This window comes from Cydia pomonella, chromosome 11, assembly GCF_033807575.1.
Source record: "Cydia pomonella isolate Wapato2018A chromosome 11, ilCydPomo1, whole genome shotgun sequence".
NCBI lineage: Eukaryota > Metazoa > Arthropoda > Insecta > Lepidoptera > Tortricidae > Cydia > Cydia pomonella.
Genome location: NC_084713.1, coordinates 20,756,872 through 21,910,304, shown reverse-complemented (window position 1 = coordinate 21,910,304; position 1,153,433 = coordinate 20,756,872). Strand labels below are relative to the sequence as shown.

Sequence of the window (1,153,433 nt, the reverse complement as noted above, 5' to 3'; positions counted from 1 at the left end):
AAATAACGGTATTTCGAGCGAAACCAAAATTAAAATATTTGCGCCATGTACATGATAATGGTTATAAAATTTAACCGGTTTCCCAGCCTTGGTTGCAACTTGCAAATTATTAAAAATACGGGATGGCAAAAATACGTACCTTAAATTCGCCTTTAGTACATTACTTCGCCTTTACAAGCATGGTATAACGGGATTAGTTCATGTGCCATGCCATGACTCTTGCTACTTAGGCCCAAAATAAAGTTTAAAAACTTCAAATTTGAGCGCAATACAAGTAGCACGAATCTAAAACTTCTAAATAGTTCTAAAATAAAACGGATATTTTCTAGCTGTTTCAACTTTAAACTCGCAAAGTTTAAATGTTCTATTCTTGACTTTACAAGCACTAACTTAGGACTTGTCACACTAAAGCACGAATGTTGAATATATATTACAATATAAGCTAGTCCTGTCAATTTAAACTCGACCGTACTATTAAGGAATAAAGATCAAATTTAAATATTAAAGCCTAGGTTCGCGTAAGCATTATGGAAATTAAACAACTACTAAATGAATACTAATTTAAGTGCGCTTTTCATCGTCGCGTGATAAAGATTAATAGTTAGTTATAGTTAGCAGACTTTGTCGTTAGTTACGAAACGGTGTGATAACACGAAACGGTTTTGTAAGGATTTGCGGTCCTGTTCACGGTTATTGTTATATACCGTTTATTTATGTTGGAAAAGGGAAATTCGATTCAATATGATGGCTTATTGCTTTGGTGGCTAAAATGAATGAATGTGGTGACAATTTCACAGACAAGTGAGGCTAGTTAGACAGGTTAGACTACACATGATACCAGAGTCGATTCTGATTCTGTTGTCGTTTTTTTTCGTTATATATGGATAGAATTTGGCTGGTTGGAAGAGTGCCTCATTCTGGGCAGAATAAATATGAAATCAAAACTTGTCCCGAAGAAATGTATGTTGCGTTACGAAAATACCATACTTTACAGCAGGCATCGGAAACCGGTATTTTTTGTATGGGAACGAAAACGGTATTTTTTTCGTTCTTTGTTAATTATTTCATTCCTAATCGGGCAATCTAATAATACGAAGTCGTTATCTAAAAACACAACTGAGTCCTACATTTTGAGTATAAAATAAACCGAAATATATGGTTATTTCGATGTTTTTGCAAAAAACCGGTTCCGATCCCTGCTTTACAGTGTGAAATTGCGCGTATATTGTACAGGGAGCTTTATCAATCCACCAAATTGTATCGAAATTGGACAAAAAGATATAGTCAACAATTTCGAACTAACGATTGGAAATTGAACTTTAAAAGGATTTTAATTTTTCTTTTGTTTGTTTTAATCTTCATTTCATCTTTGAAATTGAATATTCAGATTCTTTTTCTTTTTTAATAAATCCAGAGATATTTACTAACGTTACACAAAAACTCAGATCCAACAAACACAATAAAAGCAAATCGCGTGTCGAGTGCCCTTATTTATCACGGAACCCTTTCAGATTGTGTTTTAGGGCTCGAGACGGACTGATTGTAGCCTGAGATACAAAGTATGTCGGGAAAGTGCGAGATATTTGTTGTTGGCATGGTTTGTTTACTTTTCTGTTTATTTACAACTAACGGCCCAATTCGAAAAATATTTGTAAGATGTTACAGCGATACGATACCAATGTTGGTTGAAGAAATGCTATGCGGTGTAAATGGTGTAATGTAACATCTTTTAAGCATTGTTCGAATTTGGCCGTAGTTAAATGAGGGAATGAAATGTTAATTTTTTCACTTTTTTAAAATTGTTACTTAAATGTTCTTAGATGTTAACAACGAGCTCTTTTATTCGAAATATTATTTATAATATTATATATAATATCTGGGTAATCGAGTTTTGCTCGGGAAACATATAAAAACTCAGAAATGTGCGTTTTACCCGAGAAAAGACCTAGCTAGATCGATTTTCACCCCCGAAAACCTCCATATAGAAAATTTCATCGAAATCGTTAGAACCGTTTCCGAGATCCCCGAAATATATATATAAATATACAAGAATTCCTCGTTTAAAGGTATAAGATAAGATGTGCTGTCAACCGTCAGCCATTGATAGATAGAGGCGTCGGAGTGCTGCTGTCATTCACTTAAACCTTTTCTTTAGCGACCAGCACTACCTGACTTACTCAGCAACGTTGCAATAATACATAATGCTGCTATAGTCACAATCCGAATGTCACCTTTAAGATTTCGTCAAGTTACGAGCGGCAGCGACTTAATAATGAGTCGAGGCCGTTGCTTTTACAACCGTCAGCCATAGAGAAATCGAGACGGCGCCTGAGTACCAACCGTCACTCACAAAAACCTTTTCTTTAACAACACGCACTATCTGACCTACTCAGCAACGTTGTAACAATACAAAATGCTGCTATAGTCACAATCCGAATGTTACCTTTAAGATTTCGTCAAGTTACGAGCGGCAGCGACTTAATAATGAGTCGTAGCCCTTGCTTTGTCAACCGTCAGCCATAGAGAAATCGAGACGGCGCCTGAGTACCAACCGTCATTCACAAAAACCTTTTCTTTAACAACACGCACTATCTGACCTACTCAGCAACGTTGTAACAATACAAAATGCTGCTATAGTCACAATCCGAATGTCACCTTTAAGATTTCGTCAAGTTACGAGCGGCAGCGACTTAATAATGAGTCGTAGCCCTTGCTTTGTCAACCGTCAGCCATAGAGAAATCGAGACGGCGCCTGAGTACCAACCGTCATTCACAAAAACCTTTTCTTTAACCCGCACTATCTGTCCTACTCAGCAACGTTGTAACAATACTTAATGCTGCTATAGTCACAATCCGAATGTAACCTTTAAGATTTAGTCAAGTTACGAGCGGCAGTGACTTCATAATGAGCCTCCACAGCTCAGTGCAGCGGTCTTGTTGATGGTCACCGGGAAACTACAACTAGTCACAATTATGTGGCGGATCCGTGCCTTTTGATTGTGAGCCTTTCCAAGGAAATGATATGACGCCCAAGGATTTTTTGCTCACGTTCACCCTCTAAAACAAAACAGTCACATTTTAAACAATACTATAACCTATGTCCCTAATTACTAACCTTGCTAATAGCTACCAGAGTTCTAAATTGCCAGCTAAAACAATGTTAGAATTTACATCTATGATAAATTTAGATTGTAATTTTGGACGCGATAGGGCGGCCGTGCGACTTAAGAGGGTGGTAAGATTAAATTTATGTATTTGAATTTGGCAATAGTACACTTATTTTATTTATAGATTAAAATATTTCTTACCTTGAAATAATTGTTGTTTCTTAGTTTAGTAGTATGGATTAAACTTTAACCGAGTCTGAGCGGCGATACTGTGCGTTGGATTTTTAATTTTAAAAATGAATCAATAAATCTATTTCAAGAACATAAATCGTTATTTAATAATTTTATATGAAAACTGATAGTTTTGATAAAGAAAATAGTTTTGCGGAAATGACTTTGACAGCATTGACATTGCAGACTTTTGTCTATGTTCTAACCGGCCAGACCCAAGTGCAAGGCTTTATGGAGGGTATATGTGCCTCTGACCTCCATAAATTTTATGAACATAGACAAAGACAAACTGAAATAGGTAATAATTTATATAAAATAATAATAATTTACATATGGTAGTGTCACATAAATAAAAATATTTGATAAAAATGATTTTAATTGTTCCCAAAGTTGAATAGACAAAGTCAGATAGGAGCAATGTTGCTGTAGCAAAATATTTTTATATTAATAACTGGTATCTATTTCCAGATCGTCAGACCACACATGCGCAATTATGAAGCGACATTTATTTCTAAGGAAGTCAACAGGCCTTGATGGAAAGATATTACTTACTGGAATTCTAATCAAGGACATCTAGCTTCGTAGGCTCACAAACATAGGGATAAGTTGCTAAAACACCTTAAGCATGCAACCGGGAGGCGACATGCCTTCAACCAAAAATGTCACTATTGATAGCTGACAGATCATATCTAAAAAAGATGGTATGATATGGTGGACTGTATGAATAAAAGGGAGGAATATACCTTTGCTATTGTTTTAATAAATATTTACAATAAATAGAAAATCACATCAACGATACAACCAAATCAGTATAAATAAGTAACCCGAAGTAATCAGAATGACAAATACTTTTTTAAGTCAATTTTGAATTTATAATAGACAAATAAGAAAAATAAGCCTGATGCTGCAAAGAGTGTGCAACAATATCCATTACAAATTGACAGACCAATTCGAGTTTTGCGCTATTCGATTCGTTTTCGATATCTGTCAGTGTCAAAATTGACATTTCTTCAGCCAAAAACGTCACTTTTGGCACTGTCAGGGAGGTCAATTCGAAATGACGTATGATAACAAGCAATTGTATTTCCGGTTATACTTTAAAATCACGAAGTCATCTCGAAAATATTTTTGTGTTTCCATCGGCTTCATAGGCAGGGTCACTACTCACTAGACAAGAACAACAACAAACAACCTATCCGGATACATACCGCTTGCCCTTATTGGTCAAATAGGCCAATTTGCCCAGCCTCCCTTGATAGAAACCATTTTTTTAAGTTGAATAAACAAGAAATTATTTGTCTGAAGAGACCTCCGAAAGCGCCCAGTTACTTCAGCGGACTGTACAACCTATTATATAAATGTCCTGTCTGACTGTATAGTTGGCATCTGCGAGCCTGTTTCGGATATATGATCCCCAAACTTTATTGACTAAAGTTAGGATGGCTGGCGCATACTTCTGTTCTCCCACACAAAAAGGTCGCATCTGCAAAAGAGTGTAGTTACTATGCACCCAAAATAAACTTTACTACAACGAGATAAAGTCTTTTCGTGGGCACTTAAGTGCATCTTTGCTTGTATAAACGTCTGTTTAACTTAAAAACCGACTTAGAGCGTTCTGTTGCCAAGAAATTTACTTACTTTGAGGAGTAAATGCAGATACGCCCTTTTTCAGTAAAATGTTACTTCTGAAAAGTTCTATTAGGGAATGTTTTGGAGCTTTTGGCTTTTGTGCTCTTTACATTGTTTTTGCTATTTGTTGTAAAGATAATCTTTGGTATTTCTCTTGTAATTATATATTATTGTATTTATTAAGCCATTTAAGCCTTACGACAAAGTAGGCAGTCTTACGACAAAGTAAACCTATAAACTGAAAGGTGAATAAGAACAAATATATCACACTTTTTTCAATGTGGCAACCCTTTTATTATGCGATAACAGGATATAACAGAATCACAGCAAAATATTTCGGAAAATTAAAAATAAATTGAGAGTGCATACCGTTGTATCCTTGAGGATGAAAATCAGATCAAAACAGTGACGATTTTATGTTTTGGGTTTTGTATTCGTACCTACACGCTTTTTGCTATAAGAAATTAAATGGAGACTCAAATTGCTAGAAACTTAAAGTGCCTTTTAAATCTGAGGGTTCTTACTTAACTAACAGACCCGTCAGCATCGACCTTAGTTACTGAAGTAACGTGAATGGAGCTCCAAGTGTAGATACGACTTTGTGTTCTAAAGTATAGTTACTATGGAAATTGGATGGGTGTATCTCATCTTCATGACACAGCTACAGAAAATTTGGTGAGATCGAAATATCACGCGCAAAACCAAGGTACAGCTAGTGCGCACGCTCGTATTCTTTATTTTTTTGTATGCCTCTGAGACCTGGACAATTAAATCGACGGAAGTGCATTGATGCCTTTGAAATGTGGTGCTGGTGGAAAATGAGGAGCTTGGAGTAACCACCACGCTTTCAGCCACATGTCTCCGGAGAGTACTTGCATTCTTCGGACACATAGCCAGGGAGACTGGAGACAATTTGGAAAAGCTTATGGTTACTGGTTCGGTGGAACGAAAGAGAGAACGAAGAGAGAGTCATCTTAATATAATATGCAACGCTTAGCTAAAATTTAATTTAAAGCCTTAGTTTTTGATGTAAGTACTAAGTACCGAAAATATGTGTCTCATTGTTAACAGCTCGGGTGCATATAAGTAACGATTTTGGTACACAATTTGATTGCCCATTGGTGTGCCTTATGCTTATTCTCAGAACGCCTCGAAAATATTTTCCATTAGTAAGCGAAAAACGTTCTCGAGAATGACACATCTCCATCATTCTAAATAATAAAACTAGTTTAACACAACACAGACATATTGACTCTAGCCTACTCTGAAGTGGTCCAAAACCTTTATGCCCTGATAACTTCTGGCGTAGCTTCAGATCTTCAGAACGTCGCATCTGCGTTTGAAGCGGTGCACACATACGACCTTGTGATGTTAAAGTGGTAGAAGGTCAAGATGGCGGCCTTTTTACTTCGCTTTTAGACTGAAGGTGAAGAGGCACTAGGTAGGTTAGAAGTATATTGTTTCGGGACAAAGGTTGGGATAATGTTGACTGAAGTGAATTAATCCCGTTTATATGAAAAAACTTTGAGATCTTATGGCTTCTTAATTCGTTTAGTTTTCTTAAGAAGATGAAGATAAATGGAATACATATAAAGACCAGCCACTTTGAAATAATATCTTGCATAAGGAAGCACGCATAAATACATATACACTCTCTGATCAATCTCATCATCATCTCTCAGTTTTCTCAGAGCTAATAGTAAATATTCGACCTACCGTTTTATTTGCAGATTATACAAATTATTTTATAAACTATTTAATTTAGGCTGTGTTTCTATTTCTACTGAGGCGGAGATGAGTGCTCTTTTCTAGTTAAGTGGCATAGCAGCCTTGACAGAAATCTCAGCTACTTGATTTCCAAATCCAGATTCGTTCATGAAACCTACTAGGTAGTTGGTACATTGATTTACAATACACAACAAATTCACAGCTTTCAATTGTCGCTTCGTCGTTACTCGTGTAAAGATACCTACAAGCAAATTTCGTCCTTATGGTAAGTGACAATGTGGTACCTTTTATTTGAGAACGTCACGTAATCTCTTATAAGCGCTAGTATTTTCAAAGTTGAAGCACGCCTACATTCCATCAGGTAATTTAGTTTATGTACATTTTGTTTTTGTTCCTAACAGTCAACAATGAACTCGACCGTCTATAAAGGCACTTCCCCAAATCAAAGCAAAGTTACTTACATCTTTCTGATTTTAAAATGTCGCATCTGAAATTACCATTATAACTAAACGTTATGGCACGGTTATAGTCGTATGTGTGTATGTAGATACGACTTTTTGACTTAGAATTGTATTCTCTAATCGTAGGCCTCTTTCTTAAAGCGACATCTAGATGTTGAAGTTTGGGCAGTGAGGTACAGACGGCGCAAATTATGTAATAGTTAGTGCATGAGTACAGTCCAACGCAACATTTATGTGTCATTGTTATGGAATTTCAGAGCGATAATTACCTAAAATGTTAAGGGGCTACCAGGCCAAATTCGCTGTTTTTAGGGTTCCGTACCCAAAGGGTCAAACGGGACCCTATTACTGAGACTTCACTGTCCGTCCGTCCGTCCGTCCGTCTGTCACCAGGCTGTATCTCATGAACCGTGATAGTTAGCCAGTTGAAATTTCTACAGATTATGTATTTCTGTTGCCGCTATAACAACAAATTCTAAAAACAGAATAAAATAAATATTTTAGGGGGGTTCCCATACAACAAACATTTTTTTTTTGCCGTTTTTATAAATAATGGTACGGAACCCTTCGTGCGCGATTCCGACTCGCACTTGGCCGGTTTTTTAAGTCTCCATAGCATGCTTGAACGTTGTATAAACAATTAATTTATATGTTCTGAAGACAATATTTTAGCTTGATGATTGTTCTTTTATCACGTCGTTCTTATCAGAGATAACCTCAGTGACCTGGAAGAATCCCTTGAAGTATGGAGAGCCGCTATTGAGTCAGGCGGACTGAAAATAAGTCGACAGAAGACGGAGTACATGCGCTGCTGCTACTCGGATTCCAACCAGCAGTGCATTCCGGTGAAACTGCAAAACCATCAGTTATGGGAAGTCAGCCAATTTAAATACCTTGGATCGGTTGTAGCCAATGACGGTTCCATTGACGCTGACATAGTTCACCGCATCAGCACGGGGTGGATAAAGTGGCGGGAACTATCGGGGGTGCTATGCGACAGCAGAATGCCGGTGCGTGTGAAGGGAAAGCTGTACAAATCCGCAATCCGACCGGCTCTCACCTACGGCGCTGAATGTTGGCCTTTGAAGAAGGTCCATACCACAAAACTGCACACAACAGAAATGAAGATGTCGAGGTAGGCAGGAGGTGTCACTCTACTTGATAGGGTTAGAAACGAGCACATCCGCGGCAGCTTTAAGATCCGGCCCATAGAAGATAAGCTTTCCGAATCTCGCTTAAAGTGGTATGGCCATGTCATGAGGAGGCCAGAAGATCACATGACTAGACAAGTCCTGAGCATCAACGTTGGCTCCAAAAGATCGGGCAGAGGTAGACCCCTTACGACCTGGATGTCCGTCATAAACAACGACCTTAAGAAAGCTCAAACAAATGTCTCGACGACCCAGAACAGATACGCCTGGCGAAGAATGACGAGGAGAGCCGACCCCAAATGACATGGGAAAAGGCTAGGCAAATAAGAAGAAGAAGAAGATAATTGTTCTTTTATGTTTACTGATATTTCAAAAAAACATAATGTATTACAAGTAAATAATGTTTCCGTGAACACTTTTCTCGAGATAAAATGCGTATAAACTCCCTTATTATGCATCGCTAAGACATGAAATTTTAACCAATAATGAATAATGAAGTACACTTCAATTACGTCTACCGATTTTTCAGTTATATAAATAGTTTTTGAGAACTTCGTGCGTTGCTTTTTATATACGTCATTTATACCTACGAACTGCGGTACAGAGTAATGAAATAAACGTATTTGTATTTGTGTTTATATTTGTACGGAACAAGAATAATGACGCGTAAAGAGAGTGAACTGGAGAACGTACGAGGATAATGAAGACGTATTTGCAAAATTCCCGAGGCCTTTTTGAGGAACTAACTGTGCGTGTACAATCAGCATCAAAGACTACAAGCTAAAATAACAGTATTGTCGCCCCTAATTGACGACCGGTCTGGCCTAGTGGGTAGTGAAGCCAATGGTCCTGGGTTTGAATCCCGGTAAGGGCATTTATTTGTATGATGAGCACAGATGTTCCTGAGTCATGGATGTTTTCTATGTATTTAAGTATTTGTATATTATATATATCGTTATCTGAGTACCCACAACACAAGCCTTCTTGAGCTTACTGAGGGACTTGGTCAATTTTTGTAAAAATTTCCCTATAATATTTATTTATTTTATTTATTAAAAAAATGTTTTACAAAATATACTCGTATCTGTATGGTTCGCGTTCAAATGTAGCATTCTGTAATTGTTTACATTGACATGCTACCAACCTAACAAAATCAAAATGGGATAATGCCTCAAGGACCTATTTTAGATATAAGCCAGTTATAGTAATCTTCCGTATATATCCATTATGTATAGTGTTATTGTAAATAAAGAAAAAAAAAAACAAAATCAAAACTTATACAGTTTTCAAACTAAGTGCATTGCTGCTAACTTTCAAAAATTTAGTTTAGTTTAGTGAACGTCAATTAAAAAAAAAGTTCACCATAGATAAAGGTTTTTCATGTTTTTTTTTAGTTATTTAACATTTTGTTTGTAAGTCAGTAGTTTTAGACAAATTATTGTATGCAACGTTGTATAAGTAGTTCAAAAAATGTTCGAGGCGTATTCATTTACAATATTCGCCCACGCCTGCCTGCCTGTGATGAACACGGATATTTGTTGCTGAGTCATGGGTGTTTTCTATGTATTTTAAGTATTTATAATTATATATAATATATGTATATCGTTGTCTAGGTACCTGAAACACAAGCCTTATTGAGCTTATTGTGGGACTTAGTCAATTTGTGTAATAATGTCCTATAATATTTATTTATTTATTATGAAGTGACTCAGATGCTTTTGAGAATTCTCGAGACCCTTAGCTACCCCCTAAATCTGCTACCGTCATCCGCTACTATTGATGTAGACTGAAACCTTCCTTACTTGTTCTTTCCTTTCTTACGGCCCGATCCGAATATTTTATTCATTCATTATTTTAAAATTATGGCTTCAATCCGGTGGGACTGTTTCGCCAGTATCAAGGTATTAGAAGCTTTAAATACGACTAAAATTGTACGGTTAGTACAAGACAGTGTACGGTGATTTTATTAGCTCTTTCTGTACAAGTAGTCTCTCTGGACTTTACAAGTAGCACGTGTACTACCGGCCGTTGAGTCCAAAATGGTGTTTAAAAATGCGTTTCAAGATTCATTCTCCATTCATTGCACACTACCACAAGTTTACTGTATAATAAGCTATCGATATTAAATAAATAAATATTAAATAAATATTATAGGACATTATTACACAAATTGACTAAGTCCCACAGTAAGCTCAATAAGGCTTGTGTTGAGGGTACTTAGGCAACGATATATAGAATTAATCGACATTCATGCCAATATCATTTCTTCCTATTCGCAATTCTACACAGTCTGAATTCCTCACAGTAAGTATTCAACCACATTCTTTATTGTGCACAGTTATTATTTGTGTACAGTAGCGATTCAGCCTTTTCGCAATTCTGCACAATCTGAATTCTACACAACGGCATTTCACCACAGTCGCTACTGTGCACAGTCATTATTTGTGCACATTAGCGATTCTCCCTGTTCGCAATTCTGCACAATCTGAATTCTACACAACTGCATTTCACCACAGTCGCTACTGTGCACAGTCATTATTTGTGCACATTAGCGATTCTCCCTGTTCGCAATCTCGCACAATCTTAATTAGTTTAAGATTAATTTTAATTTCACTTAAGGATGCACGCGACTGTCTATCTTTATCACTTTTTGACAGTTTGTAACACCTTGTATATTAAACGTGCGGAAGTGGTAAAATAAAAAGTGGCAAATGATTTTTTTAGGGTAATATGTTATAGGGCAGGAGGTATTTTATTCCATAAAAACCTTGATGTGTGAGGTATTAGGAAGGTTTTAAGGTCAGAAAATAATTTGTAATATGATACCCGTCATAACGTAGGATTTTTTTAGTATGTAATCTCAATAGCATATATCAAATAGTTAACTTTAAATCGGAATCACTTACTATGACTGTCGGAAAACCACGGAACCCTACAACTAAGCATAGCCCGACATGCTCTTGACCACTTTCTAGTGGTATGGAACCCTTCATGCACGAGTCTGACTTGTACTTGACTATATTTAAACTTTTGAGGTACCATCAAACCCAAAAAATTACAGTTGACTAAATATATCGACTAAAAACGAAAAAATAAACTATTAATGCGATTAAATGATATTGCGTAGAATTAAGATTGTGCGAGATTGCGAACAGGGAGAATCGCTAATGTGCACAAATAATGACTGTGCACAGTAGCGACTGTGGTGAAATGCCGTTGTGTAGAATTCAGATTGTGCAGAATTGCGAAAAGGCTGAATCGCTAATGTGCACAAATAATGACTGTGCACAGTAGCGACTGTGGTGAAATGCCGTTGTGTAGAATTCAGATTGTGCAGAATTGCGAAAAGGCTGAATCGCTACTGTACACAAATAATGACTGTGCACAATAGCGAATGTGGTTAAATACTTACTGTGAGGAATTTAGACTGTGTAGAATTGCGAATAGGAAGAAATGATATTGGCATGAATGTCGATTAATTCGCTCATCACACGAATAAATGCACTTACCAGGATTTGAACCCGGAACCATCGGCTTCGTAGGCAGGGTCACTACCCACTAGGCCAAACTGGTCGTCAAATACCAGTCAAATATATTATACTTTAAACTATAGTAATGAGCAAAAAACAAAGGTATTAATCACAGGCTATAAAGATGGCGCTTTAACTGGAAGTCGATCCGAACAATTCTTCAACCAAAAACGTCACTTTTGACAGTCGGTTATCGGTGTGATATCCAAGCATTGTTCGAAGTGTGCCGTAAGTTTATTTTTTACGGAACTAAACGATGCGCATTGAGAGTAAACAGAACTTGAGATAATGTACATAGATGTACTCGTATTTTGAACGAAACGATACATCTGTGGGACGAATTGTAGTGCAAGGAAAAGCCAAAGGCAAGGTGCGGTAGGTCAGTAATGCGTTGGTCAGACGTCAGACTTAGTTAAAAATGCACTCGATAGACCACTCCACGAATGTACCTACAATAAGGGCTAGTACAGTGAAACTTGCCACCGGCCCAGCCCGCGTAGCCAACGTGCATATCGTAAGAATGTGACGACAAAGAAGACTCGTATTTTTCTTTGGGGTTTTTGAAGTAGACTGTACGTGTAACCCGCATCATGCGGTGCACGTCTTACGAGCGAATTTACGCGAGGATAAAACGTGGTGTGGTCGTAAGGGGCATTTGAACTTTAAACATTTCAACTTGATTTGATATTCGCTAATACGGCATTTATTTGTGTGATGAGCACCAATATTTGTTCCCGAGTCATGGGTGTTTTCTATGTATTTAAGTATTTATAAATATTTATAATATATTACAAATATCGTAGTCTAAGTACCCACAACAAAAGCCTTATTGCGCTTACTGTGGGGCTTAGTCAATTTGTGTAATAATGTGCTATAATATTTATTTATTTATTATGAAGTAACTCAGATGCTTTTGAGAATTCTTGAGACCCTTAGCTAGTCCCCAAATCTGCTACTGTTATCCGCTACTATTGATTGCAGACTGAAACCTTCCTTACTTGTCCTTTCCTTTCTTACGACCCGATCTGAACATTTTATTCATTCATTATTTTAAAATTATGGCTTCAGTCCAGTGGGACTATTTCGCCAGTATCAAGGTGTGTGAAGATGTGTGAGCAATTATTGTATATAAAGAAGTCTGTAGCTCTAACGGCTCTAAAGATTTCGATGAAATTTGCTATATCGTGAGCTAAAAATTGATCTAGCTATGTCTTATCTCTGGGAAAACGCGTACATTTTAGAGTTTTTATTGGTACTTATATATATTTCTCACAATCTCACAAATTACTAAGTCCCACATTAAGCTCCTATAATAAAAGTTGTTCAGTATGACTTATACAGTCACTACGCAAGGCTGGTGGTCAAAAATTCACCCTGTAAGGATAAGTATACAATACATGTACACGTAGTTCCAACAACTTCATAATGGTCGGGTTTGTGTAAATTGCCTTCAGTTCCACCTGAACTGGGTCAAAGGTCGGCAGGCGGTTATACCTCATTTATGTCTTGCCTCTGGACCTTGTACAGTCAGCTGCAATAGCGAATGAAACTACGCACCAAAGTATTTGCTACCGTAATCACAAGTTGTGGGAATCTTTCTCTTTTACTCTCACTAAGACGTAATTAGACGACAGAGAAAAATGTCCGCAATTGAGGAACTTGGATTTTCGCGGTTATAGCCCTGGAATACTTTACCAAATGGAGATAAATGTTTATAGTTCGCTTTTTAAAGTATGTCTCAGTCTGATATAGTAATCATGGAACAGGCACCCGTAATGACTGATGATACATACTTATTTTAATAAGTATTTATCATAAGTTTTTGAACACTGGCAATATTTTACCATAAACAAGAGCCTGAGGGCTTACCGCGAACCACGTTCGACGTGTTGCCACCCTGTCGCACTTAAGTACGAATTCACAAGTGCGACAGAGAGGTAAAATGCTGAACGTGGTTCGCGGTAGGCCCTCAGAGCTGCTTGAGTTTAAGTTTAATTGATTTTTCTTTGTTTTGCTCTGCCCAAAAAACATAGCTTTTATTTGTTAATAATATTGAAATCAATTGAAGTATGTCTCATTAAATAAATCGAAAATATAAAGGACGAATAGAACATTTAACTTTTAACGCATCAAGTGGTAACATTTTACAGGTGCCGAGAAAATATCAAAATACTCCAAATTTTTCTTAAATGTCCCATGATTGGTGACATAGGCTATTTTTTTAATATATCTACATATTTATAAATATTTGTACGGCTTCGATAGCCAAGTTGTATTTTTATTTCATCAGAACAACAGCAGAAGAAAAGCGCTGGCTTTGCCAGCTACATGCTGAGTAGTGACATTTTGCGCTAAGTGTTATACTTACATTATATTGTCAACATGTTTTTGTCATCCGTGTTTGCTTTGTCATAAATAAATATATTTTCTTTCTTTCTTTCTATCAATTTGCAGGCAAATGACAAAGTGTGGCCTCAACATATACGTTAGATTTCTATAAAAATAACGTTTATTGAGATAATTCCACAATTTGGCTCATTAAAGCCACAAGCAAAATATTATCAGCGCGTGATGATAACCAGACAGGAGTTAAGCTTAACGCACACACACGGGCAAGCGCGCCCGCTACGCGTCTCATCGTCAAGTTTTATATGGACATCAACACAGGCCGCAGACGCGGGACGGGCAGGCGTCTTCTTCTTCTTTCCATCCTGTTACCCCCTGCTGGGGTGTAGGGCTCGAATCATTTTCTTTCACTGACTCCGGTCCTGGGCAGCTTGGGTAACCTCCTCCCACCCCATCCCCAATACACCCAACTCTTGCTCAACGGAACGGCGCCAAGTAGATTTAGGGCGACCATGTTTCCGTTTTCCGGGCATATTCCAGGTCAGGGCCACCTTGGATAGGTGGGTGTCAGGCTTCCTGAGGATATGCCCAATCCAATGCCATTTGCGCGTTTGGATCTCCTTATGTACGGGTGCTTGTCCGGTTATTCTCCTTAAGTGAGCGTTTGTGATCCAGTTAGGCCAAAAGATGTGCAGAATTTGCCTTAAGCATTTGTTTACAAACACATGGAAACGCGGGCAGGCGTACGTGATTAATTTACGTTGTATTTTATTATAACTAAAATGGATCTTAATACAGACTAGGTAGGACGCCGAGCATTTTTAATAAATAAATTTATTCACTATTCATTTTTTATACATGCTTGGCTGTACAAGAGAAATGATAACATTTTGACAGTGCGAGCCTTATGGTTTCGTCATGGCAACATTTAACATGAAAATGTTTTTGATAGGATGTTTTCTAGGCCCTGTTTAAATGAAGGCCCGTCCGATCGCATAAACCGTCAGTTTGTAGCGTTTCGGGCACTAAAAAATCTCATTTCATCCCGACGAGTCGATTACGCTCCCAGCGGGGCGTTTCGCTGGAACTGTGTTGTTGGCTATGTAGGCTTGGAAAGAGGTCGGGGGAAACTGAGGACATTTACCTACTCACCCTGTTTTAGAGTAATGTCCGTAAATCATATCGGTTTTGTTTTACCATAATGTTTGTTTTAGGGCTCTAACACTCGTCAAAACAAACACCTTTTTGTATGAGATAGCGACACGGTATGGCGCTTAGCTGGATCCGATCTGCACGTCGCTCCGATGTTCAATTTCAATTCAATTCAAATATACTTTATTCATGTAGGCCTAGCAACAAGCACTTATGAATAGTAAGACAGTATTACATATAATTATCTTAATCTAATTATCAGAGCAATTTATTGATGTTGTAAATATTATTCCATATATAATACTAATGAATATAATTCATAGATCAAATTTAATACTAAAACTTTCACAAAATATAGTCATACAAAAAAAAATGTATAAAAAATACTAGTCTAGATTGTTTCTAGAATAAATTCTAAATGTCAAACCAATATAATAAAAACAACAAAGGAAATACATGCATTGGAATATCCATTTCATCATCATTATTCAAATATAATAAATAATTAATCATTTCGAATCACAATTAATCCCACGTTGTTTTATCATTCATGTAGTCTTGTGTGGTATAATAAGCTTTAGAAATAAGTTTACGCTTTACATGATTCTTAAATTTATTAATTGGTAACTCAGTAATATGGTTTGGAAGTTTATTATAAAATCTCACACAATTACCCATGAATGATTTTTTAATTTTATGGAGCCGAGTGAAGGGCACGGCGAACTTATGTTTATTTCTAGTATTAATATTATGAATGTCACAATCTTTCTTAAAATCGGCAATATTTTTATGCACATACAGAATATTCTCATAAATGTATTGACATTGTTTAAGTGAGACAACGCTATCTATGCACTTATTATAGCGACATCCCGCTCGTACGTCGGAGTGGCATGTGAATCAAACCTAGTGTGTTATGCGCCTATTACTCCACCTAAATGTGACGCTCTCCAGCAAAAGGTACCACATTGTAGCTTGCCATAAGGACGGTCTGACAAGTTATTCGTATAAAGATACGAGCAAAATTCGCCCTTATGGTAAGCTATAATGTGGCATCTTTTGCTTAAGAACGTCAAAATATGATGTTTCAAATAGTGCTGCCGCATTTGTCGTTTCCTGTAGTAATGCAGTTGGCTGTATTACTGCCACTAATGTCACAATCGATGTTGCTGTCTGGATTTTTCACATTTGCGGCAGTAATGCATACGGCAGTAATGTCGCGCTACAATACTGCTATAGTAAATGGTCGTGCAGTCTGAATCCAATATGAGTAGATCACTCTAGTGTACTTGTAAGGCATTGACTTATATATTTTAACTTCGCAAAGATTACTTCCGTTAAGACCCGGGCACTAAACATGTTGTGGTGCCAGCATACTGTGGTGTCCGTGATGCCGCTGTGCACTAATGCGAGCCAAGCGTGCAGTCCAACGCAAGTAGTGTGGAATCGTGTGCGTGATGCGAACTCATCAACCAATCACGTTGTAGCATCCCACGGAGGCACATTCCGAGGTTTGACGACCGGTTTGGCCTAGTGGGTAGTGACACTAGTGACCCTGCCTATGAAGCTGATGGTCCCGGGTTCAAATCCTGGTAAGGGCATTTATTTGTGTGATGAGCATGGATATTTGTTCCTGAGTCATGGGTGTTTTCTATGTATTTAAGTATTTATAAATATTTATATATTATATATATCGTTGTCTAAGTACCCTCAACACAAGCCTTATTGAGCTTACTGTGGGACTTGGTCAATTTGTGTAATAATGTCTTATAATATTTATTATTTATTTATTATTATATTTATTAAAGGATCAGCAACGCGCATGTAACACCGCTGGAGTTGCAGGCGTCCATAGGCTACGGTGACTGCTTACCATCAGGCGGTATGCTTGTTTGCCACCAACGTGGCATAAAAAAAAAAACATCAAACGAGAATGGTCGATCGGAGTTATATTGAACGGGCTTATTTACTTTTGAAATCTTTGACCTAAGGTTGAAATGTTGAAAATGTAGCCCATGAAAACTGAGGGCCTTAAAAGTGCTCGTGAATTCTATTTCACAACAAAAGTACTATAAGTAATTTAAAATTCATATTCTTATTTTTCTTTATACTTTTCCATTACAATATATAATTTCCATTTTGAATATTGCATCTACAATTCTACGTTTAGGCAAAAAAAAAATCAACATGTCACCAACCCATTACCAAAAGCATAACTTTCACGAATCTCATTGCAATATTTGTCAAGACGTGACTCACTTTTATTACACTTTATATCCAAAGCGATAAATGATAAACGTTGTCTTGTCGTGCAGAACGAGCAAATAATATTTTATGTCAAATAACCTGTCAGCGACGACGGAATTCATGGAGTTTTTTAATCAAACCATTCTTGTGCGTTAAGGTGCTGGGGGACATCCAGCAGAGTTTTTGAAAAATCGCGGTCCTTTTATAGATCATAATTCGGTGATCAAAAATATGAATACCTAGCAATCTTGAGATCTTTCTCTAGTAAAGCTCTGGTTTTCTAGGATAGCCGTGTTGTCATAAAGCGTCCGTAATCACCGGTTGAATGACGTCACTTAGAACATTGTGTATGTAAACAAAATGGCGCGGTTTCCTAAAGGACGGTGATTGAAGGAACATTCTTTTTGCGTCCGTAATATTACGGCCGATATATGACGGCACCGCTGTCCTAGGAAACCAGAGCTTAATCGATTTGAATCCGATCCCAGTTCATAACATGATTTGTCAAATTTCGCTTGACAGAAAAAGAACAAACGAACCATTACATTTTCTAAATATATGTTTTTTTCTCCTTTTTTTTGTTTTTTACTCTCATCTGCCATCGGCTTTCTTAGCCATAATCAGATTGTATCTATGTATCTAAAAATGTATTTTTCCAGGTGGTGGTCCATTAACCACCATTCCTTTATGTGAAAACAGGGGGTGGGTTATTCTCTCTGGTCTAGTTCCAAGATCTGCCACCTTTTGAGTCTTGTGATGTTACTGTTGTCGTTTAATATATGTAAATATTTATTTTCCTTTTTTATTGTGGAATCATTGTTGATTTTTTTCATTGTGATTGAAATCTGTATATACAATTTATAGCTAAAAATATGAAAAGTGTTTAGAAGCACGCATGGGAAATTTTATTTCTGATCAAACTATTCTATCGATTACTTATTTGTTGCCGCGGTGGTGGCCGAGTGGATATGACGTCCGACTTTCAATCCAGAGGTCACGGGTTCAAATCCTGGCTCGTACCAATGAGTTTTTCGGAACTTATGTACGAAATATCATTTGATATTTAGCACTAGCTTTTCGATGAAGGAAAACATCGTGAGGAAACCTGCATACATCTGAGAAGAAATTCAAAGGTGTATGTGAAGTCCTCAATCCGCATTGGGCTAGCGTGGGGACTATAGCCCGAGCCCTCTCGCACATGAGAGGAGGCCTGTGCCCAGCAGTGGGACGTATATAGGCTGAATTATTATTATACTTATTTGTTAAAACTAACTACATAAAAAAACAATTTAAAACAATGATATCCGCGGTCTTGGGCACGCACAGCCGTCTCACTCACATTCGCGCTGCTGAGCCCATTAATAGTTAGAGTAAGAGAAGAACCTGAACGCACGGCGCCTGAACAATGTAGATATTTGGGATTTTTGCCGGCCTTCAAAGGCCAAGTGAAATGGGAATTGCAAAAAGTTGATTTCGTAGACAGCTGCCGTAAAAGGGAGTTGAAAAATTTAGTTATTTTATGTCAAACACCTTTATTTATGAGGATTATGATTGTATGATTCATTCATTTATTATGATGGCAAATTATGAGCCCAAGGAAAGGAAAAATATCGCTAAAAATCTTTTGAGTTGGAATATTAAGCACAACAAATTTTTTTTATATTATTACACAAATTGACTAAGTCCCATAAGCTCAATAAGGCTTGTGTTGAGGGTACTTAGACAACGATATATACGAGGGCTGATCCGAAAGTTGTTAGTTGCTCCGGCTCTACTCATGCGATAAAATTTTATTTATACTATTGTGAGGGATTTTTCAGTACTTATTAAAGTTGTATAAATACATCTATAAAAAACGCTTATTTTTGTTTTTATTTTATTTCTACTTCGACGCGTCGAAGCCTAACCATCAGTCATGAAAATCAGTAACTGAGACTCCATATGTGCTGTCATTTTATAGACAGTTTTTGTAAAAAAAAAAACAAAAGTTTTTAGGTGCTACCAATGACATCTCAATAGGTACCGTAAAACTACCCAACTATAGTCCAATACTGCAACTATGGTCCACAAGTTCAAAAGGAAATTAAGTATCTATACCAATGTTCCTTGTGGTTTACTCCTAGTTTTACCTTCCATTTATAAACATACTTTGCCTTAGAACTACAAAAATATAGTAAAATACACACCTGAACGAGAAAAATTGAGTTTATTTGTGGACCATAGTTGGGAGCTTTGGACTATAGTTGGGTGGTTTTACGGTATATAAGTCTAAAAGCATTTCTTTAATTTTTGTGCTGGAGGTTGATTCTAATGTTAATTCATATGATTTTGATCTCGTTATGATACCACCTACCTTCTCTTGCTTACTAAACTATATCGTAATATCCGGTAAATAGAAGTCCTATTCCGTTCAATATTTATTTATTATATAAAACTGCCCGCTATTTCCGACCCCGGGTTGACAGCGAGTGGGGTCTATTGTGACGTGTTAATAGAAATATGACACCACAAATATGACGCCACCAATATTTTCCTTTGCCGAGCGTCTCGTGAGAGCAGTATTGACATCCACAAAATGTATACATTTACAGGGTATTTATTAACGTTGAGATAATTACTAGGTAAGTAAAAACTATTGAAAATATTGACGCATTAAGAGGAAAGGGGACGGCTGCTTCTCCATATAAACGTAGTCCCCATTTCCCTCTCTGGATATTGACAATACGGTAAATATTTTTCAATAATTTGTTGTATATTAACAATAGCTACGTTTGACTTTTTTCGATTTTTTGACTACCGTAAAACCACCCAACTATAGTCAAAAGCTCCCAACTATGGTCCACAAATAAACTCAATTTTTCTCGTTCAGGTGTGTATTTTACTATATTTTTGTAGTTCTAAGGCAAAGTATGTTTATAAATGGAAGGTAAAACTAGGAGTAGACCACAAGGAACATTGGTATAGATATTTAATTTCCTTTTGAACTTGTGGACCATAGTTGCAGTATTGGACTATAGTTGGGTAGTTTTACGGTATGGTAAAAATTTAAAGCGATAAACAGTTTTAATAAAAAACAAAATACAAACGTAAGCGTACAGCCGTGGTCGATATACAATTCGCTATGTGCACGACTGTCACGCAACCTAGCGCCCGCAAGTCTAGGGGAAAACGTCAATTCTCTACATCTTATAACACTACTCCAAAACTAAAAACTACTAAACGGATTTTCATACGACTTTCATCTATCAATAGAGTGATTCTTGAGGAAGGCTTAGGTATATAACTTGTTAAGGTTTTGTGTAAATTGCTTGAAATATAAAGATATTGTCGGAAAAAATCACGCTGGCTAGAAGCTTTAATCGAAAACACGGCTACGACATGGCTACGTACGGATTACGGACACGGACACTGACACAGACATGGACACGGACACGGACACTGGCTCGGACACGGACACGTATACGAGTTTGACCTTTGAAACCGAGTGTTCCACGACACTCACGCATTTTTAGGGTTCCGTAGTCAACTAGGAACCCTTATAGTTTCGCCATGTCCGTCTGTCTGTCTGTCTGTCTGTCTGTCCGAGGCTTTGCTCCGTGGTCGTTAGTGCTAGAAAGCTGAAATTTGGCATGGATATATAAATCAATAAATCCAACAAAGTCGTACAATAAAATCTAAAAATTTTTTTTTTTTAGGGTACCTCCTCTACACGTAAAGTGGGGGTGAAATTTTTTTTTCGCTTCAACCCTAGAGTGTGGGATATCGTTGGAAAGGTCTTTCAAAACTAATAGGGGTTTTCAAGAAACATTTTTTGATAAAGTGAATATATTCGGAGATAATCGCTCCGAAAGAAAAAAAAAATGTGTCCCCCCCCTCTAACTTTTGAACGATAGGTCCAAAAAATATGAAAAAAATCGTGGAAGTAGAGCTTAAGAAAGACATTAAATGAAAACTATAGCGGACATGATCAGTTTAGCTGTTTTTGGGTTATCGCAAAAAGTTTCCCTTCATAGTAAAAAGACTTTAATTAGGTACTGATTATGCAAATTTGCCTATTTGTTTAACTCGGGTGAAAGGTACCGTTTCATCCCTTGGTTAACAATTTACTATACTTTAAGCTCCAGTTTAGCTTATTGTGACGGAAAAGTAACTACGGAACCCTACACTGAGCGTGGCCCGACATGCTCTTGGCCGGTTTTTTCTTGTTGTTTTGCTATTAGACGTGCATTTTTTCACGGAACATTTCGTCGTGTTTGACAGTTGTCGTTGTCGACGGCCGAATGGCAAAAGCCGTTCGAGCACGTACGAGTACGCGCACGAGCCGTTGCACGGTGGGCTGGATGGCTTGAAAAGAGGACATTCGCACTTTTTTCCGAAAATCATTTTTTGAAAAATGCTATCTGAAAGAGAATTGTATAAGGAACAATAAATGTGGTATACTTTTTTTTAAACTAAGGCATATTGACAGCAGAAAAAAATAAAGTCTTTTTTTTTGTATGGGACCCAAAAATAGGTATCTTGTTTCTCAGAAACTATAAGAGGTCCCGAAAAATAATGTGGAATCCCAAAAAATACATAAACGAAAAAATCAAAAATGTGTGGACTTTTTACTGGACTAAAAAAAACCAGCACCCGTATAAAAAATCTGCTTATCGTTTCCTACTCTATAAAAGTAGAAAAACAAAGTCTTGAAAGGTAGAAGACGGGACCTCTAATAGTTTCTGAGAAACAAGATACCTATTTTGGGTCCCATACAAAAAAAACAGACTATTTTTTTTCCCTTGTCAATATACCTTATTTCGAAAAAATTTATACTTACCACATTTATTGTTCCTTATATAATTCTCTATCGGATAGCATTTTTCAAAAAATGATTTTCTGAAAAAAGTGCGAATGTCCTCTTTTCGAGCCATCCAGCCCACCGTGGGTTGAAGTCTTTTTTTCGGCCGATTGTGAATTCAGTTAATTATATTACATCAATAATTGTTGACTGTTACTAAGTAAGAAATGATACATATATGTCGCAGCTATTTGGTTAAATTAGCCAACTAATTAGACGCGTAGGCCGTTCATTAAACGCATGTAATGACATTAAATCAAAATAAATCAAATTCGTTGACTGTGCTACCTACCTAGGTTATACTGAACATCATTTAGTTTGGGACCAGCTTGTTAAATTAAATCGTATCTATATACTACCTATGTTTGAAATTCACAGACGTATTCCAATTTTAACTATAGGATAGGATATAAATTCGATCCATATCTGATCCTGATCGAATTCATAACATATAATTCAAAATAGAATACGCTTAGACAATTCTTCTTATTGACGATTTGACGATTGATCTAAAAAACTACTACTATTAGAAAAAAATCTCAGTACGTTCTAGAGTCGGAAAGTGGTAAATGTCAAATTTCTATGAAAATATGACATTTACCATGAAAATACCTCACTTTGTTCTGTCTAAATCGGCGCAAAGTTAGCTTAGACGGATACTATTCCATTTTTTAAAAAAAGGCCTAATATAACAGTTTTGAATGATTCACGGTAAGTTTCACTACACTTAAATTGACCGGGATATGGACCGTGATTACCTTTTGTATTGTTTACGAGCTCCCGATATAACACAAGAAAACAAAATAAAATACAAAACAATACAAAATGGATAATGATGGTCCATATCCCGGTCGATTTGAGTCTAAGGCTTAATAAATATAAAGTCTGTGTCCTTACTGGATGTATACAAGCACTGTTGTACAACCCGAGCCATCTCAACCTTCAATATTGCCTTTACACCTGCACTCCTTTTACCTTAAACTGAACCAGTCATCTTTCTGTATTCAACCGTATCACTACAATTTTAAGGTTGTAATTTACCTAAAGATTTTTCGAATGTGCCTTTTCTACGAGGTTAGTTTCTTGGTCCCTGACAATTCTCGTATTTACAAGATATCGTATCACATCGCCTTTTGTATTGGTGAGCTTTCCTCAAATGTGCTGGGATTGCTGGGTAATATTGTCCATATGTTTTTGACAAAACCAGTATAATACCAGTGCAGGTACCTATAATCTTAGATATTTCGCAATAAAAGCAAATTAAAACATAAAATATCTATCAACGAAATGAGTTATAAGGCTTTCTGAACGAATATTCATTGTCATGCGTAAACAGAAAATAATCATCTTAGACGCACACTGAAATCTACCCAAACATCATTTTACATCAATGGGCACTGTGTTACACCTTGTATAAACTTTATGCCATACGCCTTCTGATAACGTCACGGACATTATCAACCATCAATAAAAGAGAGCACCCCCATCTTTGTCGGCAGCACACTTGCAACCCCTCTGGCGTTGTAAGGTGTCCATGGGCAACGGTAATTGCTTACCATCATGCGACTCGTCTGCTCGTTACTTTTGTAATAAGTATTCATGCAGATCAAGTTTTGACATAGGTAGTACAAAAGTTCTAATCTGGGGGCACCGTAGTGCCCCCGCCAAGACGAGCAAAGCGAAGCGCTTCGTCGTTTTTTTGAACCCTCATAATTTGGGCTTGGATTTTACCAGATAAACAAAATTCTCGGGGTATAATGTCAATAGTTGACTTATTAAGCATAAAAAATTTCAATTGCCTAGGTAGCTCTTTAGATTTTATTCATATCTAAAAAACAATGTCGTCACTGACTCACTCACTGATCGTCCTCGAAATTCTTAGGGTACTTCCTGTCCTAGAAAGCTGAAATTTGGTACGTAAGCTAGTATTTGTACACAAAACCAAAAATCTAAAACTTGGAAATTTAACCCCCCAACCCCTTAAACTAGGGGATGGAAATTTGTAAGAGACTTCCACAAATTTTGATCCTAGAGTTCTGAAAATTGATTTAGGTCCAAATAAATAAAGAAAAATTCGTTACTACAAGAACTATTAGGTATATACTTAACCAAAAAACTATGAATGGTGATTACATTTTTCACCTTACGCCCATGTGACGGTATCGGTACCAAGCGAAAGGGCCAAGCCACATATTATGACTAAGGTGGAGTTTGTGAAGTTAGGGGCTGTAGAGTTAGAAGCTTAGTTCTACATGAGATCTGATAACTTTTTAACAGTGCAAACCATATGATCTCGTCTTGGCAACATTTTACATGAAAATGTTTTTGGTGGGATGCGATCTTTCTTCTAATTGTGTGTAAAGAGTCATTGATTTTCTTGCTCGTCCATTTTGCTCATATTGTATCAATAAATTAATTAACTAAGATAGTTTATATATACCTTTATTAACATTATAAATTGTTATTTATTTTTTCTTTTGTGGTGCAATAAAGCACACACACTTAATAAATACACTTTTTTGTTTGTTTATTTTACTGCTAGCAGGGATGTGTACTTCCGTACCGTCTAAAAGTTTCCAAAATTGAGAAATTTCCGCGTATCATCCTTAACTATGTTGAGTTTGCTAAGCAGTATAAAAAAGCTAAAAAACTCCCGCCTTACTCGAGATAAATGGGGTCGATGTAAACATATTTTTGCCGGGTCTCATGAATATTGATCGGGTCCTCATTTGAATATGTTACTTCACTGCACCCACGTTTCCGACTTTTTTTAGGGTTTTTACGTTCTTTAGAGCAAAAAGGACAATATACGTAATGTAATATTGTATTATTCTGACACACCCTCTTCTGGTATATTGTCCCTTTTGTTTTAAGTAGGTAGATGCTATTAGAAATATTTATTTAAATATTAAGGGTCGGCGGTCGCGGGTTCAAATCCTGGCTCGTACCAATGAGTTTTTCGGAACTTATGTACGGAAATATCATTTGATATTTACCATTAGCTTTTCGGTGAAGGAAAACATCGTGAGGAAACCTGCACTCATCTGCGATGAAATTCAAAGGTGTATGTGAAGTTCCCAATCCGCATTGGGCTAGCGTGGAGACCTGGAGACTATAGCCCGAGCCCTCTAGCGCATGAGAGGAGGCCTGTGCCCAACAGTGGGACGTATATAGGCTGAATTATTATTTATTATTATTATTATTAAGGGTTTGTTTCACAATGTCAAAGTAAAGTCCTGAATAAGCTACTTGCCACTTATCTGACGAATACAGTCATCGTTGGCGATTCACAATCTTCAAATAAGCTTAACTGGTAGATAAAGCGCTAAGTTTTGCAGGAAGTTTTATCTGGCAGTTAATTTATTAGTTAATTAGCTATCCAAAACTTTACTTTAGACATTGTGAAACAGGCCCTTAATTAAATATGAAGGGATGAAGGGACAGTAAGGTAAGAACTGAGTTCCGAGGTGAACCACATACTGCCTAAATGTAATTATCGTCAGCGGAGCTGAGACTGAGACTGTTAATACAGACGACCGACAACCGACTCCAGTGCCACTCATCCTCCCCATGAAGTCATTGCCGTAAAGGTTAAAGAGGTCCGGAGAAGTCCACCCTGGCATATCCCCAGTGCCGGATTAACCATTAAGCAAAATAAGCACTTGCTTAGGGCACCACGTCTAGGGGGGCACCAAAATCGTAGGAAAAAAACGCGCAGGCTGCATCGCAGTCGTAGTACTTTGACGTGTGCAAGTACCCATCTAATAACGAAGGGTCGTAAGAGAGTGAGGACACGTAAGCACATCTCCAACCCTTCGCGGAGGCCCTCAAAGCTAATAGCCAAAATGTCTTACCGTCGGGCTTGTGGTCAACCGATTTTCTCGACGTAGATTACCGATTTTGTAGCGAATTTTGCTTTCTTGCACGCCAGATGTGTCGGCCTGGCCGAATTGCTGCAGAACCACGATCCTGCGACCTAATTGTCAAACTGTTATAAAGGGCCCCGCGAAGGCACAAAACCAAAAGCAACTTATTAAGTTTTGGTTTCCACTTAAGCCAAAGGCCGAGCAGTAGGAGAACCGTGATTACATAGGTTCGATTTCAAGCCACTCTTTTGCAGTTCGGCGTTAGGTCTTATGCGACGCTAGGCCTTCTACTTTGTGCAAACTGCCTTACTTTCACTTAACATGGATCCAAATCTAAGCTGTCCTCTCTCGAAGCTGGGCCTTCTGCCTTGCTCACACCTCGCCATCAGTTGTATTGTATGATAACCCACCGCGATCGGACGCTCCGGACGTTCAGCCATTCATACCTCGCCAGTGGTCAAATTCAAATGCTTTCTTCCGGCTCGACCTTTGGCCTCATCCATGCCTCATCCGTAAGCGCCGATCGAACGCTCCGCGCGTTCAGCCTTATGAAAAGCTCAGCGTTAGACTTTGCCTTTAAAAACACTGATTTAAACTTTCACGATTTAGGCCAATCAAATTAAATCCAAAAATAGCGTTTTGAGGAATTAATTCCCAGCAAGCTGGAAAATGTTTTAAGAGCCCTTAATCCTTGGAGCGTTCTCCGATTTCACGAAATAACGCTCGATAGATGGCGTTGGCGCTCGGTACGCGAGCGCCGGCAACGCGACGCGCGTTTCAATGCAGACTAGAATAATCTTGATAGTTTTCAATATAATTTCAAGCAACATTAATTTTAGTGTCATATGATATCATATGGGCACTCTTTATTTTATTGTATATGCACAGTAGTTTTTTTTTTTATGTACACTACTACTAAGTGTACAGACTACAGAGTGTACTATAACCCTTGCTCTTTATTCTGTCTCTTTCACACCAATGGAAAATGAAGAAGTTACTAAATGACTGCAGGTATAAATAAAGTATATTAGTGCGATAGAGAGACAGATAGTGTTTCGTTGTCGTATCGTAAACGATTGGCATGTTGGCCACACACTTGCTTAGTGCCTAGCCAAAATACCAATCGTTTGCGTATATTAGTGCGATAGAGAGAGAGTAGTGTTTCGTTGTCGTATCGTAAACGATTGGCATGTTGGCTACGCACCCATGATACCTAGCCAAGAAGCCAATCGATTGCGCATATTAGTGCGATAGAGAGACAGATAGTGTTTCCTTGTCGTATCGTAAACGTTTGGCATGTTGGCTACGCACCCATGCTGCCCAGCCAAGATGCCAATCGTTTGTGCATATTAGTACGAGAGAGAGACAGATAGTGTTTCGTTGTCGTATCGATTGGCATGGTGGCTACGCACCCATGCTGCGTAGTCAAGATGCCAATCGTTTGCGCACATTAGTGCTATAGAGTTTCAGTGTTATTTGAAATCACGTTAGGGTTTGTATTATTATTTTTGACCCGAATGAAGTCCATCCAGGTTCTTATGATGGAGTCAGGAGTTGGTCACCAGAACTCATAATCTACTCATTATAATTCCATCGTGCTTGGGCTCAAAAGATTTGCCCTGACGAACACCAGCGATCTAGATGAGGTCCAGGGTCTCATGACGGAGTCAGGAGTTGGTCACCAGAACTCCCCAGAACTCCTAATCTACTCATCATAACTCCATCGAGTTTGGGCTCAATAGATTTACCCTGATGAGCACCATCAATCTAGATGAAGTCCAGGGTCTCATGATGGAGTCAGGAGTAGGTCACTAGAACTCCTAATCTACTCATTATAATTCCATCGTATTCGAGCTCAATAGATTTGCCCTGACGAGTACCATCGATCTAAATGAAGTCCAGGGTCTCATGATGGAGTCAGGAGTTGGTCACCAGAACTCCTAATCTACTCATTATAATTCCATCGTGTTTGGGCTCAAAAGATTTGCCCTGACGAGTACCATCGATCTAGATGAAGTCCAGGTCTCATGATGGAGTCAGGAGTTGGTCACCATAATTCCTAATCTACTCATCATAACTCCATCGTGTTTGGGCTCAATAGATTTGCCCTCACGAGCACCATCAATCTAGATGATGTTCAGGGTCTCATGATGGAGTCAGGAGTTGGTCACTAGAACTCCTAATCTACTCATTATAATTCCATCGTGTTTGGGCTCAAAAGATTTGCCCTGACGAGTACCATCGATCTAGATGAAGTCCAGGGTCGCATGATGGAGTCAGGAGTTGGTCACCATAATTCCTAATCTACTCATCATAACTCCATCGTGTTTGGGCTCAATAGATTTGCCCTCACGAGCACCATCAATCTAGATGATGTTCAGGGTCTCATGATGGAGTCAGGAGTTGGTCACTAGAACTCCTAATCTATATATTATAATTCCATCGTGTTTGGGCTCAAAAGATTTGCCCTGACGAGTACCATCGATCTAGATGAAGTCCAGGGTCGCATGATGGAGTCAGGAGTTGGTCACCATAATTCCTAATCTACTCATCATAACTCCATCGTGTTTGGGCTCAATAGATTTGCCCTCACGAGCACCATCAATCTAGATGATGTTCAGGGTCTCATGATGGAGTCAGGAGTTGGTCACTAGAACTCCTAATCTATATATTATAATTCCATCGTGTTTGGGCTCAAAAGATTTGCCCTGACGAGTACCATCGATCTAGATGAAGTCCAGGGTCTCATGATGGAGTCAGGAGTTGGTCACCAGAACTCGTAATCTATTTATCATAACTCCATCGTGTTTGGGCTCAATAGATTTACTCCGACAAGCACCATCAAATTACCATTATGATGAATAGATTAGGAGTTCTGGTGACCAACTACTGAGTCCATCATGAGACCCTCGACTTAATCTAGATCGATGGTACTCGTCAGGGCAAATCTTTTGAGCCCAAACACGATGGAGTTATGATGAATAGACTAGGAGTTCTGGTGATCAACTCCTGAGTCCATCATGAGACCCTGGACCTGATCTAGATTGATGGTGCTCGTCAGGGCAACTCTATTGAGCCCAAACACGATGAGGTTATGATGAGTAGTTTAGGAGTTCTAGTGACCAACTCCTGACTCCATCATGAGACCCTGGACTTTATCTAGATTGATGATGCTCGTCAGGGCAAATCTATTGAGCCCAAACACGATGAGGTTATGATGAGTAGTTTAGGAGTTCTGGTGACCAACTCCTGACTCCATCATGAGACCCTGGACCTCATCTAGATCGATGGTGTTCATCAGGGCAAATCTATTGAGCCCAAACACGATGGAGTTATGATGAGTAGATTAGGAGTTCTGGTGACCAACTCCTGACTCCATCATGAGACCCTGGACCTCATCTAGATCGATGGTGCTCATCAGGGCAAATCTTTTGAGCCCAAACACGATGAGGTTATGATTAGTAGATTAGGAGTTCTGGTGACCAACTCCTGACTCCATCATGAGACCCTGGGCCTCATCTAGATCGATGGTGTTCATCAGGGCAAATCTATTGAGCCCAAACACGATGGAGTTATGATGAGTAGATTAGGAGTTCTGGTGACCAGCTCCTGACTCCATCATGAGACCCTGGACCTCATCTAGATTGATGGTGCTCGTCAGGGCAACTCTATTGAACCCAAACACGATGGAGTTATGATGAGTAGATTAGGAGTTCTGGTGACCAGCTCCTGACTCCATCATGAGACCCTGGACCTCATCTAGATTGAAGGTGCTCATCAGGGCAACTCTGTTGAGCCCAAACACGATGGAATTATAATGAGTAGATTAGGAGTTCTAGTGACCAACTCCTGACTCCATCATGAGACCCTGGACCTCATCTAGATCGATGGTGTTCGTCAGGGCAAATCTTTTGAGCCCAAACACGATGGGATTATAATTAGTAGATTAGGAGTTCTGGTGACCAACTCCTGACTCCATCATGAGAACTTGGACTTCATCCGGGTCAAAAATAATAATGCAAACCCTAACGTAATTTCAAGTGAAAATGCGTTTTTCAGAAAATCGCAGCCAAATAACACTAGACCTTACTCATAGTGTTGTGTTCCTGCCGGTGAGTAAGGTTGCCAGAGCTCAACTCAAGGGGCGGGAGGGGGTTAGGGTCGGCAACGCGCATGTAACTCCTCTGGAGTTGCAGGCGTACATATGCGGGCCGTATGCTTGTTTGCCACCGACTTAGTATTAAAAAAAAAGTAACACTGAAAATCCATCAATAAGCGAGTCTGTTAGGCATACTGTAAAAAATGAACTTTTATTAAGATTTTCTAATCGCAGTATATAGCACTTCTCGGAACTCCGTAGCTGATTACGATCGCAACGAATGCCTGACAATCGAGCACAGGTCCGTCCTCTAAGCGCGCTCCGCGCGGACTGAGAACGGGGCGTCGCTGCTGCGTGATTTATACGTGTTTTAAAAAAATATAAATTTACGGCAATGTAGGTCCCATAGTTACGATTTTTTTTTATAGGTTAACATAAAGTTACAGTTTGCTTTAATATTATTTTTAAAGCAAAATATGCGTACAATTTGCGGAAATAAAATATAATAAAACCCTGTTTTCGCCAAAAAAATGAAGAAAACTCGGAAGGTATTTTATCAGTTTTTTCAAATGAATCTTCGATTGTTAATCATTCCAGCCACTCGTACGAGATATGTTGAATCAAATTGTAGTCATTCATGTACCAAATGATTCTTGTTTATAGCAAAATTGAGAACCGAAACGCCACATCTCACTGCAAAATTTGGAAAAGACTCCCAAAAAACCTCATTAAAAAAGAGGTTTAAAAGAGAAAATGAAAATTTGAACTGTTGGAGCCCCTAGTTTAGGAAACGATTATTTAAGTACGTTATCAGTTTTTGAATAAATACTAATAGTTACGTCGTAATCTTGAATGAAAAAGGAGGCATTTTACAAAATACGCTCGTCTGTAGGAATAAGGACTCTTAATACCTACTTTCATTTCATTCTAAATGCGTGTAATCCAAGTTTGCTCCATCCCAGGGGGCATACATTTTGGGATCCTTAGGAGATATTTTTTTCCTTTCGAATCCACTTGATTTTGAAGGACATAGGACAGTTCGCGGATTAGACACTGGTAAGAACGACGTTTTTGGATTTTTAACATGATTTTACCAAAAATAAAAAATGTCGACCTTTTTATACAATTTAGACTAGGAATACATATTAGGGTACCTTCAATAAATCAATTTGTTTTATTGCAAGAACATAATTAAATTACATTTCGGATCCTCAGATATCAGTTTTAATCATAATTAGAACAAATATTACGCCGGACGTACCGTTTTCGATTTTCAAGCAAAAAAACTGAAAAAGAGGAAACATTTATGCACACCTCCAGGAATGGAGCAAACTCGGATTACACGCATTTAAGACCAAATTCGAAAAAAACTGATTTTATTGGCCTAATTGTGACACATTATTATTTAAGAAAACGGGACTTAATCGCGTTTGATTAAGTTCTAAAATTACCTCCAACGTCAAGATACTGATGTCGACTTTACCCAGTCTTTTCCGAGACCATGGGGACAACGCAGTTTTTGAAACATCGGGTCAGTGGTAATTTTAAATCTTACCCTATTAAGTCCCCTAATGGCTAAGCCCCTACTGAAGCTCTGCCTTTGCTCTCACATGAATGAGCTTCGCAGGAAAGCTCTAGAGGTTGCAAAACCCTGTGCGGAGAACGGCCTATGCCTTTTATGTCTTCTCACACTTGGACATTGGTTGGCTCGCCCCCGGTCTTATGCGAAGCACGATCTTCAATTTGCTAACAAATTAACAATTGACCTTACATACTGTTGGAACATTACTGCTGCAGTACTGTCAATTTCCGTGATAAAATGATGTGTTGGATTGAAAATTCTATTATCAGCAGTAATGCGGCAATAAACGTCACTCAATTTACCAAGAAAATTCAATGTACTCTTGATGAGGGGGCACCATGGTCTAGAAATGCTTAGGGCATCAAAATGTCTTAATCCGGCACTGCATATCCCGCATTCTAATCTTGTTAGAACGTTATGTCTGACCATACTCTGGGAGCTAACTTTTACTATGAAGTAAACCCCGAAAACGCTAAAAAATTGCTGTCTCATACGTTTTGGCGAATCATATGTCCAGCCCGATTTTGAAGAAGACGGGAGTCTAGTATAACAGCATTAACAGCACCCTAAACTGAAGTTAAATATTCACATTAAGTATTATCGCGCTTATTTTCAGTCCAATATAGCGATAATTGGGTAGTAATGATGTTGACACAGTACGGAATGAAAACAGCGAAACGAGGAATAATTACACGAACGATATGTGTTTGCATCAGGCATTATATTTGTTTAGGGCTCGGGCTATTCAGAATAACCATAGGTTGTTGCAAATGAAGAGCTTCTGTTTAGGGCCTAAACTAAGTAACTACTTGTAGATTATGCGGTCATATCAAGAATACACGCTGTATAATTATGTATACATGTCATGTCTTTCAGAATTGTTTAATATCAGTTTATCAAAGTTTATGTATGATGTATATACAGCGTGCATTTTTGGTACGACCGCATAAACTAAGGGTAGTTAGTTTAGGCCCTAATGAACACAATTTCATAGGTATTTAAAAAATGGACGACTTTGATTTTTCAATAATATAAAATATGTATATATATATGCCGCTAGAAACATTTTCAAAAATGTAGACAATGTAGATTGTAGACATACTTAATTGTTACATAAGCTTATTTAAAAAAAAAAAAAATATGTCATGCATGACTCGACAGTCATGCATACGTATCGACATACGTATTCAAAAATTGTTAAAAACATAGAACATGTTGTTTATTAAATTAAAAAAAAAAATTAGGGTACCTCCCCTACACGTAAAGAGGGCGTGAATTATTTTTTACTTCAACTCTACAGTATGGGATATCGTTGGAAAGGTCTTTCAAAACTAATAGGGGTCTTCAACAAATTTTTTTTGATAAAGTGAATATATTCGGTGTAGTAATAAATTTTGGGGGTTCCCCATACTTAGAACTGAAACTCAACATTTTTTTCTTCAAACCTATACGTGTGGGGTATCTATGGATAGGTTTAAAAAAATGATATTGAGGTTTTTAATATCATTTTTTGCCCTCCGGACGGAAAGCGTCCACTTTGCTCCCACTACGCTAAACGAAGTTGCCGCTTTCCGCCTCCGTAGAGTAGAAAAATAGTATGCGCACCACGGGAAGAAACGTAAGACATTCCATCCCGCGTGATAATATCACGCGGGATGGAATGCCTTCGGCTTGGGTAAAATTTTTACACCCGGCACGCAATTTCCTTCTTTTGCTCCCTGTGGACACAAATAACTATTTTTTCTAAACTGAATAGTTTGCGCGTGAGACACTTCCGAAGTGGTAAAATGTGTGTCCCCACCCCCACCCTTGTAACTTCTAAAATAAGAGAATGATAAAACTGAAAAAAATATATGCTGTACAATACTATGCAAACTTCCACCATAAATGGGTTTGAATGAGATCAAGTTTTTTTTATACGTCATAATTTTTTTTTTTCCATAAAACCCATACGTGTGGGATATCTATGGATGGGTCTTCAAAAATGATATTGAGGTTTCTACTGAGATCTAGTAAGTAATTTTTTTTAATACGTCATAAATGATGGTACTGAACCCTTCATGGGCGAGTCCGACTCGCTCTTGGCCGCTTTTTTATACATTGTCACACGACGCAATGTGCAAAAATGTTTGTTTCTTTGATAACCGTTGGGTAGTGACCCTGCCAAGGAAGACGATAGTTCTGGGTTCAAATCTTAAGGGCATTTATTTGTATGATGAGCACGGATATTTGTTCCTGAGTCTTGGGTGTTTTCTATGTATTTAAGTATTTATTTATCATATATATATCGTTGTCTTTCTGTGGAGCTTAGGGCTTAGTCAATTTGTGTAATAATGTCCTATAATATGTATGTATATGATGTATTCTAAAGTTATTTGATTTGTAAAGCCATAATATTTATTACCATACGTACGTGTCATGCGCTAGGGAGGGATAACGAAATTCGTGACCGCTGCCAAACATTGTTTTGGTAGGCAGTGATATATTTTTGTATTTACTTATGTTTTAGACCGCAGTTCATCAGCATGGAGGATGGCTAGGCGAAACAGTGTAAGATTTTTTTTATCACAACATTCACAATTCACAACCCATACGATTGAGAAAGAATGAGAATGAGGATGATGGGCACGGACACGGACTCGGACACGGACACGGACTCGGACACGAACTCTGACACGAACGCGGACACGGACACGGACGCGGACACGGACTCGGACGCGGATACGGACTCGGACTCGGACACGGACACGGACGCGGACGCGGACACGGAAACGGAAACGGACAAGGCCACTAACATGAACAGGAGCATGAGCGTGAACCTGAAAATGATTTCCTCATATATGATGTAAAAAGCAGTATAACTATTTCCACCTTGGGCGTTAACACTTGAATTCCGTCACGAGTTTCCGTCACAACTCTTTCTTAACTTTGTTTCAACCGAGCGTTCCACGACACTTACGCATTTTTTAACAATATTGTTGTTATTTCAAAAATATTTATTCGCTATTTCTTACAACATAGAGAAGATTATCCAGACCAGCGTTTAAAGACATACAGGCTTATTCTGATTTTAATAACAGGTTATAAATTTGATTTCGATTAGGTAGTTATGGATCTGATCTGTCAGTGTCAAAAGTGACGTTGTTGGTTGAAGACATTTTAAATCAGAATACACAGTTGATAGTGTGAAGTAGTAGGCCCAAAAAGGCTGGGACTTGTTACAAATTATCTAAGCAGTAGTCATTACAGGATGACTCACGCTAGACCGGGCTGGGGCCGGGCCGGAGCTTCCGGGGCTTTGTTTCCTATGGAAAGATCCATGTGATCACCGTGTCGGACGCCTCGACCCGGACACGGCCCGGTCTTGCTTGAGTCATCCGTTAATGACTACCTTGCCAGTACACTGAAAGAAATGGTTTGCATAAGTGTAACAAAATTTTGGTTACTGTTTACACAAAAATTCGGACTTGCGAACTATGTGTTATATGTTACAAAACCGTGTTTGGCTATCAGTGTTCAGGTACTGGGTATACACTACAAAATAAGTTTGTAAATTTATGCAAAGTTTATTTTCTTATAACCGTAGTTTAGTTATTTAGTAAAGTTACAAAACCAGTTCGGCTATCTATTTTTTTCAGTGTAGCACCACCGTGTCGACATTACAGCAATATATCTACTGCAGAGCCAATAGAATGCTACTATTAGGGCGTAACAACATAAACTGCCTGTCAAACATCAGAGCCCCTAGTGTAAATTTATTCGATAGCGAAACGTGACGTACGCGCTTGCGTTAAGTCTCTATTTGTATGGGATTTAGAAACAGCGCGCCTAGTAGGACGTTTTGAAAACTCATAATCCCATACAAAATGAGACTTAACGCAAACGCGTACGTCACGTTTCGCTATCGAATAAATTTACACTAGGGGTACAGTTTTGAAATATAGTGCGAATTATGTACGCAGGGATAGGTAGATACGTTATCTACTCTGTCCGGCGTATTCTAATTTTATTTACATGTGACATTGACAGATCCGATCCACATCTAATCCAGATCGAATTCATATCCTATAATTAAAATTGGAATACGCCTGCGTGACGGCGCGCTATCGACCGCGCATCGTCCTGCGTCCTTGGGTGCAACTGCAATTGCATAGTATACTGCAACTGCGAGTGACGCATGTTTAGCGTTTACTGACCTGATTTAATGATTTAAATGTTTAAATGTATTTTATGACATGACGTGTAGCTAATCCATAATCACATCTATTATTATATTTATATATTATATATATATAATAGAGGAAATGGGACGGCCGCTAAATAAATATAAATATTACAGGACATTTATTACACAAATTGACTAAGTCCCACAGTAAGCTCAATAAGGCTTGTGTTGAGGGTACTTAGACAACGATATATATATATATATATATATTTATACATACTTAAATACATAGAAAACACCCATGACTCAGGAAGAAATATATCCATGCTCATCACACGAATAAATGCCCTTACCAGGATTTGAACCCGGGACCATCGGCGTCGTAGACGGGGCCACTACCCACTAGGCCAGAGCGGTCGTCAAAACACTTGACTGTACGTTTGACTTTAAGTTGTTTGGTTAGGAACTGGAAATTAGCTGTCTCGCTGAGTCTCATTTTTCTGCACAAATATTAGTAAATTCTACCTGTGTGGCTACCACCAGTTCGGCGCAAACATGAAAGCAATCGAGAACGTTATTTATTTTCTATGTATCTCGCTCGTATTCGCATATAAGTGCGTTCTCGATAGCGTATAAGTATGTCAGTTTAGACACTGTGAGTCATGGTACGGGTACTTATTTTTTATTATAGATGAAATTCATTGTTTTGTGTTGGTAATTTCTTTTTTATACTACGTCGGTGGCAAACAAGCATACGGCCCGCCTGATGGTAAGCAGTATCTGTAGCCTATGTACGCCTGCAACTCCAGAGGACATTAGCGTTGCCGACCCTAACCCGCTCCCGCCCCTCGTTAAGCTCTGGCAACTTTACTCACCGGCAGGAACACAACACTATGGTCTAATGTTATTTGGCTGCGGTTTTCTGTAAGGTGGTAAATAAATATCTTTATTTTTTGTTAAGAGTCCTTTGTTATTTCTTGAAAAGGACGGGATAATTAGGGAACCGGTATTATAAATCTTTTTCGACTTTTATAATGTTTATGTACTTCACGTCTGAAAACATCGACACAATCGAAGTGCCAAAAATATGTGTACACGACGTTATTACGTTTATTTCTTACACGTCTTATGTGAGGTGTACGGCCACGTCTAAAAATATCGATACGGACAATGTTTCATAAATATGTAGACACTACCCTAATATGGGCATATTAGGGTAGTGTCTACATATTTATGAAACATTGTCCGTATCGATATTTTTAGACGTGGCCGTACACCTCACATAAGACGTGTAAGAAATAAAAAAAATACGATTAGGTATCTCAGAAACTCCTGAACTTTTAGATCGAAATAGAAACCTCATTAACCCCCCTTCAGCAATCGGTAAAAGATAATCACGTCCGTCCGATTACCTCCATCACGCGCGCAAATTGAAAGGGGAGCATCGGCCGAAACACACTGTCAATATAAAAACTACCTTGTTATTCCAATAATACGGTTTATATTAGTTTAACAATGATTGCCGATAAAAGTAAAGCAATTTGGTAGTCAGAGTTATTCGTTGCTGGTAATTTATGTGAAAATTGCGAGTTTACCTTATATCCGGGATGTTTGAGGAATTACGGGCAACTGAGAGAGAGGTTTGGAATTTGAATTATGCATGGCTGTATGTAAGGCCTCTGTTTATTTTTCAAATATTTTTGTAAAGGCCAGTCCAGATGGTATGATCAAGTCGAATCATTTGATCAGAAAAGAAATTGGCGTCAGTCTAAGGGTTTAGGGTCGGCAACGCGCATGTAACTTCTCTGGAGTTATAAGCATACATAGGCTAGTGGTATAATTTGATGTATATTAACAATAGCAATTTTGGACCCGGGTACGTTCTTAAACTACGTCCAAAAGAGTAAATGGGCATTGTGAATGTCATCTGGCTTTGTGTGGTAGGACACAGCCAGTGGATGTCATTCCAGATCTAGAGCAGAGCCCAACTGGGGAAGTACCTCCACCTTACAGAAAACAGCAGCCAAATAACTCTAGACCCTACTCATAGTGTTGTGTTCCTGCCGGTGAGTAAGGTTGCCAGAGCTCAACGAGGGGGGGCGGGTTTAGGGTCGGCAACGCGCATGTAACTTCTCTGGAGTTGCAGGCGTACATAGGCTACGGACACTGCTTACCATCAGGCGGGCCGTATGCTTGATTGCCACCGACGTAGTATAAAAAAAAAACATAAGCAAAAAGAAATTAAGCTTAAAGTCACATAAGCAAAAAAAGTACTTTTCTTACCACAGGCAACTAATAGTCATCGAGTTTATTCTGAAACCTCGGGCCTCGAAGGCACAGACTTATTCGGCATTCAGCAACAATTGAAAATTGTGTAAAAATATTTTTTGAATAAAATTAAAATTTTAAAATTTGCCGCTTTTTTCTACTGACGGAAATGGCTTGACAGACTATAATTGACACAAAGACTGCCATTTATGTATGGTGAACCAAGCTTCTAGTTTTAATTCCAAATAGCCCCAGTGTTTCCACACTCGCAACAGAACATACATACATAGGCTACGGAGACTGCTTACCATCAGGCGGGCCGTATGCTTGTTTCCCACCGACGTAGTATAAAAAAAGAACTTTCACACGTCCAAAAGCATCGTTTTCACGTCGCATCGCACTATAAATATTCCATTGAAACTCCCCAGCCTCCCCTGACCCGACATTGACCCGCTGCAGGTGCGCCCCGCTCTCCTCGCGGTTTGTGAATGAAGGCAAATATGCAGCTTGCAGATAAAATACTAAACTAGAGAGAATACTTACTCGTAAACATATCGTTTATCTTATCCCTTTCCATCCATCTCCTTCCTTGCCGTATCCGGCAATGGCGACTCCATCAACAATTCTTATCCGGATTATGAAATGCCCTTATGTGGCTCGCAAAACCAAACTTTGTTTTGAAGATGCTTATCCCTTTACAGACCATATGGTGCTACTTAACCGCACTAATGCGATAATTAGGATTTTACGAGACTGTCAAAAATTTAAGGGCCATATCTGTAAAACGTTGTACGATACATGTCCGAATAGGCCGCGTAGCCAACGTTACACGGTTACAATCGTTCACGCTCTGTAGCGTATCGTAGCTATCTCTCTCTATCACTCTTCCATATTAGTGCGACTGTGACAGTTGCGTTTCGTTCGCCACGGAGCGTGAACGATGTGCACGTTGGTTACGCGGGTAGGTAATTTGCAACGAGTGGCGATAAATTAACCGACGACCGAAGGGAGTGTTATAAAGCGACACGAGTATTTTTCGCACTTGTATCGTAATGTATTATTATTATTTTAAACGAAACCTTTTATATCTAGAAAATATTAGATGCCGAAGCAAACGACATCAAAATCAAAGTGATTTGTTAAGATTTAGTAAATGTTAAACGTTTTCTCCCGAAATGGAATGTTCTAGAAATACGACAATAATTCCGTTCGCCAACAAACTGGCATGCAATTTGGCGAAAAATAATGTATAAAGAATATTGCTGTATATTTTTTATTAAGTAAAAATAAAGGATGGGTCATATCTTGGGAACTTAAGTTTGACCCACTTCCCGATTTCCAATTGAGCTGAAATTAACTGAACATATGTAAATCGGATGGCAATGCAATATTATGATGACATGGAGCTGATCTGATGATGGAGACAAGAGGTGGCCATGGGAACTCTAATTGTGTTTAGGGTTGTTAGAAATGTCTCGCTGAGTATTAGTTGTTTGTAGAAAGAAAAGTACAGTCATCTATACAAACTTTCAATCATAAATTAATTTTTTGTGAGCTCAACGAGGGTGCGGAGTAGGTATTAGAGTCGGCAACGCGCATGTAACTCCTTTGGAGTTGCAGGCGTACATAGGCTACGGAGACTGCTTACCATCAGGCGGGTCGTATGCTTGTTTGCCACCGACGTAGTATAAAAAAACCGGCCAAGTGCGAGTCGGACTCGCGCACGAAGGGTTCCGTAGCTTACGTAAAAAACCGCACAAAAATCACGTTTATTGTATGGAAGCCCCTAAAAATATTCATTTTTATCTATTTTTTTTTTGTATTTTTTGTTATAGCGGCAACAGACATATATCATCTGTGAAAATTTCAACTGTCTATTAACTATCACGGTTTATGAGATACAGCCTTGTGACAGACGGACGGACGGACGGACAGCGGAGTCTTAGTAATAGGGTCCCGTTTTACCCTTTGGTTACGCAACCCTAAAAACATAGGTACATTAATATTCCTTTTATTATTAGGCCTAATTACATCTTAAAAAATCTAGTTTTAGTTTTTTTTCGTTTTAATGAATATTATGGGTTCCCGTTTATCTAGCCTTAGCGATATGCAGTCAGATGCAGTACTCGCTGTAGGCACAGCCTGGCGACCGGCCAAGGGTGAGCCGTCGAGCAAAGGCGCCACGTGTCAAATCACTAAAAGTTTAGATTTTTCTTAGAGAAAAAAATACTATCACAGCTTTCCTTTGAAAATATAGTCAGTTTGATGCTCTTAAGGCTCGCACGCTCACATAAACTTTTGAGTAACCGTTGTGTGTATTTATTAGTTTGATTATATGCAGTGTTAATTTTAGTTGTCAAATTACCCGCTAGATGTCGCTGTACCGCGCATGAATGAACCTACTTCACGTTGTTAAGATTTTTTGCGGAAATATGACCTCTGGTCGGTATTATCCGTCGCTGATTGTATTTTCTGCAGATATTTATAGTACATTGTGTATTAAGGGCGATAAACAAGAATTATTTCACACGAGTTCATCATTCTTGTACCGCCTGTGGCACACCCAATGTTTTTCAACATACTTGTGAAGAAAAAACTAAATTTAAGCGAAATAATTCTAAAATACGGTGACATTTCCAACATTTGTCCGCTACGTAGAAGTAAAACTTATGTATGCTACTTGGTTTGTATGAATAAGTGACATAATGAAAAAAAAAAAGCTATAACTCCCTAGGGAGTTTTTTTCACAATCCATAACTCTCGTGGGAATAAAATAGGCCTTTATCCTTCAGTGCAACTGTATGAAATAAGATCTTTTTCGAGCAAGTGTGATGAAATAGTTATTTACGATACAAGTGCAGAAAACAGGAAATTCGCAACGAGTGGTGATAAATTAAAACACGATGACGTTTTACAGTACATATGACTCTTTAAAGTTTCGACATATGCACGGAAAGTGCTCATTCCCGCACGAGTGAGGGAAAGTAGGACCATATGTAATATGTATTGTAATAGTACATTACGATACAAGTGCGAAAAATAGGAAATTCGAAACGAGTGGCGATAAATTAAAACACGACCGAAGGGAGTGTTTTAAATCGACACGAGTTGCGAATTACCTATTCGCACATGTATCGTACAACGTTTTACAGTACATATGGCCCTTTAAATGTTCGACACAGTAACATAATATGCTACTTCTCGCACTAGTGCTATAAAGTAGCCCCATATGTACTGTAATAGTACATTACGATACAAGTGCGAAAAATAGGGAATTCGAAATGAGTGGCGATAAATTAAAACACGACCGAAGGGACTGTTTTAAATCGACACGAGTTGCGAATTGCCTATTCGCACATGTATCGTACAACGTTTTACAGTACATATGGCCCTTTAAATGTTCGACACGGTATTGTAATATGCTAATTTTCGCACTAGTGCTATAAAGTAGCACCATATGTACTGTAAAATATATTATGTACTTCGTAACCACTCGTTCCACCCCGTCTGACCTTGTCCCATTATGAATACATTACCTACTGCGTTTAGGCACAGCCTATTGGCACGTGCCAACTGGCCGTTCGCCAGTCTGTCACATAACGTTTACACGACTTGCAACCTTATTGCCATAGGGTAAGGTCTAAAGTTTAGTATTCAAGAGTGTTTATAGGCCCGCATTGCTGCATCACATAATATGGACATCGTTAGTAAAGTCTGCTTCAAATAGTCTGTAATACTAAAATATCGCTACACTTAGAAGTGAGGTCCGACCGAGAACGCTTACTGTCTCGGCCGAGAACGAGGCCGAGACCGAGATTCAATGGGATTCTCGGCCGAGACCGAGAGCGATAATTTATAAAATAGAAGGAAAAACACGGATTTTGCACTTTTTTTTAAATAATTGAAGTATATTTTCAGGATGGATGTTCGGGCGTACGTGCGTGCGTGTGAGTGTGTGTGTGTAGCAACTATTGAAATGATGCTTTGTGAAAGCTTTCTTTTAGTAAAAAAACATACCGACTTCACAACCCAATTAAAATGAAACAATATTTTGGTAAGTTAAATTATAAACTTTTCTCCACTCATCCCTGTCTTTTGTAGTTTCCCGCCAACTCGGATAAAATACGTCCAAGTGAGTGGAGAAAGCGAGGGCAGGCCTTTGCCCAGTAGTGGGACACTAAATAATTTATAAATACAACAGCCAATACCTGGGTAAATATTACATTATAATAATACAATAGAGATGTATAGTCTCTATGGTTAAAAATACATTAAATCTGGAGATGTAAAAGGTCCCCAATGTCAGAGTACTAATACTAATAAGATTAGGAAGTGTAAAGTCTCTCCAAGTGTCAAAATAAAATTTATACTGAATAAATAAATCGCGTCTGGTCAGTACCCCTATTGTAAATTTAGTCGATAGCGAAACGTGACGCGTTTGCGTTAAGTCTCATTTTGTATGGGTTTTTGAACAGCGCGCCAAGCGGGACGTTTTGGAAAGTCAAAAATCTCATACAAAATGACACTTACGTCACGTTTCGCTGTCGAAAATATTTACACTAGGGGTACTGGACTGTTAAGCAAGCAGTCTCATAAACTAATGCTACAGAATACATAACTATGTACCAAGTCAAGTATATTATACAATATGACAGAGACGTAGAACAGAAAACGTGAAGTTTTGATTGGTCAAGAAAGAGTTGAACAAGTGAAAGAGTTTGTGTATCTGGGAACCTTGTTCACTAGAGACGGTAAACATGATGAAGACATTGAAAGGAGAGTGAATGCTGGAAATCGTGTGAATGGGGCACTCAACGCTTTTATGAGCAGCCAGTAGGTGTCGCAAAAAGCACGGTTGGCTGTGCATAGAGGGGTGTTGGTGCCTACACTTATGTATGGTAGCGAAAGTTGGGTATGGCAGAAGAGACATCAGAGTCAAGTGAATGCAGTGGAAATGAGAGCGTTGAGAAGTGTGTGTGGTGTAAAATTACAAGATAGAATTAGGAACAGTGTGATAAGGGAAAAGTGTGGACCGAACGAAGATGTAGTGACAAAAATTGAGAAAGGTATGTTGAGATGGTTTGGACACGTGGAAAGAATGAGTGAAAGAAGGTTAATAAAGAGAGTGTATAAGGGAGAAATAGAAGAGGGAGCTGGAAGTGGTAGACCTCGGCGGACTTTCTCTGATCAAATCGGGAAATCCTGAAAAAAGGCCAGGTCAAGAGCACCCTAAACCGATGAGCGTGTATGAGGAATGTCATGAAAGTGAAGGAAGCGAAAGAGGTATGTCAGGATCGTAGCAAGTGGAAATCCGTGGTCTCTGCCTACCCCTTCGGGAAATAGGCGTGATTATATGTATGTATCAAGTCAAGTATAATTATTATACAATATTACAGAGACATATAGTCTCCTTTATTGGCACTTAGTACGTATCGATAATTTCAGACGTCACTGAACCAGTATTAGCGTTAACATTGAGCTTAGAAGGCGGACTGGGTGCTTTGATTAATAAAAATATATTAATTTCAGAATTCGTCATGATTCCACGGTCGAACTAAAGTTATTCGCAAAAGCTGACAATTGCAAATAACTGACAGGCCGATATCGTATGGCGAACTGGTAATCAATTGGGCCCTTAATAATCCTTTGGCATTCGATGATCGAACTAACTGGAATTTAAGGATTCCTCGGTTCGATGGTAAAACGAAGTGTAGCATAACATTCCTAATGATCCGGGTGGTTGGACAGCGAGGAATTAAAATTCCTTGTCCTCTGACATGTCGGACAAGATTGCCTAACCACGCGGCCGGAGGGATTTCATTTTCACTCGACATGTCGAAGAAGATGGAAAAAAGCGCTGGTGGCCTAGCGGTAAGAGCGTGCGACTTGCCGGTGGTCGCGGGTTCAAACCCCGGCTCGTACCAATGAGTTTTTAGGAACTTATGTACAAAATATCATTTGATATTTACCAGTCGCTTTTCGGTGAAGGAAAACATCGCGAGGAAACCAGACTAATTCCAATAAGGCCTAGTTTACCCTCTGGGTTGGAAGGTCAGATGGCAGTCGCTTTCGTAAAAACTAGTGCCTACGCCAAATCTTGGGATTAGTTGTCAAGCGGACCCCAGGCTCGCATCCACAACGCGAGGAAGAAGGAGAGATGTGGGAGCAGATTGCCTAACCACGCGGCCGGAGGGATATTATTTTCCCTCCTACCGCGTGGTTAGACAGTTTTGTATGATGTCTTTGACAAAAAGCTTTTTGTTTCTTCGATTTCAAAAATAAATGATACTTTTAAACTCGAACAGATAGTTTCAAATTACTTACGCTTTTTCAATGCCTTTAAAGTGGTATTCAATAGGAGAGACAAATAATGTAAACATGACAGATTTTGTTAGCATTTGACGTATAACCCAAAAGTTTTGGATTGTTATTTTATTGAAATATTAAATAATAATTAACATATTTTATAATAATTAACATATATTTGCACTAGTAATTGATATAAGTAAAAGGTTTAAGTTTATAAACTGTTGATAAAACGATAGTAGTCCACAAAAAGTGCGAGATTAGGAAATGAAGGTATTTTTAGGGTTCCGTAGCCAAATGGCAAAAAACGGAACCCTTATAGATTCGTCATGTCCGTCTGTCTGTCCGATTCTGTCACAGCCACTTTTTTCCGAAACTATAAGAGCTGTACTGTTCAAACTTAGTAAGTGGATGTATTCTATGAACCGCATTAAGATTTTCACACAAAAATAGAAAAAAACAATAAATTTTGGGGGTTCCCCATACTTAGAACTGAAACTCAAAAAAACTTTTTTCATCAAACCCATACGTGTGGGGTATCTATGGATAGGTCTTCAAAAATGATATTGAGGTTTCTAATATCATTTTTTTCTAAAATGAATAGTTTGCGCGAGAGACACTTCCAAAGTGGTAAAATGTGTGTCCCCCCCCCCGTAACTTCTAAAATAACAGAATGAAAAATCTAAAAAAAAATATATGATATACATTGCCATGTAAACTTCCACCGAAAATTGGTTTGAACGAGATCTAGTAAGTAGTTTTTTTTTAATACGTCATGAAATTAAAATTTTTTTTTTTTCAACATACCCATACATGTGGGGTATCTATGGATAGGTCTTCAAAAATGATATTAAGGTTTCTAATATCATTTTTTCTAAACTGAATAGTTTGCGCGAGAGAACCTCCCAAAGTGAAAAAAAGTGTGTCCCCCCCCCTGTAACTTCTAAAATAACAGAATGAAAAATCTAAAAAAAATATATGATATACATTACGATGCAAACTTCTAACGAAAATTGGTTTGAACGAGATCTAGTGAGTAGTTTTTTTTAATACGTCATAAAATTAAAAAAAAAATTTTTTTCGTCAAACCCATACGTGTGGGGTATCTATGGATAGGTCTTCAAAAATGATATTTAGGTTCCTAACATAATTTTGTTCTAAAGTGAATAGTTTGCGCGAGAGACACTACCAAAGTGGTAAAATGTGTGTCCAAAGTGGTAAAATGTTGAACGAGATCTAGTAGTTTAAGTAGTTTTTTTTAATACGTCATAAAGGAATCCTTCTTGGGCGAGTCCGACTCGCACTTGGCCGCTTTTTTTTGTTAGTATAGTCAGCAAACGAGCAGACGAGCCGCCTGATGGGAAGCGGTTATCGTCGCCCATGGACATAAGCAACATCACAGGAGCCACATAAGCGTTGCCGACCCTTGAGAACCCTAAATACCCGATTCATGAAGAATCCCATGTCGTTTACATTATATGTCCTTTCTCTCAAACTCCGCTTTATATCTATAACTATGAAGAGCTTAGACTAAGTAATTCAATGTAATAAAAACAGGTCGTTAAACATTTAATAGAGATTTATGTAGCCATTCGATCAATGAGATATAAACTAAAGCAGTAAAATCGAGTTTCGCGCCGTTCTGAATGTGACCATTAATCGACCAGCTATTTATCGACATTTAACCTTAAACAATAAAGTGTATACTTCTTTAACCTTCTATTTAAATATCACCTTTAACACCACGTTATAAAGTCCAGAATCAAAAGATATAGGTTGTTCATTTGTACTTAAACACTGACGAAAGTACTTTTCTTTAACGCTCTATTCAAATATCAACTTTAACACAAAATAATAACGTGCAAACTCGATAAATATATAGTTTGTGACTTAAAGCTTTTTGACTATGAGCAAGTGGTTTCATGGGGTCATCATTGGGAGTTCTATTAGAATAAGTGTCCATTTCAGGTTTTAAGTGTGGCCATATGTAATGCGTGCATTTATTGGGGGTTTTATACTTTTTTCTGCAATTCAAGGGACATTGTGGTTGGTTTGAAGAGCTGTAAATACTGTCCTGCTATGGCTGCATAGTTCTATTTTTATCGCTTGTCACTATGCCCGTCACTGAATACTTCCCGATTCGCCGGATTCCTGTTTCGTCGGATTCTTGTTTCGCCGGATTCTTGTTTAGTCGGATTCTTGTTTCGTCGGAAATATTAATATACAATAAAATCACCCAGGCAAAGGAAACATGCAGGTTTTAACCGTGGTACCACGGCTTTTGTACCACGGGGGACCGCGGGTATCCCCCCCCCCCGTATTTTCCCCCTAGACCCCCACTGCTCCAGTTTTAAGTTTCAATCGGACATACCCTTGAAAAGTTAAGATAACTTTTTATATTGGTGCTTTGTTTTACTAAAGCTAAAAAAAAAGTAAACAATTAAAGCCATTTTAGTTCATACAAAGTTTTATTTATGTCTCAGACATTTTGGACACAATTCACTAACAATTGGACCGAAGTGTTTATGGAATGTATTGCGTTTCTAAAAATAAGAAGCACAGCAGCAAGATGTTGTTATAAGAAAAATGCAGCTACATTGCCCCGATGTTACACAGTTGCGTCGAATTAATATGACAAAATATCGACAAGAAAGGGGCATAGTTGATGACTACGTCGAAGGAAGAATAACAGTCATAGAATGTTTAAACAGATAATGCCAATTATATTAATTAAGTTACCTAATTACGTAATAATTAATTAAATGAATAACAAATACTCGTAAATATTTTTATTAATGTAACGAAGTGTCTGCCTTTTATTTAATAGATAAGTAAAGCCGCGATATTTCTATAGTATTTCTTAATCAAAAAAATGTGGCGAATCAAGAATCCGGCGAAACAAGAATCCGGCGAATCAGGAAGTATTCCCGTCACTTTGTGACATGGTGACAAATTATAAAGATACGGCCATCTTAGCCCTACTGTAGCGCTAAGATAGCCGGCTCTTTATCATTTGTCACCATGCCTGTCACGTTCTAACAAGTATATAAGCGCGAAAGTGACGGGCATAGTGACAAGCGATAAAAATGGAACCATCATGCTGCCACTGATGTGGTTTACAACGCTTCGTTTGTAAGTGGTTTGATATCTATTGAAAACAGATCTAATAACCAAAACTCGAATTGGCCTGTTAATTGGGGCAGCTTTTCGATTACATTCGATCACAGGGAGGCTGATTCTGATTTTACCATTTGGTGTGGGTTTGGTGCTGTCTTAATAGGCCAATTCGAGTTTTACTTTTTCGATCTGAACGTAAATTTTTACACTGACAGATCAGTGTCATATTGGAAACAAATCGAATAACTAAATCGAATCGGGCTGCAAGTCGATTCAATGATAGCCGTTTCTTTCGTAGCTATTGCGGCTTAGTGCTACGACGTGCTACGACGCGTGCTACGCCGTAGCAGTGCGCTGACTCATGCAATTATGAAAATAGGGCATGCAAGTTGTTAACTCGAGATACTAGGGCATAATAGGGCATAATAGATACTAGGGCATGGGTCATAATAGATACTAGTGCATAGGGCATAATAGATACTGGGGAATAGGGCATAATAGATACTAAGGCATAGGGCATAATAGATACTAGGGCATAGGGCATAATAGATACTAAGGCATAGGGCATAATAGATACTAGGGCATAGGGCATAATAGATACTAGGGCATGGGGCATAATAGATACTAGGGCATGGGGCATAGTAGATACTAGAGCATGGGGCATAAATAGATACTACGGCATAGGGCATAATAGATACTAGAGCATGCAAGTTGATAAGTCAAGATATAAAATTGCAGAAATTTGAACTTTAAATAGAATTGTATAAGGTTCAAATTTCTTCAATTTTATCTCACGCATTATCGACTTCTTCTCGACGGAAACGGAATAAAGGTCGTTTAATGTTGTTATGGGTAAGTAAGTTTCTAAATAAACCATAAACAAATTGGGTATTAGAAAAACAAAAATAGGAGCCCGATTCTACTTTTACATTTAGTTATAGTTTTGACACGACCTTGAAGAACGCTCAGGCTCATTGGTGCATGCGAAATGAAGAAATCAAATGCCCCAATGGCGGTCGTATCATATGGTTCCTGAACATATAAAGGGCTTATAATAGATGTACCTGACGACCAGTCTGGCCTAGTGGGTAGTGACCTTGCCTATGAAGCCGATGGTCCTGGGTTCGAATCCCGATAAGGGCATGTATTTGTGTGATGAACACAGATATTTGTTCCTAAGTTATGGGTGTTTTCTATGTATATAAGTAGCGACTACCATCTGACCTTCCAACCCAGAGGGTAAACTAAGTCCTTATTGGGATTAGTCCGGTTTCCTCACAATGTTTCCCTTCACCGAAAAGCGACAGGTAAACATCAAATGATATTTCGTACATAAGTTCCGAAAAACTCATTGGTACGAGCCGGGGTTTGAACCCGCGACCTCCGGATTGCAAGTCGCACGCTCTTACCGCTAGACCACCAGCGCTTACTTGTAATTGGTTTATATAGCTCCAGTTTAGAAAACAAACGAAATAAAGCAAAAACAAGTTTTGTATGAGAAACTTTAAGAAAAAAATAACATTTATTTCAGACCTTGGTCCATACAGTGTTAGTTTGACTTACTCTAAAATATATATATATTATATTATTATTGAAATAAATTAAACTTACAATATTTTAGGTTTTAAACTGGAGCCAGGCACATACACTAGTAATAACTACATACACTCATGTGAGTCATGTGTATGTAGCTACCACTGAGTGTATCCTGGTCCAGTGCACAAGAAGCTGACTGTCAAGCCTGTCAGCTATAATTGCTATTGCTATTAATTCGCTCTATTTTTTTTTAACTATGGTATCTGAAGCTACATAAATTGATTACAGCAATATACCTTATAATATTGTAAGTAGAAAGTTTCAGAGCAATCTAGCTAGTCGTTTAAAAATGAGAGCGTAACTACGTTTGTATGGAGAATGGAGAACCGGATCCGTAAAGTCCTTGACTGAATAAGCCTCAAACAAATTAGTAGTTAGAACTCAACGACATTTGATAACCACAAAGCCCTTTCACAAGCTGACTGTAGTACCTCGGCGCCGACACGTTTCGAGTCGTTACCCCGACACACCCGCCTTTACCCTTTCTTACCCCATTTAGGCCGAGATCCCATCGCTTTATTCGGGCTCTGTCTAAAAATAGCTAGTAGGAATATTTTCACAGGCTGACTGTACCTCCGACACACCCTCCCCTGTCTTTTTATTACTCCGTTTAGATTGAGAGCCGATTAGATCGTAATATTCGTACTCTGTCTCATAATAACTAGTATGAGTAGCTAGATCAGGGGGCTTAGCCAAGCTGACCTAGCTTTTGCGGAAAATGGAACGAAACGCTATTGTCTCTCTATAACTGTTCCATATTACTGTGATTGAGACAGCGTTTCGTTTTGTTTCTCTGCAAACGATTCGCATCTTGGCTAGACCAGGTCTTCAAACTCGTTCGTTTCGGGTAGCAAAATTTCTAGTCGCATTTTTTCCATTTTTGTTTTTTAACAAGTCGTTTATTTTTACAATATCAAAATTTAGTACACGCGTCCTGGTCGCTTTTCTCTTCAAAGTGGACGAACCTAACCTGTCACCTATTGACTTAGTGACTATCGGGAAAAAATTACACATTGGAGAAAAATGCGACTAGGACTTAGAGGCCACTTCGAACGTGCACCGGACATCAAACCTAACTGCCATTCGCGCCTTTATTTCGATCTTTTTTTTATTTTTTTTATTTATTTAGTATCACAAATAGTATGGTATTGACTTGTGCGTACATGTATTAGTGCGAGCGAGACGCCCGCACGACTGACCGGTAACTGATATGATCAAACTTAGTACAATGAAATTAAAAGTTAGGTAAAATATACAATGGGGAAAAATGCGGCTGTGAATTTTGCTACGCGGGACAAACTAGTAAATAAATAAATATAATAGACATTCTTACACAGATTAACTGTCTTACAGTAAACTCAAGAAGGCTTGTGTTGTGGGTACTCAGACAACGATATATATATAATATATAAAATACTTAAATACATAGATAACACCCATGACTTAGGAACAAATATATGTGCTCAACACACAAATAAATGACCTTACCAAGATTCGAACCCAGGAGCATCGGCTTCATAGGTTACTACCCACTAGGCCAGACCGTTCGTCAAATATAGGTATTGGATCAAGCTACTCAACGGCATAGATAAAAACTATTCAGATGCTAGCCTACTTTCACCGAGCGGAACAGGGACACATTAGTCAAATTAATGAGCTTTTTGCAAACTCGGGTATTTGCAGACTCACGGCTAATTATAATGGGCAGAAGATGGAGACGGACTAACAAGAAGCTAAATTAACTTCTAGGTTTCCACGCTAATCCCATGCGGACTGAGGACTTCACATAAGTATGTTAGAATTTTTCCTCAGGATGTTTTCTTTCAGCGAAAAGCTAGTGGTAGAATATCAAATATATTATCTACGAAACCTCATTGGTACCACATACGACTTCGGACATCTCTCACGCCGCTCCCCGGATAGCCTAGAGACAGTTATTATGATGGGCAAAGTTGAAGGCACCAGACCTCAGGGCACTCCCTCTACTGGATTGTGTGCTCAAATCACTGCACCTATGCAATTTAAACTGCACGAGGCCATGCGCTTGGCGAGGTATACAAGCCTATGGAGAAATCTGGTCTTCAACAGTAGGACATAATGTCACGATCCTCAGCATTGAGGGACCGACTGAAGAAGACGACCACATACGAGGCAGGATCTGAATTCCGTATTGATCAAAATTCAAAATTCAAAAATTTATTCTGCAAGTAGGCCTCAAGGGCTCTTTTACAAGTCAATACAACATTTATAGTAACATCATATAGTGACATGAAAAAATACATAACAACATTTATAAATACAACAGCCAATACCTGGGTAAACATTACATTATAATAATCTTAAAATAAATAATTACTACAATACAATAGAGATGTATAGTCTCTATGGTTAAAAACATATTAAATCTGGAGATGTAAAAGGTCCCCAATGTCAGAGTACTAATACTAATAAAATTTGGAAGTGTAAAGTCTCTCCAAGTGTCAAAATAATCAATGATCAATTCGGATGTCAGATCCACTCAGCCATCACCGCTTAAAAAGTCTCGTGCATGAGAGTTCTATGCTCAGCAGTGGGACGTTAATGGGTTGAATTATTATGTCTTTTCCCACGGCACAATGGTGTTCCAGACATTTTCTGCTAAACAACTATACCTAGGAATTTGGGAGGCTTGCGCTGAGCCGAAGGTAACACGTGCTTCTTTGACATTTTAATAAAAGGTCGGTCGATCGGATGCTGCCTTTGCCCGTGTCATGACTGTCATGAGACGCATGCAGAGGCAGCACCAGCCAGGCTGTAAGGACTATTGAGAGTTGATGGAATGCGATGGATTTAACACAGGGCTATGGAATTTATATTCCGTACCATATATACATACCATTTCATTATTATATTTTTATATTCATTACATTATAATATAGTATGTTTTTTAATAAGATAATTATAATTTAATCTAAAACTAATGAAAAAAGTAAATACCTATTAACTAAATAGTACAAGAAATAGATTTTTAACCAAGGGATGAAAGGCACTCATTTCTGTCGAGGTCTTCGAGCAACACCGGCTTCGAAACACGTTGGAAAGGAGGAGCCTAAGCGATGTCTTACCGTACAAATCTTTCTGCCATTTTTTGCGGGGGGGAACGTGCACACAGTCGCACTTCTCACTCACCACATACAAAATTCAATCTGTAATGACGACACAAAAACATAGAAAATGACACACGTAAAAGACAAATCTTTTTGTGTATGGACGAGACACAACATGCACTACCATAGGTACAGTTGTACCTATGCTTCGGCAGAGGGGAAATAGTACGAATGGCGTCTCCCTTCCCGGCGTTGCTCGAAGGGCGAGGTAGTTTGGCGCTCGAAGGGCGAGGTAGTTTGGCGCTCGAAGGGCGAGGTAGTTTGGCGCTCGAACGCAGTTCATCACGTGATTACGTTCACGCTCCGTGGCGAATGAAACGCAACTGTCACAGTCGCACTAATAAGGAAGAGTGATAGAGAGAGATAACTACGCTACGCTACGGAGCGTCAACGATTGTAACGTTGGCTACGCGACTAGAATGATCTAATTTCAGAGCATGAGAAATTCAGAAGTATCTTTGCATTCTTCGTTGTTAGCACTTGCTTCTTCATATAAAGCGTATTTCTGAGCGGTATTTGCACCAGTTCTCACAGCAATATTTTGGGCCAGCGAGCGTCGAAATATGAGTACGAGGCTATTTGGCCGACCTTTGCGTTCGTTAGAAAGGCTGGCTCATACTGAGAGCATAGAAAAATAGGTAAGCTTAGAGTACTCTCTCCATACATCAGTTTCCTTACTTAATACATAATAAGTTGCATGTGAGATATGGTATTTGTTAAAGTTAAAACTCGCTTAAAACGTAATACTTATTAATCTTAAACCTTATTTTATTACAAAAAAATTTTCGCAAAGCTCGCTTAAAACTTATTATAAATGGTTTCTAGGGTTACGTACCCAAAGGTTAAAATGGGACCCTATTACTAAGACTGCGCTGTCCGTCTGTCCGTCTGTCCGTCTGTCCGTTTGTCCGTCTGTCCGTCTGTCCGTCTGTCCGTCTGTCCGTCTGTCCGTCTGTCCGTCTGTCCGTCTGTCCGTCTGTCCGTCTGTCCGTCTGTCCGTCTGTCAGTCTGTCCGTCTGCCCGTCTGTCTGTCCGTCCGTCCGTCCGTCTGTCCGTCCGTTCGTCCGTCCGTCTGAAAAATTTCACAGATGATGTATTTCTGTTGCCGCTATAACCAATAGGTACTAAAAAGTACCGAATCCTCGTAGGGCGAGTCCTACTCCCACTTGTCCGGTTTTTTAAATATTTTTAGGTATGGATTGAGCAATCTAAGGCCACTAAGCTCTCAGAGCTAATAAATTATGTATAAAAGGAGATGTAAAGGAGATTTAAGAGTTCCATGTAAAAAGCCAAATTTAGGGCATCTTCCTCTTTTAGTCCAATTAATGCGTAATTAGAGAAACAGATATAGTTGCTCGAAATTTACGAACTTTCACGGTTATAGCCCAGGGGGCCTACCGCGAAAATCGAAGTTCGTCGATTGCGGGCATTTTTATCTTTCACTCTAATTACGTCGTAGTGAGTAATCGAATTTCGATTTTTACGGTTAGGTATTATAACCCTGAACACGCATTAACCCGACTGTGATATGACGACAATAAAAGACTCATCAATCATCATGTTTACCAAGTCTTACGCGGGAAAACGTACACAATTGAGATTAATTCCCTGATTTTGAGGATATCCTTTGAAGTACTGTAAATATGATTTAGCTGGATTCATCGAAACCAGAGAGACTTCTAGCGCGTTTTTCTCGCACCCATCAGCATATGCTATTGCTAAGGTCGTGTCAAAACAAGATCGAAGCGTAAACTATTAGTTAAAATTAAAAATTCAAAAATTCAAAATTCAAAAATTCAAAATTCAAAAATTCAAAATTCAAAAATTTTATTTTGCAAATAGGCCTCAAGGGCTCTTTACAAGTCAATACAAAATTTATAGTAACATCATATTGTGACATGAAAAATGCATAAGATTTTATAAATACAACAGCCAATACCTGGGTAAACATTACGTTATAATAATCTTAAAATAAATTATTGCTACAATACAATAGATCTCTATGGTTAAAAATACATTAAACCTGGAGATGTAAAAGGTCCCCAAATTAAGTTAATTTAGAATCAAACTCTGTATTCATCGCTTGTAGTGTGCCCCTGGCTCCAGCCTCTCTTTTTTTATTGCCGGGCGCCTTATTGCAAAAAAATATACGCCCGGGCTGTATTGGGCTGTATTTTATACACGTTTCATACGCAACACGCTGGGGTACTGAGTGATTGGGCTGGCCCAACACATGGGCGTTACCATATTCAATACAATTCTGGGCGCTAATGAAGTTTTTCAGAACCTAGGCTTCCATTTTCATTATCAATTGTGTTTTTATTTTTCTCTCTTTGTACGCATGTGTGTGTACATAAATGTTAGCTTTACATACTTTATATAGAATACTTTATAAAAAAAACCTGTGAGTTCCTGTATGTAATTGGCTTTCAGTACCCCTAGTGTAAATTTAGTCGATAGCGAAACGTGACGTACGCGTTTGCGTTAAGTCTCATTTTGTACGGGATTTTGAACAGCGCGCCAAGCGGGACGTTTTGGAATGTCAAAAATCTCATACAAAATGACACTTAACGCAAACGCGTACGTCACGTTTCGCTGTCGAAAATATTTACACTAGGGGTACTGTTTTAATCTTGTTGTAAGTTTAAAGCTGCTGGTTCTCCTTAAAATAAATAAATAAATACTTATATTTATTTATTTTCTGTTTATTTTTGGATATGAGTATCTAAAACTAAAACAGTAGCAGCACTATCATAAATGAACTTTTTTTTTTATACTACGTCGGTGGCAAACAAGCATACGGCCCGCCTGATGGTAAGCAGTATCCGTAGCCTATGTACACCTGCAACTCCAGAGGAGTTACATGCGCGTTGCCGACCCTAACCCCCTCCCTACCCTCGTTGAGCTCTAGCAAACTTACTCACCGGCAGGAACACAACACTATGAGTAGGGTCTAGTGTTATTTGGCTGCTGTTTTCTGTAAGGTGGAGGTACTTCCCCAGTTGGGCTCTGCTCTAGATCTGGAATGACATCCGCTGTGCTGTGCCCTACCACACAAAGCGAGATGACATTCACAATGCCTATACCTCTCTTGATCAACATACACACAAACAAAACAGTCCTATACCAATTACGAGGATTTAAGGGTATCTGCTACCGGTCCTGAATTCGTAAACAAACTGTGTAATCACTGGATTAAACTTGTATATTAAACAATCGAGTAATCAAACAAGAAAACGGGACAGGGTTACAAAACAGAATTGAACTATAAATCAAATTGTATAATAAAATAAGTAATAATACACAGTGTTTTATTGAATTTCGCCAACTTCGGGCTATGGCTACGTACTTATTTTATTGTTAAACAACGCAACCTAATTGTATTATAATGGATATATACAGATGATTACTATAACTAGCTTATATCTAAAATAGGCCCTTGAGGCATTGTACCAAGGATGCTGGCGGCATTTCCTCGTTGTATCGCAATACTGATACGTTGTGCGAGGAAGCCGCCAGCTCTTCGGTCACCAGTTAAAAGTTTTATTGTTTAAATTCATAGATTACATTGACATATATCTAAGGACGGGCCTTCCGCGCACTAAAAATGGTGCTAATTCATTGGTGTCACTTGCAAATTCGAGCTAATCGTGCAGTCTAACGCAACTAGTTGCGACCAATCGCGTTGTGGCGTTACACTGCATGATTGGCTCGAATTTGTGCGCGTGATACCGCTGCACTGGCCCCCTATAATTACTGTCCGTTAAGCCTGTCCTTTTGTATTTGTATTTCATTTATTTCAAGTAACATGGTTTATTAATAAAGCTTTGATACATAAAAATTACAATTAAAATACAAACTTAAAATTAAAATATTAACTAACTTCCAGGAAACATGTTAAAGATAAAAGAATATAATTTGAGAAATAATAAATAAATAAAACATTATTACTATATAATTTTAAATTAATTAAATTCAATATCCAATGTCATATTCGAATACAAAATAAATTAAATTTAAATTTAAATTCTCCTAGGTGTCCCCTACTACATGAGAGCATATGAAATTCCTTTGTTTTTCAGATAGTTTCTAAATTTAACCGTTGAACGCCACGCCTATCGCACGCGGCGCGTAATCGTGAACCTTGTCGGTACGCATGAAGGTTGATATTGGGCTGTAGCCGCGCACGTCATATGACGTCTTTAATGAATAAATAAATATTATAGGACATTACTACACACATTGACTAAGTCCCACAGTAAGCTCAATAAGGCTTGTGTTGAGAGTACTTAGACGATATATATAATATATAAATATTTATAAATACTTAAATACATAGAAAACATCCATGACTCAGGAACAAATATCCATTGCTCATCACACAAATAAATGCCCTTACCAGGATTTCAACCCGGGACCATCGGCTTCATAGGCAGGGTTACTACCCACTAGGCCAGACCGGTCGTCGAAAGGTTAAGGTCTTTGGCGGTCAATAGGTTAAATGTAATTAAATTGATACCCATGTTATTATTGCGCAATAAAAACATTTTGACCGATGAGAAATGTGTGTAGATTGTGTATTAAGGGCGGTGAACAAGTATTTACAAGTATTAATTAACACGAGTTCGTAATTCTGGTACCGCTCGTGGCACACACTATGTTTTTTTATCACACTTGTGAAGAAAAAAACTAAATTTTAAGCGAAATTTAGAATTTCAAATATCTGGCATTCGGCCAAGATTGAAAATTGTGTACAATTATTAAACGACTATTAAATTAATCAAATTAAATATTTATAAACATACACAAAAAAATAATCTAATAAATTATAAACGTCATTATTTTAATACGTCATATATCGTCATATTTATACCTACTTGAAAAAAGCATTATGCCCAATATGCCCATAGGCGTAATTAAATTTAAATAAAAAAAGTTTATTATTCCCGTGGGCATAATATAGCTCATTCCGTATCAGGAAGCAGTGCTGGTATACTATAACACAGTTTACGAGCAAGTGTGATGAAAATAAATAAAAGAAGACTAGCAAAAGCCGAAGCAATAAATCCAATTTGTACTACAGTTAGCATGATCAGGCGCATTATAAGTACAGTTCGTGAGCGACTGCAATAATCTAATTTTAAACCGCCATTTTGATTCTGTTTCGGGTAGGTAATTTACATTCGAATTTCGTGTTGATAGTAATGAAAGGTTTTCTGGTAAATATAATAGTTGGACACGGAAAAAACCGGAAAGATACCTACTAATTATTAAGTATATCTGCCAGATATATTTAACAGTTAGTACAACTAACAACTTTATTATAGTTCGTAGGTAGGTACATACTTACGAGATATAATAAAGTAGGCATTATCAGGGATGTTGGCAATAGGTCTGATGGGGTGTCCTTGGTTCCTTGGAGCCTGGGACGAATGTTAGAGTAGGATGCTACCTGCGTACACACACTCATCATCCTACCTCCAGCGGACTAATGTAGAAGCGGGCGGAGCGGCGGAAAGCGCTTAAATCTTGAAACGTAATAAATATAAAAGCCTCGGCAGAGAGTACCATTTTGTACCATTTGGCGTTGAAATTCTAGGTCCATGGGGTCCCAGCGCTCACAATTTTTTTTACAGAAATCGCGAAGCGTCTGGTTGACGTAACTGGTGACCGAAGAGCTGGCGGCTTCCTTGCACAACGTAATATAAATATTTTATTCGTAAACACAAAGAAGTGCCACGAAATGGCCTCATCTGAGCATGATGATGACTTCCAGCGCTGGTCTTATATTACGATGAGACCAACAAGTTAGAAGAATCAAGGCACGTTAAACATAAAATAAATAAGAAAACTTATACGGAAAAAAGACGCAACTCATAGATATAAATTAAAAATTACACAGACGATCCAAGTACGATATTGTATCAGTCCACACAATACCTTAGCCTAGCGTTACACCAACATGATGTTTATACGACTAACATATCATTTTCGTTTGAATTGTTTGTGCTTTTCGTAGTATGCATGGCCATTGGGCCATTGCTCTTAGCTGATTTTTAGGGTTCCGTAGCTAAATAGCAAAAAACGGAACCCTCATAGATTCGTCATGTCTGTCTGTCCGTTGATGTCACAGCCAATTTTTTTAATATAAAACCTTCAACCAAACCGGATATTTATTTGGTTATTTTCTACATTTGTCTTTTCGAAATAAATCTAAATTTAAAATTCTTGTTTTCAAATTTTATTCCGTTTTGAAACATATGTCATGGAATCACGGTTGAAAGTTGTATTGCAGATATTACAGTATTGTCAGACTTCAAGATAAGTGGATTTGATAAGCGTGCAGTAAAGATAGAAGTATTGAACATGCAATGTACTGGCACGTAAAAATAACAGGTATTTTATACTTTCATTGAATTGCAGATGACGGGTACAGTCACCTATAATACTATATTTTTGAAAGACAAATTTTTTTTTTTTGTATTTTTTTATAATCTCAATATAATATTTCAAATTCCACTTTTTTATAATGGAAGGCTCATTTTCTATCCATTTAACTAAATTTTGTTATAATATTCAACATGTGTCAAGTACCCAATTCGCGATAGACCTTTTTAGGGTTCCGTACCAAAACGGGACCCTATTATTAAGACTCCGCTGTCCGTCCGTCCGTCCGTCTGTCACCAGGCTGTATCTCATGAACCGTGATAGCTAGACAGTTGAAATTTTCACAGATGATGTATTTCTGTTGCCGCTATAACAAATACTAAAAAGTACGGAACTCTCGGTGTGCGAGTCCTCTCACATGTCCGGTTTTTTTTAATTAAAATGGAGTGTAAAATTGTATTTTAATCACCAACGTATTTGAACAATCGAATGCACAGTAAGTGAATTAGTATTACTAGTCTTGACCTTACGGATGTCAGCAGCCTTCGGCAGTAATCCTGCGGCCGAGGCCGACTAAGCCGATTATCTATTCTTGGCCGCCCCGTACCGTCGAGTATTACAGCTGTTGGCAATTGTATTTTGCAATGTAAGTATTGTGCAGCCTGCGAAATTAGCTAGGGATATTTCAACCCGTCATACTTACTTATATTTTTACATACATCGTTGTGTAATACGGACCAGGCACTATCAAAGATTCAAAAGATTCAAAGAATTTATTTGCGCAGAATACACGTATATACATGCAGATCATATTGGTACAAAAAAAAAAAACAAAGTTCCAGTGTATTCAGTCTGCGTGCAGACATGCAAAGATTATAGATTATAGAGGAGCACATTCTAACATCAAATCATAAATCAATACAAACATGATTAAAGAATAATATAATAATTAGTAAAAAATATGAAAATGTCAATGAAAAATAATTGCAAAGTCAGTTATTCAAATAATCCTTAATACTATAAAAAACATCTGTCCAAAAGCCAGCTAGTCAACTTACGCTTGAATATGTTGCCTCTGAGTATCTTTAAGTCATCAGGTAGTCTATTATAAATTAATATACACATGTTATATACATTTTTTTCATAAATCATTTTACGTCCACGTGGTTTAAAAAGTAGATTTACAAATTTCTGCCTTTTCTGCCTATGCATAACATCACTACGTTTAGAAAAAAGTGCACGGTGGTTATTAACAAATAAAGATATTTCTGTTATGTATAAGCAGGGTAAGGGAAGAATATGCAGCTTTTCAAATAAGGGAACACAAGGATCATCAGGACTAGCATGACAAATAGCCCTTACACATTTTTTCTGTATTTTAAAAACTCTCTCTACATTGACAGACCTACCCCACAGAATGATGACTACCCCTACCTATCATGAGTTACCTTAAATAAATTACATTACTAGTATCAGATATTAGTTTTTTTTAATACTACGTCGGTGGCAAACAAGCATACGGCCTACCTGATGGTCTCTGTAGCCTATGTACGCCTGCAACTCTAGAGGAGTTGCCGACCCTAACCCCCCCCGTTGAGCTCTGGCAACTTTACTCACTATGAGTAGGGTCAAGTGTTATTTGGCTGTGGTTTTCTGTAAGGTGGAGGTACTTCCCCAGTTGGGCTCCGCTCTAGATCTGGACATGACATCCGCTGTACTGTGCCCTACCACACAAGGCGAGAAGACATTCACAATGCCCATACCTCTCTTAAAAAAGTGTATCAGACATTTTACCTAAATCTAACAGCAAAAAAAATATTTTTAAATAAAAAGGTCGCTTTTATCTAGACATTAATCATATTTCTTGTGTTATTTATAATTATTGTCTACAAAATCCTTCTACATGTAATAAATTGTTAAAAATTTACAATCCTAGTCATGTCATTTTATTTTTACATCATTCGTTCAACAAGGTATGTAGCAATAGCAAAGAGAATTTTAAATAGAGGTGTATTGTCAAAGAAAACTTTGTAGCTACGTAAATTTACTGCCATCTTTCGACACATGGTTAAAACTTTTAGAACGCCATTTGACTATGATCCTTATTCTTTCACTGATATGTGTTAAATTTGTTAAATATTAAAAAGTGGCACCATCTTACCGGGCACAACCTAAAGGTTATGGCGCCACTTTTTGTTATTTAACAAATTTGACACATATTAAAAAATAAAGATTAAAGTCAAATGGCGATCTAAAAGTTTGAAACATGTGTCGAAAGATCGCAGTAAATTTACGTGGCTTCTTTGACAATACACCTCTATTTCAAATTCTCTTTGCTAGTATGATAGTGTACTCAGTGATTAGAATGAAGGAATAACGGCAAGTAATGAAGTTGGTTTAAATATCTTACTGCAGTAGTAGAATGGTCTCGCGACCCCGTGGCGTCCCCCAATAACGGTAGAGCGGGCAACGCCGCAGGGGATGTTAGTGGGTATTCTCTTCCCCTCCCTCTGTTTAACAGAGGGAGTACCGGGAGGAGCGAGTCCCACATACCACCCCCCAAGTTGGCCTCCCCAGCCAGGGGGTGAGATGCGTAAATGCATTTACCCCTGCGTGAAAAAAAAAAAAAAAAAAAAAAGTATTAGAGTTACATATGTCAATGTTATTACAGGAAATGACATTACAATAGGGAATATTACGCAAAACTCTGCGTAGGGGGCGCCACTACCACAATCGATCACAGTTCAAGGGTCTACCGCGAAACAAGAAAATCGAAATTTCGTAATCTAACCTCTCTATCACTCTTGCATATTCGAGCGATAAAGAGGCAGATAACTAAATTTCGATTTTCGCGTTTCCGGGTAGGCCCTTTGTAAACAAACCGCCTTGATGCATCAACGTCAATATTTTATTATCTGTGAAAACTTGTTAAAAACAGCTTTAGACACAGTATCAGTATGTATAAGTTACTCTCTGGTTTACGATATGTGCTAGTGCTGCACTCTGTCGGCAGAGCATTGCAGTAATACTCCCTATTGACAGGGTTATTAGAATTATTGGAATGAGAGAATTACGAATTATATAATGAGTAACGGAAGGAAATAAGAACAGGTGGTCTTATAATTAAATAGAAGTGATTTATTTAAGGCAACATTCGACTAGGGAGTGGAAGAGCTGCGGAGATGGTTCAAAAGACTACCCTAACTAACTAGTGGGCCTGTGAGCTGGAAACCTCGTGGACTCCAATGCTCTCCCAAAGAAAAAAAACGGCAAAAAAACATATAATTATTGAAACTGATCACCAAATTTCACACGAATCGGTAGAAAACAGCGACCTCCAGAAGAGAAAGCATTTTTGCCTGAGTTGAAACGGGAGCTTCGCTATCACTCGATCAACTAGTAACGGCGGCTATTAACGCGGGTATCAAAATCGACGTCTAACACCGCGGTGTTTACAAATACGCATTTTGCAAGCAAACAGATCTATTCTCTAAGAAATAAAGCATACACAAAACAAGCTCATTCATTGGTTTATCGTGCCCATTAGTGTGCATTTGTGTGAGTGTAACTTAAAACTCGCGATTCGTCAGTTTGTGCGACGGCGGCGCAAAAACCGGTTGTTCCATACAGACGCGTGACACCACAGGTAAGTGCACTCCAATCTTACTTAGTGTTTTACGTAATAGTTATGGCAAATAAACTAGTGCAATGCCTTTTAAGAGGTTGTGTATTGTTTTCTACACGATTTTGAATTACTTTTAACTTAGTTTTTGACCGGAAAATAAGTTTAAAATTGAAAATAAAATACAGCGGTGATAGGCGCCAATTACTTGTGTGGTAAGTAATTCCGTGGTATGCCACGGTAATAGAAAAAGTGGTAGTTTTGTTATTTACTCTTTAGTTTTGGTACAAATTATCAATTTTATAATTTCTTTTATTTATTCCAATCTTGACCTATTCACGCTATTAAAGACCTATTTCCGTGGTATGGAAAGTATTCAACTAACCCTTAATTTTTAACAAAAACTTCAGCACCGATTTCCTTGTTTCTATGGGAACCCTTAATCTGTCAACTTTTTTTTATTTTGAGTTAAAACCTAAAATTTACTTGCCAGTTATGTGATTTTTTCTGTACAAGAAGCTTGTAATATACGTGTTTGATTTGATTTGAAAAAACATCTGTGTTTTATTCTTTTTATGGATCGGAATTAGGTTTAATTAAACTCCAAATTAAGCCTATTACCGATGGTATGATCATATTACCCTCGGTAATAGAATGTATAGAAATCTATTACCGACCCAGAGAAATATCGAATGGGTCGGTAATAGGCTCTTAAAGAGTTATCTATTACCGAGTGACTATTTGGTATTGTATTGAAATATCGCATTTAGGGTACCGCAACGTCGTTGATAAAATTTAGACTTCAGTTATCATTATCAGATCTAAATTCTTCTTTTTTCTGATTCAGTTATTACTCTGACAAGGAAGGGTACCCAACTGCCGGACAATTCCGATTAGTTTTTTTTTATATAATTTTATTTATACAGTAGTCCAAAATCTCAGACATGATTTCTTTTAGCTATAAGAATCAGCAATAAGAAAAGTACTGTGATTTGTTAATTATAAACGGATAAATTATAACACATAATATGTGAGAGACTTTATTTAACTTAATTACCTTACCAAAAATATTAGAATTAAAAATTTTCATGTTTTTATATATAGTCGAAATTTTATAAGGTGGACGTTTACCATTTCACTGTGGTAAACTTTCACTCAGGTGGTGGTAAACGTCCAGCTTATAAAATTTCGATTATAATTTACGCTGTGCCTTATGAGAAAATGTTACTTACTTGTTTTTTTTGTGCAGCTAATTATGTCAGTAAGACAAATTCTTATCAATCTTTATAGCATTTAAAAATTACTTTATTTAATAACAGGCAGGCCTATTTGTCATATACGTCCTTAGTAAAACTTTACTAACAATAATTTTTGTTGTTTTACATGTAAAACATTCAACTTATAACTTGTTATACAGGTACTCGTGGGTACTTGGTAAGTTAACTATTTAATAGTATTTGATTGTGCCAAAGTGTAGGTAATTATAATCTCTTCGAATATATCTCTTATTTTTAAACATACTCCTATAGTTTTATTTTTTATTTTTGTGTCATTATTAAACTTAATGACACAAAAATAATATACAGAACCCACGTCGTTATTATTGTTTTAACCCTCGGTATTAGGTTTCGAATTTTGAGTTTGGTTTCTGTTAACGATTGCAGAAAAATCATGCCAATTGTACCCTCGGTAATGAAAGCTCAATTCGCGATAATAGAATCACAGCCTGTCCCTTGCCACGGTAATAGAAGATTTGGTCATTTTGGCTTCAAAAAATATTTTAATACATATAATAACCCAAAATGAATCCAAAAACGTGTGAAACGGAAAGTTCATTAAATGCTCTGATGAAAAAAAAATATTCCTGGCTGTTAGACAGCATTGATACCCTTAACTTTTGGATCTCTTTTGAAAAGTTCCTTAACTACCACGGTAATAGGTGCCTTTACCCTATATAATATAACCTATATACCTTGCATAATGCCTTTTTTATATGCCTTGTACCTATTTTATTTTAATTTGACGATCATTACGAGATACCTACATATAAGTATTTATTTAACAAATAAAACATTTTTCATTTTCATTTTTTCAAGTAGCTATATTTTTGTAGTTATTATTATTAATCGTATGGCAAGTTTCGAGTCGCTTAAGGTATTAGAAAGTATAATAAAGAGTTAAAGAACTATATCTAATGTCTTGGCCCATAGGGCTGCGTCTTCACTAGGAGCGAGCAATTTTTGTAGTAGATTATCTAATTGACGCTGTGAAGAATATATTAAGTATTGATTTTTGATGATGACTTGTATGTACCTATATTTCTAGACATTTTTTAATTGTATACATATAATCAATTTTCTTTGACGATCATAATGTAAATTCATATACATTAGTTTAATATAATTTATATTGTAATTTCATATTATGAAATAAAAAATCTAAATCTATAGCCTAGCGACCCGATTCGATCTTCAAGACACGTCAAATATTAGGTCCAGATACGATATGGATCGGATATGTCAGTGTCATAAGTGACGTTTTTGTTTGAAGTAACGTCACTTTTAACATTGACATATCCGATCCATTATCGTATCTATATTTAACGTATCTTAAAGTTCGAATCGGGCCTAGGCTATAACCGCGAAAATCGAAGTTCGTCAATAGGGTTGTTTCCAATTTTTTGAAACGCTTGTATTACGTTCTATATTAACTAAAAGTTGCCCTAAAATTCAACTTTTATACTAAAAACGGCTTTAAATATGTTAAATTAACAAAATATATTTTGACGGATGCTTTCGCGCCCAAAACGCTCTTTGGTCATTACAGGTCCCCTAAAAGTAGTTTAACATGTTCTTATAATACAAAAGAATTTATTGGGATACAATTCTGCCCTAAGATTTGTAGATGGAAACAACCCTATTGCGAGTATTTTTCTCTGTCACTCTAATTACGTCTTAGTGGGAGTAAAAGAATAAGATCCCCGCAATTTGCGAATTTCCATTTTCGCGGTAGCGGTATTCTCTTATTTTTAAATATACTTTTAATTTCACCAGTCAGTGACTCGATGGGATCCGTCAGCTACCCATGGAATATTAAACGTCCCAAGGTCGATGGAACCCCGTTATCAAGATGGTCGTGTCGGCCGTGCCGCGGCGCGACGTCGCGCGGCGGACGCGACGGCAGTTAAGCTATAATGACAATCACACGCAAAAAACGATTTCCTGTGCTATTTATAGCTACCCATAGACTAAAAGTAATTATTTAATTAAAGTAAATAATATTTTTAGTACAGGCTTTTATCGCTGACTGTACTTTTCTTTCCACATGCAACTAAATCAAGACAATTCTAAAAACCCCGAACACAATTACGTTGCGTTGTTTTATCACAGAGTTCCTATGGCCACCTCCTGTCTCCATCATCAGATCAACTTGATGGTACCATAAAGTGTTTTTATATTTTTTTTATTTTAATTTGTTTACTGTTTTATTTTATTCCGATTCGTAGTTATTATTATTATTGTTGTTATTATGTTGTGACGATCTTTTTGTGAATGCATTTTATTTTGACATGTAAAATATAATGTACATTTCCAATAAGAAATAAATGAATCTAATCTAATCTAATCTAATATTGCATTGTCACCCGACTTCATGTGTATGCAAATTTTCAGCTTCATCGGAAACCGGGAAGTGGGTCAAATTTAACTTGCAAGATTTGTCCTAATCATACTAACAGGGCAAGTTAAATAATACATTACGATACAAGTGCGAAAAATAGGAAATTCGAAAGGATATGCATATGGTCCTACTTTACCGCACTAGTGCGAAAATTAGCATATTACGTTACTGTGTCGAACATTTAAAGGGCCATGATATGTACTGTAAAACGTTGTACGATACATGTGCGAATACGTAATTCGCAACTCGTGTCGATTTAAAACTCTTCCTTCGGTCGTGTTTTAATTTATCGCCACTCGTTTCGAATTTTCTATTTTTCGCACTTGTATCGTAATGTACTATTAATAAAATACAGAATGGCCTAACAACACGGTGACAAAACATTTTTAGGAATATTTTCTTACTTCTCCCACAAAAAGTAATGAAAAATTAAAACTACAATCATTTAACTAAAACAATATTTCAGAATATTCTCCTTTGGCTCTGATAGATAAACACAAACAATGTTGTTTATTAAGTAAGTAAGTAAATATTCGTTATTGTGCAACGTAAAGTAAAAAAATACACATAAAACGAAATACAACCGTAAACAATGTATTTTTCACCACACCAACTGCTAAAAGCTCTCTTTTTTGTTCAAAAACTAATGAGAAAAATTCATTTTATCCACATGCGGAGCAAAGTAATAAAATGTTGATTTGTTTCCTTATGTTCAGTGGTAGAACTGACTTTTAAATATGATTTAGAATTGTAATTTTTTTATTACGTTCATTTGGTTTTTTTTTGGTATTTCCTTGATAGTATTTTCCTGGCGTTGGTGTGGTGAAAAATGTTGTGTCAATTTATGAATCTTTCGCTTGCTCGGGTAACAATATTAGCACGAGCGGTTAAACAACAACTTTGCCCCCTTGTAAAACAAATAACTATTTTGGATCACGCTCTATAGTTTCGTCTGGATACCTTTGCGTTTAACTCTGTGTTGGCGACGTAATTCGTACCAGGCGGTTATTCTTTTTCTGTTTTCGTGACCGACTTGGTTTATGATAGTGGCAGTAGATCGATCTGAATGATAATGTTGAGGTTGAAATTGGTCGATGTCTTGCGGATAAGGTTTATGAGTTATGACTTGTATGAGACGGAAATTGCAGCGTACACCCTGGATAAGAGACGAAGTACGTTACTTATATTAAGCGCAGCATACAATAATTAAGTAATAAATTCAGTAACTGATTTAAAAGTAATTCAGTAACTCACGACACGCAGCTATACACGGCAGCTAGCCACGGTAGAATATTTGCATCCCACTTCTACATATCGCTGCATCCCTACAGTTAGTTATTCAATTAAGTAAGATGTGTGAAGCGCTTTAGTTTTAGGTGCCAGAGGGCCTACCGCGAAAATCGAGGACCGAAATTTCGCGATAGGTCCTCAATAAGGTGCCTTGTAGCTTGTAGGTAGCTAAGCCTTTCTAAGAGGACATGATTGTTTTGGGAGTGAGTGAGCCCTGTAAACGATTCGTGTAACGCACATGCACATAATTTCAAATTTTATAATAGCAGTTTTCTCGTAATAAGTTGCAAAAGATAGGTTGTGACGCCATCTAGTGGTGAGTAGCAAAATTAGACTAAGTGTTATAGTGTTGCAATATGTAAAAAATAAACAGTAATTGGGAAAAGGATTTTTTGAAAAACTGTATGTAAAGATATTACTTATGTGTAATAAAACAAAAACAGTTTATTTTATTTAGTTTGTTTGTCGATTAAAGTAAAAAGAAATACATAACACTGTTACCAGATTGCATAAATCGTGTAACGAAACACGTTTACGGGAGGATGTTGTCATCTGTCAGATTTGGCCTTCAATTGCTGGGGTTTCACGCGATTTCGAAGGATTTTTTCCTGTTTCTTGCAATGTTTGAGTGAAACTCGAGTTAAAGTCGATGGTGTGACATCTGGATGATAGTGCGTGAGTTAAAATGACATCGAGAAGCAAGAATGCAGTGCGGAGTTACGAAACAGAGATCGAGAAGAGCCGTGAGGAGTCGAATTGGAAGAAGGCGGTGGATTTAGCTCAGCAGCTGAAGTCCAGGTCTCCTCAGCATGGTCAGTGACTTCTTAAACACCTATTCTGACTATTTAGAGCTCGTTTAGGGTCAGGGCAGTTGACGGGATTGGATTATCCTAACAGGATTGTACCAGATCTTATCAGTTCATTACTCACACAACTGTTTATTTGCAGAGTTATGACATACTCATAGTGTAACTGCTGCGCTTGAACGCATGATTAGGTACACTAATAGCCAATTATTGGCAATCACTTTTCATTTTATGATTTTTTCTTTCATTTTCTAAACTTGAAACTCCTTAATCAGTTTTCTTGCAAGATTTCTCACAAATCTCCATTTATTAAATATTGTTTTTGCTAAAAATTATGGTTTTATATGTTTAAAACAGCATGCAAGGTTAGCCTTGAGACTGGAAATATTATACAGTTGCTAATATATTTTATAAATTCACAAGATTAAAATAAAATTATTATTATTATTATTAAGCGGTGGTGGCCGAGTGGATATGACGTCAACTCTTTTACTATTAAAATAATTTAAATTTCATCGAACTTGATAAGTACTAGTGGTAGGGCTGTGGCCCTTAAGAGGCAATGACAGAGATGTAGGTGTATCATTTTAATGACATGATACTGGGTGAAATTGTCACTCCAAAAGTAAATTCCGATAGCATTCATTAGTAAATTGAGAGTAAAATCTTTATTTGTAATAGTAGTTTTTAAGCTACATGCCCTACAAACAGTCCAGTACTGCTACTATTATTCCCATGGCATGTTGCCAACCATGTCAGATGCGAATGAACTTTCTACTTTGGTTATAGAACAACCATCTTGCCAAATAAGTAAATCCTATACCAAAAAGCATTATTGAATGTTAACGGTCAAATACGAGTATCGAAAATTACCGAAAATTAAATAAAGATTAAGAATCATTGTTATAGGGTGCTCATTTTTGCAATATAAAAACTAAGTTTGCCAATTAAAGGGTTAAAACCTGACGTTAATATTTAAAAATATCTCTTATAAGTAAAAAAAAACACTTTCCAAACAATTCAAAAACATGCCACGTAAATCAACACCATTGTTTATTCCATTTAAACTTGTACCTAATTAATTAATGAAATTAGTAATTTATTATACATCTCCCACTTAAATACAAGTACAAATTTAATAACCTACAAACATAAAATTTAGCTTGAGAAAATCTAGAAATGAACAGTACAATTAAATCAAATCTACGGTTGGGTTGAGCTGGAGTGAGGCCAGAAGGCGAGCTGAAGATAGAATGGCGCGAGCTTGTGAAGGCCCTTTGCACCTCTGGGGTGCCTTAGGACAACAACATTCTACAGCTCCTTCACAAGTTAATAATGCATTTACAATGACATCATTATTATTTTTTAATCATCATTAAAAAAAAAATCTAAATATAAGTACATAGCAAAATTTGTATACAAGGTGCATTTCCTTAATTCAGAAAATCACCCATAATTCTATCATATTAGAGTTGATTTTCGGAATGACCCAAATCTTAAATGTCTTATAGTTTGTGCGGAAAGAGATGTGTCGTGGAATGTATGGGCCCCAACACATTCTACAACTCATCTCTTTCCGAACAGTATCTAACAGACAGTGCCTAGGTAAATATTACATTTTAATCAGTATTCTAAAACCTTAAAAATTTACAGAAAGCCTCGCACACTTCCTCATCGGAGAAGGCAAGCTTGAAGCCTACCTGGACGAATGGCCTCCAAACAAAGAAAACATTGAACGAGCCCAACGGGAGCTCTCCGAGGCCCGGGGCTACCTGACACTGGCTACCGATGAGGCAGGCCGGAAGGCCGGAGTGGCTTTGGATGCTTATCTGCTGCTTGGGAAGCTGAACTTTGCCTGCGGGGCTTATGATGAATCCCTTAAGAACTATAAGATGGCAGAACTCAATACGCTCACGGAGAAGGAGCTGCCTATGTAAGTTTTTGCTTTAATTTGATGTTTATAATTTATAATGTATTTACTAGACAGTATCTAGCAGGTGCTTGTAGAGAATTCGTTTGAAATTTAGCTTGTTTGGGGCTTGTCTAATTGCATTCCAAAGACGGATTGCTTGAACAGCGAAAAAAGGTAGAAGTTTTACATTCAAAATATTTTTGCTCTATCTTCTTTGTGTAACAATTTTACAAGCTTTTATTTAATTTCTGTTAGTATGTATGTATGTGTGGGTCAAATCTCGGTAGCAAAATTTTACCCACTTCCCGATTTACGATTGAGCCGAAAATTTGCATACATATGTAAATAAATAAATAAAATAAATAAATATTATAGGACATTATTACACAAAGTAAGTATTAGTAAATATAAAAAGTAAAGTATATATGTAAGTTGAGTGACAATGCAATATTATGGTACCATCAAGTATCCACAAGGGTCTAGCTTGGATTGTTCTGTACCAGATTCCTACACCCCTTGATAAAGTTGAATTTAGAATTTCAAACGTGCGATGAAACGTGCGACAGATCGCTATAGCTATGAACTGTTTTTCATTGGGACGTGTGTCCGAAAGGTAGGAATCGCGATAGACTGTCGCTCGACGGCATTGCTTGGCGATGAACGCTTTAGATAAAATTGTTATAATAAAAATAATATTTAAATACGCGTATCCATACGTTGCCATCCGGTCTGCAGTTGATATATTATAGCTATTGTTGTGGTTTCTGATAATGTAGTTCGCTGCTTTCCGGAGATAGATTATTAGTGCATTATGGACTTCATAATTGATAAGGGGTTACTAGGTCATATCGAGAGGTATAATTGGAATTAAATATTTAATGCTAACTGAAATAAATGTTATATAAGAAAGAAAGAGTCCAAGTCCTCCAGTGCCCAGGGCTGGTATAGTCAAGTTCATAAATATGTACACATTTTCTCACCTTTTTGCAATGGATTAAGGTAAAGAAATGTATACATATTTATGAAATCGGCTGTACCGAGTCAGCGCCTTCACCTTTCGCGGCGGATGACATAACTCCCAAGCCTCCGGGGTCATGGTATAATTTAACAAGAATAACACGATGCAGTTTTTCCTACATCCTTTGGTACCTTCAATATATAAAATAAATACTAACATTAAACTAAGTTAGTGCTTGAGAAAGGAGACCTAGGCTCTCCGTAACATGTCGCGCGAATGACTAAACCCTTACGTTGTTACTCTGCCGCTGATTCGCACTAAACGCTACGCATCCAGCTTTATCATGCGAACGGTTAAGGAGTGGAATTCACTTCCAGCAAATCTATTCCCAGTCCACTATACTTAGTCAGGTCATAAGTTCTGTCAAAAACGTTTTGACTGATAAAAAAGCATAGGTACCTATAGATCCCTTATTATTCATATATTATTATGTATATGGGTTAAAAACTTATTTAGTGCTGAATTACTTTCAATATAATTTAACGTAATTTGCTGTCTTGGTTTTGCATAAATCTGTGTAATATTCGGAAAAATGTTATTAAAAAACATGCAAAAAATACGCAACCTGTTCAAGGTGATTTTGATCCCTATTTATTTATTTTTCTTTTTCACATGGTTGAATCTTACATAAAACAAAAACTAAATCATAATATATATATAATTCATGTCAATTGTTATTGCCAAAATTGCAAATCTACGTGTTTAACCAAACCTACTCGTTTGAAGGCAGACAAAAATTAGCATGTCACTGAAAAGTACCCTAATTTTGAAAGGTATTAGCTGAAGTACAGACTTCTCGGAGAACTAAATGCTGGTGATAAAATAACGTTCTAGGTCGGTTCATGAAATTAAACAATTGTACCTATTTTATTAATGCGACATTGATTTTTACTCCATTTTGTAAAGTATAATTTTTCACAATCCAGCCGCGTATTCGCGTCTAACGACAATCCCAAAGTAAACAAGTAGTAAATAAAGACGCGATCTAAATTTTAAACTAATTATACGTTTTCTTATTCTTTGGCCAACCCTCTTCCCAACTCATCTGGGGTCGGGTTTTTTTTTATTTTTATTGGAGAAACAACAGAAGTATGCGACAGGATAATAGGTTACATTGTTAGGTACAAACAATATAGAGATGAACACTTACTTCCTTAAACGCTCTCACTAAAACATACATAAAATAAACGGACTTAACTAAACGGTATGTTAACATACAAGTTTACCAAGTGTTGTAGACCAAGCTTATGTATATTATAATTTAGGTAACAGCTTAGGTTAGGTTTCCTTGTACGTTTGCGCCAGAGAGCTCTGTTCTGTGTTGTTGGCGTAGTTAGGCTGTCCTGGTTCATCTCCTTTTGTACTTTGGTCCACCAAGTAGCGTGGGTTCTGCCTCGTCCTCTTGATCGGTTTGGTATGTTCTCGACCTTTTTGACTACATAGTCGTCATCTCGCTTGGAAATATATCCGTACCAGCATAATCGGCTTTAATTATATTACGTTTTGATCAGTATAAACCAAGCTTTGAAATCATGGCAAACTTTTTTTATTAAAAGATTTGTATTACATTTCATCAGTCAAAACCTTTGTGACAGAACTTATGACCTAACTAAGTAACTTGCATCTTTTTAAAACGAGAGTGACTAGACATATTGGTTTTAGGTAAGCATGTTCCACCATCAGGTACCAAAGTTATTACAGTAACTGTCCCAATACTAAACTAAATTATAACTATTTTATATCTAAAATAGGCCCTTGAGGCATTGTACCAGGGATGCTGGCGGCATTTCCTCGTATCGCAATGCTGATATGTTGTGCGAGGAAGTCGCTAGCTCTTCGGTCACCAATTCGAGTAAGGTTAACCTTTTTTCTTTTTTTTTATACTACGTCGGTGGCAAACAAGCATACGGTCCGCCTGATGGTACCTAAGCACTTTATGAACACAACATTATGAGTAGGGTCTAGTGTTATTTGGCTGCTGTTTTCTGTAAGGTGGAGGTACTTCCCCAGTTGGGCTCTGCCCTAGATCTGGAATGACATCCACTGGCTGTACCCTACCACACAAAGCGAGATGACATTCACAAGGCCCATACCTCTCTTTTGGACGTAGTTTAAGGACAACCGGGTCCAGTATCGTAAGAGTTGGAATATTCTTTATTAAGAAGTTATCTAGTGAATCTATTTCGCATAGCACTTTCGTATTACTACTAACAGTGTTCACTCATATTTGCACATCATGAGGTCATTGATTACGTCCCAGCCGCTCTTAATAAGTTTAAAGTATTTCAAGTGTGTCTATGTCTTCTTCTTCGCGTTGTCCCGGCATTTTGCCACGGCTCATGGGAGCATGGTTCGCTTGGCAACTAATCCCGAGAATTGGCATAGGCACTAGTTTTTACGAAAGCGACTGCCATTTGACCTTTCAACACAGAGGGTAAACTAGGCCTTATTGGGATTAGTCCGGTTTCCTCACAATGTTTTCCTTCACCGAAAAGCGACTGGTGAATATCGAATGATATTAAATATTAAATAATAAATAAATATTATAGGACATTATTACACAAATTGACTAAGTCCCACAGTAAGCTCAATAAGGCTTGTGTTGAGGGTACTTAGACAACGATATATATAATATATAAATAATTATTAATAATTAACAAATAACTGTTAATTATTTACACGGATACAGAAGGTCGTCCGCTATGGCTGTTGTAAGTGGTTTAACAAGTTTTAATAACAGTATGAATTAGAAATTGTTCACGTGAAGGTCGCATCGCGCGTAAATGCTACTAATTACTTACGATAAATACATCATCCACACTCATTGTTAACTGATAATTCATAAACCTTATTGCCAAGCAGCAAGGGAACGAAGCTCTTATTGTACAGTCAAGTCATAAATATGTGTATATTTTCGACACATAATTAAAACTTTTAGAACGTCATTTGACTTTGATCCTTATTCTTTCACGGCCTTAAATAATAATAATAATTCAGCCTATATACGTCCCACTGCTGGGCACAGGCCTCTCTTGTGCGATAAGGCTCGGGCTATAGTCCCCACGCTAGCCCAATGCGGATTGGGGACTTCACATACACCTTTGAATTTCTTCGCAGATGTATGCAGGTTTCCTCACGATGTTTTCCTTCACCGAAAAGCTAGTGGTAAATATCAAATGATATTTCGTACATAAGTTCCGAAAAACTCATTGGTACGAGCCAGGATTTGAACCCGCGACCTCCGGATTGAAAGTCGGACGTCATATCCACTCGGCCACCACCGCTTGGCCATTTGACTTTGATCCTTATTCTTTCACTGATATGCCTTAAATTTGTTAAATATCTAAAAGTATTATTAATTTTGATGACCGGTTTGGCCTAGTGGGTAGTGACCCTGCCTACGAAGCTGATGGTCCCGGGTTCAAATCCTGGTAAGGGCATGTATTCGTGTGATGAGCATGGATATTTGTTCCTGAGTCATGGGTGTTTCCTATGTATTTAAGTATTTATAAATATTTATATATTATATATATCGTTGTCTAAGTACCCTCAACACAAGCCTTATTGAGCTTACTGTGGGACTTAGTCAATTTGTGTAATAATGTCCTATAATATTTATTTATTTATTTATAATCTACTCAAAGGTTGAGGGTTATTGTAGAACCTTGTCACAGATTTCGTAATACCTTCAGTCCTTCCTCCTATCTATCCTTCCTATTATTATTAGTATCTCCTTGGATTTCACGAGCATATAATTCCCGGTCTTTTGATAGGCTTGCTTGCTTGAGGCTCCTTGGAGAGCTTTAATGTCATGTAGAACGCCTGCTGGAACCCGTTCACAGGCGCAACAATAGACACCCATGAACCGGTCGCAGCAGGCATTGGGACTATTATAGTAAAAGTGAACAGTATAACGGTCTATGGATTAAAGTGTGGGTAGACAATGAGACTGGGTTATTGCAAAGACGTACGGGCACCTGCCATAACAATGTTTTCACTAGTTATCGAGGTAGGCTTCGACTTGCCGCCCACTAGATGGGCCCCTGAACCTGCTGTAGTGACGACGACCAGGAGCAACACCGGTGTGAGCGGCTCAGGGGTGCTCACCACAAGCAAAAAAATAATATTTAGTTTTCTGATTTTGGTTATCATTAATGAAGGCATGTATATATTTTTCTTTATCTTTGATCATATGGTTGATTATTTCACTGTGTTTTTAACCTTGTATTAATAGTTTTAAATTTCATGCGGGATCCCGGAAATACCGCATACGCAGGTACCGGGATTAAAGATAGGGTGCGGGACTCACCGACAGGAACACAACACTATGAGTAGGGTCTAGTGTTATTTGGCTGCGGTCTGTAAGGTGGAGGTACTTCCCCAGTTGGGCTCTGCTCTAGATCTGGAATGATAGCCGCTGTGCTGTGCCCTACCACACTAAGCGAGATGACATTCACAGTGCCCATACCTCTCTTTTGGATGTAGTTTAAGGACATACCTGGGTCCAAATGTACAGTCAGCATCAAAAGTAGCGGATCAAATAACGCTTCATAAGTATCCATTTTGTAACAGCTTAGCAAAAAGTGATGTCCTTAATATAGAACAACTAAGACTGTAAAAGATATACTTCGGAACGTGAATTTTTGAAATGAAATTTTTGAATATTTGGAAAAGTTATCTGGGATGTCAGATACTTTTGGCACGTTGTTTCATCCGCTACTATTGATGCTGACTGTACGTGTGTATGTTTTTGAGTACTTTTTTTTTTTACAGTCGGAGTTTACGAATAGTAGCCGAGTCCTACGCCATCAAAGGGTTGTGTCTCGAACAAACAGCGTTACCAGGCAGCAGTCGATATAAGCAGGCAGAGCGAGAAAGCGAAATGGTAAGAGTTTCGTCTCTTTCCGCAAAGTACTTGGGTCATAATTGTTTTCGTTTTTGTTTTTGTCGCCAAAAAACGTGACAGAGTGGATAATTTTGTATGAGATCTTCTTCTTCTCTCGTGTCGAGGTTCCCCTAAACAGTGGATGCCCAGAAAGCAGCGGTACTGACAGCCCGGACCGTGGCATCTCTCAGGTCAGATTTAGAGCACGAGTGCGGGCACGCGGGGCAATCCAGCAGGTGCGCCATGGTTTGTGGTGCAGTGTCGCAAGCACATATGTATGTATGCATGTGTGTATGAGATGAAATTTTGTTTATAATTCTTCTCACGTAAAATATAATTTACAGCTATAACTGTAAAAAGAGCTATTAGAGGGTAGATTTTGTTCACTTTTATTTAAAGATCTAAAGATACATAGTATAGCAATCGACTTTTATTTATTTGATAGAAGACATAGATACAAGCGTGACAGAGTGATCAGAAACAAGATAACGAAAATCATTTTGATCTTTCTAGACAAAACTTTTGACTCTTTACTGATTAAATTTAGACTTTAATAGCTGTCGTTAGAGTTCAGATTGACATGTTTCCAGGTCCGCTAAATTGATATCTTTTCAGATTCGGAGTTTCGAGCTGGCATCAGAATTGACGCTACTGTATCTCCAACGAGGTACAACAAACGTCAGTGCGGGCGCGACGCTCGAGACAGCACTACAGCGCGTCCCGCTCTTACACATACGGGCTCAACGGTTACATAGCGCCGTTGACAGGTACGTTGATGGGATTCTTGCAACAGTCGCAATGAGATATATTGGAGCGGCCGTAGTGCTCAAAAATATCTAAACATGCTGTCTAACTACTTAAGGCGGGTTCAGATATTTCTGAATACATTGGTTGTTCAGGTATATCTCAACTGTACAGTCACGTCTGAAAATATCGATACGAAAAATATGCCAAAAATATGTATACACTACCTTAATAGATGGGCAATATTCAATAAAGTTGTGTATACATATTTTTGGCACTTTTTCGTATCAATATTTTCAGACGTGACCGTACAAATACAGAAATACCTATTCTGTAATATGTGACATTCCCAAACCCAGGCAGCATCACTATTTACGTATTCCACGTCGACACATCGTTAGCGCGATGTAGAAATCGCTTCAACTGATACAGCGACATCTAGTGGCATTTTCAAAATTCTGGAAGAAAACGTGTCATAGACTTGCAAAATGAGTTTTGTGGCCTACGTAATAAAGGTAATTATCCATCGGCAGGTATCGAGTGATGCTAACGGCGGTCGAAGCGGCATCCACGCAGGCGTTGCGGTTAGCGCTCGCCCGGCAGCTCGCCGAGCTGCTTATGCGAGGGTTGGCTGGGCAGGTGAGCATGAACATAGAGAAATAGGAAGTAATAGAGTGCTCACTCCATACATTTTAATTTAATTTATTTATTTAAGAAACAAACAGTATTTTATAGTTACATATAACACAGGAACTTTTCTTAAAACTAGACTTACAGTTTCCTTAATGAAAATATTTTAACATCATGCTTATTAAGTAGTTTCTACATAGTAAAACAGAGCTATTTGTGCGCGCAAAAACAAAATACAAAAAAAGAAAAGAAAAATGATGAGAATAAAAATATAAGAGCATTATAACAACCTTATGGTATTGTTACTAATTATTTATAAACTGAATTCTCAGGATTTGTTATCTATTAATAAAGAAATTATAAAAACCAGTAACATCTAATACTGAGATTATTTCTTTTTTCTTTATAGCGCCAATCTAAACGTTTGGGTTATTAATTATTACACTGCATAGATAGTGTTTTAAATCTATTAAGTTTCTCACAGAAAATATTAAGGCTCAGAAATTTTTCGTTGTACAACCTGCACGCCCTTCTAACAAAACTATTTTTTGCGTAAGCAGTCCGACTACGGGGGACGTAAAAGAGGGGTTTTTTCCTGCAAGCACGTTCACAACGTCGAGGGACTCTGAAGGAAAGTGAATGTAATAAAAACGGAGAATCAATAATATTATTAATAATTTTATAAAGGGTTAAGATATCGGTACGTTCTCTGCGATAACTAAGGGATGTTAGGGGTTTTATATTATATTATATTATTATTTTCGCAGTCGACATCTAGCATCGAGTAGCGGAACTCTCAATACTGCTACTCGACAATAGATATCGCGGCAAACAAAAAGTCAAATGCTCAACGATTTTCAGCTAATATTATAACCAGAGTAACCGGAACTCTATTTTCAATTCCTACGCTTAGCCTTCCTATGTTTTAGAAAATAATGCCATCTATACAATACAAATATTCTTTATTCAAACCGTACAAAGAAAGCACGTATTTTCATCTAGATTTATTGTCTTTTTGGGCCCTTTTTTGTACAACAGGTTGAATTCAAAACTAGACTTAAACCCACTTAGCTACACTGGTTGTAGGTAACAATACTCTACGACGCGCCCTTCAGAATATGACATACGATACAGAGAACTTACTAATAGTCGTAAAATGATTACTTACTGTACTTTGATATAGAATACTTAAATAAGTTATTTTGTTAAGGTGATAAGATTTTTATTGTGTATTATTTATAATTATAATTAAGTGAATAATGGCGTATGGTATTTATGTATTTTTTTTGACATAACTGGTGACCGAAGAGCTGGCGGCTTCCTCGCACAACGTATCAGTATTGCGATACAACGAGGAAATGCCGCCAGTATCTTTAGTACAATGCATCAAGGGCCTATTTTAGATATAAGCTAGTTATAGTAATCATCTGTATATATCCATTATGTATATTGTTATTGTCAATAAATACTTTTCACAGGTAAAAAAAAAGTGAATAATTACAAATTAATTAATATGGTCCTATTCTGCCTGAAACACAGGAACTCCTAGTTCAGGCACTTGTATACTTTTCCTTATCCTTAATCCTTAGTCTTTAAGTGCTATCACCGTACTATAATTTTTTCAATAAATTATATCATATATTATATAAATATTATAGGACATTATTACACAAATTGACTCCCACAGTAAGCTCAATAAGGCTTATGTTGAGGGTACTTAGACAACGATATATATAATATATAAATATTGATAAATACTTAAATACATAGAAAACACCCATGATTCAGGAACAAATATCCATGCTCATCACACGAATAAATGCCCTTACCAGGATTTGAACCCGGGACCATCGGCTTCATATGCAGGGTCACTACCCACTAGGCCAGACCGGTCGTCGTCGGTCGTTATTTGTATTTGTATTCTTTATTACATCTATCTATAATAAATGGAATTATTTACAGGAGTATCGAGCGCCCGAGCCCGCGCCCACGCCCAGCAGTGGGCCGGGGGGCACGCTGCGAAGGAGAGAGGACTACGTGAGTGACGGACCGTGGAAACCTAAGAGATACGCCGCCATTAACCAGGTCAGTCAGTTTTCGCCGGTCACCGATAGATGTCTCTCTGTATTTTATATGGCGCTATCGTTTGTTCCTCGAAACTTGATGACCTTCGGAGCGTTGCTGAAGGATTGAGGAGAGATAAGGTTTAATTGGAGGAGATATGTCAATAGCCACCTGGTTAGATCTTCTTTCTTTAGACTACTCTATAACATATATAAATATAAATCAAATCGGAACCGGACAGTTGGGTACCTTTCCTTGTTAGTGCTAGACGCACCTGCGTCTATACACGGTTTAACATGAGGAACCCGATAGATTTTAACCACGCATTTCTAAGGCCAAATGAAGGACTTTATATGAGTTTAGGTAAATTTCGACAAAAAACCCTTTTTTAAATTTATTGAATATCGTCAGGTGACAAGCAAAACCCACTAATTACCACCACACATTTATAATGAACTATATTGCTAATAAAATAAGGTTGATTTTTGTTTAATTATTTTTTAGTAATTAGTGACTTTTGCTTGCCACCTGACGATATGTTTGAACATATCGTCAGGTACACAAAAAGTAAACATTATTATTAAAACCTAGTTTTTGCAAAGTATTACTTGTCACTTTTGACGTCTATCTATAAGGATACGGACGTCTATAAATAGTCTACATGCCCCATAATGGTATCAAAAACGCGTTTTGGACTAAATAAGATGTTGTTTTTTAAATTTGTATTAACTCTGAAACTAAGCGAATTCAAGAAAAGTTTATATCACATTTTAGTTTCAATGTTATCAGGAATACACTATTAACTCAATACTTTTAGATAATATTATCAATATATAGTACTTATATTTCTTAGATATATAGATAACTAAATAGTTGTGTAAGTTTTGATACCTACAAGTAAGCATTGTAAATTAATCATTTATCTCAGTACTCACCTACTACAATAAGTTTGTATAATGTATGGGTAGGTATGACACAACATTGCTAGCTTTATTTTGGAGTGCACTATTCGCCAACAAACTGTCCACAGTTTGGCGAAAAAATATGTATACCTACCACTTAAGTTTTCTCTTGAAATAATAATTAAAAAAAAAACTTTCGGGTTCCTCGTGTTACACCGTGTATACTAATGGCTCTGTGAGCTATATACATCTATATGGAAACAAGGATTTCTTTAATATGTCATGTTTCTGTCTTTATTTTATAATTGTAACCTAAAATTTACATTAAGCAACCACAGAAGGTTAAAAGTAGTCGCTAAATATCAAAACATTCTAAATTATAGTCAAAAACATAAAAAAATTGAAAAAAGTATTATAATTATACCCTTTTAATTGCTTTGAAAAATGTTGAACTTGCAAATATAGCCACAACTTGAGTAATTTGAGTAATTTACTTTTAAAATGTTCTACTATTAAATTTAATATTTCGCATCGCTTAAAAAATCACACTTTTCTATTAAAATATAAGCTCGTTTCCATACTTTTGGCCTTGGGTATATTTATAAAATATAGGTTTAACCGTTAAAAAGCGAAGCGGTGGTGGTCGAGTGGATATGACGTCCGACTTTCAATCCGGAGGTCGCGGGTTCAAATCCTGGCTCGTACCAATGAGTTTTTCGGAACTTATGTACGAAATATCATTTGATATTTACCACTAGCTTTTCGGTGAAGGAAAACATCGTGAGGAAACCTGCATACAACTGAGAAGAAATTTAAAGTTGTATGTGAAGTCCCCAATCCGCATTGGGCTAGCGTGGGGACTATAGCCCGAGCCCTCTCGCACATGAGAGGAGGCTTGTGCCCAGCAGTGGGACGTATATAGGCTGAATTATTATATTATTATTATTATTATAGGTTTAACCTTTTGACCGCCAAAGACGTCATATGACGCGCGCGGCTACAGCCCAATATCAACCTTCACGCGTACCGACAAGGTTCACGATTACACGCCGCGTACGATAGGCGTGGCGTTCAAAAGGTTAAACAATTAAAAATCTACTTTATTTTGTTTTATTATAGGACATTATTACACAAATTGACTAAGTCCCACAGTAAGATCAATAAGGCTTGTGTTGAGGGTACTTAGACAACGATATATATAATATATAAATATCTATAAATACTTAAATACATAGAAAACACCCATGACTCAGGAACAAATATCCATGCTCATCACACAAATACATGCCCTTACCAGGATTTGAACCCGGGACCGTCAGCTTCGTAGGCAGGGTCACTACCCACTAGACCGACCCGGTACTTTGTTCCAGTTCGTCCCCCGAAACGAGTACGAGGAGATAATCCTCCTCCTCCTAGTAGGCGAGGCCATGGCGGTGCGCGACGCGGTGCTGTCGCAGAGCGCGGAGTTCGAGGCGGCGCGCCAACATGCCCTGGCCAACGCCGTGGCTGTAGCCGACCTGCTGGCGCTGGCTGTCACGAGATGGGGACAGCTATGTCTTGTTTTAGAGGTATGTACACTGGACCCGGGTATTTTTTTTTTTTTTTTTTTTATGGAGGATAGGCAGGCGTTTGACCACGATCACACCTGATGGTAAGTGATGATGCGGTCTACGGTGGAGCACGGTTGCCTATGAGATACCTATTTACTCTAGCCTTGAAGAGATTCAGATTGTACTCATACGGAAACACAGACTCGGGCAGGGCATTCCACTCCTTGGCAGTTCGCATAAGGAATGTTGAAGCGAAACGCTTCGTGCGTATTTGTGGAATACCTACCATGAAGCGATGCCGAAGTCTGGTAGTCCGATGGTGAAATGGGGACGGAGGAATAAGGTTGTGCAATTCCTCAGCACACAGCATACAGCAAGGTATGTCCTTAAACTACGTCCAAAAGAGAGGTATGGGCAATGTGAATGTCATCTCGCCTTGTGTGGTAGGGCACAGCACAGCGGATGTCATTCCAGATCTAGAGCAGAGCCCAACTGGGGAAGTACCTCCACCTTACAGAAAACCGCAGCCAAATAACACATTGTAAAGGCCAGTCCAGATGGTATGATCAAGTCGAATCATTTGATCAGAAAATAAATTGGCGTCAATCTAAGGGTTTAGGGTCGGCAACGCGCATGTAACTCCTCTGGAGTTACAAGCGTACATAGGCTAGTGGTATAATTTGTTGTATATTAACAATAGCAATTTTGGACCCGGGTACGTCCTTAAACTACGTCCAAAAGAGTAAATGGGCATTGTGAATGTCATCTGGCTTTGTGTGGTAGGACACAGCACAGCGGATGTCATTCCAGATTTAGAGCAGAGCCCAACTGGGGAAGTACCTCCACCTTACAGGAAACAGCAGCCAAATAACACTTGACCCTACTCATAGTGTTGTGTTCCTGCCGGTGAGTAAGGTTGCGAGAGCTCAACGAGGGGGGTGGGGTTAGGGTCGGCAACGCGCATGTAACTCCTCTGGAGTTGCAGGTGTACATAGGCTACGGAGACTGCTTAGCATCAGGCGGGCCGTATGCTTGTTTGCCACCGACGTAGTATAAAAAAAAAAAACTAAAAAACTAGTCAAACCTCCATGGGCTAGCAACCCTAGGAAACACTTCTTGCCAAATCGTGTGGTAAATGTGTGGAACTCTCTACCAGAAACTGTTGTTAGTCCGTCAGTGAACTCTTTCAAAAATGGACTAGATACACATTCTAGAACATTAAAAAGTGCTAAATAAACAAGTGCTGCGATATACACGCATCAGCTCCAAGAGCTGCTAGTGTATCAAATAAAATAATAATAATAATATGTAACATTTACTTGGCTCATTACATCCTGTACGAGTTTCCTTGGATTTTGACACAAGAGAGCGCCACTCTGCCCTATCCTGCGCTTCACGCCAGTTAGGTATTCCGAGGGCGGACAGGTTTTTTAGGGCTTCATCACTCCAGCGGTATCTGGGACGTACAGACGGACGTTTTCTACCCGGGTGCCCCTCATACGCTCTTCTCACAGCACGAGGTATATCATTTTTTTTATATACCACGTCTGTGGCAAACAAGCATACGGCCCGCCTGATGGTAAGCAGTCACCGTAGCCTATGGACGCCTGCAACTCCAGAGGTGTTACATGCGCGTTGCCGACCCTAAATCATTTCTTATATCGTCCACTGCTGAGCATAGGCTCTTCGAGTACGCCGCTTGTCTCGTTCCTAATCTCATCCAGAAGTGACCAGCAATCTTCCAAATCATCCAACGAGCTAACGGACGCCAATCGCTTTTAAGGAACTTAAACATTTTCTCTCGAAAACTACAAATTTGATGTAGTGCAACTGCAGCCTTACCACGAGTTTGAGGCTACATATTCGCTAACGTGTTCGTTACTTACTTTCTTAGTTAAAAGTTTTTATTTTGTATTGTGCAGTCCCTGGAGCGAGCGATGAAGTTTTCGTTCGGCGTGGCGCATGTCTGGCGGCAGAGGGCGCTGGCCACGGCGGCGGCGGCGCCTACACCGCCCGTGCAGCTGTGTCACGCGCCACAACATATCTCGCCAGGTGAGCGGCATATCTATTCCTACATCTTTTGTGATAAGAAGTAAGTTTATATAGTTGATCAAAACGGGGTGTGCCTATGCTGCACCAAACCTGAGTTCCACTAGGTACTGCCAGGGTTCAGCATCAGCTCTATCTTGGATACTGCTCTCCCAAGTGCTGATCAAGGTGAGTCGCAAACCAAATGGGCGTGTGTCTCCATTTCATCATTATTATTGAAATAAAGGTTGACTGGTAGAGAATGCCTCATGGCATTAAGTCCGCCTTTTGTACTATAAGGTTTTCTTTTGTGCAATAAAGATTAAATAAATAAATAAATAATATAGTAGTTTATGTGAGTGGTAGTACTGCTACATAATAAAAGGCATTAAAATACACGAGTGTGGTTTTAAGAAACGAACGAAGTGAGATTCTTAAAAGGACCACACGAGCGTTTTAATGTCTATTTTTGTACAGTTACATACACTATTTTATCTACACACATATTATAAACTTTATATGCTATATTCACTAACCCAAATTACAGCCAACGTTGGGACATCGTTGCTCTCTTGGCGGAACTCGCTGATATGTGTGGTGGTATTTTTATCACTCATTTTATACGAAACTTTTGCTATAGTTACTTTCAAAAACAACAAAACATTTCATTTCGAACAAAAAAGCATCTCGCATGATATTAGAGTAGAGGTCAAATCGAATTGTTTTTTTTTCAGATACGCTCCAAATTTGAATGAACCAAATCGATTTTGATGTAGTTATGAAGCAATCACAACATTATCACAGATAACAAATTTGTTGTAACAAAACATTTTATCGTAATGGTGGCCATTATTTACGGATTTGAAGGCATCATAGAGGGTTCGTGATATGTGTGTAGATAAAATTAATAATTTCGAATCACAATGAATCCCACGTTGTTTTATCATGAATGTAGTTGTGTGGGCTTGTGCACAAATCACGCGAGGTTCGATAGGGGGGGTGGGGGTCACGAAAAAATCACGATAGATCGGGGGGTTATATAAGGAGACCTCACGTGTATGTTTCTATAGTGAACGAAAGTAAGAAAAAATATCTACTACATACTTTTTCTCGTTTTCGTTAAACATTAAATCTTCACTTGGCACTTCAAAATAGCGAATATAAACAAGATTTGCTTACAATACTATTTATCTCAAAATTAGGTCGAATGAAAAAAATAAAATAAATATACACGTGAGGTTATGTGGGGGAGGGAGAGGTTAGGCAAGAACCTCACAACATATCAAGGGGGAGGTCAAAAAAGTAGTCGAAAAAACCTGGCGTGATTTGTGCACAAGCCCTGTGGTATGATAAGCAGAGCCCGTACATTTCATGCCGTTGACAGAAAAATGACGTCACGCTACATAGAGTATGATTCCAATTAGTATTTTCGTAATAATTAATCATTTGTCAACCTCTTTAGGTAACTGATACATATACTTGACAATCACTATAGAAACGTCTAACTGCCTTTCATTTTGTTGTCACACAAATAAATAATAGATTATTAATTTATGGAATAATACATATTTTTGGTTTTTAACAGCGTAACAAGCTTTTATTCACGTAATCAATAAGAAAATAATTTATGGAATAATACATATTTTTGGTTATTAACAGCGTAAAAAGCGTTTTTATTCACGTAATGATACCTATCAATAAGAAAATTATCTAAATTTGTAGTAACTCCCTGTATGTTAAATTACGTAATTTTTGCGTCAACGGCATGAATAGTACGGGCCCTGATGGTAAGGTTCGGAATACATGTGTACCACGCGGCAGGCAGCACGGCGTGGACGGCGGGCGTGCGCGCGCGCGCGGTGCTGAGGCGCGCCGCGCCGCTCGCGCCGCGCGACGCGTCCCTGCGGCTGCTCGGCGCCGACACGTGCTACAGGAGTGGATGGGTAAGCCGGGATTATCCGCGGTCTGTACTTATATTAGGTCATTACCTATGTAATTGGCGTTTTGTATGGAGAACTTTAACGAAATTCGATTTTTGATACAATTAATTTTGCGGATTATTTTGTGACGGCATTTTCAAACAAATTTTTGCCAGTAATCTGAGACATTTTTAAGGCACATGTTCTATCTCATTTAAAAAAATATATAAGTCATTTAAATACTCGAGCCGGCAGTACATGAAAAGAGCTGTTTTCAGAGCGGTGTTCTGAATACATAAAACAATAAAAGTAGCAAATAATTGTATGTAAAATCGTTGTTATGTAGCGCACCAATAAAATTAAAAAATACTTCGAAGTTACTATTAAAATAAATAAACTATGACTTGACTAATACTTATCAACAAAAACGTCAATTTCATAGGTAATGACCCAATACTTGGGTGGTCGGGTGGGTGAAAGCGTTGAATATCGACCCGACAACCAAGTATAAGGGAACGGACCTCCCTAGGAAGCAATGGTGCCGACTGAATCGCCTAAAAACTGGACACGGATGATGTAACTTTACCGTCACAAATGGGGATGGACCGACTCCGCGCTTTCTGATTGTGGCATCAAAGACCAAACCGCGCCTACCCGGGGAGACTAGATGATCTCATCAACCTGACGCCCGAAGCTGTATAGCAGCTGCATAATAATAGTTGTTGCCTTATAATATTTTATGTATCTTTGCCTATTTAACAATATCGCAATTAAATAATAAATAGCTGCAAATACTTTTGTCATAATTACTAATATATTCACATGCTATATCTTTTTCGGTATATATAGGCTTGAATGAAAAACATGCTTTAATCGTAATTATTTTTTTCTACTCGTCAACTGTAACGGTTGAATTAAAATTTCGTATACCAAACTATGATTGCGTACTTTTCATGTATGGGCTCATTCAACTTTAATATTCATTTCGATACGCTTTAATCAACTATAAAAAAATCACGTGTCTCCGCGCTCCCATAGAAAAGACAAACGGGCAACTATTTCATGAACATATTCCTTCAACGCGCGTTTATGTCTTTTGTACTACACTTTTGTCTACTGATATACTTAGCAATTTTCATTAATTATTTAGGTTTTATAATAAAAAAAGTATAATTAAATATAACTCGTAATGATAATGATATTTATTTTGCACGATTTCAGGTAGGTACAATAGAATGTTGAACAAAAAAGTATTCGCTAAAATCTGCCATACACAAAAATATACTTTAAAAACTAAGTCTTAAAATATCCTAAACTAATATTTACAATCATGCAATAAAAAATTCAAAAATAATACCTACAATTAATAAAAAAATAACATTGATTTATTGAAATAGGTACTATGTCTTATAAAATAAAAATTAACCATTCATATAATTATGAATCAATTAATAGTCCCTTAAAATTTTAATTCAGTCACTGAAATAGTCCTTAGTACCATAATAACATTTATTTATTAGCATTTTTGTTAGCATTAACTTATATCTATTCATATTTGCATGTTTTATTTCTATGGATAGCTTGTTGTACAATTTAGGTGCAATGCCATTGATAATGTTGCCCATTATTGCAGTTTGATATTTCTTTATAGAAATCATTAGGGCCCTAGGTCGTAAATTGCCCATAGGATTGGGTTCATTGATTTTAAATAGAGTAAGATTACTTTTTACAAAATTACAGCATTTTTTAAATGTATATACTAGGTAGAGTAAGAATCTTCCTAGATTTAAACTTGCCAGCCCAACTCTCTGTTTGATTAAGATTATAAATAGCTCTAATACAGCGCTCTTGGGCTTTAAACATTTTATCTTTATAAGTAGAGTTGCCCCAGAATATAACGCCAAATCGTAAGGTAGAGTTGACAAATTCATGGTAAGCTGCCAATATGGTTTTTTGGTCAGAGGTGTTAGGTAACTTACTTAACGCATATGAGAAGGTACAGCCTTTTGCATATTTCTAAGGAGTGAGTTTCCCAGGGCATATTGTTATCGATGTAAATATCTAGGGTGATAAGCGTTTTACCTATTTTCTCGCCTTTGTACTCCACGTCTAATTTTAGCACGGAATTTCTTTGTGAACATTGCATAATGTTAGTATTACTAATATTTATTTTTAGATTATTGTTTTCTAGCCAACTAATAATGTCTTTTGCAGTTACATGTTAATACTCATTTTGTTCGTAGTCAATATTAGTATCAAGTTCTATAAAAACTGGACTGTCGGCAAAGAGTACCATAGCGTGTGGGCTACTTTTTACAATATCATTGATGTAAATCAAGAATAATAGGGGTTCCAGTACACTTCCCTGTGGCACTCCATACCTCACGCGTGTACGTTCTAATTTATATTTCTTTTCTTCCCTAGATGCAGTACATATTTGTGTTAATTCTGTATATTGTTTTCTATCATCTAGGTAGGATTTTAATAGGTAGTATGCATTTCCCCGGATTCCATAGAGTTCTTACTTTTTTAGCAGAATGTTATGATCGTCATGATCAAAGGCTTTCGTCATGTCCATAAATATGGCGCATGACGGATTTCTTATGTCCAGATTGGTATACCAACCAGGTCAGCAAAGTCTATAGATTTTTCTGACAAAGTCTTATATAGCCATATTTGTTGTTTTATTTTTTTCTAAATCCTTTCTGTTCTTCTATTAATATTTTGTTTTTATCCAAAAAACTATAAATTATATTGTAAATGATTTTCTCAAAAACTTTAGTAAATATAGTTAACAGCGTTATTGGTAGGGAGTTTTGGATATTTTCCTTACACCCTTTTTTATACAAAGGTTTTACAATTCCTATTTTTAATTTATTTGGGAATACACCAGTAGTAAAGCTGAGATAAATTATATGGCTCAAAGGCAAGGAGATGGATGCAACCACATATTTAACTACCTTAGTGCTTATGCCATCAATACCATGACTGTTTTTTAAATCTTTCATAGGTTTAAGAACGTCATCAGGTGAAGTTGGAGCAAGGAACACAGTAGTTGGATTACCAGATATTCGATGATTGTATTGGGAAGTGATAACGTTGTTTTTTATTTCATCAATAAAGTTATTTATCAAAGCTTCAGCAATACTGGTCGGGTCTCTTAAATGTTTATCGTTCACTGTTATTTGATGTATTGGCTCTGGTCGTATATTACTTACATTTATTTATAATCTGTCACATAGCTTTCGACTTGTTTCTGAATCTTTGTATATTAAAGTCATTTTCTGATCTTTGAGTTAGATTAATAATTCTTCGTAGAAAAACTATTGTATACTTTAGTAATATAATCCAGCTTTCCAATCTCGTACCTTACTTAGGCACAGGGTACTCGACTGCGGAGGGCGCCGTGGTGAATGTCATCATCGATCCCAGTGCGCCCTCATAAACGGCAAAGAGGGTGAAACGCCGGAGTGGGTTTAGTGGGTAGGGCTAAATTCTCCCCCCCTCTTCCCAGGAGAGGGGAAAGGAGTGGCGAGTCCCACACACCGTGCGTAAATGCATTCCCACTCCGTCAAAAAAAAAAAAGGGTACTCGACTGAAAAGCTCTCTATTATATCATGATTGTATAAATTACTAATATATCCTCGTGTTACATCCGAACCTCGTCTTTGGCTTGTCTTGCTACTCATCAGCGACATCAGAATGATTTATGATCATAACTAGAAATCTATTACATTTTTTATTTTCAATTAATAATAAAACATCTTCAATGTACACCAAAGGCCAAAAGTATGGAAACAAGGTTGTTTTCTTTAATATCTCATGTTTCTGTCTTTGTTTTTTTTTTTTAAATTGTAACTTAAAATTCACATTAAGCAACCACAAAAGGTTAAAATACTCGCTAAATATCAAAACATCCTAAAATATTGTCAAAAACATAAAAAAATAAATTAGGAAAAGTAAAATAATTATTCTCTTTTAATTATTTTGAAAAATGTTGAACTGCCAAATATCATAGCCACAGCTTGAGTAATTTGAGTAATTTACTTTTGAAATTGTATAAGTCTGGTTTGAGCAACAAATAATGTTATTATTCTATAAGTGGAAACTGTTATGGCTTGTGTGTATTCTGTATTTGTTTAAACATATGTATTATTTTTCGCTGTTTTTTTCCGAATAATAAATAAAAAATAAAAAAAATGTTCTACTATTATATTTACCATTTTGTTTCTAATGGGTAGTACATATTACATCGCTTAAAATCCACACTTTTCTATTAAAATATAAGCTTGTTTCCATACTATTGGCCTTGGGTGTACATATTCATTTCACCTATTTTAATCCTCAGATAGAAGACGGAATAGAGTTAGCAGAACAGGCGTTAGCGATAGAGGACGAGCGAAACGGACCCATGTTGGCGAGGTGCTGTCTCTACTGTGGGATTGGGTACCAAATGTTGGCACAGGTAAGTTAAATAATTTTTACAGTCTTACACAGGTACTTCCTAGTATGAGAAACACCCCTTGTCCCCAACAGTCCTTGAGACATTGTACCAAGGATGCTGGCGGTATTTCCTCGTTGTATCGCAATGCTGATACGTTGTGATACGTGTGTAAGGAGAAAGGTGAAAAATGGCATAAGCGTTATAGTTTAAAATCGATACTCCTTCAAGAGGTTAGCGTTTAGGAATGGGTATCAGCTTACCCGTATCATGAAGCGCTTAAAAGCCAAATTAAAGGGTTTTAGTTAACAACGGCTTTGGTACGCAAAACCTTACGAAATACCCCTTCCAAAACCTTCGAAGGGGATACCCGATCGGTCCCTGAAAGTAATCAGTAAAGCCATAGATAGTTCTTTGGTGCTGATTTATCAATTCCGACGAGTTCGCCTTAATTAATAGAATCAGGCGTTAAATTAAAGCAAAAAATATTACTTTGCTAATCCGCGAGAAAATAACGTGTTAGTCAATCAGTGCTAACCCGTTATACTTACTTGCGGATTTTTACATGCAATTAATGTTCCCGCCCTCCCACCGCAAAAATAAATACGCAAATAAATATAACAACCCACCACCAAAAATACAAAACTCGACACGTGTTTCGCCTCTCTACGAGGCATCCTCAGGAGATGCTGGAGATGTTGACGGTCTGACACCCGACAACTGACCAAAACCGACCGACCGGGTGTCAAACCGTAAGTGCATATAAAAATACGCAAGTAAGTATAACGGGTTAGCACTGATTGACTAACACGTTATTTTCTGGCGGATTAGCAAAGTAATATTATAATGAGTTTGCCTTAGCCGTTGTTCAGTTAATTACCATTATTATACTTTCAGAAAACGAATTCCCGCGTGGACAAGGACGCAGCGAACGAAAAGTGCCTCAAACTCCTATTACGATCAGTCACTTTGGATGACAACGACCATTTGGCGTTCTACCATCTCGCTGTGGCGTACATGCAACAGGGGAGGCTAAATGATGCTATGGTAAGTTATTATAGTAATTATAGGATTTAGAATTGTAAGTCTGTTATATCCTCGTACTCCTAACAGATTTAATTAAGCATTTAAATAAATATGAGAGCATTACAGACAGGGAAATCAGGCTGTCGACTAGACGGAAGGATTTGAAATGCAACTTTGTCCCACGTCTTAATATCATGAAGCATGCCGCTAGCTATCAGTCAGTCTTTCTGTGTAACAAGTTAACAATCGAACAGAAATCTATTTTAAATAGCAAATTGTTTAATGCAAGGCTCAAACAGTATCTTTTGAAAAAATCCTACTACTCTACAGCAGATTTCTCATCAGACGATCAATGCTAGTGTTTTTTTTCTAAGACACTTGTCTACATTACTAAAAGCAATTGTTAATGTTTTATATTATTGTAATAGGAATTTATTCAGTTATTTTTAAGTAGACTGACATTTGATTTGACTTGAGATTGGCATTTGTAAGTTCTAGTAAGTGATTGTTAAATTGGAGGTGTGCTGTGAATTTTTATTCTAATAATTTTGTAATTCTGTTGACATTGTAATTTTTTATAATTTTCTTCAATATTTATTTTAATTTTTAATAGGTACAATGAAGATAATTTTAATTATTAAGTAATTATGTTCGACACAATAATTATTGTTGGGAATTAATAATAATAATAAAAAACCTAAAATTTATGTAAGTAACATACGACTGCGTTTACACTTAAAAATAAAATTACAGTAAGTGAGACTGGCTTATATTTGTTCCACAATCTTCTTCATTAAAATTTTATAGCAACTCTTTTACTTTTCGTGCTGTTCGGTTGTGGAATGCTTTGCTATTAAACATTAGACGTGCTAAATCCCTTCCAATTTTCAAAAATCTTTTGAAAACTCATTGCCTTTCGTTGCATTAACTTGCCTTTATTTAAGATTGTATAATATATGTATGTATATATGTATTTATTATATTAATTTGTATTATATTGTTTGCGTCTCCATTTTGTTGAATTATATGTATATCGGCACTACCCGTTCATTGCTGTAAGTTCATAGTTTCCCGCTACCCAAAGATTGTCTGGAAGAGATCGCTTCGTGGTGATAAGACCACCTGTTGCTACCTAGCTTTTAAGAGTTTTTTTAATTTCCTGTCTATTTTTAAGTGTATGGTGCACAATAAAGAATATTTAGATCAGATCTAGAGCAGAACTCAACTGGGGAAGTACCTCCACCTTACAGAAAACTGCAGTCAAATAACACTAGACCCTACTCATAGTGTTGTGTTCCTGCCGGTGAGTAAGGTTGCCAGAGCTCAACGAGGGACGGGAGGGGGTTAGGGTCGGCAACGCGCATGTAACTCCTCTGGAGTTGCAGGCGTACATAGGCTACGGATACTGCTTACCATCAGGCGGGCCGTATGCTTGTTTGCCACCGACGTAGTATAAAAAAAAAATACTGATGGCAGATGATGATGATGATGGATGGTCAGGGCTGATGGCAGGGATGTCGCTTTGCTTCGGTCTGGTCAAAGAGAATTAAAAAGACCAAGAGTGCTCACTCCATACAACGGTTTTGTTACAAAAATACTATTATTTTCGTAGTCTACATCTAGCGTCAAGTAGTGGAACTCTCAGTACTGCTACTCGACAATAGATGTCGTGGCAAACAAATAGTCTACAGCTCAACGATTCTGCGCTAATATTATAACCAGAGTAAGCGGAACTCTATTCAAAGATTCAAAGAATTTATTTGCACTGAATACACCTATATACATGCAGATCATATTGGTACAAAAAAAAAGCGACCAAGTGCGAGTCCGACTTGCGCATGAAGGGTTCCGTACCATTTAAGACATATTAAAAAAAAATCTACTTGCTGGATCTTGTTTAACATTTTACCACTTTGGACACACATTTTATCACTTTGGAAGTGTCTCTCGCGCAAACTATTCAGTTTAGAAAAAAATGATATTAGGAACCTAAATATCATTTTTGAAGACCTATCCATAGATACCCCACACGTATGGGTTTGATGAAAAAATTTTATTTAAAAATTTTATGACGTACTTATAAAAAAAAAACTACTTACTAGATCTCGTTCAAACCAATTTTCGGTGGAAGTTTGCATGACAATGTATATCATATATTTTTTTTAGTTTTTTCTTTCTGTTATTTTAGAAGTTACGGGGGGGGGGGGGGGACACACACATTTTACCACTTTGGAAGTGTCTCTCGCGCAAACTATTCATTTTAGAAAAAATGATATTAGAAACCTCAATATCATTTTTGAAGACCTATCCATAGATACCCCACACGTATGGGTTTGATGAAAAAAGATTTCTTGAGTTTCGGTTCTAAGTATGGGGAACCCCCGAAATTTATTGTTTTTTTTTTTCTATTTTTGTGTGAACATCTTAATGCGGTTCATAGAATACATCCACTTACTAAGTTTGAACAGTATAGCTCTTATAGTTTCGGAAAAAAGTGGCTGTGACATAATCGGACAGACAGACGGATATGACGAATCTATAAGGGTTCCGTTTTTTGCCATTTGGCTACGGAACCCTAAAAACAAAGTTCCAGTGTATTCAGTCTGCGTGCAGACATACACACATATATACACAGTATAGCACATTCTAACATCAAATCATAAATCAATACAAACATGAATAAAGAATAATATAATAATTAGTAAAAAATATGAAAAGTCAATGAAAAATAATTGCAAAGTCAGTTATTCAAATAATCCTTAATACTATGAAAGCATCTGTCCAAAAGCCAGCTAGTCAACTTGCGCTTGAATATGTTGCCTCTGAGTATCTTTAAGTCATCAGGTAGTCTATTATCAATTAATATACACATGTTATATCCTTTTTATTTCATAAATCATTTTACGTCCACGTGGTTTAAAAAGTAGATTTACAAATTTCTGCCTTTTCTGCCTATGCATAACATCACTACGTTTAGAAAAAAGTGCCCGGTGGTTATTAATAAATAAAGATATTTCTCTTATGTATAAGCAGGGTAAGGGAAGAATATGCAGCTTTTCAAATAAGGGAACACAAGGATCATCAGGACTAGCATGACAAATAGCCCTTACACATTTTTTCTGTATTTTAAAAACTCTCTGTACATTGACAGACCTACCCCTCAGAATTAGCCCGTAATGAAGAACAGAGGACACATATCCATGATAAGCCGTCAGAGCAGCTCCTAATGAGACCGTGTCCCTGAGTCTTCGGAGAGCAAACACAAATGTGTTTAGCCGGTTGCAAATTTGTTCGACATGATCTTTCCAGTGCAGATGCCTATCTACGGTAAATCCTAGAAACTTGACAGTGGATACTTCATCTACTTTATCATTGTTGTACTGAGCTGTAACAGGTAAACTATTTGAATTATAAGAAGTAATTTGCATAAATTTAGTTTTGCTTATATTAATTTTTAAATCGTTCATATCCATCCAATTTATAATGTCAGTTAAAGAATTATTTACATCTTGATTAAATGTCAACCTATTACCACATTTCACCAATATTGTCGTATCATCTGCAAACATAGGTGCAACCTTGTTAGGAGTTGCATTTGGTAAGCCATTAATATAGACAATAAAGAGAAGTGGGCCCAAAATGTTTCCCTGTGGGACACCGCGGAGGTTGAGTTTGTACTGAAATTTAAATACTTTCCTGATCATTACATTATTAGATTCAGTAAATCTACTGATCTCTGTACATTGAATTCTATCTGTCAAATAACTTGATCCAGTCGAGCGCTCTGCCTACCGTACTTATATTATACCGTAATGTTAAACCTTATTGAGAAGTGTCGAATGATTAACAAAATCGAATGCTTTTGTCATATCTAAGAAAAGCGACGCTATTCATTCATCATCATCATTATCATTATCACAATCATCTGTTTTAGACTTGTTTTCCCGAAAGCCAAACTGTTCCGGGCAGAGTATGTCAAATGTTGCTAATTTTTTTTTAAGTCGAATGTAGAAAGCCTTTTCAAATATTTTTGATAGAATCGGGATTAATGCTATTAAATGCGATAGTATTGGTCTATAATTGCCTGGATCAAGCCTATTTTCAACTTCTACGCTTACTCAGGTTATAATATTAGCTGATAATCGTTGAGTAGTAGGTAGACTTTTTGTTTGCCGCGAGCCGTAGTATGGAGCGAGCACTCTTGATGTTCTTATTATTTATTATTATTGTAGTTTGTGGGCCTTTGAATGTCACGTCGACCAGGCATTGGTCTATTGTGACAGCCCTTTAAAGTTCATTACTGATGCCCGTTGAATCCAGGAAATTCCAGATTCTTTGGGCCGTAATGTTCTGTACCTCATAGGGTTGCAATACGTGCCGCCCTAGGTGGGTACTTCTTTTTGACATTAGTGGTCCACAGGAGCAGAGAATGTGCATTGCAGTCTCCTCTGACTCATGGCAGAACCTGCATGTCGCGTCTTGTTTCTTTCCGATTTGAAACATGTGTTTGTTCAATTTACAGTGTCCAGTCAAAATTCTGGTCACCGCGCAGGCTTTGTGTCTTTTGAGCCCTAGAAGCTCCCTAGCAGTTTTGCTGTTGAACCCTTTGATTAGAGCTTTCGAGTGTTCTTGTCCTTTTACGAACTTCCACCAATTGGTGTTCTTAATTCTCTTTGGTCAATACTAACGGTATGAAATGTCCAATGTAAACCCTAAATGGGTCAAGAAATATAGTCCTTGAGTGTACAACCGGTGGTATATTTTGTTCTGTTATCAGTTTTTTAAAGTACGTATGAAAAATTTAGCCATTATTTTACTCATTTTAATTTTTCTATATTGTTTTATTTTATGTTAAACTTATCAATTATTTGCATGTCCTGTCTTCGACGGAATACTGTTTATTTTTATTTTTTTCTATTCAGGACGCAACGCGAGCCTGCCTGACCGCTCACTCAGAAAGCGGCGGCGGTCTCCGCCTGGCCACGGCGCTGTGGTCGTGCGCGGCGGCCGGGCCGCGGGGCGCGCGGGCGCTGGCCGCGGCGAGGCTGGCGCGGGCGCGGTACCCGGGCGCGCTGTGGCCGCTGTGGGCGCTGTGCGCGCTGCAGCTGGTGTGGGAGAGCGGGGAGGTCAGTGTGTGTCCTACTACTGTGGCCGTGCGCGGCGGCCGGGCCGCGGGGCGCGCGGGCGCTGGCCGCGGCGAGGCTGGCGCGGGCGCGGTACCCGGGCGCGCTGTGGCCGCTGTGGGCGCTGTGCGCGCTGCAGCTGGTGTGGGAGAGCGGGGAGGTCAGTGTGTGTCCTACTACTGTGGCCGTGCGCGGCGGCCGGGCCGCGGGGCGCGCGGGCGCTGGCCGCGGCGAGGCTGGCGCGGGCGCGGTACCCGGGCGCGCTGTGGCCGCTGTGGGCGCTGTGCGCGCTGCAGCTGGTGTGGGAGAGCGGGGAGGTCAGTGTGTGTCCTACTACTGTGGCCGTGCGCGGCGGCCGGGCCGCGGGGCGCGCGGGCGCTGGCCGCGGCGAGGCTGGCGCGGGCGCGGTACCCGGGCGCGCTGTGGCCGCTGTGGGCGCTGTGCGCGCTGCAGCTGGTGTGGGAGAGCGGGGAGGTCAGTGTGTGTCCTACTACTGTGGCCGTGCGCGGCGGCCGGGCCGCGGGGCGCGCGGGCGCTGGCCGCGGCGAGGCTGGCGCGGGCGCGGTACCCGGGCGCGCTGTGGCCGCTGTGGGCGCTGTGCGCGCTGCAGCTGGTGTGGGAGAGCGGGGAGGTCAGTGTGTGTCCTACTACTGTGGCCGTGCGCGGCGGCCGGGCCGCGGGGCGCGCGGGCGCTGGCCGCGGCGAGGCTGGCGCGGGCGCGGTACCCGGGCGCGCTGTGCCGCTGTGGGCGCTGTGCGCGCTGCAGCTGGTGTGGGAGAGCGGGGAGGTCAGTGTGTGTCCTACTACTGTGGCCGTGCGCGGCGGCCGGGCCGCGGGGCGCGCGGGCGCTGGCCGCGGCGAGGCTGGCGCGGGCGCGGTACCCGGGCGCGCTGTGGCCGCTGTGGGCGCTGTGCGCGCTGCAGCTGGTGTGGGAGAGCGGGGAGGTCAGTGTGTGTCCTACTACTGTGGCCGTGCGCGGCGGCCGGGCCGCGGGGCGCGCGGGCGCTGGCCGCGGCGAGGCTGGCGCGGGCGCGGTACCCGGGCGCGCTGTGGCCGCTGTGGGCGCTGTGCGCGCTGCAGCTGGTGTGGGAGAGCGGGGAGGTCAGTGTGTGTCCTACTACTGTGGCCGTGCGCGGCGGCCGGGGCGCGGGCGCGGTACCCGGGCGCGCTGTGGCCGCTGTGGGCGCTGTGCGCGCTGCAGCTGGTGTGGGAGAGCGGGGAGGTCAGTGTGTGTCCTACTACTGTGGCCGTGCGCGGCGGCCGGGCCGCGGGGCGCGCGGGCGCTGGCCGCGGCGAGGCTGGCGCGGGCGCGGTACCCGGGCGCGCTGTGGCCGCTGTGGGCGCTGTGCGCGCTGCAGCTGGTGTGGGAGAGCGGGGAGGTCAGTGTGTGTCCTACTACTGTGGCCGTGCGCGGCGGCCGGGCCGCGGGGCGCGCGGGCGCTGGCCGCGGCGAGGCTGGCGCGGGCGCGGTACCCGGGCGCGCTGTGGCCGCTGTGGGCGCTGTGCGCGCTGCAGCTGGTGTGGGAGAGCGGGGAGGTCAGTGTGTGTCCTACTACTGTGGCCGTGCGCGGCGGCCGGGCCGCGGGGCGCGCGGGCGCTGGCCGCGGCGAGGCTGGCGCGGGCGCGGTACCCGGGCGCGCTGTGGCCGCTGTGGGCGCTGTGCGCGCTGCAGCTGGTGTGGGAGAGCGGGGAGGTCAGTGTGTGTCCTACTACTGTGGCCGTGCGCGGCGGCCGGGCCGCGGGGCGCGCGGGCGCTGGCCGCGGCGAGGCTGGCGCGGGCGCGGTACCCGGGCGCGCTGTGGCCGCTGTGGGCGCTGTGCGCGCTGCAGCTGGTGTGGGAGAGCGGGGAGGTCAGTGTGTGTCCTACTACTGTGGCCGTGCGCGGCGGCCGGGCCGCGGGGCGCGCGGGCGCTGGCCGCGGCGAGGCTGGCGCGGGCGCGGTACCCGGGCGCGCTGTGGCCGCTGTGGGCGCTGTGCGCGCTGCAGCTGGTGTGGGAGAGCGGGGAGGTCAGTGTGTGTCCTACTACTGTGGCCGTGCGCGGCGGCCGGGCCGCGGGGCGCGCGGGCGCTGGCCGCGGCGAGGCTGGCGCGGGCGCGGTACCCGGGCGCGCTGTGGCCGCTGTGGGCGCTGTGCGCGCTGCAGCTGGTGTGGGAGAGCGGGGAGGTCAGTGTGTGTCCTACTACTGTGGCCGTGCGCGGCGGCCGGGCCGCGGGGCGCGCGGGCGCTGGCCGCGGCGAGGCTGGCGCGGGCGCGGTACCCGGGCGCGCTGTGGCCGCTGTGGGCGCTGTGCGCGCTGCAGCTGGTGTGGGAGAGCGGGGAGGTCAGTGTGTGTCCTACTACTGTGGCCGTGCGCGGCGGCCGGGCCGCGGGGCGCGCGGGCGCTGGCCGCGGCGAGGCTGGCGCGGGCGCGGTACCCGGGCGCGCTGTGGCCGCTGTGGGCGCTGTGCGCGCTGCAGCTGGTGTGGGAGAGCGGGGAGGTCAGTGTGTGTCCTACTACTGTGGCCGTGCGCGGCGGCCGGGCCGCGGGGCGCGCGGGCGCTGGCCGCGGCGAGGCTGGCGCGGGCGCGGTACCCGGGCGCGCTGTGGCCGCTGTGGGCGCTGTGCGCGCTGCAGCTGGTGTGGGAGAGCGGGGAGGTCAGTGTGTGTCCTACTACTGTGGCCGTGCGCGGCGGCCGGGGCGCGGGCGCGGTACCCGGGCGCGCTGTGGCCGCTGTGGGCGCTGTGCGCGCTGCAGCTGGTGTGGGAGAGCGGGGAGGTCAGTGTGTGTCCTACTACTGTGGCCGTGCGCGGCGGCCGGGCCGCGGGGCGCGCGGGCGCTGGCCGCGGCGAGGCTGGCGCGGGCGCGGTACCCGTGCGCGCTGTGGCCGCTGTGGGCGCTGTGCGCGCTGCAGCTGGTGTGGGAGAGCGGGGAGGTCAGTGTGTGTCCTACTACTGTGGGCCGTGCGCGGCGGCCGGGCCGCGGGGCGCGCGGGCGCTGGCCGCGGCGAGGCTGGCGCGGGCGCGGTACCCGGGCGCGCTGTGGCCGCTTGTGGGCGCTGTGCGCGCTTGCAGCTGGTGTGGGAGAGCGGGGAGGTCAGTGTGTGTCCTACTACTGGTGGCCGTGCGCGGCGGCCGGGGCGCGGGCGCGGTACCCGGGCGCGCTGTGGCCGCTGTGGGCGCTGTGCGCGCTGCAGCTGTGTGGGAGAGCGGGGAGGTCAGTGTGTGTCCTACTACTGTGGCCGTGCGCGGCGGCCGGGCCGCGGGGCGCGCGGGCGCTGGCCGCGGCGAGGCTGGCGCGGGCGCGGTACCCGGGCGCGCTGTGGCCGCTGTGGGCGCTGTGCGCGCTGCAGCTGGTGTGGGAGAGCGGGGAGGTCAGTGTGTGTCCTACTACTGTGGCCGTGCGCGGCGGCCGGGCCGCGGGGCGCGCGGGCGCTGGCCGCGGCGAGGCTGGCGCGGGCGCGGTACCCGGGCGCGCTGTGGCCGCTGTGGGCGCTGTGCGCGCTGCAGCTGGTGTGGGAGAGCGGGGAGGTCAGTGTGTGTCCTACTACTGTGGCCGTGCGCGGCGGCCGGGCCGCGGGGCGCGCGGGCGCTGGCCGCGGCGAGGCTGGCGCGGGCGCGGTACCCGGGCGCGCTGTGGCCGCTGTGGGCGCTGTGCGCGCTGCAGCTGGTGTGGGAGAGCGGGGAGGTCAGTGTGTGTCCTACTACTGTGGCCGTGCGCGGCGGCCGGGCCGCGGGGCGCGCGGGCGCTGGCCGCGGCGAGGCTGGCGCGGGCGCGGTACCCGGGCGCGCTGTGGCCGCTGTGGGCGCTGTGCGCGCTGCAGCTGGTGTGGGAGAGCGGGGAGGTCAGTGTGTGTCCTACTACTGTGGCCGTGCGCGGCGGCCGGGCCGCGGGGCGCGCGGGCGCTGGCCGCGGCGAGGCTGGCGCGGGCGCGGTACCCGGGCGCGCTGTGGCCGCTGTGGGCGCTGTGCGCGCTGCAGCTGGTGTGGGAGAGCGGGGAGGTCAGTGTGTGTCCTACTACTGTGGCCGTGCGCGGCGGCCGGGCCGCGGGGCGCGCGGGCGCTGGCCGCGGCGAGGCTGGCGCGGGCGCGGTACCCGGGCGCGCTGTGGCCGCTGTGGGCGCTGTGCGCGCTGCAGCTGGTGTGGGAGAGCGGGGAGGTCAGTGTGTGTCCTACTACTGTGGCCGTGCGCGGCGGCCGGGCCGCGGGGCGCGCGGGCGCTGGCCGCGGCGAGGCTGGCGCGGGCGCGGTACCCGGGCGCGCTGTGGCCGCTGTGGGCGCTGTGCGCGCTGCAGCTGGTGTGGGAGAGCGGGGAGGTCAGTGTGTGTCCTACTACTGTGGCCGTGCGCGGCGGCCGGGCCGCGGGGCGCGCGGGCGCTGGCCGCGGCGAGGCTGGCGCGGGCGCGGTACCCGGGCGCGCTGTGGCCGCTGTGGGCGCTGTGCGCGCTGCAGCTGGTGTGGGAGAGCGGGGAGGTCAGTGTGTGTCCTACTACTGTGGCCGTGCGCGGCGGCCGGGCGCGGGGCGCGCGGGCGCTGGCCGCGGCGAGGCGTGGCGCGGGCGCGGTACCCGGGCGCGCTGGGGCCGCTGTGGGCGCTGTGCGCGCTGCAGCAGGTGTGGGAGAGCGGGGAGGTCAGTGTGTGTCCTATACTGTGGCCGCGTGCGCGGCGGCCGCGGGCGCGGTACCCGGGCGCGCTGTGGCCGCTGTGGGCGCTGTGCGCGCTGCAGCTGGTGTGGGAGAGCGGGGAGGTCAGTGTGTGTCCTACTACTGTGGCCGTGCGCGGCGGCCGGGGCGCGGGCGCGGTACCCGGGCGCGCTGTGCCGCTGTGGGCGCTGTGCGCGCTGCAGCTGGTGTGGGAGAGCGGGGAGGTCAGTGTGTGTCCTACTACTGTGGCCGTGCGCGGCGGCCGGGCCGCGGGGCGCGCGGGCGCTGGCCGCGGCGAGGCTGGCGCGGGCGCGGTACCCGGGCGCGCTGTGGCCGCTGTGGGCGCTGTGCGCGCTGCAGCTGGTGTGGGAGAGCGGGGAGGTCAGTGTGTGTCCTACTACTGTGGCCGTGCGCGGCGGCCGGGGCGCGGGCGCGGTACCCGGGCGCGCTGTGGCCGCTGTGGGCGCTGTGCGCGCTGCAGCTGGTGTGGGAGAGCGGGGAGGTCAGTGTGTGTCCTACTACTGTGGCCGTGCGCGGCGGCCGGGCCGCGGGGCGCGCGGGCGCTGGCCGCGGCGAGGCTGGCGCGGGCGCGGTACCCGGGCGCGCTGTGGCCGCTGTGGGCGCTGTGCGCGCTGCAGCTGGTGTGGGAGAGCGGGGAGGTCAGTGTGTGTCCTACTACTGTGGCCGTGCGCGGCGGCCGGGGCGCGGGCGCGGTACCCGGGCGCGCTGTGGCCGCTGTGGGCGCTGTGCGCGCTGCAGCTGGTGTGGGAGAGCGGGGAGGTCAGTGTGTGTCCTACTACTGTGGCCGTGCGCGGCGGCCGGGCCGCGGGGCGCGCGGGCGCTGGCCGCGGCGAGGCTGGCGCGGGCGCGGTACCCGGGCGCGCTGTGGCCGCTGTGGGCGCTGTGCGCGCTGCAGCTGGTGTGGGAGAGCGGGGAGGTCAGTGTGTGTCCTACTACTGTGGCCGTGCGCGGCGGCCGGGGCGCGGGCGCGGTACCCGGGCGCGCTGTGGCCGCTGTGGGCGCTGTGCGCGCTGCAGCTGGTGTGGGAGAGCGGGGAGGTCAGTGTGTGTCCTACTACTGTGGCCGTGCGCGGCGGCCGGGCCGCGGGGCGCGCGGGCGCTGGCCGCGGCGAGGCTGGCGCGGGCGCGGTACCCGGGCGCGCTGTGGCCGCTGTGGGCGCTGTGCGCGCTGCAGCTGGTGTGGGAGAGCGGGGAGGTCAGTGTGTGTCCTACTACTGTGCGATTTCTGTATACATAAATCAGTATATGAATTTTGGTGTCCTAGTTGTTCCTCAACTTTTGGTCTTTGTCACATAATTTAGTTTCATAGTAAGAAGATTTCGTAAGTTTCGGCCCGGCCGAAGGCTTCGGCCGTTTTTGGCCGAAACCGAAATCGAATCTTCGGTCGGACACTAAAAAAAAACCGGCATACGAGAGGTTGAATGTGTAACTTTATCTTGACATTTATCTTGCCAAAACAGGAGGTTCCTTTGCTACCTCCTAAAGTTCATAAACGCCTTCAACTTTACTGATGTAATCTCAAAAACTTTCCTGTTCCAGGCAGCGTTAGCGACTGGTAAGGAGTTGCTCACACTGCTGAATAGCGCGGAAGCGGAGGCGGAAGCGGAAGCGGAGGAGCGGAACGGGTACGCGGAGCTGGACGCTCTGTCGGACTCGGGGCAGACGGACTTGCATAGCACAACGCATGCGCGTAAGTTATGTCGTTATTTGAAAACGTACTGACGTTCAAATATGTATTATCCGTTACGTTGACATTAGTGTTTGGTATAAAATGATAAAAACAAATTAACTACATAATACGATAAGAAGTTTGTATCGCAGTGTACATTACGGAGCCTTAATATGACTATTAAAACCCCAAATTATATTTTTAAACTATTTAATTGACGATGAACGTCTTACATGGTAGATATGAAAAAGTGCAAGGGACGGGTAGACATAAAAATTATTAATAGCGGTGCAGTAAGCGCCTATTCAATGTTGACGGCAAAATCACTCGCGCGCACTGAATCTCACAGCAAACGCAGCAGGGGTCTGAACAAAGTTTTTTTGTGCAATAAAGTTTAAATAAATAAATAATAGGAGTTTAAAGTTTTATACGTAATAAAAACAGAGTTTACCAAGTGATTCGCTGGACAAAATAGCATTAATATTCAGGAAAGAAGTTAAAACAGTGTATTTCAACACAAAATAAATAAAAACTCTTCTGGAAACCTCGGTTCTTTGAAGTCTTGAAGTTGATTAAAAAACTATAGGTTTCAAAAGTAGGAGAATGAAAAACTGGACAAGTGCGAGTCGGAATCCCCTACCGAGGGTTCCGTACTTTTTAGTATTTGTTGTTATAGCGGCAATACATTATTTGTGAAAATTTCAACTGTCTAACTATCACGGCTTATGAGCTGGCACGGCTGGTGACAGAAAGACAGACTGGCAGACTGACGGAGGGACAGTGGAGTCTTAGTAGTAGGGTCCCGTTTTACCCTTTGGGTACGGAACCCTAAAAGTGTCGGACATAAATGCCATGAAAACGAAAAAAAAATTCTTAGTAATAAAATCCTTAAAAATGTAATTCAATTTGTAAATCTTAATCATCTATAGGTAAAAAACTTAAGTAAGTCACCTGTTGTATGTAGTGTTCGAATAGACAATACATGTTTAAAAGACACACACAAACAAAACAAATGTCTATTCGAACACGTCACAACTACATACAACAGGTGACTTACTTAAGTTTTTTACAACAAGCCTTATTCTCAATAAATTTCTTTTGAACAGCGTCCGTACGAGCAGAATCCGCTGGCGCTTATCGGGTGGAGCGAGCCTTATCAGAGGGCGCGTCGTCGGTGTCGGCGGCGCGGAGCAAGGCGCGGCCGCCGCTGGCCGCGCACCGCGCGCAGGCGTGGCTGCTGCTGGCCGATCTGTGTCTTAGGTGAGGCTTATTATTATAAACCACCTGGGCTAACTATTTATTGCAATATGGTGGTGTATAGGTGATAATCTTAAATACATGTTTTTAGTAAATTAAACTTGTCTAAAACAATAAAAATTTAAAAAAATATATAAACTTGAACATATAAAAAAAAACAAAAGTTAGTCACCGGGCGAGATTCGAACCCGTAACACTCGTTTCTAGCCGTCCGAGTCCTAACCCGCTGGACCAGACGGACAGTGGCCGGCAGCACGAAATTAGCGACCATATTTTGCGACGAAAGAAAAACGCATAAAAACTCGAAAACACGCGTTTTCCCAAACATAAGACTAATCTAGATCGATTGTATACCCCCAAAAACCCCCAAATACCAAATTTCAGCGAAATCGTTAGAGCCGTTTCCGAGATCACAGAAATATATATACATATATATATATACAAGAATTGCTCGTTTAAAGGTATAAGATACCTGGCTTACAGCGTTTGTGCTGGCGAATAAATTGATTTCAGTTCCAAATCGTAATTTGTCTGCTAATTCTTCTCTCGGGTAAGGATTTTAAATGGTTTTTCATCACAGAACGGCCCTTATGCACATGGAGCAAAAAGACCCTAATCTCGTGGAAATCTAGATATCAGGGGGCCTAGGTAAAATACATTCGTTACTAAAAACCGGACAAGTTCGAGTCGGACTCGCCCACCGAGGGTTCCGTACTTTTTAGTATTTGTTGTTATAGCGGCAATCACGGTTCATGAGGTACAGCTTGGTGACAGACGAACGTTTTATCATTTGGGTACGGAAGTCTAAAAAAAGAAAATTTTATATCTATATGTTTTTTTTTTTGATCTATCATTCTGATACATTTTTATTTTTTGTCGTAAAATAATGGTCGTCTTAGCTAGTGTATATTAGCGAAGAATCCGCTGACGCTTATCGGGTGGAGTGAGCCTTATCAGAGGGCGCGTTGTAAGTGTTAAAAACGTCACTTTAATTATTTTTTAAAGTTAAAGGCACAACTATTCTGCCATTCAGTATGCGTTTTTCTTAGTGGATACATGTTTTAAAAAAGTAAAAAACAAAACAGTAATAACTTCCCGTCCGCTAAAACACGACAATAATGGTTTGAATTGTTTAATTTGAGTTAGACCATAATGAAAAAAAATCCCGTATTATTTTTGCTACAATAAGGTGAACATTTCCAAGCATATCGGAGAAAATGTTATTTTCATCACACATGCTCGAAAAAGATCTTATTTCATGCAGGCGTGCTGAAGAACAAACGCCTATTTTGTTCCCGCGGGGGTTATGGATTGTGAAAAAAAAGCTATAACTCCCTAGGGAGTTATAGATTATTCCTTTAATTATGTCACTTATACTTATGCTTATTTACCAAGCGTGTGTCCTAAGCACTCTTCTGTACGGAGCGGAATCCTGGACAACTTACGCAAAACAAGAACGCCGGCTGAACTCCTTTCATATGCGCTGTCTGCGGAGCATACTTGGCATCACATGGAAGGATCGCGTGACAAATGAGTCTGTTCTAAGCGAGGCACAGCTCCATAGTATCACAGCCATACTAAAGAAGAGACGACTGAGGTGGCTTGGGCATGTGTATCGAATGGAACGGACTCGTTTGCCACGTCAAATCCTGCTAGGGGAGGTTGCAGACGCAAAAAGACTGGTCGGGCGGCCAATGCTGCGCTTCAAAGATTGCGTCAAGCGTGATATGGTTGCTTTTAATATCACATGTAACCAATGGCAAAAACTGGCCGAAGACCGACCCGTATGGCGTCGTGCTATTCACGATGGTCAGGCCACACACGACGATGCCTGGTTTACCTCTTTAAGAGAGAAACGTATGAGGCGCCACGAGCAGGTCTCCAACCCTCGCCCACCTGGGCAAGCATACACCTGCCGCGAGTGTGGACGTGGGAGCCTCTCTCGCATAGGGTTATACAGCCACGAACGCAAGTGTCGTTACCAGGATGCTGCTTAGAACATCTCACACAGATGAAAAGGCCTATTATTATTAATTATGTCACTTATTCATACAAACCAAGTAGCATAAATGAGTTTTACTTTTAAAATACTGACGTGTATAATTTGATATTGTTGTTTATGTTTAAAATTGTTTAATTTGATTAATTTAACAGCCGTTTGAAATATTTTTTCAATCGTGGCTGAATGCCGAATAGGTCTGTGCCTTCGATGCCTCACCCGCCAAGAAATCACAAAATGGCGGACGAATGTTTGATATGTCACCGTATTTAAGAATTATTTCGCTTAAAATTTAGTTTTTTCTTCGCAAGTGTGATGAAAAACGTTGTGTGTAATTCCGGGGGTAAGAATATTGCAAACTCGGGTCTTTAATTCCCTCCAGCCTGCGGCTGTCGGGAATTACCACCCACGTATCCGAAGTTTCAGTAACCCCCCTCGTTGCACAATGTACTAATAATAACATGCCACATGCAACACGCGCATGTAATGCCTCTGGTGTTGCAGGCGTCCATAGGCTACGGTGACTGCTTACCATCAGGCGGGCCGTATGCTTGTTTGCCACCGTCGTGGTATAAAAAAAATAACCCATGTATCCGAAGTTTCAGTTACCCCCCTTGTTGCAGGCTGGGCCGCGTGGCGGCGGCGGCGGGCTGCGCGGCCGAGGCGGCGGCGCTGGCGCCCGCCAGCCACGAAGTGCTCTACACGGTCACTATTCTTATACTATTATGTTTAGTTTGTTGACCCAATTTCCTGATAGATGGCGCTGTTCCAGACGCAAACTAAGTAACGCTAGTTTATCACAGAATCTATATAAGAAACTGTCACATTTCAAAATAATGTTTGGTAACGTAGCAACCTATTCAAACGGCAACTATACTTAATATTTTCCCAAACTTGTAATGAAATCTTGACATGACTTACTTCAAATTAGGTCCGGAAATACTGCATCAGTGTTGTCACATACAATTTTGGCGAAATGGTAGAACAGGGTGCAAGAATAGGTAGAAATGGGTAGAGTTTAAAATGAAAAATAGGTAGATCTACCACTTAATAGAAGTACATTTTTATGATTAAAAATGTGTATAAAATGTTTTGAATTATTTATAAGTTTTTAATATTGTGACGTTAGTACACATGTTTATTAAAGAAATTGAAACAAAAGTTAGGATTTCCATTGTTTATAGGTAATAAACCTGCTTGTATAATCTGTTTCTTTGGCAAGCTTTCATTAAATCGAATCGAAATTCGGTAGAAATTAAGTAATGTTCCGTCACATGTATTGAGAATTGCTTACAATTGTACCATTTTGAAAAATAGGTAGATTTCAGGCCGAGGGAGGTAGATAGGTAGAAAGCAGGCAAAATAGGTAGATCTACCGAAAATTTGGTAGATGTGACAACACTGTACTGCATATCAGGTACGATGAGTTAAGATGATATTATGTAAAGGAATTTCATACAGCCTTACACACCTAGGCCTGTAAGGCAACCTTTTGTTTTTAAACGTCAAATTATGGCACGTCTTGGCATTCAACCATAAAAAACCTATAAGCAAAATTCTGCCATTATGCTTTTTTGTCTTTTTTGGTTTTTTCTTTCTTTTTTGTGATTGTTAAATATTATTTCAGAGTGTCAAAGGGGAACGAAAACTTGATACTTTTTGCGCTACGACGTACGGTTTACAGCCCTGTAAAGTTTTTTTTTTCTGTCATGCAGAAATCTTTATAGGGCTGTATCACCTACACCGTGCCTCGTAACGCTAAAATAAACAAATTTTCGTTTCCCTTGGATTCGCACTGAATAACCTAACAGATTAGAACATGAAACAATCATCATCATCCTATTTTTTATTATTATTGCTACGCTCGTGGTTCAATTTTGGGATCTTTCGCTTGCTCGGGTATCAATATTAGCACGAGCGGTCAAACAACTTTGTCCACTTGCAAAACAAATAACAATTTACAGTACATATGGGGCTACTTTATAGCACTAGTGCGAGAAGTAGCATATTACGTTACTGTGTCGAACATTTAAAGGGCCATATGTACTGTAAAACGTTGTACGATACATGTGCGAATAGGTAATTCGCAACTCGTGTCGATTTAAAACACTCCCTTCGGTCGTGTTTTAATTTATCGCCACTCGTTTCGAATTTCCTATTTTTCGCACTTGTATCGTAATGTACTATTATCTGTTTTCGTGTTTCAGCGGGGCTTGGTTCACGAGGCGAGCCAGGAGTGGGAGGAGGCGCGGCAATGTTTCCAGAACGCACTCGCGCTGCATCCCACGCATCTCGACAGCATTGTGCATTTAGGTAAGTCACGGGACTCGATTAGAGTGGGACTAGCGTTGAAAAAACCCGGAAAAACACGGGAAAATTTCCAAACGACTCGTTTTTAGGGTTCCGCGTTCTTATCACCCCATCGGAACGTTCGTCTCAGAATCAGAATCAGAATCAGAACATTTATTTGCTTTCACGTATAAATACATGCAAATACAATTGTAAAATATACTCTAAAGTGCATGCTAAAACTGATTATTCTAAGGTAAGGTATGTATGGGAGTTATGCATTTTAAAATTAAGGGGTACGTACATGTCATTCATTAGGATTAAGTAAAAATAATAATAAATCATGATAATGTGAGGAGTAATTAGTCAAGTGAATTCGCGAAATATTCATCTGTCTGTCTGTCCCAATAAGGAAAAGCGTGTGAGCCCACCCTATAGTTTGTATCTTTAGGTATACAGGGTGACCTTAGCCATTGGACAAACCCTGAAATCCCACGTAGGGTTACTTCTCAGGAATGCTCTGACGTTAATATTTTTTTAATTAGAACAAAAGATAAAAAAAAAATTTTTTCGAAGAAAAGTGATTTGTAATAATTGACAACAAAAAAAAACACACTGTGGTTATCTTTGGCAGTGTTTTTGACAATTTGTTCGAAATATTTGATAGTATTGACATTTTTCAAAAGTCAGAAGCTTATTAGTGTCATAAATAAAAAAGATAATCAAAAAGGTCGAAGAAGGTTTCATACTATTCTTTGAGGATATTACCTTAGGAGCTACTAACACATACAGGCTGCTCCAAAGTAAAAAATGGTAATTTGTTAATTTCTTCGAAACCGCTACACCAATTGTTATGATACTTTGTACACTGGTTCTTATTACCCTAATGCATATGTACATTTCGGCTTTGTCCAATGGCTAGGGACACACTGTATAAAATAATGTAAACAAACCACAACCAGGTATTTTATTGGGTAAGAAAATTCTCAAATCAATTAATGTAACTCGATGATGCCAAAACTTACAGAAGTTTTACTACAATATATTACTTACTCAAAGTAACAACGAAGCTGCGGTAATCGTGTTATTTTGTTATAGGAATATATCGGGATGATTTCATTAATCAATATTAATTTAGTTTCGTAATATTTGCTATTACTTCGCCGTAGTAAAGAATCTAAAACGAGATCGAATATAGCCATTTGAGGGTAGATCAAAACATTACATGATTAAATGAAAGAGGTTAAATCCAGAACGATGAAGGAGCAGATTCTGGCAGTTTTCTATTTGGTTGGTTAACTGATGAATGTTTCAAGTACCCGGAAAATGTAATAGTACATTAGTTACATTACTATAGAGGACGGGAAACGAAGGGTTGCAGGCCAAGTAGATATAGACGGCCGAGCGTAGCGAGGACGGATAGGGATACGCGGCCGGCAACCCCGTTTCTCGCCGAGATTTGTATAGTGCTTTTCTCAAACTTGCAATGAAGTAATAATAATAATAAATTGGATGATGATGATGATGATTGTTTCATGTCCTAATGTGATAGGTTATTCAGTGCGTCGGGCTTAGAAGGGGAACGAAAATTTGATTATTTTTGCGCTACGACGCACGGTTTAGGAGATACAGCCCTATAAAAGTTTCTGCATGATTGAAAAAAAAAAACTTTATAGTGCTGTATCTTCTAAACTGTGCGACGTAGCGCAGAAATAATCAAATTTTCGTTCCCCTCTAGGAAACCCTGAAATAATATTTAACAAACACAAAAAAAAAACGAAAAAACAAAAAAAAAGCATTATGGCAGAATTTTGCTTATAGGTTTTTTTAAGGTTGAATGCCAAGACGTGCTATAATTTGACTTTTAAAAACAAAATAAGGTTGCCGCCTAGCGCCCGCAGGTCTAGGTGTGTAAGGCTGTATGAAATTCCTTTACGTATCATCTTCACTCATCGCACCTCATATGTAGTATTACCGGACCTAATTTGACGTAAGTCATGTCATCATTTCATAACAAGTTTGAGAAAAAATGCATTGTTTACATTAATTTATAGTGAATGCTTGAGATTCTGTGAGGCGATGGATGCTAGGTGCTCAACTGTTCCAATTTAATTTGTTAATGTGCCATTATTGTTTTATAATTGTTAATACTTATAATTATTATTGCTGTTAGTCTAAGTTTCGTGACGCATTGGTTCAACTGTAATGTCATGTAAACATTTTTATCAATTAAAAAAAAAAAAAATAATGTAAGTACGTAAAGATACAGAGTATAGGTACGTTTATCCAGGCGCCGCGTACTACAACCTGGGCTGGCTGCGCCTGGCCGAGAAGGCGCTGCGCGAGGCGGGCGCGCTGGCGCCGGCGCGCGCCGACACGTGGCGCCGCCTGGCGCTCGTGCTGGCCGCGCTGGGCGAGCCCGCCGCCGCCGCCGACACCGCCGCCGCCGCGCTCGCGCTGCACCCGCTCAACCACCTGCCGCTCTGAGCTCCACCCTAGTGCGTACACTAATAAACAACCTGTTATCATGTATAATGACCGATACTGTGTTTACGCGAGACTAATTACTAAGCCGAGTAGTGGATGTTATAGTTACCGATCTTATACACTTTGTAAGAAACTGCTGCATTGATATGTATAACGATGATTGAATGATTATTAAGGCCTCCAAACCGATCCGTGGATACTAAGATTAGTACGAACGATACGATACGAACTAAAACAATACATTTTAACAATTATCGCGGTGCACCCCCTCACACATCTCCCGCTCTGAGCTCCACCAAATGCGTACACTTATAAACAACCTGTTATCATGTATGATGACCGATACTGTGTTTACGCGAGACTAATTACTAAGCCGAGTAGTGGGTGTTATAGTTACCGATCTTATGCACTTTGTAACAATCTGCCGCATTCATATTTATATAACAATGTTTGAATGATTAGTGAGGCCACCAAACTGATCCGTGGATACTAGAATTATTACCTACACTAAAATACCAATGTATTATACTTATAACAGCGTCTAACTATGAACAGACATCACCGCCGCGCTCACCTTGCACCCGTTAACGCACCTGCCGCTCTGAGCTCCACCAAGTGCGTACACTGACAAACAACCTGTTATCATGTATAATGACCGATACTGTATTTACGCGGGACTAATTACTAAGCCGAGTAGTGGGTGTTATAGTTACCGATCTTATGCACTTTGTAACAATCTGCCGCATCCATTTACATATATTACAATGATTGAATGATTATTAAAGCCATTACCAACCGATCCGTGGATAATAGATTACCTACGGTACGATACGAAAGCAATAAATAACAACAACGCCTGCTATGAACAGAGACCACGCCGTTCCCGCCCTCGCATTATATACATCCATTGGCAAATTCCTGTCTAAAAAAATGGCGTGACCTTGAGTATCTTTTGCGGCATTAGTATTACAATATTAAGCAGGGACCGGAAAAATGATCTGGCCACGACATATATTGACAGTGTTGTGCTTAACCAATACTACCTGATCCAAAATTGTATGTAGATAGCAGTGGCGGCGCGTCACAAATATTCGTAAGGAACCCGGAGCTAATTTTGCTTTCCTTTTCTCCATAAACCGATCGTGAAAGTACTCAACAGGCTGAAATTAGACAAGCCGGTGGGAATCGAGTTCTTTGAACGATCCGCCACTGGTAGATAGATAGATAAAATCTTTATTCAACCACAACTTACATGCTTTGTGACACAAACAAATAACAAGAGAAAAAGAAAATTGACAAGAGACAAAGAAAAAGTAACATACAATTTGACACTAATATCAATAACAATGTATTACGTGTCTTATTTTTAGATTAGTAGAGGTATTAGTAGAGGGTCATGTGTTGTGGTAAAGAATAGGCGCTGACTCAGCATAAATGCTGCGGAGACCACAGCGCTGATCTTCCGTCAGAACCTTAAAACGTACACTAATAAACGACCAGTGCAGCACTAGTCAATGTACTTATACAGGATGATTCAGGAGACGTGAGCAGGATCAAGCCTGCATATTCAGTAAATTATCAGCAACTGTTTCGTACCAGTATTTGTGAGATTAACGTTAATTTAATTTTTACTGTTCAAAAAAAAAGAGTTTTATTTTATTTACGATATTTATGGTCACCCTCTTTGTTTTATCCATAATAAGTGACAAATTGAATGTCATCGGAGTGTGGTTACTTTTAATAGATAATCAAATTTGTCTTAACAAAAAGTTAAATAACAGATAAAAAGCGTGATTGTTTTACTTAAATATGATGGTGAACGATTCATTGACATTTACTGATTGTGTAGGCTTAGTCCTGCTCACGTCTCATGAATCACCCTGTATGTATAAATATATACTTATATGTAGGTATGTGTATCTTCTGCAGTCATCAATACTATTATTTATGCGTGGCTATAGTCCGGTTTTAATATTAGAAAGAAGCTAAGCAAATCTGATGTGTCTTTTTATTGAAAAAGAAGTAACAGCAAATATGTAACAATTATTAATCATATACAATCATTTAAATTTTTTGCTTTCATAAGTAATAGGGTAAAGGCGGCAACAGTGGCTCAGCTCGAACAGTGGCTCGCCCAAAGATCGCCTCTCTCGTGTTGAAATTAGGTTGAGTGAGCCACTGTATCCAGCTTTTTTCTACCGAGCCACTGTTCCCTCCTTGACTCTACTGATTTTGGAAAAACCTTTTTGCTTACCTTTTATTTAATGTTAAAAAAAATGAACTTTCTAATGCTAAAGAAAAATCACTAAGCTAATCATGAAGCCCATAGTGACTTGCGTTTGCAACCCAGCGGCGCCGCGAGACTGCCCTTAACTTCAATTTTTGTACCCTAAATTTCTCTACTTATGAAACCAAAAAACATGTATATTAAAAGCATACAAAATTTTATAGGTCAGATAAATATCACTCGGTTTTTAGTTTCTCATACATGCTAATGAAGTCTTACTATTTCCTAAATGAAAAAAAAAAAACCCGTAATCAACGAGAATTTGAAATGGTGGAGTACTGTCAAAGAAAAATGTGTAGCCACAGTAAATTTACTGTCATCTGAGTTGAATTTTATAGCTAATGTCGACATTGATGTTGCATTTGGTATCATCCTTATCTAATGAAAAATAAGTATTAATTGTACTAATTTCAATTAAAATTAAAAGAAATATTATGTAATAAGTAAAATGATAAAATGAAAATTAGTCTACACCCTGACGAATACATAATTAACGAAAAACATAAAGCCACGGATACATCATATGTAAGGCGCGCAATGTCGCCCGATATGTCGACTATAAAAGATTGACTGAGTAAAACTTGTAGAAAATAGGACTGTTCATATGTTCACCTCCTAACTAGTCCAAACGAAGTAAAAAATTGTGTTCCAAGCATTTCCCTCTATACCTTTTCGTTGCCTGACCTATTGTAGTGGATATTTCATGTATTTTTACTAGTTACAACTATTTCGTGTTTGTATATGACTATCAAAATCCTACTTCCTGCTATTTTGGAAGTAGTTCTTGACAATATTGAATAAAAAAGTAGGAGTCGTATTTGGTGTTTAGTAATATATGTATTTAAGCCCGTCCAGTCTAACAAACCTTGTCAACTGTCGCCTGACCTCCTCCAATATTGAACCACCTAGATGGGTGGCAGTCCTCAACTGTGCGTTTCTCTAAAAACATTCTGCCTCACGCAGCTAAACTGTGGAATGAACGGTTGCCTGCGATATTATTGGACCGAGACGACCTCCTCCAATATTGAACCACTTAGATGGTTGGCAGTCCTCAACTGTGCGTTTCTCCAAAAACATCCTGCCTCACGCAGCTAAACTGTGGAATGATCTGTCGCCCGCGGTATTCTCGAATTGATAAGACCTACTCCAATATTGAACCACTTAGATGGTTGGCAGTCCTCAACTGTGCGTTTCTCCAGAAACTTCCTGCCTCGCGCAGCTAAACTGTGGAATGATCTGTCGCTTGCGGTATTTCCGAATCGATACGACCTTCAAATCTTCAAGGAAAGAGCGCACTCCCATCTTAATCCCGGCAACGCACTTGCAACCTTGGTGTTGCAGGTGTCCATGGGCGATGGTAATTGCTTCAGGCAATTCGTCTGCTCGTTTTTATAAAATTATAAAAAATATAGACAAGGAAATAAGATGCGTAGTCTAATATTTAGCCGAAAACGGAACGACGCGAATACTTAATATGTTACTCTTTTACAGAGGGAATCAAGGACCACGCCTAGTGTGACACACCTTATGTGATTTTATCAAACCGTTATATAAAAGATTAATACATGTTTGACAAATTTCTCGTTTAAGAAGTAAATGTAACTTTTACTCTATTAACATATGATTTTGTGAGTATAACTTGGGTACTTTTTTTTATTAAAAATAGTCCTTTTTTCGCTTTTAGAACGTAACCTTTTTTATACGGATCCGTATTATCCGAATTATCCGGATCCGTCAAATTTTAAGATCCGAAATATCCGGATCCGAAAAATTGGCGGATATTGCAAACCCTAATCACAAGTATTACGCACCAAAATAATCCTACCAAGATAATCAAATACACTTCAACTATTTCATCGAATGCAGATAATAAACAGATTACGCGTTATCTCTATAGTAATATTTAATTTACATGATATTTAAATTCCCTATATCCAATATTAAGATAATCTTATCAACCCATTCAGAACTCGTATTAAGTGTTTAATTTATTGCATCGAATTAAATTATTAAACCCAAAAACGAATGAGGATCTAATAACGGAAGAAAATGTACCAAGTCACATACTTTGTGTGCAATTTGGACATTTTAAAACATTGAAACTGGGCAGGTACTTTTGCGGACTTCATTTTAATGTTATTATCTAAAGATTAATGTATAGGGTAAAGGTGGCAACAGTGGCTCAGCTCGAACAGTGGCTCAGTCGCCCAAAGATTGCCTCTCTCGTGTTGAATTTAGGTTGAGTGAGCCACTGTACCCGGCTTTTTTTTACCGAGCCACGGTTCCCTCCATGACCCTACACATTAATAGTAGGTGTAACAAAAATAGTGGGAATCTGTTAGGTCGTATTCGGTATCGTGTCGTATTCGGTGTCGGAGCTTTAGCTCTTCAAATACCAACACTTCCGTGAGACAAAAACTTTACTATTGAAATGGCTAACTCATGTTTTTTTAAGTCAAAAATTGCTTGATGAGTTCTTTACTTTCGTTCCATAAAGAGGTATTTCGATTTAAAACATGATATCTCTTATTATATTTATATGGTGCTACTTTACCGCACAAGTGCGATAAGTAGCACATATGTACTGTAATACTACATTACGATACAAGTGCGAAAAATGTAAAATTTGAAACGATTGGCGATAAATTAAAACACGACCGAAGGGAGTGTTTTAAATCGACACGACTTGCGAATTACCTATTCGCACATGTATCGTACAACGTTTTACAGTACATATGGCCCTTTAAATGTTCGACACAGTAACGTAATATGCTAATTTTCGCACTAGTGCGGTAAAGTAGCACCATATGTACTGTTAAACGTACGATACATGTGCGAATAGGTAATTTGCAACTCGTGCCGATTTTAAACACTCTTCGGTCGTGTTTCAATTTATCCCCACTCGTTACGAAACTTCCAATTTTTTTGCACATGTATCATAATTTACTATTTCAAGTAGTAAAGAGTTATTTTAGATTGTGCCAAAGAGGATTTGAAATAGAGGTAGATTGTCAAAGAAAACTTTGTAGCCACAGTAAATTTACTGCCATCTTTCGACATATGATTGAAACTTTTAGAACGCTATTTGACTTTGATCCTTATTCTATCACTGATATGTTAAATATCAAAATGTGCTGCTATCTAATTTAACACAAATTAGTGAAAAAATAAGGAAAGAAGACAAATGGAGTTTTAAAAGTTTTAATCATGTGTCGAAAGATGGCAGTACATTTACTGTGGCTACAAATGTTTCTTTGGCTATCCATCTCTATTTCAAATTCTCTTTGATTGTGCTAATGCTCTGTTAGTTAATTTATCTATGGTAAAGGTTTATACGTACCAGTTCAACGACCTATGGGTGTGTTATCTGTCATATTTTATATTTTACTGTAAATAATAACTGTAAAAAAGAATTTAATGTGTCGTGCAAAATAATTATCTGTGTTTTTTAAACTCGTCTGTCAATATGTCGGTTTCAAGAAATAAAAATAAATGTATAAAAATACCTTGAGTGTATTCAAATGTGAATCTTAACGTATTGTGAACAAGGTTGTTATTTGAACAGCGATTCTATTTAAAATGTGTAATGTATGTCGCGTAGACGTAATTGTGTGGAAAAGGTTAAAATATCCGGTGTTCACATTGGACCCGCATTCCGCTCCGGTGTGCGAGCGGGACAGATGTATACATACATATAGCTGTATCGCTCACACACCGAAGCGGTAGCCGCGTGAAATATTGGATCAAATGTGCCAATTTCATTGCGAACATTGGCTTATTAATATTCAATATGTTACCTTTTAGAGAAAACTATATAATGTATCAATTTGTTACTTGTGAGGGATAAATAACAGTGTAACATTAACTGAAACTAGTATTACAATTTATAGCAATGAAAACGGGTTATGCGAATTTTCATACAAAGAAACCTGTCTTATTGTCCTTGGGTGTAGTTTGAATCGTATAATCGTTAGTTTGGGACTTTTGGGAGATTTTATGAAATTATTTAATTTATTAACTTAAGGGATGGCAAACCTTTGTTGGTAAATCAAAAAAGTAAGGGCCACGTGGTACGGACACCTCTGAAAATATTGATACGAAAAAAGTGCCAAAAATATGTGTACACGACTTTATTGCCCATATATTAAGGTAGTGTATACATATTTTTGGCACATTTTTCGTATCAATATTTTCAGACGTGGCTGTACAGACTGCATCAAATACAGGGTGACCGCCAAAGTGGCCAAATTTATCGTAACATTCTCATGTTAACGTAGTGATAGGGATGTGTTCTGATATATCCGATATTGATACCAAAGTTTTCATTCTATTGTATTTCATATTGTAGGTGTTATTCAAAATTTTATCATTTCTGGTTTCTACTTACTTAATATTTATTTTAATTTTTTTTAATAAAAAAATATTTTTATTTTATTATTTATTAAAAAAAAATTGTAGCTCCTTGAATTTCACGGGCTTATAAATCCACCAAAGTTTTCATTCTATTGTATTTCATATTGTAGGTGTTATTCAAAATTTTATCATTTCTGGTCTCTACTTACTTAATATTTATTTTAATTTTATTTAATAAAAAAATATTTTTATTTTATTATTTATTTAAAAAAAATTGTATCTCCTTGTATTTCACGGGCCTTTAAATCCACCAAAGTTTTCATTCTATTGTATTTCATATTGTAGGTGTTATTCAAAATTTTATCATTTCTGGTTTCTACTTACTTAATATTTTTTTTTTAATAAAATAATATTTTTATTTTATTATTTAAAAAATATATATATTTGTATCTCCTTGAATTTCATGGGCCTATAAATCCCGGTCTTTTGATAGGCTTTCGTGGGGATATAGATGCAACACATTTTTTTATTATGTATTTTTAATTGCCTTTATTATTTATTTTTATTTTTTATTATTTATTTAAACTTTATTGCACAAATAACGGAATTAACGCCATAAAGCATTCTCTACTAGTCAACCATTGGGCTAAACAGAAACAGTGAATTATTGTACCTATGAAGGGTTATGTTGTGTGCTGTGTTCGAGCGTGGACACTCTTCATCTACTTAAGTAAAACTTGAATGTAAAAAAGTATGTAAGTAAATATTCTTTACAGTAGTGCTACTTTACCGCACTAGTGCGAATATTAGCCTATTACGTTACTGTGTCGAACATTTAAAGGGCCATATGTACTGTAAAATGTTGTACGATACATGTGCGAATAGGTAATTCGCAACTCGTGTCGATTAAAAACACTCCCTTCGGTCGTGTTTTAATTTATCGCCACTCGTTTCGAATTTCCTATTTTTCGCACTTGTATCGTAATGTACTATTATTGCACCAACAATTATACATTTTACATACATGTAAAACTACAAATAAATTTTAAAGGAAAATAGAACCAGTATCAGTTCAGTAAAATGTAATCAGTAGTTATAAGTTAGATCGTATTGGCTTTCAATCTATTATTCATTCCGCTATTTTGTGTTGATAGCTGTTAGATAGATAGATCTCCGTAACAAAATAATGATAAAAAAATATTGGCCACTATAGCCGTCACTATATATTTGATGCTCACTGGGCCGTCAAATAATTTTGTTAAATTTTTAACCTTTTGACCGCCAAAGACGTCATATGAATATCAACCTTCATGCGTACCGACAAGGTTCACGATTATGCGCCGCTTACGATAGGCGTGGCGTTCAAAAGGTTAATAAGACATTAAACTGGCTCTCCAATAGTTTGCTACCTCTGCTCTAGTCTACGATTATTAGTACATTACTATAGAGGTCGGGAAACGTAGGGTTGCAGGCCAAGTAGATATAGAGATACGCGGCCGGCAACCCCGTTTCTCGCCGAAATTTGTATAGTGCTTTTCTCAAACTTGCAATTAAAACAAAAAATTTTAGTCAATTTGTTTTGTGGCGAACTACTCGGCTCGCCACTCTACCAGCGGTGCCTTACGCGCGTAACTCCGCGCGCCGGCGCGATAAGCCACCGCCGTTGCTTAGCAACGAATATGCACAACAGATCACCGTACCGTACCTATATTTGTTGATGGTTGAATGCCAAGACGTTGTATCACAATTTGACGTTAAAAAACAAAAGAAGGTTGCTTTGCAGTCCTAGGTGTGTAAGGCAGTATGAAATTCCTTTACATATCGTCTTCATTCATCGCACCTGATATGTAGTATTTCCGGACCTAATTTGACGTAAGTCATGTCATCATTTCATAGCAAGTTTGAGAAAAATATATTAAAGTTCAAAATGCAACGTTCCTCAGATACGTATTTTATACACATCGTTATTTGTCCCTGCAGCTGTCTTGTAACATATGTATTTAATAATATTATAAATAATAAATAAAATATCTAAATGCCTGTTACTGTATAGAAAACTTCTTAGTGTTCAATACTTACCCTGTAATTAAAAAAAAAATGACATAAAATTGTTTTAAGAAATTGTTCGAGATATATATACCTGTTGTTCGTAGTTGTAACATTTCTAGAGACAGCGTTACATATATTATGTGTATACCTAGAGATTTTCCTAGCACGAACTTCATGTTGTTAGTGCTCGACCAAATAAAAACTTCAACCTTAATCATTTTCCATATTCCCGCTTATTTATTTATTTATTCGTATGGCATCCGGTATACTCCCATTACATCAGTGGTAGTTGAAAAATCTTTTAATCAATACAAGTGGATTTTTTCAAAGACTCAAAGCAGTTTGACGTCCGAAAATATGTAAAAAAATGGATAGATTACTTCGAGAATCATGTGAAAAACCTGTATTGTGGTTTTATTGTGTGATTGCCGTTTGGAGGGCAATCTCGGTATATTTGTGTGTCATGGATTTTCTTTTAAATATAAGGTAAATTATTAATAAATTGATAGTTTCGTAATTCTTGTTAATTTATTTCCAAACATGCCACATTTGTTTAAGACATTATTATGACAGTTATAAGATATCGATAATACAATATATCGATAAACTAAATATCGGAAGGAAGTCTTGCGTTGCCTTGTCCGTCCGTGCTAGAAAAATCTCTAGGTATAATTATGTGTGAAATATTTCACGGACTAAATGACAATCTCTGGTTTTCCGTATTTCAAGATGGCTTCCCAGCAATAGTGACGTCACGATTGCTTACTGTTTTGTTAGGAGCATTTCGTGAGAGTACGATTGTCAGACTTTGAGTAACATTTCTGACTTTTATTATTACTAATGCAATGGGTCCTATGTAGAAGTCGCAGCCATCTGGTTTAGTTAGCGAGCCAATTAGTCGCCTAGGCGGATAGAAAATCAATTTAACAAACGTACTAACTTGGCGTATTCAAAGTCAGCTGGTAAATAAAATAAATAAATAAACAATAAATTACTAACCTAACCGAATAACAAATTCATTAATCCAAATTAACTAAATGACTACACAACGTTCAGGCATCTGGTTAAACGTTGCGATCAATGACTTGGCTGGTTGATTTACAGCCAACTAATTAGCTGGCAAATTTAACCAGTTGACTGCGACATAGACATTTAGATCGTCACAACAATCCTGATCGACTGAAACGGCTCTAACGATTTCCATGAAATTTGCTATATGGGGGTCTGGGGCGAAAAATCGATCTAGCTAAATCTTTTCCCTGGGAAAACGCATTTATGAGTTTTTATATGTTTTGTGAGCAAAGCTCGGTCTCTCAGATATTTATATTGATGTATGTAACGCTGTCTGTCCATGATTGACCAATCCATTCAATTTGTATACATGTTATTACATTCGTGTTCCATTATATCATGTACATATTTATTAGGTAAATCCATTGTACTATATCGTATTTTTTGGATATACTCATCTTACTGTAACGGATTGACATTTGTATATATGTTTTATTATACGGAAGGTGGAGGTAAGGAAATAAATCTCCATGTACCAAAAAGTGTCATCAAAAAACCTTAAATAGGTGGCGCTACAATACCTAGAGTACTTGAACAAAAAAATCAAATCATAGACAGCGCACTTCACTCCGTCAATAGTGCCTAGGTTCTGAGCTACTCTAGCGCTACTCTGGAGATATTTGGAACTATTATTTATAGCTGACAGCTGGACACTTTTGCAACAGTTCTACCATAAGAGATGTCACTCCTCTTAATTCCACACTCCATATTTTATTATTTAAATGGAAAAGGAATAATGTGACACCTCTGAAGTTGCGGGCGTCCATAAGCTATAATAACCGGTTACCATCATGATAGTATACAAATGTGTATATTTGTTATTATGTGGTCAGATAAACTTGTTATTTTGGCAACATTAAAGCTTGGAGGATTTACCAACTGGAGACGCCTTTAAGAGCTGAGCCTCCTGTCGAAAACGTCAGCCAATGGTCATATATTTTTTTTTTTAATTTGAAATTTAATCTGTTTCTTTCATAACAAAAAACATGCATTTTTCTAACTTGACTACTAATCTTAAATTAAAAAGATTTTTGAGTTAAGGAGTCTAGGCTAGGTGTGTGTATTGTATTGTATGGACTGACGTTTATCTGACATAACTATTTGTATGTTACGTAGAAATAGCCATACATTTGACGTACCCCTCCCCCGCAAAAATCGGCAGACAATTTTATACAGAAAATTAGTAAAATTACACACAAGGTGTCTCCAGATGTCGAATCCTACAAGTAAAGAAGTGGTTCTACCTGTTAACGCAAAAAAACCGTTTTCTGATAGGAAATAAAAATAATTTGCAGCTTAACCTTTTAACCTAATTAAGAAATTCTGTCTTATATTATATATCCGTAGTCGGATATATAATATAAGACAGAATTTCCAGCTAATTTCGCCACAGTTTGATGAATAAAACAACTTCGTACCGGCGGCGACACGAGCACGTTAGATGAAAAATTCTAAGCGGTTAAAAGGTTAAAAGTTACGTAGAAAAAATGTGAAATATGTAGTTGTTAACTTGTTCTGATGTATGAATGCATTTTTCAAATCATAATACGGAATTTAAAAGCGATATGCCTATTGGTTCTTATTAAATATATTTGTATAAGTAAAAGTCGTGTAAATTTTGAATATATCTTCCATTAAATTTACCATGTATAACCTACACGCAAAAAACTATATACCTACTCAAATTATTAACCCCCTTATTCATAAACGTCTACTAAAGTTGACAAGCCGCTAATAATCGTTTGTCCCTTTCCTACGTATTGGTATGATGGAAAGGGACAAACGATTATTAGCGGCTTGTTAACTTTAGTAGACGTTTATGAATAAGGGGGTAAATGATTATAGATCGTGTCATTCACGACGACGCGTGCCATGACTCTTATTGTCATCTTATTAAAGATTAAATTTGACATATCTGCGCGTCATTGTGGATGACACGAACTTTACGGATTTTTCATTTGAATAGTTTAAATTTTTTACACATTTAAAATGTTATTGGCGTACATCTTGATCAGAAAATAATCCTTATGGATTAATTGGAAGTCTGTGACGTTTTTAACCAAAAGGGTACTTATTGCCGGTTGTAAATAAGACGCTATTTCCATAAAGCTTCAATTTGTAATCAACCTTATCGTCCACCAACAATGTGGTACCTTTTAGTTACAAAACGTCACATCTTTATTTCGTCCCTTGAACTTGCGTGGAAGTAGCACATATTAAAATTACTTATTATAAACAAATTACGGGTTAGTTCCTGTTTCTTTGAAAATAGTGAAATGAAGAAGGAAATTTCCATACCTTGTGCCCAGTTTCTATTTATCTAGAGAGTTTGTTTTTCAACATAATATATATTTTTTCCTTCCATTAAAATTGGTACTTAATTTTAATGGATATTTGATATGAAACTGTAGTGATAAGTTCACAGAATTACCAGTTTCTAGTCGAATCACTGTAGACTTACCCCCTTATTCATAAACGCCTACTAAAGTTGACAAGCCGTTAATAACAGTTTGTCCCTTTCCGACGTATTGGTATGATGGAAAGGGACAAACGATTATTAGCGGCTTGTCAACTTTAGTAGACGTTTATAAATAAGGGGGTTATAATATAAGACTTATAATTGCCCGGTTTACATTTGACAAGTGCTTGAACGAGTCAGTGTTTGAGAATAACTTCGGGTGACAGTAGCGCTCTCTGCGAAAGCAAAATATCTCAAAATAAATCTAATTATTTCATTGGACGTATCAGTGTGAAGTCATGAAAATCTAAACGGCACTGGTTGCGTGTAAACCGGACTTAAGTCTGTGCTATCCCTGAACTATTCAGTTCGTTTTGATATTGCTGTTCGTCAACATTTGTTATATTCACAAATCGGTTGTAATATGCTCAAAATTAAATAATACTTATTTTATTACTAGACCTAGAGATTCTAGCACGAATAGGAAAGCAACGCGAGGGGCTTCCTTACGATATTTATTTTTTCGATATATTTTAACTGTCATTATGATGTCATAAACAACGGCCAGTATTTCCAATGGCCATCACACAATAGAACTATCACACTCGTTTTTTTACATGATTCTCAAAGTAAATTATTCGTTTTCCACATTTTCGGGTGTCAAGCTTTACTGTATTTTTGAAAAAAAATCCACATAAATTGACTAAAATATTTTTCGACATCCACTGATAATGGTGCATAGCGGTAATATGGAAAATGATTAACTTGAAGGGGTACTTATCGATAACAGTATTGTCAATGTTTTTGTTTGTCAAGCACTAACAACATGACGTTCGTGCTAGATCTCTAGAGTGAATAAGTTGGCAGCCATATTGACAGCCCGGACAGTGCTAGTGTCAATTTAAACGTCAAATTTCTATGAAATTATGACGTTAACTTGCACAGGCTGGGCTATCAAAATCGCTGCCAACTTAGCTTGGTCTGCCTCTAGGTCTACTTATTTCGAAATTAATAATTTCCGTGCGTTGTAGTTTTTAGTTCCTCCATCTAACACTTCCACTTGTCCAGTCAAGTGTAAAAATATGGGTGTACACATCTTAACTAACTAACTAACTAACTGCTTTGGCTCAGCGATCCAAAAAGAATCTTGGCCTCCGAAACGAGAGAACGTCACCTGTCCCGATCCAGCGCGGTTTCCTGCCATGAATTGGCATTCAGCCGACGCAGGTCCGCCTCCACGACATCACACCAGCGGTACCTGGGGCGCCCGATCGGTCGACGGCCGGTTGGTCGCCCCAAGTACGCTTCCTTGACTACGCGATCCTCCCCCATTCTGAGTAGGTGACCGAGCCAGCGAAGTCTCACACACACACATCTTACTCAAAAATATGTCCCATAGCATCTTATTCCAGTGTTATAAGAGCGTAGTAACCATATTAATGAGACGATTCTTTCGATACATATTTTTGCACTTGACTGTTCCATATCAAAGTACAAATGTTTGTACTTTGACAACCTCCTGGTTGAAGTAATTGTCCAATATACCGACCGGTTTGGCCTAGTGGGTAGTGACCCTGCCTACGAAGCTGATGGTCCCGGGTTCAAATCCTGGTAAGGGCATTTATTCGTGTGATGAGCATGGATATTTGTTCCTGAGTCATGGGTGTTTCCTATGTATTTAAGTATTTATACATATTGATATATTATATATATCGTTGTCTAAGTACCCTCAATACAAGCCTTATTGAGCTTACTGTGGGACTTAGTCAATTTGTGTAATAATGTCCTATAATATTTATTATAATATATATATATATATATATATATATATATATATATATATATATATATATACAGCTATCTTCTGTTTTCAAATAAATACTTGTAATTATTTAGCAACCGATTCCTTGTGTTATTCAGATAAGGGCTAATATTAGTCATTCTGATCTAGATATTCGTTTTTCTATCTGGGTTAATAGGTTTATAATACATGGCTATTACATTAACAAATAATATGTTTTATCAGCTTTGTCTGTGGTCTTGATCGTATGAAAACAAGTATAAATCGGATTTTTGAGAGGATTAAATGTATAACACATCTAAGTCAAGGTCTAAAATGTAGTATATTTTATATAAGGTAGTGCTCGACGCTGCACTAGTACTCGACATGGGCACTTTATGTCAAAGTGACAAGGATTAAGTTCGAATACAGAAAAATCTTCGTTGTTCAAATTTAACCTATATTTCTATGACATAAAGTGCCCATGTCGGTGACTAGTGCAGCGTCGAGCACTAGTACTTTTACCTTACTTCGATTTTATTCTGATTTCATTAGAATTTAAAATTTATTTTGCATTCGTTATGCCAAATACCTAATCATAAAATTCTATAGAAAAATGTTTCTCATTTAATGAAATGTAAATTTCTTTAATAATAAAAATAATCTTTAACCCGAAATACGTCAGTACACTTTATAAAACAAAGTCCCCCGCCGCGTTTGTCTGTCTGTATGTTCGTGATAAACTCAAAAACTACTGAACAGATTTTCATGCGGTTTTCACCTTTCAATAGGGTGATTCTTGAGAAAAGTTTAGGTGTATATTTTATTAAAGTTCTACTCTAGGCGAGTCGGCAAGTCATATTGTTCCACAAGTCTCACATATTTTTTCATAAAACACATTGTTACTACATATAACTTTATTTTTTAATTTATATGGAATCCAGATTTCTAGATCTAGAGCAGAGCCCAACTGGGGAAGTCCACCTTACAGAAAACCGCAGCCAAATAACACTAGACCCTACTCATAGTGTTGTGTTCCTGCCGGTGAGTAAGGTTGCCAGAGCTAAACGAGGGTGCGGACTGTTGGGCTCCTCTGGAGTTGCAGGCGTACATAGGCTGTGGAGACTGCTTACCATCAGGCGGGCCGTATGCTTGTTTGCCACCGGCGTAGTATAAAAAAAACTTTTATAAATCAGAAATAGTTTATTGCGAACCATGGTATATAGTTGTTACAATTAAATTAAAGAAACACATGACACCCTGAAAAAGGAATTGCAAGTATTCTTATAGCTAGCTAGGACTAAAGTTATTTTAATATTGTAATATACCCATTTATGAGCATTGCTTTTAAATACATAAGTATAGTATATTATAATTATTTTTTGGCCACAGATAAAACTTTTGTGTCTTAAGTAATTACTATCTTACAAAAAAAAAAGATAAGATAATATGGATTGTCATATAATTATGAGTAATATAATTGACAGCTAGAATCAAAACGAACTGAAACTCAAAATACCTAGTTGCTTTCCAAACGTACATATTTATTCCAATTAGTTTCTAGAAATTTGAAGCACTCAACTACACAGATCACCCCAAATGGACCATAAATAAAAGCCACGGATAGACTAGGCGACAAAAGTCCCACGACACGTGTCGCCTAGTCTATCCCTGGCTTAAGACTTGTGGTCGCCACACAGGCGTTCTCGTTGGTATACCCACATTTTAGCCCTGTACTGTATAAAATAATCTATAAAAATTGGTTTTTAGTTATTAAAATGCGTTATACAATGTGTTACACCAGCCACTGAAAGTGGGGTGGGTACACGTTGTACTACCGAATACTACCAAAATATCTATTATAACCTGTACACCTATAATTATGCAATAAATGATATCTTATCTTATTTTGTATAGGTCATACTGAGCAACTTTTACTGTGGGAACAACTTCAAAATCGCGTAAAAAAAATTGACTGATACATTTTGGCTTGCAATGTTGATATCTCGTGGCTGGTGTAACACGATGTATAACATGGTGCAGAATGCAACTCAGTAGTGATAGTATTAAGGTATTTATCTATGGGCCCATAGTTGCCTGAAAATAAAGATTTTTCATCTTATTTACAAGTAAAATTGCACCTAAAAGGTGTAACAAAAATAGTGGGGATCCGTTGAAGGGCATATTCGGTATCGTGTTTTCATTAGGAAAAAGTAAAAAACTTTTAATGAGAAAAAAAAATTTTTCTATAGGCAGGTCCAAGTCGGTCAGCCCTACAAACTTTTTCGTAATAAATTTCTGCTACTTTGTCTTAATTAGAACATGATATCCCCACTTTTTTTGTGTGTATGTGTGGTTACTTGCTCTTTGTAAACTCTTCATAATGCGGTGTCTGTGTAGTGTATTCTGTGACAGGTTTTATATACCTTCATACGTAGCTATTTTTACTGGACAGATATATGTACCTGTTGTACACTATATAATATATTATAAATTATAACTGTATGTAGTCGGTGTTGTTCGCGCATTTGATGTTAATGTACATAAGACGGTTAAGGATATTATAATATTAATTGTTACAAAAACTGTGTTTTATTTATATCTGATAGGACCTGCAGGTGAGTCCAGAATAGAGATGCAACGGATAGTGGTTTGGCCGGATACCGGATATTAAGCCGTCAGGTCCACCGAATATCCGGTATCCGGTCGCAAAATATCCGGCTAAAAGTATTATATAGATCTAGCGTATGGGTCAGTAAAATTCTGTGGACATTATAAAAATTAACAACTTGCGTGCAGTCCGCTGCGGAGAAAACTAACCCCCCTTTCATAGAAATTTGTTTGCAGGGGGGTCAACTCTCTGCAGCTGACTCTGCAACTCCACAACTGCAACTCCTCCTCCTGCAAATTGATATTAAAATACCTTTTCATTAGATTACATTTTCCTGAGGCTTATATCATACATAAGAAGTAGAAGGTTTGAACATGCTTATAATGGTCCAGCAAGAAAATGCGTCTTTGTAGTCCATTAATTTTAAGATGTCCACAGGAAAGTAGCATACTTAAAATTAACTCATACTAAAAAAGTTTCTGAGCCGAATGTGGATCACGCTGAAGTCGCGTTCACGGCATATTCGCTAGGTCTGGACGCACCATTACGTGAGGTTTGGTGTTCACGAAATTCATCAAAAATCTAGCGATTGAAACTACAAAAATGACTTTTCATTTTGCATTTCATTTGGCTAATTTAAATTGTATTACTTGTAATACATGGCTAATTTAAATTGTATTACAAGTAATACAATTTAAATTAACCAAATGAAATGCAACAGTATATAATTATTTACAACCAAGATATCAAAATATCGTATGGTAGGATAGCCAAAGTGGGGATGTTTGCAGTTACTCGAGCGTGTCAGATAGTATGAGTATATCTTTCTATAGTACGGTCGCCAAATCTCAAAAGCCCTCTAGAAACACGATTTAATTGACTCGGCTCGGCCTTACCCACAACCGGTATCAATGTGTTCGGACAGTTCTCCTGATCACCGTACATGCGGTAGTAAAGCGGAAAAATGGTGGAGGGGATAGTAATGACGTCACAAAGATGGCGGCCGGACCTATTCTTTTTGGCGGTGTATCTCGAAAACCACTTAACCGATTTTAATCACCGAGGTGTCAAATAATAGCTTATATTATGGAGATTATTTCCTTTTCTACAAACATTTACGTGAAACCTATAGGAAAAAAAATAATCACAAAAAACAGTTTTTTTATAAAATTATTATTTTTTATTTTGTAAAAATCTCCGTAAATATTAGCATTTCGCAAATTTTGTTTCATATAAAACATATTGCTTCATTATCAAGGAATATAATGAGCCTTAAAACATACAGATCGAGTAATAAACAATGAAGCTACACTCATTTATTTGCGCATGGGTAACGATAACTGGCTTTTACCGGTCGAAACTGTGGTGACTGTTACGATACGTATTGAATGGAATTTATAGAGTATCGGTTTTAATTACTGAAATTATAATGACAATTATAAAAACCAGACACAATAATGTTACCTTACTTCGACGTTTAGTCTCTTTTTTCGTCTTAATCATAGGTACATATTTCTTTTTACTTAAAAATTTTATACAGGGTGAACTTTTAACCACCAGTCATACTCTGCGCAGCGACTTTATAGGTCATACTGAACAACTTTTACTATTAGTAGTCCCCAAGCCGCTCCGATGCCAGATTTAATTGACTCAGCTCGGCCTTACCCACAATCCGGACCTATTCTTTTTGGCGGTGTATCTCGAAAACCACTTAACCGATTGTATTCATCGAGGTGTCAACTAATAGCTTATATTATGGAGATTATTTCCTTTTTACAAACATTTACGTGAAACCTATAGGAAAATAATAATCACAAAAAACATTTTTTTTTATACATTTGGTTGGTAGGTTTGTCTTATGTTTTAAAGCAGTAAAATCTTTCAAGTCGAAACACAGTATAAATATACATTTTGTTGTCTAATCTAAAAGTATGATGTTCATTGTTTAAGACTGATTAGTGATTACTGAATTAAATAACATGCTATTTGTTATTTTTGTTTTATTTTTTAAATCAGGTATTAATTTATTCACTATGTATCACTATACAGGCAAAATGTGTATCATAGTTGGTCTGTAAGTACTTACTACTTGTGTCGAATATAGGTATAAGATGAAATTTTAACCACCAGCCATACTCTGCGCAGTGACTTTACAGGTCATACTGAACAACTTTTATTATGGGACCAATGCCGAATCACGCAAGAAAATTTGGATCTGGAATGACACCCACTGGCTGTGCCCTACCACACAAAGCGAGATGACATTCACAATGCCCATACCTCTCTTTTGGACGTAGTTTAAGGACGTACCCGGGTCCATGACGCATGCTCGCCACACCGCTGCTTAAAATAAGCTGACGCACCGTAAATTGAACTGCGTAAAAATCGCAAAAAATATTACACGGAGATCTTATGGCAGACACCGTACCGGTGACGTAAAAGACGCAACTGTTTTGCGAACAAAAAAGATTCGCGTGAAGCACATCACTGCGATTCTGTACCGTCACCGTTTTTTAAACAGCGGTGTGGGGAGCATGCGTCAAAAACGGTACGCATACGACGCGTCACTGCGATTCCGTATCGTGACCGTTTTTTAAGCTGCGGTCTGGTCGCACCTTGTATTGTATTGTATTGTATTGTATTCGGGCGATTTTTCCGCAACTCGACGACTTGCGCCTATTTTGCGTGATATGTTGGGGGTGGGCTAGTCCTGCCAGCCCAGCTCCTCGAGGAATCCTATCAAACCTTTGATGTTGAGTAGGACCTCGGGGAGGTCTCTCGGAGATCCGAGATGTTTAGCCCTGTATGGAGTCACTCCGCTGCATTCCAGCACCACGTGAGAGGCTGTTTCTTCTGTCTCCATGCAACCTCGGCACAGGGGACTGTCTGTGACACCTGTTGTGAAAAGATGTTTGTTAAATAGTCCATGACCTGTTATGACACTGGTTACCATACTCAGTCGGACCTTCCCTAGTTGCAGGAGCGCCCTTGTGAGTTTTCCGTTGATGCCAGGCATGGCTTCTTTTGCCTGTCTGCATCCAGTCTGGTTCAGCCAGTGTTCTGTGTGTAGTTTCCCTGTACGTGCCAGCAGCATTGAGCGTACCTTGCTAAATGGTATCGGAAGAATCGGTTCCGGACCAATCGCCCCCGCATTCGATCCTTGCCTGGCAAGCTCGTCCGCAGCATCGTTACCTCGGGATCCACTGTGTCCCTTGATCCATTGTAGGGTGATCTTGTTATTATGACATACCTCCATTAGTCGTTCGTGGCATTCGTGTATAAGTTTGGATGTAACTATATGGCTATTTAGAGCCATTAAGACTGCTCTACTGTCGGAGAGTATGCGGATGGAGGATCCTACTACCTTCCTTGCAGTGATGGCAGCCGCCGCGTTTATGATGCCCATGCGCTCAGCTTGGAATACCGAGTTATGGGCTCCTAGCGGAGTGGTGATCGACATGTTCAGGTCTTCTGAGAAGGTTCCAGAGCCCGATCCGCTGTCTGTTTTGGACCCATCAGTGAAGATTCTCAGCTCCCGGGGATTGAGTCCTTCATGATTGTCGTCCTCATATAACTCTATTTTGTACCTTTTATCGAAGATAGCTTGTTTGTGAATCCGGTCCGTGCCTGACCTAAGCACTGGAAATTCGTCATACACCTTTTCCAGGCATTTTGTGTGAAGAGCTCCTGTGATGTTAGACCATATCTTGAGGGTTCGCAACCTTACCGCTGAGAGACTGGCCTCTTGCTGTATGTGTAGGTGCAGCGGTGGAAGGTTTAGCATGACCTCCATGGCTGCAGTCGGGGTAGACCTCGTGCAGCCATTGGTGGCCGCGCATGCGAGCCTTTGAAGTCTTTGTAGTTTGTCTCGTACGTTGCCTAGGTTTGTTCTTGGCCACCAAACCAGAGCACCGTAACAGAGTAAGGGGCGGATTATCGTCTTATAGAGCCAGAGGGTAATTTTCGGGTTGAGTCCCCACCTCTTACCAATCATCCTTCTGCACTGCCAGAAGACAACTCCCGCCTTGTCTATCCGTTTGTTGATGTGGTTGTTCCAATTGAGTTTATTGTCGAGAGTTAGTCCTAAGTACTTAACTTCATCGGACAGCTGTAGCTCAGTTTGGAAAAGTGTTGGTCTGGTAAAGTTGGTCGCACCTTTATATGGGACAGTAAAATTTTTTTTCGCGATTTCGGAATTGGTCCCATAGTAAAAGTTGTTAAGTATGACCTATAAAGTCGCTGCGCAGAGTATGACTGGTGGTTAAAAGTTCACCCTGTATAAAATTTTTAAGTAAAAAGAAATATGTACCTACCTATGATTAAGACGAAAAAAGAGACTAAACGTCGAAGTAAGGTAACATTATTGTGTCTGGTTTTTATAATTTTAATTATAATTTCAGTAATTAAAACCGATACTCTATAAATTCCATTCAATACGTATCGTAACAGTCACCACAGAGTCGACCGGTAAAAGCCAGTTATCGTTACCCATGCGCAAATAAATGAGTGTAGCTTCATTGTTTATTACTCGATCTGTATGTTTTAAGGCTCATTATATTCCTTGATAATGAAGCAATATGTTTTATATGAAACAAAATTTGCGAAATGCTAATATTTACGGAGATTTTTACAAAATAAAAAATAATAATTTTATAGAAAAACTGTTTTTTGTGATTATTTTTTTTCCTATAGGTTTCACGTAAATGTTTGTAGAAAAGGAAATAATCTCCATAATATAAGCTATTATTTGACACCTCGATGATTAAAATCGGTTAAGTGGTTTTCGAGATACACCGCCAAAAAGAATAGGTCCGGCCGCCATCTTTGTGACGTCATTACTATCCCCTCCACCATTTTTCTGCTTTACTACCGCATGTACGGTGATCAGGAGAACTATCCGAACACATTGATACCGGTTGTGGGTAAGGCAGAGCTGAGTCAATTAAATCTGGCCTCGGAGCGGCTTGGCGACCGTACTACTACCCGTGGACGCTAACTCTAACCGCTTTTAGACGTCTATGTTGGTTCGTTTGTTAGTAGGAAGTTGTTAGGCAGTTAAAAAAATCGTTACGATTGCGGATTTGATTAGTTTGGTCCAAGTTTATGATACAATTAACAGCGAATACTTTAATCTGTCAATTATTCGTATGAATTTTCTTAATTTGATGGTTACAAGTTCGAAACACTATCCATGGACCGTGGACTTTTTTTTTTTTTTAATACTATGTCGGTGGCAAACAAGCATACGGCCCGCCTGATGGTAAGCAGTCTCCGTAGCCTATGTACGCCTGCAACTCCAGAGGAGTTATATGCGCGTTGCCGACCCAAAACCTGCCCCCCCCCCACCCCCTCCTTGAACTCTGGCAACCAAACCAAACTGGACTTGGACCAAAGTACATAACCAAATCTACAATTTACTTAACGATTTTTTTACTGCCCGTAAACCAACGGACCAACAGACGGCTAACAGTGATAAAGGTAGACTCCACGGGTAACAAGATATCACTCATATCTTTATCTGACACGCTCGAGTAACTACAAAAATCCCCTCTTAGGTTCCCCTACCATTATATTGCCCCCTTTCCTTCCTTCCCAATTAATCTAGATGTAAACTTGCTCCCATTCAGTAGATATGATATCTTTCAATCATAATTGGAAGCAGGTTATCTGCGCTAAGTAAAAAAGTGCGTAACTTTCAAGAGCACTTGATAAACAACTTGACCTAGAATGCGAGTTTAAGAGTTTTCCTTGCTTTGGAGTCCTACTGCGCAACTGAATCATAGGGGGCAATAGAAACGGACCATAGCATAGAGAAATTAGTAAGCATATAGTGCTCAAACAATACATTAGTTTTCTTACCAAAACGATTAATATTTTCGTAGTCGACATCTAGCGTGAAGTAGCGGATTTATCAGTACTGCTACTTAAGAATAGATGTCGCGACGAACGAAAAGTGCAATGCTATTTAAGTTTCAATTAATATTATAACCAGATTTACCGGTCTATTTAAAACTAATATTACAAGTCTATTTTCAACTCCTTCGACTTGTAATATTAGTTTTAAATTATTGAGCACTTTTCGTCAGTTGCGACACTTGTGACATCTAGTAAAGTAGTATGCTTACTTATTTCTCTATGACCATGGTAACTCTGCACTGCATTCACTAAAACATAGTGTGGAAATCTGTCACGCGACGAAAATGTTGTAAGCACCGCAAAATTCATGGCGCTTATGCGTTTAGGTCGCGATATTCACGCTCCGCTTCTATGGTTTGTTGTCAACAACTCATGGCGTAAAATACTGGTTCTCTGTGCCGGTTCTATTAGTAATAACAGTACAATGCCTACAAGCTAGACGTCAAATTTCTATGAAAAGATGACGTTTTAATGCTTAGAAATATAGGAAAAGTGGAAATACTCACTGTCTTGGGCTCGGCTCGAACTCGCGACCCGGGATACCAGCCCGCCGCTCTACCAACTGAGCTACCGAGACTAACCCGTTGGCAGCGAATATTTCCACCATAACCTTCCATTGCGTCGCAAGTTTCAAGACTTTACGCCCCTCTTAAGTGCCATGCCATTGATCGCAACAATGAGTAATACAATTTTGTACGGGATCAATATTAATTATTAAACTAAATAACACGTGTGTAATTATTGTTTGATTGGTGACAACTTTATTACAATGGTAAACAAAGAACGCTTATTATTCGTATATTTTTTATTGTCACGAGGCCCATTCATGTATGGAAAATGTAATTGAATGTTTTTCATTTTCACCCTTATTAAGAAAGGAAAAACTAAAGCCTCGTCCTATTACAACACGAATACGCGATTATCGCAAGTTCGCGCGAAATTTTACCCGCGCGAACGCTTGATCAAACATAGACATTCGTGCGGTAACCGCGTCGCGCCGTCGGGGTGCGAGCGGGGCGAGCACCGGCAGGGCACCGCGCGATGATCGCATCGCTTACTCGCGCGATGATTGCGTACCTATTCGCATTCTGTTAGGACACCCACTTTTGGTAATCTCGTGACCATGCGATGGTAGCATCGTTTACTCGCGCGATAATTGCATAGTCGCGTTGTATTAGGACGACACCTAAGAAAGCTGTTTCAAGTAAAATAATATTTGCCTTGCATATATTAGCGTTTGTTGTTGTTGCAAAATATAAAAAGCTGACGTGGGTAGTCTGTGCCCGGAGACGACTCGGGCAACATGCGGTGTCTATTGATATTTGGGTCTTTGTTTATAATATCGGTAAGTTTTTTATTAAATTAATTATGTATCTAAGATCTAATTTTATAGTGACAGTCAAGTACCGTAAAATGTGCTTGTAACTTGTAACCAGAGATCGGACAAATTTGCGTCATTGCTCGCAATAATGTGGACATGCCTCCAAAATTAATCAAATATGTAATCATTTAATTAATTTCTTAATTGACTTAAATTTTAATTCCTAGTCAATAAATACAAAACTTTGTTAAAGTATAGATTTATTAAAGAAAATAATCAGTATTTTTTTCCATATTTTCTGCAGTCAGTCTATTTCTTTTTACATCAAAAATATACTTAAGTGCTGTTTAGTTTATCCCGATTTTGAGGTTATCGCCCACAACTTAGAACAGAAAATAAACTCTGAATTATACTGGAATAATAATATTCCTATAAAACTACTTAAGTTTGCCCCATTAACATCAGTGGAGTGCGAGCGGAGTTTTTCAACACTTAAGTATATTTTAGATGTAAAAAGAAATAGACTGACTGCAGAAAATTTGGAAAAAATACTGATTATTTTCTTTAATAAATCTATACTTTAACAAACTTTTGTATTTATTGACTAGGAATTAAAATTTAAGTCAAGTAAGAAATTAATTAAATGATTACATATTTGATTAATTTTGGAGTCATTTCCACATTATTGCGAGCAATGACGCAAATTTGTCCGATCTCTGCTTGAAACACATAAATTAGATTATGATATAGTTAATATAATATATATATACTGTTGGAGCACAATCACCCAGTGGGGAGTAAAGTAGGCACATTTTACGGTATTCTTCGTACCTTGATCGCGACGCTCTGAGTGAATTGGTTAGACGCTACAAGTGTAAGAGGCGAGCGTAAAAAACAAAGTACGGCAATTTTCAGCAAACTAAAGTATCGTCCACACCGCTGCTCAAAATACACTGACACATCGTAATTTTGCATGAGGCACGTCACGGCGTATACAATATGTCAGCTTATTTAAGCAGCGTTGTGGGGAGCATCCTGAAAATATCATGGACGGATAGAATAACCAACGAAAGAATTCTGCAGTCAGTAAATACAGTACCTTGGTCATATCATGAGAAACCAGAAGTATGAACTCCTTCAACTAATTATCCAAGGAAAGATCCAAGGGGTCTTCGAACATGGTTTATACAGAGCATACGTTTATTCCGCGCGGCTGTGTCTAAAGTCCGTATAGCCCTCATTATCGCCGACCTCCGCTAGGAGATGGCACTGGAAGAAATGGAGAGCTTGCGGGAAAGTCCTTACGTTTACGGCACGTCACTGTGACTCGGCACCAGTGTTGGCCGAAACTTTAATGCAATTAAAAATTATTGGCCATTAACTATTATAAATTGAACCGTAAACTGTAACCGTCCGTTACGGTTACGGTTCAATTTATAATGGTTAATGCAATTAAAGTTCGGCCAACACTGCTCGGCACTGTCAGCGTATTTTCAGAAGCGATGTCGCCTGTCCTTAAAAGGGAAGAATAGCTTTGCGATCCTAACGAAATAACGGTACTTTTTCTATGAAATATCCATTTCAGGAGAAAACGCTTTTGTTTTGTTCTCGTAGGGAGTTATAGCTTTTTTTTTATAATGTCACTTATTCATACAAACCAAGTAGCATAAATGAGTTTTACTTTTAAAATACTGACGATTATAATTTAATATTTTTGTTTATGTTTAAAATTAAATAATTTGATTATTATAAATTAACAGCCGTGTAAAATATTTTTACATAATTTTCAATCGTGGCTGAATGCCGAATAAGTCTGTGCCCTCGATGCTAACCTGTCAAGAAATTACAAAATGGCGGACGAATTTGATATGTCACCGTATTTAAGAATTATTTATTTTAAAATTTAGTTTTTTCTTCGCAAGTGTGATGAAAAACATTGTGTGTGACTCCGGGGGTAAGAATATTGCAAACTCGGGTCTTTAATTACCACCCTCGTGTGCAAAATTTCACTTACCCTCGTTGCACAATGTACTATTCTTTTGACGGTTTTGTTAATTATGTATTTGATATGTAATGTTATTTTTTTTATCAGGCAACCTACTGTTTACCATCGCCATGTGAGAGTTACACAGATCGAGTAAGTATCATGACATATTTCTAAAATAAATCCTTTAAGTAAGGAACGTATGAACGGATGAATTTAATACAATTCAGAACCACACAAGTCGGAGTCAACTGTCTTAAAGCTGATTGTACCTAATCGTGTTACCATAATAATATATATCATCTTCGAAAAAGACAGAATATCCCCTATAAAAAAAACGGTTGTCTGTAAAGTCGGTTTACTGACGATAGTTGAACGTGACAACGTCATAAGAAAATACTGATGGAATGGTTTCATTTTTCAAAAGAAATTTTTAATTTTATTTATTTGATAGATATTTTGTTTGGATATAGAGAAGGAGGTAAATGGAAATCACAATTGAATTGATCAAGTTGTGATCCGATTGTGCCTCTTTGTCGCTCGTTGCGCGCTCTCGCTTGCACTTCAAGCCTTAAATGGAACGCCTCAGAGCGAGGTAACGCCGCATGAGTCATGTTTTTCGTGCGTGCAGCCGGCTCCATCGAATTATAAGACGTTCTCACGTCAAAAACCGATTCATACTCGTATTTTTTTACCAGGACCCAATTATCGCAATAAACGAGCCGCCTGTGATCCAGTCTCCCACAGAAAAAACTCCTGGTAAGTTTCAACTCACTCATATATTCTTTACATTGTATATTTATACATTATCAATATAGGTAACTAATAAAGGTCTAACAAAAATAATCTCAAGTCCTTGCGTATACTACTTGTTTACTTCTTAGACGGCCCGGCAACGGCCGCAGTCCAGATGCTAAGAAATTGTTCACTATTCATACCTTGTCGTGATGTTAAATATTAAGTTATCTTGGAATACAAATAAATAAATGTAATAAACTGCACAACATGTTACCTAAGTGTAAATTGATTGGTACGTGTTGGAAATTAAATGTAAGGACGGTGAATCCTGACCCACCGTGATACAGTTCTTACTAGTACGGGGGTCAGATGACACTTGCTTGCCTGTTGGTTTTGTACCATTGAAATTATGTAAGAAAAACAATGTAAGTAGTATACGCACCTTTATTAACTCAATAAAATATCTCTATATCTCTCTACCTAGAGAAATGGGGGCAATTCGACATGCTAAAATGAAGAGAGTTAGACTTTGCTAAGTTGGCAGTGATTTTGATAGCCCAGGCTGTACAAGTGTTATTTACTCCTAATCGACATAATTTCATAGAAGTTTGACATGTAAAATAACACTTGCACAGTCTGGGCTATCAAAATCAATGACATCTTAGCTTGGTCTAATTCTATCGCTAACCATACAAGGTCGCCAAGAATGCTAATTGTTTGAGAGTTCTGGACAGGCAACTAAAATTTTGACGCAGCTATTTCAAAGTAAAGTACCATAGGCACCTTTGTATGGAGCCTGGACCAAAAACCAACAGAAATGCAAGTTAGGTCGTTAGATAGGTATTTCAATGTACTTCATTTATATGGGTACCAAGCGGAATTCCATTGCAGAACTGAGATATTTGTATTTTAATCAAAATGTCATCACCTTTATTACCTAGGCCATAGAGTCCACCGCTGGGCTCGCTCGCAGCGGTACGCGAACATCTACCCTGCAGTCATTAATTTACTTACTTGGACTCTATTGCCTACGTAATAAGGGTGATTACATTTTGACTAATATACAAATATCTCAGTTCTGCAAAGGTATCCCGCTTGGTGCCTACAGAACGAAAGGAAGTACATAGAAATACGTATCTAATGACCTAACTGATGACCTAGCATTTCTGATGGTTTTCGGGACCATTTTGACGCATAGTCAGATGTTTACAACAGATGGTTGTGGTCGTGCTTATCAGTGAAAAACCAATTGTTTTCTTGTACTTATTCTTACAGATGGGCCTCGAACGGAAACTATATCCAACGGTAAGAATCGACAGTTACTATCAAATGAATTAATTACGAAATACATAAAAAATGTTTTTGAACTTTTATCTAATGATTTTTTTCAGTTTCTAGAAATTCATCACAACTCCACGGTAAGTCATAATCTTTTTTTAATAATTTATGCTCGTTGCAGTACCTACATGCTGCACAATATATTTATTATTTACAGTATACTTTTTAATTTTATAAACCTTAAACACACACTTACCTATTAAATAATCTTCCACAGCGACATCTGGTGCCAAAAACAAGCAAAAAGTAAAGACAAAACAAAAGAAAGACGGCAGTACCGTCACCATCATCGTCGACAAAACTAAGACCAAAAACAAAACAAAAGGACTGACAGATTCCTTCGACCAGACCAACCACACCATCATACAAGGCGGAGTCGAAGAACAAGCTATTTTAACAAAAGAAAAACAGCAAAGATTAAAAGAAATAAGCGTTGCCAAGAACGTCACTCGACAAAAGATCATAACGAACCCGGATGGAACTATCAAGTCAGACACAGTCAAAACAAAGGCTTCAGAGAAAGAAAAAAAATCCGTAAAGACTAAAGAATCGGAGACTTTAGTGCGTACAAAGAAAACAGTGACTACTGAAGCGCCGTGTTTAACAATCCCGCCGACGCCGACAACGACTACTGAAGCGCCGTGTTTAACAATCCCGCCGACGCCGACAACGACTACTGAAGCGCCGTGTTTAACAATCCCGCCGACGCCGACAACGACTACTGAAGCGCCGTGTATAACACTCCCGCCGAAGCCGCCGTGTGAGACGCCGACAACGACTACTGAAGCGCCGTGTATAACACTCCCGCCGACGCCGCCGTGTGAGACGCCGACAAAGACTACTGAAGCGCCGTGTTTAACACTCCCGCCGACGCCGCCGTGTGAGATTCCAACAACGACAACTGAAGCGCTATGTATAACCCTCCCGCCGACGCCGCCCTGTTAGACGCCGTCAACGACAAAATAGATAGATAGATAAATTTTACATGTCATTTTTGCTAGTTGTGTATTCTATACTGTACAATATAATTAGGTACATTAGGTAATATCATACAATTACACATTTAAAAATTGTGTAGATGGCTCAGTGACTTGTAGTAGTTAACGAATTTGTCAACACTATAGCTAAAACACAGCACTATATATATACTTTTTATTTTACTATGAATCGTGATTTCATTGTTATTATGTCAATATTATTGATTATTTATTATTCTTATTATGTTTGGATTTGATTTGATTTTAATGTAGGGTAAAGGTGGCAACAGTGGCTCAGCTCGAACAGTGGCTCAGTCGCCCAAAGATTGCCTCTCTCGTATTGAATTTAGGTTGAGTGAGCCACTGTACCCGGCTTTTTTTTACCGAGCCACGGTTCCCTCCATTACCCTACTTACTAGCTCCTAGCTATAACGATGATACAATTCATTGAAAATATTAATGCAAACTAAAGTATTATTGTTTAAAAAATAAGTAAGTAAAATATTATTATTACTTACTTACTGTTGAATTACAAAAAAAAACTAAAATAATAATAATAAAAAACATACAGATACAAAAAAAAATCTAAAATGATTTAGAGGTGTAAATATCTCTAAATGTCAGAACTAATTTTTTTTTATCAAATTATCCTTAGAGATGTAAAGAGTCTCTAAGAGTCAATATTCCGTATAATTAAAACATTCATTAGGATAAAAGAAACATACGAGAACCAAATGAGGTGTCTCACTGTAATTATACTGAAAAATAAAGTTAGCTTAAACAGCCCAGTCTCCACAAACAGCACCCGTTCATATTTGACAAATTTGCGCGTCATCGTGGATGACACGAACATGTTTCGGTCTAATTTTCGAGAACGTGTACACGTCGCGCCCTCGAGAAGATCCTCGAAGTGTTTATTCGACTTAATTATACGTGATAGGGTTTGCAATCCAGATTCGAAATGTATGAAATTATCCGGATCTGGATCCGAATCCACGGATTTATTCCCATACATTTGAGATGCGTCGTGCAAACCCTATACGTGAGTACGTAGTAAATACTTATTTTATCCGCTCATAGTACTAATACGAGTGGCAACATCAACTGTCCTGTTCATAGAGTTTAATGTTCAACTAGTATTAGGTACTTCTGTTTGTACATTGTTTACACATGAGACACTGTGCTGAAATAAATAATAAATAAATATTACAGGACATTATTACACAAATTGACTAGGTCCCACAGTAAGCTCGATAAGGCTTGTGTTGAGGGTACTTAGACAACGATATATATAATATATAAATACTTATAAATACTTAAATACATAGAAAACACCCATGACTCAGGAACAAATATCCATGCTCATCACACGAATAAATGCCCTTACCAGGATTTGAACCCGGGACCATCAGCTTCGTAGGCAGGGTCACTACCCACTAGGCCAAACCGGTCGTCATAGTGTCCTGTCGGTGTAATAGGATCCTTTATTTGCTTATGGTTGGGGAGCCCAAGAGTGGATCCTTGTAGTTACTCGAGCGCGTAGATTAAGATATGAGTGATATCTTGCTACCCCGTGGAGTCTACCTAAACCACTTTGGCAGTATATATGCTGATCCGTTGGTTGGTGGGAGCCAAATTGGACCAAAATTATTAAATCTACAATCCACATAACGATATTAATATTAGCAGTTGGTACTTCGAATGATCTAATAGTACAACAATGTTATTCGGTTTTTAATAAATGTCAAAAACCAAGTACGTACATGACTAATAAAATTGCCCGCCTAGTATTTACGTATAGTTAGGTACCTAGATTGTCTGTGCATTTCAAGCTTACACATTTACTGTACCTACTTATTGATTATTTGGTAAATCCCGTCATTTGAATACTAGCTACTTATTACAGTCGCCATCAGATATATCGTAGCGGCCAAGGTGCTCACAAATATCTGAACACGCCTCTATTGTCAAGGCGTTAGAGTGCATGTTCAGATATTTTTGAGTACCTTGTCCGCTCCGATATATCTGATGGCGACTGTACCTTTATACTTGTTACCGATGGGGACAGCATATGAACACATTAAATATATATCACGTGTAAATATCGAATGTCGTTCTTATGGAAGGTAGAGGCAAAGGAACAGAATCTCCTTAGGCAAAACTGTTGCAAAAGTGTCCAGCTGTCAGCTACAAATAATAGTTCCAAATCTCTCCAGAGTAGCGCTAGAGTAGCTAAGAACCTAGGCGTTATTGACGGAGTGAAGTGCGCTGTCTATGATTAGATTTTATTCTCAAGTATTCTAGGTATTGTAGCGCAATCTATTTATGGCTTTTTGTCGGACACTTTTTGGTATATGGAGATTCTGTTCCTTGGCTCTACCTTCCATAGTCGTTCTGAGACTTCTGAGGCAGAATATTTTGACCAAAGGAAGGAAAACCTCATGCCACAACAATAGAGTTAGACCAAGCTAATTTGGCAGCGATTTTAACCCAGACGGGGCAAGTGTTATTTAAACATCATAATCTCATAGAAGTATGACGTATAATTTAATTTCGAGTTGAACGTGTGCGTGTGGAGTTGTGGACCATCTAGTTGTTGTACATCGCCAAACGACAAACGAAAAGAAAAAATGACTGTATCGGGATGACAGGCGCTACGAAAAGTCACGTGACTATTTTTATACGAAGAAAGAAAAACGATAACGATAAGTTCTCATCCAGATATCGTTTGTATGTCGTATAATTGACAGAAGCAGCTCGATTCGGGCAACCAATGTCACTTTGACGTTAGAAATATCGTTGATAGATCTTATTGGGATCACAGCGGATCGAAATAAACGTCAATTTTGACATGTCGTTTAGTTATCCATCTTTTGAAGATCTTTCCAAGATCTTAAACGTGTCTTAATCATTCTTCGAATCGGGCCGTTATGTTTTGATGCGAATGGGAGGCGATCGGGCGGTGCAAACAGCGTTTGAGGGAAAACCGACAGCACGCCGCCCGGCCGGTCGACCTAGGTATCGATGGGCGGATGTGGTGGACACGGATCTGCGCGAGCTCTTTGAAGACTGGCGAGAAACTGCACAGGACCGGGATCAGTGGCGAGCAGTCGTGTTGGAGGCCAAGACACACTTTGGGCCGCTGTACCAGGAGTAAGTATGTTTTGATTGGCATCTTCTATAAACAGTTGCCATAACTCAATTTTCGAATTACTATGAATCATGATGTGCGATAACGTGACGTTATACAATATTTATTAAAAAAACAAAATGTAAGTCAAATTCCAATAAACGTCATCAAAAATTACTTGCCAACCATGACATCTTCACAGGATCTTGAACCATTCTCAATTTTCAACTTTAATAAATTCATGATAAAACTGAAAATTAAAGATCATATACTTTTTACATTTCAAAAGATCTTATTGTCAATATTATTTGTTCAACTGGGTAATTAAAAGGTGGTCTTCTGTATGATTGTTGATAATATTTGCCATGAATATATTAGTGGGGGGTATAAAGTGCGTGTTCAGTTGGTTGGCAGTCTGTATTGAGAGCTAGACCAGAGACAATGAGGCTTTTTGTGATACTGGGGACGGTGCTGATTTTGTCGGTGAGTGACAATTTTGGGAAGTAAGTATATTACAGATGTAGTGAACAATCCTTTCCCATCGTATTTTCTCGGAAACGTTCGTATTTGTCCTGCTATTTCAGTCAACTTCAGTACTTTTTGTACTGGGACTGACTGAAATAACATAACACGTTCGTGCGTTTCCGTGAAAATACGATGGGAAAGGATTATTCACTACATCTGTACTACGTGATCACCTATACAAAAAGAGAAAACGTTATGACACAACGAAAAACTAAGTTTATAGGTTTTCCTTTTTTTTTTTTGCAAAACAAAAAAAAATGTTTTTATGAAGTGACAACTTCTTTAGCGGCGCTGTGCTTTTTTGTGATGGGGAAAAAATGATATACTCGCGACAGGTCACGTGACGCTAAATTTCCAAAAATTAATTACAGGATCATAATTAACTGTAACTTAAAAAAAAACCGGACAAGTGCGAGTCGGACTCGCGCACCGAGGGTTCCGTGCAAAAATTTACGGTTTTCGCAATTTTTCCTTTATCTGTACTATAAGACGTTGCTTCGTATCAAATTTCGAGATTCTGAGTTCACGGGAAGTACATACCCTGTAGGTTTTGATTCCCTTGCGAGTGTCGAAAATTTGCGGCATAAACGTCTGTATCTTTTGATTGCGGTGGCTTAGAAGTTAGATTTTTTTCACAGCTCCAAGGGACAGTAGACCTGAGTATTCGATATAAATTGCAGCTTGATACCTCCACGCGTTCCTGATATAAAGGGTCTTGACAGACAGACAGACAGACGAACGGACAACAAAGTGATCCTATAAGGGTTTCGTTTTTTCCTTTCGAGGCACGAAACCCTAAAAACTTTTTCATCATTAATGATTACAAAAATATTCCTATGTCTGGTTTAATTTATCGCACGAATTGGATTTACTCACTGTATAGTTTCACGATATACACTTCGCATTTTTAATAGTGATGTATGCTGACTCTCATTCATTGGCTTATGTATTATGCTTTTCATTTTCACTGGTGATGTTTGCTGCTTCTCATTTTCACTGGCATGTTGCAGGCGATCAACGCTGGCGGGGCTCCGACTGATGAGGTGAGTCTGACCTCATTTGTACATCGGAGAAATTAAAACGCGACGTTAAAACCACAATTCACAAGCAGTTTCAGAATCTACAAAACATATTTATCATTTACTTGTTATAGTAACCCATTATATTCTTATAGGAACTCATTTTCTAGTATCTTTTTAGGAACAAAAATTGTCTAGTTTGAACGGGTATTGAACATTTTACCTAAACGTTACTTATGACCTACTTAGGTACACTTCTTACGTGGGCTTGGGCATGTGCAACGTATGGACAGCACTCGCTTGCCTAGGCAAATCATGTTAAGCCAGATAGCATTTCATAAGCGTCGTATTGGACGACCCTTGCTGCGTTTTAAAGACTGAATGAAACGCGACATGATTTCTTTTGACATCGATAAGGACACTTAGGAGGATCTCGCGTCAGATCGCGAGGGGTACCATCGCGAAAGGTCGCGATATTCACGACAATTGCTTGGTACCAAGACCTTGCCCGAAACCGCGCGAAGAGGCACAACCCACCTGAAGTTGTTGCCGATATGGCTTCCTTCTTTAGCTGCCACAAATGTGGATGCAAATGCCGGTCCCGCATTGGCTCATACAGCCACGAGAGACGTTGTCCCTCACACACAAACGCTGCATAAATCTTCTATCAAGATGTTAAAGGCTTTATGAAGATTTATTATTCTTATTGATATTTAAATTATATGATTTATTCTTTTGTAGGTGCCATCGGAAGATTGCAACACCCCTGAACCAGCACCAGAACCAGGTTTGCGCCTTATTATACAAATTATTTAGTACTTAGATGTTTCTAGGGACATAAATATGTACTGTGTATAGAATCGTCTGTTGATTTGTGTCGTTTTTATTTTTAAATACTAACGTCGGCGGCAAACAAGCATACGGCCTGCCTGATGGTAAGCAGTCACCGTAGCCTATGGACGCCTGCAACACCAGAGGTATTAGATGCGCGTTGCCGGCCCTTTAAAACATGTACACTCCTTTTTTGAAGAACCCCATACTGTAGCCCCTCGGGAAAACCTCGGCAGGAAGCTCATTCCACAGCCGAAGCGTCCGCGGGAGGGAATTCCTCTTAAACCGCACAAGTTCTAGGGTGTGAGGTGAACACCCTGCCGACGGCAAGCGGTGCGGTGATAGAAAACGGCCGTTGGCATCATGTCAAACAATACTTCAGAGCACTGACCATTGTACAAGTGGTATAACATACACAAGGAGGCAAAGTCTCTCCTTAGATTTAAAGGTTCATTACCGCTTGTCAGCTTGGGATCGTCGACGATTCGTACAGCGCGCCTTTGGACTGAGTCAAATGGTTCAAGCTGGCATGCAGGTGCTCCTTCCTGCCCAAAGGTGACAGCAATACTCCATATGGGGTCTGACTTGCGATTTATATAGCAGCAGTCTTTGCCCCGGAGTAAAGTATCGCCTCGCTTTATTGAGCACACTGTGACTATGCCTGTCACTTTCGCACTTATATATTTGTTAGAACGTGACAGGCATGGTGACAAGTGATAAAAATGCGACCGTGCTATCGCCGCAGCAATGAAATACTTTCGACTGATTTAATCTTCTTCCTTCACTTCTTACTAGCGTTTGTCCCGGCTTATTGCCATATGGCTCATGGGAGCCTGGGGTCCGCTTGGAAACTAATCCCAAGGACGTAGGCACAAGGATTTAAGAAAGCAACTCCCATTTGACCTTCCAAGGAGAGGAACTAGGCCTTATTGGGATTAGTCCGGTTTCCTCACGATGTTTTTCATGACTGAAAAGCGAATGATAAATATCAAATGATATCGTACATAGGTTTCGAAAAACTCATTGGTACGAGCCGGGTTTTGAACCCGCGACCTCCGGATGGGAAGTCACACGCTCTTACCGCTAGGATACCAACGCTCTTTTAATTACGCTTTTCGGCTGATTTATGTCTTAATGTCAGATGCTTGATTGATTACAATGATCATCTTTTTTTAATTTTCAGTTCACTACTCGAAGGAGACTCTGGATACGGGTTAGTATAAGTACTTTTTAGGGCTCCGTACCCAAAGGGTAAAACGGGACCCTATTGCTAAGATTCCGCTGTCCGTCCGTCGTCTCTCTGTCAGTCTGTCACCAGGCTGTATCTCATGAACCGTGATAGTTAGACAGTTGAAATTTTCACTGATGATGATTTCTGTTGCCGCTATAACAACAAATACTAAAAAGTGCGGAACCCTTGTCCGGTTTTTCACCATAGGTATAGCTGGTGTCAAATATTTGGCTGTTGGTGAGTAATCATGCCACTGTACGAGTAAATATGGTTTTTTTTATACTACGTCAGTGGCAAACAAGCATACGGCCCGCCTGATTGTATGCAGTCTCCGTAGCCTATGTACGCCTGCAACTCCAGAGGAGTTACATGCGCGTTGCGGACCCTAAACCCGCCTCCCGTTGAGCTCTGGCAAGTTGGCAACCTTACTCACCGGCAGGAACACAACACTATGAGTAGGGTCTAGTGTTATTTGGCTGTTGTTTTCTGTAAGGTGGAGGTACTTCCCCAGTTGGGCTCTGCTCTAGATCTGGAATGACATCCACTGGCTGTGCCCTACCACACAAAGCGAGATGACATTCACAATGCCCATACCTCTCTTACGTGTTATGTAAGTTCGCCTTTGTACAAATGATGTGTGTTTATTCCTGTTGTATGTTTCTTTTTGTACCGTAAAGTGTTTTACTACTACTACTTAGATGTCATATTTTCACAGAAATCTCACGTTCACTGTAGTGCTGTTATAATTTTTACCCGATAGCGGAACGCAAAGTAGGGTAACTTGTATATCAGTCTATGTATGTATGTTCCTTAGTGGCACTCTAAGAGACCAAACACATGGGCCGATTTTGATGATTCTTACGTCAGTCGATTTGTTTTAAATTTTCCAAATGTCATTAAAGACACATAAAAATAACCAAAACTCAATAATGGCGACATTGAAGCGATATACAAGATGCCCGTGAGCATTGCGGGAGGTTCTAACGGTGCATTCCTGATGGCAACAGAAGCAAAAAATATTATATTTTTTGTGAAATTCGACAAAAAAAATTTTTTGTTTTTTTTTTCCCCCTTTTTTTTGAACACTCCTGTTCACAAAACGTAATTTTTATTGATAAACACATCACCAAAAATTAACTAAAAACTTTTTTTTATTTGGGGGTAGCCTCTCGAATACAGTTTTTTAATTTTTCGATGTCAATCAATAGGTATGTCCAGACTAGACCTCAAAGTGGCAATACCGCAGTCAAAAATGTGTTTTGTACCGACTTATGGCGAAAGAATTATTTCGAAAAACATTTAATTATCTCTGAAACTAGGCCTAATCCAGAAAATTTTATATGACATTTTAGTTTCTAAATATTACCAGGAATGTTTAGTTAAAATGTCTCGCAATGCTCACGGGCACCTTGTATAGTGAAATAAAATCGACGTTCTATGTCAAGTAGGGTACCTAATTGAATAGTTATTTCTTATTTAAAATCAAGAGTTTTCTGTCATCACTTTTAAATGTTAATTGCCACATCGAATATAAGGCTCGGATAATAATAAAGTTGGTTAACAACAGAGCCATCATTCTTACGAATACTTTAATTTATTTAAACACTGTCGGGAATTTCATTTTTTAGATTAATTTGTACAGTTTTTCTTGCTTTCTTTTACCTGATCCTTAGATTTTTAAAATAACTTTATCATCAATAATTATCTGTGTAAATAGTAAGTATAAATAAATAAATAAATATTATAGGACATTATTACACAAATTGACTAAGTCTCAGAGTAAGCTCAATAAGGCTGTGATAACGATATGTAATAATATATAAAATATTATAAATAATGTAATACATAGAAAACACCCATGACTCAGGAACAAATATCCGTGATGATCACAAGTATAAATGCCCTTACCAGGATTTGAACCACTGGGACCATTGGCTTCATAGGCAGGGTCACTACCCACTAGGCAAGACAGGTCGTCAATGTGTCCTGCACTTTCTAATATTAGTATGTTTTGTATTTACAGTAAGCAAAACTTCGTCTCGAGATACCTGTAAGTACCTCCCACTCTTTTCGTTAAATATGTTCAACATACAATAGATTTAAATCTCAAACTATAGTCTGTCAAACAACTTTGTCAGTAGAAAATTCAAATTGTCTATGGGAAGGTAACCCTTCACGACAGGGGAGTATTTACCCTAGGGTCATCTGGGCCATGGCCCAGGGCGCCACATAAAAATGAAAAATATTGCATTTCTTTATTTCAATCGTTTTTTTTTCTTTTAAAATACCCCCCTGCTTCGCGCCTACATTTTTCAAACTTGCCGCTAATTCCTACTGATGGAAACGGCTTGACGTATAAACAGTTTTTGAATGACCATCTTCTCATTTCCAGCAAAAACTAAAACGAAAACCAAAGAAAAAGTAAAAGTCAAACACCTCAAAGGTGGTCTCACTGAGACCATCATAGTAGACAACACTCGATCGAAAACCAAGAAGGATTCTATCCAAGATGACTACAATCAAACGAACCACAGTCTGAACGTGGACGGACTGGAGGATGCCTCCAGTCTGACCACCAAACATAAGCACGAAACGAAGGAAACTGATACTTTGAAGGATAAGAAGACACACGTGATCATTACAGGTGAATAATAAGTTCTATATCCTCTCAAATAACGACTAGTTTAGAAAGCTAGATGATGGAATTTTATGGACACAAAATATTGTGTGACATTGGGTCAGCCTTGTTCCAGATATTGAAGTAGCCCTACATTAAGACCAGTATGTTATGGGTACTAGACTGCAATATAATATATATTATGATACTTAAATACACAGTAATTGGCATTTACTTCTAAAGAAATTCGAACCCAGTAGCCCAGTACCTTTTTAGTGTCAGTATTGACTATTTAGGCTAGGAGGCCAAGTCGGTTTAATATACATAGTCGACGAAGTTGAACAAATTCAACAGATTTGAACTATTACCTAGGTAACCTGTACTTTGAATCGCGGGGAAACACTGATAATCGATTTAAAAACTACAAGGAATTGATTTCTGACCGCTTTCATTATATATTTCTGTTAAGGTTGCCAACCACATCATAAAATTCTTCAATTTGCGTTTAAAAATCAACTCCCTATTTCTTACAAATCGATAATATTTTTTACAGTACATATTTTTTACAGCACTAGTGCGTAAATTAGCACATTATGTAACTATGTAGAACATTTAAAGGGCCATATGTACTGTAAAACGTTGTACGATACATGTGCGAATAGGTAATTCGCAACTCGTGTCGATTTAAAACACTACCTTCGGTCGTGTTTTAATTTATAGCCACTCGTTTCGGATTTCCTATTTTTCGCACTTGTATCGTAATGTACTTTTACAGTACATATGGTGCTACTTTTCGGCACTAGTGCGTAAATTAGCACATTATGTTACTATGTCGAAAATTTAAAGGGTCATATGTACTGTAAAACGTTGTACGATACACGTGCGAATCCCTTCGGTCGTGTTTTAATTTATCGCCACTCGTTACGAATTTCCTATTCTTCGCACTTATATCGTAAATAACTATTTCACCACACCAGCTAGTAGAGGCGCTCTTGAGTGTTCAATAACTGATGCATTTTATCCACACGTGGGGCAAAGTAATCTGATGTAGATTTTGAGTTGTTTCCTTATGGCAGAATTGAGTTTGAATGATATGATATACATGATTATTTCAATGATAAATATTTAATGTCGTTCATTTGGACTTGATTTGGGTTGGTGTAGTGAAACATTTTGTGTTTCACTCGGGAGCAAAATTTGTTCTACCCTTGTACCTTGAAACCCTCACAATGCTAAGGTTCCGTTTTCAGAACCACTCGCTTCGTTTGTGGTTCAATTTTGGAATCTTTCGCTTGCTCGGGTATCAATATTAGCACGAGTGGTTAAACAACCACTTTGCTTCCTTGTAAAACAACTATTTCCCCGCGATTCAAATAAGTAATCCCAGTGTACGGTACTTGGGTTATAAAATGATTTACAGTACATATGGTGCTACTTAACCGCACTAGTGCGAAAATTAGCATTTTATGTTACTGTGTCGAACATTTAAAGGGCCATATGTACTGTAAAACGTTGTACGATACATGTGCGAATAGGGAATTCGCAACTCGTGTCGATTTAAAACACTCCCTTCGGTCGTGTTTTAATTTATCGCCACTCGTTTCGAATTTCCTATTTTTCGCACTTATATCGTAATATACTATTACAAAACAAACATTACTACTTATTTCCTATAGATAAAAACGGTAACGTGGTATCCGACACGACGAAAGAGAAAGTGAAAGAGAAGACAAAGAAAAAGGAAAAGGACCGTCAGTCGTCGAAGCTCGTGCACACGAAGAAAAAAGTGGCCATTCCGGAGGATTGCGAGTCGCCACCGGTAGCTGTGCCTGACTGTTGATTAGTGAATAGAGTATTGTTCAAAATATTTAATGTTTTATTTAAGTAAAAACCATACAAATACAAAACATTCCACATAGAAAATCCATTTGTTTAACTATAGAAACTGCCCACGAATTTTTATGAGAATCGGTTGAGAAATGCGACCGATTTTGGTTCAGGACCGCTTCTTCCACAATCCTATTTCGTCACCTTCTTAACTTGTCATTATTGTCGTATGGTCCACTGTTCTGATTCGTCAACATTCCTATCTTGTCCACATTCCTATATGGACCACAGGACTAACTCGTCCACATTCCTATTTGGTCCATAGTGCTGGGCATTGGTGGAGGTCGAAATGACAGGCCAACAAATATTTTTAGATGGAAAAAGTAATGCAAAAGTAATTGAAAAGTGCCGGATGTTGTCTTATTTATAGAAGGTAATGGATTCTACCGACGAGACGAGAGTCATCGACGCATTAGAACACTGTCTGAAAATGAAATGGCAATGGGCGGGCCATATAGCGAGAATGAGCGACCAAAAATGGACCAAACGTGTAACACTTTGGAAAGGGCCACATGGAAAAAGAAAATCTGGCAGACCAACCACAAGATGGGTCGATGACGTCACCAACATCATACCGCACAAATGGCAAGATGTAGCGCAGGACCGCTCAGAATGGCTGGGGGAGGCCTTTACTCGCGAAGAGGTAAATTAAGTTAATAATAATAATAAAAAATTTAGTATGTAAGCTAGAGATATATATTTATTAATCATTGTTATTAGAGTGGAATTAAAGGCTTTTTTTTTTTCTTTTATTATAATGGATTGTACAATAATGTTGACGAGCTGGCACTGTGGTCGAAATAGGAATTTAGACGATCTGGTACTGTACTCGTAGTCAAATAGGTAATGTGGACGAATTAGGAAGGTGACGATTAAGGAATTGTATGCTGATGACATGGCACTGTAGACGATTTAAAAAGGTGACAAAATAGGATTGTGGACGAAGCGGACCCGAGCCCGCATTTTTACCATAGATTAAACATAAAAGCGGTGGTGGCCGAGTGGATATGACGTCCGACTTTCAATCCGGAGGTCGCGGGTTCAAATCCTGGCTCGTACCAATGAGTTTTTCGGAACTTATGTACGAAATATCATTTGATATTTACCACTAGCTTTTCGGTGAAGGAAAACATCGTGAGGAAACCTGCATACATCTGAGAAGAAATTCAAAGGTGTATGTGAAGTCCCCAATCCGCATTGGGCTAGCGTGGGGACTATAGCCCGAGCCCTCTCGCACATGAGAGGAGGCCTGTGCCCAGCAGTGGGACGTATATAGGCTGAATTATTAATTATTATTATAAACATAAATAGGTGAGCTTACTTGTTTTTCCTACTGAAATCGGTCCAACAAATTTAAAAAAACCGGTCAAGTGGGAGTTCGTTTTACTAAATTATCTCGTGTAACGATAACGGCGAAAGACTTGATCATACCAAAGAGAATTTGAAATAGAGGTATATTGTCAAAGCAAAATTTGTCGCGACTTAAATTTACCAATTATGTAGTCATCTTTCGACACATAATTAAAACTTATAGAACGTCATTTGAATTTGATCCTTATCCTTTTACTGATATGAGTCAAATTGGTTAAATATCAAAAAGTGGTATTTTTTTACCTTTTCCTTCATAAATATTTTTATTCACTATAAAAAAAAATGGATTGTACAATTTGATCCGTTTCAAACGATACAATGATACCCTAATTGACCTAGTCACTAGACTTTTAAATTTTGTCCCCTCTTCATATTGGGCATTTTCCATAGTTAATAAAAATATAATATTTTCAGTGTGACTGGGTAGGCACTGTTCACAACTATTCCAAATTTCAAATCGATAGCTGAAGTGGTTCTCCAGATATTTAGCGATGTGACAGACAGACGGACGGACAGAGTCGCACCAAAAGGGTTCCTATTGTTGCTTTTTGGTACGTAGCCCTAAAAATTGGGAAACACAAAAAACTTTCTAAAGAATCGAGAACATCTTTTAAAATTTTGACGCCATTTATAAATTATTGAATAGAGTCTAGGTAAGTATTTAAATACGTTTCATAACAATATCGACATTGTGCTTGGCATTCGGAAGTGAATCTCGCAGACCCTAATTAAGGTCCTTACTACACCTGAGCAGCGCGTGCGCTTATCACCCGCTATCAGACGATTCAGACGTCCGCGGCGCGTCGAGCGACGCACACGTTTCGACAAAAAACGCGCGTACATAATACGCGACAATTTTTTTCTTTCGTGTGCTATATTACGATCCAGGCCACATTTTTGTATCACCTTTTTTTTAAATTGTTTTTTTTATTCTAAGTTTGAAATCACGATTTTAGTAACCCATTCACGTATGAAAGGATAAAGACGCTAGTCGTTTTTGAACGAGCCTTTAAGTGCATTTTCTGTTTTTGGACAACTTTTTTTGAGTGGAAAACAAAACAATAGTGTTTCTAAAGAACTATAGTTTGCGTGTGTGAATTGAGGGTAAAATGGCGAAAGATGTGAACTGTGACGCGATCCTGGCGGAGCTTGGCCAGTTCGGGAGATACCAGGTCCTGAATTACTGCCTGATCATGATCCCTATAATGTTCAGTGCGGTGTACAATGCGCAATATGTCTTCAATGCTGGCATGGTCCCACACAGGTTCGTTTTATTTTTACTTTTTAAAAAACTTGCCTATCTTTTTTAATCAATAAAGAAACTTAGGAGAAAAGGAGCTCCTGGCATCCATTAGCTTGTTGGGTAGACGATAGGTTACAAATCACTTCTGGACGAGAAGAGAGGCCTATGCTCAGAATTGAGCGAGAAAAGGCCGATATGATGATGATGAAAATCCTTGCTTTTACAAAATGGAAAAATTCAGTTAAAATGAATATACAGCTACAGCAATTGATAATCTTGCTATCAGTGTAAATATTACTTAAATACTAAAAATATCAATACCTTGATTTGTTGGTACTGATATCGTAACAATTTTATATTTCATATTTCATATTTATTTATTTATTGCAACCATGGTATTATCGATATTACAAAGTCTGGGTAGTTCCACATGGACCCTGTAAGGGCATAGCAATATAAAGTGCATAGGGTCTAATCTTAAAACTATGTGTATAATATAAAATTAAGTAAATTTAATAGTTTGTACATATGAAAGTTATACTGAATCAAATAATTGTCAGTGAATTAAATACTATAGTGTTACCCGATTACGACAAAGCCAACACGTTTAGTTGTCATTATAGTACCTAATGTGTGACGCCCGTCACAGACGGAGCGATAAAATATGTATATTAATATACCATAGCTAATATGCCATAGCTAAGCACCACACACGCCAACGACACCAAAATATATATCGCTGTCTGTCTAGCACCTACAGAATACAGAATTTTATTGGTAAAATAAAGGTACAGCTTACAAGTCAAAATAAAATACTATTTTACGACTAATAATTATAGATTCAATAAAACAAATCAGTAATAGAAAAAAAAAATATTTAGTTTCACGGTGTTGGGTCAATGATCTTTGGTTAAGGTCTACATTGTGAGAGAGATGAAATGTACCAAAATATATCGTAATATACCGAGCTATATATCGCAAGGTATCTTAATATGCCTTGCTATAAGATATCGTAACATACCAAAATATATCTTATAGCTTCATGTGTGCACTCTGTCAAATGTTACGTAAAATATATAGTAAGATGCGTTGTGCATAAGATATTTTTTGGTATAGGGAGCGTGCATGAACTATAGGAGGCAGCACAGGAGCCGTCAGATTTTTGGCGCGAGGCGTAAATGTGATGTTTTTTGTTCCGATGGAGCCCACAAGATGGCAGAACCTACTATGCACAAGAAAACACTTGACGTGTAAATGTGCCTGTTTATGGTTCCGATTCAGACCACAAGATGGCAGACCCTCCAACGCGCACGGTCCCTATACTATCGCTACGTCTGTTCGGGGCTTGATTGTGGGTATTTGTGTTGTGTGATCTACCGTAGCGTAAAAACTATGAAGTAGATTTTTATTAAGTTACTCAATTAATTATTTTATGAAGTGCGGATTAGAAAAGCAAAATAATTTAAATCAATTAAAAAGGCAGGTATTTATTTCCAAAAAAAATATTTTAATGCAAATGGTTGTCTCTCGACCGACATAAGAACAAAAAAAAAGAAACAAAAGAAATTCGGCAGACAAAAGCAGTTTTGTGACCTGAATTTATTTAAGAAACAAAACACTTAAGACCTGACTGAATAAATAAGTGGCTTTTCAATCGAACATATATGTATGAATATTTTTCTAAATTATACGTGTTTTAAAAACATACATTAAAAATTCATGCTAACTTCAATAAATACGTTTATACCTACGCTTCGAAATATTTTCTTTTAGCTTTGATACTTAGACGCAATTGATGTTTGTATTGTACGTGTGTTTAAAGATGCACACTACACATTTTTTAGATTTGATTGATATTTGACTTGACTAAGGAAGAGCGGTGTTCCTTAACACAGGTATATCTATACTTAAAAAGGGACACCAACCTGTATTTTGTTAAATATGCTTGTGAGAGAATAAATCATTTTTCATTTTTTTCATTTTTTTTTTTAATTTTTTTTATTAAAAACCAGTATATAAATAGGACATATATTACAACAGTGCTTAATATATTGCAATATTTATTTTTATTTATTATTTATTATTAACATAAAATGATACATCTCAAACAGATACGGAGTCCCACAAAACAGTTTACACGGTTTGACTGTGGGATCGTGCAGTCTCTACTCTCTTATATTTATATTTATATTACAATGCAATTCGTTTCTATATCTATATGCTTAATAATTGTTTTATGCAGTTTACAAGGTAACTACGCAGCTTTTTACCTAACTTAACTTTGTTGGCTTCCTGCCTGATGTCAGAGGGCAGGCTGTTAAATATATAGGGTAGGCGTTTATGGAGAAAGCATTTCTTTAATGCCAATGTCTATCAAGGTATTTAGGCGGTAGGACACACCAAAGAACATAGAGTCAGACCAAGATAATTTGGCAGCCATTTTGATAGCCCAGATGGTGCAAGTGTTACGTAAATGTCATAAGTTCCTAGAAGGTTTACGTTTATTAACCCGTTAACCGTCTGGGCTATCAAAATATACGAATCTGGATGTCCCGGATTCGATTCCTGGTAAGGCCATTTATTTGTGTATTTTCACGAATTATTGCTCCTGAGTTGTGGATGTTTTCTATGTTGTATACATTATAGTATAATACAAGCTTTGATTAGTTCGGGACTAGTTCGAAATGTGTTATAAGTAATAAGATTGTCCCCGAATATATTTTTTTTAATACTAATCGGTGGCAAACAAGCATACGGCCCGCCTGGTGGTAAGCGGTTACCGTAGCCTATGGACGCCTGCAACTCCAGAGGTACATGCGTGTTGCCGCCCCTAACACTCCGCACCCTCTTTGAGCTCTGGCAACCTTACTCACCGGCAGGAACACAACACTATGAGTAGGGTCTAGTGTTATTTGGCTGCGGTTTTCTGTAAGGTGGAGGTTATTATTTTATTATTGTTTTTTTCTGTCATTCGGGCAAAAATGAAACGAAGTAGTTGAGATAAATAAGTAGGTAAGTACAAAAAAGCAATCAAGTTAGTAACTAGACCGATTCGCTGAATCGAATGCTTGAATGGATTATTTAATTCCAATTCACTCCGTCGGTGAGGCATTACCTAATTATTTAAACCTTTTTGTCACAAACAAATTAAATGCTTGGTAACTTCGTCAACTGACTATACGTGAACGAGCAATTACGTAAGTGTAAATAAATAAATCAATATTATAGGGACATTCTTACACAGATTAGGTTTATAGAACTTTATTTTCTCAAAGAAATTATACATTTCACTTCAGAGAAATTTAGCTAATACAGAAATAAATTATTGTATTCAAATTAGTGCTCATCACACATATAAATGCCCTTACCGGGATTCGAATCCAGGAGCATTGGCTTCATAGGCAGGGTCACTCTCACTACCCACTAGGCCAGACCGGTCGGTGTAAGTAGCTTCTAGCTATAGTCTTAGTCTGTTTCTTTAGGTATTTAATTGTATTTTATGCAACAGTTGCATAAGAAGGGTCAAAAAAGGCGAGTGGGGTGAGTTACAATGTGAGCCGGAGCCGAAGGCATAGGCGGACATTGTAAAGGAATACGCCACGAGCATTTTTTGACCTACTTATACAACGTTGCATACAATATTTTTCCTACGAGTCAACAAAAATAAATCTTAATTTAGGTAAACAAATTACAGCAAAAGTATATAGCCAAGACGCGCGAGCATACCTTGTTACGCGCCCGGCCCGCCCCGGGCCGCGGCCGGCCGGTCGGCGACACCTCCTCGTAACTCATGAGGCCCTGGTACTTGCTACTTGTTAAATTAATTTTTTGGACAGTTTTTTCTCAATTTTGGCCACCGTAGCCTACGGAGACTAACAAGCAACGCTAAGCGGTCTTCGTAGTCTATGGGTGTTGCTATATTACGGGTGTCACATGCATGTTTCTGACTAATGAAGTAATTATTTTTACTATGCAGCCAAATGAATATTTTGTAAGTTGGCAGCAATGCACTTAGTTTAAAACTGTATTCGTTTTGGTTTTGTTAGGTTGGTAGCCATTAATCGCAGTAACGTTATAGCGATTAAAAGCACAAGAGCTTTTATGAGGAATAGACAATATAGACTTTTCTTGAAATCTTTTATGTATGTTCTTATATTCGTGTTAATGAATGCATAAATGACAGATAACAGTAGAGGAGTAGGAAAAATTAGTAAAGTGGGTAGGTGTCATTATACCGGTTTGGCCTAGTGGGTAGTGACCCTGCCTACGAAGCTGATGGTCCCGGGTTCAAATCCTGGTAAGGGCATTTATTCGTGTGATGAGCATGGATATTTGTTCCTGAGTCATGGGTGTTTTCTATGTATTTAAGTATTTATAAATATTTATATATTATATATACATAGTTGTCTAAGTACCCTCAACACAAGCCTTATTGAGCTTTCTGTGGGACTTAGTCAATTTGTGTAATAATGTCCTATAATATTTATTTATTATTATTTATTTATTAATAAGTAAGGTTATTGACCTTTGCTACAGAATTATAAGGCGGGTGTGTGTCGCGACACATATCAATTTATCGAATTACTTTGCTGATATTGAAAATCGCTGATAGTGCTTAGATAAAAAGGAATAACTTCTAATTGATTGCAAATGTACTTACAAGGATATCAGTTTATTGATGACGTAATAGTACACTGTGCAATAAGGGAGGTGTGGACGAAAATAAATATTATTAGGTACAAAACGTTAATTAAAATTGACAATTAACCATTACAAATTAACCCGTAAACTGTAACCGTCCGTTGCGGTTAATTGTCAATTGCAATTAACATTCGGCCAACACTGCAATGTATAACTCTTTGCATTGAAACAACATCAAATCATCATAAATAACTATCCTACCTTCATGCATCCAAAATTCCCAAAACCAATAAAGCCAAATGTCAAATGTACATCTTAAAATCATCTGTCAGTAAAATATAAACAAAATTTCTAAGTTTACGTATAACGCGCTCTAGTCTATTTAATTTTTGTCCCCGTTTAGACGAACTCCATACATTTCAAAGTATCGTTTGATGTGTTCAAGTACAACATACATCGTACCTTGTGGAGTCTATTTTACGAGGACTCCACATACTTTTCGTGTTGAGTGAAATTTCCTTAAATATAAACTAATATGATGGTTAAATAATGCGTATGAACAGCCGAGGCGATCATGCCATACAAAATGATTACTTAGTGTACAATAATAATGTGGTGGCGATGTCCAGTAATGTGCCATTTTCGTTGGACAAGATTCTTATTGAACTGGGCGAGTGCGGGACTTATCAGCTGAAAAACTATTGCTTTATTGTGCTGCCTATTATGTTTAGTGCTTTTTGGAAGTCTCAGTACGTCTTCAATGCTAGCAAAACGCCTCACAGGTACTGTACCATCGCCCACACTGTTAACTGTCCATAGGTGGACCTTATTACAAGAGGAATAAGGGCCAGGTTAAGAGAGTTGCTGTTTGTAAAAGTAGAGTACACGTAGATTAAGGCTGCATCCGATGCCAACGACCTCGCGCGTGTAGGCGGAGCTTATAATTATTATACCCCTCACCGAACTACTAAAATAGAATTTCGCGTGCTCGCGCGCGTCGCAGCACAGGGCCGTCTAGCAACGCGACTTGCCCCGTAATGACTATACGAATGAGAGCGGGGTGATGGTTGAAACCTAGGCGGAATTTAGGCTTATTTTTTTAGAAATTGAGGCATAGTTTTATGAATTTGCAAAAAGCAAGAAAACCAAATCGTTTTATTTTACATTATATTTTCGATACTTTTATCGAAAATATTATATTAGTAGTAATAAAGATACAACTGAAATAAATAGGGGTGACTTCAAGTTTTTTTTCTACACTCATTTGAATTAAAATAGATTTCCAGAAAAACCATATCATTTCTCATATATTTTAGATTGTTATTTTTTTCTGCTCAAAGAGTGTCATATTTAATATAAAAAAAGGTTCAGAGTAACTTAGTTTTACGGTATTTTGCGGGAGGAGGAACCTTAACAAGAGTAGTTTGTGCAACAAGAGAGCAAAGTTGGTTTTTGCTGTATAAGGGTTTGCTTTTAGACTTACCTCAAATCAAATGACAATTAACAGGCTCGGAAAAGAATAAGACAAGTTTTACACGAGGCCAATTACCAAGACAATCCACTAAAGCCAAGACAGCATTGGCTCCGTTTCAGCTTGGGCAAAAGTTATTTCGTATGTTCGGATGTCTCTACAAGTCTCATTTCTCAACTGATTCTCGTGAAATTTTATGAGCAGGTTTGGTAGTCAGATACCTATTACGTACATCAATGGTCAGATATAATTTTTGTGTAGTTTCGTGTTTTGGATAATATTCAAAATGGCGGAAATTAGCATACAGGACTTAAGTACCAGTAGGGTCTATGGTATTTACGACTGTTGAGAGTTTGCTCTGATAATGGGTTCTCTGCCTTTTCCACGAAAATTATATTTCCGAATTTCACTTGCCAACCAACTTTTCGCCGAAATTTCATTTGGGCGAATTTCATTTCCCAACTTCACATAATCGTTTCACAACTTTACAATTTTCTAATTAATTTTCGAAATAGTTGCGAAATAATTATTTGGTAAAAGTTATTATGCCAACTAAAACGTCGGCGAAATATTTGGTTGGCAAGTGAAATTCGGCATTACAATTTTCGGCGAAAAGGCAGGATACCGTGAAAATGACTAATTAAAATAAGTTTTTATTTTATTTTTACATTTCGCTAATCACGAGGTCTACAATCAGACCAAGATAACTTAACAGCGATTTTGACAGCCCAGACAGAACGTAAGACTTTCAATGAAATATGACGTTTCCAACTTGAAGGCTAGCGTAGCGTGGCTCAGGCTGCGTAGACAAGATACCAATCGTTCACGCTCCGTAGCGTAGCGTAGTTATCTCTCTCTATCACTTTTCCATATTAGTGCGACACAGATAGTTGCGTTTCGTTCGCTACGGGGCGTTAATGATTGGCATCTTGTCTACGCAGCCAGATCTTGGAGCATTACTTGCACTTCCGCGGAGGATAATTACTATTAAAGTAAAAATTTAAAATAACCGTACGCTAATCATTGGATTTTGAACCATTTTATGCCGAAAATGCCTAACATCATTTTGGAAAAGAGCTGATAGTCTTCAAACTGCTGGATCGATTTTTATCAAACATAGCTTCTTAGCTATGTTTGATAAAAATCGATCCAGCAGTTTGAATGGTTCTTACCATCACACGGAAACTCACGTAAAAAAGGCATATAAATCAGTCCATCTGTTTGAGAGCTACGATACCACAGACAGACATTCCGGGGTTAAAAATTGGAATAGATAGGTATTTAAAAAACATGTCCTCTTATGGTAGCTTCGCCATAGAGAAGATTATAAATAATGCAATTATCATTTTTTATCTTGTAGGATTTGACAACTGGAGACACCTTTAAGAACTTACCCTTCTGTCGAAAAGCTCGGCCAATGGTCATATGTATTGTATGGACTAACGTACCTACATTTGACGTGCCCCTCCCCCGCAAATATCGGCAGACTGTTTTGTACAGAAAATAACAGTCAAGGCGTCTCTAGTTTTTAAATCCTCCAAGCTTTTTATTCCTGAACTATGGATTGTGGAACTAAGAGGAGTGGCATCTCTTATGGTAGAACTGTTGCAAAAGTGTCCAGCTGTCAGCTATAAATAATAGTTCCAAATCTCTCCACAGTAGCGCTAGAGTAGCTAAGAACCTAGGCCTTATTGACGGAGTGAATTGCGCTGTCTATGATTTGATTTTTTTCTTCAAGTACTCTAGATATTGTAGCGCCACCTATTTAAAGTTTTTTGATGACACTTTTTGGTACATGGAGATTTCGTTCCTTATCTCCACCTTCCGTAGTTTGAACGCTGAAATAGGCACTTCTTTCTTCTTTTCCGCACACTCACTTTCACATAATTCCTACACACCTCAAACGATATACTGGCAGAGACAAAAAAAATTGTATACGTCAAGCGTAAACAAAGCGTAATAAATATTGAAATCCTCTGTCATCTGTCAATATCATCAAAATGTCCCAATACCGGTACAGATTAGTTTAAATACATGAGTTCAGCTCTTTCAAGATCCACCATCCAATAATACCTGTAACTATGAGCACGCAATCCGGTGATGCCATACAGGACAATTTAGTGTTCAGTGATATGTTGGTGATGTCCAGCAATGTGCCTACCGACCTGGATGAGATACTCGATGAGTTGGGCGAGTTCGGGGCGTATCAGCGGAGGATTTACTATTTAATAGTGTTGCCGATCATGTTTAGTGCGTGTTGGATGTCGCAGTTTATCTTTAACGCTGGTGTTACGCATCACAGGTACAGAATCCTTCTTCCTCGCGTTGTCCCGGCATATTGCCACGGCTCATGGGAGCCTGGGGTCCGCTTGACAACTAATCCCAAGATTTGGCGTAGCACTAGTTTTTACGAAAGCGACTGCCATCTGACCTTCCAATCCAGAGGGTAAACTAGGCCTGGTTGGGATTAGTCCGGTTTCCTCACGATGTTTTCTTTCACCGAAAAGCGACTGGTAAATATCAAATGATATTTCGTACATAAGTTCCGAAAAACTCAGTGGTACGAGTCGGGGTTTGAACCCGCGATCTCCGGATTGCAAGTCGCACGCTCTTACAGCTAGGCCATCAGCGCTTCGTCACAGGTACAGAATGACAATTCATAAACCTTTCTGACAATATGTAGATACCACGGTTATACTTATTTGGATTCGTCAATAAGAATATGTCTCACGAAAGTTTTCTTTCTGACAATTATTAATATTACCAATGGCCAGTTAAAGTTATTACTGCTCCTTTTTGAGTGGTGATTAACTAAGAATAACAAAATGTGTGTTGTTTGATCCGAGATCTGAGTCTTTCAAGTATTTAAAATACTTTGAATACATGACAACCAGACAATCGGCACTCCGGCATCGCTTCATGGTAGGTATTCCACAAATACGCACGAAGCGTTTTGCTTCAACATTTCTTATGCGAACTGCCAAGGAGTGGAATGCCCTGCCCGAGTCTGTGTTTCCGCATGAGTACAATCTGGGTCTCTTCAAGGCTAGGGTAAATAGGTATCTCATAGGTAAGCGTGCTCCACCGTAGACCGCATCATCACTTACCATCAGGTGAGATCGTGGTCAAACGCTTGCCTATCGTTATAAAAAAAAAAAATACTCTCCACTTTTAAGAGAAAAGCGTTATTGAGCCTGAATATGTGATTTTTTGTATGAATAATAATCATTGAGAATGTTGATTTTGGTGAACTGCTGTAATTTTCTGTTAAATTACGAACATGCCATACTTTTTTATGCGCTTATATACTGAACAAGATTTCTGTCTATCCATAAAATTTTATTGAATTGTAAAAAAAAAATAAGTTTTTGGCCAAAAAATCATTTTTGGTACAAGCTTTTATCGCTGACTGTACTTTTTTTCCACAGGCAACTAATACTCACCAAGACAGTTCTAAAAACCCCAAACACAATTAGGTTACGTTGTTTTATCACAGAGTTCCTATGGCCACCTCCTGTCTCCATCATCAGATCAGCTCGATAGTACTTTTGGTCCAAGTTTTTATCGCTGACTGTACTTTTTCCACAGGCAACTAATACTCACCGAGACAGTTCTAAAAACCCCAAACACAATTAGGTTGTGTTGTTTTATCACAGAGTTCCTATGTCCACCTCTTGTCTCCATCATCAGATCAGCTCGATGTTACCATAATATTGCATTTACACCCGACTTACATATGTATACAAATTTTCAGCTCAATCGGAAACCGGGAAGTGGATCAAATTTAACTTGCAAGATTTGATTACAAACAGACAACGGTCAGGTGAAAGTAAATAAAAGCTTGTAAAATCGTTCCCAACGAACGAACCGTACCCCTATGAGATTTTTGACTTTCCAAAACGTCCCGCTTGGCGCGCTGTTCAAAAACCCATACAAAATGAGACTTAACGTAAACGCGTACGTCACGTTTCGCTATCGACTAAAATTACACTAGGGGTACCGATAACATTTTGAATGATATGAGTATAACTAGTGAACCCCAACCACAATTACATAATTAAATCTCTGCGATCAGTGGCTCTAATCCATTTCTCGATATTACGAGCGTGGAATACCAAACATATTTATTTTGCGTCACGCATTGTTTTAATATCGATTTAATGACCGATCAGTTTAAAACGGATTTTTAATGGGTGTTTGTTATTGTTTTGAATAAAGTAGTTGATGAAAAGGGCTCGGCTTCGTGTTGGTTAAGACTCAACTCTTTTGAGTCCTCTGCTTTAAGTCTTGACTCAGTTTTTCACTCTATAGTTCGTTTTTTAACATTAGAAAGAAGGTAAGTGTCTTGGAGTGTCTTTTTTTTTAAATTCTCCTTTGTAAAATGAGTTACAGCAAATATGTAACAATTATAAGTCATATACGATTGTTTACATTCTATTGCTTTCATAAATAATATGAACTAATTATTTTCTAGCGGTTTAAATATAAACTAATATGATGGTTAAATAATGCGTATGAACAGCCGAGGCGATGATGCCATACAAAATGATTACTTAGTGTACAATAATAATGTGGTGGCGATGTCCAGTAATGTGCCATTTTCGTTGGACAAGATTCTTATTGAACTGGGCGAGTGCGGGACTTATCAGCTGAAAAACTATTGCTTTATTGTGCTGCCTATCATGTTTAGTGCTTTTTGGAAGTCTCAGTACGTCTTCAATGCTAGCAAAACGCCTCACAGGTACTGTACCATCGCCCACACTGTTAACTGTCCATAGGTGGACCTTGTTACAAGAGGAATAAGGGTCAGGTTAAGAGAGTTGCTGTTTGTACAAGTAGAGTACACGTAGATTAAGGCTGCATCCGATGCCAACGACCTCGCGCGTGTAGGCGGAGCTTATAATTATTATACCCCTCACCGAACTACTAGAATAGAATTTCGCGTGCTCGCGCGCGTCGCAGCACAGGGCCGTCTAGCAACGCGACTTGCCCCGTAATGACTATACGAATGAGAGCGGGGTGATGGTTGAAACCTAGGCGGAATTTAGGCTTATTTTTTTAGAAATTGAGGCATAGTTTTATGAATTTGCAAAAAGCAAGAAAACCAAATCGTTTTATTTTACATTATATTTTCGATACTTTTATCGAAAATATTATATTAGTAGTAATAAAGATACAACTGAAATAAATAGGGGTGACTTCAAGTTTTTTTTCTACACTCATTTGAATTAAAATAGATTTCCAGAAAAACCATATCATTTCTCATATATTTTAGATTGTTATTTTTTTCTGCTCAAAGAGTGTCATATTTAATATAAAAAAAGGTTCAGAGTAACTTAGTTTTATGGTATTTTGCGGGAGGAGGAACCTTAACAAGAGTAGATTGTGCAACAAGAGAGCAAAGTTGGTTTTTGCTGTATAAGGGTTTGCTTTTAGACTTACCTCAAATCAAATGACAATTAACAGGCTCGGAAAAGAATAAGACAAGTTTTACACGAGGCCAATTACCAAGACAATCCACTAAAGCCAAGACAGCATTGGCTCCGTTTCAGCTTGGGCAAAAGTTATTTCGTATGTTCGGATGTCTCTACAAGTCTCATTTCTCAACTGATTCTCGTGAAATTTTATGAGCAGGTTTGGTAATCAGATATAATTTTTGTGTAGTTTCGTTTTTTGGATAATATTCAAAATGGCGGAAATTAGCATACAGGACTTAAGTGCCAGTAGGGTCTCTGGTATTTATGACTGTTGAGAGTTTGCTGTGATAATGGGTTCTCTGCCTTTTCGACGAAAATTATATTTCCGAATTTCACTTGCCAACCAACTTTTCGCCGAAATTTCATTTGGGCGAATTTCATTTCCCAACTTCACATAATCGTTTCACAACTTTACAATTTTCATTTCCCAACTATGGGTTGGGAAATGAAATGGTTGCGAAATAATTATTTGGTAAAAGTTATTATGCCAACTAAAACGTCGGCGAAATTTTTTATTTGGTTAGCAAGAGAAATTCGGCATTACAATTTTCAGCGAAAAGGCAGGATACCGTGAAAATGAGTAATTAAAATAAGTTTTTTTTTATTTTTACATTTAATCCCCCCTCAAATATCGGCAAACTGTTTTCTACAGAAAATTACAGTCAAGGCGTCTCTAGTTTTTAAATCCTCCAAGCTTTTTATTCCTGAACTATGGATTGTGGAACTAAGAGGAGTGGCATCTCTTATGGTAGAACTGTTGCAAAAGTGTCCAGCTGTCAGCTATAAATAATAGTTCCAAATCTCTCCACAGTAGCGCTAGAGTAGCTAAGAACCTAGGCCTTATGACGGAGTGAATTGCGCTGTCTATGATTTGATTTTTTTCTTCAAGTACTCTAGATATTGTAGCGCCACCTATTTAAAGTTTTTTGATGACACTTTTTGGTACATGGAGATTTCGTTCCTTATCTCCACCTTCCGTAGTTTGAACGCTGAAATAGGCACTTCTTTCTTCTTTTCCGCACACTCACTTTCACATAATTCCTACACACCTCAAACGATATACTGGCAGAGACAAAAAAAATTGTATACGTCAAGCGTAAACAAAGCGTAATAAATATTGAAATCCTCTGTCATCTGTCAATATCATCAAAATGTCCCAATACCGGTACAGATTAGTTTAAATACATGAGTTCAGCTCTTTCAAGATCCACCATCCAATAATACCTGTAACTATGAGCACGCAATCCGGTGATGCCATACAGGACAATTTAGTGTTCAGTGATATGTTGGTGATGTCCAGCAATGTGCCTACCGACCTGGATGAGATACTCGATGAGTTGGGCGAGTTCGGGGCGTATCAGCGGAGGATTTACTATTTAATAGTGTTGCCGATCATGTTTAGTGCGTGTTGGATGTCGCAGTTTATCTTTAACGCTGGTGTTACGCATCACAGGTACAGAATCCTTCTTCCTCGCGTTGTCCCGGCATATTGCCACGGCTCATGGGAGCCTGGGGTCCGCTTGACAACTAATCCCAAGATTTGGCGTAGCACTAGTTTTTACGAAAGCGACTGCCATCTGACCTTCCAATCCAGAGGGTAAACTAGGCCTGGTTGGGATTAGTCCGGTTTCCTCACGATGTTTTCTTTCACCGAAAAGCGACTGGTAAATATCAAATGATATTTCGTACATAAGTTCCGAAAAACTCAGTGGTACGAGTCGGGGTTTGAACCCGCGATCTCCGGATTGCAAGTCGCACGCTCTTACAGCTAGGCCATCAGCGCTTCGTCACAGGTACAGAATGACAATTCATAAACCTTTCTGACAATATGTAGATACCACGGTTATACTTATTTGGATTCGTCAATAAGAATATGTCTCACGAAAGTTTTCTTTCTGACAATTATTAATATTACCAATGGCCAGTTAAAGTTATTACTGCTCCTTTTTGAGTGGTGATTAACTAAGAATAACAAAATGTGTGTTGTTTGATCCGAGATCTGAGTCTTTCAAGTATTTAAAATACTTTGAATACATGACAACCAGACAATCGGCACTCCGGCATCGCTTCATGGTAGGTATTCCACAAATACGCACGAAGCGTTTTGCTTCAACATTTCTTATGCGAACTGCCAAGGAGTGGAATGCCCTGCCCGAGTCTGTGTTTCCGCATGAGTACAATCTGGGTCTCTTCAAGGCTAGGGTAAATAGGTATCTCATAGGTAAGCGTGCTCCACCGTAGACCGCATCATCACTTACCATCAGGTGAGATCGTGGTCAAACGCTTGCCTATCGTTATAAAAAAAAAAAATACTCTCCACTTTTAAGAGAAAAGCGTTATTGAGCCTGAATATGTGATTTTTTGTATGAATAATAATCATTGAGAATGTTGATTTTGGTGAACTGCTGTAATTTTCTGTTAAATTACGAACATGCCATACTTTTTTATGCGCTTATATACTGAACAAGATTTCTGTCTATCCATAAAATTTTATTGAATTGTAAAAAAAAATAAGTTTTTGGCCAAAAAATCATTCTTGGTACAAGCTTTTATCGCTGACTGTACTTTTTTTCCACAGGCAACTAATACTCACCAAGACAGTTCTAAAAACCCCAAACACAATTAGGTTACGTTGTTTTATCACAGAGTTCCTATGGCCACCTCCTGTCTCCATCATCAGATCAGCTCGATAGTACTTTTGGTCCAAGTTTTTATCGCTGACTGTACTTTTTCCACAGGCAACTAATACTCACCGAGACAGTTCTAAAAACCCCAAACACAATTAGGTTGTGTTGTTTTATCACAGAGTTCCTATGTCCACCTCTTGTCTCCATCATCAGATCAGCTCGATGTTACCATAATATTGCATTTACACCCGACTTACATATGTATACAAATTTTCAGCTCAATCGGAAACCGGGAAGTGGATCAAATTTAACTTGCAAGATTTGATTACAAACAGACAACGGTCAGGTGAAAGTAAATAAAAGCTTGTAAAATCGTTCCCAACGAACGAACCGTACCCCTATGAGATTTTTGACTTTCCAAAACGTCCCGCTTGGCGCGCTGTTCAAAAACCCATACAAAATGAGACTTAACGTAAACGCGTACGTCACGTTTCGCTATCGACTAAAATTACACTAGGGGTACCGATAACATTTTGAATGATATGAGTATAACTAGTGAACCCCAACCACAATTACATAATTAAATCTCTGCGATCAGTGGCTCTAATCCATTTCTCGATATTACGAGCGTGGAATACCAAACATATTTATTTTGCGTCACGCATTGTTTTAATATCGATTTAATGACCGATCAGTTTAAAAACGGATTTTTAATGGGTGTTTGTTATTGTTTTGAATAAAGTAGTTGATGAAAAGGGCTCGGCTTCGTGTTGGTTAAGACTCAACTCTTTTGAGTCCTCTGCTTTAAGTCTTGACTCAGTTTTTCACTCTATAGTTCGTTTTTTAACATTAGAAAGAAGGTAAGTGTCTTGGAGTGTCTTTTTTTTTAAATTCTCCTTTGTAAAATGAGTTACAGCAAATATGTAACAATTATAAGTCATATACGATTGTTTACATTCTATTGCTTTCATAAATAATATGAACTAATTATTTTCTAGCGGTTTTCAATAATTTTCATTAAAAAAACACGTTAAGATTGTTTACCTTTTGCTAAATATAATGCTAAAAAAAGAACTATAGTCACTAAGTAGAAACTTGAGTTCTTAATAAGACCTGAGTCTTTTATAAAGACTTGAGTCCTTGAAAGAGAACTCTTAAATGATGTACACTTTTTTTTCTTATACGCATTGCCTCGAAACTAAATACATAGCTTAGGCTTACATCATTTAATAGTCATAAGTTATAATTAACCATATAATAGTATTTTTGTTGAAATTTTACTTATCTCAAAAATTACGGTTTTTAGGGTTCCGTACCTAAAGAGTAAAACGGGACCCTATTACTAATACTCCGCTGTCCATCCATCCGTCCGTTCGTCCGTCCGTCCGTCCATCCGTCCATCCGTCCATCCGTCCATCCGTCCGTCCGTCTGTCACCTGGCTGTATCTCATGAACCGTGATAGCTAGACAGTTGAAATTTTCACAGATTATGTATTTCTATTGCCGCTATAACAACAAATACTAAAAGGTACGGAACCTTCGGTGGGCGAGTCCGACTCGCACTTGTCCGGTTTTTTGTTTATTTCTCTACCTTATGATCCCTTATGGTTGACTGGTAGATAATGCCTATAGTGGCATTAAGTCCGCCTGTTGCACTCTTACGTGCAATAAGTTTAAAATAAATAAATAAAACCTACGCTGTACTTCTTTTAAGTTGCGCATAAAAGACTCGATAAAGGACTCGTACTCGGAACTTAAAATACTCGGAAGTTCTTTAAGCGAAGAGTCGTGTAAAAACGACTCAAGTTCTTCAAATTGAGACTCAGAAGTCTCGAGTTCCTACCAACACTAGTTCGGCTTATTTATTTAAATTATAATTATTCTATTTTATCGTAAGCGTCATTCTAGATCCGTACCCCTAGTGTAACTAAATTCGATTTCCAAACGTGACGTACGCGTTTGCGTTTAGTCTCATTTTGTATTGGATTTCGAAAGAACGCGCCAAGCGGGACGTTTTGGAAACTCAAAATCCTATACAAAATGAGACTTAACTCAAACGCGTTCGTCACGTTATGATGTCGATCAAAGTTACACTAGGGGTACTGTAGTTGGTAATGAACAAGGTCGTGATTTGCTATTTACTGTCATCGTCGCATGCCGTTAAGTGAGAAAATAACTGCAATTGAATAATGCAGTGAGTGAGTGAGTTAGCGGAATGCGAGTGTGGCGATCCGGATCAGACGGTACGCCACATTGTGTCGCATCAAACAACTGAACCGATTTAGTAAAAAAATCGTGTAAAGATAGTTTTATCATCATTTGACACAGAAGTCGCGGAAAGAAGCTAGTAATCATTTTATATGTATTACTACTCGTTGACTGTAATGGTTGAATTAAGATTGCGTACTTTTCATATATGGGCTCCTAAGTCAACTATAAGATATAAGTTAACCTAAGAGAGGTATGGGCATTGTGAATTTCATCTCGCTTTGTGTGGTAGGGCACAGCCAGTGGATGTCATTCCAGATCTAGAGTAGAGCCCAACTGGGGAAGTACCTCCACCTTACAGAAAACCGCAGCCAAATAACACTAGACCCTACTCATAGTGTTGTGTTCCTGACGGTGAGTAAGGAGGGGGGTCAACGGAGGGGGGGGGGGGGGGGGGGGGGAGGCGGGTTTAGGGTCGGCAAAGCGCACTCCTCTGGAGTTGCAGGCGTGCATAGGCTACGGAGACTACTTACCATCAGGCAGGCCGTATGCTTGTTTGCCACCGACGTAGTATTAAAAATATATATATAAGATTTATTTTGAGACGCTGTCGTCAACTATATAAAAAAAAACCAATCACGTGCCGCCTCGCTCCCATAGAAAAGACTAAACGGGCGCGGGGTTCGCGGTAGGGATGAAAATTCCGGAGAAAATCAATATATTTTTTTCGGGAATTTTCCTGTTGTATTCAGAAAAATTAAATACGTCATACATAATGCATAATAAATTTAACCACGACACCTCACTCAATATTACAAGAAATTACTGTGTGTTCGTCTTTTTGTCGTGTGAATAAATATGTTTTTGGCAAAAATTTCATTTTTCTAACAAGCTTTTATCGCTGACTGTACCTTTCTTTCCACAGGCAAGTAATACTCATCGAGACAATTCTAAAAACCCCAAACACAATTAGGTTGCGTTGTTTTATCATTATCACAGAGTTCCTGTGGCTACCTCCTGTCTCCATCATCAGATCAGCTCGATGGTACCATAATATTGCATTGTCACCCGAATTACATTATGTATGCAAATTTTCAGCTTCATTGGAAACCGGGAAGTGGGTCAAATTTAACTTGCAAGATTTGATTACAGACCGACAGACAGACAATGAGACAGGTGAAACTAAATAAAAGCTTGTAAAAAACATAATATCCTGCAGACATAAAGATAAAGATAGTTTATTTTTCAAGTAGGCAATATTACAATGCGTTTATAAACGTCTAATAAAGCTACGCCAGCAACATTATCCCAATATGGGACCGGCAAGAAACTCGGCATATTATAATTTATATTATAGATGCAAAATACCTACATTCGTTCGAAAAACATTCTTCATTATTGTCAAAGTTTCATTGATTTTAGGTATAAGATGTGTAAAAACACACAAATTTGATTGATGAATAACTGTTTTAATAGTAATTTCAATATCACTTATTCATATTTGTGCAGAAATTCATTTCTTAAACATTTTACTAAAGTTACGTTACAATACATTATAATAATCTTAAAATAAATAATTACTACAATACAATAGAGATGTATAGTCTCTATGGTTAAAAACACATTAAATCTGGAGATGTAAAAGGTCCCCAATGTCAGAGTACCAATACTAATAAGATTTGGAGGTGTAAAGTCTCTCCAAGTGTCAAAATAAAATTTATACTGAATAAATAAATCGCGTCTGGTCTTCTACCAATGCAATGGACACTGCTATATATTACATTAATTCGTTTTAAACATAAATTTTTTCAATCACTTAAATTGTTAAACTATTCCCAAGAAAAATCGCAAACGAGCTCCTGGTAGTTGTTTATTGTACTTTAATTTAGATTGGCGGTAGGATGTACATCGTTAGGGCTTCTTGTAAGATACTCTTATTATATAATGAGTACATGCTTATGATTCTATTGTACAATAATCTTACGAATCTAAAGTCCCATTTACACGGCGCGAGAACTTGCATGCAGTGTTCGATACATTGCTAACTACAGTGAACTTGCTCTTAAATACTCTATTGCACGCGTGACAATAAAGTTGGCCAGCAAGTTTTAAAGCGGGTGATCGACGTACGAGCTATTATACCGCGGTTTTAGAGCGACGGTTTTACTCGCGGCTCGTCAGCGCTGATCGACTAGCGAGCAAAACAGTCGTGCGATCGCGGTCGGTTCAAGATGTCGTGCTCAAAATATGAAGTTTGTTATGATCGACACGCGGTTTCATGGCGAGCCGATAAAAAATCAAACATACATGACGAGCCACGAGCCCGGCTCGTCGGTATATAATACCGCGGTATTGCAATGATACACCGGCGAGCATTACCGACGAGCCGCAAAACCGCGGTTTTACTCGCCCGTCGATCAGGGCCTTAAGAGCAAGTTCGGCCTGGCCAGCCACATTAGGGCTCACGCTAGACAACGTCCATAATGTGTTTATTTGGGGTCGCCGTCATCGAAAACGGTGAGGAGGACTATATATATAACTACAGTGAGAAGATGAGAAGTCCCGACATAAAAATCCCTAATGACAATTTTAACTGCCACGAGAATTCCGGCCTCTGTTGGTCATGCTTGTTTTCGTGTCGGTAACACGAGTCATCCTCAATTTGAATGCAGATTGAGTCTATGACACTCGCAAAATTGGCGTCTACTCCGGAAGGAATGCAAGGCCGCGCGTCTCTAGGACAGGTAAATGGGGGTAATCAAAGACGTACTCAGTAATGGACACTTCCTGCTAATTAGAATAAACTGAGGAAAATTGTAGCACTAGCACTCAATTAATTAGTAATTGTAAATATGGTAACTGAATTCTAAAAGTGGCAAATGCCGATTTGTCTACAAAAGGATAGATTGTTATTGGCCGGTATCTGTTTTTTTCTCCCTATAAGAAAATAAAATAAAATAAAAAGAGACACGATAGGGGGGCAATTCATGGGCAGATCAGAGGTAAACTTGGTGTATGATATCTCTTTTGAACTTAAATATGATTTATAAACAGTGATCGGAACTATGGGAGTAAAACTTTAACAAAACTTGTTAAGCGGACATAAAATAGTGCATACAGCCCTAAAAATATTCATGTCCATAGGGATAGGAATAGTATAGTACTTACAGCCATAAAAATATTTACATTCATAGATATTCGAATAAGTTTAAGGCTAAGTACTTTTTTTACGTCCGCTTGATAAGTTTTGTTAAAGTTTTACTCCCATAGTTCCGATCACTGTTTATAAATATAAGTAGATCCGCTTCCCCGATTTTGATTAAATTATTCATTATAGTTTCTTACCCACACATGGTTTAGGCCCATGTCTACAGATTCCCAATTCTACAGATTCTCTAATCTTCGGATTTCTAACGACTAAAACGAACAATAGCTGTAGAAATCGGATACTTACGTTGGCACCGACTGTACCTATATATGTTGAACTAATTCGTTCGCTATTTAGAACAAGTCTAATGGCGTTATTCATAAACACGCTACCAGCCTTAATTACGTATTAATAGTTTGTCTTAATCTGTGATTTAAACTCATATACAATGTGCCCTTAGTCATTGGACAAACCGGCATTTTTGTGACTGACTTATACATCAAAAACCTGTGAAAAACGTAACCCGCTTCCAGATGATCTAGAAACTTGATATTTGGCATCAAGACAAGCTATTAGGTGTTTTTAAAGGAAAACTTTTTGGAATAAAAGTCATAATATATTGATTAATTCGATTAATTAAATCTAAAACCTAACCCACACACTGAAAACTGAAAATTATTGATAATTCTATGGAAAAAACATATATTGATAATTATTATATAAATTAAGACTTAGACCAAAAACCTACCCCATTTCTAGATGACCTAGAAACTTGAAATTTGGCATGAAGGTAGACTATTAGGCGTAACAAAGGAAAACAGTTTTTTCATATTTTTTTGGTGTAGGGGATGTATCCCCACTTTAAGTGTAGGGGAGGCACCCTAACATTTTTTTTTAGTTTTCATTCTACCACTTGGCGGCGTGATTGATGTATATATCCAGGACCCACAGACGTACAGACAGACAGATAGACGGACAGACGCCCAGACGGACAGACAGACGTACATGGCGAAACTATAAGGGTTCCTGTCGTGTCGACTTCGGAACCCTAAAAATCATCCGTGCAAACATGCCAGATTCGATGCAAAAACGCAGAAATCCCAAAAGCAATCTATATCCGATATTGCACTGGACACGGAAGGCACTGCCAGCTAACATAATAACACAATCTGTAGATAATTTAAAAAAAAGAGTAAAATTTATTTATTGTACACAAGATGACTTACACAGAAATTGAAATTATTCCGTTTCTGTGTAAGTTATCTTGTGTACAATAAATAATTTTTACTCTTTTTTTTTAATTATCTACAGATGTGTTAACACATCAAAGTATTTATGTCAACATGATCGGAAGTAATTCCAGTAACTTCGTGAGATAATATCTTAAAGAATGTAAAACAGTCTTGGATTCCATTGGTTGCAAAACCATCAGAACAAAACGTGAGCTATGGAATGACGCTCACACATGTTATTAGTGTTGGTTAAGACTCGAGTCCATTGAGTCCTCTGCTTTGAAACTCGACTCAGTTTATGACTCAAATATTAAGTCTAAACTCGAGTTCTTTCAACTTGTTAGAGACTTGAGTCTTTTGTAGGGACTTGAGTCCTTTTCAGAGAACTCTAAATATTTTGTTTGCAAAATTTCGAATTAGTTATTTCTTTAAGTATTAAGTTAGTTACAGCACACAAATAATACAATAACGCAAAATTTCTTTACTTTTATTTAGGTTAAACCTATGAAATTGTTGACGGAGTCTTTATTCGGAGACTCGAGTCCTTTTGAGTTCTCTTAAAAAAGACTCAATAAATGACTCGCCTCGGGACTTAAAGACGAAAGCTCAGGAATGCACCCTTGAAATTAACGGAAATAAAAAAAAAACACGGTGTATAACTCTGTAAACAGATGAAATAGGGTATAATAAATTTTAAAAACGACGTTTCGAACTCATTAGTCGTTGTGTTCGTGGTCAATGGGTGAAAAATATATAGTTTAACATTCACCTCTGTCAAAATTACAATGTGCATAACTATCACCCATTTAATCTGCTTTTTCTGCTGCCATGCCCTGGCGGGCGTCGGTGGCCACCTTTGCAAAGTCTTTTCTATGCTTGGCCAGTCTTGTTAGCGTGGCTGCGTCCTTGATGTTTGTCCATTTTAATAAATAAATAAATATTATAGGGACATTCTTACACAGATTGACTAAGTCCCACGGTAAGCTCAAGAAGGCTTGTGATGTGGGTACTCAGAAAACAATATATAAAACAGACATGGAAAACATCCATGATTCAGGAATAAATATCTGTGCTCAACATACTTGCCCTTGCCGAGATTCGAACCCAGGATCAACGGCTTCATAGGCATTCATTATACAGAATATAATCGGTTTATATACTTTTTTTTTAATATCGTGGTAACGCAAGACAAATGTATTCAATGGAAATTATTAACCTCTAAGGGGATTAAAGTTGGTAAGAACGTTTTTAACGATACCCATATTATTTACTTTTCACGAAAAAGATCTTATTACATGCAGGTGTACTGAAGGACAAAGGCCTATTTTGTTCCCGCGGGAGTTATGGATTGTGAAAAAAAAGCTATAACTACCTAGGGAGCTATAGGTCTAGTTATTTTATTATGTTACTTATTCATACAAACGAAGTAGCATAAATGAGTTTTACTCTAAAATACTAACGTTTATAATTTAATATTTTTGTTTATGATTAAATATAATAGAGGAAATAGAGGTGGATTGCTAAATAAAATTTTGTAGCCACAGTAAATTTACTGCCATCTTTCGACACATGATCAAAACTTTTAGAACGCCATTTGACTTTGATCCTTATTCTTTCACTGATATGATAGATCAAAGGCCAAAGGTGTGGCGGCATCGTTTCGAGCGATGGCGCCACTACCTTCAGCCGATGCCTGGTAAGATGGCGCCGCTTTTTGATATTTAACAAATTTAACACATAACAACACATAATAAGCGGTGGTGGCCGAGTGGATATGACGTCCGACTTTCAATCCGGAGGTCGCGGGTTCAAATCCTGGCTCGGAGTTTGTCGGAACTTATGTACGAAATATCATTTGACATTTACCACTAAGCTTTTCGGTGAAGGAAAACATCGTGAGGAAACCTGCATACATCTGCGAAGAAATTCAAAGGTGTATGTGAAGTCCCCAATCCGCATTGGGCTAGCGTGGGGACTATAGCCCGAGCCCTCTCGCATGAGAGGAGGCCTGTGCCCAGCAGTGGGACGTATATAGGCTGAATTATTATAAATTATTATGTTTATGCTTAAAATTATTAATTTGATTAATTTAACAGCCGTTTTAAATATTTTTACTTAAATTTAAATCGTGGCTGAATACCGAATAGGTCTGTGCCTAAGATGCCTAACCTGTCAAGAAATTACAAAATGGCGGACGAATGTTTGATATGTCACCGTATTTAAGAATTATTTCGCTTAAAATTTAGTTTTTTCTTCACAAGTGCGATGAAAAACATTGTGTGTAACTCCGGGGGTAAGAATATTGCAAACTCGGGTCTTTAATTCCCTCGTATCCGAAATTTCACTTACCCCCCTCGTTGCACAATGTACTATTCTCACTCGATAGATAGCTGCCTCCCGTTCTTGCAACCTCAACCTCGACCGTGAGGATTTCATTCATAAATGTTCATTTACCTCAATTCATTTCCTTACAGTCGAGTTCATAAATATGTATACATTTCTTCACCTTAATCCCTTGCAACGAGGTGAAGAAATGTATACATATTTATGAACTGGATTGTATGAAATGACCATATAAGAAGGATCCTTATAGTTATCGAGGTAACCAGGTGCTGCATGTGGGTCGCGGTCAGACGATGGCTCGTTTCGCAACTCGTCAACAGGAAATGCTATTGTGGTTCGATAAGTCATTCAGTAAGGAAATCTTTGTGTTCCTGAATGAGTAAATACTTGTAGGTAGTGTTCAGAGTAAAACCGTTCTTAAAACCAGTTATGTGTGAGCTTCGTAGCAACAATGCGTAATCTAGGCATCGGAGTTTCTATCGCTCGTTAAGACGAGTGGAGGACCCGGAAGAAATTACCTTTTTACTTATTATTATTTTATTATTATACGACATTATTACACAAATTGACTAAGGCCTACAGTAAGCTCAATAAGGCTTGTGTTGAGGGTACTTCGACAACGATATATATATAATATATAAATACTTAAATGCATAGAAAACATCCATGACTCAGGGACAAATATCCATGCTCATCACACGAATAAATGCCCTTACCAGGATTTGAACCCGGGACCATCGGCGTCGTAGACGGGGTCACTACCCACTAGGCCAAACCGGTCACCTTTTCATTGCATACAAACGTAGTCCTCATTTTCCTCTATGGATATTGACATTTTTGAAAATATTTTGACACAATTTGTTGTATATCAACTATAGCCTATGTCCCTACGTTTAATTTTTTTCGAATTTTTCATTATTAAGTTAGTATAGGAGCTAGAAGCATTTACAATTTTGTATGAAATCTGTTTTTCGCTCCTAATTTTTATAATAATAAAAAAATCGAAAAAAGTCAAACGTAGCGTAGTAGCTATGGTTAATATACATCAAATTATGTAAAATTATTTTCCAAAATGTCAATATCCAGAGAGGAAAATGGGGACTACGTTTGAATGTAGAATCGGCCGTCCTCTTTCCTCTTAAATTTGAATCGAGCTCGACATTTCGAAATCAGAATACCCCATCTACAATTTATTTATTTATCAAGGAATTAAGTAATAACTCCTTCTATAATTTATTAGAAATTCGAAAAAAATCAAACAGGGACATAGCTGTCGTTGATATACATACACCGTGTTTCTTTTTCGTTAATTTCAAGGGTGCATCCCTGAGCTTAAATTAAGTAACTTTCTCAAAGACACCGGTATTCTAATTAACTCCGTTTCGGAGATAATCAATATTTAATTTCAAATCCTGGTAAGGGCACTTATTCGTGTGATGAGCATGGATATTTGTTCCTGAGTCATGGGTGTTTTCTATGTATTTAAGTATTTATAAATATTTATATATTATATAATATCGTTGTCTAAGTACCCTCAATACAAGCCTTATTGAGCTTACTGTGGGACTTAGTCAATTTGTGTAATAATGTCCTATAATATTTATTATTTATTTATTATTATCTTATAAGGCCCCGTACGAGCGTGTACACTTGGCTTAGGGCCTGTTTACATATTGATTAGTGTTAAGTATGAGTTAATACATTTGCTACTAAACGTAAATACTATCTCGGACGATTGATGTTCAAAATGACATTGATATGTCACAGTTTTCAATTGTTTCGTTGTTTTGTGTGCTACGAGTATGACAATCCTGCAGGGCTAAGATGGTCGGCTCTATATCATTTGTCACCATGCCTGTCCCGTTCCAACGAGCGTATAAGCGCGAAAGTGACGGACATAGTGACAAGTGATAAAAATGGAACTAGCTGAATGGATAAGACCATGGCATCAGCGTGAGCAATCTTCAAGGTTGTATTAGTAACGACGAATTATTAAAGCTGATTTTTTTTATACTACGTCGGTGGCAAACAAGCATACGGCCCGCCTGATGGTAAGCAGTCTCCGTAGCTTATTTACGCCTGCAACTCCAGAGGAGTTACATGCGCGTTGCCGACCCTAAACAACCTGCCCCCTCGTTGAGCTCTGGCAACCTTACTCACCGGCAGGAACACAACACTATGAGTAGGGTCTAGTATTATTTGGCTGCGGTTTTCTGTAAGGTGGAGGTACTTTCCCCAGTTGGGCTCTGCTCTAGATCTGGAATGACATCCGTTGAGCTGTGCCTTACCACACAAAGCAAGATGACATTCAAAATGCCCATACCTCTCTTTTCGACGTAGTTTAAGGACGTACCCGGGTCCAATTGAATCGGATTCTTGGCTTAAAGTAGGTATATATTATTTTTAACCGACTTCAAAAAAGGAGGAGGTTCTCAATTCGACTGAATTTTTTTTTTGTTTGTATGTTACTCGATATCTCCGAGAATCGTGAACCAATTTTCAATTTTTTTTTTATCGAACGGGTATAACCCCGAGATGGTCCCGTTGGCACCAAGTCAGACCCCGATGATGGGATCTTGGAGAAATCGAGGGAACTCTTCAAATGTTATAGGCACATGTATGTAATGGCGCTTTTGGTAATTTCTGAAGTCGATTTTATTTTTTGTTAAAAAGTTTTTTACTTTATTAGTACCCGAAAGGGCATACATTACTCGAATTTAAAGGTAGGTTGTCACGACTCACGAACGACATTATGACACGTTTTGGTCATTACATTTTATTTGTCCTTATCAGATATTTGATGACAGCTGCAAAGTCTGCAATAGAAGTAACACCTATCATTAAGATAAAGTTTCAAATTGCGAGACACTATATACATTTAAATGGTAGAGGAAAATCTAATACAGGAAAATAGTTCTTACAATAAGGAAACATTCAATCTACGTGCCACAGTTTTATTTTACACGAACCACGATTTGCTTCTGTACATATTATGAAAGAGAATTTGAAATTAAGGTGTATTGTCAAAAAAACTTTGTAGTGACATACGTTAACTGCCATCTTACGGAAGGTGGAGATAAGGAACGAAATCTCCATGTACCAAAAAGTGTCATCAAAAAACTTTAAATAGGTGGCGCTACAATACATAGAGTACTTGAACAAATAAATCAAATCATAGACAGCGCAATTCACTCCGTCAATAACGCCTAGGTTCTTAGCTACTCTAGCGCTACTCTGGAGAGATTTGCAACAGTTCTACCATAAGAGATACCACTCCTCTTAATTCCACACTCCATATGCCATCTGTCGACACATGAATTGATTAAATCTTTTAGAACGCCATTTGACTTTGATCCTTATTTTTTCACTGATATGTGTTCAATTTGTTGAACATCAAAAAGTGGCGCCATCTTACCGGGCACTACCTAAAGCTTATGGCGCCATTGCTCGAAATGATGCTGCTATACCTTTGGCCTTTGATCTATTAGATGGCGCCATTTTTTGATATTTAATAAAATCACAAATGGCGTTCAAAAAGTTTTAATTAAGTATGTGTCGAAAGATCGCAGTAAATTTACGTCGCTACCAGGCGCGGATACAAGATTTGGCTTAGGGGGGGGCCATTTTGAGAAAATCATATATTTTTGCACAGAAAATAAAATTTACTCAATTTAGTAATGTGAGAGCCAGGGTTTTAGGGGGGGGGCATTGCCCCTATGGCCCCCCCCTTGTATCCGCGCCTGGTCGCTACAAAGTTTTCGTTGACAATACTCCTCTATTTCAAATTCTCTTTGATATTATTTAACAAAATGCAGACAATACCTATACCTACGTAATAAAAATAAAAATGTGACGTGTGATGTATAGCAATATGGTTAACAGACCACTTATCTTATACCTTTAAACGAGAAATTCTTGCATTATATACACGGTGCCGTATTGCGTAATCATATTAAAGACTAAAATGTCCTATAAACTTTTTTTCTACTCGTCGATTGTATTATTGAATTAAGATTTCGTTTACCAAACTATAATTGCGTACTTTTCATGTATGGGCTCCCACTCAACTATTACATTCAGAAGTTGTTAATACATCGGTATCCCCCAATGTTTGCGATATATCTGTATCACAGGACATATTAGCGTCGTCTTGTTCCCTCTCCATCTGCCTCAGGAGTGCCGGGGAAGCGGGGGTGGTATCATCCCTATTGCGGGTCCGGTGTGTAATCATTTGACAATTTGGGCTCCAGTCTGCTTTTAATTGTAACTGATGTTCTCTGTACACTGCCGATGTTATATGGTAGTATTACATGTCAATATTACTATAAAGTATATTAGAAATAACATTGTTAATCTTATTTATTAGAGCGTCTTACAACTTTGTTCTAGAGTATAACCCCCTATGGTCAAAGACATGTATGACCAGATCTGATTTCCGGTTTTACGGGACAACGCATTGAAAATACGGGACAGGCAGTTTTTTTTATTAAAAATCATCATTTTTTTCTATTACTAAAATTTGCCATATATTATCAATCAAAGAACACATTCGCTAAATTTGTTAATGAAAGACTTTGATAATAATAGGTATTAAATAATTTAAAACATATTATTTTTATATTATCTGGAAAGGAAAATGTGAAATAATCAACATAGGTATTTTCGTCATTAAATGCCATTGAATCATAAACTTACTTACGGGACAATGAAAAATTCGTGTGTGAAATACGGGACAACCCGTAAAATACGAAATATTTGGTATCATATATGTTACTTGAATCTTTATGTAAAATTTCATGTCATATCAGAAATGTTTTATGGCTTCTCTACACGATGGGCCGTGATACTGGCCCACTAAGATAGGGCAGCGTGTAGAGTTTTTCGTCCGCACGTCAAAGGTGGGCCAGCGATGGTGCGTACGCATCTACACGTGCCTAATTCCATAGTGCGTGCTCTCAACTATCGCATGGCCATCTCGCTGATCCAGCGTTGGGCCATCGTGTAGAGGAGCCATAACCATCGCATGGCCATCTCACTGATCAAGCGCTGGGCTGGGATCATGTATAGGAGCCATTAAAATGAGAGTGTTACTTCGATTGACGGCGGCTAGATTAGTGTGACTCAAATGAGCCATCGATTGCTGATAGGACATAATTGATCATTTTACACTGCTAAAATCGTAACCCTCAATTTTCCTTTGCCGTTAGGCTCAAAGCCTTTCGTTTGTTTCTTCCAAAATTTTCTTTAAGTTAAACTACATCTTCCCCAGATGCGCAGTGCCAGAATGCGAGTCCCCACCATACAAGTACGAGACCGGCGAGTGGGGTCTCTGGGCGCTCGGGAGCCAGTGCGCGCGGCCGGCGCCCAGTGACGATGGAGCATGCGCTCAGGGCGCCTTCAGCGCTAATCATACCGTAACGTGTGATAATCATGTTTATGGTAGCCGTGATACGATTGTAGCTGAGGTAAGTTTTCAAATGTTCTTTGAGAAAGGCTTAAATAGTTGATTTCTTCTAAATTGCTCAAAAGTGTGATGAGACTTACCTAAAGATCTGGATTCAAGAGATTTTGTTTGCTTGGTCAATCTTACTTATGTTACTAAGATGAGTACCAACCTTTAAGATAGGTAGATAGGAAGTCAGGCCTCTTCAATCCCTTAAACCCTTGAAGTTTGACACCACACAAGTACGAGACCAGCAAGTGGGGTCTCTGGGCACTCGAGAGCCAGTGCGCGCAGTCTGCGCCTAGGGACGACGGCGCGTGTGCTCAGGGCGCCTTTAGGCCTATTGTTATCACCGAGTATAATTTTATTCCATTCGTATCGAGACCCTTGGTCCGTGGGGCCCTGACGCTCTTAGTCTCTTCAAAGATCTGTCGAGAGATCTGAAGAGACTCAGATACGCCACAGGAGATCAAAGAGCTGGCAGCTTCCTCGCTCAACGCATCTAATGAATAAATATTTAAGGGGGGCTCCCATACAACAAACATATTTTTTGGCCGTTTTTATAAATAATGGTACGGAACCCTTCGTGCGCGTCTGACTCGCACTTGGCCGGTTTTTTTCGTTAATTTCAAGGGTGCAGCCCTGAGCTTAAATTAAGTAACTTTCTCAAAACATACTTACCGATACTCCGAAGTTAAACTAGTTCGATTAAAAAACGGTGTATAAGTCTATAATACGTACGCTAAAATAAATTCATGCGTATAACTTAATTGACAGTAGAAATGGCTTAATTGTCACAACACATACTACTGTAATACAATGGAATCAATTAAATTCAGACTAATTACAGGTCTTTAACTAAGTATGTATACAATTTCTTAGGAATTTACCCGTACATTGTCAGTTGTCACAGTTAAAGTACTATGATTACGGAAGGTGGAGGTAAGGAAATAAATCTCCATGTACCAAAAAGTGTCGTCAAAAAACCTTAAATAGATGGCGCTACAATACCTAGAATACTTGAACAAAAAAATCAAATCATAGACAGCGCACTTCACTCCGTCAATAGTGCCTAGGTTCTTAGCTACTCTAGCGCTACTCTGGAGAGATTTGGAACTATTATTTATAGCTGACAGCTGGACACTTTTGCAACAGTTCTACCATAAGAGATGTCACTCCTCTTAATTCCACACTCCATAATTATGATATTCATATTCTCTTTTTTATTGATGGTTATTGTCACAGGATATTAAGTGAGATATAATAGTACATTAATGAAACAATTCTTACCCCCGGGACTCCCGGAGTAACACACAATGTTTTTCATCACACTTGCGAAGAAAAAACTACATTTTAAACGAAATAATTCTTAACGGTGATATTTCTAATATTCATCTGCCATATTGTCATTCTTTGACAGGTTAGGCATCGAAGGCACACGCCTATCCGGTATCAGCCACGATTGAAAATTGTGTAAAAATATTTAAACAGCTATGAAATTAATCAAATTAAATATTTTTTACATAAACAGAAAAAATAAATTATAAATGTCAGTATTTAAAAAGTAAACTCATTTATACCTACTTGGCTCGTATGAATTAGTGACACAATTTAAAAAAAGCTGTAACTCCCGAGGGAGTTATACCTTTTTTTCACAATCCATAACTCCCGAGGGAACAATACATGCTTTTGTCATTCAGTATACCTGCATGAAATAATATCTTTTCCGAGCAAGTGTGATGAAAAGTAAATTACAGCAAAGTAAGTTCCAGAAAATCAATAGGTACATTAAAAAAAAACTGATAAAAACAGGATACGTGGCAAAATAGGTGTGAGGCCTTTGCCCACCCGTGAGATAACATGGGCTTATAAAAATAATAAAATTAGTGATACTGATATTTCGCCGTCCCGTCGCTTTTCGGTGAAGGAGAACATCGTGAGGAAACCGGACTAATCCCAACAGGGCCTAGTTTACCCTCTGGGTTGGAAGGTCAGAAGGCAATCGCTTTCATAAAAACTAGTGCCTACGCCAAATCTTGGGATTAGTTGTCAAGCGGACCCCAGGCTTCCATGAGCCGTGGCAAAATGCCGGGACAACGCGAGGAAGAAGAAGAAGTGATACTGATATTTAGCACAAAATTCACAGTTAAAATAAGAATTATTTAAAAGACGTATGATTTTTTAAATATTTTAATACATTACACAGTAAAATATGTACAGTCAAGTGTAAAAATATGTATCGAAAGAATTGTCTCATTAACATGGTACTACGCTCTTATTACACTGGAGTAAGATGCTATGGGACATATTTTTGAGTAAGATGTGTACACCCATATTTTTAAACTTGACTGTACTCGTAAAACGTGATAACTACATACTTTTGTGTGCAACCGTGAATGCTTGTACTTTAACTGCCAAGACGTGCAGTATGACCATTGTCCAGCAATGACGAGTGATAAATAACTGAACGATTATGAAATATGTAGTTAGAAATGTAGATTAATGATTATGAATTTCTTCATGAAGTGATAAGTTTCAAAGTGCAAAAGTACTGATATTGAGGGATCTTTCTAAAAAGAGTAATTTCATGATAAATGAGATTACATTTCATTACTTAAAGGTACTTTTGTTTTCAGAGGTACGAGTATACTTTTTATCATAAAAAATAAAGACAAAAACATTATTTTTACTACTTTTCGATTAACTTCTCCGTTTCCGCTACCCAAAGGTTGTCTGGAAGAGATCGCTCTTTAGCGATGAGTTCGCCTGTTGTCTGCTTCTACATTTAATTTATTGTTTCTTTTCTTGTATCTTTTTACTGATGTGTGCCAATAAAGAGTATTCTATCTATCTATCTAGGTATCTATTTTTCAAGCTCTGCTGTCAGTTTATTGTTTTAATTCTTCTGAGTACCACTGTAGCAAAATCAAATAATGTTTTACAGTACATATGGTGCTACTTCACCGCACTAGTGCTATAATTAGCATATTACGTTACTATGTCGAACATTTAAAGGGCCATATGTACTGTAAAACGTTGTACGATACATGTGCGAATAGGTAATTCGCAACTCGTGTCGATTTAAAACATTCCCTCCCTTTAATTTATCGCCACTCGTTTCGAATTTCCTATTTTTCGCACTTGTATCGTAATGTACTAATCGAAATCAAAATATCAACTGTGAGAGCGTCCTCTATTTGGCGCGGGTGCGAGGAGCGGGCGCACGCAAGCATGTGAAATTCAACGCACGCGCCCGCGCGCAGTTTATAAAATTTTGGAGGGTAGATATCATACCCGTTGCGTTCAACGTTATGGCTCCTCTAGACGATAGACCAGCGCTAGACCAGTGAGTTGCCTATGCGACGGTTATGGCTTCTTTACGCGATGGACCAGCGCTGGACTAGCGAGGTGGCCATGTGACGGTTGAGAGCACGCACTATGTAATGGGCCACGTGAAGATGCGTACGCACCATCGCTGGCCCACTATCTTTGATGTGCGGACGTAAAACGACACCGTGGCCATTCCATCGCCGTCCCGCCGCGCCATTCAATACCACTACTCTCTCTATACGCTAGTAGGCCAGTATGATGGCCCATCGTGTAGAGGAGCCATTGATGTGGCGTACCTATGCGTACGGTAGGGGTGACGTATCTTATAAGACTTCATACATTACAACGCGCTCATTCACACGCACGTCAACATAGCAGTGTGGCTCTTTAAGCTCTTGTCTGTATTTTTTTTTTATACTACGTCGGTGGCAAACAAGCATACGGCCCGCCTGATGGTAAGCAGTCTCCGTAGCCTATGTATGCCTGCAACTCCAGAGGAGTTACATGCGCGTTGCCGACCCTAACACCCCCCCCCCCCCCCCTCGTTGAGCTCTGGCAACCTGTATACTCGTATGAGGAGCTTGATTGACTTGTAGTCATCTTTTTGCATTTTCGAGAGCGATTTCTTTCGCTCTATTCAGCACAAACTAGAACAGCATTGGCCAATCTGGGTCGCGACCGATTGTTGGAGCGAGCGGAGTGGGCCCTGAAACATAAGACGACATACCACCAACAAAATGCATTTAACGAAATTCTTACCTCAGTTGCTGGTAACTATTCTTACCTGTTTCTTGAAGATTTAAAAGTAATACTTTCCTTTCGTACACCTCATACCTATATGACCGGATTTTCGACAATGATAGGGTGGGTCCCTAATTTGGCAGTTTTTGTTAGGTGGGTCGGAGCCTAGTTAACTTTGGGAACCATTGATCTAGCACATACGACTTTTGTCTTTTTCCAGTTCGACCTGGCGTGCCAAGAGTGGAAGCGCACGTTGGTGGGCACCATACACAGCGCGGGGCTGTTCGCCGCGTTACCGCTCACCGGCTACGTCTCTGATACGTAAGTTACCTGATTTATTTTGTACAAATTAAATAAATAAATATTATAGGACATTATTACACAAATTGACTAAGTCCCACAGTAAGCTCAATAAGGCTTGTCTTGTAGGCACCTAGACAACGATATATATAATATATAATTATAAATACTAATCTTAAAATAAATAATTAAATGTCACTCTAATTACGCCTTTATTGGAGTAAAAGAGAAAGATGCCCGCAATTCGTGAACTTCGATGTTCGCGGTAGGCCTTCTGAGCTACGAAATAGTAATTGATAACGTGTAATCGGGTAATGATGTAAATTTTGTGTGATGTAGTAAATGGATGACCCCTTAAATCGGAATCGGTAGGGCTAAGATGGTCGGCTTTTTATCATTTGTCACCATGACTGTCACGTTCTAACAAGTACGTAAGTGCGAAAGTGACGGGCATAGTGACAGACGATAAAAATAGAACCATGCTGCCACCGCTGGTACCACTTTATTACTCATGTCACGATATTATTCAAGTCGTTCGCACTACACAGGTTGAACGGTGATAAATGTACAAATGACACGTGTGTCATGTTTATTGTCATGCGGCAATGGTATTTCGTAAATTTATCGCATTTTATTATTGTAAAAGTCAATGCCAGGCCCGGGACATTAATATTGTATCTTTATGTAGCTCAAGGATTAGCACCTATATAATCGACTATGAACTTTAAAACTACCACATTAATTTCAAAAGTTTATTGACCGAATTATTTATTTATTCGAACATTATTGCACAATACATGAAAGTACAAATGGCGGATTTGATGCTAGAAGGCATTTTCTACCTGTCAACTATGGGATAAACCGAAAAGTTGGGGCAGGGTCAAACAGATTTAAATTAAAAAGATTTTAATATGAAACCATATAATACGATATATAAGTAAATAATATACACACAATAATATTAATAAATCAGTATTATAAATTGTAGATAAATAAATAAAATAATATATAAATAGGACATTATTACACAAATTGACTAAGTCCCACAGTAAACTCAATAAGGCTTGTGATGTGGGTACTTAGACAACGATATATATGTATAATATATAATTAGAAAACACCCATGGCTCAGGAACAAATATCCATGCTCATCACACAAATAAATGCCCTTACCAGGATTTGAACCCAGGACCATCGGCTTCATAGGCACGGTCACTACCCACTAGGCCAGACCGGTCGTCATAATATACATACACACATAAATAATATATGTAGAATAAATAAATATACATACAAAGAAAGATACATAAAAATATTATATATCCATAATATATTTACTACCTATAGCTATACAATACCTTTACTTGTTTAGGCACAGTTGGGGAATACATTTTTCACTACACCAGCTTGTAAAGGCTATCTTTGTTCCTCTAAAACTGATGAGAAAGTTGCATTTTATGTAGTACAGTCGCCATCAGATATATATAAGACATATAAGATGTGGTGGAATATATCCGCAAGAAGGTTCGTTACGAGCTGAAAGTATTCCAGCTGCGATCGCGGCATTACGTGCACTTCAGCTCGTTTGTGGTGCGCGTCCCGCGGCCGCTGCTGGAAACCATCGCGAGCGCGGACTTCTGGCCGAAAGGTGTGATATTTCGGCGGTTTCGTGGGAATCTGCCGAATCCCGCACCAGAACCGGCGGCGCAACCGAAAACTGCGTCGTCAAAATGATATTTATATTTTAAGATTTTTATTATTGTATGTGTTAGTCTGTAAGGTGTGTATATATGGGCCATAGTTGCCTGAAAATAAATGATATTTTATTTAATTTATATCGGAGCGGCCAAGGTAATCACAAATATCTTAACAGTGAACACGCCTCTATTGTCAAGGCGTTAGAGTGCGTGTTCAAATATTATCGAGCACCGCGGCCACTCTGATATATTTGATGGCAACTGCGACCTAAGGCTACAGATAAAGCTGCCTTTCGAGCAAAGATGTGCGTTTTTAATTTCCAATAGAATTGCAGCTGAGCGAAGAAAACAAATGAAGTGATTCTATTGGTTAAATAATCGGACAGAAAGACGGACATGACGAATCTATAAGGGTTCCGTTTTTTGCCATTTGGCTACGGAACCCTAAAAACACATCCCGCAACACATCTTTGGTCGAAACGTATCCTTAGGTACAGTCAAGTCTGAAAATATCGGTTTAAAGATTCTTTATTCCCAGAAGAATTTGTTAATTCACTTAAAATGAGAACTTAAATATATTCATTTTATTTACATATTCCATGTCACAAAAGATATGATATAGATACGAAATTAGTGCCAAAATATGTATACACGACCGTATTGCCCATATATTAAAGTAGTGTATACTTATTTTTGGCACTTTGTCCGTATCGTTATTTTCAGACGTGACCTAACCAAAACCAAAAACTAAAATGACTTATACTTACGCTATGTTGCTACACCTATATAGTTCGTATCATCAACAATGACGATTTATCAAATGTAACCTTTCATAACATGACAATTCGAGTCAAGCCACACGTCTTCATGAATGACACTATCTATACATCTTACCTTCGTCTATGTAGGTATAATATATATATACCTTGTTATTGCAGCTACTTAAACATACAATGAAAAATATCCACCTGAATACATACAATGTGTTTGTGCACGTATAGTGGAGCCGCTAACCACGTATAGTACGATGAATTTTATCGACAAATCACCGCTAGTGGAGCCGCTAATCACGTATAGTACGATTAATTTTATCGACAAATCACCGCTAGTGGAGCCGCTAACCACGTATAGTACGATGAATTTTATCGACAAATCACCGCTAGTGGAGCCGCTAACCACGTATAGTACGATGAATTTTATCGACAAATAAAAATCTAAGCAATGAAATCGTGTAGTGAACTCTGATTTAGACGTACCAGCATCAGCTGCCTGTCTTAAACCAAATAATAATAATAAATCACCCCCCATACATAGGTATGGGGGGTGATTGACAAAAGCCAAAACAGCGGGAGACAAAACATAGAAAAAACATAAGTTTTACCATTTTAAAAATGCACCCTTTCAAAGTTCAAAGCATCAGTTTAGTTCTAAAGAATAATTGCCTGCCGCCGGAATTATCATTTGGAACTAAAGCAACTTAGTTCCACGCACATTACAGAAGGTCTTGTTTGGATTCGTGTAACTTGTGAAATGTTTTAACTAGGGCTATCAATTTGGTAACAACTTTTAGCATATCATGTACAATCATTTAATAATATAAAAGTACAGGTCAAAACCTCGTTTTCAAAGAAATGTGAATTTTCGAAGACCATTTTTATTTTGTTAATTCTCGAGTAATTCTCGAAAATTCTCTCATATCATATCATATCATATATTTATTGCGATCATGTTGGTACAAACAAATACAGATGAAACTTACAAAATTAAAGCACAACATGAGACCCTGTTAGGGTATTGCAAAACTATAACTAAAATCACACACAAAAAAATAAATAAAAGTACATAATCGAACTATTTTTAAATTTATACAAATCAAAATAATCTTGTATAGAATAAAAACAGTTTCCTATTAAATGTACCTCTGTAATGTTTATGCTTGAAATTTGTCTCCTAATTCATAAGCTATCGAATGATTTTTATATTTTAAATGTGCGATAGGTGAATGGACAGATAATGTTAGGTACATTAACCAAGTGCAGTCATGTTTGGCAACATAAAACTTTGAAGGGGTGCAGTTTCAAAATGGTTGAGAAAAAACAGGTATGGGGGGTGATTTGTCGATAAAATTCATCGTACTATACGTGGTTAAGGGGCTGTCAACACCCAATGTCCTTGAAATTGATGTTACTTAAACAGTTTTTTTAAGAAAGACTATTTGTTTTAGTCAAGTAAGAAAAATATATGTTCATATTAATTATATTTCAAAGACCGTGGTTGTACTCGAAACATGATTGAACGAAATCGGCTCGATAGAAAATAATTGCAAAGATTGGTCTTAAAATCACAATTAAACGGTTCTATGTCTTTATTGTTTTGACTTATGGGTCTACAATTAAAATCACAATTACAAAACATTTATATCTAAACCGCTAACGAGTAAAATATTACACTAATAATCCACTTTTTTTAATTTAAATAATTTTCGCATTATTCCCTTGCCCAGGCCCAGTAACATGCGACAGTGTTATCTCATTTACTCCGATACAAATAGACAGTGTGCGCGCTTTAGATATTGACAGCCTCTTAACGGCTCCACTATACGTGGACAAACACATTGTATAGCAGCAGCAAATATAATAGGATACACCGCGGCCGATTCTCCAAACGTAGTCTTCATTTTCCTTTCGGATATTAACATTATTAAAAATATTTTGACAGTTTTTTGTATGTATAGGTATCAATATCAACGTTAACTACAGTTATCCCACTATGTTTGATTTTTAGGGTACCGTACACAAAGTAAAACGGGACCTTATTACTAAGACTCCGCTGTCCGTCCCTTTGGCCGTCTATCACCAGCGGTGGCAGCATGGTTGCATTTCTATCACTTATCACTATGCCTGTCACTTTCGCACTTACTTACTTGTTAGAAAGTGACAGGCGATAAAAATGCGACCGTGCTTAGCCCGCAGGCTATCTCATGAACCGTGACAGTTGAAATTTTCACAGATGATGTATTTCTGTTCCCGCTATAACAAAAAATACTAAAAAGCACGGAACCCTCGGTGGGTGAGTCCGCTCGCACTTTTCCGGTTTTTATTTTTGAACCTTCAATTATTATAAGAGTTAGGGGCATTAACATTTTTGTATAAAATCTGTTGTCGCTTATAATTTTTACACAATTAAAAAAAAAGTCCAACATAGCTGTGGTTAACGTACATCAAAATATGTGACAACATTTTGCATTTTGTCGATGTCCAGAGAGGAAAATGGGGACTACGTTTGTATGGAGAAACGGCCGTGGTGTATCCTCTTAATGCGTTATTATACCTACATCATTTTTGCACTGAAAATCATTCAGTGTGAATGAATTTGCTAATACAATTTGTCAGGCGCTGATTATATCGCATCGTAACCGCGACTGAAATGAGCTGTAAAAACCATAACAAAAATTGAAAAGTAAATGAATTGTGCACATTGTGTATGTAAACCACTGGTATACTGGTTAACACATGGAAATGTGGGCACGTTTTAATAGAATACAAAGTATTAAGCAGATTAGTCTTGTGGTTTAAAGTGAATTATGTATAATCATCAATTGATTTTTATTTTACACCCACGTCCTTTGGCGGGTTTATGTATATCCTGTTAACTTCTAGAACCCAAACCTACAATTCATATAAGTAGATCACTATCGCAAGTACCTATCGCAATAATACAAAAAGCGGCCAAGTGCGAGTCGGGCTCGCCCATGAAGGGTTCCGTACCATTTATGACGTATTAAAATAAAAACAACTACTTACTAGATCTCGTTCAAACCAATTTTCGGTGGAAGCTTGCATGGTAATGTACATCACATAGTTTTTTTAGTTATATCTTTCTGTAATTTTAGAAGTTACAGGGGGGGGGGGGTGGCACTTAGAAACCTCAATATCATTTTTGGAGACCTATCCATAGATACCCCACACGTATGGGTTTGATGAAAAAAATTTTTGAGTTTTAGTTCTAAGTATGGGGAACCCCCAAAATTTATGGTTTTTTATTTTATATTTTTGTGTGAAAATCTTAACGCGGTTCACGGAATACATCTAACTACCAAGTTTCAACAGTATTGTTCTTATAGTTTCATTTTAAACGTATTCATTATTTAATTTGATGTTTCCAGTTTCGGCCGGCGCACGGCGTTCGTTATGACGGCGGTGTTGGCAGCACTGATGGGCTTGATCCGCTCCTTCTCTGTCAACTATGCTATGTACCTTGTGTTTGAGTTCCTGGATGCCACGCTGGGCTCTGGCGTGTACAGCACTGGCTTTATCCTAGGTTAGTAGTTATATTGTAGTTACAGTTCGTTATGACGGCGGTGTTGGCAGCACTGATGGGCTCGATCCGCTCCTTCTCTGTCAACTATGCTATGTATCTCGTGTTCGAGTTCCTGGATGCCACGCTGGGCTCTGGCGTGTACAGCACTGGCTTTATCCTAGGTTAGTAGTTGTAGTTACAGTTCGTTATGACGGCGGTGTTGGCAGCACTGATGGGCTCGGTCCGCTCCTTCTCCGTCAGCTATGCTATGTATCTCGTGTTCGAGTTCCTGGATGCCACGCTGGGCTCTGGCGTGTACAGCACTGGCTTTATCCTAGGTTAGTAGTTATATTGTAGTTACAGTTCGTTATGACGGCGGTGTTGGCAGCACTGATGGGCTCGGTCCGCTCCTTCTCCGTCAACTATGCTATGTATCTCGTGTTCGAGTTCCTGGATGCCACGCTGGGCTCTGGCGTGTACAGCACTGGCTTTATCCTAGGTTAGTAGTTATATTGTAGTTACAGTTCGTTATGACGGCGGTGTTGGCAGCACTGATGGGCTCGGTCCGCTCCTTCTCCGTAAACTATGCTATATGTATCTCGTGTTCGAGTTCCTGGATGCCACGCTGGGCTCTGGCGTGTACAGCACTGGCTTTATCCTAGGTTAGTAGTTATATTGTAGTTACAGTTCGTTATGACGGCGGTGTTGGCAGCACTGATGGGCTCGGTCCGCTCCTTCTCCGTCAGCTATGCTATGTATCTCGTGTTCGAGTTCCTGGATGCCACGCTGGGCTCTGGCGTGTACAGCACTGGCTTTATCCTAGGTTAGTAGTTATATTGTAGTTACAGTTCGTTATGACGGCGGTGTTGGCAGCACTGATGGGCTCGGTCCGCTCCTTCTCCGTCAACTATGCTATGTATATCGTGTTCGAGTTCCTGGATGCCACGCTGGGCTCTGGCGTGTACAGCACTGGCTTTATCCTAGGTTAGTAGTTATATTGTAGTTACAGTTCGTTATGACGGCGGTGTTGGCTGCACTGATGGGCTCGGTCCGCTCCTTCTCCGTAAACTATGCTATGTATCTCGTGTTCGAGTTCCTGGATGCCACGCTGGGCTCTGGCGTGTACAGCACTGGCTTTATCCTAGGTTAGTAGTTATATTGTAGTTACAGTTCGTTATGACGGCGGTGTTGGCAGCACTGATGGGCTCGGTCCGCTCCTTCTCCGTAAACTATGCTATGTATCTCGTGTTCGAGTTCCTGGATGCCACGCTGGGCTCTGGCGTGTACAGCACTGGCTTTATCCTAGGTTAGTAGGTATATTGTAGTTACAGTTCGTTATGACGGCGGTGTTGGCTGCACTGATGGGCTCGGTCCGCTCCTTCTCCGTAAACTATGCTATGTATCTCGTGTTCGAGTTCCTGGATGCCACGCTGGGCTCTGGCGTGTACAGCACTGGCTTTATCCTAGGTTAGTAGTTATATTGTAGTTACAGTTCGTTATGACGGCGGTGTTGGCAGCACTGATGGGCTCGGTCCGCTCCTTCTCCGTAAACTATGCTATGTATCTCGTGTTCGAGTTCCTGGATGCCACGCTGGGCTCTGGCGTGTACAGCACTGGCTTTATCCTAGGTTAGTAGTTATATTGTAGTTACAGTTCGTTATGACGGCGGTGTTGGCTGCACTGATGGGCTCGGTCCGCTCCTTCTCCGTAAACTATGCTATGTATCTCGTGTTCGAGTTCCTGGATGCCACGCTGGGCTCTGGCGTGTACAGCACTGGCTTTATCCTAGGTTAGTAGTTATATTGTAGTTACAGTTCGTTATGACGGCGGTGTTGGCAGCACTGATGGGCTCGGTCCGCTCCTTCTCCGTAAACTATGCTATGTATCTCGTGTTCGAGTTCCTGGATGCCACGCTGGGCTCTGGCGTGTACAGCACTGGCTTTATTATAGGTTAGTAGTTATATTGTAGTAACAGTTCGTTATGACGGCGATGTTGGCAGCACTGATGGGTTTGGCCCGCTCCTTATCCCTCAAATACGCTATGTATCTCGTCTTCGAGTTCTTAGACGGCAGTGACGGCACCCTGGACTTTGGCGTATACCGTATTGAGTTTATTCTATGTTGGTACCTATACTTGGTATACTTGCATCCTTATGGCAACAACGCCTTATTTACAACAAGAATAAGATGAATGTTTTGTTAAAATATGTCACCAGGTAATAATTTCGTCTCCTATTTATATTACAAAACCCGCATTTTGTACCTACTCCACAAAAAATTGATTTCTTGAATAGCCATTTCCAACTATCGTTCTATTCCTACTATTTATATAGATATTTAATAAAAGAGTGCAGATTAACTCTTAGATAATGGATTGGACATCATCCGATTGAAAAATACAAATCTTTGTAAGTTTCTAATATTTGACATAAATTCGCTACTAAATCGTAAATTGATAAAAACTGAATGCTCCTTCACATTAGAATATTAAATCTAGTATCCAGCATAGGTATTTATAATATTATTACAAGCTTTATATTAATTTGCAATGTATCTATATATGTACGGGTCAAATCTTGCAAGTTAAATTTGAGCCACTTCCAGACTTCTAATGAAGCAGAAGATTTGCATACATTATGTAAGTCGGGTGACAATGCAATATTATCGTACTATCCAGCTGATCTAATGATGGAGACAGGATGTGGCCACAGGAACTCTATGATAAAACAACGCAACCTAATTGTGTTTGAAGTTTTTAGAACTGTCTCGATGCCTATTATTTGTCTGTAAAGAAAAGTACAGTCAGCAATAAAAGCTTGTACCAAAAATGAAATTTTTACCACAAACTTATTGTTTTTTATTTCAGCGCTAGAAATGGTGGGCCTAAAACGGCGAGTGCTCGGCGGCAACATCATCTCCAGTTCCTTCGCCATCGGCCAAGTGATTCTCGCCCTAGTGGCCTGGAACGTGCCCTACTGGAGGAACTTAACCCGCGTCCTCTACGTACCATCTTTCCTCTTCATCTTCTACTACTTCCTCATTGAAGAAAGCGTGAGATGGCTGTTAAGCAAAGGCAGGAAACAAGAAGCTGCTAGAATTATATATAAAGCGGCTGCCATTAATAAGAAAGAACTGTCTCCAGAATCCCAAAAGCAGTTAGAATCTCCTGATGAACCTACTGAAGTCACAGTTCCTGAGCAAACATCTTTTAGCGGACCGCAGAAGAAATCGCTGTTTAAACAAGTTTTGAAGTCAAAGATTCTCATGTCACGTCTCTTTATTTGTTCTTTCTGGTGGATTACGGTGACTTTCATCTACTATGGACTATCAATCAACTCGGTTTCTCTGGCTGGGAACCAATACGTGAACTTCATGTTGACGTCTCTGGTGGAGATCCCTGGGTACGCGCTTAGTGTGCTGACGCTGGACCGCTTTGGACGCAAGAGTTCCATCATGACAGCGTTATTTGTCTGTGGATCCGCTCTCATCGCTTTGCCTTTTGTTCCTGAGCGTAAGTTTATATATTTTTTTTTTCTAATAGTTATTTTTTAGATTTTTATAGACAACCTAGTAGGTATTAATTCTCTTAGTTATGTAATTAAAAAAATAATTACCTTACTTAATCCGCAGATCATAGTAAATAGACAGATGTAGCTAGTTACATTATTTTTTCCGTTTTACAGTTTTATACTTAATTCAATTTCATTAATGTCGTCATTAATTCTAAAGCTTAGTTTAACAATATTAGAATAACCTGTAATTATAACCCACTGCATTATTTTCCTTTAGTATCATTCATATAATTCTTACTAGTAGTTAACTTCATAGTCTTCACACTCTCTAGCGTAGAAAGTAGTTTCCAGCCCATTATCCACTTTTCAGACTTATCCTGGATCCACACTTGCCTCACAATGCTGGGAAAGCTGTGCATCAGCATGGCCTTCAGCTCCATATATATCTACACGTCGGAGTTGTTCCCCACTGAAGCGCGTCACTCTATGCTTGGCACCTGCTCCATGATTGGAAGGATTGGCAGCATTGTGGCTCCTCAGACGCCATTACTGGTCAGTATGTAAATAGAAGCAAAATACAAATGGAGGATGGAGTTATTTTCAGTGCTCTGTAAAAAATACTTTATTCAAAGAGCATTCGTTGAATAATTTCGGCATTAAAAAAATTACATGTGGTTTTGTTAGACACCATTTGACGTAAAATTAAGAACAATTGTAGCCACTTACAGCTTCAGGATGCCAACGTCATAGAAGTTGTATGAGAATTGGCGCTGAATTTACTATTTATCTCAGTTGTAAACTAGTTTCAAGGTACAGAACTCTATTCAGGTTGTCTGTCCCGACTATAGTGAAATAAACAGATAGTCTTACAGACTCTAGTGTATAGTGTTACCAAACTTTTGAAACCAATGTCCACACTCTGTGTGCTTATCAAGAAACGGTCACTATCTATATCTACTGTTCAGTTGCAACCACGCTTGTAGTATTCAGATCCCATCCTGTTCCAGACCTGAAATGGGTACAGACCGGCCTAACGATGCTGGGCAAGCTCTGCATCAGCATGACCTTCGCGTCAATCTACATCTACACCATAGAGCTGTTCCCCACCGAGGGCCGCGCCTCCTGCATGAGCTTTTGCTCTATGACGGGCAGGATCGGGAGCCTCATGGCGCCGAGCACGCCCTTGTTGGTTGGTCAGTCTGTAGAGCTGATGTAGAATTGTTTTGTTGTATATTTAGATTTAGGAGTATTAGCTTGAGAATGCATGACATTGTTAGATTTATCATCGTTATTGAATAGAAGAGCTGTAGAATTTTATGTTGTTGAATGTTTTAATGTAGGAAAATTCTAGGTATTATCACAATCGCTCGCAGAGTTGAATCAGTCTGTAAAATAGTATGGTGTCATAAATAGCTTGAGCTTTCTGCTCTTATTGTTAGTTTGGTCACTCCTGAGAGCTGTTGTAGTAGCATTGTGTTTGATATTTATAAGGTAGTAAAAAAAATCATTCCATCGGTATTTCGCTAAAATAGTGTTTGTAACAGCCTGTAGTGCAACGATAAAGTATTTTGATGACTTAGTTTATTTTAAGCATGCTTGACATGTAACGCTTCCATTAGAATATTCTATGACTAGCAATCTATGACCATAGCGTCCATCACTACATCTACACCATAGTGCGATTCCCCACAGACGGCCGCGCCTCCTGCATGAGCTTCTTCTCCATCATGACCTTTTATAATTATGGACTCCACTACATACTTCTACGCGTATGATTTTCTAGACGGCAGAGCCATACATTTATTCAATTTTTTTTTAGCTATCCTCGCAAGGTCTACAACTCGCGGGACCACTAATATGTTATTTGCTATACCATCAAACAAAATCATTCTAAATATGGGAACTCTCCAAGGTTAATTTTGGAACAAAGTAAAAGTTTACTAAAATTCAATTTAATAAACTGAAATAAATGTTATATACGACAGAAAAAGTGACCAAAGCCTCCAGTGCCTGAGGCTGGAATCGAACCAACGACCTTTGCAATTGTGGCAGATGCCTTTAACCGCTCAGCCACCCGGGTCACGGCCGCGTGGGTCGAAATTTTCCCTCGTATATGCAATTTATTAAGGGCTTATGGCGCCCTCTGGCCACCTCTAGGGTAGAACAGTATGGTTCTTACCCCATATCCAAATCAACTCAGGTGATTCCGGGCTAGCGAGACAGAATGGCGCTGCCATATCAATACTATGAGACATGTATAGTATTGTGTCTCATAGAATTAAAATGAAATTTTACTTGATTTCAGATGCAAATAATGGTGTCGCTTCCATACCTGATCTTTGGTGTGATGGCGGGCATTTCTGGCGGGCTCATGTTGCTCACGCCAGAAACTCTGCGGTTACGACTACCGGATACCATCGAGCAGGTAATATATTTAATTAAATTTAATGTAGTGTTAATATACGCATTGTAACCATCACAACTTCTTGTATGTTTGCTAAGTTGCCTAAATATGGCATGAGTTTGAAAATCTTGATCATGTCACTATTGTATACAATACTTTTCCTACAAGTCGTCTATAATAGTACTTTTTTTACTATAAAACCTAAATAATTAATCAAAATTGGTATCTCAGTCGACAAAAATACAGAGTTCAGTAAACAAAATACATAAATGCGCGAAGCCCCGCTAGCCCGTCCCCCCTTTAGTTTTTATATAGGAGCGTAGCACGGCACGTGATTGGTAATTTTTTTTATACTTCACTACAGCGTATCGAAATGAATATTATAGTTGAATTGAGAGCACCTACATGAAAACTACGCAATTATAGTTTGGTAAACGATATCTTTATTCAACCATTACAGTCAACGAGTAGAAAAAGGCGTTTCAATAATGCAACGCATAAGAAAAACCCCTTAATTACTAATTGCTTACAAAAAAAAAAATTGCTAAATTCATATGTCCTTTGGTTACAGGCGGAAGCTATGGTGGTCGCGCCGCGGACGAGCAAACGTACCGATATCATCGTGGATTAACCTGACTATTGACGGTCCACAGGTTTTATCTCGCAGCCTGATATAGGTGTTGATAAGTAAGCGGCCACATACACAACAGTCCAGTACTGTTAAAGAAATTGATTTCTGTACCTTATCGTACAGTCAGCTGCAAAAATATGTATCCAGAGAATCGTCTCATAAATATGGTACTACGCTCTTATTACACTGGAATAAGATGCTATGGGAGATATTTCTGAGTAAGATGTTACACCCATATTTTTACACTTGACTGTACCTTGTGACCGAGACAATTGATGAAAGCTGGCTACCAATCCATATTAATGTCTCTGTGGCATAGAAATATAAACTACTTGATTGCATATTAATATGGAAATGATAGCGCCATTTTAAAAGAATCATACGATTTTTAGGCTTCATTTCCATTGAAGCGAACTGTGCAGATACGTACGGTAAACAATGAATAGCATTGGTTGTATTGTATCCAGCGAAACGGATAAGACAATTATCTGCTCATTTCGGCCTCAGTGGAAAGGCAGCCTTTCCTTTATATCATCAAAGAGAAATTGAAATAGAGGTGGATTGTCAAAGAAAACTTTGTAGCCACAGTAAATTTACTGCCATCTTTTGACACGTTATTAAAATTTTTGAACCCGATTTGACTTTGATCCTTATTGTTTCACCGATATGTGTTAAATTTGTTAAATATCAAAAAGTGGTGCCTTCTTACCGGGCATAGGCCAAGGTCGTGGCGCCATCGCTCGAAACGCACGGCACGCCACTTATTGATTTTGAACAAATTTAATACATATCAGTGAAATAATAAGGATTTAAGTCAAATAGCGTTCTAAAACTTTAAATCATGTGTCGGAAGATGGCAGTAAATTTACTGTGGTTACAAAGTTTACTTTGATATCCACCTGTATTTCAAATTTTCTTTGATATCTTTCGTCGCTTTATAACTGCGAGACCTTTAGCAAACACAAACACATTACAAATGTGTTAAAGATATATGTTTTTGATGTGATATTTATTGTAAGAGAGTGAGGAAAGAGAGTTAATGCTTTCCGAGTATTTGCTAATTAAAAATATAAGTTGCTTAAATATTCGAATCCCGACTTCGTACGTAGCTATGTATTAAATTTAACCTCCAAGACCCTGAGTACAAATTTTTGTACTTATTCCAAAATCTATTTTGAACTTTTATTGTGTACTAAGGATTTGAAGTTCAAAAACAAAACAATTGCTTCTTGGTCTCAGGAGGTTAAAACGTCAAGTATTTAAGTACAATGGGAATCGAAACGTCAAAATGGAAATTATAGGAGTTTTAAATAAAAATAAAAGTACTTCTCTCAAGAGAAATAAGTTGTATCGTAATATCTTTCATATAGCTTGGCTTGGTGACAGCTGTCATATCTATACAAAATAAAATTAAAACGAAAAATTGTATTAAGTTGACAGCTGTCTGAGTACCCAAGCTATGTGATAAATACTATAATGTGATTACACTGGTCAGTAGGGCTAATATGGTCGGTGTTTTATCATCTATCATCATGTCTGTCACGTTCTAACAAGTATGTTAGTGCAAAAGTGACACAAGACATGACAAGTGATAAAAATGCGACCATGATACCGCCGCAGTTAGTGTTAAGAATTTTATTATATTGTACATTTTATTATATTACTGTAGAATTTTACCAAATTAACATTGTATTTGTGCCATTATGTTTGCTTTATGTATTGATTGAATATAATTATAAGGTGTGTGAAGTCTAAGAAATTTGTTCTTTGAATTTGACAGCTATTGGTTTTTAAACGTAAATTTTTGACAATTCAGGTACAGCAAAAAACTTCCGTCGCGGTTTTTCGGTTTAACCATGTTTAACTTCAAAATAGCGACGTTATCTCGAGAATATTGTTTTGTTGTTATCTCAGCAATGTTGGTTAAATTGCAATATTGATAGCTTATTATGCAGTGAACTAAAGTGTGCAGCTAATGCTGAATTAGTCTTGAGACGCGTTTAATCAGTCAACAGCCCGCAATCCATCGTGACTATTCGTAAAGTTCAGCTAGAACTTTCCAAAAAGTAACTACCGAACAACGCCATGTTCGACGAGCACACTTTAACATGGGTCAATTTTTTACTGAAGAAGGAGATCCCTCGTCGGAATATGGCCGTACAACGCCCTCTTCTTTAGCTGGTAAACGTGAGCACTGTTTTTTTCTTAGACTTAACACATCTTTATTAACCTTTTAACCGCCGTAGCCTGATATATACCTAAGATATACAATATCCAGCTCATTTCACCGCAGTCTGTTAAATAAAACAAAACTTCGTGTAGTTTTGTACCAGCGGCGACACGAGCATGCTCGATAAAAAATTCTAAGCGGTTAAAAGGTTAAACGGTACCTACACGGTCTTGTGCTCTCACTTTTAATGTATGAGTGCCGATTTTTACTTTATATGACGATGTTTTTCATCATATTCGATAATATTTGGCGCATAGATATAGTTCCCTATTATGTGCATAATAAGTGCAATTACAACAAGTGCCCTAAAAATCTTTTAACTGATTTACGAAAATGTATGCATATGTTATTTTCGTAACTAACGATCTATTTTTCGTTGTCCTAAATTAGGATTTCATATTCATTCCACACAGAATGAAGAGCTTTTTAAACCAGACAAATTTTATCTAAATCTAACAACAAAAAAATATTTTTATATAAAAATCGGCCCTTTTCGTGAATGCGCTGGTCGCTTTCATCTACAAGTGAATAATGTTTCTTATGTTTGTAAATCCTAATCATGTCATTTTATTTTTACATCATACGTTCAACATGGTATGTAGCAATAACAACGAGAATTTGAAATAGAGGTGGATTGTCAAAGTAAACTTTGTGGCCACAGTAAATTTACAGCCATCTTTCGACACATGATTAAAACTTTTAGAACGCCATTTGACTTTAATCCTTATTCTTTCACTGTTATGTGTTAATAATAATAATAATAATTCAGCCTATATACGTCCCACTGGGCACAGGCCTCCTCTCATGCGAGAGGGCTCGGGCTATAGTCCCCACGCTAGCCCAATGCGGATTGGGGACTTCACATACACCTTTGAATTTCTTCGCAGATGTATGCAGGTTTCCTCACGATGTTTTCCTTCACCGAAAAGCTAGTGGTAAATATCAAATGATATTTCGTACATAAGTTCCGAAAAACTCATTGGTACGAGCCAGGATTTGAACCCGCGACCTCCGGATTGAAAGTCGGACGTCATATCCACTCGGCCACCACCGCTTATTATGTGTTGTTATGTGTTAAATTTTTAAATATCAAAAAGCGGCGCCATCTTACCAGGCATCGGCTGAAGGTAGTGGCGCCATCGCTCGAAACGATGCCGCCACACCTTTGGCCTTTGATCTATCATATCAGTGAAAGAATAAGGATCGAAGTCAAATGGCGTTCTAAAAATTTTGATCATGTGTCGAAAGATGGCAGTAAATTTACTGTGGCTACAAAATTTTCTTTGGCAATCCACCTCTATTACAAATTCTCTTTGGCGATAGCATGTACATTTATACAATTGCGCATTATATATATTTTTTATGATTTATGATTTGTCAATCGTAACGTTTTATTATGAGATTTAATTTTATGATGTATGATATATTTTAAATTATTTTAAATATTAGCTAAATAAATGAGTAATAAATAAACATAGTATAATCGTTGCAGTTTTTCAACGTTTGTAATACTATATAATTTGTGTTTTTAATAAAAATTGTGATTTTACATTTTACTATTTCTAGGAATTTTATTTATTAAATAAGTACGATGGCTATAATACTGTTTACTTAATTTCTATTCTATCTATACGATTTGTTCTTTACCTAACCTTTTGCGTCCCATCGTCCTAACACTAGTACTAACTACTTAATGCAATTTTAAAGTTTAAGAAATGGAAAATAGTTATTTTTATTTCTTTCGATTTTAAAACAAAAAAAAGCATTGTATTGTTGGTCGCTAGAGGTTATGAAAGAAGTATGGAAGGTAGAGGCAAGGAACAGACACTCCTTAGGCAGAATTGTTGCAAAAGTGTCCAGCTGTCAGCTATAAATAATAGTTCCAAATCTCTCCAGAGTAGCGCTAGAGTAGCTAAGAACCTAGCGTTATTGAGGGAGTGAAGTGCGCTGTATATGATTATATTTTTTTCTCAAGTATTCTAGGTATTGTAGCGCCACCTATTTATGGTTTTTTTGGACACTTTTTGGTATATGAAGATTTTGTTCCTTGCCTCTACCTTCCATAGAAAGAAGTTTAATTCCCAACAAAAAAAAAAAAACAATTTAAGAAAAAAGCTAACATTCTTCAAAGTGTTGGATCGATTTCATCCAACATAGCTTAGAATCACCGCAAGGAAAATCACTTTCACGTTATAAAACCCCATCAAAATCGGTCCATCCGTTGGAGAGCTACGATGCCGCAGACAGACAGACAGGCAGACATTGGCGTCAAACATAATTACACCGCTCTTTTTGCGTCGGGGGTAAAAATTGTCCAATACATAGTTTTGACTGTTGGCTTAGACTCAAATTAATTCACAAGGTCGCGTGCTAAAGTCTTAATAGCGTTTGAGTTAGCAGTCCAGCCAACAATACCGACACAAAGTAAATAGCGGCGGCGCGCGCCGGAGCAGAGAGTCCGCTCAGTACAAAGTGCCATTTTCGCCGCACGCACACAGACGTGACATTTACGCACACAGACGTTACATTTACAGGCGTTCTCGGGCACTCTCGGGCAGAGCTTAGTCGGGCTGTGCGCGCGTTACTCACTTGACGTCCCCGCCGCTACGTAGGTACCTACTGTCATGTACGTCAAAATGCAGTCTCTAAGGAATGTAAACATGATAAGATGTATGTATAAACGAATCGATGTATGTTGTCTGTAAACTTATATTACCTACTCCTTTTTAAAATTCGGAATTAATACAGAAGCAACCCTAGTGAGTCGGGCAAGTTTAGATATGTATTTTCAAGAACGGCGAGAACGGACCTTTTGTTTATTTTTTATTTTGTGATACTGAGCTATCAAAGAGCGCCTAGTATGAAAGAAGTGTCTTAAGCTATGCAAAGACAGACTTGCGAGGTCTCCAGCTCACAGACGCCCCGATTTGAAGAATGATTTAGACACGTTTAAGATCTTGGAAAGATATTTAAAAGATCGATAACTAAACGACATCTCAAAATTGACGTTTATTTCGATTCCGCTGTGATCCCAATAAGATCTATCTACGATATTTCTAACGTCAGAGTGACATTGGTTGACCGAATCGAGCTTCTGTCAATTATCCGACATACAAACGATATATAAATGAGAACTTATCTAAACGGTATCATGGTCGCATTTTTATCACCTGTCATGTCATGCATCACTTTCGCACTTACACACTTGTTAGAACGTGACAGGCATGGTGACAAATGATAAAAAGCCGACCATCTTAGCCTTACTGCGGTTGCAGCATGGTTCCATTTTTATCACTTGTTACTACGCCCGTCACTTTCGCGCTTACATACATATTTGTTAGAACGTGACAGGCATGGTGACAAATGATAAAGAGCCGACCTCGTTAGCTCTACAGAACTTATCGTCATGGTATTTCATTCTTCGAATCGGGTCGAGAGTCACTATTTATTGGTGAAACGCTTTAGCTTGGGCGACGGTATCGGGAAGGTCTCGCTGAAGAGTCTCAGGGGTTGAGAGTGTCAGCAGTGCGGCTATCAATGCAGAACTCCCAAAGAGGAGCGTCGGCAAAGGATGCCACCAGTTACCCTGAAACGTTAAAAGTATTTGTTATATTCGGGAAGGGCGCGAGTGAAACAACCGATGGCTATAGACACACTGCTTTATTACATGTAGTAATGGAAGCGGGGTGGTGCGCTCACGCACACATACATAACAATCCTCCCCATAGTTTACAACTAGCCTAGATACAGGATTACTTAAAATAGGGTTTATAATTAACTTTGGGACGGTTCCGTTTGACTCTGTCCTGACCGACAGTGGTAGACGGATTGGGTACAATTGGATTATCTGGCCCTTCTACTGGGGTGTCGTCCGACTCGGCGTCCTCGAACTGTTCCTGTGGGTCGTCGTCGGGCGGCGGCAAAGGACCTGGTAAATCCGCGCCTTCTGGGCTTAGGTCGGCTACTTGGCCGCCTTCTCCTCCCCCATTATTTTGCATTTCGCTGCCGGCAGTAGTACACGTCGATGGAAGGTTTTGTTCTGATGAAAATAAATTTTCCAGATAGATGTCATCTAGAAACGAACCGTCCTCTTGTTGTCCCTTGTATAACATTAATTGATCTTTATGTTTTTTATGCTTATCTAAATGTTCACAATCTTTTACTAAATATACAACTTTTCCCAACTTTTCCATAATAACACCCTTACACCATGTAAACTTTTTATTATTAAAGTTCTTTTTATATAAAACCTTATCGCCTATCTTAAATTCTTGTTTATTTTTACCACTATACGCTTTACTCTGTAAACACTGTTGATTTTTGACATAATTATCCAATGACGTGTGCGAGGGGGGCGCAGGCGAAGGGTTAAGTAAATCAAGACGGGTCCGAAGTTTGCGGTCGAAAACTAATTGAGCAGGTGAGTGCCCCGTCGTGGAATGTATTGAATTCCTGTAGTCAAAAAGATATTTTTGCAACTTATTTGTACAATCTTTTATGCTTTTACTATCTATTAGACAGGATTTAATTCCCTTTTTGACTATTTTCACTGAACTCTCTGCTTGACCATTGCTAGCCGCGTGGTACGCCGGGGACGTCACCGGTGTTATGCCGTTCAACAAGCAAAAATCCTTAAACTCTTGTGACGTAAATGCGCACCCGTTATCACTAACTATGACTTGCGGTAACCCAAACCTAGCCATAAACTCGTATAACTTCTCGCACACAGCCGACGTATTAGTACCATTCTTCATATTATATACCTCAACCCATTTACTATGAGCATCTACGATGACTAAGTACGTATTGCCATTAATTGGGCCCAAAAAATCTACATGGATCCTCGTAAAGGGATCCGTTGGGAATTTCCAAGGAGCTAACGGTGCACGACTGGGCGCAGGCCTCAACTTAATACAAGTTTCACATGAACCTATCATTCGTTCAATCTTTTCGTCGATCTTGGGAAACCAAAATTTGGACCGAGCCTCCGCTTTTGTTTTAACTATTCCTAAGTGAGAATTATGTAACTCCGATAACGCGCGTGACTGCAAAGTCGCAGGAATCACGACCTTATGGCCTCTCATCAAACAGCCGTTTTCATAAGCTAACTGCAATCTACATTGGAAATACGGTTTTAACCTATCGTCATTAATTTTCTTAGGCCAGCCTTTACAAACGTAACCTATAACCTTACTTAAATCTGGGTCAATCTTTGTTTGTTTACGCAACTCGTCCGTAGTTAATGGTAAGCAACCTTCGATAACAAAATTGATGTATGACGCGCGATCATCTGTTGTTAACGGGTCTTGTCCCTCCCCGCGCGCGCGCTCCCGCTGTGGCCCTCCGCTGTTATCGCTGTCGTCAGGTAAACAAGCTCGAGACAGATAATCCGCACTATTCATGGCACTCCGTATATATTCAATTTTATAATTATACGCGCTTAAAAAAATAGCATACCTTTGCAACCGATTAGCAGTAACTTCGGGAATGCCCTTATAAGGCCCGAAAATGGAGATTAGAGGTTTATGGTCGGTTCGTAAAATAAAGGGCACCGCCCTCCCAAATAAATATTGATGGTAACGTTTAACTGCGAACACGATTGCAGTGGCTTCTTTTTGAAGTTGCGAATAATTTTTTTCTGCCGCGTTAAGAGTACGTGAAGCGAATGAAATAGGCCTTTCGCTGTTATCTGGCTGTATTTGACTCAAAATGGCACCAAGACCGTGAGGTGATGCGTCAACGGTTAGAACTAGATTCGTATTTGGGTCAAAATGGGCTAAAACCTGATCGGAAGCTAGGCTTTTTTTTATTTTTTCAAATGCTCGATTATGCTCCTCTCTCCAGCACCACTTGACTCCCTTCTTCAACAAATCATACAAAGGTGAAAGTATCATGGATGCCCCTTGCACAAAATTACGGTAGTAGTTTACTAAACCTAAAAATGATTGCAATTTATTTACATTGGTCGGTACTGGGGCTTCCAGGATTGCTTTTACCTTGTCCGGTGATTTGTGAAGTCCGTTTTTATCAATTATGTAGCCTAAATATTGCACCTTGTCTTGAAAAAATACGCATTTTTCTTTTTGCAAAGTTAAGCCTGCGTTTTCTAATTTTTTTAAAACTGCGTTTAATCTTTGCAAATGTTCAGTGTCATCTTTACCGGTTATCAATATATCATCCAGTAAACACAGTACTCCGTCCATTCCACTAAGCAAATTATCAATCGCGCGCTGAAATATAGCCGGGGCACTAGCCAACCCAAAAACTAAGCGTGTGTAGAAAAATAAACCACGATGCGTATTTATGCAGGTAAGATGCTGTGACTCCGGCTTTAACTCAAGCTGAGTGTACGCGGAAGATAAGTCTAGCTTTGAGAACGTTTGTCCTCCGTGTAATTTAGAAAACAACTCTTTTATTGTGGGTAACGGATATTGCTCCACACACAGCTGCTTATTAATGCTGACCGAATAATCAGCACAAATACGCATAGTGCCATTATTTTTTAACACCGGAACTATTGGAGATGCGTATTCCGAATACTCAACAGGCTTTAACACACCTAGACTTACTAAGCGGTCTATTTCCTTGTCCACTTTTCCTTTTAGTGCAAATGCTAACGGTCGCGCTTTAAAAAAAACCGGTTTCGCGTCTGGTTTAAGCTGCAACCCTACCTTGTACTTATTAAATAGGCCTAAGTTATCTGAAAATACTGCCGGATAATTATTTTGCAATATTTCCAGTTCATCCTGTTTTTGCGTACAGTAATTAACTGCTGTTGTCATTTCTAAGTTAAATGATGAAATGAAATCTCGACCTAAAATCGGCGGGCCACCATTGCGAATAATGTAAACATCAATCAGCTGTGTACGCCCCGCGTATTCTATGGGCATTGGCGCCATACCTATGCAGTCCAGGTTACCGCCGTTATATGACGCCAGATTTTTCTTAGGTTCGCAAATCGTCACTTTAGAGAAATGCTTGTTGAACAGCTGCGGTGACATCGCCGTGACCGCTGCCCCGCTATCAATTTCAAACTGTAAAGGCACGCCTTGTACGGTGACCCATTCTAACATGGGTGCCCCCTTTATGGAACGAATATTAAACAACTTACCATCGTCTCCCTCGCTCACGTCATTCGCCATAATGCACTTTACTGTTTTGCACATTCTTTTTAAATGGCCTTTACCGCGGCATTTCTTGCATCGATAATTAGAAAAACGACATTCGGCCGTCTTATGGTTTGAATAACCGCACACTGCACATTTTTCACGGGCTGTATCCTTGGTCTCGCTGGTGATCTTGAACAGCTGGTCGTTCGTCGAGGCCGCTTGCCCTGCACCCGCTGACACCTCCCGCGCGCAGCGCACCGCGTTAGCCAACTCCACCGCCTTGGTAAGCGTCAGCTCCTTGAGGTCCTGCGTGAAAACCTTGTCCCGCTCCCGTCCCGGCAGCATGCCCATCATAAATCTGTCGCGAAGAACTTCCTCCACGTTTGTGAAGTCGCAATCCGCTGACAAACCACGTAGCCTTGCCGCCCATTGGGTATGCGTCTCTCCGTTTTGTTGAACAGCCGAATAAAATTTGTACCGTTCACTAAAACCAAACACCCTTGGGACAAAGTGGTCTTCCAGCAACTTTAATACATCTTCGTATGGTACTTCTTCTATCTTCTTGGGCAACGCTAAATCCGCTGCGAGTTTGTAAGTACCGTCAATGAGTGTGCTAAGTAATATCGCTCGCCTTTGTTCGCCTCCCGCGTCCGACGTCGCGTTTATTTTATTTGCCACAAACCATTGTAATAAACGTGATTTAAACGTTTTCCAGGTCTGCGAATGGTGATCAAACGTAGGCAAAATTCCGAAATGCGCACTGGACATTTTTATTTTCGCGTGTGCGTAGGTAGATCGCCGCCAATGTTATATTCGGGAAGGGCGCGAGTGAAACAACCGATGGCTATAGACACACTGCTTTATTACATGTAGTAATGGAAGCGGGGTGGTGCGCTCACGCACACATACATAACAGTATTAAACTTGGTTAACAAAATAATATTAGCAAAAGCGTGACTGCCACTTGTTAGTTTCTAGCCTCTGTAGAATTAAATTCTTTTGATTAGGTAATGTATGACGGTAGATATAGTATTTTTTTATTACAAGCAAGGCACAGTACGGCTACCACCAGTTTGATACTGGCATATTCGGTAGCACGTGTAACTTACTTTCTATGCATCTTGCTCTTTCTTGTATATTAGTGCGACCGAGATGTATAGAGAGTAAATCACGCAGACGTTAGCGAATATATCAGTTTAACGTTGATAAGGCAGTCGTGGTAAGGCTACTTGTAAAATAATCTAGGTTTTGAATCATCTTTCATTTATTTTTCATCATATTAGCTTTGGCTTCATCTGTTCAACGTCAAAATGGCAATGTATAATGAGACACTTCGAGCAGTTCCAGCCATGCACTGATTATATCATCAGATTGTGTCTATCCTTGACAGAGGAATACCTTTATCAGTAGTCAGTCTTTGAACGTATTGGTGAAATTAAAAGATTAAATAAAAAGTTGAAAGGCCATCACCTACTCATCAATAGTGAAGTCAGAGGTACTAACACAGAGCCAACTCTAGCCACCGTAGAACAGGCACCCACTATGCATCCTTGCGCGCTGGTGGGCACCACGTAAATACGGTAGAAGATAGATTATGCACATCTTATAAGGCCATAGACTCACCAACAGTGGAGTCAAGGGTGCTAGCACAGAGCCAACTCTAGCTACCATGGAACAAGCGCCCACTAAGCAGCCTCGCGCACTAGTGGGTACCAGCTCGGATGTGTATACGTAGATGCCGTTGAAGCAGATAGATATGCACATTTTGCCGAGTAGGAATATCACTATTAACTCCGTCTTGGCAGCTGAAACAGTATTATAGAAATTGCAATATTTTTCGATTCTGAAGCATGGACCCGTTGACACTGAATATAGGTAGCATCTTGGTTCATACAGCTCACAGTGGAAATAGTGCCCATATAAAATTCCTAAAAATTACATAAAATTTCATAGGTATTGGCAAGAGTTTAAATGTAAGTCAAAATGAACGAATAAGAAGGCGCCGTGGTATTTAGGCGCACGATACTTTTTGGTCAATCTTGTTGGCTGTTGAATTGTGAAATTGAATAAATGGAAAATGTCGCTGTTGTTACATATTACATGTTACAAGAACTTCTTTGTTTACTTATTGCTCATACCTTTGGGTACAAAAGCTTCAGCTACGCAGGCGATCCCACATACCAGGAACCCTCCTAGCAAAGTATACTTCCTTCCGATCTTATTGAGCGAGAAGCAAGCGATGAATTCGCCAATGAGCGTCGAGATAGCGGACAGAGCGAAGTTCGCTATCTTGTTGCCAGGCAGAGTTACAGAGTTGATGAGGAGGCCGTAGTAGACAAATGCTGCTGTGAACCACCACCATGAGCATACGATCAACCTGCAGAAATATGGTTACATAAGAAGCAGCCAGAGCAATAGGGTTTGGGGTACAAATTACAGACTGTGTTTTTTTGTACATAGATGGACCATTTCACAGGAATAACGAGTTTATGTTCTTTTAAGAAACTGTGATGATCAGTTTTGTGTTGATTTGCGCAATCCAGTCTATTGTTAAGTCCCAAGATCGATATAAGTAGGGTTCGTAAATAACTCAAAAATAAATTACGACACTGGAAATTATACCCTCGTTCTTTATCATGGTACGGTATTTTGAAAATGTCAACAAAAAATGCCAATCATATCACATCACTAATATTTTGCGTGATTTTCCGGTTTAAGGTTATAATTTATAAATTATATGGAGATAACATCTATCACCGGGCCCATGCTGTTTAAAAATATAGTACTAATATAGCAATTTATTATTCTCGTAGCACTTATACTACTCATTATCACCAAAGCAAGAACGTTGGGATAGATAGATAGATAGATAAACACTTTATTCATTTCCACAACATACATGGTAATTACAAGGAGATACTTATTAAACATTGGCATGCAGCTTAAATTAAAAGATAAACTAACGATTTGAACAAAGAAATAAAAACATAAAAGGACATAACCATGTGTTGTGGCAGAGAATTGGCGCTGGCTCAGCATGATGATGCAGCAAGCCACATCGCTGATATTCTGCCAGGAAAGTTTGTGCAACGCTTTATGACGTGCCTTATGTACAAGTTCAAGTAGTATTTGTGTAAGTGTTGTGTATATATGCGAGGCGCGGCAATATCTTCTACTTGTTACCTGTTCAATTATTTATTTTACGATACAAATTACATTATTTATTAATTATGATAGAACCCAAAAATATAGAAGTGAAAAACACCAATACCTTTTGACCAACATCGCCGAAGAAAACAACAGCTTCGGATGAAACTTTTCCTTCTCTACTTCTTTGTCCGCATCAAACCCCACTTTCGAATTCCGAATAGCATCTATCATCTTCTGTGACAACGCCACACCATTCCACTTCGAAATCTTCTGTACCAGTATGACAGCTTTATCATTCTTCTCATTAACAATCAACCAGCGTAAGGATTCTTCTAAAAGGAAGATGTAGGCGAGGAAGATGAAGGCAGGGCAGTAGAGGAAGAGCTGGAAGTGCCTCCAGTGGGGGACGAGCCAAACGATGAGGGTTAGGAGGAGTTCTCCTGAGGAAATCATAATCCCGAGGACTAGGGCGCTGATAATACGTTTGTTCTTGCCGACAAGCTCTAGCACTGAAATGTTAAATCATACAATAAGTAGGGTAAAAATTATTATAAATGTAATAATAATATTGCAGTCATGGGCAATGGCCTTCCGTAGTATCTACGGTGTGTGATGAGAATGAATGAAAGTCACATAAATGGAATGAAAAAATATGGAGGGCGGGGCGGTAGTAGAATATGTAGATCAAGGAAAAAGTGGATGAGATTCTGAGAGATAAAAACAGAATGAAAGTAAGATAAGATGACGAGTGACAGAGAGCTAAGGAAAAGAAAAATCTGCATTTCCTATGTAACAGCATATACCAAGTAAATTGGAAAAGTGAATGATGAAAGTGGGAAGAGATTGCAAGGTATTAAAATACTTTCTCAGCACAAAACATGTGGTGTAAGTTCCAGTAACCAGTGCAGCCTCCAGAAGCTCCAGCAACAAGTAAAGGGGATATCCGGTCCAGCCCGGACCCGCGGTTAGGGTCTTGAAAGCCCCAACCACTAGACCCAGCCCGCTGGCTATTATAGATTTTCTTCGGCCCCATCTGAAACACATCATTCAGAGCTGTTTTATGTAAAAATATGACAAATAATTTACTGGCGTTGTGAGTTGTAGAGCTCGCGAACACTAATAACCCCGCCGTTTTGAAAAAAAATCCGAAAACTGAATTGACAAAAGGTATATATTTAGTTTTTGAACCTGCTCTCAAAATTTCACGAGTATCGGTTGAGAAATGTGACCTGTAGAGGAGAATATCTGGATATACGAAAGCATTTTTGTCTAAGATGAAACGGATGCCTTTGCTAACGCTCGTTCAATAATGTATGCATCTACACAAATAAAAGTAGGTAGCTTCAAAGTCGTGGAAAATTTTTCATTTACATATTAACGAAGTATATTCTAATGAAATACATGGCGACAACTGTCCGTGTACTCTTTCTACGTAGATAAGCATAGTTAGGTTGTACTTGTCAATCAGTTGTCTAAAGACATTTTTATTGAATGTATGTAAAAGGCACTGACCTGTCTGAAACGAAGCCCATTAGAGGCATGGATATCATCACACCCACGTTGTGAACCGTGCCCACAAGCGTCCGCTTCCACTCTTGGCAGGCCAGGTCAAACTGCACAAAATAGACACTAAACCTTCATTTACGGAACGGAGACGGTATATGCGTTTGGGGTGAGAGGATGTTTGTGCAAACCAATGTTGCCATTTTTCTCAAAAACTACTAGTCCGATTTTGATGCAGTTTTTTTCACTGACTTTCAAGGAGGCTCTATACTATATGAAAACATTCATATTGGGGTGGGGGTGATGACTGTTACAATAAATACGGAATCTCATACAAGTACAGTTTGTGCGGAAAGAGAAGAGTTATAAAATAGATTGGTTCCCTTATATCCCACGATTTTTCTCTTTCCACACAGACTCTACAATTATACTGTTTTGTTGGATATGTACCTACCGTTACATCTTGTCTGTGGTCGCAGACGAAGTTAGAAGCTCGTCATGCGAAACAGACTTGTTGATGAAGCTGTGCACTCACACTAACCACAGTCTGGAATACCTAGCCTCATAGCCTTAAAAAAGCATTGCTCGTCTACTGGAGGGTCATTAAAAGAACGGAAGGATTGCATCAAGGAGGATACACACTTCAAACTCCAAAACTATTAGGAAGGTAATAAATCGGCTAGGTTGGAAAGCACTACAACATAAAGCGACTCATGTTGGTACCGAACCTCAAACATGCGATTTTGAGATAGAAGAAGATATCTACCTCAGAAACTATAGAGTTCCTGGAACCGTACACCCATTTGTCACACGGAACAGACTGGTTGATGAAGCTGTGCACGCTGCAGTTGCCAACAATGCCGCTGACGAGCACCGGGCGGGTGCAGCGATGTTCGACGGCCGGCCACCAGAGTGGCAAGGATAGTGTGGAGTTTGCAGACTCGCAGGCTGGCACGGCACATCTATAGGCACAATAAGTTGATATAAAAAATGATGAAATGAAAATTATAATATTATGGATTTTATATCGATCTCCTTTTTTTTATGGCGGAGTCTTGTGCGTTTGTTAGGTCTACAGCTCATAGAGCCACTTATTATTAGAACAGTAGATAACATTAGTTCGTTATGTGCATATTTTTTCGTCAGATGATAGCTTTGTTTTTGCAAGCCACTCAATAAATAAAACTCGAACTCTGAACTTCATTCATATATTATCGTTGTTGATTCTAGTTTCCGTTGAACCGATTGTTAGATGCAGTTGTTAGGAGCAATCATAGCTATCACGCAATCACAATGATTAGCTTGTTAGAAATATTACGGCTAAATTAAGGCAAATTGTCAACCAAGAATATCGAAGGGAAATTAGAATACATTGACGAGAATAGCTAAAGTATCGAGTTATCACTTATTATGGATATATTAAAACATAATGGATGGAATGGAACTATTAGCACAATCGGAATAGTACAAACCTCAAAATCTTTGTCATGAAATTTGGTAATTTCTCCAGGATGGTACATATTTTCCAAGATGACTCCGATTCTTCGTGGTCGCCAAATGTCAAATGGTGTGGACATGAAAAGGGGCCTTAAATTTACATGCATACCAAATTTCAGGACTGTTCCAAAGATTTCGAGGTTTGTTCTAGTCCGATTGTGCTATAATTATGTAGTATTCATGGAAATAAGCTCTTCGCGCTCGTTCGGTGAATTATGAATCCTACTATAGAGAAATAAGAAGTAATAGAGTTCTCACTCCATACATCAGTTTTGGTACCAATATGATTATTATACTCGCAGTCGACATCTAGCATCCAGTAGCGGAACCCTCAGTACTGCCACTCGACAATAGATATCGCGGCAAACAAAAAGTCTGAAGCTCAACGATTTTCAGCAGTACTGAGAGTTCCGCTACTTGATGCTAGATGTCGACTGCGAATATAATAATCATTTTGGTACTAAAACTGATGTATGGAGTGAGCACTCTATACTTCTTATTGCTCTATGATCTTACTAACAATTTTCTCGTCAACCGTCAAACCTAATGTTTTTATAATGTGTGATATCTTTTGTTAGTCACATCGCCATCATAACAGAGTTGGACGTAATCGATTCCTTTTGGAATTAATTACACGATTACATTCCAGTAATCATGATTCCTCATTAATCGATTATTTGGGTAATCAAAATTAATGTAATACTGTACTTTGATTACGTCTGTCATCCATTCCTTTGGAATCGGTATTGTAATCCACTACTGTAATATTGATTCCTCGGTAATCAAGTACTTAAGTAATCTGAATTACTTTACTTCAATTCCAGGCTTATTACTTAATTGGCAAACCTTATTTTATAATTTTGTTAATGTCACTAAAATTGTTTTTGGTCTACATGTCATTCTAGCATTTCACTTTCACATTAAATTTTGGTGTTGAATCTTAAAAATTGGGTTAATATTTATAACACAATGACATGCATGATTGATGTGGAGGAATTTCGATGTTTTAAAATGGAACTTCAGGCAAAATTAGAAATAACCAAAATTCGTCAAGGAAATGCCAATTACGGTAAGATATAAAACAAATAATAGTTATTATTTTTAAAACCATAAAAAGGTCATGTTTATTTATGTTAGGTACCTGTTTATTTTACAGAGCCCAATTTATGCTGCTGTCTGCTAAATTTTCGTGAGAGGTGCCTGAAGGTGATGTTCAAACGAAAACACTTTTTAGATTTTGAAGATTGTTGGGAAGAAGTAATGGAGGTATTTCGAAAACACCAAGAAAAGGGCCTTCGTTACAATAAAGACCTAAGAGATGATAATTGCACATGTGTTACACAGCCATCACATTTAAGAAAACAACTATTGAAGATACCTCCACAAGTATTTGAAACATTTTGGTTTGAGGCTGTAAATAAAATTGAAAAATATGCAGACGATTTTAGTAAATAATGTTTTCCCGTCGTATTTTATGGAAATTATTCGTGCCTTGTCAACTATTTCAGGGAGAGTCCTAAAGCAAATTAAAATAGATAGGGTAAATTTTATTAATTTTCATCAATATACGATAGTAAAGTAAGTATAATTCATTACACCTGTACCTGTACTCGAACTTGAAGATTTTCCCGCAGTGAACGTGTTAAATAAACACTTCAGATACCAGATTATAATTCCCAAGGAAGTGTACAGAGTACAGATGTAGTGCATAATGTTTTTGAATCGTCTCTGCCGCTATAATTGTGTTATCAGACCTATTTAGATAACGTTGAAGAGGTCCTACTAAAATATTATAATATGCCTCACTGACAATGTCAATTGAACTTGACAAATGTAACTACACTTCAGCGGGTTTACAATCCAATAGTCCAATTTATAAATCCATCCCATAACTCCACTATGGATTTGGATTCACCAGCTGTCGGCGAAGAAACATCAGCCTCAAGTTCCGAATCTGAAATTTTATTTGATGGTACGTTTTTTTCCAAAATTACGTCTAAAACAACAAATTCGTCCACTGTGGCAGCGTGCGTGAAATGTTTACCATTAAACGTTGAAGTAAAAGGCTATAAAAAATGCTCTTCCAACTTCATTAAACACCTGAAGAGAAAACATGGACCTGACTGTGTTGAAGAATACAAATCATATTGCATACAGAAGAAAAGAAAAAAGCCGCAATCAACATCAGTTCAAAATCGTCAAGTGCTTAAAACTAGCAGCTCTTACTCTCAAGAAGAGTTTGATAGCGACGTAGTAAAATTTTTTTTACATTCGATGATACCACTCAGTTGTGTAGAAGATCCACATTTCATTCGAATCTTAAAGAGACTGCATGTCGACAGTTTGGGATTGACTATTATGAGTCGTACAACTTTGACCCGTCGTATAAATCAACATTATGATGATCAAGTTAAAGTAATTAAAGATTTAATGAGCAGGGTAAATTTTATCTGTGCAACTGCAGATATCTGGTCCAGCCGGAAAAGAAGTTTTTTAGGCCTGACGGCACATTGGATCGATCCTGATACTTTTCTAAGATCATCGAGGGCATTGGCATGTCGGAGATTCCCGGGAGTGCATAATTATGAACGCATAACTAATCTACTAAGAGACATTTTACATGAATTTGACTTAGATTTGCCTAAGATTGTTGCTATTACTACAGATAATGGTAGCAATTTTGTTAAGGCTTTTAAAGAATTCGGAGTTCACCCAGGTAGCATAGAAACAAATGACAATTGTGAGACCGTTTCTAATGTCTCTAATGATGATATCGAAGAAGAGCCCTTGATGATTTCAGATTCAAATAAAGGTTGTATTGACTTTTTAAATGATCATGCACTGCTACCGTATCATATGCGATGCTGTTCCCATACTTTGAATCTGATAGCCACAACAGATTTAAAACATTTACTTACCACTGACACTGCTCTGTCCAACATTCATAAGAGTGTAATAGATAAATGTAATCGTCTTTGGAAAATGGCGAATCGTCCCAAAAGCTCTGAAATCATCCAAAATATATTGGGACATAATCTTAGTCGACCAGGCGAAACTCGTTGGAACAGTATGTATGATGCCCTAAAGCAAATTTTATCGATTAAAGAAAAAAACAGTGTTCTACATGAAGGGCTCGGTTTGGAAAATCCGCTGCGTAATACAGATTTCAATTATATAGAAGAATATCTGTCTTGTTTGAAACCCGTAGCAGCAGTACTGGATATTCTTCAAGGAGAAAATAATACCTATTACGGTTTATTGCTACCAACACTACTGATGCTTAAAAAAAAGTACATGCCCTACAGCAAAACAATTATCAATATTGTAAACCAATTGCGGTTCAATTATTAAAACAAGTGCAGAGTCGTTTCGACGATTTATTGAAACTTACAGGACCTGCAGCAGAAAAAGCAATTATCGCCGCTCACAGCTATCCCAGGTTCAAGAACTCATGGTACCAATGCGTGGATTCCGAACATCACGCTAGGTTAAAAAATATGTTTTTGACGGCTGTATCGGAGGAATCTCAACATCATTCAAATATCGAGCCTGAGATATTTCAACATACACATGACTTTGATGACGCGTTTTACGATTTCAGTAATTCAAATAGTGACAGCAACACTAGCGGCGGCAGCGGCGGACACTCAATCAGAGCAGAATATTGTATATTAGGATATCTATCAGATACATCACGGTCATTAGATATCCTGAACAAATATCCTGAGATAAAAAAAGTTTTTCTGAAGTATAATACACCTCTGACCTCTTCAGCTCCCGTAGAACGACTGTTCTCTTATGCGACTATGACAAATACTCCAAAAAGCAACCGATTAACAGACGAGAACTTTGAGCGACGAGTTATATTAAAAGCCAACTTGAATAATGAAAAACATTCTTAAATCTAAGAAATAATTCACTTAGCTTTGTACCTGACCGATAATTCATATTGTCAATTGTGTCTGGACCCACCTCACTCTTTTGTAATGAAAGATATTGTACAGTCGAGTTCATAAATATATGAGTATTGCCAGGGCTTCACAAATAAATGTACATGGGAAAGTTCATCATTCATAATTATACTTTAGGAAAACCTTTTTTTTATGGAAAATGCTCATATATTTATGAACTCGACTGCAAGTACAGTCAAGGCGTTACCGTTGCCGTTACCCACTAAAGGGTTAAACGATAAATTTTAAAGCCGTACTTAATTTTAATTACGCATATTTAATTTAAAGCTTAAGTAATAGCGACAAGTTTATTTTAATTTTATTTAGTTGAGTACAATAAATAAAACTAATATTTATGATTGAAGAAACTATTTTTATTTCATACATGTTGTGTGATGGATGTGGAATCAGGAATATCTTGAGTTTCTTTGAGCAATCCTTTTTTTCTCGCCGAGATTTGTATAGTGTTTTCTCAAAAATTCGCATACTTAAGTAGAGTCCGAATTTAGGGTCCATTTTGAAATCTAAGATGGCGGCACGTTTTTAGGGTCACGCAAGTCAACCAGGAACCCTTAGGTCGGCCTTACACATTGTGAATCATAATTCATATTATGAGTTCAGAATGCACGGACGGAATTGCATAAAATATACCTATATTACCTATCCATTTTGTATACGAATTAGTCGAAAACGAGTATAATAAAGAATATTGCAAAAAAATTTGCTGCCATCTTGGATCTTAAAATTGACCCTAAATTCGGATGCCACGTATGCGAATCAGTCAACACGATATTTAATTGTATGTTTGAGAAAACTTCGTTTAAAAGACACTTAACATATAGAAGTAATCTGGAAGTAATCAAGTCAACAATTCCAGTAATTTGCAATCGACAATGATTCCCAATTATTAGTAATGGTAATATTTGTATAGATGATTACTGATTCCATAATATGTAATGGTAATTTACCGTTTCACTTGATTACATTACAAGTAATCTGACACCTAGTAGTAGATTACAAAGTAAAATCAAGTAATCGTGGAATCAGGAATCGATTACGATTTGCCCATCTCTGCATCATAATTATGTCGATTTTCATGCCAATTGTTTTGATTACATCAGATGATGTTGTTGTGTTGTCGGCGTAACTAAATCCCACAGACTTCGCTGGCTCGGTCATCTACTCAGAATGGGGGAGGATCGCGTAGTCAAGGAAGCGTACTTGAGGCGACCAACCGGACGTCGACTGATCGGGCGCCCCAGGTACCGCTGGTGTGATGTCGTGGAGGCGCGGACCTGCGTCGGCTGAATGCCAATTCATAGCAGGAAACCGCGCTGGATCGGGATAGGAGGCGTTCTCTCGTTTCGGAGGCCAAGATTCTTTTTGGATCGCTGAGCCAAAGCAGTTAGTTTAGTTAGTTAGATGATTGTCTGAGACTGCTAAATAAGTTCGTGTTGTATGAAGATCTATTGATCAAAACTTTGTTTTACAAATATTTATATACAAAAAAATATCGAATACCGAAAAATGTATCGTTCAAAAAGCAGTCCCTTAAGAGGAAAGGGAACGACCTTTCTCCATAGAAACATAGTCCCCGTTTTCCTCTCTGTGGAATGATTGGTTTAAAAGAGATATGTGGAAAAAAGATACAGTGGCCTTTGCCCAACTGTGGGACTAACAATTTCATTAATAAAATAAAATCGATGACCGGTCTGGCCTCGTGGGTCGGTCTGGCCTTGCCTATGAAGCCGATGGTCCCGGGTTCGGATCCCGGTAAGGGCATTTATTTGTGTTGTGATATTTGTTCCTGGGTCATGGGGGTTTTCTGTGTATATATGTATATGTATCGTCGCCTAGTACCCATAATACAAGGTTTGCTTAATTTGGGGCTAGTTCGATCTGTGTAAGATTGTCCCCACGATATTTATTTATTTGATATATATGATATAAAATAAATTGTTCGATAAACGTGACCATATGCAAATTATCTATGTAGGTCATTTTCCTTGGGATATATATTTATAAAAATAATAATTCAGTCTTTATACGTCCCACTGCTGGGCAAAGGCCTTCAGGCTGGGAAAACGAGAGGGCTTGGGCTATAGTCCCTTAGCCCAACGCCAAATCGGGTTGGGGACTTCACTTACATCTTTGAATTTCTTAGCAGATGTATGCAGATTTCTTCACCATGCCTTTCTTCACCGATAATCTAGTAAGTAAATATCAAAAACGCACTGGGACCAACAAGAATCCGCTCCACCCACGACCTCCGGATTGAAAGTCACGCATTATATCCACTTGGTCAGAATATACGGCCAATATACAGAATATTCCGAATAAGTACTGAACCGATTATTTGGCCGAATTATACTGTTCATCTGTCACCACAGGCCTATGCGTCTATTGCAGACGATTTTTGCATTTTCTGTTTAGACAACGGGTTTAGTGACTGTGGAGGCCGATGCCTGAGCGGCACGACGTCACATATTCTCCTCCACATTCATATGTATCTTTTTAATGAACTATTTGAAAACGCTTCATTTACATTAGCAGCGAAAGATGCTTGCTTCATAGGTTTAGAAACAAACTGGTCAAAGTGCAACGGGACTCGCTAAAAAGACTTGAAAAAACTCTCCAAATAATCAAAAATATGGGTTTAACATGTCCCATCATACTTATTGTGTTTTAATGACAGTTGGAAAACCGTAGTTAAACCTGATGGAAGAGAGTACTTATGATGGTAGATCCGGCGGAAAACGAACATTGGAAATCTTGCCAAACATGCCGAATACCGAATGAGTACCGAATATTCGGCCCATCTTTAATCCAAACTTATTTATAATTGGGTGAATCAATTTTTTTTGTTTTGTTATCCTGTCCCGTTGTCCAAGGGACAACAGTGGCACAGTTTGTTTGAAGAGACGTTGTATGCCGTTCTATTAACATGCTTAGTAGGGGGCCCATTATGGACATTGGTTATAACGACCACAAAAACGCAAGTTTGATACATTTAAGTACCATAAAATCAGTATTTCAATGAACTTTTGTCCCCTGGACAACTAATCGTAACCATGGCAACGAGTGACGCTAAAAAGTTGATTCTCCCAATTATTGACTATGTTTAAAGTGCAGTTTACTTAAAAGTACTTGTAAGCATCGCAGGTTCTGCGTCCATGTTCGTGAACCACAGGTACGAGTACATGTGTGTGTGGACTGACAACGATTGTGTCAGATGATTTACCGTTTTTATAGACTCACACATAGATGCTGACCAAGTTAACTCTTCTTCTTTTAAAATATGGCTTTCATCAAATCTATGATGATTTTGCCAATGTCAAGTTTCGTTGTAAGTTTTAAGTGTGCTCGCAGAGCATGACGTTGTTCGGTAGTTGCTTTTAGTAAAGAGATAGCTGGACTTTACTAAAAGCCACGATGGATTGCCGGATGTTGATTAAAACATGGTTAAACGCGTTTCAAGATTAGTTTTTCATTAACTGCACACTTCCACGATAGTTCACTGCATAATACTGCACAATAAGCTATCAATACTACACTTTGAACAACATAAATGAGCAAAACACAAAAAAATATTCTCGAGACGTCTTCGCCATCTTGAATCTCAACGACAACCCCACCAAGCTAACTCGGCATAGAAGTTATAGGTTACAGTGACAATGTCATTAGTATTGTCAGATATCTATGAAAATATGACGTTTATAACATCTCCTCACTTTGTTCTCTTGCAGCTGCTCACTCTGATCTCTTTGGTCATTGCAAAGTTAGTCTAGACAGACCACACTAGCTCTACCCGCGATTATTTTGCGTAGATTTATGTTTTCCGTCCGAATGCTTCCCTGGGGCTCACGCTATCTTTAAACAAAATTTTACCTAAATTGATATTATACTGTTTAAGCTTATACCAATTTTTTACCTAAATTAGTATACTGTTTAAGCTTGAAGCGCTGGTGGCCTAGCGGTAAGAGCGTGCGACTTGCAATCCGGAGGTCGCGGGTTCAAACCCCGGCTCGTACCAATGAGTTTTTCGGAACTTATGTACGAAATATCATTTGATATTTACCAGCCGCTTTTCGGTGAAGGAAAACATCGTGAGGAAACCGGACTAATCCCAACAAGGCCTAGTTTACCCTCTGGGTTGAAAGGTCAGATGGCAGTCGCTTTCGTAAAAACTAGTGCCGTCGCCAAATCTTGGGATTAGTTGTCAAGCGGACCCCAGGCTCCCATGAGCCGTGGCAAAATGCCGGGACAACGCGAGGAAGAAGAGGTATACTGTTTAAGCTTAAAGAGATACAGGCCGACAGACAGATAAGAGATACTTTTGTATTACTAAAATGAGATAGGCTTTTTTAATATTTTTCCTGACGCGACCCCTTTGGCATGAAAAAGTGGAGGACGTGGAGTCGCTACTACCCAACAGCTCGCCACAAGCTGTCCTTATTATTATTAATACTAACCTGGCATCTTCAGCGGCCGCAGAAAACACATAATTGATGTTACTCATCGCAGTAAACAGTATAGGTATAGTTGCCAGCACGTACTGCCATCGCTGGAACCTTCCAAAGGTCGCCATGGAACCTATTGACGTCACAGGCTCCGCTGGCTTGACCGCCACGGACATGGGGATGGTTTGAGAAGACATGGCAGTTTTTTGTGGGACTAATGAGTTTTTTTTATTTTATTTTTTTATAAAGGTTTTAAATTCAATAGATATTTTTAAATTTATTGGAAACGAAAAATTCAGGATCCTAAATTAATTAGGATGTATGCTGCAGAAGATGTAGAAAAATGTTTAAGTAACTCTTAGATAAATTCTAAAATGCTAATAATTCATGAAAAAATATATATATTTTTTATGAACAATTACAAAATGTTGAATTGTATCGAAATATTTGATTGGTTCACATTTAATTACTAGAAAAGCTAGTTTTTTAAAATCTGTCACTTAATTTTTTTCGAGAATTGATTTATTCCTGTGCAATTGCTGTAATGTTTAAAAGAAATCACTTTTTTTAAAGTTATATTAGTCCACATTTAAGTACAAAAAGTGTTTTAGATGCAACTCACTGGTGGAAATTCACTGTTGATCTAGCCCAGTGGAGTAAGTTGACTGAAGTGTGCCGTAGCATTAGCAATCTTGTGGTACATCGCTCATAATGTCAACCAATTTCATATAAGTGGCTTGTTCGTGGTGACGTCTGAATGTAAGAATGGATTTTATCGTCAGAGCTGAGGTTTATAATGATGTGGAAAGTAATATAATGATGTTTAATTTTGCACAAAGTTATTTAGTTATGTGTGGTGTCCATCATGACAGATTGCTTGGTAATTTCTTTAAATTAAAAGCAATAAAACACTAGTTTCATTGACCGGACGTTAGCGAAGGTCTCCGATTTAGTTAGGGCAAAAATGCTTGTGTATTTCCATGTTCTCTTAAGGTCGCATTTCTCAAGCAATAATCGTAAAACTTTGTAAGCAGGTTTGGTAGAATATAAGTTTTTTGGAAAACATTGCAAGTGGCCGAAATTGGCATAAAAAAACTTTTAAAGCGCCAGTATGTGATCAAAAACTGTTTTGAGATCGCTACGATAACGAAACAACTAACGGCCCGATTCGAAGAATGATTAAGACACGTTTAAGATCTTGGAAAGATCTTTAAAAGATCGATAACTAAACGACATTTTTTTTTGTTATACAAAATTGACTTTTATTTCGATCCGCTGTTATCCCAATAAGATCTATTGACAATATTTCTAACGTTCAAGTGACATTGGTTGCCCGAATCGAGCTGCTTCTGTCATGGTCACGCACTGTGCGGTTTAAGAGGAACTTCCTCCCGCGCACGCTCCGGTTGTGGAATGAGCTACCTGCCGAGGTTTTCCCGAGGGTCTACAGTATGAGGTTCTTCAAAAAAGGAGTGTACAGATTTTTAAAGGGTCGGCAACGCGCATGTAACACCTCTGGAGTTGCAGGCGTCCATAAGCTACGGTGACTGCTTACCATCAGGCGGGCCGTATGCTTGCTTGCCACCGTCGTGGTATAAAAAAAAAACATTATACGACATACAAACAATATCTAAATGAGAACTTATCTAAACCAGTAGGGCTAAGGTGGTCGGCCCTTTATCATTTGTCACCATGTCTTTCACGTTCTAACAAGTATGTAAGTGCGAAAGTGACGAGCATAGTGACAAGTGATAAAAATGTAACCATGCTGCCACTGCAGAACCTATCGTTATCGTATTTCATTCTTCAAATCGAGCCGTAAGTAGTTTTAGTGAGAATGCCAACTCCCTTCCCGGTGTTGCTCGAAGATGGGCAGCCATAACTTACAAGCAAGGCCTATTCCTTGGAAAGACATGATCCTTTTTAATGCGCATGTGTGCTTTGGCCTCCTAAAAGAGGTGCCAGTAATAAAAATAAAACTTCTCTACAGCAACATTGCTCCCAACTCTGATTTAAATTTTCACGAATTTTGAATATTAATAATTATAAAACGGGACTTAAAACACTTAAAACTGAATTAAACGCGATTAAGTCCCCCACCACCACCTCCACCCACCTCCCTCCACCTTACAGAAAACCGCAGCAAAATAACACTAGACCCTACTCATAGTGTTGTGTTCCTCCCGGTGAGTAAGGTTGCCAGAGCTCAACGAGGGAGGGGGGGGAGGGGGGTTTAGGGTCGGCAACGCGCATGTAACTCCTCTGGAGTTGCAGGCGTACATAGGCTACTGCTTACCATCAGGCAGGCCGTATGCTTGTTTGCCACCGACGTAGTATGAACAAAAATATGATGTATGTATTGAAAGATAAATAATAATAATTAACTGACTTCAAGATTTCAAAACGAGGAGGTTCTCAATTCGGTTGTATTTTTTTTAATGTTTGTTACTTCCATAACTTCGTCATTTCTGAACCGATTTAAAAAAAATATTTTTTTGATTGAATTCATATATAAGTATACAGGTTGGTCCCGTTTTTGTCAAAACTCTGTTCTAATGATGGGATCCATGAGGAATCGAAAAAACTCTTCAAATATGAAAGGCATACATATAGAGATTTTTGTATTTTTTTAACAAATCTCAAATTCTTTAAAAAAGTGAAATTTGATGAAGTGGAACTGCTGATGATGATCAGAATGGAAATCTTCAACGAGACATAGTTCACGTTTGGCGATTTGTCATCTTCGCTGTGTTTGTTAAGCAAATTAGATTTTCAAGACAATTTTTTTAATTTCATTATATTAAATCCAAAATTAACAATAATCTTTCTTTCACCGGTCTCCCTCATTGATCCGGTTTATTTTCTTAAATTATATTAATAATTATATAATTATATTCAAAAAATCAAAATCAAATCAAAAAGCATTTATTTCGTTAAATAGTATACAACATAACACATTCATGGTTGGGACTTCCTAGTAAGTATGTATAATACCTGTGACAGGAAGCCCCGCTCTTCTACATTTGTCTAGTACATTTATATACAATGATATATTATATTAACAATATTCCTCCACCTATTCGTCATATGAAAACCAAGCAATCTTTTAAATTTCATTTAAAAAAATACCTTTTGGAGAAACAAACTTTGGGAGTCCCTCATGGTTACCTGGTTGCTGATTACCGAATTTAGTCTTCACTAATACTATTATTTTATTTGGTTTTAGTAATTCATAATATATATAAAATGATTTTCTTCTTATAATTACACTTGACACTACGTATTAATTAAGCATGCTAATCACACTGACACTTCAATATCATAACTTTGCAAGTACTCACTTTCAATGATAATTATGTCACTAGTTTTATAAACAAGGTATTTAGGTAAGTACTAACTTTGAATATTGCATATTCTACACTGTATCTTGGTTGACGTGATCTGGTCCTGGCAGAATATCAGTGCCTCTCCCATAGGGTGAAGCGTAATACTGAGCCAGAACCTTTTTGTTTTGCTGCGACGCACACAACATTTCCTTTATGTATGGAACAGTATTATTTAAATGTATTTTTTTTTTCTATTTCTACTTCTATTTTGTATAAATGTGTATTTCTCTCGTATAATTTTGTATCATCTGTTTTTTTTTTGTCATTTTATTAATTGTATTTCCTGTGTGTATTGTGGCAAACAAATAAACGGATTATCTATCTATCTATCTATTATATCATTAAGAGATCCCTTTTAGGGATAAGTTCGCCTTTGTACATAACATTTGTTTTTCTTGTTTAGTTTTGTCTGTTTTATGGCCGGCTGGCCCCATCTCATCTCCGGCGCTCTGCCAGGAAGCCGGGGACGGCAGCAGACGACGCCCAAATTGCCAAGTGTCGCAAATATGCATTTTTAAAAAGTAATTATGTATTTGCGGCACTTGCGATGGAAACTTTCGGTCCTTGGTCGTCCGACACCAAGAAACTAGTAAAAGAAATTTCTACTAAACTAGTCTGGCGACCTACGAGCTGGCGCTTTTTTCGCACAAAAACTTAGCCTCACTGTGCAGAGAGGGAACGCGGCCAGATTCCTGGGAACAATGCCTCAGGCTAATTTAGGCTTAGTTTTTTGATAATATAGCTATTAATTGTGTATGTTAAATTAAATACGTTGTTAATAAATATTAAATAAATAAATATAATAAAGTTTTATGTTAACCTGTTTATGTGCAATAAAGTGACATACATACATACATACATATATCATAAAATTGATCTGATAATTAAGATCATATTTGTATCTTTTGTAGGATTATTCAAAAGTGCCTACTTGACTAAAGAATAATTAATTTTAATTTAGCAATATATGATAATTACTACTATTTATCATTACAGACGACCTTGCTACGTATGTAGTCGTGCATTGATAATAAACTAAATAGTATCCTTATATCGAATACTGTAAAATATTATCTTAATCACCTGATTATCAAATCGCCCATAATTTTTTTGTTGCCTTCGGTAACTTGTTACGGTAATATACGCCTTAATACAATGGAGCAAAGTGTTTGTACATATAATTAAGGTAAATAGTTAATATTGTTGATAAAGCACGTGCGGATATGTATTGTCTGTATAAAAATGTAGTATGTATGTTTGTTTTGATTTTTTTTTTTTTTTTTTTTTATCCAAAAAAAAGTTGGTACAATATATATTTACATAATATTTCGCCAAACATAACGTTTATCGGCGAATGTTGCACTCACTTACAGCAACATAATTGAATATTTACATTACTTAAAATCATATTACAGTACATATGGTGCTACTTTACCACACTAGTGCGAAAATTAGCATATTACGTTACTATGTCGAACATTTAAAGGGCCATATGTACTGTAAAACTTTGTACGATACATGTAATATCAATGTAATATCATAATCAAAAAGCGCTGGTGGCCTAGCTAAAAAGCGCTGGTGGCCTAGCGGTAAGAGCGTGCGACTTGCAATCTGGAGGTCGCGGGTTCAAACCCCGGCTCGTATCAATGAGTTTTTCGGAACTTATGTACGAAATATCATTTGATATTTACCAGTCGCGTTTCGGTGAAGGAAAACATCGTGAGGAAACCGGACTAATCCCAACAAGGTATAGTTTACATAGTTGGAAGGTCAGATGGCAGTCGCTTTCGTAAAACTAGTGCCTACGCCAAATCATGGGATTAGTTGCCCCAGGCTCCCATGAGCCGTGGCAAAATGCCGGGACAACGCGAGGAAGAAGATTACTATAAGTCATATTTTATACGTGCAATAAAATGCGAGAGACGTCAATTACTTATTGTTCTTCTTCTTCTTTAAGTGCCTTCTCCATCCCGGAGGTTGGCGACCTTATGTCTATATGCCATTCTATCTGAAGTCATGCGAAATTATATACTTATTATTAGGAAATTTAAAAAAGGTTATGATGTTAAGGTAAATATGTAGATCGTGTCATTCACGAAGACGTATGGTTGACTCGTATTGTTATGTTATTAAAGGTTAGATTTGACAAATCTGCGCGTCATCGTGAATGACACGAACTTTACCTTCGTTACTAACAAGGAAAGGTACCCAACTGTCCGGTTCCGATTTGATTTATATTTATATATGTTATAGAGTAGTCTAAAATAACGGACACGTATTTTTTTTAGCTGCCCAAACTCAACCTATTGGGAGAAATTGTCCTCCAAAGTACTAAAAAGTTACTAAATCTTCTAACTCCTATAGAAAGTGATGCTCCAGCAACTTGCTAGTTAATAGTTTTAGAACGCCATATGACTTTTATCATTATCCTTTCACTGATATGTGTTCAATTTGTTAAATATCAAAAAGTGGCGCCATCTAATAAATCAGAGGCCTAAGGTAATCTAATAAATGGCGGCATCGTTTCGAGCGATTGCGCAACAACTTTTGGCCTATGCCCGGTTATTTTCTTTGATAATCCACCTCTATTTCAAATTCTCTTTGGTCTTATCGACCCAGAGGTGTAGAGGTGGATACCGGACATCTACAACCGGCCTTATGATGCCTCGTAGAGAGACGATACACGTGTCGAGTTTTGTACTTTTGGTGGTGGTTTGTTATATTGATTTGCGTATTTATTTTTCCGATGGGAGGATGGAAACATTAATTACATCTAAAAATACGCAAGTAAGTATAACGGGTGAACAGTGATTGACTAGCATGTTATTGTTTCGCGAATCAGGAAAGTAATATTTCTGTTATACAGTAATTCATTATCATCGATTTAAAAACTCATTCACAGCAATTGATAAGACTGGAATTTTTCTACGGACAAAGAAATGCGACAGATTAAAATGATTGCACCATTGTTCTTGTGTCGCATTCACAGTTCGTAAACCGATTAATAATTATCATTAAAGCATATATATTAATTGAGAACGCATTGTGTTTATAGCAAACAAATTGAAATCATATTTAACGCGACAAGTTTCGAATACTTCGTTCGGCATTGGACGTGAGGTTTATTTTTGAGTGTTTTTATCTCCGTATCGTGTTGTTTTTGTTTTAATTTACTAATCATCTCATATAAAAGTTATTAAGTATCACACCACAAACAGTGGTCAATCAACTAGTGTAGCAAACCTTCAACGCTATCCTGCACGTGACCAAATCCGAAATTCCGATAACCCGATAACTTAATTACCTACTTATCGGGTCAGCGGGCTTACCGCCATTGCAGTAAAGTCCGCGGGTGCGGGCGTACCTTTCAACCATGGATGGAGTGACTGTCGAAGATGGCCCAAATGGTTCAATTCCAGGACCTGATAGTAAAGACACAGGTTCACCAGGAGTGGGCCATGAGAGTCCTGAAAGGTCATCAAAAGGTCCAGAGCCTCACAAAGGACTTGAAGGCCCGCCAGGTCCTGAAGGCGCACCAGGTTTTGAAGGCCCACCAGGTCCTGAAGGCCCACCAGGACCAGGTAGGCCAGGTTTTCCTGGCCCCCCGATAGCTGTCCCAGGTCTAGACTTCAAAAACCCAGATGGCCCGGATTCTGGTAGGCCCAGTCGCCCTGACCCACCAGTAATAGATCTGGATTGGGTGTTGGTTAACGAATTGGGACAGTTCGGAAGGTTCCAGCTCTACAATCTTCTACTTGTCTCCATCCCTATCATCATGTCTGCGTTCATGAGCGAGTATATTTTTTCGGCCGCTGCTGTGCCACACAGGTAAGTATTTTTAAGATATTAAAAATATAATTAATTACATTAAGCTTTAGCGATTGAGCTAATGTGTGTCAAATCAGTGACAATAATGAATATTAAATACTTATATACATTTTTTTCAACCGTTTCAGACTAGTTGAATGAATATAATTTTTATCTAAGTACTCGCAGCACAAGCCTTATCAGATGTTGGACTTTTTTGACACCTATGCCATACGACATGAATGTTTTAGTTTTGACAATAAACGAACGCCAGAATTTAAATTTGATTTTATTTGTTTTGAGTTTTGAAATTTATTATTTGTATATATCACATACTTCACCAATGCAATTCGATAACTTCGACCAGTGCTGGGGCAGCTGCCGAGGCGGCTGAAACCAAAAAGAAGAACTCCAAAGACCACTTTGTGGTATTTGGAGTTGAGACGCTAGGGCCGTGGGATACAAGCGCCAAGGTTCTATTCAAAGAATTAAGTAAAATGCTCATTGATTCTACCGGTGACCAGAGAGCTGGCAGCTTTCTCTCGCAGCGCATAAGTATTGCCATTCAGCGAGGGAATGCTGCCAGCATCTTTGGCCCAATGCCCTATTTAGATATATATATATATTTTTATTTAGATTAGTTTTTAATTTTAATATAAGTAGCATTTTTATATGATTGTATATACCATTAATTTTTCTTTATTTTATACATACGAGGGTGGATCAAAAAGTACCCGTGTAAGAAATGCAATTTTATCTGCAGATGCGTGATCCCAGAATGCGGCGAGGTCCCTGGCGCCTTCCACGACTACCGTCCAAATTGGATTCTCAACGCAGTCCCAGCTGATAGCAACGGAAACCCTCAGAGTTGCGAGCGCTACATACCCTTAGGTGGAAGTGGCTCTCCACAGTCCTGCCCTGCTAATATCTTTAACCAGGGGGCTACTCAGGAGTGTGATGGTTTTGTGTACGATAGGACCAACTCTGTTGTGTATGATGTAAGTTGGTGTTACATTTAAATAAGTTTTTTTTAATGCACGCGCAGATTACTTATGTATGTATCTTCGGGACCAGAATTTGAAATTCAAAATTTGCCAGGAATTTAGACATAAGTACTTAAAGTAATGAGAATTTTTCGATGGACTGGTGTTTCGTTTTAAACCATTGCCTTTGAACTATTGATTTTACTTCTTAATGCATCTTAAGTGAACCAACTTCAACAGAAATACCAACTGGATCCAGCCCGTGAATTTACAATATATTATCAGTCCATCTTGAAAGGATACAGAAGATAATAGTTCGTGGTCGTAATATTGCTTTGTACTTCTAATTAAACATCTTTTTTGCAGTTTGACTTAGGCTGCAACGAATGGCTACGAGCACTGGCCGGTACACTCAGCAGCGTGGGCACCCTACTGGTCCTTCCCATCACCGGCTTCGTGTCCGACAAATATGGCAGACGCGTGGCCCTCGTCATCAGCGTGTTTAACCTGGCCCTGTTCGGTCTCATCAGAGCCTTCTCTGTCAACTACCCCATGTATCTCGCATTGCAACTGCTGCAGACTACTTTTGGCGCTGGCACATTCAGTTCTTCTTATATCTTTGGTAAGATTTTTGCTTAAAAATTGTCGTGTTAGTACTGTAAACTCACTTCTGCTGCTCACTAAAGCTGATCTGATGATGGAAGTAGATTATAGGAACCAGGTGATAAAACAATGAACCCTCATGCGCTAAGTATGGGTTTATTAGAATCGTCTTTACGAAGTAGCAGCGACTTTCTTTGCTTTACCCGAAAGTTAAGATATCTAAAGTCATTCATATAATATATTTTGAAACAGATCGTGTCTGCTATGAATCTATAATCTCTGCGTACCGTTATTGGCATTCTTATATCTAATAATTGTATTCTGTAGCTGCTGAACTGGTGGGCCCCAAATATCGAGTAATAACAAGCGCAACTTGCTCCTCTATGTTTGCTGTCGGGCAAGTCATCCTCGGCAGCATAGCGTGGCTGGTTCAGCCCTGGCGTTACATGATCATGGTCCTCCACATCCCCTGCTTCCTAATTATCGCATATTACTGGGTGCTGAGAGAAAGCGTCAGATGGCTGCTCGCTAAAGAGAAGTTTGTGGAAGCTAAAGAGGTTCTAGAAAGGGTTTCAAAGGTGAACAGGAAGGAGATTAGTGAGAAGTCTATGCAGGCGTTGTTGACGCCCGCGCCAGTGGCCGTAAATGAGGTAAGTTGATTTTTCTATTTAAATCTAGTGAGTTGGGACTTGTGCCACTTTCTATTCTCTTCACTTTATTCTTGTCATAGTAAGAATAATATGAGATCACAAAGCAGCACACAAATCAAATTCCTTGACTGTAAGCGTCCTAAGCAGTAGCAATGTGAAAATTAGCTTGGATGTTAAACTGCTGTTTATAAACCATTTTAGAAATAAGACTGCGCATTTTTTACTAGCACAATGAAATGGACAATGCTCCTATGCTGTGTCTTTAAATATTTTGAAAATGTCTTTGAGCTTTTTCTACAATTCTAGCCTGACTACCTGACCTACCTGTATTTTCCTTTATCTGAGACATTTTTCCTCAGACCGGCAATACCGATGGTCTCTTCAAGACGATCTTCAAGTCCCGCATCCTCCTTCGACGGGTCTTGACTACTCCCGTCTGGTGGATCACCACCACCTTCGTTTACTACGGCCTGTCCATCAACTCCACCGGCCTCGCAGGCAATATGTACCTCAACTACATTCTCGTCTGTGCCATCGAGATTCCTGGCTACTACACTGCTGCGTTGGTGTTGAATCGCGTTGGAAGGAAGGCTACGCTCAGTTGTGGTTTCTTCTTGGCCGCCGCTTGCAACATTATATTCGCCTTCATTGATAACAATGGTAAGTTTTTTTAAAACTCTAACATCGTAAGAGATGTTCTAAGTTTTAAGTGTTTATTTATTAGTCAGCCTGTGGCATCGGTAATCTCCAGGCGAAATGAGTTAATAAGGAACTACATATTAGAAGATTATTTCTTTGTCCAAACTACCTAACTTTTTTGTAGCATAATATCTGTGAAAATATGTAAATAATATTATCATAGGTAATTATCATTATCATAATCTTCATTATCGATAACAACAATGGGATCAAGTAATTTCACAAGTTCCATTGAATAAACTGATAATTTCTGTAAAAAACAAAGTTTTTTTTCAATTAAGTAATCAATGATATCAAAATAATGATGATGATCTTACACAAAAAGCTCACTGTAGTCCTACCATGTTTTGTCCATGATTTGCTTTATCAATAAGCACGCGCAAAACTTAACACAGATGGCGTTAATGTTGCAGCTTTCAGTAGTGTTGGACTTTAGGTATCAAATTAAACAAACTGTCTCTCGTTTATGGACAATGTCATAACTGAGTCGAGCGGAAAAAATAATTATAACATAAATGAAAAAAAAAACTACTGATTTTAGTTTCCAAAACAAAGCACCTGCTCGAATGTGCTTGAAAGAGTGAAGTGTATACACTTCACTCTAAGCAAGTAAATCCATTTTTTGTGTTTAGAGTTTTTTTTTCTGTTAGGTAATTAAATGTACTTTCGTTTTATTATGTTTGTAATGTATTTGTAAATTGTGTGTTTCTGAATCATTTGTAAGTGTTTGAGCAGTTGTAAGTTCATTATAAGTACATACGCTAATCATATATTGTATTGTAGTGTAGGCATGACGTAGAGTTTCAACGTATGAAAAGGTTTAAGACCTAATTGAAGGACTTAAATAATAACCCCCTTATTCATAAACGTGTACTTAAGTTACGACGCCGCTAATCATCGTTTGTCCCTTTCCGACGTATTGGTATGATGGAAAGGGACAAACGATGATTAACGGCATGGTAACTTTAGTACACGTTTATGAATAAGGATGTAATTGTTTATACATTTGTAAATGTCAACTAAATATCAAAGAACGTAGATGACTATTACTCGTATAAAAACCCTGTAAATCTTCAATTAAGCAGTTCAGTATTTAACCGACTTACGTTGTGTGTACTAACCTAACGCCTCACTCCAGTATGATAATGACGATGATATCATAATAAAGTGTGTGCATACAATATTTTTGATTTAAGAGAAAATAATAGCTTTTTTAATCTAACGAATTAACGGTAATTCTTCTATGAAATTCCATTTCGGGTGAAAACGTTTTCCACTAACTAAATCTTAACAAATCACTTTGATTTTGATGTCGATCGCTTCAGCCTAATAAATTCTAGGTTTAATAGGTTCCGCTTAATTTTTTTTTAATATTGAAAAAAAAAAGGAAAACCTATAAACCTAGTTTTTCCTTGTGTCATTAACATACTAAAAATCATGGAAAATGTAAAATATCTGGAAGTGGTAAAACGTTTTCTCCTTTTGTATGAACGACCACGTTCTATTCTCTCTTAATTGTACATCATTAACATTTGTTTTCAGAACTAGCGACCTTCGGCCTGATTCTCTTCCTGGTGGGAAAGTTCGGTATCTCCGTGGTGTTCACGTCGCTGTATCTGTTCACATCGGAGCTGTATCCTACGCAGTTCCGTCACACGCTGCTCGCGTTCTCGTCTATGATTGGTCGCATTGGTTCGATCACTGCACCACTTACGCCGGCTCTGGTGAGTTCTGCTTGAGGACGATGTGGAAAAGACATAATTACTGGGCAGACGTTGGTATTTATAGACGTACTTCGCTCAGACGCAGAAAGGAAGAGCTTACCTCCTTATGCTCTATCGGCCTTCTGCAAGCGGAGTAATTGGAGTATGTGTTTGAACACTAAAGTTAAAAGCGTCGAAAGAGTAGATGATCTTCCCTTATAGACGATCTTCTCCATGTTTACCTTGCTTAAAATAATAAGGTCATAGCGCAATGCTGTTAAACTAGAAACAAAGGTTTGAAAATCTGTGTACACAGTAGCATTCTATTGGAGTATCGTTTGACACTAAAAGCTTTTAGCTAATGTATACCAAAATCGTCACCAGAATTTCTAGATTTATGAGTCTGGACTAGGTCAATACAGGATTTAGTCACTTTTTCTTATATAACATCTATGTCGGTGTATAAATAAGTGACACAATCTTGTTCAGATGGTGTACTGGGAGGGCATCCCATCCTTGATGTTTGGAACCTTGGGCGTGATCGCGGGCCTGCTGGTGCTAACGCAGCCTGAGACCCTTGGCACAACTATGCCCGACACCTTGGCGGAGGCAGAGGCTCTTGGACAGACGCCCAAGGTCAAGCAGACCAGCTGATTCTCTCTACTATAAGACTATTAGCTTTAATCTTATAATAATAATGTATTTATTACAAATCAATAATTATATAATATTTTTCTTAAGGTGACAGTTTTATAAATTCTAACCAAAAAGACCCGCCTGGGCTTCAGCCTGGCGGTCTTCAGCCCTTTGTCAGCTTTGCGTGTTTTGGAGGTTTATACTGTTTTTATTACTATTGAATGATAACCAAATTTTGGTGGTAACTAGTGGGATATTTTTATTTCCAGTATAGTCTATTTTTTTTTATCCCGTAGACTAAAATGACATTTCATATATTGCTGGTTTTTTACGTCTTATAAATAGTGATGTGCTACAACCGTTACTTCTAATATTTAAAAGCGATTTTATTGTAAGATTAACAGTCACCTCGAAGCTCATAATGCAATTTTTAAATGTTTGAGTAGATTAGTAGTGAGTAGGTTTTATTTATTGTTTACTTCCTATCTTGTAGTGAGTAGATTTCATTAATTGTTTATTTTGGATCTAAAATTAATTTAATATTTATCGGTTATTCACAAACCGAAATCAAGTTTTTAAGTTGAATTATATACCACATCCATACGGGTGTTCTACGTCTCTTGACACATGAAGGTACAGTCAGCATCAATAGTAGCGGATGAAACAACGCGCCAAAAGTATGTGATATTCCGGATAACTTTTCCAAATAAAGATAAATCTCTAAAATGAATGTTCTAAAGTATATCCTTTACAGTCTTAATTATTCTACACACAGAATCAAACAAATCTGATGGTTTTGTTAAGCTGTTACAGAATGGTAGAAACTTTTGACACCTTGTTTGATCCGTTACTTTTGATGCTGACTGTACAAGGATATAAAAAAAATAAACAAGAAAAGTTATCTCAATTAACAAGTAATCAATTATTTAAATAATCAGTTAGATAACACAACGCACTTATTATTTAATAATTAAATTGTAGGTATTCGGAATTCCACAGAATAACTTTAAACATTTATTGTAATCGTAATATTACAACGTGCGTAACATTGTAACCTTCAATTTAAATTTCGAGCAATGGAGGTAACAAATAGGCTGTCAAATATTGGAATAGAATAAGTACGGAAGGTGGAGATAAGGAACGAAATCTCCATGTACCAAAAAGTGTCATCAAAAAACTTTAAATAGGTGGCGCTACAATACTTAGAGTACTTGAACAATCAAATCATAGACAGTGCAATTCACTCCGTCAATAACGCCTAGGTTCTTAGCTACTCTAGCGCTACTCTGGAGATTTGGTACTATTATTTATAGCTGACAGCTGGACACTTTTGCAACAGTTCTACCATAAGAGATGCCACTCCTCTTAATTCCACACTCCAAAATAATAAGTTATCATTGTTATCAAACGCTAGAACGGTTACCTACCTTAAATATAAGGAATATAATCATAATTTACGACCAAGAAAAAAATCAAACGTAGGTTTTGCTTAATCAATGTATTAAATATTCAACAATAACTATATGTACAACTTACATATTGCATAGGATTTCGTACTTAGCTAGATATAACAATACTTTTGGCATGACGATGATTTGAATAGGTACTAGATATAAAAATTTAATTCAATTCAAGATTCTTATGTTTAGTTATTTTGTCAGGTTTTAAATAATTTTGATAGCAAGCAATACTAGTAACAAAATAGTAAATTGTACAAGTAGAGCACAGTTTAAACAACCCATTTTATCCGAGGAAAATGATTGGTCTCGTGTGAAACGACGGCCAATATAAGTTCGGAAAAATTGTGTATAAATTATTTTACATTATAATTATATACAAATGATAATAGCATTATAGTGGTACATAGAATCAATTTAAATATTATTGTTGAAAACGAGATGGAGAACGGTTTAGATTATTTTTTTTACAATATCAAAAAGTGGCGCCATCTTACCGGGCATAGGCTAAAAGTTGTGGTACCGCTAGAAACGACGCCGCCATTTGGCCTTTGATATATTAGATATTTAACACATATCAGTGAAAGAATAAGGATCAATGTTAAATGGCGTTCTAAAAGTTTTAATCACGTGTCTAAAGATGGCAGTAAATTTACGTGGCTACAAAGTTTTCTTTGACAATTCACCTCTATTTCAAATTCTCTTTGATAGCGATTTTGCTCCTTTTTTAACCGACTTCAAGATTTCAAAAGGAGGAGGTTATCAATTCGGTGTGTATGTTTTTCTACACTTCATATATGTGGCAACGCAATGTGTCAAGGAAATTGACAATTAACGTTGACCATCCGAAAGGACCTTAAGTGTGCGTAATCGTATAATTGTGCTTCATTATTATTATCAACGAAAAAGTACCTGCTCTAAACGATACACAAATTGTATTTGAATTATGGGTATCGTTTCATTTTACACATACATTATACATCTCAAATCTTAGCGAGTGCCCACCGTTAGAACTACATGCAATATGTAGCATAACTTAGCGCGTTTAAAGTAAAAAAAATACAAAAATAAACCACTTTAATATCACAAATCTCAGGGCACATTCAATACCTAAAGCTGGCTTAGACCCTACACTCTTTAGTTAATATCTCCATTTGAGCAACATATCGTACAATAATATCTTTATTTTGGCACAGTCAATATCACTTACAATCTAATTTGCTAAGGCTCTGTTCCAGCCTAACTTGAATCTCTTCATCTAATTACCGTATAATATTCCTATCTAAATTCACTCTGATTTAACATTATGATGATTAAATATGTAAACATCACACTGCGGACATCTAACTCTTAAAATCCACTTGCCGCGTCATATCGCGATGCCAGTGTGTGAATCGACTAAACGACTTACTTATTTATAAATTACAGGCACTGAGAATCCCACTTCAAATGTGTCCATAGCACTGTCACTTTATTTGGCCGATCCTCTTAAATCTCCATTTCAGGAGCTGGAAAATTCGAATTTGTTACATTCCTGGAGACGCTGATTGGCGTCTTTGTCTGAAAACCTTCTGGAATCTGTGAATCTATCTGTCTCTAAATCACCCAATTGGACTTGAGAGGATCTCTAAATGTAGTCTCTATCTTTATCAGGTGACATGGACATCTTGAAACAAAAGAGAATGACTAGGAAGAATATGTTAGCGCACACAACGGACTGGGGCCATATACTTGTAGTTGGACGTTCAGAACTTTGATAATCTTCTCAAATTTCAGGCTCCGTCTTTGATACGAGACAAAGTCATGATAAAATAGAAAATCCTTATAAAGACTACAAGTATGCGGTTGATCCGCTGTGCACCCTATTGGACCTCTTTTAGGTTGACCCAGAAATGTAACACAAATTGAGAATTCGGTTATAGAATCAAGCTTAAATGTCTCAGCTCTCTACGGTGTCCTTTGCGCACTGTCACCACACTTAAACTTTAACGTCCTCTTCAGTCTGGTCGAGTTTCTCGGCCTGCTGAATGTCGTCGGGCAGCGGCGACCGGCTGGTTTCTGGTAGCAGGAGAGCTAACAGACCAGGTATGAAGGCTACCAGCCCGATCACTACGCTGGGCAGGCTGTGCATGTATTGCTCCTGCAAGGCATAATAATATTTATTCATTAAGGATATAAAGGAGATGATACCTTGTGAAACGTGATAAATAATGGCAGAGAATGCCTTATGGCATAATCATCGAAACAATTTTAGCAACTCCAAACAAAATTAGTTGCGTTGATTCATCAGTTTCATCACAGAGTTCCAATAGCTACCTCCTGTCTCCATCATCAGATCAGCTCGATGGTACTATAGTGTTGCATTATCACCCAACTTAAATATTTGTGTAAATTTTTAGCTTCCTTGAAACTGGAAAATTAGTCAAATTTAACTTGTAAAATTTGACCCGTACAAACATAGTTACATAAGTACAATTTATATATGTATACATTGCAGTTTAATAAGAACTTGTAATTTTTTATTTATTTATTGTTGACCATAACCCTATATCAGCCAGAGTCAATTTTTTTGTGGTTATAGCTCCCCAGAACTTAAGAAACGTCTGAGTTAAGTCGTTAATCGAGCTAATACATATCGACTAGATGATTTTTATGCAATTACTTTTTGCAATGTATTAGTATCAGTTTCAGACAAACCATACTGGATTAACTGGTTAAAATCCAGAAAATAGATGGATGATGGCAGCGCGTGATCTGCTTAAAAAACCTCAAGGGAGGTTTGATGACAATTATGAAAATAAAAACACTAAAGTATCTTACCAGCAGAGGAACTTGTGGGGCCAATATGGCCCCGATGCGTCCCACAGTATTCGCCACGTTGGCTAGCGAGTTCCTCACGGTGGTAGGGAAGATCTCTATGCTGACAACGTAGAGAGAGAACATGCCGTAGCTGTTGCACATCTTGCCGATCAGGTAGAGGACTACGGACAACCAGCTGAGTGCTGCAGAGAGAAATAGATTGAATTAGATCACAAATATCAATAATGTTATAATTTTAGGATAATTCGTGCTGGTTGTTATTTTATTTTGCTGTGCATGCTTATTTTGGATGGCATTCTTGTATAAAACCTACCACTTATATAATATTGTAATAATGTTTTGAATGTTGTCTGTCAAGTGTACCTTTTAATTTGGTAGAAACATAATGAAACTCCCAAATAAATTAATTATAAACAAAATAATTGACCCAAGTCATGCCAGTGGGGTGTCTAGAAGGCTGCCTGTATTGACCCTCGGGATATAAATACCGGACAGGTCACCCTAAGCCTCTACAAGGGGCTTTGCTAACTCCTTATAGAGGCGGCGCGCGCTAGGCTAGGCATAATTTCAACCGAAGCGCCCTTACAGATAATACTTAACTGATGATATTTATATATAAAAATTAACTCACAGCTCGGCACAAACGCGGAGGAAATAAAACAGACACCCGCGAGACAGTACGCCACACAAATTGGCGCTTTTCTTCCAAAGCGGTTCAACGTCAGCGCTGTAATAATGCGCGTGGGCACCGCCACTAACTGCAGCGCAGAGTAGTTCAAGTACTTGTTTCCAAAGATGCCCGTTGAGTAGATGATGGCGCTGGTGTACACGAAGGAGAGGCAGATGAAGCAGGCGGAGATAAGCGTTAGGCGGAGGAGGATGGTGCGGGAGCGGAGAACGGAGAGGAGGTGTTTAGTTGAGCAGGAGGGCGTGTTGTTGTTCTGAAATAAACAATAAAATATATTAATGTTATAGTCAAGGATAAATGTACTACCTATAAAAGCATTGAGAAGAAGTTGATCTGATGACAATAGTTATTTACGATACAAGTACGAAAAATAGGAAATTTGTAACGAGTGGCAATAAATTACAACACGACCGAAGGGAGTGTTTTAAAACTTTTAAATCGACACGAGTTGCGAATTACCTATTCGCACATTTATCGTACAACGTTTTACAGTACATATGGCCCTTTAAATGTTCGACACAGTAACGTAATATGCTAATTTTCGCACTAGTGCGGTAAAGTAGCACCATATGTACTGTAAAACATTTTTTTTTAACAACAAAATTACACAGCATTACAGTATATACTAATGCACTGCGAAATTTAGGACTAGGGTTCTCATATGAGCATGAAAGTTTGTTGACTTTGTGGTGTAATTTCTAAATGGGTCTTTGCAATTTCTTTAAATAAAAATATGTGTTCTTTCATATTTGAGATGTAAAGGGTACAAGTATTTCGACAAATCTGTATTTGAATTTTTCAATTAATCGGTCGTCTACAGAAAAATGTAGTACCTATGCCTGATGTGTCAGTAGAGTGCCAAACTGATTATATGTTATGTCGTACGTTATGCTGCGTTAAAATCTAAGGGTGTGGCGAATTTGGACAATCCCAGGGGCGGATTAAGAAGGCGCGGGGCCCTTAGCACAATAGATCGCGGGGCCCCCTGGTTTGAAAAAAAAAAGATTAAGTGCGAGTCAGACTCGCACCCCGAGGATTCAGTAACATCACAACATTTTTACCATGTCTTAATTTTTTTCTACTCGTTCTCGATTAGATTTTAACATGTTATGCATTGTATTTTTTAGGGTTTCGTAGTCACCTAGAAACTTATAGTTTCAACATGTCCGTCTGTCCGAGGGTTTGCTCCGTGATCGTTAGTGCTAGATAGCTGTAATTTGGCATGGATACATAAATCAAGCATTGCGACAGAACAGTATAATAAAAACTATAAAAAATAGGGTACCTCCCATACAAAATGTTTTTTCTTTAATTTTTTTTTTAGTTTGACCCATTTTTTGTTTCTGTAGTTCGTGTCATCTACGAAGACGCGCCCCACTCCTACCAATCGCCTATAGTACCTACAAGTGTGCTGTGCAACCTTTTACTAGTATAGTAGTTCTGTCTATAGACATTAATTAGTAGACATTACTACATTGCCAAAAAGTTGCAGATTTGTCCTATATGCGATTACGAAGAAGCGCATCTTTGTGGATGACACGAACTATAGGTATATGACGTCATTTAAAATCCGGAGTATTTTCCTTATTTATTTATTTTAAAGAATTCCGATTTTTTTATTTTGCCATTTTAAAAGAGCCTAATCTTAATGAAGTTGTGTTATTTTATCACAGTTTCTTTCTTCTATAAAGGTTTCCTCCTTACCTTCGGTTTTCATCATCAGATCAGGTCGATAACCGTGTATTGTCACCGTATTTTCCCTAGAATGCCAATTTTTAACAACAAATTTTGACAAATGGTCACAAAAATAGTTTGCAGATTTTGAAAACAACTTACGAGTATTGCATATTAAATAAAAGCATGTAGGGATACTGTTTAACAACATCAATATTATTAAGGTAAATAAAAGCTTGTAAAAATAGGTGAAACGTGAGTTGGAACTAATGGCTAAGTAAGCCAAAAAACAAGGCCGAAGGCTGAGCCCCACGAGCTTTTCCCCCGGACCACCCGATTTCGTAGCGTTCCCGTGCGAAGCTGAAGACCAAGCTGCAGTAAAGCAGAGCCTAGAATGAAACCAATGCCATAGTGTGAACGAGGCCGTAAGCCGAACTCCGTATAAGGGCGGAGGCCCGGAGCGTTCTATCGCGCCGCGCCACCATGCAAAGGCTGAATTGTAGGAGAACAGAGTTTGGAATTGACCCAATGTGATCTCGGCTCGCCTGCTGCTCGGCCTTAGTTCTTGCTCAAAAGTGCGACTTGCTGGGATGTTTTGGGTATCGGGCCATATGTAGGACTTTACATCCGGCCTACGCGAATGCAAAGCCCTGCATAGGGGCCTCGCTGTTTACTTTTTATAACGGCTTTGCAGCAACTCGGCATATTTTAGGCGCCCGGCCAGCCGTAGAGGCGCTCGTCCTTTGGCCTACTACGGGCTCAAAGCTGATCATCATTAGGCATTAGCTGTAAGGTGCAATTTGTTATCTGAAATAATAAATAAATCATCCTTCCATGTTTTTCACTAATATGCTTTTTAACACAGTATCTTCTTTTGTTCGTTTCCGAGCTATGCTGTTTCCTCATAGTGTTTCCTGCAGCTTAGCCATGCACAAAAGTTTTGAGACACTGTGCACCTTCGGTTTTATGCTAAACTCTGCTCTTGGTCTTTGCGTAAGCCTAAAAATTATTTGAATTTGGTATCGTCATAAAGAAAAATAAACAGGATAATAACATTAATAACAAATAATAATAAGAATTGATCAATATTGTTACTGACTAACGAAAAAAATACATTTTAAATAAAATATGATAGTACATAATCCACGGAGTGCGAGTTCTACTTGAACTTGGCCGGTTCCGCGTGCCGAAATCACATGGTCAGCGTCGGAGCGCGGGGCCCCCCTAAGGCGCGGGGCCCTTAGCATATGCTTTTTCTGCTGTTCGGTTAATCCGCCACTGGACAATCCATAATTTGTACCTAATATTTCTTTCTACTGAGTTAGTAAGAATATAAGCTCATAGAGCTACTAAGCCTTTATTACGTTTACTTAAGAGTTTTGTCGTCCTCACCTCTTCACTCTTAGTCTGTTCAATCGACTTCATCATCTGCTTCGCCTTATTAGAGAGCTCTACATTATTTATCTTTGCTACTTTGTTCAACACCCTCACAGCCTCATCATTCTTATTATGAGCTAGTAGCCAGCGTACACCCTCGTCTATCAAGAAGATGTAGAAGACCACAACAAGGAGGGGTGCGTAAATGGCACGGAGGAGATGCCTCCAGTAAGGAACCTTCCAGGCGATGAGACCGAAGAAAGCTGTGCCGATGTTGGTGAAGATATCCCAGATGCAAGAAAAGGCAACACGACCATTTTGGCTGACGGCTTCTAATGCTGAAATGTTAAACAAAAATGTTAATTTAAACCATTTATAATCCTGAAAAAAAAAAACAAGAATTGTCTTGATCAAAACACAAATTATGAATCATCGAATTGCTTTCAAATTTTTTTTATATTATAGAATAAAGTCAACAGAAAGATCTTCCCCAAAAAAAAAATCACAATTACTCTGGCCTCATTTAGCCCCTTTAGACCCCTCTTTGTTTGTTGATTTGTTTATATGTTGATATCTTTGACACTCAGTCGTAATCATTTCACATTTTCGATGTATCTTTGGGAATTCACATGGTCGTAATTAAATAAATTTACCACACCTCTTCATATTACATCCTCATATCATATTATCTTATCATATCAGTTATTCCATTGAAATCATGTTCATTTGTACATTTTGGTCTTAAATATGATCAAGTAGGTACATGATACGCTAAAAGTTAAATGCAGACATGTTAGATAAAATATACCTAAGTACTTACAAAGGACCATAGAGGCATTTCCGTATCCAAACGCGGTCTCGATGAACTCAAGAGCTAGCAGCATCCAGTAGTTAACGGAGAAAGATTTAACCAACCCCACGATGCCCACGAGAATAGGCGTGCCGACGATGATGACTTTGCGGCCGTACCTGCACAAGTAGGAACATGGTTTACGCAAGGCAAAACAGAAAGATGATTAAAGTCCGTCGAAACTAACTACAGACTTGGCAGAGACAAAAGTGGTAGTGCCAGTATAAACGTCATATTTTCATCATTACACAAATTGACTAAGTCCCACATTAAGCTCAATAAGGCTCGTCTTGTGGGTTTTTAGACTACGACATACATATATTATACCGGGTGTTTCCTGTAACACGAGCAAATAATTAAACCATATATTATACTTCTCAAACGACATAACTTTTGATTAACAACTATTAAAAATTGCGAAATCTTTAGATTTTATCTTTTTCATACAAATTTAATATTATTTTCAATGTACGCTGACATCAGTGTGTTTGACGTTGCTTGTCACGCTTTAAACATAACAAAATTCGCAATACATTGCGTCTTAGAATAAACTTTAAAGTGTAATAAAAATCAAAACACAAGTTATTTTTAAAAGTTGCTGAACAAATGTTGGTGAGTTTGAGGAGTACAGCCTACAGTTTAATTTATTGCTCCTGTTACAGGAAACACCCGGTATAAAACCTTAGTCTATTAACTCTGCCATTTCGTGTGATTTTGAATAAAACGTTCTATTTAAGGTAGAAGTACTACTGCTCGACGCTGCACTAGTCACCGACATGGACACTTTATTTCATGGAAATATAGGTTAAATTTGAACAACGAAGATTTTTCTGTATTCGAACTTAATCCTTGTCACTTTGACATAAAGTGCCCATGTCGAGTACTAGTGCAGCGTCGAGCACTAGTACTTCTACCTTACCTGTCTTAAATAACTACATAGAAAATACCCGGAAACTGTATAAAATAAAAAGATGTATATGTTATTAATAAAACAAAAATAGAAAATTCCGCTGCCACGAGCGAGACTCAAATCTTTGACTGCGGGATACTAGTCTGTCAACAAACTGAGCTATCCAATCTGCGGTGAATTTTTCCATCATATCCTCATGATACTTACCGGTCAGAGACAAATCCATAAAGTATGTAGGAGATGATCAGCCCGATGTTGTGGACGGTGCCAATCATCGTGCGCTTCCACGGCTCGCAGCCCAAGTCGAACTGAAAAACAATCTCTTGTCAATCAATGTTCCTTTGCAGGAGACCAATTCTGTTTTAAGTACAGGTCCATAAAATATGTTGACAGATAATTTATAGGAATATCTTTTACAAAATGTCATTAAAAATTAAAACTACAAACATGTAACGTACTCTTTTTTTCTAACTATCAACAATGTGCCGCAGTAAAAAAATTGACAACGTATTTTTTGGGCCAACCTGTAATGAAAAACGAATTACTATATATTTACTGATACTGATGTCCTTCAAGATCTTTACTTTTTCTTTTTCACATATTTTAGTGTTATATAAAAGTTTGAGACCTTTTAAATACTAAACGCCTCAATTTCGCCTTGTATGACGACTGTTTAGGTATCGATAATTTAAATAATAAATAAAATAAAATAAAATAAATAAATAAAAAACTTCTGTACTTAAATATATAAAATTTTGTACTTTAGCGTGTAGCTGCGCTCTCTCGGAAAGGTTTCCACGGAAGACCAGCGTCGAGACCCTTAGGTGGTATCTTGACATTAAGCTGAGGGGAGACCTTTTCAGTGACGCTTAATAATAAATTGATTCTGTCGTCTCATGTATTAGGTACCTAAACTTAAGCGTTTTCTGAATAAATTTCTTCTATTCTATTCTATTCTTCTATTCTAAACTATACTGAGGTATTTGCTTTTAAGTGTGGTGGGAGGACTTAAGAGCCATGACAAATTCAATCAATCATTGTGTTATGTGGGCATTGAACTATTTATCATTACGTAAAGAACCGGCACAGAGAACCAGTATTTAGCGACATGAGTTGCTGTTGTTTTGAGACCAGACCATAGAAGACGAAGCGTGAACATCACGACCTTCATGCGTAAGCGCCATGAACTACTTTCTATCACCGCACCGCCCGCCGTCGGCAGGGTGTTCATCCAGACACCCTAGAACCTAAATGGTCACGCACTGTGCGGTTTAAGAGGAACTTCCTCCCGCGCACGCTCTGGTTGTGGAATGAGCTACCTGCCGAGGTTTTCCCGAGGGTCTACAGTATGAGGTTCTTCAAAAAAGGAGTGTACAGATTTTTAAAGGGTCGGCAACGCGCATGTAACACCTCTGGAGTTGCAGGCGTCCATAGGCTACGGTGACTGCTTACCATCAGGCGGGCCGTATGCTTGCTTGCCACCGTCGTCGTGGTATAAAAAAAAGAACTTTAACGGCGCTTACGACGTTTTGATCACGTGGTACAGGTTGCGATTGTGACAATTTGTTTGTTTTGTATGGCTTCTCTAAAATAATAATAACCCACTGGTTATAATTATGACCCCATCAATATACTTACTTACTTACTTACTCCGTTGGCTCAGCGACCCAAAATGAGACTTGGCCTCCGACACAAGACAGCGCCACTTTTCTCGGTCCTGTGCGACCTCTCGCCAATTGTCGACTCGAAGCTCGCGCAGATCCGCCTCCACCATGTCGCTCCAGCGATACCTAGGGCGTCCGATAGGACGTCCTCCTGCTAGGCGACCCAGGTACGCTCTTTTTACGTTCCGATCTTCGTCCATTCTCTCAACGTGGCCTAACCAACGGAGTCTGTGGGCTTTAATTTCTCCCATGATGTTAGGTTCAGCCACTAGGTCATCAATATACTCGTACCGATAATACCGCCAACGTCATAGTCTAGAGGATACGAAATATAAAGCGAGAATTTTCCGGTGACAAAGATTAAGACTTGCAAAGAACAAGATTAACTTCACTAAGACGGCACTACAACCAAGGAAAAAACAAACAAGTAAAATAAAACATTGATATGACCCAAAAAGGAAGAAAGGAAGACCAAGGCGAACGTACATGAATCAAATAAAGGAAAAACTCAACGTCGTGTCGTATCAGGCTGTCGAGGAACGCAGAGGACCACCAGACATGGAAATTGCTCCATCGACAAGAGTCTTTCTCTTAAATATTCATGATGATGATGACCCAATTGTTTTAAAGGTACAATTTATTTAAAACTACTTAAGATACGCGGTAAATCTATTATCATCAGAGCCCCTAGTGTAAATTTATTGGATTTAGTGACGTGATGTACGCGGTCTCATTTAAGTAAGTAAATATTCTTTATTGCACCAACAATTATACATTTTACATACATGTAAAACTACAAATGAATTTTAAAGGTAAATAGAACCAGGTAACAACAGCCGGTCAAGCGATAAGCTCATTTAGTATGGGATTTAGAAACAGCGCGCCAAGCGGAACGTTTTGGAAACTCGAAATCCCATACAAAATGAGACTTAACGCAAACGCGTACGACACGTTATGCCATCGAATTTTACACTAGGAGTATTGTTCTTTTAACGTTTTCTTAAACGTGATGTATAGTGACTTATATGGCGAACGATAGACCCATCTTTTCGGCTGTCAAGAGGGAGGAATGTCCTCTTGACAACAATAATGCTTTGGTCACGTATGGTCATTGTGTCATTCACATTGGTATGTTAGATTTCTTTTAAAATGACCATATTTCAGCATTACAAACACTTGAAAAAACATTCCATAGCTTAAATTGTCAAGAATCCTCTATTCATAATAGGTAATGCCAATGGAATAACATAAATTAAATTCTTTCAGCTAATCAAGTTAGCTACGCCACACGCTTAAATTCAAGTAGTACAAAGGAAAGTAAATACGGACATTTTCTCACATCGCACGACACAATAACAAAACTCTGACACACAGTATATTATAAGGCTTTTGTCATGTCTTTAATTAATCTAGTTAATTAAAAGGAGGCCGATTCTGTTATAACACTTTTTTAATTTTATCAACAAACTAGAATAACTATAAAAAGCCGGCCAAGTGCGAGTCGGACTCGCGCACGAAAGGTTCCATACCATTATTTAAAAACGGCAAACAAATCATGTCTGTTATATGGGAGCCCCCTTAAATATTTATTTGATTGTGTTTTTTTAGTATTTATTGTTATAGCGGCAACAAAAATACATAATTTGTGAAAATTTCAACTGTCTATCTATCACGGTTCATGACATGCCTGCTGACAGACGGACAGACGGACGGACAGCGGAGTCTTAGTAATAGGATCCCGTTTTTCCCTTTAGGTACGGAACCCTAAAAATGATCTCATGGGAATTGTGCCGCGAGCGTCTCTGTACTGCACGCATGTTGATAATGTCAAATATTGTAGTGACGTGCAAAAATGTGCATATATAATTTTATTTTAGCCAATCAAAACTTTTATTGGCTAATCACAACTTTTTTAATAGCGGAAATTCGAGTATTCAAAGCTGCGAGCATTGAGTTATTAATAACATGAAGAAGCCATAGGTACCAAATCATGAAATCGACGCAGTCGCAACCAGGACCAAAATGTCGCCACCGTAAAATTCATGGCGTTTACGCGTTTAGGTCGCAAGATTCACGCTCCGCTTCTATGGTTTGACAACAACTCATGGCGCAAATTACTGGTTCTCTGTGCCGGTTCTATACGTAGTCATAATAGTTCACGAGCACGCTATAGTCATGGAGAGGGAATAATTTAAGTGATATGTGACAGAAAAGTGTCAATCGTATGGACCGTCTTACGAAGTCAAAATGTACTGAGAGCTTTGTCTATATATTCATATTTCATTTCATATTTATTTATTGTGTACATGTACATAGGTATAAAGCTTAGAATAAATTTAAAAGTGGATAAATTACTACGCACAGACATAGACAGTAATTTTTCAACTTTTAAATTTATTCTAAGCTTAATAGCATCGTTCGCAGACGTTTTTGCTTGTTAAAAATTTAATTTTACATAGGTATTATTGCAGATGGAATAGCTTAGGTTTGTGTCGTGCATGCTACCTCTCTGTAGAGGTGTTACAATATATGGCTTAGGTACTAATTACAAAAAGTAAAATTAAAAATGAGAATAATTTAAATTGATCAATGTTAAAAGTCAAGTTGAGATAATTAATTAAAGATTATTAGGTAAATTAGAGTAATACAGTCGCCGATTGTCATATTCTCGCGCCTTAATAAATACGGGTAAAATTCGTAATTGAGACTTGTGATTGCATTTTTCGAGCATAAATCAGCGTAATCTACTAACGCTCACAGTGAGATGCCTAATAATGCGACTCGAGGTCGTATCAAATCGAGGTGAAAACGTTATCAAATTGTTAGACCACAATCGGCCCCACGGTCATTGAACTATGGCATGTTGACCATGAATTGAAAATTACTTCTGAAATCATCCACGAGGCGTTCTACGATAATGCTGTAGAATGATTTCGATGTTAAATTACTGAACTATGGTTATAAATCATTGAACAACCGTTTTTTTCTTCAGAATTCGAGAAGGTAGGTGAATTTGATTAAGATGCACTTAACCAAATTCACTTATTTATTAATGTACTTATGATAATAAAACTAAAAACTTTGAAAAACAGTTTTGAATGATTCACGGTTAGTTTTACTAGACTTAAATCCACCGGGATATGGACCGTGTTTGCTTATGTATTTCTTTCGAGCTCCCGATATTTCGACGCAATTACATGCATTTCGAACTTAGAAAAAGCTTTTTGGGAAAAGCAATTCACTTTTGAAATTTTATCTGTCATTAAATGACATCTTAATATATTCGTGACAATATCAACTACGCAATGGTGACTGTTAACGATACCTATAGATGTAGTTCCTTAACGATCTTTGGTTGTGGGTCAGAATTAAACTGGGCCGTCTACACTGCAAAATACGTTTTTTGAATAGCCGCGTCGTCTCGCTTTAAAGTTGACCGGCCCTGACAATAACCATTGCGGCGCGCGCGCATTGTGTTGGATGCGCGTCAGTCGCGTCACTAACCTACCTGGCTGCGTAGCCAACGTTACAATCGTTCACGCTCCGCAGCGTAGCATAGTCATCTCTCTCTATCACTCTTCCGTATTAGTGCGACGGTGACAGTTGTGTTTCGTTCGCCACGGAGCGTGAACGATAGGCACGTCGGCTACGCGGGCTGAGCTAATGACGAATTTTTATCCATAGAGACTATACATCTGTATTGTATTGTAGTAATTATTTATTTTAAGATTATTATAATGTAATGTATTGTATTGTATTGTAGTTCGGGCGATTTTCCGCAACTCGACGACTGGCGCCTATTTTGCGTGACAAGGGGGGGTGGAGGGTTGGCTACTCTTGCAATATAATGTAATGTTTACCCAGGTATTGGCTGTTGTATTTATAAATGTTGTTATGTATTTTTCATGTCACTATATGATGTTACTTTAATGTTTTACTGACTTGTAAAAGAGCCCTTGAGGCCTACTTGCAGAATAAATTTTTGAATTTTGAATAATGAACTATGAACTACTTTAGTGAGTGATCTTAGGTTTATATTTTTAACATCTCAAAACTGTACGATACCTTACATTTAGATATATGTAGGTAGAGTGACAAAATGTTCTAGTTGTCAGTTTAACGGTAACCTTCGCCTTGTTCATAATATTAACTAGATCATTTGGAAATGGAAATACAGTCGTAATTAAATCAAATGTTGGACACAGGTCTTTATAAAGGAAACGCTAACATTACATTACATATCTAAATGTACGGTATCGTACAAAAACTTCTAAAGATTTTTAATTTCAACTCACCTCAGCCGCAACACTATTATAGTTTTCATACACAACGCGCTCACACGCCATTGTATCTCTAGAACTGAAGTAGTCCGGACTACACGAGTTGGACGCGTTCCATCGCTGGCTGGATGAGTTGAAAGCGTACGGTGCCGCTCGGTAGCACGTATTGGTCGTATTTCGCAAGGCGAATTCCGCCCAGGACGCGTTGAAGCTTGGGTCTATGGAGTCGCATTCGGGTACTGCACATCTGAAAATTTAAAGTTGATATGTAAATAGATGTTTATGAAATTGTAATTTGATTTATCTAATGTGTGATCAGTGATCACAAATCAATTTAAACGATTATTGTGCAAGGTACTAATCCTAGAATTCTTTTCAAAAGAAAAGACATACATTTCTGATGAAATACTATTTCACGACATTTATGTTTATGAAAAAAGTTTAAATGAATAAGAATTAAATACAACGTGTTTTTCCGTCTTACTATCACGGTTCATGACATACAGCCTGGTGACAGACGGACGGACGGACGGACGGACAGACAGACGGACAGACGGACAGACGGACAGACGGACGGACAGCGGAGTATTAGTAATAGGGTCCCGTTTTACCCTTTGGGTACGGAACCCTAAAAACATAGTCGGCCCGATTTGAAGAATGATTTTCGTTTCGTTTAAGATCTAAAAAGATTGATAACTAAACGACATGTCAAAATTGACGTTTATTTCGATTCCGCTGTGATCCCAATAAGATCTATCTACGATATTTCCAATGTCGAAGTGACATTGGTTGCCCGAATCGATCTGCTTCTGTCAATTATACGACATATAAACGATATCTAAATAAGAACTTATCGTTATCGTATCGCATTCTTCAAATCGGACCGAGTGTATAAATCGGATATTAAGAATATAACTTATAAGTACTTAGGTACTTTAATCCGATGAATTACCTAGATGTGGTAAGGTCATTAGGCTACAATATGAACTAATGACCTAATCTCGGTGGTCTAACCTTAAATATTACTTACTATGTAATTTTGTTTTGTTAATTTAAATTGGGGTAATATTTCATATTACAAACTACTATTAAAAGACTAATTAAATATAACCATGTGTAAATAATATTCATCTGACTATTTTCAAATAGAATTTATCAAAAGAATTCATATAAATTAAATATAATTCATATAAAGTAAATTATCACTTGTTTTGTTAATACCTGTAGACAATAATTAAGGTTTTTATAATTATTGTGGCATGTACTGTGATTCAAATGGATGTATTTTCTTTTACAGCTTTCTCAACCAGAAAGAAATAAATGATTAGGTAATTCTGGCCTAGAATGTCTAATTCCCTGAATGTCAATTTTGCTCGAATGTCCAATTCCCTAAATGTTCATTTTCCTCGAAAGTCCAATTCACCGAATGTCTATTTGTCACGAATGTCTAATTCCTCGAATGCCCATTTTCCTCGAATGTCTAATTTCCCGAATACCACTTCCACAAATTTAATGTACATTTGTCGGCATGTTGTCGGCGGCCGATCGTAAAATCCGCCAAATCATGAAACCTAGACATAGCATAAAACGCCGCTTTAAAATGACAAATGACATAAATCTTATTGCGCTATTTTCATTTTCCGCGCTTTCTTAATTTTGAATGTAGATGAAAATACCCTTGACCCCACCACGTGCCAATTTATACACGTGTCCACAGTTACATAATAAGCAATTAAACTACGACGTATACAACAAAACAATGCGATGCACTCGCTTTAATTTTATATTTATTTGACGGCGATGCTTTAATTTATAAATATCAATTAGGTAAATACCTAAATGGAAGTATTGTTAAGTCAGGTGTAAAAATATGGGTGCATTAAAACTTTTTTCTACTTCGCTCTTATTCGTCTATTAAATTATTGCTAGTGAGATCGACTTCACTTTATTATATTATTATTATTATCATGAAAAAGATTTTTCATATCTCATGCTCTAAAAGAAGGTCATTGTTGTTCTAAAATGTATGCAGAAAGTGATACGTTTCTGCATAAGCCCATTTTACTTTCAAAGTACGATATTTTACATTGTTTACGGTAAGCGATTGAAATTTGGTTTTAAACGAATATGTCATACAATTTCCATTCTGATATTCCATAAATAACAATAGTTTCCTGAATGGTTAATTTAAAGTAATCCTCAAGAGATGCTATAATAGTACATTACGATACAAGTGCGAAAAATAGAAAATTCGAAACGAGTGGCGATAAATTAAAACATGACCGAAGGGAGTGTTTTAAATCGACACGAGTTGCGAATTACCTATTCGCACATGTATCGTACAACGTTTTACAGTACATATGGCCCTTTAAATGTTCGACACAGTAACGTAATATGCTAATTTTCGCACTAGTGCGGTAAAGTCACACCATATGTGCTGTAAAAAATTATACTTCGTCATGTTAAAAAACAAACATGTATTTTGCATTCATTGTATTCGTGTTGTTATTATTGTATTAGTTGCCTGTGGAAAGAAAAGCAGTCACCGATAAAAGCTTGTACCAAAAAATGTTCCCAAAAACGTATAAATTGATTACGTGACTGAATCATTGTGTTATCCAACAGCCATATACAATGAACTGTGCATATAGTAACAGAGAAACGAACTCGGAAGTTGGCATGAGAAGCAAAACAAGCTACAATGTATGGTGTCACGCGACTCCATATCCGTTGATACTTTCACACACACATAATTCAATAATAGCTGAAGAAACATTTTGACCGCGCGTGTTCATAAGGGCCCAGTTTTCTTCTAAGGCCCTCAGCATATGGAGCGTAAACGTAAGCGTATCGTAAAAACGTTACGAGTATGAGACGCGTAGAGTTCTACCCGCGTAACCAACGTACATATCGTTCACGCTCCGTGGCGAACGAAACGCAACTGTCACAGTCGCACTAATATGGAAGAGTGATAGAGAGAGATGACTACGCTACGCTACGGAGCGTTAACGATTGTAACGTTGGCTACGCGGCCTGAGCACCAAAGGTTGCGTAAGCGTAATCGTTTTATAAGTGAAATCTCATTAGTTGAAATCATGGCGTCACTGGCGTCAGATGTCTACGGCGGATGTATCGACGATCTTAGGTTGAGGTTAGGTAAATAAGATTTTTTTACGCCTGTATTACGCGACGCCTGTCGTAATGACGACTGAAATCTCATACGCTACGCTACGACGACGCTTCGTGTGCGGATTTGCTTGAAGTTGCTTGTTGTTCTACTCGCGTATTACGATAAGCTACGCATAAGCTTACGCTTACGCTCCATGTGCTGAGAGCCTAAGGTTAACACAGTAGTACTTTCGGAAGATGATGACGCGTATTTGGGAGCCTTTTCGAAACTTTTTTTTTTATACTACGTCAGTGGCCTGTACGGCCCGCCTGATGGTAAGTAGTCTCCGTAGCCTATGGACGCCTGCAACTCCAGAGTTGCTACATGCGCGTTGCAGGCCCTAACACTCCTCAACTTAGCACGTACTATACGTACAGGCCGCAATAATGGTATTCTACGCGTCAAAAATATCTACCAATTCAACCGTTCTCTGTTACGTCTATAAATAGAGGAGTGTAATATAAATAAATATCGACCGTGACGTGAAAACTAGAATAAATGCTGGATGATTGAAATGGCGACAGGTCTCTTGTGATCCACGAATGTCTCTTAAATTTAAGAGGACAATCTGCAGGATGATCATGAGACCTGTTGTAATGTATGAATCAGAATGCTGGGCGACGAAAGTGACGGATGTAAGAAGAGTGCACGCCGCGGAAATGATAATGTTGAGATGGATGTGTGGAGTAACGAGAAAAGATCGGATTAAGAATGAGTATAAGGGGAAACTTCCCCTTATAAGTATAAGGGGAAGTTTGAAAGTAGCACTGGTAGCGGAGAAGATAAGGAGTAGTTACATGCCCATACCATATGGGCATGTATTGAGGAGGGATGAATGCCATATAGGCAAAAGAATGTTAGGGATGAATTTTAATGGGCGGAGAGCTGATGATAGACCCAAAAAACGATGGGTTGTGTAAAAGGGGTAGGAAATAGAAAGGAGTAAGTGCTGAGGTGACGAAAGATAGAGGAGAATGGAAGAGAAAAATATCTTGTGCTGACCGTGGTGTGATAAGGACAGGAAGAAGAAGATTTATATATATAAATAAAAGAGCTACTATTGTTGCTTCTTTCTATTTAAAAGTTATGACATACCTGTAAGGCACCTCAGCGGCCGCGAAGACGTAGTTGAAGTTACACATGGCCAGGAAAGAGTCGCGAAAGGAGAGCAGCAATAGCAGCAGCAGCTGGTACTTGCCGAAGCTGCCCAGCTCGCACAGGATGCCGTCGAGGTTGAACCCTTCTGAGGGCTCTTCAACCTGCAAAATACATTTAAATTGACCGCATGTTAGTCTTAAGTATTAAGTGGTATTAGGTATATTATGTTCTTCGTGAGATACGTATATGGAAGCATCTGTATTTAAGGACATTTATTTTTGTTCATGCCATGTATGTTTTCTGTGTTATCTCCTCAATAAATAAATAAATGATAAAACGTACGTAATACGTACATGAGTACGTGCATGGGACTTCGTCAATTTGTGTAAGAATTTCCCAAAATATTTATCAACACCAATACAATATACATAATGGATATATACAGAGGTATAACTATAGCCAGCTTAAACCTAAAATAGGCCCTTGAGGCATTATACCAAATATTCTGGCGGCATATCCTCGTTGCATCGCTTCAATAATAATTTCAAATAATTTTTGTTGTAACAATATAAGCTTTTATCGCTGACAGACTGGACCCGGGCCGTTTTAGCGTTACCCATCCTTCATTTTATGGATTCTTCTTTTATGTACGAAAAGTGTTGTACCTTATTTGAATGCATATCTGTCGTTAATTGCGTTTTTGGCAATGTTTCCGTGCCAGCATTGTTTTGAACAACCGTTGTACCTTTTATATAAACTGTAGTGTACATTAATATTTTACGTAACGTAGAAACGAGAAGTTCTTAAAAATATAAACGTGACTTGGCGAAATGAGTATAAAAGGTTATCAAAGTTTATGCTATAAAATGTTTTTTCTTATTTTCTATATGAAACAAAACATGAGAATGATTCTATGGATATTATTTGTTTTAATGAATTATGGGTAGGTAAAAAAGTGGCTGTGACATAATCGGACAGACAGACGGACATGACGAATCTATAAGGGTTCCGTTTTTTGCCATTTGGCTACGGAACCCTAAAAAAAACATTATCACTATTGGCTCTGTGAGCTATAGAGACATTGAAATATTTAAGCTTCATAAGCTTAAAAATGTAAAAAAATACTATCTACTACTAATACTATCTTCGTTGAATCATGATCACAGCGCATTCACAATGGTCTTATGTGCCATAGTGCCAGTAGGGTGTAGTAGGGTGTAGTCACTTAAGTTATTTATACCAATTTCACCTTTATGAACATTTTGAACCTTTTCCGAAAAACAAAAAGACAAAAAAATCAACCCAAACCTGCGTGGTTTATTTCACGACAATCGGTTAAGAAATGCGACGTTTCATTATTTACATAATTATCATCATCAATCGCTTGCCCTTATCCCATGCATTTGGGGTCGGTGCAGCATGTCTTTTTCTTCCATACCTCTCTCTCGCCCGTCATCTCGTCATTCACTAGCGCTCGTGTCATATCTTCTCTCACACATCTCGTCATTCACTAGCGCTCGTGTCATATCTTCTCTCACACATCTCGTCATTCACTAGCGCTCGTGTCATATCTTCTCTCACACATCTCGTCATTCACTCGCGCTCGTGTCATATCTTCTCTCACACATCTCGTCATTCACTCGCGCTCGTGTCATATCTTCTCTCACACATCTCGTCATTCACTCGCGCTCGTGTCATATCTTCTCTCACACATCTCGTCATTCACTCGCGCTCGTGTCATATCTTCTCTCACACATCTCGTCATTCACTCGCGCTCGTGTCATATCTTCTCTCACACAGACCATCCACCTTCTCCTCAGTTTTCCTCTTCCATTTCTTCCCTCCACATTCATTCGTAATATCTTTCTCGTCACACGACTTTCATCCCTCCGCATCACATGCCCTTACCACGCTAGGCGATTCGCTCCTAATTTTTCTACTATAACGTTCGATTATTATTTACATATAACATATACTACTATTGCTTAAGTAATTTAAGGATTGACAAAATGTATAGTTTGAAAATGCATGAAATTAAATAGGTCATTTTACTTTTTAAGGCGGCAGGTATTTTAGTCCCCAGAAGAAGGTACCTATTTGATTTTTATAATTGTAAATTATGTAGTTTTTTTAATTGTATATCAATATAAATCACATCTTAATGCCACAGTAACGATACCTTGTAACTAAAGTAAAAAATATTGTATTCATTTTTATACATATGTTTTTATCAGTAACATGATTGTCATTATAAGTAAAACAGCGGGGACTTTAACATAGTTGAACATTTGCACACTCCGGGCTATAAATAGTAAAAATAAAAAGCCAAGGGTCAAATATTGAGCTTATTAAAACGCATTACGAATATTAAAATTTCAAGATTCCTTGCAACCGCTAAAACCAAGTAGAATGACCCAAATAACGACTTTCAACTAGGTAGGTAGGTAACTAGGTAAGCTATTTTGCAATCAAAAGTAGCGGATCAGATTATGTGCCAAAAGTATCTACAATTCTGTAATGACCTAAAGCGGTGCCGTCATATAGCGGCCGTAATATTACGGACGCAATAAGAATGTTTCTACAATCACCGCCCTCTAGAAAACCGCGCCATTTTGTTTAAAATAGACAACGTTCTAGTGACGTCATTCAACCGCTACGGCCGCTATACAGTGATACTAAATTCACCTGTGTATACACTACTATTGATACTAAATTCACCTGTGTATACACTACTATTGATACTGAATGCACTGTGTTACATTATCATAATCTTAAAATAAATTAATTACTGCAATATAACAGAGATGTTATTTATAAAAGATTCCCTATGTCAGAGAAAATATTTATACTAATAGGATTTAGAGATGTAGAGTTTCTCTAAGCTTTAAAAAGAAATATACACGTGGGCTGGTAAAACCCGACAGATTTCAAAGGTGTATTCTTGACAGCATTTAGAGACTACAATTTCATACAAAGTTTTCTGAAATCGGTCTTGTTTTAGAGATAATGACAATTCTTGTGAAAATTTGTTTCTGTAATAACTTCGTAAAAAACGCCATTTTGGCTGTGACCCGGCCACTATGTGACTTGCGGCCCGATTCGAAGAATGATTAAGATACGTTTAAGATCTTTAAAAGATCGATAACTAAACGACATGTCAAAATTGACGTTTATTTCGATTCCGCTGTGATCCCAATAAGATCTATCTACGATATTTCTAACAGCAGAACTTATAGTTATCGTATCTCATTCTTCGAATCGGGCCGTTTGTTTAAACATACATACTCGTACAGATAGACATTAAAGTCTTAAAGGGAACTCACAATTATTATCCGTAAATAAAAAAAAACATTACTTATTCTTTTTTTTCGCCAAGATGTAAAAATAAATAAATAAGGTGTCGTTTTCAGAATACGCAATAATTTATTTTCTCGGCATTTTTTTTATTTCAATTGAATTTGACCATACTTTATATAACTTTTTTTGGGTTGGTCTCGGACTGTCTAGAACACAAAATAACTAGTGTAATATTTTGCCTATATCCCTTTTAGTCTACATCGCAAACAGTCTAGAACACAAAATGACTACAATTATTTAGACCTTTATTTATCTACGTATCGTCGATTTACCTTTACGTTAGCGATGTCGACGGAGCCCCGCTACCGCGGGGCTCCTATTTCTGTGCGGTTTGGCCTTCGGCCATTAAAAGATAACTAACTAACCTAACCTACCTATAAGTGGTCTTTTTGTGTTCTAGACCGTTTGCGATGTAGACTAAAAGGGATATAGGCAAAATATTACCGTCCGAGACCAAAGCCTTTTTTTTGCTCCATATGACCTCAGGTTGGCGTAGTTAAAATCTATCGCGTCTTACCAATTCACGGTGTATATTAAAAAAAGTTTCATTGGTTAACTTCAACATTACTGTAGCGGTTTCCAACATCATTATTATGATGACCATTATTATGTACTTAAATATTTCAAATATTACCTTTTCAACATTTACAATTGCGGATTTTGTAAAACGATTTATGTTTTTTAACATCCGCCTATTAATAAAATGGTATTTTTATTTTTATTTTTTTTTCTCTTTATTTTGGCACAAACAGTCATTACAGAAGAGTTACATTTGTCTTATATTACATATAATATTGACAATACAGTGCCGAAAACATTATAGATTATAGTTATTAATTTTGTTGCAATGGACCTGAACTAACTTAACTATAAGAAGAAGATGAAATTGAAAGAAGGGAAACGTTCAAGCGCTGACCACTGTCCCAGTAAATGGCACCATTAAACATAAGTCATTCACAGTATAAGTGACAGTGACATGCCAAGCACTAGGACCTTCACCCTCGTAATTGTTTACTACCTACTTAATATCTAAGCGTGTTATCGGTACATTATACATTATTATTTTATCATTCGTGACTTGTGAATTTGAAAAGTCTATAACTTTCCGATGTTCGATATGAATTTGTCAAAATTAGTGTTGTTCATAGATGTTAATAAAATTACAAGCTTTTAATGTGCTATGTTTGTTTGCTTGTATAATGTTTTTTTGGGTCAAATCTTCTAAGCTAAATTAGAATATATTTAGTATGGTGTACCGAACTATTTGGCCACTTTGACTGCTACGAAGTAATTTAGGTCATATGGAGCAAAAAAAAGGCTTTGGTCTCGGACGGTAATATTTTGCCTATATCCCTTTTAGTCTACATCGCAAACGGTCTAGAACACAAAAAGACCACTTATAGGTAGGTTAGGTTAGTTAGTTATCTTTTAATGGCCGAAGGCCAAACCGCACAGAAATAGGAGCCCCGCGGTAGCGGGGCTCCGTCGACATCGCTAACGTAAAGGTAAATCGACGATACGTAGATAAATAAAGGTCTAAATAATTGTAGTCATTTTGTGTTCTAGACTGTTTGCGATGTAGACTAAAAGGGATATAGGCAAAATATTACACTAGTTATTTTGTGTTCTAGACAGTCCGAGACCAACCCAAAAAAAGTTATATAAAGTATGGTCAAATTCAATTGAAATAAAAAAAATGCCGAGAAAATAAATTATTGCGTATTCTGAAAACGACACCTTATTTATTTATTTTTACATCTTGGCGAAAAAAAAGAATAAGTAATGTTTTTTTTTATTTACGGATAATAATTGTGAGTTCCCTTTAAGACTTTAATGTCTATCTGTACGAGTATGTATGTTTAAACAAACGGCCCGATTCGAAGAATGAGATACGATAACTATAAGTTCTGCTGTTAGAAATATCGTAGATAGATCTTATTGGGATCACAGCGGAATCGAAATTATCGTCAATTTTGACATGTCGTTTAGTTATCGATCTTTTAAAGATCTTAAACGTATCTTAATCATTCTTCGAATCGGGCCGCAAGTCACATAGTGGCCGGGTCACAGCCAAAATGGCGTTTTTTACGAAGTTATTACAGAAACAAATTTTCACAAGAATTGTCATTATCTCTAAAACAAGACCGATTTCAGAAAACTTTGTATGAAATTGTAGTCTCTAAATGCGGTCAAGAATACACCTTTGAAATCTGTCAGGTTTTACCAGCCCACGTGTATATTTCTTTTTAAAGCTTAGAGAAACTCTACATCTCTAAATCCTATTAGTATAAATATTTTCTCTGACATAGGGAATCTTTTATAAATAACATCTCTGTTATATTGCAGTAATTAATTTATTTTAAGATTATGATAATGTAACACAGTGCATTCAGTATCAATAGTAGTGTATACACAGGTGAATTTAGTATCAATAGTAGTGTATACACAGGTGAATTTAGTATCACTGTATAGCGGCCGTAGCGGTTGAATGACGTCACTAGAACGTTGTCTATTTTAAACAAAATGGCGCGGTTTTCTAGAGGGCGGTGATTGTAGAAACATTCTTATTGCGTCCGTAATATTACGGCCGCTATATGACGGCACCGCTTTAGGTCATTACAGAATTGTAGATACTTTTGGCACATAATCTGATCCGCTACTTTTGATGCTAACTGTGGCTGTTGTATTAAAAATATTGTTATGTATTTTTCATGTAGGTAATATACTGTTAAAAACTTGAAATGTTTTCTTGACTTGTGAAACAGCTCTGTCGATTTATTTGAACTAGCGACCCGCCCCGGCTTCGCATGGATTACAGAAATCTTAAGTGAAATGGCTCCTCTACACGATGGCCCAGCGTAGACTGGCCTACGCTGGGCCAGTCTACGCTAGGCTAGGGACGCATTTATGCGCTAGAGAGCAAGTGATATTACTATCTCATTTCACCGCATAGCTGCGCCCCTTAGACTGGCCTACGCTGGGCCATTGTGTAGAGGAGCCCTAAGGCCTGAGTGGACGCTCGAAGCTGAGCGTTCGGCGGGGCGTGCAGCGTGGCGTCGGGCTCACAAGTGATGTGAGCAGCGTACACTCAGGCCGCTCCTATCCGTTTGCATTTGTTTAACATGTACGCCGCACGCCCCGCCCCGATGCACGCCCAACTCGAGCGTCCACTCAGACCTTATACTTACACTAACAAATGATACACTTTCCTCAACAATCACTCTATTGATCGGTGATACTTCGTTCAGTATTTTTTGAGTTTATCTCAAACATACAGACAGACTCTACGGGGCACTTTGTTTTATAAGGTGTAGTGATTTTGGCACGGACTTACCTTTTCTTTCATATCCTTTGCTGTCATGTTGGCTACAGTCTATTGCACTAACACTAGTATCACAGAATTCAGCATATCTGGAACAACCAACACAGTTTTAACATATATACATCCATCGAACTAGAAACCAACTCATCCAAAATGAAGTTTAGTATTTATGATTTATTTATTTATTCTTTATTGCAGAAAAGAAATACAAACGTACAAAAGGCGAACTTAATGGCATTCTCTATCAGTCAACCTTTGGGCAAAGTAGATAATTTGATTCTTATTATTGTATGTATGTTAGTTTGTAAGGGGCCTTACTTGCCTTAAAATAAATGATATTGATTTGATTTGATTTAAACCATTTGGAATTTTAATAAAATTTCGTAGCTCTATGGAATTGAGAGCATTTATCTATATTAGTTAGTTAATAAGAAAAATGAAAGACGAACTTAATATAGTTTTCTAAAACAAATAGATAATAATAGAGATCTTAGTTGAGGTTTCAGTACGATATTATTATAATTGCTATAGATAATTTTGTAGGCTTATGAATTATTTGGAAAATGTAATAAATAGTGATATATCAGAGATACTTTATGCTTTGAAATTTATAATTTGTAGTGATGCGTTTTTTAAATGAATTGATAATCTTTTTTCTTAATCTTTGAAAATCTCATAAAACAGAAGTTTTGGAAGATAGATATGTATTTGGAAAAGTATTCATAATTGTTTTAATAATTCAGTGCACGTACGTACAATGCGTTGTATGACTTGTATGAAATTGCACTGGTATACTAAGCGTATTGGGTTTTATACTGAGCGAACAATTATACACGTAAGTGCTTTACATAATCCATTGTAATTTGTAACGTACATCATTTGGAGCCACGTCACACCACCGTTCCTAAGTCAAGTTTGAAAGTCCCATAACTGTCAACGCACTAACGTCGTCATAGAAGATGAATGTGACGTTTTATTTTATTTTTATAATGATAATTAATAATGCTTATTGTCTGCACAGTATTCTAAATTAGTTAAAATGACAATGTTTTTACATCATGTCAGTTAAACGTCTATTTATTGATCTACTCAACGTTAGAGAAAACAGCCTGTATATTATAATATACATATTTTGTATACCTCAACGTATTATTTATATAAATAAGCGAGTCAAATACTTTTTTATTGTATCAAAAGACAAATAATGTTTTTTTTTTTCTGTAGATAGTAGATATGATGTAGATTGTTAACTTTTATATTGTCCATATTACGTATCTACTGTAAGTTATAATTATAATTTATATTGCCAACAAAATTTTATTTAATTTTATTAATTAGCAATATTTTCTAAAAATCTACCGACATAAAAGCTTCAGACGACCGGTTTGGCCTAGTGGGTAGTGACCCTGCCTACGAAGCTGATGGTCCCGGGTTCAAATCCTGGTAAGGGCATTTATTCGTGTGATGAGCATGGATATTTGTTCCTGAGTCATGGGTATTTTCTATGTATTTAAGTATTTATAAATATTTATATATTATATATATCATTGTCTAAGTACCTTCAACACAAGCCTTATTGAGCTTACTGTGGGACTTAGTCAATTTGTGTAATAATGTCCTATAATATAAAAAAAAAAAAAAAAAAAAGCTTTGTTTCGCTGTTCGTGCAGTTCGTGTGTCAAGAAGAATTCGTAAAATAAATGAAAAGTAATAAATTGATCTCGACTGACCAAAAAGCATTGCTGTTACGCGCGTGTAGTTTGAGATACTTTTCTTCTGAACGACCGCAGAGCAACGCGCTGGTCTCTGATATTATAAATACTACGCACTCACGTTCATGTTGATGCGTATATCACTAAAATATAACGTGTTTTATTACATTTTCAATAACATATATGACTAATATGATAAGCTGTGCCCGCGGCTGCGTCTATCCTTTTTATTTAAACTTTATTGCACAAAGAAAAATTAACAAATGGTTCCCTTTTCAGTTCTAACATCCTGACAGCATTTGCGGCAAGGTTTGACTGTCAGTACATAATCCTTTGCCATATGACTGTATGTAGAAATAGTATGTTATGTCCTGTGTTTACTAACCTTAGTTGTAGGAATACTAATTAATTATTAATTCATATTGCTACTAAAACATATAATGTATTAATTATGATGTTAAATTTTAAATGTTAATGTATATGATTTTTCCCAGGTTTGTTGCGATTGTTCGTATAATGAATAACAGATTTCAGTTATTTACAAGTAGCAATAAGAATAAATCAAACAGAATTGCGAATATATAATAAAGGAAAGATTTGTAATTATGGTTTAGAAATTGCTTGGTATCGATACTTCATTTCATTTGATTTATTTCGTGGTTATAAAAGGTGTTACATAAAGATTTAGTACATGGTCACCACGCAAGGACGAAGCACGATCTTAAAAATTAGTTTAAATCTAAAAAGTGTATTTATACAAAACAAAATACCCACCCAGTAGTTTTTGACCCAGTGGTTGACTGGTAGAGAATGCCTTAAGGCATTAAAGTCCACCATTTGTACTCAATATTTCATGTGCAATAAAGTATAAATAAATAAATAAAATATGTTTAAATTGGTAGTTGCAGTAGAAATATAATAATAGTCAATTCGTAATAAACATAGAACATTGGTTATTTATCGTTAAGAAATAATAAAAGTAAATTAGAATGATAATAATTAAATAGTATAATCGATATCGATAGATAACACTTGAGTCGATATTAAATTAATCACTAGCTATGGTACGTTTTGCCCCTGTAAATCCGAGCTATGATAATGAGAATACAAGCATACGTAAACATAATGCTAGTTGTATAAAACACATATATGATAATCAATACGAAACCAATCATGTGACTTATAATATAAATCTGCGTAGACTGCAAGTACTAAAAAGAGATGCAAAAAAAAATACAAGCACAACTGTCTCTACTTTACCACCAGCTCTTCAACCCCCTTCCTCCCTAAAGTTCAATCTCGCCACCCACCATGCGTTACAGTCCAAAAACGGAGTGATTTTGACGTCAAATAGAGCTGAAACTAGACGGTTTTGGCCAGCCACGGAAACTCTGGTGTGGTCTAAACTGACTGAGGACAGGTCACGGGCGCTGCAACTATTTTCGCCATAAATGAGGCTGGCGGGACTCTGCGCTCTGCGACTGTGGTGAAGAGGTTCAAACCATCGAGCATATTATACAGCGCTGCCCTTTGCACTCTTTTCCAGGCCCCCCGGAAGATCTTTTTAAATTAACACTTGACGCAATCTCGTGACTTGGGACCCTGAATGTGGATTTATTATTATTTTATTTTTGCTACATATTGTCTGAAATGTTTGTCTTCTTCTTCCTCTCTTTCTTTCCATCCTGTTACCCCCTGCTGGGGTGTAGGGCTCGAACCATTTTCTTCCATTGACTCTAGTCCTGGGCAGCTTGGCTTACCTCTTCCCACCCCATTTCCAATACACCCAACTCTTGCTCCACGGAACGGCGCCAATCAGATTTAGGGCGACCATGTTTCCGGTTTCCGGGCATCTTCCAGGTCAGGGGCACCTTGGATAGGTGGGTGTCAGGCTTCCTGAGGATATGCCCAATCCAATGCCATCTGCGCGTTTGGATCTCCTTATGTACGGGTGCATGTCCGGTTATTCTACATAAGTGAGCGTTGGTGATCTAGTTAGGGTAAAAGATGCGCAGAATTTGCCTTAAGCATTTGTTAACAAATACTGTTTATATAAATATTATGTCTGTTTATGTGTATATACATATTTTATATTTATTAATAAATAGTCTAAAATAAAACTCAACAAAAAAAATATATGCCGTAGTAACATATTTATATTTGTTCATTGGTAAGAGCTGGCGGCTTCCTCGCACAACGTATCAGTATTGCGATACAACGAGGAAATGCCGCCAGCATCCTTGGTACAATGCCTCAAGGGCCTATTTTAGATATAAGCTAGTTATAGTAATCATCTGTATATATCCATTATGTATATTGTTATTGTCAATAAATAGAATCTTTGTTCATTGGTTTATTTTTCATTCACAAATTGACAAATAGCCAATTAATATTTAACGTTTTCCTTCAAATAAGCCACTGACTAATTACCCGTAATAAAAGCTAATTAATTCAGTAGTTAACTGTGTACTATGAATCATTTAACCAAATCGTCTTTACCCATTACATGGACATAGTGATTAGTAACACCAATGTATTTTTTAATTCTTTTAGACTACCTACTGCCGTTATTCATAATCGTAAACTTAAGTAAAAAATCTTTTGTCTTTGTCTGTCACTTTTACATTTACTTTTAATAGAAAGAAACAAAACACAATAGTCTATCCTATAAATATAGTGGAGACCGCAAAATACGCACATTACAGGTGATTATACCGATTGTTATGACTTATTCCAACATTAATGACTTGAAAAGGTGTAACTGTTGCATTATTTCTTTAAACATAAGTCATTTTGTCTAAGACAATAAGAAGTTGTATCATAAGTTATGAATCGCTGAACCGCAGAAAATTTTAAAATTAATTATATTATTGATACCTTTTTTAAACTGAACGTGACGAATCAAATGTACCCATGTAATGATAAATTTTTGTGATGTAGTCACTGTTGCAAAAAAAAAAGTTTTATTTATTTAATAATACATGGTAAAACATTTAATGTAAGCATCACACAATACTCAAAACTGAGTTTGTATGTGAGATTAGTCTCTTGTTAATTAAAATAGTCCACAGCAAAAATATATTATATAGTAGTAGTTTAGTTGCATGGAAATGTATTTTTTAACAATACTTTGAATTTAGTTGTGATGGTTTCAGGCAAACTATTACACGTTTCCTTAGGATTCTATCCCCGTAGTAGTTCTTTATTCTAGGAACGGATAGTTTGCCTGAAGGCACGGCCGTTGTAGTATAAGCATAATATTTTCTACTGGTTTCAATAAATAATCCATTGAGTTAGGCTATAGATAGCAAGTAAGTAGTGTTTCAAAGTAACTGACAAAATGTTGTACATTTTTAATGACGTAGGCGAGAAAACCGCCAGGCTCAAATGAGATTAGACCGGTCTACCACGTGCATCCGGAGAGGTGGGTCAGCTTAGCTACCAAGTGGATACCGGTAGAGAGACGAGGACGAGGCAGGCGCAAACGGAGATGGCGGGATGAGCTGCACAGCTTCCTGAACAACTGGTCGGAGGAAACACCAAATCTGGAGTCGTGGAAGTCAAGGGGAGAGGCCTTTTGCCTAGCAGTGGGACACTAAAACGGGCAAGGAAAAACAAAGAATAATAATTCCCAAATTAAGGTAGCTTTACATTATTGATACATTCAGCACCATTGTTGATAAACACGTATATACTAATAAGACTGAGGGACAGATTATTGTTATTCATAATACAATTTTATTTTATTTCATTAGTATGCAAAATAAGCAATTTATTTCATCCAACAAAGCAGTGATTCTCAGTAGTATTACATGCCGGCCAAAAAAATATGGCTGAACAATGGTTGTGTATAATACTCAATGAGAGCATAACCAACGGGTAGGGACCGCACTTCTTTGGAAGTAAGACGTCATAGGACGGGTTAAACATATTTCAATAGGTCTTTTGAAAAAAAATTAAACAAATGCTATTAATAAAATTTTACATACGAATTGTTAAAGTCAGGCCAGGCAATGAATAACGAATGACGATGACGATGAACGAAAAACGATACTAAACATGTAGTAGCTTTACTGATGTAGATATCAAGACAAAATTGAGAGCGCCTAATAAACTTTCAAGAGAGGATATCTCGAAAACTATTCATTATATAGAAAACCTTGACTTAATAAAACTTATAGCAAATTTAATCAGCTTTCGTTTTGTGTAAGTAGTCATGTCGCTAAGATGCAAAGTTTCCAAGATATGAGTGATAAACCGAAAACTGGGACCTTCAAACCCCCCTCTAGTCTAATCCAGCTCTCTCAACTTCAGCTCAAGGGCTACGGCCGAGGACTTTTGATCTTCTTCTTCTTCCTCCTGCCCTTATCCCACGTTACATGGGATCGGCACAACATGTTCTTCTCTTCCATTCTCCTCTATCTTTCGTCACCTCAGCACTCACTCCTGTCTTTCTCATATCCTCTTTCACACAATCCATCCATCGTTTTTTGGGTCTACCATCCGCTCTCCGTCCATCAACATTCATTCCTAACCTCCTATATGACCTCCTAACTAGTCCAAACAAAGTTACGGAGTCAACATTGTGTTCCAAGCATTTCCCTCTATTTCCCTTATCTATCTTCTTGTTGCTTGGACTCAGTTTTAAATACTGTTATGACACGACTCACAGTGCGTTCCGCATATTGTTTTATTTTAGAATTTAACTTGGTATAGTTTTGTCACTAATTTGATGTTTAACTCATTGTCAGTTACACTTTTTAGTTGTCGAGTCAAAACGAAAACATGTATGGACTGATTGTATGCAGGGGGGTCACCTCTTTCTGCATCTGACCGTACAAAGTGGGTCTGGACTTTTTCCAAAACCCATATTTCGTTTTAATAACAAAACTCTGGTGAGACTTTAATATATTAAAACGGGTCGCTCATGTATTTAGGTCAAAAATTGTACAACATGTTTCACTCCGTAACGAGGATCATCATCGGTTTACGTTGGCAGACCGGCGCCCCGACCCAAAAGTCAGCGCTGATCTTCCAACGAGCATTGTGGGATACGAACGCATGTACGACACATCTGTATTTACTAAGACTATGACTAGAGTATCTGAGGTCACAAAGAAGGAAGATGCTTCGAGTACGGCCTGGTAATCTTGTGACGTCTAGGATACGTAATGTACTGTGTACGTCGTCCACTATAAAAGCATAGCATACCTTATATGTTTTGATCGGTATTTACCTAGTGATTGATTCATAAATTCATCACATTATCAAAACCTTAACCACTTATTAGGCTGGATAGGTATTTGTCTGCAATAGTACATTACGAACGAGGGAAACGAAGGGTTGCAGGCCAAGTAGACATAGACGGCCGAGCGTAGCGAGGACGGATAGGGATACGCGGCCGGCAGCCCCGTTTCTAGCTGAAATTTTTATAGTGCTTTTCTCAAACTTGCAATGAAATAATAATAAAAAAATAGGATGATTATGATGATGATTTTTTCTTGCCCTAATACTAGGTTATTCAGTGCGTGGCATATTGAAGGGGAACAAAAATGAAACTATTTTTGCGCTACGACACACGGTTTAGGAGATACAGCCCTATAAAGATTTCTGCATGACTGCAAACAAAAACTGAAATAAACCCTGAAATAATATTTAACAAACACAAAAAAGCAAAAAAAAAAACACCAAAAAGGAAAAAAAAGGATAATGGCAGAATTTTGCTTATAGGTTTTTTATGGTGGCATTCAGCCAAGACGTGCCATAATTTGACGTTTTTAACAAAATAAGGTTGCCTTACAGGCCTCTAGGTTTGTAAGGCAGTATGAAATTCCTTTACACATCATCTTCACTCTTCGCACCTGATATGTAGTATTTCCGGACCTAATTTGAAGTAAGTCATGTCAACATTTAATTACAAGTTTGAGAAAAATTGATTACATATATAGATACATATAGTCAAGCCTATTTCCCGGAGGGGGAGGCAGACCACGGACTTCCACTTGCTACGATCCTGACATACCTCTTTCGCTTCCTTCACTTTCATAACATTCCTCATACATTCATAACATTTCATAACATCCTCCGGTTTAGGGTGCTCTTGACCTGGCCTTTCTTTAGGATTTCCTCGATTTAATGCCGGGAGCGTACAGTCAGCGTCAAATACTTTGTAGCAACCAAAGTGGCCAAATAGTTCGGTACACCATATATTTAGTATGGTGTACCGAACTATTTGGCCACTTTGACTGCTACAAAGTATTTGACGCTGACTGTACATTAAATCCTAAACGAAGCGAATGATTTTAAAATAGAATCCTGAACGTAGTGTGGGAATTGATAATTTTGCTACCGTGTAACACATTCTAATTAGCATGTTATTTATAAGGAAATTATTATGTTTCAAAATATTATTATTATATAGTGTCCTAGAACAGAAAACTGCCACTTTGATCCCTCCTGTCCCTACCCTAACACCCCGCACCCTGGTTGAGCTCTGGCTGAGCTTCCTCACCGGCAGGAACACAACAACTATAAACTATAAATGTTCAAGAATGTATACATAATGTTTATCGTCGAATACCTTCACGGGTTATGTAATTACATAACAAACTATTTTTATATAACTTTATGTAGTTATGATTTGGTATAGCATTCAATCGCGTATCGGTTTAGTATTATTTAATGTTTCATTTTTTTGAGAATTTTTTTTTAATACACAACATAAACATTTTTTTTATAAGCGAAAATTCGTCGATATGTGTATACTGCCTGTCCTAACCTACGGTGCTCAAACTTGGTCACTTACAGAGAATCAGAACCCCTAGTGTAAATTTATTCGATAGCGTGACGTGACTTACGCGTTTGCGTTAAGTCTCATTTTGTATGGGATATAGAAACAGCGCGCCAAGCGGGACGTTTTGGAAACTCAAAATCCCAAAATGTACACTAGGGGTACAGATATCCCAACTGACGGTTTGTCAACGCGCTATGGAGCACAGTATTTTAGGTGTTAAAAGGACCGACCGCGTCAGGAACAACACGGTGCGCTTGGGACCCGCATTGCTGATGTTGGCAAAAAAACCGCCAGACAAATGGGACTGGGCCGGCCGGCCACGTCTATCGCATGCATCCGGATAGGTGGGCAAACATAGCCACCAAGTGGATGCCAGTAGAGAAGCGTGGGCGGGGCAGGCCCAGGGGGCCGATTTTTGAATCTCGACCGCACGATTTCGTCACTCGAAACGCAGTTAGGACTGTGACATGCTATTTTTGAAATTTGGGCGATAGAATTTGAGAATCGAGTGGTATTGACCACTCGTATTCAATTCTATCAGTAGAATGTAGGGATACATAATTTAAGTCGCATCTGGATTCTATGCCGTTTCATTCACTAGTCAATTAAGTTTATCATTTATTATTAAGCGTATGATACACTAAAAATGCACTTATACGTTTAAATTAAATAAATAAATAAATATTATAGGACATTATTACACAAATTGACTAAGTCTCACAATAAGGGTCAATAAGGCTTGTGTTGAGGGTACTTAGACAACGATATATATGATATATAAATACTTAAATACATAGAAAACACTCATGACTCGGGAACAAATATTCATGCTCATCACACAAATAAATACCCTTACCAGGATTTGAACCCGGGACCATCAGCTTCATAGGCAGGGTCACTACCCACTATTCTGAACGGCTGTAATAATTTGTGTCACCTTGAGAGTATGGACGAAGATCGGAACGCAAAAAGAGCGTACCTGGGTCGCCTAGCAGGAGGACGTCCTATCGGACGCCCTAGGTATCGCTGGAGCGACATGGTGGAGGCGGATCTGCGCGAGCTTCGAGTCGACAATTGGCGGGAGGTCGCACAGGACCGAGAAAAGTGGCGCTGTCTTGTGTCGGAGGCCAAGTCTCATTTTGGGTCGCTGAGCCAACGGAGTAAGTAGTAAGTAAGTAGTAATAATTTGTGTTCTTTAAGATGATTTAAACATTATATTGTGTGTTTTTGCAGCTGCCAAATAAATTATTTATCTATCTATCTATCTATCTATCAAAGGAGTGAGTGCTGAGGTGACGAAGGATAGAGGAGAATGGAAGAGAATAACATGTTGTGCCGACCCCACATAACGTGGGATAAGGAAGAAGACTACTGTGCGAAAATAACAAATCTGCCAGCGGCGCAAAAACGGTACACCAAAGCGGCATTATCAAGTGATCAGCTGAAATGAAAACTAGATTTAATCCGAAAACCACAAAAACCCATACTACCTTTTTTTTTATACTACGTCGGTGGCAAACAAGCATACGGCCCGCCTGATGGTAAGCAGTTTCCGTAGCCTATGTACGCCTGCAACTCCAGAGGAGTTACATGCGCGTTGCCAACCCTAAACCCGTCGTTGAGCTCTGGCAACCTTACTCACCGGCAGGAACACAACACTATGAGTAGAGTCTAGTGTTATTTGGCTGCTGTTTTCTGTACTATTCCAGATCTAGAGCAGAACCCAACTGGGAGGTACTTCCCCAGTTGGGTTCTGCTCTAGATCTGGAATGACATCCGCTGTGCTGTGCCCTACCACACAAAGCGAGATGTCATTCACAGCGCCCATACCTCTCTTTTGGACGTAGTTTAAGGACGTACCCGGGTCCAAAATTGATTGGGTCCACCTTGATTAACTTGCGATAATATTGCTAATTTGAGTAGAATATCTATAGAATAGCAAGTGCAAGACGTATAGTATGGTATCACTAGGCGACTACGTAAGTTGTAATGTCTAGTGATGTCACTCCGCATCTCAAAGTCTATTATACACTAATACATTAAATGACTTCACGATGAAAATCCTTACGGAATCCTTGCTTATACTATAGCAACGTAAGCTCAATGGCGTATTAAAGAAGGAAAACTGTATTATTGTAGACATACGTAAATAATATGACGTGTGATGACATACATGTCGGGGGAAGAAGCACGGCCCAATTCGAACAATGCTTATAAGATGTCACAGCGATACGATACCGATCTGTCAAAAATGACCCTTCTGCTATCGGCTATTATGAATTGGGCCGATAGTTGCCGAAGGAGATAATTTTCAAATAAAACCGGGCAAGTGCGAGTCGGACTCGCGCACGAAGGGTTCCGTACCATTATTTATAAAAACGGCAAAAAAATTATGTTACTTGTATGGGAGCCCCCCTTAAATATTTATTTTATTCTGTTTTTAGTATTTGTTGTTATAGCGGCAACAGAAATACATCATTTGTGAAGATTTCAACTGTCTACGCATCACGGTTCATGAGATACAGCCTGGTGACAGACGGACGGACGGACGGACAGACGGACAGACGAACGGACAGACGGACGGACGGACAGCGAAGTCTCAGTAATAGGGTCCCGTTTGACCCATTGGGTACGGAACCCTAAAAACGTCGCAAGTATGTCACACTAGGTAGTAGCATATTTGCGGCGTTTGGGGTAGAAATCCTGGGGCCGTGGGGGCCTAGCGCGTGTCGCCTCTATGAGTAGCTGTCAAAACGCCTTATACACCGTGTTTTTTTATATTTCCGTTAATTTCAAGGGTGCATCCCTGAGCTTAAATTAAGTAACTGTCTCAAAGACACTGGTATTCTAATTAACTACATTTCGGAGATAATCAATATTTAATTTGTATCTTATAAGGCCCTTACGAGCATGTACACTTGCCTTAGGGCCTGTTTATATTGATTAGTTAGTTCGAGTTCATACATTTGCTACTAAACGTAAGTACTATCTCGGACGATCGATGTTCGAAATGACATTGATATTACAGTTTTCAAATTGTTTAGTTGAATTAAATGTAATGTCCGTGTTATAACAAATAAATAAATAAAAAATAAATATTATAGGACATTATTACACAAATTGACTAAGTCCCACAGTAAGCTCAATAAGGCTTGTGTTGAGGGTACTAAGACAACGATATATATAATATATAAATATTTATAACAATTACTTTTTATAAAAAAAAAATATATATTTATTTTTTATTAACTATGTCATTTAGTTTCCTTAAACGTTCTCACCCATACCCCGAAGTTAACGGAATTCAATAAAAACACAGTGTAGAGGCTTCTGGTCACCAGGGCTGGCCTATATTTAGCTCAGCGGATGCGCCGGCGCGGCGATGCAGTTCTTACTAATATTTCGAGTTAAGTTTACAGGGTGACCTTAGCCATTGGACAAACCCTGAAATCCCACGTAGGGTTACTTCTCAGGAATGCTCTGACGTTAGTATTTTTTTAATTAGAACAAAAGATAAAAAAAAATCGAACAAAATTTATTTGCAATAATCGACAACAAAAAGAAACACACTGTGTTAATCTTTGGCAGTGTTTTTGACAATTTGTTCGAAATATTTAATTAATGAGGACATTTTTCAAAAGTCAGAAGCTTATTAGTGTCATAAATAAAAAAGATAATCAAAAAGGTTGAAGAAGGTTCCATACTATTTCTTGAGGATATTACCTTAGGAGCTACTAACACAAAGTAAAAAAAAAGCGGCCAAGTGCGAGTCGGACTCGCCCATGAAGGGTTCCGTACCATTTATGACGTGTTAAAAAAAACTACTTACTAGATCTGGTTCAAACCAATTTTCGGTGGAAGTTTGCATGGTAATGTATATCATATATTTTTTTTAGGTTTTTCATTCTGTTAATTTAGAAGTTACAGGGGGGGGGGGGGGGGGACACACATTTTTTCACTTTGGAAGTGTCTCTCGCGCAAACTATTCAGTTTAGAAGAAAATGATATTAGAAACCTAAATATCATTTTTGAAGACCTATCCCTAGATACCCCACACGTATGAGTTTGATGAAAATATTTTTTATTTTTATTTTTATGACGTATTAAAAAAAACTACGTACTAAATCTCGTTCGAACCAATTTTCGGTGGAAGTTTGCATGGCAATGTATATCATATATTTTTTTTAGATTTTTCATTCTGTTATTTTAGAAGTTAGGGGGGGGGGGACACACTTTTTACCACTTTGGAAGTGTCTCTCGCGCAAACTATTCAGTTTAGAAAAAAATGATATTAGAAACCTCAATATCATTTTTAAAGACCTATCCATAGATACCCCACACCACACGTATGGGTTTGATGAAAAATGATTTTTTGAGTTTCAGTTCTAAGTATGGGGAATTAACTTTTTCTATTTTTGTGTAAACATCATAATGCGGTTCATAGAATACATCTACTTACCAAGTTTGAACAGTATAGCTTTTATAGTTTCGGAAAAAAGTGGCTGTGACAGAATCGGACAGACAGACGGACATGACGAATCTATAAGGGTTCCGTTTTTTGCCATTTGGCTACGGAACCCTAAAAATGTAACTCCAAAGTAAAAAATGGTACTTTGTTAATTTTTTCGAAACCGTTACACCGGTTGTTATAATACTTTGTACACTGGTTCTAAATACCCTAATGCATATGTACATTTCGGCTTTGTCCAATGGCTAGGGACACGCTGTATAAAAGCTTGTAAATGTCGTTATCACTTACATTACTTAATACATATCAGCTTCTTAAAATATTCAGTTTCCTAATAATAGCGCTTGACGATAATCACACCAGATAACTTCCACAACACACAACAACACAACACAACAAAGAATAAAGAGGATGTCGTTCTCAGAAGAGACATATCAGTAACTGATGCTTCATCAAGTAACATTCGAATATATGCGGTCAGATTATTGTGGAAATAATAGGTAATTGATAGTATAATAATAATAAATAATAAATAAATATTATAGGACATTATTACATAAATTGACCAAGTCCCACAGTAAGCTCAATAAGGCTTGTGTTGAGGGTACTTAGACAACGATATATATAATATATAAATATTTATAAATACTTAAATACATAGAAAACACCCATGACTCAGGAACAAATATCCATGCTCATCACACAAATAAATGCCCTTACCAGGATTTGAACCCGGGACCATCAGCTTCGTAGGCAGGGTCACTACCCCCTAGGCCAAACCGGTCGTCAAACACACATTGTCCAAAGTATACATTGTCCAAAACGCAAATGGTATCAGTACGTATTTTATGTTACTTATAAACCAGGGCAATACAAACATTGTATATTTTTATATATTAAGAGGAAAGGGGACGGCCCCTTCTCCATACAAACGTAGTCCCCATTTCCCTCTCTGCACTGAAAGAAATGTTTGCATAACTGTAACAAAATTTTGGTTACTGTTTACACAAAAATTGGGACTTGCGAACTATGTGTTATATGTTACAAAACCGATTTGGCTATCAGTGTTCAGGTACTGGGTATACACTAGAGATGTGCCGACTACGGTTTTGGCCGACTAGCCGACTAGCCGACTAGTCGGCAGTCAGGTGGCCGACTAGTCGGCCGACTAGTCGGCGTAGCCGACTATGGTCTTCGCCTAAGTTCGGGCGTAATCGGGAACGTTCGGGTCGCCTGATTCGCTGCCGCACGTGGTTGCGTTTTCATGTTTTGACTAGTTTTGTTTACCTTTCCGATTCACTTGTTGCTCCGGTGTGTTATTATTAGAAAAACATACATAACGAATCGTAATTGTTGTTTAAAAGTTTAAATAAACAAGTAGTGATCTGTATAAACATTATGACTAAAAGAAAATCACGCGTGTGGACATTTTTTGACGATGTTGAAGATGATTCAAGTAAAGTGAAGTGTAATCAATGCCAAGTACTTATTTCGCGAGGTGGACTGGGTAAATCGGCAAACACTTCGAGTATGGTGGTTTTTTATTTTATTTCCTTATTTTTTTGGAAGATCTAGGCAGCCGACTATTCGGCTCATTTTGCCGACTAGTCGCCGACTAGTCGCCGACTATAAATGTGGCCGGATAGTCGGCTTTCCCGACTAGTCGGCGACTAGTCGGCACATCTCTAGTATACACTACAAAATAAGTTTGTAAATTTATGCAAAGTTTATTTTCTTATAACCGTAGTTTAGTTATTTAGTAAAGTTACAAAACCAGTTCGGCTATCTATTTTTTTCAGTGTGGATATTGACATTATGGAAAATATTTTTACATAATTTAAACGCATAAATTCGGTCTGGGCAAACGTATGGCAAAATTCGCAGCAAAATGATATTCTGGCGCTGTTTACTGTCAACCCGAGCAATAAGATCCTAAAGCACTGGACAGCCGTGCACCTGGACGAAAATGGTAAATAATATATAAATGTATATAACAAAGGATCTGTCTATAGCATCTGCTTCAATTTATGTTTAATTTTATGTTATTGTTTTATTTATTTAATTGTATTGTATCTTATACCTTTAAACGAGCAATTCTTGTATATATATAAATATATATATTTCTGTGATCTCGGAAACGGCTCTAACGATTTCGCTGAAATTTGGTATATGGGGGTTTTTGGGGGTATACAATCTATCTAGATTAGTCTTATGTTTGGGAAAACGCGTGTTTTCGAGTTTTCATGCGTTTTTCTTTCGACGCAGAATATGGTCGCTAATTTCGTGTTGCCGGCCACTGTCCGTCTGATCCAGCGGGTTAAGACGCGGACTGCTAAACGAGTGTTACGGGTTCGAATCTCGCCCGGTGACTAACTTTTGTTTTTTTTTCTATGTTCAAGTTTATATATAATTTTTTATATTTTTATTGTTTTAGACAAGTTTAATTTAGTAAAAAAATGTAGTTAAGATTATCACCTATAAACCACCATATTACAATAAATAGTTATAACCGAGCAAAGCTCGGTGGCCCAGGTACTGAGTTTTTAAACTTGAAATAAAGAATTTATTAAATTATATTATTATAATTATATTATAATTTAACGTGTATTAACCGTAGCCATCTCTACGTCTGACGTTTTTCGATTTTTGGATTATAGTAAAAATGAGGAGCGAAAAACACAATTTTTAAATGCTCCTAGCTCTTATAGTAATAAAAAATTCGAAACAAATCAAACATAGTGGCATAGTTGTGGTTGATATATAACAAATTGTGTCAAAATATTTTCAATAATGTTAATATACAGAGAGGAAAATGAGGACTACGTTTGTATGAAAAGGCGATTTGGCACAGGTCCTTCACTTTCGTCTTAAGGCCCCGGTCTTGTTCTTCTCTTCTATATAAATATTTATAAATACTTAAATACATAGAAAACACCCATTACTCAGAAACAAATATCCATGCTCATCACACAAATATATGCCCTTACCAGGATTTGAACCCGGGACCATCAGCTTCGTAGGCAGGGTCACTACCCACTAGGCCAAACCGGTCGTAAAATAATATTTATTTATTTTTATTATTTATTTATTTATACTTACATAAATATCTACATATATACATTATGCATGTACCTACTGAGAAACATTACTTACATCTGTCAGATAGATCCTTCTATGTAAAGAAATACGGAAAAGAAATTCTTGCATTTGAGATATTTGAATGATATCATACCTATGCTAATAAAGTAGTAATATATCTGTTTACTTTGTACAAATTGTTACATTATTATTCATTGTTCTATTGTGTGAGACACACAAGTGCATTATAATTATTAACGTCAATTTTGTTTACTTTGATTAGATAACTGTGAAAGATCGACATTATTTATTTCTCACAGGCCAATTCCAACAATATAATACGATACTGACTAAGGGAATTTGACATGGTCGTGTATTGTCAAAGAAAACTTTGTAGTGACGTAAATCTAACAGGCCAATTCGATCGTGCACTAACATGAAACCTATATTAGAATGATATTCGATTCACATCAGGGGGCTTACCGCGAAAAACGAAATTCGCAAATTGCGGGGATCTTTTTCTTTTACTCTCACTAAGACGTAATTAGAGTGACAGAGAAAAATGCCCGCAATTGACGAACTTCGATTTTCCCAGTTTAGCTATTATTCGCGCATTCATTTCGCTCAAACTTGTCCGCACAAGTATAAGTGCGAGCGAGACGCCCGCGCGAATGACAAATAACTAATATGATTTGAATATCATTCTAATATCGGTTTTATCTCAGTGCACGTTCGAATTCGCCTGTAGACTAGGAGGTCGTAAAGTAATATTATAAAATAGCTTACGTGAGTACTGAGACGTGACCAGCTAGACATTCCTCGCATTCCTGCGATAACGACAGCTTGATTTGACACGCATTATGACAGGTGTAATGATCCATAATATATACCTAATAACGTTGTGTTCCTATTGTTAGCGCTGTGGCAACACCGCTAGTTTTGTCTACAACCAATGATTGATGGAGATGCGGCTCCAATCTGCCAACATAGACGACAGAACGGCGGCCAACCAGAGGGCGCGATGCCAGCGCCGGAGTTTCGCACATGCGACACATCGACGTGCAGCGCGACCCGAGCATCGACCTCTTGCATTTTAACCATTGAACTGAACGCGCGTGTCCTAGACAAAGAACCTATCAGTTGTAACTTGTAATACACCATTAAAACAAGGGTACTACTTTAAATGTTGTTTTATTTAAATAGCGCAATAACGCGCTAATACCTATAAATATAAAAATAAAACACAAATATTCATTGATAACTGTTACATCATGAACTATAATGTAGCTAATTCTGAGTTCGTGTTCATCTGACGAAGCCTGCATCACAAACGGAGATAGATGTCAGATAGAGGCTGGATTCGAGCCTTACGACCCGATTCGAAGAATGAGATACGATAACAATAAGTTCTGGTTTAGATAGATTGACAGAAGCACCTCGATTCGGGCAACCAATGTCACTTTGACGCTAGAAATATCGTAGATAGATCTTATTGGGATCACAGCGGAATCGAAATAAACGTCAATATTGACATGTCGTTTAGTTATCGATCTTTTAAAGATCTTTCCAAGATCTTAAACGTGTCTTAATCATTCTTCGAATCGGGCCGGCTGTCTTTACCACGCAGCTAACGTCCTGGACCTAAAGGTCCCAGGCAAGGCTATCACGGCGGTACACGTTCCAAATTTTCGAGTATAATATATGCAATCTTAGAAAAGTGATCTGAGGCGAAAACTTTATTTAAAAATCTGGGGCAGCGGTTAAGCGGGGAGTATACGACGTCATTGTCCATAAAAAAAGAGAAAACGTTTTTCGACTTCTAAACATTTTCCATTTCCATGATTTTTTTTGTGTTATTGACACAATGAAAAATTAGGTTTTCCTGTTTTTCAAGATTTGCAAAACAAATATATATGTATATATATATATATATATATATATATATATATATATTTACATTTTCCTTCAAAAATCATAATTTGTCCACTGTTGAAAATATTAAAAAATGTTTTGGAATGTTCAATTTGAGCTCTTTCAAACGATACCCCACTTGACCTAGTAACTTGGACTTTGAAAGTTTGCCACCTCTTTACACCGGGAATTTCCCATAGTTAATAAAAATAAAATAATAAAATAACACTTTCAATATGTCTGGGTTAGCGTTGCTCATAACTATTCCAAATTTCAAATCGATTGCTTAAGTGGTTCTCGAGATATTTAGCAATGTGACAGAGACAGACGAACGGACGGAGTCGCACCATATGGGTTCCATTTGTACCTTTTTGGTACCGAACCCTAAACATAAATTGATTTGTTGCCAAACTTGTCTCAATGTTGATTATACTATGTATATATAGTTATAATTAATTACCTTCATTATAATTATATAATTAAATATATTTAATATAAAATTAATCTAGACACGCGGTAGCGTGTCCAGCCAACTTCAAAGATTAGTAATTACAATCAATACTGATAATATATACCAAATGTTTTATATACTTATACGTAGTAATTCAAAAATATCTAAAGATAGAATCTGTACCCCTAGTGTAACTTTGATCGACATCATAACGTGACGAACGCGTTTGCGTTAAGTCTCATTTTGTATAGGATTTTGAGGTTCCAAAACGTCCCGCTTGGCGCGCTCTTTCGAAATCCAATACAAAATGAGACTAAACGCAAACGCGTACGTCACGTTTGGAAATAGAATTTATTTACACTAGGGGGGGTACAGGGTACTGTTTATAAAAACGGGAATTAATTACGGGTTTTTCAGATCTACCCCGTCCCGTACGGTAACATGCACGTCACATTAATATAAACCTAAAACGATCATCCAGCGGAATTCCTCAGGAAAAAACAGAACGTGTCATACTCGTCGTACAATGTAGATAACAACACAATATACTCTTACTACTGAATCACTACATACTATTGTCGTAACTAAAATACCGTACAGTCAAGATATTTCATTTCAGTGACATTTCGCATTGTTGCAATGACAGCCAATATGAAAGTCGCTAGGAATCTGGGAGCACGGTAGTGCCCCTGCCAAGACGAGTAAAGCGAAACGCAAGGGTACGTCAACCAGGTAGCCGGTCGTCTTCCGGCACCTCACGCTGTTGTGGGTATGCTCAAGGCAACTCGTACCATATGGTCTTCAGGGCGGCGGGGTACATGTCCATACCATTGTAGGCAACGTTCTTTAACCTTTTTTTTTTTTTCCTGGCTTTCCCCTCTTGTGTTTTGGCAGGAGGGATTTTGCCAATGACGACGTTTTAAGACGTACCACGCACGATAAGCATGTTCGGTGTATGATAAATTTTGGTTTGGTAAAAGGACTGTGGGGCGATTTTATATCTTGTTTAGTAAACAAAAGCCCGATAATGTGCTAATTTTACGGTCCGTCCGTCTGTGTTCAGATAATATTGTGGATTATGGGGCTATGTAAACTAGAACAGTTTCCGGACATTTATATTGACATACCTAGTACACTGATTGATCATACCTGCAAGCATATGATGTATTATTGACAGATATCAAATTGAGTTCAAATCCTGGTAAGGGCATTTATTCGTGAAATGCGCATGGATATTTGTTGGGCTGCAGTGTATAGTGAATGCGTGAGATTCTGTGAGGCGATGGATGCTAGGTGCTCAACTGTTCCAATTTAATTTGACAATGTGTCATTATTGTTTTATAATTGTTAATGCTTATAATTATTATTGCTGTTAGTCTAAGTTTCGTGGTTCAACTGTAATGTCATGTAAAAAAAATTATCAATAAAATAAAAAATTGTTGCTGAGCCAGGGGTGTTTTCTATGTATTTAAGTATTTATATTTATACCTATATCTTATACCTTTAAACGAGCAATTCTTGTATATATATATATTTCTCGGAAACGGCTCTAACGATTTCGCTGAAATTTGGTATATGGGGGTTTTTGGGGGTATACAATCGATCTAGATTAGTCTTATGTTTGGGAAAACGCGTGTTTTCGAGTTTTCATGCGTTTTTCTTTCGACGCAGAATATAATCGCTAATTTCGTGATGCTGGTCACTGTCCGTCTGGTCCAGCGGGTTAAGAGTGTTAAGACGCGGACGGCTAGAAACGAGTGTTACGGGTTCGAATCTCGCCCGGTGACTAACTTTTTATTTTTGTTTTTTTATATGTTCAAGTTTATATATAATTTTTTAATTTTTATTGTTTTAGACAAGTTTAATTTAGTAAAAAAATGTAGTTAAGATTATCACCTATACACCACCATATTACAATAAATAATTATAAGTTATAACCGAGCAAAGCTCGGTCGCCCAGGTACTTATTATATATACAAGGTGTAACAAAAATGGTGGGGATCCGTTTAATGGCATATTTGTGAATAGGAAAAAGTAGAAAAAAATATATACGCAAATTTTTTTTATCGTTCATATGGAGGGCTAACCTGAACGAACTGCTCCATAGGAAAAAAAAAATCTCGTCAAAAAATACCAATTTCTTTTCCTTTTCCCTATTCACAATACTATTACTACATTATTTTTGTTACATTTTGTATATCGTTGTCTAAGTACCCACAAGATAAGCTTTTTTGAGCTTATTGTGGGATTTAGTCAATTTGTGTAATAAATTCCTATAATTATTATTTACCAAGTAAAATTAAGCTTTTTATTTACCTCCGACATTTCGAGGACGGCCTTATCCCCGTGGTCTCGGAGAAGACTCGTACCTACGTCCTAGACGACCCAAGTCTTATAATATTTATTTATGTATAATGAATGAATAGAATCAGGCGTTACTTTGCGGAAATCCATACCAATTAAAAAAATATATATTACTTTGCAAATTCGCGAAAAAAAAAACGTGCTACGTGCTAGTCAATCAGTGCTAACCCGTTATACTTACCAACCATAGAAAAAGGACTTCATACATCAGTTTTGGTACCAAAACGCTTATTATTTTCGTAGTCGACATCTAGCATCGAGTAGCGGAATTAATTTATACTTCAAGGTTGCTTGCCGTTTTATTAGGAGCGTTTCGTTTACTATTAATTCTGGCGTTTGTATTGCTTTAATGCAATGGGCGATCCTCAAAGAAACCTGATCGACTAAGATAAAGATAAAGGTAGTTTATTTTTCAAGTAGGTATAGGTAGTAGGTAGGTTAGGTAGGCATAATATATGACAATGCGCTAATGAACGTCAAATAAAGCTATGGCGGCTCTCATCCTACACCTCTGACCCGAGAAGATTTAAATACCTTCTAAATTGTAGGAGGGCATTCCAACATGAAACCGTGTCTCGGGTGTACACAATGATATCAATAATAAAAACTTGTCATCTACCCTATTGTGCCTATTGTAGTACATAACGGCAGGTAAAATATCTTATATCGGGTGTAAAGTGCAGACAAACTTTGATTGATTACCACAGTATGTTCAATGTTCATGCGTACGTGCCTCTTAAATACTCTCAAAAGGTAGTATCCGCCATTAAAATTAATACAGTTTACGCCCATTCGTGTTTCAGAAGGAGTTGTTGATAATTGGAACTTATTGCTTTGACGATAAGGTCGGTTGTTTGTATTGAGCTATCAGCTGACCCTCTACGCACGTGACAGCTACTTGACTGTGTTTAGTAAGAAAAGTAGGAATAGACCTTAAATGAACAATATTAGAGAGGCAACAAGGAGGGAGAAATAACCGAACGAGATGGTTTTTATACCACATAGGTGGCTCGGTGGTAAACAAACATACGGCCCGCCTGATGGTAAGCAGTCTCAGCCACTGTACGCCTGCAACTCCAGAGGGGTTAAGTGCGCGTTGCCGACCCTAACACTCCGCACCCTCGTTGATCTCTGGCAACTTTACTCATCGGCAGAAACACAACACTATGAGTAGGTTCTAGTGTTATTTGGCTGCGGTTTTCTGTAAGGTGGAGGTACGTCCCCAGTTGGGCTCTGCTCTAGTTCTGGAATGACATCCGCTGTGTTGTGCCCTACCACACAAAGCGAGATGACATTCACAGTGCCCATGCCTCTCTTTTGGACGTAGTTTAAGGACATACCCGGGTCCAATGGAACATGGTCTTATGAAACACTCAGTAGGAGTAAGTAGCAGAGTAAGCGCTATAATTGTCATAGTCTCATTTTTATTTCTGCCTACTTCTAAAAAATTATAAGAGCCAGGACGATATCTCATATTGAGGTGCAATAATATGTAAACGACACTACAATTCAGTGCATATGTCGTTACATAGATTCAATTTTGGAGAAAACATGTTACCACTACTTTCAAATTTAAAAAACAAAAAAAACGAGGTTAATTATATAGGTTTTTTTTGGTACGTAGTCAGGAATTTTAAATGTGGAAAAATTACTGCCTTGGGTGAGACGTGAACTTACGGCCTCTGGATCAATACTCCAGCGCTCTGCCATCTGAGCCACCAAGACTTCATCCATAGGCAGCAAATTTTTGCACCATATGGGTCTAGAGCAAGAACGTTATACCTCTTAGACGGCTACCAGAGTTCCAAGTCATATTGGAAATTGACCAGTAACGATGTGCTACCCATACTAAATTAATTTGATACATAATACTTATAATTATTATTGCTGTTAGTCTAAGTTTCTTGACGCATTGGTTCAACTGTAATGTCATGTGAACATTTTTATCAATTAAACAAAAAAAAAAAGAGTAGAAACGTCTGCGACCGATCCAGAGCGCTGGAGTGTCGATCCAGATGCCGTGAGTTCAAGCCTCACCCAAGGCAATAAAATAAAATAATTTTTCCACCTTTAAATTTATTCTAAGCTTAATAGCATCGTTCGCAGACGTTACTGCTTATTAAAAATTAATGTAGTCAGGAATGTTAAGTAAAACATGTGTTTAATTTCAGCGCATTGCGTATGTTCTGTCCCTCACGGACGCACACACGTGGCAACTGTATAAATAGTATAATACTTGCTTTGACACTCGTCATCTACTCAGATGTTTATCATCACTTTTAATTGAACGTTAGTGGACCTTAGGCCCTTGCAATAAGGTTGACAAAATGTCAGTTACTTAGTTTCGACGATGTGTGAAGAATAGAGATGCAAATATTAATCGTTGACCGCTTGATTCTAGTCGTATCTTTTTAAAAAGAAAACATACGACTGCGAAGAAAGAACTCGCATGGATAATCGCTTCTTGTTAGTCACCAGCAGCCGTGTCGCTCCTCTAAATATCAAACTTATTTAAAAAATAAATAATTAAACTTGTTCAATAAAATAGTTCAAATTTATATATTTCAGTTACCACGCTGTCATACCTTACAAAAAAATTGACATATTGTAGATACAATATGACCGATTTTTAAAAGGATACTTAGTAACATAAAAACATAATATTTATGTACCTTAACATCATCTATTTGATTGATACTTAATGAAAAGGTAAATAATACCCAAGTAAATCAAAAGTATAAAGTAATAAAATGATCGTAAAGCACATAGTTTACGTTCATCGCGGTATAATAAAAATAATTGATTTTCCATTTTTCACAAGCACAGATACACGGAATGTTATTAAAATTTCATGTTACACTACGCATTGATAAGAAAATTACAACAATTGTTATAAGTACGAACAACATTTACGTGCTAAGTTTATAAATGGTTCTTTATCAAAAGATAAATAAATTCTAAGGAAAAAACGTGCCTCGAGAAATGAAGAACAATTTATGCTCGAATAGATGGCGATACTCCTTTGGCCTATACTCAGGTAGATAGTGACATATTCAGTTCAGTTCAGTATTTATTTCTTGCAAACCATGGTACATATTTAGTTCTTATACATATCATATGGTATCACATGGGACCCTGAATAAGGTATAGCAAATATCAGATATTCTAACTCTCTTAAATATCTGAAAATACTTAATATTACTATTAAATAGTACAATCTTTAAACAGCTTAAACTAATAACATTAAATTATACCTACCTAACGAGATAGTAGGTATGAGTATTATATATGTATGTGCATTACGTGACAGTGTGCCATATGGGTCTGAAAGTTACGATTTTTTTCTCTTCTATGAATTCTGCTATTGAATAGTATGCTACATATGCGTGAAAGAACGTGAGTAAAATAGCCACACTGAAAAAAAAACCTGGTACTGGTAACCAGAATCTGGTTAGCTGTACTATACTGTCTTGTTGTATATGTGACGACAGGACACTTTGTAAACATAACCAGACCATTCTGGTTAAATTAAATTTGTTAACTCTATGAAGCGTATAGTAATTCATAAAGTGCAGAAATGTAATGTATACCCATGCACCCTAGTAGTGGGTATAAGACTTTTAGTAAACCCAATTAGCCGGTCTGTTAATGGTTACTAAATAATACAGTAACATATACGTTCCTATCCTGTTGTTATAACAAGGTATTTGGTATGTGTAACTGAACGATTTGTGCGGTGTACTGGTTTTATATTGTTCACGTTACCAGAACGCACTGTGCTAATGGGACTTCTAAACGGGCCATATGTTCACTGCAATATGTGGCCAGCAACTATTGGTGTCCTCTTACTCACATGTTAGAAAGGGACACTAATAGTTGCCGGCCACATATTGCAGTGAACATATGCCCCGTTTAGAAGTCCCTTCAGCACAGTGGGTTCTGGTTACGTGAACAATATATAACCAGTACACCGCACAAATCGTAGACAATTTAAAAGTAAAATAATACGAGAAATAAAATCAAACGCTTTATTATTGGTTTTCTAAATAATGATAATTATAAAGCATCTTAAAATTATTTAAGTATATCAAGAACAGTATAAATTAAAGGGTCTAGCAGGTTAGGTTAACAAGACTGCCCCCCCGAGGGATTATACTTTTAGAGTAGTGGCTGCACCTGAGAACAAATAAATAATTAATTTAAAACATAGTTTTTGTATTTGACTTAATAAATACGTATATATGCGTCAACCCTAATGTGCAACAACCTAGTTAGAAAAGGCAAAAGAACTGCTCAAACTACTTGTTTTATGAATACATGAGTTATAATATCACTCTCGTCGATAAATGACATGGATAAAATGCATAGCCATCAAATGACGCCATTTTGTTACAATAAATATGTCGTCACTCGAAATAATTATGTAGGTATCAAACACAAACTAGGTAAGTACAACCACACACCACACCTCGAGTATATGGCTAAAACTATTTTACAGCGGAATTGAATACAAAGCATTCATAATTATTTATTAATAATGAATACAGGCGAGTGATGATAAACATTAATTTCGACCATAACATCAGCTTTTTACTTACTTTCGAAAATTTCCGTATATTCCTCCAGGTTCCACGTTATTAGATGGTTTCTTAGGTCTTCGTCCATGTTCACAAAACAGACAAGTTTTTAAGCACACTTATACTATACACTTGTACTAGTTTACAGTTAAATTATGGACAGGATCTAAGTAAATAAAAACACCGACCGTCGCAACGAAAGACGCTGGGGCAATGGCTGTTCCGTGACTTGCGCAATTCCTTTCTCCCTCCCCCGCCACCGGCGCATACACCATGGTGTTGGCACTGTTTGATTCGTTCAGAATACAATGCATTATATAGTACGGTCGCCAAGCCGCTCCGAGGCCAGATTTAATTGACTCAGCTCGGCCTTACCCACAACCGGTATCAATGTGTTCGGACAGTTCTCCTGATCACCGTACATGCGGTAGTAAAGCGGAAAAATGGTGGAGGGGATAGTAATGACGTCACAAAGATGGCGGCCGGACCTATTCTTTTTGGCGGTGTATCTCGAAAACCACTTAACCGATTTTAATCATCGAGGTGTCAAATAATAGCTTATATTATGGAGATTATTTCCTTTTCTACAAACATTTACGTGAAACCTATAGGAAAAAAAATAATCACAAAAAACAGTTTTTTTAAAAAATTATTATTTTTTATTTTGTAAAAATCTCCGTAAATATTAGCATTTCGCAAATTTTGTTTAATATAAAACATATTGCTTCATTATCAAGGAATATAATGAGCCTTAAAACATACAGATCGAGTAATAAACAATGAAGCTACACTCATTTATTTGCGCATGGGTAACGACAACTTGGCTACCGGTCGAAACTGTGGTGACTGTTACGATACGTATTGAATGGAATTTATAGAGTATCGGTTTTAATTACTGAAATTATAATTAAAATTATAAAAACCAGACACAATAATGTTACCTTACTTCGACGTTTAGTCTCTTTTTTCGTCTTAATCATAGGTAGGTACATATTTCTTTTTACTTAAAAATTTTATACAGGGTGAACTTTTAACGACCAGTCATACTCTGCGCAGCGACTTTATAGGTCATACTTAACAACTTTTACTATGGGACCAATTCCGAAATCGCGAAAAAAATTTTGACTGTCCCATATAAAGGTGCGACCAACTTTACCAGACCAACACTTTTCCAAACTGAGCTACAGCTGTCCGATGAAGTTAAGTACTTAGGACTAACTCTCGACAATAAACTCAATTGGAACAACCACATCAACAAACGGATAGACAAGGCGGGAGTTGTCTTCTGGCAGTGCAGAAGGATGATTGATAAGAGGTGGGGACTCAACCCGAAAATTACCCTCTGGCTCTATAAGACGATAACCCGCCCCTTACTCTGTTACGGTGCTCTGGTTTGGTGGCCAAGAACAAACCTAGGCAAATGCCACGAGGTATGTCATAATAACAAGATCACCCTACAATGGATCAAGGGACACAGTGGATCCCGAGGTAACGATGCTGCGGACGAGCTTGCCAGGCAAGGATCGAATGCGGGGGCGTTTGGTCTGGAACCGATTCTTCCGATACCATTTAGCAAGGTACGCTCAATGCTGCTGGCACGTACAGGGAAACTACACACAGAACACTGGCTGAACCAGACTGGATGCAGACAGGCAAAAGAAGCCATGCCTGGCATCAACGGAAAACTCACAAGGGCGCTCCTGCAACTAGGGAAGGTCCGACTGAGTATGGTAACCAGTGTCATAACAGGTCATGGACTATTTAACAAACATCTTTTCACAACAGGTGTCACAGACAGTCCCCTGTGCCGAGGTTGCATGGAGACAGAAGAAACAGCCTCTCACGTGGTGCTGGAATGCAGCGGAGTGACTCCATACAGGGCTAAACATCTCGGATCTCCGAGAGACCTCCCCGAGGTCCTACTCAACATCAAAGGTTTGATAGGATTCCTCGAGGAGCTGGGCTGGCAGGACTAGCCCACCCCCAACATATCACGCAAAATAGGCGCAAGTCGTCGAGTTGCGGAAAAATCGCCCGAATACAATACAATACAATACAATACAAGGTGCGACCAGACCGCAGCTTAAAAAACGGTTACGATACGGAATCGCAGTGACGCGTCGTATGCGTACCGTTTTTGACGCATGCTCCCCACACCGCTGTTTAAAAAACGGTGACGGTACGGAATCGCAGTGACGTGCTTCACGCGAATCTTTTTTGTTCGCAAAACAGTTGCGTCTTTTACGTCACCGGTACGGTGTCTGCCATAAGATCTCCGTGTAATATTTTTTGCGATTTTTACGCAGTTCAATTTACGGTGCGTCAGCTTATTTTAAGCAGCGGTGTGGCGAGCATGCGTCATGGACCCGGGTACGTCCTTAAACTACGTCCAAAAGAGAGGTATGGGCATTGTGAATGTCATCTCGCTTTGTGTGGTAGGGCACAGCCAGTGGGTGTCATTCCAGATCCAAATTTTCTTGCGTGATTCGGCATTGGTGCCATAATAAAAGTTGTTCAGTATGACCTGTAACGTCACTGCGCAGAGTATGGCTGGTGGTTAAAATTTCATCTTATACCTATATTCGACACAAGTAGTAAGTACTTACAGACCAACTATGATACACATTTTGCCTGTATAGTGATACATAGTGAATAAATTAATACCTGATTTAAAAAATAACCAATAGCATGTTATTTAATTCAGTAATAACTAATCAGTCTTAAACAATGAACATCATACTTTTAGATTAGACAACAAAATGTATATTTATACTGTGTTTCGACTTGAAAGATTTTACTGCTTTAAGAGTCCTTATTCCTACAGACGAGCGTATTTTGTAAAATGCTTCCTTTTTCATTCAAGATTACGACGTAACTATTAGTATTTATTCAAAAACTGGTAACGTACTTAAATAATCGTTTCCTAAACTAGCGGCTCCAACAGTTCAAATTTTCATTTTCTCTTTTAAACCTCTTTTTTAATGAGTTTTTTTGGGAGTCTTTTCCAAATTTTGCAGTGAGATGTGGCGTTTCGGTTCTCAATTTTGCTGTAAACAAGAATCATTTGGTACATGAATGACTACAATTTGATTCAACATATCTCGTACGAGGGGCTGGAATGATTAACAATCGAAGATTCATTTGAAAAAACTGATAAAATACCTTCCGAGTTTTCTTCATTTTTTTGGCGAAAACAGGGTTTTATTATATTTTTTTTTCCGCAAATTGTACGCATATTTTGCTTTAAAAATAATATTATAGCAAACTGTAACTTTATGTTAACCTATAAAAAAAAATCATAACTATGGGACCTACATTGCCGTAAATTTATATTTTTTTTAAACACGTATAAATCACGCAGCAGCGACGCCCCGCTCTCAGTCCGCGCGGAGCGCGCTTAGAGGACGGACCTGTGCTCGATTGTCAGGCATTCGTTGCGATCGTAATCAGCTACGGAGTTCCGAGAAGTGCTATATACTGCGATTAGAAAATCTTAATAAAAGTTCATTTTTTACACTATGCTTAACAGACTCTCGCTTATTGATGGATTTTCAGTGGTCCTTTTTTTATACTACGTCGGTGGCAAACAAGCTTACGGCCCGCCTGATGGTAAGCAGTATCCGTAGCCTATGTACGCCTGCAACTCCAGAGGAGTTACATGCGCGTTGCCGACTCTAACCCCCTCCCACCCCTCGTTGAGCTCTGGCAACCTTACTCACCGGCAGGAACACAACACTATGAGGCTCTAGTGTTATTTGGCTGCGATTTTCTGAAAAACGCATTTTTACTTGAAATTACGTTAGGGTTTGCATTTGCATTATTATTTTTGACCCGGATGAAGTCCAAGTTCTCATGATGGAGTCAGGAGTTGGTCACCAGAACTCCTAATCTACTCATTATAATCCCATCGTGTTTGGGCTCAAAAGATTTGCCCTGACGAACACCATCGATCTAGATGAGGTCCAGGGTCTCATGATGGAGTCAGGAGTTGGTCACCAGGACTCTTAATCTACTTATCATAACGCCATCGTGTTTGGGCTCAATAGATTTGCCCTGACGAGCACCATCAATCTAGATGAGGTCTAGGGTCTCATGATGGAGTCAGGAGTTGGTCACCAGAACTCCTAAACTACTCATCATAACCTCATCGTGTTTGGGCTCAATAGATTTGCCCTGACGAGCATCATCAATCTAGATAAAGTCCAGGGTCTCATGATGGAGTCAGGAGTTGGTCACTAGAACTCCTAATCTACTCATTATAATTCCAACGTGTTTGGGCTCATGAGATTTGCCCTGACGAGCACCATAGATCTAGATGAGGCCCAGGGTCTCATGATGGAGTCAGGAGTAGGTCACTAGAACTCCTAATCTACTCATTATAATTCCATCGTGTTTGGGCTCAAAAGATTTGCCCTGACGAGTACCATCGATCTAGATGAAGTCCAGGGTCTCATGATGGAGTCAGGAGTTGGTCACTAGAACTCCTAATCTACTCATTATAATTCCATCGTGTTTTGGCTCAAAAGATTTGCCCTGACGAGCACCATAGATCAAGATGAGGCCCAGGGTCTCATGATGGAGTCAGGAGTTGGTCACCAGAACTCCTAATCTACTCATCATAACTCCATCGTGTTTGGGCTCAATAGATTTGCCCTGACGAACACCATCGACCTAGATGAGGTCCAGGGTCTCATGATGGAGTCAGGAGTTGGTCACCAGAACTCCTAATCTACTGATCATAACTCCATCGTGTTTGGGCTCAATAGATTTGCCCTGACGAGCATCATCAATCTAGATAAAGTCCAGGGTCTCATGATGGAGTCAGGAGTTGGTCACTAGAACTCCTAATCTACTCATTATAATTCCAACGTGTTTGGGCTCATGAGATTTGCCATGACGAGCACCATCGACCTAGATGAGGTCCAGGGTCTCATGATGGAGTCAGGAGTTGGTCACCAGAACTCCTAATCTACTCATCATAACTCCATCGTGTTTGGGCTCAATAGAGTTGCCCTGACGAGCACCATCAATCTAGATCAGGTCCAGGGTCTCATGATGGACTCAGGAGTTGGTCACCAGAACTCCTAGTCTATTTATCATAACTCCATCGTGTTTGGGCTCAAAAGATTTGCCCTGACGAGTACCATCGATCTAGATTAATTCGAGGGTCTCATGATGGACTCAGGAGTTGGTCACCAGAACTCCTAATCTATTCATCATAATGGTAATTTGATGGTGCTTGTCGGGGTAAATCTATTGAGCCCAAACACGATGCAGTTATGATAAATAGATTACGAGTTCTGGTGACCAACTCCTGACTCCATCATGAGACCCTGGACTTCATCTAGATCGATGGTACTCGTCAGGGCAAATCTTTTGAGCCCAAACACGATGGAATTATAATGAGTAGATTAGGAGTTCTAGTGACCAACTCCTGACTCCATCATGAGACCCTGAACATCATCTAGATTGATGGTGCTCGTGAGGGCAAATCTATTGAGCCCAAACACGATAGAGTTATGATGAGTAGATTAGGAATTATGGTGACCAACTCCTGACTCCATCATGAGACCCTGGACTTCATCTAGATCGATGGTACTCGTCAGGGCAAATCTTTTGAGCCCAAACACGATGGAATTATAATGAGTAGATTAGGAGTTCTAGTGACCTACTCCTGACTCCATCATGAGACCCTGGACTTCATCTAGATTGATGGTGCTCATCAGGGTAAATCTATTGAGCCCAAACTCGATGGAGTTATGATGAGTAGATTAGGAGTTCTGGGGAGTTCTGGTGACCAACTCCTGACTCCGTCATGAGACCCTGGACCTCATCTAGATCGATGGTGTTCGTCAGGGCAAATCTTTTGAGCCCAAGCACGATGGAATTATAATGAGTAGATTAGGAGTTCTGGTGACCAACTCCTGACTCCATCATAAGAACCTGGATGGACTTCATTCGGGTCATAAATAATAATACAAACCCTAACGTGATTTCAAATAACACTGAAACTCTATAGCACTAATGTGCGCAAACGATTGGCATCTTGACTAGGCAGCATGGGTGCGTAGCCACCATGCCAATCGATACGACAACGAAACACTATCTGTCTCTCTCTCGTACTAATATGCACAAACGATTGGCATCTTGGCTGGGCAGCATGGGTGCGTAGCCAACATGCCAAACGTTTACGATACGACAAGGAAACACTATCTGTCTCTCTATCGCACTAATATGCGCAATCGATTGGCTTCTTGGCTAGGTATCATGGGTGCGTAGCCAACATGCCAATCGTTTACGATACGACAACGAAACACTACTGTCTCTCTATCGCACTAATATACGCAAACGATTGGTATTTTGGCTAGGCACCAAGCAAGTGTGTGGCCAACATGCCAATCGTTTACGATACGACAACGATACACTATCTGTCTCTCTATCGCACTAATATACTTTATTTATACCTGCAGTCATTTACTAACTTCTTCATTTTCCATTGGTGTGAAAGAGACAGAATAAAGAGCAAGGGTTATAGTACACTCTGTAGTCTGTACACTTAGTAGTAGTGTACATAAAAAAAACTACTGTGCATATAAAATAAAATAAAGAGTGCCCATATGATATCATATAACACTAAAATTAATGTTGCTTGAAATTATATTGAAAACTATCAAGATTATTCTAGTCTGCATTGAAACGCGCGTCGCGTTGCCGGCGCTCGCGTACCGAGCGCCAACGCCATCTATCGAGCGTTATTTCGTGAAATCGGAGAACGCTCCAAGGATTAAGGGCTCTTAAAACATAAGACAAACCTACCAACCAAATGTATAAAAAAAAATGTTTTTTGTGATTATTATTTTCCTATAGGTTTCACGTAAATGTTTGTAAAAAGGAAATAATCTCCATAATATAAGCTATTAGTTGACACCTCGATGAATACAATCGGTTAAGTGGTTTTCGAGATACACCGCCAAAAAGAATAGGTCCGGACGCCATCTTTGTGACGTCATTACTATCCCCTCCCACCATTTTTCCGCTTTACTACCGCATGTACGGTGATCAGGAGAAACGCCCGAACACATTGATACCGGTTGTGGGTAAGGCCGAGCTGAGTCAATTAAATCTGGCCTCGGAGCGGCTTGGGGACTACTAATAGTAAAAGTTGTTCAGTATGACCTATAAAGTCGCTGCGCAGAGTATGACTGGTGGTTAAAAGTTCACCCTGTATAAAATTTTTAAGTAAAAAGAAATATGTACCTACCTATGATTAAGACGAAAAAAGAGACTAAACGTCGAAGTAAGGTAACATTATTGTGTCTGGTTTTTATAATTGTCATTATAATTTCAGTAATTAAAACCGATACTCTATAAATTCCATTCAATACGTATCGTAACAGTCACCACAGTTTCGACCGGTAAAAGCCAGTTATCGTTACCCATGCGCAAATAAATGAGTGTAGCTTCATTGTTTATTACTCGATCTGTATGTTTTAAGGCTCATTATATTCCTTGATAATGAAGCAATATGTTTTATATTAAACAAAATTTGCGAAATGCTAATATTTACGGAGATATTTACAAAATAAAAAAAAATTATTTTATAAAAAAACTGTTTTTTGTGATTATTTTTTTTCCTATAGGTTTCACGTAAATGTTTGTAGAAAAGGAAATAATCTCCATAATATAAGCTATTATTTGACACCTCGATGATTAAAATCGGTTAAGTGGTTTTCGAGATACACCGCCAAAAAGAATAGGTCCGGCCGCCATCTTTGTGACGTCATTACTATCCCCTCCACCATTTTTCCGCTTTACTACCGCATGTACGGTGATCAGGAGAACTGTCCGAACACATTGATACCGGTTGTGGGTAAGGCCGAGCCGAGTCAATTAAATCGTGTTTCTAGAGGGCTTTTGAGATTTGGCGACCGTACTATTAGTTTAAAAGTACTTTATGTGTTATGTATATATTATTATTGTTGTTTATATTATTAAACACAGAGGCTAATCAACTAGAGTTGTTATTTTTAATTCATAGTCCATCATACATACTTATATCTTTTGTTGTGAAAGATACTTACTAAGTATACTAACTAAATTAGTTGGTGTATTCCCATCTTGTTATCTCCTGTCCTGTTCTTGCTGTCTCCTATTTATTAGGCAGCAGAGGTTGAGCAACAGAAAAATCGGATGTACTTCTGTTTGGTAAGTTGGTGTAGATAATGTAAGCTCAAATTGATTATCTACGATTAACTAGTTAAGTTTGTTATCTATCACTTCCTTGTCACTTCGCTATCACCACTTGCGCGGTTATTAGAGCTCTACCACCCAAATACATACTTATCAGACATGTTTCACGAAACAATGCATCGGCAAAAGGAATTAGTATTGTTTACCAATTCAGTCAAACATTTATTTGTTGAATACATATTTATAGTTGTCGCTATCTGTCGCGGGCCGCGGGAGGGACGACGGAGCGGAGTGCCAAGTATGCGTCGCGAGCGCAGGGCAGTCGGCAGGCGAGCGCGCGCGCAACCACACTGACCGAGAGGCGCGCCGCGGAGCGCCCGCGACACTTCTTTGTTTACGTTCTTTGTTCGCGTTGTGGCACGCACCCCCATCCCGACATGCCGCTCCCGCGCCCGGGCCCCGCCCGCCGCGCCACGCGTAAACACAATCAGCTGTGCGCGGTGACACAAGACGCTCATTCATAGAAAGTGAGAGTGTTTACATTTGTCAATTGACTCATAAAAATGGACTGGTTAAAGAGGAGTTTATCTAATAAGAAGGAGGAGGTGGAGGACGGGACGGCGGCGGAGCGCCAGCGGTTGGAGGCCACCGAGCCGGTATCGGAGTCCCCGGCCGCGCTGAACACTCCGGAGCTGGAGTCGGAGCAGGAGCGCCGCGAGCGCTGGCGCAGCGTCTACGTCATCTACTTCACCATGTTCCAGATGTCGCTGGGCTTCAGTATAGTGCTCACCGGTGTCTGGCCTTACCTCGACAAGGTACATTATAGATTGATGGTTGATGAGGATATAGACATAGATAGTCATACGTCAGCTGCAGTTAGACCACAAGACGATACAAGACATGGGTTTACTTCAATAACATGCACCTAAGCATTATATTTGCCCGAGTACCTACTGTTTGTTTAGTTGGACAGCCGAAACACCTGATATTGCAAGTATAGTAAAAAGACGCATGTCACGCTGTTTTAAGGTACAATCTTTCAAAGCAATCACTTAAATTTGTTATCTTTCAAAGCGTGCAAAAACCTTGCACTCAATGCCACATGCGGAGTGCTACAATGTGGCATGCCATGTCAATCAAATCAATTATATGGGACAGTCAAAAAAATTTTGACTGTCCCATATAAAGGTGCGACCAACTTTACCAGACCAACACTTTTCCAAACTGAGCTACAGCTGTCCGATGAAGTTAAGTACTTAGGACTAACTCTCGACAATAAACTCAATTGGAACAACCACATCAACAAACGGATAGACAAGGCGGGAGTTGTCTTCTGGCAGTGCAGAAGGATGATTGATAAGAGGTGGGGACTCAACCCGAAAATTACCCTCTGGCTCTATAAGACGATAACCCGCCCCTTACTCTGTTACGGTGCTCTGGTTTGGTGGCCAAGAACAAACCTAGGCAAATGCCACGAGGTATGTCATAATAACAAGATCACCCTACAATGGATCAAGGGACACAGTGGATCCCGAGGTAACGATGCTGCGGACGAGCTTGCCAGGCAAGGATCGAATGCGGGGGCGTTTGGTCTGGAACCGATTCTTCCGATACCATTTAGCAAGGTACGCTCAATGCTGCTGGCACGTACAGGGAAACTACACACAGAACACTGGCTGAACCAGACTGGATGCAGACAGGCAAAAGAAGCCATGCCTGGCATCAACGGAAAACTCACAAGGGCGCTCCTGCAACTAGGGAAGGTCCGACTGAGTATGGTAACCAGTGTCATAACAGGTCATGGACTATTTAACAAACATCTTTTCACAACAGGTGTCACAGACAGTCCCCTGTGCCGAGGTTGCATGGAGACAGAAGAAACAGCCTCTCACGTGGTGCTGGAATGCAGCGGAGTGACTCCATACAGGGCTAAACATCTCGGATCTCCGAGAGACCTCCCCGAGGTCCTACTCAACATCAAAGGTTTGATAGGATTCCTCGAGGAGCTGGGCTGGCAGGACTAGCCCACCCCCAACATATCACGCAAAATAGGCGCAAGTCGTCGAGTTGCGGAAAAATCGCCCGAATACAATACAATACAATACAATACAAGGTGCGACCAGACCGCAGCTTAAAAAACGGTTACGATACGGAATCGCAGTGACGCGTCGTATGCGTACCGTTTTTGACGCATGCTCCCCACACCGCTGTTTAAAAAACGGTGACGGTACGGAATCGCAGTGACGTGCTTCACGCGAATCTTTTTTGTTCGCAAAACAGTTGCGTCTTTTACGTCACCGGTACGGTGTCTGCCATAAGATCTCCGTGTAATATTTTTTGCGATTTTTACGCAGTTCAATTTACGGTGCGTCAGCTTATTTTAAGCAGCGGTGTGGCGAGCATGCGTCATGGACCCGGGTACGTCCTTAAACTACGTCCAAAAGAGAGGTATGGGCATTGTGAATGTCATCTCGCTTTGTGTGGTAGGGCACAGCCAGTGGGTGTCATTCCAGATCCAAATTTTCTTGCGTGATTCGGCATTGGTGCCATAATAAAAGTTGTTCAGTATGACCTGTAACGTCACTGCGCAGAGTATGGCTGGTGGTTAAAATTTCATCTTATACCTATATTCGACACAAGTAGTAAGTACTTACAGACCAACTATGATACACATTTTGCCTGTATAGTGATACATAGTGAATAAATTAATACCTGATTTAAAAAATAACCAATAGCATGTTATTTAATTCAGTAATAACTAATCAGTCTTAAACAATGAACATCATACTTTTAGATTAGACAACAAAATGTATATTTATACTGTGTTTCGACTTGAAAGATTTTACTGCTTTAAGAGTCCTTATTCCTACAGACGAGCGTATTTTGTAAAATGCTTCCTTTTTCATTCAAGATTACGACGTAACTATTAGTATTTATTCAAAAACTGGTAACGTACTTAAATAATCGTTTCCTAAACTAGCGGCTCCAACAGTTCAAATTTTCATTTTCTCTTTTAAACCTCTTTTTTAATGAGTTTTTTTGGGAGTCTTTTCCAAATTTTGCAGTGAGATGTGGCGTTTCGGTTCTCAATTTTGCTGTAAACAAGAATCATTTGGTACATGAATGACTACAATTTGATTCAACATATCTCGTACGAGGGGCTGGAATGATTAACAATCGAAGATTCATTTGAAAAAACTGATAAAATACCTTCCGAGTTTTCTTCATTTTTTTTGGCGAAAACAGGGTTTTATTATATTTTTTTTTTCCGCAAATTGTACGCATATTTTGCTTTAAAAATAATATTATAGCAAACTGTAACTTTATGTTAACCTATAAAAAAAAATCATAACTATGGGACCTACATTGCCGTAAATTTATATTTTTTTTTAAACACGTATAAATCACGCAGCAGCGACGCCCCGCTCTCAGTCCGCGCGGAGCGCGCTTAGAGGACGGACCTGTGCTCGATTGTCAGGCATTCGTTGCGATCGTAATCAGCTACGGAGTTCCGAGAAGTGCTATATACTGCGATTAGAAAATCTTAATAAAAGTTCATTTTTTACACTATGCTTAACAGACTCTCGCTTATTGATGGATTTTCAGTGGTCCTTTTTTTATACTACGTCGGTGGCAAACAAGCTTACGGCCCGCCTGATGGTAAGCAGTATCCGTAGCCTATGTACGCCTGCAACTCCAGAGGAGTTACATGCGCGTTGCCGACTCTAACCCCCTCCCACCCCTCGTTGAGCTCTGGCAACCTTACTCACCGGCAGGAACACAACACTATGAGGCTCTAGTGTTATTTGGCTGCGATTTTCTGAAAAACGCATTTTTACTTGAAATTACGTTAGGGTTTGCATTTGCATTATTATTTTTGACCCGGATGAAGTCCAAGTTCTCATGATGGAGTCAGGAGTTGGTCACCAGAACTCCTAATCTACTCATTATAATCCCATCGTGTTTGGGCTCAAAAGATTTGCCCTGACGAACACCATCGATCTAGATGAGGTCCAGGGTCTCATGATGGAGTCAGGAGTTGGTCACCAGGACTCTTAATCTACTTATCATAACGCCATCGTGTTTGGGCTCAATAGATTTGCCCTGACGAGCACCATCAATCTAGATGAGGTCTAGGGTCTCATGATGGAGTCAGGAGTTGGTCACCAGAACTCCTAAACTACTCATCATAACCTCATCGTGTTTGGGCTCAATAGATTTGCCCTGACGAGCATCATCAATCTAGATAAAGTCCAGGGTCTCATGATGGAGTCAGGAGTTGGTCACTAGAACTCCTAATCTACTCATTATAATTCCAACGTGTTTGGGCTCATGAGATTTGCCCTGACGAGCACCATAGATCTAGATGAGGCCCAGGGTCTCATGATGGAGTCAGGAGTAGGTCACTAGAACTCCTAATCTACTCATTATAATTCCATCGTGTTTGGGCTCAAAAGATTTGCCCTGACGAGTACCATCGATCTAGATGAAGTCCAGGGTCTCATGATGGAGTCAGGAGTTGGTCACTAGAACTCCTAATCTACTCATTATAATTCCATCGTGTTTTGGCTCAAAAGATTTGCCCTGACGAGCACCATAGATCAAGATGAGGCCCAGGGTCTCATGATGGAGTCAGGAGTTGGTCACCAGAACTCCTAATCTACTCATCATAACTCCATCGTGTTTGGGCTCAATAGATTTGCCCTGACGAACACCATCGACCTAGATGAGGTCCAGGGTCTCATGATGGAGTCAGGAGTTGGTCACCAGAACTCCTAATCTACTGATCATAACTCCATCGTGTTTGGGCTCAATAGATTTGCCCTGACGAGCATCATCAATCTAGATAAAGTCCAGGGTCTCATGATGGAGTCAGGAGTTGGTCACTAGAACTCCTAATCTACTCATTATAATTCCAACGTGTTTGGGCTCATGAGATTTGCCATGACGAGCACCATCGACCTAGATGAGGTCCAGGGTCTCATGATGGAGTCAGGAGTTGGTCACCAGAACTCCTAATCTACTCATCATAACTCCATCGTGTTTGGGCTCAATAGAGTTGCCCTGACGAGCACCATCAATCTAGATCAGGTCCAGGGTCTCATGATGGACTCAGGAGTTGGTCACCAGAACTCCTAGTCTATTTATCATAACTCCATCGTGTTTGGGCTCAAAAGATTTGCCCTGACGAGTACCATCGATCTAGATTAATTCGAGGGTCTCATGATGGACTCAGGAGTTGGTCACCAGAACTCCTAATCTATTCATCATAATGGTAATTTGATGGTGCTTGTCGGGGTAAATCTATTGAGCCCAAACACGATGCAGTTATGATAAATAGATTACGAGTTCTGGTGACCAACTCCTGACTCCATCATGAGACCCTGGACTTCATCTAGATCGATGGTACTCGTCAGGGCAAATCTTTTGAGCCCAAACACGATGGAATTATAATGAGTAGATTAGGAGTTCTAGTGACCAACTCCTGACTCCATCATGAGACCCTGAACATCATCTAGATTGATGGTGCTCGTGAGGGCAAATCTATTGAGCCCAAACACGATAGAGTTATGATGAGTAGATTAGGAATTATGGTGACCAACTCCTGACTCCATCATGAGACCCTGGACTTCATCTAGATCGATGGTACTCGTCAGGGCAAATCTTTTGAGCCCAAACACGATGGAATTATAATGAGTAGATTAGGAGTTCTAGTGACCTACTCCTGACTCCATCATGAGACCCTGGACTTCATCTAGATTGATGGTGCTCATCAGGGTAAATCTATTGAGCCCAAACTCGATGGAGTTATGATGAGTAGATTAGGAGTTCTGGGGAGTTCTGGTGACCAACTCCTGACTCCGTCATGAGACCCTGGACCTCATCTAGATCGATGGTGTTCGTCAGGGCAAATCTTTTGAGCCCAAGCACGATGGAATTATAATGAGTAGATTAGGAGTTCTGGTGACCAACTCCTGACTCCATCATAAGAACCTGGATGGACTTCATTCGGGTCATAAATAATAATACAAACCCTAACGTGATTTCAAATAACACTGAAACTCTATAGCACTAATGTGCGCAAACGATTGGCATCTTGACTAGGCAGCATGGGTGCGTAGCCACCATGCCAATCGATACGACAACGAAACACTATCTGTCTCTCTCTCGTACTAATATGCACAAACGATTGGCATCTTGGCTGGGCAGCATGGGTGCGTAGCCAACATGCCAAACGTTTACGATACGACAAGGAAACACTATCTGTCTCTCTATCGCACTAATATGCGCAATCGATTGGCTTCTTGGCTAGGTATCATGGGTGCGTAGCCAACATGCCAATCGTTTACGATACGACAACGAAACACTACTGTCTCTCTATCGCACTAATATACGCAAACGATTGGTATTTTGGCTAGGCACCAAGCAAGTGTGTGGCCAACATGCCAATCGTTTACGATACGACAACGATACACTATCTGTCTCTCTATCGCACTAATATACTTTATTTATACCTGCAGTCATTTACTAACTTCTTCATTTTCCATTGGTGTGAAAGAGACAGAATAAAGAGCAAGGGTTATAGTACACTCTGTAGTCTGTACACTTAGTAGTAGTGTACATAAAAAAAACTACTGTGCATATAAAATAAAATAAAGAGTGCCCATATGATATCATATAACACTAAAATTAATGTTGCTTGAAATTATATTGAAAACTATCAAGATTATTCTAGTCTGCATTGAAACGCGCGTCGCGTTGCCGGCGCTCGCGTACCGAGCGCCAACGCCATCTATCGAGCGTTATTTCGTGAAATCGGAGAACGCTCCAAGGATTAAGGGCTCTTAAAACATAAGACAAACCTACCAACCAAATGTATAAAAAAAAATGTTTTTTGTGATTATTATTTTCCTATAGGTTTCACGTAAATGTTTGTAAAAAGGAAATAATCTCCATAATATAAGCTATTAGTTGACACCTCGATGAATACAATCGGTTAAGTGGTTTTCGAGATACACCGCCAAAAAGAATAGGTCCGGACGCCATCTTTGTGACGTCATTACTATCCCCTCCCACCATTTTTCCGCTTTACTACCGCATGTACGGTGATCAGGAGAAACGCCCGAACACATTGATACCGGTTGTGGGTAAGGCCGAGCTGAGTCAATTAAATCTGGCCTCGGAGCGGCTTGGGGACTACTAATAGTAAAAGTTGTTCAGTATGACCTATAAAGTCGCTGCGCAGAGTATGACTGGTGGTTAAAAGTTCACCCTGTATAAAATTTTTAAGTAAAAAGAAATATGTACCTACCTATGATTAAGACGAAAAAAGAGACTAAACGTCGAAGTAAGGTAACATTATTGTGTCTGGTTTTTATAATTGTCATTATAATTTCAGTAATTAAAACCGATACTCTATAAATTCCATTCAATACGTATCGTAACAGTCACCACAGTTTCGACCGGTAAAAGCCAGTTATCGTTACCCATGCGCAAATAAATGAGTGTAGCTTCATTGTTTATTACTCGATCTGTATGTTTTAAGGCTCATTATATTCCTTGATAATGAAGCAATATGTTTTATATTAAACAAAATTTGCGAAATGCTAATATTTACGGAGATATTTACAAAATAAAAAAAATTATTTTATAAAAAAACTGTTTTTTGTGATTATTTTTTTTCCTATAGGTTTCACGTAAATGTTTGTAGAAAAGGAAATAATCTCCATAATATAAGCTATTATTTGACACCTCGATGATTAAAATCGGTTAAGTGGTTTTCGAGATACACCGCCAAAAAGAATAGGTCCGGCCGCCATCTTTGTGACGTCATTACTATCCCCTCCACCATTTTTCCGCTTTACTACCGCATGTACGGTGATCAGGAGAACTGTCCGAACACATTGATACCGGTTGTGGGTAAGGCCGAGCCGAGTCAATTAAATCGTGTTTCTAGAGGGCTTTTGAGATTTGGCGACCGTACTAATAGTAGCCATAACATAATAACTTGTAACGTGTACACTCGTATCTTTATTTTTACATATCAATAGTTAGTGTTACGATGCATTTAGTAAACGAGACAAACGTTTAATATTTACAACACTTGCATCTTTAAATATACAACGAAATTGTAAGCAGTACTAAATTGCATTTAACTAGAATTAAACAGTGATGTTTAAAAAACAAGTTTTACACGATACAACATTTTTTGTTATTACTACCGGATTTTAGTAGGTATAACTATATTTTTAACTACTATACGTTCTGGTAGTATTGTAGAAAAATATTTTTTTCGGTGCATTTGTCATTCTAAGAGTTTTAGTCCTGTGCCGAAAGATGGCAGGAAATTTAATTGACTACAAAATTTACTTTCACAATACGCCTCTATACCTAACTTTCGGTTTTATACGCTTATAAGTTTACTGAAGTTAAACACTGGAGCAATTAATCCGTCACAGACCACATAGCAACATAGACCTATATGCGTACGCATAAAGTTCAATTTCAGTTTTGACACTTCAGTGACGTGGCGTCCGAGTGACAGCTTTTGTGTTTGACATGGCGTCGAAAAGGTTAAGACTTGAGTATATCAAAAGGCGGCATATTTAAGTTACCTTAGTTAAAGTTAATACATGCATCTCTTATCGAGAACTCTACCATAATTCACACCGTTAACTAATTATTTGTATACTTGATAGTTCAATTAAAATGTTGCTGTAAATTGTATACCTACATTACGCGAAAATACAGTCGCTATCTCGCCGCTGGTCTAACAGCTGCCTAAACAACTCAGGCGCATGTGTGGAGCCGGAAGCGGCCGCGTTTGCAAACAATAACTGTCTCCACGGCACCTTGGATTATCACGATTACTGACATTTGCGGCTTGTCATGAGTACACTGCAGTTACTAGAACTGTTTTGTGCAATGACATTGATAAATCTGAAACTATAAATAGAAACAGATGTCATACTAACAAGAGTAAAATATAAACTGCTGTATACCTCAAACAGACAAACATTTGTTCAGCGAATTTTAAAAATAACTTTTGTTTTGATTTTCAGTATACTTTAGAGTTTATTTTATGACGCGAATTTTATTATGTTTAACCTTTTGAACGCCAAGTACACCTAAAGTCGTCGTTACTAGTCATGCCCACAGCGCCAAGGACAACTATAGGTGTTATGGCGGACGCTGTCAAAGTAACCTTCACTCTTTCGAGTAAGGTTACTTTGAATTTATTATTATTACGTTTGAATGATATTTGTGTTTATGAAAACCGGGGAATCGGGGATACCAAAAGGCTTTTTGGTTGCGGATTTCAGTATATAATAGGTACTTCAGAGGATTTCTAGGAGATATTACACCGAACCTACACTTATATATTTTTTATGTTAATTTTTTTATTTTCGGTACTATTTCACTTATTTATTTTATTTAGAAACAATTATCACTTTTATAATCTGATTGTACTAAGTATTTTATTGTGTAATTATTCAGTCACTCGAAAATCTGTGGAAAACGGCGAATTGATATTTTAGAAATACGAGCAATAGAAATTGGGAATCTAGTGGTATTTAAATGCCTAGTAGTGGAGATAAATTGAAGGGAGTTACATGAAATCGAGCATTCGAAATTCAAAAATCTGCCCCCAGGCGCCCGCGCCCTTGAATCAGTAGCTCTCCGGTTTCATCATCAAGACCATGGGACATTTGAAACAGAGTTAACTTGCCAATGCTTAGCCCCTTCAACAGTACTTACTCAATATCATGCTGTCCCTTTCTAATGTACGGCACTATCCCTTTCTGTTATTTAGGGTTGTCAAAATTTCAATTTCAATTTCAATATTTATTTGCAACCAAAGTAGATTACAGTACCTAGACAAATGCAATTTAATGCTAGGTACATACATATCTACTAGGACCCGGATAGGGCTTAGCAAAAAACAGAATATTTCTAATCTAGATTTCATACATACATAATTCATTTATATTTTTAGGTAAACTAAAATTATTCGTTAAAACTCAAATAAATCAAAATGAATGACGCACAATTCACTACAATTATGGTATAGTTTCTATTTTTCTCCGTGAGCTTCTACGGATTATCGTCTTATCTATTGTTTAAAAACCGCAAAGGCGCGTGCCACTATGAAAAAATAGTCATGCCGCATAGGTAGCGTTTATTGAATTACTACTCTATTGAGCACGGAATAAGATTAATTATGAACTAATACAGAATTCTAACAGAATAGCTGTCTGATCTCTATTGGTGCGTCTAAGGTAGGCGACTAAACGCTCTCAAACCAGCTTAACTTGTGACACTGCGATCCGAAACAAAGATACGTATTCGAAGACCTCGCTTGCACTGGTAATGCGAGCGCACGGCTAGCTAGCGCCAAGGAAGCAATGTTATGTTTCTCGAAGAGCAGGTAAAAAACAGGGCCGGATTTTCACACAAATATATTTGGGTGGTTTTACGTTCTTTAATTTAAAGAGAAAATCCGGCCCTGTTTTTTACCTGCTCTTCGGGAAACATAACATTGCTTCCTTGGCGCTAGCTAGCCGTGCGCTCGCATTACCAGTGCAAGCGAGGTCTTCGAATACGTATCTTTGTTTCGGATCGCAGTGTCACAAGTTAAGCTGGTTTGAGAGCGTTTAGTCGCCTACCTTAGACGCACCAATAGAGATCAGACAGCTATTCTGTTAGAATTCTGTATTAGTTCATAATGAATCTTATTCCGTGCTCAATAGAGTAGTAATTCAATAAACGCTACCTATGCGGCCTGACCATTTTTTCATAGTGGCACGCGCCTTTGCGGTTTTTAAACAATAGATAAGACGATAATCCGTAGAAGCTCACGGAAAAAAATAGAAACTATAATAATAATGGTAAAACATTGTAAAAATAAATTAGTAAAACATCTGTATAAAGCATTGGTAAAAATTGTCAAAGTAATAAGAAAATTACCAATACGGGTACTTATTCAAATTATCTTATCTGTGACTGTGCACGCAAAGGGACGTCAAGTTGTGCCAACCCTAATAATTGCTCGGAGCAATGCTGAGCCGAGAATGCAAAGACATTGGGCACATTTTTATTGCAAAGATAATCAGAGGTCAGTTATAATTGTTCTGTGAATGCAATGCGTCATACAACTACCAAGTTACATAATATATTCTGAAAGTCAGGGTCGGTGGCAATGACCGAAAACGTAAACAAACAAATCCGCCATTATCGTTTCGTTGTTATATATTTTTGTCGTCTGAGAATACGTTTTAGATACACCACTTATATTGGTTTACAGGAGAGCGAAAAGAAGCAAAAAACCGTTTTTTTTATATTTAGGAAATTTTTAACTTATTTATCATTTAGGCACATATGTAAACTATTTATAGTACCATATACATATGTTTAATAGTGGTAATCATAAAATAAAATCGTTTTTATTATTTCCATATCCGTTTTTGATGAGTAAATGTTAAACGTGTAATATATAAATGACACAAAGTTTTGGAAATGTCACAACTTTTGTGATTAGGAATCATTAAAAAGGGATGTCGCTTAAAATGGATATGGCACAAACGTGTTTTCAGCCGAAGATTTAGTGTTATGTGTGAATTACTGTGGTTTTGACCTCTAGAGAATGAAGTCACGTGATCGCTTATCTATAGAAACGTAGACACTATTTTTTTCTGAATATTCATCTGCCGTCCTATCACTAAAACCTATCTAACCCACAAATTATAGTTTTGAGATATGAGCAAAAAACGTTCAAACCCATATCTCTAGAAAATGTGTACATTTCTTCCGGATTTCTTTTGTGCAAAAATTAAAACTAAATTTATCCTTACTTTGTTTGAAAACCATTTCCTCAAATATTATATTATTAATTAGAAAATCACAATTTTGTGTTTTAGTGTTGCAAATAATTACTAAAATATGTGCGATATTACTCCTAAAACACCGTTAAGTATACCTTAACCGTTGTTTAGAATTGAATAACATATAAAAAATAACTAAAATAACGGCCAAGTCAATTTACGTGTTTATAGTATCGTAATTGTGAATTGTGTAATAAACAAAACATAGCTTAATAACCGCAAAGGTACTGAACAATTTTATAGTATTTTATCTGTTAAAATATTACCTAGAAAACATTTGTAATAAACACGTTATTGGACTGTAACCGTTTTTTAGCTATGTAATGACTATACATATTGAAGTAATTTGTATGCATTCCTATACTAAAAGCCCGTTAAATGACGAACTAGTAATGCTCACTAGGTTTAAGTCTTGGAAATATTCACAAAAAAAGGTTTATTGTATTAACAAAATCATGTTAACCTGCGTTATACTACTAAGTTTTAAGAGAAATTCAATATGTTAAATCACATCTGTATCGTATATGTATTTATTCGCATGCAAAAATAAAACCAAAAACTTAAAAAATACTGACAAATCAGTCGTCAATTTTTTAAAATTTTAAAAACGCAAAGTGTGTCGGTCTCAAAAATGTGTTAAATTTTATATAAAAAAAATGTACGTGAAGAAGTAGATTACTAACCATTTTAAGGTGCCTGATCCATGTAAGGCCCAGTGTCTAATGAAGCCCACTTTTGAAAATGACCCCCCGCGCTTTAATTGCCAGTTCAAAAACCTAGTAAGGCTAAATGACTACACTAAAACCTATCATTTCTCAGATCCCTATCCCTACTAGTTTTTTATACGGAATTTGTGACTTCCTGAGTTTTACTACGGTAAAAGGTAAGTTAACATACTACTTACTGGGTTTAGAGGCATAGAAATCTGTAGTAATCATAATAATTGTGCCGATTTTGGAGCAGGTGTCTCTGTAATCGGGTGAGTACTTACGAGATGGATACAAATAAGATAAAAAACGAATTTCCAATAATTAGTTACCCACCTTACCTAGTAGGTTTTTATATAGGGCAGCCAAAATCAGCCTTTAACACCCTTCGCATAAAAATAAAGCATTAATCTCATGCAATATGGAATGGCTGTAGTACAATATGCGGAGATGATCAGAGGCTTCACTTTCATAATTCCGTTGAATTTGGGGACCCGCTAAAGTGTGGTAGTTTCTTAAGTTACTTGGAGTTAGTAAATATTACAAAGCTCAATTAATACCTTTTTTGATTTCGACTGCATTAATCTGCACTTCTTTTCTTCTGATTTTTTTTCTCGTTAAGTATAAAAATCTAAAACTTCCCTTCTAATGCATCTACTTAACTTTTTTTAATGTTCGTCTCGTCTAAGGCCGTTGGAAAAGACGATGCGAGCCAAAACATGATCCTCCCTCTAATTGACCTTATTGATCATATCATCATATGTATCCTCGATAGCTCTATTCTTCTTATAATTTCCAGTCGCTTTGGTAAGATGCCGTTAGAAAGTCCAATTCCTTCTCCTTCTCAAACTACCGCTCTATTTATTTCCATTTATTTGTTTCCTCTCTTAAGTTCTTGTGTGTCTTTTGTACATAAACAGATTACCGTTTTGAACAGACATGCGCTCACGAACCTACGAGTATATTAACCCGGTTATCCTACTCGGCACAGTACAATTATCGCTCTTGTAAAAATACTGCAGATATGGTATATCACGGTGTTATCATTCTTGGATTTCGGTAATGCTTTCAACACGGGTGACTTCGACATCTTAGTAGGCATATTCCGTTCTCTTAATGTATCTCCTGTGACAGTGAACTAGTTTCATAGTTATTTAGTAGGGCGTCAACAGAGGTGGATTGCTCTTAATCTTCATTGTCCCTGCACAGGACGGGGCAGCGTGTTGTCTCCTGTTTCATTTCCTTACTTTATATACTCTAACACGTTATATTTCCTTCTTCTACCACTTTAAACATACTGTCAAGGCTCTTTTACTCATCTACCATAGACAATCTGCACCATGCACATGAACACTAATTTAGAAAGCATTTTGATTTGGACTTTCACGTTACGGTCTCAAGGTAAATCCACTGAAATTTAAGTTAGTGATAGGTACCTAGGTCAAAGTGTTCTGCCAAGACTGATTTTAGTACCCTACCTGCCATTATTTTTAACGGTACCTATTTAGATTTCCTACTCTCCCCAGGTCTCTTAAATCTCGCTGTTTCTCTATCATGGATACCTCAGATGAGCGAGTTTAGAAGGATTTTTTTTGATATAAAAGCATCACTCCGCATAGTTCGAAACATTACGCCACTAAGATTGCATTAGCTCAATCCCTCTTACTTACTATATTAGTTTATGCTGACACTTGCTACTTAGACCTTTGGAAGACCAACTCAATATGTTTAAGCAATTCCAGCAACTCTCTATTAAGTATATAGTTGCTTTTTAAATTAGATCATGTCTTCGTAGTGGCCATGTTCTCGCTACGTAGAAATCCACTACCGACGTGAATTATCATTGGTTAATCGTTCACCATTTTTGTATGTAAATCGTAGCTTACTTTCGGTTTTCGTTTTTTTTTTTTTATAAGCATGCATCCATCAGTCACCGAGTAAAAAAGACAACTTACAGCGCACGGCGCATTGTTAAACTCTATAAACTCGTCTGCCTTGCGTAATAAAATTCAAGGGAATATGTTTTACACTTAGCGGGGTTTTAGCGTGGCATTGTTGGTTGGCTGTGTTTAACTGTTGTATTATTATTCTTTTTCTCAAACATAATTACCCGTTAAGCACACTAAATAGGTTTTAGTGATGTATTTGTTACATGAATCGCAGTAAAAGTCTTTTACACAAACGGTTAAAGAACGTTAACCATGTTTAAGCATAGTAACTGTTTTTTTGTGTAGTATTTAATAAAAAAAATTGTACTTGATAAAACATATTAATAGTTTTTCCAAGTAAATGTGTTTTAGCTATGTATAACGTAAAAGATTAATTAAAATAAAAAACTGGCTAAGCGCTTTTATATTACTTATAGAAGAATAATGTAGGTTTGCGATTTTATAGTATTGAGAAGTATCAAATTATAATGCAGTTAGCGTGTTAGGTCGAGTCTGTATCTCCGTAACTACAACAGATAAAAATATGATTCCAAGACCAGTCGATAGAGAATTCATTTCTCTTTTAGAATATTTGTCCAAATGAAAACTGGTATTATGCAGCTTTGAGCGGTTTTAAAGATAGGACGGCAGTCATATAATAGAAAATATTTTTTAATATTAACCACGTCTGTGCCCACTAATTTGACTTTGTCCGATTTTCGAGCTTTTCAACGTTGATATGGAATTTGTTTCTCGCTTCTAACTCTTATAAAAAAAATCGAATCATCTTAAAGCAGTCTGGGGTCCACTTTCGCACCATTACCTAAGCAAGGCTCGGAAACCGGTTTTATAAACCGTTATCATGTACTTGGCGCAAAACCTTTTAATTTCGGTTTCGTTCGTAAAACCTTTATTTTTAAACCGGATTTTAGGAGAACCCATAAAGTTCTTGTCTGATTAACTGGTTGGGAACAATAAAAACCGGATTATTCCTAATATGTCGGTGTCTTTGTTTGCATGCACACCACGGCAGGCCAGGATCGTCGGTTTATTTAGGTTACAATGAAAGTTCGGAGTAAAACTAAAATAAACCGGTATTTAGCGCTATTTTTAAAACGGGTTCCAAGCCTTGATATTCAGTACCTACGTCTCGCGCTACAAGGGTTCGTTTTCAGGTCGAGTCATTTCGATTTCTATAATGGGTAATCAGTGATCATGTGAGGGCTCCTCTACACGATGGCCCAGCGTAGGCCAGTCTAAGGGACCCAGCTATGCGGTGGAATGAGATAGCAATATCACTTGCTCCCTCTAACGCATAAAATGCGTCCCTTGGACTGGCCTACGCTGAGCCATCAGAAAACAAAGTGTTGGACGCATCGGCCTGCACCCGGACTGTCCTGGCGTGAGTCATCCATTATCATCACTATCCCATTTAAACCGCATTACGGTGCATAAGCCACAAAGGAAGGTTTGTGCTATAACTGTAGACCCCACGCTCTATGCGGATTAGGATATCACGCATTCACGGTTTTTCTACGAAGATACAAATCTATATGTGATTTTACTCACGATGTTCCTTTACCGAAGAGCCACTTGTATTAAATACGGATATTTGTTCCTGAGTCATGGGTGTTTTCTATGTATAAGTATATAAAGGAAGATTTTGTAATTAAATTATATTAGCAATAGCTAATGACTTTTTAAGATTTTTGGATTATTTGGTAAAAACTACAAGCGAGCTTTCATACAAATTTTTGAATGCTCTCAGCTCTTATAACAATTAAAAAATCGTAAAACATCAAACGTAGGCGCATAGCTGTGGTCTGTGCTGTGGTCGACATACAACAAATTGTATCAAAATATTTTGAATAATGTTAATGTCCAGGGGGCCGATTTTTAGGGTTCCGTAGCCAAATGGCAAAAAACGGAACCCTTATAGATTCGTCATGTCCGTCTGTCTGTCCGATTCTGTCACAGCCACTTTTTTCCGAAACTATAAGAGCTGTACTGTTCAAACTTAGTAAGTGGATGTATTCTATGAACCGTATTAAGATTTTCACACCAAAATAGAAAAAAAAACAATAAATTTTGGGGGGTCCTCATACTTAGAACTGAAACTCAAAAAATCTTTTTTCATCAAACCCATACGTGTGGGGTATCTATAGATAGGTCTTCAAAAATTATATTGAGGTTTCTAATATCATTTTTTTCTAAAATGAATAGTTTGCGCGAGAGACACTTCCAAAGTGGTAAAATGTGTCCCCCCCCCCCCCCCCTAACTTCTAAAATAACAGAATGAAAAAACTAAAAAAAATATATGATATACATTGCCATGTAAACTTCCACCGAAAATTGGTTTGAACGAGATCTAGTAAGTAGTTTTTTTTAATACGTCATAAAGGAACCTTTCATGGGCGAGTCCGACTCGCACTTGGCCGCTTTTTTGAATTTCGAGTGATCGATTTCGTATAATTTCCGTCAATTTATTTTATTTTCAACATATTTCCATAACATTACAGTCGCAACCAATGCGTCATGAAATTATATAAATTAACAGCGTAAAACTACACAACAACAGTTGAGGGCCTAGCATCCATCGTCACAGAATCTCAGGCATTCCCTCCTCACAGCCGCCCATCGCCACAATCAAGTCGCACTCCGGTGTTAATGTCAAGAGCCCATTCAATTGTGAGAGAGAGCGAATCAGTGGCGAATTCTTGCGCGACACGGACTCATTTATCTCCACTACTAGGCATTTAAATTCTACTAATATAATTGAAAACGAGTGGTCAATACCACTAGATTCCCAATTTCTAGTGCCCGTATTTCTAAAATATCGCTGTTTTCCACAGATTTTCGAGTGACGAATTTGAGCGCTCGAAATTCATAAATCAGCCCCCAGAGAAGAGAATGAGGACTATATGTTTGGAAAAGGCGATTTCGCGCGGGACCTGCGATGTCATCTTAAAACAGACAACAATCGTCAAAAATCCCTCCACAAGGCGCGTCTTCGCGGCATTCGCGAAATGAAGTTGCTAAAAATGAGAATATCTGAGAATGAGAAGTCTTGCTCTGTGATTCACGAACTAAATGTGGAGCGGCTTTTATGATTGTTGATCAGCGTTAAAACAAACAGTCTTATTTGTTCGTGTGTTTGCCTCACAAACTGCAACTCATGATGTATTTCTTCGATGCGCTTCGCTGCGGAACCAAACTACACGTTGGTACATACGCCCGGCATAGTGAGAAATCATACATGTTATAAATGTGTGTCTATGTGTTGTGAGTACGCAAAACGTCAGGTTTAGAGTCATACAATCGATTTTAGGACTAGGTACTTGCTGAAATAACATTAAACTTTGCTATGAACATTCAAGTAAAATATCTATAGGTATTTATGTCTGGTACAGTCAGACCAAGAAAAGTTGGCAGCGATTTTGATGAAGTTATGACATGCACAGGATGGGCTATCAAAATCGTTGCAAACTTAGCTTGCTTGCGGTTTCGTTTGGAGAAACGTCACTTTTGACACTGACATATCCAATTCATATCGTATCTAGAACTAATTTTAGACGTGTATTAACGTTCGAATCAGGCCGTAGGTTCGTGTCAAACCGCTACTAATAGCTTTACACAGGCATATTATCAAATCTTCAAGTAACATTATATAGCTTTGTATGCTAGCTATATCACGACTCATGACTTGATATTATGTTGAAAAGCATCCTGTTGGGTATACCTATATTTATCAATTATAACTATGTTTTCTTATTGTGTTTACTATATTTAACTTACTTTACGATGTTTATGCCAAACGAATATTTTTTTATTATCAATGAATAAGTCAATAAAGAATCTATTTTTCACCACACCAGCTCATATTGGCTCTTCTACACGATGGCCCAGCGCTGGACGAGCGAGAAGGCCATGCGATGGTTATGGCTTCTCTACTCGATGGCCCAGCACTGGATCAGTGAGATGGGCATGCGATAGTAGCACGCGCTATGGAATGGGCCACGTGTCGATGTGTATGCACAATCGCTGGCCTACTTCCTTTCATATGAGGACGAAAAACCGACACCGTGGCCAGTCCATCGCCATCCCACTGCGCCATAAAGGCTCCCTTTATCCTTCAAAAACTAGACAGAAAATTGTATTTCATTCACAAGAATGGCCAAATAATCTGATGCAAAATTTGAGTTGTTTCCTCGTGGACTGGTAGAATTGACTTTTAAGTAATTAATAACGTTAAATTAGATTCGTTTTGTAATGTTTTATAGTTAATATTTTTCTCATATTGGTGTTTTTTAAGGTTTTAGTGAAATTAAAGCATCATTTATTTACTTGCGCTCGCTCGCCTGAACCTATAATGATGAAAAACCATAATCTAACATCGACTCGTCGGTATTTGGAGTTTATTTGTAAGAAAAAACTGCGTAAACCAGCGGTGGCTGGGATTTTATACACGCATTGTTTAACAGTGCAAAATTTAAATGAACAATCGAACAAAGAAAGTAAAAATAGATGGAAACAAAACGTTTGCGGAAAACTGTTGCATCATATACAGCTATGGTTAAATACTAATTATTAGTTAATTTAGTTTGATTTGATTTTAATCGCAAATAATTCTATTTTTTTATCTGTTCTAAACGAAAAGTGGAAATATTAAAGTTTTTTGAATCGATTCTTAAATATTCTGAAAGTTGTTGTCTATTTACGAATAAGTCTGTCACCAAGTTATTAAAATACTAGACTGAGACTTCTAAAATCTAGACAAAAAATATCTTTTGTTTTAATGTCAAGGGATTTTTTTACTAAGCCAATAATCACTTTCTTCTGAAATAAATAGTACACTTTGAGATGGTCTGATTGGTAGTAACCTCTAATTTTTCGTCAACGTTTACGTCAAAATATTAACTATCCACCAAATTATCAGTAAGAAATTAAAAAATTATTTCGTTATTTCATTTCCATCAATTTACTACAGAAATAAACAATAAAACACTTACCGTTTCCATTGTTACTTATTCAAAATGATTTCACACCAAACTGATATTTCGCACTAAACTATAACTTAAAATCCACTTTTCACTAAACGTATCATATTTTCCCCACTAGATGTCCCCAGTAGCGGAGCGCGCGCGCCACTGCCCCGACACATTCTCTAACGCATGCGCAAACAATACCAACTTAACCCAACACGCGGCCAAATTCGGAACTAAACAATCAAAACCAAATCTCCACACCCCGCGTACACACTAGCGCCACACGCGACTGCAAATAAAAATGTTTTGGCGATAAATATGGCATATCATGACAGTAAATCGTTCTATACGTATACACATAGCGAGTATAAAACTGTGTACCAAATAAATTTGACCCTTCTACAAATCTGTCAAACTCTTAAACTGAAGTTTGTCAGTCCAATTTTCACGTTTATGACATAATGATGTGTGAACGTGAAACATTATGTAAGTAAGTATGTTAGTCAGTACATAGTATGTTAGCTATTTAATCATAATGGTTTGCTACGCTTGGAAATTTTGATTAGGCTACCTTAGAGTAGCCATAGGTAAGGCTTAATTAAATAATATAGGGACATTATTACAGAAATTGGCTAAGCCCCACGGTAAGCCAAGAAAGCTTGTGTTGTGGGTACTCAGACAACGATATATATAGGAAGCGTGCATGAACTGTAGGAGGCAGCACAGGAGCTGTCAGATTTTTGGCGCGAGGCGTAAATGTGATGTTTATTGTTCCGATGTAGCCCAAAAGATGGCAGAACCTACTATGCACAAGAAAACACGTGACCTGTAAAAGTACATGTATATGGTTCCGATTAAGGCCACAAGATGGCAGACCCTCCAACGCGCACGGTCCCTATAATATACAAAATACTTAAATACATCCATGATTCAGGAACAAATATTTATGCTTATTACACAAATAAATGTCCTTATCGGGATTCGAACCCAGGAGCATCGGCTTCATAGGCAGGGTCACTACCCACTAGGTTAGACCGGTCGTCAAAATTAACATTAACATTCAATGAGAGCACGAGCTACGCGTAACGAGCGTAGCCGGTAAGATGGAAAAACCGTATGTAGCGAAAATCGACTACGAACAGAGAAGAGAACCCGCCTAGCGGGTCGCCGGCAGTGAATGCGTTAAATACTTTGATAAGCTAAAGTATAATGGTTACAAAATTAAAGAATGTGGTAGAATGAAAGGTAATAAGTAGCGTACGGACAGGTGGTGGTGTTATGGACACAGAGGGCAATGGAGTCGCCTAGGTATATTTCATGATTAAATGAATAACAATCAAATGATTGATTTTTATAAAAGATACGGCCCGATTCAAAGAATGAAATACGATAACGATTAAAGACGGTTTAGATAAGTTCTCATTTAAATATCGTTTGTATGTCGTATAATTGACAGAAGCAGCTCGATTCGGGCGACCAATGTCACTTTGACGTTAGAAATATCGTAGATAGATATTATTGGGATCACAGTGGAATCGATCGGATCAATTTTGACATATCGTTTTTATTGACCGCAAACCATGTTTTAAACAATGTTTTTAACAACTATAATAATGTTTTTAGAAGGGGTATTCTTTTTATAACTAATTTGTTTATTAGTATATCTTTTAATTTTAGTTTTATTTAATATTAGTTTAATTTTTAAGTAGTTTTATTTTATGGCTAGTTTAGTAATAATGTCCTATAATAAAAAAAATAAAAAAAATAAACACTTGTTGAATTGACATCACATTATATTGTCGTTTTGACGACCGGTCAGGCCTAGTGGGTATGCTGCCTATGAAGCCGATGGTCCCGGGTTCAAATCCTGGTAAGGGCATTCATTCGTGTGATGAGCACGGATATTCGACGACGCCACCGTAAGCAAAGACTCTGACATGTTCAAACTCCAACATCATATGCACGTTTTTGAGCGCAGCGTAGAGTTTCGGACTCGTTCAATCCGTTTTAATCTCGGTCAATTTGGTATTCTGCGCCTCGGTGAGTGACCACGTTTGAGCACCATAGGTCCTAAATCTTTATAAAAAAATCGTTATTTATTTATTATACGGCATATTTCACATAACCTTCCGATACCTAATTACATTCACGGCCGGCATTATTGAACATTATGTTTCTTAATACTGTGAAATTGGCCTGTAACTCTGATCATTGTCAATAATAATAGAAAATGGTAAGTAAGGTGTATTCGAATAGGTTAATTCCTAAAATCACCTGTAATTCCATAATATTAGAGTCCATTAATGGATTGGCATTTAGAACTCCTTGGAATACACAAATACACAATATAATACAATACAAATACTCTTTATTGCACACACACATTTAATATTATTTCATATTTTTAACAGATTTCAATTTTATAGAAGGAGGAGGTTCTTTACTCGGTTGTGGCTATTTTTGTATGTCCGTATTATATATATCGTATATATTACCGTATTATATATATCGTATATATTACTCCGACACCCGTGGTCCGATTTGAGAAATTCTTTTTTCCACTTTTTTTCTTTTATTACTCCGACACCCGTGGTCCGATTTGAGAAATTCTTTTTTCCACTTTTTTTCTTTTTTGACCAAACAAGCGTAATATGACCCGCTCGACACTAAGCAAACATCGCAGTCCATGGACGCTTGCAACACCTCAGCTTAAGGTGGGAATCCAGCAGTTTGCGGCACACTGGTGGAATCTCGGAATTCATGTGTTAGTATGTTTACCTATAGTAGGGTTTTTATACAGAGAGTTTTTGGTATGATCGAAAAATGGAGTCGGATTATTCGATATGATCCCTGTTTATTATTCACTAAAATCAATAGCTCTGGCCCTAGCTCTGTTGTAAAATCTGTGACACAATGTTAATAATCGTTTGTTATTATGGGGGGTCAGATTATGATGTATTATTTATTTTGTTAGTGTGAATTTAATTTTTACTGTGAAATAATGATGATTGGTTGAAATTTCGTTTGGATTATTTGTACTGTAATATTTGTTAATATAAAAATTAGTTATTGATGTGATATACATAATGATGACAATTTAATATAATTTCATAATGACATAATAATATAATACGTAATTAAACATTTGATAGAATATATAATATTAGAGTGTATAATCACATGAAAATGAGTGTGTATAACAATAAACAATGTATCTGCAAAATTTTACTATTTTAATATTTTCTCCTAGAATAACTCCTGTTTTATTTAGAAACACAAGTTATATAGGGGTCATCATTATTGTTATACCGGAGGGGTACGCTAGTCTGTAAAACAAGTAAATAATTAAAACATATATTTTACTCCCAAACGATACAACGTTTGTTTTACAACATTGAAAAATGTCTTTGGACGTCCAATTTATCATTAAAAAAAATAATTGTCTTCAATGTACGCTAATGTCATCGTAATTGACGTTACTTGTCACGCTTTAAACATAACAAAATTCGCTAAACATTGCGTCTTATAGAAAACAGCAGCCAAATAACACTAGACCCTACTCATAGTGTTGTGTTCCTGACGGTGAGTAAGGTTGCCAGAGCTCAACGAGGGGGGGTGGGTTTAGGGTCGGCAACGCGCATGTAACTCCTCTGGAGTTGCAGGCGTACATAGGCTACGGAGACTGCTTACCATCAGGCGGGCCGTACGCTTGTTTGCCACCGACGTAGTATTAAAAAAAAGTCTTAGAAAACACTTTAAAATGTACTAAACTCAATACACAAGTAAATTTTAAAAGTGGTTGAACAAATGTTGATTGGTTTGAAGAGTGCAACCTATAGTTTAATTTATCGTTCCTGTTACAGGGTCCACCCGGTATAGTACGTATAAGTATCTAAATATAAATATTATAGGGAAATTTTTACGCAAATTGTCTAAGTCCCACGGTAAGCCAGGAAAGCTTGTGTTGTGGGTACTCAGACAACGAAATATATAATATACAAATACAAATACATAGAAAACATCCATGACTCAGGAACAAATGTCTGTGCTCATCATACAAATAAATGCCCTTGCCGGGATTGGAACCCAGGACCATCGGCTTCATAGGCAGGGTCACTACCCACTAGGCCAGACCGGACATTCTTTTCTACCCAGAAAAATACTTACATCAAGAAACTTGATTCATATAATTATCCTCCTTAAAGCAGTTATCACTTTGAACTCCTTTTATTTATAAAACCGTCACTCGTTTGATAAATCTATTGTCTTAAGGATACATAATTAATTAATTAAGTACACAACTCTACACGTGCGACACTGCCGTATCTACTCACCAAACTAGTAGCCCATATGTCAAACGAGACATTTATATGCAAGTATAAGATATATATGGAATAGGTAAAAAAACTGAACAGGTTGTATCTTGTACATTATAGTCGGGATGAATCAAAGCGTGAGAATCTTACCCAGCCAAAAACACTTACCAAAACTACAGGCATACACTTACACTTTACACTGGTTAAAAAATAGGTAGAAACTGTAAAAAAGAAACTATTTGAACATTTCTAATCCTGTTTGGAGCTTACTACTAATTAAATTTTTTTATTCATAGTTTGGTTACTATATTGCAGTTATTGACATATATCTGAGGGCCTTACGGCACTAAAAATGGTGCTAGTTCAGTGGTGTCACTCACGAATTAGAGCCAATCTTGCAACTAGTTGCGACCGATAGCGCGCGTCATGCGAACTCATCAACCAATCGCGTTGTGGTGTTAGACTGCACGATTGGCTCGAATGAGTGACACCGCTGTACTCCTTCTGGCCGTTTTCACAACTGCGGTTCGCAACCAGGTGCGATTGAAGAATGTTTATTCTTTGTACAGAACCAGTAACGAATTAAGAAAGCTTGTTCTTTCACCGAAACTTAGTTGCGAACATAGAGTAAGAACTTGTTTATCTTATGTAGTTGCAATAAAAGAAAAACATTTCTTAATTCGCAACGATTTATTCGACTTACACTTGAAAACAATGACATAACATGAGTGACAGTACAATAAAATTACATAATTCAGTAACATGTATTTTGCAAATTTGCAAATTAACCCAGTTGTAAACAATTACAATATGGAATACAGTATCAGACGAACGCCTGAGTGTGAGAATTGTGTTTTTCAAGGATGTTCCATGGTTTAAGAGCCATACCTGACATCTGAAAAGCAATTTTACTTCACAAATATAATCTTTATGTTTTGCCGCATACGAGAGCTTGCGAATACCATCTTCATGCGGAGCAAGATTGGTCTGAAATAGCGGACGCAGACGACCACCTGATAGACTTTAACAGGAAGCATGCAGCGGACATAGTCCGAATAATGAAATTACCATTACAAGTGTTGAATCTGGTGGTTAACATGTTTGAATAACAATAATAAAATATGTAATAATATTCATCAGGTCGTTAGTCAGGTCAGGAGACACATTTTTTATTTTGTAATGCTTTGAATGATTAGTTTATTATTGCTAAGGTTATGCAATAAACGTATGGTTTTTGACGTTATGGTGGTGCGAGAGTTTTTAAGACATGCGAGAAGGGACGAGACGGATTTGTTTTGCGATGTGAATAAAACAAATGCAATTAAAAGTTGGTTTTTATTTCGAGGCACATCAGACTAACGCATGAAAATGACGAGTGAAATTACATTTGACGTGAGCATGTCATATTGAGTGCGTTATCACTACCTTTTAATTGTCTATGGATATTATTGTAGTGGCCAATATCCACTTGAAAAGTATGTATGCACTTCGACTAAACTGCCTGTCAGCAAGTTGATAACGAAGATCGCGAACAAAGAAGAGTAAATCTTTAGTCGCACCTGGTTGCGAACCGCAGTTGTGAAAACGGCCGGAAGGGTTTCTTGTTCGTAACTAAGTTTCGGTGAAAGAACAAGTTCTCTTGATTCGTTACTGGTTGTGTACAAAGAATAAACATTCTTCAATCGCACCTGGTTGCGAACCGCAGTTGTGAAAACGGCCGGAAGGAAACTTTTATACTTGAAAGCATCATACGTATCCCCAGGAAGAGGATCACGAAGTGGACCATCAAAACATAATGAAACATACATTTTTTCATTGGATTTGTAACGAAACAACGACGAAGAAAATTTACCGAATAATATAAAATACACAGATAATTCTGACTATTTTCAGTAAAGCAAAAGTCAAGTGTGTTTAACATTAAAAACGAAAAGATTCCACACATTGGTAACTGTATTATAGTAAACATTTTTAAGGAATAATCTTTATTTTGTTGAGCTCATTATTTGACAGCTCCCCAATAGTTGCGGCGCTGCCATCGTGCACGCTCCCATAAACATAATTAAATGACGGCGAAGTATTTAATATTAGTTTAATTTTTAAGTAGTTTTATTTTATGGCTAGTTTAGTTTTAATTTTAGTACCTATATAAATTTGTATTGCGTTGGTGTAATAAAAGTCTATGTAATTAAGTATAAATAGTTATTTGTTTTACAAGAGAGCAAAGTTGTTATTTAGACCTCGTATAGTTTCTATTTTTCTCCGTGAGCTTCTACGGATCATCGTCTTATCTATTGTTTAAAAACCGCAAAGGCGCGTGCCACTATGAAAAAAATAGTCATGCCGCATAGGTAGCGTTTATTGAATTACTATTCTATTGAGCACGGAATAAGATTCATTATGGACTAATACAGAATTCTAACAGAATAGCTGTCTGATCTCTATTGGTGCGTCTAAGGTAGGCGACTAAACGCTCTCAAACCAGCTTAACTTGTGACACTGCGATCCGAAACAAAGATACGTATTCGAAGACCTCGCTTGCACTGGTAATGCGGGCGCACGGCTAGCTAGCGCCAAGGAAGCAATGTTATGTTTCTCGAAGAGCAGGTAAAAAACAGGGCCGGATTTTCACACGAATATATTTGGGTGGTTTTACGTTCTTTAATTTCGTTGTGTAGGGGTACACGTAAAGTGGGGGTGAAATTTTTTTTTCGCTTCAACCCTAGAGTGTGGGGTATCGTTGGAAAGGTTTTTCAAAACTAATAAGGGTTTTCAAGAAACATTTTTTGATAAAGTGAATATATTCGGAGATAATCGCTCCGAAAGAAAAAAAAATTGTGTCCCCCCCCTCTAACTTCTGAACCATAGGTCCAAAAAATATGAAAAAAATCGTGAAAGTAGAGCTTAAGAAAGACATTAAATGAAAACTATAGCGGACATGATCAGTTTAGCTGTTTTTGAGTTATCGCAAAAAGTTTTCCCTTCATAGTAAAAAGACGTACTTTAATTACTGGTACTGATTATGCAAATTTGCCTATTTGTGTAACTCGGGTGAAAGGTACCATTTCATCCCTTGGTCACAGATCATATAATACTAGTACAGATACCCAATCCCATACTAAAAACGCGCACCGTCCTAAGTATCCAATACCTGTAGGCTATTTTTTAGTTCACAGTAACGAACTAGATGGCGCACGGAGCTAATAAAACTCTCACAACTAACATGCGTTGAAATGGCGTCGAAATACCTCTCTTGCGACATCTGTTGTAGCTTTCACGCACTAAACCTAGAGGTCACATATATTGTTAAGGTCAATTATTACTAGATGGCGTTTCAGATATCGATGACGAAATTAAAATTTATTTACAAATTAAGTCAAATTAAAATTTATTTACAAATTAAGTCAATTTACAATTATGATGTCAATTATAATTTAATGTTACTTTTTTTGTACTGTAAATAGAAGTTTGATTTGGTACTTTAAGACATCAAAGTTTCGTTACAAATCACAAGTCGTGTTCTTATCGCTTAGCTTGCTTCGGCGCGACGAGCATTCGAGTAAACCAGCGTAACTATGACTTTTAGATACACAATAACGCATAATCAAAGAGGACTATTATGCTGGTTTGAAGGTATCTAGTACCTGGCGCTTCACGATAGGGCAGAGAGAACACGGCATTAAGCGGTATGATTTGTTTTAATAACTCTTGGCGCTAAGCGTTGCATTGGTTGCTCGGCACGTGGCCTTGAGAGGCCCAAGGTTGCGCTTATACAAATGATTTAAAACGATCGTCAAAATCGAAAGTAAAACATATGCGCATATTCAATAAAAAAATATATTGGTACCTACCTAGAGATATATTAGGCAGTATTGTCTTAGATTAATTATGATATAAAAAGAGCATGCATACAGGAAAGGAATGAGATTTTTTAAGGATGATCAATTGATAATTTTGTATTAAAAAATAAAGGCCACCACTTACAAAAAATAGGTACCTAAATATGGAAGTGTCTCGTTAGACAGTTTACGCACTTGCGATTTCCGTATGTGGCTATAGCGTGATAAGTGCTTAAGAGGAAAGAGGACGGCCGGTTCTCCATACAAACGTAGTCCCCATTTTCCTCTCTGGATGTTGACATTTAGGAAAATATTTTTAAGTAATTTGATGTATATTAAACATACCTTGTCTTTTGACTTTTTTCGATTTGCGAAAAATAGATTTCAGATTTCATACAAAAATATTAATGCTTCTAACTCTTACGAAAAAACATCGATGCGAAAAAAATCAAACGTAGAGGCATACTTGTGGTTGATATACAACAAATTGTGTCAAAATATTTTTGATAATGTTAATATCTAAAGAGAAAAATGTGGACTATGTTTGTATGAAAAGGTGATTTCGCGTGCGTCCTCCACTTTCTTCTTAAGAGGGAAGTGTACCACGTGATTGTCCATACAAAAAGAGAAAAGGTTTTTCCATGATTTAGTAGTATGTTATTGACACAATGGCAAACTAGGTTCATAGGTTTCCTATTTTAAATGTGCAAAACCAAAAAAAAAAAAAATTTTTTCAAAAAAGCGAAACTTATAAACCTACTTGAAGCGATCGACATCAAAATCAAAGTGATTTGTTAAGATTTAGTTAGTGGAAATCATTTTCTCTCGAAATGGAACTGCATAGAAAAATTACTGTTATTTCGTTAGATTCAAAAACTATTCCTCCCTCTTAATAATCCCAATTTCAAGTGAAATTATAAGGTTTAACATGACTTTTTGACGTGACTCATAGGGAGAACATATTTTGATTTATTCAGGAAAATTAGGTTATTGTAGGTATTTAATTTGTTATGCTATCATTATCAAGCATCAGAGTGCCCAGCACGAAGAGCAAAATTTCATCAACTGCTATAAAGAAATTTCGATTCAGAAATAAATTTTAATCCGTATTAACTCCGTATCGTCTGTATCCGTATTACTTATTATATTTAGTAAGAGGGTGGGGGGAGGGGTTAATTACGTTGAGGGGATCAGGGGGGTCAAGCTGAATTCACCGAACCAGTTTCACCGAAATTGAAAAAACCGGGAAACCCAGGTTTACCGATTCCGATTTTTTAAATAAGTACCTATATAAATTACATCTTATACCTTTAAACGAGCAATATCTTGTATATATATATCTGTGAGCTCGGAAACGGCTCTAACGATTTCGCTGAAATTTGGTATATGGGGGTTTTTGGGGGTATACAATCTATCTAGATTAGGGAATGCAATAACCGGGCGTTTTTCATTACCGGTAATTTACCGATGCGAGGTCCCACTAACCGGTTAACCGGTAAATTACCGGTTATACGTTTATGAAATAAAAAACATTGATTTTGCATTATTTTCGTCAGTAACCTTTAAAAGTAGTCAACAGCACGTTATAGAAACATCGAGAAAACAAAATAATGAAAATAAACCATAAACATTAAACAAGATATATTTACTAATCATGTTAAATAAAAAATCAAACATGTATCATTTCAAAGCGAAATGAACTTGTACATTAAATAAGCAACATCAAACTTTTTTAATTCTTTAAAAATCGCAGTAATCAAAGGGTAACAAAAATTATAACTAAAGAGTGACAGTCGTCATTTAAATGTCATACAAGTTTGCATTTACACATCTATCAATATAATATTGTTATTAAAGTAACTGAAACCGTAATCAACATTCATTAAAATCTAGTAAATATAAGAAAAAAAAATTTAACAGCAAGATTAGTTTCATATCATTTTAACACTAGTTACTTTAAAATTGCACTTTAAGAGGCCGTTATCGATTTTAGTCGCAAAAATGTCAAATTGATAGATTAAGCGCATGAAATTGTACACCTTTTGTTAACTATTAAAAATGACAAGTATTGGTTTCTTTTAGCACGTCTTGTTATCTTTCATTATAATAAATATTTTTTTTTTAAACAGACTCACGTAATTAGTAATGTGTTTTTTTCTGATGAACGTTTAGGTAAACGCGCGAAAAGCAGTGATTTTGTCGATCTTATTTGTAAATTTCGTTAAGTTTGGACTGCTAAAAATGGTAATTTTGTATTACACATATCCTGTACTTCAACTTTAATAAACTACATTTTTGTTACTATAAATTTGAAGTAGTGTAAATGAAAGTTAGACGAAATCAATTTTCTCCAGAAATTACTTCAAAACAAGTGACAATTTCTCTGAAAATTTACTTAATTTCAACGTAATTTTGATACTTAAACAATCTACAACATTTGCTGAAACTGTTCTTATACATCATTTTGTATAATTTACTACCATAATTTATATGAATTTTTAAAAACTATCCCTTCTCGTCACCTATTACCGGGGACGCACGCTTGCGACCTCATTATTAAAAGGCAAGATGAAAAAACGTGCTAATAGAAACCAATACTTGTTATTTAGATATTACGTAACAAAAGGTGTACAATTCCAACGACTATATCTATCAATTTAAAATTTTTGCTCTAAAATCGTTACCGGGCTCTTAAGATAGGAGTTGGAATCAGGAACATGTCATCATCAGATCATTCTGTTAATTATATATAAAATAATTGCGTTTGTTAAATATCTAGGCGATTAATTAGAACGTTGCTTAGACATTCGTGAACGATATCTTGAACACAAGTAACCAGCGGTAGAAAATGTTCTTTCGCATTCTACACTTGTCGGACACTACAGACTAAAACAAAGGACACTGAACATAGTAAGGCGGGTCGGGTAGGGGTGGCGAGAAGGGAAAGGGCGAGGAATTAGCGACCACTCATTTGTCACAAAACATTGCTTCCTAAATAGTTCCTACTCCGACGAGATCATAAGATGCAGAAAAGTAAGTATTTTAAGTGTCTCTTCGTAATCGTAAACCGTAGTAATTGTTTTTTTTTTGTAAGTACGAAGACATAGATAGGCTAATTCAACAGGTTTTTACATTTTTATTTGCCTATACAACGTTCGGTAAATTCCCGGTTACGGCTGGATATTACCGGTATTTTACCGACTGTAATATTGGTCAAATTACCGGGTAACCGGTTAACCGGTTAACCGGTTAGCATTCCCTAATCTAGATTAGTCTTATGTTTGGGAAAACGCATGTTTTCGAGTTTTCATGCGTTTTTCTTGCGACGCAGAATATGGTCGCTAATTTCGTGTTGCCAGCCACTGTCCTTCTGGTCCAGCGGGTTAAGACGCGGACTGCTAAACGAGTGTTACGGGTTCGAATCTCGCCCGGTGACTAACTTTTGTTTTTTTTTATATGTTCAAGTTTATATTATGTAATTTTTTATTGTTTTAGACAAGTTTAATTTAGTAAGAAAATGACCTATGTAATAAGAGAAATTGACAATAGATGGCGTTACTCTGTGACAAGTGCTGTAAAATGGATTGTAAATAATAATAATTGTCAGTTTACATTTTACTTTTTAAGTTTATGTAGATTATCACCTATACACCACCATATTACAATAAATAGTTATAACCGAGCAAAGCTCGGTCGCCCAGGTACTATATCATAATATGAGCTAGAATGTTTAAAAAGGAGTACGGATTTTTACAGATATTTCTTAAAAACTCTTTATTCAAATATGGATCGCTTGAAAAAAACTAGGTTTCTACGTACCGTACCTACCTTCCCATCGTTTCATTATCTGATTTGTGCACTACCTAGACGACAAGAGAGACGATTAGCGCAACTCGCGCTATTGAACACTGTGCGAGTTGTGCGGATGAACGAGCTTGATTCTGAACGGGTGTTGCTTTGCGTGTTTAACATTCTAACATTGCAATAAAAAAAGCGTGTAACGTTTTTTTCCATAATTTTAAATTAATAAATATAATAATTTTATTTCGTATTTATTTTATTTAATTTTTTAACCACCAAAGTGTGTTTTGTAGCTTATTCAGTACGGCTACCATGAGTTGGCATTTGACGTTTACGCTAGCGACTGCTTGAACTTGATCGCAGTTTATCTCGCTTGCATTAAAGTAGGTATTGGTGCGATCGAGTTCACGCAGTCTGTGGCGTAAAAGTCAAATGTCAACTCATGGTAGCCATACTTGTCCTATCATGTAAATATTTTTTTATAATTTTTGATAGATGATATAAACAGATTACCTATTCAACATATAAGAAAACATCAAATTAAAGTCACTGGAGCGCGTCAGCGGGTAGTCAGTCGCGCACCATGTATCCGAAAAAAAGAAAGAAAGAGGAGGGGAAATAATAAGGGTAGGTATGTTAATTTACATGGTCAAGTTGGTTTTTAAAATGTAAGAGAGTAGCAGGGTCACAAAGTTACAAAAAAAAAAACGTGACCTGGATTTACTCGAGCGCGGTCGGTCTTTTTTTTTGTTTATTTTTTGTAAATGTAATGAAGATTTCTTATTAGAAAACAATCAACTTATAACGTTCGAGTTCATTATTTTCAACTGACCGAAAAATATACGGGAATACCCTCAATACCTCTTTAACTCCATTAAATAAATAAAAATCTTTTTTATTGTTCAGATTCTTGCCAATCAATCAGGCGCGGATACAAGATTTGGCTTAGGGGGGGGCCATTTTGAGAAAATCATATATTTTTGCACAGAAAATAAGGTAAAAAAAAATTTACTCAATTTAGTAATGTGAGAGCCAGGGTTTTAGGGGGGGGCCATTGCCCCTATGGCCCCCCCCTTGTATCCGCGCCTGCAATCAATTCAAACTATTAAAAGTTAACTTCATGTTAAAAATTTACATTGTCGTACAAAAGGCAGTTACACAATGCAAAAGGCAATTATGTTATAATTTTCCGTATGAATACACAACGTAAGCAAAATAATAGACTAATAGATAATGTTTTTTGACGTAAGTCGCAAGTATTAAGACGATTGTCGGCCCAATGCCCTTGAGCGTCGGGGCCTCGGAGCGAAGCTAAGCGCTCTGTCCCCGCGACAATCTCATGGCTCATGACGATCGCACGCAACGACGTTCAAAGAATAAGATGCAGTGCAGAGGCGCGCGGGTGGCGATACGAGTATACTCGTATTTGAGTATCATCTTTTGCAGACGTTTTGTTGTTTGATATGAGTAGATCATGCATTTGGTGAAGGTACCGTAGTAACCTCGCAGTAGGACACACACACAAAATACACCATACACCACGAATTATTTATGATTTTGTGGCACACTTCATATATCCGTATCGAGTGTGGTTTAATAAAAATAATAGTTTTTGGTTTCTATGAAAAAGACACGCAAATCAAAGTTGTAATTTTAAGATTTTTTGATTGAAATTGGGTTTACGTGCATTTTTATGCTAATCTATGAATTTCAGACGATTAAACATGAAACGGCGCCCGGGGCATGTTACACCGATACTAACTTTTCATATTAAATTGGCGGCTTAGGCCGGTATAAAGCCGTTTGAGTAAATGTCCTGTTCATATCTCGACGACAAAAGCGATTGTCAGCCTTATATCTTACATTATTAGTTTCCAAAATAAAATTAATTTCGTAGAGTAGAGTATAATTTCAGAATTGCACCACGTTCGGAGGCATTCGAAACTAAGGTACATAACAGTGATTTTTTTTTCTTATTGCGCAAATAAATATTTATGTTGCCGAACGCCGATTTTATACTCTTTTTTTTACAATCCTAGAAAAAACTAACCACGTTTTAATAGGTAGTTTTTTAATCCTAAAAATTTTATGGTTTCTGAATTTAATCGATTAATCATTTTAAATTTAAAAAGAAACAACTATCTATATACAACGTAAATAGATAGCCTATGTAAATCAATTAATTATATTTTTTTAGGAATCGAAATTTATTACAAAACTCAAAATTCGAATGCCTATATGTCCGCGCATGTTAGAAAACACTTATTATACATATATTTAAAAAAGCTTTCTCAAACACAAGTGGAAATAGTGTCATTACGTTCATAACAATAAGCTGCGAAACACCATGTTTCGCGCGCTAAAGCGAGTCACAACCCAGCTTTCTTCAGTTATTTATTCTTTGGCCGCAATTACTCCGATATTATAGCACTTGGGAAATGCACAAGCATTCATAGTGCAAGGAAGGCACGGAGCGACAAGTGATACAGCCTCCTCGTCTAAAAACTGGCACACGACTGACGTTCACGTCTTTTTCGAGCTGCATACGCACGAAATGTCAAAAAATGATCGATTTCTTAAAAAAATATTAACTGATTAGCAAAAGCTGTGTTGTATTCGCAGAACCTGTTAAAAAATATTTTTTTAGTTTAAAAATAATTTAATCGATTAATTTAGTAGAAATGAGCAAAGTTACCCGCAAAATGGCCTGTCAAATATCAAATATCAAACATTTATTCAGCAAATAGGCCACAGGGGCACTTTTACATGTCCATTTTTACAAACAATAAATAAAAATAAAAAAAAAACAATTACAAATATCGAATCTATGAAATAATAAATACTTTATTAGAGATGTATACTGTCTCTAAATGTCAAATTACACAAAAAAAAAAACTATGATAAGAAAATAAAACCATAAAATTCTAAAATTCTTTAGAGATGTATAAGTCTCTACGTGTCAGAGATAAAATATAAAAATATATATTAAATTATCCTTAGAGATGTAGAGGGTCGCCAAGGCTTGAATTCTTATATAAATAATTAAAAGACAAAAAAATTAAAACAGACAAGAACCGAATGAAGTGTCTCACGTTAATGTCACTCAAAAGTAAAGTTACATACTTTAACATAACCTGTACCCCGTGTAAGCTTAAACAGACCGGTCTCCACAAACAGCACCCGTTCACGAGTATGACGTGTATCTCAGCCATCGCCTCCCTCAACCTTCATTCGGGAAAGTGGCGACCCGATCAACGACGCCACCGTAAGTAAAGACTTTTAAGCGAGCATGACATGTTCAAGCTGCCGGGTTGTATTAATATAAATATAATAAAAAAAATGTGAGATACAACATTTGTGCTTGTAAGTTACATTAAAGACGGCATAGCGCCACATAAACGCGACTACATATTATTCATAAGGAGTGCCTACCTATAAAACTAAATTATAAATTTAAATTGACTTAGAGATGTACAGGTCTCTAAGTGTCCAAATCATTAAAATAGGTATTAAAATAAAATGAAATTTAAAATAAAATAAAATTTAAAATAAAATAAAATCTTAGAGGTGTATAAGGTCTCTAAGTGTCCAAAACTAAAATAATACAATCAAACGAGAACATGATGTTCTCTTGTGTCAGTTCTACTGGACGCTAGTATGGTTATTTCACAGGAAGAAAACGAAAACACTATTACTGACATTTTTATCATACTATCAAGATCAAGCTACTGGCTTAAAGGCATCCTTATCATCTATGAAATCATTCACAGCACAATACGCCTTACTTAACAAAGAGCTCTTAACGTGTGACTTAAATTTGTTAAGAGGCAAATTCACTATATCAGTGGGAACTTTGTTATAAAAACGTGTACAGTTCCCGACGAAAGACGTACTAACCTTACGGAGGCGGTGGGCGGGCACAGCAAGTTTATGCTTGTTTCTAGTGTTATAGTTGTGTCTTTTTGTATGTGTATTTTTTTTTGCCGTGAAACTATAAATGTTACGATAAAAGTCAAATGATGCTATTGTTGTACATAAAATGAACATTCATATATATCTTTTCCACAATTTTTTGTTAACCTATTTAGAAGAAATAGCCTCTAGACTAGAAACCGTTTTTCGACGAAAACGGCGCGTAGCGCCTTAATAAGGTTATGTCCTTCGCGCCACCGTGCACCGCTAATAATACCTAGTTGTATGCTTACGCACACAGATGCACCTCGGTGGCCTTCAGGGGCTGCGTAAGGTTCGCCTACGCCTCTATGGTTCCTCCGATACGAACAATATGAAATCGCAAATGAGCCCATATTAAATTAAAAACAAATGCGAACCTACAAATTAATATAATACGTCGTATTTTAATCTAACTTTGCAAACGCACACTGGTAAATAAATATCAGTCTTCGTCTTTTGATTGATATTTTGTCAGATGATGATAGTTTATAGAGTTAGAGCAGCTTATTTAGATGCACCAGGTTTCTATTTTATCACCAATATAGTTGAGAAAGATGCATAATGAAGCCCTGTGAATGTCAGCTGCCGCGAATGAAGCAGTTAAAAATTTAACTCATTTAAGTTTAACATCAAATAAGACTAATTAATTATTGCTCTAAGCCTGTAAATTTAAATGACCAAGATGACCATAAATGTCACAAATGACCGGTCATTTATCAAAAACGAGGGTCTCTAAAAGTGAATATTTAATTATTTATGTTGCCGAGCGCCGCTAGACCGACGCTTTGCAACCCTACTCGTGTTGTTACATTGCTTTCAATGCTTACATTTGACCAGTTGAAGCACTTTTTAGGGCCACAAAGTTTGTGTCTAGAGTCATACTGTGTCGATATGTACTTCAAAAAATGGGCTATGTGCGTTTTAAACCACGCATTATGGAGGGTTAAACCTTAATACGATTCTAAAAGACAAACGCAGCGCTTGCGCGGCATAGCGGGCCTTGTATCGCTCGCTACCACTAGGTCGGCTACGATTGGCTCGCGCGCGCCGGCACGTCGACGGTCCAGCGCGCGTGGCTATGAATTTGGCGCCTTTTAAAATAGATTATACTATTATAATGCAAGCTATTCACAGAAATTTCTAACTTTCCTTAATATTTCCGTAACGCATATTAATTTTTAAGCAACTATCCTATTTTTCAAAATTTTTAGCTTTGTCTATTAACTTAAGAACTTAGAGGTATTGTCGTGGATTTAATAACTTTAATTTAATGTCCACAAAACAAAAAGATAATTCTAGTTTAACAAATTATCACATTAAAAAAAAATCTAAATATTTGAAGCTTAAACTTTGCACCTTAATTCAATATTCAAAAACCATGTAATGATTAAGTAAATTCATCCTATTGTGAACTTTACGTTTTAGCGCTAAGGTTGCAAATTCCATGTGACTTACATGACTATGAAGGGTACAGTTGTAACTGATGAGCAATTTTCGTAACTGCATTAACTGTCACAATAGTACGGTCAAATTAACTCAAATTTCACTAAAGTCAGGAACTAATTCTAAGGACTAATAAAATCACTACGGATTGTTTTGTATGGGCTAAAAATCGAACTTTATACAATCGTTACTAAATTCACCCCCCCGGAAAGGGGTGAAATCGGCTGAAAGTAATGTAATGGTTATAACTAAGAAGAGAAAAAAGGTGTACTCGGTGTAATTTGGCGTACGTTTTACAACACTTATATCTAAATTCGCACGTGTTATTTATGTTAATTTAAGCTACGGAACAGGTAAAAAAAAAAACAACATTAAAAAAAATCTATTTTGGCCATTGCGGGTCTGGGGAAAGTAATGTACTCGGTGCAAATTGAGTAAATAATTAGAAAAAATATCTAAATCCAATGTCAAATTCGCACCATGGTGCGACACCCGGAAAGTAGTTTTTCATGTTTTACTGTCGTTGTACTTCGGGGGAAATTTTAATACTATTGGAAATTGATGCAATCATATTCATTTGATTTTGTTTACATTCGCACCTCATAAAAAATTGGCATTTTTATACGGAACATGCAGTTTTGTAATCAAGTACCAAAAACGTAGAGCAATAAATACACAGAAGCGACAAGCGCGTGATTAGTGGCAAGAGAAGGAACGCGCGTAGATGCACCGACGAAGCACGGCTCTTGAGGCACGAGTAGTGGCATGTACTGCAAAAATAGTAGGGTTTCTGAGTATGCAGACAGACAGTCAACAAATTAAATACAGGTACGCTCAATGTTTGTTAAATTCGAAAAATCGCGTTTTTCCATATACTTACGAAAACGTTAGACTACTTAGTTCACTCAATGATTGTTTAAAACAATAGTTCCGTTTTAATGCCAGAAGAAAGATTTGTGTTCGTTGCCCGTCGAAAGTGTCAAACAAACTGTCTCGGAACAATCGCTGCGCGTAGGGTTTGAGATCCGGATATCCGAAATATCCGGATATCGGGTCATAAGATCCGGATATTACGGATCCGTTAAATATGGTTATTGACCTATAACCGGAACAATTTTCTAATGAAATTTATGAATAATTTCATACCATTTTGTCATTTAAATATAGTATTTTCATAAGCGGTGGTAGCCGAGTGGATATGACGTCCGACTTTCAATCCGGAGGTCGCGGGTTCAAATCCTGGCTCGTACCAATGAGTTTTTTCGGAACTTATGTACGAAATGTCATTTGATATTTACCACTAGCTTTACGGTGAAGGAAAACATCGTGAGGAAACCTGCATACATCTGCGAAGAAATTCAAAGGTGTATGTGAAGTCCCCAATCCGCATTGGGCTAGCGTGGGGACTATAGCCCGAGCCCTCTCGCACATGAGAGGAGGCCTGTGCCCAGCAGTGGGACGTATATAGGCTAAATTATTATTATTATTATTTTATTTTCATATATTTAATCAATTCAAATACTAACAGCACATCAATTTTGATAGGTACATCATGTCACGCAGTAACTTTATACAATGAATGCGAATGTTGCTTAATGCAAACATTAGATCATTGGATATCCTGATGACTTGGGGCTATAGGCTCAAAACAAAAGCAACCTGAAGGCCAAGGCTAGGATAGTAGAGTAGGAAGGAGAGAAAATTGGTCTGATAATCAACCACTAGAATATCTCCAAATGAATAGGGCTAAGATGGTCGGCTCTTTATCATTTGTCATGAAGGGCATAGTGACAAGTGATAAAAATAGAACCATGCTGCCACCGCAGATCGAAAAGAAAAGACCTACCTAAAGTAATCGGGAAGAGGAGATAGATGTTCGAATCCAAAATGCCCTAAGATGCTCAGCAGCGCTTCGCCGAGTTCTAGTGTCCAAGCTGATCAGTAGACTGTCCATGATTCAAGTCTATAAGACAATAATTAGATTTTGATGAATGACATCGGTAAGTATTGCACTTGGACTCTGAATCAGAAAAAAAAGAACAAGTTCTTAGTGAAGAAGACGAAATTCTGGCGGAATATTCTGGGACCTATCAGAGATGAAGATAGAGAAGATGAAAGCGTAGGAAAAATAGGGAGCTAGAGTAGCTAGTTGCGGCACCCAATATAATTAGCGAGATTATAGCCGCACGACTTCGCAGGCTTGGTCACTTGGAGTGGACGGGAGAGAATCGAGCTGTGAAAAGATATACCGCAGGAGCGATGTAGCCCTAAAACTCCCTCGGAGTATCCAACTAGCGTGGAGTGGTGCAGAATAGAGCAGACTGACGTTGTTCTTGTGTCAAAGGCCAAGATTCTTTTTGGGTCACTTCATAGTTAGTATTTCATGACGAATGAACACGAGGTGAGGCATTGGATGTATTTCCAACTATGCACCAGCTAATCCAGATATAAACCCTCCTTATTAAGTACGGTTTTAGAGATAACATTATGTTAGCTATTATAGTAATCAAGTAATCATTTAAAATTAGTTGGGGTGATATCATTGTATTAAAACATAGTTAAAAACGTTTTTTTTTTTATGGTAGAGGAGGCAAACGAGCAGACGGATCACCTGATGGTAAGCGATTACCGCCGCCCATGGACACCTGCAACACCAGAGGGGTTGTAAGTGCGTCGCCGGCCTTTAAGATGGGAATACGCTCTTTTCTTGAAGGTTTGAAGGTCGTATCGGTCCGGAAATACCGCAGGCGACAGTTCATACCACAGTTTAGCTGTGCGAGGCAGAAAGTTCCTGGAAAAACGCACAGTTGAGGACTGCCAACCATCTAAGTGGTGAGGATGGAAATGTTGTCGCGTAGGGCGATGGCGAAAAGAAGCGGCAGGGATTAATCCGAACAATTCCTCGGAGCACTCCCCGTTGTACATGCGATAGAAAATGCAGAGCGAGGTCACATCTCTACGCAGCGCCAAGGAGTCAAGCCGATCCGAAATGCACTGGCAGTCGACAATTCGAGTCACTCTTCGTTGGATGCGGTCCAGAGGGAGAAGCTGGTACTGGGGTGCCCCTGCCCATAGATGAGAACAGTATTCCATGTGCGGGCGCACCTGCGCCTTATAAAGCGATACGTTATTTCTGTGTTATCTAAATCAGTTTATTCGGATATTTATTTTGGTGGATATTCGAATAATTAGAATATCACAATATTCTAATTGCAAACCCTACATATAACTTCCCAGTAGGGACACAAATATGTAATGTAAATACTGCGAGGAGGATCTTGTTTAGGAAAAACCAGAGCGATCGAGTATATTCCTTCAACAGGATGCTCTCCTACAGCATATAAAAAGGGCTTAACAGACCCACATTGGGACCAATTTACCTGAATAGCGACCCACAAATGCTAGATTCTTGCAACTAGGCTTGGCGAAAGATAAAATTATGGACCAGCGTACACCTCTTTGTAGAAAACCCTTCCTGATGCTAGTCTCAGCTGCAAGGAGCTATTGTCTTGCAAGTGCAAAGAACGCTGTACAGGGTGTGGGTGAGTAAAACACGGATTTAAATACACTATGCTTTGCGCATGCGAAGGTGCATGCTCTGGGACAAAATAATACGTAAAAAAATAAATATTTTTGTTTAATTAGTGTGTAACTTTAATTAGCTAGATCCGGAGTAAATTACAATAAAACGATCTCAGTATTCTTAATTTTGATAATAATACTTTTATCGAAAATATTACTTTACTATAAATATCGTTCAGCAAGTTACCTTTACTTAAACATCATTTGCCTTGCAAATTGTATTGAAACAGCCATCCGACTCTTGGTGGTGTCATCCGGTATGGAACAAAAATAGTGTAATTTGCTTGTTTATTAACCGATTTTCAAAATTTTAATGGAATTTTATAGCTTATTAATGTAGCATTCATATCTTGATATAATGTCTTCCTGTAAAGTTACTAGTAAAGTTGATGAAAACAAAAAACGGATTTTTTTTCGGGAAAATTTAAATAAAACTTAAAATTTCTCGCAAACTATGGTATTTACAAGGTCAAATGTATAAACGATATTGTAGCGCATTCATTTTGCTTTTTATGACACCCCACACAAGCTTACATGTGATATACTTGCTGTGGTATACGCAATATTCTGAACACGGCACCGGCCATTTTGATGACGTCATAACTGGTGACTTAACCACGTTAGAAACTGTCTCCCGATGGTTTTTTAGTCAGAATAACATGCTTAACAACATACTAAAATATGATGCTGGTTTCATCAAAGGCACCTTTTGGGCCCTATATGACCATAAGGGAAGCGACTTCATACCTACTCGTATAACATTTTTTTATACAATCAAACACATTTGAATAAGTAGTCGATAAAGCAGTCAAACACTGATAGATTATTAATAAGTTGTAACATGACATCACTATTTTTGATCTCACATAGACAATTTACGCACAAACTTGCATTTCATTTTTGGTCGCACTTTTGAAGTTTGACAGTCGTTCTTGATATCCTATTTCTACGTATCCGGATCCGAAAAATTGTCGGATATTGCAAACCCTAGCTGCGCGCTGCGCTATCTCCCCGCCCCGCGCGCCCTGTGCCGCGTGCTGCCAACCACCTTCGCTTGCAGTTCGTTGCGATTAATTCTATTTACTTTTTGACAAACTTCCGGTAAAAAAAATCTATTTTTTATTTAGTGCAAATGTAGTGTCTTTAGATAAGTACCGTTTTTAAAATTTTCACGTCTCTCTTAATTTCCCCCGAAGCACAATGTACAAAATAATTAAAAATACATGTTCCATAATTTGCCCAGGCGTGCAAAGTTAACTGAATGTTTATAATGCTTTAAAAAGCTTAACTTGAGATTGCACCAACCGACTGACTTATCCTCGAGCCGCAATCGAAAAATAAATTTTTTTTAGGGTATCATACATTGCACATCTATTTAATTAAGATATACTATGCACCAAGGTGTTCTCTATACACTACTTAGCTTGAACCTAATAGCTTTTAATTTACTCCAAAATTACGGCACTTTATAGTTTATACCTAAAATTTAACGGTCTTCCGTACATAATAGAAACGGTGCAACTCGGGGGAAACAATCTAGTTGCGCCATCTAACAAATCCAAAAAAAGCACGACTACACGACTTACTTCCATACTTTTTCTTAACTTGACTATACTACAATGGCTCAGCGGTAGATGTGTAGACTAGCGAGCGGGAGGTCCGAGTATCGAACCCCGGCGAAAATTACCTTTTCTCCTAACTTTATTTGGTTTTAAAAATAACTGGTTTATTTGGTTTTTCAATTAATCTATGTATAAATTCCGGTAATTGATTTCGAAGTACCGAAATTTATATTCATAAATCCGGGGATCCCACTTGTGAGAGAGATTATTTTTTTGTAATTAAAGTGCCCCACTATTTCACCAGAGCGTACCGATCGCTATGCCTTTTTGGATGAATGCACAACAGTGCACACACACTAGGTAGCCAAAGAAACCCCGTCAAACACCAGGAAAAATCCCTCATGGCGATGGCGCCCACATAATTTTAATCTTGGTTTAATGAGGATAATAGATTAGAAAAAAAATCACTTAGTATACTGAGAATTACATTATTTTACCTCCCTCGACAACACATAACAATCATTAATAAAAGAATATATATACCTAATTTATATCTGACGCTCGTTCTAACTTTTATATTACAAATATGCTTAAAATATGTCCCATGCCATATAAGCATAACTTTTCCATCTTTAGAATTATCATTACTTTTACGGCAAAACTCTGGTCCCACTATTGAGCTAAGAAGTTACGCAATGCGACGAAATTAAAAACACATTTTAAGATCCCTGACAACATAATCTATAATATAAGTACCTGGGCGACCGAGCTTAGCTCGGTTACAACTATTTATTGTAATATGGTGGTGTATAGGTGATAATCTTAACTACATTTTTTACTAAATTAAACTTGTCTAAAACAATAAAAATTAAAAAATTATATATAAACTTGAACATATATTTAAAAAAAAAGTTGGTCACCGGGCGAGATTCGAACCCGTAACACTCGTTTAGCAGTCCGCGTCTTATCCCGCTGGACCAGACGGACAGTGGCTGGCAACACGAAATTAGCGACCATATTATGCGTCGAAAGAAAAACGCATGAAAACTCGAAAACACGCGTTTTCCCAAACATAAGACTAATCTAGATCGATTGTTTACCCCCAAAAACTCCCATATACCAAATTTCAGCAAAATCGTTAGAACCGTTTCCGAGATCCCGGAAATATATATATATATACAAGAATTGCTCGTTTAAAGGTATAAGATTTGGTCGGGTTATGTGTAGGTACCACAAACTATACTAAATTCACGGTGGGAATAAAAAAATGTCCTCACATTTCAACATTATGTGACAAGGACAAACAATAATAACGCTTTCTTTACTACTCCTACTGAAAGATAAATAAGATATCCCGTTCGGTCATTTTCCTCCACCGCTCATGGCTGATCCAGTTGAATACTCGATTCATGCGTAAAACGTACTAGAATCGTGGTGGCTCCATCTAGTGACGATATTCATTATTACTTCGACAGCTATATCCGTCGTGCGCTGTTGCCCATAACGTAGTCAGTCGCAAAACTCGCAAATCGCAATATAATTGTGGTATCAAATTTTGTAAATTAATGCATTGAATTCGTGTTGTTATTAATGTTTACATTTCATTTATAGTGTTTTTAATTTATGGCACGTTAAATATCTCTTATTATGAAGGATAACAATTTCGTAATGGCTGATTGTGACATTTGGCGCCATCTATTGATATCGATTTAGAAATAATTATAACTAGTTCGAGATGGGAGGGCATGCCTTGGTTAACAATTTACTATACTTTAAGCTCCAGTTTAGCTTATTGTGACGGAAGAGTAACTACGGAACCCTACACTGAGCGTGGCCCGACATGCTCTTGGCCAGTTTTTATTACCTTTTTGGTACGGAACTAAAAACGTTGTTCATGGAACGTGCAAACGTGTCATTATGTACCAACTTATCCCGTGTCTTACGACACCTCGGGACTCGTACATAATGCCACCCTTTCCCCCATGAAATTTAATTTCCTTAATGTCAAAGAAAAATTAAGACTACATAATTATGTATGCAGACGCGGTCTCGTGACTTCGTCCCCTTTCGTCAAAGGGACCACCATTATTTTTGTTACATTATGAAATTAGAAATTAGAAATTAGAAATGTTTATTTGCCAGAATAGGTTACAATACGGTCTTAAAACAGTTTTAGCATCAGTATTCAGTCGACATAAAGCCAACATGCAAAATGTTTGTAATTTACATTTACTAGTAGAGTACATCAGGTACATGCATAAAATTTTAATAATCTTAATAAAAACAATGACATAATGCAAATAAAAATAAATGAGATTAAAATAGAAATACTAAGCTAAACTAAAATAGATTCGTAGGTATGTCAAAGTTATGTCATAATATGATAATGAAAAATTAAAAATTACAATTTGAAATTTAAATAGTCCTTAACAGTATAAAAGCAATTGTCTTGTAGCCATTTAGTCAGTTTTATCCTAATGATTATGATATACACCAATATTATTATTTATATAGTCCTACCTGTTTTGTCTACAAGTATGACGTTGCCAATGTCGTGGCTAAAAATAGATTCTTTTATCTTTGTCGTTGTTTCTTTACGAATAATTTCCATGTATTAGAAATATTCGGTATGGATTAAAAGAAAATAAATTAAAGGTGACTGTGTCTTCCACGTCATTTCTAGACTGTGATTTAATCATGTTATTTAGTTATCGTGCGTCTCACTCGAGCCTCTACATGTACGGGTGTGTACAGGTACGTGACCACTTACACCCTCCTTTACAGAGGGTGTCGAAAGAAACTCACCACCACCACCGGGCTACTATTTATTATGTGAAATAAAATAAAATATCTTAAAAGTAATTGTCATTTATTATCTAGTCATCTAGTGCCTTCTACACCTGGTCGAGGTGCTGGGTGCAAAGTCTCCGGTATCGTATTGTTCCAATAAAGGTTATGGCTAGCTTGGTCTTTAACTTTATAGTACAGGTTTACGCTTAGAGCCCAGCTCAGCAGCCTCCTGCATAGTGTCAGGTAGTATGATGCCTTTGGTCTCAGGTGCCAGTAGCACCAAGAACCCTGATATTGCTGCTAGGGTTCCAAATAGGACGAATGGGAGATGTTCCCATACCATTGAGGCCTGGAATAAAAATGTACATCCAAATACTAGCTCTGTAGAAACCAACCAGAGGGTTTGGAAACCAATATGTGTCAGCGCGTCGCAAGAACTGCATTTTATCTACTGTTGACACGTTATCTAGAAACTACAACCAAGTTTTCAGTAGTCAAAGACTAAGGGCAGAAGAGAAGCTATTATGATTTCGTTAATAATAACCCTCTGACTGCCAAGCACGTCAACTGACGCGCGGCTTCAGCTCAATATCAACCTTCGTCCATACCGACAAGGTTCACGATGACGCGCCGGCGCCGCGCACGATACCTGAGGGCCTGCCGCGAACCACGTTCGACGTGTTGCCTCTCTGTCGCACTTGTAAATTCGTACGTAAGTGTGACGGAGGCAACACGTCGAACGTGGTTTGCGGTAGGCCCTCTGTAGCGTTCAAAGGGTTACAAGAGGACTTTTAAAAATATTGAAACTGAGTTGACTACAATGACTACATGCAGTTTTGCGATTTTATTTTGGCGTGAAGGTACAAAACGTAAAGATGATCTCAAATACAGCGGCATTACTAATGCGACATTTCTGCCGTGGCATCATTGCCATCGATGTATCTATCAATTTCCTTGACAAAATTAGTGATGTCTACTCTCTCTACCTCTACTACTACTTTACTCTTGCTATCAAAGTTAAGGATGTCTCAGGCTAAAAAAGTCCTGGTCCCGGAATAAGAAGTGTCGGACGTCTCGGCTGTTCTAGTGTGAATAATCTTTAACTCTAAAGTAATGAGTATTTTTTTCTTACCAAAGCAGGAGTTAGCGGCGCAGTTATGGAACCAATCCTGCCAACCATGGACGAGAACGCCAGCAGACTGGTCCGGTACTGCGTCGGGAAAAGCTCATTGGTGAAGATGTACAGTGACGTCACCACTATGGAGATGGTGTACTTGCCAAACAGGTACACTGCCAGGGAAAGGCCATAGAAACCTTGAAAAAAAGTATTTGTTAATAAAATACACTAGTGGTAGTGGTAGCATGGTTTTTGGTGCAGGATTGAGCCTTTACATTGATTACGGTAATTTTATGGTTATCACGTATATACGCACTGTGCGGCGAGTGGCAGTGCGCGCAACGCTATCAACGTGAACCAATTGACAATTTTATTAGTGTTTGTAAATAGTCTCTTAGATCTCCACCTAGGCTTTTAAAACCTTTCGCGCTAGGGACTAAAAATACACGAGTCAAAGTGTAAAATTATTTTTCTCAAACTTGCTATGAAATGATGACATGACTTACGTCAAATTAGGTCCGGAAATATCAGGTGCGATGAGTAAAGATGATATGTAAAGGAATTTCATACTGCCTTACACACCTAGGACTGTAAAGCAACCTTCTTTTGTTTTTTAACGTCAAATTGTGATACAACGTCTTGGCATTCAACCATCAACAAATAGGTACGGTACGGTGATTTGTTGTGCATATTCGTTGCTAAGCAACGACGGTGGCGCATCACGCAGGCGCGCGGACTTACGTGCGTAGGGCACCGCTGTTAGAGTGGCGAGCCGAGTAGTTCGCCACAAAACTAATTGACTACATTTTTTGTTTTGATTGCACGTTTGAGAAAAGCACTATACAAATCTCGGCGAGAAACGGGGTTGCCGGCCGTGTATCTCTATCCGGTCTATATCTACTTGGCCTGCAACCCTACGTTTCCCAGCCTCTATAGTAATGAACTATTAATGTTATATGATACACAACAATTGAAAATCGATGATTATGGTTCTTTAAGAAAAGTTTGCGACAAGAAATATACATTCGAAAAACTAACCATCAGGCATGAAAATAAATCCAATCTGGCACGCTGCGCACATCCAGAAAGCACTAATAAATAGTGGTTTTCTACCAATCCTATCAAATAGGAGAACAGCCGTCCAAAATCCAGGAATCTCAACTGCTCCAACTGCTATGTAGTTCAAGTATTTATTCCCTGACATATTGACAGCATTCATTGACAAACCATAATAGACTAGAACAGTGGTGATCCACCAAACTGGTGCTATAATACAACGAAGGAGTATAGGCTTGTGTTGGAAGACAAGAGTCACTAGCCACGGTTTTTTTTGCTTCTTTAACGCCATATTCCTTCTCTCTTCTTCGGAGCAATCTCTCAAACTTTGAAGAGATCTCTCAGACATGGTTTTCCGATTTATCTGTGCTGCCTTTTTTAGTTGAGTTTCCGCTTCAGAATATCGCCCTTTGCTTAAGTACCACCGGACTGACTCGGGCATGATGAAGAAGTAGGTGATTGTGATAAGTTGAGGAATGTAGAGTGCAAGAGTCAAGTGTCTCCAGTAAGGCAAGGCCCAGGCCATCAGAGCTTGCATGATCATGCCAATTGTGTAGAAAGTGGACGTTGTAGCGCCTGCTAAGACTCGGTACTTGGGTCCCACAAACTCCATTGCTGTTAAAAAGAGGTTATTAGAAGCAGTATTTTTAATAACTTTTAACAAACAAAGAACAACTTTCACAAAAAAATATTTAAAGGCCCATTTTTTTACAGTCTTCACCAGGAGTTCCTCTGTATCAGTTTATGATGTCCGATTCCGAGAGAAAATGGATGAGTTATCATAAAAAATACTGATGTCACTAATTGGTATGCCTGTAATAATTGAAGATTCCCCTTTATTGGTTTTATCCTCACTTGATGATAAATATAGTCTATGTCTTCTTTAATTACAAACTTTAAGTATTATTGTGTTATTTTTACCTATTTAGGAAATTTAGACTAAACTAAAACTAGAAATTTAACTACTAAAGAGTTCATGACATTAATAATGATGATAATGGGATCAACTGCAAAGTACCCCTTTCAAACAAAAAAGAATTTTTCAAATCGGTCCATCGGGCAATAACAAACCGACCAATACGTGTACCCGCAGCTGCGTATATCTTTGTACATAAAAATAAAATCATAACGAATCTATGTTCGAAAATTGGATGTCGATTAAAAACACAAAGCTCTACATGAAGACAAGTGCCAAGTCTACTTACCAATGATATAAGCGCAAGCAAATCCTGCCGCACCAAAAACAGCCTCCAGAAATTCTAAAGTGATAAAACTCTCATAGGACTGAGTCCAATATCGGGACAAGCCAAGCCAAGCATGATTAAACGCATTGAGGGCCAGCGCGAATCGGCGCCCGTATCTGTCGGCGATGAAGCCAGTCAGGGGCAATGCTAACATCATCCCGAATGTGCTGGCTGAGCCGATGATTGACCTGCGCCATTCTTGGCATGCTAAGTTAAACTGTAAAGTAAAAAAAGTTCAGTGAGATGCATTAGGGTAACCGATTGCTGTAATCAAACATGTAATTTCGCTAGTAGATATCTCTGCTTAAGTGCACAATTTGCATAATCGTACAAGGACCTTAAGTGCCCATCAACGTGCTCACTAACGCCACTGCTAAATAATTGTTATTATTTCAATTTAACGATAGATATTTAAAAAAGGGGGCCGCTACGTACTGTATTTTGTATTTAAGTACCTTTTGAATACATCATAATAGTTTTTACGTTGCTGGATGCGTCAATCTAGGCGTCCAAAGTTAAAGCCGTTTTTGTTTTGAGTTCATAGATCGACGAATCCAGCAACATAAAAACTAGTTTGATGTACTCAAAAGGTACTTAAATACAAAATACAGTACGTAGCGGCCCCCTTTTATAAATATCTGTCGTTAAATTTAAAAAATCTCAATTATTTAGCAGTGGCGCTAGTGAGCACGTTGGTGGGCTCTTAATATTTTCTTAGACCACAGAGTGTGTTGATCACGGATTAAAAGTAAAATTTCTCCAGGATTATTCACGTTTTCCCAAAGTGGCGGCGGTTACTTGCGGTCGCCAAATGTCAAATGGTGTGAATATTAAAAAGAGACCTTTAATTAACATACTTAATATTAGGACAGTTCTAGAGATTTCGAGCTTTGTCCAAGCTCGATTTTTTTTTATACTACGTTGGTGGCAAACAAGCATACGGTCCGCCTATGCTATGCTATATATACCTACGCTATGTACGCCTGCAACTCCAGAGGAGTTACATGCGTGTTGCCGACCCTAACCCCCTCCCCCCTCGTTGAGCTCTGGCAACCTTACTCACCGGCAGGAACACAACACTATGAGTAGGGTCTAGTGTTATTTGGCTGCGGTTTTCTGTAAGGTACTTCCCCAGAGCAGTAGCTCTAGATCTGGAATAACATCCGCTGTGCTATGCCCTACCACACAAAGCGAGATCACATTCACAATGCCCATACCTCTCTTGTGGACGTAGTTTAAGGACGTACCCGGGTCCGGGTCCTGGCCCGGGTCGATTGGGTTAGATTTAAATTGTTTATTAATGTAAATAAAATACCTCATACACGACGGTATCTGTATTCTCATAAACGTAATCCTCACATGGCACAATAATATCTCTGTCGAAGTTATCAACCGTGCAGCTAGCATTCCCTTGAAGCCATGTCGAGTTGAATTTATTACAGTTGTCAAAAGACCCGCCATATAGGGGTATCGCCATTGTCAACCAGTTGGAAACACCGCTGGTTTCGCATTCCGGGATTAGGCATCTGGTAAAGAAATAATAATAATAATATCGCCATTGTCAACCAGTTGGAAACACCGCTGGTTTCGCATTCCGGGATTAGGCATCTGGTAAAGAAAATTATTACTAAATTTAAAAAGAAAAAGTAGGGATCGTGTCAAAAGCATCGTGTCGTGGCATCAAAAAGTCAAAGAGCTGGCGTAGGATAGGGAGAGCTGGAAGGTACTCCACCGACAAGAGAATAACTCTTAAGTTTATAATGACCAGGAGGCCAATTTGAACGTATAATTTTTGTTATCATTCACTTGTGCGTCTAATCCGCACCTATATTTGTACAGTCAGCAAAATTATTAGCTTACCCTTGCATACATTTTTACATGCAGGAGTACTAAGCTAATAGTTTGGCTAATTGCTAGGGAGCTTCTAGGGCTCAAAAGACACAAAGCCTGTGCGGTGACCAGAATTTTGACTGGACACTGTAAATTGAACAAACACATGTTTCAAATCGGAAAGAAACAAGACGCGACATGCAGGTTGTGCCATGAGTCAGAGGAGACTGCAATGCACATTCTCTGCTCCTGTGGACCACTAATGTCAAAAAGAAGTACCCACCTAGGGCGGCTCGTATTGCAACCCTATGAGGTACAGAACATTACGGCCTAAAGAATCTGGAATTTCCTGGATTCAACGGGCATCAGTAATGAACTTTAAAGGGCTGTCACAATAGACCAATGCCCGGTCGACGTGGCATTCAACGGCCCACAAACTACAATAATAATAATAAGCTAATAGTTTTGCTAACTGTATACACAATAACAAAATAAATATTTTGATATTCGAATATAATTTCTAACTGGCCTGAAGCAGCAAATTGTGAAACTTTAGGTGCATTAGTTAAATATTTCTCAAAAAATTCGGTAGGTAGATCAAAATTATTTTCGTTGTATTGTTTTTTTCGTCCATAAAAAATATTAGGGAGTTGATCTTTTTATATTATGGGGTGAAATTTAGTTTTTGATTTTTCTGAAGTACCTAATAATTTACAGCTAGAAAGACATGCAATAGCGCTCAATTTTATTATTTATTTGATAAAAGACAAACTTAGAAGACGACAGACTGGTCAGAATCAAGACAACGAAAAGAATATTTACCCAGGTATAGTGTTGGGTAACACTTACCTGGTGGTTATTCTCGCCGCAGTAAACACATACTCGTTCCCACTATAGCCGCCAAGTAGAGCCACTAGCAAGGCCGACCCCAATGCCCGTTTCTGGAAACACCCAAATTCCCCTATCTCCTCTATTAATATCGTGTCTAAATGCACTCTTTTTTCATCCTTCTCCATTCCTTCTTCTTGAACGTTCCGTTCGTCGGGTGCCTTTATTTTTTTTAACTTTGGATCTTTTTTTTGAAGAAGAAGATGGTCCTGGGTTACACGTAGCCAAGGAACGTTTAGTGTTTTTCGTTTTTTTAAAAGCTACTTTTAAATAAAATCTTTATCACTATATTGTCTAAAGATTTAGAGAATTTTGCTCTATTTTTTGAATTTTTTTTACTGATTTAAATCAATTGTACGATATTTCGCTACTTTTTACGATTCGTCACTAACCATTACAAAAGATCTGAAATGTACTTGACATGTAACTGATAAAGTATTGATAAGACAATGCATTGGATTAAGTTTGGCATATTGGGGAGTTAGCAATTTATAAACCGGCTGATAAGTATATTATGACATGTCTGAAGGACTCTATTGCAGTCGACTGCAGGCAGTATTGCAGCGCGACATAACTGCCGGCTGCATTACTGCCGCAAATTTCAAAACTCCGGGCAGCAACTAGTTTTTCTGTGTTATTTGTTTATTCGTTGATGTTTTTTTTTGCGTACAGAATGATGCGTACGTTTGCGTTAAGTTTCAATTTGTATGGGATTTCGAGTTTTCAAAACGTTCCGCTTGGCGCGCTGTTTCTAAATCCCATACTAAATGAGACTTAACGCAAACGCGTACGTCACGTCAAGAAATCGATTAAATTTACACTGGGGGCTCAGAATCCGAACGCGAACGTCAACTTTACTCGTATAATGTTTTTCACTCGCGTCCGTACCTCGCAACACATATCGCTCGCAACTCAGTGGTTTTTTTTAATTCCCTTTACTTCGGGGTATGGCTAACAAATTTAAGGAAACTGAATCGCATAGTTTTTTTATTTGTCAAAAGTAATTAATCACGTTGTTGTAACACTGACAATATGTAAGCAGGCCCTAAGGCAAGTGTACACGCTCGTAGGGGCCAAAGACCAAAGGGCCAAAACGGAGTTAATTAAAATACCGGCCTCTTTGAGAAATTTACTTAATTTAAGCTCAGGAACGCACCCTTGAAAATAACGGACTTTAAAAAACACCGTGTATGAAAGTTTGCATGTTGGGATATTTATACATACGAAATGCATACGAGTATGTTTGAAAATAAGGAACAATCCTTCACGCGAAAATATATAAATGGATTCCCGCAAAGTTTGACACGCTAATAATAGTTCGTACCTAGAAAAGGACAAAGGCTATTTTTTCCGGTATTCATTCCTTAAGGAGGTGTAGGGGTTGAAATTAACAATGGAAGTCTTAAAAGGAAGGCTGTGGGAGGCGGTCTATATTTAATACGTTTTTATTCATTGAGTTAAAATTAGGTATGTTTATTTTCATGGGTTCACTTCTTCTCATAAATGGGTCAACGATACGCAGCACGTCTCTCCTGTAAGTAGACTAGTATTTTTTTATTTAACTTTTATCCTTATTTGAACCCCCCCCCCCCCTTTCCCCGTAAGTACCTCTTTTTAACAACACTTACTTATGATAATGACATTGCGTATTACTATGCACAGAAGACTTATTTGCTTTTAAAATTTGTGTATAATCATATTCAGTTTCCGTTTCTGAAAGGACTACTTCTGTCCATGTAAAGTGTTCAGATATTTAGCTATCATATGCTTAAGTGACACCTCAAAAAATTGACCAGCCAAAGTTAGCTCTCAGAAGATTTTGATCTGCCAAGGTCTGCAGCCTGCTGCATGGTGTCCGGTAGCGTGGTGCCTTTGGTCTCTGGAGCCAGTAGCACCAGGAAGCCTGATAGTGCTGCAAAACTCCCGAACAACACGAAAGGGAGATGCTTCCACACCATCGTACCCTGGAATGAGATTATCACTGTAAATCAAGGTCCTCCTCCTCCTCCCCCTCCTCTTCCTATTCATAAGTGCTTGTTGCTAGGCCTACAAGAATAAAGTATATTTGAACTGAACTGAACCTCTTTATGCTATCGTTTTCCCAGTTGTAACCTAATCCCAAGATGTGGCGTATGTTTTTACGAAAGCGTCTGCCAACTGGCCTTCCAACGCAGAGGGGAAACCTGGCTGTATTTTGATAAATTCGGTTTCTTCACAACGTCTTTCTCCACCGACAATCAAATGATATTTCGTACGTGTCAAAAACATTTCCTCTAACAATTGAATCTGTGGTATTACCATGCAGTATTATTGCTGCAGCATTGTTGCCAATTGAATTGCTGAAAAAACCTGAAAGTCATTGTCAGTGTCATTGACAGTTGTCATTTTCTGAAACATTGCACAGCAACTGTTGCTACTCTGCAGCAACAACGTAGTCTGAATCCAAATGTAACCTTTAATCATTGCTATGTTTGAAACAGAATAGTTCAACTTCAAACTTATTGTAGGAAAAGTCCACTTCTGTGGACAATATACAGTAAAAGTTCGTTAAAGGATGGCTTACGCTAGATCGGGCCAGGGCCAGGACAGAGCTTCCGGCGCTTCGTTTTCTATGGTAAGCACCACGTGATCACCTATCAGCTGTCATAAAAAAATGACGTGTCGGACGCCTCGGCTCGGGCACGAGCCGGTCAAGCGTGAGTCATCCTTTGCTCTGGTACATATATATCTCTTTTTACTTATTTGACTCTCAAGTGTGCAGCATAGAAATTTGCGTTGCGATAACTACAAGAAAGACAGCAATGAGTTAATCATACTATAAAATATGTATGTCGGTATGAAATAAGTAAATACTCACCAAAGCCGGAGTGAGGGGTGCTGAGATAGCACCAATCCTGCCAACCATGGAAGCAAAGGAGAACAAGCTGCCTCGATACTGCGTGGGAAACAGCTCGTTCGTATAGACGTACACGCAGGTTACGACTATTGAGATGCTGTACTTTCCCATCAGGTACACTGCTAAGGATAGCTCGTAGTAATCTGCATGAAAGTGGTCATGAGATATAAACAAAAAATTAAACAATGAAAGGGCAACTTTAGTTTGTAGATAGAAAACTAAAAATTAAAACGATTAACGTTATGAACTATACAATACAGAATGATAATAATATTATTATGTCTGACACGGTCCATTCTTGGAGGAATTAACAACTGAAGACGCCTAGTCTGTAATTTTCTGTACAAAACAGTCTGCCGATTTTTGCGGGGCAGGGGTACGTCAAATGTATGGCTATTTGTAAGTAACGTACAAATAGTCATGTCAGATAAACGTCAGTCCATACAATACATATTTTTTTATTAACTTGTCTATAAAATTATATTCAAAAGAACAGGTAAGTAGCGCTCAATAATGATTGATCATTACTTAATAATACATACATATGACCATTGGCCGAGCTTTTCGACAGAGGGATAAGCTCTTAAAGGCGACTCCAGTTGTTAAATCCTTCAAGGCTTCATTCATACTCTGAAGGCCCTAAGGGGTGAATATGTCGTAGGTCATACTCATCAACGTTTAATATGAAGCCAACTCCAAAATCGCGAAAATCTGCTGTCCCGTAGAAAGCACTGACATAGTGATTCGCTCATGTATGAGACAGAATTTTTGTGTTTAAATATTTAAAAAAATAGTATCCATAAAACTTTAACACCTTTTTAGGGTTCCGTAGCCAAATGGCAAAAAACGGAACCCTTATAGATTCGTCATGTCCGTCTGTCTATCCGATTCTGTCACAGCCACTTTTTTCCGAAACTATAAAAGCTATACTGTTCAAACTTGGTAAGTAGATGTATTCTATAAACCGCATTATGATGTTTATACAAAAATAGAAAAAAAACAATAAATTTTGGGGGTTCCCCATACTTAGAACTGAAACTCAAAAAATCTTTTTTCATCAAACCCATACGTGTGGGGTATCTATGGATAGGTCTTTAAAAATGATATTGAGGTTTCTAATATCATTTTTTTCTAAACTGAATAGTTTGCGCGAGAGACACTTCCAAAGTGGTAAAAAGTGTGTCCCCCCCCCCTCGTAACTTCTAAAATAACAGAATGAAAAATCTAAAAAAAATATATGATATACATTGCCATGCAAACTTCCACCGAAAATTGGTTCGAACGAGATCTAGTAAGTAGTTTTTTTTTAATACGTCATAAAAATTTTAAAAAATTTTTTTTTCATCAAACCCATACGTGTGGGGTATCTAAGGATAGGTCTTCAAAAATGATATTTAGGTTTCTAATATCATTTTTTTCTAAACTGAATAGTTTGCGCGAGAGACACTTCCAAAGTGAAAAAAGTGTGTCCCCCCCCCTGTAACTTCTAAAATAACGGAATGAAAAATCTAAAAAAAATATATGATATACATTACCATGCAAACTTCCAACGAAAATTGGTTTGAACCAGATCTAGTAAGTAGTTTTTTTAATACGTCATAAATGGTACGGAACCCTTCATGGGCGAGTCCGACTCGCACTTGGCCGCTTTTTTTGTGTTTAACTTTTTTTTTATGGACCCGGGTATGTCCTTAAACTACGTCCACAAGAGAGGTATGGGCATTGTGAATGTCATCTCGCTCTGTGTGGTAGGGCACAGCACAGCGGATGTCATTCCAGATCTAGAGCAGAGCCCAACTGGGGAAGTACCTCCACCTTACAGAAAATCGCACTGATACTGCTTACCATCAGGCAGGCCGTATGCTTGTTTGCCACCGACGTAATATAAAAAAAAAAATAACAAATACCTTTAGTCATAAAAATAAATCCAATTTGACACGCCGCACACATCCAGAAAGCGCAGCAGAGTAACGGCTTCCTGCCAATCCTATCAAAAGGAGCACAGCCGTCCAATACCCTGGTATTTCCACCGCCCCCACCGCTATATAGTTTATGTATTTATTCCCTGACATGGTCACAGCATTCATCGACAACCCGTAATATACTAAAGTCGTCGTGATCCACCATACTGGTGTGATAATACAGCGAAGAAGTACCGGTTTATGTTCGAATACAAGCGTCACTAGCCAAGGATCCTTTACTTTCTGTACCTTCTTAAATTCTTTTATCTTTCTTTCTTCTTCTGAGCTCTCTCTCAGTTTAGCTATCGATGCTTCAGAAAGCAATTTACGATTCATTTTAGCTGCTTTCTTTAACTGTGATTCAGCTTCTGTATAACGGCCTTTGCTCAGATACCATCGGACTGATTCTGGCATAATCCAGAAATAAACAACAGTGACCAGCTGCGGTATAAATAAGGCTAAAGTCAAGTGTCTCCAGTAAGGAATGGCCCACGCCATAAGGGCCTGCATTATCAACCCCGTCGCGTAGAAAGTAGACATCGCCGCACCGGCCGTAACTCTATACTTCGGCCCCACAAACTCCATCACTGTTGACAAGCAAGATAAAATCTTTAAAGTCGATTATAATCTAGTTTTGATTAATAGTGTTACAATTATGAGTCATGATGCTCTCAAGGACAGTGGAATTCTCACGGTTATTGGAGGCAGTTTTAGCCAGAGCGAGTGGGTGTTGGGTGCGATAAAAAAAGGAACGATACTGATCATTCAATGTCAATATCGATCTTATCAGTAATTGCACCTTTGTCCACTGTTGCTAACTGTCACTTCTTTTAACCATAAAAGTTATTGAAGTATATTTAAGTACGTTATTTGATTATAGTAAGTGCCATTTGATCTTATTTTAATGCACTATTGAACATTTCTGAGAGCCTAGCTAAGTATTTATACTATTGTAGTGTTTTTATACTAGTGGCCTGCGGGCTAATTTTAGGCAGAAATCCTTTGACTCTCTGTGGGTCCAGTATAATAACGTTTTCAGGGCCGTGATGAGACTCCCGCGATACTGTAGTGCTTCTGGCATATTTGGAGGCGCACATGTGACTCATGAGCACTTTTATGCCATTCTGCGCAAAAAGATTGCATCAGTGGTACAGTCAGCATCAATAGTAGCGGATGAAACAACGCGCCAAAAGTATCCGATATTCCGGATAACTTTTCCAAATATAAATAAATCTCTAAAATTTACATTCAGAAGTATATTTTTTACAGTCTTAATTGTTCTACATATAGAACCACCACATTTTGTTAAGCTGTTACAGAATGGTAGATAATTTTGAAACCTTGTTTGATCCGCTACTTTTGATGCTGACTGTATACCGTATACTGCTGGAGCACCAACGGGATCCTGAAAATGATAGCGGAGCGGTTTGATTTTGATTCTGTTATTTTGGGCACGATTTATCGAATTGCATGTTCACAAACGTGCAGTTCGGTAGAGTTCTGTAATAATCAGCAATTTAAAGTACGGTCGAGAAAATTGATTCTTTAGCAATTTGCGGTTCAAGTAAATTTGGTTGAAGATACTTATGCTAAGAGCTGTCCAATGTAAAGTGAACCATAAACTGCTAAAGAATCAATTTCCTCGACCGTACATATGTAAGTTACCTAATTTCATTTATGTAATTTATTGCACTGTAACGTAACACAGGTTATAAGTTGATACTAACAAATATGGACTGTATTAATTGTCTGAGAATGAATAATTTTCATTTATTTTATTTTAAGTGATGTTTGTGAAAAATCGAAGGTATGAAATAAATAAAATAATGTAAGGAAATGATAGCGTGAATTATGGTTCAAATCTTTCATCCCTATACAGGTACCGTTCAGTTTTAGTGCTGCTGCTGGTGTATAGTCTGAATTTAAATGGTACCTTTAATGTCGATTGGTGTTTGTTATTAAACGATTGTTATTATGGCCGTAGCAAAAACGAGTCGAAATTAAAACTTATGAACGTTTTAAGCGATCGGTGCAAAAATTTGACACCAAGAGTTGAAAACGTGTTATAAAAATGCGCTTCCCAACTCACCAATTGTGTAACCGCAAGAAAAAGCCGCTGCCCCAAACGCAGCTTCCAAATACTCCAAGGCGATGAAACTCCCATAATACTGCGTGAAAGACCACGCCGTGCCAATCCAGGCACAGTTGAAGGCATTCAGGGCGAGGGCTGTACGTCGGCCATATTTGTCAGCGAAGATGCCAGTCAATGGCATAGTTAGCATCTTGCCGAAAGTGCTGGCTAACCCAATGAGGTACTTATAATAATAAACTAAACTTACCAATAGTGTAACCGCAAGAAAAAGCCGCTGCCCCAAACGCAGCTTCCAAATACTCCAGGGCGATGAAACTCCCATAAGACTGCGTGAAAGACCTCGCCGTGCCAATCCAGGCACAGTTGAAGGCGTTCAGGGCGAGGGCTGTACGTCGGCCATATCTGTCAGCGAAGATGCCAGTCAATGGCAGGGCTAGCATCTTGCCGAAAGTGCTGGCTGAACCGATGAGCGAGCGACGCCATTCTTGGCATGCTAGGTTGAACTGAAAATTTAACGTCCAGAGTTTGGCATCATACGGTTTGGACCAATCGCAATACACGGGTCAGTTATAGCCAGTATTATGGGCACGTCCTATATCAATGCTGCAATTCATTGACAATCTGGGTTGGTAAAAGTATCTACTATAGGAACCCTAACTTCGTAAAATAATAATTTTACCAAAAAATAGATATCCATTGAATTCACGATGAAAAGAGCAGCGTAAGTAGAAAAATAAAAATTCTAAAATGAGCTATCTTCGCCACCCGCCCTTAACTTTGCCTTATTATTATGTACTCATCGGTACGAGCCGGGGTTTGAATTGAACCCGCAACCTCCGCATTGAAAGTCTAAGGCTCTTACCGCTAGCGCTTCCTCATTATTATGAAAATTATACTAATACTTATTCCAAATCTTAAATGTTGGTATGCCCTCATTCCATTACACCTATGTTTAGCAAGTTTTAATTTTTAATTGCATATTGTCAAAGATATGCAAGTAAAAAACACCTAAAAATTATTTGTCAACGTATTTTGGGACAGAGACTTTTCGACGACACATTTTTACTTTTCGATTAGCGTTTGTCAATAAGGGCCACACTAGCGTCACCCGAGCGTCGGCGTGTAGTCAACTCTATGGCTGCTGTCCGACGCAACGTTGGCGCAACTGCGCAGCGTCGCCATTTTCTATAGCGCTGACTAGACAACGACGCGCAAAAGACGCTAGTGTGGGGTGGCCTTTTAACGATTATCACCTTGGCCACGGCTCCAGCATGTCTAGCAGCTTCATGTCAACGACTCGATAATATCGAGACATATTATGTCAAGTCTTCATACTTATATCTAATCTACATAAATCCTTGATAAATAATATCCTTATGCATCAAAGGCATAAAACAATACATTTTTAAGTCGAGTTCCGTAAGGTCGTATGTCAAAATTATTAGTTTTTTTTACACATAATTGTCTAATCTTTCTTTAAAAATTAACACAATGCCAAAAATATCGTGGACACATTACAGTATTTAATTCCTTTTTTGTGAATATTTAACACACCTCATAGACAACAGTGTCAGTTTTCTCATAAACATACTTCTCGCACCGCACGATCTCATCTCGATAGAAATTGTCAGCCGTGCAGGAAAGTCCAGAAGAGTTGAATCTTCTACAATTGTCGAACGCACCACCGTCATTGGGTATGGCTAAAGATAGCCAGGACGGTGAAAAATCTCCGGTCTCGCATTCGGGTATCAGGCATCTGAAAAATCACAGTGTTCCGTACAAAACTTTGTTCACGGAACAAAACTTTGTTCACGGAACACTTATGAAATCACTTCGAACTTGCAAATTGGTAAACTTCGGTTTTCTCAGAGACCGTTTGAAGGAGACAGCTAAAATTTGGAACAGTTAAAGCAATTACCAACACTAATATTGTAAATAAGTCAAAACCGTTTATTTCATGATATAACTATATCATAACCAATACCAACCAATTGGAATTTTTTTGGAATTGGAATTGGAATTGGATTTTTGAATTTCGCCTATTCATTATACTGTTATGATATGCATGGTATTGGTAACAACAACTAAAAATAAATTGAAAATGAAATCAGTTTTCATGATTTATTTTTATATTTTTTGGACCCGGGTACGTCCTTAAACTACGTCCAAAAGGGGCATTATGAATGTCATCTCGCTTTGTGTGGTAGGGCACAGCACAGCGGATGTCATTCCAGATCTAGAGCAGAGCCCAACTGGGGAAGTACCTCCACCTTACGAAAAACCGCAACCAAATAACACTAGACCCTATTCATAGTGTTGTGTTCCTGCCGGTGAGGAAGGTTGCCAGAGCTCAACGAGGGGGAGGGGGGTTTAGGATCGGCAACGCGCATGTAACTCCTCTGGAGTTGCAGGCGTACATAGGCTACGGAAACTGCTTACCATCAGGCGGGCCGTATGCTTTTTTGCCACCGACGTAGTATATAAAAAAAAACAAGTAAATTTGGACCTTTTCAGGTTTAGGTTCAAGTCTGCCCTTACAAATATTTGTAGTTTAGTTTCCGTGTGAATTTGTATTTGATTAAATTGTATTTAGTTTAATGTAAAAATTGCAATTTTTATGTATATTATATATATCGTTGTCTGAGTACCCACAAGATAAAGGCTTATCTTAATCCAAAAACCAAGACGTACCAAGAAGGCTCTTGGCTTACCGTGGGACTTACGGCCCGATTCGAAGAATGAAATACGATAACGATAAATTCTGGTTTAGATAAGTTCTCATTTAGATATCGTTTGTATGTCGTTTAATTGACAGAAGCAGCTCGATTTGGGCAACCAAAGTCACTTTGACGTTACATATATCGTAGATAGATCTTATTGGGATCACAGCGGAATCGAAATAAACGTCAATTTTGATAATTATGTCGTTTAGTTATCGGTCTTTTAAAGATCTTAAACGTGTCTTCATCATTCTTCGAATCGGGCCGTTAGACAATTTGTGTAAGAATGTCCTTATGATATTGATTTATTTATATTACCCCCACTTAACACATTAAACGCTGAGCTACGGTCGTACCGCTACGTCGTAGCCGATAACATGGGTTTCCCGGTATGTAGCGAAAATGTTCCGAAATAAAATAAATTGAATTTAATTGAATAGAGACAAAACGACAACGTGTCGTGATTAGCACTGAATGGGTTATATCAGCAGCAATGCGATTTAAATTATAATCAAAATAATTTTAGAATGAGAAAATCTACTGTGAGATAGTTGGGTATTTTTATAAAAAATAATTACAATTACCTTCTATATTATTACTTATAAAATAAATGATCAGCCTAATGGTAACATAATTTTTTGATAATTTTAAACACGCGTATTACTTTTAGTACGGACGACCGAGCTTTGCTCGGTTATAACTATTTATTGTAATATGGTGGTGTATAGGTGATAATCTTAACTACATTTTTTTACTAAATTAAACTTGTCTAAAACAATAAAAATTAAAAAATTATATATAAACTTGAACATATAAGTATATATAAAAAAAACAAAAGTTAGTCACCGGGCGAGATTCGAACCCGTAACACTCGTTTCTAGCCGTCCGCGTCTTAACCCGCGTTTTTCGAAAACACGCGTTTTCCCAAACATAAGACTAATCTAGATCGATTGTATACCCCCAAAAACCCCCATACATATACCAAATTTCAGCGAAATCGTTAGAGCAGTTTCCGAGATCACAAAAAAAAAAATATATATACAAGAATTGCTCGTTTAAAGGTATAAGATTTATTCTAAGAATATCATGTAGTTATTTAGCATAAAAGTGATTATATTTATCTAGGTTATCAAGTTTGTCTGAAATGCCTAAATACTTAAGACTATCTACACGCACATAATTCTTTTACGTTCTCGACTACTTATCTTAAGTCTAGATTAAAGAATAACTGCAATAAAAAAATATATATTACGATTTGAATCTCAAGCGAATGAAAAAATATATTCCACCCGCTTTTGATTACTTGTACTTTTCGATGTCTACAGACGCGAACATGTTGAGCATATACATTCTATACAGACAGATTGATCAGTCAGCATTAAGCAAAACAAAAAACCCGACTGCAATTTTTTTTTATGGTCTTTTCAATAAGCAGGCCATTGTGATTAAAGTAATAAATATAATAAGATGGACAGCTGGTCGCGCAATGTACGAAATATCATTTGATATTTACCAGTCGCTTTTCGGTGAAGGAAAACATCGTGAGGAAACCGGACTAATCCCAGCAAGGCAAGGCAAGTATAAATTTTATTTTGACACTTGGAGAGACTTTACACCTCCAAATTTTATTAGTATTAGTACTCTGACATTGGGGACCTTTTACATCCAGATTTAATGTGTTTTTAACCATAGAGACTATACATCTCTATTGTATTGTAGTAATTATTTATTTTAAGATTATTATAATGTAATGTTTACCCAGGTATTGGCTGTTGTATTTATAAATGTTGTTATGTATTTTTCATGTCACTATATGATGTTACTATAAATGTTGTATTGACTTGTAAAAGAGCCCTTGAGGCCTACTTACAGAATAAATTTTTGAATTTTGAATTTTGAGGCCTAGTTTACCCTCTGGGTTGGAAGGGCAGATGGCAGTCGCTTTCGTAAAAATTAGTGCCTACGCCAAATCTTAGGATTAGTTGTCAAGCGGACCCCAGGCTCCCATGAGCCGTGGCAAAATGCCGGGACAACGCGAGGAAGAAGAGCTGGTCGCGCAATATACCGTCAACAATAACAATACATAACATACCACATCAGACATAAACTTAGGTTTACAAAGTAGATGCGAGCGGTTTTTACCACTTAATCTAGAGTAATAATAATGTACAAGTGTATTGTATTTAAAGATATACATGTACAGTGTATTTGTATTTACAGTTAAACCGCGTGTACACATTTAATACGTATTGTATATAGTATTGTTTTAACATTACAAGGAAAAACGATTATCTTAAAATATTTTTCCATACATAAAAAACCTCCATAACATATTCTATAGTCAATACATTCAATTTAATTCAATACTTTATTGATAAAATAAAATTTTACATGTCAGGTACATTGTGCTTATAGCTGTCTTATAATTTAATATTACTCATAGTTGAGAGGCAAGGCTGAGTTAACGAACCAGTTATTTTGTATGTATATATCTATATATATTATGTACATAGTTTTACTCACTTGATACAGTGCTAGGTCTCAAAAATATGGAATACGATATGGATTAGATGTGTCATTGTCAAATGTGACGTTTTTGTTTAAAGAAACGTCACTTTTAGACTTCTTCGAGTGCCATTTTGATAGTCACGCCTCGTGATGTCGTGATTAATTCCTTTGTTTTTTGTTCATTAATATTGTTTAAAGTGTAATATCGATAGCTTATTAAGTTATTATACAGTAAACTATTGTGGTAGTGTGCAGTGAATGGAGAATATTCTTGAAACGCGTTTAACCACCATTTTGGAGTCATCGGCCGGTAGTCCACGTGCTACTTGTAAAGTCCAGCTATCGGTTTACAAGAGCTGATAAAATCACCGTACACTGTCTTGTACTAACCGTACAATTTTAGTCGTATTTAAAGCTCCTAAGACCTACTGGCGAAATAGTCTCACTAGACTGAAGCCATAATTTTTAAAAAGAAGAAGAAGAACGTAGCTTTTGATACTGATATGTCTAATCCATATCGTATCTTTAGCAAATGTTTGACGTATCTTAAAGTTCGAATCGGGCCGTATGTATATTTAAAAACCGTCCAGCCGTTTGGGCGGTATGCCAAAGAAATGGACATACGTACATACGCTCGAAAAACATTACCCTGCTTCTAACGCAGTCAGATAAAAAGGGCCGTATGGTTGTTTGCCACCGACGTACCCTCCCGTACGGGAGGTACCCTAAAAAAAAATTTTTAGATTTTATTGTACGACTTTGTCGGCTTTATTGATTTATATATCTATACCAAATTTCAGCTTTCTAGCACTAACGACCACGGAGCAAAGCCTCGGACAGACAGACAGACAGACAGACAGACAGACAGACAGACAGACAGACAGACAGACGGACATGGCGAAACTATAAGGGTTCATAGTTGACTACGGAACCCTAAAAAGGTAGATTATATTGACGCGTAGTCGTTTCTGTTAATTTTGATACTGACTGTACCGTGTACGAAGAAAAATACCTCACCTAGTCGAGATCCTCGCAGCAGTGAATACATACTCATTTCCACTGTACCCACTAAGCAGCGCCACGATCATACACAGCCCCAAAGCCATTTTCTGGTACCGCCCAAACTCTCCTATCTCCTCTTTTATTATCACATCCAAATTCACCTTAGCTTCTTCCAGCGCTTTTTTAAATACACCATCTTGATCGTCTTTTGTTTCATCCATTTCACTGGTTGGCCTGCTGACGGTTATCTTGGCCAGGTTTTTATCTACGTTTTTGTATTTTTAGTTTTATTATGTTTGTTTATTCCACTCGTTTTTCACAAATTTCCTTTAAAAACAATACTAGAATTTTGTTGATTTCACTGGTAAGATAGAAGAAAATGAACGCAGAACCAAATGTGTTTGAAGACATCAGTATTATGCGAGGTTCTGTCGCTATGTAACATGCATTACTAACACGGTTAAGAGATGTGCTCTGCACTAAACTTGACATTTGATAAAGTTTTGATAAGATTTTTTTTGCACGATGTTAATTTTGGGTCACGTTGGATTTTGAAGCGACTGATAACAAATTATCATACACTATTCAATGAACAATATTTGGGTATCTTACTCTATATATTAATTAAGTATATTTATCTTGTAAATTGACTTTGAGGCGCAACACCAGCGTTATGATTATTATTATTAACTATTTATTTTATTTTATTTAAACAAGTCAATCCCGCAGGTCTTGTCAAAATAACAGCGTTGCAATTTGAAACAAAAATACTGCGTTAATTATGCTTACATCAATGGCGTTAAGCCTTTTCCCTGGTGCATTACTGTACACATAGTAATTTTCTATTTGTGCGTACTTATATATTTTTCCTCGGTTGTGTTCGTAGAAGTAGTTATTGTTAACTTTTTACTTTATTGTCTATTTTTTCTTCATTCTTTCAAATGACGTAAATGCCGCCTATTTTTAAAAGGATATGCCGATGTGATTAGGGTTTGCAATCCGGATCCGAAATGTTTGAAATCATCTGGATCCGGATCCACGGATCTTCCCACACATTGATCCGTCGCGCAAACCCTAGTTGTGATCAAACACGGTGGAAATGCGCCTTTTCAAGTTTTTTTAGAGCAAAATGCAGCACGTGCAAGATCATTGCTCGAATCAACACGTGCATTGGAGTATTGCCCAACACCTAACGTCTCATTTACATACTATAAAGAAGCGAAAGGTTTAGCAATTTCCTACTTTATTTCAATGTGATTATAGCTCAAATTGGAAACTATTAGTGAGCGCTGAATTGGGGAATGAAAACGCGATGGTAGAAAAGTTTAACAAACAAAACTATATCACAGCGGTGGCAATTTTTTATATATCAGAACGGTGGCAAATAAGCATACGGCCCGCTTGATTGTAAGCAGTCACCGTAGCCTATGGACGCCTGCAACTCCAGAGGTGTGACTTGGAAATTCCCAAAAACTATGGGTTAGGCATCTTTATGCCCCATGCGGTAGCTTCGGTCCTTTTTTCACGTTTCTAAACGTTAAGATAATACTCTTTTTTTCTTTAGTTGTTCCGTAATTAAAGGATGAAATCTTGGCATAACGTGATTACAATAAAACTCTGAAGTAAAAACTATTTTTGATTAAAACGCCATCTATGGGTATAGTTTGAAATCGCTTACCTCTGTCAATCAGTAAGAGAAAATACTTGCGAATAATCCAGATGCTTAACCTGTTACCACAACCGTTCACAGATGGCGACACGATGATGGTTTGAATTGTTTGAAATCGCTTATCTGTTATTCAGTAAGAGAAAAAAATATAATTTTTTTTAAATACTACGTCGGTGGCAAACAGGCATGCCCGCCTGATAACCCTAACTCTCCGCGGCTGCGCCCTCGTTCAGCTCTGGCAACCTTGCTCACCGGCAGGAACACAACACTATGAGTAGGGTCTAGTGTTACTTGGCTGCGGTTTTCTATAAGGTGGAGGTACTTTTCCAGTTGGGCTCTGCTCTAGATCTGGAAGGAGACAAGGAGAGTAATCCAGTTACTTATCACTTTTGCCGCCAAAAACTAAAACTCAAGTTCATCAATGTTACCACCCACCTGCCAGCAATTGCATACGAAATTGAAATAGTACGACATGGAACTTGCGTGGCGTGGGGGTACCACATCACTATTATTTCCTTGACGGCGAAAAGGTTCACCTGTTACCACAACCTTGTCAGAGATGGCAGCACTTTGGCAAAAAAACAATGTGTTTCTTATGGGAGCAATCCTGAAATCCTGACATAAAAGACTACTGTAGTACTGTAGTGTGTGTTGTTTTAGGCACCAGTCCGAAAGGGCGTGGGTTCGGATCCCACCGCTGTCACCATGTAGTAAAAGACAAGATGCTTGGTCAAACACTGATTTATTTCAGCTACCCACATATGAATATATCTAACATTAGATCTACCTACATACTGTTATTGTAAATCTACAACAACTACAATTATTATAATGCTCAAAATATAATTATGAACAGCTGATATTTTAAAATGTATGAAGCAAATATAAGAACACGTAGTAAAATTAATCAATTTGACGACCGGTCTGGCCTAGTGGGCCCGTGGGTAGTGAGTAGTGACTCTGCCGATGAAACCGATGGTCCTGGGTTCGAATCCCGGTAAGGGCATATATTTGTTTGATGAACACAGATATTTGTTTGACGACCGGTTTGGCCTAGTGGGTAGTGACCCTGCCTACGAAGCTGATGGTCCCGGGTTCAAAACCTGGTAAGGGCATGTATTTGTGTGATGAGCATGGGTATTTGTTCCTGAGTCATGGGTGTTTTCTATGTATTTAAGTATTTATAAATATTTATGTATTATATATATCGTTGTCTAAGTACCCTCAACACAAGCCTTATTAAGCTTTCTGTGGGACTTAGTCAATTTGTGTAATAATGTCCTATAATATTTATTTATTTAATATTTATTTATTTATTTATTTGTTCCTCGGTCTTGGGTGTTTCCTATGTAAGTGTCGTAAGTATTTATTTATTTAATCTTTATTGCACAATACATGAAGGTACAAATGGCGGACTTAATGCCTTAAGGTATTCTCTACCAGTCAACCAATGGGTTAAACCAGAAAGATTAAGTATTTGCAGTGTCTTTTAAAGTAAATGAATTTGTAACCGAGACTATATATGAATATAAACAAATTAACATTCCATATTAGCTTTTGTGGCTCTAATTTTGCCAAGCATACTTTTTTTAGACGAGCCTGTCATGATTACAATGATAAATTTTCAAATTTAGATATTTTTTCATTATCATTTTGTAAATACAGTAGCATTCTGCGAAGTACAATCTTTTCTTTATAAATATTATACGTTTTCTTTTAAGTACCTAGTAACTACATATTATTTGCACGCATAACAACTATAGCGATACATGTATTTTTAATTATTTTGTATACCACTTTAAATTCTGTACTATGTCATGCATTTATTAATTACCTACCGATGTTTTGAAGTCCCTGTACGCGTGACAGACAAGAAGATGCCTAACACCTTCCCTGTTTCGATCTGTAATTTACTATGTATTCTTTTATTTTCAATGGAACTAAAGGTCTGTTTGTTATCACTTAAGCTTATATATATTAATATGTGACTGTTTGTTTCCTAAATAAATTAAAAAATAATAATAATAATAAACATACATACATACATAATTATACCAAGTGTGAATCATTAAGAGGTCGTTCCCACTATGTCGTCTGTCGCGACGATTTCTTATCGGATGTCGGCGCCTCTGTTAACACTAGTTGGCTGTCGGCCACGACCGCAGCTGGTGCCATTTTAATGACAGTCAAACGAGGCTTCTGTACACGATGGACGTCGACGAAGCTTTTGTTGTGATGTATTATTTGCGGAGGAAACGAAAGACAGCTAAAGATAGAAGATATTGGGTGCACCCAATTCTGAGGGAAAGATTTACTTTGGGAGCTGGCAACAAACTTCTCGCCAAGCAGCTAGCTTTAAAGCCCTATCTTTATACTCATTTATAGTCTTATCCCAAAGAACACGTCTTTCCTCAACAAGTGAGATTAAAATTTATTTAAAGAGAGAATTTTTGCGGTATTCAACTCAACGAGCTATTGATATGATACAACCTTGACACTACTCGCAGTGTTCGCGCCTCTTTTCATTCATATTCATCTATCTCGCTCGCTCTTCTTTCATATTCTATTCTCTATTCGACCTCATTTTAATTTTCAAATCACTCGCCTTTTGCCGACCTACTCAAACGCAAATAAAGAAGAGCAGAATTTAAATATGATCTGGTTTCTAATATTAAGGAGATTAAATAAAACGCAAAGAACTATTTGTATTATTATTTTAACAAGCATGAATTGCAAACACATTAATCTACTCGTACTCCTGGTGTTTCAAGCGTTATATTACGATATATGTCGCAAGCAGATTGGCCTGTAATCTGTGATATGATTACTTACTTTACGGTCATACGTAGCTCATGGCAGAGCACAGTAGAGCCGTTATAAACCAGTGTCATTTTGGATAAGATTCTTCCCCTTAAATTGTAGTTCGGCACGCTGTGCAACACGGTGTTCAAGTCTATATTATTAACATCGTAGGTGCCCTGGAATATAGATTTTTGTTGTTATTATATGGTAGCAGCATCGAAACATATTCATTTCCCGAGGAATATTCTGTTAGCCTTCACTGCGACTCAAACTACACGCAGCGGGCATTCAACGCTCTTCGAGTACAGTATAACAAAGCCTTCAGAGTGCTGGTGGGGCTCCCACGTTACTGCAGCAGTGCATCAGCGATGTTTGCGCACGCGCGTACAGAGGGGTTCAGCGCCGTGGTCTGCCGATGGGTGGCGTCATGCGCAAGCCGCAGGGGAGCTCCAACAGCATCCTGAAGGTCATTAGTGAGAAGCCGGACTGCCATATTTTGCGGCACTGGGTACGATCGCATGCTCACGTACCTGGTGTCCCACAAGTAGGAATTAAATTAGATTATTTTATTTCATTTCATTTTATTTTATTCATTGTTTCATTAGATAATATTTGCAATTTTCAAAATTTCCCCGTATTTGAATTTACCTACCCCAATTCATCCTCACCATGTCTTTTACGCGGCCTTAAAGTGCACCAATGTTAGTACGAGGGAGATTCATTGTGAGTTAAGCTAGGTTTAGATGAAGTCAGCCAATTTCACTGGCAGCCAGCGCTGGCTTGATATTGGCCTCGTATATTAACAGTTTTTTAAGACAAGCTATACCCCGGGTACGTCCTTAAACTATATCCAAAAGAGAGGTATGGGCATTTTGAATGTCATCTCGCTTTGTCTGGTAGGGCACAGCGGATATCATTCCAGATCTAGAGCAGAGCCCAACTGGGGAAGTACCTTTACCTTACAGAAAACCGCAGCCAAATAACACTAGACCTTACTTATAGTGTTGTGTTCCTGCTGGTGAGTAAGGTTGGCTCAACGAGGGTTCGGAGTGTTAGGATCGGCAACGCGCATGTAACTCCTCTGGGGTTCCAGGTGTTCATAGACTACGGAGACTGCTTATGCTGCCGTATGTTTGTTTGCTGACGATGTAGTATAAAAAAATGCACTGGCGGGAATAGAGCGCCGGCAACCCATTGGCCTACAATAAACAACACGGGCCAGGCCAGCGCAGGCTTTTCTGGGGACTGGTTTACTAACTTCGTCTAAACCTCGCTTTAGTTTACACAGTCAGCTACTTACATAGCAAGTTTATTGAACCAAAGCCGGCAATGCCCTTTCTCAAATCATTTGTGTTACTCTGCCAATAGACACTAAACTTACCCGGCGTACTCGGCAATCTTTCTTGTAGTAACGAAAATTACCCATGGTCAGGAAAGTCTTGCCCATCCAGCTCTGACATGAGACGTTCTCTATCACTAATTCCACATCTTCTTTCCCGAAGTTGCCGACGTTATAACTGGTAAGGCTGAACTAAAACGTAAGATAGAAGCATAGATTTCAAATTAATCGGGTGTGATGGTTCAAATTCCGTCAAGTTCTCAGAAAAAAAAATTAAACAAGAACCAGATATTTTTTAACTGAAATATATTCGTATATTCGCTGTACTAAGACAATTTTACTAATAGTTCAAGAATATTAAGAAAGTTTATCTTAAGGGGTGTTTATCTCACGTTCAGAAAAGGCACTTCTTCCAAGACCATGTAGCGTCCACTGAGGATTACTTTGTTTTTTTGTTTTCGAATGTTGAATGTCGCCACAATGATGGGCTTCTTATTATACGGCGGGTTCGGATTAAGGCAGTTATTCATGTTTTCTAAAATAGCCTCGTATTTATCCTAAAAAGAAAGAAGAGTAGGTAGTAGGTAGGTGGAGGTATTGCAGCGTGACATTATTGCCGACAGCATTACTGTCGCAAATGTCAAAGTCTATTTTGCTGTCCAAAAGACATTTTTCACATTTCCAGCAGCAAAACAGTTACTAATTTACTCGTTCATACAAAATGTGTACAGCATTATTGTGTAAACTAACAATAAGGCACTATACAAATTGATTGTTAAAGGAAAAGTATATGGTACGGCCGTGCTTTTTTGCTCGACTTGGTGGGGGCACTGCCGTGCCCCCAGATACAAGAAATAACAGAAACATAAAAGAATTTGGTGAAATCCAGAGTTTCACAATACTACTGGACATATCCGACTTATTTGCCCAGGGCGTGCAAAAATATCACTTTCTGGTGCCCATGACTGAAGCGAGTTCAAGAGTCTTAGAGCTCGCACGGCTTGAGAGTTTCTGTGCGCTACAGTGCGTGTGGTTGGGACTGCCAAGAGATTGTAAGTTCGTGACCTCAGGAAAGTTTTGTTTTATGCACAAATGGGATGATGATCAATTCTTGCTACCAAATCTGGACCGTCAGCGTCACTACGTAAGACGCTGAACGTTATACGAAGGAGGCTAAAATTGCGCCGTACCTCAAGGGAATTGGACCCAAGCGATCCTAACAGATATTTGGTAGGATATTGGAAGGGATAATATGTATGAATTTTTTTGTACAGAAACCTGAGAAAGGTTTTTATGGACTTTTTCCTAAAACAGAGCGTAAGGTTTCTCAGCCGGATTCCATACGATTCTGGCTGCCTCTAACTTGCTCCGGACCAGGGACGTGTAGAGCAACTTGACGGCTCTTGGATTGTTAAAATCGCGCGCATTTCTCTTAAAAAATCCTTGTCTCTTGTAACAGTACCAGTTAACCTTGAATGTGGTCTTGGAAATTAAGGAACGTGTCAAAAACGCCGAGGTCCCTTACAGTTGTCACACGTATGATGGGTTCGGACCCAAGCACATACTGGCCTATAAGTGGATTTGTCGAGCGAGTGAAGGACACAAGCGATGTTAAAATGCATTTTGCTGCAGCAGTAATGCTGGTGTATTCTGAATCCAAACGGTACCTTATAGCAGCGTTGCGTGGTGTATACACGAAAAAGGGACCTTTAATCAACATACATAGGTCCTAAATTTCAAGATTGTTCTAGAGATTTTGAGCTTTGACATAGCTCGATTACGATACGAATACTTAGGTAGTGGCACGTGCCGTTTTAGTTAACAATGGACAAAGGATAAGCCGTTGGGGGCCAGCTACAAATCTAACAATTATACAAAAGTATATACTTTATTGTACACAAAAAGAAACACAAGATACAAAGTTCCAGAGTATCTTAAAAACAACAGAGACGAACTTATCTCTTAATAGGATCTCTTCTAATTAACCTTTGACGAATATAGTAAAACTCTTTATTGCACACCTCACATAGATTACAGTAAATGTACAGAAACATAACCGTAGTAAACTTTACATTTAAAGAACGGAGGAGCAGAGTTCTCTTAATTCCTCATGGAATCCATCATCAGAAGTCACCTTGACAAATAGAAGTAGGTTTTTATTGACAATAACAATATACATAATGGATATATACAGATGATTACTATAACTAGCTTATATCTAAAATAGGCCCTTGAGGCATTGTACCAAGGATGCTGGCGGCATTTCCTCGTTGTATCGCAATACTGATACGTTGTGCGAGGAAGCCGCCAGCTCTTCGGTCACCAGTTACGTCAAACAGACGTTTCGCGATTTCTCCAAAAAACTTGTGCGCGCTGGGACCCCATGGACCTAGAGTTTCAACGCCAAAAGGTACAAAATGGTACTTTTTGTTTAAAGACATAACTCTTTGAACAAACATAAGGTCACTGTGGGCAAGACCGTCTACAAGGCAAGTCCGTCAACACATTATAACTTTTGAATTAGAAAGCGTTTGCCGCTTTGGCGTCGAGTTTATAAGTCTGTTTTTCGCGCTTGTTCCCTCACTCTAAAACAGATGGCGTTGTGACAACGAACTTCAGAGCAATCCGCGTGAACAAGTCATTACGTGTATGGAACTCGAAGTGATAGTGCGACAGTCTCTGCAAATAAAATTGTTAAAAATAGTTTGTGACAAGATTTTGCACCAGAAATTGACTACGTAAGTAATATAAGACCCGGCAATCTTTATTATGTGTTTAAATTATCAGATATTGGCTTAGTTTTGTAATTATACGTTCCATCATTCATCACATTAAAATTTTGCTAAGTTGGAAAGTCCGTCTACTATGCACCAGGCAAGTCCGTCATATGCCGGACTTTCCTTGAATCAGAGGTTACCAACTGTTAAATGGCTTCAATATTATTTATTATGATTTTATAAGGTCACTACAGATACGCATCTTTACGACATTGCGCATGATGTTTGTGTTTGTTAACAATTTTAATCTCGAAACTACTAAAGAAATGTGTTCTTCATCCTCAGCACTATGTAACCGAAAATACAAATAAGAAAATACCTATTAAGTAAATAAATAAATAAATATTGGCCGCAAACTAAGCATAGCTTAGCTTTTACTATTGGTGCTAGGCGACGACATATACAAACTTATATAGATAAATACATAAAAAACAAACATGACTAGAGGAACAAATATCTGTGTAGATTATACAAGCAAATGCCCCTACCGGGATTCGAACCCCTGATCATCGCCTTCATATGTTATATTATTTTACCTACTACTAGTATACACTCTTGAATTTTTGAATACGGTTGTACAGTCATATTTTCTTGACAGTTTTGAAGATTAAAATCATTGCAGCCATATCAGTCCGTACGTATTTTTTATTTCGGAACATTTATTGTACTTATCGTGGTTTAGGCGTTTTGCCTACACCGTGATACAAGGTTACGCGCCACGCCAACGCTGTACCGCGCGTGCCACGCCGCTATGTGACGTGGGTTCTTCGCCTTAGTTATCCTGAAAATTTACGTATGTAGGGTACCTACTTGTGTTATGGAGTTTGATTTGCCAATCACTATTTGATTTAAACTTAAACGGTGTTCGTAGTTTAAAATTGCTACTACTATGAGTTTATTTATGTAACCCTCTTTGATCTCCGTAAATTTAAAACAACGAGTAACTTTAAAATGACTATTGGTATTTTATTTGAGAAGTCCAAAAAATAAGTACGTATAATTATTTTCCAAAAAAGGTTTACCACCCCATTTACGTAATATATGCCGGACTTACCTTTTAATAAGAAAAATTGTGTTTATTTCGAATCTAAACCCTATATTAACAAGTTTAGAGTACACTTTTCATTGTCTTGTTTCATTCTTTGTAAGGATTCGAATACGAACACATAAGCACCTATAGTATGGCTGATATCGTTACTAGACGGACTTACCTTAAACTACACGGGAAGTCCGTCTACTCGCCGAATTTTTAAAAATACTATTGTTTTTGCTTAATTTATGATTAAAATGATCTGTCACTATAGCTTAACTATTATTTATGAAATTCTTCATCGTATGTGATTACAAGCGGTCACGTACGTGAATAATTAACGGAGCTAGAATACTCCAATGTGAAAAATAAATAAAGTATGCCGGTCTTGCCCACAGTCACCTTAATCCATTTCTGATCTTCAATCAGCAGTTCTACTTTGAATAAATTACTTACAGAACGTCCATTAGTATTGGAAATACAATAAATCAGCGCACACATAACGAAACGAATACGAGTCATTTTACGCAACAAACGTTTCTAAACTGACCAGCTAGTATTATACGAAAACTGATTGATAACAATCTTAAAAGTTAATGATCTAGTTTTAATAACCATAATTATACCTATTCTAGTAAAATCATATAAAAATCATCATTTAAAAAACCGGCCAAGCGCATGTCGGGCCATGCTAGGGCTCCGTAGTTACTCTTCCGTCACAATAAGCTAAACTGGAGCTTAAAGTATGGTAGATTGTTAACCAAGGGATGAACTGTGGGTGTACGTCTTTTTACTATCTTTTTACTAACTCAAAAACAGCTAAACTGTACCCCTAGTGTAAATTTGATCGACATCATAACGTGACGAACGCGTTTGCGTTAAGTCTCATTTTGTATAGGATTTTGAGTTTCCAAAACGTCCCGCTTGGCGCGCTCTTTCTAAATCCAATACAAAATGAGACTAAACGCTAACGCGTACGTCACGTATCGAAATCGAATTTATTTACACTAGGGGTACAGATCATATCCGCTATAGTTTTCATTTAATGTCTTTCTTAAGCTCTACTTCCAAGATTATTTCATATTTTTTTGGACCTATGGTTCAAAAGTTAGAGGGGAGGACACATTTTTAATATTTTGTCCTCCTACCACCTTTACGCTGATGACCTTCAAATATACTCTCAGGGCTCTGTTGCCGATCTACCACAGACTATCTGCGCCATGAACACTGACTTGGAGAGCATCTTAGATTGGAGTAAGCGTTACGGTCTCAAGGTAAACCCTACTAAAACTCAGGTTATGGTAGTAGGTAGCTCAAAGCTTACTGCCCGGATTGATTTTGGCTCTCTACCTGCCATTGTGTTTGACGGTATTCAGATTCCCTTCTCTCTCCAGGTAAGGAATCTCGGTGTCATGATGGACCAGAGTCTCTCTTGGGCACCTCAGGTGAGTGAGGTTAGTAGGAGGATGTTTGCTGCAATTGCATCGCTCCGCAGACTTCGAAATTTCTTGCCTTACGCCACTAAAATTGCGCTAGCTCAATCTCTCTTACTGCCCATATTAGATTATGCTGACATTTGCTATCTTGACCTTACGCAGGATCAGCTGAATAAGCTTGAGCGCCTCCAGAATCTCTGCATAAGGTTTATATTTGGCTTGCGCAAATATGACCATGTGTCTTAGTTTCGTTTTCAGCTCAAGTGGCTTCCTATTCGTCTTCGCCGTGACTCTCATGTTCTTGCCCTCCTTTATGGCATTCTCTTTAACCCCGCTACACCACCTCAAAGAGCGTTTCAAGTATCTCTCTTCTATCAGATGTTCTCAGACTCATGTTCTTGCTCCTCCCTTATCTACTTCAAAATTTTATAATAGCTCTTTTACCTTCCGGGCTGTTCGGTTATGGAATGCTCTGCCAGTAGAATTAAGATTAGCTAAGTCTCTCCCCATTTTCAAAAATCAGCTGAAACTATACTTTCTATCTCTACCTTAAGTTGCCATTTATATATTGTATATGTGTAAGTATAAATATATAAATATATATATATATATGTATATATATATATATATATTGTATTATATTATATTGTATATTTATTAGTATATTAGATATTGTTTTAATACTTATATAAGTAGTATGTGTGTTTGTATTTAATAGTCTCCATATTTAGCTCCTTGCACTACCTGTTGACTTTTGTATGAGTTCGAAATTTCCTGCTACCTAAAGGTTGTCTGGAAGAGATCGCTTTTTAGCGATAAGACCGCCTGTTGTTACCTGGTTCTATTTTCCTTTAAAATTCATTTGTAGTTTTACATGTATGTAAAATGTATAATTGTTGGTAAATAAAGAATAATTACTTACTTACTTACTTTTATTTCTTTCTTTTGGAGCAATTATCTCCGAATATATTCACTTTATCAAGAAATGTTTGTTGAAGACCCCTATTAGTTTTGAAAGACCTTTCCAACGATATCCCACACTGTAGAGTTGAAGCAAAAAAAAATGTTCACCCCCACTTTACGGGGAGAAAAGAAAATTAGATTTTATTGTACGACTTTGTCGGTTTTATTGATTTATATATCCATGCCAAATTGCAGCTTTCTAGCACTAACGACCACGGAGCAAAGCCTCGGACAGACAGACAGACGGACATGGCGAAACTATAAGGGTTCCTAGTTGACTACGGAACCCTAAAATTAACTATCTTAGTTTTTGTTAAGTGACAGTAGATTTTTTCCTAACCATTCAGTGATTAAATTGAATCCAGCTTGAGCAATATTACCAACCTCATCCCACGAGTTTCCATAGAACAGTACCACAGTATCATCAGCGAATGCAATTATTTGGGAGTTAGTGAGTGTCAGCCTGCAAAGTTCGTCGATATAAACAAGGAACAACGTAGGCCTAAGGACACTACCTTGAGACACACCGTAATTAATGCTTTCCTCATACGGAACCCTAAAAAAGACTTCACAACAGATTAAAATGCAATCAAAATTAACAATGACCATTGCATCTCATGACATTATTGTCATAACGACAAATTACAAGCACAAATATGGCTAAGGATATGTTCACAATGTCCAAGTAAAGTCCTGAATACTCAGTCTCGGATTTTGTGAAACAGACCCTAATGATACTTGCACCGATAGTCGAAAATACGGAAGCACAATTCCCCTAGCTATCTCCTGTACTGTACCAAAGAGAATTTGAAATAGAGGTGTATTCTCAAAGAAAACTTTGTAGCGACATGAATTTACTGCCATCTTTCGGCACATAATTAAATCTTTTAGAACGCCATTTGACTTTGATCCTTATTCTTTCACTGATATGAGTTCAACTTGGTAAATATCAGAAAGTGGCGCCATCTTACCGGGCAATACCTAAAGATTATGGCGCCATCGCTCGAAACGATGCTGCTATACTGATTTTTTTCATCTATTCACGAAAATATGTTTCTTCAGGACTAAGTCAATGAAATAATATTTATAGTAAACACCCCTATAATGAAACAGGCACCAGTAATGAGATGGTATAGACAAATCCTGTAAAACAAGTATTTACCATCAGTTTTTAAATGCTGACAACATTTTACCATAAACAGAGCCAAAGAGCCACTTAAGTTTAATTTTTAACCGACTTCAAGATTTCAAAAGAGGAGGTTATCAATTCGGTTGTTTTTTTTATTTATAACTCCGTCATTTCTGAACCGATTTTGAAAATTATTTTTTTGTTTGAATTTATATATGTCATTGACATTTGTTAGTTTGAAAATTAATGACGCCATACATCCAATGACTGGAGCAAAAAAACCATAGTTTTAATTGGTCAATAATATTGAAACCTAATGCAGTAGCTTTCATTAAATACATAGAACAGACATACAACTTTTAAAGCATAAAGCGGCAGGAATTTTACAGATGTCGGTGAAATATCAAAAATACTCCAATTATTTCTCTTAAATCTCCCATCATTGGTGCCGTTAACATACATCTAAACCAAAATGTATTCGAGTTAGTTGTACGATTTTAGACTAAAAGTGGGTTTAACGGTATCTATGTTTATCTATTTTGCACAAAATATTACGTACCCAAAATTAAGAATCATATTTAACGATAACGACATGTAGTCGTTGTTTGTTATCATGATATGTAAACGACCCGCCATTACACATAATAATCATAACTACATCGTCAATATAACCTTCAGGTTGGAATTTAAAATGCTCCGTATATTGCTTTCGTGGTTTCATGCATATTTTTTGTTCTTGCGCCTCTGGTAAATAACATGTTTTTTTTAACCGACTTAGTATTAAAAAAAAAAAAAAAAAAAATTAAGTATCATTGGATTATAACCACTTAGTTGGGTCATAAGTTCCGTCACAAATGTTTCGACTGATAAAATGTAATACCTTTGTATGTATGTATAACATTTTAATAAAAAAAGCTTGTTTTATAATGATATTTTTATACGTTTTGAACGTAATATAATTAGTTAAAAATTTGGATCGCGTCTTAATTTACTACTTGTTTATTTTGGGATTGACGTTAGACGCGAATACGCGGCTGGATGGTGAAAAATTATACTTTACCAAAGGGAGTAAAAATCAGTGTCACATTAATAAAATAGGTACAATCGTTTAATTGTATGAAACTACTTTATTAGAACGTTATTTTATCACCTGCAATTAGTTTTTCGACAAGTCTGTACTTCAGCTTCAAACTTAGGGTATTTTTCAGTGATACGCAAATTTATGACTGCCATCCTACGAGTTCTCGTAGGTTTCGACAAGAGGAGCGTTCGGCGGGGCATGCAGCGTGGCATCAGGCTTACAAGTGATTTCATAAGTCATAAACGCACATGTGACACCTTTAATATAGTAATATCCATAGACTACGAAAGCCGCTTACCATTGCTTCTGAGTCTCCATAGACTACAGTGGCCAAAATTGAGAAAAAAGCTGTCTAAAAATTGAATTTCGCATGGAGTAAGTACCAGGGCCTCGTGAGTTACGAGAAGGTGTCGTTGACCACCCCGCCGGGTCCCGGCGGCCGGGCGCGTACGAGTATGAAGGTATCGCGGCTGCTCGCGAACCTTAAATTGCAGCATAGTGTTAATTTGTTTACATATAGGATTTTATTAATTTAAAGTATTATTTTTGTTGACTCGTACAAAAAGTATTGTATACATTAGTGATATAAACAAGCTTTTCATTCTCGTATCTCACTTAGGCCATGCTTAGCCATTAGACATTAGACGTGCTAAATCCCTTCTGCCTTGATCACACGTACCGAGTAAACGGGCGAGACAGTAAAATGTTTCTCGGCCGAGACAGTGATGTAATGTAAGCGAGTAATTGTTCACACATGTTTTGAAATTAGGACAGTCAGTTATATGACGCGCGCGGCGATGTGCCCATGTGACGACCGAGTGGCGAGTCAGTGCGCGTTCAGACCTGCCGAGCGAGCGAGCGAGACAGTGCGGGGAAGCGGGAGGGTGGGCACTCGGCCTAGCAGATAGAACGTCCACCGAGCTACTGACTCGCCGCTTCGTTCGCCCGAGTGCTCGGCCGAGTACTCGGCGCTATGTTTATACGCACCGAGTACTCGGCCGAGAGCACTGTCTCGCCCGTTTACTCGGTACGTGTGATCAAGGCATTCCCGTTTTCAAAAATCTTTTGAAGACTCATTACCTTTCGCTGCCTTAACTTGCCTTTATTTATGATTGTATAATATATAATGCATGTATATATACATGTATTTATTTTATTAGTATGTATTGTATTGTTTGCGCCTTCATTTTGTTGAATTATATGTATATCGGCACTACCCGTTCATTGTTGTATTTTCATAGTTTCCTGGTACCCAAAGGTTGTCTGGAAGAGATCGCTTCTTAGCGATAAGACCGCCTGTTGTTACCTAACTTTTACGTGTTTTTTTCATTTCCTGTCTATTTTTAACTGTATGGTGCACGATAAAGAATATTTACTTACTTATTACTTACTTAGGCAACTCAGCAAGCATCGTTGCCTAAACACGGTACTCGACTGAAAAGCTCTCTATTATACCACGATTGTATAAAATACTATTATGATATTGTTTTGTAGGAAATTGGAATTTAAAATAAGAAATTCGAATTAACTGCTTTGTAAAAATACCCTGTTATCGATATAATTAAACGTTACCTCATTGAACAGATTCTAGAACCTCTTTTACCTTACTCTTAATTTACACTCATATAGAGTGTCAATATTATAGTACATTACGACACAAGTGCGAAAAATAGGAAATTCGAAAAAAGTGGCGATAAATTAAAACACGAATTATCTATTCGCACATGTATCGTACAACGTTTTACAGTACATATGGCCCTTTAAATGTTCGAAACAGTAATGTAATATGCTTATTTTCGCACTAGAGCGGGAAAGTAGCACCGTATGTAGATAGATAGATAAAATCTTTATCCAACCACAACTTACATGCTTTGTGACACAAACAAATATCAAGAGAAAAAGAAAATTGACAAGAGACAAAGAAAAAGTAACATACAATTTGACACTAATATCAATAACAATGTATTACGTGTCTTATTTTTAGATTAATAGAGATATTAGTAGAGGGTCATGTGTTGTGGTAAAGAATAGGCGCTGACTCACCATAAATGCTGCAGACACAGCGCTGATCTTCCGTCAGAATATTAAAATCTACACTAATAAACCGACGACACTAATAATTGACGACCGGTCTGGCCTAGTGGGTAGTGACCCTGCCTATGAAGCCGATGGTCCCGGGTTCAAATCCTGGTAAGGGCATTTATTCGTGTGATGAGCATGGATATTTGTTCCTGAGTCATGGGTGTTTTCTATGTATTTAAGTATTTATAAATATTTATATATTATATATATCGTAGTCTAAGTACCCTCAACACAAGCCTTATTGAGCTTACTGTGGGACTTAGTCAATTTGTGTAACAATGTCCTATAATATTTATTATTTATTTAATTATTATAAACGACCAGTGCAGCGCTAGTCAATGTACTTATATGTATAAATATATATGCATATTACATATATTTGTACTGTAAGTATGTAGGTACTGTAAATATTTGCAAGAAAATATGACACGTAGTTATTATACTTATTAATTTATAAGATGTGAGCGCAAGTGGATAGGTAACGGCAGGTAATGGTGTGGTCAGGTGGGGTTAAGTTTTAGGCACTTCGTTTTTGGGTTTCTAATAGGTATTGGCGTAATTTAATTTTAAATTGAGGCTTACTTTTTAATATTCTGATTGGTGGAGGTATGTTGTTCCAACATTTGGTGGCCCGATACCTAAAACTTCCCCTAAAGGCAGCAGTGCGGTATTTTTGAGGCTGCAGCATCAGAATACGCGGGGCTCTAACCGAGTGACAGCTTCTGTTTGTTGACCACACCAGTTTTTTGTACAGATGTACTGTAAACATCTTTGTGGCTACCATCAGTTCGGTACTGACATAAACGCTATCAAGAACGTAACTTACTCTCCATGCATCTCGCTTGTACTCGCATATAAGTGCAAGCGAGATGTACAGAAAGTAAATGCGTTTAAGTTTTGATTCATGGCATGGTACGGGTACGGTCAAGTCTGAAAATATCGATACGAAAAAAGTGCCAAAAATATGTATACACGACTTTATTGGCCATATATAAAGGTAGTGTATACATATTTGCGGCACATTTTTCGTATCGATATTTTCAGACGTTACTGTACAATCAGTTAAATGCACATGATGATTATTTTTAGATTAGAATTAAAAAAAAATGTATTTTATTCGGTAAAAAAAAACACATTGAAAAGTTTTCTTATTTAATTTTAATTGTTTTAATATAAAGTACCATCTCTTATATGTATATAGATAGCTAATTTGTTAGCACGTTATACACAGGAATACAGGAATAATCAAACAATAAAGCTTGTAAAATTTACGTTTTCAGGATATCCGATCTCTTGACATTAAGAGCCCTTAATCCTTGAAGCGTTCTCCGATTTCACGAAATAACGCTCGATAGATGGCGTTGGCGCTCGGTACGCGAGCGCCGGCAACGCGACGCGCGTTTCAATGCAGACTAGAATAATCTTGATAGTTTTCAATATAATTTCAAGCAACATTAATTTTAGTGTCATATGATATCATATGGGCACTCTTTATTTTATTGTATATGCACAGTAGTTTTTTTTTTTTATGTACACTACTACTAAGTGTACAGACTACAGAGTGTACTATAACCCTTGCTCTTTATTCTGTCTCTTTCACACCAATGGAAAATGAAGAAGTTACTAAATGACTGCAGGTATAAATAAAGTATATTAGTGCGATAGAGAGACAGATAGTGTTTCGTTGTCGTATCGTAAACGATTGGCATGTTGGCCACACACTTGCTTAGTGCCTAGCCAAAATACCAATCGTTTGCGTATATTAGTGCGATAGAGAGAGAGTAGTGTTTCGTTGTCGTATCGTAAACGATTGGCATGTTGGCTACGCACCCATGATACCTAGCCAAGAAGCCAATCGATTGCGCATATTAGTGCGATAGAGAGACAGATAGTGTTTCCTTGTCGTATCGTAAACGTTTGGCATGTTGGCTACGCACCCATGCTGCCCAGCCAAGATGCCAATCGTTTGTGCATATTAGTACGAGAGAGAGACAGATAGTGTTTCGTTGTCGTATCGATTGGCATGGTGGCTACGCACCCATGCTGCGTAGTCAAGATGCCAATCGTTTGCGCACATTAGTGCTATAGAGTTTCAGTGTTATTTGAAATCACGTTAGGGTTTGTATTATTATTTTTGACCCGAATGAAGTCCATCCAGGTTCTTATGATGGAGTCAGGAGTTGGTCACCAGAACTCCTAATTCCTAATCTACTCATTATAATTCCATCGTGCTTGGGCTCAAAAGATTTGCCCTGACGAACACCATCGATCTAGATGAGGTCCAGGGTCTCATGACGGAGTCAGGAGTTGGTCACCAGAACTCCCCAGAACTCCTAATCTACTCATCATAACTCCATCGAGTTTGGGCTCAATAGATTTACCCTGATGAGCACCATCAATCTAGATGAAGTCCAGGGTCTCATGATGGAGTCAGGAGTAGGTCACTAGAACTCCTAATCTACTCATTATAATTCCATCGTATTCGAGCTCAATAGATTTGCCCTGACGAGTACCATCGATCTAAATGAAGTCCAGGGTCTCATGATGGAGTCAGGAGTTGGTCACCAGAACTCCTAATCTACTCATTATAATTCCATCGTGTTTGGGCTCAAAAGATTTGCCCTGACGAGTACCATCGATCTAGATGAAGTCCAGGGTCTCATGATGGAGTCAGGAGTTGGTCACCATAATTCCTAATCTACTCATCATAACTCCATCGTGTTTGGGCTCAATAGATTTGCCCTCACGAGCACCATCAATCTAGATGATGTTCAGGGTCTCATGATGGAGTTAGGAGTTGGTCACTAGAACTCCTAATCTACTCATTATAATTCCATCGTGTTTAGGCTCAAAAGATTTGCCCTGACGAGTACCATCGATCTAGATGAAGTCCAGGGTCTCATGATGGAGTCAGGAGTTGGTCACCATAATTCCTAATCTACTCGTCATAACTCCATCGTGTTTGGGCTCAATAGATTTGCCCTCACGAGCACCATCAATCTAGATGATGTTCAGGGTCTCATGATGGAGTCAGGAGTTGGTCACTAGAACTCCTAATCTACTCATTATAATTCCATCGTGTTTGGGCTCAAAAGATTTGCCCTGACGAGTACCATCGATCTAGATGAAGTCCAGGGTCTCATGATGGAGTCAGGAGTTGGTCACCAGAACTCGTAATCTATTTATCATAACTCCATCGTGTTTGGGCTCATTAGATTTACTCCGACAAGCACCATCAAATTACCATTATGATGAATAGATTAGGAGTTCTGGTGACCACCTACTGAGTCCATCATGAGACCCTCGACTTAATCTAGATCGATGGTACTCGTCAGGGCAAATCTTTTGAGCCCAAACACGATGGAGTTATGATGAATAGACTAGGAGTTCTGGTGATCAACTTCTGAGTCCATCATGAGACCCTGGACCTGATCTAGATTGATGGTGCTCGTCAGGGCAACTCTATTGAGCACATACACGATGGAGTTATGATGAGTAGATTAGGAGTTCTGGTGACCAACTCCTGACTCCATCATGAGACCCTGGGCCTCATCTAGATCGATGGTGTTCATCAGGGCAAATCTATTGAGCCCAAACACGATGGAGTTATGATGAGTAGATTAGGAGTTCTGGTGACCAACTCCTGACTCCATCATGAGACCCTGGACTTTATCTAGATTGATGATGCTCGTCAGGGCAAATCTATTGAGCCCAAACACGATGAGGTTATGATGAGTAGTTTAGGAGTTCTGGTGACCAACTCCTGACTCCATCATGAGACCCTGGACCTCATCTAGATCGATGGTGTTCATCAGGGCAAATCTATTGAGCCCAAACACGATGGAGTTATGATGAGTAGATTAGGAGTTCTGGTGACCAACTTTCTGACTCCATCATGAGACCCTGGACCTCATCTAGATCGATGGTGCTCATCAGGGCAAATCTTTTGAGCCCAAACACGTTGGAATTATAATGAGTAGATTAGGAGTTCTATTGACCAACTCCTGACTCCATCATGAGACCCTGGACTTTATCTAGATTGATGATGCTCGTCAGGGCAAATCTATTGAGCCCAAACACGATGGAGTTATGATGAGTAGATTAGGAGTTCTGGTAACCAGCTCCTGACTCCATCATGAGACCCTGGACCTCATCTAGATTGATGGTGCTCGTCAGGGCAACTCTATTGAACCCAAACACGATGGAGTTATGATGAGTAGATTAGGAGTTCTGGTGACCAGCTCCTGACTCCATCATGAGACCCTGGACCTCATCTAGATTGAAGGTGCTCGTCAGGGCAACTCTATTGAGCCCAAACACGATGGAGTTATGATGAGTAGAGTAGGAGTTCTGGTGACCAACTCCTGACTCCATCATGAGACCCTGGACCTCATCTAGATCGATGGTGCTCATCAGGGCAAATCTATTGAGCCCAAACACGATGGAGTTATGATGAGTAGATTAGGAGTTCTGGTGACCAGCTCCTGACTCCATCATGAGACCCTGGACCTCATCTAGATTGATGGTGCTCGTCAGGGCAACTCTATTGAACCCAAACACGATGGAGTTATGATGAGTAGATTAGGAGTTCTGGTGACCAGCTCCTGACTCCATCATGAGACCCTGGACCTCATCTAGATTGAAGGTGCTCATCAGGGCAACTCTGTTGAGCCCAAACACGATGGAATTATAATGAGTAGATTAGGAGTTCTAGTGACCAACTCCTGACTCCATCATGAGACCCTGGACCTCATCTAGATCGATGGTGTTCGTCAGGGCAAATCTTTTGAGCCCAAACACGATGGGATTATAATTAGTAGATTAGGAGTTCTGGTGACCAACTCCTGACTCCATCATGAGAACTTGGACTTCATCCGGGTCAAAAATAATAATGCAAACCCTAACGTAATTTCAAGTGAAAATGCGTTTTTCAGAAAATCGCAGCCAAATAACACTAGACCTTACTCATAGTGTTGTGTTCCTGCCGGTGAGTAAGGTTGCCAGAGCTCAACGAGGGGCGGGAGGGGGTTAGGGTCGGCAACGCGCATGTAACTCCTCTGGAGTTGCAGGCGTACATATGCGGGCCGTATGCTTGTTTGCCACCGACTTAGTATTAAAAAAAAAGTAACACTGAAAATCCATCAATAAGCGAGTCTGTTAGGCATACTGTAAAAAATGAACTTTTATTAAGATTTTCTAATCGCAGTATATAGCACTTCTCGGAACTCCGTAGCTGATTACGATCGCAACGAATACCTGACAATCGAGCACAGGTCCGTCCTCTAAGCGCGCTCCGCGCGGACTGAGAGCGGGGCGTCGCTGCTGCGTGATTTATACGTGTTTTAAAAAAATATAAATTTACGGCAATGTAGGTCCCATAGTTACGATTTTTTTTTTATAGGTTAACATAAAGTTACAGTTTGCTATAATATTATTTTTAAAGCAAAATATGCGTACAATTTGCGGAAATAAAATATAATAAAACCCTGTTTTCGCCAAAAAAATGAAGAAAACTCGGAAGGTATTTTATCAGTTTTTTCAAATGAATCTTCGATTGTTAATCATTCCAGCCCCTCGTACGAGATATGTTGAATCAAATTGTAGTCATTCATGTACCAAATGATTCTTGTTTATAGCAAAATTGAGAACCGAAACGCCACATCTCATTGCAAAATTTGGAAAAGACTCCCAAAAAACCTCATTAAAAAAGAGGTTTAAAAGAGAAAATGAAATTTTGAACTGTTGGAGCCCCTAGTTTAGGAAACGATTATTTAAGTACGTTATCAGTTTTTGAATAAATACTAATAGTTACGTCGTAATCTTGAATGAAAAAGGAAGCATTTTACAAAATACGCTCGTCTGTAGGAATAAGGACTCTTAAAATCCCAAACAAGGGTCAAAGCGTCAACAGTGACACTCCAAAAAAGCGGCCAAGTGCGAGTCGGACTCGGCCATGAAGGGTTCCGTACCATTTATGACATATAAAAAAAACTACTTACTAGATCTCGTTCAAACCAATTTTCGGTGGATGTTTGCATGGTAATGTACATCATATATTTTTTTTAGTTTTATCATTCTCTTATTTTAGAAGTTACAGGGGGGGGGGGACACATTTTACCACTTTGGAAGCGTCTCTCGCGCAAACTATTCAGTTTAGAAATAAATGGTATAAGAAACCTGAATATTATTTTTGAAGACCTATCCATAAATACCCCATACGTATGGGTATGATGAAAAAAAATTTTTTGAGTTTTAATTCTAAGTATGGGGAACCCCCAAAATCTGTCGTTTTTTGTTCTATTTTTGTGTAAAAATCTTAATGCGGTTCACAGAATACATCTACTTACCAAGTTTCAACAGTCTAGTTCTTATATGAAAAAAATGGCTGTGACATACGAACGGACAGACAGTCAGACATGTCACATGACGAATCCATAAGGGTTCCGTTTTTTGCCATTTGGCTACAGAACCCTAAAAACACGGAAAACTCAGCACTTCCTAACGCATGGACGATAACAGACGTTTTGTTATCCCTTTATGGACGCCATTTTATTCTACGGCTGAAAACACGGCATTAGTTGCTCATTTCTTCCTAGAACGTGCAGAATGTGGAATGACTTGCCTCCTGAGGTATTTCCTTTGCGCTACGACATGGGATTCTTCAAGAATCGGGTATTTAGGGTTCTCGAGGGTCGGCAACGCTTAAGTGGCTCCTATGGTGTTGCTTATGTCCATGTTCGACGATGACCGCTTCCCATCAGGCGGCTCGTCTGCTCGTTTGCTGGCTATACCTTAACATAAGTAAATTTTTGGCAAAAATTTCATTTTTGGTACAAGGTTTTATCGCTGACTGTACTTTTCTTTCCACTAGTAACTAATACTCATCGAGACAATTCTAAAAACCCCAAACACAATTAGGTTACGTTGTTTTATCACAGAGTTCCTATGGCCACCTCCTGTCTCCATCATCAGATCATCTCGATGGTACCATAATATTGCATTGTCACCCGACTTACATATGTATGCAAATTTTCAGCTTCATCGGAAACCGCGAAGTGGGTCAAATTTAACTTGCAAGATTTGATTACAAACAGACAACGGTCAGGTGAAAGTAAATAAAAGCTTGTAAAAAAATTGTCGTACAACTGGAAAGGGCACTTTAATCAATGATATTATTCGCCGTAGCGTTGCGTTTTATCGAAATTCCCCGTATCGACTCTGGCATTTTGTTTTCGTATGTCCGTATCTACAGGTCGCAATTATTAACCGATTCTCGTGAAATTTTGTGACAAGATTCTATGATTAAATATATTTCTTTTGTCAATCCTGTTTTTTGGAAATTTTTCAAAATGCGGAAATGCTAATAGCGTCTAAGACGCCTAAGACCATTGTGAGTTCACTGTGATAAAAACTCAATGAAATAAGTATTTTTCATTTTTATATTTTCTTAGCTTAACGTGAGTTCTACAGTACACAAGGCCACTAGTCTTACTATATTAACTATGGATAGGTTATACTCATACATAAGTCACAAAAAGACTTCCACATTTATTTCTATAACTACGAAGAAATTGTTATTTTTGATCAATTTTCGCATTCCATTCATATTTCTCATACTCGTTGTTAAACATGAGCTTATGTCTCTTTCTCTTTCTGTGAGCGGGAGCTCGTTAGCACGGGCACATTTCTCGCTTGCCCAGAAGCGACTAAAAGCAAATTGTACAAATTGTCACAAGATAAGCGCTTCAATGTTGGAATGCCTATAACCAATCTTGAGTTATAATAAATCATTGACACAAATATTGTTATTATTGTTAAATAGAACAAACTCTAAACGTTCTAAGGAAAATGAGGCCGAGAACGTAAAGGAAGTTTAAAAATCCAATGAAAAGAGGGAGTGTAACACCAGGAAATTAGAAGGGAATAAACGCGATAAGCTTGCGGCGGGAGATATGGCCATCGCGCGGGTTTTTAACGTTTTAAGTTCTGCAAAAAAATATTTTTGTTTAAAACAAATGTCGTCATGTCCCTGGGCTATATTACTGGCTATTTTATCCTAAACTTATACTGTTATGGCATGCACGGTAATAAAAGGAAATTAAATGATAATTAGACATATTTTCGCACTTTTTCTAGCTTTCTACTTTTTGTTGGAGTCTGCCATTACAGTGAATTTTCATTTGTAGGAACTACTTATACTACGTATAGGGTTGCCAACCGTCCGGGTTTCCCCGGATTTGTCCTAGTTTAGAGGGCATTCATTTGTAGTCCGGGTTTAAAAATTTAAAGTGTTAGGCCGCCCGCGACACGCACAACCTGTTTAAAAAAACCTGTTGACATGTCCGGGTTCTGGACTCTAAAATCCGGGGTTTTCACGCGTCTTGTCCTGGTTTCCAAATTTTTGAGATGGCAACCCTAACTACGTAGTATATAACTACGTAGGTACTTCCAGCTTTCGATGCTCAATGAATCCATGTTCGAACGTGTATAAAATTGGCATTAAGCCGACGGCCAATCGTAAAGCGCTAAATCCTATCCATTCGAACAACTCCTATCAGATGCAACGTTTCACAGCAAAAAAAACTTATTCCGTTATTATAAAGTTCATTTCTGTATGAAAGAAGTGTAAGATAGGACTTAGCGAAAGTAAACTAAGTATTTGGCAAGGTTAGACAATAAAATTATATGGCCATATTGCACGTGTTTGGTATTGGCAGATTTTACTGTATATTTGAACTATGTTATAATTTACTTTTCACCTCAGCAGCTCGAACAAGCCTACTTCATTCCTCACTTCTGGGAGTGACCAAAGTACGACTTTCCTCACTCCAGAGCTCAAGTAGCTTTTTAATTTAGTGAAGACCATGAATACAGTAATAAAAACTTTACTTGATGTTGAATTTTTTTAACCTTTAATATGTTCTCACTACTGAGGTGAATAGTTGTATGTGCAACACGAGAGCAAAGATATTTTACATCTCATGTTTTTGAGTCCCTCGCTACGCTCAAGATTCTAACTTAGAATCTTTCGCTTACTCCGGACTCAAAATCAACACTCGCAAGAAAAACTAACTTTCCTTTCTTGTTGCACAAATAATTATTTTATTAGGCTATAAGCCTAATGTTTTCAGGTAAAAGGTATACGCATATTATAATTTCATATTAAATTTTATTTTATATGCAAATCACTGACAATTGTTTATTATTAAATTATCGTATAGCTCACCAAACGAAGACAGACAAATAAAATACATAAATATTTTAGGACATTATTACACAAATTGATTAAGTCCCACAGTAGTATAGTCAAGTTAACGAAAAGTATGGAAGTAAGTCGTGTAGTCGTGCTTTTTTTGGATTCGTTAGATGGCGCAACTAGATTATTTCCCCCGAGTTGCACCGTTTCTATTATGTACGGAAGACCGTTAAATTTTAGGTATAAACTATAAAGTGCCGTAATTTTGGAGTAAATTAAAAGCTATTGGGTTCAAGCTAAGTAGTGTATAGAGAACACCTTGGTGCATAGTATATCTTAATTAAAAAGATGTGCAATGTATGATACCCTAAAAAAAAAATTTTTTTCGATTGCGGCTCGAGGATAAGTCAGTCGGTTGGTGCAATCTCAAGTTAAGCTTTTTAAAGCATTATAAACATTCAGTTAACTTTGCACGCCTGGGCAAATTATGGAACATGTATTTTTAATTATTTTGTACATTGTGCTTCGGGGGAAATTAAGAGAGACGTGAAAATTTTAAAAACGGTACTTATCTAAAGACACTACATTTGCACTAAATAAAAAATAGATTTTTTTTACCGGAAATTTGTCAAAAAGTAAATAGAATTAATCGCAACGAACTGCAAGCGACGGTGGTTGCCGCACACGGCGCGGGGCGCGCGGGGCGGGGAGATAGCGCAGCGCGCAGCTAGGGTTTGCAATATCCGACAATTTTTCGGATCCGGATACATAGAAATAGGATATCAAGAACGACTGTCAAACTTCAAAAGTGCGACCAAAAATGAAATGTAAGTTTGTGCGTAAATTGTCTATGTGAGATCAAAAATAGTGATGTCATGTTACAACATATTAATAATCTATCGGTGTTTGACCGCTTTATCGACTACTTATTCAAATGTGTTTGATTGTATAAAAAAATGTTATACGAGTAGGTATGAAGGCGCTTCCCTTAGGGTCATATAGGGCCCAAAAGGTGCCTTTGATGAAACCAGCACCATAATTTAGTATGTTGTTAAGCATGTTATTTTGATAAAAAAAACCATCGGGAGACAGTTTCTAACGTGGTTAAGTCACCAGTTATGACGACATCAAAATGGCCGGTGCCGTGTTCAGAATATTGCGTATACCACAGAAAGTATATCACATGTAAGCTTGTGTGGGGTGTCATAAAAAGCAAAATTAAATGCGCTACTATATCGTTTATACATTTGACCTTGTAAGTACCATAATTTGCGAGAAATTTTAAGTTTTATTTAAATTTTCCCGAAAAAAAAATCCGTTTTTTGTTTTCATCAACTTTACTAGTAACTTTACAGGAAAACATTGTATCAAGATATGAATGCTACATTAGTAAGCTATTAAATTCCATTAAAATTTTGAAAATCGGTTTATAAACAAGCAAATTACACTATTTTTGTTCCATACCGGATGACACCACCAAGAGTCGGATGGCTGTTTCAATACAATTTGCAAGGCAAATGATGTTTAAGTAAAGGTAACTTGCTGAACGATATTTATAGTAAAGTAATATTTTCGATAAAAGTATTATTATCAAAATTAAGAATACTGAGATCGTTTTATTGTAATTTACTCCGGATCTAGCTAATTAAAGTTACACACTAATTAAATTTTTTTTTTACGTGTTATTTTGTCCCAGAGCATGCCACTTCGCATGCGCAAAGCATAGTGTATTTAAATCCGTGTTTTACTCACCCACACCCTGTACAGCGTTCTTTGCACTTGCAAGACAATAGCTCCTTGCAGCTGAGACTAGCATCAGGAAGGGTTTTCTACAAAGAGGTGTACGCTGGTCCATCATTTTTCTTTCGCCAAGCTTAGTTGCAAGAATCTAGCATTTGTGGGTCGCTATTCAGGTAAATTGGTCCCAATGTGGGTCTGTTAAGCCCTTTTTATATGCTGTAAGAGAGCATCCTGTTGAAGGAATATACTCGATCGCTCTGTTTTTAGGGTTCCGTAGCCAAATGGCAAAAAACGGAACCCTTATAGATTCGTCATGTCCATCTGTCTGTCCGATTATTTCCTAAACAAGATCCTCCTCGTAGTATTTACATTACCTATTTGTGTCACTACTGGGTGTCACTACTATATGTAGGGTTTGCAATTAGAATATTGTGATATTCTAATTATTCGAATATCCACCAAAATAAATATCCGAATAAACGGATTTAGATAACACAGAAATAACGTTTTTAACTACGTTTTAATACAATGATATTATCCCAACCAATTTTAAATGATTACTTGATTATTATAATAGCTAACATAATGTTATCTCTAAAACCGTACTTAATAAGGAGGGTTTATATCTGGATTAGCTGGTGCATAGTTGGAAATACATCCAATGCCTCACCTCGTGTTCATTCGTCATGAAATACTAACTATGAAAGCAATACTTACTTACTTCACTGGATCAGTGACCCAAAAAGAATCTTGGCCTTTGACACAAGTACAACGTCACTCTGCTCTATTCTGCACCACTCCACGCTAGTTGGATACTCCGAGGGCGTTTTAGGGCTACATCGCTCCTATCTTCTCACAGCCCGATTCTCTCCCGTCCACTGCAAGTGACCAAGTCTGCGAAGTCGTGCGGCTATAATCTCGCTAATTATATTGGGTGCCGCAACTAGCTACTGTAGCTCCCTATTTTTCTTACGCTTTCATCTTCTCTATCTTCATCTCTGATAGGTCCCAGAATATTCCGCCAGAATTTCGTCTTCTTAACTAAGAACTTGTTCTTTTTTTTCTGATTCAGAGTCCAAGTGTAATACTTACCGATGCCATTCATCAAAATCTAATTATTGTCTTATAGACTTGAATCATGGACAGTCTACTGATCTTGAGCTTGGATACTAGAACTCGGTGAAGCGCTGCTGAGCATCTTAGGGCATTTTGGATTCGAACATCTATCTCCTCTTCCCGATTACTTTAGGTAGGTCTTTTCTTTTCGATCTGCGGTGGCAGCATGGTTCTATTTTTATCACTTGTCACTATGCTCTTCATGACAAATGATAAAGAGCCGACCATCTTAGCCCTATTCATTTGGAGATATTATAGTGGTTGATTATATGACCAATTTTCTCTCCTTCCTCCTCTACTATCCTAGCCTTGGCCTCCAGGTCGCTTTTGTTTTGAGCCTATAGCCCCAAGTCATCAGGATATCCAATGATCTAATGTTTGCATTAAGCAACATTCGCATTCATTGTATAAAGTTACTGCGTGACATGATGTACTTATCAAAATTGATGTGCTGTTAGTATTTGAATTGCTTAAATATATGAAAATACTATATTTAAATGACAAAATTATTCATAAATTTCATTAGAAAATTGTTTCGGTTATAGGTCAATAACCATATTTAACGGATCCGTAATATCTGGATGTTATGACCCGCTAGATCCGGATCTTATAGTTGACGGATATCCGGATATTTCGGATATCCGGATCTCAAACCCTACGCGCAGCGATTGTTCCGAGACAGTTTGTTTGACACTTTTGACGGGCAACGAGCACAAATCTTTCTTCTGGCATTAAAACGGAACTATTGTTTTAAACAATCATTGAGTGAACTAAGTAGTCTAACGTTTTCGTAAGTATATGGAAAAAACGCGATTTTTCGAATTTAACAAACATTGAGCGTACCTGTATTTAATTTGTTGACTGTCTGTCTGCATACTCAGAAACCTTTTACGAGAGGTATGGGCATTGTGAATGTCATCTCGCTCTGTGTGGTAGGGCACAGCACAGCGGATGTCATTCCAGATCTAGAGCAGAGCCCAACTGGGAAAGTACCTCCACCTTACAGAAAATCGCAGCCAACTAACACTAGACCCTACTCATAGTGTTGTGTTCCTGCCGGTGAGTAAGGTTGCCAGAGCTCAACGAGGGGCGGGAGGGGGTTAGGGTCGGCAACGCGCATGTAACTCCTCTGGAGTTGCAGGCGTACATAGGCTACGGATACTGCTTACCATCAGGCGGGCCGTATGCTTGTTTGCCACCGACGTAGTATAAAAGAAAAAAAAATCATACTATTTTTGCAGTAGGTACATGCCACTACTCGTGCCTCAAGAGCCGTGCTTCGTCGGTGCATCTACGCGCGTTCCTTCTCTTGCCACTAATCACGCGCTTGTCGCTTCTGTGTATTTATTGCTCTACGTTTTTGGTACTTGATTACAAAACTGCATGTTCCGTATAAAAATGCCAATTTTTTATGGGGTGCGAATGTAAACAATATCAAATGAATATGATTGCATCAATTTCCAATAGTATTAAAATTTCCCCCGAAGTACAACGATAGTAAAACATGAAAAACTACTTTCCGGGTGTCGCACCCTGGTGCGAATTTGACATTGGATTTAGATATTTTTTCTAATTATTTACTCAATTTGCACCGAGTACATTACTTTCCCCAGACCCGCAATGGCCAAAATAGATTTTTTTGTATGTTGTTTTTTTTTTTTACCTGTTCCGTAGCTTAAATTAACATAAATAACACGTGCGAATTTAGATATAAGTGTTGTAAAACGTACGCCAAATTGCACCGAGTACACCTTTTTTCTCTTCTTAGTTACAACCATTACATTATTTTCAGCCGATTTCACCCCTTTCCGGGGGGGTGAATTTAGTAACGATTGTATAAAATTCGATTTTTAGCCCATACAAAACAATCCGTAGTGATTTTATTAGTCCTTAGAATTAGTTCCTGACTTTAGTAAAATTTGAGTTAAGAGTCCTTATTCCTACAGACGAGCGTATTTTGTAAAATGCTTCCTTTTTCATTCAAGATTACGACGTAACTATTAGTATTTATTCAAAAACTGATAACGTACTTAAATAATCGTTTCCTAAACTAGGGGCTCCAACAGTTCAAAATTTCATTTTCTCTTTTAAACCTCTTTTTTAATGAGGTTTTTTGGGAGTCTTTTCCAAATTTTGCAATGAGATGTGGCGTTTCGGTTCTCAATTTTGCTATAAACAAGAATCATTTGGTACATGAATGACTACAATTTGATTCAACATATCTCGTACGAGGGGCTGGAATGATTAACAATCGAAGATTCATTTGAAAAAAACTGATAAAATACCTTCCGAGTTTTCTTCATTTTTTTGGCGAAAACAGGGTTTTATTATATTTTATTTCCGCAAATTGTACGCATATTTTGCTTTAAAAATAATATTATAGCAAACTGTAACTTTATGTTAACCTATAAAAAAAAAAATCGTAACTATGGGACCTACATTGCCGTAAATTTATATTTTTTTAAAACACGTATAAATCACGCAGCAGCGACGCCCCGCTCTCAGTCCGCGCGGAGCGCGCTTAGAGGACGGACCTGTGCTCGATTGTCAGGTATTCGTTGCGATCGTAATCAGCTACGGAGTTCCGAGAAGTGCTATATACTGCGATTAGAAAATCTTAATAAAAGTTCATTTTTTACAGTATGCCTAACAGACTCGCTTATTGATGGATTTTCAGTGTTACTTTTTTTTTAATACTAAGTCGGTGGCAAACAAGCATACGGCCCGCATATGTACGCCTGCAACTCCAGAGGAGTTACATGCGCGTTGCCGACCCTAACCCCCTCCCGCCCCTCGTTGAGCTCTGGCAACCTTACTCACCGGCAGGAACACAACACTATGAGTAAGGTCTAGTGTTATTTGGCTGCGATTTTCTGAAAAACGCATTTTCACTTGAAATTACGTTAGGGTTTGCATTATTATTTTTGACCCGGATGAAGTCCAAGTTCTCATGATGGAGTCAGGAGTTGGTCACCAGAACTCCTAATCTACTAATTATAATCCCATCGTGTTTGGGCTCAAAAGATTTGCCCTGACGAACACCATCGATCTAGATGAGGTCCAGGGTCTCATGATGGAGTCAGGAGTTGGTCACTAGAACTCCTAATCTACTCATTATAATTCCATCGTGTTTGGGCTCAACAGAGTTGCCCTGATGAGCACCTTCAATCTAGATGAGGTCCAGGGTCTCATGATGGAGTCAGGAGCTGGTCACCAGAACTCCTAATCTACTCATCATAACTCCATCGTGTTTGGGTTCAATAGAGTTGCCCTGACGAGCACCATCAATCTAGATGAGGTCCAGGGTCTCATGATGGAGTCAGGAGCTGGTCACCAGAACTCCTAATCTACTCATCATAACTCCATCGTGTTTGGGCTCAATAGATTTGCCCTGATGAGCACCATCGATCTAGATGAGGTCCAGGGTCTCATGATGGAGTCAGGAGTTGGTCACCAGAACTCCTACTCTACTCATCATAACTCCATCGTGTTTGGGCTCAATAGAGTTGCCCTGACGAGCACCTTCAATCTAGATGAGGTCCAGGGTCTCATGATGGAGTCAGGAGCTGGTCACCAGAACTCCTAATCTACTCATCATAACTCCATCGTGTTTGGGTTCAATAGAGTTGCCCTGACGAGCACCATCAATCTAGATGAGGTCCAGGGTCTCATGATGGAGTCAGGAGCTGGTTACCAGAACTCCTAATCTACTCATCATAACTCCATCGTGTTTGGGCTCAATAGATTTGCCCTGACGAGCATCATCAATCTAGATAAAGTCCAGGGTCTCATGATGGAGTCAGGAGTTGGTCAATAGAACTCCTAATCTACTCATTATAATTCCAACGTGTTTGGGCTCAAAAGATTTGCCCTGATGAGCACCATCGATCTAGATGAGGTCCAGGGTCTCATGATGGAGTCAGAAAGTTGGTCACCAGAACTCCTAATCTACTCATCATAACTCCATCGTGTTTGGGCTCAATAGATTTGCCCTGATGAACACCATCGATCTAGATGAGGTCCAGGGTCTCATGATGGAGTCAGGAGTTGGTCACCAGAACTCCTAAACTACTCATCATAACCTCATCGTGTTTGGGCTCAATAGATTTGCCCTGACGAGCATCATCAATCTAGATAAAGTCCAGGGTCTCATGATGGAGTCAGGAGTTGGTCACCAGAACTCCTAATCTACTCATCATAACTCCATCGTGTTTGGGCTCAATAGATTTGCCCTGATGAACACCATCGATCTAGATGAGGCCCAGGGTCTCATGATGGAGTCAGGAGTTGGTCACCAGAACTCCTAATCTACTCATCATAACTCCATCGTGTATGTGCTCAATAGAGTTGCCCTGACGAGCACCATCAATCTAGATCAGGTCCAGGGTCTCATGATGGACTCAGAAGTTGATCACCAGAACTCCTAGTCTATTCATCATAACTCCATCGTGTTTGGGCTCAAAAGATTTGCCCTGACGAGTACCATCGATCTAGATTAAGTCGAGGGTCTCATGATGGACTCAGTAGGTGGTCACCAGAACTCCTAATCTATTCATCATAATGGTAATTTGATGGTGCTTGTCGGAGTAAATCTATTGAGCCCAAACACGATGGAGTTATGATAAATAGATTACGAGTTCTGGTGACCAACTCCTGACTCCATCATGAGACCCTGGACTTCATCTAGATCGATGGTACTCGTCAGGGCAAATCTTTTGAGCCCAAACACGATGGAATTATAATGAGTAGATTAGGAGTTCTAGTGACCAACTCCTGACTCCATCATGAGACCCTGAACATCATCTAGATTGATGGTGCTCGTGAGGGCAAATCTATTGAGCCCAAACACGATGGAGTTATGACGAGTAGATTAGGAATTATGGTGACCAACTCCTGACTCCATCATGAGACCCTGGACTTCATCTAGATCGATGGTACTCGTCAGGGCAAATCTTTTGAGCCTAAACACGATGGAATTATAATGAGTAGATTAGGAGTTCTAGTGACCAACTCCTAACTCCATCATGAGACCCTGAACATCATCTAGATTGATGGTGCTCGTGAGGGCAAATCTATTGAGCCCAAACACGATGGAGTTATGATGAGTAGATTAGGAATTATGGTGACCAACTCCTGACTCCATCATGAGACCCTGGACTTCATCTAGATCGATGGTACTCGTCAGGGCAAATCTTTTGAGCCCAAACACGATGGAATTATAATGAGTAGATTAGGAGTTCTGGTGACCAACTCCTGACTCCATCATGAGACCCTGGACTTCATTTAGATCGATGGTACTCGTCAGGGCAAATCTATTGAGCTCGAATACGATGGAATTATAATGAGTAGATTAGGAGTTCTAGTGACCTACTCCTGACTCCATCATGAGACCCTGGACTTCATCTAGATTGATGGTGCTCATCAGGGTAAATCTATTGAGCCCAAACTCGATGGAGTTATGATGAGTAGATTAGGAGTTCTGGGGAGTTCTGGTGACCAACTCCTGACTCCGTCATGAGACCCTGGACCTCATCTAGATCGATGGTGTTCGTCAGGGCAAATCTTTTGAGCCCAAGCACGATGGAATTATAATGAGTAGATTAGGAATTAGGAGTTCTGGTGACCAACTCCTGACTCCATCATAAGAACCTGGATGGACTTCATTCGGGTCAAAAATAATAATACAAACCCTAACGTGATTTCAAATAACACTGAAACTCTATAGCACTAATGTGCGCAAACGATTGGCATCTTGACTACGCAGCATGGGTGCGTAGCCACCATGCCAATCGATACGACAACGAAACACTATCTGTCTCTCTCTCGTACTAATATGCACAAACGATTGGCATCTTGGCTGGGCAGCATGGGTGCGTAGCCAACATGCCAAACGTTTACGATACGACAAGGAAACACTATCTGTCTCTCTATCGCACTAATATGCGCAATCGATTGGCTTCTTGGCTAGGTATCATGGGTGCGTAGCCAACATGCCAATCGTTTACGATACGACAACGAAACACTACTCTCTCTCTATCGCACTAATATACGCAAACGATTGGTATTTTGGCTAGGCACTAAGCAAGTGTGTGGCCAACATGCCAATCGTTTACGATACGACAACGAAACACTATCTGTCTCTCTATCGCACTAATATACTTTATTTATACCTGCAGTCATTTAGTAACTTCTTCATTTTCCATTGGTGTGAAAGAGACAGAATAAAGAGCAAGGGTTATAGTACACTCTGTAGTCTGTACACTTAGTAGTAGTGTACATAAAAAAAAAAAACTACTGTGCATATACAATAAAATAAAGAGTGCCCATATGATATCATATGACACTAAAATTAATGTTGCTTGAAATTATATTGAAAACTATCAAGATTATTCTAGTCTGCATTGAAACGCGCGTCGCGTTGCCGGCGCTCGCGTACCGAGCGCCAACGCCATCTATCGAGCGTTATTTCGTGAAATCGGAGAACGCTCCAAGGATTAAGGGCTCTTAATTTGACCGTACTACAGTAAGCTCAATACGGTTTGTGTTGTATGTACTTAGACAAAGATGTATATAATATATATATATATATATATATATGAAAACTTATATATATAGAAAACATCCATGACTCTGGGAGAATTATAGGGAGTGTGCATGAACTATAGGAGGCAGCACAGAAGCCGTCAGATTTTTGGCGCGAGGCGTAAATGTGATGTTTATTGTTCCGATGTAGCCCACAAGATGGCACAACATGATGACCACAAGAAAACACGTGACGTGTAAATGTACATGTTTATGGTTCCGATTCAGGCCACAAGATGGCAGACCCTCCAACGCGCACGGTCCCTATAGGATTTAAACCGTAACCATCAGCTTCATAGGCAGGGTCACTATCCACTAGGCCAGACAGATCGTCGCTACGTGATTCGTGAACATGAATCGATACAATATTTTCCACCACACCAGTTTGTAAAGGATCAGTGTCGTGGTTAAATGCTCAGATGTTGCTTGCCGTACGATCATACATACATATCTCTCTCTATATGCTCAGTATTTGACGTAGCACTTGGGATGAAAACTTAGCGTGGTCCGCCTAGACCCATTGTATTGTATTGCATACGGGCGATTTTCCGCACCTCGACGACTTGCGCCTATTTTGCGTGATATGTTGGGGGTGGGCTAGTCTTGCCAGCCCAGCTCCTCGAGGAATCCTATCAAACCTTTAATGTTGAGTAGGACCTCGGGGAGGTCTCTCAGAGATCCGAGATGTTTAGCCCTATATGGAGTCACTCCGCTGCATTCCAGCACCACGTGAGAGGCTGTTTCTTCTGTCTCCATGCATCCTCGGCACAGCGGACTGTCTGTGACACCTGTTGTGAAAAGATGTTTGTTAAATAGTCCATGACACTGGTTACCATATAATTCAGTCCGATTCATGTATGTAGTGAAAGAGAACAATGTTAAAAAGCTAGGAAGCATCGCATCGTACGATAAAGTAGAAGTGAGCGTAATCGGAACAAAAAGGGGTTGATTAGGTCGCACTCCTGATTAGGTAGAAAGGTCGCAGAATGAACCGAATGGACGCCATTGCTTTTAGGGCGGCGTCACACTTGCGGTTCGGAATGAACTAAGAATTGGAATTTTGTATACTAATTCACATTAGGCCACAATTTGACTCGGCACGGGCTATGTACATCTATAATAACAGTTTTGAATGATTCACTGTTAGTTTCACTAGACTTAAATCGACCGGGATATCAACCATGATTACCTTTTATATTTTTTTTGAGCTCCCGATATTTTGACGCGGTTACATGCATCCTGTTCAAGTCTAGTATGTACATCCATTAAGAAGGAAGCATTTAGTATAAACGTACTTATCGTTATTAACATCTGAGTTTTAAATTCTCTATGCTTTCTGTTCATTTTGTCCTGTTACCGTAAAACCCGTTTTAAGTGAAAACGTTCGTCAAAAACGGGTTTTTACGGTAACAGTCTCATCAAGATATCTGATAAAAATATTTACCTAGACTGTTCAGGTTTTTTCGCCACAATACCCTTAAAACATAAGAACGCGGCACATGACTCGGCAATGCGGAACAATGAGTGACCTACGCTTTTTTTCTAGCTCTACTAATAAATAAATAAATACATAAATATTATAGGACATTATTACACAAATTGACTAAATCCCACAGTAAGCTCAATAAGGCTTGTGTTAAGGGTACTTAGACAACGATATATATAATATATAAATACTTAAATACATAGAAAACACCCATGACTCAGGAACAAATATCCATCTCATCACACGAATAAATGCCCTTACCAGGATTTGAACCCGGGACCATCGGCTTCATAGGCAGGATCACTACCCACTAGGCCAGACCGGTCGTCTACTAACTCCACCATTTTAGTATATATTATAATAATACTGGCAACCGAAGAGTTTTTAATAAATTGTGGACGCACACAGCCAAAGTAAATAGGTGATTCCACATGTTGAATTTTATAACAAAATCAAATAAAATAGATATCAAATTAACAATTTATCACAATTATGTGGATATTAAAATAATAAATGGAAATGATAAAAAAACAGGACCTGAAAGTTTCTACATTAAAGATTTTTTATGATTTTCAGAAAGGAATAAAGTAAGGTTATTATTAGAGTACTTACATTTTATCGAAAAAAAGATTGTATAGCAATTAAAATATAGGTACATCATCGCAATATTTCACCGACAAAATCGCGTTAAAAGCATTTCGTGATTGAAGTACGACTGTCGGACTTTGACTATGATTTCTGACTTTTGTATTGCGTTAATGCAATGGGTCCCATATAGATATTTGATCCTAAAAAAAAACCTGATCGATTGGTACTAATTAAGAATTGTCATCTATCCTATTAACTGAATTAATTGCAAATTTCACGACATAATTAGCACTGTTTATTTTGTATAGGCACCCAAGCCTGTAGGGTCAGCATCAATATTAGCGGATGAAACAACGCGTCAAAAGTATCTGATATTCCGGATAACTTCTACAAATATTGAAAAATCTCTAAAATTTACTATCAGAAGTATATCTTTTAACGTCTTAATTATTCTACATAGAGAACCACCACATTTTATTGGACTGTTACAGAATGGTAGATACTTTTGAAACCTTGTTTGATCCGCTACTTTTGATGCTGACTGTACAACCAAAATTACAGCAATATACGTTGCGATACAACAGCATTTACTTCAGCTGTCAAATACAAGAACATCATTTCATACATTTACGCGTCTTCTACTGTATCCTGCTTTGCTAGTACATTTACAAGTTTATAAACTTCAGTATTTTCCCGCTCACTCTGCCCCCAACCTAAAGCCAACTCTTTTATTCCGCCCAGTTAACTAAATAATGAAACTTCCTCAGCAAACTCTTTTTGCAGCTAATTTTGCCCGCCTTGTAAAAACTTGGCTAATTTCGTGTTAACGGAGATGCTTGTAATTAATAAGGAAAGTATTTACCGAAGCGAAATTAACTGTTTCCGAGGAAGTTCCCTGCTTTATGATGTTTTTTCCGCTTTTTCCTTTGAGACCGGCGTTTTTAACTTTTAAAGCTGAATAGTTAGGTATATCTTATACCTTTAAACCAGAGATAAATACCATTTTTGTTCTGCAGAAGAGGGCTATTCGTGCAATATATAAAATGTACCATAGAGACACACTTAGAGATAAGTTTAAGGACATTAACATAATGACAGTGCACTGTCAATATATTTATGAGAATATTCTGTATGTACATAAAAACATTGCCAGTTTTAAGAAAAACTGTGAAATACATAATATTAATACTAGAAATAAGCATAAGCTCGCAGTGCCCTTCACTAGGCTCCATAAAATTAAGAAATCATTCATGGGTAATTGTGTAAGATTTTACAATAAACTTCCTAATATTATAACTGAATTGTCTGTTAGTAAATTTAAAAATTATGTAAAACGTAAGCTTATCTCTAAAGCCTATTATAGCACACAAGACTACATGAATGATGAAACACCGTGGGATTAAGTGTGATTGTAAAGAATGAATTATTTATTGTTATGTTATTAATGATGAAATTGATAATTCAATGTATATATATACCGTATTTTTTGACATTTAGATTTTATTCTAGAAAGGTTCTAGACTAGTATTTTTATACAATTTTGATGTTTGACGATCTTGTTGTGAAATTCTTATTATTAAGTTTACCATATCTATAATAGTTCAATGTTTTTTTTAGAACAATAATAACTGCATCAATAAATTGCTCTGATATTTAGATTAAGATGATATTTGTAAAATTTGACGATTTAAAAGTGCTTGTTGCTAGGCCTATTTGAATAAAGAATATTTTGACTTTTGAAACGAGCAATTCTTGTATATATATATATTTCTGTGATCTCGGAAACGGCTCTAACGATTTCGCTGAAGTTTGGTATGGGGGTTTTTGGGGGTATACAATCGATCTAGTTTCGTTTCGATGTTTTCGAGTTTTCATGCGTTTTTCTTTCGACGCAGAATATGGTCGCTAATTTCGTGGTGCCGGCCACTGTCCGTCTGGTCCAGCGGGTTAAGACGCGGACGGCTAGAAACGAGTGTTACGGGTTCGAATCTCGCCCGGTGTCTAACTTTTGTTTTTTTTTTATATGTTCAAGTTTATATATCATTTTTTAATTTTTATTGTTTTAGACAAGTTTAATTTAGTAAAAAAATGTAGTTAAGATTATCACCTATACACCACCATATTACAATAAATAGTTATAACCGAGCAAAGCTCGGTCGCCCAGGTACTAAAAAGTGAAATAGGGAACGTTGAACAGCAATAGGGTAACCACAGCAATACAAAATCATACAAATAACATTAAAAGTGATATTTAACGACCGGTCTGGACTAGTGGGTAGGCAGGGGCCTATGAAGGCGATGATCCTGGGTACGAATCGGTAAGGGCATTTATTTGTGTGAGGAGCGCAGATATTTGTTCCTAAGTCATGGATGTTTTCTAAGTATTTGTACAGGGTGGCCAAATAAGAAGTATACATTTTGTTTTTAAATTTTAACGGTATTAAGTTCAAAAATTATTAAGTATTGTTTTAAAAATATATTCTTCAGGGTTGGCAAATTCACGCGAAACATAATGTCTGACATATGTCCACCTCTAACAGCAGGGAAATGTAAGCCCTTATCATCCCAATGTTCAGCCCATCTATCCATCCCATCTATTCGCACATTTTTGGCATTATCTTAGTACATTTGTGTCGAATAGTCGGTTTTAACTATTTAAATTTCATCAGCTCGTTAGCATAGACACGTAATTTTAGATAGCCCCACAGAAATAAGTCAAGAGCTACAAAATTTGGAGAATTTGGGTGCCAATCACTGTCACTTTTTTTCAAAATGAATCAAGCAAACAACGTGTTTTAAACAACAGAAACATTTGAGATAAAATTGCTTGCTGCTAGTGGTATACATTTGGCAGAAATTATCTTCCGTATACAATTGCCAACCCTGAATAATATATTTATGAAAAAATATTTAATACATTTTCCACTTAATGTAATTAAAATTTAAAAACAAAGTGTATCATTATTATTTGTCCACCCTGTATATTATATCGTTGCCTGATACACACAACATAAGCCTTCTTGAGCTTATTGTGGGACGTCAATTTGTTAAAGAATGTCCCTAATATTTATTTATTTTATTTTATTGAACGAGTACCTTTTCACTCTTTATAAAATCCAGAGTCCCTCAAGTTCGTTATTAGTTCAATTATTTTCTTCTTCTTCCTCGCGATGTCCCGGCATTTTGCCATGGCCCATGGGAGCCAGGGGTCCGCTTGGCAACTAATCCCTTGAATTGGCGTAGGCACTAGTTTTTACAAAAACGACTGCCATCTGACCATTATTCTGACCTTCGAACCCAGATGGTAAATTAGATGTGTGGAAATTATCTTCCATATACAATTGACAACATTTCATATTTTTAAGTGCTACTTTTTATTGTCTACATCGAAAGAACGCACTAATTTAAGGGACCCGTATTTTTTTTATTTTGCGTAAGTCCTATATTTTGGTCATAAAATCTATTTATATTGTTACTTGAAACAAAAGGGCGTATGTAACAAACGTCATTTGTGAGAATCGTGACGTCACGGATCTGTTTCATACACTGGAAAAAACGTTGAATTAATTTACGTTTCAGCATAGACAACAGTGCGAGTGACATAACCTCAAACGTTAAAAATAAAATCACAAATTAACAAGTGTCACAAACGTCAAAACTCAAGTCAAACGATGGTTTTCATCCCGTTTTCAATGACAATGACAATGTCAACCCAATCGGAAGTCATTTTTTTGCTTGTAGTGGCAGAACTGAAGGAGCTGGGTGACGTCAATTTCCGTTTTAACTATTTTTAGAGATTTTAAATACAAAAATTCGTAAAAAATATATAAAATTTATTTTTTTGTAATCTACAGGAGCCCCTCTCGAAATGGTTTTCGATTTAGGGATATTGAAAATTTTTAAATGTTGTCAATTGTTAACCCTGAATATATTTATGAATAAACAAAGTGTATCACTCTTATTTGCCCACCCTGTATAAAAGCAAAACGAGCAAAAACACCAGCATAATTAATGTATTATCGCATGCAGTATGGAGATTACTGGTTTTGTTCACTCATACATTCTCTTTCGTGTGGCTAAAATATGGGCATTAAAAATGCAAACTGCGATAATTCCCATGCACCCCCAGTGTGGATATATTTACTGTTCGAAGGTTTACGTGACCATGGCAAAACAGGGGTGGAGTGGAGTAGATTAAAAATTATTAAAATAAATATTTTTGGCAAAATGTTCATTTTGGTAACAAACTGTTAACGCTGATTGTAGTTTTTTTTTTCAATAGATTACTGACTGATGACTATCTATTACTTGTCGAGGGCATTCTACTCGTATCAAACCTAATCTCGACGTGGTTCCGTTGTTTTACCACAGAATTCCTAAAGACACTTTCGGTCTAACATCAGATCAGCGGTAGCATCATGGTTCCATTTTTATCACTTGTCACTATGCCCGTAACTTTTGCGCTTACATACTTGTTAGAACCTGACAGGCATGGTGACAAATGATAAAGAGCCGACCATCTTAGCCCTACAGGTAGATATCTTAAAAATAATGTAATTTTTTTATCAATAAATGATCGTAGAGTTTCGTAATGAATTATTACCATTTTTTTTTATAACTTTGTTGAAATTGGTATGTGGTTTTATAATAAGTGAGCGTATCTAGACCACAGTACAGTAGCGTGTCTAGATTGTACATGATTGCCTGTCAAAAATGAAAAGTGCGATTAAAATCGGTATGATGTTAAGTGTTGCTAGAAGCGCTGAATAGGGTAGTTGACTGCTTAGTTAAATCAGTTTCTGTTTCTATAGCCCACTATGAAATCTATGAAATACAGAACAATGACGTCACGGTCAAGTTATCATATACTCTTTATAGTTCTTTTGTATTTATTAAATAGAAATCTGTCTGTGTCTGAAAATAATTGCGGTTTAGATTTTTCTAATATTTTTTTGTGCTTTATTTGGTGCACGGTGTGAAATAATTTATTTTAAATACGGGAAACATCCCTTTTCAAAATTAGGTAGGTACGAGTATTTAATGTGATTGCGAAAATTATTTGCAGATACAGATAAATAAATGCAGATTTTCGTATTTCAAGTCCGGTATCTTTACGTTTTGTACCTACATTCAAGCCGCTATGGAGATCAAAAGTGTTTTTTTTTGTAGTCTGCCTATTTCGCACTCATGAAATACTCCCTTTTGCACACTTTAACCGACCGGTCTGGCTTAGTGGGTAGTAACCCTACCTATGAAACCGACGTCCTGGGTTCGAATCTCGGAATGGTTGATTTTTGTGATTAGCACCGATTTCTAATTATTTTTATTCAAGTATTTGTATATTATATTTCTCGTTGAGTACCCACAACACAAGCATTCTTGAGCTTACTGTAAGGCTTAGTTCATTTGTGTAAGCATGTTCTATAATATTTATTTGACGACCGGTTTGGCCTAGTGGGTAGTGACCCTGCCTACGAAGCTGAAATGGTCCCGGGTTCAAATCCTGGTAAGGGCATTTTCGTGTGATGAGCATGGATATTTGTTCCTGAATCATGGGTGTTTTCTATGTATTTAAGTATTTATAAATATTTATATATTATATATATCGTTGTATAAGTAGTCTAGGCCTCAACACAAGCCTTATTGAGCTTACTGTGGGACTTAGTCAATTTGGGTAATAATGTTCTATAATATTTATTTATTTAATATTTAATTATCTTTAAGTGTATTTAAGTGTGACAAAGTCGCCCTAAATCTACTTGGCGCCGTTCCGTGGAACAAGAGTTGGGTGTAATGAGGATGGGGGGGAGGAGGTTACCCAAGCTGCCCAGGACCGGAGTCAGTGGAAGAAAATGGTTCGGGCCCTACACCCCAGCAGGGGGTAACAGGATGAACAGAAGAAGAAGAAGTGTAAATGTAGTTCAGTACAGTAAGTACAGTTTCTAGACCTGTGGTGGCTTGGGCTGACTAACGACTCTACAGTTTTCCTTGTTAGGACTTAGGCACGGCACGGGGTTGGGGTTTAATAATGAGTGAGCGTGTCTAGACATGCCTGGTCAAGGCACCTGCCAGCACTTTATGAATTAAGTGGCTTAGTTTAAATGTCCATGAAAATACTGAAAATACCTCGCATTGGTCAAAAAACGTAGGTATGGAAGGTGGCAAGGAACAAAATCTTCATATACTTACCAAAAAGTACCCGACAAAAAACCATAAATAGGTGGCGGGGTGGTACAATACCTAGAATACTTGAAAAAAAAATCTAAGCATAGACAGCGCACTTCACTCCGTCAAAAACGCCTAGGTTCTTAGCTACTCTAGCGCTACTCTGGAGAGATTTGGAACTATTATTTATAGCTGACAGCTGGACACTTGCAACAATTCTTCCTATGGAGTTTCTGCTCCTTGCCTCTACCTTCCATAATTGTAGGTTCAGATAAAAAAAGGCATTAGCGGTGGACGAAAAACACCGCATAGAAATTCAAAAGGCATATGTAAAGTCACCGGGATTATTAATAATAATGTAAAATCATAAATTATGCTTAATTCAAAAGATTAAGAATTTATTCCTTTCATATCTATTGTTTCACTTAAAATATTGCTACACAGCTTTAAATTATCTTATACCTTTAAACGAGCAATTCTTGTATAAATATATTTATATATATTTCTGTGATCTCGGAAACGGCTCTAACGATTTCGCTGAAATTTGGTATATGGGGGTTTTTGGAGGTATACAATCTATCTAGATTAGTCTTATGTTTGGGAAAACGCGTGTTTTCGAGTTTTCATGCTTTCGACGCAGAATATGGTCGCTAATTTCGTGTTGCCGGCCACTGTCCGTCTGGTCCAGCAGGTTAAGACGCGGACTGCTAAACGAGTGTTACGGGTTCGAATCTCGCCCGGTGACTAACTTTTTTTTATATATGTTCAAGTTTATATATAATTATTTAATTTTTATTGTTTTAGACAAGTTTAATTTAGTAAAAAAAGCAGTTACCTATACTACACCATATTACAATAAATAGTTATAACCGAGCAAAGCTCGGTCGCCCAGGTACTGTATATTTATAATAGGGTTTTGCTCCCGGGAAATACCGGTACCAAAAGTACCGGGAATTCCCAGGTTTGAGCCCAGCTAGGAACCGGGAATTCAATTTGAAAATCCCGGTATTTCCGGTACTTTCGGGAAATATTTATAAGCAGCATTTTTTACTATAAATTACGTTTTGTTATGTTTATTTCATTCAAATACTTATAATTTTTTTTTGTATGTATGTTACTCGATATCTCCGAGAATAGTGAACCGATTTGCATTTTTTTTTTAATCGAACGGGTATAACCCCGAGATGGTCCCGTTGGCACCAAGTCGGGGTCTGATGATTGGATCTTGGAGAAATCGAGGGAACTCTTCAAATGTTATAGGTAGGTACATGTATGACGCTTTTGGTAATATTTGAAGTCGGTTTTATTTTTTGTTAAAAAGTTTTTTTCCGCAATGAAGTTTAAATAAATAAATATACCTACCCAAAATTTTATAACAATTCTTTTAAATTACAGTTTCCAAAGCACTTGATTTTATTCCGGTGACTTTTCTTCTACAAACGTAGATACGTGTAGTATTTTAATGGCTTCATAATTTAAAGATTATTGCCAGTTTTAAAAATATTCGCAACTTTAGATTACGGCTAATTAAGAATGAACTTTATCTCATTTCAATAAGGTTTACTGTGAAATTCCGATGGCGCTAAAGACGTTTTGTGAAGCCTAAGCGAGGCGAAGGTTCCATAACTCAGAAAGATAACCGCAGCTCATTTGGCAGATACCCTCTCACCGCGTCCCTAATTATTCTCACTTACTTATTTGCATTTTAATGGGTAGGCTTTCAATTATATCGGATATTAGAAGCGAAAGGTTTCCAGTTGAATTTATTGAAAATAAAAGTATATATATCTATAAAATGGTAATACACGGTGTATTTTTAAACTCCGTTTACTTTGGTGTCATGGCTAAGTAAATTTAAGGAAACTAAATAGCACAGTTAATTTTAATTTCATATTGTTTTATTTTTCGTAAGAAGTAATCAATAGCGTTGTAACACGGACATTATATTTAAATCCATCAAACAATTGAAAATTATGAAATAGGCAATGACATTTCGAATATCGATCGTCCGAGATAGTACTTGCGTTTAACACATAATACCGGGTGTTTCCTGTAACACGAGAAAATAATTAAACTATAATTATATTGTACTCCTAAAACGAAATAACTTTTGATTAACAACTTTTAAAAATGATGATATCTTTAGATTTTATCTTTTTCATACATATTTAATATTATATTCAATGTACGCTGACATCAGTGTGTTTGACGTTGCTTGTCACGCTTTAAACGTAACAAAATTCGCAATACATTGCGTCTTAGAATAATGCTTTAACAATAGAGAAAGACCTGTTCAGATATTTATGTGCACCTTGGCCGCTCCGATATATCTGATGACCACTGCACTGCACCGTACAATGTCAGCCCACCTCACGGGTCGATGCGAAAACCCGAAACTGTCGGCCACCAGACAGCGGTTAGTGAGGTGTTGCCGTATTTAGCAAGCAAGCAAGGTAGCAAGTTAGACAAGGATAACATAAGCAAGAAAAGCAATAACGGTTGGTATAAAACATGTTGGTGAAGACCGTTCATCTGGAAGCGACCGCCTACTCCGAGTTCTGTCTTGATTTTAAAGAGTTTGGTTGGAGTTGAGACGAAACCTTAGAAGAACCTCCAATCATAACTTTTTTGTGGTGGTAATCATTTTTAATAAGGAAACTGTGGAAAACTGTCACTGTCGCTGGGTTTTATTAGTTGTGGTAAAATGTATGAACATACTATCATTTAATTGTTCTATTCGAATAGCGTGTTTAATGCCGATTCTAGCGATATATGCTTCAATATACTTTTATACATAGATAGGCTTAAAAAGTTGAATTTTTAATATTCTCTATATCGCGCCGACCACCCAACGGGGCCCCGCCACTTGACTAGGTACTTTTCACGTTTTCGCTGGCGTCACTTTAAGTTCCACTAATTGTACTATTTAAGTTTTGCACTGCCACTAGGACTGTTTGGTTCGCAATCTACAATGGCGGCAACCTCCACTACATGGACGGAAACTAGATCACATTGGTCGAAAGCCTTGAAAGGTTTAAAAAAAAATACCTCGGATTTATTATTTGTATAATTTTAGAAGCTAACAGGTAAATAAATGAGTCATGATTCGCTGATCTATAAGCAATATTTATTATAAGCAAAGCACGTCCAGTTTCTTTAAAGGATGAGTCACGCTAGACCGGGCTAGGGCCGGGTTGGAGCTCCCGGCGCCTCGTTTTCTATGTCCGATACGTCATAGAAAATGACGTGTCGGACACTCCGGCCCGGGCCCGGCCTAGTCTAGCGTGAGTCATCCTTAACTGTTTGTTGTTTTCATTTGACTTTACGGATCCAGACCAAAAGCTCAAAGCAGAAGACTGAGGTCCCATTGTGGACCAGGCCCAAGCGTTCGATGAATCTCCCTGTGGAGACCCAGGTAGGGTAGTCATTTGAGTGCTTGTTTAAGTCTACTCCGTTGAACCCAGCAAAACCCTGGAAAGAGTAAGATTCAGATCATGAAGGAATTTGGGGTAGAACTTTGTAGCCACAGTAAATTTACTGCTATCTTTCGACACATGATTAAAACTTTTAGAACGCCATTTGACTTAGACCCTTATTCTTTCACTGATATGTGTTAAATTTGTTAAACATCGTAACCGTCCGTTTCGGTTTACGGTTCGATTTGTAATGGTTAATTTTCAATATGGTTAATTATAATTAACGTTTGGCTTCTAACCTTTCCTATACACCTCTGACCCAAGAAGATTGAAATCCCTCCTAAATTGTAGGAGGGTATCCCAATATGGGACCAGCAAGATACTCGACGGGTCACATCTTTTCAAATCATTATGTACATCTTATAAATAACTTACATGCATTAAATAAAAAATATAAACAAAATAATTAAATATTGAATAAAAAAAAAAACTTTGATAAAGAAAATTATTGCAAAAGATTTAAAGGGTAAGAATTACAGTCCTCACAATAAGCATGTCTTCGGTTGTACACTCGAAATGCTGGGATAAGCTTAAAAAGTAGAAATAGATAGAAATAATTTACTTCGTGTGAAATAAAACCTACAATTTATCTTATATTTAAGAGGCTGTCAACACCCAATGTCCTTGAAATTGATGTTACTTAAACAGTTTTTTAAGAAAGACGTTTTGTTTTAGTCAAGTAGGAAAAATATATGTTCATATTAATTATATTTCAAAGACCGTGGTTGTACTCGATACATGATTGAACGAAATCGGCTCGATAGAAAATAATTGCAAAGATTGGTCTTAAAATCACAGTTAAACGGTTCTATGTCTTTATTGTTTTGACTTATGGGTCTGCAATTAAAATCACAATTTCAAAACATTTATATCTAAACCGTGGTTGAGTAAAATATTACACTAATAATCCACTTTTTTTTATTTAAATATTTTTCTTATTATTCCCTTGCAGGGCCAGTAACATGCGACAGTGCTATCTCATTTACTCCGATAGAAATAGACAGTGTGCGCGCTTTAGGTATTGACAGCCTCTTAAGTTACCTTTTTTACTAGACAGTCTTCGCTAGAATACTGGAAGTTCCCTTTGAGCAGAAAGATCCTTCCAGCCCAGCTGTTGCAGGTTTGTTTGTCCACAGTAAACATCAGCCTTTCCTTGCCAGAAGCTTCAAATTTTATATTAGACACGCTGAACTGAAAGTCAATATAATTATAACATAACATAAAGGCCAATTCCATAGTAGTAGTAGTAGTAAACACTTTATTACACAAAACAAGTACATAACACAGAAAGAATACAGTAAATGTGTACAAAGGCGAAAGTATCCCCTTAAGGAATATATTCCAAAGTACGCTGACATCAGAATGATATTTGAATTATGTTTAAGTTATCGTGCATGTATTCGCGCGGACGAGACGTACGATAACTAAAATTTTGTGCATAAGTTTTTTACAGAAATCGCGAAACGATTTCTGTAAAATCGAATTGGCCTGCTAATCGCATCCCTGGCCTCGCAATTTTTTCACACAGAAAAGGGGAAGGGGTTAAGGGAAATCACGACATCTCTAAAGGGCGAGTGGAGGTCAAAAGCGGTAGTACGGGCATTGGGCCGGCACCAGAATGAGACTTCCACCACGCGTGCTTCTACCTGACTGCTGCTCACGGGTTTTATACGATCCGAGATTGCCTCTTGCCAAAAATAATTTGAAATAGAGTGTCGACACACCATAAATCAATAGGTATCGAGTGAAAATACCCGTATAAATAATAATTTTAATAATTTTAATTTCACCGCAGGGCAGCTTGTGGCAAGCTGTTGGGGAGTAACGACCCCACGGACCCGAGTACTCCCGAGAGTCGGTCAGGGTCTCCGTCTCCGGCGTGTCTTCGTCGGTCGGAGTGGACCCCAAGGGGACCCGCAGGACTCTCAGCTCTGGCTTGCCTTCATTGGCCGTCCAGAGAGGAGTCGTTAGAGCTAAATGCTCCAGGGGTGGAAGTGAAAACTTGCATAAGACGCGAGTTGGCACAGTGGCTGTTATCAGCCACTGGGTAGAAAGCGGCGTACACCTCTCGACACCCCTGAGCCGCTCACACCGGTGTTGCTCCTGGTCGTCTTCACGACGGCATTTTCAGGGGCCCATCTAGTGGGCGGCGAGTCACCGCCTGCCTCGATAACTAGTGAAAACATTGTTATGGCAGGTGTCCGGACGTCTTTGCAATAACCCAGTCTCATTGTCCTCCCAAACTTCAATCCATAGACCGTTATACTGTTCACTTTACTACAATAGTCCCAATGCCTGTTGCGACCGGTTCATGGGTGTCTATTGTTGCGCCCGTGAACGGGTTCCAGCAGGCGTTCTACATGACATTAAAGCTCTCCAAGAGGCCTCTACGTGTTGGATCTATATCCCCGCGCAAGCCTATCAAAAGACCGGGATTTATAGGCCCGTGAAATCCAAGGAGATTAAATAATTTTAAACGTCATCAAAAATATTAAAATATTAATGTTAGTATTTTAAAAGTAAAACTTATTTATGATACTTGGTTTGTATAAATAAGAGAGAGAGAAAATAAAGCTATAACTCCCTAGGGAGTTATAGCTTTATTTTCACAATCCATCGAACCCACGGGAACAATATAGGCCTTTGTCCTTCAGTATACCTGCATGAAATGAGATCTTTTTCGAGGAAGTGTGATGAAAAATAAATGAAAGTTCTAGGATGTCGAAATTTAGGATTAACGGACAGCACCGCCTACACGTACCTAATAATATTTTATAAGTAATATGAAAAAATATATTTACGTTTTTAAAAGGCACATCTGCCAACATCTTGTGATGTCCGCTGAGAAAGGTCGTGTTCCTCAGTCTGCGAATGCTGAAGCTGGCGAACCAGATCCTTTTCTTGGCGAACGGGGGCTGTGGTCTGCTGCATTCTGTCGCGTTTTCTAGAACCACCTCAAATTTTGTCTGAAATATACATTTGATGTTTTACCCGACTGACAAAGCCAAAGGCCAAAGGAGGCTTGTGTTGGAAGCTGAACCGATTTAGTTGAAATTTGGTATGTCGATAGTTTTTGTTACGGGGCAAGTACTAGGCCCCGTGGGTGATTTTGGGGTTGAAGACTATTCTATATCCTTATATAGAATAGTTCTCAACCCCAAAATCACTCCGTAAGGGTGAAAAGGAGGAAGAAAATGGCGTTAGGGGGAAAAAGGGTTTGTAGTTTATATGAGGCATCCGTAAAAAAAGCAGACTGTACAAAAGATGCCCAGCCAACGCGATGATGGCCAAGCCATATAATTTAACTAAGGTGAAGAGTTTTTGAAGTTAGGGCTTGTAGAGCTAGAAGCTTGGCTCCACAAGAAATCTGATAACTTTAAGACAGTGCGAGCCTTATGGTTTCGTCTTGGCCACATTTTAATGAAAATGATTTTGATGGGATTTATCTTATACGAAGTTATATATATCGTTGGTGGGAAGGCAGCCTAACTGTGGCCTAAATGGGAGCCTGGGGCTCGCTTGGCAACCAATCTCAAGAATTGGCGTTGGCAGTAATTTTAACGAAAGCGACTGCCATCTGATCTCCCAACCCAAAGGGAAAATTAGGCCTTATTAGGATTACTCCGGTTTCCTTAGTGTGTTTTCCTACACCAAAAAGCAACTGGTAAATACCAAAATATATCTGGTACATAATTTCCGAAAAACTCATTGGTACGAGCCGGAGTTTGAACCCGCGACCTCCGGATTGAAAGTCGCACGCTCTTGCCGCCAAGTTACCCCTTGTGTTTGTGTTTATCTGCTATATGTACAAAAAGACATATAGGAAAAATATGAATACGTAATCTTAACAAAATAAGAGAAAATATATAATTATGACTACCTACTTACAACGGTATTATCACTCTCCAAAATTTGATAAAATATTGCAATTAAAATGACTACCGATCGAAACATACTGCCTTTAGCGTACTTAAATATGAAATATATCACTTTCAGTCGCAAATATAGTTATTATACAATAATTATAATTTTGTTTTGTTCACTTTTTTGGGTATTAAAAAACATACACATAATATATCTGATCAGTAATGAGTTTATGATTAGGTACCTACTATTAACAGTTGGTAACAATGATATTATAACTATGGACTTGGCATACCCACATCATGGCAGTACACACAATCGTTTTGTTTTTATAATTACATCATCTACATACGCAAAAGGCGTAAAGGACACGGTATAAAATACTGCCTAACTAAAAAACGGCCAAGTGCGACATCACATAACGACGTTCAAAAGAACGAAGTTTTTTGACATGAAATGTGAGCGAAACGCCTTTAAAAGCCCGTAACTGTCAGATCCAACATCAGATGTACAAAACAATCTAAGCACGGTGGTTTATAATTCTGCAACTATAATATTTATGTGCATAGTGTTGATACTTATCTATGTTTAGAAGAGAGAAGCAATTACTCAAAATTTAATGTACGCTGATAGAAATGGCTTCAATTTTGCGCTAGAAACGACGCATTCTGAGCTAAAATGAACCTTATGCACGGTGTTTAAGTTAGTCATTTTAAAATAAAATATGTACGTGGGATTGTAACAAACTGTAAAAAAATTAAATGTGTGATTTTTCATCAATATTTTACGATGGCTCTTGTTTGAGGTCACTGTTTGCCAAAATAAATATACAAAACTGGCGCAAAATAACTCAAATAAAGAAATAACGATTGTCTACGATCCTAAGTGAGCCTAGTGAAATACTTTCATCTCTTCAGAGAACGCTTTAGAATTAGAATCTACAGTCGCGGCGGATTCAAACGTACGGCGCGTGCACGTGCACGCTGCAAATGCCAAAGTCCGAGCTGCGGAAATGTAGTGCTCAAATACAGAACAATAGTATAGTTTCTATTTTCCTCCGTGAGCTTCTACGGATTATCGTCTTATCTATTGTTTAAAAACCGCAAAGGCGCGTGCCACTATGAAAAAATGGTCAAGCCGCATAGGTAGCGTTTATTCAATTACTACTCTATTGAGCACGGAATAAGATTCATTATGAACTAATACAGAATTCTAACAGAATAGCTGTCTGATCTCTATTGGTGCGTCTAAGGCAGGCGACTAAACGCTCTCAAACCAGCTTAACTTGTGACACTGCAATCCGAAACAAAGATACGTATTCGAAGACCTCGCTTGCACTGGTAATGCGAGCGCACGGCTAGCTAGCGCCAAGGAAGCAATGTTATGTTTCTCGAGGAGCAGGTAAAAAACAGGGCCGGATTTTCACACAAATATATTTGGTTGGTTTATACTAATATCTTTATGCAAAGGTCGAAGGCCCAGGGCTGCGTTAGAGTCACAGGCTACCGACAGGTGCGTGTTTTCCTATTTTGATTGCGAAGGCCTATGCACAGCTACAAGTGCCATTGCGGCTGTGTTTGATAGCCTAACTGCTTTGTTTTTCGTAAGTTCAACTCTCGCTTGAACACTAAATGCGCACATTTCTCAGACGCATCGAATCTTTTGCCATACGCGGTGCTCCACCTTCAGTCTTTGCGATTAAGATACTTGTGAAAGTTGCAGGAAGCTTGCACCTGTTCGCCGCTCCAAGCCTTCGGCTTTACGAGGAGCTTGGCCGTCGCATTAAGACACTTGTACAATTATTCCGTGTTCAATCACTAATCTTCCTTGCTCGGCCTTTGATCTCACGTGTGGGCGCGCCTCTCCTGGATGCTTCTTGCCTTAGGCCCTACGCGAGGCTCGTCCTTCGGCTCCGCATTAGCAGTACTTTAAATTTGAAGGAAGCAGGCACCTGTCAGAACCTTCAGGCCTTCGGCAATACGCGGAGCTCGGCCTTTGGCCTCCGTACTTGTACTATTGTTCTATGTTTAGGCACTAACCTTCCGCAACTCGATTTTCGGACTCGCTTTAGGCCTTTCCCTTCGGCCTTACGCGGAGCTCGGCCTTCGCAATAGTTGTCCATCACATCACGTTTCACGTAAACCATTGCGAATGTCTCCTTAAAACAGCCTAACCGCATTTTTTGTTCTTAAGTCCGACTCACGCTAGAGTGTAGACTTCTGAAAAAATTTAGACCTATATTAAAAATTTTGTTTCGGAGATCATAAGGGGGAATGGTAACTTTTTGCCTTTTTTCTTAAATAACTTCTAAAAAAATTGTCTTTGAATTTGGAGCGCGTAAAATAAATCTTCTTTGGCAGCCAGTTACGAAAACCATAGTTATGAAAACGGACCAATGGGATTATCCTAATGTCATTGTTCGGTAAGCATAGAAATCTGAAGCATAGAATCTTTTCTCTAGACATAGAAATCTGTTTAGAGCTTCTCGTGTACACAAGAAAATTAATTAATGTTTACGAGCAATTATCACTAACATTAAAGGCAAAAAATGTGTCTGTGTAGCAACGACCACACCAATGACACAACACAAGTAATACAATTAAGTTAAAGTGTTAAGTTTCTTAAACTGTCTTATTTAAATCAGCCAGTATATCAACGACTACAATATAAAAATTATTGTACTAATCGGAGTTCCATATACTACCTAATTTTCTTTTTGGAGGGTAAACATTCTCGAGGGATTATAATGTAGTCTTCTCGAGTTGGATTCTAAAGGCTACTTTTCGACACTATTTGGGCACATTTTGCGGTAGGTACGTTAACACTCCAGAGCACATTTTCGAGCGCTCGTCGCGACGTCAGCCGGCCCGGTGTGGATCACAAATAAATTCGATTTTAATAGGGTTTTATCATGATATAGACGATATAGTTAAAACTGTAGATCATTTAATATTGTTTTGTAGTTGCCTGTAGTCGGGTATAAAGCATTATCTTTCATCGAAATGCGTGGTGCTTGGTTTTTAGTTGGTATTTTCATTTGCCAATTTTGGTACGGTTATGGTAAAAATGTAAGTATTTCTTCTCAGCGGATCGTAGGTCTCAGATAAATCACACGAACTTAGTCGCCTCCATACAATCAAAGTTAATAATCTGGAATAACATGAAATTGGACATGAACATTCAAGTATAGTTGTCGTCAAGCTCACCATACTTATTAATCTATCGAATAAGCTAATGCCTTTACTGATACTGGAAAATGATATGTAAACCTACTACATACCTATACGAGGCCTGGACGTTAGTGAGATAACGATTACTCATTGCTGGTGTCCGACTATATTACCTACGTATAACATGAGTCCGCCCCCATTTAGGGGTGACACCCGACCGTGAACATCAGTAGTGCCACCTATACAAATTCTTAAAACTGTGGCAGATTGCACAACCGCCATTATGAAAATAATATACAACGTGCCCACGAGGAACTCTAGAGATTTTGACAGTATATTCCTGATCATATTCTGCTTAGCTGGTAAGGTCGCATGTGAGTGTGTGAGCGGATGCTGTCCTTGCCCGTGTCATAGAACGCACGCAGAGGGAACCCCCGCCAGCTTGTTAGGAGTATTGAAAGGTCATGGAATCTAAAATGAAAGCGATGGAGGAAATTCTGAGCTATGGAATATTAAACATAAATTACTATTACTTTTTTATACATTTTACAATTTTGATTGTATTTTGGGTGACACCAACAATTCCCGCACCGGGTGCCACCCATAATTTCCGCACCGGGTGCCACCCATGCTAGCTACGCCACTGAAGGTGGTCCCGTCATCTCCGATTTAGTCTTAATGCCAAAACTAAATGATTAAATTTAAGTAAAACTTTTCAGGGAAAGTTCGAGGTACTACTTGACAACATCACAGAGTGCCGCGACCCACAACCACTTTTCCCTAAAAAACCGCTATTAAAAATCAAGATCAAGCTTTCTAATCTAAAGGACGGCAAATATATCACTGGGAGCTGTGCTGTACTCCAAAAAGTCTCGTTCAATAACGTAAGGGTACAAATTAAAAACCAATCAATGCAAACATATGCGAGCGGTCACACTGCACGCGGCCCAATTCCTTTGGACGCTCAACGGAACGCTGCACGCCCCGTCGAACGCGTTGCTCGTCGCTCGCCACTGTGGCCCTTTACTACTACTGGTTACCTTTATATACAAGATTAGACGCTCTTCACTCACTTTCAAAGCTTATACTATGGGTGCGAGGTGACGATGTACATACTTATATAAATAAATAGGTACATATAAAATATTCATGACTCAGGAACAAATATTCGTGCTCATCACACAAATAAATGCCCTTACCTGGATTTCAACCTGAGACCATCGGCTTCATAGGGAGGGTCAACTACCTACTAGGCGAGACAGGCCGTCAAAACAAAAAATGAAGAATTTAGCTAAGCCAGAGTCTTGACTCGAGGTATTAAGGCTACGTCCGCGCAGATAGGTGGATTGCTTAGCGTTTAAAGCCTGGTGGCTTGCATTCCGACTATTTCCTAAGATACACGGTAGCCGCAGTGAAAGTGGTTTACATGGTGGGTCGCTAGGTGCCTCTGTCAAGAGTGTCAAGTGACAGACCAAGTAAGTGCTTGTCGGCACGTTGACGAGATGTCCCTTTAAAATATAGCTCTTAATCTGCTACTTTCAAAAAAACATCTTTAAAATATATTTTACCATGGTATACCATTTCACGGCCTTATCCATCATGTTCGGTTCATGACGTATTGATTACTTTTGAATACTTGTATTATATATACAAGCCCGTACCCCTGTACCCCGTACCGTAACCCTTTACAGTAGCTTGAAACGATCGTGAGTGTTGACTTTAAAAAAAAATGCTCCACAAATATATGTCAAACCGCTTTTGCGAACGCAACAGATATCGATTGATCGTTAGTGTAAGGCCTGAGTAGACGCTCGAAGCGGAGCGTGCAGCGTGGCATCAGGCTCACAAGTGATTTGAGCACGGTGCACTAAGGCCGCTCCTATACGTTTGCATTTGTTTAACATGCTCGCCGCACGCCCAGACCCGCTGCACGCCCAACTCGAGCGTCCACTGAGGCCTTACACTTAAGGTTCATGCGTACACGTCATCGCGAGTTTGTCGCGGCTCCCAAGCGTAAGTTGTGCTGCCAACACGCGTCAAGTCACGCCAATCTGTCTCTACTCGTACCCGTCGCGGTAAGTCCTGCTAGCAGTGCAGATGGGTTTTAATAGTAGCCAAAGAGATGTAAGCAAGTAGGGCAAGGTGGGTAAGGGGAAAATAAACACTTGAGTCACCCATTTATACGTTCCAGCTCAAATTAACAACGTTCAGTGTGGACGACTCCGGGCGTCAACAACTGAAATTTTCCGTGGAGAAGCTTACTTGCCGCAGTTTGAGCGGACAGGTTATCCTGGGCCTCACCGATATCAAGTACACCAGGAACACTTGTCAGCTGACGAAGGTATGTGGCAGCATTTTATTCATTTAACAACAATACGAAGATAGTATTTATTCTCATAAAAACTCATTGGTACGAGTCTGGGCCGGGGTTTGAATGCGCAACGTCCGCTAGGCCACCAGCGTTCCTTGATATGTGTATATATATATATAAAGATTAATTAAACTCAAGTGTACCCCGGTGTAACTAGTTTTACCCTAGCCTTTTGGGTAAAGTACGAAAATTTAAAGAACATTAAACTGTATTCGGTGTTTACCCTTACACATCTAGGTCTTCAACACTGGCTTGGCTGGGTAATGTTATGTTGCATCATCACTTCTGACATTACCCTCCCAATGTTGGGTAAACTTAGATGTATGACGACCGGTTTGGCCTAGTCGGTAGTGACCCTGCCTACGAAGCTGATGGTCCCGGGTTCAAATCCTGGTAAGGGCATTTATTCGTGTGATGAGCATGGATATTTGTTCCTGAGTCATGGGTGTTTTCTATGTATTTAAGTATTTATAAATATTTATATATTATATATATCGTTGTCTAAGTACCCTCAACACAAGCCTTATTGAGCTTACTGTGGGACTTAGTCAATTTGTGTAATAATGTCCTATAATATTTATTTATTTATTTATTTATGCAGATAAATGCCGGGTACAAATTAATGCTCTTAAAATTTTCGGACATTACCCAAAAGGCGTGGGAAATACTATGTTGTACGTATATACCAGAATAAACTTGATTTTTATTAAGCTTCTAACATTACTCGTGACATGTACATATTTTTAAGTCAATTTTTACAAACAATTGTCAATTATACAATTATAGATTACCCGTAGCGTTCCAGGGTCTTAATACTAGTACCTGCTAATTACCTAATTATATAATGTAATATAGTTTAAAAAGTACAGTCAGTATCAATAGTATTGGAAGAACGTGCCAAAAGTATCTGATATTCCGGTTAACATTTCCAAATATAGATAAATGTTTAAAATTCACGTTCAAAGTTATATCTTTTGCTACCTTAATTGTTCTACATATAGAACCATCACTTTCTGCTAAGCGGTTACAGAATGGTAGATATTTTTGAATCGTTGTTTGATCCGCTACTTTTGATACTGACTGTACAAGTTCAATTTTCTAATACCATTGATTTAAATTTGACTGCCAATTTTATGGTGAGCTGCTTAAGGTTACGTAATTGAATATATTCCTAAAACAACTCTTTCCAGGGCAACAGCACTTTCAAAGAAATAGACATTAACAAGATCTCCCACCGCTTGCCGACTTGGCACGCTGTAGGGACCCTGATGCATCGCGTACACCTCGTGGACCGTGGCTACACCGTCTTTTGTTACGATGTGTTGGTAACGGTGAGAGAAGTGTAGTGCTCAGACACAGGGGAATAAGTATACGGCTCGTTACGTCACCAGTACCTGGGATCGACACGTCCGCTCTCGCCAACGGCTCTCATGTGACTGTCGCCCCACCACCCGTGAACCCGAGACTACGTCATTCCTACTATAGCACAATTACACAAACACTACAAGAAGGATTAAAATAACCTTTAGAAATATAAATATAATATAAATATAAAATGGACATTCTTACACAAATTGACTAAGTCCCACAGTAAGCTCAATAAGGCTTGTGTTGAGGGTACTTAGACAACGATATATATAATATATGAATATTTATAAATACTTAAATACATAGAAAACACCCATGACTCAGGAACAAATATCCATGTTCATCACACGAATAAATGCCCTTACCAGGATTTGAACCCAGGACCATCGGCTTCGTAGGCAGGGTCACTACCCACTAGGCCAGACCGGTCGTCAAATGAAGAAATAGAAATAACGTCACCGTAATATGAGCCTATATTGCTTCCCAATACATACATCACATCCTCATTTAAGGGGCTCCCCAACACCAATGACCTTCGATCTGAATCCCTCAGTTTTCTAACGTTATTTTTTTTGTAGTTTATCATAATATTAACAGCAACGGCTTTAAGCAATATAATATCCCATATTTACTTCAAAGTTCACTGTCATTCCAACTTTACAATTGTATTGTATTTTTTATTTATAAATGCTAATTGGTCACTAATTTTCACCGGTTTATTTTTAGAAAACAGGACTCTTTTACTAAAATGCTCTGCCTGTATTGCCAATTTCCATCATGGGGCCATTGGGGCCACGCATTCCCTTGCAGTTAAGTTACTCCTTGTTATTTTGTTGTCTTTGTTCAAGCAGTTATGATAAAATCTTATACCTTTAAACGAGCAATTCTTGTATATATATATATATATAATAATAATAATAATAAAATTCTTTATTGTGCACTACTAAAGAAAAACACATATTACAAACAAAGACAGGACTTAAATTAGTAGGTAACAACAGGCGGACTTATCGCTATAAAGCGATCTCTTCCAGACAACCTATATATATATATACATATAGTTAGTTTTAGACATATTTTAATTTTATTTAGTATTAGTTTTTAGTTTTAATTTAGTTTTATTTAATAGATAAGTTAGTTTATTTTCATATATATATATATAGATATATATATATATATATGTATATATATTTCTGTGATCTCGGAAACGGCTCTAACGATTTCGCTGAAATTTGGTATATGGGGGTTTTTGGGGGTATACAATCGATCTAGATTAGTCTTATGTTTGGGAAAACGCGTGTTTTCGAGTTTTTATGCATTTTTCTTTCGACGCAGAATATGGTCGCTAATTTCGTGCTGCCGGCCACTGTCCGTCTGGTCCAGCGGGTTAAGACGCGGACGGCTAGAAACGAGTGTTACGGGTTCGAATCTCGCCCGGTGACTAACTTTTGTTTTCTTTTTTATATGTTCTAGTTTATATATATTTTTTTTTTAATAAATAGAATAGTGTTTTAATAAATCTAGAGGCTCTACATTAGTCTACATCTGCTTAGCCTTAAAGTCGACTGGTAGAGAATGCCTCGTGGCATTAAATCCGCCTTTTGTACTATAAGATTGTTTTTCTTTTGTGCAATAAAGATTAAATAAATAAATAAACAAATTAGTGGTAGGGCACGAAATTCCCTCCACATCGTCAGAAGACTTACCTGATGAAGCACCATGTGGGTCACCATGTGTCATAACATTGTCATAATTAAATTCTTCTAAATTTGTATGTGTATAATTTATATTACAAATATTAGATCCAGGGTCCAGGTCCATGCCACCATAGATCACATTCAATGCTCCTGTACTGTGTGTGTTAGACAGCAGGATTATCCTTTGACCTGACATATAACCATTGTGATTTTTCAGTAAGCTCTACAATTTGTTTGACACTATTTTTTACAAAGACTGTACTTTACCGCCCCTGACTTGATCCACTACAAAACAATTTGGCAGTCACTATAGAGATATATTTTATGAAAAACTCTATCATTAAATACTGACTCTACTTGCCAATTGCGCTAAAAGTAGAGCAGCAGAAAACTCCAATTGAGGGACAGTGGGAGATTTACTTAGTGGGGCCACCCGAGACTTGGTATATAATACTTAGGTTCACATGAAGCGAGCCATCAGTAATAAAAACCCTTAGGCAGAGACAGCTGCCGAAGGCCTAAAGAGATGCATTTGCATATCTCCTATTCCATTTTTAATGGTACAGGAGCATTGAATGTAAGAATCAGTTTCCCTTAAAATATGCTGACTATCTATAAAAATACGTTTGTTGATGGTGTGATGACTGTTGCTGATGATTATAGAGACATTTTAGAAGCTGGAAAGGCGAATGCTGGGCCGTTTCACAAGTTAAAACAAATGGATAATTCCTGGATAAAATAAAAATATAAAAAAGCTCATTCTGGACAACTAGCACGTTCAGCATGACCTGATGTCCCATTTCTAGATCTCATCGACCAATCAAACACCACTCGATTATGTGAGGTTCGACTCGACGGATTAAACACGCAGTGGTGTCCTAGAAAAAACAGGATGATTTGAATCATAACCCTCAATATCAACTACCTCGCATGTCTCAGTTCCAGATAAAGATCAGATTTAAAAGTCGAAAATACGAATACTCTTTACCCGTTCGTCCTTTTGTTCGCATGAAACGATTTTTGGTACGGATGGCTAAATAATGGAATGCGCTCCCGCCATCAGATCTGTATTCCTTGATAAATATGACTTCGGTCTCTTCAAAGCTTAGTAAAGAGTGAATAGGCTACTACTGAACTGGTGAGCTCCTTCTTAGGCCCTGTCTTCACTTTCTATCAGGTGTGACTAGGGCCAATCGGCGATCAACTTATAATAATAATAAAAAAACACCTAAATAAAATAGGAGAAAATTAAGAATTGTTACTACAACTACCTACTTACAATGGTGCTATCAGTATCCAAAATTTGATATAAAATTAAAACTGGTCGAACCATACTGTCATTGGCGCACGTAAAAATCGACTATCTATCGAATATCTACTTATTAGTTTCTAGTCGCAAATATAGTTATTATATAATAATTATAATGTTCGCTATATAAATTTCGTTCTGTTCACTCGTGGTTTTTTTAGGTAGTAAATAGGTACATATCTGATCAGTAATGATATAATGATTAGTGATTACCTACCTACTATTAGCAGTCAGTTAATATGTACCGTCAGCTGCAAAAGTGCATGGTGAAAGAGGTCACAAAATTCTTCACTGCTGTTACATAAGAACCTGAGCAGTCTTCAAAACACCCGACTCAAGTCTCGAAACCCACCGGCCAAAATCTTTCACACTCATAACCCATCACATCAGGACAACCAAGCATGGATGAGAGAATGGGAAGCTCAGCACAGTGTAGACAACACCATTTTTGAGTTGAACCCATGGAAACGGCCTCAAAGGTTCACGGAAAGCCGAGAAATATGGTGCAGACTTAACTGCCTCAGAACTGGCTTCGGTAACCTGTGCGTACCTCTGGCACAAGTGGAGGTGGAGCGAGTCGGCGGCGTGCGAATGCGGACACCCAGAGCAGACGGTGCAGCTCATGGTATTCGAGTGTCCCGTCACGAAATACAACACCTTTTAAACACCTGACAAAAGATAAGCGAATACTTATTTGCAGAAATGTAAATTTTGAATTAAGTTTTTTTTGTATATATAGGTATGTAACCAGTGTGTAACCGCCATACGATGAATAAATAAAATTCATAATTTCTACATGCAATTTTGCTGCTTGCTGTAGGTACAGAGAGCTGTGAAATTATGAATAGAATTCATTAACAGTTTTCATGCAATTTTGCGTCCGGGTGTACGGCAAAATTGCTGTACTGATTTTTTTAAGTAGTCACACTACTATACATAAATTATAAACTAAAATAGATATCATACTCTTAAAAAAAATTGACCAAGTTCACCGGTGGCAAGCACACATTGCTTGCCCTTAGAGTTGGTCAAATGCGCCTAGCCTTTAAAAAATAGTATACACCAGAGAATTTGAGACGGGTACCGCCGTGGCCGGGTGGTCTAGTGGTCAGGACGTTAGCCGTGTAAGCTGAAGATGCGGGTTCGATTCCCGCCTCGGCCACTGGTGGACTTGGTGACTATATATTTAATGTATGATATCTATTTGAGTTTATAAGTGACATTTGATGAAGTGGAACTGCTGATGATTATCAGAACAGAACTCTTCAACGACGTTTACGTTGTGAATCACGCATAAATTCGATTATAATTGCGTTTGATGATCATCTACATACTGCAATCATAACAAGAGATAACCGAACATTGTTTAACTAACTGCCCGTACTCAGGTATATAGTGTGTCATTATATTTGATAGAAATGCGTGGTGCTTGGCTTTTAGTTGGCATTTTAATTTTCCCATTTCGGGACGGCCATGGTAGAAATGTAAGTGTTTTTCTCAGCTAATCGTATTTATCTACCAGATATTCTTGAAGGTCGACGTCCATAAATACGGCCGCATCGCATGCATCGGACGAATCGCATGCGACATTGACATGTATCTAAGGACATGACTTACGGGCAATAAGAATGGGGCCAGTACAGCGGCCCTATGCAGTCTAACGCCACAACGTGATTGGTTGATGAGTATTGCTCTAGCATCACGCGCGCGATTGGTCGCAACTAGTTGCGTTAGACTGCACGACTGGCTCAAATTCGTGATTGACACCACTGAACTAGCACCGTTCTTAGTGCCCCTAAGGCCCGTCCTTAGGTATATGTCAATGGCACGCAACGGATCAGTGGACGCACTTGTACTTGTCCACTATACAAAGAATACTAAAACCCGTTGCGTGCGATACGTCCGTTGCGTGCGATACGTCCGATGCGTGCGATGCGGCCCTGTGGACGTCTACGTTTACAGTCACACGAACGTAGACGTCGCCATACAATCGAATCTTCGATATCATTTTAAACGAGACTCTGAAATAACACTAATGATGCAATAAAAGTATTAGAACAAATTAAATTAATTTTCAGAAAATATTTTAATTTTAATAACAAAACTTTCGTGAGACATATTAAATATATTAAAATGAAAAATTGCTCGAATCTTTCCAAGAGTTAAATTATTTTAATCATCATCTTCCTCGAGTTGACCCGGCATTTTTGCCACGGCTCATGGAAATCTGGGGTCCGCTTGGCAACTGATCCCCAGAATGGGCGTATACATTAGTTTTTACGAAAGCGACTGCCATCTGACCTTTCAACCCAGAGGGTAAACTAGGCCTTATTGGGATTAGTCCGGTTTCCTCGCGATGTTTTCCTTCACTGAAAAGCGACTGGTAAATATCAAATGATACTTCGTACATCATTGCTACGAGCCGGGGTTTGAAACACTGCGACCTCCGGATGAATGTCACACGCTTTTACCGCTAGGCCTATTATACCATGTGATTTTGTGTCATCCTGAAATGTATGTACCCATTCTCCACATGCATTAATAAACTATTTCGTCATTTCATTACTATGACAATTATTTCAGTTGACATAGTTATATGTTAATTGAATGTTCATATAAAATTCCATGTTATTTAAGAATGTCGTTTTTTAGAATGAGAGCGTAACTCCACTTTTATGGCGACGGCTGGATTTGTATGACTCAAGAAAAGATTGCCTTCTTGATTAATTATGGCTCGTCTACACGATGGGCCATTATACTGGTCCACTTAGATGAGCCAGCGTGTAGAGACGGTAGTGGTGTCGGATGGCTTATGGCGCGGCGGGATGGTGATGGGATGGCCACGGTGTCGATTTTTCGTCCGCACATCAAAGGTACCTAGCGATGGTGCGTACGCATCTACACATGGCCCAATCCGTAGTACAGGCTCTCAACCATCGCATGGCCACCTCGTTGGGCCATCGTCTAGAAGAACCATAACCATCGCATGGCCATCTCGCTGGTGCAGAACTGGGCTAGCGTGTAAAGATGCCATTAAATTACTATTTTTATTAAAGGTTAGCCAGAAGATATCTTTAAGGGGATATATTCGCCTTTGTACACATATTATCTCTCATGTACTTGTTCTGTTCAATAAAGTGTTTAACTAATAATTACTCCATAACTCGATTTAAGTAAAACATTTCAGGGAAAGTTCGAGGTATTACTCGACAACATAACAAATTGCCGTGACCCAAAGCCCCCTTATCCTAAAAAACCGATATTATTATACGACTACAAGCTTTATAAACTGAAGGGCCACAATTATATCAGCGGGACCAGCGCCGTACTCAAAGAAGTTTCTTTCATTGACGTGAGGATATCAACTAAAAACTAATTGATGCATACACAATGCGAGTGGTCTCAGTGGACGCTACTCCAATCCCTTGGACGCTTGACGCAACGCCGCGCCCCGCCCGCGCCACTGCTCGCTCGCCACTGAGTGTAAGGCCTGAGTGGACGCTCGAAGCGGAGCGTTAGGCGGGGCGTGCAGCGTGGCGTCGGGCTCACAAGTGATGTGAGCAGCGTGCACTAAGGCCGCTCCTATACGGTTGAACTTGTTTAACATACACGCCGCACACCCCGCCCCTCTGCACGCCCAACAGCATGGCCTTACACTGAGACCGTTCACTATACTAAATAAGGTTGCTAAGCACGACGAATTTTGTACATTTTCTATCGCACCTGCCTTTTCTATCGCACACGCATAATTAAATTGCTTTCCCACTCGCACAGTGGCATTCACCTCCAGTATCATAGGCGTGACAGCAGTATAATAACGCACGTAGAGATACGAACTGCCGGGTCACCTTCCTCGCGTTGTGCCGGCATTTTGCCACGGCTCATGGGGACCGCTTGGCAATTAATCCCAAGAATTGACGTAGGCACTAGATTTTACGAAAGCGACTGCCATCTGATTCCAACCCAAAGGGTAAAATAGGCCTTATTGGGATTAGTCCGGTTTCCTCACGATGTCTTCCTTCACCGAAAAGCAGTCGCTTCAAACGACAATTCATTAAATGATATTTCGTACAGATAGGACTAGCGGGTCAAAAAAAGACCGTCTGAATACTTAGGCAACAGAGCTCTTAGCAGGCCCAAACAGGAAGGGCAAACAAAGGCAGCGGTCGCCCAATGTCATCGCCAAAGATTTGAACGCCTGTGGGTTAGCGGAGAACGACGTCCAGGATAGAGTAAAGTGGAAGGAGAAAAGTAGGAAAGCGGAGCCTGTTAATTACGGTATGGGACAAACGCTAGGAGGATGATGATGAGGAACTGGTGGGTAAATGTACAAAACTGTTCGTGCTCAACGTCTTTATTTTTACTCAAATGGTTTAAGAAGAAGATGTAACCAAGTACGAAAAGAAAAACTTGGCTCGCCCATTTCTACATTCCAGCTCAACTTGGAATCGTACAGTGTGGACGAGTCCGGGCATCGACAGCTGAAGTTTACCGTGGAGAAGCTGACTTGCCGCAGTTTGGGCGGACAGGCTATACTGGTGCTCACCAATATCAAGTACACCAAGAACAAGTGTCAGCTGACGAAGGTACGTGGCAGCCTTTTGGTGATGATGTTTCCTATCTTCCTCGCTCTTTGTGTTTCTGGGTTGTGGAGTAGGACCACGCTAAGGGCCACGTCAAGCGTGGCGCTCCAATGTAGTTGGGTAGACTACGATACACGGATTGATTAGACATAAGGATTTTATAGGTTTACACGGGCTTGGTTTCCGCAACTCGACGTCTTATGATTGCGCCTATTTTCCATGGGGGCACAAGGATTATTTATACATTAACGACGGTTCGTTAGAAGAATTATTTCATAGATGCCATGTTTTAAGCTGAATTTTTGCCGAAAGTTTCAAGATTATTTGTAAGTGTATATTCTTATAATAAATCGTTTTCCAGGGCAACAGCACTTTTAAAGGAATAGATGTGAACAAGGTCAGTCACAGCGTGCCGGCCTGGCACGCTGCTGGGACCCTGATACACCGCCTGCACCTCGTGGACCGCGGGTACACCGTGTTTTGCTATGAGGTGTCGGTTACCGTGAGAGATCTGGATTAAATTGATCCACCCAGATACTATACTATACCACCAAATGCAATATTTTAAACAATTACAATTAAAGACGTCTATATTTTCAATCTAAAATAATGTACGAATTTTATTTATTATATAGCCCGGATCTAATACGCTCCAAAACTTAAACGTGGCTGAAACAGCCATACAGCTGATTTGGGACTGGTCGGGTCACGTTTGCCGTATGCCAGATAACTTGTGAGTTAGACTGCGTTTCCACCAAAATTCTATGTACGAGGATGCGTAACGAGGAATGTGTTTGTTAAGAACGAACAGAAAATTGACGATGTCTGCGCTAAGCGAGGATAGGTAAATGAAAGCACCAGACCTAATGCGCCATCGTAAGGACGGCCAGGCGCAACACCGGCTTGACCGGCTAAGAGGTGTCGAGATGTGTTCTGCGCTTTCTCCAAAGTTATTCGCGGCGTTATTCCCTTTAACACTTCCACCCCTGGAGCATATAGCTGTGACGCCTCCGGACGGCCAATTAAGACAAGCCAGAGCTGAGAGTCCTGCGGGTCCCCTTGCGGTTTCACTCTGACCGACGAAGACTCTCTGGAGCACTCGGGCCCATGATATATATAGTCCGTACTACGCTCCAAAACTCTCTAATAACTGGTGTGTCTGAAACAGTTACCAAGCTAATGCGAGTGACCAGTGCACTGTAACTTGGACAACGACGTGAACTTGGAGGACGAGAACTGAGTCCTATCCCATACCTTTCTCTCACCCCCCTACACATTGTCACACTGTGATGGGAACTGTAGGCCAATCAATAATAGATTTTAAAACTAGGGCATAAAGCGACCCATGTTATGCGAGTCAATTTAACGCCGATATAGATTAAGTATAAAATGGGCTGGTACGTTATTTACTGATTTTAGGAAAAAAATATGATACTTGCTGGTAGATATAAGTTTTTGAAATAAAAAACAGTGTTATCTTTTCCTATTTATCTATTTCTGGGTCTACCCAGAAACACATCACCTCTCTCAGTCTGGGTCTACATTCTAATGTTTGTAGGGTTCCTGCATATATTATCTGTAAATATCTTATTAGAATGTTATTTTTAAAAATCTTTCTTAATATATGTTTTGCGCAACCTTTTACTCGGCTAATAACTTAACAAGCACGCGGGCAGTTCGCTAGCGCGCGAGGTTTACGTTTCATGTAAAAGTCCAAAAAATTGCAATTTCTGAGTAAACAGATAACTATGAAAGTCTTCTTCTTCTTATCGTGTAAAGGGATCATGACTAAATAATATTTTGCCAATATCTTGCCACTCTAACCCCGGGGTAGCTTTTATGAGGTCTTCTACAGTGCACGTAGTTGGACACAGGGAACAGTCCATCATATGTTGCGTTGTTTGTAATCATATGTTTCGATCTAAAGACAACCTTCTGAAATGGGGAATCAACTCGGGATAAAGTGATGTACTATGCGAACGTGGCGACTATGAAAATTAAAAATGTGTCTCAGGGAAGCGTTTTAGGACCTTTATTATTTATATTAATGATTTACCACAAGCAAACGAGTATTCAATCGTTCTTTTTGCTGATGACAGTACTATAATGTTCTCTTGCAAAGCAGAAACATATGAAAATGAAATATCCAAGACATTAGAAACAGTAATAAAGTGGTTAAATAGTAAAAATTTGAAAATTAATATAGAAAAAAACTAATATCATGACAGTTAAACAAAGACGAAATGATGGAGGCAATTTAAATATTTTATACAATGTGTTTGTCCACGTATAGTGAAGCCGTTAACCACGTATAGTACGATGAATTTTATCGACGTATCACCCCCCATACCTATGTTTTTTCTCAATCATTTTAAAACTGCAACCTTTCAAAGTTTTATGGTGCCATACACTACTGCACTTGGTTAATGTACCATTATCTGCGCTTTTACCTATCGCACATCTAAAAAATATTAATCATTCGATAGCTTAGGAATTAGGACATACATTTGAAGCATAAATGTCATAAAGAATCTTCCACAATTACTCGATAATTACTTTGTCTTTCTAAAATTTACTTTTTTTTACATTTTATCTTTTTTTTTAGAAAACGAGGTCGTTGAACTGTATTTTTTTTATTGTGAAATGATAGAACAGGATATCAGCTAAAAGTTGACATCAAAATGATAGCCCTAGTTAAAACATTTGACAAGTTACACGAGTCTAAACAAGACCTTAGTGTGGCCCTAAACGGGAACTGTAGAGATAACAAATATGGATGTAAATCTGAAATAAATGATTTCAATTTCCCTATTTAGAAGAGTATTCCAGCATGGCAGATACTTTTGGGGCGTTATTTCATCAGCTACACGTAAAGCCTAAAAGAATTTTGTTAGGCTTTACGTGTTACGAATCGACACAGAGATCTGCATGCAGAAGACGGTGGTCCCATTGTAAATCAGGCTCGGACGGTGGACCAACCGCCCTGTAGAGTGCCAGGTCGGGTAATTATGGAACACGCTGTTTAAATCCACGTCGCGAAACCCAACAGTGCCCTGGAAATATACTTGTATAAAAATGAAATAGGTAAGTACATTAGGTATTGGGGTAGATATACTCAGCGATCTTACAATGCCTTGCGCATTCAATACAATAATGCTTTTAGGATGCTGTTGAGAATCTTGAGACTACCCCATTTCAGCAGCGCATCGTCTATATTTTCCGAGGCGCGCACAGACGGCTCACCCACCTCACCTCACTGCTTGACTGAGTGCGCAGGAGTAGCAACAGCATTCTAAACAGGATAGCTAATAAGCTAGATAGGCCTCTGCAGCAATTGGATTGACAATGAGTCAGCAGTCAACATACCTTCAGCATCCGACAATCTTTGTTAGAATACCGAAAGTTCCCCATGGTTAGAAAGATTTTCCCCAACCAACCGCGGCAATTCTGTTTGTCAACGTGTATCAATAGCCGTTCTTTGCCTGAGCCGTCTATTCTGTAGGTCGCCGCACTGAACTGAAACGGAGAGGACATGCTTTAATTATAAAAACATATCCCTTAACCTTTAATTATGCCTTTGTACTAATGATGTATGTTTTTTCCCGTTGTCTTTGTACAATAAAATGTTCACTACTATTACTACTACCACATATGACACTCGGAGATAGGAATCCCCACTCCAAATCGTACCTAGTTCAACAGATCTCCTTGACAATACACTACTTATTGACTGGTAAAATGTGTGTTCCCTGTGTTTCATATGATCGTCTTAAGTACCCCATTTTAAGCATAATTAATTATTTACTTAGGTACACATCTTACTTAATGTAACTTACTCAAGGCTTATGAACCGCGAGCCAGGAGCATGTATATCGTCAATCATCGCCTCCCAATTGATACTTATTCAGATAATATTTACTGGTTGTATTGCGGTGGAAAGACCGTCAGCTATTCAATATTTATTCAGTCATGGCCTCCGGATTGATACTTTGTCAGATGATAGTTCAGCCGGTTGTATCGCGGTATAAAGACCGTCAGCTACTTGCATAAACATGTAAAAAATACGCACCTACCTCTTTATGACACACATAATTATGTCATATATAATAAATACATCAATACCTCAATATACACCTAATTAGATGTCTATTTCATCAAAATCATGACACTTAGCATGAAGTAATTACTTCATGCTAAGTGTCATGATTTTGAATTTTTGATGACACTATCATAAAAAGGTAAAGCGGGTTGTTTTAACATGTTCATGCGACCAGCTGACAGTCTTTCCACCGCGATACAACCGGCTAAGATTTTTTTTTAATTAAAAGTAACATCTCAACAATCTTCTGACAAAGTTACAATCGAGAGGCTGCCGTTCCTCAACCCACCAACAGAGCGTCAGCTGCCGCCAACGAGCTCATTACACATCGCACATCGCCCTTAACAACTTTACGACGATTCACCTGGGAATCCTGGGATGCTATTAGTAATGGAAATCTTTTCCTGGCCCGCGGTCTACAACCCGTATTGCAGCTGGCTCAAACATTAACATGAGACTGACAGCGCATTGCCAGACACAGACAAAAACTTGAAGACTGAGAGATAGGATTGCAGTCCTTGCTCCGGATCGTAACTGGTTCAACAGATCTCCTAGATTCAGATTTCGATATAAGTAGTTTATTCACAAACGATACAGTAAGGCTAAGATGGTTGGCTCTTTATCATTTGTCACCGTGGCTGTCACGTTTTAACAAGTACGTAAGCGCGAATGTGACGGGCATAGTGACAAGTGATAAAAAATGGAACCATGCTGCCACCGCAGGAATATGTAGCTGGCTCAAACCATGACACTGGCAGCAGCGTTCCCAAAATTAAAAACGATTGAATACTGAGAGATAGGATTGCATTCCTCGAACCAACTTGTTACTAGTTGAACAGATCTCCTTGACAATTCAGCCTAGGACCACCCCAGATTGTAATTAGCTCAAACGTCACCATGGCACTGACAGCAGCATTGCCAAAGATAAAAACGATTGAATACTGAGAGGTAGGATTGCAATCCTCGCTCCGGATCGTACCTGGTTCAACAGATCTCCTTAACAACTCAGTATATTCAAGACCACCTCAGATCGTGCCGCACCGTGGCCAAAAATCAAAACTATTAAAAACTCAGAGATTGGGATGTCAATCTTGACGCACGAATACACGCAGTGCTTGGCGCCCTGTAACTAGGTGGAGTGGTGATATCTGGAAGGCAGCTGGCAATGATTGGAAGAGGCGAGCTGAGGATCAAGCTCAGTGGCGTGCCATGGGAGTATCCAACAGGGTACTGACACAGGCTGATGATGATGATGATTGCAATCTTGCCACGCAATCGGTGTTGTCAATGTCATGGTGATATTTGAATCAGCTACGATTCAGGGTGGTCTCTTTCTTAGCAAAACCTGTTGCGGATTTTATCACTAGTTGGTAGGTATTGAAGCATGTAGCTGGTGTATATAGTATTTGACTTAAGTCACTACGAGCTGACTTAAGTCATTAACCCTTTGAATGCCACGCCTATCGTGGACGGCTGCGTCAGTTGTTAGTCAAAAGGTTAGTAATAATACAATATAGGAGTAAATTTACATTATTAAAAGGAACTTTAGCCAGAATCCTGTTCTGTCCGCTGAGGAACGTCGTATTCTTCTGTCTACGAATGCTGAAGGTGGAAATCCAAATCCGTTTCGTTGCGTACGGAGGCTGAGGTTCGCTACATTCGATAACGTTTTCTAGAATTACCTCGTATTTTCCCTGAAATAAACTTAAGATGTTGATCATTGCTTGAGTTCAGTAAAAGAAAAAACTGCGGCGTATTTGACCCGATCTCAACCTCGCCTTGCTTCTCTCACACAGAAAAGAGGAAGGGGTCGAGGGAAATCACGACACCTCACCAGAGGGGGAGCCGAGGGCAAAAATTATTCAAAAACACAAATGACAACTTTTCTTTTAAAATCTGTCAGCTCGGCCTAATTTCCCGTTATCCAGAAGTTAGTGGCTATCTTACAATTCAGGCGCGCCAATACATGTATGGAAAAGTATGTACAAGTGAAATGCACGATAAGTAAATAATACGGTTCAAATACCATTCTGATGTCAGTGTGCGGTAGAATTGGCCTGTACCACATTCAAACCTTCAAAAACTTCAAGAAAAGAGCGTACTCCCATCTGAAAGTCCGGCAACGCAATTACAGCCCCTCTGATGTTGCGGGTGTCCATGGGCGGCGGTAATCGCTTACCATCAGGTAATCCGTCTGCTCGTTTGCCTATATCTTTTTTTTTACATATAACAGACATGAAGAGAACATTCAATTTAATACTTACGCTGCTAATAGCACTATCAAAAACGTGGTAAAAAATGATTGAAAATAAAACAAAAAATGTCCGAAGCATACTGCCGTTTGCTTGCAACTATGTTAATATAAATATGATCGTTCAGGTTTCAGTCACAAACATCGTTAATAATGATGGGTATCTAATGAGCTTTATACATGACATTATTACTTTATAATGCATTATTTATTTATGCTGGTACATACATTAATATTACATTAAGTAAACATCCTACAAGGCAGGGGAAGAAAGGTATTAGGAGGAGAAGGTATTTGATTTGTTCCCTGGGTAGATGGCAGCACCATCTCCCTTGCTATACCGACATCCAGTAAAGGATTCCTATATGAGGTGCAAGCACACACCGCTCGCCCTTAGAGTTGGTCAAAGGCGCCTAGCCTTTCAAAGATAGCATATACCAGAGCACTACCGGTACCAGTCTACCGTTACCTCTAAAGATATATACAGAAAAATATATTGTTCATTGTACACAGGAGTCTGATTTGGAGATATTTTATCGTTATAAAACGAGAATTGTATGAGAATAGAATGCCACCGCTGCATTATCGGAAAGATTTCCCAGCAAAGTATTTTTCTTCAATATCCATGCGACTTATGCATTTGAATACTGGAGGCGGTCTACAGTACTCTTGTAATACTCAGTAGTTTAAAAAAAATAGACTTAGATTGCGACATCAAAATAATATCGAAATTATGTTAGTCGCCCTTGCGTCTCGGTACAAACAAGAAAGAGCGAAATACATACGCAACTGACACCATATAGATATCATTTTGATGCCACAATATAAGTTTGAATTAACCAACTCCAATAGTACAGTAAAATCCGTTTAAGATGATTCGGATGCGTCTTATAAGGTTCCGTTCGGATTTAGGTTGGTACATCTTGGTACATCATAAATCATAATTAACGCTGCAGTAATGTGGCGCGACATTGCTGCCGACTGCATTCCTGCAGGAAACGTCAAATGTGCATGGCCATTCTGTATGAAACATGATTACAGTAAGACCCTCTTAAGAGCCTATCAACGTGTTCACTAGCGCCACTGGTAAATATCATAATAGTTTTTACAGTACATATGGTGCTACTTTACCGCACTAGTGCAAAAATTAACATATTACGTTACTGTGTCGAACATTTAAAGGGGCATATGTACTGTAAAACGTTGTACGATACATGTGCGAATAGATAATTCGCAACTCGTGTCGATTTAAAACACTCCCTTCGGTCGTGTTTTAATTTATCGCCACTCGTTTCGAATTTCCTATTTTTCGCACTTGTATCGTAATGTACTATTACAGTACATATGGTGCTACTTTACCGCACTAGTGCGAAAATTAGTATATTACGTTACTGTGTCGAACATTTAAACTGTAAAACGTTGTACGATACATGTGCGAATAGGTAATTCGCACTTGTATCGTAATGTACTATTACGTTCCTGGATTCGTCAATTTAGGCGTCTAAAGTTAAAACGGCCGTTTTTATTTTGAGATCGACGAATTATGATGTATTCAAAAGATACTAATACTTATAGATATAAAATTCAGTACATAGCGGCCCCGTCTTTGAATATCGCAATTTTTGATGGCGCTTGTGAGCACGATGGGCTCTTAAGAAGATTCTGAAGGGATCTTGCCAAAAACGTGTCTTAAGCGTAAAAGCGTATTAACTGTGAAAAATACGTAAGAAGGAAAAAAGTTGTAGGGACCAGTGTAAAATTAAGTATTTTGCAAGTAATCATATTAAACGTGATCGTAACAAGTTCTACTGCACTTATTCAGTGTACTGTGTGGCACGTCCATTCAGTCGGAGCAGGGTAACGAGCTATTTCCTCGCGCGCTGCGAATAATTAATATGAAAATTCACGTCCATATCGGCTGAAAATAGCAAGGCTTATGATTTAATATTGTTGTTGTTGTTGAAGGTTGACTGGTAGAGAATGCCTCGTGGCATTAAGTCCGCCTTTTGTACTATAAGATTGTTTTCTTTTGTGCAATAAATATTAAATAAATAAATATAAATAAATATTCTTGGAATTTCATAGTATGGGTAAGATTTTTTTTTGTATTTTTAGAAGTAATGTTACCTAGTTTGTCTTGATTTAAATACAACATGGTCAACTTGAGTTTTAGTAATTTGTACTTAGCGTATCCGCTAGCGTAGGCGGGTACACAGAGCGGGTGCACGCACGCGGGTGCCAGTGTAGGTAAAATCCGTTTAAAATCTCACCGCACGGTACGGATTCGGCGGATGGGGAGGCTAGGCGAAAAAAATATCCGTCACGAGTTTCCGTCACGACGGGTTTTCTTAATCCATTATTTTCGGTCACGCATCGTTAAACAAATCTATAAAAGCAGCGCTTGCTTGCTTGCTTCTCGAAACCCGCGCTCATTCCGATACCTACTTTGCGCGTAATTCGCGCCTTTTAGAAGAAGCTAGCGAATTCACTCGCTAGCTTAATCTAAAAGGTCGTTTGCCGAAATATGGGTTTTACCATTTACAGTAAACGTAAAAAAACCGGACAAAATAAATCTGTACCCCTAGTGTAATTTTAGTCGATAGCGAAACGGGACGTACGCGTTTGCGTTAAGTCTCATTTTGTATGGGTTTTTGAACAGCGCGCCAAGCGGGACGTTTTGGAAAGTCAAAAATCTCATACAAAATGACACTTAACGCAAACGCGTACGTCACGTTTCGCTGTCGAAAATATTTACACTAGGGGTACTGAGTAACTATGCATTGAATAATAGTGTCGTTTACATATTATTGTACCGCAATATTAGATATCACAGGAACCCTAGCATTTCGGAAGAAAAAGTTAAATACCACTACTTTTCAGGTTCGTAAAATTCTAATCTTAAAACATGGTGTATTCAACAAGACCTAGTTTACCCTCTGGGTTGGAAGATCAGGTGGCAGTCGCTTTCGTACAAAAAAGTGCCTACGCCAAATCTTGGGATTGTAGCGGACCACAGACTTCCATGAGCCGTGGCAAAATGCCGGGACAACCCGAGGAAGAACAGTACCCCTAGTGTAAATATTTTCGATAGCGAAACGTGACGTACGCGTTTGCGTTAAGTGTCATTTTGTATGAGATTTTTGACTTTCCAAAACGTCCCGCTTGGCGCGCTGTTCAAAAACCCATACAAAATGAGACTTAACGCAAACGCGTACGTCACGTTTCGCTATCGACTAAATTTACACTAGGGGTACAGAACTTAAAACATGGGGTATAAAATTCGTCATTATGAACCTTTTCGGAAAACACGAAAGTTGATATTGGTCTGTAGCCGCTTGCGTCAGTTGACATCTTTCGAAGTCAAAAGGTTAACCCCCCTACTCCCATCCAATAAAACGCGCGACACTAAATTAAGACAAAGGATCCTCCCCGAGCTAATTACTACGCTAACCTACTGTTTTGTTTCTCGTTTTCTCACTTCGTTTGTTTCTATGGTATTCTAAGCTCGCCCAGTAAAACGGTTGAAATGTTTTAGAGGTTCATGTAAGTATTTATGTAAGTCACCGAAACGCGTTATTTATTTTTCTTCACATTTGTTCGAAAAGATCTTTTACAGTACATATGGTGCTACTTTACCGCACTAGTGCGAAAATTAACATATTACGATACTATGTCGAACATTTAAAGGGCCATATGTTCTGTAAAACGTTGTACGATACATGTGCGAATAGGTAATTCGCAACTCGTGGCGATTTAAAACACTCCCTTCGGTCGTGTTTTAATTTATCGCCACTCGTTTCGAATTTCCTATTTTTCGCACTTGTATCGTAATGTACTAATTTCATGCATGTGGATTGAAGAATAAAGGCCTATAACTATTGTTCCCGTGGAAGTTATGGATTGTGAAAATACTCCCGACGGAGTAATACCCTTTTTTTAATTATTTCGCTAATTCATACGAACCAGGTAGGTTATAAGTAAAATACGTGTTTAGTCAAGGTATAAATGAGTTTTACTTTTAAAATAGGTATTTAACAATTTATTTTTGTTTATGTTTAAAAATATTTCGTTTTAATCATTTAATAGCCGTTTAAAATATTTTTACATAATTTTCAATCGTGGCTGAATGCGGGATGAGTCTTAGTCTGTGCCTTCGATGCCTAAGCTGTCAAAGAATGACAATATGGCGGCCGAACGTTTGAAATGTCACCGTATTTAAGAATAATTTCGCTTAAAATTTAGTTTTTTCTTCGCAAGAGTGATGAAAAACATTGTATGTAACTCCGGAGGTAAGAAACTCGAGTCTTTACGTCTGCGGCTGTCGTGAATCTATACACTCTCGTTTATCATATTTTTTCTAACCCTCCTCGTTGCACAATGTGTAATTATCTACACACATATCATAAACCCTCTACGATTTTCACGACATAATTTTATCGCCATGGCCTAAATATTAAGTATCCCACTGGTGTGAGGAATTAAGACAGCTAGTAGCTGGTGCTCGTACTAGGTCTCTTAATTGTTCAAAAAATGATGAGAAAATTGCATTTTATTCTCAAGAGTGGCAAAGTGATTTGATGCAAATTTTGAGTTGTTTCCTTATCCCTTTACGGCCGGGAAAAATATTTTGCAAAGATTCATAAAAAATGCATGTGAACCGTTTTTAATTGTTATAAAATACGCGTATAAAATGTTTAAAAAAATCATAGTGTCCTTTATCATAAAAAAAATCGCGTGCACGAAAGTGACGTTCAGGAACTATCTGGAAATGCACGAACGTGCAAACTCATTGAGTTTTGTAAAATAATATGACTAAAACGCAACATTTTACAGAACAATGCATGTGTATGCTGCACATGCATAGCATATGAAGTAATCAGTATTCAATTTAGCATAATTATCACAATTTTCTTTAAGAATCAACATCTTAACGATTAAAGAATGATTAAAAACAATAATCAACAATTGTAAAGTACTCTCAATTCAACTACATCTAAAGGAAATGCTTGAAAAAAATATTTTGACGTGTAACGAACACGTTGCATTTAATACAACGAGTAATAGCCCTGCTGAAGCAGTCTGAAATTGGCGGGCTCTTGGAGATTTGGTATCGTCAAATTGAAGCATCATCTGAAACATTACTCAGACGCCTCAGACATGCTTCACTACGTCGTTTTCTTGGTGGTTTAACCAACATTTCTAAGATTTTGAAGCGAAAATCGAGTAAATCCAGTATTTCGCACCTAGGACGGCCTATGGCATCACAATCAAGCGAATATCCATAAAATGAATATTGATTCATTCACATGTAAAAAGAAAGAAAGAATTTAGTTTCAGTGTCCATCTCCTTGTTTAAAAAAAGGTATATCAACGCCTCCCATGGGTTTATTAGTTCATAACTTTTTCTGAAGCTGTAATATACACGTATGATCGGTCATAGATTCGGATCTTTATCTCCCATCTCTTGACAACCTTAATGCTGATCGTTCCCGAGCAGTTAGACAGTAGGAAAACATATTTGTTCTTTCCTCCTAACTAGTGACACTGGGTCTGTCACCATCAGCAGACTCTCTTTAGGTACATCTCATCGTATTCGTCGTTGATTCTTTGATTTCGTTTTCAATTCATTCAAAAAGCGAATAAGGGAATTCTTCGAGGTCATCGTATAATTCCTCAATATGTGATATACTCGTATCATTATTGCACAAAATTTCAAGGAATTTTTTGCCTCTTAATGGACGCTTAAAAAAAACACAAATCTAACATTACAAAACGAAAAGTATTATAAAACTATCAAACATATGACTATTTCTTTTGATTTGATTTTCTGCGCAGAAGCCGGATAGACAAAAACTTGCAAATAGTTATGACCATCGATTTACGGGCTACGGCCGAACCCACAAATTCGTGCACTTCTTTTTTAGGAGCATGTAGTTTCCCCTTAATAACTTATTGTTACTCTAATTTGTGATAAATAAACACACATAACTCTTTTACTGTAATAATTAAGTATTAAATAACAAGTTTGATACCAAAATTATACAAAATTAGGAACTTACGTGTGCCACTACTCCCATCAAAAAATGCCACCATCTTCAAAGCAGTCTCGCGACGGACTGATCCTACTGACCTGCGGTATTTAGTACTGAAACGTGTCGCTAATGTCTGCAGATTCGATCGGAATAGGTCTGAGCTCGAAAAGACAATTTACTTGCGGGCAGGATTTTTTAAAAGTAATTTGCAGAATTATATCGAACCGGTCGTAAAGGGTTATGTTGGCTGGTAGAATTGACTTTTAAATGATATATATTTAATAATAACGTTCATTTAGGTTTGATTTTGTTTGATGTTTGACACTATATCTTCGTCGCGTTGGTGTGGTGAAAATTTTTGTGATTCACTCGGTTGCAAAATTTTTAGTCTTCGAATAGCGTTTATCGATAAACGATTGCTATCTTGGCTAAGTACATTCCTGAGAGCAAATCTCGCGTTCAATTCCCGTACGGTAGACACCTATTTACCAAGGAATAGTGGTTTACAATGGTTATAGAAATAGCTTTGAATAAACCTGCTCTCGCAGGCCGTAAACTGAGTTATTTCCGTCCCGGCCGGGAAAATTGCATTCCCGGCGTCACAGCGGGATTATGGGAGTTTTAAATTATAAGAATACTTGCTTTGTTGCAATATGTCAAGCGCTAGGAGGTTGTCAGGTAAAGCTTGTATCGTAACGACGTGAAACATAAAATGGAATGTGCGACAAATTATAGATAAGTAAGCTCACTCCATACATGGATAAAAGTCCATTTATAATAAGTTTTATGCGAGTTTCGTGGAAACTTAGGGTTCCTCCGCATATGTCGATGCGGAATCGGAAAAAAGTAAAAACCGAATGCATTAGCCGTTTAGTCGTCGGCTGGGAAGTGGGAACCTATGTTTCGCCATCGCATCCTCCGTGCGGTCGTTAAGACGCCTGATGTTAAAGATAAAGATAGTTTATTTTCCAATTCCTATAATCGCATAAATTTCATTAATCCTGATATAATTGAAATTAACTATGAAAATGACAAAATAGAAAATGTAGACACAACACGTTTTTTAGGCCTATTAATAGATAGTCAACTTACTTGGAAACCACATGTTGCTGAGATATGTCAACAACTAAACAAATCTGCTTATGCACTTTCTAAACTATCAAAAATAGTAAACCAAGACGCAGTGCTATCGGCCTACCATGGACTTGTAGTCTCAAGACTCCGATATGGGATTATATTCTGGGGTAATTCAGTCGATAGAGAAAATGTACTTATAGCCCAAAAGCGGTGCGTAAGAGCAATGTGCGGAAAAAAATTCGGAGAAAGCAGTGTTCCGTTATTCAAATTAATGAAAATTTTAACATTTCCGTGTATTTATATATTAGAAATGGCAGTATTTGTTAAATGCAACCCTAATTTATTCTGTAAAGTCTCACAATACCGCAGATTTGCAACGCGATCACAATACGATCAGAAGTTGCACAATGAGCAACGGAACACTACGTTGATGCGGAAAAGCATTTTTGGAATGGCTACCAGAATATACAATAAAATTCCTGACTGTCTAAAAAAATTACCACTATCTAAATTTAAAGAAACACTGACTGCACTATTAATTGAAAAATGTTATTATAAAATAAGTGATTATTTAGATGAAAATTAAATGTTAAAATTTTATTTCTTAAGTATTATGTTCCATTTTTTGTGACTATGTTTTAAATGATTATGTAATATTTAATTTACAAATTGTAAATTTGAATATGATTCATGTTTTATGTTTAAGTATAGTTAGTATTTGTACGCCACGTTTGGCAGAGCATGGTGAGACTACGAAACCTATGTAAGATCGATCATTGTACCTGTGTTTTCACAAATAAATAATCTCTCTCTCTCTCTCTCTCTCTCTCTCTCTCTCCAATTACAATGCGCTTATGAACGTCAAATAAAGCTACGCCGGCTCGTCCTAGCCGTCCTAGCTCGCCGGCTAGGCAGTTAGACTACATACTCGTACTTGATAGCTTGAGAGCTGCTGCGAGCTCCGTACGGTCGTTGAGACGACTGCTCACCTAAGTACAGAAGTCAAATCAGCTGAACATTTGTCGCAATGGCTGATCTTCGATTGGAATTTTTTATTACGGAGGACTAGTAAAACGCTCATGGCATATTCTTCGTAGCCTGGCTATTGGGGAAGCTAGAATAAACCGATTGACCCACTATAGCAAATTGGTAATACAGGTTAACCTTTTGAACGCCACGCTTGTCGTACGCGGCGCGTAATCGTGAACCTTGTCGCTACGCATGAAGGTTAATATTGGGCTGTAGCCGCGCGCGTCATATTACGTCTTTGGCGGTCAAAAGGTTAACAGAAGGAGAATTTCATTTAAGCTACCCTTGTTGGCTTAACTCATGGGAATTTTTCAGTTGCTACGGCATGTCTATATTACAATTTGTCTCTTGGAGATTTTTGGCTTTTCTTTCGTGTTCCGCAATGTGTTTGTGTACTAACTGCACGTTTGAATTAGGTTCAAATTCAAACCTAATTTCGCGAGCATACAATACAATACAAATACACTTTATTGCACACCTCAATACAGAAACAGTACAAATAATACAACACATAAAGAAGAGGTAAACAACAGGCGGTCTTATCGCTAAAAAGCGATCTCTTCCAGACAACCTTAAGCATACTATAAAATAAGCGATTATATCATGGATATACATGGATGGATGTTTGGCAATGATAACGTCCTGCATTACGGCGCGGCTCAAGTGGGCGATGACTCGCAAATGCAACGCGGCGCGGCGCGGCGCGGCGGCCCAACGGCATTCGGAGATCGCCCACGTAGGACACTTCCAGTAGCAAAGGATTGAATTCACCCGCGCCGCGCCTAGCCGCGCCACGCCACTTCGCGTTCGCGAGTTATTCGCTCAGGTAAGACACTGCCTACTACTACATCTATCTACTACTACTACTAATACTACTACTACTATATGTTAATTTATGATATATTTTTTAAATTCCATATTAATTTAATTTCTATTTTTTTAATTATTGCACTAGTGCGGTAAAGTAGCAACATATGCACTGTAAAAATAATTAATTTCCTCAAAAACCCGTTATAAATTATGGTCACACGAACACCGCTTTGCGTTATCACCCTTATCAGGCCTTTATTTCTACCCCTATCATCTCATATTCTTTCTTACATACAATCATAACTTTTATTACCTCATACAAAAAGTAACTCTTCAATCTATTCCGAGCCTTACATTTTTGTAAAAAGGTTGATTTTATAAATCAAAATTTGATCGAGATAGGAGGTTTAGTAAGGGATGGGGTGACAAAGCTTGAGCATTAATCTTTCGGACAATGTAGACGGAATTTTATCTTGAATCGAACATGGGTTTGGGGGTTTGTTTCACTTGGTAAGGGGAAATTATATTTTCCGCTCCGTTTTTATTTTTAAAAGAGATTTAAGGTTCTTCTTTATAGAAAGCATCTTATGCATCTTTTTTTATTTTATTTTATTTTTTATACTACGTCGGTGGCAAACAAGCATACGGCCCGCCTGATGGTAAGCAGTCTCCGTAGCCTATGTACACCTTCAACTCCAGAGGAGTTACATGCGCGTTGCCGACCCTAACCCCACCCCCCTCGTTGAGTTCTGGCAACCTTACTCACCGGCAGGAACACAACACTATGAGTAGGGTCAAGTGTTATTTGGCTGCGGTTTTCTGAAGTGGGTTTCTAGAAGGGCAATTCGAATTTTATAGTCTTTTAAATTGGAATCTGTCAGCTGTCAACAGTGACAGTGACAGAAATGAGTATTTCCATTATTGACAGATGACAGATCCTATCAATAGCCCCCAGCGTCCCCGCGCCTCCGCGCGCTTCGGCGCCTCATGACTCATGTGTGAGAACTCCCATTCGTAAGACTGTGTTATATACTGACCGGGTAGGTATAGGGCTAGGTGTGATAATGCATGACCTGCTGAATCAAGTTGTGATCAATAATTGTATGCCGAATACCTCTCTAAAACGTATTAGCGAACAAATCGCCGCCGAATCGTTTGACGAACACTCAACGTTGGTAGTGTATTTGAGTGACAGTTCGAATGTAAATAAACACAACTTGAGCGTTTTTACCGAAACCATAATAAAAATATCAAAAAAAAATATTAGAAAGATAATTGTTTGCGCGTTTCCTTATTCAAACACATTATCACTCGAACGAAACAATGACATTTATTTTTTGAACTCAATCTTACATAGACTGGCAGTATATCATAATAAAGTATCATATTTCGATACGAATAAGTTTATTGACGGAACTTTTGTTCTGACTCGCGAATATTCGCACCTTCCCAGGAAGTATATTTCTGTTTGTGCTAAGTTATTAGCGTATAACATTGATCCCGTTATGAATAGCATAACGAAGGACAAACCGTACGGCAGTAGCGCGGAGCCAGGCGACAGCGCGCCGGCTGCGCCTACTTTAAACTAAATGCGTTGACAGCGCCTAAGACCGTGGCCGCGCGCCCCACTGCGCGCCGTCCCGGACCAGGCAGCCGCCCGCTTCCGCCGGAGCCCGGTAGCTCAGTAATTAATAAAAATAATAAGTCGACAATTAATGTTGCTCATCAAAATATTCAGGGGCTAGCTAGTAAGGAACTGGAGGTGGATTTATTTATTGACAATTGTAATGTACATGTCCTTTGTGTTACGGAACACTGGCTCAAAAGCCACGAAATTATGTTTAATTTTAAAAATCACACTGTTGTGAGCTATTTTTCTAGACAGAAATGTATTCGAGGGGGATCTCTTATAATTATAAATAAAAATCTTAAATGTAAAGAACGGAAAGATGTAGTTCGCTTGTCGGTCGAGAAAACAATTGAGTTGTCTTGTGCAGAACTAGATCAATTTATAATAATTTGTGTATATAGGCCGCCGTCTGCGGACTTCACTCTATTCGAGTCAATAATGGAGGAAGCCCTAAATAAAGTTTTTAACAGCCAAAAATGTATTGTAGTTTGTGGGGATTTTAATATAAATCTATTAGAAGTATCCAGCACATCGTCCAGTATAATACATTTATTTAAGTCCTACAACTTAGTAAATCTTTTTTGTGAACCCACGAGAGTTACGGACACCACTGCAACCTGCATAGACAATATCTTTTGCACGAAGGACCCGATCGATAAGCTGGTTTTTAACAAGTTGGGCTCTGATCACTTTGGTCAACTAGCATGTTTCAATAGTAAGGTGGAAGAAATACCCCTAGAGATTTTTTACAGACCGGTCACAGAAAAGAGGTTGGTAACTTTTAATAATAACATAAAATCTCAACTTCAATTACTTGAACCATGTATAGAGGACCCTAATTTGTATTATTCTAAATTGTTTAACTGTATAGAAACTGAATTTAATGCATGTTTCAAAGTTAAAAAAGTTAAGCGCAAGGATAGGGTAAGTTTTGATGAGTGGGCTACTCCTGGAATACACAAATCTAGAAATAGGCTGTATGAACTATATGCATTAAGAGTAAATAGTGACACCAATTTCAATGAATATGTTAAATCATATAGTAAATTATTTAAAAAAATATGCGCTATGGCTAAATCCAAATATTTTGCACGCAGAATAAAAGACTCAAACGACAAAGTCAAAACCGTGTGGAGAATTATTAGTAGTGAGACTGCTAAAGCAAAATCACGTGATCATAATTTTACCCTAAAAGTAGGTGATAAATTAGTAAAATCAGATGTAGACGTCGCAAATGAATTTGAACGTTTCTTCACAAATATCCCCATTGAAACGACTAGATCGCTTAACTCGTCCTCTTCTATGGCCGAAAATGTGCTAAAAGCCAATGTGCCGGAATGCCCAACGAGTTTCTGCTTTAAATATGTTACATCGCAAACAGTCGTAAAAGCGTTTAGGACATTAAATTTAAAAAAGACTGAAGATATTTGGGGCCTATCGGTAAAAGTATTGCAATCGATAGTGGATGCTATGGCACCTTACTTGGCCATGATTTTCAATACTTGTGTTGATACGGGAGTTTTTCCCGATCTAATGAAGCACAGTCGAGTCGTTCCATTATTTAAATCCGGATCAAAAAAAGACCCTACAAATTTTAGGCCCGTGTCTATTCTACCGGCAATAAGTAAAATCTTTGAAAGAATCATTCTGGATCAATTGCTATCACATTTTAACGTTAATAAACTATTCTATAAAGATCAGTTTGGATTTACACGGGGCAGGTCAACGACAGATGCAGGCACCACCTTAATCAAACACATATTTGAAGCATGGGAACAACAACTAGATGCAATAGGCGTGTTTTGCGATCTGTCGAAGGCCTTCGACTGTGTTGATCATGACACTCTTATTCGCAAGTTAAACCACTATGGCGTGAAGTGCAAGGCTCTTGATCTCATCTGGTCCTATCTTATAAACAGAATTCAGAAAGTAGACATAAATAAAACTAAGTCGTCGGGGTCTATTACTTCAATGGGCGTCCCCCAAGGATCTATTCTTGGCCCATTCTTGTTTCTCGTATATATTAATGATTTGCCTTATATAGTTAATGAAAAGCATAAGTTGGTTCTCTTTGCTGATGACACATCTATTATATTTAAAGTAAAAAGGAAACAGAGTGATTTAAGTGAAATAAATGATGTATTGTCCTCTGTAGTTGATTGGTTTACTACTAATAATTTACTTCTCAATGCCAAGAAAACTAAATGTGTTAGATTTTCTTTACCTAATGTCCAGCACACGAGTGACGCACAGGTTGTTTTAAAAGACGAAATATTAGATTTTGAAGATGAAGCTGTTTTTCTAGGCTTATCCTTGGATTCAAAATTACAGTGGGGAACGCACATTTCTACACTGGCAAGTAGACTAAGTTCAGCAGCATACGCAGTTAAAAGGATCCGTCAACTTACAGATGTTGAGACAGCACGGCTGGTGTATTTTGGATATTTCCATAGCGTCATGTCTTACGGCATTTTATTATGGGGCAAAGCCGCTGACATTAATTCAATCTTTGTTTTACAGAAACGTGCTGTACGTAACATATATAATAAAGGCACAAGAGTGTCTCTTAAAGAGAAATTTAAAGAAATCAATATTCTCACTGTTGCTTCCCAATATATTTACGAAAATATAATGTATGTAAGAAAAAATATTGAAATGTTTAAATTGAATAGTGACATACACAATTATAATACTAGAAATAAAAATAAATTGGTGATTCCAAGATTCCGTTTAAATAGAGTAAATAATATGTCGTTTATGGGGAACAGTGTGCGCTTTTATAATAAGTTACCATCTAACTTAACGAAATTGTCAATGAATAAATTCAAGTCAATTGTGAAACGACAGCTTTTACAAAAAGCTTATTATACTTTTAAGGAATTCTTAGAAGATAAGGATGCATTTATGTTAAAATAGAATATATATATATAGTTATAAGATGACATGTGAAAGTGCTAGCTTAAGCCTATTTACAGAATAAACGTTTTGATTTTTTTTTTTTGATTTATAATGTTCAAAAATATAATTATAAATATAACAGTAAAATTAATTAAATATATTATAGGTAAAAAACTTAAGTAAGTCACCTGTTGTATGTAGTTGTGACGTGTTCTAATAGACATTTGTTTTGTTTGTGTGTGTCTTTTAAACATGTATTATCTATTCGAACACGTCACAACTACATACAACAGGTGACTTACTTGACAAAATTATGAAGCTCGAATCGCCCTATAAATTCTTTTCTCTGGGTACGATATCGGTTCATAAACAGCAAATCATGTTTTTTTCTAAGACTCTCGTAAGAATAAATTTAATATAGGTAGAATAAATAAAATAAAATGCATTTCTTTGAAATTTTACATTATGTTAAGATTAATTCATAGAAATAAATTCCAATCACATTCAGCCGAAAGTTAAGTTTAGAGTATGGAGAGTGTTAGGGTCGGCAACACGCATGTAACTCCTTTGGAGTTGCAGGCGTACATAGGATACGGAGACTGCAATTACATCAGGCGGGCCGTATGCCTGTTTGCCACCGACGTAGTATAAAAAAATGGGGAGTTTTATCTAAAACGAGTTTTCCAACAAAAAAGAACACTAAAGGTCCCAAAAGGAAACCGGGCATCGTTAATCTTAATCCAGGGGTCCCGTAATTAATGGCTATTTTTTAATTACATACCGGATACCGGCATTTTTACTAACTTCCTGAGCAAAGTGATTCCACTTGGGAGGTGTGTAACTTTTGAAATTGTTAAAAAGGACTAAAATTTTAAATTTAAACACCCGAAATATATTTAAATCGATGGGAGTCCATTTTATTTATTACTTAGAAATTGTTTAACATTTTCGCATTGTAACGTGTTCTTTTACAACTTTGAATTCAGTACCCCTAGTGTACATTTTTTCGATAGCGAAACGTGACGTACGCGTTTGCGTTTAAGTTTCATTTTGTATGGGATTTTGAGTTTCCAAAACGTCCCGCTTGGCGCGCTGTTCTAAATCCATACAAAATGAGACTTAAGAGGAATTTCTAGTTGCGATTTTTCCATACAAACGCTCTCGACTGTTTCCTCCCTGGATTTTTAACCTAGAGCAATGATTTTTTCAAATAAGATCAATATCATCAATATATTTACACTAGGAGTTCTCGTCTCGAAAGGGAAAGCTTAAAATCAAACACTTTGTTTAATTATGGCCTGTATATTTGTTTTATTTTTGTAAAATGTTTATTTATTTGACGTTGTTAATTATTTAGTTTATTTTTAAATTAGTATTTTAAAAGTAAAACTCATTTATTTTAAACTGAAGTATGTTAAATCTGTCAGTACCCCTAGTGTAAATTTGATCGACATCATAACGTGACGAACGCGTTTGGGCTAAGTCTCATTTTGTATAGGATTTTGAGTTACCAAAACGTCCCGCTTGGCGCGCTCTTTCTAAATCCAATACAAAATGAGACTAAACGCAAACGCGTACGTCACGTTTCGAAATCGAATTTATTTACACTAGGGGTAAACACTACAGGGGGGGGGGCACTAGGGGGGGGGGGTTTATTATCCACACAAATCACTTCTCAATACAAAAATAAGTTTTTCAGTTCTCATGCTCGTAAAATTGACATTTAAGTCGCGTGTAAGCGTCGTAAAATTGCTATTATGCTCTAGAGCATAAAGTAAAATCATCTATTAACCTAATTCAGTTAACAATAAAGTTAAATACTGGTCTGAGTACGATTTTCTTTAGTCTTGAACAAATACGGTAAAATAACCTAAAATATTGTTTTTTTTTTGTAAAAAGTGCATCTCAGGCATAAATGTCCATTTTTATCTTTGACTATATTGGTTTCGCTATTATATTCAGTGTCTTACGTGAGCGAATAACTCGCGAACGCGAAGCGGCGCGGCGCGGGTGAATTCAATCCTTTGATACCCATGGAAGTGTCCTACGTTGGCAATCTCCGAATGCCGTTGGGCCGCCGCGCCGCGTCGCATTCGCGAGTCATCGCTCACGTAATTATATATATATATAACTATTTTATCTTATGTATGTATCCTACGATGACCTACCGTTCGCGAGATGTAGGATTTTTTATAGATGTAACAGCGACATCTACCAGTAAATTTGGTAAACAACGTAACTAGGCGTTTCATATAGTACTTCTTTTTCAGGGAAAGGGCTATAATTTAAAATCATTACCCATTTTAGGGTCCCGTAACCAAGGGTAAAACGGGACCCTATTACTAAGACTCTACTGTCCGTCCGTCTGTCACCAGGCTGTATCTCATGAACCGTGATAGCTAGACAGTTGAAATTTTCACAGATGATGTATTTCTGTTGCCACTATAAGAACAAATACAAAAAGTACGGAACCCTCGGTGGGCGAGTCCGACTCGCACTTATCCAGTTTTTTTTAAATACAAAAGTTAATCATTAGCAGAGGGTACTTAGCCAACGTGCCAATCGTTAACGCTCCGTAGCGTAGCGTAGTCATCTCTCTATATTACTCTTCCATGTTAGTGCGACAGTAACAGTTGCGTTTCGTTCCATACGGTGCGTTAACGATTGGCACGTTGGCTACGCACCTAGTACAATACTATACACTTTATTGCACACCTCACACAGTTTACAATACAAGTACAGAAACAAATAAAGAAAATTGGATAGCTGTAACAACAGGCGATGTGGTGTGTGTGTATCATGAAAGAAATCATATAATCGCCATACTTTACCCTTGCAAATGTTACGCAAAGTTAGCTTGGTTCGACTCTAAAAGCTTTTAATTAAATGAAGATCCCGTAAAAGTCACTGACCTATCACACATAGACAGTTAGTCCTCATAAGGCTAATCTGCCAAAAGTGAAGCCGAAACTCGATCGATGTGTGCGTGCGACGCTCGTGTCTTACGCTCAGCGACACACACATATATACAAAAACGGGTTGCCAGAGTTCATTTATTCCCCTTAAAGTAGATGGATTTTAACCACATCCTTATACTTGGCTATCAATCATTTGGGAGTGTGTATGTAGATATTAAATTTGTAGCAAAAGCTTTCAAGGTTTCTTTTAAGAGCCCTTAATCCTTGGAGCGTTCTCCGATTTCACGAAATAACGCTCGATAGATGGCGTTGGCGCTCGGTACGCGAGCGCCGGCAACGCGACGCGTGTTTCAATGCAGACTAGAATAATCTTGATAGTTTTCAATATAATTTCAAGCAACATTAATTTTAGTGTTATATGATATCAGATGGGCACTCTTTATTTTATTTTATATGCACAGTAGTTTTTTTATGTACACTACTACTAAGTGTACAGACTACAGAGTGTACTATAACCCTTGCTCTTTATTCTGTCTCTTTCACACCAATGGAAAATGAAGAAGTTAGTAAATGACTGCAGGTATAAATAAAGTATATTAGTGCGATAGAGAGACAGATAGTGTTTCGTTGTCGTATCGTAAACGATTGGCATGTTGGCCACACACTTGCTTGGTGCCTAGCCAAAATACCAATCGTTTGCGTATATTGGTGCGATAGAGAGACAGTAGTGTTTCGTTGTCGTATCGTAAACGATTGGCATGTTGGCTACGCACCCATGATACCTAGCCAAGAAGTCAATCGATTGCGCATATTAGTGCGATAGAGAGACAGATAGTGTTTCCTTGTCGTATCGTAAACGTTTGGCATGTTGGCTACGCACCCATGCTGCCCAGCCAAGATGCCAATCGTTTGTGCATATTAGTACGAGAGAGAGACAGATAGTGTTTCGTTGTCGTATCGATTGGCATGGTGGCTACGCACCCATGCTGCCTAGTCAAGATGCCAATCGTTTGCGCACATTAGTGCTATAGAGTTTCAGTGTTATTTGAAATCACGTTAGGGTTTGTATTATTATTTATGACCCGAATGAAGTCCATCCAGGTTCTTATGATGGAGTCAGGAGTTGGTCACCAGAACTCCTAATCTACTCATTATAATTCCATCGTGCTTGGGCTCAAAAGATTTGCCCTGACGAACACCATCGATCTAGATGAGGTCCAGGGTCTCATGACGGAGTCAGGAGTTGGTCACCAGAACTCCCCAGAACTCCTAATCTACTCATCATAACTCCATCGAGTTTGGGCTCAATAGATTTACCCTGATGAGCACCATCAATCTAGATGAAGTCCAGGGTCTCATGATGGAGTCAGGAGTAGGTCACTAGAACTCCTAATCTACTCATTATAATTCCATCGTGTTTGGGCTCAAAAGATTTGCCCTGACGAGTACCATCGATCTAGATGAAGTCCAGGGTCTCATGATGGAGTCAGGAGTTGGTCATCATAATTCCTAATCTACTCATCATAACTCCATCGTGTTTGGGCTCAATAGATTTGCCCTCACGAGCACCATCAATCTAGATGATGTTCAGGGTCTCATGATGGAGTCAGGAGTTGGTCACTAGAACTCCTAATCTACTCATTATAATTCCATCGTGTTTGGGCTCAAAAGATTTGCCCTGACGAGTACCATCTATCTAGATGAAGTCCAGGGTCTCATGATGGAGTCAAGAGTTGGTCACCAGAACTCGTAATCTATTTATCATAACTCCATCGTGTTTGGGCTCAATAGATTTACCCCGACAAGCACCATCAAATTACCATTATGATGAATAGATTAGGAGTTCTGGTGACCAACTCCTGAGTCCATCATGAGACCCTCGACTTAATCTAGATCGATGGTACTCGTCAGGGCAAATCTTTTGACCCCAAACACGATGGAGTTATGATGAATAGACTAGGAGTTCTGGTGACCAACTCCTGAGTCCATCATGAGACCCTGGACCTGATCTAGATTGATGGTGCTCGTCAGGGCAACTCTATTGAGCCCAAACACGATGGAGTTATGATGAGTAGATTAGGAGTTCTGGTGACCAACTCCTGACTCCATCATGAGACCCTGGACCTCATCTAGGTCGATGGTGCTCGTCATGGCAAATCTCATGAGCCCAAACACGTTGGAATTATAATGAGTAGATTAGGAGTTCTAGTGACCAACTCCTGACTCCATCATGAGACCCTGAACTTTATCTAGATTGATGATGCTCGTCAGGGCAAATCTATTGAGCCCAAACACGATGAGGTTATGATGAGTAGTTTAGGAGTTCTGGTGACCAACTCCTGACTCCATCATGAGACCCTGGACCTCATCTAGATCGATGGTGTTCATCAGGGCAAATCTATTGAGCCCAAACACGATGGAGTTATGATCAGTAGATTAGGAGTTCTGGTGACCAACTTCTGACTCCATCATGAGACCCTGGACCTCATCTAGGTCGATGGTGTTCGTCAGGGCAAATCTATTGAGCCCAAACACGATGTAGTTATGATGAGTAGATTAGGAGTTCTGGTGACCAACTCCTGACTCCATCATGAGACCCTGGGCCTCATCTAGATCTATGGTGCTCGTCAGGGCAAATCTTTTGAGCCAAAACACGATGGAATTATAATGAGTAGATTAGGAGTTCTAGTGACCAACTCCTGACTCCATCATGAGACCCTGGACTTCATCTAGATCGATGGTACTCGTCAGGGCAAATCTTTTGAGCCTAAACACGATGGAATTATAATGAGTAGATTAGGAGTTCTAGTGACCTACTCCTGACTCCATCATGAGACCCTGGGCCTCATCTAGATCTATGGTGCTCGTCAGGGCAAATCTCATGAGCCCAAACACGTTGGAATTATAATGAGTAGATTAGGAGTTCTAGTGACCAACTCCTGACTCCATCATGAGACCCTGGACTTTATCTAGATTGATGATGCTCGTCAGGGCAAATCTATTGAGCCCAAACACGATGAGGTTATGATGAGTAGTTTAGGAGTTCTGGTGACCAACTCCTGACTCCATCATGAGACCCTGGACCTCATCTAGATTGTTGGTGCTCGTCAGGGCAAATCTATTGAGCCCAAACACGATGGGATTATAATGAGTAGATTAGGAGTTCTGGTGACCAACTCCTGACTCCATCATGAGAACTTGGACTTCATCCGGGTCAAAAATAATAATGCAAATGCAAACCCTAACGTAATTTCAAGTAAAAATGCGTTTTTCAGAAAATCGCAGCCAAATAACACTAGACCCTACTCATAGTGTTGTGTTCCTGCCGGTGAGTAAGGTTGCCAGAGCTCAACGAGGGGCGGGAGGGGGTTAGAGTCGGCAACGCGCATGTAACTCCTCTGGAGTTGCAGGCGTACATAGGCTACGGATACTGCTTACCATCAGGCGGGCCGTAAGCTTGTTTGCCACCGACGTAGTATTAAAAAAAAGGACCACTGAAAATCCATCAATAAGCGAGAGTCTGTTAAGCATAGTGTAAAAAATGAACTTTTATTAAGATTTTCTAATCGCAGTATATAGCACTTCTCGGAACTCCGTAGCTGATTACGATCGCAACGAATGCCTGACAATCGAGCACAGGTCCGTCCTCTAAGCGCGCTCCGCGCGGACTGAGAGCGGGGCGTCGCTGCTGCGTGATTTATACGTGTTTTAAAAAAATATAAATTTACGGCAATGTAGGTCCCATAGTTATGATTTTTTTTTTATAGGTTAACATAAAGTTACAGTTTGCTATAATATTATTTTTAAAGCAAAATATGCGTACAATTTGCGGAAAAAAAATATAATAAAACCCTGTTTTCGCCAAAAAAATTAAGAAAACTCGGAAGGTATTTTATCAGTTTTTTCAAATGAATCTTTGATTGTTAATCATTCCAGCCCCTCGTACGAGATATGTTGAATCAAATTGTAGTCATTCATGTACCAAATGATTCTTGTTTACAGCAAAATTGAGAACCGAAACGCCACATCTCACTGCAAAATTCGGAAAAGACTCCCAAAAAAACTCATTAAAAAAGAGGTTTAAAAGAGAAAATGAAAATTTGAACTGTTGGAGCCGCTAGTTTAGGAAACGATTATTTAAGTACGTTACCAGTTTTTGAATAAATACTAATAGTTACGTCGTAATCTTGAATGAAAAAGGAAGCATTTTACAAAATACGCTCGTCGGTAGGAATAAGGACTCTTAAGGACTTTGCATTTCTGTACTTTGTGAAATAATGTTTAAATAAAAAAACGTTTATTTTTTTATTTTACAAATGTGCACAGATAATAGCTGGTAGAATTGACTTTGGAATAATGATTTTAAATGATAAATATTTAATGACGATCATTTGGATTTGATTTGGTTTGATTTTATTTGACTAATATTTTCTTCGGGTTAGTGTGGTGAAAAGTTTTGTGTTTCACTTGGGGCAAAATTTGTTTAACTCTCGTAACTTGAAACCCTCGCAACGCTCAAGATTCCATTTTTCGACATTTTGGATCTTTATTTAGCTCGAGTAGCAATATTAGCACGAGCGGTTAAACAACAACTTTTCCACTTGTAAAACAAATAACTATTTATCGTCAGTACTAGTAATTGTACCTGCAGGCCTAGCCAAGGTGGCAATCGCTATTGCTTCGAACAACGAAACGCTTTGTGTCTCTCTATCAGTCTTCCATATAAGTGCGACAGTGACAGTTGCGTTTCGTTTTTACAGACCTTAACTGTAACACCTGTGTTCCACAAATAAAATTTACTTTACTTGCTCATCAAAATGGCGAGAGCATATAATAAATAATAATTAATAAATATTATTATAGAACATTATTACACAAATTGACTAAGTCCCACAGTAAGCTCAATAAGGCTTGTGTTGAGGGTACTTAATGATATATATAATATATAAATATTTATAAATACTTAAATACATAGAAAACACCCATGACTCAGGAACAAATATCCATGCTCATCACACGAATAAATGCCCTTACCAGGATTTGAACCCGGGACCATCGGCTTCGTAGGCAGGGTCACTACCCACTAGGCCAAACTGGTCGTCAAATATTACACGCATATTCGACTATGTTTAGTCGGTTTCCATATTGCATCGTTCCTATTTAATCTAATTTTTTCCGTTCATCTCGCAGACAGAAGCGGATCAGTCGGAAATCTAAAACGAATATCACACAAAATAAAAATATGAATTTAAACTGTAATTTTATAAAAGACAAAACATAATTTGAAATAAAAGAATGAAAAACTAAAAAAGAATATTTTCTATAGTCATACAAGGAACTTAAAGTAAGCATATTAATTTTATCAATGTAATCGTCATGCCTCATTTGGAGGAAAAAAGATTCATATCACCTGGCAACATTTATAAGTAATGGCGGCTGACGAAAATTTGGATTTTTGTATTTACAATTACGTAAAAATATCACATTAAACTGGATACTTACGCATGAAATGTTATATCAGGCGGTTTGTTTTTATTCACTGATGTGTTGTGACACCAATTCACCGCACAAACAACCATCTTTCTTGTATTTTTTAATTTATAACCGGGAGGTGTACACAAACCAACTCGACCTTGAGTACTGCGAGGGCCGTTCGGATACGATGACACGAGGGCGACATAATGTCGTACTCGAAATGGCTTCACTAGGGATGTACAGACTAGGCATCTAGGTTAGTTATAAATCTATGGTAAAAGTCATAAATCTGATATAAAAATGATTGAAGCGATCTCAAGATCTCGTAATGTCCCAGATGAGATCCTTTGCATTACTCATGAGTCATGAAACAAACCACATCAAGGTTTTATTTTACTTTGAGTTAGTTTTTCTCGACAAGTTGGGGTTATTCTGTATTGAATTCGAATTCGATATCGAAATCGCGTGGCTTGGGTTGGGGATCGAAGAATTAAGGTTAAGTTTGGATGGCGACTGCAGCAGGAATAAAACGTTGTAATCAACGTGAACGTTCAACATATTTAATTATTTATCTTAGAAATTGACAGAGATCGCCCTTGTGGATATAAGTGGCTAAAGGTACAGTAAAAAAAATAATATTTTAAGTATCATTTCGTACCTTGTCCAGTGCCAATCAATATGAAAGTCGCTAGGCATCTCATACTATTTTCACTGTGACAAGTCACATCGTACATACAGTATGATGATAAAGCATGCATTACTTCACGAAACGTCAACCAGATCCGTACTTCCGTGGAGTTCCGTGGAGGATCCGTACTTTCATATAAAACATATTTACTAAATATCACGAGTTTAAAACCGCTCCCTTCGATCGTGTTTTAATGTATCGCCACTCGTTGCCAATTTCGTGTTTTCGCATCTGTATCTATTAAGATATTAATATATTAATACTAAATTATTATATGGTACCACTGTAAATCTATTTTAAATATTATATTGAATATTAATTTTGTAAATATTTTATTGACTTGTGAAAGAAGAGCTTTGGTTAAGAATGTTAAGATTCGAGTCTTTGAGTCCTCTACTTTAAGACTCTATACTCAGTTTTTCAGACTTTTATAATTAAGACGAAACTTGAGTTCTTTTCAACTTATTAGAGACTCAAGTCTTTTGTAGAGACTTGAGTCCTTTTCGGAGAACTTGTATTTTTTTACAAATAACTTCGAAATGCCTTGTCTTTATGTAAAATTTATGGATATACATAACATAAATCATACAATAACGCCTATTTCCTTTACTGTTGTTTAGGTAAAACCTATACAATTGTTGACTGAGTCTTTATTCGGAGACTCGAGTTCTTTTGAGTTGCGGTTAAAAAAGACTCAATAAGGGACTCGACTCGGGACTTAAAAGACTCAGAAGTTTTTTAAGATCTGAGTCTCGTAAAAACAAGTCGAGTTCTTCAATTCTGACTCAAAATTTTTTGAGACAAAAAAAACTCGAGTTCCTACCAACACTAGAAATAGCCCTACTTACAGAATAAATTTTTGAATTAAGAATTTGTATTTTGAATTTTTGGTTTCTTGTAATCCTTTAAGAAATTCTGAAATATTCGTTGCATTTCTATTATTCATACTAGATGATATTTAATTCAATGTGCAGTGTACATAGTGTACATTGTGCAGTTAGCAACGGGGAAAAATAAATATTCGAGTGGGATCAAAATTTACTGGTGGATATGTAGGTCATACTGAACAACTTCTTACTATAGGACCAACCCGGAAATCGCGATAAAAAATCGGCAGATTTTTTTATCGCATATTCTCTCATATTTCTCACATTGCTCACATATTCACCCCTCAATGTATGGTCAAACAACAATTTCATCCTGTATGTAGGTTTCGAAGTCACTATTCGAGGCGAATTATTCAGAAATTCTGTAGCTTTTCTTATACAGCAATCAGGGTAGAAACGCCTCCGACTAGGCATCTCATATTGTAAGGGATTACCTCAAAGCCAAGTGCCGGGAAGTGCCAAGTGACAGCTTGAGATAATAGCCCTCTACTCTCAATGCAAATCCGAGGGGGCATCCCTTTGTGTAGGCCTTGTGAAGAGAAATGCACATCTTAAGGTGACGCATCATTAAACAATAAAATCCAAAAATGCGGCACTTGCGGCTTGAACACAAATCATGCGAGGTTCGAAAGGGGTTGGGGGGGTCACGTACAGTTTACTCGGTTTCGTTAAACATAAATCTTCACTTCGCACTTCAAAAGATTTGCTCTATTTTATCACATTCAACGAAAATATAAAAATAAACAAGATTTACTATTTACAATACATATCTTAAAATTAGGTCGAATGAAAAAGTTGCAACTAAATACACGTGAGGTTATGACAATGTGGTAGGGAGGGGTAGCCAAGAACCTCACCAAATATCACCAAGGGGGTTGGGCCAGAAAGTAGCCGAAAAACCTTGCATGATTTGTCGTTCATCCCAGTCATCCCGATACTTCGCGAGTAGTGAATTTACTTTTGCGCTAGCTTATTCTGTAAGGTCGTATGCGGCAAAACGGGTTTTACCGTTTCAAGTAAAAAAACAAGATGTAGTGTAGGGTTTCGTAGTTACCATTCTGTCAGAACAGACCAAACGAGAGCTATTAATTAGTAAGTATCATGTATATTACGAGCATAAGGGAGTGCCTTCGCAGCGCTTTGTATATATATCTTTTTACTAAGATTAGAAAATATCCGTCGGGCTTTGCAATACATAGCTGTTCACACCACGTTTCACCGCCGTTCCTGATATAGCCTACCCGTATTTTTTCTCGGTTAATTACGCTTTCCCACTTTAGACGTGCTTTTAACGTGGGCCTCAGAATATTCTTAAGTTTAGTTTAGTTTAGTTTAGTTTAGTTTAGTTTAGTTTAGTTTAGTTTATTTATCTCTCAATACAATGTTCAAAGTTAATGTAAAAGGATACATAAGCAATTACTTATCGTATAGTGATCGTCGGATACATGTGAAATTTAATATTATTACAATACAATATAATGTTATAGAGATAGAGGTAGTTATATACAATGGTATATAAATCTATCATATAATATTTGCCATATCAAAATGTCAAAAATAATCAATAGGAATAAAAAAAAAAACTGAAATTGTACCATGATACTACAGAGTACCTATCAATTTATAAAAGTCATCAGCACTTTGACCACAATACGGCTGCCATTTAATTAGGCAGTGTCTTACCTGAGCGAATAACTCGTGAACGCGATGCGGCGCGGCGCGGCGCGGGTGAATTCAATCCTTTGATACCCATGGAAGTGTCCTACGTGGGCAATCTCCGAATGCCGTTGGGCCGCCGCGCCGCGCCGCGTCGCATTCGCGAGTCATCGCCCACGTAAGCCGCGCTGTTCGCAGTCATGAGCTCATGAGGCCTTTCTGAAGGGCTTGTATCAATTCGAATACTGAGGTTTTGACTTTCACTCGATAGAAAAAAGTCACGAACATGCACTTTGAAAAGTTGTAACAAATTATGAAAGAAAACTATAAATATTAAAATTAAGTACTTCCAAAAATCGGCAATATCATACTTGAAGGAACGTATCAATAACTTTTTTTTTAAATAGAAAACTTAAGTAGGTATATATATTTTTTCGCCAAACTAGGGCCAGTTTGTTGGCGAATAGTGCCCTCTAAAATAAAACTAACAATGTTGTGTCATACCTACCCATACATTATACAAACTTATTGTAGTAGGTGAGTACTGAGTTAAATCATTAATTTACACTGCTTACTTGTAGGTATCAAAACTTACTATTTAGTTGTGTAAATAAGTGTGTTGTATTTCAACGTACAAAATGTTAAAATTAAAAAAAAAGTATTATATATTCCACCATAATAAATTAATAGTTTGGAAACCACTAGAAAAACACGCTTCAAAATGCACGTAAAAAGTCCGTTACGCGACCTTTCTCACAAGAGTGCAAACACGACCTTCCAGCTTCATCATCAGACTTTGAAACCTAATCGTGGTCAAAGTTCATTACAAGACTTTTCTAACAAATCCAAACACAGCTATGATACGATGTTCCATCATGAAGTTCCAGTTCATATCTTCCGGCTCCATCATCAGATCAGTTCGAAAGTACCATATTATTGTATCGTCATCAGAACTACATACAGCTGCCAATTTTCATGGCGCTACGATCCTTGGAAGATGGTGAAATTAGCTAACTTAGATTCCATTACATACGGGTCGACCTAATAAAAGTGTGTTAAAAACGAACTTCCTGCGGGTTTTGTTTATTTTCTCAGCAAGAAATTACATCTAAAACTGTTCTCTCCTCGAGAAGGCTATTGCGATGCAATTACTCGGGCCCCGGACCAGATCAAACATTTGCCGATCGCTCGGTTTTTCCTCTCACCCCGGAATGCAGATTGCCACGGCGTTGCATTTAAGACTCTTGTACACTGCCATATAACCACAGGCCTAGAGTCAGACCACACTAAGTTGGCAACGATTTTGATAGCCCAGCCTGTGCAAGTATTAAGTAAACGTTATCATTTCAACGAAGTTTGACGTTTAAAATAACACTTGCACTGTCAGGGCTGTCAAAATTGCTGGCAACTTATCATGGTCTGACTCTATCCTACTTGACCCGGCCAGTGATGATCCGTTTGACAGGTCGCGAATTCACTTTTTTATATACCTTCTTAATTTAAGAATCCGCAGCAAGCTCGGCAGAATTTCACCCATACAAAGGGAGTCATTTTAATGGCTCCTCTACACGATGGGCCATCATACTGGCCCATCTGTCTGGCCAGTGTGTAGAGAGGGTAGTGGCGATGGGATGGCCGCGGTGTCGGTTTTTCGTCCGCACATCAAAGGTAATGGGCCAGCGATGGCTGTACGCATCTATTATACACGTGGCCCATCCCACAGTGCGTGCTCGATCGCGGTCGAGTGTGGACGTTCGTGCTGTGTATTATTTTGATTAAAAATGACGAGTTGGATTATAATGAGATTTTGCAATGACATAAGGTACCTATATCTATGCCTGTCATTAGTTTACATAGCTTTGCGAATTCCTAAACCTCCGAACGGAATAGAGAGGGACGCTTCAGACCGGGAAGGCTCTCTCAGCTGAACAGCTCACTTTATTTGTATTTAAGAAACAAATGAAGACGGTTTTCGTCGTGACCGGGTGGCCTAAAGATGATGCATTTCGTTTTTTTAACACTTTCAGTGCCTACTGCCTAGTGCCCTATTTCTAATTTCTAAAGTGAATGTGTTAGTGGCAACAGTGAAAAAAAAAAAGATCTATCGAGCACACATTATGATTTTCATTAAGATAACTGCTTTATACAATATCAACTAATATTCGAAAAACAGTAAAATACAAAACAGTAACGTAAACCATTGGTTGACTGGTAGAGAATGCCTTAAGGCTCAAGCCATTTGTACCTTCATGTATTGTGCAATAAAGATTAAATAAATAAATATGTAATGATTTAAAAATAAACGAACAGTCACTACATTTTAGCTACTTAAAACAATAAAATTTACTGTCTTTTTGTAACAGTAAAGTTTTTTTCGATAGGCTCTTATGGAACTGTTTAAAGCATTAATGCAATTTCAATTGTTTTAAATGGTTTTTTTTTTCTCAGTGAACCTCCCTACACCTACTGACTAATAAATTAGTAAATTAAAATTAAAATGTATGGACGTAAATGTTCAAATTTTCTTCCACGTCTAATCTGCAGTGAGAAATAACCTTAACAGTAAGAAACGTGCGGCACGTTGTCTGATTGCAGCATCCAGAGGAAATGCGAACCATTCCCCATTGTCTGTTGTTGACATAACGTAAAAGTTTAACGGTAAAACACTTACTAGAAAATATGCACCTAAACTATAAAAAAGCCTTTACCTTTTTCTTAACCTTTTGAACGCTAAGAACAACTAAAGTCGTCGTTACTAGTCGTGGCCACAGCGCCAAGGACAACTATGTGTTATGGCGGACACTGGCAAAGTAACCTTCACACTTTCGAGTAAGGTTTACATTAGCTCCCTTGCGCCCGGGAGCTTGGCGTTTGAGTGAGGTTTGTGTTTATGACATAAAGCGTTCAAAGGGTTAATAAGAATGAGACGGTTGTCGCTGTACACTGATTTGAACTTTCATGATTTTTACACATTATTATTTACCATAACCGGGACTTAATCACATATATTCTCCGAAGAAAACGAGGACAACGCCGTCCTCGAAACGTCGGGGGTAATTTTAAAACTAAATTATACGCGAGTAATAAGGTTGTCGGTGTGACTCACTTATAACTGTCCGCATGAAAAGAAGTATACCCTGGCACAATAACAAGTCCAAAAGAAATTCCTGCGCAACCTATATAGGAAAATACATCTATATTACCCCTTCATGTACCCGACTAGATTTCTGCAGGAGCACTTAGGCTACAATGCACTAGAGCTGCGTAGAAATCTAGGACTAGCATGCTTTATAGTTAAGGTTTTGAGGTGTAAGGTTTTGAGGTATTGGCCTGCTAGAAAGGTTTCTAAAACTTTCTATACCTGATGCGTACTGTAGTAGACGGAGGCGACCGCCCCTACTGGCCATAGTGCGCACGCGTACTCGTCTGCGCCTGCACTCCCCCGTACTGCGTGCAACTGCGCTCGCTAAATCCTTACTCACGGCACTACCAGAGTGTGATTTGTTTGCGACAGGGATAGGAAGGCTGATATCTGAGTTGAAGGGAATGCTTGAAAGGATGCAAAACAGATATTCGTAGATGTAAGTTAGTTATTAATTAATAAATAAGTCGTTTTTAAGTTATGAATCTACGTTACGCTTTGGCGTAAGCTGTAATGTTATGATAACTTGATTCAATAAATAAATAAACTGCTGTGGCGCAGCGACTCGAAGTAGATCTTGGCCTCCGACACCAAAGACCGCCATGCTTCTCTGTCCAAAGCCGTTCCTGGCCGTCGATGGCGCCGAGTTCGCTAAGGTCTTATTGCACTTTCTCCAGCGGTACCTAGGACGTCCAGACGATCTTCAGCCATTTGGAACTCCAAAGTACGCCCTCTAGACTGATCTTCACTTATCCTGGATTCTGGCGGCTTTCGTTTCTCCAATGATGTTCGGCTCGGTCACCAGATCTTCAATCTCCTGGTTCCTGCGGAGTCTCCAGGGTCCATTCTCTCCACGTGTGGGCCCTAGGATTTTTCGGTAGATCTTCCTCTCAGCTACCAGTAGCGTACGCTCTTGTCGCTGTGACTGGGGGCCTAAATGTTATGGCGTTAGCCTCGAATGCTAATAGGTACTTGAATTTTTGTATAGCAACCGCACTATCCTTACTATATAAAATAAATAACAGAATGAACATCATAATCGTAACAGTAAAGCGAGAGACGTCACACATATTATGAAGAAATTTCGTACATGATACAACGCCCGCAATGGTTGGCAAGAAATAATTTTGATGCTATTCCTCCAGTGATCCGATTTGCCTGAGTGTACTCCATTCACAAAAATATACAGCGTAAATTAACCATTATACGCTTTTTATTGGAAAAGCGTGTAAAAATATGATGATGATGTTACGCTCTTTGCGCCTTTTATAAATATAAAAATTAATATAGCCTTTGCTTACGACTTTGCTTGTGTAGAAATCGGTGATAATCGCATTCTTCAAACAAACTTTCAGCTGTACTTCCTGTAGTGTATTGACGTCTCGACAGATTATGTCCTGGTGACGTCACAGACAGTGAGTCTCTATATGTCTTCTTCTTCTTTCCATCCTGTTACCCCCTGCTGGTATGTAGGGCTCGAACCATTTTCTTCCACTGACTCCGGTCCTGGGCAGCTTGTGAGTGCTTGGAGTCTCTATATGTATTCTTCTTTTAATAAGTTTTTGGCAAACAAACATTGTTGATACAAGCTTTTATCGCTGACTGTACTTTTCTTACCACAGACAACAAATACTCTTCGAGACAATTCTAAAAACCCCACTACAGTGGGTTGCGCTGTTTCATTACAGAGTTCGTAATGTTCGTATGGCTCCTATCTCCATCATCAGGTCAGTTCGATAGTACCATAATATTGCGTTCTCACCCGACTTACATACGTATGCAAATATTCAGCATTAATCGGAAATCGGGAAGTGGGTCAAATTTAGATTCCAAGATTTGACCCACTCTAACAAACTTACATACTAACAGGGAGAGTAAATTTAAACTTGTAAAAAACGTCTTCCACCAGTTCCACCATTTATGATTCAAAAGTGTACTCGTAGATTATGACTTTAACCTTACCCTTTTTTACCCGACTGCCAAAGGGAGGAGGGTAATGTTTTTCGAGTGTATGTATATATATGTATGTATGTCTGGTTTTTTTGTGGGGCTTGTTTTCCTCTTTTAGTGTGCAATCGAGTTTCTTTCTTTTTTTATAATTATTCTTTTTTTTATTATGTTTAACCCCTGGAACGAGAATTGCAAAGTTTCAGTCAGCGTTGTATTATAATATGTGTTCAAGGGAACGGGCTTGGGAGAATCAGCGGGGAAAGAAGACCCTGTTGAGCTTGACTCTAGTCTGGCATAGTAAGGAGACATGAGAGGTGTAGCATAAGTGGGAGGTCGTCTCGCGCGATCGACGCTGAAAAACCACTACTTTCATTGTTTAATTACTTACTCGGTTAGGCGGAAGCGGTGCAGGGTCGTTTATAACGGCCTCTGCACGATGTTTCGATCCAAGCGTGCAGAGCGGCGTAGCGTCGGCAACGGCATTAAGCCGTACAACTCCCGCGTAATCCGGTTCGAAGGACCATGTTCAAGGGTCTGACGGGCTTATAGTAGAAAAAAAACTCCAATAATATAAAATGAAACGTGTAATCTGTCTTGTGGTACAGGAATAATGACATGCAAATTTTTGAATAGACGTAATTTTCTATATGAGCGGCGATTGGCCTCTCTGATGTTTTGCGCGTTGATTTTGTGTAGGCGCTCCGTGACCCAGGTGATCATGCAAACAATATGACTAGTGGAAAGAATACATTGATTCAATAAGATGCTTAAATCCTAAGACAATTTCGTGCTTCGAACTTGACAGGTAAACAAGATGGCGATTTGGTAATAGGTATATCCATTTACTAGGACGGTGTTTGATATATTTTCTAGGTATTTGCCAAATGTCACCTATATTTGCGTGTAACAAACATAAATACATCCTCTCATCTAATCAGAATAATAACACATCAATAGAGACATTAAAATGCCAATTAAATTACATTTAACTACAGAACCTCTATTTCCAATAGTCATTTTTTACAATTAAAACTGTAAAAATTACGCTTTATATTGACTTGGTCCGTAAACAATATTATATTATAATTAATAATGTACCTACCTAATGATGTTTGCGTCCGAAAATTATTTTGTTATGGCTTGTAATGCTTGGAAATCAAAATGATTCGGATAGCTATAGTAATTTATGTAACTATATTTAATGTATTAGTTATCGACAGTGGCAGTGTAAGTACCATCCAACTAGAATATTTTTAGAAGTCTGACTAGTTAGAGCTCAAAAATGACCCCTTTAAGTCTAAGGAGAGACTTTGCCTCCTTATGTGTGTTCTACCGCTTGTACTGACCGATTGTACAATGGGCTGTGCTCTGAAGAATTGTTTGACATGATGCCAACGGCCACTTTCTATCACCGTCGCCGTCGGCAGAGCATTCATCCTCATACCCTAGAGCCTAAATTTCCTCCCGCGAACGCGCCGGCTTTAGAATGAGCTCCCTGCCGAGGTTTTTCCGAGGGTATACAGTATTGAGTATGGGGTTCTTCAAAAAAGGAGTGTACAGGTTTTTAAAGGGTCGGCAACGCACATGTAACACCTGGAGTAGCAGACGTCCATAGGCTACGGTAACTGCTTACCATCAGGTGGGCCGTAAGCTTGTTTGCAACCAAAGTGGTATTAAAAAAGAAAACCCCACGGGAAGAGTCCCGCGAGCTAGGCTTGGTTTTAAGAATAGCGGTAAATACCGGTTTATTTCGGTTTTGCTACGAACTTTCATAACGCGAACATTTTAAGAAATTTATTGTAACCTAAATAAATCGGTTAATTCGACGAGCGACGAGACGGCTGGCAGGTCAGGAGGTATGCTGCGTAAACAAAGACACCGACATAGAAGGCTCAGTGCCCAGCGAGCTGTGTTTGAAGAAGGACCTGGACTCACGGCGGCTTAAGTCCAACTTGGTCTTAAGACCTTTTTGGTCTACATTGGGGACCTTTTACATCTCCAAATTTAATCCCGCCATCCCCCACGCCATAAGCCATCCGACACCACTACTCTCTCTCTGCACGCTGGCCCATCTTAGTAGGCCAGTATGATGGCCCATTGTGTAGAGGAGCCATAAGATGTGAGGCAGCAGATGTACTGACGCACGTGGCGTCCCGAAGTAAGCAGTAGCAGTAGTTGTATTGGCTTCTAAAAGAGCCATGTAGATTTTTTTAAAGAATTTTTTAGATTTTTAATTTTTGAATGAACGACGAACAAGCCCAAGGCAGTGCGAGGAAATAGCAACCCTTGACCAGTGAGTCCCCTGCCAAGCTCTGTATGCGGGCAACGAAATCACAGAGTGCCCCTCGCCTGCCAATCGAACATAAATAACCTCATTATCTAGTCATTACATAAAGCATGATCAAAAAATAACATGTACGATCAAGGCCAAAGTCATCAACTAAAAGTGTAAAACTAATAGACCGCGAGCCACGAACAGATTTCCATGACCAGTCGCCTCTCGGGCGATAACTGGTATAGTGGTTAACGGCTATGTATGATGAACCCTGAAGCTGCCGCTCCGTTGGTGGGTTGAGGAATGCCAGCCACCGAAACACCTAAAAAATTTAGTCATCGCCTCCCGTTTGATACTTTGTCAGATGATATTTTAGATGCTAATTTGAATTTAAAAAATCGTCAGCCGGTTGTATCGCGGTGGAAAGATCGTCAGCTGATCGCATAGCGCTTTATCTTTTTATGATAGTGGTAATAAAATCATGAAACTTTGCACGTAGCATTCCATCAGGCGTTTCAATGAGCGGATTACGCATACTTTACGGACATTAGTGGTAAGGCGCGTATTTTTTACATGTTCATGTGACCAGTATCAGCCGGGAGGCGATGACAAACGATATAATACTCCTGGCCCGCGGTCTAGGTTTCATGCTATTATTGAAATATATGTAAGTACTCGTAGCATATCATAAATCAAACAATTTTATTGTAAAACTTGTATTCACGTAAACTAGGCTGCATAAATATGAAAATCTAATCTCAATTATGATTCAACGTAGTATCTTGTTTTGCCTCATGTATTTTCATTTATCAGATTCTAATGCTTCAAAAAGTGTGAGGAAACAGGTATGTTTTAGACTTATAATGACCTAATGAACTTTGTTCTGATGTTTATATAAAAATCATCCACTTCAGTGGCCTTTGTTGTTAATTTTAATCATGAGTAACATTCCGTTACATTACATATTATTACGTATTTCGTTACATTTAAAATCTACTTATATTTTGCCTTTTTGCCGAAGTTTTACTGTCCGAATTTCATTTGTCAACCAACTTTTCACAGATGATATGCTTTGGTAACCTGCATTCGGCAATTTTCATTATGATACCGTCGGGCGACCTGACATATACCGACTCACTTACTAGCTGACTGACCTACATATATGGAACGATCGATATTTAAATTCGTCATTTCAACATGGCAGAATATGGGATCAGACCAGCTAGCATGAGTTGCGTACTCGCGCGCGACTCCATACATCCTGCGCGACTGCAAGTATGAACTCGCGCGCGAGAACGCACTTCATGCTAGACGGACAATTTAGGACAGACAACCAAAGAAAGACGACGACAACTACAGACCGTTCAGAGGGCCTACCGCGAACACGGAAGTTCGCAAATTGCGGGCATCTTTGTCTGTCAATCTAATTACGCTTCAATTGGAGTAAAAGAGAAAGTTGCTCGCAATTCGTGAACTTCGGGGTTCGCGGTAGGCCTTCAGACTCTGATACCATTTTACTTGGTATACCTAATTATTGTTATGTAGATTAGTAAATGAACATACAACATTTAGAATACATGTCAATGTCATTCGTCAAATTAATTAAATTGGCTAATATTATATTATAATAGCGACTAGTCATTTAAGAGAAGATTGCGTGCGTCAACACGTATTTTAGATATATTTACTTAATTAAAGTTATTTACCTATAAAGTTCTTTAGTAAATTACTTTATTTGTTTTAGTTATCGTTTTTTTTAGGCCAGATTTGAAATGGTATTAGACGATGCCCGATTCTGCAGTGATCCCAACCCGCCTTTCGCAAAGAGAAGCACCATTTTGCCCAAATATAGCATCAACGTTGTAGACGGCAAGCGACTCCTCAGTGGAAACACCACCGTCATAGAACCTACGCCGTTTCTAAATGTAAGCATTATTTACAATTATTATTCACTTAAAGAAATACAGATCTAGACTAATTCTTGGGAACGCTTAAATATTATAGCAGTGCAAAAAAGAAACCAAGGCTTGGAACCGGTTTTTACTGCACACTATGTCTTTAAACGCTGGTTTCAATTAAAATGTATAATTAGATATAGTGAACAGTTTGCTGTAGGTACATATTTAATGAATAAATTAAAAAAAAATACCGATAAATACCGGTTTATTTTGGTTCTTCTCCAAACTTTTTTAAGAACGCGAACGTTTTAAGAACTTAAAAAAACCGGTTTATTCGACGACCGACGCAACGGCCGGTCGGCCTAGTGATGTGCCACGTAAAAATAGACACCAACATAGGAAGAAACCGGTTTTTATTATTCTAAGAAGGTTAATTTGACAAGAACTGATCTAATCAAAACCGGTTTAAAAATAACGGTTTTTCGAGCGAAACCGAAATTGAAAGGTTTTTCGGCAAGTACATGATAACGATTTGAAAATTTAACCGGTTTTCGAGCCTTGAAAGAAACAATTGACATTTGACAAGAGACGCCTAGCCAAGATGGCAATCATTGAAAGAAAACGATTGCTGGCGAATGAGATTGGAATGATTGGCGTTTGTCAATGTATGCTTGTCATCTAGGCCTAGGCTTGACTTAGAGAAAGACTAAAATAATCTATGCCGCATTTTATACAGTTCAGCGGAAGAACGTACACCGTAGACAACGCTGGAAGACGTCTCATCAAGTTCCAAATCGCCCATGTATCCTGCAGAAACATTCTGGCTAAGGCACTCTTGGTTTTTGGAAACGTCTCCTATACTTCGAAGAACTGCATGATGCATAAAGTAAGTGTGGTAGGATAAGCTACTTGTTGTCATTATTATTTTGACGATGTCATAACAACAGTTATCCTCAGCTGGACCGATACTTTGACCAAGACAAAGACTGATTTTTAAGATCTAGCCGCTTTCTGGCTTAATATAATCTTATACCTTTAAACGAGCAATTCTTGTATATATATATATATATATATATATATATATATGTATATATATTTCCGGGATCTCGGAAACGGCTCTAACGATTTCGCTGAAATTTGGTATATGGGGGTTTTTGGGGGTATACAATCGATCTAGATTAGTCTTATGTTTGGGAAAACGCGTGTTTTCGAGTTTTCATGCGTTTTTCTTTCGACGCAGAATATGGTCGCTAATTTCGTGTTGCCTGACACTGTCCGTCTGGTCCAGCGGGTTAAGACGCGGACTGCTAAACGAGTGTTACGCGTTCGAATCTCGCCCAGTGACTAACTTTTGTTTTTTTTTATATGTTCATGTTATATATATTTTTTTAATTTTTATTGTTTTAGACAAGTTTAATTTAGTAAAAAAATGTAGTTAAGATTATCACCTATACACCACCATAGTACAATAAATAGTTATAACCGAGCAAAGCTCGGTCGCCCAGGTACTTATTAATTATATGACAGAGTAACTTATAGTATCATCGATACCGTCATTAGTTCATTACCGTCATATATTTACATCAAAAATTACCTAAACCTAGGTTAAACTAAATAGTCACTGACCATAATAACTTTTCACAAAGTTGTTAATAATCATAAATCATTTATTTCGTGGTAACACTTAAATTACATATAGAAGTATATATATTACAAAAAAAAAAAAGATTAAAACATATTAAAATTGTTTACCACGAAGTGGGCTCGCCTCAGAATAATGCTGACCTGAAGGTCAGCGCTGATCTTCCGGCGAGACCATATGTGGGCCACGATTGCAACTGTACGGCACGGCCTCGTAAAACTGAACGCATCCACTTGCGAAAGCTACTAGCGCCATCTAGGTGTATGACAGAAATGACAACGTCAGATAATCTAAAACGCCATGCCGTACAAGGTTGTAGTAAGGCCGTACAAGGGTATAATAAGAATGCATATATATCCCTTTAAGCTTCATGCTTGTACGTCAGACTCAGATCAGATCAGACTGTAACATGTGACTATTTCAGGGTATTTACCGCTACGAGAACCTGGACTTGAATAAGATCTCCCACGCCCTGCCAGGCTACCAACTTCCAGGACAAATTGTTCACGAATTGCAGCTGGTTACCGCTGGAGCCACCGAGTTCTGCCATGAGATCAGCGCCCGTATCAAGGATATCAATAAAAATTAATCGTGCAACTGCAAACATTTTGCTGGTAGTAGTTCTATTACGAGATCACCGTCCATATCGGGGATCATAATAAAATGAATCGTCTTGAGGTCACACTGGTGCGTTGCGTTGCATTTTGTTTTTAAATTTTAACTATATTAAGTCAATTCCTAGCTGATCAACTTTTCAAATCCAGAATTTTTGAAGCTATGTTTCTGTGGCGGGAGTCCGTGCGTGCAATAAGGACAACTGCAGCTCGGACCGAAATTCCCACGCAAAAAACTAAAAAAACGAGGTTTCACTCTCGACTGTTTCCTCCTCCGAAACGTAACGCAAACAATCATTATGAAATCTCGCTATGTTTTGATTTTTTAGATATTTGTTGTCATATTTGCAGCCATTTCAATTGAGCCGTTTTTGCGATTTTCGAGGTGCTATAATAAGTTTCTTTAAAATAAAATAATCCAAAAAAGCAAAACATAACGGCACAGATATTGATGATATTGATCTTATCTGAAAAAATCGTTGCTCTAGGTTAAAAATCCAGAGAGGAAACAGCCGAAAACGTGCTTGTGAAACAACGTGTTGAAAATAAAAACGTGATTTCCTTAAGTCAAAAAGTCAAATCGAATTTGTTTTAGGATTTCTGCACAGTACTTAAACAGTACAATAACTATTCCCAATGTCTGTCTATTGGCGGAACTGCGACCCCGACAAAGACGAACTGTTTCCAGAACTGCAAGTTAGGTTAAGTTAGAACTACAACCCTTACAAAAACGAACTATTGCCAGAAAAGCAGGTTAGGTTAGAACTGTGATTCTCACAAAGACGAACGGCTACCAGAAACGCAGGTTAGGCTAGGATAGAACTGCGACCCTCACACAGACGAACTGCTGTCCTAAAAGTAGGAAACAGGTTAAGTTAGAACTGCGACCCCCACAAAAATGGATTGTTGTCAGAAAAGCAGGTTAGGATAGGTTCGGCTTGATATTATGCAATAAATTATTCAAGAAATCAATATTAGTCACAAGTATTAATGAATAAATACATAATAATGTTAATTTTGATCTGATTCGATTTGATTTTGTTAGATATTTTACAGTTAGTGTTTCCTTGCGTTGGCAAATTTTGTTTAACTCTAGAGCCTTGAGACCTTCACAATGCTGAAGATTCCACTTTTCTAACCACTCGCTGCGCTCGTGGTTCAATTTTGGAACCTTTCGCTTGCACGAGAGGTTAAACGACAACTTTGCCTCCTTGTAAAACAAATAACTATAGTTGAGAGGTTGCTTTTTACACTGTGGGTGAAATTTTTGATAATGTTCTAGGTACAGGCTGAAAAGAAAAAGTTTACTGGATTCAGCTTTTGTGACATTTCTCTGTAATATAATCTTTACTTTTTATTAAGTTTTTAATAATTGTAGTTTTAACATGTATTGTTTCATAACGGTTTAAATAAATAAATATTATAGTACTTTGGTATGAGTTCTTTATTTCCCGCTATCCAAATGTTGTCTGGATGAGATCGCCTAAGACTGCCTATTGTTACGTAATTATAATTTTCTTTTAAGTTTATCATTCTAATTTTACATGATAAATGTGATAGGAGCAATAAAGAATATTTACTTACTGATAACCGATTATGAGACCTTTGCGAGTGCAGCCCTATAATCGGTATTGGATATGGTCACATCACTATAGCGCGGCAAGGTCTGCAAATAGCGGCCGTAGTGGAGTTTCCCAAGTTATGTCTGTTTTTATTGTATTAAATCCTTTATTTGATGATGATTGGTGTATTTATAAGTATACTATATTGAGGTAGAAGTACTAGTGCTCGACGCTGCACTAGTCACCGACATGGGCACTTTATTTCATGGAAATATAGGTTAAATTTAAACAACGAAGATTTTTCTATATGAAAATCGATTTTAATAAGAAAATGCTAACAGACTTCTACTAACGTTATTCCTTGCCAATCTAGAATTATTATAGTTACTATATATACTAAATAAAAAGATTTATTTAAAAGTCTAGTTGAAATTTATATATTCCTATTAAACAGAATTTATAAGATAATTTTATAGATAAGATTTTTTTTTTAGATATTTTTTTTTTCTATATTCGAACTTAATCCTTGTCACTTTGACATAAAGTGCCCATGTCGAGTACTAGTGCAGCGTCCAGCACTAGTACTTCTACCTTATACTTACACTAAATATCCTATAGGATATAAATACAGAAATTGATTACGTCAAACAGTATGTTTTAACAAATTTACCTCGGCTTGACGTTTAAAACGTGTGAAGACAAGAGTGAGACTTTCTATAAGCCGATGTCGATACAGTATTTTATACAATGGTATATAATAGAGAGCTTTTCGGTCGAGTACCGTGTTTAGGCAACGAAGCTTGCTAAGTTGCCTGAGTAAAGCACAAGATTGAAAAGCTTGATTATATCACTATTGTATCACTTTTTCTACGAATTATCTTATAATACTTTGTTACTATAAACCTAATTAATTGATAAAAAAAATTGGTAAGTATCTCAGTAGACAAAAATGTAGACATAAACGCACAACTCCCGCCTCGCGCCCGTTTAGTCTTTCCTATGGGAGCCTGACGGCACGTGATTAGTAATTTTTTTTATAGTTGACTACAGCGTATCGAAATGACTCTTATAGTTGAATGGAAGCCCATACATGAAATGTTAATTATTAATTATTATTAATTTAGGTTTTGCTCCAAAACCAGTTCTTATCAAATTGACCGGTTTAGAACAATAATAACCAGATTCATCGCGAGTTGCTGTTTATTTTTACGTGGCACACGACCAGGCCGACCAGCCATTGAGTCGGTCATCGAATAAACTGTTTTTTAGGTTACAATAAACGTTCGCGTTCTTAAAAAAGTTCGTTGGAAAACTGAACTGGTATTTACCGGTATTTTAAAAACCGGTTTCGAGCCTTGCCCCTAATGCCTTACCTTAAGTAAGCCAGGGCCTACTCTGGCCTTAGAGCAAAGCCGCCCTTAAACCTCACATAATTCAAAAATGTATTCTTCAAGTAGGCCTCAAGGGTTCTGTTACGTGACATGAAGAATACATAACAACATTTACAAATACAACAGCCAATACCTGAGTAAACATTACATTATAATAATCTTAAAATAAATAATTACTACAATGCAATAGAGATGTACTCGTAAAGTCTCTATGGTTAAAAATACATTAAATCTGGAGATGTAAAAGGTCCACAATGTCAGTCACTAATACTAATAAGATTTGGAGGTGTAAAATCTCTCCAAGTGTCAAAATAAAATTTATACTAAATAAATAAATCGCGTCTGGACTATTAAGCTATCAGTCTCATTAACTAATGTTACCGAATACATAACTAGTATGTACCGAGTCAAGTATATTATACAATATTACAGAGACGTATAGTCTCCACGGTTAATATTTTTTTCAATATTATAATCTTTTTTATCCAAACGACCTCACTTTCATTTAGACGAATACATGTTTTTATCTCTTAAAAATTCCGAATACCTTATAATTTACACTGAGCGACCTCAGTCACCTCGTTATAATATCATTAGTTCATTACCTACTAAAGGTTGTATTGCATATTTTTTAAGGTTAGTTTGTTTACGAGTTTTCCAAACATGTCACGCATTATATTTTATGCTCTCGTCTCTGTGTATTATTTTTTATTTTATTGCAATGGATATAAAACTAAATCCAGATCGGTTTGTATGCTTTAAATATTTATATAATCTAGATAAGCGAAAATATCTTAAACTTTTCTTATTCCATTGTATCAAAAGTCAAGTTCATTCAATTCTTACGCACGTAGCGCGGCTCTTGATTGCCGTTAGGACTCCTCCTACGTGTGTCGGGTTACACCCGACTTTATATGGTAGCCTTGGTAGCCTTGGTACCCTTTACCGCACTATGAACTTAGGACTTCGCCCGATTTTACTCCCTGCAGCCGGTAAAGACGACATTACTTCCACAATTATGACGTTCGATCCGTCAATAATTTTATCAAGTGACAGATACAGCAATGACACCAACGTCACCGCAGTAATTTCCTAAAAAAAAAAAAACAAAAAAAATCCGTTCAGTTTTTGCGTTTATCGCGAACATAGGTACATACAAGTCAGTTATAATTTATTGTTTATTTTACAGAGAGATTACGAAGTGATCTTACGTGACGTGCGTGACTGTGTATCTCCACAACCACCATACCCTAAGAAACTTCTCATTAAACCTGCCTTCGAGATCTATGTCAACAAGGGGCGGTCTTACATTCGAGGAAACTCCACTATTTTGGCCCCAGTACCATTTCGTAATGTATGTTGTTCCGCCGTGTGGTGCCGGCGTTTAGAATAGCACCACCCCATCTCGTCCCGTGGGTGTCGTAAAAGGCGACTAAGGGAAAATCGGCGGACGGACAGCAGCGTCCGTTGAGTGCCTTTATCTATCTATCTTTACTGCGGTCCCTCCAACCACAACCAATCTCAACAATCTAAATAACAACTATTCTCTATTCAACAACCAAACCAAACCAAAATTCCAAACTAACCAAACCAAACTAAATTTCACTATTACAACAACATAACTTTCACCAACAAAAATCTAAAATAAATCGCAACAACCAACTTAACCTAACAAATACCAACCAGGAACCATGGCCGCCCGTATTTAACGCGGGGACCATGGGGCCAATTAAAATCATAACAACAACGCCGGGTCTTCAACTCGAGCATCACCATTGCTTTTTGACTGATGGTGATGCCGGACCCGGCATCGCATAAATCAAACCAACCTTTTCACAAATGTCACCACGGGTACAGGGTCGCCCGTATCCCTAGCGAGGGCCCTGTGTCTTCAATTGACATAACAAACCTTATAAAAAAAAATGTATGTTGTTCCCAAAGTTTATATGTGTGACTTCATGAAAATCTGATTTCTCACGCACTGATAATCGGGTGTGAGCTATTAACCAGTCACCACCATAGCCCAGAAAAAAAATGTACCAATACAAGAGATTCTCAAGTGTCATCTATATCAATAACAAACGAATACAATAATAATAATAATCAAATTGTCCTTTATATAGAAGGTTGGTTGTCTTGGACAACCTGTCCCATATTTTTTTGCGTCAAAATTTTTCTTGTTCTATTTTTCTCTAATCAGCGCAGCGGGCTGAGCACGATCGTATTGTTATCGCCTATCACCATGCCTGTCACGTTCTAATAAATGGGTAAGTAGGAAAGTGACAGACATAGTGACAGGCGCTAAAAATGTAACCATGCGGACACCGCAGGACACGACACTGAATATGGCCTAAAATGGATCCTCACTATCTCTGTTACACCTTGTATTTCACCTCTGTTTTCTATAACATCGTGAGTGGGATCTCACACAAGTCAGACACACAAAAGTACAGTTTCTTGATACGAAGTACTTAGAGTCAGATCAAGCTAAGTTGGCAACGATTTTGATAGTTAAGCCCGTGTAAGTGTTAAGTAAACGTCATCTTGCTCTTAAATACTCTAGTTCGGCCTGGCCAGCCACATTAGGGCTCATGCTAGACAACGTCCATAATATGTTTATTTGGGGTCGCCGTCATCGAAAACGATGAGGAGGACTATATATATATATATATATATATATATATATATAAGTAAACGTCATAGTTTCATAGAAGATTGACGTTTAAAATAACAGATGCACTGTCAGGGCTGTCAACGTACCTTGGCCTGACTCTACCTATTACACACAGTGTGTAATTCTTAATTCCGAATTCCGTTCAGTTTTCAGCCCAATCATTCCAAGTCATCGGAGACCATCGGGAAGTGAAGTTCCAAGTCCTCCGAGTGTCCTGTCGTAACATCATCGCCGCCGCCATTTTGAAGTTCGCCAACATCAGCTATTCGAAAAACAACTGTTTAATGCATAAGGTGAGAATCCATTGTTGGTTAAGTTAAATTAAAATACACACACACGCGCACACACACATACACACACACACACACACACACACACACACACACACACACACACACACACACACACACACACACACACACACACACACACACACATACACACGCACGCATGCACGCGAGCGCATGTGGAAAACAACGGCCCGCCTGATGGTAAGCTGTCTCCATAGCCAATGGACGCCTGTAACTCCAGAGGTGTGACAGGGGCGTGGCCGACCCTAACACTCCGCACCCTCGTCGAGCTCTTGCAACCTTACTCACCACAACCAGACATAATATTGAAAATTCCTCTAAGAGAGTGAGAGGATGCTGAAGTTATGAAAAATTTCTTTCGTCCAGGCCTTCTAGCTAACCAACTTTTTCCTGTCCAGGGTATCTACACGTATTTCGCGGACGTGGACAAGATCACTCACTCGATACTCAGTTGGCACGAGACAGGAGTCCAGATACATCGGCTTCAAATGGTCGCAAACGGGGTGACAGCCATGTGCTCCGAGATCCACGTCGAAGTTGTTAAGCACCTTTCACTAAAGATTATATGATAGAAAAAAAATATTTATCATTATAAATCATAACTTAAGTCAGTTATACCACCCAACATGAATAACTTCAAATTTTCATCTAGTTTTCCGTTCTTGTGGGTAAAATACAAATTTCTCTCCGTTTTTAAGGAATCCTTTACGAGCTCAAAATGGTAAGATGGAAAAGTCTGGAGTCTGGATTTCTTATCTACTCAAAGCACAGAGCAAGGAACAGACTTCTGTAGAATCTGGTCTCGGGCTCCGTTCATCGAGAGGGGCTTGAAGCCTAAAAATTAGAAGGGGACAAAATATAGCGCACCACGTGAAACTTGCGACGGAAGATATGGCCATCACGCGGGCTTTTACCTTTTATCTCAGTTACTCTGAAATTATTCTTATGTTGAAAATTTTGCTTGTCGAATCCGAGAGATATTTAATACTTATATTATATGCGGTTTCTACTGTACAGATGGCTACTGCTGGAGCCATTGAGTTCTGCCACGAGATCGCCATCCGGTTCGAGAATCCTAATAAAATATTATGGTAGATACACGAACTACAGCTGGTTACTGCTGGAGTCACCGATTTCTGCCACGAGATCACCCTCCGTATCGAGGATCCCAATAAAAATCAGTCGTACTGCCACGAGATCACCATCCGTATCGAGGATCCTAATAAAATATTATCGTAGATACACGAACTACAGCTGGTTACTGCTGGAGTCACCGAGTTCTGCCACGAGATCACCGTCCGTATTGTGGATCCTAATAAAATATTAGCGTAGATACACGAACTACAGTTGGTTACTGCTGGAGTCGCCGAGTTCTGCCACGAGTTCACCGTCCGTATCGTGGATCCTAATAAAAATCAATCGTACTGCCACGAGATCACCATTCGTATCGAGGATTCTAATAAAAATCAATCGTACAGTCAATATCAATAGTAGCTGATAAAAAATAATCAATCGTACTGCCACGATATCACCGTCCGTATCAAGGATCCTAATAAAAGTTAATAAATAAAATCTTGCTGGAGCAAGTAAGTTTGGAGCGACTTTTTGCCCGCGGGTTCGTGTGAGGGAAACGAGGTAAGAATGTCCAGAAAGGGTAGTTTTAGATGACGATACTTCGATGTATTCTTTTTTTTATTACAATAAATTTGTTAGAGAAAATACTGTTGTGTGTTTTTATGGTGAACAATTGTTTTGTATTGGTGGATTTAGATATAACTAAATAAATAAATATTATAGGACATTATTACACAAATTGACTAAGTCCCACAGTAAGCTCAATGAGGCTTGTGTTGAGGGTACATAGACAACGATATATATAATATATAAATATTTATAAATACTTAAATACATAGAAAACACCCATGACTCAGGAACAAATATCCATGCTCATCACACAAATAAATGCCCATACCAGGATTTGAACCCGGGACCATCAGCTTCGTAGGCAGGGTCACTACCCACTAGGCCAAAACGGTCGTCAATGATATGATAGGATATGTTCCTTGTTTTATTTTATTTATTATTTATTTTATTTATTTTATTCGGAAAACCAACAGCTTAAGTAAACTAAAACTAGGTTAACATAAATATGTATCAGGGAAGCCAATTACAGGTTTCCACAGACAGGATACAAAGGTAGTCATATTACAGGTTAGCACAAAATTAAAGACTTTACAAACGCCAAAACATGCTATGAGAAAAGAAAGAAGTAATTTGTTTCTTATTTAAATCAATAATTAAAGTTAAACCTATGCTAATCTTCTGCAGGCAGGGGAGCAAAGAAACTAGATGCCATGAGGTTTTTAATTGTAGCAGGTTTCATTAGATGTAAATCCAGTTGATCGTTGCTATGACAACAGTTCATTCATTGACCTCGGAGCTCGGACAAAGTATGAATTTTGACGATAGTTGGTTTTGGTCGGTGGAAGTGACAAAGGTCGGTAGTGTCTAGAAGAAGCTCTGGGGATACGAAAACTAATATTCATAACCAGTTCCGGGCTATCAACAGATCCGTTTAAGATTTTAGTTAAGTAGACTAAGTCAGTGATTTTTCTTCTCAAATCTAGGGGAAGAAAATGGTGTCTTACGCACCTATCACGATAACACAAGTCTGTAGTTTTAGTTTTGAATTGAAGGAATTTTAAAAATTTTCTTTGAATGGACTCAATTCGTTTAATGTAGATGTCGTAACAAGGATTCCACACAACGGATACATATTCGAGGATAGATCGCACAAACGAGCAGTATAATATTTTTATAGGCTTTACTTTTTTAAATTTTGATGTTGATCTCATGATAAAGCCTAGAGACCTGGAGGCTTTCTGTACTATTTTGTTTATATGGTTATCAAATAGAAGCTTGGGGTCTTGATAAATACCTAAATCTCTGGTTGAATGTGAATTGGCGATGCTAGTCGAGTTAAGTGTGTAGTTGAACAAGATTGGGTTGGGTTTGCGAGTAAACGACATGGTATGACACTTTGCAACATTAAGGTCTAATCTGTTTTCGATACAGTATTTAGAAAATCTATTTAGGTCATCCTGTAATAACAAACAGTCGTTAACATTCTTAACAGCTCTATATATTTTAGTGTCATCAGCATAAAGAAGAAAATGAGAGTGTTTAAAAATACAGTGGATATCGTTGATGAAAAATGACAAATAGTAAAGGACCTAACAAAGATCCTTGCGGCACACCGGAAGGAATGCCAACCCAGGATGAAGTAAAACCGTTTATTGCAACCGATTGAGATCTATTTTGCACATAAGAAGTGAACCATCTAAAAAGATTTCCGTGGATGCCGCAATTTAATAGCTTCTGAATTAGTATATGATGGTCTATTCTGTCGAACGCTTTACTGAAATCAGTATATATGGTGTCTACTTGGCCACCAGACTCCATGTTACGTGAAGTATAATCACAAAATATTAATAAATTGGACTCTGTAGACTTATTTTTAACAAACCCATGTTGTTCGGTGATAAAAGATATTTTAAGAGATGAGTAAACTTGGCTATGGACGATTTTTTCTAGTATTTTAGCAAAAATACATAATTTCGATATAGGTCTATAATTTTTTATGTTAGAACGGTCACCAGACTTATGCACAGGAGTAACAAAGGCAGATTTCCAGATTCTAGGGACAGTGCCTTCAGCCAGGGATCGACGGAAAATAACACAGAGGGGATTAACGCGACTTTCAGCACAATTTGAAATTAAGATAGGCGGTATAAAGTCGGGACCTGCCCCTTTGTTAAGATCAACAGACTTTAACAGTTTAAGGACTTCGTTAGAGTTAATTTCAATGTCGCATATGCTAGTGTTAGTAGCGGTAGGTTCAATCATAGGTTGAACGCCACTTGAGCTACTGCAGAGAAAGGTAGTTTTGAAATAATCGGCAAATAAATTGCAAACAGATTCACCAGTATCGGCTTGAGTAGAATCATATTTCATAACAGCTGGGAGACTCTGAGATCCTTTACTGAGCGATTTAGTGTATGACCAAAAATATTTTGGATTATCTACAACCGCGTTTTCGACTTGTTAGTTTACAAAATAGTCACATACTCTTTAATTACCGTGTATCTACATCCAGGCTCTTCCGAAGTATCAAATCGTAAATCATTAATTTCTCCGTTAATACTGTGGCGTATGGAATTAAACTTTCACATTGGTTAGAATTACCCTAATCAACACCTCCAATTCATCTATGCCCAGAACTCTCTGAGACACGTTGTGTCCCTAAACAGTGAAACTGACTTCAGTGTGCTATAAATAAATTGAATACGTTCCACAGTAAGCATAATAATTAATATGGTATGATATGCCAAAATAATGTTTGGTTACAAATCATTATATAATGTGTTTTTTAATCCAAAGGGCGTCCCTTTTATTTAGACGACCACATAATAATTATTATCTACTTAAAATTACAAAAACTTTATCATTTACACGGAACAATGAATTTACCTCGTTAAATTGTCATTACTAAAATTTTGTACCTATTCATGTTGTCGAGTTTAACAAAGCAAACATGTTACAATTACGTATTTTTGTGTATTTTCTCGTTTCTGCGTATTATTTTTTATTTTTTTGTGATGGACTGAAAACTAAATCCACGGTTTGTATGCTTTAAGAGTCCGCAGTAAGCTCGGCTCTCCAAAAGTAGTTACGCTCTCATTTTTAAAACGACTAGCTAGATTGCTGTGAAACTTTGTACTTACAATGGGATAAGGTATATCTATGCCTGTAATTAGTTTATATAGCTTCAGATACCATAGTTAATAAAATACTTACTTACTTACTACTGTGGCGCAGCGACCCAAACTGGATCTTGGCCTCCGACACCAAAGACCGCCATACGGTTTTGGACAGAAACGACTGGACAGAAACGTCTGTCCAGTCGATGGCGCCGATTTCGCTAAGGTCCTTTTGCACTTTGTCTCTCCACCGGTACCTAGTGCATTCAGACGGTCTCCGGCCATTTGGAACTCCAGAGTACGCCCTCCAGACTGCACGATCCTCACCCATCCGGACTAGGTGCCCGAGCTATCGGCAGACTCCGCTTTCGTTTCTTCAATGATGTTCAGCTCGGACAACAGATCTTCAATCTCCTGGTTCCTGCGGAGTCTCCAGGGTCCTTTCTCTCCACGTGTCGGCCCTAGAATCTCGTCCATTTTCGCCACAAATTTTCGTCCATCGTCTCCAAGTGGGGGTCCTAGAATTTTTCGGTAGATCTTCCAAATTAATTAGACTTACATCGAACGGGATATTAACCACGATTACCTTTTGTATTGTTCCCGATCGACATGTCTAATTCTGTGGCCCTAGTGAAAAAGGGTACAAGTCTCAGGCAGTTTAGGTGTATAAGAGCATAAGTGTTACGTGGAACTTACACCCCTTTACACCTGCGCTGCCAGAGATTTGTACCCTTTTTCACTAGGGCCACAGAATTACACCTTATGTATGTGCATGTGTGTGTGTGCAGTTTCATTACAATCTAACTAATGAGATCGAAACTTCGTTTGTAAGGGAAGGAAGAACACTCTTACATGAGTCCTTTACTCCTTACATGAGTCCGGTATGAGTAATCTAGTGCAGCGATATTTTGAGTCTTTTGAGAGAGGGTGCTGCCTTCTTAAATACCTAATTCATAATATTATCCTGGTCCTCATTATTTGCTGCCATTCGATCATCATCGAGTACTTTAATTTGTTAGTTAATCAGCACTAGTTAGTTACAACACACCTTCAGTTTCGAATAAAATTTGAAATCTATAACTTGTATTCCTTTTAACACATATACAAGATACCGATAGTGCGTAACTTTATTACCTATTAGCTAACTATTCATACCTGTGAGTTCTTATATTTGATTTCCTGTATCTACAATGCTTAATGTTTAATTTTGGATCTTCAAATAAATAAAATACAATATAAACCGTCTTGTGAAGTGTTGTGAAAGGGGGTCAAAACTTGTTTCTAATTTACATTGCGTAATAGAGGACTGGTTGTTTTTGTTTTTACAGAGAGATTACGAAGTGTTCTTACGTGACGCGCGCGACTGTGTGTCTCCACAACCCCCATACCCCAAGACGCGAATCATCAATCCTGCCTTCGAGATCTATGTCAATAAGGGGCGGTCTTATATCAGAGGAAACGCTACTATTAAGGCCCCAGTACCATTTCGTAACGTTGGTTTCTTTATTTTCTCCACTGTACTATTCTAATGTAATGGTTTGATCTGACCGTCCGGCATGAGTTAAGTTCGCGCGCGTGAGTCACACTTGAACTCGCGTAAGATTTATGGAGTCGAGCGCGAGAACCAACTCATGCTAGCAGGTCAGATACTTATTCCTTCTATATCTGAGTTTTGCTACTCGAAAAACAAAAGTTGTCAAAGATCTTTGTCCAGTCCTCAGCAAAAGTCGGTATTATCAAAGTAAACTCCACTATAAAAGCAGCCATTGCGTAACGTTCATTTATATAAGAACTTTATTTACTCAAAAGAAATTGTACTTACAACTTCGTAGTAATCTATACTAAAACAAAGTTAAGGATGATACATGCTAGACCGGCACGAGGCCGGCCGAGATGTCCCACACGTCGTTTTCTATGACCGCTGATCAGTGGTCATGGTGCTTTACATAGAGAACGAAGCGGCCAAAACCTTCATGATCATCTTCATAATCTTAATCATCATCTTCAGATCAGTGAGCATCGCAAGATACACAACACAAACAAAAGCCCAAGAAGTTTAACAAACAAATTCCACTAGTTAATTCTTCTATATTTCCAAACAAACTTTGTTCATTTTCGTTCAGTTTTCAGCCCAATCGTTCCAAGTGACTGGAAACCGTCGGGAAGTAAAGTTCCAAGTTCTTCGAGTATCCTGTCGTAACTTCATCGCTGCCGCCATTTTGAAATTCACGAACATTAGCTATTCGAGGGACAGTTGCTTAATAACTAAGGTGAGAATCCATTATTGAGTATGTGAAACAGTGACAAAACAGTACCCCTAGTGTAAATTTATTCGATAGCGAAACGTGACGACGTACGCGTTTGCGTTAAGTCTCATTTTGTATAGGATCGCTATCGAATAAATTTACACTAGGGGCTCAGGTAACTTATCTCAACTTCGAAATATGTTTGCCCGATGTTTCATTTGACGAATTTTGAAATGACCGAACACGTTTTTTTTTACGAAACCATTAAATTTTCCAAACTAAAAAAAAGCATCCTTTAAAAGCCATTGCGTTTGATTAGATAGGTAACCCTTTTAAAACTTCAACGGTTTTCAGGTAAATGCATTCGGTATGATGAAAATTCGGCAAATGAAACATCGGGCAAACACATTTCAGAGAGGTAACCGACAAAACAGCACATTAAGTACGTATTTAGGCCTAGATAGCCGTGTGGTACTGGTAGTTATCACTCGCTACTAAATGACGCGAATTAAGAGTGTCCTTAGATAAAAGAAAATAAGAGCTCTGCGAACAGTTTTGTGCAGAGCTCTAAAAATCATCACCTGTCAACGTAAAACCATTACCAATTCGTTAAGACTTTCACGCTTACAATTGCACACCCCTTTTCCCTGTCCAGGGTTTCTACACGTACTTCGTGGACGTGGACAAGATCACCCACTCGATACCATGTTGGCACGAGGCAGGAGTCCTAATGCATCAGCTGCAAATCGTCGCGGACGGCGTCACCGCCATGTGCTCCGAGATCCATGTTGAAATTGTTTGACCGCCTTAACTATGTATTATAATACGAACAGACACTTTGTTTCTCTCTCTATCTACGCTTTAAAATACCTTTAAAAGTGACTTTGGTCCAACTTTTACCATACCAAAGTTAGTTTACACAGACTATGCAATGTCCGTGAGAGGGATGCTTTTCGTGTTCAAATACCCACTCAATTGCTTTTGGTAACTGTAGTCACCAGCTGTCACCCTTATTTTATTATAACAATAGAGGTCACTGAAAAATATGAAGCAAGTGAGTGGATACAGAACAAGAGTACCTACAAGAAGTATCTAAAGGTAAAGGCCGAGCTCCGCGAAGGGCCGAAGGCCCGAAGCGTCTAGGGGAGGTATGCGAGGCCGAAAGCCGCACTGCGGGGCGTTAGTGCTGAAACCCTTAACTATGATTTTTATATTATAAGTCTTACTTATTGAAACAGCGAAAAACTACCGTGTAAAATACGTAAAATCGGGTCCATGTAACTTCGATTGTATGGCGGCGCTAGGTTCGTGTTAGTCTTAGTTATACCTCGCGCGTCCAATGATGATTCCTATAACAGTTCATTTTTATATGGAGCAGCTGTCGCGTAAAATTATTGTAGACAGTTTTTGGCAGCCACACATTAATTTATTTAGAAATGTTACATTAATTTGTTTACATCATAAATACTATACATCACGTAAATTTATTACCGCTACCGCTACCTAAAAGTTGTCTGGAAGAGATTGCTTTTTATCGATGAGAGCGCCTGTTATGTACGAGCTCTTCTTTATGTGCTGTACACTTTGTATTTTGTCTGTATATGAGATATGCAATAAAGTATATTTGTATTGTAATTTATTATATTTTTATTAATAATTATACGTTTATTAATAATAATTTATAACCGGGGACGGTTAATAAGGGTCCTGTGTTTTACGCGAAAACAGCCGTAAGGGAAAAGAACACTCACTGGAAAAACTATTGAGGTCGCGCGCACGTTGCATCTCAAACGCATGCCGGAAACGAACTATTGATATGGCGCACGCGAGGTGATTGAGTGATTGATTTAGAGTGAATGTGATGAATGGTGGAGTGTATGAAGATTAAGGGGTTCACAGACGTGTGTATGGTGAAGGTGTGTCTACACGTCTGTGTGGAATTGTAGGTTAGGGCGGTGCTACAAATTGTAATTTATTATAATTTATTAAAAAATATTTCTTCAATTTGTTTAAAATTAATCATATCCAAAAGTGACTTAGAGGACCTGTCATAAGGATCATCATTTTACGCGCGAAGTATAACTTAAACGGATTCTATCAATGTATAAATCACGGCGGCCGATCGTAAGATCAGGCAGATCGTAATGTTCCTGTGTAATGTGTTGACGATAACTAGTCACATTAAACCAATAGATAGTTTGGGATAGGTTCAGATGCCCCAAGGGCAAACTGTCCAGAAATACGAGCCACGTGTAGCGTAGCGTTCCGTAAAAATTTCACGATCTGGCTGATTTTATGATCGGCCGCCGACATCCATAACGTCGCCCGCAGAACAACTTCAACTGCCCTCCTGAGACTAAACTGAGAACAATACACTTTTAATGTTAACAAGCTCGTATCTAGAATATATCTTATTGTAAAATCGACGGTAACCCAACGACTTTAAGGTTAACTTAAAAACACACGACTACCAACTGAATTTATTAAATTTGAATCACGAAATTGTGCCGCTTTTTTGTATTGACGCGTGATTTTATTGACAAAGTACCTACCTGTTTTTTGGATGTTTTATTTTTAGATTGCCAATTTGCTCAGGTGTCAGAATATATAAGTTATTCAAAATCTGTAGGGATTTTCTAGTAATCTTATTCATACCTACTGAAAATATACAGGTTTATTTTCAGTATATAACATAATTATGTTTATTTAGTCGGTGGTAAAAAAGGTGACGGTGGCACCAATTCAAAAAGTTCTTCAGAACATTATGGCATTCTTACATTTTGTCCCTTTCCAAGCGTGTGCAGAGTTATCTCGGTTGATGGACTCTAGACAGGGTGTGTATTTAGTCACCTGCAATAATTTACTGGGTGAAGATATAGGTCATACCGAGCAACTTTTACTATAGGACCTACCCCGAAATCACGAAAAAAATTGGCTATTTCATCTATTTTGGCTCTCTGACCATGACATTTTCTATAGGGGAGTAATTTTTTATTTCGTGATTTCGGTATTAGTCCCATTGAAAAAGTTTCTCAATATGTCCTACATATTATGCCCATCAATTATTGCAGGTGTATAGAGATTTGAACCCGGGACCATCGGCTTCATTGGCAAGGTCACTACCCACTAGGCCAGACAGGTCGTCGACAATTGTGTTCGATGAAATTCTTACATCCATCCAAACAATTAAACATTATAAAAATTGGAAGCTTTGGGACTCTAACCTTTTTTTTTTTTAACCATTTGTTAACATCCGTAATTTTTTTTGCTAAAATGCAAAAACCAACTTGGTCCACTCAAGTATTTTTGCTCTTCCAGCAATTTAGCCACGGCGTGAGTTTGGGAGACTTATTTGGGCCGTAACATTAGTTAAATGACCTGAAACGCTCAAATGACCTTGTCTCCTGAAACCACAGAAAACACTCCGTAGAGCGTGCTTTATAAAATGTTAACGAACACACATATTAGCAGCTCTTTCTTCTAGCAACATTTTACAACACAGCGTGCAAAAAAAATTGCAAAGAATTATATTTCGTACTATATAAATTGTTTAAGCATCTTAATATCATAACGTTATTATTTTTATTAGTCCTAAATTTCAAAACAACAGTCCCAAAATTACTAAATGTCCAAATTGTTTCCTTTTTAAAATGACCGAATATTTTTCATTATAACTATTATTCATACATCATCTTCCAAGGCCCGAAATACCCAAAGGTTAAATAGTACATTACTATAGAGGCCGGGACACGAAGGGTTGCAGGCCAAGTAGATATAGATAGGCATACGCGGCAAAAACCAGTTTCTCGTCCAGATTTGTATAGTGCTTTTCTCAAACTTGCAATGAAAAAAAAAAAGACAATTGGTTTTACATATCATCTTCACTCATCGCACCGGATAGGTAGTATTTCCGGGCCTAATTTGAAGTAAGTCACGTCAACATTTCATTGAAAGTTTAAGAAAAAGTATGTTTCACCAAATGCTGAATATCCGGTTGGACTACTTTTTTAAATATACCTTTTAAGTTTAACTACGGGACCCGGGTACGTCCTTAAATTACTTCCAAAAGAGAGGTATGGGCGTTGTGAATGTCATCTCGCTTTGTGTGGTAGGGCACAGCGCAGCGGATGTCATTCCAGATCTAGAGCAGAACCCAACTGGGGAAGTACCTGACTCCGGTCCTGGGCAGCTTGGGTAACCTCCTCCCACCCCATCCCCAATACACCCAACTCTTGCTCCACGGAACGGCGCCAAGTAGATTTAGGGCGACCATGTTTCCGTTTTCCGGGCATCTTCCAGGTCAGGGCCACCTTGGATAGGTGGGTGTCAGGCTTCCTGAGGATATGCCCAATCCAATGCCATTTGCGCGTTTGGATCTCCTTATGCACGGGTGCTTGTCCGGTTATTCTCCATAAGTAAGCGTTTGTGATCCAGTTAGGCCAAAAGATGTGCAGAATTTGCCTTAAGCATTTGTTCACAAACACTTGGAGTTTTGTCATTTATTTAGGTCTTTGCGGACAAACCAGGCCTTTACATTGGAATAGAACTCAGTACAGCTCGCGCTCTTTGCGACCTGTACCCCTAGTGTAAATTTATTCGATACAAAATGAGACAACGCAAACGCGTACGTCACGTCACGCTATCGAATAAATGTACAGTAGGGGTTCTGTCCTCTCGCCATGACGGTTGACAACGGAGTGTCGACCTGCAGGTAGTTCGCATTGCACTTTTATTGTGTTAACGTCACATGTACTAACACTAACTATATCAAGTCAATGGCGGTAAAAAGCGAAAAGGTTAAGGGGAAAGGATAGTTTTATAACCTTTATCGTATAACTATTTTTAACAGCCTGCCGAAACTAAAGATGATAATGACATGCATATTGGGAGTCCGAGTATTGTACGCCAAATTCTGGCTGATTGTGATGTAACAAAATACTAACCCTACCACCATTTATAACCACTCACATTCAAACAATAAATAATTTGTATTTGTATTTATATTTGATAATATTGGATAATATAGTATTTAGATTCAAGTATTATGACAACAGGTCGATTTGAAGTATGCATTTTGGGAATGTGGTAAAAAAAATTAGGCATCCAACATTCAAACATTTTGACACCTATAGTTTTGAGGAATAGGAATTTTGGTAAATGGGTAAAACGAAAGAAATGGGTGAAATCAGAGTAATTAATTTGGAACTCCAATATACGAGTACATATAGTAGTAAGTAGTAAACTTTTGATTTTACAAAAATACCTACATATTAAAAGTAACATACAATTAGTAAGATGTACAAAGGCGAACTTATCCCTTTGAGGGATCTCTTCCAGTTAACACCTTAACAGTTGAGTAGATGAGAGGAGAGAGTGAAAAGTGGGGAGAGGACATATAATTGATATAATTGATAACCTTATTAAATAAAAAAATACAATCATTAAAATAGTTAAGGACTAACAAATAAACTTAACTATAAATAAAACTAAACCTAAACTAACCTCTAAAAAAAAAAACTAGTCAAACAACCCACCCCGCGTCGCTCCCAACGCAAAGGTGCCCATCACGCTTGCTGCGTTTCCGCGTTGAACCGCGATGGACAACCTTTGCGCTAGGAACGACCCGGAGCGGGGGTCGAGACCCCTTTCCTGCAAGCGCCATAATTGATAACCTTGGGTCTTGTAAACGCTCCATCTAGTTGGCATGCGATCTGTGTGAAACGGAATGTTGGTGGGATATTAAAACAACCCTGAAAGTTATTATCCGACGCATTATCGTTCATTTTAACGTTTTGCTTTTAAGGTACTCCAGAGAGTCCTCATAGTTCAGGATATTATTACAAATGGATAGATACCAATCAAGAAATACATGTATATTTGGTTCTAGGTTTAAAACTTCGAAAGATATTATTTATTTGAAAATTGAATCAGGCATCAAGGCCCATATTAAAAATGGCCCATATTATACAGAGTGTTTATTTAGTCACCTGTAATAATTTACGGGCTGAATATATAGGTCATATTGAACATTTTTTACAATAGGACCAATACCCAAATCGCGTAAAAAAAATTTTGCTCTAGAGGCTAAGTCTGGCGGTGCAGAGGGGTAACGCCGCTAGCGTTCTTGCGACCATGCCGGAAGGAAGTGATTTGGGGGAGATCTTTTATATTTAGTTTTAAGTTGTTTTGTGTACGTGATTGATTAATAAATAAACAGTATTTTATTTGTGTAATAATGTCCTATAATATAATATAGTCGGTAAATTATTGCAGGTGACTAAATAAACATCCTGTATAATATGGGCCATTTTTAAAATGGGCCTTGATGCCTGATTCAATTTTCAAATAAATAATATCTTCTAAGTTTTAAACCTAGACCTTTTACTATGAAATCACCCCGAAATCGTGAGAAAAAAAATGGCTGTTTCATACTTTTTAGCTGCCTGACCTTGGCATTTTCTATGTGAGAGCATTTTTTTTTTCGCCATTTCGGGATTGGTCCCTACCCACCACATACAACACTTGTAACATACATACTTACTTATAGTTTTATAAAATAAAACAACACTGTTTAGGCGACAGAATGGCGTGGCTCCGCTGAATCGGCTCTTTTTGTGTCGGATTTTGCCTCGGAACTTCCGAATCACGATATCCTTCGGCCAGAAGTCAGCGCACGATAAAATAAGCATCAAATTACTTTGCCACTCTCTCTAGAGCTGTGGTTTGGCCATCACTAGCTAATATAAACAAATAAATATTATAGGACATTATTAAAGCCTGACAAGTAATATATGATCATGCGCCATATTGCGGAATTTCATTGGAACTAAATTTTTCGTACTAAACTGAACTGTCACCCTATACATGAGAATAACAGCGGCCTCGTGACAATGATCATATATTTCTGGTCGGGCTTTACACAAATTTACGAAGCCTTACAATGAGCTCAAGAAGGCTTGTATTGTGGGTTTGTGGGTACTTAGACAACCATACTCTTATACTTAGTTATATATTTCTACATACTTAAACAGAAAGACCCATGACTCAGGAACAAATATCCGTGCTCAACACACAAATAAATGCCCTTACCAGAATTTGAACCCGGGACCATCGGTTTCATAGGCAGGGTCACTACCCAAAGGGCAGACAGGTCGCCGAATAACAGATAACAGAGAACACTTAGATGGATAGATTAGACACTTAAAGGATGACTCACATTAGACCAGGCCAGGTCCGGGCCAGAGCTTCCAGCGCTTACTTTTCTATGACAGATAACATGATACTCGTAATTTCTATAGAAAACGAAGCTCCGGCCCGGACCTGACCCGGTATATTTTATTTTTAACCGACTTCAAGATTTCAAAAGAGGAGGTTATCAATTCGGTTGCATGTTTTTTTTTAATGTTTGTTACTCCATAACTCCGTTATTTCTGAACCGATTCTGAAAATTATTTTTTTGTTTGATTTGATATATATACAGATTGCTCCCGTTTTTGTCAAACGATGATGGGACCCATGAGGAATCGAGGGAACTCTTCAAATGTGAAAGGCATACATATAGTGATTTTTGTATTTTCTGTAACAAATCAAGCATTTACATTTAAAAAAGTGATATTTGATGAAGTATGAGAATGGAACTTTTCAACGACGCATAGACCGCATATAGTACACATTTGGCGATTTCTCCTCTTCGCTGTGTTTGTTAAGTAAATTAGATTTTCAAGACAAATTTTTGTCAGGTTCGAGTTCAGACGATGGGGTCCATGAGGAATCGAGTGAAGTCTTCAAATATGAAAGGCATCCATGTAGTGATTTTTGTATTTTCTTTAACAAATCAAGCATTTACATTTAAAAAAGTAAATTTGATGAAGTGGACCTGCTGATGATGATCAGAATCAGAATGGAACTCTTCAACGACGCATAGTACACGTTTGGCGATTTCTCCTCTTCACTGCGTTTGTTAAGTAAATTAAATTTTCAAAACAAAGTTTTGTCAAGTTCGAGTTCAGACAATGGGGTCAATGAGGATTCAAGGGAACTCTTCAAATGTGAAAGGCATACATATAGTGATTTTTATATTTTCTTTGACAAATCAAGCATTTACATTTAAAAAAGTGATATTTGATGAAGTGGAATTGCTGATGATGATCAGAATGGAACTTTTCAACCGACGCATAGTACACATTTGGCGATTTCTCCTCTTCGCTGTGTTTGTTAAGTAAATTAGATTTTTAAGACAAATTTTTGTCAGGTTCGAGTTCAGACGATGGGGTCCATGAGGAATCGAGTGAAGTCTTCAAATATGGAAGGCATACATATAGTGATTTTTGTATTTTCTTTGACAAATCAAGCATTTACATTTAGAAAAGTGATATTTGATGAAGTGGAATTGCTGATGATGATCAGAATGGTACTCTTCAATGATGCATAGTTCACGTTTGGCAATTTGTTCTTTTTGCCAAGCAGCTAGGTTTTCAAGGCACATTTTTATATTTCTATCCTATTTAGTTTTTTTTAATAATTATCTGGTGCTTTATTTACATACAGTCGAATACCCTATTGCGGGTATCTTACCAGTCAACCATAGGGCAAATCTGAAATGTGTCAAGGTGGGTGCAGTGACAAAAAAAGACATGTTACCTCCTTTTCTACATAATTAGGCGTAGGACGCTGTCTTTTTAATTTCATTGTATGAAATCTAAAATCAACAATAATCGTTCTTTCACCGGTCTCCCTCATTGAAGTCTGTTTTTTTTTTCTTAAAAATTATATTTTATTGTATTGAAAGGGTCTGCCAACAGCGGGTACAATGATAGGTATAGGTAGGGTTGCCAATAGTAATGACGGACGGGGGGGCTGCAATACATATTTACATATTCCACAGCTTTAACTCGCATAGGTAGCAGGCGCGGATACAAGGGGGGGGCCATAGGGGCAATGGCCCCCCCCCCCCTAAAACCCTGGCTCTCACATTACTAAATTGAGTAAATTTTTTTTTACCTTATTTTCTGTGCAAAAATATATGATTTTCTCAAAATGGCCCCCCCCTAAGCCAAATCTTGTATCCGCGCCTGATAGGTAGAGAAAGAATGTGGTTAAACAGAGATAATTGAGACCATTAATACGTATTCTACAGCGGTATTGATATACAGGACAAAAACGGGACGGGTAAAAATACGGGAAGCGATACTTAAATACGGTGACAGTCCTGTATATACGGGACGTATGGCAACCCTAGGTCAATAGGTATCATAATCTTATTGCACAGCTAATTACGACCGGCTTGGCCTAGTGGGCAGTGACCCTGCCTACGAAGCTGATGGTCCCGGGTTCAAATCCTGGTAAGGGCATGTATTCGTGTGATGAGCATGGATATTTGTTCCTGAGTCATGGGTGTTTTCTATTTATTTAAGTATTTATAAATATTTATATATTATATATGTCGTTGTCTAAGTACTCTCAACACAAGCCTTATTGAGCTTACTGTGGGACTTAGTCAATTTGTGTAATAATGTCCTATAATATTTATTTATTTATTTATATGCAAACACCACTTGCGTAAACTTACGGTTGTAATTTGAAAGATTGCACACCGGATCACACAGCGGATGTCATTCCAGTTCTAGAGCAGAGCCCAACTGGGGAAGTACCTCCACCTTACAAAAAGCCACATTTTTCATTTAATAATCTACTTAGACGGGCAATTAACACACATAACACACTTAACAAACACCTACACAATATGGGTAAAACAGACAGCCCCATGTGCAGAGCGTGCATGGAAGAAGAAGAAACAACAAAACATATTCTCCTAGACTGCAAACAGGTAGAAGTATACAGGAACAAATACCTAGCGACTCCGTGCACACTAGGAGAGGCAATTAGCAACCTGAATACTTTGCTAGGCTTCGTGGAGGAGCTGGGGTGGTTAGAGTAGCGCTACCTCGTTTCACGCAAAATAGGCACAATGGTTGTCGATTTGCGGAAAATGCCCAGAAGCACTAACTAACTAACTAGACGGGCAATTGTGTCTAACGTACCTAAGTCATCCTTAATACTTAGGTATCAAGTATTCTCTGTTATCGTACGAGAGCTTGTCACGTCAAACACAGCCGAAACTTCAGTTTATTTTCGCGTATTAAACTTAATCCAAGATAATTTCTTGTACAGTTCGTGCCATCCACGATGACGCGCAGATTTGTCAAATCTAACCTTTAATAACACGACATTATAAGTTAAGGTATGCGTCTTCGCGAATGACACGATCTAAGCCTCACTTTATTTAAATTTATAGCCTCATCTTTAATTAGTATTAAGTCCCGGCAAAGAGAACTAAGAAGACAGAGAGTGCTCTCTACTTGACGCTAGATGTAGACTGCGAAAATAATAGTATTTTTGGTAACAAAACCGTTGTATGGAGTGAGCACTCTTGGCCTTCTCTTAATTGTGGGCAACTGGGCCCACAGAAAAATCGTCCCGCGGGCTCATTCACCCCTTACGGTGTTTTTTGTGGGTAAGTCATCCCACCTGTCTGGCCAACTCAGCCCACGGGTTCAGTTGACCACTCGCTATCGCTACAGGGTCTACTCAGCCCAAGGGTTCAGACGACCACTTTTAACCGCTACAGGGTCTACTCAGCCCAAGGGTTCAGACGACCACTTTTAACCGCTACAGGGTCTATTCAGCCCACGGGTTCAGTCGACCACTGTACTGCTTAAGGGTTTACTCAGCCCACGGAACGGACATTGATTTAATTGTTTGAACAATATCATTAACTGAGAATGTGATTCCCCTTTCTACGCCGGCCGAAGCATCCAGAATTAACTGTGAAAAAAAATTGAGGTACGGAGATTTAATCATCATGACTTCATGACTGCACTTAGTTTTGTTGGAGTTGAGTGTTATAACCTTATCATGCGACCACCTGAATGTGTTGTTAAAGTCCGCCTGCAGACTGTTCCGCACGACCGCGACGTCCCAGTATTGCTAACAAACCGAGAGTGCTCTCTACTTGACGCTAGATGTAGACTACGAAAATAATAGTATTTTTGGTAACAAAACCGTTGTATGGAGTGAGCACTCTTGGTCTTCTTAATTCTCTGTGGTCCCGGATAGACGTGCGAGTAACGGCCCGATTCGAAGAATGATTAAGTCACGTTTAAGATCTTGGAACGGTCTTTAAAAGATCGATAACTAAACGAAATATCAAAATTGACGTTTATTTCGATTCCGCTGTGATCCCAATAAGATCTATCTACGATATTTCTAATGTCAAAGTGACATTGGTTGCCCGAATCGAGCTGCTTCTGTCAAGTGTTAGAAATGTAAGATAATTTATATCATTATTATTTGGAAAACACCGTCTGTCATCAAACTATTTCTATTTTGATACTAGTTGTTAATATTTATATTGTCCTGGTTTGTAAACGTGCCCTAACTGACAGCCCAGCTGTCATGGGCGCGGCTGTCAAGAGAGCTTCCCGCGCGAACGTGAGCGTCGCTCGTCGGACTTAATATTATCATGTACTTAATTCACAAATAAATCAATTACTCAAGACCTAGTGTGTTTTATATCTTTCATTTCAGAAGTGGGATCTTAAACATTCATGCTCACAAAGTATTTCAGTTAAATAAGTTGATTCTCGTACGGAATCGTAATGTTGGAAGTAGCATTATTACGCTTATAATGGGCACGTACCTACTTTGGGAAAATGCACTAAGTTTTGGGTCGCGAAGTGTTTCAATGTGTTGTTCAAAACCTATTTAACAAACGTGTGAATTGTTATAAATCATATATGACTTCGGAGAAGTACAATATTATCACCTACCGGTCATTGACCTGCCGGTAAGCTACGTGAACGAGGCGAGGCAAACAAATTCGATCACAACTCATGATGTTGGTCTACAATACAGGAGAGTGGTTTGTTTATGATAGCAAAACAGGTAATAAATACTATGAGATATTTATTATATTTAGGACTGAGAATTAATTTGAATATGTAGTGAATGTTCACTTAAAATGTGCGAAGCGTAATAGGATTATTTATGAGATTGCGCATGGTTTAGTTTGTGCAGTTGAGAAAGTATATAAATAATCAAAATTGTATAACACGACATGTCAAGTCAGGAAACCAGGCTTGGCAGTTTCAAATTTGATATTCTTATTTGTGCTGTACAATAAATGTACTGGGCATCTTGTTGAAATGCTGAATTCAATATCAAATCATGATTATATTGATTAAAAACAAGTAATGATATATATTGAGTTAATTTTTTAGTTACCATTAAGGTTATATAAGTGTTCTGTGTCCTGAAGTTCCACCGGGGTCATATAAGGTTATTCAGCTTCAGGCCTATCAATTGGAAAGTATTGGTGTGTATTTCAAATTATATTTAAGGAATTTTCTTAATGGTAAGAAATGTATGATGAACTGCCCTTAAGTTTAAAGCAAAGTGTTTGATACCTACTGTGGCATAGTGATTTTGCTGGTGTACCCACTGAAGCCTTCACCCTAGACTAGATTGAATATTGAACAGTAATTTTGTCATGATCCCATTTGAGTTTTAATTAATTCATTATCCGGTATTTCTTAGTGACAAAAGAAGTGATTTTATTATATTGTCATTTATTTAAATGACTGGTATTAAGGGATTAGTGTACCCCCCTGAAAGTACAATATAATTTAGGATGGAATAATCACCTGTGTAACTATACAAGCAAAATGAAAATGGCTGGTTGGTTCCAGAAGAGGAATAAAGACAAAACTGACCACTACCTGTTCAAATGAGTTTTACAAGCAGAAAGTAGGTTGAGATGTAGGTATAAGGGTTTTATTCATGCACTATTGTAATACAGTATATTAAGTATGGTGATTTACTGTTATCAAATAATTATTTTTGTGTTGTGTGTGTGTGTCCTTACATTATGTTCACAGATATCATTGTGATGGACAATTGGCCTATACAAGTAACACAGTCACTGTGCTGGCTGGTGAGTAATTGTGTAAAGTTCACACGGGATGAACTAAGGACAAAATTGACTGCTACACTTGAAAAGTTTAAAAATAAAATGTTTCAAATAGGTTTGACGAATGGAAAATAGTGAAGAGAACTGAGAAGTATACCTAAGGGTTTTAGTCCCGTGCAATGGAACTAGGTAAGTGCTCAGTAGTCTGATTGTGACAAGCAATTTACAAACTATGGAGATGTCTATTTAAATAGCTAACTATTTATTACTTGTAGTAGTTATATTTGCTTCAAAATAATATTCTGATTAAAGATCTATGTACAATTTTGTTAGCTATTACTATTATTGCACTAACGCACAAACCAGTATAACCTGACCTCAAGAAGGTTGGTTGTACCAAACCGTCTGTCACTGTTAAAGTGTTCGCAAAATTTATTGTATGGCTTCCCATACTCAAATTTTATTGTATGGCTTTCATAGGTCACTTATACTTATATTATATTACTACTGAGTGATGTTAGCCAGTCCATCAACTGTGGCTGGTGCAATTGGTACTTAGACTGGACGGTCAAATGGTTACTTGTCAAGCGATTGGAATGTCAACCAAGTCACTGTACTGACTGGGTATTTACGAAGCTTGCTCAGTAATCCTTTAATTTAAGTGACCAAAATTATTATTTTTAATTATTGAAATATGACTATTAAACTTAAAATAATATCGAGTAGCTTGCATTGATACTGAACAATTTAACAATAAAAATAATGAACAGCTAAATTAGAACAAGTTTCATAAAAGCATCAAATTAAGTTGCTGTATATGTGAGTATGTAGTTACATCCTAATGTAGGTACTTTCAGTCCTTAGTTTAATTCTTCAATTTATCTGTCTTCTGTTGTTAAATTACTGTTCTTAACCTCAACAATTGCACTCCAATTAAATATTTAGAAGGTAAGTTAGGAATACATGAATATATACATAAATAAAATATTTATTGTTGCCATTGGAGTTAATGGAACAGTTGGTGCAGAAAATATACTAATACTTCTCATCATTTGAGAATGAGGTACTTTTACAAACTCATTTTAAATTGATGTCCTACCCATCACCAGAAGTTTGGTTTTATTATAAGTTGTAAATGTTAACAAGTAGGCAGTTCGTCTTCACTGAATATGTTGAAATCCTATCGACGACTTAAATACTTACTAGACTAGCCTATGGCCTAGCCTTATGAAGGTGCATAGAAATATATAGTTAGCATTCGCGCATAGTTTTTTTTTTGCGCAACGGAACCAGCGTTGTATTTACCTAGAACTATTTCAGTAATTTTACTTTTCATGATAAGTGATAACCGCCTCCTAATGCAGTTAGTTGTTGAAATAATTTTATTCATATTTATAGTTCTATAGTTTTTAGTAGCTATTATTTTTGTCAGTGGACAAAGTTCCAGTTGAAAAGTATATCGCAGTAGTGCAATGTTAAATACCAGTATTAAATATCTTTTCAGTATTAATCAAGACTAATTACCTATACATAAATGTTTTAAAATAAAATAAACTTTTAATTCCACAAAACACGTGACCTAGTTTCAGTGGATCTTTATTGACAATAACAATATACATAATGGATATATACAGATGACTACTATAACTAGCTTATATCTAAAATAGGCCCTTGAGGCATTGTACCAAGGATGCTGGCGGCATTTCCTCGTTGTATCGCAATACTGATACGTTGTGCGAGGAAGCCGCCAGCTCTTCGGTCACCAGTTACGTCAACCAGACGTTTCGCGATTTCTCCAAAAAACTAGTTTCCGTTGTATATGTATACATAAATGATAGTGTGAATGATTCAGATTCGTATTAGTAAGGAATAACTAGTTTCATTTTTATGTTTTTGGTTATTAACAATAGGGAACTTTTGCATTTATTCTATATGATCTGTATCTTCCACATTATAATGATTTAACGATTACGCGTCACATAACTTGGATGGTGAAGATCCAGTCGATGCTGTGTACACAGATTACATCGACCATGATCTGCTATTACATAAACTTTTATCAGTAGGTAAGTATAAGAGGAGACCTCTTTCGATGGTTCTCCTCCTGTGTCGTAAACAGGTCCCAAGCGGTCGTTCTGAACGGATTTTCATTATCGTGGGTGGAAATCCCTTCAGGAGCGCCCCAAGGATCTCTTAGACTATTATTATTCATCATATATTTACACGATACTTCCCATTGCTTTAAACACTCAAATATTCTTTTATTTGTTGATGATATGAAAGTCTACCGGATAGTTAATAACACTCTCGACTCTACTTACCTTCAAGAAGATCTCCTTAGACTAGATCGATATTGTGCTAATAATAAACTAGATATAAATGTGTTCAAATGCTTTGCCATCTCTTTTACTCGTAAGCGTAATGTCTTTAATTCTATTTGTTAAAAATGAGGTTATATCTAAGTGTAGTGAAAAAATGGACTTGGGTGTAGTAATGGATAACAAGTTGATCTTTGATCGGCACGTTGATTCAATAGTCAACAAAGCTTTCAAGGCACTTGGTTTTATCATAAGATCGTGTAAGAATCTTTAAAGACTAAAATCAATTAAAATTGTCTATCGCGCATTTGTAAGGAGCCATCTGGAATACGCCTCTCAGGTTTGGAACACTTGTTATGACACCTATATTTCAAAAGTAGAAAGAATAAAAAAAAGTATATTTGTTTTCTGAGATATAAATTCAAAATTCCAAAATAAAGTTACAGCATTGTGCCAAACTCCTCCTGCTACCTCTTTAAATCCGGCTGAATATATCTGATGTAATTTATATTATGAAAATCGCTCAGGACCATGTAGACTGTCCTGACCTGCTAGCGAACTTATGGTAATCAGTCCCCTCACGTCTATCCTCTCGCACCAAACGAACGTTCCATATTCCCTTCCTTCATACTAATTATAGGAAAAACTCATTTTTTTTCTGAGCTGCTAAGTCCTTTAATCAGCTTTGCAAATAGCATGATCTCATCGATCTGTTCTGTGATACTGTTAACACAATTTCATCTTATTTCTTTCCCTTGTGTTCTTCTCGTTCAATGTTTAAAAACTCAGTCTCACTGTAAAGCAACATAATTGTAAGCATAATAGTTATTATTAATTTTGCAATTTCGCACGTCATATACTTTACGCAGTTTCTACATGTGAAATTGGCTTACTGTTTTTATTTTGAAACTTATTTTGTTACTTTAGCTGTGAGTTTTCAAAAACAAAAAAATAAATAAAATAACAACTAACATTGAAAATGAATACCGCATACAGTCAAGAGCTCATTTAGTTACCATTATCCCTAATCTAGTTAAAAAATAAATAAATAGATGCTTGTTATTTATACATAGATCGAAAATTATCGATCGAACAGGTATATAAATATGTACTATAACTTAACACCACTTCCAATATGGAAAGTTTACGCAATTGCAAGCTAGATGGCGCTAGCGTCGAGTTAGATCGCGCAAGCGTTAGTCTTTCGCAATTTCATAGCATGTATTAGACATTAGTATGCAAATACCGTTCGCTAGATGCCGGTGGCAACGAGATAGATCACGCCAGCGTTTGTCTTTCATAGAATAGTTAAGTCCCAAGTTTGATTTTTGTTTATTTGATAGATTCGATAGGACGCGGTTTATGTTACCCGAAGATTCAGCTACTCTGCGTACTTTCTATCTAGAAATATGCGGAGAATATTTACTAACTGTATCGAAACGAGTGGTTTAGTTCGTGCTGAGGGTGTTTGCTCCTGCATACTCTTTGTGAGTCGACAGTTTTACACACCAAAAAGTCTGTAAAAGTAAAAATCCGCCAAGTTTAAAAAAACAAACTAACTGTCTTACGCTGATTCGAACGCCCCATCGATCCCGCCACTTGCAGTACCTCTTTTTAATATAATTTAATTCATAAATTTACTACAATATTATGTTTATAAGTCGCTGGAAACTTAAACCTGAAACACTGCCGCCGTATTATGGCCGACAGCATTTTTATAACGATTTGTATTTTAAGCTAGTTCTATAGTAGCATGTTAGGCGTTTACATGGCTACTGTAATGCTTATTTGAGCACAAATTATATAATAACATTACAGTAGAACTATACTAGGATTATTATGGTCAAAGAAATTGTTAAGGGTACCAAATGCAAAAGGCATGGTCACTTGGAAGCCAATTGCGAGATTCAAAAATAATCTAATTACTTACAGCAATTTTGACTTGAATTTGTGAAAGGATATGCAAACAACAAAGATCTAATTACAGGCAACTTTTGCAGTACGACGATTTGGCAAGTGTTCAATCACTCCTAATGTATGTTTGGGTTATATTCCTTCTCTATATTCCAACTGTCACACATGACATACAAATGCATACTTGGTCTCTCGCGGTACAGGCCTAGCTTAGTGCGGGGACCGCTGGAAACTCTGTTATGTAACCATGCTATGCACTCACCCGATGTCACACCAATTCTGTACCGATTCATATACTGTTTTGTGTGCAATAAACTTATTTTTATCTTTATCAATACTCCTAGTGCTTAAATCCAAATTGGAGTTTTTGTATTATCATAGTAGACTATAATTACATATAGTGTTTTTATAGTACGTAATGGTTTTAAAGAGGTGGTCGTAAATATATCAATGTTAACTCAGCGGATAAGATGAAACTGTGGATAGGACTAGGCTCTAATTTTGAGCCTGGTACCGAAAATTCAAGTCGTTACTCGGAAATTACAGTTATTATCATACTATAATTACCTCATTATATACATGAAAAATTCATATTCGTGACGCAATGCACACGTGTCTCATTTTAATTGAAGTTCATGTTAATGCAATTCCAACCAAAGTCTAACCGATATATAAATACATATTTGTGTATATGTTAAATAAATAAAGTGTAAAATGTTTAATGCTTTACATGTTGGACCTGAGTGCGTCCGTCCGAGAGCCGCAACGACGCGGTTGGAGTCCGCTGCATCCAGTGTGTGTACGCGGTAGCTACCGATAGATAACTCACCACCACTTCACTGCGCCTAGTGGGGCTGAGGCTGCACCGTCCAGTGTGCGTACGCGGTATCGAAGATCATGTGAAACACTTGCTTGAGGCCGATACCCCCTGCGCGGGTACGCGGTAACAAGTGTGATAGATCGCCTGAGGCCGATAGCTCCCTGTGTGAGAACGCGGTAACAGGGATCACCAAATAAGCTTGCTTGAGGCCGAGAGCTCCCTGTGCGAGAACGCGGTAACAAGCAGCACCATTTAAGCTTGCATGAGACGGATGCTCCCTGTGCGAGTACGCCGTAACAAGCTCACCATACAGCCTGTGTCTGTACGCTTAACGCCCTTACATCCTGTGTGTGTACTGTGGTATATATAATAATAACTGTACGAATGTTTTTACACCCTGTGTGTGTGTACTTTGCTACAACTTACTAAACGCCCTTACATCCTGTGTGTGTATTGTGGTATAATATATAATGTCCGTACGAGTGTTTTTACACCCTGTGTGTGTGTATTGTAGTATATAATGATAACCGTACGAATATTTTTACACCTGTGTACTTTGCTACAACATACCAAACGCTCTTACACTCTGTGTGTGTATCTTGATATATGTATGTGACGACCGGTCTGGCCTAGTAGGTAGTGAACCTATGCCTATGAAGCCGATGGTCCCGGGTTCGAATCCCGGTAAGGGCATTTATTTGTGTGATGAACACAGATATTTGTTTCTGAGTCATGGATGTTCTCTACGTATTGAGGTATTTGTAGATTAAATATACCTATCGTTTTCTGAATACCCACAAGACAAGCCTTCTTGAGCTTACTGTAGGGCTTAGTCTATTTGTGTGAGAATGTCCCTATAATATTTATTCATTTATGTAATGATACAAATGGGTTACACCTGTGTGTGTACGTTGCCACAATCTAAAGATTACTGTTACATCCGGGCGGTGGGATTGTAAATTACCATCTGTACTATGTGACAAAAAAAAAAACCTTCCAGACACTTACATCCTGTGTCTGTGTGTGTGTGACACATGATGGAACGAGACGCTGTTAATTCTTGTTTCTGAGTCCAGGTACTACACGCTGAGGGCGTTCCAGCTTCGATCGTGCCACTAGGCCACTACGCGCACATCAACCCTTTTGCGGTGAGCGTGCTGCAACCGCTGCAGGGGCTCATCGAGTGCGCCGACTTCTGGCCAAAGGGTGTCGTGTTTCGGAGGTTCCGGGGCAAATTGCCGAATCTGACACAATGCCAGACGATTCAACGTAGTCACGCTATTTTGTTGCCGAAATAGTGTTTAGTTCTCAAGTTTTAAAATGCATAGTCTGTAAGTTATTTGTAATATGGGCCTTGTTGTCTGATTTAAATTTGTAATAAATAATTCAAAGACTGTAAAATCTAATGTGTATAACTAGAGACAAGATGAAAAGTCACTAGATCTACATCTGTTACGTTACCCCACATCAAGTTAGCGACTACCCGGGGGCGTCGTCACTAGTTCGTAAATCAAGAGGCAATATTATCCCAGTAGTGTTTTATTCAAGTAGTACCTAATACTAAAAGTAAAAGAATCTTATAATGTTTTTTTTTTCCTTAGTTATATTTGTTAATAATAATTGAACTATGTTGATAATAATTGAATGAGGACATCCAATCTCTTAAGGATGGCCGAAAATGTAGTGAGTAAGATTTCTAATTTGCTTCACAAGGCTTGGATATAATATCAAATAATGTAAAATAAAATAAGCTGATCGTTTCAATGTTGAAACATATTATGTATTGTTCGACGCCACATAATTTGAACCCTCTGGGTGACTACCCTACTTAATCATCACAACACAAGCCTTATTGAGCTTACTGTGGGATTTAGTCAATTTGTGTAATAATGTCCTATAAAATTATTTATTATTTTATTTATTTAATCATCTGTGTGAGTGATGTTTTTTTTTTTAGTTTGTAAGACAAGTTTTGTATATTTTCTTGCCTACTAAGTGCCTGATAGCACGTTATTGTCACGTTTTATTATTGTATCCTTAGAAAAGAAATAGTTTATATCTTTATTGCCTCGGGTCAGGCAAAATTCAGGATGGCCGATTGTTAGAAATGTAAGATAATTTATATCATTATTATTTGGAAAACACCGTCTGTCATCAAACTATTTCTATTTTGATACTAGTTGTTAATATTTATATTGTCCTGGTTTGTAAACGTGCCCTAACTGACAGCCCAGCTGTCATGGGCGCGGCTGTCAAGAGAGCTTCCCGCGCGAACGTGAGCGTCGCTCGTCGGACTTAATATTATCATGTACTTAATTCACAAATAAATCAATTACTCAAGACCTAGTGTGTTTTATATCTTTCACAAGTATACGACATACAAACGATATACATACATACATACATACATACATATAATCACGCCTATTTCCCGAAGGGGTAGGCAGAGACCACGGATTTCCACTTGCTACGATCCTGACATACCTCTTTCGCTTCCTTCACTTTCATGACATTCCTCATACACGCTCGTCGGTTTAGGGTGCTCTTGACCTGGCCTTTCTTCAGGTTTTCCCCGATTTGATCAGAGAAAGTCCGCCGAGGTCTACCCCTTCCAACTCCCTCTTCTACTTCTCCCTTATACACTCTCTTTGTTAACCTTCTTTCACTCATTCTTTCCACGTGTGCAAACCATCTCAACATACCTTTCTCAATTTTTGTCACTACATCTTCGTTCAGTCCACACTTTTCCCTTATCACACTGTTCCTAATTCTATCTTGTAATTTTACACACTTCTCAACGCTCTCATTTCCACTGCATTCACTTGACTCTGATGTTTCTTCTGCCATACCCAACTTTCGCTACGATATCTAAATAAGAACTTATCTAAACCAGAACTTATCGTTATAGTATTTCCTTCTTCGGGAATCGAATCGGTTCGCAAACTGACGGCTCGACTACCTTTTTCGCTCGTGTGTCAGCCTCAGTACGCGTACTTACTTGGCCGTCTATCACCCACTTTAGGGCCGTCTATCACCCACTTTAGAGCCGTCTATCACCCACTTTAGGGCCGTCTATCACCCACTTTAGGGCCGTCTATCACTCACTTTAGAGCCGTCTATCACCCACTTTAGGGCCGTCTATCACCCACTTTAGGGCCGTCTATCACCCACTTACTTAAATTTGCTTGTGACTGTCGATGTATATTTATTGAACGAGCGATAGCAAAGGTATCGTGAAATTTTGTGAGCAAGTTCGATGATTTTTTTTTATTCTACGTCGGTGGCAAACAAGCATACGCCGACCCTAACACTCCGCACCCTCGTTGAGCTCTGGCAATCGTACTCGCCGGCAGAAACACAACACTATGAGTGTTATTTTGCTGCGGTTTTCTTTAAGGTGGAAGTACTTCCCCAGTTCGGCTCTGTTCTAGATCTGGAATGACATCCGCTGTGCTGTACCCTACCACACAAAGCGAGATGACATTCACAGTACCCATACCTCTAGTTTGGACGTAGTTTAAGGACATGCCTGGGTTCTTTATATATTTTTGTCGATTCAGTTTTTTGGATACATTTCAAACCGGTCTGGCCTAGTGGGTAGTGACCCTGCCTACGAAGCCGATGGTCTCGGGTTCAAATCCTGGTAAGGGCATTTATTCGTGTGATGAGCATGGATATTTGTTCCTGAGTCATGGGTGTTTTCTATGTATTTAAGTATTTATAAATATTTAAATATTATATATATCGTTGTCTAAGTACCCTCAACACAAGCCTTATTGAGCTTACTGTGGGACTAAGTCAATTTGTGTAATAATGTCCTATCATATTAAAAAAAAAAATATATGGCGGAGCCATAAATTTATTCAGTTTTAAGTTATGCTCGCGAAGTCCACATGTAGCTCACAGATTTACTAGTGTTAATATTATTAGATCTACATCATTACTCCTGAACGGTTCTGGGGCCCATTTCTCTAAAGGTATTAGTCTAATATTATTAGTATGTTGCCATGGTAACCAATACGATTTGACAGTTCGAGGACTAATAATATTAATCTAATACCGTTCGAGAAATGGGCTCTGGCCTGGGACGGGGTTAACCAGACTTCTTTTTCTATGACAGGTGATCGGTGATCACTGATCACGTGATGCTTGCTATAGAAAATTGAAGTGCAGGACGCCCCGGCCCAGGCCCGGACTGTTTTCTAGCGTGAGTCAGTGTTGTCTCCACACTGAATGGTTGCCACGCCGCTTCGGTGTGTGAGCGGGACATCCCTGTACTTTCAAAAAGAAATAAGAAAATGGTACTATTCAATTCCTTAAATTTTATTGAAAAATAAACCTTCCTGTATTTGTTATTATAAAAATGACGATTTTGATATAGCAACTATCAATTCCAATTTTTATTTTTTATTTTAATTTATTTTATAACGTTACATTTACGTAAATTAATTAAGTCTAAACATTTTCGTCGCTAGTGCGTCTCGGTACACGCTATTATTATACTGAATTTTCACAGCTACTTACACAGTACACAGACTGACAGCAGTACCGCATGAATGAAATTTCGAATAATCTTACCTATAGATCACCTAATATTTTAAGGCTTTCCTGGTGCTTAAATACATAGAAAACATCCCTGACTCAGTAAAAAATATGTAATAATATAATTCATTAGTATTATGGAATAATATTTACATCAATAAATCTCTGATGATGATTAGCTTAAGATAAAATTATATGTAATACTCTCTTACTATTCATAAGTGCTTGTTGCTAGGCCTACATGAATAAAGTATATTTTTGTAAACTGAAATAGAAAAAAAAATTAAATAGAAATATCGGTGCTCATCACACAAATAAATGCCCTTACCGGGATTCAAACCCAGAACCATCGGCTTCACAGGCAGGGTCGCTACCCACTAGGCCACACCGGTCGTCGTATAATATGTATTATATATATCGTTCTCTAAGTACCCACAGCACAAGCCTTATTGAGCTTCCTGTGGGATTTAGGGACATATTTATTTGTTTAGTTAACATTTAGAATGAGAGATGACTATCGTTGTCTCATTCTAACAAATAGCTATGTCCCTACTAACGTAAGTAAAACTTACAAGTGTATTTTAGGTATGAATTTTATGAAATGATTAAGGCCATACTTCTGAGTATAAACTGTGTAGTGCGCTTTAATCTAAGTTAAGATTAATTTTCATAATACCGGGCACATTTAGCGGAATTATCAATGCCCTTTACTTTACCCTATTAATTACGACTAAGTGCCATTCCTGAATTTAGCACAGAATTTGTATCATCATTTCTGACGAGGGAGAAATGAGAAATAACTCGGGGCCTAGCCGAGATGGCAATCGTTTGCGCCCTAGCGAACGAAACCGTAAATATCTATCAAAAATCACTCTATCACTCAACCATAATAAATGTATGAAAGGTTTGACTGAGTTGATTCTGACCGCAGTCAAATAATTTGAGAATGACCCAGGTAGTCCTAAGTCCCAGTCATTTTTGCAGTTTTGACTTTGGAACCTTCTTTTATAGGGAGCGTGCATGAACTGTAGGAGGCAGCACAGGAGCCGTCAGATTTTTGGCGCGAGGCGTAAATAAATGTGATGTTTATTGTTCCGATGTAGCCCACAAGATGGCAGAACCTACTATGCACAAGAAAACACGTGACGTGTGAATGTACATGTTTATGGTTCCGATTCAGGCCACAATATGGCAGACCCTCCAACGCGCACGGTCCATATAGTTCAATGTTCGATTTGATTTTGTACTTTTAAAAGGACGTCTGGATTTGGTAGGATAGAAACAATGACAGTAAACTAGAAATTATAATTAGTTTAGAAATATGAAGGAGCTTAGTAAATTTTAGTAGAAGGTTAGGTTGCCTGAATTCCTCCAAAACCTCTGTTTTGACGTGGACGTGAAGACTTTTCTGAGATCTTTAATCAGTTTTTAACAAATAAAATCATTTATCGCTGACTGAACTTTTCTTTCAAAACAGCATCTAAACTATCAATCGACAAAGTACCTATCAGACGGGAGGCGATGACTGACGAAATATGCTCCTGGCCCCCGGTCTAGGCTATTTTTCAGTGATACGCAAAACTTGACTGTCATCCTACGAGTACGTTTGGCAAAACACGTACAGTTGCAGGTTGGCAATACCAATACACATGAATTATATATTTTCAGAAAGATAAAAGATCCAGCTTTAATTTCATGTAAGATTCGATTCGACCATGTAAACAATAAAAATAAATAACTAGGGATCAAAATCACGTCGAGCAGGTCGCGTATCTTTTGCATGTTTTTTTATAATATTTTTTCTGAATATTACATAGGTAGAATTGTGCAAAAATGAGACAGCAAATTAAGTTTAATTATAATGTAAGTAATTCAGCATTGAATAAGCTTATCTACCTATAGCTTTTTATATCAGTCAAAACCTTTTTGACAGAACTTACGAGTATGACCCAACTGAGTAATATGAGTTCCCTATTCTCAAGTTAAGTCTAGTTAGTTAATCTAAGGTCAGTCTCCGAGGTATTTACCGGTAGTTTAAGCTTATAATATATTAATTTACAAGTATAACAATCCCTACGGGCTTGAGACAGTTCCTTGGTTCCTCGGGGGACGACCCGGACGACCGACGGGGAGGGAAGTTTAATCTCACAGGCCAATTCCAACCGTATAATGTGATAGGTCAAGGTATTATATATCGACACGGACAAAGTGCCAAAAATATGTATACACGACACTATTGCCTGTACATTAAAGTAGTGTATACATATTTTTGCCACTTTGTCCGTTTCTACACCGTGTTTTTTTTTTTATTTGCGTTAATTTCAAGGGTGCATTCCTTAGCTTAAATTAAGTAACTTTCTCAAAGACACCGGTATTCTAATTAACTCCATTTCGGAGATAATCAATATTTTATTTTTATCTTATAAAGCTCTTACGAGCGTACACACACTTACATTAGGGCCCGTTCACATATTGATTAGCATTTAGTACGGGTTAATACATTTGCTACTAAACCTAAGTACTATCTCGGACGATCGATGTTCGAAATGACATTGACATGTCACAGTTTTCAATTGTTTGATTGAGATAAATGTAATGCCCGTGCAACAACAACGCTATATGCAACATTTAATTACTTTTTATAACAAAAAATTAAAAAAAAAATGAAATAAAAATTTTTTTTTTGGAAAATTAACTATGTCACACTATGTCATGTAGTTTCCTTAAACGTACTTACCAATACCCCGAAGTTAACGGAATTCAATAAAAACACGGTGTATATTTAATACCATGACGTCCATGACTGATGTACAATCAGGGATATTAATTGTTGAGACATTTAGAGTTCACTTTACATTGGAGATTTCATAACGTTGGTATTGACAAACAGAGACACACAATTTAAAAGTGCTTGTTGCTAAGCCTATTTGAATAAAGAACATATTGACTTTGACTTTAACAAATTAGCCTGGACCCTAAATGGATCAACAATTAAAGTCTGTGACTGATCTAACATGGATGTGACATTCCTACATGAGATGGTTCCTGATCTCTTTGGAGGACCTGCTGAATTGAGCATTATGTCAACTTTCTACCAAAAACGTCACTTTTGACACTGACGGATCAGTATCCTTTCTTATTTATTTAATCTTTATTGCACACATACAGAAAAATGTACAAATGGCGAACTTAATGCCAATAGGCATTCTCTACCAGTCAACCATTGGGTCAAACAGAGAAATTTGTGTATGTTGGTGCAGGAAAAAATAATAACAAATAATAAGGAAAAAATTAAACGTGAAGTCAAATAATATTAATAATATTAAATATTAAAAGTATTTCCTTCATTCATTCATTCTTTTAAAATTATGACTTCAGTCCAGTGGGACTATTACGCCAGTAGGTCTTAGGAGCTTTAAATACGACTAAAATTGTACGGTTAGTACAAGACAGTGTACGGTGATGTTATTAGCTTATTATTTACAAGTAGCACGTGGGCTGGTGGTGAATTATTTGTCCGATGTTTCATTTGACAAGCTTTCAATGAACTAATCGCATTTTTCTTAAAAACGGTAGAATTTTTAGAAAGGATATCAATCTAACCCATCCTAAGTCCTAACCTAATGGCTTACACAGAATGCCTTTTTCAAAAGTTTAAGGTTTTTGAAGAAACAGGCATTCAGTCGAATAAAAACATGTCAAATAAATATGAAAGTTACCCTCAATACAATGTACACAGCGTTGTCAACGAACATTGCGTCAGTGGCGTAGCTAGGCGTGGGCGAAGTGGGCCCACGGCCTCGCCCCTGAAGTGATCTCGCGCGAGGCCCCTTCGGGCACATTGAAAGAAAAGGGCTTCGCTGATGCTAATTCGCCTACGGCTAGATTAGTTCACGCTACGCCACTGCATTGCATTCCTGCTCATAGATAAGTATTTTATATCGGTAAAATCTGAAATTAATCTGACACCATTCGGGATGGGATATGCGTATCTATTCTGTATGAAATACTAATATTTTGTGGGATGAAGCGATGTATAAGATGGTTAAACTCAAGTTAAACTGCTCCTAACATCACTTCAATATTAAACATTGTGTTTGGATTGTCGGTCGCAAGCACTTTATACATCCTGTTGACGTCGAACTTCTTAGGTTCCGGCTATAATCTGGTAAGTGGCATTTTTGGGAATATATGTTTTTAGACGGTGTTGTCCTTGTAGTTAAGCATATCACAAATGCCAAAAAAATCACCCCTCACTTTACTTGTAGGAGAGATACCCTAAAAAAAAAATTTTTAGATTTTATTATACGACTTTGTCGGCTTTATTGATTTATATATCCATGTCAAATTTCAGCTTTCTAGCACTAACGACCACGGAGCAAAGCCTCACTCAGACAGACAGACAGACGGACATGGCGAAACTATAAGGGTTCCTAGTTGACTACGGAACCTTAAAAAAGGTTTTTATTCACACGAATCACACGATCATCTTCCTCTCAGTTCCTCGCGTTGTCCCGGCATTTTCCCACGGCTCATGGGATCCTGGGGTCCGCTTGGCAACTCATCCTAAGAATTTTTGCGTAGACACTAGTTTTACGAAAGCGACTGCCATCTATCTGACCTTCCAACCCGGAAGGTAAACTAGGCCTTATTGGTATTAGTCCGGTTTCCTCACGATGGTTTCCTTCACCGAAAAGCGACTGGTCATCAAATGATATTTCGTACATATGTTCCGAAAAACTCATTGGTACTTGCTACTAGCCGGGGTTTGAACCCGGAACCTCCGGATTGCAAGTCGCACGCTCTTACCGCTAGGCGACCAGCACTTCCAGTTTTTATTTGTGTCAACATTTCTAGATTAAAGTTACCTTAGTTACCACGCTTTACTGAGGCAGTGAATCCCTGTATGCATTATTATATCTGGAAAACGACTTAAAATAATAGCGAGTAAATATTATAAGTTATAACTGACATTGTTTATAACTAATAAATGAACCACTTACATTTAGTGACGAAGATAATTTGTAAAACAGCCCTTCAAAATTTTCGTGAGACGAACATCCAAAAACAGATGGTTTTAAAAAGTTTGAACATAAGATAAAAAAAATTGTCTTCTATGAATTCCAGGGTAAAGAAATTTACTATGAAATTCATAGAAGAGGCCAGTACTAGCTCCTAGTTTCCCTAGTGCGCCATTAATGCATGCGACGGCGTATAAACTAGTTAAACTTAGTAGTTCGCAACTCTGCAACAATGCCCGTACCGTATACGATCATAGTTCGTGGCAACTAATTGAAAGGTAAGATTACTGTTCTTTACTGGATAACTTTAGTCAGTAGGGCTAAGATGGTCGGCTTTTTATCATTTGTCACCATGGCTGTCACGTTCTAACAAGTATGTAAGCGCGAAAGTGACGGGTATAGTGACAAGTGATACTCATACTCATAAAGTTAGTTTACATGTCAAAATAAAACTAGATTAAAGTTAAAACTAACTTAAAAATAAAATTACAATAAAAATTAAAACAAAGCCTATTTACATTTAAAATTAAGATCAGAAATTAGACTCAGTATCAAAATATACATTAAAATCAATTAGTAACAGGATAATCAATAAGTAAAATTAAAAACAAAGCCAATTTATATGTCAAAAAAATAAATAAAGTAATATAAAATTAGAATTACAATTATAATAAATTAAAATTGGGATAAGAAATTCAAATAACATTAGAATCAAAAATAAAAATAAAAATAAAAAATATAAATAAAATTTAATTTTAAAAATAGGTGAAACATTCGGATAGGTACAGACCCTGTTTGCATTATGAACTCCTCGTAGATGTAGAACGGGTGTTCAACGAGCCAGTTTTTTAGTCTATGCTTAAAGTTGCACACACTTGATGCGTCAATAATGTTTTGTGGCAGATTATTATAAACAGTAGGTTGCGTGAGTTAATTTATTAGATTTTTTTAATTTCCTACTAATTCCTACTAGTTTCCTAGCATTACGCGTATTGTAATTAGACCCCATCTCTTTCGTTTTAAATAAGTTCAAGTTTCCTCTCACGTATATAGCTACCTGCATGATTACTATTGCAGGCAGTGTAAGAATGCTAAGCTTTTTAAAAAGCTCTTTGGCAGGGGTATCAGCAGGCACCCGCGCGATGGTCCTGATGGCACGTTTCTGCAGGCGAAATACTCTTTCCCATTGCGCACAGCGACCCCATAGCTCCGCACCGTACTGTATCAGTGAGTGTACAGTAGCGAAATAACAGGTGCGGGCAACCTCTGGAGCCACTGTTTTCGCAACACGACTCAAAGCGAAGCATGCACTTCCTAATTTGCTACACAACTTGTCAACGTGCAGATCCCACTTTAATCCCTGATCAATTTGGAATCCTAAGAAGTTGGTGGAGGTGGTTTGCTCGAGCATTTTTTCATCAGTCTGGACTCTGGATAAAAATGGAACCATGCTGCCACCGCAGTAGTGAGTCTACTTTTAAATTCTTTTTCATATTTAACGTCGATTTCGTAGCAACAAAGTGTGACTCAGAATAAATTAAAAAGTGGAAAAATTACTGCCTTGTTATGTTACTTGAACTCATGGCTTCAGTACCCCTAGTGTAAATTTATTCGATTTCTAAACGTGACGTACGCGTTTGCGTTTAGCCTCATTTTGTATGGGATTTTGAGTCTCCAAAACGTTCCGCTTGGCGCGCTGTGTCTAAATCCCATACTGAATGAGACTTAACGCAAACGCGTACATCACGTTTAGAAATCGAATAAATGTACACTCGGGGCTCTGGATATTACAGGCCTCAGGATCCAGAAGCCGTGAGTTCAAGTCTCACCCAAGGCAGTTATTTTTCCAGTTTTAAATTTATTCTAAGCTTACTAGCAACTTTCGCAGACGGTCCTTTTTTTTTTTTGACGGAGTGGGAATGCATTTACGCACGGTATGTGGGACTCGCCGCTCCTTTCCCCTCTCCTGGCAAGAGGGGGGGAGAATTTGGCCCTACCCACTAAACCCACTCCGGCGTTTCACCCACTTTGCCGTTTATGAGGGCGCACTGGGATCGATGACATTCCACCACGGCGCCCTCCGGCAGCCCCGGCTTATCGCCAAGGCACCCTCATAATGGAGGGGGGGATAGCAACTTTCGCAGACGGTCCTAGTTGTTAAAAATCAATAAAGTGTAGCGGCTCCAAATAATAATTTATCTTATTTTCATATTAACTTGACGTTTATGATTCTACTTGACCGTATCGATCTACTGTATTATTTGTAATATAGATACGTATAGGCTAAGTACTAGCTTGTAAGCTAAGTTTCTCTAGTGCGCCATTAATGCACGCGACGGCGTATAAACTAGTTAGACTTACAAGGAAAGGTATCCAACTGTCCGGTTCCGATTTGATTTATATTTATATATGTTATAGAGTAGTCTAAAATAACGGAAAAGTTACTAAATCTTCTAACTCCTATAGAAAGTGATGCTCGAGCAACTTGCTAGTTAATGGCTTGTTTGAGTATATGTTTGAGAGCAGGAAAAAATAATGTACACGTGTTTTGTTATATCTGCTTAAACTCAAGTTTTCCTAAAAAAACACCCGTCTTTATGTGTAACTTTAGCGATAAGATATTATAAAACTTCGAATGTCGATTTTTTTAGGAAAAAATGAGTTTCCTTGTTAGTAGTTCGCAACTCTGCAACAATGCCCGTACGCGGTCATAGTTCGTGGCAACTAATTGAAAGGTACAATTATTGCCCTATAATAGAATAGTACGGTAATTTTATTTTAGTTTGATGTATGAATGGAGAGAATAAGTTGGACTGAGAAAAAAACGAACGAGGAAGTGCTGCGAATTGTTGGAGAGAGGAGAAACCTACTGAGGACCATAGAGAATAGACGAGGAAAAATGATAGGTCACTTGATAAGACACGACACTTTCTTTAAAACTATTTTGGAAGGCAAGATCGAAGGTAGAAGAGGAAGGGGAAAACCACGAGCAAGTTACACGCAACAACTAAAAGGAAAAGTAAATGTCGTGTCTTACAGGGACCTAAAGAACTTGGCCGAGGACCGCGAAAACTAGCGTCTACTCCACCGACAAGAGCCATGCTCTTAAATGATGATGATGATGATGATGTGTGCATAATATTATAGTAACTTTCGCGTATAGTAATTAATAAGTACAGTCATCATCAGAGATATCGGGAAGGCAAAATGGCTCATATACGAGTATGCATAACATGCACTTAAATGTCTTGATGATAAAGGTGATGTTCAGATATCTGTGAACTGCTCAGCCGCTCCAATGTATCTGATAGTGATTGTACGTGGAGTCGTAGATACATATTGTATTAATTAGTTTTTTTTTATAGGACATCAGTATAAGCTCGTTTGTTTTATATTAAGAGTCCGCAGCAAGCTCGGCTGAATTTAACCTTCCCATACAAACGAAGTTTCCTTCTCATTTTAAAATTGCGTGTTGGATTATAATGAAACTTTGCACATACAATGACATGATATAGACATAGGCCTGTAATTAGTTTATATAGCTTTATCTTATAAAACAAACGAATTTAGAGCAAAAAAAAGTGTTCTATGAAAATCTCAAATTCGCTCTATTTTTTTAACTATGGTGTCTGAAGCTGCATAAACTAATTACAGGAATATATATACCTTATCCTATTGTAACTACAAAATTTAAGAGCAAACTAGCTAGTCGTTTTAAAATGAGGCGTAACTACGTTTGTATGGAGAACCGATATTGTTGGGGACTCTTAAGTAAGTCAAATTGTAAAATGTAATTAAACTATTTTTTTGTTCGACAAACATACCTACGTTCTACTATTAAATCACCGCCCAACTTCTGAGATAGGGGCTAGACCTAATAGTAAATTTTCGTCTATATGTATAAACAGGATGTAACAAAAATAGAGGGCATCCGTAAAAGCATATTTAGAAAAAAAATCTATGGGGCTAGTCGTCCAAGTTAGCTAAATCTTCATACAAAGGTCAACACTTTTTTGGGTCAAATAAATTTATCTTGTTCTTTGTCCTAATCAAAACATGATACCGAATATGCCCGTAAATGGAGCTTCACTATTTTTGTTACATCTTGTATATGTATATGTAGTGATTGCACGAAGTAACAAGAACTTAACAAGATTTAATATAACTTTAATTTCCTTAGTACTAATTCATCCGTAATACTTAACTTACTTTTTATACGTAATAAAAATACTAATATTCATTAGACAACTTATCAAGTAGCTGTGATAGTTATTCTTCTTACAATTAAAATCTAAGTCTCATCCATAGCATCTTCTGTTTTGGTATTAACATCATCAACAATTTTAGCAGCACTTTCTATATTAGCATTTACGAGATTTTTCACGTGTGAAGCATTTGGAGAATTCGCAACAACATTAGAAGCGTTTTCAATGCTAGTATTCTTAATTTCAACAGAGATTCCGGCGTTTCCAGACTTTCCAGCTTTAAATGGATTCAGAGTCATGACAGGATTAGAAGGGCGATTATTATTAGCGTTTCCAGTGTTGGCAGTATTTGTAGGGTTTACTGTGATCATTGGATTAGCTTTACTAGTATTGGCTGCGTTAGAACTTGTAGCGGTAACTGTGATGACATTAGAAGTATTTCCAGCACTTACAACTTTATGAGATTTAGTTGCCTTTGCAGTATTTCCAGCATTTGCCGCGTTCACTGTTACAACATTAGCATTTTTCACATTGCCAGCATTACCAACAGTTATAGTGTTAACATTGCTAACGTTTCCAACATTTTTAGCATTGGTAGTTACAGCTGTATTAGCTTTCATGATATTTGCAGTACTTGCAGCATTCATGACATTTGCTGCATTTGCATTAATAACGTTAGCGGCACTCGCAGTATTCATGACATTAGCAGCATTAGCAGTATTCACTGCTATAACACGTTTTTCCATTTGTCGGCTCCTGTATACTTCCATGTCAAACTGTAGACGCGCTCGCTCTAGATCAATGCGCTCGCGCATTAAAGCGTTACGTGTTTTGTATTCGGCTAGGAACTTGCGCAGTGTGTCATTGAGATCCTGAAAAAGATAAAAATAAATGTTTAAGCTGTCCCTTTGTTTTCCCTTTTGCTTATTCTTTCGTCATGCTTAAAACTATTTTTACAGTGTTGAAAACGAAGTTTTATACAGTGTCGTAAACATGGATGCAGCTACAATGATTGGTCACGCTCCCATAATAAATTTGCATCTACAGAAGCTCAACCACGGTAAATAATTGAAGAGTTCGATGAAATGGCCCGAATCCGGCATCGAAAGCGTCCCATTACGAACGTTCCATCCAGAAATGCAGGGAATCCAAATCGTCGGATGAAATCAACACATAATCGGTAATTACTCATATACTGTGACCGGTTGTTCTTTCGGACAAAAGGACCGCCTGGCGTCCGTTGGCTTATTGAGTGGACCACATTCAGAAGATTTCGGAATGAGACTGGCTTAGGACCGGGACAAGCGGCGTACGACGTACTCGAAGAGATAAACGGCTGATAAGTATGATGATGAGCGATTTTTTTTGGGACCGTCCGTCTCTCGGTTCGGCTGATGTTAACTTACCCTGATAACGGAATTCTTCTCCTCCATCACCTCATCCATGCCCCCCAAGATGGCTTCAGGCTGCGGGAACATCTCTTCCTGGTCATGGGGCTCGTCCACCTCGGCTTCTGTTGGTTCCATCTCCTGTTCTTCAGGCTGGTATCCACCTTCCAACCTTTCCTCCTACATATTTTGTATTATTAATGACTTATCAGACAGTGAAGAACCGAGACAAACTTAACAGTAACTACAGAAGAACAGTCAGCATCAGCAGCTGATAGAACAACTCGCCAAAGTATCTGCTAGACTTAAATTAATTTTGAAATAGATATATACAGAATGATTCAGGAGAGATACATGAATGATCAAGCCTGCGTATCCAGTAAGTTATCAGTAACTGTTTCGTATCAGTATTTGTGAGATTAACGTTAAATTAATTTTCTTCTGTTCAAAAATTTTATTTACGACATTTATGGTCACCCTCTTTGTTTTATCCATAACAAGTGACAAATTGAATGTCATCGGAGTCTGGTTACTTTTGAAAAATCGTATCTCACTCAAGTGCGACATTTTATTCTCTTCATAATCAAAGTGCTGTCATAACGGTTAAAGAAGTTTTATCTTTATTAATTAACTGTTGTAGGGTGTCCATGATTGTAGATAATCAAAATTGTCCTTTAAAAAAAGTTAGATAACAGAAAAAAGCGTGATTGTTTTACTTAAATATGACGGTGAACGACGATTCATTAACATTTACTGATTGTGTGGGCTTGGTCCTGCTCACGTCTCATGAATCACCCTGTATACATATATTTTAAGATTTAGGTTTAAAACTACGTACTTCCACTACTAACACTGCTCTGATTAATGATGACTGAGCAATGAAACTTATTAATATTAATCTTTGCAACGAAGCGCAAAAACATATCATACACAATCTGACTTGTAGAAGAACCATAAGAGCGTGTAAAATGTATTATCTATTTGATTTACAAGTAGGTACAGTTGTTGTTAAACTCTTTGTGTTTATACTGATAACCAGGCAAGCAAAAAATCCAAAATTTTCTATCTGCCATGTGGTATTGCAATGCGCCAAAAATTTGCATCATAATGAAAATTTACCTTGACAATGATGTTTTCAAAATGGCCATCATTGATTGTGAATGTGTTGAAAACGTTCCTTTTAGAGTTCATATTGTCCGTTACCCTGATCACAAGTTGTTCCTAGAAAAATAGAAAACGAAAAGTATTAAGAATATTGCCTCTTGAGGGATCAGGCTGTCTAATGATGTATACAAAAACAATTAGTACAACCTACTGAAAATAATAATCGAAAAAAAAAAACAGGGAAAGTGGAATTTCAATTTATTTGCATCAGACATAACTAAATTAGTCCATAGAAATGTTAGTAACAAACAAAACTTATTTTATACTTTAGCAACTTATAGACTACTTATAAAATGATAATTTTTATGATTAATAAAAATGCAAATGCCCGATTACTACAATCGTCATTCACAATGTCATATGCTGATTTTCAAAAACTACTTTCTATCGATCGCTGCAGAGTTAGCTCGGCCTAACTCGAGTTTAATTAGTTAGTTTAGTTTATTACTTTACCCCTTTAGTCTTGTCAAGATTGACATCATCTGCAGCTGGTCCTGGTACTGGTTCTGGTAAAGGTTCTCGTACTGGCGGTGGAGTCTCCGGTCTTGAGGAGCTGGCGCCACCTGCAACAAAACGATACGAAGTTTAGTATTTGAAATGTAGACATTCTTCATACTTATAACTAAAATAATATAAATAAAAAGACACATGTTGCATGGAAATTAAAATCTCATTATATTAGTTTACTTCTCTCTGGTATCTATTATGTACAACTTGTATTGTATAGCAAGGATAATGTACCAATATCCCGCTAGATGGCACTGTTCCCTCCGCGCTGATTCGTACATCGCGGTGATAAGATTTTTCTTAGATTGTATAAGTATCCTGTCATGTTCTTTGTTTACCAACCTCAATAAACCACCTATTTTGGATGTACAGTTTTGTTTGATTTGTTCAATTAAGTAAATCCCTAGAAAACCGATTAATAATCGCTTTACCATCTTAAGTATGAACCTGTCCACAAAAACATCTTCCAATTTCTTAACTATTTAAAATAGGAGGCAAAGGAAACTTTCCTTAATTCCTACTGTAACTAAATATATATTACCTTGAATCCCCCCCAGCACTATCCCCCTCCTCTTCTTAAACCGATCCAGCCACCCCGTACTGGCCATAAAGTCATCCCTTCCAGTCATCTCCTTATGAAGTGTCCGCGCCTTCAATATTATCAGCGATCCCGTCATTGCATACAAACTTCTTTCTTCTAAATACCATTGGTATAATTTCTCTTCTAACTCCGGATTTTCGGCTGATCTTAAAGTTTTTCTTTCTGATTTGTATGGAAGCTTAGCGGCGGTTTCAATGTTGTGACGGTTTTTGTATATGTCGTAGATGGTGGATCGGCCGATGTTGAATTCTCGGGAGAGTTGGCTGTAGGTTTCGCCGGCGTCTATTCGGTTTATGATTTCGTTCTTGATTTTTAGTGTTAAGGTAAGCTTCTTGCGTTTTACGCGTTGTTCTGACATGATTATTTATTGGTTTGTTTTGTCTTTAGAGTAGTTGGTTTTGTCTAAAGGTCCTTTTGGTTTGAAGAGGATCTTAAAGGTAGAAGTTGGAACCCGGCGACGTGAGGGACCGCAGAAGACACGTCGCCGCGTCACGACTGGTTTCTATGTATTTCTATGAAATCCATTCGAACTCAGCGACACGAAGCCAGCGATACGAAGTCGGGCTCCCGCAGATCAGGGTGCCTAGCCAAGGTGACAAGCACTTGCGCTACGATAACGAAACGCTTTGTGTCTCTCTATCACTTACATGTGTCGCTTAACTTCAAACTCAGATAAATCCATTCGACCCTTTCAGCAAATATCTACCTTATTACCTTTTCATAATACCAAAATCGCATAATCTGACAGATGGATTTACCTGTTATGATGATGTTAGTGCGACAGTGACAGTTGCGTTTCATTACCTACGAAGCGTAAACGATTGGCACGTTGGCTATGCAACCTACTGGGTGCACACTACTGTGCCGCTGGCATCAGAGCAAAGTATGTCGCGACACGAAGTCTGCAGTTGTCGTCTGCGGTAGCGACACGTCGCCGGGTTCCAATTTGTACCTTAAGCAAAAAGAGGATTTGAAATGGAGATGCATTGTCAAGTAAATTTTGTAGCCACAGTAACTTTACTGCCATCTTTGGACACATTATTAAAAATTTTAGAACGCCATTTGACTTTGATCCTTATTCTTTCACTGATATGTGAAAAAAGTGGCGCCATCTACAAGAGCATAGGTCAAAGGTATGGCGCCATCGATAAAAAATGTAAATAATTCTTAAATACGGTGATATTTCAAACATTCGTTCGCTAACCGGTATTCAGCCACGATTGAACATTGTGTATAAATCAAATTAAATATTTTTCAACATAAACAATAAACATAAATTACAAAACTCAGTATTTTAAAAGTAAAACTCATTTATACCTATGTACTTGGTTGGTAGTGGTACATATGAATTAACGATACAATAAAAAAAAGCTACAACACCCTTTCCACAATCCATAACACTCCAGGGAACAATATAGGCCTTCGTCGTGCATGAAATAAGTTGAAAGTCCTTTTTCGAGCAAGTGAGATGAAAAGATATTTGCCATTTTCAAAATTATCCCGCTTTCGAAGTTCCCCCGATGCATAACAAATAAAATAAAAATAAATATTATAGGACATTATTACACAAATTGACTAAGTCCCACGGTAAACTCAATAAGGCTTGTGTTGCGGGTACTTAGACAACGATATATATATAATATATGAATATTTATAAATACTTAAATACATAGAAAACACCCATGACTTACCAGGATTTGAACCCGGGACCATCGGCGTCGTAGGCAGGGTCACTACCCACTAGGCCAGACCGGTCGTCATGTCAGGTCACGTCAAATAAAACCTAGTTCCCTACCTCTAGTATATCTGTAGTAGGCAGAGTAGGCGCGCTGGTACGCTAACCGCTTTTCGCGTTCCTCCTCACTCTCCAATCTTCTCTTCTCTGCTAATTTCCTCGCTCTATAGTCTAACGACCTTCTCTTCGTACGAGGCATGGGCACATAATTTAATAGATAAGTATAAGAAATTATTTTTTTTACTCTGCCTAGAATTATAACAATTATATAAAGAGCAAAATCTTGATGTCTTAGAGTAATTAGGTAGGTACCTACTGAATTTTGGCGCTATCCTAATACCTAGATAATAATATTAAAATTATCACAGGCCTCTACAATTTTGAATAATAATTTATAATCAATACGTTACCTACGAGTAGTAAATAAGTCAAAAACAAGTACTTAGGTATTTATATTACATAAAAAAAATAGGTATTGGCTGACAAGTCAAATCAGTACCCCTAGTGTAAATTTAGTCGATAGCGAAACGTGACGTACGCGTTTGCGTTAAGTCTCATTTTGTATGGGTTTTTGAACAGCGCGCCAAGCGGGACGTTTTGGAAAGTCAAAAATCTCATACAAAATGACACTTAACGCAAATATTTACACTAGGGGTACAGTTTATTTATTCGAACTCTCAAAACGATTAACCAATAAGTATAGAATTTATTTAAAATACAGAACAAGTGACGTCACGGTCAAGTCACCTACTCTTAGTTCTATCCAATTCATTCAATAGACATTGTCGCAAAAAATAACCGCTGTCCGCGTTTTTCTCATAATTTTTTGATGCTTTGCTTCATGCATGGTGTGAAATCATTTATTTTAAAACGCAACATCCCTTATTATTAACAAAAGCCGTAAACGCTAACTGCATTCAAAAGATTCTAAAAAGCTAACTCAATCTCCACACTACGCTAATTTCAACTCTAACTGCACACGATAAGGTTGAAATTAAATCGACAGGTTACTTCACTTAAGCTCGTCCGTTCGCAACGCACAACGTCAGTCACTTATTTTTACCGTTCACGCGCCTATCTTCCGCACCACACGATTTAAAACTCTAAACACTTACACATAGAGTCCACGAAAAGTACCACGCACATAGATAACTTACAAAAACGCGTAAATTGAAATTTCAAAAAACGAACGGAATGCAACGGGGTCTCCCTCTAAAACCGTTCGGAGTACTGGGGCACGAAGCATGTCCCCCGTGCCGGATTAAAAGAGTCGGAACAGCGAACATCGGTTGTCTCTGTTTCTCGCGTGGTGTAGGCGAGCGTGCGAAAAAGATGGTTGCGACGCCATTTTGGGTGGCGGATTACGTTGGAATCGATAGGCCTCGTGCACAATTTGACTAAAGGTATAATATATTATACTTACTGTGACTGTGATTGTTATTAGGGAGTATTAAAAATACGCACGTGCATTTAATCCATGGCAGGTGGTAATTGTTTTCAGTAGAGGTACATATACAGGGTATTTAATAGAATTGGGGCAGTGAGGGGAAACATGAAACAAGAAGTAATACGGTAATTAGGTATGAACTCACGAGACGGATTGCAAAATAAAAACTAAATTCAAAGTTATGCAAAGAATTAAAAAAGTCTCAGAGTCTGAGACTTGTATCCCTAAGATAGCTTCCATAATTTTCAAAAAAATACAAGATTTTTCGACAGATTTACGTATTTATAACAATCTATTTAACGTAAATTTAATTTTTCCTAATCGGTTCCAAAATTGTACACTAAAGGTTTTCATTGCACACTTATAATATATTTATTTAGTTTAAAAGTATATATATTTTAAGTTTTACCTGTGCTTACAACTATTACAAAGTAGTGTACATTCACGTCTGAAAATATCGATACGAAAAATGTGCCAAAAATATGTATAAGTACACTACCTTAATATATGGGCAATAAATTCGTGTATACATATTTTTGGCACTTTTTCAGACGTGACCGTACATCCCAAAAGGGTCCCAAAAGGGATGATATGTATACTTAGTACCTACCTACTAGGACTAGGACGAAGATATACAATGAGTTGTAGGGACTGCGTCCTACATTCGCCCAAGCTTTAGATGTTATTAAATAATAGTACATTACGATACAAGTGCGAAAAATAGGAAATTCGAAACGAGTGGCGATAAATTAAAACACGACCGAAGGGAGTGTTTTAAATCGACACGAGTTGCGAATTACCTATTCGCACATGTATCGTACAACGTTTTACAGTACATATGGCCCTTTAAATGTTCGACACAGTAACGTAATATGCTACTTCTCGCACTAGTGCTATAAAGTAGCCCCATATGTACTGTAAATAATATATTGGTTTAGCTTTTCCCGTTATGCGCAATGTGCATTTTAGTTACTTAATAGCATACGTAACTGTTTATTATGACCGTTCCAGGAATGAGCTTGTAAAACATTGTAATATAAGTTATCTGTTTCCTTCCCTTTGTCGGCACTTGCCTTTGTGTTAATCTCTCTTTGTTTTATTTCTTTTTCAGTTTCTGAATATTGTTAACTTTAAGTCATAAACTAATTTGTAGCCAGCGGGATAATTCGTGGGAAACTTTAGGATTCGCCATGTGCGAAACCGTTATTTATAGGGACCGTGCGCGTTGGAGGGTCTGCCATCTTGTGGCCTGAATCGGAACCACAAACATGCACATTTACACGTCCCGTGTTTTCTTGTGCATAGTAGGTTCTGCCATCTTTTGGGCTACATCGGAACAAAAAACATCACATTTACGCCTCGCGCCAAATTCTGACGGCTCCTGTGCTGCCTCCTACAGTTCATGCACGCTCCCTATAGGTTCTGTACCGCTGTTCCTATTGCGTACCTGATGCAAGGTTATAATCATCGGGATCGCGGGAGTCAAAGATAGTTCGTAGTCAGACGTCAACTGGACAAGTTGTCTCGTACCTATTATCACAGGTTGAGCTTGATATCGTATCGCTCCCTCGTGTACTCTTGGTACCTATCTTTAACGGTCGAGCTCGATTATATATCGCTCCCTACTTATTATTGTAATTAGTGTTAGTTTAGTATTGAGTTGTGTTAATATAGATTTATTATTTTTACCGCGTCTAAACTTTTTATTTGCAACAATCCCAACACCTAAGTACATATACCAAACCCAGGACGCAGTCCCTACAGTGTAAATCCAATACGGGCAATAATTTAAACCAGACATAGAATTTATCCGTGTACTTAATAATTAATTAAGATGTTTTTTTTAGTCACACTTAATTCTGACCACGTAATAAATTTTTGAAAATTTTAGGAGCTACAATATACTTACTGCAAACATGACATGAGATTACGAGATACGAGCTTTTCATAGTAACTGCTAACTGCCAACAAGCATTGACAATTACTTTACAAATCTCGTATCTTCTAACTATTGTGTTGCTTTACAATGTGGGCCGAATTATTTTCATTGTATTTCTAAACAAAGTTTATCTCAATACACTTCTTAGGTCATATGATATCCACCGTTTAAATATTCGCCCGTATTGGATTTACACACTCGTAAATAGGCCAAGTGCGAGTCCGACTCGCACAGGAAGGGTTCCGTACCATTATCTATAAAAACGGTCACCCATCCAAGTACTGACCCCGCCCGACGTTGCTTAACTTCGGTGATTGGATGAGAATCTCGAGATTGGAAGTAAATATTTATTTTACATATCTGTAGGAACTTTCTCTTTTACTCTCACTAAGACGTAATTAAAGCGACAGAGAAAAATGCCCGCAAATGAAGAACTTCGATTTTCGCGGTAGGCCCCCCGGTTCGTTGAGCGTTCAATTCAAACCGCTTTACTGCCGGCAATGGAAATACAGCAATAAACTGCCATCATAAAATACGATAAAGTCAAGCGAATTCCAACTTTATCCCGTAGCGCGCAAGAGCGTAAAGGACCGCACGTAATTGTCGCCAAGTCATGTGAAACATCACTAACTGCGTGGAAGATGCTTTGTGCATTTTGCTTTGAGTTTTGTCTCTGAGGGGAGCGAGGTCTTTTTAGTACATACAAAGTTAGTACTGAATGTAGTTAGCGGTATAGTCGCCATCAGATATATCGGAGCGGCCAAGGTGTTCACAAATATCTGAACACGCGTCTATTGCCAATGCGTTAGAGTGCGTGTTCAGATATTTTTGAGCATCTCGGCCGCTCCGATATATCAGTCAAACTAGTTTGACGCAGATTCATAGTTGTTGACCCGACTCACAATTAACGAAGAGTTGTGATACTTAGAATCTTAGCAGATCTCCGTATAGGTCCCTAGTCCCTATAGTTTAACTAAACCTTGAAAATAATTCCTTAAATTCTTCGCCTTCATCTTTCTTGTTTCAGGTGCTATTGCGGCCAGTGCCCTACTTGTTACAGATTCTGAAGGTTCAAGACCCTTACCTTCGTTGTCTTCTTTCTTGTATTTTGGCGCCATCAATCTAACAAGTAGGTGCCTTCCCGTACAAATTCCGGCTGATACCCTTCTTATTACGAAAAAATTACTAACTATAGTTACAAGTAGACCTTTGCCACCTTCATTCTTCTTATATGTAGGCGCCACGCCAGCTTGTGTGATCAGCCTGACGTTCTTGGGCGCTATACCGTACAGACTGCGACCAGTATTGTTACAGATTCTAACTGTAAGTTCAAAACCCTTACCTTCACCGTCTTCTTTCTTGTATTTATGCGCCATGCCATCTTGTGTTATAAGACCGACAATCTTACGAGTAGGCACCATCCCGTACAAATTCCGGCCGATACCCTTCTTATTACAAATATTCATATTCATTCATATTCATATAATATTAATTATATTTATAATTTAACAGTTCAAATCATGATACAATTGATTTATTAACTGTAAATGGGTTAATAAAATAAAATAATTAACTAAACATTTATAAAATCGTCAAAACTATAGAACGTGTGCTCAATAATCCAACTTTCAGTTTTGTCTTAAAGCTAATTAATGAAGGAGGTGAGGTCTCAGGTAGCCTAATACTAACTATAGTTAAAAGTAGACCCTTACCTTCATCGTCTTCTTTCTTGTATTTAGACGCCATGCCATCTTGTGTGATAAGACAGACGATCGTGGGCGCCATCCCGTACAGATTGCAGCCAGTTTCCTTCTTGTTACAGATTCCAAGTGTAGGTCAACTAAGGGTTGTGACCTTACCTTCCTCGTCCTCCTTCTTATACTTAGGCGCCATGCCGGCCTGTGTTATAAGGCTCACGATTTTGGGCGCCATCCCGTACAGATTGCGTCCAGTGCCTTTCTTGTTGCGGCTGCGTTGCATGGCGAACGCGCGCTTTCGGAGGTCTCGCCATGTCTTGTAACAAAAGAAAGAGATTACAAAATGAACCAAAATATGGTGTTATGTCAATTTCATCTAATTTTAACATCATTCGCCATATTATCTGCTCTTTTTTCGTTTTCAAAATTTTTGAAGATTTTATTAATGTACTATTATGTATAAATAAATTAAAAATCCACTCAGAAAACTGTCTTAGTTTTCTGAGTATTTTTATTTATTTATTTCTACTTATTTATATATGACCTTACTCAAATACTCACCACCTTACACTGTTTATAATTCTTCGGCGGTCCAAACTGGTTGATATGTTCCGCTAACTCCATCTACAACTCTAGTTCAATCATTATTACATAAAACAATTTTACTCACTGTCTTACACTGCTTGTAGTTCTTCGGCGGCCCAAACTGGTTGATATGTTCCGCTAACTCCATCTACAACTCTAGTTCAATCATTCTTACATAAAACAATTTTACTCACTGTCTTACACTGCTTGTAGTTCTTCGGCGGTCCAAACTGGTTGATATGTTCCGCTAACTCCATCTACAACTCTAGTTCAATCATTCTTACATAAAACAATTTTACTCACTGTCTTACACTGCTTGTAGTTCTTCGGCGGCCCAAACTGGTTGATATGCGCGGCGAGTTCCATCCACAACTCATCACTGCCAGGAAACGGTTTGGCGTGTGACACAGCCAGCTCCGGGTGCTTTTCCATGAACTTCACCAGCTGCACCAGCTGGCAGGTCGTGGCGCGACATCTGGAAGTCCTTGGATCGTTAACCGACTTTCAACAAACATAAATACGTAGGAGATCCCTCTTCTAAATAAGTACAAAGTTACATAGAATTTATAGATCGTTTGTTGTCGAATGCCACGAACGACTAATGGAGGTAAGTCATAATAACAAGATCACCCTACAATGGATCAAGGGACACAGTGGATCCCGAGGTAACGGTGCTGCGGACGAGCTCGCCAGGCAAGGATCGTATGCGGGGGCGATTGGTCCGGAACCGATTCTTCCGATACCATTTAGCAAAGTACGCTCAATGCTGCTGGCACGTACAGGGAAACTACACACAGAACACTGGCTGAACCAGACTGGATGCAGACAGGCAAAAGAAGCCATGCCTGGCATCAACGGAAAACTCACAAGGGCGCTCCTGCAACTAGGGAAGGTCCGACTGAGTATGGTAACCAGTGTCATAACAGGTCATGGACTATTTAACAAACATCTTTTCACAACAGGTGTCACAGACAGTCCCCTGTGCCGAGGTTGCATGGAGACAGAAGAAACAGCCTCTCACGTGGTGCTGGAATGCAGCGGAGTGACTCCATACAGGGCTAAACATCTCGGATCGCCGAGAGACCTCCCCGAGGTCCTACTCAACATCAAAGGTTTGATAGGATTCCTCGAGGAGCTGGGCTGGCAGGACTAGCCCACCCCCAACATATCACGCAAAATAGGCGCAAGTCGTCGAGTTGCGGAAAAATCGCCCGAATACAATACAATACAATAGATCGTTTGTTTTTACGTTTCCGAAGAAGATGAACAGAAATAGGTCCTCCCTTTTAACTCTAAAGAGAACGCAGCAAGCTTGGTTCTCCATTAATATGTATTTGCGCTCGCATTTTAAAACGGCTACGTTGATTGCTCTGAAATTTTGTACTTATAATAATAATAATAGGCCTTTTCATCTGTGTGAGATGTTTTAAGCAGCATCCTGGTAACGACACTTGCGTTCGTGGCTGTATAGCCCTATGCGAGAGAGGATCCCACGTCCACACACGCGGCAGGTGTATGCTTGCCCACTTATAATAGGATAAGCTATATTCTAGTTCAGGAATTAGTTTAATTATGTAGCTTCAGATACCATAGTTAAAAATATACAACGAATTTAAGTTTTTCATACCAAACTTGTTTTTGCTCTAATTCGTTTGTTTTATAAGTTGAAGGCTAATAACAGGCATAAATATACCTCATGGCATTGTATGGCATTTCATTACAAATTACAATACAACACGTGGTTTCACAATGAAAACGAAACTCCGTTTGTATGGGAAGGTAAAATTCGGCGAGCTCAGTGTGGACAGTGCGGACTCTTAAACTCTCGACACAGAAGTAAGAAAAATAAGTTTACTCAATGACCAGTACCCCTACTGTAAATTTAGTCGATAGCCAAACGTGACGTACGCGTTTGCGTTAAGTCTCATTTTGTATGGGTTTTTGAACAGCGCGCCAAGCGGGACGTTTTAGAAAGTCAAAAATCTCATACAAAATGACACTTAACGCAAACGCGTACGTCACGTTTCGCTGTCGAAAATATTTACACTAGGGGTACAGAGCAAAATTTCAAAACGCAGGTTTTGTTCAAAGTGCAAAAAGAGCATCCATACCAAACTAAATATAAGAAAATACTGCAAAATAGTAGTATTACCAGCATGAGACTTGAAAAGTTACACAAATAGAATTCGGAATTAGATCTATCTAGTTCGTTTTTTATGATTCTAAGGAACTCCGCAGTAAGCAGGAAGGTTGAAAATGTTAAAATTAGGCTCTCCGTAAACCGACTTTCAAGTTTGCAACTAAGTAATTGACCGAGCGAGCGAAAGTCCAAGAAAAGAGTCGCTTTTCGTTTCAGCTTGGGAAAAAAATATTTTGTATGTCTGTTGTCTGTACGCTGCCCGGCAGTCCTGCTCTACAAGTCCTATTTGTGAAATTTTATGAGCATGTTCGATGATAAAATGATTTTTTCCTGTTGATTCAGTTTTCGTTTTTTTTTATGGCGGTTGCAAGTTCTACAGATTATAGAGCCACTGGTACCTATAAAAAGATTGACTCTGTTCGATCTTTTGATGTTATTTTTTTCGTATTGTTTGTACAGGGTGGACAAATAAGAATGATACACTTTGTTTTTAAATTTTAATTACATTAGGGTAAAGGCACCTATTACCGTGGTAGTTAAGGAACTTTTCAAAAGAGATCCAAAAATTAAGGGTATCAATGCTGTCTAACAGCCAGGAATATTTTTTTTTCATCAGAGCATTTAACGAACTTTCCGTTTCACACGTTTTTGGATTCATTTTGGGTTATTATATGTATTAAAATATTTTTTGAAGCCAAAATGACCAAATCTTCTATTACCGTGGCAAGGGACAGGCTGTGATTCTATTATCGCGAATTGAGCTTTCATTACCGAGGGTACAATTGGCATGATTTTTCTGCACTCGTTAACAGAAACCAAACTCAAAATTCGAAACCTAATACCGAGGGTTAAAACAATAATAACGACGTGGGTTCTGTATATTATTTTGTGTCATTAAGTTTAATAATGACACAAAAATAAAAAATAAAACTATAGGAGTATGTTTAAAAATAAGAGATATATTCGAAGAGATTATAATTACACTTCGGCACAATCAAATACTATTAAATAGTTAACTTACCAAGTACCCACGAGTACCTGTATAACAAGTTATAAGTTGAATGTTTTACATGTAAAACAACAAAAATTATTGTTAGTAAAGTTTTTACTAAGGACGTATATGACAAATAGGCCTGCCTGTTATTAAATAAAGTAATTTTTAAATGCTATAAAGATTGATAAGAGTTTGTCTTACTGACATAATTAGCTGCACAAAAAAAACAAGTAAGTAACATTTTCTCATAAGGCACAGCGTAAATTATAGTCGAAATTTTATAAGCTGGACCTTTACCACCTGAGTGAAAGTTTACCACAGTGAAATGGTAAACGTCCACCTAATAAAATTTCGACTATATATAAAAACATGAAATTTTTTAATTCTAATATTTTTGATAAGGTAATTAAGTTAAATAAAGTCTCTCACATATTATGTGTTATAATTTACCCGTTTATAACTAACAAATCACAGTACTTTTCTTATTGCTGATTCTTATAGCTAAAAAGAATCATGTCTGAGATTTTGGACTACTGTATAAATAAAATTATATAAAAAAAAACTAATCGGAATTGTCCGGCAGTTGGGTACCCTTCCTTGTCTGTCAGAGTAATAACTGAATCAGAAAACAGAAGAATTTAAATCTGATAATGATAACTGAAGTCTAAATTTTATCAACGAAATCTGTAGTTGCGGTACTCTAAATGCGATATTTCAATACAATACCAAATAGTCACTCGGTAATAGATAACTCTTTAAGAGCCTATTACCGACCCATTCGATATTTCTCTGGGTCGGTAATAGATTTCTATACATTCTATTACCGAGGGTAATATGATCATACCATCGGTAATAGGCTTAATTTGGAGTTTAATTAAACCTAATTCCGACCCATAAAAAGAATAAAACACAGATGTTTTTTCAAATCAAATCAAACACGTATATTACAAGCTTCTTGTAAAGACAAAATCACATAACTGGCAAGTAAATTTTAGGTTTTAACTCAAAATAAAAAAAAAGTTGACAGATTAAGGGTTCCCATAGAAACAAGGAAATCGGTGCTGAAGTTTTTGTTAAAAATTAAGGGTTAGTTGAATACTTTCCATACCACGGAAATAGCTCTTTAATAGCGTGAATAGATCAAGATTGGAATAAATAAAAGAAATTATAAAATTGATAATTTGTACCAAAACTAAAGAGTAAATAACAAAACTACCACTTTTTCTATTACCGTGGCATACCACGGAATTACTTACCACAGAAGTAATTGGCGCCTATCACCGCTGTATTTTATTTTCAATTTTAAACGTATTTTCCGGTCAAAAACTAAGTTAAAAGTAATTCAAAATCGTGTAGAAACCAATACACAACCTCTTAAAAGGCATTGCACTAGTTTATTTGCCATAACTATTACGTAAAACACTACGTAAGATTGGAGTGCACTTACCTGTGGTGTCACGCGTCTGTATGGAACAACCGGTTCTTGCGCCGCCGTCGCACAAACTGACGAATTGCGAGTTTTTTGTTACACTCACACAAATGCACACTAATGGGCACGATAGACCAATGAATGAGCTTGTTTTGTGTATGCTTTATTTCTTAGAGAATAGATCTGTTTGCTTGCAAAATGCGTATTTGTAAACACCGCGGTGTTAGACGTCGATTTTGATACCCGCGTTAATAGCCGCCGTTACCCTAAGTGGAAATTTTATTAAATATTTTTTTCATTAATATATTATTCAGGGTTGGCAATTGTATACGGAAGATAATTTCTGCCAAATGTCTACCACTAGCAGCAAGCAATTTTATCTCAAATGTTTCTGTTGTTTAAAACACGTTGTTTGCTCGATCAATTTTGAAAAAAAGGGACAGTGATTTGCACCCAAATTCCCCAAATTTTGCAGCTCTTGACTTATTTCTGTGGGGCTATCTAAAATTACGTGTCTATGCTAACGAGCTGATGAAATTTAAACAGTTAAAACCGACTATTCGATACAAATGTACTAAGATAATGCCCAAAATGTGCGAATAGATGCTGAACATTGGGATGACAAGAGCTTACATTTGCCTGCTGTTAGAGGTATATCAGACATATGTCAGACATTATGTTTCGCATGAATTTGCCAACCCTGAAGAATATATTTTTAAAACAATACTTAATAATTTTTTAACTTAATACAGTTAAAATTTAAAAACAAAATGTATACTTCTTATTTGCCCACCCAGTTACAGAACCTGATAGTACGGAAAGTAGGTATGGAATATTATAATATGTGTAGCCTGACACACACTTTGTTTTTTATACTTACTTAACTCTAGTGGCTGCCCGCTCCTGAGTATGGTTCCAAATACTGCCTCCTCTGGTTCTCCAGTCTTGGTCTTCCATTAATGAATAACGCTCTGAATGGACGACCAGTTCCTCATTCTGTCAATCCAGAAAAAAATAGTGAAAGTCCATCTAAAGGGGCTGATTAACAGTCCGCCGGACGGCATCGGCCTGTCGGTTGGTCTGAACTGTCCATTTGTTGTTCTAACTTATGGAAGGTAGATTTAAGGAACAGAATCTCCATGTATCAAAAAGTGTCCAACATAAAACCATAAATAGACGGCCCTACAATACCTAGAATACTTGAGAAAAAAATCTAATCATAGACAGCGCACTTCACTCCGTCAATAACGCCTAGGTTCTTACTCTAGCGCTACTCTGGAGAGATTTGGAACTATTATTTATAGCTGACAGCTGGACACTTTTACAACAGTTCTACCATAAGATATTTCACTCCTTTTAATTCCACACTCCATAGTTCTAACTGACAGGCCGAATAGCGTCCGGCAGATTGTTAATCAGTCGGTACCTTAAGGTTTGGGATTTGGGCAGTTGTTTACGCAGGAGAAGTAATGATCCCCGCTCTGGGTCTTGGCTGGTTGGACCAGTTCCCATCGCCATACAGCGTGGGAATCTGGGCTATAACCGCGAAAATCGAAATTCGTCAATTGCGGGCATTTTTCTCTGTCACTCTATGTTAACGGCACCAATCATGGGACATTTAAGAGAAAATTTGGAGTATTTTTGATATTTCATCGACACCTGTAAAATTTCTACCGCTTTAAAAGTTGAAATGAAAGTCCAATTCGTCATTTATGTTTTCTATGTATTTAATGAAAGCTACTGCAATTGGTTTCGATATTATTAATAAATTAAAACTATGGTTTTTTTGCTCCAGTCATGGGATGTATGGCGCCATTAATTTTCAAAATAACAAAATATCAATGATAAATTAAATTTAAGCAGCTCTTTGGCTCTTGTTTATGGTAAAATGTTGCCAGCGATTAAAAACTGATGGTAAATACTAAATACTTGTTTTACAGAATTTGTCTATACCATCCCATTACTGGTGCCTGTTCCATTATAGGGGTGTTTACTATAATTACGTCTTAGTGTGACTAAAAGAGTAAGATCCCCGTAATTTGCGAATTTCGCGGTAGGCCCCCTGTGGTGGTAATGCTGCCGGCATAATGGGATTTTTCAGGCCGGGTTTGTTGCAGGGTGGGGCTGAGCATTAATTTGTAGATTTTTTTGAGGAAACTGACGTAGAAATTAGGGTTTGTTTCGGTATTAAGCCCGTGACAGACGGAGCCATAATATACCAAAAGATATCTTTAATTGCTTTTCGTGATTGAAATAATAATGAAAATACAATTATTCAAAAATCAACTATGCCATTTAGTTTCCTTAAACGTACGTAGCCATACCCCGAAGTTAAGAGTCTGTCAACACCCAATGTCCTTGAAATTGATGTTACTTAAACAGTTTTTTAAGAAAGACTATTTGTTTTAGTCAAGTAAGCAAAATATATGTTCATATTCATTATATTTCAAAGACCGTGGTTGTACTCGATACACGATTGAACGAAATCGGCTCGATAGAAAATAATTGCAAAGATTGGTCTTAAAATCACAATTAAACGGTTTTATGTCTTTATTGTTTTGACTTATGGGTCTGCAATTAAAATCACAATTTCAAAACATTTATATCTAAACCGTGGTTGAGTAAAATATTACACTAATAATCCACTTTTTTATTTAAATATTTTTCTTATTATTCCCTTGCCCAGGCCCAGTAACATGCGACAGTGCTATCTCATTTAAGTACTCCGATACAAATAGACAGTGTGCGCGCTTTAGGTAATGACAGCCTCTTAACGGAATTCGATAAAAGCACGGGGTATACGTATAGTAAATAAATAAAATAGTAGTAGTAAAAAAAAAAAAAATAGTAGTTTCATCCGCTATTATTGCACAATATGACCTATAAATTCAGCCCGTAAATTATTGCAGGTGACTTAATAAACACCCTGTATACTCTTACATTCATAGAGTAAAAGTTTAGGTACTTAAACATAAGTAAAAACAACTAACTATTCAAAAATTATGGTGAAATGATGCATTCCGTCTCTCCACCATTACTTTTTAGGGTTCCGTAGCCAAATAGCAAAAAACGGAACCCTTATAGATTCGTCATGTCCGTCTGTCTGCCCGATTCTGTCACAGCCACTTCTTTCCGAAACTATAAGAGCTATACTGTTCAAACTTAGTAAGTGGATGTATTCTATGAACCGCATTAAGATGTTCACACTAAAATAGAAAAAAAAAAACAATAAATTTTGGGGGTTCCCCATACTTAGAACTGAAACTCAAAAAATCTTTTTTCATCTAACCCATACGTGTGGGGTATCTATGGATAGGTCTTCAAAAATGATATTAAGGTTTCTAATATAATTTTTTTCTAAAATGAATAGTTTGCGCGAGAGACACTTCCAAAGTGGTAAAATGTGTGTCCCCCCCCCCCACCCCCGTAACTTCTAAAATAACAAAATGAAAAAAATAAAAAAAATATATGATATACATTGTCATGCAAACTTCCACCGAAAATTGGTTTGAACGAGATCTAGTAAGTAGTTTTTTTTTAATACGTCATAAAATTAAAAAAAAAAAATTTTTTTATCAAACCCATACGTGTGGGGTATCTATGGATAGGTCTTCAAAAATGATATTTAGGTTTCTAATATCATTTTTTTCTAAACTGAATAGTTTGCGCGAGAGACACTTCCAAAGTGAAAAAATGTGTGCCCCCCCCCCTGTAACTTCTAAAATAACAGAATGAAAAATCAAAAAAAAAAAATGATATACATTACCATGCAAACTTCCACCGAAATTGGTTTGAACGAGATCTAGTGAGTAGTTTTTTTTATTAATACGTCATAAAATTTAAAAAAAAAATTTTTTTCATCAGACCCATACGTGTGGGGTATCTATGGATAGGTCTTCAAAAATGATATTTAGGTTCCTAATATCATTTTTTTCTAAACTGAATAGTTTGCGCGAGAGACACTTCCAAAGTGGTAAAATGTGTGTCCAAAGTGGTAAAATGTTGAACAAGATCTAGTAGATTTTTTTTTAATACGTCTCAAATGGTACGGAACCCTTCATGCGCAAGTCCGACTCGCACTTGGCCGCTTTTTTGAACTATCGAGTGTAAAGTCTCATAATAACTACGCAAAGGACAATGTTCGTCTAGACATAACGTTTACGTTACAACGAACGAGACCGCAAGCGCGAAAACCTACGTACACGAATGAGACAGCGCATAACGATAACCCATCAAAAGGGGGACACTGTTCTTTGCATTCAATACGGTGCTAACGTAATAATATTCTTATTTTAAGACAGAGAAAAAATAACTCTAGTGACATATAAATAAGGTGCAATTTGCAATAATGATGTAGATAAGCCCAGCGGCCAAATGATAGTCTTTGCGGCTATGCGAACGTGCGTTCTAAAGTGTTATTGCTAACGGTCTCCACGGGCGTGCGAGTCCAATGCTCGAAATTTCCAGTATAATTGCGCATTCTTAGTACGAATTATACAGCTCTGGAGGTCACGTTGCGCTGGATAGGTAAAGCGTTCGACTCAAGTATGTTTAGTAAGTAATGCGAATAGACTTCGTGAACTCTTCAACAATTTTATATTGTACATCCGTGAAAGCGCTGCGCGCTAACATTTGTTCCGCAACTTGTATGACGATCGTTAGCTCCATATTTGTCCGTGCGCAAATATAACTTTGTTTTCTATATGCAATATTCTTATCTAATGCGTACTAGATAAAATTACGTGCATAGTTGTAAAATAAATCATCAAATCAACTTACCTCCTCCTTCATTGGATTATTATTAAAAAATGTAGTACTTTCTTAAGACAAACGGATAAAATATTTTTAACACCGGTCGACAAACGTAGTATCACAGCGACGACAAAACTGACACTGGCGTATCGAGCGAGAGGGCAGTGTGCGAGTGAGATATAACACTCGATAAAACGAGATAGCTGAGCTATCTAGGGCCGTATACTTATCTTATTATTATCTCACATTGAAGAAACCTATGTAGATATTTTGTGTTAAACAATTTTATTGACAGGATAATCTGTCAGAAAGGGGACATGTTAAGGTGCCGTTTGGATTTAGACTACACATTAATGCAGCAGCAGGGGTCGGACAAAAAGTGCGGACGACGTAAAAATGTCGTAATCTTGCACACAGGATGATGTTTGAATTTGTATTTAAACTTCCGTGTGACATGTAGTAACAAAGTAGTATTAATGAAGTAACAAAATAATCGTAAATAAATCCATGGAATTAATAATACAGGTGGTAGGGTGATGTAGTGAATAAAATAAATTTCACGAAACTTGTTACCATAAGGTATAATTATTTGAAATTAGTTAGAACAAGTCTGTGGGATCCTCAGATAAATAGGTTTAATAGTCAAAAGTGGGAACAGTAGGTAAGATTAGCAGTATACGTGTTTGTCACGTACTGCCTCCAAAAACGGAAAATTGCCACAATATTCGAGTAAAGATGACATTTTAGAGCGTTTTCTTATACATTAGTAAATATAAATTTTAGCTAAATATAATCGTCAAGATACAATAGCTAAACAATAACGAAGTCAATTTATTGTTCATCTGATTGACAATGTGTCAGTCAAAAACGTACTTACTCATTTCAAGTGGCGATATCGTTTAATAAAGAGGTTGATAAATGATAAGTGATAATTGTTTATGAAAATCAAAAATACTATTTGAAATCACCCATATGTGGTTTGACGTCATCCGCACTTTTTGTACGACCCCTGTGCAGCAGTATTGCAGCGTGTAATTATCATATTTTCGTGTCATCCAGGATGACGCGCAGATTTGTCAAATCTAACCTTTAATTACATGGCAATACGAGTCAAGGCGCGCGTCTTCGTGAATGACACGATATATATCCTTACTTCATTTTTACTCATTTCCTCAAAGGTTAACTGGAAGAGATCCCAGATAGGGATAAGTTCGCCTTTGTTGTATTTAATTTGCTCTGAAACTGTGTTTCTCATGTTTTTTTGTGTCTACCTACAATAAAACATATAGGAAGCGTGCATGAACTGTAGGAGGCAGCACAGGAGCCGTCAGATGTTTGGCGCGAGGCGTAAATGTGATGTTTATTGTTCCGATGTAGCCCACAAGATGGCAGAACCTACTATGCACATGAAAAAACGTGACGTGTAAATGTACATGTTTATGGTTCCGATTCAGGCCACAAGATGGCAGACCCTCCAACGCGCACGGTCCCTATACATACATTTATCGTGCGGTTAAGCTCGAAAGCAAAATGGAACCAACTATGTATTTCGTTTTAATTCTTGTTCTAAATATGTAGTTCTAAATAGTGGTTCTGCCTTTGGCATACTTAAGAGGCTGTCAATACCTAAAGCGCGCACACTGTCTATTTGTATCGGAGTAAATGAGATAGCACTGTCGCATGTTACTGGGCCTGGGCAAGGGAATAATAAGAAAAATATTGAAATAAAAAAAAGTGGATTATTAGTGTAATATTTTACTCAACCACGGTTTAGATATAAATGTTTTAAAATTGTGATTTTAATTGCAGAAGAGTCAAAACAATAAAGACATAGAACCGTTTAATTGTGATTTTAAGACCAATCTTTGCAATTATTTTCTATCGAGCCGGTTCCGTTCAATCATGTATCGAGTACAACCACGGTCTTTGAAATATAATTAATATGAACATATTATATTTTTCTTACTTGACTAAAACAAATAGTCTTTCTTAAAAAACTGTTTAAGTAACATCAAAATCAAGGACATTGGGTGTTGACAGCCTCTTAACCAACTATTCCGTTCAACAAATTTTTAGCAAGTAGTTCGTTTTGCCTTTGACCCACTTGATCATATTAGAGCTGGTTCTTGTGACTCTCAAATTCTGCTTTGTCCAACAGCGCATATTTAGATTCGTATATTATTAGCTTTTGTTTCATTCTCAGTGCCCCAAGGAGCGGAATTTCGTATGAAGCCTGACCAGTCTTAATAAATATTGTCTCAGAGGGCTTACCGCGAACGACGTTCGACGTGTTGCCTCCCTGTCATGCTTACGTACAAATTTACAAGTGCGACAGAGTGGCAACACGTCGAAAGTGGTTCGCGGTAGACCCTCTGGTTCTAGAGTTCGCGTGCTAGCTTAGATAACGGTTCGTTGCCCTAACAGCCCTACACATATAGTTTAGATACAGGATTTTGGACTTTAGTGTCAAGGAGTAAGGTAGATTTTACATTGAAGTCTGCCGTAGTAAGATTGAAAATTTCATGGGTTGTTGTTTACTTCAGAACTTTTGTGGTTTCATATGAACTAGTGGACAATGTTTATGTTAGATATGGGGATGATGTTATGCATTTTAAACAATCGATTATATTAAGAAACTAATTTGTTCAGGTTGTTATTTTAATAATTTAAATTTGTGATAGTAAATACGAATCGCCGTTGTAGGTGGAGGTTTTTTATGTGTACTTTCTTACTAAGTCCCGGTATCTCGCTGCTATTTATAACTTTTCGTTAAGTTCGCGGACGGCTGGATCGATTTGGCTAATTTTGGTATTGGAATATTTCTAGGTCCAGGGAAGGTTTGAACGGTGAAAAATAATGGAAAGAATGCGAGGAAAATAGTAAAAACAATAATGCTATTTTTCTCAAACTTGTAATGAAATGTTGACATGACTTACTTCAAATTAGGTCCGGAAATACTACATATCAGGTGCGATGAATGAAGATGATATGTAAAGGAATTTCATACATCTTTACACACCTAGGCCTGTAAGGCAACCTTCTTTTGTTTTTAAACGTCAAATTATGGCACGTCTTGGCATTCAACCATAAAAAACCTATAAGCAAAATTCTGCCATTGTTTTTATCTTTTTTTTTCTTATTTGTCTTTTTTGTGTTTTTTTTTTCTTTTTGTGTTTTTTAAATATTATTTCAGAGATTCAAAGGGGAACAAAAATTTCATTATTTTTGCGCTACGACGCACGGTTTAGGAGATACAGCCCCATCAAGTTTTTTTTTCAGTCATACAGAAATCTTTATAGGTCTGTATCTCCTAAACCGTGCGTCGTAGCGTAAAAATAATCAAATTTTCGTTCCCCTCTTAATAACCCGAAAGTAATAATAACAATCATCATAATCAATCATAATCATCATCAATCATCATCATCATCCTTTTTTTTTAATTATTTCATTGCAAGTTTGAGAAAAGCACTATACAAATCTCGGCGAGAAACGGGGTTGCCGGCCGCGTATCGCTAGGCGACCTCGCTACGCTCGGCCGTCTATATCTACTTGGCCTGCAACCCTTCGTTTCCCGTCCTCTATAGTAATGTACTATTCCCATACAAGCTGTTCCTATGACGACGTGTTCAATACGAATTTCTGCATGTTTGCTCTGATCAAGATGAAAATCGATATCTGAGGATCCTAGAGGACCTTTATAATGAATATGGGGTCAAAATTAAACAAACGCCCGCCATCTTGGATTTCTGGATTTTGGCTCTGATCAAGATGAAAATCGATATCTAAGGATCCGAGCGACCCTTCATTATGATTCTGAGGTCAAATTTGGCAAAAACGCCCAACATCTTAAATTTATCCGTGTTTGCTTTTATATGATGAATGATGATCATGATAAGAGCAAAAATTGAGATATTCAAGATGTCGGGCGTTTCATTCAAAATGGAGGGCGCTTTTACCAAATATGAAGGGCCGCTCGGATCCTCAGATATGGATTTTCACCTTGACCGGATGAAAAATTCTAAAATTCAACCCACGGCATTTTTTTAATTTTCATCTCAAAAGCGTAAATAAAAGGCCTCTCGGATCCTCAGATATCGGTTTTCATCTTGATCAGAGTAAAATCCAAAATTCCAAATGCCAGCTGTATTTTTACAATTTTGACCTATCAAATTTACATTAATTTACATCTAACATATTTCTCTGCCACCTAACTAAACGTCGCACGTGCCCTATAAGATGAACGACACAATGTATTAATTGGTTCGAAGGCCTAATTGCCTTTAAACACGTGCGATAAACGAACAAATAATAAGCCTTTAAATTATCATACAAAAATAATGCATTTAAAACATGTTCTATATTGCATGAAATCGTCTACTTAGAGCTGGTTCCCATTGACATGTATTTTCAAGTGACAACGCTACAGTCAATCACAACGCCTCATTTTATAATAGACCAATCGTAGTTCGGGTGGTTTAAATTGGCTAATCATGGTCAAATGAAGTTTCGTCGAAGAAAACAAGACCTGAACTTTGACGAGTCGCAATTGGTCCGTTATTAGTATTGCGTGTTTTAATAGTGGGGCCACTTTTACGCTGATATTTTGTTTGACGTTAGTCTTCTATGTTTTTTTCGTTCGCTAGTTATAACCGAGCAGAGCTCGATAAATGGTAAAAATAATCTCTGTTTAACCACTTTGACCCCTCACCGTAGTTAAAGCTATATGAATACGTATTTTAAACCCCAAACATTTTTATAGTGGTCATATAGGGCTCTTATATCACCGTTATAGCACGTACTTCTTAGGTCTTAGTGCGGATTAGCTGAACTGTAACGTGAAACGATGCTAATGAACTAGTCTAGGTAAAGTTTAGCGCATACCTACGCTTTTAGTGCTTAAGCCAGCGAAGTGGACCTGTGACGACAGTATTGCTAAAGGACTTTGTGCAATTAATTTTGTTTGATACTAACCGGACAAAGACATAAAACTGGAACATTTAAGAGAAAAATTGGAGTATTTTTGATATTTCACTGACATCTATAAAACTCCTACCGCTTTTTGCTTTAAAAGTTGAATGTCCAATTCGTCCTCTATGTTTTCTATGTATTTAATGAAAGCTAATGCAATTGGTTTCAATATTATTAATCAATTAAAACTATGGTTTTTTGCTCCAGTCATGGGATGTATGGCGTCATTAGTTTTTAAACTAACAAATATCCATGAAAAATTAAACTTAATCAGCTCTTTGGCTCTTGTTTATGGTAAAATGTTGTAAGCGTTTATAAACTGATGGTAAATACTTGTTTTACAGGATTTGTCTATACCATCCCATTACTGGTGCCCGTTCCATTATAGGGGTGTTTAGCATTTTTCATTATTTTATTAATGCTTGATGATGATGATGCTTAGTTTTAAAGCTCAGAGTAAGCTCTTTACAATAAACCATTATTCTCTCTAATATTATAAGCATGAGACTGGCTGCTAACCTGTGCTCCGTCTAGTAAATAGGATGGCGATCTATGTCTCACGCTTAGTTCAGCCGCGGAAGTGAAGCGCCTAATGCCGCTTTGCGAGTAAATTGTACGTGAAACGATACGCTAAATAGTTAGACAGGGCACTTGGTAGGTCATCACAAGTGTAGAGAATTTTAAAACTTGCACTAAATATTAATGCAAGGAGCGAGCGAACCGAAGTGAAGCTCTTATCGACTTGGAACACATGGCGCTGGCTAGGGGCACTTCGCAGCATCGACGTTGTTACGATGAGCTGTCAGTGGATAGTTTGATGGACAATACTTAGCTTAATAATTAAATATGTTCTTTTTGAAATAAAATTGGGTAAACGCGTAGTTGAGGTCGTTATATTATAGTCATTAAATTATGAGCCGGCTCGCTCAATGAGTTATGGAGCTAGGAGACCTAGAAAGCTATTTGTGAGGGGTTTTGCTATTCTGGTCAACTTATTTGCAAGAACATATTGTCGTGAATGTCGGTTTGGTATCAAATGACGACCTAAAAATAACTTACTAAAGTTATAAACGGTATAATATTTAATACCGTTTCAGAATGCGCCTCCAAAGTCGCTCCCAGATAATTTCGTTACAAAACTGAACGACGATGCCTCCGCATCTAACTTTCCCATCATCTAAGGATAACATGTGACATCTTTCCCTTTGAGTCAAATTGTTTCCTTCCCGGGGGGAGAGTGGGGTAATTGCGTCCTGCACCTGCCGCAATTATAAGGATTCCTTATGTAGGTCCCCTAATGACGGTATAAGAAGTACAAGAGGTACGGGTATTTAAGTACTTGGCTGTTTGCAGTGTTTGCTTGAGAAGGGTTTTGATTAGGTTTTAGTACCCTAAGCCTAAAGCCCAGTGTTGTACTAAACACGACCGGTCTGGCCTAGTGGGTAGTGACCCTGCCTATGAAGCTGATGGTCCCGGGTTCAAATCCTGGTAAGAGCATATATTTGTGTGATGAACACGGATATTTGTTTCTGAGTCATGGGTGTTTCTATGTATTTAAGTATTTATAATTGTAATATATTATATATATCGTTGTCTAGGTACCTACAACACGAGCCTTATTGAGCTTACTGTGGGACTTAGTCAATTTGTGTAATAATGTCCTATAATATTTATTTATTTATTTATTTATAAACAGATTAGCTCAGAGCACTCTAAATATCTGATACGGCAATAGAATTTCGGAGCAAAACGTTAAATAGTTCTACCCTTTTCCCATTAGACTAGTACCTAATCGTGTATCGACTATTCCACTCTGGCATTGTTTTAGAGAAAACTAGTATATAATGACCTGTAGATTTATATCAACTGTAAGTAAACGCAGATCTAGTTGTAACTGGTTTTTAGAATTTGGAAGGCTAAAGCGAAGGATCCAATCAGCCTTGTCCTTTTTGCTCGGAATCCGAAACACGAGTTATGGGCTCTCAAACCCGTTGAGATTGTAGTGAAGAGGGAATATTTGGATTGGAAAAGGGTTCTTTTATTGAACTTGATAATTACTGATGTTTGCAGAGGAACGAGAAACTTAAAAAAAACCAAATCTCTGCGAAGAACTTGAAAAAAATAAAGCGCCTGTGAAAAACTAAAAGCAATTTGCGCATTCGATCGATCGTTAATGCATAACCCTAGGCAACTTTTTATGGTTGTTTTTTAATAACTTTATGTCAATTATTTGTATTGATTTGTGCTTATCAAATAAAAATAAATATTAAAGTATTGCTTTTGTTTATAATCATGCAGAAATGTATGTTCATCACATAGGTGGACAGTAATTTTAAATGCGTACATTTTACTTCAAGTAGTATGCAATTTTTTCTTAATAATTTACCGCAGAAATAAGGACTTTGATATGCTTGAATTTAAATACAAATTATGTAAAGTTGGCTTGGATTAATGGGTGTCTTTCTTTGCCTTTTGTTTTGTTGCATATTGTAATTAAATGTTTTTATCGACATACATAAAACGTTATTTGCAAGGAAAGCTGTCTTTGAGTGGAAAAAGGATAACTCGGCACCGATCTATGCCGTTATTTATATCACTGTGTGGTGTGTTGTAATCTGGTTGTAATGAATAAGTTACGGACTTCACGGTAAATCGTCGGATATTTTACAAGTAATGTTTTCATGTCATGTTGCCAGGCAGAGTGATGGCAGATGGATCAAAATAGTGACGGATTGGTGGCCGCTTTCGGATGAAAGCCGCCGGCGTCCGTTGGCTCGTTCGGTGGATGACATTCGGAACGCGGGACACTTCTGGATGCGACTAGCCCATCGGGATAAGTGGCTTACACGAAGAGAGGCGCACAGCAGTGGGCGACAGGAGGCTAAAATAATGATGATGAATGTTTAATTGGCACGGACCTCCAGTATGAATATGCTATAAAGGAGAGAGTTTAATCAGAGCGAAGCCCCGACGCAGTTAGCCGGACCCCGGACACCGCCGGACACTGGAATTAATGGTTCCGGATACGATCCACTAGAAGATACAGTTGAGTAGTTTCATAATACACTGCAAATCCCGATCCAGCGTACCAGTACCTATTTATTTTGCGTGATATTCAAAATTCACACCCTGTTCAATGATGCAGTTTAATAATAATGAGAGTTGGTAAAAATATGTACCTACCTACCTACTACCTAAATTCGCCCTGAGTACATATTATATATTATATTAGTATCATATTCGCGAACATATATAATATGGTCCAATAATAGGCATATTTAACCTTAGAGCATTTAACCAACAGGAGACGCCTTGTCTGTTATTTTCTGTACAAAACAGTCTGACGATTTTTGCAGGGAAGGGGCACATCAAATGTTAAGATTGACCGTTGGCCGAGGTTTTCGACAGAGGGTTAAGTTCTTAAAGGCGACTCCGGTTGGTCAAATGCTCTAAGTTTTAAACATTAAGGATTTAGAATAAGTTTTAGTATAATCTTCATAATAAAAAAAGATAAGGCGAAGTTGGGGAGGGGTGGCAACATTCGATTATTTTAGAATTTAATTTGAAGATTTTATTTTATAAAAATTTCGCTTTTTTACTCGGTAGCAAAGTTATTTTTATGGCAATTTATTTATACAATGAGAAACATGCATATAATACATAATGAAAAAACACTTAAATTAAAAATGTATAAATAAATAAATTGCCCTAAATCCTGGTCGGTCAGTAGAGTGCCCAGAAGGCTGGCCGCATTGCCCCGCTGCCGCAACATAGCAATGCTGACCAAAATATAGGCGAGCCCTCTTAATATTCCACTTTTCGAATTATTCAATTTTGGACTCTTTCGCTTATGGCAAACAAGCGTACGGCCCGCCTGATGGTAAGCAGTATCCGTAGCCTATGTACGCCTGCAACTCCAGAGGAGATATAGCATGCATGTGGAGATATAGTGCATAATTGTTCTCCATCACATTTTCTCGGAAACGTTCGTATTTGTCATACCTTCAGTCAACCCCAATACTTTGTGTACTGAGACTGACTGAAATAGCAAAAACACGTTCATGTTTCCGTGAAAATACGATGGACAGGCCTGAACAGTAATATATGATTACGCGCCATATTGCGATATTTCATTAGAACTAAATTTTTTCTTACCAAACTGAACTGGTTTTGGACCCGGGTACGTCCTTAAACTACGTCCACAAGAGAGGTATGGGCATTGTGAATGTCATCTTGCTTTGTGTGGTAGGGCACAGCACAGCGGATGTCATTCCAGATCTAGAGCAGAACAGAAAACCGCAGCCAAATAACACTAGACCCTACTCATAGTGTTGTGTTCCTGCCGGTGAGTAAGGTTGCCAGAGCTCAACGAGGGGGGGAGGGGTGTTAGGGTCGGCAACGCGCATGTAACTCCAATGGAGTTGCAGGCGTACATAGGCTACGGAGACTGCTTACCATCAGGCGGGCCGTATGCTTGTTTGCCACCGACAAAGTATTTAAAAAAAAAACTGAAATAACAACGCCCTCTTGACATGATCATATATTTCTGGTCGGGCTTTACATCTGTAACAACTTCAACAAATTGTAAAACATATAACTATTGTACAGTAAGTACACAATATTTGAACATGCGGTCTAACGCCTTGACAATAGAGGCGTGTTCAGATATTTGTGAGCACCCTGGCCGCTTCGATTAATCTGATAGCGATTGTACTGTCATAACTTTCAGTCACTTCCAGCGACTATACCACTATAATTGGCAAAAGCATTCGCTTTAAGTTTTTTCGTACAGAATTAGGTCAATTCGGTCCACATCGGGTTCAATCGGGAGCGTGTCTAATAATGGGTTTATGGGTTCAGTTTAACTGGATTCGTCGGCTGATGAAGCTGGATGAGCGTTTTCTCTTGAAAATGGAGTGTTTGTTGATTAAAAACATTGTCGTAATATAAAGTAAAACCAGGGTGCCTAGCTAACATGCAGCATACTAGCTCTGTAGCGAACGAAACGCAACTGTTTGTCACACTAATATGGAAGAGTGATAGAGAGAGATGACTACGCTGCGCTACGGAGCGTAAACGATTGGCACGTTGGCTAGGCACCCTGGATACATGCCCCAGTGTGCACTTTCGATAAAAACTTCTTAATAATAGAAAGGTTAATTTATGTAATCAAAAACAAAAAAAAAAGTTAATATAGAAAGAGAAAACCTTAGCTATACTACCAGCTTTCCGCAATTTTGTACCGTGCAATAAAAAGTATTTAATAATTATTTATTTTACAAGGGGGGAAAGCGGTTGCTTAACCGCTCTTGCTAATATTGATACCACCATTTGAACCATGAGCATAGCAAGTGGTTCGAAAAGTGCGAGGGTTTCAGGGCACGAGAGTTAAACAAACTTTGCCACCGAGTGAAACACTACATTTTTCACCACACCAATGCGAACAAAAAGTAACATACCAAATTAAATACAAAAGAACGTTATAAAAAATATCATTCAAAAAAATCATTTAATAGTCAATTCTACCAGCTAACATAACGATTTAACTCAAAATTAGGATTAGACTACTCTGCCACATATATGACTAATAATGACTATAAAATTATATGACTAATGAATTAATGATAATCTGACAATCATTGCATTATGACTTTCTATGATAATGTCAAACAAAGGGATCCGGGTGATAGATTAGAACAAACTCGTGTCGATTTAAAACACTCCCTTCGGTCGTGTTTTAATTTATCACCACTCGTTGCGAATTTCCTATTTTCTGCATTTGTATCGTAAATAATTGTTACTTTTATGTATCTACTCGTATTTGACATGACATAATACAGCCTCTGTATTTATGACCCAAACGTTAACCCACAAATTCCCGCAGACGTCGGCGGACGAGCGTCTGATGTATGACTTGTCAGTTTGTCACGTTTGATGTATTGGAGCTACGGTAGCATATGGGCACTTTTCCAGATTTTACCCAAACTAGATTTTCTAGGAAAATTGTTGATTCCAGCGTGATGCCTTTGAAGCTGTTGTTTTGAGTTGGAGCGTTGAACGCACCGAACGCATGCGGCAACGGAATGTAGCGAAAATGGCAATACGCTTACCGCTGCGTTTACCGCGTATAACAATTTAGTGTCATTAGATTATCTGTACCCCTAGTGTAAATTTATTCGATGGCGTAACGTGACGTCTCATTTTGTATGGGATTTTGAGTTTCCAAAACGTTCCGCTTGGCGCGCTGTTTCTGAACCCATCGTCTACACATTAGCTCAGTACCTACCTAACCTAAATGGCTAATGAAAGCTTAGTCCCAGATCTTCAACTCATTTAATATCAAAAGGTCGTATCTCCATACAACTCCCATAGTCACATACGACGTTTATATAACAATAGTTAGGTGACCACACGAAGTTAGGTTGAAGTTAGACCCTAGGGAGTGGAGAAAATACCCGTTGGGTAATTTAAGCCATTCGCATTGTATTTGAATAATAGTTTCGTGAAATATGTATGAATATTCTGAATAGAGGGTAGTATCACAGTAAGCAATACTGTAAGCGTCCTGAATAAATTTATTTTCTATCTTTTTTCTATTTGCTAACTTATGCATTACTAGCTTTATTGTCGCTCTATTTTTTTTTTGTTGTGACGTCACTAGCGTGTTTGAGTGTGGGCGTCTATACAGCGCTATGGAAGATGGCGTCGCTGCGCAGTCGCGCCAACGTTGCGTCGAGCAGCAGCCACAGAATTGGCTAGGCCGACGCTTGGGAGACGCTAGTGTGGGGTGGTTCATAATTTCAAATTAAATTGAATGGTATTCTGCGACAATGTGAAAACGCTCAGTCTGCTGTCGCGAGGTGAGGTGGAGTGTCCGTTCTGAAGCCCTAGTGTAAATTTATTCGATAGAGTGACGTGACGTACGCGTTTGCGTTGTCTGTTTTTATATGGGATTTAGAAACAGCGCGCCAATCGGGACGTTTTGGTAATTCAATATCCCATACAAAATGAGATTACGGCCCGATTCAAAGAATTATTAAGACACGTTTAAGATCTTGGAAAGATCTTTAAAAGATCGATAACTAAACTTGTCAAAATTGACGTTTATTTTGATTCCGTTCTGATCCCAATAAGATCTATATACGATATTTCTAGCGTCAAAGTGACATTGGTTGCCCGAATCGAGCTGCTTCTGTCAATTATACGACATACAAAAGATATCTAAATGAGAACTTATCTAAACCAGAACTTATCGTTATTGTATATCATTCTTCGAATCGGGAAGGTAGGCAGTATTTCCGGACCGATACAACCTTCAAGGAAAGAGCGTAGGTACCTATTTCCGTCTTACATATTCACTGCCAGCTACTCGGTGGACGGGTTCTCTGTACGTGGGTGCTTTTTTTTATGGTATAGGAGGCAAACGAGCAGACGGATCACCTGATGGTAAGCTATTACCGCCGCCCATGGACACCTGCAACACCAGAGGGGTTGTAAGTGCGTTGCCGGCCTTTAAGATGGGAGTACGCTCTTTTCTTGAAGGTTTGAAGATCGTATCGGTCCGGAAATACCGCAGGCGACAGTTCATTCCACAGTTTAGCAGTGCGAGGCAGAAAGTTCCTGAAAAAACGCACAGTTGAGGACTGCCAACCATCTAAGTGGTGAAGATGGAAATGTTGTCGCGTAGGTTTCCGCTACATATGGTTTTTCCCATGTTATCGGCTACGCTTAGAGCGCGTTAGCTCGCGCTGGCAGTGAATGTATTATATGCCGACAATGCCCTTGCAATCCCTGGTGTTGCAACCCATGGGCAACTGTAGGTAATTGCTTTTTGCGGGCTAATTCGTCTGCTTGTTTGCCACCTGTATCATTCATTATAAAGCTACTTATTTTGTGGCTTGACTCAAACATACTTATTTTCCTGTTCGGATATTAACATTATTGAATATATTTTGATACAATATGTTGCATCTATAATTATTGCAACTACAGTCATTTTTTAAATTATTATAAGAATTAAGAGCGTTCAAAAAATTAATAATACGTTTTTCACTTCAAATTTTTACAATAATCAAAAAATCGAAAAAAAAATCAAACATAGCCATGGTTAATATACATCAAAGTATGTAAAACTATTTTACATAATGTCAATATCCAGAAAGGAAAATGGGGACTACGTTTGTATGGAAAAGCGGCCGTCCCCTTTCCTGTTCTCAAAAAAGTAAAGTTCGGAATTTTACTAGGTTTACTGACCAACTAAAGTCTAGAAAACACAACGTAATTTAACACAAGACTACAAACTTAGTCTAAGTCTCGCGAGAACTGTTTAGTTCACCCTGTAAAATACTGGACAACCTAACTCTGAAGAACTTCCTTAATTTACCTGGAGTTCTGTTTGTAACACAGATCACTTATACTACACTCTACGAGCAACACCGGCTTCCGACACGTCGGAAGGGAGGAGCCCAAGCGATATTTTACCGTACAAATAGTTCTGCCATTTTTTGCGGGGGGGAGTGGGCGTGCACACAGCCGCACATCTGACGCACTAAAAATCCAATCTGTAATGATGACACAAATACATAGAAAATGACACACGTCAACGACAAATCGTTGCACACCTCGATCTCTTTTTGTGTACGGACGAGTCACAACACGCACCTATGCTCAGTTGGGCATGTCCTGCGGCACTGCGGCCTTCCCGGTATTGCTCGAAACGTACACTAATAAAGGACACCACATAATATGAGTCTATTTATATTTTGTTGTAGTTATATTTTTCGACAGAATTTGATAAAATATCCTCTGCATCCTGTCCTTTTGGGGAGCACCGGGCAGCGCGAGTAGCAATGGCAGTGGAATGAGAAGTATAGTGTTTACTGACTCGTCCTGCCCACTTTCCTGCTTACTTCCGCTGAATGTAAATGCGGCATTAATAAAGTAGTACATAATTTTGGGCTTGGCCCAAGCCACACGTGCTGGACTTCGCACACGATCTATTAATCTTTGATATTATCATAGGGCGGGCACGCATAAGTACTCGTACCAACTTCTGGTACATCCAGGTATACAGTTCCACCAAATTTCGATCAAAGGCGCATGGCACCCTGCATCCGATTCGCACGTCATTCCATGTGTTGTGTGTTTGACCACCAAAGTTGAGCACCAAAAATTTAAATAAACATTAAAAATACAGGATATAAGCTTTACTTGATGTTTACGTAGGTACAGTAATAGATGATTACATTTCACCAAGCAAGGATAATTATTGTGAAAAAACTGCAAACTCAAACGGGACATCCCCATGGTCGCCGATAGCGCTATCTGGCTGACACTGTGACAATGCCCCAATGTGTGATGTACCCCGCAACCGAAGCGCTGTCCAAATATACAAAATATGCTCAAATACGTCGCATCAGAAGTGTGGAAGTGTGTTTTATCAAAAGGCAGTCTGTTATGTTTCGTTGTATTAGTAGTAAAGTAGTCTGGTTAAAATAGAAACCGATTTCAATGCTGGCGTCCATTGTCCTACGTGGGATTTTTAGATTAGGTCACCTAGTTAGGGCTTAGTGTCTATTTTATCTACGAATATAATTGTTAGCACGTTCTTATTATCTTTTTCATCTACCACTCTAGTCTCAAGATAGGTAATACCGTTCGGATGCAGACTACATCAGTATTATTGCTACAGCTGCTGCAGTTATGCGGCTTGGCATTGCTGCTCCAAATGTCATAAATTCGGGCAGCAACATCGATTTTGACAATTGGGACAACAATGCAGTCGGTAGCAAAGTTGCGCTGCAATAGTGCGGCAGTAACGCTGCCGACTGATGATGCCGAATACTGCACGAAACGTCAAAAAGGTAATTTCCAACCCATGATCCAACCATCTAGCGAGAGTTTTTTAAGATGATTACCCTTATTCTTCCCTTTATTTTATGTACCTCCGTACCTTCTTTATTACCTATATCTTTACATAAATTCGACTGAATCATAAATACTTATTTTTCTGAATTTTATCAACTTTACCATGGACCTAGAATACTAAGGACGTAGTTTCGCTAAAACACAATTAGGATTCTATCATCGACCAATTCCCTAGTATATACGCGTGACACACAGACATTGGCAGCTATATCTATGGCCTCATCCATCAATCTGCCGTCAGTCAAATTGAGACGTCAGTGCATTAATTGTTCGAAGAAAAAAATTTAATACGCCGGCGTGCGTGGTCGAATGGTGAAAAAATTATACTGATTGAAAGAAAAAAGAGACAGGATAAATTTTCATACATAAGTAAAGTTAATCAATTATCACGTTATCCATCGTAAAATACGATATTAATCCATGAAGTTGTACCTAAAGTGGAGGGTGCTCCCACTATTTTTGCCATTCTAAATTGAACCTTATCACCAATATAGAAGGATGTTCGTACCAAACTAGAGAAAATGTACGCAATCCGACTAGGTATACATTCGTGACACGCACACCATCCAACCGTTGAACCGTCCGACCGTCGTATTGAAACCATCCGCCATTGCAGTGTCACAGCTGGTCGTCAGTGGCGCGGCCTCTGTCAAATTGTTCCTCTATGAATTTTACTCTTAATTCAGTCAGTTAGAAGCTGACCGGACCAAGGGCCACACCAAACCGTCTGTCACCGTTAAAGAGTACTCAAAATTTTATTTTATGGAAAGTTTTGTACTTACTATCAAATCAGCTTCACCCAGCCAAGCATTCAGCTGCTTTGTGGCCAACCACAGCAACTTCTCACCATCCACCTCGGTCAAGCCGTAGAACTACAACGTAAACCGTTTCCTATTTAATTTCTTAATGTTTAATATTTAACTGTAAGTTTACAGAAGTGGTGTTTGCCTATAATTAGCTGTGCAATAAGCTTAAGATTACTATCAAATGTATTACCTATACCTAACAATGTATCATTGTAACCGCTGTTGGCAGACCTTTGAATAAATGAAATAAAATGAAATAAATATGATTGACGTTGATCAGTCCGCTAAATGTGATTGGTGCAATGCAACTGGCGCTTAAAATATAATGAAGCTGACTATCATTCTTCCCACGTTACTCGAATACTCCAATTTAAAACCCCAAAAATGTTCGCAGTTTTCGTCTATTACCTGCATTCGATATTGAATATTGCTGCAGGTTGATTGGCAAATAGTTGGCCGCCTAGATTAAATTCCTGGCCAGCTCTGTCAGCTCGCTATCCATATTTTATACGTGAGCCATTCACATTCTCTGCGTGCTGAGGTTATGATGGAATTGATTAGGGAACTCATGTGAGCTATAAATATAATATTACATACACACTGATGTTTACTTATTTATGAATGGCGCCTTTTCGTCAATCTTGGCTGTTAACTCACAAAAGTTGACTTTCAAAAAGAACACTAATTTCAAAGTCTACGGGGGGTATTCATAAACCTTTAGGGGCCTAATTTAGTTAGATTATGTTTTATTTCTTTCTTATAAATACATAAGTCAAAATGACAGATAAAGACAAATGATTCATAGCTAATTCAGGCCAGTAACGCGTTTATGAATAACGCCGTAGGGCCCGTACTTTTCATGCCGTTGACGCAAAAATGACGTAATTTAACATACAGGGAGTTACTACAAATTTAGATAACTTACTTATTGATGGGTATCATAATAAATACTTGTTACGTGAATAAAAGCTTGTTACGCTGTTAAAAACCAAAAATATGTATTATTTCATAAATGAATCTTCTTCTTCTTCCTCGCGTTGTCCCGGCATTTGCCACGGCTCATGGGAGCCTGGGGTCCGCTTGACAACTAATCCCAAGATTTGGCGTAGGCACTAGTTTTTACGAAAGCGACTGCCATCAGACCTTCCAACCCAGAGGATAAACTAGGCCTTGTTGGGATTAGTCCGGTTTCCTCACGATGTTTTCCTTCACCGAAAAGCGACTGGTAAATATCAAATGATATTTCGTACATAAGTTCCGAAAAACTCATTGGTACGAGCCGGGGTTTGAACCCGCGACCTCCGGATTGCAAGTCGCACGCTCTTACCGCTAGGCCACCAGCGCTTTATTTCATAAATGAATAATCTATTATTTATTTGTGTGACAATAAAATGAAAGTCAGTTAGACGTTTCTATACTGATTGTCAAGTATATGTATCAGTTACCTAAAGAGGTTGACAAATGATTAATTATTACGAAAATACTAATTGGAATCTTACTCTATGTAGCGTGACGTCATTTTTCTGTCAACGGCATGAAATGTACGGGCTCTGGCCGTAAGTCTGGATTGGCATTACATGTTGTTGTGTGCGTGACCTCAACTCTAGTGCCGATATAGACAGACGAAGTTTTTCATGTGTCTGAAGTCAAAAATCGTGGATTGGCCTCGGTTGGGCTATTTAGAGCAGAAAAAGTCGTTGTCGAAAAAAAATGCAAAAATAAGACTAAAACGTTAGTCAGGATCCTTGAGACAAGACAAGGTTAAGGTTAAGTCTATGGAAGGTGGAGGTAAGGAATACAATCTCCATAGGCAGAACTGTTGCAAAAGTGTCCAGCTGTCAGCTATAAATAGCAGTTCCAAATCTCTCCAGAGTAGCGCTAGAGTAGCTAAGAATTTAGGCGTTTTTGACGGAGTGAAGTGCGCTGTCTATGACTTGAATTTTTGTTCAATTATTCTAGGTATTGTAGCGCCACCTATTTAAGGTTTTTGAAGGACATTTTTTGGTACATGGAGATTGTATTTCTTACCTCCACCTTCCATAGTTAAGTCAGTAAGAAGTATATTGAGGGGTAGGTGTGCCCCGATAACTCGAGCAAAAGGGTTTTTGAATTTGGAACTATATGTGACATACGTGGAGTTCTAATTTGAATGAAAAATATTTTGATTCATGGTGCTTGGCTTCCCAGTCCTCGAATATGAAGCTCATGCAACTGGCTGGCTAAGTCTGTTTACAAGTTAAAGGAGCAAGTAAAGTAGAATTAACAGAATTTCAACTGTCTTTATTGACTGTACCTTTTGTGGATATAGACAATTTTGGTATGCAATGTATGCATCGACATAAAATATAGGAATAGAACAGGCTATGTTTAAATTTTGCGAGGCCCTCTACATATTTTTATTGCTCGTGTTACAGGCCACACCCGGTATATGGTAATATGTATAATATTAATATATAATATGTTAACAGCTTCGTAGCCTATTCGGTAGGGACCCTGCCTGTGAAGCAGGAGGCCCCGGGTTCGAATCCTGGTAAGGGCATGTGTATAATTTGTATTTATGTTCATGAGTTATGGACGTTTCCTGTCTTTAAGTATTTATCAATATCTACTTATATCTATGTTGTATTATCGTCGTCTAGTAGTAATATAAGCCTTATTGAGCTTACTGTGGGACTAAGTAGATTTGTAGGTAGTCACTTAATAATATTTATTTTACTATTGTAAAAAAAAATACAACATATCCGATAATTAATGAAACAGACAGTAATGTCAAACCTGCTTACTGTATTACTACTTATTGTATTTTTTTTTCTCCTCTGAAGACTAGTAAATAGAATTTAAGTATGGCTCATGATTTCATGATTTCATTTTCTTTATGCTGTTAGTATGTATGTTAACATTATGTACTTAATAATGAACCTCCAGGTCTATGATTCTTAAGTATGTTAAGTACTCTACATTGTACTTCAAATCCATTTGTATATGTGACTGTTTGTGTTCTAAAAAAAAAAAAAAAAAAATACCCAGTCGAAAAAGTAAACAAAAGTTAGTCTTGGCCTCTTCCGGTTCCTGTTATTTTTTTAAATGTTATGAATGTATCCATTATTTAAGGAAAATTTACATAAGTAAGGTAATTATTAGGTAAGTAAAACAACAATTTCAAATACAAAATAAAAACTGTTTATTCTCAAAAAAGGAACAGAATTAAATTTGAAACAACTCTCCCACACTTACGCTAAAGGTAATGCTAACAGTTTTACAATAAAATAACATTACCCCTTAAACTTTCTACTTAATACTTAATTAAACTAATAAATGCGGTACAAAATAATCATTATAAATAGTAACAAAAATTATAAAATGGCTTTAATTTGACACAGAGGACTAGATTTAAAAAGATCACGTAAATTTTGCCACAAACATTTTATTGACAATCATTAAAATAAATAAAAATAATTTAAGAACGCAATTCAATATTGCACTGCCCAAAATCCTCAGTCTTCCTTACAATTTAAATAAAATAAATAAATATTGCAATATTTTTAATGATAATACAAACATTCAAATGGATATTTACAGCGTGAAATATGTAAAACACGATGTATTGTTCATAAATGTTCATATTTGAAGCGATTACTATAAACCAGCTCTTTTTATTTACCAACTTCATTTCAAAAAACCATTTTAACAACAATAATGATCTCGTTTAAGTAGATTCATTCTTTGGCAGAAATACACATTTGAGTTTTAAGCCTCATATCACACAAATCTTAGAGTGATTAAATCTATTGACTAATTATACTATAATTGCAATGATTTTAATGATAATGATGGGTGAAACAGTGACATTATACATAAGCCTACACATCATAATGAAGTTGTCGATTATAAAATGCTAAGTGATTCTAGTAGTGGGGATATTAGGTTTGTGGAGGAATTAGATGGTAAAGAACTCACAATAGAAGAAATTAATAACGATAAAGCCTAGATAGTGGAGTCAAAAATGTATTAGAATGAGATTCGTTACGTGCATCAGGACTTAAATGGAGCATAGCTACTTATTAAACAATTGGACAAAATAATAGGTTCTGATAATGGTAAACTATTATCCCCACTCATTATTTTCTAGATCTATTACATTAGTGAACTACACATATGGAATCTTTGAAAAATATATGTCATACTACATTTTATTTTGATTTGATGATATGACAGAATATTATTAATATGTCGTGTCTGATCTATTCACATATTGGTCCTTAAGTTAAATGGGCATTTGAATCTAAGGGAAACAAAAATTCTACATAAATATTAATGATGGTAATGATTGTCTACGGGGTTTACACTTTAGTTTTATTAAACCTCAACAATCACCTTAAGCTTTAACATTGAATTTATCAACTAATCTATTACTATCTGGTGAATCATCACCAAATTTGATTTCGTTTGACGAATCAGTATCATCTGCAAACTTTATATCATCAAAATTTGTGTTTGCTTTTAAAGTGTCATAATCTTTGGTTTCTCTCACAGTATCGTTAACTCTCTTCAATGTATTATCATTGTCGCTTTTATCTCTCCTGTGTACTTTTACTGGGGATCTTGTTAAAGTGAGTTCTTTCATTTGTATCGCGTCATCTTTCTTCTTTCTGCTTCTTTTTGGGAGTCTTGGGGAGTTTTGTAAATCTGTAATGCTGAAATTGAGTGGATGGATGATGTTGGTCCTGTCATGAATTCTGCGGGATCGGACGGAGTCGTTGGACTTAATGGATCTGTTGTCGGGTTTCTCTCGCTCGGTCCTCTTAAGGGTGCTGCACGTAGGACGGTCTTCAGGGGATTCTGTGTTGCTGCCAGGATCTGGATGGAGTTCTTTGGGAAGAATTTCCTGAAACAAAAAAAAAAACAAATTGCTCGAGAATTTAGATTCTTAAAAACTTTTGTTTTAAAAAATGATCAAAAGGAAAACGAAATAAAACATTTACCTCATAAATAGGTATCTTGCTTTCATCTATTTCTTTGATAATGTCTCCTTCTTCTATAGGAGGGATCCAGACCAGGAAAGCAGGGTCCATTCCTAGGTACGAGCCAGGTACTGAACCTGCAAATAAAATGTCATTTAACAATCGTGTCTTCAGACAGCAAGAACACATTGTTTGTGATTATAATTCGCTTAACAAACAACTTAAGTTCGGTAAGGTATTGATAAAAAATATAAATATATACAAATATTATACGTCAATTATTTATTATTTGGTAGACGTTTATACAGTTTGTCTCACCTGCGTTATTAACTTCATAATCATAATAATCAATCTCCATCTCAGGATGCGAGGTGAGACTGAGATCAGACCGAAGCAGCCGACGGTTGCAGCTCTCCTTGTTGTGTTTTGGGTTGTCGCGGATCCGAGCGGCGGATACGCCACTCAGAGCTGGCGAGTACCAACCCTGCGGAAGAAAAGATATAATGTAAAAGGTGTTAATGTTGACTGAGAAATGGTGTTCGAAAAGTTATATGACTGCTTATTTACAAATTCCTATTGAAAGGATCCAAAAGACAAAAAGATCCTGGATATGGTTCGTGATGATGTTTAACTAAGAAATCATGTTGATAAAATAAGGCTACATTTTTTGGAAGCAAATTGGAGTACAGGACCTACCACTTAGTAAAGGTTTGGGCTGAGCTGATGAGCCGTCCTGTACAGACACATTTTGATTTGAGAATATTAACTATATTTTTTTAACATCGATGATAATTTAACTGAGGATTTTTGTATCTATTGTGACAGAAAAAAAAATCCTGTAACTACAAATCTTCAGGAAATTCGCGTTTATACGGGACAACCGTAAAAAATTTCGTGGAATGCTCCAAAATGTCTTCCAAGACACTTGGGGGCTGCTTATATCCAAAAATTCCAATGAAGTGAAATTTACCTTCTGTGTTGCAAGGCCAGGCAGTATCGTAAAAATCCAATTTCTGTGCCAATTCTTGAGAAGAGGTTGCTCTAGGATTTCGGACGGAGCGGACTTAAGCTCCCTGGATACCTAAAGAAACTGTCCTGGACCTGCAGTATAATGCCGGGATAATGCTTAGAATACTTATTACGTTACTTACGTTTGTCAGTGTAGCAGCGGACGAAGAAGATGCTCTGCTTGCGCTTCTGTCCAACAAGCTATCTTTGTCCTTTTCACTGCAAGAGTCCCTCTCGCTCACACTGGTGACGCTTGTGCTCAGGTCCTCTGTTACTGTCTCGCTCGTTGACGGTAGAGGCGGAGATGTGACCTAAGATTAATAAAAAAATAGTTTAATGTTAACTAAAGTATGACTCACGTCAGACCGGACCAGGTCCGGGCCGGAGCTTTCAGCGCTTACTTTTCTATGACATATGACCGGTGATTAGGTGACACTTCCCATAGAAAACGAAGCACCGGAAGCTCCGGCCCGGACTCGGCCCGGTCTAACGCGAGTCATCCCCAAGGGTTTCTCTTTAAAATATAAACTCCTGATAATTTTGAAAATTTTCGATCGATTATTCATTTCAAAGAAAGGCAATTTAATGAACCTACCACCCACACTACGCGTTATTAGATAGATGAATGTTAGAATCGTTTCTGGTCTTAATATGGACTCTCGTGTTGCCTTAGGAGCTCACATTACATACTTCACCGGACCCAAAAGCACCAGTGAAGATAAAGATTGTCCACAGATATGAGGATACGATAAAGAAGAAGGATTTGATACCTGTGGTGTATCAGCCATAGTCTGGGACCTCTTCAACGGTGAGTGTGTCATAGCGCTAACACTAGTTTGTCCCGCGGGCGCGCTTGCAGCGGATTCTGGGGTTATGGTGGCATCGCTTGCTGCGCTGTGTGCGCTGCCTTCGCTCGCGTTGTCCTGCTCTTCCGTGTCCGTTGGTTCGTCTTCGTCCAGCCTTTGGATAAGATTGTGTTTGGATTAATTAACTGAAATAGATGTAATATACTAAAAAGTGACAAAGTCCACCTAGACTAACCAACCAATCCTCGGCCACCGACCAGTTCCCCCACTGATCGACCGACCGAGCGCCCACCCCCGACTTAGTTACTTTTTCTTTATTAGTCTATAACATTTATTTCAGTTTTTAATTTGATATATAGTAGTGTAAATACTTAAAAATATAGAAATTAAAAATATTAATCGCCTAAATAAAACGCCTGGATGACCTGAGTCCTCAAGCCACTGTTGTAATTTTTACTTTTATTTAATAAGACAAGGTTTTAAAAAACAAAAGTAAACTTGGTGACTTAAGAAGCTATATATAACAGTTTGACGACCGGTCTGGCCTTGTGGGTAGTGACCCTGCCTATGAAGGTCGCCGGTCTGACGATGGTCCCGGCTTGAAATCCTGGTAAAGGCATTTATTTGTGTAGCACGGATATTTGTCCCTGAGTCATGGGTGTTTTCTATGTATTTAAGTATTTATAAATTATATATGTCGTTATCTAAGTACCCTCAACACAAGCCTTATTGAGCTTACTTACGGGACTTAGTCAATAAATTTGTGTAAATAAATTAAAATTAATCAGAATTAAATTTCCATATTATATTAGTAACTTATTACCTAATATATTACTAAACCTATGTTAATAATTATAATGTCCGTATTATATTTTTTTAATTTATTTATATTCTGGTTCAAAGTGTGACACAGGAGACGTAACAATGGCAACTAGGAATCAAATTTCAGGAAAAATTCACAGTAATCGAATTGCAGGAAACTTTTATTATGTAAAAGAGGAAATAAATCGATCCCCATACAAAAATATGTAAAATTACGGAAATTCGTCCATGTGGATTTATCGTAATATTTGAAACATTTCAACGGCAAATCAGTTGGTAGTTCTGACGCCGACACTGAAAATTGAGATAAAATATTGCATCTAACTTACAAAAATATTCACAAAGTCTCGCCTAAATCACTCAGAAATTGCGGGAATGATAAAATAAAATGTACCTAACATTATATTAAGACTTAAATTAATATATGATGGATAGGCTTTTACTTTAAGCAACTTTTACTTCAGTGAAAATGAGGTGACTGATCATAATTTCACGAAAATACTCGCATTTATATTTTTGTTTCCAGTTCCGAAAAACCCGGAAGTAAACTTGTGCCTAACATCTTCATACGAAAACTACTATTAATTTACTTAAAAAAAGCATTTAGTCACAGTTCGTGACTGGCGATTATCAACTTTAACCTACAAGGAATATGATCAATTTTGCAATAAAGGGGTTTCACTTTTATGACTTAATGGGTTTCTGGCTTTTAGTTAATTGAAAACAAAACAGAATTCCCTTTCAAAAGAAGATAATGAGTGCTTGGAATTGGAGGGTTGTATTCATTGAGTAATTAGTATGGCACTTGTTAATATCAACGAATGGGTTTGAAGTGTCTTTGTTGGCGCACGTCTCAGTTACACGAGAGGTCGTTAGTTTGATTGGTGAATTGGGGATATTTATGTATTATTTATTTGAGGAATTTTATCAGTAGGCCGGCCAACGAATGCTCAAAAAGTTATAGAGGGAAATGCTTGGAACACAATTTTTGAATTACTCAGTGGTGAGTAAAGTATCTTTTGTTCCTTCTCCGAGGCCCTACCCGAGTCTTTCATTCTGGAATGCCGCGTCCATCCTGAAAGCAGCAGCCTTCGCAGAGAAACGCTGCCTCCATCTTCGGATAGCAGGATAATACGGCACACAATAAATACAGGTTACAGTCCCTCTGTGCTCCTTCTTCGACGTTCGATCCGAGTCTCTCCGCCTGGTATGCCGTGTCCGTCCTAAAGGCAGCAGCCTCTGCAGAGAAATACTGCCTCCGACAACTTTGAAAAGCAGGTTACTATTTAAAGGCGCCTAGAATCCACGCAATACACGAAAGTTACTAATGTTTTTACCTTTGCTCTTTCTCCGACGCCCTATCCGAATCCCTCAGCCTGGTATGCCTCGTCCGTCCTGAAGGCAAAAGTCTTCGCAGAGAAACACTGCCACCGACGACTTCGGAAAGCAGGGTGCTGCGAGAGCCTGATGTAGCAGCTCCGAGCTCTAGCGATGCCGAGCATGCTGTGGCAAAACAGTTCTCGTTAGTCTCGTCTGTAGTCTGTTCCAGACAGGTCTAAAAATTATATCAATAAATCACATGACTACATCATTCGCCCAAAGACACAGAATAGATTGTAGACCAAAATCGCACCTCCATTTTTAGGGTTCCGTAGCCAAATGGCAAAAAACGGAACCCTTATAGATTCGTCATGTCCGTCTGTCTGTCCGATTCTGTCACAGCCACTTTTTTCCGAAACTATAAAAGCTATACTGTTCAAACTTGGTAAGTAGATGTATTCTATGAACCGCATTATGATGTTCACACAAAAATAGAAAAAAAACAATAAATTTTGGGGGTTCCCCATACTTAGAACTTAAACTCAAAAAATCTTTTTTCATCAAACTCATACGTGTGGGGTATCTATGGATAGGTCTTTAAAAATGATATTGAGGTTTCTAATATCATTTTTTTCTAAACTGAATAGTTTGCGCGAGAGACACTTCCAAAGTGAAAAAATGTGTGTCCCCCCCCCTGTAACTTCTAAAATAACAGAATGAAAAATCAAAAAAAAATATATGATATACATTGCCATGCAAACTTCCACCGAAAATTGGTTCGAACGAGATCTAGTAAGTAGTTTTTTTTTAATACGTCATAAAAATTTAAAAAAAAAATTTTTTTCATCAAACCCATACGTGTGGGGTATCTATGGATAGGTCTTCAAAAATGATATTTAGGTTTCTAATATCATTTTTTTCTAAACTGAATAGTTTGCGCGAGAGACACTTCCAAAGTGAAAAAATGTGTGTCCCCCCCCTGTAACTTCTAAAATAACAGAATGAAAAATCTAAAAAAAATATATGATATACATTGCCATGCAAACTTCCACCGAAAATTGGTTCGAACGAGATCTAGTAAGTAGTTTTTTTTTAATACGTCATAAAAATTAAAAAAAAAAAATTTTTTCATCAAACCCATACGTGTGGGGTATCTATGGATAGGTCTTCAAAAATGATATTTAGGTTTCTAATATCATTTTTTTCTAAACTGAATAGTTTGCGCGAGAGACACTTCCAAAGTGAAAAAATGTGTGTCCCCCCCCCCCCCCTGTAACTTCTAAAATAACAGAATGAAAAATCTAAAAAAAATATATGATATACATTACCATGCAAACTTCCACCGAAAATTGGTTTGAACGAGATCTAGTGAATAGTTTTTTTTTTAATACGTCAATAAATTAAAAAAAAAAATTTTTCATCAAACCCATACGTGTGGGGTATCTATGGATAGGTCTTCAAAAATGATATTTAGGTTCCTAACATCATTTTTTTCTAAACTGAATAGTTTGCGCGAGAGACAGTTCCAAAGTGGTAAAATGTGTGTCCAAAGTGGTAAAATGTTGAACAAGATCTAGCAAGTAGATTTTTTTTTAATACGTCTTAAATGGTACGGAACCCTTCATGCGCGAGTCCGACTCGCACTTGGCCGCTTTTTATCGTGGGAATTCTGAGACTCATTGATATTTGGCCTAGCGTATGCCAGGCTGAATATCCCCCTCACCCATCGATGGCCCGTCCGTCTACTAGACAGAGGCATCCCTGTTCAGTGTACGGGTATCAAAAGAATGACAACAAATGGCCTTTTTGTAATTGAGGAACTTACGTATGCTTACAAATTCCAAGGTTTTTTAAGAAAGACAGAAACTCTTCCAGCGTGTAATGCACTGTGAAACGGGCTTTACACACTTGTTGGGACACCCTGAGACAGGCCGAGAACGAGTGTGTATATACTGGTCTCGCTCTTCCTCGTCTCGTCTCGCGCTTCTCCGATTGGATCGTAGCGGGGCCGAGACTGTCGACTAGAGGCTCTGGATGAGTGTACAGCCGTCATTATACAGATCGAATTATTATGTTGCTAAAGCGGCTGATAAAGCTAATGTCAACACATCTGAACTTACAGCCTAGGCTGCTAAATTTACAAGCAATTCATACCATCGCTATCCGTAAGTGATTCTTTATCCGCCGCCCTTTGGTAAGGCGTGGTCCGTCTAGCCGAATGCAGCGCCAATCCTAATGCAGCCAACGCGGCGGCAGCAGCTAAGGCCAACGCCGCCGCCCTGGCACCGCCACCGGCGCCGAGCCACACCGGACCCACGCCGATCGATGCCCACGCCGCTGACACATTGCGGATCGGTTCTGAGAAGGAAATTAATACGTCATTTCGTAATGTAGGATATGAACAACATCATTTTGATAATAATTGTATTTTTATTAAACCGAATGATTAAAATCATTGAGCGTCAAGGAGGTTTGAACTCACAATCTTGATTATATACTATGGAATGTTAAAGAATTAAATTAATAAGTTGAATAAAAGCTGTAGGTGTCGGCTAATGAAACGTTTGTTGCATTGAATAACTATATCCCCTAAATCCGTTTTCTCTTCGAAACTAGATGATAATAACTATATAAATATAAATACGGTCATAAAAGTTGCTGTCATTACTACATGGAGCTTATGTACAAAATATAAACTACCGTACCGGATATACGTCATTTGAATCAACTCTCCTTAAAACTACTGAGTCTCATTATTATGAGGGTGTAGAGGCGGCTCAGGCTTTTGCAAACTTCTTCTCGAGTGTCTTCCTTCCTTGTGTACCATTACTTGACCCCTCTAAAACCATTGAACAAGATCGGTCGAACACTGCTAATTTGATTCATATCGGCACAATATCCCTTCAGGATGTGAAATCTGGCATAGCTTGTCTGAAGCCTCAAAGCTCATTGGGTCCTGATGCTATCCCGGCGTACATTCTAAAGGGTTGCAAAGACTAGGTTGTGCTACCTATATGCCACATTTTCAACCTAGCCCTACCTGCTGGGGAGTACCCGAGTCACTGGAAGGTAACACGGGTACGGCCGATTCCTAAGTCAGGCGAAGCAACCAAGGTTGAAAACTATCGTCCCATAGCGATTCTTTCCTCTATTGCAAAGTTGTTTGAATCTATCATAAACAAGCATATAGCCTCCCTAGTGCAGCCCTATCTCTGTGACGCTCAGCATGGTTTTAGGCCCAGGCGTTCTGTCGAGACCAACCTTTTAACCCTAGTAGACTCTATCTCTGAGCATTTGGATAGGGGGATACAGGTAGACGTGCTGTACTTTGATTTTAAAAAAGCCTTTGATCGCGTAGATAACGATATACTTACTGAGGAAGCTATGTAACATCGGTTTCTCGCCAAAACTGCTCCGGTTTTTTTGCGAGTTATCTATGCGATAGGCAGCAGTACGTGCAGCACTGATGCTTCGTCTCCGATTCCTACCATACTCGCTCCGGAGTAAGCCAGGGTTCAATTCTAGGTCCTTTTCTGTTCGGCGTTATGATCAACGACTTGGCGTCTCTCCCTGGATGTGCGCGATGTCTTCTTTACGCCGACGACCTAAAGCTTGTTTATGGTCTACTACAACTTTCTGACATTGAATCGCTCCAGGAAGATATTAACAGGGTATATGAATGGAGTATCTCAAACAAACTGATTATTCACCCTGAGAAGTGCTCTGTGATGTCTTTTAGCCGATCTCGTAGTCCGCTAGTTGGTAATAACATGTTAGGAACGAAATTAATTAACCGCGTTGACACTATTAAAGACCTAGGTGTCATATTTGACCCGCATCTTAACTTTCATGCTCATATGAGAACCCTAGCTACCGAATGCTATCGGAGATTGGGATTTGTCATCCGTAACGTTCGTGATTTTGACAACGCGATTGTTATCAAGATTGTTTATACCTCTCTAGTTAGGAGTAAACTGGAGGCAGCGTCTGTGGTGTGGAACCCCCATGAGGTCACTTACGCTTTGCTTCTGGAGAAAATCCAAAAGACTTTTCTGATATTTTTATTTAAAAAAGTCTATGGGTATTATCCTTTCCTTTACCCGACAAAATATTTACTTGGAACTCTGGGTTGTAACTCCTTAGAAGTGAGGCGTAATTATGCACTTATGATCGGCGCGTGCAGAATATTACGTGGAGATTCAGACTGCCCTCAGCTGGTCTCACAGCTGGTACGCCTCCTCATCCCTTCTCTGTCCGTCGCAAAGTTCAATTTTAGGCCTCGTAATCGCGACTTACTTGCGGCTCCTAAAGCGCGCACGAAGGCGTACAGGCAATCACCACTGGTTCGTGCTTTGCACTACATCAACGCACTTCTCCAGTCGGCTCCAGACTGCGATCTTTTTGCCAGTAGTTGGAGGCAAATTTGTGAGCAATGCAAAAACCATTGTGAGGCAATGGATGACCGTCCGTCCTCAGTTAGTTATTAAGGTTCTCCTGTGTTTTGTAATTCTATTTTTCATGTATAACACAATTTAAGGATCAATACCCTTCTATTTGTGTACGGATATATAACTTAAAATAATATTGACCTACCTAGTCCCAGATTGTATTCTGTACCTGATGTGTATTTATTTATATACTTTCTGTCCTAAATTTCGCAGTGCATTAGTATATACTGTAATGCTGTGTAATTTTGTTGTTAAAATAAAAAAATATTGGCCATAGCATCTTTGCATATGATAATTGCATCGGATAAGGAGGTATTTTGAGGAATTAGTTTACAACCTACATCGAACGTGATGACTGTATAGGCCAATGGCCGAGCGGCATTTCTTGCCGCATCGATCACAGATGTGTCTTGACTCCTGGGGTCCAGCAGCTCTGCGATGTCGTTTCTGCTTGAGGTAGTCCAACTTGAGCTCTTCATACTTTACCATACCTTCCCGTAGGTTACGACGCCAGTCCAGTCTCATCTCCGCACGTTCTTCCCAACAGTTAACCGCTATGTTGAAGCCATTTAAATATGTCGCGATTACAGGAATCCTTGACACGGAGTACGGGTCGACCGGTCTTTAGTGTCGGCAATCTGTCCGAGCATGAATTCACGTGGCAATCTGTTAGGGTCCATTCTATGAACGTGTCCTAGCCAACGGAGTCGTCTCTGTTTCAGCATAGCCGTTATGCTGTTGCATAATGTCTTTGCATTTGAGTCTAAAGAAATATTAATTCATATCTGAAGGCACTTCAACTGGATAGCAACATCTAAAATTACACCAATTACATTTCCAGAGAGAAGAAAAAGAAATTCCATTACCGTTAATATCTGGGGTATCACATTGCTTTTTATTTTCCTCCAATGATAAGATGACCTACAATTAGCATAAATATTTTCTGCCTTAGTATTCAAATACAAGAAAGATTTTTTTAATACGGGTGCGTAATGTAGACCAATAAGCATTCTTTTGATTTCATATTGTTTGAATCGTGAGGTAAAAGGTGTTTTTAAATGCCATGTTTACCCATGACGCATTAGCCGTTATAATTCTAGGCTGCTATAGGGGCATGATATACTGCGTCTGATTCGCACATCGCTTCGACGTGCGAGCGGGATGTCGTTATAATACGCGCATAGCGTTGTCTCGCTCAAACTTCGGAGGGACGTGCGAATTGGACGCATTGTGGCATGCCCCTTTGTCTTCTACGTCGTATAACATGCTCAGCTCGGCCCGCCTGATGGTAAGCAGTCACCGCAGCCTATGGCCGCCTGCGACTCCAGAGGTTGTTTCATATGTTTTAATTTAACTAAGTGAATTGGGAAGTGCAATTTCTTCCATATCCCTACTAATATTAACACCTAAAATGAAAGTACGTTTAAACTGCTGAACCTATTTAGATGAAATTCGACAGTTGACAGGTGACAGTTTGAAGCCTGGAAAGGACAAAGGATAATTTTTATCAAACATTATCATCATTGGCGGCGAAATCGCGGGCAGAAACAAGCAATATATATATATATTGGTATTCTGAATAACAACAACCGTAGATATAACTAAAACCAAAGATAATTGAGTATAGAGGCGTATTGTACATCTTGTAGTCAACCAGATTTGCTGCCATCTTTCGACTCAGGACTAAAACTCTTAGAATGACATATGGCTATTTGGCCCATGTTTCTTCACGTATATATTTTCATAATATGATGAATATCAAACGGTATCGCCATCTGTTTGAGCATATTTTTTCTTTATTTTTCAGGGCAATTTATTTCTTAGACTTTATTTATTTTATACGGAGTTATATATACAGTTATATATACATAAAACATATTAATGTTTACATTTAATTAAATAGGAAGCATATTGTCGACATCTGTATTTTAAGATTCACTGTAATTTACTTCTTTGTTAGCTTAATAACGACCCTAATGGTGACATTATTTCTTATGCTGACATTATTTCTGTAACTGTAACTATTTATTTTCTACCTCAATGACGACCCGTTCTTGGTGAATTTAAAGACTTTAGTCATTTTAAATGAATTATTAATTGTCACATGTTTTTCCTATTTATATATAAATGAAATGAAAGCATTTATTTCGGACAAAAACATCCATATTATGTTAGTAATGACTTACGGCTAAGTGTGTTAGTAGAAAGTATAATTACAATTTGAAATGGCATGCAGAGACATCCAGTGAATAAGAATAGGGCTGTCCATCCTCTCAGCAATATAAAGTAAGACAAACTGACAATCACAATATAAATTCCTAAGAATTTACCACGAGTAGTTTTAAGTGAAATTGTATATTGTGAGATAAATAAATCATATCATATCATAGAAGAAGGCCAAAACAGTAATAAATAATAGCGTATATCTCGTAATTTTCAGATACATTACTCACAGTGGCCGCACATCGGACACTGATTCGACCCGTGAAACAGAATAAGAGTAACGAGGCCGGTTTGATTTCGTTTAGTGCGGTGAACCGAAAGGGTAAGGGACGATATGACGCTAATTGAACTCTTATTAAATCTCGAATTGATCTCAAATGATTTTAATAAGGATTATAAAATAATGATTAAAGCAGAGACGCTTTCCATATCGTCTATGCTTTTGCATAAGTTTAGAAGTAAAAACAAAGAAAGTGACTTTATAGCGTTAAAATGACTATAAGTATAGTGTAGACTTTATACAATGAATTGTGAGATAGATTGGAAGTCGGACCCGGGTACGTCCTTAAACTGCGTCCATAAGAGAGGTATGGGCATTGTGAATGTCATCTCGCTTTGTGTGGTAGGGCACAGCCAGTGGATGATGACCAGATCTAGAGCAGAGCCCAACTGGGGAAGTACCTCCAAAAAAAAGTGATACTAGCATTTATCACTTCCAATCTATCTTACAATAGCAAAGTTGTCACAGTTTTCAGTCTATTTTAAACGAATTTTCGAAAATATCTACGGAGTTTGGCTTGCGGCTATCGTAACATGCGCGTACAAATCTCTAAATATATTTTACAGTACATATGGTACTACTTTCCCGCACGCGTGCATATGTCGAAACTTTAAAAAGCCATATGTACTGTAAAACGGTGTACGATTCACGTGCGAATAGATAATTTGAAACTCGTGTCGATTTAAAACACTCCCTTCGGTCGTGTTTTAATATATCGCCACTCGTTTCGAATTTCCTATTTTTCGCACTTGTATCGTAAATAACTATTTTATGAACGATATCATGCTGATGTCTCCTATTTAGAGTGCGTGTATGTGCCCATTGTCAGCGATCCGATCGGCTCGCAGCTCTCTTCCCATATCATGTGAGGCTATACGTAGCATAATGAGGGCTTCCGCCAGGGTCAACACCTTACCAAGCCCTATACTGAATCACCATACACCTACCGATCTGCAAAGCGTGTGCCAGAAAGCCGCCCGTCTAATCTGCTTGATTCTTCGCTTCACCCGACTGAAGTTCTACGAGGATGTACCCTACTACATGGTACACCTCGCTACTGTTATCCTATACCATGTTAGGCTATCCTTAGCATAACTAGGGCGTCAATCGAAGGCCAAGCGCATCATTACCATACTGAACCATATTACACCTACCGATCTGCGAAGCGTGTGCCAGAAACCCTCCCGCACAGTTCTGATCCGCCTGATTCTTCGCTTCCCCCGACCGCAGTTCTACCAGGATGTGCCCGCCGCCGGCGATCTCGATTGCGCCGCTGCTGTCTGTCGTGGTTTCCACGTCTCCAACCTGGGAAATATAATCATTAAGTTCCTACTAAGAGGTTAACAGTACTACTATGTTAGTACTCTGACATTGGGGACCTTTTACATCTCCAGATTTAATGTGTTTTTAACCATAGAGACTATACATCTCTATTGTATTGTAGTAATTATTTATTTTAAGATTATTATAATGTAATGTTTACCCGGGTATTGGTTGTTGTATTTATAAATGTTGTTATGTATTTTTCATGTCACTATATGATGTTACTATAAATGTTGTATTGATTTGTAAAAGAGCCCTTGAGGCCTACTTGCAGAATAAATTTTTGAATTTTGAGTTTTGAATTTTGAACTATTTTCTATTCATAATTATAGATGCGGAAAGTTTCTGATCTGAAAAGTTGGATGACTTCTGGAAATTTACAGGACAGGTATAAAAGGAAGAACTAGGAAAGTTTTGAGATTTTCCAATGGATTTCTTACTATATTATCTGGTATGAAATTTTCCATCAGCATATAATTGGTTGTTAAATGGGAAGGTATGTACAGACGCCATCAGATATATCGACGCGGCCAATATGTTCACAAAATTGCAACTAAACTCTGGGCAATCAATGCGTCAAAGTAAGCCTGTGCAGATATTGAGCAGTTTGGCTGCTTTTATATATCTAGTGGCGACTGTACGAGTATCTTACCAGGGCAGAGCTGTCCGGTCCGGTCCATCCCAAGAAGCGAGCAGAGAAGAACCAAGCGAGTCGCCATCTGGAGTTCTCAACGCTTGCACAGCAGCCGTACCGCTTCGAATCAAAGCAAACCTTGGAGTATCTTACCACGGCAGAGCTGTCCGGTCCATCCCAAGAAGCCAGAAGTGGAGACCCAAGCGAATCGCCGTCGCGAGCCCTCAATGCTTGTCCGGCACACGGCAGCCGCACCGCTTCAAAGCGAAGCCGGACCACCAAACCTTCTTCGGCCTGTGAAATATAAAAGTAATTATAAGACATCCTTTATTTGTAATTGTTATCTACGATTTTAAAAATGGGAACAATAAAAAAAACATACGGTCACGATGTAAGGGGAAATAATACAATGACTAACAAATTCGGAATTGGAATAATAATCTTTTTCTTTTTAGGGTTCCGTAGCCAAATGGCAAAAACGGAACCCTTATAGATTCGTCATGTCCGTCTGTCTGTCCGATTATGTCACAGCCACTTTTTTCCGAAACTATAAGAGCTATACTGTTCAAACTTGGTAAGTAGATGTATTCTATGAACCGCATTAAGATTTTTACACAAAAATAGAAAAAAAAAACAATAAATTTTGGGGGTTCCCCATGAAACTCAAAAAATCTTTTTTCATCAAACCCATACGTGTGGGGTATCTATGGATAGGTCTTTAAAAATGATATTGAGGTTTCTAATATCATTGTTTTCTAAACTGAATAGTTTGCGCGAGAGACACTTCCAAAGTGGTAAAATGTGTCTCCCCCCGTAACTTCTAAAATAACAGAATGAAAAATCTAAAAAAAATATATGATATCCATTACCATGCAAACTTCCACCGGAAATTAGTTTGAACGAGATCTAGTAAGTAGTTTTTTTTAATACGTCATAAATAGTACGGAACCCTTCATGGGCGAGTCGGACTCGCCCATGGCCGCTTTTTTGAGATAGAAAGGAATTGCCGGTCAGTTCCAGGAGTCTAACTTACGGGGTATTCTTAGAGTTTAGATTGCGTGTTAGAAGTTCCTTTTCCATAAAATCGATGGAAACTTTTAGCTTTTGCCTGCCCGAGTACGCACAGTTTATTCGAAAGCCACGAGGCAAGACTGCAAAGTTCCTACTCGTTCTTTGAAACTTCAAATTGCAGTTTCACCCAGTTCCACGTTTGTTAGGTTTGATTTTTTCTTCGTATTTTGGTTGTGTGTCCATTTCCATTAATAAAAAAAAAATATTATAGGACATTATTACACAAATTGAGTAAGTCCCACAGTAAGCTCAATAAGGCTTGTGTTTAGGGTACTTAGACAACGATATATATAATATATAAATATTTATAAATACTTAAATACGTAGAAAACACCCATGACTCAGGAACAAATATCCATGCTCATCACACGAATAAATGCCCTTACCAAGATTTGAACCCGGGGCCATCAGCTTCATCGGCAGGGTCACTACCCACTAGGCCAAACCGGTCGTCAAACTAAACTAAACTAATTAACTACATTAATAAAACATTAGCTTTATAAACATTTTTTTATATACTTCATCGGTGGAAAACAAGCATACGGCCCGCTTGATGGTAAGCAGTCTCCGTAGCCTGCAACTCCAGAGCCTTTATAAATGCAAAACTTAAATAATAGGTGCCTAAGGATAACTTTAGGCAATTAAATATATACCATATTTTTGACCATTTTTTATCAGCTTTTCATTAAAATTAATAGGTTTAAGGAGCTCCTCATTCTGGTCGAAATAGACACGAAATCCAAATTTTGAACTAAACAATGTACGTAAATTCCCATTTAGTTACGAAAATTCCATACGTTTTTGGAACTCAGTGGAAGTTTTGTAGGACATACGTATACGGTAAAATTGCGCTCATGTTATACAGAATAGAAAACTTTATCTACACTTCAAATAAAATAAAAAAAGAGAAATAAGAAAAGGACTGCAACAAAATAAAAAATTTCCCTTTCAGGAAGAATTGCTGTGTCTGGAACGTTGCAAGAAGGCGTTTATGTATAGTAATACCTACCCACCTAATCAAATATAAATATCCAACAATAAGTCTGCGAGTTTATGAGTAATGAAAACCAATTCAGGATGGAACTACCAACAACAGAACTACTTACATAAAACCAAACATCTTCCAAAAGTTACGAAGATTTCTCCAATAAGTTACCTATAAGATTTACAACAGCCTACGGCACTTCAAGGCTTTGCCGTGTCCTATCTCTGATGTATCGAAAAGATTTTTCAGTTAATATTTCGCGAGGCTCGAAGCGTTATAATGATAATTATAATAAATTTTCAGTATTTTCAACGAAAGGACAACTTGAAATTAGCTACGATAAAGAAAAATTAAAAAGACAATGTTACATTAAATCAACCTAGTCCTCGAGTAGCTTATAGATCCAGTAGATAGCATATTTTAGGGTTCCGTACCAAAAAGGTTCAAAAGGTTATGGTGCGACTTTGTCCGTCTGTCCGTCTGTCTGTCTGTCACATAGCTAAATATCTCGAGAACCACTTAAGCTATCGATTTGAAATTTGGAATAGTTATGAACAACGCTAACCCAGACACGTTGAAAGTAGAAGCTGCAATTTGGCAAGGAGACATTAATTATGCATGGCGACAGAAATTTTGGGTACCTCACATACAAAATGACCCATCTTAAAGATTATTATCCGTCTCTTCCTTCCTTCCGTCCGCGTTACTGGTTATCACTTTTGGCAAGAATAATATAGCATTGTATATATGTAGGTATATAATTATGTAAGTAGTATGTATGTATATGCATTGTCTTACTGTTGTAGACTTAAATTTTAAAGGTATTGTCTCTACTGCTATTTAGTTTTAATTTAGTTTTTTTGCACCTCCTAATTAGTTAAATTAAAAGTTTCATTTCTCCACTACCTAAAGGTTGTCTGGAAGAGATCGCTCTGTAGCGATAAGGCCGCCTGTTGTTTACCTCTATCTTTATGTATTATATGTGTTTCCATATACATTTATTCTGAGGTTGTGCAATAAACATGATTTGTATTGTAAAATGTTTTTTTTTTGCTTTGACCCAATAGTGTGTATCGTTAAGTCTTTCAAAACGAATACGGGTCTCCAATAACCATTTTTTGATTAAGTTAATATTTTCGGAAATAGTCGCTCCGATAAAAAAAACATGTCCCCCAAAATATATGAAAGAAATCGTGACACAAAAGCTTAGTAAATACTTTCAATGAAAACTATAGCGAACATGATCAGTCCAGCTGATTTTGAATTATTGCAAATAATCTTCTCTTCTTAATAATAATACGTACAAAGTGCAAAGCGCTGCAAAGGTACTTATGCTTGTAATAGTTGTAATATACCTACATCATACTTACTAATTAATAGCCGCCATTTGGCATGTTCTAATAAAATGGTAACTACCAAACACTGAGCATGGCCCGACATGCTCTCGGTCGATTTATTTAGCATTAGAAAAAGACTACCGGTCCTTTGACGACCGGTTTGGCCTAGTGAGTAGTGACCCTGCCTACGAAGCTGATGGTCCCGGGTTCAAATCCTGGTAAGGGCATTTATTCGTGTGATGAGCATGGATATTTGTTCCTGAGTCATGAGTGTTTTCTATGTATTTAAGTATTTATAAATATTTATATATTATATATATCGTTGTCTAAGTACCCTCAACACAAGCCTTATTGAGCTTACTGTGGGACTTAGTCAATTTGTGTAATAATGTCCTATAATATTTATTTATTTATTATTTATTTTACATGATATTGACGTGTCTCTTTGTCTATAACCTTCAGAAAATAAGCCTCTCAGACTACCTACATACTTATTTTATCTTTTATCTTATTTCGCCAAGGTTCTCTCACGTAGCGCACTTAAGAGGGCCGACCTGGAAGTTTCTATTTCTTTTGTCATTTCACGAGAAGTGGCCATGGGACTTGAGTTCTGTAAAGGCCTTTATCAATTGGGATACAATATGTTATTTAATTTACAGTACATATGGGGCTACTTTATAGCACTAGTGCGAGAAGTAGCATATTACGTTACTGTGTCGAACATTTAAAGGGCCATATGTACTGTAAAACGTTGTACGATACATGTGCGAATAGGTAATTCGCAACTCGTGTCGATTTAAAACACTCCCTTCGGTCGTGTTTTAATTTATCGCCACTCGTTTCGAATTTCCTATTTTTCGCACTTGTATCGTAATGTACTATTATATGCATCCTATCTACGGATGAAAGGCGGAATTTGTATCTATGACAATATAAAATCAAGTGCCCTAATTTATTTGCACACTTTTTGACAAAGTGATTTATCCCCGTTGTGGGACTGACATAGGCGGTATATTCCCACCAGATGGGAATAGGCGCTACATACAAATCATTCCCATCTGTGCCCGCCTCTTGGGGGTCATCCATTAATTACATCACACGTTTAGAGGGAGGGAGGGGGTCAAGAAAATGTGACATGTTGTGATAAGGGGGAGGGGGGAGTCACAAACTTTGTGACGTTACTTTAACTTCAGCATCGGTAACCGAATATGTATTTAAAGATTTTTATTCGCTGCACAGTAAAATAACAAGTATTTTGGAACGATAATCGTTTTTAAATTTTCTCCCCTAATCAGTTTTGGGTTTGGGTTATAAAATTACTAATATTCCTTTTATCAAAAATATTTTGATGAAATTTTAATTCTATTTACCGTTTTCGTTGAAAACAAAATTGCCAAAAATGTGACGTCACGTGGTGAGGAGTTTGCTAAATGTGACCATGTGTGACAAGGAGGGGGGAGGGTTCAAAAAACATACGTAAACATACCCTTGTATGGCGGTAGTCACGTGGGGCGGGCACAGATGGGAATACACCACATAGGCTACTTTTTTTTCCACATTGGAAATTTCCCAAGTTCTAACACTGAATTCCATCTGCCATCATTTATATGTATAAAGAGCTAATTTGTAGTTTCTCATGGTAAAATGCGCTCTATTTCAAGGAAACTTATTAATCTACTTAAGATAACGCTAAGAAAAATATTACTATTACATAAATAATAGTCTAATAACTGCTCCGGGATCACTGCTCCAAGAATCACTAACAAACTATGAACAAACTCAACATAATGTCGATATTAGTGAACAGGAACAGGCGAGGCATTGCAACTTTGAAAATTCTGATTACAATTTGATATTGATGTGATATTACAAAATCATCAGAAAATGCCTATCCATCATAACTATTAGAGGACGAGGAAGACCGCTTACCTCATGGACGAAAACTATTGAGAACGATATGGATAGCCTCAACTGACGTAAGGAATACGCTCAGAATAGAACTGCCTGGAAATTCAGAATAAGGAAAGCCGACCCCGTGTAACGGGAAAAGGCGAGGAGGAAGAAGAAGAAGACTAGCAGAAGTTCATTTTTGCTCCTGTCAAACCAGGGTTTGGACATTACCTGTAACTAACTACTTACATTACGTATAACAGAGTGTTTTCTCCAAGGCTCGGAACCGGTTTATTATTCATACAAAAAATACCGGTATTATTACGTTATTTTTCGTTCTTTGGTTTATTATTACATTTTAATGGGACTATCTAATAATGCGAAGTTGTTGCTTAAAAACATGATCCAGTCCTACGTAAAGCTATTTTGGGATTTAAAAATAAACCGGTTCCGAGCCCTGGTTTCCTCTAACCATAGCCATACTCTATGAGACGAATATGTGGGTCACATTGAACTACAGAACTGGTATTATGCGGCTATTTGGACCCGGGTGCGTCCTTAAACTACGTCTACAAGAGAGGTATGGGCGTTGTAAATGTCATCTCGCTTTGTGTGGTAGGGCACAGGAGCGGATGTCATTCCAGATCTAGAGCAGAGCCCAACTGGAGAAGTACCTCCACGTTACAGAAAACCGCAGCCAAATGACACTAGACCCTACTCATAGTGTTGTGTTCCTGCCGGTGATTAAGTTTGCCAGAGCTCGACGAGGGTGCGGAGTGTTAGGGTCGGTAACGGCCATGTAACTCCTCTGGAATTGAAGGCGTACATAGGCTACGGAGACTACTTACCATCAGGCGGGCCGTATGCTTATTTGCCACCGACGTAGTATTAAAAAAAAGCTAGAAATCACGAATAAATTGGTAATTCCATAAATGATATCAATTTAACTTTATGATCGACCAAAATGATTCATTGTTTCGGGGTTATATTGCACTGAAAGAAATGTTTGCACAACTGTAACAAAAGTTTGGTTACTGTTTACACAAAAATTGGGACTTGCGAACTATGTGTTATATGTTACAAAACCGTGTTTGGCTATCAGTGTTCAGGTACTGGGTATACACTACAAAATAAGTTTGTAAATTTATGCAAAGTTTATTTTCTTATAACCGTAGTTTATTTATTTAGTAAAGTTACAAAACCAGTTCAGCTATCTATTTTTTTCAGTGTGGTTCTATATTGAAAGATGTTCAATAGGACCTCAACTTGTTCTTCTCAAAGTATGACTAAATTTTAAAAACCACCTTCTCCAATAAAAAAATCATTTTATACCAAAATTACCGTACATCGTTTTGAGAAACAGCTGATACTCTTCATAGTGCTGGATCTTCATTAAACATAGCTTAGATTTAAGAACTACCACAAGGAAACTCGTTTTCACAATCAAATATTGCACCGAAATTGGGCCATCCGCTTGAGAGCTACAATGCCATAGACAGACTTTTTTTGCGTTGTGGGTTAAAAATACCCTATATTGGTGCGAGCGTTACCCACTGAGACTAATATTCAATCAATATCAGATTTCACAAAGTTCGATTGCCTCTCCAGGAAAGCCCAACTTGGAAGTGCTGAACTTTTAATGATTCCCGCCCTCATTGAGTTTGTATCGACACATTAACTCATAGAGGGCGCGTTTGGACTGACCAGTCGAGGCAAGTTTAAGAGCTAGTGGACCAACCAAGTGGCTAGAATGAGGAAGTGAAATTTAAACGCAACTGTGAGCACTGGCTCCCAAGCTAAATGGGAGATATTGACTGAACTTATGCTTGTGTACCTGCTTCTTTAATATCTTAAAAGGTACTACAATCCCCCCCCCCCCTTAAAATAAATTTCTATGCGGGGAATCAGGGTCAGTTTTATCTGCAGCTGACTGATGTACATTTTAATGACGCCACCTTCAACTATTGTGGGAGCAAATCAACGTGGGGACTGAAAGGACAAATTATGTGAGGACATTATACATATTGTCGATACATGAATCAACGAGCACATTCACTTTAGCCCTAGGCCTAATCCCAATGGTTATTAGGTTTCACTTATCAGGGCTCACACATTGCGAGTTAACTGACTTGTCGTTGCAAAATCTCAGCAGCAAGCAGCTTTTTGTCGTAATTAATCATGATAGACTTGAGTTCTTTATGTTCCACAAATGAAAAACCCTTTAAAAACTTTTCAAACATAATTTTACCGTCAACCTAAAACAGCACAGCGGATGTCATTCCAGATCTAGGGCAGAGCCCAACTGGGGAAGTACCTCCGTCTTACAGAAAATCGCAGCCAAATAACACTAGACCCTACTCATAGTGTTGTGTTCCTGCCGGTGAGTAAGGTTGCCAGAGCTCAACGAGGGGCGGGAGGGGGTTAGGGTCGGCAACGCGCATGTAACTCCTCTGGAGTTGCAGGCGTACATAGGCTACGGATACTGCTTACCATCAGGCGGGCCGTATGCTTGTTTGCCACCGACATAGGATAAAAAAAAAAAAAAAACAATGTTCCATGCATTAACTTACCTACGAATCTACTAAAAAAATAAACGTTTATTTACGTATCATGCCTTAATTATAACTATTTACATTATTCTTCTGCCAAACCACAGAGTGGTTTGTTGGCAGACGAGGCTCCTGTAATAATTATGTAAGCTAGGTAGTTTATACGTCTCTACTTAACCCTTTACCGCTTTACTAACCTACGTCTACTCGTATGTCATGTGAACGCAGCACCTATCAGGATGCAGCGAGGCTAATGGGTCCGTCAAATGGGAAACAATCTCGGCTAACTCAGTCAGCGTTGCCCCCGGCTAGGGCACACGTGCGGGGCATATAAAGGTCGCAAGGGAAAAGAGAACGGCGGGGTAAAATGTAATTTGTTGAATGTTGTGTTTTCTGTCAAATGGGAAACAACCTCGACTAACTCAGTCAGCGTTGCCCCCGGCTAGGGCACACGTGTGGGGCATATAAAGGTCGCAAGGCAAAAGAGAACGGCGGGGTAAAATGTTGTAATTTGTTGAATGTTGTGTCTTCTGTCAAATGGGAAACAATCTCGGCTAACTCAATCAGCGTTGCCCCCGGCTAGGGCACACGTACGGGGCATATAAAGGTCGCAAGGGAAAAGAGAACGGCGGGGTAAAATGTAATTTGTTGAATGTTGTGTTTTCTGTCAAATGGGAAATAATCTTGGCTAACTTAGTCACCGTTGTCCCGGGCTCGGACATATTGCAGGGCATATAAAGAAGCAAGGAAAAAGAGAGCAGCGGGATGAAATGTCAGTATGTTGTAATTTGTTAAATGTTGTGTCTTCTGTCAAATGCGAAACAATCTCGGCTATCTCAATCAGCGTTGCTCCCGCAAAAGAACGCAAAAGAGAACAGCGGGATAAAATGTATGTTGTAATGTCAAAGGTTGTATTTTCTGTCAAAGAAACAATTCCCGATATCTCAGTCAGCGTTGTCCCCAGATCGGGCACGTACATGCACATGACCTACGCAAGTTATGTTGTGTCTTCTGTCAAAACAATCCCGGCTATCTCAGTCAGCGTTGCCCGGCTCGGGCACGTACATTAACAACGCAAGTTATAAGAGAAAAGCGGGTAAAAATGTTACAATTTTCAATCATAATCACACAAACAGTCTCAATAACCTAACTCGGTGAGAAATAGTACTCTGCTTCCGGGTACGTACGGCGCATAAAAGAGAATAGCTGACTAAAATTTAGGTTGTTGTTTTGTGTCAAATGTGAAACAATGGATAACTCAGTCAGAGTTGCCTCCGGCTGGGACACGTGTGAGGCTCGTAAAGTTCACAAGTTAAAAGATACAGCGGTAAGTTTACGAAGCTTGTATCCTTATTAAATAAACAAGCATATTAAGAGACTGCAGATACGCTTACGTCACTTTATTCTTATATCATTAAGAGCATGTTGACGTATACCTAATCATATCACATAAGTACGTAATCTCTTTATCAATCAATATGATTGCTGTCGCCAAACGGATGGATTACCCTCCTTTTATTAAAAGGCCACAAAGACCGACCGGATAATCAGGGGATCAGTAGGCCGAGCACATGATTGGCGCGACAGTATCTCGCGGCGAGATAGACTACCCGTCTTTTTCTATGTTAATTAAAGAGGGAAGGGTAGTCTGGAAGTCGCAAGCATCATGCTGATATGAGATTATTTCGTGGCACTTTCTCCGTCCTTCTATATAAATTATTTGCGAATATATTATTTATATTCTTATTGCTATTTTACAAAGCATCAGTAATAATACATGGTAGTGGGTTAATGGTATTTAGTGCTTGTTACTTGCACCATCGGCATTCACCCGAAAGCTATTATGTTAATGAATTGACAATCGCCTGTAGGAGACCCATTATCCGATATTTTCGCCGGACCGATGCCGATGGCCGGGCCGAATCGATTACACGAAATTATTGACAAACTTTCAGATCAATTGTAAAGCAATTACTTAGGAAGACATGTAACCGACAGAATTTCGGTATTAAATAAGAAACTTTTTATTTAAACTATCATATTAGACATGTTGTATGGTTGTATGTTTTAAGAAGCCATACATTTTGCGATAACTGGATACGCGCTTGTCAACCTAGTTATAATGGATTCCGTTCCGAAATCTTATTGCGGTGGTATTTCTGGACCGATACAACTTTCAAACCTTCAAGAAACGAGCATATTCCCATCCAAAATATATATTCCATCTCAAAGGCCGGCAACGCAGTCTGCTCGTTTGGCTACTATATCATTAAAAAAAACTTTTCGAAAGTTTTGGAAACTTTCCGCAACTTGTACATCTGTAGGTACAGTCAGTATCAAAAGCAAAGGATCATACTACACGTCAAAAGTATCTACCTACAGTACCTACCTTTTTCTAACAGCTTAACTAAAACAGACATGTCTCTATAAGTCTCGAAAATCGATCTGGAAAACGTCTCTGCTTAGTAACTGTAACTGTTTGTGGGGCTTAGCGTAATTAACTCGAGCCCCAAAAAGCACGCATTCTGTGCATATTTCAACTACGCGAAAGGAAGAAAGTGAACGTGCGCATAAGTGTTACCTGTAATAGCCAGAAGGATCGCCCCGGGCAAGCCTTAGCAGATCCAGCCAGCAATCTTGCACTGGGCGCCAAATGCAGCACACATCCGCAGCGACATTGAGGACCCACTTCAGACACCACCATGGAGGAGTCTCCTGCCCAGGGCTTGGTGGCACATTCGCAGGCTGCTAGCTCCACAGCTTGACCCTGGGGAGAAATGATCCATTAATATGAATACATAGGTTCTAATTCAACGTTGAAATCATAATGACGGTAGGTAGGTACATTAAAAAAAATGCTTTTTATATGTACCGTCGTGTTCAGACTATAAGATAATAACTAAAGTGCCTACAGTATAAGCTAGTTTAAAAATATGTTTACTTTATCAGTGTACCGTCACGTTTGAAAATATCGATACGAAAAAAGTGCTAAATATATGGATACACGACTTTATTGCCCCCATATATTAAGGTAGTGTATACATATTTTTGGCACTTTTTTCGTATCGATGTTTTCAGACGTGACTGTACGCTATCAAACATCTTTATGCGCTTATGGCTGTGCTCTTGGTAATAAAAGTCAATCTGGGGAAGATCGACATATAATATGAAAGTTTTGGGTTGCAAGGACGTCATAGAGCAAGAACTCTCGTAATCGTATACGTACGTCGCTCAGACACAGTCAGAAGGGTCAAAATTCAGATATCAGAAATTATTTGCATTGATACAGTATGGAGATGTTATAATACAGTTTTAAAGTTCATGTATCTAGCTGCTTGTATACAAGCGTGCAATAATCCGTAATATTACAAATAATAAATTTAAATTAATATAAAATGTCAAATTGATTCTTTTCGTCGTCTTGTTTTTTGTCCCCATAAAATGTGACGGAGTGTAGCTTTTTGTATGAAATGAAATTAAGTTTTAATTTTTCTCATGGTAAATGTTATCTACACCTAAAAAGATATGCAATAGCACTCATCTTTTTTTTATTCTACGTCGGTGGCAAACAAGCATACGGCCCGCCTGATGGTAAGCATTCTCCGTAGCCTATGTACGCCTGCAACTCCAGAGGAGTCACATGCGCGTTGCCGACCCTAGCATTCCCCCCTCCCCCTCGTTGAGCTCTGGCAACCTTTTATTTGATAAAATACAGAAATACAAGCGTGACAGAGTGGTCCGAAACAAGACAACGAAAATAATTTCGATCCAGAAAAGGAGACTTTCGCTTCTTCTGTTCCTACGACCTACTGTAAGATGTGTACAAACGCTAAGAAGCGACGAAAGAGCATGTAGACGGTCTTACCTGATAAACGGTGTTACCTACATTGACCTTCAGTTCTGATGAGATTACACTTGTATTTTTTGAACTGTAAAATATGTTTCGTAACTACTGTCAATTAATTTTATCTAAGTCTGAATATCGCTACCACTGTGATTTAAACATTTACTATTGAAGTCTGTTAAGTGAAGGCAATAATTATTTGCAAAGGCACTTTGAACTTGTAAGTGGAACTAAAATAAAGTGAAGAAAAGGCATATTTACTTAGAACCTAGTCACTCTGAAAGGAAAACTTTTCTTACAGCGCCTAAGACAGTTGTCGTTTAAAGTTTATTACGACAAAGCACTCAAGTGCTTCACGGCACTTCACACCAGATGCCAGCACTCTCTCGCGCTCCTAACTTGTGATAGCCTATAAAAACATTAAAAACTATTAAGGTAGAAGGTATTAGTGCTCGACGCTGCACTAGTACTCGACATGGGCACTTTATGTCAAAGTGACAAGAATTAAGTTCGAATACAGAAAAATCTTCGTTGTTCAAATTTAACCTATATTTCCATGAAATAAAGTGCCCATGTCGGTGACTAGTGCAGTGTCGAGCACTAGTACTTCTACCTTATGTAATGCCTTTACTCGCTCTTAAGGGGGAAGTAGACTTGTGTATACAATAACGTGATCGTCAATAATATAGAGAAATACAAACAATCATAATATACATTATTTACATAGTATACAAGCATAAAATATATTCTAAAACAAAATAATTGATTTATAACTTATTTGTAAGAAAAAAGTGAGTATGTACAGTGTGAATCGGCAACTGGTAAGCCAGTACGGTACAGAGAAATTGGCATCGCACGAGTTATTTTAAGAACACTTTCAGACTGCTTGCATTCTATAAAACAATCCTTTAAGATACATTATGAAATATGCAGTACCGATGAAATTGATAAGAACAACGTTTATAAGTGTTATAGGGTTTGTGTCACTAACCTTCATGACTTTAAAGAAGGGTTTTAAATTTGCCACCAATGATGATGGCTGACCAATGAATTAACCTTAACATTGTTCTAACAAAATTTATTTGTATGAATTCATGTAAACATTACTTTTACAAAAATACGTTTCATGTCGAACACACTCTAATAAAAAAATCCATTATTCTTCCTTTTTCTCCTCCTTTGTTTCATCTCCATCTCCATCAACCGTCTTAGCTTCCGATTCCTCGCCTTCTACCGTTTCCCCTTTCACATGCTCCCCTTCCCCTTCTCCCTCTACCCCCTCTCCTTCCACTCCCTCCCCTTCGATATGTTCTGTCTCCACGTCTTCCTGAATCACGACTGTCTTGGACTTTAACATTTGAGATCTCATCTGAGATTGAGAGTAAGCCAGATCTTTCAAAATAGACTTCTGTATCTCTAGTTTACTCTGCTCTAACATTTTCTCCATATCAGTAGCTTCGTCAACAGATTCCTCTTCGCTCTCACTGGACTCGCTAGATTTAGTTGAAGTCGCGAAGGACATAGCGCTTTCCTTGGCTGGAAGGTCAACATCAGAAGAGAACGGTATAATCTGTATACTTGGAACAGTCTTGACACTTCCAAGAGTTGACGTTGAAACTGAAGGTGTCACTGAAGCGCGTTTAGGAGATCCGCGTGAAGTTTTAGATGCCGTACTCGGTATAGATGTTACTGATTTCTTTGCTACTCGTTTTGGTACGAAACCGAGGTCTCCCTCTTCGTATACCTTTCCGAGGGATGCTAGCGAGTCCATAGATTCAGCTCGCAATGCGTCACGATATTGAGTCACGATGTCCAGAAGGCGCGACAGCAGTACTTGTCGATCCATAATCTCTCTAGTGGTGTCTGTGACAGCCCACTGGTCTAATTTAAGAGCCGCTTGTATAGCTATTGCCGCTTCCCTCAAAATGTTCTTCATTTTCTTAGACTCTTTGGCAATCTTTGACGCTTCTACGAGAGATTTATTTTGCTCATTTAATTTTCCATGTAAGTTTTGTTCTAGTATTCTAACTTGTAATGATAAGCTCTCATTTTCTTTCGTCAGTTGTTGTATTTTTGTCTGCAATGAATTCAGATCGAAGTTACGTTTCTCCATTAGCGCCTTGTCTTTCTGCATATTTTGGAATGCTGTAGTAAGTTGATCGATTACTTTCAGTTGTACGACACTTTTGTTAATAGCTTTGTCTCGCTCTTCCTCAGCAAGCTCCATAGCTACACGAGCAGCTTGCTCACTTTTCTTGTAGTTTTCATTCTGCTCAGCAAGTTTAGTTTGAGTTGCCAATATGTTGTCCAATTCATTATTAATAGCTATATTTTCTCTGATGACTCTGTGCGTGGATGCTGCGATTCTCAGCTCTGTAGCATCTTGGAAATCTTGCGCCAGTTGTAGAAGTCGCCCTTCCATTTCCTTCTTCAACTTATCTTTCCCAACTACGAACTTCTTTTCAGCGTCATATATTATTCTCTTATACTTCATCTCCTGGTCTTTGAAATCTTGTTCTTGTTTCTCATACTTCCTCATTAAATCATCTCTTATAGCTCTGAATTCCTCCAGCGTGTTAAGTTTACCAGCTAAAAGCTTATTTTCTGACGTCAGCTGATCCTTCATAATAGTGAAGTTCCTCTCTAGTTCTGCGACAGTCTCCTTAAACTGCGCTGTTTCCATTTCCCTAGTTTCCTCCAAGCCTTTAACTTTGTCTTTAAGCTCAATATTTTCTTCATTTTTATTGTTCAAAGTTTTCTTCAAGTATGCTATGATATCGGCTCTGTCTTCGTCCAATTTGTCGTAAGCTTTTTGCAGCTCTTCATTCCGAAGTTCATACTCATCTACTGCTGATCGGAGCCTAGCAACTTTTCTATTAGCCTCAGCTAATTGGAGCTCTAAGAACGTTTTCTCAACTTCGGTAAACGCACCTGGCCTCACTGCTGGCCCTGCTTCAGGTTTTCCTTTGTCTTTTTTCGGTGCCATAATTCACTATTGTAATGCGGAAAGTACAAAAAATATTGTTTGTTGTGACAGCGGTAGATATTGACAAAACTGCTAGACGGTTGCTAGGTTACGATATTTATGGGCGTATTTGCTTAGTGATAACCTCGTTGAAGGGTCGTTATTGAACGACGTATGCCAGAAGGAATCGGGGAAGAATGAAGTTTGGCATAAACTTAGTTCATTATGCGTAAGATAAATAGGCATTTGAATGCTTTCCACAGCTTATACCTTCTTCGTGTTTACTGATCGGCATACTATGCGAAAGTTTATGTGTTTACCAAGATAGATTGGAACAGCGTATGTTTTGTTTGTCAATGAGTTATATTAGGCAGGTAGTAAGTAAAAGTTGCCCTTTGCTAATTTATCAAACTAAACATAAAAGAGGCAAAAAGCAACGCAATATTCTCTAAAAAACTGAAGACAATGTTAATGGACCTGGCGTGTTACACTGTCTCAGAGTTTATCCAAATGACCAACCCGTTGACCCTAACACATCAAATACCAATAATAAATAATTAATAAGAATATATATAAATGTATAATGTAACTCTTATCATTAATAAAACTAAATGTGCTTAGGTGGATAGTTATTTATTATTGACAACCTCCTATTTTTTGGTGGGCTTATTTTGAAAATAAATTAACCTAAGTGTATTTCTACCAATGTAATTATCTTAAGATAAAGTGATATATGTATAATGTAAAGCGATTAATTGAACTGTTTGACGTGTAAATATGTTGTGTTTATAAATAAACGAATAGAAAAAAAAATGAAAATCTGATTTAAAGTTATTATTTTAGGATATTATGTAATCATTATTTTTAAAAAGACCTAATCATAACAGACTTTCGTATTATCAAACATATCATTCACTGGATATTTTAGTTTAGTGTTAATATATTGCAAAAAAATATTTTAACCTCTGTAGGTGCAAGATTTCTTACGCCAACTGCGCTCAAGTACAGTTTAATTTCAATGTGCACTGGGTGCGTAGAGAAGATGCTAATCATTAACGCTTCGTATATAACGTGTCATTCATGACGACACGTGCCTTGAATCGTAAAATGATGTTATTATAGGTCAGATTTGACCGCTCTGCGCGTCATCGTGAATGAAACGAACTATCAGGCTGACGTAACTAGGAACAAAAAAAGTTTTGTATGGAGTTTGTTTCGCACATCTTAGCCAACAAAGAAAAAGAAAACGTCAGTGCTATTTATTCGAGCTTAATGCTATTTAGCGAGTTTGTTACAATGCCACCGAGAAAACGGTTTACTAAGTGTGAAATATGTGACAAGCGAGCCACTCGAGAAAATCACGAAAAAAGGGATTTTATGGCGCAATTTCCATAGGATAAAGAACGGTACGTATTACTTTAAATACTGTTGACCTTATTTTGGTGCAGCAGGCTTGAATCACATCGAATATTTGATATTTTATATTATTTTTAGTTGTGAACTAGGGATGTACTAAAACTATCGATAACTGTATGTTTTTTTGTATATCAGTGTAAATAATTAAAGAAAATATGTGAAATTTCCTGAGAACTTGCATGCAACACAAAATTAATTCGTCGAAGATTTTCAGTGGAAAATTATCTATCAGCTATGCATCAATGACCATTTTTTTATTTAGTAATTATTTAATATATTAACCTGTAAAATGTAAGTAAATTAATCTCTCTTTTTATGATAAATAAAAAATATTATACGACATTATTACACAAGTTGACTTAGTCCCATAGTAAGCTCAATAAGGCATGTGTTGTGGGTACTTAGACATCGATATATACATATAAATACATAGAAAACACCCATGACTCAGGAACAAATATTCATGCTCATCATACAAATAAATGCCCGTACCAGGATTTGAACCCGGGACCATCAGCTTCGTAGGCAGGGTCACTACCCACTAGGCCAAACCGGTCGCTCTTGCCAAATCGTGTAGTAAATGTGTGGAACTCTCTACCAGAAACTATTGTTAGTGCACTGTCAGTGAACTCTTTCAAAAATAGACTAGATACACATTTTAGAACATTAAAAAGTGCTAAATAAACACAAGTGCTGCGATATACACGCATCAGCTCCAAGAGCTGCTATTGTATCAAATAAAATAATAATAAAATAAAACATTGATAAAGGGTTGTTGATAATTTGATGCCAAAAAAACATGATGTTCCATTATAGGGGTGTTTACTATATGTAGATAATAAAAAATGTTGTTAGACATAGGTACTTGTTTTTTGTCTGTTTGTATATTTAATTTGTTGCTACATTATCGCATAGGGTTCAGCCTGTAATGATAATTGTATGTGTGGAAATAAAATAAATAAATGATTTATAGATGCATATTAGCCCTAAATAATCAGTTCAGCATCTCATTACCAAACACTTGGAATATAAACTGTAGATAAAGTCATGTTTGTATATCATAATTACATTCTGAGTGTAGCGAGGTATTCTAAAATAGAATCCTAGCGTAGTGAGGGATTCAAGTGTTAACGCCAAAGGGTGGTATTCCACCTATTCAATTTCTTTGTCCAATGTGTATTTGCGTCTCATATTTTGCTTAATGAGAGAGTGAGACGCGATGACATTGGACAAAAAAATTGGATAGGTGGAATATCAGCCTAAGGTGGAAATATTTTTACTACCACGTGATAAATTTACATACCGTAAAACTACCCAACTATAGTCCAATACTGCAAGTATGGTCCACAAGTTCAAAAGGAAATTAAGTATCTATACACATGTTCCTTTTGGTTTACTCCTAGTTGTACCTTCCATTTATAAACATACTTTGCCTTGGAACTACAAAAATATAGTAAAATACACACCTAAACGAGAAAAATTGAGTTTATTTGTGGACCATAGTTGGGAGCTTTGGACTATAGTTGGGTGGTTTTACGGTACTGCTTTTCACATCACCTATGAGGAAATTATTATGGTACAAATTTAATTTAACCAAAAAGTATGCAAAAAGAGAAAAAATAACGTGTTTCTAGAACAGAAAAGTGTCATTTTGATCCCTCCTAATAGGGAAGAAAAGTGCTACTTTGATCCTCCCTAGTGGGGAAGAAAACGCCCCTTTCCAACAAGGTATTGTAAAAAAAAATCGGGTCCACATTAAGCCCTAGCACGTATTAGTCCACTCATAGAACTATTCACTATATAACATACAACTTAAATGTGGACTCGATTCTAACTTTCTAACCTAATTTCGGGTACAAATTTTGTAGTCTATGTTTCAATCCTCTCCATTTTATCGATATCGATAAGAAACCCAAGCGTGTAGCGTACTACACTATTTAAATCGCTTATGTTTGTAGTATGGTTCTTTGACAGATCTTTGTAGTACATTTTGGTAATGATTTGCGAAACAAATTGATTCCACTCACTAGTATGGGAGTCCCGTCTCCTAAAACGTAGTGATTATATGCTCTTTGCGAACTATAGTGAACGAAGCGCAATTGTATCTGTCGCTTTAAGAAGAGTGACAGAGAGAGATAACTTATAAAATGTGACGACCGGTAGTGGGTACCTAGTGACCCTGCCTATGAAGCCGATAGTCCCGGGTTCAAATCCTGGTAAGGGCATTTATTTCAGTTATGAACACAGATAATATGTATCTAAGTATTTAAGTATTTATAAATATTTATACATTATATATATCGTTGTCTAAGTACCCTCAACACAAGCCTTATTGAGCTTACTGTGGGACTTAGTCAATTTGTGTAATAATGTCCTATAATATTTATTTATTTATTTAATATATTTGTTCCTGAGTCATGGATGTTTTGAAAGAACGTCCCTATAATATTTATATACTACGCTACGCTATACAGAGCGCGAATGATTTTCATCTTGTCAGGCACCTAGCGCGCTAATAATAAAGGACGCCTGATTTGCAGCACAGGGTTAAAAACTGAGAAAACATTGCAATCATATTTTTACTTAACACTGTATTTACCTTACAACGCTTAGCGCTGTATCAGCCGTATGCAGGCGGCGGCGAGTTGCTGAAGTGGTGGCAGCTGCGAGTCCGTGTGGAACAGCGAGCTGACCAAGCTAGGGTTAGCGTTACTCAGCTGGGTAGCTGAATAACGTTGTCTCTCTCTACCGCATGGTAATCTATGAAGCGTTCTCCTTCTTGCCTCTCAACACTTGAGTACATTAATACGTACCTCGCATTACTTAGCGTGCAGCAGGGGGTGGTGAGTCACCAAAGCAGTAGCGGCAGTGCGCAGGCGCTCCAGCTGAATAGCCATGTCCCGCTCTAACGCATGGCACCGTATGGTGCGTTCTTTCTTGTTACTATGCTCACAATATTGTTTTAATCCTCAATCTTCACCTCACAATACTTAGCTGTATGTAGGTGGTGGCTGCGAGTTCATATGGAACAGCGAGCTGGTGATGGACATGCTGACCACGCTGACGCAGCAGAATAATGTTGTCCTTCTCTAACGCATGGCACCCTATGCAGCGTCTCTCTCACCTCGCAATACTTGGCGCCGTAAGCAGGGGGTGGTGAGTCGCAAAAGCGGTGGCGGCTGCGAGTGCGTGTGGAACAGCGAGCTGGTGATGGACATGCTGACCACGCTGACCAGGCGCCCCAGCCACCGGCGCCGCCATCTACCAAAAATATTAACAGGAAAGTTAATTGTGGATTTAAAAAGTACTAAAAGAACAGGTCAATACGAATGTACACATAACTAATGTCATTCAGTTAGCGTGCATTTCGGTTTAACCTGTCCGTACATGTACGACGGGCGAGTCATGTTGTTTGTCACCAAGGTTCGAAAACCGGTTTTTCCAAACCGTTAACTTGGCGCAAAACCTTTTAATTTCGGTTTCGCTCCAAAAATCGTTATTTTTAAACCGGTTTTTAAGAGAACGGTCCTTGTCAAATTAACCGGTTTAGGCAAAGTCTGTGTCTATGTTTACGCGGCACACCACCAGGCCGACCGTTTCGTCGCTCGCCGAATAAACCGTTGTTTTAGGTTACAATAAAGTTCTTAAAACGTTCGCTTTCTTATAAATGTTCGGACGAAAACCGAAATAAATCGGTTTTTACCTGTATGTCATAAACCGGTTCCAAGCCTTGCTTGTCACAGTGACAATAGTATGAGGTCTCTAGCGACTTTCATGTTATTTGTCACTGTGGCAAGGTATGCAATGGGTCACAAATTAATCTTTTGATTGTACAGTGAACTGTAAAATTGTCTGGCCACTTTATGAATGGAACCCATTAGTAAATAAAGCTATATCTGGTGGAGGCCTAAGTGCAGCAATGCACTTGTAATACATGTGTGAATACAAGTTCAGTTTAGGTACTTTATATTCTAGAAAAAAACTAGTATATCACATTGATGATCACACCTGTAGGGCTAAGATGGTCGACTCTTTATCATTTGTCACCATGTCTGTCACGTTCTAACAAATATGTAAGCGCGAAAGTGACAGGCATAGTGACAAGTGATAAAAATGGAACCATGATGCCACCGCTGATTCAAATATTTTTTTAAGAAGCATTAAACGTCTGCGAACGATGCTATTAAAATTTAAAATTGAATTTAATATGTGTAGCTAAAGAGAATTTGAAATTGAGGTGGATTGTCAAAGAAAATGTGGTAGCTACAGTAAATTTACTGCCATCTTTCGACACAAGATTAAAACTTTTAGAACGCCATTTGACATTGATCATTATTATTTTACTGATACGTGTTGAATTTGTGAAATATCTATATATAAATAAAAAGTGGCCCCATCTTAAAGATCAAAGGCCAAAGGTATTATATGGTAGCATCGTTTCGAGCGATGGCGCCATAACCTTTAGTTTGTGTCCGGTAAGATGGCGCCACTTTTTGATATTTTACAAATTTAACACATATCCGTGAAAGAATAAGGATCAAAGTCAAACTGCGTTTTAAAAGTTTTAATCATGTGTGGAACTGTGGAAAGATGTCAGTAAATTTACTGTGGCTACAATTTTTTATTTGATAACACACTTGTATTTCAAATTCTCGTTGGTGTGCACATCGTAACTGGTGAATTTCCAATATGACTTGGAACTCCGGTAGCCATCTAAGAAGTGTAACGTTCTTATGGTAGATGTCGCTAGGGTCCCCTAGACCCATATGGTAGGAAATTTACTCGCTTCGGATGAGGTCTTGGTGGCTCAGTTGGCAGAGCGCTGGAGTATCGACCCAGAGGCCGTGAGTTCAAGTCCAACACAAGGCAGTAATTTTTCCAATTTTAAATTGTTGCAGTACCTGATAATGGTAAGGTCGGTAGGCAGTCCATCCTGACATCTGCGACAGCACCCGTCACGGCCTGCGAGACGTACACGAAGCAGTACTCTGGATACCTCTCGCTGAACAGGCGACAGTCAAATGAAACTGTGTGCTGACCCCTGTCGGCAATAATAAATAAATAAATATTATTACACAAATTGACTAAGTCCCACAATAAGCTCAATAGGGCTTGTGTTGTGGGTACTTAGACAACGATAAATATTTATAAATACTTAAATACGTAAAGTGTTGGTGTCCAGGCTTCTCAGTAAGAGTAAAAAATTAAGAATCTATAAAACCGTCATTCGGCCTATTCTTATGTACGGCTGTGAGGCCTGGACACTAACTCAAAAAGAGGAAAGTCAGCTCCTGATAGCGGAAATAAAAGTGCTCAGGAAGACCCTGTGACCTGTCCGAAGTGACGACGGCTCCTGGAGGATCCGGAAAAATGTCGATCGAGGAGTTGGTGGCTGAGCCCAATATCATCGGCTTAACTAAATCCCACAGACTTCGCTGGCTCGGTCACCTACTCAGAATGGGGGAGGATCGCGCAGTCAAGGAAGCGTACTTGGGGCGACCAACCGGCCGTCGACCGATCGGGTGCCCCAGGTACCACTGGTGTGATGTCGTGGAGGCGGACCTGCGTCGGCTGAATGCCAATTCATGGCTGAAAACCGCGCTGGATTGGCACAGGTGGCGTTCTCTCGTTTCGGAGGCCAATATTCTTTTTGGATCGCTGAGACAAAGCAGTTAGTTAGTTAGTTTAGTTACTTAAATACATATTAAAACACTCATGACTCAGGAACAAATATCAGTGATCATCACACGAATAAATGCCCTTACCAGGATTTGAACCCGGGACCATCGGCTTCATAGGCAGGGTCACTATCCTCAAGGCTAGACCGGTCATCAATAAACAGCTAAAAATGATAGCCACAAGACATACTAATGCTCGTGCCCAAAGTAGGTATAGTTTCTATAGTCTGTATCTTTAGGTATTTAAATAAAAGTATACAAAATCTACCCTCAAATGGCTCCTTAAGTCAGTTGAGGGTAGTCCAGTAAAGGATGACTCACGCTATGACGGGCCAGGGCCGGGCCGGGGCGGGCCAGAGTCAACCGACACACTGGCTAACCGGAGCGCCACCGTCGCCGGACCGGTCCAGGTCCGGGGCGACCGGGCCATCATCTCTATATTATAGTATCTCTATGCGTTAACACTATCGTTAAGTCTCCGAGCGCGAGACAGGCAGGGCCGGGCTGTCCAAGCTCACCGAACCGTCCAAGTAACGGACTGTTCATGACAAATGCCACAAATGTCAATCATATTAAAAAAATTGGTTTGATGGGAAGCAAGTCGATATGGAAAGAAATAAAATCAAAATATTGGCCCTGGCTGCCATAATAGCTGATGAAGAGAATACTGCATACTCTAGGCAACTTAACTTCCAAATTGTGAAAGTATATGTGGCGCGCGCATCGCGAATTAAACATTATACAGTCATTTGTTTAACAAGGGGGCAAAGTTGTGCTAATATCCACGAGCGTAGTGAGTGGTTCGAACAGTGGAATCTCGAGCGATGCGAGCGTTGCAAGGCACGAGGGTTAAACTAATTTTTACAAAACCAAACCAAATCACATTTAAAAGAACGGTATTAAACATTTTTTATTCAAAATCAGTTAAATCACCATTTCAAAATCTATTCTACCAGCCAACATAAGGTAGCAACTCAAAATTCGTATCAGATTGCTTTGCCCCACATGTGGATAAAATGCGACTTTCTCAACAGGTTTTGAACAACTGATTTTTGAGTTTTTACCAGCTGGTGTTGTGACAAATATTTTTTATGCCTGTAGCCCATTGAAGGAGTTACGAGTATGAGCTTTGCGACTTCAAGCGATGAAAAAATTATATCTATTAAAAAAATATACAGCTAGTACAGTAAAATGGCTGCATAATATAACCCTCTTTGTACAAATCTACAAAACAGTCGAAGAATATATTATTAAACACATGACCCATTTTCATTGCTCTTCTCTTTCATGAACTTAGAATAAAAACGATTGATAAGTACATGATACACCAATAAGGATTCAGTGCACATAATTTACGTACATTGATTCCTTTCATTATGTTGTTTTAATAATATCTAACACTAACGCAGGGGCTTACGTGAGCGATTAACTCGCGAATGCGACACGGCGAGGCGCGGCGCGGCGGCCCAACGGCATTCGCGTTCACAACGAGATCGCCCAAGTAGGGCACTTCCATAGGTATCAAAGGATTGATTTCATCCAGGCCGCGCCGCTTCGCGTTCGCGAGTTATTCGCTCACGCAAGCCGCTGCGTAATTGTGTTGGTTAAAAACGAGTTATTCAAACATCTGGTTACAGGGTGCAAAATATCACTAAACAAAACTACATTTGTAACAATTGTAACATTTAAAACGAAAACTACTTGAAATTCTAAACGAGTTTATCGGTAGGCCATTATCAAACAATATGATCGATTACTTTGTTTTAAACCCACCTCTATTCCTTTAACATAAAGTCTAACTTCAGAAACGCTTAATTGATATAGGATTTTCCGAATATGAATTTTGGAATCATTCGCACTTTTCAACTAACGCAAGGTCTTATCTACCTAGATTTCTCCATTGCAATTTCAACCATATCCCTTTAAAACAGGGCTCAAATTGAGTGTGAACTTAATGGTTTATAAGCCGTTATGGATATGCTTTAGAGTAATATTAACGGTGCATATCTGCGGTGAAATTAGCCGGCATCGCGACCACCAATTAGTCTCCTAATGCGGACTCCCGAATATGGTGGATGAGTCGAGTGGTGAAACTGCGGGCAGTTATGGTAATTATATGGAAATGGTATCTTTATAAGTGGTCAGGAGTAAGTAGTTCATGAAATCTAGCTATGAAGCTATTGTTAAACTTTCAATAACTCTCGTCACTACATTTTCATATTTTAAGAGTAATGAATCTTGTTGGTAAAGACTTGAGTCCTTAGAGTCTTTGGCGTTCATGACACCGCGGCCGCTGCAGGACACTATCGCAAGCGCGGACTTCTGGCCGAAGGGTGTGGTGTTTCGGGCTTTCGGCGGTTCAAGGGCAACCTGCCGAATCTTACGCCAAGTCAGACGACGCTACGGAGCCACGCTGTTACGTCGTCGCCCAAATCTAATATTTAAATTGTATTTGTTTTATCCCGTATCTCTTTTTTTATATGTTTTGTAGTTCGCAGTGCCTTAGTAGTAATACTGTAATGCTGTGTAACTAATTTGAATAATAAAATAAATAAATTACTGTTATTGAATTTTGCACTCACCATACTGCCACATATCTTAGCCATTAGGCATATAAAGGCTCTTATTCGGTCTGCACACTTGATTACGCATATAAACACGCTACATCTTTATCACAGTAAATCGTCTCTCCCCGTACTTTCGCACTGTCGGAGAACGGCTGAATTGGCTTCTTGACGGTTTTTTGTAAATAATGTCAAACGATCTTGACTTTCCTGAGGATCAAATGTCTAAATAGGACTCATGGCATTTAAGCAACACAAAGATCAGAAATGAGAGTTAAAGTCTGACGCTCGCACTCGACGATTGAAACGCCTCTAACAAAATGATAAGGTGATGTGACGTCACATCATATAAGTGTGTCCTAAATGTATGGAAGATCAAGGAAATTGCCATTTTGACCCTGAAATATTGCGTTTATGTGTATAGTTGTCATACAATTTATTTTTCAATAAAATGTAAGGAATCGAATGGTACCATTTTCTTTTCTATCTCTGAAAGAAAAAAAAAATTTTTTTTGAGATTTCGGAGCCTTGTATTTTTTTATAATCTCAATATATATTTTTTAATTCCACTTTTTTATAATGGATGGCTTATTTTCTATCCACTTAACTAAATTTTGTTATAATATTCAATATGTGTCAAGCACCCAATCGTGCCATCTATGGCCTTTAAGAGGCGTTTCATTACGCCATATTTGACCAATAGACCAAGCTAGTTACGTTATACCTGAGTGGCGCTCGAAGCAGCAGAAGGTAAAGTTTGACTTGTAATTTTGGCTTTCATTACAAGTGTGTTTTAAGACATTTTATTATAATAATTTATAATAATTCAGCCTATATACGTCCCACTGCTGGGCACAGGCCTCCTCTCATGCGCGAGAGGGCTCGGGCTATAGTCCCCACGCTAGCCCAATGCGGATTGGGGACTTCACATACACCTTTGAATTTCTTCGCAGATGTATGCAGGTTTCCTCACGATGTTTTCCTTCACCGAAAAGCTAGTGGTAAATATCAAATGACATTTCGTACATAAGTTCCGAAAAACTCATTGGTACGAGCCAGGATTTGAACCCGTGACCTCCGGATTAAAAGTCGGACGTCATATCCACTCGGCTACCACCGCTTTTTTTTACATCTGTTTTTTTAAGCTGTTATATTGCGGGTATAAACAGGTGAGCGCTTATCAGCTGAGTTCGCAATGTACCGTAAAACAACACGTGGAAACTATATTTTTGTACAGTTTGGGTACTAACGGATTAAAATAGTTCCCGATGGCCCTCAAGATCCTACATTCATAGCGCTCGACTTTTCTATGTCCTATTACTCGTCTCGATAGCGCAGCAGGATCTTTCAGAGTGGTCCCTATTACTGACAAACTAAAAGAAGGCTTAGATGGTCCGGCCACATAATGAAACGAAATTATAGTTTGCCAATTTAATCTGTCTTAAATATCCCTACAAAACACGAGGTCCACACATAATGCAGCCATGAAGGTCATGCTAAACCTTCCACCGCTCCACCCACATACAGCAAGAAGCCACCTCCTCAGCGGTAAGGTTGCGAAACCTCGACGACCTCAACATATGATCTAACCTGGGAGCTCAGCACACAATATGCCTGAAAAAGGTTTACGAAGACTTTCCAATGCTCAGAGCAGGCACGGATCGGATTCATAAACAACGTTCGACAAAAGGTACAATTATATGAGAACGACAATCACGGAGGACTTAATACCAGTGAGCCGAGAATCTTCATTAATGGGTCCAATACAGAGAGTGGGTCGGGCTCTGGAACCTTCTCAGAAGATCTAAACATGTCCATTACCACTTTGTGCTCATGGCTCAGTATTCGAAGCCGAGTGTATGGGCATCATCAATGCGGCGGCTATCATCACTGCAAGGAGGTAGTAGAATCCTCCATCCACATACTATCATACAGTAGAGCACTCTTAATGGCCCTAAGCCATATAATTACATTCAAACAGATACATGAATGCCACGAACGACTAATCGAGACCTCCGTATGGGATAGCTGTATGTCTTAATAAGAATCTCACCCTTCAATGGATCAAGGGACACAATGGATCCTGGGGTAACGACGGTGCAGATGAGCTTGCCAGGCAAGGATCAGGTGCGGAGGCGATTAACCCAGAATTTATTCTCCTGATGTCCTTTAGGAAGATACGCTCACTTCTGCTGCAACGACACAGAACACAGCACTCTGGCTATCAATGAAAGACTCACCAAGTCGCTCTTCCAAGATCCAGCAGGTGGCCCTTCCTCTTAAGGGGTTGAGTTGGCTGGACTAGCCCCCACCCTCCGTCACGAAAAATAGGCGCCCATCGTTAAGTTACATAAACCTGCCCGTGCTACAACAATATCTTCACAATATTCCTGGGAAGACGACGACCTCCCAACACATGGTAGTACAATATGAAGAGGGATGGTGACCCAGAATTAAGCGCTTTGGCGCCATCGTACAAGGAAGCCCAGTGAGATAGAGCCAGCTCTACAGGCCCAGGCCTAAGATAAGGCGAAATAAGACTATTAAATATACCAATAAACCACATGTCACATAACATTACTACACTTAATAATAATAACGTAAAACATATTTAAAAACCACAAAAGTTGTAAGCAAAATTCAATCTTAATTTTATTTTCTTCATGGGTAAATTACCGTAAATTACGATAAATTACGGTAAATTACGCTAATTTACGGTAATTTTCATAAATGAAAATTACGGTAAGTGCGTAATTTCTCGACGGCACATCACTTGTATCTCAGCCGTTTCAGATCTCGCCCAAAGACCCGTACTCTGTCCGCGCCTTCCAGTACGCACTACGGGTACTGGAAGAGAACTCGCACTCCTTCTGCCGTGCACGTTTAACACAAACTGCCTAGTCCGCCTGTGAACCACTTGTATTAACATGGCACTCACTGTCACACCCAAACTTCAGTACTAACCTTCGCACTCTCCTCTCCGCGACGTATCTCAGCCGTTCGGGATCTCGCCCAAAAACCCGTACTCTGTCCGCGCCTTCCAGCACGCACTCAGGGTACTGGAAGAGCACTCGCACTCCTTCTCCACAGGGAAACACGCTGCCGCCGTGCACGTTTAGCACGAACTGCTCCGACCAGTCCGCCTGTGAACAAATTGAAAGATGAGTAGTAAATTCGAGGGATCAAAATGTGTGTGTTGTATCGTTAGTTCATTATTCAAGCCAAACTATTTACTAGTTGTTCACACTCCTGAAGTTTATTTGCGATTTTAGATTTAGTGTGCGTAAGATTCATTGCCTTTAATATTGGACAGGCGCTAAATGCACCGTGATTAATACTTTTTGTATACATATACCCGTCACTGGCACTTTTTCTAACAAACCATGTAAACGTTCCTCGTAAATGAAATAGTTGTAAAATATTATGTTCGGTTTTAATAAGTACATTAGTATATATCTCACGCGCACTACTACGCACTAACACGCTACGCACTAACGCACGCTACGCATTAGTACGGGCACAGTACTAATGAGTAGGTACTAGTGAGTGTACAGATAAAGTTTTATGAAAATAAGACGTACATTTGAGGCGCTTCCATAATTTTCCATGTTCAAATCAGAGCTAAGTTAGCTTAGACGGATTCTAAAGGAAGAGGGCGCGCCTGATCGTGAATAAAGAACCAAATAAGGACCGCGTTTGTGGTTCCGAAGGATACTTCAAACTTTATATATTTTATTTATAATAATAATATTAAAACTAAATTATGACTACTTATAAAAAAGCGGCCAAGTGCGAGTCGGACTCGCGCATGAAGGGTTCCGTACCATTTAAGACGTATTAAAAAAAAATCTACTTGCTAGATCTTGTTCAACATTTTACCACTTTGGACACACATTTTACCACTTTGGAACTGTCTCTCGCGCAAACTATTCAGTTTAGAAAAAAATGATGTTAGGAACCTAAATATCATTTTTGAAGACCTATCCATAGATACCCCACACGTATGGGTTTGATGAAAAAAATTTTTTTTTAATTTATTGACGTATTAAAAAAAAACTATTCACTAGATCTCGTTCAAACCAATTTTCGGTGGAAGTTTGCATGGTAATGTATATCATATATTTTTTTTAGATTTTTCATTCTGTTATTTTAGAAGTTACAGGGGGGGGGACACACATTTTTTCACTTTGGAAGTGTCTCTCGCGCAAACTATTCAGTTTAGAAAAAAATTATATTAGAAACCTAAATATCATTTTTGAAGACCTATCCATAGATACCCCACACGTATGGGTTTGATGAAAAAAAATTTTTTTTAAATTTTTATGACGTATTAAAAAAAAACTACTTACTAGATCTCGTTCGAACCAATTTTCGGTGGAAGTTTGCATGGCAATGTATATCATATATTTTTTTTAGATTTTTCATTCTGTTATTTTAGAAGTTACAGGGGGGGGGACACACATTTTTTCACTTTGGAAGTGTCTCTCGCGCAAACTATTCAGCTTAGAAAAAAATGATATTAGAAACCTAAATATCATTTTTGAAGACCTATCCATAGATACCCAACACGTATGGGTTTGATGAAAAAATTTTTTTTTTTAAATTTTTATGACGTATTAAAAAAAAACTACTTACTAGATCTCGTTCGAACCAATTTTCGGTGGAAGTTTGCATGGCAATGTATATCATATATTTTTTTTAGATTTTTCATTCTGTTATTTTAGAAGTTACGGGGGGGGGGGACACACTTTTTACCACTTTGGAAGTGTCTCTCGCGCAAACTTTTCAGTTTAGAAAAAAATGATATTAGAAACCTCAATATCATTTTTATAGACCTATCCATAGATACCCCACACGTATGAGTTTGATGAAAAAAGATTTTTTGAGTTTCAGTTCTAAGTATGGGGAACCCCCAAAATTTATTGTTTTTTTTCTATTTTTGTGTGAACATCATAATGCGGTTCATAGAATACATCTACTTACCAAGTTTGAACAGTATAGCTTTTATAGTTTCGGAAAAAAGTGGCTGTGACAGAATCGGACAGACAGACGGACATGACGAATCTATAAGGGTTCCGTTTTTTGCCATTTGGCTACGGAACCCTAATAAAACGACTAAAACTAAACCTACCTAGAAAAAATAAAGAAACCTAAAACAGACCCTGGCCTCTTGGCAGGGTGCCCATCACGCAGGCAGCATTCCCGCGCTGTATCGCGACGGCAAGCCTTTGCGCGAGAAAACTGCCTGCGCGAGGGTCTCCCGTTGCCTCCCTCAATCGCTTTCCAAGCTCCCTGTGGAGCCCACGCCCCACGGACCAAGTGTCTCGACACCAAAAGCTACGAATTCGTAGTTGGTGCCGAGACAGCTGGGTAACGGCGGCTATTAACGCGGGTATCAAAATCGACGTCTAACACCGCGGTGTTTACAAATACGCATTTTGCAAGCAAACAGATCTATTCTCTAAGAAATAAAGCATACACAAAACAAGCTCATTCATTGGTCTATCGTGCCCATTAGTGTGCATTTGTGTGAGTGTAACAAAAAACTCGCGATTCGTCAGTTTGTGCGACGGCGGCGCAAGAACCGGTTGTTCCATACAGACGCGTGACTCCACAGGTAAGTGCACTCCAATCTTACTTAGTGTTTTACGTAATAGTTATGGCAAATAAACTAGTGCAATGCCTTTTAAGAGGTTGTGTATTGTTTTCTACACGATTTTGAATTACTTTTAACTTAGTTTTTGACCGGGAAATACGTTTAAAATTGAAAATAAAATACAGCGGTGATAGGCGCCATTTACTTCTATGGTAAGTAATTCCGTGGTATGCCACGTTAATAGAAAAAGTGGTAGTTTTGTTATTTACTCTTTAGTTTTGGTACAAATTATCAATTTTATAATTTCTTTTATTTATTCCAATCTTGATCTATTCACGCTATTAAAGAGCTATTTCCGTGGTATGGAAAGTATTCAACTAACCCTTAATTTTTAACAAAAACTTCAGCACCGATTTCCTTGTTTCTATGGGAACCCTTAATCTGTCAACTTTTTTTTATTTTGAGTTAAAACCTAAAATTTAGTTGCCAGTTATGTTATTTTGTCTTTACAAGAAGCTTGTAATATACGTGTTTGATTTGATTTGAAAAAACATCTGTGTTTTATTCTTTTTATGGGTCGGAATTAGGTTTAATTAAACTCCAAATTAAGCCTATTACCGATGGTATGATCAGATTACCCTCGGTAATAGAATGTATAGAAATCTATTACCGACCCAGAGAAATATCGAATGGGTCGGTAATAGGCTCTTAAAGAGTTATCTATTACCGAGTGACTATTTGGTATTGTATTGAAATATCGCATTTAGGGTACCGCAAGTACAGATTTCGTTGATAAAATTTAGACTTCAGTTATCATTATCAGATTTAAATTCTTCTGTTTTCTGATTCAGTTATTACTCTGACAGACAAGGAAGGGTACCCAACTGCCGGACAATTCCGATTAGATTTTTTTTTATATAATTTTATTTATACAGTAGTCCAAAATCTCAGACATGATTTTTTTTAGCTATAAGAATCAGCAATAAGAAAAGTACTGTGATTTGTTAGTTATAAACGGGTAAATTATAACACATAATATATTAAAAAATTTCATGTTTTTATATATAGTCGAAATTTTATAATGTGGACGTTTACCATTTCACTGTGGTAAACTTTCCCTCAGGTGGTAAACGTCCAGCTTATAAAATTTCGACTATAATTTACGCTGTGCCTTATGAGAAAATGTTACTTACTTGTTTTTTTTTGTGCAGCTAATTATGTCAGTAAGACAAACTCTTATCAATCTTTATAGCATTTAAAAATTACTTTATTTAATAACAGGCAGGCCTATTTGTCATATACGTCCTTAGTAAAACATTACTAACAATAATTTTTGTTGTTTTACATGTAAAACATTCAACTTATAACTTGTTATACAGGTACTCGTGGGTACTTGGTAAGTTAACTATTTAATAGTATTTGATTGTGCCAAAGTGTAATTATAATCTCTTCGAATATATCTCTTATTTTTAAACATATAGTTTTATTTTTTATTTTTGTGTCATTATTAAACTTAATGACACAAAAATAATATACAGAACCCACGTCGTTATTATTGTTTTAACCCTCGGTATTAGGTTTCGAATTTTGAGTTTGGTTTCTGTTAACGAGTGCAGAAAAATCATGCTAATTGTACCCTCGGTAATGAAAGCTCAATTCGCGATAATAGAATCACAGCCTGTCCCTTGCCACGGTAATAGAAGATTTGGTCATTTTGGCTTCAAAAATTATTTTAATACATATAATAACCCAAAATGAATCCAAAAACGTGTGAAACGGAAAGTTCATTAATTGCTCTGATGAAAAAAAAAAAATCCTGGCTGTTAGACAGCATTGATACCCTTAATTTTTGGATCTCTTTTGAAAAGTTCCTTAACTACCACGGTAATAGGTGCCTTTACCCTATATTTATTAGTTTTAAAACTTTATATATGTATATGTATGTATTTGATGCATTCTCTTTGCTCTGCACAATTTTCTTGGTTTAAACTGCTTTGCCTTCATTTGTGATGAAAAGGCATTTTAACGCCTTTTATTCATACGAGAGACATTTGCATGCGTGGTAAGCGTACGAGAATTTTGCATTTTCTGGAAAAGTTCATGAAGGAATAATCTTCTGAGGTGAGATGTAAACTATTACATTTACATATTTACATACAATACTACCTATTTGTTTGACAACGCACTCGTAAATAAGGTCATTTCTCCATACAAACGTACTCGACTGTTTCCTCCGTGGTTTTTGAAGCTAGAACAATGATTTTATCAACAAAAAATATTATTATTAATTTCTGTCTCGGACTGTTTTGCTATTTTGATATTTTTGTTTCTTATGGCGCTAGTGCACTTCAAATATTTGCAAAAACGGCCTAATTTACTAGGCCGCAAAGAGAATCATGGTGTTCCAAACTGAAATCAATTAGCCTTAAAAGTAAAACAGTCCGACACAGGTAATTTCATTACCATTTAGATCTCAAAACTTCGATACATTTGGTTAAGTTTTGGAGGAGAAAACCGTCGAGTACAGAGCACCGTTTTTTGTGATTTTTACGCAGGGTTTTTCGCCTATCTGGCTTTCTGGCATCCTTATCGCACTAGTTTTAGGAGCCGCTTCCGTTAGCGAGACGGATATATTCGTCTAAAATATTTAAATCTCAGCTCCTGTATCCTTTTAAGGTTAACACGGAGAAGATCGTTTACAAGCTCTGTCGTCGCTTTTAACTCTTTCGTTTGTACATGTGCATGGCGACTTTATCAATGAATTCATTCATAATTTCTCTATAAAATTTCGCTCAGCTCACTGTACATACTCCACTTACAGAAGATCGGGAGAGGAGGAATGAAGTTCTTCCATTCTGAGAACAACATCAGTTAAATAAATATAAAATAAATAAATATTATAAAACATTATTACACGAATTGACTCTGCTCTAGATTGATTGTTGAGGGCAACACAAGCCTTATTGAGCTTACTGTGGGACTTAGTCAATTCGTGTAATAATCTCCTATAATATTTGTTTATTTAATATTTACTACTTAGACAACGATATATATAATATATAAACACTTAAATAAATAGAAAACACCCATGACTCAGGAACAAAATATCCGTGCTCATCACACGAAATATATGCCCTTACCAGGATTTGAACCCGGGACCATCGGCTTTATAGACAGGGTCACTACCCACTAGGCCAGACCGGTCGTCAAGTTCTTGTCTTATGGCGGTATTCTCAGTAAACCATTTTATATGCTGGTCTTCCCCACGTTGACCTTAATAAGTATTTGTCCCCCAAAGACCTCAGAAGAAGAGCTAGGGAAGTCATCAAGTTAAAATCACGTAATAGTAGATTGTTAGATTGTTAACCAAGGGATGATAGGCACCCCTATTTCTGTCGAGGTAGTCCGAGACTGAAGTGGTACCTTAAATAATGTACTTAGAAAGTACAGTCACAAAGTAAATGGCGGCGGCGCGCGCCGGAGCAGAGAGTCCGCTCAGTACAAAGTGCCATTTTCGCCGCACGCACACAGACGTGACATTTACGCACACAGAGGTTACATTTACAGGCGTTCTCGGGCACTCTCGGGCAGAGCTTAGTCGGGCTGTGCGCGCGTTGCTCACTTGACGTCCCCGCCGCTACGTAGGTAGGTACCTACTGTCATGTACGTCAAAATGCAGTCTCTAAGGAATGTAAACATGATAAGATGTATGTATAAACGAATCGATGTATGTATGTCTGTAAACTTATATTACCTACTCCTTTTTAAAATTCAAAATTAATACAGAAGCAACCCTAGTGAGTCGGACAAGTTTAGGTAGGTATGTATTTTCAAGAACGGCGGGAACGGACCTTCTGTCCATTTTTTATTTTGTGGTACAGTGCTCTAGAGCAAAAATGTATCATTTTCTGCACACCTTTTAAAACAACAATGACCAACTTTCAGAGAATGAGAATTGAAAAAAGTGTTGATTGCTGCTTATTCAACACTAAAACACTTACCAAGCATTTCCACAATAAAAACACCAGAAGGAAGCATATAATTTATGCTTTCTTTAAAATTGAAACAGAAGTATGCAGAACATTATCGATAAAACAAATGCTCTCTCCGACATTACACTGGAAATAATCTCACTACTTCCAAATCCTCGTATCTAACTAGCCTTTATTTTCAAAAGCAGCTTTATTCTTAAAGTATAAAGTTTAAATTTCAATATCAGAAGTAGAGATGGGATGCTTAGGAAGTAATTGAACATTTAGCTTCGATAGCACGCCCGGGCGATAAATCTTGATTTTACTTCGTTTATTGTTTTATTTATTTGCATGTTGTTTGTGAGGTTAACTTGATTACTGGATTATGACTAAGTAGATATAATGAATACCTAGTAGCTTTATATTTATTTTATGCAGAAAAAGTAGAGGACAGATGTTTTATATTAACCACCTTAACTTTGGGTATGTCCTTAAACTACGTCCAAAAAAGGTATGGACACTGTGAATGTCATGTATGTATGTCACTTTATTGCACATAACTAAGTGTATATTGTTAACGACTGATGAAATAACGATTCAACGGCACAACACTATTTTCGAAACATGCGCCATCTTGGATTGAGGAGGCGGATCGATAACGGTCGCTTGGATTTTATCACAGAAATATATCTAGATAGAAGGAAAGAGTGTATGTACCTCGCATGGCGAAATGATGAGAATTTCTCATCATTGCTCGCAGCGCACTTCAGTCTGCTCCCGACCGCGGTCTGCGTGCGACGTCAGGTTTTAAACACAAAATAGTTTGTTGCGCAATAACCAATTGTTCAAGCGACTCCAATAAAGTTGGAGCTGTAAATCGAGGTATTTCCTTTTTTCGGTGAGTACTGTACCCCTAGTGTAAATAAATTCGATTTCGAAACGTGACGTACGCGTTTGCGTTTAGTCTCATTTTGTATTGGATTTAGAAAGAGCGCGCCAAGCGGGACGTTTTGGAAACTCAAAATCCTATACAAAATGAGAGTTAACGCAAACGCGTTCGTCACGTTTTGATGTCGATCAAAGTTACACTAGGGGTACTGTTTGTCCTTAAATCTCTGTTATTAATTAATAAACGATTTATTTTACTATTTTCATCGAAACAGTAGCGGGTGATTGTGTGCCAACGCTAGTTTTCCATTGCGGCTTTAATTTGACGAGCCAGACTTTGCGTGCATTCAAAACCAGCGATGTAAAAATAAGCTATTCAAACTGTCGATTCACGTTCAAGGTCGATTTCTCATTTTTTCTGTCAAAAGTAAGAATAGTGCTGTACCACAGTGCTGTACACTGCGATTTTCTTACTCGATTAAAATCGGTTTTGAAAACAGAGGAAATGATAATTACATTTTTATATTATTATGCAGCTATATGTACGTAGTGCAAAGCGAATATTATTAACAAACAGGTTATGGTTACTTCTACATTTGAAATTTTATTTTTAAGCCAATTACTTATCAAATACTAAGTGTTGGGATCGGATAGGCGCGGTTGCAATTAATGACTTTTGGGTATTTTCGTTTTGTGGTTGTTGTTATTGATGAATAAACGAGTGTATATTGTTATCGGGAAATGTTATTAGATATTTACCCGTCATTCTCGGTGAAGGAAAACATCGTGAGGAAGTCTAATCCCAATAAGGCCTAGTTTACCCTCTGGGTTGGAAGGTCAGATGGCAGTCGCTTTCGTAAAAACTAGTGTCCGCCAAATCTTGGGATTAGTTGTCAAGCGGACCCCAGGCTCCCATGAGCCGTGGCAAAATGCCGGGACAACGCGAGGAAAAAAGACTGAAAAAGATATTGTTATCGGGATGTAACTTAGATTAACTTGTTGTGAATGGAAGATAACACTGAATATTTTCATAGTAAATAATATTATTCCTCTGTCGATCCTTATCGATATTTTAAATCGATTAAAATAACCTACAATAACTGGCGTAATATAATTTAGTGATAATGATGTACGAGTAAATTGTTTGTCATCACACGAATAAAGGTATGTCCTTACCTCTTTTCACTCACAACAAAGACGAACGTCCGATGTTTTGGACTTCTCGTCGCCGCGCAGCACGCACGCAACCTCCCGCTTCTAACGTTGTAATCCGATGCTTTTGAATCGTTTTCGCGCGGCTTATGTTTCCCATCTCTAAATTACGCTCGTGACGTCAAAGTACCTATGCAAAATGTTACACGCTTGGTCTCCCTACAAATTGGTGAATTCTTTTCTTCTATCTGGATATATTTCTGTGGATTTTATCATGTCTTTTATAAAGAATTACATCTGAACTGAACTCAATGTTTTCTTTAGTAAGTATGTTATTAATATAAATCTAAATTTGCGTTAAGATGTTTTATATAATGAAACTTCGGACCAGCAGTGGGATGATAATGAATTTTTACCATCTTCCCACTCGTTAGACTCATTACTAATGATGGAGGATAAAAAAAATATATTTCAAATAATGTATTTTCCCTACAACCTACGATTAATTATGATGTTATTTGAGTAAATCCCTTATACCGAAGCCAAAAAAAACCTCGACCTTTTCCTGAAATCGTTCCTATTCCTGTCTGAAAACAACATTACAATTATACATTCAAAATAAAAGGTTTCACAGTAAATCATTTAAATTGGAAATACCCCGCCCCGCTGCACGCCCAACTCGAGCGTCCACTCAGGCCTTATACTAGGCACAAAGGACTATTAGTAAGTTTGCTGTATAGTATTTTTTAAACTTGATGAGTAGGGTGACAAATGTCATTTCCATATTATTTATAATCTATAAACGCCAAATCTCGCTAAATTGTATTGAATTGACACTCGTCAACGTACCCATCAAGATTGAAAAATACTATAGGTACAGTCAAGTCTAAAAATATGGGTGTACACATCTTACTCAAGAATATGTCCCATAGCATCTTATTCCAGTGCAATAAGAGCGTAGTACCATATTTATGAGACGATTCTCTCGATACATATTTTTGCAGCTGGCTGTACTGCGCACATGTTGGCAAATGTCAAATATTGAAATGCCGCGATACTTAATATAATCAAAGAGAAATTGAAATAAAGGTGAGTTGTGAAGAAATTTTTGTAGTGACGCTTTACTGCCATCTTTCGACACATAATTAAAAACTTTTAAAACGCCATTTGACTTTGATCCTTATTCTTTCATTGATATGTGTTCAATTTGTTAAATATCAAAAAGTGGCGCCATCTAATAGATCAAAGACCAAAGGTATAGCAACATCGTTTCGAGCGATGGCGCCATAACCTTTAGGACGTGCCCGATAAGATGGCGTCACTTTTTGATATTTAACAAATTGAACAAATTCTCTTTGCTAATATTCATTTATAATATTATTTAAGGCAATGAAAACTTTTATTGAACGATCACAACTTTTTTTAATAGCGGAAAATGGTGTAAGTATTGTCAAAAATGTATGGAGAGCTTCAGCTAAATAATATTAAATAATTATAAAAGCAGTCAAAAGTCTTTCATTATTTCTTTAAAAATTATGGCTACAGTCCAGTGGGACTATTTTTTTTATACTACGTCGGTGGCAAACAAGCATACAGCCCGCCTGATGGTAAGCAGTCTCCGTAGCCTATGTACGCCTGCAACTCCAGAGGAGTTACATGCGCGTTGCCGACCCTAACCCCCCCTCGTTAAGCTCTGGCAACCTTGCTCACCGGCAGGAACACAACACTATAAGTAGGGTCTAGTGTTATTTGGCTGCTGTTTTCTGTAAGGTGGAGGTACTTCCCCAGTTGGGCTCGGCTCTAGATCTGATATGACATCCACTGGCTGTGCCCTACCACACAAAGCGAGATGACATTCACAATGCCCATACCTCTCTTTTGGACGTAGTTTAAGGACGTACCCGGGTCCCAGGGTGGGTATTTCGCCAGTATCAAGGTATTAGGAGCTTTAAATACGACTAAAATTGTACGGTTAGTACAAGGCAGTCTACTCGTACAGTGATTTTATTAGCGTTTGTAAAGCGATAACTGGACTTTATAAGTAGCACGTGGACTACCGGTCGTTGACTCCAAAATGGTGGTTAAACGCGTTTTAAGATTAATTCTCCATTCACTGCACACTACCACATTAGTTTAGTGTATAATAAAGCTATCGATATCACACTAAACAATATTAATGAGCAAAAAACAAAGGAATTAATAACGAGGCTAGCTTTCAAGTTAACGCTCGAACTGGAAGTCCTCAGTCAAGAGTCAAGTGTAATATGGCAATTAGCCACTTTTAGTGTTCAGCAGTAACACTTTGGTTTACTGCGACATAAACGCATATTGCTTGGGTCAGCGACAACCTATGTGTATAAATAGACTAACATTGATTAAATAAAGGGATTCATATACTTGGACTTAACTACGACTTGTTTATCTACCACGCTCCTGCCTCTCCACCCTGACTCTGCCCGAGTAACCTTCCACCAACGAACTTCTTATATTTCATGGCGACCCTGCCAGGATCTCAAAAAGGGAATGTCGCAACAACTTTACAATTCGGGTGGAGTCGTAAAGTTTGTGAGGTCTGTAAAAGAGGCTTTTACAATGCCTGCTGGAACGATTTTTAATGCCCTGCGTTCACGGCTGGCTGAATTTTAATTTTGGAGATCCTACGTCAATGGTACCTTATAACCATCATAATTAATGCTGTGAACGACATTTGGAAGAACGCGGGTCTTTTCTGGATAAGATTAGCTGAGATTTGTGAGCCACTGATAAACCAGCGGTGGCAGCATGGTTCCATTTTTATCGCTTGTCACTATGCCCGTCACTTTCGCGCTTACATACTTGTTAGAACGTGACAGGTATGGTGATAAATGATAAAGAGCCGACCGTCTTAGCCCTACAGGACAAATAGTCTTATGCTTAATAGTTGGCGTAGAGTTAAAGGGCTCCTCTACACGATGGCCCACCAGCCCAGGCCAGTCTAAGGGACGAAGCTATGCGGTGGAATGAGATAGCAATATCACTTGCTCCCTTTAACGTATAAATGCGTCCCTTGGACTGGCGTACGCTGGGCCATCGTGTAGAGGAGCTAAAAAATAATGCTCAAACCTCGGTAAGACGCCCGTCATTTTGAAAACATAAACCTGTTCCGTACAACAGAGATTTCCTTATACCAATCTCAATCCGTCGGTATGAGTATGAATGAGTTGAATTTTATTGCTAATGTCAACTCCATAGCTCGCTAACGTCTTACCGTGTGAAAAATCTCTAAATATATAATAAGTCTAATTTATAAATTTTGCTTAGACTTAATTGGTACCTAATATTTTTATATCCGACGTGTATGTGTGTGTATAAGTAACTTGAAAATAATTAATTTCAAATTAATAATGGTTATAGCTAATTATCACAAAGTTCCATTACCAATAACAAGTCCATCAAAATTATTCCAATTTCGGAATCATTAACAAACATCAATATTCAATAAATCGGTAAATATTAATTAATAATGTATTTCACTTTATACCCGTAAGCTATTGGCAATTAATATTGAATGTTAATTGCAAATTAGGCACTTGTTTTATCAAAACTAAATGGATATTTTAATTAATAAATACAAAGCGTATAATTAAGTACTGGATGCCATTTTAATTTGGTTCTTTTAGCGATAATTTATGTTATAATCAAACGACGTATGTAAATAACAGTTTTGAATGATTCACGGTTTACATTATTCAATAGACTTAAATCGACCGGGATATCGGGAGCTCGAAATCAATACAAAGGGTAGTCACAGCCTCTAGCCCCCCCCCCCCCCCCCCCCCCCCCCCCGTTGAGCTCTGGCAACCTTACTCACCGGCAGGAACACAACACTATGAGGAGGGTCTAGTGTTATTTGGCTGCGGTTTTCTGTAAGGTATCCCGGTCGATTTAAGTCTAACGTATGTAAATACATAACTACATGTGAAGTCCTTTTTTTCAGAAATAGAAAACGGGCACGTGGTTGAAATATTAAAGTTATATTAGATACGAAACCATGTCAGACCATGTATCTGTAGGTATTGAAATAAAAGTAAACAAAACCTACCCTCAAATGGCTTTTTAAGCCAGTTGAAGGTAGATAAAAACATTACATGATCATATAATGTAGGTTAAAGTCAGGTCGGACAGTGACAGATCCAGGCGGTTTTGTATTTGGTTGGCTAACCAATAAATGTTATAACTACCCGAAAATGTACAAATTGTTTGTTTACTTCTATTTAAATACCTAAGGATACAGAGTATAGTATAAAAAATTACGGAAAATTTAACTCTGTCATTTTGAAATGAAGTTCAAAATCAGTTTTATCGGGTGGTCATTTTTGCCATATAAAATCGAAAATTGCCTGTTTAAGGGTAAGAATTGTATTTTGTAACATGTTTTATTTTATTTTGGGTCGCTTAGCCAACGGAGTGAGTAGTAAGTAGGTAAATAGTTTATTACGGTAAAATCTACATTTTTTTTATATATAGGCCGTAAACGAGCAGACGAGCCGCCTGATGGGAAGCAGTCATCGCCGCCCATGGACATAAGCAACATCGGAGGAGCCACTTATGCGTTGCCGACCTTTGAGAACCCTAAATACCTGCTTCTTGAAGAACCCCATGTCATAGCGCAAGGGAAACACATTTCTCCTATTACTAAAATATGTATATTGTAAAAGTGACTAAATAAGTAACTAACTATTTACTACTTAGAGTTAGACCAAGATAAGTCGCCAGTGATTTTGATAGCCCAGATGGTGCAAGTGTTAAGTAAACGTCATAATTTCATAGAAGTTTAAAATAACCCGTGCACATTCTGGGCTATCAAAATCGATGCAAACTTATCTTGGTTTGATTCTAGATACGTACAAAAAAATATTCATATAGGAAATGCACCCAATTCTAATTAACAGAATGGAATTCTGATTTGATGGCCGTTAAGAAATTAAATCCATTATGGCCGGAACCCACGCAATCTCCCCACGGCTCGTTTTTTCATCATTTCCAATAGAAAACAAAAGGAATAAATGTTTTATTGTCGTGGGCGTAAAAGCTCATATTTCGTTTACAGCCCCATTTCGTGGTAATAAGTCATTTTATTCTAATTCTGTTTTCCATGTATGATATTATGGGGAATCCGTTTGCAGAGGTCAATAACGCCCTTATTCATAAACGTGTACTAAAGTTACGATGCCGCTAATCATCGTTTGTCCCTTTACGACGTATTGGTATGATGGAAAGGGACAAACGATGATTAGCGGCATCGTAACTTTAGTACACGTTTATGGGGTTTCAATTTCTGCACATTATTTTCCCTGTGGTATACATCCCTCTTAAATTCTGTACAGTTTGTCCCTTTCCATCATACCAATACGTCGTAAAGGGACAAACGATGATTAGCGGCATCGTAACGTTAGTACACGTTTATGAATAAGGGGATAAATGTATAATTATACAGACACTGTACAGAATTTAAGAGGGATGTATACCACAGGGAAAATAATGTGCAGAAATTGAAACCCGTGGCAAAAAAAGACTATGGGGAATATATTGTACAGATAATTTGAATGTATGTGAACGATACGGATTGGTAAAACATTGCCTACACCGAAAAATATGATTGGAAGTAAAAAAGTGTGACAAATTGGAAATTAAACAATATGGAGAAAAAGGCGAATAATAACGATTGGGGAAAAAAATATTGGGTAATTCATCTATACATACAGTCGGCGAGACAGCAATACAATTACGTGCATGCGTGCGTGCGTGCGTTACGTGAACGCAGCCCGATGGGTGAAGAAACTAGATCTTAAATTATAGTACCTACTCAAAAAGCAATTAATTAATTATTACACTTCAACCAATATTATATAAGCGACCAGTTTGAAGCCATACGATTAAATAAATAAATTACGTGCGTGGAATAGAGATAGAAACAGGTGGGTCAATGTACAAAATTATTTGTGCTTAGCGTCCTTACTTTAGTAAAGTCTGAGCTTCAAAGCTTCGGTAAAAATATAAGTACCCCGAGTTTGACAGGGGGAGAAGGTGTTACCAAAAAAGGTTCTCTTTTTAACCGACTTCAAAATTTCAAAAGGAGGAGGTTCTCAGTTTGGTTGTATTTTTTTATGTTTGTTACTTCGTCATTTCTGAACCAATTTTTTTTTATTTTATTGAATTAATTGGATTATCACTATCAGATTGGTCGCCTTATTGCCAAAACTCAGTGATGATGGGATCCATGACGAAACGAGGTAACTCTTCAAATGTGAAAGGCATAGATATAGTGATTTTTGTATTTTCTTTAACAAATCAAGCATGTACATTTAAAAAAGTTACATTTTATGAAGTGGAACTGCTGATGATGATCAGAATGTAACTCTTCAACGACGTATATTTCACGTTTGGCGATTTGTCGCTTTCGCTTGTGAAGCAAATTAAATTTTCAAGACAATTTTGTCTAGTTCGAGTTCTGAGGGCCTACCGCGAACCACGTTCAACGTGTTGCCTCCCTGTCACATTTACGTACGAATTTACAAGTGCGATAGAGAGGCAACACGTCGAACGTGGTTCGCGGTAGGCCCTCTGGTTCTGACGATCCGTGAGAAATCGAGGGAACTCGTCAACTTTTAAAGGCATATATATAGTGATCTTAGTAGTTTCATCAACAAATCAAGCATTTACATTTGTAGATAGAAGTGACATTTGATGAAGTGGAACTGCTGATGATAAACAGAACCGAACGGAACTCTTCAACGACGCATAGTTCACGTTTGGAAATTTGTTCTCTTCGCATGTTTGTCAAGCAGTTTGGTTTTCAAGGCACATTCTAATAATTATCTGGTGCTTTATTTCATGCATGGTGTGAAATAATTTATTTTAAATACAGTCGAATACCCTATTGTCGTCAAGGTGGGTGCAGTGACAAAAAAAAACAACATTTTACCTCCTTTTCTACATAACTACGCGTAACACTGTCTTTTTAATTTCATTGTATGAAATCTAAAATCAACAATAATCTTTCTTTCACCGGTCTCCCTCATTGAAGTCGTTTTTTTTTTCTTAAAAATTATCATTAAATAGGTAAGTGCCGGGAAGATATACGCCTTTTTGCTGGTATGGCTTTTTAATTTGTATGAAGGTACGGAAATCCTCCACTCGTGTAGTGATTAAGATTGCCGATATTGCATATCGAAATTTATGGAAAATAAATCTATCTGGACATCCCACTTGTGCGAGTGATATTTTTTTGAAGATATAGTGCCATAAACTGTTCACCAAGGGAATTGTATTTATTTTAGCGTACCGTAATGCCCTTTTTTGGTGGACGCGCATCAGTGCGCGGTGCATAAAGACTGAGCTAGCCGATCTGGCAGTGGGTAGGCAGAGAACCCCGGTCGGACACCAGACCAAATCTCTCCTGGCGCCCTTCTAGTTTTAGTATAGTTTTAGTTAGGATTAGTATTTAATAAATCTCATTTGGATAATTGTATATTCTTTATTTTTACTCCCTCGACAACACATAACAAATGGTGTCCATTTTGCGGCACGCACTTGGCCGGTTTTTGTGAATATGTAGATACTCGTATTTAATTCATCATGCTCTTGTTTGCGGCTGTTTGGATGTTGATTCGTAATAATTTAAAATAATAATTGTTTAATGTGTGGTTTTCCTCCATGAAATATTAAATATACATTCTCCGAACATCCCAACTATTCCGAACAAATATTGAAATGCTAAAGTACTCGTTATTTTTTAACAAACAGATACGTCTAGCGAGCGATACCTACTCCAAATTTTATATTAAAGGAAAAAAAAAGTTACGCTTTGGGCAGGACTTGAACCCGCAACCTCCTCAATCCGTGCGTTTGCTCTTAGGCAGTTGGCTAAGGCTTCCGTAGCTCAGTATAAATATTTTTTTTACATTTTAAAATATTTTTACACTGAATATGAAGATCTTGATTTCAATATACATAGGGAACAAATTTCCTTTAACAACAAATTGATAAACCAAAAGTTTGATAATGATTATACTGTCTATGTTTATAATAGTTGATGTGACTGCTACATAATGAAAGGTATTAGAATACGAGTGTGAGTTTAAGAAACGAACGTAGTGAGTTTCTTAAAAGGACCACACGAGTGTTTTAATGCCTAGTTATGTACACTATTTTATCTACACACATATTATAAACTCTATGATGTTCACTAACCACGTCTTAGAGTGGGCATTGGGGCATTGAATTTTCAAAGCATCATAGAGCATATAGGTACCTAAAAATCTACTTTTTTATGTAAATGGTATCTATTTCAAAACAAGAGAAAGTTTTAATTACACGGAAAAATGTTTTATTGTTAAACTTGTAAACTAAGTGAACAAACTTTTTCTATTCTCTCAACGCTCCGTAAACTGAGAATTTCCCGAGTGCAAGTTCTCAGAGAGGTCGATCGCCATACATCTCACTGAAGAGGGTCAGCTACCTGTGGATACTTTTATAATTTATCTACAATAACACGGAAATAAAAAGTATGATTATTACTTAAGGTATTTATTATTGTGTATATTTCTTCCTGTGTTATGTTATTCTTTGTGGTAATAAATATTTTATTTTGAATATTTAATACACTGGTGAAATTCAAAAAATCTAAAAACATCACAGTTCAAAGTTTACCACGGTTTAACAGTTTTAAAAATTATTGTACTAAATTGAGAAGGCCTATGCCCAGTAGTGGGACGTTTGTAGGCTGAATTATTATTATTTATATCTTATTGGATTTCACATCCCGGTCTTTTGATAGGCTTGCGTGGGGATATATATCCAACACGTATAGGTCCCTTGGAGAGCTTTAATGTAATATAGAACGCCTGCTGGAACCCGTTCACCTGCGCAACAATAGACACCCATGAACCGGTCTGCCACCCCTGGAGCATATAGCTCTAACGACTCCTCTCTGGACGGCCAATGAAGACAAGCCAGAGGTGAGAATCATGTGGGTCCCCTTGGGATCAATTCCGATCGACGGGAGTACTCGGGTCCGTGGGGTCGGTACTCCCCAACAGGTCGCCACAAGCTTATCGGAATTATTATTATATTACATATAGTAAATACTCTTGATGGCCCTGACGATTTGACGATAGTAAATTTCAAGAACCCAAAGTTAATATTGAGGCTACTGAAATAATTCTCAATTGTTCCTTCACAGGAAACCTTACTTACGCTTTTTTCGTCAAAGGTTAAAGATAAAGCCCCTAAATATTCGAACCTTTCAGTAAAAACAGCATTCTTATTTCGTTTTTCTCACTCAAATTGAACGCAATCGCCATATATCTTGCGAACAACCGGCAACCTGTGGCTACTTTAATATTTATCGGCGCCCCTGCTGCGTTGCAAGGGTTACTTTCTTAAATTCTCAAGCCCAAAACAGCCTAAGAGACATACCTTTCCTTCTTTGATTTACCTTTTGGTCTTGAGTGGATCGTTCACGTTTTTCCGAAGGTTTAAGAAGGGTATGACGGTCTATTCGGCCAGTGAATGATGTTTATTAGCTTTGAGCCGCGTACTTTTCGTTTTATACGCAAACTTGTTTAACAGATGAGTGTTGGAGTTTTGTTTTCAACATATATATAGTCATTTTCAACATTTAACAGTTTCTTTTTAGTTTTGTTACAAATACAAATACGTTTATTTCATTACTTTTTACAGCAGTTCATGTTCATAGGTACAGTCAACATCAAAAGTAACGGATGAAACAACGCGCCAAAAGTATTTGATATTCCGGATATCTTTTCCAAATATAGATACATTTCTAAAATTCACGCTCAAACGTATATCTTTTATAGTTTTTGTTGCTCTATATTAAAGACATCACTTTTTGTTAAGCTGGTAGATACTTATGAAACCTTATTTGATCCGCTACTTTTGATGCTGACTGTACAAAGTATAGGTAAGTATTTATCTCAACAATGTGCAACAATTTGATAGTGTCAGCAATGAAAAAGGTGCGGGTACAGCTTGCTGGATTTAAACCCGCCCTTGGTCAGCTAACTGAAGAGGTATCGGTATTATTTAGCAAATTATACAATTGACATTAAAAAATGAGAACATTTAGTAGGTAATAAGAGTTTTTACGGGGTAATTAACACTGGAACAGAATTATACGAGTAAATAACATGTATATCATGGAGTTAGTATTTACCTAAACGTTAACTTTATGAAGGCATCCCTCACCGGGCTGGCAACGTGTATATTCTGGATTCATATACAACTTTTATATTTATTTATTTGTATTTATCTTATACCTTTAAACGAGCAATTCTTGTATATATATATATAAACGGCTCTAACGATTTTGCTGAAATTTGGTATATGGGGGTTTTTGGGGGTAAACAATCAATCTAGATTAGTCTTATGTTTGGGAAAACGCGTGTTTTCGAGTTTTCATGCGTTTTTCTTTCGACGTAGAATATGGTCGCTAATTTCCTGTTGCCGGCCACTGTCCGTCTGGTCCAGCGGGTTGAGTTGAGACGCGGACTGCTAAACGGGTTCGAATCTCGCCCGGTGACTAACTTTTGTTTTTTTTTTATATGTTCAAGTTTATATATAATTTTTTAATTTTTATTGTTTTAGACAAGTTTAATTTAGTAAAAATTTTTAGTTAAGATTATCACCTATACACCACCATATTACAATAAATAGTTATAACCGAGCAAAGCTCGGTCGCCCAGGTACTATTTATTTATTTGTAAAAAATGGGTATACATAAAGGATCTTATTCTTTATCTATTCTTTTAAGCCTAGATTTGATTTGAACCGTCGGATACTCTTAGCCTCGCGCACAGGTGGGGGGATATCATTCCAACACTTAGTAGTTTTGATCTGGTTTTCTATTACCTTGATGATGGGCGCGTCTCACACACGACTTTCACCTCATTACACATGCACCTCTCAGCGTGAGCGATCTTCGAGGTCATATCAAAATGATATGTCGTAACGAATTGTTAAATCGGAATCGGAGTCCTGGTTGTGAAAAACGATAAAGTGATTTCTGAAAATATAGGATTAACAAAAATAGTGAGGATCTGTTTAAGGGCATGTTTGGTATCGTGTTCTGTAGGATTAAGATGGTAGGCTTTTTATCATTTGTCACCATGCCTGTCACGTTCTAACAAGTATGCAGGGGGGAAAGTGACGGGCATAGTGACAAGTGATAAAAATGGAACCAAGCTGCCACCGCTGATTAGGAAAAAGTAGAAGAGGAAACATTTTGATGCGAAATTACACGTATTCATTTTGAGTATTTTGTAATTAACTGTTAACATCAAAGATACATTTCCTTTTTATTTATTATTCCAGATTACAGTCCAATCCATCCTTTTTAGAGGTCTTGCGACCGCAGATAGCTGAAGTGTTTGCACGTTGTCTCTAGGATTAACAGTCCTATAACAGTCCACAACGCAATCATGGACGTCTGTATGTATAATGTAAGTTCACGCGATGTCCCGTTTTAGTATAAATAATGAGCGACGATCGTGCTAGTTTAAATCAATACATACCTTGACGAAGGCAGTAGCGAGGTCCTGAGGCCCAGCGGCAGCAGGCCGAAGTGTAAGCGCGTAGTCTCCAGCCTGACCGAAGAGTTCACAACGCAGCGTCATCGTTCGGCGACCCGGAAAGCCGTGCATCTGGATAAAATTAAAGTACGGGTCATTTTTGTGTTTTCTTGGCCTCGCACTATAGAACTACGCCATACTTGTGGTTGGGCATAAGGAGTTTCTCTTTTGCGATGATAACTTTTTATGATGTCGACACAGAATCGTAAAATTTGGGAGGGACAGTCCTAAACAGATTCCGAAGATCCTTAGTTTCATAGATTTTTGTTAGGAAAAAAAAAGTCGTCGTAACACAGAAAAATCTCATGACCAACCAAAGGTATGGTTGTGCCATTGTACATGAGTAAAAACCACCCACACAGCAAAATTCGTATACATATATAGATGTGAAAGTGTCAGCGATTTAGGATTCTCTTACGTCTATACAATTGTTATTGCTAGACATATAACATATTAACAGATTTAAATGATTCACGGTTAGTTTCACTAGAAAGACTTAAATCGAAAACGTTTTCTCCCGAAATGGAATTTCATAGAAGAATTATCGTTATTTCGTTAGTGGAAAACGTTTTTTCCCGAAATGGAATTTCATAGAAGAATTATCGTTATTTCGTTAGTCGAAAATGTTTTCTTCCGAAATGGAATTTCATAGAAGAATTATCGTTATTTCGTTAGTGGAAAATGTTTTCTACCGAAATGGAATTTCATAGAAGAATTATCGTTATTTCGTCAGATCAGGCGGGTCATGTACGATGTACGAAAAATGTAAGAAAATCTATGTGGAACGCGTCTCCTCATTAGCAATTATTAATAATAGCTAGTTACGTACTAAAATTTGCTCAATTAATTAGAATAAACGAACTTTGGTTTCTGTTTTCTGTGTCTGTAGGTTAACTTATGTGTTTTTATAGTCTGATGAAGTCTTTGTTTTACAAAATGATGCCAAGGAGTTGTTTGTAATTCCTTTGATACGAATTTCTTTTGATAAGCCTAAATAAATATGACCTTGTTTTGTATGTTTTTATTTACTCCACTAAGCATGAAATTATTCTTTGAAGACCTAATATTTAATTCATATCTGAAGTCTCACTCTTTAACTGTACCAATAACATGAAGGTATCTCCAGGGTGCGTAGCGAAGAACGAAACGCAACTGCCACTGTCTCACTAATATGTAAGTAAGTAAGAGAGAAATGACTACGCTACGCTATGGAGCGTTAACGATTGGCATGTTGGCTAAGCACCCAGACCTTAAGAAGATTTCGCTACCGTTTCACAATGAATTTTAAGTTCCAAGTTATTAGGTCAAGCAAATTTTCTAACTTTTCTAGACTCCATTTTCTGCAGAAAACTGCTTCAAGTGCTTTAAACTATCTAGGTTGTTATTTCCATCGTTTACCAAGCGGAGTATGCGATTTTGTTCACGTAGAATAATATTTCCGCTCTCCAAGATGATGGATGACCATGTTTTTTATTAGATGCCAAGAAAACGTACCATTATGTTCTTTAGATTGTAAAGAAAGCTGTAAACATACTTTTAGGAATAAAAGTTATTCAGCTTAACTGCAGTACGTACAGACAGATAGACAAGCATCACAAAATTGTAAGGGTTTCCTGTTGACTACGAATTCTAAATAATAAAAAAAGCAAATGACAAAGGTTAACGGATCTATATCGGAAACGATCTTAATAAAACTATATAGGAAGTAGGTAAAACATATGCAGAAGTAGAAGTAGGAAGTAGATGAAGAGTAAAGTGAAGCAAGCTTTCTGGATTGCCAGTAAGTAGAAGTATGTAGCAAAAGATATGACCTTGCTTAGGTTTCGTAGAGGATCTGGGGTTTTTTCACGCATTATAGGCAATTGTTAGTGATTTTCGGAAAATGCCCACTTGAAATAACTAAGTAAAGCAAAGTAAGCGGTTTTTTCTTACCTGTTCAGAATACAAAACGTGGGCGTGAGAGCTGGTGTTCTTCCCATCGCACAGCACTGCTCCTCCACTCGAATGTCCACAATATAACAGTTCGAGCCAGAAATCCGCACTTTGCAGCAACGGAGCACACATAACTTTCGGAAACTCCAATATCGCTGTCACCTGCCTCTCCGGATACGTCTGTATTTGCTCCGGAGTCACATCTAACTTCGCTGACGGCCACAGCACATCAAAACTCCACGATTTGACTACTCCATCTTCAGTTTCCACTATCCTACCTTCTTCTTGTCTCTTTACTCTCTTTGTTTTACTCACTTTATTATTTAAATCTCTTGTCACTCTTTCATTGTCTTTGTTAGTTTCATCTTTGTATACGTCTCTTTTATCTGTAACCCTATTATCATTAGACACTTCACTGATCACTCCTAATTTGGTCGCATCTCTTGTTACTCTGTCATCACTAACACTATTGTTATCATAATCATTCACAAAATTGTCCGCCAAAAGCTCAACGTAGTACATTCCACCTCTGGTGAAGTAACCGCACGGGAGCGTCATGCGGCCTTCAGCATCTAATGCCAATGGCATCACGGCGAGCAGAAGTCGTCCGTCGTCGTCGTCGCGCGCGAGGCGCAGGCGCAGCGGCGTGGACGCGCCGTGGACGTGGACGTGGACGTCGCCGCCCAGAGCGACGGGGGAGGTGGGGAGCTCTAGCCATACTTGGGTTAGGTCTGGCTCGTCATTGGTGTAGGGGTTCACGAAGTGAGCGCCACCTGTGGAGGAAATATATAATCTTGAGTTGAATTAGGAACAGAAAAGTGAGAGTACTTGAATTGTAAGTTAGTCGCTTAGTATTTTTCTAAAATAGCTAGGGATATACTATACCATCAGTGCGAGCCTTATGATCTCGTCTCGGCTACATTTTACATGAAAATGTTTTTGATGTGATTTCAATGTCAGAATACCTATTTTACATAATTACATATATTAGAAGATAAATAAAGACATTCAAAAGCTCATGTATTACACAAAAACACAAAAATATGCTGGACTCGACATGCTGTCGACTTGTGAAATCCAACAAAACGGTATCTATTGCGTAGGCCAAGCAATAAGAAGGTATAGATGGAAATTCTTGAAACACAATTTTTGACTCCGTAACTTTGTTTAGAATAGTTAGGAGGTGAACATATCAAGAGTTCCCGGCCGTAGCCCTTGAGCTGGAAGGGGTGAAGAGGGGGGGGGGGAGTAATAAAACTTGTCACATTAATCAAATTTCATATGTAAAAGTGGATATGTCGCTAAGACGCATAGTTTCGGAGATATAATCGAAAAACCGAAAAATGGGACTTTCTCAACCCCCGTTCCTCAATTGACATCGACCTAATTATATGGACACGAATACCCTTTTGAGATGTACAGTTTGTAATTTTATGAATAAAGGAATATTACCTATTGAAGCCGACTAAACGTGATAGTATGTCACTCCTCTGCAATACTTAATCAAAGACATTTCCAAGTGAATTTGATGCCAACGTATCTGGAACCTCTGAATTATTCATGAAACTTGTAAATAGTTAGAACAACATTGAGCACAGTTTACGGGCCAGTTGCACCAAACCACCTGCTAACGTAAGCACAGTTCGCTAAATTTTAACGCTTACGTGGGGGTCTTATCGATTGCTAAATAAAATGCGTTGCACCAACTATAAAATAACAGAAAGTAAACGCTAACCGTGTGGCCATACTATGAATGCGTTCCTACCAAATGTTTTATGGTAGAATTATTTTTTCATATAGCAACCCAGTCATAAATGTCAAAGTTGTCAAAATTTTCAACAACGAGAAAACTTTTGTAGGCGCGAACTAGTTTCTTTTCAGGTTTTAAATCTAAATATAACACAATTTATGCCATGCCAATCTTGAATATATTTATGATTATATTAAAAACAATGTATCTTAATGGCACATTAAAGTGAAACTGCTGACTACGATTGTTCTGTGTCCAAATGCTTTCCAAGCTGCAAAGCCGAATCAAACAAGGAGCTGCATTGCCCGGTAAGTTATCTTATTAGTTTAATACGTATCCCTAACTACTTTCAGAGCCCTAAGCACAAGGAATTACCTACGCTACCTACGACTATGCCCCAAATACCGACAGTTGGGGTAACATTTCCAATTACATATATTGTTGACAATAATACATCACTGTTAGTTCTGGTAGTAGCAGATATTCGAGTTACTTTTGTACTTTAATTTAAACCTGCTTAACCTAAGGATTTTTCAATGGTTTTGCCATTGGTTGAAATGGATCACAATATATTTTTATGCATAATAATTTCATGTTAGGTACTTTCTTTTCAGATTTGATATACACCATTTGATATGGAATACAAGATGAAAGTTACACACAAGTGAATCGATTCAAGAAATCCAAGAATCATACACTAGATTAACTGGAAAAACTTTTTGCGAAAAATAAAGTATTATAAATATTATCTGAATTTCATTTTTGACAATAAAATATATTTTTAGTTGCCTTATCTTACTTTATTTTCTACCTCACACTAAATCCTTTTTAGGTAGTGACTAATGGAGGTAAAAGGTTATCCGGAGAGAAATCAACAACTCATTGACATATAATATATTATTTCACAATTAGATTTAAGTGCCTACTTATTATATTTTCTGTCATACTGGTGACTTCACTTGTTTATTCCAACTATTTTTTTTTTCTTTATTGGGGTGATCATGATATAAATTATTTATGAAACATGCATGGGCTGTTGAAAAACTGGTATAGGGAAAACAAATAAAATCAATCTGAGGGCCTTTTATTATGACTGAATTTAGAGCTATTTAGGTATGTTAGGTTTTAAATGATGATTTATAGGGACTGGTAGGTTAATATGTAGGTAGGGTATTGTCAGTAGTCAGTTGTGTATAATAAATGTGTAGTCAGGTTTAAAAATAATGGGTTTACACATTCTCTAAAGTATGTTGTAATGCTCTTTTGCAAATTAAGACCTATGGATTATATTTTTACTAATTTACTGTTATGTTATTTCAAATATATGGCTAGGGTTACATACAATTGTTACATTGTAATTTATTTATATGTAACTTCACTGTATGACTGGTTGAATACAAGTAAAATTCAGGTGACAGAAGGGAGGCCATATTACTCATATATTTTATCTAACCCAGGTATTGGCTGTTATATTTATAAATGTTATCCAGTATGAAAGGAAACAATTAAGATGGTCAGCTCTTTATCACTTGTCACCATGCCTGTCACGTTCTAACAAGTATGTAAGCGCAAAAGTGACAGGCATAGTGACAAGTGATAAAAATGGAACCATGCTGCCACAGCAGGTTATACCTATTAAACTATTCAGTTGTTCTCATGTATATTCGATATTTCCAGAAGAATTACTTTATTAGGCTCGGAGGCCACTATTGTCTAGACACAGTAAGAGATCCTTTGGCATAGTATCAAGGTAAGTATGTCATCTGGCATGTCTAAGACACTGTGGTAAACCTGAAAATTCCAGAGGGATACCTTGACATTCACAAGCAGAGCTCAATGTGTAGGGATGCCTCGGCAATATGCTGAAGGACGCCCTGCCATGCCATATATGTCGCTAATGGGTGTGGGACTCTATAATAGGTATCATGTAATAATTGAAGATAAGAGATACCCAGGTAGCCCACACTCAAAATAAATGTAGATTTTTGGAGCTGTTAATTGTTAAATCTAATTGTAACTTTGTATTCTAATAAATATTAATATAAATAGGTATCACCATAAATAATACTATTTTTAGTTCATTACTTGCAAAGTTGTTATTTCTAGGGTTAATGAATAAGATATGTTGTAAAAGCAAATAAAACACAAGCAAGTATGTATGAATTGAAGTATTATTATCAGTTTTACATTAGGTACACATTTTGCCCACTTATATATAACCTATTATGCCGACTGGTCTGGAATTGTCCAATACATTTTCTTCACACTAAAATACTTGATTTCATATGTAGCATCTTGTTTTATGTGCGTTTATAGTTATAAATATAGTTCACTTCTGTTGTGGGTTACGATTTTCAGAGGCCGACTTTGTATATGTTTATAGTTGTCATCTCGCTGTTTTCGAATATTATAGTTAGTCCACTAATATTTCTAAGGGATATAACATTCTTATCTTGATTCCAATAAACAGAGAGCGTTTTAAATTTATTTTAATGACCAGTCTGTCGATAAATAGTGTTCATTACATGCCGTCGAGTTTCACTTTATGGGACGTATTTGTTAACATGTGATAGCATCAATCTGGTCTTATCCTCAACTTAAACTGATTCTACACTCGATTTTAATTTAAAACACACCTTTTCTTTGAATATCCAGAACAAATTAATGTATTTTATGAAACACAAGTCGTCTCGCAACTAAAATGACATTTAAAACCATTATGACAACTATCACACGTTTTTGCGTTTAGATATTTCCACCTTTTTATTGTTATAAATATATTTTTAATAATTTACATTACTTTTTTACTCAAATTATTTAATAATCAAACATAAATTCGTGAAATACGGACAATTTCCAAAAAGCGCCGCCATATTTATCGAACGACTTTGCTGTTAACCAGTGCTCTACCACCGGTTAAGGGCAGCGTAACTTTTTAACGGACACATAGCGTGGTGCAACCGAAATATGCAGTTAGCATTCGCTAGCGCCATTTTTACACATGATCAGTACATCAAATGGGCATGGTGCAACTGGCCCTTAGTCTCTAGAATTCAAGATAGTGTTTAATGGGTAAGGTACTGTATGAATACGTGTTTAGTACTTGTCATTAAGTGCTTTGCACTAATGACGAATGAAATAGGTACGATACAAGCAGGTTTACCCGGTAATTACTCGTATTCTCATCGCAATTGTGAAGCAATGTATTGATAAATTAAATTCTAGATTGCTAAGCTCAACGTGTATCTATAGATTAAGTATGATGTTTAGCGCGTGCCTTTCGCTGATTATAGATCTTAAAAATGCTTATATACTATTTTGTCATATCACAGGGACTCAGCATTGGCAGCATGGTTCCATTTTTATCACCTGTCACTATGCCTGTCACTTTCGCGCTTACATACTTGTTAGAACGGGACAGGCATGGTGACAAATGATAAAGAGCCGACCATCTTAGGCCTACAGGAGGATAAAACTTCTTTGTGTTCGTCGGCCAGACACAACTCCCAGACGTCTGACGGATACGATATCTGGGGGCACGGCGGCGCCCCCGCCAAGACGAGCAAAGCGAAGTGCAAGGACACTACCTACCTTTTCTCGAAGCGCTTCGTCGTTTTTTTTAACCCTTATAACTTGGGTCTGGATTATACCAGATAAACAAAATTCTCGGCATATAACGTTAATAGTAGACTTATTAATTTATTAAGCATGTGCTGTATGTGTCGTCACACTAACTTATTAAGCATATAAAATTTCAATTGCATAGCTTTACTTACTTACTTATACTTTAGATTTTATTCATATCTAAGAAACCCGATTTCGTCACTGACTCACTCACTCACTGATGATCATCAAAACCCTTAGGGTACTTCCTGAAGTCCTAGGAAGCTGAAATTTGGTATGTAGGATAGTATTAGTACACAAACAACAGAGAAATTCCAAAAATTGACATTTTCGGCCCTAAGGTGGTGAAAAGGGGGGGGGGGGGGGATTTGTATGGATTTTTTAAAAAGTGTAATAGTATTTAATTAATATGATTGTATGTTTTTAAATGTTATTTAATTTTATAAATATGGATTGTCAATTGTCTGAAATAAATGTTTTTTTTTAAATAACGGTGATCCAATTTAGTTAAAATTTGGTATGTAGTTAGTTTCTGTTATGGGGAAAGATATAGAATTAAATAGTTTTCAACCCCTAAAATCGGAAGGGGGAGGAAAAGGGCGTTAGGGGGAAAAGGGGTTGTTATTTGTATGGGGAAACAGTAAAAAAATTAGATTGTATGAAATATCTATATGTACGTATCTCGGGGTCGAGATATGTAATTCAACCCCAACCCTTTAAATTAGGGGTTGGAATATTGTCATAAGCGACTTACAAAAAGAAATGAAATCACATCAAAAACATTTTCATGTAAAATGTAGCCAAGACGAGACCATAGGGCTCGCACTGTCGAAAAGTTATCAGATCTCTTATAGAGCCAAGCTTCTAACTCTACAAGCCCTAATTTCACAAAGTCTACTCCTTAGTCAAAATATATGGCTTGGCCGTTTCGCTACCGTATATCCACTTTTACATAATGAAAGTTTATTAACGTGACAAGTTTTATTATTTAAGTCAAGTTTTTCGACCTTGTATACCCCCCCCCCCCTTCCTTCCAGCTCAAGGTCTACGGCCGGGAACTCTTGATATGTTCACCTCCTAACTATTCTAAACAAAGTTACGGAGTCAAAAATTTTGTTTCAAGAATTTCCATCTATACCTTCTTATTGCTTGGCCTACGCATTAGATACCGTTTTGTTGGATTTCACAAGTCGACAGCATGTCGAGTCCCAACATATTTTTGTGTAATACATGAGCTTTCGAACGTCTTTATTGGTAACAGATGTAACATTCATTTAACTTCTAATATATTTAATTATGTAAAATAGGTATTCTGACGTGAGTGTCATTATATTGCTATTTATGTAGAGTTTCCTAGCAGGGGTTCCATGTAGGGCATATGATATAATCCGTACTGCACATTTTTGTAAAATAAATACACGCTGCCATTTCGCAGCCGTGCCCCAGAATTCTAGACCATAGCACATCATCGAACGGACCAGCGACAAGTAGCGTGAAGGTTGGAAATCTTCACAGTCTTTTTGAAGGTAACTGGCATCAGTTATAGATTTGAATTCAGAACTATTGCCTTGCCAGCTGAATAAAGATCTGCAGAAGAGCATTCGGGGGGTGCCAGACATTAAAGGTAGTTAATGATGATGAGTTGGTAGATAATGAAGGGTTGTAATCTGGCTGAATGTTACGACGAGTGTTTCCATTCCACCACAATCAAGGCGTCTCATTATTACAGTACCTAGCCCTTACCTGCTGATGAGGCAAGATACACGCCAACCTGCTCAGTGCGAAACAGGCACCAGATAGTTTGCCGTGTTCAACATTTATCAAGGAAATTAAAAGATACACCAGTAATGCAAGCTGCAGTTGACATCCAAACGACACCTTATCACCTTAACGATGCGTTTTGTTTCACAGTTTACAAGGGTAGTGTTGTCTATATTTCACTATAGCGTTCACTTGGCAAAGTTTCTTAAGTTCGTACAAGTTAACATACTTCTATTATTTTTTCTCGTACTAACTCTATATTAATGTCCTCAGTAAGTTTTTCCTCACAAACTTTGCCTTTGGACAAATCGGTTTTATTCTGTAACTATGACCAAACTACCGCAAGTTCGGTCCATAATAGACATCAATTTTGTTTAGCCCGAACTTTTGCTGGTCAAACGAGACTTTCATTATATTAAACGGTTAAAGTTGGAGCTGTTTTCGAAGTCGCATGAGTCATGAGACTAATTTAACTTTCACGTTTTTTTACACATTGTTATCTATTAAAAACAGGACTTATGGCGTTCATAAATTAATTTTGGACCCGGGTACGTCCTTAAACTACGTCCAAAAGAGAAGTATGGGCATTGTGAATTACATCTCGCTTTGTGTGGTAGGGCACAGCCAGTGGATGCCATTCCAGATCTAGAGCAGAGCCCAACTGGGGAAGGACCTCCACCTTACAGAAAACCGCAGCCAAATAACACTAGACCCTACTCATAGTGTTGTTGTTCCTGCCGGTGAGTAAGGTTGCCAGAGCTCAACGAGGGGGGGGGGGGGATTAGGGTCGGCAACGCGCATGTACATAGGCTACGGAGACTGCTTACCATCAGGCGGAACGTATGCTTGTTTGCCACCGACGCGACGTAGTATAAAATAATAAAAAATAAACGCCATACAATTCTCAATTAATTGACCATTGCTTTATTTTTAAACATAAACACCCTATGATGACCTAGAATCATGAAATTTAGCAAGAACACGCAAGAAGCAGTGCCATATAACACAAGAGTTTCTCAGATAATATATTATCATTATCTCCAGATACTGCCTCGCTCGGTAAATACGCTTCCTTATTCTTGTAAGCTCATGTTAATCTTATATTAAAACAGGACTTATATAGCGTTATTCATAAACGCCATACAATTCTTAATTATTTGACCATTGCATTTCCTTTAAACATAAACACCCTTTGACCTAGAATCATGCAATTTAGCAAGAACACGCAAGAAGCAGTGCCATATAACACAAGAGTTTCTCAGATAATATATTATCATTATCTCCAGATTCTGCGTCGCTCGGTAAATACGCTTCCTTATTCTTGTAAGCTCATGTTAATCTTATATTTGTTAAGGCAAACATGCAATGGCTTAGAGACATGTACCAACGCGGCTATTGTAGAGATGTACCGAATATCTTAGTTGAGGATTTTACCGGTATTGGTAATAATTACATTGATAATTTTTTTCATATTGTCCGATCGAATATTAGATGTCGGATACGCAACAAAAAAAACATCTTTTTATTTTTGTTTATTGATTGTTTAAATGTTTATTGTTCAATATATATCCTTAAACCAAAAAAAGCCTTGCTTTTATAGGGTCTAACAGTTATAAACTACATAAAGGTACCTACAAAACCGGCAGTTCTATCGCAGAGAAACGAACTCTTGCTGAAAATCTTTTGAATAAGGGAGACGGCTAACAAAGAAGTAGACAAATCAAAACGGACTAAATACCTATCTTAAAATAGATAATAAGTTAACGTCAGTAAGTATTTTCAGTAATATAATGGCAACATCACTATTTAAATAAACCTCCATAATTGATGTGTCTCCCGAATAACAATCACCAAAATAGGAAGACCCCTGAAGAAGTATTAAACTTCAATATCTTATGTAAATTATGCTAGAATTTTGATGATCAAGGGTCTAGGGAAACTGGTTTTCTTTTCATTGTTTTATGCTTGCATCAAGATGTCTGCTCGGGTATTTTTAACCGACTTCAAAAAAAGGAGGAGGTTCTCAATTCGTCGGAATATATATATATATTTTTTATGTATGTTCATTACCGACTGGTAATGGGTGTATTATGTGGTTGGTTGTAAGTATCAGTAGGCGGATAGAGTGGAAGTACATTTTCTCAAACTTGCTATGAAATGTTGACATGACTTACTTCAAATTAGGTCCGGAAATACTACATATCAGGTGCGATGAATGATGATATGTAAAGGAATTTCATACAGCCTTACACACCTAGGCCTATAAGGCAACCTTCTTTTGTTTTTAAACGTCAAATTATGGCACGTCTTGGCATTCAACCATAAAAAACCTATAAGCTAAATTCTGCCATTATGTTTTTTTTTCTTTTTTTGTCATTATTCTTTTTTGTGTTTGTTAAATATTATTTGCAGGGGTTCAAGGGGGAACAAAAACAATCATTATTTTTGCGCTACGACGCACGGTTTAGGAGATACAGCCCCATAAATTCTTTTTTTTTTTCAGTCATGCAGAAATCTTTATAGGGCTGTATCTCCTAAACCGTGCGACGTAGCGCAAAAATAATCAAATTTTCATTCCCCTTTCAATACCCCGAAAGTAATAATAATAATAATCACACCGCAGGGCAGCTTGTGGCGAGCTGTTGGGGAGTAACGACCCCACGGACCCGAGTACTCCCGAGAGTCGGTCAGGGTCTCCGTCTCCGGCGTGTCTTCGTCGGTCGGAGTGGACCCCAAGGGGACCCGCAGGACTCTCAGCTCTGGCTTGCCTTCATTGGCCGTCCAGAGAGGAGTCGTTGGAGCTAAATGCTCCAGGGGTGGAAGTGAAAACTTGCATAAGACGCGAGTTGGCACAGTGGCTGTTATCAGCCACTGGGTAGAAAGCGGCGTACACCTCTCGACACCCCTGAGCCGCTCACACCGGTGTTGCTCCTGGTCGTCTTCACGACGGCATTTTCAGGGGCCCATCTAGTGGGCGGCGAGTCACCGCCTGCCTCGATGGCTAGTGAAAACATTGTTATGGCAGGTGTCCGGACGTCTTTGCAATAACCCAGTCTCATTGTCCTCCCAAACTTCAATCCATAGACCGTTATACTGTTCACTTTACTACAATAGTCCCAATGCCTGTTGCGACCGGTTCATGGGTGTCTATTGTTGCGCCCGTGAACGGGTTCCAGCAGGCGTTCTACATGACATTAAAGCTCTCCAAGAGGCCTCTACGTGTTGGATCTATATCCCCGCGCAAGCCTATCAAAAGACCGGGATTTATAGGCCCGTGAAATCCAAGGAGATACAATAATAATAATCATCATCATCATTATCCTATTTTTTTATTATTTCATTGCAAGTTTGAGTAAAGCACTATACAAATCTCGGCGAGAAACGGGGTTGCCGGCCGCGTATCCCTATCTGACCTCGCTACGCTCGGCCGTCTATATCTACTTGGCATGTAACCCTTCGTTTCCCGTCCTCTATAGAAATGTACTATTCCGTGAGCTCGGCGTCAATGAAAACTGGCGTGAATCCGCACAGGACCGGGTAAAATGGCATGCTAGCTCTTGTGTTGGAGGCCGAGACTCATTTTGGGTCATTGCGCCAAACTAGTAAGTAAGTATATGGTTGGTTGTTAATTTTATATGTGCAGATGCACTAAACTGCAGGACGGAGGCCGAGGAGGAAGGCGCGTCGAACCATCAGGCGCGCCTAGCGTGAAGGGCCTTCGGGCATTCGCGAAGGAGCCGCTCGCGGGCGGCTGCCGCCGGTGGGGTCGCGGATGAGTGCGCAAGCGTTCCTGTAACCCCACCAATAAGGCGGCGAGGTGGCATATGGGGGGTTTTTAGTGGGTATACCGTCGGCCTCATTAGCCTAGACGGGAGTCCCACATAACCACTCGGGTCACCCCCCGCACCCGGGTGGTATGCGGAATGCATTTTCCCCCCTAGAAAAAAAAAAGGTTACAAGCTTATCCGATTGGGGTGAATATTTTCACGATAATACAGGTTGTCCACCAGCAGAATTCCGATTTCAAAAATTGATTAAAAAAAACTAAAACATATAATTCAAAACTATGTATTTATATTGAAAATAAAAACAAAATTATGAATTTTGAAAAAAAAACCACGACGGTTAAAACGTAGTTGAAAAAGGATAAAATAATTTTGAAACCCCGAACATAAAGATTTTATGCTATGAACTTAATAAAAAAACCACCCCTCCCCTCCCCCCTCACCCCTCTGGTGTTGCAGGTGTCCATGGGCGGCGGTAATCGCTTACCATCAGGTGATCCGTCTGCTCGTTTGCCTATCCTCCATAAAAAAAAAAAAACAAGAAAATCCGTCGGGGGCTGCCATCTCTATTTTAAATATAACCATATACCGTCTCCGTTCCGTCGTGGGTAAAAAAATGCGTAATAACTTTTAATTTTTTGAAAATCACATTTTCAAAGTGTCGTCCTTCGTTGTATATTTCCTTTTCCGAAAATGCTAAACTTACGCTTTCCGGTACTAACGGTCCGATTCGAAGAATGATTAAGACACGTTTAAAATCTTGGAAAGATCTTTAAAAGATCGATAACTAAAGGACATGTCAAAATTGACGTTAATTTCGATTCCACTGTGATCCCAATAAGATCTATCTATGACATTTCTAACGTCAAAGTGACATTGGTTGCCCGAATCGAGCTGCTTCTGTCAATTATACGACATACAAACGATATGTACTAAATGAGAACTTATCTAAATCAGAACTTATCGTTATCGTATCTCATTCTTCGAATCGGACCAGAAGTGAAAAGCCTTTGATAAGCTCCGTCCCTCCGTCATACGCCTCAATAGTACATATAAGCACGATGCTCTGTACCCCTAGTGTAAATTTATTCAATAGCGAAACGTGACGTACGCGTTTTCGTTTAGTCTCATTTTGTATGGGATTTTGAGTTTCCAAAACGTCCCGCTTGGCGCGCTGTTTCTAAATCCCATACAAAATGAGACTTAACGCAAACGCGTACGTCACGTTTCGCTATCGAATAAATTTACACTAGGGTTACTGCTCTGTTGGCAATTCAATGTCACTTATAAATTTGCAACACACGAAACTAAAACAACCCCCGTCTCTCTCAAACTTCGCGGTCGAAAATTATTTAAATTTGATGATATTCTATATTTAAGAGGAATGGTAAGTTTTTAAGCTATACCCAGTACCCATTAGCAACTCATCCCAGGTCGTAATTTTTAAGAAGTATTAAATACGTTGGCTAATATATTGTTACAAAGTTAGGACTAAAGTAATTTAAGTCAACTTCGTACTTGAGGGTTCATAGTTGTATTTATGTGTCTAGGGCACGCCCTGTCTGGCGTTTATATGGCTTCTTGGTAAGGATAGACTATTACCGGTTCCTAGGAGAATAGGTTTTCGCCCGGATACTATCAATAGGTACGGACACGTCTGAAAATATCGATGGGAGAATCAACTTTTTAGCGTCACTCGTTGCCATGGTTACTATTAGTTGTCCAGGGGACAAAAGTTCATTGAAATACTGATTTTATGGTACTTAAATGTATCAAACTTGCGTTTTTGTGGTCGTTATAACCAATGTCCATAATGGGCCCCCTACTAAGCATGTTAATAGAACGGCATACAACGTCTCTTCAAACAAACTGTGCCACTGTTGTCCCTTGGACAACGGGACAGGATAACAAAACAAAAAAAGTTGATTCACCCCGATACAGACAAAGTGCCAAACATATTATGTATACACTAACTTAATACATGGGCAATAAGGTCGAGTATACATATTTTCGGCACTTTTTTCGTACCGATATTTTTAGACGTAACTGTACCTTATTGCCATATATATGGTAGGATCGTATAGATGTACACAGAACATACGCAATGAGACCAAATTAAAAACACGTTTTAACATTCTTGACAACATACCAAAAACAACCTACGTAATTTGGTCGGGTTCTGCCCACCATAAAAGTAGGCAGAAAGGACAAGTTAGACTGACAAGGACAAACAATAATAGCGCTTTCTCTGCTACTCCTAACGTTCCGTAAGAGCATCTCATTCGGTCATCTCCCCCCCTCCCCCATTTCATCTCTATATTGTATTGTACATCTTTGCTTTTTGCTATTATGTATAAAGATAAAGATAAGATAAAGATAGTTTATTATTCAAGTAGGCATATTACAATGCGCTTATGAACGTCAAATAAAGCACACCGGCTCTAACCCTACACCTTTGACCCGAGAAGATTTAAATCCCCCCTCAATTGGAGGAGGGTATCCCAATATGGACCGGCAAGAAACTCGGCGGGACACATCTTTTCAAAACATTACATCTTATAATTAACATGCATTAAATAAGAAAAATAAAATACAATTTAGATTACTTAACTATAGAAATCATGCAATTACATACAGTAGCTACTTTTCTTTATAGAAAATTGATAAAAAATAAATATATATATGTCATATAAAATCATACAAATACCTCTTTCAGAAAACATATCGAATTCATACAAAAGAAAAATAAATTAATAAAGAAATGAGAATATACATTATATAAGTCTGACAGATTGCTATACATACAAATGGGGGAGAATAGAAATATTCAAGAGTTTTGTAGATTTTCCCACGATCTCATCATTAGATCCTAGTCCTGATCCTAACTGGTCTTCTGTGTAAAGCAAGCAAAAAACATTTTTACAGAATTTGCAATGAAAATTGAAAACAAAAGGAACTCTACTAGTGTAGCATAGCTCCAGGCGGGTCCAGCGTGTACATTTTAAATTATTCAGACTTTCCAGTTGGTACAAACGGATTTTTGTACGTATAATAGAGTAACAGTTCCTACTACCCGTTCACTTCGAGACGGCCGTCGGCCGTTACATGATTAGGTACATCACAGGTACAATTACTAGAATTAGATCAAACTAACTTTGCAATGATTTTGATAGTACAAACTATTTTTTTATGTCAGCAAACGAGCAGACGAGCCGACTGATGGGAAGCGGTCATCGTCGCCCATGGACATAAGCAACACCATAGGAGCCACTTAAGCACTGCCGACCCTTGAGCACCCTAACTACCCGCTTCTTGAAGAATCCCATGTCGTAGCGCAAAGGAAATACCTCAGGATGCAAGTCATTCCACATTCCGCACGTTCTAGGAAGAAACGAGCGAGATGCCCGCTTATTCTTGGTGTGCCATATGTCTAAGAAGTGAGGATGAACTTTGCTCCTTTGGCGGGAGGTGCGATGATAAAAACGTGACGATGGCACCAATTCAAAAAGTTATTCGGAGGGGGAATGCTCCAGACGGTAGAACATGCAAAGAGACTATGATGTGACTAAGTGTTATTTTCACCGTCAAACTTCTATGAAATTATAAAAACTGAACAAGTACGGGTTGGACTCGCCCACCGAGGGTTCCGTACTTTTTAGTATTTGCTGTTATAGCGGCAACAGAAATACATCGTCTGTGAAAATTTCACCTGTCTAACTATTACGGTTCATGAGCAGCCTGGTGACAAATAGACAGACAGACAATGCCGTTTTACCCTTTGGGTACGGAACCCTGAAAATCGCCGCAGAGTGCCTCTAGTACAGTCAACAAGAAATAATTTCCTACTTTATTTTTCATGCTTACTTTATTCAATAATTTTTGGGATTGTTTAAAATGTAACTCATAAAAGTAGTAAAAAGCTATGGTCGCCGAGTGGATAAGGCGTCAGAGGAGGGCGGGGTGGGGAAGCGGGCCGGGAGGTAACGGCCAACTTGAAGGGAACGGGCATTAGGTTCACGTCTCTCCTATTGACGTCCATAGAATTTATCTTTTATAGAGTTATTGACTTACGTAAAATGCATCGACATTGACAGAACAAAATGTGGAAGTGTCGTTATAAACGTCATATCATTATTTTCATAGAAATATGAAATTAATGATGACACTTTAACACTGTCATTGCAAAGTCCGTGCAGAGTTAGGTTGGTCCGACTCTATAAACATATGTAATAAAATCATAACATAAGTTCTGGAAGCGCTAGTGGCCTAGCGGTAAGAGCGTGCGGCTTGCAATTCGGAGGTCACGGGTTCGAACCCCGGCTCGTACCAATGAGTTTTTCGGAACGTATGTACGAAATATCATTTGATATTTACCAGTCGGTTTTCGGTGAAGGAAAACATAATGAGGAAACCGAACTTACCCGGATTTACTCTCTGGGTTGGAAGGTCAGATGGCAGTCACTTTCGTAAAAAGTAGTGCCTACGCCAAATCTTGGGATTAGTTGTCAAGTGGACCCCAGGCTCCCATGAGCCGAGGCAAACTGCCGGGACAACGCGAGGAAGAAGAAGAAGAACAAAAGTTGTAAGTTCATATTAATAATGTACGAGGTCACTTTGTCGGCCTAGTCCAGCAATTTCGTACGAAAATCTAAAGACTTATATTATTACATAGAAGAGCGATTACCATTTTCAAGTACGAAATGACAGTATTTCTAGGCATGTTTAAGATTTTTTATAAACACATCGAATACGTAAATACAATAAATCTCTTAATTCTAGAATTAATTACTGCACTCGTTAGCGACAGAATCGTTTTATTTGTTGTTAATTGACTTTTCAATCGACAGCTATTTGTCGCATTACCGGCTCGATCCGGTCTGAACCAGACTAAAGCGGCGTTCGAATTTTTAAAAATGTTATCTTGATTTCATATTAATGACTGGTAAAAACTAGATGGTGGTTGTTCTCCTTTTTTTTGCCACGAATAAACGCTTTCTATTCTATTCTATGGAAATCTCACACTGTCACAGTCTGTCTGTGTCTAGATTTAGAAATAAAACTTTGAACTACCTTAGCTAACAATCAATAGAGATTCATTGTTAGTCTAAAATCTGTACTGTACAGTCCTTTTTTGAAGAACCCCATACTGTAGACCCTCGCGGGACAACCTCGGCAGGAAGCTCATTCCACAGCCGGAGCGTCCGCGGGAGGAAATTCCTCGTAAACCGCACAGTACGCAGACTATATCTAAATGAGAACTTATCTAAACCAGAACTTATCGATATTGTATTTCATTCTTCGAATCGGTCCACTGACTACGATAACAGATGCAGGGCCGCAGTAATGTCGCAACAGTAATGTAGCTGCAATTTAGGGTCGGCAACGCGCATGTAACTCCTCTGAAGTTGCAGGCGTACATAGGCTACGGAAACTGCTTACCATAAGGCGGGCCGTATACTTGTTTGCCACCAACGTAGTATAAAAAAAAAATTCAAAGGTCACCTTTACTCCCATGCTGCGGGAGGTAGATTTAGGGTCTCGCTACACTTATCGACGCGAAATCGGCAAAAGCTGATAGAAAAAAGCTTTATATACCTACACGCAAAAAGAGCGACAAAGATGTCTTCGGCTCAGATCGGCTCGGCCGACGCCTGACGATGCGTTGACGTCTTTTTCGCTTTCATTAGTATGGAAGGTGGAGGTAAGGAATAGAATCTCCATATATCAAAAAAGTGTCATGAAAAAACCTAAAATAGGTGGCGCTACAATACCTTGAATACTTGAAAAAAACGAATCATAGACAGCGCACTTCACTCCGTCAATAACGCCTAGGTTTTTAGCTACTCTAGCGCTATTCTGGAAATTTGGAACTATTATTTATAGCTGACAACTGGACACTTTAGCATCAGTTCTGCCTATGGAGATTGCATTCCTTTACCTTCCATATTCATTACGTAGACATCCATTGGGTCCATTTCGTGATGATAATTCATAATTCATAATTCATAATTCATAATTCATAATTTTCATAACTTTATGATTTCCTCTTTTTTTGCTTTTGTTGTCTGTACATGTTCGTACGTGTTTTATGATTCCATTATTACTAGTGCGGCGAAGAAGAACAAACCATTGAGCACATATTTCGGCGCTGCCCACTTCACTTCTATCCTGGCCCAGCTGAGGATCTAGATGTCTTGACACCCGACGTAGTTACCTGGCTTAACAACCTCAAAGCTGTTCTCTGATTGCCTAACCAAGCGCCGCGGAAGTTTGAACTCACAACCATCCGTGTCTTCTGTCGTAGGGTTCAGAATCATCATCATAATCATGCAAATATAAGCTAAGTCTTACCAGCAACAAGCAGCAGCCGCAGCAACGCGGCAAGCGGCAGTGGCATCATGCGTCACCGCGCCATGCCATCTGCAACAAACAAACATACATTAGCATTAACATACATAGCTATACCAACATAAACATAAACATCCTCATCTTCCTCATGTTTTCCCGGTATTTTTTTGCCTCGGCTCATGGGACCGCTTGGCAACTAATCCCAAGAATTGGCGTAGTGCAGTTTTTACGAAAGCGATTGCCATCTGACCTACCAACCCAGAGGGTAAACTAAGCCTTATTGGGATTAGTCCGGTTTTCTCACGATGTTTTCCTTCACCGAAAAGCGACGGGCAAACTTTAAACAAACATATGCACTATACATTTATAAATATACGTACGTTATTAACAAAAAAAACACATTCTTTGGCTTGTAATTGTAGATAAGAGCAAATATTTAAGCACCAGGTAACTCCATATACTCATACAATATCGTAGATACCCTATAATAATGAGAATCATGTAAGTTTAATATACTAGTGAAGCATACGGATAAGGGCCACCCCAGCGTCTCCCGAGCGTCGGCGTCTAGTCAACTGGCTGCTGCTCGACGCAACGTTGGCGCAACTGCGCAGCGACGTCATTTTCCATAGCGCTGACTAGACGTCGACGCTCAAAAGACGCTAGTGTGAGGTGGTCCCTTAATTTTTTAATATTCTTTAAGATGAGCTATGAGACGAGACGACCTTTGGAAAAAACGTTGGTGCTAAGGCAACAACGATTCGCGAGAAGCAAGCGATTTGTGAGTTATTCGTTTATCAGTGTTTCCTCTTTAAAAACTTTCTCAAATCAGATCTGTCTGGCAAATGTGTCTGGCGGAGGCGGAAAAATCTGTCAATGAGTGGCGGAAACAAATGAATAACGCTAGAAAGGTTCGGGTGTGGGCCGAATCTTCCGACATTTTATTTCATTTTATTTCATTTAATGTCATTTAATTTCATTTATAGTAATTATATTTTATTTTATTTCATTTCATTCCATTTAATTTTAGAAGCATCACGTGATCACCGATCGCCCATCATAGAAAGCGAAGTTTCGGACGCGTCGGCCCAGACCAGGACCATTTTTGCGTGAGTCAATTAATTAGTCACAGATCTGTCTGCCGGAGATCTGCGTAGATTAAAGTCACAGATTTGGCCGCAATATGCATCACCGAGATATATCTAACGAACATATGTACAGGCCGCGTAGCCAACATGCCAGTAGCTTACGCTCCGTACGCAACTGTCATGCCCGCAATGTTCGCGAACTTTTGGTAGCAAGATCGGCTACATCAGTCACTTGCGAGCACACCAGAGACAGCAACGGAGTTGATAGCAGTCGCCGTGGCCGAATCGGCCGTGGAGTTATTATTAATATGGGGTCAACCATAAATTACATCACACGTTTAGGGGTGGGAGGGGGGTCTAGAAAATGTGACATATTGTGATAAGGGGGAGGGGGAGTGACTAAATATTTGACGTCACTTTAACTTCATCAGTAACTGAATGTTTATTTCTATTTTTTTATTCGTTGTAAAGTTAAATAACGGGTTTTTGGAATGATACTCGTTTATATTCGTTTAATTTTCTTTCCTAATCGGTTTTAAGACTTTTAAGTTATAAAATTGCTACTATTTCTTTTATAAAAAAAAATTAGATAAAATAGTAATATGTAATACCCAATTCGAAAAGCGTGACATCACACCAGGGGTGAGGGGGGTCTCTATTGTTTCCCATAAAGTTATAAGTCATAATGTATTGTTTGTCCGCATTTTCACTAGCCATAATTTGGTTTTTCTCAGAAATGCGTAACTTTTCAAGAATGCCATAAAATAAACCTAACCTATCCTAACCTATTTATAGGATAACCTAAGGAATTTCCTGAAAAGTTAACGGTTTCAGATTTATGACTAAAGATAATATGACCATCATTACATTATGACTTTCAATATTTATGGCAAACAAAGGGATCCGGGGGAGGGGTTTTGTCAAATGTCACCAATTGTGACAAGGAGGGCGGGAGGTGTAAAAAAACCTAGAAATTCGTGTGACGTAATGAATGGATGACCCCTATGGAAGTGATAGAGAGATTCAAAGATTTGCGCTGTCGTAGCGATAAAGACTGTCACCTAGGCCAGCACGTAGAAGGTTCTCGCTGCCAGTCAGACAGTTGCCTTATATAAAGCCCGCACTACACCCCGGGCGCAGCACGGACTGCATTAAACTTGCATCCGGACTGGATCCTTTGTCTACGGAACTCTGAAGTTCTTTGTAATATGAATTTATGAATATAGAGTAACTTCTAGTTCTAGTTAATTGCATTTATGATGAGGGGCCAATATAAAAGATTTTTTCTACTCGTCGACTGAATTGAAATAAGATTTCGACAAAACTATAACCGCGTATTTTTCATGTATGGGCTCCCAACTTAACTATAAGATTCATTTCGATACGCTGTGGTCAACTGAAAACAAAAAATAATCAATCACGTGCCACCGCGCTCCCAGAGAAAAGACGAAACGGGACTTCAATCTCGTACCTTAATTAGGCAACTTAGCAAGGCAACGATGCCTAAACGCGGTACTCGACTGAAAAGCTCTCTTTTTTGTTACGATTGTATAAAATACTGTTTTGTTGACTCGTAGGAAAAGTAATTGTATGCAACGTTGTATAAGTAGGTCAAAAAAGGCTCATGGCGTATTCCTTTACAATGTTCGGCTCGGGACATTGTAACTCACGCCACTCGCCTTTTTTTACCCTTTTTATACAGCGGTTGCATAAAATACTATGATCTCACTGACAAAATACGGTTTTTAAGTCCCTTCTTCATTCGAGGCCATTTTCATTCTTTCTTTATTTTGTTTCTCACAGTTGCTACAGTACAAATTGCTTCTAGTTGAGTGGATATATTTTTATTTACAAAATTACCCCGTTTTCGAAGGTACCATAATACATCTTAATAGAATAGATTAGGATAATTTTTATTCGTAAACACAAACAAGACACATTAAATTACATGATGTAACAAAAACAAAGGAAGTGCCACGAAATGGCCTCATCTCAGCATGTTGCTGGTGGCTTCCAGCGCTGATCTTCCGATGAGACCATCATACAGATAGATAATCAAAGAAATAATAAGTCGAGTTTAGATTTTGCAAATTCTCATGCCGCTATTTTGCTTCTCAAATAAGAAACCTCCATCTCAACTAAAATAACTCTATCGTTCCCCGCGCAATAATGTAAACACAATCTGAACACACGTCAAACTTGTCACACCCCATCCATAGGGAGGTAACCACTTACTTACACAACATTGTATCTCATGGCAAACATAATACCATAAACAACCTTAGCACAAAGAAAACAGAGAACAAAATGGCGAACACAATTTAAGAAGATGCAATACAGTGTAAGCATTTTTCTATGTGAGAAATGGCGGCGGTCTCAAATCAAATTGTTCTAGTTTCCACGGTGCCTGTTTTTTATCTGTCGTAATCTGATATATCATACAGGAAAGTGCACTTTGCGCCACTGTGGAAATTGTGTAAAACAGTGTCTTGGGATGGCGTATTGTAAGTTTTTTTTTTAATACTACGTCGGTGGCAAATAAGCATACGGCCCGCCTGATGGTAAGCAGTATCCGTAGCCTATGTACGCCTGCAACTCCAGAGGAGTTACATGCGCGTTGCTAACCCTAACCCCCTCCCTCCCCTCGTTAAGCTCTGGCAACATAACTCACCCGCAGGAACACAACACTATGAGTAGGGTCTAGTGTTATTTGGCTGCGGTTTTCTGTAAGGTGGAGGTACTTCCCCAGTTGGGCTCTGCTCTAGATCTGGAATGACATCCGCTGTGCTGTGCCCTACCACACAAAGCGAGATGACATTCACAATGCCCATACCTCTCTTGTGGACGTAGTTTAAGGACGTACCCGGGTCCAAAAAAAAGTTTTGTTAGTAATAGTATTTATGTCCTGGGTATGGTTCGGAAACCTGGACTCTGAAAGCGAGTACTTGGAGTAGAATTGACTGTGACTGTGTTGGCGGAAGATGTTGGGGATAACTTGGACGGCGCACCGGACTAATGTGTCAATCCTGACGGAATTAAAAATCCAGTGCCGGTTGTTAAGCATTTGTCTCCAGCGGATCCTTAGTTACTGTGGACAGCCAGATGGGAGCCGGACAACTTCGAAAAGCGCATTATGTTTGGCTAGGGGGATGGAGGAGGTAGTGGATATCCACCAACCCGCTGGGTAGACATTGCAAAGAAGGCCTGCCAGGAATCTATACAGGCGCCTATTATTAGGAAGGCGGAAAATTGTGCAGAATGAGAGCCTTGGTGCACAAAATAACGATCTTATGTGGTCGCGACCCTTAGTCATGAGGAAACGAGGAAGAGGAGTATTTATGGACACCCTTAACGATGATTGAATAAATAAGCAACTGGCTTATGGTAGTTACTTTATGTTTAAAGTTGTAATAGTTTTTAAATGTTTTTATATTTTAACCTAGAATTTAGCTTGACTATTTCGTAAATCTACCTATATGTTATACTTATACTATGCCGACGTTCACGGTCCCTATTAGTGCCAGCGAGACGCCGCCACAAATGACAGCTACTGATATGATCCCAATATTATTCTAACATCGGTCTGATGTCAGTGCACGATCCATTGACATATATCTAAGGACGGGCCTTACGGGCAATAAGAATGGGGCCAGTACAGCGGTGTCATGCACGCGAATTCGAGCCAATCGTGCAGTCTAACGGCACAACGCCACCGCGCGCGTGATGAGTTCACATGAGGGGGTTGAGGGGAGGGGGGGGGGTTGAGGGGGGGTGAGGGGGTGAGGGGTGAGGGGTGAGGGGTGAGGGGGGAGAGGGGGAGATAAATACCTAAAGTGAGCTGGAATCGGCATATCCTCCCTACTTGTACACTGTCGCTCCAGCGGTATCTGGGCCGACCCACTAGACGGCGACCAGTCGGTTGTCCCAAATAAGCTCTCTTAACACCTCGATCCTCACCCATCCTCAGTAAATGGCCGAACCAGCGAAGTCTGTGGCATTTCGTTTCGCCGATGATATTGGGTTCGGCCACTAACTCCTCGATTTCGGCATTCTTACGGATCCTCCAGGTGCCAGGAGGAGATCAATATACGCATCCAAAACGCCCTGCGATGCAGCGCAGCCCTCCATAAGGTGTTGGCGTCCAAGCTTCTCAGCAGAAATACTAAGTTACGGGTATATAAAACTATAATAAGACCAATCCTTATGTATGGCTGCGAAGCTTGGACACTAACACTGAAAGAAGAGAGTCAGCTCCTGGTAGCGGAAAGAAAGGTGTTACGGAAGATCCTGGGACCTATCAAAAGAGATGACGGCACCATTTAATACCAATATATTAAAATAAGCTCGTGCATTAACTTGAAGAAAGTCAAGGTGCCTACAATATACAATATACAATCACGCTCGTTGATCTTAGATAATTGTAAAATTTGAGGTTATGATTATTACATGTTTTGGTTCGATGTACATTGCTGCTTTTCTTAGCGCAATACTGCTTTTCGAGTGTTGCCCTACTTCACTTTGTTGTACATTGCTACTGACATATGTTGCTTGACAGGCTATACATTGTAGCATTATTTATCTAACTTATAAACCAAACACGTTCTTACAATTTCCCAGAAACAGAGAAAATCCTTTAACAACCCGCTTTCCCAGTATCAAAAACAATCAAAAGTATCGTAACCTTAATTCCACCAAATTTATATTTCAAATAAAAAGCTTTCATCTCAAAATCATTTTTCCATTAATGCACAGCACGAAGACGAACAAAGGGTCCTTTGATTATTGGGAAGCAATCATGCCGGTGATGTTTGACAAAAGAATTCATCGATTTACAGTTATAAAGGGCAGGTTTTTTTCTTAACAGCCAGTAGAGAGGTAATGACAGTAATCTAACATCTATTTTAATCTTCAAGACAGTTTGGTTTTAAGAATTGTTGATGGAGTCGCCATTGCCGGATACGGGAAGGAAGATTGATGATGATGAGTCTATCGCCGCTCGTTTAAAATGGAATTGAAAACATTGAAGGTATTGCTGAAAAAAAATTGACAAAATCATTGAGGAATTCAAGAAATATCTGAACTTAAGTAAAACACTGATTTAAATTTTTTACACATTATTAAATTATAGAATCAGAACTTAGTTGCGTATTAAGTTTTAAATTTACCTCCGACGTTTCGAGGACGGCGTTGTCCCCGTGGTCTCGGAGAAGACTGGCTAAAGTTGACATCAACATCGTCTAACCGCGCGAGTTTTTCGAACTACCCGCACTTGGTCTTCATCATCAACTTGAATGTTTTGCGCACTAGGGGTGTTACTCTGTCGACACACAACACTAACGATATTCAAATTTTCGACTGTCGCTATTCGTTTCCGCTTACATATTATAACTAAACCATAACTTACGTAATAAATACATTTTTTTTTTCAATAATCTAGAGCTGATTTTGTTGTTACAAACCGACTTGTTGGTGTAACGCAAGTCTCAAATTTTGTGTAAGTACTAACAAATCATTTTGTTCCTGTTGTGCAAACATTTATTTCAATGATAATTAAATAATTTACTATTGTAGTTAATAATACTCCATAATGACACACACTCATAAGAACGAAGAGTCAGGGACCAGATAACAATTTTACATTTAATTTAAATCAAATCAGGGCATTATAAACTCCTGAGACTTGGGAACTCTAGTTTTTATATTAAAGTTTGGAATATATTGTGATAGACGTTCAAATGTAGTACAGAAGTGCTCTTGGAGCATGGATTGGCACTGGTTTTTTGACAACGGTCTCAATATGTACCTTTCCTTGAAGTTAGACTACTCTACGTTTATCTACTTTGGAGAAACAAAGGCCAGTTTTTCCTTATAAAATACGCCTCGGCTTTGTCATTTAATTTTAGAAGTTATGAGTATTTCTGGAATCAGACGCTTTTGTGTGATCTTGTCTTCTGGGATATTTTGTTTTTTATAAAATATTTTCTAAGACTTATTCATTTAAATCTTTTAGGATTATAGTTTTGAGGATTTGAACAATATTTCGGATTAAGTTTTAGAGTCAGACCAAAATAACTCTGCATTGAGTTGGCAAGCAACATAGTAAGGCAGTGCCACCATAATATAAACATAATTCTACGAAAATATGACGTTTTTGTAGTATAGACGTTAGATTAGTAGCTGGCCCCCAACGGCTTATCCTTTGTCTATTGCTAACTAAAACGGTGCGTGCCATAACCTGCAAAAAAGATACAAGCCAGCTACAAATCAAACACTTTTGTCGCTGCAAATACTAAATTAATATTTTTTTTCTACCCGTCGACTGTAATGGTTGAATTATGATTTCGTATACCAAACTATAATTGCGTACTTTTCCTGTATGGGCTCCCACCCAACTATAAAATTAATTTCGATACGCTGTAGTCAACTGAAAATAAAATTTACCAATCACGTGCCACCGCGCTCCCATAGAAAAGACTAAACGGGCGCGGGGCGCGGTGCCCGAGTTGCGCGGTTATGTCTACATTTTTGTCTACTGAGATATTTACCAATTTTCATTAATTATTTAGGTTTTATAGTAAAAAAAGTATTGTTTTAGATGACTCGTAGAAAAAATATTGTAAACAATAGTGATATAATCAAGCTTTTCAATTGCATACCTACTTAGGCAACTCAGCAAGCTTCTTTGCCTAAACACAGTACTCGACTGAAAAAACTATATCGTTTGTGCCATTTGTACATTTTTCTTTGTTTGTGCAATAAAGTTTAAATAAAATAAATAAATAATAAGATTGTTCCTTCCTCATTCGATTTCACGGGCCTATAAATCCCGGTCTTTTCATAGGCTTGCGTGGGGATATAGATCCAACACGTAGAGGCCCCTTGGAGAGCTTTAATGTCATGTAGAACGCCTTTCTTTCCTCATTATTATTACGCTAATATAATAATCAGTGTTTTAACGGTTATATTGTCACTTGCTTAGTTTTAGTCTTGTTGTACAGTCAGCATCAAAAGTAGCGGATCAAACAAGGTTTCAAAAGTATCTACCATTCTGAAACAGCTTAACAAAATGTGGTGGTTCGATATGTAGAACAATTAAGACTGTAAAATATATACTTTTAAATGTAAATTTTAGAGATTTATCTTACAGCAAAACATATTCTCCTAGACTGCAAACAGGTAGAAGTATACAGGAACAAATACCTAGGGACTCCGTGCACACTAGGAGAGGAAATTAGCAACCTGAAAACTTTGCTAGGCTTCGTGGAGGAGCTGGGGTGGTTAGAGTAGCGCTACCTCGTTTCACGCAAAATAGGCACAATGGTTGTCGATTTGCGGAAAATGCCCAGAAGCACTAACTAACTAACTAGAGATTTATCTATATTTGGAAATGTTATCCGGAATATCAGATACTTTTGGCGCGTTGTTTCATCCGCTACTATTGATGCTGACTGTACGTCAGGTACCCACTGAAAACCAACGCCATGGTTTGCCGTGGCAATATGATGAGTGGGGATCCTGTTTAACACCTAAGTAATTTGTGTTGTGTGTGTTATTTTATAGTAATAAATGTATTTTCTTTCTTTCTTCCTTCAACGTCAGTGTAGAGTTTAAACAAATGTCTCGAGGAGAAATTGAGAGTTGAAACTCTTTTTTACTCTTTCTGTAATATGAAATATTTTATTTAAAGTTGATTGTGGTAGCTTCAAAAGAATTTCTTTTTTTTCTGACTTCTTTTTTGTATTATGTTTTCTTTTTGTGATTTTAGGGTTCCGTAGCCAAATGGCAAAAAACGGAACCCTTATAGATTCGTCATGTCCGTCTGTCTGTCCGATTCTGTCACAGCCACTTTTTTCCGAAACTATAAGAGCTGTACTGTTCAAACTTAGTAAGTGGATGTATTCTATGAACCGCATTAAGATTTTCACACAAAAATAGAAAAAAAACAATAAATTTTGGGGGTTCCCCATACTAAGAACTGAAACTCAAAAAATATTTTTTCATCAAACCCATACGTGTGGGGTATCTATGGATAGGTCTTCAAAAATGATATTGAGGTTTCTAATATCATTTTTTTCTAAAATGAATAGTTTGCGCGAGAGACACTTCCAAAGTGGTAAAATGTGTGTCCCCCCCCCCCCCCGTAACTTCTAAAATAACAGAATGAAAAATCTAAAAAAAATATATGATATACATTGCCATGTAAACTTTCACCGAAAATTGGTTTGAACGAGATCTAGTAAGTAGTTTTTTTTAATACGTCATGAAATTTAAAAAAAAAAATTTTTTTTCATCATACCCATACATGTGGGGTATCTATTATCTTACTATGGATAGGTCTTCAAAAATTATATTAAGGTTTCTAATATCATTTTTTTCTAAACTGAATAGTTTGCGCGAGAGAACCTTCCAAAGTGAAAAAAAGTGTGTCCCCCCCCCCTGTAACTTCTAAAATAACAGAATGAAAAATCTAAAAAAAATATATGATATACTATACATTCCGATGCAAACTTCCACCGAAAATTGGTTTGAACGAGATCTAGTGAGTAGTTTTTTTAATACGTCATAAAATAAAATATATTTTTTTTCGTCAAACCCATACGTGTGGGGTAAGGTCCGACCGAGATCTCGGTCTCGGTCTCGGTCTCGGCATTCTCGGCCAAAAATCGGGCCGAGATCTCGGTCTCGGTTCTCGGCCAAAATGGGCCGAGATTCTTAACGAGACCGAGACTAGGCAATAAGTTATCATTAGTGGATTTGAATTTACCGCACACGAGTGCCCGTTTCTAAGCCACCCGTTGGTGGCATCGCCCGCGTGATGTGACGTTTTTTGTGATTTTGATTGGTTTCGTACCCACATTTTAAGCCAATTACTTATCAAATACGGTGTTGAGTTGGGATCGGATAGGCTCGGTTGCCAGTAATGACTTGAGGGCCTACCGCGAACCACGTTCGACGTGTTGCCTCTCTGTCGCACTTGTAAATTTGTGCGTAAGTGTGACAGGGAGGCAACACGTCGAACGTGGTTCGCGGTAGGCCATCTGTTATTTGGTTCTTTTCGTTTTGTGGTTGTTGTTATTGCGGAAGAGTTAATAAATGAGTGTATATTGTTATTGAGATGTAACTTAAATTAAATTTGGGTGTAAGATGACACTGGGTATTTTGATACTTAATATATTTTTATTTACGGGAAAAGGTAAGGTATAGTAGGTATGTACAAAACAATACCTGTGGCGGATTACTGTTGTGGAATATTGGACATAACTATAATTTTGATTATTGTTATTGTTCCTCTTTTTGTGCACATCCGTACTAGAAAAACTGGCCAAGTGCGTGTCGGGAAACGCATAATGGAGGGTTCCGTACCTTATTCATACAATACAAAAAGTCATACAAGCAAAAGAGAGAATGTTCGTGGCACTTGCTTCGTTTTAATAAAAAGATATTCAAAATAATTTTCCTGAAAAAGTATATATTACAGCTTAATTATTTACCTTACTAAGATGCGACTTACATTACATAATAAGGTGTATTATGTAATGTAAGTCGCATCTATCGTTCCATATATCGTATAGTTTTCGAGTAAAAAAATGGTTGTGACATATGGACAGACGCTATAAGTTGCCATTTTGGCTATGGAACCATAAAAAATACCATTTAATAGCGCTACGAATTGATCATGATAACTTTTTCTGATAAATCGTCGAATTTCGACTATTGAAACATTTTGATTGCAAAAAACGGTTTTTTTTCGTCTATTTTATAAATTCTCGGTCTCGGTCTCGGTCTCGGCCGAGAATCCCATTGAATCTCGGTCTCGGTCTCGTTCTCGGCCGAGACAGAAAAAGCATTCTCGGTCGGACCTTAGCTGTGGGGTATCTATGGATAGGTCTTCAAAAATGATATTTAGGTTTCTAATATCATTTTTTTCTAAACTGAATAGTTTGCGCGAGAGACACTACCATAGTGGTAAAATGTGTGTCCAAAGTGGTAAAATGTTGAACGAGATCTAGTAAGTAGTTTTTTTTAATACGTCATAAAGGAACCCTTCATGGGCGAGTCCGACTCGCACTTGGCCGCTTTTTGTTTATGGTATGTTATTGTATTATATTTTTGTTGTTGTTAAAGTAGCACCGCCCATAATCTCTCTTCTTTGCCTAAAGGTTGACTGGTAGAGAATGCCTCATGGCATTAAGGTCGCCTTTTGTACTATATGGTTTTCTTTTGTGCAATAAAGATTGAATAAATAAATAAAGCGCTTCATACTTTTGCAATACTTAACTGCAACGCTTATTAAAATCTTTTTTTAATGCCGCTTTCATTAATTTTTGTATTTTTTCATAAGTTTTGTGTTATTCCTACTCAGAATCATGAGCTCTTTCGATCCTAATGGGATAAAAAATGGCCCAGTGTTTTTTTCCTATCGTGTTCCCATTTCCCCATATACTTTGTACGGCGGTAACAAAAAGCAAAATTTTAAAAATGTATGGATATTTTGGGACACAATTTTTCTCCTATAAGGATGAAAAGGGCTCGCGATTCTGACTAGAAATAACATAAGAGTGGCAAAAAAGGTCACATAAAAAAATTTAAAATAAAAGAATCGTTCGTCAAGAAGATGCCTTGACGAACGATTCTTACTGTCACTACACTGGAAATCTTCTTCTTCCTCGCGTTGTCCTAACATTTTACCGCGGCTCATGGGAGCCTGGGGTTCGCTTGACAACTAATCCCCAGAATTGGCGTAGACACTAGTTTTTTAGTTTTTACGAAAGCGACTGCCATCTGACCTTCCAACCCAGAGGGTAAACTAGGCCTTATTGGGATTATACCGGCTTCCTCACGATGTTTTGCTTCACCGAAAATGACGGGTAAATATCTAATAACATTTCATACATAGGTAAGTTCCGAAAAACTCATTGGTACGAACCGGGTTTGAACCCGCGACCTCCGCATTAAAAGTCACACGGTTTTACCGCTAGGCCACCAGCGCACATTACAATAGAACGTGCTTTAAAATTAGGAGATATTAGCGATTTTCAAAATTAGCCCGCGTTAGCATTTACCCCAACGCACCTTAATATTAGCCAGCATCAGTCATGTACAGCATCCATCATCTTTATTATCTGATGGATGGAAGACTTGATTGATCTAAATCATTTCGAGGTCTGCTACGAAAATACAAGGTTTATAACCATTCTGTAGGCAGATATTTAAGAGTCCCCAGCAAGCTCCACCGAATTTCACCTCATACTCGTCATACACGTCATACTCGTGAACGGGTGCTGTTTGTGGAGACCGGTCTGTTTAAGCTTACACGGGGTACAGGTTATGTTAAAGTATGTAACTTTACTTTTGAGTGACATTAACGTGAGACACTTCATTCGGTTCTTGTCTGTTTTAATTTTTTTGTCTTTTAATTATTTATATAAGAATTCAAGCCTTGGCGACCCTCTACATCTCTAAGGATAATTTAATATATTTTTTATATTTTATCTCTGACACTTAGAGACTTATACATCTCTAAAGAATTTTAGTATTTTATGGTTTTATTTTTTTATCATAGTTTTTTTTTGTGTAATTTGACATTTAGAGACAGTATACATCTCTAATAAAGTATTTATTATTTCATAGATTCGATATTTGTAATTGTTTTTTTTTTAATTTATTGTTTGTAAAAATGGACATGTAAAAGTGCCCCTGTGGCCTATTTGCTGAATAAATGTTTGATTTTTGATATTTGATATTTGACCTCCCCAAAAACGGAGTTTTGTTCTCATTTTGAAACTACGTGTTAGATTGTAATGAAACTTTGCACACACAATGACATGAGGTATACCTAGTCCTGTAATTAGTTTACATAGCTGCAGTTTATAAAACAATCGAAATAGAGTAAAAACAAGTTTTGTATGAAAAACTTAAATTCGTTGTGTTTTACAAGCTTTTATTTACTTTCACCCTTCACCTGACCGTTGTCTGTTTGTAATCAAATCTTGCAAGTTAAATTTGACCCACTTCCCGGATTCCGATGAAGCTGAAAATTTGCATACATATGTAAGTCGGGTGACAATGCAATATTATGGTACCATCGAGATGATCTGATGATGGAGACAGGAGCTGGCCATAGGAACTCTGTGATAAAACAACGTAACCTAATTGTGTTTGGGGTTTTTAGAATTGTCTCGATGAGTATTAGTTACTTGTGGAAAGAAAAGTACAGTCAGCGATAAAAGCTTGTACCAAAAATGAAATTTTTGCCAAAAACTTATTTTTAATTATGGTATCTAATCCTATTGGAAGTACAAAGTTTCAGAGCAATCTAGCTAGTCGTTATAAAATGAGAGCTTAACTACGTTCGTATGAACAACCGAGCTGGCTGCGGACCCTTAATAACGCTAAAGTTAGATGAAATATCAAATCTCCAAATATAAATCTGATATTTTTTTAGCACTATACATAATCGATATATACAAAGGATTACTATAACTAGCTGAAATATAAAACAGGCCCTTGAGGCATTGTACCAAGTGTTAGCATCCTTCCAAAACGCATTGAATCAAATTGTTTGGACCCGGGTACGTCCTTAAACTACGTCCAAAAGAGAGGTATTGGAATTGTGAATGTCATCTCGCTTTGTGTGGCAGGGCACAGCACAGCGGATGTTATTCCAGATCTAGAGCAGAGCCCAACTGGGGAAGTACCTCCACCGTACAGAAAACCGCAGCCAAATAACACTAGACCCTACTCATAGTGTTGTGTTCCTGCCGGTAAGTAAGGTTGCCAGAGCTCAACGAGGGGGAGGGGGGTTTAGGGTCGGCAACGCGCATGTAACTCCTCTGGAGTTGCAGGCGTACATAGGCTACGGAAACTGCTTACCATCAGGGCCGTATGCTTGTTTGCCACCGACGTAGTAAAAAAAAATTTGTAAAATTTAAAGTGTAGTAGCAGATTATTACCGAAAAATGGCGGTAGGGTGCGCAGACGGCCATTAGACGATCGGGGCTGAACTCAACAGACGATATGATTGTTATATTTAGAAAAATCTATGTAACGGAATAGTATAAAATACAAGCCACTGTTTTTAAAGGGATTTTGGTCTTATTTCACAAGGTTGCTGTGCAGGCGGCATTATGCTCGTTATATTGCAATACTGACACGTTGTGCGAGGAAGCCGCCAGCTCTTCGATCACCAGTTACGTCAACCAGACGCTTCGCGATATTTAGATTAAAAATAAAATTATATTTCCTGAGTAATGTAGCAGACGTGACAGTACCTAGGTACTATATTAATGTTATTAAAGTTAACAGATGCTGGTGGCCTAGCGGTAAGAGCGTGCGACTTACAATCCGGAGGTCGCGGGTTCAAACCCCGGCTCGTACCAATGAGTTTTTCCGAACTCATGTATGAAATATCATTTGATATTTACCAGTCGCTTTTCGGTGAAGGAAAACATCGTGAGGAAACCGGACTAATCCCAACAAGGCCTAGTTTACCCCCTGGGTTGGAAGGTCAGATGGCAGTCGCTTTCGTAAAAACTAGTGCCTACGCCAAATCTTGGGATTAGTTGTTAAGCGGACCCCAGGCTCCTATGAGCCGTGGCAAAATGCCGGGACAACGCGAGCAAGAAGAATTAAAGTTAACAGATGGACGAGTTACCAACTGTTATTTACCTCAGTAAATCATATGATATAATGTATTTCTAAAGGTTCGGCAACACGTTACATCCCGTGATACAAACGCACTGCTCGCCGGTCTTACCTCGAGTGACTGTTTGACTGTTACTGTCAGTGACGTCACCATGACGTAAGCGCTCGAAACGTCAATACACTACAACTATAGTCCGTTATATACCATTAGAAAACAGCTAAACAATCTTAACGTCTTATTATTGAAAGTTATCGAAAAACGCTTTTTAAAAATACGCTTGTATTACTTATGAACGCAAAAGAATGTAAATAGTCGTGTATGATTTATAATTATAAATAAATAAATAAATATTTATAGGACATTTTACACAAATTGACTAAGTCCCACAGTAAGCTCAATAAGGCTTGTGTTGAGGGTACTTAGACAACGATATATATAATATATAAATATTTATAAACACTTAAATACATAGAAAACACCCATGACTCAGGAACAAATATCCATGCTCATCACACGAACAAAATGCCCTTACCAGGATTTGAACCCGGGACCATCAGCTTCGTAGGCAGGGTCACTACCCACTAGGCCAAACCGGTCGTCAATTGTTACATATTCGCTGTGAATTATTTTTCAAAGATGTTTTTTAATAAGAAACAGGTTAGGATAGCTTACCTTCTTTTTAATGCTAAAAAAACAGACAGACAGACACACAGTCAGACAGACGGTCACACATTTATTATATTAGTATGAATATGAATATAGCTGTTCATATAACAGTCACGTTCAGAACACGTTACTTTCCATCAGGACTGAGACAGACCTAATTGCCCAGGAACTATTTAGCCAAGGATGCGCTTAAGGTAATGCTTCCATTCCGCTATAATTGCTCTCTTCTGAAAGCTGAATAGTTTCAGGTAATAGCTAGGTTTGTGTAAATCTAGTCACGTTGAAAACTAGGTGATGTTTCCTTAAATTTAATTAATTTTAGATGACTCCAGTTGAAAAAGATACTTTGTTTTACGGCCGTATTAGAATGGCCTTAAGCCAGTGGGACTATTTCGCCAGTATCAAGGTATTACGAGCTTTCTATACAACTAAAATTGTACGGTTATTAAAAGACAGTATACGGTGATTGAATTAGATCTTGTAAAGCGATAGCTGGACTTTACAAGTAGCATGTGGACTACCGGCCGTTGACTCCAAAATGGTGGTTAAACGCGTTTCAAGATTAATTATCTATTCACTGCACATTATATGATGATATCAGTCTAATGGGCCTTATTGTGTGTCAATTGTGAAGTTTTCCCTAAAACTGCCAACCACTAAACACAATTCATCAGGCAACCTACCACGTGGTGGACGATTGTTGAAAAATACCTAAAAGAAGCTCATTTGAATAACGACGTAGTGCAAGACCGTGCTAGATGGAAATTGAGGAGAAGGAAGGCCACCCCAAGTACTTAAATAATAACAGGTCTAGCAGGAAGGCCAGGAAGAAGAAGAAGGGCCTTATTGTCTGATTCAAATTATAAAATAAAATAAAGAATAGCTTATTGAGTAGTTATTTTAATAGTTTTAACATAGTAAATAATCATCTTTATTGCACAACTCTTAATAAAGGAATAAGTTTTTGGCAAACATTTCAGCTCAATCGGAAATCGGAAAGTGGGTCAAATTTACTTTCCAAGATGTATCCCACACTAACTAACAAACTAAAAAATAAAAGTGACAAATTGCTAAACCGATTTATCTAAAATACAAAGGGCGGACTTATCGCTAAAGAGCGCTATGGAGACAATACTAAATTTGCGTAGCGGTTTGGATTGCTTAGTATACCTATATTCTATAGTAAGTTTTCTTAGCATTAGAAAGAAGTTAAGGGATTTTGACGTGTCTTTTTATTGAAAAACACGGCAAATATGTGACAATTATAAATCATACACGATCATATACATCATTTTGCTTTTATAAGTAGTAGTATTTAGTTACTGATTTTTTAAAAGCGTTTTTCAATAGAAAGACATTTCAAGATTGTTTATCTTTTTTCTCATGCTCAAAAATGCACTATAGTATAAAATAAAGGTTTCCCTGTCTTTCTACGAGGTAAGTAACCGAAAATGCCACCAAAATGGACCTTAAGTGGAACCAGAAAATACGATGATGTTAAGAAATGATACGAAATATTTTCGTACATTCAAAATGTTTTTCTTATCATTACAAAATAAAGCAAAAATGTCTATAATATTTGATATGAATGCTGTCACTGCACTGGACTCATGTTTACTATATTATATTATATTTATATATAATTTGGCTACGCGTACATGAATATAAACTATAGATAATCATTCTTACTTACCGCTATGCACTACAAAGTATTCTTTCATAATCGTGTAAGCATTTGGAAAGAAATAGAATAACAGAATGAAATCACGTTCCCACGAGAATGAGCCTGTAATTTGTTTAAATTAAAAACATAATTATTCATCTTTACGAACACCGTAAATAATCCGTAAAGTGTCTGGAGGCATTCCATCTTCATTTATTATATAAAATATACTAAAAAGCTTAGGTTTTCTATGAAACCTAGTCTTACGCACCGAAAGAATCGCCCACCCAAGTACTTTTCCAATGGGGTTGGCAACTGTCAAAGGTTTGCATAGATGGCGCCATCATAGCTTGCCCCTGTCTCTAGTTTTGTTCTATGAGATTTGGCTTAAAGTACTGGAATCCAGGTCACAAAATTCCAAAAAAAAAACAAGAATTTGACACAATTCTAGGGATTGACAGGGCAAGCTATGATGGCGCCATCTGTTTAATACTTCGACCGGCCAACCCCATTAGAGATCATATCAACCAATGGTTGCGTTGTCAAAATGAGTTTCAGATTTTAAGATTTTTATTATTGTATGTATGTTAGTTTGTAAGGCGTGTATATAGTTTTTGACATTATGTCGATTATAAGTTACAGATAAATTCATCGATTTATTGATACCGACAGTTTTATAATGATTATCCTTTTTTATATTAGACAAACTGTAATCTTAAATTATATTTGACAAATTATGATTTTTATTATTAATTCTTATTAATTATAATTTTATTATTTTTCAATGTAACATTTTAATGTAAATTTAATAGAATAGATAGTAATTTAAGAATATTTATACGCCATGTAATATGGTTAATTAAAGACTGGAAACAATATTATTTAACACCAATTTATACCCTTATTTACGCAAATAAACTATTCATTAATTCATTTATCTAACTCTATTATACTAATGTTTTTTTAAAACATGACTAAGTATGATTTTTTCAAGCATTTCTTGAGGGTAAATTCAATTACCCGTTTACGTAAAAGTATCGTTATTTATGGACCTGGCCGGACCACGCGTGGCCAGCACCTGCTAGTCGTGCCATCTCGGAGACTCGCTAGGGCTCGGAAATCACTTAGTGTCTTGGGGTCCAAGATTTACAACTCTCTTCCAGCTGATATAAAAGAATCACGATCCACTGACGCTTCTTCTTCTTCCTCGCGTTGTCCCGGCATTTGCCACGGCTCATGGGAGCCTGGGGTCCGCTTGACAACTAATCCCAAGATTTGGCGTAGGCACTAGTTTTTGCGAAAGCGACTGCCATCTGACCTTCCAACCCAGAGGGTAAACTAGGCCTTGTTGGGATTAGTCCGGTTTCCTCACGATGTTTTCCTTCACCGAAAAGCGACTGGTAAATATCAAATGATATTTCGTACATAAGTTCCGAAAAACTCATTGGTACGAGCCGGGGTTTGAACCCGCGACCTCCGGATTGCAAGTCGCACGTTCTTACCGCTAGGCCACCAGCGCTTTTTTCACGATCCACTGACGCAATTTTTAAAAATAAATTGAAAAATATTTTGTTACTCATGGTTTGTTACACCATTGAAGAATTTTTTGAGAAAATTAAATCACTCAATGAACTAGGTACATCATTGACCCACTCACATAAATAACTGCCTATTGCATAATAATTGTACCTATTTGGTCATTGAACCATTATTTTAATATATATATATATATATATATATATATATATATATATATATATATATATATATATATATATATTTTTTTTTTTTTCCCTTCCTCGCGTTGTCCCGGCATTTTTGTATTTTTTCATAAGTTTTGTGTTATTCCTACTCAGAATCATGAGCTTTTTCGATCCTAATGGGATAAAAAATGGCCCAGTGTTTTTTTCCTATCGTGTTCCCATTTCCCCATATACTTTGTACGGCGGTAACAAAAAGCAAAATTCTAAAAATGTATGGATATTTTGGGACACTATTTTTCTCCTATAAGGATGAAAAGGGCTCGCGATTCTGACTAGATATAACATAAGAGTGGCAAAAAAGGTCACATAAAAAATGGAAAAAAAAGAAACGTTCGTCAAGGCATCTTGGTTAGTGTCACTACACTGGAAATCTTCTTCTTCCTCGCGTTGTCCTGACATTTTACCGCGGCTCATGGGAGCCTGGGGTCCGCTTGACAACTAATCCCAAGATTTGGCGTAGGCACTAATTTTTACGAAAGCGACTGCCATCTGCCCTTCCAACCCAGAGGGTAAACTAGGCCTTGTTGGGATTATGGGATGGGAGATAGTATAACAAATCCATTTAAAACCAAAATTTAAAAAAAAAGAAAAAAATCGTACTTCGAAAGTAAAATGCTCTAGTACAGAAACGTATCACTTTCTGCACACCTTTTAGAACAACAATGAACCTGAAGCATGAGAAATGAAAACGTTTTGCTTGTCCTAACATCTAGATGTTGCCTTCAAAACCCTCGTAACCTTTCGCTTGAGTAAATGTTAGTAATTCCACGGATGTGAACTGTCACGTCACGATCCTCACACGTCACGAACGTCACCCGTGAGCCCGTGACGCGGGACCGTCGTCACATTGTTTTAATGATACCTGGACTTGGAATGATAAATTGTTGCGTTTAATGGCCGTGTAAATGTTTTGTGTTTAACGTTCCATACCATGTGTTTTATATATTTTGATATTTACCAGTTACGCTTTGGTAAAGGGAAAATATGTAAGAAAATGAACTAATCCCAATAAGGCCTAGCTTTTCCTTTGGGTTTAGGCTGGGGGCGAAACTGATCCTTTCGGGTATTCTCGGCTCCCTTCAGCTCAGCATTGCTCCGAGAAATTATTAGAGTTAGCACAACTCGACGTCCATTTGCGTACACAACCACAGATAAGATAATGACTTGAGTTTTGGCAACCCTAAATAGCCGAAATGGATAGTGCTATACATTAGAAAGGGACAGCATGATTCGTCCCTGAATCGCTCTCAAACTTCGATTTTGTAGGAAGTTTATTTTCTGTACGGTAGGACTATTACTTATTCTGTGGTTAAGGCTATATAGGTTAGGTTAAGCGTATTCTGGGGGCCTAGCCAAGCGGACAATAGTTGATAGAAAATATATATCAAAACTTTTTAGAATGCCTAAAAAGTGCTAAAATGGACTTTCAAACTCGTCAAAACAAAACAAAAATGTAGGTGTGCAGTGCAGGAATGACATTATTTTACTTTTAAATACGAAGCGACTTTTATTTGTGAGAAAAAGATCAGATGGCAGTCACTTTCTTTAAAACTAGTGCCTGTGCCTATTCTTGGGACTAGGTTGCCAACAGACCCCGGACTCCTTCAAAAATCGGGAAAACGCTAACATAAAGAGAAGGTAAATACTATATACATGCTATTTCAGAGAAATTACGGTATCGCCATAATAATAATTTCTACGAATTTCTATAGTTTTTCGACAAGTTTTTATTAAAGCACGTCCGCTTCGAACTACTCTCAAAAGACACAGCATACGTCAAGCGACAATTCCATTAAATTGCGAGTTTAATTTCAACGAACTAAGTGCTATTGCTCCTTCCTTACCCATTTAAACAGTCTACTCCAATCTACATCTTATCTTTACTAGAATCGTCAATGTAAATTCAACCTTAAACTCCTACGTTTAAGTTGAAAATGCTCCAGCAGTTTCACGTTAGATAAGCGCATGCTATAATTACTAATGCAAGGAAACCTTCAACTAACAGACCTGCGTTTCTCCTAATTTCCATCCGCACCTCACTCGACTTTCAACTTTTTTTACTTATAAATAAGGTTGCCTTTTGAACGGTTTGTGTAATCAAGTTACGAGTTTTCTAAGATTATTGACAGTATAAAGTAAAGTCACGTTCACACGTGTCACGTACGCTGACGTAGGGAAATGATGGAGCTTAAATAATTTAGACAAGTGACGAGGAGGCTTAATGTTTAAGGAAACGTGTGAAGGGTTATTAAAGAAAATGTGAAGGTGCTAAAGTTAAGCACTAAGTACGTCAGCTTTCTTAAAAGATGTGTTAAATTTAATTTGCATGAAAAACTAGTCAGTAAAACAGCATAAAGCCTTTATATAAGTAGGTGCAAAAGACTAAACTAAACGTCAAGTTTATTGCGTCATGTTGAAAGCTAAATCCGTTTTGCGTCCAAAGTTCATACTAGACAGTTTACTCAATAAGTCGCTAGATGCCGCTGAACGAAACATGGCGATGCCTACATCGCGCTAACGAAATTTTTACGGGGTTTGTATATAAAGGGCGGGGAAATTCTATAATATTGACTCTTGAATTGCAGGCCAATTCGAACGCTCGTTTTGATGTCAAATTAAGTATTTTGTATCGTTTGCGTCAATACGTGTACGAGCGAAATGCATGCGCAAAATGATAACAAATTGAAAACATTTTCATAATATCAATATGTTAGGTCGAATTGACCACTCAGTTGATTTATTTAGATATTTTTAAAAGTACAAATATTAGTTGAAGGTGGTTCGCTTTCCATACAAAAAACGATTGCGTTTTATGAAGTCATTACACACTATTACTTACTACATAAATATGTGCGCAATATAGTTTCAAATATTCGTTTGCGCTAAATTGATAGAAAAACTTTGTGTTGGTGTTGATTTCATAAAACGCTATTGTTTTTTGTATTGAAAGCGAAACACCTTAAGCTTATACTTAAAATATTATTCAGATGTTTTCCTTGAAATTTATATTTACACGAGCAGGTAAATAGCTTCCATACTAATTTTACGCTTCAAAATTACAGCAAACATCAAACCTTCATTCCTGCTAACCATTCTGATGCCTAACACGCAACCGATATGGTCGATACGGGAATACCTTTTTCATCCCATTAGTTTTCGCTTAAAACATTGCGTTATTGATGGGGCCCTGATGTGTTGAGTAATGGGGTAAGTTGGACCGCAAGGGATACTGATTTGTGGACCTCATTTCTCATAGAGGCGGTCAATGTACGGCTAATGTAGGAGAGGAAGCGAGTTTTTTTACGGGAATTTTGTACGGGATGAAGTAATTTTGCACGGTTTGTAGCAATTTTGCACGGTTTGAAGCAATTTTGCACGGTTTGAAGCGATTTTGCACGGGCTGAAGCATTTTTGCACGGTTTGAAGCAATTTTGCACGGTTTGAAGCAATTTTGCACGGTTTAAAGCGATTTTGCACGGGATGAAGCAATTTTTCACGGTTTGAAGCAATTTTGTACGGTTTAAAGCAATTTTGCACGGGATGAAGCAATTTTTCACGGTTTGAAGCGATTTTGTACGGGATGAAGTAGAAGCGATGTTGTACGGGATGAAGTAGAAGCGATTTTGTACGGGCTGAAACGATTTTGTACTAGATGAAACTTATGCATAAGCTAAAGCGAATTAGAGCAATTATCAAACGGAGTCAAATAAAATTACCTTAAAAAAACCATGTTTATATGTGACAAAAAACATTTGGAAGATCATATGTGACAGTCCATATCCAAAGGGACCTTATGGCGATTGGCGCTTACGTCGCTTAGTGTCGCATTAGTATTCGCGCGCCGCTTAATAATAGTGTTGGGACACGTCAAAATTAGACCACTCTTTTTACTTTATTTGGTTTAATTTAAAATTTTACAGAGCAAACTACATTTTTTAAGGGCTAGTAAACAGTATAAGTTGTTTGTTAATATAGTCTTCATCATTCAACATAAATTTAGGTAAAATTCATGAAAATGGCCAACAAAGTCATGGGACATGACTTTTTCGGCCCAACTACTTTTTGTGAAAACGCCCGTAAGCGCCGACCGCTTTTTAGTGCTGGTTTTTAAATGTATTTTATTAAAATCAGTTCATCGGTTTCATTGTCTTGGGAGTTTTTTAATTTTTAATTTCTACTTATGAGTTGAATATTATTTTTGTCAACTATCAAATAACTAAAAGTTGAGACTTTGATATTGCTTGCTTTATCATTTTTTCATTTGATGCTCACTCGGCACGATGACGCTGACATGTTCGCCAATCGTTTAGCACACTTGTGCAAAATTGCTAGAATATTTTCAAATTTTCAAAAATTTGATTGACTGACATTGTAAAGGGTAAGTAATCTGTTTTGACATTTAATTTATTTTATTTATATTGTTTGACCATATTCCTGATTTTATTTTCTTGTTTTCTTAGTGTTTTTTTTTTTTATACTACGTCGGTGGCAAACAAGCATACGGCCTGTCTGATGGTAAGCAGTATCCGTAGCCTATGTACGCCTGCAACTCCAGAGGAGTTACATGCGCGTTGCCGACCCTAACCCCCTCCCACCCTCGTTGAGCTCTGGCAACCTTACTCACCGGCAGGAACACAACACTATGAGTAGGGTCAAGTAAAAAGACAAAGAAAAAAAAAAGAAAAAAAGAAAGAAAAAAAAAGAAAAAAAAGAAAAAGAAAAAAAAAGAAAAAGAAAGAAAAGAGAAAGAGAAAGTAGTAGAGTGTAAGTAAAATGACAATTTGAATTAGTTTTGACATTTTTATGCGCATGATTTTTATATTTTTGTATGTCTTTGATTCAGCATGTATATTTATTATTCTTGATAATTTATGTTTTCCTAGCATGTAAGTGAATTGGTCTGACACTTGGTGTTGCAGGCGTCCATAGGCTACGGTGACTGCTTACCATCAGGCGGGCCGTATGCTTGTTTGCCACCGTCGTGGTATAAAAAAAAAAACATTGTAAACTTGCATTGTATTCAATAAATAAAATAAAATTGCTATTTCCCGCAGCAATGCCGACAGCAGCATTTCCACACTCTTGGACCAAAATGAGTGGGGTAAATGATTCGAATCCTGTTTTAGTTTAACTTATACGATTACGCTTCCACAATGGCAGTTATATAACGTTATATAACATATTATATACCCACTGCACGTTATATAACTGCCGGTTTAGCACAATTAGGGTTCAATTTAGCGCGCAGTGAAACATATGGCCGCTGCATATACAGAAATGGAAAGATACCTTGAAAGATGACTCACGATCACGTTAGAACGGCCTGGGTCCAGGCCGAGGCATCCGACTTCGTTTTCTACAGAAAGCATCACGTGATCACCGGCCACCCGTCATAGAAAACGAAGTTTCTCGTCTATAACCGCGAAAATCGAAGTTCGTCAATTTGCGGACATTTTTCTCTGTAACTCTAATTACGTCTTAGTGTGAAGAAAAGAGAAATTTCCCGCGATTTGCATATTTCGGTTTTCGCGACCCCTGTTGCCTCGCGACTTTTCGATAACTTCTCACATCACTAGCTTATCGACATTCAATTTCGACTATTGCCCATCACTTTTCCGTTGTGTATGTATTTAGAAACTTGACCCCGCCCCTAAAATTAGTGCGATAAGGACAACTGCAGCTTCGGCGAAAAATCGTGCGTAAAAATCCCAAAAATCGAGGTTTCGTACTCGACTGTTTCCTCCTCCAAAACTTAACCAATCGTAACGAAATTTGGAAATCTAAATGATAATGAAATTATCTGTGTCGGACTGTTTAGTTTTTTTTGGCTAATTGATACCAGTTTTGAATACCACGCTTCTCTTTGCGGAATAGTCAATTGGCCGTTTTTGACCAGTTTTGAAGGGCCCCAACGCCTTAAAAAACAAAAATAACAAAAAAATCAAAACAGTCCGACACAGATATTGACAATATTAATGTGCTCTAGTTTCAAAAACCACGGAGGAAGCAGTCGAGTACGTTTGTATGGAGAAATGACCACTCCTGTTGCCTCTTAATACGCCAAAATCGCTTTCACTTATGACTCGGGTCTTCGTTCATAAATATTGTTCCTCACGATATTGCCTAAGTTTATCGCAATTTACGAGAAGGAGCCCAATTCCGTTTTGTTTCAATTAATTTCCATTCATTTCCACGTGAAAATTGCTTTTGGGATCAAAAACCATCGCTTTTTTGTAGGAAAATTGTGAATTTCATTTTTAATTTATTGAAATTACTTATTAAAAAGCGCTGGTGGCCTAGCAGTATGAGCGTGCGACTTGCAATCCGGAGGTCGCGGGTTCAAACCCGGCTCGTACCAATGAGTTTTTCGGAACTTATGTACGAAATATTATTTGATATTTACCAGTCGCTTTTCGGTGAAGGAAAACATCGTGAGGAAACCGGACTAATCCCAACAAGGCCTAGTTTACCCTCTGGGTTGGAAGGTCTGATGGCAGTCGCTTTCGTAAAAACTAGTGCCTACGCCAAATCTTGGGATTAGTTGTCAAGCGGACCCCAGGCTCCCTTGAGCCGTGGCAAAATGCCGGGACAACGCGAGGAAGAAAAAAAAAAAAAAAAACTTTTAGAAAATAAGGCGATTGGGAAAATTTCAATAATTGTGACGTTATCAATGAAAAGGGACCTTATTGTCGATGGCATTTCCGCCGTTATAAACGACGCTCCGATACAAATACAACGCTGCGCGACGCAGTGCGACGTAAGCGCCATCGACAATAAGGTCCCTTTTCATAGATAATGCCACAATTTTAATTTAATGTAGGTAGATATTTTGTTAAAAGAGCATTTCCAGTTCTATCCAGCTAACCAACTTACCTAAACTACCAGGACAAAGCCGCGGGAAAATGCTAATCCTAAATAAGTGTACATATGTGGGGTATAATTATTTTGCATCGCATTTTCATGGAAACTTACGAACATGTCTTGCTATTTCAGTCAGTCTAAAAAAAAATTAATAAGACATACACAGAGCGTAGTGATACATATATTCAGTAAATATTGTATATACTTATACTATACGAGAACAGTAATCATTAAAATGCTAAATATAAACAAAGTACCGAATAAGAGTTGTAGGCCGCCCGTACTGTAAGCGGACTCGCCCACCGAGGGTTCCGTACTTTTTAGTATTTGTTGTTATAGCGGCAACAGAAATACATCATCTGTGAAAATTTCAACTGTCTAGCTATCACGGTTCATGAGATACAGCCTGGTGACAGCCGGACAGACGGACGGACAGCGGAGTCTTAGTAATAGGGTCCCGTTTTACCCTTCGGATACGGAACCCTAAAACAGACGAATTAAAAAAAAGTCAGTCTCGGTACAAAAAGTACTGAGGTTGACTGAACTGAATACGAACATTTCCGAGAAAATACGATGGAAAACGATTATGGACTATCGGCCCGACTCGAAGAATGCTTAAGACACGTAAGAACTTATCTAAACCAGAACGTATCGTTATCGTATTTCATTCTTCGAATCGGGCCGTACATCTGTAACTTTAGTTTCAAGTTTCAAGTTTCTTTATTTGGCCAAGTAACAACAGAACGTTACATCTAGCATGTCAAAATACAGGTCATTGCTAAAACTAATCATGCAATGTCTTATTAGGTATATAGGTAGACAAAATTATATAAATCAAAATATATTAAATGGTAAATGATCAAATACATCAATATAATACAGTATAAAAGCACCTACGCTTAGAATTATTTTACATAATAAAATCATAATTTTTCATTTTTATTTGTTATCATGTTTTATCTGTGGTAACTAACTGAACATAGTAAAACCGCATTTAGTATCAAAACAATACCAGTTATATCAACGGAAAGCAGCGTACTGTAGTGTTGTGAATTTGAGTCTCCAGGCTCTAAATAAAAGGCTCAAGTTGCAACCGTCGATTCAAGCCTCAAATCTTAAATCCTCAGGCTCTATAAGCCTCACATGAAAGTGCTCATCTCACTGCTTATTACCGTTTCTAGGCTCAAGTTTTTAGGTTCAAGTCTATAACCTTTAAGAGGAATTCCTAGTTGCGATTTTTCTTTACAAACGCTCTCGACTGTTTCCTCCCTGGATTTTTAACGTAGAGCAATGATTTTTTCAAATAAGATCAATATCATCAATATCTATGTCGCTATGTTTTGCTTTTGGATTATTGTATTTTAAAGAAACTTACAGCGCCTCGAAAATCGCAAAAACGGCTCAATTGAATTGGCTGCAAAAAAGGCGCAGTACTTATACAAATATTACAACACATATCCAAAAAATCAAAACATAGCGGCAAAGACTATTTCTTCCTCTTGCAGTTTTTAAAATTTCATGATGATTAGTTGCGTTTTGGAGGAGGAAACAGTCGAGAGCAAAACCTCGATTTTTGAGTTTTTTGTGTGAGAATTTTAGTCCGAGCTGCAGTTGTCCTTATCGCACGCACGCACTCTCGCCCATCGCAGCGCGACACAAACAGTTTAAAAAATTCGAGATTTGAAAAATTGCTAGGCTAGGAATTGCTCTTAAAGCCTTAAGCTATTGACTATTATGACGAGTTTTGATAAACAGTGCGTAGCTGGCATCTTATTTTCCATAATATAATTTTCAAAATCCACAAACAAAATTAATTAATAATAATATTTACTAAGTATGGAACCTACCTATAAATTGTATATACAGATGTCAATAACAATGAGAAAATCAACGATGATAAATCATCATCAATTTATGGATTGAAATGTGGTACACGTTCTATAATAAAAAAACCGGCCAAGTGCGAGTCAGAGTCGCGCACCGATGCTTCCGTACAAAAAGTTACGGCTTTCGCAATTTTTCCTTTATCTGGGCTAGGGTAAAGGCACCTATTACCGTGGTAGTTAAGGAACTTTTCAAAAGAGATCCTAAAATTAAGGGTATCAATGCTGTCTAACAGCCAGGAATATTTTTTTTTCATCAGAGCATTTAATGAACTTTCCGTTTCACACGTTTTTGGATTCATTTTGGTTTATTATATGTATTAAAATATTTTTTGAAGCCAAAATGACCAAATCTTCTATTACCGTGGCAAGGGACAGGCTGTGATTCTATTATCGCGAATTGAGCTTTCATTACCGAGGGTACAATTGGCATGATTTTTCTGCACTCGTTAATAGAAACCAAACTCAAAATTCGAAACCTAATACCGAGGGTTAAAACAATAATAACGACGTGGGTTCTGTATATTATTTTTGTATCATTAAGTTTAATAATGACACAAAAATAAAAAATAAAACTATAGGAGTATGTTTAAAAATAAGAGATATATTCGAAGAGATTATAATTACACTTTGGTACAATCAAATACTATTAAATAGTTAACTTACCAAGTACCCACGAGTACCTGTATAACAAGTTATAAGTTGAATGTTTTACATGTAAAACAACAAAAATTATTGTTAGTAAAGTTTTACCAAGGACGTATATGACAAATAGGCCTGCCTGTTATTAAATAAAGTAATTTTTAAATGCTATAAAGATTGATAAGAATGTGTCTTACTGACATAATTAGCTACACAAAAAAAACAAGTAAGTAACATTTTCTCATAAGGCACAGCGTAAATTATAGTCGAAATTTTATAAGCTGGACGTTTACTACCTGAGTGAAAGTTTACCACAATGAAATGGTAAACGTCCACCTCATAAAATTTCGACTATATATAAAAACATGAAAATTTTTAATTCTAATATTTTTGATAAGGTAATTATGTTAAATAAAGTTTCTCACATATTATGTGTTATAATTTACCCGTTTATAATTAACAAATCACAGTACTTTTCTTATTGCTGATTCTTATAGCTAAAAAAATCATGTCTGAGATTTTGGCCTACTGTATAAATAAAATTATATAAAAAAAAATCTAATCGGAATTGTCCGGCAGTTGGGTATCCTTCCTTGTCAGAGTAATAACTGAATCAGAAAACAGAAGAATTTAAATCTGATAATGATAACTGAAGTCTAAATTTTATCAACGAAATCTGTACTTGCGGTACCCTAAACGCGATATTTCAATACAATACCAAATAGTCACTCGGTAATAGATAACTCTTTAAGAGCCTATTACCGACCCATTCGATATTTCTCTGGGTCGGTAATAGATTTCTATACATTCTATTACCGAGGGTAATCTGATCATACCATCGGTAATAGGCTTAATTTGGAGTTTAATTAAACCTAATTCCGACCCATAAAAAGAATAAAACACAGATGGTTTTTCAAATCAAATCAAACACGTATATTACAAGCTTCTTGTAAAGACCAAATCACATAACTGGCAAGTAAATTTTAGGTTTTAACTCAAAATAAAAAAAAGTTGACAGATTAAGGGTTCCCATAGAAACAAGGAAATCGGTGCTGAAGTTTTTGTCAAAAATTAAAGGTTAGTTGAATACTTTCCATACCACGGAAATAGCTCTTTAATAGCGTGAATAGATCAAGATTGGAATAAATAAAAGAAATTATAAAATTGATAATTTGTACCAAAACTAAAGAGTAAATAACAAAACTACCACTTTTTCTATTACCGTGGCATACCACGGAATTACTTACCACAGAAATAATTGGCGCCTATCACCGCTGTATTTTATTTTCAATTTTAAACGTATTTCCCGGTCAAAAACTAAGTTAAAAGTAATTCAAAATCGTGTAGAAAACAATACACAACCTCTTAAAAGGGATTGCACTACTTTATTTGCCATAACTATTACGTAAAACACTAAGTAAGATTGGAGTGCACTTACCTGTGGTGTCACGTGTCTGTATGGAACAACCGGTTCTTGCGCCGCCGTCGCACAAACTGACGAATCGCGAGTTTTTTGTTACACTCACACAAATGCACACTAATGGACACGATAGACCAATGAATGAGCTTGTTTTGTGTATGCTTTATTTCTTAGGGAATAGATCTGTTTGCTTGCAAAATGAGTATTTGTAAACACCGCGGTGTTAGACGTCGATTTTGATACCCGCGTTAATAGCCGCCGTTACCCTATAAGAAGTTGCTTCGTACCAAATTTCAAGATTCTAAGTTCACGGGAAGTACCCTGTAGGTTTTGATTCCCTTGCGAGTGTCGAAAATTTGCGGCTCATCTTTTGATTACGTTGGTTTTGAAGTTTGATTTTTTCACAGCTCCAAGGGACAGTAGACTTGAGTATTTGATATAAATTCCAGCTTGATACCTCCACGATTACCTGAGAAAAAGGGTCTTGACAGACAGACAGACGGACAGGCGGACAACAAAGTGATCCTATAAGGGTTCCGTTTTTTTCCTTTCGCGGTATGGAACCAAAATTAAAAAAAAAAAACATACACAGCTTACATTGTTTGAGCTTTTAGGGCTTGACTCGGGCTTTGCAAGCTCAAGACAAATTCCTTAAGCTTAAACTAAATATATTCAATACTACTTTTAAAGACGTCCTCTTAAGAGTTTAAAAATGGCTTAAGTTGTTCAGGTTTTGAACCATTTTTGAGCTCAAGCCTTCACAACTTGAGTCTTTAAATCTTAAACTGTCAAGGTTTAAGATTACTATATGTATACAACACTAGCGTTCGGAGTTAAAGGATTTGTTCAACCTTGCGGATAATCCTGTTGATTGTATCAAATGTGAGCTGACGTTACAGTTTATGGAACTGATAAGAGGCTTTATTGCAGTTGTTTGATATTTAGAAATGTTTTGTTTAAACTACAAGTAGTAAATGCTATCTTATTCTGATATAAGTTTATGGCTTTAATTTCATTTTCTGCCCTCCGGGCGGAAAGCGTCAACTTTGCTCCCGCTGCGCTAAACAAAGTTACCGCTTTCCGTCTCCGTCGAGCAGAAAAATAGTATGCGCACCACCTCGCCTTCGGCTTCGGCTCGGCTGGCGTCCGTTGGGTGGACGACATTCGGAAGACTGCGGGTCACTTCTGGATGAGATTGGCTCGGGACCGGGATAAGTGGCGTACTAGAAGAGAGGCCTATGCTCAGCAGTGTGCAATAAAAGTATATGATGATGATGATGATGAAAAATTTTGCACGTAGCACGCACTTTCCTACTTTTTCTCCCTTGGGACACAAATAACTATTTTGGTACAAGCTTTTATCGTTGGCTGTACTTTTCTTTCCACAGGCGACTGTTACTATTCAATGATTAAAGATATATTTGGTGCGTTGAGCTATCATTGTCAGCGCCAATACTAGTGCCGCTGACTGTACTTGCCGATCTGATACTGATCTGATACGGATATGATACTGATCTGATATTGATCTAAGCTGATACTGATCTGATACTGATCTGATACTGATCGGATACTGATCTGTTTCTGATCTGATATTGATCTAAGCTGATACTAATCTGATACTGATCTAATACTGATCTGATGCTAATCTGATACTGATTTGTCAGTTCCAAAAGTGAAATTTTTGGATTCGAGTTTTAGTTACCTATTAGATCTAATTCCAATATGATACGGATCTGATACTGATTTGTGAGTGTCAAAAGTGACTTTTTTGGTTAAAGGTTCACATAACGCGCAATTCAGCAGGTTTTCTGAAGGTGATTGGAAACATCTTATATTAGAATTGTGTCAGATCCATGTTAGATAAATATCACATTATATTGTAGGAATTGGCCTGCAACTGTTAAATCCTAATAAATGTGCGGTTACCACGTTCTTCCGCTTAAGACTGTCATCTGTTTTAACTGTTTCAACTCTAAAAGAACCTTGCTTACTCTCGTTCACAGGCAGATAAGACCTTTTGGAATGCAGTTTTATTCGTTCAATTGGTTAAGAAGGGTTAGTCAGTAAATAAGTATTCTAGACTGCATTGAGTTTAAAAGATGTGGCGTAGTTCCTATGCAAGTACGGTTATAGAATTAAATTGAAGATCTATGAAGGGATCAAGCTAATTTGGTTATTAACACATTAGGATAGGTTGAGTATGTATACCTAGACAGGATTTTTCGTCGACAGTCGACCCGGTGGCGAGTCGAGGCGGCTCGTCTGCTCGCTTGCTGACTATACTAAAATATATAAAAAAAAACGCACAAGTGCGGGTCGGCCTCGCCCGCCGAGGGTTCCATACTTTTTAGGGTTCCGTAGCCAAATGGTAAAAAACGGAACCCATGTCCGTCTGTCTGTCCGTTTATGTCACAGCCACTTTTTGACGACCGGTCTGGCCTAGTGGGTAGTGACCCTGCCTACGAAGCCGATGGTCCCGGGTTCAAATCCTGGTAAGGGCATTTATTCGTGTGATCAACATGGATATTTGTTCCTGAGTCATGGGTGTTTTCTATGTATTTAAGTATTTATAAATATTCATATATTATATATATATCGTTGTCTAAGTACCCTCAACATAAGCCTTATTGAGCTTACCGTGGGGCTTAGTCAATTTGTGTAATGTCCTATAATATTTATTATTTAATATTTATTTATGTAAGTAGAAGTATTTTTAGAACCGCATTAAGATTTTTACACAAAAAGAGAAAAAAAAACAATAAATTATGGGGGGTTCCCCATACTTAGAACTGAAACCCGATTTTTTTTTCATCAAACCCATACGTGTGCAGTATCTATGGATAGGTCTTTAAAAATGATATTGAGGTTTCTAATATCATTTTTTTCTAAACTGAATTGTTTGCGCGAGAGACACTTCCAAAGTGGTAAAATGTGTGTTCCCCCCCCTCTGTAACTTCTAAAATAAGAGAGTAATAAAACTAAAAAAATATATGATGTACATTACCATGCAAACTTCCACCGAAAATTGGTTTGAACTTGAACTAGTAAGCAGTTTTTTTTTAATACGTCATAAATGGTACGGAACCCTTCATGGGCGAGTCCGACTCGCACTTGGCCGCTTTTTAGTATTTGTTGTTATAGCGGCAACAGAAATACATCATTTGTGAACATTTTAACTGTCTAGCTATCACGGTTCATGAGATACAGCCTGGTGACAGGCGGACAGACGGACGGACAGCGGAGTCTTAGTAATAGGGTCCCGTTTTACCCTTCGGGTACGGAACCCTAAAAAGAAAAAATAAAGAAAGAGTAAAATTTGTAACGCTATAAACTTAACCCCAATCTTGCATAATAAAACGAACAAAATATTTCCCATTTGTTTGAAATCCTCCACTATTTCAGACAATTTACTCGGCATACTCGTACTCAAATTACCGCCCACACTCAGTACAGTCAGCATCAAAAGTAGCGGATGAAACAATGCACCAAAACAGGGATCGGAACCGGTTTTTCGCAAAAACATCGAAATAACCATATATTTCGGTTTATTTTATACTCTAAATGTAGGACTCAGTTGCGTTTACAAATAACGACTTCGTATTATTAGATTGCCTAATTAGAAATGAAGTAATTAACAAAGAACGAAATATACCGTTTTCGTTCCCATACAAAAAATACCGGTTTCCGATCCCTGCACCAAAAGTATCTGATATTCCGGATAAATTCTCTACATCTAAATAAATATCTAAAATTCACGTTCAACAAAAGTATACCTTTTACAGTCTAAATTGTTCTACATATAGAAATATCACTTTTTGTTAAGCTGTTACAGAATGGTAGATACTTTTGAAGCGTTGTTTAATCCGTTACTTTTGATGCTGACTGTACAAGTGCACTGTGCTCACTAGACTGTTAAAATAAACTAAACGTAGGTATGTAACAATGTACGGAGTAAATACAGGAGATATGGATCAGAGGAGACTGGGGCCAAACGATACATTTATATATTATTGAAGATTCTGGTTTTAGAGCTATATCGTAAGGTAATACAAACCTTATACCTAAAGCCAAAGTTTGGTTTTTGAAGTTATATACACTGGTGACACCCTAGAACCTAAATGGTCACGCACTGTGCGGTTTAAGAGGAACTTCCTCCCGCGCACGCTCCGGTTGTGGAATGAGCTACCTGCCGAGGTTTTCCCGAGGGTCTACAGTATGAGGTTCTTCAAAAAAGGAGTGTACAGATTTTTAAAGGGTCGGCAACGCGCATGTAACACCTCTGGAGTTGCAGGCGTCCATAGGCTACGGTGACTGCTTACCATCAGGCGGGCCGTATGCTAGCTTGCCACCGTCGTGGTATAAAAAAAAATACACTGGTCAAAAGAAAATAAGGGCCACTAACCATCACTTGTGCCATCCAACTAACCGGTTTAACCGGTTTAACTCGTTGTCAATTCAATTCAATACTTTATTGATAAAATAAAATTTTACATGTCAGGTACCATTGTGCTTATAGCTAAGTCTTATTATTTAATATTTCTCATAGTTGAGAGGCAAGGCTGAGTTAACGAACCAGTTGTTTTGTATGTATATATATATATATACACATTATGTACATAGTTTTACTCACTAGATACAGTGCTAGGTCTCGAAAAAGGCATCGACAGAATAGTATGCATCAGACACCAGTTTAGATTTAAGTTTTTTATTGAAATTTTCGTCGCTCGCAGTTTGTTTTAACTCGAGTAGAATTTTATTATATACTTTAGGCCCTACCGTGTGCATACACTTTCTAAACTTGGCAAGTCGCGTTTTAGAGGGATAAAGTTCATTTTGCCTTCTGGAACTCGCACCGCGTGCGTTGCCGCGAGTCGGAAATTGCGTTAGGTTACGTCTTACGTATTTTGCCACTTCGAAGATTCATGCCATGTCAAAGCTTATAAAAATGAAATAAGTAATCAATTGTTTCACATATTTCAATGAACATGAAATCAGTTTTCCTGTAAGGATCAAAATTCTTAGTAGTCCCTATTTTCTTTTGAGTATAGATAAAGATTATTTATAGTTAAAGATTTTCGGAATATGTATGAAATTTTGTGTACCTTACAAAATACCTTCGTTGTGCGTTTTTCTGCCTTTCTAGATGATTTTGCTCACGTTCTGCAATATCTTGGCACGATGAAAAAAATCAAATGTAACTTGAAAAGCGACATGGTGGAGGCGGATCTGCGCGAGCTTCGAGTCGACAATTGGCGAGAGGTCGGACAGGACCGAGAAAAGTGGCGCTGTCTTGTGTCGGAGGCCAAGTCTCATTTTGGGTCGCTGAGCCAACGGAGCAAGTAGTATGTAAGTAAGTAACTTGAAAAGAAAGTAAAAGGAACAAAATATTTACAATTTTCTTGAAAATCCTCCACTAGTTCAACTTCAAACACTGCGATCAGAATAATTAAATTACCGCCCACGCGCTCTATAATCTCAGTTTGACAGTAGGCATTGTGCTCGACAGACCGTAAAAGTACGTTAACAGAACATACAATTAATACAACAATGTGTGCAAAATAAATACAACTTGATTTTGAGATGAAAATTAGAGGAGACTGGAGTCAAAAGAAACTTTCTCACATAATTGAAGATTCCATTAAAGTTCCGTAGTCAACAATTTTTTTTTTATACTACGTCGGTGGCAAACAAGCATACGGCCCGCCTGATGGTAAGCAGTCTCCGTAGCCTATGTACGCCTACAACTCCAGAGGAGTTACATGTGCGTTGCCGACCCTAAACCCGCCCCCCCCCCTCGTTGAGCTCTGGCAACCTTACTTACCGGCAGGAACACAACACTATGAGTAGGGTCTAGTGTTATTTGGCTGCGGTTTTCTGTAAGGTGGAGGTACTTCCTCAGTTGGGCTCTGCTCTAGATCTGGAATGACATCCACTGGCTGTGCCCTACCACACAAAGCGAGATGACGTTCACAATGCCCATACCTCTCTTTTGGACGTAGTTTAAGGACGTACCCGGGTCAACTAGGAACCCCTATAGTGTCGCCATGTCCGTCTGTCCGTCCTTAGCTTTGCTACGTGATCGTTAGTGCTAGAAAGCAGCAATTTGACATGGATAGATAAATCATGCATGGCGACAGAACGGTAAAATAAAACCAAAAATTATTTGTAAAAATTCTATGTCAACGTATTTTTTTGCACACCCTGTGTTGTTTTGTTTTATTTACGACAAAGCCAAAAATAAACATATTTTCGCAAATTCATGTATGTAGGTTAATAGTAGGCCACTATTTTTAGCTAGCTCGCAAGATTATGCAATATTCATAAACTGTTGAGCATACGCTCAAACGGGTAATAAACAAACAGCACGCTGGTGTAATACCAAGGATCGGGCTCTTAAGGGCGATCTTAGGCCGACCCTTATAATGTGTTTACATTTAGGTCGAACCTCCAGTGGTGGTCGAGCGAGAAAAAGATAACATCTTTTCGTATATTTTACACTGAGATACTAGAATAAGAAATAGAAACTAGATAATCTGCAATTCGTAAAGATGGGTTTTTACTTTTTACAGACCTTAGAGCAGAGGCGAACTGGGGAAGTACCTCCAACTTAAAAACCGCAGCCAAATAACACTAGACCCTACTCATAGTATTGTGTTCCTGCCGGTGAGTAATTTTGCCAGAGATCAACGAGGGTGCGGAGTGTTAGGGTCGGCTACGCGCATGTAACTCCTTTGGAGTTGCAGGCGTACATAGGCTACGGAAACTGCTTACCATCAGGTGGGCCGTATGCTTGTTTGTTTTATAAAAAAAATTATAATTTAGGGACAATTGACAATATCCATTGAAGGTTTAGTATTAAATTAATTAAAAATCGTTGATTCAGGTGACAAAGCCCATATAACGAATACCTTATAGACTAACAAGTTATACATGTTATTAGTATTGAGGAGAGCATGGATATATTTCCAGCTGAAGGAGCTGATGTATCACCCTGCAAGGCCCTTGAGAGCGATCTCAGGTCGCCCTCTATAATGTGTTTACATGTAGGTCTAAAGTCCATTGAAAATTGAGCGAGCGAAGCGATATATGGAGCGATATAACCGCAGAAAACGCTAGTGTAACGGCAAGGATCGAGTTCTGGACACCGATCTTAGGCTGACCCTTGTAATGTGTTTACATAATGAGGTCGCACATCCATTGAAGATCGAGCGAGCTTAGTACGTAGGTCACTAGATAAGTTTTGCAAGACAAGTATGAAATAAAGAGGTGGCCTATGACATATATTTTTTTAAAGTATATTTCTATAGACAATGTTTGGCTGGAAAACAATTACTTACTTTTTAAATTCACTGGCACAGTCTTCATATTCTTACATTTTAATTTGGAAGCTTGAAATTTTAATTTATTTTATCCTTGTTTATTAAATCCATTTATTATTTTAATTTAATCAATGAAATGCTTAATCATGTAAATTTTAATGTCTAGTATTTAAATCGATTTAAATTTTCGATTATATTTTAATTCTTTTTATAAATGTTATATGTATATGGATCAATGTTGTCTGCAATAAATGATTTAATAATTAAAAAAAAAAAAAAAATACTTATATGGATTTAAACTTTGAAAACGTCGGCGAGGGCTAAGGACGATTTACGCATATTTTATACAACATTTCCATTTCATATAAAGTTTAGATTTTTAAATAAGTAAATTTAAAAAGAGAGTAAATGTTTTTCGGCCAATCGTGTCTATGGAAATATAGTTGTTTACTAGCGAAAGAGTGGACTGTAGGAAAAAAGGGCGATAGGGAATGAAATTTAGGGGTCGGTTGAGCAAGAAAGTTGTGTTGCGATAAAATTAAATTGCTGAATTGAGCTTGAGTGTAAAAAAAAAAACAGTGTAGGGCGAAGTTACCTTCCAGTCCGGGAGTTGTGGGGTGAAATCGTCGGTCGCCGCTGAAGACCGCTGGTGGCGATTCCGGCTGTCCTTGTCGCAAGCTAGAAGTAAGCTTAGAACCGTTACCTTGAGTCATCCAACTTAGACCTCAGATTTTCCACTTCACGGATGTGCACGGCGTCCTTTGGCTACACAACACTGAGACGAAATATGTACTAATGATGTTACTGGTAGTAGTGCTTTGGGTCAACGCGAAAATAATAACGAGAATAGCGGAACGATGTGATCTAGTGGTAGGTTTGTGACACACTGGCTCTGTCAACTGTATGACAGGGCAACAGTTTATTTTTTGAATATTTGAATGTCAACTGTGACATGGTGTTGCCACAGTGAATAGAGAAAGTACATTATTAAGGCGTAACTGAACAATAGTTTTAAAAAGTATATGTGATAGGGCACCTCTTTGTTTCATATTTGGCTATTGCAAAACTTATCCGTGTAATATACGAAGCGATATACTTATAAAGCGTGCTGTGTACACTTGTTTTGGATCTCGAGTTCGTTTTTAGTGTACATAATAAAATAAATAAATTTATCCCTAATTAAGTCTCAATTAAAAGACGTACAAAGCACATTCCTTGTAATGTATATGATACTTACTAATACACCCGTTCATGCCAGTAGTGACAGTTGAGGGACTGTGGAACTTTACACTGACTGAGCATGGTCCGACTTGCTCTTGGCCGGTTTTTTAGATATCATTCGCTAAACCACTCGGTTACCTACTCCAAGTAATATATTTTACGTCTTTCAATCGCAAGGCTACTCCCCCAATTGTCCCCAGTGTACCTTAACAGAGTAACTTTACTATTGTCTTGGAAAAAAGTGCCTCGCCGAACTTTTAACGTCCATACGTCACCACACTACGAGTATTGTCAAGTTTAAATTTCGTATACCAAACAATTCGGCTATCGACTTCATAACTACAATTTGTCCCAGTCGCCTCAAAACCTAACGTTATACTAATCGCATTCAATGGACGTGGACGCGCGCCTTAACTGAAGACCTTAGCATACAAATGTCCGCTAATGGCGTAAAGGAGTGTTTGCAGTTCAGATTGTCCACATTTGAATATACGCTTAACTGCCGCTTTGTACTTTAGATTCGAAGTGTGATGTTAGCGGTTAGCGTCATTTTAAACATTTGTTTTGGTACTTATATCACGTACGTCTACATCTAAAAACTCTTTAAAAAAAATTAACTTACAGGTGACACGAGGCCAAATTTTTGTGCACACACGGACGCACGCACGCACTCACGCACTCACGCAAGCACGCACGCACTCACGCACGCACGTACGTATGCACGCACGTATTATACAGTAAGTTTACAAGTGATTACTTGTAATAACAAGTTACAATAGTATCATCAAAGTAATTTATTAAAGTTACTATATGTACAAGCTACATAGTTTGTAGGTACTGTCACGATTTATATATGTTTACATTTAAGATAGCAGTTAAATAATAATTATATTGTGACATCATTATTATGTTGGGTGCACGATGCAAGTGGTGGGGACACGGTAAATGTTGGACAGGCTCGTTCACTTGGGTCGAGGCCCTCATAGAAGACGCATCGTAATGAACTGGTTAGGTCAGAGTACCTGCAAGTATCCCGATTGTTGTAGTAGTAATAGTTTAGAGTAACCATGCGAGAAGAAGCACTATAGTACCGATAATATTTGGGTTTGGATAAAATTTGCGGTGTTTAGTTAAACAGGTTATTTAGGTTAGGTTAGGATATTTTGATAATTAGTCACTGTACTCATGTTACTGTGACTGTATTTCTTGTAGACAAGGCAAAGCCCTCGGAGTCCACAACTACAAATTGTGCATATCATTATCGACCCTGCTCACAAGAAATCACGAAAATCGGTTGAGAAATGCGACTTGCCCGCGAAGCCGACTTGTCAATCCTTAACGCTCCATAGCGAACGAACCACAATTGTCACTGTCGCACTTATTAGGAAGAATGATAGAGATAGATGAGTACGTCACGCTACGGAGCGTTGACGATTAGCATTTTGGCTACGCGGGCTGTAAAGAAAAGACGCTTTGGGCTTCTCGTTGGTAATAAGTATCAATTTAATATTATTTTACCGAGCACCTAAAAAAACTCTAAATGTCTGACATTGCACTCTTTTAATCCGACTACAAACGACTTAAAACAATTCCATCAACCTCAAAACAGTTTAATACTTTCTCGATTAATTTTAAATCCCCAAACTGGGAAACGCTAAAGCGGGCTAAGCCGAGTAATAGCTGATTAATATTCAACGCTAGTAAGAAATTTTGTTACCGAAACGAAGAAAGTTAGTGAAGGGCGGTTGTTACAACGTAACGAATCGAAGGTAGCAACGCGGTCTCGGCGTTGCTACCCGGAAATCACAGAATAGAATAGAATAGAATAGAATTTCTTTATTTGCCAGAATACGTATGGTACAAAATGATAACAGAAAAGGTTTTACATATAAGTGTCAGTATTCAGTCGAAGACACGACATGCAAAAATTAACATAAAATAAATCAGTATAGAAAAATTAAGAAAATAAAACAGTGGCTAAATTTTTCATAGTAAAATAATAATAATAGTAACATCCACTTGTAACAATTCGAAAATTAAATAATAGAATGTCCAAGAATAAATAAAACTTATAAAACTAACATCGATAAATTAAAAGATCTAGAATGATGCTTACGCTTAAAGGTAATTGAAGTTATGCAAAAGGGAAACCATAACGTATCATTAGCCCTAAAAGTGCATGGTGATTATATCAATGAAAATAAAAATCTAAAAACATTTATTTCGAACAAAAGTCCATAATGTGTCAGTCCATGATCTGGTCCTGGCAGAATATCAGTGCCTCTCCCATAGGGTGTAATACTGAGCCAGAACCCTTTTGTTTTGCTGCGACGCACACAACATTTCCTATATGTATGGAACAGTATTATTTCAATGTATTTTTTTTTCTTTCTACTTCTATTTTGTATAAATGTGTATTTCTCTCGTATGATTTTGTATTATCTGTTTTTTTGTCATTTTATTAATTGTATTTCCTGTGTGTATTGTGGCAAACAAATAAACGGATTATCTATCTATCTATCTATCTTAGTAACATACTAATATTTAAATCTAGGGTTAGTACAAACATAATATAAAAAAAATTATTTGTCTCAACGACATCTTGCGACGCGCGCTCGCCAGCGCTAACGTGCCGGCTTTGCTGGAGCCCTCCGGCGTCCTCAGGGACGATGGTAAAAGGCCGGACGGAATGTCATTGATTCCGTGGGAGATGGGACGGGTGTTGGTGTGGGACGCTACATGCGTGGACACACTAGCCCCATCCCATCTTCATGGCACTTCCGTCTCACCGGGTGCAGCGGCGGATGCGGCTGAGCGAAAAAAAAGAGCTAAGTACAGCCGCATCGGCCAAGAATATAGTTTTACCCCTTTTGGTGTGGAAACACTTGGCCCGTGGGGTCCCGGTGCCCTGAAATTTTTTGGGGCTTTGTCAAAAAGGCTTGTGGATGCGACTGGGGACCGTAGGGCTGGCAGCTTCCTCGCACAGCGCATTAGTATTGCAATCCAGCGGGGTAATGCTGCCAGCATCTACGGCACCTTGCCGAGGGGTGAATTTTTATTTTAGTTTAGGTTTTGGGTTTTTTAAATACTTAATTTAATGTAAATTTGGTTGTTATTTTGATAAAATTGGATGTCTTAGTAAATGATTCTTAAATATATTTAAACAATTTTTTACATAATGGGGATTTCATTCATCATTTCTCTATGCAATTTCGCAACTCACTGTACATGTTTATTTTATGAATGCGGAAAAGGCAGACTACAAATGAAACAATGCGACCACTTATGCGCTTCAGAGCGGCCGCTAGCGCGAGCTTGAATGTTGTAAACGTAGTTAGCGGATGATAAAATACGAAAAGCTGCATTGGAATATCCTGTTACAAAAGCAAATCATTTATTTATTTATTTATTTAAACTTTATTGCACAAACAAAGAAAAATGTACAAATGGCGGACTAAATGCCAAAAGGCATTCTCTACCAGTCAACCATTGGGTCAAACAGAGACATATATGTTGGTGCAGAAGATATTCATAAATTATTTAACCGAAAAACAAAATATTATACATAAATTTAAACATAAACCTACAAAACTATGATCAAACACTATTAATTATATGTTATACAAAGATAAACTAATACATATTACTACATGCTTATACATACAAGATGGAGAACATTATTTAAATTCTTCTGACAGAAGATGCTTGCGGAGTAGTTGCTTAAAAACAAAAATCAATCATTCAATCATTTCTATTAATTAGTTCTCAATTTCGTCGGGGTTTTGATCTTTGATAGATAATCTTGTATATTTTGACGACCGGTCTGGCCTAGTGGGTAGTGACCCTGCCTATGAAGCTGATGGTCCCGGGTTCAAATCCTGGTAAGGGCATTTATTCGTGTGATGAGCATGGATATTTGTTCCTGAGTCATGGGTATTTTCTATGTATTTAAGTATTTATAAATATTTACATATTATATATATCGTTGTCTAAGTACCCTCAACACAAGCCTTATTGAGCTTACTGTGGGACTTGGTCAATTTGTGTAATAATGTCCTATAATATTTATTTATTTATTTATATTCTAGATCTGTGCTTATTAGTACAAGGTGTTAGTACAGGAACCCGAAAGATTTACATATATCATGCATGGGGCATTCCATTTTTTACAAGCTTTTATTTAACTTGCAATGTAAAATATGTATAAACAAACAAACATTTACTCAGCAAATAGACCACAGGGGCACTTTTACATGTCAGTTTTTACAATCATAAAAATAACAAAATACAATTACAAATATTATGGAATCAGGTATAAAATGTATGGGTCAAATCTTGCAAGTTAAATTTGACTTCAAAGAAGCTGAAAATTTGCATACATATGTAAGTTGGGTGACAATCCAATATTATGGTACCAGCTGATCTGATGATGGAGACAGGAAAGTAGCCATTGGAACTCTATGAAAAATCAACGCAACATTGTGTATGAGGTTGTCAGAATTGTTTCAATGAGTATTAGTTGCCTGTGGAAAGAAAAGGACAGTCAGCAATAAAAAGCTTGTATCAAAAACTTATTTATAATTTATATAATTATATATTAAGGCCTACGCGGCCCTACGGCGCCCAAACTTGGTCATTAACAGAAGCTCAAAAGTCCCGACTGAAGATTTGCCAGCGAGCAATGGAGCGGAGCATACTCGGAGTCCGTAGAATCGATCGGATAAGGAACACAGAGCTGCGCTCCAAAACATCAGGTATCGCAGATGTGGGTGTGAAGGCCGCCAAGCTCAAATGGGATTGGGCGGGGCACATCTGTAGGATGCACCCGGACAGATGGGCTAAAATAGCGACCGAATGGGCACCTCAGATCGCCCGAGGCAGAGGAAGGCCAAAAACGAGATGGCGAGACGACCTGGACTCATTTCGTGGCGACTGGCGGGAGCATGCACAAAGCCGTGACGAGTGGCGGAATACAGGGGAGGCCTTTGCCCAGCAGTGGGACACAATGTAGGCTATTTAAAAAAAAAAATAAAAAAATATATATATATTAAGACTAGGTGTTGATTTAGTCATATTTTTTAAGGAAAAAGGCAAAAAAATGCCGGGTAACGTTCACTTTGTGCACACCACGGTGTAATAAGAACCAGCCTTAATTCAGCTCCGATCCCGAGCTAAATGCAAACTAAACATTTTGTAATTTGGGAAGTTTCGGCGCTCATCAGTTTCGCCGGGATTATCTAGGGCGTCCAGGTCGTCTAGAATATTTTGACATATTTAGAAGTCTGTTTATAATATGCTGTTTTTATTCTCTTTATTTGTTACTCACGGTAATATTTTTTTATGTTTTTCCGATACCAAAAATTAAGGTTTAAGATCATTTATTCTCATAAGAATTTACAATTCACTTATCGAGATAAATACAAAACAGTATACTAAATTTTGTTTAGAGCGCACAAATAACTTAAATATTTCATTTAACTTAACTAAAACAGGTAGTTTTACAAAATACTTATTAATAACCGACCGCCCGCAAAGCGGGCGGCGATAACGCACGAGTATCTATGCGAAACAAGTTTACAATTGGGTACACAGAAAGGTTAATACTAGATGTGGCATGCATACACTGAGCGTAGTTGAGTATAACATAGGTAAGTTGCGTTACTTAGGCCTATAAATGTATTTTAAATACATACTATTATGTCATTGTATCTTAATTATGTTTATTGAATTGTATATTTTATGGCTGCAGTGATAAGTTCGATTTATGAAAGTATATACAAGTAAGTATTAGGTGCATATAGCAATATTTTAATTTAGAAATTCTTTAAAACGTGATTTTTAAGCAAGGATTTAAAATGGGACATTGATTTTGTTTCTTTAATAACTATAGGAAGTTTGTTAAACAATTGAGCACCTTCGTATAAAATACTTTTTCGCCCGTAGTTTGTTCGCGATGGACGTAAAATTAAGTCGTTGGCATTACGTAATTTCATTCTTTGCACATGGTGCTTCCTAGTGAAGTTTAATTGAGTTCGTATATCGTTTTTAAGTATTTTTCTTACTAATAGGCAGTTATAGTACACATAGGTTTGATTTATATTCAATTTGCAGTGCTTCAAGATTAGTTTTAACGGCAGTACCCCACACTTCAATTAAGTAGTCTATGTGCGGTTTTATAAGCGAGTTATATATGGTGTACCGTACTTGAGTTGGAATATTTTTTGCAAAGCTCCGCAAGGCCCCACTTAATGACGTCAGTTTGGATTTTACTTTATCAATATGTGGCTTCCAATTTAAGTTTTTATCCAGTATTAACCCAAGATATTTTTCTTTTTCTACTTTTTGAATGGCTACGTTGTTTATTTTAAGAGGTTGAAATTCCGGTATTTTTTTATTTTTGGCTGCAAAAATTATATAGTTCGTTTTCGAGATGTTGATAGTTAATAGGTTACATTGAAACCACGTGTTTAATAGGTCCAGATCATTTTGCGCATCATTTATAACACTGCTGATAGAGTTTCCAAAATAAAAGAGGCTTGTATCGTCTGCATATAGTGTAATGTCACCTTTAAGGCCAAGTTCGTTTATGTTATTAATATAAATAAGGAACAGTAACGGTCCTAAAATTGAGCCTTGAGGGACGCCACATGTTATCGCTTTTAGCTCGCTTTGATGGTTCTGAATTTTAACTATTCGGTGTCGATTTGTGAGGTATGATTTAAGTATATCTAATGCAGTACCAGCAATACCTAACGCTCGTAGTTTTTGTATAAGCAGGCTGTGACTGACGGTGTCAAATGCTTTTTTTAAGTCTATGAAGATGCCCAATGCTATTTGCTTATTGTCTATGTTAACTTTTATTCTTGTTACTATATCAATTGTTGCCGAAAGTGTGTTTGATTGGGGTTGAAAACCATATTGTTTTTCATAAAGGAAATTTACAATTTACAAAAATTAATAAACTAAAACTGTTTTTTTTTTTTTAAAACAGTTTTAGTTTATTAAAACTGTTTTTTTTTAAACAGTTTTAGTTTATTAATTTTACAAAAACACATATTATGGCATCATTTATTTTCAAACAAATAGAATGTTATTTATGGTAAAATGTTGCCAGTGTTTAAAAACTGATGATAAATACTTATTTTACAGTATTCGTGGTATACAACCAGGTCGGTGTCTGCGGGCAAGTTTGTCGTACCGAGGGTCGCTAATTATTACGGCGATAGGTGTCTCCATAAACGCCTACCCTATATATTTAACAGCCTGCCCTCTGACATCACGCAGGAAGCCAACAAAGTAAAGTTTTGTAAAAAGCTGCGTAGTTACCTTGTAAACTGCATAAAATAATTATTAAGCATATAGATATAGAAACGAATCTCATTGTAATATAAATATAAATATAAGAGAGTAGAGACTGCACGATCCCACAGTCAAACCGTGTAAACTGTTTTGTGGGACTCCGTATCTGTTTGAGATGTATGATTTTATGTTAATAATAAATAAATTAAAGCCACGTCCATCATATTAAAGCCACCACCATTTTCATAAAGAGACGAATAAATAACGATATAATCACCTAAACTTACTAAAGAACTTATACCTTTTCGTTGACTAAAGTTCCAGATAGCACTGAAACTATTATTATCACATTCAGACAATGGCGCGAGTTCTGGAAGCCAATTGTGTTTTGATGCTTTGAATCTTGTTTTGATGGGACTTAAACCCATTCGCGCCGATTCGTATGCACCGTAAGGAATTCGATGCAATGCGCACCAATCAGCAAGGCGATCGTTGCTATCAAAACCCTAACAATTTATAGAATCAGAATCAGCCTTCCGGACACAGGTATTAGCGCCACCTGGCTCAGCTTAAACGTTCTCCGGGACATTTGCATTCGCGAGGATTAACGCAAATCGGCAATGGATTACGACTGGATTTCACAATGATACTTTATTTTTGGACGATTCAACCTAAGTGCTCCGTACCTATTTTTTTTTTTCTGAAGATGCTAGTGATGTTCGTTTTAAATACTTTATACAAAAAGTTTTTGACCTAAAAACGTGGGAAACCCTTTGTAAACAAGATAAAGCAGAACATTAAATAATAAATAATAAAATAATAAATATTATAGGACATTATTACACTAATGACTAAGTCCCACAGTAAGTTCAATAAGGCTTGTGTTGAGGGTACTTAAACATTACTCCTATGGGAGTAAAACTATTGTACTTACTTACATTACTCCTTAGCCGAAAAGCCTACTTTATGGACAAGTATGATGAAAATATAATCTATCGGCCCGATTCGAAGAATGAGATACGATAACGATAAGTTCTGGTTTAGATAAATTCTCATTTAGATATCGTTTGTATGTCGTTTAATAAGCAGAAGCAGCTCGATTCGGGCAACGCCTCTGGTGTTGCAGGTGTCCATGGGCGGCGGTAATCGCTTACCATCAGGTGATCCGTCACCTCGTTTGCCTCCTCTACCATAAAAAAAAACCAATGTCACTTTGACGTTAGAAATATCGTAGATAGATCTTATTGGGATCACAGCGGAATCGAATTAAAGGTCAATTTTGACATGTCGTTTAGCTATCGATCTTTTAAATATCTTTCCAAGATATTAAACGTGCCTTAATGATTCTTCGAATCGGGCCGTATTACTACAAGTATATGAAGAATATCGAGTAGGGGACGGTCGGGTAATCACGAACGCTGGGTAATCGTGAATGCAAGCTGTTTTATTACTAACGCATTTTATCAGGGAAATTGACAGATACAGCGATTAGTCCAAATCCAAATATCACCTTTAAAGCTTTTGGAATATAAGTTTTAATTTTGGATCATTGTACGCAAATATAGAAAACGATTTAATGATTTTTCAATGCTTGTTACGGCTGTTACAAGTGGATTTTATTCAATCTATGAATTCGGTACAATGAGGACCAATTTCACAGTGTTGACGTCGAAATTTGTTTCCAAATAATCTGCTATTTCCAGAGCTGTTTCTGATTAGTTAGCCGCCTCATTTGGCGTGAGTACATTTATTTATAAAAACTTCAGTGTCCCCAAAATATGCTGCCAAATAAATTTTACAAATATTTTCTTTACTTACACGTCTTTTAAATTAAAAAATGTTTGAGTGTCGTGGAACACTCGGTTGGAACGAAGTATATTATTATTGATAAACATATTACATTATGATGCATTTGAGCAATTATTAATTAACAAATAAAAAAAACTTAATCGACAAAATAATAACTGTCGAAACTGCTCACTAAATCAGTTCAGAAATGCTACTTACAGGCAGAGAGAACTAATAACATAAGAAAACATCTTTGAATAAGCTAAAACTGATACGCTTAGCTTGACCTTCACACTCGCTTAGTCAATCCATTCAAGTGCAATAAAAATACAAAAAGTAAATATCTCTGCATACACGTCCGGGGATCGAACCCGGATCGTCGCTGTTACCACCTGTTTCTAAGCGGCTGTTTGCCAACTGCGCCTCTATTGGATATATGTAAGTCGGTGAAATTCGGGTACTTATGCTCGAGAAAGATTACAAAAGAGGGCCGTAACGGAAACATTTAATATTTTTTTCGCCGCCTATATCGGATAAGGAACTTCGTTCCAATAAAACGTATTCTTCAAAATATCCCCATTCGGCTTTGATACACATACGCACAGGTTTTCTAAAATTATCAATAATTTGCCGACGTAAAGTTATTGCCGATTTAGTTAACATATTTTTTTACTATCAAAAAAAACTCGTAAAAATCAAATCACCCGAATGAATAATCCATGAATTTCATATATCTATATACTTATATCTTGATATTTAAAGTATTATTTTATAGGTCGGTAGATAATGTCCAGAAGTATAAATAATTATTCTCTTTGTGAGTAATGAATGAAAGGCCACTGGAATTTCGTTCTAAGTATCAGTAGATAATTATAATATAATTTTCTTCAACATAAACTTCCCTAATGTAAAATTCATATGAGCTTAAGACAGTTCTATATTAATATGACCGCTCTTCCTTAAGCCGCGTATTAGTTGGTATTATGCTCGTCCCCTCTTACACGGTGTAGTTTGTTGCTAATCGCTTAAGCGAAATTCGGATCTAGAGGAAACTTAAGACTGCATTATGTACTTTGGATTATACATACGAGTATCAAAATTATAGTGGGATATTTTTAATTCTTGCCTACAGTATGCAAAAATAATAAATATTTAAGTGATACTTTCAAATAACTATGTATATCCAGAGTCCCTAGTGTAAATTTATTCGATATCGAAAAGTAACGTACGCGTTTGCGTTACGTCTCATTTAGTATGAGATTTAGACCCAGCGCGCCAAGCGGGACGTTTTGGAAACTCAAAATCCCATACAAAATGAGACTTAACGCAAACGCATACGTCACGTTACGCCATCGAATAAATTTACCCTAGGGGTACTGGGCAATGGCGACCATACTTTTTTACATATAAAAGAAGGTGAGGAATTTTTGAAATCGGTAGAACTTATAATAAAATATAGGTTTGCACATCATTAAAAAATACGTTAAAATATAGTTCACTAATAAGCTGACTTAATTTACTTGTTTCGGTTTTTTATGACATAGGAGGCAAACGAGCAGACAGATGACCTGATGGTAAGCGATTACCGCCGCCCATGGATACCTGCAACACCAGAGGGGTTGTAAGTGCGTTGCCGGCCTTTAAGATGGGAGTACGCTCTATTCTTGAAGGTTTGAAGGTCGTATCAGTCCGGAAATACCGCAGGCGACAGTTCATTCCACAGTTTAGCAGTGCGAGGCAGAAAGTTCCTGGAAAAACGCACAGTTGAGGACTGCCACCCATCTAAGTGGTGAGGATGGAAATGTTGTCGCGTAGGGCGATGGTGGAAAGAAGGGACAGGGATTAATCCGAACAATTCCTCGGAGCACTCCCCGTTATACATGCGATAGAAAATGCAGAGCCAGGCCACATATCTACGCAGTTCGTTTTAATTGTTTATCTATCTTTGTATATAATTGGTACCATATCTCTTTAAAGTGATTAAAACACAATCCGACTCTTAGTCCATAAATGAAATTAATTATATAAAATAACAGCGTAAGGATATCTAGGAACCAATATTAAAACAACGGACATAATATTAAAGAAGTCAATTTATTCATCCCATTTTGCTTTACACATCAGATTTTTTCAAATGATATATCTTCCATAGTAAGGATATGTCGGGTAGGTCAGAGACGGGTACCCAAGGGGATAGGACGGGTAGCCAAGCGTGCGGAAGCCCCCATAGTACCGGTAGCCGGGAGCGTAGTAGATGGTGCGCTTGTCCTGTTCATGGGCAGGTAGGGTGTTGGCGTCGACGGAGTCTACTGGGTTCAGGGTTTCAGAGACGTCCTCGGCTGAGACGGAGGCGAGAGCCACGAAGGCCAGCAGGGCGAGTAGGAAGAACTTGTTCATCTAGAAAAAGGATTTTTATTAGTTTGTAAGCGTGCGTAGCCAAATTGATTACGTTCCGTATCGTTATATAAGACTATCTATAGATATATAAAATATATTCTAAATATATTTAGAACAGACTGAGATGTCTAGTTTTTTCTTAAGTTTACTTAAAGTAGGCATAATATGATCTGATCTGTTGCTGAAGAGTACTTCGGCGTTCCTGGGACCTCGCCCTATAGCACTGAGGCGGCAACAGAGGGGTTTTAGTGGGTAAACCATGGGTCTCATCAGCTTATACGGGAGTCCCACATAACCATCCCAGGCCCGTCCCCGCGTCTGGGTGGTATGCGAAACGCATTTCCCCTCTTAAAAAAAAAAAGGCATAATATGATCTGACTAGATATTTCTAGACCCAATAGGTAATATAGAGATATCTCTGTATATTTTTACAACTAATAAAAACCTACGCAATTTATATAAATACAATTAGGTATGTTAATTATTTTGGACATTTAATTTTTTTTTACTTTTACTTTACTTAACATCCGCTAGTATTCTTGATGGAAAAGCCTAATTAAAGTATCTAATCCCATGAAATGTTTCTATCGCTATAAATTAAACAATACACATTTAAATTATTATGATATTCCTTACCTTGGAGTTCGTTCGAAGTTAACACTCGAATGATGTTTCAAACTATGCTGCCAATGTTTTTATACGTACAGATAGAAAGACCAATTACCTTTTAACTGAATTATAATTGTCATCTAATGGACACAGAGTAAATCAAACAGAACCTGTTTGTATCCGCAAAAAAATCCCAGTTTGTCATCATCATCACAGATCAGGAGTATTCCACTAGAGTGACGCTTACCAAAGAGAATTTGAAATAGAGGTGTACTGTCGAAGAAAATTTAGTTTTGCCACAGTACATTTACTGCCATCTTTCGACACACGTTAAAAACTTTTAGAACGCCATTTGACTTTGATCCCTATTATTTCATTGATATGTGTTAAAGTTAAATATCAAAAAGTGGCGCCATCATACTGGCCACCACCTAAAGGTTATAGCGCCATCGCTCGAAACGATGCTGCCATACGTTTGCCTTTGATCTATTAGATGGCGCCAATTTTAATATTTAACAAATTTAAATAAATAAATAAATAAATATTATAGGACATTATTACACAAATTGACTAAGTTAGACAACGATATATATAATATATAAATATTTATAAATACTTAAATACATAGAAAACACCCATGACTCAGGAACAAATATCCATGCTCATCACATGAATAAATGCCCTTACCAGGATTTGAACCCGGGACCATCAGCTTCGTAGGCAGGGTCACTACCCACTAGGCCAAACCGGTCGTCAATATGGCTCTACAAATAAGATTGTGTCAGATATTTTTGCGGCCTTCGTTGTGTAACATATTATTGCAGACTGTACTGCTGGATGTCAAGATAAATACATATACCTGGTGTGGCCTGTAATAAATTTAACTGTAGACTAAACTCTTTAAACTTACCAACATTTGTTCCGCGATTTTTGAAAACTATGAATTCTTTAGACTTCCTATTTTTCATACAAATTAGATATACCTTCAATGTATGCAGTCATCAGTGTAATTGACGTTGATTGGTTTTAACATAATTAAATTGCAATACATTGCGTCTTAAAATAAACTATAAAGTGTTCTAAAAACGAAAATAAAAGTTTTTTTTTTGCAATATTAATGATACAGTTATTTTTAAAAGTCGCTGAAAAAATGTTGGTCAGTTTGAGGAGTACAGCTTACAGTTTAATTTTTTGCTCCTGTTACGGGCCACACCCGGTATTTGGCTTTATAAAGAATATTATTTTCAATATTTGGCTTCGATTTTAATTCCTAACTTTTTATTGATTAATGCAGATGGTCTTACATACACATAGATACCAAGGTAAGTTGGCAACGATTTGGAAAGCCCAGCCTGTGCCTAATTTTATAGAAGTTTGACGTTTGAAATAAGACTTGAACTATCTGGGCTGTCAAAACTATTGCCAACTTATCTTGGTCTAACTCTAGCTCGGTATAAACTATAAAAAGTAATTGGTACAGAGAGTTTTTATTAGTTATTTTATTATTTTATGGACCCGCTCACCGTGTCGCAAACCATACAAAACTTCAATAACGTCGCCCCGAATATCAAAATTACCCCCAAAGACAGTCTGCATCTGCTGGGATCGCCTATCTTTGACGAAGCCATCCCACCTCTAATCAATAAGTCAATTACAAAATTCAAAAATAATTCGGACCGCCTATCAAAAATTAATAGTCACTGTGCTTTATTTATTTTAAAATTTTGTTTGGTTCTTCCAAAATTTACCTATCTGCTGCGATGTTGTCCCATTTGGAAATTCCCCAATATAATGAACTCTACAGACTCCATTATAAAATGCCAAATTGAGACCGTTCTTAACGTTCATTTTAGCGACCAGGCTTGGACCCAGGCCTGTTTACCGGTAAGGTTTGGCGGCTTGGGAACTCGAAATATTTCAGGTGTCGCTTTGCCGGCATTCCTCTCCTCTATCCATAGCACGTCCGATCTCGCAGGTAAAATCCTGAAAGCCCCTACGGCTACAAACTGCGAGATCGCGTGTTTGGATGGGGCCATGAATGCTTAGCTGGCTGGACCGAGCCCAAGCTTGCCATCCAGACCCAAACAACAGAGGGCATGGGACACAATAGCCTCCGTTGCCACCCTGAACTCTCTCGTGGCCACATCGTCAGGCAAAGACCTCGCGAGGCTCCTAGCCGTGTCCAAACCGGAATCAGGTCACTGGCTTCACGCCTATCCCACGCCCAACACGGGTACTTTAATTGACCCAGTTACCCTACGTATAGCCGTCGGTCTCCGCCTTGGAATCGAGGTATGCACAGACCACGCTTGGCCACCACGGCCTTTCCTGCTTCTCGGGCGCCGGCCGCCTGTCTCGCCACGCCTCCCTCAACGACATCCTTAGAAGGGCTCTCGTCAGTGCCAACGTCCCCGCAGCTCTGGAGCCCCAGATCGTGCTGGACGATGGCAAGCGCCCGGACGGGATGTCGTTGATCCCCTGGAGAATGGGCCGCGCGCTGGTGTGGGATGCTACCTGCGCCGATACGTTGGCAGCATCCTACATTCAAGCGACCAGCAGAAATGCCGGGGCAGCGGCTGACGCCCGAGAGCGGTTTAAGGCCTACAAATACAGCTGTCTCGGCGCCAACTACGAGTTCGTAGCATTTGGCGTCGAGACACTCGGGCCGTGGGGTAGGGGAGCGCGTGGGCTCCTTAAGGAGCTTGGGAAGCGGTTGAGGGAGGCAACAGGGGAATCTCGCGCCGGCAGCTTTCTCGCGCAGAGGATTGCTATCGCAATACAGCGCGGGAACGCTGCCTGCGTGATGGGCACCTTGCCGAGGGGCCTAGGCTTAGAAGGTAGTTTTTAGGGTTTTTTTTTTTAGTTAGGTTTAGTTTTAGTTGTGTTATCATAATTTTATATACTAAAATAAGGTATTTATCGCATTGTTGGCAAATAAATACACCAACATTTTTGGGTACGACATTAGAAAAAATCCATTTATAAATTGCAGCCATTTTATTTGTTCAAACTCTTTTAATTGAATCGTGATGTTTAGTAGACTACGCTACCGTAGTAAGGCGAGTTCGGATATGACAGGTAGGACAGAGCGGACACAGGCGACGCGACGCGGTAGCGGTAGCCGCCATAGCCAGTCGGGTAGCCGTAGGCAGCCGGGTAGTACTGGGCACCAATGGGCGCGCGGAGTATGGCACGCTTCTCGCCTTCGTGGACCGGTAGGTTGGTTTCCGCCATTACGGGTTCAATAGGCTGGACCTCTTCGGTGGGGGCCGCGAAGCAGGTGGCCACAAGGGCTAGCATTGCGAATACGAACAGCTTGTTCATCTGAAACGGTTTGTGTAAGAGATTTTTAAAACGTACAATTCGGGTTTTAGTTATTGCTGAAGTTTTCTCAGACCAGCACAAGCTGAGACTAAAAACTTCTGCCCAATTCATGTCATAATTTCTTTAATCTGTCAAGTCACAGTCAAAGTCAATACATTCTTTATTCAAATAGCCTGTGTAAATTAATAATTATTTTTCTTCTAATATTATGTAAAAAAAAATCTTGTGTACCAAAATATTACTTACAAACAACAAACAAAACATGATTTTGATTCTTATTATTTTCTGTTATTATTGAATGGTTTTGAATAAAATAATTTCTAATAGAAAAAAATCAGGTTTTTGCTTTACTCGCAATAATCACAGTTAAGGTTATTAAACAAATATGTATTAAAACAAACGGTGAATATTAAAAAAGCCTTAAAGTTTCCTTTACTCTGTATGTCTACCTTTAAGTAACTCATATAATTTCATACGAATTTTAAACGATTAGTAAAGACAATAACGACATTTTTGGATATAATAATAATAAATAATAATAATTCAGCCTATATACGTCCCACTGCTGGGCACAGGCCTCCTCTGATGCGTGAGAGGGCTCGGGCTATAGTCCCCACGCTAGCCCAATGCGGATTGGGGACTTCACATACACCTTTGAATTTCTTCGCAGATGCATGCAGGTTTCCTCACGATGTTTTCCTTCGCCGGAAAGCTAGTGGTAAATATCAAATGATATTTCGTACATAAGTTCCGAAAAACTCATTGGTACGAGCCAGGATTTGAACCCGCGACCTCCGGATTGAAAGTCGGACTTATTTTATGGCTACCTAATGAATTATGAAAGCCTCTTAATTATCGGTTCCCTACAAATTGGGATAAAAAAGGTTCCTCATTAAGTTTCAATAAAAATAATCTCAAGGGAACTGAAGCGTTTTGGGACCAATTATTTTTTCAGTGTCGTCACAAGAACATAGGCTGAAGAACACTTTACGTTTTTATTTTTTATTGCTTCCATTTTTTAGTCTATTTAAAAATATAAAATCGCTCAAACTAAATAAGTACCGTTTTTTGTTTTACTCGTGTTCTATTACCAGATTTAAAATGCAAATATTATATACAGTTTGAAAATAACGTTTTCAAACGACTACTTTGCAAGCATCTTCTGTCAGAAGAACTTAAATAAGGTTCACCATCATGTATATGTACATAATTATATGTATTAGTCTATCTTTTATACATTATATAAGTAGTAGTATTTAACTATTTATATATTTTTAATATTATTTGACTTCACGTTTAATTTTTTCCTTATTATTTGTTATTATTTTTTCCTGCACCAACATACACAAATGTCTCTGTTTGACCCAATGGTTGACTGGTAGAGAATGCCTTTTGGCATTAAGTTCGCCATTTGTACATTTTTCTTTATGTGTGCAATAAAGTTTAAATAAATAAATAAATAAATAAAATAGCTTGTCTTAAGATCCATTTTCCGTGTCCCATACAGTTTCAGATTTCCCTTCACCGCCTCATGATAGTTAAGAATAATAATATAATGGTCTCATCGGAAGATCAGCGCTGGAAGCCACCAGCAACATGCTGAGATGAGGCCATTTCGTGGCACTTTATACTTCCTTTGTTTTTGTTACATCATGTAATTTAATGTGTCTTGTTTGTGTCTACGAATAAAAATTATTCTATTCTATTCTATTCTATATTTCCCATTTAGGATTGATATGAAATATATGTATTGTTTAAAAATAATTAAATAACAATTTACCTTGCAGTTGACTTCAATCAAAGATAACACTCGAATGATGCTGAGAAAGGCGGTAGGAATGCTTTTATACCCGTCCAGGTTGTCTAAGTGGTGTGTAAAAAATTAATGTTGCTTTAATGTTTACAGATAAAGCATTGATTAAAGTAACAGTTATAATTTAATTAACTTTATATTATAACAGAAGATAACATTGTGTCAATTTAAAGTAAATTACGATACAAGTGCCTAAAAAAGCAAATTCGAAACGAGTGGCGATAAATTAAAACACGACCGAAGGGAGTGTTTTAAATCAAAACGGGTGGCTAATTACCTATTCGCACATATATCGTACAACGTTTGACAGTGCATATGGCCCCTTCAATTTTCGACAAAGTTACGTAATGTGCTAATTATCGCACCATATGTACTGTTAACGAATTAATGTTACATTAGTTAAGATAAGATTAGATGTTTATTTGTAAAGTCGTGTACATAAGATGTTATTAAAGTTATACAGTAAGCTTCCATGACACCCTGTCAGGGCACACAAATTGTCTTATATCTAGCTTAATACTAAATTACAGGCTATGAATGCTATTATGTGTAGTATTTGAATTAATGTAGGTATAAATAAAAATAAGTCAAAGCAAATTTTCGTATATGGTATGAGGTATAAATAATTTTAATGTTAAATTGAATGGCAATGTTTGGTTAATTATAATTTTTTGATAGTGACCTTCTCTTATAGTGCGACTAGGTTTCATCATTTAGAAACTCCTCCACTGAGTAGTAGCATTTATGTATGAGAAAAGTTTTTAATTTATTGTGAAACTGTTTTTCATTTGGTTTCAATTTGATCATATCGGGTATTTTATTTACGACTCGGATACATACAAAATGGTGCCCGTTTCTATACATGGCTAATTTATCGTTTGGGTTTTTTTAGTTTGTTTCTATACTGGCACCTAGTTTTGTATGTATCTGGTTTAGCTTCACATAGATCGGGGTTTTTCCTAGCAAAGATAACGGCCTCCATTATGTATATTGCTGGAAGTGTAAGTAGCTCATATTGCCTGAAAAAGGGACGGCAACTATTTGGAATCCGTATATTTGCCAAAATTCGTATACATTTCTTTTGCAGGACAAAGGGGTCGTGTGTGTCAGTGCTGGCTCACCATGGAGTTAATATTTTTTCTTACAAACATACGAACCTGTATGTTTTCATTGCAATTGTGTTTAATTTCTTACCTGAAACAAATAAAGAAACAAATTAGTAATGACCGTCATTACTATAGTAGTAATCTGTAGTTAATATTATAAAGTCCAAAGTAAACCTGTTTGCGTGTTGGTCTGTCTGTCTGTTACTCTTTCACTATTAGACTACTGAATCAATTACGATGAAATTGGACACGGATAATGGAGAGTGCCTAGGTTTTGTACATAGGCCTCAGTTTATTTTATTTTTGTCTTCTAAATAGTAAAATTTTATATTGAAACTAGTAAAAACTGATTAAGTGTTGTATAAAATATTTATATAGTTTAGAAAAAAGTAAACTTTTTTACCACAACCTTTGATTTCTAACTAATGATACTTTGATTATAATGATTTATTAATTTATAAGTTCATTAGGCTTCAATCAATAATACTTAACTAAACATTAAGGATCGCATCAAAAAATGAATTATCGAAAACGTATAAAAACTTTGACAGTGTTTCTAAAGGTATCATTCGAGTTTAGTCTCCTTTGAAACCAACAAGGTAAGTAATTAATAAATTAAGCAATAAAAAAGATAAGGGTGTGGTATAAAAAACAACGTCAACATTATATATTATGAATTTAATAAAAACGATTATATCTACCCTTTAAAAATAAACTTAACTAAAATAATAATAACTTAAATTTGACGACCAGTTCGGCCTAGTGGGTAGTGACCCTGCCTACGAAGCCGATGGTCCCGGGTTCAAATCCTGGTAAGGGCATTTATTCGTGTGATGAGCATGGATATTTGTTCCTGAGTCATGGGTGTTTTCTATGTATTTAAGTATTTATAAATATTTAAATATTATAAATATCGTTGTCGCACTTAGACACAAGCCTTATTGAGCTTACTGTGAGACTTAGTCAATTTGTGTAATAATGTCCTATAATATTTATTTATTAAAAATAATAATAATAATAAAATTAAATGTAAGAAAGAGCATAATAATAAAAGCCCCCTAAAATTAAACTAAAATTAAAAACATCATGCATCATCTCTCGGCAAAGTGCCGTAGGATGCTGGCAGCATTAATAAATTATTACCTATAACCAAAAGAATTATGGTAATAATTTCTTATTTATTTAATTTTGATTGCACTATACAGTACGTGATAGACAGTACAAATGGCGGACTTAATGCCATAAAGACATCTCTACCAGTCAATCAATAGTTAAACCAGAAAGATTAAGGAGGTACAGGATTTTTTTATTTTTTTTACAAAATTTTATATTTTAATAAGTACTGCAAACTCACATTTATGTAAATTAAGATGAAAGTGGAGGACCTGCGCGAAATCGGCTTTTCGTACGAACTTAGTCCTCATTTTCCTCTCTGAATATTAGCATTATTGAAAATATTTTAACACAATTTGTTGTATATTGGCCACGGCTATGCCCTTACGTTTGATTTTTTCGAATTTTCATTTATTATAAGAGTTAGGAGCATTTAAAATGAGAACTGTTTTTCGGTCCTAATTTTTACTATAACCAAAAAATCTAAAAAAGTCAAACGTTGGGGCATAACTATTGCTAATGTACGTCAAATTATGTAAAAAAAATCCCATAATGTCAATATCCAGAGAGGAAAATGGGGACTACGTTTGTATGGTGATACGGCCGTACCCTTTTTTTTATATACCACGACGGTGGCAAACAAGTATACGGCCCGCCTGATGGTAAGCAGTCACCGTAGCCTATGGACGCCTGCAACACCAGAGGCATTACATGCGCGTTGCCGACCCTTTAAAAACCTGTACACTCCTTTCCTCTTAAGACAAATGTAATACAATTTATTGGGTGGTAAAAAAAACTATGCATGTTTGATAAAAAGATACATTCTTCGATAACTTAACAAAAATATATAACCGGACCGAGGGTTCCGTACTTGTAATTATTTGTTGTTATAGCGGCAACAGAAATATATCATCTGTGACAATTTCAACTGTCTATCACGGTTCGTGAGATACAGCCTAGTGACATACGGACAAACAGACAGACGGACGGACAGCGGAGTCTTAGTACCCTTAGTCCTGTTTTACCCTTTGGGCACAGAACCCTAATAAGATTACATTAGATTAGATTAGATGATTTATTTCATGAAAGACAATTACATAATAAATTTGCATTGATGTCAAAAATATAAGAATTTCTATCATGATCGTCAAAATAAAATAATAAAAATGAAAATAATAACAATACTAATAAAAAGTTCCTGTATATGGTACCATTAGACGGTTACAGTGAGTTTAAATAGAATGTGATATGATGGCAGATACTTCTGATACGTTGTTCAATCCGTTATTATCAATGATTACTAACAACTAGATCCAATACACATAACATATAACCACGACTCAAAAAAATACCCATCAAGAAACATGTTTTTTGTCATTCAGATGAACAAGTTCTTCGTGGTCGCCCTCTTCGCCCTCGTTGCTGCCTGCGCTGCAGCCCCACCTGTGGTTACAAACATCAACCCGATCTCAGAGACGACTGGAACTATTGAAGGTCACGATGCGGAGAAACGCGCCATTCTCTATCGCGCACCTCTAGGTCACTACTACGGCGGCTACCCCACTGGCTACCCCGCAGGCTACCCGGCTGACTACCGCTACCGCGTTGCGGCACCGCTGTCCTACCTTTCTTACCCGAGCGAGCCTTACTACGGTAGCTACGGTAGCTACGTCATCTGAATACCTGGATTAACCGACGACAGTTTGAGCGAATAAAGATTGCAATTTTATGACTTCTTTGATTGACACCAGTAGGGCGAAGATGGTCGACTCTTTGTCATTTGTCACCATGTCTGTCACGTTCTAACAAATATGTAAGCGCGAAAGTGACAGGAATAGTGACAAGTGATAAAAATGGAACCATGATGCCACCGCTGTATTGATAACATTATGTCATAATTTGACTTACAGTTCACATAGAGCCATAAGAACATTCTGTCTTTGCTGTGGGCTTAGGTATACAAGTTGTTTTTCTTGCCTTTTTGCATCCATTCTAACAGGCTTGCGCTAGAATTCGATAGGAATACTTTTGAAGTATGGCGGATCCATGAGTCGTGATCTAGTGACTGATTTGGGTTTTTAGCAGACTTCAGTGTGTTACCTATCGCCATAAGAAATTGCCGTAGACACTTGTTAATAAACACTCGTTGTCTTCATTTAGTTGCCCTGTACGTCTGGCATCCGTATAGTAGCACTGTGTTCAGAGCCCCTAGTGTATATTTATTCGATTTCGTAACGTGACGTACGCGTTTGCGTTAAGTCTCATTTAGTATGGGATTTAGAAACAGCGCGCCAAGAGGAACGTTTTGGAAACTCAAAATCCCATACATGAGATCTAAGGCAAACGCGTACGTCAGGTTACGCCATCGAATAAATTTACACTAGGGGTACAGATTTTATCCAAATATTGTTAGATTTACTTAAATTATCAAAATCTTAATTATAGGAATATGACTAAAATACTACTACTACTACTACTACTACTACTACTACTACTACTACTACTATTACTATTACTACTACTATTTTCATTATTCATGAGTGTTCACATATCATCAACTGTTATAGATGTCATATACTAAAGAAAAAGTGGCCAAGTCCACCGGAGGCCGAGGCCGGTGACAGGGTGTAGTGGCTAAGGATGTTAGCCGTTAGGCTTGGCCACTTTTTTAGGATTCCGTACCCAAAGGGTCAAACGGGACCCTATTACTGAGATTCCGCTGTCCGTCCGTCCGTCCGTCCGTCCGTCCGTACGTCCGTCTGTCACCAGGCTATATCTCATGAACCGTGATAGTTAGCCAGTTGAAATTTCGACAGGATATATTTCTGTTGCCGCTATAACAACAAATACTAAAAACAAAATAAAATAAATATTTCTTTCCAATCTCGAGGTTCTCATCCAATCACCGAAGTTAAGCAACGTCGGGCCGGGTCAGTACTTGGATGGGTGACCGTTTTTATAGATAATGGTACGTAACCCTTCCTGTGCGAGTTCTTTAGTATATGGCATCTAGTTCAAATTATAATGTATATGTATGTATATATAGTAGTCTGATTACTTAAAAACACAAAAAATATATTGAATTAAATAATTTGCTTTGTTCCGTAGTTGTTCACATATTGTTTGGCAGATGTTATACGGCAGATGTTAACACCTGCCTACTAAAACTATATCAGATTGTGAATAGTTTAAAGCTGTAGTATAGTCTAAAGTGTACACAAATGCTCCATTGCATAATAATTGAGGCTTAATAAGAAAGTTGGCTGCTGATCCTTCTGAGTCTGCGTAGAAGTTTGTATGCAGTTCACTGCAGCTGACTGTATAGGTATCATGCAATAAGGAAGTCAAAGTCAAAATTGTTACTGGACGTTTGTACAAAACAGTTTTATTTAAAAATAAAGAAATAAACAAACATAATAAACGTTACTAAGAACTTAAACTAAAAATAAAAAAATGGCCCAAATCGCCGTTAACGGGTAAGGAAGGCCTAGAAGGTGGCCGTATTTCCCCGCTGTATGGCGATACTTATACGCTGCGCGAAATAGTGGCCAGCCCTCTGGTCGCCCGAATACTCTATTAGGCGCGCCGATAAATCTTTAAAAAGCCGACGCCATCGTCCCTGGCTAGAGCGCTGGGCTCAAGTCCTGCGGGCTTCTGGCACTAACAAGGGCCCGACGGATGACATCATTGATACTGGCTTGGCGGGGGATTCTTCCAGCGCTTCGGACGCACGAGAGGCCATGGTGGCCTAGGATGGCCACGCCGCGTTGAACGTCAAATAAGAACTCGATATATAATAAAGATGATTTATTATTGGAGTTTAAAATCTTTATAACTATAAGTTATACCTACACGGCCCGATTCGAAGAATATTTAAGACACGTTTAAGATCTTGGAAAGATCTTTAAAAGTTTGATAACTAAACGACATGTCAAAATTGACGTTTATTTCGATTGCGCTGTGATCCCAATCAGATCTATCTACGATATTTCTAACGTCAAAGTGACATTGGTTGCCCGAATCGAGCTGCTTCTGTCAATTATACGACATACAAACGATATCTAAATGGACCTTATCTAAACCAGAGCTTATCGTTATCGTATCTCATTCTTAGAATCGGGCCGACAGTCGACGTCAAAGATACATTTACACTTTTGTACCTTACTCCTTTATAATAAGACGAAAATGTTAACATTTTTGACGTCAACTGTAGAATGTTTAAACAAAGGCTGTTAAAACAAAAAACAAATGTTATGTACAAATGCGAACTTATTCCTATAAGGGATCTCTTCCAGCTAACGTTTGAGAGAATGCCAAAGAATCAAACACAATATTAACAAAAGCAATATGAGAATTTTGGATACCCTTATTTCACTAGTATTACGGTATAAACTATATTAGCTCTTATAAATTTAATTTCTATAGGTAAGTAAGGCATATAAGGCCCACCTTAATAAATAAAAAGAATCAGGATATTATTCAAAACTCACGCAATATAAGTTTGTCATTTAATTAAGTTTCTTCATCCAAATAGTTATAAAAATATTACGGCACTCTTGGAAAATAGAAGTTTTATAAAAGAACTGTTTTGGGCCTTATTGAACACTAGCAGGCTATTAAGGGCCGCAAAAAACATTTTGACAGTATTAGAATAGCAAATTTTAATTGTTATAACGTATGGCTATTTGTACGTTAGTAGCCATACATTTGAAGTGTCCCTCCCCCGCAAAAATCGACAGACTGTTTTATACAGAAAATTACAGACAAGGCGTTTCCAGTTGTTAAATCTTCCAGGACACCAAACGAGAGTTGATGGTTCCGGACACCATATCTATTTTAGTTTTATTTGTTATTTTTCACACTCGGACACAGCCTCACTCCTCAGCCCGCTCAAACTGGTTTCACCAGCCAGGCTAGGGGTTGTGGCCTTGGGTAACGATCGGTAGCGAAAAGCTGGCTATCACCAGCAGCACTCATGTCCACACATTGACGTAGAATGACCTCCCCACATTGGTGGGGAGCGACCCGTTACAGCCGTCGCAGCCTAACGGCGGACACTGCCACTCATATAGGGAGGTATATCGAAGGATATCCAGTTGTTATTTTTTGATACATGTTATTTCTATACCTATATCGTAAAATGGAACGCACTGATTAGCGACAGTAGGTAGGGTAGTTTATTCGAATATTTTTGACGTTTATAAAAGACAGTTGAAGTATGGAAGGTGGAGATAAGGAAAGAAATCTCCATATACCAAAAAGTGTCATCAAAAAACCTTAAATAGGTGGCGCTACATTACCTAGAGTACTTGAACAGAAAAATCATATCATAGACAGCGCATTTCACTCCGTCAATAACGCCTAGGTTCTTAGCTACTCTAGCGCTACTCTGGAGAGATTTGGAACTATTATTTATAGCCGACAGCTGGACACTTTTGCAACAGTTCTATCATAAGAGATTTCTCCTCCATAAGTTGAAGGTAGATTGATTCGACGGCTGCTCGTGGCCGTATGCGCAAGCTCGTGTGCCGTGATAAAACAGAAATTCGCTTAAACTGTCGATTTGTGTGCTCAAAACCCTTGCCGGAGGCACTACAGCATCAGCTCGCCAATGAAGAGTGTGCAGAAACGGGGTGAGTTGGCTTTCGATTGATTAGCTTTCGGCATTAGCTTGTTGAATTTCTCTCCAAATACAGTTTTCCTACTCAAAAGCGATCATACAAGGGTCCTATCGTCAACGTAGGCTATCATTATGAATGAGGAGTTTACTTGGTAAATAAAAATAAAACTTATAAGTACGTTTCAATTTAATTCATTCATTTTTTACAATTCCATAGTTTCGTCATATTCATTTAGTCTCCGGGTAGTATCCACGGGTGTTATAGAAATGCTCTGGCTGGTACGAAGAAACACGGTAAAGGGGGTAAGTCATGTACGTGCTTTCAGCAGGGGCAAGGGGAATGTATGCCTTGGTGTCAAGGGTAGGAGCAAGGGGTATAGGCTTGGTTGCAGTAGGTTCCGCAGGGGTAGCAGCGGGGGAAGGAGCAAACGGTATGGGGTAGTAGGGTAAGTAGGGGAAGTAGTGAAGGCCGAAAGTGCCGTATTCGGCCTTCCACTCCATCTCCGTGGTGGCCGGGGCCGGCTCGGCGCACGCGCAGGCGATGATGGCGAGAAGTACGAAGTATTTCATCTGGAACGTTATCATTGTTTTAGAACAGTTTTTAACTGCTAGTTCTTGGAAGAAAATAAGTTCGCGAATTTATAAAAACAACAATTCTTTGTTATCGTTATTTGCTCAGGCTTACTTTCATACAGTTCCTGAATATATTGTTTTCAGAGGTTAAAGGCCACTGTTTTAGACATGGGTGTTGATCTGGTTTATGCCGAAAGTTGGTTACGGCGTAACGATATTTAGAAATGTTGACTTCCCATACAATAATGTAACACTGTACGCCGCGTCGAGCGTCAACCGAAGATGAACCTTAGGGTAAATTTTAGTAGTACTTAGGTACTACTAAAACTTAAAAACCGAAAATAATTAGTTAAAAATACAAACTGTGAAATTTAAACATTGCAAATTCTAATAATTTACCCAATTTAGATCTTAATGTGATTGTCAAAGGATACAGTTTTCTAGTTTTTTATTTTATTTATTAAGAGTACTGTATTTCGCCAACAAACTGTCAAGCAGTTACAGTAATTGCAATAGTTTTGTTAAATTAAACTAAAAAAGAATTTAGTAATTTGACGTATAAGTAGTTTATTCAATCCTTATACTAAAGTTATTAAATCCTTGGGCTGATTAATAATTTTAATTGACTTAAGCCCTCTATTTTACACGTTTAAACTGAGTCTTGATTTCATTATAATTAGTTGTAAAAATCTATAAAAGTACAATTTACTAAAATGAATTATGAAATTAAATATAATAATACATTTTAAAAATAGCCCCATAGTAAGCTCAATAAGGCTTGTGTTTTGGGTACTAAACGTCTAAACGACGATATATAAATAAACACCCATAACTCGGAAACAAATATTAGTGATGAACACATAAATAAAAGCCTTTAGGTACCAGGATTTGAACCTAGGACCTCCTTCTTCGTAGGCCGAATCTCTACCGACTAGGCTAGGCCGTTCAGATGCTGTATTTTGTAATTATTAAATTAAAACCATATTTAGCAAACAAATATAATTAAAGCAATACAAAAATCTTTACCTTCACAAGCTGTCTTTCCGAGATTTGAAAAGATTATACCTGTCTACCATAATACTGCTGTTTATATACTTCAACTCTTTAAGTAGCTGGATAAACATTAACGTAGGTAATTAATCCGCTAGGCAATTAAATTACTATTAGGGAACCGGATCATAACATATTATTTCGATAAAACTATTTTTAGTTGAGTGCTTCTTAATTTAGCACAATACGGATTGGGGATTTCACACACACCAATTGATACATGTTATTTGGACCCGGGTACGTCCTTAAACTACGTCCAAAAGAGAGGTATGGGCATTGTGAATTTCATCTCGCTTTGTGTGGTAGGGCACAGCCAGTGGATGTCATTCCAGATCTAGAGCAGAGCCCAACTGGGGAAGTACCTCCACCTTACAGAAAATCGCAGCCAAATAACACTAGACCCTACTCATAGTGTTGTGTTCCTGCCGGTAAGTAAGGTTGCCAGAGCTCAACGAGGGGGGGGGGGGGTTTAGGGTCGGCAATGCGCATGTAACTCCTCTGAGTTGCAGGCGTACATAGGCTACGGAGACTGCTTACCATCAGGCGGGCCGTATGCTTGTTTGCCACCAACGTAGTATAAAAAAAAAAAATTGAATTTCTTATTTGAAACACTCAAAAGTGGATCCAAATATAAAATCAAGATGGATCGATGTTTCGCCCTCGTTAGCCTCTGGTTTGAAAATTAAATCGAATTACTTTACAATTGAATACCCACCAAATTAATTATGTTAAAAATGTACCCTTGTTTTATCGAATTCTCGTTTTTATACGTCCCTATATTGTACATTTCATCTAAATCGCTAAAGCCAGAGAAATCACCAAATAAATTAAGCAAATGTACCCGAAAAAATATCATCCCACCAAAAATATTTTTATGTAAAATGTTGCCAAGACGAAACCATAAGGCTCGCACTGTCAAAAGTTATCAGATCTCATGTAGAGCCAAGCTTCTAACTCTACAAGCCCTAACTTCACAAACTCTACACCTTAGTCAAAATATGTGGCTTGGTCGTTTCGTTACTAGAGGCAGACCAAGATAAGTTGGCAGCGATTTTGATAGCCCAGACAGTGCATGTCTTATTTTAAACGTCAAACATCTATGAAATTTTCGCTTTTCGGTGAGGGAAAACATCGTGAGGAAACCGGACTAATCCTAACTAAGCCTACTTTTCCCTTTGGGTTGGAAGGACGAATTGCAGTCGCTTTCGTAAAAACTAGTGTCTATGCCAATTCTCGAGATTAGTTGCCAAGCGGACCCCAGGCTCCCATGAGCCGTGGCAAAATACTATTATACAACCAACACAACGCGAGTAACGCGACAAGACGCAACGCGAGGAAGAAGACGAAACATCTATGAAATTTTGAGGTTTACTTAACACTTGCACATACTGGGATATCAAAATTGGTGCCAACTTAGCTTTTTCTGACTCTACAAGTATAATAGAAAAGTAATAAACAGTGAATATATTTTTCACGTTACGCCATTACGTTACGAGAAAAGGCAGGTAGTACCCTTGCGTTTTCGCTTGGCTTGTCTTGGCGGGGGCACTTTACTTATGAAAATAGGCTAAATATCAACTGGTATTCTCACTAGTCAATTATAGAGCTATATGAATAGATATTGTTCGTGTCCTATCATTATTAAGTAATTAATATTCTATGTCATACTTTGGACGATCTCTGATTCATACCCGTCGTCGTCGTCTCGACCTACTGCAACATTAATCTGATGCAACCATCTTGTTGTCATTCAAAATTCAGATAAAACTAGCCGTTTGCCATTCAAGGGCCCGGGCCAGGGCGTCGGACACTTTAATTTTCCATAGCATCACGTGACGACCGCTCACCCGTCACAGAAAAAAAACAGGCCTACAACCAGAGTTGGTAAAACGTTAAAGCATTGACCATTAACCATTACAAATTGAACCGTAAACTCTAACCGTCCGCTACCGTTTACGGTTCAATTTGTAATGGTTCAATAGCAATTAACGTTAGGCTAACACTGCCTACAACATTATATATATATGACATTTTTATTATGTATTGTGACTATTCATTTGTTAAGAAGGTAATTGTTATTTGTAATTGAATGAGTAAATAGGTATACTGTGAAAATATTGTTCGAATAGTTAACTGATGTAATATTGAAAATGTTTCTATGTTATACGTAATATACTTATGAATTGTTGTGTATGTAATCAGCTTAAGATATTCCTTTGCAGTCAAAACGTATAAAACTTGTAATACCTTATGTCTGGCAAAATAATTTCAATTTCAATTGGAGTTTTAGTTATTCTGTTTCCGATATGATACTGATCTGTCAGTGTCAAGAGTGACATTTCTTCAACCTAAAACGTCACTTTTGACACTGACACGAATTGGCCTAGAAGTGTCAGAAGCCTCGACCCTGACCAGAAATATTCTAACGTGAGTGAATTCGTTGAAATAGTGTTTTATACAATCGTGGTATAAGAGTTTTTCAGTCGAGTATCGTGTCAGACTTTTCAATCTCGTACCTTACTTAGGCAACGAAGCTTGCCGAGTTGAAATTTAAAAGCTTGATTACATCACTATTATAGACAACTTTTTCTAGGAGTCATATAAAATAACATTTTTTTACTAAAATACCAAAATAATTACTAAAAAATGGTAAGTATCTCAATTGACAAAAGTGTAGACATTATCGCGCAACTCCCGCCGCGCGCCCCGCGCCCTACACCCCTCGCCACGCACCCGTTAATCTTTTCTATAGGAGCGCGGCGGCACGTGATTGGTCAATTTTTTTCATAATATATGTAAGTAGTCACCTTACATATACAGCGTATCGATATGAATCTTACAAGTTGAGTGGGAGCCCATATATGAAAAGTACGCAATTATAGTTTGGTAAACGTAATTTAAATTCAACCATTACAGTTGACGAGTAGAAAATAATTATTTACGATACAAGTGCAGAAAATAGAAAATTCGCAACGAGTGGTGATAAATTAAAACACGACCGAAGGGAGTCTTTTAAACCGACAAGAGTTGCGAATTACCTATTCGCACGTGTATCGTACAACGTTTTACAGTACATATGGCTGTTTAAAGTTTCGAAATAGGTATGCACAGAAAGTGCTCATTCTGTACATGTACATGTATGTAGCACCATATGAGTATGTACTGTAAACTATGTTATACAACATCGTGTAACAGGGACATCATGATAGTATTGATAGTAATTTATTATGTTGTCCCTGTCACACGATGTTATATAACATTTTAAAACAGCCAATGTGGGCACACCGTTACGACTTCGATGGGGTTTCATTTCAAAACATATTTGCTTAGTAGAACTCGACCACATTTGAAAGTTTCTATGTTAGAATCCCAGTTATATATTAAATTTAGTCTTGTTTGCTCAGGTAATGGTTCCTCTACATTATGGCCCAGCGCTGGACCAGCGAGATGGCCATGCGATGTTTATGGCTCCTCTACACGATGACCCAGCGCTGAACCGCGAGATGGCCATGCGATGGTTAAGAGCACGCGCTATGGAATGGGCCACGTGTAGGTGCGTACGCACCATCGCTGGCTTACTTATGATGTGCGGACGAAAAACCAACACTGTAGCCATCCAACGCCATCCCGCCGCGCCATAAGCCATCAGACACCACTACTCTCTCTACACGCTGGACCATCTTAGTGGGCCAGTATGATGGCATATCGTGTAGAGCCATAACACACTACGTCGCACTTTAAAAAAACCGTTTTAAGAACTGAATTCTAGGTATCTAATTCGTATAAAAAATGTGTTTAATTGTCAATGGCCTTTGTCACTGTCTCATTAATTACCTGTTTTAATTACTTTTTAACTCCTTGTTAATAAGAAGTTACTGTATATCATTCCATATAAATAGCAGCTGTTTTTTTAAATAAATCATACGTTTCTTGGAACTATTCAAGACAACACGTAAAGGTAAATATTTACTTGACAAAAAATCCAATTATAATATTACAATTTACATTTTAGGTAGTTATTTTATCATCTGTATATATCCATTATGTATATTGTTATTGTAAATAAATATATATTATATATTATACATATTTATTTTATATTTATATTTAAGTTCGGATACATGTAGGTTTAGTATTTAATTAGTTTTATGTTTGGATATATTTTAGTATGTATTTTCATTAATTAATAGACATGTCAAAATAAAATATTCACATTTTTATATATTTCTAATTCCTGTAGTAAATAAAAAATATCATTACTTGCTAAATTTAGAATAATTTTATTTGTAAGGCTTTTGTGATATTTTTATTCTACCTACGTAACGTAGACTGTGCTATTCGTACTGGTTTTCAATACAAAATCAGTTCTCGAATCTCCTATAACATCCATCGAATTATGACAGAAAATAATTCCTGTTACGACCTTTTCATTAAATTGCAAAAAAACATCGTTTAAATTATCACTATCATTATCATTATAATTATCACTATCACGATTAAGGTGTCATTATCTTACGCTTTTATTACTTTCAATCATCAATCAAACATTCATATTTTTATTTTCAAGATGAAACTCCTCGTAATTTTCGCCGTCCTCGCCTACGCGTCGGCCGAGCTGTCCCTCACCGAGTGGCGGTCCGAATACGGGGCATTCCCTACAAGAATGGCCATTGCCCCTGCTATGGCCATACCCTATCCTGCCCCTATGTACTACAAGATGGCACCAAAAGCGTACACCATCCCTAAGGGCTACAGAGCGACATATGATCCTGAGAATTTCAATGACGTCTTCGGATTCTACCCTGATTCCAAGAAGTAGATACCTAATTAAAGACGCTGACAACTTGATGAAATAAATGCTGATACAAATAACTAATTAGTGCGTTTTTTTATGAAATACAAAATCAATTGCGAACCCTTCATGAATAATCATAACTATATCCATAAATGTGTTAATTAAACTAGCGGCAAGTACGACCAAAGATACAATACAATATAATACAATACAATACAATACTCTTTATTGCACACTTCACATAGTAAGATACATTGATTAAGATATAAAATCTAAGACAATTTCTTACTTCGATTTGGACAGGTAAACGAGATGGCGCTGTACAGCTCCATACATTTTGCGGTAACTCTGTCAAAAGTTGACGTTTGATAATTAAGTGACCGCAAAACATAATATATGGGGCAGTACAGCGCCATCTGTTTTGGATTTCAAACTAAGGAGCACATTTTTTACCTCTCTATTACAATCGATTCTCTTTGGTTCGACAGATTGGACGTCTATAATAAATAAGATGTCGATATATATTTCTATATGTGTTCATTGAAAATCCCCTATTACTTTATAAACAGGTTCGATATCAGTCTGATATCGGGCTTCGTAATAATAAACTTTTATAACAAATATCACTTTAGTATTCGTGCTTCGAGTTAACACACGTAAATAGGTAGGTACCTACATATATATTCTATATGTATAGAATATTATCCCAGTAGTATCATTCCTACGGCCTAAAGAGCGACTTATGATCTACGACATTTAGATTCCCGATTTGGGACCCGGGTATGTCCTTAAACGACGTCCAGAGGTACACACTGTGAATGTCATCTCGCTGTGTGTAGTAGGGCAAAGCACAGCGGATGTCATTCCAGATCTAGAGCAGAGCCCAACTGGGGAAGTACCTCCACCTCACAGAAAACAACAACCAAATAACATTAGAGCCTACTCATAGTTATGTTCTTGCCGGTGTGTAAGGTTGCAAGAGCTCAACGAGGGTGCGGAGTGTTAGGGTCGGCAATGCGCATGTAACTCCTCTCAGTTGCAGCGGTACATAGGCTACGGAGACTGCTTATAAATAGGCGGGGCGTATGATTGTTTGCCACCAACGTAGTATTAAAAAAAAACTTAGCACTTTATCAACCAGTTGACTTTATTCGGCAGATAATTGGCAAGTAGCTTATTCAGGACTTTACTTGGACACGGTGAAACAGATCCTGAGTTATAATAAGTTACAATTTATTTAATTTCCCTGTAACTTTAGTAGAAAAAGGGTAAAACATAAACGTCGGAAATATAAATGGCGACTGCGACAAATGCAGATATGCTAATTCGGAGCTGCATAAATCAAAATGGCCGCACGAGCATATCGCATTACTCGTGGAACCGAAATGTTGCGTGACGACTGGAATGGTTTGCTAGAAAATGCTAAGTTTTTGCTGCAACAGATTTACAATATTTTATTCACGAAAAAATTCATAACATATATGTATTGCAAGTCTGATGATGTGTTGTGTCAGGGCTTTTCATAAGCGGTGTGCCAAAAGAAAATATTTAAACGTATGAAATTGTGATATCTAGTCGTTGCCTCGGACAAACCCTGTACTTGTAAAGCCCAATGTGAATTATAATGAACACTCCGCTTCAATCTAATTAGAATCTTTCATAAACCAAATAAATTAGCACTGTAATAAGAAAGGTAGCTGGTAGAGGAGAGGAATTTTTTTCGCAAGATCCTAGACCTAATTAGAGAGATTGCCGAGATCGAGGAGTTAGTGGCCGAGCCCAATATCATCGGCGAAACGAAAGCCCACAGACTCCGCTGGTTCGGTCACCTACTCAGAATGGGAGAGGATCGGGCTGTCAAGAGGGCGTTCATGGGACGACCGACTGGTAGCCATCCGGTGGGTCGGCCCAGGTATCGCTGAGAAGACAGTGTGGCGGCGGATCTACTTCAGCTACGCGTCAGAATGGGAGAGGATCGGGCTGTCAAGAGGGCGTTCATGGGACGACCGACTGGTAGCCGTCCGGTGGGTCGGCCCAGGTATCGCTGAGAAGACAGTGTGGCGGCGGATCTACTTCAGCTACGCGTCAGAATGGGAGAGGATCGGGCTGTCAAGAGGGCGTTCATGGGACGACCGACTGGTAGCCGTCCGGTGGGTCGGCCCAGGTATCGCTGAGAAGACAGTGTGGCGGCGGATCTACTTCAGCTACGCGTCAGAATGGGAGAGGATCGGGCTGTCAAGAGGGCGTTCATGGGACGACCGACTGGTAGCCGTCCGGTGGGTCGGCCCAGGTATCGCTGAGAAGACAGTGTGGCGGCGGATCTGCTTCAGCTACGCGTCAGAATGGGAGAGGATCGGGCTGTCAAGAGGGCGTTCATGGGACGACCGACTGGTAGCCGTCCGGTGGGTCGGCCCAGGTATCGCTGAGAAGACAGTGTGGAGGCGGATCTGTTTCAGCTACGCGTCAGTAACGAGCAGAAAGTTGCACAGGATCGGGACATGTGGCACGCTCTCGTTTCGGAGACCAAGATTCTTTTTTGGATCACTGAGCCAAAATAGATAACTGTTTGTGTTATAAAGCAATAAAAAAGTTAGTTTATTTTGTTTCATTGCTTAAAAAACAAACAATTCATCCCAATTTACTATTTAAAATAAAAAATAGGAAAAATTTGTATTGCTTAATAAGGCTATATATTTTCTAATGAGTGACCGCAGATTTCCTTTATAATTTTTTTGTAAATTATACCATTTTTTTTCTAGATTTTCCACTATAAAGAAGTCGATTGGCTGCACAATGATAATTTATTTTATTTAATAATTTTTAATGACAATACTGGATTTAAATACAAATGTTAAAACAAAATATTGTTGCATTTACGTACATAATAATATTAACAGTGTTTCATAAATTTTATAATTATGTTAATGCATATATGATTAGAACCTTCTAATCCTTCTAATGCTCTACCTTATACCTATAAGGTAGAGCATTTACCATGTATATTTGTTTTTGTACATTCCCGATATTTCGCCAGTTTCACATGCCATATTTTCGGAATAATGGGCTTTCCCGCGCTTTCCATTATCTTCTACTCTTTTTTGTCAGAGTGTAAATAGGCCGGGTTTTATTTTGGTGTCGTTTTTTTTTCTTCAGATTTCAATAAAATTTGGTTAACAGATTGAGTGTTTGGTGGATAGACTCTATTCTGTACAAGATAAGCGCCATTTTGCCGTAATAATCTCCTTAAAATTATCCTTTGAAAAAAATCGTGGCTCAACGAACAATTATGTAATTTTTTTACATAAAATGAATCATTTTACGTAAAAAAAAAATATTTATGCTACCCAGAATGACGAACTCTTTATACATACAAAAATTTGTCAAAATCTGATGAAATAAAACAACAACAAAATAAAAAACGATCCAAATAAGCCTTGTGTGCAAGCTTTTACTTAACTTGCCCTGTTTTTGTATGTATGTATGTTTGTGTGGGTCAAATCTTGTAAGCTAAATTTGACCCACTTCCCGGTTTCCGATTGAGCTGAAATTTTGCATTCATATGTAAATCGGGTGACAATACAATATTATGGTACCATAGAGCTGATCTGATGATGGAGACGGGAGGCGGCCATGAGAAGTCTATGGGAGGTTTATGGGAGTATTAGTTGCCTGTGGAAAGAAAAGTACAGTCAGTTTTTGACAAAACTTATTGTCTTTTCGATTGAGAATGTATAAATATTTTTTTACAATTTAACTGTATTTATCACGTGACCAAATACAAACTTTGTTTTGATATAATTCCGGCGATTAGCAGGTCAATTAGTACCATCAAACTATATAGGTGCTAATAACATATCCATTAACGCGTAGCCCTAATATCCCGGATGCGACTCAAATTGCAGTTAATTAACTATAGATACTAATTAGTCTACGATGATTGCTGATTATAACGGGTTGTAGGACAATGGTTGTATAAACAAATTAATAGATAAATAATTGTTTAAATAGATTTTTGTACACTTGTTGTATTTGGTCAACTTTTAGAAGGATTAGATAAATATAGCTTTGTCTTAGAATAAAGGCTGATTTGTAGGGTTCCGTACCCAAAGGGTAAAACGGGACCCTATTACTAAGACTCCGCTGTCCATCCGTCTGTCACCAGGTTGTATCTCATGAACCATCACATTTAGACAGTTGAAATTTTCACAGATGATGTATTTCTCCTGCCGCTATAGGGACCGTGCGCGTTGGAGGGTCTGCCATCTTGTGGCCTGAATCGGAACCATAAACATGCACATTTACACGTCACGTGTTTTCTTTTGCATAGTAGGTTCTGCCATCTTGTGGGCTACATCGGAACAATAAACATCACATTTACGCCTCGCGCCAAAAATCTGACGGCTCCTGTGCTGCCTCCTACAGTTCATGCACGCTCCCTATAACCACAAATACTAAAACGTATGTAAGGGCATTTGTGGGTTAAATTTTTTCAGTACTTGTTTCCTATAATATAATGTTCTATTTTCTGTATCCCTCGATTTTTGTCGAGAGAGTATTCTCTCCGTGGGTCTTATGCCTGGGGACAGAAGTCCACTAATAATAACTGTACCTCTAGTGTAAATTTAATCGACATCATAACGTGACGAACGCGTTTGCGTTAAGTCTCATTTTGTATAGGATTTTGAGTTTCCAAAACGTCCCGCTTGGCGCGCTCTTTCTAAATCACATACAAAATGAGACTAAACGCAAACGCGTACGTCACGTTTCGAAATCGAATTTATTTACACTAGGGGTACTGGTCAGAAGTAGTAGGCACTTATAGTAACTGATATTTGAAACTCCGTAAGCGTGATGTAGGTTTCTAAATCCTGACCAGTAATATGTATACGCGCCATACTCGTATTGCGGAAATTAATTGGAACTAATTTTTTCATACTAAATTGAACTGTCACTCTATACATACAATTGGTTGACTGGTAGAGAATGCCTTAAGGCATTAAGTCCGCCATTTGTACCTTCATGTATTGTGCAATAAAGATTAAATAAATATATGAAAATAACAGCGCCCTCTTGACAATGATCATATATTTCTCACCTCAATGCAAGAATACAATGTACAGTCAGCATCAAAAGTTGCGGATCAAACAAGGTTTCAAAAGTATCTACCATTCTGTAACAGCTTAACAAAATGTGGTGGTTCTATGTGTAGAACAATTAAGACGGTAAAAGATTTACTGTTGAATGTAAATTTTAGAGATTTATCTATATTTTGAAAAGTTATCCAGAATATCAGATACTTTTGGCGAGTTGTTTCATCCGCTACTATTGATGCTGACTGTACAACTACAAAATCCACACAATTATTACATAATCGATTAAATCAGTTCAGCATTTCGAAAAAGCAAATACATTTTATTATTAACTCGTTGAAGTCTAAATTCGTCAATTCTTTGGCTATTATTAAATGAAACTATAATGGGCTATTAAATGCTTTTTAATTACTTAAAAAAAATTCAGACACGTGTTTAACAATTAAAAAACTATAAAACTACCGATTATTGCTTTATAATGACATTGTAGTTTTTATTATTGGTATAAATACAAAGACATTTTGTGGTCATCCTCATTCCAGCAATTGAGGTCACGGAAGAACTAACTACAATATTTTAAAGGTAAAAGTTCCTATTTTTTATGAAGTTTTTTTGTTTCTTAAAAATCTTCGTATTCTAGAAAAAACTAACAATAAATTACTGATCAGCTATTGTTTATACTCTGTATCTTTATGTATTAAAATAAAAGTAAACAAACAATTTGTAAATTTTCGGGTAGTTATAACATTTATTGGTTAACCAACCAAATACAAAACCGCTTGGATCTGTGACTGAACTGACTTTAAGCTACATTATTTGATCATGTAATATTATCGTCTACCCTCAAATGTCTCCTTAAGCAAGTAGATTTTGTTTACCTTTATTTAAATACCTAAAAATACAGAATCTAGACCCTAGCAGTTTATTTAATTAGCTCAAAATAAAAATGTTATCATAAAATAAAATTTGAAAATTATTCCAAACCATAAAAAAGTAACGAAGAGTTATACCAAATGAATTAAAAATAAAATCGGCCAAGAGCATGTCGGGCCATGCTCAGTGTAGGGTTCCGTAGTTACCATTTTGACAGAATAGACTAAACGGGGGCTATTAGGTAAGTATCATGTACATTACATAACGGAGTACCTTCGCAGCGCTGTAGTACGTCTTTTTACTAAGAGACGACTTTTTGTAATAACTCAAAAACGGCTAGACCGAACATATTCGGTTTAATATTCATTGAAAGTATTTACTAAGGTTTTGTATTACAAATTTTCTCATATTTTTTTGATCCTTGGTTCAAAAGTTAGAAAGGGCCATATATTTCCGAAAATTTTCATTTCATCAAAATATGGTTGTTAGAGAACCGTTTTTTTTTATGGTAGAGGAGGCAAACGAGCAGACGGAACATGGGACCGCCGCCCATGGACACCTGCAACACCAGAGGGGTTGTAAGTGCGTTGCCGGACTTTAAGATGGGAGTACGCTCTTTTCTTAAAGGTTTGAAGGACGTATCGGTCCGGAAATACCGCAGGCGACAGTTCATTCCACAGTTTAGCAGCTAAATTATAAATAAAACTAATTTTTAAAAAGCTTTATTTAAAAAATAAAACATTTTGTATGGGAGGTACCCAAATAAAAATGTTACTTTTAGTGTTTATTTTACCATTCTGTCGCCATAAGTATCCATGCCAAATTGCAGCTTTCTAGCACTAACGATCATGGAGCAAAGCCGCGCACGGATAGACGGACGGTCATGGCGAAACTATAAGGGTCCTTCATGGACTAGAGAACCCTAAAAAAACTTTTCTTATTTTGACTCTACTTCTAGTAAGTTTTACAACATTCCTGCTGAAATTATTTTCCACTGCAATGAAACCACGTCAAAGTAACCAAAAATGTCCTTCGTTGCCCGGTTTTGCGCTTACCAAGTGTAAAAGTTACCGAAAATTCCTTTTACTTGGCTCGGTGAATAAAAGCACATACATAGTAACACAGTATAAGACAGTAAACTATATCGGATCGAATTCATGTTGGAAGTTCAAAATTAAAACGTAACCATATTTAAATAGCCATAAAGTATATAGGTACCTACTGTTTTTGTAAAAGCGTGCTTGGTCAGTTAAAAGAAAATTATTGATTCATCAATTCATTCATTCGATTCATTATATTATTCGATTCATTAAAGATATGTCTATAGATTGGATATGTCAGTGTCAAAAGTGACGTTATTGTTTGAAGAAATGTCACTTTTGAAACTGGCATATCTAATCCATATCGTATCTTTAACAAATGTTCGACGTATCTTAAAATTTGAATCGGAGCGCATCGCGAACTACGCGCTTTGAGCACAGCGCACATGAAGAACCACCTTGCGGGTTATTAGCGTCTGGCAGTGAATGTTTTAAAAAAAATACTAGTTTTATGTTAAAGCCAAATATTTCAATAGTAGAGATGGGCCCCTTTTTAGGGTTCCGTAGTCAACTAGGAAGCCTTATAGTTTCGCCATGTCCGTCTGTCTGTCTGTCCGAGGCTTTCCTAGTCGTACAAAGCACCACAGGTGTCAATGACACCACTGTGCTGGCACAATTCTTGGTTTACGAAGTATTATAATATATTACATTGACTTATATTATAAGTAAATGAATAGATTACTGTATACAATTCACTCTGTATTCATTGCTCGTCGTTTGACGCGGGACACACCTCGCCGACGCGTTGATAAATTACCTCTGACTGGTGCCACTCTTCCCACGGTTTCTTCACAAATAATTACGAAAATGCTTTTGGGAAATAAAAATGAGGCCGGCTTCTCCGTTCAAAGGTTGTCTTAAATCTCGGCAGATTATATACGGACTTGAATCTGACATTTTTTTAGCTTTAGTAACCATTTTTCTTTTTTTATACTACGTCGGTGGCAAACATGCACCTGCAACTCCAGAGGTACATGCGCGTTGCCGACCCTAATACCCCGCGCCCTCGTTAAGCTCTGGCAACCTTGATCACCGGCAGGAACACAACACTATGAGTAGGGTCTAGTGTTATTTGGCTGCTGTTAGTGTTTTTTGTTGCATTTTTACCTAGTTCGTCAATTCACGCGCTGTCAAACTGTTTGTGTACTTTCAATTTGTTTTTTACTCTTCGCGACTTTTAAGTATTTTTATATTTTCGATAAAATACTGAAAATTATGGGAAAAAAGTTCATTAAGTGTCTACAATAAATATCAAATTAGATATTGATTTTAACAAAAGTAGCATCTAAATGATGTCATTCAGCTATCTTGCATTTCGCTATTACTTGTCTGTAGGCAATGGGTGTATGGTGTCTACATGTATTGGTGCAAGCGAGACGCACGATAACTAAATTACATCATTTCAATATGATTCTGATGTCAGTATACGTTCGAATAGGCCTGAGTGTTAAAACCGTTGATTTACATTTCTGTATATAACCACAAGTTTTTGTTCGTTCTGCATTGCAAATGGTTCATCATTCCTGATACGCCATACTTATTTAAGTATTATTATGTTAGTATTCGTCTGTCTCTGATGCTGTTTTGATAATAAATATAGATCGTAAAACTGATTTCATGAACGCTCGATATTGGTCTGGTCTGCCATGGCCTTTTAGTTCGTGTAGCTACCGTTGGCGCTAGTTGCATATGCAGCTGTAATGTTCAGTCAAGGTATGGTTGGACCGGACCGATGCCATGTGTACGATGCTTGATTTATATAAATAATCCTTATTTAATTTTGTCGTTATGTTGTGTCTTCTTGCTGTATAACTTTTTCCTATTTAACCATTTGTTTACTCTATGTTATTTTATGTCTTTCTTCTTCTTGTCTGTTACCTTCCGTGATTCTATCAGCGCTAGAAGTACGGAAGGTGGAGATAAGGAACGAAATCTCCATGTACCAAAAAGTGTCATCAAAAAACTTTAAATAGGTGGCGCTACAATACAATACAAACCTAGAGTACTTGAAGAAAAAATCAAATCATAGACAGCGCAATTCACTCCGTCAATAACGCCTAGGTTCTTAGCTACTCTAGCGCTAGTCTGGAGAGATTTGGAACTATTATTTATAGCTGACAGCTAGACACTTTTGCGACAGTTCTATCATAAGAGATGCCACTCCTCTTAATTCCACACTCCATAGCTAGAAGCCACCAGCGACATTTCGTGGGACTTTATACTTTCTATGTTTTTGTTTTACTATTCTATTTAAATCGATCAGCCTTTTAATGTTACACTCGCAGTTTTGCTTTGCCTTGAACCTTCCATCACAATTTTTTTTTTCAGATGAAACTCCTAGCCATCTTCCTCTGCATCGCGATCGTCGTGGCAATGGCGTCCGCAGCCGTTCACTGGGACCCATCCGGCCAGTACCGTCTAATCGAGTCCCCCGAGTATGCCTACGAGTACGCGCCAGGCATACCTTATGCTGGATACAGATACGCGCCGTACCGCGCGTACAATCCTTACGCGTACAAATACGTTGCTCCTGCTGTTTAAATTCTGACTCCTGGCGATTGGATATGACGACACAATAAATTTTCAGGCATTTTATCTTGTCTTTCTATTTAAAGTGTACCTATTTAAAAACCTTCATGACCATATATTCTTTAGACGATACGCCTTCTATCCTTATGACTCCTCTGCACGATGGCCAAGCGCTGGACCAGCGAGATGGCCGTGCGATGGTTGAAACGCAACTACAGGATATAATATTTCTGGAATGGGCCACGTGTAGATGCGTACTGCTGCCATCGGTGGCTACCTTTGATGTGCGGACGAAAAACCAACACAGCGGCCATCCCATCGCCATCCCGCGCGCCATAAGCCAATCTACATCATTACACCCGTGCTTCCTCAAATGAATATTTCCATGAGGGATGTTCATATACATCAAAAGGAAGTCCTCAAAATACTGCGAACGTTAGACGTGAATAAAGCCAGCGGTCCCGACGGAATCCCTGCTATTGTCTTGCGAAACTGTGCAGCCGAGTTGTCCCCAATCTTAACACGCCTATACCGCCTGTCGCTCGAAACTGGCGTAGTACCCTCGTGTTGGAAGCTTGCAAACGTGCAACCCGTGCCCAAAAAAGGTAGTCGTTCAGACCCAGCCAATTACCGACCAATCTCGGTCACCTCCATACTCTGCAAGATTATGGAGCGTGTACTGAATAAGCGGCTCCTAACACACCTAGAGGATAACGATTTACTCAGCGACTCTCAGTATGGCTTCCGCGGGGGTCGTTCGACTGGAGATCTTCTGGTGCATGCTACCCATCTTTGGAGCGAGGCAATTGAGAGGCACGGTGAAGCCCTTGCGGTATCTCTCGATGTCTCTAAAGCATTCGACCGGGTCTGGCATGCAAGTTTGGTGAGCAAGCTTCCAGCATATGGGATACCAGCCGGCCTGTGCAACTGGATTGAGAATTTCCTGAGTGAACGTTCCATCCGGGTGGTGTTAGATGGCTACACATCTGACCAATGGGCTATTAATGCCGGTGTTCCTCAGGGCTCTGTTCTGTCCGCGACCTTATTTCTGCTGCATATCAACGACATGCTAGTCCCAGATACTTTTGGGTATGCCGATGACAGCACTGTCGTGGACAGATATCTCTCCAATGCTCGGGCCAAAAAAGAGGAAGTCTAATCTAATCGACAGGCTATGGTAGACCGTCTGAATTTGACACTTAAGGTAGTATCCGATTGGGGCGACGCAAACCTGGTCAAATTCAACGCTACCAAAACACAGGCGTGTCTGTTCTCTGCGAAACGGAGTCCTTTCGACCTGACTCCGACTTTCCGGGATGTATCCGTACCGATATCCAACCATCTCCAGCTACTTGGCACAAGTATCTCATCTAACCTGAGCTTCGGGGCGTATATTGAATCTCTGGCTAAATCTGCAGCTAGACGATTAGGCGTCCTTTCTAAGGTCAAGCAGTACTTCACACCGGAGCAGCTTCTTCAGCTTTACATAGCTCAAGTCCGGTCGTGTATGGAGTATTGCAGTCACCTTTGGGATGGATCCGCCAAGTATCAGCTAGCCACCCTAGATTCCATAGACAAACGCGCTAGGAAGCTTATTGGGGATGCGAGATTGGTAGAGGCTAGACTGCAGAGCCTAGAACACCGTAGAAAGGTAGCCTGTTTATCGGTATTCTACAGGATACATTTCGGGGAGTGTGCGATGGGATTACATAATCTTATCCCCCCATCTCCGTTCTGCCACCGTGGGACTAGACGCGGACTTGCGTTTCACCCTTACGTCGTTACTTTACCACTGATTCGCACTAAACGCTACGCATCCAGCTTTATCATGCGTACGGCTAAGGAGTGGAATTCACTTCCTGCAAATCTATTTCCAGTCCACTATAACTTGGACCTTTTTAAATTGAGAGTGAATAGACATCTTTTAGGTAAGCATGTTCCATCCTAGACTACATCGGCACTTTCCATCAGGTGAGATTGTGGTCAAATGCTTACCTTTTCGGAATAAAAAAAAAAAAAAAAAAAAACACTCTTTACACGTTGGCCTATCTTAGTGCCCATCATGTAGAGGAGACATTACCAAAAAGAATTTAAAATAGATATGGATTGTCAAAGAAAATTTTGTAGCTTCAGTAAATTTACTGCCATCTTTCGACATTAAAGCTTTTAGAACGCCATTTGACTTTGATCCTTATCCTTTCACTGATATCTGTTAAATTTATTAAATATCAAAAAGTGAAGCCATCTAAAAGGTCAAAAGCCAAAGGTATGGCGGCATCATTTCGAGAGATGGCGCCACAACCTTTAGCCGATGCCCGGTAAGATGGCGCCACTTTTTGATATTTAACAAATTTAACACATGTCATATCATTGAAAGAATAAGGATCAAAGTCCAATGGCGTTCTAAAATTTTTAATCGTGTGTCGAAAGATGGTAGTAAATTTACTGTGGCTATAAAAAGTTTTCTTTGACAATCCACCTCTAATTAACTACGTAACTTGATCTGATCAACGATACCTAATAAAAAGTTGTCATTGTATTTTTTCTTGTGTTGTGGATACTCAGACAAAAATATGTGTAATTTATAAATACATAGAAACCACCCGTGGGCCATGACTTAGAGCATTGTATTTTATGTTCCTTGCCATTTACTCATACCTTTTGTGACTGAATTATTCACCGCTATTTCAATGCATTAGAAATTACCTGAAACAAAGCAGATAAATAATTAGATAAACAAGTTATCGGCATCATAATGTACATAATACCCTACTCTATATGCCCAAAAAATCCATTATAAACTCGCTTTTACGTAAAAAAACCGGTAACAATATCGATCGATATGACGATATGATGCCACAGACAGATACACAGACGGACAGACGGACAGACAGACAGACAGACATTGGCGTCAAGCATCTTTTTTGCGTTGGGGGACAAAAAGGCATTGCGCGAAATGATAACAACGTCAAACAGTGTGGTGCAATAATATTACATAATTTCCTAATATTTTTCTCTTTTACATCAATATATTGCTACATACCATTGATGCAAAAAAACTTCAATAAAACACGTTTCTCGTTATTATAAACCAGAGCTTACATTTCATCACAGATCAACAGAATTAAGGTACTTTCAACAACTAAATGACGACCGGTTTGGCCTAGTGGGTAGTGACCCTGCCTACGAAGCTGATGGTCCCGTGTTCAAATCCTGGTAAGGGCATTTGTTCGTGTGATGAGCATGGATATTTGTTTCTGAGTCATGGGTGTTTTCTATGTATTTAAGTATTTATAAATATTTATATATTATATATATCGTTGTCTAGTCTAAGTATTAAGATTTTTAGTTAGTTTTAGTTAGTTTAAGAAGATATGTGTCTCTTGTTACACGAAATAAAGTACCCTCAACACAAGCCTTATTGAGCTTACTGTGGGACTTAGTCAATTTGTGTAATAATGTCCTATAAATATTTATTTTATTTATTTATTTATTTATATAGGTACTTACCTATAGTCAAAGATTTAATTTCAGTACCAATTCGTACCTTGTCACAGTGACAATAGTATGAGGTCCCTAACGACTTAATGGTATAAAAATTTAATTCCTTAACCGTACATACTAAAGACAGTTCTAAAATAGTAGGTATGAATAAATAATATTTCACCACGATTGTCATCCAAATGATATCCGGATTTTTCTCGCCAACATTTTTAATAATTATCGGAAAAATACGACAGAAAAGTCCATATAACGAGGCTTCAGATCGTCGATATCGAAAATAAACCGACGCTAGAAAGTTGCGGGATTTCCTGGCAGAAATAAAACAGCACTGATGGCGAGATGCAACGTGAATAAATTGTGCATTTCAATGCAACTGCTTTGTGGTGAAGTGCAGGTTTGGAAAATGATGGGAATGGAATATTTAGAATACCGTATAACCATCTAACTATAGTCCAAAAGTAACTCAAATATATTTGAATATCGCAATCTAAAACAAAAAATCTTCTTGGGAGAGCCTCACCCCTAGAGAACGCGTCACCTGGTGGCGGATCGGGGAAAGCTCGGCAGATATATGATGCAGAGTAGGAGGGAAGTAAAATACCTCCTGCGGACCAACAGGCACCCTCGCCGGGCCGCTCGGATATATTCTGATACCGGGCGGCAGTAGGCAGGCTGATATGAAGAGGATGGTGGCGGAAGAATACTCACGTGTCAACGGCGGCATACTAAGCCCCAGTTAGCAGGAGTTACTGTCTTGGTGTCAGGTGGCAACCGGCCGTAAAACATAGGCAATAAAGCTCCTAATCCAATGAGGAGGATTAGGAGAGCCAACTCCAATTAGAAATGGGACAAGGCCGGAAGAAGATGTTCTAAGAAAAAAATCGTGAGTGTTGTGGAACACTAGGTTGAAACGAAGTTTATTATAATCATCGATAAATGTATTCTATTATTTATTGACATTACAAAAAAAAACTTTATTCATAAACTAATACTTATCGAATCTGCTTACAAAGTTTTATACGTCAGTTCATAAATGCGACTTACAAGCAGGGTGAAAAACCAAACACAAGAAAACATGTTTGTAAAAGCTGAAACTGATATGCTTAGCTAGAACTTGACACTTACTTAATCTTAAACAGCTTAGTCAATCAAAAATATGAAATTCAAGTGCAAAAGAATACAAAAAGTAATATCTATCTAAAGTAATACACGTCCGAGGATCGAACCCGGATCATAGCTGATGCTAGCGGTTTCTAAGCGGCTGTTTGCCAACTGCGCCACTACAGGATATAGGTAAGTAAATCGGTGAAATTAGGCTAGGGTAAAGGCACCAGTAGTCAGCCTTATAACGCATTTTTAAAGTTTGTACTCTCGACGTTTCTACAGGATTAGTCGGATAAATAAACGCATGACATGGTTAGATCAAGTGTTTATTATAGTTTTAAAACAAAGTATGTCAAAAAATAACAATCCTCTTTATAATATCTATAATTAAGATTAAACAAAAAATGGCACTTTTCTCCAGTAGTCAGCCTCTAAAATCCAGTAAGCAGCCTTTGTGTAACCAGTACTCAGCCTTTATAAACTATTAATAACAATGAAATAAAAAAACACTATTATTTGTATTAAAGTTAACGATATTATAATATTTATCATTCCTAGATAGGAAGCTAGAGTATAGGTAGGTCTAGGTACCTATACTCTTATAAGTACAATTCTCATGCCACGAAATTTGTAGGCCATAGGTGCTTCAAATTATTCTTGCAAACTAATAAACACTGTATTTATCTTCTTATTTTTTATTCATGAATCTGTTTATTTAATAGAATTCATTATTTTTAAAATCGGTTTAAATGCTGGTGAAACCCGTGCAGGGGTCCGTTAGATATTGGAATATTTCTCAACAAAAGTATGTATACACTTTTGAACCTTATTTAAATGAGTTAAAGTTCATAATATTTGGCAGCGACGTACCAAGGAAGATAATGGCTGAGTACTGGATCCGTGAACCCCAGTGGTCAGCCGCATTAAAACGTTATTTCAAATGCGCCTGACTACTGGGTTTTACTTTAAATTGACTGAGACATGCCTAACTAAATTTGAAAATGTAAATGTAACTGTCCTAACGGTTGTATTGGATCGAAAATAAAAAAAAATAACTAATAACCCGAAAGTCAGCCGCGGGAGGCTGGGCACTGGATTTTTTGTAAAAAAGTGGTATCCAGTGGTCAACCTCCTCAATTTATAAGTTAAATATTGATATTTATATTTAAATATAATGCAATTTAATAGATAAACTAACCAATAAACCCATCATTAACAAAAAACAGTAACTTTTTATATTAAAACATATTTTTTCTCACGCGTTAAAAGAACACCACGTGCAGTAAAAAATATGGCGGACATGACACTCCAGCTCTCGTCAACAAACATCACCTTTATGAACGAGTATATTTCCTCTCCCCGATACCTCACCGCACCTGCTGCGTTACGTATTAACGAATAAGGAATCAGAGCTCCTATTTGACTACACGCGATTTGTTTAATCGAATATACCAGATATTTATGACCAATAAACGACTTAAAAGGCTGACTACTGGTCCCTGGCTGGCCACTGGTGCTGTTACCCTACTTATTCTCGAGATAGAATTTAAACAAAAGGGGGCCCTGATGGATACATTTTGCCTTTTTTTGCATACCCCCATCCGCCAATCGTCCGATAAGCAACTTTGTTCCAAATATTTTAAGGAAAATAAACTCAGAAAACACTTAACTACGCGTTGAACTTGTGCACCATAGTTGCATGTACTACTGGACTTGAATTTTATTGTTGTCGTCCTGTGATACCCCATTGGTACAGAGGGCCTTCATGAGACGTCGCCATCCGCTTCTGTCTCAGTCCACTCAGTTCGGCTGCCCGCAGCTCAAACTCTAGATATATTTTTTAATATTTTAATATTAAATAATAATTACCGCAATACAAATTTCAACAAGTTAGTTTCTCTCATAATTATATTTAGCGAGGTAATTACACTGTTAATTACTTTATCGATTTCTCAATTTGGTATAACTAATTGATATGGGACGTATGAATCCGGGAGGCTTAATGGAAAGTTAATTTTGATATTTAAATCATGTCATTTAACTATCAATCCTGCGTGCATTTTGCTCCAACTTTATTTTATTTACGTGTCAATCGTTAACGCTCCGTAGCGTATCGTAGTCATCTCTCTCTATCACTCTTCCATGTTAGTGCGACAGTGACAGTTGCATTTCGTTGGCTACGGAGTGTTAACTATGGGCATGTTGGCTACGCGGACTATACATACATTGAATAGATTTTGATGTCAAAATTTGACTTTGAATCTCGGGATTATGTTATTCTAAAATCAAACATCTTCCTCGCGTCGTCCCGGCTTTTTGCCACGGCTTATTTGAGCCTGGGGTCCGCTTGGCAACTAGTCCCAAGAATTGGCGTAGGCACTAGTTTTTACGAAAGCGACTACCATCTGACCTAGAGGGTAAACTAGGCTTTATTGGGGTTAGTCCGGTTTTTTCACGATGTTTTCGTTCACCGAAAAGTGACTTAATATCAAAATGATATTTCGTACATAAGTTCCGAAAAACTCATAGGTATTATACTCTGTATCTTTAGGTATTTAAAAAAAGGTAAACAAAATTTACCCTTAAATGGCCTTGGCAATCCTTAAGCCATTTGAGGGTAGATGAAAACAATACATGATCAAATAATGTAGGATTAAAGTCAGGTTACTCAGTGACAGTTCCAGGTGGTTTTGTATTTGGTCGGTTAACCAATCAATGTTATAACTACCCGAAAATGTACAAATTGTTTATTTACTTTTATTTAAATACCTAAGGATACAGAGTAAAGTCGGGGTTTGAAGATTGAACCCGCGACCTCCGAATTGCAAGCCACATGCTCTCACCGCTAGGCCACAAGCGCTTTTATCATTCATATTATACAAAATATATCATATGTTATAAAAAAAAAATCAATGTAAATAAATTAAATGATAAATTACTTACATCTCGAAGTTTTTCAAGCGTTGAAAACGTTATTCACTAGAACAGACCGACATGACAGGCTGAAATTTATCTCTTAATAGCAAAACTACCGAAATACTAAATCTTATATACCTACGTAGAGTGAGTACTCTAAAGTAAGTAACATTACTCACACAAAATATATAAAAAATATATTATAAAAAAAACAAAAAAACCCGACTGCACACTAAGCACTGTGCAGTCGGGTTTTTTGTTTTTTTTTATAATATTTTTTTTAATAACTTTTTAGTTAAGTATCCCCAAAAAATCCTATCCTATGACACTCCCGTGATCAAGACACCTCATACATCAAAATCCATCAAGCCGTTTAGGCTACAGGAGGCCACAAAGAAACAGACATATATACATACAAACACTCGAAAAAAATTACCCTCCTCCCTTTGGCAGTCGGGTAAAAATAAAAAAGAAAGATTGCAAAGAGTGCAAAGATTGCACAATAGCGAAAAGTAACAAATATTTATTTGTACCTACTCCATATTGGTTAACTCAAAGTCCACAAAGACTTAACACGTCTTTTTAGGGTTCCGTAGTTAACTTTCTGTCCGTCCGCGGCTTTGCTCCGGGATCGTTAGAGCTAGAAAGCTCAAATTTAGCATGGATATATAAATCAGTTATGCCGACAAATCGTATAATAAAAATACGAAAAAAAATTTTTTTTTGGGTAGACACGAAAAGAGGGGGTGATTTTTTTGCAACCCTATAGTGTGGGGTGTCGTTGAATAGGTCTATCAAAACGAATAGGAGTCTTCAACAACCATTTTTTGATAAATATAATGTTTCGGAAATAATAGCTCTGAAAAAAATATAGTGTCTATAGAATAGTAATCCCTTCTAACTTTTGAACGATAGGTCCAAAACCGTATGAGAAAAATCGTAAAAGTAAAGCTAAGTAAATCTTTTAAGGAAAACTATAGCGAACATGATCGGTTGAGCCGTTTTAGAATTTTTGCAAAAAGTATACTTGACGGATGTGTAACTTCGGAACCTCTACACTGAACATGGCCCGACATGCTCTTGGCCGGTTTTCACTTAAAAGTTATCCGTTACCATCCATTAAAGGAAAGTATAAAAACCACAACACAAAAGCAGGGAGAGTAATTTGTACAATAAAGACAGAAAAAGTATATATTTGAGTGCATTCCATTATCCGCTGCTCCCCAGTCTCCCCTAAGCAAACATTTCGCAGACCCTCAATCTTTGCCAATTTGGCCCCCGCTCCTAGTGACAACAGTCACACGGAACGGTTTGTTAGTATAAACAACAGATTAGGTAACAGAGGACCCAAATAAAAATAAAAGTAAAAGTGCCCCTGTGGCCTATTTGCTGAATAAATGTTTGATATTTGATATTTCATGTTTAATTGAAATTGAACTATTTATTTCAGGTATTATACCCATATATGTTATTTAGTTACAAATTTTCTTTAAGACTATGTTAGTAACTTAGTATCTACAGTATAATTATTACATTAATTTTAAATAAATAATCAGTCACAAATAAATTAATTAATTAAAATTGTTATTAAATAATGAACTAGTATATACCTAATATATAAGTTAAATTAATGTCACAATTAAAATCAAGTTCAAATGAAAATGAAATAATCCTGTCGGACGCCCTATACTTGCTACAAAACTAACTGGCCACTGAGATCATAATGCTATCTCCTTTACCCTTGTTAAGACCAACCAAGAGTGAAACAGATGGCATTATGAACTGACTCGCCACTTAGTTTTGCGCCAAGTATCTTAGTTATGCGCCAAAAATCGAAGATCGTCAATTGCTGGCATTTTTCTCTTTCACTCTAATTACGTCTTAGTGAGAGTAAAAGAGAAAGATTCCCGCAATTTGCGAATTTTCGCTATAGGCGTCCAGGTATCGCTGGAGTGACATGGTGGACAAGAATCTCCGCTAGTAAAAACCCTCATTATGTTTTGGGGCAGAGCGAGTAGTCCGAGTCCTTATAGGTAGCTTTTTCCAGATAGGATTATACTTTTGAATGTTAGGGAAAGGACTGTATTAACTTTACTATAGAGCATAAGGTTACACTCCATGGGTATTATTGTTCGAAGTTTATTTATTTTTATACAAATGGCGGATTCAATTCCTTTAGGGATTTTCTACAACCTACAACCATAGGAAAAAGCGGAAATTTTCTAGTGAGAAAATATTTCAGACAACATTACATTATTAAATAAGAACGAAACGGAGGTTAAATACGGTGAAAATAATTAGCTAAAAATTAAAAATAATCCTATTTTTTTTATAAACCATTTTTTTTCGCTTCAACTGATTGTTACTTCAATTAAAATTAAAACTAAAAATTATATTCTTTAGTAATTTTATTACACTATACTTGGAACTTGGTCAATCTGTGTAAAATTGGTCTATAATATTAATTTATTCATTAAAAAAAAACTTTCCAATAGGTACCTACTCAAATGTTGTTTTCGACAATACGAGTTAAATGAGTTTTACATGATTTATATTGTATTTGTGTTAGTTTCTTAACAATATACATACCTAAATGTTATTATTTACTTATGAAAACTGTGGCTGGTGAATATGTAGGTAATCTGATTTACTATATGTTGTTTTTGCCTACTTGTTTCAGTCATTAAATAAAAAAATTAACCATTTTCAAAAATGTACGCTGTGTCTCGTCGGGTGAACTGGGGATTATCAAGAAAATTGGGTCGCTTTTTATTGTTATCAGAACAGAATAATGCAAATAACTTTTTGCATTTCACTTTTAATTTTACTTAACTTGGTAATGTGTTTTGTATCTTTTTCGCTTTTACGAAAACTTTGTATAAAGTATTTCGGAGGAGACTGGGGCTCTATTTTTCGGAGGAGACTGGGCCTTTATTTTTAGGAGAAGACTGGGGCTTTATTTTTCGGAGGAGACTGGGGCTTTATTTTTAGGAGGAGACTGGGGCTTTATTTTTAGGAGGAAATTGGGGCTTTATTTTTCGGAGGAGACTGGGGCTTTATTTTTACATCGCTGGAATTGACGTTGTAATGGAATGTAGACAAATATGATTATTTTAAGAGCATTATATCCAAAAAATATAAAAATATAAATAAATAAATAATAAAGGACAATTTTATACATTTCGAGATTTGCCCATTAGACCCCGGACAACCGGTCTGGCCTAGTGGGTAGTGACCCTGCCTATGAAGCTGATGGTCCCGGGTTCAAATCCAGGTAAGGGCATTTATTTGTGTGATGAGAATGAATATTTGTTCCTGAGTCGTGGGTGTTTTCTATGTATTTAAGTATTTATATATTATATATATCGTTGTCTAAGTACCCACAACACAAGCCTTATTGAGCTTACTGTGGGACTTAATAAATTCGTGTAATAATGTCCTATAATATTTATTTATAAAAAAAAAGTGACATTGGTTGCCCGAATCGAGCTGCTTCTGTCAATTATACGACATACAAAGGATATCTAAATGAGATCTTATATAAACCAGAACTTATCATTATCGTATCTCATTCTTCCAATCGGGCCGATTCTAGTTTTCGTGTGAATTCATGGCATTTTCCCTTATTGTAAAAATTCAATATATAAATTTCAGAATTTTAATTTAATGTAGTTATTTTATTGTGAATTTTAAGTTAATTTATTTATAATATTGTGAATTTAAATTTAATTAATTTAATTATTTTTAAATATTAACAATAGATTTTAAGTCACTATGTACCTAACCCCAATGGATCCTAGTTATCTAAATAAAGGAATTTATTATTATTATTATAAACTACTAGTATGCGTTGGCCGTTAGCTATATACTCATAGTTATAACTATAACTTATAACTGAGCCTACCTCCGTTTTCCGGATCACTAGACAGAAATTCTGACACATTGCTCGCTTCATTGGGTCCTCATTTAAGGGTTCTGAAGGAACTCTTGACATTACCTTTCTCAAGTCTCTTTAAGGAGTTACTGACTGATAAGTAGTATTAAACTCAAAGTAAAATCCGTTACACACATAAAAGGTTTCTAAATCGGGACACACGAATTATATTTTTCGTCACAACATAATTTATTTAAAAACACGTATTGCATAGTAACATTCATACAAATAAAGACTTAAAAATTTGTGATGGTTTACACATGCCTAAACTAGGATTATGTGTGTTTCAGCCAAGAAGTGCGGCAAAAAATAGTTTTCTCTAACAAGGACACAATATTTAATACTACAATATGAGATGCTCTTAACTATTACTAATACAACAATTGAGGTACTTGTAGGTAGGTAGACCTAACCAGTCTTTTACGATACGTCCTCGTTGACGGTCTGAACTCAAGTGCACGAGCCTGTCCAAGTTACTCCGTGTCCCAACCACTTGCTAAAGCTACCGTGTTGCCAACAGTATACTGTTATTTTCCCAACTACCCCTATAATTATCTACGCGATAGGCAGCAGTACGTGCAGCACGGATGCTTCGTCTCCGATTCCTACCATACTCGCTCCGGAGTAAGCCAGGGTTCAATTCTAGGCCCTTTTCTGTTCGGCGTTATGATCAACGACTTGGCGTCTCTCCCTGGATGTGCGCGATGTCTTCTTTACGCCGACGACCTAAAGCTTGTTTATGGTCTACAACAACTTTCTGACATTGAATCGCTCCAGGAAGATATACAGGGTATATGAATGGAGTATCTCAAACAAACTGATTTTTCACCCTGAGAAGTGCTCTGTGATGACTTTTAGCCGATCTCGTAGTCCGCTAGTTGGTAATTACATGTTAGGAACGAAATTAATTAACCGCGTTGACACTATTAAAGACCTTGGTGTCATATTTGACCCGCATCTTAACTTTCATGCTCATATAAGAACCCTAGCTACCGAATGCTATCGGAGATTGGGATTTGTCATCCGTAACGTTCGTGATTTTGACAACGCGATTGTTATCAAGATTGTTTATACCTCTCTAGTTAGGAGTAAACTGGAGGCAGCGTCTGTGGTGTGGAACCCCCATGAGGTCACTTACGCTTTGCTTCTGGAGAAAATCCAAAAGACTTTTCTAAGATTTTTATTTAAAAAAGTCTATGGGTTTCCTTTACCCGACAAAATATTTACTTGGAACTCTGGGTTTTAACTCCTTAGAAGTGAGGCGTAATTATGCACTTATGATCGGCGCGTGCAGAATATTACGTGGAGATTCAGACTGCCCTCAGCTGGTCTCACAGCTGGTACGCCTCCTCATCCCTTCTCTGTCCGTCGCAAAGTTCAATTTTAGGCCTCGTAATCGCGACTTACTTGCGGCTCCTAAAGCGCGCACGAAGGCGTACAGGCAATCACCACTGGTTCGTGCTTTGCACTACATCAACGCACTTCTCCAGTCGGCTCCAGACTGCGATCTTTTTGCCAGTAGTTGGAGGCAAATTTGTGAGCAATGCAAAAACCATTGTGAGGCAATGGATGACCGTCCGTCCTCAGTTAGTTATTAAGGTTCTCCTGTGTTTTGTAATTCTATTTTTCATGTATAACACAATTTAATGATCAATACCCTTCTATTTGTGTACGGATATATAACTTAAAATAATATTGACCTACCTAGTCCCAGATTGTATTCTGTACCTGATGTGTATGCATTTATATACTTTCTGTCCTAAATTTCGCAGTGCATTAGTATATACTGTAATGCTGTGTAATTTTGTTGTTAAAATAAAATAAAAAATAAAAATAACGGGGTAACGTAAAGTTGCCACTGTAGAATGATTATTTAACCTATCTTAAATGTAAATATAAATAAATAATGGCAAATACATTAATCGAATACTTATTTATCCTATTGTAAATCCAATCATATTACTTATAATTTTCAACATCACCATGGTATGTTAGGTAGGTAGGTACTAGACATAGGTCTGGTATTAGTTTTTGTTGTATATCGTTATACAAAGAAAACAGAGCTAATAGAAGTATTTTTATGTAAAATTTCGGCAAGCTAAGTACAGTAACAGATTCAAATAATAAAATTGTAATTCTTGCAATCTGAATCTTCGCGCAAAAACTCTCAACAATCCGTCGCCTACATTTCTCAACTGTACCGTTTAATATAACTACTTGAAACGTAGCTTCGTGTAAAATGGCTTCGTACAAAATAGCTTCGTCTAAAATAGTTGCAGTGTTCACATGAGAACGTGTTCTGCGTTTATTTTCATTGCTAAGTAAGTTCATTCATCATTTTTGCGGGGAGCTCTGCATGAGATCATAATGAGTGGGATAAGTTATAAAAGAAGAGCGAGCGGTTATTGGTGATTAAACCTTTAACTGGCAAAAACTCCTGCCACTGGTGAGGCACTGAAAAACTCCTCAATTCAAGCCTCATCGCCAATATTTATTCCTGAAAATTTTGTACGCATAAAGAAAACAAAAAAATGGTTTTATAGGTGATCTTTTTTGAGAACGTTATCCTATAAAAAAACTCTGGCGTGAAAGCGAGTTTTCTTGCCATCGTATTTAGCCACGATTATATTTGATAAAAATCAATCCAGCACTTTAAAGGGTATCCATCTCCTTCCCAAAATGATGTAAGCCATTATTGACATAAAATTGAATTTGTTTGGCACACTGTGTAGGGGTTTTTAATTTAATAGTAATATAGTAAGAGTATAAGTAGCGCTGGTGGCCTAGCGGTAAGAGCGTGTGACTTGCAATACGGAGGTCGCGGGTTCAAACCCCGGTTCATAGATTCGTACCACTGAGTTTTTAGGAACTTATGTACGACATATCATTTGATATTTACCAGTCGCTTTTTGGTGAAGGAAAACATCGTGAGGAAACCAGACTAATCCCAATAAGGCCTAGTTTACCCTATAGGTTGGAAGGTCAGAATAGATGGCAGTCGCTTTCGTAAGAACTAGTGTCTACGTCAAATCTAGGGATTAGTTGTCAAGCGGACCCCAGGCTTCCATGAGCCGTGGCAAAATGCCGGGACAACGCGAAGAAGAAGAAGAAGAAGTTATAGTATGTCTATTGATACTTCATGCATCTACGGGTTAAAACGTAATCCGCAACCTCTTGTCTCTTGTCACTTGCGCCACCCCGCAGGGAGCACAGTCCCGACTCCGTTATAAAGCTAATTAATTATTACGCAGCATGAATAAGTAAGGATTTGTAATAACCGTCTTCGTATCTAAATACGTAATAATTATTCACGAGATAATAACGCCGTGTATGGAAATGGGTAGACAACATTTATATGAACACATTAATTAACGCTTGCAGCTTTCTTATTTGAATGCCTAGTGGAATTTACTTCTTGTTTCTATTCTCAGTTCACTATATATTGTACACAATGAGTTAGTCCCGAAATATTCAAGAAGGTGCAAAAATTTGTAGTAATATATTATATATCTTACTGCTCCTTTAATTGCACTTTTAATTAAAACAAAATTATCTTCAAAATATTTCCCTTTAGCTTTGATACACAATCGCAAACATTTGTGGAAATTATTAACAATTTTCTTAACGTATTTTTGGGCTGGGCCCTCCTGAATCCTCTAAAAATGCCAGAGTTTTCTGTCGTGGAAAACAAATGCTTTAGTTTGTGCCATACACGAAAACGCGCCCCACTTTTCTTCCTAATCGCTTATTGCCCTGGAGGATTTAACAACTTGAGTCGCCTTTAAGAGCTAGTCCCTCTGTCACAGGAAAAAATACCTAGGAGCTCCGTGCATACCAGGCGAGGCAGTTAGCAACCTGAAAACTTTGCTAGGCTTCGTGGAGGAGCTGGGGTGGTTAGAGTATCGCTACCTCGTTTCACGCAAAATATGCACAATGGTTGTCGATTTGCGGAAAATGCCCAGAACCTCGCCAGTGGTCATATGTATTGTATGAACTGACGTTTTTACGTTACAAATAGCCATACTTTGACGTGCCCCTCCCCCGCTAAAATCGACAGACTGTTTTGTACAGAAAATTACAGACAAGGCGTCTCCAGTTGTTAAATCCTCTGCTTAAAGCACAAGTGTGCAACCTTTAGCTGTGCAGTAGTACTGTTTATAGCAATCTATTGGCACTCTTAGCTAACTAATGTGTATAGATAGGACAACTATAAAAGGTTGGACATTTGTGCTATAAGCGATCAGGAAGAAGAGTGGGGCGCATCTTCATGGATGGCACAAACTATAGATGATGTATGACGTTATTATCACCGCCTGAGATTTATCTTTCCGCAATAATACGTACCTAATACCTAATGAATAATACAGGTACTCCTCATCAAAACAGCATGTAATTTATAACAGAAATGACATTAACTTTCCCAGATTCAAGACAAATAACAGCTACAAGGAAATTGCAGTGTTTCAATATTAATTCCCTTAAAGGTTCGCTTCGTTATCGGTATCGCACTTCCTCGTCCCTTATAAATGATGCACAAAAAGGGCGTGTCGTAAACATGTCGCCGTCCCGAGGGTAGCCAGGAACAATAGAGGGGTCGATGAACCTCATGGTATGGTGAAGTAGGTAGCAATTTTGAGTTTGATATTATTTGCCTTCGCAGGATAGTTTTCTTCTTTGGATGTCAACATTACTTAAAATGTTTTGACTTGGATGTATATCAACCACATCTGCCCATACGTTTGATTATTTTCGATTGTTTTTATTAATATATAGGTAATGTACGAAGCGTTGACTTTGAGTTGAAACTTGAAGTTTCTGTATTGAGATTATTTATTTTGGTCAAGATTGCTTATTTTGTATCAGTCAGATAGATTGAAATGGACAACTTAGTAAGTAAAAGGTTGTAATTAATTAGTACCTTACTGTTCTTTATATCCTGCTACCCTAAGGTTGTCTGGAAGAGATCGCTTACAGCGATAAGACCGCCTGTTGCTACCTTTCTTTACATTGTAAATCTGTTTTTAAATTTGTTTTCTTTGTGGTGCAATAAAGAATATTTACTTACTTATACATAATTATTTTATTTTATTTTATTTTGTTTTCTTTGTTTTGTTTTGTTTCGTTTCGTTTCGTTTCGTTTAATTTCATTTCATTTCATTTCATTTCATTTCATTTCATTTTATTTCATTTTATTTCATTTTATTTCATTTTATTTTATTTTATTTTAGCATATGGAAAACCAACAGCGCTATATATCAAGAACTTCCAATAGAATTACAGAGCCAATTACAGGTTCTCACTTATAGAAATACAATAAATTATGAAAAGTTTTTGGCCATCTTAATTTACACATACAAGTTCCTACAGCATGTTTTGAAATTCTAGTGCCTCTCTTTACAAAACTCGACTTCAGCCCTTGAATTTTAAAAATCCGTATTATGGACCTGTTTGTTCCATAAAATACTATTATTGTTACTGGATTAATCCTTAAGAGGATAGAGGAGCTGGGATTTAAATATTTGAGGTGAATATATCCGTCTTGCTACCTGAAGCGGCTCCTAAAACTAGTGCGATAAGGACAACGCCAGTTAGGCAAAAAATCCTGCGTAAAAATCTCAAGAATCGATGTTTCGTCCTCCAAAACTTAACCAAATGTAACGAAATTTTGAGATCTTATTGGTAATGAAATTAGCTGTGTCGGACTGTTTTTCTTTTTATGCTAATTAATGTCAGTTTAGAATAGGTATCATGCTTCTCTTTACGGCATAGTACCTAAATTAAGCCGTTTTTGCAAATGTTTGAAGTGCACTGGCGCCATAAGAAACAAAAATATCAAAAAAAGCAAAACAGTCCGACACAGATAATTTCATTACCAATAAGTTCTAAAAATTTCGTTACATTTGGTTAAGTTTTGGAGGACGAAACATCGATTCTTGAGATTTTTACGCAGGATTTTTTGCCTAACCTGGCGTTGTAATAATAATCATCACAGGCCTTTGCGTCTATTGCAGACGATTAAAGCCCATTAATAATAATAATCGTGTTGAAAAAATCATTGCTCTAGTTTCAAAAACCACGAAGGAAACAGTCGAGTACGTTTGTATGGAGAAATGACTCACACTCCTGTTGCCTCTTAATACTCGTGTTTTTATTACTTTTTATCTTCATCGTTGCATTATACAGGGTGGACAAATAAGAATGATACACTTTGTTTTTAAATTTTAATTACATTAAGTGGAAATTTTACTAAATATTTTTTCATAAATATATTATTCAGGGTTGGCAATTGTATACGGAAGATAATTTCTGCCAAATGTCTACCACTAGCAGCAAGCAATTTTATCTCAAATGTTTCTGTGGTTTAAAACACGTTGTTCGCTCGATTAATTTTGAAAAAAAGTAACAGTGATTGGCACCCAAATTCCCCAAATTTTGCAGCTCTTGACTTATTTTTGTGGGGCTATCTAAAATTACGTGTCTATGCTAACGAGCTGATGAAATTTAAACAGTTAAAACCGACTATTCGACACAAATGTACTAAGATAATGCCCAAAATGTGCGAATAGATGCTGAACATTGGGATGATAAGAGCTTACATTTGCCTGCTGTTAGAGGTGGACATATGTGAGACATTATGTTTCGCATGAATTTGCCAACCCTGAAGAATATATTTTTAAAACAATACTTAATAATTTTTGAACTTAATACAGTTAAAATTTATAAACAAAATGTATACTTCTTATTTGCCCACCCTGTACATAATGTATAATGTATCATGAATAAAATTATAGACACCGCATAACAACAAAACAAAACAAACACTAGACCCTACTCATAGTGTTGTGTTCCTGCCGGTGAGTAAGGTTGCCCGAGCTCAACGGGGGGGGGGGGGGGGGGGGGGGGGTTTAGGGTCGGCAACGCGCATGTAACTTCTCTGGAGTTGCAGGCGTACATAGGCTACGGACACTGCTTACCATCAGGCGGGCCGTATGCTTGATTGCCACCGACGTAGTATAAAAAAAATTGATGAAAACCGGGAAAATATGTGTCAGTATAAGAAATGGTTCTAACTAAGCCGACAACCTCGGTGCGCGAGTCCGTCTCATACTTTGTTTTTCCTTAAGAGGGAGGTACAGTCAGCATCAAAAGTAGCGGATCAAATAACGTTTCATAAGTATCTACCATTCTGTAACGGCTTAACAAAAAGTGATGTCTTTAATACCTATAGAACAACTAAGACTGTAAAAGATATAAGTACTTTTGAGCGCGAATTTTAGAAATTTATCTATATTTGGAATAGTTAACCGGAATATCATATACTTTTGGCGCGTTGTTTCATCCGCTACTTTTGATGCTGACTGTACATCACGTGATCGTCGTGTATCGTGAAGTATATAAAAAAGGGGAAAACATTTTTCCACTTCTGAATATTCCTTCTAAGTATATTATTGACACAATGAAAAACTAGGTTTATAGGTTTTTTCAAAAAAGCGAATACTATAATCCTATAATATAGTATGCTGAAGCGATCGACATTAAAATTAAAGTGATTTGATAAGATTTAGTGAGTGGAAAACCATTTCTCCTGAAATGGAATTTCATAGAAAAAAAACACCGTTATTTCGCTAGGATCGCTTTGCTGATACTTCCCTCTTAACAAGTATGACCCAGCGACCGATTCGAATTTAACAACTTATTATGGTTTGATCTTAATTCGATACGACTTTGATGATCGCTCACACTAATTGGTGCATGCGAAATGATTTGTGAAAGTCATACATGAGATGCACGCCAATCACCAAGACGATCGCCAAACAAGCATACTACCCAGGTGGTAAGCAGTTTCCGTAGCCTATGTATGCCTGCAACTCCAGAGGACCCGACCCTAACACTCCGCACCCTCGTTGAGCTCTGGCAACTTACTCACCGGCAGGAACTTGAATACTATGAGTAGGGTCTAGTGTTATTTGGCTGCGGTTTTCTGTAAGGTGGAGGTACTTCCCCAGTTGGGCTCTGCTCTAGATCTGGAATGACATCCTCTGCGCTGTGCCCTACCACACAAAGCGAGATGACATTCACAATGCCCATACCTCTCTTTTGGACGTAGGTAGTTTAAGGAACTACCTCGTACGTTATTAAACTCCTAACCATTGACGCTCCAAAGTCTACAAATATTACAGTGTACAGACCAATGCGAAAACTGATATCAGAATGATATCGTTCAAATATCGTGCATTTCGCTCGTACTTGTCTGTACATGTATTAGCGCGGACGAGACACACGATAAGTAAATAACATGACTCAAATATCATTCTAATGTTAGTGTACGTTCGAATGGGCCTGTTCGTTATTTTAGGATACAAATGCAGTCAAGTCACAAATTAACTGTTAATTACTAATGATCATGACCATGATCAGATCATTATTTCTACATGATTAAACCGCAACTACATTCATATAACCGTTAAGTAATTATTGGCGTATAAGTTTGGAAATATAAATACACTGGTTCTGTCACAGTGGATATCATTCAATTCTTTTACTTCAACGAAAACTCGTCGAAGGACAAACGCAAAGGTATTTATAATTTTATAAGTTTTTAAACTTTATAGATTTTGTCAACAGTTTATTTACTTTTTTGTTTTATTTAAGTACCGTTGGATGGGGATATTTAGTATTTCGAGAACTATATTGTGTTATAACTAATACACAGACAATAACCAGTATTAAATCTATAATATTTATATAAGTGTTCCCATGTTTATGTAAGTACATATACATACTTGATAAACTCGTTGTTTTTTTAAATATGCAAGCAAAACAACCACAAATAGAAAAGTATCTAATTTACTTAAAATGAAAACATTTCCCGTAACATTTTGTCGGTCACGTTAAATCGTTGACCACCATATTGCGGCAATTGGCCAATCAAGATGGCGGATAAGCGGCCATTTTGACGGGTTGACGTTCAATGATAAATTACCTACAAATATTCGCATGAATAGAACTTTCAACCAAACCACGCTGGAATAAAGTCCTTTTTCGAGTGTACCGCAAGGACAGGTGTTAGGTCCCACGGTTTAGTTTGCTGGGTTTTTCTGTCTCTATAACATAATGTGTTAGGAAATATTACGGTTTAGTTTTCCGCTGCTGTTACAATATATCAATGTAGTTTATTTAATTTGGCCGTGCGGGGCAAAGTAAATAAACAGCAAAGTGTAGCTAACCATAACAAAACATTTCACTTTGCTTTAGACGACGGTGAAGCATTTAATTAAGTTTATCTGAAAACTAGAATAGCGGTTGGATTAGTTTTGTTACTGTTTTTTTTAACATTAAATCCTTTTCATTTATTACGAAACATGGTCTTAACATGTTTTTGAAATCACAATTTTGAGGTATCTCGCAATTTTGTGCATGTATATCTACTACCTATATTAAAAGTATTTTAGTAATATAGGCCACGGCCTTTTAATTAATATAGGCACACGTTGTCTGATTGAAATTTTAAAATTAACAAAGGACAGCAATGAAACTTTCCTGTCTAGTTTATTAATTCAGTTTGTAATAAACGGAACTTTATTGGAAAATTCCTCAATTCGACTAACGTTTTAGTAAATTTGTGTTTAAAAGCACCATATTGTGGGTAGGTTACAAGTTGGAATAGTACCGTTAGTTTCTATAGTTTATAATATAACAATTTAAGTACTGTTATCTTATCGCATCGTGTCTTATCTTGTCTTATGTAAAACTAAAAACGTTGAATTTTTAAATATCTATCTTTTTTATCAATATTCATAAGTCCTATTGTTGTTTCTAAGTTCCTCTTTAATAATAAAAAATGTTGGACTATGGCCCGTAAAGACGGCTCATGGTGCAAAAGGCTGGTAGAATGGAGACCTTGGGGAGAGTCACGCCCAATAGGAAAACCAGACATGCGTTGGTATGACATCAAAAGAACAGCTGAATCGAAATGGGTACAAAGAGCGCAAAATAGAACAGTACCCCTAGTGTAAATAAATTCGATTTTGAAACGTGACGTACGCGTTTGCGTTTAGTCTCATTTTGTATTGGATTTAGAAAGAGCGCGCCAAGCGGGACGTTTTGGAAACTCAAAATCCGTTCTTCACGTTATGATGTCGATAAAATTTACACTAGGGGTACAGAACGGTAAAAATTGAAGAAGGACTACATCCCTAGGATTGAAAAGGGTTAAAGAGAAGAATACAAACTATATCGATATTTTTGTCTATTACAGATGAAACTCTTCGCTATCTTTCTCTGCATCGCCGTAGCTATGGCCTCAGCCGAGGTACACTGGGACGAGAACGGACAGTACCGCCTGGTTGACACCGCGCCTTACACGCTGGCCTTCAAGCCCGTCCCCATGGTGGCGCCGGTAGCGGTGCAGGAGTTCAAGCCCTTCCTCTACTCCTACAAGCAGATCAGGAGTGGCGACGATAAACTATGAACTGATTATTTGATGAAAATAAATCATACTTGAATTTGAAAATTGGGTTTTGAATAGAGGAAATGCCTAGGAAAACGCTACTGAAAAATTTTACCTCGTCCTGTCGGATGTTTTCAATAAAGAGTTCAGGTTTTTAAAATTCCTTCTTAGGAGTTCCAGAAACGAGCAGTGTCCTTAATTGTGAACATTGGAACAGTTCCTTAAAAATGCTTTGGCAAGATAGTGAATTACTGTGAAGGGTGTGTTGCTAAATATCAGATTATAAAAGTTGAAATTTCTTTGTGCACTCAAAGTAATGAAAATGGATCATTTTCTTAGAACATATTTGTCACTGATGCAGTCTATCTAGTAGTCTCAGCAATTTAAATTCACCGGGACTCCTTGGGCAGTACCGCGTGGTTGACATCGCGCTTTACACACTGGCCTTCAAGCCAGTACCCGTGGTGGCGCCAGTAACGGTGCCGTAGTCCAAGCCATTCCTCTACTATAGGCAAATGGTATCCCAATCCTAAAGCTAAATGAATGAACTTAGTCAACCGCTTTATAATGCCAGGCTAATATAACATACAGTGTGAATAATAAATAAATAAATATCATAGGACATTCTTACACAAATTGACTAAGTCCCACAGTAAAGCTCAAAGGCTTGTGTTGTGGATACTTAGACAACAATACGTATTTAACATCTGAATACTGTTTTTGTTTATTTTCTCTTTATTAACAGCAATTAATAAGAAGAGACAAACGTTTTATTTGCTACGGAAGCACATTGAAAAGACACTAAATATTTGCTCGGTCTACATACTCATAAACAAAACTTAAAATAAAATAGATGAATAAAAATGCCAGAAAAGAGACTGACAATCTATCAGAGAAATAAACTAGGTTACACTAGAATAAACCATCAATGTCACTTGTCTATTTCAGGTACTAAAATGGATAAAATATTTCAAAAGCCAAAAATACGAAATTCAATTTCACTCAGCAGCTGACACTCAAATTGACGTTTAACCGTTAGAGTGGAATGGTTTAAGTATTAACCAAGAACCACAGATATCGACCGTTGATCAAAATTTCAGGCGAGTGGTGAGTCAGGCACGTCTATGTATATTACAAAACGTCTTGTATTCGGCTATTTTCAACTAAGGAAAGTCCTGATCCGAGTTTAAAGACAAAAATAAAAGATAAAAAAACATGGATTCTTTGCTATCACAAATAAGTAAGAACATGTACAGAAAACAAAACATTAAATTGCACAACTCAAACTCATAATAAATGATTTAAAAAACATGTATTCTTGGCTATCATAAACAACAACTCTGTCGTTGTTTTCTGTACGAACATGTACAGAAAACAAAAACAGAGAAGCAGGACATTAAGTAAGTGCGCATCTTAATCTCAAACTCATTTAAAGTCAGACCAAGCTAAGTTGGCAGCGATTTTGATAGCCAAGCCTGTGCAAGTGTTAAGTAAACGTTATAATTTCAGAGAAATTTGACATTTAAAATAACACCTGCACTGTCCAGGCTGTCAATATTGCTGTCACCTTTTCTTGGTCTGACTCTATTTAGCAAACCACAAGGACATTATTACACGTCAAGATACAATTTACATAGAAGCAATAAAAATAAAATATCAGCAATCAATAAATACAATTGCGAATATGTATCAATTCAAAATGAAGAATTATAATTTCTTTGAGATGTATAAGGTCTCTAAAATGTTGAATCAGGAAAAAAAACAATAAATTAAAAAAGCACAAACAGATACAAAAAATAATAATCTATATTATCACGAATTGGATCCAACTCAGCATAATGCTAGGCTATGAATCAGTTCTTAGTCTTCCGTAGAGCCCATTCGACGAAAACATCCCTTCAGAACGCTAGCGCAAAGCTAGTTGGGAACTTCGCATACATCTTCTTGCGATGTTTTCTTTCCCGAAAACCAGTCACAGTTATGCCAGGATTTAATCCCTTTTGATTAAAATTCGAACGCCCGAATAGCTTCCACAGCTTCTTAATATTTAAGACTATCAATTTGTGTGATAATGTCCTATAATATTTATTTATTTATTTACTTTGTGCGCCCAATCTTGTCGCTGTTTACTATTACCGCTATTTCTTAACTAATTATCATTCGCTTGCCCTTCTCCCATCACAAGGGACAAGCTGAAAAGACATGCTGCACTTTTGCATGTCTTTTTCCGCCATACCTATCTGTCGTTCATCTCATCATTCACCTGCTTTCTTTTCATATCTTCTCTCACACAGTTCATTCACTTGTTCCTTTGTTTTCCTTTTCTCTTATATCCTTCCACATTCATTCCTAATATCTTTTGCGTCTCATGTCTTTCATTTATAAACTTAATATCGAATCAAAAATACCACATTTGCGAGATGCCTTGGTTCTTATTTTAGTCTGACAGACCAGTCTTATTCTGGACTGCAACTAGTGGTTTTGTGAATTTCCTCCGCCAGCTATTAACAATTTAACTCGCTCAGATGTTATTGAGGCGAGCGTGTTCGACGCTTTCACGGCTATTATGGCAAGGGAGGGTGATGGATGTATGTTCTAACCTCAGATCATAAAAAGTACTAGATATCTGACGGAGGCGTGGCGCGTGTCGCCGCGACATGGCCAGATCGTGGCCATACCGTGTCCGCCGTCGACAGTCGGAATTTAGCTGTCATCGAAAAATGTGCGAGTAAATTTTCTTAAAATGCCGTTGTTTCGTGTCGAAATATGAGTGCATCTAAAAACTATAAGGATGATGGAGTTACATACCACATGTGGGTACATTTTTTTTCACGTATTAGTGAATAAAACCACACATTTTTACAAATAATTCCAGTGACATCTGATTTCTCTGAGTCGGACCATTTTGTCTAATAAACGCGTGTCAATTTGAATATGCATTCTACATTGATGGTTTAGAATGGAAACTATTTGTAGTGTGCTAAGCAACGGCGCAATGTATTAAGCCGCTAACGATATTCATTCGGCATTACTGTTTCTTGGTACGACCGCCAACTTGCCGCCGCGAAACAGAGTGGCGCTCGAGCATAATTGATGTTTGAGCGTTATCGATAAAAATGTCTGGATATAGTGTGTATGGAAGTAATTACTTTTCACCTAATGTAGTATACCTATTAATTTCAATTAAATATCGAGTAAGTACGTCATAGAAAAAACTGTTTTAATAACAATTATTTATTACATTGTAGTTTATACCTATAAGTATATCTTAGTCAGTCTTAGCAACGCACACAGGCGGATTTTCCTAAATTTCTGGCCAAAACTAATGGATTGAATTAAAAGTTAGAAACGCTTTAGGAATCAAATAAAAACATATTTAAATTAAACTACAGCTTTATTAAAGGTCAATTCACTGTTTCTATATTTATTTTAATAGTTTTTTTCTTACATGTCCAGTAAATACTTAAGTTCTTTTGGATAATCATTTACTTTTGAATCCTTCTTGTAATGTTTTCGTGAAATATCTGTTATGTAAGGATCAGATGATACAAGAAGTTTATTAAACACATCCTCTACATTTTGGATCCGACTAAATTTTGTCGAATAACTTTCTCTGTACATTTTTATGTCTTTATTTCTGGATTCTTGAGCTTCTTCTGAAAGTAACCCCAAAGGCACTATACAATTTTTCATTATTTCATGGCCATGAAATAAGATTTTATGTACAGTTGTTGGTAGGAGGTACCATGGATAATGTTTGATAAAGACAACAGCTGTCTTGCAGCAATAAATTTTAAATTTATTTGGATTAACTAGAAACGTACTTGTAAGTGCCAAAAGGATTATAAGAAAGCGATATTTAATATTTTTGTTTATACCAGTAATTTCACCTGAATCTTCGAAACAATGAAAAAATTGTTTGTAGTCGAATACGAACTTAGATAATAATTGTTTTGAGTCATTTGTGAGACCATCCTCAACACCTAAGAAACTTGCTACTTGGTTAAAAAGATTTATTAAAAGGTTAAGTTTTTCATTATTATCTTTCGAATTGCACGTTCTATAATATTCAAGCAATTGTTGACGACTTATAATGATATTCTTAGAAGATGAACCTAAAAACAAAGAAATAAAAAAAAACTGTTTTCGTGATTTTTACTTCCAACTGATAATTGTCTAATAAAAAACAGATTAGCACGTATTAGCAACCTAAACTATCAAAATAGTTTAGCTAATATGTTTGTCTTTACTATAATATTCATTCAGTAGTCAGATTCTATTGAATATTGAACTTTATACACTAATATAAGTAACCAACAGGTAAAAATTCGATTGTAAATTTTTTTTTTCCTGTGTATAAACAAACTGAAAAGTATGAACATTCATGTTAAATATATAGTTACATACCTCCAGCTTCACAATCCATTATATAAATCACACCAAACAACTTCAAAACAATAGAATATGTTATATAAATACACTTAGTTTTAACAAGTAATTAACCTTTGGTCAGAAGTCGATACTTTGTTAATGTGGGTAGTTATGAAAACGTTCGTTTAAATTGTTATGAGGGTTGTCATTAAATCTTAGGAACGATACAGATACAAAAAATAAAGTCACGTGACTATTATCGTTGATTTGGTACATTGGACTTTTGGCCAGAAATTTAGGAAAATCCGCCTGTGTGCAACGATTCGAATAACTGCACTAAGTATAATCAAATATGTTCATGCTTGCAAAAATATTATTTAACAATATAATTTAACATAATTTGCTTTCGCAGTTCTTCATAACTCTATGTAATATTCGAATTCTGGTAGCCACATATGCTATAATAAAGAAAGTTCATTCAAAAACCATGTCCATGTCCATGGGCGGCGGTAATCGCTTACCAACAGGTGATTCGTCTGCTCGTTTGCCTCCTCTACCATAAAAAATGTTACTATTTTAATAATGTAACCCTGATATTTACTCCCTTTTGTGAAGCACAATCCAATCCCAAAGTAAACAATTTAAACAAAAAGTAAATAAAATCGTTCCTATTTAAAAACAATCAAATTAATTAATTATTAATTCTGGATTAGCATAAAACAAGCTTTCGAATCATGGTACATTTTGTAAAATTTAAAGTCTTAGTATGACATTTTATCAATTTTTAACCTTTGTGGCAGAACTTATTGATTGACTGATATACCTTACTCCTACCTTGAAAATTATAGCTCGCAAATAAGGTCAAATATTTAAAGAAATATAAATTAAGACAATCGCAATTATTACTTAAAACAGAACGTTTTAATGTCAAAACAATAAGGTAATTTTCAGAACATATAAAATATCGATAGCTGTTACTTTATCGACTTTTCCTCACTCTAGTGTCGTCGCTCTCGTTTCTTACTCCGCGCGGTTTGTCCAATCACAGCGCGTGAGTTGGTTGTCTGGCCACGCCCTCAGTGATGTGGTGGGGGACAGTTGGAGACAACGAGACTCATTGAAATTATGCTTCGTTATAAATCTCCTTACTTCTTATATCTATGGTTCTAACTTTTATTGGTGAGAAAATGGTCTGCGCTGTGGAATAAATTTCTTATCGAGGTTTTCAAAGCTAAACAGTTTTAGGGTTTTAAAAGATGTGTAAAGGTCTTTACAAACTTTTTTTAGTGTTTTATGAAAAATTATTACCCGAAAACGTATCTGTACTTCAAATCATACTATTCTGATACTTGTATTATCGAGGACTGGTCTTTGGATTTTTTTTCGTGAGAATGAGATAAAATGTTTTGGATATATACTTAGTTTCCTATTTTGTAGAACAATAGCGCAACTTTACTGACCCCTACAAAATCTTCCTCTGAGTTTCGAAAACGTTACTTTCGTAACCCAGCAAAGAATCGCATAGATACAGTTTTTTTTCTCAAATCGCAATTTTGTATTTATTCTGCCCAGAATGATGAGCTTTCCAAACTCACCAAAAAAATTAAAAACAAAATAACAATCGGCCGAAAAAGAAGTAACATATTTTCCCACATATCTCCAAACTAATTGAACCAATCCATACATAATCCCGTAACATATCGAAGATCCAATCCCATCGAATCCACATCTTCCACAATTATATTTGGAACATTTGATCCCGCCTAATGGTACGCTCCCTTGTGTTTCTGTTGATTTAGGAACCCCTTTGTGTACTGAAAACCCTTGGGGGGCTTATTTAGATTTCTAAATAGGATAGCAATATCAGTCCATGATGATTTTAAATTTTAGTTGCACAAAACATTTTGTGCGTGAAGGGTTTTTAGAAGTTTAGTAACAAAATAGTTAGTCTAAGTTTTTAATCCGCAACGCAGGTTTCTTCAGGAGAACATAAACTTTAGCTTCGTCACAAAATAATACAACGGTAAAATCTGCAACAGGCTTCGTCAACTTACTCTAAAAGTATACAAAAAAAAAAACTACAAATAAAAAAAGCAGTGTCTAACTTGCCGCCATCGGGGAGTGGTCACAGGTCCATTAAATTGACCTCAGGTGAACAAAATTTACTTAAAGTTTATTTAATACCCCCAAGAAAATCATAGGTGAACTTTTATTGTAAGTGTATTTTTAGTTAACTTAATTGTCCCGGGTGATCTGAGCTGGATGAACAGAGTCAACTACAGGTGCACCCAGTAGGCTAGCCGCATTTCCCCGTTGAATGTTTATTCGGTATCGTATTTTTAAAAGGCGAATGTTTCCGAAGCCCGTGCGTTTTTCAGAAGTGAATACAATGTTTTCAATTTGTTACTCAATGTTTGATTTTTACGTTCTCGGGTGATTACATCTCATCCGTGAAAGGTCTCATTGAAGGTTTATTTTGCGGAATTCTGATCTTATTGACAAAAATACTGACGTAGGTGCCGAGATAGAAAGCAAACGTCAAATTTGATAATAAATATCTCGATAAAATGTGCTATCTGAGCTATCTTAATCGCTGCCAACTTATCTTGGTCCGACTCTAACGACTAGACCAGGCAGGTCGTCTAGATTAGACTAGAATAAGTTAAATTTCCAGTTCTCTTTTAAGTACTAAGTGGTACAGTCACGTTTGAAAATATCGATACGAAAAATGTGCCAAAAATATGTATACACTTTTTTTTAATACTACGTCGGTGGCAAATAAGCATACGGCCTGCCTGATGGTAAGCAGTCTCCGTAGCCTAGGTACACCTGCAACTCCAGAGACTACCTTAATATATGGGCAATAAAGTCGTGTATACATGTTTATGGTAATTTTTTCGTATCGATATTTTCAGACGTGACCGTACATAGCCTCACTGAATTGGCCCATTTCGCACTCGACAGGCAATTCCCTAGTAGTAGTAAGTACCTACATATTGTATACCCATTAGGGCCATTAAATCCCGACCCATCTCCATTCTCCCAGTTTTGTCTAAAATCATCGAACATTTTGTTAATCGTCGCCTCCTTTCACATCTCCACAAGCATAATTTGTTGAATCGGTTTCAGTCAGGTTTCCGCCCCGGGCATAGCACTGTCACGGCTTTGGTGAAGGTCACTGATGACATTCGTTTTAATATTGAGAATAAAAAGCTCACGGTCCTGGTACTTTTAGACTTCAGTAGTGCCTTTAATACGGTGTATTTTGATATTCTCCTTCATATCCTTCGTACGTTAAATGTTTCTCCTGCAGCTTTGTCTTGGTTCCGTAACTATCTCTTTGGGAGGCGCCAGCGTGTCAAGGTTGACGACAAGGTCTCGGAGTGGTGTGACCTTTCTGCTGGTGTCCCCCAAGGAGGGATACTCTCTCCTCTCCTTTTCTCGATCTTCATTAATGGCATTACTGAGTCCTTAAATTGTAACTTCCACCTTTACGCGGATGATTTACAGATTTACGCAGCGGCTAGCATTGATGATTTTTCATCTTTAGTTGATAGAATAAATGGCGACCTTGAGTCAATTCGTTGCTGGGCGAATAAGTTTGGTTTGAAAGTTAATACAAAAAATCGCAAGCAATTGTCATTGGTGGTCCTTATTTTGTGTCCAAATTGTCAGAGATGGTGGTACCCAAAGTGCGTTTTGACGGAACAATTATCCCTTTTTCTTCTACAGTTAAGAACTTGGGTATCATCATTGATCAAACCTTGTCCTGGTCAGCTCATGTTTCTGACATTAGCAATAAACTTTTTGCGTCTCTCCACTCACTAAGGCGTCTTCAAAATTTCCTTCCTCTTCAAACCAAAATAACTCTCGCATGTTCACTTTTACTCCCGTTGTTAGATTACGCTGATACTGCTTTCTTGGACCTTAGTGAGGAGTTACTGGACAAACTCGAGCGATTGCAAAATATTTGTATTCGATACATTTTCGGTCTACGTAAGTTTGATCATGTATCCCAGTTTCGATCTCAGCTTGGCTGGCTTCCGATTCGTCGTCGACGAGATGTGCATGTCCTATCATTGCTTTTCAATGTTCTATTTAATCCTGCTTCGCCACCTTACCTTTCCGAAAGGTTTAGTTATTTAGCTGCTGGTAGTGGTCATCGCCTTCGATCAAGCACCAATCTTTTACTCACGATTCCTTCCAATACGACGCGCACATTCAAGAAATCCTTTACTGTCCATGCCGTCAAGTTATGGAACGAGATTCCGGTGTCCGTGAGGCAATCCCAATCTGTAGCATCACTCAAGGAGAAGCTTAAAAAATTGTGGCTTTCCGATACTTTGGTTACGACTTCCTAGTTCCATTGAGTACTTCTACTTTTTTAATTTCCTTTACTTTTCTGATTCGAATTCATATTTATTTATATTATATATTGAATATTTATTTATTTTTATTTATATATATATGTATGCATTATTTTATGGTTATTTTTCTATCTATGTATATTTGTATCAATGTGTATTCAAAACGTGCATTTCATTAATTTCAGTGATTGTACACTTTTGTTTGTGTTTGTCATTCATTCACCGTTACTTCTGTTTTACTCATTTCCTCAAAGGTTAACTGGAAGAGATCCCATACAGGGATAAGTTCGCGTTTGTTGTATTTAATTTACTCTGTAACTGTGTTTTTCGTGTTTTTATTTCTATGTACAATAAAGTATATACATACATACATACATACATTAATCATATGACTTCAACGATTATACACTGTTATTACACCGGTTCCACACACAGCATCATTCAAATTGACTAATTAATTTACTACTTCAAACAATCCAGCCCATTTAGGTATTATCTTGACAGGATTGTCGCCAATAATGGCAATAATTCTCTAACTAACAACTAACAAAAGTGAAAGAAGGTCGTAAGCCCTATGAAATTATTAGTAAATTTACGCTCTTTTGAACAAATTTAGTCAAATATTAGGGAATCGGGGATTATTTGAAGTAATTGAATTAATAGCAATGTACATAATTGGTGGCGACGGGAGAAGGCAGTTAGGTGTCGGGGAGGAAATTTAATTATATTTACTGTCAGTCATTTAATGTGATAAGGATAGACTTGAAAGGGGTAAATTGATTAAAATAATTAAGTTTTTGATAAGTCTCAAAATTAACAAAGAAGAGAATGATAGACGGTGAAGTAGCAAGGTCACCTTATTATTTGTTCATAAGGTTTTTAGTATTTCTGTGAATATTTTTGTGGAGCAAACCTTATGAGTCTTTTCAATGCTTTTTCTGACCGAATGCGAAAGTAACAGTTGCGTTTCGTTCATTATGAAGCATCAGCGATTGGCATGTTGGCTGGGAAATTTGATTACTTACGTACAGTAATAAATATATACAAAAGATATATAGACAAAAGTTTTGAATAAATTTGAAAATCTACGTAAAAAAAAAAAAAAACAAATTACGAACATTAAAATAGCTCAGATTTGTATCTATCAGTATAATGATTTGATTTAATTTTTGTGTCAAAAAATACAAATATTAAAGGCATTATATTAAAAAACATCACGATTATTTCAGAAAAGGGATCGGGTAATATTTGAACACAATGGAAAAGTTTTCAAATAAATATGAATATTTGGATGCGTAATGGGGGTTCATTCGGGGTATATAAAATATCCAATTTAGACTTTTTCTGTCTTTCTGTTAAGTACTTTTTGGTTGCATCTCGAGCCCGGTCCTTGTTGGCAACCACATTTTAATAATTTGGTAAAGGTACTAGGTGGAGGTACCTACGTCATCTCGTTCACGGACAGGGTTGTCTGTGTTTTTTCTTGTACTTATGTGAATATATTATATGCAAGTGTTTGATAATTTAGTTGTGTGTAGCGACGTATGGTATTCTGTAGTATTAGTTTATGAGACTGCTAGTAAACTAATGCTACAGAAGCAGTCCAGACGCGGTTTATTTATTTAGTATAAATTTTATTAGATATTATTAATAATTACTACAATACAATAGAGACTATACATCTCTATTGTATTGTAGTAATTATTTATTTTAAGATTATTATAATGTTGTTATGTATTTTTCATGTCACTATATGATGTTACTATAAATGTTGTATTGACTTGTAAAAGAGCCCTTGAGGCCTACTTGTAGAATAAACTTTTGAATTTTGACGTATGCAAAAAATGCATTAGTATTAATACTATTTGTGCCCGTTATCTCGTCCCCCGCGCCGTAAACGGCAGAATTTTTCAGATAGAAATTTGTGCGCGTTTCTATTCCATTTAGTTATATCTTCCAAGTTAACATGTCTAATATTGTAAGAACACCTCGCTATTCGAAGGTGAAGGCCTCCTGTAGCCGCCGTGCAGGTCAGGATGTCGACGACTCAAATAAAACTTCGATTTATAATGAAGCGAAGTATAATCTTCCAAAGGGTACTGGTTTACAAGGGTTCTTGTCAAAACGGTTCAATGTAGAAAAGTGGGTGTTGATAGTATGGAGGATGATGAAAGAGTGATTTGCAATATATGATCAGTACAAAAAGGTGGATTAAATTTAGATGCTTCTAATTGGCCGCGATACAGAATATGTGGAGCGCTCCTATTGGTGCTTTTAAAAAGCCTCCGAATACTAGCCGAGCCCGACGGCTGCGTTTAGCTACTGCATTGATTTTTATACAATAATAAGTTGCATTCGCAACACCTCCTCTAGTAATTTCCAAGGGTGTCTATTATTCGCTTTGTGCATCCATCGATCAGCTTCACTATCTCGTCATATCATTTGATATTTACAAGTCGCTTTTCGGTGAAGGAAAACATCGCGAGGAAACCGAACTAATCCCATTAAGGCCTAGTCTAGCCTTTAGGTTGGAAAGTCAGATGGCTTTCGTAAAAACTAGTGCCTACGCCAATTCTAGGGATTAGTTGCCAAGCGGACCCCAGGCTCCCATTAGCCGTGACAAATAAGTCGGGACAACTTGAGGAAGATGATGCCTTAAAAAAAAATATTGACATAAAATTAAATAACACGGGTATTACATTTAACTACAACCAAACAATACAAAAAGTTACATTTCTAAATAAATAAAACATGTCACGTTAAAATTAATTATAAATAAAATAACATCTACAAACTATACAACTGAATCTAAAATAATCCCCCCTGGATCGTACCTGGCTCAAAGGTCCCCATTATTCCCGCTGCGTTTCCTCGCTGTACCGCAATGGAGACCTGTTGAACCAGATACGACCCAGAGCGAGGATCGCAGCCCCTCTCTCGCAGGCGACGCCCCAACTCCCTGAAAAAGGAGCGAGCCTCTGAACCCCAAGGCCCCGCTGTCTCAATAACAAATGACTTAAATAAGTACAACAATATCTTCTTCTTAGTCGTATACTCTTGTCAGAGTAGTCGTGGTCATTGCGGTCGTTGTACGGCTTTTTTCGCTGTTTCCCGCCATGCTTCTCTATTTATTGCCTGCCGCGCGCACAGATTCAGAGGTGATCCGGTGAGAGCTTTCACTTGGTCGGTCCATCGCATTGAGGGCCGCAATCTGTTCCTACAACAATATGTTCCTAGTATAAAAAATGCATTTAATCTTCTCCAAGTACTTTTGCTATGGACACAACTTTGAAACCAAAACGAAGAATCAAACCAAAACCCCAGATGATCCTCGCAAAGTCGATCCTTTCCTCCTAATTAGAAAACCATGCACGTGCCTTTTCAAATTTGCTAATTCCGACCCCTGATTGGAATCGTGCCGGCCCGGCAGACGTCGACAAAAATCGAAACTATCCCTTTAACCTTATGCAATTCTGTCAATTCCAAAAAGCTGTATGTTAGTATGGTTTACGTTTAGATACGCCTTTTTGGTCACGGGGAGAAATTTAATTTACACTTTAAAAGCAGGCTATCAAATCAAGACACAGCTACGTACGGACCCGGGTACGTCCTTAAACTACGTCCACAAGAGAGGTATGGGCATTGTGAATGTCATCTCTCTCTGTGTGGTAGGGCACAGAACAGCGGATGTCATTCCAGATCTAGAGCAGAGCCCAACTGGGGAAGTAACTCCACCTTACAGAAAATCGCAGCCAAATAACACTAGACCCTACTTATAGAGTGTTTCTGCCGGTGAGTAAGGTTGCCAGAGCTCAACGAGGGGCGGGAGGGGGTTAGGGTCGGCAACGCGCACGTAACTCCTCTGGAGTTGCAGGCGTAGGCAGCTTACCATCAGGCGGGCCGTATGCTTGTTTGCCACCGACGTAGTGTAAAAAAAACGTACTGTGAACATTGAAGATGGTATCTATGTCTCCCGCTTTATTTTTTATGATTGATATTGGAGGCAAATGAGCAGACAGATAGTAAACAATTACTGTCGTCCATGGATACCAAAGGTGTACTCCCATCTTGAAGGCCGGCAAGTCCATTAAGTGGGATGGGATAGTAGGAGCTCTCACTTCTACGCGAATGAAGTTTTGGGCTACCTATGGCTTCGGTTGAGAATACGTTTATGCCATATCCATTTTTGAGCAAAATCGTTTTTAGTGATTCCTAAAATAACAAAAAGTCGGTACCTATGCTATAATTGACACTAATCGGTTTAAAAAAAAAAAACAAAAATTTTGTGCCATATCCGCATTTCACTATAGGATAATTTACACTCTGTTAATAGAAAATTATCAGAAAAATTTCGAGATATCCAAAATTTTGTGACAATGTCCTCATGTCATACATTGTACGTTTAACATTTACTCATCAAAAACGGATATGGCAATAATAGAAATGCTTTTATTTCATGATTACCACTATATTCAAAATATTTGTAAAGTATTAATCATAGTAAACATACGTGCCTAAATGATAAATAATTTAAATATTTCCTAAATATAAAAGTTTTCGAAAAAAAACATTTTTTTGCTTCTTTTCGCTTACCTACAAACCCATGTGGCGTATGGCACAAACGTATTCTCACCCGACGATGTATGTATTTATAGTATTTTATGCAACAGTTGTATAAGAAGGGTCAAAAAAGGCGAGTGGCGTGAGTTACCCGGCCGGAGCCGAAGGCGTAGGCGAACATTGTAAAGGAATACGCCACGAGAATTTTTTGACCTACTTATACAACGTTGCATACAATATTTTTCCTACGAGTCAACAAAAATAAATCTTAATTTAGGTAAACAAATTACAGCAAAAGTATATAGCCAAGACGCGCGAGCATACCTTGTTATGCGCCCGGCCCGCTCCGGGCCGCGGCCGGCCGGTCGGCGACACCTCCTCGTAACTCATGAGGCCCTGCCTGGTACTTGCTACTTGCTAAATTAATTTTTTGGACAGTTTTTTCTCAATTTTGGCCACCGTAGCCTACGGAGACTAACAAGCAACGCTAAGCGGTCTTCGTAGTCTATGGGTGTTGCTATATTACGGGTGTCACATGCGTGTTTCTGACTTATGAAGTAATTATTTTTACTATGCAACCAAATGAATATTTTGTAAGTTGGCATCAATGCACTTAGTTTAAAACTGTATTCGTTTTGGTTTTGTTAGGTTGGTAGCCATTAATCGCAGTAACATTATAGCTTATAAAAGCACAAGAGCTTTTATGAGGAATAGACAATATAGACTTTTCTTGAAATCTTTTATGTATGTTCTTATATTCGTGTTAATGAATGCATAAATGACAGATAACAGTAGAGGAGTAGGAAAAAGTATATAAAACTATGTAATGTATATAACATCACAAGAAACAGTTACATTGAGAGCTAGTATTTTAAACTACCTTTATCCAAATTAAATGTGCCATTTCGATTTAGACTGCTCCAATCTGTGCTGTCTAAATCCCAACGGTACTTCTATTCAAAAATCACGCCAATTTTGTAAAATACTTTGTCAGGTTTGAAACCGTATTTCTGCAAAACCTACGTAGGCCTTTGGGAAACAAGCCGAACCCAAGGTTTCCTTTGATCAGCAAATTGCATGTCAAGCCTGTTAACTAATGTACTTTGCTTGTTTTCAGTACAGTCTGCAACGGTATCGGGCGTCCGGTTCAAATTTAATAACTTGTTATACTTTTGAGGTTTTGGTACGACTTTGAAGATCACGCTATTTGGTGCATGCGAAATAGTACTCATTGTATAACTAAGAAGAAAAAAATAGTACTCATTGTATAACTAAGAAGAAAAAAATAGTACTCATTGTATAACTAAGAAGAAAAAAATGCTTTTCACCACACCAACTGGTAAAGGCCCTCTAGATTGTTCAAAAACTAATGAGAAAGTTTCATTTTATCCACATGTGGGGAAAAATAATCAGATGCTAATTTTGAATTGTTTCCTCAAGTAAGCTGGTAGAATTGACTTTTAAATTATGATTTTGAATGATATTTTTTTTATTACGTTCATTTGGATTTGATTTGGTTTCATTTTTTTGGTATTTAATAGTTAGTATTTTCCTCACGTTGGTGTGGTGAAAAATTTTATGTTTCACTCGAAGGCAAAGTTTATTTAAGTGGTTCGATTTTAGAATTTTTCGCTTGCTCGGGTATCAATATTAGCACGCGTGATCAAACAACTTTACCCTTGTAAAACAAATAACTATTATTACTTCGAGATAGCTTAGCATTACCATAGAGCCGCAGATGCATACATGAGGTTCACAGCCCAGGCGAAGAGCCACGGCCACCCGCATCGAGTCATTATCAAGGAGGGTACCTAAATGCGGAGAAGGAAGCGCCTGAAGCCAAGCCCCAGACTCCAGCCTCGACACGGCGTTGAGCCTCGCCCTATCCACACCCGCTGCATTCTCCATCAAGCCATCGAACGCACGTATCACCCCTATATCATCCCATGAGCGCTGGCGGCCCAGTCTGTCTGGCACGGGCGTACCCGGGTTGAGAGCCGACCATACCGTCCAAGCATCCGCAGCATAAGGTATGGCTACCTCGTCACCAAGATAAAAATTGAGTGACAAGGCCACCAACCCCAGCCGCCGACGCCAAAGAAGGCCGGATTATCTCCTTGGATTTCACGGGCCTATAAATCCCGGTTTTTTTGATAGGCTTGCGTGGGGATACTGGGGATGTAGATCCAACACGTAGAGGCCCCTTATAGAACTTTAATGTCATGTAGAACTCCTGCTGGAAACCGTTCACAGGCGCAACAATAGACACCCATAAACCGGTCGCAGCAGGCATTGGGGCTATTGTAGAAAAAGTGAACAGTATAACGGGCTATGAATTGAAATTTAGACGAACAATGAGAGTGGGTTGTTGCAAAGACGTCCAGACACCTGCCATAACAATGTTATCGAGGCAGGCGGTGACTCGCCGCCCACTAGATAGGCTCCTGAAATTGCCGTCGTGAAGACGACCAAGAGCAACATCGGTGTGAGCGGCTCAGGGGTGTCGAGAGGTGTGCGCCGCTTTCTACCCAGTGGCTGATAACAGCCACTGTGCCAACTCGCGTCTTATGCATGTTTTACTTCCACCCAGCATATAGCTCTAACGACTCCTCTCTGGACGGCTAATGAAGTCAAGCCAGAGCTGGGAGTCCTGCGAAGACGGAGACCCTGACCGGCTTCGTCGGGTCCGTGGGATCGTCCCCAACAGCTCGCCACAAGCTGCCCTGCGGTTTGATAATAATTATTATAATTAGGTACCTACGTCGTATATCTACAATACGATACGTACGACGGTTTTATCATAATTTATACAGTAATTTGGCAGCGAGCCTGGAATTCAATTACCTGACGTATTCGTGTTTCAATATTTGTAAAATACATACGTGTATTCCAATTTTCGTGATAGCTTGTTGTGAATAATTAATATGGTTTCGAATTGTAATATTATTAATGCACTGAAGCAATAGCCAAATTCTATTGATCATTTTTATGGAATTGAATGGATTGAATTTAATATCATAACAAATATATTAAAACGGATCACTCACGTATTTTAGTCGAAAATTGCTCGATATGTTTCACTCCACATACAAATATTCATATGCAAATAAATCATTCATTCCATACCGAGAAGCATCAACGGGACCGTTGGCGGACCGACGCAAACTGCGGGCAGTGCAGCTCTCCGCGACATATGAGTGACCGATTATAATTTAATGTCTGTGTCGCAAGAGTCGCAAGTTTAGATATTAAAATTCATTTCATATCGATAAAGATATAGTAAAGATATTTATCATTCAAGTAGGCATATTACAATGCGCTTATGAACGTCAAATAAAGCTACACCGGCTCTAACCCTACACCTCTGACCCGAGAAGATTTAAATCCCTCCTGGAGGAGGGTATCCCAATATGGGACCGGTAAGAAACTCGGCATTAAGTATATCATTTATTAAAGGCCAACCATGGTAAAGCGGTTATAATATAAAATTCAACATGGATCCTGCTAGAGTCAGTCCTATTTTAAAATTAATTTAACCTATTTAGAACACCATGCTATAAATATTTTTATTACTATGAGTACCTCTACTACCTAAAATATAGCTAGTTCCAGTTTCGTTACGCAATGCTTAAGAGTGAGTTTGTTTAGTTGCTTTGTTTAGGACGTAAATATAAACACAACATATACATTGACATATACATATACATTGAAATGTATTAATGGACTTAAATTAGATAGTTAACTTTAATTTAATTACAATTATTGTTTGTTATTAGTGTTATTGCAATGTACTTCATCTTTGTTTTTATTTTTGTTAGGATGTACGAGCATTATTTGTAACTTCAATTTGGCAACTTAGAATTTCAGGTTTAGTTTAGTAATTATATATATTTAGGTTATATGGTTTTCATACTATATTTAAGGAAACTGTAGGTCTATAAGTCTATTACCCTATATTGTAACAATTTATCAATATAAGAGACTGTTTGTTTCTAAATAAAGAAAAAAGAAAATAGAAATAGAAATAGTAAATATAAAGATAGTTTATTATTCAAGTAGGCATATTACAATGCGCTTATGAACTTCAAATAAAGTTACACCGGCTCTAACTCTACAGTTTTATTCGAACTGATGTGTCAGTTGCAAACAATTTTGTCAAATTTCGCATGTTACTTGATAACGAACGATATGCCTGACGACCCCGACTCTAGTTTGTCTCTGAATAAAAAAATCAACGGATGCGTGACATGCGCGAGCTAGGGGTGCATTACGGGGGGGGGGGGGGACGTTAATTAGTGTTTAACTGTTTAAGTATAAAATTACTTTGTTTTGTTGAAGCTCATGATATTAATGTAGATAAAGCAGTGTATGTGACTGTACATATTTAGGCATTAAAATACTCGTGTGATCCTTTTATGAAACTCATTTCATAAACCCACACTCGTATTTTAATGAATTTCATTATGCAGCAGTCACATAAACTACAATAATTGTATCACAGGTGAAATCAAATCTCTAATGATGCATAAAAAGAAAATTAATGAATGGTTACTGCTTAGATTTACGTGTGTTACCTATAATATTTTTACGGTTCCGTACTCAAAGGGTAAAACGGAACCCTATTACTAAGACTCCGCCGTCCGTCTCCGTCTGTCTGTCTGTCTATCTGTCCGCCTATCACCAGGCTGTATCTCATTATCCGTGATAATTAGACAGTTGAAATTTTCACAGATGATGTATTTCTGTTACCGCTATAACAACAAATACTAAAAAACAGAATAAAATAATATTTAATGGGGCTCCCATACAACAGACATGATTTATGTACCGTTTTTATAGGTAATGGTACGGAACCCGTCGTGCACAAGTCCAACTCGCACTTGGCCGGGATTTTTTGAATAATAAAGGGCGTTTATAATTAGTTACAACTAAACAAAATTAAATCCAGTTAATGTCAATTAGTTCTTGTTAAGTAAATCTTAGTTATAATTAGAGTAGGCGAAAAATAAAGTGATTCCATGAATGCTATCTCTAATGGGTCTTTTACAATATGGCAATAAAACAATAGGGTTGTTTCCATCTACAAATCTTAGGGCAGAATTGTATCCCAGTAAATTCTTTTGGATTATAAGAACATGTTAAACTACTTTTAGGGAACCTGTAATGACCATATTTTTGTAAATATTGAATTTAAAATATCTTTTGGCACACGTCACGTGACCAAACTCGAAACGTCATTGAAGATTCTGATGACGTCACAACTCTCGGATTGACACTGTTGACAGGCGATAAACAACAAATGACAAATGTCAGTTGACAGTTCGTATCTTCTACGTGTGTATGTAGTTATGTGTGAAACCGTAAACTGTGACGTCACACAATTTTCAAAGAGCGTTTTGGGCGCGAAAGCATCTGTCAAAATATATTTTGTTAATTTAACATATTTAATGGCGTTTTTAGTATAAAAGTTGAATTTTAGGGCAACTTTTAGTTAATATAGAAAGTAATACAAGCGTTTCTAAAAATTGGAGACAACCCTATTAACTCCCGTTATTGCTGACGTACCTACTTGGATTAAATAATCTAATACTTGGACTAAAAAAAAAGTTGAGTCCACTTGATTTTCAACATTTTAATTTGTATGTTTTATTCCAACTTTTCAATTCGAAGGCTGTTGTTAAAATACATGAAAGATGACGTAACGACACCTCTATGGATCCTGTCGGATATGAAACACATCCGTCCGTCCGTTTATTTAACAGCTGGTGACAGATGTCAAATTCGAGACAACGGAATCCTATTTTTAAAACGTCAAATGCGATCAATGCATTAATTTTTAATTATGATCTACTAGCTTCTTCTAAATTTCAGTTCAGAGGTAACAGACGAACAGACAGAGTAACTTTCACATTTATAACCTAGGGATTGTTATCTATAACCAATTGCGATCTTGCAACATCTTCTAATAGGTATAATTTTTCCTTTTTAGGCTTTCATTATAGATTCGCCATATTCGTCTGTCCGTCCACGGCTTTGCTCCGGGATCATTATATATATATATATATAAAGGGTGTCTGTCATACGAGAAGTGGGGATGATTTTTGTTTTTTTGCTGTCGTTGGTTCCGTCATTCAAAACGAATATGGGGCTTCAAGAACAATTTTATGCAAAAAGTCCATTTTAAGACGGGTAACTACGGAAGCCTACACTGAGCATAGCCACACATGCTCTTGGCCAGCTTTTCATACAGGAATAAATCGAATTTTACGCTGTTACTTTACCCTATTGCGAAGTAACTTTAACCAGCAATAAATATACATGAGAGTTTTCGTAACGGTATGTAGGAATAAAGAATAAATCCTTCCAAATTGAAAAACCAAGGGGTGCATAATGGTACAGGCAGCGGCTGAAGTTTACATAAAATACTCATAATAGATTCAGAGTCCTGAGTTTAAAATATTCTTGACAAAAAATGCGTTTACATATATACAAGTACACTGTACACTCTAGTTACTCATATTTGTGAAATAATTGAGACGCCATTTACAACAAACCTTATATTATTATATAACGCACATGTTAATGTGGTAAAGGGTATTGCAAAAATAAAAAGCTTGACAATCCGCCGCCGCCGCTTATATAGGTCGCTGGACTCGCTGGGAATTCGTATCGCGCGATGTGTGCAGAGCAGCGCCATCTACCATGAAATTGAGTAAATTTTCTTGGTTGCCGTAACATACACCTTGTCAAAAGAAAAGCACACGTGTTTGAATATTCCATAGTAATTTTAATTGTATTTTTTCTTATTTAATGCATGTTAATTTTATTAAAGATGTAATGTTTTGAAAAGATGTGTCCCGCCGAGTTTCTTGCCTGTCCCAAATTGGGATACCCGTCTCCAATCGAGAGGGGATTTAAATGTTCTCGGGTCAGAGGTGTAGGGTTAGAGCCGGTGTAGCTTTATTTGACGTTCATAAGCCCATTGTCATATGCCTACTTGAATAATAAACTGTCATTATATTTATTGGAGCCTAAATAAAGTCTGCTGCTTACTCATGTATCTACGAATACGAGTAGAACTTATAATTTAAGACAAAATTAACGAGATGGCTTCAGGAACATTGTTTCTACTCTGTTAAGGAGTATCTGGACTTGTAAATAATTTTAACGCTTTCGATACTTATTCCTAAAATTTGCATGCCAAATAGCTGAATTTGTTACTCACTATTTATAAGGACACCTTTGTACATACATATTCTTGCGAATAAATTATTCTATTCTATTCTATTCTACGGTATAGCAACAGTAAGCAGTAATAATGTGGCAAAGGTAATACAGCTGCAGTTGGTATCCGAACGTCACCTTAACCTCCTAAGGCCCAGCCGTGCCTATACAAATGAAAAATCCAAAATTTGCCACTGAAATTTGAACTTTATACACTGCAAGGAATAGAGTATATTTTTATTCGTTTGAATAAAAATCGTTCCTTATAGGTTACACGAGCCTGAATAATCACAATTTAATTTAAATTTTCAAATAAAGCTGAAAGCCACATCAAAAACATCAATACAATACAAAGTGGTTATTATTGTCGACACTTCCTGTGCACAGAAAGGATGAAAACGGATTGAAAGAACCTTAATACGTTTAGCCATTAGGGACCTTTTCATCGGAACAAAAGGTCGTAAGTGACAGTCGTTTTGTATTGAATTTCGTCCTTTTGTGGAAAGGGTTGGGTGGGTTCTGTATAATAGCGTGTTGTCAGAGAAAATGGCGTGTTTGAATGCTATGTGGCGATTTGAAAATGGCTGCTATTTTACGACCAAGGTCAACATAGGCAACATTTAAATGGTAGAGGGCAGGGCTCTTATACCATTTTATTCAACGTTTGTTGACAGTTACTGTAAAAAAACTCGTATCTCGTATTGCCCTGTTGTCTCGTAATGTTGGCAGTACATTGCTGCTCGGTAAATCAAAAATTAACTGCGAAGTCATAATGAAGTGTAAGTAACTGAAAAAATCACCTTAATTAATGATTACACGGATAAATGAATTCTACACGGTGCACGCGAGGAAACGAAAAGATTTTAATAGTATATTTCGGATGCTATTTAGAGATAAAAATGTAAAAATATAAAGTTTTTTTATTCGCCTATTTTCAGAGTTAATACTAATAAAAAAAATCGTTTTTGAAGTGAAAAGACGCGTGCACGTCTAATATCTCTCAGGAGTACCTCAATAAGCTAGACCGTCTTATGAATAATGGCATGTTTCATTTTCGGACTTCGCAAATACGACCATGTTTCTTTTTATCGCCGTAAGCTAAATTGGCTCTCCATCCGTCGTCGTAGGTCCCTTAGAATCCTGAGTATTTTATTCTCCATTTTGTTCGAGCCTTCCTCTCCTGGTTATCTTAAACGTAAATTCACTTTCATCACCCCCCGTCCAGGATGTGAACTCCGTTCCTCCCGTTCTCTCAAACTCTCGATTTCTTCTCACCGTACTGGTTTTATGTCTAACTCTTTCGCCGTTGAGGCAATCCGTCTCTAGAATTCCCTCCCTCTCTTTATTCTTAATTTTAAATTTTAAATTTTGAATTTTTTCAATTTTTATTATTGTAATTTAGTTATAAGCTGTATAGGTATATGGATTCCTTATTGTCCGAAATAAATGAATTTTATTTTATTTTATTTTATTTATTTATTTTATTCGACAAGCCCCAAGCAAACCCGTTTTCAAACGACTACTTCGCAAGCATCTTCTGTCAGAAGAACTTAAATAAGGTTCACCATCATGTATTATATGGGAGCCGTTCAATTTTAATACAAACTTTTAGCATAATTTCATTTAACTACTATTGAAACTCATAATAAACATTATGTATAAAAACAAAAAATATAAAGTTGTTAGTCATACTAATTTAATGACAGAATGCTCTATAATCATAAAAACATTCTTCATAACAATCCTTAGGAATAATTTTACTTGTTATAACATACATTTCGTATAATAATTAAAATATAGTACTAAATTTTAACGAATGGTGACATAGTGTTCTATGATATACTTGGTGTCAATCAAACTATTAAATTATACAACAATCTACCTTTTCAACTTTAAAGCTGGTCGCCGTTAGGTACGACGACGAGCGCAGCGAGGAGGAGTGTTAGGTAGAACTGCGACCATATGGGCAGAACCATATGTCTCGGAAATTGTATTTTTGCTTGTTCATTTTCACTAGGCGTTTATATGAAGTTTATCTGAATCCCTTAGGAACCACAGAGGTTCCAACTCACACTGGCCGCTGCTTTGCGGTAAAATGATATATGTCGACAGACGTAAAGTACGGATGTAGGTAAGTTTGACGATTAGAAAAATCGATTATGTTCCATGCAAATATAATGTTTAAGTTTTTTTATTAATTAGTAATTCAGTGTTGTTAAACTTTCAGCAAACTCAATCAAATAAAGTTTATGAACGATTTGCCGTGGTTTGATTGTGAAACCACACCTTCAACATTATGCTGTTGGTTTTCATGAATAAAAACGGTTCTGAGTATAAAATAGTATACAGAGTGAACATTATACTGGTTGCCTGTTATGCAAATACATTACTATGCTACTAAACTATAATTACTTTCGAAATTATGCAATTCGTTTTTATTGTATTTGTTTTTATACCAAATCATAATTTCTGCATATCAAAATTATGCAATTCAAATTATGAAAAATGAAATTACGCAAATTGTTATTATTAAAAACATTACACACCCGTATTATATATATTAGTCTATCTTTTATACATTATATAAGTAGTAGTATTTAACTATTTTTAATATTATTTGACTTTATGTTTAATTTTTTCCTTATTATTTGTTCCTGCACCAACATACACAAATGTCTCTGTTTGACCCAATGGTTGACTGGTAGAGAATGCCTTTTAGCATTAAGTTCGCCATTTGTACATTTTTCTTTATGTGTGCAATAAAGTTTAAATAAATAAATAAAAGTTCTTTAGCGATGGGGAAAAAATGTTAAACTCGCGACAGGTCACGTGACCGACATATTCGTCAGATTGAAAATTCGTAAGACGGACACGTGACTTTAATGAACATTGTATTTAACCACATAAATGAGACCAATTTTATTCTGATAATTAAAGCGATTCGTGCAAAATTATTCCCTAACCATTTCAAAATATCAAAAATGCACAAACGTCAATACTTATTCAAGTTTTCACTTCTACCGGCACTCCCGAAGTGCAACCCGTTGTTTTTTTTGTTGTGTTTTAGTGCATAACGCCTTTTTGACGGCGATGTCGCCACTATGGGACCTAGTCTAGACGTCCTTATTGACAGATACCAAAGTGACAAGGAACACTTTATATAGACTAGTTTTTAGGAAAAAATCATAAAAAAAAGGTACCAATTCATATTAATCTATAAAATTTTCAACATGTACTTATTACGTATAAAAACAAAAAAGTAAAAAGAAAAACAAAAAAAATCGGCGGAATTTACTTAAATTTGTATTTTTTTTCCAGGAATACGTGGTACCTTGTATAAGTGCCGGGTTTAATTTATTCACCGTATTGGATTTACACACTGTATACTACTTAGCTAGTTTGACTAGCGGCCCGATTCGAAGAATGAGATACGATAATGATAAGTTCTGGTTTAGATAAGTTCTCATTTAGATATCGTTTGTATGTCGTATAATTGACAGAATCAGGTCACTTTGACGTTAGAAATATCATAGATAGATCTTATTGGGATTAGAGCGCAGCGGAATCGAAATAAACGACAATTTTGACAGGTCGTTTAGTTATCGATCTTTTAACCTTTCGTATGCGCCTGTCAAAAATTTGCAATTTATTTAGCAATCATGACATCTTCATGTTTAAGTTGAAATTGGTTGAATATATATGGAGCAAATCTGCTCCTAAGCATACCAAAGGTTAAAGATCTTAAACGTGTCTTAATCATTTTTCGAATCGGGCCGTTAGGTAGCTAGTATAAATAAATAAAAATAAAATAAATATTATAGGACATTATTACACAAATTGACTAAGTCCCACAGTAAGCTCAATACGAGTAAGGCTTGTGTTGAGGGTACTTAGACAACGATATATATAATATATAAGTATTTATAAATACTTAAATACATAGAAAACACCCATGACTCAGGAACAAAGATCCATGCTCATCACACGAATAAACACACGAGTATACACGAAAACTAGGCTAGGTAGCTTAACTGTCGTTTAATCTCCGGTGTGAAAGCATTTGCCTAGTTAACTCTAGTGTTGGTTAAGACTCGAGTCCTTTTAGTCCTCTGCTTTAAAACTCGACTCAGTTTTTCAGACTCGACTCAGGTTTTCATACTCAAAGACATTTTTAACTTATTAGAGACTCGAGTCTTTTGTAGAGGCTTAAGTCCTTTTCAATTAACACTCAAATTATTTACAAAAAAATCAAAATGCAATTGTCTTCATGTAAAATTTATGTGAACCCACAGAAATCATACAATAACGCCTATTTTCTTAACTGCTATTTATAAATAAATATGAAAATAATAAAAGACTCAAAAGACTCGAGTTCCTGCCAACACTGCCTAAACCCCTTGTTAATAATAATAACTCATCTCCATAACACGGCATTGGACGGGGTCCAAGCGTGCCGCGGTCAGCCCGGCTTGTCGCCATTCGCCATAATATGGAAGATGACGGGTGTAACGAATTCTATCGAAGTCAGTGATAAAATAAATATGAAAATAATAAAAGACTCAAAAGACTCAAGTTCCTGCCAACACTACCTAAACCCCTATGTTAATAACTCATCTCCGTAACACGGCATTGCACGGGGTCCAAGCGTGCCGCGGTCAGCCCGGCTTGTCGCCATTCGCCATAATATGGAAGATGACGTGTGTAACGAATTCTATCGAAGTCAATGATAAAATAAATATGAAAATAATAAAAGACTCAAAAGACTTGAGTTCCTGCCAACACTACCTAAACCCCTATGTTAATAACTCATCTCCATAACACGGCATTGGACGGGGTCCAAGCGTGCCGCGGTCAGTCCGGCTTGTCGCCATTCGCCATAATATGGAAGATGACGCGTGTAACGAATTATATCAAAGACAATGATAAAATAAATATGAAAATAATAAAAGACTCAAAAGACTCGAGTTCCTGCCAACACTACCTAAACTCCTATGTTAATAACTCATCTCCATAACACGGCATTGGACGGGGTCCAAGCGTGCCTCGGTCAGCCCGGCTTGTCGCCATGCGCCATAATAGGGAAGATGACGCATGTAACAAATTCTAGTTAAGAGGATAGGCCACGTAGCGACGGAAGGACGTAATCCCCAGGTTGCTCTCTGCATAATAACATTATTAAAAATATTTTGAAACAGTTTGTTATACAACAAATTGTATCAAAGTATTTTTACGTTATTTCGGGATTGGTAGTAAAAGTTGCTCAGTATGACCTATATATTCACCCCGTAAAGTATTGCAGGTGACAAAAAAAAACATCCTGTATAAACTAATATACTATATAGGATCAGTTTCATCCCGGAATTTATTCCCTAAGGGTGAGAAACGAGGGATGAAAATACGGTAGCAGTAACAGCGGGAGGACTGGTCGGTATACCAAGAACTCACCGAATTCAACAGGATCCTCCAGAATTACTCTGAAACAAACAAAAAAGTACTTAAAAGGAGAGATAATTAATATACAACGTCTTATACAACAACTAGGAGCGCTGGTGGCGGTAAAGCGTGCGACTTGCAATCCGGAGGTACTAATGAGTTTTTCGGAACTTTTGTACGAAATGTAATTTGATACCAGTCGCTTCTCGGTGAAGGAAAACTTCGTGAGGAAACCGGACTAATTCCAATAAGGCCTGAATACCTTCTGGGTTGGAAGGTCAGATGGCAGACGCTTTCGTAAAACTAGTGTCTACGCCAATTCTGGGGATTAGTTGTCAAGCGGACCCCAGGCTCCCATGAGCCGTGGCAAAATGCCAGGACAAGGCGAGGAAAATGATGGTGTCTTATTCGACAACTTAAATAAAAATTTCAGTAGTACTAAGTATCTGATCTAACCACAGGATCTAACAGTGCTATAATAATATGTATTATCCAGACACCAATGTACAAGCTCTTAATACTTCAGACACCCTCCTTTCAAAACAGTCGTCCTAATGGCGTCATAATTTGTTGAAGAAAAACGACAAACAGCAATTAGTTGTGTACACTCATTACGATGTTTGGAGGTTCAGGAAAGGTCTGATAAAGAGTCCTTTTAGCGTGGCTCATTCATTATTGGCCTACTCTTATGTTTATGTGAACATACGAAGAAGAATTTTGGACGGAATCTCTGCAGTCGCAGAAAAATAACGCCAAGTTGACGTTGAATACCAACAGATTTTTACGACCAATAACTTTCCATGCTATAAAGTTGTTGAGCAAGATGTATAAATTAGCCTGGTGAATGTCAGCTGCCATCCGATGTCGAGGAACAGCAAGCAAAACACGGCGAAAGAAAGGTTTTAGGTTTTTCTCCGAATGAAAATTTGTTGGATGATAGCAGTTAATAGGGAGAGGTAGTCCGGGAGACTTGACCAGGTCGGAGACTCCATTGTAAAGAGAAGTGTCAAAATAAAAATATTTATTTTTAAGTATGCCTTCGTCATGGTTATATAGATATATATATATATATTTTTTAATAGCCTACATTGTGTTCCCCTGCTGGGCAAAGGCCTCCCCTGTTTTCCGCCACTCGTCACGGCTTTGTGCATGCTCCCGCCAGTTGCCACGAAATGAGTCCAGGTCGTATTTATTTATTTAAAAATTTGATTCAGACAACAAGGACCATATTACAAATACCTTACAGACTAACATACATATACATTTTATAAAATTACAACTAGACACTATTTAGGCGACAAAACGGCTTGGCTCCGTTGAATCGGCTGCTTTTGTGTCGGATATCGAGGTTAGGTTAGACCAAGCTTGGCACTTTTTTTAATTAAATGGTTTATGTCTCCCATCTGTATGTTTTCAGCGTTATGTCAGAAGAATAGGCCAGTAAGCCCCTATACATTATAAAATTAATTACATATATTACAAAAAATTGCAGCGTTTTTCCACACCCGTATGTCGCCGCGACTAATATGTCGCTCGTATCGTCGCGCGACTTGATTTATTCGCTCTCTCTGATTAATCTTGCAGCCGTATTAAGCCCTGTTTTTGTAATCTCCATCTGTTTTCGCATCACGGCTCTTAAATTTTAAATGAAACGAAGATGGATCGTGTACCAGGTTAATTAGGTACGATTTGTTGCATGTGTGGAAAGAAAGGAGATTAAGCAATAATAGCCATTATTATTTTACGATTTGAGTTTGTTTTGAAATAAGGTGGTTTACCGCCGAACGTTTTCTGTAAGGTGGAGGTACTTCCCCACTTGGGCTCTACTCTAGATCTGGAATGACATCCGCTGTGCTGTGCCCTACCACACTAAGCGAGATGACATTCCCAGTGCCCATACCACTCTTTTGGACGTAGTTTAAGGACATACCCGGGTCCAAAGTAAGTATAGTTCTTTCGGTATCTAGTAACGTTCCATTCTTAGGCAGTATTTTGGAATATAAACTGAAATAAATGTTATAAAAGTGACCAAGGCCTCCAGTGCCTCAGGCTGCATTCGAACCAGCGTCCTCTGCCATCGTGAAAGTGCCGTAAGCCTTCAGTAAGAAATGCATATGCTTGGAAAAATTCGACCAATGCCGCCGTGACTCCGGTGGCCGAGTGGCTCAGGCACCTGCCGCGATAGCAGAGGACGCTGGTTCGATTCCAGCCTGGGGCACGGAGGCAACGGTCACTTTTTCTTAGTATACGAGATTTATTTCAGTTTATAATTTATATGATTTTTTTACAATTTATGACATGCATGCACTTTAGTTTAAAAATGCCTGACTAGTCGCACTTGTTAGTAGTATAGATATTATGTACATGATGTATATTTTAAATGTACCTATTACCATGTGTGATGAATAAACTATTATCTATCTATCTATCTATCTATAGTAGTGTTTCTACTTGAAATAAAAACAAATTAAAATATTTTCAGAAAAATAATTTAATTTGTTCTAATACTTCTAATAGTATTTTGGAATACTTTTCCGGCTTTGTATGTTTCATTTGTTCTTTTGAAGTAACTAAAGTCAGACCATGATAAGTTGGCAGCTATTTCGACAGCCAAGACAGTGCAAGTGTTATTTTAAGCGTCAAACTTCTATGAAATTATGAAGTTTACTTAACACTTGCACAGTCTGGGTTATCCTTGGGTTGCACAATCCTCTAGATCGCATCCGAAATACCCTCATCCGTGGGAGCTTCAGGGTAAAATCAATCCAAGAGAAGCTAGTGGAAGGTCGACTTAGATGGTACGGGCATGTAATGCGTCGTCCACCTGAACACATGACCCGACAAGTACTCGAAATGTTTCCGGCGCCAAAGAGAGGAAGAGGAAGACCCCTCCAAACATGGATAGCTACTATAGAAAGGAACATGAACGATGCAAACGTCACATCTAGGACAACCCAGGACAGAGCGTCCTGGCGAAGAAGGACTAGGAGAGCCGACCCCAAATGATGGGATAAGGCTAGGCGGAGAGAGAGAGACAGTCTGGGTTATCAACATCGCTGCCAACTTCGCTTGGTCTGACTCTATCGTGATTCTGTTTCAGTTTCTACACATTCATCATCATTTAAGAGCATGGCTCGTGTCGGTGGAGTAGACGCCAGTTTTCGCGGTCCTCGGCCAAGCTCTTTAGGTCTCTGTCAGACACGACATTTGCTTCTACACATTCATCCATATTTTTATCCGTTTTAACGAAATTGTTTGCAATTCTTGACTCGCCTAGCTTACTATCCCTTCTTCTCTCTCTATTTTCATTTCATTTCATTTATTCAACATTAAAAGTCATGTGCATTACAGAAGATGTTAGTTGGATGTAGTCAGTACATGACACCCGGGTAGGGCGCATAATGTTAGTACTTATGAGGTACCTAATTACCTACTTATATACTATAGTACTTATAAATTCATGCATATCTAATTTAACATCTTTACAATATGATAAGAAGCTAATAATTAAAAAGTTATATTTTGATCTAACAGTTTACAATAAATTAAATTTATTTATGATGAAAAAAGGATACATTTTGAATAAAATTAAATTATGACTACTTATAAAATAAAACTACTAAAACTAAACCTACCTAGAAAAAATAAAGATACCTAAAACAGACCCTGGCCTCTTGGCACGCTGGCATCTTCATCACGCAGGCAGCATTCCCGCGCTGTATCGCGACGGCAAGCCTTTGCGCGAGGGTCTCCCGTTGCCTCCCTCAATCGCTTTCCAAGCTCCCTGTGGAGCCCACGCGCACCTTTGCCCCACGGACCAAGTGTCTCGACACCAAAAGCTACGAATTCGTTTTATTTTATAAGTAGTCATAATTTAATTTTAATAATTAAATGTCATATTCGCTTATCAACGTTATTTCTAATATTATACAAACGCATATCTACCTAGGTTAATTCATCAATATCTAAGTTAATACTAATGGTTACGCTTTATGCCAATCCGAAACTCAATCAACGATTTAATGTCACAATTTTCTACAATCTATCTCAATAATATCTCTTTTTACAATCCAATCGTCAGAATGTGTCGTGATTTGGCATTCAAAAATAGAGAATGAGAAATTGACATTTTCGACTCACGGCTGGCCGTATTCGGGAGGCAGGTTGTATGGGTTATCGGCCTTCATAGTCCACAATAATATTAAGCAATTTGACATGTTAAATTTATTGATGTCCTTCTGTAATTTAGTGTAGTTTTAGTTTTTTTTTCTTTAATATAATTTTAGGATAGTTATTGCTCGTTGTAATTTTATCGCTGTGCATGCTTATTTTGGATTGCATTCTTATATAATACCTACCTCCTTTTTATATATTCAAAAAAAAAGTTGTCTGTTTAGCGGGCATTTTTCAGTAAAGATTAACCATTTTCTTTATTAGATCTTTAAAAATCGCTTGCAGCTAATGAATTATTAATAAGCCAAATGGGCGCAAAAACTTTTTTAATTAGGAAAGTGAAGCTTTTACCTTTAACATAAGAAAGTATCAAAGTACCTAATTTTAATATTATTTCAGACAAAAAGAAAATAAATATATATTGCAGTATAAACTTTTCAGAACCAATGGTGATCTTGCAGATTGGCGAGAAGAGCAGGTACAGAAACGTCTAACTGACTTTCATTTTATTGTCACTGGACTAAATAATAAAATAATAGATTTTAATAGATTAATAAATAATACATACGTTAAAAGAGAAAATTTGAAGATTGGCTTGCTCGGTCCAGAGCGGATTCTCGCCAGCTATCGCTGACGCCGAGCTCACGGAGATCTGCCTCCACTCTATCCGCCCAACGATATTTAGGATGACCAACAGGACGGCGTCCAGTCTTTTCTTTTAGGTGTGCCAATAAAGAGTATTCAATTTATCTATCTACGTAATTACGTCAATGGCGTGAAAATTACGGGCTCTGGTCATCGCGGTCTATTTTTTTTTACTTTTCGATTGGGGTTTGTCGATAAACGATTGTTTTCTTGACTACGGCCTCAGGTAGGCTGCCTTTTCACTACAGCAGAGACAAGCGAAAATGTGAAGGATCAACCAATTGATTGTAATCCGCGTCTCTCTCAGATCATAGAAAGTACTAGATGGCTGACGGAGGCGTGGCGCGTGTCGCCGCGACATGGCCACATCGTGGCCATACCGGCCCGCCGTAAGACAGTAGCAAATTAGCTGTCATTGAACAATGTGCGCGTCAATTTTATTGAAATGCCGATTTATAGCGTTATTTTGTGTCGAAATAGGAGTGCATCCAAAAACTATAAGGATCATGGAGTTACATACCACATGTGAGTACATTTTTTTTCACGTATTAGTCAATAAAACCACACATTTTAACAAATAAATCCGGTGACATATGATTTTTCTGAGTCGGACCATGTTGTCATACAAACGCGTGGCAATTTGACTATGCATTCTACATTGACGCTTTGGCATGGAAAACTATTTGTAGTGTCCTTAGCAACGGCGCAATGCATTAAACCGCTAACGATATTCACAGGGGCATTATTGTTTCTTGGTACGACCGCCAACCGCTCCCTTCATTGACGCCGCGAAGTAGAGTGGTGCTCGTGCATATAATTGATCTTTGAGCGTTATCGATAAAAATGTTTGGATATAGTGTGTATGAAAGTAATTATTTTTCAAGTAAAACATCACATTTATTTTATATGCACCTAATGTTTAATTTAATACTTATTAATTTGGATTAAAAATCGAATAGGTAAGCCAAAAATAAACTGATTTAATTAAGTACAATTTATTTATAACATTATAGTTTATACCTATAAGTATATTTTATTCAGGTTCTTAGCAACGATTCGAATAACTGGACTTGGTATAATCAAATATGTTCATGATTGCAATTTTTTTCAGTTTCCCGAAAAATCCCAGTATTCAAGAAAAATGGATAGATGCTACAGGTAGAGGTCCTAACTGGTTTACGAGCGAGAAAAGTGTTATTTGTTCGGATCATTTTCAAGAAAAATGTTTCCAGTTACACTTCGCCTCATTTATATACTTAACGATAGAATATAAATATGTTTAAAATAATAGTATATTGTATACTTAGTCGATCCAAAAGTTCTATCAGAAAGATTTTTACTGATAATTATGATTACTCTTTCCTTATTATTCGTACATATGATTTAAAAGCTTATTTAATGGTGCATTATACTTACAATATAATTTACTATAACTTGCTTTCGCAGTTCTTCATAACTCTATGTAACATGCTGGAATTGCTTTCAATTGGTGACGAAATATGCTATAATAAACTGAAAGTATTTTTTTTAATGAAGCGCTCGCGTGTAACGACAATCCCAAAGTAAACAATTTAAACAAACATTACATCAAATAATGACTAAAATTTAAACCAATTTGAATAGTTAAGCATAAACAAGCTTTCGCATCATGGTACATGTTTTTTTAAATTAAAAGCTTTGTATTACATTTTATCAGTAAAAACCTTTGTGAGAGAACTTATGGATCAACTAATATACCTTACACGTACCTTAAAATTCTTAGCTCGTAAATAAGGTCAAAAATTTAAAGGAATATAAATTAAATCTATGGCAATTATTACTTAAAACAAAAATGTCAAAACTCTAAGGTCATATTCAGAATATGTAAAATATCGATAGGTCTATCGAATTGTCCTCACTCTAGTGCCGCAGCTCTAGGCTCCTACACTGCGCGGTTTGGCCAATCACAGCGCGTGAGTTGGTTGTCTGGCCACGCCTTTAATGATGTGGTGGGGGACAGTTGGAGACAGCGAGACTCGTTGAAATTATGCTTCGTTATAAATCTCCTTACTTCTTATATCTATGGCGTCTCTCTTCTCCGCTCCGCTCGGCTAAAACCAATGCTATTGGTTAATTTCTCTCATTTCTGCTTGTCTCCGCCCCAGTGAAAAGGCAGCCTTAATAAATATTATATAGGACAGGACATTATTACACAAATTGAGTCCCACAGTAACCCGGGACCATCGGCTTCATAGGCAGGGTCACTACCCACTAGGCCAGACCGGTCGTCAAAGCCTTAAGATATCTAACACACCAACTGAACTAAAACAAAATATTACTTTGCTAATCCGCGAAAAGGTAACGTGCTAGTCAATACGTTATACTTACTTGCGTATTTTTTGCATGCAATTAATGTTCCCACCTTCTCACTCGCAAAAATAAATACGCAAATAAATATAACAATAGTCAACGTCAAACCGTCAACATCTGAGGATGTCTCGTAGAGAGGCAATACACGTGTCGAGTTTTGTACTTTTGGTGGTAGTATGTTATATTTATTTGCGTATTTATTTTCGCGGAGACGCCCGAACGTGTTATGCTATTTCAGACTCGGTACAAAAAGTAATGAGGCTGACTGAAGTAGCATGACAAATATAAACGTTTCTCAGAAAATACATCTGTAAGGTAGAAGTACTAGTGCTCGACGCTGCACTAGTACTCGACATGGGCACTTTATGTCAAAGTGACAAGGATTAAGTTCGAATACAGAAAAATCTTCGTTGTTCAAATTTAACCTACATTTTCATGAAATAAAGTGCCCATGTCGGTGACCGTACCTTATTGCCGCATCGAACGTTGGCATAACACCAAAAATCATAAAGGCGGCTAAAACCTTGAATTTTTCAAAGCAACTTCATAATTCTGCGCGTCATCGCGTCATGTGCACGCTTACTTTGAGCTCGGCGGAAAACGTCAAACAAAATGGCGTTGTGATATAAAGGTTGTTGAACACTACACCAGACATCACGAGGAGGCTGTTAGGTGGCGGACTGGTCGCAAGCGGCGTGCGACGCGGCAAATCAAGGACATTCATAGGTACATTGCCCTCGACCAAATGTAGGAACGCTTCCGTCCAGCCCGCAGCCTTCTTTTATACTACGTCGGTGGCAAACAAGCATATGGCCCGCCTGATGGTAAGCAGTCTCCTTAGCCTATGTACGCCTGAAACTCCAGAGTAGACCCTACTCCTATGAGTAGGGTCTACTCTGGAGTTTCAGGCGCACAACACTATTGTTGTGTTCCTGCCGGTGAGTAAGGTTACCAGAGCTCAACGAGGGGGGTGGGGGTTTAGGGTCGGCAACGCGCATGTAACTCCTCTAGAGTTGCAGGCGTACATAGGCTACGGAGACTGCTTACCATCAGGCGGGCCGTATGCTTGTTTGCCACCGACGTAGTATAAAAAAAAAACCTAAAAAGCTAAATTCTTTCTCAAAGCTTGTGTGCAGTACCCCTAGTGTATATAAATTCGATTTTGAAACGTGACGTACGCGTTTGCGTTTAGTCTCATTTTGTATTGGATTTAGAAAGAGCGCGCCAAGCGGGACGTTTTGGAAACTCAAAATGCTATACAAAATGAGACTTAACGCAAACGCGTTCGTCACGTTATGATGTCGATAAAATTTACACTAGGGGTACAGAATATTATAAGTATTATAACCACTATTGATTCGTTACATTTGTGTTTCACCTCTAAATTTTCCACACAGGCCAAGTTGACATGTGAGTTGTGAGCGTTGATCTTCACCAGCATAATTGGACATACGTCTATTTGGCACTGCAGCGCGCAGCCATCACGCTAATAACATTACGGCCTTTGTGGGACGGGGTACAGGCTTATTGCACCCAAATGAGGGTGAAGACTGGCACTAATGGTGGTCCCACACTGGCTGTTATATAACATCGTGTAACAGGGACAACATGATCATATTGATAGTGTTTTATTATGTTGCCCCTGTCACACAATGTTATATAACGTTATATAACAGCCTGTGTGGGACCACCATAATGTATTAAACACGGTATGTAATGTATGTAGTTATGTACCGAGGTCTCTATTTAGAGAAATTTAATAGAACATTGCATGCATTGTAAATATTGTAATAGAACATTATGATAAAAGTACGAAAAGCAGGAAATTCGTAACGAATGGTGATAAATTGAAACATGACCTAAGGGAGTGTTTTAAATCGACACGAGTTGCAAATTACTTATTCCTTATTCATAAGTGTATAACGTTTTACATTAAATAATGTCCTTTAAATTTTCGTCATAAGCACGTAAAGTGCTAATTACTGCACTAGTGCGGTAAAGTAGCACCATTTGTACTGTAAATAATGTTATGCGTAATTAGTAACATGACATTACCTGGCAATGTACCTTAATAATAATAGGCCTTTTAATCTGTGTGAGATGTTTTAAGCAGCATCCTGGTAACGACACTTGACTTAAGCGTTTTCTGAATAAATTTCTTCTATTCTATTCTATTCTATTCTATTCTAATAGTGACCGAAACGAAACAAAATAATAAATAATAATAATTATTAGATTTATTATTGATTTAAGACAATAATGTGTTAAAGCAAAGTATGTTCAGAATAAGCTAAAATAGGGATTGGAAATACTCTCGAAATATTAAATTAATTTCAAGAAAAGTACAAAAAATTAAAATATTGCTTCCATATATATCAAGCCCCATTAACGGCCCGATTCGAAGAATGAGATACGATAACGATAAGTTCTGGTTTAGATAAGTTCTCAGTTAGATATCGTTTGTATGTCGTATAACTGACAGAAGCAGCTCGATTCGGCCAACCATTGTCACTTTGACGTTAGAAATATCGTCAATAGATCTGATTGAGATCACAGCAGAATCAAAATAAACATCAATTTTGACATGTCGTTTAGTTATCGATCTTTTAAAGATCTTTCCAAGATCTTAAACGTGTCTTAATCATTCTTCGAATCGGGCCGTAAGATGGTTTAAGAACTTGCATGCAATTTTCGTTACATTTCGGTATTTCGACAGATCGACTAAATTCACTGCATATTTTTGTACCGTCTAACCTGTCTGGGGTCTCTGTACGGGTTTCACTTGAAAATATCTTCTACAATTATATGGGACTAGATGCACGACTTGTCATCTTTTACAAGCTTTTATTTACTTTCTGAACTTACTTCCTGACCGTTGTCTGTTTGTAATCAAATCTTGCAAGTTAAATTTGACCCACTTTCCGGTTTCCGATGAAGCTGAAAATTTGCATACATACGAGTATGTAAGTCGGGTGACAATGCAATATTATGGTACCATCGAGATGATCTGATGATGGAGACAGGAGGTGGCCATAGGAACTCTGTGATAAAACAACGTAACCTAATTGTGTTTGGGGTTTTTAGAATTTTCTCGATGAGTATTAGTTACTTGTGGAAAGAAAAGTACAGTCAGCGATAAAAGCTAGTACCAAAAATGAAATTATTGCAAAAAAATATATTATTTCTAATACCTACTTTTCTAATTAATCATAGAACATAAATAATACCGGCTTAAGACGAAAGTCTACGACCTCCCCGAAACAGCCTTCCCATGCAAACAATTGTCTCTATTTTCCTCTCTGAATATTACGATTATTGTAAATATTTTCGTACAATTTTATGTACACACAGTGTGTCCCTAGCCATTGAACAAACATTAGGGTATTTAGAACCAGTGTACAAAGTATCATAACAACCGGTGTAGCGGTTTCGAAGAAATTAACAAATTACCATTTTTTACTTTGGAGCAGCCTGTATGTGTTAGTAGCTCCTAAGGTAATATCTTCAAAGAATAGTATGGAACCTTCTTCGAGCTTTTTGATTATCTTTTTATTTATGACACTAATAAGCTTCTGACTTTTGAAAAATGTCATCATTATCAAATATTTCGAACAAATTGTCAAAAACACTGCCAAAGATTAACACAGTGTGTTTCTTTTTGTTGTCGATTATTGCAAATAACTTTTGTTCGAAAAATTATTTTTTTATCTATTGTTCTAATTAAAAAATATTAACGTCAGAGCATTCCCGAGAAGTAACCCTACGTGGGATTTCAGGGTTTGTCCAATGGCTAAGGTCACCCTGTATATCAACCACAGCTATGAATGATGCCCCTTTGTTTGTTTTTTTTTTTACGGTTAGTAGCAATTAAACATGGAATTTGTTTTTCGCTCCTAACTCTTATAACACCAAATTCTGTAAAAATACTTTCTGTGCTAATGAATGCCAGAGAGGAAAATGGGGACTACGTTTGTATGGAAAAGCGGCCGTCCCCTTTCTTCTTAATTAGTACTTGCAAGCAGGTCTCATGGCCGAGCTGTAAAAGCTAATTAAGTCTTTGAACGCAACTCCTAACTCCGGGGTTTCAATCTAGTTTAGTCTAGTCTCAAGTTAGGGATAACCAAGAGGATAGATTACCAATTAACCCTTTCACCGTCCAATTTTAGCAGGCAATGTAAATTTTAGCAGGTTACTAAATTTGTGTTGGATATCGGTATCGTTTCGTCATAACACAGCCTGGACACCATAACCTTCTTGCAGTTCCAGCAACGCGTACTGTAGCACACCGAAATCTCCACTCATTCGCGCTCTAAAATTTCTGAACGCGCTTCTGTCATGGGCCCCTGAAAGTGATTTGTTGGAAGTCGATGGGCAAGTGTCTGTAGTGTCTGTCTGAAGTATTGTGAGGTGATGGATGGTAGTTGTATTTTATAAAAATGTTATAAAGTGTACCCAGGTACCGCTGGTGTGATGTCGTGGAGGCGGACCTGCGTCGGCTGAATGCCAATTCATGGCAGGAAACCGCGCTGGATCGGGACAGGTGGCGTTCACTCGTTTCGGAGGCCAAGATTCTTTTTGGATCGCTGAGCCAAAGCAGTTAGTTAGTTAGTTGTTATAAAGTGTTGTATACCGTAGCGTATAAGTTGTCTCTAAATTGTACAGCGATTTGGTTTAGACTGTCAGACTGCATAAATAATGTTTTAATAAAAAAAATAAAAAAAATAACCGTTGCTTAAAGTTTGACGGGTCCGATTTTGTTTGACGTTGAAAATGTGCGGGACTTACAAGTCATTAATTAATTCATTTTAAATTATGGCTTCAGTCCTTTAGTCAGAGCTTTAAATACGACTAAAATTGTACGGTTAGTAGAAGACAGTGTACGGTGATTTTATCAGCTGTTGTAAAGCAATAGCTGGACTTTACAAGGAGCACGTGGACTACCGGCTGTTGTCTCCAAAATGGTGGTTAAACGCGTTTCAAGATTAATTCTCCATTCACTGCACACTACCTATTAGTTTACTGTATCATAAGCTATCGATGTTACACTTTAAACAATATTAATGAGCAAAAAACAAAGGAATTAAAAAAAATACGAGACTTAATTATCAAGACGGCTCTCGAACCGGAAGCCTAGATGTCAATAAAATTATGACGTATCTGAGCGATACCTTTAACTACCTTCATAGTTTTTAAATATTATAATCACTTTCACAATTAAGTTAACTGACATTGAACTAATTTTACGGGTCACTCGTAACTCGTAAATCAGTGTAATGGTAGTACGACTCACGGCAGTTCAAATTCGAAACTTGACTATTTTTCGATGAAATTTCAATTATTGTATTGTTAGAATGCATATGTTAAAACAAGTTGTAAGTCCGAGTACTAGGTACGAATAAGATAAGATAAATAAGAAAAGTCTTATTTGAGCTACATTAGGTTTACCGGCTCGAAGAAACTCAAAAACAGCCTATTTCACTACTTTCAGCCAACTTATCTCCTTATCACAGACCGCCTCGTTTGTCAAAGTCACCCTTATCACAAAGCCTTTTTCTACTTTCACGGCACTCAATTCAGTAAATTCAAATTAAAATCGTGACTTTTTTCAGGTATTTTAGGCTTCGGCAGTCAATCGAGGCTCAATTTAATAAAGAATGCCAAGAGCTTTCGAGTTTGCAGGGTTAAATGTCTTATTATTTTGTAAATAAGTCCCTGAAAATGTTAAGTATTTATGTAATAAGTACCTACGCGTTATTATATATATATATAATATATAGGAATTCATACACTACAAGAAGGCTTGTGTATGTTGTGTTGTTAAGTTATAGGTTGAAAAAATATCCATATACATATTTCACAGGAACAATATAATAATAAAAACCGGCCAAGCCGGCGGACTCGCACCGGACGGGTTCCGTACCATTATCTATAAAAACGGTCACCCATCCAAGTACTGACCCCGCCCGACGTTGCTTAACTTCGGTGATTGGATGAGAACCTCGAGATTGGAAAGAAATATTTATTTTATTCTGTTTTTAGTATTTGTCGTTAAAGCGGCAACAGAAATACATAATTTATAGAGATTTCAACTGGCTAACTATCACGGTTCATGAGATACAGCCTGGTGACAGACGGACGGACGGACGGAAGGACGGACGGACAGCGGAGTCTCAGTAATAGGGTCTCGTTTGACCCTTTGGGTACGGAACCCTATAAACATAACATAAAGATTTTTATTTCTCTTTACAAATTCAAGTTGATGCTGACACATAATAACAAAAAACTATCCTAGAGTACAGAATTTAAAAGAACAGGGTTAGTGCCTTCCAGTTAAAAAGCGATCTCTTCCAGACAACCATTAGGCAGCAAGAAATGTAGAACTCACACAAAAGTCAACATGTAGTCCATCAACGAGCTGAAATTGAGAGTATTAAACACAAACACACATACTACATACTACTTATATACGACGAGCACACCCGACTTGAAGATCTTGACGCCAAACGCCAGCTCCGAAAAACTCAGCCCAAGCCCTCCTACCATTACACATACAACGCATCTGGGCAGCTCTACTGTGATTCGTGTTGCCGGACTTTTAAAACAAAATTTGGATTCGCAAGCCACGTCCGCGCCCATGCACGTAATAGTTAAGACCCTTTTATTTGTCAGGATGTCGCCGTCGACGGATACGTCTGGGAGGACATCATCATCAAAACAATACCTAATACACAAATAAATTATACAATATAGATACATATTAGATTGTGTAGTTTCAGCTGATTTTTGAAAATGGGGAGAGATTAAGCTAATCTTAATTCTACTGGCAAAACATTCCAAAACCGAACAGCCCGGAAGGTAAAAGAGTTATACGACAAAATTAAAAAGGCAGGAACGATAGTACAAGTCTCAAATGTCTACTTTGTCACTCAGAGTAGCCGTCTAGCCGCAATCCATCAGGTCGCGTGAGTGATCCACCCTTCCGTATCTGTCTCTGCTTTTTTATTTTAGCTTAGCACATGCAGACTTTGGTTAGATAATGCCATAATGCCACGATATACTTGTAAAGTTAAACTCCTAGTCTAACCTAGTCTGGTCTGGCCTAGTGGGTAGTGACCCTGACTATGAAGCCGATGGTCCTGGGTTTGAATCCCGGTAAGGGCATTTATAATGCCGTTTTGTATAAGTTCGTTAATTGTTACCTAATTATTCTAATTCATGCCTTATAAATGCTCTTACCGGGATTCGAACCCAGGACCATCGGCTTCATAGGCAGACCGGTCTGCAAAGTAATAATAGTATTATTATTTAGGCGTTTAGATTGAACTACACAAAAACACATAAAATAAATAAAAATAACGTTCGACTGAACACAACCTTATTTGTTGTTCAATTCAATACGTATGTAAAATTGTGCCAATTTGTTTTCCATTTAGTTTACCGAGCCCGCACGTCCGGAACGGCAAATCAGGCGGAAATGGCGATGGGACCCGGAACTGTGACATCATCCGTGACGTCACTGCGTTTGACAATCGTTCCGCGTATTAGGGAAGTTAGGGATATTATACTTGGCCATTTGCTGGAATAAAGTTATACTTTTGTCAAAGATTCCACAAGTATACATAGGGACCCGTTTATATAATTCCGACTGAATATTCTCGTTTGGTGTGCCTCGGTGAAATGCTACAACGCGATTGGTTGATGAGTTCGCATCACGCGTGCGATTGGTTCCAGAGTTGCATTGGATTGCACGCTTGGCTCGCATTCGTGCACAGCGGTATCACTAACACCGCTGTGCTGGCACCATTCGTGGCACCATCTTCACGAGGTGTAAATGAAAAGCAGAAGTAAACTTTACAAAGAACTTTAATTTGAAATTTCGGATACAGGGCCGAGTTAAACCGATCGCGTCTACGAGTAGCAGACTGCCGCCGGCGCATAGCAACGTAGCGCACATTTCTTACATAAGATATTAACATACAATTTTGAACTTTAAGTATTCGTCAATAAGTATCTGATTAACATGGCAAATTTTCCTTAAAAATAAAACTTAACTAGTTACATATGCAGCTAATACGAAGTAATATTGACTTTTGTAGATTAAGATTTAATTTGTAATTCTCAAGAGCCACAAATACTCAGCGTTAGTCATGAAAGGGGACGGCCGCATCTCCATACAAGCGTAGTCCCCATTTTCCTCTCTGGATACTGACATTTTGGAAAATAATTAACATAATTTTGATGTATCCATATTAACCTTTTCAACGCCACGCATATCGTACGCGGCGTGTAATCGGGAACCTTGTCTGTATAAATAAATAAATAATAAATAAATATTATAGGACATTATTACACAAATTGACTAAGTCCCACAGTAAGCTCAATAAGGCTTGTGTTGAAGGTACTTAGACAACGATATATATAATATATAAATATTTATAAATACTTAAATACATAGAAAACACCCATGACTCGGGAACAAATATCCATGCTCATCACACGAATAAATGCCCTTACCAGGATTTGAACCCGGGACCATCAGCTTCGTAGGCAGGGTCACTACCCACTAGACCAAACCGGTCGTCAAACATCATGAAGCATCATGGGTCGGTATGCATGAAGGTTGATATTGGGCTGTCGCCGCGCGCGTCATATGACGTCTTTGGCGGTCAAAAGGTTAACCTTAGCTATGCCCCTACGTTTGACTTTTTGATTCAAGATCAAGAAACCAAATTTTTGAAATGCTCCGTACTATTATCATAATCAAATATTAAGCAAGCGTTTGTTACCTAGGCACCCTAGTCATCCCACGTGAATATCGCGGTGGAAAGACCGTCAGCTGGTCACATGAACACATAAACTTACCAACGGAGCGGCAGCTGACGTCCACGAGGATTCATTAAACTTACTCATTTACGAATTATACGGCATGCGATGACTGACGAAATGGCGCTTAGCCTGTGGTCTAATAGAAAATACTCTATGCTCTGAGGCCGGTATTTCACAGAATATTAAGTTACTGCTCCAGTTTCCTAGGAAACCATTAAACATTAGACTAACTTTAGTAATATAATTTCCGAACTATTGGCTTTTGATTTCAGACACACACATGAAGCTTACTCAAGCAGCTTTACAGTACATTCTCATTTATTGCTAGAACTGCCACTTTTTTCGACAAACCAGCATATTGTGACCTCTTGATCCGTATCAACTACACTTAATTAAAGAGCGCTCTTACATTGGTTATCTAGCGACGAACTCGCCTAGGAGGAATGACATCCCAGTTATTGGCAATAGACTTTAGCCCGATACACACATAGAAGCTGCAAATATAGCTATGATTCGAATATAGACCGTTTGACGCTCACATAGAATTTACTATTAAACGGACTTCACTATCGAGCAGGAAGTATTCCTAAATGCAAGTGAGTCCAAAGCTCATTCGACCACATTAGCTATAAACTGCCTATCCCTAATAATTATAAAGTACACGTATATTGGTTTGAGACAGCGTTCGACTCGTTTTCTATAAGCAATTAGATCACTTCAGTTACAAGCCAAGTAGCTGTTAAGCGATTAAAGACAGTTCTAGGCACACATAGAGTTTAAAATTAAACGAACATGTCTGTTGATTAATTCATCGGTGGATTCGTGTCGGGCCCGATCTCTGTGTAGTCATTAATAATTGCTACGTCGATCCCCGCCTTGTCAGTTGAACTATCGATACAGTTTGGTGGTACTGAAAATTATTTTAAAGCATTTAACTTTAATAGGGAGTATTACTGCAATGTTCTGCCGCAAGTGCAGCACTAGCACCTTCCATAAACCATAGAGTAACTTATACATACTGTGCTTTAAAATGTTTTTTGACAAGTTTCATATATTGATGCATCAAGGCGGTTTGTTTAAAAAGGGCCTACCGGGAAACGCGAAAATATAAATTTAGTTATCTGCCTCATCGCTCGAATATACAAGAGAGAGAGAGAGAGGTTACATTTTTTTCTATACCACGACGGTGGCAAGCAAGCATACGGCCCGCCTGAGGGTAAGCAGTCACCGTAGCCTATGGACGCCTGCAACTCCAGAGGTGTTACATTCGCGTTGCCAACCATTTAAAAATCTGTACACTCCTTTTTTGAAGAACTTCATACTGTAGACCCTCGGGAAAACCTCGGCAGGTAGCTCATTCCACAACCGGAGCGTGCGCGGGAGGAAGTTCCTCTTAAACCGCACAGTGCGTGACCATTTAGGTTCTAGGGTGTGAGGATGAACAACCTGCCGACGGCGGGCGGTGCGGTGCAAACAATTCTTCAGAGCACAGCCCATTGTACAAGCGGTAGAACACACACAAGGAGGCAAACTCTCCTTAGACTTAAAGGTTCAATACAACAACAACAAAAGGTTCAATACCATTCAATACCGCTTGTGAGTTAGGGATCGTCGACGATTCGTACAGCACGTCTTTGAACTGAGTCGAAGGGCCCAAGCTGGCATCCAGGTGCTCCTGTCCAAAGGTGACAGCAATACTCCATATGGGGTTACATAACGAAATTTCGATTTTCTTGTTTCACGGTATACCCTCAGATTGTGATGGATTGTGGTATTGGCGCCCCCTACGCAGTTTCGCGTAATATTCCCTATTCAGTCAAAGGGCAGATAACTAAGAATCAGAGACAATGTAGAAATAAGTAGAAGTGTGTTTTAATCTGCATATTTGTGAGTGTGTTTTTCTCGTGTAGTGGATGTTAGCGTCTCCTTGGTGCTACTTTGATTCGTTGCTGGTCGCTGATCGCCGTATTAATTTTGAATTACCTTTTCTGACATTTACGATGTATGCCAATTTATTTTCTTTGGTGTGATAGATTTTATTTTCACAAAGAAGAAGAAATCATTTACCGAAACGTAAAAATATTATAATAAAGTTGATATGTTCTCTAACAATGAATATCTAAAAATCGATCTTCTATTTTGTTTTGATTTGTTTTAGTTAATTAACATACTGAAAGATAGATCAATTATTATACTTATACTTACTGCTGTGGCGCAGCGACCCAAAGTGGATCTTGGCCTCCGACACCAAAGACCGCCATGCTTCTCTGTCCAAAGCCGTTTCTGTCCAGTCAATGGCGCCAAGTTTGCTAATGTATTTTTGCATTTCGTCTCTCCGTACTATAATTATATTATTATACTTGTAGAATACTGAAGAAGGAAAGGTTACCCTTCCATGACTTCCATCATAAACTTATTGCCACTCTTTGAACGGAACAAAATTGCCATTTAACTTTTGCTGTGTTTGTGACACTGTATCAGACCAAACGTCAGCAGCTGGAAGTCGAACAAACCTCTGCTGAGAATAACAACGGCAATTTTTCCATTGTTTTGAACTGTCGTGGAATTTTCAGTTAGTGTTGTGTTGTGTTCGTGTCATCCACAATGACGCGTAGATTTGTCAAATATAACCTTTAATAACATGAAATTACGACCTTGACTCGTATTGTCCACGCGTCGTCGTGAATAACACGATATATAAACATAGGTTTACGTTGGTGTTGCAGAACGGATTTATTATTCAATCTTACCAATCAACCCTAAAAAAACAAAATCAACAACTTCGATTATGACATATGCGGCCCTAGTGCAGTATGAATAGTTGAACTTTTTAAGAAAATCTCTGAGCAATGTGAATACTCAGCCAGAAAGCGGCTACACGGCCATAAACAAAAGAGCCGCGACAGTAATGGGTCCCATTCAGGGAGCGACAGCAGAAAAAGCGCGTGAATAGGCGCATCTAAGGCTCGTAATGAACTGCGCTTAAGTGTGACGTAGCCGAGGAAGCTTTTAAGAGCAAATCTGGGCTTCCGGACACGCAGAAATATGGATTTAGGTCGCGTTTTGGAATGTTTTCTTCGTTAATGAATAACCCTGTTTTCATAAAACTTAGCAAAACCTGTGTTTTTTTTTCTATTTCTAAGCATGATTCGTCCCTGAATCGCTGTCATATTTCGATTTTGTATGAAGTTTTGTTTTCTGTACGGTAGTACTCTTGTTTATTCTGTGGTCAGCGGAATTAGGTACTAATCGAGCTAGAAAGTAAAAATACCTATATTTATCATGATTTGACTCCTCGACATTGTATATATGGTGACTGAACCAGAAAGAGAAAGATGCGATGCTGAATATTCATTATAACTAAAGAAAATAATAGTTACAAATGTATAATGCTTTAAAAGTATTCTACATTGGTGCTATATTAGCTCACGAGAAATGATTCGGTCAAATTATGTTTTTGATAAATAAATTGTATCCAAATTGAAACTAATGCAGTATGATACCTTTGGCTATGGTGCTTTAAGCGTCCCCTCCCCTGACGCAACCCCCCCCCCCCCCCCCCCTAGTATTAAATGTGTATACTACATTCGTTTTTCGCTGGATATAATTTGTCTGTCTTCCCCATACATTAAAACATGACCGAATCAAAACCTGAATCCCGAATCTATTGAATAAAAACTGGGGTCACTTCTATATTAAAATTCCACAATAAATATTTGCCAACGTTACCCCTTAAACGTCAGCATTTCTGCAATCCGTACGTTTGCAAGCAAAGCACACGGTAGCTTGAATGTCGTTTCACATTCTTCTTGCTTAAGTGGGCAATTTTAATTTGCGGACCGTACTCGGCTGCCATTCAGCACGCGAAAGTAAATAATTTCATTTTCCAATCCCTGGATCTGCGAATTAATGTTTGCCAACGAACGAGCAAGTCTGTTTGGAGTTATACTCGACTCTTACAATGCTTCGTTAGTGCTGAGTAACCAGGAGTTCCTACTGTCTTTAATACGCGAAACACTTGCGTCTACGAAGGCTGCTACTTATGTATCCGGAATAGGCAGTGAACTGGAACTTCACTTAAAATATATAAACTAACTAACTATTGTGGCGCAGTGATCCAAAGAGGGTCTTGGCCTCCAAAACGAGAGAACGCCACCTGTCCCGATCCTGTGCCACTTCCTGCCAGTTATCGGCTTTGAGTTGGCACAGATCCGCCTGTACACTGTCGCTCCAGCGGTATCTGGGCCGACCCACTGGACGGCGACTTAAAATATATGTATATTTATATATATATATATCACAAAATACAACTCTTTGGAAGCAGAATGCAGTTTGTTTCATATGACTTTCGATTGGTTTTACATTGTAACATCATTTCAAAAATTCCTTGTTTCATCTTTAACGGATTTACTTATGAAAATTTGATGGAGTGAAGCTTGTTTTACGGGGTTCGGCCCAGCCAGCCAGTCCAGCCACATTAGAGCCCATAATAGGCAAATCCATAATTTTCTGAGTCTCTGGTCGAAATCGATGAGGAGGACTATAAATATATACTTGCTAACTTTGCAAGGTCTGTTACCAAAGTGTCAAAATTTAATAAACGTAAAATTTTATGTAAATAAAATTCCTAATAAATTTCAACCCAAAAGAAGAGCAAAGGGTACATAATATCAACACCATCCCCTCGAGGAGCTTCAAAACATAAACGAAATTCTAAACCGAAATAAATATTGCCGAGTTTTGCAATTCAAAAAACCCCAACGGGAATCAAATATTTCCAATAACAGAAAAAAAAACCTCAACAAATTCTAATAACACAACATCGGGAGTAATATGCGAACAATTTGCAAATAAAGGAAGCCGCTCGGATACACAATCTTCGATCCCGCAATACTGAAATTCCCAACAATAGGGTAGTAATGTATTCAAAAAGGTCTAGAAACGTCGTATGGATCGAGATCTTACAACAATGAAACCATTGGGAGACATATTGCTTCGCATAACGAGAGGGCGTCACATCGGGAGTGATAAGAACTAAAACTATTTCGGGTTACTTTGGATAGTAAATAAAATTTTCTGTAGGTATATTATAATTAAATATAAGAGAGTGATAACATTTTTAAAAAACCAATTTATTTGTGAGCTTTATTATTATACCTACTATTCACTCTGTTGATGATAATCAATCCATAACCAGTTTGTGATCTCATAGCGACCACACAGAAAATGATTTTTTTGGCGAGCAGAGTTAGTAAATACGAGCCTACGACGACCACTAAATGTTGTTTGGGAAATGGAATCGTGAATATATTATCCTCAGTCTTCCTTTGACCACGACCGCTGTAAAGGGTTCGAAACGCCGGGATTTATTTTAAATTAAAATGTAATAGATTAGAAAACTATTTATTTGGTGTAAAAAATATACATACGAACAACAAAGTAAATAATCACACGTACACCAAATAGGATGCCGCTCAGCATAAGCTGTTTCTGCTAGATGCGGCACTGGTTATCATGGCACACTTTAAAAAACTAAAACAGAACAGAAAAGAAAGTTTATTATTATACGCGATATAATCCGTTTACATAGTTTTATTTAATTGGAGTATAGATTTAACTACAGAACATCGTTTAATTAATAAGGAAGAGCATGTATGTTATTATGTATATGTGTATATTAAACAACAATACACGGCAGCCTAACTATATTTATATGCGACGTTTGCTTGATCAAAGCCGAACTACAAACAACGCAACGTGAACTCCATCTAAAACACAGGAATAACACAAACATGTACAAACAACACGTTCGTGGCATTTAGGAGATATTTGCATGTATAAGTTCTGGAATATTTATAGCCCTCTAAAGCGCAAAAAAATAGCTGAGGTAGTGAGTTCAAGTTCGGTTAAGAGATATTACAATTTACTTAATTATTTAGAAGGATGGTAACCAATTAATTAACTATTCTTATCACAGTTATCTCCTTAGCACAAATCAAGTTTAGAAAAAGACATGAGCTAAATTAAAATCAGGCAAAGTACGTAAGGGCTTGTGTGCACAAATCACGCTTTTCCGGCTACTTTCTTGACACCCCCCTCTCCCTTGGTGATATTTGGTAGGTTCTTGGCTGACCCCCCTCCCCCACATAACCTCACGTGTATTTTTATTTTATTTTTTCATTAGCACTAATTTTAAGATAAATAGTATTGTAAAGAGCAAATCTTGTTTATGCTCGCTAATTTGAAGTGCCAGGTGAAGATTTATGTTTAACGAAACCGAGAAAAAGTATGTATATCGAACCTCGCGTGATTTGTGCACAAGCCCTAATAAGCATTGATGCAATAACCAGAAAAAGAGAATTGCTAATAACATTGTGCAGTTTACTTATATAATAATATGATACTATACAATTGCATTAGCGTTTCATATTTCGTCACATTAAAATTGGCGCCCAACCTGGGGCATGCACTCACAATTACAAATTGGCGCCCAACGTGGGGCCTACACTCACATTTACAAATTCATTATAAGGGCTCATTTCGACGGTGCGTGAACTCGCAAATGAGTTTCGTTATTTTGTATTTGATCGATCGGCTAAATTGGATGTAACCTCAATAGTCCACAATGTAACTACACTCGCATGCGAGTTTACGCACTATGTAAATGAGCCCTTTTTTATTTTACTTAAAAGTGAACTCAATAATCCAGCAGTCACCTCAAAAACATAAGCAATAATGAATTGCAACTCCTATTTCACTTACCCAGACTCAATAGATACAAAAAGTCAAATTTTATACAGCTCTTTTTATTAACTACTAAGCTGTACTTTATAACAGTATTAACAGTCCTAAATAACGACATCAACTGAGTTCACTTTAACCTAATCCTGAAAAGCTGGACAACCATAATTCTAACTTCCACCCGAAACAACGTACTTCCTCAAAATCTCTCCCCCAACTGTGTTTGCTAAACAGCGATTAACGAGGAACGGATTAAATGTTGTACGTCGTTTTCTGAACGAGTGTTTCAGATTGCGCTGCAAAATAGGATTTGGGTCATTGTAAAACAAAAGTTGTCCTGTGGACAATAGTTAGCAGCCTGTGTTCGTGTAAGTTCAGACGCCATCAGATATATCAGAACGGCCGAGGTGCTCAAAAATATCTGGACGCGCACTCTAACGCCTCGACAATAGAAGCGTGTTCGGATATTTGTGAGCGCCTTGGCCGCTCCGATATATCTGATGGTGACTGTACCTAATCAAATAATTTCAGGTGATACCACTTTTTTTAAAGGAATAATTCAGCGCGTAGGGCAAGAAATAATGCGTGTAAATAAAAGGAATGAATAAAAAATCCCACGTTTCTGATAACTTGCGGTAATTCAGTTGGTTAACTTCGTAAGACCCACCATACAAAGTTTATTTCACTTCAAAGTTTTCACTTCTTTCATAATAAATTAGGTTGTATTCCGTTTGTTTGAGAAAGCAGTGAGACAAAAGAAATGCTACTTTATTTGGTTTATGAAAGGTTCGAATTAGATTGAAGCGGTGTGTACAATATAATGCACATTGGGACTTACGTGGTTAAGAGCGATTGGACTGGTATTTCAAAAGGGCACGAGGTCGAATCTTATCCAATGCGGTGAATTTTCGCTTTAAGAGCCCTGTAAAATCTTCGCTGGTCTCAGGTGTTGTCGATATGATAAATAAGAATGGTCTGTAGTATAAACGCTGGTTTATTTCCAAATTATAAGTGGTAAAGTGAATAGTCGTTGAGGAATCAGATAACAACGGTAAGTTTTTAAAAGCTCTATGAACTGCCAAAGTTTTAAATGTAAAATTGCCATACTTAAATTTGAACATAGAGATTTGAATTATGCTTGACTTTATACATTAGATTGGATATTTTAATTACAAAATATGCAAATTGAATATTATAAATCATCAGTTTATTTTATTACATTAAATTAAAATTGTGTAGTAACTATTTTTTTTTTAATAACAAACATTGATTAGGTAGTTCCGTTACAACGAACAAGGATCAAAATGTGTGTATTTCTGAACGGTTCGTAACAAACCCATCAACGACTATTTACATTTAACGATAGATATTCAAAAAAAGAGGTCGCTAGGCGTCCAAAGTTAAAAAGGCCGTTTTTGTTTTGAGTTCATAGAGCGACGAATCCAGCAACATCAAAACTAGTTTGATGTATTCAAAAGGTACTTATATACAAAATACAGTACGTAGCGGCCCCCTTTTTTTAATATCTATCGTTAAATTTAAAAAATCACAATTATTTTCCAGTGGCGCTAGTGAGCACGTTGATGGGACCTTAAATCAAAAAAATGTGGTCTCATCTATACTGCTCAGTACATGAAATAGTATACTAGAAACTTTAACTCTAAATAATTATAATAGCAATAACATAATCTTATAGATAGATAAGATAAAGATAAATAGACAATAAATAAATAAATAAATATTATAGGACATTATTACACAAATTGACTAAGTCCCACAGTAAGCTCAATAAGGCTTGTGTTGAGGGTACTTAGACAACGATATATTATATAATATATAAATATTTATAAATACTTAAATACATAGAAAACACCCATGACTCAGGAACAAATATCCATACTCATCACACGAATAAATGCCCTTACTAGGATTTGAACCCGGGACCATCAGCTTCGTAGGCAGATTAAACGTTCATTTGAATGCTACAGAAACACACAATTTACAATTACTTACATTACAAACAGATTGAAACCAAAGTACGCAAATTACGCAATTTAATTAACAGAAAAAAGATTATATGAATAAACACCAGTAAACGGATTTACTTGCTGTAAGCTGTGTGCATTGTACCAAAAACAAAAGAGTTCTGATTCAGCTATACGCTTCACTCTTTCGAGTAAAGCACTGATATTTTGCCGGAACTCAGATCACGTATCACATATTTTACTTAATAGGTAAGAACACACTGCCTACTAAGAATTCAACAGGTTTCAGCGGATCGAGTTAGATCAAGTCAATCATTTACTGCGCCGTCTCAAACCATTACATTAAGTACCCAATCCAATAAATTTCCTGTGGATTCATCGAACTAAAGTCCGTGTTCAACGGATGTTAGATAAATTGGTTAAATCGGGGCGGGTTTGCTAGCCTCGATTGATTACAGACCTCGATGATATCCCGATTTGCGGACCCAATGCTAATCTGAAACTTGATAGTCCTATTGACTAGGTGAGGATTTAATCAATTTAAATAGAGGGTTTAAGTTAGAATGAATTTACAAAATGTGTCAAAAACATTCGGGAAGACCGGCATCTTTTCTATGGATATTCTTTAAATATTTTAAAATGTCACACGAAAGTTTAATTTCGATGAATAGAAATCTTTATATGTTTTGCATCATCATCATCATTCACTTGCCCTCATTCATTTGGGGTCGGCGCAGCATGTCTTTTTCTTCCATATCTTTCTGTCACCCGTCATCTCATCGTTCACTCGCGTTCGTTTCATGTCATCTCTCACACAATCCATCCACCTTTTTCTAGGTTCTCCTCTCCCATTCCATTCCTCCACATTCATTTGTAATACCTTTCTCGTCACATGACTTTCATCCCTCCGCATCACAACCACGCTAGGCGATCCCTCCGCATCATCCATACCACGCTAGGCGATTCGCTCACCTATCAATAAAAAAAAGAATATTTCTAAAGCACGAATGGCGTGGCGCCTCAACAAACTCCAATCGTAAGGAGTAAGTACAATAGAGCTGACAAAGCTTTTGATTCCAGCGCAATAAGTTCATTGAAATTGTTTCAACTTCTTCCAATCAGACTGCTGATTCGATTTAGTTGTCGGCTGGGAGCAATCTGTATCGTGTGGCAGCTACTTTATCTGTGTGTGTTTGTTTGTTTGTGTGTGCATTATCCGAGTGTCATCTTCTGACTCGTATTGACATGTTATTAAAGCTTAGTTTTGATAAATCTGTGCGTCATCGTGGAATACACAAACTATAAACCTTGTAAATTTAAAAGTGTAAAAATTACTGCCCTGGATGATACTTGAACTGACGGTCCCTTTCAAATTTATTCTATGCTTAATACTCGTATAATCGTTCGCAGACGTTCCTCCTTGTTAAAAAATAATTTAGCCGTTTAAGAAGTGTAACACTCTTACGGTAGATGTCGCTAGGGTCCCTTAGACCCATATGGTGGGAAGATTCGCTGGCTATGGATGAGGTCTTGGTGGCTCAGTTGGAAGAGCGCTGGAGTATCGATCTCGAGACCGTGAGTTCAAGTCTCACCCAAGACAGTAATTTTTCCATTTTTAAATTTATTCTAAGCTTAATAGTATCGGTTCACAGACGTTTCTGCTTGCATGTTAAAAAATGATTTATACACCTGTATTATTGCAGCAGTATTGCAGCGCGACATTACTGCCGCAAATGTCAAAATCGATTTTGGTGCTGAATTATTGACATTTGTACCATTTTGTGTCTTAATTCTCACAGTGACAATCAATATTAAAGTAGCTAGAGACCTCATATTATTGGATTGCCACTATGGCAAGGTACGAATTGGTAGTGAAATTAAATTCTTTGACCGTACGATCGTATATGGAGATCAATCTCTTATGGGAGAACTGTTGCTAAAGTGTCCAGCTGGTAGCTGTAAATAATTATTATTATGAGCCCATACTGTCCCACTGCTGGGCAAAGGCCTCCCTCTTATTCTTCCACGTGTCCCTATCCTCGGAAGTCTCCCACCAGTCTCTGTCGAAGGCATCAAGTTCGTCCCGCCATCTCCGACGAGGTCTACCGTGACGCCTTACAACCTGTGGGACCCAACAGGTGGCTGTTTTGGCCCACAAATAAATAATAGTTCCAAATTTCTCCGGTGGTGTTAGGGTAGCACAAGGACATTACATGAACTTAGACGATATTGATGGAGTGAGTGCGCTGGATTTCAATTTTTATCAAAGTCAAAAAGTTGTTCGCGATGTATATTGTCGCGCCACCTATTTAAGGTTGTTTGAAGGACACTTTTCATACACATAGATTGTTCTCCTTACCTCTACCCTTCATACAATCGTACTTCACGATGACGTTGTTGGTTCACGCGTTTCGTAAATAACCTATATAGGTAGGATAACCCACAATACCAATTCATCAAAACCCGAAGTGCTCACAGAATCAGTAAACAACACACACACACACACACACACACACACACACACACACACACAGGGTTCACGTATATTCCTATCGCTAAACAAACATGGGTGTGTCGAAGGCTCTGGCTACATAACAAGAGGTAAAAAACTCATTAATAGAATCGACTCGGGAATCTCAGGATTCAAAAGACTCGGAGGTTTTTAGCGCAGTTTCGTAAACACAAGTCGAGTTCTTTAAATTGAAACTACCAACACTAATTATAGGTATTGTCATGCTAGTGGTTATGTCGCAGCCAACTGGTTAAATTAGCCAGCTAATTAGTTGGCTGAAGAACAACCATCCAAGTTATTGATTGCAACGTTTAACCAGATGGCTGAACGTCGTGTAGTCATTTAGTTAATTTGGACATGGATTAGCTTAGACTAGGCTAGGATAGTATTTTATTGTATCTCATGTGTTATTTCATTTATTTAAGTTTTTTAAGTTACATTTAAATAACTTGGCTGAGTATACCAGTCGTTTTGAAAGAGCTGGTTTCAATACGCCAAGTTGTTAAACGTTGAGTGATTTTTTATCGGCCTAGGCGACTAATTAGCTGGCTAACTTAACAAGCTGCGACAGCTACACAAGGCTATGCAGATCTCGAGATCACCGTACATTGGCGTGGCAAAGAAATGAAGTCGCCCGTACTTGGGCAACAGAAGTAAAGGGAATACATACACAGTCTACTCACACATCACACAATCTATATATTTCATTGTTTTGAGATATTATTTCATTGTTTTGAGATATTATTTCATTGTTTTTATATTGTTGTGTGTTGACGATTCTTATTGGGAGATATTATTTGTGTTCTTTTATTAATTTATCGTTTTTATTTTTATTGTTCTCGTATTTTCGTAAGTTTTGACATTGTACATTTATATTTTGGATTTTTGTAAGTATTTACCTACTTACTGTTTCTCTTATTTATTCTAATTGTATTGACAATCCTTATTGGAGCTATAATTTTATTTCATTAGTATTGTTATTATTTTCATTTTTATTATTTTATTTTGACGATCATGATAGAAATTCTTATATTTTTGACATCAATGCAAATTTATTATGTAATTGTCTTTCATGAAATAAATCATCTAATCTAATCTAATCTAATCTAATCTATACTCAGAGAAGTACAGTATAATAAAGACTGTTAACTAATTAAATACAACTATTGTGGCGGTAAGCTCAACATAAATGGACTGTATTGCGGCATCAGTAATGCAGCTGCAGTTGACATTCAAATGTCACCTTACGGTGTCATCAAATATCGAAGCACACATTTTATGGGAATTAGCATTCTTTATTTTTAACTAGTCTTTACCCTAGCCTTTTCCCGCCGATCCGCAAAGTATTGGACGATGAAAATATTACCATCCTGTTTGAATTTCAAATGTATTTCGGTAAACAATAGCGTTTTTCCGTTATTTCGGGGAATGGCGGATACATTCACCTGAGCTAACGTAAATATTGGATGAGCTACGCAAATACACTGTGAAAATATAGTGATAAATATGGCTGGTATTTTCTTAATTAAGCTGTAGTGTTTTATCTCAGTTTTAATAAGGCTGAAATCGTTCCAGGCCAGAAAAAAATAGTCTGTAAAAGATTCTTCGTAGATACTCGTAGCTTTATTATGTAACGTAGTTTTATTAATATGCTTGAATTTTCTTGTGCTTTATTGCATATGTAATAAATAATAATAAATAAATAAATATTATAGGACACTATTACACAAATTGACTAAGTTCCACAGTAAGCTCAATAAGGCTTGTGTTGAGGGTACTTAGGCAACGATATATATAATATATAAATGTTTATAAATACTTAAATACATAGAAAACACCCATGACTCAGGAACAAATATCCATGCTCATCACACGAATAAATGCCCTTACCAGGATTTGAACCCGGGACCATGAGCTTCGTAGGCAGGGTCACTACCCACTAGGCCAAACCGGTCGTCAAAATATGTAAATCAGTACCCCTCATAAAATAAAGCCCCAGCCGTATCTGTCTGTCTGTCTGTATGTTCGCAATAAACTAAAAAACTACTGTTGCTGAAACTTTTGCTGTTCACATTGTTGCACGGAATTCATTCATAAGGTGAGTATTCACTTGCAGCTCGCTGTTCATTTATGCACGAAAAAAAACGGTAGTTTCCATTAAATGTATTTATTGAAACAACATAATACTGCAACATGTCCGTAACATATATTTTAAACCCGGGTATGTCCTTAAATTACGTCCAAAAGAGAGGTATGGACACTGTGAATGTCATCTCGCTTTGTGTGGTAGAGCACAGCACAGCGGATGTCATTCCCAACTGGGGATAGTTCCGTTACTTGACGCTAGATGTAGACTACGAAAATAATAGTATTTTTGGTAACAAAACCGTTGTATGGAGTGAACAGTCTTGGTCTTCTTAATTCTCTTTGACTACCTGCATGCTACACTTACCTAAGTAACTAAATTCAGATACTGTACAAATCTAAATGGTTCCCCGCGATACAGGTCTAAAATAGTGCGGGGCCCCGGGTAAATATGTAAACTTTATTTTGTTGGTAAATAAATGTATTTTTTCAGCCCGTTAACATGGCACACGTCTCAACACGAGACTGGGGGAAAATCTCAAATAAATACTATATCAAATAACGGCATTTATCGTCATAAATGTATATGAAATATAAGATCTTTTACTATAACTCTGCTATCAGCTTGTTAAGATGCCGGCGGGGTTCCTTGACTTACGACTTGCTGATATTAAATATTCGGAAATTTTCCGAAAGTGAAATGCATGCGTTTGACAGGAGCAAATTGACCGGTAAAAAAGCGGCCAAGTGCGAGTCGGACTCGCCCATGAAGGGTTCCGTACCATTTATGACGTATTAAAAAAAACTACTTACTAGATTTCGTTCAAACCTAGTTTCGGTGGGAGTTTGCATGGTAAAGTACATCATATATTATTTTAGTTTTATGATTCTGTTATTTTACAAGTTACAGGGTGGGGGGGGGGGGGGGTCACATTTTACCACTTTGAAAGTGTCTCTCGAACTATTCAGTTCAGAAAAAAATTATATTAGAAACCTCAATATCATTTTTGAAGACCTATCCATAGATACCCCACACGTATGGGTTTGACGAAAAAAAAAAAATCGATGCTAACCTGTCAAGAAATTACAAAATGGCGGACGAATGTTAGATATATCACCGTATTTAAGAATTATTTCGTTTAAGTTTTTTCTTAGCAAATATGGTGAAAAACATTGTATGTAACTCCGAGGGTAAGAATATTGCAAGCTCGGGTCTTTAATTCCCTCCAGCCTGCGGCTGTCGGGATCGTTGCACAATGTACTTTTTTCACGCTCTATTGTGTACAATAATCGCTGTTTGCGTTTACGTACATAAATCAAAAAAAAATCGGAGCAAATCGAAGCAAAATCGAGAAAATCTCAACAGACTAACAATAAATTAACGCTGTAAAACTTCCCCAGCAAATGACTACCTTCATAATTGGAAGTCGCATTTTTCTTTTCATTATCATCTTTTTCATACTAACCGTCTTTCAATCTAAAATCGACCTTATTAGCATCGCTATACGATTTAAATAGCTGAGTTTCAATACCGTGTCTAGCTTGCAGCATCGTTTATTAGATTTAGAAACATGCGTTATGAACTTTAACGTTTAACGGATAAGGTTAAAAATCCCTAGTTAAGTTGCTGTTATAGTAGACGGAAAGCAAACTGACGGCTGAGGTCATATCACTATCTCTCTCACCCTACCTACGACCATACGAGTGTGAATGAGAAGTTTTACGTCCCCGGTCAGTTCGCATCTACGTATTTGCTGAAGATTCATTAAGCTAAATGAACTTCTTTGCAGTCTTTGAATGAGTTCTTTTGACCCTAGTTCTGGTCTAAGATAAGTTACACGTCTTAGATGTAGGAGCGAACGTAGAATGGAGTTAAGTTAAAGACTTATTTTAATTAAGCGTAGTCTTTTCACGGCTTTAAATAGATGAAAAACTTGAAAAGTGTCATAGGAATTCCTTTGAATCAAAAACCTGAATTTAGAATTTATTGCACGAATACGGTACTTAATCAATAATATCTGGAAGGACCGAGCTTCGCTTGGAAAACATATAAAAGCTCAAAAATGCGCGTTTTACCAGAGATAGCTAGATCGATTTTTCGCGCCCGAAAACCCCCATGTATCAAATTTCATCGAAATAGTTATGTATATATATTTACTGCTACTTGACAATAGATAATATAATAATTCAGCCTATAAACGTCCCACTGCTGGGCACAGGCTTCCTCTCATGTGCGAGAGGGCTCGGGCTATAGTCCCCACGCTAGCCCAATGCGGATTGGGGACTTCACATACACCTTTGAATTTCTTCGCAGATGTATGCAGGTTTCCTCACGATGTTTTCATTCACCAAAAAGCTAGTGGTAAATATCAAATGATATTTCGTACATAAGTTCCGAAAAACTCATTGGTACGAGCCAGGATTTGAACCCGCGACCTCCGGATTGAAAGTCGGACGTCATATCCACTCGGCCACCACCGCTTCGACAATAGATATGCCGCGATATCTATTGTCGAGTAGCAGTACTGAGAGTTCTGCTACTCGATGCTAGATGTCGACTGCGAAAATAATAAGCATTTTGGTACCAAAACTGATGTATGGAGTGAGCACTCTATTACTTCTTATTTCTCTATGGTTATGAGAAAAAAGTTTAAAATTTTGACGACCAGTCTGGCTTAGTGGAGTGACCATGCCTATGAAGCCGATGGTCCCGGGTTCAAATACTGGTAAGGGCATTTGTTTGTGTGATGAGCACCAATATTTGTCCTTGAGTCGTGGCTGTTTTCTATATATTTACTAAGTATTTATATATTATATATATCTTTGTCCAAGTACGACGACCTGCCTGGCCTAGTGGGTAGTGACTCTGCCTATGAAGCTAATGGTCCCGGGTTCAAATCCTGGTAAGGGCATTTATTTGGGTGTTGCTTACTTCTAAGCTTTAGTGTAAGTATGATATTACCCATGGCAATGTTATAAACACTAAGTTGTTAAAAAGTTTGTAATGAGCGCCTATAGCTCACTAAACTGTATTAATTTATTGTTATTACTATCTAGGATGGAAATAATAATAATTATAAAATGCTTTATTGCACACTACACAAAAAAATGATACAAAGTACGTAAAGGTATAAATATGTAGGTAGCAACAGGCGGACTTATCGCTAAACAGCGATCTCACTACACTAGATTAAGTAATTACATTGTACTAAATTATGTTAAATAAAGAACTCATACAAAAAAAACTTAAATAAAGATTCGCAAGCTACTGGTAAGCTTTGGTAGCTTAGCTGGTTGTGGTTAAACAAAATGCAAATAATCCTTTGAGGAAAGATAAAACTGGTTAATCTATATTTACTCTTATTTTTTTCAGGACGCGTTTTATTATTTATTTTCCTTTCTCTGCTTAAGAGCTCTTTAATGTTCTGTAGCCCACTTAACGTTTTATTACGGGAACCGTTAACCCTCAAACACTCATTACTGTTAATGACCCATTAAGATACCCCTAATTCGACAACGTCAAAAAGGCTGCACATAACCTTTGAACCCACTGACATATATCTAAGGACAGGCCTTACGGGCATTAAGAATGGTGCTACTGCTAGTCCAGTGGTGTCACCAACGGAGTCGAGCCAATCGTGCAGTCTCGCAACTAGTTGCCAGCAATCGCGCGCGTTGTGGCGTTAGAATCGAGCAGCGATCTATATTCCGAAATAATTTTATTACTGAATATTTTCCAAAACCATTATTTCTTCTAAACTTCTAGGCTAAGCAATTTGACTGTCATAGAAATGATCAAATATACGGGATCCTGTTCGACAGCAACCCTATATAAAAGATAGACTGGTGGCCGCCCGATAGGTTAACCCAGATACCGCTGGGGTGACAGCGCATCGGGCTGCCAAGAGGGCGTACTTGGAAAGACCGACTGGTAGCCGCCCGGTGGGTCGGATACCGCTGGGGAGATAGCGTTGAAGCGGATCTGCAGCAGCTCCAAGCTGATCATTGGCAGGAAGCGGCGCAGGATCGGGAGTGGCGTGTCCTTGTTTCGGAGGTCAATACCCTCTTTGGGTCGCTGAGCCACATTCGTTAGTTTTATATAATGCATGATGATAAATATATAGTCTAATTGCGGCCGGCCTTAGGTTAGGATGGATCTATGACCATTTGATTAGTAATTGATTCAAAGATAAGTTGCAAAGGAACCATAAGTATCTGTAATAGTAACCGCATAGCATTGGACTCACTGCATCACTTTTTGTTGCGCCGTTTTACTCACCTGGAACAAAACAAAAACACATTATAAAATAAACCAAAACAATCAAATGTATGTATTTAAAGTCAGACATCTAACATGGAATCTACAGATTTGTAATTATCTCTAAAATACCATTAATTTAATAAACTACTTCGTAAAAAAAAAAAAGATTTAACTGGGAATTTATAGACTGGTACGTCGTTATAGCGAGACTCTTCTTCTACCTAGCGTTATCCCGGCCTTTTCCAGGATCCTTTTTCCTATTTGCTTTCCTCCACTCCTCCTCCTGGACGATCCTGGGCGTTCTCTCGTGTAAGCCCGTTTACGCTCATAGGTGTCTGCTTTCACGTCGTCGAGCCGTCGCTTTTTTGGTCTGCCATGGGGTCGGGGGCCGTCAAGGGCTAGACGAAAGCATAATATAAGTTTCCTATGTAGTCAGCTGGCGTGTGACAGGGGTAGCCAAACCACCGGAGGCGACATTTGGAGAGAAATTTAAAAAGTACCTAGCCATCTTTTGCCGAAGGCTAATTTCTAACTCATCAATGAAATCACGTAAAAACCTAAATCCATGCCATGCCATAATTCTAGTAAATTTTAACGAAGCCCGCAAAGATCAAAGGTCAGGCCTTATTAAATTATGTCACGCGAGTCCAGACGGCCCTAACCTTTAATTCTGGGGGTTCTGGTCACGCCATCCTATTAGAGACATGCAAGTAGGACTATTTATAAGTTAACTACAGGGCGATTCAGGAGACGCGAGCAGGATTAAGCCGGCGCGTTCAGTAAATTATAAGCAACTATTTTGTACGAGTATTAGTGAGATTAATGTTATTTTTTCTAGGGTATTTTTTTTTACGATATGCCTGACACCTACACAATACAATACTTCCGTCAAATACCAATACTATGGAGTGTGGAATTAAGAGGAGTGACATCTCTTATGGTAGAACTGTTGCAAAAGTGTCCAGCTGTCAGCTATAAATAATAGTTCCAAATCTCTCCAGAGTAGCGCTAGAGTAGCTAAGAACCTAGACGCTATTGACGGAGTGAAGTGCGTTGTCTATGATTAGATTTTTTGTTCAAGTATTCTAGGTATTGTAGCGCCACCTATTTAAGGTTTTTTGATGACACTTTTTGGTACATGGAGATTTATTTCCTTACCTCCACCTTCCGTAACCAATACTCTTGCTTTATCCATGACAAGTGTCAAAAAATGTCTGGTTTGAAAAATTGTATCTCACTCAAGTGTGAAGTGCTGTCATAACGATTAAGGAGGTTTTAACTTTATTAATTAGATGTTGTCTGGATAATGTAGAGTGACCAACGACCATAATTGTAATCGCCTTAGTGAAAAAGTAGCCTAAATGTGACGTTCGGATGCAAACTGCAATACTGCAGCAGTAATTTATTTATTTAAAACTTGATTCAGGCAAGAAAGCCCACGTTACAAATACCTTATAGACTAACATACATAAACATTTCATAAAATTAAAACTAAATACTATTTAAGTGACAAAACGGCGTGGTTCCGTTGAATAGTCTGGTCTTTTGGCGGATTCGGCAGTTTGCCCCGGAACCTCCGAAACACGACACCCTTCGGCCAGAAGTCGGCGCACTCGATGGTCCCCTGCAGCGGCCGCGGCACGCGCACCACAAAAGAGTTGAACTGCACGTAGTGACGCGATCGAAGTTGGAACACCCTCAGCGTGTAGCCGGTCTTCTGGTGTACATACTCCACCACTTCAGCAGCCGTGCCGGTGTAATGCAAACGCGATATGTACAGTGCCTTACTCGGTGTAAGCAATCCGCAAGCCAGAATTAGCCGGTTCGGCGGTACCACACAAAGTCTAACGAGGCGTAGTAATCCTGTAGTTGACTCTGTTCACCCAGCTCAGATCACCCGGGTCAATTAAGTAAACTAAAAATACACTTAGTTGCTGGTGTAGTCCGGATCCGAAGGTCACGTTAAAGGCAGACTAATATTATAGCACCCATGACTACCTACATGAATGATGAAACACCATGGGATTAAGTGGGGTTGAAAATAATTAATTATTTATTGTTATGTTAAATGATGAAATTGATAACTCAATGTATATAGTAAACACCCCTATAATGAAACAGGCACCAGTAATGGGATGGTATAGACAAATCCCGTAAAACAAGTATTTACCATCAGTTTTTAATCGCTGGCCACATTTTAGCATAAACAAGAGCCAAAGAGCTGCTTAAATTTAATTTTTCACTGATATTTGTTAGTTTGAAAATTAATTGCGCCATACATCACATCCCATGACTGGAGCAAAAAACCATAGTTTTAATTGGTTAATAATATTGAAACAAATTGAAGTAGCTTTCATTAAATACATAGAAAACATAAAGGACGAATTGGACATTCAAGTTTTAAAGCATAAAGCAGTAGAAATTTGACGGATGTTGGTGAAATATCAAAAACACTTTTAAAAAATCTCAAAATGTCCCATGATTGGTGCCGTTAATATATTAGGTAAGCCGTATTTTTTGACACTTAGATTTTAATGTAGAACGTGTCTAGAGCCAGGCCAGACCGGTCGGTCGTCAAACGCAACGTTCCGTTACACGCAGTATTTTTTATACAATTTTGGTGTTTAAAGATCTTTTTGTGAATTTTTTACTATTAAGTTTGACATATCTATAATAATTAAATGTTTTTTTAAGAACAATAATAAGCGCATCAATAAATTGCTCTAATGAAAATGAAATCGTTTATTTCGGACATAATAATCCATAGTTTTGCTTAAAATATAATGAATAATTTATAATCTAATTTAATTAATAGAAATAAAATCTACATTAAAATAATTAATGAACTTACATTAAATTAAAATTATTATTCTGTCTCACATGCATGGACATCCAGCATCCAGTGGGTGATCATAGGATCTAATATTTAGATTAAGATTATATTTGTAAAACTTGACAATTTAAAAATGCTTGTTGCTAGGCTTATTTGATTTGAATACAGAATATATTGACTTTGACTTTAATAAATGGGGTAGAATGTTTTGCACTTTCGTACGTAAAGTCTTTAATCGCGGGAAATGTCTTTTATAAATTATTATAAAAAATGCTTTTACTTTGGTTTCATAATTCAGATAACACAACCATATTTAAACGAAACAAAGCGCTTATATTCAGTAATTTAAAGGGATTCCACAACATTAGGAAACAAAGGTCCATAAATACAGGACCTCAAAGTTACGGCCTCATTTCCGCGCCCCATGATTTAGACCTCGACGCGTCGCCGATTTAATTTATCGTCGTGTGTTGGTTGTCCTTAACCCTTTTAGGGCCGTTATACACTGACGGATTTGAGCGGCGATTCTTATTAACGCGATTAAATGTGTCACTAAGAATATTGATCCTTAGTTGGTCTGAAATAAATGCATTTCTTTCTTATTTGTTTAGTTTCAATATCTTCGTCTTTCCATCATGATTGAAGATCGTGATATTCGTGATATAGGAAGGCCGATTTTGATTCAGTGCGTTCAGCCAATTTTTAGGGTTTCGTAGTCACCTAGAAACCCTTATAGTTTCGCCATGTCCGTCTGTCTGTCCGTCCGCGGCTTTGCTCCGTGATTTTTAGTGGTAGAAAGCTGCAATTTGGCACGAATACATTAATCATACATGGCGACAGAACGGTAAATTAAAACATTATTTTTTGGTAGCGCCCATACAAAATGATTTTTTTAATTTGTTTTTTGTAAATATAAAGTAAAATATAGTATTATAATGTTAATATTTCTTTATAGTAATATAAAGTTAATATTTTCGGAAAAAATCGCTCCGAAATAAAAACAAAAGGGGGCTCTCTAACTTTCAAACCATGGGTCCAAAAATATGAAAAAATCGTGAAACAAAAGCTTAATAAATAGTTTCAATTAAAACTATAGCGAACATGATCGCCGCCGTTTTTAATTATTGCAAAAAATCTTTTCTTCTTTGGAAAAAGTTGTAATGGCGCTCCTTAGTCCCTTAAGCTTGTAATGTACATGATACTTTGTTACACATTTCTTTAGTTACTACCCGATATTTGTACAATAAATAATTTCGGGCCGCACTCGTCAGTTTCCTTATTAGAGGGTTCAATTTTCTTCTCAAATGGCGCGGCGAAGCAAAGTAATCTTCACAAAGGGTTTCCGCCTTCGTCCCTTAGGAATACTTCCTCATCGGAGAAAGAAACTTATGTAGCAACGACAGAACTCGGTTAGAAAATTAAATAGAAAACTGCAATATTTATGTCGCGTAAAACATTCAAGCACAACTCAACCACATAAAAACCGGGCAAGTGCGAGTCGGACTCGCGCACGAAGGCTTCCGTACCGTTATTTATAAAAACGCCAAAAAAATTATGTTTGTTGTATGGGAGCCCCCCTTAAATATTTATTTTATTCTGTTTTTAGTATTTGTTGTTATAGCGGCATACATCATCTGTTAAAATTTCAACTGTCTAGCTACCACGGTTCATGAGATACAGCCTGGTGACAGACGGTCGGACGGACAACGAAGTCTCAGTAATAGGGTCCCGTTTGACCCTTTGGGTACGGAACCCTAAAAACAATCAAGTTATTGATTATAGGTAGGTACATTGAGGAGTAAGATGCTTTCAGCGTAAGTCTTGCTATAAATCATGTAATAGAGAGGTCAAGGGGGGGGTTAGGGTCGGCAACGCACATATACGCAGCTGCTTACCATCAGGCGGGCCGTATGCTTGTTTGCCACCGCCGAAGTATAAAATAATTTTTAAGAAAAAAACCGACTTCATTGAGGGAGACCGGTGAAAGAACGATTATTGTTGATTATAGATTTCATACAATGAAATTAAAAAGACAGAGTCCTACGCCTAATTATGTAGAAAAGGAGGTAACATGTTTTTTTTTGTCACTGCACCCACCTTGACACATTTCTGATTTGCCCTATGGTTGATTGGTAAGATACCCGCAATAGGGTATTCGACTGTATTTAAGATAAATTATTTCACACCATGTATGAATTAAAGCACCAGATAATTATTAAAAAAACTAAATAGAATAGAAATATAAAAATGTGCCTTGAAAACTTAACTGCTTGGCCTTTGCCAAAGAATAACAAATTGCCAAACGTGAACTATGCATCATTGAAGAGTTCCGTTCTGTTCATCATCAGCAGTTCCACTTCATCAAATGTCACTTAAATGTAAATACTTGATTTGTTAATGAAAATACTAAGATCATATATATATATATATATGCCTTTAACATTTGAGGAGTTCTCTCGAGTCCTCATGGACCCCATCGTCAGAACTCGAACCTGACAAAAATTTGTCTTGAAAATCTAATTTGCTTAACAAATACAGCGAAGAGGATAAATCGCCAAACCTGTACTATGCGTCGTTGAAGAGTTCCATTCTGATCATCATCAGCAATTCCACTTCATTAAATGTTACTTTTTTTAATGTAAATGCTAGATTTGTTACAGAAAATACAAAAATCACTATATGTATGCCTTTCACATTTGAAGAGTTTCCTCGATTCCTCATGGATCCCATCATCAGAACTGACTTTTGACAAAAACGGGACCAATCTGTATAGAGGTATATACAAATTCAAACAGAAATGACGGAATTATGGAGTAACAAATATTAAAAACAAAAAAACATACAACCGAATTGATAACCTCCTCTTTTAAAATCTTGGAGTCGGTTAAAAAATTAGTTCTCATTCCAGCGAAATGAACGCGCGAATTTGGCATCATTTTTTGTACTTAGTACTTTGAAATTTGTAACCTTTTAAAAACATTTTCGTTGAAAATTGTATTATATCTTAATATGTATATCATCGTTTTCCTTATATTTCGATCAATGAATATCATTAGCGTTTGCTAATTGTTCTTTTGTGATCAAGTGAACCGTGTTTCGATTAATATTTCCCTTAGAGGCTCAATTTCACATTGCTTGGATTGTCTTGCGATGTAACCGACTTATGATATAGCTATAATTGTGAGGGCAGGTGACGGTAGCTCCACTCAATGGTGATGCAATAAAAATGCAGGTACGAGGACGAGGAGGGTATTTATTATTCAAATAAAAAGGCCCCTGTAACAATACAGGCACGAGATTAGCCCTCAGTTACACACGTATGAAAACACTTTCGCAAATTAGATACTAATGATGATAGTTTAAGTTAATTACCTACTTAATATTGTTCTAAACAAAGAAAGGCACTAACCTTCCTCTGTTCCCGAATCAGTACCCCTAGTGTAAGTAAATTCGATTTCCAAACGTGACGTACGCGTTTGCGTTTAGTCTCATTTTGTATTGGATTTCGAAAGAGCGCGCCAAGCGGGACGTTTTGGAAACTCAAAATCCTATACAAAATGAGACTTAACGCAAACGCGTTCGTCACGTTATGATGTCGATCAAAGTTACACTAGGGGTACTGATGATGAATAACGGTTGAGTCGATCTTCTAATCTTTTCTTTTAAATGACGATTTTTATCCTTACGTTTACGTTTTCCCATTATACCTGATTTGTTCGATACAAAAAAGGATACGACTTTACGAAAAATAACTAAGTTACGTAATAAGATGTTGCAATGCCCGCACAAAGAAAGAGAATGACACGAACTCGGGCGCAAGAACCGGGTGTCGATGGGGCAGGAGTGGGGGAAGTTAGTCATTTAAATACTTTTTATTTTATTTTCAAGCTTTAAACTAATGTGCAATGCCTGATACATTGAGAGTGAACTACAGAGTGATAATATATCTTGAGGATGTGTAACGTCGTAGTATAATAATATGTCACCGTATTTAAGAATTATTTCGCTTAAAATTTAGGTTTTTCTTCCCAAGTGTGATTAAAAACATTGTGTGTAACTCCGGGGGTAAGAATATTGCAAGCTCGCGTCTTTAATTCCCTCCAGCCTCCGGCTGTCGGAATTTACCACCCTCGTATCCGAAATTTCACTTACCCCCCACGTTGCACAATGTACTATTGTAGATCAAACGTGGCAATGTTCTAACTATTAAATCTTTATATAACAACGTGTTTTCTTCTGATAGAAACTCAAATACAGATACCAAATTAAAAACATAACAAATAACCCGAGTTTCATGTTAACGGAGCCCTATTATTAAATTATAAAAAAAAGGTTCAACCATTTTTCATAACAATACGGCGAAATTGGAAACCCAATGAAATGATGCTCCGAAAATGGAGGTCGGTCGGGAATCAGACTTTTTTCATGCGTATACTTTCATGTTAATTGTGTTCCAACATGTTTTTTTATAAAAATATTATGGCGAATATGAAAAAATAATTGGGAGTTAAAATGAGTTTGGTAAATATAAATAGATGTTTTTATAATCGCAATCATAATATTTATTGTTTGTGAGAAATGAGTTACATTGCCAGTAATACTAACTATTTACTAGGGTGACCCAAATATTGATTGATTACTATTTCATAATGGAATAAAGGGAGCCTTGTGGAAATAAAATTTATTATACATTTTTTTCTCCATACAAAGCTGGACCATCCTACTATTCACTGGTAATACTTACACGGGGTCGCTCAACAACCGACGCTGGTGTTGAGCTAATTAAACAGATCTTCGATGCCTGGGAGGAGTCACAGGATGCTTTAGGTATCTTCTGTGACTTATCTAAGGCCTTCGATTGCGTCTGTCATGAAACATTGATCAGGAAACTGCACTATTATGGAGTAAGAGGCTCGGCACTGAATTTAATAAAGTCTTACTTACACGGTAGAATACAAAGGGTTGATGTGAGTGGACAGCGATCACCGGGGTCATTGGTCTCTATGGGTGTACCGCAGGGATCAATATTGGGGCCGTTCCTGTTCCTTATCTACATTAATGACCTGCCTTACCTTGTAAAGACCCACCATGACATAGTATTGTTTGCAGACGATACCTCACTTATTTTCAAAGTCAAACGACAGCAACAAGCTTGCAGTGATGTAAACAATGCTATTTCTAAAGTAGTAAATTGGTTTAATGTTAATAATTTATTGTTAAATGAGAAAAAGACTAAGTGCATTAAGTTTGTTACAAGTCACATAAGGAATGAGCAAACAAGTGTCATTGTCAAGGATGAGGAATTGGAACTAGTAGATAGCACAGTTTTTCTTGGTATAACTTTAGATTCTAAACTACAATGGGGTCCCCATATTGCTAATCTCTCGAATAGACTGAGTTCTGCAGCTTTTGCAGTGAGCAAGATCCGTCAGTTAACAGACGTGAAAACAGCTCGATTAGTTTACTTTAGTTACTTTCATAGCATTATGTCATATGGTATTTTACTATGGGGCAGTGCTTCAGAGATAAATACCATTTTTGTTCTGCAGAAGAGGGCTATTCGTGCAATATATAAAATGTACCATAGAGACACACTTAGAGATAAGTTTAAGGACATTAACATAATGACAGTGCACTGTCAATATATTTATGAGAATATTCTGTATGTACATAAAAACATTGCCAGTTTTAAGAAAAACTGTGAAATACATAATATTAATACTAGAAATAAGCATAAGCTCGCAGTGCCCTTCACTAGGCTCCATAAAATTAAGAAATCATTCATGGGTAATTGTGTAAGATTTTACAATAAACTTCCTAATATTATAACTGAATTGTCTGTTAGTAAATTTAAAAATTATGTAAAACGTAAGCTTATCTCTAAAGCCTATTATAGCACACAAGACTACATGAATGATGAAACACCGTGGGATTAAGTGTGATTGTAAAGAATGAATTATTTATTGTTATGTTATTAATGATGAAATTGATAATTCAATGTATATATATACCGTATTTTTTGACATTTAGATTTTATTCTAGAAAGGTTCTAGACTAGTATTTTTATACAATTTTGATGTTTGACGATCTTTTTGTGAAATTCTTATTATTAAGTTTACCATATCTATAATAGTTCAATGTTTTTTTTAGAACAATAATAACTGCATCAATAAATTGCTCTGATATTTAGATTAAGATGATATTTGTAAAATTTGACGATTTAAAAGTGCTTGTTGCTAGGCCTATTTGAATAAAGAATATTTTGAATTGAATTTGAATTTGAATTGAGTAATATGCAATAAAAATTCAGTCAAATTAATTTGATGTCAAACACAATTGAAACCCATTAAGTCATAATTTCAAAATTCGTTAATATTTTTACAGTACATATGGTGCTACTTTATCGCACTATTGCGAAAATTAGCATATTACGTTACTGTGCCGAACATTTAAAGGGCCATATGTACTGTAAAACGTTGTACGATACATGTGCGAATCGGTAATTCGCAACTCGTGTCGATTTAAAACACTCCCTTCGGTCGTGTTTTAATTTATCGCCACTCGTTTCGCATTTCCTGTTTTTACTATTAAAACTTATGGATATTTTTACTTATAAGTACTAATACTTAAAATTTATAACACAATACATTCGTCAAAATATTAATAAAAAGAAATTACACTACTACTAAATTAATTTTTAATAGGCAGAAACGTTTGCGAACGACGCTATTAAGCTTAGAATTTTAAAAATGCAAAAATTACTGTCTTGGGTGAGACTTGAACCAGAGGCCGTGAGTTCAAGTCTCACCCAACACAGTAATTTTTCCACTTTTAAATTTATTCTACACTAATACTTTTACATTTTTAAATAAGCAACCTGTACCCCTAGTGTAAATTTGATCGACATCATAACGTGACGAACGCGTTTGCGTTAAGTCTCATTTTGTATAGGATTTTGAGTTTCCAAAACGTCCCGCTTGGCGCGCTCTTTCTAAATCCAATACAAAATGAGACTAAACGCAAACGCGTACGTCACGTTTCGAAATCGAATTTATTTACACTAGGGGTACAGTTCGCACTTTTGAAATTACGAGTTAGTTTTTATATGTGACGATCCATTAAAAAATGTACCTAAGCAAAACGCGTCTAACAAAGGACAATGTTTATTTGTAATTTCTTAACCAATTTAAATCGAATCAGGTAAATCTTTTTATGACATCATTTAGGTACTCATATCACGTGGAGAGGGAGGTCATGTGTTTGTCCAGAACTGTATGTGCTTAGGATATCTCAAATATTTCCTGAAGAGAAGGTCGCTTGGGGGAAAATTATAAAGCAAACACGTTTTCCTCGTAGACATTTTTTGAGCATTTGCTTAAGATATTGGAAGATATCATCGTGTTTTATGTTTCCGTAAATTTACCAGGTGTGGCAAGTAAATATCAAGAATTTTAACAACATAATCCTGACAATATACACGGTGCTACATGAGGAAACCGAAAGATTTTGTCAGTGTCTTAGGCCGGGGTCGTTTTCACCCGCCGCCCGCGGCCGACAGCGGCCCGCCGCCCGCGGCGTCTGAATGGTATGTTCGGGGATGCTCGTTTTCGCCCGCCGCGTGGGTGACGCCGCACGCGGCGGGCCGCGGACCCCGGCCTTACTGATCACATTTAGAGAGTAAAATGTCATATAAACTTTTCTGGATTTCGCCTAGTTTCAGAGATAATACCAATGTAAAACAAACATCTTATCGTAACTTAGTGCAAAACGCCTTTTTGATCGATGATGCCATTATGGGGCGTAGTCTAAATATCCTTTACAGTACATATGGGGCTACTTTATAGCACTAGTGCGAGAAGTAGCATATTACGTTACTGTGTCGAACATTTAAAGGGCCATATGTACTGTAAAACGTTGTACGATACATGTGCGAATAGGTAATTCGCAACTCGTGTCGATTTAAAACACTCCCTTCGGTCGTGTTTTAATTTATCGCCACTCGTTTCGAATTTCCTATTTTTCGCACTTGTATCGTAATGTACTATATTGATAGATGTCAAAAAGTGACAAGTAACCTTTGCAAGAACTAGTTTTTACAAAAAAAATCGTAAAAAATTATTTTCAGTGCCAGTTTTACCATAAAATTTACTTTTTATGTAAAAATACGTTCAAAATGTATAAAAAAAAAAAAATTTGGTGAAATTCACTGAAACTCATATAACATTTTTTCCTTCTTTTGGCCTCAGAAGTACGTGGTTAAAATCTTTCGGGTTCCTCGTGAGCACCGTGTATAGATTACATAATACACGTTATTATTCAACAGTTTTATAATGATTTAGCAAAATAACAATAACTCAGAATTAATGACTGATGTAGCATTCAATTGATTTTTCAAGCAAGGTCACTGATATAGTTCGTGTCATCCAAGATGACGCGCAGATTTGTCAAAACTAACCTTTAATAACATGATAATACTAGTCAAGGCAAGCGTCTTCGTGAATGACACGATCTATAACTAGGCTAAGGCACAAAATAAAAAATAAACAGGTCTGTTCCCGCCGTTCTTGAAAATACATACCTAAACTTGCCCGACTCACTAGGGTTGCAGACATACATACATCGATTCGTTTATACATACATCTTATCATGTTTACATTCCTTAGACTGCGTTTTGACGTACATGACAGTAGGTACCTACGTAGCGGCGGGGACGTCAAGTGAGCAACGCGCGCACAGCCCGACTATGCTCTGCCCGAGAGTGCCCGAGAACGCCTGTAAATGTAACGTCTGTGTGCGTAAATGTCACGTCTGTGTGCGTGCGGCGAAAATGGCACTTTGTACTGAGCGGACTCTCTGCTCCGGCGCGCGCCGCCGCTATTTACTTTGTGGCTAAGGTTACAAGCGGGCATAACTGTGTTTAAGGTACATAAAATTGTGTAAAATATTTTCAATAATGTCAATATCCAGGATGAGAATAAGGACTAAATTTGTATGAAGACTCCCTTTACTCTAAAAAAAAAAAGCTTTATTTCAGACTTTTGTTGTCCATAGACTTATTAGTATTACACTGACACTAACACACACACACAAAACAACAAACACACAACACAATACTAAGAAGAGAATTAAGAGTGACACTGTTTTTAGATCGTCCACAATGCCATGTCGTCAGCATACATTTCCTAAATCGGTCACCTTCCTAACTCTGTGAAGCGCTGGTGGCCTAGCGGTAAGAGCGTGCGACTTGCAATCCGGAGGCCGCGGGTTCAAACCCCGGTTCATACCAATGAGTTTTTAGGAATGTACGAAATATCATTTGATACTTACCAGTCGCTTTTCGGTGAAGGAAAACATCGTGAGGAAACCGGACTAACCCCAATAAGGCCTAGTTTACTCATGTCACCTATATGTCACCTTCCTAACTCTACGTAGCGCTGGTGGCCTAGCGGTAAGAGCGTGCGACTTGCAATCCGGAGGCCGCGGGTTCAAACCCCGGTTCGTACCAATGAGTTTTTAGGAATGTACGAAATATCATTTGATACTTACCAGTCGCTTTTCGGTGAAGGAAAACATCGTGAGGAAACCGGACTAACCCCAATAAGGCCTAGTTTACTCTCTGGGTTGGAAGGTCAGATGGCAGTCGCTTTCGGAAAAACAAGTGCCTACGCCAAATCTTGGGATTAGTTGTCAAGCGGACCCCAGGCTCCCATGAGCCGTGTCAAAATGCCGGGATAACGCGAGGAAGAAGAAGAGGTCATCATCCTAACTCGTCAACATTATTATTTTGACTGCAGTGCCAGTTCATCAACATTATGGTACCATCCATGATCCTGATTGCCTTCTATAATTAAAACAACATCGGCACTTTTCATTTAGGTATTCTGGCATTTCTTTTTTCTGACTGACCAAATTTTGTTGGCCTGTCATTTTCCTGTAGTTGACTCTGTTCACCCAGCTCAGATCACCCGGGTTTGACCTCCACCAATATCAGCATTGTGGACCACATAGGAATTTAGACGTATTATTTCGTCTAAATTCCGACACTGTAACGTAACTGCTCGTCTATAGAACTTGCATGTCTATAGTTTGCATTAAATTACATACAACGTTGTTTTTTGGTGCGTATTATATGTACGCCCGGATACGAACCAGCCCAAAAGCGAATTTTGCATAACCGCTCCGTTACCTAGGCGAATAATACCTTCTTGAACCACGTCCCAACATATATCTGCCCCTATTATAAGGTCTATCGGTTTTTTTTTTCATATAAATTGGGATCCGTGAACACGATTCCGTCCGGTATAACAAATTGTTCTTTGCGCATATTAAGGTATGGCCGCGTTACGCGGGTTACGCGTGGTAATACTAAACACTTAATGCGCGTATAGAGTAAGTGCTAGTTAAGGATTTAATGCCAATATCACAAAATCGCGTGTGCTGTGAGACCGGCACCTCGCCGACGCCATATAAGCTTCGTGTGGACTATGTGGACCATATAGGAATGTGAATAGGAAAGTCATGATATAGGAATGTTGACGAATCTGATCAGTGGACTATATGAAATATTGACAAGTTAAGAAGGTGACGCAATAGGATTTTGCACGAAGCGGTCCTGAGCCAGAACCAAAACATTAAGTGCGCATCACGAAATGGACCCAACTCAGCAAGTTATATTGGAAATTCTCCAGTAACGATGCGCCACCCCAAACTAAATAAATGTTCTATGAAGCAGTCACGAGTTTTTCCACTTTTCTTTTATTTCTAAGTATACTGGTTTATATTCCCTTCCGACTCGCTAAGAACACTTGGCTAGATTGAAACCACAATGGCCGACATGCCGACCGATACGGATATTAGAAATAGTTACCTTCCCTAAACATGTATTGAATACTATGTCGACCCTTCCGAGCTATGCGACTGTGGGAGGGCTATTGATTTTGGTCAGTTATGTTATGTCGTGATATTGAATTTGAGATATTGAAACAGAGGTTATTTATTTGACGACCGGTCTGGCCTAGTGGGTAGTAACCCTGCCTACGAAGCCGATGGTCCCGAGTTCAAAAATGGCTTAGAAATAACCTTCTTACGCTTAATGCCAGCAAAACTAATTATATATGTTTTAGTAAATATGACAGTTCGCAACCTAATGTTAACTTAAAACTAAAAATACACATGTGTAACCAAGATGATCCTTCCCCCTGTGTATGCATTGAACTGGAAAAAGTTAAATTTACTAAATATCTAGGTGTACTACTTGATCAACGCCTGTCATGGCACATGCAACTCGAAAATGTAAACAATAGAATAAGAAAACTTAATTGGATTTTCAAGATTTTTAGATATATTACTACTAAGGAACTACTGAATCAACTTTATATAACATTAGCACAACCTGTCATGAGCTACTGTATTACTGTCTGGGGTGGCGCTGCCAAAACAAAATTTTTGGAGGTTGAGAGAGGGCAACGCTGCCTGCTTAAGGTGATGTACTCAAAACCATACAGGTTTCCTACAAAAGAACTATACGAAATTAGTGACCAATTAACAATCAGGAAACTGTATGTTTTGAATACAACGCTCAGGCTACATAAAACCCTAGATTTTAACTCTACTATTGAAACTCGTCGACGTCAAAACAGTGTTGCCCCCTTATCAAGCTATAAATCTATGTTTGCCAAAAGGCAATATAAAGCGCAATCGGCATACATCTACAATAATATAAATAAGCTAATTCATATCCATCCATTACTGTTGTATAAGTGTAAGATAGAACTCACAAAATGGCTGAAACAACTAAGTTATGATGATACGGAGTCATTATTGTACCACGTGAATTATTAACTATACGTAATATATAGGCTGAACACATACATTAATCCACACACACACACACACACACACACACACACACACACACACACAAATATACGAATGTATATATGTATATATATATATATATATATGTATATATATATACATTCGTATATTCACTCATATATTCATATATTAATTAGGCTAGAACATAAATCAAATAGCATATATATATATATATATATATATAATAAATATAGCTATAAATCTTTCATGTACTTATGGAATATTTCCCTACTACTAAGTAAAAAGACTGTATGTTATGGAGGAGCGGGGCATCCTGATACAGGTTCATTCACCTAAAAGGAAGCTCCAACCACTTATGTCAAATTGTAAACCTTTACTTTATAAGGAAAATAAATATTTTTTTCATTTTTTTTTTTTCAAATCCTGGTAAGGGCATTTATTCGTGTGATGAGCATGGATATTTGTTCCTGAGTCATGGGTGTTTTCTATGTATTTAAGTATTTATAAATATTTATATATTATATATATCGTTGTCTAAGTACCCTCAACACAAGCCGTATTGAGCTTACTGTGGGACTTAGTCAATTTGTGTAATAATGTCCTATAATATTTATTTGTAAAACTTGTAAATAAGTGATCACTTATTTGTAGAACTTATCAACCTTTTATCCTCCGTTAAATTTGGTTTCTAACAAACAAAAATGTCAATTCAATTCTTTATTCGTAATATTAATTATAAATAGTTAGGTAGCAACTTAGTATTCAGAGCCCCTAGTGTAAATTTATTCGATTTCGAAACTTGACGTACGTGTTTGCGTTAAGTCTCATTTAGACACAGCGCGCCAAGCAGGACGTTTTGGAGGGGAGTCCGTGGTTTGCGTTGTCTCATTTCACGCCATCGAATATAATTACACTAGGGGTACTGAACCCCTAGTGTAAATTTATTCGATAACGTAACGTACACGGTTTATGTTAAGTCTCATTTTGTATAGGATTTATAAACAGCGCGCCAAGCGGGACGTTTTGGAAACTCAAAATATCGTACAAAATGACCCTTAACGCAAACGCGTACTTCACGTCACGCTATCGAATATACTAGGGGCACTGAAGGATGTATAATGTGCCTTTTGGCGTACAAAATAACTTCTTATTATATAACTATATGCAATATTTTTTTTACATTATTTACATGAGTAATGAGATTGGCATATTCAACACAATTCATCCAAAAAAAATGTCTACTGTTCATGTTATGCTATAATTATGCTATACTAGGAAATAATTATGCTAATACATTAATTACAGTTACAATTGGCCATTTGGCATATGTCAATATCATTAAAATAGTCAGTGATACTATAATAACACTTAACTAGTACAAAATGAAATTATAAGGAGTTAAATTTTTGTATTGGTGCCGTTCGCCATGATTCTGGTACTTACTTAATGGCGCAGCGATACAAAATGAGTCTTGGCCTCCGACACGAGAACACGCCAGTTGTCTCGATCCTGTACCATCTTCCACCAGTTATCGTCTTGGAGATCGCGCAAGTCCGCTTCAACAGCATCGCCCCAGCGATATCTGGGCCCAGGTATGCCATTTTAGCACCACGATCCTCCCCCATTCTCAAAACATGTCATTGAATAACATGTCTTGTTAGATTGTGAATAACGCCAATAACTACGAAGTAACTATCGTTATGGAATATAAAAACACACCTTATCCTTTTGACCGCCAAAGACGTCATATGACGCGCGCGGCTACAGCCGAATATCAACCTTCATGCGTACCGACGAGGTTCACGATTACACGCCGCGTGCGTTAGTCGTGGCGTTCAAAAGATTAAACAAATAATACATAATTAGACCTATGCGGACGACCGGTCTGGCCTAGTGGGTAGTGACTCTGCCTAAGAAGCCGATCGTCCTGGGTTGGAATCCCGGTAAGGGCATTTATTTGTATGATGAGCACCGATTTTTTTCCTGAGTCATGGGCGTTTTATATGTAGGTATTTAAGTATTTATATATTATATATATCGTTGTCTGAGTACCCACAATACAAGCCTTCTTGAGCTTACCGTTGGAATTAGTCAATTTGTGTAAAAATGTCCCTATAATAATTATTTATGTTGTTACAACCTTCTTTGCTCGGAATATCATTGAATAAACGAGTGTATTTGCATCACCAGTATGCATTTAATTTCCGAGAAATGCAACGTTCATAATACCTCATAAAATATTACGCAATATAAAATACAAGTAAACAAGTGATCTTGCACCGGCTCTTTGTCAACTTTAATTTCGCTGGAAAGTTTTATGTCCTCATAAAGTGAAATATTAACACATCCGACGCGCTCGACGTTAAATTACGTCCTTTGGGATGAAGTTTTTATGTCACATAAAATATCTAAGCTGCAAGTTTGCTAGTTTAGATTTAAGGGGATTTTACTAGGGAATAGGGTTCACAATCTGGATATGAAACTATCCGGATCTTGATCCGGATCCACGGATCTTACCACAAGATAATAAGATAAGATTATCAGTTATTTCATTTCAATCTTACTTGGTAAATACACAGTGGTCGAGTCCTCCTATTAAGGTATGAAGTACCTTTGTCAGGAGACCTCGATCGCTCTTCCAGATTAAAGTTTTAAATATCTACACTAAGAGACGTTTTGAAATTAATATTATAATGATTTGACTCATTGAAAAAAATTACTTCTGATAATTTATATTTCCTTCCTTCTTCCTTCTTCCTCGCGTTGTCCCGGCATATTGCCACGGCTTATGGGTGCCGGGGTCCGCTTGACAACTAATCCCAAGACTTGGCGTAGGCACTAGTTTTTACGAAAGCGACTGCCATCTGACCTTCCAACCCAGAGGGTAAAACTAGGCCTTGTGGGGATTAGTCCGGTTTTCTCACGATGTTTTCCTTCACCGAAAAGCGACTGGTAAATATCAAAACATATTTCGTACATAAGTTCCGAAAAACTCATTGGTAACGAACCAGGATTTGAACCCGCGACCTCCAGTTTGAAAGTTGGGCCCTCTTACCGTTATGCCACTAGCGCTTTAGACACTTGAGTGAGGCATGTGAGTGATGTGAGACAAGTTTATCTTTGCATCTCTTTCTTGATTGTAGGGTGACCACACTGTTTACACGAAATTATTTAATTTTGAACATTGCATAATTAAGTCTAAATACTGCATTATGTTATTGGAGTCTCACTTAATTGCTTAATTAAGTTGTGTTACTTCTGATCACGTCTCCGATGTCACCCTGTATATATATAATATGTAAACTTTGCTATATGTACTGTAAACGTACACGTGCGAATAGGTAATTCGCAACTCGTGTCGATGTAAAACACTCCCTTCGTTCGTGTTTTAATTTACCACCACTCCTACAGCTGCAGGCTGGGGTGCATTCTCCAGCCTGCGACTGTCGTACATCTAAATACCTCGTTTGCAAAATTTCACTTACACCCATCGTTGCACAGTGTAACTATAATATGTCTGTCTCACGGTTTATTATGACGACCGGTTTGGCCTAGTGGGTAGTGACCCTGCCTACGAAGCTGATAGTCCCGGGTTCAAATCCTGGTAAGGGCATTTATTCGTGTGATGAGCATGGATATTTGTTCCTGAGTCATGGGTGTTTTCTGTGTATTTAAGTATTTATAAATATTTATATATTATATATATCGTTGTCTAAGTACCCTCAACACAAGCCTTATTGAGCTTACTGTGGGGCTTAGTCAATTTGTGTAATAATGTCCTATAATATTTATTTATTTATTGTCCTATAATAATATTTATTATTAAAAATATCTTATCTTATTTTTTGATAGTCTAATTACGTAATCTATTGCATCCATCTACATTTGGCACCGACGGGCACGGCAGTGACCATAATCACCGCCAAGGTGCCAATGTTCCATGCATAATGCATGCATCGCTAACGGGGGCCATTGTCACTGCGTTTTAATTACTGGACTATTACCCTAGTCAACGAGGCTTTTGTTATTCATAATAAGTGCAGTTGCAGTGTCTCTGAAGTCTGAAGAAACCCAGGAGTACAAAGGAACACCAATATTTTTGTTACTTTTTGTCCATAGACAGCTTCAACTTGTTGTAATACTTCATTATTTTTAATTATACATATTTCTAACTTCAAATCGTTGTATTATTATTATGAAGACAGGATAATTTTGTGTTTACCTAAATAAATATTTATTTTAACTTCTAATTAAACTTTAGAAGGTCCAAAGGGTTTACTTTCAACATAATATCACATTCCATGTTAAAAAGATGGATTGGCCTTCGCACAACTTTTGTAAATTTTTATTGGTGCCATGTTTTAATTATTATTATTACTTCAATTATTTTTAAAGAAGATAAATTATTGGCATTTTATTATTTTTAAGCTCATTCGGTCTTGTAACTTATGATTTATGCTACTAATACTTTTATGGGCTGAAATAAATGATTTATTATTATTATTAATTACCTATTAAAATATTCTAATTGATTTCATTAAATCTTTGCTAGAATCAGACCAAACTAAGTTGGCAGCGATGTTGACACGGTGTAAGTGTTAGGTATTTTAAACGTCGAACTTCTATGATGACGTTTACTTAACACTTGCACTGTCTGCGTTATAAAAATCTCTGCCAACTTAGCTTCGTCTGCCTCTAAATATGGGAGTCCTTTGAGAAAGGAATACAGTTAAGGTATTAAATATATACACGGACAAAGTGCTAAAAATATGTATACACTATAAATAAATAAATATTATAGGACATTATTACACAAATTGAGTAAGTCCCACAGTAAGCACAAGAAGGCTTGTTTTGAGGGTACTTAGACAACGATATATATAATATATTAATATTTATAAATACTTAAATACATAGAAAACACCCATGACTCAGGAACAAATATCCATGCTCATCACACGAATAAATGCCCTTACCAGGATTTGAACCCGGGACCATCAGCTTCGTAGGCAGTCACTACCCACTAGGCCAAACCGGTCGTCAAACACTGCCTTAAAGTATAGGCAATAAGGTCGTGTATAACAGCTTTTTGGCACTTTGTCCGTATCGATATTTAATAATTGACTCTTAGATACAGTCAGCGTCAAATAATTCGTTGCAGTCAAAGTAGCCAAATAGTTCGGTACACCATACTAAATATATGGTGTATAGGTAAAAAACTTAGGTAAGTCACCTGTTGTATGTAGTTGTGGCGTGTTCGAATAGACAATACATGTTTAAAAACACACACAATCAAAACAAATGTCTATTCGAACACGTCACACTTACTTAAGTTTTTTACCTATTCCGAACTATTTGGCTACTTTGGATGCTACAAAGTATTTGACGCTGACTGTACCTACAGTTATTAAACTCTCAAACTGTCGCCAATTTGCATGTGACACCTCTGGTGAAAGCAAGCGTCCATAAGTTGTGAAAACTGCTTACTTTCATACATACTGTATGCTTGTTTACCTCAAACGTGGTTTAAATTAAACAACCGCGCGTAGGTATTCTAAAACATTGTGTAATTAAAATCATAGATACGCAACAAAACACTTACACTGGCTATTAAAATCGCTGCCAACTTAAGAGTCTATCAACACCCAATGTCCTTGAAATTGATGTTACTTAAACAGTTTTTTAAGAAAGACTATTTGTTTTAGTCAAGTAAGAAAAATATATGTTCATATTAATTATATTTCAAAGACCGTGGTTGTACTCGATACACGATTGAACGAAATCGTCTCGATAGAAAATAATTGCAAAGATTGGTCTTAAAATCACAATTAAACGGTTTTATGTCTTTATTGTTTTGACTTATGGGTCTGCAATTAAAATCACAATTTCAAAACATTTATATCTAAACCGTGGTTGAGTAAAATATTACACTAATAATCCACTTTTTTTATTTAAATATTTTTCTTATTATTCCCTTGCCCAGGCCCAGTAACATGCGACAGTGCTATCTCATTTACTCCGATACAAATAGACAGTGTGCGCGCTTTAGGTATTGACAGCCTCTTAAATATATTGCTTTGACTCTATTACATACTGAAGAAAAAGCTCTACTTTCGTATCAAAGGCCATAATCGTCACGATGGCTATTTAAAACATCCCAAGGGATGTCCCAAGTCCCTGGTTGTATAATTATATTAAGTTTAAGGTGCTTACTTATTTTTCATTCTAATATTTACTATTTAGTTCAAGGCCACTGTATATTAGCCCATATTATCATTCCATTGTCACAAAGCCACCGAAAAGTACCAAAAAAACCCAATTAGCAACGGCGAAAGAAAATTTCACCAACATGAATATGAAAACCCATGTATTTTCGTAAACCATACTTATCAGTCGGCGCACGCGCCACTAACAATGACACCTAATCGGCAACCATTACACAACGATGATCCTCGCTTATAGGCCAATGTCGCGCCTACACGGAATATCGATCGAGATGACACATCCGGACTCAACGGAAAACAAAATCAGCCAGGAATATGTATAAAAGCTGACACTAAACATCACAGCATCATTCGAGTTCCAACATTCGAAGAAGCAACACCATCATGAAATCCTTCGCCTGCGTTCTCCTCTTAGCTGCGTTTGTGGCGGCTGAGCCACCGAGCTACAGATCAAGATTCTTCCAAAGACAGGAAGCTGAACCTACTACTGCTAGAAACGAGGAAGCACCTTACCCAGCAGCAGGTTACAAGCCTTCGAAAGAATTCAAGCTACCAGCCAGAGAAGCTGCCCCACCTGCGACATCCTATGGAGTACCTTCTGATAGCTACGCAGTTCCTTTCCATACTTTCAACGCTCCGCAAACTGAATACGGAGTCCCAAGAAAGAGTGCCGAACCTGAGAGAGAGAAGGAAGACAAAGAAGAGGTAGAAAGCTTGAAAGTGGAAGGTTTACCCAAAGAAACAAAGGGAAAGCTTCAAGAGAATTCTGAGGTCGTAAACGCTAATGGTGCTTACTACGTGTTACTCCCAGATCTTCAGCTCCAAAGAGTACAGTACGAAACACAGAACGACATTCGCAATATGGCATATACGGCGCGTCTGCAGTACAGGAATGAGGACCGAGCCCCGATATACGTGTACACTGCTGTTCCTCAGTACCAGAATGCCGCTTACGTCCAAGTGCTTTAAGTTATTAGCTTTCGGAAAGCTTATGGTTGTTTTATATTGTGTAAATGTGGATAAAATGTCAGTCACTTTCGAAATCACCTGTCAGAGCGTGACATTTGTGGAGTCAGACCAAGCTAACTTTGCACCAATTTTAATAGGACAAACAAACTCATTATTAACATCATATTTTCATAGAAATTTGACATGAATAATAACATGACAACGCTTTGTCATTGCAAACCATGCAGAGTTATTTTGGTCCGACTCTGTCTTTTCTACGATGTACTTGAATTCCTCTCCATTTTTTACTTTGGGCCGATGATCGCATTTATCGCGTGATAAAAACCAAAACAAAGCTCTCTTTTAAAAACGTGATAGAGTCAAACCAAGATAAGTCTAACTTCCATGAAATTATGACGTTTACTTGACACTTGAACTGTCTTGGCTAACAAAATGACTGTCGACTTATCTTGGTCTGACTCTAGACACGAAGATTTTCGAATAATAAATGCGACCACGGTACCTACGCATTGTGGTCATATTTCATAGAAAAGAAACCACCATTGCCTTTGTGAATGTTTTATAAACTTTGTACACATATAAACACGACCATAACATAACAATTTGAGATTAAAAACGAGACTGAAGCTTCAAGTTCGCTCATTTGCTAAACACTCGTGAATAACGAAACAAAAATAAAAGCCAAGTGTACATAATGCCCTGTTTCATTCCTCTCCTTATCAATGTTGTAATGGTTTCATTTTTCCAACTTTTTCGCTTAATTACCGTACAGTTTTCATACAGTCGCCATCAGATATATCCAAGCGGTCATGGTGCTCACAAATATCTGAACACGCCTCTATTGTCAAGGCGCTAGAGTGCGTATTCAGATATTTTTGAGCACCTCGGCTGCTCAGATATCTGATGCCCACTGTACGCTCCACTTGCGTATACATCTACCCTATTACCAAGGAATGAAGTCCAAAGTGGATAACTTTTTTGACAATAGCGTTTGTTATTCGTATGATAATGAAGTTTGGTCATTTCTGACGGCCATTATTGTTGTGCTACTTTTTGGTTATGAAATATTGCTTGAAAGAAATAAGATGTTCTACTTTATGTGTTACATAGGACAATAACTAAATACTTATGTTTGAGACTTTTGAGATAAGTACCATGCAGACTAAAACTATATTTGTTACTCGTTTACTTACTCATGGAATAACTTAACTGTATATTTTATGTAAACTCAAAAAAATTACAAACATTACAATTATTTTTTAGGGTTTCGTAGTCACCTAGTAACCCTTATAGTTTCGCCATGTCCGTCTGTCCGTCCGTCCGCGGCTTAGCTCCGTGATCGTTAGTGCTAGAAAGCTGCAATTTGGCATGGATACATACATAAATCATGCATAGCGACAGAACGGTAAAATAAAAACTACAAAAAAATATATTTTTGGGGTATCTCTCAAACAAAATGTTTTTTTTTTATTTTAGTTTAGGTATCGTTGGATAGATATTTTAAACGAATAAGGGTATCCAATAACCGTTTTTTAATAACGTAAATATTTTCGGAAATAATCGCTCCGAATGACAAAAATGTGTACCCCCCCCCCCCCCACCCCCCGTCTCTAACTTATGAAACATGGGTCCAAAAATATGACAAAAATCGTAAAACAAAAACTGCGCGGCGCAGCGGGGTCCCGTTTTTTCCTTAGGGAGGCCGGAAGGAAGACCCCACAGAACGGAGCTGGTCGATCTCGGTTTACCTCAACTATGATATTCACTGAGCTGGTGAGAGCTTCACTATCTCATAATTCGGGCTTTGTTCATTAACCATTGTTGTTGAACATTAAACAATCATGCAGTGGCCGGTGCGCAAGCTACATCAATCACTTAACTCACTGATACAGAAAAGGAACGTTTTCTCACAAAGGTTTTTTTTATTAATAATAAATAAAAACCAAACAAAAAAGTGTTGTGTATTTTAAATAAAATGGCCCAAATAAATATTCATACCAGGATCTAAAACAAGACCCCACAGAATGAAGATACCTAACTCTTCGATCTCGGTTTACCTCTATAATATTCATTGAGCTGTTGCGAGCTTCACTATCTCATAATTCGGGCTTTGTTCATTAACCATTGTTGTTGAACATTGAACAATCATGCAGTGGCCGGTGCGCAAACTACATCAATCACTTAACTTACTGACATAGACCAGTACCCCTAGTATAAATTTATTCGATAGCGAAACGTTACGCGTTTGCGTTAAGTCTCATTTTGTATGGGATTTTGAGTTTCCGAAACGTCCCGCTTGGGGTGCTGTTTCTAAATCCCATTCAAAATGAGACTTAACGCAAACGTGTACGCCACGTCACGCTATCAAATAAATTTACACTAGGGGCTCAGAACGTGGTTAAATACTACACTATTTTTTTATTTTATTTTATTTGGACATTTTTATGAAAAATCTACTGAGAATCATGAGCTCTTTCTATCTTAATAAGAAAAAGCGGCCAAGTGCGAGTCGGACTCGCGCATAAAGGGTTCCGTACCATTTATGACGTATTAAAAAAAACTCCTTACTAGATCTGGTTCAAACTAATTTTCGGTGGAAGTTTGCATGGTAATGTATATCATATATTTTTTTTAGATTTTTCATTCTGTTATTTTAGAAGTTACAGGGGGGGGGACACACATTTTTTCACTTTGGAAGTGTCTCTCGCGAAAACTATTCAGTTTAGAAAAAAATGATATTAGAAACCTAAATATCATTTTTGAAGACCTATCCATAGATACCCCACACGTATGGGTTTGATGAAAAAAGATTTTTTGAGTTTCAGTTCTAAGTATGGGGAACCCCCGAAATTTATTGTTTTTTTTATTTTTGTGTAAACATCATAATGCGATTCATAGAATACATCTACTTACCAAGTTTGAACAGTATAGCTTTTATAGTTTCGGAAAAAAGTGGCTGTGACAGAATCGGACAGACAGACGGACATGACGAATCTATAAGGGTTCCGTTTTTTGACATTTGGCTACGGAACCCTAAAAAGTGTCCCCAAAATTTTAATTTCCATTCCGATACCATTTTAATAAACTTGGTATGACGATGGCGATACTTCCATTGAAGGGATACAAAATGTATGGACATTTTTTTTGTATGATTGAAAAATATAACCATACTAAGAATTACTTTTTTTTAAATTTATAACACAAAAATATCGAAATTAAAAAAAGTGTAGGTTACAACTTTAAATAAAATGGCCCAAATAAATATTCTTACCAGGATCTAAAACAAGACCTCACAGAATGAAGATAACTCTCCGATCTCGGTTTACCTCTATAATATTCATTGAGCTGTTGCGAGCTGCTTCACTATCTCATAATTCGGCTTTGTTCATTAACCATTGTTGTTGAACATTGAACAATCATGCAGTGGCCGGTGCGCAAACTACATCAATCACTTAACTCACTGACAGAGAACAGAACGTGGTAAAAGGTATGCGAGATTAGATATTTAATCAGTTTAATGGTGTTGGCCGGTCTAAGTATTTTACAGATGGCGCCAGCATAGCTTTTCCAGTCAATCCCTAGAATTGTGTAAAGTTCTTGTTTTTTTAAGTGAAAACTTATTTAGGCGCGTTGGGCATTTTCGAGATGGGAAAAAACCATTGAACTGCACTGTTACCATTAACTTAACCGACACACAACGAGCTGTACTCAAGGTTATCCTTCGTAAGCCCATTAGATACCCAACCCAGCTTGTTTACAGTGACATGAACGTACTCACCGTTCGTGGCTTGTTCGTTTTGCGCGTGGTATGTAATGTGCATGGAGCGGTCATAAAGTCAAACAATTACAGCTCCATGTTGCTAAAGCGTATTTTCAAAGTACCGGTACCTTCGACTGTCTCAGTATTCGCTCAGCATCTCCCTAATTTCCTGCATCCTTTTGTTTATAACAAAGTTAATTCAAAAATTCCCATAAAAACACTATCTGTTAGAGAAGCCCAGAAAAAAACATCAGCCTGGCTGAGCTCCCTTTCATATGGGGATATAGAGGATCTTTTGAGAGTACTCAAGTAAACATACCCACTCATAAGCACACACAAGCACACACACACACACAAACACACACACACACATACACACACACTCTAATATACCAGACACACAGCAACATTAAAAGCGGACGCAACACTTGTAACCACCTCTATTTAGACTAAGTTTATTGTAGATAGTTTTAAGTCCTACCTTCTCTTGTTTTAATTTCATTTGACTAATTTGTAACTTTCATTAAATTTATCGTGTCTTATTGGCTTTCGCAAAAAAAAAAAAAACAAAGCATTGGAAATTCATGCCTGAAACGGTTACCTACGAGACAGGCTTCGCCTAGTGTAGGAGCCAGTGAAACCTACTGAAAATTCTTAAAAAAAAAAAAAAAAAAAAAAAAACATCTGTATGTAAGTTGATTCTTTAGCAATTTGCGGTTCAAGTAAATTTGGTTGTACATACTTATTCTATGAACTTTCCAGTGTAAAGTGAACCAGAACCTGCTAAAGAATCAATTTCCTCGACTGTACATATGTCGTGTATGTACTTATATAGATACACATGCATGTTAGCATTTTTTGAGATAGAATTCATATTTTCACTTCTGTCGGCACTTCCGGAGTACCGGTGTTTTTATTTTTATTTTTATGGCCTGGATTCTAATAGCTCTATAAGCCAAATCCCACAGAACAAAACTAAAGACAGGTAAAACCTATGCTGGCGCCATCTATAAAACCGTTTGACAGATTCCAACACCATTACCTGTATTCTGGTGATATACAAATATGGGTGATGGGCCTTTATTGGAACTATAATTAAGGCTATGTGAAATTTACACAATAATCTGTATTGTTCAAGTAATATAATTAATTGTAATAAATATATTAATTGTAAAATTCGATTAACACTCGCATAAGTAAACTGAATTGGACTGTGTATCTCGGTGAGGACTGTCGTGGATCGTGGAGGAAAATGCATGTTTTATGTGTAAGTAAATTTTAATAGAACCTTTTGTACATTTTACTCTGTTTGTTCTCCTAATAAATAAAATAAGTTTTTGGCAAAAATTTCATTTTTGGTACAAGCTTTTATCGCTGACTGTACTTTTCTTTCCAGAAGTAACTAATACTCATCGAGACCATTCTAAAACGTTATTACGTTGTTTTATCACAGAGTTCCTATGGCCACCTCCTGTCTCCATCATCAGATCATCTCGATGGTACCATAATATTGCATTGTCACCCGACTTACATATTATGAATGCAAATTTTCAGCTTTATCGGAAACCGGGAAGTGGGTCAAATTTAACTTGCAAGATTTGATTACAAACAGACAACGGTCAGGTGAGAGTAAATAAAAGCTTGTAATAAAATAAAATAAACAAGTTTATTTGAAAAGCTTGTCACTACTAAAATAAATATAGGAATCATTTTATTACCAAAGCTAACGAGTAAAAACCTTAATTGTAATTAAGGGCACGAAGTGATTATTAGCATATTCAATTCACGAGTACGTGATTTGACTGCGAAACATTATTGAGCCGTTTTACTACTTTTTATTTGATCAATCTCTTTGAATTCGAAAGTACACTGACATCAGAATGATATGAATCATGTTTGTAAGGATCATTATTTATAAATAGCTTATAATTTGACTATTCTTACTTTTATCTATGATTAGTTTATAAAGAGTATCAATTGACTCTTACTTGTCATTGGTTGCCGCCATTTTTGTTATAAAAAGACGGTAACGCAGTGACAAGCGGCCAGGCCAGTTCGATTACGGACAAGTAATTAGTAAAGATGTCTTGGAATATGTATTTATTGTAAATTTGATGTTATTATGTTTGTAACGAATGAATAAAGCTAAAATATTGGTACAAGTATTAGTTTCCATTATTAACCAGGTCGGATACTGTAATATCCCATCATGTTTTTAGGGATCCGTACTCAAAGGGTCAAACGGGACCCTATTACTGAGACTTCGCTGTCCGTCCGTCTGTCACCAGGCTGTATCTCATGAACCGTGATAGCTAGACAGTTGAAATTTTCACAGATGATGTATTTCTGTTGCCGCTACAACAACAATTACTAAAAACAGAATAAAATAAATATTTAAGGGGGGCTCCCATACAACAAACATAATTTTCGGTGCTACACTAAATCTAATGGATAGTGCAATTATTAATATATTTATAAAAAAAAAACATAAATATAAAATTTAATGACTACACAAGTGACTTTCCATGACTTTGTGTAAAAGAGAGGGAAGGGCAGACCACAGACTACGTGGATGACCAACGTCCAGAAGGACATGAAAGAATTTGGCCTGTCTGTCGACGATGCAAAACAGCGGAATAGATGGCGTCTTAAAATCAAGAAAGCCGACCCCTCATAACGGGATAAGGCAAGGACCAAGAAGAAGAAGAATTTCAAACTTCATAATGGTCCATTAGTAATTAATGCTATCTTAAGCAACTAAAACCACGTACTACGTTTTAGGGTAGCACAATGTCATTTATATGATCCATCTCAAGGGTTCATGAATATAGAGGGGTTATGTTATCCTGACGCGGTATCGCATTCAATGGTTTGATTGACATAGGATATAATATATATTATTCTGATATATTGCAGTGGTGTATTAGGTTAATTCGGTACACGGCGGGAAGTTGATAACTCGAGATATAAAATTGAAGAAATTTGAACTTAAAATAGAATTACAGAAGGTTCAAATTTGTTCAATGTTTTCTCTCGAGATTCCAAGTTCTTCCCTCCGTCTACGGCGTACGCAATTATACTTAAATAACTATATTCAAGACTAGTGGCTCTGTGAGTTATAGAAATCGCGAACCCTTGTAGACCGCGGGCCAGGAGCATATTATTATGTATCCTCAGTCCCGACTGATACTTTGTCAGATGATAGCTTAGATGCTGTTTTAAATAAAAAAAACCGTCAGCCGGTTGTATCGCGGTGGAAAGACCGTCAGCTATTCACATGAACATGTAAAAAATATGCTCCTTACAACGTTATGTCCGCAAAGTATGCGTAATGTGTAAATTGCGTAATCGGTTTATTTGAAACGCCTCATGTAATGCTACATGCAAAGTCTTATGACTTGTTATACTATCATGAAAAGGTAAGGCAATTATTCTTTATATGTTCATGCGTCAGCTGACGTTCTTACCACCGCGTTACAAACGGCTGACGATTTTTAAATTAACAATAGCATCTGAACTAACATCTGACAAAGTATTAAACGAGAGGCGATGATTTTTTTACGTGTTTCGCTGGCTGCCATTCCTCAACTCACCAACGAAGCGGCAGCTGACGTCCACGAGGGTTAACCACTATACGAATTTTCGCCCGGGAGGCGTTTGATCATGGAAATCTGTTCCTGGCTCGGGGTAATTTTTTTTTAGCTGTTTTGAGTGTCCCTCTGCTGAGCAAAAGCCTCTCCCCTTAATTTCCACGATTCCCGATTTCGTGTTTCATTCGGCCAGCTGTTAAGGAAGGTGTCCAGGTCATCCTGCCATCTCCGCCTGGGCCTGCCCCACCCACGCCTCTCTATCGGCAAGTTACGGCAGGCGAACTTAATGCCACACGACATTCTCTACCAGTCAACGTCAGAGCTCAACGAGGGTGCGAAGTGTTAGAGTCGGCTATGCGCATGTAAACATCTCTGTAGTTGCAGTTAAAACAATATACGGTAACGCTACTTTGAAATTTAATTTAAACATGTTGTTGTCTAGTTTCTAGTTCCCAACACACCAGCTATATGTTATATAAAACTTTCTTATAACATTTTATTCCTATTACCTTTCTATAATCTATTTTTTAAAGTGTTTTTGTAAACAAAACTCGAGAGGAACCCACTATCTTCAAGTCTTTATTCAATTTGCTACTGAAGCTCTTCCGTCCCGTTCAATCCGTATACATATTTGTAAAGGACAATAGCACCGGGTCGTACTGTTTCCAAATGTCAGTACACGACAACAAGCCTTATTCCCGAATGCACACGAATGCTCTACTGAAGACAGACCACAATCCAATCGACATCTACTTATAACCTTAGTACTTAAATAATTCTGAAAAAGACGACCGGTTTGGCCTAGTGGGTAGTGACCCTGCCTACGAAGCTGATGGACCCGGGTTCAAATCCTGGTAAGTGCATTTATTCGTGTGATGAGCATGGATAGTTGTTCCTGAGTCATGGGTGTTTTCTATGTATTTATAAATATTTATATATTATATATATATATCGTTGTCTAAGTACCCTCAATACAAGCCTTATTGAGCTTACTGTGGGACTTAGTCAAATTGTGTAATAATATATATATTATATAAATATATTTTATATCGGAATCCTCACTCTTTCTCTCTTGCCCCGTAACCAAGATTACAATCGACAAAAGCCAATCAAAAAGTCAAAATTTTGATGGCTGACGATTTTTAAATTCACAATAGCACTAACTACCATCTAAGTTTTAATCGCATGCGATAACATTTATTTTTTATTTTTACCTGTTTGGGTGGCTGTCATTCTTCAACCCACCAATGGAGTAGCAGCTGACGTCCACAAGGGTTCATTATACATCGCCCTTAACTACTTTCAAGTTTACGCCCGGGATGCTATTCATAATTCAATGTATACTTGTATCAATGTGTATTCAAAACGTGCATTTCATTAATTTCAGTGATTGTACACTTTTGTTTGTGTTTGTCATTCATTCACCGTTACTTCTGTTTTACTCATGTCCTTAAAGGTTAACTGGAAGAGATCCCATACAGGGATAAGTTCGCCTTTGTTGTATTTAATTTACTGTGTTTTTGTGTTTTTAATTCTATGTACAATAATGTATATACATACATACATACATACATAATTCATAATATTTTTCATAGTACAAAAGGTGTTAGTATTTACAAAAGTCCATCTCTATCTGCCGAGATCCAGCACGCAATATAATCTTATTGTACTACCTAGTACAGATTCTAAATTGGTCTATACATTCCATTTTCTATAAATAAATTATTGGTTAGACCCACAAATTAGTATTACTTTGGCGCTCGCCTAAAGTCTGTACAGGAGAACAACTCCCCCGTAACAGTAAACATGCGGTGTGTTAGGTCGAGCGCTCCGTAAACACTACTCTTTCTAAAATAACAACACGAATTTAAATCTTACCAGAAGGATATAAGATTGAAAATAGATGCAGCGTCATTAGACGTGACGTAAATGTGATGAACGTTGAGCACTGAGCTGGACTACGCAAATGTAGTGCTGTGTCAATTGTTTTGGTTAAGTAAACTTAGGGATTTATGATTAGGCTAGTTTTATGGCCTCCTAGTCCTAGCCTAATCAGTAGTGACACTAGTGACCCTCCCTACGTAGCAGGAGGTTCCGGGTTTGAGTCCTGGTAAGGGCAATTCATTGTGTGCTTATCACAAATATATGTTCCTGAGGTATGGATGTTTGCTTTGTATGTAAGAATTAATACTTTTTTTTGGCTCTCAAAACAAGTTACAGACGATATCGGAAATTACAGTACTAGCATACAGTTCAGTACCCCTAGTGTAAATATTTTCGACAGCGAAACGTTACGTACGCGTTTGCGTTAAGTGTCATTTTGTATGAGATTTTTGACTTTCCAAAACGTCCCGCTTGGCGCGCTGTTCAAAAACCCATACAAAATGAGACTTAACGCAAACGCGTACGTCACGTTTCGCTATCGACTAAATTTACACTAGGGGCACAGATCTAGACTATAACTCTAAATATGTGTGCACAGAAAGATAAGGACATATAAATTATAATTTATCGCTAGAGAGGTGAGATGTCATTTTTAAGCTAGATTATAGACAAAGGGGTAAAATAAACAATAACAAGATTTAGCATTTACAGAGTTGCATACACTAGTTATTAAACTAAGTCTAAAACTAAATTATAAAAAGTCTAATACTAAGGGCTTGTGCACAAATCACGCGAGGTTCCATAAGGGGGGAGGGGGGTCACGAAAAAATCACGACAGATCACGTTGGGGGAGGGGGGGTATAAGAAAACCTCACGTGTATTTTTCTATAGTGAACGAAACTAAGAAAAAATATCTACCACATACTTTTTCTCGGTTTTGTTTAACATAAATCTGGGTGTCAGAAAATAGCCGAAAAAACCTCGCGTGATTTGTGCACAAGCCCTAAAACTAAATTATAAATCACGAAAATTGATAATTGTGGACGCAACTTATGGACACAACATTTTGCGGATTTTATTTTTGAATGTAGGTAAGCTCCATTCAAATATATCAAAGGATGGTCCGTCGTTAACGGTTTCATATCTATGTGTACGTACCTTATTGAGCTTACTTTGGGCGTTCGGTTTGTTTATTTCTATATTTTGAAACAATAAAGTTACATACTGACTTCCCTTAACATAGGTATCTTCCAAACCACCAAGATTACATGCATTTTTATTACAGCCAGTAAACTTTTAAGTTATAGTCGGTAGGTACTATAAATTAGCTAAGAAGCTCGTATAACTTTTGCTGCGGATGTATTACAAAGAATCTCAGGATGCATGTCTGGACGAGTCACAAAAGTTATTCTGCTAATTAAATCTGTGTGGTAATACGACGAAAAAGTTATATATATTTATTTTTTTTGGAGTCCCCGCTCTAGGCTAGGCCTGTATCGTGGGAGACTAGATGTACCAACTCTTGAGCAACAATGTCTTTTTGGTATTGTGTCAGAAATGTTAAAACGTAATTTTTATTTATTTATTGTGGAATGTATCCTGCAGAGTTCCTTGCCGGTCCATATTGGGATACCCTTCTCCAATTGAGGGGCGATTTAAATCTTCTCGGGTCAGAGGTGTAGGGTTAGAGCCGGTGTAGCTTTATTTGACGTTCATAAGCGCATTGTAATATGCCTACTTGAATAATAAACTACTTATCTTTATCTTTATCACATTACAATCTATAAATTGTATATACAGATGTGAATCACAATGAAAAATGAAAAAATCAACGATGATCAACTCTACCCAACGTGGGACTCGAACCCACATCTTTGGATCCGCCATTCACCGCAAATTCAACCATTGCAACTGTGTCTGTTTTTTTTTTCATTTCATTGTGATAGACATCTATATATACAATTAACATGTTTTTAATTTCAATGCATTGCTTATGTTCTGTCCCTCACGGGCGCACGCGTGTGGCTACTCTATATTATACCTGCTTTGAGGTTATCCTTGTTTAAGTATCAAACAAACCTTTTTAACTTATCATGTGTCACACTACTGTCATACTGTGTGTCACTTGTCAAAACCTCGACATCCAATGCTACTCGTATTGAAATCTGATAAAATTACCAACAAAAGTAGTTAGTAATATGGAATCTGAAGGGGTGACGCTGGTGAGAGACAAAAGTCCGTCAGAACCAGTTGCTTTACTAAAGACAGATAAATCTAGGCTGAAGTGGATTTCGTGGTACGTCATCGTACAGTGTAAGTATTATCCTTACCCGTATTCTAAGCAAACCCTATCTTCTTCTTCTTCTTAGTCGTATACTCTTGTCAGAGTAGTCGTGGTCATTGCGGTCGTTGTACGGCTTTTTTCGCTGTTTCCCGCCATGCTTCTCTATTTATTGCCTGCCGCGCGCACAGATTCAGAGAGCCGGTGAGAGCTTTCACTTGGTCGGTCCATCGCATTGAGGGCCGCAATCTGGGTCTAACCCTAATGGGGTCTAACCCTGGATCTAAACCCTATCTATGTTGCAGTTAATTGTAAATGAAGAACTAAGAACCTAGGCGAAGTTGTCTATGACTCGATTTTTTTTGCAAGTACGTACTTATTCTAGATATTATAGCGTGGCGCTATAATTTTAGCTATTTATGATTTTTTGTCAGACATTTCTGAAATCGCGAAACGTCTGGTTTACGCTGGCAACCGAATAGCTGGCGGCTTCCTCGCACAACGTATCAGTATTGAGATACAACGAGAAAATGCCGCCAGCGTCCTTGGTACAATGCCCCAAGGGCCTATTTTAGATATAAGCTAGTTATAGTAATCATCTGTATATATCAATTCTGTATATTGTTATTGTAAATAAATTATTTTAATTGTAAATAAGGGTTGGCAAAACTACCCAAACTTCGCGTCGGTGGCCAATTTCGCCCGTGAAAAATATTAAAATAATATTCGTACCAAGTAATTTTATGAGTACGAATCATCTAAAATACTACATATATGTATATTTGCGAAGGCGAAGTTAGACCTTATAATTTTCTTAAGGGTTCCGTACCGAAAAGATACAAAAGGAACCCCTGCGGTGCGACTCTGTGTCTCTCTTTAATTGTGAAAATTATGCTAAAATCTACCTATTTCAAATCCTAAATGTTGAATACGCCCATGAATCCTCGTAATTATAATCTACGCCTAGTCAAGGTAGGTACTAATGGCGAATTTATAGTAAGTATTAAGTTGTTATCTTATTTTTAAAATGCTTATTATCAATGAACTGCAACATACAACCCCTTTAGTGTTGGGGGTGTCGTCGCTTACCATCAGGCGATTCGCCTGCTCGTTTACCTCCTCTATCATAAGAAATATAATGGGATTTGATTCCAAATGAAGTACATACGAGTAATCTAATGTTATCCAATGCACGATTATTAATTTAAAGTTTACAATATGGAAGGTGGAGGTAAGGAATGAAATCTCCATGTACCAAAAAGTGGCATCAAAAAACCTTAAATAGGTGGCGCTACAATACCTATAGTACTTGAACAAAAAAATCAAATCATAGACAGCGCACTTCACTCTGTCAATAACGCCTAGGTTCTTAGCTACTCTAGCGCTACTCTGGAGAGATTTGGAACTATTATTTATAGCTGACAACTGGACACTTTTGCAATAGTTCGATCATAAGAGATTTCACTCCTTTTAATTCCACACTCCATAGTTTACAAGACAATACAAATGCCACAGTATCGTTTAGCCAACCAGGGGAGCCATCACCATCCATATTCGCTGTCCGACCTTTGTTGCCTTTACTGTCCATCAGACTGGATAACAGCCTAACTAACTAACTAACTGCTTTGGCTCAGCGATCCAAAAAGAATCTTGGCCTCCGAAACGAGAGAACGCCACCTGTCCCGATCCAGCGCGGTTTCCTGCCATGAAATGGCATTCAGCCGCCGCAGGTCCGCCTCCACGACATCACACCAGCGGTACCTGGGGCGCCCGAAGTACGCTTCCTTGACTAGGTTATTAGGATAACAGTCTAGGTTACCATCAAATTGAGCTGACCTATTGTAAACTCTATTACAGGGAGATTAGGTTTCTTAAAGGTCTATCAGGTGTGCATTCGATCGTGGCAATTTCAACTGGATCGACAGCACTAATATTTGACGTAATACCTCACCTTACCGCGTTAATTTTTTTTCTGTCTCCTTTAGGAGTTTAGAGGGTTTCTCTATCATATCCATCATATGACGCCGGGATGTCCCGGAGGGATACCGCGTTAATAGTCGTACCTTCATTTAACTTATATTAAAGTTCGAATCGGGACGTGAGTGTAGGCCACGGGACTACAGCGGTGGCATTATGTTTCCATTTTTATCACTATGCCGATCACTTTCGCGCTTACATACTTTTTAGAACGTGACAGGCATGGTGACAAATGATAAAGAGCCAACCATCTTAGCCCTACAGGACTACATACGGCCACAGAGGTAAAAACAGATCGAAAACGAGATGGTGGGACGACTTGGCGTGGAAATAGCAAATGCCGCGACCGAAAATAGAATAAGTTTTTGGCCAAAAAAACATTTTAGGTACAAGCTTTTATCGCTGACTGTACATTTTTCTACACAGGCAAACAATACTCATTGTGGACATAATACTCAGTGGAAAAAAAAAACAAGCTAAAAAATAGAAACCTCTTGACTTGATTATTATAGTGTGTCATCCACGATGGCGCTCAGATTTGTCAAATCTAACCTTTATTAACATGACAATAAGACACATCGACTTAGGAAGAAACCGGTATTTATTACTCTAAACCGGTTAATTTGACAAGAACTGTTCTCATGAAAACGGTTTAAAAATAACGGTTTTTCGAGCGAAACCGATATTAAAAGGTTTTGCGCCAAGTACAGTCAGCGTCAAATACTTTGTAGCAACCAAAGTAGCCAAATAGTTCGGTACACCATATATTTAGTATGGTGTACCGAACTATTTGGCCACTTTTACTGCTACGAAGTATTTGACGCTGACTGTACATGATAACGGTTTAGAAATTTAACCGGTTTCCCAGCCTTATTTAAGAATATTATCTCTTTTCCAGGTATAATAGTGTTCGCAGGAGCAGCAACAGTCCTCCACTGCGTTTGGAAGCCAGACGACGGCATCTACGAGCTGGAGATCCTCGCCCGCATCATGTATTTATACGACACCAACGCCTGCGGAAAGACCAGGTCCCTGAGGCAGTTCCAGGACTTGCAGCTGAGCAATGAGACGTTTGGGCTGAATATTATACCTATTACGAATAAGCATGTGTCCTTGAATGTGGTGACAAAGTTGTCTGGGCAGACTAGGACGTGAGTATTAAGTGTAAAATGTACTGTCACGGACTTTGAATGTTGAGCCATTTGAAAGAAAGAAAGACAATACATTTAATTATGATAAAACAAACACGGATGATAAAAACATGTTGACAATACAATGTATAACATTTAGCGCAAAATGCCATCCACCTTTTGTACTATAGGATTGTTTTCTTTTGTGCAATAAAGATTAAATAAAATAAATAAATAAATAAAGGGTCACAGCTCGGCATGTAGCCTGGCAAAGCTAGCGCTGTTCTTCCGTTGTGTTCATTTAGGGTTGGACATTGGACATTTCATACCATTAGTATTGACAACCAATTTAGCTTGAACCCTTAATGGATTAACAATTCTGTAACCGTACGTTAAAATCTAGGACAAATATGACTTTAGATCAACAGCACCGATTTTTTTAGTTTTATAACATGCTTCTAAAGGTAAGTCAACTTTTTAGTTTCACTCATTGCTATCGTTATTTATTTATTTATTAAAATACAGTGGTATTCTTAAAAATAGTCGTAGCCCCACAAACTCGACAATTAGTTTAACTGTGGGGTCGTCAGTCTCTAGTTATATAACTAAAAATAACTTATCTATTACTATATTAATGACTACAATGTATGAAAATATTTTTTTAACATAGATTTGTTTAGTCTTATTACTTTTATGTCTTATGGCTTCAAGTAAACTATTAAGTAAGTATGGAATTATTTTCCTAAGGGTTCTATTCCCGTAATAGTTATTAATTCTAGGAACGGATAGTTGAAGTCACAGCCTTTGTGATGAATCATGATTAACTGGTGTTAAGGAAACCGCTGAGTTAAGGTCTAGGCAGCTATGGTTATTTACCGCAAGTAGGTATTTATATTTTAAGCTAACTGGTAAAATATTGCAAATTTTTCAATAGAAGTTACCTTTACATTTTAGTTTAGTTTTATGATTAACAAGTTATTTTTTAAATAAGTTTTTGGCAAAAAATTCATTTTTGATACAAGCTTTTATCGCTGACTGTAAGTACTTTTATTTCCACGGGCAACTAATACTCATCGAGCAAATTCTAAAAACCCCAAACACAATTAGGTTGCGTTGTTTTATCACAGAGTTCCTATGTCCACCTCTTGTCTCCATCATCAGATCAGCTCGATGGTACCATAATATTGCATTGTCGTACGACGACGGTACGACTTACATATGTATGCAAATTTTCAGCTCAATCGAAAACCGGGAAGTGGATCAAATTTAACTTGCAAGATTTGATTACAAACAGACAACGGTCAGGTGAAAGTAAATAAAAGCTTGTAAAAAGGGATATTCCTTCAGTCAACTAGCAAAACCAGATATTTTTGGTATTTAAGTTAATGTTCGTAATGTCATAACTCATAACAGTGATGCAGCCGCGTTTGAAATCTGAATGCCATCTTTACGATTATTCTCTATTGCAGATACGTGAAATTTAGTCTCGGTCTCCATGTCTTCTGGTTTGTCTCAGCCATACTCCTGCATATGCTGATCTCGATCAAAAACATGAAAGTGATGAAGGTCATCCTTATGATTTTCCGCTTCATCACCATGAGCGCCGTCATCTTTGACGTTTGCATGGCCATTGTCTATATCGCGGATATACAGCAGAGCTTGACTAAAGCTATGATTATAAGGTAATTTTATTGTCCGATTTAGACTTTATCCCGATGCTATAAGGTTTAAACCCGTTTTAGACTTTCTCTGATGTACCCTACCTCTCTATCCTCTGTGGGGGCTTAACCAAGATGACCATCGTTAATGGGAAACGCCAATCGAAACTGAGGTGTAATCACGTGACTTTTCATAGCACCCGTCATCTCGATACGTTTTTTCTTTTCGTTTCGCGTTTGTTTTGTCGATATCCGATTATCATCGTGGCTACGCAATCTGTACTTTTAGCGTTATGTGTCTTGACATAATAAAATGGACTACATATTTTTATACTAAAGCCCCATTTAAACACAGCTACAGCTAACTAATGAGTACAATGAATTCAGTCGATCGACCAAAATACCGTAAACGGAAATCTCATGCAAGTTCTCGAACCGCCTAATTAGAACTCGCGTTATTCATAATTGTGTGTCAGATCTAACACACTATTGACAATTTTATTGTTTGTCCTCCCCGTTCTTTTGGCATCTCTGTTCGTTAGGAAGAGACAAAATAACAGAGTTTCGTAAGAGATTGCTAAGCTTTATGATAAAGGGAATTACTCTGTATTCCGTTGTAATAGAAATTTTGTTTCATTATGACTAGGTACAGCGGCTGGGGTATGACTCCTCGCCAGATAAACAATCCAGACGATTTCGGTGGCTGGGTGCCAATCATGGCGGCTACCGCGTGGTTGCGAGGCGGCATATTCTTCTTGAACCTCTACCTCGTCAGGTCAGTATGGACAAACAGAATGTTTTCACACCTTAAGTCCCTCAACAAAGCAAGGTAACAGTGTTCAGATGATTTTGGCGGTTGGGGCTGATCATGGCGGCTACCGCGTGGTTGTGAGGCGGCATATTATTTGTCAAGCTTTACCTTGTCAGGTCGGCACGGGCAAACAGAATGTTAACATCACCTTGAGTCCCTCAACAAAGCAGGGTAACACTATGTTCAGATGATTTCGGCGGCTGGATGCCGATCATGGCGGCTACTGCGTGGTTGCGAGGCGGCATATTATTTGTCAAGCTTTACCTTGTCAGGTCGGCACGGGCAAACAGAATGTTAACATCACCTTGATTCCCTCAACAAAGCAGGGTAACACTATGTTCAGATGATTTCGGCGGCTGGATGCCGATCTTGGCGGCTACCGCGTGGTTGCGAGGCGCCATATTCTTTTTCTTCAACCTTTATTTTGCCAGGTTGGTAATATAACCTTTTAAGCAAATATTTAAAGCTTGCGATATCCCCTCGAGTGTTGGGAGAAGCTTGCACCATAGCAGTAAGAAAATAAGTAAGATAGGTATAGATAAATATTTAAATACATAGAAAACGTCCATTACTCAGGAACAAATATTTGTGATGAACACTTAAATAAATGCCCTTACCAGGATTCAACCTGGCACCTGGCTTCGTACTACCGACTACAAAAGGTGGTCAATAGGGAAGGAGGGATTATCATAAATTCTTCTGTGAAAGGAGACCTGTGCAGTGGTGATTGATAACTACCAATGACTACCAATAACTACCGACGGCCGTGATTCGCGTACTATTGCGCGCCGCGTCGCACGCTACGCGCGAGCTTAGAGAACCAGCTGGGAACTGTTCGTGCTTGAGAAACGTCTATAGTAAACATCAGAGTAACTAAAAACACGTGAGTTTAAACCGTAAAATTAGTTTAACTTTAAAACGAGTTTATCTCATCTACAGATTCGTGAAGCAAGTAATGCAAAAGATCCGAGGCAAGGAGGTGAAGAGCCGAATCAGCAAACTCTGCAACGTGCCGTTTCCGGATGCTGACTACAACCAGGAAACAAATGGAAAATCCTTGCACTACAGGGCGGGGGAATATTATAACAAGTTTTAATCTATAGAGTAAGGTTTACACCGTCTGATATCAGTTCGTTATTTGTGGTTGGTGCCACTGATTTTAACCTTTTCAGCGCCAAATGTCCTCGACCTTACATGTCAAGATCGTGGGTGTATTACCAAGATCAAACCTTGCTTTGCATGAAGGTACATTGACAGCGTACGCCATAACAAGTATATATTAAGCGTTCTTAGCGCAACATTTTATGTGAGCAAGGTACATTTCGCGAGGCCCTCTGGCGGCGCAAGAATTAACGAACATTTTTACGTTGTATCCGAGATATATGTACTTATTTGAGGCACGAGGCCCCTCAGACCGCGAGGCCGTAGGCGGTGGCTCACGTCGCCCACGCCACGCCTAACGCCGCCTCTGCCTACGTGCTTGTTCTTATTTTATATCTTAAGAAAGATGTTGAAAATGTTTTTATTTTTATTGGTGTAAGTTCATTAAACTTTCTTACATTTAAATTTAGTATCAATTTAACTTTAGAAATTAAATAGTAAAAGTATTTAATTTAAAACCGTAGTTCACTCGGGATGTATGCGCTGTTTTAGTTTTCGCTTTCCACAAAAGGATAAGTTAAAAAGTAAAAAAAAATCTGTTTTTATATCCAAGAGTTACAATGAATATTAAGTTTAAACTCGTTATTTCTACCCTGTCAAAAGCACACAACTTGATATTCCCAAACTCAAATTTGGGTCATGTCCATCAAATACATTGTTTGCCATACTGCGTCTCATCGCTTCGACAATTTATAATCGAATGTCACTCCACACGCAAACTTATTGATGCAATACCAAAGTGTCAGTATAGAATTCAAAGGTTACACCTAACTCTTTTAACCAGCTGTATTTCCAACCTTATGCAAAAAGAATAAAACTCAATTTTCAATGTGGTATCCAAACTAGCAATGTTGTTACTGGCCAGTTACAACGTTCGATATACGATAGAATCGAGCACTAATCATCGTCATAACACGTTTTAATCGAGTTATCGATGTGAATAATCGATTAGACCATCAGTAGGGTTACAGGCTTAATGTTTAAAAAGAACTATAACTACAGAACTAAGAACTATTTGTGCCTGTTATTAAAAAAAAAATGTCGTAAAACGAAATTAAGGCAGGGCGAAATAAATTCTAGAATCAAGCATACCTATTTGTACCAGTAGACCGTTATTAAATAAATAAAAATTAAAATTTAAATAAAAAAAAATCATTTATTTCAGACTAAATGTCCATACATGGTTAGTAAACATTAAAATCAAATCTTATTCCTAGTGTTAGTACAATATAAAAAGTATATAGAACTAAAACTAAAAACTAATCATTCGCCGCATGCAGTCTCTGTCAACGATTGAGCATGGGGCCATTTTCGCGTTCCATAAACACGCTCAGAATGCTGTTGGGGCTGCCGCGTAGGCGTCGCATCAGTGAGGCGCACCTCATGCGCATTATCGCCGCAAAGCTGAGGGCCTACCGCGAACCACGTTCGACGTGTTGCCTCTCTGTCATACTTACGGACGAGTTTACAAGTGCGACAGAGAGGCAACACGTTGAACGTGGTTCGCGGTAGGCCCTCTGTCAATTTGTGCCTCCGCAAACATACCAGAGGCACTACAAAATCGCGGCATTCGCGGCAACCCCATCAACACCCGGAACGCGTTAGTATATTGGACACGTAGGCCGTTGCAGAATACGTTTTTGGCAAAAAAGTCATTTAAGGTGCAAGTTTTAATCTTTCCACAGGCAACTAATAGGCTCATCGAGACAATTTAAAAACCCCAAAACACAATTCCTTTACGTTGTTTTATCACATAGATCCCATTGCCACCTCCCGTCTCCATCATCAGATCAGCTCCATGTTATCATACTTAATATTGCACTGTCATCCGACTTACATATGTACGCAAAATGTCAGCTTAATCAGAAATCGGAAAGTTGGTCAAATTTTGCTTCCAAGATTTGATCCACACACGCTCCCACGCAGCCAGACTCCAGCCGGTCGGTGGAAATTTGGGAATGTACAGGATTAATGTACATCCTTAAATCTTCCGCATGATTAATCATTGGATTCACGAACATTCATAAATATCAAAAGCGAAGTATAAAAATAATTCATATTCTCGAAGAAACGGACAATCTCGCAAACGTTTGCTAACGCGAAATGGAATGAGCATTCCGTTTATATAAAATTCAATTTAAGCTCGAAAGATGCCATTACATCTTTCATTATTGCAGGAAGGGGACATTAATTTGAGACTTACGCCGCCTAGTGATGTACTTAAATGGCTATTTAAAAAAATAGCTTTCCGTAGGTAGTAATAAGTTTTTTGACTAATATTTCACTGTCGACATGAGTTTTTATCGCTACCTACTTTCAAAAATCAACTAATATTCATCGATCTAACAATCTACTTTTTGGTATTTAACAAATTTAACATATATCAGTGAAAGAATAAGGATCAAAGTCAAATGGCGTTCTAAAAGTTTAAATCATGTGGTGAAAGATGGCAGTAATTTTTTTTAATACAGTTGCGAAAAAATTAAAAAAAAACAACAAGTACTTTTTTATGCATATTCTATAAGACAGAAACAATTGTAAATATAAAATATTATATTATTATTACCTAAGTATCGTTATTTACTATTATTTGTGTATCGTATATTTAAATTGTATGAAAACAATATCGAATGTTGCCTTTGGAAACTTAAAACATTCTTGCAGTAAGAAAAAACGCCTCTGCTTTGACAGGCGTTTCGGCAGCTATTCCGTTCCATTCAGATAACTTATTAAGAACGGTTTTTTAATATTCAATATTAAAAAATAAACGTGTTATAATGACGAAGAGGTAAGTAATAAAATATGGAATATTCTTATATTATTATTTTTACATTAACAGTAGGTTTTTATGTTGATTACGACTTTTAAAGGAAACTAACATTTAAAAAACTCATCAATAAGTAGTCATGAATTTGAACAAGTGGAAAAGTAAAAAGCACTAGTTCACGAAATCCAACTTTCCGCGTGCTAGACAGCTACGTAAAGTAGCACTTTTTGAGTGACTGATTAAAAAAAGTTATTTATACGAGTATATTATAACATAGACATCCATTTTTTTTTTTTGGTATCGCAAGATTTAAAATCATGTTGAATTTTAAGTATTAGTTATTACATGTATTAACTTTTTTAAATTTTATTTTCAAATAATCTAACCCGAAAATGTTTTTGCGTAAAACAGCCTCTTTAAGAAAAGTAAAAATTGCCAACCTAATTTTTCCCAACATCCTAATTTCCCTGCAATTTTAAGGCGATATTTATTACGACAAATTGCCCCGCGGCCTACTGGAATTTGACATAGTTCAAGACCTTTTCACTCCAATAACTTCCCAAGCACAAGGAAATTTCAATTAAACTAGTATAAATGGCCCTCTCATTACATACACTTATTAAGGATTTAGAAGCGAGTTACATTGGATAGACTGAGCATTTGACTCGCTACGAATAAAATTACACGGCATGTTTATGTAAGTCGTGAATATCAAATAACTAGCGTTCCTGATCTGAAGAATGGCGTTCTATGTGTGGTCTATCTTTATTATTCTTTATCAAAGTAAGTTCACGTGTTTTTATAATATTACAGGAAAAAAATTAAAAAAATTAATCTTGCGACATCTCATCTCAATCAGGACTAGTGTTGGTAGGAACTCAAGTTTTTTGAGTCTAAATTGAAGAACTCGACTCGTTTTTACGAGACTCAGAGCTTAAAAAACTACTAAGTCTTTTAAGTCCCGAGTCGAGTCCTTTAAAAATATTACATTTTTAAACGCAACTAAAAAAGACTCGAGTCTCCGAATAAAGACTCAGTCAACAATTTTATAGGTTTCACCTAAACCACAGTAAAGAAAATAGGCGCGATGTTATGATTTATGTTATGTATATCCATGAATTTTACATAAAGACAACGCATTTCGAAGTTATTTGTAAAAAAAATACAAGTTCTCCGAAAAGGACTCAAGTCTCTACAAAAGACTTGGGTCTCTAATAAGTTGAAAATTAAGGGGTTAAGGGTCGGCAACGTGCATGTAACTCATCTAGAGTTGCAGGCGTACATAGGCTACGGAGACTGCTTACCATCAGGCAGGCCGTATGCTTGTTTGCCACTGACGTAGTATAAAAAAAACTTAATTATTAAAAAAAAATCTTAAAAAATCCCTGACATATAATTTTCAAACAGCATTCCTAAAATACAAATAATCACCGAACAATTTGTATCTAAAAATAGTAAATAATTTATATTCTCAACGAATAAATATTTTCACTGCGTGACCTCTAAATGGCTCATTCCAGAAGCTTTCAGTATTACCCACGTATAAGTGTGTGTGTGAACGAGAAAACGTGTCCTCAATTCAGACCGCGGTAAACCGAAACCATACCTAATGTAATTATTACGGTCTAGTATACAATACCCTTTTTACACAACATAGCCTTAAAGCCCTATTCAATCTCATTTTCTTCCCAAAAAAATTCATTATATACTTCGTTAAAGCGATTTAGGAATTTCGTGCGTAAAATAAAAGTGGTTCTGACACATCTGACCGAGACTTCATCTGCGTAATCTGCTTCCGTGAAAACTATCCTATATCCCGGGAACTTTAACTTTTTTTATGATAGAGGAGGCAAACGAGCAGACGGATCACCTGATGGTAAGCGATTACCGCCGCCCATGGACACCTGCAACACCAGAGGTGTGCTAAGTGCGTTGCTGGCATTTAAGATGGGAGTACGCTCTATTTTTGAAGGTTTGAAGGTTGTATCGGTCCGGAAATACCGCAGGCGACAGATACCCGTAATCCCTTTTTTGTAAGATCAAAATTTTACTAACATCTAAAGTAAATAAATAAATATTATAGGACATTATTACACAAATTGACTAAGTCCCACAGTAAGCTCAATAAGGCTTGGGTTGAGGGTACTTAGACAACGATATACATAATATATAAATATTTATAAATACTTTATGGGCGCATACCAAGATAATAAATTCGTGAGCGGCGTACGCGCACCGACACATACAGTGCGCGCCAATACATGCAGTGTGCGCCAACCTCTAGCAACCGGTCCAGCCAGGCAGGCGCGGAGGAGCGGACACCGGCCGCCCGACAGAGCTAGCCGGGCCGCGATCGCGCACGCACGTACCACTTCGCATCAGCTTCGCCGCGCGCTATCAATACGCGATCTTATTTGTAAAACCGTATCGTTTCAATTTCTCATTTCCTATCTTCTGTATCGTCCTGGTTCTTTCTGCATTATACCTTTGTTACTTTCTTCTATCTACGTGTTTTCTTCAGACGCCTGCAACCTTCTGCCTAGACCTGCTAATTAAATAGCGTTTAAATAATATTATATCGCTAAACTGGTGACCCGCGCGTAGGAAGAACGCTGAAGAATGCCGGATGATGACGCGACAACACCGCCGGGCCATTCAACGGCTGCCGCAACGGATGACGAGGCGAAATCGGTTTTTCGACTCGGTGCGAAGATACCCCCATTTTGGCCGGAAGATGCTGCTTTATGGTTTGCCCAAATTGAAGGTCAGTTCTATAATGCTAATATTACTGCCGATGCTACCAAATTCCACCATGTAGTTTCACGCTTAGATTACAATATAGCATCCGAAGTGAAAGATATTATTGTGTCACCGCCAGCTACCAATAAATACGAAAAGCTTAAAACTACACTTATTAATCGCTTGTCACAGTCACGTGACCAGAGGCTTAAGCAATTATTGATGCATGAGGAGCTTGGCGATAGGAAACCCTCGCAATTATTGCGTCATATGCAATCGCTGGCCGGAACCACAAGCGATCCTAACGATTTTGTGCGCACAATGTGGGTTAGCAGACTACCTACTAATATTCAAACTGTACTTGCTTGTCAGGAGGATATTCCGTTGGACGTGCTAGCAACGATAGCAGACAGAGTCCATGAGGTCGTCGTTCCAGCAGTACCAGCACCGCACGTCGCGGCTGCCAGCAGCCGGACGACGTCACACACAACCATGACGCAAGGTAGCAGTGAACTGGAAAGGCAAGTAGCAGCACTGACCCAGCAGGTAGCAACATTGATGGCAGAAAGGCACACTGGTCGTCGCACTCGTTCTCGCAGCACCCAAAACTGGAGGTATCGCAACCGTTCTCGCTCTCGCTCTCGCTCAGGCAAGCAGAATCCTGATCATTGTTGGTACCATAACTGTTTCGGATATAACGCGAAGAAATGCGAAGATCCTTGTTCTTACAGCAAGGGAAACTCAAACGGCAGTCGCTAATGGCGGCAAACGACTGTCCTCGATCCCCTGGCCGTCTCTTCGTCACCGACCAATATACTAAGGTGCAGTTTCTGATAGACACGGGATCAGACCTGTGCGTTTACCCAAGGTCAGCCATCAAAGAGCGCCGGAAGAAAACTGAGTACGTATTGTGTGCAGCCAATGGTTCGCCAATATTTACATATGGAACTATACACCTGGAACTGAACCTAGGACTTCGTCGCGCGTACTCTTGGAATTTTGTCATAGCTGACGTCACGAAACCCATAGTAGGCGTAGACTTCCTGAGTTTCTACAATCTTCTGGTAGACTGTCGGAACCATCGTCTCATTGATTTACTCACCACTCTCTCCATCCAGGTGCCACATAGCAACTCAACCAAGTCCATCTCATCCGTTAAGGTCATGTCAGGCGATACGAAGTACCACGATGCCCTGAAGCTGTACCCTGACATCACAAGACCTGCAGGTAAACCAGTGAAGCCTAAACATACAACGGTCCATCATATTAGGACTACACCTGGACCACCTGTCACCTGCCGGCCTCGACGTCTAGCACCTGATCGCCTGCAGATAGCTAAAAAGGAGTTCGAGGCAATGCTTCAGTGCGGTACAGCTCGTAGGTCAGAGAGCCCATGGTCTTCTGCTCTTCACCTGGCACCAAAGAAAGACGCTGGATGGAGGCCATGCGGCGACTATAGAGCGCTGAATGCAAGGACGATTCCTGACTGCTACCCACTGCGACACATCCAGGATTTCTCCTACCAGCTAGCAGGTACTCAGGTCTATTCAAAGATCGACTTAATTAAGGCCTACAATCAGATACCTATATTCGAAGATGACATTCCAAAATCGGCCATCACGACACCCTTCGGTCTCTTCGAGTTCCCCTATATGACCTTTGGACTCCGGAACGCTGGCCAGACCTTCCAAAGATTCATAGACGAGGTACTCAAGGGGTTAGACTTCTGTTTTGGCTACGTAGATGACATACTCGTATTTTCACGGACCGAGGACGAGCACCTGGAACACCTGGAAACGGTATTCAAGCGCCTCAGCGAGTATGGTGTACTCATAAACCCAGCAAAGTGTCTTTTTGGGCAAGAAGAGGTCACATTTCTAGGCTACAAGGTCTCTTCTGCCGGTATTCAGCCCATACCAGAGAAGGTGCAGGCAATAAAGGATTTCCCAGTACCTAAGACAGTGAAAGAACTGCGTCGCTTCTTAGGTATGATCAATTTTTATCGGCGTTTCTTGCCAGGTGCCGCTCGGATCCAAGCTTCACTCAACGCCCTACTCTCTGGACCTAAGATGCGAGCCAACCAGCCAATCACTCTCTCAGCTGAGCAACTCCAAGACTTCGAGGAATGTAAGTCAAGTCTCTCGCAAGCCACCCTACTCGCTCACCCTGACATGGGAGCTGAACTGTCAATTTACTCAGACGCTTCTGACACTGGGATCGGCGGTGTACTGCAACAACGTAAAGGAGACTCGTGGCAGCCGTTAGCCTTTTTCTCTCGTAAGCTGAACCCAGCACAAACAAAGTATAGTCCCTACGATCGAGAATTATTAGCAGTTTACGAAGCCATCAAATACTTTCGCTACATGGTTGAAGCAAGACACTTTACGGTCCACACCGATCACAAGCCCTTGACACATGCCTTTAGCACACCCCGAGATAAATGCTCACCACGCCAGTACAGATATCTCGATTTTATTGCGCAATTCACAACCGTTATAAAATATGTTCCAGGACAGGAGAATGTCGTGGCTGACACTATGTCACGCGTAGAAGAGATAATGTCTCCTGTGGACTATCCAGCACTCGCGCAGGACCAAGAAGGTGACAACGAGCTACTGGCACTACTACAGAATGGTACTAACTTGAAGATAGAAAAGGTCAGAATTTCAGGTAGTAACCAGCAGCTCTATTGTGATGTGTCAACTGGTACCCAACGACCGTACGTAACTGCCAAGTTTAGACGTCAGGTTTTCACAGCACTGCATAGCCTTAGCCACCCTGGTGCATCAGCAACGGTCAGGTTAGTTGCTCAACGTTTTGTCTGGCCGGGCATACGCAAAGACTGCCGCCGATGGGCTAAAGAGTGCAACCAGTGTCAGAGCAGCAAAGTCACACGCCACACCTCAGCTCCACTGTCGTCAATCTCTACGCCGTCATCAAGATTTCAGCACGTGCACATAGATCTCATTGGCCCATTACCACACTCACACGGATACAGGTATTGTCTCACAGCAATCGATAGATTCACTCGTTGGCCTGAGGCATACCCATTAGCAGACATCACTGCTGAAGCCTGTGCTATGGCTTTTGTATCCGGCTGGATCGCTAGATTTGGATGTCCAGAGCACATAACGACAGACCGCGGAAAGCAATTTGAGTCCCGTCTGTTCAAAGCGATCGCAAGCATCATGGGCACTAAGCACCACCAAACCACGGCATATCATCCTGCGGCGAATGGTATGATAGAGAGGCTACATAGACAGCTAAAGGCAGCTATCATGTGCCACGACAGCAGCAGCTGGTCAGAGACCCTACCATTGGTGCTCCTGGGCATACGCACGGCTTGGAAAGAGGACATACAGGCTACATCAGCTGAGCTGGTATACGGCGAGTCACTGCGCTTGCCGGGTCAGTTCCTAAGCCCCAAAGATGACTCAGCGACATCTGCTGATGTAATGGACTTTGCACAAAGATTACGGTCACACATGGCCAAGGTTTCACCAAGTCCACCGAAGTGGCACATTACCAAAACTTTTTTTGTTCCCAGGCAACTCACTACCTCATCCCATGTGTTCCTGCGAAAAGGGCAGGCTCTCAGGTCCCTTGAGCCACCCTACTCCGGGCCACATAAGGTCATCAGCCGCACCGATAAGACCTTTGATATAGAAGTCAATGGCAAGGTCGTCACCGTGTCCATCGACCGGCTCAAGCCGGCCTTCTCCGTCACTGAGAAGGCGCCCTTACCCGTGGCGCGACCATGCGCACCGCCAGCGCGACCATGCGCGCCGCCAGCGCGACCATGCGCGCCGCCAGCGCGACCATGCACGCCGCCAGCGCGACCATGCGCGCCGCCAGCGCGACCATGGGCGCCACCAGCGCAACCACCACCACCAATCCAGCCAAGGACCACACGCAGTGGGCGTCGAGTCACCTTCCCTGACTATTACCACTGTCGACCGTAGCAACGGTCTCGGCGGGGGAGTAGTATGGGCGCATACCAAGATAATAAATTCGTGAGCGGCGTACGCGCACCGACACATACAGTGCGCGCCAATACATGCAGTGTGCGCCAACCTCTAGCAACCGGTCCAGCCAGGCAGGCGCGGAGGAGCGGACACCGGCCGCCCGACAGAGCTAGCCGGGCCGCGATCGCGCACGCACGTACCACTTCGCATCAGCTTCGCCGCGCGCTATCAATACGCGATCTTATTTGTAAAACCGTATCGTTTCAATTTCTCATTTCCTATCTTCTGTATCGTCCTGGTTCTTTCTGCATTATACCTTTGTTACTTTCTTCTATCTACGTGTTTTCTTCAGACGCCTGCAACCTTCTGCCTAGACCTGCTAATTAAATAGCGTTTAAATAATATTATATCGCTAAAACTTAAATACATAGAAAACACCTATGACTCAGGAACAAATATCCATGCTCATCACACGAATACATGCCCTTACCAGGATTTGAACCCGAGACCATCAGCTTCGTAGGCAGGGTCACTATCCACTAGGCCAAATCGGTCGTCACAAAGTAATTTTAATATACTATTTATTGGAAATTCTAGGGTTCCTATGATATTTCGGTACGATATGTAAACGACACTATAAATCAGTGCATACGTCCCCCCCCCCCCAAATCTCATTATAATATAATAATAATAATATAGCCTTTATTTCCTAATTTACATAATTCCATAAAAAGTCCCACTTCATCGCTTGCCATAAGAACGCATTGATAGGTTTTTCATATAAAGATACAAGCAAATCTCGTCCTTATGGTAAGCGACAAAGTGGGATTGACTAGACTTCGACACAAATGCTTGTTTGCCACCGTCGTGGTGTAAAACAAAAGACAATATTACTTATTAATAAAAAAAACTTTATAAATTATTGTGTCTGTCTGTCAATCAAAGCAGAAATTTGCTCTAGTTATATCAGGTACCTTTCTTTAGAATTTAATTAGATTTCATTGTTCATTATTATGAATTGTTTTAGACATTCCCTTTGTTATTCGAAGACAAGATTTTCAAACTGTCAACCGCCTGAAATTTGTTGTCTGTCTACGTTTACATACCATATAAAATAAGATCGACTTTAAGAGCTCTCTTAAAGACATTTTTATAGAACTTAAAAGAAGACTTATCCATGATGCTAGGTAAAAAATCTATCTCCAGTAAACCGAGAGTTTAAAGGAAATATATGAGTTTTCTTTTAGTTTTTGTTTGCGATTTCAACTCCTTTCTTAGTTTTTTTTTTTAATATTAAAAGTTATAATGCAATGCGATTACTTTTTTATCATTAAGAGACACAAAAAAAATAAAAAAATTGTAATACGCAGTGTCGAGCACGCATATACAATAACAACTTTGAGAAGAAATTACATTATTTTATAAAATATTTTGATTTGTGTTTTTTTTAAGTATTCACAATACTACATATAGAAATATAATATCTATTTTCAGTTTAATAACTAGACCTAGAGATTTTCCTAGCACGAACAAGGCAACGCAAGAGACTTCCTTCCGATATTTAGTTTATCGATATATTGTATTATCGATTTCTTATAACTGTCATAATGTCTTAAACAAATGTGGCATGTTTGGAAATAAATGAACAAGAATTACGAAACTATCAATTTATTATTACTTTACCTACATACCTCATATTTAAATGAAAATCTATGACAATAACAATAAAACCACCATCCAGGTCCTTTTACATGATTCTAGAAGTAATCTATCATTTTTTTTTACATATTTTCGGACGTCAAACTGCTTTGAGTCTTTGAAAAATTTACTTAATTATTGACTAAAAGATTTTTTAACTTCCACTGCTGTAATGGGAGCATACCAGATGTCATACGAATAAATATATAAATAAGCGGGAATATGAACAATGATTAAGGTGAAGGTTTACTTATCGATAACAGGATGTTTTTATTTTATCAAGCACTAACAACATGACGTTCGTGCTAGGAAAATCTCTAGGTATATTATAACCTTCATCAGTTGTATCGAAATTGATGTAAACTTGTATAATAATTTGTATAATATTATACAATTTCAGACCCAATCAGCCTCCAACGTAATTTTCAAGCATAACTAATCTCGAATTGCGTTAAATCACGTGGTTACGAATTTACATAATCGTTTACGCTAAATTAGATCATTCATACATCATTCAGGAGGCCGGTTCTGATTAACCAATTTGATATATTTGTACAAGCTTTTATTTAAATTAAATAATCATTTAAATCAGGCATAACCCATATAAGTATTAGTCCTCCTTCTTCCTCGCGTTGTCCCGGCATTTGCCACGGCTCATGGGAGCCTGGGGTCCGCTTGACAACTAATCCCAAGATTTGGCGTAGGCACTAGTTTTTACGAAAGCGACTGCCATCAGACCTTCCAACCCAGAGGATAAACTAGGCCTTGTTGGGATTAGTCCGGTTTCCTCACGATGTTTTCCTTCACCGAAAAGCGACTGGTAAATATCAAATGATATTTCGTACATAAGTTCCGAAAAACTCATTGGTACGAGCCGGGGTTTGAACCCGCGACCTCCGGATTGCAAGTCGCACGCTCTTACCGCTAGGCCACCAGCGCTTCCATATAAGTATTAGTAACAGCCTTAAATAATAATGTGAAACTGTGACTATTAGAATTTCTTAAAGTCTACCATGCAACACGTATACGTAGGGCTAGGACTATACAATACCGGGTGAGCAATACATACATTTTGTTAGAATAAAATGGAATAAAAAAGATTCAACCCGTCCTGTTAGTGTGTTAGGGCTTGTACACAAATCACGCAAGGTTTTTCCTGCTACTTTTTGATCCCCCCCCCCCCCCCCCACTAATAAATACATAAGTCCCTTTAAATCTTCGACATAGTTACGTAATGTGCTAATTATCGCACTAGTGCGGTAAAGTAGCGCCATAATAATATGTACTGTAAATAGTTTTTTAATACAGTTACTCAAAAAGTGCTACTTTACGTAGCTGTTTAGCGTGCGGAAAGTTGGTTTTCGCGAACTAGTGCTTTTCGCTTTTCCAATTTTAAAAAATTACACTTGTTCCAATTCATGACTACTTATTGATGAGTGTTAATGTTAGTTTCCTTTAAAATTCGTACTGAACACAAAAACCTGCTGTTAATGTAAGAATAATAAAAATTTACATTTTTTTATTAATAACCTCTTCATCATTATAACACGTTTATTTTTTAATATTGGATATTGAAAAACCGTCCTTAATAAGTTGTTTGAATCGAACGGAATAGCTGCCGAAACGCCTGTTAAAAAAGAGGCGTTTTTTCTTACTGCAAGCATGTTTTAAATTTCCAAAGGCAGCATTCAACGATAATTTCAGCCCTTGGACATTCCACATTTCCTGTAAACTGCTTCTTAATTCCTGTATTCTATCACACAAACAACAAATATAATACTGATTTTTGCGCAATTTACACGAAAATTACTTTTATTTAAGCTAGCCTAAGCTTATTCTGCAAGAAATTTCGGGGTAGTGCCTTTTTTGATAGGCGTACGTTTTTTTTTCATCCGTACGATACGGTACGTAATTTTGACACTCAAGTACGATAATTCTCTTCCATTCACCTCGTAACACTGGGTGCTTACGGTCGTATCAAAACAGGTTGAAAACCATGTCAAATTGTACATGCAGAATCGGCCCTTATGCTGTGAATAAATTAAGCAATTGAATATTTGACTGTTTCATTTCATACAATTCATGAATTCGTTCAGTAAACTGGTGATGCATAACTTTAATTAATTAATATGATGAATACTCATTTCATTTATCCAGTAACAATATTATTAATTCTTACTGGGGTTTGGTTTACAATCCATATTTGCTGTGATCAATCAATCACTCAATATTTATATTTGTTCGCCTGTAGACACTCTTTATCCATGCGAAAAAAAATCTGTTTCACGCACGACTTATGCCGTCGGAAGCTTTCCAAAGTCGAAATATTTCTACTTGGAAACGTTATAAAAAATCTCGTAATTTTGTATCGGAAACATAATATTTTCCATATTCGAAATGAGATTTTCCTTTTTTTTGTAATCGTCCTGAAATTTCAGAATTTTTTTCCAATGTTTTGGAAACTTGCACATATACAACGTGTCTCTACCCTCTGGACATAGATGAATAGGACGTGTCGATTAGGGTATTTCTAACCTATGTACAAAGTCTCATTCCAAACGCCATAGTAGGTATTAATGGAGAAATTAATGATTTACGAAATAATATATCGGAACAGCCTGTCTAATAGATACGAGTACACGGTAATTAAAGACTATGTCATGTCACTAGTGTCACATTAATCTCATCGTCATTGTGAACGACTAACACAGTATGCTTGATTTGAATTAATTTAACTTAAAAAAAAATGTAGATAAACAAAAAATGTACATAAATTACCGTATTAGAACATTCCTGAGAAGGAACTCTACTCGGGTTCTCGTTCTATGTCCAGAGAGTAAAGACACGTTGTATACTTAATTTTACTCAAATGTTAGCTTTCGACAGAACATACAATTTTTGGAACGAAGTTCCTTATCGCACTTGATAAATCGCCTTGGGCGTTAACACTTGAATTCGTGACGACCCTTTCTTAACTTTGTTCCAAGCAAGTGTTCCACGACACTCACACTTTTGATTTGTTTTGTATTATATTTAAAATGTTGCAAAGTACAGCGAAAAGTTAAAAAGCTGTATTATTTTGCAGCCATCATATGCGTATTTCTCACCTGGTTGACGCTGGAGTGCCGACTAGTCCCGGAGCCAGGGGAACCCCGTGAGCTCACACTCATTAAGGTAACCATTTATTTAACCTTTTGAACGCTTTACGTCATAAACACAAATGTCACTCAAACGCCAAGCTCCCGGGCGCAAGCGAGCTAATATAAACCTTACTTGAAAGTGTGAAGGTTACTTTGACAGCGTCCGTCATGACACCTATAGGTAGTTGTCCTTGGCGCTGTGGGCACGACTAGTAACGACGCCTTTAGGGGTAACAAAAATAGTGTGAGCAGGTCGTCCAAGTCGGTCAACCCTCCATACAAAGGCCAAAAATTATTCACGTTTTGGCAGTGGGGTTTGGTACGTGATTGAACTAGGGTGTACCTACAACGTCATAAATAATTTTCTTCTACTTTTCCCTAATCGGAACAATCGGATCTTATTATGTAATAAAGTTTGCGAATTGTCAGTTTACAAACATTGTGGACGATGGTAAGACAGCTTGGTGTCCAAAGAGTAAATCCACTGGACGAAGAAACAGATGGAAGAAACTTTATATTTTCCTTTCACTGTTGGTTTAATCTCTAGTTTTCCCTGACTAAAATCACAACTTTTCAACTCCAGCTGGAGTTTCTTTAGATTAACTTGATCTTTATCTTAACATCCAGGAGCACAGAATCAATAATAGCAATGTGGCTAATATTTACTTAATACGAACGAATGCTCAAAAAAAGTTATGAGAGGAAAATGCTTGGAACAGAAATTTTGACTTCGTAACTTTGTTTGGAATAGTTAGGAGGTAGGTCCCGATTTATACGAAAACGATACCAAACATGGCCTAGTAGCTTCACTAATGTAGATATCAAGATAAAATTGAGAGCCCTAAAATAAACTTACAAGAGAGGAGGACATCTAGAAAATTATTCAAGATATCGAAATCTTGACAAGATTAAACTTGTAGCAAATTTAATCAGCTTTCGTATTGTGAAAGCAGTCATGTCGCTAAGACGCAGTGTCCAAGGATAAGTGAAGAACCGAAAAACGGGACCTTTAAAAAAAGAAAGGTAGAGGGGAGCCTCTACCCCCCGACTCAGCCAGAGCCTTTCGATATGTTCACCCCCCTAATTAGCCCAAACAAAGTTGCGCAGTCAAAAATTGTATTCCAAGCATTTCCCTCTATACCTTTTTACTACTTGGCCTATAAACAGAAGTAATTGACTTGATAATTGAATTTATTTCAGAAATTTATGAATCTTGTATATTTATCTACCTGTAATTAATATTAGTCATGTAAGCCTGACCTGTAATTTACATTATCAATAAACTATGAGTATGTACTTCATAATTTACCAACACCTACGCTACTGCAACGGTTGTTTACTGCTGCTATAATAGAAATTGCTTCTAGTTAGATATTTTCTACTTTCAAATATACACCTTACTACGTACAGAAGGTTATGTGTCGGTCGATCTATGTAAAACTGCCCTATAATATTTATTTATATATTTAAGAGGAAACATTAGTGGTCACTTTTCCATACAAACATTCTCGACATTTTTCTCTCTGGATTTTGGCCCTAGATGAATAATTATTTATGAGTTCAATATTACCATCACCTGGGTCTGTACGTTTTGCTTTTTTTGATTTGTAATTATTCTGTTTTTTATAAAATAGGTAAAATAGCGCTAAAAATGGTAAAAAAAAGCGCCGTAAACAGACGCTTACAAAATCGGAATCAATAAATGCAGAAATCAAAACAGTCAGGTTAATCTTTGGAGAACTAAATTGTCGAGAACGAAACCTCGATTTTTGAGATTGTTACGCATGGTTTTTTGCCTAAGCTGCAGTTGTCCTTATCGCACAATTTTTTAGAGCTACCCTCGCCAGCGCGACAGAGGTATTTACCTAAAATTCTCAAATCTAAGAAGGGGTTCAGCTGATATTTCCCCTTAAGATGCCGAGTGAATTTGACGTCCGTCTCTCAATCCGTACCAATTCGGATCATTTGATATTTACATCTAGCTTTTCCGTGAATGGAAATATCGTGAGAATACCTACATACATCCGCAAAGGTGTATGTGAAGTCCCCATCCTCCATAGGCCAGCGTGGGGACTGTAACCCGAGTCCTCTCGCAAATGAGACGAGGCCTGTACCCAACAGTGGGACAGGCCTCATCTCATTTGGGGAGCAGGTTGTGGAAGCAGACTGAATTATTCTTGTTTTATTAAAGATGCTGTACTTATTTGAGCCGGAGAGCTGCCAGCGGCACTACTACTACAACTACTCCGTATTGATCGACAATAAGCGCACGTTGTCGAACATACTCTGGATGGAGACTAACTGGGTCGCTGCTTCTTTTAGAAAGTTAGTACTTTATAATGTCGTGCTTGTGTGAGTCTGACAGCTGCGACCGGCACTACCTTCGGTGCAGAACCCACGTAGCGGCTTGGCATCGGCATCGCTTCGCCGCGCGGCACGGTGGCGGCGCGGCGGGAACCTAGTATGATGGTGTAGGTAAACCACCTAGTCTGCGCCCACGATGCCGTGCCACCGCCCTGCCCGGTCGAGGCGCAGCGGAGCGGTGCCATGCCGCTATGGGTTATGCACTTACTAGTTACAATTAAAACTACTCGGTGTTGTAGGTACCTGTTGAATATACTCTGGATCCATCCAGACTAACTGGGTCGCCACTTCTTTCAGAAAATTAGTACTTTATAGTTTTTATGGGTAAATTTCTGGTTTAAAATGTCAGTAAAATTGTTTTTGTTTTTCTTACATAAAAGTCCTTATCTTCTTTTTTATACTACAATAGTTGCAACTATTCTTCAACTGCAAAGTGCAAAATTGAAAGTGTAAGCAAGGCAGCCAGTTTTTACTATTGAAAGGCCTCCCCCCAGTTTCTCCACTGATTTCTATCCAGTGCTGTGTCTGGCCACTCCTTAAAGGACTCCAGATCATTCCGCCATCGCCGGCGGGATCTGCCAGATCTCCGAATCGATTCTACTAACTGATGGTTAATCATTTCAGTAAGATGAAGCTATGGGTGAGCCTTCACATATGCTGGCTAGGGCTGGCACTCCTCAACGTAAGCCTCGGCCGCCGTCCGTGTGGGTTCTACGCAATACTACTGCCCCTCACAGGAATCGGCATAACCCTGCTGGTCGTTGACTTGGCTCATGCTGCGTTGTTCATGCTTGATGCCATCCAAACACGAACTGAAGGTAATCATAGAAAAATCAAAGGTCCATAGAACTCAGTTCCCGCCGGTTTGACTGGTTTTCGGAGTGAGGCACTTTTCCTACAGCTTATAAATTATTTGTCCATAGTTAACCATACCAAACTCATACCAAACTCGACCTGATAGCTAGTAGCTACATATGAGTCTAGGTAGATACCGACTGCAAACTGGATCGCGGGAGCCACCTTCCTCCTCTATTTTTGGGGGGTAGCCAAAAGTTAATCTCGTGGCTACATCATTAGTATTGAGTCAAGGTACAATCCTGTCAAGCGGCATTGCCTGAGACAAAAGTGCATAGATAGTACTGCTCCATACATTTCAGCACTTACTTACTCTACTATTAGATTCACAAACTATTTGTTATTTAGCTACAACACATAATGTAGCTATGCCAACATAAGTTACCTATGTCAATTGATCCTTGCGTTTGATCGCGACGTCTGACACTCCACGCAATGTGCTCGAACATTCTCGAGAGGGCTTCATATCACCCTCCTCGTACAAAACGTCACATCTTCCTCTGATATCATGGCGTTTGTGACCTCCTTGAATACGCTCTTCATATCACACTCCTCGTATAAAACGTCACATCTTATAACGGAAACCTTGGCGCTTAAGCCCTTCTTGCTATAACGGAACCTGAGACATGTCAATGGCACTTCGCTGCCGTATCGGCTAATTTTACAATCTCGTATTTATAATTAGTTACAAGCAACCTTAAACAATAGCAAATAAAGTCCAGTTTCAAGGAGATGTCGTAATAAATCGGTTGCTATGGGATGTCTAATAGACTAATGTTAACTCGGAGATGATTGCTTTGTGAAACGTTTATTTGTTTATTGGTTTGCGTGAGAAATAGATACATATCGATCCTTAAACCCAGCATTTACTTAACTTATTTAGGTTATTAAAATTATCGAACAACCAAATCAGCTTATCTCTAATTACGTATCTCAACAACGGGTGTACTTTCGTTTGGCCCAAATACTTTTTCCCAAATTTCCCTTCCCAATAAACATTATCGCAATAGTTTCACATCCCAAATGAATCTTTAGGAAGTTTACACTTCGCAATTAATTTGTATGGTCAAATTATCATTAGATTAGATTAGATTAGATTCATTTATTTCTTATTGGAAATGTACATTATATTTTACATGTCAAAATAAAATGCATTCACAAAAAGATCGTCACAACATAATAACAACAATAATAATAATAACTACGAATCGGAATAAAATAAAACAGTAAACAAATTAAAATAAAAAAAAATATAAAAACACTTTCTATAAATAGAAATATTTGTCGAAATTATTAAGAAAATAAAAATAAAAAATACAGCTAGGACAACCTAGGTAATGTCAAAAAGTCAAAAATTTTAATAATACAATAATAGGTACAACATCATAAACTATTTTTGTATTTTGTATTTGTACCTACGACGGCGGCTCTGTCCAGGTAGCAACAGAGGTAGCTAAACTAGTGGGATATTTCAAATATAGGTAATCTGCACAGTATCTTAGTTCCTTAAAAATAAATTTGAGTTCATATCAAATCGTTTTGGAAAGCCACCTTTCCGCCATCTTTCAGCTGTATTAAATATTTACTGATCAAACTTATGTAAGACGGTCTTTATACACGCTCAGGTGTGCGAGCGGGACGTCGTGCGCTATACATGGTGCCCGCGAGGAAACGGAAAGATTTTAACAAATTTTTTGAAGACAAAAATGTCATATAAACATTTCTTTAATTCGGCTAGTTTCAGAGTTAACACAAATTAAAAAAAAAGGTTTTTTATTGTGTTTCAGTCCATAACGCCTTTTTGAGGGCGATGTCGCTACTATGGGAACTAGTCTAGACGTCCTTATTGACAGATATCAAAGTTACAAGACTTACAAGGAACACTTTGAATAGCCTATTTTTTTACGATAAAATATACCAATTCATATTAAGCCATAAAGTTTCCAGGAACATGTACTTATTATGTATAAAAACATTCAAACAGTAAAAAAATAAAACACTTTTTTTTGCGGAATTGACTTAAATTTGTATAAGATTATTTTCTTCTTATGACCTCAGGAATACATTGTTACTTTTTTCCGTTTCCTCACCCTGGGGCCTCACCCTGTATATGTGCGTAGCGCTATCTCGCTCACACACTAGAGCCAAGTGCGGATCCTCTAAAGAATGCTGAACTTTTTAGGACAAATCTGGGACTACATCGGGACCGAGCACCAGATCAAGATAATCCCTCCGCTACCCCAGTACATGTTTGTGGTAGAAGAAGCTGACACCTCCTGGGTTTCCCTTCTCTTCGCTTATGGGAGCCTGAGGGGCATAGTTCAGTGGATCGTTAACTTTTGGATCGTACAGGACAACTATTTTGATGGGCTGCAATATTATCGTGAGTTAGGTAAGAACACAACTAAACCAGGCAATTGAAGATCTGGTGTCTGATCTAAACATCATTGGAGAAACGAAAGCTCTGATTGATCGGACACGTTGTCCGGATGGGTGACGATCGTGCAATCTGGAGGGCATGCTCTGACGTACCAAATGGCTGAAGACCTTCTGGACGTCTTAGGCACCGCTGGAGAGAAAGGCAAAAAGACTTTAGCGAACTTGGCGCCAGCGATTGGACAGTAACGGGTTTGGACAAAGAGGCTTTTGGTGTCAGGCCAAGATCCACTTCGGGTCGTCATGCCAAAACAGTAAGTAAGTAAGGTAAGAGTATAAAATATATACTACGTTTAGGATTCTCATTGTATAACAAAACTGATGTTTAAAACCAAGATGATCCCTCCTATAGAGGAGTATGACGGTATAGAGGAGGTGGAACTCAGGTGATGGTTTCTTCAATCATACGTACTGGCTACTTCCTGTGTTACACATTTAAAGAATAAGTATAATTCAACAGCTTAGTCTGTGTGTTATCTGGCATTATTTATAAAGAAGCGGAAACATTTTAATTGTTAGTGGATAATGAAAAATGACACTCGGTACACAAAATTAGCTAGACATAATGGCCACACGTGTGCTAACTCAGGGCTCGAATATTAAAGTGATGTAGCGAAATATGTTGTCGACAAAAATTAAATCGATGTTACTGTCAACATCTAGATGTTATTCAACGTAAATAAATATTATTTATTCTCTCATCTTAAAAAAAATCTTCTATTCATTATATTTTCATATAATTTCACACATTCATTATATATATTATTTAATTCTGCCCTATTACATTAAACGTAAGAGTTCATGTGATGTGTATGTGTAGTTACTGATTTTGCTCAGAAGACTGGTAAATAGAATTTGAGTATGGCTCATGATTTCATTTTCTTTCTGTTGTTAGTATGTATGTTAACATTATGTACTTAATAATGATCCTCCAGGTCTATGATTCTTAAGTTGTTAAGTACACTACATTGTACTTCAAATCCATTTGTATATGTGACTGTTTGTGTTCTAAAAAGTATATTTTTTTTATTATTTTAAAATGGAATTTAAAGTATGATTATTTTGATTGAAATTACATTTTACTATGTTAAGAGGCTCGATATCAGACATGATATCAAACCTCTTTATAGTATCCGAAGATTTTTCAGTAAGCAAATGTATAAATATATATCTTCTTCTTCCTCGCGTTGTCCCGGCATTTTGCCTCGGCTCATGGGAGCCTGGGGTCCGCTTGACAACTAATCCCAAGATTTGGCGTAGGCACTAGTTTTTACGAAAGCGACTGCCATCTGACCTTCCAACCCAGAGGGTAAACTAGGCCTTGTTGGGTTTAGTCCGGTTTCCTCACGATGTTTTCCTTCACCGAAAAGCGACTGGTAAATATCAAATGATATTTCGTACATAAGTTCCGAAAAACTCATTGGTACGAGCCGGGGTTCGAACCCGCGACCTCCGGATTGCAAGTTGCACGCTCTTACCGCTAGGCCACCAGCGCTAATTGTATAAATATATATATCGACATATTATTTAATTTATCATGCCCGTGTTAGCACACGTATGATTTTTTTATACTACGTCGGTGGCAAATAAGCATACGGCCCCCCTGTTGGTAAGCAGTCTCTGTAGCCTATGTACGTATGATAATGACATAACCTTACCTTTTTTTTCAGGTTTGCAAGAGGCAAATAGGCGAAGAAGTTATTAAATAAAACCACCATTAGAGAACCGTTTCATCATTTTCATAGGAATATCGATCAGTACCCCTAGTGTAAATAAATTCGATTTTGAAACGTGACGTACGCGTTTGCGTTCAGTCTCATTTTGTATTGGATTTAGAAAGAGCGCGCCAAGCGGGACGTTTTGGAAACTCAAAATCCTATACAAAATGAGACTTAACGCAAACGTTATGATGTCGATAAAATTTACACTAGGGGTACTGGATTCTACGGCTCCTTTTAAACCCTCACCGACGCAAAAAATGGATACGTATAAAAATAAAAGTAACAAATGCAGTACACGTTTTAATTGCTTCCTCACAAAGGGCGATCTCGTTATTATTAAAACTGCTATTTTTTATTATTTAAAGTTAACTACGTTTTGGTTTTTAGATGGAAGTACCTGGGAGACCGAGCTTTGCTCGGTTATAACTATTTATTGTAATATGGTGGTGTATAGGTGATAATCTTAACTACATTTTTTTAATAAATTAAACTTGTCTAAAAGAATAAAAATTTAAAAATTATATATAAACTTGAACATATAAAAAAAAAAAGTAGTCACCGGGCGAGATTCGAACCCGTAACACTCGTTTAGCCGTCCGCGTCTTAACCCGCTGGACCAGACGGACAGTGGCCGGCAACATGAAATTAGCGACCATATTCTGCGTCGAAAGAAAAACGCATGAAAACTCGAAAACACGCGTTTTCCCAAACATAAGACTAATCTAGATCGATTGTATACCCCAAAAACCCCCATATACCAAATTTCAGCGAAATCGTTAGAGCCGTTTCCGAGATCCCAGAAATATATATATATATATTCAAGAATTGCTCGTTTAAAGGTATAAGATAAAGGGTAATAGGGGGGCGTGAGTAAACTGTAGGGGGCAGCAGAGTAGTACAGCTGCACATTATCCGAATGTCATCTTAAGTCTTCGATTTAAGTAAACAAGAAGTTAGTAAACTCTCGCTCGTTTTTGCCCAGTACCCCTAGTGTAAATAAATTCGATTTCGAAACGTGACGTACGCGTTTGCGTTAAGTCTCATTTTGTATGGGTTTTTGAACAGCGCGCCAAGCGGGACGTTTTGGAAAGTCAAAAATCTCATACAAAATGACACTTAACGCAAACGCGTACGTCACGTTTCGCTGTCGAAAATATTTACACTAGGGGTACTGAACGTGCAAGTTGTGGAATGAGCGTCTGAGGTGTTTCCCTTGCGCTATGACATGGGGTTCTTCAAGAAGCAGGTATTTAGGGTTCTCAAAGGTTGGCAACGCATAAGTGGCTCTTCTGATATTGCTTATGTCCATGGGCGGCGATGACTGCTTCACATCAGGTGGCTCGTCTGCTCGTTTGCAGCCTATTACATAAAAAAATAAAAATAAAAATAATAATTTATAATGTTAATAAAATATACAAATAATGTTAACGAAATATTGAATTAAAAAACCACAAATCATGAACGCCGCGCCTGGCCGGATTAAATCAATGACTACGACAGAACAAAGGTTTATGCAGCCCCAATTATATGATGAAAAATGTATAGTCAACCAAATTGAATTTGATTTCTGCACTTCGTACCTAGTCACTGCCACGCACTACACAGTTCAATATATAGAAGCAGATTTAGGATTTATTACTAGGGCCGGATGTCTTTTTTGATTTTTACCCGACTGCGGGGAAGGCAAGAATCGGAACCGGTTTATAGAATACCGGTAAAACCGGTTTATTTCGGTTTTTCTTCGAAAGTTTATAAGAACACGAACGTTTTTTAGAATTTTATTGTAGCCTAAAAAACCGGTTTATTCGATGACTGCTTACCATCAGCAGGTGGGCCGTATGCTTGTTTGCTACCGTCGTAGTATTCAAAAAACGTCTCTATTTTAAGGGCCGGCCTACTAAACCGAGGTTTGCCTTTTAACCACCCTATTTCGTTACGTTTCGTTTTGTTTTGTTGTTGTGCGTTTGTGTTGTTGTTGTGTGTTTGTGTTGTTGTTGTGTGTTTGTGTTGTTGTTGTGTTGTCCAAAACGTAGTACAGTACATCTTAATAAACTGAAGCATCAAAAGCAGGACAGTCAGCTTATAAAAATTAAATATCAGAGAAACTTATTACACAGAAATTCATGTTTGAAACAATTTTCATGAAGCGTTGCTGGCGTTAGCAGAGTGCTTTCATAGTGTGAAGTGTTTTAAATTATGTTATAAAATTGACGGGCCGCAGCCATGGTAATTTTCACACTGAAAACATTGAATGTTATGCTGTGAAACATGACGTAAATTAATACGAACTCTTGATTGAAAAATATTACGTGTTAATTATGAAGCCAACGGATTAATTAAGTACAAAATACATTTTGTTTTTTTAAACCTGATAATTTTTCAAAGAAGAAAGTGCTAATAATAATACCGGTTTCTAAGTTAATTTAATATGACACGCGGTAAGACGAATAGACGGAAGGACAAAACTCTTAGTCTCAATGTTAAATATATTAAAAACATCTCTCATATTATTAGTATTTTAAGTCAAAATATGTTAAATACATAACCCGTTTTTAATATAAGTATTTAATATGACTCTGTCTCACAAAAGTTTTATTTATTTTTAATATTAATCAGGCAGGCAGTTGAAACAACTGATAGTTGCCTGTATCCAAGTGATCTTTACTTAAAATGTATTTGTCTAGTCTGTTCTTAAACTGATTGATATTCAGTGCTAAGACCACGTCTTCTAGTAGTTTGTTCCACGATTTGACCACTCGGATGCTGAGAAAATGCGGGGGTTGTTTTTAGACAATTCAGATATTAACTTATATTGGTGGCCTCGCAGACGGGTTACTATTACGCATGTACAGGTCTTGAAAATGGTCCATATCGTAGTTAAGTTTTGGTATTTAAAAAAATATTACTTTAACTAAGTACCTTTATTCGATACCTACTATACACCGGAAATCTTAATAAACTTCAACATTCTTGATTAGTTGAGAATGAGTATAACACAATTACTTATTGAAGTATTGATTATTTATTTAACCAATCACTTGCTTTGGTAGTCTAGTGACTAGCTGCCACTATTATTACCTCTAAACAATATTAGTTTAAGAAAAATATCAAGCAAATATATATAATTTACTTTAATGAGTGTAATGGTTTTACAATAACTTAAGGTCTGAAGACAAACAGCGGCGCCCTATTCTGCAGCTGCAGCTTCGCGGTATACCTCATGTTCTGCACATCGTTCTCCGTCACAAACTTCACTTCTTGCAGCTGCCCATTGGGCAGCAGCACGTAATAAGTACCAACACTCTTCTGTATTTCCACTGGCCCTTCTAACTTCTCAGCTTCAGGATTTTCTGTAGATGTGGCATCGGTAGTTGGTGCTCCATAGGTATTGTCGGGTACTCCGTAATTTGTGTCAGGGACTCCATAGCTAGTCGCCGGCGGCTCGTTGGGAAGCGTAAAAGGCTGCGCTGGCTTCCAGCCTGCTGCTGGATAAGGAGCGTTATCAGCTTCATTTGGAAGCGTGAAAGGCTGATCAGGCTTCCAACCCGAAGGAGGATACGGCGCTGCATCAGTCGTTGCTTCTGTAGGTGAATCAGTTGTGGTTGGAGCTAGCTCTTGCCTTTGGAACCTGAACCTCGCAGGTCTGAAGCGAGGTAGTGAAGGCAGCTCAGCTACCACAACGGCAACGACGCAAGACAAGATGAGGAACTTCATCTTTGATCGCTAATCACTGAATGATGCTGATGATACCGCCCTGCTTAATTTATACTGGTTTAAATGTTTATGGTTCATTGTTGTATCATAAATGGTATCTAAGGACGATCCTGAGCTATTCTCAAACGTCGAGACCACTATACGTGATTTCCAGCTTCCTGTAATTGCAATAAGTCTCCGGGTCAAGTCATACTGGCTATGAGCTCATATATTAGAGATGTTTAGTGAATTAACGAAGAGTGAATTATAAGGATAAGAAGGCTGGTCACGTCCGCGCTCGGCAGTGACCTCTCAATGTGGCAGAGTAACGTCATTGACGTTATCAAGGTAATTAGGTAAGTTTGGAGACTATCGGTAGCTGTCAGCTATCAAGGTGATAGGTGTTTTGATTCCCGGTTGGATTTGAAATCTGACGTTAGAGATTTAACTGGTGCAGGTAGTAAATTGACCTGAATTAGGAAAACTAACCTTCTGCTTTTTACACATTGAATGCCGGGAACCCGCTTGGCGGGCGCTCTGTTCGTAGTTGCTTTCCTCTACAAATCGGGAAAACGCTAGAATGGGCTACGCGTGTAGCGCTACGAAAACGTTGGCAGTGAATGCGTTAATAAAGTTTAGTTTTGGCCTTGGGAAAATATTTACTTATCTATTCTAATCAGAAGTTAATGTTCAAAACTTTACCAAGCTATTGCCCAAAAACATAAGATTTACGTGACGTAACGGTGCAAAATAAACCCGAAGAATAATCATATAAGAGTATGTACATTCAGATTTATGAATTCATCTGATGCTAATAATACACATATATTAAATAATAATGGAAATATCTGAATTGAATGAAATATTCCATACAAATCATAGTTTAATTAAACTTCTGAGGCCGGTTCGTCAGGCAAAGCTTATCGGAATGAGTTCACGTGTAATTTAGCTCCAGTTTTGGGGCTTCTTTCACGGTTAATCCGAAACCAAGATTACTACGGGTTCCATAAATACCTTCTGTTATCCAATATCTTTGTAACGTATGTACGTGCAGGATTATTCATTACCAAATTCTCTATTTAGGTATACTCGTAGTGCGATAAAACTGTTATGTTATAAGTGTCTGGATAGTGAACAGTCCAGACGCGATTTATTTATTTATTATACATTTTATTTTGACACTTGGAGAGACTACACCTCCAAATCTTATTAGTATTAGTACTCTGACATTGGGGACCTTTTACATCTCCTTTATGTTTGAGTATAATTACAGTGAGATACCTCATTCGGTTCTCGTTCTATAAGCAATATATTTATTAAAGTAAGATACAATACATACACGTGGAGACAGTAAAGAGTTTATAAAAAAAAGCTGCTGCCTTCAGTAGTGATATGAAGAGGTAGTAGAAGAGAAGGGACTTGGGGGACTTTCAGTATATGATTCCTGCACCATCTTCGCACTCAAAAGCTTTAATGTGCCGTCTTGTGCCTCTGACTCTTATGGAGACAGCTCTAATTACGGAAATTTGAACTTTAACTTACAGCCAGAAAATAATTTGTGAATACGCTTTTCCCCATTTATCATTTAACTTTGATGATGTTTTTTTGTTCAGTACCCCTAGTGTAATTTTAGTCGATAGCGAAACGTGACGTACGCGTTTGCGTTAAGTCTGATTTTGTATGGGTTTTTGAACAGCGCGCCAAGCGGGACGTTTTGGAAAGTCAAAAATCTCATACAAAATGACACTTAACGCAAACGCGTACGTCACGTTTCGCTGTCGAAAATATTTGCACTAGGGGTACAGAAACTATTTTATTCATTCGGTTCTCGTGTTTCTTTTATCTAACATCTTGCTAACTAAAAATAGAAATTATTTTGAAAACATTGATCATCGTTCGTGTTCCAACACACTTCCGTGTTATCCAATTGTTTGTTTCGACTTCCTTATTATTTGTAGTGTACTTCCTGTTGTTTTCTCGTCGACGAGGAAATTAACTGTCAAATGGATATATTATATTTTACCAGACAAGCGAGATTATAGGTCTTATAGTACATTGTGCAACGAGGGGGGTAAGTGAAATCTTGGATACGAGGGTGAATTAAAGACCCGAGTTTGCAATATTCCTACCCCCGGAGTTACACACAATGTTTTTCATCACACTTGCGAAGAAAAAACTAAAATTTACTTAAACAAAATAATTCTTAAATACGGTGACATAACAAAGATTCGTGTTCGTTCGTGTTTGTTCGTGATTCGATTCGTTTGTAATTTCTTGACAGGTTAGCATTGAGGGCACAGATCTATCCGGCATTCAACCAGGATTAATAATTATGTAAAAATATTTTAAACGGCTGTTAAATTAATCGAAGTATTTAATTTTAAACATAAACAAACATATTAAATTATAAACGTCAGTATTTTAATAGTAAAACTCATTCATGCTACTTGGTTTGTATGAAAAACTGACATAATTTAAAAAAAAACTAACTCCCTAGGGAGTTATAGCTTTTTTTCACAATACATTCTTCCCGCGGGAACAAAATAGGCCTTTGTCCTTCAGTACACCTGCATTAAATAAGAACTTTTTCGAGCAAGTGTGATGAAAAGGACTTTTATTCAAGCTGGATATTCCAACGTGGCTACTCGGATAAGGCGCGATAATATGACCTTGAAGAACGCACACTCTTTTTGGTTCACTGTCACATTTCATTTATTTAGGCTCACAAAACAAGTTACAGTCATAGCGTTTACATTAATATTAGAGATACAGCATTTTGTACCCCTAGTGTAAAATTCGATAGCGAAACGTAACGTACGCGTTTGCGTTAAGTCTCATTTTGTATGGGATTTTGAGTTTCCAAAACGTCCCGCTTGGCGCGCTGTTTCAAAATCCCATAGAAAATGAGACTTAACGCAAACGCGTACGGCACGTCACGCTATCGAATAAATGTACACTAGGGGTTCTGAACTGTACTTTAAACCTAAATATGAATCTGTGCCCTGAATAACAAAATTTACATGCAATAAAGTAGCTTAATAATAATATTACATTAAAATTACAAACAATTATTATGCCTAAAGGATGTCAGTATTACACATGTAAGTATAACTTCCCGAGTCGAACTTTAGGATACGTTAAACATTTTCTAAAACTACGATATGGATTGGATATGTTAGTGTCAAAAGTGACGTTCTTGTTTGAAGAAACATCATTTTTGACACTGACATATCTAATCCATATCCTATCTTTAGTAAATTTTTAACGTATCTTAAAGTTCGAATCAGGCCGTAAGTGTAATGTAGAAAAAAGTCTTATTTAATATACAGTACCTGGGCGACCGAGCTTTGCTCGGTTATAACTATTTATTGTAATATGGTGGTCTATAGGTGATAATCTTAACTACATTTTTTGACTAAATTAAACTTGTCTAAAAATTAAAAAATTATATATAAACACATATAAAAAATAAAAAAAAGTTAGTCACCGGGCGAGCTTCGAACCCGTAACACTCGTTTAGCAGTCCGCGTCTTAACCCGCTGGACCAGACGGACAGTGGCCGGCAACACGAAATTAGCGACCATATTCTGCGTCGAAAGAAAAACGCATGAAAACTCGAAAACAAGCGTTTTCCCAAACATAAGACTAATCTAGATAGATTGTATACCCCCAAAAACCCCCATATACGAAATTTCAGCGAAATCGTTAGAGCCGTTTCCGAGATCACAGAAATAATATATAATTATACATATGGCCATGCCGGGACGGTAGGACAGTGCAAAATTATGTACCTTTTTAGGGTTCCGTAGCCAAATGGCATAAAACGGAACCCTTATAGTTTCGCCATGTCCGTCTGTCTGTCTGTCTGTCTGTCTGTCTGTCTGTCTGTCTGTCTGTCTGTCTGTCTGTCCGAGGCTTTGCTCCGTGGTCGTTAGTGCTAGAAAGCTGAAATTTGGCATGGATATATAAATCAATAAAGCCGACAAAGTCGTACAATAAAATATAAAAATTTAATTTTTTTTTGGGTACCTCCCCTACACGTAAAGTGGGGGTGAAATTTTTTTTTCGCTTCAACCCTAGAGTGTGGGGTATCGTTGGAAAGATCTTTCAAAACTAATAGGGGTTTTCAAGAAACATTTTTTGATAAAGTCAATATATTCGGAGATAATCGCAGTGTCCCCCCCCTCTAACTTTTGAACCATAGGTCCAAAAAATATGAAAAAAATCGTGGAAGTAGAGCTTAAGAAAGACATTAAATAAAAACTATAGCGGACATGATCAGTTTAGCTGTTTTTGAGTTATCGCAAAAAGTTTTCCTTTCATAGTAAAAAGACTTACTTTAATTAGGTACTGATTATGCAAATTTGCCTATTTGTTTAACTCGGGTGAAAGGTACCGTTTCATCCCTTGGTTAACAATTTACTATACTTTAAGCTCCAGTTTAGCTTATTGTGACGTAAGAGTAACTACGGAACCCTACACTGAGCGTGGCCCGACATGCTCTTGGCCGGTTATTATAAGTATAACGAGCGAGCTCATCGCCAACAAACTGTCTCGCAGTTTGGCGAATATTTTGTTTTGTGGTACACATATTTTATATTTTAATGTTATAATAAATAAATAAATAATAAAAAAAAAAATATATATATATATATATATATATATATATATACAAGAATTGCTCGTTTAAAGGTATAAGATATGTAACTTATTGTAAAGTTTCAAGTTTCGGGACTCACCAGTATCGAAGCCAGGCCGGGACCTGTAACGGGAAAGAACAAATTAATTACGAAACGATCGGCGCCAACTTTTTTAATTACACCTTAAATTATTCATTAGGGTGAATACAGAAGACTTAAAACGAGTATTAATACCTACTTCCTAAAATTCGATCATAGGTTATACAAAACAAAAGAAACTCGTAAATACAAGGAGTGCCAAAAATAACGGGGATCAGTACCCCTAGTGTAAATAACTTCGATTTTGAAACGTGACGTACGCGTTTGCGTTTAGTGTCATTTTGTATTGGATTTAGAAAGAGCGCGCCAAGCGGGACGTTTTGGAAACTCAAAATCCTATACAAAATAAGACTTAACGGAAACGCGTTCGTCACGTTATGATGTCGATAAAATTTACACTAGGGGTACTGTTTAAGGGCGTATTCAGTACCCAAATTTTTTGGCCTTTGTATGGAGAGTTCGCCGACTTAGACGACCTGCCATTATTTTTTTTTTTTCGCGACAAAAAACTTTTTTTCTACATTTTTCCTAATCAGAACACGATACTGAATATGCCCTTAACAGATCCCACAAGTTTTGTTACATCCTATATATACAAGTGCAATATATTTTAGATACTACATGTTAGAATATTAAAAATAATAGTTTATGTGATTGCTACATTTTTTTATACTACGTCGGTGGCAAACAAGCATACGGCCCGCCTGACGGTAAGCAGTCTCCGTAGCCTATGTACGCCTGCAACTCCAGAGGAGTTACATGCGCGTTGCCGACCCTAAGCCCGCCCCCCCCCCCTCGTTGAGCTCTGTCAACCTTACCAACCTTACTTACCGGCAGGAACACAACACTATGAGTAGGGTCCAGTGTTATTTGGCTGCGGTTTTCTGTAAGGTGGAGGTACTTCCCCAGATGGGCTCTGCTCTAGATCTGGAATGACATCCACTGGCTGTGCCCTACCACACAAAGCGAGATGAAATACAACATAATAAAAGGCATTAAAATACACGAGTGTGGGTTTAAGAAACGAACGAAGTGAGTTTCTTAATAGGATCACATGAGTGTTTTAATGCCTATTATGTATAATTATAATTACATACACTATTTTATCTACACACATATTATAAACTTTCTAGGAAATATTCACTAACCCAAATTACAGCCAACGTTGGGGCATAGTTGCTCTCTTGGCGGAAGTCGCGGATATTGGTGGCGTCACCGAAATATTTTTAAATCTCATTTTACACTAAACTTTTGCTATAGTTATTTTAAAAACAACAAAACAAATTCATTTTATACTTTAAAAAAACTAATTAAAAGATAAACTGTACGTCAAATACCGGTAAATGAAAACTTTTTTCACGCATATCATGCATCTAAAGTTTTTTTTTTTTAATTCACGTACGCGTTTGCGTTTAGTGTCATTTTGTATTGGATTTAGAAAGAGCGCGCCAAGCGGGACGTTTTGGAAACTCAAAATCCTATACAAAATAAGACTTAACGGAAACGCGTTCGTCACGTTATGATGTCGATAAAATTTACACTAGGGGTACTGTTTAAGGGCGTATTCAGTACCCAAATTTTTTGGCCTTTGTATGGAGAGTTCGCCGACTTAGACGACCTGCCTGCCTGAAATATTTTTAAATCTCATTTTACACTAAACTTTTGCTATAGTTATTTTAAAAACAACAAAACAAATTCATTTTATACTTTAAAAAAACTAATTAAAAGATAAACTGTACGTCAAATACCGGTAAATGAAAACTTTTTTCACGCATATCATGCATCTAAAGTTTTTTTTTTTTAATTCAGAGATAAACTAGAGTCTGGGGCCTATTTCCGTATCATTCGATACAAACTAATATGCGAGATTTGTCAAAATTGTATGCAATTGACATTTTATTTCGAACAAAAGGCATCTCGGCTGATTTTAGAATAGAGGTCAAAACGAATTGCTTTTTTTCAGAGATGTTCCAAATTTAAATGTAAAACGAAATCGATTTCGATGTAGTTATGAAGCAAAAACTACATTATTACAGATAAGAAATTTATTGTAACAAAACGGTTTATTGTAATGTTGATCATTACTTACGGATTTCGAAGGCATCATAGAGAGTTTATGATATGTGTGTAGATAACATATATTAACACATTAATTCTTTTTTTTTTCATTCTGGGGTCGGCGTAACCTTTTTAACTCCCTATGAACATATATCGATCGTAAAATCCGGCCGATCTTAAACTTCCTATCTAATGTTTTGACGGAGGTCACATTAAGAGGCTGTCAACACCCAATGTCCTTGAAATTGATGTTACTTAAACAGTTTTTTTAAGAAAGACTATTTGTTTTAGTCAAGTAAGAAAAATATATGTTCATATTAATTATATTTCAAAGACCGTGGTTGTACTCGATACATGATTGAACGAAATCGGCTCGATAGAAAATATTTGGAAAGATTGGTCTTAAAATCACAATTAAACGGTTTTATGTCTTTATTGTTTTGACTTATGGGTCTGCAATTAAAATCACAATTTCAAAACATTTATATCTAAACCGCTATTGAGTAAAATATTACACTAATAATCCACTTTTTTTTATTTAAATATTTTTCTTATTATTCCTTTGCCCAGGCCCAGTAACATGCGACAGTGCTATCTCATTTACTCCGATACAAATAGACAGTGTGCGCGCTTTAGGTATTGACAGCCTCTTAAACCAAAAGATAGGTAAGATAGTTTTGTTAGGTGGTTTCAGATGCCCGAAGAGCAAATTATACAGAAATAGGAGAACGAGACAATAATTTTCACGTTTTACTATATGACTAAGAATTTCATGATCTGCCGTCAACATATATCCTGTGTTTTTTTTTTTGTTTAAATGAGTATATTACTCGTATTTCACTATGCCCCGTGGTTATAAGTATGATGACGAAGACTAGAGAGGTCAAGGGAATTCTTCTAATATAATAGGCACACGTATTTGTAGGGTTCCGTAGCCAAATGGCAAAAAACGGAACCCTTATAGATTTGTCATGTCCGTCTGTCTGTCCGATTATGTCACAGCCACTTTTTTCCGAAACTATAAGAGCTATACTGTTCAAACTTGGTAAGTAGATGTATTCTATGAACCGCATTAAGATGTTTACACAAAAATAGAAAAAAAAACAATAAATTTTGGGGGTTCCCCATACTTAGAACTGAAACTCAAAAAATCTTTTTTCATCAAACCCATACGTGTGGGGTATCTATGGGTAGGTCTTTAAAAATGATATTAAGGTTTCTAATATAATTTTTTTCTAAACTGAATAGTTTACGCGAGAGACACTTCCAAAGTGGTAAAATCCCCCCCCCCCCCCCCCCTGTAACTTCTAAAATAACAGAATGAAAAATCTAAAAAAAATAAATGATATACATTACCGTGCAAACTTCCACCGAAAATTGGTTTGAACGAGATCTAGTAAGTAGTTTTTTTTAATACGTCATAAATGCTACGGAACCCTTCATGGGCGAGTCCGACTCGCACTTGGCCGCTTTTTTAGATTTAAGTGGAATTGCGCAGAACAATAACTGATTTATGAGCTCGTGTGTTTGTTTGTAAAGATTATTTATATAATTAATATAGAATATTTAAAAAAGAACCTCAACACCTTAGAATTTATTTCAGCATAATATATACAAGAAACATGACACAGTCGACTAAGTATTTTCTTTAATTTTCCTTGTCAATACAATAACAAATAAACCCGGAACATTTTCCTTGAAGAGTTCTTGAACGAAAATGTGAAATTTATTATTTAATTTCTTGGAAATGGGTAACATTTCTCCAATTAGCACCCATTCAGTTGACATCACGTGTATTGATTTGAAAATAATGAATATTAGCGAATAAGAGGAAATACTTGGATATTTTATTAAATTACGCTCAATACAAAATTAAAATCTGAGCGTGAATCAGACATAATTACATAATTTTGAGTCTGCGTCGGTCAACGCGTGCTCCTGTTGACCTTGTTATAGAACGGAGCATTTGGGCAATTTTCGACTTAATAAACGTATGTGACCCGTTTTAAAGGTTTGACGACCGGTCTGGCCTAGTGGGTAGTGACCCTGCCTACGAAGCCGATGGTCCCGGGTTCAAATCCTGGTAAGGGCATTTATTCGTGTGATGAGCATGGATATTTGTTCCTGAGTCATGGGTGTTTTCTATGTATTTAAGTATTTATAAATATTTATATATTATATATATCGTTGTCTAAGTGCCCTCAACACAAGCCTTATTGAGCTTACTGTGGGACTTAGTCAATTTGTGTAATAATGTCCTATAAAAAAAAAAGGTCATCGATCAACAACGATGGTCAATACTTGACAGGGCTAATGATAACAGTTTCTCCAATTCGTTTTTTGTTTTTAATTAAATTAAATTAAATTATAGTAACGTTTATTTCAAGCGCGTGTGGCTCATAAAATGTTAGTTATGTACAATAAAACTTAAAAACTATGTTAGTAACAATAAATATCTTAACTAAAATCATAAAAATTCACCGTTACTGGGCTTATGAAGCCCGCAACAATGCATTATGTACGGACAGTCCATCCTATCCGCAATCATAGTTAGGATGGTGTTGGGGCTGGCGCGCACGCGCCGTACTAGCGATGCGGCTCGCAGGCGCATTGCTGCTTTGAAGAATGTTACGTGCGCGTCAGCGAACATCTGTGTCTGTGACGCACTGCAAAAGCGCGGCAGCCCCATCAACACCCGGAACGCATTATTATATTGAATTTGTAGGGCCTTGTACGTTTTTTTTTTGTAAATTTGCTCCACAGGCAGCTCCACGTGCAGACGTGTAAAAAGTAGTACAAAAAGCCCTGAACAGGGTTATTTTACTGTCATTAGAGTCATTCGAGTAATTATTATTTTAAATTATGTCTTTAATTTAAAATAATAATAAACGACCAAGCCACATATTTTGACTAAGGTGTAGAGTTTGTGAAGTTAGAACTTGTAGAGTTATAAGCTTGGCTCTACAAAACATCTTGTAACTTTTTGACAGTGCGAGCCTTATGGTTTCGTCTTGGCAACATTTTAATAATAATTCCATTATAACAAGTAATTATACGAGTATATGAAATGGCATTATGGCAAGTGTTTGATATTTTTTATAATTTTTTAAAACATCGGAAACACAAACAACAACAAACGCGCAAATGACACCTAAGAGGCCCATTGATTGTCAGTTCGCCGGACGATATCGGCCTGTCAGTTGTTCGCAAAAGCTGACAATCGCGAATAACCGACAGGCCGATATCGTCCGGCGAACTATGTAGTAATTAGTGGGCCTCGTAACCGATGAGATTCCAATATCGGTTTGATGTCAATGCATGTTCGAATTTGCCTGAAAGTCTCGTTCAGATCATCTTGCAACTCGGTTAGTAACTTAGGCTGACTGTACATCGTTCCTTACCGTTCATATCCATTACCGAAATATAAAAGAGGCGAAAAACGTAATATTCCCCGCATTTAGAGTATTCCAAGCGTCCAATCTGAATCCATTGTCGTCCCGACCTTTAATAATCCATTGTTGTTAGGCTATTGGAGATCCATTTTTTTCACGAGATGTCAGAGGTGGATTATTACTAGATGGCAGGTATATAGTTCGTTTTTAGGGTTCCGTACCAAAAAGGTACAAAAGGAACCCTTATGGTGCGACTCTGTCCGTCCGTCCGTCTGTCAAACCGCTAAATATGTATCTCGAGAAGTACTGAAGCTATAGATTTGAAATTTGGTATAGTAATGAACAACGAAGATATATTGGAAGATCAAATTTTTTTATTCTATTTATATTCATTATAGAAACTGCCCAATATAAAGAGGGAGTAAAGTCAAGTGGAGTATCATTTGAAAGATCTCAAATTGAACGTTACAATACAATTGCTTTTTGCATAGTGAAAAAAAATAACATGAAGGAAAATGTGAAAATAAATACCATTCCCCCTTATCTCCGAAGCTTAAGAATGAAAAATTATGTTTTTTTTTTACATAATAATAACATTATTATAAAGATTACAGAAAAAATAAAATCAGATCTCTATCTTGATAACTGTTTTTTTGAATTAGAAAAAACATTTTATAATTTAATTTGCAATTTAATCCCGTTTGCGGGTATTTATTATAGTTGAAATTGCTATGAGATCACACTAAAGACACCTTTCAAACAAAAATTATTGAAATTGGTTCACATAATAAGGAATTATCCCTGAAAAACCAACATACATACAGATCGCATAAATTAGTTTGCCAATTTGCCCATAGATGGCGCTGTACACAATTATGCTAATAGTATACTTCTGGTCCTAAGTCTTTCGTGATTGTAGTTAATTGAGAAAATTGAAATTTTGTACGGAACTTCGAGCTTCGGTGCGCGAGGTAAACGAACTCGCACTTGACTGGTTTTTTACCATTAAAAAAACCGGTCATTAAAAAAATCGCTCATCTGCGACCTTAAAGTGTCTTTTTATTATTAAAAATCACTTTTGAAAAATAAATCATAGCAAATATGTAACAATCATTAATCACATAAGATCTTTCACATTATTTAAAATTATTTTGCTTCATAAATATTTTATATATTTTTTAAAAAGCGTTGTTCAATAATTTTCAATAAAAAAGCGGCCAAGTGCGAGTCGGACTCGCCCATGAAGGGTTCCGTACCATTTATGACGTATTAAAAAAACCACTTACTAGATCTGGTTCAAACCAATTTTCGTTGGAAGTTTGCATGGTAATGTATATCATATATTTTTTTTAGATTTTTCATTCCGTTATTTTAGAAGTTACAGGGGGGGGGGGACACACTTTTTTTCACTTTGGAAGTGTCTCTCGCGCAAACTATTCAGTTTAGAAAAAAATGATATTAGAAACCTAAATATCATTTTTGAAGACCTATCCTTAGATACCCCACACGTATGGGTTTGAAGAAAAAATTTTTTTTTTTAATTTTTATGACGTATTCAAAAAAACTACTTACTAGATCACGGTCGAACCAATTTTCGATGGAAGTTTGCATGGCAATGTATATCATATTTTTTTTAGATTTTTCATTCTGTTATTTTAGAAGTTACGGGGGGGGGGACACACTTTTTACCACTTTGGAAGTGTCTCTCGCGCAAACTATTCAGTTTAGAAAAAAATGATATTAGAAACCTCAATATCATTTTTAAAGACCTATCCATAGATACCCCACACGTATGGGTTTGATGAAAAAAGATTTTTTGAGTTTCAGTTCTAAGTATGGGGAACCCCCAAAATTTATTGTTTTTTTTCTATTTTTGTGTAAATATCATAATGCGGTTCATAGAATACATCTACTTACCAAGTTTGAACAGTATAGCTTTTACAGTTTCGGAAAAAAGTGGCTGTGACAGAATCGGACAGACAGACGGACATGACGAATCTATAAGGGTTCCGTTTTTTGCCATTTGGCTACGGAACCCTAAAAACACGTCATGATTTTTACCTTTTTTCGAATGCAAAAAAAAAACGAACTTTAGGTCTCATAGGACTATATTTGTCACATTCATATTACTCTGTACCTACTATGACGCCCAACTCTGCTTCTTCTTGCTCTATATGCAAAACTTTACGCTTTCAAACACCCGCTGAGATACAATAACATTGCGTTACACCTCGTCAGGTGTAATCACGGCACACCTGTCGACGCTCGTTCGTCATGCGTGCGCGGATTTAATTTCCAGACCACAAGGGTCTCGTAATTTACGAGCTGAACTGTAATGTGTCTGAAAATTACTTATGTCTGCTCGTCGTAATGGGGATGTGTAGCTTCGAATTATCAGATAATTTTAGTAATAAATATGTATATTTGAGGAATGTTATTTGTTCCTTCATAGGGTGTCTTCAAGAGTGTCCACAGTCGTCACGTCCTTCAGCCATGAGGATACGACAAGGCAGAGAGAGCTATAAGATTTCTATTTGCTTCTTTTTTAATCGACGTCTGTTTTAAAACACTTTTAAATGTCACAATTTGAAAACGCTGGGGTTCATGGGCGTCGCTAAGGGGGGGCAGAGAACAATATTTCTACCTACTTATATGTATGCCCCTCTTGGGGGACCATATTCATAAGATAAGATAATATTTTATCGTCAAAATTGTGTAAAAAGTGTTATTAACTTGTTATAATTCTTATAAATATAAAGGTATGAACAATTTTGCCCATTTCGAGCGTACAATAAATCTTATATTACTAAATTTACTACCGTACTGGTTTTATGTCTAACTCTTTCGCCGTTGAGGCAATCCGTCTCTGGAATTCCCTCCCTCTCTTTATTCGACAAGCCCCAAGCAAACCAGTTTTCAAACGACTACTTCGCAAGCATCTTCTGTCAGAAGAACTTAAATAAGGTTCACCATCATGTATATGTACATAATTATATGTATTAGTCTATCTTTTATAAATTATATAAGTAGTAGTATTTAACTATTTATATATTTTTAATATTATTTGACTTCACGTTTAATTTTTTCCTTATTATTTGTTATTATTTTTTCCTGCACCAACATACACAAATGTCTCTGTTTGACCCAATGGTTGACTGGTAGAGAATGCCTTTTGGCATTAAGTTCGCCATTTGTACATTTTTCTTTATGTGTGCAATAAAGTTTAAATAATAAATAAATTTAATGTCTAAGAAATAATTATAAATAGCTGGTCTAAATTACAAAAAAATACTCATTTAAATCGTAATAACATTTATACAGCAGCCAATCTTTTAACCTTCGTTTAAATTTAACTCCATCCAATGACTTCCTTCATAAGGGGACCCTTGATCATCGGCCATATGAACTGCCCCCCTCTAGCCCATGGAGGTTCATGTTTATCTTGTGAACAAACACATCATCATCATCATCAAATTTAAGAGTCGGTGGAGTAGACGCCAGTTATTGCAGTCCTTAGCCAAGTTCTTTAGGTCCTTGTAAGACACAACATTTGCTTTTCCTTTTAGTTAATCGTCAATAACGAACTAATGTTGATTTTACTTTGGCTACATCTACATCTACATCAATATCTTATATATCAAGTAACTCTAGTCTACGTACCTAAGGTTTTACTTTCTGGTTTAGAATATTAATCGCTTTCTTAATATCGTAATCGTAAAACGCCAAGATGACGATTAGTATTTTCACTGTGGTTGCGTCAGAAAATGGGACTGTCTTCAATTTAAATCCGTGGAAGTCTGTACACAATTTCTTCACGCAAATTGATAAAATAGGAGCCACAGCAACTGCCATATTCGCATGTCAATTGCCTTATTCGTGGCGTGACTAAAACGTTGTTTAGGCCTAGGCTTATTTTTAGATAGAGCAGGGAGGCCTAAGCGGAGTTTCAATAAAGACTTCGTATTATAACTTTTGTACAGGGATTTATTACAAATAATGAATTACAATACAACTTGTCGCTTTGGTGTATTTTTGAGGATTTTACAGTAATAATCAGAGATCGGACAAATTTGCGTCATTGCTCGCAATAATGTGGACATGACTCCAAAATTAATCAAATATGTAATCATTTAATTAATTTCATACTCGACTTAAATTTTAATTCCTAGTCAATAAATACAAAAGTTTGTTAAAGTATAGATTTATTAATGAAAATAATCAGTATTTTTTCCAAATTTTCTGCAGTCAGTCTATTTCTTTTTACATCAAAAATATACTTAAGTGCTGAAAAACTCCGCTCGCACTCCACTGATGTTAATGGGGCAAACTTAAGTAGTTTTATAGGAATTTTATTATTCCAGTATAATTCAGAGTTTATTTTCTGTTCTTTGTTTAGTTTATCCCGATTTTGAGGTTATCGCCCACAACTTAGAACAGAAAATAAACTCTGAATTATACTGGAATAATAATATTCCTATAAAACTACTTAAGTTTGCCCCATTACCATCAGTGGAGTGCGAGCGGAGTTTTTCAGCACTTAAGTATATTTTTGATGTAAAAAGAAATAGACTTACTGCAGAAAATTTGGAAAAAATACTGATTATTTTTAACAAACTTTTGTATTTATTGACTAGGAATTAAAATTTAAGTTAAGTAAGAAATTAATTAAATGATTACATATTTGATTAATTTTGGAGTCATGTCCACATTATTGCGAGCAATGACGCAAATTTGTCCGATCTCTGGTAATAATACATAATAATCTATGGGATTGCCGTTGGCTGCTGTCGCCGGACGTTATATACGGGGATGATCGCTGCCGAACTTCAAATTTCGGAGTTCATCGACCGTCCTCCGTGACGTCAATAAGCCGCGTTCTGAACAACGTGATTACTCTGATTGCGACCGCTGCAGCCGCAGTTTCCGCAATTAGACTGCGTTTGGCCGAGTCAGCAACCTCACCTGCTGATTGGACATCATCATTATACATTAATCGTGACATTCGGATATCAACTGCAGTGGCATGTGGAGTTGGGCGTGCTCGTTCACTGAAAAGATCGCTCCTAACTTTTAGTACAATACACCGAGACAAACTGAGCATAATAATATAACGGTTTTGTATATAAAAGTAGTACAATTCAAAATGTGTTGTCTCGCTTACTCCCGTTAGTTGTAAGGGAGTGGCGGCTATGTGCTGTCTCGCTCATATTATCCGAGAGCCGTTTGGTTGTCATCAGACGCACGGCTTTAGTTCGGTCGGATCGCTTTGCTATCAATGTCACTCCTTGCTCCCGTTCCGTTTCGCGTGTAGTGTACTAAAATGTACTAAGAGCAGAATAATTAGGGAATAGGGGGTCGTTTTGACTTTAGTACATTTACTACATGAGCCTAGGCATTAGTTCTATGGCGTTGATGAGGGCAAAGACACTGTTAATTTCTTTGATAAATTGATAGACGGATAGATCGTTCTAATCGCGGCAATAATGTAGCAACAAACTTATTTTAACGAAATTGTCGCTGACAACGCGTCAACGCAGTGACGTAACGCTTCTGCAGCAGCTATCCGAAGGTCGCAAGCAGAGCCCGTACTTTTCATGCCGTTGACGCAAAAATGACGTAATTTAACATACAGGGAGTTACTACAAATTTAGATAACTTACTTATTGATGGGTATCATAATAAATACTTATTACGTGAATAAAAGCTTGTTACGCTGTTAAAAACCAAAAATATGTATTATTTCATAAATTAATAATCTATTATTTATTTGTGTGACAATAAAATGAAAGTCAGTTAGACGTTTCTATACTGATTGTCAAGTATATGTATTAGTTACCTAAAGAGGTTGACAAATGATAATTTATTATGAAAATACTAATTGGAATCATACTCTATGTAGCGTGACGTCATTTTTCTGTCAACGGCATGAAATTTACGGGCTCTGGTCGCAAGCTTTGTTGCAAAGACTGAGATGGGATACTGACTGAAGCTGTTCTTGTACCTAATCCTTGCAGCTGCCTGTTTGATACCCACAGCCTAGATGATTCTTTTTCAATTAATTTTACAAAATACAAAAGATATATACATATATGTACAAAAAAAATTACAAATACAGGTACAAAAATAAAATTTTCCGTTAGAGACCAAACTAAACTAAAGGAACCAAACAATTCGTCCATCTTCGTGTAGCTATAACATTTATTGGTTAACCAGCCAAATACAAAACCACCTGGATCTCTCACTGAACGACCTAACTTTAACCTACATTATTTGATCATGTAATGTTTTCATCTACCCTCGACTGGCTTAAGGAGCAATTTGAGGGTAGATTTTGTATACTTTTATTTAAATACCTAAAGATACAGAGTATAGGCGGAGCCTGTATCTTGACCATCTGCGAGTGTGGTTAACAATATGCAATTTTAGAATAAGTGATTCGATAGTTATAATAAATAAATAAATATTATAGGACATTATTACACAAATTGACTAAGTCCCACAGTAAGCTCAATAAGGCTTGTGTTGAGGGTACTTAGACAACGATATATATAATATATAAATATTTATAAATACTTAAATACATAGAAAACACCCATGACTCAGGAACAAATATCCATGCTCATCACACGAATAAATGCCCTTACCAGGATTTGAACCCGGGACCATCAGCTTCGTAGGCAGGGTCACTAGTCACTACCCACTAGGCCAAACCGGTCGTCAATTTCGTGTCTAAATCTAAAAAAAAAGCGGCCAAGTGCGAGTCGGACTCGCCCATGAAGGGTTCCTTTATGACGTATTAAAAAAAACTACTTAAACTACTAGATCTCGTTCAGCATTTTACCACTTTGGACACACATTTTACCACTTTGGTAGTGTCTCTCGCGCAAACTATTCACTTTAGAAAAAAATTATATTAGGAACCTAAATATCATTTTTGAAGACCTATCCATAGATACCCCACACGTATGGGTTTGACAAAAAAATTTTTTTTTTTAATTTTATGACGTATTAAAAAAAACTACTCACTAGATCTCGTTCAAAACAATTTTCGTTAGAAGTTTGCATCGTAATGTATATCATATATTTTTTTTAGATTTTTCATTCTGTTATTTTAGAAGTTACAGGGGGGGGACACACTTTTTTTTACTTTGGGAGGTTCTCTCGCGCAAACTATTCAGTTTAGAAAAAAATGATATTAGAAACCTTAATATCATTTTTGAAGACCTATCCATAGATACCCCACATGTATGGGTATGTTGAAAAAAAAAAAATTTTTTAATTTCATGACGTATTTAAAAAAAACTACTTACTAGATCTCGTTCAAAACAATTTTCGTTAGAAGTTTGCATCGTAATGTATATCATATATTTTTTTTAGATTTTTCATTCTGTTATTTTAGAAGTTACAGGGGGGGGGGGACACACTTTTTTTTACTTTGGGAGGTTCTCTCGCGCAAACTATTCAGTTTAGAAAAAAATGATATTAGAAACCTTAATATCATTTTTGAGGACCTATCCATAGATACCCCACATGTATGGGTATGTTGAAAAAAAAAAAATTTTTTAATTTCATGACGTATTTAAAAAAAACTACTTACTAGATCTCGTTCAAACCAATTTTCGGTGGAAGTTTACATGGCAATGTATATCATATATTTTTTTTAGATTTTTCATTCTGTTATTTTAGAAGTTACGGGGGGGGGGGACACACATTTTACCACTTTGGAAGTGTCTCTCGCGCAAACTATTCATTTTAGAAAAAAATGATGTTAGAAACCTCAATATCATTTTTGAAGACCTATCCATAGATACCCCACACGTATGGGTTTGATGAAAAAAGATTTTTTGAGTTTCAGTTCTAAGTATGGGGAACCCCCAAAATTTATTGTTTTTTTTTCTATTTTTGTGTGAAAATCTTAATGCGGTTCATAGAATACATCCACTTACTAAGTTTGAACAGTACAGCTCTTATAGTTTCGGAAAAAAGTGGCTGTGACAGAATCGGACAGACAGACGGACATGACGAATCTATAAGGGTTCCGTTTTTTGCCATTTGGCTACGGAACCCTAAAAACGACATTTATACGGTACGAGAACTCGCATGCTAGTTTCATTACATTTGATCGGTCGGCCGAATTTATTGTAACCTCAATAGTCCATAATGTAATTAAACTCGCATGCGAGTTCGCGTGCCGTCTAAATCGGAACCCCTAGCGTACATTTATTCGATAGCGTGACGTGACGTACGCATTTGCGTTAAGTCACATTTTGTATAGGATTTAGAAAAAGCGGGACGCTTTGGAAACTCTAAATCCCATACAAAATGAGACTTAACGCAAACGCGTACGTCACGTTTCGCTATCAAATAAATTTACACTAGGGGTACTGGTATAAATCTGCTCATACTCGAATATAACAAAACTACAATTAAACTTATAGTGATGACAATTCCCGTGTATTACATGCATGACAGGTGTGTTTGTGATGTGTGAATGTATGCAGGAGTGTGTGTGAGAGTTCCCTTTTTAGGGTTCCGTACTCAAAGGATAAAACGGGGTTCTATTACTAAGACTCCGCTGTCCGTCCGTCTGTCCGTCTTTAATTTGATGATGTCCTGTCGTCGTAGGATATTGTGAGTGTCATTTTAGTTTTGTATCTATCCTACAGCGTCAAAATGATATTATCATCATCATATCTACCTATATATTCGACGACCGGTTTGGCCTAGTGGGTAGTGACCCTGCCTACGAAGCTGATGGTCCCGGGTTCAAATCCTGGTAAGGGCATTTATTCATATTTGTTCCTGAGTCATGGGTGTTTTCTATGTATTTAAGTATTTTATAAATATTTATATATTATATATATCGTTGTCTAAGTACCCTCAACACAAGCCTTATTGAGCTCACTGTGGGACTTAGTCAATTTGTGTAATAATGTCCTATAATATTTATTATTTATATTCGTTACTTTGGGATGCCAACGTTGTTCTACCGTCAATCCCAAGAGAAGATTTAAACAGTAAGCAAACTTATCAAACCGTAGAACTCCATTTAGCATACTTACATAGCATACCAGGTAAGCAATTAAATCCAAGGCAATTTGGTCCCTTTCCTACAACTGTCCATCGACGCCGCCCGTTTTAACATACTAATATTGGCCATTAAAATAAATTAAATCACTGGGAACACCCAAAAGGCCTTAATCCCCTAGTGATAATTTTAGTCCAACATAAACAGAACCCTTTTAAGAAGAATCTGTGTTTACATAACAGGCCTAAGATACCTGGATAACATGTTTTAGTAAATGCCACAGGAAAGTAGACCTTTTTGGAAGGACATAAGGTTAATTATTCTTGTGTATCTTTAATTCGCATAAGCTTTATAGAGTTGGTAATAGGTTTTGTATACGATGGACTAATGCTTCACATTAACACGAGGCCTTCGTTACAGATATTTGCAGGTCATATATTCCACGTGTAGTTATTTAGTGAGGCTACTTTGTTTTCGGAATTCGGACTTAGTAATTTTATGGGTGAAATTGAATTGCCTTAATTGAATCTATTCATCCATATTGGATATGTAATTGATTCAGTTGGTTACGCAAGTCATCTATAGTTATAATTTACGAGTATAATGTAAAACTATTTGTTACACCAAAATATTTTCATGTAAAATGTTGCCAAGACGAGACCATGTGGCTCGCGCTGTCAAAAAGTTTTTATTCTTATTTTTTTAATTAGAAACAAACAGTCTTATACAAAAAGAGTAGATGTATAATGTTTTAATTTTAGACCTATAGTTTTCTAAATTTGTTATAGAATTTTACAATGAAAAACAGTGAGTAACCAATTAATAAATTATATTAAGATCAACAAGTGATACGTAAGTGAAGTTAGTTATCCATACATAATAGCAATCTATACATATATCTCAAATAAGTGATTATTGAAAAGTTTTCTATCGGTGCATTTGTTTGCAAACTACGCAAAAACTACTACAAAAATCAATCTGCAATTCAACGAAATTTCATATAAGTAGTTGATTAGTGTGTGAGCGAGAGTTATCAGAAGGTAGAGTGAGAGTAAAAGATAAAGATGCCCGCAATTTGAGAATTTCGGTTTTCGCGGTAAGCCCCAGATCTCACGTAGAGCCAAGCTTCTAACTCTACAAGCCCTAATTCTACAAGCCCTAACTTCACAAACTACACCTTAGTCAAATCAAATATTTGTTATAATGACAAATTAATATCTTTTTCACCTTACGCCCATGAGGCGGTAGCGAAACGGCCAAGCCATATATTTTGACTAAGACTATTGACATCTTATCCCGAGAATTTTGTTTATCTGGTATAACCAAAACCCAAGTTATGAGGGTACAAAAAATTACGAAGCGCTTCGAGAAAAAATAGGTACCTTCGCTTGGCTCATCTTGGTGCTCACTGCCGTGCCCCCAGATATCACAATAGAATCAATTAATATAAAACTAACTTTATTTTATAAAATGTACTTTTTTTGCAATTAATCGTTGATCTAAGTAGTGTTTTAATTATATACCTCTAATGTATTCAAGATCTGAAGTAAGTCTACGTTTTCATGCAACTGCTGAATTGAAAACTGTAAAATAAACAGTTAAATTCTGTCTGTATCGTTAAAATAACGTTATTTAACCAGAATAACTTAACACAGCTATAGAATTATTGCAATCTCAGAATTCCATGTAGTTTTAATGTAACAATAAAGCTCTCAATGTTATTTTAGCTATATATTTTTACATTGAATAGTGCACATGTTGTGACGGCACGACCGGAACTATGTGCTCGAAGCTTTAATATTTTATAAAACATTTTAAATGTGCGCGTCATTTGCAGTTCGCTGCAGCCGTGAATATTAACGTATGAATGACGTTTAAACGTGAAAATAGTCTTTTGAAGACCTTTTACAGATGATATTTCTATTAGCACTGACGGTTATTAATGTTATTATTGTTGCCTATTGGAAACTGTCACTAAAAACTTTCAAAATTTCACGCATTCGTCGCAATCGGTTGAGAATTGCGAGCTGTTGTAGAGAAAAACATCGGGACATACGAAAGCAAATTGCCTGATTCAAAACGTACACCTTCGCTTACGCTTCAATTATGCGTTAGTAGCCAGTTCTCCAGTGATCTGACATGATGCCTTTCGTCAGAATTTATTAACCAGAATTATAAAAACAACGTCGGTATTTATTCGATAGCATAAACTCAAGCTTCAAACCTAAAGGTTAGGTGATAAAATAGTTATTAACGATACAAGTGCGAAAAATAGGAAATTCGTAACGAGTAGCGATAAATTAAAACACGACCGAAGGGAGTTTTTTAAATCGACACGAGTTGCGAATTACTTATTCGCACATATATCGTACGACGTTTTACAGTACATATGACCCTTTAAATTTTCGACATACTTACATAATGTGCTAATTTACGCACTACCTAGTGCGGAAAAGTAGCACCATATGTACTGTAAATGTACTTTTTCTTCTCCAGCACTCTTGTTTGACGATTAAATAACTGCCAAATGCCACTGAGATCGAAATCAACTTAATGAAAAACGCGGCGTGCGGGGCCCGGCGCCTCTGCCTACCTATAGGATTCTAACAGCATTGTTGTTAGGAATATCCATACAATATTAAATTATGCAACTGTTGTTGTTTTATTGAAGTGAAACTTCTTTAGCGGCGCTGTGCATTTTTTGTGATGAGGAAAAAATGTCAAACCCGCGACAGGTCACGTGATCGACAGATTCGTCAGATTGAAAATTCGTAAGACGGACACGTGACCTGATCGAAAAACTGTTACAATATCATTGAAGCCAGAGGGCCTACCGTGAACCACGTTCGACGTGTTACCTCTCTGTCGCACTTGTAAATTCGTACGTAAGTGTGACAGGGAGGCAAGACGTCGAACGTGGTTCGCGGTAAACCCTCTGTAGACCGGCGCGGCGTAGGAAAGGAAGAATCCCCCTCTCTTTCTACCGCGCGGCGAAAATGTATGTTGTAATAGTTCTGAAGTGTCACATTTTCAATGTAATATAAATCGTATTTGTGTACAATAGCGAAATAAATTGAATATTAAATACTATAATATTTTCCCAGAGAAATCTGATCTCTTTGAAATAGATACTTTTCCATTCAAATTACATCATCGTGCAGACTTAGTAGTTTTCATGTACCTACCTAGAATTCCAACAAACAATTTTCGTGTTACCCATCGATACAGATCTAGACCATTATCTAGATTTGTGGGATATACGGTCCTGTCAGGCATTCTGCCAAAAGTGGATGTAGGTCGGACAATCATAAAGCTTTTGCGAAAATAATTATATTGATGGAAAACTACTCCGACCGCGTATTCCATTTCATTATAGTACCGCAAGCCATAAACAGACTTACCTAATTGAGACCTGAATTTTTTTTTTAATGTAAAGTCAGCATCAAAAGTAGCGGATCAAACAAAGGTCTCAAAAGTATCTACCATTCTGTGACAACTTAACAAATAGTGATGGTTTTATTAACCCGCTTGTCATATCAATGTGGTTCAGTGAAGGGGACGGACTGAAAATCAGCGCTGCGCAATCAATTTGTAATAAAATGGCTGACGCAGCGTACGCTGAGTCCGTTCCTTTTGCCGCGCATGCCTATTATTATTATTTTTAAGTGAAACAGTGTGGCAATAAATGGTTTCTTATTCTTATTCTTATATCTAGAACAATTAAGACTGTAAAAGATATACTTTTGAATGTAAATTTTAGAGATTTATCTATATTTGGAAAAGTTATTTGGGATGTCAGATACTTTTATCGCGTTGTTTCATCCGCTACTATTGGTTCTGACTGTACCATCAGGTTCAAATTTCCATGGAGAATTTATGAATGATTTCATTCATAATCTCGTCCATGCACTTTAAAAAAAATATTATAGGACATTCTTACACAAATTGACTAAGTCCCACAGTAAGCTCAATAAGGCTTGTGTTGAGGGTACTTAGACAACGATAATTATATATAATATATAAATATTTATAAATACTTAAATACATAGAAAACACCCATGACTCAGGAACAAATATCCATGCTCATCACACGAATAAATGCCCTTACCAGGATTTGAACCCGGGACCATCGGCTTCGTAGGCAGGGTCACTACCCACTAGGCCAAACTGGTCGTCAACCCCACTATACCTACATTTAGCCTACTTGCAATGCTCTCTTATTTATTTTTATCACAACTACTTATACAGCGTTCTATTAATCAGATGAACTATAACAGAAGAAGATCGATATTGTTTATAATGTTGACCGTTTGTGAATTATTTGCTGAACAAGAGTTGTAACTCGATTTTTGTTTATTGCCAGCAAAATGTTTGTATGCTGTCTAAATGATTTAACGGCATTTTTTTTGCAGATCAGTTTTATAAACGGCTGATCATTTAGACTTCTTAAATGATACTTAATGTTTAATAATTTCAAAATGTATGACCTGTTAATTTAACTTTAATATAATTTAATTTATTTATGTTACTTATAGAATTAAGTTAAATTATTTCAAATCAATATTATATAATGTGATTGTGTGTGTGTGTCGTCCTGAAATGTATGTACGCCTGAAAAGGTAGAGTTTGGTGAGACTACTAGCGTAGCAATTTTATGTAACCCATTCTCCACATACATTAATAAATTATTTCAAATTTAATTACTTCCCGTTTTAAATTGAGAACAGAATTCCTTTTTATGGGAAGGTGAAATTCGGCTGACTTTACCTAGGTATATATGTGTAAGTTGGGGTTGTTTGAACAATACAAATATTTTGACTCATATTTATATACACAGTAAATCTATATTCTAATTAGACATAATGTAATTACATTAATTCTATAAACAAAAGCAATACGCTTTCAACTTTAATCAGTGTCTCGAATTCAAATTAATCTTTGAATTAGCTGTGAAGTTTACTTCAAATTATTTTTTACTTTCAATAAAATTTATGGGAACTTTTCATTTATAGAATTTGTAATAAAAATTACATTTCAGAATTTGAATAACATTTAAGTGACACTTATTTAATCTTTGAAATGTTAAAATAGCTTTGAGAAAGTCGCAATACTCAGATTTGATTTAATTTTCCTATTTTTAATTTAAACCTTGTTATGTAGAAAATTGGGTTGACTTTCGTTTGTTTGAGAAAGCAATGGAAAAAAAATGCTAGATTTTTTAAGTGTTGATAATTTTATTTCATATAACACACCCATGACTCAGGAACAAACATCTGTATTCATCACACAAATAAATGCCCTTACCGGGATTGAAACCCGGGACCATCGGCTTCATAGGCAGGCAGAAATTTGTTCGCGATGTATTGTGGCGCCGCCTATTTTAGGTTTATTGATGGACACATTTCATACACTTACTTAGATTGTTCTCCTTACCTCAACCCTTCATAAATATAACGGCATTATGTCGTATCAGTTTAATTAAGCATTGTATACAGGGTGATTCATGAGACGTGAGCAGGACTAAGCCTACACAATCAGTAAATGTTAATGAACCGTTCATCATCATATTTAAGTAAAACAATCTCGCTTTATTTCTGTTATTTAACTTTTTGGGAAGGACAAATTTGATAATCTACAATCATGGACACCCTACAACACTTAATTAAGAAAGATAATACCTCTTTAACCGTTATGACAGCAGTTTGATTATGAAGAAAACAAAATGTCACACTTGTGTGAGATACGATTTTTCAAAAGTAACCAGACTCCGATGACATTCAATTTGTCACTTGTTATGGATAAAACAAAGAGGGTGCCCATACATGGCGTAAATAAATTAAAACAATTTTTTTTGAACGGTAAAAAAATAAAAGAACGTTAATCTCACAAATACTGGTACGAAACAGTTGCTTATAACTTACTGAATGCTCAAGCTTGATCCTGCTCACGTCTCCTGAATCACCCTGTATATGTATGTATTTATTTGCAAAGAATAAGTAGGTACAGTAGTGTCTTAGGTGGTAAGTGACAATTGGTTGCTTGTTCAGTACCCCTAGTGTAAATAAATTCGATTTCGAAACGTGACGTACGCGTTTGCGTTTAGTCTCATTTTGTATTGGATTCAGAAAGAGCGCGCCAAGCGGGACGTTTTGGAAACTCAAAATCCTATACAAAATGAGACTTAACGCAAACGCGTTCGTCACGTTATGATATCGATCAAATTTACACTAGGGGTACTGCTATTTGTACTAAACAGGTTGTACTAGCATGCAAAATCTTGAAACTACTTAAGTACTACAAATCTGGCTGTATATCTTTAGAGAGGAAATCTTTTACACTAATAGCTTTTATCAGACAATAGCTTCATTAATTTGTTTCTTAATCTATGTACAGGCAGTTCTGTTATAGATTTTGGGAACTAGTTAAAAAATTTCATGCGCATCACAAAACAGTGATTGGAATATAATGCTGTCCTGGGAACACAATTATGAACTAACCTTCCAGGATCCCGTTGATTTCTGGTAGAGGCGCTTTCAGCTGTTGTAAATAAATATATATGACTCTTTACATTCAAATACATACGAATGTTTTTATAAAACTCTCCTTCATTTTGTATTTTCATCATTGAACATATATTTATATAATTTGTTCACAATTAAAACTCAATGCCGGCATCGTCATACACGCCCCTCCAGAAGTCCACCATGTCCGTGTGCAGATGGTCGCCGACCTCGAACTGCTCCGCGATGCGCAGGTAACGCTGCTCTCGCGCATCGAACTCGGGCCAGCGGACGCCGAGCGATGCGTCGGGGGTTGGGTCGCTGGAATAATAGATTGTGTCACAAGGAAGGTAAGGGAGGTCCGCTTGACAACTGATCTGAAGATGCAGTAGTTTAGTTTAGTTTTTACGAAAGCGACTGCCATCTGACCTTCCAACCCAGAGGGTAAACCCTAGTTTACCCTCTGGCCTACCTTGTTGGGATAGTCCGGTTTCCTCACGATGTTTTCCTTCACCGAAAAGCGACTGCTAAATATCAAATGATATTTCGTACATAAGTTCCGAAAAACTCATTGGTACGAGCCGGGGTTTGCACCGGCGAACTACGGATTGCAAGTCGCACGCTCTTACCGCTAGGCCACCAGCGCTTCCCTATCACAACTAGCAACTATTTATTAAATTTAAAGTTAGCTTACTGGCTATCCTAACTATAACTCGCCAAAATACCACACAATCGATAACTATATGCGAGAGTACTCCAAAAGTTTCGTTTAAAGCAAGCTAAGCAGATGTCGTCGGAATCAGTGATATTTAAACGAATAATTACATAACTGCGAAACTAACAGAAATTTAAAGACCATAATAATTTTTGGTTTCATACCTACTATAACTTATCATTGGTTTAAGTTTCAATGTTCAATTATTACTTATACTATGAATTGTTTGTTTACTTTTATGTATGTCAGTCGGTCAATAACAGTTCTCATGTAAACACTGAATACATTTCTAGTATACACTTTCTTAGTTTAACTGTGCTATAGATCTCTGCTAAATAGTGATAGGTTTATTCAGTGTTTACATGAGAACTGTTATTGACCGACTGACATACATAAAAGTAAACAAATAATTCATAGTATAAGTAATAATTGAACATTCATCAATGCATCTGGTTACGCCTATTTTAAGGGGCCACAGTACTGGCAGTAGACGGAACCCTGTCAAATTTGTATTTGTGTAGCAACGGTTCTATGAATTGTTTGTTTACTTTTATGTATGTCAGTCGGTCAATAACAGTTCTCATGTAAACACTGAATAAATTTCTAGTATACACTTTCTTAGTTTAACTGTGCTATAGATCTCTGCTAAATAGTGATAGGTTTATTCCCCACATATACAGCTTTCATAAAATAAATAAATATTATAGGACAATTTTAATTTCAAAAACAGATCCACCTAATCCCACAGTGAGCTTGTGTTATGGGTACAGTCAGCATCAAAAGTAGCGGATCAAACAATGCTTCAAAAGTTTCTACCATTCTGGACCAGCTTAACAAAAAGTGATGGTTCTATATGTAGAACAATTTAGACTCTAAAAGATATACATCTGGATGTGAATTTTACAGATTTACGTACATTTAGAAAATTTATTCGGAATATCAGATACTTTTGGCGCGTTGTTTCACCCGCTACTTTTGATGCTGACTGTACTAGTCAAGGATATTTATAAATACTTATATACATAGAAGAAATTCATGACTCAGGAATAAATATTCCAGGGCCCAGTTGTTCAATGCAAGTAGGTATGTAAAAATAATTCTTACCCGTATTTTGCAAAGTTAGTAAATAGCAGGCACGTCTTCTGTATCAAGCTGTATGCTTTTGATTGTGTGTCCACTTTCAGAGGAAACGCATTGGCTTGGAACAGGTAGAGGCAGTCATCTAAATGCGAGGCGCCAGTAAGGCCGAATTCCGTCTCTGCCCGGCGGGCGAAAAAGTTTCTATCCGATCGCATATCAAATAGGTAGAAATATCTCTTAGTGTTCCGCAGTTTTGGTATACGTTGCACGAATCTTTGAATATGGTAAGTGAACCCAGTTTGCGAAAAGAAATTAATGAACTCTTTAACAGATTTTTCGTTAATAGCTTTCTTCCCAAAATAATGCTCTTTAATTCGCTTTCCCAACTCCAAGATTTTCCTTTGTGGAACATTGTATGAAACCTTTTTTGGGACCAATAGTTCTGGCCAGTTTTCGAATCGAGTCAGGTAGTCTGGTTGAGCCATACCAGCTATAAAAAGTGCTTCTTCACTAGTGTAGCCAATCATTAAGTCTACTTCATTTACTCGTCCTGCTTTGAGCGCTTCGAACGGGTCTTCATTTAAAAAGAATTCTTGACCAAAATCTTTTTCTGCTACGGGAACAAAATAATTCGTTTTTCCAGCCTCCATATTCAAAACATCCTCAAAAGCTAACAAGCAGGGACCAGTGTCTACTAGTTTTTCTACAGGGAGACTCTGAAAGAATTCAAGAAGTTTATCGGGGTTGTCTGTATCTAATCCCAATTGCTTGCCAAGTTTGAACGCACGCTCTTTCGGTTCAAAATTTTCACACCAATCGCAATTAGGTACCCCACTCATTGCTATAGCCCTTTTGAACAATCCTTTTGACATCGGAGATAGCACATGGTAGGCCGTGGCGGCCCCACCGGCACTTTGGCCAAAAAGTGTTACATTGTTAGGATCGCCACCAAATCTATCTATGTTACTCTTTACCCATCTAAGCGCTGCTACTTGATCTTTCATTCCTGCATTACCTGGTACATCTTCAGTGTCTAGGCATAGGAAGCCTAAGACTTCTAGTCTGTAGTTGACTGTAACTAGTATAACTCCTTGTTTGACTAAGAAGTCTGGTCCATAGAAATCATCATTTCCTGAGCCGCTCTTAAAGACGCCGCCATGGATGTACACCATGACAGGTAGTGGTTTGGGAGGCTGAAGCTCTGGAGTGTACACGTTAAGATAGAGGCAATCTTCGTTGCCTTCGATAAATCTGTTGGCAAAGAAGTCATACTGCGGACACACGGGCCCGTGTTGTGTTGCTTTCCTCACTTCATCCCATGGTATTGGCGGTTGCGGTGCCTGGAAATATTTCATTTTATCAAAATTTCAGCTGACAGACATAAACTCACGTAGCAAAGTATACAGGATGTATTTTTTTAAGTTCTACGACAAGATATTATAATACGCGACTGTACTCATTACTGTGAAAAACTTTTGTTATGAAATCGCAAAAAAGATCCTGAAGAGTCCTGTCTTTGTTTGTAATATGAGTTTTTCTATAGTAGTGCACAATAAAGAATTTTATTATTATTTCCTTTATTTCTCTTAATTCTTAGACTGAGGTTTTTTACAATATGGATATAAAAGTAAAATATAAAAATACATTTAAAAAAAATACAAAACACATATAAACACATTGTAAAAAACCTAACCTAGGGTGCCGCCAGCAGCGGGGCAGGGCCCAAGCTGCCGGTGGTCAGGGCTGCAAAGAGAGGAACCGCCGGACTATCCGCGCCGTGTCCAAGATCACCGCCTTCTGCATCTGACCCTTCATCCAACCACCTAACGAGAGTCTCTCAAGGTGCTGGTCGAGACTCTTCGCTATGAGACCGTTCGCTGAAACGACTATCGGGACAATGATCGTCGAATCAACATCCCACATGGCGGTTATCTCGTGAGCCAAGTCTAGGTACTTACTGGACTTGTCCTTCTCGGCTTTCACGAAATTCTCATCATGGGGGATGGTGATGTCGACGAGCACGGCCCGGCGTTGCGATCGATCTATTATCACGATGTCAGGCATTATTATTATTAAGATCAGGTTGTCCATACTAAAGTCAAATACGATATTTTTTTCGTACCACGATTGCTTTTTCATTGTAAGTTGATCACAACAATGAATACAATCGCATATCTACATAATTATATTTTGTGTTATCTAAAAAATTACACCCAGTAATAATTGTTATAAACAATGGCCTTGCCTCGCCTTATCTGTATTAATACGAAACTATAATATTTATCCTGATGATATTTACATATATAGTCATATGAGTCATATTTATTTGATGATGATAAGATATAGCACAACTACAAATTACAGAATGAAAGTCCAAGGAAAATAATTACAGAAATAGACGCGCAAAACATTCAAAAAGCTCGGTTGCTCCGAGAGTTCCACAAGGAGCTCTTTTCATTTTAGTTTAATTAGCAATATTTCCGAAGTAAACTGCCCGATTTTGTAAAGCCTTTTGATAGACTTTAACAACAAACATAAGTTTTAAGGATATTCGAATGGCTACAAGTATTTGGCAGAAAGTTTGTGTCCAAATTTGTTGGTTTTGGATGAAGCTCATTTAGAGTCGGACCAACGTAACTCTGATTGGCATTTGCTATGGCAATGTGTGGAATTTCTCAAAATTCTATGAAAATACAACGGTTATAATGACACTCCCTTACTTTTTCTATTCAAATCGGTGAGAAGTTAGCTTAAACCGACTCTAAACAGGAAAATATTACATCAAACTTGACTCACCTTGAACCTCAGCTTGCCTATCGGAGGCGCGGCGTAAGGCACGCCTTTGAAACTGTAAAAATGACCATCTTTGGTCACTAATTCCTTCTTTTCGCCCTCCAACCAACCCTGCTGTACTAGCACTTTTGTCATTTTCAATGAAAACAATACACACTTTTCTTGTTCTTAACTGATTCACAAACTGAAAGTTTAAAGTCAACAGTCACTTATATAGTCAAGTTCACAAGCAAAATATTTTTACACAACGTTATGTTAGTGTTAGTGTCTTAGAAGCGTGTAAATATATTTTTAGAACGTTGGCGTTTAAATATATTTGTGAACTAGACTGTCCAAGATAGTACACGTTATTCGAAAACTTATATTCACTGGCTTTACGAATTATTGTGCAATTGTATGAATGAGTGAATATTACGGAATGAATACGCCTCCTTGGACGACCTCGAGACCACGACTGGTCGTTAATCTCATATCTGTGATTTTATAATCACAATCGACTGTTTTTTTTTCGATAATCTGTGAGGGTTACGCCCTTCTCACAAAGATGTACGTTGTATTACAACACATTTTGTTAGTTAACGTGTAGTAGGGTCGTGGTCTTCTCTCATTCTCACTGAGCGTAAGAAAGAGCGAGATAGAAGTGCGTGCCCGGGAGCGCGGTCAGCATGTAATTTTTTGTGTTTTTAAAATAAATAAAAAAATTGCCGACTTCCCTCAAGCATAATATTGCTTTTTACAAGCTTTTATTTAACTTGCAATGTACCTATGTATGTATCTATGTAACTATGTTTTTGACCCACTTCCCGGCTTCCGATGAAGTTGAAAATTTGCATACATACGTAAGTCAAGTAGCAATGCAATATTATGGTACCATCGAGCTGATCTGATGATGGAGACAGGAGGTGGCCATAGGAACTCTTTGATTAAACAACGCAACATTGTGTTTAGGGTTTCTAGAATTGTATCAATGATTATTAGTTGCCTGTAGAAATAAAAGTACAGTCAGCGATAAAGGCTTGTACACAAAAAGGTATTTTTTGCCAAAAACTTATTTTCAATAATTTACATATTAGTTTAGCTTTTGTGCAAAATTTATCATATTTTTTTAAAATGCATATAAGACCAATGTTCGTGATTTTTTTTTTCTGTCGAGCGAAAGTCAAAAATTGTTTGCTTCTTTTTGATATTTAACAAATTGAACACATATCAGTGAAAGAATAAAAATCAACGCCAAACGGCGTTCTTAAAGTTTTAATCATTTGTTGAAAGATTGCAGTAAACTGTCGCTACAAAGTTCTTTGACAATCCACCTCTATTTCAAATTATCTTTGATAGTATTGACAGGTCTTAAACATTTTGTAAAACGAACACAGAACAATTAAACTAAGAGCCAGGAAAGCCGTTCGATTCATTTGTTAAGAGTGTTAAGACTATTTTATTAGGGTAGCTCCGAAAGGATCCAATGTCGTAGTCATTTGTTACACCTAATGTTTTATGTAGGGACGAATAGTTTGTAATTTAGATACGACCTGGGAACTGATAAGGAGAATCCACAACAGTGTGTAACATTAGGTAACTTACCTACCTACATAGTTGATTATTGTTGCTCCACCTACAGGAGCGCTGGTCGCCTAGCGGGAGCGCTGGTGGCCTAGTAGGAGCGCTAGGGGCCTAGTGGGAGCGCTGGTGGCCTAGTGGGAGCGCTGGTGGCCTAGTAGGAGCGCTGGTGACCTAGTAGGAGCACTGGTGGCCTAGCGGGAGCGCTGGTGGCCTAGTAGGAGCGCTGATGGCCTAGCGGTAAGAGCGTGCGACTTGCAATCAGGAGGTCACGAGTTCAAACCCCGGCTTGTACCAATGAGTTTTTCGGAACTTATGTACGAAATATCATTTAATATTTACCAGTCGCTTTTCGGTGAAAGAAAACATCGTGAGGAAACCGGACTAATCCCAATAAGGCCAAGTTAACTGTGGGTTGGAAGGTCAGATGGCAGTCGCTTTCATAAAAACTACGCCAATTCTCGGGATTAGTTGCCAAGCGGACCCCGGGCTCCCATAAGCCGTGGCAAAATGCCGGGACAACGCGAGGAAGAAGAGTGTTGCTCCACCCACAGTTGCTCCACAAAAGTTAACTGCGGTGTAGATGCACCTTTATCTACATACACCAGTTTGACCGGTGCAAGTTGGTTTGATGTTTGATGGGTGTATTACCATTCATTAGATACCCATACACTTGCTTCATATTTTTCAGTGACTTCTATTATTATACTAATAAAATAAGGGTGACAGCTGGTAACCACAGTTACCAAAAGCAAGTGAGTGGATATGGGTAAATACCCGTATTGGGTATGGGTATATACCCGATATTTACCTACCCGTGGGTAAATCCGTTTTTCTTTTAAATTTGATGTGTTAAAAGGTGTGTGAGTTTAAGTAAGATTAATTTAAGCAATTTTTTTGTAATGTTACATATAATGTATATTCAAATTAATAACGAAAAGGTTGCTATGGGGTGAAATTCGATTTTAACATATCAGTCCAATTGTGAAAATCGTGTAAAATATTCCCTGACCTCCGGAAATGTTTTAAAACGCTTTTCATATACATTAGAAAATTTAAAATAAATGGTACTTGGTGAATAGAAATAAAAAAGCGGCCAAGTGCGAGTCGGACTCGCCCATGAAGGGTTCCGTTCCATTTATGACGTATTAAAAAAAAACTACTTACCAGATCTCGTTCAAACCAATTTTCAGTGGAAGTTTGCATGGTAATGTACATCATATAGTTTTTTTTTAGTTTTAATATTCTCTTATTTTAGAAGTTACAGGGGGGGACACATTTTACCATTTTGGAAGTGTCTCTCGCGCAAACTATTCAGTTAGAAAAAAAATGATATTAGAAACCTCAATATCCACACGTATGGGTATGATGAAAAAAAAATGTGAGTTTCAGTTCTAAGTATGGGGCACCCCCAAAAAAATTTTTTTTTCTATTTTTGTATGAAAATCTTAATGCGGTTCACAGAATACATCTACTTACCAAGTTTCAACAGTACAGTTTTTACAGTTTCGGAAAAAAGTGGCTGTGACATACGGACGGACAGACAGACGGACAGACATTACGAATCTAGAAGAGTTCCGTTTTTTGCCATTTGGCTACGGAACCCTTAAAATTGTGTAGTAGCACAACTTGGGAAGCACATAAGTCAAAAATAGTTTTATTACAAAAATGTATATAACCTTTCTTGTAGAACATTTTATCTACTTTAGTTTGTAGGTACACGCAAATTTTTCGATATTAATGACAGATTTCTAGAAATATGATAAAGTTACCTTTTAGGCAATTTAATGCGGCATTCTTGACGTCCCTGATATGAATCTTCCTCTTCCAAAAATGTACATTATTCATGTTTTTACTTTATTCTGACAAAATTTGTACTGTAACATATCATAACAAACCCGCATTCACTCAATTTATATCCTCGCATATTTGTAAGTAACATTGAAAGCAAATAACGATCACATGTATTTACTCCGTATCAGAAACTGTATACAACCTAAGCCTTATCCTTCACCAACTTACAACTAAACCGTCGTAAGAGACAAGCTTTTAAAAAGCAAGAATGATACCTAAACTCATGTTTATTAGACTGAATATTCTATAAAGAAATTTTCAGGAAGATATCGAAATGTTAATGGCAAAAATGATTCAAATACCAGCGTACAAAGCGTAACCGTTGGGTGGAATTTATGAAATATCTCCGAGAAATATATACCGATGAGTCGGGTGAAAACAGCATTTGTTACTGAAGACGTGAATCGCGTGTATATCCCAAATATTGTACCCTATTTCACGAGACCTAAAATACAAGAATAAAACTAAATTACACATTTTACTTGTATATAAGGTGCTAACGAATTAATTACCAGTAATTTTACAGCTGATAGTTTCCTGTAGTATATGTATTTAAGTAGGTATGAAACATTATAGGTTTTATGATGTTTGGAGAAACCAAATTTGCTACGTAAACACACCCTGTTAATGAGATAATTAAATGAGACATCATTGACCAGATTCTAGAACCTCTCTCACCTAAGTCTTAACTTATGGAAGGATAAGGCAAGGAACAGAATCTCCTTAGGCAGAACTGTTGCAAAAGTGTCCAGCTGTCAGCTATAAATATTAGTTCGAAAATTTGCGGCATAAACGGCTCTAAGGGCCAGTAGACCTGAGTATTTGGTATAAATTCCAGCTTGATACCTCCACGTGTTCCTGAGAAAAAGGGTTAGACAGACAGACGGACGGACACACGGACAACAAAGTGATCCTATAAGGGTTCCGTTTTTTCCTTTCGAGTTACGGAACCCTAAAAATACGTGTCTGTTATTTTAGACTACTTATAACATATATAAATATAAATCAAATCGGAACCGGACAGTTGGGTACCATGTAAGCATTTGTAAAAAAAATTAAAAGCTTAATTAGTTCGGGAATAAATTAATTAATAAAAAAAGTAAATTATATATCAAATTAATTTTTTTAATAACTAATATTTAATTTTGTATTTGTGTTTTCTGATTCCATTATTTTTACATTTGTATATATTATTATTCTTTATCTAGTTTTGTGTTTGTTATTAAAATTACTGTTAGCTCTGTATTTTATTTGTATTGTAATTTTTAATATGTATTAAATTGACATTAAAGACATTGAAACTTCATGTCACTATAAATGGAGTGTAGACGCCAACTTGCAGAATACATTTGTGAAGTTTGAATTTTAATTAAATATCTTTGAATTTAACGACTGTCTATCGTTTCATAATTAATTTAACAGTCTTCTATGTAATGTTGACTATGTCACCTGATTCCTGATCAACTTTCATAACCCCTAACGTACCGAGCACTTTGAAAATTAGAACGCGGATGTCTAATCGGGCAATCTAGTAATACGAAGTCGTTATCTAAAAACCATAGAAATAGGATAGTATAGAACGACTGTCAAACTTGGAAAGTGTGACCAAAAATGAAATGCAAGTGTGTGCGTAAATTGTCTATGTGCGAACAAAAATAGTGATGTCATGTTACAACATATTAATAATCTATCGATGTTTAACTGCTTTATCGACTATTTTTTCAAATGTGTTTGAAAAAGTTGAAAATGATAAAGTTGAAGTTGTTTGAAAATGTGTTCGCAAAGAGTTGACTTACCAAAGAAAATTTGAATTTCGCGCCTTTTGGCTTGGATGTGTATACGCTGTGTACAAGTATACGCTGTCTTGTGTTCCCTTGTGTTGGCGGCAAAGCCGTGGAAAAGTGGTTAAAATGTAAGTACTGTGTTGGAAAGTGAAGTTTAAATTTATCGCTAAACATGTACACGTTCAAAAAAGGTATTATAACAATCGTTATTATTTTAAGTCGGTTATAAAGGTAATATCTTAATGATGTCTTGTGAACAACTAATTCCATACCTACTAATATACCGACAAGTTATCGATACAGTCATATGAACATATTGTCAAGCCCTAGCGTAAAGTAACAGTTTAGGTTTTTACACGAAATATTCTAAATTATTGACTAATATGATGAAATATTAACACACAATTGAAGAAAAACTTATAATGAACTGTTATAATTGGTTTTTTAAACTTTTTATGCTGTTAATTTGATAAAATATAGTTACGAAAATTTCGCTAGGAATATCATAATTACCTGTGAAATGAGTATTTTCCTGGGTTTTTTGGCCCTGAAATACTACAACCCGGCACACAACATGACACCATCGTCACTGAATTACTTAATGTATAATTTTCTTTTTGATTCGCTTATATTTTTCACGTTAAAAAATACGGCAATACGATTTTGGCCGCCTCGGCCGCCTTCGAACTCAAAATTGGTTACGTTTTCTCATATGTAGTCTGCCTCTTTTGCACTTATGGCTTGTTCATATACGTCATGGCTTCCCTTTCGCACAATTCATCTGTCTGTCAAGCGAAGCGACTGACATGTCTCTGCTAAAAACACAACTGAGTCCTACATTTTGAGTATAAAATAAACCGAAATATATGGTTATTTCGATTTTTTGCAAAAAACCGGTTCCGATCCCTGCTTATCCGTGTATACTGTATAGTTGACGAATATAATTGCACCGATTGTCATAAAACATTATCTTTACGAATACTAAAGGACAAAAAAACTGCTTAAGCATGTCCCATTCCCAAACTTATTTGGATTACTTTTCTCCTAGCTTTCCTTTAGATACCTAAGGTATATATGCAAAATATCAGTGGCCGATTTGATTACGGGATCCATGCAAAATATCCTACTATTTTCCTTGTTTCAGCTTTGTCGGATTCCCAGGGAAATTGGATTCACGGGAATTGGGTTTTCATTTGCCACACTATGAAACTTGGATATCTTTGCGTTTCCTATTGTGTACCTATGACAAATCCACATGCATGAAATGCCTGTGGCATGAATACAGTAAAATAGCTCAACAATGCCTGGTAAAAAAACCGTGATATTGTATATCAAACATGATATAGTGTAACGGCCTGATTCGAAGAATGAGATACGATAACGATAAGTTCTGGTTTAGATAAGTTCTCATTTAGATATCATTTGTATGTCGTATAATTGACAGAATCAACTCGATTCGGGCAACCAGTGTCACTTTGACGTTGGAAATATCGTAGATAGATCTTATTGGGATTGCAGCGGAATCGAAATAAACGTCAATTTTGACATGTCGTTTGGTTATCGATCTTTTAAAGATCTTTCCAAGATCTTAAACGTGTCTTACACTTACACGTGTCAAACCGCTGGTATTCCATACGGCTTTTTGGTCGCAGATTTCAGAATCTAACATGGTGGAGATGGCAGGCAGACACACTGTTCACACCCTTGCTGACTTATTTATTATCACATACGACTTATATATTATAAACATGTAACACACACATACCCTCATTTTATACATCTGCTCTGACCTGGGTTCCGGCAGAAAACCAGTGCTTTACTCGAAAGAGTGAAGAGTATCACTGAGCCGTGACCCTTTTGTCCTGCTGCAACGCACACAGTATGTAGGTAGGTACTTTTATTTTATTTTATTGTTTATTAATTATGCCTATTTTGTTGTCTCAATTTTCTTTTGTGCTATTTTTATTTTGTTCCTGTAATAATTTGTGTTCTTTATGATGATTTAAACTTTATATTGTGTGTTTTTGCACCTGCCAAATAAATGATTTATCTATCTATCTATCTATCTATCTTAATCATTCTTCGAATCTGGCTGTAATTTTGTGTTCGACGGACGTAAAATCCATGATGAAGCGTGGTTTGAGACACTTGCAAGTAAGCGAGCCAAGCGTCATCAGCGCGACTTCTCTACGGACACACTACACCTGCCTGGCTTGTGGTCGTGTTTGCAGGTCCCGTATTGGCTTACCATGTAATAGACTCAAAGACCATTGATGATGACTTACAAGGAAGGGTACCCAACTGTCCGACTCCGATTTGATTCATTTTGATATATGTTATAGAGTAGTCTAAAATAACGGACACGTATTTTTTTTTAGCTGCCCAAACTCAACCTATTAGGAGAAATTGTCCTCCAAAGTACTACTTAAAAAGTTACTAAATCTTCTAATTCCTATAGAAAGTGATGCTCAAGCAACTTGCTAGTTAATGGCTTGTTTGAGTATATGTTTGAGAGCAGGAAAAAATAATGTACACGTGTTTTGTTATATCTGCTTAAACTCAAGTTTTCCTAATAAAACACCCGTCTTTATGTGTAACTATAGTGATAAGATATTATAAAACTTCGAATGTCGATTTTTTTAGGAAAAAATGAGTTTTAGCCGATATAACAAAACACGTGCTCATTATTTTTTGCTGCTTTCAAACATATACTCAAACCAGCCATTAACTAGCAAGTTGCTTGAGCATCACTTTCTATAGGAGTTAGAAGATTTAGTAACTTTTTAGTAATTTGGAGGACAATAATTGTCCTCCAAAGTACTAAAAAGTTACTAAATCTTATTTTAACCTATTGGGAGAAATTATTTCTCCCAATAGGTTTTGAGTTAGGGCAGCTAAAAAAAAATACGCGTCCGTTATTTTAGACTACTCTATAACATATATCAAAATGAATCAAATCGGAGTCGGACAGTTGGGTAACCTTCCTTGTTAGACTATATAAAGGTGTTTTATACCGTAGTTAGTATAAACAAATAGCCTCATCACATCTGTAACTTTTACAAGTCGAATAGACCCTATAATGTTTGTCTTATCAATATACACTAAGTGGCAGTTATCATCAAAGACATTTATCTCTAACTGGCCACTATGTTGTACGAGTAGAGACCAGTCGCCGCGTCGAGGCCGTCGAGGAGGTACGTTTGTTTGTTTTTATCTTTATGTATCTTCTATAAATATCTTGGTGTACAAAATTAAGTTTCATTGTTATCAGAATTGGATGGAGTAAACTGATGTTTGTTGAATATTTTTATGAATTAAAGTTAAGTGTTAAGTAAACGTCATAATTTCATTTAATAGAAGTTTGACGTTCAAAATAACACTTGCACTATCCGGGCTGTCAAAATTGCTGCCAACTTATCTTGGTCTGACTCTATTACTATTTTAATTTGGTTAATTATTACGTGCTGTTTACGGAATAATAACTGGACCGCATTTTTATTAACCATGCAGTTTAACTAGTGAAGTAAGTGAACAACTGTCCATTTTTTAATTATTTTTTTTATATATATTTTCTATTCAACAAAATGTGAAACAATATATTATACATAAGCTTAAAAATAATAATACAAACTATAAATAAACTCAAGATAAAGGTCCTATAAATAAAACACGTCCTTCAAGTCACTGCTGATGGGCAGTGTGCCCAGAAGGCTGGCCGCATTGCCACGTTGAATGGCAATGCTAATGCGTTGAGAAAAATACTGGCCAGCCTTCTATAATGGGTTATCTATAATGGGTTATCGGTGATCATGTGAGGGTTCCTCTACACGATGGCCCGGCCTGGGCCAGTCTAAGGGACGCAGCTATGCGGTGGAATGAGATAGCAATATTACTTGCTCCCTCTAACGCATAAATGCGTCCCTTGGACTGGCCTACGCTGGGCCATCGTGTAGAGGGGCCATAAGGCGCGCCGCTAAGTTTTTGCACGGGGCGCGCTTGGCCCCCGCGGCCATTTTGAAATTAATATTTTGATCAATTAGGTACATATAATTATAAAAGATGAAATATCGGACACTAATTTTATAATAACCTCATTTCATTGTCACCTATCACTTATTATTTATTATCAGTGCTAAATTGTGATATCGGTCGTAAAAAGTTGTTATGATCTGAATGTGCTGTGGCTGTAAATACGTTACCTACTATCATAATGTGAGTGAGCGAGAGCAAAGTTATTTTACATCTGGCGTTTTTGAGTCCCTCGCTACGCTCAAGATTCTAACTTAGAATCTTTCGCTTACTCAGGGCTCAAAATCAACACTCACAAGAAAAACCAACTTTCCTCTCTTGTTGCACAAATAACTATTTGACATGCAGTATAATTTCTAGTCACTGGTGAGCGGTGGCCAGCTTGATGTTATGACCATGAAACTATTACTAGCCATCGTCATTATTATTGCTCAATCATTTACATTAATAAGACGGCATTCATCCACACGACAACGAGATGATGACAGTGTGTCTGTCTGTTTCAATTGCGTGGTATTAAATGCTAGCTTTATCACACCGATAACTCGTCATACAACACCTACTGAGCAAAGGTCTTCACGTCCGGTCGTGCCTTGACTTTACCCAACGGAATTGTAAAGAAAACTTCTTTGAAATATTAGGTATTATTTTCAGAATGGTGAAAGTGCAAGTAAAGCAGGGCTGGCTGGAAGGTGACAGGCGCGAGGTGGTGACCAAAGATGGTTACTACTACAGCTTTAAAGGAGTGCCCTACGCCGCGCCGCCCGTAGGCAAGTTGAGATTCAAGGTAAAGAATTATTATCATATCAGTCAGCCTACATTACTATCATTCAATGGTCGGCGCCTGCTCCGAACAGTAATTGAGACACAATCTAGAGATATTAGTAAGCATTATGTTGTAATGTTTTGTGGCGAATAATTTCCCCATGTTTGTTTCTTCGTATTTTCGTAACACTCTTGATTATATTTTGCAACTCTAATCTAATATAAAAGATTTTTCATTGCTCTTAATTTTACTTCAGGCGCCTCAACCTCCGCTATCTTGGGATGGAGTCCGAAGCGCAACAGAGCACGGCCCAATGTGCCCTCAACAAGACATTTTCACCCAAGAGTTCATACCAGGCAGCGAGGACTGCCTGTACCTCAACGTGTACTCCCCAGACCTTACGCCCGACAAACCTCTCCCTGTCATGGTCTTCATCCATGGAGGTGGCTACAGAAGCGGCTCTGGTAACGACTCCCACTACGGACCTGACTTTTTAGTCAAACATAGTGTAGTCCTGGTTACTATCAACTACAGATTAGAAGCCTTCGGATTCCTATGCCTTGACACAAAAGATGTCCCTGGCAATGCGGGTATGAAGGACCAAGTAGCAGCCTTAAAATGGGTCAAAGAAAACATTGCTAAGTTTGGTGGTGATGCTTCTAATGTGACTGTTTTTGGTGAAAGTGCTGGCGGAGCGTCTACTTTGCTGCATGTTTTATCACCAATGTCAAAAAGATTATTCAATAGAGCTATTCCAATGAGTGGCGTACCAATTTGTGACTGGTCTGTCGCGTTTGAACCAGCTAGGCGAGCCTTCACACTCGGAAAAATTCTCGGACTTGAAACTGAAGACCCGGAAAAGCTTCTCGAGTTCTTGCAAAGTGTTCCTGCTGAGAAATTAGTGCTGACCAACCCCTGCGTTGTGAGTTTGGAAGAAAAAGCGAACAACCTTTTAAAAATGTATCACTTCACACCCGTTGTCGAAAAGAATCTTGGTCAAGAGTATTTCATGATCGAAGAACCGTTAGAAATTTTGAAGAAAGGAACCGGCAATGAAGTAGACGTATTTATTGGACATACTAGTGAAGAATGTCTCATTGGAATAGAATCTTTTGAAAAATTCTTATTGAACGATTACAACAGATATCCAGAAATATTGGTACCAAGAGAACTTCTTTACAAATGCAGTCCGAAGACTGTTTTGGAACTGTCTGATAAAATACATAAGCACTACTTTGGAAAGACGCCGATTAACAATGATATAATGAAGGAGTTTGTGAAATATGTCAATGATGCATGTTTTGTTTATAACATACACAGGACTCTTGATCATTTACCCAAAATTAACAACAGCAAGACATACTTCTACAGATTCTCTTGTGTTTCTGAAAGGAACATTTTCGGTGCTGCGGGTACTAAGTACGGAATCTCCGGGGCCAGTCATCTGGACGACTTGATGTACCTGTTTCAGGCCAACTTTGCGAACGTGCCAATTGACAAGAATGGTAAAGGATATCAGATGATCCAGTTGGCGTGCAAGGTTTTCACCAATTTTGCCAAATATGGGTATGTATCTACTTATGAAGATAATGCTTATTTACTTTGCGTAGGTATAGTTAGCATCAAAAGTAACGGATAAGATTATACGCCAAAAGTATCTACCATTCTCTAATAACTTAACAAAACGAGATATAAATTTAAAAGTGGAATAATTACTGCCTTCTGTGAGACTTGAACTCACGGCCACTGGATCGATACTCCAGCGCTCTGCTATCTGAGCCACCAAGACCTCATCCATAGGCAGAAAATTTTCCCACCATATGGGAGAATTCCAAGGCAGTAATTTTTGCACTTTTAAATTTATTCTAAGCTTAATAGCATCGTTCGCAGACGTTACTGCGTGTTAAACGAGATATGTCTCTATGTGTAGAACAATTAAACTGTAACGGATATAGATCGTGTTATTCACGACGAAGCGTGCCTTGATTCGTATTTCCATGTTATTAAAGGTTAGATTTGACAAATCTGCGCGTCATTGTGGATGTCACGAACTATGCTTTTCAACGCAAACTATAGAGATATTGGCATATTCCAGGGTGGCAGATACATTTGGCGCACTGTTTCATTCGCACTGGAACAAAGTATGGTTAAGCACACATTAAAGTGATTTTCATTAAGATTAACTGTTTTATACAATATCAACAAATGATTGAAAATCAGTAAAATACGAAACAGTTACGTTTACTGTTTGTATATTTCTAAGTATTGAAAAAACGATAAAAATAAACGAACAGTCACTGAATTTTATCTAATCAAAGCAGTAAAACTTACTGTCTTTTCGGCACAGTAAAATTTACTGTTTTGTTCGATAGGTGCTTACGGAACTGTTTAAAACATTAAACGTTAATGCCATTTCAATTGTTATACATGGTTTTTTTCTCAGTCTCTATTGATGCTGACTGTACCTACCTGGAATTAAACAATATCCTTTCCTTTCTGGTTCTACTCGTACATGGTGCATTTAATTTTTCGGTCACAAATAAAAAATAGAGTGTTGTTTCGTGCTGCTCTGAAGCGAGACACAAAGAAAACACAAGCACAATTTGTGTCTGAAAGCAAATTTTATATTATCGTTTAAAAAAGTCGTTTCTAAAGGTATAGATAGGTAATGCTTGAAATTTGAGAATTGTTTAGAGATTAATTTTACAGTAAATATGGTGCTACTATAATACAGGAAAGGTTGCGCATACGCATCTTGTTTAAGTAGTATGTTAAAAATAGTTATTTACAGTATATACGGTGCTACTTTCCTGCACTAGTGATCACTTTTCGTGCCTATGTTGAAAGTTTAAAGGGCCATATGTACACTCGTTGTTAATTTACTACTTCCCACACTTGTATCATAAATAACTATATATTACATGGCGTGGAAAGTTTACAATATTTACATTACGACATATGATGCTCGTTCCCGCACTAATTCCCCATTAGTATTCCACAATAAAAGTCATAATTTTCATATGAATTTTACGTTTACAGCACTTCCCCATTCTGTTACTACATAATTTTATGTGAAGATTCAGCTTGGTCTTACTAATTACCCTTGCTCAATTTGTTTTTATTTCCAGGACCCCCACTCCTGACGGTTCACTAGGCGCTGTGGTTCCCAGCTACAGCAACTCCGAGAGCTACGTCGACATCTCCGATTTCATTCGAGTAGGACAATCACTGGACGCCGACGCAGTGGCCTTCTGGAAGGACGTGTTCGATTCAGCTGGCGTCGAGTTTTGAGATTCTATATCCCGTTCCTGGCCAAACTAAGTTTGCAAATTAACAGTGATAATGCATTAATATTCCGTGGGTTTTATGATAATATAGAAGGCAAACGAGCAGACATTTTTTTTATACTACGTCGGTGGCGAACAGGCATACGGCCCGCCTGATTGTAATCAGTTTCTGTAGCATATGTACGCCTGCAACTCCAGAGGAGTTACATGCGCGTTTCCGACCCTAACAACCCTCCCTCCCCTCGTTGAGCTCTGGCACCGTTACTCAACGGCAGGAACACAACACTATGAGTAGGGTCTAGTGTTATTTGGCTGCGGTTTTCTGTAAGGTGGAGGTACTTCCCCAGTTGAGCTCTGCTCTGATCTTGAATGACATCCGCTGTGCTGTGCCCTACCACACAAAGCGAGATGACATTCACTATCTCCCTAATCCACCTCTCTTGTGGGCGTGTTAGTGAATGGTGCAAGTGGCCCTTTATCACTAACCTGGTTACCAATACAATGTGACACTAAGTTAACGGTTTAACCGGTTAACCTCGAGTTAGTGGGATGGTGCAAGTGGCACTAAGAAGTATGTAATGATAAGCTCTCTGGATTGGTTCTTCGTTTATTTTAACACTAGCTTCTACCCGCCACTTTGTCTGCGTGGAAAAATGAAAATTATGATTGAAAAAACTACCCTATTATGTCCTTTCTCGGGGCCTAAAATATCTCCACACCAAATTTTGTCCATATTAGATATTTTAAAAACTCACGTATTTTTAAGTCATGTACACATGTTGCCACCGGCGGCGCCCGCGCCGAGTCATCGGGCGCGCAGGGCTGCGGGGCTGCGGCTCGCAATCTGCGCCGGTCCGCCAACGTAAGCTCCTGACGATACTACTCGGTACGCAGTGGAACATGTCGAGCGTTTTTCAGCTTAAAATACGTGAGTGACCCGTTTTTGATATATTTAATATGTTTGTGTCTCATGAAAGGTTGTTAATAAAATAATATCATGTATATAAATACATAATGTGTATTAATATAGGAAACTGCGAATACTGCTTACCATCAGGCGGGCCGTATGCTTAATTGCCACCGACGTAGTATAAAAAAAAACTGTAGCTATTATATTTAGATATTGAAATAAACGTAAACAAACAATTTGTACATTTTCAGGTAGTTATAACATTTATTAGTTAACCAACCAAATAAAAAACCGCCTGTACCTGTGACTAAACTAAACAACCTAACTTTAACCTAGATTATTTATTTTGATCATGTAATGTTTTCATCTACCCTCAAATGGCTTAAGGAGCCATTTTAGGGTAGATTTTGTTTACTTTTATTTAAATACCTAAAGATACATAATGTATAACCAAATGACATTATTTTCAAAGAAGAAGAAAAAGAGAAAGCAATAAGCAATATAAAATTTGTATTTATTTAATCTCTACCAAATGTAGGCATTATAACTCTCAAGATCACTCGTATCTTTAGTTTGATTTCAATACCAAAATTTCTAACACATCAGCTATATCAAACCCAAATATTCATCTAATAACTTCTATTTCATTTGCTAGCAAAGCATGATATAAGCAATTTAATGTAGACGGGGTAAAACAAATATTTGGAACTAATCTGTACCGACTCGAAATGAGTCGCGGATTAGTGAAGCGAGACATTTGTGGAATGTTGATGAATGTTTATTTCAAACCAAATGTTTACTTAAACACGAATATCATTACTAAAGTTTATGTAAGCATATAAATTATACTAGCGGCCCGATTCGAACAATGAGATACGATAACGATAAGTTCTCATTTAGATACCCGTTTGTATGTCGTATACGTATAATTGACAGAAGCAGCTCGATTCGGGCAACCAATGTCTTTTGACGTTAGAAAATATATCTAATAGATTTTATTGGGATCACAGCAGAGTCGTAATAATCGCCAATTTTGAAATGTCGTTTAGTTATCGATCTTTTAAAGATTTTTCTAATATCTTAAATGTGTCTTCGAATTGGACCGATTGGCAGGCATTGTGCTATGTGAGGAAGCCGCCAGCTCGTCGGTCAACTGTTGCGTCAACCAGACGCTTCGCGATCTCTGCAAAAATCTTGTCTGCACTGGGACCCCATGGACCTAGAGTATATTTTTGACATTCCGAAACACGACAATCCATCAAATTCTTCTTATCTTAATAGTGAATGTAATTTTATTATAATTTTAATACATATTCTGCATTATTGTTGCGGCGTCGTTGTTACCGCTGTATCTGTCAATTTCCTTGATATAATGAGCCACTTGTAGCCAGCTAACTAGAGCGGTAACTGAAAACTAGGTTCTGAAGGTAAAAACAAAGTAATAATAAAAATATATACAATAAATAAAAATAATGCGCTGGTGGCCGTGCGGTAAGAGCGTGCGAATTGCAATCCGAAGGTCGCGTTCATACCCCGGCTCGTACCAATGAGTTTTTCGGAACTTATGTACGAAATATCATTTGATATTTACCAGTCGCTTTACGGTGAAGGAAAACATCGTGAGGAAACAGGACTAATCCCAATAAGGTCTAGTTTACCCCCTTTAAGGTTGGTTGGAAGGTCAGATAGGTCGCTTTCGTAAAAACCTACCTACGCCAATTCTTGGGATTAGTTGCCAAGCGGACCCCAGGATCCCATGGACCGTGGCAAAAATGCCGGGACAACGTGAAGACAATAAATAAAACTAAGATCTGTCAGTAAGTGAGGAGTACGTAAGTGAAAAATAGTCACTGCCTTAACGTCCGTAGATCTTGAGGTAACTCTGAACCGAACCAATGTGACTTGGGATGTTGTATGTCTCACCAAGGCACCTACAGAGAAAAAACTTCAGCAGCAATAAAATCAGGTAAATAAGCAGCGGCGTGTCCATATTAGGATACCCTCCTCCATTTGAGGGGGGGATTTAAATTTTCTCGGGTCAGAGGTGTAGGGTTAGAGCCGGTGTAGCTTTATTTGACGTTTATAAGCGCATTGTAATATGCCTACATGAATAATAAACTATCTTTATCTAATCCTACATGTGATGCTGCTACAGTTTCAATCCAAATAAAACCATGAGTCTTTTTTTTTGTATAAATAATTTCCTTGAATAAATAATTCTTTACATTGTCAAGTTAACGCCCGTTCGTCCAAAGTCCTGCCTCTTTATTACCTATACGAATAATCATTAAATGTCGATATACTTGATGATATATGTAAATGTAATCAGGACGAACGTATTGAATGCAAATATTAACGTTTAATTATGAATATATTACTACTTTCCGTAGATGTATCACTTCAACTTCGACCGTTGCTGGTTCAACCGCGTTTTAAGAAATTATTTCGATATTTAAAACAAGAAGCATAATTTTAAAATGTGTTTATATTGGTTCTAACGCGAATCTCGTTACCTTTATTTTCATAGACTTTTCGTCGTTTTACACAAATCTTGGTTTTGACAATTTGCTGAGTAATCAGCGACATCTGTTATTCGCTACCATCAGTGTAACCTGCGTCGAAGAGTCGAAAATAAAGTTAGCAAAATAAATTCGCGATGGACCTAGACCCTATATAAATATGTTATAATATGTGTTCAAAGCGCGAAAATTTCAAAAAATATTCTACCTAATAATCGATTCTAAGTTATATTTAAATTTTGAAATCAACATAACCAATACAAATTGAGGTTTCGAATAAAAAATGGTTAAAGTGAGTGTAAGTGAAGGCGTGTTAGAAGGTAGCCATGAGAAAAACGAATATGGCGGCAGTTTTTATAGTTTCAAGGGAATTCCGTATGCTGAGCCACCACTAGGAGACTTGAGATTTAAGGTAAGGGTCATCATCATCATGGTGGCCTTTTGGTGATCCAATCTTGGATGTAGGTCTCTTCCCTCTTCTTCCACTCCTGTCGATATGTCCCGACCTACTCAGTGCTCATCCAGTTCCGATTCAGTCCCGACCTTCGTGTCGTTAGATGTCGTCTACCCAGCGCTGCGGTGGTCTACCGCCACGGTTGTCCGCTCTGGGCCTCCATAAGGTTACGCAAAGTTTACTTATTCCTAATATTATAAGTACAGCGCCTCAGATCATTCTTTAAGTAAATAGATACTCGTACACCCAGCTTGCATAGATGCATGGTCACTTCATTAATAAATTCTATTCACTATGTGTCCATGCTATTAAGCAAGTCACGGCGTATTTAGGCTATATTTAGGCATAATTAGGGCTTAATAAAGATATGTTGAGAATTATACGAGTATATGTATCTAGAACAGGGAGGGTGTACATGCATCGTGTTAAAAAAATATGTTTAAGTCTGTTACCGGTAATCGACAAAATTGTTCATAACCTATATTTAAATAGTTTAGAATTTTACCGACTTATTTGTTTGGCCCTATGTTTGACTGATAGAGAATACGATTTAGCATCAAGTTTGACATTGTTGTATTTTTGATAAATTAAATGAAAATTAACAATAATTCAGTAAAAATTGCTTTAATTTTAATTAAATCATCATCATCAAGCGGTTAACATCAACGAAATGGATGGTTTAAACAGCGTCCATAACATTGCGGCACTTTTTTTAAATACACTTGTAAAAATTGTTGTCATGGGTCATGGAGTACAATAATACAAGTAAAAGTGACATAAACGTAAAAGCCGTCAAGTGTCAAACTGTTTCAAATAAGGCGCGATATTCTAAATTAAAAATAAACATTGAACAATTTTGAAAAAAAGAGTTGAAACAAATAACTGTTTTTTTTTTTTAATTATCTTATTCTTGCAGGCGCCACAACCGCCAAAAACATGGACAGGCGTTCGAAGCGCAAAAGACTTTGGACCAATCTGCTACCAAATGAATCCTATAACAAAAACCCCCTGGGGAAGTGAGGACTGTCTCTATCTCAACATTTACACGCCTAATCTTAAGCCAGAAAAGCCTCTGCCAGTCATGTTTTACATCCATGGAGGTAGTTTTGCCATAGGAGGCAGTAACGATGACATGTATGGACCAGAATTCCTCATCAGACATGATGTTATCTTAGTCACAATAAACTACAGACTTGAAGTCTTAGGTTTCCTTGGCCTTGATTCCGAAGACGCGCCTGGAAACGCTGGAATGAAAGACCAAGTACAAGCCATGAAATGGGTTAAGAAAAACATTAGCTCTTTTGGAGGAGATGCTGAAAATATCACAATTTTTGGAAACAGCGCTGGTGGCGTTTGCGTGTCGTTTCATTTGATGTCACCAATGACTAAAGGTCTATTCCGCAGAGCGATCATGCAAAGCGGAACATGCACTTGCTTTTGGTCGATGCCATTCGAACCTCGGGAAGTGGTTTTAGCTTTAGCGAAACAGTTAGGTTGCCATTCGTCTGACAACAAAGTATTATATGAATTTTTCAAAGCCCAACCAGTTGATTCCCTGATTAATCTACAAATACCAACAACAATGGCGATCAAAGCTAAGAATTCTTCTGAAATCTATTTTGCAGTCGTAAGCGAGAAGAGTTTTGACAATATCGAAAGGTATTGGAGTGGGAATTCATATGATGGTGTCCGAAGCGGGATACATGAGGGAGTCGAAGTAATGAATGGCTATGTGGAGGACGAAGGCATAATGACTGCTATAATGACATGTAGAAATGACTTTACCGTATTAATGCCAAGATTTAACCAATTTCTAGAAGAATACGTCCCTCGACCAATAACCTGGCACTGTACGTTAGTAGACCAATTTGAGGTTGGACGGAGAATTAAACAGTTTTATTTCCAGGACAAGAAAATGACTTTTGACGTTATAAATGAACTGGTCAAAATGTTTTCCATGGCAGCGATGGTTTACGACATTATTCAATGGCAGAAAGTCTGCGCTAGATTCAGTTCGAACAAGTTATACTTTTACCGATTTACTTGCAAGTCGGAACGGAACATAATGGCGAACATGTTTGGATATTGGAAGGTAGTCGGGGACAAGAAGACGACGTGTCATGTTGACGAGCTGGCCTACCTGTTCCCGTGCAAAGGCCGGATAAAGAGGACGGAGCCGGGCACGAAGACGTTCCAAATGATTGACAACGTAACTAAATTGTGGACTAACTTTGCTAAATTTGGGTAAGGTTTACGGCAGAGCAACTTTACCTAGTACTTACCTAACTGGTTATATATTTGATTGCAAAAAGTTTCCTTTGAAATAAATATGTGGTTGCTTCTTTATTTATTTTTCGAAAAACCATCAAATTTTGGGTTATGTCTATTCAGAACCACGAAGACTACACTTCTATCTGACAACCCCTCCCCCCCCCCCGCCCCCCATTAAGAAACTCTGACAGTCTTAAATTTTTTTTGTTGTGCAATACATACATCTGAATATTATGAATTCCTATTCCAGGTAAATTGATAAAAATTTGAAGTGCGCAAGAGTTGGCAATATGTGTCTCGCGTGTATAAAATACTAGCTTCTGTCCGCGACATGATGATTTTTGTAATTAAAACTATCCTATGTCCTTTCCCGGGACTCAAACTATCTCCATGCCTTTCATCTAAATCGCTCACTGCTGAGCATAGGCCTCTCTTCGTGTACGCGACTTATCCCGGTCCTGGGCTAGTCGCATCCAGAAGTGTCCCGAGATTTTTCAAATGTCATCCACCCAACAACGGACGGACGCCAACGGACGTCAGGCGCTTCTTTCATCCGAAAGCGGCCACCAATCTGTCCATGTTATACTTGTCCATTTGCATTTATACTATTAGTACCTGGGCGACCGAGCTTAGCTCGGTTATAACTATTTATTTTAATATGGTGGTGTATAGGTGACAATCTTAACTACATTTTTTACTAAATTAAACTTGTCTAAAACAATAAAAATAAAATATATAAACTTGAACATATAAAAAAAAACAAAAGTTAGTCACCGGGCGAGATTCGAACCCGTAACAATCGTTTAGCAGTCCGCGTCTTAACCCGCTGGACCAGACGGACAGTAGCCGGCAACACGAAATTTGCGACCATATTCTGCGTCGAAAGAAAAACGCATGAAAACTCGAAAACACGCGTTTTCCCAAACATAAGACTAATCTATATCGATTGTTTACCCCCAAAAACCCCCATATACCAAATTTCAGCAAAATCGTTAGAGCCGTTTCCGAGATACCGGAAATATATATACAAGAATTGCTCGTTTAAAGGTATAAGATATAAGGTAAGGATGTTTTTTTTTTCAGTAACCCAACCCCGGATGACAGCCTAGGAGTGCAGTGGTCACCATTTACTTTAGAAGAGCAAAACTACTTGGACATTGGCGAAGATCTGAAGCTCTGCGCCAATCCTGAAGATGACCAGCTGCCATTTTGGGAGGATATTTACAGGCGCTATTTGCCCCAACGATCGCATATATAAATTATCTAGAAAAAATGTTGTGTGTTATGTACCTAGATAATTAATGATTCCTCTCAAGTCCTTCTTTCAAATTATGTTTCAAAGTCTTTTAAAGAGGATTGTTTCAGTTTAGTTTGCGTCATTTAGTGTTATCAACATACCCCGGTTTAACAAATGTAACTTACTTGTCGATGTCGATAAAATTATGACGTAAGACCACCATTACGTACGTTTTAAATATTGTTATTGTTTTTTACAATAAAATGAAGTGTATTTTATTATTTGATGCCCCACAAATCCCTATTTTAAAATACCTATATTTCAGAGTCTTTTAATGGTGGAATCACATATATCAGCATCGAGCCGCATTTTATATATGAGAAGTCGCTCGTTAGTATGAAGATATTGAAGATGCGTACGCATCGGAAAGCTGAAAGCATGCGTACCCATCTTCATACTAACAAGCGATTTCATTTAAAATGCGTCTCTATGCTGATAGATGTTATTCCACACTACATAGGATATTTGTTTACATGTAGTTGATCAGTGTTTAAGTGTGAGAGTAGAAGTTATTTGTTACAATTTTTTTACTCTGCGAGCAGATCAAAAGTTCAATTTTATCGATTTGAAAAAACAATAAGAGCATTGCAAAATTTGAAATACGGAACGACCAATTAGCAGAGGCCTCTGCAAGTCTGCAAGCCGGGGACCAGCGGTAATCCAAACTGGCGCATCATTAGGAAATTTACCGATACGACCTTCAAACCTTCAAGAAAAGAGCGTACTCCCATCTTAAAGGCCGGCAACGCACTTACAACTCTGGTGTTGCAGGAGTCCATGGGCGGCGGTAATCGCTTACCATCAGGTGATCCGTCTGCTCGTTTGCCTCCTCTACCATAAAAAATAATAATAATTAGGATGCTGTTCAGGTTGCCGCGGTATTGTAGTATCTTCGCGATGTTTGCTGAGGCACGAACAGACTGATTTTTCGCCATCATGAGGAAGCGATGCGCGTCACTCCTCACTCGCAGCCGAAGCAGCACGAACAGCATCCTAAGTACGCTGGCGCAGCGTTAGGACTCACCTGTTGCTGTTCCGCCGCGAAACTTATAAACGTTATGTAATGTTTTGTTTTGTCCAATTCTTTATTTTGTCTTATTAATTGTAAAATAAACTCTAAATATATATTATAAGTTACTGTATTACCTAACCCTATGGACGTCAAGTTTAAAACAAAGATATTTCAATTTCAATAGCATTATTCACATTTCTAAAATTACAGTCGACTACGGCTTTACACAGCACGTATGATATTAAGAGCCCGGTAACGATTTTATAGCAAAAATTAAAAATTGATAGATTTAGTTGTTGAAATTGTACACCTTTTGTTACGTAATATCTAAATAACAAGTATTGGTTCCTATTAGCACGTTTTTTCATCTTGCCTTTTAATAATGAGGTCGCAAGCGTGCGTCCCGGTAGTATGTGACGAGAAGGGACAGTTTTTAAAAATTCAAAAAATTATGGTAGTAACTTATACAAAATGATTGAATGATAGTTGACTGGTAGAGAATGCCTTTTGGCATTAAGTTCGCCATTTGTACATTTTCCTTTATGTGTGCAATAAAGTTTAAATAAATAAAATGATGTATAAGAACAGTTTCAGCAAATGTTTGAGTATCAAATTTTTTAAGTATCAAAATTACGTTGAAATTAAGTCGATTTTCAGAGAAATTGTCACTTGCTTTGAAGTAGGTAATTTCTGTAGAAAATTGATTTCGTCTAACTTTCATTTACACTACTTCAAATTTATAATGACAAAAATGTAGTTTATTAAAGTTAAAGTACAGGATATGTTGTAATACAAAATTACTTTTAGCAGTCCAAACATTACGAAATTTACAAATAAGCTGCGCTGCTTTACGTGCGTTTAAAAAAGTCCAGAAAAAAAATCATTACTAATTAACTGAGTCTGTTTTCAAAAAAAAATATTTATTAAAATGAAAGATAACCAGACGTGCTAATAGAAACTAGTACTTGTTATTTCTAATAGTTAAAAAATCTAATACTGTACAATTTCATACGCTAAATCTATCAATTTGACATTTTTGCGACTAAAATCGATAACGGCCTCTTAATATTGGCAAAAGGCAAGTACATTTAGGTGTTGAAGTCCCTGACTTCTGAGCTTAGTCTAGGATCTTTTTACCAAAGGGATATATACTTTCATCCACACAATGAACTGTTTACTGCACTAGTGCTGAAAGCTTAATAAAGATGCTCGTAAAGCTTCAGTAATTAAATGTGCTTGCATCAGCATAAACGCGGAGTAATCCGCCGGGATCATAAACCACCTGATATTGCTCGAGGTAACACGGAGAGGAGAGATGGCAAACATTCATAATTAACATGTTCGCTGCGGGCCTTACTTGCATCGGGTGTCGGGTTGCACCCGATGCAAGTAGACTCGCAAGTTTTAGAGAAAAGGTACTTATGATATTGTAAGATAAATATAAATAAATATTTTATAAATATTTATAGGACATTATTACACAAATTGACTAAGTCCCACAGTAAGCTCAATAAGGCTTGTGTTGAGGGTACTTAGACAACGATATATATAATATATAAATATTTATAAATACTTAAATACATAGAAAACACCCATGACTCAGGAACAAATATCCATGCTCATCACACGAACAAATGCCCTTACCAGGATTTGAACCCGGGACCATCAGCTTCGTAGGCAGGGTCACTACCCACTAGGCCAAACCGGTCGTCGTACCGTAATTTTTAGGATTCCGTACCCAAAGGGTAAAACGGGACCCTATTACTAAGACTCCGCTGTCCGTCCGTCTGTCCGTCTGTCACCAGGCTGTATCTCATCAACCGTGATAGCTAGACAGTTGAAAATTTCACAGCTGATGTATTTCTGTTGAGTCCGACTCGCACTTGTCCGGTTTTTTATTTTTTATTAAAATACAGTTATGGTGGTCGAGTGGATATGACGTCTGACTTTCAATCCGGAGGTTGCGGGTTCTAATCCTGGCTCGTACCAATGAGTTTTTTGGAACTTATATACGAAATATCATTTGATATTTACCATTAGCTTTTCGGTGAAGGAAAACATCGTGAGGAAACCTGCATAAATTTGCGAAGAAATTCAAAGGTGTATACGAAGTCTCCAATCCGCATTAGGCTAGTGTGGGGACTATAGCCCAAACCCTCTCGCGCATGAGAGGAGGCCTGTGCCCAGCAGTGGGACGTGTATAGACTGAATTAGTAATACAGTATTGATAGTGAATATTTACTTTGATGAATGCATTATGAAGTGAATTTTAAATAGTTACATTCATCACCATCATCATCGCTGCCGAAAGACGTCCACTGCTGGACAAAGGCCTCCCCAAAGATCTCCACAACGACCGGTAATTTGCTGCCCTCACCCAACGGTTTCCCGCGACTTTAACCCGATCGCCGGTCCATCTACTCTGGAACCTTCTACGCTGCATCTTCCGGTACGTGGCGTGGTCGCCACTCGAGAACCTTTCTGCCCCATCGGCCATCGGTTCTGCGAGCAATTGCGAGTTACATTCTGCTTGCATATATTGTAAATAAAGCGTTGCTGGTGTATCGCCACAGACCTTGTCATTTCCTTTAATTATACGACCGGTTTGGCCTAGTGGGTAGTGACCCTGCCTACGAAGCTGATGGTCCCGGGTTCAAATCCTGGTAAGGGCATTTATTCGTGTGATGAGCATGGATATTTGTTCCTGAGTCATAAGTATTTATAAATATTTATATATTATATATATCGTTGTCTAAGTACCCTCAACACAAGCCTTATTGAGCTTACTGTGGGACTTAGTCAATTTGTGTAATAATGTCCTATAATATTTATTTTATTTTATTTATTTATTTATTTTATTTTATTTTATTTTATTTTATACTGACATTATGCTGGTGCAATGATGTCGCGATTAAAATGATCGGACACAATTAAAGCGGTCTAAAAGACAAACCACAAGTGATCCCAGCCACACCATCCAATATCACTAGTACGATTTCCTTGTACGATTCGAGTCATCCGCCATGCCAAATAAGCCAGTTTGACAGGCGCCTCAGCCGTATACACCCTAAAAGGGGGGGTGGGGTTACCCAGGTGCGCTTATAAACTTTACACGGTGTCGACGAGGAATTTCCACATTTTTGCGCTAACATTTTTTACGCTCCTCGAACGATGGAATTTTCGGCAAACTTCGATGTTGTACGTTATTATCTTCTTGTACTTTTAGGTAAGTAGTAGATAGATAGAATATTTTGTTGTACATTATACTGATAAAATGTCGATACTTCCAACGTCAGGAAGTCCTAAGAGGGCTTAGGTATATTTTAACGCAAAAAAAAAATTGTTGTACATATTTAACGTTAAAACCTGACGTACACAAATGGACATGAAGAGGTTTAATTCGTTTAAAAGTTTATTTAAAACGAGTACCTATGAAATTAAAAATAATAATATAATGTCATGAATCAAAGTAAATGTCGAAGGCCAAAATTTCATTGAACTTCGGACTCTTCGGAAAGATTCTTCGATTTCAAATGTTTTTTTTTTAAATACCTTCGTTTTCATTTCATTCATATCTAAGAGCCCGCGACTTTATGCTCGTAGGTAGTTTTTGATACATAATTTAGGAAATCTAAAGTACTTACAGGAATTCAGAAGTTCAGCATACCGTTCAAAATCTGAAAGAAAAAATATATTTAAAGGTGAATTCAAAAGTATTAACAGTAAAGTCATAAAAAAAACTGATCCACAATTATATTATGCAGTAGACAACACGGTAGTTATTCTAGACACGCGGTAGCGTGTGCAGCCAAGTTCAAATAAAAAAGAACTGGCAACGCAACCGTGTGTAATATTACACGAACCATTTCGAGTTACTTTTCAGTTAAATTACAAACGATATAAAAACCTCGCCTTCTTGCCTCAATTACCCCAGTAACATTTGTATTAGGTGCACACATACGTGTACCGAGCAGCATGTAACGATATTTTGTTTGATTCTAGTTCGCATATACTATTATCTTATACCATTAAACGAGCAATTCTTGTATATAATATATATTTCTGTGATCTCGGAAACGGCTCTAACGATTTCGCTGAAATTTGGTATATAGGGGTTTTTGGGGGTATACAATCGATCTAGATTAGTCTTATGTTTGGGAAAACGCGTGTTTTCGAGTTTTCATGCGTTTTTCTTTCGACGCAGAATATGGTCGCTAATTTCGTGTTGCCGGCCACTTTCCGTCTGGTCCAGCAGGGTAAGACGCGGACGGCTAGAAACGAGTGTTACGGGTTCGAATCTCGCCCGGTGATTAACTTTTGTTTTTTTTTTTTATATGTTCAAGTTTATATTTTTTTTTATTGTTTTAGACAAGTTAAATTTAGTAAAAAAATGTAGTTAAGATTATCACCTATATACCACCATATTACAATAAATAGTTATAACCGAGCAAGGCTCGGTCGCCCAGGTACTATTATAATAGAATAGAATCATGATAATTATATGATAATTATATATATCAACATCAGCCATTATATTTGGTCCCAATTCACCATACCTCCGGCCCTTATGACTGGAGTAGTCAAGAAAATGTCTGTGAGAAATAGAAGCAATCTTTTCCACGTCAAACATTCAATATGCGCTTGTAGATGCAATATAGTACTTGTAGCATTATAGTGGTGGTGCACAAGCCATAAAACAGTCAAATACGGCGTTCTTTGAACAAAAGGTTTCCTTTGGCAGAATTAATCTTTGTGTTCCTAAGATATGTTTAAGAAGTAGAGCCATAGGTTTGTGATGCAGGTGGCATTTTTAATTCAAAGTTTGGTGTCATTTTCAACTAAATCAAATATATAAAGTAAATAAATAAATATTATTACACAAATTGACTAAGTCCCACAGTAAGCTCAATAAGGCTTGTGTTGAGGGTACTTAAACAACGATATATATAATTTATAAATACTTAAATACATAGAAAACACCCATGACTCAGGAATAAATATCCATGCTCATCACACAAATACATGCCCTTACCAGGATTTGAACCCGGGACCATCAGCTTCGTAGGCAGGGTCACTACCCACTAGGCCAAACCGGTCGTCAAATATCATATCGTCGTCGTCATATATAGACGTAGATTTCATCTAAATCGGTTGAGTGGTTATTGATTCTCCATAAAAACCTACAGCTCAACGAGGGGGGGGGGGGGGGGGTTAGGGTCGGCAACGCGCATGTAACTTCTCTGCAGTTGCAGGCGAACATGGCTACGGAGACTGCTTACCATCAGGCGGGCCGTATGCTTGTTTGCCACCGACGTAGTATTAAAAAAACCTCCCTTTTCACTTTCAAGGGAGACTTTTTGGGATAAAAACTGTCCTATGTTCTTCCCCGGGACTTAAGCTATCTCTTCTTATACCAAATTTCATCAAAAGCAGTTCAGCGGTTATTGATTCCCCATACAAATTTCCACACCCTTAAGGAATGATTTGGGATAAAAGCTACCTTATGTTATTCCCCGGAACTCAAACTATTTCTATACCAAATTTTAACTAAATTGGTTCAGTGATTTTAGTGTGAAGAGGAATTTGAAAAAATGTTTATTTTTCATATTTTATATTTTTACTTCAGAATGGTGTCAATATAATACCATAAATAAATTCGACATTCCCGATATATACGAAAACGATACCACACTAGGCCTAGTAGCTTAAATGATATAGATGTCAAAATAAAGTTGAGAGGCCCCCCTAAAAATTTACATGAAAAATCTTAGTGTCTCCACTTTTTAAATCCATCTTGGGTCCTAAGGACCAATCCTGCCACAGGAAATATTTTGTTCACGCAACGCCGTATTTTATGAGCTGCACCTTCCACTATTATAGTTTCCCGACAAAATGCAATATGTGAGAACGGTGGCATCGAAGATGCGGAAATTACGCCAGAGACGTTGCACTGCATGAGGATGAAGATCAGCTTGGATGTATCATTGTCATTGATGAAATAACAGTCGTTGAAGTAACAGTTGCTAGAACAGTTACTGAAACAGCGTTACTGTTATTAATTTCCTATATATCATGATTTACATGTTTACATTTAAGATAGCAGTTAAATAATAATTTCACTATGGCAACATTATTACGTTACCCTGATTAAGATTAGGCCTACAGCGAGAACCGAATTTCCAAAATTGCGGGGATCTTTCTCTTTTACTCTTACTAAGATCTAATTAGAGTGACAGAGAAAAATGCCCGCATGAACTTCGATTTTCGTGGTTATAGTGGGGTAGTTGAAAAAATAACATTATAATACTGGTAACACGGTAGGTGGTGGGAGCACGGAGCAAGTTGGGCTTGTTCAAGCTCGTTCGGGGTCGAGGCAGTCAAAGAGCATATCGTGAAGAACAGGTCAGATCAGGGTACCTGCAAGTACCTCCATTGTTGTATTAGTAGAGTAACCATACGAGAAATAGCATTATAATAAATCTGAAACAGATTTTTAAAGGGTCGGCAACGCGCATGTAACACCTCTGGAGTTGTAGCCGTCAATGGGCTACGGTGACTGCTTACCATCAGACGGGCCGTATGCTTGTTTGCCACCGAAAAAAAAGAGAAAAAAAAACTTCAGCTCTTATCTCTAGGTAAAGATTTAAATCCTAAATTGTATTAAATTAAAAGTATTAAAACGTATTTTTAGTATATTCCATACAAGAAACCTTCAAGAATTCTAAAGGCGACGGCGTTACTAAATATAGTAACGTGTGGAAACCTTGTGCTAAACATTTGGCGAATAAAACCTGTTCATACGTAAACAGTTGGGCTTATTTACTGTACATATAGTTACGCTCCGACAATTCCTAAGGCTTCCCGATTATACCAACCGGTGTTGTTACACTCGGTTAGTCGTTTTGAACGACTATATGATTGAATCAATCTAAAGAACCAGTATAGGCGTTCTTTAGGTACATACTTGCGTATTAAATACTAAGTATGGTTTAAAGTTGTAGTAGGGTCAAGGAGGGAACAGTACGGTAATAATTTTTAAGAAAAAACAACCGACTTCAATGAGGAAACCGGTGCAAGAACGATTATTGTTGATTTTGGATTTCATACAATGCAATTAAAAAGACTGCGTCCTACGCCTAATTCTGTAGACAAGGAGGTAACATGTTTTTTTGTTGGTTGGTTCAGAAACGACGGAGTTATGGAGTAATAAACATAAAAAAAAAACATACAACCGAATTGATAACCTCCTCCTTTTGAAATCTTGAAGTCGGTTAAAAAGAAATGTTGCAGGTAGTGATATGCTATGGAGTGTGATCTGTAACTTTAATGTATTTGAGCCCGGTCCATGTTGTTCATTCAAATGCGAAAATAAGTTGTTTATCTTATTGTAATTTCATAAATTATAAGTGTTCTTACTTATTGCTCATATAATTTTTTTGGTCTCTCTTTTTTTACTAATTGTAACTTTGATATATTTCATATTGTAATATCTTGTGTCACGTGTGCTTTTGTATCTAGTGTATACGTGTAATTATATATACAGTTTCTATTTGCGAGTTCCTGTAATTGACTATGTACTACTATCTAAAAAGTTTAATGTATTTTTATAGCTGTTGGAATTCCTTGTATAAATAAATAAAAATAAATAGAATAAAGCCGGGTACAATGGCTCACTCAACCTAATTTCTACATGAGAGAGGCGATCTTTGGGCGATTGAGCCACTGTTGCCGCTTTTACCCTATTTCCGGAATTTTATACAGGATTTAACAAAAATAGCGGTCCGTTATTCGGTGTAGTGTGTTGATTAGGAATACCGAATATGCTCTTAAACGGATACTTTAAACGGTACGGTTGGTCGGTAGCCAGCAACTATTTTCCATTCCGGAAATTTGAGGTATCAGTAAATCTTTAAAGTCTTTATATAACAAAAAATACAAAGAATTGTAGTATTACTAATTGTTTTCTTTTTTAATTATTAAAGCAGCTCGCGCATTATATATATATAAAACCGCAAGACAGATGGGTTACCTTATTACCTAGTTAATTCATAAGTTAAAAAAATTAAAAAAATTAAAATTATTTATTTATATACAGAACACAGAAAAACATAATTGGTATACTGGCGGACCCCAAACTAGGCTGAGCCTGTATCTCGGGACCCTTGAGTGCAATACATTGGCAATAAGTATAAAGACGTTACAAATAGGTACAGACGTTACAAATCAGAAAGAGAAGATTAAAAAACTAAAATATAACAACACTAAAATACATTACAAAACGGTGGATACTACTATACAAATGTGTGTGTGTGTGTGTGTGTGTGTGTGTGTGTGTGTGTGTGTGTGTGTGTGTGTGTGTGTGTTTGTGTGTATGTGCGTGTGCGTGTGCGCGTGCGTTAACTTGGTACAAGAAGAGCCTCCGTTTCGTGATATGTAACTACTACACTACACTAACTACAGTACATCTTATTGCTTATTGTCGTGCTCAGGCAGTCTTAGCGTTATTGTCTTGAGTAGTAACTATTTTACTTGAGCCCGGGTATTAACACACTTAATTATCCTAGAACTCCCCAAACGGTTACCAACTCCGAATAATAAATGACTATTTGTTCGGAACCCAGGTATCCAGGTCAGCGGAAAATACTAGTTGCAACTATAGGTCACTTTATACTAGAGAGAGAGAGAGTATATTGTAACTTATCTTACCTGGCTTCTACCCGAATTCGCGCCATCATTCACATTTCAGTGCTCCGCCACTCCGCACGTGAAAAATTACGCCGCGAATAAACGAAATAATCATGGTCAAACGTACACGTACGGATTCAAATGATTATGAGTGCATTGCGAGAAAAGTTAAAAAACTCGAACGCATGTTAATTCGTGCACGACGTAAACGTAGTGATCGACAAGGATCTGCCGCATCGCCGTCGCCGTCTTCCGGATCACAATCGTCGTCGTCCAGTTCATCTTCGTCGCATACATATGAGTTCAGGGCATTGGACCCGACACAACCACTGTATCACACTACGTATTGTAGCATAATAACTAAATTTGCGCATACCCACTAGATCATAATTAGGGATGTACGTATTGTACGTCTCAGTGATTTGTATTTGATGTTCAGATATATTTAGACTATAGAAATACGAAGGGGTGCGAATTTGTGCCGAATTGATGTCTATTTTTAGCCTCGAATGGACAAATGGTATATACCTGTAAGTTTAGGACAGTAGGGCTAAGATGGTCGGCTCTTTATCATTTGTCACCATGCCTGTCACGTTCTAACAAGTATGTAAGCGCGAAAGTGACGGGCATAGTGACAAGCGATAAAAATGGAAGCATGATGCCACCACTGGAGGCTGACTGCGTTATTATCGTAAAAAAAATTTCTGTAATATTAATATCCAGGGAAGAAAATGGGCACTACGTTTGTATAGAGAAGCGATCATTCTCTTTCGTCTTCAGCATTTGCATCGGGTTTAACCGATCCGATGCCGCAGCTAAAGTGTAAACATATATAATATTAAATTAATTTCCTTTTTTGTTTCGACAATCAGTATTTGCTTGATAATAATCATTAATACTAACTCGTCTATCTGGATCTATGTATTTAAGTATTTACAACTAACTAACTGCTTTGGCTCAGCGATCCAAAAAGAATCTTGGCCTCCGAAACGAGAGAACGCCACCTGTCCCGATCCAGCGCGGTTTCCTGCCATGAATTGGCATTCAGCCGACGCAGGTCCGCCTCCACGACATGACACCAACGGTACCTGGGGCGCCCGATCGGTCGACGGCCGGTTGGTCGCCCCAAGTACGCTTCCTTGACTACGCGATCCTCCCCCATTCTGAGTAGGTGACCGAGCCAGCGAAGTCTGTGGGGTTTAGTTACGCCTATGATATTGGGCTCAGCCACCAACTCTTCGATCTCGGCATTTTTCCGAAAGAAACAAATATTACAAACAAATATTTACAAATATTTATATATTATATATATCGTTGTCTAAGTACCCTCAACACAAGCCTCATTGAGCTTACTGTAGGACTTAGTCAAAATTGTGTAATAATGTCCTATAATATTTATAAATCGATAATCCTAGTAAACGCATATGTTTCTTACAGAATCCGGGCCAGATACTAAAGTTTGCATTAGGTTAAATCGACTCGACGATGCCAGTACACGGGCTTGAACAAAAACTATAAACTAATTATATCATCTTGATGTCCTTTCCGAATTACTAGTGACTAGAGAGTTATATGGCTTTTGACGGGGCTGCGTGGCATTTTTCCGTGGTCACCTGTCATTGGAGTTGTGTCCTCGTTGGGATTACGCTGCAAATTACGGACTTGATATTACATACGGACATAAAGACGCAAAAGTGCATTTGTTTATAGGCAAAGTTAAATTAATTCTTGTATATTCCATTTAGGCATGTATTAATTAACAATGCATATATGAATGGCAAATGGTATAGAGTGATAAACGTTTTTGTGCATTCTGCATAATAAGTAGATATATATTTTTGTTAGACTCCAGTCCAGATACTAAAGATTGAATCGGGCCGAATCGACCCGATGTAAGTACAATGTATATAGGTAACTATTTTTCGTTTGTTTCGACAATTAACATGTGCTTGAATACTATAAAAAATTCTTCTATCTTGATGTCCTTTCCGAGTTACTACTAAAAACATCGGACGTTCTATAATAAATAATAATAATAATAAATATTATAGGACATTATTACACAAATTGACTAAGTCCCACAGTAAGCTCAATAAGGCTTGTGTTGAGGGCACTTAGACAACGATATATATAATATATAAATATTTATAAATACTTAAATACATAGAAAACACCCATGACTCAGGAACAAATATCCATGCTCATCACACGAATAAATGCCCTTACCAGGATTTGAACCCGGGACCTTCAGCTTTGTAGGCAGGGTCACTACCCACTAGGCCAAACCGGTCGTCAAGTTCTAGACTTGTAAAAGCGCTGTATGGTTCACAACGCAAATGTTTTAATTCTACGAAAGGCCAACCGCACGCACAGCTCGAGGGTATCCCCCGACCGCGGCGCGCACTTTGCAAAGCAAAAGCTGGCTTTAGACAAATATTTGGGCGCTCGAAGTGGGAAGAGAAACAGGGCGGCTACCGGGAAAATCGAAATTCGTCAATTGCGGGCGTTTTTCTCTGTCACTCTAATTACGTTTTAGTGAGAGTAAAAGAGAAAGATCCCCGCAATTTGTGAATTTCGGTTTTCGCGGTAGCTTATGTGTTATGTGGCTTTGATATTCACAGGACTGGATGACATTTTTCCGTGGTTACCTGTCATTGGAGTTGAGTTGTACGCTGCAAATTATGGACTTTTTTTTCTGTTCACACCAAGCCGCAAATATGTGATTTTTCATTCAATAAAACGTATTTTATGACTGAGCCCCGAAAAACTGTCAACACTGCTGAGATGCTAAATCACAGCTTAAGGCAGTTAATATGGCGTCATACGATCCCTAATCTCTTTTTTTTAATACAAAATATAAAACGTCTATTTTGGGTTCAAAGGAAAATCACTAGTACACACATTCCACCCACGCCAGACTTAACAAGTCCTAATGGGACGTGCAAAGTGTCACATCACCCGACACTAATAAAAAACAGATTTTTCACCAAAAGTGTAAAAAATGGAGCACAAAATATGTAAATACGTGAAGGGTCCCGCGTGATAAATGATGTCCGGTTATGATTAATGGTGCATTGAATGGGCTTTAATGTATTTGAAGGTACTTTCTTAGTAAAAAGTATAAGTAATTCGTAGTCTACCCAGGGATTTTTGTCATTATAAAACGTGTGTAAAACTTTTCATTATCCTCCTTGTTATATCTATAGTAAACACCCCTATAATGGAACAGGCACCAGTAATGGGATGGTATAGACAAATCCTGTAAAACAAGTATTTACCATAAGTTTTTAAACGCTGACAACACTTACCATAAACTAGAGCCAAAGAGCTGCTTAAGTTTAATTTTTCATTGATATTTTTATTTTGAACATTAATCACACCATGCATCCCATGACTGGCGCAAAAAACCATAGTTTTAATTGGTTAATAATATTGAAACCAATTGCAGTGGCTTTTATTAAATACATAGAAAACATAGAGGATGAATCGGACCTTTAACTTTTAAAGCATAAAGCGGTAGGAATTTTACAGATGTCGGTGAAATATCAAAAAAACCTCAAATTTTTCTCTTAAATGTTCCATGATTGGTGCCGTTAACATATAGGTAAGGTAAAAGCGGCAACAGTGGCTCAGCTCGAACAGTGGCTCAATCGCCCAAAGATCGCCTCTCTCGTGTTGAAATTAGGTTGAGTAAGCCGGGCTTTTTTCTACCGAACCACTGTTCCCTCCTTGACCCTATATATTTAATTTCTATTCTTATATTTTTCTGACCGGTCTGGCCTAGTGGATAGTGACCCGTCCTGCCTTTGAAGCCGATGGTCCTGGGTTCGAATCCCGGTAAGGTCATTCATTCATTTCCTCAACACAAGCCTTATTGAGCTTACTGTGGGACTTACTCAATTTGTGTAATAATGTCCTATAATATTTATTTATAATATTTATTCATTCATTTGCTTAGTTTGGGGCTAGGTCGATCTGAGTAATATTGTCCCCAAATATTTATTTATTTATTGATGAGAGCCTTTCATTTTATTAGCTAGCATCACAAGTGCAAAGTCTTAAACTTGTTAGATCATCATCAATCTTATAAATTCTCTATAAACGATAATTTACCGCCCAATATAATCTTAGAAGAATATTTTTTTTATAATTACGCTCGTACCGAAAATACAATACTTACTTAAAGGAATTTTACTATATTTATCGTCAGATCCATAAATTTAAATTTCAAAAATAATCGCAAAATATAAATCACTTTGTATTCTATTTTATTCGTTAGACTTAAACCAATGGGTGGAATAAGCACAGCATTTATTTTCTCTAAAACGTTTCAACGGCTGCATGACGGATAGAGCTCCGGGGATAAAATATCATCTCGGTACTTTTGGGAGAAATCTGTCACTTTAAAATTGAAATTCGAAGGGGGACGGTGTCGCCATCTCTGGTGCAATACATTTTTCTCTTAAGTGATCCGTATCCGTATAAAAAAGGCGTATTCTAACAGCGTTTTCTCGTTGTTCGATCCGATATCGGATCTCGGATAGCCTTTGGAGAAAAACAGCTGTTAGGTGCCCTTTGGCATCAAGTCCTTTTATGTTTGCATTAACACTTTCTTTTGACCAACAAACAATAATTAAATGTGTAAAAAAAGCATTTTTCAAGTCTCATACTCGTAAAATTGGTATGCGCGTGTGTAAGCAAAATAATTTTTTTTATTATGCTCTAAAGCATAAAGTAAAATCATCTATTACAACCCTTATTAACTTAGCTATAAAGTTCAAATCTGCCAAACAACGCCGACCGGCGCGCTCCCGACAGGAGCGCTACCGACCGGCCTGAGTACGATTTTCTTTAGTCTTGAAAAAATACGGAAAAATAACCTAAAATATTGAATATTTTTGTATAATTTCCTAGCAATCGAAGTGAAAAGCAGAGTGACTCAGGCATTAATGTCCATTTTATTAGACTCATAGAAATTTGACCACAGATATATGTAGGAGTCATTTAAAAATGTATGAAGATGCTATGATGATATAATAAGAACATACTTTATGATCAAATTACTAAATTATCGTTTTCATAAGTAAACTTTAATCCGCAATTAATCGAAGAGTTTCCAAAGTATTCCATAAAGCATGTACTAGTAGCGACCACAGAAGGTAACTTTATCGCATGCAGTGGTCAGCGGTCGGATAGTTAGATCACCAACGTTAGAATAGCTTATAACACTACTCGTCATGTATTCCAAAATTATTTGGTTGGCACAGTTTGTGCGAGACAGGAATTTTCTGGAGAAGCGCACTGTTAATGGTGGTATTCATGACGTATAATTATTTTTCTATGTTAATCTGTAAGGTATTTGTATATATATATATGCCTTGTTGCCTGATTTAAGTTTTAAATAAATTAATTTTACACTTAAAAGAGCGGTGTAAGATCCGTCTAGAGTTAGACCAACATAAGTCTGCAAAGATTTTGATAACACACGCATCATTTCTAAGAAGAAGTTTGACGTTTAAAATAACACTTGCGCTGCGTGTGCTATCAAACTCGTTGCAGACTTTGTCTTGGTCTGGCTCTAGGTACTCTTCACAAACGATTTACATATCGTAGTCTTTATGTGGTAATCTATGGCTCAGAACATTCAACCATTAGCCAGTTGTTGATACTGCCACGCATACCAACCATGGCAACTATTGGAAAACTCATTCAATTTCACACCTTATTCCCACGGAACAAAGTGTATATTCAATAGCTTTTATGTAAGGGTAGTTCCATTTGGTTCTTGTTTGTAAAGTATAGTCAAGGTAATAATAATCGGTACTAACAAAGTGACAAAAATATGTACACACTACCTTAATATATGGGCAATAAGATCGTGTATACATATTTTTGGCACTTTATCCGTATCGATATTTGTGACATTTTCTATGAAAAGGGACCTTATTGTCGATGGCGCTTACGCCGCACTGCGTAGCGCGGCGTTGTTTTTATAATATGGGAGCATCGTTGATAATGGCGTAAGCGCCACCGACAATAAGGTCCCTTTACAGAGATAATGTCACATTTAATACCTTTACTGTACATGTTGTATTGGATAGATGCTGATTAAAGTTTAAGCAAAAGTGTATGGTTTCATTTATGCGTATTTCGGTTAATCATGATTTGCAAATGCGAGCACAAAAACTGTTAATTGGGTCAAAATTATTTTCGTTGTCTTGTTAGTGTGAGGGAGTGCATCCTCATTTCCTAGCATTCGTTAAAAACTGGAAGAAATGATAGGAAAATGATAATTGCACTCTCAATTAGGGAATGCTCCGGCTACTGAGTTTTATGACAATAACCAGGAATTCCCGGATTGTATAGAAAACCAGTACCGGGAGCAATCCCTACTCCCAATCTAAAATCAACTGTCATAATGATCCAAAATACCATTAAGGGTGACACAAACGATACCAAATAACCATACAATGAAATAGGTTAATTAAAGCCAGAACTATGACAGAACAGATCCAGGCACTTTTCTATTTGGTTGGTTTACATTTATTTTCACTTCAGCAGCTCGAACAAGCCCACTTTCGTCACTCCGTCGTCAAGAATACTTCTAGAAGCTTTCGTGCTTTCGTCATAATGTTAATGCCTTTCATTAATGAATGTAAATAAATGTGGTTAACTTTACTTAATGTTGAAGTTTGTTCTCACTACTGAGATGAAAAAATGTATGTGTCACACGAGAGCAAAGTTATTTTTCATCTCATGTTTTTGAGTCCCTCGCAAGAAAAAACAACTTTCCTCTCTTATTGCACTAATAACTACCTAAAGATACAGACTATAGTTTTCGTTTCTAAATATTGTTATACCAAGAATAGAGCGAAAAGAAATGTATGTAAAGCTTCTACTGTTAAATGAAACCATTCTACCTTTTGGTCTAAAAGTTTCTCCAACCTAGACATTACAAGCCATTATTAATACAATTCTGCCGATTCAGGATAACGAGCGCTGAACAAATGGCGACATAGCCTGGGCGGTGCACCTGGCGTTATATTCTCCATGCTTCGCTAGCGAGTCCGACGCAGCCAGCTAGCTGGCGCGGGTTCGTGAAGCACGCGCACGCAAACGGGTGCCATTGTAAGTAAAATCCGTCGCACGCGTCTGCGCCAGTTAGCGTTGCTCAAACTATTTTTGTTAACCTGCTCACCCGCTCCTTGCAACCGCGCCAACTAACGGATGCCCTTAGATCCTGCCTCTTTTTTGGTACGGACGGCTAAAGAATCGAATGCGCTCCCGCCATCTGTTTTACCTGATAAATATGACCTCGGTCTCTTTAAAGCAAGAGTGAATAGGCTACTACTGAACCGGTGAGCTTCATCTTAGGCCCTGTCTTCGCTTTCCATCAGGTATGACTAGGGCCAATCGCTGATCAGTTTTTAATATATATATAAAAAAAAATATTCTAAGGGTTAGTAAGAGCTCGAATGAGTCTAAATCGTAGAACAGTCGATTAACAATGCTTATAGCAAAATTGGGAAACTCAATGTCTTTGGCGAGTGAAACAGTGAGTTTTTCACTGTTTATTTATTTATAAGCATTGTGGTATCGTTTGCGTTTTAATTTTTTTTATTTACTCGATGTACAAGCTCATTTAAATTCCTTGGTTAAAAGACTTGAAACTTTTAAGTGCTGAGTGGCTTAATCAAGTGTTAATAGAGTGTGACGTTAAAGATTTGTGTGTAAAGACAATGCGCAGGTTGCAAATATGTTAAGTTCTCAAGAGGGGACTCAAGATTTTATAGAAAACAATTTAAAAGTCAAGATCAAGCTTCGGCATAATAACAGAGTCTAATCCTTTTATCCAGAAAACCTCAATTACTTTAAATAAATATATTGGTATTTTTTCTTTGCTAAAAACAAAGGCTTTAAAATGTTCACTTAAATAATGTTCCCACGTGTTCGTGCATCATACATACATACCTAACAAAATGTAAAATTCTTGAACCGATTTCTAAAAAGAACTCCAAAGAAATCTCGTATATACCGACACTATATTCGTCTGTTCGACTCACCTGTTAGTGATTGTACCTAATACCATCCCTGCAGCCAATTCTTCGCAATATTCCACGAACATCCGAAACTTTGGAATTGGCATGGTCGGAACGGTGATTGGAGTTGGGACAAGTTTTTAAAGAAAAGTTACATTTTCAGGTATAATTTGAGGTAACGGGTGAGGATGCAGTTTAGATAGTCTCTTTTCAGTAAAAAAACTTAAGTAGAAATATTTGGAGGTTTTAAAAGTAAAATCAGTACTTTATTTACTTTAAGCATGATACAGATTCAGGTTTATAGCTTTATCCATAACGAAGTTGAATTACAAAATTTCGAATACGTGGAAATAAATTAATGTTATTAATTAATTTCCGCTTATGAAATCCATATCGTATCTTTAGGAAATTTTTGACGTATGTTAAAGTTCGAATCGGGCCGTAAGTCTAAGTTAATACCTATACTACAATACAATACAATACAAATCCTCTTTATTCCACAACCTCAGAATAAATGTACATGGAAACATATATAATACATGAAGATAGAGGTAAACAACAGGCGGCCTCATCGCTACAGAGCGATCTCTACCTATACCTATAATACCTATACTAAAATAAATTTATTGGCTAATTATAACGGTAAAAGGTATACAAGTGTATATATACAATACAATACAAAACAAATATACTTTATTGCACACCTCAATACAGAAACAGTACAAATAATACAACACATAAAGAAGAGGTAAACAACAGGCGGTCTTATCGCTAAAAAGCGATCTCTTCCAGACAACCTTTAGGTAGCGGAATTTAAAAAATAAAAATAAAAATGTTATGTCAGTAGGTGTTCCAGATGCAATAAAAGAACATTATACTATATACATAAAGAACATTATATTATTTTAAACGTCGAATGCGCAATGTTATTTATGAAGTTTGTCTTTAGTATCGCGTAGAAATAGCAAAACTGTCTCCAGGGAGCGTTGTAAGCGCGGGGCGTCTTTATGGCCCAATTAAATTGCACCGCAGTGTACACAACTGCGATAAAATATGAAGCGGTGGTTCAGAAAACTAGCTAAACAATACTGCTTGTAAAAGAACAGATAGAAAATACACACTCTCATTTTATAACGATATGCTAAAATAACATGAAACTTGGCATGCAAATTGAAGTAACATATAATAATATAGCTATGCCTGAAATTAGTTTTCGTTGCTAGAAATCGCAACAGAAATGAAATATAACGATTATTATTTGTTTATAAATCTTCTACTCGCTCTATTTTCTTTATATACAATTACTAGCCATGAAAACTAATAACATAACACACAACAACACAACTAAACTAATTTCAGAAATCGCGAAGCATCTGGTTAACGTAACTGGTGACCGAAGAGCTGGCCGCTTCCTCGCACAACGTATCAGAGGGCCTACCGCGAACCACGTTCGACGTGTTGCCTCCCTGTCACACTTACGTACAAATGTACAAGTGCGACAGAGAGGCAACACATCGAACGTGGTTCGCGGTAGGCCCTCAGTATTGCGATACGACGAGGAAATGACGGCTTCCTTGGTACAATGCCTCAAGGGCCTATTTGATTTAGATTTAAGCTAGTTATGAGTAATCCTCTGTATATATTCATTATTTATATGTATTGTTATTGTGTTAATAGTATTTCAGGCAGATATATGCTACTTTAATGTTCATGTTTCATGTAATTTTAGCAATGAGAGTGTAACTACGTTTACAGTACATATGGTGCTACTTTACCGCACTAGTGCGAAAATTAGCATATTACGTTACTATGTCGAACATATAAAGGGCCATATGTACTGTAAAACGTTGTACGATACATGTGCGAATAGGTAATTCGCAAATCGTGTCGATTTAAAACACTCCCTTCGGTCGTGTTTTAATTTATCGCCACTCGTTTCGAATTTCCTATTTTTCGCACTTGTATCGTAATGTACTATTGTATGGCAGCGGCTCGGTACTGGCGTCTCCAAAGCCCTACTTCTCCTACCTAGCTACCTCATGATTACTTTTAGGACCCTCTACGTCAAACATAGCAAGTGCTTACGTAACCGTTTGTATTTGATTACATTATGTATACAAACACGCTGCGAAAGACAAATTACTATTATTCCAGCAACCCCAGCTTTGCATTAAAATCGTCCGAAACTAGCGTCATATTTCCAGTAAATCAAAGGACCGACCTTCATAAACTCAACCAATTAGCCTTGCACATAGCAAAATACCTCCTATTCCAAGCAAATACAGTTTAAATTTGCAGTAGATTCGTGCTCAGAGCATTGTCCAATTAGGTAACGCGTCTCAAACGACGGCTCTGACCCCGTGTACCCCTGTGAGCCCCTGTGTACCCCTCGCTGACCCGCGAGGTCGAATCGACCTCACAGTGATTGGACAGAACTGGCCCACCGAACTGTTGCACGGATTTCTGCGTTCCGTTGAATATCTTTATTGAAGGAGCTTTGCGTTTTTTATCTGCTTCGGGAAGCCAGATAATGATTTATTAGAATTGATTTACCCACGTTAGGTACAGTCTGCATCAAAAGTAATGAATCAGATTCCGCGTCAAAAGTAGTTGATTGTCTAACCGCTTAACAAAAAGCGTCCGTCCGTCTGTTAGCGAGCTCTATCTCAAGAACCCGTATAGATAGACAATTACAATTATTTGAATGATTGTTCTTTTATACGCCATTTTACTTGCCATGACGGGATTCCACTTGTAACTGCACAAAGACAACCATGTTGATCTATTGTTTAACAATTTGCTTTACAAGCTCTGCCCGTCAAAGACAGCGTGTGGTCAAATAATAACACAAAAGGATCAAGACACTTGGACAGGTACATGTAAGACACGACGCCGCAATTTTTTTTTACCGGGTATCTTTTCTTGTCTCAAGTGAAATCCTGCCATGGTAAATGAAATGGGCTATACCGCTATAATGACATATAATTAAACTAAGTTAAATATCAAATAATACAAAATATGGGGAGCCATCATATAGAAAAACTTATTTTTTTTTATCTCTATAATGATTAAACATACAGTCTCAAAACAAATGTTAAAAATAGGACATAATTGTGTGATGGTCCGGAACCTACGGACGAACGGACACAAAGAGTTTATATACCTATGTAAGTACAATAATTTGACTGTAACAAATACTTTTCATCGCAAACTGTAGAAATTTATCTTGACTTGGCAAAAACCGGGATGGTTTTTGGAGCGTTGTTTCAACCGCTACTTTTGATGCTGACTGTATCTACCTTCAGCAACTTCATATCTGAACAATTTTAGATGAAATTTTCACTGATATGTTTTAATGGCGTTTGCCCTTGATTATCTTCTTCTTCCTCTTCCTTGCGTTGTCACGGGATTTTTGCCACGACTCATGGGAGCCTGAGGTTCGCTTGGCAACTAATCCATAGAATCGGCGTAGGCAGTCGTTTTTGAAGCAACCTTCCAACCCAGAGGGTAGGCCTTATTGGATTTGTCCGATTTCCTCACAATGTTTTCCTCCAACAAAAAACGACTGGTAAAAACTCATTGGTACGAGGTTTTAACTTTTTAGTCCGCGACCTCCGGATTGAAAATTGCACACTCTTCTGTACCCCTAGTGTAAATAAATTCGATTTTGAAACGTGACGTACGCGTTTGCGTTTAGTCTCATTTTGTATTGGATTAAGAAAGAGCGCGCCAAGCGGGACGTTTTGGAAACTCAAAATCCTATACAAAATGAGACTTAACGCAAACGCGTTCGTCACGTTATGATGTCGATAATATTTACTCTAGGGGTACTGGGCCAGCAGCGCTTGATTATACCTATAAACTTCAATTTTGTACCAGCCCATCTAAAAAGTATTTTTTCGAAAAGCAAGGCGGATCCGACATTCGACATGTTGCAAAGGCGTCAATCGAAACACTTACCTGTGTGGACCGCCGGGGGCCACATACAATTATGTGGAAACAGAGGCACGGCACGACTATATTCACAAAGGCATCACAACTTGTGAATTATTTTCAAGTATATCTTGAACGTTAAGCTAATTTTACGATTTAACTCAGGTAATTGGCTATTGTGACCGCAACTCATGTACTGTTAAGCCTAATTTGGACTAAATACGTTAATAATTAACCAAGTGGCGAGTATTTCAGCTAACTAAAATCGGTCAACTGACCAAAAAATCGTACTACAGATGAGCGAGCGACAAGTGTGTAGAGTAGACAATTTTTTAAAATGAAAGGCTGGTTCGGACTACGTTAATATAATCAAGTGATGAGCAGTGGCGGATTAACCGAACAGCAGAAAAAGCATATGCTAAGGGCCCCGCGCCTAGGGGGGCCCCGCGCTCCGACCCCGACCATGCGATTTCGGTACGCGGAACCGGCCAAGTTCAAATAGAACTCGCATTCCGCGGATCCTGTACTACCACATTTTATTAACAATGTATTTGTTTTCGTAAGCCAGTAACAATATTGATCAATTATTATTATTTTATTATCCTGTCTATTTTTCTTTAAGACGATACCAAATTTAAAGAATTTTTAGGCTTACGCAAAGACCAAGAGCAGAGTTTAGCAGAAAACCGAAGGTGCAGAGTGTCTTAAAACTTTTGTGCATGGCTAAGCTGCAGGAAACAGAGCTCGGAAACGAACAAAAGAAGATACTGTGTTTAAAAACATATTAGTGAAAAGCAATGAAGGATGATTTCTTTATTAATTATTATTTCAAATAACAAATTGCACCTTACAGCTAATGCCTAATTATGATCAGCTTTGAGCCCGTAGTAGACCAAAGGACGCGCTCCTCTACGGCTGGCCGGGCGCCCAAAATATGCCGAGTTGCTGCAAAGCCGTGATACATTATGATCTAATTGTCAAAATGTTATAAAAAGAAAACAGCGGGGCCCCTATGCAGGATTTTGCATTCGCATATGCCGGATGTAAAGCCCTACATAGGGCCCAATACCCAAAGCATCCCAGCAAGTCGCACTTTCGAGCAAGAACTAAGGCTGAGCAGCAGGCGAGCCGAGATCACATTGGTTCAATTCCAAACTCTGTTCTCCTACAATTCAGCCTTTGCACGCCGCGATAGAACGCTCCGGGCCTCCGCCCTTATACAGAGCTCGGCCTACAGCCTCGTTCACACTATGGCATTGGTTTCATTCTAGGCTCTGCTTTCCTGCAGCTTGGCCTTCAGCTTCGCACGGGAACGCTACAAAATCGGGTGGTCCGGATATTCAGCTCGTGGAGCTCAGCCTTCGGCCTTGTTTTTTGGCTCACTTGGCCATTAGTTCCCACTTCTTAGGTCCGACTCACTTTTCACCTATTTTTACAAGCTTTTGTAAACTTAATAATATTGATGTTGTTAAATAGTATCCCTACATGCTTTTATTTAACTTGCAATACTCGTAAGTTCTTTTCAAAATCTGCAAACTATTATTTTGACCATTTATCAAAATTTGGCAAAATGATGAAGACCGAAGTTAAGGAGGAAACCTGTATAAAAGAAAGGAACTGTGATAAAATAACACAACTTCATTAAGATTAGGCTATTTTAAAATGGCTAAATAAAAAAATAAAAAATAGATAATTCGGAATTCCTTAAAATAAATAAATAAGGAAAATACTTCGGATTTTAAATGACGTCATATACCTATAGTTCGTATCATCCACGAAGACGCGCCCCGCTCTTCTTCCTAATCGCTTATAGTACAAATCGGCAACTTTTTGGCAATGTAGTAGTTATGTCTACTAATTAATGTGTATAAACAGAACTACTACATTGCCAACTACTAGTAAAAGGTTGCACACCATACTTGTAGGTACTATAGGCGATTGGGAAGAGGAGTGGGGCGCGTCTTCGTGGATAACACGAACTACAGACACAAAATAAAAACATTTCTTGTGTATGGGCTCCGTTATTTTTTCTTTTTATTTTATATTTATTCATTTTTTATATTTATTATTGTTACCATTCAGTCAAAAAAGGCCAAACGGAGGCTATTTGTAAGTATCATTTACATTACAAGCATAAGGGAAGTAACCTTTGCAGCGCTCTTTTTAGTGAGACGATTTTTTGCAATAACCTAAAAGCGATTAAACCGATCATTTTCGCTATAGTTCTCATTGAAAGCATTTATTAAGCTTTTGTTTCACGATTTTTTTTATATTTTTTGGGCCTATTGTTCACTTGTTTTTTCTTTCGGAGCGATTATTTCCGAAAATAATAACTTAAAAAAAGGGTTTTTGGAGACCGTTATTCGTTTTGAAAGACCTTATCCATCCATCAAAGCAAAAAAAAAATCAAAGTAAAACATTTTGTATGCGAGGTACCCTAATAATATTTTTTTTATAGTTGTTATTTTACCCGTTCTGTTGCAATGCATGATTTATGTATCCATGCCAAATTATAGCTATCTAGCACTAAAAATAACGGAGCAAACCCTCGGACAGAGGGACAGACGGACATGGCGAAACTACTTATATAAGAGTTTCTAGGTGACTACGAAGCCCTAAAAAATACACTGCATAACATGTTAAAAACAAATCGGGAACGAGTCGAAAAAAATTAAGACATCGTAAAAACTTTGTGATGGTACTGAATCCTCGGGGTGCGAGTCCGACTCGCATATATCCCATCATCTTTTTTTTTCAAACCAGGGGGCCCCTCGAACTATTGTGCTAAGGGCCCCGCGCCTTCTTAATCCGCCCCTGGTGATGAGTATTTTAGTTACTAAACGTGTTTCAAACACCAAAAATTTAATCGAGTAGATTAGTAAGAGTGTTGCCTCCCCTTACTCGTGAGAAAAATAGAATAAAATGGAAACTCGACTAAATCACTGACAAATCTACTCGACTTGGAGTCATTATTCTTAATAGGATTTTTAGGAAAAGAAAACAAAAATTATAAATACATTTTAGTTTGCGCTACGACATGGGATTGTTTAAGAAGCGGGTATTTAGAGTTCTCAAGGGAAGGCAACGCTTAAGTGACTCCTGTGATGCTTCTTATGTCCATGGGCGACGATGACTGCTTCTCATCGGGCGCCTCGTCCGCTCGTTTGCTGGCTACCACATAAAACAATTCAAAAGAGCTTGTTGCTAGGCCTACTTGAATCAAGCATGGAGTCATTGCGCTAACTTCTGTCCAGCTCTAGTTTTCGTTCACTTGACGGAGTAGCAACTATTAGCTCTCGCACTGAAATACTGCATTAGTTTACAATCGTTTATTTATCTTGAGTTTACAACAATTAAAACAATCCAAAATCCTTTATTCAATCGCTTGAGTTATTTCTCTCTGTCGTAATCTAACTGTCAATCACACATTTTACCAAAACCGCGGCAAAACTATCTGTCACTTATCAAACACTTGACAAAATAAAACTAAAAGATCGTTCGAGATATCCTTAATATCTAATACAACTACTTGTAAACTACTAATAAATAAATAAATATTATAGGACATTATTACACAAATTGACTAAGTCCCACAGTAAGCTCAATAAGGCTTGTATTGAGGGTACTTAGACAACGATATATATAATATATAAATATTTATAAATACTTAAATACATATAAAACACCCATGACTCAGGAACAAATATCCATGCTCATCACACGAATAAATGCCCTTACCAGGATTTGAACCCGGGACCATCAGCTTCGTAGGTAGGGTCACTACCCACTAGGCAAAACCGGTCGTCGAACTACTACTACTTGTAGTTGTTTATTATTGTAAACTAGTGCATTACCCGAGTTTGAGTATAAATGTGGCAAGTATTTTAGTTGTAAGTAATAACGTATATTGACACCTCAATACAATCACCAATCACTCAAAGACCAGCCTTATACTGGTCAATTGCGGGACGTGACCGGTAAAGGTCGTGAATGACAACAGGTAAACGATGAGGGTAAAGACAAAGCGAGGGTGACCACACGGTGTCACCGGTAATCGAATCGACAACACTTTTGGGCGTCGAAAGGGCCTCAAACTCATATAACCGTGCACGCCATTTTAGAATGTAAATGTGTTCGTATTAGTCTTATAATCGCGTGACAAAGTTTTGAGGAATGGTCAAAGGGTCGCGTTTATGAATACTGTATAAATTCGGATAGATATCTTTTAATCACGTTTAAAGCTTTGTTTTATTTCAATTTCATGGGGTGAAAATATGAGTTTGGGAGTTTTTAGTTCGGGTTCAAATCCTGGTAAAGGCTTTTTTTATTCGTGTGATCATCACGGATATCTGTTCCTGAGTCATGGGTGTTTTCTCTGTATGTATTTAAATATTTATATTATATATATCGTTGTCTAAGTACCCTCAATACAAGCCTTATTGAGCTTACTGTGGGACTTTAGTCAATTTGTGTAATAATGTCCTATAACATTTTTTTTTATTTGTTGATTTCGTTGAGTTTAATGCAATTAAATAAAATGCTGCGATATTATATTCTCAAATAGTACGGCTAACACCAGATCGCCACTGACATATTCCCCACTTTTTTTTATTTAACAAATTTAACACATATCAGTGAAAGAATAAGGATCAAAGTCAAATGGCGTTCTAAAAGTTTTAATCATGTGTCGAAAGATGGCAGTAAATTTACTGTGGCTACAAAATTTTCTTTGGTAATCCATCTCAATTTCTAATTCTCTTTGGTTGTGGTAAGGCTACGAGTGTTTTTATTCATTCATTCGTTCATTCATTAGTCACGTTTACGTTTGCATAAAGTTAGTGAAGTCGAAGATAGACGAATATTTTCGAGTAGTTAGATTATCATTGAAAGAAAATTACAGTTGGTGATAAAATATTGTAAATAAGTAATGTTTTTTTTTTGACGACAACCTTATCAATAATATATTCCGGTATTTGATAGCCAAGAACAGGCATTTTATGGATTTGACGACCAGTTTGGCCTAGTGGATAGTGACCCTGCCTACGAAGCCGATGGTCCCGGGTTCAAATCCTGGTAAGGGCATTGATTGGTGTGATGAGCATGAATATTTGTTCCTGAGTCATGGGTGTTTTCTATGTATTTAAGTATTTATAAATATTTATATATTATATATATCGTTGCCTAAGTACCCTCAACACAAGCCTTATTGAGCTTACTGTGGGACTTAGTCAATTTGTGTAATAAATAAATAAATAAATATTATACGACATTATTACACAAATTGACTAAATCCCACAGTAAGCTCAATAAGGCTTGTGTTGAGGGTACCTAGACAACGATATATATAATATATAAATACTTAAATACATAGAAAACACCCATGACTCAGGAACAAATATCCATGCTCATCACACGAATAAATGCCCTTACCAGGATTTGAACCCGGGACCATCAGCTTCGTAGGCAGGGTCACTACCCACTAGGCCAAACCGGTCGTCACTTATTATTCTTAATAATATTCTATAATATTTATTTATTTCTCCAACTTGAAAAATAAGTTTGCAGTTTAGTAGAATAATTTATATTAAGTTCAATTTGAATCTACTTGAATCGTATCTCTGAAAAATTGTACAATACCGTTCCACATTCTCTGAGGGAGACAACTTACTTGGTATAGAAAACTGTGATATACCGAGTTACCAAGTCGCTATCGACTTGCAACTTCGTATCTAGCCTTCAAAAGTTACGGAAAAGACTGTCAGCTGTATAATGTGTTATCTAACACAGTGTGAGAAAATATTGTAACCATAGAAAAGATATGTCCATCCTACAATTTATAGTTAGTTTTTTTTTAGCATTAGAAAGAATAAGTCTAATTATCACGGTTCGGTTTAGCCTGGTGACTGACGGACAGACAGACAGACAGACAGACAGACAGACAGACAGACAGACAGATAGACAGACAGACAGACAGACAGACAGACAGACAGACAGACCGACAGACAGACAGACAGACAGACAGACAAGAAAGTTTTGTACGGAACATTAAAAAGGAAATAATATTTATATTTACATATAACACCACTGGTACAGGACCGTACAATTGATCAATGAATCTTTAAGAGGCTGTCAATACCTAAGCGCGCACACTGTCTATTTGTATCGGAGTAAATGAGATAGCACTGTCGCATGTTACTGGGCCTGGGCAAGGGAATAATAAGAAAATTATTTAAATAAAAAAAAAGTGGATTATTAGTGTAATATTATACTCGTTAGCGGTTTAGATATAAATGTTTTGAAATTGTGATTTTAATTGCAGACCCATAAGTCAAAACAATACAGACATAGAACCGTTTAATTGTGATTTTAAGACCAATCTATGCAATTATTTTCTATCGAGCCGATTTCGTTCAAGCATGTATCGAGTACAACCACGGTCTTTGAAATATAATTAATATGAACATATATTTTTCTTACTTGACTAAAACAAATAGTCTTTCTTAAAAAACTGTTTAAGTAACATCAATTTCAAGGACATTGGGTGTTGACAGCCTCTTAATGCATTCATAAGTGTTTCTGTTCAATTAGAACTAGAGTATTCACACTTACTCCGCTCCGCTTAAATGTACTCAAATTGCGAACTAGTATTTTAGGACCAAGTTCGCGCTTTGGAACTAGTCTAAGATGCATTTGTACGAACAATGAAGGGTAATGCATATCCTAATTATTCTCTAATATGGAGTATTCATGTTGCACTTGGGCATACATCATTCCGTTTTTGTTTTTGGGTCACGATCCACGGAACTCTCTAACAGGGATGTGTTTTCAGATAACGACTTCGTATTATTAGATTGCCTTAATTAGAAATGAAGTAATTAACAAAGAACGAAAAAATAACGTTTTCGTTCCCATACAAAAAATACCGGTTTCCGATCCCTGATCTCTAATTCTCCTGGTATGGTTGACGACCGGTCTGGCCTAGTGGTTAGTGACCCTGCCTATGAAGCCGATGGTCCCGGGTTCAAATCCTGGTAAGGGCATTTATTCGTGTGATGAGCACGGATATTTGTTCCTGTCATGGGTGTTTTCTATATATTTAAGTATTTATATTTTAATATATCATTGTGTAAGTACCCACAACACAAGCCTTATTGAGCTTACTGTGGACTTAGTCAATTTGTGTAATAATGTCCTATAATATTTATTTATATTTATGATAAGAAATTAAACTAATGCAATTAACACAAAGCATGAAAACTAGGTATAATGTACCTTCATTAAACTTAAAAACAACAATAAAACAAAGACAGCACTACAAACGTCTCTTTCTACCACTCACAAAAAGGTCATATCCACCAATAATTCACAAACAAGACGCACCCTTTTGTAAAAAGCGTATAAAGATTAATCATTCATAACTGCGACCAATTATAAGGGGCCGTCCCCGAAGGGGGACGAGGGGCGAACATGACATTACACATGCAAATGTATTCTGGAATCCCTGGGACTCAGATCACTGCCTAACTAGACTAGTTGGGCTAAGATGGTTGCCTCTTTATCATTTGTCGCCATGCCTGTCACGTTCTAATTCTAACATGTATGTAAGTGCGAAAGTGACACATGACATGACAGGTGATAAAAATGCGACCATGATACCACTGCAGAGTGGCTTGACTCGGCGATAAGAGGGCGGCTATTGGAGCATGAATATAGCCCGGTTTTTAGGGGGCAAAGCGTATCAGTGCTAGTGAATAATTAAATATCGACTCAAGTCAAGTGTTTCTGTTATCGATATCGATACTAAACTACCTATTTCAATCATGATTTATTGTAAACACTATTTTTTTTATTTTTATTTTTTTTATTTAATTTTAATATTTTAGAATTATAAATAACTTAGTTTTTAATTGCGTGGAATTCTGACGTCTCCTGTGGTGTTGTCAGGCAAAAAAATACTCCTTAAATTTATGGTGAAAATTACAAGCCAACATAAAACATCGGAAATACATTGGGGCATAATTATTTTCAATTTCAATCATCATAATACACATGCAAATGTATTCGTGAAATTTGAAGCGATGTGATACGTCATCATTTTATCGACATTGACTTGTAAAGTTTTATTTGTCCTCGTGCTACTTAAACGTCAAACCAAAATGCACCCGTCAAACCGGGGTATGTTAATTTATAATGTACTGTTAACCCATTCACCGCTAATCACGACACGTTGTCGTTTTGCCTCACGAAGCATTTCCTCTACATACCGGAAAAGCCATGTTATCGGCTACGATGTAGCGCTACGACCGTCGCACGCCGTTCAGCGGTTTAATATTCACTATGGGTCGATTGTAATTTAACATCACTAGCTCTGGTACATTTTTACCCCCAAAAAACCGAGCTATGTGCATAAAGCTGAGTGTTCACCTTTTACAGTGTAGTTACAGCGTACAAGTTACTTATATGTAGCATTATCTAGGAAAAGGGACCTTATTGTCGATGGCGCTTACGCCGCACTGCGTCGCGCAGCGTTGTATTTGTATCGGAGCATCGTTTATGACGGCGGAAGCGCCATCGACAATAAGGTCCCTTTTCATAGATAACGTCACATATTATAAGTCTTAAGTCTTTTATGTTTCTCTTTCGTACTTATACTGTTCTGTTTGTACTTATGCTGAAAAAAAAATGATATTCTATTCTATAACGCGGAGTCTGCTTATGGTGATCTGTACTTGAAAACATACGAGCCCGTTACTAGGGATGGGCCATTGTTTTTTATTAAACGCCAAAACACCGCTTTGAGGTGTTACCTTGTTTTTTGGCGAGAATGGAGTTTTATTAAATGATGTGCTGGGTTTTTTTCTACTTTTTCAGCCAAATAATGAAACCAGTAAAAGAGTAGATGGGTCAAAAATAGATGGGGGTGGAATTTGGATTGTAGATGGGAATGGGTTGCCTTATTGTTTTTAATTTTAATGTAATTTAAAGGTTTAATGTTTGTGTTTGTTTAATTTAAATACTTTTTTAATTATGTAATTATGAGTCACTAATGGCACTTGAAATAAATGTTTTTTTTAAAGATATAAATGTTCGGGAAAACCGGCGTCTTTTCTGTCCTTACAAAAGTTAATTTTGTATGAATACATACAAAATTAAAGAATCAGAAGGTAATATCCAAGGAGGAAAATGGGAACTATGTTTGTATAGAGAAAAGGTCGTCCACTATCCTCTTTCTCATTTTATCCAGGAAATTGACCATGACAGCGCCTGCGTCAAGGCCGTAGCAGTATTTTTTCTATAATATACATATTAAGTAAGTAAGTAAGTAAATATTATTTGTAAGTATAGTATTAGACAGATAATTGTCCGTTGGTTGCCTTATAATTACAGATATATTATTAATAAAACTAAGTAATGTTTAAAGTGAAATTTTGCAAGAAGTATCGGTTACGTGACGCATTTTTTTAACAATTTTTATAAAGCTAAGAAAATAACGTTTAATAACTTAGCTTTTAATTCAACGATATATAATATAGATTTCTGCAGGTTATTATGATAGAACCCGATAAAATATTCCTTTTGAAGAAGGCCCCTATGAACGTCATTTTCACAGAAACTGACCGGGATTTGGACCGTGACGTGATTACCAGACAGAAGTTATTGTGGCAAAATAAAGTATTGACAAAATTAACTATAGACATATGTGTTTTTTATCGATGTTACCTTAGCGTTATAGATATTTTTAACATTGTATAAAAAGATAGCTGCCGCGAAATACACAACACGTTAGATATTTTCTTTGATATACCCAATATACCTATTGGTAGTTTTTTATTTTTTTGACACTGCATTCTACAGTTTACGTTTTTATTTATATAAATAAGTACTAAATATATGTAATCAAGAAATTATGGTCCGATTTGTAATTGATTTGCATTCTTGAAATTGGGTACTTGACACATGTTGAATATTATAACAAAATTTAGTTAAAGGGATAGAAAATGAGTCATCCATTATAAAAAAGTGCAATTTAAAAAATTATATTGAGATAATTATATTGAGAATATAAAAAAATACAAGGCTCCGAAGTCTCAAAAAAAATTATATTTTTTTGTCTTTCAAAAATAGAAAAGAAAATGGTACTATTCGATTCCTTACATTTTATTGAAAAATAAACTGTATGACAACTATACACATAAACGTAATATTTCAGGGTCAAAATGGCAATTTCCTTCATCTTCCATACATTTAGGACAGACTTATATGATGTGACGTCACATCACCTTATCATTTTGTTAGAGTCGTTTCAATCGTCGAGTGCGAGCGTCAGACTTTAACTCTCATTTCTGACCTTTGTGTTGCTTAAATGCCATGAGTCCTATATAGACATTTGATCCTCAAAAAAATCAAGATCGTTTGACATTATTTACAAAAAACAGTCAAGTAGCCAATTTCTCGATAATTTACATCAAGTAGAAGTTACATCTTTTAATTATTAATCTATGACTATGACTGACTTATCGATAACATATTTGTCGATGTTTCATTTTCTCAAGCACTCGTTTTTGCCACAAAAACTTTTATGTCTGGTGATTACCTTTTGTATTATTTTCGAGTTTTGTTATCATCAGTTACCCGTGAACAAGATGCATGTATAATTGCGTAGAAATATCTGGAGCTTTATAACTGCGTAGAAATATTTGGAGCTCAAAAACACTACAAAACTAATCACGGTCCATATCCCGGTCGATTTAAGTCTAGTGAAATTAACCGTGAATCATTCAAAATTGTTATTTTCACAGGAATTTAATATATGGTGGCACTTTAAGATTTGACGTTCTCAAGAAAAAGATTACACATGGCTGCTTACCATAAGGACAAAATTTGCTCGTATCGAATAACTTGTCAAAGCGTCCTTATGGCAAGTGACAATGTGGTACCTTTTCATCGAGAACGACACATTTAGTAGCTGACAAGTCAGCGCAGAGTATGGACTAACTCAAGCTATCCACACTTCAAAAAAATCGAAAAGTAATCAAGTTATAAACCCAAAACGCTTCTCTCCAGCAATATTGGCTTTAAAATTACATAGATCAACGAACTTTCTTCGAAAATGAAATTTTCAAGACTACCTTCGCCATTTTGTCTGTGCTAGGGAAATATAGACCTTATTATGTAGGAATAGAGGTGTGACGGTTGAGTGGGATATGAATTGCACAAACAATGTACGTATCTATCGTAAAATGGGTACGGAATAGGCGCCCCGTGGGCGGGACAGCGGTGCTCAAACTTATTTAATTTAGTTTAAAAAAAAATAACGGTTATTAGTAAGGTCATACACCAAAAATATAAATGTGAAAGAATGCCAAGTTCGTTAACGGTTTCGCTAATAAAAGGGTGAGATCTAAATGAAAACCAAGTTCTTTCAAAGCTCCCTTAGACCACACCTCTTGTCATGCATAATGAAATTTAATTTAATTGCTCAAGGGACAGTCAACACGATCAAATTTTTTAAAGAAAATTTATTTATTTCAAAAAAGCAAAAAATATTTATGTTAATGTTAATTATATTTCAAAGACCGTGGCCGTACTCGATACATGATTGGACGAAATCGGTTCGAAAGAAAATAATTGCAAAGATTGGTCTTAACGTAACCATTAAACGGTTTTATGCCTTTATTTTCTTGACTTATGAGTCTGCAATTAAAATCACAGTTTTTCACCTAAACCGCTAACAAGTTTACACCAATAATCCAATTTTTTTAATTTCAATAGTTTTCTTATTAATTTCCTTGCCCAGGCCCAGTAACAGTGATAGAGCTATCTCATTTACTCCTATACAAATAGACAGTGTGCGCGCTTATGGTATAGACAGCGTCTTAAAATGATTTGTTATCTTACTTACTACTCAATAGTTCGACTAACTAAAAGTAACTTAAACGTAACCCAAACTATAGTAGACTCTTGACTTGACTTTGCACGGATTTTAACAATAAAAAATCTTCAGTTGAGTCATTATGAACGCCATATTTAAAAAAAAAATGACATTAATGACGATATAACCACTTTTTCTTCGTCTTATCTTGGTCCAATTCTAATAGTAATTTAAACTGCTTACTACTCAATAATATTTATCAATTCCTTGCGTGAGCCTTAAAGCATTGTAAGTATATTTTTATATAAATTTTCAATAAATAAATTCAGAGGATGCCTTAGATCCGTGTATTGTTCATCAGTCATGAACTTTCCCTCATTCATTCCCCCTCAAAAACAGCGTTGTCTCGCGAGACATTTGAAAGGATTAAAATTTAATTAAGAGCGTTTGCGGTCAACTTCACTACGCTTTCATAGCGAACTTCACCTTTCAAGTTGACGCTTTGCTATGACACGAAAGGAATTGGAATGGGAAATAAGTTATTAAGAGGCTGTCAATACCTAAAGCGCGCACACTGTCTATTTGTATCGGAGTAAATGAGATAGCACTGTCGCATGTTACTGGGCCTGGGCAAGGGCATAATAAGAAAAATATTTAAATAAAAAAAGTGGATTATTAGTGTAATATTTTACTCAACAGCGGTTTAGATATAAATGTTTTGAAATTGTGATTTTAATTGCAGACCCATAAGTCAAAACAATAAAGACATAAAACCGTTTAATTGTGATTTTAAGACCAATCTTTGCAATTATTTTCTATCGAGCCGATTTCGTTCAATCGTGTATCGAGTACAACCACGGTCTTTGAAATATAATTAATATGAACATATATTTTTCTTACTTGACTAAAACAAATAGTCTTTCTTAAAAAACTGTTTAAGTAACATCAATTTCAAGGACATTGTGTGTTGACAGCCTCTTAAAAATACAAAATATTATTACTATATTTTAATAATTTCTTTTATACATTAGTGTACTTAATCAAATTAAAAAAAAATCTAGAATTAGTGCGTATACATAAGTCTTATAAGACTTATAATTTGTAATTTTAATAATACCTATAAAAGTTCTACCTCGAGACTTTTGACGTTTATATGGTTATGTACTAAAATTAGAGGGTGTGCCTTTTTCAAATTATTCAGCGTAACCACTAATTAACTTTGTCTCCAATTATGAAAACGCCCTTTTAGAGCACGCAAAAAATATACAAAGCGAACAAAATAGTTCAGATTTACACGGCCAGATTCGAAGTTTAAGATATGACAAATACCTATTAGGTCTAGTTACGATATGGATCGGATATGTCAGTGTTAAAAGTGACGTTGCTCCAAACGTATTACGTAACAAATAGTTTTCACACGCCCTAAGGCTGAACATATCATGGGTCAATAATGTGTAGGTACATTATTGACCGTAATGTATATAATGATATCTACTGTACCATATGTTCTCGTTAATAAACTTTCATTCATTCATTCGTTGATTCATTCGATCAAACAAAAACGATACTTTATTAATATTTCCGGTCTACAGTCTTGGCCAGTATAATACGAGGAATAACATAGAAAACACCGACGTGACTATTAATAACCCCTAACATACCGAGCACTTTGAAAATTAGAACGCGGATGTTCCCCGAACAAATGGCTGTCCATTACAACTTATGTTTCGTCAGCCACCTCCCTCGTAACAGAAAAAGGTAGTAAGCGCCTTTAGGACAGTAACTAATGTTACTCTTTTGTAACTGATGCAGATGTTTACTTAGACAAATAGGTAGGTGCCTCAGTCTTCGCAACATTGTTATGTTAACATACTCAGAAAGTACTTACTCTTGTTTTATAACTTAAAATGATGAAGTTGAAATTGCATGAATAGAGTAACTTCTAACGAAGTTGTTGAATTTAAATTGTAACCAATGTAATAAAAGTATGTACCTGTATCTGATTATATTGACGACCGGTCCGGCTTAGTGGGTAGTGACAGTGACCCTGCCTACGAAGGCGATGGTCCCGGGTTCGAATCCCGGTAAGGGCATTTATTTGTGTGATGAGCACAGATATTTGTTCCTGAGCTATGGGTGTTTTGTGTATATATGTATGTATTTATCTATATACGTATGTGTTTCGTCGACTAGTACCCATAGTACAAGTTTTGCTTAGTTTGGGGCTAGGTATTTGTGTAAGATTATCCCCAAATATTTATAAATATTTTATATAGGTACCTGGAAAGTTATATGCTTGACGGCTATCAGTCGATTATGAACAACAGAATGATATTTGAATGGACAGCGCTGGTACGACTTGCAATCCGGAGGTCGCGGTTCAAACCCCGCCTCTACTGAGCTTTTTGGAACTTATGTGCGAAATATCATTTGACATGTACCAGTCGCTTTTCGGTGAAGGAAAACATCGTGAGGAAACCGGACTAATCGCAATAAGGCCTAGTTTACCCTCTGGGTTGGAAGGTCAGATTGGCAGAGGCTTTCGTAAAAACTAGTGCCTACGCCAATTTTAGGATTAGTTGCCAAGCTCCCATGAGCCGTGGCAAAAATGCCGGGACAACGCACGGAAGATGATGAGAAATATATTTGAATGATGTTATTTAGTTTTAGTATACACGTCTCGCTCACGCCAACACGTGTACGGAAAAGCATGAGCGAAATGCACGATAACTGAATAACATCAGTTAGATATCAGTGTAAATTTGTGCGAAAATATGAAGACTTGTTTAAAATCCAAAACCCCAAGCCACAACTACATAACTTGCGTAATCGGAATAAACTTGTGCAAGCAATTCCAGCCAACCTCCAAATGTTCAGTAAAGGCCCGTACTCAATGTCCATTCGAATTTATAACCACATCCCTCAGTATATAAAAAATGAAACCAAATATAATAATTTTGTAAATAAACTTAAGAGTTACCTTCTAACTGAATGTCCATACAACCTACAAGAATTTATGAATAATTCGAATAAATAAATACTTAATAATAACCATAATTATGTACTTAATAAAAATGGAACATGATAAATGTTAGAGTGATATAATAATAGTAACACTACTTATATGGATGATACGTGATTAATTAATTGTAATGCTGTAAATATTTGATTTTAATTACCTATTATTCTATTTGTCATTGTTGTTTACAGATTTATTTTATAAGAGAGTGCGTTAGAAATAAGTACTTAGACATAAAAATGTTGCTACGCCCTAGTAGGGTCCATGATTGTACTCTATTTAAAGAACATCTGTAATACCATGGTTGCAACGAATAAATGAAATGAAATGAAAAAGTACGTTCGAATTGGCTTGTATCTTTATATAGTCCTAGCGGTACACCCCGAAATTCATTAAAATTCTGCAAACGGTATTAAAAGAATGAAAATCAGAACGATTGATCTTTAGGCTAAAACTTAGGTTTTACGGGTCAAATTGATTCAAGAGTATTTATTATTGACAATCCTTATTGGAGCTATAATTTTATTTCATTAGTACTGTTATTATTTTCATTTTTATTTTATTTTGACGATCATGATAGAAATTCTTATATTTTTGACATCAATGCAAATTTATTATGTAATTGTCTTTCATGAAATAAATCATCTAATCTAATCTACCGATTTTCATGCTTTTAACACAATTTGCAGCGTTTTTGGGCGTACCGCTAGCATTAAAAAATACTTTTCATCCCAAAAGTGCATCGTAAAGTTTGAGCACCACCGCGCGCTGCCCCTCTCGATATATCACGCTACATTGCGCCCTGTGTTGCGCCCCTCCGTATTTTACACCCTCGGACGGACGGACAAGACACTTTGTTAGTAAGTGCGCAGGTTTCAACGTTGTTATTTTTAGTTTTTAAAACAATACGAATAAGACCTCGTTATGGCTCCTCTACTCGCCAATACCCGCTACCCTCTCTACACGCTGGCCCATCTTAGTGGGCCACCATAATGGCCCATCGTGTAGAAGATGCATTGAGTTTCTAGTCTGGGTTTTTAGTAGTATTTTGTCTAATGAGGTAAAACAAAGATGCAGAACCATAACAGCGGTCTAATCAAATTACCTTATTTTACAGAATGAATTTGAATGTCATTATAAAATCGATTTCAATGTTTAACGGCCGGTCTGGCCTAGTGGGTAGTGAACCTGCCTATTTAGTCGATAGTCCTAGGTTCAAATCCCAGTAAGCATAAGCACAGATTTTGTTCCTGAGTCATGGGTGTTACATTAAGTCATTTTATTCCAGATTTATCGTTGTGTGAGTCCCACAACACAAGCCTTCTTGACCTTACTGTGGGGCTTAGTCAATTTGTGTAATAATGTCCTATATATATTTATTTATTATTATTATTTAATTTATCTCCTTGGATTCCACGGGCCTATAAATCCCGGTCTTTTGATAGGCTTGCGTGGCAATATAGATCCAACACGTAGAGGTCACTTGGAGAGCTTTAATGTCACGTAGATAGCCTGCTTGAACCCGTTCACAGGTGCAATAATAGACACCCATGAACCGATCGCAGCAGGCATTGTTTAATGTTATTATTACGCAATAATAACATTTTTACAGATAAGAAAATTATTCTAACAAAATAGTTCTTTATGCTGGCCATAAATTCCTAATTTGCGGTTTTAGAACGCATTAAAAATCCAAACTCAATTTTAAATATCTGTTATTCATCGTCCGAACAACTATAAAACTTAGGATTCCCTGTACAGTCACGGACTTTAATTGTTGAGCCATTTAGTGTTTACATTACATTGGACATTTCATATCTTTACTATTGACAACAAAATTAACTGAAAATCTTTGAGCATTAGATTTTTTGTTTGCCGCGACATCTATTGTCGAGTAGCAGTACTGAGAGTCCCGCTACTTGACGCTAGATGTATACTACGAAAATAATAGTACTTTTGGTAACAAAACCGTTGTATGGAGTGAGCACTCTTGGTCTTCTTAACTCTTTGCTATTACTTATTCTATCCACGTAATGTCTTCATCCACTTAATTTAAGGGTCGCGCACCACAAAGCTGTATTTAAGGCAGGAAGGTGTAGAAATAATTCCGTAAGGGCCACATACGCGTTCCAGGGTTATCAGCAAGTGGCCTTAAGTTATTAGTATACATAATAGAGTTGGTAATCACTGGCTCGTTAGACGCCATATGACTGTTCGCACGATTGGCGAAAATATGTTGGGGGTTCTATTGAGAATATTCAGTGGATTTTTTGCACAAACACGAATTTAGTTATTATCTGCCTTCAAGATTTCAAAAGCAGGAGGTTCTCAATTCGATTTCTTCTTTATGTTTATTACTGCATAAGTGCATATCTCGACTGTATTTTAATTTATTTTATTTTATTGAATATATGTATATAGTTTGACAAAAATGGGATTCATCTGTATGTACAGACAGATTAGTCCCATTTTTGTCAAACTCAGTTCTGATGACGGAATCCATGAGGAATTTATTTATTTATTTAATCTTTATTGCACATAAGAAAACACACTGTACAATAGGCGAACTTAATGCCGTAAGGCATTCTCTACCAGTCAACCTGTAGGCAAAGCAGATAAGTTGTAGGCGGTGCAAAAACATAGGTATAGGTGATACAATTGATACATGTACGAACACAATACATTCATAAAAAAATACACATACATAAACATACATATATATTAATAATATTGATACAAATACATATACTTACATATACATACACATATATATATATATATATATATGAAATCAGATGAACTTACAAAGCAGAAACATTAAGATTTTCCAGTACTGCCAGCAAAGTGCTCACTTAAGGATTTTTTAAAAGCAAACCTGTTCGGACACTGTCTAATTTTGACAGGGAGACTATTCCAAAGGCGAGCTGCCTGAATAGAGAAAGAATCGGACATGTAACCAGTTCGGTGAGATGGTATAGACAGAGATAGATTGCCAGAAGAGCGAAGCTGACGGACACGAGAGACACCATAGTAGTGGAAGAAAGATTTTAGATATTCGGGGGACTGAGGGTCGTTAAGAACAGAAAAGAGGGTGCAGAGCATGCGAATGTTGCGCCGAATACGAATGGGAAACCAGCCAAGTTTTGAGCGGAATGAGGAGACATGATCGTATTTGCGGAATCGAATGCGGAGGAATCGAGGGAACTAATATTTTAACCAGAGTAAGCGTAGGAGTTAAAAACTGAGTTCCGGTTACTCTAGTTACAATATTAGCGGAAAATCGTTGAGCATTAGAATTTTTGTTTGTCGCGACATCTATTGTCGAGTAGGAGTACTGAGAGTTCCGCTACTTGACGCTAGATGTAGACTACGAAAATAATAGTATTTTTGGTAACAAAACCGTTGTATGGAGTGAGCACTCGTGGTCTTCTTAATTCTCTTTGTCGATGTCAAATTTAAGCCTCCTACTCAGGCCACAAGATGGCAGACCCTCCAACGTGAACGGCATACAAAACTGCCGTGGGAACCCTGCCGTGTAGGTGTGAGGCACACGCAAAGCGGTATTGTGTCATAAAAGGCCTGCATAGACTCCCATTCGAAATAATTTAGTATCTAACGATCATTTTCCTAATGGATAGTGATGTTCCCTTTATCGTGCTATATTTTACCTGCTTAATTTTAAACGTAAAAATCTTTATCTGCTTTTTGCTTTCGATTTGTTACGAAGGTTTTCTTGCTGTAACGGTTAAGTAGTGTGGTATGTATAGAGACAGACTTGAACACTTTGCATTAATTAATCATAACTATACAATATTTATTTGTTTAAATTCCATAGTTTGTGATCAGCAACGCAGAGGAGACGTTGCCAAGTGGACACAAGAACAAATCAGATACAGAGTTTGTCACCCACCAACAAATCATGTACTTCGCAACATACTTTGTATAATTAATAAGTTTTACAAGCAAAACCAGGTTTTTATATTTACCATTCTTTCAGAGCCGGATTTAGGGGAGGGCAACCGGGGCTACTGCCCCGGGCCTCCACAAAAGAGGGGGCCCCCACAATAGAGAATTCGGTAAATTTACCATTTTATTTGGAAAAAATTTGGGGCCAGGGGGCCCCCACTCCTTTATTGCCCGAGGCCTCCAGACCTCTAAATCCGGCATTGCATTCTTTAATACTTGTATGAGGATTCTAAGGGGTTGTCATGCGCAACACAAGGATTCCTCCAAGCGGAATTCTCTAGCCTCTGCACCCTAACTCCACTCTCACCTACCCGCGGTGGAACCTGTTGAGTAATTCTATGAAAGATTAGGTGTAAACACCAGTAGGAAGTAGGGTCAACGAACAAACGAGAAAAAGGGGGGATTAATAAGGCGAGTACTTTAATCTGAGAGCCATCAGAGGAGGATGAGCTCTTACAAGGATTGGTAGCGGATGAATCTCAAGAGATCAACGGTAGCAACCTATACCCTAGTCAGTTGGGCTACACCTCACTCACGAGAAGCCTTGGGCAAGCGGAGAGTTAAAATGTCTAAACCCATCAAAAATTACAACAACAACAACATCTCCACATCTCCTGAGGATGCCTCGTAGAGAGGCGAAACACGTGTCGAGTTTTGTAATTTTGGTGGTGGGTTGTTATATTTATTTGCGTATTTATTTTTGCGGTGGGAGGATGGGAACATTAATTGCATGTAAAAATACGCAAGTGTAACGGGTTAGCACTGATTGGCTAACACGTTGTTTTCTCGCGGATTAGCAAAGTAATATTTCTTGCTTTAAATTATACAAGTACAAAATAAGTTATGGCCCCGACTTCCCAGCGGATTTGCCCCTTGCAATGGCAGCAATGGGGGAATCAGCAAACCCAGGGGTGCTAAGAACCAAAGCTAGAATTGGATCATACGATGCAAAAACCTTATCAAAAACAAACATGGGTATTTCGAACACATACAGAAAGACAGGTGTTGTATGGAAACATTAAGCATTAAGCATTATAGAACAGGTGGATCGAAATGGGTACATAGAGCGCACAATAGACCAGAATGGCAAAAAATTGAAGGAGTCCTCTACGTCTAAGATTGAGAAGGACTAAGAAGAACAAGAGTACTTATTTGTACATTGGTTCTTTATGTTAATGTCTAGGACATGCACGTTAGGTCTCGTAGTTAGAATGCAAGAGAACGAGGTATTATCCGCTCCGGGATGAAGTGGCATACGAGTGTAACTTCGGCGCTAGCGTCGCGACCTCTGGTTGGCTGTAGTTCTTGCTTATGATTGGATCGCCATTCCATTGAATGTTGCCAGCGCCGTAATAATTACTAATTATAATTATTACGTGATTTTTTTTCACAAAGTTAAGGTCTTCATTGTTTCCAATGTTTTTCCAAAATTACCCGTATAAAATGAATTGTATTGATTTTATTTCATTAGGTACACCTTGCTTACATCGACACACACATGCATGTAAACTTAAATTAAACCTAACTTATTTTGGTAGCGCACACACACATACAAAATCATAACTAAGTACACATTTTTAGGTCACTGTAAACTGTCAGAACTCATTTCAAAATTCTTTATCTTGGGTTACTGAAATCTAACGTATTTGAATCTTGGCACCTAATTAGTTTGACGGAGATTTTTCTTAGTTCACTATATCTTAAACATAGAATCCAGAATCATGTCAACGACACGTTATAGTCCGTCTAAGCTAACTTCACATTAATTTGAACAGAACAAAGTATAGTAAAGTGGTAGTAGTTATATAATAAACGTCATAATTTCATAGAAATTTGACATCAATACACTTTTTCATTGCAAATGCCCCGCTCAATCAGCTTGATTCGACTCTATCTATGTGTAAATATATAACAAACTTGAAACTGGGACAGTAATTTTACCCTATTTGTCGATATCATTCATCACTAGCTTATGTCCCTAGTACCAATGACTATTGGTTTTAGTGATGCACGAAACATTATACTTTCGACTGCGACATGAGACACTTCTAACCCAAGTTAAAAAAAAAACTGCATATTCTGTCCTAACTTACAGCCGTTTATGGTGTATTTATGGTTGGAAGTTTAGTTTTAAAAAATCCTTCATATTTTGTCCTAACCGACAACAGTTAGAACATTGGAATTGTTAGCTGTAAAATATAAGTAATTAATCATTTATCAAGGATGAGTAAAGTGGAGATCAGTGATGGGGTGTTAGAAGGAGAGCTATTGGAGAATCCTTTGGGCGGGCAGTTCCATAGTTTCAAGGGGATACCGTACGCCGCGCCCCCTGTTGGAGATTTGAGGTTTAGAGTGAGTTTTTAAATTATTAATGATGTCACCGCCTAGAATAAAATATTTCTAAAGAATGCTACATATTATTTCATGTCTTCTTAACAGTGAATAGAAAACAACTTTTGATTAAACTTTTGGTGGGGTGATTCCTTTAATTTTTTATCGTTTTTAGAGTTTTTAGCACATACAAGTGCTAGAGAAAAAATAGCTTTTATTTTAGCAAGTGTTCGAATTAGGGTTCTTGCAACATTTTTATCAATCGTGGTAAACGTGGTTCATATTATAAAATAATAATACGCCAACACAAATATGTATGTATAAAATAAAGATGGGTGTTCCCAATGTATAGTTAGTTTTTTTTTAAATTAGTAATAAGGTAAACAATCTCGACGTGGCTTTTTATTGAACATTATTAAAAAGCCTTTTTTTATATTTAATATTACTTATGAAAGCAAAAGAATTTAAATAATCGTTTATGATTTATAATTGTTACATATTTGCAGTGACTTATTTTTCAAGTGTATTTTAATAAAAAAATACGTGTAGATGGCTTACCTTCTTTCTAATGCAAAAAAAACGAACTGTAGTATTTTATTCATAACCCCGTAACGAACTTTAATCCATCAATATTTTGTTAAGGCTAACACTATCAAAACCGCACCATTAAACCGTTCTATGATAATTTTATGAGCCATTTTACTTACTCGTAAAGTTATACACTACACTTTTATTAATTTGGTTATTTTATGTTTTGTCTACTCAAAATCACCAGCTTATGATCCTAATAAGAAAAGTGTTCCAATTTTTTATTTCCATTCTGTTACCATTTTTATAGACTCTATGACGGTAACGGAATGGAAGGAACGTATGGAAATTTTGGGACCCTTTTTGTCTCTTATTAGTACTGTAAAAGCTTGTGATTCTGAGTAGAAATCGCATAATATCCACCAAGTTTAAATGAAGTAGCCCTTAAAACATAACCATTTATATATACAGGCGCCACAGCCACCTGAAACATGGGACGGAGTCCGCAGTGCCACAGAGTTTGGCCCAATCTGTTTTCAAGTGGATCCTCTCATGGATCCAACTCCCAAAGGCAGCGAAGACTGCCTCTACCTCAACGTATATACTCCTGACTTAGAGCCAGCTGAACCCTTACCAGTTATGGTGTGGATCCACGGAGGTGGCTTTACATTCGGTAGTGGAAATGATGATTACTATGGCCCAGAATTTTTGGTTAGACACGACGTTGTACTAGTCACATTCAATTACAGACTTGAAGTGCTTGGATTTCTCTGCCTGGACACTGAAGAAGTGCCTGGAAATGCTGGAATGAAGGACCAAGTTGCAGCTCTGCGTTGGGTCCAAAAAAACATTAGCCAGTTTGGCGGAGATCCGGCGAATGTAACAATTTTCGGTGAGAGCTGTGGTGCTGCCAGCGTCAGTTTTCATCTCGTTTCGCCGATGTCGAAGGGTTTATTCAAGCGGGCGATTGCCATGAGCGGCCACATGAATTCTTACTGGTCATTTATATCTCGGCCTGTGTTGAGAGCTGCTGCCCTGGCGCAACAATTAGGCTGCGACTCTTCAGACCCTGAAGAACTCGGCACCTTTTTCAAAGAACAACCCGTTACTTCGCTAGCCCATTGCTCACCTCCCGTATACCTTTATGAGAAACTCATGGGTCTTTCTTTGGGAATACCGTTGTATGCTGTCGTTTCTGAGAAACAGTTCGGTGACAACGAGAGGTTTTTCGAAGGAGATCCATTGGAGGCTCTCAAAAACGGCATACATGAAGGTGTGGAGGTTGTATCTGGTTTTCTGGAGCACGAAGGTTTATTTAGCATGAAGGGTAGGGGAGGATACGATATTGTCAAAGAATCTTCAAAACTTCTTGAATTCTTTGTGCCAATGACAATGAGGTTTAACTGCGGTTTGGCGGCTCAGATGGAAGCAGCCATGCAGATTAAAGCGTTTTACCAGAACGGGAACACTGAACCTGATGCTTTAATGCGATATTGTTCTTTCGAAGATTTTATGCATTGTATCATCCAGTGGCAAAAGATATGTGCAAAAACAAGTCCAAATAAGTTCTATTTATATAAATTCTGCTGCAAATCTGAGAGGAACCTGATGACTTATGCGTTCGGTCTGACTGAAATATATGGTACTGACCCTAAGGTGTGTCACGCCGATGACCTGGCTTACTTCTTCCCTCTTAAAGGGTTTAACTTATCAGTCGATCCCGATTCCAACACCTTTAAGATGATAGATAATGTCACCAAACTCTGGACCAATTTTGCAAAATGCGGGTAAGTTACTGCAAATAATATGTAGAAAAATATTCATTCTAACATTATCAATGCCATTTATCACGAAATTCTTGAAGTAAATTTAAATTATTCGCCATGTCATGAGCATAATATACATGTTTTTAGTCAAATTGCCTTTGCAATGGCTCCGGAATAACAAATACACCGTGTCTAACGTATCTGGTGGCTTGATATCTTTTAAGCCGCCCAATGATAACAATTTTAGAAAGCCGATTTGCTAAAAATTAAGTACTTAATTGTCTTTTAGGGATCCAACACCCGACGCCAGCCTGGGCGTACGCTGGCCAGAGTATACCACAGACGGAGAAGAATTCCTGGAGATCGATCAAGAACTGACGACCTCTTCAGCTGTCATGAAGGATGAGGTGGAACTTTATGAGGATATCTTCTCGAAACATCTGCCGAATCAACTTGCTTAAATTTTTGCTAGATCATCTAATTACCGCACGTTCTGTATTTTTTAAATAATTTAATATACTTAATATAGTCGTATCTGAGTAGTTAGTTATAAGTGGAAACTGTTTTGGCTGTGTGTCTAAATTAATTATTATGTCGTACTATTTTGCCTATTTGTTTCCAAAGTTTAAAAAAAATAGGGTAAACCGCGAGGCTTGAACCATTGGAAGAGGTGAACCATATTCCTAAATGGAGTAGGTTATTAAAAGCATAGACAAATAAAACAAAAAGATTGAGTGTCTACAAAGTTGTGTTCCTCCAACATTCAGCGCTGTATACCTCTATTGAACGGAAGTTGAGTTATTTTGAAAGAGAATGGATGGAACTGAGACCTGCTTCCCGCGTTAGTGACGCCGTCTGGCAATAACCTGTCTATTGAAGACACGCGATACTGTATAGACGTTGTCGGTCTCCTTATTTTACTTGTCCATGGTAAAAGCTATCCTAGATGGCGCATTTGGTACCATTGTTTGTAACAAAATTGACAGCTGGTCAAAGCTAAACAATACCATAAACAATCAAATTGACATTTGCCTTCCGGGAACAATTGTGCCTCTTCACAAAGGCGTTACTGAGTGATTAATGGAAGGTTAAGTTTTTATTCCTTCATTAATTTATTACTTTATAAACACAGTTTTACATGCCAAGTACAATAATAAGTAAGGGGAATCCGGAACACTTGCCCATGTGGGAAACGAACCATCAAAAAAAGCCTAGAATCAAAATATTGATTTTATCAGCATTCTAATATCCGGCGGTACCTAGGACGTCTAAGACTCTTCGGTCATTTGGTGCTCCAGAGCACGCCCTCCGGCCTGCACCATCGTCACCCATCCGGTGCGTGCCCGAGCCATCTGAGTCTGGCGGATTTCTTTTCTCCAATGATGTTATAAGTTCCTCGAAGTCGGGAACTATTGGTTCTCGAGCGTAGCTGGAACTCTGGAGCTCAATCAAAGTCTCCCATCGCTGGGCAAGACTTCCGATCTTCCGCTACTTACATTTATCTAGTCTTTGCTTACTTCAACATAGATTTTAAAATAGTCACTACATGAACTTCTTAGATCTTCACTTCTGGGTTGATATAGTAGAAAACACATAAATATATCACATACATACTGATTACTGCATTATCTACTGTGGAAAATAATATTATATGAAATATAAGTATGCTTTGAAAAATCAATAACTGTTTTTTTTTCAACCCTACCTAATAGTTGTAGCTTATCAAATACGGCATTTCGTGAACAAAACATTTCCTTTGGCAGGATTGGTCCTTAGGATTCAAGGAAGGATTTAAGAAGTGGACCAAGATCTGATGTAAATTTTTAGTCAGCTATCTTGACGTCTATATCATTCAAGCTACTAGGTCAAGATTGGTGTCATTTTCATATAATTCGGGGATGCCTAATTTAAATTGCCACCATTCTTAAGTAAAAACATTTAAAATATGATATAAACACTTTTTTTAATTCCTCTTCATGCTTAAATCGCTAAACCAATGTAGTTAAAATTTGGTATAGAGATCAGCGAACGAAAAAAACTGTTTATCATCAATCGCTGATAGAGACAGTTTGAATCCCGGGTACGAACGCAGCATAGTTTTTATCCCGAAAATCATTATTTAAGGGTATGAAAAGGAAGGTGAATGTTTGTATAGGGAATCAATAACCACTATAAAGCTATTGGAATAAAATCTACGTCTACGCTTATGATTTAGTTGAAAATAATGCCAAACTTGACTTAGAACCTAAACATAAACAATTATTAAACTCAGACGTCGCCTTATGGTGGGAATATGCCCTCCGGTCGACTTTGGCCACTTCCTAATTTGTATCTATCCAAACTTGTCCACTTCCCAATTCGTCCACTCCAACATCGTCCTTTTGCTAAGTTGTCATTTTATAGATTCCGAAGTTGACTACTTCCTAAACAGTCATTTCCCTATTCGTATTTAAATATGTAGTAAAACATTTCCTTCACAACTTGACTAGACGGAGAGAGAACTCCTATTTCTGGGCTTTTTGCCCTTCTGACATCTGAAACTACGTAACGAACCTAACCTACCTACCTACCTACGCTTTTTTCCCCAAAGTGTAATGTTTTCACGGACTTCACACCAAAAATCAATGGGTAGGTACCTACCTAGAGCTTCAAATGCCCGAAGGGCAAATCGCCCAGAAATAGGTCATATATAGATAATCCGTCTAGTCTAGTTGTGAAGGAAATGTTTTACTAAGGAAAGATAAATTATCAAGCGGACAAGTTAGGAAATAGACTAGTTCGGAAGTGGTCAAGTTAGGAATTAGTAATAAAGTTTGGAAGTTGACATGATAAGAAAGACACAGGTTAGGAAGTAGACAAGTTGGGAAAGATACAAATTAGGAAGTGGCCAAAGTCGACCGGAGGGCGAATATGTCTGTAAGTCTGTATGTCCATGTCTGTCACATCGTTTAATATCTCGAGAAATACTTAAGCTATCGATCTGACCAAGTGTAGAGTACATATTTATGTTGTAAAAATCGTCAGAACATATGAACCAGCTCCCGGAAATTTTCGGCTTCGTACCGTTGGATGAGGGTTGTGAACCAGTTGTGGAGTATTAAATTCAATTCAATATTTTATTACAGGCATGACGAAGCCCATATTAATGCTTATAAAACGAAGTGTTAGTAAATTACAGTTATTGATTTTTTTAAGCTTAATTGACACTATATTTTAAGCAAATAAATAACTGCAGCGCTATCCAGCAGGCCAGCATACGGAGGGCTGTCCCAGCGACGCGCCAAAAGGTTCAATATGTCGTTGGGCCTGCCACGCATACGCACGAACAGAAGATATGAGTATTTTGATTTCAGTAATATATAATGATGAAGCTGTTATTACGATACACGGCTCGATTCGAACTTCCTACGTTTCTTTAAACAAAATCAACTTCACTTTTGACACTGACATATCCAGTCCATATCGTATCTTTAGGAAATTTTAGACGTATATTAAAGATCGAATCGGGCCGACAGAAATTACAGCTAAAAGCAAACCTCAGCCGATCGAAGCTCCTCAAACGCTTCAAAGGCTTTGAACGGGCGTGTTTACACTCAAGTTTCCAGGTACGTAAGTTATACACCAAGATGTTAGTTGCACACCGGGATGGCGTAACACGGTGTGTAAAGCTTACCACACAAACAGCACTGTTATCTCTTCTATACAATGTACCTACGTTCACAGATGGTTCGCAGTTATTGAATTACCAATACCTACTGGCCCATATGACTCTGAATGTACCGATAAGCTTAAAAATGTAAAAAGACTTCATTGAATCAATATCACAGCGGTCTCACTACAATTTTAAGAAGTGCCATAGAACCTACTGGCGCTCAAGTTTGTGACGCCAATTTTCGCTATTTTGAATATTTTCCAAAAAACACAAAAATTCTAACTACTGGCCCTGCTCACAAAATTTCAAGAGAATCTGTTGAGAAATGTGACCTGCCGAGAATATCCGGATATACAAAAGCATTTTTTAACTAGCTGAAACAATAAGAGACCTTCGCTAACGCTCGGTCAACTATCGACCCGATTCGAACTTTAAGATCAAACATTTGCTAAAGATACGATATGGGTTAGATATGTCAGTGTCAAAAATGACGTTTCTTCAAACAAAAAGTCACATTTGACACTGACATATCTAATCCATATCGTATCTTTAGCAAATGTTTGACGTATCTTATAAAGTTCTAATCAGGTCGTATGACAACGTACTATTTCTAGTGTTGGTAAGAACTAGACTCCTTTTTAAGACATTATGCACTTAACAAAAACAAGTCTTAAGTTCCGAGTCGAGACGTTTGTTGCGCCTGTTTTAACTTAACTCAAAAGAACTTGAGCCTCCGAATAAAGACTTCGTCATCAATTAGGTAGGTTTCATCTAAATGAACAGTATACTAAAATATGCGTTTTTGTATGACATGTGCTTAACCCAAAAAAAAACTCTGAAAAGGTTCCAAATTTGTACAAAAGTCTTGGCGTCTCTAATAAGTTGAAATGACCTCATGTTTCGATTTTCTACCAAAATGTTATTTAGTTTAATAGGAAGTTAAACCGAAGACACATAAATACGGTTTGGATGTAATGTCCCACCGGGAGCACCCACGCTATTACCCGGCTATACGTAAATTGGCATGAACCATTTAGCCCCCTACTACCTGTCGCCCCAAAGATACGTCTTAATCGAGACTTACACACGTCGGTCTCTAGGGTGTGATGTTTTAAAGGGAGAAATGAAAGAGCTATACTGCTATATGCTATACACACAAATTGACTGAAAACCCATTAAAGTTACGAGTTTTTTTTTTACATTGTGTCACTAATTCTACTAGTACTAATTCATAAGAATCAAGTAGGTATAAATGAGGTTTACTTTTAAAATACTAACGTTTATAATTCATTTTTATTGTTTATGATAAAAAAATATATATTTGATTAATTTAATAGCCGTTTAAAATATTTTTACAGAATTTTTAATCGTGGCTGAATGCCAGATAGGTCTGTGCTATCCCTATACTGTGCGATACCTAACCTGTCAAAAAATGACAATAAGTATGGCGGACAATATTTGATATGTCACCGTATTTAAGAATTATTTCGTTTAAAATTTAGTTTATTCTTCGCAAATGTGATGAAAAACATTCTCAAGTCCTTAATGCACTTCAGCCTGCGGCTGTCATGCATCTAAAATACCTCCTTTGCAAAATTTCACATACCCCCCTCGTTGCACAATGCACAAGGCGATTCTAGCCTTATAAAGACTCGCTCCGAAAAAATCGTAAAACTGAATCATATACCTATAATAAAATTGGCAATAGTTACACCAACAAACGTATGACAGCTCTACACAAACCGAATCCAAACAATTACTCTTAACTTTAACATATTGTCTTCTAAATACAACCTGTTTAGTTTACAAAGAAATCCCACATCGCTTGTATCCTAACTAACCAAACAGTTTACTTGGCCCCTGTCTTAATCGTCAGACAGGGGACATGCACGATTAACTCCTGACATCCGGCATCCCAGGGGACGAAGTTTTTCACGAGAACACACCAATACGACTTTTACCATCCAACTTGGGTCTCTTTCAGTTTTATGAGATGCCATTGGGTCTGCTGACTGAACCAAATCCAATCGTAAGAAGAAACCAAATTATTTGATAAAACGGTTAAGCGGTGTTGGGAGGACATATTGGAGCGGATGATTTTGCCATTTCGACCTTTCAATTAAACGTTTGCAAAAAAGATAAAGACATTTCTTATTACTAATAAAAACTATTATACAGTTGACGATTTTTTTAATGATTTCAACGTTTGTATCAACTAATGTTACTATGTTAATAAATTATATTTTATTTTATATTAATTTAATATTTAACAGCACTTCTTCTTCTTCGCGTTGTCACTTTGCCACAGCTCATTGGAGCCTAGGGTCAACTTGGCAAGTTCCCTAGAATGGCATCAGAACTGGTTTTTACGAAAGCGACTGCCATCTGACCTTCCAACCCAGATGGTACAATAAGCCTTATTGAGATGAGTCCGGTTTCCTCACGATGTTTTCCTTCACCGAAAAGCGACTAGTGAATATCAAATGATATTTCGGTCTTAAGTCCCGAAAATGCGTTTCCGGACCCGCGACCTCCGAACTGCAAGTTGCTCGCTCTTACCGCTAGGCCACTAGCCCGTTCTTAATAGGACTAATTGTCTTAGTTTTAAGTAATTACCATACCCGTTCCAGGTCCATGTGATACTTTTTCATGTTTTAACATCTTGTAATTACCATGGTGCAATAAAGAATGAAATGAAATGAATTTAATACTTTCCAGCTGTTTGAGGAGAAACAAAACGAAATACCTCTATATAATCTATGTTAATAATAATGATCTTCGCAAGAAAAAAAAGCCGATTGTAAGATCAAAAATACAACATGACTTATTTCTTTGAGCCGAAAATGTTCGAGCTTTTATTGAATATAATCCCAGCTACTAAAGAGAACTAAACACGAATATGAACAAACATGTTTTCGTAAAATAATAAGGTACTCGTATATACAATCAGATTAAACCGTTATTCGTCTCACAGAAAACTTTCTACAATATGCAAAATTTTCACATAACTGTAGACTTGTAGACATACCTAGTTATATTAAAACTATGCATCATACCTTGTAAAAGTTTAAAATAAAATGTAAATTCGTTCAGTCGTTATTGTAACATTATACACTTGTCTAGTTTCTAGAAGTAGGTATATTTTTCTTACCTCTGAACTATGTTAAAGGTGTAAAATTTACTCCGAACTGATCGTAATCAAACCGGCAATGCCGTCGGATTTTAATAGGCAGTATATAGTAGTAGTAAACACTTTACTGTACAGAACAGTACATAACACAGAGAGAATACAGTAAATGTGTACAAAGGCGAAGTTATGCCCTTAAGGGATCTCTTCCAGCTAACCATTAAGCAACAGTGAACAAAATGTTCTAAGAGGACTGCCTTTTAGTATCCGACGGCTTTATAGTCCAAGCTACAAACGTTGAACGTATCGATTCCAGGGGGCCTACCCCGAACCACGTTCGACGTGTTGCCTCCCTGTCACACTTACATACAAATTTACAAGGGCGACAGAAAGGCAACCTGACGAACGTAGTTCGCAGAGGCCCCTCAGAAACTAAATCACATGCTAGGAAATAAATCTAAGCCGACGTCAGTGCGAGTTGCTTCGCGAGACGGAATGTGAAATTTGCTTTTTTACCAAGAAACTGTTTCGAAGATTTTCAAAAACAAGTAATAAATATATCTGATGCATACGAACAAAATGTAACTTTCAAATAACATGGTTCGTTATTTTAAAGTATTTATGCTAACTAGCTCGTGCTAGCTATCGTTTGCCTATTCGATATCTTATTCGACAACAAACTATTCACAAAGAAACAGTTTTTAGAATACGAAAAGACAACTCAGCTCTAGCCGGCATTTATTTGCATCAAACATGCTCTCGAGGCAATTTAAACTCATATTGGATAGTGCTGCGTCTGTCCAATAAGAGCGCCTGACAATAATAAATAGCAATAAAGCTGCTTCATGCTTATAATGCTATTAACATTCTTACAGGCGCTCCCATTTTTTCGCGCCCTGTTATCTAGTTTCGCAAAAATATGGAAATTATGGGGGAAAGATTCATTAATGCAGAAGCGATAAAGATTCACATTTATTTTTACCGCCATATATGCGGCAGTAAAACGATAATAAAGATGAATGTGAGTGACATGTCATATAAACGCACCCTCGGACCCAGGGATTTTATGACAATTTGTACCTCAATCTTGAAAATTTCCGAATGAAGCCAGCACAGCGTTAAGTTTGGATCGTAAATAATACCTGCGGAAACGCTCTACAACTCCTTTACACTTGGGTATAAGGAATTTAGACCTTAAAGTTTAAAGCATAAGACTTTGTTGGCCGCACTGAAAAGGTATAAAGTGGTAGTTCGCTTTTCTTTGAAAGTTAATGCCAGCTAAAGGTATGAATTATTTGTTATTGGTTCTTACATGGTGATAAATAAAGATATACCTCTTTTAGATTCAGCCCGCAGACTAGGCAAGAAAATAAGATAACTTCGTCTTAACTTTCTTCCCAGTTGGAGATGAATAGAGCTAGACCAAGCTAAGTTGGCAGCGATTTTGATAGCCCAGACTGAGCAAGTGTTATTTTAAACGTCGTTCGAACTTCTATGAAATTATGACGTTTAAATAGCACTTGCAGAGTCTGGGCTATCAAAATCACTGCTAACTTAGCTTGGGCTTACTAGTGTTAGATTTGCCATCATATAATGTTGAATATTTTTTTGACAAATGCTTATAAACATTTTGCTAGTGTGCAGATATCTCAACTGTATATTTTTTCTGGGTGTTCAATATAGTCATTAACATATTTATTACTTTCGTAAATATTGAAGAGCTTCTTTTTGATGTTGTCAGGCAGAGTGATGGTAGATGGGCCAAAATGTTAACGGAATGGTGGCCACTTTCAGACGAAAGGAGTGCCTGGCGTTCGTTGGCTCGTTGGGTGGAAGACATTCGGAAGACTGCGGGTCACTTCTGGATGAGATTGGCTCGGGACCGGAATAAGTGGCGTACTAGAAGAGAGGCCTATGCTCAGCAGTGGGCGATAAAAGGCTGATATGATGATGATGATGATGATGAAGAGCTTTTACTAGATCGTCGGTTACTCGTAACTATTGTTCTTACATAAACACAATAAACCAACCTACCCAGATACCAGACAGCGTTATAAGTTATGTGTTCGTCATTTCTAATCTTGAAATAAGTTCAATGATGTTTAACTCCGTGTCAAAATTAAATGGCTCTCAGATGTCTCGACTATTCACAGATCGATAATTGGTAAATCTATTCTAGAGTGATTCGCGCTGTAGGGGGGCTATAATGAAGTTGAAAATGTTCGCGTCAACCATTGACCTGCGAGTATGGACACACGGTTCGCTTAATGATTTTTACAGTATCAACAGAGATGTGAAATTATAATACAAATAAAATAGAGCTCACATCACTAAGTTTTAATTTTTTTCTTAAATAAATAAACTGCAATATTCCTCGTTGATTTTAACAATAAAATTCTGTTGAACCGCATCTTCCAATCAGATCCCGGCATTTTGCCACGGCTCATGGGAGCCTGGGGTCCGCTTGGCAACAAGGCCTTATTGGGATTAGTCCGGTTTCCTCACGATGTTTTCCTTTACCAAAAAGCGACTGGTAAATATCAAATGATATTTTGTACATAAGTGCCGAAAAACTCATTGGTACGAGCTGGGGTTTGAACCTGCGCCCTCCGGATTGCAAGTCGCACGCTCTTACCGCTAGGCCACCAGCGCTTCAGATCGCAATTTACGCAATACAATCAAAATGAAATTACACGTTCTTATTGTATTGTACGTTGACCCGATGGTATGAAAACGGTGTAAAATAATATTCAAATAGAATATCTCACAAAATATTGTTTAAGTTTGAATCATCGTTTATTGCATCATAGTAGAAATACAAAAGTAGTTACAAAAGTCACATTTTTAAATAAATAAAACATGTCTCATTAAATTAAATATAAATAAAATAACATTTAAACCTAGTAAGTCTAAAATAACCCGCCCTGGATTGTATCTGGCTCAAAGGTCCCCATTATTCCCGCTGCGTTTCTTCGCTGAACCGCAATGGAGACCTGCTGAACCAGATACGACCCAGAGCGCGGATCACAGTTTGAATTAAAATAAAAACTAGGTGTGTAAAACATAAATTTAATATCGAATTTAACGACACCGAATTGTAGGTACTCTAATACCCGATACCTTTTGTTATAGGACTAGATGTTCAGTCCATATATCAAGATGTCGCTGTCGCAGCCCTACACGTCGTGAATCATCGTCGCTAGGGCTGCCACAATCATTAAAATGATTAACATTATTTAAACGCGATTACAACTTCGGTGAAGTCGGCGAAATTCCGATTACGGTGACTGAGGAGGGATTCCCTGAATGCGAAATAATAGAGATTAAATCTCTGCCTTTGCATAATTTTCTGTAAAGTTTAATACTTGCGATTTAATTTTGTGGTCAAAGATAGAAATTGTAAGTGAGGTGATTTTGGGTGTTCATTATTATAATCGTGAACAAAAGTTTTGATTTTCGCTCGTTAGATTATTAGGTACATTGTTAATCTCTTTAATTTAGAAATAATAATTAGCAGTTGAGTTAAAAGTAATGTGACTTAATATTTACGCCATTGTTTTTTCTGTTACACACAGCTGCAGTCAACCATAGGAATAAAATCTAGGTAAGTACATCTTTTTGGGATATATCTAAGCGATTTGGATGGTAGCTTTTTTGCATTAAAAGCTAGCCGGCTACCTAGCAACAACCATTTCATGCGAAAACTTATAAGTAATTTAAAGATCTAATTGAAGAAATTTCCTGCCTCGTACAGCTAAACTATGGAATGATCTGTCACCTGCAGCATTTCCGGACCGATACGATCTTCAAATCTTCAAGCAAAGAGCATTTCTATCTTAAATTCCTGCAACGCACTTACGAACCCTCTGGTGTTGCAGATGTCCATGGGCGGCCGTAATTGCTTACCATCAGGCGATTTATCTGCTCGTTTGCCTCCTATATCATAAAAAAGATCATACATACAACACAATTACTACCTATACAATAGAAAACCTTACAAACAAATGAAGTATTTACCTACCTATAGAAATAATAAAAATTACGATATTACAATACAACCTGAGAATTATAAAATAAGTAAGTAAATATTCTTTATTAGTCCATTAACAATACATTTTACATGTAAAATTACAAAGAACTAAAGAATAAAACTATAACTAGGCAGTAACAGTCGGTCTTATCGCTAAAAGGAACAGCAACCGACTACTGTTTTTATTGCATAAAACAACCTAAACATCCACTGGAATTCAGGTATTTGCCTTTCCACACCCATATTTAGCAGTCCAGACACTATCGTGTTTCCAAACCACTAAATATTGTATAACCTAACCACCATAACACCAACACCTAATAACATACCGTTCACTCTAACAATAAACCTTATTTTCAAATATATAAGGTTCATCCAAGGTCAGTTTCCATCCCCAAACTATAACGCCATACGCCAAGGTGAAATTAGCGTAATCTCGTGCATTAAATAAAACCCATTCGTCACGCGACAACCCTAGCGGCTAGGGTCCCCTCTGAATGCAGGTTGATTTCGTTAGGGTTCGTAGTATGCATATTAGTATGTATATTTGAGGTCGAAGTTTCGTCTGGAGTTTAGATTGATGTTTAGGGCGCGGGCGTTGCGCGTTTAAGTTTGGCACCGTAATATAATAAAGGATTTTTGGCAAGATCACGCCTCGTAAAAAATAATGGAAAGTCTGTCATGTTGTAATACATGGAGATGAATTTTTTTTTTGCCATTTTCTTTTGAATATAGGGACTAGTTTTGGAATAAATTGTATTCGTGTAACATGGTATTGATAAGATAAGTATAGTATAGGTAAGTAATAATCAGCGTAGTTTCAGCAAAAGAACCTATTTTATACGGTGTTCAAAAACACAATAACTTATCTTAATCCGATACACTTAGGGTGAACATTTTTCCCTAAGCTCCCCTGTTTCACAGACCTACCCCAATTTTCTTATCACAGAGTTCAATAACCTGCCCTAACACGTAATAAAAAAACTAATTTATAATGTTACACTATCATTTGGACTGGGCGCGCCGGACGGAGGGGCAAATAGCAAAAATATTGATTCGGAAAGCACAACAAACTTAACGTGTGCGGTGGTCAACATAAGAACTAGAACTTCCACATACTAATTGCTACTTTAGTAACGACACTAGCGCCACTGCCGTCTGAACATTTAAATTTGTCGTGCTTTTCAAGGGGCGATGGACGCGTGCGATTTGACAGCACGCTAAAGATGGCCGCCGAAACAAATGACAGTACAAATGCGTTGCGCTGTTGTTTTTATTGGGGTATAGATAAGTTTTATTTGAACACAATAGCATGCGGTATCTTTAAAAAATATATTATAGATAACGCACAATTACTATGGGTTAGTAGAGTCCGCAGTTAATTAATTGTATAGGGGCAATAAAAACACCTTTTACAGGCAGCGTATTTACATTTTGAATGATGATAAAGCATTTTAATTAATTAAAACAAAGCTTGACAGCAGTGAGATATGGAATGACATTCGCTGAGCTGTGCCCTACCACACAAAGCGAGATGACATTCACAATGCATATACAATGCACTTTTGGACGCAGTTTAAATACGTACCCGCGTCCATTGTACTTCGCAAGAAATCCGCAATTTGGTGATCCCTTACTTACGACTTTCCCTCCTGGCAGATTGCTCCCAGCTCCCACAGAAAGAGTGATCAATATATTATAGACTCTGTCAGGGGTTTCTTAACTGTACCTTTCTACCAAACCAACCAGGCTACTGAGATCCACTTACACGGTCCATTTAAATATAAATCTTTCCCCATAAATAAGATAACTACCCAACTTCCCCGCGCTTCCGAAAATCAATTAAACCGCTAAGAAAATACAAACTATACAAATAGAATGCATTTCCTGCACGATAGGGGGAGACCGGGCACCGGGCTACCGACATGAATGCCCCACTCTCCCCTAGACTGTTATTATACTTAGTTTTCTTCGGAGTATATTTGTGCTTTTGAGAGCTTGTTGGTTAAATTAGGTTGTTTATTCTTCCTATATTTATTGAAGAATGGCGAAGGGATAAATGGAATGTAAGAAATACAGTCTATTTCAAAAATTACGAGACATAACATTATTAACGTTATTGCGTAACAAACTACCCTCTGAGAGTTCAAGTTAAAAACATCGAAATGCCGGGACGTGCCCCTAGCCAGTGTGTTTCAAGTTGTTCGCTTCTGAAAACATATCGACTAGAATTTTTAGTTCATCCACAGTGATAAACGGAATCTATTATCTTCATAGCCCAAACTTAAAGATGTCCTTCTGTTCTGCGGGAAAAAAAGAAGATTTGAGGAGATTGGTATGGGAATGCCGCCGGGACAGTAACTTGCAGCTCCAACTTCAGGGAACTGGGCTGAATGAACGCAACACGCAATCGACAGCCCGCCTGCTTCCGGCCGGGCGTCCCTACACTCCATCTACATCTATAGCCCAAACTTCAAGAAAGAACCATATTTACTATTTTGCTCTAAACTAAAATAGGAAGTAATAATTACTATCTCGCCTACAGTTTCGCCAACTTTACCAATTTTCTTAAACATATCTAAAGCCATTGTCAGTTCGCAATAAAGCACTAAATTTCTCATAAAGCAATATTGCCTGAGGTAAGCGCGCACGAGTTCCGAGCTTCACCTAATCTTATGAAGCCTTGCGATAGTCAGTAATCAAATATGGCGCGAACCTGAAGTATATTATGTTACACAGTATGTGCTGGGATATTAAATGGTCTCATATAATGTACTTTCAGAAGATTGAGCTGTTGGGTAGCTTTGGTAGTCACAGATAATTTATGATACTGTAGAGTGCTCACTCCATACATCAATTTACTTACTTAATATTAATAAGTTGGTAAGTCTTACTCTCAGCTCTGGTTTGCCTTCATTCGCCGTCCAGAGAGGATTCGTTAGAGCTAAATGCTCCAGGGGTGGAAGTTAAAAATTGCATATGGCGCGAGTTGGCACAGTGGCTTTTATCAGCCACTCGGTAGAAAGCGGCGTACACCTCTCGATACCCCTGAGCCGCTCACACCGGTGTTGCTCCTGGTCGTCTTCAGGACGGCAGTTTCAGGAGCCCATCTAGTGGGGGGCGAGGGGCGAGTCACCGCCTGCCTCGATAACTAGTGAAAACATTGTTATGGCAGGTGTCCGGACATCTTTGCAATAACCCATACTTATTGTTCACCCAAACTTCAATCCATAGACCGTTATACTGTTCAATTTTCTACAACAGTCCCAATACCTACTGCGACCAGTTCATGGGTGTCTAACTGTCTATTGTTGCGCCTGTGAACGGGTTCCAGCAGGCGTTCTACATGACATTAAAGTTATCCAAGGGGCCTGTACGTGTTGTATCCATATGCCTGTAAGGATGTAGTCCAAAAAATAGTTTTTGATTCTCTTAACATTGCTATGTCTATAGAATACGAGTTAGGCATACAATGTTGGAGGGTAGAATAAGTTTTCTGCCAACAAACTGCTATGCAGTTTGGCAGATAAGTGATCATAGCCGATGTAACTTCTCTTTTATAAATAAATTTAAAAAAAAAAAAAAAAAAAAAAAAACATGTGTTACATAAATATAAATAAATATTATAGGACATTATGACACAAATTGACTAAGTCCCACAGTAAGTTCAATAAGGCTTGTGTTGAGGGTACTTAGACAACGATATATATAATTTATAAATACTTAAATACATAGAAAACACCCATGACTCAGGAACAAATATCCATGCTCATCACACGTATAAATGCCCTTACCAGGATTTGAACCCGGGACCATCAGCTTCGTAAGGCAGTACCCACTAGGCCAAACCGGCCGTTATGAGTATGACCCTCATTGTTTTCCAACTACCACTACTCAAAACATATAAAATAAACCACTAACAGAGTGTTCCGCACTCACAACGAGTACACTTGAACAAAATGGTTGCCACTGACGTAACAAGAACGTGAAAAGCCGCCGCCATTTTCCGCGGACACGCAATGCCCGTTCCAAAATTGAATAAACTTGTAGATTTTTTTTGCCTGAAGTTTTATTCCGTGTTCAGTCACGTTTTGTATCTTTTATTCGGATGAAAGGTGAAATATAAAACGAGATGGCTTTCAATTTATCATTTAGTCAGTAACTTTGAGACCTTAGCTTCTTCGTTTTCTTTTTTAAAAATGGCTTCCATCAAATTTATCATGATTTCGCCAATGCCAAAAGTTAACTCACAGAGCATGACGTTGTTAAGTAGTTGCTTTTAGTAAGTTATGAGGAGCGTGCATAAACTGTAGGGGGCAGCACAGGAAACGTCAGATTTTTGGCGCGAGGTGTAAATGTGAAGTTTATGCTTCAAATACAAGATGGCAGAGCCTACTATGCACAATAAAGTCAATAAACGTACGACAACGGTAAATGACAGCACTTGCTTTGGCGTGAAGTGTCAATGTACATAGATCACTGCATAATAAGCTATCAATATTACACTTTAAACAACATTAATGAGCAAAAAACAATAGTAGGTAAAGCTTTACCAGTAATATATGATCACGCGCCATATTGCGGAATTTCATTGGAACTAAATTTTTCATACTAAACTGAACTGTCACCCTAAACATGAGAACAACTTATATTTTTATTTTACTTTCCTCGTATTCGAAATGAAAAGTAGAGTGTTTAATGAAAAGTAGGCGTTGAACTACCTCGGCTGAAATGAGTGCCTTACATACCTTGGTTAACAATCCACTATCTTTCTCAGATACTATAGAATTCGTATAAACTGTATAATAATATGTACACTATAATAAGTACCCACCGATTATTTTTTGGTAACTATTATTTGGTACTGGGAACAAAGGCATTCGAACTCGAGTCCTATACTTACATAATAACTAAACTATAATTATTTAAATAGCCTAAATATTCTATAACATATAATTTAAGGCGAAGGGTAGGGCAAGCTCTTTCCATACAAACTTTGTGCGCGTTTTTCTTCGTTTGTGTTTACGCTAGAGTTATTATTGTTGGTAATTATGCTTTTTTTTCTGTTAGCTAGGGCTTGATGTATTATTTTTTATATATTTTTTTGTTTTCTTTTTTTTTTAATAACGAAAAATTTCTACATCAAGTTCTGCGTATATCCAATATACAATATAATATTTTGTATACAAGCAAAAAATGAAATTAAATGCTATAGTGCCAATACTAACGAATAAAACTTGCACAAGGTTTGTATGGAGAACGCCCTGCCCTACCCTGCGCCTTAAGCTTGAGAATGACGCAGTTGGTTATTATCTAATAACTGCCTAATTTAAATAAACAAGTCAGAAGATATTTTTACTAATAGCCCACGTTGGGCGCCACTATAATACGAAAATAAAACTCGGTCAATTACTCACTTAACTAACAATAAGAACCTAGTTTAAAGGCCGGTTGTGAAGTTAGGATGTGAACTATCGGGAAGAACCATGTCATCAAGTTAAACGTTTCATATTTGGCCTGTATGTCATGTCGCCAAAGTTTGTCTTGACGAAATTTTCGCCTGGACTCAGCAGGTGGCGACATGTTGACGACTTTCGTAATGGTTAGTACCAGTATGACCAGTATCATGTCATGAGTATAAATGCATCATTTGATGCATTTATACTCATGACGGTTGATCGTTGATGTCGTTATGCTTTCTGTAGAAAACGATGTGTTAGACGCCTCGACCTCGGACAGGTTCAGGTGTACCAAACACGTTGCACACAAAAAATCAAGGACTTCAGTAGTGATTAAACTAGATTATTGACATTTTTTACGATCGGTATGTATTTTTTAAGGTTTCGAGCATTTGTGTGTAGTGTATTGCACATTTTCGTTGTTTTAATTATTTTTTGGTATTTATTTTGTTACATCTTGCAATTTAATGGATAACTGTCATTGGACTTCTTTTATGTAAACATTTATATGTTTAATTATATTTACGGCGGTTGTTATCCTGAATACCAACAAAATAAATAAATAAATTTTACCGGTAAACAAACGTGTCGAGTTCACAATCATATTTGCAAGCCACGCTCCAAAAATAAATTTACACTATTTTATTTTATTGTCTTAGAGTGTAAATATATTTTTGGAACGTCGGCTTGATAATATTTGTGAACCCGAGTGTACAGCACAAGTTGAACAAATAGACAAATTTTCGCTGGGACCAACTGACGCGAAAAATTGAACAGACGCCATCGACGCCAGACGCGAGTTCACCAAGTTTTTTTAAGTTTATTTGTTTTGGTTTGTAACTAAAAATCACAATGAATGTATTACGATTTTGCCTAAATAACATTTAACTTAAGTAGATTTAATTTAAGTTGCGTAGGACCGGGACAGGTGGCATGCTCTCAATTCGGAGGCAAAGATTCTTTTCAGATCACAATCATATTAAATATTAAGTTACCTTGGAATACAAATAAATAAATGTAATAAACTGCACAACGTGTTAAGTGTAAATTGATTGGTACGTGTTGGAAATTAAATGTAAGGACAATGAATCCTGACCCACCGTGATACAGTTCTTACTAGTACGGGGGTCAGATGACACTTACTTGCCTGTTGGTTTTGTACCATTGAAATTATGTAAGAAATACAATGTAAGTAGTATAAGCACCTTTTTTTAACTCAATAAAATATCTTTATCCTTATCACTGAGCCAAAATATATATAAAAAGGAAAATCTATTGCACCTATTTATTGATGGTTCATGGTGGCCGGTGGTGTAAGTACGCAGATTTAGTCTACTTAGTTAATTTATGTAGTTATCTCATCACATCAGTCGTAAGCTGTAGGTAAATATATAAGTACCTGTACATGTATATAGACTAATCAATATGTAAACAGGCCCTAAGGCAAGTGTATACGTTCGGGAGGGCCTTATAAGATAAAAATAAATTATTAATTATCTCCGAAATGGAGTTATTTAGAACACCGGCACCGGCGTCTTTGGGAAAGTTACTCAATTTGAGCTCAAGAATGCACCCTTGAATTAACGGAAAAAAAACACGGTGTATATACCCTGAAAAATCACAGCTAAAATTACCTTAATCATCTTCATAACTTACCTTGAATCCGTCACCGGCACATTCACTCATAATGAAAAACAATCAATCAACACAAATTAAACGCGCCGTTCAATCCGAGCCACCATTTTGTTGTGGCCTTCACAAAATGGCCGACTCATTACGCGCCAAAACGTTGATGAAATGACATTTATTATTGCTTAGTGTAAACAGGGGCACATCGTTAATTTTTCTGAAGGAATGCCATTATTACGAATTTCCTTCTCGTATTTTTCATTATTAATGAAAGCCGAACACCTGAATTGAAGACAGAATTCTCATTGTGTCTGTGTTGTGTTGAATCTAGATTTATATTTCCTTTATTTTTCTACTTTTGTTTGTTCTCTAAATAACGAAATCCTCGGTTGAAGATGCCAGGCACGTTGGATAATACTTTACGTTGTGACAGCTAAGGAGGTTAGTAAACACAAAGACGTATGCACATGTTAAAGAACCACGCATAAAGTTGACGAAAAGAAAACACAGTGGCCATATTGACAGAGATGTCAAATAATTTTGGGAGTTTTCGTGTGGCTTGTGTCAAATCCGTGATCCGGATTTCCACGGGAAACCTAATTAAATTAAAAGCCTGTGCCTGACTTAACAAATGTTTGGCAAAAATGATTAATTTAGTCCGCCCAACTATTTCCATCAAGACAGCTGTCTCACCGCCAACGATGACCGATGAGCGAGTTTTTTCTTCCTCGTCTAGTTACATGTACGTTTCATGATAATTTTAAATACATAGATAGAATTGCTTCCTCGTCGTCTCTCGGAGGGGTATCCAAAATGTAGTTTGGGGCATTGTATCAAAAGTTGTACACTTTATTTTTTATTAGATTGGGATTCATTGTGTTATTTCTTCTCAGAATCAAGAGATCTTTCGAGAAAAGCGTCCTAAAATATTAATTTTCATCCCATTACTATTTCATGGACATTATAGGACGGTAACGGATTGGAAGTAGCCAACGAAAAGTATATGGAAATGTAGAGCCATTTTTTTCTCCCAAGCTCAGTTTTCAGAGCAAACTTGTTACATCGTAGTCGACATCTAGCGTCAAGTATTGGATTTATCAGTACCGCTACTTGACACCAGATGTCACGAGTGTCGCGGAAGATGAAAAATGTATTGCTAAAACAATTTACAACTAATATTATAAGCAGAAGGAGTTGAAAATAGAGTTCCGGTTAATCCGGTTATAATATTAGCTGAAAATTGAGCATTAGACTTTTCGTCCTTCGCGACATCTATTGTCAAGTAGCAGTACTGATAAATTCCCTACTTGACGCTAGACGTCGACTACGAAAATAACCCGTGTTTTAGTAAGAAAACTGATGTATCGGAGCACTCTATCCTTACTTATTTCTCTATTTATGTCCTAAGTAAGAGTTTCTCAAAAGAGCTCGTGATTCTGAACAGCAATAACATCGTAGTGTAACTAGTGTACGTAGTGTACCCAAAACGTTAAATAAAATGGCTCATTTACTACTCCCAGGTTTCTACAACTTGAAAGTTAAGAGGCTGTCAATACCTAAAGCGCGCACACTATCTATTTGTATCGGAGTAAATGAGATAGCACTGTCGCATGTTACTGGGCCTGGGCAAGGGAATAATAAGAAAAATATTTACCTATATAAAAAAAGTGGATTATTAGTGTAATATTTTACTCGATAGCGGTTTAGATATAAATGTTTTGAAATTGTGATTTTAATTGCAGACCCATAAGTCAAAACAATAAAGACATAAAACAGGGCCCTTATTCGACATGCTAAAAGTGACGTTTCGTGTTGATTTCCATTTGATGTGAGAAATATTGTGACTTGTCGAATTGCTATTATCACCACCTGTCAGTGAACAATATCCACACTAGAGGCGGGGCGTTGTACCGGAATAGTTTTTGGAACAGGTTATTTGTAATAGACTACTTTTAGCTTGTCGAGTATTTAAAAGTACGGAATTTGATTTCTGAAATAAAACAAATATGAAACTTTTATCACCTCGTACCTCCATTCTTACCGTTACTTTAGGTAAAATAAAATTTTGTTAACAGATGGTCGTCTGGGTGTCTGTTGTACCTAAAAATAATGTAATAATATATAACAAAAATATGACAATAGATTCATAGCCTTCACTCAAAACGTCACCATATTTCCGACCCTTACCGAAATAATAAGTCGATATTTGTATAAATAATCCTTATTTGTAAGACGCCTAAGCACGGCAAATACGTAAACTGCCTATTGGGGGTCATACTCGTAAAACTGGTATTTTAGACGTACTTTTGGTACGAGTAACAGAGACGTACTTTTGGTACGCAGTCCCAGCTCTAGTCAGGATTCTAGTTGTCAAATATAAGCGTGTCGAATACGTATTAGTTAACTGTCAAATGAAATTAGATCAACGGTAGACTTTTTTGTCGATGGGTATGGCTGCCATGTTTGGATTTATGACATTTAAAAGGGGATCCTAAGGCAAAGAGTAGTTTTACCTGTACGATTTTGATTCTTCTACTGGACGCAAGATGGAGTTAGCTGCCAAATTCCGATCAGGCTGACGCAACTAGGAAGAAAAAAGTTTTGTATGGAATTTGTTTCGCAAATCATTGCCAACGAAGAAAAAGAAAACGTCAGTGCTATTTATTCTGTCAAGTTTACATCAAGTCTACTGTCAGCCTAATTGCTTTGTTTGTTTTGAAGGCTTCAATGTTTTGTTCGGGTATTTCGTGTAATTTCTTTATTGTTTAGTGCAAAAATCGAAAATAGTCAACCGTGATCAGAGTAAAGAGCGAGTTTGTTACAATGTCAGCGAGAAAACGGTTTACTAAGTGTGAAATATGTGGCAAGCGAGCCACTCGAGAAAATCACGAAAAAAGGGATTTTATGGCGAAATTTCCCTTGGATGAAGACTGGTAAGTATTGCTTTAGATACTTTTGACCTTATTTTGGGTCAGCAGGCTATAAACACATCGAAAATTAGATATTTTACATTATTTTCCTACTCCTCTACTGTTATCTGTCATTTATGCATTCATTAACACGAATATAAGAACATACATAAAAGATTTCAAGAAAAGTCTATTTTGTCTATTCCTCATAAAAGCTCTTGTGCTTTTATAAGCTATAATGTTACTGTGATTAATGGCTACCAACCTAACAAAACCAAAACGAATACAGTTTTAAACTAAGTGCATTGATGCCAACTTACAAAATATTCATTTGGTTGCATAGTAAAAATAATTACTTCATAAGTCAGAAACACGCATGTGACACCCGTAATATAGCAACACCCATAGACTACGAAGACCGCTTAGCGTTGCTTATTAGTCTCCGTAGGCCACGGTGGCCAAAATTGAGAAAAACTGTCCAAAAAATTAATTTAGCAAGTAGCAAGTACCAGGGCCTCATGAGTTACGAGGAGGTGTCGCCGACCGGCCGGCCGCGGCCCGGGGCGGGCCGGGCGCGTAACAAGGTATGCTCGCGCGTCTTGGCTATATACTTTTGCTGTAATTTGTTTACCTAAATTAAGATTTATTTTTGTTGACTCGTAGGAAAAATATTGTATGCAACGTTGTATAAGTAGGTCAAAAAATTCTCGTGGCGTATTCCTTTACAATGTGAGCCGGAGCCTTCGGCTCCGGCTCACATTGTAACTCACGCCACTCGCCTTTTTTGACCCTTCTTATACAACTGTTGCATAAAATACTATTTTCGTTGTGAACTAGGGATGTACTATAACTATCGATAACTGTAGTTTTATTTGTATATCAGTGTAAATAATTAAATTAAATATGTGAAATTTCCTTAGAACTAGCATGCAATATGACCATAATTAATTCGTCGAAGCTTAATAATGCATAAATTATCTATCACTTATGCATTAATGGTCATTAGTTAACATATTTTTTTTATCTAGTGATTATTAATCACATTTAATTTATTATTATTATTTTTTTATGGTCTAATTTAAGTCCTGTTTTTGTTTGTAATATGAGTTTTTCTTTAGTAGTGCACAATAAAGAATTTTATTATTATTATAATTATTATTTAATATATTAACCTAAAATGTAAGAAAATTAATCTCTGTTTTTATGATAAATAAAGAAATATTATAGGACATTATTACACAAACTGACTTAGTACTAAAGTTTGAATGGCATGTGTTGTGGGTACTTAGACAACGATATATATATATATATATATATATATATATATATACCCACAACACATGCCATTCATACTTTAGTACTAAGTCAGTTTGTGCAATAATGTATATATATATGTACATAGACCTAATTTATAAGTATTTATAAATACATAGAAAATACCCATGTCTCAGGAACAAATATTCATGCTCATCACACTAATAAATGCCCGTTCCAGGATTTGAACCTGGGACCATCGGCTTCATAGGCAGGGTCGCTGCCAACAAGGCCAGACCCGTTCTCATGATTAACAGACATATAAATACATAAAAAGTTAAAGCATTGATAAAGGGTTGTTGATAACTGGATGCCGAAAAACATGATTTATAGATGCATATTAGCGCGAAATAATCAGTTGATCATCTCATTAGCAAACACATGGAATATAAACTGTAGATAAAGTCATGTTTTTCCAAGGCTGTATGTTTTCAGATGCAGGCAGTGGGCCAAATTTGTTGGAAACGAAGACCTGATACATCTTCCCATAGAAAAGTTACATTTATTCAAACATGTATGTGCACATCATTATGAAAATCAAGCATTTAATAAAATAAAAAAACACGACTTAAAAACTGTATTAAAATAATTCGGGTCCACATTAAGCCCGACCAGATAGTAGTCCAATTAAGAACTATCCACTTTATAACATGCAACTTAAATGTGGACTCGATGCTAACCTGATTTCGAGTACAAAATTTGTAGACAGGAGCCTATGTTGTTGTTATGTTAGGAGCTTATGTTGTTTATTTTATCGATATCGATAAGAATCGTAAGCGTGTAGCGTACTACACTATTTAAATCGCTTATGTTGCTACTATGGTTCTTTGACAGTTCTTTGTCGTACATTTTGGTAATGATTTGCGAAACAAACTGATTCCACTCGCTAGTATGGAAGTCCCGTCTCTTAAAACGTAGTGATTATATGCTCTTTGACAATGACATGCAGTTGCGTCGATGTAGATCTATCATAAAAACGTACATGTGACGCATGTGACAATTGTCCAGGATGAAATAAATATCTTGACAATTAACATAAAGCAATACAATACCACAAAATGTCAACAAGAAAACAGATTTATTATAAAAATACAAATTATATACAAAGCTTCATTTTAAAACCAATGGTCGTGGGTTCTTACCCCGGCTCTTAACAATGTGCATCTTGTATCATGTACCGATTGCTTTTCAGTAAAGTAAAATATATTATCATGAGGAAGATGGAGTAGCCCCAATAAGGTATATTTTCCCCTCTGGGTTAGAAGGTCAGATAGTAGTGAGACAGGGAGATATAGTGAAGAATGCGGATAAACAAGCATTTATTGTGTTGTTAGGCTAGTTATTTTTTTCAAAATTTGAAAACAAACGCAACAGCATGCTCAAAACCCCCTGTGAGTCAGAATCTGTTAAATTCAGGCTTAAGACGATACAGGAGCTGAGCCCGTACACAAATTTGAGATTTTTACGTAAAAGGTAAAAAATATCGCCGTCGCGCTGACGAGTGTGGCCCCCGTACCTAGCTAGAGACTATCCCTTGTGTGTGTACCAACAAACCAAATTTTAGACAAATATGATACGTCTTCTTCTTCTTTGTCGTTGTACTCTTTGCAGAGCGTCGTGGTCAACTGCTGATATCAGGCGCAGATGTTGCTTGCCGTACGATTTCTCGCCATTTTTCGCGGTTGGGGGCCATTCTGGCAAATGCGTTCAGGGGACCCTTCATGGCAGATTTGATTTCGTCAGTCCATCGCATAGGTGGCCTTTTGCGCGGTCTTTTTCCGTTTGCTCTACCCTGCACCACTAGACGCTCTATGGAGTCGTTGTTCCTCTCCGAGACGTGACCGAAAAAACTGAGTATGCGGGTCTTTACGAGAGTCGAAAGGCGCTGCTTGATACGGAGTTCTTTAAGGATGGAGACATTAGTCCGAAACTCGGTCCAGGATATCCCCAGCATTTTCCTCCAGCACCATATTTCTAGGGCGTCTATCGTCTTCTCCTCTGTCTTTCGGATAGTCCAGGTCTCCGCAGCGTATAAGAATATAGGAAAAACGAGGGCCCGTACAAGCCGAACCTTCGTGGTGTTTGTGACGTTTCGGTGATACGTAGCCTATACGTAAAAACTAGCCAAGACAAATCCTTTATAATTTCAGGATTTTCTACACAGCACAGAACATGGCACCCATATAGATCTCAATTCCGTTGTCGGCGAGTCAACAACGACACATATTCTTAATATTGAACTTAATTGGCTCTCATTTCACATTTATGTTTTAAATTAATTATAGGCATAGACATACCATATCCTATTGTAAGTACAAAGTTTCAGAGCAATCTAGCTAGCCGATTTAAAATGAGAGCGAAACTACATTTGTATGGAGAACCGAATTTGCTGCGGACGCACAATGTAGCATAATCGGATTAGGACCAACCTCGAAATCTCTGTAACAGTCATGAAATTTATTATGTATATAAATTAAAGGCCCCGTTTTCATGCCCAAACCATTTAACATTTGGGGACCTCGAGGAATCCGAACCATCTTGGAAAATGTGTACCATCAACACAACAGTCAACATTAAAACTTATTAAATTCTACACAAAAAAGTCCTCGATATCTTTGCAGAACAATACATCTTGTTATAGAGAATACTTGCTGAATCTAAGTTTAACGCTTATACACTTCCAGGGGACATTCTCTTAAAAGGAAACTCGGAGGAATATGAATTCTATTTTTAACTATACATTTGTACGTGGTCTACCCCAATATTAACATTTTACTCTACTGTGACTAAACCAGAAAGAAGGGTGGTAAGGGTTATGATGATTCAGTACACCCAGACCCAGTAGCTAGGTATTAGGATACTGGACGGATTTTTTTAAATGACGTATCGTTAGATTCCTCTTGCCATTCACAACCTACTTTTACTTGTTCTATTAAAGAAAAATCAATACAGCCGCCTTGAGAGGACTCCGAATATTAAATCATATTTTTTCTTCTAGCGCCTAAACTATTGAGCGGAATACAGTAAAACAGACATCAGTAGATCCACAGTTAGTATACAAGTGCTATGCAATACAAAGTTACTAAAATTAACGGAAGAAAAAGGTTTAGGGCTAAATAATACGTCATTTAAAAAATCCGTCCAGTATCCTAAGCTACAGGGTGTCCTGAATCCTCAGTACTTATTACCCATAACCCTACTTTCTGGTTAAGTTGCAGTCAAGTAAAATATTGATATTGGGGTAGATTATGTACAAATGTATAGTTAAAAGTGAAATTTTTATTCTTCCAAGTTTCCTATTAAGAGAATATCCCATGAAAGGGTATAAGGACTAAATCTGGGTTTAGCAAGTATTTTTTAAAGCAAGATCATTTTTTTTCGCAAAGATGTCTAAAACTATTTTATGTAGAATTTTATAAGCTTGAATGTTGCCTTACACGATTATTGAATAAAGAACGTAGATTTAGAGTAAAACGCGAATTTCTCCTGGATGGTCCACATTTTCCAAGATGGCTGCGGTTCCTCGAGGTCCCCAAATGTCAAATGGTGTGGGCATGAAAAAGGGGCCTTTAAGGGGCGTATATATACATACACAACCTAATCCGACTGTGCTAATGCCACTATGTACGTAAACTGTAACTGTACTGCGGACTCAACCTTCACGTTATAATTTTTTAAGTATTAACGTTGACATAGTAACGAAAATAATAAACACGTCAATTGAAGTAAACAATATTATTATATGCAAGAAAATTTTGCAAAATAGGTACATTAATGATTAATATGTAAAACACCATTAATTATTGAATTATAATTATGATTTTGTGTTAAAAAATATGAGACCAATTATACAGCCCGATTACACGGGCTACATATTAAAAATGATTATCATGGAAACAGTAAATATACACAGGTGAACAAAGTTAAAGTAAAATAGGTGCATAATTTCAAAGCTTGCCTGGCCCACCTGTACCACCTACCATGACCACGGCCGTCTCCTACTATTATTTTTTTCTAATACCTATGGCCTTACTAGCGAATAGTATTCCATGTTCTTGATCCAGAATTTAAACCCTTAACTACATATTTGTCGCACTTGGGGTTGAATTTGAAACTCTAGGGCACTAGCGTGGCTCTATGAGAGCGCCTTATATAGGCTTCTGGTGACCAGAGGATCAGCATTGTTAACCAGCGCGGAAATGCACCCAGCCTTCTGGGCACCCTACCGAGCGACCAGAATATAGGGCAAATATTTTATGTATACGTTTTTGACTTAAGTGTTTTTATCATGTTTTATATTTAAACTTACAGATGTCGAATTACCAGCAAAGTTTTTGAAGAGGTGTAGTTTTTATATTTCCTGGTACCAAACTGATACAGGAAATTGGAACACCAGTAAATAATCTACACCGAAGACATCATTGTCTAATATATTTCATAATATAGTCACATAATACTTTAATGTTTTATTTTATTAAATAAAACGGTAAAAAAATGTGTTTACTGAAAAAGATAAATTTTATTTTATTTGTAGTTGAATAACAAAATATGTATTTAATCTCCTTTTAACATAGGAATTCTCTTTGTGTAGGTACATATAAATAATAGGTACTTAGGTCTTGGTAAGTAATATAGACAGTACAGTAGGTCTTATCTTAATAATTTGAGATCTCATACATGCGTTCCGATATATCTGATGGCGACTGTACATACAATGGGGTCGCGTATACGAGTACAAAGAGCATTAAAATAGTTGTTGATAGACCAAGTGAGCGAGCTACTATGGTACCTATCTTTATATCAATTTTATGCATTATGTAATAGCGCAATACAGAAATTTTTTTTTACAAATGTATTATTTTTATAGTAATAAAGGTTATTCATGAACCATGTCGTAATTTAAAAAAAAACGGACTTTATCTCTAAATCATATGCCTTATATTTACAGATGTGTTAGGTTACAACTTGGTTCGTGAATGTGGTTTAGATTTAGAAGCTACTTGAGACTGGGTGCGGAGTAAATTGCATCAATTTTTTTTACAATTTTGAGCGTTTATAGGAGAATATGTGGAGCGAGCATTATTCGACGTGTAGGTGTGGGTTCAACAAAAAGATCGCATGTCAATAGTTCTTTATTGTCGTTAAAATTCAATTAATAATCGCCTTTATCGACCATCAACTGTGTGGTCACTTTTTAATTGATTGACGTTGTCAGGTACAGTTTCACTACTCGCCGCCGCATTGTTCATAGCGCATTACTTATCCTATCGAATACAAGATGTCGCTGATTCCTGTAAACTTACGTTTAAAAAAAAAGACGCTTTACTCTATGCCATATATTGTAGGAAAGGAAGGGTATTCCCTGTCGTACGTCAAAAAATCCAAGATGGTGCCCAAGCCCATGGACAATAAAGTCTAGCAATAAAATCAACACTTGTCAAAATTTGACATTAGCAATCCACAGTCAGGTGACAATCAAATCAAACCGAACCACTTCGAGTTCAGAGCCATTTCAAACTATATAGTAGTAATAAACAAAGTTGATTTTTGTTTGATTATTTTTTCTATGAATGAGTTTTGATTGTTCCAAATGATAATATCCACAGTTGATAGAATCAACACTTGATACAATCAACATGCGATAGAATCAAGTGTTGATTTGATGTGGACGTGAAATTTGACAGTTGTGCATCTCGAATAAGGCCCCAGTTTAATTGTGATTTTAAGACCAATCTTTGCAATTATTTTTTATCGAGCCGATTTCGTTCAATCATGTATCGAGTACAGCCACGGTCTTTGAAATATAATTAATATGAAGATATTTTTTTCTTACTTGACTAAAACAAATAGTCTTTCTTAAAAAACTGTTTAAGTAACAGCAATTTCAAGGACATTGGGTGTTGACAGCCTCTTAACTCGACTTGCGAATTGGTGCAACGAATGTGTTAAATACAGTCAATATTCAATAGGTACGTGTGACCGAATGTTTAGGTAGCCCCCAGGCAATTCGAGCCCACTGCCATTTACTTTCCTAACTTGTTTATTTACCACACAAACCTAGCTAACTATAAGGGATTAGGTATTTTTAGGGTTAATAATTATGTTGTATCTAATTGCGAAACGTCATTAAATCTCGATTAATAATACTAACTTGCCTATTAGAGCAACGTGCAAATGTAGATTAATAATACTAACTTGCCTATTAGAGCAACGTGCAAATGTCGATTAATAATACTAACTTGCCTATTAGAGCAACGTGCAAATGTCGATTAATAATACTAACTTGGCTATTAGACCAATTATCCTATAGGGTTTAAATATGCCTCAGCTTGCTCTACTGCACTGGTAAGCTATTGGTATCGACATTTTATTTACAATAACGATAAATAAGAGGATTACTATAACTAGCTTAAATCTAAAATAGGTCCTTGAGGCCAAAGGTGTTGGCGGCATTTCCTCGTTGTATCGAAATGCTGACACGTTGTGCAAGGAAGCTGCCAGCTCTTCGGTCACCAGTTACGTTAACCAGACGTTTCGCGATTTCTGCAAAAAAACTTGTGCGTGCTGGGACTACATGGTCCTAGAGTTTCAAAGTTTCAAGCTATTTGACGACCTGTTTCGCCTAGTGGGTAGTGACCCTGCCTACAAAGCTGATGGTCCCGGGTTCAAATCCTGTTAAGGGCATTTATTCGTGTGATGAGCATGGATATTTGTTCCTGAGTCATGAATGCTTTCTATGTATTAAGTATTTACGAGTATAAATATGTATATATAATATATATATAATATCGTTGTCTAAGTACCCGCAACACAAGCCTTATTGAGCTTACCGTGGGACTTAGTCAATTTGTATAATAACGTCCTATAATATTATTTATTTATTTAAATGACAAATAACTATAATAATAATACGTCCCACTAGTGGGCACAGGCCTCCTCTCATGCGCGAGAGGGCTCGGGCTATAGTCCCCACGCTAGCCCAATGCTGATTGGGGACTTCACATACACCTTTGAATTTCTTCGCAGATGCATGCAGATTTCCTCACGACGTTTTCCTTCAACGGAAAGCTAGTGGTAAATATCAAATGATATTTCGTACATAAGTTCCGAAACTCATTGGTACGAGCCAGGATTTGAACGACCTCCGGATTGAAAGTCGGACGTCATATCCACTCGGCCAACACCGCTTCTAATAACTATAATTAAGTCTTTCGATGACAATCTATCAGCTGCATAGGTAATATCTACATTTGTGGCTTTCCGTCAGAGACGGGTCTTTTCTTTAAACCACCATCATCGTAAAAGTAAAGAATTTTCGTTCCTGAAGCCTTTAACTGTTCTTCCAACAGTTTTGAAAAGTGTAGTTTGACCTTAAACATACCTATCGACGAAAAGTTTTCCACACAACACTTGTTTGGTAAACAAGTGTAAATCATTATCATTATCAAGTATCCGGGGTTCAAGCGTAGCCTTTCAAACCCGTAAACAGGATAAACTTAAACGTACTTAAACTTAATCATACTAAAACATAGTAAATGTAATTGGGCTCTTGGGTACGGTCACATCTGAAAATATGGACACGAAAAAAGTGCCAAAAATATGTATACACGACTCTATTGCCCATATATTAAGGTAGTGCATACATATTTTTGGCACTTTTTTCGTATCGATATTATCAGACGTGACTGTAGTAGTCATAACGCCAATCGTACGGTCATGCTGAAATTATTGATACGGAAAAAAGTGCCAAAAATATGTATACACGACTCTATTGCCCATATATTAAGGTAGTGTATACATATTTCTGGCACATTTTTCGTATCGATATTTTCAAACGTGACTACATCGCATCGACAAACGAATAGAAAAAAAAAATTATCTGACAGAGATTCTAGGAAAAGTGCAGCGACAATTTTCATACATTAAATATCGATTGGCGTTTTCTATCGTTGATTGTCATTTTGGCTAGGCGTACAGTTGTACAGCCGCCATCAGATATATGGGAGCGGCCAAGGTGCTCACAAATATCTGAACACGTCTCTATTGTCAAGGCGTTAGAGTGCATGTTTAGATATTTTAGAGTACCCCGGCTGCTCCGATATATCTGATGGCGACTGTACCTACAACTACCTACATGAAACAATCAGCACTATTTTAAATTCAGAATTCTTACCTCCATACTTTTTCAAATGAGTAATTGTGTGTAACTGTGTAACAGCAATTAGCTATTCTCTTTTCAAATTGCGAATCCCGTGTGCATCTGCGTAACCAATCGGTCACAGTCTAGCAGCGCCATTATCTGCGGTCATGTTGCGTGAAGCCGAAATTTCGTTACTACGTCTCTTTCGCTCGAATATGCAAGTGCGATAGAGAGGGAGATAAAGGTATTTCATATTTTGATGACCGCGGTGGGCTGCGTGATGTTGCATGAAGGAAACCCCTATATTAACGCCATCTATATTTATAGTGCGCAAACTCATTTACTTTGCTCAAAAAATAAGACTCTTGGGGCATATGTGCCTAACATCAGAGCCCGAGGGGAGACAATGTTTAGTGATTTAGTAGAAACTGAAGGCCTACCGCTAACCACGTTCGCCGTGTTGCCTCTCTGTCGCACTTGTAAATTCGTACGTAAGTGAGACAGTGAGCCGTTTCGCTTTTGAATAAATAAAAAAATACCTGGCTTTTCATTGTGTCAATAACATACTAAAAAAGCGGCCAAGTGCGAGTCGAACTCGCCCATGAAGGGTTCCGTACCATTTAACACGTATTAAAAAAAACTACTTATTTTTGTGTGAAAATCTTAATGCAGTTCACAGAATACATCTACTTCCCAAGTTTCAATAAGGGTTCCGTTTTCTGCCATTTGGCTACGGAACCCTAAAAATCAGGGATAATGGAAAATATTTGAAGTGGAATAACATTTTCACCTTTTATCTGCATAAATACGTGGTAGTTCCCTCTTAATTAGAAAGATCACTCCCGCTCCCATTTACTGTTTGGGCCTTGATTTCGATTGTAGGCAGGCCCTAAAAAGGTCGCGTCACACAAACTGACTATTTTCAACTTACGGTCCGCTAAGTACGTCCCTCGGGATAAGTGGTTAAGCTACTTTAAAATACATGTAGACATAGACATAGACATAGACATTCTTTATTGGTAATAATAACTTACAGGTCACAACTTACATATTATTCAATTATTATTAATTAGTCATTATATACATATTATTTCATAATTATACTTTGATGATTATGCATATTATTTTATTTCTTTTTGTTCAATAAATTCTTTGTAACTGTAGAAACATTTTCCAATGAGCCATTTTTTTTATCTATATTTAAAGCCAGTGTCGCTTACAGCTTCTATTACAACTTTTGGCAATTTGTTGTAAACTACAGGTGCTGCAATATGAATAGACTTTGCAGTCTTTTTGAGTGTGTGAGGGATGGTCTTAATTTTGTGCGCGTTTCGAGTGACCCGTGCATTTCCGTCACCTCGTCTCCCATACAGTTCTAAGTTTTCTCGCGTATTCCGGATTAACCCTTTACATGGGAACGTAAGTTTTTTGTATAGAGTAATAGATTTCACCTGATAAAAGGATTTCGAGGTGTAGCTATCAAAAGTTTGGCCTAAAGCAGAGTAGAATTGACATAAATCTAAAGGAATAAGAATAGGACCAGTACAGCGCACGAATTCGAGCCAATCGTGCAGTCTAAAGCCACAACGCTGTAGGGAATATTACGCGAAACTCTGCGTAGGGGGCGCCACTACCATAATCCATCACAATCTGAGGGTCTACCGCGAAACAAGAAAATTGAAATTTCGTTATCTAACCTCTCTATCACTCTTGTATATTCAAGCGATGAAGAGGCTGATTTAGATTTACGCGTTTCCCGGTACCTGTAAACTATGGAGTGTGGAATTAAGAGGAGTGGCATCTCTTATGGTAGAACTGTTGCAAAAGTGTCCAGCTGTCAGCTATAAATAATAGTTCAAAATTTCTCCAGAGTAGCGCTAGAGTAGCTAAGAACCTAGGCGCTATTGACGGAGTGAAGTGCGCTGTCTATGATTTGATTTTTTTGTTCAAGTACTCTAGGTATTGTAGCGCCACCTATTTAAAGTTTTTTGATGACACTTTTTGGTACATGGAGATTTCGTTCCTTATCTCCACCTTCCGTACTGTAAACAAACCGCTTTGATGCATCCATGTCATATTTTATTATCTGTGAAAGCTTCTCAAAAACAGTTTAAGGCACAGTATGTATAAGTTAGTCTATGGTTTATGAAAGGTGCTAGTGCTGCACTCTGGCGGCAGAACATTGCAGTAATACTCCCTATTGGTTAATGAGTTCGCATCACGCGCGCGTGGTGGAAACTAGTTGCGTTAGACTGCACTATTGGCTCGAATTCGTGAATGACACCACTGAACTAACACCATTATACCCGCATATGCATTAATGCCCGTAAGGCCCGCCCTTAGTTATATGTCAATGAGTGAGAAGTTCTAATTAATAGAATCAGGCGTTACTTTGCGAAAATCCATATTAATTAAAATAAATATATTACTTTGATAATCGTGCTATAAATAATGGACCGAGTATGAACTTTGCCGAATACGAATATTCGGCCGAGTGTTCGGTTCAGAATTTACCGAACCGAGTATTCGGCTGAATTATTCGGTTCATCTGTCTTCTTCCTCGCGTTGTCCAGGCATTTTACCACGGCTCGTGGGAGCCTGGGGTCCACTTGACAACTAATCCCAAGATTTGGCGTAGGCACTAGTTTTTACGAAAGCGACTGCCATCCGACCTTCCAACCCAGAGGGTAAACTAGGCCTTGTTGGGATTAGTCCGGTTTCCTCACGATGTTTTCCTTCACCGAAAAGCGACGTAAATATCAAATGATATTTCGCACATAAGTCCGTTAAAACTCATTGGTACGAGCCGGGGTTTGAACCCGTGGCCTCCGGATTGCAAGTCGCACGCTCTTACCGCTAGGCCACCAGCGCTTCACTTCGCTTAATTATTCGGTTCATCTGTATCATTAATAATAAACCATTTGAAAACGCTTAAATTACATTAGCAGGTAAAGATGAATAGCTTCCTCAATTCCCTAGAAACAAACAGAGACTCAACAAACAAAACAAACACTCTCTAAACTAACCAAATAATCAAAACATCCTATGAATTCAACATATTTCATCGCGTGACACGAGAAAACGTAACCTGATGAAAAAGATTTTACGAAATTATTATTCAGTCCATTGAGAGAGTTGGCCCCGAGAACGTTCTCCGTTTATTTTGGGAAATATTCTCAAGCGAGAACGAGAAATTGCGTCTTATCGTCATGCATTATTGAGAAATGAGGACACATCCGGCCCGATTCAAAGAATGAAATATGATAACGATATGTTGTGGTTTAGATAAGTTCTCATTTAGATATCGTTTGTATTATGTCGTATAATTGCCAGAAGCAGCTCGATTCAGGCAACCAATGTCACTTTGACGTTAGAAATATCGTAGATAGATCTTATTGGGATCACAGCGGAACCGAAATAAACGTAAATTTTGACATTTCGTTTAGTTATCGATTTTTTGAAAATCTTTTCAAGATCTTAAACGTGTCTTAATCATTCTTCGAATCGGGCTGACATAATAGTGCCAATTTCAAGAACCCATTTGCTCGACCATAGAGACGACCGGTCTGGCCTAGTGGGTAGTGACCCTGCCTATGAAGCTGATGGTCCCGGGTTCAAATCCTGGTAAGAGCATATATTTGTGTGATGAACACGGATATTTGTTTCTGAGTCATGGGTGTTTTCTATGTATTTAAGTATCTATAATTATATATTATATATATCGTTGCCTAGGTACCTACAACACAAGCCTGATTGAACTTACTGTTTAGAGGTGAGCACTCTATACTTACTTCTTATTTCTCTATGGCTCGTCTAAATACCCGACAGAATGATTAAGACACGTTTAAGATTTTGGAAAGATCTTCAAAAGATCGATAACTAAACGACATGTCATAATTGCCGTTTATTTCGATTCCGCTGTGATCCCAATAAGATCTTATCGTAGATAGATCTCACTTCAAAGTGACATTGGTTGCCCGAATCGAGCTGCTTCTGTCAATTATACGACATACCAACGATATCTAAATGAGAACTTATCTAAACCAGAACCAGAACTTATCGTTTTCGTATCTCATTATTCGAATCGGGCCGGATGTGTCCTCATTTCTCAATTATTAAGTAAGTAAGTAAATATTCTTTATTGCACCACAAAGAAAACAAATTTAAAAACAGATTAAGAACTAAAATAAGATTTCCACTCATCTAATACAATAAATAAATATAAATATTTATAGGACATTATTACACAAATGGACTAAGTCCCACAGTAAGCTCAATAAGGCTTGTGTTGAGGGTACTTAGACAACGATATATATAATATATAAATATTTATAAATACTTAAATACATAGAAAACACCCATGATTCAGGAACAAATATCCATGCTCATCACACGAACAAATGCCCTTACCAGGATTTGAACCCGGGACCATCAGCTTCGTAGGCAGGGTCACTACCCACTAGGCCAAACCGGTCGTCAAATCTTTATTACAATACAAATCTTTATTATTAATATGAAAATAACATAATGACATTGAAATTAAACACACAACTTAGACTATGGTAGACAACGGGCGGTCTTATCCCTCAAGAGCGATCTCTTCCAGACAACCTTTATAATCTACTTATTGATTGATTGACGAGAATTGGCATATGAAAAGATAACAGAAAACCGAATTGGCGCATACCTACGTAACTTACGAGAAAGCTTGTTTATATAGGTAGTGGTTTCCTAACTAGAAACTTCTAGAAAATCTTATTTTCTCGTCATCTGCCGCTGGCTGCTGGGTTTACATGAATCTATTCAAGAAGATAACTACTAAGTGAAAACAAAAACAGTTAATCCGGTTCGAAGGACCAAATTGAAGGAGATATGCACTACATGTACCTGATGTACCAACATATTGTATTGGTATCTGTATAGTTACTTACCCTAATATCACACTATTTATTTTATTTATCGTATGGCAAGTTTACACTATGTTTTAAGTATTTACATCAAATCAAAGCTTAAATTTAGCATTCCGTAAGTAGTCGATATCGATAGCGTCGCTCGTGAGGTCTTTGAAATCCGTGGGTCGCCCGTCATACTTGGTTATGGGGCATTCGAAGCCAATGTGGTGCACACTTTGTTTAGGGTCTCTAATATGAAGCTACATTAATATGAAGTAATGAATATTATATTATTTTAAACCTCACATTAACTTAGCAGGATGAGAAATTTGAGATGAAGTTTAACGTCATATGCATTTATAAATAAAATCGTATACTGTGATGAAATTAGTCAACACGTGCACAAAAACAATGTGATCGAAAAATGCCTATCACTTAATTGGAGTACCCAATTCATTATTAACCACGAAGCCCGTTGACTCCCACTCTACGCACGAATAACTAACTACCCACGCAAAACCATATGAATAGATCAATATATCGCACAATTTCACGGCCACCGGCAGGCGGCATCGGCAGTGCCGGTGCAGAAAATTAAAAAAAAACTATTACTCCTAAGAACGACGACCATAGACATTTTAAATAATCAATAAACTAAATTTAGCACTTTAAACTATAACCTATCGCAATGCAGTAAAAACTTACGTAAGTTGACCAAATGCGGACGTCCAAAACTTAACACGAAAACAAATCCAATTACAATAAAACACGAAACACTGGCAATCAAGAAACAGAAACACTCACACAGAAAAAAAAACGTTTGAAATTAGAACGTTTCAAAATATTGCACTTTCGGGAAAGATCGCGAGAGTTGCTTGGAACGGAGCCGTACGGGCGTTCCGAGCGGGGGTGATTGCGAACTGAATCGGTCTGCGAACCCCGTCAACCCCGCTAGGGAGCTGGGGTTAGCGGGGGTGTCTTGACACTCGAAAGCTTAGGCTGTTTCGCAATGAGTGTTTTACTAATTTCATTACACGCGAAATAGTTTTTTCGAATACGCCGGCTACATTTTTACTTTTAGCGGCTAAATAGGATAGAGGAGAGTTAGTCTGGAGTTGAATTAAAGTGGTTACAAGTTAGTTGGGCAACAAATTGGACTTTGGGTTACTCGCAGGGCGGGTCGTTTTAAACTTTAAACCATTTGTAATTTGCTAACTTTATAAGCCGATAGTGAGGGACTAGCGGTATTTCAGGTTGAGGTGATAATAGTTTATATCTTTTCACCACACGAACTGGTACAGGCCCTCATGATTGTTCCAAAACTAATGAGAAACTTGTATTTTATTCATATGTGGGGCAAAGTAATCAGATGCAAATTTTGAGTTGTTTCCTTATGTTAGCTTAGCTGGTAGAATTGGCTTTTAAATGATGATTTTGAATGTTATTTTTTTATTACGTTCATTTGGATTGTATCTTCGCGTTGTGGTGAACAATTTTGTGTTTCACTCGGAGGCAAAGTTTGTTTAACCCTCGTGCCTTAAAACCCTCGCAACGCTCAAGATTTCTCGTCTCGAACCACTCGCTACGGTCGTGGTTCCATTTTGGAGTCTTTCGCTTGCTCGTGTATCAATATTAACACGACAACAACTTTCCCCCCTTGTAATACAAATAACTGTTTTAACCATCACGGAACAATGGTGTTGCATGCGCGGAGCCGAAGCCAACAAGCAGAGGCCCTTTTGACTTTAATGATGTGTAAGGTTGTAACATCTCATACCTGGGTCTTTATCTCCAACGGGCTGATTCTCTGGATTCTCCATTGTTATACTTAACATTTTGGTTTTTTCCAATTCTCGTCTTCCAAATTACTCCCTGTAATTTGAAATATCTAATTTTCTGGCAACCAATTCTATTCTCCTTACCAGTACTATACTGCATGCGGTATTAAGCCGTCTACAAACATGCCTTTCTGTATTCTTATCATTTCAGCTTATTTATATCACAATTTCCTTGGATTTCTTGATTTCTATTTTATTTTGACATATTTATTTACTTCTCCATACAAACCTAGTCCCCATAGTCCTCTGTGGATATTGATATTATGGAAAATCCATACTAATAAGTATTATAATAAGTATTAAAATTATAAAGCCCATCCGGTTTTTGTAAATGTGCATGGCGACTTTATCATTGAATTCATTCATAATTTCTCCATGCAATTTCGAAGCGCACTGCACCTACCTCGTTTTTGCATGTTAGGTTTTATATAGCTGTAAGTCTTACTTAACAAAACTTACAAATTAAATGTACTACAGCGAAATCACCTCTTGAAGGTGTGTTCTGGGGTGAAAGGCAGCCTGCTCAGGTGGATTTATACCATGATCTATGTAATAATGGTTTGAAACAGTTAAAATTTCCTATGGAATGTAAGGACTGTGCTGGTAGAACTTGTACTAACAGTAACCATTATAAAGTGCTTGATAATATATATTCTACTATAATTAATGTGTTAACTGAGGGAGCCAGAAAGTCAAGTAAAAACAGGCATAGGAAAAAACATATAGTAGGTTGGAATAAGTATGTCTCGGATGCTCATAGGGACGCTAGGGAGAAGTTTCTGTGCTGGATTTATGCTGGAAGGCCTCGACAGGGCAGAGTTCATCTTGAAATGGTGGAAAGCCGGAAGCTCTTTAAGTCAAAGCTAAAATGGTGTCAAGAGAAGCAGGAACAAATTAAATGTGATATTCTAGCCACTTCCCATTCAGCTAAAGACTTTAAGGGCTTCTGGAAAAATACCAATAAACTCAGTGTAAAGCCTGGGGTCCCTGTGAGTGTCGGGGGTGTAAGCGACGGGAAGAGTATCGCAAATGCATTCAGGGAATTGTTTACTGTATCATCATTATACCAACCTGGCAATAAGAGAATGAGCGATACTAAGGCCACTGTGGGAGATAGTACCATACAATTTACTGCAAAACAAGTTGAAAAAGTTATTAGAACCATGCAGAGGGGGAAATCTCCGGGGCACGATGGCCTTAGTATCGAGCACCTTAAATATGCAGGACAATGTCTACCTCATGTATTGGCCATGTTCTTCTCGTTGTGTATAAGTCATGCTTACCTACCTGAGCAGCTAATGAAAACAGTAGTTGTCCCGTTGGTTAAGAACAGGACAGGTGACATAGCAGATTTTGCAAACTATAGACCTATCTCGCTTGCTACTGTCATAGCAAAAGTACTTGACAGTCTGCTTGACGAACATCTTAGTACTCACGTAAGAATTCATGATGCCCAGTTTGGGTTCAGGGCAGGATTATCCACGGAGAGTGCAATTTTGTGCCTTAAGCAGGCTGTCAGGTACTATAAGGATAGGAACACACCAGTTTTTGCTTGCTTCCTAGACCTATCTAAAGCGTTTGATCTGGTGGTATATGATTTGTTATGGGATAAGCTAAGAAAGTCTATGGTTGCACCCGAGTATGTGTCCCTTCTAAAATACTGGTATGCCAACCAGATCAATCAGGTAAGATGGGCTGGGGAGTGGTCTGACCAGTATAAAATGGAATGCGGTGTCAGACAGGGCGGGCTCACGTCTCCTGTCCTGTTTAACTTGTATATTAATGGGTTGATTGAGGAGTTGAGCAGCATGCATGTTGGATGCCATATAGACGGTGTATGTGTCAACAACATAAGTTATGCGGATGACATGGTGCTGCTCGGCCCCTCAATCAACTCCATAAGGAAGCTGGTACAAAAATGTGAAAGCTACGCCGCTCAGCATGGGCTCAGGTATAATTCGAGTAAAAGTGAGATGGTGCTTTTTAAAGCGCGTAAATATAATCCACAAAATATACCTGAGGTCAGGCTGGGTGGGGTAGTGCTGAAAGTAGTTAGGAAATTTAAATATCTAGGTCATATAGTAACAGAGGACCTAGATGATGACCTGGATATTGAAAGAGAGAGAAGGGCCCTGGCAGTGAGGGGCAACATGCTCATCCGTAGATTTGCAAGATGTACAAGGGAAGTAAAACTCACTCTTTTTAAAGCTTACTGTACATCTTTCTACTCATGCAGTCTATGGGTGAAGCATACAAAACGCGTGTATAACGTGTTAAGGGTCCAATTTAACAACATCTTCAGGATGATGTTCAAGCTGCCTCGCCACTGCAGTGCGTCCGGCATGTTTGCCGAGGCGCACACAGATGACTTCTATGCCATCAGACGCAAGAGGATTGCCTCTCTGCTGAGACGAGTGAGAGGTAGTGGTAATGTCATCCTGAAGATGGTGGCTGGACGCCTTGACTGCCCCATTCTGGGCCACTGGGTAAAGATTGTAACGGGGAGGGTAAAATGATAAAATTAGTTAATTATGAAAATAAGATAAAACAGAATAGTTTAATTTAATGTAAAATAATTTTATAATTTTATATTTCATTAAATAATTTTGTAATTTAATTTAATAATTTGTAACTTATCTGTAATAATTTATAAGGTAATTTAATTTAATTTAATTTAATGTAATCTAATCTAATACTAACATAATGATATAATTTAAAACTAACATTCTATGGATTTTTAAACAAATCTGAAATAAATGATTTTTATTTTATTTATTTTTATTTTAACATTTTTATTTCATACTTTGTATGTTACTAACACATATATGGGCTGTAAATGCCTGAAATAAATGATTATTTAATTTAATTATAAATGCGGCAGTATGTCTGTCTGTGTCAGGCTGGAAATTGTGTATGTAAATATCAGAATGGAAATTGTGCAACAAATCCATTTAATATCAAATTTAAAATACTTATCGTAATATAAAAGGCAATAAAATACTCAGAATATAAAATTATATCATTTTCTGCACACGTTTTCGAACAACAATGACCCAGTTCAAAGCTTGAGAAATTAATATTTTTTTTTTTCATTAAATATGAATATCATTTGATATTCACCACTAGCTTTTCGGTGAAGGAAAACATCGTGACGAAACCTACATACATCCGCGAAGAAATTCAACAGTATATGTGAAGTTCCTAACCCACTTTAGGCCAGGGTGGGGACTATAGCCCAAGCCCTCTAACACATGAGGCCTGTGCCCAGCAGTGGGACGTATATAGGCTGAATTATTATCATTACATTATTCTTTTATTGACACTTATTTATTTATCAGTTGGACCCGTATACCTAATTAATGAAGTCCGTTTGTCGATAAGGTTAATTTTAAATTGAAGCTACATACATGGAAAAAGTGCCTTAATGACAACCGACAATAAGTACCCTTTTGGTTGAAGATGGCATTAGGTATTTATACTTACAATCACAAGCATTGTGGCGTGATAAATTATTCGCAATTATTTTATGTATGCATCAAATTTCCGTTTGAATCACTGATAATATATCACTGTTATTGACACGGTTAATCATTTTAAGCCCCGGGTCTGCAACTAACGCCCTTTCCGGTGCATGCGACACTAAACTCAAAACGCCGTAGGTCGCATCCGGCGTGACGCTATACGCGACGTACGAATGCTTACTATGGCGCCGTGCGCCGCGTCTGCTTGTGAGAGAGACCACTATAGTGCATTTCCTTAGTAAGCATTCGTACGTCGCGTACAGCGTCACGCCGGACGCGACCTACGGCGTTTGTTGCAGACCCGGGCCTAACTGCAATCAACGAGAAATTGAATTAGAGGTGTATTGTCAAAGCAAATTTTGTAGCACCAGTAAATATACTGCCATCTTTCAACACATGATGAAAACTTTTAGAATGCCATTTAACTTTGATCCTTGTTCTTTCACTGATATATGTTAAATTTGTTAAATAACAAAAAGTGGCGCCATCTTACCAGGCACAACCTAAAGGTTTTGACGCCATCGCTAGGAACGATGTCGACATACCTAAGTCAAATGGCGTTCTAAAAGTTTTAATCATGTGTCGAAAGATGGCAATAACTTTACGTGGCTACAAAGTTTTCCTTCACAATACACCTCTATTTCAAATTCTCTTTACTATTAGTAAAACAGCCTAATACTTTGCGAATTAGCCAACTCTCAATATCCCGCTGTGCGTCTGACATAATTTGTTTTGTACTTACTAATAGGTCTGGCTATCGCCAAAACGATTTTAAATCCCTTTTCAGAAGCTTTGAGGTGTTAAGATTTAATTTCAAAGGTCTTTTCAAAGAGATTTGTTAAGACAGATTGAATGCGATTGAGATGGTAAGGTACTTCATTATGTAAACTTTTTTGCGGTGTTTTTCTAAAATGAAATGAAATATATTACTGGCTTGTAATTTTTATATAAAATAACATTTTGATATTATTAGACATTTTCCATTAAAAAATAAACATTAGTATTCTATCTAGTTTTTGCATTTCAAAGAATTCTTACCCATTATTTTACTGCACCCGATTACGGGAATGATTATGATTTTAACAGCCTGTTAAATAACAAGCAGTTATTCAGCCTGCGTAGCCAATATGCCAATCGTTAACTAGCTCCGTAGCGTATCGTAGCAGTGTTGTTACATCTACCTACTTTTTGGTAGATCTACCTATTTTACCTGCGTTCTACCTATCTACCTCCCTCGGCCTGAAATCTACCTATTTTTCAAAATGGTACAATTGTAAGCAATTCTCAATACATGTGACGGAACATTACCTAATTTCTACCGAATTTAGATTTGATTTAATGAAAACTTGCCAAAGAAACAGATTATACAAGCAGGTTTATTACCTAGAAACCATGGAAATCCTAACTTATGTTTGAATTTCTTTAATGAACATGTGTACTAACGTCACAATATTAAAAACTTATAAATAATTCAAAAAAATTTAATCATAACAATGTACTTCTATTGAGTGGTAGATCTACCTATTTTTCATTTTAAATTCCACCCATTTCTACCTATTTTTGCACCCTATTCTACCATTTCGGCAAAATTGTATGTGACAACACTGTATCGTAGTCATCTCTCTCTATCACTCTTCCATATTAGTCCTTCAGTGATAGTTGCGTTTCGTTCGCTACGGAGCGTTAAGTATTGGCCATGTTGGCTACGCGGGCAGATTTATGTAATGTTATCCTATCCAAGCCAGGATTTGGGTAACACGTGAGGTTAAATTAATAGTACTCATCCCGAGAAAAATCTTGATAACGCGATTCAGGATTTTTATTACAACGAACAGCGCCATCTAGCATGTGACTCGTAAACTAAACAAAAATGTATGAACCTCAGGTCATTATCCCGAGAGAAATCTTGATATCGCGATTCAGGATTTCTACTATACGGAACAGCGCCATCTAGCACGTGATTTGTAAACAAACAAAAAGCCTTGAGTCACTGTCCCAGGAAAAATCTTAATAGCGCGATGCAGGATTTTTATTGCAGGAAACAGAGCCATCTAGCTTTCGATTAGTATAATACTCCATTGCAGGTATTTTTATGAAGCGCCTACACAGTAAACGACTAATTTAACCTTTTGAACGCCAAGAGCCACTAAAGTGGTCGTGTGCTGTCGTGCCTACCACGCCAACGACCACTAAAGAGGTCATGGCAGACGCTGTCAAAGCAATTTTACTGTTGACAGATAAGGAAGCGCCCTGAGCCTAGATTAGTATGAAAATCTTTGTCGCCAACACGCACGCTACCACAAACAATGCTATCTGAAGGGATGATTGGCCATATTATCTTAATTCCAAAAAGATTATGAGCACTCGGCCATTACGATAATTTGAACGTTTCAAGGAAATAATATTGAAATTAAATTACGATTTTTTTTAAAGCTAGTGTCATCTAACGTCGAATAGCCAAGGTACCTACACCATACCTACACATTGAAGTTCAACTGCTACACTCCACAATAGATGTCGCCACTAGCGTCTCTATCTCTTTTACACTAATTTTTTTTTTGCTATTTTCGTTGCTCCGGTGAGTAGCGTGAAAATAGCTAACTACAAGAACGTTCTGCAGCAAAACGTTGATGACATATTTCAGAACCATACTCTCTATATATTAATTTGATTTGTAATTTTTTATTTCCTAATTTCTATACAAGCGAACATGTTTTTATATTCTGACAATATGTATTCTATTTCGCTCTGACCTTTTGGACTGTTATAAACGTTGACTGTTCTGTAAATATTAATTTTTATATTTTGCCGCACCCCTACGGGTTTCATGTACAGTCAGCATCAAAAGTAGCGGATGAAACAACGCGCCAAAATTATCTGATATTCCGGATAACTTTTCCAAATATAGATAAATTATTACAATTTGCGCTCAAAAATATATCTTTTACAGTCTTAGTTGTTCTATATTAAAGACATCACTTTTTGGTAAGTTGTTACTGAATGGTAAATACTTATGAAACGTTATTTAATCCGCTACTTTTGATGCTGACTGTACTATACTGTGTATTGAATGCATATATACAATTCTCTCTGATGCAAATAAAGAAATGAAATGAATGAAAACTAAAATGAATGCAGTTTTATGTTAAAATGATATCGACCTTAATTCTGTTCATATACAGTTCATTTTTCTATTGAGTAGTATAAAATCAATCCTTTTTACTCATTGAAGCACTTTTTAAAGATGCGAGAGATGATGTCATCCCCCCCTCCCTACATCATGCTTCCATCATCCGATGTCCAGATCCAGTTCCAGCTTACATGGACTCTGTAGTTTGACACAATTTTTTCATTTAAGTATAAAATAATGGCTTACGTACAATGCTTTGGCGTCACCGCATGCCTGATAGATCTCTGATCAAAAAGCTGTGTATGGATCGTAAGCAAGTAACAAATTTTTATGACCAAGTTCTTGCTGGGTAAATGGGTTACGAAAAAATCGTAAACTTGTCAAGGTAGATGTGTACTGAAGTCTCATGAAAGTCAGCTGGCGCTCCATCGTTGGGTTGAAAAACAGTAGCCACTGGATTGTGTGTTCAAGAAACAATAAAAGAAACCACCAATTATTGAATTGTTTATTTATTTCTCCCTTTAACATTCGGTACAGTCGCCTAAACATTGTGAGTAATTTAGATACACCGGCGTTACAGAGAATCCGTTACATCGTAGAGAATTTGAATAACTACCTACATGTCTTATACATCACCATATCTACATTGCGCGCGCCCGCCGCGCGTGAGGGCAACATACACAATATAATATAAAGAAAACTTCCAAAAAACCTTTATTATTGAAATAGAGTAGTAATTTACACCCTTTTAATCTCTCCATGACAACGCTCCCAAAGACAGTCATCGTAATTTGTGATCGCGGCCAGCAAAACGTTCCACTTTGTCGCTTGCCATAAAGACGAGATTTGCTTGTATGAATTGCATATATGAATAACATGGCAAGGCGTCCTTATGGCAAGCGACAACGCAGGACGTTTTTTCGGTCGCGGTCACATGTAGAGCCAGACCAAGATAAGTTGACAGTGATGTTGACAGCCCAGAGAGTGCAAGTGTTATTTTAAACGTCAGACTTCTATGAAATTATAAAGTTTACTTAACTTGCACACGCTGGGCTATCAAAATCTTCAACTTACTTGGTCTGGCTCTATTCTGTTGACAATACAACCTTCATGTTTTTAACCAATGATATTGGCGTGTGAAAAACATTTTTTTAAATCATAGGTTACATTAGCAAAAAGGGAGTGAATACTATATTTTAGTACTAAATATAATAACATTTTCCCAAGTTTTCTTTACACAGACTATACATACAATACAAAATGGACCAAATATCTTATAATAATTAAAAACTACGTTCATTTAAAAATCATTATTGTACAAAATTATAATTCCCCTAAAACTTACTAATAACTCGACCATGCAAAACAGCTTACTTTACAGCTTTTTAGGGATATAATGGTTGCATTTCCCATATGACCAAAACTGATTAAAAATGGTACTCTGTATTTTTGTATTTGAATAAAAGTAAACAAACAATTTGTACATTTTCGGGTAGTTATAAAATTTATTGGTTAACCAACCATATACAAAACCGCCTGGATTCTTGGCTGAAAGACCTGACTTTAACCTACATTATTTGATCATGTAATGTTTTCAGCTACCCTCAACTGCCTTAAGGAGCCATTTGAGGGTAGATTTTGTTTACTTTTATTTTAATACCTAAAGATACAGAGTATAGAAAGAGACGGATACAATATAATCTTTATCACACGACCATAATACACCTATCTGACCATTTCGCCAAGCTAATTCCGCACAGAATTTTCAGGGACAAAGTGTGAAGGTGCCACTATCAATGTCATATTTTCATAGAAATCTGACCAATTCTGGAGATTCAGAGTTAGCTAGAGTCACCCTTCCAAGCTTGCCTGGAGGCAAAAACCATTTTTCCCTTTCATTTTCTTCCACGATACATAATATATACCATAGACCTTACTCTTGATATAAAATTTCACAACCTTCAATACTTTTTCCAACATTCTTAGCTAATACATTCCAAATTCCAACATAGTTGACCGTAAGTGTAAGGCCTGAGTGGACGCTCGAGTTGGGCGTGCAGCGGGGCGGGGCGTGCGGCGTGCATGTTAAACAAGTTCAAACGTATAGGAGCGGCCGCACTGCACGCTGCTCACAGCACTTGTGAGCCCGACGCCGCGCTGCACGCCCCGCCCAACGCTCCGCTTCGAGCGTCCACTTAGGGGATCCCCACACCTAACGACGCTGAATCGGCTAAAGGGCATATTAAAGTTGTACTAAAAACTTTTGTAATAGAATTAGAACTTTTCATATTATTTCTACTCAGAATCCCGAGCTCTTTCTATTTATACCGAGGAAAAAAAATGTCTCGAATTTTTTGATCCATTTGGTTACATTTTCAATACAACCTATGACCGTAACCAAGCAGATACCAAAAAATGTATGAAATTTAGGGGACACTTATTTTCACGCATTAGGATCGAAAGAGCTCGTTATTCTGAGTGGATATAATATAAAAATTCTAAAATATAAAATGTAATTCAAAATACAGCTTTAAATTGATACTCCCAAAAGCCGATAGAAGAAATTTCGGCTCGGCCGACACCTAACGACGCGACGCCATCTTTTTTCCTTTTATTGCGTAGACATAAACTATTGGCTATTGCCGATTCCGCGTTAACAGGTGTGGGAAGACCCTTAATCCTTATTGCCAAGACATAGGGTTCACTATTCAAAATTATGTCAATATCTTTACCAAGTTCTCTCACCGGCGGGCGCTTGACTAGGCACAGCTAGTCTATGGAACATTGGGGTCCAGTCTGGTTATAGCTTAGATAACAATTACATTATAAATGACAAGCCATATCAACACAAGTTACTGTCAAATATATCCATATTTATTGCAGTGTCCAACCAAAGGTCCTCGAGGCCTGAAATGTGTTTGTTTTTGCATCAAGGAGTTCCTTTGGCTTACTTCAGATCAGCTCCAAGTCAGCATATTGCATTGGCTTCGGAATCTCAGTAATTAAAACAGCTCAAAGAGTATAAATAAGGAGTAATACTGCAATTTTCTGCCGCCAGAGGCAGCACCAGCACAAACCGTAAACCATAGAGTAACTTATATCAAAGGGAATTGATTGTTATAGAGAGGTAAAGTCTAAGAAAAAGGTGTATTGTAGTACGTGCCCCTTAGTTTGACATGCAAAACAGATGGCGCTGTTACAGCGCCATCTCGTTTACCTATTAATTTCGAAGCACGAAATTGTCTTAGATTTTACACATCTTACCCAATCTATGTATCTTTTGCTTATATATATTATGCCTTAAATAGTTTTTTGACAAGTTTTCACTGATTATTTGTTACGAAAAAATATGACATTAATGCGCCAAGATGGTTTCTTTAGAGTTTGTGCTAGTGGCGCCCCCTACGCACACTTTTGAATAATATTCCATATTAAATGAATGAACGACTACATAGAACTTAGTCGGTCATTACAACGTGTAACAAAATATTTACTTTTGACACAAACTTGGTAACAAATAGCTTGTATTTTATAACGCTAATTGGCTTATCGATGTACAATCAGCATTGAAAAACAGCACACTACAGAAAAGCTATCTTTTACTAATGCTCACTGTACATCTCTTACAAGAAACAGATTTTATATGAAACATTGGAAGTACAGCCAACAACGAAACAAGATTCCGTTACATATACTATTTATAATTTATACAAAATCACTAATGATTAATTTACAGATAATTTTAGGTATAATATTTATCTAATTTCATTGTTGACCGTTTCATTGGTAGGCATTTGTTCATAAACAATAGTAATCGTAAATAATAGACAAAAGTCAGATCTACTTGTAAATAGTCTGTCGTACCAATGAGTTTTTCGGAAGTTAATGTACGAAATATCATTTCATATTTACCAGTCGCTTTTCGGTGAAGGAAAACATCGTGAGGAAACCGGACTAATCCCAACAAGGCCTAGTTTACCCTCTGGGTTGGAAGGTCAGATGGCAGTCGCTTTCGTAAAAACTAGTGCCTACGCCAAATCTTGGGATTGTTTGTCAAGCGGACCCCAGGCTTCCATGAGCCATGGTAAAAATGCCGGGACAACGCGAGGAAGAAGAGAAGAAACAACTTTGTTAGTAGAAAAAGATTCGAAATTAAAATTTTCTACGGGACGATCCTTCGCGCCTACATTTTTGAAATTTGCCGCTTTTTTCTACTCACAGAAATGGCGTGACAGACTACATCAAGCTGAAAGATAACTTTTCGGGGACACAACTAATGTTAGTTTAGACTCAAGTCCGTTGAGTCCTCTGCTTTAAGACTCGACTCGGTTGTTCAGACTAGTCATTGAGTAGAAACTTGAGTTCTTATCGAGACCTGAGTCTTCTGTAAAGACTTGAGTCCTTTAAAGATAATTTGTAAATTACGTATTTAACATTTGTGAAAAGGCATTGTCTACAAAGTTAAAGAGTAAGGTTCACACATATTCAATAACGCCTATTTCCTGTGTGCGTTTAGATAAAACCTCGTTTTTTTGACGAAGCCTTTATCCGAAGGCTCGAGTGTTTTTAAGTAAAAAAAGACTAAATAAAGGACTTAACTCAGGGCTGAAAGACTCGGAAGTTTTTTAAGCGCTGAGTCGCGTAAAAACGGCTCGAATTCATCACATTTAGACTCAAGACTCGAGTTCCTACCAACACTTAACTTTAACCCTTTTCTTAACATCTTACATGATGCATAATTTTAGTCTCATTTTTTTTGTATTTTTTTAAAGAACATTTTTGCTCTATCAGGCGCACAATCGTAGCGTGAGCTCGCGTTTTTTTTTATATGCCAAGAAAATGGATAAAAATGTTACTGATAGTTTAAGAGCCCATCAACGTGCTCACTAGCGCCACTGCTAATAATTAATAATTGTGACTATTCAAATTTAACGATAGGTATTTAAAAAAGGGGACCGCTACGTACTGTATTATGTATTTAAGTACCTTTTGAATACAACATAATAGTTTTTACGTTGCTGGATTCGTCAATCTAGGCGTCCAAAATTAAAACGGCCGTTTTTGTTTTGAGTTCATAGATCGATGAATCCAGCAACATAGAAACAGTTTGATGTATGAACCAGTGGCGCTAGTGAGCACGCTGATGAGCTCTTAAGGCAGATTTCCGATCGAGAAAGACTATCAATCTACTATTTTCTAACTCAAAAAAGGTCCTACGTGAAAATGTAGGCTTGGTAAGAAAAAGTATTAATTGATGATAGTAACTTTTATGCATTGTTAGTGAGAAAACATTTCGCCGAAAACAATATTTAATACAAAATACTTGCTCGTTGCTACTCGCTTCTCGTCATCGTTCGGATAGTTGCCTTGAGCTTTATACATTGGTTAGTAAATGTATTAAACTGTTTATAAACAAATTTTTCCAAACGACTTAAGGTGGTTTTGGTAAGTACTCGATTCGTTTTATAAGACTCGGCCACTTAAAAAACTTCTAAGTCTTTTAAGTCCCGATCCGAGTCCTTTATTGAGTCTTTTTTAAGAGCATCTCTAAAGGACTCGAGCCGAATAAAGACTCCGTCAACAATTTTATAGGTTTTACCTAAATAACAGTCAAGAAATTAGGCGTTATTGTATGATTTGTGTACCTATTCCACTTATATTACTTAAATAACTACAATGCATTTCAAATTTGTATAAAAAAAGCGGCCAAGTGCAAGTCGGACTCACCCATGAATGGTTTCCGTACCATTATGACGTATTAAAAAAAACTACTTATTAGATCTCGTTCAAACCAATTTTCGGTGGAAGTTTGCATGGTAATGCACATCATATATTTTTTTTAGATTTTTCATTCTGTTATTTTAGAAGTTACAGGGGGGGGGGGACACATTTTACCACTTTGGAAGTGTCTCTCGCGCAAACTATTCAGTTTAGAAAAAAATCATATTAGAAACCTCAATATCATTTTTGAAGACCTATCCATAGATACACCACACGAATGGGTTTCATGAAAAAAAATTTTTTTTAATTACAGTTAAGTATGGGGAACTCCCAAAAATTATTGTTTTTTTTTTCTATTTTTGTGTGAAAATCTTAATGCGGTTCATAAAATACATCTACTTACCAAGTTTGAACAGTATAGTTCTTATAGTTTCGGAAAAAAGTGGCTGTGACATAATCGGACAGACAGACGGAAATGGATCCATAAGGGTTCCGTTTTTTTGTCATTTGGCTACGGAACCCTAAAAGAGATTTCTGTGAAACGTCTCTACAAAAGACTCAGGTCTATAACAAGTTGAAAAGAACTCGAGTAGACTTAATTATAAGAGTCTGAACCGAGTCGAGTTTTTAAACAGATAACTCGAAGGACTCGAGTCTTACTAACACTAACTTTAAGACAGACTAAACCAAGACCTAACTATATTAACTATTGTTAATTGCAAACAAAAATATACCCCCAATACACGCAAAACCATATTGCTGTCATATATCTCTACATGTGTGTCATTTTCAACCAAACGGGTACTTGTCGGCTGTCAATAAGGCGATATTTCCAGCTTCAATTTGAAATCAACCTTATCGACAACTGACAATGTGATACATTTTGATTTAAATAATTAAAATTGTATTCTTAAAGTAACTAAATACAAACATTAATTTATTTGCACTTGTACTGAGTTTTTAGAAGCAGCTTGTTTGATAATTATAGTACATATCAATTTTCTCAAACTATTTTTACGCCTAAGACTCTAAATTGTTAAACAAAGGCTATTCTTTCTTTTGTGCGAGTGGTGAGCTCCCGTTTTGATCGCGTGCCAAAGCAAGAATGTCGTATAATAAGTTTTTGGCAAAAATTCCTTTTTTGGTACAAGCTTTTATCGCTGACGCAACTAATACTCATCGAGCAAATTCTAAAAACCCCAAACACAATTAGTTTGCGTTGTTTTATCACAGAGTTCCTATGTCCACCTCTTGTCTCCATCATCAGATCAGCTCCATGGTACCATAATATTGCATTGTCACCCGACTTACATATGTATGCAAATTTTCAGCTCAATCGGAAACCGGGAAGTGGATCAAATTTAACTTGCAAGATTTGATTACAAACAGACAACGGTCAGGTGAAAGTAAATGGGAGAATCAACTTTTTAGCGTCACTCGTTGCCATGGTTACGATTAGTTGTCCAGGGGACAAAAGTTCATTGAAATACTGATTTTATGGTACTTAAATGAATTAAACTTGCGTTTTTGTGGTCATTATAACCAATGTCCATAATGGGCCCCCTACTAAGCATGTTAATAGAACGGCATACAACGTCTCTTCAAACAAACTGTGCCACTGTTGTCCCTTGGACAACGGGACAGGATAATAAAACAAAAAAAGTTGATTCACCCAAATAACAGCTTGTAAAAAGCGGCTGTATCGTGGTTGTTTTAAGGTTCACATCTATGTACATGTAACATGTTTTGGTAATGTAGGACGATCGACCACCTACCTGTAGGCGAGCGCTCATATAATTACATAGATTTGTACCTTCAAACCACCAGGACACAGCCGCTTTTAAAACGACGTTGTTGCTTAACCACGCGCTCAAAACGGGAGCCGACCGCTCGCACAAAAGAAACAATGGCTTTTAACATATTAGGCTCCTAGGCGTAAAAAACATTTGAGAAAATTCATACTATAGAATTTAAATAAGACGTTTTGTTTGCATAAATAAAGTACAATTCAGTTGACAAAGGTAGGCTCTTTTCTGCTGGTGCGTCCAGACATGCAGCAGGGATTCGGCAAATCGTGATGGCGTCTTTTCCTTGGCCAGCGAGAGACGCCATCGAAAAATAAGCCGAATCCGGCGGTGTGGCCGCACCCTATTACCTATTAAGTATGTTCTACTGAATTAGTTCGGTGGGTAGGACTAAGAGATGCTACAATCACGTCTGAAAATATCGACACGGACAAAGTGCCAAAAATAAGTATACACGATTTTATTGCCCGTATGTTAAGATAGTGTATACATATTTTCGGCACTTTGACCGTGACGATATTTTCAAACGTTTCTGTAATATATTTGAAAGCTCTTATTTTGGCGATAATTACGAGTTTTGCTTTGAAAGTTAGGTAACTTAGATATTTTACAACACAAAATGCGTTAATGACACTTGACTTTGTGAGAAACGAAATTCACTTGATGTAATACAAAATAATTAAATTGTATTCTAACTCCAGCTGTAAAGGCTTCCTTCATTTATTATGTTACATAATGAATCGTTGAATTTAAAGTATGTACAGGCACGGATTTTAATTGTTGGGCTATTTAGATCCCCATAGATCAACAATTTGCTACTGACAATTTTTTGTAAATAATGTCAAACGATCTTGATTTTCCTGAGGATCAAACGTCTATATAGGACTCATGGCATTTAAGCAACACAAAGGTCAGAAATAAGAGTTAGTCTGACGCTCGCACTCGACGATTGAAACGCCTCTAACAAAATGATAATGTGATGTGACGTCATATTATATAAGTCTGTCCTAAATGGAAGATCAAGGAAATTGACCCTGAAATATTGCGTTTATGTGTATAGATGTCGTACACTTTATTTTTCATTAAAATGTAAGGAATCGAATGGTGCCTTTTTTTCTATTTTTGAAAGACAAAAAAAATTGAGACTTTGGAGCCTTGTATTTTTTTATAATCTCAATATATTTTTTTAAATTCCACTTTTTTTATAATGGATGGCTCATTTTCTATCCATTTAACTAAAGTTTGTTATAATATTCAACATGTGTCAAGTACCCAATTAAATTCTGCGACCGTACCAACCAAGCCTTAAATATATGAGATAATCTAATCAAGAGTATGAAGAACATAACCCCCTTATTCATAAACGTCTACTAAAGTTAAGAAGCCGCTATAATCGTTTGTTCCTTTCCTACGTATTAGTATGATAGAAAGGGATAAACGATTATTAGCAGCTTGTTAACTTTAATAGACGTTTATGAATAAGGGGGTAAATTTGTAAATCCCTATTGATCAGTTATTTGTTTTTTAATGGCGTTATGACCCTATCAATCCGTTTACGGAAATCAAAATACGTTGTAGTAGTTATTTGGTTTTTTAAAGCTTCTTTGCTAAAAAAAAACATTAAAAATATCGAAGGCCGTCATAATAATAATAAATCCGTTTATTAAATAAACAACAGCGAACAGCGGACGTATACAAGCGGCGTAAGGATGGAAAACGGGGTTGAAAGTTTTTCTTACACCTATGGTATTTTAGAGGCTAGTTTCATATAATAGTTCTGTACCCCTAGTGTAAGTTTTATCGACATCATAACGTGACGAACGCGTTTGCGTTAAGTGTCATTTTGTATAGCATTTTGAGTTTCCAAAACGTCCCGCTTGGCGCGCTCTTTCTAAATCACATACAAAATGAGACTAAACGCAAACGCGTACGTCACGTTTCAAAATCGAATTTATTTACACTTAGGGGTACTGAACACTGTATTAGTAAAGAAACTTCATAAAACCCATTTTTATCGCGTGATTCAAACGACCTACCGAATAAATTAAAGTACGTTTCGATCCATCGATACATTTATGCAACCATTAAATAATCAGTGTTTTCAATTATAAAATAAATTAATCCTAATCATTAGACTTATACAGACAAAGGTTGTCTGGAAGAGATCGCTTCTTAGCGATAAGACCGCCCGTTGTTACCTAACTTTTAAGTGTTTTTTCATTTCCTGTTTATTTTTAACTGTATGGTGCACAATAAAGAATATTTACTTATATTGACCAGGATGTGAACCGTGATTACCTTTTGTATTATTTTATTATTTTTATTATTTTTTATTTTTTAATAGCCTACATTGTGTCCCACTGCTGGGCAAAGGCCTCCCCTGTTTTCCGCCACTCGTCACGGCTTTGTGCATGCTCCATTTATTTTATTATTTATTTATTTGCATAAGATAGTGTACATGAAAGTTCATACAGGTTTACACATAGTAGGAATCAACTACCTCGTCGCATAGTGACATGCAAATGAATATGGTCTTAATCTATACACCGTGTTTTTATTGAATTGCGTTAACTCCGGGGTTTCGGTAAGTACGTTTAAGGAAACTAAATGGCATAGTAAATTTTGAAAAAAAAAAATTTTTTGTTTTTTTTTTTACTATTTTTATTTTTATAAAAAGTAACTAAATGTTGCATATAGCGTTGTTGTAACACGGGCATTACATTTAACTCAACCAAACAATTGAAAACTGTGATAATCAATGTCATTTCTAACATCGATCGTCCGAGATAGTACGTACGTTTAGTAGCAAATGTATGAACTCGCACTAAACACTAATCAATAAGTAAACAGGCCCTAAGGCAAGTGTACACGCTCGTAAGGGCCTTATAATATAAAAATGTATGATTGATTATCTCCGAAATGGAGTTAATTAGAATATCGGTGTCTTTGAGAAAGTTATTTAATTTAAGCTCAGGAATGCACCCTCGAAATTAACGCAAATAAAAAAAAAACACGGTGTATATACAATCAAATTTTAAAAATTACACTAAATAAAAAGGTATCGTTATAATAAAATGCGCATTACTACTAATAAATACAAATGTCAGTGCAAAATAGAAATGAAAAGATAAAACACAAAAGGTCTAGATACAAAAAAGAAAAAAAGAATACAATGATCAAAGCAAATAAAACTAATGTCAAACCTAATAAAAATAAATTAATAAACATTATTACATCATAAATAAAATCAAAACAATTAGATACTATATTGGTAGATTCAATTAATTATTTTCTAATTGATCATGTTTATAGAATTCGTCAACTGAGTAAAACCATCGATTAAGCTGCCATTTTTTTAATTCTTTTATTATTGTTTTAGAGCTATCGATATTTCGATGCAGTTACATGCAACTTATTCACTCACTGGAGATAGCGGGTGGGTGTCAAATTTGTGTAGACTGCGTCGAAATATCGGGAGCTCGAAAACAATACAAAAGGTAATCTAATCACGGTCCATATTTCGGTATAAGTCTAGTGAAACTAACCGTGAATCATTCAAAACTGTTAATCCTAATAATGCTTGTTTACATTTACACCATATAATCATTTTTACTCATTCAAGATATATTGGAAATATTTATTCATGGGATTTATTTATCAAAAGATCGCAACTCAAAATATGATGTTATTTTAAAGAGTTTATTACCAGGGGCCGGAATTTTCGTTTATCGACTACCGATATACATATATCGATACAAATTAGAACACAACATATTAAAGGAGAAACAACAGGCGGTTGTATCGCTAGAGCGATTTCTTCCAGAAAACATTTAGAGTAGTTGAAAATGTGAAAAACAATGAAAACTGAATAATTAATAATTTAACATTCAGTGTTGTTTTTTCAATTGCATGTTTCTTAGATGTTACACTCTGAATGAATCTTTGGTTATTTAATTTGAGAGATAAGTTTCAATTAAGTATATAATTTGATATTTTGAGATTCCCGTACCTATTTTAGATGTAACATATAATATTTCGAGACAAAAGATAACGTATCTTATTTTGAGTTGTGACCATTTTGACTGTGACTTGGTTTGTTATAGGCAAAATGGTTTGGCACTACATAGCAGTGAAATTTAATTCGACAAGGAAGCACGGTTAGGGAAAATATCTTTAAGTAGGGTGCATCGGGGTGACTTAGTAAACGGGGTAGTTTTGGAAACCGCAAATATATTTAAAACCAAAAGCACTTTTACTTTAGAAACACTTTCGCTACTGCAACGTTACCAAGGCATCTTGCATATTGTTAAAGAAAGGACGCTTAGCACGATTTCGTACATTGACCCGCGTGTTGCTATCTCTATCGCACGCGCGTAATTATATTGCTGTCCATCTCGCACATGTCATTGTTCGCCGGCATCATGGACGACATTAACAGTAGAAAGCGCTTCTGGTTACTGGATATAGAAAACTTGTATTTACTTCGATAGTATGTTTAAACCGTTCAGAATTTTACTGTAGCCTACATTTCATTTCTGCTAGGTTATTTATGGAACATATGATTATTGCAATCCTTGTTTTTATACCTTAGATATCAAAATGAATTCAATTGCACCAACTTGTCTCACCTGTTTTTTAGTACATAACATTAATTAAAACATTATAACAAAAAAATATTACTTTGCTAATCCGCGAAAAGATAACATGCTAGTCAATCAGTGCTAAACCGTTATACTTACTTGCGTATTTTTACATGCAATTAATGTTCCCACCTTCCCACCGCAAAAATAAATACGCAAATCCTCTCTCCTGATGCCTCGTAGAGAGGCGAAACACGTGTCGAGTTTTGTACTTTCGGTGGTGGATTGTTATATTTATTTGCGTATTTATTTTTGCGGTGGGAGGGTGGCAACATTCATTGCATGTAAAAATACGCAAGTATAACGGGTTAGCACTGATTGACTAGCACGTTATCTTTTCGCGGATTGGCAAAGTAATTTTTTTTTAATCTATAAATTGTATATACAGAAGTCAATCACAATGATTGATTGATTGATATCTGTATATACAATTTATAGATTGTAATGTGGTATGTTCCACAATAAAAAACGAAAAATAAATATTTACATTTCATATTTTTTTGTTTTATTTAATATGGTTTTCAGCAAAGTAACGCTTGATTCTATTCATTACATAACATTAACATTTAAAACCCGCAACTGATCAACCAGTATTGATAAAACATTCTAAGAAAGACCGCTAGAAAAACTCATTTCATAAAATAATCGCATCAAAATCGGTTCCCCCCTTTAACAGCTACAGTGCTACAGACAGACCATACACATAGCGGTCAAACTTATATTTTTCTTTTGGGTTGGGAATCAAAAACCAGGATTGAGGAGAATTGGTCAATCAAATAATCATTTTAGTGTCTAAAGGGATACAAAAACAGAGCTTAAGTATGTTATTGTCTTATACTTTTGTAAAGTTACATTGGCGCCCAAAATGCAAGGAACGTTCTAATAGCTTTTAACGGACTATCGATGGACAGTCGCCATCAGATATATCGGAGCGGACAAGGTACTCACAAATATCGGAACACGCGTCTATTGTCAAGGCGTTAGAGTCATTTTTGAACAGCGTGGCCGGTGCGATATATCTGATGGCGACTGGACCTTATAGGGCTGAGCACACCGGCTGCGTGTGCGCAGACGTGCAAGAGCGCGTGCTCTAATTTCTTGGAGCCGTGCACGCATAAAGACACGCAAGCAGTGTGCCATCTCTCATAAGGTACTGTATATTACAACGTGCACGTGTACGTTTTCATCTACGTATACGCATAGGTTTTGTCTTTGCATTAAAGTTCACTAATGGGGTTGACAGCTGTCAAGTTTATATTTATAGATGGCGCAAGCATAGGTTTCCCCCAGTTCCTATTGTTATAAGGGTTTTGGCGTAAAAGGCTAGTATCCGAGTCATAAATAAAAAAAAGTTAACATTATTGGTAGAATTGACAGGGAAACCTGCACTGGCGCCATCTTTGAAAAAAATTGACCAGCCAACCACATAGGGTCACTACAATATTCTACCGCCAGAGTGCAGCACTAGCACAAACCGTAACGTAAACCATGGAGTAACTTACATTATACTATGCCTTAAACAGTTTTTTGACAAGATCATTTGTTACGAATAAATATGACATTGATGCATCATTGTTTACAGTTTGTGCTAGTGGCGCCCCCTACGCAGTGTTGCGGAATCCCTATTGTCAGATAACATTTTGGTTCGTGCGAACAGAAGATACAAACAAACAAACATCTAAATTATAAAATCACTTTAATTAATTACGATCGATGGTCTCAGTAACGCGAAAATGATCTACACCACTTTAAAATTTTATAATTTTTATATTTAAACTAGAGAGGAGAGTTATAATGGAGTTTTTAAGATATTCTGCCGTGGAAAGTTTTGCAAGGTGGCGTGTTCGAAAAATTATGAGTTAGCTGCAGAGATCCCCCCCCCCCCCCCCCGCAAACAAATATACAGGGGGCTCAGTTATCTCTCCAGCTTACTGTACATTATTGTCAGACTGGGAATGGTGTCATTTCCTGGTTTGAGTATTAATTTTGCCTTTTTCATGTCCCCCCCCCCATTTTTAAATAAGTCATTATTGCTGTTTTAAAATAATTGTGTGGGGGGGGGGGATTACTGGTAAACCAGATTAGTGGTACCCTATATTTGTGACGTTTTCAACACAAATGGTACTAATTGTCGCGCGGTACTAATAAAGCGCTATTTCCGTAAAGCTTCAGTATGAAATCAACCTCATCGACAACCAACATGGTACCGTCACATTTGATTACATGTCTTATAATACAAACATTTGTGTACAGATTTGTTACTTTATTGCTAAAAAACCGCCTTAACAAACCTTTTTCGACATATTCTTTACTACTCAATCACAACTCGCTCTCGTCAGGAAACTTACAGTGCGTGTGATCGTTTTCACGTGTGCAGCAACGCTCGTGTGCGCTCAGCTGCCGCCAGCCCGCTCGGCCCGCTCCGCACGTAGCCACTCCACGAACTCGTCCAACATTACTGGCCCTGGATCGAAATATAAAATTAAATACATATGGTACTCATAAGACAGCGCGGTTGCCGGCTTTTAGTGATATAAACGGACGAGACAGCGAAGCCGTTTAGAAACACAAGGCTGACAATACTATTTATTACCGAGTTTTTTTACGATTTATAGTATTTTTTTTTATGAAATAAGGCCTAAAAATTAAAAGTAAGTGACCGCGTTGGGGCACCAGTGACCGACGGGGAACCAGAAATCCGACAATTCAATTTTTGTTTAGGATAACAAGGGTAAAAAGCCGATTTCTTAATATGGCAGCAGCTGCAGTGTTGTCATATTAGGAGATCGGGTTCTTACCTTTATTATCTTGGATAAAATGAAGTGTCCGATTACTGGTTCCCTGTCGGTCAGTGGTGCTGCTAAGTGACTCACATGCGCCGTCCGCGTCGTAGTGCTGCAGCTGGTTGTCCACGGTGCGGCTGAACTCCAGTATGTTGCACCACTGGTCGCGGTTGACGACGCGGTAGCGGCGCGCGGCGCCCTCGCGCTGCAGGAAGTCGTCGAGTGTACTCACATGCGCCGTCCGCGTCGTAGTGCTGCAGCTGGTTGTCCACGGTGCGGCTGAACTCCAGTATGTTGCACCACTGGTCGCGGTTGACGACGCGGTAGCGGCGCGCGGCGCCCTCGCGCTGCAGGAAGTCGTCGAGTGTACTCACATGCGCCGTCCGCGTCGTAGTGCTGCAGCTGGTTGTCCACGGTGCGGCTGAACTCCAGTATGTTGCACCACTGGTCGCGGTTGACGACGCGGTAGCGGCGCGCGGCGCCCTCGCGCTGCAGGAAGTCGTCGAGTGTACTCACATGCGCCGTCCGCGTCGTAGTGCTGCAGCTGGTTGTCCACGGTGCGGCTGAACTCCAGTATGTTGCACCACTGGTCGCGGTTGACGACGCGGTAGCGGCGCGCGGCGCCCTCGCGCTGCAGGAAGTCGTCGAGTGTACTCACATGCGCCGTCCGCGTCGTAGTGCTGCAGCTGGTTGTCCACGGTGCGGCTGAACTCCAGTATGTTGCACCACTGGTCGCGGTTGACGACGCGGTAGCGGCGCGCGGCGCCCTCGCGCTGCAGGAAGTCGTCGAGTGTACTCACATGCGCCGTCCGCGTCGTAGTGCTGCAGCTGGTTGTCCACGGTGCGGCTGAACTCCAGTATGTTGCACCACTGGTCGCGGTTGACGACGCGGTAGCGGCGCGCGGCGCCCTCGCGCTGCAGGAAGTCGTCGAGTGTACTCACATGCGCCGTCCGCGTCGTAGTGCTGCAGCTGGTTGTCCACGGTGCGGCTGAACTCCAGTATGTTGCACCACTGGTCGCGGTTGACGACGCGGTAGCGGCGCGCGGCGCCCTCGCGCTGCAGGAAGTCGTCGAGTGTACTCACATGCGCCGTCCGCGTCGTAGTGCTGCAGCTGGTTGTCCACGGTGCGGCTGAACTCCAGTATGTTGCACCACTGGTCGCGGTTGACGACGCGGTAGCGGCGCGCGGCGCCCTCGCGCTGCAGGAAGTCGTCGAGTGTACTCACATGCGCCGTCCGCGTCGTAGTGCTGCAGCTGGTTGTCCACGGTGCGGCTGAACTCCAGTATGTTGCACCACTGGTCGCGGTTGACGACGCGGTAGCGGCGCGCGGCGCCCTCGCGCTGCAGGAAGTCGTTGAGCGCGGGGCGCAGCGCCCAGCGCGGCAGCAGCACGCCGAGCAGCGCTCGGGCTGTGGCCGTGTCCAGTGAACGTTGTTCTTTATCCTAAAACACGTCAAAACCGATAATTAGGGTGCCATATCCGTCGGAACCGTCACGTCTACGGGACCTTACGCCACCACACAAAAGGTGGTTTAATGGGAGGAGAAATGGTCGCGCTCGGCGTGGTAACCAACAATGTGAACTTTCTTAAGCTTAAATTACTGTCCATGTTGAGGAAAGTTCCAAACAAGGTTGGAAAAGTTCAAAGAAAATTTTATTCGTAAATTCGTTTCATCTGTAAATAGTATTTTTCGGTGGCCATTTTGTGCGTACCGCTTCAATCGCACGCGACTTCTCTCTAGCCTCATAGTCTTTAATCGTTCATTACGCAAATGACCTTTTTGTCTGCGGTAAGCGTGTAGTCCAAGGTCTTCATTGATAACTTTTTTTAGGGAGCTTCTCTTCACAGACATCTGTATTGCCAACAACTTTTGCTTCCGGACGGGGTTTCTTGCAATTCTCGCCTTCACTGCCTTTATTAGAGCTGGGGTCCGAACAGTACGTGGTCTTCCAGACCTCTTACGGTCTTCGAAGCTCTGAGTACTATTGTATCTATTTTTTTTTTTTTTTTCAATTTTTGATTTGACTATTTCACATTTGCAAACTGTCAAGAAGAGAGAAATGTATTTTAAAGTTGAATCAACGAATTCTTGTCACTCATTAAGTCATGGCCATCATTATCCGTTGAATTTTGTTTGTCTATTTACTGCACACATTAGTGTAAAACCTGTTACAACAGTTCTTCTGACAAACTGCTTCTATTGTCATCTGGCTGACCGGACAGAATGACGTCAACGTCAGTAATTGGGACCGTGCGAAGTGCATGATGGGGGTAAGTAAAACGATCTCAGCGCATAAGGTGGTAAAAATTAGAACTAAGTAAGTTATATGGCTGAAATGTAACTTACTCCTGAAATATTCATTTTCTCAAACTTGTAATGAAATGTTGACATGAGTTACTTCAAATTAGGTCCGGAAATACTACATATGAGGTGCGATGAGTGATGATGATATGTAAAGGAATTTCATACTGCCTTACACACCTAGGCCTGTAAGGCAACCTTCTTTTGTTTTTTAACGTCAAATTGGCATTCGACTATAAAAAACCTATAAGCAAAATTCTGCCAGTATGCTTTTTTTCATTTTTTTTTCTTTTTTGTGTTTGTTAAATATTATTTCAGAGGTTCAAAGGGGAACAAAAATTTCAATATTTATGAGAGTTTGAGCAAGTTTGAGAAAAGCACTATACAAATCTCGGCGGGAAACGGGGTTGCCAGCCGCGTCTCCCTAGCCGACCTCGCTACGCTCGGCCGTCTATATCTACTTGGCCTGCAACCCTTCGTTTCCCGTCCTCTATAGTAATGTACTATTCAATTGTATGGTGTAAGGGACCATTGTAATCTGTATGAAATGCTTAATATAACTGACGTATTTAATTTGGTAATTATTAATACTGTATTCGTGTAAATATCTTTGCAAATGCCAAATACTATGAGATCTTTTTCTAGAAGTTAAGAATGGGTATAGTAAGTTATCTTTAAAAGATAGACATTCAACATCGCGGACTTTTTTGTAGACCCATGAAAGAGAAACAACTCCACCATACATTGTGTTGTTATAGCTCAAACGGATTAGGCAGCGTTTTCGATTAAAGCTCCTAGTCAGCGTGATTTTTTCCGACAATATCGTTATATTTCAACCAATTTACACAAAACCTTAACAAGTTATATACCTAAACCTTCCTCAAGAATCACTCTATTGCTAGATGAAAGTCGTGTGAAAATCCGTTCAGTACTTTTTAGTTTTGGAGTAGTTTCATAAGATGTAGTGCATTGACGTTTTCCCCTAGACTTGCGGACGCTTGGTTGCGTGACAGTCGTGCACATAGCGAATAGTTGATCCTTCCTTAAAGCACTCAAATGTTTACAAACGAAAGAACATAATATTCATAGTGTTGTGTTCCTGCCGGTGAGGGGGGGGGCGGGTTTAGGGTCGGCAACGCGCTCTGCTCCTCCTCTCTCTGGAGTTGCAGGTGTACATAGGCTACGGAGACTGCTTACCATCAGGCGGGCCGTATGCTTATTTGCCACCGACGTAGTATATTAAAAAAAAAATCGTTTTAAAACTTACCCTAGCAAAATCATAAGAATATCTGTATACAGCCTTAAATATGTAGGGGTCGTTGAGTAAGCTCTTGAGGTAGTCGAGTTTCATCTGAAGCTTGTGGACGCTGTCACATTGCAGTTCCGTTAAGCCTGACAAAAGGAAAAATCATTATACAAACAGACTTTTGTCGCTGACTGTACTTTCCTTACGACAGGCAACTAATACCAAAGAAAATTTGAAATAAAGATGGATTGTCAAAGAAAACTTTGTAGTACGGAAGGTGGAGATAAGGAATGGAATCTATTAAATAGGTGACGCTACAATACGTAGAATACTTGAAAAGAAAATCAAATCATAGACAGCGCACTTCACTCCGTCAATAACTTTTTTCTTAGCTTAGGTTCTTAGCTACTCTAGCGCTACACTGGAGAGATTTGGAACTATTATTTATAGCTGACCACTGGACACTTTTGCATAAGTTCTGTCCATGGAGATTGCATTCCTTAACTCTACCTTCCATACTTTGTAGCCACAGTAAGTTTAAAACACATGATTAAAACTTTTAGAACGCCATTTGACTTTGATCCTTATCTTTTAACTAATATGTGTTAAATTTGTTAAATATCAAAAGTAGGGCATCGGCTAAAGATTGTGGCACCATAGCTTTGGCCTTTGATCTATTAAATGGCGCCACTTTTTGATATTTAACAAATTAAATACATTTCCACAGCCTAGACAGTGCTGGTGTTATTTTAAACATCAAACTTCTATCAAATTATGATGTTTACTTGCACAGGCTGGGCTACCAAAATCGCTGCAAACTTACCTTGGTCTGACTCTACCAAATAAGCATACCTTTAAGCCACTCCTCTTGCGTGAAGTAGCCCATTTGTTTGGCACCCATTTTGTAAGCGATGACCAGCATCACAACATTCTCCGGGTCCACTCCTATGTCTTCGCAGAATTTCTCCATTCCTTCAGGGCCTACAGACAATCAATGTGGTATGAAAAAACAAATCGATCTAAAACTACATCTAATATAAAAGGGTCCACTGATTACCAGTTCACCAGATGATATCTGATAAAATACAGACTGAAATGCGACAAACAGAAAGCTTAACTTTCTTTTTAAAAATTCTACTCAACCATTTAAGGCATAAGAGTGCCAGAAACTGTGGAAAATTAAGCCCTATAACTTTGAAACAAAGTTCAAAATCAAGTGGGAAATATATTCCCGCTGCCTTATACAGGCTTAAATTGATACTACTGATACAGATCGATTCCCACGCGGTAGCGGTAGCCACGCGGGCACAGCTAGACTAAATCCAAATACCCTTTTAATGATTGGTTCAACTTTTCCCAAAATGGTATTGTATTGTGTACTTTGCCTTGGCACAATCACTGCTAACCTATTGCATTAGTGTATGGGGTGGTGCTGCGAAAACCTTACTCTTGCGCTTAGAAAGAGCGCAACGTGCAGTCTTAAAGGTAATTTTCAAGAAACCCTTCAGGTATCCTACCATTGATCTTTATAGAGAGAGTAAAGTGCTGTCGGTACGAAGTCTATTTTTCCGCCAAGTCATTTTAAAAAAACATAAGACCATAACCTTTGATAAAAATCTCACGAAAAATAAACGTCGAGTTCGTGTCTGTGGTATACAGAAATTTCGCTTGGCAGTTTCAGGACGTCATGTTGATTACCTTAGTTCTAAATTGTACAATAAGGTTAACGACCTTACCGATATATATGCTCTCACACTAAGAGAATGTAAGCAGAAAGTCACTGATTGGCTACAAACGCTAACTTATAACGAGATTGAGGATTGCCTAGCCTCTCATTATTAAAATATAATTCGAGCAACTCTCTCTCTCACACACACACACACACACACACACACACACACACACACACACACACACACACACACACACACACACACACACACACACACACGAGCATATTTACAAATTAATCACACTTTCAACTCCTGTGTAACACTAATAGACATTGTGATACGTAAATAGTGTTAACTCTTTGTTTATACATATTTTGTATTATTCCGATATTTTTAGTTTTATTTTATTATCAGTTCTGTTGTACACTTGTAGATTTAGTACCAAAACCTATATATTAATATAGGTATACTTAATGTTTTCTCGGGGGTGAGAGCCTGGTGAACTGTAATACAGGTTTATACCTAGTTCAGACTCCAGTCTCTCACAAAGGATCACAACCTCATCTCGAATTTAAATGTTGTTATCATACTGTGAAATTGTTACAAATCCTTTGTGAGCTGATAAATAAACATTTTTATTATTATTATTTTTTTATTATTGTTTCTACATTATTTCTTATATATAGTATTAAATCTTCTAGTCTAATATTTCTAATTTTATATCGCCGTTTTGTGCGACCGAAACTTATCCCGTAGTCCTATAAAACTATGGCCTAGTTGCTACATCTCGTGAAATGGATTTGAATCCCGGTTAGGGCATATATTTGTCAGAAAACCAGATGAAGTTGATCCACCCGCGCCATAAATAAATACAAATACAAATACCCAAAGCCAAGCAATAGACATTGGTCAAGCAAAACAGTCTTAAAGAAATATTAAAGAACATTCAAGATTCTAGAGCGCGAGTACACTCTCACTTGGCCAGTTTTTATCTCCTAAAGGCGTCCGCTAGCTGGCGCGGATGCACGAAGCGGGCGCACGCACGCGGGTGCCATTGTAGGTCAAATGCGTCGCACGCGTCCGCGCCAGTTAGCGTTGCTCGTACTATTTTTCTTTAACTCGCTCACCCGCTCCGTGCAACCGCGTCAGCAAGCGGACGCCCTAAAATCTAAAGTACTGTAAATAATTTAAAGAACTGACCTAATACATCTGGCTCTGAGACTGTGGTGTACTCTTTGAACCATGCTAAACATTTCTTTGCACTGAAACTGGAGTCCTCTGCTTTGGAATGTCGTCGTGAACTGAAACAAATATTCTAAATGTTAGTATCTTGTTTTGTTTTATTAATGCAGTAGAGAGAAAATGGTAAACATGGTATATATATGGTAAACATACAAAACATAGAAAATAATAACTCTTTTTATAAGAAATTAAAGAAATGGCTTATTAATAATGCATTTTATAACATCCGAGAATTCTGTGACATTTAATTGAATTTTATTTTTCTTTCATTTTTATATCTATTATTATTATTCTTGTTAATAATCTAATATTGTCTGATTAGTAAATTATTTTTATTCGATACATTTAAATAATAACAAACTTAGAATAAAATGTAACCTAAAATTAAAACTACCTACAAAACTAAAATTAAAACCTATAAAAAAAACCATAACATGGTTGACCTAGTCCAATATGATTAGTATGTATTTTTAATGATCTATTTTATTAATAATGATCGAAAATGTATTAAGTGTTAATCTTATATTTATAATGTGTTGATGTGTAATGTACTCGTACCATGCATTTACGAAATAAATTTGAATATTAATATGAGTGAAAGTGATACAAGTACTAGTGAACCAACATTGGAGTCAACGTCAAGCGTGTACATTCGTAGCGTCTCGTGGCCGAGGTGTTACCTGGTGTTGCGTGAGCGCTTGTGTTGCTGGGCGTCGATCGCGGTGGCCCCGGGCACGCCCACGTCACCCGTCACCGCGCCGCGCGTCCGCTTGCTGCAGCGCGGCATCACTCTACCACCCTGTATACAACGTTTCTTTTAAGTCAATTCACATGGTGATGGGTAATTTCATTTCGGTGATCTTCACATTGTATAGTTGCGCATTAACATATTGCAATTCTGAGCGAGACAGTGCTATAACCCTACATCCTCCTAAGGTCCTAAGGTAGCTCAACGAGGGTGGGAGGGGGTTAGGGTCGGCAACGCGCATGTAACTCCTCTGGAGTTGCAGGCGTACATAGGCTACGGATACTGCTTACCATCAGGCAGGCCGTATGCTTGTTTGCCACCGAAGTAGTATAAAAAAAAAAATGTGGTTAATTAAAAATAAATAGCTGTCATGCTTCATTCTGATTGCCATTTTTAGTTGTACAGCTGAATTTCGATCATCTGACACTTCGATGGTCCGGTAGGTCCAGTAATCCGACACTAAAATAGAAGCACAAGTGATCACTCTATGTCCAAATTTACTATCTACGCTACGCTTACATTGTCACACTGCCTTCTCTTTAGAAGAGGCTTAAAACTAGATAACAGTCGAATTATATTATTATTAATCAGGCAGGCAGTTGAAACAACTGGTAGTTGCCTGTATCTGAGTGATCTTCATTTAAAATGTATTCTTTGCGCTGGTTAAATATTTGTCTAGCCTGTTCTTAAGCTGATTGACATTCAGTGCTGAGACTACGTCTTCTGGTAGTTTGTTCCAGGCTTTATAATATGTAAAATCAATATGTACAAATATCAGTTTTTTTTTATCTGATTTTTATTGAGCCTTGGAGACTCTAGGTGAACATGTCTGTCTTTCATAGTTTCCTACGCAAGGTAGAGATCAATAACGGTGGTGACGGTTTAACACCCATCATACATTGAAACTTGTTTGTAGGGATCTGTCCGGACCGGACTCGGAAAGCTGAGACTTAACACCTTGTGTTAATTATAGGAATTACTTCACTTGAATATGGTCTAGAATCTAGTACAGAGCCACCCATTGCAGCAGTTTTAGCAAGCTTAACTACTGCCTCATTTCCGGCTAACCCTACATGGGAAGGAATCCACTGAATTTTGGCAACCTTATTTATACAAGTTAACTCATGAATCAACTGAAGAGCTTTATATGCAATAGGCATGCCTCTTTGTCCATAAACACAATGATTAAGGTGTTGAAGTGCACTCTTTGAGTCATTTACAAATACTAAGTAGTAATACCTCGTTCCAACAACTTGAAAATTTACTATTTGTAAATCTTACTAACATGCCTGCAATAATGTCCCCTGGTGTGCAATGTTTGGTTTCAAATTATCATTTAGCCTCCTGAGACCCAGATTTTTTTTTTTGAATTTGGAATTCTTTGTTATTTAATAAAAGTTCAAAACAGATTCTGGAATATGTACAAAAATTTGTACCCCCGGTACTATACTATAATTATAGTAATATTTTATAACAAATAATTTAAAAAATGTTGGCTAAGATTCAATACTGATTAATACCTGACATCATATGATGCCACTGGGTACCAAGGGGTTAATCTTATCATGAGGCGAAAGTTTATTAGGTTACTTCACACATTCCAGTGATACAATAGACAATTGTTATTTTTTCTAAACTAATTTTCAATAAAGAAATATGTGAATAGAGAATTATATTATATTAAAATTATTTCATAGCAAAAGCCACTGCAATGGTTTTTTATAAAACATGAATTCATAATATTGTATCTGTCATAAATTCAGCTGATACTCATACTGCATTTTTAGGTTATATTTGAATATGAGGTGTACCCAATCGTTAAAACTATCAACTAAACCTATGATTCAACAATAATTCTTGCCGACATCAACCATTTTCAACATTGTTTACATCATAAATACCTTCCAAGCGAAATGTAAAATGTATGTAGGTGCAAGAATTCACCCATCTTAAAACCACATTATAAGCAAACAGGCCTACCTAGGCTTAAATGTTATAATAAGAGATATAATAACTTACTATTGGTGGCAGATTTGATATGAAATTTGAAAACTTAAAAGGGTTTTCGTCTCCTATTTTGCGAATTTTGCGTGCACAGCTAGACGAAAAATGTCTTCTTGACAGGTCGATAATAACCTGAAATAAAAAATCAATGTGGAGAAAAAAAGGAGGACAATCATCTCAATGACCACGTCTTATAACTAGGTAATGAGATTATATTAGTAGAGAGTACAGGTAAATCACGAAAACTGAAATTTACACTGTCAGGTGATACGATTCTAAGAAAAACAACTTTGATGGTTTCTCTGTAAGAAACCCACTCTCACCTCAAAGCTATTTGGTGAAAACCAGCGTGAAATCAAAATGTACTTTTAATTTATTTTTTGCTGTTTTGCAAATCGACAAGTTATTTAAAATAAGTGTTTAATTCTAAAATCAAACAGCAGACACAGCGGAAGAAAAACTCAAACGGTGGCTATAAACTTACGTTTTGTTATTGCTCTATGAAAAATGCAAACATGCGTTTAGTTAAATCGAGGATAGGATAGAGTGGAGCCTGTCAAGGCATTTTCGTCAGTAGAAAAAAGCGGCAAATTTTAAAATGTAGGCGTGAAGGTTTATCGTCCCATGGAAAATTTTAAATTCCGCGTTTTCCTACTAACAAACTTGTTTGACCAGCTATAGTTGGGCTATAGCTATTTTATTTCTGTATCAAGCAGAAACAACGATGCTATTCGGCTTAGAAACAAATTAAAAGTGGAAAAATTCAGTGTCTTGGTTGGGACTTCAAACTGCTCTGTCATCTGAGTTACCAAGACCTTAATATTCAATACAGCGAATATTTCCACCAAATATGAGCTTTACGGCGGCCCTAACGACATCTGCCGAAAGTGTTATAATGGCTACCTTTTAAATTTTAAGCATACAACTAAAATTAGTCGCAAAATATATGATATTTAAATTTAATGTGTATTTTGTTTGTTACAGAGCAAAGTTTGAATTATGAATTCGATTGGCCAAAATATATGTTGACCAACATGACCGTTGAACGAAATAAGCACACCAACGCTTCAGCACCATCTAGCGCATTAGGCCTCATTTGCATGAGAGCCAGGAGGCCTACCGCAAAAATCTAAATTTACAAATTGCGGGGATATATATATATTTTACTCTCACTAAGACGTAATTGGAGTGACAGAGAAAAATGCCCGCAATTGACGAACTTCGATTTTCGCGGTTACAGCCCAGGGCTGCCAGTACGTAGATCTTGAAATTTATTCGTATTTTTACATGTAAGTATGTAAAATGTATAATTGTTGGTGCAATCAAGAATATTTACTTTCTTACTAACTTGATTACCACAGCGGTGGCAGCATGGTTCCATTTGTATCACTTGTCACTATGTCCGTCGCACTTTCACGTCCATACTTTCACGTTGCATGGTGTCAAATGATAAAGAGCCGACCATCTTAGCCCTATTGTAATAGATACGATAATGAGTCCGATTATACGAAATTCGTATCGAATTATACGATCTGGCAGCCCTGATGAGTGATGAGAGTATCTCCACCTTCCGTAGATGAGAGCTTAAAGTTTTGCGTTAAAACCTGACGTCAGAAGTTCCGTACGCTAAATTCGATTTAACGGCCAACACTCAAAGTCGAAATTAGAACAACGCACGATAAAAAGCGCCACCGCCATTGTGTGAAATAAGGCCTCATACGCACGAGCGCTTTTACAACGCGCGTGAAAAAAGCGCTTGAATGACAAATGGATACACATGTATTTATTCAATGGCGGTGGCGCGTTTTATCGTGCGTTGTTCGAATTTCGACTTCGAGTGTTGGCTTTTAAATCGAATTTAGCGTACGGAACTTCTAACGTCAGGTTTTAACGAAACGAAAAAGTGTCTGCAGTGCCGTGCGGCGCAATCGATAGTGTTTAAGGTGGTCGCTGCGTGCGTTACAGACGCAGCTATAAGTTAGAGCGAGAAAGAGATATTTTATCCATTTCCTATATACTTACTTTACTCTTTGGTGCCCATGTGTGTCATTCGAACGCTTTTTCAACGGGCGTTGTAATTCGCTCGTGCGAATAGGAATGTAATCTCCATGTGCCAAAAAATCTCCATGTATCAAAAAACCTTAAGGTGGTTCGATTTCCATACAAAAAACGATTGCGTTTTATGAAGTCATTACACACTATTACTACATAAATATGTGCGCATCTATCTACTTTCGACTATTAGTTTGCGCTTAATTGATAGAAAAACTATGTTTCATACAGAAATCACGCAAAAAACGTTATATTTTTCTATCAAAGTAACACCAAAATAACTCAAGAGTAAGCAACACCAAGAGAAAAGGACTCGAGTCGTTACACTCGAAAAACTCGAGCTTCTAACAAGTTTTTTTTTTTTTCATAAAAATAGGCAGGCGTTTGACCACGATCTCACCTGATGGTAAGTGATGATGCGGTCTACGATGGAGCACGCTTACCTATGAGATACCTAAAATTTACTCTAGCCTTGAAGAGACCCAGATTGTACTCATGCGGAAACACAGACTCGGGCAGGGCATTCCACTCCTTGGCAGTTCGCATAAAATAAATAAAAATATTAAATATAAATAAATAGGACATTATTACACAAATTAACTAAGTCCCACAGTAAGCTCAATAAGGCTTGTGTTGAGGGTACTTAGACAACGGTATATATAATATATAAATATTTATAAATACTTAAATACATAGAAAACACCCATGACTCAGGAACAAAATATCCAAGCTCATCACACGAATAAATGCCCTTACCAGGATTTGAACCCGGGACCATCAGCTTCATAGGCACACTACCCACTAGGCCAGACAGGTCGTAATGAGGTGGCATAAGGAATGTTAAAGCAAAACGCTTCGTGCGTATTTGTGGAATACCTACCAACAACAAAAACAAGACAAGTTGAAAAGAACTCGAGTTTAGACTTAATATGTGGATCTGAAAAACTGAGTCTAGTTTCAAAGCAGAGGACTCAAAGGACTCGAGTCTTAATCAACACTAGTTATGGTAGGTAAGTGTGTAATATCTTTCACAGTAAAACAAACAATGATACTTAATCACCTATATTTATAAAGTTATTTACAATATCTGTCAGCTTTCATCTTGCTCCGTCTGTCAAGTAGCGTCTCATGCAATATGCCCTCTGCTTTAGCTCTCTTCAACTCGGAAACTGACCCGTCGTTTAGTTTGAGTTTTTTATCTTGGAACTTCTGGAATTTTCTCCTGAAATTAAACAGAAAAGTTTTTATAAGTGCATTTTGCACCCGTAACTTGATCACGGAAATACGAATGATGAACATCGCAGCAATTGAGGTCAAATGAATGTTAAATAAGGCGCATGGCACACTGCAATCAGAGTCGCACGTCACTCCAAAGTTTGAGTGAGACAACGCTATACGCGTATTTTAGCGACATCCCGCTCGGACGATCCATAAAAATTATAAAATTAGGCCATATTAAATCTGACAACAGGCAATCCTATTTCTAAATAGTTCTGGGATTATCAATTTATCATACATTACAAAAATATGAAATTACACAGTTTCACAAAATATAAAACACATACCTAATTACAGAATAAGTGTTAATGATCTCATTATAGGTGATATGGTGTTAAAATATGTATAATTTGCGCTTGCTTGTAAATGCTTGTAAAGCATGCTGTGTACAGTCAGCGTCAAATACTTTGTAGCACTCAAAGTGGCCAAATAGTTCAGTACACCATACTAAATATATTGAGGTGTGCGTGGTAGTATAAGATATAGATATAAGTTGACGATGTACGTTGAGTTAGTGACACCATGTGGCATGTATGGGACTGAGAGGTGTAATGAAACACACGTTACTGCTTACTTACAATCGAGTGTCTGTATTGTCACTAACTCAACGTACATCGTCAACTTATATCTATATCTTATACTACCACGCACACCTCAATACGGTGTACCAAACTATTTGGCTACTTTGGTTTGTATTTGACGCTGACTGTACACTTGTTTTGGATCTCATGCTAGTTTTTTTTTATATTTGGCTATATAATTGTATATCTGGTGTTGCAGGCGTCCATAGGCTACGGTGACTGCTTACCATCAGGCGGGCAGTATCACTGGTTTGCCACCGACGTGGTATAAAAAAATTGTATGATTCTCATAATATTGTATGATATCTGGTTAGTGTACATAATTACGTAAAAATAAAATAAAATAGGGGTGACAGATGTAGACACATTGTCACTGGAAACTCCTTTTCTCCTTCACAACAAAAATTAAAATAAAAAAAAGTGCACCAGCAACAATAACCATGAGATGTGAAAAGACCTTAGAAAAAAGTTACAAACTCACACATAGTTAACTTCCACCTCATTAAGGTTCCCTTGCTCCTCGTCCGGCACCACCACGGTGTTCACCTCCTTGGTCTTGTTGCTGCGTATGCTGCAGAACTCCGTCTCTCCCGCTGCTGTGTTCCGAGCCACGACAGAGTCATCCTCCGGACTCACACACATGAATTTGTTTAGGGCGCTGAGGATTGCTGTCTTGCCTGTTAAATAATTGTGAAGAGATGGTAAGTAAAAATGTCACATTAATAATCTGTTAGGGCAAATATGGTGGCCCGCAGGTTTGCTCGTTGCTCTGCCGAAGTTAAGGTAACTCTATTTAGAGCCTTTTGCACAATTTTTTACACGAGCAGCCTGTGGATCTCGTATACCCAGAAACGGTACAACGCTCTCCGTGTACAGTACAACAATGCCTTCAGGATGATGATGGGGCTGCCTCGCTACTGCAGCGCATCGGGGATGTTTGCTGAAGCTAGGGTAGACTGTTTCTACACCACAATGTGGAAGCGGTGCACATCCCTGTCGCGTAGGGTGCGGGACAGCTCTAACATCATCCTGAGGGTATTTGCGTCAAGGTTTGACTGTCAGTACATGAATCATTGCCATATGATACATGTACTGACAGGCAAGCCAATATACTGTATGTAGAAATAGTATGTTATGTCATGTGTTTACTAACCTTAGTTGTAGGAAGACTAATTAATGTAAATGTGTAATTTAATATAGTATAATGTAATTACTAACAAACTATATGGGCCTATTTGACCTGAAATAAATGTATTGAATTGAATTGAAAATTGAATTGAATAATTGGACATAGATTAGGGAAAAGGATCTGTCCTCAAAAGTTTACGACTTAGATTACAATTTTACTGTTTTTGAGGGTAAATTATTAGTATAAATAATACAAGACCTTCTTGCCACACCGGCTCCCACTGCTCCATTGGCCCCACCGCGTCAGACCTCCCAATCACCACTCCCTCCTTTGACACTCCTAAATATTTCCCATAACCAGACTTTAGGGCAAACTTCGTTTCTCCAGCTGGGAAAGCCGTGAATATCTCCTCTGGCGCTGGCCCTTCGCCATCTCCGTGAGGCGCTCCAACGGTGAACAAGCCATTATCAAGCGCCGAAATGTAAGCATTGTTTCCAAACTCGATTGAAATGGGACCGACTACGTCTTCGATTTTCTCCACTTTCCACCATCCTCCATGCTTAATAGAATCTTCGTCTACTTTAGAACTGTCCGATTTGTCTTTATTCTTCTTGTGCTTACGCTTTTTTGCTCTGAAATAAATTTATAGAGAAATGATTAGGTTAAACATAGAAACAACAGAAACAACTAGATTCCTAAAATCTATGAAACCTACTTTGGTTTGTCGCCTTTTAAAATAAGTTTTCCTCTTTTCACTGCAGCATATTCGTCAGCCATGCTAAAATATGATACTAATTGGTGTTGAACACTGTTCTACTGTAAAATAATAATACTTTTTTGGGCAAACGCAAAAGGTTCAAATGAATTGACATTTTGACAGTTGACATGACATTGACATTTTAAGTAACTTTTTTATTCTTTCTGGATAGGCTAAGTTTGTTGGCCATACTGCCGAACGGGCACCGTAAAAGAACTGCGTCAAATTCATTGCTAAATTTGAGGCTTATTCAAAATATGATACAGTTATGAAAATTAAATAACAACAATAATATTTTACAGATTATTTGAAATTTATAAATCAAGTCACGTAGAGACCGCATAGGAATCATAAACAATCGTTGTCTATGCCAGTTTGCTCAGTTTGCTTCTGCACGCCATTTTGTAATTTTGAGCATGTTGATTTGTTCACGAAAATGATTATCCTAACGCTAGTATTTAATTCTAGGAGTATAATTGATTAAGTATAGTTTAATAAGATAAAAGAAGCAATACAGCAAAATGGATATGCCAGAAGTGAAGGCGTTCAACGCGGAGGTATTTGCGGTGTTACATTGCGATATCGTAATGGTCCGTGGCATCTTTATAACTTGTGTATTTTCCTTGCAGTTATCCGGGTTGTACGACAACAAGCCTCCGATCTCGAAGGCAAAGATGAGTGCTATCACACGGGGTGCTATTAAGGCTATAAAGTTCTACAAGCACGTCGTACATAGTGTTGAAAAGTTCATTCAAAAGTGCAAGCCAGAGTATAAAGTGCCAGGTTTATACGTGATAGATTCGATAGTACGGCAGTCGCGGCACCAATTCGGGCAGGATAAAGATGTGTTCGCGCCGCGGTTCGCTAAGAACATGCAACAGACCTTCGCGAACCTGTTCAGATGCCCTCCTGAAAATAAGGTAAGTGTCAAATATTGTAGGTTATGACTTATCATTCTTGACATTGTTGATTATGCTAAAAATCATAAAGTCTAAAGCTCCACGTAAATCTTTAAATAATTGTGAATGGGATGGATGTAAATCCACACGATATTTAATTCAAAATTTTATATTTATGAGGATGTTGAGTACCAATTCCCATTAATGAGAATGCTCCCGCCTACATAATTGTATAAAAATGCACAAAGAATGAACCATAGAAGTAATGTAAAAAAACCTTACATCTAAAAAATATATGACTGCAAGTTATATAAAAAAAATGTTTTTGGGTTGAAAATTTTTTATTGGTAAATTAATCTCTAGCTTATTAAAAGGCTTTGTATTATACAACAAAATTGCATTTGTCTTTGTAAGTTTTTGTTTGCGGGCTACGAACACTAATACACAACAAAATCATAATTTTTTCGTCATACTCCTCATAGTAATGCTCTTAATACATAAATTTCAGGGTAACATCATCCGAGTGCTAAACCTCTGGCAGAAGAACAATGTTTTCGGACCTGAGGTGATCCAGCCGCTAATGGATATGGCAGATCCTAATCATCCGCTACATCAGGAGATCCAGCAGCAACAAAATAATACTGCTAATGGTGAGGATGAAAATTCAGAATTTATCTTTTTTACATGTATATGAAAAAGGAAAATGGTTTTCTTCTCTTCTTCTCAGCATATATGTGTCCACTGCTGAACATATATCTTTTTCATGGATTTCTATGTTGTTTTGTATGTGGCGGTTCTATGCCAGGTTGGCCCTGCTGTCTTTCTGATATCGTCCGACTAATTAATGGTTTTGTTTGTGCTAGGCTCTGTATTTATGCTAGGGATCGGAACTGGTTTTGTGAAAAAACTTGAAAATAACCATAGATATCAGTTAACAAATTTTCTACTCCAAATGTAGGACTCAGTTGTGTTTTTAATTAATAACTTTGTATTATTAGATTGCCCAGTTAGAAATTAAATAATTAACAAAGAAGGAAAAAATTACGAAAAAATGAATTTGGACCCGGGTATGTCCTTAAACTACGTCCATAAGAGAGGTATGGGCATTGTGAATGTCATCTCGCTTTGTGTGGTAGGGCACAGCCAGTGGATGTCATTCCAGATCTAGAGCAGAGCCCAACTGAGGAAGTACCTCCACCTTACAGAAAACAGCAGCCAAATAACACTAGACCCTACTCATAGTGTTGTGTTCCTGCCGGTGAGTAAGGTTGCCAGAGCTCAATGAGGGGCGGGAGGGGGTTAGGGTCGGCAACGCGCATGTAACTCCTCTGGAGTTGCAGGCGTACATAGGCTACGGAGACTGCTTACCATCAGGCGGGCCGTATGCTTGTTTGCCACTGACGTAGTATAAAAAAAAAATGACATTTTCAATCCCATACAGAAAATACGTTTCTGATCCCTAATTTATGCAAACTGTTAAAACTCATGGATTGAAACGGGGAACTCCAAATCTGTCAAGTCTGAATTGACCTGAGGACCAAAGGCACACCTTTTCTTTTTTGTGGGCACGCTGGAATTTAAAGATTTTTGTTTTTTTCACAGACTTTTTTCATGAAGGCTCACAGGCCATAGGTTGGTTTGAATATATAGTTTACAATGACAGGCTTTCATGTCATGAAAATTTTGCTAACTCAAATATTCACACAAAAACGTCATATATTCCAGACTCCAGATAAAATCTGCAGTTAATTTTGACTTTGTTTTTCTATTGTTAACAAACAAAAAAAAACAGCTTATCTTATCATCAGTGATCAGAACTATGGGAGTAAAACTTTAACAAAACTTGTTAAGCGGACATAAAATAGTGCATACAGCCCTAAAAATATTCATGTCCATAGGGATAGGAATAGTATAGTACTTACAGCCATAAAAATATTTACATTTATAGATATTCGAATATGTTTAATATATAAGGCACTCTTTTTACGTCCGCTTGATAAGTTTTGTTAAAGTTTTACTCCCATAGTTCCGATCACTGCTTATCATGATTTTCGGGGTCCTCGCGGATACACTGACTCATAGGGATAGCGATAAAAACAGCTAATAGTTTTTGTTTTTTGTGATTAGGTGAGTCCACACAGAGCGGGCATACGCGAGAGGCAATTTCCTCCCAAAACTGCCAGTGTAGAAGTGTCTCGCGCGTATGCTCGCTCTGTGTGGACCCGGCTATTGATCCTGGTTCTCAAGGGGTTATATTGTGTTTAATAACATCAACATTTAATAATAAAATATGCTCACTTATTTCAGGGAGCAGTCTAACTCTGAATACCAGCCACAACACAGACAAGAAGATATCCCCAGTGCCGGCTCCGCTGCACACTCCTCCGGACAACTCTCCTATGGGTGATTCAGTAAGTTTGTTCATACACTTGAATTCTGTTAGGCCTTATAATTAGAGGTGAAAATATTTATTTTCCTCCTTTTTTTGCCTATTTTTTATAAACAACTTGCAATTTTAGATTTTATTTATATTTTTTATAGTGAGTAGTTACTCTATGCTTAAGTTTTTAGAATTTTTAGTTATCATTACGATTAGTTACTAGTTTTAACTAATACCTTGTGACTATTTACATTTCTAAAACAGTTCCATTTATTTACAATAAAATTTCATTTTGCACAGAAGTTCTGGCCATAAGTAGGGAACCAAATAATCAATGTACGATAGCGAAACAGTGGATTGTAAATTTTGGGGGGGTTTGATCGAAACGAAATATTACGAAAAATGCAAGTATACAAAAAAAATCTAAAATGCCTTGAAATTCAGATTGAAGGCATTAACCTGGTTTTAGAGGGGTTGTCAGCTCATCTTTCAAGCGAGGGCCCCGGAAATCAGGTCATGCACTCACCAGACCTCTAAGGATATCTGCACACACTCCATTGCCACCTACAGTGTAGGCATATAGGCATATCTTCCTTGATGACCGGTTTGGCCTAGTGGGTAGTGACCCTGCCTACGAAGCTGATGGTCCCGGGTTCAAATCCTGGTAAGGGCATTTGTTCGTGTGATGAGCATGAATATTTGTTCCTGAGTCATGGGTGTTTTCTATGTATTTAAGTATTTATAAATATTTATATATTATATATATCGTTGTCTAAGTACCCTCAACACAAGCCTTATTGAGCTTACTGTGGGACTTAGTCAATTTGTGTAATAATGTCCTATAAATATTTATTTATTATTTATTATTCCTTGTTTCACACAGTCACTATGAACATTGTCTATAAAATAATTTTCTCTTTAGTTCCAGGAGCAACCGTCAGGCAACCAAGGCGTGAAGTTCAACCGCAAGCTGCTCTCCAACGACTTCGAGTACGAGAGCGACGACGACGGCGCGCACGACGCGCACGCCGCGCACGCCACGCACGGCACGCACGGCACGCACGGCACGCACGGCACACACGGCACACATGCTCAGCCACAGCAGACCGCTGACACGTTGCCGTTGGGGAGGTATACCAGTTTTCCCTGGTTCAATCCCTGCATCCACTGTGAGGAGCAGGCATGCATGCCTCCGGCAAACCGCCTCTTGGAACATTTTTCTACGATATGAAGGTTTGTTTGGATAGGCTCCCCACAGTCACAGGCTGCTGTCGGTGAAATTATAAAACAGTATAAAGAGAGGTATGGGCACTGAATATCATCTCGCTTTGAGTGGTAGGGCACAGCACAGCAAATGTTATTCCAGATCTAGAGCAGAGCCCAACTGGGGAAGTACCACCTTACAGAAAATCACAGCCAAATAACACTAGACTCTACTCATAGTGTTGTGTTCCTGCCGGTGAGTAAGGTTGCCAGAGCTCAACGAGGCGAGCTCAATCAGGCGGGCCGTATGCTTGTTTGCCACCAACATAGTATAAAAAAGAAAAAAAATACTGAAACTATTGGGTTTTGTTTTATCTGAATGTTAGTCTTGACTACTCTTAACATGAGGACATGTTACTGTGGAGTTTCCAAATGCATTTTTAATGAGCTTGAAGATATTAAAACATCTGTTTTCTGACCTTCCTACCCTGATTTTTCTTTAACTTAACAAGATCGGGCACAGCCGCTCTAGCACATGATTGTGAGGCAGTATCTCCTCCTCCCTCCCTCTTTAATTAACACAGAAAGAGACGGGTTGTCTTATCCCGCCGCGAGATACTGTCGCGCCAATCATGTGCTAGGCCTACAGTAGCTGACAGAACAAATTAACTATGCAAGAATTAAAATATGCTAGCTAATAATATTCATTATTATTATTTAGTTTTAGACAGGCAGCTGATGCTGGTACGTCTAAATCAGAGTTCATTTAGATCAATTTACTATTTAGATAGTTTGTCAAGATTGTTTTTATATTGATTCACACTACAATAGTTCACAATTTCAGAGGGTAATTTTGCAATAAATAAATATTTTCCGGTTTTTTAACATTGTGCAGTTATACTTATATCTCACTAACACACTGTTTTGTTGCAGTATACTGACGAATCCTGAAATAATGCGGCAGCTGCAGAGCCTTCAGGCGCAAATGCAACTCATGACTGGAATGTCTGGAATGCAGATACCTGTAAGTATTTTTTAACCGACTTCAAGATTTCAAAAGAGGAGGTTATCAATTCGGTTGTTTTTTTTTTTTTTTAATGTTTGTTACTCCATAACTCCGTCATTTCTGAACCGATTTTAAAAATTATTTATTTGTTTGAATGTATATATATACAGATTGGTCCCGTTTATGTCAAAACTCAGTTCTGATGATGGGATCCATGAGGAATCGAGGGAACTCTTCAAATGTGAAAGGCATACATATAGTAATTTTTGTATTTTCTGTAACAAATCAAGCATTTACATTTAAAGAAGTGACATTTGATGAAGTGGAACTGCTGATGATGATCAGAATGGAACTCTTCAACGACGCATAGTACACGTTTGGCGATTTCTCCTCTTCGCTGTGTTTGTTAAGGAAATTAAATTTTCAAAACAAGTTTTTCTCAGGTTCGAGATCTGATGATGGGGTCCATGAGGAATCGAGGGAACTCTTCAAATATGAAAGGCATACATATAGTGATTTTTGTATTTTCTCTGACAAATCAAGCATTTACATTTAAAAAAGTGACATTTGATAAAGTGGAACTGCTGATGATGATCAGAATGGAACTCTTCAACGACGCATAGTGCATATTTGGCGATTTGTCCTCTTCGCTGTGTTTGTTAAGCAAATTAGATTTTCAAGACAAATTTTTGTCAAGTTCGAGTTCTGACGATGGGGTCCATGAGGACTCGAGGGAACTCCTCAAATGTTAAAGGCATATATATATAGTGATTAGTATTTTCATTAACAAATCAAGTATTTACATTTGTAGAAGTCATATTTGATGAAGTGGAATTGCTGATGATGGACAGAATGGACCTCTTCAATGATGCATAGTTCACGTTTGGCAATTTGTTCTCTTTGCCAAGCTGTTAGGTTTTCAAGGCACATTTTTATATTTCTATCCTATTTAGTTTTTTTAATAATTATCTGGTGCTTTATTTCATGCATGGTTTGAAATAATTTATCTTAAATACAGTCGAATACCCTATTGCGGGTATCTTACCAGTCAACCATAGGGCAAATCTGAAATGTGTCAAGGTGGGTGCAGTGGCAAAAAAAAACATGTTACATCCTTTTCTACATAATTAGGCGTAGGACGCTGTCTTTTTAATTTCATTGTATGAAATCTCAAATCAACAATAATCGTTCTTTCACCGGTCTCCCTCAATGAAGTCGGTCTTTTTTTCTTAAAAATTATTTACCTCACTATCGCCTTATATTTGTAGCAGTTTAGATAAAATAAATAGGCGAGGAAATTGCCTTGCGCGCATGCTTGCTCTGTGTGGACCCGCCTTAAGAAATAGATCAGAGATCCTGATAATTTTGGGTTCCTGCAACTCAGAATCACTAGCATATTCAATTCTGGTGCTAAAAATCAGTGTCCCAAAAATGTATATGGAAATTTTGGTTTCCACCGTGTCAAACACATACAAGTGTAATAATTAATAAAAAATAAAAAAATTAGGATATCTTTTTTTAATGGCAGCATAATGAACGAACGTAGGTAGAGAATGAGCCTAAAAATGCAAGCCTATGTTTACTTGGCACACCACCAAGCCGACCGGCCGTTTCGTCGCTCGTCGAATAAACCGGTTTTTATACCAGTACCCCTAGTGTAAGTTTTATGGACATCATAACGTGACGAACGCGTTTGCGTTAAGTGTCATTTTGTATAGGATTTTGAGTTTCCAAAACGTCCCGCTTGGCGCGCTCTTTCTAAATCACATACAAAATGAGACTAAACGCAAACGCGTACGTCACGTTTCGAAATCGAATTTATTTACACTAGGGGTACTGTTACAATAAAGTTCTTAAAACGTTGGCGTTCTTATGAATGTTCGGAGGAAAACCGGTTTTTACCGGTTCCGAGGCTTGTAAAAAAGTCCAGATTTATAAGAATTGGGTAGTCATTTTTTTTCTGAAAACGGTCAACGGTCTGCATATGTTGGTGTATTTGTAGCGTGTCCCACGTAGCATCGAAATTACTGAGTCTATTTCGATGATAATTCGTCTTTATGGCTCAGGTGACAGGCTAAATTTTTTACCAACTAAGAAAAAAGAGGTTCAGTTTGAAAACAAATCTGTACTAGTTTTAACTTGTGCTTTCAGTTCAACATAATTTGATAATTTTCATGTTAAGTCTACTTTAATCACACGAAATGTAAGTCCTTTCCTATGCTAACTTAATTTCTTATTTTTCAGAATTTAATGCCAATGATGACGGAGTTACAGCAGAATCAAAACCAACCATTTTTGGTGAGTATGTATACAAAAAATGAATACTTTTTTTCATGTAACCTTACTGTGGTTTTTCGGAATATCTATTAGAAAAACATTGTGTTTCGAATTGGTTTTTGGGGCCCTTAGGCATTTATAAAATACTAACTTTTGTCGTGTATGGATCAGAGTATTGGGGGGTTAGAAGTGTGGTGTGATGAGAGATATAATAAGGAATGAATATTATTATTTAGTTTATTTGATACACTAGCAGCTCTTGGAGCTGATGCGTGTATATAATAAATAAATATTATAGGACATTATTACACAAATTGACTAAGTCCCACAGTAAGCTCAATAAGGCTTGTGTTGAGGGTACTTAGACAACGATATATATAATATATAAACATGTATAAATACTTAAATACATAGAAAACACCCATGACTCAGGAACACCCATCCATCCATGCTCATCACACAAATACATGCCCTTACCAGGATTTGAACCCGGGACCATCAGCTTCACTACCTACTAGGCAGGGTCACTACCTACTAGGCCAAACCGGTCGTCTAACTTATATCGCAGCACTTGTGTTTATTTAGCACTTTTTACAGTTCTAAAATGTGTATCTAGTCTATTTTCGGTGCACTAACACCAGTTTCTGGTATAGAGTTCCACACATTTACTACACGATTTGGCCAGAAGTTTGATTAGTTTTTTAGAGTGTCCTATCACCCTTACATTATATCTTGATATGTATAGGTCTTAATATTTGAAACATCATAGTGTCTAGACAAGATTTTGTATGTCTCTAGTGGCTCTGTGAGTTGTAGAGTGTAGACCTCGCGATAAGCTTAGAAAATGTATAAATTATAAATGCGTATTTCATTGAGACATCACAGCAAACGCACAATGGTCTTGAGTGTCATAGATACTACTGGGGCTTGAGTCCTTTATACCAATTTCCGCCATAATCTTTTTCCAAGAAACGAAAAGACAAAATTTCACGAGAATCAGTTGACTAATGCGACCTGCAGAGGGGAACATTCGGACATACGCAAACATTTTTGCGCAAACTGAAATGGACTTTGCTAATGCTCGGTCGGCTAAAATTAAGTCATAAGTCATAAGTTATTTATTAGTAAAACCATACAATTAACTTTAAATTTCAATTTATCAAATAATAACTAATGGCTGTAGACCTCGCGAGCATAACTTAAAACTGAATAAATGTATTGCTCCGCCATTTTGAAATTTTTTCCAAAAACAATCGACAAAAAAAAACCATTGAATCATCGGACCTGCGGATCTATATCGGAATGCCTAAAGTTTTTTGGCCTAAATTATCATTGCCTAACATTATTTGGCATAACCATCACTTGCCCTAATACTCGTATGGCCGAATTGTGGTTGCCCTATTCCACAATGGCTGATTTAGTTTTGATGAGAACTGATAATTAGAGCAGTACCCATTAGGCCAAAACAGTTCGGGCATCACATTATAGTTCACACTATAATAGGGATTTCATGTAAAATGCAACAAACCCCCTAAGGATACTCACCATTAGGACAAAAATGCTTAACAGTCACTTGGCGCAATGATAATTTTGCATAATGTATTGTTTTACCTAAATGTTATGTTTTCACATTTAGGTAAAACAATACATTATGCAAAATTATCATTGCATGTTATGTTTTCACATTTAGGTAAAACAATACATTATGCAAAATTATCATTGCATGTTATGTTTTCACATTTAGGTAAAACAATACATTATGCAAAATTATCATTGCGCCAAGTGACTGTTTTGCCAAGTGATCATTAGTCCATAGCAGTTAGGCCAAGTGATTTTAGGCCAAACGTTGTTAGGTATTCAGAAGGACACCCCGGACCTGCTCACAAAATTTCCCGAGAATCGGTTGAGAAATGCGACCTGCAGAGAACATATACGCAAGCATTTTTGCCTAGAAGCCAAAACGGAGACTCGCTAACGATATTTTTTTTTTTCAGAACAAAGAACAGCAGAAACAGAATGAGTCCAAAGATGACATGGTCGAATCCGACATCGAGTTTGTAGAGACTGGGCCGCAGGTCATTGAAATACCCGATGCCAATGATTCCAGGTCAGTTTTCACTTTATTTAATCTTTATTGCACATAAGAAAACACACTGTACAAAAGGCGAACTCTACCAGTCAACCTTTAGGCAAAGGAGATAAGCTGTAGGCGGTGCAAAATCATGAGGTATATGTTACAATTTGGTACCGTATGAACACAATATAATCATAAGAAATACATAAACATATATATATGCGGTTTTTTCGTTTTTTGACAAAGTTGCGTTCGGCGCTCGGGGTCACAAATTTGATTATTCATTGAGCTAACATCATCAAGTCTGCAAAAATCAGAACTACCCGATTTGACGCAAACGAACCCTTTCTTCTCTTGGTTAACAATATTGTATTATTCTGTTTGTATGCCAGGAGCCCCTCCCCCCGGCGGCGCCACCGTTCGCGCTCTCGCTCCCGCGGCCGGCGCCGGCGCAGTCGCTCTCGCTCCCGCTCCAGCCGCTCGCCGCGGCGGAGGCGAGACAAGGACCGCGACCGAGAACGGGACAGGTAAGACAGGAGCCCCTCCCCCCGGCGGCGCCACCGATCGCGCTCTCGCTCCCGCGGCCGGCGCCGGCGCAGTCGCTCTCGCTCCCGCTCCAGCCGCTCGCCGCGGCGGAGGCGAGACAAGGACCGCGACCGGGAACGGGACAGGTAAGACAGGAGCCCCTCCCCCCGGCGGCGCCACCGTTCGCGCTCTCGCTCCCGCGGCCGGCGCCGGCGCAGTCGCTCTCGCTCCCGCTCCAGCCGCTCGCCGCGGCGGAGGCGAGACAAGGACCGCGACCGGGAACGGGACAGGTAAGACAGGAGCCCCTCCCCCCGGCGGCGCCACCGTTCGCGCTCTCGCTCCCGCGGCCGGCGCCGGCGCAGTCGCTCTCGCTCCCGCTCCAGCCGCTCGCCGCGGCGGAGGCGAGACAAGGACCGCGACCGGGAACGGGACAGGTAAGACAGGAGCCCCTCCCCCCGGCGGCGCCACCGTTCGCGCTCTCGCTCCCGCGGCCGGCGCCGGCGCAGTCGCTCTCGCTCCCGCTCCAGCCGCTCGCCGCGGCGGAGGCGAGACAAGGACCGCGACCGGGAACGGGACAGGTAAGACAGGAGCCCCTCCCCCCGGCGGCGCCACCGATCGCGCTCTCGCTCCCGCGGCCGGCGCCGGCGCAGTCGCTCTCGCTCCCGCTCCAGCCGCTCGCCGCGGCGGAGGCGAGACAAGGACCGCGACCGGGAACGGGACAGGTAAGACAGGAGCCCCTCCCCCCGGCGGCGCCACCGTTCGCGCTCTCGCTCCCGCGGCCGGCGCCGGCGCAGTCGCTCTCGCTCCCGCTCCAGCCGCTCGCCGCGGCGGAGGCGAGACAAGGACCGCGACCGGGAACGGGACAGGTAAGACAGGAGCCCCTCCCCCCGGCGGCGCCACCGTTCGCGCTCTCGCTCCCGCGGCCGGCGCCGGCGCAGTCGCTCTCGCTCCCGCTCCAGCCGCTCGCCGCGGCGGAGGCGAGACAAGGACCGCGACCGGGAACGGGACAGGTAAGACAGGAGCCCCTCCCCCCGGCGGCGCCACCGATCGCGCTCTCGCTCCCGCGGCCGGCGCCGGCGCAGTCGCTCTCGCTCCCGCTCCAGCCGCTCGCTTTTTTCCAAAAACTTATTATCTTACTTCACATTATTATGGATAAGAATAATACACTTTATTTGCAGAGATCGGGATCGTGACAGAGATAGAAATAAGGATAATAAGAGTCACAAAGAAAGGGAAGCTGACAAGGAGAAACAGAGGGAACGGGAGAAGAAAGGTTTGCCACCGATTAAGAAGGAAAATCTAAGTGGTAAGTTATTAATAATTTGTTCTTAACTTTATTTTGTATTAACTAGTAGAGATATTTAATAATTGTCAAATTAAATACGTTAGATATTTTACACCATACAATTTAAGTGAATATTTCAGGAGTAATCGTAAATTGAAGTTTCATTTCGAGCCATATAACTTGTACGAAATGCTAAAGACGTTATCCATAGTTAGTCCTAATTTTTACCACCTTATGCGCTGGGATCGCTTTACTCGCCCCCACCATGTACTTCGCACGGTCCCAATAGAGGCGGCTCGTTTTCTTTGGATCTGTTTAAGGCGCAGGGTAGGGCAAGGCATTCTCCATACAAACCTTGTGCAAGTTTTATCGGTTAGTTTTGGCACTAGCATTTAATTTCATATTTTTTGCTTGTATATATTGGATATACGCAGAACTTCATGAATAAATTTTTCTTTATTAAAAAATAATAATAATACATCAAGCCCTAGCTAACAGAAAAATAAGCATATTTACCAAAAATAATAACTGTAGCGCAAACACAAACGAAGACAAACGCGCGCAAAGTTTGTATGGAAAGAGCTTGCCCTACCCTTCACCTTAAGAGGCTGTCAATACCTAAAGCGCGCACACTGTCTATTTGTGTCGGAGTAAATGAGATAGCACTGTCGCATGTTACTGGGCCTGGGCAAGGGAATAATAAGAAAAATATTTAAATAAAAAAAAGTTGATTATTAGTGTAATATTTTACTCAACAGCGGTTTAGATATAAATGTTTTGAAATTGTGATTTTATTATTATTATTATTTTTTTTTTATTGTATTTTTGTTGTGGCAGTAGCAACAGCCTCCTAAGGACGTTGGCTGAACGCCTTGATTGCCATCTCACGAGCTACTGGGTAGACGTGTTGATAGGCAAGGCTAAATGAGCTGGATGATTTAATTTTAATTTAGTTTTATGTAAATTAATTGGTACTAACGTAGGGTGTAAGATTTTTTTTTGCTGTTACTAACAAAATTTATGGATCCTATCGGTCTGAAATAAATGATTTTTATTTTTATTTTTTTATTTTTTTTAATTGCAGACCCATAAGTCAAAACAATAAAAACATAGAACCGTTTAATTGTGATTTTAAGACCGATCTTTGCAATTATTTTCTATCGAGCCGATTCCGTTCAATCATGTATCGAGTACAACCACGGTCTTTGAAATATAATTAATATGAACATATATTTTTCTTACTTGACTAAAACAAATAGTCTTTCTTAAAAAACTGTTTAAGTAACATCAATTCCAAGGACATTGGGTGTTGACAGCCTCTTAAGGCTTAACGGCATATTCACCATCTGGACACATGAACACGCGACAATCGTTGCAGTGTGCAGCACGACCCTGTGGGTGGGCCACCTGTCCAAGCTGGCCACGCAGGAGGAGCTGTCGGACCTGTTCGGGGCCGGGGGCGGCGTGGTGTCCATCGACGTGGTGGCGCCGCGCGGCTGCGCCTTCGTGGTGATGGAGCGGCGCCGCGACGCGCACAAGGCCCTCACCACGCTCAACAAACACAAGCTGCACTCTAAAGAGATCGCGGTCAGTATATTTGGGAGAATCAACTTTTTAGCGTCACTCGTGCCATGGTTACGATTAGTTGTCCAGGGGACAAAAGTTCATTGAAATACTCATTTTATCGTACTTAAATGTATTAAACTTGCGTTTTTGTGGTCGTTATAACCAATGTCCATAATGGGCCCCCTACTAAGCATGTTAATGGAACGTCATACAACGTCTCTTCAAACAAACTGTGCCACTGTTGTCCCTTGGAAAACGGGACAGGATAGCAAAACAAAAAAAGTTGATTCACCCATTTAATAATCAGAGCCCGTAACTTTCATGCCGTTGACAGAAAAATGACGTCACGTTACATTCGAATTAGGATTTTCGTAATAATTAATCATTTGTCAACCTCTTTAGGTAACTGATACGTATACTTGACAATCAGTATAGAAACGTCTAGCTGACTTTCATTTCGTTGTCACACAAATAAATAATAGATTATTAATTTATGAAATAATACATATTTTTGGTTTTTAACAGCGTAACAAGCTTTTATTCACGAGACAAGTATTTATTATAATACCCATCAATAAGTAAGTTATCTAAATTTGTAGTAACTCCCTGTATGTTAAATTACATCATTTTTGCGTCAACGGCATGAAAAGTACGGGCCCTGTTAATAATTATTATATAAAAAAAAAACCGACTGCAGACTAAAAAAGAGGAAAACAAGCCCCACAAGAATATTGTTGTTGATGGTAAGTATCGCAGGCGGGGACCAACAGAGGGTTACTTATAGTCATTTTGGTTGTTTTTTGTCTTTTTACAATATATCTTATACCTTTAAACGAGCAATTCTTGTATATATATAAATATATATATTTCTGTGATCTCGGAAACGGCTCTAACGATTTCGCTGAAATTTGGTATATGGGGGTTTTTGGGGGTATACAATCTATCTTATACCTTTAAACGAGCAATTCGTGTATATATATAAATATATATATTTCTGTGATCTCGGAAACGGCTCTAACGATTTCGCTGAAATTTGGTATATGGGGGTTTTTGGGGGTATACAATCTATCTTATACCTTTAAACGAGCAATTCGTGTATATATATAAATATATATATTTCTGTGATCTCGGAAACGGCTCTAACGATTTCGCTGAAATTTGGTATATGGGGGTTTTTGGGGGTATACAATCTATCTAGATTAGTCTTATGTTTGGGAAAACGCGTGTTTTCGAGTTTCCATGCGTTTTTCTTTCGACGCAGAATATGGTCGCTAATTTCTTGTTGCCGGCCGCTGTCCGTCTGGTCCAACGGGTTAAGACGCGGACTGCTAAACGAGTGTTACGGGTTCGAATCTCGCCCGGTGACTAACTTTTTTTTTTTTTTTATATGTTCAAGTTTATATATAATTTTTTAATTTTTATTGTTTTAGACAAGTTTAATTTAGTAAAAAATGTAGTTAAGATTATCACCTGTAGACCACCATATTACAATAAATAGTTATAACCGAGCAAAGCTCGGTCGCCCAGGTACTTTTTTTTTATTTATAACTTTTTAGCGAAGTGCTGGTGGCCTAGCGGTAAGAGCGTGCGACTTGCAATCGTCAAAAGGTCTGATGGCAGTCGCTTTCGTAAAAACTAGTGCCTACGCCAAATCTTGGGATTAGTTGTCAAGCGGACCCCAGGCTCCCTTGAGCCGTGGCAAATGCCGGGACAACGCGAGGAAGAAGATTTATAACTTTTTAGTTACCTCCAGAAAAACATCCTATGACACTCCCGTGATCAGGACGAATCTAACGATACCTCATACATCAAAATCCATCAAGCCGTTTAGGCTACAGGAGGCCACAAAGAAACAGACATACATACATACACTCGAAAAACATTACCCTCCTCCCTTTGGCAGTCGGGTAATAATATATAAATAAATAAACGTTTATTCACGTGTCATGCCTTATAAAGAGACAGAGTGGTTTGTTGGCAGACGAAACTTCTATAATATGCAAGCTACGTAGTCTATATGTAACTTATATTATTATCTATTTAACCCTTACCGTATGCGCAGCCCTATATGGCAGTTATAATTTTCAATTCTATTGATAGCCATTACAGTTTATTTTTAAACAGGTATAATAGATTTTATACATACAGGTAAAATAGTAGGATTATTTACAGGACATAACACACTTAACAAACACCTACACAATATGGGTAAAATAGACAGCCCCATGTGCAGAGCGTGCATGGAAGAAGAAGAAACAACAAAACATATTCTCCTAGACTGCAAACAGGTAGAAGTATACAGGAACAAATACCTAGCGACTCCGTGCACACTAGGAGAGGCAATTAGCAACCTGAAAACTTTGCTAGGCTTCGTGGAGGAGCTGGGGTGGTTAGAGTAGCGCTACCTCGTTTCACGCAAAATAGACACAATGGTTGTCGATTTGCGGAAAATGCCCAGAAGCACTAACTAACTAACTAATAGATTTTATAAGTTGTAAAACAGTTGATATTTTAGAGCAGTGATAACAACCAATAAAAAAAACATCAACATAATAGCGATCGCCAGGCAAGAGGAACTGTCCCACTAAGCCCTCACTTCGCTATAAACATAAGCTGTATTCTAAGTAGATTGCGGTTCGTATTAGAGATGCAACGGATAGTGGTTTGGCCGAATACCGAATATCCGGCGGAACTATGAGGCCGAATAGCTGCATTTGGCTAGAAGTTTTACCTAAAATGAAGTAAATTCGAACGCGGGTGCGTCCGCTGTGCAAGTTGCAACTTGTTTCCCGCTGTAGGCAGTCTTTGATAGAAATTGCGCAGCAGCTGTGCTGATTGCATTCCGGACATGGCGGTGCGTTAGTGTTCGTCGTGTGTAAAAAAAAAATCTCATGTTTTCGTACTATCTATGAATATAAAGGTAGTTTCAAACATTATTCTGATCTTAATAATTGATTACTTGTAGTTTGTTACTTTTTTTACCCCTCGTTTATCGTTATCTACGTATTACTACGAAGTACTATGTACTATTACTACTACGTATTACTACGTACTATATTTTTTATATTTTTTGTATTATTTTTTAACGATTTGATTAGTTATATGAACGACTCTATTCCAAATTTAAAGTTAATATTTTTCACTGATGACACCAACGCTATAGTGTCCGCTGATTGTATAACAGAACTTAATGTGGTCGTAAATAGCGCCCTTGATGCATTTTCTATATCGTTCTCAGTAAATAATCTTACATTGAATAGTAGCAAAACTAAATCGAGTTTATTTAATACTAGTCCTAGATGCACCGATTCCTTATTTCTTAATATAAATGGAGAAATAGTGGAACAAGTTGAGGTTGTAAAATTCTTGGGCGTTTTGATTGACTCTAACCTAAATTGGAAGCCGCAATTACAGGATTTAAATAATTCAATGAGTTCAGGTTGTTTTGCTTTGAGGAGTTTACGGGAAGAAACAAAAATTGAACAGCTTAAGGGGGTCTACTACGCACTCATCGAATCTAAATTGCGATATAGTATTAAATTGTGGGGTAACAGTTACCAATATAAAACTAAAAGTGCTTTCTTGATGCAAAAAAGGGCTATCCGAATCATAGTTCGAATACCACGGTGGGAATCGTGCAGCATTTAACCTTTTGAACGGCACGCCTATCGCACGCGGCGCGTAATCGTGAACCTTATCGGTACGCATGAAGGTTGATATTGGGCTGTAGCCGCGCGCGTCATATGACGTCTTTGGCGGTCAAAAGGTTAAAAAAACTTAAGATCTTGATTGTGCCTTGCTTTTATATTTTAGTTCTCCTGTCAGGTTTAGTCAAAATTTAGAGGAAACTGAAAGCGATTAAGAGAGAGCCTTGAGACTTGCAACGAGAAGAAAAGACCTTAAAAATAGTTTAGTGCCAAAATTCAAAATTGTACAACATTCAGCAAGCTACCTGGTAGTTCATCTTTTTAATAAATTACCGATAGAGTATAAACAGATCTCTGCTGACTGTAAGGTGTTCAAGCGCAAGTTAAAGGCTTTTCTTGTAGAAAAATGTTATTACTCTATAAATGAATTTGTAAATGACATATTTTAATTTTATTGAATATTGTAATAGTAACCATCTTTTTTATTAAATTTAATAATTTTCTTCTAGTTAATTATTTTACTAGAAGTGTAACAAGTAGGTATTGATCATCCGTCGTATCGCAGGTGGCGTGGGCCCCCGGCAAGGGCGTGAAGGGGCGCGAGTGGAAGGACTACTGGGAGGCCGAGCTCGGCGTGTCCTACCTGCCGTGGGCCGCGCTGCACGCGCGCTGGGTGCTCGGCGCGCTGTCCCTGGACGCGCTGGAGGACGGCGGCGCCGTCGACGAGGAGACGCTCCCGCCGTGGCTGCCTCCCAGGGTAAGTCTAGATACCTGCCGTGGGCCGCGCTGCACGCGCGCTGGGTGCTCGGCGCGCTGTCCCTGGACGCGCTGGAGGACGGCGGCGCCGTCGACGAGGAGACGCTCCCGCCGTGGCTGCCTCCCAGGGTAAGTCTAGATACCTGCCGTGGGCCGCGCTGCACGCGCGCTGGGTGCTCGGCGCGCTGTCCCTGGACGCGCTGGAGGACGGCGGCGCCGTCGACGAGGAGACGCTCCCGCCGTGGCTGCCTCCCAGGGTAAGTCTAGATACCTGCCGTGGGCCGCGCTGCACGCGCGCTGGGTGCTCGGCGCGCTGTCCCTGGACGCGCTGGAGGACGGCGGCGCCGTCGACGAGGAGACGCTCCCGCCGTGGCTGCCTCCCAGGGTAAGTCTAGATACCTGCCGTGGGCCGCGCTGCACGCGCGCTGGGTGCTCGGCGCGCTGTCCCTGGACGCGCTGGAGGACGGCGGCGCCGTCGACGAGGAGACGCTCCCGCCGTGGCTGCCTCCCAGGGTAAGTCTAGATACCTGCCGTGGGCCGCGCTGCACGCGCGCTGGGTGCTCGGCGCGCTGTCCCTGGACGCGCTGGAGGACGGCGGCGCCGTCGACGAGGAGACGCTCCCGCCGTGGCTGCCTCCCAGGGTAAGTCTAGATACTACAGTGGCAGGGTCGCCATGTAACGTGCATGTGTAACCAAACATCAAGGGCGTGAGATGACAATGGCCTACTGGGAGGCCGAGCTAGGCCTCTGCTACTCACCCTGGAGCGCCCTGCACGCGCGCTGTCTCTGGAGGAAGAGTAGACTGCCTCCCAGAGTAAGTGGCCTACATGTTACAGTGGCAGGGTCGCCATGTAACGTTCCCACGTTTACCCGCCAAAGACATCAACTGCCGCGCGCGACTCCAGCTTCATATCAACCTTCGTGCATTTTGATAAGGTACACAATGATTCACCGCACACGACGGGCGTAGTGTTGAATAACCTGCTTATAGCGTAGAGACAGTCACGTAAGTGTTGAATTTAACCTCTGATGCCTCTAATATCCGGGGTCCCTGTTTGCCATCCAAAAAAAAAAAACAAATTTTAAATTATGAAATAGTTTGTATATATAAACACAAACACAAGAAATAATTCTGTGATTTTTATTATCATTAAGGACGCGATATTGCCTCCACGGCACTCAATCGCTTAAGTCACACCCTTGAACGCGCATAGTCTGTCCCATATAGAGTTATATTGCCATGAATTATGTTGTATTTTGTCCACAGATTCTACCCAAGACCCTAATGGACGGCATGGTCGGCATGATGCCCATGGGCATCCCCGGCCCGGCCGGCATGCCGCCCATGCCCAACGCCATGCCCAATGCCATGCCCAACGCCATGCCGAACGCGATGCCCAATCCATTGCAAAACGCAATGCCCAACGCGATGCAGAACGCCATGCCTAATGCGATGCAGAATGCCATGCCCAACGCAATGCAAAATGCGATGCCCAATGCCATGCCTGGGGCAATGCCAGGGATGTCTGCGTTGCAGTTACCACCACCTGGGTATGTTTAATTTTTTTTAAACTATTACCTCGTTTTTGGTTTCAGTTTTTTAGTTTATTGTCGTAAGAACAGTCACCCAAGAGCAAGGCTCAGAACCGGTTTTAGAAATAGCGGTAATTACCGATTTATTTCGGTTATACTCCGAAATCTTATAAGAGCACGTACGTTTTAAGAACTTTATTGTAACCTATATAAACTGGTTTATTCGACGAGCGACGAGACGGCCGTGCCGCGTAAACAAAGACACTGATATAGAAAGAAACCGGTTTTTATTGTTCTAAACCGGTTAATCTGAGAACTTTATGAAAATGTTCTCCTAATAACCGGTTTAACGAACAAACCGAAATTAAAAGGTTTTGCGCCAAGTACATGATAATGGTTTGGATATTTTACCAGTTTCCGACCCTGGCCCAAGAGCATTAGCAACGCCTTGAGCAGTACAACGTACAACGCAGTCGCTAGGGGTTTTTCGCGGACGGTCTAGAACGCAAAATGACTAGTGTATTATTTTACCTACATCGATTATAGTCTACCGCTCTAACGGACTAGAACGCAAAATATTTTTTTCCGTTTTATCTTAACTTTATAGCGATGTTGACGGAGCCCCGCTTCTCCTATTCTGTACTGTTTGGCCTTCGGCCATTTGAAGATACCTAACGAACCTAACCTACCTATATAAAATGTTGTGATCATTTTGCGTTCTAGACCGTTTGCGATGTAGACTAATAGCGATATAGACAAAATATTACAGTAGTCATTTTGCGTTCTAGACCATCCGCGAAAGAACGGTCGCTAGGCGTGGAAAACAGCTATATAAATAGTTCGTTTATTAGCATTAGAAAAAGGGCAAACAATCTTGACATGTATTTTATTATTGAAAAACGCTTTTTAACCTTTTGACCGCCAAAGATGTCATATGACGCGCGCGGCTACAGCCCAATATCAACCTTCATGCGTACCGACAAGGTTCACGATTAGACCGCTATATTAGTAGCTGCGCACGTCATATGACGTCTTTGGCGGTCAAAAGGTTAAAAAAAGTACGAATTATAGGAGGCGATGAAGATGCCATCATCTTCATTGCCTGTTTGTAGTCCATGTCTATGCCTCAAATTGAATTATATTTGATTTGATAATTTTGTAAAATAGTGCAGAATATTGTAGAAGCAATCTCGACAGCAGAAGTAAATTAGTGCCACGGTGCCGTAGTTTCGAATGTCAAATTTTAGAGCTTGTCAACCTAGCTAACCCCTGGAGTTCTAGGGGTCTAAAATTGCCGGCTAGAAAACTACCTTGAGGGACTCGAGGGGTTTAGCCTAAACACGACAATTAACATGATTAATTGGAGCAGATATTGAATGTTAGCAAAGATAATTTGAAATAGGATGTATTGTCAAAGGAAACTTTATAGCGACGTAAATTTACTGCCATCTATCGACACATAATTAAAACTTTTAGAACGCCATTTGACTTTTTTATTCTCCTCATCCTTATTCTTTCACTGTTATGTGCTCAATTTGTTAAATATCAAAAATGGCGCCATCTTACCGGGCACTACCTAAAGGTTATGGCACCATCGCTCGAAACGATGCTGCTACCTTTGGCCTTTGATCTATAAGATGGCGCCACTTTTTGATATTTAATAAATTGAACACATATCAGTGAAAGAATAAGGATCAAATTCAAATGGCGTTCTAAAAGTTTTAATCATGTGTCAAAAGATGGCAGTCAGTTTATGTAGCTACAACTAGTTTTTTTTGACAATTCACATTTTTGATTTGTGTTTTTCCGCAGAATGGGCCCGGGCCTGCCCCCCGGCATGCCGCCCGGTATGCCGCCCGGCCTGCGGCCGCCCAACATGCCGCAGCAGGTGCCCGGTTAGTCATTTATTCTACTAATGTTGAAGTATGTTATAGTTTATATCATTAGCGGCGGCCATATGTGGGAACAAAAGGTCGGATCGCTGTCTCGCTCCAACCTATAGTCGCCGCCGCCGCGTGAAGTCGTGGTCGGGTCGTTAGGGCGGTAAACAAGAATTTACGAACAAGTGTTTTTAAGTGCGAATCCAAAGGCGAGGCCTTAATTAACACGAGATCTTAATTCTTGTACCGCCCGTAGCACACAATGTTTTTCATCAATCATCATTCATCACACTTGTGAGAAAAAAAAAAACAAATTTTAAACGAAATAATTCTTAAATATTGTATATTGTATTGTTTATCTGGTTAGACGTCGAAAGCACAGACCATGCACAGACCTAACCAGCATACAGCCACGATTGAAAATTATGTCAAAATATATTAAACGGCTATTAAATTCATACATGCACACATATACGTCAGACAACATAAATCTTAATAGATAACCAAAAAGCACCGTCCAAAATCACTGAGGGCTCAAATTTTCATACAAAAATGGGCCATACTTTTCAATAACATCTTGAATTTTTGTAGTTACATGCAAAAATGACCGCCTGTCAATTTTATTTAAACGATTAATATTGCGATTAATTCAATTTCGATCGTACTTAAGATCGACTAAAATAATCGCGAATAAATTCTGACGATTAAGTTTTTTAATCGATTTATTAGTCGATTAAAAAGTTAATCGATTAATGGCCATTTCTGCTCAACGTGTTGGTCGAGACTCTTCGCTTATTATTATTAAACATTGGCCAGGTATGCAGCCTGAAGCGGGCATGCCGCCGACCAGCGCCCTCTTGAGGTTCCCGGGGATGCCGCCGCAGCCCATACAGTCCATGCAGTCCATGCCACAGCCGGGTTCGTATCCATGTTCTAATCTTATACCTTTAAACGAGCAATTCTTGTATATATATATGTATATATATTTCCGGGATCTCGGAAACGGCTCTAACGATTTTGCTGAAATTTGGTATATGGGGGTTTTTGGGGGTAAACAATCGATCTAGATTAGTCTTATGTTTGGGAAAACGCGTGTTTTCGAGTTTTCATGCGTTTTTCTATCGACGCAGAATATGGTCGCTAATTTCGTGTTGCCGGCCACTGGCCGTCTGGTTCAGCGGGTTAAGACGCGGACTGCTAAACGAGTGTTACGAGTTCGAATCTCGCCCGGTGACCAACTTTTGCTTTTTTTTTATATGTTCAAGTTTATAAATAGTTTTTTTAATTTTTATTGTTTTAGACAAGTTTAATTTAGTAAAAAAAATGTAGTTAAGATTATCACCTATACACCACCATATTACAATAAATAGTTATAACCGAGCAAAGCTCGGTCGCCCAGGTACTTATTTGTTAAAAGCGTATATTTAGCCTGTCTTGTTACCCATTTATTCATTCATATGAATACAATTTTTTTTTTCATTAATTTCAGTGATTGTACACTTTTGTTTGTGTTTGTCATTCATTCACCGTTACTTCTGTTTTACTCATATCCTCAAAGGTTAACTGGAAGAGATCCCATACAGGGATAAGTTCGCCTTTGTTGTATTTAATTTACTCTGTAACTGTGTTTTTCGTGTTTTTTATTTCTATGTACAATAAAGTATATACATACATACATACAAGCCTTCAATATAAATTCACATACAAATGTTTTAGAGCAATCTAGCTGGCTGTCTTAAAATGAGAGCGTTAACTACGTTTGTATGGAGAACCGAGCTTGCTGGGGAGCTATAAAATTACATGATTGATTATTAACTACTTTACCTAACTGTAGTTAGGACTAGTGTGTAAGCGACGATAAAATGAATGATGTGAAGAAATGTGTAAATATTGTTTTCACCTCATTCGAGCTCGAACAAGCCTAATTTCGTTACTCCAGGGAGCGAGACAAGCTTTCGTCATAATGATGATGCCTTTCATTCATGAATGTAAATAAATGTGGTTATCTTTACTTGACGTTGAATTTTTGTACCTTTAATATGTTCTCACTACTGAGGTGAAAAGTTGTATGTGACACACGCGAGCAAAGTTATTTTACATCTCGTGTTTTTAAGTCCTTCGCTACGCTCAAGATTCTAACTTAGAATCACTCGCTTCGTTTTTGATTCAATTATAGAATCTTTCGCTTACTCGGGATTCAAAATCAACACTAGCAAGAACCAACTTTTCTCTCCTGTTGCACAAATAACTATTTTCTACTCGTCGATTATAATGGTTGAATTTAGATTCTGTATACTAAACTATAATTGCGTACTTTTCATGTATGGGCTCCCAACTCAACTATAAGATTTTTTCGCTTTCCATTTCCCGCGCTCCCATAGAAAATTTGGACCCGGGTATGTCCTTAAACTACGTCCACAAGAGAGGTATGGGCATTGTGAATGTCATCTCGCTTTGTGTGGTAGGGCACAGCACAGCGGATGTCATTTCTGATCTAGAGCAGAGCCCAACTGGGGAAGTACCTCCACCTTACAGAAAATCGCAGCCAAATAACACTAGACCCTACTCATAGTGTTGTGTTCCTGCCGGTGAGTAAGGTTGCCAGAGCTCAACGAGGGTGGGAGGGGGTTAGGGTCGGCAACGCGCATGTAACTCCTCTGGAGTTGCAGGCGTACATAGGCTACGGATACTGCTTACCATCAGGCAGGTCGTATGCTTGTTTGCCTCCGACGTAGTATAAAAAAAAAGAAAATACTAAACGGGCGCGGGGCGGGAGTCGCGCGTTTATGTTTACAATTTTGTCTACTGAGATACTTAGTATTTACCAATTTTCATTAATTATGTTTTATAGTAAAAAAAGTATTATTTTAGATGACTCGTACAAACAGTATTGTATACAATAGTGATATAATCAAGCTTTTCAATATCGTACCTCACTTAGGCAACTCAGCAAGCTACATTGTCTAAACACGGTACTCGAGTGAAGAGCTGTCTATTACACCACGGTTGTCTAATATAATGCAACGCAGGCATGGCGGCGCTGCCGGGCTTCCTGGGCGGGCTGCTGGCCGTGGGCGGGCTGGTGGGCGGCGTGCCGCTGCACCGCGCGCCGCCGCCGCACGCGCAGCTGCAGGTGCGTGCCCACGTCGCCTAGTCATCTTATTATTCACTCGTCAAGCATTCGTTTTGATTAAATACTGCACTTTTTAATAATGAAGCGGTCAGAATTCAGTAATCTTTTCAGCTGGAGTGACCAATCCAGGTGTTCATGTTCTCTGAAGTATTTGGTGCGACAGGTACATAATAAGGGTTCTTAACCCTTTCCCAGGCTGACAGTTCAAAAATGACAATCGAATGTCAGTCTTATTCATCGAAAGTAGAACACATGTTTGAAGAGCCGCATGTGGGAAATATATATCTCTTAGCCTGGTAAAGGGTTAAAATTCAAGGGTTGAATTTAAACGAAACGAAGTTGAATTTTGTAAAGACTATATTTTATTTCTAAGACAGAAGCAAATATCTAAAAAAAAAAAAAAAACAAATTAAATATTGGATCGGTTGGTTGTGGATCTTTGCTTAGAAGTCAGAATAAAAAAAAAACAACAGTTGCATAATATTGTATGTATATTCCTAAGGACAATGCTTTTAGAATAGAAGAAGCTTTATTCAAAAACGCTAAATTTAAACTTGACTAATAGCCCTGACATAATATTATTATAAAACGTCACTGAAATGGTCTCCATTCAGCTTCATGTCAAGGAACCTTTGGGGACCCCGACGCTGGTCTTCCGAGGAAACCCTTCCGAGAGAGATCCTTTCCTTCCTTTAGAATTCCTTATGAAGTTGATTTCGATACCACAGACAGTCAATTAATCGACTAATAAAAGTGCTAGAGTATTGAAATGATATTTATTATAAATTTAGTTTAGTAATGATATATATCCTTGTTCAGCAAAGGGTGTCGGAGGTGACGAGAACCGACGACGCGATGGACCTGGACACCGAGGACGCGCACAACGAGGACGTGCCGCTGCCGGACCAGGTGAGCGGCCGCCTGACACGGGGTTGTCTAAGGTTCAGGGCCCGGGGGGGGGGGTCAAGGAAATGTCACATGTGACAAGGGGGAGGGGGGAGTCGCAAACATTGTGACGTCACTTAAACACCACCAGTAACTTTTTTTTAAATTCTTTGTAAAGTTATGTAACGACTTTTTGGAACGATAATAGTTTATATTCGTTTAATTTTCTTTCCTAACTGGTTATGTTATAGAATTATTAATATTTCTTTTATCAAATATTTGGATAAAATAATAATACTAAATTCGAAAAATGGGACGTCAAACCAGGGGGAGGGGTTTACCAAATGTGACAAGAAGGGGGGGTGGGGGGTCAAAAAACTGTACTACCAAATCATACTGCTTTAGCAACAAAGTGTTTCATCATCAATATGTCAAATTCACGTTTTTCTGTTCAAATCGGTGCCAAGTTAGCTTAGAGTACAATGTGCATTGCGTCTCACTCTCTCATTAAGCAAAATGTACATTGCGTCTCAGTCTCTCAGTAAGCAGTACTGATGATTCCGCCAATCGATGCTAGATGTCGACTACGAAAATAATAAGGGTTTTACCAAAACTGATGTATGAAGTGAGCACTCGTATGTACTTTTTTTCTCTATACTTAGGCAGACTATAAATTTTGTACTAAAATGACATATCCGTTAGACAAGGGGTTAGCGCTTAGGAACGGGTATCAGCTTACCCGTATTATGAAGCGTTTAAAAAGCCAATTGGAAGGGTTTTAGTTAGCAACGGCTTTGGTAAACAAAGCCCCCCCCCCCCCCCAGTAATTAAATACCCCTTCAAAAACCCTCGAAGGAGATATCGGACCGGACCCTATTATTAAGACAATTCTAACGAGCTATTGTAGCAATAAATCTGCGGTCAATATGTCTTTTTTTGGGGCCAAGTTAGTGTATCATTGTATCTCACTAATATTAATTCGTTTGTCCCACAGCTCCAAGCTCTCCTCTCAAAACCACCGCCGGGCTTCAACTCCTCCGAACCTCCCCCCACATTCAACCTCTCCGAGCCGCCGCCCACCGCACCCAACACTGAAGAGAAGCAGGACGATAAGCGGGACCGGGACCGCCGGGACCGCGACCGAGACCGACGGGACCGAGGCGATCGGGACAGAAGAGACCGGGACCGGGGGAATAGGGACAGGGAAAGAGGCGGGCGGGATCGTGATAGGTAAGTTAATATTGATTACCGCTTGTTTGTGCGACAATTTATTTATTTATATTCGACTTCTCTGTAATAATTTACCCCCTTATTCATAAACGTGTTCTAAAGTTACGATGCCGCTAATCATCGTTTGTCCCTTTCCATCATACCAATACGCCGGAAAGGGATATATATTTTTTATATTCAATCGGTGAACCAATGGGTTCCATAAATATAAGGAAGGCAGTTATTACGACTGTGAACTGTCTGTGTGTGTTCTAAAAAGATCAACCTTGTCAACAGGGACCGAGGCGATCGTGACCGCGACCGTGACCGTGACCGCGGCGCTAGGGACCGGCGCGACCGCGACCGGGACCGGGACCGCGACAACCGGGACCGGTTTAACGCGCCGAGGGATAATAATAATAGGTGAGTTACTGTAGAGATATCATGTCCGGGATCGCGACCACCGGGACCGGTTTAACGCGCCAAGAGATAATAATAATTGAGTTACTGTAGAGATATCGTGACCGTGACCGGGACCGCGACAACCGGGACCGGTTTGACGCGCCAAGAGATAATAATAATTGAGTTACTGTAGAGATATCGTGACCGTGACCGGGACCGCGACAACCGGGACCGGTTTGACGCGCCAATCGTATTGTATTTTAATCTAAAGTCATTCTACACGTGCAGCCTGTGGATCAATTATACGAAGCGCGCTTACAGTGCTCTGCGTGTCCAGTTCAATAACGGCTTCAGGATGCTGTTGGGGCTACCACGCTTGTGCAGTGCCTCAGGCATGTTTGCGCAAGCACGAATGGACGATTTTTCATGCAATTATGAGAAAAAGAATCGCCTCTCAAATGCATCGCTTGCGGGGTAGCACCAACAGCTTGCTGGTAGATATAGCGGAGAGATGGGACTGTCCATTTTTTTGTCACTGGGCGTCAGCTCATCGTCCTGTGTACCAAGACCCCAAATGAAGCCGTGAGACCTACGTTAAGATGTACTAACACTACTATTGTAAGTCTGTATATAACTAACAATCTATGGGCAAATTGGCCTGAAATAAAGAAATTAATTAATTAATTAATTAAAGTGTATTTAAATAAAATCAGTGATCCGTAAACGTGTAGAACGTGCGTTTATTTCCGCGTTTTCTCCATCCTTATACGACGATGGCTGATAATGATGAAAGCGATGATGCCAACACTCGTGATGTGTTACTAAATGATGACAAACGTTCCGCCGAGCCTCATGGTGCTTCTTCATACTTACAGGTCTGTTAACTAAAGCTGGCGCGTTCACAGTACTCACACTTATGCAATTTCACTATACAGCATGTTTAAAAATAATTTTATTCTAACCTCCAAATACAACACAGCGCCGCGCGTCGATCACACGTGACTGACTGACACTAACATTTACAATAACATCATGCTGTATTTATAAACAGTAGCAAAAGAAAAACAATAACTGTCTCCTTCACGCTCATAAGATAGACCGCGCGCGAGAGAGACGGGCAGACTTTTCATGTTCCGTATGCAGTGCGACGTCACCCCCTAATTAGCAAGCCACGCCCATAAGCTTGGTATTGGTGCAAGTTGCATCTATTGCCTAACATTGACCGGTTATCTGCGTGTACTCATCATAGCCTGGTAATTATTTTTTTTTTTTTTTTTTTTTTTTCTTTTATTAAGAAACAAACGGTCGTTTAAAATATGCGGTATTATTAACTATTGCATTTTAAAAGCTAGACCTACGGTTTCCTTAATTAAATATAAGAGTGCTAGATTTTAAACAGTTTTTTTTTGCTACATAGCATCTGAGTTTTATATATGTATATATAGTTACTGAACAATTATAATAAATTCTAAGCTTACTTAAATACCTGCAGAGTTAAGTACTACAATTATATACGCCATACACTATTGTGCCATTCACTATATAGGTATATATTTGATACAGGTATTATATTTAATTATATAAAATAAAATCAATACCTAATTATTTTTTTCACAAACAAATGCTTTCTTTAAAGATACTATATTACAATGAAAAACATCAATATTAGAAAGATTTACGCATTCATTATAAAGTCTACAAGCACGCCTTATAAACATATTTCGTGCATAACAAGTTCTGCTAAATGGGACAGCAAATAATTCCTTTTTGCGACATTTACGCTGACGCGCACGAGGGACTTTAATATTTATTTGTTGAAGTAGTGAGGGAATCTCCAATTTAGAGTTTAAGATTTTATAAAGTAAAACCGAGTCTACGCAGTCGCGGCGGTCTTGAAGAGACTGAATTTTATGGTACTGCAATGAGGAGTGGTAATCAACGTAGTTTTGTCCAGTCCTAAAATCTAACGTTTTTACAAACTTCTTTTGGAGCCTTTCGATTCTATTAATATGGACAGCATGAAATGGCTTCCAAACAGCACACGCGAATTCAAGACGACTTCTTACATAGCTGTTATAGAGAGTTATATAACTAAAAGAATTTTTAAATGGTTTACCGACTCGTAGGATAAAACCTAATTGCTTAAACGATTTAGTAACTGCATTCTCAATGTGAGGAATAAATGATAACTTAGAATCCATTATTACACCTAGATCTCGAATTTGCGTTACCCTATTTAATACTTTATTGGAAATTGTGTAATTATGACCAATATTTTTCTTTTTCCGAGAAAAAGTTATAATACTACACTTTTTATTGTTCAGAAATATATTATTATCAGTACAGTATCTCTCCAAGTTAGATAAATCCTCTTGTAGTAGATCACAATCAGAAACATCTTTAATAATTTTAAAAATTTTAGCATCATCCGCGTAGAGTAAAACTTTAGAGTGCTTAATGTAGTCGGTTATATCATTAATATATAACACAAAAAGAAGAGGCCCCAAATGAGATCCCTGTGGGATTATGGCAGAGGAAATGGAGAAATCACATTTAGACGACACCGCTTGCACAAAGCAAGATATGGAAACGACACCTGATAACAACTTCAGCACTATGCGCCAAAAAAGAAAACGGGAAGATGATTTTGCGCAATTTAAATCGGAGATCGAAACAATGATAAAATCCATGCTTGCAACCCACTTAGCCGAAATAAGAAAAAACACGGAGGTATTAAATGACATAAAACAAACAAATACCAAAATCGAGGAGTCAATGAATTTTATCTCCTCTCAGTATGAGGAGTACAAAATAAAAATAGAAAAGTTGGAGTCGGACGTGCGTGAAGACAAAAAATATATAGCTTCGCTCGAGGCTAAAATTGAGGACCTGCAGCGGGAAAACCGCAAGTCTAACCTCGAGATCAGGAACGTCCCGGAGCAAAAAATTGAAACTAAAGAAAACCTACTTAGTCTAGCTACCCACTTGGGCGACACTATAAACTGCCCCATAAGCACATCGGATATCAAGGATATTTACCGCCTTAAAAATAAAAAAGAAAACTCCAAAACATCGACAGTCGTAATAGAAACTACATCTACCTTAATAAAAAACGACGTGCTAAAAAAGTGTAAGGACTTTAATATGAGAAAATCAGAAAGCCTATGCGCCAAGCACTTAGGTTTCAAAGTCAACGTGGATACGCCCGTCTACGTTTCGGAACAACTAACCCCCCATGCCGCCAGACTCTACTTCTTAGCAAGAGACCTAAAAAAGGCTAAATTCTACAAATACTGCTGGACCAGCTATGGACGAATCTATTTAAGGAAAGACGACAAATCACCTATAATTCTGATTACTAATGAAAGCCAAATAACTCAACTAGGCCAAGGACGCACCTGCAGCCAGGAAGTCAGATCCCAAGCGACCCCTTTATCCAACGTAACTCACAGTGCTTGCCTGGATACAGATAAGTGACTATTACTTTTGACTATGTTATGTGCCCCTAGTACTTTTGATCACGCGATATTTGTCATAGCGTCCAACTGTCTTACAAACTCGAAAATCTACTTATGTGTAATCTTATGCTCGTATTATTATTGTTATAAATCTTATAATATTTATAATGACTTGCTAAAAAACCGTTGCATGATTTCTTTGTTGACACCATACTCTCATTCATATAGCCCTAGTACACAACTTATAAATTGCCATGTTGAAATTGTAACTTTGAGCTCAAAATTAGCACCTACTGACACTGTTTCATGTGTTCCTAGTACTACTCAGCTACACCAACTAAGTAAAATTCAAGTATTCCAGATGTACACACTTGTCAACTTAGCATTAGCACACATTTACATATTACATACATACACACATTATCATAATATTTACCACCTAATATACTTACACCCGACATCAAATCTTTTTGAAAGTTTTTGTCCTCCTGGTAACTGGATGGAATTAATTGGTAAACAAATTACACCATTTCAACAACTATCGATAATAACTCTGTCCGCCTTTGAAATATGCATTCCTAGTACCGAACCTCCTATAGCCAGATATGCTAATACCAACCTACTCTGTCATTATCCCATTCTTTATCTGATAATTGAAAATGAATAGTAGTCAACTATCAACTACCGATGACATAGATTGTAGTGAAGTATCGCACTCATTTGAGTGTGACCTTCACGAACTCACGAAACGGATTACTATATCAAACAGCGATCTCACCGTAATATCACAGAACATCCGCAGTATTTATAGAAACTTTGATGATTTTCAATTGACTTTATCTGAACTTAACACCAATGTCAATGTAATAATTTTAACTGAATGTAGATTAAGCCCTAACAAGCCTATTCCCTGTTTTGAAAATTATACTCACATGGCCACCACTAATAGTTTGAACCAAAATGATGGCGTGGTTAGCTATGCATGCAAAACTTTAAAAGCAGTCGCTAGTGAAATAATACTTACGCAGGCCTCATGCATTCAGTTAAAAGTAAATAACGTCATAATTTTAGGTATCTATCGGTCTCCTTCGAACCTCAATGCATCAGATTTTATTGACTCACTTTGTACACATTTGGATACGATAAAGTCCTTCAATAATATAATAATTACTGGCGATATTAATATTAATCTCATACCCCGTCCCCAGGAATCGTCTCAAGAGAGATCAAATAGAAATTATTATTTAAATACTCTCTCTATGTATGGTTTTCTGGCCGGACACACACTTCCCACTAGAGATGGGAGCTGCTTAGATCATTTTATGTTAAAAACTGCAATAGACAAATTGACAGCACACAGCATAGTTCTTAACACTTCTATTACGGATCACCGTACCATCTTCTTAACATTATCCAAAATTAAAATGAATAGAGATATTATTAAAACTAAGTCCATAAATTATAATGTTGCACTTTCGTATCTGACAGAACAAAAACTAGAACGCTTACTATCAAGTTCAGATCCGGCTGACATAGCCTACCACCTAACAAAAAAGCTTAATGAATCTCTAGAAAATAGCAAATCCGTAAAAACCGTTCCTAGGAAACAAAGATTTCTTAAGGCCTGGATGACCGCCGGAGTACTGAGATGCATTAGAAACAGGAACAAGCTACAACTCAAATCTAGACTAGACCCTGCTAATGAAATTCTTAAAATAACTTTCAGAAGGTATCGGAACTACTGTAATAACCTTATCAATAACCTAAAGAGGCAACATGACAGAGAACTACTCGCTCGTTCAGCAAAAAATCCTAAAGCATTGTGGGCTACCATTCAAAAACTAACTTTCTATAAAACCATTAACAAGCATAGTCTAGAGTTGCTGAATTCTAAGCCCTCACCTAGCATTGCGGTAAATCATGTGAACGAATTCTTTTCAAATGCCGGAAAAATACTTGCAGAACAAATTATAAGTCACTGCCCCTCTGTCAGGAACTTGACTTCCCTTACCACTCTGATAAATAACCCTACGTCCTTTGTACTCCTTGAATCGGATTCTAGCGAAGTAGACAGCATTCTGATGAGTTTAAAGAGTGATAGTGCTCCTGGATGGGATGGAGTTACCACTAAATTTCTAAAGCTAGCGAGGAAAAATGTTGTTCCTGTCATTTGCCGACTAGCTAACATGTGTTTTGATACCGGTATTTTCCCCAAACAGTTAAAACAGGCTATTGTTACACCTGTACACAAGGCCGGGGCGAGAGACGATGTCAATAACTTTCGACCAATATCCGTTTTGACTGCTACCTCTAAAATAGTGGAGAAATTGATTAACATTCGCCTTACAAATTACTTTAATAAATATAACATTATATCAGATCGACAATTTGGATTTCGTAAAGGCAGATCTACAGAAGATGCTGTTTTGGCGCTCACGAAGGAAATCACACGTCAAACCGACAATGGTAAAAAATGCCTTGCAGTATTTTTGGATCTTCGTAAGGCCTTTGACACCGTTTCTCACTCCGTACTTATACTAAAACTCGAAAAACTTGGCGTTCGAGGCACTCCACTTGAGTTGTTTAAAAGCTATCTGCAGGAGAGATCGCAAACTGTTAAGATTGGTGACTATAATAGTTCTGAGTCGAAGATTTCCTTTGGTGTACCACAGGGGAGCGTTCTCGGACCCACTTTGTTTCTAGCATACATTAACGATCTCACAAACCTAGACATTGACAGGGGTTGTGTGTTCTCGTATGCAGATGACACTGTAGTGGTTTTTCATGATAAGTCTTGGGAAGCTGTGTATAATACAGCTGAAGCAGGCCTACGTAAAATAGCTACATGGCTAACCGATAACCTCCTTACACTAAATAGCTCAAAGACAACCTATATCTGTTTCACAAAATATAGTAACACTCAGCCCCCTGCAGATATGAAGTTAAGAGTGCACAGCTGTCCTGATAACAGTCCAAACTGCAACTGCACAATCATTACCAGGACTCAGTCTACAAAATATCTAGGCATAATAATAGACTCACGACTTTCCTGGCACAACCATATTGAACATCTGAATGGCAGGATAAGGAAATTAATATGGATTTTCAAAATTCTGAAACGTGTTGCTCCTACAGAACTACTAAAGCAAGTGTACTTGTCTCTAGGCCAGTCTATAATTACCTATTGCATCCCAGTATGGGGCGGGGCTAATAAAACGAAACTTATAGAGGTAGAAAGGGCTCAACGTAGTTTGCTTAAAGTCATATATTCTAAACCTTTTAGATTCCCTACCACTGAATTATATAGGACTAGCGACCTCCACTCCGTAAGAAAACTCTATATAGAAGCTTTGCTTCTTAAACAACACAAGGCCATACAATTTGTGAATGACACCTTGACTCAACGTAGGAGAATACCCAATGTTGCTGTAATTCCATCTACCAAATCAAAATTCGCCCAACGCCAATTTCCAACTCAATCGGCTAAGTTATATAATTCTGTTAATAAAATACTTAACATTTACCCAATGCCATACCAAAAGTGCAGAGATAGAGTAAGATCATGGCTAAGAACACTAGATTATGAAGAAACGGAGGCACTGTTATTATGAATCCCACTCGCATACACATTCACACACACATACGCACACACACACATATACACACACACACGCACACACAAACACTTACTCTTAAAATCTAATTTAATAGTGTTACCTATTGTTATAAAATATTATAGATCCTTAATTGTAATAACACAATTGAATCGGGTCTGAAATTGTATACTTATTGTAAATTATAATAGTAAATAATAATCAGATTTGTAAATTGTATATTAATTAAGTTAAGTACAGTTTGTTGTTTTTACCCTATTTCCTAATGGAAGAGCGGGGTCTCCCGACACAAGTATTGTTATACTTAATGGGAGATTCCAGCCCTTTATGTTATGTGTATTATAAGTTACACCAAATAAACTATTTTGTATTTTGTATTTTGTACGTCACGCCGCGCGCTTATTCACAGACACTACACAAGCGCAATGTGTAAATGTGTTGATCGCGCCAGCTTTAGTTAACAGACCTGTATGAGCGCGAATTTTAGAAATTTATCTATATTTGGAAAAGTTATCCGGAATATCAGATACTTTTGGCGCGTCGTTTAATCCGCTACTTTTGATGCTGACTGTACATAGGCTACGGAGACTGCTTACCATCAGGCGGGCCGTATGCTTGTTTGCCACCGACGTAGTATTAAAAAAAATCGTCACAAGCCTTGTTTGCCAAGCTAACTTACTGTTTGTGATTGGATTGTCTCATAATACATTTTTATTTCATTTTTTTTTTAATAACTGCAGTATGATGAATGAATACTGTGTGTCATAGAGAACGGAGCCGGTCCACGTCCCCGCGCGAGGGCGGCGCGGGCGGGGAGAAGTCGCTGCAGGAGCGGCTGTGGGAGATGGCCAACGGCAAGCGGGATGAGTTCCCGCAGCCGCAACAACAAGATAACATGGGTAAACTTACTTTCCATCACACTTGTTCGTAAAATGTCTTATTACACGTAGGCGATGCGGTCCGTAGCAGTGGCGGATCGTTCAAAGAACTAGATTCCCATCGGCTTGTCTAATTTCAACCCGTTGAGTACTTTCACGATCGGTTCATGGACAAAAGGAAAGCAAAATTAGGTCCGGGTTCCCTACGAATATTTGTGACGCGCCGCCACTGGTCCGTCCAACATTATGACCTAAGGCTGTGTGATTAGAATTTAGTCCGAAATTAGACAAAAGTTATATTTTTTCCCCTTAATTTTGATGAAAAACGTATGTGTAGAGGAATTACGAACTCGTGTTAATGAATCCCTCGCCTTCGGCTTCGGTCGTCAATTCACACTCGTTCATAAATTCTTGTTTACCGCCCTAAATACACAGTGTACTATTTATTTGCTTATTTTAGAGTCCCACTAATTGGGCAAAAGTCCCCCCTCTTTTACTCCTCTGGGCCCTGTAAGTTGCATTTTACCACCAATAGTAGCTGGAGTATTAATATGAAAGAGGAGTTGAATTGAACGTAAATTCCAAAACTATTTACCTTCTGAGATGTGTATAACAGGCCTTCCATTAAATATATTTTGTATCATTATCTTGAAAAACTTGCATTTGTCTTAATAAGTATTGATTTGTATTAAAGCTTGCTCTCGTACTAAAGGTTAAGACGGAACCTCTTAAAATAGAACATTTTCCCAAAAAAAATTTTTTATTAATGCATTATCATAAGTGTTATAGGAAAAACATGACATATATTTATCTCGTTTTTATTAACGACGTTTTTGTGCAGGTCTAGAAGAGAACAGGGTCGACCGGCCGCCTCTGGACCGAATGCCACGACCAGGAATGGACGGTGGTGAGTCTTGATTTGACTTTATACCACATTTTCATTTTTTTAGGTAGATTTAATCCTGCAATCCATGAGATAGATTCTTTTGACAAGTCAACTTATTAATGCATAATGCGATTTAATATAGGCGTATAGGGTCCCTATTTTTGAATTTTGAGCGCTTGATATCGTACTCCCTTCTATCGCACTACCAGAATTTAAATTCTACTAATAGAATTGAAAATGAGTGTTCAACACCACTAGATTCCCAATTTCTATCGCTCCTCTAAAACTAGCATTTCGCCGTTTTCCACAGATTTTCGAGTGACGAAATTGAGCGCTCTAAATTCAAAAATCGGTTCCCTAATCTCGGAATTTGAAAAAAGAGTAATCGAACGATTGTAAAAAAGTATGAAGATTGTATCTCTAATTTTAAAATGGCGCGCTGTTGTGTGTTGTTCTCTTTTTGCTATGCGATATTTATATCTTACGTCTTTATTTAGCATAATAATATTATGCTAAATAAAGTCGGCACTGGTAACGGTGAACATTATGTTCACCGTTACCAGTGCCGACTTGACGAATTTTTTACAAACAATAGTTTAAGGTGGTTCGATTTCCATACAAAAAACGATTGCGTTTTATGAAGTCATTACATACTATTACTACATAAATATTTGCGCATCTATCTACTTTCGACTATTAGTTTGCGCTAAATTGATAGAAAAACTATGTTTCATACAGAAACCACGCATAAAACGTTATTTTGGCGTTACTTTGATAGAAAAATATAACGTTTTCTGCGTGATTCCGAACGAAAAAGATGAAATCGAACCACCTTAGCTGTCAGTGGCGATCTGAAAGTGATATTTACCGCGAAGGAAGTGAGCGAGGTCATAAAGGGAATGGTGCGAGGCAAGTCGCCGGGCCATGACAGCCTCAGCATTGAGCACCTGCAGCACGCTGGACCTCATCTGCACAGGGTGTTGTCAACGTTTTTTACTTTGTGTCTGAGCCACTCATATTTACCGGAAAAGTTGATGCGTACTGCAGTGGTTCCTATAATTAAAAATAAAACTGGTGACCATTCTGATGTTAATAACTATAGACCAATTTCTCTAGCCACTGTCGTTGCTAAGGTGCTTGATAGTCTTCTTGGTAAGCATTTGGATAAGCACATTAAACTCCACGACGCGCAGTTTGGCTTCAGGCCAAATCTTTCTTGCGAAAGTGCTGTCCTGTGTCTCAAGGAGACTGTGAAGTACTATACTAGTAGAAAGACACCAGTATTCGCCATTTTCCTTGATTTGTCAAAAGCCTTCGACCTTGTTGCCTACGACGTACTATGGAGGAAATTAATGACGGAAACTAGTGTACCTGGAGAAATAACATCCTTGTTTATGCATTGGTATTATAATCAGAGCAACTGTGTAAGATGGGCACGCTCTTTCTCCGATGAGTACAGGTTGGAGTGCGGGGTGAGGCAGGGGGGGCTAACCTCTCCCACGCTCTTCAACCTTTACGTCAGCTGTCATATAAATGGAGTCTGTGTAAATAATATTAGTTATGCGGACGACATGGTGCTGCTGAGCCCCTCGAGTGGCGCACTGAAGAAACTGCTCAATATTTGTGAGTCCTATGCGGTGGCCAACGGACTCAGATACAATGCTCAGAAGAGTGAGTTTATGATGTTCAAACCAGATAAAATTCGTTATACTGATGCTCCTGAGTTTGTACTTACTGGTGTAAAACTACATAGGGTAGACAAGTTCAAGTATCTGGGTCATTGGGTCACCGCGGACCAAAAAGACAATGCTGATATAGAGCGGGAGCGCAGGGCGCTGTCTGTCCGATGCAACATGCTGGCCCGTAGGTTTGCAAAATGTACTGAGCAAGTAAAAATTACACTATTTAAAGCTTACTGCCAGTCATTCTATACATGCAGCCTATGGGTTAACTATACGCAGAAGGCATACAGCGACCTGCGAGTACAATACAACAACGCGTACAGAGCGTTGTTGCGGCTGCCGCGCTACTGCAGTGCTTCTGCGATGTTCGCGGAGTCGCGCACGGCGGGTTTCGCCGCCATTATGCGCGCGCGCTGCGCCTCCACGCTGCGGCGCACACGCGACAGCCGCAACACGCTCCTGTGCGCTGTTATTGATCGCTGGGACTCGCCAGTGTTGAAGAGGTGGATTGGGCTCCATGCCCTTACATAACATTATTTTTATTTTTATTTCTATGTTATACACTAACACTAGTTTCTATGTTTTTTTTTTATGTTTTTATGTACATTACTAACAAAATATGGATCCTTGGTCTGAATTAAAGATTATAATAATAATAATAATTAACAATCAGTCCTTAATGAACAATTCACATCGGAGACAAAAGAATAGAAGCGCTGCCATATAAATATCGAAATTAAAAACTACTACACAACTGTACCCTTACCATAAGTCAAAGCGACCATTGGCTAGCTGCGTAAACTCGCTCTCAATGCATATTGCTCGCTCAATATTTCAGTACGAACGAGATGCACTACGAGTGAATTTACGTAGTCGTTAGCGTAAACGGTCGAATTGAAATGAATTGACTAGTAAAATGCTCTCCAAGTACAGCACGAGACATTTTTTCTTTCAAACTTCCTGCAGGCTTATAACAGACGTTTTGATCCACGTGGTACAGCTATAGTCACTTTTTAACGTCGTGGTGAATAGAGATAGGCACTGTGTTACGACACCACGACCACTATATCCGCTTCGGTCGATATTGATCAAAAAACTACAACAATCCTATCAAGTTTCTAACTAAACAAATTCTCTTACCCGTAGGTGTTTGTTAATTTCATCCACTAGGCTAGACTATCACTTTTTAGTTCTTAGAGAAATTTGGGGTGAATGTATTCATCAATTCATTATACATTCGGTTTAAATGAGTTCTGAAAGGGAGGTATTACATTTTGGTGCCGTTACCAGGATTTTTCAGTAGCCTCTCTGACTCCGTTAAATGATAAAAAAAACTCACATTCAGCGTGGATTCTAGACAGGTAGAATGCGTGAAAACAACCAAAGGTCCTTTTTGATGCGAAAATTGATGAAATTAAAAAGAAATCCTTTTATTAGTCCTATGACCGAGATCGCCCTCGCTCGTTGATTCTAAAAACATATTTAACCATTTCCTACAGTTTCTGGTTCTTCAAGGCACCATTTAGGTCAATCAACCCCTGTACCTTACTGGCACATACCTACCGACAGAAAATGGTACATTAGGCAAATCTGACTGGGGCCAAGACACGGACACATCACTAACACACACAAGAAAACGCACTTAAACCTTCATTTTCGTGATAGACAATATACTTAAAAGACTTTGAACTTGAAATGCAATTTCAATGGGGTTATAAGAACTTGAAATGCAATTTCAATGGGGTTATAAGAACTTGAAATGCAATTTCAATGGGGTTATAAGAACTTGAAATGCAATTTCAATGGGGTTCAATTTCAATGCGGTTATAAGAACTTGAAATGCAATTTCAATGGGGTTCAATTTCAATGCGGTTATAAGAACTTGAAATGCAATTTCAATGGGGTTATAAGAACTTGAAATGCAATTTCAATGGGGTTATAAGAACTTGAAATGCAATTTCAATGGGGTTCAATTTCAATGCGGTTATAAGAACTTGAAATGCAATTTCAATGGGGTTATAAGAACTTGAAATGCAATTTCAATGGGGTTATAAGAACTTGAAATGCAATTTCAATGGGGTTCAATTTCAATGCGGTTATAAGAACTTGAAATGCAATTTCAATGGGGTTATAAGAACTTGAAATGCAATTTCAATGGGGTTATAAGAACTTGAAATGCAATTTCAATGCGGTTATAAGAACTTGAAATGCAATTTCAATGGGGTTATAAGAACTTGAAATGCAATTTCAATGGGGTTATAAGAACTTGAAATGTAATTTCAATGGGGTTATAAGAACTTGAAATGCAATTTCAATGGGGTTATAATTACAAATTACTTACAGAGGACTCATTAGGAAAAAAACAAATGATTGAGTGTATGACAATTTGATGGAAACTGATTTATGGTTGTTATGATGCCAAGTACATTAAGTTAAGCTATCTCTTTTACTTTCTCGTGTTAGATGTATGTACAGTCAGCGTCAAATACTTCGTAGCAGTCAAAGTGGCCAAATAGTTCGGTACACCATACTAAATATATGGTGTACCGAACTATTTGGCTACTTTGACTGCTACGAATTATTTGACGCTGACTGTACCGTACGCAATTACATCCAAAAGATAAAACCGATGGTAGTTTGTTTCATCAATACATTGTAATTTTATTTTATTTTCTTTATTGGGGAAAAAAAACAGACATAGGCAGATGATACAGAAAAGAGGATATTGGTTTTTACATTATAAGTGCAACCTACATCCTGAGACAATTCCCACTAGCATTTATAAACTAATAATTTATAAGTGGCATTGCCTTCGGATTGAGGTATAAAATGTTAGTAAAATAGGTACTAAACTAATATTATTACATTGACGATAATATTAGTAGTTACAGTGCTGACAAGATTCAAACATATATAACATTAAAAAGCAAAACGAGGGACTACACATATACAATGCTTGTAATATGCAATCTTCTCTTCTTCCTCGCGTTGTCCCGGCATTTGCCACGGCTCATGGGAGCCTGGGGTCCGCTTGACAACTAATCCCAAGATTTGGCGTAGGCACTAGTTTTTACGAAAGCGACTGCCATCAGACCTTCCAACCCAGAGGATAAACTAGGCCTTGTTGGGATTAGTCCGGTTTCCTCACGATGTTTTCCTTCACCGAAAAGCGACTGGTAAATATCAAATGATATTTCGTACATAAGTTCCGAAAAACTCATTGGTACGAGCCGGGGTTTGAACCCGCGACCTCCGGATTGCAAGTCGCACGCTCTTACCGCTAGGCCACCAGCGCTTACCGCTAGGCCACCAGCGCTTCATATGCAATAATATGCTTAATATTACTCAGAGACCCGGATCTATCGTGCAATTTATCCATCCGTTCACAATTTATATGCGACCGAGGGTCGATGAACACTGCGTTTGCGCCCTGCTTTACCGAAGTGAACCAGTTTCGAAATATCTCAAGGGAGTTCCTGAAAAAAGTTATAATTGAATGCATTTTCACTTTAAATTTGTGGCACATAACTATTGGTGGCTGGTTCTATTTATTTGTCTCCTACACATTTAATAGAGTCTAGTCTAATAGCCGCATAATGGTTTTCAGATCCGAGAATGCGAGGGCCCCGACCGCCTATAAGAGGTATATACGGCTTTATTAATATCCTTTCACGTCGGAATTAAATAATTATTAGAATAAGTAAAAAGACATGGTGGTTTCAGGACTAGAATGGGGACATTTCGCAGTTTTATTACTGGTCAACGAAGTTCACTCTTTACAAGCTCGCCGTCTCCCTCACAGCCGCACTTAACTTTCCAGGGCCGTGGATGGAGCAAGGACCCGGAGGCCCCCCGGGCCAGGGCCCGCCGTTCGGCGCGCGCTTCAACGGCCCCGGCGCGCCGCCGCCGCCCGGCTTCCCCGGCGCCGGCCCCGGCCCGCGCTTCGAGCGCCCGCCCTTCGGCCGCATGCCCTTCGACGGGCCCGGCCGGCCCCCGTTCGACGCCGTCCGGCCTCCGTTCGACGGCCCGAGACCCCCGTTCGACGGCCCGCGCCCGCCGTTCGACGGCCCGAGGTTTGACGGCCCCCGTCCGCCGTTTGACGGCCCGCGCCCGCCCTTCGACGGCAACAGGCCTCCGTTCGACGGCCCGCGGCCCCCGTTCGACGGCCCGCGCCCGTTTGACGGCCCGCGTCCGTTCGACGGACCGTTTGACGGCGAACGTCCGTTCGACGGCCCGCCGGAATTCTTCACCAACAGACGCTTCGAGGACCGCGAGTTCAACGACCGAGGCTGGAACGGGGACCGCGAGCGCGGCGACCGTGACTGGAACGATCGCAGGAACGACTGGGACGACCGCCGGAGGGACCGGTTCCGAGACAAGGACAACGAGGACAGGTTCGACAGGACCAGGAACGACCGAAGGAGGAACTTTGACGATAGGAACGATCGCGACCGGGACCGTAGTGACCGTGACCGCAGTGACCGTGACAAGAGTGACCGGGACCGGCCCAAGAGGGAGGAGCGCTCGCGTGCCGATCGGCAGAAAGATAGAAAATCTAGATGGGGCGCCGCGGAAGAATCCAGAGAGGGTGAAACTTCTGCAGACGCCGCAGAGACTCCTAAAGAGACCACAGCAGCCCCTAAAGAGGTTAGCTCGGAGCAACCTGAACAAATAGACGTTCGTTCTAATCAGGATGAAAATGTGGAATCTAGAGAACCAGCGAGCGAGTCTGCCCCGATGGAAACCGAGAGTACAATAGATACCCATCAGGAAAGGGAACCAGTAGAAACAGAGACAAAGCAATATGAAGAAGCCCCCGAGTCTCAAAGATTTGATGATAGTCATCAAGCGGAAGAACCCATAAACAGAGAAGGCATTCGAGAAAGTTATGAGGAAAGGGTAGAGGCTCCAATGGACGATCCGAGAGACGAACCGAGAGAAGAAACGAGAGAGTGTGAAGCAGCCCCAGTGAGTGAAGTCGCAGAAACGCCAGATTTATATGATGCAAACGACGCAGTAGATACCAGCTTCTCGATAGCACCAGAAAATAAAGAAATCGAAAACAAAATAGAATCTACAGAGACAGAATCTGACAGAATAGAGCCCAAAGATACAGAGTCCAAAAGTGAGGACATTTTCGAGCCATCTAAGGGAGAGCCTTGACAGCGCCGAAGATGGAAATCGGGATATTTCCAGTGGAACTGATTCGGGGACGTGGACGCGATTTTCCGACTATGGTGTTCCGTCTTATTTGGTAAGAATTTCTAAACTTACTGTGACTTGTAGATATTGAAATTTGATTTCGGAATGGTGATATTTCTTTATCAGATATTTTATTTGAAATTGTAATTATTCGATTCGTTTTTGTTATAAAATAACGGTAAACTGTTGAGGTTCGATGTTTTTATCAAATAAGACGCAAATTCAAAGCCAATTTAATTTTCAATTTGATAGAATGTTCATGAATAGACTGATTAATGAAATACCTGTTGTAAACGTTAAATGCGAGGCAAGTACAAATTGTTCATTTTATAATTGAATCTATGGTTGTAGAAGCGGATTCGACGCGCTTTGTAGTCTTCCTGAAGTAAATTGACAGCTAAATAACGTTATTGGGGACGCTTTTAAGCAAAATATACCGTTTATATCGGTCTTTCAGTCACGACAACGACTTATATTGAAAATTAAAACCGATAAAGTGGTACATTTTGTTTGAGTACACGTTTTTATACCATAGTCGGAAAGCGCAGTGAAATCAAAGGCATATTATACTCGCGAATCGCAAGAGGCAAGCTAAAGTATCAGCTTCAAGTAGTCAAAGATCTTTACCTTGGCTCCGCGCGATAACGGGCCGATAGAAACCATATGACGCCAAAGATTTTAATTTTATATTTACACCTTGTTGAAATATACGTGCCTTATTGGTGAGCTGGTGTTTGCTTTCCCGGCGGCGGCGGCGAGGACCCGGCCGCTCAAGTGAGCGCCCGGGGCAGGTAATACGCGCCGAGCACACATGTGCACACTCCTATCTGTACCAACCATATCACTGTTGCAACATGACTCTGTATATCATTGTACGCTTTTTTACTCAAAGTTGATAGATAAGTTGGTAGGGTCACTCCGAGAAAAAGTTGATTTCATGCCTTTTTTACTCATAAAGTTGATATATAAGTTGGTAGGGTCACTCCGAGAAAAAGTTGACTTCATGCCTTTTTTACTCATAAAGTTGATAGATAAGTTGACGGTCACTCCGACAAAAAGTTGACTTCATGCATTTTTTACTCATAAAGTTGATAGATAAGTTGGTAGGGTCTCTCCGACAAAAAGTTGACTTCATGCCTTTTTACTCATAAAGTTGATAGATAAGTTGACGGTCACTCCGACAAAAAGTTGACTTCATGCCTTTTTACTCATAAAGTTGATAGATAAGTTGACGGTCACTCCGACAAAAAGTTGACTTCATGCATTTTTTACTCATAAAGTTGATAGATAAGTTGGTAGGGTCTCTCCGACAAAAAGTTGACTTCATGCCTTTTTACTCATAAAGTTGATAGATAAGTTGACGGTCACTCCGACAAAAAGTTGACTTCATGCATTTTTTACTCATAAAGTTGATAGATAAGTTGGTAGGGTCTCTCCGACAAAAAGTTGACTTCATGCCTTTTTTACTCATAAAGTTGATAGATAAGTTGGTAGGGTTGCTCCGACGAAAAGTTGACTTCATGCCTTTTTTACTCATAAAGTTGATAGATAAGTTGGTAGGGTCTCTCCGACAAAAAGTTGACTTCATGCCTTTTTTACTCATAAAGTTGATAGATAAGTTGGTAGGGTCACTCCGAGAAAAAGTTGACTTCATGCCTTTTTTACTCATAAAGTTGATAGATAAGTTGGTAGGGTCACTCCGAGAAAAAGTTGACTTCATGCATTTTTTACTCATAAAGTTGATAGATAAGTTGGTAGGGTCACTCCGACAAAAAGTTGACTTCATGCCTTTTTTACTCATAAAGTTGATAGATAAGTTGGTAGGGTTGCTCCGACGAAAAGTTGACTTCATGCCTTTTTTACTCATAAAGTTGATAGATAAGTTGCTAGGGTCGCTCCGACAAAAAGTTGACTTCATGCCGAGCCGATTTCGAACGCACACATACTCAGTTACGGGGTCCGTCTTCAGAAATGTTTTCTAACACTGCAGAATTTAAATAAAAAAAGTTATGGTTTATATATATTTCGAACGTGTTTTTATTGTAGAACCTACTGAGTGCCGAAATGTTTGCTAGTTGCTCAGAATCAAAATATATGTATGTTACAACGATGTTTGAAATTTTTAAAGTCTTATTGTGTATGTGATTGTTTTGGGTAGTGTATACACGGAATAAATTACCAATGAAGTATAATTTAGATTGCAAAATTCACTTCATGCGTACTACTAATAGCTATTTCAGGACTGTTATGTTACACTGCAAAAAATATATTGCGAAATATTGGATAAAATACTAGTCATGTTGCAATGTTTCCAGTTTTACGAAGTCGAGATTTTTTTTTAATTTTCATCTATAACACATTCGTACTCGGTGAGCGTTATTTTTATCACTATGTATCTATGCCGAAATGGAATATAACTCGCACTTTTCTTTACTTACCATAATTAAAAAAAAACTAATCTACAAATTAACTATTTTCATAATTTAAAATTCCATTACGGCATAACAAGTTTGATATCGCTAGCAATGTGTGCAAAATGCCTCCGAAGCGCCACGTCACCCGAATCAGCCACGGAAAATGAAGATTGAAGATTTACAACACGACACGGATGTCGTGCGACAGTCGGCGGTCGTCGGTCGGTCGCTTGACACGTCGGTTGTCTGCGACGTTTGAACTAAACCATTTTATATGAATGATTTGTAACCTAGGATGATACGTTTTTTCAGATGCAGAATAGCTTTTTTACACGTACTATGTGAAAACGCGTCTTTGCATTTTCATTGTTATACAATTGTAAAACTATTGTATTCTAAAATATGTATTTCTTTTGACTTGGGCGTGGCATAATAAGCGACCGATGTCTTTTTGTTTTGTTGTTGATTTCATCTTATATTTGTGGTGGATTGTAATTTTAATCAAATTATATGAATCAATTAGGACGCGAATAGGTATAAAATTCGTAAACTTGTAACCAGTGCGTAAGCTGCTGGTACTTAATTTAAACATTTCAACTTTTAGAAGACCGAAGTCTTCTCAAATTATTGGTGAAGGAATAGTAGACTGTATAGAAAGAAAAATGCATTTTTATAACAAATTTTATTACGATTCAAATACATATATACGATAGTTATATCGATACTAACACAGATTTGTAAATTTATAGGAAATTAACGATATCCATCACTATATTAGCTTAGGGGTAGTTTAAAATTTGACATTAAAAAATGTTAGGCACCTTGTGCTGTATGTTTAATTCTTATTGTCTATATGTATCATATTTATTTTACATTTTCAGGGGCGTTATCTTAGGTACATTTGTTATCTTACTTAGTTTCTTTCATAATTATTCAAAATACATTAGGTATGTTATAATTTTAAGCCCTCTTATGGTAAATAAGCATTAAATTAAATGCATGCTTAAATGTTTGTCAACTTGTGCTTCAATAAAAACTTATAAAATGTCTTAGATAGTTTTTTTTCGAGGGCGTAGGTATTAAGGTTCCTCGTGCAGGTGTCATAGCGAGTGAGGATCTTTTTGCACACATTGCTTGCCTGTGCGTTTTATTGTATTTATTTCAGCTTCGACGCGCACTGCAGCACGGTGCGAAAAGTTCTACAGGAAAACACTGCCTATTTTAGTAGTGGACTTAGCAGGGCCAGTACTTTTTTGGACATCGGGATAAGAAGCAATTGTCCCAGCAGCACGCCTGTGTCTAGACACTTCAAGAATTAATTTTGGACTCTATTTTAATATGTCTAGGTGCATTTCGCAATGCATGCTGACGTTTTAAATTGCGAATTGTACCGGCTGGGAAAGACCCATTAATAGCCTATCAGAACGAATAATTAACTAGGTACAGTCAGCATCAAAAGAAGCGGATCAAACAAGGTTTCAAAAGTATCTATCATTCTGTAACAGCTTAACAAAAAGTGATGGTTCTATATGTAGAACAATTAAGACGGTAAAAGATATACTTTTGAATGTACATACATTTTAGAGATTTATCTATATTTGGAAAAGTTATCCGGAATATCAGATACTTTTGGCGCGTTGTTCCATCCGCTACTATTGATGCTGACTGTACCTAAACAGCTAGCAGGACTGTCGAAGGTTTTTGGAACTCAACAGGTTATTTCCTGACTTCTGGCACTTGATTTTGACAAGAGCAATAAGCCTAGGGCAAAGAGAATTTGAAATAGAGGTGAATTGTCAAAGGAAATGTAGCCACAGAACATTTACTGCCATCTTTCGACACATGATTAAAACTTTTGCCATTTGTCTTTGATCCTTATTCCTTCACTGATATATGTTTAATATCAAAAAGTGGCGCCATCTAATAGATCAAAGGTAAAGGCGCGAAACAATGCCGCCACAACCTTTAGCCGATGCCCGGTAAGATGGCGCCACTTGATTTTAACACATGAGCGAAAGAATAAGGATCAAAGTCAAATGGCGTTCTAAAAGTTTTAATAATGTATCGAAAGATGGCAGTTAATGTACTATGGCTACAAAATTTTCTTTGACAATACTCCTTTATTTCAAATATGTAGGGATTTAAAAGGAGTGAAATTTCTTATGGTAGAACTGTTGCAAAAGTGTCCAGGTTACGGAAGGTGGAGGTAAAATAAAGCCATAGTCCAGGTGTTAGCTATAAATAAAAGTTCCAAATCTCTCGTTTTTTTTTTTTGTGGTAGAGGAGGCAAACGAGCAGACGGTTCACCTGATGGTAAGTATAGCAGCCCGCGGCGCTATATCAGCCGACGATAGCTCAATGGAGAAGGCACCGGGCTGTCGCCACCACTCCTACTGCCAAGACCGTGACCACGGCCCTCTACGTCGCCGCGTGAAGAGGAGCGAATACGATGCGCGAGGAGATAGCTAAATAAACTACTGTTTCGCACAAACTGACTTTTATTACACGCGATACAAAGGTATAAAAATACTCCTACAATCCCTACTACGCGATTGAACCGCTTCTGGTTCTCTTCCGGTTGGCTTCTTCTTGAGGCTTCTGGTTGCTGGATCACTCGACGACTGACTACGATTTCACTCCGTTCCTTCCTCGCTTATATACGAATTTCGTAGAAAAGGAACACCCTTACGATAAGGAGATAAGACGCGTTTCGATTCGTTCTGAATCAAGCCCTCTGATTGGTCGGTTACTTAATTCGGCTTTGTTCGGGTCAAATCGTGTTATCTCGTTATCGTTTACATCACTATAATTCTCACAAATATCTAATTATTGACTTGAATATTGCATAACACGCTAACTCGGTTTCTAGGTCAGTGAAACAAAACAATAACACCTGTCCGACTTGCTTACTTCACGAATACAAAGCCTATTGTTCGTCCGCGCTCGGAACAATAGCCCGTTTCTCGACGGTTTACGGCATGCTATTATCTAATAGCTAGGATTACGATAATATGACCTATATTAGGGTGTTAAGCAATTCACGCTCTACGATTATACGTAACATTCAGTAGTCTAATTAAAGTAATTACTGCGATAATAACCTAAATATGTGCGTCTCCTAGTACAACTGAGCGTAATCGAATTCTGTACGGGAAATTGACTGACCAATCACGATCGAGATTTTCTGTCTCGCTGTTTTTTACCTTTCCTTGTCTTTATTTGCATGTGATTGGCTATAATTATGAACCAATGAATAAGTTTTCTTTATTTTCTTATTCCTTCGTTCATCTCGCTCTTCGAATAAGGAATTGGGATTTAGGGTTTGCGTGACCTAAATATCGAATAATACCTGATATAACGAACGATTACATAATTCTTATGTCTAATAACAATCTAATTATATATCTGCCCTACCTAACGGATAAAATCTTTATTTCGAATACAGCCTTAATCGTATTTCAACTTAACTAATCTTAGCGTCATCTAAGTTTCTGGTCGCGTCGCTAACATTTTGTCCCCGCAGTCGAAGACTCCTGGTGCATGGGTTGCGACGCGATGACCGCCAGTCTGCAGCTCGGCCTGCGTAGCGTCCCGTGCCTCGTCCTGACGTCTGCGGAGCGGACCCGTCCATCGGGGCCTGGATAGACGACCTCGACGACTCCTTTGGGCCATACGCTGCGAGGTCCATTGGGTTCAGCGATGATGACCACGTCTCCCGGCTGGATCTGTCGTCCTCCCTCGTCGGACGATTTACGTGGTGCTAACAGTGGGAAGTACTCTTTCGTCCAGCGCCGCCAGAAGTGGTCTGCGAGCGCCTGTGCAGCCTTCCACTGCTTCTTGTCGTTCTCTTCGTAGACTCCGATCATAGGTAGGTTTGCGTTGTGCAGTAGTAGAAAGTGTGCCGGTGTAAGACTTTCCTCGGATTGCGGGTCGACGTTAACGTGTGTGAGAGGTCTTCTATTAACGATATTCTCGATCTCTGCTAATAGTGTTTCGAAGACTTCTGTTCGCGGTGCTCTTGTATGGAATGTGTACGCCATTGCCGTCTTCACGGTACGCACCATGCGTTCCCAAGCTCCGCCTGCAGAGGGATTACCAGGCGGGATGAACTTCCATTCCATCCGATGATGTAGACCGTAAGCACGTAGCTGTGGTAGCCACTGCTTATATGCTTCTCGTAGCTCCGTTGATGCCGCCTTGAAGCATGTCGCGTTGTCGCTGTACATCGTGTGTGGCCATCCTCGTCGCGCAGCGAATCGTCGTAGGGCGAGTAGCGCGCTGTCCGTCGACAAACTATGCACGCTCTCCAGATGGATGGCTCTGGTGACTAGGCATGTGTATAAACAGACCCAGCGTTTTTCCCTTCGCCGGCCTATTGTCACGTACATGGGGCCTAGATAGTCTTGCGCAGTGTAGGTAAACGGTCGTTGATAAGCCTGTAGTCGCTCGGGGGGTAGGTCTCCGAAGGGCTGCGCTCGCGGTGAAGCTCGACGTAGCTTGCAAAGTGCGCAGTCTCTCGCTACAGCTTCTTGGTATGGTAGCGGTGCGTCCCAATCCGTTCCTTTTGACCAAACTCGCTGAAATATTATCTTCGCGCTTATCACGAATTGAGCGATAAGTCCCATCGGGTCGTAAATTGACATTATCGCGCTGAGTAACTCTCGTTTCGTCGGTGGTCGCTCGTGATTCTTTACTGCGTCCGGTACGCGCAGCATCTTCGTATTGTATCCTAGAGTATCGGTGCTAGGATCCCAAGTCATTCCTAGAACGGTCTGTTGCTTCTCGCCTAGATGCGTCGGTTCTTGTGCGTGAAGCGCTGGCTCGATGCTCGCTAACAGTCGCTCGCTGTTGCTCGCGTAGCCTCGTAGGTGAAAGTTTCCCTCGGCGTGAGAGTCTCGTACCTGCGATGACACTCTCAGTAGCTCGTCTTCAGTCTTGTAGGACGCCACATAATCATCCATATAATGATTATTGTGTATATCGTAGACCGCCTCTGGATACTTGTCCTCGTTGTCGGTTGCGTTACGATTGCGCACTGAATGCGCGAGAAACGGTGACGATACGTTTCCGAAACAAACTCTGTTTAGTTTGTAGACTTGCGGCTCCATGTCTCTTCTCGTACCTCGCCACAAGAATAGCTGGCTCTGCTGGTCTTCGGCTCGAATCTGGATTTGCAGAAACATCTCCTGTATATCTGCTACTACTGCGAAGCTCCATTCGCGAAACCTCAGTAGTATACCCAGTAGGCTTTTTAGCAGGTCTGGTCCCGCTAAAATATAGTCGTTCAGACTATTTCCTTGACTTTTCGCGGCACAATCGAATACGGCTCTTCCTTTGCCTTTATTCAAATTAAAAACACTAAAGTGCGGCAAAAACCAAGTCTTATCGGTTTGCGGTGGTTCCATAATACGCTCGGCATATCCTTTTTTCAGCAACTTCTGAATCTGGGCTTCGTAGTCCTCTGCGAAGTCCTTGTCGCGACGCATTCTCGTTTCCAAGCTATGTAATCTTGAACGCGCCATAGCGTAGCTCGGTGGTAGCTTCACGTCGTCTGACGCCCATAGCTGGCCAACCTCGTAGCGATTTCCAACTTTTCTCACGGTTTTATTAAATATATCGATGGCTCGTTGATCGCTCGGACTCACGTTCTCCTTTTGCGTTACGCCTAACGCCTCGATCGACCAATGTTTCTTCACTTGCTCGTTGAGATCTTCATCCCCCATACGGCAGTGTAACACGGTTTGCTCGTTCGTACGAATGATGCGTGGCATTCTACCGAAAAACGCCCAACCTAGTGGTGTTTTCATAGCGCACGGCTCGTTCTCGCCGCCCTGCCTGATTTCCGTCGGTGTAATCAAGTGACTATAATCACCTCCGATTAACATCTGTGGTACGCCTGTTCCGACGTAGCATTCGTCGCCTAAGTCCGCCAGATGTTTATATTTGAGTAGTTGCTCCTTATTGAGCGACTGTGACCTGATTCCTAGGCCATCTACGGTCTTGACGGTAATCTCGTGTTCGGTACCTCCTTTCGCCGGTCTCACGGTGGCCTTAACAGTCTGTGTTATCGACGTGTGCTTGAGATTCCTTATTCCTCGAATACATAACGGCTCGTCTTGACCCACTGCACCTATCTCATCAGCAACATCTTGATCGATCATCGACAATGTCGATCCGTCGTCGATAAAAGCGAAAATATGCGCTGTTCCTTGCGGGCCTGTTACCGTTACAGGCAACACTTTCAACAACACGTTGTAGTTCGGGGTCGATGACACGTAGACTCGTGGTTCGTTGTCCTCTCGTGGCGTAACTTGCGTAGATTGCGGCTCTTGTGCCGCCGTCGGCTCGATCGATGCTGTAGTAACTCGCGCTACGGCCGCTCGTTGCGTAGCATGAGTCATCGCCATCGCGGTATTATCACGGAGCTCCTGCGTCGTCTCCGCGTGGAGCAGACGATGATGCACGTGCGGACAGCCTGCCACACCGCACCCTTTCGCCTTGCACTGTATTTTGAGGTGCTTCGCGTCCATGCACCTATAGCATATTCGGTTGAGCTTTGCCCACTCCCATCTTGCGCCTATGCTTTGTGCGGCTAGCTTGCGACATTCCGGCGTTGAATGATTGCCGCCGCAATACAGGCACGTCGACTTCGATGTACTGGCTTGACGCGTCGCATACGTCACCTTCTGTGCTGTGGCGTATCGACCTCCGGGTGTGGTAGCGGGAATCGGATAACGCGGCGCGGATGTATTCGTACGAGTGCCGGTCGCGCGCGCGTTCGGTGCTGCTGACGGTACCTGCGCACGCCTCGGGGCTGCGCGGGCATGACAAAACGCCATTTCTTGTTCACTTTCCTCCATCAGAAAGTCAGCAAGTTGCAGGATCTCGGGTTCGTCGGTATCACGATGATTGCGTGCGTAGTCGCACCACCTGCTTCGAATATGGGGCGATAACCGGTCCGTTACTTCGCGAATCAGCAACGGGTTGTCGGCGTAGTGTCTCCGATCTATATCCATAATAGTGGACACTATGTTCATAATTTTGATTGCGAAGCTGTTGAGATCGTTCGCTGTAGGTCCCAACGCTGGCAGCTTGCGCAAATCTTCGATTGCTCTGTCTAGCAATACTTCGCTCCGACCAAACTGCTTTTTCAGTATTCGAATAATCATATCTGGACGAGTTGCGGTCGATAGGACGTGTGACACACATGTCTTCGCGTCCCCGCGTAGCGCCATACGCAGTCGAGCGACGTTCTCGTAGTCGGTAAACTTATATCTTCTCGACGTCTCGGTGTACGTGTTGTAGAAACTTCGCCACTCACTCACATCTCCGTAGAAGTGAGGTAGTTCGAAGATATCCTTCGGTGCCGGTCGAGCCGCCATTTGCATCTTCTCGAATAACTGCAACATAGACTCCGCTACGGTTCCTTCCTGAGTGAGCTGTGTACGCTCCGTGTGCGGCGTACGTGGCTCGATCGGTGGCGATAACGATCGCCGACGGTCCTCGCGGCTCGGTGAGCGACGTCGAATATGCCTCTCTTCCCGCGTGGAGCGCCTTGGAGTCTCGTAATCCGGTGGGGGCTCGTTGGCTAACCTCTTCTTGGACTTGACGGGCTCGGTTAGCGTCTTGTCCTGCGATTCGTCCATCCATGTCAGGATGCGCTGGTGTTGCGGTCCGATTTCGCTCCTATCGGATGCCGCGTCGGATTCACTGGCTTCTGCACGAATTTGCAGCTTCTGGGCTTCCAACCTCTTCTTCACTAACTCGGCTTCTAACTGCAGCTCCTTCTTCTGAATCTCCGCTAGCCGCTCGCTCGCCTCCAGCTCGGCTTGCGAGAGTCTGGCCTCGATGACGGTACTCGCTTGTGAGCACACGGACTGCGCACGGGTGTGCACGTGCGGAGTGCTCGCCTCCTTTGGAGTATCCTTCGGTCGTTGCGATGTGGTAACGTCTTTAACCACTGTCTTCGAATGACGTAACGGGATCGGTGTAGGTCTCGCAAGACGTCGCAGGCGTTTGTTCAGGTCCCTTCGCCATAGCAACATCGTATCTTGCGAGGGAGACCTCGGTGGCCTCTGGTAGACGTCGTCGATCGATAATGTAGCCGCTGCGCCTAACGGTTCCGCACTAGCAGCTCGATGGGTGACCGCTGCCGCGTCGGCCGACTCGCCAGGGGGGAGGGGAGGGCGCTCCGCGTCGGCGTCCTCAGTCCTCTCAGCGTGTTCGCGGGCAACCTCACGATGTTGGGCCGCCGCCGCGCCTTCCTCTAGGAAACGCTGCCTGTCTTCGTCGCTCTGTACCGACGTAGCCTTCTTGGTCCGAATTATCGGCATCTTGACGATGTCGCACGATGGGGTTCTTCACGCAGAGTAGAAGCTGATCTCGACGGTCTTGATGGGCTGACAGTTGATCCGGCTCGAAGGACCAGGAAAATATAGCAGCCCGCGGCGCTATATCAGCCGACGATAGCTCAATGGAGAAGGCACCGGGCTGTCGCCACCACTCCTACTGCCAAGACCGTGACCACGGCCCTCTACGTCGCCGCGTGAAGAGGAGCGAATACGATGCGCGAGGAGATAGCTAAATAAACTACTGTTTCGCACAAACTGACTTTTATTACACGCGATACAAAGGTATAAAAATACTCCTACAATCCCTACTACGCGATTGAACCGCTTCTGGTTCTCTTCCGGTTGGCTTCTTCTTGAGGCTTCTGGTTGCTGGATCACTCGACGACTGACTACGATTTCACTCCGTTCCTTCCTCGCTTATATACGAATTTCGTAGAAAAGGAACACCCTTACGATAAGGAGATAAGACGCGTTTCGATTCGTTCTGAATCAAGCCCTCTGATTGGTCGGTTACTTAATTCGGCTTTGTTCGGGTCAAATCGTGTTATCTCGTTATCGTTTACATCACTATAATTCTCACAAATATCTAATTATTGACTTGAATATTGCATAACACGCTAACTCGGTTTCTAGGTCAGTGAAACAAAACAATAACACCTGTCCGACTTGCTTACTTCACGAATACAAAGCCTATTGTTCGTCCGCGCTCGGAACAATAGCCCGTTTCTCGACGGTTTACGGCATGCTATTATCTAATAGCTAGGATTACGATAATATGACCTATATTAGGGTGTTAAGCAATTCACGCTCTACGATTATACGTAACATTCAGTAGTCTAATTAAAGTAATTACTGCGATAATAACCTAAATATGTGCGTCTCCTAGTACAACTGAGCGTAATCGAATTCTGTACGGGAAATTGACTGACCAATCACGATCGAGATTTTCTGTCTCGCTGTTTTTTACCTTTCCTTGTCTTTATTTGCATGTGATTGGCTATAATTATGAACCAATGAATAAGTTTTCTTTATTTTCTTATTCCTTCGTTCATCTCGCTCTTCGAATAAGGAATTGGGATTTAGGGTTTGCGTGACCTAAATATCGAATAATACCTGATATAACGAACGATTACATAATTCTTATGTCTAATAACAATCTAATTATATATCTGCCCTACCTAACGGATAAAATCTTTATTTCGAATACAGCCTTAATCGTATTTCAACTTAACTAATCTTAGCGTCATCTAAGTTTCTGGTCGCGTCGCTAACAGTAAGCGATTACCACCGCCCATGGACACCTGCAACACCAGAGGGGTTGTAAGTGTGTTGCCGGCCTTAAAGATGGGAGTACGCCCTTTTCTTGAAGGTATTTTTGTTAGAGTATCGCTAGAGTAGCTAACAATAAGACCCTAGGCGTTATTGACGGAGTAAAGTGCGCTGTCTATGACTTGATTTTTTACAAGTATTCTAGATATTATCAATTTTTACAAGTATATAGATATCTATTTAAGGTTTTTGATGACACTTTAGTACATGGACATTTAACCTTTTGACCGCTAAAGACGTCATATAACGCGCGCGGCTACAGACCAATATCAACCTTCACGCGTACCGACAAGGTTCACGGTTACGCGCCGCGTGCGATAGGCGTGGCGTTTAAAAGGTTAATTCTTTACCTCCACCTTCCATAATATCAAATTCCTAAATGTGTTAGTGCATAAAACATAGTTACCTTAGAACGGGATGTTATAGTGTTGAAAAATGCATTACTTGAAAACAGATTGCGCGCACTGCCCATAGTGCCCATACGTGAGTCGACGAGACAGGACACGAAAGTAGGGCTAAGATGGTCGGCTCTTTATCATGTCACCATGCCTGTCACGTTCTAACAAGTATGTAAGTTCGAAAGTGACGGGCATAGTGATAAGCGATAAAAATGGAACCATGCTGCCACTGTCGCACATTCATTTGATGCGAATATTCGTGGTATTGGTATCCATCTAGTAATGTATCAAATGTATGATACCAACTTTCTACTACTATTAAACTGAACAAGGAGAGTCCTATAACACACATCATCATACCAGTCGAAAGACTCACGTGATGTGTTTTATGAGAATTTCGTCGTACACTTAAAAATCTTTAAAATGAAACAAGGTTTAACTTCAAAATATCGATATATTGAAAAAATATATGTATGAAAACTCTAACAACCATTAGTAGCTTAGCTAGCTTATGTACTAATGTACGGTCACGTCTGAAAATATCGATACGAAAAAAGTGCCAAAAATATGTATACACGACTTTATTGCCCATATATTAACACATTCAGTGCTACGCGCTACGAGCGTAGCCGATAACATGGGAAAATGCGTATGTAGCGAAAAGCGATTACGGACTGAGCGCCCGCCTGGTGGGTTGCTGGCAGTGAATGCGTTAAATTAGTGTATAGATATTATTGGCATATTTTTCGTATCGATATTTTCAGACGTGGCTGTACTGTAAATACCTTAAATATTCAAGACTGTTTTCTAAAGCCTATCACAGTTTTAATCGAAACTATTGGTAATTTAGAACAAAACAACTGTACAGATCTGCATTTAAAGTTTTAAACTTTTAACATGATTATAATGAATATTATAAAATAAATTCGTAGATCCATTGACGACTGTTTACTTATTTACATTCATTTACGTAGGTATATTGTACAACAATACATCGAAGAGTTTTTAAGACATATTATAGTATAAATAACTCTGCTAATAATACAAAATAAAATATCTGTAATAAACACACAAACAAATTTTGATAGCCCAGCGTGTACAAGTGTTAAACGTCATAATTTCATAGAAGTCTGACGTAAAATAACACTTGCACTCTCTGGGCTATCAAAATGGGTGCCAACTTATCTTGGTGACCATGCTCTTACCAGGATTTCAATTCAATTCAATTTATTTTTATTTCGGACCATGTCCATAATGTTAGTATACATTCCCTTAACTACTATACTAACTCATAATAAATTATACACTAAGCCTCTGGATCCCATATGTACTCCCTCCCAGTGTTCCCAGAAGGCGCAAGCAGGCGATTCTAACACTAGGCGCAAGAGGCTGTTGGAACTGTCCCGCACGCGACGCATCAGGGAGGCAGTCCTTTTGCGTATTATTGCACCAAAGCAATCAGTGCGCGCCTCCGCGAACATACCTGACGCGCTGCAAAAACGAGGCAGTCCCAACAACATCCTAAACCCATTGTTGTACTGGACGCCAATGCCGGATTTAGAGGTCTGGAGGCCTCGGGCAATAAAGGTGTGGAGGCCCCCTGGCCCCAAATTTTTTCCAAATAAAATGGTAAATATACCGAATTCTCTATTGTGGGGGGCCCTTCTTTTGTGGAGGCCCGGGGCAGTAGCCCCGGTTGCCCTCCCCTAAATCCGGCCCTGCTGGACGCGCGGGGCATTGAGGGCCCTTTTAGTATAAGAACCCGGGACCTCCGTAGGCAGGGTCACCAGCGATTAGGCTAAGACGTTACAATAATTATTCTTCCTAAAATCCTATGCTGCCCGCTAGTTTACGCGCGTTACCCAACGTCTAAAATCCACGTCGTCATTTTCATGAAATTATATAACATTAACATTGAACTGTTATTACTACGTATAGGAACGGCACAGAGAACCAGTATTTTGCGCCATGAGTTGTTGTTGACAACAAACCATAAGGGCCGATTTAGACGGCACGCAAACTCGCATGCGATTTTAGTTACATTGCGGACTATTTAGGTTACAACTAATTCGGCGACCGATCAAATACCGCAATGTAATGAAACTCGCATGCGAGTTCTCGCATTTTGCACATGAATTTCACGGCGCCTACGACGTTTTGGTCGCGTGGTACTGGTTGCGATAGCGATAATTTCATTGTTTGGCATGGCTTCTCTATACAAATAATAACTCTGATTTAGGATCCATATCTGAAGTAAAAAATGACTATTGTTATGGCACTAATGCGCCGGAAGATCAGCGTTGACCTTCGGGTCAGCATTATGCTGAGGCGAGCCTATTTCGTGGTAAACAATGTCAATATGTTTTAGTCTTTTTAGGGTTCCGTAGCCAAATGGCATAAAACGGAACCCTTATAGTTTCGCCATGTCCGTCTGTCTGTCTGTCTGTCTGTCTGTCTGTCTGTCTGTCCGAGGCTTTGCTCCGTGGTCGTTAGTGCTAGAAAGCTGAAATTTGACATGGATATATAAATCAATAAAGCCGACAAAGTCGTACAATAAAATCTAAAAATTTAATTTTTTTTAGGGTACCTCCCCTACACGTAAAGTGGGGGTGAATTTTTTTTTTCGCTTCAACCCTAGAGTGTTGGGTATCGTTGGAAAGGTCTTTCAAAACTAATAGGGGTTTTTAAGAAACATTTTTTGATAAAGTGAATATATTCGGAGATAATCGCTCCGAAAGAAAAAAAAAATGTGTCCCCCCCCCTCTAACTTTTGAACCATAGGTCCAAAAAATATGAGAAAAATCGTGGAAGTAGAGCTTAAGAAAGACATTAAATGAAAACTATAGCGGACATGATCAGTTTAGCTGTTTTTGAGTTATCGCAAAAAGTTTTCCGTTCATAGTAAAAAGACTTAATTTAATTAGGTACTGATTATGCAAATTTGCCTATTTGTTTAACTCGGGTGAAAGGTACCATTTACTACACTTTAAGCTCCAGTTTAGCTTATTGTGACGGAAGAGTAACTACGGAACCCTACACTGAGCGTGGCCCGACATGCTCTTGGCCGGTTATTTAATATATATAATTCTGTATGTAATTTAAGTTTTACCACGAAAAGAAATGATTTATGATAATGTCATCAATAATATTAACTAGTTTCATTATTCAATTGGCATAATATACATAACAATTCAAGGCATGTTTATTCAACTGTTAACTTAGGAGCGGGAAAGTATATACTGTACAGTACTTAGTGTTGACAATGATATTGATGTATTGTCCTTAGACTTGTATAGAAATTACTAAAATAACAATGTTATTAAGTCGTGCTAAAGAAGTACCTATAATTTATTTTACCCTTTATTGGACATATAAATATACTTACCGCCAATGCATAATTATGACTATGTATGCATATAATAATTTATAAATTTAAATTAGTTCCCGATTCGCCGGATTCTCGTTTAGCCGGATTGTGACGCATTAAAGAAAATCCGGCGTATCGGGAACTAATCACAATATATACTTATCATCTTAAACAATTCACTGTTGATGTTCGTTTCACGTAACATCGTATAACTATAACAACTTTATTAGTTCCACAACAATATCTTGATATTATCTTATATAAAAACTAACCTATATCCTTCGCATATCACAACTCAATCACAAGTAAACAACATTAATGGGAGCAAAGGTTTCCTTCGGCCAATCAACTGGCTTGGTCGTCTCCGCCGGAGGCGAAGGGGCTAACTTCGGAGGAGGGTAGTCGCTTTTACCCCCTGTCTTCCGGACGACTCTAAGACCAGATATGACCATCTCCTTGTCTACAGCTTTGCACATATCATATAGAGCTAAAGCTGCCCCGGAACAACCGGATAACGCTTCCATTTCAGCACCAGTTTTCGCTGTCACGCGAACCTCACAAGTAATATAGACTGTATTATCGTCCTCCTTTTCTGGCAGTTCTAAAGAGACAAGGACGCAGTCTAATGGAAGAGGATGGCATAACGGAATGAGATCTGATGTCCGCTTGGCAGCTAATACACCAGCGACTCTAGCCACGCCTAGAGCGTCGCCTTTAGGTAACGCACCATCTTTTAACAATTTCACCAACTCTGCGCTTACATTAAGACGGCATTCGGCGATCGCTGTTCTTTCTGTGACTCTCTTTCTGCTTACGTCTACCATTCGCGCTCGTCCTGAAGAGTCTAAATGGGAAAACGGACTGGTACTATAACGACGAACGCTTTGAACCGTTAGACTTTTTGACCAAAGTCCTGGCATTGCGGAATCTAAATACGAGAACTTTGAGCTGATTCCTTGGACGCTCTGATCGGGGAAACTTTTGATTTGAAATGGAAGACTTAGTGACCGAAGCGTACGAACTTTCACATCATCTAAGTGACTTGACAAGTTTTGGATCTCCCGCAGGCTCTTATTTCTGATCCTTTGTACGCTCTGATCAGGAAAACTTTTGATTTGAAATGGAAGATTTAAAGACGGAAGCTTATGAATTTTCGCATCATCGAACTGGTATCTTGAAGAGTTTTGTTTTTCCCGTAGACTTTTCGACTCCATGGACTGTTCCGTAGTCTCGGTCGCCCGCTTCGCTGTGAAGGTGAAGGAATTACCCCCCAATCAGAACCATGGGCCGGTTTTCCATATGCGCCAGATTCTGCATGCCTAAAATCGTCAACAGAATAGCATCGCGCCCATGGAGGTAGTAAGGGTGATGATGTGAATGCTTCTGTTGATGTGTTTTTTAGGCCAAAGGTCATTCTTGGAACATATGTCTGCGGGTTAATTTGGTACAGTCGCCATCTGATATATCGGAGCGGCCGAGGTGGTCAAAAATATCTGAACACGCGCTCTAGCCCTTTGAAAAGGGTGAGAAAAAGAAAAATAGAGGCGTGTTCAGATATTTTCAAGCACCTTGGCCGCTCCGATATATCTGATGGTGTATTCCTATCTGTGCCCGCCCATCGGTCAGGAGGCGGGCACAGATGGGAAGGATTCATTCCCAACCTTCCCTAGAGGGGACAGATGGGAATGACCCTATACCCATCTGTGGCCATTATATAGGCCAGGTACATTATATGATTTTTACTTCACGAATTGGAATTTTAGCGGTTCAATATAGAAACTAACAAAATCGCCATTTGTAAAATAAAAAAGATAGGAAAAAACCGAGGCGGTCACGGATGGGAAGGATTCATTCCCATTTGTCCCCGTCGGCCTGCAGATGGGAATAGGGTCATTTCCATTTGTCCCTGCTGGGGATGGTTGGGAATGAATCCTTCCTATCTGTGCCCGGCGGGGACAGATAGGAATGGAATTTCCACCTGTGATCGCCGGGCACAGATGGAAATGAATCATTCCCATCTGTGCCCGGCCCCTTACCTATGTGATGGCGACTGTAAGATGTATAAAATAGTTATTAAATGCAAAAATACAATTAGACATACTTTCTGAGAATAGCTCCCTAAATAGGTAGGTACAGTAAAATGTGCGTACTTTGCTCCCCAATGTGTAATATTGCTCCAACAGATTTTATAAATGAAAACAACAATATACAGGGTGTCCCAAGACTATGGGACATCAAGGGAAAGTACATTAAATATAAGACATAGGATATTTTGCTACGAGGAGACTTTATTTTATTTTCAAAACTGAGTAATTCTGCATTCAAAGATTTAAAAAAAATAAGTTACTTTGTCTGGAAATCGAACCGACTCAAATGTGAAAAAAAACATCCTGTATTTTTATGATGCCAATCGAAGGAATGCATAAAAAATAAGTCATCTCAGAAATATGATATCGCAAAAGAAATGAATAGAGTAAAATTTTCGATTAAAATTTCAAGATTCGGTTTAATTCCCAGAAAAAGTAAGCAATTTTCAATTTTTTTTAGAAATTCTTTGAATGCAATATTACTTACTTTTGAAAATAAAATAAAGTCTTCTTTCAGCAAAATATCCTGTCTACGATATTTAAGGTACTTTCCCTTGATGTCCCATAGTCTTGGGACGCCCTGTATATACATATCTACCACAATATAATTTTAAAATTTGAATTAAATTTCGAATTTTGGAGCAAATGTTAGCGCAAAGTACGCACATTTTACGGTTTATGGTGAATAGAAATGGTAAACATTGAACTATTGACATTATGACTAGTATCGTAGAGGTAAAATTGATCCCTCTATATGCCGAACAGTTGTGGAATAATAATTATTAAATCTTTTATCATTTACTTAGGTGGGAATCTTGATTAAACGGCCATTTTTTATTTCTATTCATGATATTAAAGTTGGCCAAAACCTGGTTACCATTTCTACTTTACCTTCACATGGAGAATGGCAGCCATACCTAGCAAGTTTTTAATTTTAATTGTATTTTTTAACCTTCAATAACAAATGTGACGTTGTCTATGAAAAGGGACCTTATTGTCGATGGCGCTTCCGCCGTCATAAACGATGCTCCGAATCGATACAAATACAACGCCGCGCGACGCAGTGCGGCGTAAGCGCCATCGACAATAAGGTCCCTTTTCATAGATAATGCCACAAATTATAAGGAGGAAGTCACGCCGATGGCTGCCCTTCGAATATTTAATAATAGAATAAACTAAATAATAACTATAATGAGGGTTAGTTCAAGGAATAAATAGATGACTTGACGAGAAGTTATAAACTGAAATAAATGTCATATTTAAGGCGCGGATGCTTCGGCTGTGGAATGAGCTTCCTGCTGAGGTTGGTTTTCCCGAAGGGCTACAGTATGGGGTTCTTCAAAAAAGGAGTGTACAGGTTTTTAAAGGGTCGGCAACGCGCATGTAATATCTCTGGTGTTGTAGGCGTCCATAGGCTATGGTGACTGCTTACCATCAGGCGGGCCGTATGCTCGTTTGCCACCGACGTGGAATATAAAAAAAAAATATGACGAGAAAAAAAGTGACCATGGTCTCCAGTGCCCCAGGCTGCCGCGAATGCAGAGGACGCTTGTTCGTTCGCAGCCCTAGCCAATGGAGGCTTGTCACTTTTTTTCGTATACAAGGAGTAACAAAAATAACGGGGATCCGTTTAAAGGCATATTCAGTATCGAGTTATAATTGGAAAACTTAGACATGGACGACATGCCCATTAGAAAAAAAAAATTGTGTCAAAAACTTTTGTTCTATTTTATCCTAATCAAAACACAATATACAATGTGTTTGTGCACGCATAGTGGAGTATCATTTTGATGTCAATTTTTAGCTGATATCCTGTACTATCATTGAACAACACATATACAAAAAAGTACAGGTCAACGACCTCGTTTTCGAAAAAAGATAAAATGTAAGAAAAAAAATTTTTGAAGACAATTTTATCTTTGTTATTATTTCTCGAGAGATTGTGTAAAATTCTCTGTGATATTTATGCTTGAAATTTACGCCCTAATTCATAAGCTACCGAATGATTATTATTTTTTAACTGTACGATAGGTAAATGGACAGATAATGGTACATTAACCAAGTGCAGTCGTGTTTGGCGCCAGAAAACCTCGGAAGGGTGAATTTTTAAAATGGTTGAGAAAAAACATAGGTATGGGGGGTGATTTGTTGATAAAATTCATCGTACTATACGTGCACAAACACATTGTATATCGTCTCGTATATTTTTTTACAACCAGCAGTGACAGCATGGTTCCATTTTTATAGCTTGTCACTATGCCCGTCACTTTCGCATACTTGTTAGAACGTGACAGGCATGGTGACAAATGATAAAAAACCGACCATCTTAGCCCTTCTGAATAAGTAACGTCTATTTCAGTTTACTATAAACTAAATAATTATTTGTGACACTATCTATGAAAAGGGACCTTATTGTCGATGGCGCTTACGCCGCACTGCGTAGCGCGGCGTTGTTTATAATATGGGAGCATCGTTGATAAGGTCCCTTTTCATAGATAATGTCACATTTATAAACGCAGCATGAACTTACCAGCGTGTTGAGGCTTCTTGTTCCTCAGCGCGGCACGTACAAGCGTCGACAGCTGCTCGTCGTCAGCGCCGCTTCGGATTGCATCGCGTAGAGACACCTCCGCGTTGCCGAACAGGCATACCTACCAATGATATGCTTAAATCGGTGTCCAATCATTTCGAAACTGAGAAATAATCGTCAAATCTCGAATTACACTCACGTTATTTTACCAAGCCTTTAATTTTTAGGGTTCCGTACCCAAAGGGTCAAACGGGAGTACTATCTATCTAGAGCAGAGCCCAACTGGGGAAGTACCTCCACCTTACAGAAAACAGCAGCCAAATAACACTAGACCCTACTCATAGTGTTGTGTTCCTGCCGGTGAGTAAGGTTGCCAGAGCTCATCGAGGGGGAGGGGGGATGCTAGGGTCGGCAACGCGCATGTAACGCCTCTGGAGTTGCAGGCGTACATAGGCTTCGGACACTGCTTACCATCAGGCGGGCCGTATGCTTGATTGCCACCAGAGTAGTATAAAAAAAAAATACTGAGACTCCGCTGTTCGTCCGTCTGTCACCAGGCTGTATCTCATGAACCGTGATAGTTAGCCAGTTGAAATTTCTACAGATTATGTATTTCTGTTGCCGCTATAACAACAAATACTAAAAAGAGTATAATATAAATATTTCTTTCCAATATCAAGGTTCTCATCTTGACGACCAGTTTGGCCTAGTGGGTAGTGACCCTGCCTACGAAGCTGATGGTCCCGGGTTCAAATCCTGGTAAGGGCATTTATTCGTGTGATGAGCATGGATATTTGTTCCTGAGTCATGGGTGTTTTCTATGTATTTAAGTATTTATAAATATTTATATATTATATATATCGTTGTCTAAGTACCCTCAACATAAGCCTTATTGAGCTTACTGTGGGACTTAGTCAATTTGTGTAATAATGTCCTATAATATTTATATAAAAAAAAGGTTCTCATCCAATCACCAAAGTTCAGCAACGTCGGGCGGGGTCAGTACTTGGATGGGTGACCGTTTTTATGGATAATGGTACGGAACCCTTCCTGTGCAAGTCCGACTCGCACTTGGCCGATTTTTTAAACGACGCAAGTAATTTTTAGTTTTAACACAGTTCTAGTTTCCGGCAGAGCATGAATTCCAACAATAATGTATCGATTGTTTTTAAGCTTTTAATTCTTAAGATGTACTAACAAAATATGGACCTTGTTTGTCTGAAATATATGCATTTTTTTTTTTTAATAAGTATATGAGAATTTTGTGATCTGTTTTTCTGGACCTCACTCTACAGTGGCGCCAACTGGTGAGAATAAAAACGGTGGCCTCAATCAGAATTCTTAGGTATTTTTTTTTATACTACGTCGGTGGCAAACAAGCATACGGCCTGCCTGATGGTAAGCAGTCTCCGTAGCCTATGTACACCTGCAACTCCAGAGGAGTTACATGCGCGTTGCCGAAACTAACCCCACCCCCCTCGTTGAGCTCTGGCAACCTTACTCACCGGCATGAACACAACACTATGAGTAGGGTCAAGTGTTATTTGGCTGCGGTTTTCTGTTTAGGTCCAAGATAAAAGGCAGCTGGAATGTATACAACGTGTGGGTTTTAACGTCCATTGTAAAATGTTACAATAGTATTTTATAGAAACGTAATATAATAGAGAGCTTTTCAGTCGAGTACCTGCTGAGTTGCCTAAGTAAGACACGAGATTGAGAAGCTTGATTTATATCACTATTGTATACAATACTGCTGATACGAGTCATCTATAATAATACTTTTATTACTTTAAACCTAATTAATTAATGAAAATTGGTAAGTATCTCAGTAGAGAAAAATGTAGTACAGAGCGCCCGTTTAAACCGCCGCGCGGCGGCACGTGATTGGTCAATATTTTTTATAGTTGACTACAGAGTATCGAAATGAATATTATACTACTGCGTGCTTGATACACGCACGCAGTAATAAATAATTGTACAGCGTAGTTATTAAGTATAGTTATGTATAGATAGTTATAGTTCTAACACTTGGATAAGATTTACTAACACAATGATCCCCGATGGTCTTAAATAAAGAAATAATAATAATAATAATAATAATATAGTCGAGTTGGGAGCCCATACATGAAAAGTACGAAATCTTAATTCAACAAAGTCGACAAATAGAAAAGAAATTTTTGTCATATAATACGAATTCTAACCTTAAGGTTTCCATCAGCGGTGATCCTGAGTCTGTTGCACGTGGAGCAGAAGTGCTGCGTCATGGAGGAGATGAAGCCCACGCGGCCCGCGTGCCCCGGGACTTGCCACACCTGCGGAACTGCTAGTCGAGTATCCGGCTCGAAGGACCAAACACGTTTACACACTCTGATAACATGGCCGTAGGTAGAGGGGGGGGGGGGGGTGGGGGGGGGGGGGGGGGGGGGGGGGGGGGGGGATTATGGGGCAATTCTTTTACAAGTCCCTAATACGAGAAAAAGAATCTCTCGCGCAAAAGAAACAATGGCTTTTGTACTCTAAATTTATACTATATGTATACACGGTACCGGCGAGGAAACGGAAAGATTTTAACAGTATATTCCGTATCGTATTTAGAGACAAAATAGTACATTACGATACAAGTGCGAAAAATAGGAAATTCGAAACGAGTGGCGATAAATTAAAACACGACCGAAGGGAGTGTTTTAAATCGACACGTGTTGCGAATTACCTATTCGCACATGTATCGTACAACGTTTTACGGTACATATGGCCCTTTAAATGTTCGACACAGTAACGTAATATGCTACTTCTCGCACTAGTGCTATAAAGTAGCCCCATATGTACTGTAAATGTCATATAAACTTTTTTAATTCGCTTTGTTTTAGAGTTAATACTAATTTAAAAAAGTTTATTTATTGTGTTTCAGTGCATAACGCCTTTTTTGATGGCTATGTCGCCACTATGGGACCTAGTCTAGACTGCTATATTGACAGATATCAAACTGACAAGGAACCCTTTGAATAGACTAGTTTTTACGAAAAAAAACTAATTATGAAAAATAAACATACAAAAAGTAAAAAGAAAAAAAAATTTTTTTTTGTCAGATTTAAGTCTTCTTCTTCCTCGCGTTGTCCCGGCATTTTGCCACGGCTCATGGGAGCCTGGGGTCCGCTTGACAACTAATCCCAAGATTTGGCGTAGGCACTAGTTTTTACGAAAGCGATTGCCATCTGCCCTTCCAACCCAGAGGGTAAACTAGGCCTTGTTGGGATTAGTCCGGTTTCCTCACGATGTTTTCCTTCACCGAAAAGCGACTGGTAAATATCAAATGATATTTCGTACATAAGTTCCGAAAAACCCATTGGTACGAGCCGGGGTTTGAACCCGCGATCTCCGGATTGCAAGCCCAAGTGGCATTCGGGGTTCTATATGAGATGTCTAGTCGTTCACATGTACTCCACAAGCTGTGTAAGTCAGCTGTATAAGAGCTGTATAGCTTGCTATAATGCTCTTATAGAACCAGTTTGGGCACAAATTAGACAGCCTTAAGTTCACTATGGCTGTACATTAGCAGTATAATAGCATTATAATAGCAGTTTAAGTAGTAACATCGGACTTAAGGCTGACTAATGGCACTATATGGGACGCAGTGTGAACCATACAACGTACATGAGTGTAATAAAGAGTAACAAGTGGCTAAATACACAGCTATCACAGTTATAAAATCCGACAAAAGTACTCCAGTGCTACCTAAAATTCACGTGGGTCCATTATATTTCTTTATTTTATTTATTCCTCATTAGTTTGGTTTTTTGTGTGCCATCAGAAACACCGGCGGATATCCTTTGGATAAATTTTATGATGACACGCGGTAAAGTACCTGTTTTAAATTCTTAATAATGTTAAATGCTATGGGAATGCAAGTTTATCGTGAAATGTATACATATTTACAGCTAAAATATTCACGCGCCTCTGTAAAAACGCGATATTCATTTTAAAATATTTAAAACTGGCTGAGAGGAAATCAACAATTTTCAGTTTTTGTCATTATATTGGCATTATAATTATACTACGGTAATTAATTATAGCATGAAACCAAAACTCAATCGCTCTATCTGCGTATTTTGTGATAAATCTGCATGATAATTTTGGAGATTTATTTGGTAAATATTTTAGGTTACGCAGAACAAAATGGTGGAAATGAAATACTGCTATGTGAACTGATATAACTCCAATTTAATGCGGTGAGCGTATAATAGGTTCACATGTGTTCTGTTAGAATGCTGTTACCTATATAAAGTCCCACATTTGTACCACTACAGAGCCAATGTCTATAAATTTATTCTAATGTGAACTAATGTACAGCTTTAAGATGTAGTTTAGGTCAATTGTGTATCATCGTATAATTCTTTCAATATACTGAAATTTTAGAGATCCTTTCTTCTTCCACCGGTTCTCGCTCTTATTTTCCAAGATTTGTTATTCATTTTCAGAAATTTTTGCACGCGACGTAATATAAACACACAGCTTGTGGGATAAGTGTAATAGAATATCACATTCACATTCATTTTCAGCTTACAGCAAATTAGAGTAGTACTTGTGGACAAATAAACTGCTATTGATGTTAATGGACAACACATATAATCCTTTTAACAGCCTACAGTGCACATGCGAACCATTTAAACACTTCTGTACAGCTAGTAAAAAAAGGTTATTTTAATGATCACAAACAAGTCCTACTACAGCTACTAGCTGTATAACAGTCTCAAACAAGTAAACATAACAGCTTTTGGCTTTATAAATGACCATGTGTGTTCTATTAAAATGCTAGCTCTACAACATCGTACAAGTAGGCTGTTAAACAGCGGTTGCCGTATCTCTACCCTCCTATAATGCTCTTAGTCAGACGGCTGACTAAAGGATAGTTGTTAGAGTATTATAACACCAACAGTCGTATAAAAGTATAACTCTACCCTCCTATAAGTCCCTTAGACAGGTATAGGTGTTATTAATCGCAATAATGCAGCTTATACATCACGAGTGAACTGTAATAATGCTTCAAGTACACCTGGGAACTAAATGTGTACTCTTAAATGGAGTAAAATGCTACTTGGGAGTCGCACGCTCTTACCGCTAGGCCACCAGCGCTTCTTTTTGACAGATTTAAGTGAGTAAAAGATTTTTTCCTTCTTATGAACATTTTTTTTTTCCGTTTCCTTGCGGGCACCTTGTATAATAATAAATGACAATGAAAATACCCTTGCAGTATCATTCGGTCGCGGAGTGCAGCCCTGCAGCTCTGGATGACTTTCTAGAATAGTCCTTAGCGCTGTCCGATACGGAACTAGTTTTGAGTCGTCCCAACTATTACCAGAGAAAGGCATGAATTCGATGAACCTGTAATAAAAAAACGTTAATTATTTTTTTGCGTTAATAATTACACTAACTCAAAAAGAGGAAAGTCAGCTCCTGGTAGCGGAAAGAAAAGTGCTCAGGAAGATCCTGGGACCTGTCGGAAGTGACGACGGCTCCTGGAGGATCCGGAAAAATGCCGAGATCGAAGAGTTGGTGGCTGAGCCCAATATCATCGGCGTAACTAAATCCCACAGACTTCGCTGGCTCGGGCACCTACTCAGAATGGGGGAGGATCGCGTAGTCAAGGAAGCGTACTTGGGGCGACCAACCGGCCGTCGACCGATCGGGCGCCCCAGGTGCCGCTGGTGTGATGTCGTGGAGGCGGACCTGCGTCGGCTGAATGCCAATTCATGGCAGGAAACCGCGCTGGATCGGGACAGGTGGCGTTTCGGAGGCCAAGATTATTTTTGGATCGCTGAGCCAAAGCAGTTAGCAGTTAGTTAGTTAATTATTTTTTTGAGGCAGGTGAATAAGATCAAGATAATAAGTTTTTGGTAAAATTTTCATTTTTGGTACAAGCTTTTATCGCTGACTGTACTTTTCTTTCCACAGGCAACTAATACTCATCGAGACAATTCTAAAAACCCCAAATACAATTAGGTTGCGTTGTTTTATCAGTCCCCATCATCAGATCAGCTCGATGGTACCATAATATTGCATTGTCACCCGACTTACATACAGTGTGTCGCTAGCCATTGGACAAAGCAGAAATGTACATATGCATTAGGGTATTTAGAACCAGTGTACAAAGTATCATAACAACCGGTGTAGCGGTTTCGAAGAAATTAACAAATTAACATTTTTTACTTTGGAGCAGCCTGTATGTGTTAGTAGCTCCTAAGGTAATATCCTCAAAGAATAGTATGGAACCTTCTTCGACCTTTTTGATTATCTTTTTTATTTATGACACTAATAAGCTTCTGACTTTTGTAAAATGTCATCATTATTTCGAACAAATTGTCAAAAACACTGCCAAAGAATAACACAGTGTTTCTTTTTGTTGTCGATTATTGCAAATAACAAATAACTTTTGATCGAAAAAATTGTTTTTATATCTTTTGTTCTAATTAAAAAAATATTAACGTCAGAGCATTCCTGAGAAGTAACCCTACGTGTGATATCAGGGTTTGTCCAATGGCTAAGGTCACACTGTATGTATGCAAAATTTCAGCTCAATCGGAAACCGGGAACTGGGTCAAATTTAGCTTCGAAGATTTGATCCACACAAACATACATACATAGTAACAGGGCAAGTTTAATAAAAGCTTTTAATAAATAAAAATCGGCCAAGAGCATGTCGGGCCATGCTCAGTGTAGGGTTTGGTAGTTACCATTCTGTCAAAATAGCCCAAATGGGGGCTATTAGTAAGTATCATGTACATTACAAGCATAAGTAGTATCTTTGAAGCGCTTTGTACGTCATTTTAATAAGAAGATAATTATTAATTAGCTTACGATAATTATATGTAATACTGTCTTACTATTTATAAGTGCTAGTTGCTAGGCCCACATGAATAAAATATATTTGAACTGAACTGAAGAGAAGTTTTTTCACAATAACTCGAAAACGACTTGACCGAGCATGTTCGCTATAGTTTACATTGAAAGTATTTATTAAGCTTTTGTTTCACGAATTTTTCATATTTCTTGGACTCATTGTTCAAAAGTTAGACACACACACACATATATATTTTTTCTTTCGGAGCGATTATTTCTGAAAATATTAACTATGTCAAAATAGGTTTATATTAGACCCTTATTCGTTTTGAAAGACCTGCCCAACGATACCCTACACTACTGGGTCAAAGACAAAAAACATTTTGTATGGGAAGTACCCTAAAAATATTTTTATTTTACCGTTCTGTCGCCATGTATGATTTATGTATCCATGCCAAATTGTAGCTTTCTAGCGCTAACAATCACGGAGCAGAGCCGCGGACGGACAGACTGACGGACATGGCGAAACTATAAGGGTTTCTAGGGGACTACGAAACCCTAAAAAGCTACTTACCTGACTTCAACGGGGCGATCTTTTGTGTATTCCACAAAGTCCATAATTTCATCGTCATTGAATCCTGCAAGATTGAAAAACATGATTAGGGACAATCGTAGTTAACACCTAATTAATTCTTAATCTCACGAGTATATACTTTCAACCATTGCACATAGATGGAGCTAGATCAACAAGTTTCTAACTCCGAGACATAGATGTCGCTACGAGTTTGTAAATCAGTTAAAAAAAAAACATTTTTTTTATTAAAAAAAAATCACAATACTTATCTTATTTACTTTCACAATAATCATTTTAAAGTTAGTGATTGGAACCTCATTTTAAGCTTTAATATAGCCTATAAATAAAAAGAAACAGATTAAGAAAGAAACGTGTGTGTGTGTGTGTGTGTGTTTGTGTGTGAATAAGTAAGGCTGTGTTTTTTATGTTCAATAGGTTAGGTGAGTGGGTAATTCTTCGGTTTAGTGAGTCTAGACTGGTTTTTATGACGTTCATGTCCGCAGCTTTACTCTAAAACGCTCTTTGAACTTAAAACATATTGGTCCGATCAACGCGACACTAAAACCAGCCCAAGGATATAACCCGAACATATGTAGATTCTACCATTGCAGACAGATGGCGCTACGGCTTTTTAAACCTATGTATGTAGTTACCACTCTTGCAGATAGATGGCACTACAACCAAACGTTGGTAACTCCGACATATAGATGGCGATGCAAGTTTGTATATCAATGACAAAATACTTACCTACACTTTGTACCTAAGATGGACTACTTACCTATCTAACATTTATACCTACGAACTGCTGTAAAAAGTAACGAAATAAACGTATTTGTACTTGTACAAAAATATTACCAACCTTTCATTAGCACAACGTTGATTTTAACTGGAAACCCCAACTGCAGAGCTAAGTCTATACCAGCCAGCACTTTCTTAAGGCCCGGTCTTCGGGCCATTTTCTCATATCTTTCACTCTGTAGTGAGTCTAAGGATATATTGAGGGCTGCGAGTCCGGCCCGAGCGTATGTGGGCAGCCGACGGGTGAGCACCAGGCCGTTGGTTGTCATTGACACGCTCGTTATGCCTTCGATGCTGTTGAGCTCCTCTGGGAATTTGGCAAATGTTAATGATTTTCAAGTACTGAAGTAGAGGAAGAAGGAAGGACCCTGGAAGGATAACATTAAAAGTTGGACTCATATTAATGACGCTGCCTTCTTCTTATTCGTGTAAAGGGATCAAACTTTTTAAATTAAATTCTTGTCTGCCAATGCTTTGCCACTTCTAGCCCTCTGGGTGTAGCCCTCAGGAGATCTTCCTCAGTGCACATCGTTGAGCACAGGGAACATTCGATCATGTGTTTTGTTGTTTGGAGGGCTCCACACTCGCAGAAAATATCACCTTGTCGGCCAATACCCCATCTCAGAAGATTATCTTTTGACCGACCAACTCCCGTTCGAAGTCGGTTAAGGGCTTTTCACCAAAGGTGATCAAATAATGCACGCTGCCAACCTGAGCAGAGTGGCACAGGATAGAAATAAGTTTCCAGAGATGATCGCCGACGTCAGATGATGACATGGCACAACAAGAAGTAGTAGTAGTGGTTGCAGTCCTCAACGGTGCGTTTTCCAGGAACTTTCTGCCTCGCACTGCTAAACTGTGGAATGAACTGTCGCCTGCGGTATTTCCGGACCGATACGACCTTCAAACCTTCAAGAAAAGAGCGTACTCCCATCTTAAAGGCCGGCAACGCACTTACAACCCCTCTGGTGTTGCAGGTGTCCATGGGCGGCGGTTATCGCTTACCATCAGGTGATCCGTCTGCTCGTTTGCCTCCTCTACCATAAAAAAAAAGTACAGTAGAATCTCGATAATTCTTACTTCGATGGTCCGGTATGTCCAGTAATCCGGGACTAAACCACTTTACTATAAACACTTACATTATCACACTGAGTCTCTGTAAAAGTGGCTGAAACCCAAATTTTCTTTGAACTTGTCAAATTAACCGGTTTAGATAGAGCAATAAAAACCGGTTTCTTCCTATGGTGTCTATGTTTACGTGGCACACTAACAGGCCGGCCGGAGGTTTCGTCGTTCGTCAAATAAACCGTTTTTTTAGGTTAGTTCTTAAAACGATCGCGTTCTTATAAAAGTTTGGAGGAAAACCGAAATAAACCGGTTCCAAGCTTTGGCGCGGAGTCTCTCCAACCCTACTTATGCCGGAAGATGTTGTATTGTACTCGTACGTGCCAGATAGATAGATTCCTATAACAAATTGTAGACATACCTATGATAAGATGTAGGTCAGATCGCAGCGTAGGTTCACCGCCCGTTAGTCGCAACTTTCGGACACCCATCGCTGCTAAAACACGGACTGTCCGCGTTAGCTCGTCGCGCGTGAGTAACTTGTCGCGCGCCGAGAGTGGCGCGCCTTCGGCTGGCATGCAGTATTGACCTGACAAAGGGAATTATCGTGATAAAATATAAACAAAAAAGGAAAAATAATGATAAAGTAACAAATTGTACTAAATAAAAGCTAGATAAATACAGACATACAGATATTTTCCCTACGATAGAAAATATATGCATTGCTGTAAATAGTTTTTTAGTGGGTTTTGGGATCTTAGTATTATCAAAGAGAATTGAGTATAGAGGCGTATTGTCAAAGTAAATTTTGTCGTCAACTAAATTTACTGCCATCTTTTGGCCAAGTTAGAGCGTTTACAGAATGTCAGATCATGTGTCTTTCTACCGTCAAAAACTCAATTTGCTTCCAATCCGCCGCCGTAGAGATCTTCACCCTCTTTCTCTTCTCTTTAATGTCCTCTTTACATCTTCTCCTCTATACCTCTCTCGAAAATTTCAGTTTCTGGCTGAAGGCAGTGGCCACCGTCTGCGTTCTAGCGCGAATTTATTACTTGCCATCCCCCCTCACAAGTCTCGTGGATAACACAAGTCCTTCGTAGTTCGTTCAGTGAAGCTGTGGAATGAATTGCCTGTTTCGCTCAGCAGGCGCAATCGGTTGCGTCGCTCAAGGGGAGGTTAAAGATGCTATGGTTATTTGACTGATTAATATATATTAATATATATTTCTATTGTATAGTTACTTTATATTTTTCTACTTCTTTCCAATTTTTAGTGTATTTTCCCCATTCTTTTTTGTTGTAATACATGTTTATCCTATAAATTATGTATGTATTTATATCCTTTGTCTTTCTGGTACCTTGTTGGACATTTTGCTGCATTTGTCACCCTCTTTTCACTCTCTCCTCTCATCAAAGGTTAACTGGAAGAGATCCCTCAAAGGGATAAGTTCGCCTTTGTACTTCTTACTAATTGTATGTTACTTTTAATATGTATTTTTGTACAATAAAGAGTTTACTACTACTTACTACTATGGGTTCATCCATTAATTACGTCACACGAATTTCGAGGTTTTTTGACCCCTTGTAACACTCTCGGTCACATTTGGCAAACCCCTTCCCCCCTGGTGTGACGTCACATTTTTAGCAATTTTGTTTACAACGAAATCGGCAAATCGTATTAGGTATTATTAATTTATTTTCAAAATATTATTGATAAAACAGATATTAGTAATTTTATAACACAAAGCCGATTAGGAAAGAAAATTAAACAAATAAAATGATTATCTTTCCAAAAACTCATTATTTAAGTGCACAGCGAATAAAAAAGACTGGGTTACTGATAAAGTTAAAGTGACGTCACGAAGTTTGTGACTCCCCCCTCCCCTTGTCACAACATGTCACATTTTCTTGACCCCCTCCCTCCCCCTAAACGTGTGATGTAATTAATGGATAGCCCATATAGGCCAAAGTTATATCGCCATCTATTCGAGCATACATTTTTCTTGATTATTCGAGGCACGTTTTTTTCTTACACTTTATTTATTTAATACGAAGTTATATATCATTGGCGACCGACCGACCGGTCTGGCCTAGTAGGTAGTGACCCTGCCTATGAAGCTGATGGTCCCGGGTTCAAATCCTGGTAAGACCATATATTTGTGTGATGAACACGGATATTTGTTTCTGAGTCATGGGTGTTTATATGTATTTAAGTATTTATAATTATAATATATTATATATATCGTTGTCTAGGTACCTACAACACAAGCCTTATAGAGCTTACTGTGGGGCTTAGTCAATTTGTGTAATAATGTCCTATAATATTTATTTTATTTATTTATTTTATTTATTTTATTTTATTTATTTTATTTATTTATTTTATTTTATTTATTTTATTTATTTTATTTATTTTATTTATTTTATTTATTTTATTTATTTTATTTATTTTATTTATTTTATTTATTTTATTTATTTTATTTATTTTATTTATTTTATTTATTTTATTTATTTTATTTATTTTATTTATTTTATTTATTTTATTTATTGGTATTATTATTATTAAAGGTATGTTAAAATGTTACATTTCCGCAAAGTTTGAATTCACACATACATTCATAGTGTAGTAACTACTTATTGTTGTATAGTTGAATAATTCCTATCTAAGCATCTAGTCGAGTACTTTTAATTTAGGAAATGCAATAACCGGCCAAACTTCATAACCGGTTTCGGTTATGCCCGAAAAATAACCGATAATCGGTTACGGTTATTTTTGACAAAAAATGATAAATTTATAATCAAGTAATTATAAACCCGTACAGAGATAATATTAGGTAAAGATTTATGTTCGGGTAGAATAGAAATATGTTATCGAATAGTATTTAGATAACTTCACTAGTAGTAATATTGTAACAATTATGTAATTATTATGTAAATAAGCAATTAGAATGAAACTGATCATAATACTATTATTATAAACGTTATGGAAATCTGCTTTATTCATATCATGTCTATCTACTGGGTCATTATGTTACAAGTGTACCTAATAGATGATATAAATAAATAAATATTATAGGACATTATTACACAATAAATATAATATACATCTTATTGACAACATGAAATCTCCTGTAATAGTACATTGCGGTACAAGTGCGAAAAGTAGGAGTTTTTAAATCGATACAAGTTGCGAATTACCTATCCGCACGTGTATCGTACAACGTTTTACAGTACATATGGCTTTGGCTGAAATGGCCCTTTAAATTTTCGATTTATGTACGCAAGTAAAGTGCTAATTATCGCACTAGTGCGGTAAAACAGCACCATCGTATGTACTGTAATAATAAAAATACGTCACTATTTTTCCCGCAGGCACTGCAGGCACAGTGGCCTTAAGATATATTGGAGCATCCGAGGAGCTCAAAAATATCTGAACACGCAATCTAGCACCCTGTCAATAAGAGACGTGTAGATATTTTTGAGCACCTTGGTCCCTCCGATATATCTGATGGCGACAGTGCACTCAGCATCATAGTAGGTAGCGCCGGATGAAACAGCGATCCAAAAGTATGCGACAAATTGAGAACCAGGTTCGCCGTGTTGCCTCTCTGTCGCACTTGTAAATTCGTACGTAAGCGTGACAGGGAGGCAACCGCAGTTGGCCCTCTGGAATACTTTCCTAAATATTCTTCATAGAACATATTTATTTTTGTCAAGTTAATAGAGAATGAGAAAATATCTATTATTTTTGACAGGGCCCAAGCAGCCGGTGGTCAGGGCCGCAAGAGATCTTTTTTCCAGAGGAGTTACATACGCGTTGCCAACCCTAACACTCCGCACCCTCGTTTAGCTCTGGCAACCTTACTCACCGGCAGGAACACAACACTATGAGTAGGGTCGAGTGTTATTTAGCTGCGGTTTTCTGTAAGATAGGTACTTCCCGAGCAGGGCTCTGCTCTAGATCTGGAATGACATCCGCTGTGCTGTGCCCTACCACACAAAGCGAGATGACATTCACAATGCCCATACCTCTCTTAGATAGATATATAGGAACCGTCGGACTATTGTGTCCAAGACCACCGGATCGCCTTTTGTATCTGACTCTTGATCCAGCCACCCAGCGAGAACCTCTCAAGATATTGATCGAGACAGTTCGCTATGAGACCTTTCGGGACAATGATTGTCGAATCAACATCCAACACGGCGGTTATCTCGTGAGCCACGTCTAGTACCAGGGGGGCGAAACTGGGCTATTACCGCAAAAATCGAAGTTAGTCAATTGCGGGCATTTTTCTCTGTCACTCTAATTACGTCTTAGTGAGAGTAAAAGAGAAAGATCCCAGGAATTTGCGAATTTCGGTTTTCGAGGTAGGCCCCTGTTCCTTTCGGTCATCCTCGACTCCGTTCGGCGAAACATTGCTCCGAGCAATTATTAGGGTTGGCACAACATGACTTCCCTTTGCGTGTACGACCACAGATAAGATAATGACTGAATTTTGACAACCCTAAATAGTCGAAATGAATAGTACCAAAAATAAGAAAGGGAGGGCATGATTCGTCCCTGAATCGCTGTGAAACTTCGGTTTTGTAGGAAGTTTCTTTTCTGTAAATATCTATACGGACAAAGTGCCAGAAATATGTATAGGTACACGACTTTATTGCCTATATACTAAGGTAGTGTGTACATATTTTTGCCACTTTGTCCGTATCGATATATACCTTGACTGTACCTATTTACTATTATAGGAGTGAAGTGTGGCACCCAAATTACAAGTTTCTACCTGTAAGTGAGAAGGCCACAGAGCGCTTAGCAACAAATCGGCTGTCCCAAATCAAAACCTAGTAAGTGCATTTAGAGTAATTTTACAGGAGAGGCAAACAAACTCTTTGTTGAAAAATTCAGACACAAAGACCTTTTACACACAAGACTTGTTAACATATAAAGAAGTATAACTTGCTTTACAAGAAGAATTAGTCAAACTAAATTTATGTGTATTTTTACAAGTTTTATGTGCCTTACTAACGACTGACTATAAAAATTTGACAGGAGTGTTTTGTCAATTACAATATAAAAACCTACCAAGTGCTCTTACTAAGTTTTTGAATTGGTTCTGTTTGATGCTTAATTTTAGATCCCTAGCATAAAACCTAGCAAAAGACTAGGTTATTAAATTGGACTAGGATTTTTATTTGTTTTAACGGATAATTTGTAGAATTAGCAATCTAGTAGGTATACATTATTCAGGAATACTACCAACTTTTGCCCGCGACTACGCCGCGTAAACTTCCATGTTTTCTTTCACCCACGACGAGATGATTTCCAGGATCAAAACTATTATTTATGTTAACCTAGCTTATAAACTACCTGTGTGCTAAATTGCACGCAAATCTATTTAGGCGTTTTAGCGAGATTCAGAAACAAACATTCGAACTTTCATATTAATAATATTTATAAATTTAGTAGGACCATAAAAAAACAAGAAAAATATATTGAAAAAAGAGTTATTTATTAATCAATAACCAAGCGTCTTCAGGCATTAATTCGCCCCCAGTTTGGAGATGAATCGATTGGTTGTTAATCGGCAGTTGACACCAAAAATCACGCCTTGTTTCTGGCATTACGCACTAATTTTGCAACTATAATGTCCTTTTTAGGGTTCCGTAGTCAACTAGGAACCCTTATAGTTTCGCCATGTCCGTCTGTTTGTCTGTCTGTCTGTCTGTCCGAGGCTAGTGCTAGAAAGCTGAAATTTGGCATGGATATATAAATCAATAAAGCCGACAAAGTCGTATTATAAAATATATTTTTTTAGGGTACCTCCTCTACACGTAAAGTGGGGGTGAATTTTTTTTTTTGTTTTTTTTTTATTTCCTTTATTGCAAACCATTGTTTCAACCCGACAGTGTGGGATATCATTGGAAAGGTCTTCCAAAACTAATAAGGGTCTTAAACAAATATTTTTTGATAAAGTGAATATATTCGGAGATAATCGCCCCGAAAGAAAAGAAAAGAGTGTCCCTCCCCCCTCTAACTTTTGAACCATAGGTCCAAAAAATATGAAAAAAAATCGTGGAAGTAGAGCTTAAGAAAGACATTAAACGAAAACTATAGCAGACATGATCAGTTTAGCTGTTTTTGAGTTATCGCAAAAAGTTTCCCCTTCATAGTTAAAAGACGTACATCCACAGTTCATCCCTTGGCTAACAATCTACTATACTTCAAGCTCCAGTTTAGCTTATTGTGACGGAAGAGTAACTACGGAACCCTACTCTGAGCATGGCCTGACATGCTCTTGGCCGGGTTTTTAGTGCTATAATGCCTCGAGGACCTGATATTTTTATGGGAAGCTCTGTTACTTTATAGGTTTTGGGCAGGAAATCTAACTCTGCAAATGGCTCGTTGAAAGATGTCTTGTAAAAAACATTTTTTGAGCCAACAACAAATTTCACTCTAACAACTTGGTTGAGCAAGAAAGACTTCATCAAATCTTTATCATCATTCTTTCTTGGTGGTCTTTTTTTCCTTGGCCATTTCTTGAAATTTGTGGATTCAATTAAGAGTATATATTTCCTCGAACTGTTTACGACATCCTTAAAATCTTTACAGTCCAAGACATCTCCTTATTTTTTCATTTTACTTTCTATGTTTCCGTGAACCGAATCCGCAGTCATATGAGTATGTCCTTTTGTTAAGTAACTCAAAGTTACAGACTCCACCGTTTTTTCTGTATTGACAATAGTAGCTAAGGCCGTATACAGAGTCCAGTTTCTATTTTGGGCCGTACAATTGTCAGCCTAAATATGAAATGAAATGTAAGAATTAATCATTATGTATGCGTCCGCGCAGCAACGCAAAGTACGACCAACTACAAACTTCAAGTTGAAACTTGTTCCCGATCCCGAATCGCAAACGGGGCGGCGGGACGCGGCGACCTTTAACGCCGATTTCACTCATTACTTACTTGCTAGGTTTTATTTATTATAATATTTGACTTCCTTGTTCTACACTTCGGCAATTTTTAAAATCAAAAACCTAGTATGGGATTATTTCGGATTTAAAAACCTAGTAAGCTCCGTTTTCAAATTCAAAAACCTAGTATATGGCACATTTAATAGGTTTTTAAGCTTGGAAATGTTACTTACTAGTATTTTGAATTTTATATTTGCAGGTAACATATGCACTTGCTAGGTTTGATAGGTCTCTTAACTTTGATTCTAATTGTGATAGGAATACAGGTGTTTTTGCATTCGACGCAGCTCAAAATTTGAGGCAGGTTTATTAGAAAAACGTATTTTACCAAAAAATGTCCCTTGCTAGGTTTTGATTTGGGACAGCCGAAATGATTACGAAAATTATACAACGACATACAAAAACGTCTTAAACCTTATGTCAACCCCGTAAAGTTCATATTGTCGGGCACGTTCGTAGGTAAATGATAGGAAGTTAAGAATAATCAGCAAGTGCAGTCGCGCGTATATCCTCAATTCATTATGCTGTGTATTAAGAAATAAAATGTGACGATCTATGCCTAAACATCCCTGACCACACTTAAAATAAATAAATATTTGGGGGCAATCTTGCACAGATAAAGGATGCTTTAAGGAAATGCTCATAGGTAAGCGTGCTCCACTGTAGACCGCATCATCACTTACCATCAGGTGTGATCGTGGTCAAACGCCTGCCTAAACTCCATAAAAAAAAATATACGTCCCATTTTCAACCAAAAACTACTTATTGTCGGTTGTCAATGTCAATAAGGCGCTATTTCCATATAGCTTTAATTTGAAATCTACCTTAACGACAAATAGTTGATTGAAAAGTCAAACATAATATACATCGAGGGCTTCATGCTAAAGGGGCGTATAAGCAAGAACCCTACTTCTCAGGAGAGACAAAAAACTGAATAACTTTTGTTACAATGTACCGATTGTTCTACAATTTTGCATAGAGTATTTAAATTACTGTCTGTTTCATGTGTCACGCCTAGTTTCGTTCTACGTATTCTAAAAAGCAGTAATTATGTAGTTACGCCTCTTTACCACGACAGTAATTTCCGACATATAGGTTGAAATTTTTTGAAAAATACTTGAGATTTATGGTCGTATAATTCATTTTTTTTTTCTATTCGATAATTTAATCATGAAAGGTGGAAATACTGTTAATAATGCGAAATACTTTAATTTTACAGTAATTTAGTCATCATTGTGTAGTTTCTTCTATTTTTTCTGATTTTTATACGCCCGTCTGGGGTGACGAATCTATCGTGTAAGTATCCTTTATTTGTGGCCGTATAATAGGGCGCCAAATTATACTTTGACTAAATATTCATAGATTCATCTAGATTTTACCATTAAAATGATTCCTGATGGTTTTGATAGTGTCACAACTGTCCACGAGATTAAGCAATGTCGACTCGAGCTGGTTACCGAGCATTTCAGTGTTTCAATAGCCTCCGTGGTCTAATGGTTAGAGCGGTTGTCTCTCGATTCGGAGGTTCCGGGTTCGAATCCCGGTGGGGACACTGTCAAGCAAAAGTCGCTTTGTGACTTTGTGAGACTATTCCCGGTTTGGCTAGGACATTGCAGGCTGAATCACCTGATTTTCCGAAAAGTAAGATGATTCTGTGCTTCGGAAGGCACGGTGTAAAGTCGTTGGTCCCGGCTGCTATCTATCCGGTGGTGCTCGTCATGAGAGCCATGTCAGAGGCCTTTGGCGACTCAATAACTCTAACACCAGGGTTTTTAAGGTACATCAATCTTACAACCCACACGATAAGAAGAAGTGTTTCAAAAGACAATCACGCCGCTTATTCTGATTTTTGCCTATAATAGCAGTCGTTTAGCACTTCGCTGGGAGCTAGAGTTAAGACGTGTGGGCTTACTTACGAAAACTGACTTAACTGAATTCCAATAAGATCATTTTTACTATTTGTGATAGTAGGTAAATGGTAGTCGCTCAAAAGTCGAGTAGTACAAAACGATTTAATAGAAAATAATAAAATTGAAATTGGTAGTAAAGGATGCATGGAAATTGCTAAGACAACACAATGACAGCTTTACTAAAAAAGCAGTCAAGAAACAATCAAACGATTAAATTTAGAGTGCATTAACTAAAACAAAAGGTTAAAGTTAAAACGTATCAAAACTTGTATTCAGACAATAAACATTACTCCTTCTTTAATGGTACCACTGGTAACAAAATTATAACTATTTTAAACAATAAAATATTAATCAAAACTTCTAAACAAATAAATACGACATCATTTATCGTCATTTCATAAAAAGAAACAATATTAAATCTTCTGTACTAATAAACCTAAAAGTAGTTTAGCTAACAACTTAACTCATTTACGTCTCCATCAAATTATAACAGAGGAATGTTACACTTAAGAATTACTACCACCCCGACGGAGGACGAGTGGCTACAGACATATGAGGTAATCAGCCCGCAGCGCACGCAGTGGACCTTAAACAGCTTTGACTCCTTCAAATCTCCAGGAATGGATGGGATCTTCCCTGCGCTTCTTAAATGGGGCGGGAAGCATCTCACTCTGAAGCTGACCATCGTTCTGCGCGCCTGTCTGGCTCACCGGTACGTGCCGAAGCAATGGAGGGAGGTCAAGGTTATCTTCATACGGAAACCAGGTAAAAACGACTACTCGGACCCCAAATCCTTCAGGCCCATCAGCCTGACCTCTTTCATGTTGAAAACATTAGAGAGGTTGTGTGACAGGTACCTTAGAGAGAGGGTGCAAATTCATGTGCCCTTGCATCCAAACCAATATGCCTACAGCCCTGGCAAATCTACAGAATCGGCACTTCACGCAGTAGTAAGTAAAATTGAGGTGGCGGTCAAAAACAGATCCATGTGCTTAGGAACCTTCATAGATATAGACCGGGCTGTCGACAGGCCCAGGTTCAGTAGCATTACAGCAGCACTGGTAAGACATGGCGCGAATGCAGTTATGACAGAATGGATAAACAACATGTTGAGCCAACGAACCATCAAACTCGGGACGGGCGAAAGACAGCAGGCATTAATGGCAAAAGGATGCCCCCAAGGAGGAGTCCTATCGCCACTACTATGGAACCTTGTGGTGAATGACCTGATCACCACACTAAACAATAATCACTATTACACAATCGGCTATGCTGACGACATAGTGATACTGACGAGCGGCAATCATGCAGGTACGGTATGCGATGTTACCCGCTCTGCACTAGCTATCGTGGAACGCTGGTGTTTTAACAACGAACTCTCAGACAATCCCAACAAAACTGAGCTGGTTATGTTCACCAACAAACACTTCCGCCTGTTCGACACTGAACTCCAACTATCTGCGGAAGTAAAGTATTTAGGGGTAATACTTGACAGCAAATTAAATTAGAGCAATCACCTAAAGGGCAAAATTGACAAAGCCACAGTCGTAATCTGGCAATGTCGTAGGATAGTGGGTAGAACCTGGGGGCTAACCCCAAAGATAACTCTATGGCTTTACCAGGCAGCCATGCGACCAATAATAAGCTACAGTGCGATAGTTTGGTGGCCACGCACCACACTATCCGTAGTTGAAGCTGAACTACAACGAATCCAGAGGTTGGCCTGTATGGCGACCACGGGCTGCATGAGGACAATACCAACCGCGGCCCTGGAAGCCTTACTGAGCCTGCCGACGCTGCACCTCTTTATACAACAGGGAGCGCTAGCTACGGCGGTACGTCTCAAAAAATCTAATCTCTGGAGACCACCTAGGGTACCACACACCGAGATCCTCTACGAGGCGATAGGTAAGGAACCGCTAATAGAAGCGGTGACTGACAGGATACCCAGACAATTCGTCTTCGACAAGAAATTAAGATACAGTTACACGAAGAACCTCGTGAAGGACTCAACCCATGAGAGCTGAGAATCTTCACGGATGGATCAAAGACAAGGTCAGGCACTGGCGCTGGAGTATTCTCAGAGGACCTAAACATACATATCTCAACACCACTAGGACTTGACTAGGTGCCCACAACACAGTCTTCCAGGCAGAATTGGCATCATAATGGCAGCACACGCAATCACCTCAAGGAAAGTATTGGACTACTCCATCCGCATACTCTCTGATAGTTGGTCAGTACTACAAGCTCTGCAAAGTTATACTTTGACCTCAGGGCTAATCTACAAATGCCACAAAGCTCTGTCAGAGGTAAGCACCACCACCGGCTTAACTCTGCAGTGGATCAAGGGACACAGCAACTCGGGAGGGAACGATGCGGCCGACATATTGGCGAGAGGATGTTCGGAACTGAGGGTGGCAGGACCGGAGCCAATTATACCTCTGCCTTATGCCTGGCTCCGGAACATGCTGCGACACAACACCAAGGTAAAACACCAACCGTACTGGTCTAACCTAGGCACGTGCAGGCAGGCGAAGGAAGCCCTCCCGACAATCGACCCCGGTTTGTCGAGGAGGCTGAGACAGCTGAAGAGGCCACAGGTCCGGCTTTTGACTGGGGCCATAACCGGCCACGCCCCACTAAACAAACACCTACTAACACTACGTGTTACAGATAGCCCCCTCTGCAGAGAGTACTTGGAGGCAGAGGAGACAGCCGCCCACGTCATTCTTGAATGCTCAGGGCAGAGCCATCAGCATCAGAGCGCTCCACTTTATTGTTATTATTCGCACAAGATGCACACCATACTGTGCTGACTGAGAGACAGGAGGCCCTAGTGCGCTTACCCGCTTGACAGAAAGGGATAGCAATATGCGGCAATCAAGGACGCTGTCTCCGCGCCCCTTTGGCCCGGCATTATTTGAAGGCCAACGTAATTTTTGTACGGTCGTATGTTCATACGCCTCTTTGCCGCGACGCACTTTGAGGATAGTTGGTAAAAGTTTATGGTCGTATGTAAATACGCCTATATAGCGTGACACTATTTGGTGGTTCGCACTGTCACATGAGAGAAGTATGTACGTACGCCTTTATACTCCGATGAATATCGGGGACTGAATGAAAATATCACTTATACGCCTTCAGTACGGCTTTTTGGAACGACATAAAATTATGACTGTCTGTTATACGCCAAATGATTTTTTAATTATTTACTTAACTAATTGTTATGATAAAATTATGAAAAAAATTGTGCTTACGTATTGTTACAAGACGAATACGATGCCGTTAAAAACGAAAAATGGCATTTTTGCGTATACGCCCCTTTGGCCTGAAGCCCTCGACATATTCGTTTGATTTTGTTATTTCTAATATTATGACATATTATATCCTAATCTATTACTTCACTGGCTCAGTGCCCCATACAAGATGTTGGCTTCTGACAAAAGAGAGCGCCAGTCTGCCCTATCCTGCGCCACTTCACGCCAGTTGGGTAGTAGGGCCGAGAGGACAGGTTTTTTAGGGCTTCGTCACTCCAGCGGTATCTGGGACGCCCAGACGGTCATTTTCCAACCTGGGTCCCCACATGCGCTCTTCTCAAAGCACGATCCTCTCCCATCCTCTCCAGGTGACCGAGTCAGCGGAGTCTTACTTACATGTAATACAAATTGATAAAGCGTCATCAACGTTTTATCTTTAAGAAGGGCTATTAATAATATTTCCTACTGTAGTTCACTTAAAAATAGACTTTAACACCATTGAATAACGTCTACTGTCTGCATCAAAGTGCATATTGATTGCAACTTTTATCCAGAGCTCATAATGGCCTTGGTTGCAGCTTGTTATATGATACAATGCATTCCTTATGGCAATTGCAATAATAAGGATGACCTTGTTATAATTGTTACAAGTGAATAGGATATGCATGCAATTTGAGTCTTTAAGAGGGAACAATAGCTTTGCGATTCTAACCGAAAGTACGTAATTTTTTAAATAAATTTCCATTTTTGGAATAACCCATTTAGATATGTGAGCAGCGAGGGTATGTTTACACATAAAATAAATAGTATCTAGGTTTTTAGTAACAATGTTCACACATTTAAAAAGTCTTCATTATGGGGGCAAAACTGCGATCCTAACCAAATGTACGACCTTCGTGATACGACCTTCAAACCTTCAAGAAAAGAGCGTACTCCCATCTTAAATGCCGGCAACGCACTTACAACCCCTTTGGTGTTGCGGGTGTCCATGGGCGGCGGTAATCGCTTACCATCAGGTGATCCGTCTGCTCGTTTGCCTCCTCTACCATAAAAAAAAAATGTACATGTTTGATGAAATTTCCATTTCTGGAGAAAACTGATTCCACTGACTAAATCTTAACAAATCACTTTCATTTTGATGTCGATCGCTTTAGCATAATATAATCTAGGTTTGTAGGTTCCGCTTCAAAAAAACCATTTTTATAAACCGAACGTATAAAATGTGATTAAAACTTGGTTGAATTCATCCATTTGTTTTATCAAAAATATGTAATTTTTTTAAACGAAACCTATAAACCTAGAATATATTATGCTGAAGCGATCGATATCAAAATCAAAGTGATTTGTTTAGATTTGGTTAGTGGAAACCATTTTCTCTCAAAATGGAAATTTCATCAAAAATGTGTGTACGTTTGGTTAGGATCACAAAGCTATTCTTCCCTCTTCGTGAAAACTTTAAATGTTCACATTGTTGCTATTTATAACCTAGACACTAATTTATTTTATTTTATGGGTAAACATACCCTAGCTGCTCACAAATCTAAATCTTTCGACCCTCATATAAATAGGTTAATAATAGTTTTAATTAACTAACCAAAAAAATGTAACCAAAGACCTGTTAATAGGCTCTTGTTTGGCTGTAAGTTTAATCCTTGTGCAGAATTTTTAGGACAATAAGGAGACACGGAGGCTTGCATTGAGGATATCTTATAATCTGGTCTGTTAATGGGTTAAACCAGAGGTCATCAAATGGCGGATCACAGTTGGATGTGGACTGCCAACCTATAAAATTTTTTGATAACTACTAAACAAGCCCTACAGCAAGTGCACACGCTTGTAGGGGCCGGCTCTAAACCAAGTGCACACGCTTGCTACGCCTTATCAGATAAAAATAATACTTTGAATATTTCCAAAATGGAGTTAATTAGAATACCGATTTCTTTGAGAAAATTACTTAATTTTAGCTCAGGAATGCACCTTTGAAATTAACACACTTTAAAAAACATCATGTAGAAGCTATCCAAAACAAAAATGGTCACTCACATCTCAGATTACAGCGCTCTGTGAGTGAAATCCTAACATAGTCATGCCGCCTCCCATGTAAGTCTTCCAGCGGTACTCGGGCCCACTCCGGAACTGATGTGACTGCATTGTGTAATTGGAGTTCTGGTACCTATTAAAATTTAAATATTCTTGAGTAGGCCTCAGCAACTATGTAATTTGTCTAGACATACACCATTATATTTCTAATTAGAAGATATAGATCTAATTAGCTTGGACAAGAATATTAGGGCATTATTAATATTAGGGCACTATTACAATAGGGCGTTGACTTCTTACTTAGAAAAAAAATTGACATTACTTAATACATATAATGTATATAAAAATAAATAAAATTTCTATATCCAAATTAATTTATTTTTTATTTGGCACCTTCATACTACGTAGGATACATTCTGCTCATTTACTTTGAACAAATTTGCACCTAAACCAATTTACATACCATCGGATAAGTAACAGATTTTACTTACACTTGCATCACTGCACAACCGGCGGCCAAGGTTCAACAGCCTACTTAACCTTCTTTGCAGCATGGCTCCCGCCAACGGCAACTGCAACATACACTAAACTCAAGCAAACTCGTTTTTACAACACACTGCACTGACGATAACGACTTGACCTCTTGCCCGCTCACGCGATAGTGGCAAGAGAATCGGCTGCTCAAGCAGCTCAAGTATTTACACAAAAAAACTGCTGTAAACAAACAGGTTCAGAAGTTTTTTTCCATGTAAAACTGCATACGCTTGACAGCTCGCTAATGGTATTTTTAATTAAATTATTTCGAAGTAATTACTTACGTTGATGTACCTTGATTATAATTTAAACATTACCACCACTATATTACAAATATTTTCGGGATAAAACTTTTTCAGAACGCGAAAAACACTTAACGGGGTGCGTTCCGAAATGGTAAAAAGTTGCGAATGCGAAGTGTCATTGTGATAATCAGTAGTTCCAACAGCCAACAAGAGATGGCGCGCTAGCAGTTAAAGCAACGCCATCTATAATAAATTTGTGAAAGTGACACGCCAACTAAGAGTAGTCAGACGTCTATAAGTTCTTTAGTTTCCTTTTAGATGGCGCTGTTTTATACATTTTTCCGACGATAAAAGTTAAGTATAACTAATATGTAAAATCATAAAAAAAACCCGGCTAATGCGAGTCGGACTCGCTCACGAAGGATTCCGTACCATTATAATAATCTATAAAAATGACAAAATCACGTTTGTTGCCGTAATCACTCAAAAAAGAGAGTAGTCCACACTGTCTCACCGACAATTGAGACTGAGAACCTAAGAGCTCTATATCGTAACTGAACTATTTCGAATTCGAAGCTCACGAAATACGCACCAAGGAGAATTTAATGTAAATGCCATTGCTGCCAACATAGAGACATCGGCGGGCAATTTATTAGTTTATATAGGCCCCTCACTACATTACGCCGGACACGACGGATCGGATTCCAGTCCTCGTAGGAAGGGTCTAGCTTTTGGGGTCTCGGTCTTAGGGCGTGTCTACATTGTGGAACTTCAGTGAATGTTTCCACTTATAGGGTCATAGGAACTTAGCCGTCTTACAATAGAAGCTACGCTCTTAATTTGAAATTACGTGCAATTAACAAAAAAAATGTTATTGAACAATTATTTTTTAATGAGAGCTATATAACTTCGATTGTTTGGAAATATTTAGGCCCACCCCACACTAGCGTCTTTTGAGCAACACATTTGCGCCAACGTTGAATCGAGCAGCAGCCATAGAGTTGACTAGACGCCGATGCTTGGGAGACGTTATTGTGGCCCTTAAATTTCTTCTTCAGAAACTGTCATGAATATGATCTGTTAGCTTTTGAAAACTGACATTTCTTGTCGAGAAATTGCCATTTTCTTTACAAGAATACTTCCTTTGATCATCATCATCGTACTGTTTGGTACAAAGGCTTTTGCACATACAATTTAACATATCAATTTGTCAAAAGAATGGCCCTAAATTAAAACAAAATCAGCCAGAACAGAAGTATGTCACGCCATGTTCAGTGTAGGGTTCCGTAGTTACCATTCTGTCAGAATAGGCTAAACGGGGGCTATTAGTAAGTAATATGTATATTACAAACATAAATAAGAGAGTACCTTCGCAGCACTGTACGTCTTTTTAAGTTTTTACTAAGATTAGACTTTTTTTGCGGCGGCTGTGTATCAGATGTGTCTGCGGTATTGCGAGGTGATGGACGAAAGTTGATTTTGATCTGTTATGTGTCCTATTGTTTAATCCTATTTTATAATATGAATTGTACAGTGCTTTGGTTTCGACTGTAATGCTGCATATTATGTTTCAAATAAAATAAAAATAAACTGTATCAGACCTGATATCATGCCCGACGTCGGGCCCCAGCAAGAGTATTTTTCCGTTTCACCAAATGTCAGCACGTCGTTAACAATATTTGAAATGTATAAAAAATGGTCAAAATGGTCACAGGGGAGATAAGCCTCTAAGCATTGGGTTGCAACTTATCTAGGAGAAGGAAAACTCCAAAATCAAACCCGGGACGGAGTCCCCGTTAGGCGTGAGTAGGGTCCAACCTGAAATCTGCGGTAGACTCCTGCAGCCAACCTGGCTCCACACGTATTGGCTTGCCTTTCCTGTGGGTTCGGCCAGTGAGGTCGAGAGGGTGGCGCAGGTGCTGGGCATCCCTGCGTTTTCCTTGACTCCGTCCCAGGCGGTGTAATGTCTCTAGACATTGCACCATAGATCGTCTGAAATAGACGCTAAGGCCAGTAGTAGTATGCAAAATATCAAACATTGAACATTTTTAGCAATTAGGCCCGACGTCGGGCCCCACATCGGGCCCGTTTGCATGTTGATGTAATTGGCCAGTCTACCCTACGAGTTTGAAAAAGACTATAGGTTCCGTTAGTAAATACTTTTTTGAATATGAGAAATTGGCAGTAGCACAAGTAGACGTGCCCTTACCTAGCACCCGTGACGGATCGGCTTTTATCGTCCATACATTTTGTTTGCAGACGACTAAACGGTGGTCCGTAATGGTACAACCTCCCGTTTCAAAACGCCGTAACCACCCTAACTTTACTCAGGTACTTACGGCCTTTTGCACGAAGTGATATACGCAGCCCTTTCGCTAGTTAACGCCTCGAAACGTCCGTGGTGATTCGTTACGCGAGGGGACGAACTTGGGAGGAGTGAATTTCGAAATTTAAATTTTCATTGTTTTCGAATGCACAGCAAGTATTTTAGTTGCAGAAATATGAAAAACATTGAAATCGATTTTTTGTATGCGAGTTATGTAAAATCAAAATACTTAAAAGTTTACGAAAAGTGAATAAAAAAAAATTAATTTTTTATATTATATTAAATATACATATATATTATGTATCTTACTATTTATTAGATACCAAAATAAAGGTTAATATCCTATTTTATACGTGAAATTCGCGCAAAAATATTTTTTTTTCTATGGGGCAGGTCGACCAATCCAAGCCCATACAAAAGTCATTTTTTATTATTATTTTTTTATAATCAGAACACGATACCGAATATGTCTTTAAACGGGTCCCCACTATATATATGTGCACATTTGGACCATGGGCAACTTTGTTTGTAAGGAGCTTGGTCTAAGAACCAACAGAGGTGAGAGTAAGGGCATTACATAGGTACCTATTTCTATGTACTTCGTTTCATTCCATGGGCAATTGGGCACCAAGTGGAATCCAATTGCAGAACTGAGATATTGGTATTTTAGTCAAAATGTCGTCACCCTTATTACTTAGGCAAGAGTCCAAGTAAGTAAATGAATTGCTGTAAAAGTAAGTAAATATATTTGAATTTTTTGGGAAAACTTTGTAGATTGGTGTGACCTGGAAAAGGGTTAAACTAAAATAGGCTAATTAAAAAATTACTACCCTAAATTGTTACCCTGTTAAAAACAATTGAACGCACCACCCAAATCCGTCTCTGGCCAGTCTGGTTCGCTGTCTGCGCCCGTTGTAATCTTATTACATTAGTTAAAGGGTAAAAGCCGATATATAGCCGGCATCAATACCTACACGTGGGGATCTCCTTACATCCACAACTTGGAGGTTACGGAATTTGCGGATAACATTAATTTTGTTACTGAGGGCCACCCGACACTTGCCTCCTTGTATGCTTTACCAGCAAAATATGTAATTGCACACAAATATCTTTCAAATACCACCTTATTGTACAGTCAGCATCAATAGTAACGGATGAAACAACGCGCCAAAAGTATCAGATATATCGGATAACTTTTCCAAATGTAGATAAATCTCTAAAATTCACGTTCAAAGTATATCTTTTACAGTCCTAATTGTTCTACATAGAGAACCATCACTTTTTGTTAAGCTGTTACAGAATGGTAGATACTTTTGAAACCTTGTTTGATCCGCTACTTTTGATGCTGACTGTACCATATTTTTTGCAAGTAAAGAATTTTCTATTTCTATTTCTATTTGAGCGTCGGCGTGAAGTCAGCGCTATGCAAAATAGCGTCGCGGTGTAGTTGCGCGAACGTTGCGTCGAGCTGCAGCCGTAGAGTTGGCTAGACGCTAGTGTTTAAAGGACTTAACACACTTTACTTAATTCAAGAAGGGCGGCGACAGTATGGTCGCGTTTTAGCGCCTGTCGTGTCACGCGTCACTTTCACACTTACGTACTTGTTCAAACGTGACAGGTATAGTGACAGGCGATAAAATGCGACCATGCTACCGCCGCAGCGTAAGGGAGATAGCGTCTTTTGAGCGTCGGCCTCTAGTCAGCGCTATGGAAAATGGTGTCGCTGCGCAGTTGCGCCAACGTTGCGTCGAGCAGCAGCCATAGACTTTGACGGGACGCTAGGGACCTCGGGAGACGCTAGTGGGTCTCTAAGACCGAGCGAGCGCAAACTGCGAGCGAAGCATCTCTTTTTCAGCTTGGGCAAAAATGCTTTCTTATGTCCGGTTGTTCTCCTGTACAGGTTGCATTTCTCAAAAGATTCTCGTATAATTTTGTAAGCAGATAGTTTCGAGTACATAGATTTTATTTGTTTTATTTACCTACATTAGTTGTAATGTAAATAAGGAAAACGCGCTAGTTAGTTTAATTTTTTACTAAGCAGGACAGAGGAGACCTCCTTTTGCATGACAGACAATTTTTTAGACTGGAAATGAAGTCTTTCGCGTGACAAAATGAATAACTGCGTTCTTTCTGGGATAATTTTAGTCTAGTTGAGGTCGGTATACTGTATTAATATAATATTAATTATACACTTATCAATAAAAAAATAAAGGGCTTATTTGCAAACAATAGTATGTATTTTTAAAATCATGAACTCAATGTAGGAGGGAAATGAAGATTTTGCATGTTTATTATTTTTTCTTTATTAGAAGATTAATTTTATAATTTTTTTACGTATTGCGCTTGTTATGTATAACGTAAATATACGTTTTAAAATTAATCACTTGTATAATATAATAATTTTAAGTCAACCATTTTGGAGTCAACGGCCGGTAGTCCACGTGCTACTTGTAAAGTCCAGTTATCGCTTACAAGAGCTGATAAAATCACCGTACACTTCTTGTACTAAAAAAGAATTTGGAATAGAGGTGGATTGTCAAAGATTTTTAGTAGTTACAGTAAATTTACTGCCATCTTTCGACACATGATTGAAACTTTTAGAACGCCATTTGACTTTAATTGGTTTTTGACTTGCTTTTATTTTATTATTGAGTTTTATGTTAATATTATGATTGTTTTATTATTGTCGTAATTTTAAATTAGTGGTGCATTCTAATATGAAAGGAAAAAGCAATACACAATAGGTATTCAACAAACTTAAATTTAAATTATCAAAACTATAGTGTAATCGAACAAACATCAATATTAATATGCGCCTCCACCCTGCATCGTACCTGGCTCAAAAGTACCCATAATGCCTGCAGCATTTCCTCGCTGCACTGCAATTGAGATCTGTTGAACCAGGTACGATCCAGAGCGGGGGTCGCAGCCCCTCTCCCGAAGACGCCGACCCGGTTCTGCAATCAGGCGGCGAGCCTCAGAGCCCCAGGGCCCCGCGGTATCTATTGCCACCGGTACGAAATCGTATCTTGATTCCAGGGCGGAGTATTTAGTGTGCTTAGCGGCGGATTTAGAATACTATTACTTATTGGCTTTTTAATTATGTAGTTTTGTTAATTTATCTGTTTTAGATTGCATTTAACTTAAATTTATATTCGCTTTATTTAATATATGTTGCATTTGGATCTTTAATTAAGTTGTTTGGTTAGTTTTAGATTAAAATAACGTTATACTCTGAGTGAAACTTTATACTATGGATTCTTGGTTAAAGTTTATTTATTTTTTACTCGAAATTGTTGTTTTTCTTTGTTGTATATTATTAAATTTGATACCGAAATGTTGTTCATTTAACTACCACCAAAATGAGCTCTTTTCTAGTAGAAAAGGTATACTGAGATCATCAATACTTAACTAAAGTGGGTAAATAGGTTGGAATGTTACCCCTGATATAATACCAACTTGTTATACCTTCTATTCTCATATTATTGACACAGTCCCAAACCTATCATCACTCACAAATGTTTACAATAGAAAAATAATCAAAGTGAAAGATTGTTTTCGGACCTCCAAGTAGTTTTTCCAGTCGTGATTTTTCCGTTAGATAACTGTAATATTTCAGGACCCGTGTAAATGAGTGACAGAGACGATTGATTGCCTCCGTTTGTTATTTGAAAAAGCGAAGGGCCATTTTCGCCATTCCTCCAAAGATATATATCATTGGAAACGTCAACAGAGGAGAAAATTAAAGTCAATAAGCGGACGGCTAGTAATAAGTTTAGGAATGACGGTCTTTATCTCACGAGGGCAGAAAGAATTGGCTAATTTGTCAACTGACGCTAAGTGCCATTTCATTGGCGCCGTGCTAGTTCAGCTGAAGGTTGCTTTTTTATTAAATCAAGGGGAGTGTTTGTTGTGACAGTAGTTTGTTTATGTAAGTAATGGTTGGGCTAAGGTATTTTTTGGAACATTAAACCAAAATGAGTTTTTCTAAATTTATGTACGAAATATCGTTTGATATTTACCACTAGCTTTTCGGTGAAGGTAAACATCGTGAGGAAACCTGCATACATCTGCGCTGGGAAGAAATTCAAAGGTTATGTGAATTCCCCGATCCGCATTGGGCTAGCGTGGGGACTATAGCCCAAGCCCTCTCGCGCATGAGACGAGGCCTGTGCCCAGCAGTGGGACGTATATAGGCTGAATTATTACTATGATTTAAAGCAGCGGAGTTGGCTCTTGAACACCACCGTAAAACCACTCAACCAGTGCTGTAACTTCATGTAGGTATTGTATAAAGTCCACAAGTTCAACAAGAAATTAAGTCTTCTTCCTCGCGTTGTCCCGTCATTTTGCCACGGCTCATGGGAGCCTGGGGTCCGCTTGGCAATTAATCCCGAGAATTGGCGTAGGCACTAGTTTTTACGAAAGCGACTGCCATCTGACCTTCCAACCCAAAGGGATTGGGCCTTCAACAAGAAATTAAGTATCAATAAATAATCTTCTTTTTGTTGTTACCCGAGTTTATTCTTCCTTTTATCAAAATATGTTGCGTCAGAACTACGACGTTCACATACGTACGTTAATAGGGGATACCGAGTTGGGTTAAAACAAAGGCAAGTTGAAACAACGTCAATTTTGCGGTATTCATAATCATGTTGTGGTAATGAATCATATTGAAGGGCTGGCGTACGATGGGACGAGGCTAAACATCGTTTTCCCAGCTCGATAACAGTTATAGATGTCTCAAAATTGACGTTGTTTCAACCTACCTCTGTTTTAACTCACCTCGGTCTCCCCTACCCTGGCACCATCCCATGTCCCGAGCACCAAAGTTACCGTTGGCGCTGCGGCATCCTCGGCCGAAAGCCTCAAGCGCCGCAAATATGCCGCACTAGGAAGCAGCTACATGTTTGCGGCGTTTGGCGTTGAAACCTTGGGGCCATGGGGGCCAAGTGCGCGTCGGCTTTATAAAGATTTACCGGCGCGCCTAATTTGGCCTCAGGCGACCAGAGGGCTGGCCACTATTTCGCACAGCGTATAAGTATCGCCATACAGCGGGGAAATACGGCCAGCCTTCTAAGCACCTTGCCCATTGACTGCGATTTGGGCCAATTTTTAATAACAGACACGTATTTTCTTTTAGCTGCCCAAACTCAACCTATTAGGAGAAATTGTCCTCCAAAGTACTAAATCTTCTGACTTCTATAGAAAGCGAATAAGTGATGCTCAAGCAACTTGCTAGTTAATGGCTGGTTTGAGTATATGTTTGAGAGCAGGAAAAAATAATGAGCACGTGTTTTGTTATATTGGCAGAAAGTCAGAAACTCATTTTTTCCTAAAAAAAATTCAACATTCGAAGTTTTATAATATCTTATCGCTAAAGATATACATAAAGACGGGTGTTTTTTATTTGTATAGGATTAAAATTTAATTTTAATATTTTAATTGTTTTTAATTTACGTTATTTTAATAATTTTATTGTAATATAGATAATTTGTTATCTGTAATAAAGAATAGAATAAGCATTGTTCGAATTGCGCCGAACGATATGAGTCGGACCAAACTAACTCTGCGTGACATTTACAATATGACGATGTCATCATTAATGACAAAATTCTATGAAAATATGACGTGTATAATGACACGGCAATCTGTTCTGTTAAAGTTATATATAAATATAAAGATTTGGAGGGACAATCTTCGCACGCTTCGTTTGGCGCTAGGTCGACACAAATCTACCTAGCCCCAAAGGCCCCAAACTAAGCAAAGCTTGTACTATGGGTACTAGGCGACAATACACATACGACATAGATACATACATAGTTAGATACATATAGCTACATTTCTATTTGTTACGTTCCACACGTAAAGGTATCAGTAGGCCTAAGATGGTCTGCTCTTTATCATTTGTCACCATGCCTGGCCCGTTCTAACAAGTATGTAAGCGCGAAAGTGACGGGCATAGTGACAGGTGATAAAAATGGAACCATGCTGCCAATGCTGTAGTGTATAGACGTTTCGAGCGCTTACGTTATGGTGACGTCCTGACAGTTACGGTCAGTCGATGTTAGACCGCCGAGTAGAGCAGTCGTACCTCGATTGACGAAGTGTTGCCGAACCGTTGGAAATACATTATATCGTATGATTTACTGAGGTAAATACAGTACCTTTTGGCGGTTGGCTCTGACGCTCCAATACTAATGCGGTGCTACGCGACGTGAGCGCCAACCGCCATACCTTTAGCCGTGGAACGTGGAACGTCATATTTAAAGTTTTGTTCAAGCGAAAGTTACGTTTAGTCAAACGGTAGCCAAAATTATGGCCACCAAAGTGTCTGCGAAGTGCAAAAAACTCGGCCGCCTGACAAACTACACTAAAGTAAGAGACAAACGTGAGCATTATAAAAAGCAATAACGAATATACACCAGTTGACGGAGCATTTAACAGCATAGAATAGGAAATGAAAGACACGGATTTAAACTTAAGATTTTTAGACATTACGAATCCCGTTTTAGTTATAAAAAATTAGGTATTTAGAAATTGTATTAATTTAAGTTTCTTAGATATTCATTATTAGTATACAGTAGCACAAAAATATAAACGAAACGACGTGACGAAACACTTATAAACGAGATGGAAATACGCAAATATAACGAAGTAACAGTGTAGGCGCAAAGGCGCAATATAAACGAAACGAAGAAACACTTATAAACAACAAATACAAATAATTTATTGAAAACAGTATAGTACAGTGGTAGCACTTAAAGACTTAGGATTAAGGATAAGGAAAAGTTCCTTATCCTTAATCCTTCCTGAACTAGGAGTTCCTGTGTTTCAGGCAGAATAGGACCATATTAATTAATTTGTAATTATTCACTAAATTATAATTATAAATAGAACGAGATTATAATTAGACGACCGGTCTGGCCTAGTGGGTAGTGACCCTGCCTACGACGCCGATGGTCCCGGGTTCAAATCCTGGTAAGGGCATTTATTCGTGTGATGAGCATGGATATTAGTTCCTGAGTCATGGGTGTTTTCTATGTATTTAAGTATTTATAAATATTTATATATTATATATATCGTTGTCTAAGTACCGTCAACACAAGCCTTATTGAGCTTACTGTGGGACTTAGTCAATTTGTGTAATAATGTCCATTAATATTTATTTATTTATATTTAATTATAAATAGAATTATAAATAAAACGAGATGGATATACGCAAATATAGCGAAGTGAGTACCTACAGTGTAGGCCCAAAAGCAAAAGATTACTTTATTATGTTAATCATAAAGTAATGATTTAATAAAATAATTCAAGTTCAAGTTCATGCAAGAAAAAGTATTTTGGTCGGTTTTGGCCGGTGTACCATGGATTTCCGCCATTGATTATTGTAATATCGAACTCACAAAATCATACTGGTTGAAAGAATATATAAAGTTGTGTTCTAATTGTTATCTGTTCATTTTAGGTAGGTAGTTTAAATCCTTTCAAGTAAAATTAAAATTGTAAAAAATGAATGACTTTATTGACATGACCACAACGTCTGGTTACTCATTGATACGAACATAGGGATGGTGTTCATTCCAGAGATAGACGACTCCAAGGTAAAGCAGTCGCTATCTCTACTCTATGCACAGAATCAGGGGCTGTACACAGAGTACTGGAAGATTCTCCACACCAAAGTTGAGAAGAGCGGGGTTATGGTAACCCTGTCTCTAGACGACTTGTCTGTGGAGAATCTACAGAAAAAGGGCCTAAAGGCAAACTTAGGTTTCCGGGAGGTCCAGTTTCGGCTAAAGGGCCAACCAAAGACCCAACAGTCCGAAACTCAACCTACCCAAGACCCACCACCGCAGGCTGCAAACCCTACCCCACTCCAGGACCATCGGGCATGCAGCGGTTTCTCGCCAACCGGGGAGGCTACAGGGGCAATAACCGCCCAAGGGGTAGTAGGGACCAAAGACGCCACCAAGGGCACACCAGTGCCCAGCGCGGTGCCAAGTAAAGATTTGAACGCGAATTTTAGAAATGTATCCATTTTTGGAAAAGTTATCCGGAATATCAGATACTTTTGGCGCGTTGTTTCATCCGTTACTTTTGATGCTGGCTGTACATTATGTAATTTGGATTTATCAAACTTATCTATAGGTATCTATACTAAAAGGCATTAAATTAAAATAAAAGTAGAAATATAATAAAAAGTAGAAGTATAATTAAAGTAGAAATATAAGACGAAAGTGGAGGACCCGTGCGAAATCGAATTTTCATACAAACGTAGTCCCCATTTTCCTCTCTGGATATGAACACTATTGAAAATATTTTGACACAGTGTGTTGTATATCGACCACAGCTCTGCCCCTACGTTTGATTTTTATCAATTATTGAATTATTGTAAGAGTTAAGAGCATTTAAAAAATTGTATGAAAACTGTTTTTCGCTCTTAATTTTTACAATAATCAAAAATCGAAAAAAGTCAAACGTAGGGGCATAGCTATTGTTAATATACATCCAATTATGTAACAATATTTACCATAATGTCAATATTCAGAGAGGAATATGGTGACTAGGTTTTTTTTTATTATAGGACATTATTACACAAATTGACTAAGTCCCACAGTGAGCTCAATAAGGCTTGTGTTGAGGGTACTTAGACAACGATATATATAATATATAAATATTTATAAATACTTAAATACATAGAAAACACCCATGACTCAGGAACAAATATCCATGCTCATCACACAAATACATGCCCTTACCAGGATTTGAACCCGGGACCATCAGCTTCGTAGGCAGGGTCACTACCCACTAGGCCAAACCGGTCGTCAAATGTATGTATGAAGAAGCGGCCGTCCTCTTTCCTCTTAATGTATAGGTAATGGAAATAAGTGGTTATAGACTAACGTTCAGTAATGGTACGCAGGTCGCAAGTGTCGTAACTGCCCTACCACTAAATATACCTAAAACTGGTCACTCTCGTATGGTCTCGTCTCGTGAGTGACCCGTCAGTAGGTATTTAATGTATCTGAGTGTCGTGGAAATTTAGTAATTAAAATCTCTTATATCGCCTCTATATATCGCCTTTCATAACGCATTAGCAAGAAAGCAACGAAAGGAAAAAATGTTAAAAACAGCATAAACATTTAAAAAATATGTTACAGTTTCGTCGGATGAGAACATTTGTGAGCAAAATCTTTTATAATGATTACTAAAACAACAAAAAATATGCTATAATTGATACAAATCGGTTAAAAAAAAATCAAAAATGTTGAGCAATATCCGCATTTTACTAGAACAATTTACACTCTGTTAACAGAAAATTATCACAAAAGTTGTGACATATCCAAAACTTATAACATTTACTTATCAAAACGCATATGGCAATAATAAAATAGTACATACAACTCGTGTCGATTTAAAACACTCCCTTCGGTCGTGTTTTAATTTATCGCCACTCGTTTCGAATTTCCTATTTTTCGCACTTGTATCGTACAACGTTTTACAGTACATATGGCCCTTTAAATGTTCGACACAGTAACGTAATATGCTACTTTTCGCACTAGTGCTATAAAGTAGCCCCATATGTACTGTAAATGGTCTTATTTGATTATTACCACTATTTTCAAAATATTTGTAATGTACTTTAAATAGTAAACATATGTGCCTAAATGATAAAAAAATTGAATATTTCCTAAATATAAAACTTTTCTAAAAATCTTTTTTTGCCTCTTTTCGCTCTCCTGTAAACCAATGTAAGTGGTGTATGGCAGAAACGTATTCTCACTCGACGGTTTGTCAAAAATTGTAAACAATAATAAAAACTTATTATATCTTCAAATGAAGTGACTCATATAATATCGACCGAACTTCACTTCAAGAAGTTCGTTTGATCATCAAATATCGTGTCGACTTTTGTTTTTCAACAAGCAAAAATTTGAGTTTACTGAACAATTTTTTTTATACTACGTCGGTGGCAAACAAGCATACGGCCCGCCGATGGTAAGCAGTCTCCGTAGCCTATGTACGCCTGCAACTCCAGAGGAGTTACATGCGCGTTGCCGACCCTAACACTCCGCACCCTCGTAGAGCTCTGGCAACCTTACTCACTGGCAGGAACACAACACTATGAGTAGGGTCTAATGTTATTTGGCTGCTGTTTTCTGTAAGGTGGAGGTACTTCCCTAGTTGGGCTCTGCTCTAGATCTGGAATGACATCCACTGGCTGTGCCCTACCACACAAAGCGAGATGACATTCACAATGGCCATACCTCTCTTTTGGACGTAGTTTAAGGACGTACCCGGGTCCAGCAAATCACTTATCATCTACAGTAAAACTTTAATTAATTTTTATAGGGGCTCAAAATATCAGCCCATTGCACACAGTGGGACATAAAATGGAAAGAAACCACTGTAGTAACTACTAACTAGTCTGTGTATCGTGACTGATGTTTACTGAAAACATAGTTCGCACGTGCTGCAAACGACTGCGTTTTTTGCGAGTCCAATAAAGCAAATTATTGATGACATCGCCATCGCCGGCGGCGTGATTCATTGTATTGGTTGCCGTTTTATAAATATGGCCGATATTATTGTAAGGCCCTGAGGCAGTTAGGGGCATTATTATATTATTAATTTCCTTCTAATTTATATGAAAGACAATGTACTGAGCTTGCAGCCTTGTATTTGCAGCCATGCAGCCTTATCAACTATTTAATAAATAAATCTAGAAAATTATTGATGACATCGCCATCGCCGGCGGCGCGTGATTCATTGTATTTGTTGCCATTTTATAAATATGGCCGATATTATTGTAAGGCCCTTATAGCCTTAAAGGCATTATTATATTATTAATGTATTTCTTGCCAGGCGTCCGTTGGCTCGTTGGGTGGATGACATTCGAAAAATCGCCGGGCTCTTCTGGATGAGACTAGCCCAGGACCGGGACAAGTGGCGTACACGAAGATAGGCGGGACAGGCCTGTGCTCAGCAGTGGGTGTTTAGATGCTGAAATGATGATGATGATGATGAAAGACAATGTATAGGAAATATGCAGCCTTATTACCTATATATTTAATAAATAAATTAAGCAAATTATTGATTGCCTTTTTTGAAATATGGCCGATATTATTATTAGGCCCTAATGCCTTACTTATTTCTATGAAATAAAATGTCATCAACTTCTTCCTCGCGTTGTCTCGGCTTTTTACCAGGGCTCATGGAAGCATAGGGTCCGCTGGGCAACTAATCCCGAGAATTGGCGTAGGCACTAGTTTTTACGATAGCGACTGCCATCTGACTTTCCAGAGGGGAAACTAGGCCTTATTAGGATTAGTCTAGTTCCCTCATGCCTCACGATGTTTTCCTTCACCGAAGAGCGACTGGTAAATAACAAATGATAGGTACTCGTATATGATAATCTACCCTCACTTTCTGCATTCATCCGTATGCCTTACGACCTTCTTGATATCTACCGTTTTATCCGTTTAAACAACTGTTTGTGTAAAAATTAGGTAAACGGCGCAATTAGCTAAATTAAGTACCGTAAAATGCTGCAACTTTGCCATTTAAGCTCAATTTTGCCTATTTCATTTCAATTACGATCTCTCGAATTTGCTTAGTTTTTTCTTGTTTTTTACCATTTGATAGTAATTTTCATTATTCTGGCAACACATATTTAATTTTTTTACAATGGTAACTCCATTGTTGCTCCGCCAGTTACGTATCATAAGTCGGCGTGAGTAGCAACATTTTTTTAGTGTCTCGCAACTTTTGAATTTTTATCTACGAAAAAGGTGTTTTTTGAGAAGTGGTAACGTCCCAGGGTAAGTAAAGACTGTCTATTTCCCGTAAGTTTAATATTTTCAAGAAAAGGACATGATTTCAGCATTATAACGTACTAGGCAAAATTGGGCAGTGTTTTGGAAACTTGAATGACACAATTTTGCCTGGGTCTAGGGCTGTCACTAGCTGAATTTTATAAATGTACAGAAAAGAGTAAAAATAAGCTTGCCTAAACTGCTTAAATGAGTATATTTATTACAAGCTTTTTATTAACTTGCAATGTTTGTTTGTTTAAGTCAAATTTTGCAAGTCGATTTTCACCGACTTTCTGTGTGGGTACCTATGTAGATCTGCTGACAATGCAATAATAAACTGACGTTAACAAAAAAAACGTATGGGTATTAAAATGAAAAAAATTATAAAAAAAAACTTATTGCAATCTGTTATTATATTTTTATTGTAGTTACTTGCAATTGTATATTTATTGTATTATAATTATGTTGTATGTTTACAATCAATTTTCAACCACTTATTAGCGACCAATTGAGGTGTTTGACATACTTATGTAACTTGGGTGACAATGCAATGTTTATGGTACCATCGAGATGGTCTGATGATGGAGACCGAAAATAGCAACTTCTAAACTACACATAATAAACCCACTGTGTTTAGGCTCATTTGATTTGTCTTGCAGTTATCTTTCTTATCGAAATCTGGGTTGTCAGGTGTCAGGTCGATTACAATTGGAGTTCAAAGGTGATGGGTGATTAGAACTTTAAAATGAAATAGAACTTTACACTATAATAATGCATTGAAAATTAGCAAAATAGTGTATCTGCAATGTACTTGTAATAAAAAAATTAAAATAAATTCAAATTATTAAATACTAAAAGGAAAGGAAATCAAACAACATTATATTACATTTGTTTGTTGATTATTTTGTGACTAACAATATAAATAGATTTTTGAATAATAATATTTTTTTGGCACAACCCTACAGTTAACGATATTTTTGTATAGAAAGTTTGTGGAACCTGCTACAACTTTACCTATTGCATGTGAAAAAAAAAAGTATTAAGCTTATGGCCATAATTTGACTGTCAGGGACAAGCATAATGTCTCATGCACAAGAGTAAATATTATTGCAAATAGCAACACATTATTTATGGAGATATCCGTCTAGGCAAAGTTACGTCTTAGGCCTACAACTTTGCCTGCCACTTTGATTGCTTGTAAATCGGAAATACAGTATGATTAGGTAATGATATTTGAGTCTTATCTGGTAAGGCATAGGGTATGTTTTCCGACTAATACTCATGAAACTCATAATGAAAAATAGGTTCACAGATATAAGAAAAAAACGTCAAAATCCAGGCAAAGTTGCAGCGTTTTACGGTAACCTTTTACATTCGCTAATTTTAGATTTTACATCTTCCCTTCCCTTTAAACATTTCAAAAGGCACCAGGGAAAACATTCAAGGATTAACTTATTGAAATTTTAAACTCTAAGCTCTTTTTAACATACCCCACCTTTTTAGGGTTCCGTAGTCAACTAGGAACCCTTATAGTTTCGCCATGTCCGTCTGTCTGTCTGTCTGTCTGTCTGTCCGAGGCTTTGCTCCGCTCCGTGGTCGTTAGTGCTAGAAAGCTGAAATTCGGCATGGATGTATAAATCAATAAAGCCGCCAAAGTCGTACAATAAAATCTAAAAATTTAATTTTTTTGAGGGTACCTCCCCTACACGTAAAGTGGGGGTGAATTTTTTTTGCTTCAACCCTACAGTGTGGGGTATCGTTGGAAAGGTCTTTCAAAACTAATAGGGGTCTTCAACAAACATTTTTTGATAAAGTGTATATATTCGGAGATAATCGCTCCGAAAGAAAAAAAAATGTGTCCCCTCCCCCTCTAACTTTCGAACCATAGGTCAAAAAAATATGAAAAAAATCGTGGAAGTAGAGCTTAAGAAAGACATTAAATGAAAACTATAGCGGACATGATCAGTTTAGCTGTTTTTGAGATATCGCAAAAAGTCTCCTCTTCATAGTAAAAAGACTTACTTTTAATTAGGTACTGATTATGCCTATTTGTTTAACTCGGGTGAAAGGTACCGTTTCATCCCTTGGTTAACAATTTACTATACTTTAAGCTCCAGTTTAGCTTATTGTGACGGAAGAGTAACTACGGAACCCTACACTGAGCGTGGCCCGACATGCTCTTGGCCGGTTTATTTCTCTAAAGACTGATAAGAAACTCGTTCAAAAGAAAACTGCCGTAAAGTATTACGTAGCTTTAATCTTTTATTACCTTTTGGAATTGAGTAACGGTGGAATGTTTTAACAAAATTAATCTATAGGGAGTTCCCTATTGACAGGGACCTTTACATCCGCATAATGCGTAAGTGGTAAGGCAAAAAGTCGTATCTGCATATCAGTCAATGTGAGATACAGCTTTTAGGTTAGGATAGAAGAATATTCATGGTCGAATACTGTTTTGGCTGCCCTATAAATACATACAAATAGCCTTTTTTTAATAAAGGAGGGTAAGCCGAATATTAGTCTAATATGAGTGCAAACCAGTGTTGCCCTTGCATTGGAGTTTTTATGATATAAATGTGGGTGAAAGGAGGGAATAGTATTGATACATCAAAGTAAAAGTTTTTGAGCATTAGTAGATTAAAGAGATCTGAAAGTATTGGAAACATTATTATGCTATAGATTTAAAAAGGTATCCAATTAGAAACTGTACATTGGTTAAATTAGAAAGAAAGGATATCAATTATGTTACGAATAAGCAAGCACGAGCAACTTTATTTGTTTTATTCCAGATTGTTTTGCAAATATCTTCCATAAATATATAACTTTATATTTATGGACAGTGATCGGAACTATGGGAGTAAAACTTTAACAAAACTTATCAATCGGACGTAAAAAGAATGCTTATAGCCTTAAAAATATTCGAATATCTATGAATGTAAATATTTTTATGGCTGTAAGTACTATACTATTCCTATCCCTATGGTCATGAATATTTTTAGGGCTGTATGCACTATTTTATGTCCGCTTAACAAGTTTCGTTAAAGTTTTACTCCCATAGTTCCGATCACTGTTTATGGACTATTGACTTACATTTTTATTCCAGATTGTTTTGCAAATATGTTCCTTAAATATATAACTTTATATTTATGGACTATTGACTTTCATTTCTAGGGACCCTTGAGACTACATCATTATTTAATAAATAAAGTGCAAAATAACTATCTCCAATGTTATGATTGCGATCCAAAATAGATAAATAAAAACTCTACATTTGGGATTATTAAGAAATGTTGCGAAGAGAAAATAATCATGCCAAATTACCTATTGTTTATTACTTTTACAAGCTTTCGTTTAAATTGCCCTGTTAGTATGTATGGGACAGATCATGCAAATTAAATTTGATTTGCATACATATGTAAGTCGGGTGACAATGCAATATTATGGTACCATCAAACTGATCTGATTGTTAGAAATGTAAGATAATTTATATCATTATTATTTGGAAAACACCGTCTGTCATCAAAATATTTCTATTTTGATACTAGTTGTTAATATTTATATTTTCCGGGTTTGTAAACGTGCCCTAACTGACAGCCCAGCTGTCATGGGCGCGGCTGTCAAGAGAGCTTCCCGCGTCAACGTGAGCGTCGGTCGTCGGACTTAATATTATCATGTACTTAATTCACAAATATATCAATTACTCAAGACCTAGTGCGTTTTATATCTTTCATGATGATGGAGACAGGAGGTAGCCATAGGAACTCTGTGATAAAACAACGCAACCTAATTGTGTTTGGGGTTTTTTGAATTGTCTCGATGATTATTAGTTGCCTGTGGAAAAAAGTGCAGCGATAAAAGCTTGTACCAAAAATTTAATTTTTGCCAAAATTATTGCTTCATTAAAACAGAAGGAGCGTACCCACAATAATCGTACCAATATTTTTTAACCCCGCAAATGCACCCCATAATGCAGTTAATATTAAAATATTGCATTCGACCCAAGCATTTTTTATGCAGCACGCCGAGCCAAAACATTGGCTTTCCACCCCACAAGAGTCACCCCCACAGAAATAATACAAGTATTTGTACTCGCAATTTTTCGCCTGAGGGAACGAATGCCCGTTATACTATACTTTAATTGAAGCAAAAAGGCGTATCTCCCATTAGGTTATTAAACGCTTACGCCGTTTTGCAATGAAAATGAGCATGTAATAAACGTAACGTGTTTTTACGATAACTCATATAATGGAAAAATGTACTAAATGGTACGCAGGTCGCAAGTGTCGTAACTGCCCTACCACTAAATATACCTAAAACTGGTCACTCTCGTATGGTCTCGTCTCGTGAGTGACCCGTCAGTAGGTATTTAATGTATCTGAGTGTCGTGGAAATTTAGTAATTAAAATCTCTTATATCGCCTCTATATATCGCCTTTCATAACGCATTAGCAAGAAAGCAACGAAAGGAAAAAATGTTAAAAACAGCATAAACATTTAAAAAATATGTTACAGTTTCGTCGGATGAGAACATTTGTGAGCAAAATCTTTTATAATGATTACTAAAACAACAAAAAATATGCTATAATTGATACAAATCGGTTAAAAAAAAATCAAAAATGTTGAGCAATATCCGCATTTTACTAGAACAATTTACACTCTGTTAACAGAAAATTATCACAAAAGTTGTGACATATCCAAAACTTATAACATTTACTTATCAAAACGCATATGGCAATAATAAAATAGTACATACAACTCGTGTCGATTTAAAACACTCCCTTCGGTCGTGTTTTAATTTATCGCCACTCGTTTCGAATTTCCTATTTTTCGCACTTGTATCGTACAACGTTTTACAGTACATATGGCCCTTTAAATGTTCGACACAGTAACGTAATATGCTACTTTTCGCACTAGTGCTATAAAGTAGCCCCATATGTACTGTAAATGGTCTTATTTGATTATTACCACTATTTTCAAAATATTTGTAATGTACTTTAAATAGTAAACATATGTGCCTAAATGATAAAAAAATTGAATATTTCCTAAATATAAAACTTTTCTAAAAATCTTTTTTTGCCTCTTTTCGCTCTCCTGTAAACCAATGTAAGTGGTGTATGGCAGAAACGTATTCTCACTCGACGGTTTGTCAAAAATTGTAAACAATAATAAAAACTTATTATATCTTCAAATGAAGTGACTCATATAATATCGACCGAACTTCACTTCAAGAAGTTCGTTTGATCATCAAATATCGTGTCGACTTTTGTTTTTCAACAAGCAAAAATTTGAGTTTACTGAACAATTTTTTTTATACTACGTCGGTGGCAAACAAGCATACGGCCCGCCGATGGTAAGCAGTCTCCGTAGCCTATGTACGCCTGCAACTCCAGAGGAGTTACATGCGCGTTGCCGACCCTAACACTCCGCACCCTCGTAGAGCTCTGGCAACCTTACTCACTGGCAGGAACACAACACTATGAGTAGGGTCTAATGTTATTTGGCTGCTGTTTTCTGTAAGGTGGAGGTACTTCCCTAGTTGGGCTCTGCTCTAGATCTGGAATGACATCCACTGGCTGTGCCCTACCACACAAAGCGAGATGACATTCACAATGGCCATACCTCTCTTTTGGACGTAGTTTAAGGACGTACCCGGGTCCAGCAAATCACTTATCATCTACAGTAAAACTTTAATTAATTTTTATAGGGGCTCAAAATATCAGCCCATTGCACACAGTGGGACATAAAATGGAAAGAAACCACTGTAGTAACTACTAACTAGTCTGTGTATCGTGACTGATGTTTACTGAAAACATAGTTCGCACGTGCTGCAAACGACTGCGTTTTTTGCGAGTCCAATAAAGCAAATTATTGATGACATCGCCATCGCCGGCGGCGTGATTCATTGTATTGGTTGCCGTTTTATAAATATGGCCGATATTATTGTAAGGCCCTGAGGCAGTTAGGGGCATTATTATATTATTAATTTCCTTCTAATTTATATGAAAGACAATGTACTGAGCTTGCAGCCTTGTATTTGCAGCCATGCAGCCTTATCAACTATTTAATAAATAAATCTAGAAAATTATTGATGACATCGCCATCGCCGGCGGCGCGTGATTCATTGTATTTGTTGCCATTTTATAAATATGGCCGATATTATTGTAAGGCCCTTATAGCCTTAAAGGCATTATTATATTATTAATGTATTTCTTGCCAGGCGTCCGTTGGCTCGTTGGGTGGATGACATTCGAAAAATCGCCGGGCTCTTCTGGATGAGACTAGCCCAGGACCGGGACAAGTGGCGTACACGAAGATAGGCGGGACAGGCCTGTGCTCAGCAGTGGGTGTTTAGATGCTGAAATGATGATGATGATGATGAAAGACAATGTATAGGAAATATGCAGCCTTATTACCTATATATTTAATAAATAAATTAAGCAAATTATTGATTGCCTTTTTTGAAATATGGCCGATATTATTATTAGGCCCTAATGCCTTACTTATTTCTATGAAATAAAATGTCATCAACTTCTTCCTCGCGTTGTCTCGGCTTTTTACCAGGGCTCATGGAAGCATAGGGTCCGCTGGGCAACTAATCCCGAGAATTGGCGTAGGCACTAGTTTTTACGATAGCGACTGCCATCTGACTTTCCAGAGGGGAAACTAGGCCTTATTAGGATTAGTCTAGTTCCCTCATGCCTCACGATGTTTTCCTTCACCGAAGAGCGACTGGTAAATAACAAATGATAGGTACTCGTATATGATAATCTACCCTCACTTTCTGCATTCATCCGTATGCCTTACGACCTTCTTGATATCTACCGTTTTATCCGTTTAAACAACTGTTTGTGTAAAAATTAGGTAAACGGCGCAATTAGCTAAATTAAGTACCGTAAAATGCTGCAACTTTGCCATTTAAGCTCAATTTTGCCTATTTCATTTCAATTACGATCTCTCGAATTTGCTTAGTTTTTTCTTGTTTTTTACCATTTGATAGTAATTTTCATTATTCTGGCAACACATATTTAATTTTTTTACAATGGTAACTCCATTGTTGCTCCGCCAGTTACGTATCATAAGTCGGCGTGAGTAGCAACATTTTTTTAGTGTCTCGCAACTTTTGAATTTTTATCTACGAAAAAGGTGTTTTTTGAGAAGTGGTAACGTCCCAGGGTAAGTAAAGACTGTCTATTTCCCGTAAGTTTAATATTTTCAAGAAAAGGACATGATTTCAGCATTATAACGTACTAGGCAAAATTGGGCAGTGTTTTGGAAACTTGAATGACACAATTTTGCCTGGGTCTAGGGCTGTCACTAGCTGAATTTTATAAATGTACAGAAAAGAGTAAAAATAAGCTTGCCTAAACTGCTTAAATGAGTATATTTATTACAAGCTTTTTATTAACTTGCAATGTTTGTTTGTTTAAGTCAAATTTTGCAAGTCGATTTTCACCGACTTTCTGTGTGGGTACCTATGTAGATCTGCTGACAATGCAATAATAAACTGACGTTAACAAAAAAAACTTATGGGTATTAAAATGAAAAAAATTATAAAAAAAAACTTATTGCAATCTGTTATTATATTTTTATTGTAGTTACTTGCAATTGTATATTTATTGTATTATAATTATGTTGTATGTTTACAATCAATTTTCAACCACTTATTAGCGACCAATTGAGGTGTTTGACATACTTATGTAACTTGGGTGACAATGCAATGTTTATGGTACCATCGAGATGGTCTGATGATGGAGACCGAAAATAGCAACTTCTAAACTACACATAATAAACCCACTGTGTTTAGGCTCATTTGATTTGTCTTGCAGTTATCTTTCTTATCGAAATCTGGGTTGTCAGGTGTCAGGTCGATTACAATTGGAGTTCAAAGGTGATGGGTGATTAGAACTTTAAAATGAAATAGAACTTTACACTATAATAATGCATTGAAAATTAGCAAAATAGTGTATCTGCAATGTACTTGTAATAAAAAAATTAAAATAAATTCAAATTATTAAATACTAAAAGAAAAAGAAATCAAACAACATTATATTACATTTGTTTGTTGATTATTTTGTGACTAACAATATAAATAGATTTTTGAATAATAATATTTTTTTGGCACAACCCTACAGTTAACGATATTTTTGTATAGAAAGTTTGTGGAACCTGCTACAACTTTACCTATTGCATGTGAAAAAAAAAGTATTAAGCTTATGGCCATAATTTGACTGTCAGGGACAAGCATAATGTCTCATGCACAAGAGTAAATATTATTGCAAATAGCAACACATTATTTATGGAGATATCCGTCTAGGCAAAGTTACGTCTTAGGCCTACAACTTTGCCTGCCACTTTGATTGCTTGTAAATCGGAAATACAGTATGATTAGGTAATGATATTTGAGTCTTATCTGGTAAGGCATAGGGTATGTTTTCCGACTAATACTCATGAAACTCATAATGAAAAATAGGTTCACAGATATAAGAAAAAAACGTCAAAATCCAGGCAAAGTTGCAGCGTTTTACGGTAACCTTTTACATTCGCTAATTTTAGATTTTACATCTTCCCTTCCCTTTAAACATTTCAAAAGGCACCAGGGAAAACATTCAAGGATTAACTTATTGAAATTTTAAACTCTAAGCTCTTTTTAACATACCCCACCTTTTTAGGGTTCCGTAGTCAACTAGGAACCCTTATAGTTTCGCCATGTCCGTCTGTCTGTCTGTCTGTCTGTCTGTCCGAGGCTTTGCTCCGCTCCGTGGTCGTTAGTGCTAGAAAGCTGAAATTCGGCATGGATGTATAAATCAATAAAGCCGCCAAAGTCGTACAATAAAATCTAAAAATTTAATTTTTTTGAGGGTACCTCCCCTACACGTAAAGTGGGGGTGAATTTTTTTTGCTTCAACCCTACAGTGTGGGGTATCGTTGGAAAGGTCTTTCAAAACTAATAGGGGTCTTCAACAAACATTTTTTGATAAAGTGTATATATTCGGAGATAATCGCTCCGAAAGAAAAAAAAATGTGTCCCCTCCCCCTCTAACTTTCGAACCATAGGTCAAAAAAATATGAAAAAAATCGTGGAAGTAGAGCTTAAGAAAGACATTAAATGAAAACTATAGCGGACATGATCAGTTTAGCTGTTTTTGAGATATCGCAAAAAGTCTCCTCTTCATAGTAAAAAGACTTACTTTTAATTAGGTACTGATTATGCCTATTTGTTTAACTCGGGTGAAAGGTACCGTTTCATCCCTTGGTTAACAATTTACTATACTTTAAGCTCCAGTTTAGCTTATTGTGACGGAAGAGTAACTACGGAACCCTACACTGAGCGTGGCCCGACATGCTCTTGGCCGGTTTATTTCTCTAAAGACTGATAAGAAACTCGTTCAAAAGAAAACTGCCGTAAAGTATTACGTAGCTTTAATCTTTTATTACCTTTTGGAATTGAGTAACGGTGGAATGTTTTAACAAAATTAATCTATAGGGAGTTCCCTATTGACAGGGACCTTTACATCCGCATAATGCGTAAGTGGTAAGGCAAAAAGTCGTATCTGCATATCAGTCAATGTGAGATACAGCTTTTAGGTTAGGATAGAAGAATATTCATGGTCGAATACTGTTTTGGCTGCCCTATAAATACATACAAATAGCCTTTTTTTAATAAAGGAGGGTAAGCCGAATATTAGTCTAATATGAGTGCAAACCAGTGTTGCCCTTGCATTGGAGTTTTTATGATATAAATGTGGGTGAAAGGAGGGAATAGTATTGATACATCAAAGTAAAAGTTTTTGAGCATTAGTAGATTAAAGAGATCTGAAAGTATTGGAAACATTATTATGCTATAGATTTAAAAAGGTATCCAATTAGAAACTGTACATTGGTTAAATTAGAAAGAAAGGATATCAATTATGTTACGAATAAGCAAGCACGAGCAACTTTATTTGTTTTATTCCAGATTGTTTTGCAAATATCTTCCATAAATATATAACTTTATATTTATGGACAGTGATCGGAACTATGGGAGTAAAACTTTAACAAAACTTATCAATCGGACGTAAAAAGAATGCTTATAGCCTTAAAAATATTCGAATATCTATGAATGTAAATATTTTTATGGCTGTAAGTACTATACTATTCCTATCCCTATGGTCATGAATATTTTTAGGGCTGTATGCACTATTTTATGTCCGCTTAACAAGTTTCGTTAAAGTTTTACTCCCATAGTTCCGATCACTGTTTATGGACTATTGACTTACATTTTTATTCCAGATTGTTTTGCAAATATGTTCCTTAAATATATAACTTTATATTTATGGACTATTGACTTTCATTTCTAGGGACCCTTGAGACTACATCATTATTTAATAAATAAAGTGCAAAATAACTATCTCCAATGTTATGATTGCGATCCAAAATAGATAAATAAAAACTCTACATTTGGGATTATTAAGAAATGTTGCGAAGAGAAAATAATCATGCCAAATTACCTATTGTTTATTACTTTTACAAGCTTTCGTTTAAATTGCCCTGTTAGTATGTATGGGACAGATCATGCAAATTAAATTTGATTTGCATACATATGTAAGTCGGGTGACAATGCAATATTATGGTACCATCAAACTGATCTGATTGTTAGAAATGTAAGATAATTTATATCATTATTATTTGGAAAACACCGTCTGTCATCAAAATATTTCTATTTTGATACTAGTTGTTAATATTTATATTTTCCGGGTTTGTAAACGTGCCCTAACTGACAGCCCAGCTGTCATGGGCGCGGCTGTCAAGAGAGCTTCCCGCGTCAACGTGAGCGTCGGTCGTCGGACTTAATATTATCATGTACTTAATTCACAAATATATCAATTACTCAAGACCTAGTGCGTTTTATATCTTTCATGATGATGGAGACAGGAGGTAGCCATAGGAACTCTGTGATAAAACAACGCAACCTAATTGTGTTTGGGGTTTTTTGAATTGTCTCGATGATTATTAGTTGCCTGTGGAAAAAAGTGCAGCGATAAAAGCTTGTACCAAAAATTTAATTTTTGCCAAAATTATTGCTTCATTAAAACAGAAGGAGCGTACCCACAATAATCGTACCAATATTTTTTAACCCCGCAAATGCACCCCATAATGCAGTTAATATTAAAATATTGCATTCGACCCAAGCATTTTTTATGCAGCACGCCGAGCCAAAACATTGGCTTTCCACCCCACAAGAGTCACCCCCACAGAAATAATACAAGTATTTGTACTCGCAATTTTTCGCCTGAGGGAACGAATGCCCGTTATACTATACTTTAATTGAAGCAAAAAGGCGTATCTCCCATTAGGTTATTAAACGCTTACGCCGTTTTGCAATGAAAATGAGCATGTAATAAACGTAACGTGTTTTTACGATAACTCATATAATGGAAAAATGTACTGTTTGAAATGGCTTAAAAGCGTTCGTAATACGAAGCAATGTGAATTACTTTTCGCCATTATGGTGAGTAATTGAATGAAATAATTATTTATTGGTCAAAATACCCCAAAAAAGTTAAATTGAAATTCTGCGCAAAATATAAAAAAATTAATGTTTACATTAACTATGCGAAACAGACAGATTATGCGAGCTGTCACTTATGTCAAAATTAGTCGCCTTCACGATTTTTTTTTTAGATTTATCGTTACGATTCTTTTAATGTATATTCTATAAATTCGTTGTATAAAGTTACTTCTTTGCTTTTCTATTTTGTATGTGATGTGTCTAATGTTGTGTAATTTTTTTTTAAATATCAAAAAATTAAAAAAAAAAACTTCAAAAATTTATTCTAGGTACACAAATATGTTTACAGGGGTGTTAAGATTAACCTAATGAAATACAGTTGACAAGATGTAAGTACCGTGGCTAGGAAATATACTAGTCAGTTTGCTCTGGCTCAGCCCAGACCCAGAATGAATTTATACAATTGATACTTAAAGCCTATAAGAAGAGGAAATACTAAAATATTATAATTTTACATTTATACAATTAAATTAATTAAATTTATTGTAACTATTGTGTTGCGCTTCGTGCTGTACACGGTCATGGCCCCGACGGAAGACCAGCGCTAGCCCAGCCAGGCTAGCACCATGCTGAGTCGGGACCATTTCGTGGCTTAAGTATATGTTATGTTTTGTTACTTCTTGTTTTCTTTTTTTTGCCACGAATAAACGCTCTCTATTCTAAATAAAAATATCAAATCGCAGGCATTTTTCAGCAGACTCCCGCTGGATAAATTAATTACCTACTTATAAAATGGTTTGTCATGTTTTTATAAGATTGCTAGTCGAACATACATTTCGGGTGTACCTTATTTCACAACTTTCAGAAATTAAGAGCCTTCAGCAAGCTCCGTTCTCGAAACTTTGTACTTACTATAAAATAAGGTACATCTAAGCCTGTAACTAGTTTATGTAGTTTCAGATACCACAGTTATAAAAATACAGCGAATTTAAGTATTTCATACAAACTTTTTTTTGCTTTATTTCGTTTCGTAGTTTCTTTTATAAGCTGAGCTATATAAAATAATAACAGGCATAGAATACTGTCATGTCATTGTGTGTGCAAAGTTTCATTACAATCCAACACGTAGTTTTAAAATGAGAACGAAACTCCGGTCTTTAAATTACTACGGCATGTATATTTTCTATGCAAGAAACAAATAGTAATCCATTTCCTATGTTAGTTAGTTAAATAACAGACTACTAAACTTAATTTAATTTCGTAATTAAAGTAAGCTCATATTTTCTATTCAGCTATTATATCCGACAGTTCATTTTCGGTACCGCTATTTTCAGGCTTATTCTAATAAAAATACCGTTATTTGCTGTACTAACGGCACTTTTTACTGACCTAATGTCGACCTTACGTCTTCGCAATTAGGTTCAAGTTACGAATTGTCAGTTAAGAGGCGTGAAGCCAGAGGGCCTACCGTGAACCCCGAAGTTCGCAAATTGCGGGCATCTTGGACCCGGGTACGTCCTTAAACTACGTCCACAAGAGAGGTATGGGCATTGTGAATGTCATCTCGCTCTGTGTGGTAGGGCACAGCACAGCGGATGTCATTCCAGATCTAGAGCAGAGCCCAACTGGGGAAGTACCTCCACCTTACAGAAAATCGCAGCCAAATAACACTAGACCCTACTCATAGTGTTGTGTTCCTGCCGGTGAGTAAGGATGCCAGAGCTCAACGAGGGGCGGGAGGGGGTTAGGGTCGGCAACGCGCATGTAACTCCTTTGGAGTTGCAGGCGTACATAGGCTACGGATACTGCTTACCAACAGGCGGGCCGTATGCTTGTTTGCCACCGACGTAGTATAAAAAAAAATCTTTCTCTTTTCCTTCAATTAAAGGGTAATTAGAGTGACAGATAGCTATATAGATAGATATTATTACACTGAAGCGTTCGACATCAGAATGATTTGTTAAGACTTGGTCAGTGGAAAGTCTTTTCTCCCGAAATGGAATTTCATAGAAATAGTACCGTTATTTCGTTAGAATGGCAAAGCTATTCTTCCCTTTTTACTTTTTAAGATTTTGGCTGGAGTCTGCCCTCGCTAATATAGTCTATTTTCCATGTAATTTTTTTCATTGTATTTTAATTTGATTAAAACGTGTGAAAATTCAATATATAGGAAACTGTAGGTTTAATTTAATATTACCATATGATTCTGTTCAATTGTATATGTATGCAACCGTTTGTTTCTTAGTAAACAATAAAGACTACAATACTGCGTTAGCCCCCCTTAAAATCGTGATACTATGGACAACTCAGACCCAAAGTAGACCTTATACCTTTGAAATAAGGTTGATGTATGATCAATGGGGAGTCACGGGGTGACAATCAAATCAACTAATGGGTGTTACCTAAGGTTAATTACAGCCGACATTTTGAGGGTTTTAATTGTGCAGTTGATTGATTTATTTCCAAATGGGAACATGCAGGATTCTTTTGTTTTGAGAATAGGTTTGAGATTCTTTTAGACACTTAGGCTAAGAATAGTTATTCGTTTTACAAGGGTTGTTGTTTTCGAGCAAGCGAAAGATTCAAAAATTGAAAAGGTTCGAAGAGTGGAATTTCGTACGTTGAAACTAATGACAGCTTTAGATATACCTTATCCTATTGTAAGTACAAAGTTTCAGAACAATCTAGCTGGTCATAAACTGAAATAAATGACATATACTAAGAAAAGGTGACCAAGGCCTCCAGTGCCCCAGGCTGCAATCGAACCAGCGTCCTCTGCTATCGCGGCAGGTGCCTGAGCCACTCGGCACTGGAGCACTGGAGGCCTTGGTCACTTTCTTAGTATATGACATTTATTTCAGTTTATAATTTATATAGTAGTATTTCTACTTCAAATATAAACAAATTAAAATATTTTCTGAAAAATAATTTAATTTGTTCCAATACTTCTAATAGTAAATCTAGCTAGTCGTTTAAAAATGAGAACGTAAATATATGTTTGTATAGAGAACCGAGCTTGCTGGGGACCCTTAGTCTATGAGGATCTAAGCCAACCCACGGCCCGATTCGAAAAATGATTAAGACACGTTTAAGATCTTTAAAAGATCGATAACTAAACGACATGTCAAAATCTACGATATTTCTAACGTCAAAGTGACATTGGTTACCCGAATCGAGCTGCCTCTCAATTATACGACATACAAACGATATCTGAATTAGGACTTATCTAAACCAGAACTTATCGTTATCGTATTTCATTCCTGGAAAAATTATACGAAAATCATGAAAAATTAAAGGTTTCTCCCTCCTCATACGTGAAACATGTAAATTAGACAATGTCTCCTTATCTCACATATTACTAAACATTTTTCGGTAACTTTCCCCCAGACAGATAAAGGGCGCGATTGTAACACATTATTCATATCGAGGGGCGTCACACTAAAGATATTGCGGAAAGGGCATTAAGATTGCCAACTGCAATACATTGTTCTACCAGTCTTATAAAACATCGTATCTTATTCAACTTTATATGACTGTTACGTCCTTTTTTAAATTACATAATTCCCCGCTCCTTGTTTTGACGTGATAGCTCCTCTAGACATTCGCGGACAAACTTATATTTGCTGTTGTCGCAATAATTTTGCTTTAATTTCAAACTGTATTCATTTGTAATAAGGTTTAATGGTTTGTTAGTGACGGTAAAGTTAAGTTTGGAATTGGTAACGTAATAAATGTTGCGTATCGATGTGTTTGAAGATAAGTAATGAACGTATAGGCTCGGTTTAGAATTGTAAAATACACATATCGGCTAATATGACTGTTTGACTGTATTGTTACTTACTACTGGCGCTCCCTTGCTTAAAGTTACACGAAAAAGCCGCTCCGATACATAACAAGTATTTTGGCTACTGGGCCATTCTGAGATTCAGTTCTTCTACGATCTAGTCATTTAACTACTAAGGCATTTAAATATGTAGACGTTCCATGAGGTGGTCGTTTTGCGAACTAGTAGTTTCGATACTCATCCATTATGAGACGAAGACCTTTTGCAATGTAGTCGTTTTGCTACCATGTTATTCTGAGATACAGCATTGGCAGTACAGCGCGGTAATGCGGCCAGTATTTTTGGAACTTTTGCGCCGGGTACGTGTCGTCTCGGGGATTAACGGGGAATCGTAGGTAGTTTTAGGTTTTTGGACAAAGCTTGTTGCGGATTTTATGTTGTACCTACATTAATGACGAAGCCTGTGGCGGATTTTCACTTATGTAGATTGGACGAAGTTTGTTGCGGATTCTGTTTTGTATCTATGTTTTTGACGAAGCCTGCGCTGTGGATGATTGATGAGTGATTAAATTATGTTTAGTAGTTCTGAGATTTAGGCTTTCTGCAATTGTGGTCGTTTTGCGATCCCGTCCTCTTGCGAATCGCTCATTTTGAGATCCAGTGGTTTGATACCAACCCATTGAAGTTACGCTTAAATTACATGAAAATTGGCATGAACATTTACGTAACATAGTATACAATAAGTACCCCGTGTTTTGAGATCTGTAAAATTTCTACCGCTTTACGCTTTAAAAGTTGAATGTCCAATTCGTTCTTTATGTTTTCTATGTATTTAATGAAAGCTACTGTAATTGATTTCAATATTATTAACCAATGAAAACTGTGTTTTTTTGCTCCAGTCATGGGATGTATGGCGCAAAACATGGGATGTATGGCGATGGCCAAATTATTGATTATCTCCGAAATGGAGTTTTAGAATACCGGTGTCTTTGAGACAGTTACTTAATTTAAGTTCAGGGATGCACCCTTGAAATTAACGAAAAGAAAAAAAACGGTGGGCTATTTTGAGCACCATTTTACCTGAACCTGTTTTTATTGGATCAGTAAAACAAATTAGAATGTACAGTCACCATCAAATATATGGAAGCGGCCGAGGTGCTCAAAAATATCTGAACAGGCACTCTAACACCTTGACAATAGAGGCGTGGTCAGATATTTGTGAGCGCCTTGGCCGTTCTGATATCTATATTTGCTTTCTCAACGCCTTTGTATTTTAATATTAAGTCTCGTAGAAGACCACGACCTTCTCCGGGCCGGGAACCAGTGACAACGCCGTCCTCGAAACGTTGGAGGTAAATTTTAAAACTTATTAGGGTTCCGTAGCCAAATGACAAAAAACGGAACCCTTATAGCGTCATGTCCGTCTGTCTGACAGTTTATGTCACAGCCACTTTTTTCCGAAACATAAGAACTATACTGTTCAAACTTGGTAAATAGATGTATTCTATGAACCGCATTAAGATTTATACACAAAAATAGAAAAAAAAACAATAAATTTTGGGGGTTCCCTATACTTAGAACTGAAAGTCAAAAATTTTTTTTCATCAAACCCATACGTGTGGGGTATATAGATACCCCATAGGTCTTTAAAAATGATATTGAGGTTTCTACTATCATTTTTTTCTAAACTGAATAGTTTGCGCGAGAGACACTTCCAAAGTCGTAAAATGTGTCCGCCCCCCCTGTAACTTCTAAAATAAGAGAGTGATAAACCTAAAAAATATATATGATGTACATTACCATGCAAACTTCCACCGAAAATTGGTTTGAACGAGATCTAGTAAGTAGTTTTTTCTAATACGTCATAAATGGTATGGAACCCTTCATGGGCGAGTCCGATTCGCACTTGGCCGCTTTTTTATATGTCAAATTGAAATAAATATTAACAAAATATTTATATATTCACTTCGCAAAACATGACTAGGGGTTGCAAAACATCCTATTTACAATAAAGAACAAAGTTAACACGCGATATATCAAGTCGGAGACAAATGGCCGCCGTGTTTATATATTTATGACCGCTGTCGGGCAGGTAATGGTAAGAAAACAAGCGCAGGAAAGTAATAACTATGATTTGGGGATTGGGCAGGATCGTGGGTGGAATTTTGAATCACGTGCAGTTTACGAGTAGATGAGGTTTTACGAGGTTTGAGGGGTCAAGAGCAGATGAAGCGTTATTTATTTATTTAACCTTTATTGCACAATACATGAAGGTGCAAATGGCGGACTTAATGCCTTAAGGCATTCTCTACCAGTCAACCAATTGTTAGTTTCCCTACAGTGAAAAAATTATGATCTATGATTTATCACGGCTGATAGTCTTCTTTATTTATTAGACTATGTTATTAGGTTATTACTAAATAATTGATAGATAGGTACTGGTAAAGTCAAACAAAACTGCAATTTCATCGAATGGCGCTCTTAAGGCTCTTCCTCCCGCAAAATATAGTAAAACTAAGTTACTCTGACTGAACCACTTTTTATATTAAATATGACATTTTTTGAGCAGAAAAAAATATATAACAATCGACAAGACATGAGCAATGATATGGATTTTCTGGGAATCTATTTTTATTTAATTGAGTGAAGAAGAAAAAACTTGAAGTCATCCCTATTTCTTTCAGTTGTATCCTTATTACTTCGGCAACTCTCATCGAAAATATATGAAACTTTACAATATTTCTCACAAAACACTATAAAATGATTTGGTTTTCTTGCTTTTTGCAAATTCATAAAACTACCTCAATTCATAAAAAAATAAGCCTAAATCCCGCCTAGATTCCTACCATTATCCTGCTCTCGTCCGTATAGTCAGTGCGGGGCAAGTCGTGTTGCTAGACGGACCTGTGCTGCGTTGCGCGCGCGATCAAGCGAAATTCTGTTTCAATTTCAAACGCACAGTTCTGGGCGCTCGATCTCTTGCAGCGGGTGGTGCGGTGTGGGGTATAAGCTCCGCCCACACGCGCGAGGTCGTTGGCGTTGATGCAGCCATAAGAGTCCGCAGCAAGCTCGGTTCTCCACACAAACTACACTCTCATTTTAAGACGACTAGCTAGATTGCTTTGAAACTTTTTACTTACAATATGATAAGGCATGTAGCTTCAAATACAGCGCATTTAAACTTCTTTATTTATTTTGTTTTATAAGCTGGAGCTATATAAACTAATCATAGGGATAGATATACCTCATACCATTGTATGTGCAAAGTTTCATTACAATTCCACACGTAGTTTTAAAATGGGATAGAAAATCCGTTTGTAAACTGCCCATCCAAGGCGGCCAAGGTACTTGATTGCGTCTATTTCCATTTTTTCTTCAAATTTAACACTTTAATAAAACTCTATGGTTACCGTAAGTATTTTACATTAATTTTTAATGCACGCCAAGGATACAAACATCCATAAACCCAATAAAACTAAGTTTTCCCTTACACGGGTATCACATTAAAGGTACGATTTTAATTCAGACTGCAACGGCATTACGACCAGCGTTATTTGTCGACCGGTCTGGCCTAGTGGGTGACCCTGCCTATGAAGCCGATGGTACCGGGTTCGAATTCCGGTAAGGGCATTTATTTGTGTGATGAACACATATATTTGTTACTGAGTCATGGGTGTTTTCTATGTATATAAGTATGTATTTATCTATATGTGACATTCCAAGCCAAAAGGGACCTTATGGCGGTCGGCGCTTACGCCATTATTAACGGCGCGCCAATACTATATGAAGATATTTAGCGCTATCTCATCAAACAATGACTGTATGCCGACGATATGAAGATATTTAGCGCTATCTCATCAAACAATGACTGTATGCCGACGATATGAAGATATTTAGCGCTATCTCATCAAACAATGACTGTATCAATCTGTAACAGGACCTTGATAGACTAAGTACTTACTGCCAACATAACAAACTGTCGCTGAATATTGCTAAATGTTATTCCATCTCATTCTCAAGAAAACGTAATCCTATAATTCATAATTATTCTATTAATAACGTACATCTTCATAGAGTAGATGAGGTTAAAGATCTCGGCGTATACATCGACAATGAGTTGCAATTAACTACCCATGTAAATAAAATTGTTCAGAAAGCATACAGAATGCTCGGATTTATATTTCGACAAAGATTTAAAAAATCCAAACACTTTCATTCTTTTATACAACGCCTTCGTTAGATCCCACTTGGAATATGCTTCTACGGTATGGTCTCCTCATTTTGCTATTCACATTAACTCAATTGAAAGGATCCAAAATAAATTTATCAAGTTTATGAAATACAAATTCAAAACTTTTGACCACAACCGTCTAGAACCCCTTCAAGTTCGTCGCGATGTTAGGGACCAAGTGGTTTTATTTAAAATCCTTAACGGATCGATTGACCCACCTAATCTGCTTTCGGACATATTCTTTCGATGTCCAGACCGTCGAACGCGTTCCTTTAACTTATTCTCAATACCTTCCAACCGAACTGTGTACGCGAAGAACAGATTTCTCGTAAGAGCATGCAAAAGTTATAATGAGAAGTACTCTGATATTGATATATTTAATTCTACCTTACCTAAGTTTGTTTCTGCAATTAAGAACATAAATAAATAAATAACAGTAATAAAAAAAAAAGTAGTAAATATTAAATCTAATGATTTGTATTCTCTAAGATAATGAGCTGCATGTAAATTTAGTATAAGCAAGGTATTGTGTCTTTCTTTTCTGTTGTTAAAGTTTAATAATCTTACCTAAACCTACTTTACAATTTCATAGAAGTGAAACCAAATTGTATAAGTCTGGTTTGAGCAGCAAAGAATGTTATTATTCTATAAGTGGAAACTGTTATGGCTTGTGTGTATTCTATATTTGTTTAAACATATGTATTATTTTTCGCTGTTTGTTTCCCAATAATGAATAAAATAAAAAAATAAAATAAAAAATACTAATGTGGTACTACGCGACATAAGCGCCAACACCGCCATAGTAAGGTCCCTTTTGATTTGGACTGTCACATATACATATGTATATCGTCCCCTAGTACCCATAGTACAAACTTTGCATAGTTTGGGGCTAGGTAGATTTATATAAGATGGGCTCCATATATCTATTTAATATTGCAGAAACGTCAAAAACAACATTTTACAGATAAATTTATACTAAATTAACATTTGTTGCAGTATTGCTGCCGGCAACGTTACTGCTGCAGTATTGTCTGTCTGAATCTGAATGGTACCTTTACAAGGTTATCACCAATCCGTACTCCGCTCCAGTGTGTGAGCGAGACAGCGCCATGCACGTATATCTATGTCTCGCTTGCACACCGCAGTTGCATGCGATTCGCATCCAATAATATATGAAGACCGCCGTAAATATCTATATAATATATTATTAAATCAAAATGTTGTTTAGATCGAGTAAAGCCAAAGAAACTGGCCATTAAGCTAGCATTTCTTCAAGCGCGCAATTTGTATGCGGAGTTCGTAACTCGGACCGTCTCCTGCTAGTCCAGTCGATGAGGTACTTGTACAGTCGGTGAGGTTCTTGTACACATGTGCAAGTAGCGGAAAATTTCTAAAAAGTTGGAATAGTTCTCGAAAAATCGAGGATCTTTTTTACGGTTCCGTACCCAAAGGGTCAAACGGGACCCTATTACTGAGACTTCGCTGTTCGTCCGTCCGTCCGCCCGTCCGCTCGTCCGTCTGTCACCAGGCTGTATCTCATGAACCGTGATAGTTAGCCAGTTGAAATTTCTACAGATTATGTATTTCTGTTGCCGCTATAACAATAACTACTAAAAACTGAATAAAATAAATATTTAAGGGGGGCTCCCATACAACAAACATATTTTTTTGCCATTTTTTATAAATAATGGTACGGAACCCTTCGTGCGCGAGTCCGACTCGCACTTGGCCGGTTTTTATTTACAGGAAACAAAGGGACTTTCATTTTGGTAATGGGAAATTTCGATAGCCATACAAAAATAGGGCGTATTCTCATTTGTCCCCGTCGGACACTGCAAGAAATAGGTGCTTTAATATACCCTTAATAATTTTAACCTTACCTACTAAACTTACTAACCTTAGTTATAAGTAAATAATAAAAATATGTAACTAACAATACGTGGATCCTATTTATCTAAATAAAGAACTTTATTATTTTTTATTATTAATATATATCATTCTTTTTTCTCCGCCTCATGTATAATAATAACTAGTAGCTCTGTGAGCTGTAGACCTCGCGAGCATGGCTTATGGCTCCTCTACACGATGGCCCAGCGTAGGCAAGTCCTATAGTCTGTATCTTTAGGTATTTAAAAAAAGGTAAACAAAATCTACCCTCAAATGGCTCCTTAAGGCAGCTGAGGGTAGATGAAAACATTACATGATCAAATAACGTAGGTTTAAAGTCAGGTCGTTCAGTGACAGATCCAGGCGGTTTTGTATTTGGTTGATTAACCAATAAATATTAACCCTACCCGAAAATTTACAAATTGTTTGTTTACCTTTTTTTAAATACCTAAAGATACAGACTATAGGGGCGCATTTATGCGTTAAAGCAGCGGTTCCTAACTTGAGGGTAATTACCCCCGTAGTGGTAAATCTGGTATTTTACGGAGGTAATAAGCTCAATTAAATATGACAGAAATTAGACCTGTAAGAAAGAATATTGATATTTATTGGGAGTAGGGGTAAAATCGGGTTCCCTAGTTAGTCATAGGGGTGGCAGAACTGACAAGGTTAGGAACCACTGCGTTAGAGGGAGCAAGTGATATTGCTATCTCATTTCACCGCATAGCTGCGTCCTACGCTGGGCCATCGTGTAGAGGAGCCCTTAAAACTGAATAAATGTACCTATGGCTCCGCTGTTTAGAAGAATTTATAAAAACTAAATTGACAAAAAAACATAATTATCGAATAGGATGGTCCAACTTTGTATGTAGAGAAAAGTTGAAAGGATTTTATCTTCACATGGCTCCCTTTATAGAACAGTAATCTATGTGCCAAATTTGAACTCATTGCGAATGATTAGGTGGTCGCTATGATTTTGTGATTTGCAATATCCTCATACAAATACAAAAATGCAAAGTTACCTAAAACAAAAAAAAAAAACGATCGCCATCTTTTTAAGCATTCTTATAAATAATAAATAAAACGAATAAAGAGCCCTAAAAGACATTTCCAAAGCAGATTTATTGATGGGTCAATTTATTTTCATACTATTTTGTATAGCAGTATTGTTTCATTTATAGCGACCTCTAAATAATGTTAATTGCTCTTAATTTTTTATAGATGCTTTTTCGTATATCAAAATTTAAAAAGCCTGCACGGAATTTTATATTTATTAATAACTAAGAAAACTTTGTAGACACGTATATTTACTGCCATCTTTGGACATATGATTAAAACTTTTGGAACGTTATGGTGCCATCGCTCGAAACGATGCTGTCAAACATTTGGCCTTTTATCTATTAGATGGCGCCACTTTTAGGTCTTTAACAATTTTAACATATATTAGTAAACGAATAAGGATCAAAAAGATCATCAAGGAAAGGAAAGTCAAATGGTGTTCTACAATTTTTATCATGTGTCGAAAGATTAAGCAGCAATTTTACTGTAGCAACAAAATTTTGTTTGACAGTCCACCTCCATTTCAAATTCCAAAAGAGAAAATACTCCCTTTCCCGTTTCCAAACGCCCACA

The 1,153,433-nt window shown here is 38.1% G+C and overlaps 28 protein-coding genes, 7 long non-coding RNA genes and 1 other non-coding gene across 47 annotated transcripts; 16 read left to right on the top strand and 20 right to left on the bottom strand.

Moving 5' to 3' along the window:
- The first annotated feature begins 68,048 nt into the window (after positions 1 to 68,048).
- On the top strand, positions 68,049 to 112,070 carry LOC133522534 (tetratricopeptide repeat protein 7B). Its single transcript, XM_061857899.1, has 17 exons — positions 68,049 to 68,356; positions 70,004 to 70,283; positions 76,054 to 76,165; positions 76,781 to 76,932; positions 77,443 to 77,548; positions 79,502 to 79,624; positions 81,876 to 82,073; positions 83,978 to 84,107; positions 85,905 to 86,026; positions 90,351 to 90,467; positions 91,341 to 91,490; positions 96,392 to 96,595; positions 102,772 to 102,922; positions 104,008 to 104,161; positions 106,781 to 106,862; positions 108,365 to 108,470; positions 110,737 to 112,070. The coding sequence occupies exons 1-17, from the start codon at positions 68,230 to 68,232 to the stop codon at positions 110,931 to 110,933; spliced, it is 2,511 nt and encodes an 836-aa protein (XP_061713883.1). The 5' UTR covers positions 68,049 to 68,229; the 3' UTR covers positions 110,934 to 112,070.
- Positions 112,071 to 134,472: 22,402 nt separating this feature from the next.
- On the top strand, positions 134,473 to 140,006 carry LOC133523074 (proteoglycan 4-like). 2 transcript variants are annotated; one of them, XM_061858579.1, is made up of 6 exons: positions 134,473 to 134,803; positions 136,872 to 136,916; positions 137,462 to 137,522; positions 138,777 to 138,806; positions 138,893 to 138,919; positions 139,057 to 140,006. In XM_061858579.1, exons 1-6 carry the CDS (start codon positions 134,762 to 134,764, stop codon positions 139,782 to 139,784), a joined length of 933 nt encoding a protein of 310 aa, XP_061714563.1. In that variant the 5' UTR covers positions 134,473 to 134,761; the 3' UTR covers positions 139,785 to 140,006. The 2 variants fall into 2 exon arrangements, with proteins under 2 accessions (XP_061714563.1, XP_061714562.1); XM_061858578.1 differs by lacking the exons at positions 134,473 to 134,803; positions 136,872 to 136,916 and having other exon boundaries at positions 137,289 to 137,522.
- Positions 140,007 to 144,453: 4,447 nt separating this feature from the next.
- On the top strand, positions 144,454 to 151,036 carry LOC133523073 (uncharacterized). Its single transcript, XM_061858577.1, has 6 exons — positions 144,454 to 144,514; positions 145,232 to 145,277; positions 146,505 to 146,534; positions 148,576 to 148,602; positions 148,945 to 149,196; positions 150,846 to 151,036. Exons 1-6 carry the CDS (start codon positions 144,473 to 144,475, stop codon positions 151,007 to 151,009), a joined length of 561 nt encoding a protein of 186 aa, XP_061714561.1. The 5' UTR covers positions 144,454 to 144,472; the 3' UTR covers positions 151,010 to 151,036.
- Positions 151,037 to 153,128: 2,092 nt separating this feature from the next.
- LOC133522536 (organic cation transporter protein-like) lies at positions 153,129 to 203,005 on the top strand. Its single transcript, XM_061857902.1, has 8 exons — positions 153,129 to 153,691; positions 182,087 to 182,282; positions 186,552 to 186,652; positions 192,494 to 192,648; positions 195,494 to 196,138; positions 196,510 to 196,691; positions 198,445 to 198,564; positions 199,115 to 203,005. Exons 1-8 carry the CDS (start codon positions 153,537 to 153,539, stop codon positions 199,172 to 199,174), a joined length of 1,614 nt encoding a protein of 537 aa, XP_061713886.1. The 5' UTR covers positions 153,129 to 153,536; the 3' UTR covers positions 199,175 to 203,005.
- Positions 203,006 to 204,753: 1,748 nt separating this feature from the next.
- LOC133523136 (organic cation transporter protein-like) lies at positions 204,754 to 212,179 on the bottom strand (the record flags this gene model as incomplete). Its single annotated transcript, XM_061858648.1, has 4 exons — positions 204,754 to 204,990; positions 210,137 to 210,318; positions 210,652 to 210,890; positions 211,785 to 212,179. Coding segments are annotated over 4 exons (957 nt in total), but the record flags the coding sequence as incomplete, so codon positions are not given.
- LOC133522491 (uncharacterized) lies at positions 205,046 to 209,436 on the bottom strand. Of its 2 annotated transcripts, none has more exons than XM_061857842.1 (2): positions 208,516 to 209,436; positions 205,046 to 205,714 (listed from the first exon to the last, which is right to left on the bottom strand). In XM_061857842.1, exons 1-2 carry the CDS (start codon positions 209,279 to 209,281, stop codon positions 205,701 to 205,703), a joined length of 780 nt encoding a protein of 259 aa, XP_061713826.1. In that variant the 5' UTR covers positions 209,282 to 209,436; the 3' UTR covers positions 205,046 to 205,700. The 2 variants fall into 2 exon arrangements, with proteins under 2 accessions (XP_061713826.1, XP_061713827.1); XM_061857843.1 differs by having other exon boundaries at positions 205,659 to 205,705.
- Positions 212,178 to 223,896, bottom strand: LOC133522522 (organic anion transporter 3-like). Of its 2 annotated transcripts, none has more exons than XM_061857883.1 (5): positions 223,636 to 223,896; positions 223,086 to 223,287; positions 213,933 to 214,128; positions 213,176 to 213,276; positions 212,178 to 212,696 (listed from the first exon to the last, which is right to left on the bottom strand). In XM_061857883.1, the coding sequence occupies exons 2-5, from the start codon at positions 223,268 to 223,270 to the stop codon at positions 212,423 to 212,425; spliced, it is 756 nt and encodes a 251-aa protein (XP_061713867.1). In that variant the 5' UTR covers positions 223,271 to 223,287; positions 223,636 to 223,896; the 3' UTR covers positions 212,178 to 212,422. The 2 variants fall into 2 exon arrangements, with proteins under 2 accessions (XP_061713867.1, XP_061713868.1); XM_061857884.1 differs by having other exon boundaries at positions 223,671 to 223,896.
- A 5,229-nt stretch (positions 223,897 to 229,125) lies between these two features.
- Positions 229,126 to 235,644, top strand: LOC133522496 (solute carrier family 22 member 13-like). Its single transcript, XM_061857848.1, has 7 exons — positions 229,126 to 230,287; positions 231,030 to 231,264; positions 231,616 to 231,871; positions 232,180 to 232,502; positions 232,862 to 233,162; positions 234,744 to 234,925; positions 235,394 to 235,644. The coding sequence occupies exons 1-7, from the start codon at positions 229,833 to 229,835 to the stop codon at positions 235,556 to 235,558; spliced, it is 1,917 nt and encodes a 638-aa protein (XP_061713832.1). The 5' UTR covers positions 229,126 to 229,832; the 3' UTR covers positions 235,559 to 235,644.
- A 1,375-nt stretch (positions 235,645 to 237,019) lies between these two features.
- LOC133522500 (organic cation transporter protein-like) lies at positions 237,020 to 319,800 on the bottom strand. 3 transcript variants are annotated; one of them, XM_061857855.1, is made up of 10 exons: positions 319,420 to 319,800; positions 262,219 to 262,295; positions 255,525 to 255,688; positions 251,276 to 251,507; positions 245,524 to 245,624; positions 244,377 to 244,525; positions 243,572 to 243,894; positions 240,449 to 240,758; positions 239,818 to 239,999; positions 237,020 to 239,137 (listed from the first exon to the last, which is right to left on the bottom strand). In XM_061857855.1, exons 2-10 carry the CDS (start codon positions 262,243 to 262,245, stop codon positions 238,976 to 238,978), a joined length of 1,650 nt encoding a protein of 549 aa, XP_061713839.1. In that variant the 5' UTR covers positions 262,246 to 262,295; positions 319,420 to 319,800; the 3' UTR covers positions 237,020 to 238,975. The 3 variants fall into 3 exon arrangements, with proteins under 3 accessions (XP_061713839.1, XP_061713837.1, XP_061713838.1); XM_061857853.1 differs by lacking the exon at positions 319,420 to 319,800 and adding an exon at positions 315,277 to 315,521; XM_061857854.1 differs by lacking the exon at positions 319,420 to 319,800 and adding an exon at positions 263,937 to 264,104.
- A 20,801-nt stretch (positions 319,801 to 340,601) lies between these two features.
- Positions 340,602 to 346,838, bottom strand: LOC133523072 (organic cation transporter protein-like). The gene is made up of 6 exons (XM_061858576.1): positions 346,636 to 346,838; positions 345,272 to 345,482; positions 343,918 to 344,173; positions 342,695 to 343,327; positions 341,672 to 341,853; positions 340,602 to 340,888 (listed from the first exon to the last, which is right to left on the bottom strand). Exons 1-6 carry the CDS (start codon positions 346,800 to 346,802, stop codon positions 340,727 to 340,729), a joined length of 1,611 nt encoding a protein of 536 aa, XP_061714560.1. The 5' UTR covers positions 346,803 to 346,838; the 3' UTR covers positions 340,602 to 340,726.
- Positions 346,839 to 348,476: 1,638 nt separating this feature from the next.
- LOC133523103 (organic cation transporter protein-like) lies at positions 348,477 to 360,074 on the bottom strand. The gene is given in 7 exon segments (XM_061858613.1): positions 348,477 to 348,638; positions 349,532 to 349,713; positions 351,478 to 351,564; positions 351,567 to 352,118; positions 353,871 to 354,126; positions 355,178 to 355,379; positions 359,869 to 360,074. Coding segments are annotated over 7 exon segments (1,647 nt in total).
- A 4,147-nt stretch (positions 360,075 to 364,221) lies between these two features.
- Positions 364,222 to 370,030, bottom strand: LOC133523071 (uncharacterized). Its single transcript, XM_061858575.1, has 4 exons — positions 369,927 to 370,030; positions 366,056 to 366,220; positions 365,706 to 365,855; positions 364,222 to 364,500 (listed from the first exon to the last, which is right to left on the bottom strand). Exons 1-4 carry the CDS (start codon positions 369,990 to 369,992, stop codon positions 364,351 to 364,353), a joined length of 531 nt encoding a protein of 176 aa, XP_061714559.1. The 5' UTR covers positions 369,993 to 370,030; the 3' UTR covers positions 364,222 to 364,350.
- A 36,204-nt stretch (positions 370,031 to 406,234) lies between these two features.
- On the bottom strand, positions 406,235 to 407,841 carry LOC133522560 (uncharacterized). The gene is made up of 2 exons (XM_061857909.1): positions 407,552 to 407,841; positions 406,235 to 406,505 (listed from the first exon to the last, which is right to left on the bottom strand). Exons 1-2 carry the CDS (start codon positions 407,744 to 407,746, stop codon positions 406,347 to 406,349), a joined length of 354 nt encoding a protein of 117 aa, XP_061713893.1. The 5' UTR covers positions 407,747 to 407,841; the 3' UTR covers positions 406,235 to 406,346.
- A 13,538-nt stretch (positions 407,842 to 421,379) lies between these two features.
- Positions 421,380 to 421,451, top strand: Trnat-ugu (transfer RNA threonine (anticodon UGU)). The gene has a single exon. It is a non-coding gene; the product is annotated as a tRNA-Thr (tRNA).
- A 91,071-nt stretch (positions 421,452 to 512,522) lies between these two features.
- Positions 512,523 to 533,932, bottom strand: LOC133522503 (major centromere autoantigen B-like). Of its 4 annotated transcripts, none has more exons than XM_061857858.1 (8): positions 532,980 to 533,932; positions 529,081 to 529,196; positions 523,941 to 524,121; positions 523,215 to 523,368; positions 515,580 to 515,689; positions 515,082 to 515,183; positions 513,981 to 514,142; positions 512,523 to 513,446 (listed from the first exon to the last, which is right to left on the bottom strand). In XM_061857858.1, the coding sequence occupies exons 1-8, from the start codon at positions 532,989 to 532,991 to the stop codon at positions 512,661 to 512,663; spliced, it is 1,623 nt and encodes a 540-aa protein (XP_061713842.1). In that variant the 5' UTR covers positions 532,992 to 533,932; the 3' UTR covers positions 512,523 to 512,660. The 4 variants fall into 4 exon arrangements, with proteins under 4 accessions (XP_061713842.1, XP_061713843.1, XP_061713845.1 ...); XM_061857859.1 differs by having other exon boundaries at positions 523,941 to 524,112; XM_061857861.1 differs by lacking the exons at positions 523,215 to 523,368; positions 523,941 to 524,121; positions 529,081 to 529,196; positions 532,980 to 533,932 and adding an exon at positions 518,030 to 518,227.
- Positions 533,933 to 551,810: 17,878 nt separating this feature from the next.
- On the bottom strand, positions 551,811 to 992,193 carry LOC133522492 (uncharacterized). Of its 2 annotated transcripts, XM_061857844.1 has the most exons (20): positions 991,440 to 992,055; positions 915,088 to 915,120; positions 864,138 to 864,160; positions 760,340 to 760,368; positions 633,218 to 633,286; positions 615,947 to 616,719; positions 613,958 to 614,086; positions 593,742 to 593,920; positions 587,437 to 587,576; positions 585,660 to 585,796; positions 576,892 to 577,077; positions 566,632 to 566,772; positions 565,676 to 565,826; positions 559,725 to 559,928; positions 557,588 to 557,753; positions 555,393 to 555,582; positions 554,766 to 554,933; positions 553,933 to 554,098; positions 553,636 to 553,751; positions 551,811 to 553,538 (listed from the first exon to the last, which is right to left on the bottom strand). In XM_061857844.1, the coding sequence occupies exons 5-20, from the start codon at positions 633,264 to 633,266 to the stop codon at positions 553,029 to 553,031; spliced, it is 3,405 nt and encodes a 1,134-aa protein (XP_061713828.1). In that variant the 5' UTR covers positions 633,267 to 633,286; positions 760,340 to 760,368; positions 864,138 to 864,160; positions 915,088 to 915,120; positions 991,440 to 992,055; the 3' UTR covers positions 551,811 to 553,028. The 2 variants fall into 2 exon arrangements, 1 of the variants encoding a protein (XP_061713828.1); XR_009800064.1 differs by lacking the exons at positions 551,811 to 553,538; positions 553,636 to 553,751; positions 553,933 to 554,098; ... (11 more) ...; positions 615,947 to 616,719; positions 633,218 to 633,286 and adding exons at positions 686,687 to 686,802; positions 688,583 to 689,809 and having other exon boundaries at positions 991,440 to 992,193.
- On the bottom strand, positions 578,906 to 581,924 carry LOC133522497 (cilia- and flagella-associated protein 157). Its single transcript, XM_061857849.1, has one exon. It carries the CDS (start codon positions 581,138 to 581,140, stop codon positions 579,311 to 579,313), a length of 1,830 nt encoding a protein of 609 aa, XP_061713833.1. The 5' UTR covers positions 581,141 to 581,924; the 3' UTR covers positions 578,906 to 579,310.
- On the bottom strand, positions 682,548 to 683,989 carry LOC133522559 (uncharacterized). Its single transcript, XR_009800083.1, has 2 exons — positions 683,506 to 683,989; positions 682,548 to 682,869 (listed from the first exon to the last, which is right to left on the bottom strand). It is a non-coding gene; the product is annotated as an uncharacterized LOC133522559 (long non-coding RNA).
- LOC133522537 (uncharacterized) lies at positions 690,094 to 692,563 on the top strand. The gene is made up of 2 exons (XR_009800067.1): positions 690,094 to 690,320; positions 692,217 to 692,563. It is a non-coding gene; the product is annotated as an uncharacterized LOC133522537 (long non-coding RNA).
- Positions 696,631 to 698,787, bottom strand: LOC133522558 (uncharacterized). The gene is made up of 2 exons (XR_009800082.1): positions 698,054 to 698,787; positions 696,631 to 697,024 (listed from the first exon to the last, which is right to left on the bottom strand). It is a non-coding gene; the product is annotated as an uncharacterized LOC133522558 (long non-coding RNA).
- Positions 700,839 to 702,953, top strand: LOC133522557 (uncharacterized). The gene is made up of 2 exons (XR_009800081.1): positions 700,839 to 702,035; positions 702,645 to 702,953. It is a non-coding gene; the product is annotated as an uncharacterized LOC133522557 (long non-coding RNA).
- Positions 707,104 to 712,530, top strand: LOC133523070 (uncharacterized). The gene is made up of 2 exons (XR_009800191.1): positions 707,104 to 708,544; positions 712,264 to 712,530. It is a non-coding gene; the product is annotated as an uncharacterized LOC133523070 (long non-coding RNA).
- On the top strand, positions 732,214 to 734,435 carry LOC133523069 (uncharacterized). Its single transcript, XR_009800190.1, has 2 exons — positions 732,214 to 732,499; positions 734,181 to 734,435. It is a non-coding gene; the product is annotated as an uncharacterized LOC133523069 (long non-coding RNA).
- Positions 814,697 to 816,463, top strand: LOC133523067 (uncharacterized). Its single transcript, XM_061858574.1, has one exon. It carries the CDS (start codon positions 815,184 to 815,186, stop codon positions 815,766 to 815,768), a length of 585 nt encoding a protein of 194 aa, XP_061714558.1. The 5' UTR covers positions 814,697 to 815,183; the 3' UTR covers positions 815,769 to 816,463.
- On the top strand, positions 826,586 to 834,425 carry LOC133523066 (uncharacterized). The gene is made up of 5 exons (XM_061858573.1): positions 826,586 to 827,315; positions 830,159 to 830,411; positions 831,860 to 832,072; positions 832,695 to 832,823; positions 833,799 to 834,425. The coding sequence occupies exons 1-5, from the start codon at positions 827,201 to 827,203 to the stop codon at positions 833,953 to 833,955; spliced, it is 867 nt and encodes a 288-aa protein (XP_061714557.1). The 5' UTR covers positions 826,586 to 827,200; the 3' UTR covers positions 833,956 to 834,425.
- Positions 858,822 to 859,454, bottom strand: LOC133523065 (uncharacterized). The gene has a single exon (XM_061858572.1). The coding sequence runs from the start codon at positions 859,417 to 859,419 to the stop codon at positions 858,865 to 858,867; it is 555 nt and encodes a 184-aa protein (XP_061714556.1). The 5' UTR covers positions 859,420 to 859,454; the 3' UTR covers positions 858,822 to 858,864.
- On the bottom strand, positions 873,551 to 875,526 carry LOC133523064 (uncharacterized). Its single transcript, XR_009800189.1, has 2 exons — positions 875,248 to 875,526; positions 873,551 to 874,552 (listed from the first exon to the last, which is right to left on the bottom strand). It is a non-coding gene; the product is annotated as an uncharacterized LOC133523064 (long non-coding RNA).
- On the bottom strand, positions 883,445 to 890,317 carry LOC133523063 (juvenile hormone esterase-like). The gene is made up of 3 exons (XM_061858571.1): positions 889,707 to 890,317; positions 886,935 to 888,250; positions 883,445 to 885,436 (listed from the first exon to the last, which is right to left on the bottom strand). The coding sequence occupies exons 1-3, from the start codon at positions 889,836 to 889,838 to the stop codon at positions 885,271 to 885,273; spliced, it is 1,614 nt and encodes a 537-aa protein (XP_061714555.1). The 5' UTR covers positions 889,839 to 890,317; the 3' UTR covers positions 883,445 to 885,270.
- Positions 897,960 to 904,455, top strand: LOC133523062 (juvenile hormone esterase-like). Its single transcript, XM_061858570.1, has 4 exons — positions 897,960 to 898,092; positions 899,582 to 899,714; positions 899,950 to 901,259; positions 902,822 to 904,455. Exons 2-4 carry the CDS (start codon positions 899,583 to 899,585, stop codon positions 902,982 to 902,984), a joined length of 1,605 nt encoding a protein of 534 aa, XP_061714554.1. The 5' UTR covers positions 897,960 to 898,092; position 899,582; the 3' UTR covers positions 902,985 to 904,455.
- LOC133523061 (juvenile hormone esterase-like) lies at positions 905,677 to 911,624 on the top strand. The gene is made up of 3 exons (XM_061858569.1): positions 905,677 to 906,821; positions 907,780 to 909,107; positions 910,218 to 911,624. Exons 1-3 carry the CDS (start codon positions 906,693 to 906,695, stop codon positions 910,390 to 910,392), a joined length of 1,632 nt encoding a protein of 543 aa, XP_061714553.1. The 5' UTR covers positions 905,677 to 906,692; the 3' UTR covers positions 910,393 to 911,624.
- Positions 952,968 to 957,266, top strand: LOC133523060 (juvenile hormone esterase-like). Its single transcript, XM_061858568.1, has 3 exons — positions 952,968 to 953,309; positions 954,288 to 955,603; positions 955,872 to 957,266. The coding sequence occupies exons 1-3, from the start codon at positions 953,181 to 953,183 to the stop codon at positions 956,041 to 956,043; spliced, it is 1,617 nt and encodes a 538-aa protein (XP_061714552.1). The 5' UTR covers positions 952,968 to 953,180; the 3' UTR covers positions 956,044 to 957,266.
- Positions 992,194 to 999,714: 7,521 nt separating the features above from the next.
- On the bottom strand, positions 999,715 to 1,023,869 carry LOC133522517 (DCN1-like protein 4). 2 transcript variants are annotated; one of them, XR_009800065.1, is made up of 8 exons: positions 1,023,712 to 1,023,869; positions 1,023,404 to 1,023,520; positions 1,021,317 to 1,021,435; positions 1,020,595 to 1,020,695; positions 1,018,574 to 1,018,702; positions 1,017,743 to 1,017,867; positions 1,014,263 to 1,015,615; positions 999,715 to 1,013,853 (listed from the first exon to the last, which is right to left on the bottom strand). XR_009800065.1 is itself a non-coding variant. In XM_061857879.1 (8 exons), exons 3-8 carry the CDS (start codon positions 1,021,421 to 1,021,423, stop codon positions 1,013,783 to 1,013,785), a joined length of 750 nt encoding a protein of 249 aa, XP_061713863.1. In that variant the 5' UTR covers positions 1,021,424 to 1,021,435; positions 1,023,404 to 1,023,520; positions 1,023,712 to 1,023,868; the 3' UTR covers positions 999,715 to 1,013,782. The 2 variants fall into 2 exon arrangements, 1 of the variants encoding a protein (XP_061713863.1); XM_061857879.1 differs by having other exon boundaries at positions 1,015,399 to 1,015,615; positions 1,023,712 to 1,023,868.
- A 2,617-nt stretch (positions 1,023,870 to 1,026,486) lies between these two features.
- Positions 1,026,487 to 1,029,324, bottom strand: LOC133522519 (protein FRG1 homolog). The gene is made up of 4 exons (XM_061857881.1): positions 1,029,144 to 1,029,324; positions 1,028,687 to 1,029,060; positions 1,027,781 to 1,027,976; positions 1,026,487 to 1,026,662 (listed from the first exon to the last, which is right to left on the bottom strand). The coding sequence occupies exons 1-4, from the start codon at positions 1,029,203 to 1,029,205 to the stop codon at positions 1,026,515 to 1,026,517; spliced, it is 780 nt and encodes a 259-aa protein (XP_061713865.1). The 5' UTR covers positions 1,029,206 to 1,029,324; the 3' UTR covers positions 1,026,487 to 1,026,514.
- A 247-nt stretch (positions 1,029,325 to 1,029,571) lies between these two features.
- LOC133522533 (SR-related and CTD-associated factor 4) lies at positions 1,029,572 to 1,072,291 on the top strand. Its single transcript, XM_061857898.1, has 23 exons — positions 1,029,572 to 1,029,742; positions 1,029,815 to 1,030,105; positions 1,030,593 to 1,030,734; positions 1,032,392 to 1,032,495; positions 1,033,387 to 1,033,595; positions 1,034,601 to 1,034,691; positions 1,036,918 to 1,036,971; positions 1,038,945 to 1,039,057; positions 1,039,417 to 1,039,551; positions 1,040,728 to 1,040,855; positions 1,042,213 to 1,042,421; positions 1,046,613 to 1,046,804; positions 1,048,071 to 1,048,354; positions 1,050,149 to 1,050,231; positions 1,051,033 to 1,051,134; positions 1,053,246 to 1,053,349; positions 1,054,169 to 1,054,258; positions 1,055,229 to 1,055,464; positions 1,055,741 to 1,055,866; positions 1,063,686 to 1,063,816; positions 1,064,637 to 1,064,702; positions 1,069,971 to 1,070,006; positions 1,070,184 to 1,072,291. Exons 1-23 carry the CDS (start codon positions 1,029,707 to 1,029,709, stop codon positions 1,071,524 to 1,071,526), a joined length of 4,305 nt encoding a protein of 1,434 aa, XP_061713882.1. The 5' UTR covers positions 1,029,572 to 1,029,706; the 3' UTR covers positions 1,071,527 to 1,072,291.
- Positions 1,072,292 to 1,074,660: 2,369 nt separating this feature from the next.
- On the bottom strand, positions 1,074,661 to 1,116,201 carry LOC133522515 (molybdenum cofactor biosynthesis protein 1-like). 2 transcript variants are annotated; one of them, XM_061857877.1, is made up of 9 exons: positions 1,115,980 to 1,116,201; positions 1,115,492 to 1,115,621; positions 1,101,734 to 1,101,901; positions 1,100,309 to 1,100,554; positions 1,099,450 to 1,099,513; positions 1,097,282 to 1,097,420; positions 1,094,243 to 1,094,353; positions 1,092,042 to 1,092,162; positions 1,074,661 to 1,075,178 (listed from the first exon to the last, which is right to left on the bottom strand). In XM_061857877.1, exons 1-9 carry the CDS (start codon positions 1,116,067 to 1,116,069, stop codon positions 1,075,141 to 1,075,143), a joined length of 1,107 nt encoding a protein of 368 aa, XP_061713861.1. In that variant the 5' UTR covers positions 1,116,070 to 1,116,201; the 3' UTR covers positions 1,074,661 to 1,075,140. The 2 variants fall into 2 exon arrangements, with proteins under 2 accessions (XP_061713861.1, XP_061713860.1); XM_061857876.1 differs by lacking the exon at positions 1,074,661 to 1,075,178 and adding an exon at positions 1,088,604 to 1,088,743 and having other exon boundaries at positions 1,115,980 to 1,116,197.
- On the bottom strand, positions 1,087,188 to 1,088,692 carry LOC133522516 (cyclic pyranopterin monophosphate synthase-like). The gene has a single exon (XM_061857878.1). The coding sequence runs from the start codon at positions 1,088,636 to 1,088,638 to the stop codon at positions 1,087,724 to 1,087,726; it is 915 nt and encodes a 304-aa protein (XP_061713862.1). The 5' UTR covers positions 1,088,639 to 1,088,692; the 3' UTR covers positions 1,087,188 to 1,087,723.
- Positions 1,116,202 to 1,153,433: the final 37,232 nt, after the last annotated feature.

Excerpts from the sequence above, each read along its gene's own strand:
- LOC133522534 (XM_061857899.1), top strand. The coding sequence starts at position 68,230 with ATGACATCGAGAAGCAAGAATGCAGTGCGGAGTTACGAAACAGAGATC. Across the intron at positions 84,108-85,904 it reads GCCACAACATATCTCGCCAG|GCAGCACGGCGTGGACGGCG; the intron begins GTGAGCGGCATA and ends ACCACGCGGCAG. Across the intron at positions 91,491-96,391 it reads GGAGGCTAAATGATGCTATG|GACGCAACGCGAGCCTGCCT; the intron begins GTAAGTTATTAT and ends TTTTCTATTCAG.
- LOC133523074 (XM_061858578.1), top strand. The coding sequence starts at position 137,369 with ATGAGTCATGTTTTTCGTGCGTGCAGCCGGCTCCATCGAATTATAAGA. Across the intron at positions 138,807-138,892 it reads AACGGAAACTATATCCAACG|TTTCTAGAAATTCATCACAA; the intron begins GTAAGAATCGAC and ends GATTTTTTTCAG. Across the intron at positions 138,920-139,056 it reads AAATTCATCACAACTCCACG|CGACATCTGGTGCCAAAAAC; the intron begins GTAAGTCATAAT and ends AATCTTCCACAG.
- LOC133523073 (XM_061858577.1), top strand. The coding sequence starts at position 144,473 with ATGTTGCAGGCGATCAACGCTGGCGGGGCTCCGACTGATGAG. Across the intron at positions 144,515-145,231 it reads GCGGGGCTCCGACTGATGAG|GTGCCATCGGAAGATTGCAA; the intron begins GTGAGTCTGACC and ends ATTCTTTTGTAG. Across the intron at positions 146,535-148,575 it reads GAAGGAGACTCTGGATACGG|TAAGCAAAACTTCGTCTCGA; the intron begins GTTAGTATAAGT and ends TTGTATTTACAG.
- LOC133522536 (XM_061857902.1), top strand. The coding sequence starts at position 153,537 with ATGGCGAAAGATGTGAACTGTGACGCGATCCTGGCGGAGCTTGGCCAG. Across the intron at positions 192,649-195,493 it reads CAGCACTGGCTTTATCCTAG|CGCTAGAAATGGTGGGCCTA; the intron begins GTTAGTAGTTAT and ends TTTTTATTTCAG. Across the intron at positions 196,139-196,509 it reads TTTGCCTTTTGTTCCTGAGC|ACTTATCCTGGATCCACACT; the intron begins GTAAGTTTATAT and ends TCCACTTTTCAG.
- LOC133522491 (XM_061857842.1), bottom strand. The coding sequence starts at position 209,281 with ATGTCCAGTGCGCATTTCGGAATTTTGCCTACGTTTGATCACCATTCG.
- LOC133522522 (XM_061857883.1), bottom strand. The coding sequence starts at position 223,270 with ATGTCTTCTCAAACCATCCCCATGTCCGTGGCGGTCAAGCCAGCGGAG. Across the intron at positions 213,277-213,932 it reads GGAACTCTATAGTTTCTGAG|TTTGACCTGGCCTGCCAAGA; the intron begins GTAGATATCTTC and ends TATTTTGTGCAG. Across the intron at positions 212,697-213,175 it reads ATGGGCTTCGTTTCAGACAG|ATGGGGCCGAAGAAAATCTA; the intron begins GTCAGTGCCTTT and ends GATGTGTTTCAG.
- LOC133522496 (XM_061857848.1), top strand. The coding sequence starts at position 229,833 with ATGGATGGAGTGACTGTCGAAGATGGCCCAAATGGTTCAATTCCAGGA. Across the intron at positions 230,288-231,029 it reads GCCGCTGCTGTGCCACACAG|ATGCGTGATCCCAGAATGCG; the intron begins GTAAGTATTTTT and ends TTTTATCTGCAG. Across the intron at positions 231,872-232,179 it reads CAGTTCTTCTTATATCTTTG|CTGCTGAACTGGTGGGCCCC; the intron begins GTAAGATTTTTG and ends TGTATTCTGTAG.
- LOC133522500 (XM_061857855.1), bottom strand. The coding sequence starts at position 262,245 with ATGACAGCAAAGGATATGAAAGAAAAG. Across the intron at positions 243,895-244,376 it reads AAATGCCTCTATGGTCCTTT|CATTAGAAGCCGTCAGCCAA; the intron begins GTAAGTACTTAG and ends TTAACATTTCAG. Across the intron at positions 240,000-240,448 it reads CTCCGCGTTTGTGCCGAGCT|CACTCAGCTGGTTGTCCGTA; the intron begins GTGAGTTAATTT and ends TTCTCTCTGCAG.
- LOC133523072 (XM_061858576.1), bottom strand. The coding sequence starts at position 346,802 with ATGGAGAAGGATGAAAAAAGAGTGCATTTAGACACGATATTAATAGAG. Across the intron at positions 343,328-343,917 it reads TGCTTGCGCTTATATCATTG|CAATGGAGTTTGTGGGACCC; the intron begins GTAAGTAGACTT and ends TCTTTTTAACAG. Across the intron at positions 341,854-342,694 it reads ATTTATTTTCATGCCTGATG|GTTTCTATGGCCTTTCCCTG; the intron begins GTTAGTTTTTCG and ends CTTTTTTTCAAG.
- LOC133523071 (XM_061858575.1), bottom strand. The coding sequence starts at position 369,992 with ATGACTCGTATTCGTTTCGTTATGTGTGCGCTGATTTATTGTATTTCC. Across the intron at positions 365,856-366,055 it reads AAGAAGTGCCTTTTCTGAAC|TTCAGCCTTACCAGTTATAA; the intron begins GTGAGATAAACA and ends CTTACGTTTTAG. Across the intron at positions 364,501-365,705 it reads AAGATTGCCGAGTACGCCGG|GGCACCTACGATGTTAATAA; the intron begins GTAAGTTTAGTG and ends TCTATATTCCAG.
- LOC133522560 (XM_061857909.1), bottom strand. The coding sequence starts at position 407,746 with ATGGAATTGGCCTTTATGTTATGTTATAATTATATTGACTTTCAGTTC. Across the intron at positions 406,506-407,551 it reads AAGACTGTCTAGTAAAAAAG|GGTTTTGCTGGGTTCAACGG; the intron begins GTAACTTAAGAG and ends TACTCTTTCCAG.
- LOC133522503 (XM_061857858.1), bottom strand. Across the intron at positions 524,122-529,080 it reads CGGGCAGCCACTAGAGTTAA|GACTTCCAGATGTCGCGCCA; the intron begins GTAAGTATAAAA and ends TAACGATCCAAG. Across the intron at positions 523,369-523,940 it reads ACTACAAGCAGTGTAAGACA|ACATGGCGAGACCTCCGAAA; the intron begins GTGAGTAAAATT and ends TTTTGTTACAAG.
- LOC133522497 (XM_061857849.1), bottom strand. The coding sequence starts at position 581,140 with ATGGCACCGAAAAAAGACAAAGGAAAACCTGAAGCAGGGCCAGCAGTG.
- LOC133522492 (XM_061857844.1), bottom strand. The coding sequence starts at position 633,266 with ATGATGCCACTGCCGCTTGCCGCGTTGCTGCGGCTGCTGCTTGTTGCT. Across the intron at positions 587,577-593,741 it reads GCGGAGAGGAGAGTGCGAAG|GGGTCAGCACACAGTTTCAT; the intron begins GTTAGTACTGAA and ends TATTGCCGACAG. Across the intron at positions 577,078-585,659 it reads ACGGCGCCAAGTATTGCGAG|GGTCAAGCTGTGGAGCTAGC; the intron begins GTGAGAGAGACG and ends ATTTCTCCCCAG.
- LOC133523067 (XM_061858574.1), top strand. The coding sequence starts at position 815,184 with ATGAAATCCTTCGCCTGCGTTCTCCTCTTAGCTGCGTTTGTGGCGGCT.
- LOC133523066 (XM_061858573.1), top strand. The coding sequence starts at position 827,201 with ATGGAATCTGAAGGGGTGACGCTGGTGAGAGACAAAAGTCCGTCAGAA. Across the intron at positions 830,412-831,859 it reads TTGTCTGGGCAGACTAGGAC|ATACGTGAAATTTAGTCTCG; the intron begins GTGAGTATTAAG and ends TCTCTATTGCAG. Across the intron at positions 832,073-832,694 it reads ACTAAAGCTATGATTATAAG|GTACAGCGGCTGGGGTATGA; the intron begins GTAATTTTATTG and ends CATTATGACTAG.
- LOC133523065 (XM_061858572.1), bottom strand. The coding sequence starts at position 859,419 with ATGAAGTTCCTCATCTTGTCTTGCGTCGTTGCCGTTGTGGTAGCTGAG.
- LOC133523063 (XM_061858571.1), bottom strand. The coding sequence starts at position 889,838 with ATGACAAAAGTGCTAGTACAGCAGGGTTGGTTGGAGGGCGAAAAGAAG. Across the intron at positions 888,251-889,706 it reads TAGGCAAGCTGAGGTTCAAG|GCACCGCAACCGCCAATACC; the intron begins GTGAGTCAAGTT and ends AAATATTTCCAG. Across the intron at positions 885,437-886,934 it reads ACTAACTTTGCAAAATACGG|CGACCCAACCCCCGACGCAT; the intron begins GTAAGAATTATT and ends CTATTATTCCAG.
- LOC133523062 (XM_061858570.1), top strand. The coding sequence starts at position 899,583 with ATGGTGAAAGTGCAAGTAAAGCAGGGCTGGCTGGAAGGTGACAGGCGC. Across the intron at positions 899,715-899,949 it reads TAGGCAAGTTGAGATTCAAG|GCGCCTCAACCTCCGCTATC; the intron begins GTAAAGAATTAT and ends ATTTTACTTCAG. Across the intron at positions 901,260-902,821 it reads ACCAATTTTGCCAAATATGG|GACCCCCACTCCTGACGGTT; the intron begins GTATGTATCTAC and ends TTTTATTTCCAG.
- LOC133523061 (XM_061858569.1), top strand. The coding sequence starts at position 906,693 with ATGGTTAAAGTGAGTGTAAGTGAAGGCGTGTTAGAAGGTAGCCATGAG. Across the intron at positions 906,822-907,779 it reads TAGGAGACTTGAGATTTAAG|GCGCCACAACCGCCAAAAAC; the intron begins GTAAGGGTCATC and ends TTATTCTTGCAG. Across the intron at positions 909,108-910,217 it reads ACTAACTTTGCTAAATTTGG|TAACCCAACCCCGGATGACA; the intron begins GTAAGGTTTACG and ends TTTTTTTTTCAG.
- LOC133523060 (XM_061858568.1), top strand. The coding sequence starts at position 953,181 with ATGAGTAAAGTGGAGATCAGTGATGGGGTGTTAGAAGGAGAGCTATTG. Across the intron at positions 953,310-954,287 it reads TTGGAGATTTGAGGTTTAGA|GCGCCACAGCCACCTGAAAC; the intron begins GTGAGTTTTTAA and ends TTATATATACAG. Across the intron at positions 955,604-955,871 it reads ACCAATTTTGCAAAATGCGG|GGATCCAACACCCGACGCCA; the intron begins GTAAGTTACTGC and ends ATTGTCTTTTAG.
- LOC133522517 (XM_061857879.1), bottom strand. The coding sequence starts at position 1,021,423 with ATGCCGCGCTGCAGCAAGCGGACGCGCGGCGCGGTGACGGGTGACGTG. Across the intron at positions 1,018,703-1,020,594 it reads CTCAGAGCCAGATGTATTAG|GCCCTGAAGGAATGGAGAAA; the intron begins GTCAGTTCTTTA and ends GATTGTCTGTAG. Across the intron at positions 1,017,868-1,018,573 it reads GCAAGAGGAGTGGCTTAAAG|GCTTAACGGAACTGCAATGT; the intron begins GTATGCTTATTT and ends TCCTTTTGTCAG.
- LOC133522519 (XM_061857881.1), bottom strand. The coding sequence starts at position 1,029,205 with ATGGCTGACGAATATGCTGCAGTGAAAAGAGGAAAACTTATTTTAAAA. Across the intron at positions 1,027,977-1,028,686 it reads GGAGCCGGTGTGGCAAGAAG|GCAAGACAGCAATCCTCAGC; the intron begins GTCTTGTATTAT and ends ATTATTTAACAG. Across the intron at positions 1,026,663-1,027,780 it reads GAGGTGGAAGTTAACTATGT|GAGAAAATTCCAGAAGTTCC; the intron begins GTGAGTTTGTAA and ends GTTTAATTTCAG.
- LOC133522533 (XM_061857898.1), top strand. The coding sequence starts at position 1,029,707 with ATGGATATGCCAGAAGTGAAGGCGTTCAACGCGGAG. Across the intron at positions 1,046,805-1,048,070 it reads CGCCGTGGCTGCCTCCCAGG|ATTCTACCCAAGACCCTAAT; the intron begins GTAAGTCTAGAT and ends TTTTGTCCACAG. Across the intron at positions 1,064,703-1,069,970 it reads ACGACCAGGAATGGACGGTG|ATCCGAGAATGCGAGGGCCC; the intron begins GTGAGTCTTGAT and ends AATGGTTTTCAG.
- LOC133522516 (XM_061857878.1), bottom strand. The coding sequence starts at position 1,088,638 with ATGGAGTCGAAAAGTCTACGGGAAAAACAAAACTCTTCAAGATACCAG.
- LOC133522515 (XM_061857876.1), bottom strand. The coding sequence starts at position 1,116,069 with ATGTTGCAGTTGCCGTTGGCGGGAGCCATGCTGCAAAGAAGGTTAAGT. Across the intron at positions 1,100,555-1,101,733 it reads TGACCTACATCTTATCATAG|AGGAGCTCAACAGCATCGAA; the intron begins GTATGTCTACAA and ends CCAAATTCCCAG. Across the intron at positions 1,097,421-1,099,449 it reads GATCGCCCCGTTGAAGTCAG|GTTCATCGAATTCATGCCTT; the intron begins GTAAGTAGCTTT and ends TTTTTATTACAG.